This window comes from Homo sapiens, chromosome 10 (assembly GCF_000001405.40).
Source record: "Homo sapiens chromosome 10, GRCh38.p14 Primary Assembly".
Taxonomy (NCBI): Eukaryota; Metazoa; Chordata; class Mammalia; order Primates; family Hominidae; genus Homo; species Homo sapiens.
Genome location: NC_000010.11, coordinates 34,957,487 through 36,110,919, shown reverse-complemented (window position 1 = coordinate 36,110,919; position 1,153,433 = coordinate 34,957,487). Strand labels below are relative to the sequence as shown.

The 1,153,433-nt window shown below is 42.0% G+C and overlaps 6 protein-coding genes, 14 long non-coding RNA genes, 2 other non-coding genes and 6 pseudogenes across 138 annotated transcripts, besides 60 other annotated features; 14 read left to right on the top strand and 14 right to left on the bottom strand.

The window, feature by feature from the left end:
- Positions 1–38,478: 38,478 nt before the first annotated feature.
- Positions 38,479–66,516, bottom strand: LOC107984222 (uncharacterized). The gene is made up of 3 exons (XR_001747423.2): positions 66,435–66,516; positions 40,477–40,613; positions 38,479–39,009 (listed from the first exon to the last, which is right to left on the bottom strand). It is a non-coding gene; the product is annotated as an uncharacterized LOC107984222 (long non-coding RNA).
- Positions 108,375–108,576: a silencer, noted in NCBI's record as "fragment chr10:36291272-36291473 (GRCh37/hg19 assembly coordinates)". NCBI's record gives its function as "represses an EF-1alpha promoter that drives an FKBP-Casp9 reporter gene in an ReSE screen in phorbol 12-myristate 13-acetate-treated (for megakaryocytic differentiation) K562 erythroleukemia cells {active_cell/tissue: K562(+PMA)}" and the evidence as "EXISTENCE:reporter gene assay evidence [ECO:0000049][PMID:32094911]".
- Positions 136,412–136,914: an enhancer, noted in NCBI's record as "OCT4-NANOG hESC enhancer chr10:36262934-36263436 (GRCh37/hg19 assembly coordinates)". NCBI's record gives its function as "activates a minimal SCP1, AML or CMV promoter by ChIP-STARR-seq in primed H9 embryonic stem cells {active_cell/tissue: H9 hESC(primed)}" and the evidence as "EXISTENCE:reporter gene assay evidence [ECO:0000049][PMID:30033119]".
- Positions 160,755–161,706: an enhancer, noted in NCBI's record as "NANOG hESC enhancer chr10:36238142-36239093 (GRCh37/hg19 assembly coordinates)". NCBI's record gives its function as "activates a minimal SCP1, AML or CMV promoter by ChIP-STARR-seq in primed H9 embryonic stem cells {active_cell/tissue: H9 hESC(primed)}" and the evidence as "EXISTENCE:reporter gene assay evidence [ECO:0000049][PMID:30033119]".
- LINC02630 (long intergenic non-protein coding RNA 2630) lies at positions 212,042–213,714 on the top strand. Its single transcript, XR_930822.3, has 2 exons — positions 212,042–212,200; positions 213,423–213,714. It is a non-coding gene; the product is annotated as a long intergenic non-protein coding RNA 2630 (long non-coding RNA).
- Positions 213,715–309,999: 96,285 nt separating this feature from the next.
- PCAT5 (prostate cancer associated transcript 5) lies at positions 310,000–332,618 on the bottom strand. The gene is made up of 3 exons (NR_110138.1): positions 332,405–332,618; positions 313,871–314,314; positions 310,000–312,891 (listed from the first exon to the last, which is right to left on the bottom strand). It is a non-coding gene; the product is annotated as a prostate cancer associated transcript 5 (long non-coding RNA).
- Positions 314,565–315,764: an enhancer, noted in NCBI's record as "BRD4-independent group 4 enhancer chr10:36084084-36085283 (GRCh37/hg19 assembly coordinates)". NCBI's record gives its function as "activates an origin of replication core promoter dependent on BRD2, P300/CBP, MED14 and CDK7 cofactors, and independent of BRD4, by STARR-seq in HCT116 cells {active_cell/tissue: HCT116}" and the evidence as "EXISTENCE:reporter gene assay evidence [ECO:0000049][PMID:35650434]".
- Positions 325,557–327,576: an enhancer, noted in NCBI's record as "VISTA enhancer hs1589". NCBI's record gives its function as "enhancer in: cranial nerve[4/8]" and the evidence as "EXISTENCE:transgenic organism evidence [ECO:0001131][PMID:17130149]".
- Positions 332,619–383,533: 50,915 nt separating the features above from the next.
- LOC107984188 (uncharacterized) lies at positions 383,534–396,796 on the bottom strand. Its single transcript, XR_001747289.1, has 3 exons — positions 396,690–396,796; positions 391,316–391,416; positions 383,534–383,579 (listed from the first exon to the last, which is right to left on the bottom strand). It is a non-coding gene; the product is annotated as an uncharacterized LOC107984188 (long non-coding RNA).
- Positions 409,029–409,536: an enhancer, noted in NCBI's record as "H3K4me1 hESC enhancer chr10:35990312-35990819 (GRCh37/hg19 assembly coordinates)". NCBI's record gives its function as "activates a minimal SCP1, AML or CMV promoter by ChIP-STARR-seq in primed H9 embryonic stem cells {active_cell/tissue: H9 hESC(primed)}" and the evidence as "EXISTENCE:reporter gene assay evidence [ECO:0000049][PMID:30033119]".
- Positions 412,811–413,645, bottom strand: RPL7P37 (ribosomal protein L7 pseudogene 37; annotated as a pseudogene).
- Positions 423,916–426,956: an enhancer, noted in NCBI's record as "VISTA enhancer hs1567". NCBI's record gives its function as "enhancer in: hindbrain (rhombencephalon)[6/8] | limb[8/8] | branchial arch[3/8] | genital tubercle[4/8]" and the evidence as "EXISTENCE:transgenic organism evidence [ECO:0001131][PMID:17130149]".
- Positions 441,292–441,791: an enhancer, noted in NCBI's record as "H3K4me1 hESC enhancer chr10:35958057-35958556 (GRCh37/hg19 assembly coordinates)". NCBI's record gives its function as "activates a minimal SCP1, AML or CMV promoter by ChIP-STARR-seq in naive H9 embryonic stem cells {active_cell/tissue: H9 hESC(naive)}" and the evidence as "EXISTENCE:reporter gene assay evidence [ECO:0000049][PMID:30033119]".
- LOC124902411 (uncharacterized) lies at positions 444,799–453,767 on the bottom strand. Its single transcript, XR_007062114.1, has 2 exons — positions 453,607–453,767; positions 444,799–452,988 (listed from the first exon to the last, which is right to left on the bottom strand). It is a non-coding gene; the product is annotated as an uncharacterized LOC124902411 (long non-coding RNA).
- Positions 446,710–446,900: a silencer, noted in NCBI's record as "fragment chr10:35952948-35953138 (GRCh37/hg19 assembly coordinates)". NCBI's record gives its function as "represses an EF-1alpha promoter that drives an FKBP-Casp9 reporter gene in an ReSE screen in HepG2 liver carcinoma cells {active_cell/tissue: HepG2}" and the evidence as "EXISTENCE:reporter gene assay evidence [ECO:0000049][PMID:32094911]".
- A 9,324-nt stretch (positions 453,768–463,091) lies between the features above and the next one.
- LOC105376494 (uncharacterized) lies at positions 463,092–467,605 on the bottom strand. Its single transcript, XR_930820.3, has 2 exons — positions 466,004–467,605; positions 463,092–464,020 (listed from the first exon to the last, which is right to left on the bottom strand). It is a non-coding gene; the product is annotated as an uncharacterized LOC105376494 (long non-coding RNA).
- Positions 468,074–469,192, top strand: LOC124902528 (zinc finger protein 469-like). The gene is made up of 2 exons (XM_047426128.1): positions 468,074–468,290; positions 468,507–469,192. The coding sequence occupies exons 1-2, from the start codon at positions 468,074–468,076 to the stop codon at positions 469,190–469,192; spliced, it is 903 nt and encodes a 300-aa protein (XP_047282084.1).
- FZD8 (frizzled class receptor 8) lies at positions 468,624–472,673 on the top strand. Its single transcript, NM_031866.3, has one exon. The coding sequence runs from the start codon at positions 469,491–469,493 to the stop codon at positions 471,573–471,575; it is 2,085 nt and encodes a 694-aa protein (NP_114072.1). The 5' UTR covers positions 468,624–469,490; the 3' UTR covers positions 471,576–472,673.
- On the top strand, positions 469,668–469,748 carry MIR4683 (microRNA 4683). The gene has a single exon (NR_039831.1). It is a non-coding gene; the product is annotated as a microRNA 4683 (primary transcript).
- Positions 470,076–470,165: a silencer, noted in NCBI's record as "silent region_2308". NCBI's record gives its function as "represses an Ori minimal core promoter by ATAC-STARR-seq in GM12878 lymphoblastoid cells {active_cell/tissue: GM12878}" and the evidence as "EXISTENCE:reporter gene assay evidence [ECO:0000049][PMID:35858748]".
- Positions 470,276–470,435: an enhancer, noted in NCBI's record as "active region_3269". NCBI's record gives its function as "activates an Ori minimal core promoter by ATAC-STARR-seq in GM12878 lymphoblastoid cells {active_cell/tissue: GM12878}" and the evidence as "EXISTENCE:reporter gene assay evidence [ECO:0000049][PMID:35858748]".
- Positions 470,705–470,999: a silencer, noted in NCBI's record as "tiled region #6098; HepG2 Repressive non-DNase unmatched - State 23:Low, and K562 Repressive non-DNase unmatched - State 23:Low". NCBI's record gives its function as "represses a minimal TATA promoter and a strong SV40 promoter by Sharpr-MPRA in HepG2 and K562 cells {active_cell/tissue: HepG2 | K562}" and the evidence as "EXISTENCE:reporter gene assay evidence [ECO:0000049][PMID:27701403]".
- Positions 471,255–472,116: an enhancer, noted in NCBI's record as "OCT4-NANOG-H3K27ac-H3K4me1 hESC enhancer chr10:35927732-35928593 (GRCh37/hg19 assembly coordinates)". NCBI's record gives its function as "activates a minimal SCP1, AML or CMV promoter by ChIP-STARR-seq in naive and primed H9 embryonic stem cells {active_cell/tissue: H9 hESC(naive and primed)}" and the evidence as "EXISTENCE:reporter gene assay evidence [ECO:0000049][PMID:30033119]".
- Positions 472,606–474,466: an enhancer, noted in NCBI's record as "VISTA enhancer hs1588". NCBI's record gives its function as "enhancer in: forebrain[5/6]" and the evidence as "EXISTENCE:transgenic organism evidence [ECO:0001131][PMID:17130149]".
- Positions 472,803–473,425: an enhancer, noted in NCBI's record as "OCT4-NANOG hESC enhancer chr10:35926423-35927045 (GRCh37/hg19 assembly coordinates)". NCBI's record gives its function as "activates a minimal SCP1, AML or CMV promoter by ChIP-STARR-seq in primed H9 embryonic stem cells {active_cell/tissue: H9 hESC(primed)}" and the evidence as "EXISTENCE:reporter gene assay evidence [ECO:0000049][PMID:30033119]".
- Positions 501,985–505,579, bottom strand: GJD4 (gap junction protein delta 4). The gene is made up of 2 exons (NM_153368.3): positions 505,289–505,579; positions 501,985–503,342 (listed from the first exon to the last, which is right to left on the bottom strand). The coding sequence occupies exons 1-2, from the start codon at positions 505,350–505,352 to the stop codon at positions 502,294–502,296; spliced, it is 1,113 nt and encodes a 370-aa protein (NP_699199.2). The 5' UTR covers positions 505,353–505,579; the 3' UTR covers positions 501,985–502,293.
- Positions 502,727–506,358, top strand: GJD4-AS1 (GJD4 antisense RNA 1). Of its 2 annotated transcripts, none has more exons than NR_199599.1 (2): positions 502,727–503,184; positions 504,955–506,358. It is a non-coding gene; the product is annotated as a GJD4 antisense RNA 1 (long non-coding RNA). The 2 variants fall into 2 exon arrangements; NR_199600.1 differs by having other exon boundaries at positions 502,727–503,394.
- Positions 509,672–509,922: a silencer, noted in NCBI's record as "fragment chr10:35889926-35890176 (GRCh37/hg19 assembly coordinates)". NCBI's record gives its function as "represses an EF-1alpha promoter that drives an FKBP-Casp9 reporter gene in an ReSE screen in K562 erythroleukemia cells {active_cell/tissue: K562}" and the evidence as "EXISTENCE:reporter gene assay evidence [ECO:0000049][PMID:32094911]".
- Positions 516,003–516,645: an enhancer, noted in NCBI's record as "OCT4-NANOG-H3K27ac hESC enhancer chr10:35883203-35883845 (GRCh37/hg19 assembly coordinates)". NCBI's record gives its function as "activates a minimal SCP1, AML or CMV promoter by ChIP-STARR-seq in primed H9 embryonic stem cells {active_cell/tissue: H9 hESC(primed)}" and the evidence as "EXISTENCE:reporter gene assay evidence [ECO:0000049][PMID:30033119]".
- Positions 524,574–529,473, bottom strand: LOC107984221 (uncharacterized). The gene is made up of 3 exons (XR_001747422.2): positions 529,068–529,473; positions 527,218–527,338; positions 524,574–526,885 (listed from the first exon to the last, which is right to left on the bottom strand). It is a non-coding gene; the product is annotated as an uncharacterized LOC107984221 (long non-coding RNA).
- Positions 529,474–538,252: 8,779 nt separating this feature from the next.
- CCNY (cyclin Y) lies at positions 538,253–863,895 on the bottom strand. Of its 5 annotated transcripts, NM_181698.4 has the most exons (12): positions 863,790–863,895; positions 862,709–862,811; positions 860,294–860,398; positions 627,442–627,516; positions 609,385–609,419; positions 594,297–594,397; positions 584,921–584,956; positions 580,890–580,947; positions 580,677–580,796; positions 557,735–557,901; positions 544,735–544,897; positions 538,253–541,866 (listed from the first exon to the last, which is right to left on the bottom strand). In NM_181698.4, exons 4-12 carry the CDS (start codon positions 627,506–627,508, stop codon positions 541,750–541,752), a joined length of 864 nt encoding a protein of 287 aa, NP_859049.2. In that variant the 5' UTR covers positions 627,509–627,516; positions 860,294–860,398; positions 862,709–862,811; positions 863,790–863,895; the 3' UTR covers positions 538,253–541,749. The 5 variants fall into 5 exon arrangements, with proteins under 5 accessions (NP_859049.2, NP_001269782.1, NP_659449.3 ...); NM_001282853.2 differs by lacking the exons at positions 860,294–860,398; positions 862,709–862,811; positions 863,790–863,895 and adding exons at positions 716,042–716,104; positions 773,713–774,411; NM_145012.6 differs by lacking the exons at positions 860,294–860,398; positions 862,709–862,811; positions 863,790–863,895 and adding an exon at positions 773,713–774,411.
- Positions 545,869–545,948: an enhancer, noted in NCBI's record as "active region_3268". NCBI's record gives its function as "activates an Ori minimal core promoter by ATAC-STARR-seq in GM12878 lymphoblastoid cells {active_cell/tissue: GM12878}" and the evidence as "EXISTENCE:reporter gene assay evidence [ECO:0000049][PMID:35858748]".
- Positions 546,219–546,328: an enhancer, noted in NCBI's record as "active region_3267". NCBI's record gives its function as "activates an Ori minimal core promoter by ATAC-STARR-seq in GM12878 lymphoblastoid cells {active_cell/tissue: GM12878}" and the evidence as "EXISTENCE:reporter gene assay evidence [ECO:0000049][PMID:35858748]".
- Positions 546,389–546,498: an enhancer, noted in NCBI's record as "active region_3266". NCBI's record gives its function as "activates an Ori minimal core promoter by ATAC-STARR-seq in GM12878 lymphoblastoid cells {active_cell/tissue: GM12878}" and the evidence as "EXISTENCE:reporter gene assay evidence [ECO:0000049][PMID:35858748]".
- Positions 579,245–580,444: an enhancer, noted in NCBI's record as "CDK7 strongly-dependent group 2 enhancer chr10:35819404-35820603 (GRCh37/hg19 assembly coordinates)". NCBI's record gives its function as "activates an origin of replication core promoter dependent on BRD2, BRD4, P300/CBP, MED14 and CDK7 cofactors, with strong dependence on CDK7, by STARR-seq in HCT116 cells {active_cell/tissue: HCT116}" and the evidence as "EXISTENCE:reporter gene assay evidence [ECO:0000049][PMID:35650434]".
- Positions 592,575–593,075: an enhancer, noted in NCBI's record as "H3K27ac hESC enhancer chr10:35806773-35807273 (GRCh37/hg19 assembly coordinates)". NCBI's record gives its function as "activates a minimal SCP1, AML or CMV promoter by ChIP-STARR-seq in naive H9 embryonic stem cells {active_cell/tissue: H9 hESC(naive)}" and the evidence as "EXISTENCE:reporter gene assay evidence [ECO:0000049][PMID:30033119]".
- Positions 593,076–593,576: an enhancer, noted in NCBI's record as "H3K27ac hESC enhancer chr10:35806272-35806772 (GRCh37/hg19 assembly coordinates)". NCBI's record gives its function as "activates a minimal SCP1, AML or CMV promoter by ChIP-STARR-seq in naive H9 embryonic stem cells {active_cell/tissue: H9 hESC(naive)}" and the evidence as "EXISTENCE:reporter gene assay evidence [ECO:0000049][PMID:30033119]".
- Positions 612,130–612,279: an enhancer, noted in NCBI's record as "active region_3265". NCBI's record gives its function as "activates an Ori minimal core promoter by ATAC-STARR-seq in GM12878 lymphoblastoid cells {active_cell/tissue: GM12878}" and the evidence as "EXISTENCE:reporter gene assay evidence [ECO:0000049][PMID:35858748]".
- Positions 615,279–615,328: an enhancer, noted in NCBI's record as "active region_3264". NCBI's record gives its function as "activates an Ori minimal core promoter by ATAC-STARR-seq in GM12878 lymphoblastoid cells {active_cell/tissue: GM12878}" and the evidence as "EXISTENCE:reporter gene assay evidence [ECO:0000049][PMID:35858748]".
- Positions 646,738–647,238: an enhancer, noted in NCBI's record as "H3K4me1 hESC enhancer chr10:35752610-35753110 (GRCh37/hg19 assembly coordinates)". NCBI's record gives its function as "activates a minimal SCP1, AML or CMV promoter by ChIP-STARR-seq in primed H9 embryonic stem cells {active_cell/tissue: H9 hESC(primed)}" and the evidence as "EXISTENCE:reporter gene assay evidence [ECO:0000049][PMID:30033119]".
- Positions 647,663–648,205: an enhancer, noted in NCBI's record as "NANOG-H3K27ac-H3K4me1 hESC enhancer chr10:35751643-35752185 (GRCh37/hg19 assembly coordinates)". NCBI's record gives its function as "activates a minimal SCP1, AML or CMV promoter by ChIP-STARR-seq in primed H9 embryonic stem cells {active_cell/tissue: H9 hESC(primed)}" and the evidence as "EXISTENCE:reporter gene assay evidence [ECO:0000049][PMID:30033119]".
- Positions 648,206–648,750: an enhancer, noted in NCBI's record as "NANOG-H3K27ac-H3K4me1 hESC enhancer chr10:35751098-35751642 (GRCh37/hg19 assembly coordinates)". NCBI's record gives its function as "activates a minimal SCP1, AML or CMV promoter by ChIP-STARR-seq in primed H9 embryonic stem cells {active_cell/tissue: H9 hESC(primed)}" and the evidence as "EXISTENCE:reporter gene assay evidence [ECO:0000049][PMID:30033119]".
- Positions 659,332–659,461: a silencer, noted in NCBI's record as "silent region_2307". NCBI's record gives its function as "represses an Ori minimal core promoter by ATAC-STARR-seq in GM12878 lymphoblastoid cells {active_cell/tissue: GM12878}" and the evidence as "EXISTENCE:reporter gene assay evidence [ECO:0000049][PMID:35858748]".
- Positions 662,221–662,891: an enhancer, noted in NCBI's record as "NANOG-H3K27ac hESC enhancer chr10:35736957-35737627 (GRCh37/hg19 assembly coordinates)". NCBI's record gives its function as "activates a minimal SCP1, AML or CMV promoter by ChIP-STARR-seq in naive H9 embryonic stem cells {active_cell/tissue: H9 hESC(naive)}" and the evidence as "EXISTENCE:reporter gene assay evidence [ECO:0000049][PMID:30033119]".
- On the top strand, positions 663,932–667,509 carry LOC124902410 (uncharacterized). Its single transcript, XR_007062112.1, has 2 exons — positions 663,932–667,170; positions 667,325–667,509. It is a non-coding gene; the product is annotated as an uncharacterized LOC124902410 (long non-coding RNA).
- Positions 677,016–677,085: a silencer, noted in NCBI's record as "silent region_2306". NCBI's record gives its function as "represses an Ori minimal core promoter by ATAC-STARR-seq in GM12878 lymphoblastoid cells {active_cell/tissue: GM12878}" and the evidence as "EXISTENCE:reporter gene assay evidence [ECO:0000049][PMID:35858748]".
- Positions 717,145–717,439: a silencer, noted in NCBI's record as "tiled region #675; HepG2 Repressive non-DNase unmatched - State 7:EnhWF". NCBI's record gives its function as "represses a minimal TATA promoter and a strong SV40 promoter by Sharpr-MPRA in HepG2 cells {active_cell/tissue: HepG2}" and the evidence as "EXISTENCE:reporter gene assay evidence [ECO:0000049][PMID:27701403]".
- Positions 731,225–731,519: a silencer, noted in NCBI's record as "tiled region #1021; HepG2 Repressive non-DNase unmatched - State 19:H4K20, and K562 Repressive DNase unmatched - State 1:Tss". NCBI's record gives its function as "represses a minimal TATA promoter and a strong SV40 promoter by Sharpr-MPRA in HepG2 and K562 cells {active_cell/tissue: HepG2 | K562}" and the evidence as "EXISTENCE:reporter gene assay evidence [ECO:0000049][PMID:27701403]".
- Positions 774,046–774,785: a silencer, noted in NCBI's record as "silent region_2305". NCBI's record gives its function as "represses an Ori minimal core promoter by ATAC-STARR-seq in GM12878 lymphoblastoid cells {active_cell/tissue: GM12878}" and the evidence as "EXISTENCE:reporter gene assay evidence [ECO:0000049][PMID:35858748]".
- CCNY-AS1 (CCNY antisense RNA 1) lies at positions 774,496–796,687 on the top strand. Of its 16 annotated transcripts, NR_186476.1 has the most exons (6): positions 774,496–774,700; positions 774,844–774,992; positions 789,250–789,367; positions 789,808–790,064; positions 794,511–794,600; positions 795,495–796,687. It is a non-coding gene; the product is annotated as a CCNY antisense RNA 1 (long non-coding RNA). The 16 variants fall into 16 exon arrangements; NR_186464.1 differs by lacking the exon at positions 774,844–774,992; NR_186475.1 differs by lacking the exon at positions 789,808–790,064.
- Positions 778,385–778,679: an enhancer, noted in NCBI's record as "tiled region #12265; K562 Activating DNase matched - State 5:Enh, and HepG2 Activating non-DNase unmatched - State 5:Enh". NCBI's record gives its function as "activates a minimal TATA promoter and a strong SV40 promoter by Sharpr-MPRA in K562 cells, with weaker activation in HepG2 cells {active_cell/tissue: HepG2 | K562}" and the evidence as "EXISTENCE:reporter gene assay evidence [ECO:0000049][PMID:27701403]".
- On the top strand, positions 804,205–814,375 carry LOC107984220 (uncharacterized). The gene is made up of 3 exons (XR_007062113.1): positions 804,205–804,591; positions 811,661–811,846; positions 814,347–814,375. It is a non-coding gene; the product is annotated as an uncharacterized LOC107984220 (long non-coding RNA).
- Positions 806,044–806,103: a silencer, noted in NCBI's record as "silent region_2304". NCBI's record gives its function as "represses an Ori minimal core promoter by ATAC-STARR-seq in GM12878 lymphoblastoid cells {active_cell/tissue: GM12878}" and the evidence as "EXISTENCE:reporter gene assay evidence [ECO:0000049][PMID:35858748]".
- Positions 810,127–811,326: an enhancer, noted in NCBI's record as "P300/CBP strongly-dependent group 1 enhancer chr10:35588522-35589721 (GRCh37/hg19 assembly coordinates)". NCBI's record gives its function as "activates an origin of replication core promoter dependent on BRD2, BRD4, P300/CBP, MED14 and CDK7 cofactors, with strong dependence on P300/CBP, by STARR-seq in HCT116 cells {active_cell/tissue: HCT116}" and the evidence as "EXISTENCE:reporter gene assay evidence [ECO:0000049][PMID:35650434]".
- Positions 810,355–810,404: a silencer, noted in NCBI's record as "silent region_2303". NCBI's record gives its function as "represses an Ori minimal core promoter by ATAC-STARR-seq in GM12878 lymphoblastoid cells {active_cell/tissue: GM12878}" and the evidence as "EXISTENCE:reporter gene assay evidence [ECO:0000049][PMID:35858748]".
- RNU6-1167P (RNA, U6 small nuclear 1167, pseudogene) lies at positions 859,868–859,961 on the top strand (annotated as a pseudogene).
- Positions 863,114–863,292: a silencer, noted in NCBI's record as "fragment chr10:35536556-35536734 (GRCh37/hg19 assembly coordinates)". NCBI's record gives its function as "represses an EF-1alpha promoter that drives an FKBP-Casp9 reporter gene in an ReSE screen in K562 erythroleukemia cells {active_cell/tissue: K562}" and the evidence as "EXISTENCE:reporter gene assay evidence [ECO:0000049][PMID:32094911]".
- Positions 863,896–866,240: 2,345 nt separating the features above from the next.
- LINC02634 (long intergenic non-protein coding RNA 2634) lies at positions 866,241–891,031 on the top strand. Of its 3 annotated transcripts, XR_930818.3 has the most exons (4): positions 866,241–866,305; positions 872,369–872,493; positions 880,433–880,494; positions 890,820–891,031. It is a non-coding gene; the product is annotated as a long intergenic non-protein coding RNA 2634 (long non-coding RNA). The 3 variants fall into 3 exon arrangements; XR_930819.3 differs by lacking the exon at positions 880,433–880,494; XR_007062111.1 differs by lacking the exons at positions 866,241–866,305; positions 872,369–872,493 and having other exon boundaries at positions 879,929–880,494.
- On the top strand, positions 879,526–879,589 carry RNU6-794P (RNA, U6 small nuclear 794, pseudogene; annotated as a pseudogene).
- Positions 881,760–882,260: an enhancer, noted in NCBI's record as "H3K27ac hESC enhancer chr10:35517588-35518088 (GRCh37/hg19 assembly coordinates)". NCBI's record gives its function as "activates a minimal SCP1, AML or CMV promoter by ChIP-STARR-seq in naive H9 embryonic stem cells {active_cell/tissue: H9 hESC(naive)}" and the evidence as "EXISTENCE:reporter gene assay evidence [ECO:0000049][PMID:30033119]".
- Positions 892,176–892,225: a silencer, noted in NCBI's record as "silent region_2302". NCBI's record gives its function as "represses an Ori minimal core promoter by ATAC-STARR-seq in GM12878 lymphoblastoid cells {active_cell/tissue: GM12878}" and the evidence as "EXISTENCE:reporter gene assay evidence [ECO:0000049][PMID:35858748]".
- Positions 895,932–896,433: an enhancer, noted in NCBI's record as "H3K4me1 hESC enhancer chr10:35503415-35503916 (GRCh37/hg19 assembly coordinates)". NCBI's record gives its function as "activates a minimal SCP1, AML or CMV promoter by ChIP-STARR-seq in naive H9 embryonic stem cells {active_cell/tissue: H9 hESC(naive)}" and the evidence as "EXISTENCE:reporter gene assay evidence [ECO:0000049][PMID:30033119]".
- CREM (cAMP responsive element modulator) lies at positions 897,962–984,074 on the bottom strand. 83 transcript variants are annotated; one of them, XM_024447824.2, is made up of 10 exons: positions 983,727–984,074; positions 973,041–973,138; positions 962,429–962,552; positions 934,921–935,067; positions 931,934–932,031; positions 931,644–931,786; positions 922,532–922,720; positions 909,434–909,469; positions 903,869–904,025; positions 897,962–899,666 (listed from the first exon to the last, which is right to left on the bottom strand). In XM_024447824.2, exons 2-10 carry the CDS (start codon positions 973,082–973,084, stop codon positions 899,522–899,524), a joined length of 1,083 nt encoding a protein of 360 aa, XP_024303592.1. In that variant the 5' UTR covers positions 973,085–973,138; positions 983,727–984,074; the 3' UTR covers positions 897,962–899,521. The 83 variants fall into 83 exon arrangements, 81 of the variants coding, with proteins under 81 accessions (XP_024303592.1, XP_047280581.1, XP_047280582.1 ...); XM_047424625.1 differs by having other exon boundaries at positions 897,962–899,264; XM_047424626.1 differs by lacking the exon at positions 983,727–984,074 and adding an exon at positions 983,353–983,693 and having other exon boundaries at positions 897,962–899,264.
- Positions 899,074–899,633: an enhancer, noted in NCBI's record as "NANOG-H3K27ac hESC enhancer chr10:35500215-35500774 (GRCh37/hg19 assembly coordinates)". NCBI's record gives its function as "activates a minimal SCP1, AML or CMV promoter by ChIP-STARR-seq in naive H9 embryonic stem cells {active_cell/tissue: H9 hESC(naive)}" and the evidence as "EXISTENCE:reporter gene assay evidence [ECO:0000049][PMID:30033119]".
- Positions 952,283–952,614, bottom strand: ATP6V1G1P4 (ATPase H+ transporting V1 subunit G1 pseudogene 4; annotated as a pseudogene).
- Positions 960,995–961,044: an enhancer, noted in NCBI's record as "active region_3263". NCBI's record gives its function as "activates an Ori minimal core promoter by ATAC-STARR-seq in GM12878 lymphoblastoid cells {active_cell/tissue: GM12878}" and the evidence as "EXISTENCE:reporter gene assay evidence [ECO:0000049][PMID:35858748]".
- Positions 961,465–961,524: an enhancer, noted in NCBI's record as "active region_3262". NCBI's record gives its function as "activates an Ori minimal core promoter by ATAC-STARR-seq in GM12878 lymphoblastoid cells {active_cell/tissue: GM12878}" and the evidence as "EXISTENCE:reporter gene assay evidence [ECO:0000049][PMID:35858748]".
- Positions 961,685–961,804: an enhancer, noted in NCBI's record as "active region_3261". NCBI's record gives its function as "activates an Ori minimal core promoter by ATAC-STARR-seq in GM12878 lymphoblastoid cells {active_cell/tissue: GM12878}" and the evidence as "EXISTENCE:reporter gene assay evidence [ECO:0000049][PMID:35858748]".
- Positions 974,323–974,372: an enhancer, noted in NCBI's record as "active region_3260". NCBI's record gives its function as "activates an Ori minimal core promoter by ATAC-STARR-seq in GM12878 lymphoblastoid cells {active_cell/tissue: GM12878}" and the evidence as "EXISTENCE:reporter gene assay evidence [ECO:0000049][PMID:35858748]".
- On the bottom strand, positions 975,420–975,476 carry RNU7-77P (RNA, U7 small nuclear 77 pseudogene; annotated as a pseudogene).
- Positions 977,045–977,114: a silencer, noted in NCBI's record as "silent region_2301". NCBI's record gives its function as "represses an Ori minimal core promoter by ATAC-STARR-seq in GM12878 lymphoblastoid cells {active_cell/tissue: GM12878}" and the evidence as "EXISTENCE:reporter gene assay evidence [ECO:0000049][PMID:35858748]".
- Positions 983,037–983,106: an enhancer, noted in NCBI's record as "active region_3259". NCBI's record gives its function as "activates an Ori minimal core promoter by ATAC-STARR-seq in GM12878 lymphoblastoid cells {active_cell/tissue: GM12878}" and the evidence as "EXISTENCE:reporter gene assay evidence [ECO:0000049][PMID:35858748]".
- Positions 983,467–983,606: a silencer, noted in NCBI's record as "silent region_2300". NCBI's record gives its function as "represses an Ori minimal core promoter by ATAC-STARR-seq in GM12878 lymphoblastoid cells {active_cell/tissue: GM12878}" and the evidence as "EXISTENCE:reporter gene assay evidence [ECO:0000049][PMID:35858748]".
- Positions 983,667–984,186: a silencer, noted in NCBI's record as "silent region_2299". NCBI's record gives its function as "represses an Ori minimal core promoter by ATAC-STARR-seq in GM12878 lymphoblastoid cells {active_cell/tissue: GM12878}" and the evidence as "EXISTENCE:reporter gene assay evidence [ECO:0000049][PMID:35858748]".
- On the top strand, positions 983,914–1,102,369 carry CUL2 (cullin 2). Of its 11 annotated transcripts, none has more exons than XM_047425852.1 (23): positions 984,254–984,315; positions 989,118–990,509; positions 1,009,860–1,010,076; positions 1,039,581–1,039,721; positions 1,047,858–1,047,960; positions 1,049,952–1,050,046; positions 1,056,381–1,056,486; positions 1,061,155–1,061,237; positions 1,066,052–1,066,148; positions 1,066,244–1,066,354; positions 1,071,838–1,072,000; positions 1,075,624–1,075,748; positions 1,077,647–1,077,754; positions 1,078,426–1,078,485; positions 1,079,301–1,079,429; positions 1,079,534–1,079,620; positions 1,081,280–1,081,432; positions 1,082,033–1,082,110; positions 1,085,722–1,085,788; positions 1,094,526–1,094,728; positions 1,097,120–1,097,221; positions 1,098,956–1,099,072; positions 1,100,478–1,102,369. In XM_047425852.1, exons 3-23 carry the CDS (start codon positions 1,009,910–1,009,912, stop codon positions 1,100,607–1,100,609), a joined length of 2,427 nt encoding a protein of 808 aa, XP_047281808.1. In that variant the 5' UTR covers positions 984,254–984,315; positions 989,118–990,509; positions 1,009,860–1,009,909; the 3' UTR covers positions 1,100,610–1,102,369. The 11 variants fall into 11 exon arrangements, with proteins under 11 accessions (XP_011518047.1, XP_047281808.1, XP_011518045.1 ...); XM_011519743.1 differs by having other exon boundaries at positions 984,261–984,315; positions 990,415–990,509; XM_011519745.2 differs by lacking the exons at positions 984,254–984,315; positions 989,118–990,509 and adding an exon at positions 983,914–984,104.
- Positions 1,020,159–1,020,298: an enhancer, noted in NCBI's record as "active region_3258". NCBI's record gives its function as "activates an Ori minimal core promoter by ATAC-STARR-seq in GM12878 lymphoblastoid cells {active_cell/tissue: GM12878}" and the evidence as "EXISTENCE:reporter gene assay evidence [ECO:0000049][PMID:35858748]".
- Positions 1,020,159–1,020,405: a biological region, named in NCBI's record as "ReSE screen-validated silencer GRCh37_chr10:35379443-35379631".
- Positions 1,020,217–1,020,405: a silencer, noted in NCBI's record as "fragment chr10:35379443-35379631 (GRCh37/hg19 assembly coordinates)". NCBI's record gives its function as "represses an EF-1alpha promoter that drives an FKBP-Casp9 reporter gene in an ReSE screen in K562 erythroleukemia cells {active_cell/tissue: K562}" and the evidence as "EXISTENCE:reporter gene assay evidence [ECO:0000049][PMID:32094911]".
- Positions 1,020,459–1,020,658: a silencer, noted in NCBI's record as "silent region_2298". NCBI's record gives its function as "represses an Ori minimal core promoter by ATAC-STARR-seq in GM12878 lymphoblastoid cells {active_cell/tissue: GM12878}" and the evidence as "EXISTENCE:reporter gene assay evidence [ECO:0000049][PMID:35858748]".
- Positions 1,020,679–1,020,808: a silencer, noted in NCBI's record as "silent region_2297". NCBI's record gives its function as "represses an Ori minimal core promoter by ATAC-STARR-seq in GM12878 lymphoblastoid cells {active_cell/tissue: GM12878}" and the evidence as "EXISTENCE:reporter gene assay evidence [ECO:0000049][PMID:35858748]".
- Positions 1,031,240–1,031,322, top strand: MIR3611 (microRNA 3611). The gene has a single exon (NR_037405.1). It is a non-coding gene; the product is annotated as a microRNA 3611 (primary transcript).
- Positions 1,097,654–1,098,224: an enhancer, noted in NCBI's record as "OCT4-NANOG hESC enhancer chr10:35301624-35302194 (GRCh37/hg19 assembly coordinates)". NCBI's record gives its function as "activates a minimal SCP1, AML or CMV promoter by ChIP-STARR-seq in naive H9 embryonic stem cells {active_cell/tissue: H9 hESC(naive)}" and the evidence as "EXISTENCE:reporter gene assay evidence [ECO:0000049][PMID:30033119]".
- Positions 1,102,370–1,104,321: 1,952 nt separating the features above from the next.
- LOC124902409 (uncharacterized) lies at positions 1,104,322–1,117,308 on the top strand. Its single transcript, XR_007062110.1, has 2 exons — positions 1,104,322–1,105,880; positions 1,116,558–1,117,308. It is a non-coding gene; the product is annotated as an uncharacterized LOC124902409 (long non-coding RNA).
- Positions 1,129,133–1,129,333: a silencer, noted in NCBI's record as "peak929 fragment used in MPRA reporter construct". NCBI's record gives its function as "represses an SCP1 promoter by STARR-seq MPRAs in K562 erythroleukemia cells {active_cell/tissue: K562}" and the evidence as "EXISTENCE:reporter gene assay evidence [ECO:0000049][PMID:32103011]".
- LINC02635 (long intergenic non-protein coding RNA 2635) lies at positions 1,135,342–1,137,902 on the bottom strand. Of its 3 annotated transcripts, XR_007062109.1 has the most exons (3): positions 1,136,832–1,137,895; positions 1,136,638–1,136,726; positions 1,135,342–1,136,262 (listed from the first exon to the last, which is right to left on the bottom strand). It is a non-coding gene; the product is annotated as a long intergenic non-protein coding RNA 2635 (long non-coding RNA). The 3 variants fall into 3 exon arrangements; XR_001747419.1 differs by having other exon boundaries at positions 1,135,342–1,136,747; positions 1,136,832–1,137,902; XR_001747418.1 differs by having other exon boundaries at positions 1,135,342–1,136,726; positions 1,136,832–1,137,902.
- Positions 1,144,466–1,145,920, bottom strand: PRDX2P2 (peroxiredoxin 2 pseudogene 2; annotated as a pseudogene).
- Positions 1,151,019–1,151,519: an enhancer, noted in NCBI's record as "H3K4me1 hESC enhancer chr10:35248329-35248829 (GRCh37/hg19 assembly coordinates)". NCBI's record gives its function as "activates a minimal SCP1, AML or CMV promoter by ChIP-STARR-seq in naive H9 embryonic stem cells {active_cell/tissue: H9 hESC(naive)}" and the evidence as "EXISTENCE:reporter gene assay evidence [ECO:0000049][PMID:30033119]".
- Positions 1,151,520–1,152,020: an enhancer, noted in NCBI's record as "H3K4me1 hESC enhancer chr10:35247828-35248328 (GRCh37/hg19 assembly coordinates)". NCBI's record gives its function as "activates a minimal SCP1, AML or CMV promoter by ChIP-STARR-seq in naive H9 embryonic stem cells {active_cell/tissue: H9 hESC(naive)}" and the evidence as "EXISTENCE:reporter gene assay evidence [ECO:0000049][PMID:30033119]".

Here is a 1,153,433-nt window from a genome sequence, read left to right as displayed (position 1 = left end):
TAGAACCTCAGTGATAAGTTTCCAAAATAAAAGCTTGGCAATTAAGAACTTAAAAAATTTTCAGACCTCTCATTTCACCTGGCCTTGAATACTTGTCTTGGTGTTCAAATGACTAAGAAAGAATATATAAACTTCATGTCATAGGATTGGACAGACAATAAGCTTCCAATAAGTGTTATTTCCTTTACCCCATTGAAATTTATAGTTGGTACTTCTCATCTACATGCATCAATTATTGTCATATGAAACAACTACCTAACTGCTGCTAATACTGATGGTTTATGTTTGCGTTACTTGAGAATTTCACATTAGTATAGAATTAACTGAGCTCAAGATGGATCAGTTATTTACTTAATATCTTACTATTGGCTTTGTATTTCTCTAAACAAGTTTTAGAAGTACACACACACACACACACGTGCACACACATATAATATCCTGCTGCTGCTTGGTTTTAATAAACAGAAAGCACCTAAGTAAACCAAATTACAACTATAAAATCCCTATCATTAATAGACAGGATCCTTCTCACTAGAAATTGTCATGCTTTCATAATTCTTCCTCAACCAGTGAGTTTGGTAGGTTAGTCATTTCAGGCTGGCTTCTGTCCTTGTTTGTCATGTCTACGTCACAAGGGTGTTGGAAGGATTAATTAGTTAACATGCAAGTTTCTTTGAAGATGAAAGCACTCTGAAATTGCTAAGTGGTGCTAGCATTCCTTCATAGTACATATTCTTCCTTTTATATTTGTAAAGATTTATCCACCTCCTATTAACCCTTTTGACTAACATTATTTACTCAGATTTTTTAAAATAATCAACTAGCTTGTGTTTTCCTCTACAGGCCTCAAATAGTTTTTTTAACTGATGTCCTCATTTCTCTTCTCAGTTTTTTCTTATGTGTATTTTTTCTCTCACTGAGAGGACCTGATATCCTTTTTCAAATCCTGCTGTTTATTTTCTTCTAGTTACATTTTTGTATCTGCTGGAATTGTGGACTGGTATACCAAAAGATCACTAAAGAGAAAAAAATTCACTATTGTGAAATATTAGAAGCTTGGGCCATGAGCATTATTAACTTGGATCAATTATCCCAGTCCAAAGGGCAGGCAAATCTGTCTGTGCAGTTCGGTGGTGCTGTGGGCGAACAGCTGAGCAAGAAAGAACAAGTGCCTTACTCCAAGGGTCTGAATTTTCACATGCAGTTATCTAAAAAGGCTTGTGTGAGACTGAGTGTACACTGAAAGAAATCTGATGAGGTTCCCTCAAGTATTCCAACTTCTTACCCTGGGTACAGCTAATGGTATCCAGCCCCATGGGCTATGGCTCTGCAAACCAGAGGAAGGAGTTCCTCCAGCAGACCCAAGCTGGGAGGAGGAGGCTCATTTCCAACAAACTCTGAAACACAGGGATGCTTACTACAGAGTTGTCACAATTATTTTAGCTGCTTAAATCTGCAAAGCAGAGCTGGTTTCCCACAATGAAATCCTGGGGTTTTCTTCACAGTTCCGACTATAAAGTATCCCTCAAATATTTTCCACTATGCTTTCAGCATTTTCCATTCTGATTGTAAGTGGGACCATGAAATGTTTAAAAAAATCATTTTTAAAAAGAGGTGCCTGTTTTATTACACATAAATATATATTTGTATTTAAGATGTACAATATAATGATTTGATATACACATACATCATGAAATGGTTACAATTAAGCTAATTGACACTTCATGTTATTTTAAAAATATATTCTCCCCAAGAGACAATGGTGCTGACCAATCTCTTTTCATTAAAGAGTTGACAAAAACATAACTACATGCAAATGCTTCTGTCTTTGCATTTTGTCATTCTACTAACATTTAGATATATTAAAATATATTTTTCATGGTTTCTAACTCAAATAGAATGAGCAGAAACCTGTAAAATATCGATAAAATAAAATGAAAAATGATCTTGCCACAATGTATTTATTATAATTGCATACAACAAATACTCACACATAGATATACCTGTGTATGAATATATCTACATTAGAAATCTTTAATTATAATCTTCATATACAAAGGCACATTTCAAAAAATACCCATTTCTTTAACATACTGAAGACAAAAACTAACAATACATCCAAACTCTTAAAACCCAAATGAATTTTACCTTATAAGGAGAAAACGAACAATAAACCCAAACTCTTAAAACCTAAATGACCTTTACCCTGTAAATTTCCACATTAGTATGGTTAGAATTTATGCCTAGAAAGAATAATCTCAATTCTTTGGGGTTTTGTAAAAGGTAAAGAATTAAATTTGTTATGCTCAACAACTTTTACTTATGATTTTTAAATATATATATTTTATCTATCAAATATTATATTTATTGTTTCTATATTAGATTTTAGGTGAAAGTGTCTATATGCAATTCTAATTAGCATTTTAAAATATTTTCTTCCCCAAGACATTTTAAAAAAATTAAGTAATTTATTCTTAGAATTGAGAAATTAGTTCTTATTTTCAAAAAAGGAATAAATAATAATATATCTGTGAGAGTATTTTGTATTTTTCAATACATTACTTTTTTGATGACCATAATGCCCTATAAAATAGGTTGAGAAGCTAGTATTTCCTTTATTTTAAGGCTAAAGAGAAATAAAGACATGGAAATAAAACATTAAGCAAGGGGGGGAAAGAGTCAGAGTTAAGTCATTCAACTGGTGACCAAGCACCCTAGAGGAACAAGTCAACCAGACTGGAGGAAGCTCAGTCTAGCCCTGGGCTCCAGTTCAAATCTTCTCACCAAAAATTGTGTGTATTTTTTCAAAAGAAGACGTATGAGTGGCCAAGAAACACATGACAAAATGCTTGACATCACTAATCATCAGAGCAATGCAAATTAAAACCAAGATGAGATGTCATCTTACATCAGTCAGAATGGCTATCATGAAAAAGTAAAAAAATAACGGATGTTGGTGAGGATGCCAAGAAAAGGGAACACTTGTGTACTGTGGGTGGGAATGTAAATGAGTAGAACCTCTACAGAAAACAGTATGGAGATGTTTCAAAGAAGTAAAAATACATCTACTGTTTGATACAGCAATCCCACTACTGGGTATATCCCCAAAATAAAATAAATAAGTATATCAAAGAGACACCTGCAGTTGTGTGTTCATTGCTGCAGTATTCAAAATAGCAAAGATATGGAATCAACCTAAGTGTCCATCCATGCATGATTGGATAAAGAAAATGTGATTTTATATAATGTATGTGTATATATATATATACACACACTTATATATATACTTTATATGTATATACACACTTTATAGAAAGTGCATGTGTGTGTGTGTATATATATATATATATATATATATAGTATTCCATACATACTGGATAAAGAAAATGTGTGTAAAAATGTGATTGTGTACGCACACACGTATATATATATGATATTCCATACATATTATGGAATACTACTCAGCCATAAAAAAGAATGAAATTATGTCTTTTGCAGCAACATGGTTGCAACTGGAGGCCATTATCCTAAGTGAAATAACTCAGAAACAGAAAGCCAAGTACCACATGTTCTCACTTGCAAGAGGGAGCTAAATAATGGGTACACATAGACATACAGATGGAATAATAGACATTGGAGATGCCAAAAGGCAGAAGGGTGGAAGAGGTGCTGATGGAAGAAATACTACCTATTGGGTACAATGTACACTCTTCAGGTAATGGGTACACTAAAAGTCCAGACTTTACCACTATGCAATATATTCATGTAAGTCAACTGCACTTGTATCGCCTAAATCTATTTTAAAATTTCAACTTCTAAATTTAAAAAAATTAAAATTAAACAAAAAATTTAAAAAATTAAAAATTATGTCTATATAGCCTTGATAGGCCACATAGCATTTTAAAAACCATAATTCAATCCAACTTGTATGAATTATTTAAGATCACTGTAAGAGTTATTTATAAACTATAAGGTGCATTTCAAACATAAGGCATTTTTAAAAGATTAGTTAATTTGGCTAAATATGAAATTTGAAGCTACCATAAATCAAAACTTTAAAACAGGGCAGCTGACAAAATTAATTGCAACACATAATTTTTTTTTTTTTGAGATGGAGTATCACTTTGTCACCCAGGATGGAGTGCAGTGGCGCGATCTTGGCTCACTGCAACCTTTGCCTCCTGGGTTCCAGAGATTCTCCTGCCTCAGCCTCCTGAGTAGCTAGGACTACAGGCTCCCGCCACCACACATGGCTAAGTTTTGTATTTTTTTAGTAGAGGCGGGGTTTCACCATATTGGCCAGGCTGATCTTGAACTCCTGACTTCGTGATCTGCCTGCCTCTGCCTCCCAAAGTGCTGGGATTACAGGTGTGAACCACCACGCCTGGCCCGACACATAATAATTTAACAGCTAATATTTTTAATGTTTAATAATAGTTTACATATCCATAGTAGAAATATAAATATGATTTAAAAAATGAACACAAGACCAAAAACGTATTGCACAAATATAAATTGCCAATAACATTTGAGAATAATTTCATTCTCATTAGTTCTCAAAAATGCAAATGAAAATAACAATAAAATACCAATTTTATCTAATTGGCAAAATACTTTTAGAGTACATATTAGTAAGTGTGTGGTAAATTAAGCCCTCATACTCTTGAATGAACATACACAATCATAACCCTATGGAAGTCAGGTTAGGGATGTCAATCAAAACCTGAAGTAAGGTGCATTTGCTTTCATCTAGCAATTCTTCTGTAATTAACTCAGTGCATCCAAATATGTGTTTATTGAGGATTTAACAAATGAATAAATATTGGATAACATAAATGTTCAACAATAGAATGGTAAAACATTACCATGCTATACAATTATTAAAACTGATGATAAGAGAACTTATTAATGTAAAAAGATGTTCCTAAATATAGTTATAAGATTAAAAAAGTTATCTATAATATTACCTATTTTTGTAATGTACATTCATATACATACATAGAAGGATAGGAAATGAATTTACATTGTATTACTTATATTATCTAATTTTTAATGAATAGGTATGAGTTTTACACCCAGAAAAAAAAGTTGTTTCAATAGTGAAAAGGAAAATAGCTTAAAAATAAGATTTCAAAACATTTTAATATACCAAATCACCAGTGTTTCTCTTCAATTATTGTACTTAACTAAACATAAATACATTAAATCTTTCAAAGCTGGATAAAAGGTACACCAAAAATCCTAAATTTCATTTTTTCCATCATTTTAATTATCCTTTAATAGTCAACTTTATATCAGTATCATTAATGTCTCATATATTAAGTTTATTTCTCTGTCTTTTGTGGTATATGGCACTATTATTACCAACTGTTCACTTTCCTCTCTGTAGGAGAAACTATATATCTGTGCCCATTCCCATGTGACTTACAGAGATAAGTCCTCCTGTGGGATTTTATTTGGCCCATGAAATATGAATGCAAGTAATATCCAACTGGAGGCTTTAAGAGCCATTTCTCCTTCCCTCTGCCATATAAACTGTATGTCATAGATGGGGGATGGAACTTTAACCCAGATCATACAATGAAGGAAAATTGTGGGATCCAGAACAAAGCTGTCATTGAATCATAACCAACATGTAACTTGAGTGAGAAGTAAACCAGAAAATCTGTTTGTCAAATAAGACATCTTAACCAAGATCCAGCCTTTACAAACAATTTCCGTAATACAGTTGAGACGCATGGACAAAAAAGAGAGAGGCTTTGGACTTCCTGATTGACTCTCCAGGAGAGTCTTCCGCTGAAGAAAAGCTCTCTGTTATCAGTGTGGTCACCTCACAGAGCCATGACAAATTTGGTTATAAAACATCTCTACCTTATACTCTAGAAAATTGTACAGCCAATTAGATATTTTTCAGAGACAGATGCATTATAAATTCATAGATTCTAGGGTTTTTTTTTTTTTTTTGCCATAAACAACCCTAAGCCAGGGACATCCTGCGAAGAGCTCTCTATAGGTAAGAACTCTCTAGTCACAGCAGTTGTCACTGGTTTTCAGCACATTTGCTGAAAATCAAATCATGCCACCTAATTTCTTTCTTTGGTAGTATCCCCTTGGTAACTGGAAAAGAAATTAATCATAAGCCACTTGCTTTGCATCCTTCCTCCGCAAGAGCAAACAATTTTGCCATAGGATTAAAAAATAATACAACTAGTAAGTAGTGGCAGCATTAATATTCATGTTGAAATGTATTCATCATTTGTCAGATGCCAAGTAGATAAGAACCTAGCATACATTAGCTCCTTAGAGCCCCACGACCATTCTATGAGATAGATATCGTTACCATCCACAGTTTTGAGATGATTGAATTAAGAATTAAGCAGAATGAATACATGCAAAATGTAAGGGTCACCAAAAATTTCACTAATCAAGATAGATGATATGTTAATGCAATATTTTTAATAATCCACAGTAATGCAAAAAATCATAATAAACTAAGTATCAAAATATTTTAAAAGACAACATGATTATTATCTTTTTTGTTCTTTCTTTTGCTTCAATATTGCTCAGCATAGCATTGATGTTGACACTGATCTTGTCTTTACATAAAATGTTGATATTTTGTTCATCATGAACTTTTTTCATAATTATTTTTTCATAATTTTTAATAATTATTTTTAAAATATTGCATTAAAATATTATTTATCTTGGTTACTGAGCTTTTTTAGTCAATAAACTTTATTTGAGCAGTTTTAGCCTTACAGCAAAATTGGGTGGCAAGTACAGAGTTCCCTTACCCCCATCCCCACACACACAACCTCCCTCACTATCAACATCCCCTGCCAGATTGGTATATTTGTTATAATTGATGAACCTACATCAACATATCACTGTCACCCAAAGTCTATAATTTACATTAGGGTTCACTCAGTGTTGTGCATTCTATGGGTTTTGACAAACATATAATGACATGTATCCACCACTGTAGTATTATATAAAATAGTTTCACTATACTATGTCCTAATGATGATGTGTGTTCTGCCTATTCATCTCACCTTTCTCCCCAACTCATTGCAACCACTAATCCTTTTACTTCCTCCACAGTTTTGCCTTTCCAGATTGCCATTTATTTGGAATCATACCGTGTGTAGCATTTTCAGATTGGCTTCTTTTACTTATTAATATGTATTTAGGTTTCCTCCATGTCTTTTCATGACTTGATAGCTCATTTCTTTTTAGTGCTGCATAATATTCCATTGTCTGAATGCACCACAGATTATTTAGTCAATCAACTACTGAAGAATAACTTGGTTGTTTCCAAGTTTTGGCGATTACTACTTAAGCTGTTATAAACATCCATTTGCAGATTTTCATGTAAACATAGGAGCATGATTGCTGGATCCGATGGTAAGAGTAGGTTTAGTTTTTTTGTTTGTTTGTTTTTACCTATTATATCCTCAAATGTTTTATTTATTTATAAATATTTTTTTATTATTATACTTTAAGTTTTAGGGTACATGTGCACAATGTGCAGGTTAGTTACATATGTATACATGTGACTTGCTGGTGCGCTGCACCCACTAACTCGTCATCTAGCATTAGGTATATCTCCCAATGCTATCCCTCCCCACTCCCCCCACCCCACAACAGTCCCCAGAGTGTGATGTTCCACTTCCTGTGTCCATGTGTTCTCATTGTTCAATTCCCACCTATGAGTGAGAATATGCGGTGTTTGGTTTTTTAAAAAAATGCAAAAACCTGCCAAACTATCTTCCAAAGTTGATGTTGTCAGTGTTTTGAATTTTTGCCATTCTCATAAGTGTTCAGTGGTATCTCATTCTTGCTTAAATTCACAATTCCCTAATGAGATATAATGTTGATTATCTTTTCATATGCTTACTTGACATCTGTATTTCAAATTGGGTGAAGTGTCTGTTGAGATTCTATTTTAATCATATCATCTCTTTGTCTTTTTATTTCACCAATAACACACTCTCTTGATTAATGTAGCTTTATAGTAAATCTTGAAGTCAGGTAATGTCAGTCCTCCAACTTTGTTCTTCTTCAACATTGAGTTAGTTATTCTGAGTCTTTTACCTCTCCATGTAACCTTGAGAAATCAATTTGTCAATATCCTCAAAATTATATGCAGAGGTTTTGACTGAGATTGTGTTGAATCTACAGGTCAAGTTGGAAAGAACTGACATCTTGACAATACTGAGTCTTGATATACATGAGCACGGAATATCTCTCTATTCATTTAATTCTTTTGTGATATCTTTTATCAGAATTTTGTAGTTTCCTTCATGTAGCTCTTATATGTATTTTTTTATTTATCCTGAATTATTTAAATTTGGAAGATGCTAATGTAAATGGTAATGTGTTTTTAATTTCAAATTTCATTTGTTCATTGCTGGTATATAGGAAAGTGGTTGACTTTTGTATATTAACCTTGTGTGTTGCAAACTTGCTATAATCACTTATTAGCATCAGGAGCTTTTTTTGTTGATTCTTTCAATTTTCTACATAGATGATCATGTTGTCTCAGAGCATAGACAGTTTTATTTCTTCCTATATGCATTTTATTTCCTATTCTTTTCTTATTGTATGAGCTGGGACTTCCATTATAATATTGAAAAGAGGTGTTGAGAGGGGACGTCTTGCCTTGTTGATCTTAGGAGAAAAACCTAAATTCCTCACAATGATGTATGATATTAGCTACAGGTTTTTTGCAGATGTTCCTTATCAAGTTGAGGAAGTTTCTGTCTGTTCCTAGTGTGCTGAGAGCTTTTATCATAAATGAGTGTTAGATTTTGTCAAATGCTTCTTTTGCATGTATTGATATAATCATGTGTTTTTTTTTCTTTAGCCTGTTAATGTTATGAATTACATTAGTTGTTTTTAGAATGTTGAACCAGCCTTTGAATACTTTGGAGAAATCCCCAATGGTATAGGGTATAATTGTTTTTCATACCTTGTTGAATTTAACTTACTAAGAATGTTTTGAGACTCTTTGCATCTGTGTTCATGAGAGATATTTTTTCTGTGATGTTCCTTTCTTATAATGTCTTTGTCTGGTTTTGGCATTAGAGTAATGCTCATCTCATAAAATGAGTTAGTAGGTATTCTTTCTGTGGTTATCTTATGAAAGAGATTGTTGAGTACTGATATAACTTCTTCCTTCAAAGTTAATTTACTAGTGAACCCATCTGTACCTGGAACTTTCTGTGTTGGAAGGTTAGCAGTTATTGATTCTATTTCTTTAATAGATATAGACCTATTCAGAATCTGTTTCTTCTAGCATGAGTTTTGGAAGATTGTTTCTTTCAGGGAAATGACCCATCTCATCCAGGTTACTAAATTTGTGGACATAGAGTTCTTCACGATATTTCTTTATTAATCTATTAATGGCTGTGGGATCTATAGTGATGTCTCTCTTTTATTTCTGACATTTGTAATTTGTATCATCTCTCTTTTTTCTCAGTTAGCATAGCTAGAGAATTATCATTTCTATTGTTCTTTTCAAAGATCCAGCTTTTGGTTTCACTGATTTCCTCTTTTCAGTTTTGTTGATTTCTACTCTAGCTTTTATTATTTATTTTCCTCTTTGAATTTAATTTACTCTCTTTTATCTAGTTTCCTATGGTGTAAGCTTAGATAATTAATTTTAGGTCTTTCTTCTTTTTTAATATAAGAATTCATTGCTCTAAATTTCCTCTAAACATTACTTATGTTGCATCCCACAAATTTTGATAAGTTGCATTTCCATTTTCTTTTAGTTTAAAATATCTTTAAATTTTGCTTGTGTTTCTTCTTTGAGTCGTATGTTACTTAGAAGTATGTTGTTTAATCTCCATGTACTTTGGTATTTTTCAACTATCTTTATGTTACTGATTTCCAGTTTAATTCCACTGTGGTCTGAGAGCAGACATTGTATAATTTCTATTCATTTAAATTTATTTAGGTGTGTTTTATGGCCCAGAATGTGGTCTATCTTGGTGAATGCTCCATGTGACCTTGAAGAATGTGTATTCTGCTGTTGTTGAATAACGTAATTAATAGATGTCAATTATATCCAGTTGATTGATGGTGCTGTTGTGTTCAACTTTGTCCTCACTAATTGTCTGCCTGCTGGATCTGTCTATTTCTGACAACAGAGGAGTGCTGAAATCTCCAACTATAATAGTGGATTATCTGTTTCTTCTTGTAGCTCTGTCCAGTTTGCCTCACACATTTTGATGTGCTGTTGTTAGGCATATACACTTAAGGATTTTTATGTTTTCTTGAAGAATTGATCCCTTTATCATTATGTACTGTCTTGCTTTATCCCTGATAACTTCCCTGTTCTGAAGTCCCCTTTTATGAAATTAATATAGCTACTCCTACTTTCTTTTAAATAGTGTTATCATAGTATATCTTTCTTTATCCTGTTACTTGTAATCTATATGTGTTGTTGAAGTATGCTTCTTCTAGACAACATATAGTTGAGTTTTGTTTTTTGATCCACTCTGACAATCCCTGTCTTTTAATTGGGGCATTTTGACCATTGACCTTTACATAATATTGATATAGCAGGATTAATATATACCATATTTGTCACTGTTTTCTCTGCATTTTTTCCATGTTTCCATTTTTGTTTTCCACTCTTTTCTGCTTTTTTCTGGTTTTAATTGGGCATTTTATATGATTCGGTTTTCTCTTTTTTTCTTAGCATATAAATTATACATTTTTAAAACTCTCTTTAACATTTGCCCTAGAGCATGCAATATATATTTACAACTAGCCCAAGTCTACTTTCAAATAAAACTATAGCAGTTCACAGGTGGTACAAATACCTTATAATAAGTGAATATTTATTATTTTGTTCCTCCTGTCCCTTATATCATTGCTGTAATTCATTTCACTTATATAGGAACATACATAAGTATGCTTAGGTGAAATGTCTGTCTATACACACACACTTAAGCATACATAATCTAATACATTGTCCTAATACAGTGTTGCTACCATTATTTTGGGCAAACTGTTATCTATTAGATTAAGATTGGAAAGATAAAGGTTTTTATTTTACCATCACTTATTCATTCTGTGATGTTCTTCCTTTCTTTATTTAGGTAGATCTGAGTTTCTGACCTATATCATTTTCCTTCTCCTTGAAAAACTTCATTTAACATTTCATGCAAAGCTGGTCTACTGGCAACAGACTTCCTCAATTTTTGTTTGTCTAAGAAAACTTTTATTTTTCATTCACTTTTGAAGAATAATATTACAAGGTACAGAATTCTAAGTTGGTGCTTTTCTCCCTCAACACTTTAAATATTTCACTCAACTCTCTGCTTCCTTACATTGTTTCTGAGGAGAGGTTGGATGTAATTTTTATCTTTGCTCCTCCCTAGGTAAGATTTTTCTTCTCCTGACTTCTTTCAAGTTTTTCCTTTATCTTTGAATTTCTCCAGTATGGGTATGATATGTCTAGGTGTGATGTTTTGGCATTTGTTATGATTAGTGTTCTGGGAGCTTCCTATATCTGTAGTTTTGGTTTGACATTGATTAGAGGAAAATCTCAGCCATTATTACTTCAAATATTGCTTCTGTTCCTTTCTCTCTTTCTTTTCCTTCTGGTATTCCCATTATGTGTATGTTACATCTTTTGTAATCATCTCACAGTTCTCTTTTGTCTTTTAAAGACTTTTTTCATCCTTTTGCCTTTAAGATTTGTAAGTTTGTGTTTTCATATCTTCAAGCTCAGAATTATTTCTTCAGTCATGTCCCATCTGCTAATAATTCCATCAAAAATATTCTTCACTTCTGTTATAGTATTTTTTATCTCTAATATTTTCTTTTAGTTGTTTCCTAGAATTCCTATGTCTCTGCTTACATTTTGTGGCCTTGTATGATGTACTTTTTTCTTTTTTTAAGACGGAGTCTCGCTCTGTCTCCCAGGCTGGAGTGCAGTGGCGTGATCTCCCCTCACTGCAAGCTCCGCCTCCCGGGTTCATGCCATTCTCCTGCCTCAGCCTCCCGATTAGCTGGGACTACAGGCACCTGCCACCATGCCCGGCTAATTTTTTGTATTTTTTACTAGAGACAGGGTTTCACCGTGTTAGCCAGGATGGTCTCAATCTCCTGACCTTGTGATCCGCCCACCTCAGCCTCCCAAAGTGCTGGGATTAAAGGCGTGAGCCACCGCGCCTGGCCGATGTACTTTTTTCTTTAAAGCCTTTAATATATTCATTTTAGCTTATTTTAATTCCTGGTTTGATAATCCTAACATTTTTGCCATATCTAACGCTGGTTGTGATGCTTGTTGAGTGTTCAAACTGATCTACTTATTTTAGTATGCCTTATAATTTTGTGTTGAAAGGCAGACTTGACATACTGGGTAAGAAGAATTGTGCTAAATGGGCCTTTAGCGACAGGGTGGGAAGGTGTGGGTAAGGGAGGGTTCTATAGTCCTGTGATTAGGTCTCGTCTTTGGTGAGCCTGAGCCTCTGGACTGTAAACTTCATCAGTGCTGCTCAGGTTTCTTTCTTCTCTCTTAAGTGGGACAGGGTGGCTGGAGGGGGTTAGAGTCATGTCTGCCTTTATCTAGGTCGGTCAGGCTCTGATATAACTTCAGCATGTTAGGCTGTGGTAAAATAATTTCTCCTGAGGGCAGGCCTTGTTAAGAACAGAATGTTCCGAGGTATTTCAAGCTGCTTCCTTTTCCCCTATCCCTGCCAAAATATATAAATAATTCTCTAAAATTAATAAGTGAAATGCAAACAAGACCTACAAATAGGCAATTTGGAAAAAAAAATGGCCAATGAACCCATGAAAAGAAATCCTCACTAATAACTGGGAAAACGCAAAATAAAACAATAATGAGAACTATTTTACACAATAAGATTGGCAAAAAAATAACAAGCTTGACTATACCAACTGTAGGTAAGGACAAGAAACACTGGAGTGTTTATAAAGTGCTGAGTGGTTTAAAATGATCTTAGCTATTTAGGAGAGCTATTTGGCATTATCTATTAAAACTGAAGGAGCAAGTTCCATGACTCATTGATTTTATTTCCAGGTATAAACACTATTAAAAAAACCTCTCATCTTTGTGTGCAGAGAGACACGTAATAAAATTCTTACAGCAATATGTTTATAGCTTAACGTTGAGTACAGTCAGCCCTCCAAATCCAGTGGGTTCCACATTAATGGATTCAACCACCTGCAGATTGAAAATATTTGGAGGAAAAAGTAAAAAATAAAAATACAAAACTAAAAACAATACGAATTAAAGAACAAAGTTGTATAAAAGCTATTAACATAGCATTTACATTGTATTAAGTATTATAAGTAATCTAGAGATGTTTCAAATATAATCATGTGCCACATAGCAACATTTCAGCCAACAGTGAACTGCATGTATGATGGTAGTCCCATGAGATTATAATGGAGCTACAAAATCCCTATCACTTACTAACATCATAATGTTGTAGCACAATGATTACTTCCTTGTTTGTGGTGATGCTGGTGTAAACAAACCTACTGTGTTTCCACTCTTATAAATGCATAATATATACAATTATGTACAGTATATAATACTTGATAATAAACCACCATCTTACTACTGATTTTTGTGTTTACTGTGTTTTTTCTCATTATTTGAGAGAGTTCTCCTTCTACTTATAAAAAAAAGTTAACTATAAAACAGCCTCAGGCAGGTCCTTCAGGAGGTATCCCAGAAAAAGGCATTTTTATCATAGGAGCTGACAGCTTCATGCGTGTTATTTCCCCTAAAGAGCTTCCAGTGGAACAAGATGTGGAGGCGAAAGACAGTGATATTCATGGTCCTGACCCTGCGTAGACCTAGGTTAATGTGTGTATTTGTGTTTTAATTTTTAACAAAAAGTTTAAAAAGTAGTAAAATAAAATGAAAAAAATTTAAAATAGAAAAACCTTATAGAATGAGGATATAAAAAAATTTTGTACAGCTGTACAATGTGTTTGTGTTTTAAGCTGTTTAAAGTTAAAGATTTATAAAGTTAAGAAGTTACAGTAAGCTGTTAATTATTTTAGAAAGAAAAATTAGAAATTCAGTACAGTGTCCATCAAGTCTATAGTAGTGTACAGTAATGTCCTAGGCCTTCACACTCACTTACCACTCACTCACTGACTCACCCAGAGCCACTTCCAGTCCTGCGAGCTCCGTTCATGGTTAAGTTCCCTATACAGATGTATCATTTTTTATTTTCATACAATATTTTCACTGTCCTTTTTGGGTGTTTAGATACACAAATGTTTACCATTATGTTCCAATTACCCTCAATATTCAGTACAGTCAGATACTATTCAGGTTTATAATAAATAAATACATTGTGAATATAATTACACAATGGAATATTTATAACAATAAAATGAGTTAGTACTACATGCATTAGAAATCTCAAAAATCCATTGATGGGGAAAAGCAAGGTTTACAAGAAAATATGCAGCATGGTGCAATTGTATAAAGTTTAAAACATATAATGCATTGGTTAGAAATGTAATAATATAGAGTAAATCTGTAAATACTTCATGGGAATAATAACTGAAAATTTTCTAGAATTTACCGTTAATGGGCAGCAAGAAAAACAACAGCAAGATCAAAAAACAGTTTATCAATGGTTCAAGTGGTATTTGTAAAATTTCTCACATGGGGTATTATGTACATTCATATGTGTTATATTCAATACCTGAGAAAATCTGAATGCCTTAAATTTTTGAAAAAAGAAATAAAATATAATCAACTTGTTTTTAAAAAGACATTAATGCTAAGAGGAAAATTATAAAGATATAAAATATAATCATTGCATACAAGCATGGATATATGCCTCAGCCTTCCACAATATCTGTATTGTCATAAAAACTGAATATTTAATCAAAACATTCATCACTTTCTTATTGGGAGGATGGAGAATGAACATAATTTTGTAGTATAGAGTTTGTGTAAAAGAACTAAATCCTTTTCCTTCACAATGGCAAGTTAAATGAGAATGTCCAAACCTAACATTTATTTAGGAATATTGATGTACAAAAAGAACCAGATAAATGATGGAATCCAGTTGCCTCTAGAGAGGAAGACTTGGGAATGTCCATTCTCATACCGCTATAAAGAACTACCTGAGACTGGGCAACTTATAAAGAAAAGAGGCTTAATTGGCTCACAATTCCACAGGCCAGGAAGGCCTCAGGAAACTTACAATCATGGTGGAAGGTGAAGGGGAAGCAGGCACATCTTACATGGCTGGAGCAGGAAGAAGAGTGTGAAGCGGGGAGGCTACACACTTTTTTGTTGTATTTATTAAGTTCTGGGGTACATGTGTGGGTGCGCAGTTTTGTTATATAGGTAAATGTGTGCCATGGTGGTTTGCTGCACCTATCAACCTATCACCTAAGTATTAAGCTCAGCATGCATTAACTGTTTTTCCTGATGCTCTCCCTCCCCTCACCCCTGCTCCTCAATAGACCCCAGTGTGTGTCATTCACCTCCCTGTGTCCATGTGTTCTCATTGTTCAGGTCCCACTTATGAGTGAGAACATGCAGTGTTTAGTTTTCTGTTCCTGCATTAGTTTGCTGAGGTTAATGGCTTCCAGCTCCATCCATGTCTCTGCAAAGGACACAGTCTTATTCCTTTTTATGGCTGCATAGTATTCCATGGTGTATCTGTACCACATTTTCTTTATCCAGTCTATCATTGATGAGCATTTGGGTTGATTCCATGTCTTTGCTATTGTGAATAGTGCTGCAATGAACATATGCATGCATGTATCTTTATGATAGAATGATTTATATTCCTTTGGGTAGATGCCTAGTAATGGGATCACTGGGTCAAATTGTATTTCTGGTTCTAGGTCTTTGAGAAATTACTACGCTGTCTTCCACAATGGTTAAAGTAAAATACACTCTTTTAAATAAACAGATCTTGTGAGAACTCATTCACTATCACGAGAACAGCGAGGGGGAAATCCTCCCCCTTGATCAAATCACCCCCCTCCAGTCCCCTCCTCCAACACTGGGGAATACAATTCAACATGAGATTTGGGTGGGGACATGAATCCAAACTATATCAGGGAGTTTAATGGCAAAGAATGAAGACTTTTTTGAATTAAAAATTTTGGAGGACTATTTTAAACCATAAATGTATAGTATTTCAATAAAAATAAATTTTAACCTAAAAATTAAATTAAGAATTGACTTCACTTCAAGCAGGGTCTGTAATTTTAAACTGGAGCTACACCCAACATTGACATATAGCTACTTATATGTGAGGCTTGAGTCTCCTTCCACTTTCTGGCATGCTTTGTTAATATCATTCAGAGCCATCCAGAAAATACTGTATCTGTCAGAAGAACTCAGCCTCAAAATCTCAAAACATCAGAAAATTTTTTTAAAAAAACTATCACTCTAACTACCTGAGAAATCCAAACCAAACACCAAATATGTTATGGAAAAATATGAACTCCATCATTGCGACTCCTCATGTTACCAGCTGTTCATGGAAAAGCAGAAAATAGAGACGCAGCAGATGATGAGGTAATCTTGTTTCCTACAGGATTTATTCTCTAGAGGGTTATACAGCCACTCGTGTTTTGAATGACTCAAGTACGCGAGTCACTCAGCACTGCTACCCAGGGAAATCTATCCTGTGCTAGCAACAGAGCACCTGCAGTGATGCTATCGCGCAGATGTGCCAGATGGGCTGAGAAACAGGAACGACTCTTGAGGGAAAAAGAGAGACAGGGAAACAAAAGTCTCTGAACAAGTATCCATTGACACCAGCATATCATGTAATTTCCCAGGAAGGAAAGACAGAAACACATAAGGAAAATATTTTTCAATAGTAAATTCAGTGCCATTTCACCTACATTAAAGTTGGTCATGGCAAGAAAAATCAGTGAGACCCTTAACCCAAGATAATTTTGGGGGATATAGAGCAAGATAAGAAAATGACCTGTCCTGCAATAATCACAGGAAATATTTTTGTTCTACTCATCCACATAGTGAGCTGCAAGGCAGAACAATGCGTCCTAAATCATCATGTTTTGTTCAACTTCTGTTTCTTCTGTCCTAGAATGATCCTTTCCTCAGGTTACACTTCCTCTTGTAATTTAGCAGCAAGGATATAATGAATAATAAACTCATCTGTCCTGCTTTCCCTCCACCAACTTGAGACCTTTGCATGGTTTATAATTCATTTATTGAGTACTATGCTAAGCTCTGAGTATATTCATAAGAATAAGATCACCATAGAAGCTATGATTACTACTACTAATGATGACAGCTAACATTTTTGAGTATTTACTATGATCTAGGCATTAAACAAATTATCTTTTAATTCTCACAATGAAAATTATGCCTCAATCTTCTAATCTATAAAAATGAGGCCGATTGTAGTTAAACAATAGTTCTAACTCAAGCAATTGTTATAAAAAAATCAGTCAATGTATGCAAAGTCTTTGGAGCTGTGTCTGATGTATAGAAAATGCTACCGAAGTTGCTATTATGACAGGTGAGTTCATCCAGACCCATGGTTCTACATGCCATTTATATGCCAATGACTTCCAAATCTTGGTCCCTAGCCCTTAAACTCCCTGTAGAACTTCAGATTCATAGGTACAATTGCCAGATTTCATCTTCACATAGACATCTAATGTGGCCAACTCAAATTAACATAGTCAGCAGGACTCTATTTCCTCCTCTACCCCCAAGGAAAAGATCAGCTCTTCAGCCAGTAGACCAAGTAAATTAAGGGTCCCTAACCTAACAGATGATACAGGTCTGTGGCCTGTTAGGAACTGGGCCACAGAGTAGGAGGTGAGCGGCAGGCTAGCGAATGAAACTTCCTCTGTATTTACAGCCACCCCCCACCACTCACATTACTGCCTGAGCTCTGCCTCCTGTCAGATCAGCAGCAGCATTAGATTCTCATAGGAGCGCAAACCCTATTGTGTTCTGTGCATATAAGTAATCTAGGTTGTGCGCTCCCTATGAGAATCCAATGCCTGAGGATCTGTCACTGTCTCACATCCTATCACCCCCAGATAGGACAGTCTCATTGCAGGAAAACAAGTTCGAGGCTCCCACTGATTCTACATTATGGTAAGTTATATAATTATTTCATTATGTATTATAATGTAATAATAAAATAAATAAAGCATACAATAAATGTAATATGCAGCCCGGCATGGTGGCTCACACCTGTAATCCCAGCACTTTGGGAGGCTGAGGTGGACGGATCACCTGAGGTCAGGAGTTTGAGACCAGCCTGACCCACATGGTGAAAACCCATCTCTACTAAAAAAAAAAAAAAAATACAAATTTTGCTGGCCATAGTGGCAGGTGCCAGTAATCCCAGCTACTCAGGAGGCTGACACAGGAGAATTGCCTGAACCCAGGAGGTAGAGGTTGCAGTGAGCCGAGATCACGCCACTGCACACACCAGCCTGGGTGACAGAGTGAGACTCCGTCTCAAAAAAAAAGAAAAGAAAAGAAAAAAAAAATATGCTTGAATCATCCTGAAATCATTGTCTCCCGCCTCCCGCCACTGGTCTGTGAAAAAATTGGCTTCCACAAAACCGGTTCCTGGTGCCAAAAGATTGGAGACCACAGCAGCAAATGATAGTAAATGAGAGTTTGCATCAGACAGCATTTACACAGATTGCACAGCCAACACAGTATAGATTCAAACTTGGTTCAAGTCCATCAGTTACTAGTTGTGTGACTTTGGGCAAATTCCTTACTCTCTTATTACCACCACTTCCTCATTTGTAAAGACGGGAGATAATTATAGTACCTACTTGCTAGGGTTGTGATGAGGAGTTTGTGAGATAGTATAGATCCAAATGCTTAGAACAGTGCCTGATGCGTACAGTGAACACTCTATGAATGTTATAGGTTATCACCATGATCATAGTTAATCATCAGCATATTTTTAATTATTTAAGTCAAACAGCTACAAGTTGTCTTTGATTCTTTCCTATACCCTTCACTCTGACTCTGTCAATAAGTCCTATGGGCTTGTCTCAAAACATATCCCAAATGTAGTCAACTATGTACACCACACCCACGTTTCCACAGTAAGATCAGCTGCCATAACCTCATGCCTGGCTGACTGCAATGGCCCGACAAGCAGTCTCCCTGTTTCCATACATGTGTACTCCCCACCATCCATCTCCAAATCATAATCAGATTGACCATTTTAAAGGTAAGGCAGGTTAAATCGCCCTCCTGGTGAAACCCACAAGTACAGCACTCTCTTCATACCTGGAAAGGTATCCAAACTCGTTACTTAGTGGAGTTTCTGAAGACCAATCACCCTATGTGACCTGAGACAAGCTATATGTATATATATATTGCTCTCTCTATATATATATTGCTCTATGTCTTGGTTTCTTTATCTACAAAATGAAGAGAATGCGAGAAACCACCTCGCAGGCTATTACAAAGATGAAATGTGTTTATAGATGCAAAGTGCTTGGCATAGCTCCAGACACACAGTTCACAGTGTTAGTGCAATTAATGTTTTCATTCACTTCTCCCTCCCTCTCCTCTTCTCCTTCCCTCTCTCTATCACCTGCTACTCTCCAGCTACTAAACAGCTTTTCATCTGTTCTTTGAATAGGCCAAGTTCATTCCTGCCTTGGGATTTTCGAACAGGCTATTCTCCCCACCCAGAATGTTCCTGTACCAGATCCACCCAATGCTTGAAGCCTTCTTGTCTGAATAAATTTAAATATCTCTACAAAAGCCTGTTCCCTGAATACTTGACTATTCCAAAGTACACACCCATTCCTCCCTGTCACATGACCCGATTTTAATTTTCTGGATAATTCTCGTCACTAATTTTATACATAATTGTTTACTTACCTGTTTACTGACTATCACCCCCTCAACACACACTTAAACACACAGAGACCTCCAAACTCCATGAAAGCAAAGATTCTGATTGTCTGGTAGCCTATTGTCTCTTCAAAGTCTAGATTCTTGCTTGCTCTATACTGAGTGTACAATAAATATATTTTTCTGTCATGACAATTTATTTGAGGATCTCTTTAAATACTGACATCAGCTAACAATAATAACATTTATCCCACTGTGTTCACAAAGTTCAGATCACAGTGATATAGGGTACTTAATAAATATATGAATGGTAAAAGTATTTCTATTACGTGTATGTCCAAGGTGAGTATATCCTAACAGTATAAATTTTAAGTATGCATAATTTTTCTACTAGATGCTTTTTAGCACAAGATTCATTTTAATTCATTAGCTGTATAGACTCTATAAGCATGTCAGACAAACCAATAAACATGTAGCATGTTGTATTTGCATATTATACCACATCTACATCTCTTGAGACAAAGTCTGGCTTTGCCAGTAGCCTCCAGATTGGCTGATGGGGAGAATTTGCTAGGATGGTATTAGTGAGGCTGGATTCAGTTGCAAATTGTTTTCCCTCTTTGCAGATGTGAATTAGCTGAGGTGTGAAGTCACCCTCATCTTTTGGCACATTATTGTGGTCCTTGGATGGAGGATTTCTAAAAAAAAAAATAAGCAAAGAATTAAACTGTGGGAGAGCTTGCAGTGCAGCTGGAAATAGCAGTCTCTGATGAGCAAGCTGAGCCAACAACCAAAATTAAATAAGGCTCTGAAAGCAAACCTACCATGGCCCTGCTGTTCTGACATCCCCTGGCTAAGGTCAGCAGCTGGGACAGGCTCCGGTCTTTTGAATACTGCCCTTCAAGACTGACATGGAGCCAAATTTAAAACCAGATGCCTGCATGGAAAGGAAATTAAGAGGAGCCTGAAACATGTTACGTGAGAGTATTATTTGTTTGATCATGTATAACTGAAACTACAACAATTTCAGTCTCAGAACTATATTGGGTAATCAGGAATCATGCTCTGAATGTACCCCAATGTAATTAAGTGAAGTTTTAGGTCTTAATAAAAGACCAATAACTATGTTGCAAAAGCACATGCAGGAACTGAGACCTAATAAGCTACTAACCAAAAATAGTTTTCACTCTGAATGCTTTATGATATTTATAGAGACATTAATGCTTTATAGTTCTCAGAATGGGTCCACATGTTCCACAAAGGAGATATTTCCTTATTTTCTAGGGGTTAAACATCTTTCTTCAACCAACGACCATACTTTGAGCTTCTCAATAACTTTATTTAAAACCAACCAATTAAAGGAACCAACCAAGGAAGCTCCATTACTGAAGCTAGAGAGTCACACATTCATTCGTCCTGGCACCGAAAGTGGTGAACATAGAAAATACGTTTTTAAAGAATATCACAAGGAGATCCCTTCTTACATTTTTGTAATATACATAGTAAGAATGTGAGCAATTCAGAGTTTTACCAACGCAGGAAAAGCTTTCTTGGTACTAACATAATATTGAAACTTGGTGAATCGTATTTTTTCAGCCATAAAACTTGCAATCATGACAGGAGGGATATTTCCTTTTCTCTGAAATTAATTTGCTCATTTCTAACATTCAGAAATACGTTCTCATTTTTCTGAAATACCACCAACATTTTCCTGGAACTTTACTTCGGCCTCTTTCCCTGTAATGTGAGACAGTCTGATACATCTGCAGTGCCCTTGCTATATGTAAGTAGAGAAAAAGTGGTTACAATTTTCCCACTGATTCTGGGTGGGTGGAGGGAGGAAGAAGGCCCATTCAACAAGTACTGACTGATGATTCCCTGTGCTCTGCTGTGTTCTCAGGCATTACACGCTATGACTAGGCACCGGGCTGGGTCAACTCTACGCCAAGGTTATATTCAGGGTCGTATACTTGATTGAAACACTCTTCACTCCAGACATTTCTGTTCTCTAGAATGTAAATTTCATTACTTCAGAGACAGCATAACTTTGAACAATAATATAAATGGACAATAATTGGCAAAATGAGGTGAGTAACAAAAGTAACAATTCTCCATAAGGCTCTGTGATCATAAGAATGTAACAGAAATATTAAAAATGTGTTTCTACATGTAAAAATTAATGTGGAAGCGAGAGTGGAGGACATTGTAGGTCTTCTCTTGAATTCATAACATTTAAAAGCTATTGAGTTTTGACTAGAAATTCAAATAAAGTAAAAACCTAAAAACTCACTAAATAATTTATTTCTAATTATTTTCACAGTACAGCATTTAAATTATTATGTTTGAAGTTTATGAGATACAAGCAAATGACATTTTACCATCTATAGAAATGTACAATTTTTGGGCGGGCGCAGTGGCTCATGCCTGTAATCCCAGCACTTTGGGAGGCCAAGGTGGGCAGATCATGAGGTCAGGAGATCAAGACCATCTTGGCCAACATGGTGAAACCCCATCTCTACAAAAAATACAAAAATTAGCCGGGTGTGGTAGCGGGCGCCTGCAGTCCCAGCTACTTGAGGGGCTGAGGTGGGAGAATTGCTTGAACCCAGGAGGTGAGGGCTGCAGTGAGCCGAGATCATGCCACTGTACTCCAGCCTGGGCAACAGAGCAAGACTCTGTCTCCAAAAAAAAAAAAAAGGAAAGAAAGAAAAGAAATGTACAATTTTCTTCTGAAACATAAAATTCACAAAAATTATTTGTCACAGCGGAAGGTGAGTACTGGCCGGGAAGACTGATGAAAGTGAGCAAAGATATTGGTGAAGTCCAGCGAGTAAACAAGTGTGTCCCTGCTGTCCAGAATCACCTGCAAATGTTCTCAAATGTGCTGGTCCTCGCTCTCAGACGTTGCTTTTTCCTCTTTTTGAATTAAGAATTCCTATGACCTGGTTAAGCAAATACTCAGTGGAAGGACAGCCTATATTTCATGACGAAATGCAAGGGAAAATAATGCACACCTTGTCTTTCTACGACTAATGCAAAATCTAATCATTCATTCCATTCCATGGCCCACACTGGGTTGAAACAGCCATAGCCTGTCTGCCAGGTAAAAAGACTTAATGTCCCTCTTGAGAAGAAATTAACTGCTAACACAGACGGAGGTGAAATGGAGTCTGTCTTCTGTCCTCAATGCAGCCATTTTTCTCTTTTACTCTCTCTCTTCCGTTCAAGCAGAATGAAAACTTGGATCTTTGCCTTGAGCAAATTCGCTTCCAAGGCTCCAAATCTGGGACCCTGTTGAATTGCAGAGGTTAGCTTCTCTTGTAGCAATTCTAAAATCAGTCAAGGCCAGCACTCACAAGGGTAGGAATGAGGCAAGGTGGTGGTCCACTTCCCAAGTCTCACATTGCTCATGTGGGAACCCTGCTCCTGTTTTCCTTATTCAGAAAAACCTTGCTGGCTTAGCTGATACTGCAAATTAACATAGCCCAGAAGGGCAATGGCAGCAAACCAAAACATACTCAGGTGTGTGACTCAGGCTTCCCCAGCCTGCGTGGCTGTGGCTTTCTATCCTAGGATATCAGGTAGGAGAGGGATGAGGGGGTCGTGGTCCAGTTGTAGACTCAGCCTTTCGACCAGAAAGAATCCTCTTCTGCCACGATGATGTGTCTCTTCCACAAAGTGGCAATGTATGTTTACAGAACAGAAAACTAAAAGAAAACTTGATGTACTACTCAGGGTTCCCCAGAGAAGCAGAATTGATAGGATGTGTATATGTATAAAGAGAGCGATTATAAAGAATTGGCTCAAGGAATTATGGAGGCTGGCAAGCCCCAAGGTCTGCAGGGTTAGCTGGCAAGTTGGAGATTCAGGAAAGCAGATGGTCTGGTTCCAATCCAAGTCTGAAGGCCTGAGAAGCCAGAGAGCCCAAAGGCAGGGAAAAGCTGATGTCCTGCTCTGAAGGTCAACACAGAGGAAGAATTCTTTTTTACTTAGGGAAGGTCACCTTTTTATTCTATTCAGGCCTTCTGCTGATTGGACGAGGTCACTCTGCGTAGTTCAGTCTACAAACTTAAATGTTAATCTCATCCAAACACAGCCACAGAGAAACACCTGTATTAATGTTTGACCAAATACACGGGCACCCTGTGGCCCAGCCGAGTTGACACATGAATTAACCTTCACATGCTAGTTCATCTGATGTGCAGCCCCAGTACAGACAGCCTGACCTCACATCTACTCCAAGTCCACTCTTAACTCCAGCTCACAATAAATGTGTAGAGTGTTTGGATGCTTCCTTCCTTTGGTCTTCTTAACTTGGTATAGGATCAAGCCACTTTTATTCCATAAACTTAGTGTAGAGCCAGATATGATACCAGTTTACTTCATTCTTTATTAATATCTCTTTTCTTATTCCTCTTCACCCTTTCATTTTAATCAGTGCTAAAACAAATGTTCTAATTACCTAACAAAAGTTCATTATACATTATCAATTAGCCTATAATGCATGAAAGCAATAATTGGTATTTCTTCATGTAACTTCTCAATCAAAGGAAAAAATCAACTGATTCTTGACAAAGGAGCAAAGATAATTTAGTGGAAAAGGGTAGTCACTTCAAAAAATGTACAAACAATTGTACAAAAAAAATTAGCCTACACTCAAATCCTGTATGTTTCATAAAAAAATTAACTCAAATGAATTACAAAGCTAAAAGTATGATATGAAACCACAAAAGTTCCAGGAAAAAAGCATAAAATATCTATATGATCTTGGTTTTGGTGATGAGTGTATTAATATAATATCAAAAGCATAATCCATGAAAGAAAATATTGACAAATTGAACTCCATTAAAATAAAAAACTTCTGCTCTGCCAAAGAGGCTGTTAAGATAATAGAAAGACAAGCTACACACTGGAAGACCATATCTGCAAAACATGATCAAATAAAGAAATTGTATCCAAAAATACAAAGAACCCTTGAAACTCAAAAATAACAAAACGAAAACCCAGTTAGAAAATGGTCGAAAAGTCTCAACAGACACCTTACCAAAGAAGATATACAGGAGAAAAAATAAGAAGAAAACATGTTCAACAGCATTAGTCACTAGAGACTTGCAAGTTAAAATAAAAATGAGATACCACCATAAGCCATACTACCATTTAGAAGGACTAAAATTTAAAAATCAGACAATACTAAATGGTGGCCAGAATGCAGAATAACAGGAACTCTCATTTATTACTGGTGGAAATGAAAATGGTACACTCACTTTGGAAAAGAGCTTGGCAGTTTTCTTACAAAGCTAAGCACAGTTTTATCATATGATCCAACAATCGAACTCTTAGATATTTATCCAACTGATTTGAAAATTGATGTCCACACAATCAGATGTACACAAATTGTTTACAGAAACTTTATTCATAATCACCCAAACTAAAAGCAACCAAGATGTCCTTCAATAGGTGAATGGATGAACTCATTGTGGTGCCTTCATACAATAGAATATTATTCAGCAATAAAAATAAATGAACTATCAAGTCATGAAAACGCATGGAGGAATCTCACTCAAAAAACAGCCAGTATGAAAAAGCTACAGATTGTATGAGTCCAATTAAATTGCATTCTGGAAAAGGCAAAGCTATAGTAATAACCGTGTGAAAGATCAGCAGTTGACAGGACAGAAGAGGTGGAGTGTTGAAAAGTTGCCCTATTATTAAATATCTTCATGAGTGCAGGTATTTTTAAAGTTGTTTAGGAGTTTGGTGGATATCAGGACAGAATGTAGCCTGGAGAGAAAAGAAAAAGAATGTAATTGTATTACAAATGCATGAAATCACTGCACTGAAGGGAGTGGGAGGGGGAAAAGGTGCTGACCTTAGTAACTCTGGAAATGTGTGGACTCTATAAGCCTGAAGGCAAAGAGAGTTTCACATGAACAGTGAACTGTAGTCAATACAGTTATTTTCCACAGGGTCTGGGTTAACAATTCTGATACTGGTATATATGTATACTAGAATTGAACAACTGAGTAAATGAATGGTGGTTAAGGAAGTCATGGGAGTGTGGGTTTACAGGTAGGTTAGGAAAGGAGGCTGTAATGATCTATATGGTAGTGGACTAGAGTTGGAGACATCGGTATGAACCCATATTTAGCTTAACACAGATAGAGATGGGCTCATGTAGAAATATATAGAGACAAGTGTATTTAAGCAGTTAAAGTACATCATCTGGTGCATATATTTCCTTCTTCTTAGCTCAGTGGGCTGAGAAGAACAACACCCAGGAGCAATGGGCATACTTGGCACCCAGATCTTGGTTTCTAGTATTATCCTCCAATAAAAGGAACCACAGCTGCTTGGATAAACTGCTGGTTGTGGGACTGAAGCAGAAAATATACAAGATGAGTGTGGAGCATCTTGTAGTCCCAGAAGGTAAGAAGGAGTGTTTAGAAAAAACGAATGGAGGAGGGGCCAAGATTACTGAATGGAAGCAGCTGTGGTTCGTGGCGCTCACAGAGAGGAACGAAGGGGGCGAATGGATACAGCACCTTCAACTGGAATATCCAGGCTCTGGCCTTGGGACTGATAGTGAAACAACTGAACCCTTGGAGGATGAAGAAAATCAGGGCAGAGCGATAGCCCACTTGCGAGTGACATGGAGCCAAGGGAACCTCTACCCCAGCCGAGGAAAATGGTGAGCGAATGTGAGGCCCCAGGAAACCACGCTTCTCCCATGGATCTCTGCAATCCTCAGAGCAGGAGATCCCCTCGTGAGCCCACACCAGCAGGGCGTTGGGTCTGACACACAGACTTGTGTAGTCTCAGCAGAGCAGCTGCTCAGGCACACAGAGAACTTGACATACTCTGCCCCAGGATCCCCGCCAAGGTGGGAGGTCTGTACATACCCCCAGGAAGGGGGGAGAATGCAGGGAGACGAGCAGCGTTGGTCTGTGGGCTCTGCTTCTACTGCACATCACAAAATAAGACCCACTGACTCAGAATTCCAGCCAGCCACCAGCAACAGGGTGGAGCCTGCCTGAGATGGGATAGAGCCCCTGAAAAGGGGTGGGCTGCTATCTCTGCTGTTTGGTCAACTCAATCATTCCAGCCTGCGGGCTTTGGAGACTCCAAATGGTCCCGATGAGGAAAGGTCCCCCCAGTGCAGTACCGCTGCTTTGCCTGAACCTGGTCAGACTGCTTTTTTTTTTCTTTTAGACGGAGTCTCACTCTGTTGCCCAGGCTGGAGTGCAAATGGCACCATCTAGGTTCACTGCAACCTCTGCCTCCCTGGTTCAAGTGATTCTTCTGTCCCAGCCTCCCAAGTAGCTGGGATTACAGATGCCTGCCACCATGCCCAGGTAATTTTTGTATTTTTAGTAGAGACGTAGTTTCGCCAATGTTGGCCAGGCTGGTCTCGAACTCTTGACCTCAGGTGATCCGCCCACCTCGGCCTCCCAAAGTAGACTGCTTCTTTAAGTGGGACCTCAACCCACTCCCCCTCACTAGGTGGGACCTCCCAGCCAGAGCCTCCAGCTACCCTTGCCTACCCATATTCTACGGACAGAGCTCTGATCTCTCCCTGGGACAGTGCCTGCGGGGAGGGGAGGCCCCATCACCTTGGCTATTTGGGCAACTCAGCCATTCCAACCTGTGGGTTCTCCAGGCTGACCACGGCAGAAGCAGTTCCCCAGCATGGCTATTTTGTCAAGGCATGGTCAGACTGCTTTTTAAATGGGGCCCACATCCACTTCTCCTCACTGGGTGGGTCTTCCCAACCAGGGCCTCTGGCCATCCCCACCCATGTTCTACAGCTGACTGAGTTCTAATTTCTCCCTGGGGCAGAGTGCCCAGGGGGCAGGGCAGGCCACCACCTTGACTGTTTGGGTATCTCAGCCAGTCCAGCCTATGGGCCTTGGAGAGACCAAACTGACTGGGGGCTGAAGAGATCCAGTGAAGGATTTCACCAACACAGCACAGCTGCTCTACCAAAAAGCAGTCAGACTGCTTCTTTAAGTGAGTCCCTGATACCCTTTCACCTGACTGGGTGAGAACTCCCAACTGGGGTCCTCCAGCCACCTCTTACAGGCGTGTTGAGGCTGGCAACAGGTCAGTACACCCCTCAGATGGAGCTTCCAGAGGAAGGCACAGGCTGCCATCTATGCCATTTCACAGCCTCCACTGGTGATACCTCCAGGTACTTGAAGAACTGAGGTGACTAGATCTGGAGTGGATTCCCAGAAAACGGCAGCAGCCCTACGAAAGAATGGGTAGACTTTTAGAAGAAAAACAAACAACAGCAACAACAAAACCAAAAACTCCATCCAAAGGTCAGCAGCCTCAAAAATCAAAGGTAGATAGGCCCACAAAGATGAGAAAGAATCAACATAAAGATGCTGAAAACTCAAAAATCCAGAGGGCCCCCTCTCCTCCAAATAACTGCAACACCTCTCTAGCAAGGGCTCAGAACTGGGCTGAGGCTGAGATGGCTGAAATGACAGAAGTAGGCTTCAGAAAGTGAATAAAAACAAATTTTGCTGAGCTAAAGGAGATATTGTAACCCGATTCAAAGAAACTAAGAATCAGGATAAAACAATGCAGGAGCTGACAGCCAAAATAGCCAGTATGGAGAGGAACATAACCAACCTGATGGAGCTGCAAAACACACCACAAGAACTTCACAATGCAGTCACAAGTATTAATAGCAGAATAGACCAAGCGGAGGAAAGAATCTTGGAGCTTAAAGAGTATCTTTCTGAAATAAGACAGGCAGACAAGAATAGAGAAAAAAAAGAATGAGAAGGAATGAATAAAACCTCTGAGAAATACGGGATTATGTAAAGAGACCAAATCTACAACTAACTGGGGTACCTGAAGGAAACAGGGAGAATGGAGCCAATTTAGAAAACATATTTCAGGATATCATCCAGGAGAACTTTTCTAAGACAGGCCAACATTCAAAATCAAGAAATGCAGACAACTCCAGTAAGATACTCCATGAGAAGATCAACCACCAGACACATAATCATCAGATTCTCCAAGATCAAAATGAAAGAAAAAATGTTAAGGGAAGCCAGAGAGAAGGGCCACGTCACCTACAAAAGGAACATCAGACTAACAGCAGACCTCTCAGTAGAAACCCTACAAGCCAGAAAAGACTGGAGCCAATATTCAACATTCTTAAAGAAAAGAATTTCCAACCCAGAATTTCATGTCCTGCCAAACTAAGCTTCATAAGCAAAGGAGAAATAAGATCCTTTTCAGACAAGCAAATGCTGAAGAAATTTGTTACCACCAGACCTGCCTTACAAAGCCTCCTGAAGGAAGAACTAAATACTGAAAGGAAAAACTGTTACCAGCCACTACAAAAACACACTGAAGTAGACAGACCAGTGACATTATGGAGCAGCCACATAAACAAGTCTGCAAAATAACCAGCTAGCATCATGATGATGGAATCAAATTCACACATAACAATACTGACCTTAAATGTAAATGGGTTAAATGCCCCAATTAAAAGACATAGAATGCAAGCAAGATAAAGAGTCAAGCCACATCAGTCTGCTGTCTTCAAGAGAGCCATCTCAGGTGCAAAGATACACTTAGGCTCAAAATACAGTGATGGAGGAAAATTTGCCAAGTAAATGGAAAATAGAAAAAAGCAGGAATTACAATCCTAGTTTCTGACAAAACAGACTTAAACCAACAAAGATCAAAAAAGCAAAGAAGGGCATTACATGATGGCAAAGGGTTCAATTCAACAGGAAGAGCTAACTATCCTATATGCACCCAATACAGGAGCACCCATATTCACATAGCAAGTTCTTAGAGACCTACAAAGAGACTTAGACTCCCACACAATAATAGTGGAAGACTTTAATACCCCACTGTCAATAGTAGACATCATCAAGACAGAAATTTAACAAAGAAATTCAAGACCTAAACTAAGCTCTGAATCAAGTGGACCTGATAGACATCTACAGAACTCTCCACCCCAAAACAAAAGAATATACATTCTTCTCATTGCCACGTGGCCTTACTCTAAAATTGATCACATAATTGGAAGTAAAAGAGTCCTCAGCAAATGCAGAAGAACTGAAATCATAACAAGCAGTCCTCAGACCACAGAGCAATCAAATTAGAATTCAAGATTAAGAAGTTAACTAAAAACCATACAACTACGTGGAAATTGAACAACCTGCTCCTGAATGACTTTTGGGGAAAAAATGAAAGTAAGTCAGAAATCAAGAGGTTCTTTGAAACTAATGAGAAGAAAGATACAGTGTACTAGAATCTCTGGGAGGCAGCCAAAGCAGTGTTATGAGGGAAATTTACAACACTAGATGCTTACATTGAAAAGCTAGAAAGATCTCAATTTAACAACCTAACATCATAACTAAAAGACCTAGAGAACCAAGAGCAAACAAGCCCCAAAGCTAGCAGAAGACAAGAAATAACTAAGACCAGAGGTGAACTGGAAGGAAATAGAGACACAAAAAAATACCTTCAAAAATCAACAAATCCAGCAGTTGTTTTTCTGCAAAAAAATTAATAAAATAGACCACTAGCTAGACTAATAAAGAAGAAAAGAGACAAGATTCAAATAAACATAATCAGAAATGATAAGGGGGATATCACCACTGACCCCACAGAAATACAAACAACCATCAGAGAATACTATAAACAACTCTATGCACATAAATTAGAAAATATAGAAGCAATAGTTAAATTCCTGGACACATGTACCCTCCCAAGATTGAATCAGGAAGAAATTGAATATGTGAACAGACCAATAACAATTCTGACACTGAAGCAGTAATAAATAGTCCACCAACCCAAAAAAGCCCAGGACCAGGCAGATTTATAGCTGAATTCTACCAGAGTTACAAAGAAGAGCTGGTACCATTCCTAGTGAAACTATTCCAAAAAATTGAAAAGAAGGGACTCGTCCATAACTCATTCTATGAGGCCAGCATCATCCTGATACCAAAACCTGGCAGAGATACAATAAAAAAGAAAATTTCAGGCCAATATTCTTGATGAACATTGACGCAAAAGTTCTTAACAAAATACTGGCAAACCAAATCCAGCAGCACATCAAAAAGCTTCTCCACAACGATCAAGTAGGCTTCATCCCTGGGATGCAAGGCTTATTCAAAATATGCAAATCAATAAATGTGATTCATCGCATAAACAGAACTAAGGGCAAAAACCACATAATTATCTCAATAGATGCAGAAAAGGCCTTCAATAAAATTCAACATCACTTCCTGTTAAAAACTCTCAATAAACTAGGTATTGAAGGAATATACCTCAAAATAATAAGAGCCATTTATGACAAACTCACAGCCAATATCATACTGAATGGGCAAAAGCTGGAAGCATTCCCCTTGAAAACTGGCACAAGACAAGGTTGCCCTCTCTCACCACTCCTATTCAACATAATATTGGAAGTTCTGACTAGGGCAATCAGGCAAGAGAAAGAAGTAAAGGATATTCAAATAGGAAGAGAGAAAGTCAAACTATCTTTGCTTGCAGATGACATAATCCTATATCTAGAAAACCCCATCATCTCAACTGAAAAGCTTCTTAAGCTGATAAACAAGTTCAGCAAAGTCTCAGGATACAAAATCAATGTGCAAAAATCACTAGCATTTCTATACAACAATAACAGGCAAGCCAAGAGCCAAATCATGAATGAACTCCCATTAACAACTGTCACAAAAAGAATAAAATACCTAAGAATACAGTTAACAAGGGAAGTGAAAGATCTCTTCAAAGAGAACTATAAATAACTGCTTAAATAAATTAGAGATGACACAAACAAATGGAAAAACCTTCATGCTCATGGATAGGAAGAATCAATGTCGTGAAAATGGCCGTAGTGCTCAAAGAAATTTATAGATTCAATGCTATTCCCGTTAAACTATCATTGACATTCTTCACAGTATTAGAAAAAATGTATTGTAAAATTTATATAGAACCAAAAAAGAGCCCGAATAGCCAAGGCAATCCCAAGCAAAAAGAACAAAGCTGGAAGCATCATGCTTCCCGACTTCAAACTGTACTACAGGGCTACAGTAACCAAAACAGCATGGCACTGGTATAAGAACAGACACACAGACCAATGGAACAGAATAGTGAATGAGTAACAAGATCACACACCTACCACCACTTTATCTTTGACAAACCTGACAACAACAAGCAATGGGGAAAGGATTTCCTATTTAATAAATGGTGCTGGGAGAACTGGCCAGCCATATGCAGAAAATTAAAACTGGACCTCTTCCTTACACTATATACAAAAATCAACTCAATTTGGATTGAAGACTTAACTATAAAGTCCAGAGCTATAAAAACCCTAGAATAAAACTGAGGCAATACTATTCAGGACACAGGCACAGGCAAAGATGTCATGATGAAGGTGCCAAAAGCAATTGCAACAAAAGCAAAAATTGAAAAATGGTATCTAATTAAACTAAAGAACCTGTGCACAGCAAAAGAAACTTCAACAGAGTAAACAGACAACCTACAGAATGTACGAAAATATTTGCAAACTACCCATCTGACAAAGTTCTAATATCCAGTATCTGTAAGGAACTTAAACAAATTTACAAGAAAAAAATAACCCCATTAAAAAGTGGGCAAAGGACACGAACAACAGACACTTCTCAAAAGAAGACACATACGTGGCCAACAAACATGAAAAAAAGCTCAACATCACTTATCATTAGAGAAATGCAAATCAAAACCAAAATGAGATACCGTTTCACATATTAGTAAATAATCAAAAAACAACAGATGCTGGTGAGGTTGTTGAGGAAAAGGAACAATTTTACACTGTGGGTGGGAGTATAAATTAGTTCAGCCATTGTGGAAGACAATATGGCAATTCCTTAAAGACCTAGAGGCAGAAATATCATTCGACCCAGCAATCCTGTGACTGGGTATATGCCCAAAGGAATATAAATCATTCTATCATAAAGACACATGAACTCATATATTCATCACTGCAGTATCACAATGGCAAAGACAAAAAAAAAAAAAAAACCTAGGTGCCCATCAATGATAAACTGGATACAGAAAATGTGGTACCTATACACCATGGAATATTATGCAGCCATAAAAAGAATGAGATCATGTTCTTTACAGGGACATGGATGCAGCTGGAGTGCATTATCCTTAGCAAACTAACACAGAAATGGAAAACCAAATACCACATGTTCTCACTTATAAGTGGGAGCTAAATGATGAGAACACATGGACACATGGGTGTGAGCAACACATACTTGGGCCTGTCTGATGGTGGAGCATGGGAGGAAGGAGAGGATCAAGAAAACTAGCTAATGGATGCTGGGCTTAATACCTGGGACGATCTGTGCAGCAAACCGCCATGGCACACATTTACCTATGTAACAAACCTGCACATCCTGCACATGTACTCCTGAACTTAAAAGGTGGAAAAGAAAAAACTAATGGTGGGGTAGGTCAAAAAAGCACCAGGGTCAACTTAAAGAGCCCCGATAACCAAAGCTAGAACCACCTGAGCAACAAGTCAGAAAAATAGTATTGGATTATTGCCCAAAGCACAAAATAAATATCTATGAATCCAGAGTGATATAAATATGTGATTCAATCAATAAATGAGAAAGAAGAAATGTCTCCTATGCAGAAGAATTACAGACAATTTACATAGCTGCTCTGCCCTCCATGAGGTGGATTCTAACTCCCCACTCCTGAAGTGTAGGCTGGGCACTGTAACTTCCAAAGAGTGCAGTATGGAAGAGAGAGGGAAAAAGAGTAATTTTGCAGTGGGGAAAACTGACAACAACCTCAGCCAGGCAATCAGGTTTGTCATCGCTAGCGGTAAGTCATGTTGATTGTATGTGCTCTCAATGAAGTGATGGAAATGGCACATTACTTCAATGGTCTTCCTCCCAAGAAACCACAACCCCAGGCTAATCATGACAAAAAACAGCAGGCACCCCCATGTGAGGGACATTCTACAAGATACCTGACTAGTACTCCTCAGACTTGTCAAGGTTATCAAAAACAAGGAAAGTCGTCTGAGAAACTCACAGCCAAGAACTCCTAAGGAGGCAGGAGACCAAATGTACTGTATTCTGGATGGGATCTTAGAACAGAAAAAAAAGATGTTAGACAAAAACTTGTGAAAATTTAATAAAGTGTGTCCTTTAGACAATAATACTATATCAATACTGGTTCATTGTTACAAATATACCAAACAAATGTAAATATTAATCGTAGGATAAACTGGGTGTGGAGCCTATAGGCACTCTCTGTACTGTTCTCACAATTTTTCTGCAAATTTAAAACTGTTCTTTAAAAAAAGTTATTTACAAAAGGATAAATGTCTCATCTAGTTTCTTGTTACCTTTTAAGTTTTATTCCAAGCATTCCACTACAGTTAGAAAAACTATTATCCAAAAATTCTACTTTGAAATTTATTATATAAATATCACCATAAGTAAGTTTATATTATTTGCTGTAAGGAGTCAATCACACTGATTAATTAATCTTTTCTCTCAGTTTTTAAGAGTTTTTCTTTAAAAACTCATTTCAAATAAAAATATAAAAATGACATATATCCTCTATCTCAGAGGTTACTCTGACTCCTATAAAATGAAGAGAATGTTTCAGACCAGCCATATATTCAAGGATTTTTTTTAATTGTTCTGGATGACAATTTACTCCCTATGCTCTAATGCTTTTTGGTATTCTGTTTAATAGCTTTACATGCCAAAATGCATAAGACAAAATATCAGAAACCTGAATAAGTGTTTGAATTTGATCTCATTGCCATCAGGCAAGACCATATCTAAAAAGACAAGTGGACAATAGCCTCACCTACCTCTGTGTAACCACTAGAGAAGACATTCTGTCTGTCTCCCATATTTGTACTAATCCCCCTGTCAAGGTCCTTCCTTAAGCCTGAGTTGAATCCTATGTGCTGCTGCCTAATTCTATTTCTTCCTATTATCTTTTCAAATAAAGATGGGAAATACTTACTGGCCAATTTCTGTGCAGCAACCATGCATGGTATATAAAAATCATCATTAAATAACCATTCTTTTCAGATGAAATGTGCATAGTCCTTTAATCTTTTCAATTCAAGGCTGAGCCATTTGTCATCTTGTAGGTGGTTATCTGAACACTTTTCTAATTGCTACAGTCGTGTCTTTAGCACAGCACCGAAGAGTAAAACTTGACATTCAAGACAAATATTTGAAAATCCCTGTGTGATCGTGGAAGAAAAAAATAGTCTATGAAAAGAATAAGGTTACCTAATTTTATCATTGAGAATGGATTTTAACTGAAAACATTCTCTATTAGAATTTCAACCTTCCTTTTGTGCGTTTGGATACAAAAGAGAGTGCAGAATCTGATAGACTATAACTTTTTAAAGCACAACCCTCCCATGTGACTATTAAAACACGGGCTATTTATTGAAACATCAGGGTGAGATGGATTGGTGGGCAAATTTTTATCCAATACTAAGTAGCCATAGAAAAAAATGCTTGATACTTTGCCATCCCTGGCAGCTCTCATCTCAGGCAGCAAGGCTCCTTGAACTGTGAAAAGGCTTTCCTGCTGTTCACAGTGTCTGCAGCCATACAGCTTTTGGAACACAATTTAACTGATTTTGTCCAATGAGCCTAGAGAGACATAATCACCTTCTCCTCTGGACGCTGCAGGAGATCCTCTCCCATATGAAGGCCTGGTCACTTGGACCTACAAGAATAGGATTAATTCATTGCTTTCATAAATGCAACGAGTTACTTATGTGAACACAAAGGAATGTGTACCTAACACACGTAGCACCGGCCTGCCATCTAATAAGGTCTCAGAAGAAAAGCTAGTGCTTTTTTGAAAAAAAGGAATTTACAGATTACAAATTTGAGACCTTGTAACTGTGGTAGAAAGGTTGTTTTTTCCCCATAATTTTGTTAATGAGAATTGTGTGTGTGTGTTTGTGTGTGTGTGTGTGTGTGAGAGAGAGTGAGAGAGAGAGAGAGAGAGAGAGATATTTACTCTGTTTGCTTGGTTATATGGAATTTATTTCACCTGCTCTCTTCCCTACAGCACTCACATCCTCAGAGGTTTAGCAGAGGTCAATTTGACACTCCCCATCTCAGCCAGTGTGCGAAACCAAATTTTAAGCTGCTGATGAGGAAATTAAGTGCTGTGACACCTGACTATGCCTTTCTCTTCTCCACCTCTCACCACAGGCTTCAGTTCTGGAGACCCCTACACGTGATCCCCTGTTGTGGCTTCACTCTTCTCTCTTCATTCTCCTCCCTGACTGTTTCTTTTCCATCTCTATCTCAAAAGCCATAGAACGAAGCATCCCCTTCTCCCACACACAAAATCCCAGCAACCTCATCCTTCAAACTTAACAAGTTCCTATCTGGTTCGTGATATACCAAGACACTGAAATACCACCAATACCCATGCAGTCAATGCTGTGGTTCTGTTGTTTTCAGCAACAGAGAAATAAGTGTAGTGCCTATGGGTATAAAGCAATGTGCCCACAAAACTGCCTTCCCAAACGTATACATTGAAGATGGTTATCCTTTATCCTTCTCCTCTTGAACTCCATGAAATGCCCCTGAATACCTGTCTTTTCAGTAGTCTGTGAATCTTCATATAATCTTCCATATAATATGGTCTTACATCATCCCTAAAGATGATAATTACCGGGCCGTAATTTTCAAGACTGTCCCAAGGTGGAAGGCATCTACTGGTGCCAGGGGTTGGAAAAGACATTCTTAAGAAAAAGCAGTACTCTAGGTCTGTGATTGTCAGTATTTACCTGTAAACAAGATAAAGTGAGGTAATGATTTCAGATGTGCAAAATACTTATGGCTAATTTATCCAGGTAATTGAGATGCATTTGACATTTGTCACATGAGGCATCAGGATTTAAACTTTTCCTAAGAAGTCACTAAAGAATTTCCTCTTGAGAGATTTTCCTTCTCAAAAATGATGATGCTTTTCTTTACTTAACCTAATCTCCACCAGCATCTACCTCCTGCTTGGACGTGCTCACACCAAGAAGCACAAGCCCGTGCTTGTTGCTAAGCAGCAGCTCTGCTTTGAAATAAGAAATACTTTCAGCTCACACCTGTAATCCTAGCACTTTGGGAAGCCAAGGTGGGTGGATTTCCTAAGGCCAGGAGTTTGAGACCAGCCTGGACAACATGTCAAAAACCCTGTCTCTACAAAAAAATACAAAAAAAGATTAGCCTGGCATGGTAGCATGCACTTATAGTCCCAGCTACTCAAGAGGTGAGGTGGGAGGATTGTTTGCGCCCAGGAAGTCGAGGCTGTAATGAGCTGTGATCGTACCACCACACTCCAGCCTGGGTGACAGAGAGAGACCCTCTAAAAAAATTTTTTTTAAGTATGTGTATTCATGATTCATCTTTGGACGTGCAGTGTATTTGAATCTTCTTGATGGAAGAAATATATCACAACACATGGCTCATTTACAAGATTCTGAATAAGACCGGCCATGAGGGGAGTTATTAGAACAGAACAACTACACACCAGAAACCCAGACCTCTGGGTTGGGGCTAGGTTGTAGCTTTCATCTCAGACCTTGAGAAGCTCCATTAGTGGAAAAGAATCTAATGTGACAGCTTGGTCACATCCTATCTATTAGGAGCCACGTTCTGGACTGAGGGGTACACAGTAGGGACCCTGCTTTTTGAAGACAGGCAACTTCTGCTCAAACCGACATATTCAAAAAAACACAAAGTGTACACAGGGAGCACGACCCCGAATCAGACTTGCATCCCATTATAAAGAGATTGCATTCTTTAAACTGTGCTAAAGGGGCATCTAAACCATCTGTCTTCTGCTTCTTGGTGGCCTGTCACAAAGAGTCTGACTCTAAACAGGAAACATTTCCAGGTTATAAATAGAAAGGGCATGACAAATATATTTTGCCTGAAGAAAAATATTAATGAAATAAATAAACCCAAATTTTGGTAAGGTGTCAGCCAAAATATGTTCATCACTGTCAGTTTGAGTCAGCCACACAGCATTTCCCAAGTTAAGAACAGCTCGAGGCTGTTGCTAAATTGGGATTATAAAAGATGTCTTCATACACAGAGTCTGTATTTCCAAGGAAGAAGCAGGATGAATTTCCCCCTACTCTCTATATAAAAGAAAAACTGAAAACTACCTGGAGGAAAGCCTCCCTGCTTATGTTTTATTTTTGTTGCTTTCATCCTTTCCCCATCCTCACCACCACTGCGTCCAGTAGAAGGAATTACTTGACTCCATCCATCCAATGTGCAATCGCTATACAGTTCTGGAATGTAATTGCCTGGGTTTTAAATCTTGGCTCCCCAACGTGGCTCTATGACAGCCAGCAAATCACTTGCTTTCCCTGTTCCTCTGTATCATCATTTGTGAAATGGAGATAATCATAAAGACCTCAGGGCTTTTGAAAGAGTTCAAAGAAATAATGAAATGCAAATGCCTAGGTGTGTACTCAGCATACAGATCCATGAACATTGGCTATAATTAATAGAAATGTCCAAAGCATTTCCTTCAGCCACTTTTATAAAACACACTCTTACAGCACTTGATTTCCATGGTTTGTGTGCATTTCTTACCATTTTTATTGTGAAGTTCTGTGTTGAAAACTTCTTTACGTTCATCCAGCACGTTGCCTTATTGCTTTAAACAAAGTGGGTGCTTTGCAGTGAAAAGTCTTCATAGCAAAACATTTCACAAATCTCTGAAAACATTTTCATTTTGCTTAATGAGAGACAGTATTCTTTCAACCCAATTATTGATCATCTATCCCTCTAACATCAAATTTTAGCAATATTTGATTTTCAAATGACTACAATTTCAATTACAGGCAAAGGCGTAACATTTCTGCTTTAAAGTTAGTAATATGGGGAATGTGGATTCTGCCTTGTCCAGAATGATGGCGATGGAAGAACAAGGTGCTTCTGGATGGAATTCCACAACGACCTGGTAGCCACGTTTGGAAAGCACACATTTTCCATGGAGGTGACTCCCTGAGCTACACTTTGGCATGATGAATGGATCTCCAATGCTCCAGCAGCCTCATCCGCAACGGCAAATATTCAGTGCATCCTTACAGCTCTTTGCAGAACCTGCCAACATGTTGACGAAATATGTGGTTTATAATAAACTCATTAGCCTTTTTATCTAAAATTGAGGCTGGGCACGTTGGTTCACACCTGTCATCCCAGAACTTTTGGAGGCTGAGGTGAGAGAATCTCTTGAGCCCAAGAGTTCAAGACTGCAGTGAGCTAAGATCACGCCATTGTACTCCATCCTGGTGACAGAGGGAGGCCCTGTTTCTACAATACATTTAAAATAAATAAGAAAAATAAAATAGATAATATTTTTGTTTTGCAATTTGGGAACATAGTATTTTCTTAATCAATATATTCATATGTTTATATATATAAATATGTATGTATTTTTAATAAGCATTAATACAGCACATTTGCTTGCTCATGGGAACCAACCCAGGACAGAGGTGGGATTGGATGCTCTTTCTTCTTAATTCCTGAACACGTGCATTCCCTGATGATAGGGGGAGGTTATGACAAGGAAGGATTTCTGCCTTGATGCTCTGTGGATCTTTCCCCAGGAGGCATCAAAACTGTGCAGTGAAATTCTACACAACTCAGGAAGTAGAACAGTTTCTACTCATACTATAAACAATTTTATTTGCAGGGGATATGATTTTGTTTTTAATTTAGAGTAAATTAAGCAGCATAACACAGACTAGCCTGCCCCTGGAGAATAAGGTTTGGTGACAAATGTCAATTAGATTAGGTTTTAAAAAATTATTATAATCTTAGTTTACAGCACAGTTACGTGAGTAATTGTGACAATTCCCACCAGTCTAATTTAAAGCTTCAGTTAGGCCTTTAGACTTTTAAATATCATTTTTAATTTAGTTTAAAATTCATGTGGATAATGGGGAAAAATGGCAAGGTTTTTTTGTTGTTTGTTTGTTTTTTGTTTTTTGCCTTTTGGTTTCATGCATTCCTTTCCTCAGTGTTCTCTCACATCTGTTTTAAAGCTCAACTGACAACCAATATTCTCCTCCTAGGAATTATTTTGGTATATAAAGCAACCACAGCACTATTATTTAGCCCCTTCAGATAAAATGGAAAGACACACACGATACACACACACACACACACACACACACACACACGCAGATACACACACAGAGTCACTGATCAAAAGATCAGTACAGGCCAGGACCTAAAACAGAAGGTGAGTAGCTGTAGTTGACTGAAATTAAACCAGGCCAGGGTTGACCCAGACCCAGCCAGCAGTTGTTGACAGAGGCTTTGAAGAGGCTCTATCAGATACGTATCAGATTATTCTCTAGCCCCAGCAAAGGGGCATTGAAGATCTGTTGAGTTTAAAAGACAATTTCCTGATGACTTGACCTTGCCAGGGTAGAAGCATTCATGACTTTGGCCTTTAAAACCCTCTGCAATTATCCAACTCAGTAGTGATAGTTTTTCTAGGTGTCTAAGCTGCTTAACAAATCATCCAAAACTTGGTGGCTTAAAACAACAACCATCATTTACCTTCTCTCAGTTTCTGTAGGTCTTCCAGAGTGTTCAGCGGTGATGCTGGTTCAGGGGCACTCAGGAGGATGGAGTCTGGTGATGGCTCAGGCTGGGGATATTGTCAGGTTTCTCCTCTCATCTCTCTGGTGCCAGGGCTGAAATGATTCAAATAACAGGGGCTGGACAGCTGAGATCCTCGGGCACCTCTTTCTGTGTCTCTATGTCTCTCCCTGGAATCTCTCTCCAGCACTGTGTTTTCAGGGTGGCAGTTCCTCTAGTATACTGTCTCAGGGCTCCTTAGGCATGTTTACCCATGAGAGCAGGAGACCGGCAGAGCTGTGTCACCTTTGCTAACCTAGCCCAGAGGTGGCCCAATATCACTTCCACAATTTTCTATTCATTAGAAGCAAATCCCTAAGTTCAGTTCACATTAGGAAAGGGGAATTGGACTCCATATTTTGAAAGTGGTATGCAAAAAATTCAAAGATGTGTTCCAAACCGTCACAATGGCTATGCCTAATAATTTTTTATTTTCATAAGTACTGGATGGGTTTTACCTAACATGATAGCAGGTATAGATTTTTCTTCCTTAAAAATGTTTGAGCTTAAAACATAGGTCATATGTCATCCTTTTCTATTACATAATGAAATAATTATTAAGCAAATATTTTGTGAAATAAGGAGAGCTATAAATAAATAAATAAAATAAATACATAAATATCTAGATGAAATGCTCATAAAGATGTCAGACTTAAAAATGTTATCAGGTCATTTGTACCACCTGTTCACTTTTCCTATGAATGTTATCTCTTGGAAAATATAAAGGCCAGTGCTTTAAGCAAGTAATATGCACAATTTAAAACATGAGTAAAAATAATAGATGTTGAAAAGAAACATCCTCTTACAAGATCATGCCCCAAAGCCACTGAGGCTCTTTTCTGAACATTTTGAATATGATTCTCATTTGAAGCTGATGGAAACTAGAGTAATTATTAATACAAACCCAATAAGTAATAATTAATTTTTGCCTTCTTGTTTATGCCTCAGGGAATATTTCTGCAATCAACTGATATGTCACCCCCTGAATTAACACTAAAAAGTTTCTTTGGTATTCGACAGGTGTTAACACTGACTAGGAATCACAGCCTTTTTAATTAGCAAAATTCATTGTGTTGAAGGCTAGTTAGGCTTTTATCAATTAAAAAAATCTTTCTTTTTGAATAATAGTGAAAATTTAGCCCAGCACTTGAATGTCCCCAAAGAGGTGAGCGTATGAAAGAAACCACTGAACCCAGAAAAGAAGAAACATAAAGCAATGTTTATACCCCTTCTATGATTCTTCCAGAAAGAACTCTAGTGGATTACCTGCAGGGAGACTAAAACTTAGAGCTCTGACTAGAGTAGCAAAAACAGACAGGAAGCATAGAAAATAAGATCAGCCTAAGGTTAAGCAGAGTTTGCAGAAAGCAAAATGCATGTGCTGAGGATTTCTTATTTTTAAAGTTAAGCTTGCCACATGTTATAACATCAACATATTCAACTACTATTTCATGTCATCTTCACAGGTTTCTATAAAATCTTTTGAAAGAATTGAGGAGGGAACAATTCTCAGTTCTAAATTTGCTTCATATTTGCCAATTGTTTTCACACTGAAAAGAAATGCACTGACATAATTTCAGAACCAAAGAAAGGCACATTTTGCTGGGCAGGTGTTGTGGTCTACAACTCTCATACAGAGAATATTATTGCAGAGAATGTCAAGGCTGAGGTCAGAAGCCCCAGGTAAGAAAGGCATATTGAACCATTTTGGTTTACAAATAAGTAAAACAGAAATCTCAGAGCTTAATTGCCAAATAGACTAAAAATCTCACATAATTTTTAAATAATGAAACTATGAATAATAAAATTAATTAAGTTTTAAAGCTGGGACATTTCCTCAAAATATATTTTTTTCTTATTCGCTACAGTTTAGAGGCAGATGGACTCCAATGACTGTGTTTCTTGGAGTATTAGAATGAATGGGATCCTGTTCTTTGAATTTGCAGACTGATAATAAAAGTCCCTGCCCCTCTGCAGCCTTTGCCATGTGGCCTGGGTTTCAATTAGTATACTTTTAAAATATAATCAAAGCTGAAATTATATTTTTAGCTGTCTCCAGGGGAAAGATATAATGACAGCTGGGACTAAAATGAAAGGATTCCCATATCATGTAAAGGGCACCAAAAAGAAAGCTATCAAGATCTCGGTTCTCCATCTCATCCTGGACACCAGCAAGCTTTGGGACCCGAAATTAATGCTCCCCCTCTCAGGTACTCCATTTCCAAATCCGTATACTTGACTAATTATCTAAGATCCCTCTGGCTCTTAGTGGTTATGATCATTTGAAACTAATCCTCATGACTTCTGTAATAAGGCCTCAAACCTAAAATTACATGCCAAAAATGAGATAATCAAGAAACAAACCATGATTTAAATTCCCCCTTTGGGATTCTTTTCAACTCTGACACACCCAGCCAGCACATGGAATACTAACCAAGTGCTGTTGCTGAGTGGACACATTGAAAAGTCACCACGGTTTTCTCCATAAAATAGTTACTGAGATTCAATCAGATATAAAATACAGTTGTAGTTGCTAAGATAGGCAGGTGTCAGGCACCACCCCTCCCTGGAGTTGCTGACAGCACACACAGGGATATGAGACAAGCACACTCCTAAAGAGGAAGAACAATGCTGCACAAGTAAGTAATGCCACAGGATCCTTCAGGTGTCCCTTCATCAGCTGGAAACCTCTGTGGCTGGTGGCACCTCTGATTGAGTTCTCTTCATACCCACTGGGCTCATTCCACCCACTCAGCCCGGCCAGCTGTGCTCAGCTAATGCTGCTGGCCTGGATCCCACACCTGCCAAGGGCAAGCCAGGCATGGAGTGGCAAGAGGTGTATGAGTGAGCAAGCACAGGGTCTGGCCACTGCACACAACCAGATATGTTGGCTGCTGTGGTATGACAGGCAGCTCCAGGCACCGGCACAGGCACTGGCTCAGTGAGAGGCTGCGGCTGAACCAGATGTACCACATGTGGCTTCTGCTGTGGGCATCAGCGTCTGGACAATGGGAATGCAGTGGCACCCAAAAGCTCAGAGACACCAGGAACCACAGATCCCCAAAGAGGGTGTTACAGTGTGTCACAGCCCTGGCTCAGGGAGCCTAGAGGTCTGCACTCCCAGAAGGGCCACAGCTCTTCATTCCCACAGTCTGGGAGTGTGTCACCACCCACAGCTCAGCAAGCTGGCCAGGAAAGCATTACACCTCCTTTCGCTCCAGCCATTCAGTGGGTCCCGAGTTCTTGTCTCATGTCCAGGAAGAATGAGTTTACAGGGACTACTAGAGGGTGAGTAAGGCAAAGAAGAGCCTTATTGAGAGACAGAACACCTCTCAGCAGAGAGGAGGCCTGAAGTGGGTAGCTCCTATCCACAGGCAGTTTGTCCCAAAGAGAGTAGAGGAGGCCCAAAATGGGTAGCTTCTATGGCAGGCAGGTCGTCCCAGAGAGTGTCTGAGTCTGGCTGAGTCTAGGGTTTTTATGGGCTCAGGAGGGAGGAAGTGCATGCTGATTAGTCCATGGGTAGCCATGGTTGGGGCTGGAAAAAGCACCATAAGTTCCCACTCTGGGTCATGGACTTCACCTGAAACTGGCAGCCCAGCCCCCAGGCTTCAGTCCATCCCTGGCTTGAAACTGGGAATTCACTGGGGACCTGCCCCTTCCCACCTAGGAACCTGTCTGCCTCCTGCCACCATCAACATGCTGTCTGCAGTGCCCAGGCTGTCCATGCTAAGGAGTGCCCACAGGCCCTTGCAGAGCCATCCTCAGCCCTCTGGGCCTCCCTCCCTGAGCTCATTGGTGCCCAAAGTTTCAGAGGGGTCTGGGGCAGCAGGCAGCTAGTGTGTCAGCACTGCCCTTGGCACATGCACACCCAGCCAGGTCATGACAGTGCCCAGGCTTGACCACAACTTTGCTCCACACTGGAGTGGGCACCAGGAATGAGGAGAGGCCAGGGAGTGGGAACAGGCACTTCCAAGCCTGCCAGGGCAGGAGTCTTCGCAGGCCCCTGAGAGTGCAAGGATGCCTGGGTCTGGAACCATGGCTGGGTGGCTGGAGCTGTGCATGGGAGTGTGGGGCTCCTGCCCCACCAACTCAGTAGGGTGCAGGGCTTCCACCTGTTCCTGGCCCCCACTGGCTTCATGGAGTGCATGGCCCAGGCTGCAGCTCGCATCCTCACAGTGGCTGCTCCAGATGGGCTGCTGCAGCCATCAATGATAAAAACAGATCACAGTGATATCAGGGCAGTGATACACAAGGTGGGGAATGTCCAGCCACTTTGCTAAATGTAGCAATGTTTGTGGAGGGTCTCCCAGTAATCTCCTTCAGCTCCCTGTAAAGGCACCCCAAATAAACATAAAATATATACAAGAAATGATGTGCTTGCCACGCAAATGCAAATTGAAGGCCAATTCCGTATTCCTGACTTCTAACCAATTAATCATCCCATTTGCACAATTTCCAAATAAAATTCTTGCCTTCTTTTTGATAATGGTCACTTTTTAAGGAGACCAGGTCTTAATGAATTGGTTAGTGAGTGAAAAGTTCACAATTCAGGGTTTGTATATAGTAGTGTGAACTAGCATGCCTTAAAAACAATGAAAAGGATAATGAGGGCTTGATCTGAAAATAAAAATGCACAGCTGTGCCTATATAAAGAGGAGGATTTATGAAACCAGGTCATGAATTTATAGCAGGAACCCAGTCATCATTTTTCCCTTCTGTCATTAAGGTCTCTTTCTGCAGAGATTCCCTGTTCCAGACAGAAAAATTCCAAATTATAAATATTTTCTGTAGGAGTTGCCCAGTCAAACCCTATTCAATGAGCAGGTAAGTTCTGTGGCAATCCGTGTCAACTGAGGAAGAATAGATGTGTTCATGTGCTCATTTTACTGTGTGTGGCCTCTAGCTGAGAATCTTTACTCAGTTTTCTTGCTCCCATCCTTCTCTTCCCTTTCTGTTCTCCCCTAGCACACACGTTGAAGGGCCCAGATGGAAGGGACCCTCCCTATGTGAGAAGGGGAAGCCCAGCTGAGATGGAGAAAATCATAGCAAAAGTGGTCACTGAGGAGGTGGAAGAGGCAGGTGGTGGAAGAGGAGGACGGCCTGGCAAGCCCCTGTAGAGGATGTGAGACTTCATCCTCTGGGCAAGGGGTAATGATTGAAGTAGCTCCCAGGGGATAAGCATGGCAGGGGCACCCTGAGAGCAGTGTCTCTACACGATCTCTCAGACTGCAGAGTGGAGGTCACACAGATGCGGGGTCCAGAGTGGGTCACTGAATTGGTCAACAGGATGCTGTACGGGCATTTTTGGGCAAGTCAGGATGGTGGTTTGAACTTGGCTGGTGACCATGGAAAGAACAGGAGCAGTACAAGTGGGGCTTTGGAGGCAAAATCCACATGATCTGTAAATAGGCTGTATGTTTGTGTGTAAGGGAGAAGGAGTAGCCAGGGGCTTCTGCGTGTTTGCACAGAACCTCACGCTGCTCGTGACAGGCTCAAAAGGACTCGGCCCTGTCTGCATGTGCACCCTCTCTGTGGAAGGAGCAGCAGTCCCGGACACAGGAGGTGAGGGGACCATGGCCAGCTGCCCACTGCCTAATGCCTTGGAATAGCTCTTACCTCCTAAGTACCCAAATTTACATCAAGTACATGATTCAATCATTCTTACATTTTTTCCAAAAAAAAAAATTATGACAATAAGCTCTTTGTTTTTGTCTGTTTCTACCATGCCTGTTTCACAGTAGGGTTTGAAACTTAAATTTCAAAATATCCTGAGAAATAAGACTCCTCTTGTGTTTCTGACCACGTGGAAGCAAAAATAATAAGACAGGCTGAGCGTGAACATGTTTACAGATTCATCCTTAAAACAAAAAAAGAAGAAAATAGATGAAGCATTTGATGTTTGGAATCTCTTTTCAAACTGAACCACATTATTTGTATTTTCAAGACCATAAACTTGTGAGGATTTCCTAGTTGGTGTTGGTGTTGTTCAAGTGCATGTTTTACAATCAATGCTCTTTGGGGGTTTTATAAGCTTGTTTGTTTTTCATGGTTCCTATCCACAACTAAAATAGGTTGGATTTTGCTGATTACATGAACGTTGAGTCTACTGGTTTTATGACAGTGCATTATCACCATTGCTACATGGAGATTAATCTTTTTCCATTAGGTTTTTAGGCTCAGAAAGTATTCACTTTTACAAAGAATGTAAACCATTACTATTAACTCTAGGAAATCTGAGGATGAGTTTTTGGTGGAACAGTTCTGGAAGATGGTTAAATTCTCAAGGCATAAGTCACTTGCATCTAATAAAACACAATAGATATGTTGTGTCTAATAAAACACAGTAGACTCCACGTGTCAAAGAAAGTATCCTCAAATAATATAATGATATGAAGTAGAAATGGCAAAATGGTAAACAAAGCCAGCTTCCCCGTAAAATCTCAGGAGGTTGTTTCCCACGGGCTCTTTTCATGAAAAAGACTTGAAGTAGTTTACAATAAAACACACACACAGAATAAGACAAAAATAATACAGAAAGGCAGGATTGAGAAGATAGGTGTTATTCAAGGGATTTGAGGGAGATGTTGCCGAGGCTATCTCACCAGCTTTCCTCCCGGGCATGCGAAGGATGCTGCTCTCAGCTCTGGGCTGCTGAGTGACGCTGTGTGACTCGTATGAGCCAGTGAAATGGGAAGGAAGGTGACAGGTGCCACTTTCTAGTGTAGGCAATGAAAAGCCCATGTGTGAGCCTGGGTTCTCTGCTCCCCTGACACTTCAACTGAGGACAACGTGTACTCCCAAGGATGAGGGAGTGGAGCCCACATCCACTTAGACTTCTGATGGAGTCTCCCTGCCAACCTGCTCAGGGCTCTTTGTTGATTTTGCTAAACCACAGAAATTTGAGGGGATTTGGGGCTTATCCTAGCCAGTCCCGACAAATACTGTGAGTGATTATTTAGAAAAGGAAAAAGAAATGTCTGTTCCCCAAAAGGCATGGATAAGTGAGATTAACAATGATACAAAGCCTAAACTAAGTAAATAATTGTTCATCGAATATAATTGTGTTAGGTTCTGTTTTTTGAGTATTTGCATCTATTAAATGTTCATGCATTATCTCACTTAATCCAGACGTGGGAAGGAGAGTTTAATGGAATTAAATAATTTACATGATTTCTAAGAAATAGAGCAGGACCTGAACTCAGTGGGTCTATTTCTAGAGCAGAACTTGGAACTGTGATTCCAAAAAAGGACTTTTGCACAGAAGGTTGCCTGGTAAAATTACCACAACTCGGCAGAAGAAAAACCTTTTCCTAGTTCCAAATAGACTGAAACTTGGCACATGAAGTTTTAAATAAGGAACACAATGACCAACTTATTTGACAGTAGAAGAATAATAACAAGAACATGGGTTATGGGATGAGGTAGGCACAGGGTTGGATACTGGGGTGATCATGCTTTTTGAGGGAGATAATTAAGAAAAACAAAATGCCCTCTTACTCAGGTGAATACTGCAGAGAATCACATGAAATCTAGAGGTCCCTAAAAGATGTTGGTTTGTCTTTTTTAAAACTTTTTTGTTTTTGAAATGAAGTTTTCACTCTTGTTGCCCAGGCTGAAGTGCAGTGATGTGATCTCAGCTCACTGCAACCTCCGCCTCCTGGGTTCAAGCAATTCTCCTGCCTCAACCTCTTGAGTAGCTGGGATTACGGGCACACACCACCACACCCGGCTAATTTTGTTATATTTTTAGTACAGACAGGGTTTCATCATGTTGGCCAAGCTGGTCTTAAACTCCTGACCTTAGGTGATCTGCCCGCCTCAGCCTCCCGAAGTGCTGGGATTACAGGCGTGAGCCACCGCGCCTGGCCTATATCTTTGAAAATTCTTTAAAAGATGTTACTTGCTCAAAAGAAGACATTTATGCAGCCAAAAAACACATGAAAAAATGCTCACCATCACTGGCCATCAGAGAAATGCAAATCAAAACCACAATGAGATACCATCTCACACCAGTTAGAATGGCAATCATTAAAAAGTCAGGAAACGACAGGTGCTGGAGAGGATGTGGAGAAATAGGAACACTTTTACACTGTTGGTGGGACTGTAAACTAGTTCGACCATTGTGGAAGTCAGTGTGGCGATTCCTCAGGGATCTAGAACTAGAAATACCATTTGACCCAGCCATCCCATTACTGGGTATATACCCATAGGACTATAAATCATGCTGCTATAAAGACACATGCACACGTATGTTTATTGCGGCACTATTCACAATAGCAAAGACTTGGAACCAACCCAAATGTCCAAAAATGATAGACTGGATTAAGAAAATGTGGCACATATACACCATGGGATAGTATGCAGCCATAAAAAATGATGAGTTCATGTCCTTTGTAGGGACATGGATGAAATTGGAAATCATCATTCTCAGTAAACTATCACAAGAACAAAAAACCAAACGCTGCATATTCTCACTCATAGGTGGGAATTGAACAATGAGAACTCATGGACACAGGAAGGGGAACATCACACTCAGGGGACTGTTGTGGGGTGAGGGGAGGGGGGAGGGATAGCATTAGGAGATATACCTAATGCTAAATGACGAGTTAATGGGTGCAGCACACCAGCATGGCACATGTATACATATGTAACTAACCTGCACATTGTGCACATGTACCCTAAAACTTAAAGTATAATAATCATAAAATTAAAAAAAGATGTTACTTGCATATGCAATTAATAAAAATACTGTGTTGCATAAACACAAATATCAGTTTCTTTTCAATGTAAATGTCACAATTTTAAAGAAATGAATTCAAAATGAACATTCTCTAACTTCAGAAGGGAAAAAAATAACATAAGTATTGTCTTAACTGCATTGCATACAATGAGCTATTTTTAAAAAGCCCGTATGTGAGATGGTAAAAATATTTGAATAAAATTCAGCAACTCACTCAATTATGTTGAAGTATCTCGGGTGAAAGAGCATGCTTGATCTAAATTATTTTTTATAAATTATTCATTTTCCTGCTTTATTTAAGTGAATATAGACTATAGGAAAACTAGTATCTGACCAAAGTGTGGATCCAAAATATTGGCCCTGTCACCTTCATATTGAGAGGCCTCCTGCAGTCCAGGGCTGAATAATCACAAAACACAGCTTATGTAGGTTATTGAAGACCTACTTTGAGGTCTTTGAGGCCTGGATGTAGAGCAACATGTGAATGCCCAGAATGTATATGAAGGTCTCTGCAACAGCACCACATCAGGCTGAATAACACAAAACAGAAAATATCCTCAAAATTCCACTCATGTTCCTAACACTCACTTTTTACATTGCTAATGGAGGCTCAAAAAGAAGGGTTTGTCTGTCTTTACTAAAAATACAAAAATTAACCGGGCGTGGTGGTGCGCACCTGTAATCCCATCTACTCAGGAGGCTGAGGTGGGAGAATCACTTGACCTGGGAGATGGAGGTTGCAATGAGCCGAGATCACGCCACTGTACTCCAGCCTGGGCAACAGAGCAAGAATCTGTCAAAAAAAAAAAAAAAAAAAAAAAAAAGAAGGGTTTGCAACTGAGCAGCCTTAGAAAACTATCAGTCTTTTTCCCTGTCTGGGTTGTTAAGTTTTGTTTTATTTTGTTTTTGTTTTGTTTTGGGTTTTTCAGATAAGTGAAAGGAATAGCAAGAGGTTATAGAAGTCTCTAGTGGACCCAGAAGCCTTGGAATGTGCCTGATTTATCTTAAGGATTGGATCTATCCAGTATAGGCTAATCAGCCTTCAACATTGGCCATGCAGTAAGATGTAGATTACTGATATCATTTGGATCTGTGTCTCCACGGAACTCTCATGTCAAATTGAAATCCCCAATGTTGGAGGTGGGGCCTGGTGGGAGGTGATTGAATCATGGGGGCTGTTTCTCCTGGTTTAACACTGTCCCCCATGATGTTGTCATGGCAAGGGTGAGTTATCACCAGATCTGATGGTTTACAAGTGTGTAGCCCCTCCCCACTCTGTCTCTTCCTCCTGCTCCAGCCATGTAAGACGTGCCTGCTTCCCCTTCACCTTCCACCACAATCAAAAGTTTCCTGAGGCCTCCCCAGAAGCCACAATGCTTCCTGCACAGCTTGCATAACCAGACAATTAAATCTCTTTTCTTTATAAATTACCCAGTTGCAGGTACTTCTTTATAGCATTATTAGAATGAACACAATTAACTAAGTAAAAAAGATCTTGCATAAAAATAACAGTTTTCATGTTGGGGGGTTATGAATACTTAGTGGTTTGCAGATCACCATCAAAAAACCATGAATGTCCACAAACTGCAAGTAAATTGTACATGTTCGGGAAGAAGCCCCATAGCATTCATTAAAGTTGCACTATAGCTGAAGCTGGGTTAAAAGCACCTCCAGTGGTGTGATGTGATCACAGGGGTCTTGACCCACTTCCCTCCTTAATGTGATTAGTCTATTTTTGCTTCCCTGATGCATGTCACTCATATCCTGCAGTCTCTTCCCCTCTATCTGGGTCCCAGCTGCTGTATGCTCTTCACCCTTGCCTTGTCCTTGCCTGGATTCTGTTTCCAGCAGCTGATACCTCCTCTATGATATACACTATCCCTTGCTCCATCCCACCTAGTATTGGACTGGAAAATCCACAAGAAGATTCTTGTTCTGTGAATTGTTAAAAATATTTATAAGTGGATAGATTTTTGCAATATGCATCATCAAGGTCAATGGAAACATTGTGAATTACTTCTATAAAGCCTTGAAATAGATTTAAGCAAAATATTAGACAAATGGTGATTTGTTTTTAAATTTCTTAACTCACATACTTTAGAAAATAAAATTCATGCAATGTCTGTTATTTAATTGGGTAATTTTAAAATGAATCATAAGGAAGTCAAATCTAGCATGTATTTAATACAATAGGAGTAGTAGTAAAATTTAAAAACTGAGCATATTCCCAAAAAAAGTTACAGCCATGAAGATACATTCTTGGGTAGTTTTCATAATTGACTGGGTCATACTTATATATACTTTTCAAATAATGTGGAAATCATCATTTATAACATGAAATTTGGACAGCACGGGTCAAGAACTGTTACAGTGAAGGCCACAGCAGTGAAAATGAGTTTGTTCCTCCTGAATTTCTTTGCAATGATTAATATTTGACTAAATTCAAAATGCCAAGTAAGAGAGAAGTGGAGGTTCAAGGACTCACCAAGAAAAATGAAATTGTTTTCCCTGTGGAAGATCAGGAATCATGAAGTATAATTAAAACATTTTATTTAAAAGAAGGCAAATGTTCTAAGAACTTTCCTAGAATCCCAATTACCACTGCAGGTGCCAGTCACACCAACACTTGACTGGTTTGGTAACTGTTTTTGCTAGAGGCACAATAAAAAAAAATCTTAATTTAGTTTTTTCACTACTTTCAGGGTCAGATATCCCCAGCAGGCACAAGAGCATCTGCCCAATGTCCTGCACTTTTCAGAGGAATGTGAAGGAGCAGTGATAACTGGAAATCTACTAAGCTTTGATTCTGACCTCCACACTCCCCCTGGCAGTGCATTTAAGTCCCAGCCATAAAAAAAAAAAAAAAAAAAGGACCGCTACTAGTGGATTGACATCCTGAGAATTACGCCAGCCTGAAGAAAAGAGTTTAATCAATTCTGATGGAGAAAAGATGGAGTGAAAAAGCCATGTATAAAATGGTCAGCATGGTGAGAACAGCTTGCACTGGTCTGCACTCTTGGTTTCTAAAATATTTTCACATAGATGACCTTGTTTGATACCCCCATTCACTCTGTGAGGTTGAAAGTGAAGTATTTTCAGCTCTTTTTGACAAATTGCAATTTTCTAAATTAGCAAATGAAGAGGGAATGTCAGGCAGCAAAATGGTGTGGTGTTAGGCAGTAACCCTGTGAGAGACAGGCTGAGCTCCCAGAACGATTCCTTCAGTGCCATTTCAACGTCTTCCAGCCACTGCTACTGATATGGGTTGGCTGTGTCCCCACCCAAATCTCATATTGAATTATAGCTCCCATAATTCCCATGTATTGTGGGAGGGACCTGGTGGAGGAGGTAATGGAATCATGGGGGCAGTTTCCCCCATGCTGTTCTCATGGTAGTAAGTCTCATGAGATCTGATGGTTTTATAAGGGGAAACCCCTTTTGCTTGGTTCTCATTCTCTCTTGTCTGTTGCCATGTAAGACATGCTTTTGCCTTCCGCCCTGATTGTGAGACCTCCCCAACCATGTGGAACTCTGAGTCCATTAAACCTCTTTTTCTTTATAAATTACCCAGTGTCAGGTATGTCTTTATCAGCAGCATGAAAACAAACTAATACAGCTACTGTGAGCAAGGAGTTTAGTGATATTCTCATGACCTTCTGCTAACAGCTCTGGACATGCAGATGTGGGGGTTTCCCTTCCTGATGCCTTGCCTCAAACCTCAGACAACTTGCCATTTAATTAGCCCTCTGACTTCCTTGACCCACCAATCTTTTTTTTTTTTTAAGCTTAACGTCTGGGGAGGAACGTGCTTTCAAGTTGGTATGGACAATATGGACCAACTTAATCACTGTCACCCCACATCTGTTCTCGAAATGAGAACAAGAGTAACTATAGAGGCTGTTCATGTTTACCTTTCTGGGATTTGGTTTTCTTATATTTAAATTTAAGGAAGAAGACAAAATAAGTCTCCAAGACCCATACCAATTTCAAACAAGAAAGGTTTGCAGTCTGGTAAAAAAAATATTTGTAAGACAATCACTCTTACAAAACTTACTTCTAAGGCCACTGGAGAATCTTCAGAAGTTCCAATAATTTATAGAATTCACTGCCAATGAATATTTCTATCGAGACTCATATCTAAACAACCACATAGCCATTATCACAGCATTATAAAGAGTATCCGAAATGCTAGTAGAAACAACCCCAACCTAGAAATGACTCAGAAAAATGAACAGCATGTGCAAATGCCCCTTCCTCCCGTCATCTCCTCACCTCAGGGATCCCTGGGGTGGCTGCCAAAAAAAGCCATTCTGGGTAGGCAAAAAGCATGAGAGGAATTGGAGGTTCAGAAGTAAAGAAAGGGAAGGTACTGTGAAAAAGGCAAGGCAGCATGGAGCTGGCCAGGGACAGATGCACAGAACGAGCTGACCTTCCCCAGCCCAAAAATATCTTCCCCCCACTGTGCCTGAAGTTTTGACTACACTTTGGCACGCTGGCTAAAATCACATCACTGGGACATGCTTTTTGGATAATAAGCAGAGGCTTTTCTTCCCCCCCAAAATGCAACTAACTCTAGGAGAGTTCAGAGACTGTCAAGCTCTGCATGCACTTGTGTGGGTTGATTCGATCAGATTGCTTTCCTCCTGACACCTAGCTGAGACCAACAATCCTGAGTTACTCAGAGTTTTGAAAAGCTGGAAAGGGTAGGTAGGTAATTTTGGTGAAAGATAATTTTAGGGAATGGGCTAATTTTGGTTAATGTAGATGGAGAAGTCCAGAAACACTGAAAAATGAAGAAGTTGCAGAAATCTTTTAAGAATGTCAATTTCCTATTTCCAGCTGCTTCCTGGAGCTACCCTCAAACCCAGGAAAGGAGGGACCAGACACTTTGGCTGATATTCCATGCTTTTGAGGATTAGGTAATATCTCTTTCACAGATAAGAAAACTGAGGCTTAGAAAGATAAAGAGACTTGCCCAGGGTCAAGGTCAGACCATGTTACCTCCAACACGGCAGGCTCCACTCCATCCTCTTTCTTACCCTCCTCCTTTTGGGTTTCTTACTGCCCTCCTCTTCACTGCGACTAGGACTCAAAAGTGGAGGCAACAATACTAGCATAACAATGTTGCCCAGGTCCCATTTCTGTGATCCCACCTGGCGAGGCTAGTGAACATGTGTGCCATTGTTTCCGTGGAAGAAAATATGTGCTGGGCTCCAAACAGCCAATTTTTAAATAAGCTATTGGCATGCAATTGCTCGTAAGTTGAGGAAATCATACTTTTCCCCCCATCTACAAAAGTAAATTAATAAAAACTGTAGAGATAACTTCTTATTTGAAATCTTCCTCCCTGTTCCAAGGCATCGTGGTTGGTGTTGACTTGTGCTCTTTGAGCAGGAACTGTCCTGCACAAGCCAGGCTAGAGATTTAGTAAATGTATCAAACAAATAAATGAATGTGAGTGAATAAAATCTAATCTGGGTATCTTACTCAATAATATAGTTATATGCATGTATTTTTCAGATTAGACTGCAGAGGAAACCATGGGCTATCTCTGGATCTGGCTGGCAACGAAAAGCAACTACATGTGGCATAATTTATTTGCTTTAGAACAACAAGTTGGGACATGAATTTGTTTAGTATCTTCTGGTATTTGTACTCCCTTTTTTGTTTTTTAGTCTTTACTCTTCCAAGAGTTTCTTTTGACTGTAGAGATGAGAAGAATGGACTAATTCTAGAACCAATAATGGAGAGCTTAACTTGGAAATATGAGCAGATAGGTAATTTCAGGATTCGGAGATCATGTGGCGGGGGCATTAAATAAAAATCTGTGAGTTGAAAAGTACAGTCACATGCATCAGGTAGTTGAGGTGTTAATGAAACAATTCCATTTTAGAACTTTCTAGGAGCAAAAGCTTAAACTCCCCCCCACCCCCACCATTTCTATCACCAATCTTTGGTTTAGTCTTGAGTTTTCAATCTAAGGGGAGAAGCCTGACCATTGGTTACTGGCAGATCTTTTGTAAATTCAGCTACTCAAGGGAACAGCTCAGAAAACTTACTTATTAATAAGGAAATCCCTACAATGAAATAGTAATTCCAGGGCATGACGTAAATGTGGGAAAATAAGACAAATGTGATTTGAACAATTATTCCCATTTCTGAAGGCAAGGGAAGCGATTTCCTATTTGAAATTTCTTGAAGAAACAGAAGCTAGGTGCAGGTGAAAGGATTCAGGAAACCTGGTACTGGATGTAATTCAGAGCTGTGCAATCACACTGCTAATGCCCAGGACAGAGGATTGAATAAGGCAACAGTGGCATATACATATAATGGGATATGACTGAGCTTGATAGGGGGAAATCCTGTCATATACAACAACATACATAAACCTAGAAGACACTACGCTAAGTGAAACAAGCCAGGCACAGAAGGACAAATACTGCATGATTCCACATATAGTCAATCTAAAATATTCTAACACATGGAAGCAGAGACTAGAATAGTGGTACCATGGGCTTAGGGAAGGGGGAATGAGGAGTTGCTCTTCAATGGGTATGAATTTCTAGTCATGTAAGCTAATTAAGTCTTAGAAGTTTGCCGTACAACATCGTGCCTATAGCTAACAATATTGTATCTTACACTTACAACTTTGTTAAGAGGGTAAATCTCATGTTAAATGTTCTTGCCACAATTAAAAAAAAAAAAAAAAGACTGCTTGGCTTCAACTCTCAGATCCACCACATATCCTACCTGAGTGGCCTGGGGCAAGTTTTTAAACTTTCCTCATTTCAGAGTAGGGGTGGCAAATGAGGAATCCTGAGACCTCAACTGGTTAATACATGTAAAAGCACTGGGCATAGTGTAAGCCCTCACACACCATTAGCTGTTTACTTCAGGCCTAGTGGGCTTGAGACCTCAGGGAAGTTTGGCTTCTCTAGATCTCATTTGCCCCATCAAGAGGACACAGTGAGGCAGCCCTGAGCCAAAGCCACGTTTGCGAAACAGAATGAGTGACCTTGGGGGCAGCAGAGCAAGTAAATACTAAGGAACATCGTCGTTGCACTCCTTACAACCAGCAGGAGTAGATTAAAGCAAGCGAGATCATGAATTCCCTGCAAGAATTTCCCTATGAACAAGAAAGATTCTTGAGCTGCTGCCTGAGATAATTCAATTCCAAGAGATCTACCACTAATTAGTTCTTCCCTTAATTTGGAATTTTTAAGTGTAGACCAAAGATTGACAGTAGCATTGGAGATTTAAGCTTTTGCTTCTAAAAAAGTTCTAGAATGGTATCATTGTTTTTAAAAAACCTCAGCTACTTTACTGCAATGACTGATGTGTGACTGTATTTTTTAAAATTCATCATTTATGATTCAACGCATCCATGCACTACAAGTAATTCTGATCCTAAAATTTTCTATGCCCTCAAAATTCCAAATTTATCTTTCCTTTTTCCCCATAATGTAGCCCCTGCCCCAAAGCATTCCTTTATATACCCCTGAATTTCACCTCCAGTCACAATTCGTTCCCCTTACAGTCACTCCTCAGGCTGAGTCTGTCATATCCTCTCTACGTAAAACTCTCCCATCATCATTTCAGCCCAGAAAATTCCAGTCACAATTGCCTTCTGGGGAATCTAAATCAGGTTATGGTAATGTGACAGCTCATTCAATATCCTGAAACTCCCCAGCCTCCAGCCATCAACTCCCATTCACAAATTCATATTTTATAGAAAAACTTTAAATGAAAGCTTAGATTAGGCGAAGATTGTAGTTTGGTCAAGATACCTGCTGGGATTCACATTCTCTACGGAGGAATCTGACTGAATTCTAAAGAACAATTAAATGCAGTCAGTATTACTTAAAAGTTTGAGTTTCTCAGTAAAGGCAGTCTGATAAGAAACAATGATCTGGAGCTTGAAGGAGGCACCCAGAGATTGCAAGTTTCAAATTCACCCTCTAACATCAGGACTATTAGAGAGCTCCTTTGATTCAGACCAAAATGGTCAAGACCATGTTCAGGTAGCTCGTATTTTTAAGATTGTTGGAATATTTGACTGCGGTGGGGGCACAGTACATGAGCTAACAGTTGAATGGACATCAGAGGTTTGAAACAATGTGCTTTGCCACTAAATGGCCATGTGATCTTGGGTAAGTCACAACTCATATGGGACTCCCTGTTCTTATCTATGAAATAAGGGCTAAGTCAGATGTCAAGTATGTCTCCTCCCATGCTAACAGGATTTTCCGTGTACGTTCAGCAATCAAGCCCACATGGCAAGACCTGAAGGTTCACGACCTAAATTTCATTTTCTCAGTGAAACGTGCTCACACGGATGATTCTCTATTTCTCTCTCCTCTTTAGAAATATATTTACAAGATGCTATTGCTGTCTTCCTATAACCAAGTTGATTCAAATTATTATCTTTTTCAATTTTATAAGAAAGTAGGTCTTTAGTTTTGAAAACAATCCTACAAAACATATTTAAATGCGAACTTATCAAGAACAAGATGCCTTTTGCCCAAGTCAATAGAACCTGTCCTAAACCTGTCATTTAAATGATCACTCATGAAATAATTTTATCCTATAAGAAGACATGAACTGAAGGGAGACACAGGTGTGATGGAATGGAATGCAGCCTGAATGCTAACAATCTGGTCCCGTTTCTGCATCTTGCATGAGTGGCCTCATGATCTTGAATGTCCCTTCCTGCTCTAAAATTTGGTTCCTCTGGAAAACACACTCCGTTCATTTTGGCCTTGAGTCTTAGCAATCTCATATGGTAAAATTGAGGGTCAGGTGCATAGCAAACAGTTCATAAACACTTATTTAATATACAACAAATTAAGCAGAGGTTCTCACCAAATTCTACCGTGCTCAAGTTCATAAGAACTGAGAAGAGTGGAAGATTCCAAAGGAGGAATATAAACATATAAACATATGCAATTGCATTTTCTGATGGATCCTTAACTATTGAAGTATAAGTTTACATTCGAGGCGTGTATACCTCCCACAACAAACTCAGATGGTTTGTATGTCATGTTTGAAAATTATATCATGTTTTATACTATCAGAAAATTAGTCCTGTAGCTGTATCCTTTGAGATTTGTAATTGCTACAATGTGCCTAGTGTGTTGTGCAGGGATAAAAGATTCAAGAAATCTGATTGATGTGTTCATGGTTGTTCGAGAAAAAAACAGGCATTAGAGAAACCGTTCAAGTGAGGATTAAAGCCAAAAAAAAGCTAAGCTCTTTCAAAACGGATACTTTTCAGAGTCTGCCTAAAAGATAATGTCTCCCAAGGTACTAAAAGCTATTGTGTTATCTGGGGAGGGATGCTCATGGCTGTGTGACCTTGGGCAAGTCCCTTAGTTTTCTATTTATAAAATCAGGCACTCAAACCAGATATCTTTTCCAGCTCTAAAATTCTATACCTGAATCTGAGAATGAATGCCTTCTTGCAGATGACGTTTAATTCTGGCTTTTTATTATGATACAGTGCGGTTCAAATATAACCCAAACAAAACCATGTCCCCCACTGCACAAAAAGCAACATCCAGAGCAAGCTTGATTTACATGGGAATTAGATCCAACCTCAGATTTCAGCATTATGATGGGTTCCCACCAGAACGCGCTTGAGTCTCCTCCACCCTGTTCAACTGTGCAGTAAATCTTCAGGATGTGAGATCAGTACTTGCTCTGATAAATATATGATCAACATTAAGCAAATGCACTAAATCATCAGCTTCCCTCTCCTCAGTCTCCCTTCCCTGCCAAATTCCTATGGAAACAAACAAACAAAAAAGTCAGAAGCAGAAAATGTTTTCGGCCCAATACATGATTTGTTTGACCAAGATTGCCCTACATTTTATCAGCGTGGCCTCCACCTGCCCTCCCACCTAGCAGAACTATTTTCAGCACATAGGCCAATGCTTATTTTTGTAGATGCACTAAGCCACATCTCCTGTTAGGCAGTTTTTGTAGAGGAAGTTATTCCTTAAGCCCATCCAGCTGTTTTCTCAAGTGTACCTTTAGGAAAAAGGGAACGGGAAGCCTGAGAAGACATGGCTAGCTCAGAACTGTCCCTTGTGACCACAACCCAGGAAAAATATCTCAGGGAACTTACCTTGTTAATAGCAGATCAGCAGCACCTCCTTGTATGAAGGGCAGTCATCTCATTTCTTTACTTGGCCGTTGTAAGTCCTGGATAATTACTTTTCTCATTCTAATTTAATTTGCATTAAGCGCGGGGTGTTTAGTTTTTGAGACCTAACACTCAAATCTGGCAGACACTGGCTTGTGGTTAGGAATGCAAGACTCCTGGGAAAACATCTGGCCTCATTCTGAATAAGTGCCTGAATTCATTTTATTCTCATCTAGAAACCTCTCTGAATGTCCTTCCTAATGAAGTATATGCTGCACACACATTATTTTAAAATAAAAATAGATTGACAAATGACCTTTGAGAGAACCAGGAATAGAAGAATGTTTGCTACTTTACCATGAATTAATCATTAAAATGATTCCTAACATTTTCCTAAAATTTTAAAGAACGACACACCAACTCAAGACATTCCAGTTTGACAATCGTGCTTTGAATGGACTGCAGCATTTTCAGCTCTCATTATTATCACATTGTCTCACTGTAACTTTACTGAGTCACTATCACAACTACAGAATAAAGCATGCTGCATAACCTTTCTGTATACAGTACCTATCACGTAGTTACTAAGCGTTACAAAACATAAAAAGGGTGACAGCAATATTTTAGCTATGAATTAACTAGTAGTCACTTAGAAACTGTTGGCCTTTCATTAGCATACAGACATGCACACATATTTGCATATGTATTTGTGTATGCTTGTATATGTATACATAGACATGTATATATGTATATATTAGCCAATCAACTGGAAGTGTTTTTATTTCAATATATGGACTATGTTGGAGAAGAACTAGAATCTCCAAACAAATGATAATGTATCTCTACTCTAGCTACAGGAATCCGATGTAATTCTCTTCATCTACCTACACCATCATATACAAGTAGAATTTCCAAGAAAGTACTCACTTATTTCTAAATATTTCTCTCCGTTTAGTGCCAGAAAGCTAAGGGGCCATGCATACTCAAGCTGATAAAATGTCATTGAAGCTTCCAACATAAGGAGACATGGAATGCATTTGAATTAAAGAAAGTAGTGAGTGATACAATGCCTGCGCCTCCTCAACTTCTCCTTCTGAAAACCTGACCTCCTGAGAGTCTAGATGTGTGGGATGAAGAAATGCAAATGGTCCAAAGCAGTGTGTGTCAAACTCAAAGCCTGAGTCCTCTAAGTGGATCCAACAATTCTCAGGAGGGTAACATCAGGTATATTCTAATTCGATGAGGAACTGATGGGTAGGTTTTTTTTGCATTAAATAAATAAAAGTAATACTATTTCACTCATTACATTTTTTTCAGTAACTCTCCACATTAACTAGTTCTATGGAATACTGCATGCTATATGTTATGTTCTCCTCTTCCAGCCCCCCTAGAAATATTTAAAATGTGTAAAAATTTACATTAAAAGGTTTTATTAACAGAAGAGCTAAGATACCACCATCTTCCAACATTTATTGTGGACTACAAGAAATCATTGAGAATTCCTGGAGGACATAGTTCTCAAAAGCCATCCAACTTTGCCATTTGTGAACTCTGATTTGTGTGGTGCTGGTGATGTACGCCTCGGTTTCTTCCTCCAGACTTTCCTGAATTTCCTGAAACTGATCCTCTTCAGAGAACATCTCATCAGCATGCATACCTTCATCCCTCCCCACCCAAATCTAGAGGCCACCAAAAACATCCTCTCTGTGGAACATATTTGCAACATTTTTGACTTGGTGTTCCTATTTCAGCCATTTCAATACCAGGAACTCTTTGACATTGTCACATGGGCTATTTTAATCCTCCACATTTTGACATAACCTAAAAAAATTAAATAAGATACTGTAAGATGAGCTTTCATAAGTTGTGTGTGAAGTATCCACCCCCCACTGCATCCTTGAGCCATAGGCATTATGGATCCCCAGCCTCTAGAGTGAACATCAGCAAAGAGATGGGAGTTGAAGAGGCAGAACCAGAGATGGGGCAGAGGTTAGTGAGCCAGAGGTCACTGAGAGTCATGTTCACCCACAACTTCTCACCCCCAAGGAAGGCTGCCAACTGCTCCGAGCAAACTCTGCTTTTTCTCTGAAAAGTCATCTATATTTTGAAAGACCTGCATTGTGACTTCCCAGATTCAATAATACATAACTAGAAGGAATCATGTAAAGCAACAGTGTCGTGCAGGTTGCACAGGAAATCTGCGATTCCATTCCTCTGGATAATGTATTTCATATGTAGGACATCTCTGGCTTTGGACAATGGGACTAATAGCCCATCTGGAGGCAGATGCACTTTAGAAATGAGATTCCACTTCCAAGCACAGTAGCATGAGTAGTTCTGAAGATCCATTTCTTAGCAAAACTGGTAAAAATTATTTTTTATAAAAATAAAAATTAAAAGCCCTGGAAATGATCCTAAGGTCATACAGCAAATGAAGAAATATTTATTCAAGAAAACTTACTAAACCTCAGTAAGAACAGTGGCAATCTATAATATTTGTGCCAAGACCCACCCCCTCCCTCTCCCCTCCTAGTTCAAGGAGATGGAAAACCCAACCCAGAGAAGTGCAGCCAAGAACACGAGGTTTGCTCCTCACCCAGTTCCTCAGAGGATTATCGTCTCTGGAGGGGCAGGACATCCCCATTTCCCTTGCAGTCCTTAGCTACCTATTGCTGAGGCTAAGTTCTAGGTGAGTGAGGCCGAGAAATGAAGGCTTCTTTCTTCCACTCAGCCCCCACTTGTGGGACAGAGGTTCTGCCTTGGGTCTGGCAGTGCTGAAAATTATCCAGCCCCAGTCATCCTTGTCTCAGCTGGAAAGGTAGAGGCTTCACACTCAGAGAAGAAGGCCAAGAAGACCTAAGGCCACTGCCACATCCACCCATTGAGCACTAAGCTTTTAAAGCCCTAATGTCACACTGTCCTAAAAGCAGCAAGGTAAAAATGACTTCTCACTAACATAGGAAACCCAATAAGAATAGTAGCTGATTTCTTTCTTTTACAGCTTTTCCTGCCCCTCCATCCCTTCCTTCTCCTCACTTTTTTTTTAGACAGTTTGACCTGAATGACTAAACTGTAGACACAAGGGATTTTTGTAGGTCCATTGTGACTCATAGAGTTTAAGCATCCAATTAAATATCTCTAGGCTTCAGTTCCTAGGGTTTTTCAAATTTCTGCTGACAATTATTTCATATATAGACATTTTAAAACTAGGACTCAACTGTTTAATCATGCTTAAGACACAGTTTTTTAAACATAATGCTTTTTTGTATTATTAACAATATTTTTAAAAACTTTTATTTTAAGTTCAGGGGTACATGTGCAGGTTTGTTATATAGGTAAACCTGTGTCATGGGGATTTGTTGTACAGATTATTTCATCACCCAGGTATTAAGCCTAGTACCCATTAGTTATTTTTCCTGATCCTCTCCCTCCTCCTACCCTCCACCTTCCAATAGGCCCCAGTGTGTGTTATTCCCCTCTATGTGTCCATATGTTCTCATCATTTAGCTCCCAGTTATAAGTGAAAACACATGGTAATTGGTTTTCTGTTCCTGCCTTAGTTTGCTAAGGATAATGGCCTCTGGCTTTATCTATGTTCCTGCAAAGACATGATCTCATTCTTTTTTATGGCTGCATAGTATTGCACAGTGTGTATGTACCTTATTCTCTTTATCCGGTCTACCACTGATGAGCATTCAGATTGATTCCATATCTTTACTATTGTGACAATCAACATACGTGTGCATGTATCTTTATGATGGAATGATTTATATTCCTTTGGGTATATACCCAGTAATGGGATTGCTGGGTTGAATGTTGTTTCTGTTTTTAGGTCTTTGAGGAATCACCACATTGTCTTCCACAATGGTTGAACTAATTTACACTCCCATCAACAGTGTGTAAGTGTTCCTTTTTCTCCACAACTTAACCAGCATCTGATATTTTTTGACATTTTAATAATAGCCATTCTGACTGGTGTGAGATGGTATCTCATTGTGGTTTTGATTTGCATTTTTCTAATCATCAGTGATGTTGAGCATTTTTTCATATGCTTATTGGCTACACATATGCCTTCTTTTGTAAACTGCTCATGTCCTTTGCCCACTTTTTAATGGAGTTGTTTGTTTTTCTTTTTTCTTGTAAATTTAAGTTCCTTACAGATGCTGGATATTAGACCTTTTTCAGACACATAGTTTGCAAATATTTTCTTCCATTTTGTAGGTGGTCTGTTTACTCTGTTGATAGTTTGTTTTGCTGTGCAGAGCTCTATAGTTTGATTAGATCCCATTTGTCAACTTTTGCTTTTGTTGCAATTGCTTTTGGTATCTTCTTCATGAAATCTTTGCCATTCCTATGTCCAGAATGGTATTGCTTAGGTTGTCTTCCAGGATCTTTATAGTTAACAGCTGAGTATTGATTAGAAACAATGAAGGCCAGAGACAATGGCATAGCATATGCAAAGCACTCAGAGCAAAAAACTGTCGGCTGACAACTCTATTCCCAGCAAAGCTATCTTTCAAAAATTAAGTTGAAATAAAGACATTCCCAGATAAACAAAAAGAAAGAACTTGTTGCTAGCCAATTTATCTTACAAAAAGTACTAAAGAAAGTTCTTCAGGCTACAAGTATGTGATCCCAGAGGGTAAATACATGAAAACACAAAGAGCCCTGGCAATGATGATTATGTAATTATAAAAAAAAGCATAAATGCATATGTCTACTCTTTTCCTTTCTCAACTGGTTTAAAAAGCAACTTGATAAAACAAAATGCATGTAATTTATTTTTAGGTCCATAACATATGGAAATATATTTGTAATAATAGGACAAAGGAGGTTGTGGGAACAAAGCTATTCTGGGCTAACAAAATCAATCTACATGGTTACTGAAATCCATAGGAGCAAAGGAAGAGATACAGAAATCACAAAAATGAAAGTTAATATAACAAAAGCTAAAAATATATAGATCCTCTGTTTTCCTCTCCCAGCATCTTAAAACTTAAATCTATATAATATCATAATTATAAGAATATAATACTGGGCTTGTAACATTTATAGATGTAATAAATATAACAATGATAACATAAAATGGAGGAAAAAGGGGCTGGGCGCGGTGGCTTATGCCTGTAATCCCAGCACTTTGGGAGGCCAAGGTGGGTGGATCACGAGGTCAGGAGATCGAGACCATCCTGGCTGACACGGTGAAACCCCGTCTCTACTAAAAATACAAAAAATTAGCTGGGAGTGGTGGCAGGTGCCTGTAGTCCCAGCTACTAGGGAGGCTGAGGCAGAAGAATGTCATGAACCCGGGAGGTGGAGCTTGCAGTGAGCTGAGATCACATCACTGCACTCCAGCCTGGATGACAGAGCCAGACTCCATCTCAAAAAAAAAAAAAAAAAAAAAAAGGAGGAAAAGAGAATAAGAATAAAACTATATTGGAGTAATGTCTCTTATACTGGAATTAAGTTAGTATAAATTCGAAGCTGATTATGATAGGTTAATACATGTATGGTAAGTCATAAAGCAACCACTAAGGAAATAACTTAAAAAGTTAAAAAAATTTAAGAAATAAAAATGCTACATTAGATAAATATTTGCTTTATCTAATATATAAGAATTAGAGGAACAAGAGAGGCATGAGACATGTGGGAAATAAGAGGTAAAGTGGCAAATGAAAAAAGCCGACTATATCAATAATAGACTTAAGTATGAATGGATTAAAAAATCCAATCAAAAGGCAGATATTGTCAGACTAGACAAAGAAAGAAGACCCAATCACATGCTGTCTTCAGGAGACACACTTTTAATTCACAGATACAAAGAGATTGAAAATAAAATGATAAAATATGTATATATATCATGCAAACAGCAACTGCAAGGAAACTGGAGTGACTATACTAATATCAGACAAAATGGACTTTAAAACAAAAAAAATTACTAGATATGAACAGGAGTATTTTATAATCATAAAAATGTCAATTCATCAGGAAGATATAATAATTGGAAACATGTATACCCGTAACAACAGTGTACCAAAATACATGAATTAAAAGCAGCAGAAACGAAGGAAGAAATAAACAATTTAACAATAATAAATGGAGACTTCAGTGCCCCACTTTCACGAGTGTATAGAACAACTAAGCAAAGACCACAAAGAAACAGAAGTCTTGAACACATTAACCCTGACATACGTCTAGAGACTACACCACCCAACAACAGACCACCTGGTCTTCTCAAGTGCACACAGAGGCGAACTCCTTCAGGATAGAGTATATGCTAGGCCATAAGACACACCTTGATAAACTTTAAAGTACCGAAATGGTAAGAAGCATGTTCTCTGACCACAACTAAATGAAATTAGTTATCAATATCTTAAACAAATTTGGGGAATTGACAAATATGTGGAAATTAACCCTCTCCTAGGTAAACCAAAAGGGAAAATAGAAAACAATTTGAGATGAATGAAAATGTAATAAAACAACATATAGAACTTATGGGATGCGAATAAAGCAGAGGTTAGATGGAAATTGATAGCTATAAATGCCTATACTAAAAAATAAGAAAGATCTTAAATCAGTAACCTAACTTTCCACCATAAGGTGCTAGCAAAGAACAAACTAAACCCAAAGCAAGTGCAGGGAAGGAAGTACTACTAAAGATTAGAGAATAGAAAACCAACAGAGACAATTCATGAAACCAAAATCTAGTTCTTTGAAAAGATAAATAAAATAGACAAACCTTAACTAGATTGATGAGGGTATAAAACATGAAATGAGTCAAATTACTGAAATAAAAAAAAAATGAAAGGGGATACTGGTACCACCCTACAGAATTAAAAAGGATTCTAAAGGAATTTATTTACCAATAAATTAGATCACTTGGATGAAATGGAAAATTCCTAAAAAGACATGCTCTACAGAAACTGACTCAAGAAGAAATATACAAACTTAATATACCAATAACAAGATATTTAATTAGTAATAAAAAATACCCACAAAGAAAAGTGCAGTCTCAGATGTCTTCATGAATGAATTCCACTGAACATCTAAAGATTTAATACCCATTCTTCACGAACTCCTGCAAGAAATAGAAGAGAATAGCTGACTTCTTAACTCATTCTATGAACACAGTATTATCCTGATACCAAAACCAGACAAAAACATCACAAGTAATAACTATACACCAGCATGCATACCTTATAAATACAGATGCAAAAATCCTCAACAAAATACTAGATAGTGGAATCCAGCCACATATAAAAGGAAATACACATCATGACCAAGTATGATTTATCCCATGAATGTAAGTTTGACTTAACATCTAAAAATCAGTTAATGTAATACATCTTATCAGTTTAATAAAGACACCAAGATAACATTAACATGATTATATCATAGACAGAGAAAACACATTTGACCAGATCTAACATCCTTTCTTGATAAAAATACTCAACAAACTAGGAATACAAGTAAAAGTCCTCAAGATGATAAGGGGCATCTATGAAAAATGCACTGTTAATGTAATAATTAATAATGAAAGACAGAATTCTTCCCCCTTATGACCAGGAAAAACACAGGAATATTATATCTTGCCACTTCACCCACTTCTATTCAACATTGTACTGGAGGCTCTTGCAAAGGCAATTAGGCAGGAGAAATAAATAAAAATACATCTAGATTGGAAAGGAATAAGTAATACAATTTCTATTCACATGTGACATGATCTTGTATACAGACAATTCTGAGGAATCCACTGAAAAACTACTAGAACTAATAAAAGAGTAGAGCAAACTTGCAGGATACAAGATTAATATAGAAAAATCAATTGCATTTTCACACATTTCCAATGAATAATTAGAAAATGAAATTAAGAGAGCAATTTCATTTACAATAGCATCAAAAAGATCAAAATACTTAGAAATAAATTTAATCAAGGAGGTACAAATCTTATAATCTGAAAACTACAAAATGTTGAAATGAATTTTTTAAAGATAGAAATAAATTGAAAATAATAGATGGAAAACTATCTCACATTTGTAGACCAATATTATAGATTCACATTATTAAAATGGCAATATTTCCAGAATTAACCTACCATGTAATTCCTATTGGAATCCCAGTTAGCTTTTTTGTAAAATTTGTCAAGCTAATTCTAAAATTCATATGGAATTGTAGGGTAGTCAGAATAGCCAAAATAATCTTGAAAATGAATAATAGAGTTGGAGGGTTCACACATTCCAACTCTTTGAAAACTTACATTGCAGACAAAAAGCAATCAAAACAGTGTAGTCCTAATAGAATGAGGGACTTGTAGATCAATGAAATAGAATTGAAAGTTCAGAAATGAAGCCATGTATCTATTTTCAACTGATTTTGACAAGGGCACAAGATCATTCAATGGGGAAAGACTAGTCTTTTCAATAAATGATGTGAGGAAACTGGATAGCCAAATGAAAAGAAAGAAGTCAGACCTTTATCTCACATCATATATGACAATTAATTCAAATGGATCAGAGACCTAAATGTAAGTGTTAAACTATAGAACTCTTAGAAGAAAACATCGAGGTAAATCTTCATGACCTAGTGTTTGCAATGGATTCTTAGCTATGGCATTAAAAGCATGAGTGACAAAAGAAAAAATAGATAATTTGAGTTAATCAAAATTAAAACCTTTTGTGCTTCAAAACACACCATCAAGAAAGTGAAACACAATCCTCAGAGAGAAAATATTCGCAAATTATATACTTCATAAGGCATTTGTATCTACACTATACAGCTCTTCCAAATAAATAATTAAATCCACATAACTCCAATACAAATGGGAAAATTATTAGACACTTCTTCAAGAAGATATACAAGTGACCAACAAGCACATAAAGGAATGCTTAACACCATTAGTCATCAATGGAAATCTAAGCCACAATAAGATGGTACTTCACACCCACCAAAATAGCTATAATCAAAACATAAGACAATAGCAAGTGTTGACAAGGAGGTGGAGAAATCCTAATCCTCACACACTAGAGCCACTTTGGAAAACAGTGTGATAGTTCCTTGTTTTGGTCAGCTCAGGCTGGGCAGCTTAAGATAAACATATTTCTCACAGTTCTGGAAAGGCTGAGAAGCTGAGATTGAGGTGTCAGCCAATTCCTCACACGGCAGAGAGAGGGAGCAAGTTCTGGTGTCTCTTCCTCTTATTATAAGGACACTAAATCCCAACATGAGGGCTCTACCCTCACGGCCTCATCTAAATCCAATTCTATGCCAAAGGCCCCTTCTCTAAATACAGTCACATTGGGGGTTAGAACCTCAGCATATGAATTTGGGGGGATGGGAGGGACACAATTCTGTCCGCAGCATTCCTTAAATGGTTATTTAAACATAGAGTTATCATCAGACCTAGCAATTCCACCCATAGACATAAACCCTAGAGAAATGAAAATACATTCACACAGAAACTTATACACAAATATCTATAACAGCATTATTTAGAACAACCAAAAGGTGGAAACCATCCGAATGTCCATCAACTGAGGAATGGACAAACAAAACACAGCACAGCCATACAGAGGTGTATTATTCGACCATGGATACTAATGAAGTACTGATACATGCTACAACATGGCTGAGCCTTTCAGATGTTATTCTAAGTGAAAGAAGCAAGTTACAAAGATCACACATTACATGATTCTGATAATATAAAATTTCCAGAATGAAAAAATTTATTAAATTCTATTTATAGAAAGAAAAAGTAGATTAGTGATTGCCTAGGGCTTGGGAGAATGGGGTGATGAGGAGCTATAACTTAGAAAAAGGGATTTCTTTTTGAGGTAATGGAAAATGTATAAATTAAATATGTCAACAGTTGCACATATCTTGAATATACTGAAAACTATCAAATTGCGCATTTCAAATGGGTGAATTTTGTGGTATACAAAGATACCTTAATTAAACTTAAAAATCTAGAGACTAACAGTAATTTCATGGTCTTTCCTGATTATAAAAAGTTATATTATTCAGTAGTGGTAATAAGAATAGCAATAACTATAAATAGCTTTAAAGTAAATAGTGTACAGTTAAATAAAAAATAGAAACAACAAGAACAAAATACCAGCCCATAAAACACATAAGCAATACAAAAGTGAATAAGAGGGTCCCATAGCTTTGGTGGGTGGGGCAGCGTAACAGGCAGGGACATAACTTTAAAACATGATTTTGCTCTTTGATAGGATCATTTCATGCAGTTATGTCAAAACTGATCATTCAAAATGGCTTTGTCAAATGCCCCACGTGGCTATGGGATTGCCCTCTCTGCAGCAATCAATTCATCTCCCAAATGTTTGATCTGCTAACAGCTATTGTGGCCACCTCCCAAGAATCCATGGCCCATTCTTTCATTTCAGTCTGTTAAATCAGCTTTTTAAAATCTAGAGTCCACAACCACTAAACTTCTACTAATTTTATAGAGAAAAGAGAGTAAGTAAATTGTCTTACCCTAAAACCAAATCATTCTTCATTCTCTTTATCCTTTTTCTTTGCTGTCCAGAGACTCACAGACTCACATCCGGTTTTCTTTAGTTTTTTTTTTCTTTCTCAGTCATCCTTTCAGGTCATTCTGCACATTATTATTCAAATAGTTTCTCCAGGGCACATTTTTACATTTGTTTTTTAAAATAACATTTTAACATGTTTATCAAATAATCATATACATATTTATATATAATTATTATGTAACTATTCAGCAATAACAACACAGTTTTAAAAAATTGTTATATTAAAAATAGAACTCTAGACTAAAGAGAACTGATATGAAAAAAATAAAGCAGAAAAAATCCAAAAGTCCATGGTTTACTTGCTTTTTTTTTTTTTTTTTTTTTTTTTTTGAGACGGAGTCCTGCTTGTTTCCCAGGCTGGAATGCAGTGGCACCATCTCAGCTCACTGAAACCTCTGATTCCAGGTTCAAGTGATTCTCTTGCCTCAGCCTCCAGAGTAGCTGGGATTACAGGTGACTGCCACCACGCCCAGCTAATTTTTTTGTATTTTTAGTAGAGATGGGGTTTCACATGTTGGCCAATGAACACAGCTAATTTTACTCAGCCTATAAAACTCTACATGCAGCACTACTGTTTGCCAGGTAGACTTCTCCATTCTTTGGACATTTACAAAGACCCTTTCAACCAAGAAGACACTGTTACTCATGATCTCAGCTACTGAGATGGTTGCCTTGGGTTTGTTCTTAGCTTTACCATCTCTGATTCCAAAAAAAAAAAAAAAAGTACATCCACTGTTCAGCTCCTATGTGGGAATGTTACTAACAGACTTGCTTCTTCTTTAATGGCATTATTTAACATGATTGCAAAAATGATATAAGCATTGCTCTGACTGCAATTACAACAATAAAACCAGTCGAGTATTATTTCAGAGCTAACACTACTGAAAGAATAAAAATTCAAGAAAGAACATTGAGGAACAAAAAGAAATCCAACACAGATGTTTCAAATAAAAGAACTTTAATGAGGGAGTTATATAGAGAGTTGTCGAAAATGTTAAGGTAAGTAGTAAGGGCTGTTGAGACAGCCTGACTTGGAAGGGTGAGAAACTGTCGACACCGGTAGGGCTGGAAGGGCAGGGAGATGAAAATGTGCTGTTGGAGCCCTGTGAGAGCATCAGGCTGGAGGCCAGGGTCACCCAGCAGGAGCTGCCATCACTGAGGGACACAGACACTGCCTCAGCCATGGGGGTTGGGGGTGGGAAGGGAACTGTCCCAGATAATCTCTCTCACTCTCTTTTCTCTGCTTTTCTCTGCATTCTAGTCTTTGATTTCCAGCCAGTGAGCCCAGGGAATGAAGTCCATAGGTGTCAGCCCCCCTTATGCACAAGAAGAGAAGAGCTGGACTGGGAATTTTCCTGTGGAGGCAAAGGTAGAGCACGCTAGTCTAGGTACTCGGGAAGCAGAACCCAGCCATCTCAAGAAACATCCTTGGACCAAATACCTAACATCCTACTGCAGCTACCAATCTGTAGCTCTTCTGCAAAGCCAGGATAGCCTCCAAGAGCTGTTTCCAGGGATGAGCAGAATCTTCATTACCCTCTGCTATCTCCTCGTAATTTCACCTTTGGTGAAGACCCCTTCTTTCATGGTGATTCTCAAAGGACATAGACTATGCAATTATAATTTTCCTGGGAAAAGATCCAGAAGTAGAAGTAGGTACACTGGCATTCCTTTAATGGGGTCTGGGTCGAATATTAGAATGTTCAATCAGACAAGGAATTCTGGTTGTTGAGAACCAGCTGCAGGTGGTCATCTCCTTTGGAGCAAGAGCAAAGCAGCCTCTGCTACCACATGGTTCTGTCCAAAGGCCACAGCCTCTCCTTTCTTATTAAGACTACTGCCCTTACATGGACTAACCATTTCTCACGTCTTTACCCAGTTTACTCTCAAAATATAAGGCTATACAGCCATTACCTTATGACGGTCATAATAACTAAGGCTCTGTTATTGACTAGCACAGACGTCATCACAAAATAGACTCAGAACTCTCTTGTGCCTGCAGCCTTGAAAGTTAGGGGAGTATTTGTGGAGTACATGATACTATTTGGTCTGTCATACAACATCAACTTCATTGTGACTGTATCAGTCAGGGTCACAGCAGGGAAAGAGTTCCACTTCAATGAGTCAACTGAAGAGATTTTAATGAAGGAACAATTTCAGAGGTGTGAGCAGCATTAAGGGAACTGATGAAGAATGTCAAATCGCCCAGAAGTTTTCAGTTATGGGAAACTATTACCACGTTTAGTGCAGAAAAGGAAAGTGGGGGGTGCTGATAATGTAGTCAGAGCTGGAGCCTGCCAGGCAGATGTCGGTCACAGAGGGACACAGCTACTTCTAAACATGAGATGCATGTGGGGTGGGGGAAGTGAATTCCCCTACCTACTTCTCTCTCCATCTGCCTCTAGTATCTGGCAGATGGCCTCCCTCTGGCCACACCTCACCCTTCCCAGGAACAAAGGCACTCATGTAGGCTGACACATGAGGGTCCACCTGCCTGGTCCATTGCAAGACAGAGGAGCAGGTTGGAAAGGGGCAAGGCATGAAATGGAAAGTAACCAGCCCAGCATCCCTCCACAGGAACCTGCTAAAACTACTTTATAATATTGGGAGAAAGCTAGATTTGAATTCTTGCCAAGGGGACTCAATTACAAAAGCACTGAAAGATTTTGCTAGTCATGTAACAAATGCCCAGTCAAACCTGAAAACAGCATTATAGATTCCATTTTAGGGCTAACAGTCTGGTTCAGGCACAGAATACAATCCATTTGTGTGAAATTCTCTACATTAAACATACATGCATTGTATATTTTTTCATTCTGTCTCATCAGTAACCTTTTTTAAAAACTCTTGGGGAGTAACTCAACTTTATTCCCTAAACCAACCAACTAAAGTGTGGCGTTTTTTTTTTTTTTTTTTTTCTGGAAACAGGGCCTCACTCTGTCACCCAGGCTGTAGGGCAGTGGCACAATCATAGCTCACTGCAGCCTCAAACTTTTGAGCTCCAGTGGAAATATAACTTTACTTAATTTCCTTTCCACTTTCTCCAGATCTCATCATTCAGTGTATTTAAAGGTACCATTCAGTACCTCTAATGTGTGTGTGTGTGTGTGCACATGTGCAACTCTCTCTCACACACAGAATCTACTATAGAACTGGAAAAGATAGCATAAAAAGCATCATACTGATGTTTGAAAAATTGCATAATTTCTTATCTCAGCCTCCCCAGTAGCTAGAACTATAGGTGCCCACTTAATTTTTTTTATTTTACTTTTTGCAGAGATGGGGTCTCACTGTGTTGCCCAGGCTGGTACCTATTATTGTGAAATAGTGGGATTATTGTTTATGGCAATGACTGTAAATGTAAATGGAGTACTATGACTTAGCATCAAAGCACGGTGGCTAGGGGGTTCTGTGTTGCCTTTTTTTCTCCTGTTTAGTATGCAGAAAATGACATGGTTCTTTCCACTCCAGTTTCATTGTATCTGTCACACCACAAATAATATGATCAATCACAATTTGTCCCTATGGTCAAATGTCTTGTTTCTCTAAATTAGGTATTTTAACAGTCTTTTCACTTTACATCAGAAAAATTGGTTATAGACTCCAAAAATAAGTCATATTAGTAAAGTGTTATGAGGAAATATTGCATTGCAAATGAAAATTTTACCAAAGTTTCATTGAGTTTTGGCTTTTATTAGGACAGTATTCCTCTAGTTTAATCTCCTCATACAATTGTTCCCATGCCTTTCACTCTTTTACTGCAAGAGCTACATCTAATAAAATTAACTCTTCTTTTGACCTTATTTTGAAGTAAGCTATTTACACAGTTGTAGCACTAATGACTCCAGAGACTTTAAGGTTCTTGATATTTTTTAACATTGTAACATCTAGGACTAAAAGTAAACTATGTTTTACATTTTCAATATTTACCTGGATTCTTTTATGATTGCTAGTTTTATAATCTCATGTGCCTTTGGAGAATTATAGATGAGCGGCTAATTTCCAATTTAGGTAAAGGAAGGAACCTCTTGATAAGTTAAATGGATGCATCTCTTAACTAAACACCAGCAAAACCTCCAACTTTGAGCATGCCAGGGAGCGTTCTGCAAGCCCAGTGCTATGCTCCTCCGTGTTCTGTGCACACCAGGTGCAGGGATGGCATTTGTTTTGTTTCTCCTGGCAAAACCGCTCCTCTCAGGGAAATGAGAGACCTGCCACAGTGAACTCCTAGCATGAACTTTAAGGCTCAGAAACATACAAGGCAGTCCTCCACCTGACTTTAGGCTTTTCATTCTCCTGCCCCCAAATGAGCAATAACCTGCCAGAGATGGTAAAGAAATCTCCTACCGTGTTCCATTTGTAAGGATGCTTCCTCCCCCTTCCTCACTCGAGTGGGTCCAGGAATTGGCAGTGTGCTCTGCTTTCACACACCCTACACAGAAACACAGCTATCCACAGGTCCAGGAAAACCCACCTCCAGGCTTGGTGGACTTCTCCAGCTACAATTAATTGTTTGATGAGTGTATAGCTTTAAATACCAGCTCTAAGACTATGACTCACAAACTTATATATCTCTGCCCTGGATATCTCCTGTGAACTGCACATGCACACGTGCAAATGCCTTGGCGACATCTGTATTTGGACGACTAACAGGTATTTCAGCTATAACACATACAAAACTGAACTCCTGGCCTCTCCCTAAAAGCTCCTGTACAATGCTATTCCCGGGCTCAGTAACATATGCTCTTGGATGCTCTTCCCTTCGGGCACTTAGGCCTAAAATCTGGTAGTCATCCTGACTCCTCTTTCTCCCCACCCTACATGTAATATGTCATCAAATCCCGCTGTCTTCAAATACGTCTAGAATCTGAACGCTTCTCACATCCATGAAAGAAGGGCAGGCTCCTGTGACAACGAAACAACTGGAGAATCAGAAAATCCTCTTGGAGTTTAAAAAGGTACTCACTAGAATTTAAACATCAGTAAGTGGATATCATTTCATGATGCTCCAGGAACTGAGCTGGTAATTTGGAATCTCACCTCGAGCAATTCTTTATAGCTTAAAAAGAAAACCAGATAGAAATGTAAGGAAAAAAAGCTCAACATCACTGATCATTAGAAAAATGCAAATCAAAACCACAATGACATACCATTCATATCAATCAGAATGGCTATTAACAAAATGTCAAAAAACAACAGATACCTACAAGATTGTGGAGAAAAGGGCACGCTTCTATGCTGTTGGTGTAAATTAGTTCAACCATTGTGGAAGACAGTGTGGTGATCCCTCAAAGATCTAGAAATGCCACTTGACCCAGCAATCCCATTACTGGGTATATACCCAAAGGAATGTAAATCATCCTGCTATAAAGATACAGGCACACATATGTTCACTGCAGCACTATTCACAATAGCAAAGACATGGAATCAACCCAAATGCCTATCAACGATGGACTGGATAAAGAAAATGTGGTACAGATATACCATGGAATACTATGCAACCATAAGAAGGAACAAGATGATGTCCTTTGCAGGGACCCGGATGGAGCTGGAAGCTATTATGCTCAGCAAATTAACACAGGAACAGAAAACCGAACTCGGCATGTTCTCACTTATAAGTGGGAGCTGAAGGATGAGACCACAAGGACACATAGCGGGGGAACAATGCACTCCAGGGAGGGTTGGCAGGGGGTTGGGGAAGAAGAGCATCAGGAAGAATAGCTAATGGACGTGGGGCTTAATACCTAGGTGATGGGTTGATCTGTGCAGCAAACCACCATGGCACACGTTTACCTATGTAACAAACCTGCACATCCTGCACATCTACTCTGGAACTGAAAATAAAAGTTAAAGAAAAAAAAGAAAACCAGATAGAAAGTATGGGAGGGAGCTTAAGAGATAAGAAAGATGGATCCAAAAGTACACTATTTATTTATGGAAGTATCAGGAGAAGAGAATGAAGTAAAGGGTGGAAAATAATCAAAAAAAAAAAAAAGGAGAGAGAGAAAATCTCTTGAGTTGAAGATGGACTTATTAGGACAAAATGCCCTGCAACTACCCTGAGGAAAGACTGCACTAAATTACAGAGAATCAACAATCAAAGAAATTAAAAAAAAAATTCTGAAGCTGAAGATGAACTGGAGTCATTGAAAGAAAAGTGCTTACCAAGTTGCTGGACAAGAATATTTTTAAAAATACACCTATAGATGTCTCCTCACCAAAACTGTATAAATAGAAGAATCCAATTTTCTAGCAACAAAAGTGTTTACCTAGTTGAGAAAGAAATTCAAACTAACATAGTATTTCTCCACTGTAATTTTAAACCCTAAGAAACCATCAAATCATTTTTAAAGGGTCCTGGAAAATAATTTGTCTACAAATGTAGGGATTTCATATATGCTTCTCTGCTGTGACAGGAAAGTAACCACAATATTTATTTTTGGGAAGCATGCTTACCAGTTGGCTTTTCTCACATAAACACATTAAACTGAATTAAAGATTTGCAACTCTTCCATAAAGGAATTATTAGGATTTTTCTCCTTTTGGACAAAGGTTTTTCATCATCTTATGCTTTCTATAAACTGTAGCGTCATAATATAAAGTATTTGGAAGGAAGAAACTCGAAAAGCATATTGAAAATATTACTAGATTTTAAAATTGATAAAAACATAGTGTATCATATTCATGTGCTCAGATATAGTAAAACTGATTCACAATTGATAACAAATCTTGTACATTAATTTAAAATAAGATCTTTGTGTTATTTCATAAACAGAGCCTGATTTGTATCAACCATGGTGTGGGAAAGTATGATATAGTTGTAATTAAAAGAATGAAGTTCCTGAGAGCATTTTACATTTTTCATTCCTCTGATGATCCCACAGAATCATTCCCACTCTCTGGGAGAGCCTCTTATCTTATCCATTAATAACAAAGCAAAAGACATGGTTAATGGATAATTATGTTTCCTGGGATTTTGGCTTTTGTGGCTGATATACTTCACCTTATTTCATATTACTCTTACCATAAAAGGTTCTCTGGTATATTATTCATCAATTATTTCCACTTTTAAGTGGTTTAGCAAAATGCCTACTTATTATTAGATAATTCAGAGAATATATTATTTCAGAATATATATTTTATCTTACACATATTGGCATCCCACTAGAAATAGTATGAATAGAAGGACAATTTGTACCACTATGAATATCAGTCTAAAGCAAATAAGTCACTCATGTTACGCAAATGTCAAATATTCAGATCAAATCACATGAGTCTTACTTGTTCTATTTTCCTATAATTACAACTATCATACTGAACCCAACACAGTTTACATATCACATTCAGTAACTTACTAATTTTACAATACAGAAATACATACATATATAGTATTTGCAGATCACCGCTTTTAATATTGTATGATTTTTATTTCAACTGAATTAAAGCTTGTTTTTAAAAATTGCAAGCCTACTCAAAACAGAAATTATGTATATACATATATATTGTCACAATTTTTCCAGGCATCCTGATGTAGGTGATTAGATGAAAGACTCCATTGCTTTACAGGTTCAGTCTCAATATTTAGGTGAAAAGTATGCTATAAAACTAATACTCTATTTCTGGGGAAAAATGTGCAGAATAGTTTTCCATCTATGCCTCTCCTGGGATCATTTTAGATAGACAACCTAAACATCAGTCCGAGCTTCCTTTCTCTGTATATTGTTAAGTGTTTCCTGGTGCTAGAACACTTCTTTGAACTTACGTTCAGGTAAGACCCTCATGCTTCTCGAGAGTTTTGTCTGATCATTGAATACCCACTGAGCTTGGTCTTTGTTGTCTTTCCATTAGAAAGTGAGTGTAACATCAGTACCCAGTGACAGTTGTCCCTATCAGATCCCTTTCACTATCTTTCCAGGTAGGGGACAGGTCACCAGGTGTACATTTCCTATTCGACATTGTTTTAAAGCTTCTCTTGCTTGTAACAAATACTTTTGTATCTTTTAGTTTCTCCAGTAACACTAAATCTCTTGAGATTTCTTTGAAAGAGGTAGTCTCAGATTAAAATCAGTTCTTCCTTCAGTGTCTTTACTGAAAGAAGTGAAAAGAATTAGATGGTGAATATCATATACTTTCCCTGATAATATCTCCCTTAATGCTGAAGTGCTGTTAGTATTCTGTGCTCAGATCCAGCAAGTGCCATTTGTTTCCCTCTGAGATCAGCAGCTCAAAGCAGAAGAGCCAATAATCCATCTTTCAGAGGCTGCTCCTTTCAGTTACAATAAATTTTGATGGAAAGTGGGCAAATTTTGAAGATAATTAGAACATACTATCTTTCCTCTGTTATTCCCCTTGACATAATAGCTTAGAAAATATACTTTATAGTTTAACAAGAAGCTCATTTGCTCAAAGCATGTGTTCCAAATGCATCTCCAGGTCATTCAGAGATATGGTGATGCCTCTCAGTGAGAGGTGTTACTGGGGAATGAAACATGGATATGCTAGCAATAGCTAAATATGTTAAAATGTTAACATATTTTGCTCATTTAAGGTGACCCTTCTTCCAGATACTCTACATGTACAAAACAAATAGTCAAAAGGAATTTGCAGTCTAGAAAATGGGCTACTTTAGCAGACAACCTCGGATCGATCCACCTATCTTCTCTATATTTTAAAGGTTTCTCAGATACACACTTTTCTCCTTTAAAAAAAAAAGAAAGAAAGAAAGAAAAAAAAAAGCTAGTCATCAGGTAACTACTCTGCGTCAGGCATTGCACATGCTGAAGAGACAGTGAGCAAAGACAGAGGTAGTCCCTTTCACAGGATCACCAGTGCCTAAGTGTCCAGGCTACTCCGTTAATGTGCTCCTATGAGGCAGGGTAGGCACGAGCATCACCATGGGACACCCTCAGTTTTCACAGTGAAGCCTATCAAAACGTATGTGGCTTAGCAGCTGGGAAATCAGATATCAAGAGAGTTCAGTGACAAGAATGAAATATAAATTTTAGAAACTTCTATCTCTCTAAAAGCTGCCTGTCAGAGGATTTCTATAAAGTTCTAGCACATCTCAGAAACCAGAGCTAAACGAATTCCCCATGAGATCCATAAATTATGAGACGCACTAAACAAAAGAAAACTGCCAAATTTCCAAAAGCAATATATTTTAATAAGCTTTATCTGAAATCTGGTCATACCATAAGGACAGTTAGAAAATAAAAAATAACCTGTCCATGAACCTTGAATGTTACGGTCGTCTAATATTTCCAATAGAATTCATGGATATGACTAAATTTTGTTTTCAGGCTGCCTGTGTGAAGATAAACCATGTCTAGTTAGCTTTAATCCACCTTGAAGATAAATCTTGAGGCCGGGCGCAGTGGCTCACGCCTGTAATCCCAGCACTTTGGGAGGCCAAGGTTGGGGCGGTGGATCACCTGAGGTCAGGAGTTTGAGACCAGCCTGGTCAACATGGCAAAACCCCGTCTCTTATTAAAAATATAAAGAATTAGCTGGGCATGATGGTGCATACCTGCAGTGCCAGCTACTTGGGAGTAAAACCTTGGACCTAAGGTACAAAGTCTGGGTTCTCTCCTTGACTCCCCCATAGCACTGTGGGCTTCCCTCTTAAAGGCTGTACCACACATCCTTGCAGCTGCTGGTTTTCCCGCCCATCTCCTTCACAGTCTAATGTCATTGTGAAGACAAAGTTCCCGTCTGCCTTGCTCACCATTGTGTATCCCAGTGCCTGGCAAATAAAAGGTACTCATAAAAGTTTTTGAAAAAATAATCAATGTGTACTTGAAATGTAGAAAAATATTGTATAGGTATCTATGATTAACTATCTTATTCAAATCAAATTGATTTCATTTCATATACCCTTAGGAGTTTATTTTCATTGTCCTATCTGTGAACTATTCAAGTCAAGGTAGCTCATGTCAAGAGCATGGCTCTGGAGTCCAATCTTTTTGATCAGATCCTGGTTCCATTGTGACTTCAAGTTACTTCTCTGTTACTTCAAGTTACTTCCTGTTAGAGAATTGTCAGTGTAAGGTAAGGTAATTACTGCAAAGTATATAGCCCAATACGATGGCAGCTGCTATTTTTGTTTGCCAATGTTATTTTCATTAGCAAAAGAAAGTAGATGATAAGGCAATCTCCCACCACACAGGGAACCAGACAGGCCTTTGGCTCACACCATTAGCTGCTGTTGGCAAGCTTTTCACTTTCAGAGGTTTAACCTCAAAACTAAGTATGGGCCTGTGACCAAAATTAAACATGTCCATTGTCCACTCCAATGAAGTTGCTGATGTAGAACTAGCAATAAACTTTAACAGAGCAAATGTTTTCCTAGCTAGTCTCGTCTCAAATTTCTGCTTAACATATCTACGGAAACCCACAAAGAACAAAACAATAATAATGAATTTTACTTCAACCACAAAACACCGTGCTATATGTAACATGCTTTCCTTCACAATTAGCATTTGTGTAATGCCACCACATGCAGCCTTTCTATAGGGTAGTTTAACAGTTCAACATCCAGAAAATAGATGCACAAAGATGTTCAACACAGTGTTGTTCGATACAGCAAAATCAATTTCAAATCAAAACGTCTGCCACTTGGTTAAATTAAGAATTGAATAAAACTGTTTGCTTGAGGATTTTGGATTTTTAATTTGTTTTTTTCTATTAACAATTTTAAAGTTTGTAATGAGAAAGTCTTTATCTTCCTATGAGAAATATACTTTAAAGCTACCTAAACAATAAATCAATATAAGAAAAATAGAGAAAGCAAGAAAATAGCAATGTTTCTGGAAGGGTGTTAACCAAAATGTTAAATTACAGGAGTCATGTTTTAATTATATATATATCACAGTGTTTAAACTATTATTAACTATATGTATTTCCTTTTTTGATTTTCTGCCATGTTTGGAAGACAGGTGTGATTTACAGGACAAGAGCCATCACTTATCCATCTCTACAGAATTTATTGCAGTGAATAATAATTATTTGTTGGGTAAATATAAATGAATAAATGAGTGCACTGTTGAACAACATCATAAAAATCATACACATTTCATCTGAGAGAAAAAGCAATGAATTGGCAGCCTTGGGAAATAGGAAATCTCTATTAGAACATTATGGGCCAAAATCCTCTTTTATTATTATTATTATACTTTAAGTTCTAGGGTACATGTGCACAATGTGCAGATTTGTTACATATGTCATGTTGGTGTGCTGCACCCATTAACTCGTCATTTACATTAGGTATTCCTCCTAATGCTATCCCTCCCCCTCTCCCCCCACCCCATGACAGGCCCAGGGTGGGGAACATCAAAATCCTCTTTGCACTGGGAAGAGAAATGGACAAAGTAAACTAGTTCTTGAATAATGTTTAGAAAATGATGGGGTCTGGGCATGGTGGCTCACATCTATAATCCCAGCACCCTGGGAGGCTGAGGTGGGAGGATGGCTTGAGCCCAGGAGTTAAAGTTTACGGTGAGCTAAGATCGTATGCCTGCACTCCAGCCTGGGCTGCAAAGCCAGACCCTGTCTCTAGGAAAAGCAAATGATGGAGTTATGTTTTGCATCCTTCTTTTCCCCCCTCTCAATTTCACATTCAGACACTCAGGATCTGCCCATTCCCTCCCACTTTGAACAAAACCTGCTTTCAGAAAGTATCCGGTATCTGTCATGTATATGTTGACATGAATTCAGTTCATTGTTCCCCTTCCCAGGTGTCTTGGTGAGATTTAGCTGGATAATCTCCTCCTGCTTTGTAGTGGGGTTCTTTGGTCATCACCTGACTCCAAAGCGATACCTGTGGGCCTCAGATGTGAAGCTGGCTGAGGAGACTTGCTTAGAATGCAGCAGTTTAGGCACTAATGTTCTGTTTGAAACGGATTGTGTAAATGACTTTTAGTTATGTGTCTTAAAAAGGACTGGTGGCTTATGTTCACCTGAACAGCCTCAGCCCCAATGCCTAGACCCCACTGATGAGAAAAACAGTTCTGTAACTACCTGTGTGGTCCCTGCAGATGCTATTGGACAATTTGAACCCTGAGAGCTGGCCACTCTCACCAGAGGTAAGCCAGTTAGGAGCACGTCCAGCTGGCTCCGTGGGACATAAGGCCCAACAGCTGTAGCTAAGGCCAGCCTAAGGCCCCAGGACATACACCAGGTCCTGACTTGCTGCTCCTGTGGAGTACCGGTGATGAAGGGATTGCTCCTCCATTGAGTGGCCAATACCTGGTTTCCACGAAGACTCTTTCGGAATGACTCCACCTGCCTCTTTCCTTCATCTATGCATCAGGAATCTGACAGATGGCTGAGCAATGAACACTTAGACAGAAATCACAGGACAACGTGCTTGTGTTTCACTGGTACTCTTGACTGTGCCTTCATGTAAAGGCCCATGCATTGAAAGTAAAAATTAGCTGCCTTTTCTCTATAACTTGAACCAGTGTATCATGAAAATTATAGGATGAAAAGCTTTGACTCCATTAAAGGAATTCCTGACACCAATAGTTATGGGGATTAGTTTGAGGGTTCTTGAGGCCATTTCCAATCGGCCATTCCCATCAGGCAAAACTTTTCCCCACCAATGAGCAAAGGCCATTCTGAGACCAAGTTGAAGGTTGTTCTTTCCCAAAACAATGAACAGACCTCTTTCCCTCCCAGCAAGACATAGAAGCACCTGCTCTGTGCATGGATTCTTATTTAGGAACTCAAAAAGTAAGGAGGGCTTACAATGATTATGAGAAAAGCTAATATTTATTAAGGTAAAAATGCTCTCATAATCTTATCTTTCCATGACTCTTATCCACTGAAAAAAGCAGTTGGATTTCCAAGTTATAGGGAAATTATTTTGTAAATTTTCCTTAAAAATTTTATCTAAGGACCATCTTAAAGTATCTAATAATCAGTTTCCAATCACTCACTTAACAAGTATTAATGTAATATCTAGTTTGTTTCAGAAACTGTGCTAGCTGCTAGGAATACAGGGGTGTAAATGACAGAAAATGCAGTTGTTCATTCTGATTAGTGAGAAAGAAAGACATTAATTCCCCATCCTGACACCAAAACCACCCTGTCAAGGTGATCGGTGGCCAAAGCTTAGCCGATCTGATCTCCCTGCAGCATTTGATGGTGTTGATGATCCCTTCCTCATGGGATCAAAGGAGGAGATTCCATCCTCCTTTTTGCTGATGGAGCTTCTCATTATCCTGGTTGTTCTCTCCCATCTCCTCATCTCCCTGACCACTGTTGGAGTGCCCAGAGTTCTGGTTTGACCTTTTTTCTAGTCTATACTACCCTCATGGTAATTTCTTGTGGGCACAAGTCTTCAACTATCTTCTATATGCTGATAACTCCTAGATTTATATCTCCTGCTCAGCCACCTTCTTTGAACTCTGGACTTATATATGCAACTTTGATATCTACAACTTGACTATTTAGAAGGCATCACAAACTTAACACATCAAAACTTAACTCCCATTCCTTCCCCTAAATCCTTCTCTACCTTCAGCCTTCCCCATCTTGGTCAATGCCCATTCCATCCTTGCAGTTGCTCAAGCCAAAACTCCTGACACCTTTCTTAATCTTACATACCCCACACTCCAGCCATCTGGAATCCCTTTGGCTCTGTCTCCAAAACATAGCCAGACTCTGACCTTTTCTCTCCTCCTCCATTTCTCATCACCACATTTCACAAATGTGAAGGAATGTGATTGTCTCTTGCTCAAATGATTGCAATTTTCCCACTGACATCCCAGATTCCATTCCGCGTCTCCTAAAGTCAATTCTTAACATATGAGACAAAGCGATCCTTTGAGAACTTGGCTCATTGTCACTCTCCTACTAACAAGGCTTATGAGGCTCTATGTCATCCCCTTCATTGCCTCTTTAACGTCGCCTCTCAGAACTATCCTTTGCTAAGTGCTCCAGCCACAGGGACTTCCTTAAGAATGTCACCAAAATCTACCACCAGTGACCAGCATCCTGCCTCAGGGATTTAGACTTGCTGTTTTCACCTCCTAGAATGCTCTTCCTGAAATAACTGCTAATTCCATTTCCTCATCTGTTTTTACTCAAATGTATCTTCTCACTGGAGCCTTTTCTGACCATCCCATGTAAAACCACAGCCCCTCCCAGCCACTAGGATTTCCCTTTTCCTGCCCTAATTTTCTCCATAGCATTCATTAGTATGTGACATCCTCATATTTTTTATATTCGTCTTATTTGTTGTCTGTCTACCTACACAGAAGCCAAAGTTTCATTATGGTAGAAAGTTTTCTTGTTTTATTTACTAATGTTACCTCAATACGTAGAACTGTATCTGGCTCACAGTAAGTGTTAGACACAATTTAAAAAACACAATATGTGATAAAATAAACAAGTAAACAATTATACAAATATTTTATAATTGTAATAGTTATTGGTGTAAGGTTTTATGATGGGCAATGTGAGAGCAGTTGGGAGGGGGCAGAGGTGGCTTCCATGTAATGTGACAGCTGAGAAAGAGTGATTTGCTCGCATTAGCTGTGGGAAGAGGAGGGAGAACATCCGGAAGAGTCAGCGTAGTGGTGACCAGGAGGCAAGATTATGTGGTCCAGGACCCAGAGCAGGAGGACGCTGCTGGAGAAATAAGCGAAGCAGAGGGTGACTCGATTCAGGGTGGGTGTGTTAGCAAGAGCTCAGTCTCAGAGGGCATGTGAGTCATGGAAGTAATTTTCATTTTGTCCTAAATGGAGTGAGGGGCCAATAAATCATTTTAAGAAGAGTGGCATGATTAGATTAGCATTTTAGAAAGTTTACTTTTACTCTAATATGGAGAATAATTGGAGGAGGCAAGACCAAGGAGGCAGTCCCTCCCCTCATGGGGCATATATTTCCCACAGAGAGACAAAAAGGAATAAATCATCAAAGGTTGTATTTTATCAACTCAAATCACTCTTTTTTTTTTTTCTTGAGATGGAGTCTTGCTCTGTTGCCCAGTCTGGAGTGCAGTGGCATGATCTAGGCTCACTGCAACCTCCACCTCCTGGGTTCAAGTGATTCTCTTGCCTCAGCCTCCTGAGTAGCTGGGATTACAGGTGCGTGCCACTATGCCCAGCTACTTTTTGTATTTTTAGTAGAGACAGGGTTTTGCCATGTTGCCAGGCTTGTCTCAAACCCTTGACCTCAAGTGATCCTCCCGCCTTGGCCTCCCAAAGTGCTGGGATTACAGGCATGAGCCACCATGCCTGGCCTCTCAAACCACTCTTTTTTATTCACATTTTTTAGTTTCTGAAGTTGGGATGTGGGTTACAATCCACAGTGTCTTAGATCTGATAAAATGTGGTAAAGCAGAAAACATCAGGCCATAAGAAGTGCTGCAGTATAAGGAAAACATGACGATATGCAGAGAGCGGATGTGAGGTTGCGAAATGTATATTTGGTCTTTGTCCTAAAATCCTTGGAACCTTTAAAATGGCAAGTGTCTTTTTGTATGTTAATAAGTGGACTGGTGACTAGCAGCCCCTAGGTACCTTCAGGATTCGGGCTGGTCACCCAAAGAGCCAAGGCAAGATTAAAGGGTTGGGACTTCCAGCCTCACCCCACAACCTCCAGGGAGCAGAGAGGGGCTGAAGGTTAAGCCAATCACCAATGGCCAATAATTTAATAGTCATACTTATGTAATGAAGCTTTTGTAAGAACCCAAAGAAAGGAACAGGATTCAGAGAGCTTCCAGATAGCCAAACATAGCCGGGCACGGTGGCTCACGCCTGTAATCCCAGCACTTTGGAAGGCCGAGGCAGGTGAATCACTTGAGGTCAGGAGTTCAAAACCAGCCTAACCAACATGGTGAAACCCTGTCTCTGCTAAAAATACAAAATTAGCCAGGTGTGGTGGTGCATTCCTGTAATCCCAGCTACTTGGGAGGCTGAGGCAGGAGAATTGCTTGAATCCAGGAGGTGGAGGTTGCAGTTAGCCAAGATCATGCCATTGCACTCCAGCCTGGGCAACAAGAGCAAAACTCTGTCAAAAACAAAACAAACAAACAAAAAAAACCAGCCAAACATGTGGGGGCTTCTGGAGGGTGGTGCACCCTGAAAGTGCATGGGAGCTCCATACCCTTTCCCGCATACCTGGCCCTATGGGTCCCTTCATCTGTGTCCTTTGTAATGTCCTTTATAAGAAACTGATAAATATAAGCATTTCCTTGAGTTCTCTGAGCTGCTCTTGCAAATTTATCAAATTGATAGAGGAGGTTTTGGGAACCCTGATTTGTAGCTGATTGGTCAGAAGTGCAGGTAAACAACTTAGGGTTTCCAATCAACATCAATGGTGGTGCTTCATTTTTTAGGACTGAGTCCTTGACCTGTGTGATCTGACTCTGTCTCCAGTTGGACGGTGTCAGAATTGAATTGAATGAGGAGACTCTCAGCTGGCATTCTCTGAAGAATCGATGGCTTGCTTGGTGGTTGAAGAAAACCCCACACACATCTGGTCACAGAAGGATTCTGTGCTTAATATTGTAGGATGAGAACAGAGAAATAAAAGTTTGTTTTTTCTACAGTGAACACAAGACCACTTTGGCCTGAGTGGTCAGGGCAGCCCTTTCAGAGTGGTGGCATTTAAACTGAGATCTAAATGACCAAAAGGAGCCTTCCATGAGAGGACATGGCCAAGCAGAGGCAACAAGGAGTCCCAGGACTCAGGAGTGAGTTTGGTGTGTTTATCAGTTACCCATTGCTAAGTGACAAAACAACCTCAAAACCTGGTGACTCAGCCCAACAATCATGTATTTGTCACAACTCTGTGGCTCAGCAGTTTGGGTTGGGCTTAGCCCATGATGGTTGGGCTCACATTATGTCTGGAGGCTGGCAGAGATGGAGGAAAGTGACTCCTATGTCTCTCATGAAGCAGCAGAGTAGTTGAGCCTTCTTCCAGCCAGAGAAAAAGAAATCCCAAATCTACAGTGTTTTTTAAGCTTTTTCATATATCATATTTGCTCTTGTCACAAAGGTCAAAGCAAGTCACATGGCCAAGACTGTAGTTAATGTGGGAGGGCCACACAAGGACATGGATCAGAGAGGGGTAATTCACTGGTGTCCTTACGGTAACAATACCTGACAATGAGCTGAAGGAAGAGAAGGAAGAAGGATAGAGTGAAGGGAGGTAGCAAGTTTGAAGAGGTAGGTAAGTAGGGTTCAGATCATGGTCTTTCTTTATAGACCAGAGAATGTCTGGTTGTTTTCTAAGTGGACGGGGAGACACCATAAAGTTTTAAGCAGGAAAATAATTAGATCTGGTTTACATAGTTCAGAGTGCCTCCTTATCATTGATCATTACCAATGTGTCTTGTAATTGGACAAGAATGTGAGCAGGAAGGCCAGTTAAGAGATTGCTCTGTCAGTGGTCCCAGGAGAAGACAGTTGTGGCATGCCTATGGCATGTGGCAGAGAGATGAGAAGCAGCAGCTGAACAGAAGAACCTTAGAGGTATCACTGAGGCCTGGGTTAGATCTGGGTACGAAGGGCATTGAGAGCCTTTGTCTCTGTCCAGTAACAGATCCTGGTTTCAGCAGCTCAGATGGGGCCCACGGCCCAGGCAGGGCTCTGTAAATTTGCTAAAGAAATAAATACGTTAACAAATTAATTACCATCTTGATTTTTGGTTTCTGTTGTAACTACCTGGACAGAAACTGGCTGCTAACTGATTCACGTGTTTCATCCTACTCTGGGGTGAGTTTTACTGCAATTTTTACTGTAATAATTATCTATTGCTATATAGCAAACTATCTCAAAGTGTAGTGGTTTAAGACAATACGCACTATCTCGATTAGGAATCAGGAACAAGTTGGCTGGATGGCTTAGGCACAAGGTCTCTCGTGAGGCTGCAGACAAGATGTTAGCCAGGACTGCAATCATCTGAAGGCTCAGTTGGGGTTGGAAAATCTGCTTCTAAGGTGGCTTCCTCACACAGCCAGCAATGTGGTGCTGGATGCTGGTGGAAGGCCTCAGCTCCTCCACACTGGGCTCTCCCATGTGGGCCCCTTCCCAGGCTGCTTGAGCATTCTCACAACATGAAGGGTGGCAGCAAAATGTGTATCCTCTTCATGACACAGACTTGGAAGTCTCACATTATGACTTCACCACATTCTAGGTATTAGAAGCAAGTTACTGTCCAGCCCACATCCAGAGGGAGAAGAAGTAGATATTTTACCTTCTGAAGGGAGGTGTGTCAGAGTATTTGTAGGCAATACTAAAGCCACCAGAATTATTAATGACATTCACCATCTTTTGAGTACCCAACAGGAGTCAAGAATTGCACTAGCTATTTTATGGACACTATCTCATCTGACCCTCACACCAGCATCTTACAGATGAGGAGACAAAATCTCAGAGGATCTGCAGATGTGTCTGAGATTTTAAGGCTAGAAAGTGATAGAACCAGGACTCTAAATTCTATCAGTCTGACTCTGAAACCTTCCCTATTTTTGCCTTGCTGCATCTGGGCCTTTTCCCAAACAGCACACAGAACCTTAAGCAAAAGCTTGGCAGTTCGGAAACCTAATTTCATATAAGGCGTCATCTGTCTGTTTTAAACTATGTGCTACTTGGAAGCACTGACCACTTTGTTGCACACATAAAATTATACTAATGTGAACCTCATTATTTAGAATTGGTGATAATGATTAAGCTTATCACAAAGTTTAAATGTATTAAACAAACTGATGGTATAAATAAGATTTCATTTAAAATATGATAGCTTTTGGCTTGGTGCCGTGTCTCACACCTATAATTTCAGCACTTTGGAAGGCTGAGCTGGGTAGATTGCTTGTGCCCAGCAGTTGAAGACCAGCCTAGGCAACATGGTGAAACCCCATCTCTCAGTTAGAGACCAGCCTGGGCAACATGGTGAAACCCCACCTCTACAAGAAACACAGAAATTAGCTTGGCATGGCAGTGTGTGCCCATAGTCCAAGTTACTCAGGAGGCTGAGATAGAAGGATAGCCTAAGCCTGCGAGGTCAAGGCCGTAGTGAGCTGTGATCCAGCCTGCAATACAGCCTGGGTGATAGAGTGAGACTCTGTCTCAAAAAAATAAATAAATCATAAATCATAACCTGTGATAGCTTTCACAGACATTGGTTATGCAAAATTCAAAACCATAATGTTTTCACTAAGGCCTTACAAGATTTATACGGTCTAAAGTTTCTTGGATGAGAGTTCATGTCTCTTTTTGTGCCGGAAACAATTAATGCTAAAAATTTCTAAGACACACGGTTTTACTGGTTCACTGTTTCAAGCTGACTTTCTTCCACATCCCCTCAAATACTTGGTGTTTTAGCCTTGAACCCAAACTATTAACAATAGGATGCTAAGAAGGAAACATCTTTTGCGGAGTGTCTCTGACACTTTTAGATATGCTAAGAAATGTATGTTACAGCTGCACATGGAAGCCTTCCTGCTGAGTCTGGAAATATGTTTACCTCAAATCATGGTTGCCATGAAAAATAAGCTTATTTTGTAGAACCCTGAACATCTGTCTTGAACAATGCTGGCTAACATCAGGAAAAATGGAGTGGAATTCAGCCTCTGCAGCTCTGAGAGAGTGAGTCAGAATGGCATTTTCCAGTCTCCAGCCTACGGTGGGTGCCTGCCTTCCAAATTGGCTCACACCTATGTCTGAAGCTGTCCCAGGAAAGGCTGAGGATGTGCCCTTGGGCTTTCAGGGACTCCTTTTAGAATGTTTCACTGGGAGTTTCTTCTCTTTCCCAAATGCATTTTCATTTTTTTTCCTGCTGAGCCACTATTGCCACTGTCCTCAAAGAATTTCTACCTAATGCATGCACAGCCCATGGTCTCTCTCACATCTTCTGTCCCTCACTCCTGGTCTACCACACCTTCCCCCTCATGTACACAATGTACACAGTGCCTGTTTTAGATGCCTTATCTACTCATTTTGAAGACAAAGTTTATTCTGGAGGAGGCTGAATAATAATAGCTAACATCTATCAAGAGAGATTACCGCGTGCGCTCTTCCTATGCTCACACTCGCCACCCTCATCCCAGCCCTGAAAGGAAGGTGACAATACTGCCCACATTTTATAAATGATGGGACCAAGTGACATACCTGCAGTGACAGAGCTAACAACAGGGCAAAGGCGAGGTTCAAACCCCCATCCTTAATGACTCTGCCCCGGCTGCCTCTCAAGCAGACGCTGGCTGATAGAAAGGTAATTCAGTCTCAGTGCTCAAAAAGGTGTAACCTTCATCTCCAACATGCAGATTGCTTTTGCTCCCTCAGCGCCACATTTCAGGATGTTTACAATTCTATTACCACATGGCTCATTATTCCACAGATTTGAATCAATCAAATCAAGCCCTCCCAAAAACACAACTAGATACTAGCTGGTAAGAGACCAACAGACATGGTATATGTTTCTGTCATTATCTTCCTCAATACTATAACAGCAAATACTAATATTTTACATCAGAGCTAAAGAAATAATTTGACTTGAGTCACAATCTCGTGCTATGCGATAGAGACAAATTGTACCTTCGTGACTTTGGAGGCAGATGACCTGGGTTTGAATCCCAGTTCTACCACTTACAACGTGCTTGTCCTCTGTGCCTTAGCTTTCATATCTGTAAAATGGGCATCGTAGTGTTATCTACTCTGTACGCTTGAGGGTTAAAAGAGTTAATACAAATTAAGCTATCAGAACAATGCCTGACAGATGAAAGGAGCTCTTAAAAATGTTAGCTACTATTTAACTTCAGCAGGTACTATTCTCATCCTCACTGCATACAGCTATAAGTGTATAAGCACCCCCGGGTTTAGATATGATATTCTAAAGTTTTCAGTACTCCGCAGTGTAATCTTTAATTCCCCAATGTCTTTTTTTTTTTAATGCTGCTGAGTGGCAGACTGTCCTCAGAGACAGCCTCAGGGTAAGAGGCAGAGAGAGGCAGCACAGCCAAGGGAATGTTGACCTTTGGCTCTTGCCTGTGGCTGAAGAGTGACTCTCCCTAGAGTCTGCAGGGAGACAGTCCTTGGGAGAGGTGAAGGTTATGCTCTGCTAGGGCTAGAAGTACATACACATCTGCTGATAAACCCCAAATGAGGTGACACCTGCCTTCCCAGGTGTCACTCAGGCGACTGGTGAGACGGACAGATTGTCCCTTCTAGCAGTTCAAGCCTTGAGGCTCTTATTTTCACCTGTGCACAAATAGAAGTCATTCTTGAGGCGAAGGAGGAAAAATAGGAATATCATCATCACTAAGTATGGCCCCATATGAATCCTGGACCCCTAAGCGGTGCACGTTCAAGAGGAACAGAATGTGAGACAGTGTAGATGCTTCCCTACAAGCCTGTAGGATGCTAGGGGCAATGTGACCAAATTCCAGTCCACAGAAATGACATCAAAGAGAAGCTGGCTGGAAGTGGAAACAGAGATATATTTTGTAGAGCAGCAGTCACCAAACTTTTTGGCACTAGGGACCGGTTTCGCAGAAGACAATTTTTCCAGGGACCAAGGGTGGAGGGATGGTTTCAGGATGATTCAAGCACATTATGTTTGTCATTAGATTCTCTAAGGTAACCTAGATCCCTCACATCCACAGTTCACAGTACGGCTTGTGCTCCTATGAGAATCTAATGTCCCCTCCAGATCTGGCAGGAGGCAGAGCTCAGGGAGTAATGCTGGCTCACTGGCTGCTCACCTCCTGCTGTGCGGCCTGGTTCCTAACAGGCCACTGACGCATACCAGTCCACGGCCTGGGGGTTTGGGACCCCTGTTGTAGAGGACAGATCTTGAAATTTAACCTTAATGTAGAGGAAGGAGTGGGAAGAACAGGACCAATTGTCTTCACACAGTGAGAACGATTGCTGGGACAGACAGTGGGGCCCAAGTAGCTGAGGCACTTGGGAGCTGAGGAGCCACTCAGAGACGTGGTGTCAGCATGGAAGAAGTAAAGGCCAGAGAGTGAGAGCAAACAAGCAGACCACTATTCTGTAGGAAGACAATTTCCACTTGGATGATCTTGACACAAAAGGTCTTCAAAATGCTACACTGAGACTCTCCAAAGAGTCCTCTTTGGGGTTCAGTCAGAATGGCTTCATGATACAAGTGTTCTCCTGGCACGCTGACACACTCCATCTCAAAGAATAGGAATTTAAATTTTTATATAAACACTTTCTAACTCCACATTCGGTCTGGCTAACTGTTGATGAAGAAAATAATTTCTTTATTAATCAAGTAACTTAAAGGAAGAGTAAATAAATGTGTCTTGACATGGGCATTAGTGAAATGCAGAATTCAAGGGAAAAACAAGGTAGCATCTTCCTAAATTTTTTTCCATTTCTAAAGAGGGTTCCTTTGATGTTGTACTTTTAAACATATTTAGGGATGCGTTTTAGATGCTTATCTTAGAACCTGGGTCAGAAGGTTCTATCTCAAAATCAGCTGGGAGGAACATGGTATTGTTCTCTGACAGCTTGCTGCTTGTTATGGTATGCTCATCACATTAAACCTTTTTTATTTGCAGAATATAGACTAGCCAGCCAAGCAAGTAAAATACAGTAATAATTATATTGAGTTTGCATGAGAGATACAAAGAATCCACCCCACTGGGTCAGATAAAAATCCACAAAGTTAAACAATGTGTGTCATTTGGAGAGCAGGGCCTTAGAACTCATAAAGCCATATAAAGGAAGAGGGAAATCTCACATATTTTAATAGAGAGAATAATAAGTTTTAATTTTCTACATGTCCATGCTGATTAACTTATCGAGTAATAAATTTTTTCTTTAAGAGCCACATTTTGCAAAAAAAAAATAGTACTTTATCTATAAGCAACATATTCAGGAATAACATGTTGCTTATAGATTCAAAAAATTATTCAGAAAAACTTTTCAAAAAATTATTATCCAAAACATAATTATTTTTAAAAATCTATATTAAAAATATTCAAAAAATTCAGGAATAGTTTTTGTTTATTCAACAAATATATTTATTTTTCATGCAAAATAAATCACATATAAGAAGTCCTTAGCTCATATATCAGGTTCCCTATACAAAATTGACTCGTAAGTCACTTGTTTAGAAGTTAATTTGTTGGTTAATAAGAAATCAATACTCATACGACCAATACTCAACTGCATGTTATGAGTATATTAAAGAGACATAAACATAGTCTGTAGTCTAATTGGTGAGACAAAACTGATATGCGTGCATTGCTAGTAAACAACTGAAGGCAACAGTGTAGATTTTGTGGTGAGATAAAGAAAACACGTTGAGGTCTAGAGGAGAAGTAAGACCTGTAAGGTTTGTTTCCCAGGAAGCTTCAGGTCAGAGAAGTGGACCTTGGACACAGACTGAGACAGGATGAGGCTGGAGTGAATGTCAAATCCACACTGCTTTTTGGTTCTACTGGAAAGTTCTCTCCTTCAAATTTTGAAAAGAATAACATGAGTGAAGGGATTGCATATTCTATGTTCATGAGAGTCAGGATACTGGTCTGATTAGAATGAGGAGTAACTGCGTTATTCATTTATCTATTCAACTGTATTTGAATTAGTCCGTTCTCACACTGCTATAAAGAAATGCCCAAGATTGAGCAATTTATAAAGGAAAGAGGCATAACTGACTCACAGTTCTGCATGGGTGGGGAGGCCTCAGGAAATTTACAATCATGGCAGAAGGCAAAGGGGAAGCAAGACACCTTCTTCACAAGGCAGCAGAAGGGGGAATGAACACAGGAGGAACTACCAAACACTTATAAAACCATCAGATCTCATGAGAACTCACTCCTATCACAAGAACAGCATGGGGAAACCGCCCCATGATTCAATTACCTCCACCTGGTCTCTCCCTTGACATGTGGAGATTATGAGGATTATGGGGATTACAATTCAAGATGAGATTTCGGGTGGGGACACACACAAACCTTATCAATATTTAAAAGCCAACTTGGTTTTGAAAGAAAGGAAGAGTAGTTTGGAGGTAATGGGGAAACGAACAGGTCACTGAAATTTTTTGAACAGTGGCACAGTGTTCCAGAAGTGGTGTAATACAAAAAGTTATTCCTACAGCAGCGTGAGGATGTATTCAACATAAGATGAAAACCTGCTCATGAATGTTAAGAAAACAAGGAGAAACAGATGAGGAAAAACAAGAAAATAAAGTAACTTTCATTTCATTTCATATATTGCATGTATAGTTTGATTTTTCCCTTTTAAAGCATTTCAAAACAAAACAAAAAAAAAGAGGCCGGGTGCAGTGGCTCACACCTATAATCCCAGCACTTTGGGAAGCCGAGGTGGGTGGATCACCCGAGGTCAGGAGTTCGAGACCAGGCTGGCCAACATGGTGAAACCCCGCCTCTACTAAAAATACAAAAATTAGCTGGGCTTGGTGGCAGGCACCTGTAATCCCAGCTACTCGGGAGGGTGACGCAGGAGAATTGCTTGAACCTGGGGGGCAGAGGTTGCAATGGAGTGCACCATTGCACTCCAGCCTGGGCGACAGAGCAAGACTCTGTCTCAAAAAAAAAAAAAAAAAAAAAAAAGAATGACATGATGTAACAAATAAGCATTAGCTAATAACAAATGTTAAAAATAAATAATCAGAAAACAATGTTTACCAGAAAATAATAAAAGAAAGTACAATGTCACAATATAAATAACATCATGCAAACTAAAAAGCAATGCAGAAAGCTAAAATCTTACCAAGATCAATATTTCACAATGATAAAATTCACCACAATGTGATACTTGAATTTTTATATTCATACATTTTCCTCTTCATAGAGGTTTTTTTATATAATAAAAATATTTTATGTCCCTATGAAAAAGGTAGAATATGATTCATATGCAAGAGTCTTTTACGTGTGCACAGATTATAATTTCAAAGAAAAACACCTAATGGACAATACAAAAGTTGGAAAGCAATAGAAATTCACCAGCATCAATATTCAAATGATATGCCCACTAAAAGAGCAAATGTGTGCATAAAGCTCCTTGAGTTTAAAGAATTTTGTATAATTACCTTCTTGGTATCACTTTGGGCACATTATTTGGAAAATCAAACCACACACACAGATACACACACACACACACACACACACACACACACACACGCCTAACCAAACTCAAGTTGCAAAGTAAAATGGACAGCTAATTCAATTATCCAGTTAACATGAGCTTCTCTTCCAAAATCTCTCTCCTCTCCCTATGTCATCATCGACTCTATTTTTAGGGTATTTTAGGGGAAAAGAAAGACTTTGGCTAACTTCTCAAAAGTAATAGGCTCATTTCGCTCCTTCACACTGACATAGCCCTGGCTTGCTTGGACAAGGCAGGTGACAGGCTCAGTGTCACCTCTCCCTTCCCTAATGATAATGATCCTCAATACTCACTTAGCAGCTTCCTCCTGAAACCTGCAGTGTTCTGCCTCGGGCTGTCTCTCTTAAGAGAATTTGGACACAGCTTCAAGATTTGATTATTCTGACTCCCACCGTTCATTAAGATGGCACCAAACGCACAGAGTCCAGGGACACCCGGAGTGTCCTAATTCTGCACACAGTTTAGTCTCCATTTCTGGCTATTTGCATCTATCTGGAAAGCGAACCACATAATCCAACCTTGCGCAGCCCACGCAGCTTCTGTTAGTTTGATAGAATAGAGGTGGTCCTGTTACTGCTCAAGCCTGGTCATTATTTCCACTCCCCATGCCCTGTAGTCCCTTCTCATGCCATCTCAGACTAATGGTTAAAAAAATGACAAAGAGCAAAGACAGTCGCTGCGTGCACAGGGCTAAGTGGTGTCATAAGCAACGTCCCCCTCACCTGTCTGTTGGCGACATCTGTGTCTCCTCACTGTGAAGGGCTGGCAGTGACAATGAACTGGGAGGCCTAAGAGCTTCACCTGCTCCCAAGGTCTGTCTTCATAGTCCTCTCCTACTAGGAGCTTTTGACATTTTTTCCAGAGAGCACTTTTTGAAAAGATAGGCAAGGGGCCTGATCTACTCGGTGAGTTCAAAGCTTCCACTGAAGTAAATACACTGACAATTCTGCCAAGCCCTCAGTTCTCCCGTTTATTGTTTGCACTATTGTTTTTACTCCAATCTTTCAAAACAACTGGCACTCACAACGGATAAGGTGACCTCAGCTCCCAGAACCCAGGTGTTTGCCCCTGTCTAGTTGCCTCCTTCCCACCTGAGCTGGCCATGTGGGAAATTAGTGCTCTGGTGAGGCGTGACTCACTTAGGCTCACTGCGATCAGAATCGCAGTCCCCAGTTTCTCTGGACAAATGAAAGAATTCAGCATTTTCATAGCTCCCGCGTTTGGAGAGGACAACTACAGACCTTGCCAAAAAGATCCAGCCTCCGACCAGTCATTTTCTATTAGCTGATACATTTAAGTGATCATTCAATATCTTGGAAAGGAAAAGGTAAGCGTGCTGGTCTGAAAAACAAAGCACTGTCTATAAGGAAACAAGACACCCTGATTTTTTTTTTCTACATTTCCACACTTAAAGAGAATCCCAGACCAAGAGGCAGGAAGAGCTCTCAGATGACCTCCTCTCCATTTCCTGTCAAAAGAGAAAAAGACCACTGCCCCTCCATCCACCGTGGAAAGCCAGGGTGCACCACTTCAGACATCTTAGGGCTCAGCAAACTTTCTTCATTACAGTGAATCTTAGTGCTTCTGACTGGCTCATTGCTTAATGAGAAAAGAGAGAAATGCTTGGAATTCCTCCATAGATTCAGAGTCAAAAAACAAGGAAAAGAAAAATGTCTCCCTACAGTGGATAAGCTTTAAAAATATCAAAGCATTGCTTTATGGAGCAGAGATCTACCAGAACAATAGGTGGAGAGTGGAACTTAAGAATTTATCCAAACGGTGCTGGGTGGGAAACAGAGTTGGAACACGGGCTTTGGAGCTGATAGACAGCACAGTCCAAGGACCCCTTCCATGAAGAGAAAGGAACTGAGCGACTGTCCACTACCATCATCTCCCACCTACCTCTGACTATGTCTTTGCTCATTAAAAAAAAAAAAAAAAGACTGATGGATTTATTTATTTGGCAGCATTTCAATGGTTACAACAAGGAAAAGCCAGCACTTACCTGGTATATTTGATCCCTACAACAATGTGACCTAGGAATATTGCAAATCCCATTTAACAATTAAGAAAACAATTATAGTTTCTCAAGATGGCTGAATAGGAACAGCTCCGGTCTACAGCTTCCAGCATGAGTGATGCAGAAGATGGGTGATTTCTGCATTTCCAACTGAGCTTTGAAGAGAGTAGTGGTTCTCCCAGCACGCAGCTTGAGATCTGAGAACGGGCAGACTGCCTCCTCAAGTGAGTCCCTGACCCCCAAGTAGCCTAACTGGGAGGCACCCCCCAGTAGGGGCGGACTGACACCTCACACGGCCGGGTACTCCTCTGAGACAAAACTTCCAGAGGAAGAATCAGGCAGCAGCATTTGCGGTTCACCAATATACACTGTTCTGCAGCCACCGCTGCTGAAACCCAGGCAAACAGGGTCTGGAGTGGACCTCTAGCAAACTCCAATAGACCTGCAGCTGAGGGTCCTGTCTGTTAGAAGGAAAACTAACAAACAGAAGGGACATCCACACCAAAAATCCATCTGTACGTCACCATCATCAAAGACCAAACGTACATAAAACCACAAAGATGGGAAAAAAACAGAGCAGAAAAACTGGAAACTTTAAAAATCAGAGCGCCTCTCCTCCTCCAAAGGAACACAGCTCCTCACCAGCAACGGAACAAAGCTGGATGGAGAATGACTTTGACCAGTTGAGAGAAGAAGGCTTCAGACGATCAAACTACTCTGAGCTACAGGAGGAAATTCGAGTCAATGGCAAAGAAGTTAAAAGCTTTGAAAAAAAATTAGACGAATGGATAACTAGAATAACCAATGCAGAGAAGTCCTTAAAGGACCTGATGGAGCTGAAAACCAAGGCACAAGAGCTACGTGACGAATGCAGAAGCCTCAGTAACCAATGCGACCAACTGGAAGAAAGGGTATCAGCGATGGAAGATGAAATGAATGAAATGAAGCATGAAGAGAAGTTTAGAGAAAAAAGAATAAAAAGAAATGAACGAACCCTCCAAGAAATGTGGGACTAAGTGAAAAGACCAAATCTACGTCTGATTGGTGTACCTGAAAGTGATGGGGAGAATGGAACCAAGTTGGAAAACACTCTGCAGGATATTATCCAGGAGAACTTCCCCAATCTAGCAAGCCAGGCCAACATTCAGATTCAGGAAATACAGAGAATGCCACAAAGATACTCCTCGAGAAGAGCAACTCCAAGACACATAATTGTCAGATTCACCAAAGTTGAAATGAAGGAAAAAATGTTAAGGGCAGCCAGAGAGAAAGGTCGGGTTACCCTCAAAGGGAAGCCCATCAGACTAACAGCTGATCTCTCCACAGAAACTCTACAAGCCAGAAGAGAGTGGGGGCCAATATTCAACATTCTTAAAGAAAAGAATTTTCAACCCAGAATTTCATATCCAGCCAAACTAAGCTTCATAAATGAAGGAGAAATAAAATCCTTTACAGACAAGCAAATGCTGAGAGATTTTGTCACCACCAGGCCTGTCCTAAAAGAGCTCCTGAAGGAAGCGCTAAACATGGAAAGGAACAACCGGTACCAGCCACTGCAAAATCATGCCAAAATGTAAAGACCATCGAGACTAGGAAGAAACTGCATCAACTAACGAGCAAAATAACCAGCTAACATCATAATGACAGGATCAAATTCACAAATAACAATATTAACTTTAAATGTAAATGGACTAAATGCTCCAATTAAAAGACACAGACTGGCAAATTGGATAAAGAGTCAAGACCCATCGGTGTGCTATATTCAGGAAACCCATCTCACGTTCACAGACACACATAGGCTCAAAATAAAAGGATGGAGGAAGATCTAACAAACAAATGGAAAACAAAAAAAAGCAGGGGTTGCAATCCTAGTCTCTGAAAAAACAGACTTTAAAACAACAAAGATCAAAAGAGACAAAGAAGGCCATTACATAATGGTAAAGGGATCAATTCAACAAGAAGAGCTAACTATCCTAAATATATATGCACCCAATACAGGAGCACCCAGATTCATAAAGCAAGTCCTTAGTGACCTACAAAGAGACTTAGACTCCCACACATTAATAATGGGAGACTTTAACACCCCACTGTCCACATTAGACAGATCAACGAGACAGAAAGTCAACAAGGATACCGAGGAATTGAACTCAGCTCTGCACCAAGCGGACCTAATAGACATCTACAGAACTCTCCACCCCAAATCAACAGAATATACATTTTTTTCAGCACCACACCACACCTATTCCAAAATTGACCACATACTTGGAAGTAAAGCTCTCCTCAGCAAATGTAAAAGAACAGAAATTATAACAAAGTATCTCTCAGACCACAGTGCAATCAAACTAGAACACAGGATTAAGAATCTCACTCAAAACCGCTCAATAACATGGAAACTGAACAACCTGCTCCTGAATGACTACTGGGTACATAATGAAATGAAGGCAGAAATAAAGATGTTCTTTGAAACCAACGAGAACAAAGACACAACATACCAGAATCTCTGGGACGCATTCAAAGCAGTGTGTACAGGGAAATTTATAGCACTAAATGCCCACAAGAGAAAGCAGGAAAGATCCAAAATTGACACCCTAACATCACAACTAAAACAACTAGAAAAGCAAGAGCAAACACATTCAAAAGCTAGCAGAAGGCAAGAAATAACTAAGATCAGAGCAGAACTGAAGGAAATAAGAGACACAGAAAACCCTTCAAAAAATTAATGAATCCAGGAGCTGGTTTTTTGAAAAGATCAACAAAATTAATAGACCACTAGCAAGACTAATAAAGAAGAAAAGAGAGAAGAATGAAACAGAAGCAATAAAAAATGATAAAGGGGATATCACTACCAATCCCACAGAAATATAAACTACCATCAGAGAATACTATAAACATGTCTACACAAATAAACTAGAAAATCAAGAAGAAATGGATAAATTCCTCGACACATACATCCTCCCAAGACTAAACCAGGAAGAAGTTGAATCTCTGAATAGACCAATAACAGGCTCTGAAATTGAGGCAATAATCAATAGCGTACCAACCAAAAAAAGTCCAGAACCAGATGGATTCACAGCCGAATTCTACCAGAGGTAAAAGAGGAGCTGGTACCATTCCTTCTGAAACTATTCCGATCAATAGAAAAAGAGGGAATCCTCCCTAACTCATTTTATGAGGTCAGCATCATCCTGATACCAAAGCCTGGCAGAGACACAACCAAAAAAGAGAATTTTAGACCAATATCCTTGATGAACATCGACGCAAAAATCCTCAATAAAATACTGGCAAACTGAATCCAGCAGCACATCAAAAAGCTTATCCACCACGATCAAGTGGGCTTCATCCCTGGGATGCAAGGCTGGTTCAACATACACAAATCAATAAATGTAATCCAGCATATAAACAGAACCAAAGACAAAAACCACACGATTATCTCAATAGATGCAGAAAAGGCCTTTGACAAAATTCGACAACCCTTCATGCTAAAAACTCTCAATAAATTAGGTGTTGATGGGACATATCTCAAAATAATAAGAGCTATCTATGTCAAACCCACAGCCAATATCATACTGAATGGGCAAAAACTGGAAGCATTCTCTTTGAAAACTGGCACAAGACAGGGATGGCCTCTCTCACCGCTCCTGTTCAACATAGTGTTGGAAGTTCTGGCCAGGGCAATCAGGCAGGAGAAGGAAATAAAGGGTATTCAATTGGGAAAAGAGGAAGTCAAATTGTCCCTGTTTGCAGATGACATGATTGTATATCTAGAAAACCCCATCATCTCAGCCCAAAATCTCCTTAAGCTGATAAGCAACTTCAGCAAAGTCTCAGGATACAAAGTCAATGTACAAAAATCACAAGCATTCTTATACACCAATAACAGACAAACAGAGAGCCAAATCATGAGTGAACTCCCATTCACAATTGCTTCAAAGAGAATAAAATACCTAGGAATCCAACTTACAAGGGACGTGAAGGACCTCTTCAAGGAGAACTACAAACCACTGCTCAAGGAAATAAAAGAGGATACAAACAAATGGAAGAACATTCCATGCTCATGGGTTGGAAGAATCAATATCGTGAAAATGGCCATACTGCCCAAGGTAATTTATAGATTCAATGCCATCCCCATCAAGCTACCAATGACCTTCTTCACAGAATTGGAAAAACTACTTTAAAGTTCATATGGAACCAAAAAAGAGCGCGCATCACCAAGTCAATCCTAAGCCAAAAGAACAAAGCTGGAGGCATCACACTACCTGACTTCAAACTATACTACAAGGCTACATTAACCAAAACAGCATGGTACTGGTATCAAAACAGAGATATAGATCAATGGAACAGAACAGAGCCCTCAGAAATAATGCTGCATATCTACAACTATCTGATCTTTGACAAACCTGAGAAAAACAAGCAATGGGGAAAGGATTCCCTATTTAATAAATGGTGCTGGGAAAACTGGCTAGCTATATGTAGAAAGCTGAAACTGGATCCCTTCCTTACACCTTATACAGAAATTAATTCAAGATGGATTAAAGACTTACATGTTAGACCTAAAACCATAAAAACCCTAGAAGAAAACCTAGGCAATACCATTCAGGACATAGGCATGGGGAAGGACTTCATGTCTAAAACACCGAAAGCAATGGCAACAAAAGCCAAAATTGACAAATGAGATCTAATTAAACTAAAGAGCTTCTGCACAGCAAAAGAAACTACAATCAGAGTGAACAGGCAACCTACAGAATGGGAGAAAATTTTTGCAACCTACTTATCTGACAAAGGGCTAATATCCAGAATCTACAATGAACTCAAACAAATTTACAAGAAAAAAACAAACAACCCCATCAAAAAGTGGGCGAAGGATATGAACAGACACTTCTCAAAAGAAGACATTTATGCAGCCAAAAGACACATGAAAAAATGCTCATCATCACTGGCCATCAGAGAAATGCAAATCAAAACCACAGTGAGACACCATCTCATACCAGTTAGAATGGCAATCATTCAAAAGTCAGGAAACAACAGGTGCTGGAGAGAATGTGGAGAAATAGGAACACTTTTACACTGTTGGTGGGATTGTAAACTAGTTCAACCATTGTGAAAATCAGTGTGGTGATTCCTCAGGAATCTTGAACTAGAAATACCATTTGACCCAGCCATCCCATTACTGGGTATATACCCAAAGGATTATAAATCATGCTGCTATAAAGACACATGCACACATATATGTTTATTGCGGCACTATTCACAATAGCAAAGACTTGGAACCAACCCAAATATCCAACAATGATAGACTGGATTAAGAAAATGTGGCACATATACACCATGGAATACTATGCAGCCATAAAAATGATGAGTTCATGTCCTTTGTGGGGACATGAATGAAGCTGGAAACCATCATTCTCAGCAAACTATCGCAAGGACAAAAAACCAAACACCACATGTTCTCACTCATAGGTGGGAATTGAACAATGAGAACACATGGACATAGGAAGGGGAACATCACACACCGGGGACTCTTGTGGGGTGGGGGAGTGGGGAGGGATAGCATTAGGAGATATACCTAATGCTAAATGACAAGTTAATGGGTGCAGCACACCAACATGGCACATGTATACATATGTAACTAACCTGCACGTTGTGCACATGTACCCTAAAACTTAAAGTATAATAATAATAAAATTAAAAAAAAAGAAAGAAAACAGTTGTAAAAATACAATTTTTAAATTTATTTTAATTGGGCTTATTCAAGTTCAATTTCAGATGAAAGGAATGGACGTGGGATGGGAAAATGGCAAGTCTGCCCTTCTCTTGTGAGAGACTGTCCCCATCCCTACCGACTGCTGCCCACTGCCCACTGCTCCTGCAGCGGATTCTCCACCGACCTTTTCAGCAAAGATCATCTTGGCTTCCTAACTTTGCCAGCATCTTCTTCCTCGGTGTCCCAGCTAATGCCCCTGCCTGCTCACTGATCCTGAGTCCTAAGCATTTTATTTTTTAAATTTCTGAATAGCATCTAATGAGCAGGACCCTCTATCTCGCTAGTCACTGTCCAGCTGGCTTGTATTTGTCCTTGTCCTCCAGATGTGGCTTCACTGCGCACTCCCAGGCAAACAACAACAGCAACAGAAACCAATCTGGGTGGGGTGAGAGTGTGCTTCAATATCGTCACTGGGAAGTCTCCTCACAGCTTTCCTTACACCCTCCCTCAGCCACTCCTCCCCACCCAGGTAAGGCAGAGAGAGCTGAGAGTGGACACGCCATAAACAAGAGCCAGAACCCACTGTCTCCAGGAAGTGGCTCATGTCCTAATGCCTTATGAACCATGGCCTTTGTTTAGGTTGCTTGCTCTCCTTCACTGATAATGAAAATCAAGTTAAATCAACCAGCTATGGTACTTTGAATTTAAAAACTTTAACAGTGTAGAATTTAAAAATAGTAAAGGAAATCAAGAACAAGTTGCAATCACAGAATTCTAATATCTTACTGTTATTCACATGGGTAGAGTTTGTGAAAAAGAATTAAGTAGCCATAGCTCCATCCTAGTTAACTAGTGGGTGTGCAGCATTCATTATAAAATATAATATTTGAGGAGTGCAGCAGAGAATTGCTAAGACTAGCAGAGATCAACAGAAAGATGTTATTTTATAGGGGTATATTTAATGATGAAAGGGAGAGAGAGAATGAGGGTGGGGAAAGGGAGGAGGGAGGGAGAGAGGGAGAGTTCACACATCTCCTGAGAGCTCATGTGGGGAGACAGAGAGCTGGTCTCCCTATCCCCACTTCACTCCTCTTTTCAATGCATCCTCCACACTGCTGCCAGGATGACCTCTAAAATAAATCTGATGATGCCATGGTCCCGCACGCACTTAAAATCCTTCTGCAGGCGGCAGTGGTAGCTTTCAATTCTTTTGAATTGGGACTCACAGAAAGAAATAAATTGTATACAAAAATTAGCTGGGTGTGGTGGTGAGCACTTGTAATCCCAGCTACTTGGGAGGCTGAGGCAGGAGAATCTCTTGAACCTGGGAGGCGGAGGTTGCAGTGAGCCAAGATCACGCCATTGCACTCCAGCCTGGGCGAAAAGGGCAAAACTCCATCTCAAAGAAAAAAAAAAAAAAGAAATACATTTTACATCATGATCCAGTACACATACACATGTGCACAGGCATATTCACACACACAGCCAAAAGATCAGTTTCCTGGAGGACAGATTGGTGGTTGCCAGGAGTTGGGGAATGGTAGGGGGCAGGTGAGCTACAGGGGTGTACACAAGGGAGACTTGTGGTGATAGTCTGGCTCTGTATCTTGGTGGTGGTGGGATTACAGGAGACTACACATGCAACGGAATCACATGGCTCTATATATGCCCATTCAGGCCAATGAGCCTGTGCATAACTGGTGAAATCTTCATAAGCGCCATGGGTTACACCAATGTCAACTCTCTGGTTCTGATGTTGTACTGTATTTGTGAAGGTTACTAACATTGGAGGAGGCTGGGGTGGGGGTGCATGGGACCTCCCTATACATTTCTTTGCAACTTCCTTTTCATCTGTAATTGTCTCGAAATAAAACATTTTTAAAGTTTTTTAATAAAAGAAAAATACATTTCATGAACAAAAATAAATTTCACCCTTAGTATAGGTGATGTATTTTTTAATTCTCTTCCTTTGGATACTTTGTTGTTGTTTTAAATGTAGGCTGTGACCCCCTGCCCTAATGATTTCATGGCCTGTTACAGGATTGTGAGACCCACAGTTGGAACACCACTGACCTAGGGAAGAAAACCTTAATTCTTTAGCGTGATCAAGCCTCAGCCATTCTATTTTCATCTCCCATTGCTCTCTCTCTCCATCAGTCTTATTCTCTAATCCCAGGAAATGCTTCACCAGCCCCCAGCCATTTTTCTCTCTGTCTTGGTCCCTTGGACTATTCTTTTGGTTTTTTTTTTCCTAGTCAGTCAATCTTTTTTTTTTCATCATTTATTTTTTTTTTATTTTTCCATAAGTTATTGGGGTACAGGTGGTATTTGGTTGCATGAGTAAGTTCTTTAGTGATGATTTGTGAGATCCTGGTGAACCCATCACCCAAGCAGTATACACTGCACCATATTTGTAGTCTTTTATCCCTCACCTCTCCTCCCACCCTTCCCCCGAAGTCCGTAAAGTCCACCGTATCATTCTTATGCCTTTGCGTCCTCATAGCTTAGCTCCCACTTATCAATGAGAACATACAGTGTTTGGTTTTTCATTCCTGAGTTACTTCCCTTTAAATAGTAGTCTCCAATCTCATCCAGGTCATTGCCAATGCTGTTAATTCATTCATTTTTATGGCTGAGTAGTATTCCATCGTGTGTGTGTGTGTGTGTGCATATATATAACAGAGTTTCTTTATCCACTCATTGATTCATGGGCATTTGGGTTAGTTCCACGATTTTGCAATTGTGAATTGTGCTGCAATAAACATGTGTGTACAAGTATCTTTTTCGAATAATGACTTCTTTTCCTCTGGGTAGATACCCGGTCAGTCAATCTTCAATGTTAGCTCAGTGCCAGTTTTCTGACAACTTACCCACCCAGATACACCCTTTCCTCTGAGTTTCCTTGGCATCTATTGAATTTCACATCACAGTACGTGCCTAGATTTTTCCATTCAATGGTTAATAATTCATGCTGGGGACCATGGTTTGTTCAACATTGGGCCCCAAATGTTTGTACAGCCTTAGGACAAACTAGTATCTCAATAAATGAATGAACAAATGAATGAAAGATCGAGGTGAGAAATATGTCAGCCTTTGCCTACCTCGCCTTGCTTCTGACTCAAAACTAGTTGGACAAATTCTGTGGGGGTCTTTGTGTATTTTAGTCACATTTGAGTTTATTCTGATAATAAAAATACATCCAGTATAGAGAATTTGGAAAATATAGACAAGTGAAAAAATTAGAAAGAAAATCATCCTTAACCTCACCCTCCAGAGGCAATCATCACTAATATTTAGGTGTTTCCTTGAAGTGTCTCTATGCATAAATTGTATATAAACACATGCACGCACATATTTTATAAAGTTGGAAACACAATGATTATGTAGCTTTATGTCATTGTTTCTTGATTTTTAGCATCTTCCATATCATTCAATATTCTTCACCATTTCTGAAAACTTCATTATAGGAATGAACCAATGCTGCTCTGGTTGAACACCTAGCTTGTTCTTAGCTTTTGCCACTATAGGTAGTGCTGCAATGACTGTCCTTGAACATGCATTTTCATAAATACACACACACACACACACACATATGCATCCCTCACCACCACTGTGTAACGCCATGTTTTCATTTGCTATCTAGATAAGCAAAAAAAAAAAAAAAAAAAAAGTATTCATTTTCATGGGTTGTTAGAGGATGGGAGTGCCCGAAGACCCTGACACACTTGACCAGGGTCAGGCCTCAGGACACTGTGACCTGGACCAAGGGTGTATGGGCTGGCCTTTTATCATTTGAGAATTTGTTCTCTTTTAATGCTGTTGATGATAAAATTCTTAAAATAGTGTTGTCCAGATGACCTAGGAAAACATGCACTCCCCCCAGTTTCTGAGCCATACAAATGCATATATGCCCGACACAGCAAAGACACCCAATCTCACTCTTGTCACAGCTCTGCGCCAGGGCTACAGGTCCCTTTTCTTGACTCTCTCTCTCCATCTGCCCCACTGACATGCATGTCCTTCAGGGGAGCAGCAAACTTCAGCCTTTTTCTGGCCCCTTCCAGCCGCAGGGACCCTCCTGCCTGGGGCTCTGCATGGAGCGGACACAGCCCAGCCCATCCGCATCCATGTTGCCTGATAGCTTCAGGGCCACACGAGGCTGGGGTGCAGCGCTGGGGCCTGCTTTGCCAGCCACAGAGCCCTATGGCCCCAGGAGTCTGGGGATGCTCTGCTCCTGCCTCTGGCTGGTCGGCCTCTGTGTACTGGGCCACATCCCAGTCAACGCACTTTGCAGGCAAGCAGCCCCTGGAATTCCATCTGCCTCCCAGTGTCCAAAGCAGGGGCATTACCAGCCACCCCCAACCTCCCACACTCTCCAAAGGATTTTTTTTTCCTTCTCTTTCTAAAGGCAGGCACAGATACATCCTTCCTGATCAAGAGAAGCAGGTACACATTGCTTTGGCCTTAAGAGTGTTTGGAGAGGGGACAGGGTTCCAGCCTGCCATTAGGGAATGGGACTGCCATTCCCTAATGGTGTGACAACAGGAACGGGAGGTCATTATTTCCCTGTGATTTTCTTTGTGGTATTCTCAGTTGCCTGAACAGAATGAGCCTGGCATGAGGTCATGATGATGAGCGTGCTCTGCAAAGCATTACCTTCATGCCCACCCATGGTCCCATTGTGCAGGTGGGCGGTATGGGGCACCGTCCTGGACTGCGTGCACACACACCCTCCCGGGCTGGGGCACCTCACCTGGGGTGGGAAACGCGCCTAGGAGCCAAGCAATGAACAAAGAACAAAGCCAAGCTCACATCCCTCATGCTCTTTGCTGTCTAGCACACTCCATCTCCATGTGGTGCTGGCTGTCATTGTGCCCGGGGTAAAAATAGCTCCACTTTCAAGCTTCACCTTAACAAATTAGGACAAGGGTGAGAGGCCAAGGTTCTAGCAGAGGGATCCTTCGTGGAGACAATGGGATGGCCCCTTAGACCAAAGGGAGGTCAGTGCTGGGGGCAGAACCTTCGCTAATTTGCCTCAACTCACTTCGTCTGGCTCTGGCACCACCACCCACCTAAAGATCCGACGCATGTTCCTCGATGCTGAATGGGCTTTGAAAAAAATGAATATGTTCCACAGAATCTATTTATCTTGGGGGAATGAATATAATTCCAGTCAGCGTTCAAAAGGCACTATTTTTTTTTTTTTTTTTTTTTGCCTGCACAGTAGCATATGGTTAAGGTAAGGTAACGTGTCAAGCCAAAGTCTTTTGTGAATCCAGGGCAAAGCTCTTTCTCGATGACATAAGGTAATTATGAATAGAGGGGTGATCCTCCTTCAAGTCCAGCAGGAGCTCAATTCCAACTATTCATATTGGTCATACCCACTTGGAATGACAAAATCATTTGATGGACGGTAGACAGAGATATGCATTATTCACAGAAGCATTTTCAAAGGAATCCCATAAATTATAGGCTTCCTGCAACTGAAAGTTCCAGTGAGCCAGCAGTGAATGCCAGGGGTGAAGAGGTGTAATCAGTGTGAGTATTGTTCCTGGTTAATTTGTCCCTCATTCGTGGCTACATTTTACGCCCTGGGAAGAAGGCTCGCTCTCTGATTTCTCAGTGATGCCTTTCCTCTTCCCAGAGACAGCCTAATTCACTGGTTCTTGACCCTGCTTTTTAGAATCCCAGTGCCAGGTTACACCCTAGAGATTCTTCATTGATCTGGAGTGGGGTCTGGACGTCAGTATTTTTTTCAGTCTCCCCAGTTGATTCTAATATGCAGTCAGGGTCTACAAACAGTGATCTAATGACAAGTCCTTAAGAGATTTGCACATCTTTTAACCAATTAGGAAAAATTAAGTTGTGTTCTTTAGGAATAACTTCCCAGTAAACTTAGATTCCAAATAAGTAAACCACAACCCATATAAGTCAGGATTCTCCGGAGAATCTGGTGTGTGTGTACACACACACACACACACACACACACACACACACACAGAGGGAGACAGAGAGAGAGAATTATTTTAAGGAATTGGCCCATGTGATTGTAGGGGCTGGCAAGTCCTAAATATGCAGGGCAGGTCAGCCGGCAAGAGACTAAGGAAAAAGTTAATGTTGCAACTCAAGCCCAAAGGAAAGCAATCTGGAGGCAGAATTCCTTCCTCTTTGAGGGACCTCAGCTTTCTCTCGTAAAGTCTTCAATTGATTGGGTGAGGCCCATTCACATTATGGAAGGTAACCAGCTTTACTCAGTCTGCCAACTTAAATGTTAATCACATCTAAAAAAACCTTCACAGCAATATATAGACTGATATTTGACCAAACAACTGGGCACCATTGCCAAGCCAAGGTAACATAGAAAATTAACCATCACAGTCACTTTCAATTGATGAATCTGTACAGAGCTTAGATGACTCAGCTCTGTGGCTATGCAGAAAAGTACATCAACTGTGCTTCCCAAATCTTCTCTCATTGTTTTAATTATTTAATGTTTGGGTCTCCATAGAGGACAAGTGTCATTCCTATGACTTGATGGGCATCAGTAGGGCTGAAGGGTGCTGCAGAGCAATGCAGGAAGCATTTGGGGTTGAGGCCTTGAATCAATTGAAGAGGAAGGACTGATGAGATCTGAGACAAATGGATGCATCAAACTAGGACTCAGGAATACAGCAGCAGCCTCTGCTGCCACTTAGGGACACCAGGTGGGGAGCTGGAAGCTCTTCATCGTGAGGCAATACCTCACACAAGGAGTTGAATTCCTGCAGATGGGGAAGGAGTAACAAGTAGGTTACCACATTCAGTGGCAGGATAACTCTGTCCCAAACCCTGTAAGCAGGGAGCCACAGCCACATCTATAGGGAAAGATCTACTTGGCACGACGGGCCAATGAAAATCATTGTCATGTCTGAAATATGTCCACAACATAGTTGTAAACAAATTCCAGTTCACACTCCAGTATGAATAAAGTATAGACTTTAATCCCAAATTGAAATATAAGATACGGCAATCAAAAGAAGGAACTCTTACAAGTTCATGATGCTAGATACCCCCTGCTTTCCCTTCTAGACTCACACCTCACTCCTTCATAATTCTGGCTAACAGCTCAAGGGCATCAGCCCCTGCTCCCTGGCTTCCAGCAGGAGATGGAGCCAGAGACCAGAGGGAGGGAGACAGGTTGCTGTCTTAGTCCATTTTGTGTTGCTCTAATGGAATATCTGAGGCTGGCTAATTTATAAGGAAAAGAGGTTTATTTGGCTCACAGTTCTGCAGAATGTACAAGAAGCAAGGTACCAACATCTGCTTGGCTTCTGTTGAGGGCTTCTGCTTCTACTCATGGCAGAAGGTGAAAGGGAAACAGTGTGTGCAGAGATCACATGGTAAGAGAGGAAGCAGGAAAGAGAGGGGAGATGTTGGGTTCATTTAACAACCAGCTTTCATGAGAACTAATAGAGAACTCGCTCACCTTGAAGGAGGGCATTAACCTACTCATGAGGGATGTGCTCGCATGACCCAAACACCTCCCATTAGGCCCCACCTCCAAATTTCAACATGAGATTTAGTGGGGACAAACAAACCATGTCCAAGTTACAGCAGATAGAGAATACAATCCCCAGAGTTCCACCCTGCAATGTGGCCACGGGCTGACTGACAACATCCCACACCCAAGCTTCCACAGGTGACCTTCTGCACAAAGCCCTCTCTTTCTTTACTGGCCCAGGGTTGCAAGGTGGCCCATTGTTGCTTGTCCTTGGAAACTGCCTGTGTGCCAGTCAACAAGGATGGAGAAAGGTGGCGAGCAGAGGGCATATAGCACCAGGAACCTACAAGGGTTCCCTACACACTGTCCATGCCTTTGTCAATGGTTTCTCTGTCCCAGTCAAGACGTTGATTGACACAGGACCACTCCATTCAGAGGACCACTCTGAACGTGAGACTTGAGCTGCATCCAGTGAGCCCTGGGTTCTACACAAATGGCAATGATCCAGCTGAGTTCACAAGCGAGGTCAATACACCATGGGCTAAAGCCAGAGTGAGCCTCTGCCACGTCACATCTGTGTGACCTGAGAAAACTCTGAGCCTCAGTGTCCTCATGTGTAAAGGAATATTAACTTTATGTCCTAAAGAGAGTTGTGAGGATTAAATAATTTAATACATTTAAATCAAAGAAAAATGCCTAGTATATAAGGCACTGTTTATAATTTTTTTTTGAGACAAAGTCTTGTACTATCACCCAGGCTGAAGTGCAGTGGTGCGATCTCAGCTCACTGCAGCCTCCATATCCTGGATTCCAGTAATTCTCCTGCCTCAGCCTCCTGAGTAGTTGGGATTACAGGCACATGCCACCAGACCAGGCTAATTTTTGTATTTTTAGTAGAGACGGGGTTTTGTCATGTTAGCCAGGCTGGTCTCGAACTCCTGACCTCAGGTGATCCACCCACCTTGACTGTTTATAAATTTAAGTCAATGGTTCTCAAAGTGTGTTCACAGACTCCTAAGGGCTCCAGAGACCCTTCAGGGACTGCATGAGGTCAAACTATTTTATAATAACAAAAATACATTATTTGCTGCTTTCTCACTTTGTTGACATTTGCATTGGAGGTGCAAAAATAACGGTGCATAGAATGGTGACACTATCACAAAAATCAAGGCAGTGGCACACACCGTACTACTGGAGATCATTCATTGTAGTCTTTGCTGCCACATGGTTGCAGAAAAAAAAAGAAGACGGGGGGGAGGAGGAGGAGGAGGAGAAGTCAGTGTCACCTAAGAACTTAAGAATGTCCTTGATGGAATGAAGTAAATTTATGAATTTTACTAAATCTCAATGTGTGAGTGCACAATTTCTAATATTCAGTGTGACTAAACAGGAAGCATGCATAAAGCACTTTTGCTGCCTACCAAGGAAGGTCTAGTACTTGTGCAGTCATTCAAATTGTGAGCAAAACTAGCCACTTTTTTCATGAAATACATTTTTACTTGAAAGAACTATTGACAGAAAACTATAGCTACTCAGAGTTGAGTATTTATCAGACATTCTGTCTAAAATGAATTATATGACCCTGTCATTTCATTACAGAACTTGCAGCCAATGATGTAAATGATGTAAATTCTTTGTAGATTTCAAATGAAAATGAGAATGTTGGAAAGCTTGTATCTGCCACCATGAGCATGATAGCTTCTGAATACTTAGAGACTTTTCTAATATGAAGGGGGATGATATTAACAAATGTGACTTTTTTTTCGAGACAGGGTCTCACTCTGTGGCCCAGACTGGAGTGCAGCAGTGCATTCATGGCTCACTGCAGCATGACTGACCACCTCGGCTCAGGAGATCTTCCCACCTCAGCCTTCTGAGTTGCTGGGACTGCAGGCATGCACCACCACACCCAATTAATTTTTTAATTTTAATTTTGCAAAGATGGGGTCTTGCTTGTTGCTCGGGCTAGTCTCAAACTCCTGGGCTCAAGTGATCCTCCCTCCTTGGCCTCCCAAAGTGCTGGGATTATAGGGGTAAGACACCACCCAGCCTAAATGTGATCTTTTGCTGCTGTTTAATGAAATGTGTCAGGGTTAGGAAGATCTGCACAACTCAGTGAACAAATATTTTCCAAATGGCCAATGCATGGTGTTACAAAATCACACACAGGTAAAGATCTATCCACACTGCGTGATGGGCCAGGGGATTACAACACAGCAGAGTATGAAGATTTAATGATAAAGTTTCAGATTCCACATTGTAACCAATGTTTAAGAAATCGCTTCATGCAAATTCTAGGATAGTATCAAAGAATATTCACGACAATTTGGAAAGTACTGTTAAACCACCTCTCCCCTTTCTAACCACATATCTTTGTGAGGCCAGATTTCATTCAGCTCTTACAACCAAAACAACATATTGCAACAGATTAAATGCAGAAGCGAATAAAACAAGCCAGCTGTCTTCTATTAAGATTTTCAAAAACAATACCAGCCTTCTTGCTAAAAACTTTTTTGTTTTTGAAAATAGAGTTATTTTTCCTAAAACTATGTTACTTATTTTAACTACAAATCCAGTAAATACCAATACAAATTACCCACATACACACAAAAATATTTGATGTGTTCAGTAATTTTTAAGAGTGAAAGGGATCCTGGATCCATAAAGTTTGAGAACTGCAAATCCAATTTCTCATTATTATATAACTGAAGAAGAACTGGGAGATGATCCCCATCAAAGTAGCATTCCCTCTCTGCCATCCTGTTTGTTAATGTTGGCCTCTCAACTTGCTATCCCTGTTTCTCTTCATCCATCCAGACTCTGCCCATTCTTCCAGGCAAATCTGAAGTGTTACCATATCCAAGAAGCCCTTCCTGGGGCTATAAGACACGCAGCCCTCACCGCCCATAACTTTCACTGCCTCATACTGTGTTCTCCAGTTGCCTAATGTTGCAGGTCTTATCACACTAAGCTGTTTGTACAATTGTTGAGAGTGGAAACTCTGCAAAGCTCTTCTGTGTCTTCCCATCCCCAGCACATTAGATATATATCTGCATAGTTAGGTTTAAATATGACCTTCCAACTTGAATGTGAGCATTACAACACATCGTAACAGATTTTGCCTCAGAGCTTCCCCGTTAGAAATCCATCTTCTCTCAAGGCCTTACCTTTTGAGCTTTGTATAAAAGGAGAATCATCTATACACAGTTTTCCCTTACCTGCTAAGCAACTTTTCTTAAGGTGAGATGATGCCTCACTCAATACATGCTAACTGGGGCTAGGGGTGAGGCACATCTGATCCTGGTTCATTATTAAACACTTCTCACTGAGCTCCCCCAGAATCTTGTGGCCCACTGCATTTTCTGTGAAAGAGCTATGTCAGAGTGAGCACCTTGAGAAGCTGGGTGAGACATGAGAATAACTATGGGAATGTGTATAGGTTAAAAAGGACATTTAAGGTCGGGCGTGGTGACTCACACCTGTAATCCCAGCACTTTGGGAGGCCAAGGCAGGAGGATCACAATGTAAGGAGACCGCGACCATCCTGGCTAGCACAGTGAAACCCCGTCTCTACTAAAAAAATACAAAAAAATTAGCCAGGCGTGGTGGCAGGCACCTGTAGTCCCAGCAACTCGGGAGGCTGAGGCAGGAGAATGGCGAGAACCCAGGAGGCGGAGCTTGCAGTGAGCGGAGATGGAGCCAATTGCACTCCAGCCTGGGCAACTGAGTGAGATTCTGTCTCAAAAAAAAAAAAAAGAACATTTAAAACCACAGACGTGATATTATATTAGAATGGTGTGATTATGGATGAATTTTTTCTGTTTCACAAATTTGTGTCATATTATTTGTATTAATTTTTATGATTCCATTACATATTTAAAATCTTCTTGTGTATTTCTCTTTCTGTAGAGATGGGGTCTTGCTATGTTGCCCAGGCTGGGAACTTCTGGCCTCAAGTGATCCTCCTGCGTTAGCCTCCCAAAGTGTTGGGATTGCAGGTGTAAGCCATCACACCCAACCACAGTTGTACATTTCTGAAAGGGACTTGTACCAGTGGAATTTCTGATTCTATATATCAAAAACCAATTACGGCTTACTCGGTGGGAATAGATACATAATGGCTAATTTTATGTGTCAGCTTGACTGGATCATGGGGTGTCCAGATTTTGGGCTAAACATTATTTCTGGGTGTTTCTGTGAGGGTGTTTCTGGATAAGATCAGCATTTGAATTGGTGGACAGATTGCCCGTTCCCATGTGGGAAAGTGGCCTTCAATCCATTGAAAGCCTGAATAGAACAAAAAGGCAGAAGAAAGAAGAATTTCCTCTCTTTGCCTGACTTCTTGAACTGGAATATCAGTCTCCTGCCCCCACACTAGAACTTACACCATCATCCCTCTGGTTCTCGGAATACCACCACTGGCTTGCCTGCAAGCGGCTTTTCTCCAGCTTGCAAGTGGCAGATGGTGGAATTTCTAAGCCTCCAAAATCACTTGAGCCAATTCCTTATACTAAATAACGTGTGTGTGTGTTGTTATTGTTGCTGTTCATTCGTTGATTCTGTTTCTCTGGAGAACACTAATAGAATGTATTATGAAATATTGGGTAGTGGGAGCTCACAAAAAAACTCTGGGAAGCGTGAAGAATATTCTCAGTATATTGGCAGAAAACAGAGGAAGCCTGGCAGTTCAGAACCTAGTCAAGTCTGCACCAGAGAGTCTGGCTAGGGTGCCAATGATGGTACTGTGTCCCCCGGATACTCACAGTGCTGGATATTTCCACAGATGACCTCACGGTGTTGGACAGGAGCATCTGATTGGCCAAGTCCAGGTTACTGGAGCAGCAAAGCACAGGGAGAGAGGATATTTGTTCCTTCCTTTTGTTTCTGTTAGGGATCTCACCAGCCCTCCCACAAAGGCCTGCATAACAAAGGGGGAGTCCCCAAGTAAGAGAGTGTTCAAATGCTAGAAAGCCAAAAGCTAGCTAATTCCGCCATAGCACTGTACAAAACCACAGCATTGAACAGGGTCATGCATAAAAATCATAGAAAATTCATTGCAATGAGTTAAATGAATGATGTTCCCCTTTCACGGAAAAAGAAAATCATGTCTTTTGAAGATAATGTTGAAAAGGCTCAATTCATCTAGACCACAGCCCGTGGCAGTAGATAGTTCAACTGACTATCATCACTCCATTTAATTGTTCTGAGCCCTGCCCATTCTTCAAGGGCAATCTTAAATCTCTATGCTTCCATAAAGTGACATAAATCCTTTTCTACTAAAACAATCACCTACCATCGACTGAGATACAGGTATTTGCAAACATTCTAGAATCTACATGAAAGCAAACGTTAAGATGAGAAGGGCCATCCTGACACCAATTACATCTTTTGAGAAAATAGCATCCCAGAAGCTGGCATTAGGCAGTGAGCAGACAAAAGGAGCATATTTCAACCATTCACAGTCTACCTGGAAATACAACATAGTGGCATACTGCAGTCCCCTGGAAAACATAGACTACAGTTAGAGTCCCACCTGCTCTATTTCCCGGCCATGTAATCTTGGCTAAAGTTACTTAACTCTCTAACCTAAAGTTGCTTCAGCTGCAAAATAGTAGTAATAATAATAATGATAGCACTTACCCCTTAGGGTTGTTGCTAAAATGAAGTGAAATAATGCACATAAAATAATTAGCAAATGTCTTATTCATCATCAATTGATTAATGTTAACTAGGATTATTATACTTTGACCTCAATTCAGATTTTAAGCTTCATTCGTGGCTAAAGTAATAATCATCCCTTTTAATATTTCTGGTTTCAGAACAAGTAGCAGGCAATGGAAATCTACTCAATAGTCTAGGCATGGTAGTTCATGCCTGTAACCCAGCCCTTTGGGAGGCCAAAAGTGGGAGGATTGCTTGAGCCCAGGAGTTCAAGACCCCCCTGGGAAACATAGCAAGAGCCCACCCCATCTCTACCAAAAAAAAAAAAATCTTAATTAAAACAAAATTTTTTACATCAAATTTACCCAACTGACATTTAAGTAGCTACTAAGACTAGAAGATAATTTAGCTATTTTAGTCATTTTCATTGTTTGCCCTGACTTTTAAATGGTTCAGATAAAATCCAATCCTGTTAAATGGTTACATCAAACATTTATATTGCAGAGCTGAAACCCAAGGACAAAGATGTGATCCCTTCATACTCAGGCAAGCAGGAAACATTTCAACTCTGCTAAGGAAAAGGAAAAGGAAAAGGAAATGAATCCACAGGCTGGGGAGGGAAAACAGGGACCAACTGCAAATAACACACACAGTTGTGAGCACCTCCAAGGTATTCCAAGACGTTATTCACTGCTGAGAGAGGAAATCTGAGTTGACATGTTATTTTCTGAGCTGGTTATTAATGCATTGGCCAGGGAAGAAGCAGGAGCAGCCTTCAATCCCATCCCCCAATTCAAAGTCAGTGTTTCGTCACCATCTCTCCTTGCTGGCTGGGAGGAGAAGGGGAAAACTAAGATTCTGAAAAAGGTGTTTAGAACAGTTAAGCAGAAAAGGAACCCGATCTTTTCACTCCTTGCATGAGTAAACAAAGCGTATGCTTTCAGTGGGAGCATCTGAAGGAAAATTCCCATTCATTGTGGGCTGGAAGAAATGCTTTCTGTTCAGCCACCAATCAATCAGCCCACATGAAGGAGGCAGTTAATGTTTTTCACCAAACTGAAAAGCTCTGGCTTTGGACTAATATCCAAGCTAAAGAAATTAATCAGGCTCTTGCTGACGACCAAGCTTCAAAATGTAATCTACATCCATGGATCTAACTCTACAGTTCACCAGTTAATGGGAAAAACAGACCAATGCATGACTTGGCTCGAACCTCACCCAAAGCTGAGAGATCATCCTGCTACTACTGTCAAGAGCAAAAATGGTTCCACATAACATAGCAAAGTGGCCAAATCCATCTCTCTCATGAGAAAAGGGATATTACGGGGGATTAAAATGCACCTTGTGAGACTGGAGTTCGAAGGATTTACTGATACTGAGAGGTGTTCAAGACTAGAACCAGTCAACTCGAAGCTGATTTCAGCTCCTTTGATTACTCTTTTTGGGGAGTTTTTAAAAATCATACTGGTTTGGAGCACAGCTCTCCACCTACGGCTCCCGACCAGCAGTACACTCAAGTCATTCTGTCAAGTGCAAAGTGGGACTCATAGATTTAATGAAGAGTCAGTCTCCTGCAGGTTGCTGTGGCTCATGCCTGTGATCCCAGCATTTTGGGATGCTGAGGTGGTGCAGGATCACTTGAGGACAGGAGTTTGAGACCAGCCTGGGCAACATAATGAGACCTGATCTCTATAAAAAATGAAAACTTTAGCAGGGCATGGTGGCTTACAACTGTAGTCCCAGCTACTCAGGAGGCTGAGATATAAGGACCACTTGAGCCCAGGAGTTTAAGGCTGCAGTGACCTGTGATAGCATCACAGCACTCCAGCCTTGAGTGACAGAATGAGACTCTGTCTCCATAAAAAAAAAAAAAAAAAATTTAATATTTTAAAAAGAGTGAAACTCTTTCAGGCCAAGCGCAAAGACTACCTCACATGTCTGTTTATACTTATAGCCAAATGTTTAAACCAGCATCTGTGGAATAAATCCACAGGACCAGATATTTGAAAATATAATTCAACCAGTATTTATTAAGCAGCTATTACTGCAGAGTATTCCTGCAAAGTATCCTGCTAAGTGCTATAGCGTTCACTGATGAGTACGTTTCTAGTTTATGCCTTTGCACACCTTTAAAATCTTATTGGGGAGGCAAATATGCAAACAACTACACTGAAAAGCAAAATTGCTGGTTGCAGTGGCTCACACCTGTAATCCCAGCACTTTGGGAGGCCGAAGTGGGAAGATGGCTTGAGCCCAGGAGTTCAAGACTAACCTGGGAAACATAATGAGACCTGTCTCTGCAAAAAATAAGAAAATTAGCTGGATATGGTGGTATGTGCCTATAGTCCTAGCTACTTAGAAGACTGAGGCGGGAGGATTTGCTTGAGCCCAGGAGGTCAAGACTGCAGTACTGCAGTGAGCTGTCATTGTGCCACTGCACTGTATCTAGCCTGGGTGACACAGAGAGACCCTGAAAAAAAAAAAGCAAAATTGAGAAAGTCATGGAATTGGAGGAACAAGTAAAAGCTATGGGACATAATTGGAATGGCTCTCCTCTTCCCTTCACCACAGCCCTGTCACCTGCTAATGATAGTTGCCAAAGTAAATGACCCAAAGGTTGAATCACTGCCACCTTCTTATTATAATTCTGCACATGTCACCTTCCTGCAGAGCCCTTAATCAGCACTTTCACTTCAATCACTGTGATTGCAAAGTCCTGACTGTAGAACAATTGCAGAAAGTCATGTTTTCATCCTGACCAGTGTGGTTTGGAAAGTTGCTATCTTCAGAGAGACTGGAGGCTCACAAAACAGTGCAATTTTCCTCTTCAAGGTCTTGGCAAAAATACCTAATGCCTATTCAGTAGTATTTTGCAAACCAACATATATGAAAATTTCTAATTAGCGTATCATGGGATCATATACCTCATCTTTTTTTCTTCTCTCTGATCTCTTCCTGGTTGTAATTAAACCAGCTGTGGCTATTTATGCCTTTTTTCATGTTCCAAGAATAGCCTTTCCCTCTTTCTGTCGGAACCATTAGAAAAAGAAAAGTCTTAACGTTAACATGGATGAATCACACCAGGATCTTATTTGAGCTCATAATTAAAATCCAGTCTAATCCACAGCAAATAATTAATCTAATCTAGCAGGCCTCAGTGAGAAGCTACTATAGTAAATGCTCTTCATTTACCTGACAAAAATAGCTAATAGGGCTCTTCCCCCAACCACCTTTCCGGATTCAAAAGACCCATAAAATATTAGAACCATAAACAGCCTTAGAAATCTTCATTTTATAATCCAAAATAAAAGAAAGTAATCAGGCACTGTGCTAGAAAATGCATCACATTTAACCTACCTGCACCTTAAGAATTGCATCATAGTCTGTTTCCTGCAAACAAATTCAGAAGGGTGGAGTCTGGATTTGAACCCAGGTCTCTCTGATCTATAAAGCTGTCGAGCTGGTTCCTGCCCTAGGCTGACTCTCCCAGGGTCCAGTGAGGTTCATGAACCTTAAGTGATGGTTGCAGTGGCTCACAAATGTAATCCCAGCCCTCTGGGAGGCTGAGGCAGGGGGATGGCTTGAGCCCGGGAGCAGGGATACCCCAGCCCTCCTGGTTATTTTATTGGCCCAGGGCTCTTACAATTGCCCAGGTTAAGTCCTAGAGAGGCAGTAGCCTAGAAGACAGGAGCCTCGCCTGAGTCAGATGCTGTAAAAAGCTTGATCCACAGCTGCCCCTGTTTCCTTATATTTCCCTTCTTTTAAATTATTTATTCTGAGATTATCTTCTTGATTTCAAATAACATAGAATTCAGAGTATGAACGAATTGAATTCCCCTTCCCCTGTTTGAATTGCACTGGTATATACCACTGTAGACGTTCTCTGTGCATTTGTATTCCATAAATACTTTTTTACCTTAATGTAGTCATTATATTTTATTCTGTGATTTGTTTTTTCCACTTATCATGTTTTGGAACTCTTTCCATATTATTTCATATAACTCTGCTTATTCATTTGAACTCATGATAAGTATCCCATCATATGAATGAACCATGATTTCACCAACAACATTCAGTTGGTTCCCAGTTTATTGCTCTTACAAACAGCAACGTAGCAAACAATTATAAAAGTAGTAGAAGAAAATATAAGAGAATTGCTTAAAAACCTAGGATAAAGGAAGCCCATCTTCAACAAGATTTAATAATCCAGAAGATAAAATAACAGTATTAACAATATTTACCGTATTGAAATAATAACATTGTAAATTATTCAAAATAGAGGATATTACTTTTAAAAGAGGAATTGCAATATAAACATCAGAGGGACTATTAATAATATCCAGAATACATAAAGAGGTTTTATAAACCAATGAGAAAAGAAAATGCTACATTTAAAATAATATAACTAATATATTTCTATGAGTGAATGTGATATTTTCTTTAATCTATTTGTTATACTGAGTTAAAGTAATATATTTCTGAATGTTGAGCCATCCTTGTATTCCTGAGTAAAACACATCATGATCAAGTAAGATTTTTCTTTTAATAAATTAGGAATCATTTTTTAATATCTATTTAAAAGTACAGCATTAAGATTTGTGCATGACATTGGAGTATCATTTATTTGAGTAAAAAACTTATTTTTATTTTTTGAACTCTGTTACAGTGGTTTGTAGGTTTTGACTTGCTTGTCTATTCTCAGAGTACCCATTTTTGAAGAGCAGAATTTAACTTGTTTACATTAATTGGGATTAATGTTATATTCAAACTTAATTCTGCCATATTATTTGTTTCTAATTTACATTCATTGTTGATTCTGTTTGTTTCCTCTTTTTAATTTTAATTTTTATTTATTTTACTTCCTTGTTTTTGGTTTTATTGGTTATTTTTTCTTTATTCCATTTTCCCCTCTAGTGGTCTAGTAGTGATAAATCCTAATACTGTGTTTGTAATACTTGCTCTTCACATTTTTATATGCAGCAAGTCACAGTGAAATGTGCCTAGAGTCCCAGTTACTCAGGAGGCTGAGGTTGAAGGATTGCTTGAGCCCAAGAATTTGAGTCCAACCTGAGCAATATAGTGAAACCCCATCTCTAAAATAAAATACACACAAAACTAAGCTTCTTTACTTTTATATTTTCTCCAGAAATAAAAAGGAACTTCAGTATGCTGTCATACTCACCCTCCCCACACTGTTCCTCTGGCAATATATACCATTGATTTTAATTCCAAATGGTTACTACTTTCCTTATGTGTCAGTAGTTACTTAACTCTTATTCTCTTTACTACCTTATTCTTTGATTTATTTTTCATTTTGATGCTATTATTGAATACTTCTTTCTGAGATGGTTGTTGTACAGTAAACCATGAATCTGGCATGTCTAAAATTATCTTTATTTCTCTCCATAAATTTGAATGCTGTTTTGCTGTGTAAGTCATTCAAAGTTAAAGACAATGTCATATCTTTTGACAGGAAGGGAAGGAAGGATATGTGCTCAGCCAGCCAGTTTGACCCACTTTTGAAAAGGGCTTTGTTGTCTCCACCTATGAGAAGTCTGATGTCAATGTGATTTTCATAATTTTGTAGGGAATTGTTTGTTTCCCTCTTTCTGAAAACTTGTGCTTTTACCGGGTTCAACCAGCCTTGATACTCTGTCACTCACCGGGCATGGTACTTGCAGCATCCTTTCATCCTTAAGGCTGCTAACTGTCTTCGCTTTGTAGAAATTATCTTTACTATTTCTCCAAATGGTTAAGAACCTAGGCTTGGGAGGCAAACAGCCTAAGCAAATTGCTTAACCTCTCTGTCCCTCAGTTCCCTCCTCTTAAGGATAATAATAGTACCTCTCTCTTAGAGTTGTTGAGGATTGAATTAGTTAATTTAAGAAAAGTTTTTAGAAGAGTCCCTGGCAATAATTAAGTGCTAAATAATTATTTTCCTGGGATTGGTCAGTTGTTTTTTCTCCCATGATCTTGGTTTTCCTTGAAGATCTAATAATCTTCATTTATCTGCTTACTTTGATGACTGGAAAATGAGGTTAACTAAGTTAATGAGTGCAAATGACTGTCATATGTTTTGTCTACAGTTACGTAGCATTGTTTTCCGAAAATGTGTTCCTCTGAATGGGAGCTGGGTGTTCTCACCTTCCTCCCTGTTTTATCCTATGTATGTCTTGGGATTTGGCTCTTCTGTCTACCTTCCAAGAATTCCTCCCAAGTTTTAGTTCAATGACAATTTCTTCTCTAACCATCCAGTTCTCTTACAGACATATTCTTTTTAATGATGCATTGTATGTCATGAAAGGGGAGTGGAACCAAGAGGGAAATAGACGTGTGCTCAGTTAGCTCTCTGGACACAGACCCCTTTTTGAGCACCTCTGACCTCTCCTGCCCTCCCCTGCTCTCTTGGGCACTTTTAGAAATACCAACATTGTTACCATGGCTTCCAGGACCTTCCCGTAGATGGAGATTTGGTTCCTACATCTCTTCAGACTCACCTCCCACCACTGTCTTTCTCTCAAACTCCATGCTTTAAATATATTGAATTTCCACTTATATCTTAAATATAATATACCACCTTTCCCCTCTTGGTCTTCACACTTTATCTCCTCCTTTTTCTAATAATTAATTCGATCTTTGGGCTCTGCGGTTATCTCATCAGTAAAATGAAGCCTGAAAATACATTGCATTTAGAAGTGCTTCAGGCTTTAAACGTTTATAACTATATTTAAATAAATAAATTCACTGATATCTGAACTGTGCTCTGATTTCCTCAGTATAGTAAGAGTCTCATATTGCCAAAAAAAAAAAAATGTGGGAGGCAAATACTTAATTTTTACCCTAGCCCTCTATATACTCCCTCAGACTTAGAAAACTTTTGATTGTAGTCAAAGTATTTTTCAAATGCTGAGTAAAATATTAGTATGTCAGCACAGCAGGAGAAGAGGGGGTTTACTAAGAATAGCAGCCCAGCTACCCAGCTAACACCTCTTTTACTTTGGAGCCCTCATAAAGAAAATGGTTTCTGACAGAGCCTCGCAAATTTTCATCAATTAATAGAAGAAACTCAAATCCTGACCCTGAATCGGAACACTTTTAATAGGCATTTTAAAAATTTCCTCTAGAAACCAGTGGCAACGTATTTGAGCATGTGCAGTCTTGCTGATAATAATTTGCCCTCTTATAGCTTAACACAAGAGAGCAGGCAAATAGTTTGCCTTGGATTCTGGTCACACGGCCATTTCTTCCCATGCTACTGGGCTGGAATAATTTTCTATATCCTGCTATAAATATCACTTCTCCAGGATGTGTCCTGAAGTCTTCTTAGGTTCTACTCCTAACCCCCATTTCTTAGTTTGTTTCTTATATTTCCCATCCCCAAGGAAAGCCTCACTTTCTGGAGACTTAATACCATCATAATCCCTGTGTCATAAAAGACAAAACCTTCAATAAATGCTGCAGCTGTGGTCATGGAAAGGGAGGAAATTCACTTTAAATCACCATCTCTAAAATAAAAAAAAAAAAACGTCTGGTCCAGAAGGACATTATATGCAATCTGGAAAGGTCTTCAACAAAGTCGCACGGGAAGTGGTGGTTTCTCATTGCTGCAAACACTGTTGTTATTGTTCACACTGATGAATAGTTTCAGTTCTCACTAATATGAAATTCCACCAAATGAATATCCTGAAAAACATTCTCAAACTCCAAGAATAACATGAGTATGAGTTTACCGTCAGGCTATCTAAGGAGATTCAGTCTATTGACCTCTTTATCCCCAGACACTACGAGGACCATATAATTAATTATCCACACTAGGCTGGGCGTACTAGAACAGGTTTGAGAGTGAAAGGAGCTTTATTAAACACACCAGGCCAACAGACAAAACAGGATTGCCTTAAAAACAAGGAATGCCTCCCATCAGAGATAAGTACACTAACTGCAGAACTCAGTCCCTACATAAATTGCTTGTCTCACTGCATATTGTGGTTCGAGGGATTAATCAATCCTATTTGCTCTTAGGGAGGAACAGTTATTCCCCACACTTCATGTTTCCATGGGGAGGCACCTGAGTGTAACATGCCCTTCTGGCCCCTCTATCATCAGGTGATGAGTGACTTGTCTAACAAAAAGAGTTAGTAGAGGAAACTGATTACAGTATATTCTGCAAACCACAATGGTTCTCTCTCTGCCTAGCAGGCTGGGCCTGCCCCATTGTGGCACCTGGAGATGCCCAGAGCTGTCCATGACTGGGGGTATGAATCCATCTAATCCAGTCAGGGCGTTTGAGCAAGCCATTTGCACGCAAATTAAAAAAAACACATTCTCAAGTTGGTTTTATCAGAAATAAAGCTGAATTTAGATCTCTATTTGTGTGTCTCTTGGCTCTTGACCCTGAATTGGTTCTGAACTTGAAAGGGAAATAGTAAGTGTTACATGTTTACTCCTAAGACCCTCACCCTTGCTGTTCCAACTGGCTGGAAACAGAGGCTAAAGTAATCTAGGGACACACAAGAAAGAAAGCAAGAAATTCGGTGGACAAACATCTCTCACTTTTTATGACAAAATACTTTTTAAAGTATGATAAAATACTTTTTACTTTTAAAGTTGTTTGAATAAAAGATTTTTTAAAGGATTGAGCATCATATAAATTTTCACACATACATACAGAAATCCTGAATAGATTCAGCTGTAGGAATTTATTCCTGTTTAAGGATAAAAAGATTGGCAGGATGGTTGGAGAGAATAAATAAATATCTTAAAGTGGCTCTAAGAAGTGGGAGATTCCAGAAGCACCAATCCCAGAGACACACCACCACAGGGAATGTGGTGATACCTACCCTGCACACACACGCACACACACACACACACCACATATATATATATATATATATATATATATACACACACACCACATACACATATACAGACACACACACCACATACACATCCATGCTTACACATACAAACACTATTCTGAACATCATTGATCTTCTAAGTAAAAAAAGCAGTGATCAAGCTGCTATCATCTGCCTCTAGTTCTCATGTGAACAACAGCTAAATTAGTGATAGACTTGGAAAGAAATCCTTCCTAATGGGCAGTTACCAAGAAATGAGTATAGTTGGCAAATTTGTGTTGGTCACTTCTCCATGTCACATCACAGGGTGTAAGAATTTTCAAATATCCAGTACTCTTATCTAAATGTTGTCTCTCTCATTGATGGGCCTGAAAAAAACAAACATTTTTAAATGGTATAGCCACATTGGCAACTTTCTAAAAGTCCTAGTTTTTGCTTGACAAATGATTCAATAATTTATGCTATTTATTTTTAATGTAACATTTCCTCAAACGATTCAAATGAAATCTAAACTATTTTCATCAGATTCGCCTCCGATTATTCTAACTCTTTCTTTTGCTCTATTATTTCTTAGAGTTGGCAAGAGCAAATTAATTAGCAGCTGTTTGAATTAAGAAGACTTCTGATTTCTCCTGATAAGTTATGGCAGCTTTATAATTAATATTTTAACCTGCCTGCTGTCCTACCAATTAGAATAGCAAATGGCTTTTAGACAGGATCAGTTGGCACTAGACATCACCACACACTTACATGCATGTGCTCAAATCAACCTTGGGTTGAAAGAACTTTAGGTGTTAGTTTATATAAAGCTCCCAATAAGTTCATACTTTTTAAATGTAATGAGGATGGGGGAAAAAATAGTCCACTACAAACTGACTCCAGATTTAGATTCATGCAATCCTGAAGTACTTATCTTCCTGAGTCTTTATGTTTTTGCTAAAACAGTCACCCCATTGGTCTAATTATAGACCTGGATGAAAATAGAGCACATGAAGTAAGTGGGAGTGCAATGCTCAAAAAATTACCCATGTGGAGAGAAATGGGTAAATTTGACTTTTCACAGACTTCATCACTAAGAAAAACATGTACTTTTCACTGAGCGAAGGTTTGCAAATTTTGCCACAAGCAAAACACACTTTATTGCAACCTGAGTAATGCCCCATGATAGAAAAATATTTCCACCTCAACTCAGAGTTTTTGTCTCACAAAATACTAAAACTTTGTCAAGAGGAAAACTATCTAACCCCAAATTAATTTGTGTAGCAAGGAAGCTACAGGATAGAGAGCAGAGTTTCTACAGTCTTCCATTAACTCCTCTGGAAATATGAAAGACAGGACATCTGGAAACTCCCAGAATGAACCAGGTACTGTCTTAGGGAGTTTGGGGGCTTTCCATGCCCATGACAAATGTAACATCTGGATCAGGAGACAGGAAACCAAATAACAAGTTCTCCTCTCAGCCCCAAATGAGTTATACCTGTGAGCCCGTGCATACAACCTTAGAGTTTGCTGAGCAGAACTGTCCCGAGCAGTTAGCACTCATACATAGAAATTACTTTATAGAGATTCAGGCTAAGGCCTGACGGTGCTCAGAGCTCCCCATTGAGGTTTCATAAACCCACCAAGTATCCAAGAAGCACGACCTAACAGCCCTCACACGTTCCACCACTATACTGCAAAGTTCATGAAGACATAGGCAGGTCTTTTTGTTTTGTTTTGTTTTGTTTTTGTAGAGACAGGGTTTTGCCTGGTTACCCAGGCTGGAATGTAACAGCACAATCACAGTTCACTGCAGCCTTGATCTCCTGGGCTCAAGCGATCCTCCTGCCTCAGCCCCTCAAGTAGTGGGGACTACAGGCATGCACCACCACACCCTAGCTTCCTAGCTTTTCTTTCTTTCTGTTCTTTTCTTCTTCTCTTTTTTTGCAGAGACAAGGTCTCACTATGTTGCCCAGGCTAGTCTTGAACTCCCGGTTTCAAGCAATCCTTGCATCTTGTACCTTGAACCTTGGCCTCCCAAAGCACTGGGATTACAGGTGTGAGCCACACAGTCCCTGGCCACATAGCCTGGTCTTGTTTATACTCACATGTCCCAAAATGATGAGGAAGGCCTGAAACATAACCCATAGTAGGCATCCAGTAAAGGGTTTTCATTTTGTTCTATTTTTCTATGCCTGTGTCTTTTTTTTTAAATTAATGAATCTTACAGAGATTACATGCTTCCTGAACCTGAGAGAACTGACCCCACATTCTCTAGAGATTTGCCCATCAAAGGCTGGTCCCACCGAACAACCCAAGATTATCTTTCCAAACACGTTTTCAAATGATAAGTAACATCCTTGGTTTGATGGTTTGAACTGACCTCAGGACTCTATGTCGATCCTATGGACAATAAGCCAGATAACAACAGTACCCGAGTGTAACCTGATGAGCCTCTTCTTAGGGAAGGGGTGTACCTGGGTGATGGCCATACTGCGTGCCACCATAGCTCAAGCCATGTGCCTGAGGCTGTGCATGAGGGAGAGGAAGAATGTCCACTCCCAAAAGAACTGATCCAGGCATGAACAGAACCATTGCACATCCTCAGGAGGTTCCAGCAAACCTGCACATCCATGTCTACACTTAGACAACATAAACAGAGTGAGAATGCTTTCCCAGAGTGCAGCAGAAGTTCAACTGGCAACAACCAGGAGAATTTTCAGCTCATCCTTTAGAGAAAATGTAACTTCCACGGAGAGGACAGGAGAATCAGATGAAGACAAGCAGAGACTCTCCCTTTTCTGCACGTGCTTGTACCATTGTTAATCTAGGAAAGAAGGAAAGGAAAAGATCCCCAAGGGCAGTTCCTCACAAACAAATGAAGCACCTACTCTAATTCAAAGTAGAAGACAAGGATTCCCCTCCTGCTATTTTCTAAAGAAGAAAGAGATAATATTCTCTGTCACCAAAAATTAGCAATGAGGAGTATTTGCCATAATCAAAAACTATTTGCAAACTCCCAAAAAGGAGAAAAAAATCATGGAAGTGAAAGATTATATATATATTATATATATAGATATATATATATAGATAGATATATATATATAAAATTTGTCCTGCCTACCACTCCCTTCAATATGGAAGATATTGATGTCCTTTTTCTTAATTAAAAACAAAAGAAATCAGTAAATTCAGTTTCTAAATATATCCAAAGCCAAAAAATAAGCCAGTGGTTCTGTCAGGTATTTTTCAAAAACTACCTCATTTGTCAGTTTGGATAAGGTTTAGTGACAAAGACACCTAGCTCTCTAAGCCAGTCCAATTCAAGAACACCATGGAAAGCATCTTTGGATCCCAACCAGGTTAAATGTACAATTGAACTAGTTAAATATTTGCCTAGACAAAAATCACATAATGAGTGGCTTTTTTGCCTTACTTTAATAACAGAGAAGAAGGTACTGTGAAAGCCCAGCAATGCTCAAAACCCTCAGAACTATGCTGATTTGTCATCATTTCTTCCCTATATCTAAGCCCATACACTAAACATTAATTTCCACCAGGAAGTGTGACAGTTGTATTTCTAGTGATATACAAAAAGTTTCCCTGCCATCATGAGAGAGAAGAAAATGAACTTGGTGTCAAAGACATCCGAAGGAATATTTGATGCCCCAAGGACAACAAAAATATAAATTATTTCAGAAATGTATGATAGAGTGGTATGTAAGGAATCTGTCATCATTGGACAGCTCAGAATCACACAACTGAAGCTCAAACTGAATTTATGAGCTTAGCAGCCAAGAAAGAAAGAAAAAAGAATTCATCAAGGTTTTTAATGATCATAATTTAAATAGTCACATCACCTTTATGTAAAGGAAAAAGTATATATTCAAGTTAGGAGAGCTGAGGTTGAATTTAGACTCTGATGTTTACTACATGCTTGACCCTGGAAGAGTCATTTAATAACAGCAAATGTTTAGTGAGAACTTTATATGTTTTAGACACTGCTCTAATAATTGCATGTATTAATATATGAAGTTATCAACCCTCAGGATAGCCCTACAAGTAAATATTTAAAACCAATCATCCAATCATCAAATGAAAAGTGAATGACTTAAATAATCCCATTAAAAGTCAGAGAGTGTTAGATGGGATATTTTTAAAATCTAACCTAATTGGATAAGGAAAATGTGGCACATATACACCATGGAATACTATGCAGCCATAAAAAATAATGAGATCATGTCCTTTGCAGGGACATGGATGAAGCTGGAAGCCATCATTTTTAGCAAACTAACACAGCAACAGAAAACCAAACATTGCATGTTCTCACTGATAAGTGGGAGTTGAAGAATGAGAACACATGGACACAGGGAGGGGAACAACACACACCGGGGCCTTTCAGGGGGTGGGGGACAAGGGGAGGGAGAACATTAGGACAAATACGTAATGCATGCAGGGCTTAAAGCCTAGATGATGGGTTGATAGGTGCAGCAAAACACCATGGCACATATATACCTATGTAACAAACCTGCACATTCCCCACATGTATCCTGGAACTTAAAATAAAATAAAATAAAAAATTTTTAAAAAGCAAAATCCAACTAAGTGCTGTCTAGAAGAAACTCACTTTAAACAAACAAAAACATACAGCTTAAAAGTAAAAGTATGAAAAACAATATACTGTGCTAACACCGAAAAGACAGCTTATTTGGTTAGATTGACATCAGAAAATATAACTTTTAGAGCAATAACTATTGCCAAAAATACATAATAGTAAAGAGAAAAATTCATCAAGAGACATATTATTTCCAAATAATAGGATTGAAATAATATAGAGTATGTTCTCTAACTGCAGTGGAATCAGAAATCAAAACTAGAAAATATCAAGAAAATGCTAAAATATTTGGAAATTAGGCAAAACATCAGACAGCAATGATGGGATCAAAGAAATCACAATGGGAATATTTAAATACTTTAAACAGAATGAAAATCAGATTATGTCAAAGTTTGTGACATGAAACTAAAGCAGTGCATAGAGGACATTTTTTGCATTAATGCATATATCAGAAAATAATAAATATCTAAAATCAACGGCCTAACCTCCTACCTTAAGACATTTGAAAAAAAAAGAAAAAATTAAACATTAAATAATTAGAAGTAGAAAATAGTAAACATAAGAACAGAAACTAATAAGGTAAAACAAACAAACAGAAAAAATAGACAACTCCAGCAAGATAAATATCTGGTTTTTTGTAAAGGTCAATAAAATTAATAAAGCTCTAGTTAGAGGTTTATGACTAACCTAGTTAGAGGTTGGTCATGAACAAAAAGATAGAAGACATAAATTACCAATAGCAGAAATGAGAAACAAGGCATCAGTGCATAGCCTGCAGATATTAAAATGATAATAAGGAATATTATGAGCAGCTTTATGCTAATGAATTCAACACTTTTGATAAAATAGATAAAGGATTTGGTGTTTATAGACAAGTCACTCCAAAAATAGATAACAAGACATAACCTCTATAGTCTCAAAGAAAAACAAAAATAAAACAATTAATTTACTTTAAATTATAGTTAAAATTCTTCTCGTAAAGAAAATTCTAGGACCAGAAGATCTTACTAATGAATTCGAACAAACACTGAAGGAGAAATGATATAATTCTGCACAAACTGTTTCAGAAAAGAGGCAGAACCACATCCTAACTGATACAAGGCTAGCATTGCCCTGATACCAAAACCAGACACAAACATTGCATAAAAAGTACCACAAACTAATATCTCTTGTGAACATGGACACAAAATCCTTAACAAATTATTAGCAAATCAGGTCCTGCAATATATAAAAGGTAATATACATCATGACCAAATGGGGTGTATATTAGGAATTCAAGACTGGCTTGACATTCAAAAAGCAATCAATCTAATTCACCGTATTAACAAACTAAGAACTACATGATAATATCAATAGATACAATGAAGCACAATTTTATAAAAATTTGACACTCATCCATGATTTAAAAACTGCTAATTGCAAATAGAAGAGAATTTCCTCAACTTAATACATGACATTACAAAAAAGCTGTAGCTATTCTATTTAATAGTCCTAATAGAGTGACTGATTTTCCTTCCTCGAAAATAAAGAACAAGACAAAAATGTTCTCACCACTTTTACTCAACATTATAATGAATGGCCAGTGTAATAAGGCAAGTAAAAGAATTGAAATGCATATGTGCTGGAAAAGAAGTAAAACAATCTCTACTCAGAGACAACTTGATGATCTATCTAGTAAACCCAAAGAATCTATCAAAAATCTACTAGAACCAACAAATGACTTTAGAAAAGTCACGGGATACAAGGTTTAGATCTAAAAATCATTTTATTCTTAACTACTAGCAATGAAAAATCAGAAAATGAAACTTTAAAGCAATACCTTTCATAAAATTATGAAATATCTAGTTAGAAATTAAACAAAGATATGCAAGACTATACACTGAAAACTACAATACATTGCTGAGAGAAATTTTAAAAGATCTATATAAATGAAGAGATACACTCAATTTTGTTAAGAGGGCAATTCTTTCCAAATTCATCTCCATATTCAATGTAATTCCCATCAAAATTCCAGCAGATTTTTGGTAGAAATTGGCAAACTAATCCTAGTACATGAAAATGCAAGGTCCCCTAGAATAGCCAAACCAATTTTGTAAAGAAAGAACATAGTTGGAGGACCTACACTACCTGATACTCACCAGAAAGCCATGTTGTCGTAAGAAAATGTGATACTGGCATAATGATTATTATGCAAGAGAACAGAATGTACAGTTCAGAACTAGACCCATATAAATAAGGTTAACTGCTATTCGACAAAGGTGCCAAGACATTACAATGAGGAAATAAACTTTTAACAAATTATACTGGAAGAGTTAGATATCCACATGCAGAGAGAGACAGAGAGAAACATTAACTCTTACCTCACACATCATACATGAAAAAATTCAAAATGGATCATAGACTTAAACATAAGGGGTAAAACTATAAAATTTCTACTAAAAGCATAAGAAAAAATCTTAATAATCTCAGATTAAGCATGTATTTTTAAAATAGGATTCAATGTAGTATGAAAGAAAAAGCGATAAATTTGATTTCATCAAAAATTAAAATATTTTGCTCTGCAAGCAACACTGTTGGGAAAATAAAGAGATAACCTACAAAATATATAAATATATAAGAATATATAAACACAACTCAATACTAAGAAGACAACTCATTTTTAATGGGCAAAAGATGTGGATACTTTACCAAAAACAATATGCATATGCCAAATAACCATATGAAAACCATGCTCTAAATTATTATTCGTTGAGAATGGAAATTTAAAAACTAAAGTAAGACACCAATATACATACAGTAGAATGGCTGAAATTTAAAAATACAACTAACCCTTGAATAACACAGGTTTAAATTGCACAGGTCCATTTACATGTGGATTTTTTTCAACTAAACATGGCTTAAAAATACCGTATCGTGGGATGCAAAACTTGTGTATATGGGAGGCTGAATGTTTGTATCTGCTGGTTCCATGGGGCCCACTGCAGGATTTGAACAAGTATTTATTTTGGAATGCAGAGGGGTCTTGGAACCAATCCCTTGTGGATACCAAGGGACAACTGCAATACCAAGTGTTGGTGCTAGTGGAAATCCAAAATGGTGCAACTACATTGGAAAAAAGTTGGCAGTTTCATGTAAAGTTAAAAACAAACTTACCGTATGTCTGAGCAATTCCAATCCTAAGTATTTACCCAAGTGAAATAAAGGTTTGTGTCCAAAGAAGACTTGTAGAATACATGAATTTTCACACTAGTTTTTTTACTCACAATGGTCAAAAGCTGGAAACAATCCAATTTTCTACCAAATGGTAAATGGATAAACAATTTTTAAATATCCATACAATGCAATACTACTCAGAATTTAAAATGAAGATGAGACTCCAAATAAATGAAACAGCATTGACTCTCAAAAGCATTATGGTAAGTGAAGGAAGACAAACACAGAAGATCTCATACTATATGATTCTACATTTGTAAAATTCTAGAACAGACAAAACTATATCAATGGTGTATCAGTGGTTTTCAAGGGTCAGGAGTTGCAGGGAGAGAATTAACTGCAAAAGGGTATAAAAGAACTTCCTGACATGTCTGAAATGTTCTAGATCATGATTGTGGTGGTGATTACATTGCAATAAATATCTGTCAAAAGTCATGTATTTGTACAGTTAAAAGAGGTAAATTTTATATAAGTTGAGATATACAAATTATATCTCAATAAACCTGGCCACCAAAAATGCTATTTGATTCTAACTGATTATTACAAGTAATTTTTTCTCCACAATACTTTGCATTGGTTTTCAAACTTTCTACCATATATATGAATTACTTTATAATCAGTAAAACAAAAGAAAGTATTGCCTTGGTAATAGTAGTTTAAATAAAAGAAAGGATAAAGTAAAGGAATTAGGGTGAGTCACAGACACACACAATATATGTGTGAAGAATTGAGAATGGAACTTCCATTCCTGGAAAAACACCATGATACATGTTTGGATGGAGAAATCCTCCAATAAAGGACACATAGATGATGGATAAAATAGTCAAGGAATGATTTTTTAAACTTTTCAAATACACAGGAAGTAAGAGAATCATCTGAAGCCAGACAGAGGAGTTGGGGGGGAAACAGAAAAAGAAAAAGCAAACAAAGCAAGCATGAATTTAGAGAAATGGATAAGGTCTGAAGACTGAAGCTTTCATTAGGACATCTGTTAATCTCTGAAGCCCTGGGATCTATGTTTAAATACGCCACAACTTCTCTGAAAACATGAAACATGCTTGGATCTCTAAGAATAATATGAGGCTAGGTCAGGAATTTTTCAAATAGCCAGGAGTCCTTAAAGAGAATACCCTCAGGTGGGTCCAAGTCATTTGATAAAAGTCATTTTATGCTTACCAAAGTTTCAACTCACCAGAAATATATAAAAAGCCTAAACTTCTATACACATAATAACATTCACAATATATAAAGCAAAAATTATGAGAATGTAGAGAAATCCTCTATCACATGAGAAGTTTCAGGATATCCCTCTTAGGACTTGATAAATCAAGCAAGAAAAAATCAGAAAAGATAAAGAACAACAAAAAATAATTAACAAAATTAATAAGTTTGAGTTCATGTATATGTACATGACAAGTACACTCAATAAATAAAGAGTATATATTCTTTTCAAGCAGCTATGAAACATTTATGAAAGTTGAGTCTGTAATAAACCATAATAAAGTCTCAAATTTCAAAGAATTGGTATCATACAGATTGCATTTTCGATCTGCCTGGAACATGATTAGGATAAAACTCATTATCAAAAATATAACATAAAAATTTATACATACACACATATATATTTAGAAATTTTAAAACACAAGAGAATATTTCATGGGTCAAATAAGAAATAAAAATATAAATACTTAAAACTGAATGACGATTAAAAATACTATTTATCAAAGCTGTGAGATGCATTTAAAATTATATTTATACCCAAACAAAAATAAATCGTTCTACCAAAAAGATACCTGCACTCTTGTGTTTATCACAGCCCTATTCACAATAGCAGAGACATGGAATCTACCCAGGTGCCCATCCATGGTGGACTGGATAAAGAAAATGTGGTACATATATACCATGGAATACTATGCAGCCATAAAATAGAATGAAATCCTTTCCTTTGCAGCAACATAGATGCAGCTGGAGACCGTTATCCTAAGCAAATTAACACAGTAACAGAAAACCAAATAACACATATTTTCACCTATAAGTAGGAGCTAAATCTTGAGTACACACAGACATAAAGATGAAGGCAATAAACACTGGGGACTGCAAGAATGGTGAGTGGGAGAGAACGGCAAGGACTGAAGAACTTTCTATTGGGTACTAGGCTCACTACTTGGGCGATGGATTCAATAGAAGCCCAAACCTCAGCATCATGCAATATGCCTTTGCAGCAAACCTGCACATATACCCCCTGAGTCTAAAGTTTAAATGAAAATTTTAAAAGAATAAAATTATACCTGGAGGGTTACAGCCTTACACACATACATTTGAAAAGGACTAAAAATAAGCTAAGCATAGTACTTAAAAATTTAGGGGGAGAAAAGGACTGTTGGAATACATCCAAAGAACATAGAAGAAAGAGAAGCATAAGGGGGAGAAATTAATGTCATAGCAAATAATATTTTTAATGGCCAAAAACTGATTTGTTGAAAAGACAAGCACAGTTGTCAACTTTGGCAAGATATATCAAGAAAACATACGGGAAGGGGCAAATGAACAATACTGAGAGTGAAAGGGGGATACTGGTTACTTTCGGAGAAAGAAAAAATACAGAGATACAGACATTCAGTGAGAGAGCTGAAGAAGCCGAGAGGAGAAAAAAAGAGGAGAGGGTAAGAGGAGAGAGAGTCAAAGAGGGAGAGGAAGTGAAAAAAAGGGAAAAGCAACGCAGAGGAAGAGAAAGACAGAGACAGACACAGACAGAACCCCAGACACCTAGAGCAAGGGAGATGGTGAGTGACAGGGGCTAAGAAACAGGCTAGTGGTGGTTTCTGTTTTCAAGGCTCATCTGGTGCAAGAATGAAATTATAATTGAGCTTCTACACAATAGACAATGGTTCTTATTTTCTTCATCTCTCATCTTATATGGAAATCTACACTCATCCTCTCTTTCCTGAGAATAATTCTCAAAGCATAGTATGGGGACCTACAGGGATAGCTAGATTTTTCTAAGGAGTGTACAAAGTCAAAACAATTTTTGTAATCATCCTAAGACATTATTTGCCTTGTCTCACACACCTTCATCCTCTCACCGGGGTACAGAGGAGTTTTTCAGAAGCTCCACGGTGTATGATGATATCGTTTCTCCTTTGACTAATGGAACACGTGCTTATAAATTCTGATCCTTCACATTTTTCTCTGTGTTAATTTACACTATGTTAAATACAGATGACTGTGACCCACATACACACAAGCTCAGGTAACCCACATGACCAGACGTGTCCCCTGCTGTCTGGGCAGCACTCCTGTGTCCTTTTGGTTCATGTTTGTAGAAGTGCCCTAAGGCACTGCAGTGGCTCTTTTCGCAGACTGGACTCTGCTCTATTCTTTCCCAAACCCACACTTAATCACAGGAGCTTCCTTCCAAACTCCCCTGTGAAGTTCTTGAAATTGAAATCATTTCATTTTGCCAAAGTTCCATTTCATCGCTTCCAAAGAACAGCCTCCATTCACCTGGGTCCAGTTGCTTCTGCTGGGGGGGTGTCTATCACAGACCTGTCCTGTCACCTCGCCATATTTGACTCCCAACTCCACTGCCTTTGCCAGCCAGACCAGCAGTCCTCTCAGCGGTTTTGTCCCCCAGTCCCTTGGCAGTTGCCAAGTCACACTGCTTTCTAACCCACCAACCCCCTAAAACTCTCCATCCATGCAAGAAGCCTAATTGGTTAGATTCATGGAGAATAACCACCCTTTCCCTAAAACCCCTGCCAATGTATTGACCTGACCTAACTCGTCCTCTCACAGGGAGGAAGAGGAAGGGCAGGAGGGAGTGAGGTGGGAGGGAAGGAGAAAGAAAGAAGTAAAGGAGAGTGGAAGGGGTGTTAAGGGAGGGGAGGATAGTACAGAGATCCAGAAAAAGCAACTGTGGCAGCGCCCTGTGTCTGCTCACACCTCAAGCATCTTTGGGGTAGATTCTCACAGTTAACAACCAAGGAACAGAAATCATCAGTCAGTGCATCATTAAATGTATCCGTATTTACACACCCTATTCTCTACCCATTGCTTTGTTTGCTTAATTATCCTCATTAGGAATTATTAGCAAATCCAAACAACTTACAAAGCAGCCATTAGGCTGGTAACTACAGCAAACATCAGCACAACCAGGGAGTCCCCAGTGGAGACAGACCTTCTGTTAAATCAGCCATTCTACCCTAATAGAAATGACAATGAGGAGGTAATCTACCTGAGAGGTCATGCCCTCTTCCCCGATTGTTTGTTATTTGTTCTGGGCCTCTAGGTAAGTTGTGTGTTTGTTTACTTAAGTATAACCGCATCAGACTGAGTTTGGGTTTCCTACCCTTCTGGAAAAGGAGGTACAGTGGCTTGATCTATAGTGAATAGGGCTTGGATTAGAACTCCAGGAAACCCTGGCCCATCAAATGCAGAATCTTCTACTTGTAAATCACCATGACTTCTAAAAAACTGCATGTGTCATGGAGAGATCTAGTGAAACTGTAGATTAATGCAATCGAGTTCAATTTTAAATAGGACAATTATTTGTATGGGAAATTGTCCCCATTGATGTATTAGATTAACTTATAAATGATAAAGATAGACTAACAATAGGAACCATCAACACTAGAGCATGTGGTCTGTGAATTCTTTAGTCCTGGAACCTCTGAGGGATAGTGTTTAAGGCATCAGATGCTGAGTCAAGGGGGCTTCTGGAACCAGGAGCATGTCTCTCCCAAAGAAAGGAAAATAAGCTTGTATCTAGCTTATCAAGAGCCCCACCCCTTACTATTCTAGTGTCTTAGGGAAATATAATATAGCCAGAGTCCCTGCCACCAGAAAGGGTGTACACACATCATCATTAAACTAGGAAACAATGTTAAGGTTAAATGCTATACGTGTAGTCAAGACAGCAGCTACTATAATTGAGAAAGGAGACATTTTGGGGCTAGAGTTAAAGGGAAAGATGACTTCAAAACCTGGTGCTTGATCAAGATCTGAACAGGTGAGAACAGGATGGGTAGGACCAATAAACCAGAAAACCCCAGTGATAGGATTTTTGAAGAACATAGGCCACCATCTAACTTGCTGGTGGGTTGCAGGGTAAGGGGTCAGGAAAGACCAAACAAACAAGATTGTCAACTGCATCACATGAGATGCAAAGGAGATGTAAGAAAGCATGAAGTGCTCAAGAAATGACAAGTACTTCAGTACAGCTGAACCTCAAAACTTGGGAAGAAAACACTGCCGCAGTGTGCAGCTGAATCTCAAAACTTGGGAAGAAAACGCTGGCACAGTGTGCAATGAAGCTGGAAAAGTAGCCTTGGCAAGTAGCCTCAAAGCATCAAATCCTGACGGTCCTGAGTGTTGTGCTCAGATATCCCATTATGCTGAAGCTTCCACAAAGACAGAGCTTGCTTCAGGGAAAACTCACAGGCGGCGATAAAAACAGAACATCAGGTTAGACCTCACCACTTCTGGAAAGCCTCCTTGCCCCCTGATCCCCCATTACACCTCTATTGCACCATGAAGACAAATGAAGTAAAGAAAAATATGGTATCAGAGCACAGCATACAGACAGCCTGTAGATTCGATGGGTGGGAAGTCAGCCATGGGTGGACCTAGCATCACATAGAGGGAATCAGGTACATGGACACAATGCTCATTTCAGAAAGGCAAAACCGGTCCCTGAGGAAGGAGAGGTATTGAGTACAAATCAAGAGAATAAAGTGGAGTTTTGGTTTCTGCATTAGGATACAAGAGGGTTTGCAGGGCAAAAGCCCAGCTCTTAGGCAAGAACAAGGGCTAGAGTGCAGTGTCTGAGCAGGCACAGAAGCCAAGAGGAGTGCTGATAAGTCAATGAGTTAATGAATTACCAAGAGATGGCCAGATATGGTTTGGATGCTTGTGTCCTCCAGATTTTATGTTGAAATGTAATCCCCATTGTTGGAGGCAGGGCATGGTGGGAGGTGTTTGAGTCACGGGGGTGGATCCCTCAGGTACGGTTTGGTTCCCTCCTCACTGTAATGAGTGAGTTCTTACTCTGAGTTCATAAGAGATCTGGTTGTTTAAAAGAGTGTGGCACCTCCTACCTCTCTCTCTTGCTCCTGCTCTCACCATGTGATATACCAACTTCTCCTTTACCTTCCAAAATGATTGGAAGCTTCCTGAGACCTCCCCATAAGCAGATGCTGGAGCCATGCTTCCTGCACAGCCTGCAGAACCATGAGCCAAATAAACCTCTTTTCTTTGTAAATTACCCAGCCTCAGATACTCCTTCATAGCAATGCAAAAATGGGCTAGCATAGGCCCCAAGAGTCTATGATGAGGCTGAACCCACAGCACTTCCTGTCGTATGAGAGGGCTGGCATACCCTGCACCCTTCAGTATGCAGGGTGCTGTTTGTGGCATGAATGGAAAACAGGCTATGGGCAAGGGAAGGAAAACTAGAGCTGCATGTAGAAAGAAAGACTAGCAGATAACAAGAGGTAAAAAAGACAGACTCATTTTTGCAAAATCGATCACATGGCCTTTTTTAGGTACAGTGATTTTTTTTTTTTTTTTTTTTTTGGAGCTTGAGACCTGCTGTGGAAGATACATGTTGTGAAATTCCAGCACACTATGAGAACACAAACTTTTTCTCTTACCAGTGGGATTTATCAGGATAGAATCTTTTACTTGAAGCCAACAAAAATTTTCAGCCTAGGCAGGAGCAGTATAATGAAGCTCTGTTCATGAATAGAAGCATTTTTCACCTGCTGAGGCCATTAGTCATTATCCAGGGTCTCACTGTGATGAGCATGATAGAGAAGCCAGTCTACTGAAAATAAGATAAATTGGTAATTCCAAGTTTGCAGGACGAGTGAGTCTCCCATCAAATCTCTTTCCCTTTTTATATTTTTAGGTTAAATGAACAGGTGTTATCACTGCCATCTATATATTTATACATACACCTTTGTAAATTATATTCTTCCTTCCAGGAGCAAGCCAGCAAGGACTGTGAGGGAATTGGTGCTGTCTGAGGACTTTGGTGGCTTTTTGGGGATTGCAGGGCCACTCATGCCTTCTCCTCACGGAGCATAGTCACGAACAGGAAATAAATTCCAGTGCTTATCAGTCCTACAAGAATCCGCAACTCCAACTACAGGAATCTCTGCTAAACCCCAATTGGGAAAATATAGCTTAGGACTGGTCATTCGGTAGATCTTTTTCTTGTAATCAGCCAACTTGGTCAGTACAAAGATAGGACAAACACCTAGAAGACTCCAAAGAGGCTGCCCCAACCAACTTGCAGGGTGTGGAATCTAGGCCTGCCCCACACACTCAGACGTGTGGGGGTGGGGGGGAATGGATTCATCCATTTTCACATTGCTATAAAGGAATACCTGAGGCTGGGTAATTTATCAAGAAAAGAGGTTGAATTGGCTCATGGTTCTGCAGGCCTTACAAGGATGGCTTCAGCATCTGCTTCAGGTGAGGGCCTCAGGAAGTTCATGATCATGGTGGAAGATGAAGGGGGATCAGGCACATCACATGGGGAGAGCTGGAGCAAGAGAGAAAAGCAAGAGGTGCCACACTTTTTTAAACAGCAAGATCTTGTGTGAACTGTGCAAGAACTCACTCATCACCAAGAGGACAACCCTAAACCATTCATGGGGGATTTGCCTCCATGAGCCAATCACCTCTCCTACTAGGCTCCACCTCCCACATTGGGGATTACATTTTAACGTGATATTTGGAGGGGACAAACATCCAAACTGTATCAGGGGACCAACAAACAGATGGGCCAACTTTTCCCAAGGAGGAGACAGTGGGAGAGATGGAAAGACAGCCTGATTTCACCTATACAGGGGCAATGACCATTAGAAAGACAGGAGCCAGTGAATATCAGGCCCTGAGTTCTGATGGAACAGATGTCCGACGATTGAGGAGGAGTGAATAGGAGGCTGAGAAGGAGCACTCTACTGCTCCTTGGGTGGGGAGCGGAACAGACATCTCTCCTTCTCCTCAGTGGACCAAGGCAGGAATGTGAGGAGCAGAGGAGGAAAGGATATTCTCTCTCTCGGCATTGTACATGTGCTGCCTAATTTAATCTTCACACCCACCATGCAGTGTATCTGTATGATTATCCCTATTTAAACAGATAAGGAGACTGAGGTTGAGAGGTTAGGTTACCAGCACAAGGTTAAAGGGTAAATAAGAATGTCCAAATTTGAAACCAGAGCTTCTCCAGTGTCCATGTTTATGTTCATTGCATTGCACCTGACCACTGGAGCTGCCGTAAGAAATCACAGCACACTTGCCGGCTTAAAACAAGAGAGATTTATTATCTCACAGTTCTGGAGGCCAGATGTCCAAAATCAAGGTGTCTGCAGGACCACACCATTGTAAACAACTCTTAGCAAGGACCCTTCTTTGCCCAGTGCAGATTCTGGTGACTCCTGCATCCCTTGGCTCATGACTGTTTCACTCCAAGCTCTATCTCCGTCTACATGTGACCTTCTCTGTGCATCTGTGTGTCCTCTCCTCTCCTTACAAGGATAGCAGTGTTGGCTATGGAGCCCTCCCTTATTCAGTATGACCTCATCTTAACTATTGACACTTGCACAACTCATTTGAGTACACGCTAAAGAGATTACTGCATCATACGGCAAGAGTGTGTAGTTTTGTAAGAAACTGCCAAACTGCCTTCCAAAATAGCTGTACCATTTCTATTCCCACCAGCAGTGAATGAGAGTTCCTGTTATTCTACATCCTCCCCAGTACCTGGTGTTGCCAGTGTTCAGAATTTTGGTGATTCTAATAGGCGTGTTGTAGCATCTCGCTGTTGTCTTAATTTACAATTTCCTAATGGGATATGATGTGGAGCATCTTCTTGATTGCTCGCTTGCCATCTGTGTATCTCCTTTGGTGTGGTATCTGTTCAAGTGTTTTGACCATTTTTAAATCAGTGTTTACTTTCTTATTGTTGAGGTTCTAAGAATTCTTTGTCTATTTTGGATAAAGTCTTTATCAGATAGATCTTTTGCAAATATTTTCTCCAAATCTTTGGCTTTTCTTATTTTTTTGACAGGATCTTCATCAGAGCAGAAGTTTTAAAATGAAGTTCAGCTTATCAATTATTTCTTTCATGGACCATGTTTTTGGTGTTGAATCTAAAAATTCATAGCCATACTGTAGGTCACCTAGATTTTCTCGTATTATCTTCTAGGAGTTTTTATTAAGTCTGCTCTTTACATTTAGGTCTATAATCCATTTTGAGTGCATTTTTGTGAAGAGCATAAAGCCTAAATCTAGATTTATTCTTATGCATATGGATGTCCAAGTGTTCCAGGTCCATTTGTTGAAAAGATGTCTTTGCTCCATTGTATTGCTTTTGTTTCTTTGCCCAAGATCAGTTGATGATATTTATGGTCTATCTCTGAGATCTTTATTTTGTTTCATTGATTTATTGGTCATTCATTTACCAATACCACATTGTGATTAGCGTAGCCTTATAGGAAGTCTTGAAGTCAAATACTGACAGTCCTCCACTGTTGTTCTCCCTCAGTAACAGGTTGCTAATTCTAGACCTTTGACTCTCCACATAAACCTTAATATTAGTTTGTTCATCCCAAAAAATATATATTTTACTGGGATTTTGATTGGGACTGTGTTGACTCTATATGTCCAGTTGGGAAAAAGTGACATCTTGACAATATTGAGCCGTTAAACCCATGAAAATGGAATATCTCTCTATTTATTTCTTCCAGAGTTTTGTCATTTACCTCATATAGACTTTGTACACATTTTGTTAGATTTATACCTAGGTATTTTATATTTGGAAGTGCTAATGAAAATGATTTTGTGTTTTCAATGTGAACTTTTACTTGTTCATTGATGGCATATAGGAAAATATTTAACTTTCATATACTAACCTTGCATCCTACAACCTTGCTATAATCAAGGAGTATTTTGTTGATTCTTTCAGATTTTCTATTTAGATTATCATGTGTTCTTCAAACAAAAGCAGTTTTATTTTTTCCCAATTAGTATACCTTTTATTTTATTTTCTTATTGTATTAGCTCAACTTCCCAAAACTATTGAAAAGGAGTGATGAGAAAAGAACATCTCTGCCTCTTACTTGATCTTAGCAGGAAAACTTCTAGTTTCTCATCAAGTGTGTTGTTAGCTATAGGTTTTTGTAGCTGTCTTTGTCAAGTTGAAGATTTACCATGAATGAGTGTAGAATTTTGCAAATGCTTTTTCTGGTTCTATTTATATGATCAGGCAGTTTTTCTTTTTTAGCCTATTGAGATGGATTACTTAAATTGATTTTGGATTGTTAAACCAGCCTTGCATATGTGGGATAAATCCTACTTGGTCATGGCATATAATTATCTTTATAATTGTTAGATAAAATTTGCTAATATTTTGTTGAGAATTTTCTCATCTATGTTCATGAGAGATATTAGCTTGTAGTTTCCTTTCTTATAATGCCTTTTGTTTAATTTTAGGTCAATCCTGATCTCATAGAAAGAGGTCTTTAAAAAAAACAGCTTTTCATTTCATTGATTTTTCTCTATTGATTTTCTGTTTTCAATTTCATTGACTTCTGCTCTAATTTTTATTATTTATTTTCTTCAGCTTATTTTGGATTTAATTTGCTCTTGTTTTTCTAGTTTCTAAAGTGGAAGCTTAGATTATTGATTTTAGATCTTTCTTCTCTTATAAATATAAGCATTCAATGCTATAAATTTTCCTCTAAACACTGTTTTTGCTATATTCCACAAATTTCAATCAGGTGTATGTTCATGGAGTTCAATTTTTTTTAATTTCTTTTGAAATGTCTTCTTTGAACCATGTATTATTTAGAATTATGTTGTTTAATCTCCAAATATTTGGGGATTATTGATATAGTTGAATTTATATCTACTATATTTGTTATTGTTTTCTATTCATTGCCTTTGTACTTTGTTTCTATCTTTGCTTTCCACTCTTTCTTCCTTTTGTGGCTTGAACTGAGCATTTTCTATGATTCCATTTTCTCTCTGTTTTTTTTAGCATATCAGTTATACTTCTTCTTTTTTACATTTTTTGTGGCTACCTTGCAGTTTCCAATATACACTTATAACTAACCCAAATCCACTTTCAATAGTACTATATCACTTCACAACTAGGGCAGATATCTTTTTTTAAAAACTTTGATTTTAGGTTCAGGGGTATAACAACATATTATTAATTCCTCTCTCCTGTCCCTTGTACCATTGTTGTAATTCACTGCACTTATACATAAGCTATAATCATCAAATACAATGTTGCTATCACTATTTTGAACAAACCATTATCTGTTAGATCAACTGAGAATTTTAAAAAGTAAAAATTTTTATTTTATCCTCACTTATTGCTTCTCCAATGTCGTGCCTTCCTTTATGTAGATCTGAGTTTCCTTGACCTACATCATGTTTCCTCTTTCTATTTTTTTTATTATACTTTAAGTTTTAGGGTACACGTGCACAATGTGCAGGTTAGTTACATATGTATACATGTGCCATGTTGGTGTACTGCACCCATTAACTCGTCATTTAACATTAGGTATATCTCCTAATGCTATTCCTCCCCCCTCCCCCCACCCCACAACAGGCCCTGGTGTGTGATGTTCCCCTTCTTGTGTCCAAGTGTTCTCATTGTTCAATGCCTACCTATGAGTGAGAACATGCGGTGTTTGGTTTTTTGTCCTTGCGATAGTTTGCTGAGAATGATGATTTCCAGCTTCATCCATGTCCCTACAAAGGACATGAACTCAACATTTTTTATGGCTGCATAGTATTCCATGGTGTATATGTGCCACATTTTCTTAATCCAGTCTATCATTGTTGGACATTTGGGTTGGTTCCAAGTCTTTGCTATTGTGAATAGTGCCATGATAAACATACATGTGCTTGTGTCTTTTTAGCAGCATGATTTATAATCCTTTGGGTATATACCCAGTAATGGGATTGCTGGGTCAAATGGTATTTCTAGCTCTAGATCCCTGAGAAATCGCCACACTGACTTCCATAATGGTTGAACTAGTTTACAGTCCCACCAACAGTGTAAAAGTGTTCCTATTTCTGCACATCCTCTCCAGAACCTGTTGTTTCCTGACTTTTTAACATTTCTTGTAAGGCAGATCTACTGGTAACAAATTCTCTTTATTTTTGTTGGTCTGAGAAAGTCCTTCTCCTTCACTTTTGAAGGATAATTTCACAGGATACCGAATTCTAGGTTTATAGGTTTTTCCTCTCAATATTTTTTACTCCACTCTCTTCTTGTTTGTGTGGCTTCTGAAAAGACAGCTGTAATCTGCATCTTTACTCCTCTATAAGTAAGGTTTTCCTTTACCTCCTCGGGCTTCTTTCAAAGATTTATTTTTTTATCCTTGGTTTCCTGCAGTTTAGTTATGATATGCTTAGATGTAGTTTTTTGGCGTTTATCCTGCTTGGTATTCTCTGAGCTTCCTGAATCTGTGGTTTGGTGTCACATATTAATTTACAAAAATTCTCATTAATTATTGCTTTGAATATTTGTTCTATTCCTTTCTCTCTTTCTTCTTCTTCTGGGGTTCCACTCTGCTTATTTACATCTTTTGTAGTTGTCCCCACTGTTCTTGGATATTCTGGTTTTTTTATTCAGTCTTTTTCCCTTTCCTTTCATTTTTGGAAGCTTCTCTTGACATATCCTCAAGCTCAAGATTCTTTCCTCAGCCACACCCAGTCTGCTAATGAGCCTTCAAAGCCATGCTTCATTTTTGTTAGTTTCTTGATCTCTAGAATTTTTATTGTTTCTTTCTTAGACTTTCCATCTCTCTGCTTATTTTACCCATCTGTTCTTACAAATTGTCTATTTTTTCCATTATAGCTCTTACCATATTAATCATAGTTGTTTTAAATTCCTGATCTGATAATTCTACTATCCCTGCCATATCTGAATACAGTTCTGTGAGCTAGCTCTATTTCTTGAAACTTTTTGTTGTTTTAGGTTTTTTTGTTTGTTTGTTTTTGGGTTTGGGGTGGGTTTTTTTTTTCTTTGCCTTTTAGTGTGGTTGTAATTTTTTGTTAGAAATTAGACATGATACCAGGTGAAAGGGAGTCTGGGCTGTGCACAGTGGTTCCCACTTGTAATTCCAGCATGTTGAGTGGCTGAGGTGGGAGGATGGCTTGAGGCTAGGAGTTTGAGAACAGCCTGGGCAACATAGCAAGACCCTGTCTTTACAAAAAATAAAAATAAAAAAATTAGCCAGGCATAGTGGCACACACCTGTGGTCCCAGCTACAAAGAGTACTGAGGCAGGAGGATCACTTGAGTCCAGAAGTTCAAGGCTGTAGTAAGCTATGATTGTGCCATTGCACTCCAGCCTGGAGGACAAAGCAAGACCCTATGTGGTTTTTTTTTTTCTTTTTTTAAGGAAGTCTGGTAATGAGACATGTAGTGATGTAGTAGTAAGGGGCAGAGGGAAGGCAAGTGCTCTATAGTTTTATGATTAGGTCTTGGTGAGCCTGTGCCTTTGGACCGTGGACTTTACCAGTGCTTCTCAGTTTTCTCCCCACTTACATGAGACAGGATTGCTAGAAGGGGCTGGAAATAGGAATTTGCCTTCCCTCAGGTTGGTTAGGCACTGGGAAGATAGTTTCTCCTGTGGGCAGGCCTTTTCAAGAACAGACATTTCTGACATATTTCAAAATGGTTACTTTTTATTCTGTGCTGGAAGCATGAGAGGATTTTTCTCAGATAGTCACTGTGAGAACTTAGAAGAGCTGAGATCCTAGAGGTGAAACTCACAAAATTGCAAGGATAGGAGGGTGCCCCTATGACTGGCCCCCCTGGAGTTCTTAACCCTCAGACTTGTCCACACTGAGCCTTCAGCAATTCACTAATTACAGTTCAGGTTTCCATGCCCTCGTGCTTGTTTCCCCGGATGTTTCTGCTTGTGGCTCTCCACTTTGGCATGTTGTAATTCTCTGTATTTGCCTGTCTGTCCCTCCAATCTAGGATGCAGAGGCTTGCCCTATGTCCTCCCTTGTCTGAAGGTTCTGTGAAGAGCTGTTGATTCTCAGTTTGTTCAGCTTTTTACTTGGTATAGAATGGGGTTACGGTATGACTTCTGAGGTTCTTATATACCAGACTGGAAATCAGGGGTCTGATTTATTTTCAGAATGAGTTTTCTTAAGGTCCTTCATAGTTTTCCTGCTATAGCCTTATTAAAGATCAAGATTGAAATTTGACATTAAAGAATTTTCTTTTCAGTACCTGTCCAATTATTTTTATGAGATCCATTGGACAAAAGATAGTAGTCTATTTTAACTCTTATTTAAGCCTATAAGATTTTGCTTCACAATTTTTAAGTCTAAACAGAAACAACTGTCACTTCACTTTAGGCCAAAATTGCCTATTTTGCAATTTCTGCAGAAGTAGAGCCAAGCCTTCATTTATCAAAGTTTAAGTTCCTATGGTGAAATCAGGGTTTATAAGCTTTCTATCTTTAATACTATTCTCCTACAACATTATCGATGATTTTTCTAGAAATGACTACTAGGTTTTAATAAGAACCAAGCAATTAACACCTTCTTATAAAAATATAACCATTGCTAAACAATGATTTTGAATATACTTAAACATAACACAATTTCACTATTCTGTGCAAGCAAAATAATAGATGGTGAGTAAAATCTAGAGAGTTCAGATATTGTATATCAAGTTTATCAAATAAAAAAGATAATATTTAACTAAATTAATTAAAATCATTAGAAATGCAATGGCAATATTTTTAAGGAGTTTGATTTGGTTACTTCTGAAAAGAAATTCTATAAATACAGACAAATGTCTTGGATTATACTACATCATAACACAGAAGCAGTGTTCTCAATTGTCAACATTTACCAATATGTAGTTTAAAAGTCTAGATCCAAGGTAAAATGTGTCCACTTTCTGAAAGCCACACAAAACTATGTACCAGATAATTGATCTTCTTCCTATAGATACCAAGACAGTCAGCTCACCTTCATCCTCAGGGTTAACATATCAGAAAGAATTACAGGCACTTGTTTCTGTCCAGCCTCTTGGATCTGAACATTGTCCTCTTTTTAAATGAGCTCGAGGGAATACATCAGAGACAGGAAGACTCCTGTGCTCCAAGGATGATATTATTTTTTAAAGGTTTTCTTACTGTTTGTTTTAGATACTGAACTCTTTCTATATCAAAAATTCCTGGATTCTATTTTCTTTTGAAAAAGTTATGAATTATGTTAATGCTCCATGGAGAAGTGTCCCCAAGAAGATATCAATACTGTAGCTCCTAAAATCAAATAATACCTTACCCTGGACCAGTGCTTTTTTTTTTTTTTTTTTTGAGACTGAGTCTCACTCTGTCACCCAGGCTGGAGTGCAGTGGCGCGATCTCGGCTCACTGCAACCTCCACTCCGCGGTTTCAAGTAGCTGGAACTACAAGTGCATGCCGCCACGCTTGGCTAATTTTTTGTATTTTAGTAGAGATGGGGGTTTCACCGTGTTGCCCAGGCTGGTCATGAACTCCTGAGCTCAGGCAATCCACCCACCTCAGCCTCCCAAAGTGCTGGGATTACAGGCATGAGCCACCACGCTTTGCTGACCAGTGCTTTTTAACCATACTTTTATTATGGTATCCTTAAGGAGCCTTGTTAGAGATTTCTTTTTTCCCAATTGCAACTTCACTCAATCCATAACACTTGAATGCTGGTGATGTGCTCTGTAGCAGCGCTGTGTGTCATGGAACCCTGGAAGCCTATGCACCATTGAGTATCTGAGATTTTTTTAGCCCCGTCCTCAAGGAGCAGTTGTTGCTGCTTGAGGTTAAGTCGCCCCTGCTGAGAATGCATGCTCTCGATAACGCTGCTTCACATTGGTCACTGTGGGATATTTTTATAAAAGAGAGGATCCATTTCCAGATTCTTTTATGCAGGAAGAGAACCTGTGGTTATGTCTTACTCTCCCATTTTGTACAGTCAACTGCCCAGAGAAGTTCAGAGATAACGGTCCACCATGTTAATTTCCCCAGGACTAGGGCAACAGTGAGGGGGAAAATGAAGCCTTTTCTCTGATGACGCTCCTGAATTTTGTTTCACTTCTGAGAACTTCATATAATTGGGTCCTCAGAGGTTGTGGCTCCACCCAAAGCTGGATATAAAACTAACTCATGGAAGAGGTTGGCCTAAGGCTAGGCCACTAGTTCTGGGCCTAATCCAGACCCCAAATTACAAATATAAACCTAAGAGGGCAAAGCATATTCCGAGGCTGACAGAAACATGCATTAAATATTTTATCTCAGGTAAAGAGGTTGGTGCTGACCCAACACATTGATTACAATGGAAACTGCTCAGGGAAATCAAGTTGTTTCTGCCTTTCCGAACCCATACCAACTCACCCCTCCCATGCCACCTACACATTTAATCTCCTCTTTCTTTTCCTGAAAACCTGACAACCACGTAGTTTCTACTGTTAAAGTTAAGACTTTTCACCTTCAGTGATGATGGCTTCAGTTGAGGGCTAGCCATTTCCTGTCCTGAGATCACTATGTATTCTCCCATGCCCAGAGCTCCAGAAACAACTATGACTAGAGACACAGAGAATGACTCACCCACTTAGTTGGAGAAGATTAAGGCTTCTACCTCCTTCCCAGGAGATCTGGGAACTACACCGCCACTGAGTTTGTACTATTAAATAAAAAATATCACACTCATCCCACAGCTATGAAAAGTGTAAGAAAAAGATGTGTAAGGAAAACCAACCTCTACATAAATAGTATCACCGACAAAAAGAGGATTAGATTTTAGCTGCAACAATAATCAATGGTGGCAAAAAGAGTCACATTTTACATTTCACTTCCACGTATTTTGCCTCATAACTAGATTTCAAAGTTCTACAATGTAATTCTATCACTTGTAATTGCCTATCAAAAGCCAACCCAAAAGAGGTCATACCTTTCCAGCAGGTATATACCTATCCCATGTCCCCTTTTTTCTGCTCCACGATGTTGTCTTCGAAGTTCTAGAATAAAAACAAACCAACCCACACACCCACAACCATCCTGTCTTGTGCTTTGCTACGATTCTTTCAGCCTTTTCCACTCCTACAGAAGCCTTGCCCAATCATCTTAAATATGACCTTGTACAAACTAATTGAGTATCCAGAAGAACCGGAGAATCTGACTCCTTGAGACTCTATATATTTCGTTCATCAAGGGTTAATGGAAATATCTTGGAAGAAGAACTGAGTAGAATTCCCACCATGGTAGAACTTCATTATTAGATATTAATGCTCTACAGACCCAGTGTGAATTGACTGATTTTATGATTTAGCAATTATAATGAGAACACTCAAAATTATATCCCAAGAGTTACTCTACTTCGCTGAGTACAGTTAGATGATGTAGTTGAGTTTTAATTGCAGTGAATTTGGAATAGGGCAGTATATTTGTTAGACATGAAATTTCACTTGTGGGCAAATTGCCTCTGTAATAGGATCCTGCCTTCCTCATTCGGAATATCCCTCCTTTCTCTTCCAGCCTTCGCTGACCCTCTGTTGCAGGGGATCCCAATTAGACTGGGAAAGCTACTAAAATGAGCAAAAGGGTCAGAGAAAATGAGGGAGAGGTGAGACAAAAAGGGAATGAGAATAAAAGAGAGGGGAGACGAGAGAGCACTTCCCATACTTCACCCAGAGGGGATCTTTTGCCAGACATTGAATTTCACTCCAAGTCGCTTTAGCAAATATGGGTCCTTTTCACATGCTACCTCAAGGGATTTCATCTGGAACTTTGAAATACCTTGCTAGTGCAGAATTTCACAGCTTTGCTACAAACAGAAATCTGATATTTATGATTAACATTCCTACAGAAGCTCCAGGCCACAGACTGTCAGTGATCACAAGCACAGAAAAAATAGTCAGCAGAGCTGTGAGGGGCCATGTTATGCCAGCACTGCCCTTAAACGCCTCCCTGTCTGGGCCACACATGGTACTAATTGTCTTGGTACAGTTATCTTTTTAGATGTGTATTGCTTGTCTTCCCTAAATCAGAAGTTTCTTGAAGGCAGGGATTGTATTTTATTCACTTACATATTTCCTACAGGGCTCAACAAACGTTATAGTAAGTATATAATAAATAAGTTATTGGCTGATAATTAACAGTACATTCTCCTATAATAATACACAGGGGTTCAGGATATTAAAGTCATCTCAACCAAAGAACCTAGTAGGCAACCCTTTTGACATGCTGCTGTTGATCTTACCATAAAAGACAGATTTCATTAAATAATAATGACCACCTCCAAAAATAAAAGAACAAGATGATTTGGGGGGAAACAAAGAGTGGCTAGAAAGGAAGGAAGGAAGGAGGAAGGGAAAAAGGAAAGAGGGAGGGAAGGAAGGAAGAAGGAAGGAAGGAAGGAAGGGGAAAACAGTTTAAGGCTGTTTCTCTTTAACCTCACCACCTACTTCTAGACCACAGGCCCCAACCCAGCACCAAGAAGATGAAATTTCCCTTTGGGCCTTTATCCCGGGGGGCAGAGATATCTGACTAAGAACAAGTTGAAGACTAAGGAATAAAAACCTTCCATCCCATCCCTTTTGCTTAATTACAGCTGACAGGAAATCTCCTTAACATCCTGTTTGGATATTCCCTATTTATAAAGGTCAGAGAAGGAAACACGCAGGTCTGAAAGTATTCGGCCTTCCCCAGATCGCTAACAAAACTCCTGGAAAAGTACTCACCCAAACGGACTCCAGCGTAGCTTAAAGACAGTGCGTTTGCCTCAAATGCTACTATCTTTGTTTATCTCTACTTGTTTCCAGGCTTGAATACCTGGGAGAGTTCCATCTTGGCTTTATGTTGCAAACCTGTCAATGGCTGATTTAAGACTTAAAAGGAGGCAGAATCCCGACAGTTGTACAAATGCAGATCTAGCTGGAGACTCTCTCCTGAGGCTTCCAGTAATGTTCACTCAGGGTTCTGGGAAGGTTTAGGCCAGTGCTGGAGGCAGATTAGAAAAAAAAAAAAAAATCTGAGAATTGAAAAACCTGTTGTTGTAGCTGTGTGTTTCCACATATCTTTAAAAGCATGGATATTAAAAAAAAAAAAAAAAGCCCTCTCTGCAAGCTAAGAGGCTTTGGAAAGAAGTGATCCTATTCTCTTCCTTTAAATATGTCAACTAAAACATATATATGTATATCTTTTGATAAAGCACAAGGGGAAAATAGTTTTTCTTCTGTTTGCAAAGGAAGGGTAAAAAATAAACCAAAGTGAAAAACCTGGCACTTTGTGTTTTCTCACTGAAGCCAAGCTATATCAATCACAGGGATGTCCCTAGGGCCAAGAAGGCAGAGCTGTCCAGCCTGAAGCCCAGCAGGGACTCAGAGGGGCAGCCTGCAGGGGAGCTGTGCACCCTTGAGGCCAGAGTCTCAGAAAATGCCATGCATCCAGGTCACAGAAGCTTGGAGATGCAAATTATTGCTATTCTGTTGTGATTGGCTCTGCAGAAACAGAAACTAAGTGTGGGTGGTGATGGAGTTCTACCCTCACAGATAAGAGCTGGGAGAAATAATTCCATGGGGTTTCCAGTTTCCATGTTGGCAAGGCAAAAAGAGATGGAGGGGAAAAAAGTAAGCTGAGTATCTGAGGCCAGAGAAAAGGTTTTGCATTTCTTTCAGGAATCTGTGAGCAGCTAGTCTGCTCTCAAATGGTCCCAGAGCTTAATGTTACAGATATCTTTGTGGGGATCTAACCAGAGAAATATCTAGAGGCAGCAAAGCATATCTTAAAATGCTTTAAATCACTCAAGGCAGGCAGGTACCTACTTTGTCCTTGTGAAGAAGGATCTCATGCACTTGTTCATGCAACATTGTTTACTGGGGCCCTGCTCTGTGTCAGTGGCTGAGACTCCAGCAACACGAGCAAAGCTCACAGAGCTCAGCCCTCATGAATCTCACCATCCAGTAGGGAAGGAAACCCATCAAATCATGCGAAGAATTGCAAGCAACTTCTATAACCGAAGAAGGGTAAGAGCTTATGAAAGTATATAATAGGGCTCCTAAACAGTGTCAGTTGTAGAGAAATCAAATGTGCATTTCAGGATGAAAAAGAATATGTCTCAAGATGAGGCCGTACCTTTCTAGAAATTCTGAATTAAAGAGGTATTAGTGGGTTTTGTTAGGTAGCCAACCATTGTCAAATTCTTCAACACTAGTCTTTTTTTGTTTTGTTTTTGAGATGTAGTCTCACTCTGTTGCCCAGGCTGGAGTGCGGTGGTACGATCTCGGCTCACTGCAACCTCCACCTCCCAGGTTCAAGTGATTCTCCTGCCTCAGCCTCCCGAGTAGCTGGGATTACAGGCACCTGTCACCAGGACCAGCTGATTTGTGTGTGTGTGTGTGTGTGTGTGTGTGTGTGTGTGTGTGTGTTTTAGTAGAGATGGGGTTTCACCATGTTGGCCAGGCTGGCCTCAAACTCCTGACCTCAGGTGATCTTCCTGCCTCGGCCTCCCAAAATGCTGGGATTATAGGCATGAGCCACTGCACCTGAACAACACTAGTCTTTATAACACATTAAAATTACTCTAAGCTGCCAGTCGCGCCCTGCCCCCCCACACTCACCGCCCTGCATGCACACATAAATCTAATCAAAACCAATGACTACTGTTTTAATAAATGTTGGCTATCGGAAGGTTCCAAGATCACATCTCTGGTGTACCTTGAGCTAATTAACAATTTAGCTTGAGTAGAGAAGAAGTTCACTCCAGGCACTTCTATAGTGAAGACAAACTACAAAGTTCTTAACTCATATCTTAACTCATTTTTCAAAAAAGAATGTCCTGAAGGAAACTTAATACCAGGAATGATTTTAGAGAGGCAGAATTTAATTTTAACTCTCACATTTTATATCTTGAAAATGCTGAATGAATCCTGATTGGAATCCATAAAAGAGATATGTACACACATGGCCCATAATAAAAAGGAACAATGGAAAAATAGTATTTCTTGGTTTAGTTGCTTAAGATGGTTGAGGTTTTATTTAAGATGGTTGAGGTTTTATTAGGTAGTAATATCAAGCATTTTAAATAAAAAAGATCTGAATTACTTTTCTCCGTATTTTGTTTTATCTGTACAAAGTAGTCCCTTATAAAAGTATGCTTTCAAAGGATGCTAAAAGTATTATTCACAATAGCAAAGACATGGGATCAACACAGATGCCCATAAATGGTGGACTGGATAAAGAAAATGTAATACATATACACCATGGAATACTACACAGCCTTAAAAAAGAACAAAATCATGTTCTTTGCAGCAACATGAATGTGGCTGGAGGCCATGATCCTAAGTGAATTAACGTAGGAATAGTAAACCAAACACTGTGCGTTCTCACTTATAAGTGGGAGCTAAACATTGGGTACATGTGGACATAAAGATGGCAACAATAGACAGTGGGGACTACCAGAAGAGGGAGAAAGGGAGGGGGTGTGGGCTAGAAAACTACCTATTGGGTACTATGCACACGCCCAGGTGCTGGAATCATCCATACCCCAAACTTCAGCATCATGTAATATACCCATGTTACAAACTTGCCCATGTATCCCCAGAATCTAAAACATAAGTTGAAATGTTTTCAAAAAGATGCTAAAATATATTGGTAGCTACTGTGATAGACAGCAAAAATAACACCAATGTTCCACTTGTCATTCATGCATATTCTGCCATGTACCTTTGTCTCAACGTCATAGTTTGATTCTATCACCCTAGCTGAGGACTTCCAGGGCCGGCAGGCAGCCAGCAAATCCATGACATATGAACAAACCCAGCCAAGACCAGCAGGGTCACCTACCTGCATCACAGACACATGAGCAATGACAGCTTTTCCTACATCCCAGACCCATGAGCAAAAGAGCTTACCAATGCATGCAGTTGAGGATTGTGGTGGTTTGCTATGCAGCAACACTGTGGCAATAGAGAGCTAAAGCAACTACCATCCCCAAATAATCATCCTCTTTCCAGCACACTCGGTTCTCTCACCTTCATGCCCTACGTTACTCTCCTGAAAAATTCCATCCATGGATTCATCTAGCTTTCTGCTTCCTCCACTGCTACACCTGTGTGGCTAAGCAATCTGGTGAAAAAATCACAGAACCATTCAGACAGGGGCTACTAGGCACTGAGGATATTCTAGCTTAGTCATTATCTCACATGGCTGAGCACCTCTGTACCATATCTGTGATGAGGTCCCTCCCTGATTCTCCTGGGGAGCTGCTTCAAACTTTCCTGGTGTACCCAAAACTCCCAACCCTCTCTCTATAGCCTTCTTCATCCAAACATGTCTCTGCCTCTTTTTTCCTTAGAACTGCATTAGACTCATATAGTCCAGTTGGGAGAGATGTCTTATTCAGTAAAGCACAGTAGACCTCCACAAGAAATTGTAAAATAATTTCAGTCCTTCACTTGCGTTTCTCTCAGAAGGTAAAAAGGAAATCCACACACATAAATTACTGCTGCACTTAATCCATTTCTCTTTTCTCACTTTCTTATTTTGTCTCCCTTAAAAAACAACTTCAGAAATTCTCACCAATCCCCCAAAAACTCATCTGCACTAGACAAAAACTGCTTCCTCCAGTTCTTTTTGCCTGTTAGTTAAAAATAAACAGTCTTAGCCCCAAACCTAGACCTGCTGAATCCAAATTTCTACGGAAGAGGCCAGGTAATTTTAAAAAGACCATGGGTAATTCTTATAATCAAGCAGGTTTGGAAAGCACTGCTGTCTTGAACTCTTGTTGTCAGCTTGGTTGCACACGGGGATCTCTCGGGAAGTTTAAAAAACCCCTAATGCCGGTGCCTGCTCCCCACCCCATGTTCTGGCTTAATTGGAAAGGAACAAGGCCTGGACATCTGTACTTTTAAGGCTCCCCAGGTGACCCTAATGTGCAGCAGAGTTTGAGAACCACTGGTTTTCTGTAGCCTCATACAAATATTGCCCCAGGTGTAGAGGGGGGAAACATTGCAGGTATAGCTGAGGATGTAATTGGAAGAAATCAAAACCCCTCATTATGCAAATATTTGCCCTACTAAAGTCAGCCTGCAAACAAATATAACAAAGCCAATGTTTCTTCACAAATAAGGAGTAGGCTGGGTGCGGTGGCTCACGCCTGTAATTCCAACACTTTGGGAAGCCAAGGCAGGTGGATCACTTGAGGTCAGGAGTTCAAGACCAGCCTGGCCAACCTGGTGAAACCCTGTCTCTACTAAAAACACAAAAACATTAGCCAGGCGTGGTGGTGGGCGCCTGTAATCCCAGCTACTCAGGAGGCTGAGGCAGGAAAGTCCCTTGAACTCGAGAGGCAGAGATTGCCGTGAGCTGAGATCACACCACTGCACTCCAGCCTGGACAACTGAGCCAGACTCCATATGAAAAAATAATAATAATATAAGGAGTAAATGAAGATCACAAATTTCCTACTTATTTTCAGAGTAATTCCCGAATTAGGGCATTGGAGGAGGAAGGAAAAGGAAGACAGAGGAAGAGAGAAAAGAGGGAGATGGGATCATGGGGAACATTCTGAGAGGTCTACCAGACATACCTAGTAGATGCTAGAATTCATTATTTCATCTTTAAAACAAATACTTCTGAGGTACACATTTTGTCACAAAATATACAAAAAGAATGTGGCTTTTATTTAAAATTTATTTTTGATAACAGATCTAATCTTCCACATAAGCCTCTTTACTGGAAAAGAGTGGACCAGGGAGCAGGTGGGATCTATTTAGACAAATCTGACATATTCAGAATGATTCAGTAGGCAAAAAATTCCTCCTGGTAACAAATCTGTCTGTCAAGGTCCTTACCTTGGCTCTCATGGTCCTCAGGATCATGGAGGCGAAGATGATGCAGAATTCTCGCTTGTCTTCTGGTTCGTTGGGGCCTTTGCTGAGCGTGCCTGCATGGTCCCATCCCTGATCGATGGGAGTGACTGCTAAGATCCTGGATCTGACCACTGAAATATGTGGCCCAGCGCCATCCACCCTCGCAGGGTAACTTTCTGGCTCCATGGGCAAAGCCCATTGTCCTAACCCTCTGCCTCCCATCTCAGAGTCCCTCACTCTTGGTGGTCTCTCCATTCTGACCCTAACCTCCACCCTCAGAAGCTTGGCCTCCCCTCCGTGAGCACACACAAATGTCTGAATTCTCTGCAACCCTGCCCATGCCAGTGGGAGCCTAGAGTTCCCTCCTATTCCACCTATCAGTTCCCCATGAGGTTAGGCAGGCTCTGACCCAAAGGCTGACGTGTCTCTAGGTATCATCAACCTTCCCCAAGCCATGTCCACTCACCTGGCATGCTAGAGCTCCTTCATACCGGCATGAATGTTTCTAAAAGCACTTCTCACTTGATTCTCCTCACACACCAACACTCACTGAAGTGATCGAATTTTCTTGAGTTCTCCTTGCCTTGTCTGATCTGTCTATCTAATCCCTAACTTTAATGGCAGAAAAAGTATAAGGAGAGAAATCAGCCGAAATGTAAGACAGCTTAACTCATCAGATATTTCAACAACATTTCTGACATGCAAGCATTTTTCCTAGTTATCTTAGAAAAATAGTGTGCAATAAATAGAGTTAATATTGTCCAAATGTTGACTGCAACCTAATCTGGCTGCATAATTTGTGGGGCACAGTGCAAATGAAAATGAATGTGGGATACCTTATTCAAACACTATTAAGAATTTTAAGAGAGTGAAGGAAAGCATTCAACCATGTGTGGGACCCCTCTGCACACTCATGAAGCCAGCTCTGATTGCAACCCTTCTAGAAGATCCATCACCTCTAGACCACTACCCACTAGACTTGTCCAATCTCATGGTGGGTGGTTGTGGGAGGGACAAAAGGAAATCAACCTGTGGAATTAAACACACAGTTAATTTCCAGATGGTAGAAAAAAAGGATCCCCAAATCATTCAACACAACTGTCTTATTTTTGAAGATGTCTTTCAAAAATAGTCATTTACACTCTAAGTTCTTCAACCCTCCTGCTATATGCATCCTCCAATTAAAGGAAAGCTCCCTGAGCTGATCAAAATGCAAAACAGAAGTGTTTCCCCTTTTTTCCCTCCCTCCCTCCCTTTGATAGTTGGAATAAAGTATGTTAATCTCAGCACACCTTTACTTTATCATCCAGCTAATTACAAGGCTGTCAGAGATTCCCCTTTATGGAGAAGACTGTTGAATTCCCCAAATTCACTCTGGGCATAACAACCCCTTAAATTATAGAGCAAATGGCACTTAATGAAAAAGGAGAACAATTTTTTTAACAACAGCTTACACCAGTTTCACAAGATTCATCGGTTCCTCCTATTCACATCCAGGATACAGCGAAAGAGGGGAGTCAAATTGCAGCTCATTCAAATTGTGTTGTCTTGAAAAACTGCTTACTTCCTTCAAAGCAGACTTGAATGTGTTATGTATGTTATTATAACTCCTATTCTGCTAAGAGTGTTGTCCACTCCAGAACATATGACCAAAAGATAAATCCACTTTATAGGACTAGAGAAAATTAAGTCATAGAAACAGCACACTATTCTTGGTTTAATTATATCAATATACACTATATCTAGCATGATAAGAGGTGCATGAATGATATAAAATGAACTAAACGAGAATAGTCTGTGGTTCTTTTAGCCATCATAAAGAGCTTAGAGCGAAGTAATGGGTGAATCCATCAATAGGTGCTTTATCTTGATGCAAACCTTAATGCACTCCAGATCTATAAAAATCAATATTACTGACAATGAGATTGGATTCATTATTGTCAGGAAGACAGACTGTTGATGTAGCATTGGATCACCAATTCTAAATCCAGATTACTATATGGTGATAATCACATGAGAAGGTAGCCTAGATGTCTCCACCATGTAAACAACACTAAGGCTATTGTATATTACAGGAAGGAGCAACAACAGCAGCCGATGTGTATTGCATTAAAAGAGGCTTTTTATATATTCAGTAATTTAATCTTTCCAACAACCCTATGAGGTAGGCACTATTTCTGTACCTATTTCACAGATGAGGAAACTGAAATACAGAAAGGTTGATTCACCTGATCCAGATCACACAACCACTAAGTCAGAGCCAGAATTCAAAAAGTCCAGCTCAAAAGTCTGCATTCTCATCCACAGGCTATACTCTTCCTTACACATAAGAAGACAAATCTAAACAGTATACCAACACAGCAGAACATTCACAAATCTAAAATTCACCTGGCTGAACATCTTTATCATTTTACTTAGAACCAACAGCATGGCCTTAAAATATCAGTCAGGCTGGGCGCGGTGGCTCACGCCTTTAATCCTAGCACTTTGGGAGGCCGAGGCAGGAGGATCGCTTGAGGACAGGAGTTCAAGATCAGCCTGAACATAGTGAGATCTCATCTCCACATTTTTTTTAAAAATTACCCAGGTGTGGCGGCATGCACCTGTGGTCCCAGCTACTTGGGAGGCCGAGGTGAGGGGATTGCTTGAGCCTGGGAGGTCAAGGCTGCAGTGAGCTGTGATCACACCTCTGCATTCCAGCCTGAGTGACAGAGCAAAACCTCCCTCCCCACTCTCTGTCGATATATATCTATGTCTATATCTATATCTATGTCTATGTCTATATCTATATCTATCTATGCATTTGTCTATCTATATATCAGTCAGATGTACATGCAATCATTGCCAAAAGCACTTGGCATTTGAATTTGGATACAATAGCATTGTTAATTTGGCTTTGCACATTAGGTTCTAATCATAAACAATGAGTTGCTAAATGAGTATAACTCCCTTTTATAAACATGTGGAAGACATGAAGACAGTTTTAAAAACATGAAGGAGACATCTTCAAAATAATGTGAACAATTCTATGATCGTTTAAACAAATTAACAGAGATAAACAATTAATTAACTGTTTTCACACACAATTGCCAATGACTTGTTCCCTGCACAGCTCACCAGCTTGCACGCTTTTACCAGATGCTAAAATGTGCAAGCCAACTCTCAGCTGGCTCTGATTTTCCAAGTTAGGTGGGGATCCAAACACCCTGAGAATTGGGGTCAGCTGCTTTACTAGGGATTTAAATCACGACAGAGAACTGCCCGGTGTAAAACAATTAAGTCTCACCAGTCATGATGGCCACTTAATGAGCCTCTGTGTGGCAGAAAAGAGTTCACTCTACCTGTCTCAAATAGGTTGTGATATGCCATAAAGCTAATGTAATAAATAATTGAAATGCTGAAATATTCCAGCAGGAAGGCTTTCTTGCTGACTGTGTAGTACCTGACTGTACTGTCATAAACGGAGACAGTGGTTAGAAACCTGCCCGCTGATTGGTTAACTAAGGGATGGGAAATACGGCACTTCTTTTTATGGGAAGGAGTTAAGACGCTGGTTAAGAGTGGAGGATATTCATGCTGGTATTAACATCCCTTTATCAGGCACAACGGACAGGCCCTGTCTTCCATGTCAGGCACCTAGAAGGCATGGCCCTGAGATTGAATTAATGGTGAGAAGGAGGAGGTCCTATAATTACACAAGAAATCACAGACCCTGTTATTTAGCCAGCAAAGCTGAGTGGTTTCTGTAGATGGTAAATTAACCCAGTGGGGATTGGAAGAATATTTCTGTGTAAGAGATTTCTTTATTCATGAGAATAATTGGATATTGAAAAGCCATCATGTATGGTGTCTTGATTTGAAACTGTCAACTGCTATGTGAAGCCCCCTCCCTCCCTGCCCCCCTCCTCCGTCCTGTGTGTCTTTGCTCAGCCAATTATGGAGTTGCCAAGATGGAGCAATGCCCAGAGCCCGGGACCCACGGTAGCTCCCAAACCACAGAGGTTGGGGCACAAACCCTGCGGCTTGAGAAGCTTGTCCTGATCTGCATTGTCCATTCAGGTCATTAAAGTGACCCAGGGAAGAAAAGGAATAATAATATTTGGGGGAAAAAAGAGATAAAAGAACGGTCCACCTTGAAGGCGGAAACGTGAGCATGGGCTTTGAGGTAGCGTCCTCTAGGCATTAAGAGAATGCCCAGTTTTCCCAGTCCCTGCATTTTGCAAGCGTTCTTCCACATCCACATTCCGAACATATCATTTAGGGAAAAAACACCAGACAAATGCACTGGAAGTTCACAAGTTGTGAGGTAATTGCATTAGCACATAGAGAAAAGGGAAAGTATGCACAAAATCCTGATTGGCATTTCTCTGTTTAAAAGGCATTATTTTCCGATACCTGAGCATGCCCAGAGGAGCTGTCTCTGAGCAGCTGTGAAACAGAACCTTTTTACTTCAGGGTTAGTGCAGGGAGCTCATTAGCACCGCTCTACCCTCAGCTAAACAGCCTTGTTTGCATATTGAAGCAATAGAATGTGAAGGTGTTAAAAAGGAAGAATTGCTGCCGCTACTCCTGACTGACATGTCTATCTGGGCTCTTGTGTTTACAAGAGAATAACGAAGCTGCCCCAAAGCCCCTACTGGGCCTGATTATTATGCAGAGGCTTCTTAGATTATGTATAATTGATATCCTTTTTCCCTCCAGCTAACCAATGGCAGCTCTCAGGAGTAATGCAAATTCTCCTGCATCTTACCATCCGAGCAAACACTGGAAATTGCTATCTTTCTCTCTGCTTAATAATTTTTAAAGACCAAAAAAGTGACATTTACATTTTTCAGAAGCACAATGACTGCATGGTTGGTGTGGGTTTACTGCTTAATAACAATCATTGAATCAAACAGTTGAGAGACGATGGAATTCAGGACTTGGTTAGCCTCTATGAGAGTGTGTGTGTGTATGTGTGTGTGGGTGTGAATGTGTATTAAGTGCTTGATAGAAATACACTGAACAACAGTCACTCTTTAAGGCAAAGTACTGCCTCTAATAAGCCCCCTTCTTTTTGGGAAAGGGAGGGTGAGCAGTCACTCAAGTTAGTGAGCCCTGTACATTCTAATCCCAGTTTACATTTGAAATGCTTCACATGGAGCCACTACAACTCGCAGTTGCTAAACACACCCATGCCCTCTTATCGCCTTCCACTGGGGGTGGTTCTTGGTGTTTTAAGTCTTGGAAGTTAATTTTTGAGGAAAAAAAAAGTAATAGAAATGTGACAAAAACAGGCAGAGGGGACACAGTTCAGCTGGGTTGTAGCTCTGATCCCAGTTTATAGGCTGCTTGAAAGAGGGAAATGAAAGGCAGGTGGATGGGCGGTATGAAGTCTGCACACTCCAACCTCATGGAGACCAGCTCAGCCCCCAGTGCAGTCAAGCTACCCAACCGCCTGTAAACATAAAGATCGGCATGTTACTTGGAGATGGGAGTGTATCACCTTAAACACACCCACCAGAAGCTAGCATGACAACCAGTCCAGTGGAAAGGCAGCCCCAGCATGGCTCAGTACCTAGGGAAGTGTCCTGACAGTACGAGACCTTCACCCATCACCACATTCAGACACAGCTCCCATGGCAGTTTCCAAAATAACATGGAAAGCTTGGATTCAAATTGGAGAGACTCATTCATTTCATAAATTTTGTTGAGCAAAATTTATTATATGCCACAAGTTGTCCAGAAGCTAACTGCGAGTGAGCAAGATCAGGCTTACTGTCTAGTGGGGGGAAAAGATGAGTGAGCACACATTTGCAATCAACTGGAAAATATGCTAAAATAGAGGAGGTGTGGGGTGCGTTCGGAGCACAGGGAGATAAAACCTGGACCCCGGTCACCTGCATAATCAACTTGTACTCCAAGCCAGGAGACCCAGAAGACCCCTCATGTGGCAAGAACAGCTCGAGCTCAGAACCCAACCTGTGGAAATAACGTAAGACCGGGGGAAGAACAAGTGTTTTCCAAAGTGAGTGGGTTTAGCCTATAAGGCTGCCTCCAGCCTCCTTCCAGTCGAAGAAGGTTATGGCATGACATGATTCTTTAGTGGTAAACTACATGCTCCCAAAGAGTTTCTTACCCCCTTAATTGCTCTTTATAGACTTATCATAAGTTTTACTTGATTGTGGCTGGGTGCAGTGGCTCATGCCTATAATTCTTGCACTTTGGGACAGTGAGGTGGGAGGATTGCTTGAGCCCAGGAGTTTGAGACCAACCTGGGCAACCTAGTGAGACTCCATCTCTACCAAAAAAAAAAAAAAAAAAAAAGCCAGGCTTGGCACACTCCTGTCATCCCAGCTACTTGGGAGGCTGAGGTGGGAGGTTTGCTTGAGCCCAGGAGTTCTAGGCTGCAGTGAGCTGTGATCACACCACTGCACTCCAGCCTGGGCAACTGAGGAAGACCTGTCTCTAAAAAAGAATTACTTAATTGTGTTTCAGTTGGTAATATGTTGGAGAACTTTGGCTCCAAACATGACAGTGTTGTACGAAGTGGAGCTGTGCACGTGAAGAGAGTGGAAGTTGGAATGGGGGAGAGTGATTCCAGCATTATTTTTATCCCCACCACTAACGCTTGGCTCAATTCAGCTGCATGATGTGGTGAAGAAAGAGCTAAATTATAAGAAAAAATATAGGAAGGACAAAGGTATTTTCTTGCCCTACAATATTTGTGCTGGGCCATACAGTAGCCTAAAATTTCTGATTCTTAGTCAACCCGAAATTTACGAGTAAGTCGGATCATTAATCTTAACCATGACGCTCACCAATGTGGATGCACTTTGAGGAAATCCTAGCATTTTGTGCTTGGAGTTGGACTCTGGAGAAAATAGCCATTCCCTCGTGCTGCGACAGTTCCATTCCTAATGCAGACTTACAAAAACTAGGTGTAAGGCTGGCATTAGGGTGAGGCCAGGATGAGAGCAGGGCTTTTTGAAATTGCAAGGAGAAGCAGGTCAAACCTGGCCAAGGTTTCCCCAGTCAAAGCACTTTCCTTTTCCAGGAATCCCTTTAAGGAAGAAAATAAGAAGAAGCCTGAAGCTTGCAAGCTGCTTAGCTGCCAGTTTTCCCCCAACTCTCCAACCTCCCCAAAGTCCTTGTCCCCTGCAACCCAGAAGCCATATCTACAAAGCAAATGAAATCTCAGCCATGCTACAAAGTCAAAGCCTCTGAGAAAACTGCTCAGGCGTGTATTTCAGTATCTTTCACTCTGTCTCAAGACTATGTTGGTCAGTGGCTATAACTGTATTCCATGAACAGGGAAGTCTGAGTTTTTTCCCTGTGTTTTAAATATTCCCCCCTGGAATGAACTTATTTAGGACCAGGGTCAGTGGATATTCTATTGTGTAGCTTTCATTTTCAAGTTCATTTTTTTGGTTGGTTTGTTTCTTGTTTTTTTTTTTTTTGTCTAGACCTTCCTCCAGATCTGTTCTCTCCAGTTATCTTCAAAAATGAGACAGATTGTCCCTGATAAATTACAAAAAGAATTAAACAACCAGATGTGTGCGAGCTTCTGTCTGGTCCCTGTCCTCATTGTGTTGCGCCAGCAAGAATATCAAAGCCCTTCTCTTTCCATTACTATGACTAACAGAATATGATGGTCTGATTCAGACTAATCCCTGCTAGCAGTACTTGCAGTAACTCTGGAATTTCTCCATGGCATTTCTTCTACAGAAAGATAGTCTTTGGAAGGGAAAAGGCTGCCTCTATTTTAATCAAACAGAAACAGTAAGGACCATTAGCTATCATAACCACTGTGCAAATCGCCCAACAAAGAGAGTGTCCTTCATGAATCAATATGAGGACCCTGCCCTGCCCTGAATGGCAAAGACAAGGGTAACTGGCAAGAAGTTTAAGACAGTTGTGTATACAGAACCAGGACAGTCCCAGACAGAAAGGACCAGTGCCAGAGCCACCAATATTGAAAAAGATGAAGTTCCTTCCCCCGGGAGTGCCCAGCCTGCTGGAGGAGAGAATTTTGCAAATAAAATAAAGTGGAGTAAATGAAACATGGAGAAAAGTTCGAAGGCTGTTAGCAGTCCGAGGAAGAGGAGGCTGATGTTCTTTGGATACATGTATGATAGTTTCACAGGGAAGGTGAGTAGTGACTTAGGCTTTGAAGTGGGAGTAGGAGTTTGCTACACAAGAGGGAGAAGGCAGCTCTAGCAGAAAGAACAGTCTGTCGAAAGGTGAAGAGACATTTAAAAAGGCAAAATCTAATGGAAACAGAGGGACGAGGCCCTGACAGATGTAGCGAGACATGGGGCGTCACGTTGTAAGCTGGTGGTCATGGAAATACCTTCATAAAAATTAGTAGATATTCCAACAATAGAGGGTTATTGGAGATTCAGTTTAAAAAGAACCTCCTACAATTCAGAGCCCCAGTTAGCTCTGATCAGTAAACTTTACTTACTCAAAGATTCATTACTTGGTAACCTCAACTCTTTAGCACAGAGTCAAGATCTAGAAAACTTTCGAGCAATTATATGGGTTTTTCCAAAATTGCTGCCTAAAGATCTCACATGGTTTTCATAAAAGAGAGCTTCAAACTCTTCCTTAGAGTCTATATATGTTTGTGTTGAAAATAATTCCAAAAAACTAGACTATCTTCCAGAATTTAAAGTGGTAAAACTGAAGGGATGGGGAAGGCTGTTAAATTGACTTTGACAACATTTTAAAATAATATTTAAAAACTGAAGAAAGCAAAAAATAAAGAAGTAAAAAATCCCAGTGATCTGACACAATGAGGTTTAATTTTCTTGACCAATGAACATTCAATGTTTAAAGTTTTAGAGCAGTAGGGTGGTAAGTTTCAGTGACAAAATGTGGATAAATATTTAAAATACCTTGCTTTTATGTTAGTGCAGATGAAACAAATTGTACATGTTATTAAAATACTTCTCTAAGCTCTAAAAATCTATGCCGCTGTAATTTGAGAGCTGAATTTCTAAGAAACTGCATGTTATCAAATGATATCATAAAAAGCAACTGTTCAAATTAGCGATCCTCAATCAGAAATGATTTTGCCCTTCAGGGGCCATTTGGCAATTCCTATAAATATTTCTGGTTGTTAAGACTGGGGGAGGGAATGCTACTGACAGCAGGTGGGCAGAGACTGGGATGGTGCTCAGTGTCCTACAATGCACAGGACAGCCCCTCCCCACAATCATAATCCCGCCAGAAATGTCAATGGTGCCAGTGTCAAGAAATCTGGATTTACTTTTTTCAGCTTTTGTTTTAGGTTCAGAGGGTACATGTGCAGGTTTGTTACGAGGGTATATTTCATGATACTAAGGGTTGGGTTTCTATTAAACCCATTGCCCAAGTATTGACCATAGTACCCGATAGGTAGTTTTTTTTTTTTTTTTTGAGACAGAGTCTTGCTGTTGTCCCCCAGGCTGGAGTGCAGTGGCCGGATCTCAGCTCACTGCAACCTCCACCTTCCGGGTTCGAGCAATTCTCCTGCCTTAGCTTCCTGAGTAGCTGGGATTACAGGCGTGCACCACCACGCCTGGCTAATTTTTGTATTTTTGCTAGAGACAGAGTTTCACCATGTTGGCCAGGCTGGTCTTGAACTCCTGACCTCAGGTGATCTGCCCACCTCCACCTCCCAAAGTGCTAGGATTACAGGTGTGAGCCACTGCGCCCAGCCCCAGTAGGCGGTTTTTCAACCCTTACTTTCCTCCCTCCCTCTCCCCTGTAGTAGCCCCCCATGTCTATTATTCCCATCTTTATGTCCATGTGTCCCCAGTGTTTAGCTCCTACTCACAAATGAGAACATGTAACATCTGGTTCTCTGATTCTGTGTTAACTTGTTTAGGATAATGGCCTCCAGCTGCATGCATGTCCCTAAAAAGGGCATGATCTCATTCTTTTTTATGGCTGCATAGTATTCCATAGTGCATATGTACCACATTTTCTTTATCCAATCCACTGTTGATGGGCTCCTAGGTTGATTTCATTTCTTTGCTATTGCGACTAGTGCTTCAATAAACGTGTGAGTGCATGTGTCTTTTTAGTAGAATGTTTTGTTTTCCCCCTTTGGATATATACCCAGAAATGGGATTGCTGGGTGAAGTGGTAGCTCTATTTTTAGTTCTTTGAGAAATCTCCAAACTGCTTTCCGTAATGGTGGAACTAAATTACATTCCTACCAACAGTGTATAAGCATTCTCTTCACTGTAGCCTCACCAACATCTGCTGTTTTTTCACTTTTTAATAATAGCCATTCTGACTGGTGTGAGATGGTATTTCATTATGATTTCGATTTGCAGAAAAAAACTGATTTGCTTGAAGGAAAATGTGTGAGGGTCTTAACTATTCCATACTTATAATATCAAATTTGTTTCTTCCTAGGGGATTTCCAACAATAAAAAGGATCCATAGTTAAATACAGTTGTGTATACATTTTAACTACTAGCTAAAATAATAAATTATGTATCAAACATGAAAAAATTAATGTAAATATTACTAAGCAAACAGTGATGGGAAGCAGCACATAGACGGAATTGAGATCAAGGAGCCCATCAAAATAAGTTGCAGGCCGGGCCTGGTGGCTCACACCTGTAATCCCAAAACTCTGGGAGGCTGGGGCAGGTGGATCACCTGAGGTCAGGAGTTTGAGACCAGCCTGGCCAATATGGTAAAACCTTGTCTCAATTAAAAATACAAAATATTAGCCAGGCACGGTGGTGGGCACCTGTAATCCCTGCTACTTAGGAGGCTGAGGCAAGAGAATCACTTGAACTTGGAGGCAGAGGTTGCAGTGAGCCAAGATCGTGCTACTGCACTCCAGCCTGGGCAACAAGAGCAAAACTCCATCTCAAAACATAATAACAATGAGTTGCAGTGTGGTTCACAACCACCATGATAGGCGAAATCAGCACCAACTCGGAAGGCAGCGGTGTGTTCTTGGCCATAACGTACAACAGCTTCTTTGCCTACATGAAAAGGGGCGGCTCCCAATGACTGGAAATCTCCCTATAGCTGAGAATTATATCTAGAGTTTATAAATCATGTCACTAATTAATCAAACTACATTTGGTTATGAAAATTTGTGAAAGTGAAAAAAAATGGTTCTGCCATGGACTGACCTCAGGGAAAAAGGTCTCAGGCTATTTTAAGGCTTAATGAAAAATGGGGGTTAGCTACATCTATAAATTTATATTTGACTCATATAAACTGATCTCCACAGTCATCTAGTACCAGCTTTAAAAAAAAATCCTGAGATCTTAAGGATCCTCAAGGAAAAAAAATGGCACTTGGGAGAATCAGCTCAATTATAATATTTTAAGATTTATTGACTTTAAAGATTTTTGATAAAATTAAAAAGTTTTTGAAAGTATTGAAATAAGCCATTAATAGACCATTTCATAGGAATCACACATCATCCCACAACAGTTATTTCTAACCAAATGCCCTGTTTGATCACAGTAGGTTACATTTTACTTTTTTTTTTTTTTTGACAAGGTCTGGCTCTATTGCCCAGGCTGGAGTGCAGTGACCCGATCTCAACTCACTGCAACCTCCTCCCAGGCTCAAGCCATTCTCCCACCTCAGCCTCTAGAGTAGCTGGGACTACAGATGCATATCACCACACCCGGCTAAATTATTTTGCATTTTTTGTAGAGAAAGGGTTTTGCCATGTTGCCCAGGCCTATCTTGAACTCATGAACTCAAGAGTTCCACCCACCTAGGCTTCCCAAAGTGCTGGGATTACAGGAGTGAGCACTGCACCCAGCCTGAATACATCTTATTTTCTAGGAAACCTAAAGACACAATAATGCAAATATGCCAAATGTATTGATACATCAATTACTTTATTCAATATAGACCCCAAAATGAAAGAAGGAGGCATGAGAGCAGGCTGAGTTATTCTCCCAAGATGCATTAGATGCATTGTGTTGGATAAAAAGTGAGTCCAGGATGAAGGAAGAAATATTTTATGAGATCCTCAAAGTCCTAATGTGTCCCTAGAGCAGAAGCTAAGGGCCAGGAAGAAATCTGCGATACTTCAGCATTTTGTCATGGCACAAGTGAAGTTGTGACAGGCTCATCGCCAAACCTCCAGATGGCTTCCTAAATGACATCACAGCCATCCTGTGCAGTGGACCATAGCCAACTGCTCTCTGCTACCAGCACTGCTGGGGACTAGGAAAGCAAGGGGTCAAAGTGTGCTGGAGGATGTTATTTTATCCATGTACCTCTAACACTGCGTTTTGTGGATTCCATTCACTGTTATGGACCTACCATTCTACCATTCATGAGGTCAGAAAGCTTTTGAACCACAAGCCACTAGAACTTCAAGTTCTGTGAAGATTGAGGCTAAGCTATACTTGTCTAATGGTTAATACTGAGATTTACCTCTACCGTCTTTCCTAACGTGCAATATAAAACATAATGTTAAATAACATCCCAATAGATTACTAGAATTAACTCCTTTCTCCTAATCAAAATCCCCAACAGTATACAAATATTTAAGTAACTTATTTGGACTTCTCCATAACTTTATGATTGGTCAATAACTCTTGAGAACATTGGGTTTTTATAATATATTTCCGTAACATTACCTCTTCTGAGATAAGACAATGATTAGAAATAAAATTTGTGTTTATTCACTTTCAGATTAATCAAAATGTGTCTCCCTTTTGTTAATATTCAACTAATTTAAATAGTCTTATAACTTTTTCTGAATGTGTATCCTTGTACCATTTATACTTATTTCTTATTTTCATATGGACATTTTGCTTCATGCTCACGGAAAAAAGGATTCATGCTTCTGTTAAGAACTGGTATTGTATTGGATTTCTCTCAGTTCCTTACATTGCGAACCAAAAGCCCATGATCGATTGCAGCCATGATTATGAGAACTTTGGAAATAATTATGAGGTAAAGCCAAGGGGTCAATGTGTCTCAATGAATCCTTTCTTTTTATTGCTGTGTCTAATGTTTTCATTTAGCAACCTGGGATGACGCCTTCTTGATATAAAAGTCAGAAGTATATAGACATAGTAGGTTTCTTAGAGATTATTCCTATTCAAAATGCATACTATTTTTCCTAACAAAAAGGAGCTGGCATCTGAAGAGGTTCAGTGACTCTTACGCAGAAGAAGCTACTGCTAACCAGCAACACCATTGTAAGCCTAGTGCCAGACTCCAGTCCCAGACCCTTCCAGCTGCACCAGGTTATTTTCTTATACACCCAGCAATCTCTTAAAGGTAGAACCACCCTCCCTCTAGATACCTAAATTCCCAAGGGTGTTAGGGGATGCAGGAGCAAGAGTACAAAACGGGACTCTCCTTGCACTGAGTTAGCTGCCAAGTGGGGAAGATGGAAAAGCATCCTCTCCACTCTGCCAGGCGGCAGGGAAGAGAGCCTGGCATCTCTGCACAGCTAGATTGTGACAGATTCCTGCTCAGCTCTCAGGGAGCACTGTCTGATCTGCCTGTAGTGAGTGACAGCTGTGACAGGTGTAAATATCCCGTGTTGTAAATTTCATGAAAGCAATACACCTGGGCCATCTGGCACAACACCGCAGCCTGCTGTGCGCTCCTCCTCCACACCCCAACTGCTGGGAGAAGCACAATGCAAAGCTCACGCCCCGCCAGGGAAGGAAGAGCCAGGGCCACAGACAAGGCCTCCAGACTATCAAAATCATCGCAGCCGCCGGGTTGGAGCCCGGGCTACACGGCAGTTACTGCTGAAGTAAATGTTTTTACATCAGTCAATTTACTCTCCTCAGTGACTCTGTAACTGAGATAATACCCTCATATCACCGAAGAAGACACAGATGCAGAGAAGCTAAGTCACATGCTCAGTGTCTTGAGCTCATCAGCAGCTGATCCCTGATTGAAGCCCAGGTCTGTTGACTCCAGTGCTCGAGATTTTTATGACTACACTAAAACATTTTAATCCTTCGTTTCCTCCCTGTGTTCCTCTGCTCCATTGCTCCAAGAGGTGATAACAAGGGTTTGTTAATATAAGAAAAATTGGTGATCTGTAAACTTTCAGCCCTAGAAAGTCTAAGCAGAACATTTTCTTAGTCTTTTAGAGGCTGCTGTGGGGCCAGACATAATAGTTAAACAGCTGGAAAAATCACTTTAATGACTCACCACAGCTGTACTTTCTTTCTCTCCTTTTTTTTTTTTTTTTTGGCATTGGCTGTTTGGATTAAAACATGGAAAATGTAATGAAATCTTGTAAAGAGGAGAGTGAAAAAATGACAACAGAAGCTGAGTTCTGAAATGCACTGAGATATGATAACAGACAAAAGCCATCATGGGGATGAAGTGCGGGGGAGTATCGCACTGCATCTGCAGAAGAGCAGGCCCCAAAAACCAGGATGCCCTTTATGCCAAACACCCTCACACCTTTATGGATTGTGCTGATGTGTTTAAGCGTCCATCCCCAGTTCGTCTGTGTCAGCTGTGGAACCGTGGGGCTGATGTTTCAGAAGAACTCTGTTTAAGAGAACCTAGGCTATATACCTACTAATTATCCCTATACACAATTCAGGATTTGTGTGGCATTAGGAAGCTGCTTAAAGCAACACTACTAAAGAAACTAACAATAAAAGACAACTTTGAAAAGCATATAATTTTTCAGGAGTTCTCAGGACAAGATCACATTGTAAGACTCCATTATAGTTCCAGCTATGTTTTTACATATCTGACAATGACTGCATCCATGTCCACACAGCACATGCTCAAGCACACTAGGTGATCACTGAAAACATGGTTGTGCAGTTTAGTGGTGCTTACTGTTGACTCTCCTTTCCAGCCAATCTGTTTCCCCCTGGTGTCTCTGAGCTGCCAAGAGTGAGATCTGGATCTCAGCTTCAGGTTCAACTCCACTCAGTCCCTAAGCCAATCCTGCCTAAGGCTTATAGAACATCAGGGCCTCCCTTATCTCATGGAGGTTGTGGAAAATGTCTTGTCAGTTCAGTAATTCTTGTTCCAAAATACCACTACTATGCCTACCAACCCATGTACCAGTTATCTTTATTAAAAAACAAACCATCCCAAAACTCGGTGGTGCAAAATCTCCACTCATTTAACTGGTTATGATTTTGGGTCCTTGCAGTGAGAGTGGGGTGTGGCAGGGACAGCTGGGCTCTGCTCATGTGGTATTGGCTGGGTGTCCTTGTGCACCTGCAGTCAGGTGGCAGCTCAGCTGGTGACGGGCTCATCTTAGGTGGCCTCACTCACCTGCCTGGTGGTCACCTGGGGCTGTTGGCTAAGGCACTTCAGCTCTCTTCCATGTGGCCTCTCATGCTCCAGGAGGCTGAGCAGGACTCTATTTCATGATGGAAAAAGTGTTTCAAGGAGGCAAGAACAGAAACTACAAGGGCTTTTGAGGCCTCACTCTGAAGTCATGCCCTGTAATGTCCATGTCATCTACTGGGCAAAGCAAGTCACAAGGGCAGTCCAGATTCAGGGGTGGGAAAATAAGCTCCACCTCTTAGTGGGAGGGGCCTCAAAGAACATGTGGACATTTTTAACCCAACTCAATATGCTTATAGCATTAGGTGATGCCCTCTGTTCTGCATGTCTACATCCTTTTTTTTTTTTTTTTTAAGAGATAGAGCCTCACACCGTTGCCTAGTATAGAGTGCAGTGGCACAATCACAGCTCACCGCAGTCTCATTAAAGGCTGGGCTCAAGAATCCTCCTGCCTCAGACTCCCAAGTAGCTGGGTCTACAGGGCACAGCACCATACCTGACTGATTTCTTAATTTCTTGTAGTCACAAGATCTTGTTATGTTGCCCAGTCTGGTCTCAAACTCCCGGCCTCAGGTAATCCTCCCACCTTGGCCTCCCAAAGCACTGGGATTATAGGCATTAGCTGCAGTGCCGGGACCCATATATCCACATTCTTTAACTGTGATATTGAATCTATTTTCTGGTGGACATTGGTTAATTCACCGGGTCTAGAGTCCTATTCTGAGTCACAGCCTGTTGCATTCTGGCTGTCCCCTGTTCCTCAGAGAATAACTGTAACCCTAGAGCCTGTCTGGGCTCTTGTTCCAAACAGAAGCATGTTCTGATCATGACAAAAACACTGTGGGTTTTTCTTTATCCATAAGATCAGAGCACCTATATGTTAAAAGATTATTCATCCAACAAATATTTACTAGGCTCCTGTTACGTGTCGCTAGATATTAGATACTTGAGTTTCCGATCTTTTGGAGAGATTGGATATATGCATAGGTAAATTGCATTGTGATGTAATAATTCTGGTACAGAAATAGGAGTAACAAGCTGAAGGGCACCCAGGGCTAGGGAAGCTTGACAAAAGAGGGGATCTTTAAATTGGGTCATTAAGGGTGAATAGGAATTTCTCAATGAATAGTAAAGAAAGGAATTTCAGGTGAAAGAAACTGCAAAGTTATGGTGAGAAACTAGATCAGATTTAGAAAAACCTAAGCCCTGTTTTATGTGGACATGGAGAAAGGCAGAGGGAGGCAAGACTCGGGAGGTTGGTTAAGTGATTTGGGAACCACCTAAGTGGAGGGGTTGGGTTTTTATCCTGCGGGCTAGAATCCACCTCCTAGGTGTTCCCAGACTTGGCTGATCCTCAGATAGCCGGGATGTCAGCCCAGACCAGTGAATCAGGAAAGCCTTGGAGCCTGGGAGTCTGGTTATTAAAAACTACCCCGGTTCCTCTGATGACCAGCCATGCTGGGAGGCATGCCGTCATCTAACAAGGGAGCTCACAGAAGGGCTTAAAATAGGGAAAGAGAGGCGATGACATTGAGGTTTTGGAAAAGTGAGCCCAGCAGCAGTGTGGAGTTGCACGGCAGTGTGGAGAGAATGGGAAACCAGGGGTAAGGCTGGTGCAGTGACCCAAGGAAGACAGCAGTGGTGAGGGTCTGCACCAGGAGCACAGTTCTACGGGGAAGAGGAGAGTCAGGCTGAAGAGACATTTCTGTGGAAGAATCATCTGAATTTTATAGGGAAGAAGGTGAGGGAAATAAGAGAAATAAAGAAGAACACTACGGTTTCCAGCTCTGAAGTGCAAGTAGACAGGAATGCCATTAGATGGGGTCCGGCGTTTAGAAGAACTGACTTGGAGACAAATGAGGAGGCATTTCCTCTCGGACATGTGGAGTTTGAGATATCAATGAGACACCAGGGTGGATTTGTCCACATAATAGTTGGAAATGTGGATTTGAAGCTTACGAAGTAGGTAAAGAGCCCTAAATGTAAAGACATCCACCAAGAGATGGTAGCGGAAGCCATGGCAGTAAATGAGGTGACTGGGCATCACGCAGAGTCCTAGTTCTCAGACTCCGAGGTGCACAAGAATCATCTATGAAGGCTGCAGAAGGTGCACTCCTTGAATCTCTCCCCAGGGATTCTGATCCAAGAGGACAGGGATGTGGCAAAGTGGTGAATATTTGTAACCAGTAGTCTACAACCATATTCTTAAGAAACACAGATGTAGACAGAACACAAGGAATTATCTGAGATAATTGCAGAGAGCACCAGAAAATAAGAGAGGCAAAGAAAGAGAATCTGGCAGTAGGCAGTGTTGTGGGCTCAGGGACGCCCCCCGCCAAATTCATATGTCAAAGTTCTCACCCCTGGTACCTGGGAATGTGGCTGTATTAGAAGATATGACCTTTAAAGAGGTAATTACAGCAAAATGAGGTTACAAAGGTAGCCAGTGTGATGGGTGTCCCTATATGTGCAAGAAATTTGGACACAGATATCCAGAGAGGGATGACTATATGAAGATACCAGAAAAATATGGCCATCTGCAAGCCAAGGAGAGGCCTCAGAAGAAATCAACTCTACTGACACCTTGATCTTGTACTTCCAGCCTCCAGAACTGTGAGGAAATAAGTCTAGGTTGCATAAGCCACTTGGTCTGTGGTACAGGGTTTTGGAAGCCCTGGCAGACTGTTAGAGAAGCTAAGGTGCAAAAGCAGGAAAGTCAGAAATGAAAGCAAGAGGAAGTGTACCAAAAAGATGCGGGAAGGCATGGCCCACTGTGTCTCATTCTACAAAGAGGTCAATGACAATGAGACCTGGAAAGAGGATAATTGTGAGGTGATGTTCGCAAGACCAGCATCAGCAGAATAAGGCCATAAGGAGGAGATGACTAGAAGCTGGGCACACAAGGAGCTGTGGACTCCTCTTTCCAGAAGCATGGCAATTGTGAACTGGGCTTTAGGCTGAGGCCTTGAAGCAGGGCACACTTGAGAAGAAATGTTTTTAAGATGGAAGAGTTAAACATATTTAAGAATAAGAAAAAGGACCATCAGATAAGGCTATATGGAAGATTTTTTTTAAAGTTTTTGTTTAAGTCTGGGGTCAACTGGAAAGTTGTAAGGAAGCTAGAACACCAGGGTAGATAGAGAAGAAGGAGAAAGGAAGGAAGAATGAGGAGGAGAAGGGGTATATAGTATGGGAGAAAGAGGAGGTTACACGTTTTTCTACCACAGAGAAGCAGCAAAAAAAAGATGGATGAAATGATAAATGAATTTGACATGGAAGATTGGGCAAGGAGGAAGTTGACAATCTGTGCGCCTGAAAATAGGCATATTCTTTTCTAGTAGAGTAAAAAGTGTGGTTATCAGCTGGGAGAATTAGGGTCTGCGGGTGGGTGAATTTTTCTTTAGATTAGCTGTACACACTTTGAATGGGAACCTGTATGCTTACAGTGAAGTGTGATGATGCAGGATAACCTAATTTTATCCAATTCCCCAAATAAACAAAAGGGACATTGGACCCACCAACTTCTATTATTTTCTCTTCAGTGGACTAATTGCATCTCAAATGGGTCCAACCTGGCTGCACAAGGAACTGTTTGGTCAACACAATACTTAAAATTCAAGGGTATGAGATGAGAAAGAGAACCATCTGGGCATGTGAGTGTGCAACCATTTTATGCAATTGAGGATGGGCTTTCCTGCATTTAGCTTCCAGCTTTTCATTGAGTTTCCTATCTACGTCAATACAGTTGTGGGTAGCTATAAGAGAGGCAAAAATAAAGAAGATTTAGTGTTTGGTCTTATACAGGTCATAATCTAATAGGAAAAAGAGAAATTGCATTCAGCATAAGTGCTGTCCTGGAGGAGGGCTTCAGAAGCCCTCAGTGGCTTCTTTCAATCCTGATACCCACTCACCTTGTGATAAGAGCTTTGCTCTCTGTTAGCCACTGCTTATGAACTCAGTTGCTTTAATGGGGACCCCTGAAAATTTTTACAAAAGGGCTTCAAGACCAAAGTAGTGAATTCCTAATAATGGAATTTCAGACTCTGTGACAACTGAGTGCAATTTGGAGGAAACAGGTGTTGCTTGATGCCGGTTAATCAACCTCTCCATATTCACAGATGTATCAGGACCCAGGGTTTGACTGACCTGTCACATGGTCTGACAGCGCCTACAGTGGTTGAAATCGGGACCACCCAAGCACACCCAGGATCCACTGGCATCTTTCACTGTCAGGGTGGCCATCCTGTCCTTGCCATGCAAAAGGCATCCCACTCCTCAGACCAACCACATTTGTAGCTGGCCAATCTATTTCTTGGCAACCAGAAGGCAAGCTGTTGCATCTGCCAGCCCTCCCCACCTGTTATGTGTCTCGCTCCCCAACAGCTGGTGAAAACCAATATCACACTGAGCGCCAGCCCCTGCTGTGGTGGTGGACTTGGCCGGGGAATTAAACACACACATGTTCATTCAGGCTCCTTCTGATTTTGCAAACACATTGTGACAAGTAGCACACCATCCTGAGAAGAACCACAAAGCCTTTGGTTTTCATTACATGAAACGCCTCTGGTTAAAAATAAAAAAAGAGAGAGAGAGCTATTTTCTTTAAGCATCATGCAGTATCGTACTGCAGATTTTGGGCGGAGCCTCATGCACCCTGCCTGGAGGGTCTGTGTGCACCACTCTTCAATGCTCTGAGCTGAATTCTGCCTTGAGTTAGGCCAACCCCCCTAGCAGCAGGAAGCCAGAATGGGAATCTTTTCCCAGACATAGCCCAGCAGGGCTAAAATTTTCCCAGGCAGTGGAAAAAAACGATGATCTTCCCTCATCTCTGGCTCCATTTATCTATAAGGCAGCTATTTGACATGTTGCATTCCTCTGTTGTAAATAAATCCAATGATGTGAGCCTTCCAGGTTATAGTTTTACTGTCAACTATCAGGTGTCATGATCCGTATCTTGATACAATAAATTTAAGACTCTAGATCTAGTTGGGTCCACCTGTCAAAATAGCCAGGCTGTGCTGATGAATAGCCTGGCAGGACTGGTACTATGGCCTTAAAGAGACAAGCAGTATAAAAATCAGTAGATGTTTTATTTAGTTACCATGATTTTTAGGGTAACTTGCAAGGAGATAAGAAAAACAGCAAAGGGCAGACACATGGGAGTCCTTTTTGTCACTTTCTATGTCTAAGTGTTCCACTATTCTCTGCTGAAACACACTTATTGGAATCTGTTTTAAGTATTCTCAACCTGTTTTTTCTGCAGCCGCCATCACCCCTTCCACTCCTTAGATTTACCTTGTGGTATCTTTATGTTAGTCCTAGAAATCCTGAATGTGGGAAACACCCAGTGATTTATACATAAATGTGCAGTGAAGCCAATATGACCCCTGTTTCCATTGCATTTTCAACCTGATCTCTGAGCAAAGAAAGGAGAGGGAGACTTTGACCTTGTCTTATTTACCTTTGATTACTTTTCTTTGCCTATGGAGTAAAATCCAAATTCCTCAACATTCAGTCAACAAACATTTGAGCCCTTAACATTTTTATAGTATGGCCCTAATATATAGTATAACCCTATACAAAAAAGAAAAGCATCTATCTACAGAAGATATGGCAGACAAACCATAAATGTTTCCTGAAAGAATAGGAGAGTGACCCAAGGGGGAAAAAAAGGCACATATTATTTCCCTATTTGTGTTAGTGGCCTCATTGCAGAGATAAAGTATTTATTTTAGAGTTACCATAACCATGTTTAAATCAATTAAGAAATAGGCAAGGAGCAGGAAGATAGAAATCAAGAGTATGTTCATTGCTGAGAATAACCAAGTTGGAAAATGTGTGTTGTGAGGCAATAATGGAGTTTCTAACACAAAACCCCAGAATAAGACAAACCCACCTAGTCGCAAACACATGTTGAAGTTGTCCCCAGGAATCTTCTCAAGCAGAGAAGCAAACTATAATATCTGGCAGCCTGGCTCCCGAGAGAGGAGGATAGGGGAAAGGGTCAAGCTATGCCCACCCAGTTTTTTGTCCCAGTCTCACCAATCAGGGTGAGAAGCCAGAGTGTTCAGGGAAAAATTCCTCCCTCCTGGGCACGAGAGGAGCTGGGAATAAGTGTTCCTCTCCCATTATAATTCATCATGAAAGCTGTCTGACACAATATGTGGTTACCTGACAAAGGACTAGTGTGGACAAGAATTTTAGGGGAGGTACCATGCTGGAGTAAGGGAACAAACCAGGCCTGAGTCTCAAAGGGAGGACTTGAATGGAGCAAGAGGCATTCTTAGGACTGGAGGGAAGGTATTGGAACGGTGTTTGGGGAAGCTGGAAGCGAGCATAGAATTATCTGGCCTGACTTCCCCTCCCCATCCCTATCTCATCAGGCTCCAGCCACACCATTCGCACTCATCACTCCCTACACATGCCTCTCACATCCCAGTCCCTGTATCTCTGGCTGCACTGGTCTGTGTGGCTGCCTGCCCTCCCACCTCACCTCTACCTGTAGGTACCCTAAAGATCCTCCATCATCCACCTCAAAGGCTGCTCCTCCAGAATGCCCTTCCAGACCTCCTTGCCACCCCCTCCCTAAATGGAATTCTATGCTCCATTCCTGGATCTCACCTGGATTTTCCTTCTGGCACTTACCATATTCTGCACTCTTTCTTAGTCATTATTAAATACACCTGTCTCCCTAACAAGACTATAAAATCTGGCCGGCCACGGTGGCTCAAGCCTGTAATCCCAGCACTGTGGGAGGACAAGGTGGGCAGATCACTTAAGGTCAGGAGTTTGAGACCAGCCTGGCCAACATGGTGAAACCCCATCTCTACTAAAAATACAAAAATTAGCTAGGCACAGTGGTGGGCGCCTGTAATCCCAGCTACTCTGGGAGGCTGAGGCAGGAGAATAGCTTGAACCAGGAAGGCAGAGGTCGCAGCGAGCTAAGATGGCACCACTGCACTCCAGCCTGCACAACAAGAGTGAAACTCCATCTCAAAAACAAAAACAAAAAAGACTATAAAATCCAGTAGGATAAGGAACCTGTCTTTTTATCCCTCAAAAGTCTAGGACTGCTTGTGTTCAATGAATGTATTTTTAATTATAGGAATCTCAAGCATTGGAGTATTACTTGGATAAAAATTAATCTTCTTAGTTTCTGAAAAATCCTTCATAACCACACATCTTAAAAGAAGCAGAGAAGCTTCACCAGCCCTGCCTTGTTTGTCTTATAATTAACAAAAGAGCAAGTTAGGCCTTTTAAAAAACTGCAAGTTGGATTCCCAGACTCAACTGCTATCACTATCTCTAGCTCACATGGTGAAATTAACTCAGGTGTCTTTAAGGTTAGGTATTTAGGCACAGGAAAAACTATTTATGGTTACTTTGGACTTTAAAATTATTATGATTTGTTAAAGATACTAATCAAAACTCTTTATGTTTTACCTAAGCTTTTAAATTTAATTTATAATTCAATAAAGATCTTTAAAGATTTATAATCTTATATATTTTAATTATTTATAACATATTATTTATAATATGATAAATTTAAAAACCATTCATAAGGAGTCTTCTACAACTTCATTAATTGCCTTAAACTGCATACTTAAATGTAATATATTTGATTTCTCTTATGTTCTTCAACTGCCTCTAAGAACTAGAACCTTTCTAAAATATGTTTGCATAAATGAAATAAATTTAATGCATAAGCTTGACAACTTTTAGATTTTATTAATATATTAATACTGTTTACACGATTAGTAAACTTAGAACTTTTGAAGCACAATAATATCAACTATATTTTACATTTGAATCATGAGGGCTATTTGTTAGATATCTTGATTTGGCCACTATTTAAATTGCCCAAACATGTACAAATAGATGATTCTTAAAGAGAGTATTGTGGGTCAGGTTTACTTAGTTATTTCTGTAACTATGCTCATCATTCCCAGGATTAAATGGTGTTTATGGATTTCCAAACAAGTGGGGGTTTCCAGCTTGTTCCAATTTAGTTGACCAAGATTAATTATTAACCAGAGAATTTTGGGGCTGAGGTGCAGAAGAAATCAAACTCCTGGGCTTCAGCAATCCTCCTGCCTCAGCCTCCCAAAGTGCTAGGATTACAGTTGTGATCTGCCGTGCCTCGCCCCCAATTCTTAGAGATAGTAATATGACACTCCATTGGGCTCTGCATATCTCTCATGGCTTTGTGAAACTCTTTAGTTCTAATATTAAAGTCACGCTATTAAAGACAAACACATGGAAAAGACGTTTTACACTGCAGCTCCTGACCTTACTCAAACTGGACTCCCTCTTTGAAAACTCATGTTCCCTCCCTTGCTCTGCTTTTTCCATGGCACCTACCACCTTCAATCATGATGTAACATAACATCACTTGATGATTAAATTTTCTCCCCACCAACTAGAATATGAACTCCATGAGGGCATGGAGTTTTGCTGTCTTGCCCAATGATATATCCTTGCACCTAGAACAGTGCTTGATAGTTATTAGGCACTCAACAAAGATATGTTGAATCACTGATCATGAGAGAAATGCAAATCAAAACCACAATGAGATACCATCTCACGCCAGTCAGAATGGCGATTATGAAAAAGTCAAGAAACAACAGATGCCGATGAGGCTGTGGAGAAATAGGAACGCTTTTACAATGTTGGTGGGAATGTAAATTAGTTCAACCATTGTGGAAGACAGTGTGGCAATCCCTCAAAGATCTAGAAGCAGAAATACCATTTGACCCAGCAATCCCATTACTGGGTATGTACCCAAAGGAATATAAATTATTCTATTATAAAGCTACATGCATGTGTATGCTCACTGCAGCACAATTCACAATAGCAAAGACATGGAATCAACCCAAATGGCCATCAATGATAGACTGGATAAAGAAAATGTGGTACAAATACACCATGGAATACTATGCAGCCATAAAAAGGAAGGCGATCATGTCCTTTGCAGCAACATGGATGGAGCTGGAAACCATTATCCTCAGCAAACTAATGCAGGAACGGAAAACCAAATACCACATGTTCTCACTTATAAGTGGGAGCTAAACAATGAGAACACATGGAAACATGGTGGGAACAACACACACTGGGACCTGTCAGGGAGGGATGAGGGGAGAAGAGCATCAGGAAGAATAGCTAATAGATGCTCTGCTTAATACCCAGGTGATGAGTTGATCTGTGCAGCAAACACATGTTTACCTATGTAATGAACCTGCACATCCTGCACATGTACCCTGGAACTTAAAATAAAAGTTGATGGAAAAAAAGAGAAAACATGTATATTAAAGCAATGAAAAAAGAAAATCTATTTACCACAATTACCATATTTTAAAAATTAACTTTGTGTCTTAAAGTGGCCAGGGTCTAAGATATACTCTTGTTTTCCTAAAATAGAAATACAAAAGCTACACTACTAGAACATCAATAAAAGCCCAAAGCCTGATGTGTAAACATATTAAATATGTTATTTCTATTGCATAGGGGATTGTTCAAACCTTTGAGTTTGCTAACAGTATTAAACAGAACCAAGAGGAAAATTTATAAAAAAGGAAGGTATGACTATAAGCTGGATTGGCTATGTAATTTGCAGAGCCCATTGTAAAATGAAAATATAAAGCCCTTGTTCAAAAGTTGTGAAGAATTTCAACATGGCAACAGTGGAGTATTAGACCAAGCATGGGCCCCATCTAACTAAGCCAGGGCCCTGTGCAACAACACAAATCACGTACCCATAAAGCCGGCCCTGAATGTGAGTGCATATATGTACATGTGGTGGCACATGGTACATGGAACGATAATTGTTTTTGTGCATCTTTCTGACCTACTTTGTTGTAAAGTTGTGGACAGGGTTTGCATGTTCTTTATCTTTCTACCTCCAATACTTAGCACAGTGTCTGGCAACAAACCAGTAGATGTTTGCTGAATGCACATAGAAATGGTTATAAAAGAATGCTTTGACAAAGAGCATTTCAAATTCAGAATACGCTTTTAGACTCTGTTATCCCATGGATGGACTATGGGCATCACTAAAGGCATAAGGTATTTTCAGTATTCATGTCTTATTTGGGAATCCTCGGGTCTGGAATCATTCTCGAAAACATCCAGTAAAGAGTCATTAGCTATTCTTAGAGCACCTCTTTTTTCACAGAGAGAATTGGCACCAAGCAAGAGCGAGGAACCAGACACCAGTTATGGAAAATGTATCCCCACATCACATCGGGAGCCTAGCTCACAGACACTGCCTATGGAAATTGCAGAAATAGATCAACTGCAAAAGGTTACATAGGGGGCCCATATGTTACATTAATTCTCAGTGAATAAATTACACGTAAAATTTGAGAACATGTTTTCATCAAATAAGTATTTGTGAAGATAAATTTTAGCTTATGCCATATGCATAATGCGGTTGCATTGCTACCATATGAATAAGTATCTTCATAAAGATACTTTGTGAACAAATCAAGAAGACAAAATAGTTGTTACTAATATTTAGTTTTGTCCTTAAACACAGAGCTCAGTAGGATCTCTTTCTATTGACATTTTATTCTCTATATCCCTAAAATAATCTTAATCATTTAATTACAGAATTAATCAGTAAGGAATTTAAAACTAAGCTGGAAAGGCGTGAAACAGGATAGATGGAGCGGAGCAATGCTGTTCCCTGCGGTGAGAAAGAGAGAAAGGTGTTGCATCACCAAGGGCGAGTCTGGGTGACCGAGAGGTCACAACTTGATGAGTGAAGATAGAGTCAAGACAGAAAAATAAAGTCAGGAAAGCCAGTGCTGATGGGGAAACAAACATGCAAAGCATAACTCACAGTTCTGGAAAACCCCCAGTATTTTCAGTCTCTGTCAGGACATAAATAAGATTTGCAGTTAACCATTTGACCATTTACCTGAGGCCAGTAAGTCTCAGGGAAAAGCGTGTCCACGCGTGCCTCCTTGGTGGGTTCTAGAATTCTTCCCTCTTCCATTCCCCAAATGTTTATCAGTCTGATGTCTGAGCAGGGGAATGCAGAGCAGGCAAGACGCATAGAGAGGCCCCAGGAAGGGAAGTCTATGCATCATTCCTTGTGTCACTAAGACAGCACTGCAGAAGAGGTAAGCACAGAGCATGGTGGATCAGACGCAATTTTTTTTGAGACAGCTCTGTCGCCCGGGCTGGAGTGTCATGATATGACCTCGGCTCACTGCAACCTTCATCTTGCGGGTTCAAGTGATTCTCCTGCCTCAGCCTCCTGAGTAGCTGAGATTACAGGCATGCGCCAACATACCCAGCTAATTTTTCTATTTTTAGTAGAGATGGGGTTTCACCATGTTGGCCAGGCTGGTCTCAAACTCCTGAGCTCAAGTGATCATCCGCCTTGGCCTCCCAAAGTGCTGGGATTACAGGTGTAACATTCCATGGGATAGGGAAAAGCCAGAGGGAGCCTCTTAGCCTCCCAGAACACAGTCACATCCAGGAGGTACTTCTTTCTCCTATCTCTGCCATAGCCAGGCAGGACGAGCAGACCCAGAGTGGTTGGAGCAGAGGAAGCGGGAGGGTCTTGCACAAGGTATGAAAAGCAGAAGACAGCAGCAGCTGAAGCAGCACAATACAGCGACATCCTGGGAGGGAGGCCAGGGAGCTCGCTCAGCTTAGCGGGCTTGGGGATCGAGAGCAAGCTGCAAGATGTCCCCATGAGTCTGTTTCCTTGCTTGTAAGATGGACCAGGAGGTTTCTGCACCATCTTCACTCACTTAACAAACATGATGATTCGTCTGCAGTTTTCTAGTAAATTCAAGGGTTGTTAGGTTTTTCCTTTGAAGATAAAGTGTTTTCATAAAACATAAGGGAAAAACTGCACTCCAGTTGCTGGAAGAATGCTGCCTTAAATAATTTGCAAATCCTAAATAAATAAAGAATACTTTCTAAAATGTCTTTCAGAACAAAATGGAAATAAAAATACAAAAAGAATGCAACTCACAAATAAAGTCAAGCAAGATTTGAGAAAAAAAAATCAAAGACTCAACATAATATAATGCAGGGAAATTTTTGGCAAGCAGAAGAAAATGTGGAAGTACTTTGTCTCTCTTACAACCCAGCCCTAGGCTAGACATGAAAATCCGGTAATGATAAATTAGGCTAACCCAGTAAGTGGGTGTATGTACACCTGACATTTGTATCAATAGGATATACACTAGACACAAATTATCCAGACTGTAGTTCTGCAAAGACTAGTTAGAAAAAAGATCAAAGCCTATTTGAAGTGAAAGAATTGTAATTTTAAAATTAAGGGAAAGGACAACAGATTAAATTGAGTAGTTCCTGTTGCCCGCTATGATAAACCTTCAAAGTCCTCATTACTCTTTCTTCTAAAATCAACAACCAGGACAACAAAAGAGAAGGGAGTGGGTGGTGTGTTGCTCTGTCTTTACTGGGGGAAGGGAAGTCTAGTGGGAATTTAGAAGGAAGCCACTTCTCAATTTTCTGGCCCTACAAGGATGCAAATCACTTCACATTTTTACCCCTAATAAATTTACCTAACTTGCCCAGATAAGGGATTGCTATCCTTGCCAAAGCTACAAAACAATGCCTCTACATTCCACTCAATACACAATTGGAATTCAGGAAAATAAGTGAATGCATCTTAATTGTCCCACAGTTCCTAGCACCCTTGGGAGTTCTTCCTTTATTCGATGTAATATCCTTTATAGATACCAGAGCAGTGTGTTCCCATAGTTAAGGCAGAATAAGTATCTGATGAGTGAACGCATGAGCCAAAGAAGAAGAGAATGTGGGAACCGAAGAGAAACTCATTGATAATGATGGTGGGTTACAGGAATGTTTAAATACATCCTCTGGCTTCTCCTCACTTCTCCAGGTTTCCAGTCTTGCCAACCTCTCTAGCCCTCCTCTGATACCTCCAATTTCTGGGCTCTTTTGTCAGGGAGAGGTGGCCAAAAGAATGCTTAAACATGTCAATTTTATTATGTTTAAGAAAACTTGTCAAAATGGATAAAAATTTGTTTTTAATCTGGGGCTAAACCAGGAATGTAAGTCTTCTTTATTCCTTTAATTATTTCTCAGTTTCATGTTACTAAAATAACAAAGAAATGGCTGTGGCACTATTAACCATCTTTGGTTCCTCTGCCTGCAGTCTCAAATTGTCAGTGGCATTGCAGCAAAACATACAAAATCTTGTGTTCCAACAATTTGATTTTTTCCGATTTCCTCTATAATTTAGTTTGTATGATTTCCCCACAAAGCCTCTTAGTTTTATCCCAGCCAAGACCCTAAAATGTTTTTCTCGTAACCCCCTCTCCTCCTTTGCCTCTCCAATGCCATTTAGATGCTACCTGTGATTTCATGACTCACACATTCCTTCCTCTGACATTCTGTAGCTTTTGAAGAAACACAGCTCAGCCCTTACTGTGTGCTGCTGCTCCAGAGTTTCCTCTGATGATCTAGTAAGTTGTTGTTTTCCTTGTGCTTGGCATGCAGAGCTCACACTTACTTGCTAATCTATTAAAACCACAGATCTGTCTCTGTTTTCTAAGAGAAATGTTCTCAGTGTTATAATTTGTTCCATATCATGTTGGCTCTCTCCAGCAAAAATAACATCCAAGGTCACAGCTTTCTGAGTTTCTGCATCCCTAAAACTCTGTGACACAGCACTTCTGCATTAAAAGAAGCAGTTATGTTTCTCACCAAATTGGGATCCTCTCTCTTGAACAAAAATTGTACAATATTCTTGCATTGGGCATCATTTTAATTCACTTTGTCATTTTTCATTCATTTGCATATTTATATGCCCAACAAACACTTAATAAGCACCTGTGTAGAAGATACTTTTTAAAGTCATTTCTCTCTTTTTTTTTTCTGGAGAATGTCAATACGCTGAATATAATTTTGTCTGATAGATGTTGCATAAACACATAGGTACAAATGACAGAGAAGCCACAGCAAATGACAGCTCTGGATCTACAGTGTGGTTCTCGGAATCAGCTCACTGCTTTAAACTTCACATGCTGTGAGTTTACAGCTGCATTGGCTAAGTCCACATTGCTGCCTGACATCACCAGTGTCTACAGAAGAAAGTCTCCTGACAGTGTGTTGACAAAATATGCTCAATTAGGGTTGATTAGGTCCATTTGGCATTTGTTTCCATTTGTGTCTGCCTTTTGATGTCTAGAAAAGTGCCTCTTGTTAACCAAGTCACCCTGTTTGAAAGAAACTCCCTCTGATTTGGAGCCTTGCATGGCCAGACTTGCTTCCTCTCCTTTCACTTGGTTTAAGTGAGGTCTGGTCTGTAACTTCAAGGCTGCAGACTTCAAGGGGTTGGCCAGAGAAGGGAAGGAAGGAAGCCAACCTGGGACCATCCCCTCTGCTCCTGGATGCTACTTCAGTGGCTTCTTGGTCCATTAGTATGTTTGTTTTCTGTTTTAAATCTTCATCTTCTCTCTCTCTCACCAACCACTTCATGGATTATTTGAGGGTGGAGTTGTAGTTTTTACAAGGAGTAATTTCACCTGATACTTTTATGATCATTGAGAATCTAGCCCTGGAGGAGTGGAGTCAGGAAGCCTGAGTTCCAGCCTCGACTGTCAAAAATTAGCAAAACACAACAGCTGAGGCGAATATTAGCATTACATGTATTTAATCAAGTTAATTTTTCTCTTTTTACAGCAAAATCAAACAAAAGAGAAAACAAGAAATTGAGGTGATTTATAGAGAGATATACAACAGGTTAAAAAATAACATGAATAATGTAAGAAAATATAAGGAAAGATGAACAAAATTAACAATATACAAAATGTATAACTATGACACTAGTTGGGTTTTTAATTAGTTGCTAAGATTCCTAGTAATCAAAGCGAGAAATGTTACTTAGATCTTATTTTCTCAACTCTCTCATCTGTAAATTTGGAACCAAAAAAACACACCAAAATTATTAGGCGATCATGGGTGTAAACATTTGTTACCTAGTGTCTGACACTGACTAACCATTCAAAAATTAAATTTGAATTTAAATATTTCTTGAGCAGCTGCTATATAGCAAAGCCACTTTAAGAGTTTTAACTTCTATATAATGTCAAAATGTTATTTCATTAACTTGTATATTAGAGCTATAATATGTTAATATATTTGTTGCCTCTAATTATCTCATTACCAACAGTGGCTAGCAAGCAGATCTCAGTATGATTTTTATTTCCCTATGAAGAATTTGTAATTTTTAAAATCACCTTCACTATTTCTATAAGTCTAGGAAAAACTTGTTCCAATAGACATTATACACATTAAAAATATGTAATCTTTAATGTGGTCTTCAATGATATCACATATTTCTAGTTCATATTTTATAAAAGTTGGAATAGGCTGTATTTTACTGGTAGTTTTTCTTATTTAATGAATAATTAACAATTAATCATTTGATTATTCAATTCACACATACAAAAAACACACCCACACAGAATATACACCTACACACGCATACATACACACACATACACATGCAAACACTCAGTAATGGCTAGAATTGATAATTAACATTTTCGAAGATGAAGAAATAAAAGTTTGAGATGACTGAATTTATTTACAGTGCATCTGCTTCATGCAATGCAGAGGAAACTGCCTCGCACATCTCACATTAACCTTGCTATAGCTTGCTATTGCTTGTGGTTTAATCTACATGTGACAAACACTGTCTTTGTTACTTTCCTGGATTTTCACATGTGCTGAACTTAGACAGCTGGGCATTACTCTGTCAGATCCTATCATGCTTTGAAAAGAAACTTTCACAGTCCGTAATGAAAGATTAAACTATTTCTCACTATATCATATAATTTTTAATATTTTGGGAGAGACCACAACTTCAGAAAAGTCTGAAAGGGGTGATTGTTAGACTTAGAAATTGTACTGTTGCTGCTGGGAAGTGGGGGAGGCTGCATAATCTTCCTTTCAACAGGCTTCTAAGAATGTCTCTAATGCGCTTTGGTAATGTCCTTTAGTGCTACACTGTTCCTCTCTCCACTGGTCCCAAGACTTTGTGACTCTGTTTAATAAGCATGAGATAGTAACAATCACACCAGATTGTCCATCTGTAATTTGAGACTCCTGGAAGAAAAGTAATACACAGTAGCTTATGTTGGACTTAAATAGCTGACTTTCTTTCAGAGTGTTGGTGACAGAGGAGATGTTTCTCATGCCCTGTCTGAATGGCATGTCCAAAGAGTTAGGCTTCACAGTCAGGCAAATGTGGGTGCAAACACCAGGACTTGTTAGTGGTAAGAGTCTGGGCAAACAGTTTAACCACATTGAGCCTAACCTTTCCCGTTTAAAAAATAAAAATAATACTACATAGCCCACAGGATGCATTTGAAAGTGACTGGCCCATAACAGGCTCTAAAAAGAGTGGTTTGATTTTCTCAATTTATTATTCATGGTACCAAAACAATTATTGCAGGGAAAATGTCTTATAGAGACAAAGAAATGATTTAATTGTTAATTGTTAATTTAAATTAAATAATTTAATTTTTACTCTTCAACTGTCTTCAACTGTCTGCTTTAGTAAATTAAAAAGAGTCTTCGAAAAGTTTAAGAGAAGGTTTTCAAACTAAAAGCATCTTTTTATTGATCTCAATATTGTTAGTAATTAATAATAGCGTCTTGATCAGTTCTAGATTTTTGCCTAACAGAAAAGTAATGTTATTTATTGAACACGAAACTTAAAAGATAATGTAACCCCTTATTAATTTTTGAGCATTTTTCAGCTGTTAGTTTGGAATAAACATCACAGAATGTTTAACCCTGCCCCCTAGCAATACATCACCCAAGTGTAGATAATTTCGGCAACACATAGAGGCAACGTTTGTGAATTGTGTACGATTGATAGTTTTGACTTGGTTTTGGTTTCTGCTACATCTGCTTCTATGTAAGAGATAGCTCTAGTTCATTTGAGTGTCCGTGACAGTTCATCTGAAATCTGGCGGAGGCGAAAACGCCAGCAGCTGCGGCGAGCTTCAGACCGACAGCGGGACTTGTATTGAGAGCATGACAGCGATGGCTTCTCACTTACCTGGAATTCAGTGGTTCCAAGTGGTTGCATTTTTCCCCCAAGCATGAGCCAATCGTCTCATGAATAGACTTAGAAAATTACAGTGTCACATATTTACAAAAACTTTGACAGGACTCCTCTTTCTTTCAAATGTGATTCACTCCTTTGATAAGTGGCTGGTAGGTGTTAGGCTTGATTTATGCTAAAAATCAATTCCATTGTTGTAATCCAATCTATTTGATGTGGATATTGACATCTGCACAATGTGCAGTACCTGTCTGGGCAGGTCATTAGTTGTTTCTATATCCTACTAAATGCTCAAACAGTAAACAAATTTTGTCAAATAATCATTTCCCAAGAAACTTTCATGTAGAAATATAGTCCTAGTCAAACTGCAGATGCAATGTAAGGATTCACATTGACTTAGTAGCAGAAATGAAAAGGGATGTAAAAACCTGTGATTATTATTTTTAGGAAGTAAAAGATCCAGTTTAAGATGTTTGCCCCAGATACCATGGAAAGAAGCAAACAGTGTCAAGAAAAACCTGACTCCATCCAAGGTAATCGTGATTAAATAATGTGTCTGGGAATGTGCACCATTACCCTGCAAAAATTCAAACCATTAGAGACATTTCTATAACTATGTCTTGCATATTTCCTTCACTTGAAAAGTTGAGTTCTTTTTTTTTTTTTTTTTTGGTCTTATTTCTGTTATTTAGATTTTGTTTCCTTTCAGGAAAAAAAGGATGAGAGAAGATAAAAAATTTTATATATTTCTTTCTTAATTCCATTTAAATCTTTAGAATTCAACCCATCATACCTTCTAAAGCTTCAAACGCACTTATTATTTCATTCACATTTATATCATAGTTTACACGGGTTTGCTCTCTAACCACAAAAATGCAAATTTTCCTGAGTTACTGCGTCTTTCTAGCCTATTAGCCTGAGCGAGCACAGCTTTTTTCCCCAAAATTTTCTCTCAATAAAATTTTCAGGCCAGGCAAGATGGCTCACATCTGTAATCCCCACACTTTGGGATGCCAAGGTGTGAGGATTGCTTGAGGCCAGGAGTTCAACACTAGCCAGGGCAACATAGTTCTTGTCTCTACAAGAAGTAATAATAAAAAAATTAGCCTGTAATTGAGCACTTTGGGAGGCTGAGGCAGGAGGATCACTTAAGGCCAAGCATTTGAGACCAGACTGCGCAACACAGTGTGACCCCATCTCTACAAAAATTTTTAAAAAATTAAAAAATGATCCGGATGTAGAGGCACATGCCTGTGGTCCCAGCTACGCAGGAGGCATAGGTGGGAGGACTGCTTGAGCCCAGAAGGTTGAGGCTGGAGTGAGCTGTGATCACACCACTGTACTCCACCCTGGGTGACAAAGCAGGACCCTGTCTCAAAAATCAATCAATCAATAAAAAGAATAATATTTTCATGCACTTCATAAATTATTAGCAGATCTCCAGCGTTGATGATACCATATTCACCGAGGAAGGCCATGGCGTGAAACTGCTGCAGCTTAGAAGGAGGAGACAGAACACGTGGGTCTGCAGCACTTGCTCCATCACACCCAGCAGTGTCTGGGTGAAAACACCCTGCCAGCAACACACTGGCCAGCAGCATCTGCCTCTCCAAAGAGTTCATTGTCAACTACATCATTTAAAAGGAAGTCCCCAGGGAGTTCCAGAGGACATGTCAGAGGTCATGTTCCCAGCCTCCCACTTTATATAAACAGAAAGCAGGACCTGAAGAGTAAGCATATTTTCTATGACTGGGGTATCCTACCAACATGCATTCCCAAACTGAAGTATTGAGTTGTAGGTTCAGCTGGTCAACGTTAGGAAAACTTCTGAGCAGGTGCATTTCATACATTGCTGGCTTCCCAATGACCCTGTTAGCACCCCAGTATCACCTATGGGACTCACATGTCAATCTTCAATTCTCATGCCACAATTAACAGATTGCTGCCTCCTCCTTTTCTGATAAGGTCATGAGATACAATTTCAATCTATTGGGTTTTATGAAAAGATTGACACATAAGTGCAAAACACACAAACATTCTGGGAAGAGGAAGTTAGGAAGATATTTGGGGTCTGGGACCCTCCCAGTGCCCCTCAGCTCCCTTCACTAGAGAAGGGCTGCTCAGTGGAGAATGCAGCTAACCCTGGAGAGTGTGTGGGTACTGCCCTCGCCTGACCTTGGCCCAGAGGGAAAAGCCCCCAGGAACATTTGTACACCCACATAGTTCAAATGAACTCTGTACATCTGTAGTGGGCCTTCTTCTTTTGCCTAAGGTAAAGTGGAAACATGATACAATTAACTATTGTCTGGGTGATTTCTTAAAATTCCATATGTGAATAATCAAATTGGATCAATCCACTTTAAAATAATCAGCTCAACCGTGTCATGGACTGACTCCTTCAGTTTAACGTATGCGACTAAAGAAAACAATGGAATTCTAACTCACGGTTTTTATTTCTAGTAAATATGAAATATTTCAACTATTGGAAAAGTACATATATTTTCCATGGAATTACCTAGATAATAGCCTCTCACATCTCTATTTCTCTCCACTCTGCCAACTGAGATAGGGCCAAAGGGGAAGATAAATATGACTAGTTTAGCAAAATAATTTTACCATGTAAACAAAGCAAATATATGGTCAATTTTTAAAAATTCTGTACTGTAGATGTGTTTCTACAATATCAGCAAAATAGAATATTTCTTGGGATCTTTCATGGCTACAGAATATTTTGCACAGTCCCTGTCAAGAGGCCACATGCCAATGTGTTATAATACACTTCTGGAGTGTAGACACAAAACATGAGATAAAATACTGGATTTAAGTTCAAGTCTTGTGGCCCCAGACAGAGCTGATAGATTTGCATTTAAGGATTCTCATCAGCCTCCAGGTTCCCCAGGAAGCTTTAAGGATGTCCAGGAAAAAATAAGGCAGGAAGGGAAGGATTCTTCTTTCTTTTTTAATAGGATTTCCCAAAACCTGAAATCAACCCAAATGCTTAACGTTAGAAATTCAAATTTTATTCAGCAACAAGGAACAAAGGGATTAAAAGGCAGTTGGTGCAATGCAGAGATCCTGTGCTGAGAAGAAGGTTGTATTTTCAGTTCTGTCACTCACTCACAGGGGCTCTTAGGGAAGTCATGTCCGGGCCTCCATTCCCTCAACTCAGAAGTGGACAGGATGCCCTCTTGCTTCCTTCTTATGTCTATCACATGGTAATTGTACTCAGTGGCCTGGTGGGAATGTACAAAAATGTGTGTGTAGGCCAGAAGCCGTGGCTTAAACCTGTAGTCCCAGCACTTTGGGAGGCCGAGGCAGGTGGATCACTTGAGGTCAGGAGTTTGAGACCAGCCTGGCCAACATGGTGAAATACCATCTGTACTAAAAATACAAAAAAAACTTAGTCAGGTGTGGTGGCAGGCACTTGTAATCCCAGCCACTCCGGAGGCTGAGACAGGATAAATCGCTTGAACTCAGGAGGTGGAGGTTGCAGTGAGCCAAGATCATGCCACTGCACTCCAGCCTGGGTAACAGAAGTGAGACTCTTGTCAAAAAAACAAAAAAAATAAATGTGCATACCTCTAAAAAATGCTTCAAAATACCTTAAGGTCAACTCTAAAATTATTGAGGGCAATCTAGGTAATTTTTCAAGAAAAACTCAAGTGCATCATTTGCATGATCTTCAATATCCACTTCTTCACTGTGGTTCCCACCCAGCTTTTAGACCTGATTATCCTCCAGTATTCTCTACCGCAAAGAAGACATAACCCCACAATTCATCCATTGGCTCAAGGCAGAAATAAGGAGGAAGCCATGACACCGCTCTTTCCCTCACCCTCCTCCTCTACTCCATTGCCAGCTTTCCTGCCTATCTCCAACTCCACTGTCTGCACTTGAACTTCGGCACCCTGAGGCTCGAATCCACTCTGACTTTTTCCCAAACTATGGACCTTACCACTGCCAAAAGGACCTTTTTTTTTGCCCTTGTTATAAAATTAACTTTATTTACTGAGGTAGTACACTGTTAATGTGCGGTGACTGTGTAATGCAGGGTACAAAGATAATTATTTGGAAAACTGAAACAAAGAAACAAGTATGCACACACTTTCTGATATTCCAGGCTCACTGCTACTATGGAAGATAAATCAACAAATTATGAGAATTTGGAAGAGATCAATTTGAGAAAGCAGGAAAAATTCATGAGGGACACAACAGCTGAGTCAGATGACAAATCAGTGAGCCCCCTCCCCCGACAAATCAATTTATCCAGAATATCAGGAGGGTGCAGCCCAATGATCCAAATTGTAAGGAACCTCTTCAGGCAATCTTATTTTTTTTTTTGAGATGGAGTCTCGCTCTGTCGCCCAAGCTGGATTGCAGTGGCATAATCTCAGCTCACTGCAGCCTCTGCCTCCCAGGTTCAAGTGATTCTCCTGCCTCAGCCTGCTGAGTAACTAAGATTACAGGCATGTGCCACCACACCCAGCTAATTTGTGTATTTTTAGTACAGACGGGGTTTCACCATGTTGGCCAGGCTGGTCTTGAACTTCTGACTGCAGGTGATCCACCTGCCTTAGCCTCCCAAAGTGCTGGGCTTACGGGTGTGAGGCACTGCACCTGGCCCAGGCAATTCTTATGCATTCTAATGGTTGAGGACCACAACCTAAGTGATGGCACTTCTGTGTGTGGTATCTTATTAAGTAAAATTTTAACAGAGGAAAAGGGAGTGACAATTTAGTGGGAATGACAATTTCGTGGGACAATTTAGTGGGAATGACAATTTAGTGGGAAAACCAACTAAAGACAGGAACACTTGGGGTTTTATATTATATATAAAACCATCAGGCTAGATTAAAACTTTCTTAAGTTGACAATGTGTAGCCATAACAGCTTTTTCCTCAGAGCATTACGGTAACTATTTTATGGCTTAGAAGCATTATCTCTGTAAAAGTCAGTTCTGATCATGTCTCTCTCATGTGCATACGTATACGCACACACCACACACTCCCAAAACTCTTCTTCAATGATCTTCAATCTCAGCATAAACAAGTACAACTGGAGGGAGCCTCCCTTCATCTAGCCAATGCTTCCTCCTTCCTGACATTGCAGGCCAGAGCCTCTTTCTCAGAGAAGCTTCCCTGTCCTCCCTGGCCACTCGGATCCCTCTGTGATGGGTCCTCAGAGACTGTTCTCCTTTGCACCACTTGCTCCATTTGTAATTCTACCTGTATTTTTGCAGTTCTTCTGTCACCCCAATGAGACTGCAAGCTCCCTGAAGGCAGAGACCATATCCACTTTTGTTCATAGTTGTAGCCCTAGCAGCTAGCCCAATGTTTGACATATTTTGAGTGTTCAACAAAGACTAATGGGATGAACGCTGAGTGCTATATTACAAAGGTGCATTTGCTAAGCCCAAGACATTGTCAGAGTGATCTATGGATCATTGTTCAGTGTTAATCATCCAACAATTACTTACAAAAAGCTAAGCAATGTTCTAGGCAATAGGGATCTAGTGATGACCGTAACACGTGTCCCTTGCCCCACGCTACCCATATTCTAGCATCTGTTATAAACTGAACATTGGATTTGGTGATGTAGTTTCTACCAGTCAAGTAGGCTGGATTGCAGGAATTCCACCACTAATCAGCTCTAGAATCTTGAACCAGCTGCCCAGCTTCTTCACCTTCCATTTCTTCTTTAACATGAGAAAGTTGGATAAGATGATCTCTAAGTTCTCTTCTACCAATTTTGTTATTAGTGCTTTCTAAATGATGAGATTCTATAGGTGTCATTGATATAAAGTAACGGCTTAGCAAAAATACTTGCAAGCTCACTAGTGACTCACTAACAGCTTGACATTTTCTGACTCCCAAATACTTAATGAGTTGATTCTCTTGAGTCTTTAGTGGCAGTAGTATGACACTTGAATCAAAAATGTTTAAAAACTACTGCCCTAAAAACTTCTGTCTAAGGAAGACAAGCCTCCTCATTTGTCCCCTAATAAGGGACAAATGAACAAGTACATAAGGTGAAAAATAAAATTAAATATGTGTTTTTCCATCAACCAAAGAGTAAACTTACATGTTGTTTGGTGAGGGAAGAATTAATCATGAAAAACATTTCATCGAAAATTTAGGAATGATGTCCAAGTGAAAAAGGGTGAAAATAATCACCCAAAACTATCTTGTAGATAGTTACAAAATTTTTAAATGATCCAAAAAAAGTCTTCTTTCTACAACATGTTTCAATATGGAAATGACTTTACAGACTTATACAGTTCAACCTTTTAATTTTTCAAAATATGGAAATGGGGGCCCAGGGGTGAAGCAATTTGGGCAAGGTCAAAGGGCATCAATGACAGTATCTGGCATGAACTCCTTCAGTTGTGCGTATGGGGACAACAAAGGGCACGGACTCCAGAATAAAACACAAGGTTCCTCTGTTACACATTCTACCAGTTAGTCACTCATGTATTTGATAAACTCCACTTTCAAAATGCAAAATTATACTGAGAAGAGTGAAGTGAACCAGCAATTTTCCAGCCCTGTGCAATTCTGTGGGGTGGATAAAGAGCAGAGTGCAAGATAAAAGGTACCAGGACAGCAAACCCTGAGGAAGCTGGTGGGACAGCTGGGCGGAGCCCCACAGATGCCTCTGCACAGGTCCTTAAAATGAAAAGGGTGTTCTCAATTTTCATTTTGATTTATTCCCATTTTCTTTTAAATTTGAAAAATACTAAAAATGCAAACTTTAAAAGTCAATTATAGGTCATGGGAAACCAATCACCACTCTTAACATGTTGGCATATTTTCTTCAAATCCTGTGCATATACTTACATTGAGTTATGATCAAGCAGTTCTACTAGCTCTTGAGCAGTGACATATCACACTAAAATGTTGTCACTTTTTACTAAAATACAGGGGTTGTGTGTTAAAAAATAGTACCAGGGATTTCGTGGCTCTTTAACACAAAGGTCTCAGAACTTCATCCATGTGTTTCCCTCTCATTTTATATCATGGTTGGGAGGTCATAGTTGGGGATGGGAGAAGGATTAAAAAATGTGTTTTATTTACCTAGAAGCAAACCTTGAAAACAAATACTAGACAAGCCTGGAGTGTAACTGACCCTGTTAACTTGTTTCCACTTTCTGAACATGTTCGAGAGCATATCATTCACCAACCAATATCACAATTTATATTTGAATGAATTTAAGAGCAGTTAAGGACAAATTCCTCCAAAATGTCATAAAATGAATGGACTAATCCCAGTTAATACAAATACTCCATTTACCAGAACAACACATTAGCAGATGAGGCTAAGTTAAGAGTTTTTACCTAATGGAATTTCAATTTCTTTAAAAATAAACTGAGCTCCCAGGTCTGGGATTCTAATACCATTCTCCAATAAAAGGAACCAAGGTGCCTTGGAAAAATGACTAAAAAAAAAAAAGAAATCCCACCATAATGAGGGTGCATGTCACAGGGACAGAAGCCAATGAAAAAGAATTCCCAGTGGCCAAAGCTGGAATATCTGAACACAAAATAAAGTTGTATTGGATTATAATTCAAAGTGTAAGACAAACATTCATAAACTCATACTGATATAAAGAAGTAATCTAATAAGTTAATAAACAGGGAAATAAAGACAAATCTCTCAAAAAATCCAAATAAATTATGTAGACACTTCACTCTAAATGGGGGAACTATAACTCTCTGCTTTTTAATAGTGATATTCCGCTGAAACCTCCTTCCAAAGAATATAATATAGAAAGAGAGTGCAGAATAACTTTAAGGCAGAGAAATCTGATAAAGTCTATGTCAGCCAGGTGATCAAGGTCAACACCAACAATTGATATTATGTCCCCTTGATATAATGTGAGGAAAATGGCCACTTTGCCTCTGTGCTCTTCCTCTTCAAAATCCCTAATCCCAGCCTAATCATCAGATGAACATCAGACAGATCCCAATAGAGGGGCATCCTATAATATGCCTGACCAGTACCCCTCAAAGCACTCAAGGTCATCCCAAACAAATCTGAGTAACTGTCACAGCCAAAAGGAGCCCAAGGAGACGTGATGCCTGAAGGTAATATGGGGATCCCATACCTTGGATGGGATTCTGAAATGGAAAAGGGGCCTTAGGTAAAAACTAAGGAAATCTGAATAAACCTTGCACTTAATTAACAATGACTCATTACTTGCTCATTTGTTACAAATGTGTCATGCTAATGTAAAATGTTAGTAACAGGAAAACTATGTGCAGGGGAGTGAATGGGAATTCTCTATACTCTCTGCTCAGTGTTTCTGTACAACTAAAACTGTTTCATTAACTGAAAATAAAATTCAATAAATTATGAGTCATATTAAATTTTTAATTATTAAAAAATGCCCTCCTTAGTCTATTTCTCATACTTGGCTTCTAAAGAAATGAGCAGCTTCAGGTCAGGGATGATCCAGGCATCAATGTCTCTCAACCCAGCTACAGCATTTAAATCACCTAAGATATTCTAATAACAACAAATCAAAATCTCTGCTGACAGGCAGCAGGAACTTTTAAAAATCTTATCATACCATCAAAAGTCTAGTTTGCCAACAGAAAAACCTCATATAACCAAATCATAAAGATGCACTTTTTTGCCATCTGCATCAATCGTCCCTTTCTCATAATAGAAAGCAAAGTTGTTACATTTTTGTCTCTCCCTTGAGATACCCACGGAATTCTGGCAATATAAAAATAAGTTACATAGTAACTAGAATGGACTCAACACATTTGGGAAACTTAAAGCAGCCAGTTACAGAATCTCTTCTGTTTTATTTCTCTTTCATTTTCTTGGGAAAGCATTTCTTAGGATGTTAAAAATGAATGTGATTTAAAAAGAAAGATGAGCTTGAATTAAAAGAAAAACATGAAATCTTTTTTGATCTTAAAAAATAAAATCTAAATTCAAAGCATCTAAAGTTCTGATGAGTACTGCTAGAATCCCTGCTAGTTCTAGGGAAGTGCTATCCAAATCATCTTTCTGTAAATCACGACAAACAAGCCCTGAGCCCTGCATAAAGGCTACAAGTTATGCAACCTGCAGCTCCCAGCCATGCCCTGATTAACAACAGGGGTTTTCCAGATGCTTGGATAGACTTGCCAGGCTCAAAGCCCATCTCCATCTGTTTTTTAAATGCTATTTTAAGAATAAGAGCCTATCTTGGCCAATTGAACTAAAAAAGTGTCAATTATATGCTGACTAATTGAAACTCTCCTACGCTATGAAATCAGGAAGATGCAAAACACAGGGACACGAATATGAAGAAAGGAAATCAGGGTTTGTTTTTTCCTCTGCTGCACTTCACACTGACTATCTGATCTGGAGAGGTCAGTCAAGAGTCTGAAAAGCCCCCAGGATGGCGAGGTTTCTGTCAACAATAGGTATAAACTGAGATGTTTTAAAAATCAAGGTAAAGCGTAATTCTTCCTTAATCAGGGGGGCTTCCATCGGAGCCCTGGTTACTTAAGATAGTGAAATAAACCCTTCAGGTTTAAGATAGTTCTTTCTGAGTCCCTAGATAGAGAAATCACCGCAGACCCTTTCTGCATGCTTATCTCATCAGATTGAAACTCTGCACTGCGGTAAGGTGGAAATTGTGGGGTTTGGGGAGTCAGAAGATAAACGGGTGAAGTGCCAAGCGCTGCTATGACAAGCTGGTAGACAGGCTGTTGGAACTGTCTACCTCAGAAACTGTGCCTCAGTTTCCTCAGGTGCAAAATAATGCTAAGAATACTTAACATGAATAAAGATGGGATTCTTAGGGCCAAACGGATAATGTATGACTTCACTTTATATTGCATAAGTAGACAAATGCTATACTTATTATTAAATATAATATTATATAATTGCATTATATAATATTATTAACAGCATTATATTATATAATAATTAATTATTGATAGCATTATTAATTATTATTTTAAGGTCTGCCAACAACTGACACTCTCACCTCTCACTGATGTTCAGCCTTAGCTCAGATATATTTCAACCAGAAAAATCTACCCTCCACCCTCACATACGGGTTCTATTTCTTTGCCATTATCCTGGCCTCATATATTCTTCAATGACCTACATCCTCCTCTCCTGCAGACCTCTGCTCCATAGCAACCTACCTCAGTATCTTATTCTATCCCATGATAGGCAGTCTCTTCACTACCAAGACCCAAAGGTACCCTTTCATGTGTAATCAAAGAACTTCCATGCCCCACTTGTCAGAGACTCATAAATTCATTTTAGAGGTGAATGAGACTGTAGAAAACATCTGGTCCTGTGTCTTAATTTCACAAATGAAGAAATGGGGGCACAGACCATTTAACTGGCCTCCTGGCTGGTGGCAGAATGAACTAAAGTCCAGACCTCCAGAGAATCAGCATTTGGGTCCAAATCTGACAACATTAACTTCTGACAGTGTCAGCATCACTTACTAAAAATACAAGCAGAGTTTCTTAATATAGAGTATAGATCCCCAAAGTCTCACTGTTCAAGCAGTAGTTAAGTCTACTAACAATGAAGGAGTACAGCAGCTTCATGCAAAACACGTGAGTGACATGGAAGTTGAGAAATGTTTACTGGCAGCACTTATAACTGTGCTTTATACGCAGCCAGTGCTCAGTAACTGTTCAGCAAGTAGGTGAGTTCACGTATCAACAAATGAGGACTCATCAGATAAGAGTTTCTCAAAACCACCATCACAGGTAATTATTCATACCACTGAATAATTTAAAACTTAATTTGGCACAGAAATTCATTCCTTCTCTATAAATTTGGACATTTTGAAATTGAAATTTGAAGAGTTCCTGTGCTATTTGGAGAAAGCATTCTATACGTGCAGAGATAAAATACAAAAAGTTACCAAGTATTATAATAAACCAATGCAGTGCCAATCAAAACCTCAGATGGATTCTGGCAAACAAGTGTCATGCTGTTAAAATTACCCAACCAGACATTAAGACACAGAGCATGCCAAATCATGAAAATATTACATTTTTTATAAAGTTATAGAAAAATTGAGCAAGAGAACAAAATAGAGAGCCTAAAACCAGACCTGTATTCTATCAAAAGTGGGTAATAATAGAAGCGGCATCACACATAAGCAAAGAAAAAACTGGATCATTTAATTGATGCTGTTGGAGAAATTAGCTCATTGTCATGATATGATCCATTTATATCCCTACCTCACTCCATAAGCAAAAATAAATCCAGATGGATTTAAAACCTTCATATAAAATAAGTACTGAAGGAGAGGGAAATAGTAAAATAGTTTTATGACTTTGGATCAGGAAGTATTTCTCAAACATGTCAGAAAAAATATTACTCTAAAGAGGGGAATGAAACAAGTTGATGACATCAAAATTAAGGATTTCTGCTCTACAAAATACACTGCAGATTATATAACCAAGAAAGGGTTAATACCCAGGCTATTGAAGAAACTCCCGCAAATTAGTAAAAACAAGAAAGGAAACCCATTTCTGATTTCTGAACCTGATTTCTGAAGTAGAAATTGGGTGGACAATGGGAAGAGATGTGCCTACTCACTGATAGGTCATCAGGAAATTCCAGCTTACAGGCATCAATTGATGACTACCCTGATAAAAAATAAACACTGAGATAATAGCCAACGTCAGCAAGGCTGTGAAGAAATAGGAACTCTCACATGTGCTGCGACTTTGCAAACATTTATTACAGCCATTTTGGTATGAGCTAGCAACATGCAGTAAAATTTTGTAAGCACATATTCTATAACACAGGAATTTCTGGATATATACCCCCAGAGAATTCAATAAACACAGAGATACTTACTAAAATTACTATCATAGCAAAGTAAGGGGAAAATATTTTTAAACATGATTTATGCATACAATGGTTTATTACTCAGGGGTCAAAAGATGATTGATTGCCAAGGACAATCAATGGAAAAACAAAAGTTGATTTAAAAATATATAAGTTCAACCTGGAGTACTCTACAATAATATTTAGGTTGAGCTCAGAGCATATATAAAACCACATTATATATTTTTCTTAGATATTCATCTGGAGAAGGTGGACACCCGCTAAGAACATGAGAATGAGTACCCTATAGGAAGCCAGGCAGCTGATAATGAGGTTAGGAGACAAAGGGGGAGGAAAAAAGAGTCTGAGATTGGAATTATTCTTTTAATGTGGCACAAGGAGTAGCATTGGTCATATTAATGCACTTTTCTGCACTTAAAGGCCAAAACATCTATAAATACTAAAGAGAACATTTTTAAACTGAGGGAGGAGGAGAAAAAAATAAATCAGTTGTCTTTAATTTATGGATAGTTAATGTAAAAAGGGGGTTAACCTAAAATTCACTGAAGTCAGAAACGTATTGGGATGAGTGGCAACTCCTTTCGACTCCTTTCATAGTCAAGGGGTAATTGAGTGTTAATTCCATTGACCTTATTTGCGGTAGCTTTTCCATCCTCCCAGCATCCCCGGCTGTCAGGCAGCATGCTTTACATAGCTGTCGACTTAATGTTTTTCTTTTGACTGAATTTTTTACCTGAGGCATTTCAGTCCTGTAACTTCAGCAATCAATTTAGGCCCAAAGCAGTGCAGGCCTCAGCCCCCTCGAAGCAGGTATTTGCATGCAAGCTAACAGCTTAAGCACCAGGGAAATGAGCTAGGTCTAAACAGATGTAAGAACTAGGACTATATGCTAAATCACTACACAGCCAGCTAATTTGCCTGTCACAGAATTACACATTGTGCGTGATCCAGGGAGTGTGTGTGTGCACATGCACATATGTCTGTGTTTATGTGGTATGGCAGTACGATCGGTTAAATTTTTATCCTATTTTTTTAAGGTCGTAAGCTATTTTAAAATGGTGTTTCTTTTAATGATCCTAAGCTAATGTTTCAAGACGTAATCACGAAATTCCAATAGCTAGAGACGTCATAAAAGGAGAAATGGTTTGAAATGTAACTTGAATTGAATTCTATTAAGAAAATTAGAATTTTGGTTTTATTTTTTAGACAACCTAATGTCTTCAAAGGATAGGCACATGCTTTGAGAAGTAGAATGTAACTTGTACTGAGAATGATATACTTTTAAAAATTCTTAACTTCTAAAATGACAGAGAGGCCATTTATTTTGACTCATTGCAAGGATACAGGAGAAAACATTTTGGGGACTTATGGAAGCAAACCAGTACGATCATTTATTATATTTTAGATCGTGTAACCAAGGGAGAAATCACCACATTCATTGCCATGATTTGTGAAAGAGTGGCCAGTTAGAAGTTTCCTGTATCCTCCTAGATATGTTACAGACTAAAAAAATCAAGCCTAAATGTGACTGGCATATAAAGAATCTCAGATCCAGATATTTGTGGGTGTTTGGAAAGAGAACAGCCTGTCTCTCAGCTGTACTGAAGTAGAGAAGACTGTAATATGCATTCTTGCTAGCCTTTGGGATAACATTCAACATTCTTAACTCCCCCTCTCATAGCACAGGAAGGGATCCCCTACATAACAGTAAATATAAAATAATTGCACCCCATTGGCCTGCAAGTCAGTGCCATGAAAAAAAGTAATTTCTTAGTAAAAAGCAATGCATCCATTTATGTAAGGACAGAGGATCCAAGAAGAGTATTTAAAAAAAAAAACTGCATAAATATTGTCTGGAAACTGACCTAGCAGGTTTCCATCCACCCTGTTGAAAGTAGTGACAGAAGATGCAGAAAAATAAAGGCAGGCATTGTGTAAGCAACACAACATAAGATAAATAAATGTATTCTTAGCAGCAGTGTTTGCCCCAATTATAGCAAAATTAATAAGACGAAATTCATTTAGGATCGAGTATGTTCAGTGGGCAAAAGACTGCCTTTAGAATGAACAGCAGCTCCTGCCTCTGCAAACTGCCCCTGCCCCAGAGGCTGGGGACTTGTTTTTCAGGTGGCATCTAGCAGAAGAAATGATTACCGACAACATTGTCTTCACAGAGCTTCCCTCCCTCCATGAGCCAGCCAGGACCCCTGAAGGTGATCAGTAGCAGGTCTCTCACTGCCATTTGAATAGTGCGTCCCTCATCACCAATCAGAATGCTTTGCCAGGACTGAGTATCTGAAACTGAAGAAGATCCTTTTACATTTGAGATTTCAATAAAGTTATTAAGATGTGGGCAAAGAACGAGGTGGAGGACGAGAGAGACTAGAGAGTTCTAAGGCAGTGCTTCTTATGGGAATCACCTGGGGATTTGTTAAAGTGTGAATTCCAATTCAGGAGGGCGGAGGCGGGGCTGGAGGCCACGTTTCTAACCAGCTCCCAGGCGTGGGCCTGGTCTGACTAACCAAGTTTCAATGAGCAGAGGAAGAAAGCACAAGGAAGTGACAGGTGGCAAAACGACTCTATGTCCGCATGATGGGGGAGACCCTGTGAAGTCAATGACTGCACCTGCCCTGCCTCAGGAAGAATGTTTCCTAAGATTCGTGAAAGCTCATCTTGTGCAGCCCTGACTCTTGTACTCTTTTTTTTAAAGAGAGACAAGATCTCTCTGTTGCCCAGGCTGAAGTGCAGTGGCACAATCATAGCTCACTGCAGCCTTGAACTCCTGGGGCTCAAGCAATTCTCCAGTCTCAGCCTTCCAAGTCGCTGGGACTACAGGCGCACGACACCATGCTATTTTTTTTTTTCACTTTTTGTAGAGTCAAGGGTCTCACTATTTTGCCCAGGCTGGTCTTGAACTCCTGTCCTCAAGCAATCCTCCCACCTCAGCCTCCCAAAATGCTGCAATTACAGGGGTGAGCCACTGTGCCTGGCCCAAGCCCTGAACTCTTGATTTTCCCCACAGATCTATGCCTGTCCCCACATGCCTAGGTCTGTTAATGACATCGTCAGCCACCCAAGAGATTTATTGTCAGCTCCCCCTTCTCTCTTAACCACACCAGACCCCAAGTCCTGTCAAGTGGGCCTTCCCAATCTCTCTTTCTGTGTCCTGCCTCTATTCTCCCTCTTACAGCTGAAGGTCAGTCCTCATTGTCTCTTTCCTGGACCACTAAGCTGCCCTCTAAATGGTCTTCCTTACTCTAGTTTCTCTCCTTTTTTCTTTAAACAATCTCCCATCCCTCCACATTGCTGCCAGTGTTATAATTCTCTATCTCAAACATGAATCCACATTGTTTCCCTCTTAAAATTCCTCCCACCTCACATGGCTTCCCATTTCCTAAAGGATAAAGAGCAATGCCCTTAGCAGGGCCTCAAAGACCTTCACAGTCCGACCCCAGCTTCTGCCTCTGACTCATTCACTGTCTCAACCCCCTCCAGACCCTCTGCTGCACCACAGGGACTGCCTTCACTCGCTCACAGGCCCAGGTCACACTCCTGGAAGTTCAGCCCAGCCGTTTCCTCTTCCTGATGCTACCTTATCCCAGCTGTCAGTCTCCACTACTTTTTGGGCTGGAAAGCACCTTATCACACAAAACTCAGCTCTAATCAGTGTCTTCTCCTCTACAGAACCTTCCAGGTGTGATAATTCCTGCCACTTAGGAGGTAAACAAGAAATATTACTGAGTCAATGACCGGGACTAGAGAGCCATGGGCTGACCAAGGCTTCCTCTAAGTTGTTTCAGTCACATGGCCAGGATGCAGGCTCGGGTTTGGAGGCAAAGGCAGGAAGCATCAAATGGAGATGCTCATGTTCTAATGACTTCCACCAGAGCCATCAGAATAGATGAGTCATGGTTTTGATGTCCAATACATTAGGGCCGAAGAAGCTTTTTTCTTGGCCATTAAGAACAATGTTGGAGGCTATGAGATTCTTCAAGGACAACCATATGAGCACCTGGACCTAGAAGACCCAGGATGGCAGGGAATGAGAGAGACTTAGCTCATCTTCTCAACATCAAAGCTGTCATCCTTTGGCTACTATTAAAAAGTCAAGAAATAACAGATGCTGGTGAGGTTGCAGAGAAAAGGGAATGTGAAAAGGGAATGCTTATACACTGCTGGTGGGAGCATAAATTAGTTCAGCCACAGTGGAAAGCAGTGTGAGTAATCCCATTACAGGGTATATACCCAAAGGAATATAAATCATTCTGCCATAAAGACACATACACGTGAATGCTTATTGCAGCACTTTTCGTGATAGCCAAGACATGGATGGAATCAACCTAAATGCCCATCAATGGCACATCAGATAAGGAAAATATGGTACATGTACATCATGGAATACTATGCAGCCATAAAAACAATGAGATCATGTCCTTTGTAGGAACAAGGATGGAGCTGGAGGCCATTATCCTTGGTTTGCAGGAACAGAAAACCAATCACCTCATGTTCTTCCTTATAACTGGGAGCTAAATGATTAGAACACATGAACATAAAGATGGAAACAACAGACACTGGGACCTCCTTAAGGGTGGAGGGAGGGAGAAGGGAGAAGATCAGAAAAAATGCCTATTGGGTACTATGCTTAGTACCTGGGTGATGAAATAATCTATATACCAAACTCCCATGACATTAGTTTACTTATATACCAAACCTGCAGTTGTATCCCTAAACCTAAAATAAAACAAAATTGTCAAAACAACCAACAACAACAAAACTGTCATTCTTTTATTGATTACTTTACTCTTAGGGATCCCAGAGCAATCCAAAACTTTGATGAAGTTTCCAAAATCTTGCTTAACTTGCCCTAGCAAAGTAGTACATTAGTCTGAGATGAACAAGAAATAAGAGGTATCAATGACACTGGACTCTTAAAAAACATTTTTTTAGATAACAGCAAAGGTTCCTCAAAGCTAATACTGTTAGGTATTTCTGAGGCAACCACATAAGGAAATTAATATCCAGAGAAATGAAGTCCACACCCATTAATTCCAGTCAATAACATAATATGATTTTATAAGAAGGACAAAAGAAATTCATACTTTCTCATGAGTTGTAAACATGTTAAAAAATAAACAAATATTTTTGTTATGTTGAAGAAGATAGAAAGTTAGTTTCATTACACTATCACATTGTCTTACTTTCATATTGGAAGTGGTAAAACAAAAATAAATAAAAATGACGCTTCATCCATTCATTTATTCATTCAATCAATTAAGAAGTGTGTATTGAGAACTGGTGGTTGTAAAATATGCCCCCAAATCCTCTGACACTTCCCCCATCAAAGAGGTCAATTCCTCTGCCTTTGAAAAGGGATTGGCCTATGATACTGTGAATGAACATGACACAGTGGAGACGCTGCTGCTTGACTCCCAGATGCATTAGAAAAGGGGTGCAGTTGTGCAGGACTCTCTGGGGGCATGTGTCTTTGGAGCCCTAAGCTGTCATGCAGAAAGTCCAGCTACCCTGAAGCTGACATGTTAGAGGGACCACCTGGAGAGCTCAAATACAGATAGAGAGGCATACCTGAGGAACATCAGCTTCTGCAGCTCTTCAAGTCTTCTCAGCCCAGGAAATAGGCATGGGAGGCCTTTGAGATGAACCCAGCCCAGTCACCATCTGACTGCAATCACATGAGACGTCCCAAGCCAGAACCACCCAGTTGAGCCAACTCAATCCCCAGGACCAAGAGAGATCATAATAATAAATCATTGTTGGTATTGCATACCATTAACTTTTAGTGATTGGTTACACAGCAGTAAATAACTGGGGAAAGCCCCTAAGGTATGTCAGGCACTGTGTTAGGTATTAGAGTTACCCTCCCCTAATGGAGTTTAAAACTTGCTGACCCTAGCCAGGTATGGTGGCTCATGCCTGTATTTTCAGTGCTTTGGTAGGCTGAGGAGGGAGGATTGCTTGATCCTGGAGTTCAAGGCTGTAGTGAGTCACGATCACACCACTGCACTCCAGCCTGGGTAACAGAATGAGACCCCAACTCTAAAAAAAACTTTCCCACGGAGTACTCTGCATGAATATAAGAAACAGTGCCCTGGTCTCCCTGATTTTTCAGTCCAAATAGCAAATAGGAAAAGATTCATATTAACAGATACATGCCAATATAACAAAATGTAGATAAATGCTAAGTAAATGAACAGCAAACAGAACTGACTAAAAGGAGGGTGCTCTTGGGAGCTGCAGAATCAGGGAAAGAATCAGCAGGGACAAAGCAGCTGGGCTAATGTCAAGGATTCATGTGGTAAAGGTGCAGGGTGGGAAAGGCATGTTAGTCTGAGTATGATGGGGCAGCATGAGCTGGTAGGGAAGAGAGCTCTCATGCAGGGAAGAGGAGCATGAAGGAAAATCAACAAGAGGCAGAAAATCGAGAGTCACAGCAAGGCCATAGCATGGCTTTAAAAGAACTAGACTTTATTTTCTTGGCAAGAGGAAGGCCCTGAAGGTTGATGGAAGTACAGTTAGCCTGGCAGTGGAAGGAACATGGACTGGTGTGTTGAAATCAGACCACCGGAAGGGAGACCCATCAGGAGGCTCTTGAAATAATTTTCAAACACTGTAAGAAACGTCTTTCACTCTGCTACCCTCCTCTCCCATGACCTGCCCCAGCTCCTCCAAAATGTCACATAGTGCCTCTCCTGTCTGTTCCAGCACTTTCTGGTCTCTGGAGCCATGACATTCTCTTAATAACTCATGTTTTCTCATGCTGGGGACCCAGTTATGGGGAAAACTTCCCAGCAGCTTTCTGCTGAATTGGTGGGCTCATTCCATCACCAAGCCCACCGACAGCGGCTTCCCGGTGATCCAAGGAGTTCTGAGTGTTCATTTGTTTGGATTGTTTGATCCCCAGCGCGCTACACAGTATCATTAGTTCACTGATGCCTGACAAGTTTTATCCTAAAGTGAACGATACAAGTGGAGACACGTTCAAGTGTTCCCTGAAGTAGAAGCATTCCTGGTTTCTGGAGGAGATGATATGTAATAACAATTACATGGTGCTTTCATCTTCAAAGCCCTATGCAAGCATCATCTAATTAACCCTCACTACATACCTGGAAGGCAGGGAAGCATCATTAAACCTGGGTTTCAGGAGAGGAGATTGGAAACTACACATTAAATGACAAGCCCTCTACCAGAAAGTCTCAGCCTTGGTGCCAAAACCAGCAAGGAAGAACTCCTCACCCTTACTGCTAAGCTGAGGCCGAGAAGAAAAATCAACATTGAAATTTTAAAATTTATTGCAAAGGTCATATACGATAGCTTCTTGTAAAGCTTATCAGAGAATAGGAAAATAAATGGTATTCATACAGAGAGGCAGGATTCTAAGGTGCTGGCTCTGGATTTTTTACTGCCTAGCGGTGTGACCTAGCCATACTTTGAATTCCTCATCTGTCAAAGAAGCCCTATTAGTCTGTGATTCCCAACACATAACAGCCCTAAAACAATTCATGAAAAAAGTGCTCCAAGAATGAACTCTAATGAGGTCCTATGCGATACAGATCATTTTAACAGCTGGGAAAAGGTGTAAGATAGACGAGTCCTCATCCTTCCTTTTTACATGATTTCTACCTCATTCTGCCACATTTCCACCAGCAGAGCTATCCCTCATTACCACTCCAAGCAGTATGGTCAGGCTCTCTCTCTCTCTCCTCCATCAAACTTCCCCAGACACAGCCTCAGAACTCACTGATGCCAGGGCTTCGAAGCAAGTTCAGGTTTAATGGAAGCCTTCCCAGGGGGACTTTGCATTTTAACATGGACAAAAGTTCTGTTCAGCCAAACTGAAGTCTTGATTATGGTGTTCCGGCTACCGGGAACTAACTTGCAGAGGAGGTGTCTGGGATAGTGGGGCCTGGATATCATACCACCCCACATTGACAACTACCCCAATAGCAAAAGCAGCCTACTTTTTTTTTTTTTTTTTTTTTGAGATAGAGTCTCTCTCTGTTGCCCAGGCTAGAGTGCAATGGCGCGATCTCGGCTCACTGCAACCTCTGCCCCCCAGGTTCAAGTGGTTCTCCTGCCTCAGCCTCCCAAGTAGCTGGGATTACAGGCACCCACCACCACACCCAGCTAATTTTTGTATTTTTAGTAGAGACAGGGTTTCACCATGTTGGCCAGGCTGGTCTGGAACTCCTAACCTCAGCTGATTCACCCACCTCGGCCTTCCAAAGTGCTGGGATTACAGGCGTGAGCCACCGCGCCCAGCTACAGCCAACATTTTGTTAGTATTTACTGGGAGCCAACCTTTGTTTTAAAAGAAGCCTGGTGTTGTGATCAAGAGAGCATGGTCCTTGGTCTTCCTGCTGTTATGAAACGACTTTGTCTCTCTCCGCCTCAGTCTCTTCATCTCTGAAATGGGAAAATAAGGCGTATCTATCCCCTAAGGTTATTGTGATGATTAAATGAATGAATGCCATAAAGTGCAAAGCACAGTGCCAGGTACGTAATAAGCACCAAAAGAGAATGGCTATCGTTATAGACACAAACTTGTACTAACAAGCATGTGTTAATGCAACCTTATGAGGTGGGTGCTAGTCCCATTTTATGCAGAGGCTGAGGCGCAGAGATGAACGTGCTTGTCTCAGATGAATGGCTAGTCGGTGGTAGGCAGCCTGGCTACAGGGCCCAGACCTTACCACCGCACTGCACTATGGGGTCTCATGGTTTCCAGGCCCTTCCGGGGCAGCAGCACAGGGCTGGCACTTACCAGCCTGGGTTCAGGTCATAACTCGTCCACATCAAATACGTGAATGAAGTTCTCTCTTTTCTCCCTGACTTGGTATCTCCATCTTTAAAATAATATCCCCCATAAAAGCTAGCCATGAAGATCAAATGACTTGTGCAAGCAGATTTTGAAAATTCTGAAATACTCTCCCTTCAAAGGCAAGGAATTATTATCTACTGCAGCATAAACTGAAGCGAGGCAGCTATAGGCAAGGGCTAGAAGAACCCAGACTCTGAAGGCCTCGGAAGACCACCTGTGCTTCAGTGGATCCTCAAGTCATGGAGACAATTGGCCTCCATGATCCATCATCCATGGGTTCCTCCACGGAGAAACTTGGCCAGAGCTGGGTTCAGTGGGCCCGGGAGCTGGGTACTGGCAGGCCAGGAACCCAGGGGCAGACCCCATGCTGCAAACTCTACTGCAAGCCCTGCCATGCACCCCTCCCCACCACATCATGAGGTGGGAATCCTCTACCCACCCCATAAACCAGGAAACCTGTCACCAATCAGGCGCTGTGCACAGCTGTCTTTCACTCCCTCCCTGAAGTCCCTCCTGTGGCCAGGCAGCCACAGGAAGGGGCTCTTGGGACTGTGAAATCCAGAGGTCTCTAAGGAAGGTAGGAAGAAAGGGGGCTTTGCCAGGGACTGCAGGGTTCCAGTGTCCTTGGCTCCCACAACAGAAGCCGTGTCTGCCCTCCTGTTTTTTCTGTTATTGCCCAAGCCATGCTGAGGTGCCCACAGCACTGTGGGCTATCTGGGGTCAGTACCCTGGGGAGAACATGTACACACACACACACACACACACACACACACACACACACACGTCTTTGGAGAAATTCACCCTAAGTCCCTGGGGACTGGCATTCTCAGTGTGTGGCCTTTTAAATTCCCAAGGGCAATGACTCAAACTACTGTACTGGGCAGGTTAGAGGGTGCAAATAGGCATTTTTGAATGACTGACTATTTTCTAATGGCGGCAAGTCTGCTTTCACAGCTAATCACAGCTAATAGAACATGATCTACTGTAAAAATTATTATTTTTCACAGTACAAGACACAATAGCCAAGATTTGGAAGCAAACTAAGTGTCCATGAACAGATGAATGGATAAAGAAAATGTGATTCATGTGCACAGTAAAGTACTATTCAGCCATCGAAAAGAATGAGATCCTGTCATTTACAACAACATGGATGGAACTGGAGGTCACTGTGTTAGGTGAAATAAACCAGGCACAGAAAGACAAACTTTGCATGTTCTCACTCATTTGTGCAAGCTAAAAATTAAGAACAACTGAATTCATGGGGAGAATAGAAAGATGGTTACCAGAGGCTAGGAAGGGTAGTGGGGTGGGGCTGGGAGGAATAGCTAATGGATACAAAATATAGTTGGACAGAAGGAGTAAAATCTAATATTTGATAGCACAACAGGGTGACTACAGTCAACAATTTTTTGTATTTTTAAAAGTAACAAAAAGAGTATAATTGGAATGTTTGTAACATAAAGAGATGATAAATGCTTGAGGAGATGGATACCCCATTTACCCTGATGTAATTATTATGCATTGTATGCCTGTATTGAAATATCTCATGTACCCCATAAATATATACACCTATCATGTGCCCATAAAAATTAAATGTTTTGCCGGGCACAGTGGCTCACGCCCGTAATCCCAGTACTTCGGGAGGCTGAGGTGGGCGGATCACGAGGTCAGGAGATCGAGACCATCCTGGCTAACACGGTGAAACCCCATCTCTACTAAAAATACAAAAAATGAGCCGGGTGTGGTGGCGGGCGCCTGTAGTCCTAGCTACTTGGGAGGCTGAGACAGGAGAATTGCTTGAACCCGGGAGGTGAAGCTTGCAGTGAGCCGAGATCGCGCCACTGCACTCCAGCCTGGGTGACAAAGCAAGACTCCATCTCAAAAAAGAAAGCGAAAAGAAAAATTAAACGTTTTAAAAAATATGATTTTCCTATCTTGTGTTTTGGTTAACAAAAGCCACCATCTCTCCTCCCAGTATGAGAACAAACAAAGCACCCAGGACAGCCCTGGAAAGGTAGTATCCAGCCGGCTGGCTGCGTTCCATCCTCCATCTGCAGCCACGGCCCAGGTGCCAAGCTGGCTATGGTGATGAGGTCCGGGGATAATTATGCTGGCAGCGTCCATGCTGCCCCTGGGCTGTGTCACTCCGTCAGCCTGCTCATCCGCTGCCACTCTGTCGGCTCCCCTGCTTGCGATTTCCTGTCCTTGCAGCTTGATCTCACTACAATTTGCACATACTTTCCCGCTCAGGAAGAATGTCTCCATTCAAATCCCTCGCAGGATACAGTCTATTTTGGAAGCCACTTAATGGCAAAGGTGAGCAATGTGCCCAAGCTTGTACTTATTTACAGAGCCCTCCTTCCCACTGTTTTCTCCAAATGCCACCCCTGGCTCAAGGGCTTTGCCTGATCGTCACGGTATTAGCGTTGAACACTATCAAGGCTGCTCTGTGGGCCCAGCACTCCAGCAAATGAATAGAAACATAATGTTCCTGCCAAGCTGATTTATCTATCATTTAACCAGAGTGAGCGAGAGAAGAAACAAACAGTGGGAGAAGATGTCTCACGCACACTGAAGTTAGACCACTGCAAAACTGAGCCAGACGGCTTTGTTGTGCAGCTTTCTGATGCCTCCAGGGGACAGCTGCTTATCGGAGGGAGACTATTATGGGGTGAGTTTTAAGAATTTTTTTCCCCAAAATAAGGCTGCCACTCAATTTGGGACATCCCCCTAAACACAGTCCTGGTCCTGCTCCCGACAGCCTACCCACCTGCCACAATCCGGACCCACAGCTTCTCCTCTGCCACCCCATCTTGTCATTTAACCGGGGAAGAAGGCAGGTTTGGCTGAGTGAGGTGGCTCATGCCTGTAATCCCACTTTGGGAGGCCAAGGCGGGTGGATTACCTGAGGTCGGGAGTTCAAGACCAGCCTGTCCAACATGGAGAAACCACGTCTCTACTAAAAATATAAAATTAGCCAGGCGTGGTGGTGCATGTCTGTAATCTCAGCTACTCAGGAGACTGAGGCAGGAGAATTGCTTGAACCCGGGAGGTGGAGGTTGCAGTGAGCCGAGATGGTGCCACTGTACTCCAGCCTGGGCAACAAGAGTGAAACTCCGTCTCAACAAAAAACAAACAAACAAACAAACACACACACACACACACACACACACACACACACAGGAAGAAGAAGAGCTCTGTAGACCCCGGCAGGAGTATTCATCACGCCTCTGTTGTGAGAGCAGACTTTCTGCATGGTCTGGGCTCCTACATCCTAAACTAAGTCAGTGCTGCTATCTGGCATTGCTTTCCTTGGTTCACAGTTGGGAGACATTAGCACTCTTAGCTGCACTAACTTTTATTCTAAAATAAGTAATGATTACAACTTTGAAATAAGTCTAAGAATGTGGGGGTGGGGGAAGTAAGAAGAGTTTATATCAGGCAACTTCATGCAAGAATAAGGTCTTAGATAAGTCGGGTTTCAAGATCAGTGTCAGGCAGGAGGATCCCCTAAGGGGTGGTGGGGGAATCCTTCCCAGGACCTGGAGGAGCCGACAGGCACTTCATGCCCCAAAGCCACAAGGAAGAGTGTCATCCACAGCATTTTCCCCTGAAAGCAGAGCCAACTACTGATGCTAGAACAGGAGCCTTGGGACAGACCTTCCTGGAGCTTGTTGGAATTCTAGCTTAAGCCCCACAATTTATCCTTTCCTGGCCATGGGTTCATGATTCTCAAGTGGCTTCGTAGCGGGACTCACTGACGTTTCCTATTCTCATGGCCAAACATCCTAGCAGTGATGACTGAAGAGGCAAGATACAAACTGGGGCCAGGGCGTCTGCCAACAGGCAGAATTGTCTTCGCTTTGACAGCCTCTCCTCTTGTCCTCCTCCAGGTTGGGGCTGGAGATGTTCCATGCAGCATCCTGCAAGGGGAAGCAGTTACTTTATGAGAGCGATGCTTCAACCAGCTAACTGGATAGCCCTCCCTTTTGCAGCTGGTGTGGGTGAAGATGTGGAAGCTTGATTCTCCTTGGAAGCTCTGATCACCCCAGCCCAGAACCACTAGTCCCCACTTAGTCTTGGAGAGGAGGCAAGGATGTGTGTCCTCTGCGTGTAGCCTTACGGTCTGCAAATGCTTATGAAAACCTATGAAAGAGAGACTATTCATTTTAGTTCCATTTTAGAGAAAAAAAAAAAAAACCTGAAGCTTAGAACATTTAAGAAATTTTCCCTAAATCCATCTAGCTAGCAAGAAGTGGGGACAAAATGAGAGTCCACTTGGCTCTCAGATCCAGCCTCAAGTACCTTTGAGAGCCACAGGGGTTGCACAACATGGACTTCCTCTGCTAGAGTGGGAAGACAGTCTTTTTTACATGAAGAGATTAGGATAGGCTGGGCGCAGTGGCTCACACCTGTAATCTCAACACTTTGAGAGACAGATCACTTGAGGTCAGGAGTTCAAGACCAGCCTGCCAACATGGTGAAACCTCATCTCTACTAAAAATACAAAAATAGCCAGGTATGGTGGCATGTCCCTGTAATCCCAGCTATTCGGGACCTTGAACCCGGGAGATGGAGATTGCAGTGAGCCAAGATCACGCCACTGCACTCCAGCCTGGGCGACAGTGCAAGACTCTGTCTCAAAAAAAAAAAAAAAAAAAAAAAAACTTAGAATAAATTTTAGGTAATCATTAAGTGTATTTTCATTTACTGACATTGTTTGATCATGTTCTTACACCATCAAGTCTGTTTCATCTCCTCATTAGACTCTAAGATTCTCAAGAATAAGAACCATATTTCCTTTTAAATCATTTTCTTCCTTGCTTCCCTTCACTAAGGTAATTTCTGACTTGATTAAAAAGTGTCCCCAGTCTGTGTCACCTGGCAGGGCACAGCTTAGAATGCAATTGCTGGAATTTAGTTCCATATTTTTTTCATAACTTTTCTATCAAGCCAGCTGCAACTTCAATATGTGATGCATTGCTTCTGAAACCAATGTTTGCTTCTAATCATCCATATATACTTACTACCAAGAAGACTTAGGTACACGCTTAGTCCCTTAGACAAAGGCGGGGTTGGGAGACCCTAAACAAGTATTGTTATCAGAGCTCTGTGTTCTCCATACCCCGTTGGTAAAGGGCATGTGTGCTGTGTGTGGTCAAGACTTCATTCCTAACATTCTCCTGTAGTTCCACTGACTAAACTCTCATGATATTCAGTGTTGTCATCATTTGGAAAACATGTTTATACTCATACTTACGCTCCATCGTCAGCCAAGCCAATTTTGCTGTCTTTATCTTAGAATATGCAACATAAATATTAGGCCAAGCACTTCAAAAAAAGCACACAGAGTACCCTCCCAAAATTCAAAATGCAGATTTTAAAGACAGACTTTAATATATCACATATTATCGGAGAAAGGAAGACATGTCATTATCATGTTAGGGCAGGGTGTCATATTTACAATACACCATCAATAAATCAAAAGAAATTCAGTGATCCCGTGGAGTATTGGTTAAAAATCTTTCTCAAAAGTCATTTCTCAGGAAGTCATTTCACATGGATTATTTTCGTCTTGACTTGCTTCTTACTCAGAGATAGAAATTCTTGCAGGAAACTATTTTAATTGAGAACAAAGGGTATTATTCCCAAAGTTCAAGTAAAATATTTTTAAAAAGAAAAGTAAAAGTGCACGTGAGACTAAAAGGTCATTGTCCCAATTTGAAATAGACTTTCTGCACACATTCTCATTGTCAGGAACCCAGAAATATCAGCCCTGTCGACCAAAAGGAAGGCCCCTTAGTGAGGCAAGCAAATCTCAACATGAGAATACCAAGGTAGGAATGTCCAATTTCACCACAAGTTTCTGGATACTGTCTCAAGGGAAAACTTCAGAGAATTTGCACACCATCTGAATACATAAGAGCAGGCAGATCATCAATGTGGGGCAAATAAATTAGTGATAACTTTCATAGCAACAGAAAAATACTATAGCAGCAGGTCTACATGCTATGAAATGGACATTTGACTAAGCTCCTTTCTCAGGTGTCATCAGAACAATGTTTTTTTCCTCACCTGAGTGTAAATTCCTCTAATATAATTTATATTTATTTGAAAACCTAGACATTTAATAAGATATTTTATTTATTTTTATTTTTTAAAGTCAGGTATATTGATATATAATTAACATACAGTAAAATTTACCCCTTTTAGGTGTACAGTTCCATGAGTTTTGAAAATATAAAGTTCTGTAACCACCACCACAAGTACGTAGAAGGATTCCATTAGCTCAGAATGTTCTCTTAAAGACAGACTTTGATATACCACATATTATCAGTTCTCTTGTGCCTCACTATAGTCAATTCCCCTTCCCCACCTCCAGCCCAACGCAACCAGTGATCTGTATCCTGATTCTGTGTTATCCAGAATGGCACACAAATGGAATCATAAAATACATAGCACTCTGATGTGAATTGACTTTTTAATTTTTTTTTAATCTTTTATTTTAGGTTCAGGGGTACATGTGCAGGTTTGTTACATAGGTAAACTCATGTTATGGGGGTTTGGTGTACAGATTCTTTCATCACCTATGTACTAAGCATAGTACCCAGTAGGCATTTTTTTCTGATCTTCTCTCTCCTCGCAACCTCCACCCTTAAGTAGGCCCAGTGTCTGTTGTTCCCATCTCTATTTCCATGTGTTCTCGTTATTTAGCTCCCACTAATAAGTGAGAAGATGTGGTATTTGATTTTCTGTTCCCACATTAGTTTGCTTAGAATAATGGCCTCCAGTTTCATCCATATTCCTGCAAAGGACATGATCTGATTTTTTTTTTCATGGCTGCATAGTATTCCGTGGTGTACATGCACCATGTCTTATTTATCCAGTGTGCTATTGATGGGCGTTTAGGTTGATTCCATGTCTTGGCTATTGTGAATAGTGCTGCAGTGAACATTTGTGTGCATGTGTCTTTATAGTAGAATGACTTATACTCCTTTTGGTATATACCCAGTAATGGTATTGCTGGGTTGAATGGTAGTTTTATTTTTAGCTCTTTGAGGATTCGCCACACTGTCTTTCACAATTGTTGAACTAATTTATACTCCCACCAACAGTGTTTAAGTGTTCCCTTTTCTCCACAACCTCACCAGCACCTGTTATTTTTTGCCTGTTCAGTAATAGCCATTCTAACAAGTTTGAGATGGCATCTCATTGTGCTCTTGATTTGCGTTACTCTCATGATCAATGATATTGAGCTTTTTTTCATATGCTTGTTGGCTGTGTGTATATCTACTTTTGAAAAGTGTCTGTTCATGTCCTTTGCCCACTTCGTAATGGGGTTACTTATTTTAATCTCATAAATTTGTTTAAATTCCTTATAGATGCATAGTTTCCAAATATTTCCTTGCATTCTGTATAGTTTCCATTTACTCTGTTGATAGTTTCTTTTGCTGTGCAGAAGTTCTTAAGTCTAACTAGATCCATTTGTCAGTTTTTGCTTTTGTTGTGATTGTTTTTGGCATAGAAATATATTTTAAAAGGTAAATTTTTCTCCATGTAAAAGTCAAAGTCTGCTTTTGAGCACTTGCCCAAAAGTCTTGAGTATGATTACATGTAGACGTTTTAAACATGTGTGCCTCGTGGTTCGTTTCTCTCTTGTCAGGTACCTGGTGTCCTACAACAGCTAAATCCTTGGGGTAGAAGGTGACATGGCTTTTCTTTTCTTTTTTTTTTTATGAGATGGAGTTTCACTCTTGTTGCCAAGGCTGGAGTGCAATGGTGCCATCTCGGCTCACCACAACCTCCACCTCCCAGGTTCAAGCGATTCTCCTGCCTCAGCCTCCCAAGTAGCTGGGATTACAGGCACCCACCACCACACCCAGCTAATTTTGTATTTTTAGTAGAGATGAGGTTTCTCCATGTTGGTCAGGCTGGTCTCGAATTCCCGACCTCAGGTGATCCACCCACCTCGGCCTCCCAAAGTGCTAGGATTACAGGCGTGAGCCACCGTGCCCAGCCTGACATGGCTTTTCAAGTGTCTCAGTGTCTCACTCTTCTTCACTGGTGGTGCAATGGAGGTAAAACAGAAACCAACCTGACCTGAATATTCTTGCCACTTGTTGCCGGTGATACCTTCCCAGGAGAAATGGGAGGCAGGGAGTGGGAGAGGAAGGTGGCAACACTGTTTCCAAGCATGAAATGTGCTTCCGGAATCCTCTTTTACCTCGCTATTTCCAAGGCTGAGTCTGGTTAATGAGTCAGTCTGGGGTTTGAGTGTAACTTTGTTTTATAAGACTTGACACCTCAGTTCAGACAATATTTCATTTTTAAAAACAAGCAAAAGGATGACCACTTATTTGTAGGCTCACATTTCTTCTCTGGACTATATATATATATATATATATATATATATATATATATATATATATATATTTTTTTTTTTTTTTTAAAGAAATCCTTCTTGGTTGTGGCTCTAACTAACTGCTCATTAACTTTCTCTTCAGCAAGTACTCATTTATTCCTAATTGGGCCAGGTGCCTCAATTAGGAAATGGCACCACTGGATTTGGAGTTACAGAAAGCTTCTCATTGTACATGTAATGGAAAGATGTGTGTGTCTGAGAAGGGCTTAACTTCACATATCTGAAAGTAAGTGCAATCCCAAGGGATTTGTTTTGCGTGAGTCTCTAGATAGCAAGATGTAAGATGAGAGGGAAAAGAGGGGGATGGTATATTCCCTTGCTTGCAAACAGACTCCTGTGTCTATAGCTAAAATATCGGTATGCACATATCTGTATTCCCCTGAAATAAGTCCTGTAACGAAGGCATCTACCCCTGGAGAGTGGCATATTTAATTAGAATGGATTTATGTGCAGTTGGCTCTCCGGGATAGCCTCCAGAGATGAACATCTTGTTATGGGAAAGCCCAAGAGGTGTAGCCGCCAATCTTCCTCCAGCAGACGTGGCACAATACGAACAGTAAAGTATAGAACGTTCTGCCTATAATGAAGATACAAAGCCAGACTCGCTGGCTGCTGCTCATTTTTTAAGAATTGGCTCTTAGAACCCAAGTGTACCACATTTTGCTGAAATAAGCAACTGACTTCTATAGTCAAAGTTGAAACCCCAAAAACCTATTTCTTGGACTCATAGCTGCTGTCATTTAGCAAGAAGGAAGGGTCTCCATCCTATCCAAATTCCTAGTGTATTGGATTTCTACATATAAGGCATACGCACCCTTTAAATGCAAATAAATATTCCATTCTTTGCTCTATAACCAAAAAGGTACTCTTGACAATGCACCAAATGGGACCATTTTTTTCATTAATTCCTTCTAGAAGACAGTTTTCTTTAAAGATTTTGCGTAGTAGCTTATTGCATAAAGAAAAAACCATAATGATTTTAAAGAGGTAGCATTTTATGTAGTTTCAATTTTTAAAACTAAAACAAAAATATGGGTAAATATGTTATTAAAATAGTAAAGAATGGAATGTCACGATAGCTTATATTTGCACAACTCCTTTCAGTTGACAAAAAAAAAATCTTATAAATCTTTACAGCAGTTCTTTGGATAAGGCAGGGAAGGTATTATTATCACTCACAGCCCACCAGCAACTCTTATTCTCTGCTGAGAAACTGTAAAGTAATTAGAGACTGCAGATTAAAATACCATAATAAAAATTTCAAATTGAATTGGAGATTGTGTTAAACTAAAATGTGACTGAAACTGCCACTGATATATGTAGCTATCATCCTAACTGCTCTGGTCACTTTTATTGGCTAACTAGAAATTTCTAATCAAAAATTTATCTAATCCTTACTAGTGTTCATTTATAAGCAACCACAGAGCCACGTGAGAAGCCTGGGGTCACCTCTGTTATCCAGCATGTGCAATCCATAATAACCCAACAATTTAATAGAAATATTTTCTATCAAAGAAAGTTTACCAGAATGATTTCTGCCTTATATTGTGCACATATACCAGGCCATGCTGGTGATCCTTAGCAATTCTGGTAAGGTTTTAGAAAACTGCTTTATCAGGAGGCTTACCAAATAAACCACAGATTATTTCACAGAACATTTCACAGAACAGCATCAGAAAGAAACTTTCCAGGGTTTAGCAAAAAGATACAGGCAAGGAACACAGGCTGAAATAAGGAATTGGCAGCTCCAGAAGAAGAGGGAGACAGAGAAGCACATGCCCTCCCAGGGTTCATTCTACCTCTTGAACTGCTGGTAGTAAAGTTAATCTGTAAATGCTTTGAGGTGATTAAGAAGCTGGGCATCACTCTAAATGTAAATAAGTCCCGTTTCATTTCCTGGAAGCTGACTCTGATTGGGGCAGTCACCAGCTACTTAGCCTGCCGATAAATTTAAGATCCACAGTCTAGCTCCTAATTAACCTTGTCTTCTTATGAAGTCAAAGCTTAGCAAACTCATTTGTAAATACAAGCACACCCAGAGACCTCATTCTCCACAAGTTCAGGGAGGAAAAGTTGGTTTGTTATACATAGAAAGCCATGTTAAAATCTGAAAGCCTTGTGTTGATGATGGATTGCTTACCAAATATTTGGTAGAAGGTGATGTCATTTCCTTCAACCAACAAATCTGAAAAGTAATTTGAAAGAACATTCTAGCAATTGAATTTTGGTCCTTTTTCTGATAACAAGATTTCTGTCCCTTCAACTTACAGCTTCTGGAAGGAGACAATGAATTATTTATTTCCCACTCACTTGCTCGCTCTCTCTGCGTAGGCCCTGTTCATTCCTCTATCTTATCGTAATAAGCCAGGTCACCTCTGAACTGAACTGAAATCACGACTGTTCAGTGTTGCCTGCTTTATGGGTCTGGATGGCCTACTTTATATTGTTTGTTCTTCACTGAAGTTGGTGTGCTGGTGTAAGATTGTATAACTGCTTTACCCCGGGAACCCTCATAAAAATGAGAGGGTTGGCTCATAAAACTATCCCACTGTGCAAAACTGTAAATAACTTCCTTAGAGGCAGGACAAATTCAAGGCTGCAGAAAGTGCATACTTTCAGGGCCAGAGAACAGAACCATCCCCTCTCAAGTTGGTGCCTCTGCGAGCGGCTGCGGTCCTGCTTGTCCTGGGAATCGCAATGCCAATTGTTCTCTCCATGTTTTGCAACTCAACACCATTTCCTCACGCCTATTTTCCTTGTTTCCGCTTTGCCACTGTTTGCAGACACAGGAAGAGGTCAGTGGGCTCAGATGAGGACAAGGCCCCTGCCGGAGCACAGTCATGTTTATGGGCCGAGTGATGATCCATCACCCTCACTCTGTTTACGTGAGGGATTCCATAAATAAACAGTCCCTGTACAGCTGCTGTTTTTGCTATCTGTTTTCAGGATTCAGAATGGTGTTCTAGTACAACTAGAGTCTGATGCTGGTGTATTGAGCGGAAGCGAATGTGGGGATTCTTTACCAGCCTGTATTGTGTACCACACTTTCATACCCAGTACCCTGAAACACACGGAGTAGCTTCTTCAGCGTCACTAAGAGCAACCGGCACTTCAAGCCAAAGTGGTTTTCTCCCCAGAGTATTTTCTTAGAATGCTCAAAAGAAGAAGTAGAATCCAGGGTGACTTCACAACTGCGGATACAGGGCAGGAAAAGGGTAGCATTTGGAGTCCGGGTGAGGAAAGAAAGTTCTTCCATCTACAGGTAGCATGAATTTAAGCCGCAAATTAATTGCAAGGTACATTTCACCTTCCCTAAAGCAGATACACCTGAGGGAGACCGTGGGCACAGCAGAAGCATAGAGCAGTGGTTCTCAAAGTGGGATCCCCATTAACAACATCTGGGGACTTATTGGAAATGAGAATTCTCAGGCTTATAAATCACAGACTTTGAGAGCAGGGGCTAGAAAAGCATGTTTTTAAAAGCCCTCCAGGCATTTTGATGCAGCTAAAGTTGGAGAACCAGTCCTAGAAACAGCACAGCATACAGCAAGGTTAGAGTCCATCCTCAAACTGCTGTGTGCCAGCCCGGGCTCTGCTGACCTTGACCAAGTGATGTAATTCTTGAAACCTCAGTTTTCATCTGGAAAACAGGCAGTAACAATTAAGCTGTTGGGACCATTTTGTGAATGTATTTTGCCTGTTACACACTTAATATAGTGTCTACTGATTAAAATACTCCACGAATAATAGTTGTCATTGCTTTTATTCCTTTGGAAACACTAGGACTGGAACAAAGTATACACTCAATAAATGAGATGAACAAAGGAATCCATGAATGAATGTCAGGACTCTAGGTGGTTAGCTTGTGTTGAGAAGAAAGATGCTAATGGCACTATATAACTAGACCTCTGCATTTTAGAGAAGCATTTAGAAACATACTGTTCTCTGAGACCTTGTGAACAGCAAATGCATTTAACAAATAGAAAAGGTAGGAAAAGAGGAAGGAAAGAGAAAAGAGAAGGGAATGGAAAGGGTAAGAATTGGGGTAGTTTTTCTGCATCCCATTTTATATGCAGACTGTGGCTCAGAGCATTTATTTCTCCAAGTATCTACCCTAGAGCTGTGAAATCCATAATGCCGTTAGGGATTTATTTCTCTTTCCCTCTACCCTTCTCCCTTCAGTTGAGGGCAACTTGTTCCTGATGAAGAGCTACTTTTTGTTCCCCCAAATTCTGACGCTTGCTGGGGAGGAGTGCTCAAACGGGGAAATTGGCGAGGGGTTCTGAGAGTGCCAGGTAATGGGATGAAAGAGGTGGGGCCCAGGGGCTCTTGAGGGAGCTCCGAGGACAACTGATTGGGATCACAGGGAGCATCTGCTCATGGGATTATAGGGGTGTCTGCTTATGGGATCACAGAGGTTGTTTGATCATGAAATTACGGGGGGTGTCTGATTATGACTTCAGAAAACAATGTCACCACACCCACATCAGGTTTGAAGTTAGATCAGAAAAGGCAAGGAGAGACTGTATTTTGAGAGCAAAAGAAATTTATAGTGACAGGAGACAACCAAATGCCTGGGCAGATAGGGGTGGCTCCTGGTGAAACCCCACCTCCAAGCCGAAGACAGTTTAAAGCCTGAAAGCCAAGCTACCAGTTAAATCCTCAGACTAGGTTGAGAACTTGTCTTCCCATTTGGTGTGTTTTCCTCTGATTGGTCCCCACCCTTCACCTATTTTACATATACCTACTCTTATTTAATTGGTTTTTCTACACTGTCATGCCCACATTTAAGTGGTGCCTTCACTTTAACTTTTTTGGCATATTCACAAACCAATTAGCACGCAATCCCCATTCTGAGTTCATAAAAAGCCCTGGACCCAGCCACACGCAGAACTTTCTCACCTTTGGGTAGGGGGACCACCCCCATGTCCCCTCTCAGCTGAAAGCTGTTTTATCACTCAATAAAATTCTTCTCCACCCTCCTCACCGTTCAATGTCCAGCATATCTTCATTCTTCTTGGGCGTGGTACAGGAGCTTGGGAACTGCTGAACGTAGGTACAAGCTGTAACACAGGCAAGCTGGGGCATGCCAGCATGCAAGCAGGGCCCACGTGGGGCATCACCAGCCAGAAGTCCCTGGCTTGCAAAGTGACCAACAAGAAAAATCATACATCAAAAGCTGAGGCAGCTGCAGAATGTTAAAAGGTGCATGTCAAAACGAGTTTAGCTGAGCATTTCTTCATTTTTCTTCCCATATCAGGCCTATAGGAGGAGTCAAAAAAACAACAAATAAAAGAATCTATATGAATTGTGAGGGAAAGACACTTCTTGAAAGTCAGAAGCATAGCACTCTGAAGGAAGATCCCCGGCTCACCCCAAGGCTTGAGGCAACAGAGCTCCCTGCTTTTAATGACATATTTGCAGCAGGGTCTTTGTGGCTATGACCCACAACCGCCATTCCACCTTCCCCAGCCCTGCCCTGAGTCCAGTTTCTGCAGATAAAGCACCCCAAGAGCCATGACTTCTTTTGATGAGACTTCCTTCATAAAGGATACAACTGTGAGTCAGGATATAAACTCCCTCCAAGTTAGGTTAATTGTAAGCCAACATAGTAGACACAAGATGTTGTTTATCCTCAGTAGAAGGATGTCTTAACTGAATTCCTCCCCTCTGGTCACCACAGATTTTGAGCATCTGAAACTATTTGATCAAACAACTCTTCTACATGAAAGAGATTTCTGCTCTTCTTCCCTGAAAGTTATTTGTCCTCACCTGGCCCCAGTGAGCAATTTCCATCCCTTTGCTCCCACCCCCAGCCCCTATCCAAGATCAACTTTCCTCTAGAAAGGAGGCTACAACCAAGAGCATTTGCATCCTTAGTGCTGAGAATGTTGACGGTGCTCAGCCAGTGGCTGGTTGGGTGGCAGATCCTTAGAGCACAAATCGTTTCTACGGAATGAAAACCCTTTTCTCTTTTCTGAAGTCCTTTTCATTCTTACCTCCAACCCTGCTAATTTTGGTCTTTACTATTCTCTATGCAGAATCATCAAGCGTGGGCTATATAGAAAATCATCCCCTGCTAACCCACCAACGCTATCAGACACAGAATAAGTGCAGGGGGGACCAGAAGGAGGAGTGACAAATTTCTCTTCTAATAGTTATTATCCAATAACAAGGAAGTGAATACTCTAAAGCCAACATAAATAAATGAATAAATACATAAATAAATAACAAGTACCCATGCTCAGCTTAGAAATTCAGCCCTTTATGATAAAAATCCTTTATCAGAGAGCCTCGCATAATATATTTGTGTTTCCCTGTGCTCGCCTCCTCATTTTATTAATATAAATGACCAAAGGCAACATAGAGGAGATATCATTCACTGTACTAAAGTAGGAATCTAGTAAGTGAGAAATTCAGTACTCAATAATTGTTAGCAGTAGAGCTAACTCGTGAGGGGTGGGATCAAGGTCACTGAGGTCTTCTCCCTTCTCACAGTCTTTTAGGGAGTTAGTACTTAACATTTCTTGTGGAAATGCAATTATAATTGAGGAATACATAAGGTGCTCTGTAAATGTAATGTTACCAGGTCAACCATAAGAACCCATATCTCTGAGGAAATAACATCCTCCGTGCCTTCATTATGTCACTGTCATTGGCTGAAACAATAAAAGTAAAACAGTAATTGTGGCTGTGTGGACAGTGATTAAAAACAGGCTCAGCAGTGAAACAAATGTGTGATTGAATGTTGGCTCCACTTATCAGAGCCTCAGTTTTCTCAGCTGGAAACTGGGATAATAATTATTCCCCTCAAAGGGTCACTGTGATGATAAAAGAACACACTGTTGCCCAGCATGGTGGTGCACATCTGCAATGGCAGCTACTCGGGAGGCCAAGGTGGGAGAATCACTTGAGCCCAGGGGTTTGAGGCCAGCCTGGGAAACATAGCAAGAGCCCATCTCTTGAAACAAAAAACATACACACAGACACAACCATGGGAACAACAAACACTGGGGATTCTAAAAAGAGGGAGGAAAAGAGAGGGGCAAGGGTTGAAAAACTACCTATTGGGTACTATGTTCACTGTGTGGGCGATGGGATCAATAGAAGCCCAAACTTCACATCATACAATATTCCCATGTAACAAACCTGCACACATACCCTGTGAATCTAAAATAGAAAATAAAATAACTTTTTTCAAATAATAACAATAAATATTATAAAGAATAAAGAATACACTGTACACCTAGCACAATTCCTGACACCTCGTGAATATTTATTTGTGATTTACTACTTTTGCAGTTTTACAAAGAGCTTGCATTTACACTGTCCTAGTTGAGAGACAAATGAGGAAATTATTTTACAAGTTAAAATAAAAATGAAATCAGATAGATGAGCTGACCTACATTTGATCACACAGCACGTGGTAGAGTCAGCACTTAAGTCCAGGGTTCCTGACTAAAATACATGCACCTTTTACTACATGATTTTTTACCTTCATAATAATATAAAGTGCTTTTATGGTTAACATAAAGTTATCTTCCCTGATTCTAACAGGTATCACATAAAACAGGCGAGGTGGACATTATATTTTTGCAATTTGACAAATGAGAAACCAAGTTAGGGAGGGAAGTTTGCTAAGGATGACACAACTGGTTAGGGAGCAGTGCAGCACCTTCAACCAGGCCTGTAAGCTCTTAATCCTCTTTCCACTAAACCAGCCAACACCTCTGAAAGAAGAAACAAACTCTTCGTTAAACTACGTGGAATCAAATATTTCCATTAGTTACCCGTGTTCTAAAAATGTTCAAACATTAACTGTTTTCAATCTGCAGAAGGTGCTTCCGGCAAATCATTTCAAGGGGAGTTAACCTTCCAGGACTTTTTAAAGGACAATTTATAAACAAAGGCACGGAAAGATAAGCTATCTCATACAAATGTGTCATGCAAGGTTTCGCCTAATCTCTGGCTGTCACTTTGCAGACTGTGGAGTTGGGTTGGAGGCGTGGGGAGGCATGCACAGAAGGAGGCGTGCATCCAGGTGGCCGCTCGCTCAGGAGCCACCTGGGCTGGAGGAGCAGCCTGTCCCCAGGCAGGAGCCCTGGGGACAGGCTACTCATTCAGGTGCCCCAGATAGCCATTATCAGAGGGGTGTGGTGCAGTGGTGCTCTGCATGCAGCCCAGGAGAGGAGACGCTGCGGCACAGCAGGAGCACTCCTAATTCTGTAACCAACAAATGAAAGAGCAGAGAAAAACCAGCAGGAAACCTTTCATTCGGGGTATCTCTAATTTGTGCAATTATATAAATGCCTTATGCTGCTCTCCTTAGATTCGGTGCTGCTGTGGGACACTGAATATTAAAACTGCCTGACAAGGCTCACGTGGAATATTTGTTATGAGTTTATTTGGAAAACTGGGGGTCTGGAGGGTGAAAAGGGCTTTATTAAATTTAAATATACCATAGTTTTGGAATCTTTTATTTCTGTTCCATTGTCTGAATTGGACTGAAGTGGAATGGGACGTTTGTTATTTCTGTACTGCCATCCGGTTTTGCAATGAATTTTATACAGACTGACAATCCTTAGAGTTATTTCCATGCAACAAGCAAGATCAAAGAAGGCAAGTGGATGGTTTGACAATAATGGGGAAGGGAGAAGACTTCACACCCACTGTGGGAAGGATGGGTGGGAGGGGAGGGTTGGTATAGCCAAGCATGACCAAGTGGGAATTGGATCACCTAGCTCTTGGCCACGCTGAAGACAAATAATGGATTCATTCATTATTCCTTCTCCTCCCAAATGATTGTGGCAAAATGTCAAATTGAAGTGAACATAGAGAATAATAATAACAGTCTTTGTAATCGTTTTGTAATGGCAATTACTGGTTCTTTAAAATGTCTCGGCTTGAACCTTATTTTTGTTTGCTAGAAGTGTCAGAACGAAACCTGATGTTCAAGCAAAATAACATCTCACCTTCTAGTGAAAAAAGCCCCCTTGGCTTTGTATATGATTTCTAAACAGTTTCTCTGATGTAGTTCCCTAAAGCGTGAGCCTACGTATAGTTTGCAGGCAGAGAAAAGGGCAAAGTTTGACTGAGGAGAGCAATGGATGGCGAGCTCTCAGAGGCTGGGAGGTGGGGCTGGTGGCCTTGGGACCATGATCAAGGTGGCTGTATAGTGAACATGGTCTGTAGTAAAAGGCTGGGCATGGCCATTTAGATTGGGGTGATTTGGAAACTGGATCGTGGAGAGCATTAAGAGCCAGACAGTGAGTATGAGAAGGTTTGCAATTATTACATTCATGTCCCAAAACATCCGTGAAAAGTTATCTCCATTCTGTAAATGAAGAAATCGTCTCAAAAGGCTAAGGGTTTACACAAACTCATGCAGCAATTTTAGGGTACAACCAGGACTTGAGCCCAGGCCTAAATCCAGTGTTCCTCGAGACCTTGATAAAGGCTGTGACATAGAATGAAATCAATGTTCATTTGAATGAAATGATTTATTCCACAACTCCTCATTGATATGGGAAAGAAAAACCAAATCCCTACCCTGGAGGGGCTCACGGTCTTGGAAAGAACAGAGGAGTAAACTGTCACCCTGTGGTGTGGTCAGCTGAGACCAGGGTCAACCCCAGGACCATGTGGGTTCAGGGAAAGAGACCTCTCAACCTGGGGGAAACTGAGAAAAGGAGGCTTCCAGAGTGGGAGATGCTTGACTAGTCCCAGGGGAACAATGGCTAGCCAGGCTACAAAGTGGGAAGACAGATGAAAACAATTTGTGCAAAGGCGGCAAACGTACTAAACCAGAAGAAGAAATTTGAAGGGGTTTAATATGCCTGGAGTTCAGGGCACCTGAAGGAAAGAAGGGAGAAATGGGGCTGGGAAGGGAAGCAGAGCTGGATCGTGAGATCCTGAAGTGCATGCTGAAGATTTTATGGTAAGGGTGCGGGGGAGTCTGAAATACGGAAAGTGGGACAGTTACATGATTGCATTTGCATTTCTGAGTGATCCCCCTGACACAGAGGTTGCTGCTTGCCTCCTACGCCCCCTGTCTTCCTGCCTCACAGGTTGTGTTGTGTCGCTGTGCTGCCTGTCTGCATCTGTCCCTCCAGAACTGGCCTCCTCCCTCTCTATCCTGTTCTCCACATCACCAGCCTTTGTTACCCTCTGGCTTCTGTTTGGGTCCAGCCTTGGGGAGCACAAGCATCTGGGAGAAGACAGACCCTGGGATATTTCTTTCTATCGCCTCCTGGCCTGGCTGTGGCTGTGTGTCCCTCCTTGTCCACAGCATCTGTCTGTGGGCCCCTCCCATGGCTACAGCTTTTGATGTGTGTCAGTAACATTATTCCCTCTCCCTGCCCCTCAGGCACAGGGATGGCACTAGCGTCCCACACTTACTGGTCCCCTGACAGCGTCACCATTGTTGGTTGGCTCTTTTCACCCTCCCTGTACCTCACTAATGTGCCTCTTTATTGAATTCTTTTGGAATTGAGTATGCCATCTGATTCCTGCATAGACACTTGTCTTGCTACTCCAACCCCAGCTCGAAAGGGCGATCCTGATTAGTCCAAGCCATTCAATATATGGCATTGCTCTGATAACTGTTCTTGGTTCAGGCACTGACAAGAGACTTATTTGGGCTAATCAGCCTAAAGAGGATGATGCATATAATATGCATAGGAGAGATCTCTCTGTCTGTGTCTGTCTCTGTCTCTGTCCCTCTCTCTCCCTTTCTCTTTGCAAAACACGCATTCACTGTTGCCGTGAACTGCCACAGATAGCTCCATAGTGAAACTGAGGCTGAAAAGGGTAGAGTAGGGGCACAAAGTGAGCCGTGGCTCTTCATGGCATCACTCAGACTCAGCTGCCTTGAGCCAGCTCCACCCCCGACTCCCAGGTATTCAACATAATAAATTTGGTGGTGTTGTTTTGTTTTGTTTTGTTTTTGTTTTTGTTTGCTTTTTTTTGAGATGTAGTCTCACTCTGTAGCCCAAGCTGGAGTGCAGTGGCATGATTCGGCTCACTGCAACCTTCACCTCCCAGGTTCAAGCGATTCTCCTGCCTCAGCCTCCTGAGTAGCTGGGACTACAGGTGCATGCTACCACGCCCAGCTAATTTTTGTGCTTTTAGTGGAGACACGGTTTCACCATGTTGGCCAGGCTGGTCTCCAACTCCTGGGCTCGAGTGATCCTTCCTCCTCAGCCTTCCAAAGTACTGGAATTACAGGCGTGAGCCACTGTGTCTGGTCCATAGTAAGTTTTTTATGGTTTAAGTCAGCTTAGGTCAAATAATGCTGTTTATTGTAGCCCAAAGCATTCCCCAACATACTAAGGGGAAAAGGAATAGAAGCAAAAGAGACATAACGGTCTATCACATTTGTCCAAGCCATGAAAAGAAAAAACAAAAGGAAAAGAGAGAGAGCTCATACCTAAACTAGGGCAACTGGCAGTGATGATGGGGAGAAGAGAAACAGCCAAGATTCTCAGTAGATGCACTTTCTGCATGTTGTGTGAATGATGAACACACATCCCCACACCACCAATCCAGAGGAAGGTCAAAATAATAGGCAGAAATCATCATGTTGTCTAAACACTCAGATACGCCATGCTAAAATGTGTTTTAGAGATCAGATGTGAATGTGCTATAAATAATACGAACAATCATGTTTAAGATGATTTTTGTGATTTCAAGTCATTCTAAATGCTGTTTTTTTGTTCTGTCCGATATATATTATTGTCAGCATTTGGTAACACATTGTCTTCTCTCAGTTCAATTACTCTACTGCTAAATATTCTAAAGGTACATGGTGCTTTATGTTACAGATGTATTACTTGTCACATGTAATGTGATTTTCCTTTTTTTTTTTTCTTTTGAGACAGTTTCCCACTCTGTTGCCCAGGCTGAAGTGCAGTAGTACAATCTCGGCTCACTGCAGCTTCGATCTCCTGGGCGCAAATGATTCTCCCACCTCAACCTCCCAAGTATCTGGGACTGTAGGCATGTGCCACCATACCCGGCTATTTTTTTTTTATGTGTAGAGACAGAATCTCACTATGTTGCCCAAGCTAATGTTAAACTCCTGGGCTCAAGCAATCCTTCCATCTCAGCCTCCCAAAGGATTACAGGCCTAGGATTACAGGCATGAGCCACCGTGCCCATTTGGAATGTGATTTTCTATAAGTAATGGCCACATTTCACATTTGAAGTCCTCTACAAGTGCAATTGTTTCTGTGTAACCTATGCTAAACCTTTTAAAATGTTTTGTTAAAGTGAAGAATTCCCGTATAAAGCAATCAGACTCTTGAAGTGTGTTCAGATTTATAAAGTCTTGGTTTTACCTAAAAAAATTTCTTAAAATACAACATAGCTTTATAAATCCAGTCTCTTGAAATTGCATTGTTTAATAAGCAAATATTTATTGTTTATATGATATTTTAAGATACTTTCCCAGGTACTCCCAGGTCAAAAAGTCCTCAAATATTTTTTCAACAGTCCAGTTGAAAGAGTACACAAAATAAGCTTCACTAGAAATCAAATAAATATGATAATAGAAGAAAAAGGGATTTAAAAATGTTACAGAGCACAAGATCTCTAGGAGTAGGCAGAGATTACACAGGGTTAAGATAATCAAATATGGCAGATACTATGGATTGACTTGCCCAACGTCTTTTCCAAATGCCTTCTAGAACATTAATGCCACACACACAAACTGCATTTCTCAGACCTCTTGGCAGCTCTGGTTCTAGATATGGTCTAGGTGTTGCCAGACAACTGCACCACCATGAGAAGTTTGCACCATGAAGAAGCAATCATACACACAGTTGGGCTATTTTTGCTGACACAACGGCCCAAGTGTGGGCTTCTGGGAGAATGCTGGTTGAAATTATTGTGTACATTCCCAGTATCGTAGGTGCTAAGTGACATTAGGCTGTGGCAGTAGGGTAAATGTAAAGATGAAAAGGTCATGTGGATATGTGCACTATTGTGGGACAAATTTTAATATTGAACAAAATTCAAGGCAAAAATCATCATGAAAAAACATATATACATATCTCTAGATATAGAATGATATATACTCCTTTAGAGGAAAAAAACAGATCAAAATGTTTTAATAATCACAAACATATATGTATCTGATAATATAGCCTTTATTTATGTTCAATGAGATTTAACATGTTCATCTCAGAAAGGGATAGATCAAGCTGCAAAAAGTTTGCATACATAGAAGATCTAAATAGCATGACTAATAAGTTTGAAATATTAGATAAATGTAGAATCTTAAAAATATAATTTTTTCAAGCACACATAATATTTGTAAAAATTGACCAGGTACTACTCACATAGTAATCTTCAATAAATTTTAGAAAAAGATATAGCATTGCATAAACTGTGTTTATTTATCACATTGACGTAGGAGTAGAAATTATTAACAATTATTAACAAAAGTAGAAATCAACAAAAATGTTAGCTAATAAAAAATTAGAAGTTCATATGTCTGGAAATCAAAACACATGCCACTAAGTACATCTTATATGAAGAAGAAATTATAATTTTGAAATACTAAAACTGAACATCAATAAAAAGTACTTCATGTCAGCACTTTGGGGTGAATATGGTCAAATGTAATTTATGGTATTTTTTAATTTTATGTTTTTATTTCCATAGGTTTTTGGGGAACAAGTGGTGTTCGGCCACATGAATAAGTTCTTTAGTGGTGATTTCTGAGATTTCGGTGCACCCATCACCCAAGCAGTATACACCGTACCCAATTTGTAGTCTTTCATCCTGCAACCCCCTCCACCCTTTCCCCAGAGCCCCCAAAGTTCACTGTATCATTCTTATGCCTTTGCATCCTCATAGCCTAGCTCCCACTTATGAATGAGAACATGCAATGTTTGGTTTTTCATTCCTGAGTTACTTCACTTAGAATAACAGTCCCAGTGCCATTCAGGTTGCTGCAAATGCTATTATTTCATTCCTTTACATGGCTGAGTAGTATTCCATGGTGTGTGTGTGTATATATATATATATATATATATATACCACAATTTCTTTATCCACTCATTGATTGATGGGCATTTGTGCTGGTTCCATATTTTTGCAATTGTGAACTGTGCTGCTGTAAACATGCATGTGCATTATCTTTTTCATATAATGACTTCTTTTCCTTTGGGTAGATACCCACTAGTGGGATTGCTGGATCGAATGGTAGTTCTACTTTTAGTTCTTTAAGGAATCCCCATACTGTTTTCCATAGTGGTTGTACTAGCTTATGTTCCCACCAGCAGTGTAATACAGTATATCTTTTTTTTTTTTTTTTTTTTGGGTGGGGGACAGAGTTTTGCTCTTGTCGTCCGGGTTGGAGTGCAATGGCGTGATCTCAGCTCACTGCAACCTCCACCTCCCGGGTTCAAGCGATTCTCCTACCTCAGCCTCCCAAGTAGCTGGGATTATAGGCTCCCATCACCTAGCCCAGCTAATTTTTGTATTTTTAGTAGAGATAAGGTTTCACCATGTTGGCCAGGCTGGTTTCAAACTCTTGACCTCAGGTGATCTGCCTGCCTTGGCCTCCCAAAGTACTGGGATTACAGGTGTGAGCCACCGTGCCCAGCCAATATGGTATAATTTTAAAAGGCTAGAAGAGGGGATTTTGAATGTTTGCAACAAAAAGAAAGGATAAATGTTTGAGGGGATAGATATGCTAATTATCCTGTTTTAATCATTACACAATGTATACACATCAAAATATTATTCTGTATCCCATAAATATGTACAATTATTATATGCCAAATAAAAGTAAAGGGGAAAATACTTCCCAACAATACGTATGTGATAAAACAAATGCAATACTCAGAAGGAAATTTGTAATTCCAGATATATTTATCAGAAAACATGTGAGATCAAAAACAAATCACCTAAGCCTGTGCCTAAATGCAGAGCTTATTTGCACTAACAGCTTTTCTCTGTAGCTTTAATTCAATGCAGGAAGATTTGAGGAACCACGCTGCCTCCTTACTTTCTCCTTATCGAAGATGTCCATTTCTATTCTTCTGGGCACTGGCAGAATCATGTTGCTGGGAGTATATATTTTCCACCATTCTATCAGGGCTCAGTGATATGACTGATTTCACTGGCACCCCACATCTACTCAGTGACATGGCAGCAGCTGCTCGTTTCAGTGCCAGCCCACAGGTTTCCACTGCTGACTCCACAGGGTCCTTGCCCCCAGGCATCTGTGTCAGACCCTGCATGCAATCACCTGGCTCCCCTCTTCCCATGCAACCCCAGACAAGCAAGACCTACAGAGACTCCTCAGGCCTTTCTATTCCCGTGGTCCTAAATATTTTCATTCCCCAAATGTTGATTTGGAAATACAGGTGCTCCTTGGGTTACAATGGGGTAACCCCTGATAAACTCATTTTAAGTTGAAAATACAGTAAGTTGAAACGCCTCTAATACACCTAAGCTACCGAACAGCAGGGCTTAGCCTAGCTAGCCTACCTTAAACGTGCTCAGAACACTTACAGTAGCCTGCAGTTGGGCAAAATCATCTTGCACAGAGCCTATTTTATACTGAAGTGTTGAATTTCTCATGTAATTTTTTGAATATTGTATTGAAAGTAAGAAACAAAGTGGTTTTGTGGGTACTTGAACAATTTCTGCTATATTGATAATTAGCAGAATAAATTAGTTACCATTTGTGTGAAATTTTCTTATTTAAGAATTAAAATGTAGGCCGGGTATGGTGACTCATGTCTATAATCCCAGCACTTTGAGAGGCGAAGGCGGGTTGATCACTCAAGGTCAGGAGTTTGAGACCAGCCTGGTAAATATGGCAAAACCCTATCTCTACTAAAAATACAAACAGTAGCCAGGCGTGGTGGTGGGTGCCTGTAATCCCAGCTACTTGGGAGGCTGAGGCAAAAGAATAGCTTGAACCTGGGAGGTAGAGATTGCAGTGAACTGATACTGTGCCACTGCACTCCAGCCTGGGCGACAAGAGCAAAACTTTGTTTCAAAAAAAAAAAAAACTAAAAAGTATATGAAACGTAAAACAGGACTAACTGCTTTGGCTATACACACACACACACACACACACACACACACACAGTATGTACATATATATGCATATACATACACACACACAGAGAGAACACTTAGTCCTGTATTGCTCCAGGTTCTGAGGATACAGCAAAGAACCAAAATGACAAATATCCCTGCACTGGAACCTTACAATGTAGTTGAGGGAAAGGCAATAAAATAAATAAATATATTGTATGATGGTGCTGAGGAGAAAAGTAAAGCGAGTCATGGACAAAAGGAGAGCGGGAGGTAGGTGTTAATGATTAAAGGATGGATTTAGAGCCTACATCTGACTCCAATGAGGAAAAGGAGATGGTATCACCATCCTCTAGTCAACCATTACCAGAACTTTTTTCACTTCCTTTTCTTCATCCCTGATCTTATCAAAGTAGCCACCAATTTCTTTAGTGTTTTCATTCCTAAAGTCTCTGTCATCCACGGCTCCTCCCCATTCCTGTATGCAGACATCCTAGTCCTCCCTCCTCCCGCCAAGGTCCCGCTCACATCTTTCCCCTTCCAGGAATTCTCCCAAGCTCCTTGGCCTGAACTGCACTCTGTGTTGTTTAATTCTCAGCACCTCTCTGTGGGCCACTTAGCACTGGCTGCCATAGCTGTGTAAGTTCCAATGAAAATCCCAATTATAATGCTTGTGGGATGAAACTTTCTCTGTGTCAAAGCACATGAATAATTAGAAAAAAAACAGTAGAAACTGTCGAAGCTGTGCTGCAAAGGCCTGCAGCTGGCATGACAAAATGCTGCAGAGAGCCTCCTGGGGATGGGAGAAATTTCACTGTGTAGCCTCTGAAGCCTCAGCTTCTTCATCAATAAAATGGGAGTGAATAATCCGTACTTCATAGCATTGTTGAAATGACTGAGTGGAATTAAGTAGTCACCCTGTGCCTGGCACATAGTAAACCAATAAGCCTTTGTAGGGCCATCATCACAGCAAACGTGAGCTTTCTCTTCTGCTTCTTCTCTCCCTGAGTTCAGACTCCCAGATCTACCCCAAACTCCCTCCCTCCACCCTTCTCTATCTTAAAGTTTACAAAGCAAGTCTGCTATTTGTATTTATACTTGACCAGTAGTGTGATTTTATTTAGTGGGCATAAATTTCAGTGTGTCCCCTCAACCAGGATTTGCATTTTAAAACTTCAGTCTGGTTTGGGAAAAGTTCCCAGCCTCATCCAGTAGGCTGGGAGAAGTGTGGCCAGTTAGGGGGTTTTGGAGTCTGCCTCCAGAACGTCTCCTTCTGGCTTTGCTGAGATGAATGAATTAACAGCTTGCTCAATTGCAGCTGTGGAAAACTGCCTTCATGGTCAATGACATTTTCCAGAACCTAACATTTGCCCTCCCCCACTCCAAACTCCCCTCACGTCTCCCCTCCTGCCATGATTCAGCTGAATGCAAGTTTCAGTTCACAGCCTCCCAGGAGAGGCCTCAGCACCCTGAAGAGAGGCGCTCCCTTTTGAGAAATGCCACACAGAGTTGCACATTCTTTCCCCGGGAAGGACCGCCTACAAGGCAAGCGTCTCTATATAGGGCTGTTATAAATAGAATCCTAATCTTCACAGTTAAGTCTCTCAGCATAAATGAATATTCGACATCAAGTTCATCAATCCCCTTTTTGTTGTGAATTTGGGTCACTGGAACACAAGACCCAGAAGCCAACAACTCCCACTGGAGCAACTACCAAGGGAGGCCCTTAATCTGCTCATGGTCACAGCCAGCCCCTGGATGGGCCTTCAGGGATGCCAGCAATGAGCACCGAATCTCGCTAGGACCCCATATCCTTACTATGACAGTAAGATGATGAAATCCATTTCGGATCCATTACCTAACAGAGTCTTATCTCCCACTCTGAATACAAGCTCTTTCTGGGAAAAACAAGCTCTCTATAAAAGGTGCATCCTGCCAGTTCTAGCACCTTGTACATGACATGGATTTCATTCTCACATTAATTAATCAAACATACCAAGTACAAAGGCAGGCTCTCCCCACGCTCCACATTCCATCATGCATTGTCTGTGGATGGGCCCCTGGTGGGAGGGTGGCGATCTCATGGCATCTTCAACCCTGTAGCTTTAGAGTCCTACATGTGACTGAAATCGAACAACATCACCCCATGGCTGACTGGGGAGGGATTTGAATGTTAACAACAACAGCCAAAAAAAAAAAAAAAAGCACAATAACGTTCTGAGATTCATGTCTAGTGTGTTTTATAAAAAGGGACAAGACTTTCCTGAAAAGTGTCCACCACTCCTGCAAGCTTTCCCTTATACATGACTGATTGGAAACATGAGGTTGTAAATTACTTCAAGCTGGTGGGGCCTGTTCTTAGGGATGCCAATTAGCATGGACTCTAGATTGACAAGGCTGAGACCTGTGTGTGTCATTCAACTCTCTGTGAAGCTACCAGTGACGAAACTGATCCTCTGAGGCAAAGTCCCTCATCAATGGGATTATTAGCTACATGGGCAAGAAAACGAGAGTGCTTAGTGAAAATGAAGAAAAAAAATGTTTTTAAGAAAAATCACCTGAGCAATAGAATTTCTTGTTTTGTTTTGGCAGCTTTAACAATGACTGTAACAAGCAGCCAGCCACCATGCCGAGTTCTTTTCAGCTGCATCTAATCTCACACCTGTTCATACTCATTAATCCTTAACGTCTGATAGCATTTCCATAATTTCCGTGGAAAGGGGCATTTTCTCATCTTAGTAATTAACTGTGCACTGCATGCAGCTGAAGAGAAAACCTAGCAAGTGCCCAGGATTGATAAGCAGGGTCCTGACTGAGTTGCAGGGTCCAGGCTGGGCATGGGGTAGGTGCTGAGGTCTGTGGGACACACAGAGGCAGAAAGGCCTGTTCTCTCCCTGAGCCCCCCGAGGCTGCAGGTCAGCAGCACTGTTCACTGAACCAACACCAGGAGCTCTCTCTTCAACTAATCAAATGCATTCTTATCACACGTTTGATATTCTTTATATACACAATGTATTAGTCTGTTCTCATGCTGCTAATAAAAACATACCCAAGACTGGGTAATTTACAAAGGAAAGAGATTTAATGGACTCACAGCTCCACATGGCTGGGGAGGCCTCATACTCATGGCACAAGGCAAAAGAGGAGCAAAGTCACGTTTTACATGGTGGCAGGCAAGAGAGCTTGTGCAGGGGAACTCCCGTTTATAAAACCATCAGATCTCGTGAGATTTATTCACTATCACAAGAACAGCCTGGGAAAGACCCACCCCCATGATTCAATTACCTCCCACTGAGTCCTCCCATGACATGTGGGAATTATGGGAGCTACAATTCAAGATGAGATTTGGGTGGGGACACAACCAGACCATATCAAATGACATCCCATTATTTAGTTTTCTCCCTTGAAGCCTAAGCCACATGGACAGTAATCATGTTTAGTACAGTATCCAAATTAACTGGAATTTGAAGATTTCCAATGACCTGCACTGTCTATTAAATACTTATATTAGAATTACTAGAATTATATAGGAAGTTGCAAAGATATTCACAGACATGTGGGGTTTTCTTGGGGGGGGAGCAGTACAGAGGCAATAAAATTATTCCTGCAATGCCCTTCTTACAATTACTCTGCCTCTGTCACAGCGTGTTTTTTTAAGAATCTATTTTGTTAGAATGGCACTCTGATATATTTCTTTGCCAGTGATCTTGTAGCCCCTGTTGGTGGTGACTTCTGGAGAAGGTCTGTGGTCTATATGAACGTCGGAAACCTTCCAGGCATGGGCTGTGGCTCAGCGAATGTCATCAGTGCCTGACGCTGGAGACAAGCCTCTGCTGAGGCTCTGTGTCATGACAGGCTCCGTCTTCTCTCCCTTTTCTGAGTCTTTCTTACCTGAAACAGAGAAAAGCAGAAAATACATGCGTCCAGGGGAGCAATTTTGGTCACCATTGGGGAAGTTTTGCCAGTGCTGACGCCTGATTCTGAGAAAACGGGCACTCCATTTTTGGCTTAGAGCCACAGTTGGCCTCCTTCCTTGAATCCCCCGCTGAGGGAGACAGCTGGGGAGAGACCAGCCTTCCCAGCCAGCTGGTCGTGGAAACTGTGCTCTGAACCAGCCCACAAAGCTCCTCACCATCCAAGGGAAATGCTACTCTTAATTTCCCACCTTAGATGTGTCTACCTGCATGTCTGTCTTCAAGACTTAAGGACTGTCCTGGGGAGTGGAGGGCTTTGCCATGCCTCACACTGCATCCTGGGATTGTGTACGAGGCCTGGCATGTCAGAGGCATGTCGTGGATGACTTTATAATAAACAAGCAGACGTGTGGGTCTATAGACTCCCTTCCCCTGCGTCCTCTGGCCCTCAGACTTCACTTGGCCTTTTACGATTCTCCTTCCCCTCCATTCCCCACATGGATCTGATTTTACCTGGATGAAAACGGTGGGGACAAAGCAGAAAGCACCATGGGATCTCATGAACCTCTTCGTGCTGGCCCCAACAAACACAAATAGTACAGAGAGCAGTCCTCACTCCCAGATGTACTGATCTGTGATCACCCCCAGGGCACAGGTCTCCCGACCTGCCAAGGTGTGACCCACACCAAACTAGACCCTACTACAAACTGACCACAGAGAACCAGACAGAGACAGTGGGCTGATTATTCGCATATCATTTTCCTTCCTTCCTTCCTTCCTTCCTTCCTTCCTTCCTTCCTTCCTTCCTTCCTTCCTTCCTTCTTCCCTTCCCTGTTACTGAACCAGTCACCAGATTTCAAGGGAAAAAAGTTGGGTCTCTCCTCATTTTACCAAGTGCTCCCAAATTTAACCCATTTAATCTGGTCCAAAACAAGACACTGACCTGCAACACTTGTGGGTAGAGACCCTCCAGAGGGCGGAGCTTATTGCTCTCCCGCACACTCACTGGCCCTGTGACTCTGAATATCTCACTCAACCAAGTTTTCTCATTTTTTGAAAGTGAGATGACAGCATGTGCCCTTGTTTCCTCCTGGGTCCCTCTGGGGATCCCAGGAAACCGCATGTGTGGGGCTTTGCAAATGCAAATTCCTACCCTGAGGTAGTAGTAATTGTCTCTCAGCTGGTAAAGGTTTGGAATTTTGTAGTAAATTAGAGGGGAAACTGTCCTGCCACCTTTTTTTTTTTATTTAGAGACAGGGTCTCACTCTGTTGCCCAGGCTGAAGTGCAGTGGCACAAACATCACTCACTGCCATCGTGAACTCCTCGGCACAAGCAATCCTCCCACCTCAGCTTCCTGAGTAGCTGGACAGGTGCATGCCACCATGCCCAGCTATTTCTTTAAAAATTTTTGTACAGTTGGGGGTCTCACTATGTTACCCAGGCTGGTCTCAAACTCCTGACCTCAATCAATCCTCCCACCTCAGCCTCCCAAAGTGTTGGAATTACAGGCGTGAGCCACGACAACCAGCCCAGAGAGCTCTTTCTAAAACATAATTCAATTTATGACATTTCCTAATTAAGACCTATTTATGGGACATGCCTCCCCCAGTCCAAATACAGACAAAAAAATAGATTAAGTAGAAACACAGAGCACTGAAGGCATAGTGAGACTCAAATAACAAGATAAATCTCCCCATGAAACAGAAACAGGAGAGAAATGCAAGTCAGTGGGCTCTGCTGGAGCTGGGGGCCTGCTAGACGGCTGTTCTGGAAGGAGGCTGTGGCAGTCTGCAGTTTGGTTCCAGTGGGGTAAAGAGGATACATTTACTCTACTCAACAGTATGGGACTAGCATCACTCACCAATTCCCACCCCCGCTCCCAATACCCATCCATAAAAGAAATTAAAAGCTGTGGCTAACCCTCCCCTGGGAGCTAGAGTTTTGAATAAGCTACAAACCTAGGAAGGAAAAAGAAGACAGAAACACAGTGTCCGATCAAGACAGGAAGGAAGCCACAGTATATCCCCAAAGCCACTGTGGGACAGGAGCACTGCAGCACTGCCAGGTTTAGGGCAGGGAGTCCTGAACAGCTGCACAAAGGTGACCACAAAACCCCCGGCCCAGGAGGGGTGAACACAGAAGGAAACAGAAAGAAGAAAAACAAAAACAAAAGCCTCCCACTCAAAATAAGCCTGCAAAGCAAAATTCCAAAACAGAGGAAGAAATCTAATACTGAGAAAGACAGCCAACAAAATCAACCTTCAAAACACGAATATGCCCTAGAGGAAATTAAGTGTGTGGATCCAGCTGGCAAAACTTTAAAATAGGTATGTTCAGTTGCCCAATGAGATAAATGAATAACTTCCATTTTAAAAGTGTGAGAAATTAAAATAAAAGCAGATGTAAATGAAAAAAAATGAAGGCATTGAGTTAAAAAAACAAAACTTAATGAATGATATATGCCCAGATCTGACACAGAGAGAAGCGAAAAACTGCTAGGAATCTGCCCGGAACACAGTACGGAAAGATTATACAAATTAACATCCACAGAGAATGACTGACATGATCTAAGGGTCCAACAGGAATTCTCTAATAGGGAAACAGACAAAATGGTGAAGAAGCATTATTCAGAATTTAAAATTTTCCAGATTTGAAGAAAGACATGAATCCTCAGATGGACAGTACACCCCAACTACCCATCAGGATAAATAATGATAAAGCCATTCCCAGAACTGTCACAGTAAAACTGCAGAACATGAGGAATAAAAAGAAAATGTTTACAGCTACCAGAGAGAAAAGACAGATTATCTGCAAAGGAACTACAGTTAGAACAACATTGGAACTTCTCATCAGCAACAATAAATGATGGAAGACAATGAAATTATATTTTCAACTTGATAAGAAAAATTAGTAACTCTCAACCTCAAGTTTTATCCACAGATAAACTATCAATTCAAGACTCATGGAAGGGAAATCTGTGTTTAGAAAAAACAAGAGTTAAATACCCACAGACCCTCGCTAGGGAAATAATTAAAGGATTATTTCAGGGGGAAAAAAAAGTAAACTCAGAGATATATGTATATAGAATTTTAAAAGTAAAAGTGATCAGGGAAAAGGTAAAATGTTTTAGTAAACGTATTTAACTATTAAGTGAAAAAGAATGTTTTTTAAAAAAGAAACTAAAACCAATGTTAAGATGGATACAATATTCCATGGATGGTTGATATACGCCCATGTCACATTCAGGGGCAGGAAAGAAATAATATGTTAGAAAAATGTACAGCTAAGGGTGTTGGTTAAAAAGTTAAAAATAACTGAAAAACGGAAACTCGATGTGTAGCTTCCAAATCAGTACAGATTAAAAGGGGGGACTCTAGAAAACTTTGTCCACCCAATAGAGAGCAGAAAAGTGAAAACAAAAAGGCAGATAAAGATGGTATAAAGAACATTCAAGCCGGGTGCAGTGGCACATGCCTGTAATCTCAACACTTTGGGAGGCCGAGGCGAGTGGATCACTTGATGTCAGGAATCTGAGACCAGCCTGGCCAACATAGTGAAACCCTGTCTCTACTAAAAATACAAAAATTAGCCGGGTGTGGTGGTACATGCCTGGAATCCCAGATACTCAGGAGGCTGAAGTAGGAAAATCACTTGAACCAGGGAGGCAGAGGTTGCAGTGAGTCAAGATTGCATCAGTGCACTCCAGCCCAGGCTACATAACAAGACTCTGTCTCAAAAAAAAAAAAAAAAAAGAAAAAGAAAATTCAAAATAGGATGGTAAAAATTGTATCAGTAAGTACATTAAATGTAAAAGGATTTATCCATATATTCAAAGATAGAGATTATCTAATGATTATAAAAATAGGTCAGTGGTGGTGGCTCACACCTATAATCCCAGCACTTTGGGAAGCCAAGACAGGAGGATCCCTTGAGGCCAGGAGTTCGAAACCAGACTGGGAGACATAGCAAGACTTCCATCTCTACAAAAAATTAAAAATTTATTGGATGTGGTGGTGCACAGCTGTGTCCCAGCTGTTCAGGAGGATGAGGCAGGAGGATGGAGGATAGCTTGAGCCCAGGAGGTAGAGGATACTATGAGCTATGATCACACCACTGCACTCCAAACTGGGCAAATGGTAAGACCCTGTTTTTGAAAATAAAATAAAATAAAATAAAAACTCCTGCTATATGCTACTTGTACGAGAACATCTAAAACAAAAGATCCTACAGGATTAAAAATAAAAGAGAAAAAATATGCCAGGCAAACACATATGTGAAAGACAAACCTAATACAGCAATGTTAATACCAGGCAAACACATATGTGAAAGACAAACCTAATACAGCAATGTTAATACCAGGCAAAACATGAATTAAGAAAAAATGAGTAAGAAGCGATAGAAGGGGGATAGAAAAGAATGGCTGTATATAATTCTGCACTCAAAGAACTAGCAATACACATTCTTTTTACATCAAATATTTTTTAACAGTGATATTTTAGGTCACAAAGGAAACCTCAATGAAGATCAAAGATTTAGTATAATATAAACCGCATTTTCTCATCAAAATGTAATCAAATTTTGTAAAAATATACAAAGATAGCACCAAAAAATGTGTGATTAAAGACATTAAGTGCCCAAAATTAACTCACAAGTAAAACAGAAATTCACAATGAAAACTAGTACTGTTTAGAACTAAACAATAGTAATGAATTAACTACATATAAAAACTTATGAGATGAAGCCATAAAAGTATTTAAGTATAAAATTATAATGTTAAATGTATTAATGTATAAAACATGTAAGATGAAATATAGATGGGTTAAGCATTCAATTTAGATGCTTGGTGCGAAGACATATATAAGAAGAAGGAGGGAAATAATAAAGATAAGAAAGAAATATAATAAAAGCAAAAGAGTAACATAAGGTAATGTAAAGCTGATTATTTGAAAATGATAATGACAAATCACTTTCAAGACTGGTTAAGAAAAAATTAGAAACACGTATTAATAATATTAAGAATAAAAGGGAGCCATGATTACAGGCATAAAAATTTTAACTGAGAGAATTCAATAAATAATTTTATGAAAATAAATTTTAAAACTTGATAAAATAACTCTTTAGAAAATAAAAATTACCAATTGTATTCTGCTGTTCTCACATTGCTATAAACACCTGAAACTAAACCATTCATGAGAACTCTTCCTCCATGAGCCAATCACCTCCCACCAGGCCCCACCTCCAACACTGGAGATTCCATTTCAACATGAGATTTGGTGGGGATACAGATCCAAACCATAACACCAATATTGACTATAGAAGAAATAGATAACTGAATAAATCAATAATCCATTTTAAAATTAAATCAGTAGTCAAATCTTCATCTCCAAGAGTCATCAGACCCAGAGCATTTTAAAGGAGAGTTTTACCAAACATTGGTGGAATAGATAATTTCCCTTGAACTGTTGCTGAGTTGGAAGAGAAGAAAAAGGTACTCATTTTGGGATATTAGTTAAAACCTTGATACCCAAAAAAGACAAGATCAAGCCATAGAAGAAAGTTACAGATAAATCTTGTGTGTGTATATACATGTAAAAATCCTTAAAAATTAATTTTTAAAAAGCAAATCAAATTTAGATGTTTGTAAAAGTAATACACCATGTAACAATATAATTGTGACCAAGTAAAGTATATAAGGATTTTAAGAATATTTCAACATCAGAAAAAATCTATTAAAATAATACAGCATAGTCAGAGATTGAAGGGAAAAAAATCAAACTGTCAATAAATGGAGAAAGAACACTAGATGGGCCGGGCGCAGTGGCTCACGCCTGTAATCCCAGCACTTTGAGAGGCCAAGGCAGGTGGATCACCTGAGGTCAAGAGTTCCAGACCAGCCTGGCCAACATGGTGAAACCCCACCTCTACTAAAAATACAAAAATTAGCCAGGCATGGTGGCACGCGCCTGTAATCCCAGCTGCTCAGGAGGCTGAGGCAGGTGAATAGCTTGAACCCGGGGGGCAGAGGTTGCAGTGAGCCGAGATCATGCCACTGCACTCTATCCTTGGTGACAGAGTGAGACTCCGTCTCAGACAAAAAAAAAAAAAAAAAAAAAACTAGGTGAAATTCAACATCTTTTCATTATTAAAATATATTTGAAAACTAGGTAGGAATAGGAAAATTATTTATTTATTAATTTATTTTTTTATTATACTTTAAGTTCTAGGGTACATGTGCACAACGTGCAGGTTTGTTACATATGTATACATGTGCCTTGTTGGTGTGCTGCACCCATTAACTCGTCATTTACATTAGGTATATCTCCTAATGCTATCCCTCCCCACTCCCCACACCCCACAACAGGCCCTGGTGTGTGATGCTCCCCATCCTGTGTCCAAGTGTTCTCATTGTTCAATTCCTACCTATGAGTGAGAACATGCAGTGTTTGCTTTTCTGTCCTTGTGATAGTTTGCTCAGAGTGATGGTTTCCAGCTTCATCCATGTCCCTACAAAGGACATGAACTCATCCTTTTTTATGGCTGCATAGTATTCATTGGTGTACATGTGCCACATTTTCTTAATTCAGTCTATCATTGATGGGCATTTGGGTTTGTTCCAAGTCTTTGCTATTGTGAATAATGCCGCAATAAACATACGTGTGCATGTGTCTTTATAGCAGCATGATTTATAATCCTTTGGGTATATACCCAGTAATGGGATGGCTGGGTCAAATGGTATTACTAGTTCTCGATCCTTGAGGAATTGCCACACTGTCTTCCACAATGGTTGAACTAGTTTACACTCCCACCAACAGTGTAAAACTGTTCAGTAATAGGAAAATTCTTAAACTAAAATACCTCACCACAAACTTATATAAATGTTGCACTTCGGTTTGAAATTTAGAAAATTTTTATGGAAGTCAAGAACTTTTTAGTTTCCAGTTACCACAATTTGTATTTAACATTACATTGAATGCCCTATTCAATTCAATAGGACATGAAAAATAAATAATAAGTATTAAAATTAAAAAGAAAAAGACAAAATTTGCCTTTATTTGTAGGTGCTATTATTGTTCACAGAGGAAATCCAAAAGACTAGAGTTATTATTGTAATCCTTTTAATATAATATAGAAATTTTGCAATAATATAGGTACATTGACAACCCTTCTCAGCTTTGATCCTATAGTTGTTTTATATATATATCTATATATGGATTTATAAACGACCCAAGTCATTCTTACACTTTATGCCTTAAATAAGAATACATACTATCAAGTAATTAAGAGGAAAATATAGACGTGAAAATTTATCTATTATTTTAACTATTTCTCATGTTCTTCTCTCCTTCAGAAAGATCTGGTATCATTTCCTTTAAGCATGGCAAACTTCCTTAACATTTTTATAACTGAAATATTTCTTGAAATTTAGCATTGCTAGTTCTGCTGGAAATAAACTCCCTTCATTTCTTTCATCTGAAAATGTTTTATCTTGTTATTATTCCTATTAAGAATATTTTATCTGGATATAAAATTCTGGGTTGACAGATTTTGTCGTTTTCTTTCAGCACCTTACATATGTTATTTCACTAACTTCTGGACTCCATTGTTTGAGGAAGTCATCAGTCATTTGAATAATTGCTTCCTTATATACAACGTATCATTTTTCGCTGTTTTGAAGACTTTCCCTTCATCTTTGGTTTTCATCAGCTTGACTGTAATGTGCTTGGGCATGTTTTTCTGTCAATTTATCCTACGATTTATTGAAATTCTTGAAACTGTAAATTTATATCTTTTATCAAATTTGGAAACTTTTATAGCATTATGATTTTTTTTTTTTTTTTTTGAGACAGGCTCTCACTCTGTCACCCAGAGCAATCACAGCTCACTGCAGCCTCAACCTCCCAGGTTCAGGTGATTTTCCCACCTCAGCCTCCTGAGTAGCTGGGACTACAGACATGCGCCACCATGCCCGGCTAATTTTTTGCATTTTTGTTAGAGACTGGGTCTCGCCATGTTGGCTAGGCTGGTCTTAAACTCCTGAGCTCAAGCAATCCACCCATCTCAGCCTCCCAAAGTTCTGCAATTACAGGCATGAGCAAACATACCCAGCACATTGTCTTTAACTAATTTTTTCTGTCCATTATCTCTCTCCTATACTTCTGGGACCCCAGTTATGCATATGTTAGATAGCATTATTTCTCCACAGTTCTCTGGGTCTCTATTCATTTTTTCCTCATCTTTTTTCTCTCTGTTCTTCATATTGCATAGTTTCTATTGATTGATCATTAAGATAACAATTATCTTTTTTTATTATAATTATACTTTAAGTTTCAGGGTACATGTGCACAATGTGCAGGTTAGTTACATATGTATACATGTGCCATGCTGGTGCACTGCACCCACTAACTCGTCATCTAGCATTAGGTATATCTCCTAATACTATCTCTCCCCCCTCCCCCCACCCCACAACAGTCCCCAGAGTGTGATGTTCCCCTTCCTGTGTCCATGTGTTCTCATTGTTCAATTCCCACCTATGAGTGAGAATATGCGGTGTTTGGTTTTTTGTTCTTGCAATGGTTTACTGAGAATGATGATTTCCAATTTCATCCATGTCCCTACAAAGGACGTGAACTCATCCTTTTTTATGGCTGCATAGTATTCCATGGTGTATATGTGCCACATTTTCTTAATCCAGTCTATCATTGTTGGACATTTGGATTGGTTCCAAGTCTTTGCTGTTGTGAATAGTGCTGCAATAAACATACGTGTGCATGTGTCTTTATAGCAGCATGATTTATAGTCCTTTGGGTATATACCCAGTAATGGGATGGCTGGGTCAAATGGTATTTCTAGTTCTAGATCCTTGAGGAATCGCCACACTGTCTTCCACAATGGTTGAACTAGTTTACAGTCCCACCAACAGTGTAAAAGTGTTCCTATTTCTCCACATGCTCTCCAGCACCTGTTGTTTCCTGACTTTTTAATGACTGCCATTCTAACTGGCGTGAGATGGTATCTCATTATGGTTTTGATTTGCATTTCTCTGATGGCCAGTGATGGTGAGCGTTTTTTCATGTGTTTTTTGGCTGCATAAATGTCTTCTTTTGAGAAGTATCTGTTCATGTCCTTTGCCCACTTTTTGATGGGGTTGTTTGTTTTTTTCTTGTAAATTTGTTTGAGTTCATTGTAGATTCTGGATATTAGCCCTTTGTCAGATGAGTAGGCTGCAAAAATTTTCTCCCATTTTGTAGGTTGCCTGTTCACTATGATGGTAGTTTCTTTTGCTGTGCAGAAGCTCTTTAGTTTAATTAGATCCCATTTGTCAATTATGGCTTTTGTTGCCATTGCTTTTGGTGTTTTAGACATGAAGTCCTTGCCCATGCCTATGTCCTGAATGGTAATGCCTAGGTTTTCTTCTAGGGTTTTTATGGTTTTAGGTCTAACATTTAAGTCTTTAATCCATCTTGAATTGATTTTTGTATAAGGTGTAAGGAAGGGATCCAGTTTCAGCTTTCTACATATGGCTAGCCAATTTTCCCAGCACCATTTATTAAATAGGGAATCCTTTCCCCATTGCTTGTTTTTCTCACGTTTGTCAAAGATCAGATAGTTGTAGATATGCGGCGTTATTTCTGAGGGCTCTGTTCTGTTCCATTGATCTATATCTCTGTTTTGGTACCAGTACCATGCTGTTTTGGTTAATGTAGCCTTGTAGTATAGTTTGAAGTCAGGTAGTGTGATGCCTCCAGCTTTGTTCTTTTGGCTTAGGATTGACTTGGCGATGCGGGCTCTTTTTTGGTTCCATATGAACTTTAAAGTACTATTTTCCAATTCTGTGAAGAAAGTGATTGGTAGCTTGATGGGGATGGCATTGAATCTGTAAATTACCTTGGGCAGTATGGCCATTTTCACGATATTGATTCTTCCTACCCATGAGCATGGAATGTTCTTCCATTTGTTTGTATCCTCCTTTATTTCCTTGAGCAGTGGTTTGTAGTTCTCCTTTAAGAGGTCCTTCACATCCCTTGTAAGTTGGATTCCTAGGTATTTTATTCTCTTTGAAGCAATTGTGAATGGGAGTTCACTCATGATTTGGCTCTCTGTTTGTCTGTTGTTGGTGTATAGGAATGCTTGTGATTTTTGCACATTGATTTTGTATCCTGAGACTTTGCTGAAGTTGCTTATCAGCTTAAGGAGACTTTGGGCTGAGACAATGGGGTTTTCTAGATATACAATCATGTCATCTGCAAACAGGGACAATTTGACTTCCTCTTTTCCTAATTGAATACCCTTTATTTCTTTCTCCTGCCTAATTGCCCTGGCCAGAAATTCCAATACTATGTTGAATAGGAGTGGTGAGAGAGGCCATCCCTGTCTTGTGCCAGTTTTCAAAGGGAATGCTTCCAGTTTTTGCCCATTCAGTATGATATTGGCTGTGTGTTTGTCATAGATAGCTCTTATTATTTTGAAATACATCCCATCAATACCTAATTTATTGAGAGTTTTTAGCATGAAGGTTTGTTGAATTTTGTCAAAGGCCTTTTCTGCATCTATTGAGATAATCATGTGGTTTTTGTCTTTGGTTCTGTTTATATGCTGGATTACATTTATTGATTTGCGTATATTGAACCAGCCTTGCATTCCAGGGATGAAGCCCACTTGATCATGGTGGATAAGCTTTCTGATGTGCTGCTGGATTCGGTTTGCCAGTATTTTACTGAGGATTTTTGCATCAATGTTCATCAAGGATATTGGTCTAAAATTCTCTTTTTTGGTTGTTTCTCTGCTCGGCTTTGGTATCAGGATGATGCTGGCCTCATAAAATGAGTTAGGGAGGATTCCCTCTTTTTCTATTGATTGGAATAGTTTCAGAAGGAATGGTACCAGTTCCTCCTTGTACCTCTGGTAGAATTCGGCTGTGAATCCATCAGGTCCCGGACTCTTTTTGGTTGGTAAGTTATTGATTATTGCCACAATTTCAGCTCCTGTTATTGGTCTATTCAGAGATTCAACTTCTTCCTGGTTTAGTCTTGGGAGAGTCTATGTGTCCAGGAATTTATCCATTTCTTCTAGATTTTCTAGTTTATTTGTGTAGAGGTGTTTGTAGTATTCTCTGATGGTAGTTTGTATTTCTGTGGGATCGGTGGTGATATCCCCTTTGTCATTTTTTATTGCGTCTATTTGATTCTTCTCTCTTTTTTTCTTTATTAGTTTTTCTAGTGGTCTATCAATTTTGTTGCTTTTCAAAAAACCAGCTCCTGGATTCATTAATTTTTTGAAGGGTTTTTTGTGTCTCTATTTCCTTCAATTCTGCTCTGATTTTAGTTATTTCTTGCCTTCTGCTAGCTTTTGAATGTGTTTGCTCTTGCTTTTCTAGTTGTTTTAGTTGTGATGTTAGGGTGTCAATTTTGGATCTTTCCTGCTTTCTCTTGTGGGCATTTAGTGCTATAAATTTCCCTGTACACACTGCTTTGAATGCGTCCCAGAGATTCTGGTATGTTGTGTCTTTGTTCTCATTGGTTTCAAAGAACATCTTTATTTCTGCCTTCATTTCGTTATGTACCCAGTAGTCATTCAGGAGCAGGTTGTTCAGTTTCCATGTTATTGAGCGGTTTTGAGTGAGATTCTTAATCCTGTGTTCTAGTTTGATTGCACTGTGGTCTGAGAGATAGTTTGTTATAATTTCTGTTCTTTTACATTTGCTGAGGAGAGCTTTACTTCCAAGTATGTGGTCAATTTTGGAATAGGTGTGGTGTGGTGCTGAAAAAAATGTATATTCTGTTGATTTGGGGTGGAGAGTTCTGTAGATGTCTATTAGGTCCGCTTGGTGCAGAGCTGAGTTCAATTCCTCGGTATCCTTGTTGACTTTCTGTCTCGTTGATCTGTCTAATGTGGACAGTGGGGTGTTAAAGTCTCCCATTATTAATGTGTGGGAGTCTAAGTCTCTTTGTAGGTCACTAAGGACTTGCTTTATGAATCTGGGTGCTCCTGTATTGGGTGCATATATATTTAGGATAGTTAGCTCTTCTTGTTGAATTGATCCCTTTACCATTATGTAATGGCCTTCTTTGTCTCTTTTGATCTTTGTTGTTTTAAGTCTGTTTTATCAGAGACTAGGATTGCAACCCCTGCCTTTTTTTGTTTTCCATTTGTTTGTTAGATCTTCCTCCATCCTTTTATTTTGAGCCTATGTGTGTCTGTGAACGTGAGATGGGTTTCCTGAATATAGCACACTGATGGGTCTTGACTCTTTATCCAATTTGCCAGTCTGTGTCTTTTAATTGGAGCATTTAGTCCATTTACATTTAAAGTTAATATTGTTATGTGTGAATTTGATCCTGTCATTACGATGTTAGCTGGTGATTTTGCTCATTAGTTGATGCAGTTTCTTCCTAGTCTCGATGGTCTTTACATTTTGGCATGATTTTGCAGTGGCTGGTACCAGTTGTTCCTTTCCATGTTTAGCGCTTCCTTCAGGAGCTCTTTTAGGACAGGCCTGGTGGTGACAAAATCTCTCAGCATTTGCTTGTCTGTAAAGGATTTTATTTCTCCTTCATTTATGAAGCTTAATTTGGCTGGATATGAAATTCTGGGTTGAAAATTCTTTTCTTTAAGAATGTTGAATATTGGCCCCCACTCTCTTCTGGCTTGTAGAGTTTCTGCCGAGAGATCTGCTGTTAGTCTGATGGGCTTCCCTTTGAGGGTAACCCGACCTTTCTCTCTGGCTGCCCTTAACATTTTTTCCTTCATTTCAACTTTGGTGAATCTGACAATTATGTGTCTTGGAGTTGCTCTTCTCGAGGAGTATCTTTGTGGCGTTCTCTGTATTTCCCGAATCTGAATGTTGGCCTGGCTTGCTAGATTGGGGAAGTTCTCCTGGATAATATCCTGCAGAGTGTTTTCCAACTTGGTTCCATTCTCCCCGTCACTTTCAGGTACACCAATCAGACGTAGATTTGGTCTTTTCACATAGTCCCATATTTCTTGGAGGCTTTGCTCACTTCTTTTTATTCTTTTTTCTCTAAACTTCCCTTCTCGCTTCATTTCATTCATTTCATCTTCCATCACTGATACCCTTTCTTCCAGTTGATCGCATCGGCTCCTGAGGCTTCTGCATTCTTCACGTAGTTCTCGAGCCTTGGTTTTCAGCTCCATCAGCTCCTTTAAGCACTTCTCTGTATTGGTTATTCTAGTTATACATTCTTCTAAATTTTTTTCAAAGTTTTCAACTTCTTTGCCTTTGGTTTGAATGTCCTCCCGTAGCTCGGAGTAATTTAATCGTCTGAAGACTTCTCTCAACTCGTCAAAGTCATTCTCCGTCCAGCTTTGTTCCATTGCTGATGAGGAACTGCGTTCCTTTGGAGGAGGATAGGCACTCTGCTTTTTAGAGTTTCCAGTTTTTCTGCTCTGTTTTTTCCCCATCTTTGTGGTTTTATCTACTTTTGGTCTTTGATGATGGTGATGTACAGATGGGTTTTTGGTGTGGATGTCCTTTCTGTTTGTTAGTTTTCCTTCTAACAGACAGGACCCTCAGCTGCAGGTCTGTTGGAGTACCCGGCCGTGTGAGGTGTCAGTCTGCCCCTGCTGGGGGGTGCCTCCCAGTTAGGCTGCTCGGGGGTCAGGGTTCAGGGACCCACTTGAGGAGGCAGTCTGCCCGTTCTCAGATCTCCAGCTGCGTGCTGGGAGAACCACTGCTCTCTTCAAAGCTGTCAGACAGGGACATTTAAGTCTGCAGAGGTTACTGCTGTCTTTTTGTTTGTCTGTGCCCTGCCCCCAGAGGTGGAGCCTACAGAGGCAGGCAGGCCTCCTTGAGCTGTGGTGGGCTCCACCCAGTTCGAGCTTCCCGGCTGCTTTGTTTACCTAAGCGAGCCTGGGCAATGGCGGATGCCCCTCCCCCAGCCTTGCTGCCGCCTTGCAGTTTGATCTCAGACTGCTGTGCTAGCAATCAGCGAGACTGCGTGGGCGTAGGACCCTCCGAGCCAGGTGCAGGATATAGTCTCCTGGTGTGCCGTTTTTTAAGCCCATCGGAAAAGCGCAGTATTCGGGTGGGAGTGACCTGATTTTCCAGGTGCTGTCTTTCACCCCTTTCTTTGACTAGGAAAGGGAACTCCCTGACCCCTTGCGCTTCCCGAGTGAGGCAATGCCTCGCCCTGCTTCAGCTCGTGCACGGTGCGCGCACCCACTGGCCTGTGCCCACTGTCTGGCACTCCCTAGTGAGATGAACCCAGTACCTCAGATGGAAATGCAGAAATCACCCGTCTTCCGCGTCGCTCACGCTGGGAGCTGTAGACTGGAGCTGTTCCTATTTGGCCATCTTGGCTCCTCCCCCTAAGATAACAGTTATCTTAATGTCATCATTAAGATGACAATTCCCTGTCATCTCCAATCAATTGTTAAGACTGTCTAGTGAATTTATAATTTAATGTATTTTATTTTTTAGTTCTAGAATTTCCATATTTCTGAATTCTTATTCTTCTGCTGAAATTTTCTCTCCCTTTGTCCATTCTGAGCATATTTTCTTTTACAGCATTGAACATTTTTATAGCTGCTCCTTTATACAGTTTGCCTGATAATTTCAACAGCCAGTAATGGTCTCTGTTGATTTTCTTTCCCTAGAGAATGGGTCACATATACCTGAATCTTTGCAGTCAAATAATATTGGATTTTATCCTGGGCATTGTGAATATTATGTTATGGAATCTCTGGGTTTTATCATTGGTCTTTCAAAGAGTGTGGATTGTTTGGGTTTGTTTACAAAGCAATTAATATGACTAGACTCAAAGTAAAAACTCTGTGTGTTTGATAGCAACTCAAATCTCAGTTCACTTCTTGTATTGTTAGTTGAGCTTCTCAGAGTCTGCCTCACATAGCTATGGCTCAAGTGTTAACCAAGATTTGGGCAGAGTTTATACAAACAATTTGGAGATTCCCTTTCTGGCTTTCTGCTATCTGAGATTCCTCTTTAACTTTCCAGAGACTGTTGTTGCCTAACTTTTTCCTCTGGTTCTTCATGCCAGAAATACGATAGATTTTCTCTAGAATTTTAGCTGCCTCACATGCTGCAGAATCCCCTCAGTTGCCTAAAAATGAGATACTCATCTAGAGTCATTGCCTGCTTCTAAGCATCAACTCCCTTTCATAATATTCCTGCTTTGGTTCACCTTCCAGTGCCTTCTAGTGTTGCCTTTGTTTTCTCTTTTTGCTTTATTTAATTTTCTTTTTCTTTTGTTTGTCTGTTCAATGTGTATAGTTATTAAAGGTGAAAGCTCAGTCTGATAGGAGCTTACTTGGCTATTAGAAGAGGAACCAATATTTTTAAAAACTTATAAATTGTTTGAATGTATAAAAGAGTACAGTAAGGTGTTAGATACAAAGTCAACATCACTTTATTTTGCACCAGTAATAGCCACTTAAAATGTAATAGAAAATATAATTTTTTAAATTCCCACAGAAAATTCCTATCAAAATTAGAAATACCTGGTATTAATCCAACAAACAAAAATATATAAGAATTTTAAAAAAATAATTATTAACAGACATGCAAGAATTTTGGAATAAATGAGAGAGCAACTATATTTATAGATAGAAAACTCAGAGTAAAGATATCAGTTCTTTAAAAATTAATCTATAAATTTAAAGCCATTCTGATTAAAAGCCCCAAAGAGGTTTTCATTGACAAGCTGCTCCTTAAACTCATATGGAGAACAAATGTCAAGAGCCAGAACAACAACTTATGATGTAAAATACCAAGACATTTTATGAAGTTACATATTCTATAGTAATGAAATCTATAAGTAAACATGGAACAGAATAGAGAGTACAGAAAGAGAACCACACATATATGAAAACTAGACATATAGAAAAAGTGACAATGTAAATTAAGGGAAGGAGAAAGGATGAAAAACTCAAATGGTACTAGAACGATTGATTATTCATAAGGAAAATGGAGTAAAATTACATCCATACCCAAAAATAAATTCAGTTGGATTCAAGACCTAAAAGTGAAGTATCAGACTCTTAAAAATTTAGAAAATATGAGAAATAACTTAGAATAACATCTTGGGTAATGATTTTTTATACTAGACAATGAAAAATACAAACCATAAATGAAAGCACGACATTCTTTCACTAAATTAAAAGTTAAAGCTTATTGTATGTCAAAAAACATCATAAACAAGATAAACCACCAACCTGAAGAAGTTATTTACTATGCATGCATACCTTTGTTTATTACATTGTATAATTTTCATTATGTTTGAAATACAGTATTTCAACACAATCACTTTGAGGATTGTTCCATGTTTGAAATACAATATTTCAACACAATCACTTTGAGGATTGTTCCATTGCTGTTCACTTCTCTTAGAAGAAAGACAAAAGCCTCAAGCTGCTTTTTGTCCAGCGTTTTCTTTCCAGACTCAGTTCCTCACTGTCCGTGACTTCCTGTCTCGGGGCCTTCACATAAGCTGAGCTATTTCTTCTAATAAAAACACCTGCCTCCCCGCTTCACTTAGTGAACTCCTCTTCCACCATCAAGCTCAAATGTAACCCTGCCATAACGACTTTTCTTGCCCATCCAGCATAACACAAGTTAGTCCCCTGTTACAAACTCTCACGCACTGTGAACTTCTCTTTCATTGTCATAAACATTAACATTATGTGTGTATTTTTTTACTGTCTGCTCTGTAAATTTCATGAAAGCAAATAAAATGTCTGTACTATTCACCACTTAATCTAGCACAAGGCTTGACACATAGTGTATGCCCAGTTGATGTATTGGGGAAAAAAGGGCAATAGAAGAAAGAGAAAGAGGGAGAAGAAGGGAGGGAAGGAGGAGAGAGGGGAAGAGGAAGGAAAGAAGGAAAGAAAGGAAGAGAGAGGGGAAGAGGAAGGAAAGAAGGATAGAAAGGAGGGAAGAAGAGAGGTAGGAAGGGAGGGAGGGAGGGAGGGGAGGAGGGTGAGTTCTGGTCATTATGAACTGCTGGTTGGGGATGGTGAGGTTGAAGTGGGAGTCCAAAAAAAGTGAAAGAGGAGAGACAAAGATGAAGCAAGATTATACCCAAGATAGCTTCAATTTCTTAAAATCTATATTGAAAGGAGTTTGGGGGCTGATTTCTATTGGCATTGGCCTACACTCAATTTCCCAGTGTTTTGTTATCTACAATTTCTGACCCATAATTATACTTCCATCAGGGGCCCAGTTGCAGGAAGTCATGATTAACAGTTCCTGCTAAATTGGCCCCTTGTGTATTAGTCATTATTTTAACATTCACTGTAACAAAATATTCAATAGTGTATCTGTATATTTAAAGGGGGAAAGGAGTCATTCTCTGTTAATACCAGGCATTAGTTCTGCAAATGAAGCAATTAATTTAAGTGGATCAGAGTTTTTAAAGATTGGATCTACTAAAACAAACACACATACACACACTCATCAACACTTTCACACATTAATACTTATGCTCATACTCACACTCACACACACTGTTTAATTTGTTACTAATGCAGTAAATACCTATTAGAAGAGAAATCTAAAGAAAGCTATTCCTGAAGGGTTTAAATTCATTTTGTATTTTGAAATAAGAGGACAAAGGTGGTTAACAGTGATGATGATGATGATAAACGTTGACACAGAATAATGACTAATATTCAGTGCATGTTTACTATGTGCCAGGCATTATACAAAGTACTTTACATGCAATAATTGTCTTACATAATCCTTATAAGGCCTTATGAAATAAATAATTTTATTACTCCCTTTTACACTTGAGAAAAGTAAGGTACTCTTACCCAAAAGTTATCTAACATTAAAGCCTATGATATGCCTAGCCACTTGGTTGTCTCACCTGCCACCACCACATCCCCAAAATTGTGCCACTTAAGTGCCACGTACCACATGCCACAAATATACATGCACAAACACACCTTAAAGTTCATTTTCACAAATATATAGTGGAAGCCAGTTGTAGAAAAACTTTGATTCAAATGCTTAAAAATAAAGGCATTCACAGTAAACACAGACCTTCACACTGAATTCCCCAAATCGTAGAATGATTAATCTAATTTCCTCCTCCATGTTTTAACTCTGAACAGATGGCCACACAAACTGTTTAGCCTAGTTGGTTAGTATCTATTTCCCAGACAATTCAAAGTCCTGACAGATGCTTGAGCCTAAACATCATGAATTTATAAACGAACCTCCCACTACTGATTTTTTGTGCATTACAAAGCACCATACCTGACATAGTTGGTGTGTTTATTTTAAAATAAATAGAGCTGAGGTTTATCATAGCAATAACACATTAAATGACAATTTCAGTTATGGTGAACATATGATTGACAAAAAATAAATGGAGATCCAGCAACCCATATCTGAGACAGAAAACTAATCTCATATATTTCCCATGAGAATTTAGAGGCCATCCAGATGGAAATAGCGTGTTTTCTAGAACTGGATAAGAGTTCAGTTGCCCCAAGTGAGTACTGAATGTCCAGGATTCTCAAACAAACTTCATTACCTTAAAATGCCCAATTTGAATGGCATCCTGAGCTTAGATGGATTTTAAAAGCCAGGCAGGTATCTGTCTTTGCATACTGAAACAGAAAAGCATAACTGAAATATTTACAACACAAAGAAATAATCAGTGATTGAGGTGACAGGTACCCCGTTTACCCTGAAGTGATTATTACACATTGTATACCTGCATCAACATATGTCATGCACCCCACAAATATATACACCTACTATGTACCCATGAACATTATTTAAAATTTTTTAAAAGAGGGCCCGGCATGGTGGCTCATGCCTGTAATCCCAGCACTTTGGGAGGCCGAGGCAGGCGGATCACGAGGTCAGGAGATCGAGACGATCCTGGCTAACACGGTGAAACCCCGTCTCCACTAAAAATACAAAAAATTAGCCTGGCATGGTGGTGGGTGCCTGTAGTCCCAGCTACTTGGGAGGCTGAGGCAGGAGAATGGCGTGAACCCAGGAGGAAGAACTTGCGGTGAGCTGAGATTGCACCACTGCACTATAGCCTGGGCAACAGTGTGAGACTCCATCTCAAAAAAAAAAAAATTTAAAAGAAATATCAAAGAAAAAATAAACAGAATTTTAGAAGTGAAAGGGAATTTTCTTCTTGCCTTAGGTAGAATTGGAACAAACAAAAACTAATATTAAGCTTGGGACAAAAAGAAATAATTAAATGAAAGAAAAATCAAAATATTTCCATAATTTTTAAATATATCTTTTCTCTTTTTTGTTTCTCTCCCCTCCACACCCTTACCAGAAAAAAACAAACTCTCATCTGGAGAGAGGGACACGTGGGACCATGGTTAACCACCATCAATTCTCAGATCTCAGATGCAGTGATCAATACTTCCAAGCCAGAGGCAGTGACTTTACTGTCAAACAAAGAATGGCACTCCCAGCGTCATTTTCTGACAGCTTCTGACACTCATCACTGTAATATGGAACTCTGCAATAGGACAGTAAGAGGTAGACAGAGAGACTTAGTCTTTCCTGATCTTCCCCTTTGTTAACTCCTTGATCTTGGACAAGTTACTAATATGAGTCTCTGCTTCTTTGTCTATAAAATAAGAGCATCCCTACCTATCTGATAACAAACAGAAACACCTAGAATAACACTAGACAGGCACACAGTGTACTGTCAACAACAGCGCATAGTTCATGCAAGTAGAGTCAATTCAAGGAATAGAGTTTTGAGGGTCGACAGATAATATTGTCACAAAATCAAAGAATTTTAGAATCAGAAGGAAACCTTTAGACCATTCTAGTACAGTCCCTTCATGTTTAGGAAGAGGAAACTGAGGATCTTACCATCCATTAGCATCTTTTAATACTTAATCTTTAATACTTTAATAATTTAATACTTAATACAAGCGCAGACTTAAAATGATAACCATTAAAAAAAAAAAAAAAAAAAAAGCTGGTTCTAAAAAAAATAGTCCTGACACACAGCAAAGTCCCCAGTGGACAGGGCCAAGCCAGAGCTCAATATATTTCTAGTGGAAGAATGACTTCATAGAAAGACTTTGCCAATACAAACCTTATAGTCTGTAGTTTCTCAGGAGAACTCAAGGTCAGCCCATTGTTTTTAACTTAGGCGTCTGGCCACTTGGCTCCCACTTAACTGGCACTAAAATAGGGGTTCTTTTTTCCAGTGGCTGATTTCCAGTCTTTCCTCTCAGAGCCCCAGTTATTACAACTATATATAAAAATGTCACTTATTCCCAGTGCTGAATTTTAATCTTTCTAAGTTGGTTCTTCTCCTGAGAAATTGAGGAGTAGTACATGACGAGAAGCAATGGACATCTGATTTCCTTCTAGGCATGCCATCAGCCATCGAATAATGGAATCTATGAGTTGGAGTTTATTCCAACCTCCCAATCCTTGAACGAATCCCACCTACAACATGAGCAACCTGGTTATGCCATCCCAGAATATATCTGGGTTTGGTCATTCTTGGTGTCACAAAGACATTCTTTCCACTTTCCAATGGCCCTATTTCACAGAAAGGTTTATTTTTCTTTTCCCCTAAAATCTGCCTCTCTAGAACTTCTCCCTATTGTTAGTTCCTGGTTCTTCCCCTGGAGCTACAGCTTGTACCCTGATGTATTAATCATAATTTTTAGTTTTTATATTTTATGATGTTTTGACCTCTTGGGGGACTTAGTTGGGTAAGAGAGACTGACCCCCTCCTCCGGGCTAGTTAATTCCTAAGATGATAAATGACTGGGCTGTTTGAGTGCCTTTCATACGCAAACCAACCAATCCAAAGTCTATACCCCAAGCACCTCCTGTACCTAACACATACCAGGCCAATATTTTCCCTGTCCAAAATCAACGCAGGGCCAGGTACCAAACAACTAGGGACAGCCCCTCTGCCCCCAAACCCACTGGTGTCATTCATACTAGCCTATCTTAAGCTGCTTCCCTGCCATGACTGTTCCACAGAAAACACAATGAAGACTGGCCCACGCTGTCTCCTCGCTCCTCTCCACCTCCTGTCCAACACTGGCCTTCCCCCATGTGGCCCTGTGTGGCCTGCCATGCCCCTCCTCTTGGGAAGTAGAAGCAATGAAAATCTTTCCATGACATTAGCTGCTCAGTCACCTCTATAAATTAAAATCAATGTGTCTTCCAGCACTTTGGGATGCCAAGGTGGGAGAATTGCTTGAGTTCAGGAGTTCAAGACCAGCCTGGGCAACACAGCAAGACCCCACCTCTACAAAAATGAACACAGCAAGATCCCACCTCTACAAAAATGAAACAAAACTAGCCTGCTGTGGTGCTGCAGGTCTGTGATCCCAGCTACTTGGGAGGCTGAGGCTGGAGGATTGCTTGAGCCTGGGAGGTCAAAGCTGCAGTGAGCCGTGATGGAGCCACTGCACTCCAATCTGGGTGACTGTCTCAAAAAATAAATAAATACATAAATAAATAAAATTGATTTGTGTGATCAGTGAGATGCCTGAAAACCCATTGAAAGCAGTTACCCAGTTTCTTCCAAAGCTTTCTTCTGTGCCCTTAACCTGTATCCTTTATCACCTCCCTCAAGATTCTAGAGGCATCTCTAATCCATCCATCTTAGAGTCGGCTGTTCAGAACTGAGCTCAGTCCTTCACATAGGATCTGACTATTTTAGAACACTAAGACACTCTCAACTTTGCCAACCTGAGCAATATGCTTTTATCCATTTAGCCGTCATATTTTTCAATAACTCATTTACACCACTGGTTAAAACGAAGTTGATTTTTAACAAAAACCTTCACTCCGTTTCACATGAACATTTGTTATGCCAAACTTCTCCAATCCTTTCTTGCACAACTGATTGTTTAAATGTTAAATTCATCATTATCTTGATTAAATGTGCCGTTACCTACAAGGACTAGATAACTCTACTACAGTATTTATTATCATTATTATTATTATTATTTTAGAGACAGAGTCTCACTTTTTTGCCCAGGCTGATATAGAACTCCTGGCCTCAAACAATCCTGACTTGGACTCCCAAAGTGCTGAACTGCAGGCATAAGCCACCATGCTGGCCATATTTATTATCCATATTTATTATTCTTAATAACAACTATGATGACAGTAATAATAATCGCTAAAAGGTGTTGGGTGCTACTATGCTAAGTATCTGACATGTCCTATCCTATTAAGTTCTATTATAAGTACTAATATTATCCCATTTTCTAAATAAGAACATTGAGAATTCTAGAGACTAAGTGTAACTAGCTCGAGATTGTACGAATTAGTGTTCAAACAGGGATTCGAATGCAGGCTTACATGCACATCTTGTTAATTGCATCTTCTTTTAGTTGTTTATGCTTGGATCTCCCAGTTAAAATTGTAGAATCCCTATTATGTACCCACTCCCGAGTTCTAAATTGTGAGTGCTCAGATATTTGTTTTCATTGGATTCTATATTAAATATTGGTAGCTTCACCAATCTTGTTGGCTATTCCACCTAGATTTCCACAAATGTCTTCTTTGTCTTCAAGCAGCCATTAGTAAATATTTTGAAAGATATGAAACTCTGTAACATTCCCCTGAGAACCTCTGCTCTTTGGGATAATATTGGCGACTTTTGATATATAGTTGTTCACAAGCTATGGATCTTTCTAAATACATTCCTTCTTTTGACATTTCTCCCTACATATAACAAGTGCTTCCTGGGTGTCAGCTGTCATTATTGTCATTATTTCCACCTGAACACTCACATTCTATCATGAGAGAATTTTTCCAATGATTTATTAAATCATGATTACATCAAGTTTACAGCAATCCACTATTCTAACAGTAATCACTTTATCAAAGAATAAAAAAAAAACAGAGGAAAGGAGTGTGCTTCCTTTTCTTTGTTCACCAATGCAGTCTCACAAGAATCCACCATTTCTATTCTGAGCACTCTCTACTGCATTTAATAATGTATTACAACCCCAGATTGATGAAGATTATGACTAAATTCACAAGAATAACTTTTCCACCATTCTAATGAAGGCACACTCCAATAGTGCTTTGCAATCTACAAAACAGTAAATACTCCAGTAGTGCCTTGCACTATTATATTCCAATAATGCTTTGCAATGTACCCAAAAGAAATCTTTCAGGAAATATGAGGGTGCAATGACTCCCCTGCCTGAAGGGGTCATTTACTGTGCCTCCTTGATTCAAAAGATGAAAGCAATAAAATAGATATTTGCGTGCACAAGATTTTACATTCTTTTCAATATTCTTATACCTGCAACTTTTGATCTGGAAATTCTCTCCTAAAGATATCTTTTAACTGCAGCATTCAACATGGAAAAGATTGCAGAAAGCCTTCCAAGAGCTATAAAAATAGAATTCGTAACATTTGGCTTATGGGGAGGGCTGTGTGTTTACCAGCTTTAAGGTAGAGTGGTGCGCAGCAGCTTTATGCATTTTCTCACGGGGCATGGTTTCAAAGCTCTTCCTTCCTGTGCGCCCCCAAACCTGTTTACAGCAGTCTCTCTCCTCCACAGTACTTGCCACAGGTAGTTAAGTGTGAATAATGACAACCAAAAAAAAAAAAAAAAGAAAGAAACAAAACTAAATTCCCATTACTAAAGAGAAACTCAAGTTAGCCCTCTGGGGGAGAAGCTCACAAGGATTAATTATATTGTAGGGGTTGATATCTCTCTTCATTTCCCTTTCCAGCAGTTTTGCAAATACATTTTTCCACAGTTTTAAAGAAATGTTAAGAACTCCCAAGTTCCACAACCAGAAAATCCTGACAGTCTCTGATAGCTGAATAATGGATGAAGCTCCACTGTTTACTTAGCAGGAGAAAAAAAGAGAGAATGATAGAGAAGTCCAGATAAAGTGCAGGAATCTGACATCCTCTTGTGCTGAACAATGGTGAGAAGAATATCCCAGCTTCTTTTTTTTTTTTTTTTGTCCATGTGCAAAACGTATATGGAAACAACAGTTCAGTATGGGATTTATTATTATTTCACGCCTGTACCTAAGAGTTAATCGGGCGATTCTCTTCTATGTCAATGTGATTGCTCCCTTCAGTAATGGGCTAAGACCTGGAACACAGATTACTAAGCATTTCCATCCCAACAACTCCACTCCATCCCCTACTGCACTGTCACTCGAAAGAACTTTCCCTAAGATACTGCATCATTTTCCCAGCCAGGAAACACCTTTAGTATTACCACATATTCATGTACTGAAAAGTTGATTAAAACATTAAAGTGTAATTAGCAAAGTTGAAGGTTTTCTTTGCAATAACGTTCAGTATTTCATGGCTGATTAATTCACATTCCTATACTCCTTTGTAGGGTCAACCATACCAAGTCAGTCAAGTCGAAAGCTGTGGGGCTGTTCGTCTTCTGAGAGAACCCTCCCCATGAAATCTCCCACAATGCCTGTCACCGGTACCTAAAATTCCACCATTAGAGATTCACTCTTTTGGTTCTGGAGGCATTTTAATCCCTGGGGGTCCTATTAAAATGCAAAAACTCCGAGAAGAATAACAGCATTGAAAGCTATTATTAACTGACAGCAAGGAGGCCCTGGGGAATTGGACACAGGATAGAGCCTGAGGAACAACTCCAGGAAATCGGGGCGAGAGCAGAGGGAAGGTAGGATGGCAGCAAAAATAAACTTTATCTACTTCGCCATTTTGTAGGGGCAAGGCAGCCCCACTTCTGATATTCTGTACACTGAGGAAATTCCATTCAAGGTGAGATGATGGACACAATGCGAGCAATTTATTTTCGGTTGTGCTAAAGGAGAAAATCAACAGTGACACATAATAGTATTTATGCAGAACTCTGACTTCAGTGCAGCATGTTTAATCAGCATGTTGCCCCTGGACTTTCTCTTCCAGTGCCTTGAAGTAGTCACTTGGGTTTGTCAAGGGTTGTGTCTAAATCATATGATTATAAGCTCATGTTCTTCTATTCCCTCCCCCTCTTTAGAGACAGCGATGTGGAACCTTTCTTTTTCTGCTTGCTTTTAAAATTGTACATTTCACATACACTGGGAATGTTTCTGTAGAAAACATAGAAGTGACTTAAACTAATAAGGTGTCTCCAGAAGAGAAGAACTAGGAGTCTACGGAAGCTGACTTTGTGGATTTCAGAAAATCTGCCTGTATCTGATAAGGCACTGATTGGCAGCAGCAGAAGTTGGTCCCAGAGCCATCTCTCTCCCTCACAGAGATGCTTCCTACCTTGAAAAGTCATATGGACACTAAAAGCTTTAAAATGCCAGGAAAAGATTGAATTTCTGTTGTTACTGTGTGGTGGTGATACGTGTATATCCGTGTATATGCATACGTACGTGTGTGTATTGAAAAATGTAAATGCACAGTGGGAAAAATTTCATTTTGAATCTCCCCCAGAAAGATAATGTAAAGCATTTAAAGGTGTTATGATTTTAGGGAGAAAAGAATAGGATGAGGCAATAAGTTTCTACACTTTTCTTATGTACCTGAAACAAAAAGTTATGGAGGTATTTTGGTGTTTTATTATCGTTGCCATTGTTGTCATTTTTATGGTATATAGACAGAACAATTTAACCCAAACCTAGATCCACCTCAAAGAACGTCAAAGTCCAAGGCTTCTCAGTGAAGGCTGCCCAGGGTCAAGTCACAGAATCAGGATTACAAATTGCTTCTGGCCAGAAGGAGAGAATTATGGTGCAGAAAATAAATTCCTGGGGAAATAAAGTAAGTAGGCCTTTAGAAAATTGTAGATTTGAGAAGAAAGAATAGATGTATTGCTTTAAATTCCTGCTTCACATGGTGTCTTCACCGTAAGTGAATAACTGTGTAACTGTACTTCATTAAGGATGAGTTGATGGTTATACTATTTTAACAAAGAGTTATACTTTTGTAGAGAAAGCTTAATCAAGGGTGTCTTTAATCTGTCACTCATTTCAGTTATCTGAACCTGATGTAGTACCTGTATCTCCACTTGCCTGCATTACACCAAAACTGGCCTTCATCAAACAGGATGTGCTCCATTTCCAAAGCTCCAAAAGCACAAAACACAAAACTCAGACATATCTGAGAAAAATCCAGCAAAATCCTAGCCAATATAAAGATTTGGAAGACTGCACACTACAAGAAAAAACAAAAAATGAATATCCTTCAAACCACAGGTCAATAGCTTCATCTACATGCATCTGCAAAACAGCAGCTCATTTTCCCCCTGAACAGCATTTAGTGGCCTTATTTCATGCTCTACTCTTTCCAGGGTAAGGAAGGAGGAGAAAGACCCACAGGAATCTCCTTAAGTTTCCTTCCATAGCCACTTCTGAAAGAAGTAAATAAGGAACGCAGTGTTTGGGGATTGTCAATATTTTGATCACAGATATGAAGATGCATGAGAATGCACATGCGTATTGGGTGTGTTTTATGATTTTAAAGTCAGTATCACTGGTTGCTGATAACAGTCACAACCATTCCTTCAATCAACAGATATTGATTACCTATTAGGTGCTAAGGAATGTGCTAGATATTAGTAAGAAAAAAAAATGAGAGGGAGTTTCTGCCATTTAGCCTAGGTGAGGAAATAATTCCATAAGAATAATTATTGGGGCCAGGCGCAGTGGCTAATGTCTGTAATTCCAGCACTTTGGGAGGCTGAGGTGGGTGGATCACCTGAGGTCAGGAGTTTGAGACCAGCCTTGTCAATATGGGAAAACCCCATCTCTACCAAAAATACAAAAATTAGCCAGGGGTGGTGGTGCACCCCTGTAATCCCAGCTACTTGGGAGGCTGAGGTAGGAGAATCACTTGAACCTGGGAGGCAGAGGTTGCAGTGAGCTGAGATCAAGCCACTGCATTCCAGCCTGGGTGACAAAGTGAGACTCCGTCTCAAAAAAAAAAAAAAATAATAATAATAATAATAATTACTGGCCGAGCATGGTGGCTCACACTTATAATCTCAGCACTCTGGGATGCCAATGCAGGAGAATCACCTGAGGCCAGGAATTTGAGACCTGCCTGGGCAACATAGCAAATCCTCATCCCTACAATATTTTTTTAAAAAATTGGCTGGGTGTGGCCGAGCATGGTGGCTCATGCCTATAATCCCAACATTTTGGGAGGCCAAGGCGGGCAGATCACCTGAGGTCAGGAGTTTGGGACCAGCCTGGCTGATATGGTGAAACCCCATCTCTACTAAAAATACAAAATTACCTGGGCATGGTGGCGGGCGCCTGTAATCCCAGCTATTTGGGAGGCTGAGGCAGGAGAATCACTTGAACCCAGGAGGTGGAGGCTGCAGTGAGCCAGGATCACAGCACTGCACTCCAGCCTGGGCAACAGAGTGAGACTCTGTCTCAAAAAAAAAAAAAAAAAATTAGCTGGGTGTGGTGGCTTGTGCCTACACTGCCAGCTACTTAGGAGGCTGGAGCAGGAGGATCGCTGAAGCCCAGGAGTTCAAGGCTACAGTGACTATGATCACATCACTGCATTCCAGCCTGGGCAACAGAGCAAGAGACTATCTCTTAAAAAAATAATAAAAATAAAAAATAATTACAGCACAAGGTATTAAGCGTTATAGTAGATGTATGATGGAGTGCATGCAATTTATGTTTTGAAAGCTGTCACTATCAAAATTATGACTATACATTGTGGTTAATCTTTTCAATAATATGTGAGTAATTACCATTTAATGAAGAGTCACAATGTGACAAGCATGCACATAGTATCTCTCCTACTCTTTGCAGCTCCCCACAAGGTAAGTACTACAGTGGAGCTGAGGAAATTGAGTCTCAGGGGTTAGCTGATTTTTCATAATCACACAGCTATTGGTTACCAGAGTCTGGCAGGGTGGGATGAAATGGGAAAATGTTGGTCGAAAGGGACAATGTTTCCATTAGATCAGAGGGATACATTTTTTTAAGTCTACTGCATGGCATGGTGACTATAGTTAATCGTAATGTGTTGTGTATTTCGAAATTGCTAATAGAGTAGATTTTAAATGCTAACATCATAAAAAACAGATAAATATATGAGGTGAAAGATATGTTAATTAGCTTGATTTCTTTATTCCATAATGTTTACATATGTGAATAAATGCATATAACAAAACATCACAGTGTACACTGTAAGTATCCAGGCATACCTCACTTTATTGCACTTCACAGATACTGTGTTTTTTACAAATTGAAGGCTTGTGGTAACCCTGCAACAAGCAAATCCACCGGCACCATTTTTTTGACAACATGCGCTTATTTTGTGTCCCTGTGTCAGCATGTTTTGACAACAAAGTATTTTTAAATGAAGGCATGCACGTTGCTTTATAAGACATGATGCTATTGCACACTTAATAGACTATAGTGTAAATATAACTCTTACAATGCATTGGGAAACCAAAAATGTGAGCAACGTGCTTTATTACAATGTTCTTTTTATTGTGGTGGTCTGGAACCAACCCTGAACTATCTCCAAGATATGCCTATATACAACTAATACTTGTCAATTAAAACTTAAATGAATTAAATTAAAAATCACATAGCTGTGGAGGAGCTGATATCTAAACCCAAGTCAGCCTGACAAAGGCCATGAGCTTAACCACCAGGCCACACTAGCACCAAATCCTAAAACTGAAAATTGCACCCACTGTCTGTAGCACAAAGTTTTTAACCTATTTGAAATGGGCACAGTAGATCCCCAAAGAGATGCCTCTGGTACCTCAAAAAGGAAACAATCTTAAGCAACTAAAATAAAAAGTCAGCAAACTTCAGCAAAGTATCCCACTGGAGAGCCATGTGCAGGGAAATATTTTGAGGTCATATAGGAGACAGTAATCTTTGTATGGGGGCCAAAACACACTTCCCTAGTGAGGCTGCAGGATAGACATAAATAATCCAGCCCGGAGAAAGGTCACCTCTGAGGCTAGAGCCGGGGTTAGGAGCGACAGCTTGAAAACCAATTGCTCTGAAAATCTGCAGCAAGTCTGGCCAAGTACCACAGGGAGAGTGGTGCTGAAAGCAGATAAGACTTAACTCCTCTGCAGGAGGCGCCAACCTTGAACCTTATTGTTGCCCAGTAAATTTCATTAGGCATCACATTCTACTCCCTGCAGCAAGGGAAACCGTGGAGCCGACAAGCGCACTCCTGGAGGGACAGGAAACACAGGCCATGGGGCATGCAGAGAGGTCGCAAGACCACGGGGCAGCAGGCAGGAATCAATAGCACCAAGCAGAGTCCAGGGGGATCAGTGACCCCTAGACTTCGTGGCAGCTTAGCAAACTTGATTAACAGTGCACGTGGGATTTGCCCAGGGCTGAGCAGGCAGTCACAGACACCAGCTTTTAGAGAAGCAGAAGTATAACAGAGCTGTAGAAGGAATCGTTTCTGAGCAGGGAAGCTTGGCAAAGGCAAACCATTTGGTCACGTATGTATGATTTGAGGGGCCCAGGAAAGCATTCTTCCCTGGTTCCTCAAGATCTGAAATGACCACTATCTATTCTCTGTGTTAGATTGTTCTTCTTCTCTCTGTTAATCTATCTTTATCTGTTTTATTGTGAGAAATTTCAAACATATACAAAATTGGAAAGACTAGTAGAGTAAACCTCCATGTACATATCACCCAGCTTCAACATGTATTAACTAACAGTCAAACTTGGTCATCTCGACCTCTGCCTATCCTTTCCCTTCCCTGTCCCATGCACACTGTACTGGATAGGTATGAGACAAATCTTAGCTAGAGTAATAGAATTTAATTTGGAATACTTCTGTTTGAATCTATAAAAGGACTTCTTTTTAAAACATACCATATTATTATCACAGCAAAACTAATTGGACAATGGGCTCATTAGCACACTGGGTTTGACTGAGGGAAAGAGTCTCTGAGCTTGAGGCTATGACAATTGAAATTTCTCAAACTGGAAAGTAAAGAGAAAAAATACTGAAAAGAAGACAGTAGAATAGTCTAGAGTGGTGTCACAACTACAAAAGGTGTAGCATGCCCATAATGGGAATACCATTATGTAGGAAAGAAAGACAAAAACAGAAAGAAAATATTCAAAGTTTTAATGACTGAGAATATCTCCAAATTAATGTCATGTACCACACCACAGACCCAGGAAATTCAGAGACTACCAAGTAGGATAAATCCCTTAAAAACTACACATAGACATATTATATTCAAATTTCATAAAATCAAAGATATAGAAAAAATCTTGAAAAAAGAAAGGAAAAAGAAAGTCTTACCTCTGAGGGGAAAAAGATAAGAATTGTATCAATCTCTCCCAAGAAAAAAGCAAGCAAGAAGAGAGTGGAGAAAAAAGAAGAAGAGAGTAAAGTGAAATATTTAAAGTGTTGAGAGAAAAAAAAAAACTATCTATTTAGAATTCTCTACTCTGTGAAATTATCTTTGAAAAGTGAAGCGAGAAATACTTCCTCAAACAAATAAAAATTGAGAGAATTTGTTGGCAGTAGACCTGCCTTGCAAGGCAATATTAAAATAAGTCCTCCATCTCTTCATCCTTCTCCTCTCTCCAACCTCTAATGGCAACCACTAATCTTTTTACTTTAAGGTAAAATTTTATTTTACTATAAATAATAAATATTTATTGCAAATAGGCAGAGCATAGAAACTGGAGAAAGAGCAAATTTAATTCACACTAAGCAGAAGAAAAGACATAATAAAAATTAGAGCAGAAATCAATGAACTTGAAAATAGGAAATCAATAGGGAAAGTCAACAAAACCAGGAGATGGTTCTTTGAAGAAATTGATAAAATTGATAAGCCTCCAGCCAGGCTAACTAAAGAAAAAAAGAGAAAATACAAATTACTAGGATCAGAAATGAATGACAGAGCATCACTACAGATCCCCTGAACATTAAAAGAGTAATTAAAGAATACTATGAGCAATTCTATGCCCACAAATTTGATAACCTAGATGAAATGGACCAATTCCTTGAAAGACGAAATTGTCAAAACTCATGTAAGAAGAAACAAACAATTGAAATAGGCCTATATCTGTTAAAGAAATTAAATCTATGATAACTAATCTTACAAAACAGAAAGCACTAGGTTCAAATGGGTTCATTGGTGAGTTCTACCAAACACAAAAGGAAAAAATTTACACCCATAGTCCACAATCTCTTCCAGAAGAAACAAAGAAAATAATTCCTAACTCATTCTATGAGATCAGCATTCGCCTAATGTTAAAACCAGTCAAAGACATTACAAGAAAAGAAAACTACAGACAAATATCTTCCATTAACATAGAGGCAAAAGTCCTCAACAAAATGTTAGCAAATCAAATCCAACAAGGTAGAAAAAGAATTTTACACCATGACCAAGTGGAATTTATCTCAGTTATGCAATGTTGATTCAACAATCAAAAATCAATTAATGTAATCCATTGCATCAATAGGCTAAAGAACAGAAATCATGTGATGATATTAATAGATGCAGAAAGAGCGTTTGACAAAATCCAATACACATTCTTGATAAAAACTCTCAGCAAACTAGGAATAGAGGGGAACTTCCCCTTTGTAGACAAATAATATCTACAAAATACCTATAGCTGACATCATATTTAATGGTGAGAAACTCAAAGTTTTTCCACTAAGACCAGGAACAAGGGGAGAATGTCCCCTTTCACTACTCTTTTCAAAATTTGACTGCAAGTCCTAGCTAATGCAATAAGACAAGAAAAGTAAATAAAAGTTATATACATTGAGATAGAAGAAATAAAATTGTGTTTGCAGATGACATGATTTTCTATGTAGAAACTCTGAAAGAATTGACAAAGAAACTTTGAAACTAATAAGTGATTATAGCCAGGTCACAGGATACAAAGTTAAAATACAAAAGTCAATTGCTTTTCTACATACCAGCAATGAAGGAGTGAAACTTGAAATTACAAATGCATTACCATTTCATTAGCACCTCTCAAAATGAAATACTTAGGTATAAATCTAACAAAATATGTATAATATCTATATGAGGAAAACTATTAAACTCTAATGAAATGTATTAAATACGAACTAAATAAATGGAGAGACATTTCATGTTCACAAATTGGAAGACTCGGTACTATCAAATTGTTAGTTCTTTCCAACTTGAGCTGTAGATTCAACACAATCCCAGTCAAAGCTTTGTAAGTTATTTTGTGGATATTGACAAAGTGATTTTAAGGACTATATGGAGTGGCAAAAGGCCAACTCAATATTGATGGAGAAGAACAAAGTTGGAGGATTGGCAGTATTCAACTTCAACGATTACCGTAAACCTACAGTAATCAAGACAGTTTGGTGTTGGCAAAAGAGTAGATAAATAGATCAATGAAACAAAATAGAGGGCCCAAAAATAGATCCACATAGTCATCTGGTCTTTGACAAGCAAAGGTAATGCGATGGAGCAAAAATCATCTTTTTGACAAATGGTGCTGTCACAACTGAACAGTCTCAAGCAAAATAAATAAATCTAGACATGGACTTAACCGCCCTCACAAAAATTAACTCAAAATGTACTATAGACCTAAATGTAAAATACGAAACTGTGAAACTCCTAGAAGATAACACAGGAGAAAATCTAGGTGACCTTGGGTATAGTGATGTGTTTTTGCATACAGTAGCAGTCCCACCTAGATTGATGGATATTTGAGTTGTTTCCAATATTTTGCTACTGCAAATAATGTTTCAGTGAGTAGGCTTATAAATATATTTTCTTTCTTTCCTTTTAAAATTTTTCTTGGATTGTTATTGTCATCATTTCTGGGATACAAATAGCCCTCAGAAAATGCAATCTCTATGAAAATGCCAATGACATTCTTCAAGAAATAGAAAAAATAATCCTAAAATTCATATTGAACCACTAAAGACCTAGAATAGCTAAAGCCATCCTGAGCAAAAAGAACAGAACAGGAAAAATCACATTACCTGACTTCAAATTATACCACAGAGCTATTGTAACCCAAACAGCAAGGTCCTGGCATAAAAACAGACACATAGACCAATGGAACAGAATAGAGAATCCAGAAATAAATCCGTACATCTACAGTGATTGCACTTTTGACAAAGATGCCAAGAACATACATTGGGTAAAAAACAGTCTCTTCAATAAATGGTGCTGGAAAAACTCAATATCTATATGCAGACGAATGAAACTAAACCCCTATCTCTCACCATATACAAAAATCATATAAAAATAAATTAAAGACTTGAATCTATGACCTCAAACTATGAAACTACTACAAGAAAACATTGGGGAAACTCTCCAGGACATTGGTCTAGGCAAAGATTTCTTAAGTAATAACTTAAAAGCACAGGTAACCAAAGCAAACACGGACAAATGAGATTACATCAAGTTAAAAAGCTTCTGCATAGCAAAGGAAACAATCAACAAAGTGAAGAGACAACCCACAAAATGGGAGAACATATTTGCAAACTATCCATTTTACAAAAGATTAATAACCAGAATATATAAGGAGCTCAAACAACTCAACAGGAAAAATATCTAATAATCCCATTAAAAATGGGCCAAACATCTGAATAGACATTTCTCAAAAGAAGACATACAAATGGCAAACAGGCATAAGCAAAGTTGCTCAACATCACTGATCATCAGAGAAATGCAAATCAAAACTACAATGAGATATCATCTCACCCCAGTTAAAATGGCTTTTATCCAAAAACAGGCAATAGCAAATGCTGTCAAGGGTGTAGAGAAAAGGGAACCCTCATTCACTGTTGGTGGGAATGTACATTACTATAGCCACTAAGCAGTACAGTTTGGATGTTCCTCTAAAAATTAAAAATGGAACTACCATAAGATCCAGCAATCCCACTGATAGGTATATTCCCAAAAGAAATTAGTATATTAATGACATATATGCACATCCATGTTTATTGCAGAACTCTCCACAATAGCCAAGATTTGGAAGCAACCTAAGTGTCCATCAACAGATGAATGGATAAAGAAAATGTGGTACATAATGACAATGGAGTACTATAAAAAAAATAAGAAGCCATAAAAAAATCAGATCCTGTAATCTGCAACAACATGGATGGAACTGGAGGACATTACGTTAAGTGAAATAAGCCAAACACAGAAAGTCAAACTCCACATGTTCTCCCCAATTCATGGGAGCTAAAAATTAAAACAATTAAATGATGGTTACCAGAGGCTGCGAAGGGTAGTGGAGTGGCGGGGGGAGTGAGGATGATTAATGGGGACAAAAATATAGTTAAATGGAATTAATAAGATCTGGTATTTGATGGCACAACAGGGTGCTTACAATCAACAATAACTTACTGTACATTTTTAAATAACCAAAAGAATATGGACCTGGTGGTGTGCACTTGTAGACCCAGCTACTCAGGAGACTGAGGCAGGGGGATTGCTTGAGCCTAGGATTTGGAGGCAACAGGGAGCTATGATTGCATCATTGCACTCCAGCCTGGGTGAGAGAGTGAGACCCTGTCTTGGAAAACAAAAACAAAAACAGCTTTTAAGTGAGCAATATGACCAACCAACTTTTATTCTTGAGGAGGAATAACCCAATTCCTGACCAAGGTCTACCAGATGCTGAGTGCCAGGCTGGTTTCAGATCCTTTGCATTCTGTCACGTGAGAACACTTGTTTATCTTCCAGGACTGACCTGAGCATAAGGTGAGGTTTCTCCCTGATTTCCACTAAATTATAGACACTTGAAACCATAGCTTTTTCTAGCATGGCTGGGTTTAAATTCTATTGGCTATTTCTGCTATGTTGTTGTCATGGCAACCTTCCCATTATAAACCTGGGCACTCAGGGAAGGGGTTGCTTACATCTGGAGGGAGAAGCATATTAAACCGGACAAGTGAGGAATGAGTCTGGACAGGGCAGAATGGTAGGGGAAGAAAGGGGATGGCCAAGGGGCTGGAGGCAAGGTGCAGCTGTGAGTATCCTCCCACAGAGAGATGGACATTTTTAGACTTCCTCTCTTCAGAAAGTCCATTTCTCAGCACTGCCAAGGCTCTCCACTGCTTGTCCCATATAACCCAACTGCCACAGCTCACCCTTGAACCTCCACAAATACCCCTTCCCTTTCCACTACAGTCATTTCTCTTTAGTCCCTTGGAAACCCTCTGCTTCAGTCAAACCTATGTGCTCACTGGTCCCCAAACATTGCTTGCTACAGCCAAGTTTTGGTCCTCATTCGACCCAAGTGACTTTCACAGCTTCTCTCTGCCCTTCACTTTCTAAACACAGAGAATAATTCAACCCCTCAGGAAGCCCAATTCACCTAATCACAACACACCATTGTCCCTCACTGGGGACTATGATGGCACCTACCACATTAAAGTGTGTTATTTACAGACACCCCATACCCCTTTGTCCTCTTAGACAGGACCAGAAACTGTGCACAAATCTGAGCTTCCGAGATGTCAGTGTGCCTGTCCCTGTGTGTGAAAATACATCTGCCTTCTGGGTATCTTTTGCAATATATTCAAGGACAAATACTGACCACTTTTCAATTAGCCATGATTTTAGAATGCCCACTTCAGGGCTTCTCTCCACTGGCTGCCACGCTCTTCCCCAAGGCTCACAGGGCTGTCTCCTTGTCATTCAGGATGACATTCAAAGAGTACCCCCTTATAAAAGTTTTCTATCACTTTCCAGTTTAAAGAAAACTCCCAGTCATTCTAACCAACATCACCCTGTTTTGTTTTCATTATAACACCCATGATTTCTTAGGTACTATTGCATTATTTCTCTTTTTCTTTTTCCTGTGTTTTTTTTTTTTTTTTTTTTTTTTTGAGACGGAGTCTTGCTCTGTCTCCCAGGCTGGAGTGCATTGGTGTTATCTTGGCTCACTGCAACCTGTGCCTCCCAGGTTCAAGCAATTGTCCTGTCTCAGCCTCCTGAGCAACTGGGACTACAGGTGCACACCACCACAATTGGCTGATTTTTGTATTTTTAGTAGAGACAGGGTTTCATCATATTGGTCAGGCTGGTCTCAAACTCCTGACCTCAGGTGACCCACACACCTTGGCCTCCCAAAGTGCTGGGATTACAGGCATGAGCCACTGCACCCAGCCCATTATTTCTTTATTATCTCTGTTTCTATATTGGAATGCAAGACTCATAAGAGAAAGTAGCTTATCTGTCCTGCTTACAACTTGTCCTTGGAATAATGCCTGGTACATATTGCATAATCAATAAGTATCTATTGGTAAATCAGCAAATTCACATTCTAAGAATGCAGTTGTGATTTTTCTTTAATTATTCCACTCCTCATTTACAAATAAAAGAACTACCTGGTAGCATGGGAAGTTTTCTAATTTGCTTTATGAAGGTTCTGCTCCTTTGTCATTGCTGTAATGATGCCAGGGCAGCAGCGTTCTCAGAGCTCTTGACCCAGGCTTTCTTCCACGCACCCTTCGAAACCACCCCCTTGTATAGAGAGTAGCTAATTAATGTACCTCATTGCAAAATGCAGTCAACTTCAAAATGTTTAATAGCTTTGTGGGTTTTACGGGGGAATAAAGGGATATTTACAAGCTATCACTGAGCATTTTCTAATTCACTCTCCTCAGTGATCATATGAAGTAGAAATAGTATATTCCTGAATGACAGAAAATGGAACCCTCAAGAAGTTTAAATGCTTGGATCAGGCCCAGTATAGTGGCTCACACCTGTAATCCCAGCACTTTGGGAGACTGATATGGGAGGATCACTTGAGGTCAGGAGCTCAAGACCAACCTGGGCAATTAGTGAGACTCTGTTTGTATGGAAAAAAATAATTTTAAAAAATATTTGGCCAAGTGCAGTGGCTCATGCCTGTAATCCCAGCACTTTGGGAAGCCGAAGTGGGTGGATTACCTGAGGTCAGGAATTTGAAACCAGCCTGGCCAACGTGGTGAAACCCCATCTCTACTAAAAATACACACATTAGCTGGATGTGGTGGTGGGCACCTGTAATCTCAGCTACTCGGGAGGCTGAGGCAGGAGAATTGCTTAAACCCGGGAGACAGAGGTTGCAATGAGCCAAGATCACACCATTGCACTCCAGCCTAGGTAACAAAAGTAAAACTCCTTCTAAAAAAAAAAAAAAGCAATGTTTAAAATTAGCCGGGCATTTTGCATGCATCTGTAGTCTTAGTTACTTGAAGGCTGAGGCAAGAGGATCACTTGAGCCTAAGAGTTTGAGGCTGCAGTGAGCTATAATCATGCCACTGTACACTCCAGTCTATGCAACAGAGTGAGACTCTGTCTCAGACAAACAAAACATGCTCAGGTTGTATGAGTAGTATGTGGTCAGAGCTGCATTCAAACCTGGGTCTTTTAATTTCATATTAACCATACATCTTTCACATCTCCTAACACCGGTTTCTAAGAGGCAACATTGTCTCATGAAAACAGGCCTAGACCAGAAGCAGGAAAATTTCTCCTCGTTCAAAGTTCAGCTTGCCATTTGCCAGCCATGCTACCCTCAGCAACTTCTCCTCCTATAAAGTTGGGATGACAAAATAATTTTCCGCTCTGCCAACCTCCTCTGGTGACTGGGATGAGCACACAAGATGATGTACATCAAGACACGAAACTCCCAGGAAACAATAGCATCCCAGCGGATCCTTGTGGACTGCCTGCCATGTGACGGCTTTCGCTTCAAGTTTACTCCCGAATCTGCTAAAGTGAGGGAGGAGTCGCAGGTGAGAAATGCAATGAGGTCATGGGTTTGTGAGCTGAGGGTGGTGGTGAGAGAAGAATCCTCTTCTGGAAGAATAAAAATGTAAATAGCAACTCATGCTCAGGGCTTGTTGCCATTTGAAGTGAATGTTAGCTTGCATTGTCTTGGCAAGTCCTAGAGAGACATTTCACCTTGAGCACAGGAGTTAAGGCGGCATGCTTCAGCTAGCACATTTCAGCAGGCTTAACACAACAAACCCAGAGGAAACCAACCAGCCCCAAAGGGGACTGAGCGCACATCTCTGCATCCCCATGACTGACAGTTCATACTCACTGTGGCAAACTGCTGGAGGAGACGCAGGGAATCCGTCCCTTTTCCAGCTGAGGATTCAGATCTGACAGGTCCAGTGAACCAGGATCACCCTTTCCTCCTCCCTGATCAAGTTTTTCAGAGAAACTATGAGAGAACAAAAATAAATCTGTAGAATAATTTTTCAGACTCCTTCTCAAAATTGTAACTAAACTAAAACAAAAGCCAATCATAAAAAAGCTAAACGTTTGTTTCATTTTGGTTGAATTAGAAGGATTTGTGTTATGACCTGGATAAGAGGCTCTTCTATATTTTTTCTTTTGACTTAAGACACTATTAAAATGAGACTTTTAATATTCTATCCTAAGAAACCTTGGACACATCTATAATTTATATTATGATTTTTGAGAGGTTTCACCTGAAGGGAGTGTGGAGACCATCAGCGGTCTGTTGAGCTCTCCTTGAAAATGCTTTCCATTACTAATAGATAGAACCTCTTTTTCTTATTATTTATACAAGACCTTCTTTGATTTCCTGCTTGTGACACTTTGGAGTGAAAAACTGGTGACTGCATTAATTAAAAACGAAGATGAGATGGCTTATTTTTTTTCTATCCAGAAAATCCTAGCCAGAGTCCCTGCAAGTAGGCCTCAGTGTGAGCCTGCAGCCTGCAGGGCCAAACATTCAGGTTTCTGTCATTTGATCTGATACAAGCTTAAGTACTGATTGCAATCATTTTTGTTGAGTTGTGTGTGTGTGTGAGAGAGAGAAAGACAGGGTCTCATTCTATTTCCCAATCCGGAGTGCAGTGGTACCATAATAGCTCACTGCAGCCTTGAACTTCCGGGCTCAGGTGATCCTCCCACCTCACCCTCCCAAGTAACTGGGACTACAAGCTACGCCAGTAGGCCTTGCTGTTTTCTTTTTAAAATTTTTATAGGCCGGGTGCGGTGGCTCACGTCTGTAATCCCAGCACTTTGGGAGGCCGAGGCGGGCGGATCACGATGTCAAGAGATCGAGGCCATCCTGGCCAACATGGTAAAACCCCGTCTCTACTAAAAATACAAAAAATTAGCTGGATGTGGTGGTGCTCACCTGTAGTTCCAGCTACTTGGGAGGCTGAGGCAGGAGAATCGCCTGAACCCTGGAGGAGGATACTGCAGTGAGCTGAGATCACACCACTGTACTCCAGCCTGGTGACAGAGCGAGTCTCCGTCTCAAAAAAAAAAAATGTGTACAGATGAGATCTCACTATACTGCCCACACTGGTCTCAAACTCCTGGCCCCGAGCGTTCCTTCCGCCTCGGTGTCCTGAAGCGCTAGGATTATAGGCGGGAGCCACTGGGCCCGGCAGAACCATTATTAATTGGAGAGTAAGATGAAGCTGAGAAACAGAGGCAGGTGAAGGTGGCAGTTTGATCAGTCATCTCAAAATTCAAAGAGGAAAGGAAACTTCGTTTGCTTCCTTGACCTCCTATTTCCTTTTGCTCTCCTCCCCTCCCCTACCCCTAATCAAATTGCGTGATCAGACCTGAGAAAGAAGAGAGACTTAAAAGAGAACAGGGTGAGGATTTCTGCAGCAGCAAAGTGACCAAGGAATAGCCTATGCTCCACTTTTCACTATGTGAAGGAATAGCCCAGGTGTTTGGGGGACAGCAGCAGCTGGATGCAAATCCTGAAGCCAGGAGGTCCTGGCCAGGGGTGGTGGCTCATGCCTATAATCCCAACACTGTGGGAGGCCAAGGCAAGAGGATCACTTGAAGCCAGGTGTTTGAGAACAGGCTGGGCAACACAGCAAGACCCCATTTCTACAAAAGTTGAAAAATTTGCTGGGCATGGTGGCATGCTCTGTAGTCCCAGGTATTCAGGAGGCTGAGGTGGGATGACAGCTCTAGCCCAGGAGTTCAATGCTGCCATTAACGATGACGGCATCACTGAACTCTAGCCTGGGTGACAGAGCGAGACTCTGTCTCTACTTAAAATAATTAATTAATTTATTTATTTAATTAAAATAAGAAGTCCCATCTCTCTCAGAAAACCACCCACCAGTAAATGATAATACCCATACAAGGCAGATGAACAGGAGCTTTCAGCTGTTCAGCTGTGTTATTCCACACAAATCCTCCTTCATTCAGTTCATTCAGTAGGAGACTTTTGCAGTTGCAAGGATAAGGAAATGGTCAGCTTGTGCAAGAATCCCCTGTATGAGAAAGAAAAGACACAATACTAGAATTTGAATTTTCCATCTGAGTCAGATCTCTTTCTTACCTCTCTGACACATTTAACTGAGTAACGGTCCCGAAGCAAAAAAAAAAAAAACAAAAAACAAAAAACAAAGAAATACTAGACTTGATCTCTATTGTTGAAGAGCTTCCTGATCTGTCAGGTCGTCATCTGGCTGTGAGTTACACCTGTAATATCTCAGTACAATGGCTGGGATGTTATGTAAGGGCAATGAGTTTATGCCTGCATTCTAGGGATAATCAGCTCTCACCTGCTCTCTAGAATGCCCAGCCCAGAGGCGGTCAGCAGTACTTAATCAGTAAGGGCCACACACTGGGTGATGTGCATTGGCTCTGTGTCCCCACTGAAATCTCATCTCGAATTATAATCCACATGTGTTGGGGGAGGGGCCTGGTAGGAGGTGATTTAATCATGGGGGCTGACTTCCCCCTTGCTGTTCTTGTGATAATGAGTGAGTTCTCACGAGACCTGGTTGTTTGAAAGTGTGTGGCACTTTCCCCTTCACTGTCTCTCCTGCTCTGACGTGGTAAGATGTGCTTGTTTCCCCTATGCCTCCCGCCATGATTGTAAGTTTCCTGAGATCTCCTAGTCATGCTTCCTATTAAGCCTTCAGAACTGTGAGTCAATTAAACCTCTTTTCTTCATAAATTACCCAGTCTCAGGTAGTTCTGTAGAGCAATGTGAAAACAGACTAATACACTGGGGCAACAAATATAAGTTCATCTGTTATCATTATCACCATCAAAAATTCACATTTTACAAGTCGATAGGGCAGTTTCTCAAAAAATTAAAATTAAATTACCACATGACCCAGCCATCCCACTTCTGGATATTTACCCAAATGAATTGAAAGCAGGGTCACAAAGAGATATTCGAACACCCATGTTCATAGCAGCTGTGTTCACAATAAGCCAAAACAGAGAGCAACTCAAGTGTCCATCAAAGGATGAGTGGATAAACAAAAGGTGGTATATACATGTGATGGAATTCAGCATTAAAAAGGTAGAAAATTATAACACCTGCCACAATAGGAATGAACTTTGAGGACATTACACCAGGTGAAATGGGACAATCACAAAAGGACAAGTATTGTCTGATTCCACTTAATGAAGTAGTGAAAGTCATCAACTTCATAGACAGAAAATAGAATGATGATTGCCAGCGGTTCAGGGGAGGAGGGAATGGGGAGTTATTGTTTAATGGGGACAGAGTTTCCATTTTGCAAGATGAAAAGAGTTCTGAAGATAGATGGTGGTGATGGTTGCACAACAATGTGAATGGATTCAATGCTATTAAACTGTACACTTATAACAATTAAGATGGTACATTTTCCAGCCTGGCCAACATGGCAAAACCCCATCTCTACTACAAATGTAAAATTTAGCTGGGCATGGTGGTGTGTGCCTGTAGCCCCAGCTACTCGGGAGGATGAGGCACGGGAATCGCTTGAACCCAGGAGGTGGAGGCTGTAGTGCGTTGAGATCACACCACTGCACTCTAGCCTGGATGACAGCATAAGACTCTGTCTCAAAAAAAAAAAAAAAAAGATGGTAAATTTTATGTTTCATCTATTTAACCACGATTTTTAAAATAACAATAAATACATGCATTTATAAAAAAATTTTTAAATGTTTTGCAAATGAACATATTGGATGTTGAAAACGTGTTTTCACTGGTGAAGCAAGTGACTTTCAAGTAGCATAATTAATATTAGAAAATGACTTTCATTGGTGAAATGAAATGTATTCAGAGCATGTGGATTCACTAAAGTTATTTGTCATCGCTCCCCAGCCTTACATGAACCAGGCATAGAAGAGCATTCGGCCAGTTCTGGGTACCCCAAGGACAGCACTCTAAGTCTGATCCCTGGGCAGAGCACAGTGTAGTCAGACTGCTTGAAGCCACCTAGAAGGCACAGAATGTGACCTCGCGGGTGCTGCCAGGATCACCCTGACAGATGCTGTATGCTTGAATCACCTAAAAGACCAGGAGCTGGGGTGTCATTGAATGGTAGAACAGGTTGTATAAACTGTGTTGTGCCTGCTTAGGATGAATATTTGGCTAAAAAATGTCCTTAGGAATGTCTGCTCATTACAGCCCCATAGTGAGGGTATCAAAGAACAGCCATCCCTCACCACCTCCAACATCTTAGGTGGCTCTTGACTAAAATTAAGCTACACACCATGCAGAGAGGCAAATTCAATGTGAAGCCGATGACATTTCAAAGCCTCTCCCTAATATGGACCTCTTCTCGGGCTCTGCACTTAATTTTCTAGTCATAGTTTTGTGGTCTTGGTCTTTAGAAGGGCCTCTAAATTAAATGCATTCAAACCCAACAGTCCTTAGCTAGATCCCTGACTTGAGAATGACTAAAAGCTTAGGCTCCCTTCAACACAGGTCACCTGGAAAGAGCCATTCGGTTGTTATCAGTGTGTTTCCTTCCCACCTCTTCTCTCTTCCTTCTCTGCACCCCAGGGTCTATTTTTCCCTTCCCAACACATGAGAGGACAAGAGGGGAAATGCAACCTCATTCCAGGCAAGATCCTCTGCACCATGTTGCTAGACTAGGTGTCCCCTCCAGGACGAGACTGGAGGTGAACAGAAGGCCATGCAGAGGAAGAACCCTGGAGAGGAGCCCTGGGGTCTCCAGATGAGAGAGAAGATGAAGTCTGCCAGCACAAGACAGGGAGCACATCCGAAGGAGTCAAAGGAGAAAGCCGTCTTGTGGCATGGAAACCCCCGCCCCTAGTGATGACTAATGTAGGTCCCTTGCCCCAGCTCGGGGAGGGGAGCTTGGGCGCCTTGTGAGGCAATGGGGGATGTAGGGAGAACCTGATCATGGTGAACACAGATTCAACTTATAAAGTGTTTCCCTAGATGGCATTGCCCCTTTACACGTAGATGAAAATAATAAAGAATGCTTCAAAGCAGCACTCCTTGGTGTAATAAAGAAATCAACCCAAATGCCTATCAATCAATGAGTGGATTAAAAAACTGTGGATAAAAAAACTGGCCTGTAGTCCCAGCTACTCTGGAGGTTGAGGTGGGAGGATCACTTGAGCCCAGCAGTTCAAGGATGCAGTGAGCTGTGATCATACCACTGTACGCCAATCTGGGTGAAAGAGCAAGAACTTATTTAAAAAAGAGAGAGAGAGAGGAAGAGCAAGAAGAAAGAGAAAGAAACAAAGAGAGAAAGAGAGAGAGAAGAAAAAAAAGAAAGAAAAGAGAAAGAAAGAAAAGAGAAAGAAAGAAAGAAGAAAAAGAAAAAGAAAGAAAGAAACAAAGAAAAAGAAAGAAAGAAACAAAAAGAGAGAAAGAAAAAGAAAGAAAGAAAGAAAGAAAGAAAGAAAGAAAGAAAGAAAGAAAGAAAGAAAGAAAGAAAGAAAGAAAGAAAAAGAAAGAAAGAAAGAAAGGAAGGAAGGAAGGAAGGAAGGAAGGAAGGAAGGAAGGAAGGAAAATGAGAGGACTAGCAGAAATCCAGGCTTTGTAAGCAGGTCTGAGTTCAAACTCCCCCTCCTGTTGCTTACCAGCTGTGGTATCTGGAGAAAGTGGTCAAAATTTCAGAGCTTCAGTTTATCTTCCACAAACAGAGGAAATAGTCGTTATTTTTAGGATTGTTTTATGTCTTAAGTGGAAATAATATATATGATGTGTCTGCCTGTAGCGGCTACACAGTACCAGTCATTACTATTAATATTCCAACAGTCTAGAATGTTCTGCTTCTGGAAGCAGCACCAACAGAAACTGATCAGCGTAAGGAGGGTCATGATAGCAGAAAAGAGCATTTTACTCTTCATAGTTGAGTCACTCACTCTTTCCATTAGGCATTATTTCATTGTATCACAAGCCCAAAACCTTTTTATGGGGCTAGGAAAACTCTATTAAGTATTTTTAGGTAAAAACCAGACTTGTGTGCTTCTAATATTAGATTGCCTTAATCAGACTTTGGAACCAAATGTGTGTCTTTTCCCACCACCCAGCTTCATTTCAGCTTTTGCAGGCTAGGACCTACCCAAGGCTCCTGGCCATCCTTACTTACAACCCTGTCTCTGGTGGGTGTCGATTTTATGCTAGAAATTCTTCATACACTACCCCTTTCCCGTCCGCTGTGTGGGCTTGGCCACCTGGGATTCCACAAACAGTTGCCTGGGCCTAGGTTATGACCACCCATGACCAGGAAGCAACATACCAGACAGAAGAGTAAAGGCGACTTCTCACCTCCCTGACAGCCCAGGGAATGTGGAGAGAAGTCCCACCAAGAGCCCCCCAGCCCTAGGGCCAGTCTACCTTATCCCACCCCCATGTCCTCCTGGAGGTAGAAAATGAAAGCATGGACTGTGGGTGACAGGTCTGAGTTCAAGCCCTAGCTGCTCCGTTTAAATTATTTAAAGCTATGTGATTTTCACCAAACCACATAACCTCTCTCTGATCCACGTTTACCTTGTTGTAAAATGAAAAAAAAAGACACCAAAAAACAAAAAACAAAAAAAAAATGACACATATGCCATTGGGTCCCAGCGAGGATTAAAAAATCTGTAATATGCTTGATAAATACTAGGTACCTAGAGGACATGGTATCCATGGTGGCATTTATTATAAAGAGTGTTCCATACTCTTCCACAAGGGATGCCTGACTTCTCATTTCCTTCTAATGCGGTTTTCACACCAAGCAAAACATCACAATGCAGAAGTGTGAGGCACTGCCGTAACAACCAGGGACAAGATGGGGACAGCCAGGGAGCCATGTACCATGAGCACGGCATGGGGGATGAGAGAACTGGCATGGGAGTGGGAGTGCAGGAAGGACGACGAGAGGAGCAGATGGTGCCTTTTGTCTGGGCTTGGTTACAGTCGCTGTCGCCACATCCAATCCTGCTGGAACAGCACAGACTAAAATACCAAGTATTTCCATTTCGGCTTGACAAGCAATAGTTACACAACTAGCAAAACTGGCTTCATAACGTGGCCTGTGGAGAAAGAACTGTTCTCTCTTTTTCTGCTCTGTAAAAATTTGCCATGTGCTATTTACCAGGTAGCACAACCAGCATTGCTGAGCTCTGACAGTCCCTGTCGAGGCTGCCTATTCTATGGCAGCATCATCTTATTCTTTTTCTCCCTTTTGTGCCCAAACTTGCATTTCAAACTCAAGGAAAAAGCCCAACAGCCTATATCCTACCAGAGGCAGCTGCAATAATGGGAATCCGCCTTGCTCACTTTTAATATTCTCTCAAGTTCAAGGTGACACTCTTTTTTTCTGGCTACTTCTCTGAAATAATTTGAAAATTGATTTCTTTTCCTTTTGCCTTTCCCAGGGTCAGCCTTTTCCCAGCATCCATGCGTATTGAAGAGGAAAGGGATGTTTCTGGTTTGTCCTCTCTTGCCTTTGTGATTTCTTTTTGCTTGGACCACAGAGAGCTTTGCAGGAGAGCAGAGATGGAATCATTTTCTCTCCTTTTTTTTTTTTTTTCAACTTCACCTATTGAATATTCATTAGGTGATGGATTCTACCTCAACCATTAGCCAAGGGAACAGAAATAGTTTGCAGCCAGCTCTCTGCCACAGATAGGCTTCCAAACCATTGTGAGGTAGAGTTTTTCCTACCGGGTGAGGTTCAGACAAGCAGCTGTGATTTCCCTAGACATAGTCCCATGCTCAGAGCAGATGCCTGTCAAACCAGCCCCCAGTAAGCAGCAAGAGTGATCTCACTTCCTTTCCCTAAAGGTAACTGTCCTCATTACTCTTATTACTAAGCTGAATGAACCTTGGGTGCATAATAGAATTTTCTTTAAAATATTCATCATCTGACAGCTGATATTTCAGCCATATTCCACTTGAAGACTACATTGGGGGAAGGAAGCTGAGCAGCAGCGCTCAATTAACTCGGTGTTTTGCTCACTTTCTGAAACTACTTTTCAAGTCCAAGTCATTAAAAATGCATGGGACTGTGTAATGTGGTACTCTCCTGCGAGCTCCCAGAGCAGGACAGAGGTGGCCACTGAAGCCGCTGCTCTGCCTACATAGGCACCAGCAGCTCCAGGAATCAGAGGCTTCTCCTGCCAGGGAGAAATGGAAAACTCCCCACTGCCTCCGCCTTCCTGCCCTCCCCAAGTACCTCGCTGTGTGCAAAAAGAATTAATACATCTTCCTTAGCCCCTTATGGGTCTTCCAATTGGGTATGCCAGCTTTTTGTGTGGTTTTCAGGTTGAAAGGAAGCAGTGGGCAGATGCACATACTGGAAACATGGCAAGTGGGAAACAGTGGAGACAGATGCACTTGGACTCAGTCCCAGTGTTGCCACTTATTTCATGATCCTCAGTTTCCTCATCTGTCAGATACACTGATGTGGTTTAGATCTGTGTCTCCACCAAATGTCATGTCAAATTGTAATCCCCAGTGTTGGAGGTGGGGCCTGGTGGGAGGTGACTGGATCATAAGGGCGGATTTTCCCCTTGGTACTATGTCCCAACAGCGGGTGAGTTCTTGTGAGATCTGGTTGTTTAAAAATATGTAGCGCCTCCCCACGTTTCTTGCTCCAGCCATGTAAGATGCATCTGTTTTCCCCTTCACTTTCTGTCATGATTGTAAGTTTCCTGAGGCCTCCTCAGAAGCAGAAGCCGCCATGCTTCCTGTACAGCCTGCAGAACCATGAGCCAATTAAGGTACTTTTCTTTATAAGTTACCCAGTCTCAGGTATTTCTTCCTAGCAATGTGAGAATGGACTAATACATCCACACAGTGTGACAGTGCAAGGATTGGGAAGAGCATAGAAAATCTATATTGAGCAGCCTTTGCCTCATCATTGATGCTAAATAATTGGCCTCCAATACCCCATCGTGGGGAGGGTTCTCAGCCACATCTGAGACCTCATGCTTTAGGCTGCGCTGCCATTGGCTGCATCCCCTATTACAGTTGTAACCCCCTGAGGCCAAGGTCCAGGTCCTATCCTATTCACCTCTATCCTCAGTGTTTGGCCTATATCTGGTACATAATAGATATTCAATAAGACTTCTATGAGATAATTACATTACATGTGATTGTAATTACTCTATTGGAATGTGATATGGTTTGGCTGTGTCCCCACCCAAATCTCATCTTGCATTGTAGCTCCCACAATCCCCACGTGTTGTGGGAGAGGCCTGGTGGGAGATAATTGAATCATGGGGGCCGTTTCCCCCCTACTGTTCTCATGGTAGTGAATAAGTCTCACGAGAGCTGATGGTTTTATAAGAGGAAATCACTTTTGATTGACTCTCATTCTCTTCTCTTTTGTGCCACCATGTGAGATGTGCTTTTCACCTTCCACCATGATTTTGAGACCTCTTCAGCCACATGGAACTGTGAGTTCATTAAATCTCTTTCTTTTGTAAATTGCCCCATCTCAGGTATGTCTTTATCAGCAGCATGAAAATGACTAATGCAGAATCATTCATTAATTCACATGTTATTATAATGATATATAATAATTAATCATTAATAACTTCTTAATTGTTTTAACTTTTGAATATATAAGAATTATTAGGAAGTGAGCAGAAATGCTAACATAATCATTTTTCAGCAAAATTTTAAGTGGAAACTCACAAAAATAAGTTGGCCTTTTAATTACGATTGCTGCCAGGCAAGCAGGAATTGCACTTCAGAGGAGAGCAATGGAAAACAAAAACTGAATCTTTGGACATGGGCTAAAAACAAGCTTGATAATTGCATCCTTGGTACCCATGGACATTTGCCCGTAGCCCCTAAACCATTCCATAATTTGAAAATGTTCGGTTTGTTTGCCATTTCTCAGTTTGCTGAGTTTGGTTTTGTCTCCACATCCAAACGTTCAGAATCTTATTCAACCTGATCCAAACCACTCTGGTCTAGAAATAGGTCTTGATATCCAGCCAGCCTGGGTTTTTATGCAATATTTCCAGTACTTCTGCTTTCAAAACAAGGTGGTGGAAAGAAAACACCAGACAAGCCCTACTGTTGTATTCCAGAACTTTCCCAGTTCCTTCTGGAAACTTTGGGCCTTCTTCAGAGAATTGTTGTGAGATACAACCAAGAAAAATAAAAATAATATGACCTTACCCTTGTATAACACCCAATGGTTTATGTGTCGCTGATATTTACTCAGCTCATTGTTTTCACATGTACTGTCCTTTGACGCCTCCAAAGAGGGAACTTATAGTAAGCTCCAAGCCAAGGGTCTTGGTTTTCTTGGGACTTCCACATTGCTGTCTTACTCATCTAGGGCCTGGGAACAACAGGTAAGGGGAGCTTTGCCATGCAGAAGCTGGGGCAAGGACGGCAGCACTCCTAGGCTCGCACAGTCAACGAGTGACAGAGCTGGGACTAGAACCCATCAGGTCTGGGCTCCTTCCACTGCACCGTGTGAATTCTATACCTGCTGTGAACGTTATCATGCAATAAATAACATCACAATACTCAGTGTTTGTTAACATTAATTATGGAAGTATAGGTGTACCATATGTCACTAAAATAGGTAGCCTGCTTAAGTCAATTTCTAGTGTATTTCAAAACCATTACAGTAGCATTTTCTTTCTTTTTTTTTTTTTGAGGCAGGGTCTCTGTTACCCAAGCTGGAGTGCAGTGGCAGAACCATAGCTCATTGCAGCCTTGACCTCCAGGGCTCAGGCAATCCTCTCACATCAGCTTCCTGAGTACCTGGGACTGTAGACATGCACCACCACACCTGGCTAATTTTTTAATTTTTTGTAGAGACAGGGTCTCACTGTGTTGCCCAGGCTGGTCTAAAACTCCTGAGCTCAAGGAATCCTCCTGCCTAAGCCTCCCAAAGTGCTGGGATTACAGGCATGAACCACCATGCCCGGCCTACAGTAGCATTTTATCAGCACCAGGCAGTGAAACCAAAGTTCAGCAATGTTGACGCTATGTCTGCATCCTTACGCTAGATCATAACTAACAATTAATAATATATTGAGTACAAATTAAGCAAGTGAATGAGGATGAAAAGAGTTGATTTATTCAAGGCCTTGGGAAGTCTAAACGATTATCTGAGAAGCAGCATAACATGGTGGATCACCATAGCCTCCAGAGCCAGACTGTGTGGGTTTACACCTTTCATTTACTGACTGGTTGTTGCAGTTACTTAAACTCTCTGTGTCCCTGTTTCCTCATCTGTAAGATAGAGATACTAACCTACTCATCTCTAGTCGCAGAGATAGCCTACTTCATGTAGGTGCTGTATTAATTGAATTAACATATGTAAAGACTTGGAATAGTCCTTGGTACCCAGCAAGCACAATATAAGCCTTTGCTATTATTATCGACTACATTGATCATCTAAATGACTAACTGCTGCCTTCTTATTTTATGATATAATGCTCTCTGTTGTTCGTTTGTGTATGTTTTTTGTCCCTAGTGTGACTATACATTCCCTGAGGGCAGGGGAAGCTTGTTATTAACTTGGTCACCCCTCAATACCTCATAGAGTGGTAGACTCGTTAGTAGGTGGTCAATAAACACTAATGGAAATCATAAACCCATTTTAAATTCTTATTTAAAATGCCACAAATCAACTCAAAAATCTCTGATGATTTCTGTTGCCTAGGGATCAAGTCTGACCTCAGGCAGGCAGCCAACTCTGTCTTCAAGTTCATGACCTGATGCTTTTTCACGCCCCACTGTCATTGTGTCCCAACAGATTCTCTTGCCACACCCCAAGCAGGGGTGGCAATGCCCACCTTGATGCCTTTGATTGTTTTTCTTCCTTTTCGGGAACACCCTTCCTTTTGTGTTTCGCCCATCCACATCATATACCCCCTTCAAAGCCCACTTGACCTCTCTCCTCCCAGAGGATGCTTCCCAACTCCCCAAGTCAAGTGGTCATCTTCATCATCTCCCGACTCCTGTAGATTATAACTGCAGCTCATTGGAAATGTCTCATATCCAGGCTTAACTATTGGTCAAAATCTTATGTACGGCCTCATTGTATTTATTCATAGCTGATTACCTCCTTGATCAGTTATAAGTTCTGGGAGGTCACAGATGTTGCCGATCTGCCTCATCCTCTTGAATCCCCAGCACAGCATCTGACACATGCTGGGTTGTCAGTGTATTCCTTATCTATTGTGTAACAAATCGCCCCCAAACTGGGCTGCTGAGAACAAACATAATCACTCATGACCTCTCCCAGCGTCTGTGTGTCGGGAGCTCAGGAGCTGCTTGTCTGGTGGTGGTTCTGGCCCAGTGACTCTTGAGGTTGCAACAGATGTCAGCCAGGGCCGCAGGGACCTGGAGACGCCACTAGGGCTGGAGGAGCCGCTTCCGAGGTAGCTCACACACCCCGCTGGCTGGCAAGTCAGTGCTGGCTGTTGGCAGGAGCCTCTGTGCTTCCCACGTGGGCCTCCCCAGAGGGCTGCTGGAGAGTTCTCTGAGCAGAAGGCTGGCTGGCTACCTCCTTTCCCCTCCCACTCCAGAGTGAGGAATCCAAAAAAACACCAAGGCCAAAGCTGAGATGCCTTTTATGACCTGGCTTTGGAAGTCACACCGTGTCTAGGTGTCTGGCTTTTAGAGTCAAGAGATAATTGCTTTTTGTTAAGTGTCATCTTCATGAGTTCATATGCTCTTTGAAAGAAAAAAACGACATCCCCTCCTTCCAGTATCTAGCACAGTGCTTTGCATCCAATAAGCACTCAGATCTTGAATATATTTGCAATTAATGAAAGGATATTTGCTGGTAAATGCCATCAATATCTTCATAATCAATCAAATCATGACTTAATTTTTAGGTTTTCATCAGACAATTATTGTAGTCAGATGAATAATGTTTAAGGAAACAGAATTCCCATCTTCAAAATTCTTTAAACAAGCTGAGAAATGTGACAGACACCACCAGGAACAATTCAAAGATAATCTCCTGTAGCTACTGAGCATAATGCTTTGTGATTTTATGATTTAAGTGTTATGTCTACATGTTTGAGGTTTTCATTTGCTTTTCTTGGCATAGACTCACTGTTTCTAGACCACCAGTACTCCTAAAGACCAAAATTAATTGCTAGTTTTATAGTTTTATATGTCTAAATGATAGGGATGCCAGATTGTGTCAAAATGAAAGCACATCCAAATTTAATGAAGTTCAAAGGAAGAAATGTTTATTTATGGATTAAAGTCTAAAACGATCTGTTGCTTGTAGTTACTGAAATAGTGACAGCTCTTCTCAGCAGGGGGAGGGAGGGTGAGAAGAGAAGAGCCAGGGAGAAAGCTCTTCTGTGAGCCTGAGAGTGGAATCAACAACAACCCAAGTTCCTGGGTCTTTTCACACCAGTTGAGATCACAGATGATATACAAATGAAGTCATGAAGAAAAGGGGAACCTCTGGTAAGGGGGCAGAGGTTTTATTCTCTCAGCTCGTCACACATCTGCACAGGCGTGTCTCGACATGTCTTCAGGAGCAGAGCATACTTAATCTCTTTGGGGCACAGTTTTGCTGGTTGTTGAACTTCAGTGATATCATTAGACATCCCTTGGAATAAAGGGCACAAAGAATCTAACCTACTAGGTCACCAGAAACTTATTTCCACATCGTTTATGACCACCAAGTCCCTGTGCACATGTTGCCTGAGATCAAATCACTGGGTACCATGTTTGCTGGGGCAGAAAGAACTGACCAGCTTTTGTATTTGAGCAGAAGTTTTAGAACTCATCTCTACAGCTCTTCATTGTTTCCAAGGACTTAAGTGCATCTTAACAAATATTTCTTCCATCACAAGATAGATCAACATCTAATTACAGTGATTTTATTCAGTAAGATACTTTAATTACATTCATCATTTTTGTTCAATCTGAACAAATTCTAGAATTTGAATATGGCATAATGATTTGTCATTTAATATTTAGGTGGATATTTTTTAACAGAAAATATCTGTTACTTTTCAATTCATCCAAACTCTACATCAGCTTTCTTTGAAATGAACTGCAGTTTGGATACCATAAAAAGAACATTAGATTTGGAGTCAGAAAATCCAAGTCTAAACCCCAAGTTTCCTACTTATTTTCTGTGTGATCATGATTTATTCATTAACTTCTCAGAGTTTCATCTCAGTTTCATAATATGTAAAGCAAAGATAATCTCACTGCCCTCTGTACTTCACAAGGTTGCTGTGAAAATCAAAATCTTTGCTGTATGTATGTGAAAGCCCCTAGTGAACAGAAGAGTTTTACAAGAAGGAGGTATGTTAATGTTTTTATCTTGCACATAAAATACTAAAGCATAGTACTTCCACTCACAGCCAGCATGTCCTCTGTTTCACCTTCTACCACCACCACCAGCAGCAATGCCAAAAAACTAAGTCTTCTTGTTAACTATCTATTATAAGCATCTGATTTCATGGACAGAAATTGTCTATGGGTCAAATCGTGTGTCCTGGTATGGACTGTCAGCTACTGATGGCCTTCAAAACCTGCCCATAACACCACTAACCATCTGAAAAGGCAGGAATGCTTTGTCTCACAGTTCCAATTATAACCCCCAGTGGTGTGAGATGAGGCTTCTTCTAGCCGCCTTTTTCCTCCATATCTCAATAATTTCATGCAGCTTTTAGATGGATTAGAAACATAATTTTACTATGGTAAACACAAAATGGTTTTAAGAGAAAAATGGACCTGATGTCTACCATCAAAAAGGACAGCTTAACCAAAAACAATACTAGGATCAAAAGTCTGGTTTTAGGTTGTACCATCTTCATTGTCTGAATTCAAGAAATTCAATAACTCCACCCCAGTGGCTAGTTGGGTTACTTGATGGCACATTGTGTAGCTAATTCCCAGCACAGGAAGGCAGCAGTGCTCAGGATCAAACGTTCCGCAGGAATCATGGCGAGATTCTTTCATGATTAAGCTGGCCAACTGGCAATGCTTACCGTTAACATTTTCCAGGGCCAAGTCATCTCTTCCATGATCTATGGCATGGAACAGTGGGGTTTTAACTAAAGAGGCAGATCCAAAGTCAATGTCCCCCAGCCCTGTTCCACACTAGAATGACAAGGGCTTCCAAAGCAAGAAAGTATTCGGCTAGGGTTCCTCATCCTTCACAAAGAAACATCAGCTTTGCTACCTGTGTGTCTGGTGTCTGACAAATTAAGATGTCCCTTCAATCAGCAGCAGAGGCTCTGCCCACCAGGCATTTGCCAAAGAAATCTTGCCAAGCTTGAAATCTCCACTCTTGCTATTGCTAAAAGCCCATGGCGACAACCATAATTCAGAGAAGAATTGCTCCAAGTCTCTTAAACAGTGATCCACATAATACATTCCTTTTAAAATTTAGTACCAAGAAAAAGTCTGCTTCTCCTGACAAATTTTCTTGTTTTTTTAATCAAGCAAATAGAAGTAAAACCACATCTCCGTCTTTTATACTTCTATAAATTTTTATTTTAATTCCCTTCTACCTTCTCCGTGGTGTTTAGTTTTCATTAAATTTTCCTAATGGGTGTAAATACACACACACACACACACACACACACACACATAAACACAGACACACATATAAACACAAACACATAAACACAGACACACACACATACATAAACATACCCATACACACACATACATAAACACACACACATATAAACATACACATACACACACATACACATACACACAGACATATACATACATAAACACACACATGCACACACATACATACACATATCGTGATCATCATTTAAGACAAGTAATTTTTAGAAGTAAAAGATAAATTACAAATAAATGGATCTTACCAATTCTAACCCTTTGCCAAACACGGTATAGCAAGACCTGACCACATACAACCAATGCGTACATTATCAGGTTAAAAACATCCTCTATATCTTCTTAAAGCAAACTCCTAGCCCTAGAATCTGAAGTATTCCTGCTCATCACTCAGAAATCATGTCTGGAGTTTTCATCTCTGAGGAGCTCTTCAACTCCCCAGAATTCCAGGCTCAGCTGGAGCCCTGTCCTGTAGTCAGTGGAGTCTCATAACCCTGACTGCTCCCTGCTACAACCCGTGAGCCTCCTGAGATCAGGAATCACTTATCATCTCTGAAGTCCTAGCATCTAGCATAAGGTCTTACATATCATAAAAATATTTAAAATGTTTATGGAATAAATGGGAAAATGCACCACTTCTCTTAACAATAAGAAGCCACTTTACAAAGACTATAATAGATCAAAAGCCAAAAATCTGGCCAAAAATCCATATATATATGATTCCACAAAAAAAAACTATTAGAACTGATAAGTGAATTCAGTAAAGTTGCAGGATACAAAATCAACTTACAAAAATCAGTAGTGTTTTTATACACAAATGATGATATAACTAAAAGAAACTCTAGAAAACAATCTCATTTATAATAGTATTAAAAATACCTAAGAATAAATTTACCCCAAAAATGAAAGATTTGTATGCTGAAAAACTGTAAAACATTGATGAGAGAAATTGAAGAAGACACAAATAAATGAAAAGCTATGCAGAGCTCATGAATCAGAAGAATTAATATTAAAATTTCCATACCACCCAAAGCAATATACAGGTTTAACACAATCCATATCAAAATCCCAATGACATTCTTCACGGAAATAGAAAACACAATACTAAAATTAGTATTGAAGCTTAAACTATTAAATTAACATTATAATTTAATGAAATAAGCCCTTTTGTGTGATGTTCTAACATCGATCTCAATATTAAGTGGTACACTCTTGAAATATTTTGAAACTGATGCTATCACTACACCCACCTGCATTAGTAAAAGATTTAGAGCTCTCTAACTAGAAAATAATGCATTTTTAAACAGATTGTCCTTTTAATTTAGGAAATATTCCAAAAATTACAGAATGTTACAACAGTATTGCAGAAACTAAATAGAAGTGTTCATGCTGGATTCTTTGAGACAAATTTAACTTCACCTCAATGAAAATTTAAAATACCTAATGTTGGACAAATGCAGTCTAAATTGTGATGTAGAATTACCCAGGTGATCACAATATTAACCAGAAAAATAGAAGAAATTTTGATCACTAAGGAAGCACACACAAGGAGCAAATGGGCCATGGGAGAAGAGTGAGATGGGTCATAAAGAAGGTGAGATGCTAAGATTCTGCTTATTTTCCCAAGCTTTGATATTAGGTTGGTACAAAAGTAATTGTGGTTTTTGCCATTACTTTCTTTTTTTCTTAATTATACTTTAAGTTCTAGTGTACATGTGCACAACGTGCAGGTTTGTTACATATGTATACATGTGCCATGTTGGTGTGCTGCACCCATTAACTTGTCATTTACATTAGGTATATCTCTTAATGCTATCCCTCCCCCCTCCCCCCACTCCATGACAGGCCCTGGTGTGTGACGTTCCCCATCCTGTGTCCAAGTGTTCTCATTGTTCAATTCCCACCTATGAGTGAGAACACGTGGTATTTGCTTTTCTGTCCTTGCAATAGTTTGCTCAGAATGATGATTTCCATCTTCATCCATGTCCCTACAAAGGACATGAACTCAGCTTTTTTACGGCTGCATAGTATTCCATGGTGCATATGTGCCACATTTTCTTAATCCAGTCTATCATTGATGGACATTTGGGTTGGCTCCAAGTCTTTGCTATTGTGAATAGTGCCGCAATAAACATACGTGTGCATGTGTCTTTATAGCAGCATGATTTATAATCCTTTGGGTATATACCCAGTAATGGGATGGCTGGGTCAAATGGTATTTCTAGTTCTAGATCCTTGAGGAATCGCCACACTGTCTTCCACAATGGTTGAACTAGTTTACAGTCCCACCAACAGTGTAAAAGTGTTCCTATTTCTCCACATCCTCTTCAGCACCTGTTGTTTCCTGACTTTTTAATGATCGCCATTCTAACTGCTGTGAGATGGTATCTCATTGTGGTTTTGATTTGCATTTCTCTGATGGCCAGTGATGATGAGCATTTTTTCATGTGTTTTTTGGCTGCATAAATGTCTTCTTTTGAGAAGTGTCTGTTCATATCCTTTGCCCATTTTTTGATGGGGTTGTTTGTTTTTTTCTTGTAAATTTGTTTGAGTTCATTGTAGATTCTGGATATTAGCCCTTTGTCAGATGAGTAGGTTGCAAAAATTTTCTCCCATTCTGTAGGTTGCCTGTTCACTCTGATGGTAGGTTTTTTTTGCTGTGCAGAAGCTCCTTAGTTTAATTAGATCCCATTTGTCAATTTTGGCTTTTGTTGCCATTACTTTTGGTGTTTTAGACATGAAGTCCTTGCCCATGCCTATGTCCTGAATGGTATTGGCTAGGTTTTCTTCTAGGATTTTTATGGTTTTAGGTCTAACATGTAAGTCTTTAATCCATCTTGAATTAATTTTTATGTAAGGTGTAAGGAAGGGATCCAGTTTCAGCTTTCTACATATGGCTAGCCAGTTTTCCCAGCACCATTTATTAAATAGGGAATCCTTTCCCCATTGCTTGTTTTTCAGGTTTGTCAAAGATCTGATGGTTGTAGATGTGTGGTATTATTTCTGAGGGCTCTGTTCTGTTCCATTGGTCTATATCTCTGTTTTGGTACCAGTACCATGGTGTTTTGGTTACTGTAGCCTTGTAGTATAGTTTGAAGTCAGGTAGCATGATGCCTCCAGCTTTGTTCTTTTGATTTAGGATTGTCTTGGCAATGCAGGCTCTATTTTGGTTCCACATGAACTTTAAAGTAGTTTTTTCCAATTCTGTGAAGACAGTCATTGGTAGCTTGATGGGAATGGCATTGAATCTATAAATTACCTTGGGCAGTATGGCCATTTTCACGATATTGGTTCTTCCTATCCATGAGCATGGAATGTTCTTCCATTTGTTTGTGTCCTCTTTTATTTCGTTGAGCAGTGGTTTGCAGTTCTCCTTGAAGAAGTCCTTCATGCTAAAAACTCTTAATAAACTGGGTATTGATAGGACATACATCAAAATAATAAGAGCTATTTATGACAAACCCACAGCCAATATCATACTGAATGAGCAAAAACTGGAAGCATTCCCTTTGAAAACTGGCACAAGACAGGGATGCTCTCTCTCACCACTCCTATTCAGCATAGTGTTGGAAGTTCTGGCCAGGGCAATCAGGCAGGAGAAAGAAATAAAGGGCATTCAATTAGGAGAAGAGGAAGTCAAATGTCCCTGTTTGCAGATGACATGATTGTATATTTAGAAAACCCCATCGTCTCAGCCCAAAATCTCCTTAAGCTGATAAGCAACTTCAGCAAAGTCTCAGGATACAAAATCAATGTGCAAAAATCACAAGCATTCCTATACACTAATAACAGACAAACAGAGAGCCAAATCATGAGTGAACTCCCATTCACAATTGCTTCAAAGAGAATAAAATACCTAGGAATCCAACTTACAAAGGATGTGAAGGTGTTTGCCATTACTTTCAATGACAAAAACCGCAATCACTTTTGCACCAAATTTGATATTAAGAACATCAACAGACGCATCTATACACATCTGCAAAAGCAAGCTTCCTCACATCCCCTCGCTCATGAAAGCTCACTTTGCCTTTTTGAGATTTAGTTGATATCCTCACGGCTTCAATGTTCCTGAAGTTCAAGTCCACGTCATGAGATAAATGGAAGAGATGAATTTTCTGCTACTTTATTCACTACGTTGTTATCAATGTGTCCATCAAGTGCACCACTTTTGTAGAGGGAGGCCAGGGAACTGAAATCGAACCCGTCTGGAGTCTGCTAAGGGTGTGGATTCAGAGCTCAGAGGCTGAGAACTGCCACTCATCAACAGAAAGGGTGGTAACTGGAAGCGGGTGGGCTCAGAGACCACCACACAGGGCGTATCACAATGTCTTCCGCAGCAAATGACTGCAGGCAGCTGAGATCCAAATTGCACACTCTTTTAGATATTTTCTGCAACTATGCACAGCCTTTCATACATGTACGTATGTCTACTCATATGTGTGAGGCGAGAAAGAGCCTTTAAGTAAGTTTCATTTTTCTTTAGCCGAACTGAATTTATATAAAAGAAGACCTAGAAGCTGGCAAAAAGATGAAGTGGGAAAAGTTGACCATATTAATGGCACAGGAGTTTTTCCTCCTGAATTTAATTAGCTGCACTGAATTGATGTAAAAAAAGACCTAGAAACTGAAAAAAAGATGAGGCGGGAAAAGTTGACAATGTTAGTGGCACAGGACTTTTCCTCCCGGATTTAAACTCTTATCCCTGAAATAAAATAGGGAAAACACCATACCCCTTACACATCTGGCTCTTAAAGCATTGCCTTTTCTCTTTCTCTCTCTTGCTATATCTACTTGCTTTCCCTTTCTGCCCTGCTTACACACTATCACCACCAACAGCACACACACACACACACACACACACACACACACACACACACACACACACAAGTTTTTCCAGAACCTTCCTGATTTTCTTTGTTGGTCCATTGAGTGTCCTATGAACAGCATGCAGCTGCTTGAGAAAAATCCATGCAGCTTTGGAGAGTGAAACTAGAAGGAATGAACTGTGGCAGGGGGTGTGTGTGTGTGGATGTATATGCTGTGTGTGCATGTATGTGTTTGTGTGTGTATTTATGCATTGTGTAAATGCCTGTGTGCACATTTATGTGTGTGCATGCATGTGTGTATATGAATGTGTGTGTTGTATGTGTATGTGCATGTGTGTGCATGTATGGATGTGTGTACATGTGTACAAGAATACATGTGTGTATGTGCATGTGTTCGGGCAGCATAATCAGAAGACAGGGAGAAAAGGGAAGCAAGAGAAAGAGATTATCTACATACCTAAGGAATTATTGACTAAAATAGAATCAGCTCTTTCAATAACCCATCTACCCACTCCCCACAGCAAAAGCAAAGTCAAATACAATTAGGGATGGAGGAATGCCTTTTTATCTAAGGGAGGAAGCATAAAACAAAAAGTAAGCAAGCTAAGAAAAATAGACCTCTACCTCATTTTTTTTTTCACCAAATCCAAAACATACTGCCTATAACATTGGCCGTTTACAATGGCAATTAACATCAATCCTAGGGTCTAATTAACCTCAATCAACAAGTCTAAGTAGGTTAATTAAATAGGATTTGGCTAAGCATGAAGCACAAAAATACAGCTGTCTCATTTAAATGTGATTTACTAAGGAAAGTCATCATTTACCAAAGTTTTTGTCTTTCTTTTCACACAGCAAAGCATAATGGGTGGTGGGGTTGTGGACAAGTGGGGATGTCATTCAGAGACTGATTCTTTGGGGATTTCTTCGGTAATAGGCAGTCCCACATAACTCAAATATTATCTCCTGGTTATCTGCACTCATCTCAAGCTCATCTTCTTTATGAAGCATCAACTCATCCCTTTGTTGTTTGTTTCACTCCTGTCCCGCCCACCGCCACCTCCTTATGTTATAAATTCCCTCCGGGTACAGAGCCTATGTGATTCATCCTTGTCTTCTTAAAATCATCAAGCATAGTGCTTTGTGAGTAGTAAGTACCCAATTAATTGTTCCTTTAATTGGATTTTCAGCAAAATGCACTTTTTTCTCACCACAACCTCAATCATAATTTGGATTTCTGGGTTTTAGGATAAGACTGTCCAGGCCAGCCAGGCATAGTGGCTCATGTCTATAATCCCAGCACTTTGGGAGGTGGAGACAGGAGGCTTGCTGGAGGCCAGCTGTTTAAGACCAGCCTGGACAACAAAGTGAGACCCCCTCATCTCCTGAAAAAATAATTTTAACAAATTAGCTGGGTGTGGGGACATAAGCCTGTAGTCCCAGCTACTTGGGAGGCTGAGGTGGAAAGATAGTTTGACCCCAGGAGTTTGAGGTTACAGTGAGCCATGATGGTGCCACTGCACTGTACTCGGCCTGGGTGACAAAGCAAGACCCTGTGTCTAAAAAAAACAAAGAAGTAAACAAAGACTGTCCAGGCCCTCCACGGAGGGTGGCATCCCAATCGCACACTGTGGCCTTTTTCGTCCTTTCCTTTCCTCAGTGCCCTGTTCACTACCCTGCAATGGTCCCCTCTGCATAATCCATCTTTCACCACGGTGTGGTTCAGGCCAACTTCATCAATTGTTGCATCAAAAGCCCTGAATGTGCTACTTTCAAAAGTACTCAACTGTGTCCACACTAGGACTGTCATGCACAGAGGCCACCACTTACGTCCTGTATTAGTTCATTCTCATGCTGCTAATAAAGACATACCAGAGACTGGATAATTTATAAAGGAAAGAGGTTTAATTGACTCACAGTGTTGCAGGGCTGGTAAGGCCCCAGGAAACTTACAATCATGGTGGAAGAGGAAGCAAACACACCCTTCTTCACATGATGGCAGGAAGGAAAAGTGCAGAGCGAAGTGGGGGGAAGCCCCTTATAAAACCATCAGATCTCATGAGAACTCACTCACTATCATGAGAACAGCATGGAAGTAACTGCCCCCATGATTCAATTACCACCCACAGGGTCCCTCCCACGACATGTGGGAACTATGGGAACTAGAGTTCAAGGTGAGATTTGGGTGGGGACACAGCCAAACCATATCAGGTCCCAAGGCCACACTGGCCAATTCTCATTCCACATCAATTCCATGATTATTCAATGTCTACCGGAAAAGTGTGCCTAGATGAATACATGATTTTTTAGAAGCATTTCAAGTTGCGTAAGCATAGCTACCTTCTCAATCTCATACCTAAGTCTGACAGGTGACAGTCTGAGAGCTGACAATCTAAAAGTGAATAGAAGATCCTTCCTGGGCCTGAGTGCTGAGATCACAGAATCTAGACTGGAAAGAACCTTTGAAATCCGCCGGTTCAACTTCCTCATTTTACACATGTGGAATAATCCAGTGACAGGGTCACACCACTGGGGAGACAGAAGCCAGAGTCACTGACAATAGCCCAGAGCTCCTTCTCTGCCCTTGTTGCTCCTCTGGTCGGGAGGGAGCTGCCATCATCCCATCAGGAATAAGAGCACAGTGTCACACAGCTGGCTATGCCTCCACTGGATACACACAACTGCAGAGTCCAGCTGAATTATGAGGCATTCATCAGGGATTCGCTGCTATCCAGGCTAGAAAGGGAGAGCACCACTCCATATGGAGAGCACCATCCCGTATGAATCACCAGCTCAGGACCAGGGATGGTGCTAGGCACTTATTTGCATGTCTAATCTCTTTTTGTTTTTGTTTTTCAGAGACAGTGTCTCACTTTGTTGCCCAGCTGGTCTCGAACTCCTGGCTTCAAGTGATTCTCCTGCCTCAGTCTCCCAAAGTGCTGGGATTATAGGTACGAGCCACCACGTCTGGCCCATTATCATATTTAATCTTAATAAGAAATTCAAAAAAATCATTTAAATTCTTAGTTTTAGGCTTGAAAGCTAAGGCTCAATTTCGGCTTTCCAAACCAGACTTTCAAATCGTACATTTTTCACACCAGCTGAGCTAGAAAATCAGGCAAGTTAGGCTAAAGACGATATGGGCAGTCCTGTCTAGAACTTTGGCTAACTCATGAGCCACTTATCTTAGACAAAGTAACTTCACACACTCTCTCTCTCTCCAATCTCATCCTCCACTGTCTGCTACACATTGATACTTGCTTTTTCCTTTGTTTTTAAGCAGACTCTGTCTAAAACTGCTCTTATCATATGGCCCCTAGAACTGCTTCTCTTCTTAATTCTTCCATGCCTGTTTTAGGTGACCCCACCATCTGGTCACTCAGGAGGGAAGCTCAGAGTCATTGCCGACTACTGCCCTCACCTGCAACTCTGCTGCCACCTGCAAGATCTATCTTCTATATTACATTCACTGCCTGGGGAAGACCCCACCCCAGGTCAAGCATCTCTTCCCCAGCTCCAGCCTGTCAACCAAGACCAGGTTCTTCATTTCATAGACAGCTTTCAACCTAAATATTACATCCCTGGCCAGCACTGTCTAACAAAACTTTCTGTGATGATGGAAATGTTCTATATCTGCGCAGTTCAATATGGTAGCCACTGGTCATATGTGGTTGTTGAGTACTTGAAATGTGACTTGTGTGACTATATAACTGAATTTTTTGTTCCTTCTTTGTTCATTTGTTTTTGTTTTTGCTATTTTCTCTTGAGTTTAATGGATTTAAATCTAAGTAGCCCCAAGTGGCTAGTTGCAGCTATATTGGATAGCATGATTCTAGGCAAAAGTGTCACTCTCTGGAACATGCCTTGCTGGTTCTCTATCCTCACATTTCCATAAAAGCAGGAACAGTGCCATTTTGTTCACTGCTGCAACCCTAGTGCTTAGATAAGGGCTTGACATGTGGTAGGTGCCCAAGACATATTTTTAATGAACAAATGTAGTCTGTCTCTTCCACCTATCCAACTCTTTCCCAGTGTTCAAACTTTGATACTGTTTACATTTTGCAAAAAAAAAAAAAAAATCAAAAGCATGTGATATCATGTAGCTCATTTGGCTTATGAAATACTGGTGTGTTTGATGTATTCTCACATGCTCATTTGCTTTATATGTTCTCATTTCTTGAGGGAAGAGGTAGGTCATGTGACCTTTGGATCCCACCACACCAAATGCTGGACATCACAAATAGCTGGGTTTGCTCACCCTTGGTTGCATGAACAGACTGCTTCTTTCATTTAGTTCCCTCACCGAGGTCTAAGGGCACCAACACTGCACTTTCTTCCCAGCTCAGGCTTATCCTAATCCCCTGCTCCTGTCGACTCTGCAGATACTTCTTCCAGGCCTGATTTCTCAGATGACAAAGGTGAATCTTAGCTGGTCTCAGTGCAGTGGTGGCTTCTCTTTTATAGCAGCTAGAGACATTCTTGGCCACACTTTGTCCTGATACCCAAGAAAGCAGCAGAATGGTGTAGGGAGAAGTCCAGTGGTGTGACCCTGACTGGGTTTCTCCAGTTTCAGAATCCAAATCACCAGAGTTGCCATCCCTGACTCCCGGGGCTGACGCAGTAAATGTCTGTGAAAGTATTTTTAAAGTATAAAATCCTGGACAAATGAAAAATAGTTACGTTGGCACACAGCTGAGTCACGGAGATTTTAGGTAAATTATGAGTGTAAAATATTTAGTTCATTCATTCAATATTTAATGAGCAAAAGCATCATCCTGGTCAGTGGGTTAATCTCATTGAGTAAGACCAATGCAGTTCTAGACTCAAAGAGCATCATTCCAGTACTAGAGACAATTTTAAACCATACGCATAAGAAAGTGTGTCACACTGTGGCATGAAAGGCAATGCAGGGTCGTCCTTGCAAGGATGAGTGCTGGAGGAGGCATGAGCTAGATGCAGGTGGTGGGGCAAACAGGACGGCATGTGCAAAGGCCCTGAGGTGGGAAGGAGGCTGGACACTTGAAGCAGAAGTCAGGGTGGTGGACGCAAGAGAGGCAGGACTGGGGATAGGTGGCAGGTGAGGCTGAAGGGAGGGCCAGGACCAGGCCAGGGGAGCTCTGTAGATGGAGATTTTATCTCAAAAGCGATGGAAACCACTGGAGAGTTTGAACAAGGCAGTGGTATAAGCAGATTGGCATTTCTAAGATTCCCCTGGGAGCACTGTGGAGAGCAGATTGGGAGTGAGCAAGAGAAAACTGAGAGAAGAGCCAGGTGGCTCTCACAGTGCCCTGGGCAAGGGATGGTCTCGATTCAACCTGTGGTGTCAGCAGAGACAATAGAATGTAGAGATGAATGTATAGATTCAATAGCTACTTAATTAGTAAAATCAAGACTCCTTGATTGATTGCTGTGAATGAAAGTGAAAGAAAGAAATAATAATAGCCATAATAAAGCCCAAAGCAACATATCACCTACTATGGATGTGTATTGTTCAATTATCATTACCTCCATGTTACAGATGAAGGCATGAAAGATTAATTAACTCACTCCTGTCCCAGAAGGAGTAAGTTGTAGAGCTGAGATTGGAATCCACATAGCTTGGCTTCAGAGTATGTGAAGACGGTACAAGCCTTTTGTAACAAGGATGATGTTTGACTTTCTCCCTCCCAGTGCTAGGCACTGTGATAGGAACATCGTAGGGAGATGAGGTATGAGGCTCTGGAGGGAAGACCACCCTAAGTACATCTTTGGAGGTGCGATCCTTGTGAGATGTTCAATAAGCAGCTGGACACACCAGTATGGAGTGCAGAAAAATATTCTGGACTGGGGATACAGAGAGTTGTCTACATCTGGGTAATTGAAGACCTTGTATTAGATTGGGGGTCAGCAAACTATGGCCCAGAGGCCATATTCAGCCTGTCACCTGTTCTTGTAAATAAAGTTTTATTGGAACACAGCTAAGACCATTTTTGTACCTACCATCTATAGCTGCTTTCTTCCTACAATGGCAGAGATGAAAAGTGGCAACAGGGACCACATGACCTACATACCTTGAATACTTACTATCTGGCCATTTACAAAAAATATTGGCCAACCCTGGTTTGGATGAAGTCACCCAGACAGAGAGAGACAATATATGAAAAGGGAATTTAACCACCATGGTTAAAGGCAAGATAGGGAAGAAATAACTACAAAGGGGGAGTGAGAAGGACAGAGAAGTATAAAAAAGAAAAAAGGAGCAAAGAAGGAAGGGAGGAAATGGCATCAAAGGAGGCAAGAAAAGAGTGTTACAGAAAGAGGGAGAGGTCTGCTGCATAAATGTTGCCCAATGGCCAGGAAAGATTATTGGAAACTCCCCAACAGATTCAGCAACATAGAGATTATAGGTAAATCTGGATACAGTTCAGGGCACTGTTGGGGCTGGAGGCTGGACTGAGGCAGATGGAGGAGAAAGAAGAAAGTGATCGCAGCAGAAAGAAGCAGAAAGAAGAAAAGATCGCACCAGCACCATGCGTAAGTGATGTGGGTGCTAAGATAGAGGAAGAGGTAAGGCAGTGGCTAAGAGATGAGGGCATGGTGAGTATTCAGTTGAATCAAAATAGTTTTGTTCTTAAGCTTAAAATGGATCTGATTAACTGTCTTACAATCAAAGCAAACTTGTCAGTTTTTAGATGGTCATTAAGTCAACACTAGATGCAGAGAATTTTCTACTTTGTAGTCGGTGTGAGATACTCAGTTTTACTTGATTGAGTGCAAATAGAGAATTTCACTAAGTGAATATGAAATCACAGCTTATAATTATACCTACAGATGGTACGTTTCAAGTTGCTAGTGCTTACTCTGTGTTTGCACCATCCTAAGCGCATACATTTATTTGCTTCTCACAATAACTCCATGAAGTCTATATCATCATCTTCCTCACTGTATCAATAAGGGATCTGAGGCACAGAGAGGTCAGGTGACTTACCCAAAGTCAAACAGTATTTAGTAAAGCAGTGAGAGGTCAAGTCCAGTCCATCTATACTTTACTTCTCCGGTAAAAGAATGGTACAAATTTTACATCTTCGACTACATTTAAATTAAACCTACATGTGCATAACATGTTACATTTCTCAGGGCACATGCGTATTGGACCTTCTTATCGTTTTTTGGGGGTTAAACGGCATCAATATTGCTATGCTCTTACTATGATCATTCACAGATGCAGAAACTGAGGCTCGGAAAGGCCAATTACCCCAACTAAGGTCACAGGTCAGTCAGTGACACCACCTGGACCAGAAGCTAAGCTTTCTGACTAGTGATCTGGTTCCCTGTCTATAGCTCATTGTCTTCAGGGAAAGGTATCAATGTTCCAATATTTTCAAACTAACAAAACGTCTCTGCACTTTCAATGTTCTGATTCCAGGGACCAAGTAAACTGCTTCATTCACTTTCCCAAGATCTTTCAAGAAAAAATATAGACTGAATTTTCAGATTGCTTGACACTGGCAGAGTGAAATGGTTTGCTAAGCTCTTCTAAAAATGACTCACCAGTAGCTCGTTTAACTACCGTAACTTTGTGTGCTACTCTTACAAGATATTTTTACTTCTCAACATATAAAACGTTTACTTAAGGATATGTTTTTTTCTTGTTCCTCTTCTTCCTCTTCTTCTTCTTCTTCTTCCTCTTCTTCTTCTCCTCTTCCTCCTCCTCCTCCTTCTCCTCCTTCTCCTCCTTCTTCTTCTTCTCCTCCTTCTGTTTTTTTGGTTCGGTTTGTTTTTGGGGTGTTTTTTTTTTTTGAGACAGAATCTCTTTGTGTTGACCAGGCTGGAGTGCAGTGGCACCATCATGGCTCACTGTGGCCTCTACCTCCCAGGCTCAAGTGATCCTCCTGCCTTGGCCTCCTAAAGTGCTGGAATTACAAGAGTGAGTCACTGCACTCAGCCCCTTTAAATATGATACTAACAAAATATCTTCAAATTACAACTTCTAAGTCAGTGATCTTGAATAAAGCTACAGTGACATTTTCATTTTGTTAGTAACGTGTTTTCCTCTGTTTTAACATTTTGCCTATGTAGGCAAGAGCTAAGTGTCTCATATATCTCCAAAGGCAATTTACCATGCTATCCCTTTTTATCTTCACCAAAACTCAGCCAGAATGAAAAGATGTTTTCTCAGAATAATTCTGGGGTTCTACAAGAGTGTGTGAGGTCAAGGCCTCTTAGCTTGGCCCTGTTCCACAGCTTGCTCAACATGGTGCTAACCTGGTCTTCCCGGTCTCCTGAAGCAGGCCCATGGTCTGGGAAATGGAAGAAGGTAGAGTGCTACTTCATCCATTGCAGTGCTTCAGAAGCTTGTATTATCAACCATTGCTGCCTGCTCCCTAATTAAAGGCAGGGAGTCCCTCAATCCAGGAATGCTTGTGGAATCTACACCCTGCTGCTTCTCTGCAACATTACATGTTCAAAGACACATAACAGCACATTCAGAAACACATTAACAGTCTTCCTTTTTTTTTTTTTTTTTTTTCTGAGACAGAGTCTGACTGTCGCCCAGGCTGGAGTGCAGTGGCACGATCTTGGCTCACTGCAACCTCCTGCCTCAGCCTCCTGAGTAGCTGGGATTACAGGCACCTGCCACTATGCCCAGCTAATTTTTGTATTTTTAGTAGAGATGGGGTTTCACCATGTTGGCCAGGCTGGTCTTGAACTCCTGACCTCAGACGAACCACTCACCTCGGCCTCCCAAGGTGCTGGGATTACAGGCATGAGCTACCATGCCCAGCCAACAGTCCTCACTTTAAACTTCAGTGTGCAAAGAACTATGGTGCAAAGACCAAAAAAGTGTGCAAGACCTTCATGAAAAGACTGTTCAAACTTTATGGAAAGATCAGAAATTAAACTGAAGAACAATAAGAGGATATGAGGTTCCACACAAGAAGATTAATACTTTATCTCTTCTGTCCAAGTCTACATATTAAAAGAAATGCTAAATGATACCTGTATGCACATAGCACTTTATAGTTCTCAAAGCAGATGCTTGTTCGAGCTGCAAACACTTTGGGAAGAGTAGGCTTTCAACAGATAGATGCTGTAATCGTCTTATTATCTTCATTTCACCAATGAAGAAACAGGCTCTGACTGCTATATTATTTGCCAGAAATCAATGGGTGAGTAAGTAATACAGCCAAAATAAAATCAGAGTATTTATCAAAGTTCCCAAATTGTGTTACTACTTTTGTTTGGTTGGTTTGATTTTACTTGAATAGTGATTATAAAATTCATCTAGTAAAATAACTGGCTAAAAAATTTCTGGTGAAAAATGAGGCGGTCTCTCCAAAACATAAAAGAAAGCTACAAGTTACTACTACAAATTAAAACAATGTGGAGGCTGTCTGTGGTGGCTCATGCCTGTAAGCCTAGCACTCTGGGAGGCTGAGGCAGGAGGATCACTTGAGCCCTGGGGTTCAAGGCTGCAGTGAGCTATAATCATGCCACTGCACTCCAGCCTGGGCAACAGATGAAGACCCTATCTCTAAATAAATAAATAGATAAAACAGTGTGGAAATGGTTCCAGAATACCTAAACCATTTGAGGTTTACCATGGATGTGGTGGTGCATGAAGTAGAACAGAAAGTCCAAAAACAGTTAATTTTGAAATTTTCATAGGATAATAGCCTTATTTAGAATTAGTGGCAAAAAGATGAATTAATTGTTAAATAATTGGGTTTGGGACAATGGGTTAATTATATTTTTTAAGTTAGATTATTATCCACACAATACTGAATAAATTCAAAATAAATTAAAGATTTTAATGTAAAACACAAAATTATAGGAGTACTAGAAAAATTTTAAGTGGAATACATTATAGCCTTTGGGTGCAAAGAACCTTTCTTAGCATGACATCAAAGCTAGAAGTCACGAGAAAAAATATTCTTATAGGAATAATTGTACAACCGTTACATTTCTACTATTTGATGTCAGTTGCCAAACAGTTTTAATGTTAATGACATGTAAAATGCTTAGCATATAGTTTTGCATGTTTTTTTTTTTTTTTTTTTTTTTTTTTTTTTTTTTTTTGAGACCGACTCTCACTCTGTTGCCAGGCTGGAGGTGCAGCAGCATGATCTCAGCTCACTGCAACCTCTGCCTCCCGGGTTCAAGCGATTCCCCTGCCTCTGCCTCCTGAGTAGCTGGGACTACAGGCTCGTGCCACCCCACCCAGCTAATTTTTTTTTTTTTTTTTTGTATTTTAGTAGAGAGGGGATTTCACCAAGTTGGCCATGATGGTCTCAATCACCTGACCTCATGATCTGCCTGCCTCGGCCTCCCAGAGTGCTGGGATTACAGGTTTGACCCACCGTGCCCGGCCTTTACATGATTTTTTAAAAGCAGCATACGAAACTGTTTACTCCATATTTTATGTTATTTTGAGAATGTAAATTAAAATACCTACAAGAAGAAACTGTGAAAAATATCATCAGTAGTTATCTCTGGGTAGTAAGATTGTGACTGGTTTTTATTCTGTTATCTATTTGTGGTTTTTAAAGATTTCTTATATTTGTAATTTTTATAGACAAAGAAGAATAAAATAAATATAATGAAATTAATAATTATGTAAAATTTGCTATATATTTCAGAGTTTTCTTGCCTATTAAATACTTATTTTTGTAAATAATAATGAGCTATCCTTAGCCAAACATGCAGTACCCAACTTTGACATCCTTCTCCTCTCTGTCTTGCCACTTTGGCCCCTCTTTAAGCCAGCTGTTAGTAAACATTCTGCACTCATTTTCTGTTAGACTGCAGATCAATGTTCAAATGCAATAAGCCCTGAGTACCTGTAAGTCCTAAGAAAGGATTGGTGTTACCTGTACCTCCCCCTATCACGGGCAAACAAAGCCTTCTTTGTAGCCATCAGCATCAGTGCTCTTACACATTCTAACTTAAAGTCTAAAAGACAGCATGGAGCTTTCTGAAGGATAAAGACAATGCGTAGCCTTTAGAGGCTTATGTCTTCACCTTCTGCAAATTCCAATAAAATGAAAATGGGAGAATGAAAATGGTACCATTTAAACTAAAGCAGGAAATGGGGTATTAGTGTGTGTGAAATTTCTGCAAAATTTAGATGAAATACTGGACAGAACAGGGAAACTTGTCTCTGTGAAATGCCTGCCTATGGAGACCAGTGGGAGCCAAAACTAACAGGCATGCAGTTAGCAGACCATTTAGAAAAGAGCTATCTTGTTCAGCAGAATACCAGACAGACTCAGGAATTTGTGGCATCAGAAACAGGCAGCATCAAGCTGTGTTGGGGCCCGTCCTCCACCTCCACCCAGAACACCAACATTCAAGTGCCCAATCCACTCCATCCCACCCAAGTCGGAAGATGTTGTGTTTTGTTTTTATTTTCTCATGGAAAAGTTAATGAGAGAAGCTAGGGATTTGGAAGCCCTGGCCTTAGCTGAAAGCGAAGTGAATCATGAGACTGGAAACAGGGGTGCTTATTCAAAATGTGCATATAGCATGGTTACATCCTTGGCCGTTGGCAAAGACAGCATCCTGGTCACCCAGACATTTCTGCAGAAACTGACTAGCTGCAGAGAAAGACCTCCACATTCTGATTTGTGGAATTCCTCAAACAAAACAGCCAGCTCCCCACCACTTAACCCAAAATGAAGTTTTCCAGTTGGTAATCCCCATCCAAGTTCACAGAAGATGTTAAGGAAAAAAAAAACAACATGAAGAAGAGCCCAAAATAAAGAAAAATGAAGTCAAAAGAGATCACAATAATGTAGGAGCTAAAAGAAGAAACACAATGCATTCTATTGCATCCATAAAACAAGAATAAGATGTTATAGTAAAAGAAAAATCAGAAAACAAAGAATTCCTGAAAAGTAGAAAGATAGAAGACATTTTAAAAATCCAAAATGTGGGTGGGATATAGGATAGAAGAAATCTACACACAGAACAGAAAATGAATATTCAACAAATATTGACTGCAAACCTCCCACATCCCAGGCAGTGTTTCAGGTGGTGGGAATAACAAAGTGAACAAAATTGAAAGAAATCTCTGCCCTCGTAGAACTGACATTCCATAAAAAGAAGTGAAATATATGAGAAAAAATAAGGTAGTAAAGGACAAATCCAGGTGACCCAATACCCTAGAAAATACAAATTCCAGAAAAAGCAGAGAACAGAGAGATGGAATGAAACTGTCAAAGAAATAGTACAAGAAAATTTTCAGAACCAAAGCATACAATTCACTAGATTGAAAGAACTAAACAAATGTCTGTCACAACCAAAGAAAAAAGGTACATGTAATAACAGATCAGAAATCCAAAGATGGAGATACCTAAATAATATATCTAAAGATCTAGATCTAAACATAAGTTACCTGCAAAGAAAAAGAATTAGAATTCTCAGTAGAAATAATGAACATTGTAAGGTGCCAGATTGAGGCCCAATATATTATGGAGAAAATCTTTTTAACTTAGATACCTATAACTAGTCATATTGTTAAGTCAATTATGAGAACAGAATAAAGATATATTCAGGTGTTTGAGTACCCAGAAATTAAGCTTCCATTAACTCTTTTGTACATTGCTACTGGAGAATATTGTCCAGGATATTAGACAAGAAACATCCTTGTCTAGCTCTCCTATAGGAGAGCTTCAAAATAAGTTCAAGGCTAATGGTGGTATGAAAGTCCAGAATTACAACGAATCTAAATTAAAATAAGAAGGTGAAGGGTCCAAGTTATATAATTGTGAATGTTATAATACAGACTTGAATGTGAATGCAACTCCAAAGAATGTACTCATAAATTTCCACCAATAATCCACATGGCACATCAAAAGCCCAGACCTGCTCTGAAGAGGACAAATCCATTATAAAGATCATTATTATGTAACAACCTTGAAAACGCTAAGCTGAGAAGTTATCTGCCTGGACAAGTGTGTTATGTCTATAACAGAGACCCTGGTGTTAAAAAGAAAGAGGTGGATCGACATGTATGTATGGAACAATCTCCAGACATATTGGTAAGTGAAAACAAGCAAACTGTAGAATTCTTACTTAGGACACCAAACTTCATGCTATAAAAGTGAAAGGCACATTTAGAAATATGTTTGTATCTACAGAGAATTATCCTCTGAAGAAAATTCAAGAAACATAGTAGTTTTCTCTGAGGAAGAGAACCAGAAAACTGGGAGACAGGGGTGGAAGAATTATTTAGTCTCACGGAATTTCTTTACCATACGCATGTTTATTTAATCAAAAACGGATTCATTAAATTTATAAACAAAGTTAATGTGTACACTATAAACAGAGTTCAGGAGACTAAGAGAGAAAGTCTTAAAGAATCCCATCATACATCCTCAGAATTTTAAAAAATTTCTCTCCCACCTCAGAATTACTCACAAAGTCTCATGTATTTTCTCCAAGTCATTTTCTATTTAGTCACTAAAAATCTGATTTGCAAAACGATGTGTACATGTTATCACTTCCACATCATTACTAGCTGGTTTATTTTATCAATCTCCATTAATATTATGTGCATTTAGATACATCTTTATACTTACATTTGCTTGTAAATTTTATTTATTCATTATTCTTCAATACATTTGCATGGGTTAGTTTATTATTATCTATATTAAAGAGAAGAAAATGAGATATTAGACAGTAAGTTAATTTTCCATTATGATGAATGAAGTCAGGACAATGAAGTACTTAATTGGGATCTAGAAATTTTGGGGTTTGTCAGTATCATTAAATTGCATAGCCTTGAAAATGAGCCAAACTTTCCAAATATCAGGCTCCTGGCAAATGTTCAGCAGCATCTACTGCACAGAACACAGTGTAGGAAGCACATGAGAAAAACGTTTGTAGCTTGGTTTCTTCCTCCCTAAGAAAAATGTCTTTGGGGAGAAATAAGACTCATGGACCCATGGAAGTAACTACGTGGAATAGAGCTCCATGCAATTAGTTTCAACTAAATAATATGGAAAAAAAATGTAAAAAGAACTAAAAAATGTCCCAGTTGCAGTGCTTAGAAAAGGTTTTGTTCAGGGGAGAGGATTTAAGCCAATATTGAAGAGTGGATGAGATTTTTTATTAAACAGATGATCCAAGTATCCAATATAATTTAAATAAGAAACAGTTTACGTAAGTTTACCTTGGCCATGTTATTTCATCCACTTAATGACCTAATTAAATCACTCACCATCACTCATCATTTTGTGGCAAGGAGTTGTTAGAAAATTCCTTCTCTTCCCCTTCAATCATCACTCTTCTCTTTCCCTGCTCTCACTCTCTTTCCCATTCTTCTCTCTGTCCCCTCACCCCACCGACAAAATAAATGGATCAGCTGTAAAGTTATTTTTGAAAAATTCAAGGATGTTATGCTTGAACATTCTATTACAGGCTTTTGTGTGGATACAGACAGAGTTAAAGGTCCAACTACATGTTCCACAGGTCTTCCACATTCCATTATCCATTTCAACAGACTTTTTTCACCCTGAATTTCACATGATGTGTCAGCTTGAATTCTTCCAAGTTTATGGTGGAGAGCATGTGGAACCATGACATGGGGAAGGACCTTTCCTTCACCGGCCTGCAAATGTGTTCAGAATTCCCTGCTTCATGCAGGGACCTGCATTAACATATTCCATCTTCCCAAAGTAGGCCCTTTGTGGAAGCATGAAGACATCAATTACCCAACTTACCTCGGCTTCCACCTGTCCAGGGGGACTAATTGAGAGAAAGCCATTGACAGCATCATCAGGGGTGCTGGTGTGTCAGGCAGGACATCACAAATCCCTCAACTCTTTCAAACAGGTTTTGCTCTCTCCTGGCTATTGTCCTGCATCCTGCTCTCCTAAAGCGAACACTCATTACTTAAACAGATTCATTCTACATCCAGTTGCTGACTGTCTCAGGGATCATTTTCCATGACGTACAGCTGTGCTGCATCAGGCCCCATGGCATTTCTGCCCCAACCCAGTCACATCAATTCACCACTAGATTCCCAGTCCTCACCTGTTGATAGAGCTGTCTAGGGGGACACAGCAACCTCCTGTAGAGAAGTTACCCCAGAAAGTTCTTGGTGTTTTTCTCCGGCCTTTCTTTATGTATAACAATATGCCTCTACCTAATGCTGAAGACACTTTTTCAAGAATTCCATCTGCTATATGTGACGGTTCTCAAACTAACAGCCTTTTGGTTGTCTCAACACTACCACTGCTTTCTTAATGATTCCTGGCACTGGGGGTGATTTGGGAGATGGATATTAGGGCCAAGGGTGAGAAATGCTGAAATTCTGCCCTGTCAATGTTATGACAACATTTCCCAGGAAGCACTCTCAAAAGGAACTCCAGCCCGTAGGAAGACAGGGTGCTCCTTTATTGCCATCTGGGCTTGGAACCCACACCCAAGGCTGGGCCTCTCTGCAACCTCAGGCTGGAACTCTATGCTTAGGCTCAGGCTCCAAACAGGATCTTTCCTTTATCTTCCAAATCCCAATCTTGAAAGGGATGGACCACAGCTACCAGCAGCATTCCCAGACCTCAAACCTACACTCAAGAAGTGAGAGGAGGGCCAGACGCAGGCAACTTCCAACAAAGAGAGGTGGCTCATGGGGCCTTGCCTGTTAAAGCATGGTGACCTTGTCTACTTGTAAAATAGCCAATCATGGTCTTGGGATGTGACCAATCAGTCAGTGACCCTGCATTCAAGGAAGGGAACTGGGAGGCAGGAGGAGACTCAGAACTTGCCTCTCCCTTGTGCAACTTTGAATCACTTTACAATACTCGGTGTGTGTGTGATCAGTTTCTCCCCAGGAATCACAAGCTTCCTGAGAGCAAGAGCACACATATGTCCTTTGGAGGTTTTGTTTTTTGGTTTTTTTTTTTTTTTTTTTTTTTTTGAGACTGAATTTCACTCTTGTTGCCCAGGCTAGAGTGCAGTGGCGTGGCTCACTGCAACCTCAACCTCCCGGGTTCAAACAATTCTCCTGCCTCAGACTTCCAAGTAGCTGGGATTACAGGTGCCTTCTAGCACGCCCAGCTGATTTTTTTTTTTTTTAAGTAGAGATGGGGTTTCACCATGTTGGCCAGGCTGGTCTCAAACTCCTAACCTCAGGTGATCCACCCACCTGGGTCTTCCAAAGTGCTAGGATTACAGGCGTGAGCCATCGCACCTGGCCTCCTTGGTGTGTTTGAATTTTTGGATGCCATCTTGGCCTTCCTGATCTCAGCTCCCCTTCTTTGAGTCAACGTCTCACTTGGTAACATCCTGCTGCAGCAACAGGATCCCATGGCAATTTTGTCCAGACGGTCTTGGGCTGAAGGAGACTTCCTAAAACAATTCAGAACACAGCCGCCCTCCTCATCAGGCTCCTGCTGGTACGTGGAGCCCAAGCAAAGTTGTAAATCCTCTGGTTCCCATGAAACCCAGCACTGGTCATCTCCTGTTGCCTTCAACAAGCAAAAGAATACAAGATTTAATGGGCCAGTAATTTGAGATATCCTTGAATTTTAAAATCACAATAAAAACAAATTAAGACAAGAAAACAACCATCATTTCACCCAAAATGATCACAACCTGAATATATTTAGCAGTTGGCAGAAAGATAGCTCATTTGTGGGGCAGAGATCCGTGTTCAAGTTCTAGTTCTAGTTCTAGTTCTAGTTCATCTACTAATTAGCTACTTGATCTCAGCCTACTTGGTTCACTTGGACCTCCATCTCTTCATCTGTAAATGAGGAGGTGCAAAGTCTAAGGCCACTTTCATCCTTGTAAATTTACTAAGTTTAGAAACATTTAAGACTTTTAGCTAAAAGTGTGATAAAACAATTGATTTGTGCATTTGTGCATTTATAAATGTAAATTGGTCTTTAAGGCGCACAGTCTTGGCTATCAGGAGTAAAACAGTCCCTCCATCCCTTTACTCAGATAATGTTAAAAATATTCAAAGTGTACATGGGGCAATTTGGTGTGAATAATTTTGATTTAGTTTTCTTTTTTAAAATAAGAAAGTCAAGTGGTGGGAAACACTGGTAATGTGAAACTAAGATCAAGGCCAATAACAACATTATGATTCTGACTGTAACCTTAAGTCACCCACAAGCCACGTCAGTGCTCACTGGAGTACAGTACCTAAGAAGCACACATTTCACACAATGATGGAAATTCACAAAAGTGCACACATATGAACTTCTGCATTTCTGCCCTTGTTAAGGTTATTTAACATAGTTAATCTATTCTATAATTTGGAGGAAGTTGCATTTGACAAATGTACGTTTGGAGAGGTTAGTTTGGAAAAGAGAGGGAAACACCTTTCTATCTAAATATTACACCAATCCAGAATAAGTTATTATATTTTCTCCTAAAGAATGATAGGTTATCAGGTTTAATCCAAAATAAAAGTATCCAGCTTCTATCGAAAATAGTTACCTGATTCAAAAAATGTATATTTCATCTGCTTTAAACACTGTCCAGACAAATCATCGGTGGAAAGCGGGGTATGGTTAGGGGGTCACCGACATTACCGTGAAGCCGCTTTATTCTCAGCTGCCTTCTGCTGCCAGAACCTTTGACAGCTGACATACTTCCATCATTGCTTCAGGGAGAAATCATGAAGTGCCATCCAGAGAGACTCGGGGAAGTGCAAAGTGACAGCAGGGAGAGCAAACATTGTCACACAGGCCCAGAGAGGCAACAGCTCTGCAGGAGTGGAGGAGTTCTAGCAACTTCTCTGCGTTTCAATGGCACACACGCAGCGACTTAGAGGTATGGACTTTATTAGGAATTAAATTGTTCCCACCGCTGCTCTGCTCCTTCAGGCCACAAACACGTTGGAGGATTATTTTGAAATTTTACTTCCGCAGCAAGCTCTGTCTGGGGAAGGCAAATGTGCAGAAGAGAGAGACTTCATTCAAAATCTGCACAATCAGTAAGAAAAACAGACAGCAGAATCTGAGACTAGCTCAGGGAAATGTGCAGTTAAAGAATATGAAAATAGAGGCTGGGCGAGATGGCTCATGCCTGTAATCCCAGAACTTCGGGAGGCCAAAGCAAGGGGATCGTTTGGGGCTAGGAGATTGAGGCCAGCCTGGGCAACATAGTGAGACCCCATCTTTACCAAAAAGACAAAAATAAGCCGGGTGTAGTGGCAAGCACCTATAGTCCCAGCTACTCAGGAGGCTGAGGCAGGAGGATCACTTGAGCCTAGAAAGTTTGAGGCTGCAGTGGGCTGTGATTAGGTCACTGCACTCCAGCCTGGGTGACAGAGCAAAACTCTATCTCTAAAGAAAAAAACATAAAGAGTATGGAAATAGGGTAGGAAATATTTAATCTCTGATGAGATTTCAGTACAAATGACTGGAAAGTAACAAGAAGATTATATCTTTGGGTGAAGGGAGCCAGTAGAGGTGGCTAGGAGTCCCAGCACAGTCACTGTGTGACCCAAATGCCTCTTGAGAACTCCAATTCTAAAAAAACAAAGGCTGTAACAGACATATAGATCTCAAACTTTTAGAATTATGTAAAGCATAATATGGTGGGGAAAAACAAAAGAGATTTGTTAGACCTACCTGTGTTCAAATCTTTTTCCAAACTTGTGCAAACCCAAACAAGTCCTTAAAGCTCCCTGAACCTCAGTTTCCTCATCTAAAAAATGATGGTGATCATCCTGCCTTTTAGGTCTAATGGGCATTGAAGATGATGCAACACGCAGGGCTTTGAGTTAGCTCTCAGGAAAGAGCAATGATTATTATTTTATTGCAGAAACCACCCGGGGACGGTAAACGCTTAGCGAGGAAGGTGGTGTTTGCCTTGGCTGATGCTCCATGGTGATGTGAACAAAACTCTGGGATTTGAGGGAGGCCACCTGATGCCTGGCAGACATCGAAACCACTCCCAAGGTCCATGTGTCTGGCAAACTCTTTCCCCGTCTCAGCATTCAAAATGGTATTGTTCCCCAGTCCAGCACAACCCACAGCTATACATCAGTTTCCTGCAAGGTGAGTCATGGTAACGTGAGAGCATGGGGCACACAGCCCACGACAGAAATTATGTCAACTGCATTTCCTTCTCCAAAACAGATTAGGAGTCTCGGTGGCACTGATCCATTCAAACTCACTCTTCATGCTGGATGTCACGCACACACTGATGGCCCCTGAGATGCAGAGCCAAGCCCAGGGAGCCACTGGCCTTGTCCTTATTTGCACAACTGACCTGCCTCGGCCCTTGGAGGAGGGATGTGGCCAGGGGTGTTGTTCTCTGAGGGATCTGTTGTTTTTTTCTATCCAGTCAGGGGCTGCTGTTCTAGGCTTTCCACCGCTGAATCTCAGTTTAGTCTCTCAAGGATTTTTACTCTGTGGATGTCCCTGTGCAACTTGCCTTCATGGGAATCAGAGTTGCTGCATAGCGACAGATAGACAACCCTCCCTGAAAAGCTGCCAGCCCAGGCTGGGGCTTTGATAGCAGAAGAGGAGGCTGGAAACCAAGAGCCTGGGAGCCAGGCTCCTCTCCCTCCACCAGGACGGGCCTCTGTCCAATCTACGCGAATCTGAGAACAGCAGCCATTCAGCCAACCAGGAGTTTATTTCCAAATGAGTCTTCCCACGACCTCGATAGCATCCCCAGGCGCAGCCCTGCAGCGGCACCAACCAGAAGCCGAGGGCCCTGCACCCTGGGCTGAGAGTCCCCAGCCACGGACTTAGCTTCCTACTGCCTTCCTTCCTAGACCAGGCTCCGAGGAGGAGAGCTGTGCTGTTGTCCACGCTTGGGCCTCAGCTGGCCAACAGGGAACTGTCTGGTTTTAGAGGAATGCACAGTCACAATAGGCCACCGCCTGGCCAGCTTCTTCCCAGATGAGACTTTCAACAGCTACCTCTTGAAGCTGTGGCAGCTTCCCTCCTTATGGCTTTCATGTCACCTTCCCCTGTACCCCTGCCCTTCACAGACAGGTCTTACCCAGGCAAACCTTTCCAGGCCACCCCCAAACAAGCCCAATCCCTGGTCTGTTTCCCTGGAGGCTTTCTCACATCCCTCCCGTATCGCCTGACTCCCGCTATAGACAACATGTTCCTGGAGAGCAAGGTCTGAACCATGATTTTTCTGTGAGCCTTTACACGTGGCATAGTCCCCAAATTAAAATTTAAAATTTCTTTATTAACTGGTTTTTTTTTCGGAGACAGGATCTCACTCTGTCACCCAGGCTGATGTATGGTAGTGCCATCATAGCTTACTGCAGCCTCCAGCTCCAGGGTTCAAGTGATCCTCCTACCTCAGCCTCTCAGGTAGCTGGAACTATAGGTGTAAGCCATCACAACTGGCTGTAGGTATTTGAATTTACATTCTTAAAATAGCATAGAATATGGAGTGAACAGTTTTGTAGGCTGCTTTTGCATGATTTTTATCATGCAAAACTATATGCTAAGCATTTTACATGTCATTAGCATTAAAACTATTTGGCAACTGACATCTTTGAACGACCATCTTTGTACAATTGTACAATTATTCCTATAAGAATATTTTTTCTCACAATTTCTAGCTTTGATGTTATGCTAAGAAAGGCCCATTGTACCCAAAGGCTATAACATATTTCTCTTAAAATTTTCCTAGTACTCCTATAGTTTTGTGTTTTACATTGAAATCAGCCTCCAAAAGTGCTGGGATTACAGGCATGAGCCACCGTGCCTGGCCAAAATTTAAAATGGATTAAGCATCTAATATGTAGTTGACATTCTACACGTTTCAAAGATACCATTCTCGTGATAATCGTTTAAATTTTATCATCACCATTTTACAACTTCACTTTTAGGGAAGACCTGGAGCCATTAAGTAATTTGAGATTTTGTGGATAATAATCTAACTTTAAAAATATGATTATCCCATTGTTCCAAACCTAATTATTGAGCAATTAATTTATCCTTTTGTCACTAATTCTAAATAAGGCTATTATCATATGAAAATTTCAAAATTAACTATGTTGCCCAGGCTGGTCTTGAGCTCCTGTACTCAAGCAGTGCTCCCTCCTCAGCCTCCAAAACTGCTGGCATTACAGGCATGAGCCATTGTGCCTGGCCAAAATTTAAAATTTATTAAGCATCTAGTATGTAGTTGACATTCTACATATTTCAAAGATGCCATTCTTATGACGATCATTTAAATATCATCATCACCATTTTACAACTTCGCTTTTAGGGAAAACCTAGAAGGAGTAAGAAACTTGTGCAAGGCTGGGCGCTGTGGCTCACTCCTATAATCCCAGCATGTTGGGAAGCTAAGGTGGGTGGATCAGCTGAAGTCAGGAGTTCAAGACCAGCCTGGCCAACATGGTGAAACCCCGTCTCTACTAAAAATACAAAAATTAGCCAGGCTTGGTGGCAGGCACCTGCAATCCCAGCTACTGGAGAGACTGAGGCAGGAGAAAAGCTTGAACCTGGGGAGGTGGGGGTTGCAGTGAGCCGAGATCATGCCATTGTACTCCAGCCTGGGCGACAAGAGTGAAACTTTCTCTCAAAAATATATTAAAAAAAAGAAACTTGTGCAAAATCACATTAGTGATCAACTGATTCCAGAGAAGGACATTGCCATTAACAGTCTGAATTACACATAGTAGGTGCTCAGTAAGTGGCTAAGTTGAGAAGTAGATGCAAAAATGCATTTAAATATTATCTCCCTGCCACGTACTCTGCATCTCTTTAATATAAATTTTCTCAATTTTAGGGAAATATGCAAAGGGACTGAAATGGCTGAGATATGGTTACATAATGACTGTTTAACAATGTCAGGTATAAGATGGTTTTTCTTAATGCTGATGAACAGCTTTCTCTCTCACAGAGGAATAAACAAGTGGGAACAGTTGTTCATTGAAGCAGGAAAAAATTACTCTCAACGAGCTCGACCACGGAAGTGAGATGTGAGATTTTAGCATCTCCATCTCAGGAGGTTTTTGAAGCAGAGAATGCAGAAACCAGCTGTCCTGGATGGATGAGTCATCCAGCAGGTCCTGGTGTCCGTGGGGCTTAAGCAATGTGCTCATAAGAGGCCACCTTCGAGAGGGGTCATTCATCCTTCATCGTAGGTGTCCCCAGGCCTGGAGTAGCGGGCCTCTTTTTTGAAAACACTGGGGCTTATTGCAAAAATGGAATTTCACACTCAACCACAGAAAATGCCTGGTTGCCATTAGACAGGTTGGCTCTGGACAAAATTGAGATGTAGTATTTCACATTTGTCTTGAATTGTTCATCTTCCCTTTTCTCCAAGCCTGTTCCTATACCCTCCTCTTTTGACTCCCCCCTTTCTCTTCTCATTCTTTCCTTTGATCAAATTCTTCCCCACAAGCGGTTTTTGCTCCTTCTGCATGTGTACTGTGCACACAATAAGTGCCTTTGAAGTATCCGCCCTCCAGAGCTCCTCTGGCCTTGTGGTCACGTGAAACACAGATCCTGGTCCTGATGCAGGTAGGTGGGCATAACACCCTCCTCAAAACCTACCAGCCTCATCTGTGACGTGGGATTCCTACCACGAACCCATCTCCATGGATGCTTTTAGTCCTTTTAAAGTTGGCTTCCATGAGATGACAGCCGTGCTGGGGAACTGACCTCAGTACCACGTCTCGCACGTGCAGCATCAAGCACCCTTGTTACACCCGAGGAAAATGAAAATACACACCTTTCTCTCTCTGGTAACAATTTTATTTTCAAGGCAATTGTTATTCATTAATCTCTACTTTTATGAGTAGTGGCTTACATGAATCAGTAATCAAATTTATAAGAGAATATACAAAGACTTCATCAGAAGCTTTTATCCTGCGCTGAGATCATAGTTAAATACTGTCACAAAAGTGAATAGTTTGAGGCTGATCTGGTAACGACTGTGTTCACATTTTAAAGTGAGTTTATCTAATGATGAATGGTTACGTTTTTTAAAGCAGGGAAGATAAGAGGTGTGTCTGCTGCTACAAGCAGGCGCCAGGCTCTTAAGAGAGGGCCCCCTTTTTCCCCGCCCATGTCACTGTGGCACGTTCTAAAACTAATGCAGAGTGGATGCATTTCGTCAGATTGTGTGGGACCTTCCTGAAATAGCAATTGAAGTTAGTTATGAAAAGTCTCACTCTAACCTATGCATGCGTGGATCCAGTTATGAGAAACCACCACTGAGATTGTTCCTCTGGTTTCTTGTGTCTCTCTTTCTCCCGCCATGGGGCTCTACAGACACAAATTACCACAGGACTCAGCAATGAGACAGATGAGTAGAAACACAAAGCCAGAAGCTGAGAGTTGTTAGTGATAAATCACTGTTCTACCCTCCCTGTTATGACTTTGAATTTGTAACATCTTTATACAGGCAAGTCCCAGCTAGGAAAAGTTTAATTATTTATAGCTCTGCTAGATACAATTTTTATAAGACGTGAGCGTATGTATAAGTACTCTGTAGTCAATAAAGCAAATAAGGTAATATCAGGATGAATGTGATGTAAAAGGGCTTTATTATAGTTTAGAGAGAGAGGCATTCTTCATATTTAACCAAAGTCCACTGTCTGCTATGAACTGAGTCTCTGAAAGCTCATCTTCCCAGCACAGCAACAACCCAACATGAAACTGAGTTAGAACAAGCATCTAGTGGCACAAGAGAAATGTGGACTTAGAGCAAAGCAAAGTACAGAATTTTAAGTACAGCAAAACTGGTAATCCCTTCCTGGGTCACAGCTATTGCCTGAATTGACGATACCAATTCTTTCAACCAAGTTGATCTGCACATCCCAATGTCTAAATGATGGCTTCTTGCTTTTTGATTATTTAGTAATGTGTTGCAAAACATTGCTATTGGAATCTTTGATATTATTTTCAGCGATTATTGAGCCCTCCTGATTAAGCATTCTATATATTCTACTATTTCTGAAAATAAATTTTTTTTAAATGGTCAGCATCATTTGATTTGGAAGTTCTACTTTGAAAATGAGAGGGAGAAAGTGATGACTTAGACTTATACAGCATTTCTAAATCTTGGGAGTGAAATTAGTCAGCAACTTAACTTTAAAATGTTAATTAAGTTGCTGTTATTACATGTTCTCTTTGTTTACTATTCACTTTTTAAAAATTGCTCCATTTTGTATCTCTACAATCAGTGACTAGCTGAACACCTAGATAAAGGCAAAAATCCTGTCCATTCATTCATTTTGGCCTTCAAACAAACAAGCATTGAACATTTACTATGTGCAGGACATTCTGCTAGACACTGGTGGTTTCATGAGTCAGGACAGGTCCCTATCCTCGGGGAGAGGGTGAGTAAGACACATAAATAAATGTCTCAAATAAATCATTGTATACGTGGTCACAGAGGCATGTGGATGAGGTACTATAAGGGACCTGTGTTTGTCAGTTTTGCATTGCTATAAAGGAACACCCGAGACTGGGAAATTTATAAAGAAAAGATTATTTGGCTCACGGTTCTGCAGGCTATACAAGCATAACCAGACGTCGGCATCGGCTTGGCTTCTGGTAAGGCCTCAGAAAGCTTTCAGTTATGGTGGAAGGGAAGGTAGCCAGCATGTCACATGTTGAGAACAGGAGCAAGAGAGAGAAAGCAAGAGAGAGATGAGGTGCCAGTCTCCTTTAAACAACCAACTCCTAAGTGAACAGAGCAAGAACTCGCTCATTACCATGGGAAATGCACCAAGCCATTCAGGAAGGATTCAATTCCATGACCCAACACTTCCCACCAGGCCCCACTTCCAACACTGGGGATCACATTTCAACATGAGATTTGGAGGGGATAGACATTCAAACTATATCAGGGACCAAAGGGAAAATAGCTAGCTCCATCCAGGGTATTCATGGAAACTTGCCCCCAGAGGTAACCCACTGGATTGGCCCTGAGGTATGGGTAGGAGATCACTTGGCAGACAAGAGTGGGGTAAGCCCAACAGAAGGAGCCACATAAGGGCAGGCACAGAAGGCTGGAGCCAGGGTATACGCTTGGGGACTGAAAGGTGTGCTCCAAAGTCTCCCGTGCAGTGCATTACAGAGAAGCAGCAAGAAGTGAGGTGGGCAAGGCCACCTATGCAGGGCACGGCATGCGATGACAGAGATTTGGCCTTAACCCTGAACAGGGAGGGGAGATTTCCCTGGATTAATCATTGCATGATGATCTTGCTTTCTATTTAACTGAGAAAGCGAAGGTGATCAGAAGAGAACTTTCACATGCTCTCCTCACTTGTCTGCCCACCTATCTGCATCTGGACCACTATATCATGTCTTTCCTTCTATTTCAAAAAAACAATTGGCCAAGACACCAATTATCCAGAGGCAAGCAGCAGCGGGACATCTCAGCCAGATGGGACCAGGGGATGAGACATGATGAGCAGCACCCCAGCAGAGGCAGCAAAGGGGCTGCAAACGTGTGTATCTTAACACCTCCAGCTTCTGCCAAGAGGAGCTCCCTCTCATCCACCCAGACCCTACCTGGGAGAGTTAAAAGACAACATTTTTTCCATATTCTCATAACTTTTATTACAGTATATTGTTATAATTGTTCTATTTTATTACTAGTTATTGTTTTTAATTTCTTCCTGTGCTTAATTTATAAATAAAACTTTTTCATAGCTCTGTATATAAAGGAAAAGAACATAGGACGGCCAGCCCTTCATGCCCATGGGTTCCACATATGCAAATTCAACCAACCTTGGATCAAAAATATAAAAAAAAATAAAAATAACCATACAACAATAAAAATAATACAAATAAAAGCTAATATAATATAATAACTATGTACATAGTATTTACATCATATTAGGTATTATAAGTGTATTTAGTCTGTTTTCACACTGCTGATAAAGACATACCTGAGACTGGGTAATTCATAAAGAAGAAGAGGTTTAATGGACTCACAGTTCCACGTGGCTGGGAGGCTTCACAATCATGGCAGACGGCAAAAGGCACATCTTACATGGCGGCAAACAAGACAGGATGAGAGCCAAGCGAAGAGGGTTTCCTCTTATAAAACAATCAGATCTCATGGGACTTATTCACTACCATGAGAACAGTATAGGGGAAATCACCCTCATGATTCAACTATCTCCTACCATGTCCCTCCCACAACATGTGGGAATTATGGGAGCAACAGTTCAAGATGAGATTTGGGTAGGAACACAACCAAACCATATCAATAAGTAATCTAGAGAAGATTGAAAGTATACAGGAGGTGTAGATTATATGCAAATACTAAACTATTTTATATAAGGAACTTTTGAACACCTGTAGGTTTTGGTATCTGCTGGAGATGCTGGAAGCAATCCCCTGCAGATACTAAGGGCAACTGTATATATATAAGGTTCTATATTATCCAGGGTTTCAGGCATCCACTGGGTTCTTGAAACATACCCCCTGCAGATAAGAGGGGACTACTATATTTAGATTGCTGCATACTTTAACAAGCATAGTCTACCTCCTCTTTCTCTTGGAGGGTCTATTTGCAATGAGGAAATTGAATAGAAAGGATTGCATAGGAGTCCCCAAAACTATTTGTAGGAGCCTTTCACCTTTAAGACTCAAGCATATACATGTCAGCACCTAGATTTTGAACAGACTGAATATTTATCCAAAGGGATGAAGTTACCTAAGACAGGTTGCTGGATTGTAGACAAGGGAATAGTGCTATGATCTGAATGCTTGTGTTCCCTTCCAAATCCATATATGGAAACCTAATCATTCATGTTTTTGTATAGGGAGTGGGCCCACTGGGAGGTGACTCGGTCATGAGGACAAAACCTTCATGAATGGAGTAAGTGCCATTATCAAAGAGAACTAGTTAGCCTCTTCCACCACGTGAGGACACAAAAGGTGCTGTCTATGAGGAAGGTGGCCTCACCAAACACTGAATCTACCAGTACCTTGATCTTGGACTTCCCAGACTCCAGAACTATGAGGAACAAATATCTGTTGTTTATTAGCTACTCAATTTATGGTATTTGTCATAGCTGCCCAAACAGACTAAATCAAGCCATACTCATGTGCACTCTATAAAGGTTGACGGTAGTGTGCAAGGTGCATTAGAAGGGGTGAAAACAGAAAGGAAGACGGCATCCCATCATGATGACTGGTATGGTTTGATTGTGTCCCCACCCAAATCTCATCTTGAATTCCACATGTTGTGGGAGAAACCCAGTTGGAGGTAACTGAATGATGGGAGCAGGTCTTTTTTGTGCTGTTCTCATGATAGTGAATAAGTCTCATGAGATCTGATGGCTTTATAAGGCAGAGTTTCCCTGCACAAGCTCTCTCTCTCTTTGCCTGCTTCCATTCATGTAAGATGTGACTTGCTCTTCCTTGCCTTCCACAATGATTGTGAGGTTTTCCCAGGCACGTGGAACTGTAAATCCAATTAAATCTCTTTCTTTTGTAAATTGGCCAGTCTCAGGTTTGGATTTATCAGCAGCATGAAAACAGACTAATACAGTAAATTGGTATCAGTAGAGTGGGGCACTGCTGGAAAGATACCCGAAAATGTGGAAGTGACTTTGGAACTGGGTAACAGGCAAAGGTTGGAACAATTTGGAGGGCTCAGAAGAAGATGGGAAAATGTGGGAAAGTTTGGAACTCCCTAGAGACTTGTTGAATGGCTTTGACCAAAATGCTGATAATGATATGGATAATAAAATTCAGTTTCAGGTGGTCTCAGATGGAGATGAGGAACTCATTGGGAACTGGTATAAGGGTGACCCCTGTTATGTTTTAGCAAAGAGACTGGCAACATTTTGCCCCTGCCTAGAGATTTGTGGAACTTTGAACTTGAGAGAGATGATGTAGGGTATTTGGTGAAAGAAATATCTATGCAGCAAAGCATTCAAGAGGTGACTTGGGTGCTGTTAAAGGCATTCAGTTTTAAAAGGGAAACAGAGCATAAAAGTGCAGCAAATTTGTAGCCTGACAATGCAATGGAAAAGAAAATCTCATTTTCTGAGACGTTCAAGAAAACTGCAAAAATTTTTATAAGCAATGAGAAGCCAAATGTTAATCCCCAAGACAAAGGGAGAAAATGTCTCCAGGGCATCTCAGAGGTCCCCATGGCAGCCACTCCCATCACAGGCCCTGAGGCCTAGGAGGAAAAAGTGGTTTCATAGGTTGAGCCCAGGGTCCCCATGCTGTGTGCAGCCTAGGGACTTGGTACTCTGTGTCCCAGCTGCTCCAGCTCTAGCTGAAAAGGGCCAGCATAGAGCTCGGGCCACGGCTTCAGAAGGCGCAAGCCTTAAGTCTTGGCAGCTTGCACTTGGTGTTGAGCGTTCAGGTGCAGGGAGTCAAGAATTGAGATTTGGGAACCTCCACCTAGATTTCAGATAGGTGGGCAGACAAAATGAGGAGAGCAGGTGGAAGTTCTGTTCTGATCACCTTTGCTTTCTCTGTTAGATGGAAGGAAGGAAGATCATCAACTGAGTGAAGAAGGTGCAAGAGGGCAGAAAGGACAGTGAGTCATGGGCAAGGGCCAGGAGCACTGAGTGGACCATAGAGATGGAGCCTGGCTGCCACGTGCACTCAAGTCCCCCTGGAAGCGCAGGGTGATGAAAGAGACTTAGAGCAGTAAGCCTGGGCATGTGGTTTTTTCTGGACACAGTTAAGGGGTGGAGGCAGGTCAAAGCATCATTGCGGACAGGGCAGTGAAGGAAGTGAGTGACAGGGGAAGGAGGCTGCAGCTGGAGCCCAGGATGTTTGCAATGGAAATATAGACTTTGTAGCTATTCCAGTGTGACTGTGGAATGGGGGACTGAAGTGGTGTCTAGAATAAGATCTTTGGAGAATAGGTCAGGGAATAGAGAGACCAGCTTATGTACAGTATGTGGGTATTTAAGTCACCAAGAGTTAAGGCAATGGTCATATTGCAAAAACCAACAGCGAGCAGCGGAAGGGCCCTGGGGTTGTAGATGACTATAACAGTGACTAGTCAGTCTAACGTGCCATTCAAATGCAGGGATTCTGGAAGAGGAGGGGAGCAAAGTGACAGCCTCTGTGGAAGTGGCCATGCAGAGACCATGGTGGGTCCCCCGCAACCCAGAGGCTCAACACAGGAAAGAATACAGGTGATGAGATGCTGTTTTTGGAGAAGGCAGCAGGGAAATGAAGCATTAACCTAGGTAGCAAGAAACTTGGTATTTGAGACATTTCTTCTCTTTTTAATTGATACCTAATAGTTGTGTGCATATTAGGAGTACACGTGCTATTTTGATACCTGTATATAATGTGTGATGATTAAATCAGAGTAACTGGGATTTCCATCACCTCAAACATTTATCTGTTCTTTGTGTTGGGAACATTATTCTTCTTCTCTTCCCTCCCTTATTCTTCTCTTATTCACTATGCATATTTGTAAAAATATAAAAAAGAGTGATGATGTTGAGGCTAAAAGATAAAATGTGTTCAACGTTGGCTTTACGGGGCAAGGACATCATCCTAGCTCATAGAAAACATGAGTCTGTTAATACTGAACTGTGCCTACTGTGTTCGGCTGGAGAGGCAGGAAATCCAGTGTGACAGCCCTGAGCGTTCCATGACCAATCACTTTGGTCTTTGTCCTGAGGAAATATAATAGGCAGCTTGGAACAGTGCACCATTGTTCACATTACATGAGTGGGAAGATTAAGCTCTTAATTAACAGAGAATGGGTAATTGATCATTGTTAAATGCCTGAAAGTAGTCACGATTACATATGGGGCCATGAAATTAATCATTGTCTTTTTCTCTGGAAATGATCATGATTGCTTATGAATAACTTTATAATGAACACTGAGCTCCACCAAATCACTAATCACCTGGGAATGAGATTTGTGATTTGGTAGAGTTCAGGGTTTGCTCATTGTGGAAGTCTTCCCACTCTTCATAATGTTAGCCCCTTTGAGAGGAAGATTTCCAGATTTAAATACACCCAGAAGAACAAAGGAGCAATAGACGGAAAAAATAACAAAAAGAAAACCAACGTTTTTAAACAAAAGTGATGTGAATTCAACACCCAAGGAAACCTGGTAGCAAAGTGACTTTAAGGATAATAATTTAAAATCACAATATTAAACCTTGTTCCCAACTCTACTCCCACTGGCACCATCTTTGTGGGCGGGGGGGCGGTCGGGGAAGAAAGGATGGGAAGGAAGGGAAGTAATTACAGGTATAAAGACAGAATAACTGCCAACAAGATTTAAAATTCACCTCCATTTCCTGGCTGTAATGGTCTCAGGTTGTAGATTAACTTTATCCATGTTCTTCATGTTACTGTTTTCCCAAAAAACCTTCTTGCTTGGCTATGTTCAGGCAAAGAAAGAAACAATGGGGTTCTTTCAAGTCATGGCATCTGTGGTATGTCTTCAGCAGAAAAGTTCCTATCCTTCTGTCAAACCTGCTGTTAGCCTGGTGCTAAGAGCATCTATATAAATAAACATGAATGGATGCAAGCATGTAGCTGTATTTTGCAAACACAAACAGTACTTCCTAGTAATGTCATAGCATGAACTGCAAAAATGAAAGGTTCACCAGGAGAATCTTCACGAAGAAGTTGTATAAATTGTCAGCACTGGACGTGATAGTTAACACACAGAGCCTTGATCAGCCGTTGTGCAAATGTTTATTCAGACAGATTTGGAAGGGGAATTATGATGTATTCCTCCCACTGCATTTGCCTGTTTCATCAGGCAGCAGTTAGCTCTGATTGTATGAGAAACTCGAGAGTTGTTTCACATGACTCTGACCTGCCGAACTAGAACTTCGGCTGACTGTGCACAGCACGTTTACCATGCACAATAGGGGTCCATGCAGGTGGGACTCACTCAGCACACCAGACCTCAGGCCATCAAGATTTGTGGAGCAGAAGCAGGAAAGTGATTATTCACTTAACTGCAATGCAATGACAAAAGAGTGTGTGATTCATCAAAACTCCACTCACCGTAACATTTATTTGAATGTCTCCTAAAGCAATTAAAAATTATTTTTATTGAGAACATTATGCGAACTATTGTGCAATGAGTATTTGCACTATCATATTGTGCAAAATGAAACACCCCTGCAAATAAAAATCAGTCTGCCTTGACAGCCTGAGTTCCACCTCACCTGATTGGCATCACAGTAAGTTAAAACAAAGGCTGACTTTCTTTGTCTCCCCTTTCTGCAAACACAGAAGAATTCTTCATTCGTACAAATACTGACCCAGTTAAGAGAGTGTAATCTTTTCTCACAGGGTTTGTTCAAGCATGCTTTTTTTTTTTTTTTTTTTTTTTTTTTGAGACAGTGTCTTGCTCTGTCACTCAGGTTGGAGTGCAGTGGCATGATCATGGCTCACTGCAGCCTCAACCTCCTAGGCTCAAGTGATCCTCCCACCTCAGCTTCCTGAGTAGCTAGGACTACAGGTATGTGCCACCACACCTGGATAATTTTTTTTTTTTTTTGAGATGGAGTCTCTCTCTGTTGCCCAGGCTGGAGTGCAATGGCATGATCTCGGCTCACTGCAAGCTCCACCTCCTGGACTTACACCATTCTCCTGCCTCAGCCTCCCGAGTAGCTGGGACTACAGGCACCCGCTACCATGCCCAGCTCTTTTTTTTTTTTTTTTTTTTTTTTGTATTTTTAGTAGAAACAGGGTTTCACCGTGTTAGCCAGGGTGGTCTCAATCTCCTGACCTTGTGATCTGCCAGTCTCGGCCTCCCAAAGTGCTGGGATTACAGGTGTGAGCCACCGCACCCGGCCTGGATAATTTTTCTAAGTTTTTTTATAGACAGGGGTCTCGCTATGTTGCCCGGGCTGGTCTCAAACTCCTGGCCTCAAGTGATCCTCTCTCCTCAGCCTTCCAAAGTGCGGGGATTACAGGCATAAGTCACAGTGCCTGACCGAAGCAAACATTTTTAAAGAGGAAACATTTGGTTTTGGTGTTTCTTCTGCCTCTCTTTTTTTGCTCTCCTTCCTTTTGTCACTCCCTCTTCATCTCTCAGAGCTCTCCTAATGCTTCCTCCCAATGAACAGGGACTTCCACAAGTCTGCCCCACCTGGCAGGACCCATGCTTACCAGTTGTCTGGTTCTTTCTCCCAGCTCCAGAGTCCATGGGTCTCATTTTAGAAACAAATTCACGTCTAGCTAATAATAGATAATTTTTCATAGCATTACCTCTTTCATGTAATGTATTTGCACCAAAATTTGACTTCAAGCCAAAGAATTAAAAATCCAAATCACTGTCCCCAACTCAATCTTTCTTCTCCCAGGACAGATGAAGAATCTCCTATCATTAACCCAGGAGGACACTTACAAGTTGTGAGCTCCAAAGAAAAATCTGAAGCAGCCAAGCATATTTCATGAGCCCCTTGCAGTGGATTCATGGCCCCTGCCTTCACTGATGCCAACTGAACTATAATAGAATAATGATTCTCACCACCATCTTCATCAGACTTGTTAATTTTGTAGGAAGCAGCCACCCCAAGCCTCCCCAAAACAGATTCTCATATTCTCTAACCATAGAAAGGAGGCTTAGAGGATTAGAAGTTCAGAACAATTCCAGAGAGATTGGTTTTTTAATGCTTATGAGGAGAACTCGAATGGAAAACTATTAAGTAGTGTTATAGAGGAATCTGATCAAGGTGGTTCTGCATAGAATTAAGATGTTGTAAGATGGAGCCCAGGTCGAAGTCAGAATGAGACGCCCACCAGAGGGCGTTCCCTGGAGGACTTCCAATACTAGAAACAGGAGGTTGAGAAGTTTGTCCAAAACATGTGCCGGGATAGCTGGGGAAATACTGTTCTCTTTTCTCTAGGAATGTGAGTTGCAAGCAAAATGCAAAGCATCCCCACAAAAAAGAAACTATACTTCTAAAGTTTATGACAAAGGCAATGCCCTGAAAACAAGCTACCATTAATGTGTTAAACTGAATATTCAATGGATACTAAAATGGAATAATGGGAGGTGTCTTAGTCCATTCCAGCTGCTATAACTAAATACCTTAGACTGGATAATACATAACAGAAATGTATTGTTCACAGTTCTGGAGGTTGGGAAGTCCAAGATCAAGGCACCAGCAGATTCCGTGTTTGATGAGGGTTCTCTGCTTCATAGATGGCACCTACTTGCTATGTGCTCACATGACAGAAGGGGCAAACAGGTTTCCTAAAGCTTCTCTTATAAAGGCATTGATCCCATTCAGGAGAGTGGAACCCTTGTGACCTAATCCCCTCCCAAAGGCTGCACCTCTTAAATACCATTGCATGGGAGACTAGGTTTCAATGTATTAATTTTGGGAGGACATAAACTTTCAGCTCATAGCAGGGAGCACGATTCCTCTTTCTTCCTGATTTTCACTGCAGAAGGTGGACCTCCACTGGCTGACATTCCTCATTTCTCTGTAAGTCTTTGATCACTTTGTTCCTAGGAAAGGTGATACACTTAACTGATGGTTAAATCTGAGGTAGAGTTTCAGGAGGATTGGTACCAGCTCTTCTTTGTATGTTTGGTAGAATTTGGCTGTAAACTCATCTGCTCTTGGGCTTTTTGTTGTTGCTGGGAGACTTTTTATTGATTCAAGCTCACTATTTGTTACTGGTCTCTTCAGGATTTCTATTTCTTCCTGGTTTAATGTTGGGAAGTTGTATGTTTCCAGGAATTTATCCATTTCCTCTATGTTTTCTAGTTTGTGGGCATATTGTTGTTTCTAGTAGTCTCTGATGATCTGTTGTATTTCTGTGGTATCATTTGTAATGTCTCCTTTTGAATTTCTGATTATGTTTATTTGGACCTTTTCTTTTCATAGTCAAGCTAGGAATCCATCAATTTTCTTCATCTGTTTCATTTTGTTCCTCACTTGTATTGTTCTTTTTTCTCAATTTCATTGAGTTCTCCTCCGATCTTTGAAGTAAATGACTCCATATGCATGGCTCTTTGTCTTAGGGAAAAACCTGTGCTCAGAGAGCCAGTGTTCTCTGTGACCAGTGCTGTGAGTTGCACTAAGTCTCACGGTTGTGGGATGAATTGTGTCCCAGCCCTCCACCTAAAAGACATATTGAAGTCCAAACCCCAGTGAGAAGTGAAGCCAGCTGGACTTCCTGGGTCAAGTGGGGACTTGGAGAACTTTTCTGTCTTACAAGAGGATTGTAAAATGCATCAGTACTCTGTAGTTAGGATTGTAAAATGCACCAATCAGCATTCTGTGGCTAGCTAGACGTTTGTAAAATGGACCAATCAGTGCTCTGTAAAATGGACCGATCAGCAGCACTGTGTAAAATGGACCAATCAGCAGGACGTGCATGGGGACAAATAAGGGAATAAAAGCTTGTCACCGCAGCCAGCAGTGGTAACCAGCTTGGGTCCCCTTCCATGCTGTGGAATCTTTGTTCTTTTGCTCTCCACAATAAATCTCTTTGTTGCTCACTCTTTGGGTCCACATCACCTTTAAGAGCTGTAACACTCACTGCGAAGGTCCGTGGCTTCATTCCTGAAGTGAGACCACGAACCCACCAGAAGGAACAAACTCCAGACACACCAGGACCTCAAAATGTGACCTTATTTGTAAATGGAGTCTTTGTAGATGAAATTGTTAAGATGAAGTCATAAGTGCGGGCTCTAAATCCAACATGAATGGTGTTGTTATAAGAAGAAAATTTGGCCAGCCATGGTGGCTCACACCTGTAATCCCAGCACTTTGAGATGCTGAGGTGGACGGATCACTGGAGGTCAGGAGTTCGAGACCAGCATGGCCAACGTGGTGAAACCCCATCGCTACTAAAAATAGAAAAATTAACCAGGCATGGTGATGCATGCCTGTAATCCCAGCTACTCAGGAGGCTGAGGCAGGAGAATCACTTGAACCTAGGAGGTAGAAGTTGCAGTGAGCCGAGATCATACCACTACACTCCAGCCTGGGCAACAGAGCAAGACTCCATCTCAAAAAAGAAGAAGGAGAAGGAGAAGAAGAAAAAAGAAATTGGACACAGACCAAGATAAACAGAGAGAAGGCCATGAAAGAGCTGAAGTGGAGATCTAAGTGATGCAGCCACAAGCCAAGGATTGACAGCTCCACCAAAACCTAGGAAGAGATAAGGAAGGAAGGACTCCCTCTTATGGGTTTTGGAGGGAGGAAGACCCTACCAACACCTTGATCTTATACTTCTAGCCTCCAGAACTATGAGATAACAAATTCCTATTGCTTCAAGCCATCTAATTTGTGGTACTTGATTATGGACCTGTAGCAAACCAGCACACCCACCCTCCCGCATGGCCTCCCTGATCCCTGAGACAAAACAATATTGAAATTGGGCCAATGAAGAACCTTATATTGGCCTCTAAGTGTTCAAGTAAAAGGAAGAGTTGCACTTGTCTCACTTTAAATCAAAAGCTAGAAATGATTAAGCTTGGTGGGGAAGGCCAGTGCTGCGCTGCCTGGGAGTGGAGGGGGACCTGCCTCTAGGCTCGGTATTCACAAGCACACTTGGCTGTCAGCCCTAAAGCCACATTCTCCAACTTTGCTCTTTTTAACTTGATATTTTAACCCTATCTGTCTCTCTTAGTTTAAATTTTCAAATTCTTTATATCCCCAGCAAAGTTGAGAATGACATTTATTGAGAGCCCTTCAAAAACACCAACCTCACACAGCTAAATAAGGTATACCACACAACCCTCCACACTGGGGGGAGTCTCTTAGGAGACAAAAATTATCTTTCCAAGTACACATTTCTTGTCCTATAACTTCCATAGGTATTCCATACATTTTTCCAACAACATAGCTAAATGGAAAGTTGTTGAAAGAAATAAAGTTAATGAAATCGAGAAGTTGTTGAAATAAAGAATGTTGACCACAGCTGTCATACTATGATATAAATCCTAATGTTTAGGTTAAACATAGTACTATAATTGGCCTTAGGACAGAAAGAACTGTTTTAAAACGAGAGGCCAATGTTCAGTGCACTGTGGCAACCACAGACAGGAAGACAGCCCTGGCCAGGCAGCTGCGAACTCCGGCAACTTACTGTAACATCCGCATTTGGAGATGAGGATGTGGGGTCACAAAAGTAGCAAAGTGCAGAGCTCATTTTCCATTTCAAAATCCAGTTATTTTTCTAGGATTCCAAATTGTTATCGTGAAAATGCTTAACTCACTGCCAAGGAAAGCATTTCCATTTTACACGGTACATGTCTCATTTGCAAAGGTTTGCTTCCCTGATCTTGCTGCAGCCTCAGGAGATAAGAAGCGCACAGCTCGGGCTCCTGATTGGGCCAAAGCTTCAGGACGGAATCAGGGACATTTACCAGGAACAAACAGCCCAGCTTATACACTGGCCACAGTGAAGGTAACCAGTGGGGGAATGAGAGTACGTTGCATTCTGCTGATTTTTAAGTTGACCTCCACTCTTTCTTCAGAGGCATCTTCCTTCACAAACTGGGTTATACCATTGTTCATTGCTCTGCTTACAGGGGCCTCTTGCATCTCCTTGTCTCTGATCCTGGAAACAAGTTCTCCAGGCTTTTACATCTGGCCACAGACTGTGTGAAGTGTGAGCAGCTGGAGGACAATTCTATTATCTCCAGAAGCTGCTCCTCCACCCACAGAATGACTCTGAAGCCTCTAGGGAGGCATAGCAAATGCATTTCCCTACTCCTCTATTTCCAACATAAATCACAATGGGTGGCACTACATGCACACTATACTTCACTTTCGGAGCTGCATAGAGTTCCCAAGTCAGCTAAGGGCATATCTTCTGTGTTGTGCATATTTTATTTATTTTATTTTATTTTATTTTATTTTATTTTATTTTATTTTATTTTATTTGAGACAGAGTCTCACTCTGTCATCCAGGCTGGAGTACAGTGGCATGATCTCAGCTCACTGCAGCCTCCACCTCTCAGGTTCAAGTGATTCTCCTGCCTCAGCCTCCCAAGTAGCTGGGATTACAGGCGTACGCCACCACACCCAGCTAATTTTTGTATTTTTAGTAGAGACGAGGTTTCACCATGTTGGCCAGGTTGGTCTTGGACTCCTGACCTCAGGTGATCCACCCTCCTCAGCCTCCCAAAGTGCTGGGATTACAGGCATGAGCCACCACGCCGGGCCCATACTTTAGCTTTTAGAAGTAGATACACTTCCAAGAAAACAATTGTTTGCTCAGCTACAGGCATGCCTCGTTATATTGTGCCTTGCTTATTGCTCTTTGCAGATGGTGCACTCTTTACAAATTGAAGGTTTGGGCAACCCTGCATCAAGCAAGCATCTTGACACCATTTTTCCAACAGCATGTGGCTCACTTAGTGCCTGCGGGTCACATTTTGATAATTCTCACAATATTTCAGACTTTTTCATTATTATAATATCTATTATGGTGACCTATGGTTAGTGATATTGCGCATTACTATTGTAATTGTTTTGCCTATGTAAAGCAACAAACTTAATGTGTAAAGGTTGTATGCGTGTCTTTGGTTTTACCGACCAGCCATTCCCCCATTTCTCCCTCTCCTCAGGCCTCCCTGTTATGTGAGATGCAAGAATATTGAAATTAGGCCAATTAATAACTCTACAACGGCCTCTGAGTGTTCAAGTGAAAGGAAGAGTCACACATCTCTCACTTGAAATCAAAAGCTAGAAATGATTAAGCTTAGTGAGGAAGGCATGTTGAAAGCTGAGACAGGCTGAAAGCTAGGCCTCTTGCACCAGCCAAGCTGTGAATGTAAAGGAAAAGTTCTTGAAGGAAATTAAAAGTGCTTCTCCAGTGCACACAGGAATGATAAGAAAGTGAAACAGGCTTGCTGCTGATAGGGAGAAAGTGTGAGTGGTCTGGATAGATCAAACCAGCCATGACATTCCCTTAAGCCAAAGCCTAATCCAGAGCAAGACCCTAACTCTCATCAATTCTATGAAGGCTGAGAGAGGTGAGAAAGTTACAGAAGAAAAATGTGGAGCCAAATTTGCTCATAAGATTGAGAGAAAGAAGTTGTCTCCACAGCATAAAAGTGCAAGGTTCCGAAGCACCAAGTGCTGATGGAGAAGCTGCAGCAAATTATCCAGAAGATCCAGCTAAGATCATTGAAGTAGGTGGCTACACTAAACAACAGATTTTCAGTGTAAACAAAACAGCTTTCTATTGCAAGAACATACCATCTAGATCTTTCTTAGCTAGAAGGGAGAAGTCAATGACAGACTTCATAGCTTCAAAGGACAGGCTGACTCAAAGTTAAGTGAAGGGTTAATGCAGCTGGTGACATTAAGTTAAAGCCAATACTCATTTACCATTCCAGAAATCCTAGGGCCCTTAAGAATGATTCTAAATCTACTCTGCCTGTGCTCTAGAAATGGAACAACAAAGCCCAGATGACAGCACATCTGTTTACAGTATGGTTTACTGAATATTTTAAGCCTACTGTTGAAACTTGCTCAGAAAAACATATATTCTGTTCAAAATATTACTGCATGTTGACAATGCACCTGGTCACCCAAGAGTTCAAGAGATGTACAAGGAGATGAATGTTGTTTTCGTGCCTGCTAACACAGCATCCATGCTGCAGCCCATGGATCAAGGAGTCATTTCAACCCTCAAGTCTTATTATTTAAGAAACACATTTCATAAGGCTATAACTGCCATAGACAGTGATTCCTCTGGAGGATCTGGGCAAAGTAAATTGAAAACTTTCTGAGAAGGATTCACCATTCTAAATGCCATTAAAAACATTCACAACTCATGAGAGGAGGTCAAAATATCAACATTAACAGGAATTTGGAAGAAGTTGATTCCAACCTTCATGGATGACTGAGGGATTCAAGACTTCAGTGGAGGAAGTCACTGCAGATGTGGTGGAAATAGTAAGAGAACTAGAATGAGAAGTGGAGCCTGAAGATGTGACTGAATTGCTTCAATTTCATGATAAAATCTAATTGAATTGAGCAAAGAAAGTAGCTTCTTGAGATGGAACTTATTCCTGGTGGAGATGCTGTGAACACAGTGGAAATGACAACAAATTATTGAGAATATTCCATAAACTTGGTCAATAAAACAACAGCAGGATTTGAGAGGCTTAACTCCAATTTTGAAAGTTCTACTGTGGGGAAAATGCTATCCAACAGCATTGCATGCTACAGATGAATCTTTCCTGAAAGAGTTCATCAATGCAGCAAACTTCGTTGTTGTTTTACCCTAAGAAATTTTCACAGCCACCCCAACCTTCAGCAACCACCACCTTGATCAATCAGTAGCCATCAGTGAGGTGACACGCTCTACCAGCAAAAAGATTACAACTTGCTGAAGGCTCAGATGATTAGCGGCATTTTTTTAGCAATAAAGTATTTTCAATTAAGTTATGTCCATGTTTTTACATATGATGCTACTGCAGCTGTAGAGTCCAGTGTAGTAAAAATATAACTTTGATGTGCACTGAGAAATCTGTGTAACTGTCTTTGCTGCAATATTTGTTTTATTGCAGTGGTCTGGAACTAAACCTACAATATCTCTGAGGTATGCCTGTATTTGGGAATAGTTATTCTCTTCAAAGGGAAAAAAAATGCATCTGTAATTAAAGTTAAAAATGCATATAACATTATTCTCTCTGCTCCCATCATTCTCTAAAACCAGCAGAGATCTGGGAGAGCCAAATGCTTCCTACAACAAGCCCATGACCAGAACCCCTTAATTGTCAGCTGGTTCCATATAAAGCTCATAATAGTCAATGGTTTGTCTTCAAGCAGATCTTGGCTGACAGGGAGCACAGACTTTGAATTCAGACACTTCTAGTTTTGAATCCAGCCTCTACTCATTGTGAACTGCTTGATGAGATATTTAACCTTTCTGATTTTTAAATTTTTTATCTCTAAAATGCAAATAATAATGTTTTTCCAGGGGATTACTGTGAAATTAAATAGCATGTGTTCAATGTACCTACCCTCTGTAAGTGATTCTGCCAAATGTAAAATTTATTTGCCCAATCAAGAATGGAGACTGGGTGTGGTGGCCCACACCTGTAATCCTAGCACTTTGGGACGCTGAGGTGGGAGGATCACTTGAGGCCAGGAGTTCAAGACCAGCCTGGGCAACATAGCGAAACCCCATCTCTACAAAAAAATTACAAAATTAGCCAGGCATGGTAGTATGCCTGGAGGTTGAGGTGGGAGGATCACTTGAGCCCAGGAGTTCAAGGCTGCAGAGAGCTATGATCTTGCCACTGTACTCCAGCCTAAGCAAAATAGCATGACGTCATCTCTTATTTAAAAAAAAAAATAGAATGAGTTGATGATGATGATGATAGTAAATACTTATGTGGCATTTAAAACATGTCAGGCACTGTTCTAAACTCTCAATATTGATTCACTTAATCTGCACACGGACCTACAAAGAGTTCTACAGGTAATGAAATCAAGACCCAGGGAGGTTAAGTAACCTATCCAAGGTAATACAGCAAGTAAACAGTTGAGCCAGGACTCCGTTCCAGACAATCGCGCTTCAGTCCATGCTCCTAATCATTCCTCTGGGTTGCTTCTTGCTGTGTAGTGATAATTGCAGTGGTCCTGATTCACAGTTTTCCCTTCTAAAGGCAGCTCTTTAACCTCCCTTTTCCTGTTGCCTTGAAAAGGTGCTGCTGCAGTTTCCCACACGTCTGGCAATCATTGGTTTTTCTCCAAGGCTCTGAGTGGTCTCTCCAGCCTCTCTTTCCCCCGCATAGGGCAGCCCCCCTCCTTCTCCGTGTTCCAGCCATGCAGGCCTCCTTTCAGTTCCTCATGCTCACCATACTTCCTCTTGTGCACGGAGCACTCTTTGCTCCCCATTTCTCCCAGAATTCCCTTCAAATCTCAACCCAACTATTATCTCCCCCTGGAAGCCTTGCAGGACCTCCCTGATCAGGTGGTTTTCCCATAGGCATGGCTCCAGGGACTCCTCCCACTCAGCTTCTGCCTGTAGAGTGGGGACTATGTGGCCCTTTTTGCTCACCCTGTGCCCATAAAGCCTGGTCTAGTGCCACACACATTAGGGGCTCGATAAATATTTGCTAAATGAACGAGTGAACTTTGCTCTGTGTTTGGAAGTGGCTGGCGGAGTCGTCTTCACACAGCTTCTCTTAACTCACTTCTGCTGCTCCCCACAGGCTTGGGAAAACCTTCAGGAAGTCTTTGCAGATACGGAAAATGTCCTTTTATTGTAGTAGAGGACTCAGGGATCACCTTTCTTTCATCATTCAAAATATAACTCAAAATATTATTCATTGAGAAATGCAAATTAAAACAATAATGAAATATTGCTACACACCTATTAAAATGGCCAAAATCCAAAAGACTGACAACATCAAATACTGGCCAGGTTGTGGAGCAACAGGAACTCTCATTCACTGCAGGTGGGAGTGCAAAATGGCACAGCCACTTTGGAAGGCAGTTTGGCAGTTTCCTACAAAACTAAACATACTTGGCTGAGTGCAGTGGTTCACGCCTGTGATCTCAGCACTTTGGGAGGCTGAGGCAGTGGATCACCTGAAGTCAGGAGTTTGAGACCAGCCTGGCCAACATGGTGAAACCCTGTCTCTACTAAAAATACAAAAATTAGCCAGCTGTGGTGGCACACACCTGTAATCCTAGCTACTTGGGAGGCTGAGGTAGGAGAATCACTTGAGCCTGGGAGGAGGAGATTGCAGTGAGCCAAAATTGCACCACTGCACTCCAGCCTGGGAGACAGAGCGAGACTCCATCTTAAAAAAACAACAAGCAAACAAACAACAACAACAAAACTAAACATACCTTTAACATACAATCTGACAATCACAATCTTTGGTATTTACCTAAAAGAGTTGAAAACATGTCCACACAAAAAATGCATATAGATGTTTATAGTAGCTTTTTTCATAATTGCTAAAGCTTGGAAACAACCAAGATGGAATATCATTCAGTGCTAGAAAGAAATCAGCTCTCAGTCCATGCAAAGACATGGAGGAAATTTAAATGCATATCACTAAGAAAAAGAAGCCAATTTGAAAATGCCACCTACTGTATGATTCTAACTATATGACATTTTGAAATGGCAAAACTATGAGGACAGTAAAAAGAGTAGTGGTTGCCAGGAGTTGGAAGTGGGGTGGTGCAAACAATAGTCAGAACACAGAATTTTCAGGGCAATGAAAGTACTCTGTATGATACTATCATGATAGACACATGTCATTAGGCAAATGTAGTATATGTGCCCAAACTCATAGCATGCACAACACCAAGAGTGAGCCCTAATGTAAACCATGGACTTTGGTGATGATGTGTCAATGTGGGTTCATCTGTTGTAACAAATGCACCCCTTGGTGGGTGACATTGTTAACTGGGGAGGCTGTGCAGGTGTAGAGGGAGGGGATAGACAGAATATCTCTGTACCTTCCTCTGAATTTTGCTCTGAACCTAAAACTGCACTAAAAAAAATGAAGTCTCAAAAAATACTATTAGTTGCAACCTCAAAAGCATGATAAGGATATTGAAAAGGCAATAGAGTACACACACGAGGCTGTATCCACAGTTACCTGTGACTGCGCTGTAATCAACAAATCCTTGCCCAACACTCAATAACAATTGTTCTGTTTCAAAATGAGTTGAATATTTGCAAATCCTTTACAAGAGAGTTCCCTGCAGTCTTCTTTTCCCCCAACTTGCAGTAGAACACTATTGAATTTCAAATCTTCTGAGCATGGTTTAGCTTGTGGCAGCCAGCGGCTTTCCATTTTGGTGCAATTTGTCCTATGCGTGGTGAGAAAGAGATGGAATTCCAGTGAAGGAAGTGACAGGAACTCTTTGCCTTCCTGTATTTACCATTCTCTTAACTTGGACATCTTCAACTCAAAATACTTGGCAAGCAGTTTTTTTTCTTAAGAGCTATTTTTTATTTTATTTTACTCTTTGAGACTCATATTCCTGACCATGGTGAGTACTCTTTTATTCAATCACAGAGAATGTAGCATACAAATATTTTAACATTTTAATTAATTGCATTTTCATTATGCTTGTCCTGAGGCTTCCTGGGCTGAGTAAAATGTATTAAATCTCAAAGAGAAAAACTATGACTGCAATTAGCTCCTAAGTGGGATCGGTTTCAGTTTTAGACGGAAGAAGCATTTTAATGTGACCTTAGTGGCACAGATAGTCTCTGGAGGGCTTATTCTAATGATTGTCCAGGCTCCTGGCCCCAAATTAGCAATATCTCCCCAACACACACACACACACGCACACACGCACACTTAATGCCTGTTATTACTCCACTATTTCTTTAGCTCTTGAAGGCTTCCTGGCCTTTTAAAATACCACTCCAAGGTATTAAGCCTTATCAGTTCATAGCTTTGTTATCAGCCAACACCTTAGTTGACAACCAGCTGAGAGTGAAAGCGTGCCAGGAATGTGACCTGGATAGGTGCTGGTCCTGGGAGAGGGGAGGGGAGTTGTCAGGAGGAGAAGAAAAAGACTGTGAGGGAAAGGGAGAGTCTAGTGACAGCCTGGGACAGCAGGATGCTGGCCTTGCTGCCAATAGGCATGTTTCGTTCAATGCTAGAGTTCAGCTTCCCAGATAGAAACACCCCTGCCCAGGGAGATAAGGAGCTGAAGGAGCCAGAAAGGGCCCCACTCCACCCATCCCTTCTTCATTCTCTGCTCAGCCTGCAACAGAGCTAAGGGGGTTCTGCAGACCTTGCTGCAGTCACCAGACACATGTCTCCTCCCACTTCTCAGAGGATGAAATCAGCCTCATCCATATTGACCATGCAGTTCATCTATATTACCAGCACAAGCTAGCTAACAGTGCTGGAATATTTACTGCATCTCAAACAGCATTCTGAACGCTTTGTGCCCGTCATCTGATTTAATCCTCACTGCAGCTATGTAAGTAGATGACAGACTACAGTTGACCCTTTAAGAACATGGATTTGAACTGCAGAGGATCACTTACATGTAGATTTTCTTCCGCCTCTGCCACCAGAGACAGCCAGACAATCCCCTCCTTTTCTTCCTCCTCCTTAGCCTACTCAAAGTGAAGATGATGAGGATGAAGACCTTTATGGTGACTACTTCCACTTCACAAATAGTAAATACATTTTCTCTTCCTTATGGTTTCCTTAATAATATTTTCTTTTCTCTAGCTTACTTTAAGAATACAGTATAGAATACATATGTTGTATAAAATGTGTGTTAATTGACTATGTAATGGGTAAGGCTTCTGGTCAACAGTAGACCATTAGTAGTCAGGTTTTTGGGCAGTCAAAAGTTATACAAGGATTTTCAACTGTGAAGGGGGTCAGTGCCTCTAACCCTCACATTGTTCAAGGTTCAGCTGCATGTGATTCACCATCTTCTACAAATTAGAACTGAGGTTAAAAAAAAGTAAAGCAACTTGCCCAGGAGCACATAGCTAGTATATGGGAGAAATCCTATTAAATAGGATTCAAACTCAGGTTTGTCTAACTCCAGAGCTTGGAATTTTAGCCACTAAACCTTTTAACTTCTTCATGTTTATAAAGTGCTTTTTAAAAGCTAGTATTTCACTTGCTGCCAAAAAATTCTGGGAAATACAGAGGCTGTGCATGCTCTGTTATTTCCATTCCAGAAATTTAAAAGCAAGGACAGAAACTAAGTGGCCCTGGTTCCTCAGTCAATTGCAGAGCATGGACAGAAACATCCCCTAGGTCCCATCCAAGACTTCCTGTAGGAAGAACATATCTTATCTCCTTCAATAATACAAGTCATATTTTCATTTGTTTGCTGATTTTAGCATTTGTTCTATACAGTTGTCCCTCAATATCTGCAAGGGGTTGGCTCCACGGCCTCCTGCAGATACTAAAACCCACAGATGCTCAAGTCCCAGATATAAAATTGTGTGGTATTTGCATATAGCATTCACACACCCTTTGACATGCTTGAAATCATCTCTAGATTACTTATAATACCTAATACAAATGCTATGTAAACAGTTATTATACTGTATTATTTAGGGAATAATGACAAGATGTAAAAGTCTGTATATGTTCAATACAGACCTAATCATCCTTTTTTAAAAAATATTTTTGATCCACATTGGTTGAATCTTCAGGTGTGGGACCCAGAGATCCCAAGGGCCCACTGTTTCTACCACCAAGAATATGTCTTTGACAGAGGTAAACATAGCAAAACTTGATCTGTTCGATGCATTCATGGACCCAACTGTGTGTTTCTGGATACCATTAAGATAAAAAATTATGACATTAGGAAGCTCTAATCAAAGTGAATGGCATCTGCCACGATTATCCTAAGCGTTCCCTAAGGCCTCCCGTGGTCACTCAAGCTCAGGACAGTCCCCTGAAGAAACAGAGCAGAGGGGCCACAAAGTGGCTGCCAACAAAGAAGTTTTAACAAGCAACCCCAGCTTTTTATTGACTTAAAGGAAAATGGACTCAAGAGAGAAATTCCAATGAAACTGTAGGTAAGTCAAAGATTGTTTTTGTTTCTATAGATTAGTTCTCACACATTTCCTGTTACTAGACTTAATTTTGGTAATGTGTAATTATAACCACAAACCTACCATTAAGCAATGAGTATTTAGAGTCTATTTCCTGATGAACTCGAGAAAGGGCAGAGGTTAATTGGGCCATGCCTAGTTAAAATGTCATAAACTTAAAGGTGTAGCTTCTCACCTTCACATAGGGCCTTGCGACATTATCAGAACCAGGGACGGTTCTACAGTTTAGCAAAAGGTAGACACGTGAATGACTTAGTTTCAGAGAAACCCGTCTAATGTGTCTTAACTGTGCTACACTAAATAAACGACTCAAACTTCCTGAAATCTTAAGAAAACACAAAAGGCCCTTAGTCTTAGAGTCTGGGCCTCACCAATATGACCTTACATCCCTGCCCTTGCTACAAAGAACAGAAGCAACTGAAATTTATACTCATCATCAATTACACAGAATCAGATCTGTCACCAGGCTCCAGAGCTGAATTTTCCTGGGGAAAATGAATAGCATATATTAACCAAAAGTCTAAAGGGGATTTCGAAGAAGAGGAGAGGGAACTCCAGAAAAGAGTTACAGAAGGGCCTGTGTGCAACCACAGATAAACACTGAAAAGTGAGTTCCAAATCACTTAGCTTTGCTGCCTGGAAATTCAATCAATGTATCTAAAGAATAAAAAAATTATATATATAACAGTTTTTCCGAAACACAATTATGGATTTCCATTTAGAATTTCAGTGAAAAATGATGAGGATGATCATCGGTAGCAGAAATAAAATAAAGAGAACAGCTCAGTGCCTAGGTATTTTCTATCCAAGATTTTCTGTCTTGAATCAGCAAAAGAGATTGGCAAATGCCGAAAGAGTCATGTGAAAGTTGCACTGAAATCCACATCATAATAGGCAAATAACTGCTGGGATAGGGTATTTACAAATACTTTTCAAGTAGGGTAAACCAGGACAACGGCTATACAGACTTGAAATCGTATTCATCTTTTCAATTAATTGCCTAAATTATTTATTTTAACTTTTATTAAAACAAACAAACTTGTCCCAAAAGCATTGAGCTGCCGAGGACTTTGAAACCTTTCTAGGATCAGCTCAGCATATTTCTGAAACTCACATTCCTGGGACAAGAGAAGAATGTGTCAACAGAAAAGACTTGTGAACTAATTTCTCACAGGGACAAGCTAAGAAATGTCTTTATCAGAAGACACCCCCAGCTGAAGGAGGATTTTTATGTTGCTGGCACATTCTCTGACTACCCATTCAGAGCTTTGGAGACAATCTTTCCAACAGAATATCTTACTTTACTTACTGAAAGAGAGTCTGATATTTTAAATTATTTGAATCATCTAGTCTAAAAAAAATTCCATTTTAACTGAAGAAGTTCAAGAATGCTACTAGGAGGTGGAGAGTCGTGGTGTTTTCCGTATTTGAGAAGATAAACCAAAAGATACAAAACAAAATTTTTCTGGATTTATATCTTCACATATTTTTACTCTAAGAATATAAATCTCAGACTGGGAAAGGCAGTATATATATATAAAATGTTGCCCTTCTGTCTCAAATGCAAGAGTTAGTTCTACGAAGGAATATATTCAGCCAGATTCTCTTAGTAAGAAAGACTGAGAAAGGTCACTTCAGGAGGCCATAGCCATAGTCCATGACACTTTCTGAGAACACATTGGGTTTTGGTTAGGCACAAACTGAGAAAGATCAGATTGCTCAGGCCATCTGAACTCTCAGGATTATCCCACGATGAACCACGTATCCTGCTATGCAACTTCCTTCAAAGAAAAAAAAAGATTTCCCTCCCTGATAGAATATATGTAAATAGAAATGTATTAAAGCAAACAAACAAAAAACAGAATATGTCCATTAGGATAAGCCAAAAAACAGGCCAGACGCAGTGACTCACACCTGTAATCTCCACACTTTGGGAGGCCAAGGCGGGTGGATCACTGAGGCCAGTTCAAGACCAGCCACCTGGCCAACATGGCGAAACTAAAAATACAAAATTACAGAACCCTACTAAAAATAGTAAAAATACAAAACTTAGCCAGGTGTGGTGGCATGCACCTGTAGTCCCAGCTACTCTGGAGGCCGAGGCATGAGAATCACTTGAACCTGGGAGGCGGAGGTTGCAGGGAGCCAAAATCACGCCACTGCACTCCAGCCTGGGCTACAGAGTGAGATTCTGTATCAAAAAAAAAAAAAAAAGAGAGAGAGATAAGCTGAAAAACAGAATGCAAAAATGCATCTTAAAAAAAAGAACAAATATATACTGAAAAATAAAATCGGCAAGAAGAAAATATGCCAAAATTTTATCAGTGATTGCCCCAGAAATGGGCAATTTTTCCTTGACACTTTTCTCAAACTCCCAAATTTCATACAGTGAATAACTGTTACTTCAAAAGCCATTAAAAAAGCACAAAATAGGAAACAAAACCAAGAACTTCTAGTGAAGATAGCACTGTAAGGCCATGATTTGTCAAACTCCCTCTGCTCAGTATATATGGCAATCACACATACAATGTTTAAAAAGAGAAAATTACTCCCAAAGAATAAAAGATTAGTAGTGATAATATATAAAGAACCCCAGATAATAGGCAAGCAGTTGAAGAATGCAAACAGGAAATTCACAAAAAGATACCCAAACTCTGTCATCATGAGGTCACTGGAAATTAAAAGACGCCATTCCATATCCATAATATTGGAAAAACTTTAAAGTATTAAAATTCCAGGTATTGGCAAGGATGTGGGGAAATGGAAGCGACCATGATGCTAATGGTTGCATCAGTTGATATACTACTATGGAGACAGTTTGTTAACATCTAGTAAAGTGTCCATAGGCGTGCTCTATGACCCGTGAATACTGTTACAAAGTGTGCCTTTACCATGTGGACACAAGAGGCATTGTGCTAGAATTTTTATTGCAGCATTGCTTGAAATATTGAACAGCTGGGAACAATCTGCAGTTCTGTCAATGGAGAAAAGGATCAAGGAAATTGCAGGATCTCATAAAATACAACCACTTTCAAAAAATTAAAATAAACAAGATATAGCTATAGGAATATGGATAAATGTCAAAAACACTGATTTGAATAAGAAAAGCAAATTAGAGAATAATGTGCTGCATATAGCATTCTGGAACTTTCTGTTCCAGAACTGCTGTGAGCCAAGATGGTGTCACTGCACTCCGGCCTGGGCGACAGAGCGAGACTCTACCTCAAGAAAAAAAAAAAAAAAGGATAAACCAAAAATATGCAGCGCATTACCATTTGTGTGCATTTTTAAAACACATAAAATAACACTACTTTTAAATCTTAAAACTTCATAATCGCCAAAGAAAAAAAACTTTACATTTTATTGCTAAAAAACAACAACAAAAAAAAAACACTTTACACACCTTAAGCAAAATATAGGGTCTCTGTATCTGACTATTGGGCAGATGAGAGTATCCTATTATGATCTGTGTTTTTCAAAATGCTTGATCTATTTCATAATTTTAAAAATTAAGTATCCGCAGGATTTATCAATCAAGAGCCACTGTTGATTTTAGCCAGAGTAAACTGTGGGAGTGGCAGAGGAGAGTCTTTATTTCCTGTGGGGGAGGTGGGCGTGGGAGGCGAGGGGGCAACGAGCAACCCCTGAGCTTCTGATGAGAGCCGACCTCGAGGCTGACGGGGAGGCCAGAAGGTCCCGAGGGGGCTGCAAGCGACAGGCCTGGCGTCCAGGCTGCACGGTGGGAAGACGGAGGTGTGGAGAAGCTGCTGGAAACAGAGGCGGAACTGCTGAGCGCCCTGGGAGGTCCGGGGGTGCGGCTAAGACAGCGGCGGGAGGGCAGGCGGCGGGGGTCACACGGAGAAGCCTGGCGCAGACTGGCCCAGAGGAAGCCCTGGCTTGAGTGAAAGAGGCTGGGCCCGGCATGGTCAAGGCGAGGGAGGAAATGACCTGGAAGTCACCAGGACTGAGCCAGGACCTACAGGCAGCAAGGACGGCAGAGGGAGCAGGGCTGTAAACTGAAATGCCCAGCACCTGAAGGCACTGATGGAGGGGGACACGGATTACCTTCCTGAAGAAGACTGTCTCACATTCCTTTTGCCAAAAAAAAAAAAAAAAAAGTCATTTAGGAAAAACAAACATCATTAGCAGAGGTGGCTTCACCGTGGTTTAGATTCCTCATTCCCAGGCCCTGGGAGAAGGCCTGGGACAAAGGGCATACTCTTTTGCTAATTTCAACTCTTGTTTTAGATACAGGGTGTACATGTGCAGATTTGTTATGTGAGAATACTGCGTGATCTGAGGTTTGGAGTACGGATCCCATCACGCAGGTATTGAGCAGTTTATTATTATTATTATTATTATTATTATTATTATTATTATTATTATTATTATTATTTGAGATGGAGTATCGCTCTGTTGCCCCAGCTGGAGTGCAGCAGCGTGATCGCGGCTATCTGCAACGTCCATCCCCCAGGTTGAAGCAGTTCTCCTGCCTCAGCCTCCCGAGTAGCTGGGCTTACAGGCACGTGCCACCACGCCTGGCTAATTTTTGTATTTTTAGTTGGGGGTTCACTACTTTTAAGTGAGTCAGGTGACCATCATTTACTGAGGCCATTTCCATTTTCTGTTGAAGAATGTGCAGAACTGGGTGGTTTCCCATTATTTCTGGGGTTTGCAGCCACTTTCTGCCTTTCTGTGTGATGAAATTAATTTCCCCACGTTGGCCAGGTTGGTCCCGAACTCCCGACCTTAAGTGATCCGCCTGCCTCAGCCTCCCAAAGTGCTGGGATTACAGATATGAGGCACCGTGCCTGGCTCCAGTTGGCAGTTTTAAACCCACCCTCACCTTCCTCCACCCTCTAGGAGTCCATGGTGTCTATTGCTCCCATCTTTGTGTCCATGTGTGCTCAATGCTTAGCTCCCACAGGTAAGTGAGAACATGTGATATTTGGTTTTCTGTTCCTGCATTAATTTGCTTAGGATTTTGCCCTCTAGCTCCGTCTGTGTTACTGCAAAGGATATGATTTCATCCTTTTTTGTGGCCACATAGTATTCCATGGTATATATTTGCCACATTTTCTTCATGCAACCTACCATTGCTGGGCACCTGGGTTGGTTCCATGTCTTTGCTATTGTGAATAGCACAGCAATGAACATTCAAGAGACTACATGTTTTCTGTGTAACTTGCAGAGATAGGTATTTTAACCGCAGTCCACTGAGACTCATGTCTCTTTGCCCCCCAGCTTTTCCACTGTTACCCTTACCACAGTGTCAGGCAGAGAGGTGGGGGCAGTTTTGGATGCTGGTTAAAGAGGTAAGTTGAAGGTACTTTTAATTTAGATCTAGAGGGACATATTTATATAGTTTGCATCACTTCTGTGGATAGGTATTACTAGCCATCTAAGGTAGGAATCGTTTCCAGGAATAATCCTGCCCACCCTGCCAACTCACTTGCCATCCTGACACAGGTCAGGGCCAGAAGTTTCATTGTTATGAGAATGAGTCCCATGTTGTTCAGTGATAGGAGGAAGTGTTTGTAACAAATAAAAGTGGAAGCCAGTCTGTGGAAAATCCTTCAGCCATCTAACAAGTACAACAAAAATCAAGGAAATATCTGGGAAAAGTATTTTAGCAGCATATTATGGATTAGTCTAAAAGGACATTGTTGTCTATGGTAATGTCTGTGGAATTTCTAAGTTTGTGATGCGATGTGATTTTTTTTCACCCTGAACAAACATTCAGCCCTGTGCAGTGGTGAGCACCTGTTATCCCATCTACCTGCGTGGCTGAGGTGAGAGAATGCTTGAGCCCAGGAATTCCAAGCTGCAGAGTGTGATAATTGTGCCTGTAAATAGAGAGACCCAGCCAGGGCAGCATAGAGAGGCCCCATCACTATAAAAGTAATTAATAAATAAATGTTCAATTTCATACCTAACTTTATATTCATAATTTAAAGAGGGCCCTTCAAAGTTGTATAAGCTTCAGGCCCCCCGAAAATTTGGATCCATTTTTGATAATTAAATGTTGGATTCAAAACAATAATAAAGAGTAATAAAGAATTAAGTGTGCTTCTTCATCTTAAATTCACAAGGTTTTGCCTTTTCCCCAAAGAAATACATAAGATTTAGCCAAACATCATTTATTTTATTAAAATTTATGTAATCACTTTTTTTTAATGTAATCCAAAGACTAGGGAATGAGACCAAAATTTCGAATGTAGCAATTCTTGCCAAGTTTAATGGCCTCTTAATGGTATGAGAGTTTCCATGATTTTATATTTCTAATTGCTTTTTTATTATTGTTGAACAAAACTCTTCAAAACAAGAAAAAATACTACTAATGATAATCATAGCCTTTTTTAAAAAAATGAAGATAATTGAATTCTACTCATTATATAATGACTCAATTAATTCCGTAGAGCACTCTGTCATTTGAAAACAATCCAAAAGTGGTAGTCACCAGGATCCCACAGAGTCCACCTAGCCTATCCGTGGGGAAATTAATTCCGTCCACATACAAAGGGAGAAAGTGGCTGCAAACCCCAGAAATAATGGGAAACCACCCAGCTCTGCACATTCTTCAGCAGAAAATGGGAATGGCCTCAGTAAATGATGGTCGCCTGACTCGTGCAAACATTCTTTTACTTAATACTATGTTTTTAAATGACCTGGCCAATCCAACTGGAAACTTGTATTTAAAAGTTCCATTTAACAATACCTTCAGATGATTTACTAGGTGGGTGCAAAGGTAATTGCTGTTTGGTGCTGATCATTTTGTCTTTCCAGTAGACATCCTTTCAGGTTTTAAAGTAACCTTTTGAGATAGATTGACCTTTCTTCTTAAAATGTCTTTAATTCTGGCAAGGTGCAGTAGGCTCATGACTGTAATCCCAACACTTTGGGAGGCTACGGCGGGCGGATCACGAGGTCAGGAGTTTGAGACCAGCCTGACCAACATGGTGAAACTCCGTCTCTACTAAAAATACAAAAATCAGCCAGGCATGGTGGCGGGTGCCTGTAATCCCAGCTACTCAGGAGGCTGAGGCAGGAGAATCACTTGCACCTGGGAGGCAGAGGTTGCAGTGAGCCTAGATCATGCCACCACACTCCAACCTGGACGACAGAGAAAGACTCCCATCTCAAAAAGAAAAAAAAAGTCTTTAATTCTGTTTTGTTTCTTGGGAGAAAGTAACGAGTTGCCCACTCAATAAAGGTGTGCACTGTTCATTGTGTTCATTCTCAAATTCTCCGGTGCCTTCTTGGAAAGCACATTGAAACATGAAGCTCATCAGAGCCTTGCCTAAGACCTGCCATCCATGCTCTGCTCTCAGAGCTCTCGGTGAAGCTCTCCTGGCTGCTACAGATGGAATCGGACCACCACCCAACAAAATCTGCTCCAAGGCAGGGATGATTTGCTGGACAGAATGCTTCTCACTGTTCTCTACCACCCATTGGTATTTGAGGACTGAGATGTCTCTTTTGTCAGAATTTACTAATAACTGGGAGAATATTTATCAAATGGGTTTTTGTTTTCTCTGGGCTCACCAGCTTGTTTCTTTTTTCTTTCTTCCTTTTTTGAATACAGAAATAAAAGCAGAAATCGGTCACTCCAATTTCTCCAAATTATGAACTCTGTGCTTTCCAAAAATGGCCCACTTGTGGGACAATGGATCACCTCACCCAGGATATTTAACAGGGAGCAAAGAGATGGCGAGATCTCAGGGCTGGATGGGGCCTAAGTGGCTTTTCATTCCTGTGCTTGCATTTTACTTGACGCCCAGGGAGAGTGGGATTTGCTGTGGACCAGCTGACAGCCATGAACTCCAAGGCCTCTCATTGCCAATTTATTGGTGTTTTCATGATACGAGACTATGCTTGCAAGTTAACAGAAAAATTAAAATTATAGGGTTTAAAGGAAAAACTTACTTCTACTTGTTTTGACTTGTGTGCCCTTCAAGACACAGATAATCTAATTTCACCTCTCCAGTCTGGCCCCAGAGTATCTTCCATTCTCACCTCCCACCTCTTCCCCTCTACATACCCTGTACAGCTGGCTCACTCATCACCCCAGGCTATCCTGGACATTTTCTGATCTTTAGGCTTTCACTCAAGCTGAGAATTCTCCCTTAATACCTTCCCTCCTCCTCTATAGACCAGGCAAACTCTGCTAACCCCTCCAAATGTTACCTCAATTCCTGCCCCCCAAGTCCTGCAGTCGTCCCAAAGGTGTGCAGAGACCTGTTCCCCTGAGTGTCTCTTAGCACGATTCCTTTAACACTGGATCTGTAACACCATGGAGAAACCTTCCCCTGCCACTTTCAGCCATTCTTACCACTCGTACTCTTATTATTTTGCATATATATGTCTTAATTTCTCAACTACATTGGAAAACTCTTAAAGGCAGAGCTCTTTTTGTCATAATTATCTGTACACCCCAGAAAAAAATATTTGGTACAACTCTTTATAACAGGTACTCAATAAATATTCATAAATGCACCTAAGTTTAGGACTGGCAGATGGATGATAAGTAAACAAATACGTACCCATGTGTAAATCATTGAGTTTAGGTCTGTGAATTTGAAAACAATGTTGTTATCTGCAGTGTTTCCAAACAGAATTCTACTTATCCAGTTTTTCCCACCCCAGTGCTAACTCTAGAGATCAGGTATATTGCACTCACTCATTATATGTATATTTAGCTGTATCTTGAGGGATTCTTTAACTCAGAATGTTATGGATTTGTTGAGAATGGCTGAACACACGGCCTACAAGGAGAATCCTGACCATTTGCTGGACACACTTTCATAGAATGACCTCTAAAGGAAATGCAGTTGTTCTGATAAGAATCCCAGTTCCTCCTGACCAACCCACTGCTGATAATCTGGTAACCCCAGCCAAGCCAAGGATGTCATTCTGTCTGTCCGGATCTTCTGAAGGCCTCACATTTCTCTTGTGCCGCAACTCTTGTACGGGGTCATTTCCTCTAAGGACCACCATAATTGAGTGTGTCTTTGTTCATGCACTAACTTTAAGAAGAGAGGTAAATACTAAATCCTCGCCAACTTTACCAACTACAGAAGATTCTAGAAAGGCAGATCAAAGCTGACTGTGGCTGGCTGAGATCGCAGGTGCCTTTCCATGCTGAGTGGCCTGAGTCTGTGATCTTCTTCATGGCTGCTGTCTCTCTGTGGATCAGATTTCTCTCCTGTGTGGGAACTATGGGAAAAAGACCTGAACACAAAAACTCAAAATGCTTGAATTAAATTTTCTCTTTTGTTGTGAAAACTTGATGAAAATGTCAAGAAAAACCAAATCTCCCTGGACTGTGTAGGAGTGTTTTCCTATTCAAAGAGTCACTTAAAGACATTTTTAAGGATTCCAAGGTAAACAGTCTCCATGAGAAAGTCAAGATCAGCTCAAATTATAAATGAAAAGTCTCCAAATAAGTCCTTTATAATATCAGAAATATACACTTAATTATATGAAAAATGAAAAAAGTTACCTCTTTGTAAGTGAGTACATCAAAATTGCCTCCTTTTCATCTCCTCATATTGAATCATGGACCATGTTTTAAGGGCCTATTCAAATATGTGGGGTGTAAATATTTTGTGGTTCCCAACACTCTTCACCTAGCTGATGGTTATTTGTAACAACACATTTCTCTACTGTGTCTTCCTTGAGGACCGTATGTGTTTCAGATTTGTCTGTGTGTCTCACCTAGTGACCAGTACTGAGCTTTTTGCACTGCAGATACTCAATAAATATTGCTTATATAGAGAAGTGAATCAATGTTTTCTTATATTTGGCAAGGTCAGAAATTTTGGTGTCAGAAGTAGGATGCCCAGGTCCAATAGTCATGAACACTGTCACTGTCTAATTGCTACAAAGGAGAGTCACATATCTAAACAACTTATGCATGCTCAAAATATGCCAGAGCCCAACAGCAGGCTAAGGACACACAACCAAAGAGTCCACGTCTACTGCAGAGAAGGGTGTTCTGTTAGCAACCTTCATCTATTCACTCAGACATTCGATCAGCCAATAATTCGTTGGGGACATGAAAAAATGTCAGGCACTGTGCAAGATACTAAATATATAATACAGAGGTAAGTAAAGCACAGACTTTGTCTTCAAGAAGCTCACAGTCTATTGGAAAAGAGAGACATGCTGAAAATAAATACAATTCAAGTGACAGATCAAAAAAAGACCAAGTGCTAAGGGTTTCCAATAAAGGGAGCGTAAAAATGGAGTTTTTCTTCATTTTTTAGAGAAGAAAGAACAGGCTTTGAAGAAGAGATGGTGTTTGAGCAATATTTTCTACAAGTAAAAGTGTGCCTGAATGAAAAGCAAGGAAATAATATTTTAGGACAAGAAAATACCCGATGTGTGCTTGCAGGAAGGTTAGAGTGAAAAATGACAGTATGAGGAAGAAAATCCAATTATTGTGGCTGAATATATTGAGCAGGACAGAGGGGCAAAGGCTAAAGATGAAGCTACAAGAAATAAGTTGGGGCCAGATTATGACAAACACATGACAGCAACATTCAAAAGTTTGGAAGCTGCCAAAAAAAAAAAAAAAAAAAAATTGAAGTGCAAGAAAAACTCAATGAAAGGAGGAAAAGATATTAAAACAATAAACAGGAGGAAGAGATATCAAAAAGAGGCAGCCTATGCGTAAGTGCATCAGTGATGTTTCTTTGATTGCTTAAGTTTCCGAGAACCAGCTCCGGTTCTTAAGCCCAGAGGGAAGCTACTGGCAGGAGTCAGGGAGTTCACTGCATCGTCCAAGCAAGGCTAGAGATGCAGGCTGGGACAGCGCAGAATGCTTGCCCGGGTTGGGAGAGCAGGGACTACTCAACAGTCTCATCCAGACACAATCGTGGAAGAAAATGAACTCCAGCCACAGTCGGACTTTTTATCACTCTGCTGGAAATTCAAATTCCAGGGCGAAGACTCACATTCCTTAGTGAGGAGAGGGCAGGACTCCCAGATAACCAATCCCACCAGAATGCACCCAAGGAGGGAAATGCAATTCCCCAAAAAGACATCAAGCTGGGGTCAATGATGGGCAGCCAAAAACTCAAAGATGCAGACAGAAAGGTCACTGCAACAAGCAATACTGCAGAAGGGAAAACCAGCACAGAAAGAAGAAATAGTCAGAGTTGAAAAGAAAATCTTGCTAGACCAGAGAAAGCCCTGAACCTGGCCATCCGTAGTTCACAACATGTAGCTCAGAACATTAATAAAAAGAGTGCAATACCAGGTACATCCCAGCAAAATGTTCCTGGTGCCCCAGATCTTGCTCTGCACAAGGGGAGAAATGAAGGCATCTGTTAATTCCTGTTATACTTAGAGAGATGGATGGGGAGGGAGGAAGCCATGCCCACAATTTGAGCTGAACTTAAGTGAAGAGAAATGAAAATTCCCCTGCCCATTCTTCAGGTATCTAATGTTCATGGCTGGAGCAGACTGATGTTGAATTTGAAAGGCACAGTGGTGGGTACCACTTGTATGAACAAGGCATGATCTGGAGCCAGGAGGGTGACAAGGGGACCCTGACAACGGCTTTCAGTAACAATATGAAATACTGTCTTCACCAGGAGCAGAGAAACCCTGAACATGTTGCCTTTAGGAAAACAGTTCTCTGAGTTGGTTTTAAGAGATTTTAAAAGATTTTCTCTCTGCAAATTATCATCTGTTTTTGGAAAGGGTGAATGTGTGTTGTCCGAGACTTCCCCACAGACCAGCAGGCCCCAGGAAGATGGAGGAAGCACATCTTCACCCCCACACTGATAGGGACCCGGGAAGGAACTCGCCCATGGGGTGCACAGTACACCCTGCACTATTTCGCTTGACTCAGAAGCCAGAACCCACCAGAGTCTACTGTGCCCAAGCTCTGCTTATTAGCTGGACCACATACACCATGCTTTGGGAAATGTGAGGCTATGAATTAGTGGGACCTCCAAAATGTCCTGGGGAAATGGGCTACACTGTAAAAACTCACCCGTCTGGACCCTTAAGATTGGTTTAGTATATGCAAGTTGTACCTCAATTGAAGAATGGCTGCAGGGGCCAGGGCATGAGAGGTTTTTTAATTGTGTGGTGAGGCGCACTGTGAAGAACTGAAGGAGGGGGTCCTCTCGGGAGAATGGATGGTGGGGACTCAAGGCAGAGAAGCAAGGCCCAGAAACAGGGTGAAGCCAGGAAGGGATCCCAATCAAACATTGATATTCTTCCATTCTTTTTCCCTTAGCCTCTATAGAATATTCTACTAGGCATCGTGCTTAAGAATTTTTTCCTAGCTGGTGCAGTGGCTCATGCCTGTAATCCCAGTACTTTGGGGGGCCAAGGCAGTAGGATCTTTTGAGCCCAGGAGTTTGAAGCCAACCTAGGCAACATAGTGAGACCCTGTCTCTGCAAAAAAAAATTTTTTTAATTAGTCAGGGGTGGTAGCCTGCGCCTCTGGTCCCAGCTACTCAGGAGACTGAGGTGGGAGGATCACTTGGGCCCAAGTCAGGCTGCAATGAGCTATGATTGCACCTCTGCACTCCAGCCTGGGCAGCAGAGTGAGACCCTGTCTCAAAAATAAAAAAAAATATATTCCTATTTTATAATATCCTCCAGTTCCTTTCAAATTTTCAGTTTAAAAAAGTTGGAGGAGAAAAGAGGAAATTACTGAAAGATGTAATCTAAAGAGATGAATAAAATTAACTCAAGGTTGGAAAATTTGTAGTAAAAATTATAGGCAAAAAAAAAAGTGCCTCAATATGACACAAAACTAATTCTAAATCATTGTTCATATGATTACAGAATGCAAGGTCAAAGGTAATTATTGACATATAAGATGCGAAAGATAAGTAGATAATAATTATCTGGATTTATAATTCCAGTTTCATCAAAAAGAACTAGAAAATAGAGTGAAGAGTAAGGGAGGAATTAGCTCATTCTAAGTTGATCCTCTTATAATAAAGGAGTAGGTAGTTGCTATTTCATTCATGGTATTGATCATTAGAGAAAACTGCATTAAATAGAGTTTTTACATTTAACAGTAAAAGGAGGGGAAATAGCTTTTAAAGTCACCAAATCATTAGAGGGCAAAAATAACTACAAGAAAACATAATCCTCATAGTGAAAGACCCAAGTTTTAAATAACAGCATATCTTTACAATTTTTAATTTAATGTTTTTCATCCAAAGCATTTTGACTCATACCACCTTACAAGAGTAATGTATGATGATCTTTTCTTCTTAGCAGCAAAGCTGTTGCTGAGAAGTAACAAGACTTTCAACATGGAAACATAATATCCCATAGAATTCTGTTTCTGTCTAGTAAGCTTTTGAATTGAAGTTCTGGCAAATAGAATGAAAACTTCACCATCAGGGATGGCAAACAGGATTTCTAGAAGTTCTTGTTTTCCCCAGGACTAAGATATTTGTGTCTTGCATTTTCCTGTTTGTATATTTTCCTTTTCCAACTCTCACAACTGAGACTAGGTCTTCTTGACCTTTTGTAAGAGTCAGTTTTTGTCTATGATTTCCAAGCTGTGACGTATGATTATGTAGGAAATTATACAAAAACTCCTAACATCAGCTATCACAAAAATATTTTTATAGTTATGAAATTATAATCTCATACCAATGGCATTGCTGTCAGCTATGAATTTTATAGTATCTGTGGTATTTCTACACTATCTATGAAATGCAGTTAGGTAGATGCCTTCTCATTTTTGCTTTTTACAAGCTAAGTCATTTGGTTTTGGGGTCCTGGTGATTAAAAGAAGGATATGTATACCTCTGTTAAGTGACACTCAATCACCGAATGTACCTTATACACTCAAACCTTGAATTGGATCAAGAATTGTTCTTAAATTTCTATCATCATTCTTAGTGGGGAAAAACTGCTTGCAAATGTTTTAGATCCTTCTTAATATTCTATAGATATATTGGGCAAGAAAGCTTTCTAAACTAGCAAAAAAAAAAAGCATTTTGAATTAAAAGTTAAATGGGCTTTTATTCTAAACTGCTTGAAGTCTAAAAAATGTTCAATCTAATGGTGATTTGTGAAGTGGGTTGAAATTTGGAAGTAATTCTTGAAAACTAAGCAAGACGTCTGCTTTCTGACAAATTATCCAGGAAAGAGTAATTCCAGTTTTGTTTAGGCCCCAGCCTTTATCGACATAGTTTGACGTTGCTGTCTTGGAGCTAAAATAATAAAAGCAATAGGTCTACAGAATTTATTCCTCACTAAGCATTTAAGCAACTTACTCTGTTACACTTCTGTCTTTCAATTACTTGATTGTTTCCATTGTGGCCAGCCAGAATTTAACAGACATGAATTAGGACTTCGCATTTCCTGAGATGTCTTTCCTGTGTATTCAGGTCTAGGTCCTGCAGCCCATCAGACACAGGGCTAACCATATGACTTGCTGCATTGTTAAGTCTATTGGTACAATTGGCAGGCTAGCAGCCACAGGGACCTGGTCATGTAAATATGATCATTGCCATATAGATTAAAAACATAACCGAAGCTCGTGAGTGAGCAGTGTGCTGTGCTACCTGAACTCTTCTGAGTCATGTCTCAGGATGTTGGGAGTGAAACGATTCAGGCAAGCCTTGGAGAAATGTGGAAATGATGTAAACTTTATTTCATAAGAATACCTTTTAATACTTGATCTCTTGGATTTATTGATTAATATTGATTACCTATTTTTTAGTTTTTATTTTTTAAATAATACATGATAATTATATATATTTATAGCATACATAGCAATGTTTCCATACATCTAATGTATACAGATCACATCACAGTAATTAGCATATCCATCAATTCTATCATTTATCATTTCTTTTTGTTGTGAACATTCAGTATTCTCCTTCTGGAATATAAACTGTTCTACAATAAAGACATATGCACACATATGTTCACTGCAGCGCTATTCACAATAGCAAAAACATAGAATCAACCTAAATGCCCATCAACAGTAGACTGGATATAGAAAATGTGGTTCATACACACCATGGAATACTATGCAGCCATAAAAAGAATGAGATCATGCCCTTGGCAGCAACATGGATGGAGCCAGAGGTCATTATCCTCAGCAAACTGACACAAAAACTGAAAACCAAATACCCTATGTTCTCACCAATAAGTGGGAACAATGAGAACACATGGACACTAAGGGAAAAATAGACACTGGGGGCTACTTGAGGGTGGAGGGTGGGAGAGGGGAGAGGATCAGAAAAAAAGATACTTACGTACTATGCTTATTACCTGGGTAATGAAATAACCTGTACACCAAACCCTCGTGACATGCAGCTCCCCTATAAAACAAACCTATGCATTTACCCCTGAGCCTAAAATATAAGTTTAAAAAAATCCTTCTAGCTATCTAAACATATATACTATTGTAACTGTAGTCACCCTACAGTGGTCTAGAGAACTGGAACTTTTTCCTCCTATCTAGCTGTGATTACCCATTATTTCATATTCATTTCTCCTCCCTGGAAAGACTGCCTCTCAGCCCCTGACACTTATTGAGCATGTGCTGTATGGTGACTTTATGCTGAGCACCTGACTTCGATGATCTCGTTTAACATGCTTGAGGCTTGGGGCTCTTTCTTTCTTAAAGGGGTGTCATTTCATGGAGTTTCCCCTTAGTCATGTGCCTTGATCACTTTCACTGTCATAGAAATGTTGCCCAAAGATGAAGGGCAGTGCATCTTTAAAAAAAAAAAAAATCACAGCTTACTATTAAACAGAGTTTATTGTTCACTTATCAACAACTAAAATGCCAAGAGAAGCTTGCCATGACCTGTTCCGGTCCAGTTAGATCCAAACCGAGAAAGCTGGAACTCAGCTTCATCATCATTCAACAGCCAGGAAACACTCTTTTCAATGCAGTTCCTTGGTCATAAGAAGCAGGGAGCTGAAATCAATGTGGGGACGTGGAATTATCCTCAATTAGAATTAGATGCCATACATTTTAAGCACTGAAGCTCAGATTCAGACTCTGCCAAAGAGCAATCAGACACGAGTCCCCCAGGAGTTACTCAACAATTAGAGGACTAGGCTGGGAGTGTTCGCTGGGATATGCGTCAGTATCTTCCCACCAGGGAGTGTGGCTGACCTTGGTTTCTAAAGTAGAACTCCCCCAACCCCACTGCCTGCGCCAGCCCCTACAGCACCTGTGGGTAATTGAAAAACCCCTCCCGCTCCAAATCCTTTTAAATTAAGTGAAGTTAAATTCTTTCTGTGATTACTGTAAGTCCGGAAGAAAAAAAAACAGAAGCAACAGGTTTGCAAAATTCCTTTTAGAGATGAACATGGCCTGAGCCAGAGTCCACAGCTCTTTGGAAGGGGGGAAGGTCCCAGCCCCAGCTGGCCCACGTGGCCTGGTGCTCTGATGCCCATGTGGCCTGATGCTTTGGCACCCACATAGCCCGGTGCTCTGGCACCAGCATAGCCTCTACCTTCCCTGACTAACCAGTGCCTATGAGAACCAGAAAGTGCTAGAACACAGAGGGATCCTACCAGGGACAGTTTTCTTCTTTGGTTATTATTTTATTAAGATTTCATGTGTGTTCTCTCTCCTGATATAACCCAAAATCAAATTATACTGAAACACCTAGATCTATGTCAAAAATGTTACTTATAAACCCCATCTCTATTAAAAAATGCAAAAAATTAGCCAGGTGCAGTGGCGGGCGCCTGTAGTCCCAGCTACTCTGGAGGCTGAGGCAGGAGACTGGTGTGAGCCCAGGAGGCAGAGCTTGCAGTGAGCGGAGATCGTGCCACTGCACTCCAGCCTGGGAGACAGAGCAAGACTTCGTCTCAAAAAAAAAAGTTACTTATGCTTCGTAGCCTTCGAAAAAGACTACAGCAAACTGCTAAACTAGAAAATGTTACCAGTGTGGAATGATCCATTTGGTCTACAGTGCAGATTAAGTCCAATGTTTTCTTGTTGATTTTCTGTCTGGACGGTTTTCCCAATGCTGAAAGTGGGGCATTGAGGTCTTCTCTGATTACTATGCACTGCATGCCTGTATCAAAACGTCACATTCACCCCATAAATATGCACAACTCTTATGTATCCATAATATAAAAAATAAAATTTTTTATATATTATCACACCACCACCACTCCCCTCCACAGACACACATACACACGAGCCCTTTATATACTAAGCCTTGGTCAAATTTCCAACTATGATTGGACTCAGCAGACAAGATTATGGAATCTGATGATAAGTGAATGACCCTGCTCCAGTGAAAAGCTCCAGTGCCCTGGAGCTTGGAAAGGCAGGGAGAAGAAGTTAAGGTGGCCCAGAGAACAGAAACAACACCAGATATTCTGAACAGAGGGGATTTAACACAGTGACCTGATTACAGAACTAATGAAAGCATTGAGGAAACAAAAGAACAAGTCAATTAGCCCAGAAAATAGCAATAGGAAGCTTGCTGGTGTGTTGAAGGCCATGGCATTGTTTACTCTGTCCTTCTAACAGGACCTCATGCTTGTTGACAAAGAGGGTTCCTTTGAGGAATGTCCAGCAATGTCTCCTCACTGACAGACTCTCAGAGCAGCTGTGACCTTCGCACCACAATTCTCTGTCTTCTGGAACCTCTGTCTAAGTTAAGTAAGCACAGGAGATACAGCAGAATGAGGGGCCAATGTGAGAGAAATGTGATCGGTTCAGTGCAGAATGAGGTTTCCCAGAGGCAAAGCAAGAAACCCAAAGAGAACAGGCAACTGAAAAATAGATCACCTTTCAGATGAGAAGACATGAAACAGAACATGATCACATTAGCAACACTTTTTGTTGGGATAGCTACATCATCTAAATGTTAGCACAAATATCTCCTCATTTAATGCTCAAAAAAGCTGGAGGGCACTGGAAGGGAGCTGGCCAGCAAAGAGGGAGCAAAGGATGATGGAACCGCTCAGAAACACAGGAGGATGGTGCAGTTTCCCTGCAGTGAAGAAAGACAGCTTCCAGGAGGAAGCAGTGGTGAAATGCTACCAAGACATTAAGAAGAATGAGGCTAGGCTGGACACAGTGGCTCACACCTGTAAACCTAGCATTTTGGGAGCCCAAGATGGAAGGATCACTTGAGCCAGGAGTTTGAGACCAACCTGGGCAAAAAGGTGAGACCCCATCTCTTCAAAAAATAATTTTTAAAAATTAGCTGGGAATGGTGGTACATGCCTGTAGTCTGAGCTACTTAAGAGGCTGAGGGAGGATCCCTTGAGCCCAGGAGTCAGAGACTGCAGTGAGCTATGACTGCACCACTGCACCCCAGTGTGAGTGACAGAGCAAGACCCTGACTCTGGAAAAAGAACAGAAGAAGAATGAGGCTGTGGAAAGGTAGAAAAGGAAGCCACTGAAAACCCCAAAGAGTTCATTCAAGTGACCCGGGAGGACAGCAGCTCGATGACAGAGGCAGAAAGTCAGAAGACACGGAGGTAATGGATCTTAACGGATTTTGCCATGGAAACGGCAGAACATAAGATAGTATTTTATCTGTGTTTTTTCTTTTTGTTACTTGTTTTTTAGCGAAAGCTCCTTACTGCCTCACGTTATAATAACATTGACATTTTGAGGTTTTGAGGGTGAAACTCGAATTCTCTCTGTCTGTCCCTCTCTGTCCCTCCTACCAGCCTCAGAGGGAAGAGGCCCCAAGGACAGGAGGAGAATGTGTTGGATCCTGCCAGACATCATGCTTTTGTTCTTCTTTTGACTTTTTAGACTTTTTTATACAGAAGGAATTTGTCAGCAAGTTTAACCTTTTAATTGCCTAAGGGATTCAAGCCTTACTGTCGTAAGTCATCATCATGTGATTTATTTCACTGTTGAAGTTCTCAGCATTCCTATTAGTATCTCACATGCAGAGGCACAGATTCTGCTCTGAGCATCCACTGTAGAGAATCATTGCAGACATCACTACATCTCTGGTTAAAAAAAAAAAAGTTTAAACCAAAAAGAGGGCATTTAGGCTGGGCACAGTGGCTCCTGCCTGTAATCCCAGCACTTTGGGAGGCCGAGATGGGCGGATCATCTGAGGTCAGGAGTTCGAGACCAGCCTGGCCAACATGGTGAAACCCCGTCTCTACTAAATATTCAAAAATTAGCGGGCGTGGTGGTGGGCACCTGTAATCCCAGCTATTCAGGAGGCTGAGGCAGAAGAATTGCTTGAACCCAGGAGATGGAGGTTGCAGTGAACCAAGATCGTGCCATTGCACTCCAACCTTGGGGACAAGAGCAAGACTCTGTTTCAAAAAAAAAAAAAGGCATTTAAATGGACTGCAGTTTTCTTTTGCTTATTTTTAAAGTGGGCTGGGGGAAGACAGTCTTCAGATGGGCAGGACAGGAGGCATGAGGAGGCCTGGGTTGCTCTTGTTGGGGTCTTAGAATCCCTGCAGATTCAGAGGGCCTTGCCCAGCAGCTGAGGGGCACGCTTCCCAAGCACTACAGCCTGGGAGCTCAGTTTCACCTGGTCACCAGGTTCCAGGCCATGGTGCTGGGGCAGCTTCTTCTAACTTCAAATAGGTGGAGTTCCTGCCACAGCAACATTTTGTCACCAGAATCTGCTCCTCCTCCCCGAGGGATATTTTCCCATTGCTCTCGGTGGACAGCACTGCCCAAGGTACGTTTCCTGTTCCCACTGGGTTATTCAATCCAAACAGATCAATGAATTTGCCCTTGTTTGTTTTGCTTGAGAGACACAATTGCTGCTATAGGTAAGTCCCTTTAACATGACCTCAAGCATTAAAATATCTCACAAGCCACGTCAGAGGTTTACTAAGACATTTAGAACTGGCTTAATCTTCATTTTTACGCAATAGACCAGACAGGACTAAATCAGTCCTGGACTAAGACCTGTGGGAGACGAATCGTAGAGCACTTATTATGTTCTGGTATTATCTGGAATCCATGCAGTTTCATCAGCCCCACCAAGTCTTATTAGCCATGTTAGCCTGTATCACACCATACTCACTATTGTCCTAAAAGGGGGAAACCACAAACTAGAGATAGAAAAGGGTGAAGTTTGTGGTCCTGAATTCCAAATTATCCTCAGAGACTTCCCTCCCATGATTTCCTGTTTTTTTCTTTCTTTTTTTTATGGAGACAGGGTCTTGCTCTGTCACCCAGGCTAGAGTGCAGTGGCAATTGTAGCCCACTCACTGCAGCCTTGAATTGCTGGGCTCAACCTACCTCAACCTCCTGAGTAGCTGGGATAACAGATGCATGCCACCATGCCTGGCTAATATTTATTTATTTATTTATTTTGTAGAGAGGGGGTCTTGCCACGTTGTCCAGGATGCTCTTGAACTCTTGGGCTCCAGCGATCCTCCTGCCTCAGCCTCCCAGAGCACTGGGATTACAGCCGTGATTTTCTAGACCTGATGTTCTCTGAATCATTAAACTGTACTGTTACTTCAAGAATCAATTTCAAATGTTACCTCTTTGATGAAACTTTGACCCCTTGCACTAGGTCGGAGTAATGTCTTCCACCTTGGACTCCCAGTAGCTTTTCATCTGTCCTACTCAATAGGGATGAAGTATAAATATATATATATATATTTGGAGACAGGGTCTCACTCTGTTTCCCAGGCTGCCAGCAGAATGCTCTGCAGCCTCCAACTCCTGGGCTGAAGCAATCCTCCTGCCTCAGCCTCCCAAGAAGCTGGGACTACAGCTGTGTACCACCACCACCCCCAGCTAAGGTTTTAAATTTTTGTAGAGGTAGGTCTTGCTGTGTTGCAAAGGCTGGTCTCAAACTCCTGGCTTAACGTGATCCTCCTCCCTCGGCCTCCCAAAGTGCTGGGATTCTCAAAGGTGAGCCACCGTGCCTGATGCTCTATTTTCATATACTGCTTCCACGCTCAGATTCTAAACACTTTGAGGCTGGGGCTGTCTCCTCTGTATTTACTGTGGGTGCTGCACGTGGTAGCTACTCAGCAACTATGTGGATGACTCCAGGTTGACCACACTGCATTGGTCTGTGCCTGCAGTTCCTAGGCATGTGTGATTTTGGTCTTTTACCAGACCAGAACTTTTTAGAGGACAGGACTGTTGTCCTGCCTTCCTTGGAATATCCATAGTGCTTAAGACATACTGAATGCTATCCATGAAAAGATATCACCAGGCTGATTGATTAAGTGTTATAGCCATCTTCAGCCTCTGATCAATTTTGGTTGTCCTGAGAATGTCCTTGTTCATAGTAGAGCATGATTTGAGCAGACTCAACTCGTCTGTTCTTATTTTGGACCTCTGAAGGGTCTAGGATCAAACATACTCATCACAAAACCGGGTGGCCATGGTCTGACTCAGGGCCTGGAGGAACTTGTGAAGCTGCACATTCCTGTATCGGAAACCAGCATCCATCCAGAAGGTTGAACTGCAAATAGCCCAAGCCTATGCCTTTTGTACTTCAATCAGCATTTTAGAAAAAAATATAAATAGACTAACTCTAACAAGTTTTAGGGGGTGAGGGGATGGGAAGATGCAAATATCTGAAGTAAATAACTTTAGACTTTAACTATGGATACTGTGAAGTCAATTCCCTAATTACATATATAATAAATCATTTTCCCCTCAGCAAGAAAACTAATTAATGAGCAAAACACAAGCAGACTCTCACCAACCCTTAACAGATGCTTATGTAGAATTGTCAGGATACCAGAAAAGATCGTTTTCAAAAGAAGGAAGTTCCAATTCCTTCCATTTCCAGTCTTCCTGCTGTAGGTAACAGTTGCTGTACTTAAAGCCACAGCTGCCCTGAAGGAAGAGAATCAGTGCACGGGGCAGCTGAGAAGCCCAAGTACCAGTGAATAATTCAGGAGCAGTAAGCTGTCCCGTTGCTCTCCTGTACTTTCTCCACAGAAGTTTTTTTCTGGGGGGCAAAGGATCCCTGGGAGTGATTTCCTTCATTTCCACCACAGAAAAGACCAGGCAAGGAGGAAACGCCAAACCCAGAGACTGCAGCAGACCTCACAAAACAGAGGCCGTACTTTTAAGGATTTTCCCTCTCTTTTATTGACTAGCCAGCCTCCAGCCTCAAAAAAAAGAAGTCATATACCCGTCTTGAATTCATTTGTTTTCCTTTTTTTTTTTTGAGACAGTCTTACTTTTGTTGCCCAGGCTGGAGTGCAGTGGTGTGACCTCAGCTCACTGAAACCTCCTGGGTTCAAGCGATTCTCCTGCCTCAGCCTCCTGAGTAGCTGGGACTACAGGCGTGCACCACCACGCCCAGCTAATTTTTTTGTATTTTTAGTAGAGACGGGGTTTCTCCATGTTGGCCAGGCTGCTCTCGAACTCCTGACCTCAGGTGATCCGCCCACCTTGGCCTTCCAAAGTGCTGGGATTACAGACGTAAGCCACTGCATTTGTTTTATTTTTTGGGACAGAGTCTCACTCTGTTGCCCAGGCTGGAGTGCAGTGGCACAATCACGGCTCACTGCAGCCTCAACCTCCCAGGCTCAAGCCATCCTCCCATCTCAGCCTCCAAAATAGCTTGGACTACAGGTGCACACCACCACACCAGGCAAATTGTTTTAATTTTTATGTAGAGACAGGGTATCACTTTGTTGGCCAGGCTGGTCATGAACTCCTGGGCTCAAGCGATTCTCCAACTTTGGCCTCCCAAAGTGCTGGGATTACGGGTGTGAGTCACTACACCCAACCTCATTCTTTAATTTGGATAATAAATGCTTTTCACACCTGCCCAGGCTCTTAAATATTCACAAGAGACTTAAAGGGACTGAGTGACTGATTCCTCCCAGCCTCTAAACCACCCTGCCTGGGGCTTGTCTCAGGGATCTCTAAAAGCCGCCACCACCCCGGCCTCAGCACCCACCGTGCAGCTCAGCAACTCTACAGCAACTCCCAGCTCCTTGTGGCTCTCTCCTTTGCCCTCCTGCTGTTAATGAACTCTGCAGGGTCACACAGCTATTCATGCCTGTTATGACTTCTTGGCTCCTTAACTAGACTGTAGGCAGATATTATCTGAGGGGGTCTACTCATCAGCAGCTGTTTCTTCAGACTAGCTTCTAAGAAATTAGCCCCTTTTTCCAATGGGCAGGCTCTAGCCTCTCCTGGATAATTCACAGCAAATGGGATTCTGTGCAACTAACAAGAGAATGCAGGTGCATACAGGGTGTGCTAGATGGACAGGAATTGCAACCCCAGTACTGTAAAAAGAACTTGTGTCTCAGGGTAAGAAGTATGCGTTCAGATTCCTCTAAAAGTTCCCTGCCTAAGTCTTTGTTCTAGCCAACATTCCCAGGACATCTGTTAATACAAAAAAGAAATAGCCCTCCATCTACTTGTTAAAAAAAATCATTAAATAGCTAACATTGACTGCACACCCACCAGGGGCTCAGCAATGTTCTGAGTGCCTCATGGGTATCATCTTAGTTTGTTCTCAGTGGCCCTATCAACAGGCACAGCCGTCTGTTTCTATAATCACCTCTGTTTCACAGAAGAGGTAAGTGACCGTCCAGCCATGAAGCAGGTGCCCACACTCATGGATGCTGTGCCAGGAAGTCCGGCCTGCACAGTCCACTCCTCACCTCTGCACTGCACCAGGCCACCTTTCCTCCACCTGCGTCAGCACAAAAAGCTGTTTTCCTCATTCTAATGTACCTTCTGGTATAGTTATTCACCACAGGATTGATGAAACTTATCAAAATTTCCTGGGTGAAAGAGAGTAGAATTTTTTTCAGTCACCCCTTTTTACTGTAATAATTCCCAGTCGTGATGCCATACACCTCCAGGAGCACCTGGTCTTCTATACAAATAGCATCCTCTGGATTGGGCCAAGATTACAACCCAAGCTCCTGGCCCCCTTCTTTTCTCTTTCCTCTTTGAGGATCAGTATGTGTTATTCATTTGCCCATTGTAAAAGCACAAAAATGCTTGAGATCCTGTGTTCCCTAAGTGCTATGTGACTTAGAATTTTTCAGGTTGTAAGTAGCAGAAACGAACTCCAATGAGCCTCAGCACAAATAAAAAAAAAAAAAAAATCTTTTTTACTTATTCACCTAACAGGAAGGCATCCAGGGCGTACACCTGCTTCAGCTACAGTGTGATCCAGACACTCAAACGATGTCCTCAAGTTTTGATCCTTTAGTTTGCTCTGGTTTCTTGTGTATTGACCTCATTCTCTTAAGATGGTCATCAGATGTTTCAGGCTTAATACTAGCAATTATAGAAGACAGAGAGTACCATTTTTATATAGCTCCATAAATGGGACTGGGGAGGGCTCTGATGGACCAGACAAGGTTACTACCCACCCCTGAACTAGTCATGTGGCCTGAAGAGTATGAAATTCCAATTGGCCAAGCTAACGTGTTTTGGCCACCTGTGGGGAAGTCACTCCCACGTGAACCCATATGAAATGGGTCCTTCATAAAGAGAAAAGGAAGGGTGAACAGAAAAAAAACAACAAATTGTAAGAGAGATCCTGTCAACGCACATATCAACACACATTTAAAAGGCAATCCCAAATTGCAATATTCTCTGCATGCAATATTTATTCTTTGCAGAATCCAGTAGACCAGGCAAACTAAAAAGGTGTTTAAGCAGGCTTGTGGCCATGGATAAGTCAAATACTGTCTCTGAGCCTCAGTTTCAAGTGAGTGAACTGGCCTAAATAACCATTAAGAACCTTCCTTCCCTTAAAAAAATACATAATTTAAGTTGTGTTCTCAATTATTAAAATACCAACTCAAGAAATTATTATATTGTACTGGCAATCAAAACTATATTTTGTCCCAGCTGCTAGATCACAGAATTATGTATAATTTTTTAATGACTTTAATAATCTGAATCACAAGTTAACACAATAACTTGCCAAGCAAAATACTGCACTTGCTCACTGCAAAGATTTTATTGGTAGAAGATCAGACACACAGCAGCTGTATTTACAATCTGACTTTGAAATTTGGGAAACTTACATGTTTCCTGGAAAGCTATTTGGATTTTAGGGCATGACAATTTTGCTTTGTAGATCCATTCATCAAATGAAATCATCTTCTTTGGAATGTTATTTTCTTGGAAGAAAAATAATGACATGCACCACATTATGTTCAAAAAGTTTTCCATTTAGACCACATTTCCAATCTGTAGCTCTATGAATTCTAATAAGGTAGACAGACTCACATTGTAAGATAAAAGGCATTATGTACGCAACTGAAGTCAAACGCAAGAATGAGCCATGTGCAGTAAGGAGAATCACATCTTTGTTGATTTTGACCTAAATTGTTGAAATACTGTTTTTAAGAAATTAAGCAGTGAGTTGATTTTTTCCATAAATAGCCATTCACATGTGAAAATCTTTACCATAACCCAACCATGTTTGAAGAATAAATTATAAAGCTCTCATTTTGTCTCTTAAGTTTTCATTATATCATTTTAAAGACAACTTTCATCTTTGCTTAAAAGGCATGGATTCCAGATGTATGTTTGTTAAGTCCAGTAAGAAGACACAACAATATCTGAGTAAGACATAAAACTATCAGTCAGGCATCCAGATGATCTGTTTCTTCTATAAGCACTAATGACAATGTGTGGAAACTTCCAGAAGTTCAGGACCACATAGCTGGAGTATAAACTCAATCAAACTTGCTTTCTCCCCTTGGCCTATAAACCCCTTCAAGTCTCCAACTCCCTTCTTCTTCAACTCTCCTGTGGTTTTGTTTTTCATATCAGTTATAATTTTATCACATAACACTTAAATTTTGAATTTGACTCTGTATTTCCATTTTCTGAATATTATTTCATTTAATATTCTTAAATGACAAAGGTGGCCAGGCACAGTGGCTCACGCCTGTACTCCCAGCACTTTGGGAGGCCAAGGCAAGCAGATCACCTGAGGTCAGGAGTTCAACACCAGCCTGGCCAACATGGTGAAACCTCGTCTCTACTAAAAATACAAAAATCAACCAGGTGTGGTGGCACACACCTGTAATCCCAGCCACTTGGGAGGCTGAGGCATGAGAATTGCTTGAACCTGGGAGGCAGAGGTTGCAGTGAGCCGAGATTGCGCCACTGCACTCCAGCCTAGGCAACGGAGTAAGACTTTGTCTCGAAAAAAAAAGAAAGAAAGAAAGAAAGAAAGAAAGAAAGAAAGAAAGAAAGAAAGAAAGAAAGAAAGAAAGAAAGAAAGAAAGAAAGAAAGAAAGAAAGAAAGAAAGAAAGAAAGAAAAAAGAAAACAAAAAAAGAAAAAGAAAAAGGTTTGGGGACACATAATTTTTTAATCTTCTTGAAGGATTCAAACTGGTAGCATTCAGCTCTTGCACTCATTCTCAAACATGTTAATTAATATTTGGCTACTTTGTTCTGTGGTCAATAGAAAACATGCAACTTCCCATTGACCTACAGCTGAGATATGTTGGCATTTCAAATGACAGCTCAGAAGGAGTAGCCTTCTCTCAAACCTAGAAATTCAAACTTTTCTTAACTGATTGGGTCAAAAGAATGTCATAGAGGCATAGATCTTGCTTGGGCTGTGATGATGGCTGTTTTATCTGCTGCATTTAGGAAACACACTCACCATCATTCGCAGTATGGAGTCTGAGGTCTAAGGATGAGTAAAATGCTCCAAATAAGAACAGTGTAATTACATAAACTTGGTTGTGAGTTTTAAAACAGCAGTTGTTTTTAAAACATTCATTGATTTGTGTTACTTCAAGTCCAAATTCCTACAAAAGGGATATTATTCTCACCATGTTTCCAGCTCAATTTTCACCATATCTGAAGCCCTTAAGTAGCATACCCTCTTCGAACATGCCAGACAACTCTTTGTCTTATTAACCTCCGAAATTTGAGGCTGGCTCACACCTCTTCCTTCTACTCGTATTTAAAATACAGAATTAAGTAAAATTTTTAAAAATAAATAAATAAAATGGAATGAAATAAAATACATATCTGCAGATTCTTCGCCAATGCTGAAAGATAAGAGGTTTAGATTTTTTACAACTAATCCAAATCTAACTGTAAAATAAAATTGAGATGATTTTTGTTTTTGTGATTGTCATTAAACTTATCCATTCCAACTCCTAATCATTTAAATCCTGCCTCTACCTCTTTGCCATAATTGCCACTGCCCTAGTTCAGAACTGTTTCTTGCCTAGATTCCTGCATCAGTAGGTTAACTGGTCTATCTGTCAGTAGCCTCACTCATCTACAGTCTGTCCTCCCCAATTTCATCATTTGGAAAATCCCTTTAAAATCCTTCCAGAGGGGTCCTTCTCTATCAAATAAGTGTTAAGAGTTGGTCACACTCTACAATTTGCCTACCTATTTTCCATTTCCCTCCATCCCTACTAATAGACCTCTTAATTTGTGTAGGGTGGCAATGTGTCCAGTTGAAAATAATTTATTTCCCCAGACCACTGTGACCAGTTCTGGCCAATGAGATGTAAGTAGAAATCTTTGCATGGCACTTCTAGAAAGCTTTATTTTTCTGATCAAATGGGATAGTTAACATAGCACTTTTGCCCTTTTCCCTTCCTTCTAATTCCTACCTGGAATGCAGCAACAATGGCAGGATGCATGGCAGTGGCCTTAGTGCCTTCAGGAAGAAAAGCACCCACCAAAGTGTAGGAGCAGAGCAGTAGAAGAAGTGGGTCCCCATCATCATCTTTCGGATGTCACATTAACCCTGGCTACACTGAGCACTGCTGGCCTTCTCCCTTACAGGAGAAAAATAACCTTTATTTCATTTCACTGTAACTTAGATTTCTTTCCTAAGGGACAAACACAATCTAACTGATAAAGTGGGTCAGAATAAAAGCTTCATGAAATTTCTTCCAGGTCAAATGTTCCATGGTTCCAGAATTCAATGCAAATTCATGTCATCAATGGTGTTTAATCAAAGAAAACTTATGTCAGATTATCTTACTTCTAAAACTATAATGTCCATTTCTTCACCATGGGGTAACATCTAGAGGCTGTTTCCCTAAGTACAGCTCATGAATACCTCCACTTTATATAGAATAATCAATGCAACAGAAATATAAAGAACATTTATTCCATTCAAAGCTTTATTCTGTGCATTGTAGAATAATAAAGGAAGTAAAACATAGAGCCCTTACACTTAAGAAACTCACGATCTAGTCGAAAAGATAAGAAATAAGGATTTAAAAAACTGTAATGAAAAAGATCAGGATAAGAATACAAAAGATATCATCAAACATAACACAGATTGACTTTTTAAAAAACTATACAGACAGTAAGAATTTGAAAGAAATTTAAATCAAGAAGTGTCCCTTCAGCTGAATGTTGAAAGAAATAATAGGCATTAGAAGTTATTTTTTAAATCTACTGGACATGGTAGTGTGGTGAATTCATACTTTGAAGTACCCTCTCTCTTTCAAACACATGGCAATGATAAATAAAATATAGGCCAGGTGCAGTGGCTCACGCCTATAATCCTAGCACTTTGGGAGGCCAAGGCAGGAGGATTGCTTGAGCCCAGGAGTTTAAGACCAGTCTGGGCAACATAGTGAGACCCACCTCTACAAAAAAATTAAGAAAGACCCAAATAGCCAGGTATGGTGACATGCACCTGTAGTCCCAGCTACTTGGGAAGTTGAGGAGGGAGGATTGCTTAAACCTAGGAGTTGGAGACTGCAGTGAGCTATGATTGTACCACTGTATTCTGGCCTGTGTGACAGAGCTAGACCCTTTCTCAAAAAGTAAATAAATAAAATAAAATATAGAAATTAAAACAAAAAAAAATAGTTTCAAAAACAAAAGACAGATACCCACAGAAGAAGGAAATGAAACAGCAAGTTGAGGGAAAACACAAGCCTGCTGGAGGTGGTAGCCAGAGTTTGGTTCCTGTGAGTCAGAAGAAGCCAGACATTCTCTAAGTCACATGGCCAAGCAGGGATAGGCTTGAAATCAGAAGCTGGGATGGTGCTTTGTGCTGGAATTTAAGGGAACAGTACCAAATGCCCCCTTTAAAACAGATTTGAACAAGCTACAAAAGTAGACAAGCTCAGACACAATTTCATGTCCAAAACTTAAGTAAGCTGTCTGCTGGCCTAGGGACAAAATCTGTACTCCCCTTACTATGACTTGGGATAGGAACCCCCAAAATAACATCATAAAACCTGGTCTGGACTGGGGCCCAGAAATCTCAGGAGAGAAAACTAAAAAACCCATAGACAAAGTGAAGTAAGAACAGAGAGAAATTTAAAAAAAAAAATGTAAAACTTATCATTTAAAATGAACCTGAAAATCTAAATTTGAAAAACTATGGGGGAAAAAATCTAATACAAATAGTATAGTCATAAAATTTTTACATGGAGGTACTATAAATGTTTGCATTTCCCAAAAATTCATATGTTAAAATCCTAACCGCTAATGTGATGGTATTTGAAGATGAGGTCTTTGGGAGATGATTAGGTCATGAAGGCAGAACCCTCATGAATGGAAATGGCGCCCTTATAAGACCTCAGAGATCTCCCACCCCTTCTACCATGTAAGGTTATAGCAAGAAAACACTCTCTCTAGAGAGTCAGAAGCAGGCCTCACTGGACACTGTATCTGCTGGTGCCTTGGTCTTGGACTTCCTAGCCTCCAGAACTGTGGGAAATAAATGTTTATCATTTATCAGCTGCCAGGTAATGGTGTTCTGTTATAGCAGCCCAGACAAACTAACAGAAATTGGTACCAGGAAGTGGTACCTAAAAATATTCCAGTGGCTTTGAAACTGGGCAATGGATAGAGGCAGAGAGAGTTTGGGTGTTCATGCTAGAAAAAGCCTGCCTCACCACAGGTGATTGTGATGAGGACTCAGGAAGAAAATAAGACAGCTGTAGAAAAAGCCTCAATCTTCTCAGAGAATACCTGAGTAATCCTGAACAGAATGTTGATAGAAATATGGACACTTAAGGGCCATTCTGATGAGGCCTGGCAAGGAAGTGGGAGGAAAGATCTTTGTTATAAAGTGGCAAAAAAGGTGGCTAAATTGGTTCTTGTCCTAGTGTTTTGTGAAAGTTAGAACATGGGAGTGATGAGATTGGAGATTTGGCTTAGGAAAGTCTAGGCAAAATGTTGAAGGAACAGCCTGGTTCCTCCTGACTGCTTCTAGTAAGATGAGAAAAGAGAGAAATGGTGTAAAGGGGAATTGTTAATCAAAATAAAAAAAGAACTTAGAGGTGTGGGAAATTCTCAGCCTGCTCATATTGCAAAAAATGAGAAAATGTGTTCAGAAGAAACACTAAGGGTGTGACCACATGACCATTTGATAAGATCAGTCAGCAGCCTCAACCAGGTACTATTGTTCAAGACAATGGATGAATGCAAAGGAGGGGACTCCATTGCCTGTGGGACATTGGTGCACACTGCCCAGCACACCTAACATCACAGACTCCATTCCCCATGTTCCAGCACCCAGTTCTTCAGCCACCTCAATTGTGGCTCTGGTAGACCCAGGTGTGGCACAGGCCATGATGGTCATCCCTCTGGAGGACACAGTCAGCAAACTCTGGTAGCAAACAAAGAATGCTCAAGCCCAGGGGGCATGGATGCCTGCACCTAGATTTCAGAGGACAGGAGAACTATCCCTTGGAGTCATGGTGGTGGAGTCCAGGCAGGGTGTCACCATTAGGAAAGAGCCTCCCAAATCCAGGGGGCAGACCAACCAGGAGCACTGGGGGCTCAACTTCTTCCTAAGAAAGCTGTAGGGGCAGGATCATAGCCCCAGTGTGTCCAGAAGACAGGATCTGGAAGGTGGGACGTCCACCCCATTGAGCCTGAAAGGCAGACTATCAGGCCTAAGAAGATCAGTCTCAAGGCTTCAGGCCTAATGCAATTTGTCCTGGTAGGTTTTGGCTTAGAACCTATCACTTCTCTTTTCTCTCCATTTTGGAAGGAGAATGTCTGCCCTCTGCCTGCCCCACCATCATGTTTTGGAATCAGGTAACTTGTTTGATTCCACAGGCTTATGACTAGGGGGAAATTTGCCTCAGGATGAATTGAAGCCTGAGTCGCACCCATATCTGATTTAGATAATATTCAGATGAGATGTTGAACTTTGAACTTTTGAGTTGATGCTGGAACAAGTTGAGATTGGGGCGGGGAGGGGGGCACTGTTGGGCTGGAATAAATGTATTTTGCATGTGAGGACATGAATTTTGAGGGGCAGGAAGAAAATGCCATGGACTGAATGCTCGTGTGCCCCTAAAATTCGTGTGTTGAAACCTAACTTCCAATGTAATGATATTAGGAGATGGGGCCTTTGGGAAGTGATTAGGTCATGAGAGTGGAACCCTCATGAATGAGATTAGTGTCCGTATAAAAGAAGCCCCAGATAATTTCCTTCTGCCTCCTGCCATGTGAGGACATAGCAAGAAGCCAACCATCTATGAACCAGGAGGCCAATTCTCACCAGACACAGAATCCCCTGGCACCTTGATGTTGGACTTCTCAGCCTCCAGAGCTGTGAGAAATAAATATCTGTTGTTTATAAGCCACTTTGTCTATGGTATATTTGTTACAGCAGCCTGAATGGTCTAAGACAAGGAGGCAAATATATTCCAGGTAAAAACAAAGTGATGAAACTATATAATATAGACTTTAATGTAAGTATGTTTAGATGCTGAAAGAGAGAAATGGAATAACTTCTATTAAAAGAAAGCAAGAAATTATTGGTGGTGAGAGACATAGACAAAAGAAAAACAAAAACCAAAATAAGTTATAAAGAATCATCCAAATATCTTGAAATGACAAATATAATCTACCAAATTTTAGAAAGAAACTCAACTGGATAAATGTTAAAATGAAAACAGAAACTAAATGAGAGAATAGAGAACACTGCTGAGGAAGTCACCTAAAGTACAATACAAAGAAACAGAGTTTTTAAAAAAAAGATGAAAAATTAGTTTAAGATTTGAGAGTGGTTTTCAAGTGACATCCTCAGCCAGGGGCTGTTGGCATTTGGGGAAGAATAATTCTTTGTTGTGTTTTGGGAATGAGGCACTGTCCTATGTTTTGTAGAATGTTTAACGGCATCCCTGGCCTCAGCACACTAGAAACCAGTAGCATCCTCAAGTTGTCAGAACCAATCATGTTTCTGAACTTTGCCAAATATCCCTTGGAGGGCAAAATTGCTTCCTGCTGAGAACTGTGATTCTAATATATGTCTAAAGTGAGTTATGGCCAAATGCTGTGGCTCATGCCTGTAATCCCAGCATTTTGGGAGGCTGAGGCAGGAAGATTGCTTGAGGCCAGGAGTTCAAGACAAGCCTAGGCAACACAAGAAGACCCCAGCTCTACGAAAGTGATAATAAATAAATAGAGTTACAGAAAAGACAATGGAAGGAATGGACATATTAAAAGAGATAACTGGAAACTTTTCAGAAATGAATGCTCAAATCAAAAACGCATTTTAACTACTCAACAGGATAAAGTCAAGAAAACTTACACATAGACATATTACAGTAAACACTAATGCTAAAGAAAAAATCCAAGAATCCACTAGAGAGAAAAGACAAATCATCTATAGAGGAAAAATGATTAGACTGACATCAACAACAGATTCAAAAGACAATTATGTAAATGAGAGGAGGAAAAGCAACTCTCAATCGAGAACTTTATACCAAACAATCCCTCAAAGGTGAGAATAAAATGCAGATATTTCCAGACATTCGAAAACCAAAAGTACTGATTTTCTGAGATCTCAACTCAATGAACTCTTAAAGGATATAAGAAATTATTTTGAGCACAGTAAATGATCAAATGTTGGTTAACTTAATTTTTATTGTTTTTTAACATTTATCCAGTTGAGTTTCTTAATTAAAAAGTGATTTAGTTCTTTTTGTATTAAAAGAACACATCAAGACAAAACTCTAGATGGCAATGAAAAAAGGAGAAATAGAAAGTGGTGTTAACGGAACAGAATGTCAAGATTCATGTCATGTTTAGGAAGCAGAAAAACTAAACAACTTTAAGCCTTGTCAAAAAAAATATGATTTAGGATGTATTTTTTAATTAGATAAAAAAAATAGCAATACAATCTATAGCTTCTAAATCAGCAGACATAACATAAACAATGATTTTTTAGCAATTTTCATTTTGTGCTAGGACCTGCAAATCTTATAGCCAAACCGGGTGAGCAGAGAGGGCTAGTGGCTCGCTAACCTAAGGATGCAGTCATGGCGAAGGCACATAATTAACCAGTGGTCTATTCAGGGATTTGATGAGGAGCCCCAGAGAGGGGCTCATAAGATCTCCTGCATATTCCAAGTAGTCCCAAGCCTTGCGCGTGAGCAACACAGACCAGGGGAGGTCCAACCCACCCATATATTCCTAGATGATGGAGCCCTGCACATGCTCAGAGGAGATACAAGAGGCCTGGCATAGAATAAGGCCTGGAGTGGACTCGAAAGTGGACCAAGACTGAACGTGCTCCCTGACTCACATGTAGATCCAGCAGCACAAAGTAGAGAAGCCTTACTGACCTAAGGCATTTGAGCTCAGCCTCTGACTAATCTTTGACTGAATACCAAGACAGGCAGACACGGAAACAAACCCTAGGAAACAAGGCTTAAAAATAAAAAGAAGTTAACTGAACAGAGACATCAACATGTACACATTGTGGGGAGACAAACTTCTCAGATTTAATCCAGGCAAGTAATTAAACAACAGACAAACCTCGGGGAGAAAAGTCAGAATCTGTGGTTAAAACAATATATTATCTAAATATCCAGAATTCAACAACAACAAAACTTAGTAGACATAGAAAGAAACGAGAAAGTGTTTCTCAAGAAAAAAGAAAAAGCAGTTAACAGAAACTGTCTGAGTGTTTCCAGATGTTGGATTTAGTAGTCAAAGACTTCGCAGCAGCTATTATAAATATATCTTAAAAATTAGAGAACACCATATTTAAAGGTTCAAAGAAACTGTGACAATAATGACTCAACACATAATCTGAATACAGAAAAAATTGTTTTTAAAAAGAACCAAATGAAAATTCTGAAATTAAAAGTACAATAACTGGTATGAAATATTAATTAGGAGAATATTTGGCAGACAAAATGCAGAAAAAAGAATCAGCAAATGTAAATATAGATCAATAAAAGTTATCCAATCTGATGAACAGAGAAAAAACATTGAAAAAAAAAAAGCTATCAAAGCATTAGAGACCTGTGGAACAACATCAAGGGTACCAATACACTTGTAATGGTATTCCCAGAAGAAAAGGAAAAAGAAGCAGAAAATAGTTGAAGAAATAATGGCCTAAAATTTTCTAAACTTGATAAAAAGAGAAGATAACCTACAGATCCAAGAAGCTCAAGAAACCCCAGCAGACTAAGCACAAAGAAATCACATCACAGTCAAACTTTTGACAGTTCTTCCCAAATTGATCTATAGAGTAAATGTAATTTCTATTAAAAATCTAATCATCTTGTCTTTAGAAAATCAACAAGTTAATCCTAAAATGTGGATGAGGATGCAAAGGATCTACAGAATCGACATAATTTTGAAAAAGAAGAACAAGTTTGAAGACATACACTACCCAATTTTCAAACTTACTATCAAGCTACAATCATTAATGATTTGATGTTTGTGTAAAATAGGCAGGGATCAATAGAACACAACAGAGAATTCAGAAATAAACATTTATATTTACATTCAGTTGATTCTTGACAAATTGCCAAGATAATTCAGTGGAGAAAGGACAGTTCTTTCAACAGACAGTGCTGAGACCACTGGATGTCTATAGGCAAAAAAAAATAGAAAAAAGAAAATAACTTAGACTCTTACCTCACAACATACACAAAATAACTCAAATAGGATCCCAGAATCCTCAATTAAGAGTTCAAAGTATAAAAATTTCTGAAAGAAAATATAGGGGAATATCTTTATGATCTGGGATCAGGCAAAGAGTTTTTAGATACAACACTGAAAGCACAAGTCATTTTTTAAAATTATTAAATTGGGCTTCATTAAAGTTAAAAATGTTTTGCTTCTAAAGACACAATTAAGTAATTGGAAAGACAAGCAACAAACTATGGGTATTGCCAAATCATGTAGAATATATAAAGAACTCTTTCAACTCAAAATAAAAAGACAAAACACTCAATTTTTTAAATGGCCAAAACGGACATTTTACCAAAGAAGATACATAAATGACTAATAAGCACATGAAAAGAAGCTCAACAACATTAAACATTAGGGAAATGCACCTTAAAACCACAATGAGAATATCACTATACATCTACTAGAATGACAATATTCAAAAAGACAGACAATGCCAAGTGTTGGTAAGAATATGGAGAAATTGAAACCCTCATTCATTGCTGATGAGAATGTAAAATAGCATAGACATTTTGGAAAACTGCTGGGCAGTTTCTTAAAAAGTGAAATAGAAAATTACCATACAACTCAGCAATTCTACTCTTAGAAACATACCCAAAAGAAATGGAAATATATTATCACACAAAGACTTGTATAATGTTCATAGCAGCATTAGTCATAATAGCTAAAGACTGGAAACAACGGTGAATAGATATACAAAATATTGTATATCTATACAACAGAATATTAGTCAGCAGTAAAAAAGAACAAGATACCAATACATGGTATAATATGGATGAACCTCAAAAACATTTTGCAAAATGAAACATGCGAGACCCCCAAAATTACATATTGTATTATTCCATTTATAGCCAATGTCCAGAAAAGGCAAATTTATTAAACACGGAAGGTAGATCAGTGGTTGCTTAGGGCTTGTGGGAGGAAGAATGGGAGCAAAGACTGAAAACAGGCTCAAGAGAAATTTTGGGAATAATGGAAAAGTTCCAGAGCTAAATTGTACTGACAATTGCACAACTCTATAAATCTGCTAATGCTCATTTAATTATATACTTAACTATCATGAACTTTATGTTATGTAAATTACAACTCAATAATACAATAAAAATTTTGTATGAATAAACAGAACCGAAAAAAAAGACCACAGACAAATCTGGAGAACATTGAAGGAAATAATAAAGATCCATATAGAAATCAATTAAAAAGACAACAAAAAATCAATGAAAAGAAACAACACAAGCAAAAGTAGGTTCTTAGGGGAAAAAATTCAAAATGAATAAACTATTGGCAAAACTGATCAGGCAAAAGAGAAATTAAACAACACTAGGAATAACAAAATGCATGCAGACCAAGGAAGAGTATGAGCAAAATTATACCAGAGTGTTCATTGTACAGCAAGGAAATCCATTTGACTCCTCTAGGAAGAACAGTGAGAAATAATGCTATGAACATCAGTAAGAAATTTATACTCGAAGCGTATCAAATTAAAGTCAATACGGGCCGGGCACAGTAGCTCACTCCTGTAATCCCAGTACTTTGGGAGGCCGAGGTGAGCGGATCACCTGAGGTCAGGAGTTCAAAGCCAGCCTGGCCTATCTCTACTAAAAAGTACATACAAAAATTAGCCGGACGTGGTGGCGCATGATTCTCCATGATAATCCCAGCTACTTGGAGGCTGAAGCAGGAGAATCACTTGAACCCAGGAGGTGGAGGTTGCAGTGAGCCAAGATCATGCTACTGCACCCCAGTCTGGGTCACAGAGCAAGACTCCTTCTCAAAAATATAAATAAATAAATAAAAAGTCACTAGAAAAAAATACAAAAGCTAAAATATATTTTAAAATATAGTAAATATAATGTCTTCAGTCTACGTATATCCCACCCATAAAATACTTTCTGTAAGCAGACCAGGCTCAATCATTAAATCCTAGGAAATTTCATGAGGTATTTGCCACCAACGAGTTCTGTGAATGGAAAGCGATGCTCAATCAGAACAACAATATGAAGCAGTATATGGAAATTACATCCAAATTCAGGGCCCATCATGAAGTGTGACTATAGAAACTCCACACTGCATATCCAACTGGATCAAGGTTTTCCAAACAAGCCATTGCTTTTGAAAGAAAACCAATTCTAGTTTGTTATGCTCACTGGATGTTAACATTCATCTATCAAAACCACCAAGTACAAGAAGAATGTCATATCAGCACTTCATTCATTATCAGCACTTCATTCATTACCATTACTCAGCAACAAGCTGAGCCACCTAAACTGGAAATCCACTCACCCCTGAGAAGCAGGATCACCTTTCAACAGCTCCACAGCTCAGTCACATCCATGTTCACTTGTCTGGTGTAGAGGTTACGGCTTCAAATTGCATGGCACAGACAGCATATCCAAAACCTTTACAGACAGGGTAAATTTTCATCATTAGTAGCTAAATGGTTCCATTTCTACAATTCAGCTAATATTTGTTGAGGGAGTCCTCTGTACAATGCACTTTGGCCTCTGTATTGGGGAACGAATGACCCACGATTGAGACACAGTTCTACTCTTTTAGGTTGCAGGGTACAACAAAATCTGGTACATAAATAAATGCTCAGATGCCAGGTAAATGGTGAGATGTCCGGCAGCTAACAAAGTTGGGTTGTGTTGAGGTGACCTGAGAAGGTTCCTGGGGAGGAGGGGAGAATTGCAATTCAAGAAATGGATCGGACAGGTGACAAAACAGAAATGATGGTATTCAAAGAATAGAAGACCATTTGAACAGACGTTCAGAGGAAAGGAAGCGGGATTAGTAGATTAGGCTCAGGATTCAGAGGTGAAGAGGGAATTAAGGGGAAGGCGTGGAATATGAGAGATCTAGACACCAAGCTCAGATGGACATTGGTCTCTAAGGAATGAAGAATCACTCAAAGGTTTCCAAGAGGAGTAGGGGAGCAGTGCGATCAGATGGCATTTTTGGCAGATCTCTCTGCTGGCTTGGTGAGTGGGAAGGATGGGCGGAGAGGCGGGGGCTTCAGCAGGAACCCAGGCAGGAGGGAACACAAGCCAGGGCTAGGACAGTGAAGACAGACACAGAGTGTTACCGGGACACACTTCAGCAGCAGGAACTCCTCTCCCGAGGCCCATCTCAGTCACTGTTTTCCAAAAAGTGATTCCCAAACAGTAATTTTGTCTGTTTATATCAAAATCACAACTTTGTAAGGTCTTTATTTCTTTCTGGACATACATAAAGTAACACCATCAAATTTTCTCTCTCTTGTGCAGAGAATTCTCTCAACCCAGATGTGCATATCATCCCAAAGTTAGGAGGCATCACTTGCTTTGAACAAACCCCACACTGAACAAATGAATACAGATATTTTACATGAAAGTCTTCAACAACACAATTCAAGTGCAAGACTAGAAACCCATTCTCCAAAGTTCAAAAATTGAGTTTGAACATAAGCTCCTAGGTTTCTAAAGGTAGAAAGCGGCAGGCATAAAATCTCAAAGCTCACATTTCTGATAAATTCCAAAAGCTAATGAGTGTTGAGTCCCTTACCTCTGTTTCCTCGGGTCAGTTTTCTAGAATCCTAGCATGCAGAAAGTGCTTGGGGAGCTCCCAACTTTGTCATAAATGTGCTCATGGCGGGAACAGTAATGCAATATAATTATAATTCAGACTTACTGGTGTGCAAAATTTATTTAAAGATTTTTATCAAAGAGCCTCACAGCTCATTGAATATCTTTGGAGCACTTCTCAATATTAGATATTTTACAATTCTTTCTGTAGATCACTCTTACAGTGAAAGACCTGGTGGAAAGAGGTCTGTTACTGCATTCCCATTTCATAAATAAGAACAGGTCTCATATCATATAATAAGGCAGATAGCAGCACTCTGCTGGAAGATTTGAGAGTAATCATCACCCTTAAACAAACACAAACTTTATATCTCTATATCATTATGGAATGAACTGTGTCCCCGCAAAATTCACATGTTGAAGTCCTAACCCCGGTACCTCAAAATGTGGCTGTATTTGGAGACAGAGCTTTTAAAGAGGCAATTATGTTAAAATGAGATGATTAGGGTGGGCTCTATTCCAATATGACTGGTTTCTTAGAGGAAGAAATTTGGGGCAGGGCATGGTGGCTCATGCCTGTAATCACAAAGCTTTGTGAGGCTGAGGCAGGAGGATCATTTGAACCCAGGAGTTCGAGGCTGCGGTGAGCCACAATTGCTACACTGGACTCCAGCCTAGGCAACAGCATGAGACCCTATCTCTAAAAAAAAAGAAGAAGAAGAAGAAGAAATTTAAACACAAACAAGTGGAGACACACGGAGAACACAGCCATTTGGAAGCCAAAGGGGGAGGACTTAGAAGAAACCAACCCTGCAGATACCTTGATTTCAGATTTCCAGCCTCCAGGACTGTGAGAAAATAAATTTCTGTTGTTTGAGGCATCCAGTCTGTGGGATTTTGCTATAGCAGTCCTAGTAATTTTTTTTTTTTTTTTTTTTTTGAGATGGGGTTTCGCTCTGTGGCCCGGGCTGGAGTGCCCTGGCGCTATCTCGGCTCACTGCAAGCTCCGCCTCCCAGGTTCACGCCATTCTCATGCCTCAGCCTCCCGAGTAGCTGGGACCACAGGCGCCCGCCACCACGCCCGGCCAATTTTTTATGTATCTATAGTAGAGACGGGGTTTCACCGTGTTAGCCAGGATGGTCTCAATTTCCTGACCTCGTGATCCGCCCGCCTTGGCCTCCCAAAGTGCTGGGATTACAGGCGTGAGCCACGGCGCCTGGCCGCAAACTTTTATAATATGCGCAATATATATAAAATAAATTATTAAAATTATAATATATAATTATATATTGTATATAATATATAACAATTATATATACAATTGTATATATTACATATAATATATTAATATACATATACTACATATATTATAATACATAATTATATATAATATATAATTGTACATTGTAATTATATATAATTGTATATTGCTTTTTAAATTATATATTAGCAAACTATGTATATATTTTGTATTAGCAAAGTCATATATAATACTCACATATACATAACTGATTATATTATATATAACTAATCATATTATATATTATACATAATTATATATATTATATATTATATATACACATATATAATATATATTATATATAATTGTGTGTGTGTGTGTTTATATATATATAATTTTATTGTGTATTTCAATAGACCATACAGATACAGTTTGGCAAAATGAAAACAAAGAGCAAGAATAAGTGGTTTAATTTTTTGCCTGCTCTATTGTGGAAGGGCTTGGAATCGGAAGACCTTGGTCTGTCACCAGCCAGACATAAAATCCTAGGAAAATCACTTAATCTAAGTTTCCATTTTCTTATAGGTTGACTAAGGCACTGTGAAACTAGATAAATATTTTTCAAACTGTGTGGAGCAGAATTCCAGGGTTTCTGGAAGGTGCCCCAGGAACTGCCTGAAACAGCAAGAGGAGTTGCACCTCTCCCTCTTTCTTCTTTAGGGCTTTGCGTTAAAACATACGAATTTATCTTTAATGAGAGAGCTTGAGAAAGAAAGACATTGCTAGCTGACCTTGAAGGCTACTCTGGTCCTAATGTTCTGTATACTTCTATCAGGGAGCAGACGCATCTCTACTTGTTAGTTCTGTGTTTGTGTAATATCCAAGTAATCATAACAAAAGTGCAAGTTAGCCAACTGACTAGGCTTAGAAATATTTATCATACTGTTACCCAGGGTTTCTCAACCTCATCACCGTTGAAATTCTGGTCTAGTTAACTTTTTGGTGTGGGAATTATCTTACGTGTTATAGAACATTTAGTAGCAACCTGCCTCTACCTACTACATCCCAGTAACACTATCACCAGCATCCAAGTTGTGACACCTGAGCACATCTCCCCAATTACTCTTGCCATGTTTCCCTGCCTCCAATCCCATCCTTCAACCCATTCCCCATGTCAGAAATGTGTCTTCCACAAGGTGACTGAACCTCTCTGCTGCATGAAATCTTTTCGTAACTCTTGATCCCATTTAGGGGAAGTATTACTTTTATTGCATATAAACCCTATTGGGATCTGGTCCTGGCCACATTTCTAACCTCAAATTTCACCACCCCTCAACACAGACCTTCCTGTACTAAAACCCTTCATATAAAATCCTGGAAGTTCTCTGGAATGCATCATATTCTCTCAAGCCTCTCTGTTCCTTCCCCATGTTATTTCCTTTGCCTAGAAGCTCTTTCTTCTGCTAATGCCCATTTATCCTTCAAGACTGAGTTAAAACATTATCTTCTCCAACAAATTTCTTTTTTTCTTCTTCTTCTTTTTTTTTTTTTTTTTTTTTTGAAATGGAGTCTGGCTGTGTCTCCCAGGCTGGAGTGCAGTGGTGTGACCTCTACTCACTGCAACCTCTTCCTCCTGGGTTCAAACAATTCTCCTGCCTCAGCCTCCCGAGTAGCTGGGATTACAGGCACCCACCAACACACCCAGCTCATTTTTGTATTTTTAGTAGAGATAGGGTTTCGCATGTTGGCCAGGCTTGTCTCGAACTCCTGACCTCACGTGATCCACCCGCCTTGGCCTCCCAAACTGCTGGGATTACAGGCGTGAGCCACCGCGTCCGGCCTCTCCCACAAATTTCGTACTGCCCCATCAAGGCTGAATCAGCTGCTCCATCTTCACTACTCACTTACGGTGCTTTCCTCGGCTGCAGCTCTCATCGCAAAGCATTTTAATGACTTGTTTACCTGTCTGTGAGTGTCCTTGGTGCAAAGGCTGTGTCCTGTACGTCCTCAATAAACACGTATTGAATGAATGAATGGTCCCATCCTCCACTGCTCAATTTTACTCTTCAGGAAATGCATTAGTATACTGCAAAAAGAATCAGGTAGAACTTAAAACACAGAATTAGGCTTATATTCGGCTCAAGAAAAGCATCCATGGCAAAGCCAGAATCAAAGGCATTTATTTAATTCCCATACACTGAAGAGAAAAAAATGCCTTTAAAAATAAGTCTTGTGAGCACTTTAATTTTCTGCCCAAGGGAGAAAATATACTCATGAACTGGGATAGCACAGAATAAAGAAAGTGTTCATCTCTAGAATCACAGTAACATCTGCATCATGTTAAAACTTGTATCACGGATTTATAGGGATGGGCTAAACTAAACTGTTGCCACTGAGATTAATGGACCATTTTCTCTAACAATGTGCTCTCAGTACTACTAAAGCCCAAGCAATAAAACCGCATGGTTGGAGCTCCACAAGGAAATTCCTACTGCAGATGGGCAGAACTGTAATCAAGTTCTGAACTGAAATAAACTTCATCATAATGTTCTGTACAATTTCTAAACAGTAGAAGGGTCATTTTGTGATTAATAATAATAGACACTGTATTTTTTACCCTGGGAATGCTCCAAATAGCTATTAATGAACCCAAAGCATTTTCCATTATTATTGAATTGACTGATGTGGGTCACAAAGCAATAGATCAATGCTGAATTAATTCTGAAAGCCAACTTTTTACTGGGGATTAAGGGAAACTGCGCAATCACTGTGCACCTTATGTCATTTTCTTAAAGAAAGACAACAAAAGCAATGGGGTTTCCTACTATTCAAGTTCACCAGCAAAATCAGACCTATTAGGGTCAGTTTGGTGTGCACTGGAATTCTCATAGGCAAATAGCTGCTTCTAGGATATGCTCATGATCAGAAGACACAGTAACATTTAACATTAGCAGTCAAGTGAGTTGCAAAATAAACTATTTCAGTTTAAGCAGCTACTTCAAATGACAATGAAATAACCCACAATGCACAATGGACATGCAATCAATTGGGAGGTGGTAAATAACAAACATGTTACTTTTTTTACATGAAACATACAAGTATCAAATATTCCTGGTAAATAATTTGAAAACTGACAAAAGCCTCTGACTCATTTCAGCTCCATTTCCAGTATGTATTTTCTTATAATTGCAAATAGAAAAATCTCAATAATAAACTGTGTTTATCATCATTGCTATAAAGGAATATCTGAGACTGGGTAATTCATAAAGAGGTTTATTTGGCCCGTGGTTCTGCCGACTGTACAAGAAGCATGCTGCTGGCACCTGCCTCTGGTGAGGCCTCAGGAAGCTTCCACTCATGGTGGAAGGTGAAGGGGGGACAGGCACATCATATGGTTAAAGGGAACAGGAGAGAGACACAATTGTTCAGAGAAAGAAAAGAAGAAAGAGCAACTGCCCTGTAACTCTTCCTTAAGGGAAAGAAAGCCTTTCCCAGAGATCTCCCAGTGGACTTACTTCTAAGTGTCATTTTCCACATTGGTTCAAGACCTTCATTAAACCAGGCCTTAGAAAAATTAATCAGATTAGCTCAGATTTCTTTTCTGAGGCTACACTGAGTGGTGAGGGGTCAGCCTCAATGACAACAGCAGACAAAACGTGGCTTCCCCCTTCCAGCATCTCAATGAAGAGAGCTTGAACCCCTAGGACAGGACAGATCCACAGACGGAAGGAACTGGGTCCCTAAATCACCACGTGGTGCAAATGTCCCTGCTGGCAACAAACATCTACATTGGATCATTTTGTGAGCGAGAAACTTCTAGGGTATTAAGCTACTGAATCAACCGTAGTTATTTGTTGCAGCACCTAAGGCTAGGGTGTTTATAAGGGTTTCATTTTTTGTTTGTTTTTTTTAGAGACAGCATCTCATTCTGTTTTCCAGGCTGGAGCGCAGTGGCACGGTCATAGCTCACTGCAGCCTCAAACTCCTGAGCTCAAGTAATTCTTCTGCCTCAGCCTCCTAAGTAGCTAGGACTAAAGGTGCGCACCATCACACCCACCTAATTTTTAAATTTTATTTTTAGATACAGGGTTTCACTATGTTGTCCAGGTTGTACTCAAACTCGTGGACTCAAGCGATCCTCCCACCTTGGCCTCCCAAATTGCTGGGATTGCAGGGATGAGCCACCACATCCAGCCTTTATGAGGATTTTTGAAACAATGCAAATTTATTGAGAATAACTGGATTCATATTCAGGAATCCAGGTAACATAAAATGCACTGTATGTCAGTTATAGTCATTGTATCCCAAAGAATTCATACTGGGTGTTGACATGTGTCTCCAGTTCTCCTCGGGAAAGAGCTTGTGAAATCCCCTGAGTGTGACCAAGCACTGGTTCCATGTCCCGTGGCCATTCTGGAATATCTGACTCTCCTTTTTTTGGTTGTTTATTTTTGTTTTTTTGTTTTTGTTTTGAGACAGAGTCTCGCTTGTTGCCCAGGCTGGAGTACAGTGGGGAAATCTCGGCTCACTGCAAATTCCACCTCCTGGGTTCAGGTGGTTCTCCTGCCTCAGTCTCCCGAGTAGCTGGGATTATAGGCATGCACCATAACCACCAGCTAATTTTTGTATTTTTAGTAAAGGTGGGGTTCACCATGTTGGCCAGGCTGGTCTTGACCTCCTGACCTCAAGTGATCTGTCGGCCCCGGCCTTGGCCTCCCAAAGTGCTGGGATTACAGGTGTGAGCCACCACACCCAGCCCAGAATATGTGCCTCTTGATTCAAGGAGCTCCCTGTGTGCTTTGCTTGATGGCTGCATTTTGTGTATGGATTTCTACCAAAGTGCCTGCTCTCTCTCTCTCCTTTTTTTTTTTTTTTGGAGACAGGATCTTGCTCTGTCACTTAGGCAGGAATACAGTGGCACAATCACATAGCTCACTGCAGCCTCGACTTTGCGGGCTCAAGTGGTCCTCCCACCTTAGCCACCCAAGTAGCTGGGACTACAAGCATGTGCCACCACACCCGGCTTAGTTTTTTAATTTTTTTCTAGAGACAGGGTCTCACTATGTTGCCCAGGCTGGTCTCAAACTCCTGGACTCAAGTGATCCACCCACCTCAGCCTCCTAAAGGGCTGGGATGACAGGCGTGAGCCATAGCACCTGACCTGCTTTCCTCTAGTACCCTTGCCAAATTCTGACCAGGAGTCCACATGGCTGCAGTTACTGTCTCTCTAACAGGGTGACGTAATGTGGATGCAGGCATGATCCGTCTATCTCATCAGCGTCTGCCCTGTGGTAACTGGCGAGGGACAGAGAGGGGAGCAGAGCTGGTGGGGACCAGGGTAGGGGATGGTTAACATCATTTTATGGAGAAGATGAGCTTCTTGCTTAAAGTTGGAAACTAAAACTGCTTCTCCAATTTTTGCAGCATTGACTGTTTAACACTATCAAGCATTCTTCCTGCAGCAGTCATTTGAGATGGTTATTATTTATTCACCCAGCATTGTCTAATTTATAGTTGCATGAAAAAATGCATTTTTTAATATCCTAGGATATATGGAGATTAAAGTTTGGGTAAGGCCAAAATATGGAGTTTGGAGAACACACTTCTTGAAAATCGAATTAAAGCATTCAAGGACATTTTCCTCAGTCTTAGTGAGACAATATTCCAAAAAGAATAGGCACAGAAAGGGTTTTTAACCTTTCAAAAGCACTGGAGTAAATGAAAATTCTTCAAAGCAAAATGAATATATGACTCCCTTCTTGATTCTATTCCTGTATCAAAACCAAGGGTTGGAGGGGAGTGGAAGGGGAGAGGTTTGGAATGCACCAATTTTGATTCAATTGGTTGAGAAGGGTTTTGTGAAATAAGTGGAGTTTTCGGAGTTTAGGTAAATGACACCAGAGAAAAAATTGAGCACACCGAGGTTGAAGGCAGTGACTGGAGAGTAAGATGTCCTGACCCAGGCAAAGCTCCGAGATGAAACAGAATGAATAAATGGAAAAGTTCATCTGATCTTCTCTCATCCATTCAATCAGAAACTTGGATTCAGAGCTAGACACAAACACCTTTTTTTCTGCGTCTACAAAATCTGTCTTGTGCCAAAATCCTGACTCGCACCATGATTTGCCACAAAATGTTTATCTCTCTAGCAACAAAATATAGCAACAAGATAGATGAACAAGGCAGATTTTCTACTAAGCTGTCGTCATTCAGCTAGTTCATACTCCTCTCCTAAAGTTGACTTAGAAGATGATAGTTGCATTCATTTGTGAAAATTGAATAAGGGAAATTTAGAGGGGGGGAAAAAGGCAGAGAATTTTGTTTGCTTTGATTCCAAGAGGAACCAGGCAGAGAAAAAAAATTAATTTGTACCAAAAACATAAGTTCGCCAGAAGAACAAAATTCACTATCTAAAGCAACTCACTCCCCCAGAAGTTTCCCTCATTTGCCATAATTATCCTGCTTAAGGACTTGAAGAGTATGTCATCATGGGATGCGAGAAAGAAGCTTGCAAGGTTTCTATGTCAACCACCTTATCTTACAGATAAGGAACCAAAGGTCCAGAGAAAACCTGTGACTTTCCCAAGATTCAGTCAGGGATTCTGAAGCGCCTAAGCCAGGCTTGTAACTCAGGGTATTCCCACTGCAGGAAACTTTGCCCTCGTGGAAAGATATTCCCCAGTCACAAAAAAATAGCCTCTTGTCATCGCTAGGGCATTTCTTAAAGAATGCACTTCTAACTAGGGGAAAGAATAAGCAGGGTTATATGCATTTGAACAAGTTTTCTGAAAGATACTTGCTTTTTCTGGATAAAGCCTGGCCCTCGGTTCACTCGTTAGGAATTTAATTAGTAAATCTACCTCTGAAAACACCATTCAGCTCTCTTAAGCAAAATAAATGCAAATGTGCACCAAGTTTCATTTTTGTCTCATGAAATGAAGCATATTCTCCCAGTCTGTCAGAAGAATGTATGTGCTCTGGGAGGCTGAGGTGGGAGGATAGCTTGAGCTTTGGACGTCAAAGCTCCAGTGAGCCGGGATTGCACCACTGCTCTCCTGCTTGGGAGACAGAGCAGGATCCTGTCTCAAAAAAAAAAAAAAAGAAAAGAAAGAAAGAAAGAAAAGAAAAAGAATTTGGAAGTCTGATAAAGATGGAAATAATAAACACTGGGGATTCGAAAAGTGAAGAGGGTGGGAAGGGGAAAGGGTTGAAAAATTACCTGTTGGGTACAATATTCACTGTTTGAGAGACGAGTTCACTAGCAGCCCAGTTTTCACCATATGCAATATACCCATGTAACAAGTATGTACATGTGTTCCCAGAATCTAAATAAAATTACATTTTAAAAGCTAGATTAAAAAGAAAGAATTTGTGGCCAGGCGTGGTGGCTGACATCTGTAATCCCAGCACTTTGGGAGGCCAAGGCGGATGGATCACTTGAGGTCAGGCGTTCAAGACCAGCCTGGCCAACATAGTGAAACCCCATCTCTACTAAAACTACAAAAATTAGCTGGGCGTGGTGGCACACACCTGTAATCCCAGCCACTTGCGTGGCTGAGGCACGAGAATTGCTTGAACCCAGGAGGCGGAGGTTGCAGTGAGCTAAGATCACGCCACTGCACTCCAGCCTGGGTGGCATAGAGAGACTCAAGAAATAAAGAAAGAAAGAAGGAAGGAAGGGAGGAAGGGAGGCAGGAGGGAAGGAAGGAAAGAAGGAAGGAAGGAAGGAAGGAAGAGAATTTGTGAAATCTGAACCACTCCCTTCAGAGATCATTGAGATGTCATAAATGGGACCTATCCATTAATTCCATTGTGTCTCTAATGCCATTGGTAATGTTATATGCACAAAAGTTATGGTCCATGGCATAAAACTGCCTTTCATTTTCTACTTCTACATAGTTATTAAACGTGTAGCCTAACAACATGCAAATTAGCAATGGTGAGTGCAGGGAGGGGAAACATGGTTAGAAATTCTGCAAAACTCATGGAGAAGGAAAAAAAAGAAAAGGCTTATTTTAATAGTGTTTACATATTGGAATTTGCTGTATCTACTGAACAAATATTTATGAAAACATAATCAAGACTTTCAAACTTCCTGCTTCGTCTTTAACATTCACTTCCAATATTTTCATAAAGTTTAGCACTACACTCACTTTTCTACCTTGGCTCTTATTTTTAAACCATCTGAATTTACATAAAGCAAAATCAGATTAATATTGGCAAATTTTTATATTTGTGAGTTAAAATAACAAAAATCACTATTTCAATAAAAGCTGCAAAAGGCAGGTATTGTGTGGACTTCATTATGGAAATATTCTAAAGCAAGGCAAAGATTTACAAAAGATAATATTAGCAACAGAATGCATCTGCCATCTCTTTCTACTCCAGAAAGATTAATAATAGACCTGTGATCATAGAGAGACTTTAGGGTTTTGTTTTAAACACTATAATTCCTTCCCAACTGCTGTCAAAAATATACTGTTCTCTTCCTATATTCACTTCTCTACTCTACTGCTTGTCTTTTTCTCTGCACCAGCAAAAGAATATTATTATTAATAAGGGAAGAAGAAATTAATGGAAATTGAGAATGAAAGAGGGAAAGAAGGAAGAAGAGGGGAAACCCTAAAACTAAAGGACTCTGTATAATTAGCCTTCAACCTTCCATTTAATTTGCTCATCTTTTGTGACAGTGAGTGGCCCATCATCCTATGCAGTCACCCTAAAACAATCATTTTGTGATTGCTGCGTTAATAGGTGATCTTGACTGACCATGTAAATTGGCCCTAGAAACACATCTACTGAGCTAAAAAGAGTTCTGGGCTTATGTACGTATGAGTCCATAAGGAATACTCAGTTCCACTTGGCAACATTAAATGGAAAAACAAAATTATTAAAAAGGTCAGCAATCAGGCAAATAAACATCAGGAATTTTGACTTTTCTAGCCAACCACTTAACTTATTCCCTCCCTTCATAAATACAGAAATTTCATGTAAAATAAGCAGTCAGCTTGGCCCTTGGAGACATTGTTTCTTGAGGAGTACTTTGGTACCAACTACATATGAAATATTTTTGCAGTCAGAAGGTTAACAAACTGTACCTCAGGATCCTCCTTTTTCTCTAGATTTAATGTTCTGCATGTTTAATTTTTACATTAATCCCATTTATTGAGTACTCAGGTCCAGCCTTTACTCCTTCTCTCTGGGGATTATTTTTAGCCTTCTCCTCTCACTACCTATACCAGTGTTCTCGATCAGAGTAGTTTTGCACCCCAGGAGACATTTGGCAATGTCTGGAGACATTTTTGATTGTCACAACTGTGGGGGAGGGTGCTGCTGAGATCTAAGGGATAGAGACCAGGAATGCTGCTCTACAGCCTATAATACATCCTATCCTATCCTATCCTATCCTATGTCTTGTAATACACCCTATCCTATCACATATCACATCCTATAGTATACCTTATAATATCATACCACATCCTATAATATATCCTATAATGTCATATTATATCATATCGATCCTATAATACATCCCATTCTATCATATCTTTTTACATCCTATAACACATCCTATTCTATCATGTCTTATAGTATCATATTGTATCCTATATTTTATATCATATGATATCGTATCACATCCTATAATACATTCTATAATATCATGCCGTATCATCTCCTATAATATATCCCCTAATACATGACAGCTCCACAACAGAGAATTATCTGGCCCAAAATGTCAATAGCACCAATGCTGAGACACCTGACTCATATGGCATTGTTTATCCAGTGTTTGAGACAGGTAAATGGGATGGGAAATCCTACCTTGGCTTTCCCAGCAGCCACTCAAATGCAGACTAGATGTGTATCTTCCTTTTCATCAGCTTATAGAGGGAACTTAAACCCATGAGACTGGATGACTTCTCCTGGAACACGAGTATAGATCATATTTTTAAAATTGTTTAAGAGGTCCAAGGACTGTGACCTGAGTTCTTCCAACATGTAGGGGCTGAAGAGGGGAGGCAGAACCAGCAAAGGTGTTAAGAAGGGGAGGCCAGACGGGCGGGAGGAGAACCAGGGCCAGGGTGTCCTAGAAGCCAGTGTTTCAGCAGAGTCAACGAAACCAATGCCCAGTAAGTCAGCAAGGCAGGGCTGGATTGGCAGCCAGTGGAGCCCACGGTGACTTTGGTAAGAGCTGTTCTGTGAGGCAGCAGTAACAGAAGCCTGGTTGGAAAATATTCAAGAGAGAACCAAGGAGAGAACTGGAAGGCACATAGACAACTCTGTCAAAAAGAATGCCCCTAGGTGCCTCCAGCTTCTATTCCCCAAGTTCTCTTTGCTTCCCCTTTGTGATATTAGAAGACGCTTTCTCTCCATTGGGTATTTCAGGTGTATCTCCCATAGACAGCATCTTTGAATTGGCCTGACACTTTAAGCAGCTCTTCCCTATTGCTGCAAAGAAAAAGGTATTTTTTTAAGTCCTGCTATGACCTCATACTTTGGAAAATCGCTCCAGATTCTCTATCAACCTTCATGCTAAATCCCCTTGCACTGGTCAAGTGACCTCAATATCTATCCCGTGGACACATATCTGTACTCTGCCTCTCTGTCTTGGAGCCACACTTCGTGTGGACTCCCTGCCTACATTTCTGTTTTCATTTTTTATCCTAAATTTTTGTCTCTTGGATTGACCCCCAACTCCTGATTCTACAACCTGTGGGCGAATCCGACCCCATCCCTGTGCCCAGCACAGGCTTCAAGACACCCCAGCCCAAGGCAGCATTTCAAGTTCCTCTACTTCTCATTTTAGATTAATTGTAACTGTTTTTCTCTTAGTTATATCATCTTGCTTTATATTTACTTTTACAGTGTTTGCATTTGTGTGTATGTGTGTTTATAGACTAGATAGTTTGCTTTCCTTCCACAATGGTCCAGAAGGTGGTTGTTCTTTTAATTCTTATGATGGTGACATGGTTTTTCTATGTCCCCACTCAAATCTCAACCTGAATTGTATCTCCAGAACTCCCATGCATTGCGGAGGTAATAGAATTCTATTACCCTCCCCTCGCAGAGGGAGGTAATAGAATCATGGAGGCCTGTCTTTCCTGTGCTATTCTCATGATAGTGAATAAGGCTCACGAGATCTGATGGGTTTATCAGGGGTTTCTGCTTTTGCTTCTCTCATTTTCCTCTTGCTGCCACTATGTAAGAATTGCCTTTCATCTCCTGCCATGGTTCTGCGGCCTCTCCAGCCATGTGGAACTGTAAGTCCAATTAAATCTCTTTTTGTTCCCAGTTTCAGGTATGTCATTATCAGCAACATGAAAACGAACTAATACAGATGGCAAACAAGTTTTCCAAGGTCCTAAACATGTGTTTAATTATCAACAGCAATGACAAAGCAATATTTTTTTCTCTTTATAGAAGATAAGAAACTTGGAACTTTTGACTCACTCATCATCCATCACAACTTTTATCAATGTCATTTGGGTGTATAAAGGCCATATTTTATGAAATGTAGACCATCTCTTTATAATATCTTTGTATGTAAAACTCTTATCAGGAATTAGCTATAACAGTTCACCTTACAATCCTTTCCAAATCAAGTTCTTAATTTTCTTTTATTTCTCATTGCTCTAGAAAATGTTTTTGACCAGTGCACCTAAGAAAGGTTGTGGATATTTCCTGATTCCTGGAGCTTTTTCATTGAAATTTTTACTGAGATAACTGTAGAGTCACATGCAGTTTTAAGAAATAATACAAGCCGGGTGCAGTGGCTCATGCCTGTAATCCTAGCGCTTTGGGAGGCTGAGGCAGGTGGATGACCTGAGGTCAAGAGTTCAAGACCAGCCTGGCCAACACGGCAAAATCCCATCTCTACTAAAAATACAAAAATTAGCCAGGCCTGGTGGTGGGTGCCTATAATCCCAGCTACTCAGGAGGCTGAGGCAGGAGAATCACTTGAACCCAGGAGGCAGAGGTTGCAGTGAGCCAAGATCATGCCACTACACTCCAGCGTGGGCAACGGAGCAAAAACTCTGTCTCAAAGAGAAAAAGAAAAGAAAGAAATAATACAAAGTAATCCTGTATTATCTGTTTCCCCCAGTGGCAAGATTTTGCAAAAATTATACCACAATATCACCACCACGATAATTATGTTGATACAATCCACCAGTTTTATTCAAATTTTCTTAGTTTTCCTTGCACCCCTGTGTTGGGGGGATGTAAGCACATGCACACTCTATACAATTTTATCAGATGTTTAGATTTGTGTAGCCCCCACCACGATCAAAATATTGAAAAGCTCAATCACTGCAAGAATAATTTGTGTCACCTTTTTATAATCACCAAAAGAGAAAGGTATTTGTGGTTTTAATTTGCATTTTCCTGATGGCTAATCTCCCTCCACACCCTGTGTGGTAGTTAATTTGATGTGTCAGCTTGACTGGATGGCAGGCTGCTCAGCTGTCTGGTTAAACATTATTTCTGGGTGTGTCTGTGAGGGTGTTTCCAGAAGAGATGAGCATTTGAAGTAGACTAAGTAAAGCTGATTGACCTCCCCAATGTAGGTGGACATCATCCAATAGGCTGAGGGCCTGAATAGCACAAAAATGTGGAGAAAGAGTATTCCCTTGCCCTTTGCCTGAACTGGGATGGGACACTGACCTCCTACCTGTGGTGCTTCTGGTCCTCAGGCCTTTAGACCCAGACTGGAATCTATGCCATCGGCTCTCAGAAGCTCAGACTTTTAGGCTGGGCCCTATGGCTCATGCCTGTAATCCCAGCACTTTGGGAAGCCAAGGTGGGTGCATCACTTGAGGTCAGGAGTTTGAGACCAGCCTGGTCAACATGGCGAAACCCCTGTCTCTACAAAAATACAAAAAAATTAGCCTGGCATGCTGGCACATGCCTGTGGTCCCAGCTACTCAAAAGGCTGAGGCAGTAGAATTGATTGAACCCGGGAGGTGGAGGTTGCACAGAGCCAAGATGGTGCCACTGCACTCCAGCCTGGGCAACAGAGAGACTCCGTCTCAAAAAAAAGAAAAAAAAAATGAAGCTTGGAATTTTTTTTTTTTTTGAGACGGAGTCTCGCTCTGTCGCCCAGGCTGGAGTGCAGTGGCGCGATCTTGGCTTACAGCAAGCTCCACCTCCCGTGTTCACGTCATTCTCCTGCCTCAGCCTCACGAGCAGCTGGGACTACAGGCGCCCGCCACCACGCCCAGCTAATTTTTTGTATTTTTAGTAGAGACAGGGTTTCACCCATTAGCCAGGATGGTCTCGATCTCCTGACCTCGTGATCCGCCTGCCTTGGCCTCCCAAAGTGCTGGGATTACAGGCATAAGCCACCACCCCCAGCCAAAGCTAGGACTTTTAACGTACACCAACAGCTTTCTTGGGTTTTCAGCTTGCAGAGAGTAGGGACTAATCAAGTGAGCTATTACCTTATAATAAATTTCTCTCTCTCTCTCTCTTTACCTCTGTGTGTGTGTGTGTGTGTGTGTGCGTGTGTGTGTCTGTCTATCTGTCTGTCTGTCTCTGTATCTCCGGGGATCTCCCCTCTCTTTCTCTCCAACATTCTCTCTCTTTCTCTCTCTCTCTCTCTCTGTGTCTCTGTGTCTCTCTATCCCTCTGTCTCTGTATCTCTGGGGCTCTCCCCTCTCTTTCTCTGTAGCATTCTCTCCCTCCCTCTCTCTGTGTGTGTATGTGTGTGTGTGTGTGTGTGTGTATCTGTGTGTCTGTGTGTTTATTCTGTTTCTTTGGTGAACCCTGACTAATACACTTCGCTCCTAACCCCTGGCATCCACTAATATCTCCATTTCTTAATGTATACATTTTGAAAATGTTATATAAATGGAATCTTAGAATCTTTGGGGATTGGCTTTTTTCACTCAGCATAATTCCCTGAAGACTCATCCACGTTACTGAGTGCATAAATAATGTGCTCCTTTTTATTGCTGAGTAGTATTCCACCATATGGATATAGTACAATTTGTTTAACGATTCATTTGTTGAAGGACATCAGGGCTTTTTCCAGCTTTGGGCTATTACAAATAATGCTGCTATGAACGTTGGTGTACAAGTTTTTATGTGAATATAAGTTTTCATTTCTGGGAGATAAATGCCCAAGAGTGCAATTGCTAGGTCACAGGTAATTACATCTTTAAGATTTTTTTTAAGAAACTGTCAAGCTGTTTTCCAAAATGACAGTAGCATTTTACATTCCCACCAACAATGTATGAGTAACCCAGTTTTCCCACATCTTTGCCAACATTTGACATTGTCACTATTTTTTATTTTAGCCATTCTAATAAATGTGTAGTGATACATCATTGTGGTCTTAATTTGCATTTCCCTGATGGCTAACAGTGTTGGTCATCTTTTTATGGGATTATTTTCCAGCTGTGTATTGATTTTGGTGCAATGTATTTTGCCCATTTTCTAATTGGATTGTCTTGGGTTTTTTACTACTGAGCTTTGAGGGTTCTTTATGTATTCTAGATACTATTCCTTTGTCAGACATGTGGTTTGCAAATATCTTCTGTCAGCCTCCAGTTTGTCTTTTCACCCTCTTCACGTAGACTTTCACAGAGTAAACATTTTTAATTTTGATGCAGCACAACATCAATTTTCCCTTGTATGGATTGTGCTTTTGTTGTGGTATCTATAGGCTCTTTGCCTAGCCCTGGGTTCCAAAGATTGCCTTTGTTGTTCTCTAAAACTCTTAGAGTTTTACCTTTTACATTTAAGTGTGTGATCCATTTTGAGTTAATTTTTGCATAAGGTGTAAGGTTTAGGTCAAGATTTATAATTTGCCTATGATGTCCAATTGCTACTAAACCATGTGTTGGGCTATTGGGTTGCTCCATTTTACAGAAAAGTCTTTCTTTGACATCATTCATGATTCACAAGTTGTTTGTATGCACAAGGCATGCATATTTCAGTTACAGCACAGGTTACAATGCTGTAACAAGGTATTATGTGTTCAGACAAGGCAGAAGTCTATTTCTCTTATATACAAAAGTCCAGAAGAAGCAATCAAGACTTGCTAGGAAACTCGGCAGCACAGAGTGACCCAGGGACCCATGGCCCTTTAGTGTTCAGCCCCACCATCTCCTTGGGTACTAATCTCCTAACTGCCTAGGCTGACATCCAACACCTCACCCACATTCCAATCTGAGGGAACAAACGGAGCACCCACCTGAGCAGCTTCATCTTGAAGAGAATGACTTGAAGTTGCACACATCATTTCTCTCCCATTCCACTAGACTGCACTCAGTCATATGGCCACACCCAAGTCCCAGCAAGCCTGTGAAATGCAGTCTTCAGCTGGGAGGCCATGTACCCAGATAAAAGTTTCTGTCACTGAAAGGAAGAAGGGTAGAATGAATACTGAGAGACAGTTAGCAGTCTCTGCCCCACCAGGTCTCCATATTCCCCTTCAAAGTTCTCTGCAGAGGGTGAAGTATTCTTCTGGTATTTACTGTTTTAATGTTTTCTTATTATTGATGTTAAATTTGTTCTGTTTTACCAGTAAGTCTATCACCCATACATTGACTGCACCCCTGATAACTGCCCTCTGCAACTAATATTTTCTCCCTTATATTTTCGTCCTTTGACTTTGTTCCTTTTTGTTCTCCTAACATTCTTCAGGTTTGCTTTCTGTGTCACTGGTTTGATTTTCCTCTGTTACCAATCTATTTGCTGCCTCCATTGAATTTCTTGTTTCTTCTTTTTCTCAGAGAAATACAGCCACTTCGAACATTCATTTTTTAAAAAGTATAGGTGGATGCTTATTCGATGTTACTTTCATTTATAGGGAGATACCAATTACTGAGTACTTGCTCTAGAAAATGCTGATAGTGATATGAACTATCATTTGATGTCAAGCTCTAATAGAAGTCAAGCTTGATGGTGTCTCAAACTCACAAAGCAACCCTTAGTCCAAAGTCGAAGAAAAAAATAAAGAAAATTAAGTCACTACAAACTGATTTTGCTAGGGGAAAGGAGGCTTTGTTCTTGTCTTTCTTATTTTCTACTATAACTTGGAAGGTAGTTGCTCTGCTGTGAATCCCAGCAGAATGGCCACCTTACAGAGAATGGTTCAGCAGACTCCCTGCTGGAAGCCTTATCTCTTTATGAAACAGATAGATCCCCAAAGGAAGGCCTCCCTGCCGTCCAGGTCTCTGATTTATGTGGCAATCATATTAGAATCAAGCAAGGAGGTCTAATACATAGTTGAAAGCTAGCAAGGTGACACACACCTGTAGTCTCAGCTACTTGGGAAGCTGAGACAGGAGGATCACTTGAGCCCAGGAGTTTGAGACCAGCCTGGGCAGCATAGCAAGACGAAATCTCTACCAAAACAAAAATTGTTTTTAATTAGCCAGGCATGGTGGCACGTGCCTATATTCCCAGCTACTCAAGAGGCTGATGCAAGAGGATCACTTGGACCCAGGAGGTTGAGGCTGCACTGAGCCGTGATCAAGCCACTGCACTCTAGCCTGGGTGTCAGAGCAAGACACTGTCTCTAAATAAATAAGTAAATAAATAATAAAACAAAACAGTTGGGATTCTAAGGCTACTGGTTCACAGAGTTCAAGAAAAGCTGAAGAATTGGACATCCTGAAGTCCACTCAGCTGATTTCCTTGTACTGCTTGGGCCTGGATGAGGACACTTGTACCTTTCCATGGCAGGAGTTATCAGCCAGCCTCGGTGAGCGCCCCTCCTCCTCTTACTTTACAGAAAGCCACAGCTGTCTCTGGAGTAGTGTCATTATTGTGTCTGGTTTTTGTTTGGTTTCGTTTTGTTTTGTTCTTTGCATTCTAAGCCCATTGGTAGATGTTTAGCAGAAATTTCTTTAGGTTTCTGTTAGTGTACATATCAGAGACACAGAGAGAGATAAAGAGAGAGAGAGGCTGGGAGGGATGGAGGAAGAGACAGGAGAACTGGTTATTTTAAAAGGTATTCACAAGTGGGGGAGTTATAGCTAGTTTCTAGGCTGCCCATTTACCCAAATGCCCTGCCCTGCTACTTAAAATGTTTAAGTGTCCCCAAACTGCAGTAAATCAATAGTCACCTATAGTAGAATCAGGAGATGATCTGTTTCCATTGCACTTCCTTCCCAGTCCCCAGGTTTTGCAGTTTCCAGCCCCATTGCTGACTCCAAAACATGCAGGACGCATGCCCTGGGGGCAGCACATCCTGTGTGGCTCACCCATCGGCCAGCATTGTTCCCGGGTTCCGGACTCTAGGCTTAAGGTGGGCGGCAGGCATCCCCTCAGACCCAGGCTGCAATGAAATTCTTCATCTGGCTCTTTACTTAGCCAATGTGGTGTATTTCTCCCCCATAATGTTAAAACCAGGCTCAAGAATGATCCAAAATAAGCAATTTGCTGTCATTAGATATTTCCCTTATGCCACAAAAAGAATTCACACACCATACCTATACCGTCAGGAATCCAGAGACATCTCACATTCAACCCAAACAGCCGGTTGCTGCCCATAAGGGCCGTTCAGCACCTTCGGGTCACTCATGAATTTCTTTAGTTATTCAGGAATTGAGCCGCTTTGAGACCTTTGGGTCTCTGTTATGGCACCGAGCCAAGTATTACGTTACAAGTGTGAAAATTCATCATAGCAATTAGGCAGGGAAGAGAGGTGTCAGGTTCAGGGTTCCTGGAGCAGCGTTGGGTTACCACACATGGATTACACAGAATATTGTAGTCAGCTTAGTGAAGGCCGGATTGGGACCTCCAATGCCTACATTTTAATTTCCGTAGTGGCTTTTAAACCCAAAACTGCCATTCTCTAAACAACAATGACCAAAATCAATACAGTTTTAATACACACTGGAGTCACCTAGACATTCTCTCTGTTGCATTTTATTGAAGGGAATCTGATAGTGGTCATTTTCAATCATGCAAAACATATTCTCAGCTCAAAACACACCAGTCCGAAACGTTTTTAATCCCTTTACAACACAGACAATGCATCTACCTAAGCACATTCTCTTCTTTCACTTCTAGGAAGGCACACGCTGTGGGACCAGGTGCTAAACCATTCAGGAAGGGCAACAGAAGTTCAGCGAAGGAAGAAGTCTCCGGGGCACAATAGTGGAAAAGCTTTCGGAGGAACTCAGGCCTTGAGTGGGACTCTGAGAGATAAGTGGGCTGTGGAGAGGTGGCTGGGAAGGAGAAGACACAGTGGTTGGAGGAATGGCATGGGAATCAATAATTCCATAAACTAGATGGAGGGTGCTGCTCTAGGTTCTATGGGATAAAGAAAGAGAATAGCATCTGTCCTTAAGGAGTATGAAACCTGGTTGGAAAATATATAGAGTGAGTTAAGGATGCATTCCAGAATGAGAGGTGGCTATACAAAGCACTTCAACAAGGGGGTTGCCAGGAGCAGAGATGGGATATGAGGATGGCTGAGGACTGAGAGATCTGCACAAGGGAGCTTAGTGAGAAACAGAGCAGGAGGGAGGCAGGGCTCAGGACAGACAGCCTCAAAGCCAGGTCGGGCTTGAGTGTAACAAGGAAGAAGGAATCTGTGCGCATTCATGATCTAAGAGTCAATGAAACAGAGGCAGAGCTTGCTTACCACAGAAGAACACCTTAACATTAACGCAATTACTTCAATCCCATTGTTTCATCTGGTCCTCACAGCTACAGTGTAAGGAAGGTAGAGCAAATATTAAACCAGTTTAAAGGTAAAGAAGTCAAGTCTCAGATTTATCTGGAACACAACCGCTAGGATCCTTGATTTCCAGTCATATTCTTGAAGGCCAGTGTTCTTTCTACTCTTGCTTATCTCAGTGAGGCAGATTTGGATTTACTTAGCTTTTATAAAGAACCTCCTGTCTGTGTGACCTGTTCGCATGGACAGACAGAAAATGCCCAACTTATGATGGATGGTTCAACTTACGATTTTTTACTTTATGATGGATTTATTGGAATATTAAATGTGTTCTCAGCTGACAGTGGGTCTATTGGGAAGGAACCACATCATAAGTCAAGGAGCCTTTGCATGATCACCGAGCTCTGATATGGTTTGGCTGTGTCCCCACCCAAGTCTCATCTTGAATTGTAGCTTCCATAATTCCTACATGTTGTGGGAGGGACCCTGTGAGAGGTAATTGAATCACAGGGGCGGTTTCCCTTATACCATTCTCATGGTAGTGAATAAGTCTCATGAGATCTGATGGTTTTATAAAAGGTTTCCCTTTTCATTTGGCTCTTACTCTCTCTTGCCTGCTGCCATGTAAGACGTCACTTTCATCTTCAGCCATGATTGTGAGGCCTCCCCAGCCACGTGAAATTGTGAGTTCATTAAACCTCTTGTTTTTTATAAATTACCCAGTCTCAGGTATGTCTTTATTAGCAGCCTAAAAATGGGCTAATACAGGCTCCAATAGCACTTAGTAGGTGTCATTCAGAAGTAATGCAATAGGGACTGGATTAAGTTGATCACAATGAGAAGAATGAAGAGGAAAGGGATAAATGTAAGAGAATAATCATTAAGGTATAAAGACTGATTAGTCATTGAGGGTTAGGCACTTTTGCCCTTTCATGGGCCCCTTCCTCCACAAACAGAAAGAAAGAAAAAAATGAATATTGTATGTATATTTTATTATTATTAAGATGAATATATTAATATTACATATCAGGAAAAAAACCTAAATTTTTAAATTTATATTTTAAAAGACATTAAAACATTTTTATGGGCCTCTAAAACTATCCCCAGCTCTAGGCACTATGCTTACTATGAATAAATCAGTCCTACAATTGCAAAGATATGGAACCAACCTAAGTGCCCATTGACCAATGACTGGGTAAAGAAAATGTGGCATATATACACCATGGAATACCACTTATCCACAAAAAGGAATGAAATAATGTCTTTTGCAACAACTTGGATAGAGCTGGAGGCTATTATTCTAAGTGAAGTAACTCAGGAATAGAAAACCAAATGCTGTATGTTCTCAGGGTGGGAGGGGGTGAGGGATGAAAGACTACATATTGGGTAAAGTGTACACTGCTTGAGTGACAGGTGCACTAAAATCTCAAAATTCACCACAATAGAATTAATCCATGTAACCAAAAACCACATGTACCCCAAAAGCTTTTGAAATAAAAATAAATAAATAAATATAGGGAAGATTAGAGTTTTGAATGACTGCAAATTTCTAACAAGGGAACCTGGAAGAATGATAACACCTCTAAAAGAAGCGAAGAAGTAAAGAAGTGCCAAACTATTCAGGAAGTGCTGCAGAAGTTCAGCAAAGGAAGACGTCCCGGGGCACAGTAGCGGAAAAGAAGATAAATTAATTTGAAGATGAAGTTAACAATTTTGATGTTGGATTTATGGAACTGGAAGTGACTAAAGAAATCCAGATGAAGAGGGCCAGTAGGTAATTTGAAATGCAGCCTCTAGGTTAGGCATGTTTGGAAGTCAATAGTGTAAAGTGAAACCATGAATGTGAATGATCTCCCCAACCCAGTGGATTATAGCAGGAGACCCTGGAAAGTAAGACCCAGGCTTATGAGATGTCACATGGCTAAAAAGATGGAAGAGGAAAAGGAAGCAGCAGCATCTGGAGAAATGGAGCTCCCTGTGTCCCAAGGGTTTGGTGGTGGTGTGACTGGGATTGTGGCTAGACTTTATTTGCAAAATGGAATTCGTTGTTGTCATTGTTGTTGTTGTTGTTGTTGTTGTTGTTGAGATGGAGTCTCACTTTGTCGCCCAGGCTGCAGTACAGTGGTGCTATCTTGGCTCACTGCAACCTCCCCTTCCCGGGCTGAAGCATGTCTCCTGCCTCAGTCTCCTGAGTAGCTGGGATTACAGGCACCCGCCACCATACCTAGCTAATTTTTTTGTTTTAATTTTTAGTAGAGATGGGGTTTCACCATGTTGACCAAGCTGGTCTCGAACTCCTGACCTCAAGTGATCCAACTGCCTCAGCCTCCCAAAGTGCTGGGATCACAGGCATGAGCCGCTGCACCTAGCCTTAAAATGGAATTCTAATCAGAAGTGGCATAATCATGAAATTGAAATGGAAATAGCAGCCATATCTCATTCATCCCTTCTTCCTGTGTACTTACTGTCCCTAAATACCTAAACACACACACACACCTCCAACCAAAAACATTTGCTGAATGAAGATACACAGACTGGAGATTGAAGGAAACAATCTGGTTACTCAGCAACCTGAGGCAAGCAGAGCAAACTTGGTAAAGCAAAAATTACAAAAGCACATTTATGGTCAAGGCATGAACAGATGAAAAATGTGAAGTGATTTCATTCACTTTGAGAAAAATGTCTCTTGTTGGGTAAACTACTAGTTCCACTTGTGCAGTCCAAATCATAATCTTCATCGTTGCTGGTTTGGTTGAGGTGGGTATAGATGATGGTAGTCATACTTACAATTTGTTGTGAGGAGCTTGTTTTCTGTACTAACATTTCCTTACAGAAAATTACCACTGATGAAGATTGCAACACATTTCCCCCGAGACTACAGATGCTAGGTATTTTGGTGCAATTGCAGTAACCCACTCAGAAACAGATGGATTTGTGAATGATTGATGGATGAACAGGGAGGTGGTTGTTTAAGGTCAGTCATCTGAATCATGTCCTTAGAGAGTTCCCATGGAGTTACATAGGATGAAAATCTGGGCCAGAATTCACATGCCTGATTATTGAAGTAAGAACAGCTGCATTTATTTCAACATTCTCAGCCTCACACATACATACATGCCAGTGAAGCTCAGAGGTTAAACTGTAAGAAGAAAAACATAAGTAAGATACTAAGACAATAGAACTGAAAAAATATCCTGGAAAATTAAGCCCATGCTTCAGCTAAGCTGGAAGATAAATCTAAATGAATTACTCAAATCTAAATAAATTATAAATAAATCTAAATAAATTATAGCCCAGAGGAGAAGAAGGAAAAATACAAGAGATTATGAGACATGAGGGAAAAAACGTGAAACCCTAACACACATCTAATTAGAATTTTAGCAAGAGAGAGTAGATGTGTAGAGTACAAAAAATACTTAAGGATGTAATAGCTAAAATTTTTCCAGAATGAGTTAAAGCCATAAATCGACAAATAAAATAAACTGAAAGAATAATAAGTATAATAAGCAAGTAAACACAAAGAAAACAATATTTATAGTGAAATTGAGGAACAGTTTCTTAAGAGAGAGGGAGAAAAGATCTTAAAGGCACCCAAACAGAAAACATAGATCACCACGATCAACAACAAATCAATTAGACAGACAGCAGACTTCGCAGTGGCAATAATAGAAGACAAACAAGAGTGGAATATCTTCAAAAAGGTGAGATATTTTCCATTAATACAGAGTGATGTATTGAGCAAACCTCTCCTTCAAGAACAAAATAATAACTACAACACCTTCAGATTTTAAAAAACTTGAAAAACTGCTAATAGAGCAGCTTTCAGAAGAAGAAAAATGATTCCAAAAGGAAAGTCTAGGATATAAGAAAGGGTGAGCACAATAGCAAAGATATGGAATCAACCCAAATAGCCATCAATGGTAGGCTGGATAAAGAAAATGTGGTACATATACACCATGGAGTACTATGTAGCTGTAAAAAAGAATGATATCACATTCTTTGCAGGAACATGGATGAAGCTGGAGGCCATTATACTTAGCAAACTAACACAGGAACAGTAAACCAAATACTGCATGTTCTCACTTATAAGTGAGAGACAAATAATGAGTATAGATGGACACATTGATGGAAACAACAGACATGAGGGCCTACAGGAGGTGGAGGGTGGAAGGAGGGAGAGGATCAGGAAAAATAGCTAATGGATATGAGGTTTAATACCTGGATGGTGAAATAATCTGTACCACAAACCCCCATGACGTGAGTTTACATATATAATGAACCTGCACATGTACCTCTGAACTTAAAATAAAAGTTAATAAGAAATGGTGAGCAAAGAAACTGGTAAATGTGGAGAAAACTGCACATAAGAAATACAAACAATCAAACACGATATTGATAAGATCTCATTTGTGAGGTTCGCAAAATAGAGGTTGAATCTAAAAGACGGCAACAATAGCAAATGGGCATGAAGAGTGATAGGAGCTCAGTTATAAGTTCTTGTATTTTTCTAGAAGAGCATGAAAGTTATTGTTTTTTTCTACATTTAATACGTATAACTTCAAAAGAGACCAGAAAAGAATAGAAATAAAATTGAATCTCTCTATAGTCTGAGATGAAATGAAATAGTTGTGGAGAATACAAAAGACAGCAAGAAACAAGGGGGTAAAGCACAGTGAATTCAGGACAAGCCACGATTAAATAAAATAGTAGGTGTAAATTCAAAGGTGTACAAAACTCACCAGCCAAGAGACATGGGATGATGACAGTCTCTTAGAACAGATGAAACCCAGTCATGGGAAATATAGAAAGCAAGATCCAGAGAGCGAATAAGCTGTTACTGGAAATTAAAATGTACATGTCTAACGTAGATGCTACAACTATGCAGAGGAGAGAGCCCAGAGGGCAGTGACACAGTGATGCAGCAATGCAGACAGGACACAGTTGGAAGCCTCAATCTCAGCCCTGTGTGATCTTGGGCAAATATTTAACCTGAACTTCATTCTCTAAAGCAATAGAGTTGAGATAATAATAGCATCTACTTTATGGAGTTCTCTTAAGGATCCTATGAGATGTTACAGGTAAGCACTTAGTAAGGTGCCTGGCACTAGGATGCACACAGAGAAGCTATTGTTAGTGTGGCCTGGGGGAACGGGGGTCGGTCTTATATTGTGGAAACCCTTGGATCTGAGGAGGTAATAGCTAATAGTAGAATTAGGGGAGGTAAAACAGTAAGAAGGACAGAAAATAGAAAACCATGAGCAAAGCCTGAGACAAACTGTGAAGATGAGATATGACTGGCCCAGGGCAGCACACAGGTGGGCGGACTGGGGAACGAGGCCTGTTTCCTTTGCGTCCCATTTCCTCTTCACCTCCATTGTCCTCCAGGATGTCTTGCTGGAAGTCAACGATTACCCTGAGAAAACATCTGCATCTGAAAACAGCTGGACGTGGATTCATCTCACCAAAAGTGTTTTTTCAGAGTTCGAACATGAATGCAGTGTGTCACCAGCAATGTCATGAGAAATCCAGAGAGAAAAATGTGGTCTGTGCAATGAGAAGACCCCAGGCAAGAAAGCTTCTGTGTCAGATGGTGTCAAAACATTGCAAGATCCAGGGAGGAAGAGCCCATTGCCAGAGCAGATGCCTAAACTCACATTGCTGCTGGCTTCACAACACACACACACACACACACACACACACACACAAAAGCACACACACGCATGCACAGACAGGCACAGTGCATGTATACATATGCACAAACATGCACACATACACACATGCACACACCACAAATACATACATACACATGCCATACACACAGACACTACACATGGACAGAGACACCTATTAGCAAAATAAATTATCTGAGCATAGCAATTAACAACAACCAAATATCCTTATACTTAGCTTCATTTTAATTCTATATTTATATTCTTTGCACGCTTCCTAATTTTTCAGTCATGAAAACAAGCCCTATCAATGTTAAATTTATTTTAGGAATAATTAAATATATTCTTAAGGGCTTACATTATTCAAATAGTATTCTATGCTTGAATGTGTCCTGAGTAATGAATTCATTTATGTGCCTTGAGAATACAGTGATTGTAATTTAATAACTATAAAATTCTCTCTCTCTAAGCAGACAGAGACAGAGAAATGCTCTATTACATTATTGTATTAAGCTCATGGTCAAATTATAGCTATATAATAAAAAACATATTTCTGTGTAGACCATTGAATACTATTAAATTTGAATAGGAAATTTTTGGCACAAAAAAACCAATACCTGTAGAACACAGCACAATAGCTTTCTGAACTATTTGCTTATCTTTATGCCAATATACAGCAATTCCCTGTCTGTTCCAGTATTTTCCCATTCAGTTATAGGTCTAAAATTCTTGAACTTTTCACCACTTCCTCTGGTAGCATAGTAGAAAGCAGAGCAATATATAGATTTTGCTGTAATTTACTCTGGATTTTGTAGGGGAAAACTTGCTCAAAAATTTGTGTGCGTGTGTGTGTGTGTAATTACAACATGTGCGGGGGTGGGTGTGTATTAGTGTGTATGTTTTGGTGTGTGTGTCTATTGCTCTGGCGGTGTTGGTGTGTGTGTGTTGGTGGGCACGTGTACTGTGTGTGTGTTAGGGTTGTGTTGGAGGGGTGTGTGTACATGCGAATGTATGTTTGGTGTGTGCATGGGTACACGTGTATGTTGGTGAGTATGTGTGTTGGGGTATGTGCATTGGTCTGTGCGTGTGTTGGAGGTGTGTTGGTGTGTCTGTTGATACATGTGTATGTGTGTGCGTATGTGTGTTGGCATGTACATGTGTGTGTTGGAGGGTGTTGGTGTGTGTGTGTTGGGATGTGCATATTGGGGTGTATGTGTGTTGACATGTTTGTGTTGGGTGTGTGTGTGCAAGTGTGATGGGAAATGGATAATCCACCAGGTGCTAGCTCAAGAAAGTATATAGTCTTGGCAACTTGCATGTAGGTTTCCAGACTAATAATGTAATTTATAAAGTGCATATGAGATTACATCTTTGACAAAAGCCTCTCTAAGAAAGGTTTTGTTTCTAGGAAAGGTATTGTTTCAATACATTTTAAATGTTACACAAAAACAAAAATGGCTCCACAAAATCAGAATGAAGTCCAAGAGTTTAATGTAAGTCATCATATTTTGAGGGTAAAAAAAAGCGTTCAGGAAAGCCCCCTTTTACGCGGGGCAAGCCCTAAGGAGTGACCCTGTTCACACACTGAACAGGGGCCAATGCCCTCGCTGGAAAGTGAGCATGAAGATGGGAAGGAACTGTCACAGATGAGATGCAAAAGCTGGAAAACGGGCCCAGAGCTCTAACTGGCTGTGGTTGATTGACTATCAAAGACATCATGTCTAATTTTTGCCTCCCTATTTTGAAAGGGAAGATACAAAGGAAGATATGGAGAAGGCTAACTAATCTGACCACAGATGCAGAAAACACGCCCTAAGGAAAGAAAACACAAAACTGTTAGACAGAGGAATAAGTTCTAGTGTTTGATAATACAGTAGGCAAATTGTAGTTAGCAATAATTTATTATATATTTCAAAAGAGCTACAAGAGGAGATTGGAATGTTCCCACCACAAAGATAAGATAAATGTTAAGTGATGCACTTCCCTACTACCCTGATTTTATCATTACACATTGTATACAGGCATCAAAATATCACATGTACCCTATAAGTATGTACAACAATGATATACCAATTAAAACAAGAAAAGAAGGAAGAAAATGCAGATGGCATTGCTTCACCTGGATGTAGATCTGGTTTCTCCTAAAGTCTAAGAGAATCTGATTTCTCCTAAAGTCTAGAGAAGGCAGTGATGCTGTGAGCCTGCCTTACAGTGGGGGAGAGATTGAGAGGACAGACACAGATTTGCACACTGATGGAGGTGTTGTCTAGGGGTTCAGTGTAGAAGGGGCAGGGACATCCTGTTAGAGAGCTTCCAACCAGATCAGGATCCCCACAGAAAGCCTTAAACTCAGGTGTTAGTTTTCTGATAAGAATGGGTTTACATGAAATACTATGTACCCATGAAAAACAGTGAAATCACGCCCTTTGTAGAAACATGAATAAAGCTGAAGGCCATTATCCTAAATGAACTAACTAGAAAACAGAAAATCAAATACTTCATGTTCTCACTTATAGGTGCGGGCTAAACAATGGGTACACATGGACGTAAAAGATGGAAATAATAGGCCGGGAGCAGTAGCTCATGCCTGTAATCCCGGCACTTTGGGAGGCTGAGGAAGGAGGATGGTTTGAACCCAGGAGTTCAAGACCACCCTGGACAACATAGTGAGACCCCACCTCTTTAAAATTAGCCAGGCAGGGTGGTGCACATCTCTGTTCCCAGCTACTCAGGAGACTGAAGTAGGAGGATCGCTTGAGCCCAGGAGATCAAGACTGCAGTGAGATATGATCGTGCCACTAAACTCCAGCCTGGATGGCAGAGCAAGACCCTATCTTGGAAAAAAAAAAAGTAAAGACGTAAATAATAGACACTGGGGACTCTAGAAGGGGGAGGGTTGAAAAATTACCTGTTGGGTGCAATGTTCACTACTTGGGTAATGGATATACTTGAAGCCCAATCCTCACCAGTATGCAATATACCCATGTAACAGACATGCATGTGTACCCCCTAAATCTAAAATAAAATACAGAATGGGTTAAGTGAGGCATCAAGACGTGGTGCTGCAGAAGTCAGCGCTACACTGATCTACAGCAAGCAATGGCCTGGGGGCTCTGAGGTTTTAAAGACAGATAGCTGGGACTGCACCTCAGCTCTGCTGCTCACTAACTGAGGAAATTCAGACAAGGGGTTTCCCCGCTCTGTGGATCCATTCCCTTATCTGTAATATGAGGATAAGGATCACTCACACCTCCTGGGATGGCTGTGAAAATAAACGAGTCCGTGTCTAGAAAACACTCACCCAGGACATGGCACCTGGTGGGGCCACAGTCAGGTAGGGTATGATTTTGCTCTACAGTCAACTGCGGATGGGTGGCAAAATACCAAAATAAGATTCAGGGGATTTCCAGGAACATTCTATATAGTTGATTTGCCAACAATGCAAGTGATGAATAAGGACAATTCTCCACCAGCAGTGGTGGCATGACATGAGCCCTGCATTGGAAGTCAGAAGAGCTGCATTCAGGTTCTGGGGCCATCCCATGTCACGGAGGCAGTGAGCAAGGCACTCCATCTCTCTGAGCCTGGGTTTCCACATCTCTGCTCTATTTATCTCAGGGTTGTTGTGAGAATCAAATAAAAATCTGTCTTCATCATCCACCTGGTGCCAATTACCGCACCACGGCCTGGGGCTGCTCCGGAGGGGGCAGGCAGTGGGGATCAGCAGAGGCCCCTGGGTACAGGGCAGCATCCGAAGTCAGCGCCAGGTGCTACAGTGACAAAGGAAGCTGCAAGGCACTGTGCAAACGTCAGCTGCTGATGTGCATGTCGCCATTTCTAGGGCATGACTGCAAGGTAATCGGCAAGAAAGAAACTTTGAAAAGTGCTTTCAGGTTCAAAGTATGATCTATCTAAGGTAAACAGGCTGAGTGCTTAGCAGACGTGCTCAAATTCACCTGTGAAACCAACCAGACCAGGAAGACTTCCTCGGGGATACACAGATGTGGATTAATGGAGGCACTGGGACTCTTACAACCCCTGGTAAATTTAAGGCTTAGTACTGATGGTATTGATGCGGCTCCGATGAGTGCAGGAACACCAGGGCTCTTGTCTTGCACGATTTAGGTAAAACGACATGGACACACGTGGAGTGATTTTAAGGAGCAGGGAGTTTAATAGGCAGGAAAGAGGGGAGAACAAAGAAAGAAGCAGCTCACCTATACAGAGACAGAGGGAGAGGGGCTCCAAAGCCAAGAGAGGAGACCCCGCGTGCGGGGGATACCAGATAGTTATATAAGGAGGCTAGAGGAGGCGGTGTCTGGTTTGCATAGGGCTCAGGGGATTGGTTTGACCTGGCATGTCATTCACTTAGCCCGCGAAAAAACTGGCCCTCCCACCCTAGTCTTTTAGTATGCAAATACAGGGCTGCCATGATGTTCTACACACGTGGGGTTATGTGGGGACAACCATGCTGCTAGGCACTTGTAGGCGCAAGGTCAAGAGGACAACGGTGGAAATCGCCATGTTGGGTGTACCCAGTTTCTAATGGCTGGTATTTGCATATTAAAGGTTGCCGCCCTGGCTCTAAGAGCCAAGGCTTTCCTGCTAGACAAGAAACTTTTCTGGAGCGGCTTTAAAAGAGATGAAAATTTTCCAAGGAGCCCTTTTCCTCTCTATCTGCCTAAAATTATTTCTTAATAACTTCTATTATAGTATAGATTTCTCCACTAGCTAACCTGATGTTTTTCTTCTAACTTTCTTTCGGTGCAGCTTCAGTTATTCCTTCCAGTTTTGTCCTCTCCCTCCACATGACTGGCTAGCCAGGTCACACTGGATGAATAGTTCACTCTCGCTCAATACCTCCTGTTTGACATATATGAACTAGAGGTGGCTCATACCTGTCCCAAACATATATAGAATATATTTGACATCCTTGAGACGGCAAAATGTTTCTCCCTAGGAAGAGAATTCATGTAGCATTAAGAAAGAAACTCTACAGTGTCCTGGAAAATTTATCAACCTAAACAGTGAGACCCACCAGATGGAGCAAATAGAATCATTCCCTGGAGGCTTTCAGAAGCAAAGGAAATTGCTACCCTTGAGAAACGCCCTTGCCGCTGCTATAATATTTATTTCAGTCTTGCTCAAAAAGTATTTAGGTCATTTGCTGCAATCAATAGAATTCTCCATTAGTGTGAGGAAAGTTGCATTCTAAGATTCAGGGAAATCTAAAATACCCTCAAGGAATATTAAGCAGCTCACACAGGTCTACTCCTGGAAACTTATTTACTGTGACAGTGTATAAATGTTTTAAAACACTTGGCTGCCAAATATTAGTCCGCATTATGGACAACTTAAACAAAGAAAGTCACCCCGGCTAGGTTCCACCAGTTTCTATGCTCTGACCTGGGGAGAATGGAAAGGTTGGGGGAAGTGGAATCAGACCATTCTAGCTCAAAAGAGGAGCTCATTCTAGCTCAAAAAGCCTTCCTGCTTCTGGTGACTGGCTGCCTTCCCAATTATTAATGAAGAAAGACTCCTTTTTTCCATTTCCTAATGATGTCCACAGTTGAAGTGCAAACTGACTACAGCTGAGTATTTAAGTGGAATATTTCAAGGACATTTATCATAAGTGGATACAGAGACCAGGCTCCTGTTTCAGCTTCAAGTTTTAAATGTCAAACACCTGGAGACATAATTACTCAACGTTAAAATCATTCTATGAGTTCATTGCTCTGGTTCAGGGAAAGTCAAACTAGTAAGTTACATTCAAGACACCATTAGGGTGAGGAAGGAGGGGTTGAGGGCTGTTGGAGGGCAAGGCAGGAGGAGTCCACACTACGTCTTTAACCAGAGAGCCCTCTTGCCCCTTTACACATAGTGAATGTGTAATGCCCCATTAGTATATATCTCAGATGAGAAGAATGAAGGATTTCCTATGTATTCAAGGAATCAGAGGTACAAGCGACTGAAAATTTACTGACAGTAATGTCATATATAATTTGGACATGAAAAATTTTCTAGTGGGACAGGGATTTTAATATTAAGACAGCAGCTTCTGGCCAGGTGCTGTGGCTCACGCTTGTAATCCTAGCACTTTGGGAGCCAAGGCGAGAGTATCACCTGATGTCAGGAGTTCAAGACCAGCCTGGCCAACATGGTGAAACCGTGCCTCTACTAAAAATACAAAAGGTAGGAGGCAGTGGTGGCACATGCCTGTAATCCCAGCTACTCAGGAGGCTGAGGCAGGAGAATCGCTTGAACCCACAAGGTGGAGGTTTCAGTGACCCGAGATCGCGCCACTGCACTCCAGCCTGGGCAACAGAGCAAAACTCTTGTCAAAAAAAAAAAGCAGCTTCTCTGATTCAAATGTAAGTCAACTAGTATTTCTAACCTCTTAGACATAATTGCTTAGACCAAAAGGACCATTCACTAGCATCCACAGATATCCAGAACAGAACAGACATCTGTCCTTCATTTCAAATGCACATGAAAGGTAAGTAGATTCTCCTAGTTTCTTTACCCTCTGTGCCTAATTTCCCCATTCATCCACCATGTTCTTTTAGTCAAAGTCTGAATACAAGTGAAAAAGCAAAATAACGTGCAAAATAAGGATGGTCCAGTCAGTTCCACATACTTTCAGAAACCCTTGATTTAAAGATGTTTCAGGGCCAGGCACAGTAATCCCAGCACTTTGGGAGGCCAAGGCAGGCAGATCACCTGAGGTCAGGAGTTCAAGACCAACCTGGACAACATGGTGAAACCCCATCTCTACTAAAAATACAAAGATTAATTGGGCCTGGTGGTGCTTGCTTGTAATCCCAGCTACTCAGGAGGCTGAGGCAAAAGAAGCATTTGAATCCGGGAGGCGGAGGTTGCAGTGAGCGGAGACTGCACCACTGCACTCCAGCCTGGGTGACAGAGCCAGACTCCATTTCAAAAAGAAAAAAAAAAAAGTTTCAGAATTCCAAAGGGCAGGACTGACTTAACTGACCAAATTTCCTAGTATCTTTTTTTTCAGTTGGAGAGCCCATACTGTTTATTAACTGGCCAGATTAGAAAAATAATCATGGTAGACACCTTAGTTCGTTCTTCTGATAAGACTGTTAATCTGGTCCTCGCTGTTGCCAGCATCTCCACCTTCTACAAAACGGGTGGTCTTTTTCTACTTTCTACCTCGTGGAGAAGATAATTTGAAGGGCACGGGAAGTCACTTGCTTCTTTGAAGCACTTTCCAACAGTATAGATCTCATGAATCAGATCCTCCATGCAGATGATGCCATATTTATTAAGAGACACAGCAATCAAAGTGTTATCTGTCAAAGTAATTCCCTTCTTATTGATTTTGCCATAACCACGCTTGTAGATTACTTCATTTACTGACTTCAGATTTGGGTACTCCCATGCAATATGTGGTTCTACAATCCTCAGCATGTTAATTGAAGCCTTGTTGAGCTTCACAAAGGTTCCATTGAAGATTTGATGAGAGCAAAGAAGCTGCAACACCTTTCAGACCTTTGGGCTCACACCATTGATATCTCTGATCCTGATGACAAACGCCAATTTGGGTTCTGCAGGTACATAGATGTTGCCAGCTTTTCTTGCCAGCCTCGCCATTCGAATTTCAGTTCTGTACATCTGCCTACATTCCTTGTGATAGTGGTTTGCTTTTTGATAGATAAGTTTCCTCCTTGCCTTTCGAAGCATCTTTTGGGCAGACTTCTTTCTCAGGCGCTTGATCTTCAGCTCTGCGAAATTCCTTCCCTTTTTCTTAAGGTTTCTGGCACAGCAGGAACCTTCTTTTTCTTCTCTTCAACACCCTCCATGGTTCTAGCCAGAAAAGAGGACCCTAGTATCTTAATGCTCATGAAATACAGTATTCTGCTTCTACTGGGCACATGCAAGGGATTCCTGCTGTACTTGTGCAAAAATCCTAGCTAGAAAACAGCCTCTTGGCTGCCCCCAGCAATTCACAGCAGCCAGAAACTATCCTCTCCCCCTAGATGGCTACAAACACTCACTATCTTGTCATGCCTTGGCACATGACATGAAACTGACAAGGGTGGCTAAATAAAGAAGAAGAAAAAAGTCAAAATCTGAAGCTAGGTCACAAGGAAATGGTAAGTGAAAAGTCAAACTGAAAGCATTCCTAAGCCATGATTTTGCCTAAGACCATGAAAATCCTGAATACTGGTATATTATTATATGTATTCAAAATACTTGTTTTTCCTATTGCTTATACACTCATGCACGCATGTGCACATACACACACACACACACACACAGACACAACTAGCCAAGCATACTTTCTTTTCTGGAACAGCCAGTGGAAGCCCAGCTTGTGATTATTCCAAGGATAAAAGAAGAGAACTTTGCGGATTCAGTTACTCTAACTGAACACGAAACAAAGCATAACAATGCAAAGTAATTTTTAGCCTAATACAATCTCCATATTTATTTTATGAATTTACTCAATGCCACATTCCCAGTTAACAAGGATTACAAAGAAGAATGTGAGCAGACAGGAAATGCAAATTGCAGCTGTGTTAGAAAGCAAGTCACTCCCGTGTCATTCCCATTTCTTAAGTTAAAGACCCAGTTAGAAGCTAATATCAGTTTGTCTACAATACAAGGTAGACCTTAGGATAATCTCTCCACTCGTTAAAGTGTTGGCTTATACAACTTTTTCTCTTTTAGATCAATCTTCCTCCTCCTGACCAATTGCTGAAGAACATAAACTCTGTTTCCACCTATTTTCACCAAAACTGCATCTGATCACTTCAACTAGATTAATGAGCATCCTGGGGCTAGATGTGACATCTAAGTAAGAACTCATCGATGTTAACCAAGCCTAACTGCAAAACTCATCGAGTGATTTCACATAAGAGGATGTTTAAGAGTCAGAAAATTAGCTAAAATTTATCCTAGTTAAAGTCGGTGGTCAATTAACCAAAGCAGGAAATTTCTGCAAAATACTTGTTTCGCCTCCCAAAAGTAAAAGCTCCTACACAGAGATTCAAGGAAAATAAACGTCATTTAATTCCTACCCGTAGTCACTCACAAACGACTGGCCCTAAACCTTTCTGCATGATCGTTCATCCAAAAAGACAATGTCCAGAGGCAGGGTGCGGTGGTTCACGCCTATAATCCCAACACTTTGTGAGGCCGAGGTGGGTGGATCACATGAGGCTAGGAGTTCGAGACCAGCCTGGCCGAGGTAGCGAAACCCTGTCTCTACTAAAAATACAAAAATTAGCTGGCATGGTGGCGCATGTCTCTAATCCCAGCTAGTCGGGACGCTGAGGCACGAGAATCACTTGAACTCTGGAGGCAGCAGTTGCAATGAGCCGAGATTGTGCCACTGCACTCCAGCCTGGGTGACAAAACAAGACTCTGTCTCAAAAAAAAAAAAAAAAAAAAAAAAGGCAGAGTCCAAAGGTATTTTGCTAGGTGCCAGAAATACAAGGATAATTGGATATGACCTCTTACATCAAAAAGTCTACTATCTGATAGCCGGGCGCGGTGGCTCATGCCTGTAATTCCAACACTTTGGGAGGCTGAGGCAGGCGGATCACGAGGTCAGGAGATCGAGACCATCCTAGCTAACATGGTGAAACCCAATCTCTACTAAAAATACAAAAAATTAGCTGGGCATGGTGGCGGGCACCTGTAGTCCCAGCTACTCGGGAGGCTGAGGCAGGAGAATGGCATGAACCTGGGAGGCAGAGCTTGCAGTCAGCTGAGATTGCGCCACTGCACTCCAGCCTGGGCAACAGAGTGAGACTCCGTCTCAAAAACAAAAACAAACAAAAAAAATCTATCTGAGAAAAAAAACAAATAAATAGAACTAATTTTTGGACAATGTGTTATAAACTGGTATGAACAAAAGGTTACATAAGCACTGCAGAAAAAAACATTTAGAAGCTCAGAGAATCCCCTAGTCAAAATGACTTACAGTAGGAACCCAGTGACTATCTGCTGGATGAATGAATGAATGGATTTCGCAGGTGAGAAAGCGAGTCTCAGAGGGGCAAAGCAATTTTCCCAGAGTCACACAGCTCGACAGCAACAAAGAAGGACAGGAACCTGTATCCTCTAATTTGTAACCACTTTTCCACCTCACTACTCTCCAGAGGCGTGCCCTGCGAAATCCTGCAGCCACAGAGAGAATGGCCGTTTAATCTCTCACACAGAACCCCTGCCTCCTGGAAGCACAAAGATGCCTGACTTTGGATGAGTGTTCAAATCCTTGCTCAAGAGCTTCCAACATCTGGAAAAGCAAAAGACAAAGACCCAGAGCCAAAGACAGAACCCAAAAACGAATAAAGTCCTCTAAAAAGGACAATGTTTATAAAATTGGCTTTGAAATAAATGTTAAACATAACTGATACCAAATGGAATTAGCAGTAGCTTTAAAATATGACACAGTTCCTGGCCTTGAGAAATTTAACTGTACAGGCAAGAAATACACATGCAAGGTAAATGCCAATAGTAGGCAATGCAGGCTGATTCCTGACCAAGTGATCAGAATGAGGCAAGACAGCGTTCAGATAAGCATTTTACCGCAGCTTCCAGTGATCAGGGAAGTGTCTGCGAGGAAGGGAAACTAGGACAGAGCTTTAGGGAATGGATAGATTTAGATGAGAGAAGGAAGAAGGCCAGGGGCTTTGTGGAGTCAGAATGTGCAAAATCGGTATGAAAACAGCATGTCTAGCCAGAACATATTTATACATAGGAACCACTAGGATCAAACAATGGTGAATTCTGCACATTAAGTGAAGGAGTTTGGGCTTTGGATGTCAAGCCAGGGGTCCACCGGATATTTTTAAGCCAGTGAATTACATGATACAAAGTAGTTAATTGATGCATATACTTACGGTGTGCAGAATGAACAAGAAAAGCAATAGGGAAACCAGTTTCCTAACAACAGAAAAATTACTGAGGAGGCTTGGAAGCTTGAGTAGCCCGGTGACAATAGGATGAAAAACAACAAAGAGATATCCTTCGGAAAATAATACTGGATATGACTTAGAAACTGGTTGAAATCAGAGGCAACCATGATAATCCAGAGATTTGCAGGCTCCGTGGCTGATATTTTATTATTTTATTTTATTTATTTTATTTTATTTTATTTTATTATTTTATTTTATTTTATTTTATTTTATTTTATTTTTGAGACAGAGTCCCAGTCTGTCACTCAGGCTGGAGTGCAGTGGTGCGATCTCCGCTCACTGCATCCTCTGCCTCCTGGGATCAAACAATTCTTCTACTTCAGCTTCTCCAGTAGCTGGGCCTACAGGCGAGTGTCACCATGCCTGACTAATTTTTGTATTTTTAGTAGAGATGGGGTTTCACCATGTTGCCCAGGCTGGTCTCGAACTCCTGGCCTCAAGTAATTCACCTGTCTCAGCCTCCCAAGGTGCTGGGATTACAGGCATGAGCCACTGCACCCACCCCGTGTCTGACAAAATGTTGGTTTCATGAACAGAAAGCAGAAATTGGAGGCAGAAAATCCATTTTGTTTTAGAGAAATCTGTAGATGTTTGAGAGAAAAAGGAAAGGATCTTTTCTTCTTTGTCTACTAGATGAAAGTAGACAACAAGGAGCTGGAAATATGAGACGGATATGGCCGCCAAGTGATGATGCCAAACAACCCCTGTGCCCAAAAAGGGAACTACTGAGGGCCCCAGAACTGGAGGACAGTTCCCCTAAGAGGAAGGGGTAAAGGCACAAGGACAGAAACTGAGAAGAACTTTAAAGGGATGAGAGAAGAGCCAGGAAAAAAATGGAGTCACAGAAACCCAGGAGCAGACAATTTGCTGGAGGAAAAGTACCTGCCCAAGAGTGGTGCCCCAAAGACGCCAAGGGCGAGACCCGACATCACACCTCAAGAATAAGGCCAGCCTTGCTCTGCTCCACTCCTCTCAGGAAGCCAGGTTAGTGTGTGGAAATCTGGTACCCACCAGCAGCCTGAATTCGATTTCAGTTCTGTTCATATAATCATTTATTGTGCACACACAGGGATGCAGTTCTGATAAACGATCCTCTCTTTTTTTGAGTCAGGGTCTCACTCTGTCACCCAGGCTGTAGTGTAGTGGCACAATCATGGCTCACTGCAGCCTTAACCTCCCAGGCTCAAGAGATCCTCCCACTTCAGCCTCCCAAGTAGCTAGAACCACAGGCACGCACCACCATGCGTGGCTAAGTGTTTTATTTTTTATAGAGATGGGTTCTTGTCATATTGCCTATGCTGGTCTGAAACTCCTGGGCTCAAGTGATCCTCCCACCTCAGCATCCCAAAGTGCTGGGATTACAGGCGTCTGAGCCACTGCACCAGACCTAGGGAATCCTCTTTAAAGTATATCATAGTATTCTCAGCTTCTCCAACCATCCTAAGAATTACTAGAATATTCATGTTCATTAAAATTATTTTCCTATATTGTAAGCTGTAGGAGTTTAAAAAATAGGTTTCAGAGTCAGGGAGAAAGAAGCCTACTGTGTGTATAAATTTTACGTGCTGCTTAAAACTGTCTAAAGGACTGTAAAAGGGATACCACTGTGTTTCTTCTGAGCAGCCTAATTGCAAGCCTGCAAACACAAACAGGCTTCCAAGTCAGACCCACCTTATAAGGCCAAGACAACAGAAATAAACTCAATATGCATCAGTAGAACTTAAGAAAATTTTCCCTCTCACTTCTAGTTCAATATTTTTATCTATTCCTTTCCAAAGAAGGTAAAGGAAAAAAAAAGTTCCCAGAGTTTAAAATGTCGGCATTTGATTGATTAGAGTAGCTTTCCTGGCTTAACCAGTAAGTTGATTTGAACGGTTCATCCGTTAATACAGTAAAACACATGTTAAAGATTACAAATTGTTTAACAAGTTTTGACAAACAAGTCCCCTGGTGGTCTTGAAATTTCTGAGAAGCGGATGGAAGGGGTACAATTTTATAGATTCCCCTTCCTATCTGCACAAAGCCGCTGAGTTCTAAAGTAGGTATTAGTGCATATAAGGGACATTGTCAGACAATAAAGAGACACAATTGCCTCTGTTAGCACAACAATTAATTTTGTTTGCAGAGTACCAGTCAGTCCATTTGTTACCAGGAATGTGCTAATTATTCTTGCTAATTACGTGCAAAACATTCATTATCACCTATAAGTGGAGCCGGACCCCTCAGGTTTCAGTGACAAATTAATTACTGTGTTTTCCTTCTGAATGTATTTCCAGTCCGTTCTTCGTATTATCTGAAAAATAAATTGTTTAGCAGCCTGCTCGTCCTTCAGAGCCACTCATTAAAATGAAAAGTAGGCCTGCAGAGATAGATCAGTTTTCCTTCCCTGTTCTATTAGGGCAGCGGTTCCTGGAAGGCTTCAACTCCAATCATGGGCTTACAAATCCTAAAGCCCCATGAAACTCGTGCAGCTGAGTTTCATTAGGGACTGGGTACCTATGTGCAGCAGTAGCTACTCACTGAATCTCGGGGAAGAGGCAAACTGTGTCAATACCCAAGGAGGGAAGAACCGACACCCGATACACACACCTGCACCCTTCAGCCTTGCCTTGCAAAAGGTTTGGGTGACATTTTGTCATCTGGTTCAAATTTGGGGTATTTGAGTTTTATCTCTCCCCTCTACCCCCAATTTGGAATCTAGTCAATAAAAGGGAAAAAAAAAAGTCTGAATTGCCAACTTACTACTATGGCCTTTCCAGCTTGGGAAGAAACCCTACGGTGTAGATGCATGTATGTTTATTCTAAATGTGGACTGCAGCGGAAAGACTGGGATCTGGACATAGATCATTTTGCCTTGACTCCAGATTGCCTGGAGTTATTCTCTACTGTCTGCCTGTTCCTAACCGGAAAGAAATTAGTCTTCCTCTTCCTCTGTCTCCTCATCTTACCTTTGCTCTCCATTGTGGCAACCAACTAAAAGCCTTATGGAAAGAAAAGATGGATCGGCAGGGCTTTAGCCCCATTCTAACACGCATCCTCAATCAGTCATTCAGGGTTGGTCTTTACTCACTCCTCTTCACACCATTTAGTCTCACTTCCTGGAAGGTCTAAATAGAAAGCCTTTCAGGTGAAAAGTTTGCACCTGAAAGAAAGATGGGAGAAGAAGGCGGTGGAACCACGATTTCCAGTTCCCCAGAAACCCATCTAGCTGTGTGCATGGCTCCCCGGAAAGCCAGTGTCTCCTTTAACTCATAGTGGGTCCAGATTGGATTAGAGCCTGCACCATGCACAGAAGAACCCAGCTCCATTTCCATCCATCAGGCTCATTAACCTTCTACGCACCCAGCTGTAGTGGCTCATCTTGCAAAGAACAGGTTCACATGGTCCCGTGTGTCTGTATCCTTTGTTCTTTCCAACAGTTCTACCTTGTTGGTTCCTTCCTGTTTGTTTTGGCTCTTGTCAGGGTGCATGTGCCTTTTGTCTGTCAACATTTGGTCAATTTCTACAGTAGCTACATAATACAAATGCAAACAGTAGTTCTTGATCGTAAATGAAATAGGAAAGACGTTTCCAGTGTCATATAATTTACGCTTCTCACCATTTTCAATTCAAAAGAGTATTTGGAAACAGGAAATACAGGAAGCGAAATAACCCCTTGCTTAAGGTGCACATAAATTTCACACTGGCTGAATAACCCATTGTAGTGGATTTTTACCAGAATTTGGGTTTACAGGCTTATGGCTTTCGTGTTTTACATATGAAGGAAGATTGAATTTTTGGTTTTGATATCACATGTATTCCTTTCCTTAATTTCCTGAGGTTTATCATCATCTTGGCTGAAATGTGTAAGTTTAAACCGCTGAAACAAAACCTGTGTGTCCTAAAACCCTGGAACCAGAAAGCTCCTGCAACGGTCAAATCGTGGGCATAAATTCTGCCTGATTTCTACTATGATGAAAGAGAGAAAACTGCTACAACCAGGGCTCAGGGCTGAACTTCACCTCTGTGGCAGGCCACATCTGTCTCAGCCTCCTTTCTTCACAACCCTGCCCCTCTCTCATGTCCTGTGTCCCATCGGCTACCACCACATCCACCCTGTTCCTGCCTCCCCCAACTTCACCCCTCCCATCCCTTATTTTTGCTCGTTGAACACTGTTTGACTGTTTACTATACACCAGGCACTGTTAAATATTTTATATGTGTTACAAATACCATGTCTTGTCTCATATTATTTCAAAGTTTTGCTAATATTATCAAATCATTCAGTCTACAGTTTTCATGTGTTATTTCAGCCAGTCTCCTGCCACTTGTAGGTCGTCAAGGCATTTCTAGAGATCATTTTATTAACCCAAAGGAATGGGTTTCTAATGGTGGAAATGGCTGAGAGCACGGCAGCCTGATGATGGAATTATTTTGGAAGCAGCAGGGGGCCCTTGGCAGTCCATACCAAATCATACGAAGCATGTGACCACTTGGCCAACTGAAGCGTAAGTCCCTCCCATGCTTTCTATTCTTTGAGATGTTCAGGGATAAAGACCTGCCTCAGGAACACTTTGAAGGAATTCTACTCTCTCAGGTCCTTCAACCAAAGTCTAACGAACCTTCAATTCCTTAAGATTGCAGTTTTGTTTTTTTGTTTTGTTTTTTTGTTTGTTTGTGTTGTTTTGTTTTCTTTTTTGAGATGGAGTCTTGCTCTGTTGCCCAGGCTGGAGTGCAATGGCGTGACCTCTGCTCACTGCAACCTCCACCTCCCGGGTTCAAATGATTCTCCCGCCTCAGCCTCCCGAGTAGCTGGGATTACAGGCACCCACCATCATGCCTGACTAATTTTGCTTTTGTTTTTGTTTTCTTTTTGAAATAGAGTCTTGCTCTTGTTGCCCAGGCTCTAGTATAGTGGCACAATCTCGGCTTACTGCAACCTCTGCCTCCAGGGTTCAAGAAATTCTCCTGCCTCAGCTTCCCCAGTAGCTGGGATTACAGGCGCCCCCCACCACACCTGGCTAATTTTTGTATTTTTGGTAGAGGCGGGGTTTCATCATGTTGGCCAGGCTGGTCTCTAACTCCTGACCTCAGGTGATCCACCCACCTCTGCCTCACAAAGTGCTGGGATTACAGGCATGAGCCATGGCGCCCAGCCTAATTTTTGTATTTTTGTAGAGACAGGGTTTCACCATCTTGGCCAGGCTGGTCGTGAACTCCCAACCTCAGGTGATCCGCCCGTCTCGGCCTGCCAAAGTGCTGGGATTACAGGCGTGAGCCACTGCACCTGGCCAAGATTGTAGTTCTTTTAAAATAGTAGGTAACCCCTGCATTATCCTGAGGATAATTATCCGGCATGGAACCTGGAATGTCAGGCTGAAGAATGTCCGAGATCCTGGACCAGCCCTTTGGCAGGGACGGTGCAGAGCATGCACCTTTGAGCTAGGGCCAGGCTCTACCACTTACTAACTCCGTGACAAGTCTTGGCTTCTACGTGCATTAAATATGAGAATGTCACACAGGATGGTGAGGGTTAAAGGAGAAAAATTACCTAACTTTTAACCACCCTCTTGGCCAAGTAACTCCAGATATAATTAAATAACATCCTCATATTATGGGCAATACATATTGTTGCCTCACCCAACTCCTTGGAATTAAAGTAATTTGAATAATCTAAAAACAAACTTTCTCTTATTCAGCTTACCCTTTCAAAACAAAAAGATCCCTTGCACAAGTAATTAAACAAAAGGCAGTTTTACCAGAGTGGTGGCTCACAACTGTAATCCTAGTGCTCTTGGAGGCTGAGGCAGAAGGATTTCTTGAGGCCAGGGGTTTGAGACCAGCCTGGGTAACATAGTGAGATCTTGTGCTGACCAAAAAAATTAAAAAAAAATTAGCCAGGCATGGTGGCGTGCATCTGTAGTCCCAGCTTCTTGGAAGGCTCAGGCAGGAGGATTGCTTGACCCCAGGAGGTTGAGGGTGCAGTGAGCCAAAATTGCACCACTGCACTCCAGCCTGAGTGACAAAGAGAGACCCTGTCCCAAAATAAATAAATAAATAAATATAAAAATAAAAATTGGGAGAGTTTGCATAAAATCTACATTTCCAACTTATTATTATTTTTTTTAAATCAGAAGCTCTAACCATATCAGGTTACATTCCCGTATGGCGATAATTGGCTGGAGGGAGTGCAGGCTGCTGTCTTTAGCAGAGGCCTGTCCTTTGGAGGGCTCCACCCCCCACCCCCTCACCAACCCCGGCTTCCCATCTCCTCAACGCTATACCCCCCACCCCCGCCCCGCCACCACTTTCTGTGATTTTCTCTCGGGCTCACCCAACTCCTACGTTATCTGCCTAGCCTATGTTGGCCTGAGAGTTTCTGACCCTGTGCCGTGAATAAGTCATGAATGTATTGTTAATTTACTGATTCTTCTGTATTCTCTGAAGATTACATTTATGCTGGAGAAAATCTTGGCAGGAAAGAAAAGAAGGAAAGACTTTTGCCCAGTGCAATCTGATGAGAAGACAGAATTTCTAAAATGGGAAGGGTGGTTAAAGGTAAAGTCTTAGGGAAAGGGGTTGGGTCACAAAAGACAGAGAAACCAACAGGATGGATTGGACCTTGAGGGCTGAGCAGTATCGGAAATTCCAGCCAGGTCGGGGTATGGATGGGCCTCCTAAGTGGCCGATATATATGTGAATAACTTTTCCTTGGGAGTATGAGGCTGAAGGGAAGCAGAACCATTCCTGATGAGAAAAGTAACATGTTTGTGGTTTCTTCATTTTTTTCTTCTCTCTTCAAGGCAGAGTCTTGTTCTGGCAGGCGAGAGTGCAGTGGCACCATCATGGCTCACTGCCACCTCAACCTCCCTGGCTCAAGTGATCCTCCTACCTCAGCCTCCTGAGTAGCTGAAACTACAGGCACACACCACCTCTCCCAACGAATTTTTTTTTTTTTTTGGAAGAGACAGGGTCTCACTATGTTCCTCAGGCTGGTCTTGAACTCCTGGCCTCAAGCAATCCTTCCCTCCTTGGCCTCCCAAAGCACTGGAATTACAGGCATAAGCCACCATACCCAGCCACCGTGTTTATGGTTTCTGAGATGTATTCCAGAGCAGATTACTTTATAAAGCAATGTGCAACCATAAAACCCAACTGTATCACTTTACAGAAGTACAGAAGATTTTGAAGTCCGTTTGTTGCTGAGATTTATGATACACAACATGAAACCCTAGACCAGTAGAGACCACTCACAGATGAAAGCAGGCAGACAGCATGCTGCCCGAAAGACCAAGGTAATTACAAGCTCCTGAAACATGAAGGAGTGTTATTCACTAGGAAACAAGGGAGCTATTTAGCAATCAGGCAAATCAAAACAAGGAGAAAAAAACTGATTACAGAGAAAATCCTTTTACAACAAATTTAATGCTGGTAGTAACCTCTAATGATTCCATAGCCCGCATCAGCAGCAGCAAACTGGAACCATGGTTTACCATGGATAGTTTGTGACATAAATCCTATGTTTAAATAATACTCGGAACAGTTTCACTGTTGGCTGAAAAGAGTCGCAAAAGAGCACAGTTAAAAGGAGACTTGAAGATTACTTTGACTAAAAATCCTTATTTTACAGATGAGGAAACTGAGGTGCAAAGGTTAATTCCTTTGTCTCTCCAAAGCTAGTTGGTGCAGAATTAAACCGCCTTCCCTATCCCCACCAGTCTCCCAATTTCTGAAACAATGCATGGCATGTCATTGAAGGAAATGAGAAACTTCATGATGTTTTGAATTAAAAATTAACACTTCTTGGCTGGGTGCAGTGGCTCATACCTATAATCCCAGCACTTTGGGAGGCCGAGGCAGGCAGATCACCTAAGGTCAGGAGTTTGAGAACAGCCTGGCCAACATGGCGAATCCCTGTTTCTATTAAAAATACAAAAATTAGCCAGGTGTGATGGTGCACGCCTGTAATCCCAGCTACTCAGGAGGCTGAGGCAGAAGGATTGCTTGAACCCGGGAGGGGTAGGTTGCAATGAGCCAAGATTGCGCCATTGCACTCCAGCCTGGACAACAGAGTGAGGCTCCATTTCAAAAATAAATAAATAAATAAATAAATAAATAAATAAATAAATAAATAAAACACTTCTTTACAGAAGAAAATCAAAATAAGCAAAAAAAGAGGTTGAGTGGGTTTACTGTTCCTAATTAATTGATAAGAAGGGTATATCATTTGTAACTCTCATCGTCCACTAGGCTATTCTTATCTCCAAGTAAAAAATGTTTCAAATATTTAAAAAATGAAGCTAATTATTCAAAACAGCTGAAGCTCTAACATAATGCCTAAGAGAATTCATTTTTTGAACATTTCTTTGTTTCCAATGTGAATCCCAAGAAGATAAGACCGCAGACAGGTTTGGAGAAAGAAAAAACCCTACCTTTGTTTTCAGACCTGCACTTGACTCAGGAAATAAGTTAATAATTAAACTGGTTTCACTTTTGAAAAGCAAATGTAATCATTCCTTCTTCATTCCAAATGTATGCTTTACTTAGGAGTAGCGATGTCATGCTATTTGAAGAACTGTTTGCTCAAGCTCAGAATTACCCCAGGGCAATGTATTATTGATAAATCCATTTTCTTGTATAATCATCGCTTCACATTTACAACATTTCACAGGATTCTATCTGTAAACTTCACATGGTTTTTCTAGGCAAGGGCAGTACAGTCCATGTTACCCAGAAAAAGGGACCTTATTCCTTGGGGTTAACTTCTGTATTCAAATTTCCAAAGTAATGTGACAAGATTTTCTCACAGAAAACACACAATTGAGGTTACTTGTAGCTATAAGGCCTGCAACATTTTAAAACTCATATGCTTATCTGCATACATTTACATGTATTTAAAGCACCTCCATTCAAAAGCATAAAGGTCCACTTTCTAGAGATGGATACGGAGGGGATGATTGAGAACACAAAAGCTTATTTCAACGTTATTGGTCTCCACATTCATTTATTTTCTGATGACAGAGGGGTCAGCTCAGGACTTCCATGTTTAATACACTCCAGTAAAGCAGTATTGTGCTTTTCTTCTTCTTTATTTTTATTGTGGAGGTCGGTTCGTTTGTTTTTGGCTTGTTTTTGCTTTTTTGTTATGTGTGTATTGGGGGTTTATTTGCACAATGGAGGGAAGAAGCCGAGGCCAGCTAACGCAAGGAGAGAAAAAGGCTTGGGGTACTCTCGCGGAATACTCAGGAATCTCTCAAGTGTTTGAATAAACACATACCACACCAATTAAAAAAAAAAGCCGGTTTAGCAAAAAGACAAACATAGTCTTCTGAGCCTGTCCAACAGTCAGGCATGTTCGAATACATTCCTGGAGCCCGGAACAGCCCTCACACTTCCTTTTAGCCTAATGGGCCCTGAGCCCCATCTTTTGTCTGCTGATTAACTGCTCTGTTCATTGACCAAACCACTAATTGCATGTTCCTTATAGTTACCCTACATTACTGTAAGAATTAATGAGACACAATTACAGCTTCCAGAAATCTCAGGCCTGGCCAACTGCATGGTACTCCAAGTGAATTAGAACTCTTGAAGAGAAAAGAGGGGGGAAAGCTAGGCAATTGCTCACAGGAAGCAGAATTTTTTTTTGTTTAAAAATTTTTGTATTTATTTGAAGTTGTTTCATAATTAGGCCCAGGGGGAAGGTAAGGGGAAAGAGACAGGGAATGAACAAAGGACTGGGAACGCAGCTTTCACGGAGAAATCATGGTGGATGCAAAGAAACATGTATACTACAGAGTACCCAAAACTTAGGAAACAGGATGAACACGAAATCAATGCTATGAATAGGACATAAAGCCAATAACAAATTGGCAGTTTGAATACAGCATGTGTTACACATGGAAACACACTAGAAGAGTAATCTTTTAGTCTCATCCTCACACACAGATGCTATTTTGCCCAACTGAAGCAAAATGCCTATTTCTGATATTCCTCAACTCATGGAATTTGATGTTCCTTAGAACCCATGTCTCATTTGCCAAGGTTTGTATTAGAATTACAAAAGAATGAAGAGGGGGCATCTCTTTGTATAGCAAGGGGAAAAGGTGTAATTTTCCCTCTGCCAAATCGCTTCAAATGGAAAAAAAAAATGATTTTGAGTGTGGAAATAATTCCAGGGCACCTTACATTGCAATTATTCTAAAACTTTGTGTTGGGTTTACTGGCCTTGGTTTCCTTTGTAGATAGCGACTTGTTCTTGTGCCATTTCTGTTAAGATTACTTTATCAACAGCCTGATCAAAAAGTATTACTTTAACCCATTTTTTCCCAAATATAAAGGTATATTTTAAAATATTTACATACACAAATATGCAAGGATAGAGGATAGATACAGGGGCGGTAGATAGGGTTGGCAGGAAGAGAGAGAAAGAGATGACCAGTAAGTGATGGCCAGATAGAAAGATACAAAAACAGAAAGAGGGAAAAAGGTGGTAGATAGAGAGATGATAGTGGGAAAGGGAGATTGAAAGAGAGACCAGGAGAGAGAGAGTGGGAGAAAAAGAGGATAACTAGCTAGACAGGCAGATAAATAGAAGCTAGGATCCAGTTCCCAGTCCAACAGACTGAATCTTTAAACTTCAACTGTACTTTGGATATTAATTTGGCACTGAGGGAGCAGTGAAAAGAATGTCATCTCTTCAAGTTCAAGTTGGAAGACATCATATAAATGAAACATTTTCAGGGGTGTGAGAGGGTAAGCAGGACCATGAAAAGCCTATGGGGCCCTTATCAGGGCAGATAAGCACCCCCCCATGGAGGTGATAGGAAATTTGTCGAGGCTTAAGCAACTTCTCAGGGCCATGGAAAAGCATATATATATATATATATATATATATATATATATATATATATACACACACACACACACACATATACATATGTGCGTGTATATATACACACATATATATACATATATACACACATATATATACACACATACACACATGTTCAGTTTCTTAACATTTTTCAGAAGGCAGAAGAGAAAGTCTTTGTGTTTCAATCAGAAATCTTGCTATAAAGACATAGATTCAACCCAGGTGCCCATCAACAGTGTATTGGATAAAGAAAATGTGGTACCTATACACCATGGAATACTATGCAGCCATAAAAAAGAATGAGATTGTGTCCTTTGCAGCAACATGGATGCAGCCAGAAACCATTATCCTAAGCAAATCAGTGCAGGAACAGAAAACCAAATACCACAGGTTCTCACTTCTAAGTGGGAGCTAGAAGTTGGGTACACATGGTCATAAAAGTGGGAACAATGGACAATGGGGGATACAAGAGTGAGGCGGGTGGGAGTGGGATAAGGGTTGAAAAAAACTACCTGTTGGGTTCTATGATCACTACCTGGGTGAAGGTTTCATTCGTACACCAAACCTCGGCATCTACGTGTATCCTCTGATTCTAATATAGAAGTTGAAAAAAAAGAACGAGAAAAAAGTACTTACTATAAAGTCTGTGGGCTTCATGAGATTTCTGAAGAAAAGAGAAAGAGTATACTGAAAGGAAGAAGATATTTACGCAAACACAGAACCTATTTTTCATTCAACTGATATATTCTTTGATGAAAAAGAAGTTTGCTAAAACCTCTTTCTCTATCTTTATCACAATATATAATTTTTAGTGTTATTTTATTTATGCAAAATGATAATGTCATTTTATGAACAAATGTACATTGCCTTTGCACTCATTTCAAAATACAACCTACATGATCAAAAATATATATATTGCTATAGGAAGTGAAAGGAGAGTGAAAATGAATGATGCCCTGGTGCTCCTCAAACCAACAATTGCCAGGGCTCATGGAGGAACGGCCTCTCCACACAGCTTGTCCATTCCATCCAGGCTGTGTCACCTGCCATATCTCCTTCCTCCCTGGTGGAATCCTCTCACCCGCTCCTGCCTCTCAAATCTTATCCATGCTGTAAGGCCAGTGCCTTTACACATCAACCTCCAAACCCCATCCTCCCATCTAAGGAAATTTTTCTCTCTTCTGACATCCTAAGGCTTATATTGCTTGTACCAACTTGTACCAAACATTTGTCACTTAATCATATGTAGTCTCAACTTCTCTGTGAATAAATGCCTGGGCCTCTGTCTAGACTGCAAATTCCTCAAGGGAAGATGAGATAACTTCTTTCCCTCCCTCCACAAATGCCCTCCACCTCAGGGCTCTCAGCAGGGCCTTATGTACCTAGTGGGAGCTTAATATATATCCTAGGAATAAGTGGATCCAAGAACAAATTACTTAATATAGAGAAAGGCCATCTGAGTGAAAATGTGGGGAAGAAGTGGGAATAATTTGTCATGCCCTGTGGTTTGTGAAGAGACATGGAGAGGTTGAAGATAGGAGACAGGACCCAATGTCTTCTTTGGGTCTCCCTTATGGGATGGGAGAGTCTTTTGAAAGACTGTAAGGGGAGAGAAGGAGAGAGGGCTCTTTCTGGAGCTCTAGAAGTACAAGAACCATTACAAGGAAGAAATCACCCAATGTATGGGTTCGCTGGACAATCAGAACAGAGGAGAGGTGAGATGTAAGAACTAAGGTAGAGATTTAGAGCAAACGATTTGAGTATTGATATGGAAGTGCAGAAAATGGCCAATGCAAGCATCTAAGGAGAATGTTCATCTTAGTTTCTAAGTTAGGAATAGACCAGCAGGCAATGAAGAGAAGACAATGAAGGAAAGTGAGACTGAAGCAGGTAGGTTCCCTCTGCCTGAAATGCACAGAGCCTGGAGGAAGACGGTACCGTGATTATAGAGAAGCAGACACTGTTGCTGGTGAACTTGAAACAGGGCACAGAAGGGAAGATAGAACAAGCTCGCGTAGTTCTTTTCGGCAGGGGAAGACAGACCCCCACATGCACGGGACTTTTACCAGATTCAATTAGTTTTCAAACAACTGCAGATGTCATCAATGCCAGAACAAAGTTCAAGAACTAAAGTATAGTCCAGCTAAGAGGACAGCCTGCCTCAATGTTGTCTCAAAACTCTAATATGTAAATAATTATTCAATCTGGTCAGGAAGTAGTCATCTCAAATCTGAAATCTAAAGGAGTTTCAAGGAAGAAAGGGAAAGACAAACTCTATATAGTTGTTCCTCCATGGGGGACAACTCCATGCCGCATCCATGGGGGAATAGTTCCAGGACTCCCACAGACACCAAAACCCACAGGTATCCAAGTCCCTGATATAAATTGGCCTCGTGTTTGCATATAAGCTACGCACATCCTCTTGTATACATCATCTCTAGGTTACTTACAATACCTAACACAACGTAAGTGCTAGGTAAGTAGTTGTTATGCTGTACTGCTCAGGAAATCATGACAAGAGAAAAGGCTGTAAATATTTGGTACAGACACAAATTTTTTTTGACTGTTGTCTAGCCTCAATGGGTTAAATCCAGAGACACAGAACCTGTGAATGCAAAGGGCCACCTGTGCACTCCTTCCTGTCGGCCACATTGGAAAGTGCAGCAATTAGAGACGAATAGATGCAGAGAGGAGACAATTATTTTTAAGAGAGAAGTGACAAAACTACTTAAAGCCAAACATCTAGGTTTGTTTTTTGGTAGTGTATAGATTGTCAAAATAAATTTTCACTTCTCATCCAGATGTTTAGCATATTGTCAACACCATCAGAATTATCGATGTTATACCTTTGTGGATGTCATGTTGGGTGTTGGTAAATTATGATGATTTAGTTATGATTTACAGCTAGGCTCACTACCTACAGGCATTTACAAAATATTGTCAACCAAAACCCAGAACGAAACTAAATACATCATTTTATCTGGTTAATTTTTGTTTGTTTGTTTCATTTAATATTTTTTATTATTAATATTATACTTTAAGTTTTAGGGTACATGTGCATAATATGCAGGTTTGTTACATATGTATACATGTGCCATGTTGGTGTACTGCACCCATTAACTCGTCATTTAGCATTAGGTATATCTCCTAATGCTATCCCTCCCCACTCCCCCCACCCCACAATAGTCCCCAGAGTGTGATGTTCCCCTTCCTGTGTCCATGTGTTCTCGTTGTTCAATTCCCACCTATGAGTGAGAATATGCGGTGTTTGGTTTTTTGTCCTTGCAATAGTTTGCTGAGAATGATGATTTCCAGTTTCATCCATGTCCCTACAAAGGACATGAACTCATCATTTTTTATGACTGCATAGTATTCCATGGTGTATATTTGCCACATTTCCTTAATCCAGTCTATCGTTGTTGGACATTTGGGTTGGTTCCAAGTCTTTGCTATTGTGAATAGTGCCGCAATAAACATACGTGTGCATGTGTCTTTATAGCAGCATGATTTATAGTCCTTTGGGTACATACCCAGTAATGGGATGGCTGGGTCAAATGGTATTTCTAGTTCTAGATCCCTGAGGAATCGCCACACTGACTTCCACAATGGTTGAACTAGTTTACAGTCCCACCAACAGTGTAAAAGTGTTCCTATTTCTCCACATCCTCTCTAGCACCTGCTGTTTCCTGACTTTTTTTTTTTTTTTTTTTTGAGATGGAGTCTCGCTCTGTTGCCCAGGCCGGACTGCGGACTGCAGTGGCGCAATCTCGGCTCACTGCAAGCTCCGCCTCCCGGGTTCACGCCATTCTCCTGCCTCAGCCTCCCGAGTAGCTGGGACTACAGGCGCCCGCCACCGCGCCCGGCTAATTTTTTGTATTTTTAGTAGAGACGGGGTTTCACCCTGTTAGCCAGGATGGTCTCGATCTCCTGACCTCATGATCCACCCGCCTCGGCCTCCCAAAGTGCTGGGATTACAGGCGTGAGCCACCGCGCCCGGCCGTTTCCTGACTTTTTAATGATTGCCATTCTAACTGGTGTGAGATGGTATCTCATTGTGGTTTTGATTTGCATTTCTCTGATGGCCAGTGATGATGAGCATTTTTTCATGTGTTTTTTGGCTGCATAAATGTCTTCTTTTGAGAAGTGTCTGTTCATATCCTTCACCCACTTTTTGATGGAGTTGTTTGTTTTTTTCTTGTAAATTTGTTTGAGTTCATTGTAGATTCTGGATATTAGCCCTTTGTCAGATGAGTAGGTTGCGAAAATTTTCTCCCATCTCTCACCACTCTTATTCAATATAGTGTTGGAAGTTCTGGCCAGGGCAATTAGGCAGGAGAAGGAAATAAAGGGTATTCAATTAGGAAAAGAGGAAGTAAAATTGTCCCTGTTTGCAGATGACATGATTGTATATGTAGAAAACCCCATTGTCTCAGCCCAAAATCTCCTTAAGCTGATAAGCAACTTCAGCAAAGTCTCAGGATACAAAATCAATGTACAAAAATCACAAGCATTCTTATACACCAATAACAGACAAACAGAGAGCCAAATCATGAGTGAACTCCCATTCATAATTGCTTCAAAGAGAATAAAATACCTAGGAATCCAACTTACAAGGGATGTGAAGGACCTCTTCAAGGAGAACTACAAACCACTGCTCAATGAAATAAAAGAGGATACAAACAAATGGAAGAACATTCCATGCTAATGGGTTGGAAGAATCAATATTGTGAAAATGGCCATACTGCCCAAGGTAATTTATAGATTCAATGCCATCCCCATCAAGCTACCAATGACTTTCTTCACAGAATTGGAAAAAACTACTTTAAAGTTCATACGGAACCAAAAAAGAGCCCGCATCGCCAAGTCAATCCTAAGCCAAAAGAACAAAGCTGGAGGCATCATGCTACCTGACTTCAAACTATACTACCAGTCTACAGTAAACAAAACAGCATGGTACTGGTACCAAAACAGAGATATAGATCAATGGAACAGAACAGAGCCCTCAGAAATAATGCCGCATATCTACAACTATCTGATCTTTGACAAACCTGACAAAAACAAGCAATGGGGAAAGGATTCCCTATTTAATAAATGGTGCTGGGAAAACTGGCTAGCCATATGTAGAAAGCTGAAACTGGATCCCTTCCTTACACCTTATACAAAAATCAATTCAAGATGGATTAAAGACTTAAACATTAGACCTAAAACCATAAAAACCCTAGAAGAAAACCTAGGCAATACCATTCAGGACATAGGCATGGGCAAGGACTTCATGTCTAAAACACCAAAAGCAATGGCAACAAAAGCCAAAATTGACAAATGGGATCTAATTAAACTAAAGAGCTTCTGCACAGCAAAATAAACTACCATCAGAGTGAACAGGCAACCTACAAAATGGGAGAAAATTATCTAGTTAATTTTAAAGGTCAATTAACTTATTTAAACTTTTATTAAGGAAAAAATGGGTTAACTATAAAATTATGTTTAAACTATCAAGACAGTAAAGGACTTTAACTAGAAATTGCATTCATTTAAATATTGTGTTTTAATGAAAACAAGCATCTCAAAAAATCCTTAACCTCATTAATGTTATATTATGTATATATATTGTTATAATTCTAATATATAAAGCTTAAAAATAAGATTTTTTTAACTCATCGAATTGGTTCACAAAGATAGACAATAACTAGAGTTGGCCCACAAATAGGTAAGGAGAAGTTTAAATTGGTTCAAGCCTTTCAGAGAGTAATTTCTCACTAGTTATTACAATTGAAAACATGCATATTCTTTAAATCAGCTATTCTGCTTACAAAATTTTTCCTAAGGAAACATTCTCTGAGTGCACAAATATATTCTTTTCAGCATTGTTTCTAACAGTGAAAAAAATTAGAAACAACACATATTAAACCGTAAGCAATTGGTAACATAATCTATGGTAAATTGGTAAAATAAACAATGAAATAATAGGCAGTATATTTTAAATGAGCTTATTATCTATATAGACTAACCCAAAAAAGTACAAGCCATCATAAGTTAAAAAGTTAGAGCCAGAATAATATTCATGATGTACTAATATGCATCAGTAATAATTATAACTATTACAGCATACATGAGAAAATCTGGAAGAATATACATAAGTTAAAGATAGCTGTCATGAAGGAATGGCAGAAGTCAGAAAAGGATACATGAACCTATTAATTTCTATGCTACACATTTCTGTGTCCTTTTGAATTTTTTTAATAACAAGCATATATATATATATAAAGAGTATGGTTTAACGGTTTTTTTTTTTTTTGAGACAGAGTCTTGCTCTGTCACCCAGGCTGAAGTGCAATGGCATGATCTTGGCTCACTGCAACCGCCTCCTCCCAGGTTCAAGCAATTCTCCTGCCTCAGCCTCCCAAGTAGCTGGGATTACAGGTGTGTGCCACCATGCCCAGCTAATTTTTGTATTTTTAGTAGAGGCAGGGTTTCACCATGTTGGTCAGGCTGGTCTTGAACTCCTGACCTCAGGTGATCCGCCCTCCTTGGCCTCCCAAAGTGCTGGGATTACAGGCATGAGCCACTGCGCCCAGCCACTTTAACTCTTTAATTCCTTCCCAGCCAACATCAGCCATTCTACTGCTTGAGAATATACAAATTTTTTTGTTCCTGAGCAACAAAGCAAATACCATTACAGACATACCCACATGAACCAGTCAGGTACCTGCTCAAACTCTCCAGGTTTTAATCAGTTAATTTTCACATCTATCATTAGCTAATTCCATCATATTTCATGTTCAAAAAATGTTCAGGAAAAGACTTATAACCATACCCAAAGAAGATGGAAATAATTTCAGAATTTCTAAATTAACATTAATTACTCTTAAAGTAGTAAGATTCTTTGTAGGTAACATACTCATCAGATTTTAAAGTATTTCAGCAGCACATGTGTTTTTATATTTTCAAAAGTCTATAGTGAGCCCATTTTATATTTGAAATAAATTTCAAAGGTCATGTAAATATCAATACATGGACATGTCACTCACCAAAGCTCTTTCAGCTACAAATATATAAAATCAGGATGCTTATGTCATATATAAGCAAATCTATACTTAGTTTAATGCCCCACAATGGAATCAAATGTCAGTTTTAAGGGCTGTTGTCACATGGTTTTGAAAGAATCACTTGGCTTTCTCCCCACCTCAGCACAATGTGTATTTTCATGCAGGGTTATATTTTGTACATTTGTTCTTATATAAGGCTATGTTCACAATGTGAGTTGGCTGCTTTTTAAAATAAACTCTGCAAGAATGAAATCATAGGGGAGTCTTCCCACTTCTGGTCTGGCAATGGAAGAAGCTGAGAAGTCTCCACTCTGCTCTAACAACAAGGAAAAAGCTGAGGAAACTGAAAATCAACCTTTCTTAGGTTCTCGGCAAAGGGAAGTCATAGGGCAAAATATAGCCCCCAGAACTGGAGGGTCAGAAAGGCAGATAAAGAGAATTCCATCACCAGCGGAGAAACCCATGAGCACAAACTTCCATGGGAACAAGTGTGAGGGTAGGAAAACCTCAACTGTGATTGATGAATTGCTGAAGACTCAATTTGGACAAGACTGAAAAATAAAAACTCCAGGGAGGCTGGATGCGCTGTTTCACGCCTGTAATCCCAGCACCTTGGGAGGCCAAGGAGGGTGGATCACTTGAGGCCAGGAGTTCAAGACCAGCCTAGCAACATAGTAAGACCTCATCTCAGCTAAAATTTTTTTTAAATAATTAGCTGGGCATGATACTGTGCACCTGTAGTCTCAGCTACTCAGGAGGCTGAGGCAGGAGGATTGCTTGAGCACAGGAGATTGAGGCGGCTGCAATAAGCCATGATTGCACCCCTGTAGTCCAGCCTTAAGACCTTGTCTCTTAAAAAAACACAAAAACAAAACAAAAACTCTAGGGGGACCCAATTGTATGGAGAATCTCCTATGAGTTTTACCTCCAGAACCTCTACCACATCCTCACAGTAAATACCAGGAAAAAAAAATCTTCTGTTTCCAGCAAGGAGAGGGGAACAGGAATAATTTCAAAATATGCCAGAGCTTTCTGTTATCCTGGAAAAGGCTTGCTCTGCCCTCAGGAGAAACTATTTTACCAACACCTAACTTGCTAGAGTATTATCAGAGCCAAACCTAACTTGGAAAAAAGAAACACCCAACTCCAGCAGCCTCTTGCCATCCTGTCCCTGCTAAGGGAGCTGTTGAAAACCACTGGTGAAGATTACAGCATAGTGGTACAGGTTGACCAAAACTGAAACCTGTAGAACTATAGAAGACTTCCCCTTGACCCACACCTTACCATCACATTACTTATCTGTTTACCATAGTCCCTTTTAGCCAGTAAATAATGTCTGCCTTTCAACAAAAATTTACAAGGCATACAAAAAGACAAGATACATAGTTTGAAGAGATTTTAAAAACCATCTCTACCTGAGTCAGATAGGGACAATGGAATTATCAGAGCAGGAAATTTGTTAAACTCTAATATAATAAAGGCTTCCAAAAACAGACAACATGCAAGAGTAGATGGGTAATGGGAGCAGAGAGATAGAAATTCTAAGAATCAAAAAGAAGTGCTAGAGATCAAAAACACTACAACAGAAATGAAGAATGCCTTTGATGGGCTGTAGATTAAACACAGATGAGAAAAGAATCTCTCAGCATGAGGATATGATACTAGAAACATCCAAAACAGAAAAACACAGAGGAAAAAAAGTTGGGGGAAAAAACCCAGGACACTGTATCCAAAAACTCTGGAATAACTACAAAAGGTATAACATACACACACAAGGGCATCCCAGAAGGAGAAAAAACAGAGATAGAACTGGAAACAATATTTTCAGCAACAGTGACTGAGAATTCCCCCCAAATTAATGTCAAACACCAAACCACAAAGCCAAGAAACTCCAAGAACACTGAGCAGTATAAATGAAGGGAAAAAAAGCTACAGCTAGGCATATTAAATCCAAACTTCTGAAAATGCAAGCTGTTCTCTTTTTAACGAAACTGCTACTTTTTAAAAAAATGGCTGGTTGTGTTTAGAAACTTCTTGAATAGCAACATTCTTCTCATATTTTTTTCTACGAAAAGTTTTCAAGAAGAAGTTAAAACCTTGATTTAGAAATCATGACTCTTGTTCATTAAGCCAAGTATGAGACTGTTAAAGACAAGCTATCTCTCATTTCTACTGAAGAGTAACTGGCTAAGTGTGAGACAAAAATATGAGTTTGGAATGAATCTTTACTTGTTCTATTTCATCAGGGGGAGTTCAAGCCTCTCTCCATGGCTCCTGTACTCCAGAAAATGTCTGTTTACATTTCTGCCGATTGAAAAAAAAAGCATTGAGATTAAAGGGACTGTCACTGTAAATTTTTATATATGTAAATCATTACATTTGAAGATAGTCTATGTTCACACTAAAAACATTTTCTGAGCACTATCTCTTTGCATGTAAAAAGTGAAGATGATATTTAACAGAACTGAATAATGCCAGGAAAAACAAAAGAAGGAAAAAGCTGTTTTGTATTGTTATTATTTGCCAGGCACATGCCCATAGTCCCTACATTATTTAATGCCCTTTACAAATTGGTATGATTTGTAGTCCCATTTTGTAGTAAGTGAGTAATTGAGGCAGAGACAAAGTACTGAATAAGCCCTACATCATACAGCGAGGAAAGACTGGAGCTGGTTTCAAACCCTGGTCTTCTTAGTCAAACTCTAGTGATCAGCCTATTCTATCTGTTACTCATCTATTTCTAATTAGATTATAAAATCTTTCTACCTGAAATACCCACATTATTGCTTTACATCTCAACTTCCATTTTACAAGTAATAGGAAATCTGCAATCACTGGTAGAGTAATCAACTCTGGCACAATCTTTCCATGAAAGAAGATAGAGAGACTATTAAAATAATGTATATTGTGAGCTCAAGGACAGTCTCTTATATGCCTAGACTTATCACAATACTTGATAAGTGTTGATAAACTTTTTCTTAGAGGCAGGATCTTGCTATGTTGCCCAGGCTGTAGTGCAGTGGTATAATTATAGTTCACTGAAGCCTCAAATTCCTGGGCTCAAGAGATCCTCCCACCTCAGCTTCCTGAGTAGTTGGGAATACAGGCATGTGCCACCATGCCTGGCTATTTTTGTAATTTTTTATAGAAACGGGGTCTCACTATGTTGCCCAGGCTGTTCTCAAACTCCCGCCCTCAAGTGATCCTCCTACCTTAGCCCCCTGAGGGGCTTGGAGACCAGAGCCACTGCACCCAGCTGATAAACTTTAAATTAAAAGGATCTCAGAAAATAATTGTAGTTCTCAGTCAGATATTTTTCTCTAAGCAAATCTTAGCCTCTCCACCTCCACTCCATACCTCTGAGCCTGTCTCTCTTGAGAGCACAGCAGTGATGGGCACAAGTAGCTGGGATCCTAATGGTCCATGGGGAGAATTCTCCCAAAGTCCCTAGAAGAGGTTCCCCATGCTGTGTTACTGAAAGGCTAAGCAAAGACTGCAATTGGTCTCTGACATGCTGAAACCTCACTCTGTTTTTGTTTTGTTTGTTTTGAGACGGAGTCTCACTCTTGTTGCCCGGGCTGGAGTGCAGAGGCACAATCTCAGCTCACTGCAGCCTTCACCTCCTGGGTTCAAGCGATTCTCCTGTCTCAGCCTCCCAAGTAGCTGGGATTACAGGCGTGTGCCACCACACCTGGCTAATATTTTGTGTTTTTAGTAGAGATGGGGTTTCACCATTTGGCCAGGCTGGTCTCAAACTCCTGACCTCAGGTGATCCACCTGCCTCGGCCTCCCAAAGTGCTGGGATTACAGGTGTGAGTCACTGTGCCCAGCCCCTGAAACTTCACTCTGTACAGGTGCCTTCCTTCCTGGGCCCTCACTCCAACCCTGATCTCCATCCTTGCCACTTGCCAAAAGCAAGAAATTCTAGTCAGCTGTCTTCTCACATATTGTTATCCCCAAACTACATTCCTTCCACCTGTCCCTACCTCCAACTTCTGCTGACCCTCCTCCCAGCTACTTCCACAGTGTTCTCTGGACGCTTCATTGCATTTTAAATACATTATCTTAATCCTCAGCCTCTCATACCTTGGTCCCTTTCTCCTATGAGTTTATAGATTCTGGCTACATCACACCGTTTCTTTTCTTTATAGTCATCTACTAAATCCAACTATCAAAACCATCACAGCCTACACCCCCTACTCCATCCACCCCCCGCCCCCACATACACACAAACACTCATTTATTTATTATTACTTTGGCAGTGGTTTAAGTTTTTATTTCCATCCCATCTTCTACCATAGTGGCTGCATGGCACCAATGTCCACATAAAGGAGTGCCACTTTCAGGGAAGGTGGAGAGGGTCATGAAACACCTTCATTGCTATTATAACAGAAGACACCAAATATAGTACAAGTGTGTACTCGTGATCAGTGGCTCCAAAGTCCCCTAACTGGGCTAAATTTGAGAGAGAAGCAAGCCCTTCATAGACAAGCAAAGCTCAGCAGCCATAAACATAGTTCTAGGCCCAGCACAGTGGCTCATGCCTGTAATCCCAGCACTCTGGCAGGCCAAGGCAGGAGGATTGCTTGAGGCCAGGAGTTTGAGACCAGCCTGGGCAACATAGCAAGATCCCATCCCTACTTTTTTTTTGAGACGGAGTCTCAACCTGTGGCCAGGCTGGAGTGCAGTGGCACAATCTCGACTAACTGCAATCTCCACCTCCTGGGTTCAAGCGATTCTCCTGCTTCAGCCTCCTGAGTAGCTGAGATTACAGGCATGTGCCACCACTCCTGGCTAATTTTTGTATTTTTAGTAGAAACAGCGTTTCACCATGTTGGCCAGGATGGTCTTGATCTCTTGACCTCATGACCTGCCCGCCTCAGCCTCCCCAGAAAAAAAAAAAAAAAGTTTTAATTAGCTAGGCATGGTGGTGTGTCCCTGCAGTGCCAACTATTCAGGAGGCCAAGGTGGGAGGATCACTTGAGCCCAGGAGGTCAAGGCTGCAGTGAGCTATCATTGCACCACTGCACTCCAGCCTGGGCAACAGAGCAAGATTCCGTCTCAAAAAAGAAAAGAAAAACCATTAGAACAGTAACATTTGAATCTCTTGGGCCCAGTCTAGAAGCTTCCCTGTGTCCAAGGTCAGATGCTGTGTGCTCCAAATGCCAAAAGAATAGGATCACTGGAAGATATCTTTAAGGAAAACATCTCTGAAGTTCTGAATGGAATGCAAAAGTCACATCTGTGAGCCCACTCCTTGCCCCTCTTCTGATAGTTCCCCATTACATGTTGTATAGATGGTTGGGGGTGGTAACCTGGGAACAGGTGATTAAACATGAGCAAGGGCATAATTGGTATAAAAATGTGTGAAATGTTTTATAGGTGCAAAGCTGGGGCCCCACAGCACCTGTGCCCAGGGCAAGGGCCCCTTAGGGCAGTAGCAGACCAATCCATTCTCCTAAGACTGAGCCAACCAGACTGGTCTGACTCACTGTGCCCACCCCATTGGGAGGCCCCAATTACTACCATTTCTTCTGCCCAAGCCCTGCTCTCCATTCCTTCCAAAGGCATCTTGACTCAGGGCTGTGTCTCTCCCCTTGCGTCCCTACCTCTGCTCCCACTCTCAATTAGCTGCTTTGCTGGTGTGGTCACCACCCTCTTACCCAATGTCTTCAGTGGCCCCAATTCCCTGTGTGCTAAAATCCCAGTCTCATCAGCATCCACCACCTCCTTTGGTATTGTGACCAAGCACCAAGGCACTTCTTGCCTCTGGGCTTTGTGTACACTGTCCCCATGCCTGCCCCCCTGGATTGCCCTACTCCCCATCCCTGCCAATATCTAGTTTTAAGCCAAGACCCAACAGTCACCTTCTCTAGGGAGCCCTTCCTGAATTACTCCCCCTCCCACTCTCTACTCCCCAGCAAAATGAGCCCCTCCTCCTTGCTCCTGGCACAGTACCTGCAGGACTGCTTTGCTCTTGCTTATTGCCTGGGGGTCTCCCTACAACCAGGCAGTGCCCTAAGATCAGGGGCCGTGTCTGGCTTCCATTGTAACCTGAGTATCAGGTGCAGTGCCTGCCATAAAAGAATCCACTGCGCGGATGAATTCTTAGAACTGTCACTGTACCTAGATGCATAGATACAAGGAAATTTTTAAATAAACTGCTTTGTGCAAGTGATTCATGCCTGTAATCCTAGCTACTCCAGAGGCTGAGGCGGGAGGATTGCTTGAGGCCAGGAGTTCAAGCCTGGGCAACATAGCAGGACCCCGTCTCTATTTAAAAAAATGCAAATAAACTAATTAACAGCCCCTCCTTAATCAAAAGATTTACATTGGAATCAATCAGCAGATTCAACATAACAATTTCCTAAAATAAACAGCAACCCCCAAAAAGGATATTACTCACCACAAGTATAATAGCGTCAACATCATGGTTAATTTAATTAAACCAAGTCAAGACATCCACAGCAAGATCCCTGCTGATAACCAAATCTATAAAGCATCTAAGTGTGTTCTCAGAGGCTAGAAAAATAATTATATTTTCTGCAGGCATTATTAAACATCCATAAATTCTAGATATTCCAAAAGAGAGAAGTAAACACACGACCACCAAATTCTGTTCTGTATTTTTTTAAAAGCTCATTCTTATTGAAAACTGTGGTTCTCTGGAATGTAAGTGCGTGAGACCTCCTGCTAGTTTCAAATCTGAAACTGTGGCAACCCTTGTGAGCCTGGATGTCCCTGAAAGCAGAGCTAGGGACAAAGGCTAGTGTGCAGGTAGTTTAATTGGGAGGTGATCCCAGGGTGCAGAAGGGGAGGATGAGGGAGGATGAAACAGGCCAGGGGACAGCTGCAGTAGGGATGTGTCATTGAATTGGTCACTGCTGCAGGCAACCGGTGCTGGATCCTGCCACGACCCTCTCAGGGGTCTTATTGAGTTGCATTTGTTATTGAGATGCAAGTCAGAGCTGTCTGCCTGGAGGAGGGAAAGGAAAAACATGCATTCATTGACTTTCACTCCTATTGGTCAAGGGGGACCCCTCAGGCAACAACTCCCACAGAAACTTCCCCCTACACACACGCACGCACACGCACACACATGCACACATGCACCCACATGCACATGCATACACGCACATACACATGCATACACACACATTCCCCCTACACACATGCACACACACGCACATACACACATGCATACGCATATATGCACATGCACGTATGCGTGCACACACATGCATATGCACACTTGCAGGCATGCACCCACGTACACATGCATGCACACGCATACACACATGCAGGCATGCACATGTATACACACATGCACACACATATATACATGCAGGCACACACTTCCTGGTTGCTTATGCCTGAGTGTTGAGCCAGTCCCCATGGTTAGGTATCCCACCCAGAGAAGCTTCAAGCCAGGAAGGGACAGGAACTTGTCATGCTGAGGTGATGCCACTGTCAGATTACACAACTGGAATAAAATGGGACTGAGATGCTGGTGCACATCTGGGCCTGATATGCGCAGGAGCTCTGCCCCAGCCCACCCCCAGTTCTCAGAACGTACTCAGTATGTAATTGAATAGACAATGCATTATAATGCACATGTGTGTAATTTAACAAATTTTTGAATATGATAACCTATCAAGATATTCAGAAACCTACTATAAGATTTTCGATTATTTCATTTTATCCGCAAACTGTAATCCTCGTTTTATTAACCTAATGGTGCCTAACCCACACAAGAAATGTAATGGACCAGTCATTCCCTTATTCGTTCAACCAATCCATATTGTGCATCAAATATGTGCCTCTCAACGTGACACCTGCTAGAAATAAGAAAGATGGGCAAGGCAAGATTCCTACCTTCACAATCCAGAGGCGAAGCTCTGCGCTGCAATGGAGCAGGGAAAGTGCTGTACCAGAGGATGAATGGAATCACAGCGGCAAAACATAGAGGCGGCCCTGCTCACCCATGCGTGGGGGAGAAATGGGACTCGGGAAACAATTCCAAAAGGAGATGATGCAGGAGTTTATGTTTGGAAAATAAATTTAAATTAGCCGGATCAGAGAGATAAGGAAATGAATTCCAGACAGGAGGCACATTGTGAGCAAAGGCACAGAACCAGGAGAGAGATCAACCGATCTGTTCTGGAAACTGTAAGTAGGTGTGTGTCACTGAAGCCAGGGGCATAGGGGTTGCCAGCATGAGATGAGCATGAGGGGCAAGTTATCAGGGCTTTGTGTTTCAGACCAGGCCTCGATGCACGGGAAAAGGGACTGGACTGAAAAAGAAATATTGCTGCAATCAGGTTTGTAGGCCTATGGAGAATGGTTGGGGTGAAGGGAGACAAACTGGAGAACAGGAACATCACTGAGGAGGGAATTGAAATAGCTGAAGTCCACACGTTCAGCAAATATTCGTTAAGTGTCTAGTATGTGCCAAGTATGGTGGTGACATTTGTGATGATAGTGCCAGGAAGTCATGATGATGGTGCAGTGGTGATGGTAGCGGCAGTGCTAGTGATGATGGTGGTGATGATGGTGGGGGTGGTAGTGATGGTGGTGGTGATGGTGATGGTGGTGGTGATGATGATGGGGGTGGTAGTGATGGTGGTGTGATGGTGATGGTGGTGGTGATGGTGGGGGGTGGTAGTGATGGTGGTGGTGATGGTGATGGTGGTGATGATGGTGGGGGGTGGTAGTGATGGTGATGATGATGGTAGTGGTGATGGTGGTGATGATGGTGGTGATGGTGGTGATGGTGGTGGTGGTGATGATGGTGATAGTGGTGATGATGATGGTAGTGGTAGTGATGGTGGTGATGATGGTGGTGGTGGTGATGGTGATGGTGGTGATGGTGGGGGATGGTAGTGATGGTGATGATGATGGTGGTAGTGGTGATGGTGGTGATGATGGTGGTGGTGGTGGTGATGGTGGTGATGATGGTGGTGGTGGTGATGATGGTGGTGGCGGTGGTGAAGATGGTGGTGGTGGTGATGGTGGTGATGATGGTGGTGGTGGTGGTGATGGTGGTGGTGGTGGTGATAGGGTTGGTGATGGTGGTGATGATGGTGGGGATGGTAGTGATGGTGATGGTGGTGGTGATGGCAGTGATGATGGTAGTGATGTTCATGATTGTGGTGTTCGTGGAGATAATTTTTATAGCATATGTATATAGCATTGTCTCTGTCCCAGACAATTTCTAAGTACTCAGCATATATTTGATTCATTTGATGTTTACAACAACCCTATGAGGCAGACACTCTATTATCGCCCATTTTACATATGAGGAAACTGACAACCAATTGATAAAGATTAAAACAGGGTAAATCTATAGGCAGTTCAGCCAGGCAAGGCCTTTCTGAGAAGGTCACTTTTATGCTAAGAGCTGAATGACAGGAAGGTGCCAACACACGAAGTTCAGGGCTAGGAGGGAGGGCTCTTTAGAGGAGGGGGACACATCCAGGTGGAGAGAAGCAGAGCAGAGGCCCTCCACAGTGCGTTGCCCTGGCTAGGCTGCAGACTCTGGAGAAGGCCAGGGAGGCTTTAGTCACCAGAGCTCTTCAATTGATTACAAGCTGAGGTGGTGACAATGTCCTGGGTCAAGTGTCAAACACACAGAGCAGTGGACATGGGTGGGAAAAGAGCAGGGAGCTAAGAGATTTGGGAAGTGAAATGGACAGGGCTCGATTGGTACTGGATCAGGAAAGTGAGTGACACCGGACAACCCTTGTAGACCACATGTGGCAAAGCACTGGCCACGCTGCAGCCTCTGTCCCCGCCGTTCCTTATGCAAATAATGTCTCACTGCATCCTCCAAACTGCCTTTCACTTAGGTACCATATGCCCATTTTTCTCATGAGGATATTGAAATTTGAAGAAAATAAATAACAACTACAATCATACAGATAGTAAGTATAATAGTAATCAGGAAAAAAAATCCAGGGACTTAAGCCATTACTACATGTGGCTCTTACAGAGCGCCTGGCCTCCTAACTGCTTCCACTTCTACCACTGATTCATCAGTTTCTGGGGTCAAACAGATTTTCCGGCAATCGCTCTAAATAATTGAATAATTTGTATTTTTAAACAGATCTAAAATATGTTTAAAATAACAAAAATAGTCAGAAATCAAAGTTGTATTGGAAGTATCTTTATTACAGTGCCATAAACACTAATCCATAATGAGATATATACACACTTCTTTAAAACACGTTATCACAACCAGTTTAAATCAGACTAAGCAAATAATCACAGATGTGCCTAAGGATATAACACATAGAGATTTCGCTGCAGCATTGTTTACAATGACTAACAAAAAGAGAACAAACCAAATGCCTAACAATATGGTCCTGGTTCAATAAATTATGGGGGATTTTTCAAAAATAAAATTATTGCCATTATATGGAAGAATATATAATAATGTGGGAAGATACTCACCATATATTAATTGGATATACCAGGTTATAAAAAAAAATAGGTGCTGTGTAATCTAGTCTTCATTAATGGGTGGTTAGATTCATGCACATGTACAGATGTGCACGGATGGATGGCTAAGTGGCTGGGAGTCCAACATAAATGGAATAGAGGTTATCTCTGAGTGGCTGGATTATGAACGATTGTGGGGGGGGTGTGTGTGTGTGTAAATAAATATATATATATTTATTGAAATTGTATAATGTTATATATGAATGCTTATAAATATTCTATAAAGAATAGATATTTTAGTCTATAAGAATAAATAAAAATAAATGTTCTTTTAAAAATACAACATGGGTTTACCCCAGATTACATATAAAGAAACAAAGGTCTTCAGAAGCTCAAAGCCTGAGAGTTTGAGGCTGCAGTGAGCCATGATCATGCCACTGCACTCCAGCCTGGGTGAAAGAGTGAGACCCTGCCTGGAAAAAAAAATGCACAAAGTTACATAGCAACATGAACAAAAGATGTCAGGATCGAAACCTTTGGTATCAAAATCTCTAGTCAGGCCCTTAACCACAAATTCAAAATGCCACACTCCTTAACTCCCTAGAAAATTAAAAATTGGTTGAGTCTGTCTAAACAGGCTTGAGCTGCATCTTTAGTGAAGACTCTTTCCCTCCCTCGTATATAGTTAAAAACAACTTCAATTCACATGAAACAGAGAAAATGTTAAAAGCTTTTCTTACTGAGTAACATAAATGTAAACAATGTAAAGAGCTCTCAGTTGGTTTAATCTAAACAAACAAAAAAAAATATTAAGCATTCCGCCTTGTTGTACTTCTTCTCCAGAAGATAGACTCTTCATTAAACTTTTCACCTTTCTAATTTACTAACTCTGCATCCTGCACGGTGGGTGGTTTTCTTTCCAGACATTGTGACGTGGATCAATGTAGAACGCAGGAGTCCCTGAATGGAATTTACAGCTGAATTTCACCAGGCATATTTTAATAAGATTAGCATATCTTTGTCTTTCAACACTAAGTACCTTACAATTAACTGAATTTAGACAGCATATTGTTTCATCAGAAGTGAGATTTGAAGTCTTCATTTCCATATTTATTGATGTGCTGTGTGGAAGGAAGTCTAAGTAAAAATTCCTGCATCTGCCATGGAGAGATTCCAACAACGAGGATGTGTTCACCTGTGCAGGAAGCTCATGTAGACACAAAATCTCGCCTCCTCCACACTTACTTCTAGACAAAGTCACCATGGCTTCTGCTGGGGGGAGAAAGAATTGGCTAGGAATGCCTCTGTGCTACAACTATGGGTACTCCTTCTAGATGGCAGGAAACTCAAAGGGCTTGGGTGATAACATCACTTAGGTGCTGCTAAAACCAATCCCTCCAGAAATGCCCATGAAAGACCATTTTCACAACCTGTGGTCTTCCTTGTTCCAATCAGGTGACCAGATGAACACTCTCAAAGCTAAACAAATCAAGACATCTTCTTTTGGATGAATTCGAAATTAGCCAAAGATCTTAAAAAACATTTCCATGATGTAACCACAAGAACATGATTTTTAAAAATCAGTCCCAAGGGGTAGGAAAGAGGACCCTTTTTCATCTTCAACTTTGTCCATCTTGGAAAGCATGTTTTAAAGAAGCCATCCAGTTAAGAGTGTGTCTACACAGGCATTACCCACTGAGAGCTACCTTGAAGGGAAGAAAATTAATTTGGCAAATTGCTCAATTCCTTACTGGAAGCTGTGAACTTGGCAGTTGGTCACGGAAGGGGCAGGCTCTGTTTACTGGACGTAATAAGCAGAAGAGGAAGCTCTTCCCAGATATGAGGACCATCTTTTCGTGAGGCTGCAACCAAGGGGATGTAGAGAAATCTCCTTCCCCACTCCCCAAAGCTAATTAACAGCCGGGCTGCATGTAAATCAACCCAGGAGGATGTAAATAGAAGTGAGGGGAATTAGGGAAGCTGGAAGTCATCACACACAAGTAGCAGTGTGTCAATAATACAGTATATACGATAATGAAAGGAGTTCCAAGAAGAAAGGCAGAATCAATATTCCCTACATGTATGAGTCTATACTCTTAACACCATATTATTGGATAAAACAGGCTTCTAAGTATAAAACCTGTTATCTACCAAAATCAAGCAGATAATCATCTTTGCTGAATGAAAAACTGTGCCCTTTTGGAATAAATATTCTCTCAGAAACTAACATGTCACTATTAATTGAAACTTTGAGAGACAGAGTTGACATAAACCTTAAACTGTATTCATTTATTTGGATTTAAAATGTGGCTTTGGAATAATCTCATTCACTTTTAGGAAAATTGGGTGAACCCAAAGCTAAATATTTATAGAAGTCTCACTAGAACATCCAAATATTTAAAAATAAATGAATTTGTTGATAAGGAAAGTTTTATGTATATATTAATGTTTCACTGACATATGGGAAACATTCTGACAAATTATACTATCCTGATTTTACTTGTCCAGAATGGTTTCTGTCAGACCAGTTGCTTTGCTTTCAGCTTCTGCCATAAGTAATAGTCATCTTGTAATTAATTTGTGAAATGCTTTAATAGTTTCTCTGACTTATAACCAGTTATTTTACCTGGTGTACTCCATTGGCCACAAGGATGAAAGGCTTAAATGTTAACCAAAAAATATTTTACACCTGCATTGGTTGCAATATTATTTCACCCAGTTAGTACACCAACACTCATGAAGGACATAAGATGTTCTAAAAATTATAATCTAAATAAGAACTCTTCCCGCCACACACGTCCCTGAATCAAGAAACGTTATGAAGATCACTCATGTGCCTGCAGCCACATTTTATGTAGTCCTATGGCAAGACTTAGTGATCTCAAAATTCATAGATAAACCCATATCCAATTACTACCATTGGTTCCATGATGTCAAACTAAAAAACTAAGAGGCAAACATTTCCTCAGAGATGGGTAGTCCCTCCAAATAAATGTAAGATTATGATACGAGTGTAAAAGCACAGTGCACACCTGTTTTATCCTTGTGGGAAAGTGGTCCTCCCCCTTAGGGATTTGATTAATAATGGGGTGTGTGTGTGTGTGTGTGTGTGTGTGCTTTCTAAAGTAAAACTATACATATATTACACATGGTAAAAGAAAAACAGAGCAGACAAGGAAAAGAGCAAAAAAAATTCTAAAGCCTGCAAGCTGACAAACTTTCATGAAAAAACTACATTTTCGTAAGTTTCAAAAGTTTTATTTATTTATTTATTTATTTATTTATTTATTTACTTATTTATTCATTTATTTCTTTTTTGAGACAGGCTCTTGCTCTGTTGCCCAGGCTACAGTGTAGTGGTGCTATCCTGGCTCACTGCAGCCTCAACCTCCCGGGCTCCAGGGATCCTCCTGCCTCGGTCTCCTGAGTAGCTGGGACCACAGGAATACACCACCACACCCAGCTAATTTGTTTTTTTAATTATTTTTTTGTATAGACAGGGTCTCACTATGTTGCCCAGGCAGGTCTCAAATTCCTGGGCTTAACTGATCCTCCTGCCTCAGCTTCCCAAAGTGCTGGGACTGCAGGCATGAGCCACCACACCCAGCCAGGTGTAAAAAGTTAAAACTTATTTTATCATGGTAGTTTTAAATTTTCCCTCCAAAACAACAAATCAACATTTTATTCAAGCATATCATTAGGCACAACTATAAAGAACCAATAAGAGAAAATAATATCACATAATTATCACTAATATTCAGTGGTTTCTTAAATAAGTAGTTTACAAGTTGTTATCCTTATTTCTGTTTGTTTCTATTCTCATTGGTCAATAAAAAGAAGCATGTCTTGCTCTGTTTTCTGTAAGTTATATGGGCATGCCAAAGAGGTAACTTCGGTATTTGGTCTGGCATCATTCCTTTCCCACAGAACCACAAAACATTGGTATAGACAGAGAGATAACAATTAAGTGGTCAGTCAGTCCCTGCAGACAGTGGACTAGCTTATATACTACATTGTAGAAACATCCAAAATTTTAAAAGATAAAGATACTGACTAGAATGAACAGGAAATAGCAAAAATTTAATCTGTATTTGTGTCAGCCTCCAAATTACAATTCACTAGATTCTGAATGTCTCACAAGAGTAATTACCAACTAACTTTAGACTATGTTGAAATTATTTAGGAAAAATGATACCATAACATTTTGCATGGCATTTGCAGAGAGGACCTTGAAACTACACAAACAGGAATTATGCCAGTTGGCTCTTTGGGCACCATAATGACTAGGATAAGTGTTGTATTTTTATGAGGGTGAATTTCAGAAGTTTATCCTTACTCGGATCTAGTTTACTAGGCTTGAAACACTCCAACTAAGCAGCACATGTGACTGTGAGGAAGAAGCAGAGGAGAGACGGTCTCAATGCATAAATCCAATGCCACAAACACAGTGAGTCAGAGGCAAGGAACCAAGTGCATGAGAATCATACCAAATTCTTCCTTTTTGTAAGTTTAAAATTAAATGTCATTCATTTTGAAATAAACAATTTATAAATGCACTCATTTTTATAAAAAATACAAATGATATCCCAAAAATTGAAACAAAATTTCCTATTAACCATCACTTAGTCTCACCCTTTCTACAAAGGTAACTATTGTTATCAATCTGGTGTGTATATTTCTGAACATTTTGTTTTGCATATGCATGACATAATTTACACGTATCTGTAGGAATTTAGTTTTCCCATGTGTATTGGGAGGTATAAGGTGTGTGCAGTTCAGCAATTGGTGCTTTTTTTGTTTAAAATGTGTCTTTTTGGGACCATATACATGAATCTTCAGTCTCTTTAACTGCCTTGTAGTATTCAATAGCACACTATTTTTTTGTTACCTCTATCCAATTAATGTACATCACATAGTGTCTTAGTTCATTTTTACCCTGTGATAAAGAACTACCTGAGACTGGGTAATTTATGAAGAAAAGAAGTCTAATTGGCTCACAGTTCCATAGGCTTTACAGGAAGCATGACTGTGAGGCTTCAGGAAACTTACAATCATGGCAGAAAGGGGAAGCAAGCACGTCTTCACAAGGCAGCAGGAGAGACAGAGAGAGCGACAGGGGAACTGCCACACCATCAGACCCTGTGAGAACTCACTCACTGTCATAAGAACAGCTTTTAAACCATCAGACCCTTTTATCACTTTCATCACTTTTAAACCATCAGACCCTCTGAGAACTCGCTCACTATCACGAGAACACCATGAGGGAAATCCCCCATGATCCAATCACCTCCCACCAGCCCACTCTCCCGACATGTGGGGATTACAATTTGAGATGACATTTGGATGGGGACACAGAGCCAAACCATATCACATAGTTTCCAATTTTCTTGTATTGTAAAACAAATGAACAAACAAAAACACTGAAATAAACATTCTTGTATATATCTAATATACAATGTCACATCTGCAAGAGACCCTCTAACACAGACATTAAAAAACAAAACAAAACAAAACAAAAAAAACAGAATATGAGAGATGACAATGGCTTCTGTGTGCAGAAGCCTGGGCTGGCCTACTGGATGGTGAGAACCCACATGGAGCAGAGCCAAGGTGTCCCAGCTGAGACCCACCCAAACCAACCGGCCTGCCAATGCTCCCAGACAGGTGAATGAAGCCATCCTATATGACCTAGCTTCAGTTACGCTAGCAAAGACCAGAAGAACTGCCCAGCCAACTCCCAAAAGTGTAGGAAATAATAAGAATTTATTGTCTCTAAACTACTAGGTTTTGGAGTGGCCTTTTACACAACAGAAGCCAACTGATTAAGACAGATAGAGTCAAATTGGCTATACCATTTTATACTCATACCAGCAGGCTGTGAGAGTTATTTCCTCAGTATCACAGTATAAAAAAATTATCAGGTAATTCCCTCTAATGTGAAAAGAAAAAGAAATGCAACCAGCCAATAAGCATGCAAAAAGATGTTCTCTCTTCTTTCTACAGAATGACTGACTATCTGCTCTTCCCCACCACCTTTTCTTCTCTAGCTTTCTGAATCCACAAATGAGCAGCTTGGAGAAGTGCATTGGCAGGCATATCAGCTACCCTAGGGGGTGACCACCCAGTGCCTACCATGCAGGTAACATCTGATACCTCAGGTATGGATCCGCCAAAGGCTGGCAAACCTCACCAGGAGACTGCCATCTAGAGTTTGCTCCATTCACTCTAGGTCTAAGGTCTCATGCTGAGCAGTCACTTAACTATGGATATCAAAGCCATACAATAAAACAGTGGCTAAAAAACCATATTTTGCAGAAAGCCAAGGTTTCATGAAACCAGAAAATGGAAAAAAATAAACACAGAAATTTCACTTTTTGGCCAGGTGCTGTGGCTCATGCCTGTAATCCCAGCACTTTGGGAGGCCAAGGCAGGTGGATCACCTGAGATCAGGACTTCAAGACCAGCCTGGCCAACATGGTGAAACCTCGTCTCTACTAAAAATACAAAAATTAGCCAGGCGTAGTGGTGCACACCAGTAATCCCAACTACTGGGGAGGCTGAGCCAGGAGAGCTACTTGAACCCGGAAGGCAGAGGTTGCAGTGAGCTGAAATCGCGACACTGCACTCCAGCCTGGGTGACAGAGTGAGACTCTGTCTCAAAAAAAGAAAAAAAAAATCACTTCTTAAGGTAGTCTTAACTGTTTTAAATATAAATTGAGAAAAGCAAAATAAATGCAGTGTTCTTAGAGGGTCCCATAGAGACAGACTGGGCTGATAATGCAGAAACATTCCTGCCCCAAAACACCTAAAAATACAAGATAAAAATTTAATGCAAACCTGAACTCAGAAGATGGAAAGAGAAATCCCCAACAGCAAGCAAGAAAGAGGGGCCTAAAGGCAGAGGGTTGAACAGTGATGGAAGGCAAGGAAGTGGGCCCATTACACTTGTCAAGTGGGACTGACATGTGGAATTAAGCAGAACCATGGAAAGGCTTCGATCTCAGTGAACAGAGAATGAGAAAATCCCTGCCTCCTAACCTGATCAGGGGACAACAATAATGAGCTTATTTTAAAACCAAGGACATGGGAAGGTTTAGAACCTGATCTATGCTACACACCTAGTATCAGAAACCATGTAGCCTCCCCCGGCTCCCCTCCTGCAAGAATTCTATATCCATTGAAGCTATCATTTAAGAGTGAGGGCATCGTACAGACATTTTCAGGCTAAAAGATGAATCTCAGGAAGAAGGAAAGTGAACTCAGAAGAATGAAGTGAAATATACAAAGTAAACTTAAGAAAGAACATTATTAGACATATGGGTAAATCTGAGTAAGTACTGATCATAAAAAAATCAGAACAATAATAATAATGATGACCAGCTTGGATGATTAAAAACAAGTTGAAACTATGATATCAGGAAACAAAAATATATAAGATGAGAAGGGAGTAGAGTCAAAGCAATCAATTTGGTGAATTATTAAAGAGGCCAATAGAGATATTGATTAGACTTGCCAAGTCAAATATGGATGTTAAAAATTTAAAGGTCACTGAAAAAAGAATAAAAATAAAATGAGTAACTTCCGGTCCAGTAAAGGAGACTAAAGAAAACTGATCAATCTACTGAAAGGCAGGAAAGGAAAGAGAAATAGTACAGAAAAAAGGTCTGTCCAAGGGAGAGCAGAAGAAAGCATAAAAATACCTTTTATATTTTTATATGTAAAGTATCACAATATTTCATCAATTCTGAGGTGTACATTTGTTCACATTTTAACATTTCTGAAATCGGAATGTATATTTCAATTGATGGCATATCAAAATTGCTGTTAGCCACGCAGCGCTTGTGGCATGGATGTCAGGGACAATGTACACACGAACATCAAAAGCACCAGCATCAGCACCTGTATAACGGGTGTTGGCATCTCAGAAGAAAATCCTGGAAACAATAGCTAAGCAGTATTTTAATTCTTAAGCACCAAGCAGTAGTGGGGAAGGAGGGAGAAAGCAATGAATCAAACAGGTTTAACAACATTCCCAAAGCTGAACTCAAAAAGAGGGTTGTTCTACATAATTTCAAAGCCAGCTTAAGAGTCAATTCTAATGGCTTTCAATTCTTTTGAGAAATGCTGCCTTCCCAATTATTGATAGTACAGAAAGTGCGAGAGCCTGGAAAAGCACAAGCATTGGTGACCTTGAGTCAAAAACAAATTCAGAAGAGTTAGACTCCAAATTTAACAGTTCTTAGTAATTACTTTGTTAATTTATTTCACTTATGTGTATGCATAAGACCACCATATGATTTTTAAAAGTTTCTAATTAATTCTAAAAGATCCTTTTTAAAAAGTTCAAAGTAAGTGTTATGTCACTGTTTAATTACACATTATGTTCATTCTTAGTGATACCTAAAATGATGCTGCATCTTAAAATCAATGATATCTTAGATTTGATGAAATACAATATAAGGTAATCATAATCAATGTAAAGAAACTAGACTTCCCCAATAAAATACAGATACTTACAAATTATATTTTGAAAATAAAGCTTCGGTGCATGCCTGTAGTCCCAGCTCTTTGGGAGGCTGAGGAGAGATGATTGCTAGAGCCCAAGAGTTTGAGGCTGTAGTGAGCTATGGTCATGATCACTGCACTCTAGCCTGTGTACCAAAGCAAGACCCCATCTCTAAAAACAAAACAAAACAAGAACAACAAAAATTAAAAGTAAAAAAGTGGGGGAAATATCTGAAAAATATTAACAATCACAACAGCAAAACTTAATATAAACATATAACTACCAAAAAAAATCATTTTAAGTGGTAAAAGGGAGGAATTATTAGGGATAAAAAGGGTTATTGCTTTATAATGAAAAGGACAATTCACCAGGAAGATAGAACAATTTTGAACCTTTATGCACCTAGCAACATAGCCTCAAAACAACAACAACAAAGGGTAGATTTACTGGAAAGAACCTAGAAGTCCACAATTTTAGTAAGGAATTTTAACTTATGTTTCTCAATAATTGATTCAATGGCCACATATAGAACAAACAGTAGTTAGAAAAGTCACATTTTTTTCAATCACACATAGAACATTTACAAAATTCATAATGGACTAAGCCACCAAAAAAGTCTCAAAAAACATCTACATCATATAGAACATGTTCTCTGACCAAAATGTGACCAAAAAAATTAGGATTTAAAAATACTTCTAAATAATTCATGGTTCAAAAAAGAAATTATAAAAATTGCAAAGATTCAATAAAACCAAAAACATATTTCTTGAAAAGAATAATAAAATGGACAAACTTCCAGCAAGATAACTTAAGAGAAATACTCAAATAGTACAAATGAGGAATAATGAGGAAACAAAACCATACATACAAGAGGGATGGCACAGACCTTGTGACAAAGTGGTCCTGAAATTTCTGGAGGGGAAATGAATAAGAATAACCGAGATAGTTATGCTTGGAGGAAGAGGAAGATCAAGGTGTCCTAACCTACCAGAAACTAAGACTTATGAAACCTTAGCATTAAAATATGTAGTATTAGTTCAGAAATAGTAAATAAATCAATGTAACTGAATGGAACCTGGGAACAAATATAGCTACATGTAAGATCTGGGTATATGCTGGAGGTGACATAACAAATGAAGAGAAACAATGGACTATTCAAAGCTGTGTTGCTATCTTTATTGGCAACAAATATGGGAAAAAATAAAATGAGATACCTATTTCACATGAATGACAAAAATAAATGCCATATTGAATAAAACCTAAATATGACAAGGAAGGCCTCAAAATTTTAGAAAAAAAATGCAAAATTATAACACATTGGGAGATAATTTCATAAACAAGACCAAAAAAACCCATAAAGGAAAAGATTGATAAATTTGAGATTAATAATTTAAAGATTTTTACTAATGATATAATAAAATCAAAAGATAAGTCACAGACTTAAAGAAGACATTTCCTTTTTTATTTTTTTATTTTTATTTATTTATTTATTTATTTTGAGACAGTCTTGCTCTGTCATCTAGGTTGGAATACAGTGTTGAATTCTCGGCTCACTGCAACCTTTGCCTCCTGGGTTCAAGTGATTCTCCTGCCTCAAACTCCCGAGTAGCTGGGACTACAGGTCTGCGCCGCCACCATGCCTGACTAATTTTTGTATTTTTAGTAGAGACAAGGTTTCAACATGTTGGCCAGGCTGGTCTTGAACTCCTGACCTCAGGTGATCCACCTGCCTCTGCCTCCCAAAGTGCTGGGATTACAGGAATGAGCTACCGCGCCTGGCCGAGAAGACATTTCCAAAGCAAATGGATGAATATCCAAGATATTTTTAGGACCTTCCCAAATCGAAACAAAAGAAGCAAAAGGAGAAAAAAAAAATGGACAAAGGATAAGAAGAGGTAACTGATATAAAAGATAACTGGTCAAAAATCATATAAAAATGTGTTTATTGTTATTAGTAATTAGAAACACAGATGAAAACAATGCACTTCCTTCATAACTCATCAGATTGGGAGAGAGAGTCTAATCTCCTAAGTGTTTGTGAAGGTGTGACAAATCAGAAACCCCTACACATTTTCTGTGGACATAGAAATACTGCAATTACGTTTGCACCAATCTATATTTACTTTCAAGAAACTCCTGGGCTGGGCGCGGTGGCTCACGCCTATAATCCCAGCACTTTGGGAGGCCGAGGCAGGTGGATCACCTGAGGTTAGGAGTTTGAGACCAGCCTGGCCAACATGGTGAAACCCCATCTCTATTAAAAATAGAGAAAATTAGTCAGGTGTGGCAGTGCATGCCTGTAATCCCAGCTACTCGGGAGGCTGAGGTAGAAGAATTGCTTGGGCGACAGAGTAAGACTCTGTCTCAAAAAAAAAAAAAAAAAAAAGAAAAGAAACTCCTGAACATGTCTACATAGGTATATAATAAAAAATATTCAACACTAAGTGTACTCATGAAAATGTGGAAGTGATCACACTATTCATTAGTAGTAGAGTAGATTATATAAAGTGTGGCTTATTCTTACAATGGAATACTACAATCAGTTAAACATTTTCAACCAGATCAATATTAAGCAAACTTTTGAGTTTATAAAGCTATTTATAATCAGAACTTAAACATAGATATTTTATGTGTTTATAAGTTATAGTTTTTTGCAAGATTTTGTTTGGAAAAGAGAGTTCCACTTTTCCACAATGTTTAAAAACTGTGATATAATAAGTGGCCATGGAATTAGCTTCATCTGTAAAACATAACCCTTAAAACCTATCTTGGCCAGGCGCAGTGGCTCACACCTGTAATCCCAGCACTTTGGGAGGCCAAGGTGGGCAGATCACCTGAGGTCAGAAGTTCAAGACCAGCCTGACCAACATGGAGCAACCCCGTCTCTACTAAAAATACAAAATTAGTCGGGCGTCGTGGCACATGCCTGTAATCCCAGCTACTCGGGAGGCTGAGGCAGAAGAATTGCTTGAACCCAGGAGGCGGAGGTTGTGGTGAGCCGAGATTGCCCCATTGCACTCCGGCTTGGGCAACAAGAGCAAAACTCCGTCTGAAAAACAAAGCAAAATACAAAAAACCTATCTTGCATACCTGTCATAAGGCTTAGACATTGTAAATACATAGAGATGGAAACAGAGATCAAGGTAGATAAAGTGATACAGTCATGGGGCAGATTGTTATTGTCTACCCAAATCCACCTCCACTTCCCTTCTTTTCTTTTTTTCTTTTATTTGTTTATTTATTTCTTTATTTCTGATAGGGTATTGCTCTGTTGCCCAGGCTGGAGTGCAGTGGCACAATCACAACTCACTGTAGCCTTAAACTCCTGAACCCAAGGGATCCTCCGGCCTCAGCCTCCTGAGTAACTGGGACTACAGACATACACCACCATACCTGGATAATTATTTTTACTTTTTGCAGAGAGAGAGTCTCATTATGTTGCCCAGGCTGGTCCCAAACTCCTGGCCTCAAGCGCTCCTCCTGCTTCAAGCCTCCCAAAGCACTAGGACCACAAGGGTGAGCCACCACAACTGGCCCCTTTTTTATTTCTTATAACCCTTAATTTTATTCAGGTATTCACCCTCCTCCACATGGTTAGGTACTTCAGAGAAAGATGAACTAATTCCCAGCTCCAAGCATAGGGTAACCTGACTTAAGCCCATTGTGGTCATCCCATTCTTCCTGCCCATGATTAGTTTAGGGATGAGAATTCAAACTGATTCTACCAATGAAAGCTGCCAGGAGACTGCTGGGAAGAGGCCAAAATCCTGCCACCATCTTTTGACTTTGAGGTCACCATGGGTAAAACCCCTGAGGGGGACAGGGCAGAGAAACAGAAGGAACCTGAATCCTTGATGACGTTTTTGAAAATCTGTATCTATCAACCTGGAAAACTGCCCTACTTTTGTAAGATGACAATTTGTTTTGTAAGATGACAATTTCCATCCTGCATGAGCCAGTTTGAGTTGGATTAACTGTTATTTGTTGCTGAAACATCCTACATTATTTAAAAAGAAAGAAAAAGAAAAAGAAAAGAAAAGGGAGCAGGGGGCCAGCCCAGAGCCTAGCGCATAAAAGACCTGCTGTCATCCATGGCAGCTGAGATCATTATTCTATGCCACCTCCACTCATCCAGTCTCCTCTCTTGCCATCCTCCAATACATTAACAATATAACGCAGATCAAACTACTTTCCATCCTCATTCTGGTCACTCTTATTCTTAAGCAAAGCAACTATTCCCTATAGTTACCATTAGCATATATTCCAAACTTCATTTTTTCTAAGTACAGTTTTTATTGCTGACTTGGGAGATTTAGGAACAAGGGTGATATTCACCAGTCTGCAATTATGAATTATAGGTTAGGATTCACTCGGTTTAGTTATACCTACATTTTTACTCTAATAAAAAAAAATCAGGATGTACAATTCCAATAGATTACCTTCCAGCAGAAACCTTGGGTATTTGATTACCACAAGACAACCAAACTCCAGTAGAATCCTAATAGAAAATGAATCCTTTCAGATTTTTGACAGGTAAAACATCAGGTGAAGTTTTCTGTCCTTTTATTTTCAGATTGGAGGACAAGACCAAGAAGTTAACAAAATTAAGAGACAATGCCACAGCACATATACAGATAGACATCTTTTTCTGAATAGGAATCCAGAGACCACATGGATCACAGTGGAAAACATAATGAAGCCGGGTGCAGTAGCTCACGCCTGTAATCCCAGCACTTTAAGAGGCCAAGGCAGGCGGATCACTTGAGGCTGGGAGTTCAAGAAGAACCTGGGCAATGTAGTGAGACTCTGTCTCTAAAAAAAATTTAAAATAAATAAAAATAAATTTTAATTACCCAGGTGTGGTGGCATGCACCTGTAGTCCCAGCTACTCATAAAGCTGAAGTGGGAGGATCTCTGAGCCCAAAGTTTGAAGCTGCAGTGAGCTATGATCACACCACTGCACTCCAGCCTGGGCAACAGAGCAAGACCCTGAAGACCTATCTCTTGAAAGGAAGGAAGGAAGGAAGGAAGGAAGGAAGGAAGGAAGGAAGGAAGGAAGGAAGGAGGAAGGGAGGGAGGGAGGGAGGGAGGGAGAGAAAGAAGGAAGGAAGGAAGGAAATGATTAATAATCAGCAGCGTGATAGACCAACAAGTAAAAATATGAATCCTTCCTTTTTAGCCCCCAAGGTAGCAGGACATCCTATCACCAACTTAATCAAGGAAAATATCCTTCACCATGAGCAATGTTGCTTGCTAAGGCAGAGACTCTCGAATGAGGGTGAAAGCAGGAGTGTAATTGTAAGGCTGGGCACGGTGGCTCACGCCTGTAATATCAGCACTTTGGGAGGCTGAGGTGGGCAAATCACCTGAGGTCAGGAGTTTTAAACGAGCTGGACAACATGGCAAAACCCCATCTCTACTAAAAATACAAAAATTAGCTGGGCCTGGTGGTGGGTGCCTGTAATCCCAGCTACTCGGGAGGCTGAGGCAGGAGAATCATTTGAATCCTGGAGGCGGAGGTTGCAGTGAGCCAACATCATGCCACTGCACTCCAGCCTGGGTGACAGAGTGAGACTCCATCTTGAAAATAAATATATAGCCAGGAAGGTGAATCTGGTTCAGCTTGGGTAGCATAGGGGAATCCCCTGGTAGAAAATCCTGTAGTAACAAGTCCAGCAATCACATTCTACCAAAAGCTTGTAGGGAAGACTTAGTAAGCCAGGAGCTTCCCAAACGAGCACCTACCAAAAAAAGACAATTACCATGTTCAAAACAGAAATGACGCTCGAACAAATGGCTCCACATACCTCCAATATCTTCCAGAGAACAGAGAATGATGCAAAAATAAGATCATGTACAGAAAATAAGATGGATACTGCTGGAGGAAATATAAAGAACCAATAAACTGTAGAACTTTCAAAAGGGCATAGTTCTGTAGAAACTGATTTGTTTAGGGACATTAGCTGCAAAGAACTGGATATACCCACAGACTGAGACACCACCTGGTCCCCCTGAATTCTATGTTCTCTGTAGGTTCTTGGAAGCTGTTATTTACTCAACCCTCTGAGGTTCTGGAAAACATACAGGTGAGAAATAAATTTTCATCTCTGGCAGTCCTTATGCTTCCTAGCTGTTTAGTAAGGTGTTCCTGCATGTAATTACCCCACAGGGAGTTTGTGGGGAGACAAGGACATGAGCAAACATACAAACCACCCAGCTCGTTCTGCTAGACAGAGTCATTCTTTAACCTGGCCTCGTCTAGAGGCCCTGCAGGCAACTGGATTTCTTAAAGCGGGAAAGTACTCTTAAGCAAAGCAAGTTGTTCTGTAAGCAAAGCAAGTTGTTCTGGTGAAATAAATAACTAGAATCTTATTAGCAGATCCCACCTGCATGAAGTTATGGGGAAAAGAGGAGGAGAAAGGACTTAAGTTTTGTTGTTAATTAACACACGAAGAGCATATGAACCTGCTTCAATGACCACTAGGCTATAAAGCATCTGACCTTGGACAGCAGAAGTTAGTTAGACACAAAGAGATGGGGGCCTCTTGTCATGTGGTGCAACAGTCCCTAGGGTTTGGGGCAGACACCCTTGGTGACCTACCCAAGGCGACCCTACCCTTCTTCCTTACTAGCAAAACCCCGATTCTGTCCAAGTGACCCCTCGTGGTCAGGTCAGGCAGGGCTCAGTGATGTGACTTGTCACCCAATTCTGAACCATGAGAAATAAGAGAAAATCAGTTCCGGGAAAGCCTTCTTGGCACTGAAAATGAGGCACGAGAAGAAGAATGTCCCTCTTTGTGCCTCTGAACATTGGCATGTGAAGATGTGAGCTTCAGTCTGTAACCACTCTGTAATCATGAGGGCAACAAACCAACCTATCAGGCTGACAGAGAAAAAGATGGAAAGAACCCATCTTGATAACTTGTGGAGTCAGAGAATTAGCCAACTTCGAAGCCAGCCCACCTTCAGGTCTCGGGTAATGCAAGGTAAATATCTTTTCAGGCTTCCTGTTACTCCAAGTTGAAAAGATTGTAATAGATACTGAGCTCTATAGACTCCAAATGTAACCTATTTAAAGGTATGAATTATATCAACAGATTGAATACAAATAAAAATATTTCTGTCCAAGGAAAACTCTTGCTGTTGCATTAACAGCAAAGGCAGAGGCAATTTCCTACCATTGTGATTTGTCAGTGCTTTCTCGTGTGCCTAGAATTCTGCTCCTCTTCTCAAATAAACTTCTGATCATTCTTCAAAATTCCTGTGAAGTCCTTTCTTAGCTCTGTTAGGGACATTCACATGTTCCCTAATACTATTTCCGTGTACCATGTAAATATCTACTGAACAGCACTGGACTCATTCACCTGTGACTGTCCCATGTGAGTTTCCTGTAGAAGACGTAATGTCTTACTCATCTTCACATCCTTGCACTTAACAAAGGGCCTGGGACTCGGTTAGTGTGGCAGTTTTTAAATATGATCCCCAAATATTTGGCATTTCTTCCATTTTGTGGTAGGTCCATGCCCCTGCCTTTGAATCTGAGTGTGCTCATACCATCAGAGTGGGGCGGAAGTGATGCTGTGTGACTCTGAGGAGATGTCATATAAAGGGGCATGCAGTATTCACCTGGTTCTCTTAGGATGCTCGCTCTGGGGAGTGCCCCACCCCCCCAACCCCCTACTGCCATGTAAGAAGTCCAACCACTCTGAAGCTGCCATGCTGGAAAGGTCACGTGGGTGGCTCCAGGGGACGGTCAGCATCAACAGGCCACCACAGGAGTCCCCCCCAGCTTGGTTGTTTAGCCCCCTCAAGCCTTCAAATGACCCTAGTCCTGTGGACAGCTGAGTTCAATGGCAGGACAGGCACCAAGCAAGAGACCTGCCCAGTCAAGCCTTTCCTAAATTCCTGACTCTCAAAATTAGGAACAAAATAAAATGGTTGCCTTGAGCCACCATGTTTTGGGATCACTGCTGTACAGCAACAGGAACCAGAACAGTTGGTACTAAGTAAATATTTATTGACTTTACTTTGAACTCATTCTAAACTAGAATTTTTCAAACTGTAACTTGCCAGACAGTGTTTTAAGACAGCAGGCCCAGAGTTCATATTTATGTTGTGATACTATTTCAGTAAGCTGAACATATTAATGCATCATTTTTTTCTTTTATCTATATGGTATCATTTTACTACAAATTATACTTCTGTATACTATAAGCTTATCCCTATAGAAGTACATTTGCTTCTAAGAGCAACCAAGACTCATACAAAAAAAAACAAACAAAAAACAAATGCTGTCACCTCTAGAAAAAAAAAAATGCTGTGTTTACCTGAATCCAGTCAAAGATAGACTAAAATAGAAAGAAATGCCTTTGTCATCCCTACCATCTCCATGTCCTGAGTGCCCTAATAATTATAATTTGCATTACTGATGGAAAATTTTATCAGTAAATGGTGGTTTCAGACCACCATTTAAAATGGATCATTGTTACCAGACATAAACCCTTGCCTGGACCAATTTTTTGATATAAAGCTTCCTGCACATTCATAAGCAGTTCAGTTGGAATTCAAAAATTTCCCTTGCATTATATTTAAATTAGTCAATACAAAAAAAAAGTTATTCAGAGCATGATGTAGGCTTATTTTAAAAATAATAAAAACTTTTGAAAAATGAAAACAAACAGGCCAGGCCTGGTGGCTCACTCCTGTAATCCCAGCACTTTGGGAGGCCGAGGCAGGCAGATCACTTGAGGTTAGGAGTTGAAGACCAGCCTGGCCAACATAGTGAAACCCTGGCTCTACTAAAAATACAAAAATAAGCCGATCATGGTGGTGAGCACCTGTAATCCCAGCTACTGAGGAGGCTGAGGCAAGAAAATCGCTTGAACCTGGGAGCTGGAGGTTGCAGTGAGCCAAGATCACACCATTACACTCCAGCCTAGGCAACAGAGTGAGACTCCATCCAGGCAAAAAAAAAAAAAAATGAAAACAAACGAACAAAAAAGTTATATGGACAAACTAACAAAATGTTTCATGGATAGGCTTAAAAGAAACACAGAAACTAAAACTCCAGAATTGCATCAATGTTTTTTGTTTGTTTTTGAGATGAGGAGTCTCACTCTCTCACTCTTCTGGCCCAGGGTGGAGTGCAGTGGCATGATCTCGGCTCACTGCAACCTCTGCCTCCCAGGTTGAAGTGATTCTCCTGCCTCAGCCTCCCGACTAGCTGTGATTACAGGCACCCACCACCACGTGCAGCTCATTTTTGTATTTTCGGTAGACATGGGGTTTCACCATGTTGGCCAGGCTGGTCTCGAACTCCTGACCTCAGGTGATCCACCCACCTTGGCTTCCCAAAGTGCTGGGATGGCAGGCGTCAGCCACCGTGCCCAGCCTGTGTCAATGTTTTTAGTTAAGTCTCCAAATGGGAGGGGGAGTTCTGAAGAAAAAGGAAATAGGGAGTGAGTTCCACTACAGTGAATGCACACTGCAAATAAAATGCGCTGTAAACTGCTTGACGTTTATTTCATACTAAATGTACAAAGAACTGTATTGTGTGAACTTCAAAAAAAAAATGTAGATCTCAAGGTTTTCTTGGATCTAGATCATGCTTAATTTATAACCCTGCATAAATTCCGCTGTAAGACCAGGGAAGTTGACTCAATGGTATTGCTTGGAAGTTCACTGCTTTCACACAGTAATGTGCATCTGACACTGTGGGTTGTCCCTCCTCCCCTTCCTGGCTACCAGTGTCCCCATCAACAGCCACTCTCCAGATCCTCACTTTCACAGCCTCTCTTGCAGCTAAGAGTGGCCAAGTGACAGATTCAGACCAGGTTGCCCAAAGGGGAAGTTAGCCAAGGGCCTTCAGGGAAAGGCTGTCATTCCTAAGGGAAGAAAAATATCATAGCAGTCCTCCAGCCCTGGCCACAGTCCAATGTGACAATTCAGTGGTGGGAGGCCCCCTGTAACCAAAGGGGAAACCAACAGTCTAGAAGCCAACCTGCAGCCCTAACCTCCTGGAGCTGCAGAAAGAACTGACGGTGAAATGTCTGCTTCTAGACTTATTGATATGTTGAGATGTCCTTCTTGGCTAAGCCACTTTTACCCGGGAGGTCTTTACTGGACCTGAAATCTACCAAACTAATGCACAATGCATGCCATAATAAGAGCTTCAATATCTGGCAAATATTCCCATGTGGATGAGAAAAAAAATCAATTATTGATTTTTAAAACAAATTTTAGAATAATTATCAACTTAAATAATGGCAGTGCGGTCGCCGTATTCCAAAGCAGCAGCTGCATGTAAAGTGAGCATGGGCCTGCCAGCCAGTGGCACAGGTGGGCCTGTTATCTCCATCCATGTGCACCTTGGCCTGGTGACAGCAGACACAGCAAAGAGTACTTCCTTCCAACAGGATCTCTTTCCTGGCAGTGGAGAGAACAGAAGCAGCAGCACTTCAATTGAGTTTCATGTTAATAAGGAAGAATATAAAAATAATCTCACCTGTTTAAAGCTAGCAGAGATTGATGAGGCCAGTTCACCTCTACCTCCCCTTCCATTTATGGACTGAGAGACTCAAGACATAACCCTTTGAAAGGCAGATTTTTAAAACACCAAGATGCCCCAATATTACCATTAGAGGTTTTGTTATTGTTGTTGTGGGTTTTGTCTTTTTTTTTTTTTTTTTTTTTTTTTTGAGACAGGGTCTCTTTCTATTACCTAACCTGGAGTACAGGCATGATCACGGCTCACTACAGCCTCAAACTCATGGACTCAAGCGATCCTCCCACCTCAGCGCCTCAAGTAGCTGGGACCACAGGTGCGTGCTACAGGCCCGACTAATTTTTTTTTTTGTTTTAGACAGACTCTTACTGTGTTGCCCAGGTTGGAGTGCAGTGGCAAAATCTCAGCTCACTGCAACCTCTGCCTCCCAGGTTCAAGCAATTCTCTTGCCTGAGTCTCCCAAGTAGCTGGGATTACAGGCACCCACCACCATGTCCAGCTAATTTTTGTATTTTTGGCAGAGACAAGGATTCCCCATGTTAGCCAGGCTGGTCTCGAACTCCTGACCTCTAGTGATCCTCTGACCTCGGCTTCCCAAAGTGCTAGGATTACAGGCGTGAACAACCACCGTGCCTGGCCTTGTTTTTTTGTTGTTTTTTTTGTTGTTGTTGTTGTTTTGTTTTTGGTTTTTTTTTTTTTGGTAGACTCGGGTCTTACTATGTTGCTCAGACTGCTCTCCAACTCCTGGCCTCAAGCGATCCTTCCACCTTGGCCTCCCAAAGCACTAAGACAAACGTAAGCCACTGAGCCCAGCCAGTGATAAGAATTTTATATTATCTAATAATATAGTACTTAACTGTTTTCTTGAGAGAAAATAATATTTGGCATTTATTTATTTAGAGACAGGGTCTTACTCTGTTGCCCAGGCTGGAGTGCAGTGATACAGTCATGGCTCACTGCAGCCCCAGCCTCCAAAACTCAAGTGATCCTCCCACCTCAGCCTCTGGTGTAGCTGGGACTACAGGCACATGCCACCGCACCCAGCTCATGTTTGTATTTTTTGTAGAGACAGGGTTTTGCTATGTTGCCCAGGCTGGTCTCGAACTCCTAGACTCAAGCGATCTGCCTGCCTCAGCGTCCCAAAGTGCTGGGATTACAGGCATGAGTCACCGTATCTGGCCAATATTTGGCAGTTTATAACACCTGAGAAATTGTATTAGTTACCAAAGAGTTCCTCATTTAATCTTTGGAACGTATCATTCTGTTAGTATATGCCAGGCTCTCTCTTCCATCCAGATTCTTATATTGGATTTTTAGATGGTAATCCACTGGAACATGATTTCCCCAAAGTTTCTTAAATTTGTTACAGACAGTATTGATAGTCCCCTGTCTAACTCGGTAGCCAACGTTTTGTAAAACCTTCCCTCCTCTGAGGTAGATTCCTGATTCCAACTGTTTACATTATTTGCTTGCAGGCCATTCAGCAACAAGCCATCTGCTCAGAAATCCCTTTAGAAACTTCCCTACATTATTTATGTCACTACTAAAGCTATTTCCCCTCCCCTAAAAAACAGCTGCTTTACATACAATGAAAATATCATTATTTAGCCATAGAAGTTGATATATGTTCTGGTTACTTCTAGGTAACCCATCATTACCTTTTACGCACTAATTGGCTACAGAAGTCTCTCCCTTCTCTGAAAGACTACCAAGTAGCCGTTTAATTTAACAGTAGATGTAAAATGCGATTCTTATATTCTCTCAATTAAAAGTACATTTGTCATGACTTTTATGTAACTGGTTTTAACCTCACAAATCACTAAGATCTCCCAAATAGCTGATATGATTTTTGAAATTCTGAACTTCAGTCTGCTTATTTTCTCATGCAAACTTAACATACTTACCCAAAATTTCCACATTCCACATCATCAAACTTTTCATCTTGTCTCAAAAGAAAAAAGAAAAAAAATTTAAAGCCAATTAAGAGCCAAAATCAACCATTTTCAGCTTCAATTTCAATTTTCAAATGTCAGTTTGTTTTTACCCAATTCTAGCAAATTTATGTAGTGTAATTCTAAACTTCACTATTTGACATTTCCCCGTGGAAGAAAAGCAACAGAAACTTTTCACCATCTGTGTTGCTCTTGGAAACCAGCCCCTCCCATCTGTGGTGCGGGCAGTGCAGCACCCTTGCTGGTCTTTGGGGCTCTGCCTGCACCGCTGCCCTCAGATCAGCACTGGAACCTCTGGCAATTACCTGCAGCTGATGCGTTCTGGAGACTCGCCCTCTGGAAACAAGGTGCCAACCGCAGAGATAGTGAATTTCTACATTCAACATACAAGTGGGAATTCCGATTTGCAGGAGGTGAGAAAAGAAAAAAAATTTTTTAATCAAGTAAAGGTCTAGTCTGTATTTTTGAATAGCCCGTTTTCTGCTGAATCAGCTAATATTTCTGAAGCCTTTGAATTCCGAATTCCTACGGACTTTAGTTTTTCCAAAACAAAAGTGGGAAGGAAGTGTTGTTTTTCAGTATAAAGAGGTTCAACTCTATAGACTAAAACTAAAAAAGTTAAAAAGATAGGGGGGTATAACTATAGATTGGTGGATATGCCTAGAACACAGAACTTGCCAAAAACGGGGCGCTGGGGCAGGGTGCGGTCTGACAGTCTACTTGTAATATGTTTCATAATGAGGTTGCTAACTGAGCTACAGAAAGCAGGAGGAGGAAGACATAGATGCCATCAGCTCAAGCAATCTACAAATACTGCTGGTTATTTTTGTTTTATGACAAGAGTTGTTTCTGAACGGACAACCACGAGCTACCACCACCACCAGCAGCGCCCCGAAAACCGGAACTGGCCTCAAATGTACTTTTAATTCTTTTGCTCTGTCCCCACGCCCTCTGCAACTTTTGTTCTCCAACTGTACTTGTTCCGGTATGAAACCTGGCAAATAGCAAAAATCTTGAAACAAGAAGAGAGTGAGAGAGCGGAGAGAAAAGGGAGGGAAGGAAGGAGAGGGAGGAGGGGAAGAGGAGGAGGGGGGAGAGAAAGTGGTGGGGGAGAGAGAGAAGGAAAGGAGGTGGGGAGAGAGAGAGAGGGAAGACAGAAGAGAGGCAGGGAGGAAGAGGGAGAGAGGGGGACGGAGATGGGGAGGAGGCGGGAGGGAGGGAGAGAAAGAGAGAGAGAAACATATTCTGCCACCCTCCTGGCTAACTGAAATGCTTGTTCCCGAGATTACAGTAATTACTGCCCCAGCATGAGTTCCATACAAGCGCTAAATGAAACAGCACATCAATTAAAAAATAAACACTCCATTCTAGGAGAAAGACAGCCCCCTGGGACGCCCTAACAAGCGTAAATGAACCTGCCAGGCCGCCGGCCCGGGCCGCCCGCAGCCCCCCTCCCGGCCCGTCTTAAGGTGGCGGCGGAGCCGGCGGGGGCAGCGTTCGCTGGCGGTGGCCCAAGCGGCTGCTAAAAGCAGCCCGGGTCCGGCTCCGGCCTCGTGCAGAGAGCAGATACGTGTCGCGGAGTCCACGCCAGAGCGCAGCGCCGCCTCCCACCAGAGAAAAGGAGGCTCTGGCAAAAGCCTGTGAACTTGGGATGGATGAATAGACGTCCTGAAAGAACGAAGGGAAGACAGGGAATCCAGCCCCAGAGTTTCCAGCCTGTCCTATTTATAAGTTTCGAGGTTTGTTTTGAATTTTAGAAAGAAATTGAATGATTTTTCCTAAGAAAGCACGGCGGCTCGGGGCTTCCTATATTTTATCTCACCTAATTATCAAAGCCCCCTTGGAGATCTGTGCTATGATCACCCAACTCTCTAGGTGGGGAAACTGAGGCTCCCCCAGGTCACGCAGCGGAGGCGGGAGGAGAGTCTCTGGCGGGCATTTGTCCCCCGCGCCCCTCGCGCGCCCAAGGCTGGGCTCCGGGGCATCTCACCCGGGCCGTCCCGGGTCCAGCCCCAGTTTAGAATGACTCCACACCCCCCACATCTCCAAGTCTCAGAAACCATCGTTCTGAGAACCCCAAGGAGGACACCCTTTCCCGGGTCTTCTGCAGCGCCGAGCCCCGGCAGGCCTCCCCGGCGCTCGCCTGCTGCGAGACCTTCCTGCCGCCCCGAGGAGCACGAGACCCCAGCCGCCTGCAGATCACCCACATTTGCGGAGGGTGGCAGCAGGGGCTTGGCTGGTTTGAAACGCGCCGGGGAGGCGCGCGCTGCACCAAACCCCGTCCCTGTCCCCAAGGGCAGACTCGGGGTAAGGGGACCAAGACCTCCGACGCACTCAGCGCCATGGGGACAGCCATGGCCAACACTCTGTCTCTGCGGTCAATCCCAAGGTTACCAAAACTCTCCATCCGCAGAGAGCGCGCACAGCAGTGCGGACACTCGGGGACTGCCTTAAGGAAGGCTGAGCCCTGGGAGCGCGTGGACTCCGCCCTACCGCCCGGCGATTGGCTCGCGGGGCTGGGGGCGGAGACCGAGTCCGCGCTGTATAAATATTCATGAGCCGGCAGCGCGGCGCGAGCGGGGCTGGAGCCGGGAAGTTGGGCTAAGGGCGCTGCTCCCGCCGAGGAGGAGGCGGCGGCTGGGCGCGGGCCGCGCCACTCAGGTGTCCGCTCCGCCTTCCGGTCTGGATTTGCTCCTGGGTGTCCAGCAGGAAGGAGACTGTGTGCACCTCGCCCGACTGCGGCCGGAGCGCGGCGCTGACTTTTCCAGGCGGCGGGGGTCCGTCTGTCCCGGCGGCGGACGGACGAAGGACGGACGCCGGAGAAAGAGGGCGGCGGCCTGGGCCGAGGCGGGTCCCCAACTCCGGCGGCGGCGGCGGCGGCTTGGCCTTGGGGGCGGGCATGAGCCCCCGGGGGCCGAGTGGTGGCCGCCAGGGCTGACCCGGCGCGGCAAGCGGCCCGGCCCAGCCATCTTGACTGCGCACCGCGGCCCCAGAGGAAACTTGCGGCGCCTCCGCCCTCTCTGTCCGGCGGAGTCACCGCCGCCCGGCGCGGCGGGGAGAAGTGGTCGGGCGCGCGGAGAGGAGGCGAGCGAGCGCGGGACGATGAGCCGAGGCCCGGCCGCTCTGCGCCGCGAGGGCTGAGCGCGACCCGGGGCCAGCAGAGCGGACCTACGGACTGTGGCGCGCGCCTGCAGCCGCCTTCAAACCCCCGGAGCGGCGGAAAGGAGTGCGGAAGGGCCCTGCCCAGGCTGCGGGCCGCGCCGCTGCGGACGCGCCCCTAGAAGGGGTTAGATTATCGGCAGACCCCCCTCCCGGGCGAAGCATAAGGGAGACCCCAGATCACCCGCTGTACCCGTCTGCGGCTCTCTCGTGGGCCCCCCCCCCGGCACCCCTCTGCGCGCCGCCTGGAGGGCGAGGGCACCGGGCCGAGGCGCACAGCATGGAGTGGGGTTACCTGTTGGAAGTGACCTCGCTGCTGGCCGCCTTGGCGCTGCTGCAGCGCTCTAGCGGCGCTGCGGCCGCCTCGGCCAAGGAGCTGGCATGCCAAGAGATCACCGTGCCGCTGTGTAAGGGCATCGGCTACAACTACACCTACATGCCCAATCAGTTCAACCACGACACGCAAGACGAGGCGGGCCTGGAGGTGCACCAGTTCTGGCCGCTGGTGGAGATCCAGTGCTCGCCCGATCTCAAGTTCTTCCTGTGCAGCATGTACACGCCCATCTGCCTAGAGGACTACAAGAAGCCGCTGCCGCCCTGCCGCTCGGTGTGCGAGCGCGCCAAGGCCGGCTGCGCGCCGCTCATGCGCCAGTACGGCTTCGCCTGGCCCGACCGCATGCGCTGCGACCGGCTGCCCGAGCAAGGCAACCCTGACACGCTGTGCATGGACTACAACCGCACCGACCTAACCACCGCCGCGCCCAGCCCGCCGCGCCGCCTGCCGCCGCCGCCGCCCGGCGAGCAGCCGCCTTCGGGCAGCGGCCACGGCCGCCCGCCGGGGGCCAGGCCCCCGCACCGCGGCGGCGGCAGGGGCGGTGGCGGCGGGGACGCGGCGGCGCCCCCAGCTCGCGGCGGCGGCGGTGGCGGGAAGGCGCGGCCCCCTGGCGGCGGCGCGGCTCCCTGCGAGCCCGGGTGCCAGTGCCGCGCGCCTATGGTGAGCGTGTCCAGCGAGCGCCACCCGCTCTACAACCGCGTCAAGACAGGCCAGATCGCTAACTGCGCGCTGCCCTGCCACAACCCCTTTTTCAGCCAGGACGAGCGCGCCTTCACCGTCTTCTGGATCGGCCTGTGGTCGGTGCTCTGCTTCGTGTCCACCTTCGCCACCGTCTCCACCTTCCTTATCGACATGGAGCGCTTCAAGTACCCGGAGCGGCCCATTATCTTCCTCTCGGCCTGCTACCTCTTCGTGTCGGTGGGCTACCTAGTGCGCCTGGTGGCGGGCCACGAGAAGGTGGCGTGCAGCGGTGGCGCGCCGGGCGCGGGGGGCGCTGGGGGCGCGGGCGGCGCGGCGGCGGGCGCGGGCGCGGCGGGCGCGGGCGCGGGCGGCCCGGGCGGGCGCGGCGAGTACGAGGAGCTGGGCGCGGTGGAGCAGCACGTGCGCTACGAGACCACCGGCCCCGCGCTGTGCACCGTGGTCTTCTTGCTGGTCTACTTCTTCGGCATGGCCAGCTCCATCTGGTGGGTGATCTTGTCGCTCACATGGTTCCTGGCGGCCGGTATGAAGTGGGGCAACGAAGCCATCGCCGGCTACTCGCAGTACTTCCACCTGGCCGCGTGGCTTGTGCCCAGCGTCAAGTCCATCGCGGTGCTGGCGCTCAGCTCGGTGGACGGCGACCCGGTGGCGGGCATCTGCTACGTGGGCAACCAGAGCCTGGACAACCTGCGCGGCTTCGTGCTGGCGCCGCTGGTCATCTACCTCTTCATCGGCACCATGTTCCTGCTGGCCGGCTTCGTGTCCCTCTTCCGCATCCGCTCGGTCATCAAGCAACAGGACGGCCCCACCAAGACGCACAAGCTGGAGAAGCTGATGATCCGCCTGGGCCTGTTCACCGTGCTCTACACCGTGCCCGCCGCGGTGGTGGTCGCCTGCCTCTTCTACGAGCAGCACAACCGCCCGCGCTGGGAGGCCACGCACAACTGCCCGTGCCTGCGGGACCTGCAGCCCGACCAGGCACGCAGGCCCGACTACGCCGTCTTCATGCTCAAGTACTTCATGTGCCTAGTGGTGGGCATCACCTCGGGCGTGTGGGTCTGGTCCGGCAAGACGCTGGAGTCCTGGCGCTCCCTGTGCACCCGCTGCTGCTGGGCCAGCAAGGGCGCCGCGGTGGGCGGGGGCGCGGGCGCCACGGCCGCGGGGGGTGGCGGCGGGCCGGGGGGCGGCGGCGGCGGGGGACCCGGCGGCGGCGGGGGGCCGGGCGGCGGCGGGGGCTCCCTCTACAGCGACGTCAGCACTGGCCTGACGTGGCGGTCGGGCACGGCGAGCTCCGTGTCTTATCCAAAGCAGATGCCATTGTCCCAGGTCTGAGCGGAGGGGAGGGGGCGCCCAGGAGGGGTGGGGAGGGGGGCGAGGAGAGCCAAGTGCAGCGAAGGGACACTTGATGGGCTGAGGTTCCCACCCCTTCACAGTGTTGATTGCTATTAGCATGATAATGAACTCTTAATGGTATCCATTAGCTGGGACTTAAATGACTCACTTAGAACAAAGTACCTGGCATTGAAGCCTCCCAGACCCAGCCCCTTTTCCTCCATTGATGTGCGGGGAGCTCCTCCCGCCACGCGTTAATTTCTGTTGGCTGAGGAGGGTGGACTCTGCGGCGTTTCCAGAACCCGAGATTTGGAGCCCTCCCTGGCTGCACTTGGCTGGGTTTGCAGTCAGATACACAGATTTCACCTGGGAGAACCTCTTTTTCTCCCTCGACTCTTCCTACGTAAACTCCCACCCCTGACTTACCCTGGAGGAGGGGTGACCGCCACCTGATGGGATTGCACGGTTTGGGTATTCTTAATGACCAGGCAAATGCCTTAAGTAAACAAACAAGAAATGTCTTAATTATACACCCCACGTAAATACGGGTTTCTTACATTAGAGGATGTATTTATATAATTATTTGTTAAATTGTAAAAAAAAAAGTGTAAAATATGTATATATCCAAAGATATAGTGTGTACATTTTTTTGTAAAAAGTTTAGAGGCTTACCCCTGTAAGAACAGATATAAGTATTCTATTTTGTCAATAAAATGACTTTTGATAAATGATTTAACCATTGCCCTCTCCCCCGCCTCTTCTGAGCTGTCACCTTTAAAGTGCTTGCTAAGGACGCATGGGGAAAATGGACATTTTCTGGCTTGTCATTCTGTACACTGACCTTAGGCATGGAGAAAATTACTTGTTAAACTCTAGTTCTTAAGTTGTTAGCCAAGTAAATATCATTGTTGAACTGAAATCAAAATTGAGTTTTTGCACCTTCCCCAAAGACGGTGTTTTTCATGGGAGCTCTTTTCTGATCCATGGATAACAACTCTCACTTTAGTGGATGTAAATGGAACTTCTGCAAGGCAGTAATTCCCCTTAGGCCTTGTTATTTATCCTGCATGGTATCACTAAAGGTTTCAAAACCCTGCATTCATTTCTGGAGTCCGTGATTTTGAAAGCACCTGGTGTTCCAGGGAGGGAACGCATTGCTGAGGTGTAGAGGTTAATGTTTTAAACCATAGCTCACCCTTTACAGTAGAAGTCACTTGACAATCTGGTAGGGGAGCAGGCGCTCTTCAATGGATTAAACTAACGGGTTAACATCTTAATAACCTTCAGTGCTTGTGTATACCAAATGTGCTGCTTTTCCTAGAGAAAAAGCTATTGTTCCTCTGTCAAGACTAAGCTAATTTATTTGAGCAGAAGGCTGTTGAATTAGCAGAAGAATGCTTCGGCAATTGTTGAACTTTTTACCTGTCTGCCCAGTGGCTCAGCACATCATTCCTTTAAGAGGAGCTAAATGAATAGGGTTAATCTGTAGGGAACTTGGTCTTTTGAGTTTGAAAAACTTTGATCTTTTCTCCTCTGCAAATGTGCTGTATAGTCTGAAGTTTCTTTCCCTGCTGCCTATCTCCTCTTAGTGCAGACCAATTGGCCACCGCGGAGCCTTAAAGTTCTTCCATTAAAGGGATGTGGGACTTTTACTTTAAAAAGGAGAGAGAGCGCGAGAGAGGAAGACTTGTAACAGTTAGTGAAGACCGGAGGCACAAGTGCTCAGCCTTTTAAACAGCTTTTCCCGGCATTGTTAGCCAGCCTGCAGGCAGCTAGGCATGGGTTGAAGCTTTATAGAAAAGGGCTCTGAATGCCCCACAGGTGGTCTGCGCACATAATCCCCCAATTTAAAGCGTTTTCCTTTGCTGGACAATTGCATTACAAAACTCCCTTCTTTTTCGCTCCTAATTGAACCAATGAACTATTATAAACTACAAGTTTTTCTTTAAAAAAATTGCCGGTGCCTAAATTCTATTGACTAAATTCTAGCAAGTTTTCTAACTGAACCTTTTAAGGCACCGGAAGTAAAAGCTGCTTCAGCAGACGTTTCTGTTTCGCGGATATTTTTATTCCTTATGCTTGTTATTTTCTGACAGATTAGCAATAATTTAAAAGTAATTGGTAAGATTGTGTGTTAATACTGAAAAGATAGCCCCAGGTCCCTTATTAACCTGTCAATCAAGATAAGAAATGGGCAGCTACCCTGCTAATGATGGGGCATCAATCATTGTGGGATGGGAGGGGCTTTGTTCTGCACATCCTGCTAAAATGTTTGTTCTCCTTACTTTACCTAATAGGAATCTTTAGTGGCTAAAAAAAATTTTAATAGAGTGGACGCTACTTTCTTGGCCGATCTTTCTCATGTAAGAGGCTTCGCATAGGATCTCCATAGTAGTAACATTTTGCAGATCCTTTTCAGAGTAAGTCTCGGTGTTAATTAAGTTATGCAATTAGAACCCCTGCTTTAGCTATCATGCCAATCTTATTTTTTAAAGCCAGAGACACTGTAAAAGTGTTCACCTCTCCAGTAGTTTTACTCATTAAAGAATTATTTTGTAACTTAGGTACCTATCAGTGGCCTACATCTAACCCACGTGTTGACTCATGTATAGTATACATATGCCAGCCATAAACTTTTTATATTCAGTTATAAAGTAGAATTTTGAGAGCAGATCCCAGAGTCTTTACCACATATGAAGGATGGAGAGAAAGCTACAAGACACAAGTTAGCATGTTGGCTTTCTCATGTAGCAGTATTGTCATTATTGACGCATTTTCAACTATATAGCACAGTGGGAAAATGTCCAGCTTTGAAGCTTTTTACCTTATTCTTCAATATATCATTATAAAATGCTATATTCGATAACTCAAGATGTATGTGTGTTTAAGCGAACTTATTTGACAAAAAACCCAATTTAAATTCTGAGGACAGTTCTCAATAAAAAGACCTGCATCTGTCATCACTAGAGACTGATTTTAGAGATGGTATTAAGACATAAGTGCTGGTTCTTTGCCTTTAAAGCTAAAACTTGAGTTGCATATTTGCCAGTACTCAGATGGTATCTACTAAGGGAACAAAACCCCAAAATTGATTTTAGGGTGGAAGAAAGAAACGAGTCTCTATCTGGCCAATTGCATTAGACAAATGAACACCTCTGTGTGCTATACAGGTGTGTCTTTAATTACATAAAACAAGTGTTAGTTTTTCAAAATCTTGTCAAATTGGGAGAGGGGTTGATGTGGTTGCTGTGTGGCTAGAAGATCAAGTCTAACATGATTAAAACCATTACTAAAGCCAAAGCTCATTAAAATTGCTTGTGGGAGAAGTTATGTGAAACACTTTCTATTTGCTTTATAATAAATGCAATTTGAAAGTACCATGAAACAGAAGGGAAAAAAGTTGATAAGAAAGTTTAAGGAGTAAACCATGGCACATTACAGTTTCTTAACCTGCACTGACCGCATTGCTGGTGCCTGTAATACTTCAGAGTTTGGGCAAAGAGAGTGAGATTGTCTTGCCAAAAGAAAACCAGGAGCAGTTGCAGAGCACGGGATGCAATTTAAAGTGTAGGTGCAAACGTTCTGTTGAGACATAAAAAGCAAATCAGTGCAAGTGTCTATCCGCTTTCCACATTTGATACTATACTGCCATCTGGTGGTAGTACGGGGTCCCAGAACCAGGAAGTTAGGGAGGTTCCTTCATTCAATTCATTCATTCAAAAATAGCACATGGAGAGCTAGCCTAGGCACAGGCACAGCCTCCGCCCAGAGGACCTGCAAACATTTTGTATTCATAATTCTGAATCCTTTCTCTGAAGCGCTCCAAAATTGCATCAGTGCACACTGAAGTTTAAGGACCCGCAAGACATTCCCGCACAGTGATAATACTTTTATTAACTTCAATTGCATTAAGTCCTCCATATGACCATTATGCTAAAAATGTAATTAAGCTGCGTTAAATTCCAAGAGCTGCGTTAAATTCCAAGAGCATATCTTCTTTAAATTAGCTTCTGAGTTACTTTTATTTAAAGAATGGGATGCTCACCAAAGATCCACCATATCAAAGCTTTCATGGAAGAAAGGATGAATAATAAAGAGTATTTTGAGGTGGGATGTGGTTGGCTTGCTTAATTAAATGTGCCGCTTTACAATTTCTCATGTAGAGGTCAACTCTGAGTCCAGGGGATGTCCGTCAGTACTGCACGTGAGTGCTGTTAGGGTGAGCAAGACGCAGGCCATCTCGTTTTACCTAGCCAGGTGTTCATGGAAACACACCAAGGAGTAGAAACTTCGCTGGAAAACAAGGTCGGTGAGCATCTGCGTTGGAATGCTGGAGCCCTCGGGAAGGAAGATGACACAGCACTGAGATGTAGGAAGAACAGGATCTTAAAGAAGGATGAGCAGGACCAGGACCGGTGGCTCACGCCTGTAGTCCCACCACTTTGGGAGGACGAGGCAGGCGGATCACCTGAGGTCAGGAGTTTGAGACCAGCATGGCCAACATGGTGAAACTCTGTCTCTACTAAAAATACAAAAATTAGCTGGATGTGGTGGCTGGCACCTGTAATCCCAGCTACTCAGGAGGCTGAGGCAGGTGAATCGCTTGATCCAGGAGGCGGAGGCTACAGTGAGCTGAGATCACACCACTGCACTCCAGCCTGGATGACAGAGCAAGACTTTGCCAAAAAAAAAAAGGGATGAGCAGAGAAATGAGGTTTCTGAGGACTGGAATGTCTAGTGGGGATAGGAGGGAAGGAGGAGACTGTGACCAAGGACCACATAAGATCTTGGAGGACTTACAGAGTTCAGAGGCCTCAGGGGCAAGAATCTTGCTGCCCATGAACAAGGAGCAGGGGCAAGAACCTGTGGCATTAGGGAAATGTGGAATCTCAGATCTCTCTTACTGAATCAGAAACTGCATTTTAACAAGATCCCCAAGCTTCACAGGCACACCGAAGGGTAGGAAGTTCTAGCACACCATCCCACATTTCACTGGTTAGAAAACAAGCCCAAAACAACTGTGCTTACTGAACATCACACAGTCAGGAGCACAGCTGGGCCTAGAAGCCACTAAGCCTACTTGTCACTCCTGTCTCTGTAGATCTTTTCCAGCAGTCCCACTCTTCTGTGTAGACCTCTGAGGCCACCACAAGGTGCATTCAGGCTGGGTGTGGTGGCTCACATCTGTAATCCCAACACTTTGGGAGGCCGAGATAGGAGGATCACTAGAGGCCAGGAGTTCTAGACCAGCTTGGGTAATATAATGAGACTCCATCGCTATAAAAAAATAAAAAGCCAGGTGTGGTAATGCATGCCTGTAGTCCCTTGGGAGACTGAGACAGAAGGATCGCTTGAGTCCAAGAGTTCAAGCCTGCAGTAAGCTATGAATCTGCTACTGCACTCCAGCATGAGCAATAGAGAAAGAGTCTATCTCAAAAAAAAAAAAAAAAATGCATTCATAGCTGATACAGCAACTTACCAGGGCTGTGTTTACCTGGTTACAGAATCATAGCAGAGTTCTCTCACAGTTTGGTGGTGGCCTACACAGGAAATGTGAACGCCCATCCTTCAGAGACAAGAGGAGCACTGTGGAAAGGCTTGCCTCTTGGGATCCTGGCCAACTTAGGCCAGCTCACCTGCCTTTTGCCTTCTACAGCCACCGTGTTCCAATAAATTCCACATTTAAGAGTCTGTGTTCTAGCTTAGTGAGAAGGCACAGTGACTGGGAGTAATATGGTTTGGTTCTGTGTCCCCACCCTAATCTCGTTTTGAATTGTAATCCCCACATGTCAAGGGAGGAACCTAGTGGGGGGTGACTGGATTATGGGGACGGATTCCCCCCCTTGATGTTCCGATAGTGAGTGAGTTTTCAAGTGGTCTTGTTTGGTAAGTGTCTGGCACTTCCCTCTTTCTCTCTTTCGCTCTCCTGTGACTGTGTAAGATGTGTCTGCTTCCCCTTCACCTTCCACCATGATTGTAAGTTTCCTGAGGCTTCCCCAGCCACGCGGAGCTGTGAGCCAATTACTCCTCTTTCCTTTGTCAATGACCCTGTCTCAGGGAGTATCTTTATAGCAGTGTGAGAGAGGACTAATCCTCTATTAGTCAGATGGGCTTCTGTTACTGATTGAGTTCACATGGGGAGAGGGGCCAAATGTGGAACGTGTTGGCCCTGGCTGGCAGAGGCCTGAGGGCCTTTCAGGGAGAGCCTGGCCTCGGCCAGGCAGAAGGAGAAACAGCAGAACCACTGTGCCGTGAAGGCCAGTGCAGGGATCAGGGAGAGAAAAGGGCTTAGGGAACCCAAGAGAGCGTCCCAGAAATCTCTGCAATGACAGAGCAACCTGAGGAAGAGCTTGACTGGCCCAGCAGACTCATGCTGCAGGCTGTGCCCGGGAGGGGGCCAAGAGCATGGGTGGCAGCTGAAAAGGTCAGCCAGTAGCCAGAGAAAGGTGGAAGGAAGGAATTGCCCCAGGACAAAAGGCAAAGTTAGGATCAATGTTAGTGAAACAACCCAAGTTGGATAGCTTTCCGAATCTGGGGCACAGCCATTCTTCACAGGGGACAAACGCATGCTTTTATAGCACCATGTTTATCATGCAGGTGAATCATACACTGATTTAAATTAGAAAACCAATTTCTAATATTTTCACCCCTAACAAGCCCATTTTTAATTAACTAGCACTCCAGCAGTAGTTCTTACCATGCTTACATGTTAAAAGCACTTGGGGTATGTTTTTGTTTTTTTTTTATCATTACCAATGCCCATGTTGCACCCCAAACCAACAGAATCAGAATTTTGGGGGGTGCCAGCTGAGAATTCAAAGTTTTCTAAAACTTCCCCAGGCAATTCCCATGTGCCGCCAGAGTTGAAAACCAGTGAATGTAACTGAATGTGGTATTATCATCCAAAGTGAAATATATGCAGATACAGATCTGGATATGTAGATGTATTTATAGATATATAAATCTGTAGATCTGTAGACATATAGATCTATATAGATATATAGAAATAGAAATTAGCTAAGCAAACTAGCTATTGTCATCTAACTTGACTAAACAAAAGCAGTTATTTTTTTCTTTTTGTCACCCTGAGAGGTATTTGGGAGATGACAGGAGTGCCCTCACCTGGCCCCAAGAAAGAACTTCTCAGTACACAGTTTTTGATAACTGTTTTTTCACCTATAAGGAAATAACAAAGAATTGTGCACATAGGGTATAATTCTATTAAACTAGAAATTAAACCCAACCTGTGAAGTTAGGAGGAATCAATAAGGTGGATGTGTTAGTTAGTAAAGATATTCAAATATTATCTTCCTACCAAAAAGACACCTGCACTCATATGCTTATTGCAGCATTATTCACAATAGCAAAGACATAGAATCAACCTAGGTGCCCATCAACAGTGGATTGGATTTTAAAAATGTGGTACGCTATACATTGTGGAGTACTATGCAGCCACAAAAAGAAGAATGAAATCATGTCCATTGCAGCAACATGGTTGCAGCTAGAGGCCATTATCCTAAGTGAAATAACACAGGAACAGAAAACCAAATACCACATGTTCTCACTTCTAAGGGGGAACTACACATTGGCTACATATGGACATAAAAACAGGAATTATAGACACTGGGGACTCCAAAAGTGGGAGGGAAAAAAGAGGGCAAGATGAAAAACTTTCTATTGGGAATTATGTTCACTATTTGGGTAACAGGTTCAATAGAAGCTTAAACCTCAGTATTGCACAATATATCCATGTAACAAACTGGCACATGTATTCCCTGAATTTAAAAAATAAAATAAAATAAAATATTCTCTTCTTGTTCAGTAGATGTTTATGTATTGAGACCAACTCAGCTGGAAATGAAACCTCAGTCAGTCTGCAGAGACCAAAGACAGGCCTGACTTTCTAAGACTGGGTGCAGGGTCGTATTGTAGCCCAGGAAGCAAGGGTCAAGCCAACAGTGGGTCAGGGGAATCCTGAATGCGTGTCAATACATGTGTCTTCACCTCACCTCTTTAAAAGGAACCTGATAGTACCTTACCTCATGCTAGCACATTGTTAAAGTTGTAGAATTATAAGATAGCATTCATTTGGTGCAGAAATCTGCTCTGTCTCTGGGTATCATACAAGAAGTTAAGAGTCCTTAACCAAAGCCCCAGAAAGTGAAATCCACTTTCCCAAGTAAGTGCGGAGGTTTTCCTGACTCTGGCTGATGTATATGATGTTAGAGCTTCACTGCTACATTCATCATTATTCTGTAAGAAAAAGCCCAAACAGAGGGTCCTAGGTTGTTAAACCCACAACAGGGATGCAAACTTTGCACAATATCATCAAAAAACGCCTCTTGGCCATACTCAGTGTGAGCCAAAAAGAAGCTAATAACTTAATCATTCTGGAAAATATCTCTTAATGAACACCATATTAACTTAATTAACTTAGAAAATCTCCAGGAAGTTACAGAAAGCCAGTAACAATGAGGGATTAAGAGAGCAGACTCAACCCCACTGCCTGGCTCCTTTAGTGAATGATCTTTGGCAAGTTACTCAGCCTCTGTTTCCCTCAGTTTCCTCCTTTGTAAAATGGGAATAAGAACGGTATCTATTTTATAGGGTTGTTGTAAGGATTAACTTCCGGTACAGATAAAATGCAAAGAACAGTGCCTGCCTGGATGAGTAAGTGCCAGGTGCCATCAATAAAGAGTTTGTTTTATCGGGCTAGGCATGGTGGCTCACGCATGTAATCCTAGCACTTTGGAAGACCAAGGCAGGTGGATCACTTGAGGCCAGGAGTTCAAGACCAGCCTGGCCAATATGGTGAAACGCCAGCTCCACTAAAAAAAAAATCAAAAATTAGCCAGGCATGGTGGTACATGCCTGTAATCCCAACTATTCGGGAGGGTGAAGCAGGATAATTACTTGAACCTGGGAGGTAGAGGTTGCAGTGAGCTGAGATGGTGCCACTGCACTCCAGCCTGGGCGACAGAGTGAGACTCATCTCAAAAAAAGAAAAAAAAGTTTTTGTTTTATTGTTTTAAATAAAAATGTTTCCATGTGCATTTTTGTTTTGTTTATTTAATTTTTATTGTGGTAAAAACACACACACACACACACAGGCCAGGTGTGGTGGCTCACACCTGTAATCCCAGCATTTTGGGAGGCCGAGGCAGGCGGATCACCTGAGGTCAGGAGTTCGAGACCAGCCTGGCCAACATAGGGAAACCCTGTCTCTACTAAAAATACAAAAATTAACCAGGCATGGTGGCAGGCACCTGTAATCCCAGCTACTCAGGAGGCTGAGACAGAAGAATCGCTTGAACCCAGGAGGTTGTAGTGAGCCGAGATCGTGCCACTGCACTCCAGCCTGGGCAACAAGAGTGAAACTCCGTCTCAAAAAAAAACCACATAAACTGTATTTACTATCTTAACCATTTGTAAGTATATAGTTCTGTAGTGCTAAGTGTATTTACATTGTGGATCACCAGAACTTTTTCATCTTGCAAAACTGAAACTCCATATCCATTAAACAATTACTCCCTTCTCCTCACCCCCAACTTTTGAAAACCACCATTCTGCTTCCTGTCTCTGTGAATTTGACTACAATAGGTACCTCATATAAGTGGAATCAGACAGTATCTGTCTTTTTGTGACCAGCTTATTTCACTTAACATAATTTGCTCAGGGTTCATCCGTGTTGTAGCATGGGTCAGAACTTCCTTCCTTTTTAAGGCTGAACAATGTTCCATTGTATGTGCATCCACATTTTACTTATCCTGTCATCCATGGATGGACATTCAAGTTGCTTCCACCTCTTGGCCATTGCAAATAGTGCTGCTACGAACATGGCTGTGCAAATCTCTCTTCAAAGACCTTGCTTTCAATTCTTTTGGATATATACCCAGAAGTGGGATTCCTGGACCATATGATAGTTCCATTTTTAACTTTTTGAGGAACCACCATGCTGCTAATTATTATGTTGGTCCATTCATTCATTCATCTAACCATCCATCCACCCATTGATCCATGCATTCTTTACCCATTTATGCTCCTTAATTTCTATATCAATCAGAATAAGTTAGGTTTTGCTGCAAAAACAACAACTACAAAATCTCAGAGGCTGAACACAACAAAAAATAATTTATGACTTTACATATGTCCCGTGCATATCAGTGAAGAGATTCTCTTCACCCTGGGCATTCAAAGATCCGGTTTGACTAAAGTTAATCTTGGCATGTGTTTCCAGAATCCTTGCATCAGTGGGGAAGGAATGTATCAATTCATGCACTGAACCTTAAAGCATCTGCCTGGAAAAGGCACATGTCATACCTACATGTGTCATTGGCCAAAGACCTACATATGTCATTGACAAAGGAAGTCGTATAGGCATATAGCACCCCAAATGGTGCAGGAAACTAATCCTACGACTTGCCCAGAAAAAGAAAAACTGGAAGTATTTGTTAAATGGCAATAATGATTTCCACAGTTCTCCACTCTAATACAGTCACATGTCCCCCCTCTCTCTGCCATAGTTACCTCTGCTTTCTACTGAAGGTAGTAAAGTAAAATATAAAAAGAACTAATGAAGGTCAAACTGCTGCACTCTTGCCCTTGTGTTTTATGAGCCTGAAATCTTGTTAACTTTTCTGAACCTGTTTTTCTTCATCTATGAAATGAGGCTACTAATTATTGGTCTGCCCTTCTCACATGAGTCTTCTAAGAAACAAATGACACTATTGAAATAAAAATAGTACATTTTAAACTTCTAGTTACAGGCCAAGCATGATGGCCCAAACCTATAATCCCAGGAATTTGGGAGGCTGAGGCAGGCGGATCACTTGAGCCCAGGAGTTTGAAACCAGCCTGGACAATGTGGCGAAACCCCATCTCTAAAAAAAAAAAAAAAAACAAAAAAACACAAATTAGTTGGTTGTCATGGTGCATGCCTGTAGTCCCAACTACTTGGGAAGGTGAGGTGGGAGGATCACCTAAGTCTGGAAGGTCAAGACTACAGTGAGCCGAGATCACACCAGACTACACTCCAGCCTGGGGGACAGCCTGTCTCAAAAATAAACAGATAAATCTCTAATTACAAAAAAAGAAGGCAATTCAAGATGTTATACTGTTCAATAAGATGTCTGTGACTTCCAAAGTAGTGAGAATGGTTAAACATAAGTGCTTTAACCTACTCAAAAAATAAAATTTGTACTGCCTTTAAATTTGTGCCGTTCAAAAAACTCATCCATTCAATACATATTTGTTGAGCAAACTACTTTGCCCAAAGAACTGGGAATTACTTTCAGTGTCTCCATTGACTACCATAATGTGGGGGTGGGGGAACTTTAGGAGGACCCTACTCAGCTGTAGAAACTTTCTTTGTGTGAAACTAACTGATCCATGGAGAAAATGAACATATGTAAAACTGAACAGTGAGAAAAGAGAAGCAAGAAAGAATAGAGAAGAAAGATTATGAGAAGAAAAGTTCAGACCAGCCAGGCACGGTGGCTCACGCCTGTAATCCCAACACTTAGGGAGGCCAAGGCAGGAGGATTTCTTGAGCCCAGGAGTTTGAGACCAGCCTGGGCAACAAAGGGAGACCCCACCTCTACAAAACAAAATTTAAAAATTAGCTGGGTGTGGTGGTGTGTGCCTCTGGTCCCAGCTACTCAGGAGGCTGAGGTGGAAGGATTGCTTGAGCCCTGGAGGTCAAGGCTGCAGTGAGCTGTAATCACACCACTGCACTCCAGCCTGGGTCAAAGAGCAGGACTTTGTCTCAAAAAAAAAGAAAAGTTCAGATGAAGTAAAAAATATTTTTAAAATCAAAATCTCAACAAAATGCTGCAGCCACATTAGCAATATTTCATCCACACACAGTTTTCATATTTTAGGCTTGTAATTCTACATGCTGGAAAACTGTATCTATGCTTTATAATTTTTATGCTGGAAAGTTGGATTTCATATGAAGGAAATGACTAAATCTGAAATACTCTAGGTTTAAAATGACTCACATATTCTTAAGATTAACAGAACCTTACACTGTCTTATGATTGTGTATTTGCACTTCAAAATTCCCAAAGGATTTAGCAGTCTGAGACCAAAGATTGGATTTTTTCAAATCACACAGAAGCTTTTAAATCCAAGTTTAGTCTAATTAAAGGATGAATGTGGCGAATTCCGTGAAACTTTCCAACACCATCGTGTTGCGCCAACTCAAGAAGGATTAGTGCAAGACTCACACAGATGTTTCCAAATTCAATAAAGGAAGGGTGGGTCCGAAGTGAGTCAATAACCCAGTTTTCTAGGCCCCTAAAGTTACCAGTTGAGCTTACTATAAGCTGTTCATTAGCTTGTGCGAGAAGTGTCAAGTTAATGACAAAAGGTGTTAATTCCATTTGGGTTATCAGCGGTGTTATTTCCCGAGCACAATCAAGACTTTATCAAAACAATTGGATGCCATTCCACTCTTTATTTCATGGGATTTCCAGGTCTAAACTTTGCCTCCAAATCTGCTATAATTGTTTCTAAATCTACTATTGGAGACAGCCTACTGAACTTGGGCTGGGAACCAATTTGAGAAGCAGGTGAAGCATGTCTCTGGAGTAAACCCCCGCCCTCTTTCTGTGACCTTCTCTTAGGTGACTTCCATATTTCTCTCTCCAGTCCTGAGTGCCATTCTGTATCCTTTATTTACTGTGAAATGTGTTATTCATCTCTTGCTAACCCATCCCATCAAGACTCCAAGAAAATGAAAACAAAATACACATCCTGTCCATACCAGGCTTTCTGTGAGGTATAAAAAATATAATATAGAGAGTATGATTTATGTCCAAACACTGCCTAATAAGTAAAAATTGATTAAGAAAGGTTGGTGTTAGGCCGGGCACAGTGGCTCATGCCTGTAATCCCAAGGCAGGTGGATCATCTGAGGTCAGGAGTTCGAGACCAGCCTGGCCAACATGGTGAAACCCCGTCTCTACTAAAAATACAAAAATTGTCCAGGTGTGGTGGCATGCACCTGTAATCCCAGCTACTCAGGAGGCTGAGGCAGGAGAATTATTTGAATCTGAGAGGCAGAGGTTTCAGTGAGCCAAGATCGTGCCACTGTGCTCCAGCCTCAGCAACAGAGTGAGACTCAGTCTTAAAAAAATTATTAAAAAAAAAAAAAGAAGCGAAGCAATATTGGTGTTAGACAAATCAACAAGCAAAAAAAAAATTCCATTAAAAAGTGGATAAATGACATGAACAGACATTTCTCAAAAGAAGACATACATGCAACCAACAAGCATATGAAAAAATGCTCAACATCACTAATCATTAGGGAAATGTAAATCAAAGCCACAGTGAGATACTATCTCACACCAGTCTGAATCACTATTACTAAAAAGTCAAAAAACAATAGATGCTGGTGAGGTTGCAGAGAAGACAGAATGCTTCTACACTGCTGGTGGGAAGGTAAATTAGTTCAGCCACTGTGGAAAGCAGTGTGGAGATTTCTCAGAGAACTTAACATAGAAATACCATTCGACACAGCAATCTCATGAATGGGTATATACCCAGAGGAAAAAAGTCATCCTACCATAAAGATACGGACACACGCATGTTCATTGCAGCACTCTTCACAATAGCAAAGATATGGAATTAACCCAGATGCCCATCAACAGGGGATTAGATAAAGAAAATGTAATGCATATACACCATGGAATACTAAGCAGCCATCAAAAAGAAAGAAATCATGTCCTTTGCAGCAACATGGATAGAGCTGGAGACCGTTAACCTAAGCAAATTAATACATCAACAGAAAGCCATATTCCACATGTTCTTACTTATAAATGGAAGCTAAACATTGAGTCCACATGGACACAAAGAGAGAAACAACAGATGCCAGGGCCTACTTGAGGATGGAGGGTAGGAGGAAGGTTAGGATTGGAAAACTACCTTTTGGGTATTATGTTGATTACCTGAATTGCAAAATTATCTGTATATCAAACCCCTACAACAGGCAATTTACCTGTGTAACAAATCTGCACTTGTATCCCCAAACCTAAAATAAAAGTTAGAAAGAAAGAAAGAAGTGTTGGTGTCAGAAACACATCCAGGGTATTGGCAGAGTCCACCTGCCCAGGGAAGTTTTTCAACACCCCATTCATCCTACCACTGAGGAAGCTGCATAACTCCTTGACCTTGGCCTGACCCAAAGGAGTCTGCTGCACCTCTGATGGCCCCATTGGAGGTATGAAGTTGCTGACATGTCAGTTAGTCCTGACTTGGGCCCTTTAGTCCCCTCTGATCATACACTCACAAGGCAAACCACCATTCCCCCAAGTGTTCAAAGCCACCAGGCTCCATCCTGCACCCTAGCCAGCGTGCTGCTCCCCCAGCCTCTCTGCAACTCCAAACGCACTGTCCTGAACCTCTGGTCCTTGATCTCCTCAAGCACAGGAGCCGCCTGTCCCGCTGTTCCCTGCCTGGGCTCCCTTCTTTGTCTCTCGCTGTCTCTTACACAAACTTGGTCTTTGTGACTCCAGTCTGTTCTCCTTTTCTTCCTCTTGCCTCTTTGGTGCCAACTCTTTCTCCCCTCCAACCCCGTGAAGTCCACACAGGCCCTCATTTCATATTCCCCCTCCTTTTCTCATCATTTCTCTAAGCTGTCATGCTCAACAGTGGGTAATGAGCTGACACAGGGAGGCCTTCTGCCGGCCTTCTTCCCAAGGCATTTGGATGGTAAAAGGGATCCCAGCTTCAAGACTTAATTCAAAACCTGAGTCGTTGGTGGGTAATTTTTTTTTTTTTTTTTTTTTTTTTTTGAGCCAGAGTTTCGCTCTGCTACCCAGGCTGGAGTGCAGTGGTGTGATCTCGGCTCACTACAACCTCTACTTCCCGGTTTCAAGCAATTCTCCTACCTCAGCCTCCCAAGTAGCTGGAACTACAAGCACCTTTCACCACACCTGGCTAATTTTGTATTTTTAGTAAAGACAGGGTTTCACCATGTTGGCCAGGCTGGTCTCGAACTCCTGACCTCAAGTGATCCACCTGCCTTGGCCCCCCAAAGTGCTGGGATTACAGGCATGAGCTACTGTGCACAGCTTTGGTGGGTAATTTCAAATACCAACCATAAGTGGGTCCTACCCAACTAGAAAAAAATTCCAAGAGTTACAGACATAACATTTCACACCTCTGTCTTAATGGCTTGCTAGGGGAGGTTTTACATCACTTTTGGTATTTAAGTTCTATAAAAAGACAATGATATAGTTTGGAAGTTTGTCCCTTCCAAAACTCATGTTGAAATGGGGTCCCCAGTGTTGGAGGTGGGGCCTGGTGGGAGGTGTTTAGGTCATGGGGGTGGATCCCTCTTGAATGCCTTGGTGCCCTTCCATGGTAGTGAGTGAGTTCTCACTCTGTTCGTTCATGCTAGAGCTGGTTGTTTAAAGAACCCTGGCATCTCTTGCTCTCTCTCTTGCCCTTTGATGCACCTGCTTCCCTTTCATCTTCTGCCATGAGTGGAAGCCTCCTGAGGCTTTCCCAAAAGCAAATGCTGGCACCATGCTTCCTATACAGCTTGTAGAACCATGAGCCAAATAAACCTTTTTTCCTTATAAACTACCCAGTTTCAAGTGTTCCCTTATAGTAACACAAATGGACTAATACATGTAATTAACAAGGTTTAATTTACTCATGCCCAGAGCAGATTCTGTGCATGCTGGGAATCCGATAAAGGGACCAAGTGCATGCAAACTTCTACACACTTGATAGGAAGAGAGAAGCACTGGATGCATTCTCAGCTTGCGAATCCTCTTATGATTACAAAATCAGAAGTTGGCAAAGGTAATCCATAAGCATCCTCTCTCTGTTCTTGGACCAGAAAAAAAGTGATGAAAAAGCCTTGAGCAAGCCAAGGGTTGATTAAGGTGTGGGAAGGGCTTTTCTCCCGTTATAAGCCAAAAGCTTGCAAGGGGCGGTAGGGTGTGGAGAAAGAACAAAAGGTTTTTTTGTTGTTGTTTTTTGTTTTTGTTGGTTTTGTTTTTGTTTTGAGACAGAGTCTCACTCTGTCACCCAGGCTGGAGTGCAGCGCAATCTCGGCTCACTGCAACCTCCACCTCCCAGGTCCAAGCGATTCTCCTGCCTCAGTCTCCCAAGTAGCTCGAATTACAGGTGCGCACCACCATGCCCAGCTAATTTTTGTATTTTTAGTAGAGGCGGGGTTTCACCATGTTGCCCAGGCTGGTCATGAACTCCTGACCTCAAGTGATCCTCCTCCCTTGGCCTCCCAAAGTGCTGAGATTATAGGTGTGAGCCACTGCTCCTGGCCGAGAACACGAGTTTTCAAAGTCACATCTAGATTCTGACTCCAGTTTCCTCCTGTGTGTGGCCCTGAGAAAATTACCAGTGAGGCTCAGTTTCCTCATCTGTAAAATAGAGCTCATGGGGCTACTGAGAGGATTGAATGCCTGGACCTGTGCTCTCAGTATGCAGTAGGCACTCAATGAACACCCTCCTCCTCCAGCCATGGGATACCAGGTGATTTTTTGTGTGTTCCTGGTCAGCTTCCTTCCCCAGTCCTTACAGCAGCTATTGCAATAGCTAACTTGACTCTTCCCAAAGCTGCTATTCTTGGTGCCTCAACCCTCTCCCCTACCACACTGGCCTCTAGAAACCCCTCATCCTGCAATGAACAGCCTCGTTTGCTCCCATCTTTGCCCCTTTCCTCTGAAGGAGTCTTCTCCCTTCTCCTCAAAGCCAATCCCGTGACCTGTGTTCTCTGTTGGATCCTCTGTCAACTCTCGCAACTATTCTGTTATTGCTTCCCTCTTTACCTTCTGCCTACAAACCTTCCCTGTGTGCTGCCTCTGCCTCATGGGCTTTGCATTTCTCTTATATCAAAACTAATTCAGGCTGGGCATGACGGCTCACTCCTTTAATGTCAACACTTTGAGAGGCCAGACAGGAGGCTCACTTGAGGCCAGGCGTTCAAGACCAGCCTGGGCAACATAGCAAGACTCTGTCTGTACAAAAATTTAAAAGTTTTTAAAAATTAGCTGGGCATGGTGGCATGCACCTTTAGTCCTAGTTACTCAGAAGGCTGAGGTGGGAGGATCACCTGAGTCTGGGAGGTTGTGGCTGCAGTGAGCCAAGATCATGCCACTGCACTCCACCCTGAGTAACAGAGTGAGACCCTGTCTCTAAAAATAAATACATAAAGTAAAATAAAATAAACTCAAAAAATTGTTGATTGAACACCTATCCGGTCCTGACACTACACCATATATGGAGGCTACAGTGGGAACTTGGACTTTGCAGAACATCCCCTATTCACAGTTTCCTCAACTGTACATGGAGTCCCACTATAAAACTGTGCCTGTCTCAAAGGGGTGTGATGATGGGTTAAATTAGAAAGTCCAGACAAGGCACAAAACGCTGCCTGGTACATGGTAGGTCCTCATTTCATGTTAGAATGCAGCGAGAAATACAGTAAGGTAAACAGGAAGTCAGGAAACGGGGTGGAATGTGGTGGGCAGAGAGAAGTCCCCATCGAATGTCTTCTCTGTCCATAGGAAGCGAGGCCACCTGCCAAGGTGTGAGAAGAGCAGAAGAGGCTTACATGGATGATGGGAAGCTCGGACAGTGAATGAATTAGGAACATGGAGGTGAGGATACAGTGCTGGAGGCCCTCCTGGAGACCACAAATGTAGAATGGCACCAATTTGGTGCTTGGACCATTGTCTCCAAAAAGGCCAGCCACTGGGCATCCCCTCCAGCCACACGTTCTTCCCAGCACTTGACGAGCTGTCCCTGGAACGCCTTGTGTATTTGCGTCTAGAGAGTAAAATTGGCAGCCGGGCACAGTGGCTCACACCTGTAATCCCAGCACTTTGGGAGGCCAAGGCAGGAGAATCACTTGAACCCGGGAGGCAGAGGTTGCAGTGAGCCAAGATTGCGCAACTGCACTCCAGCCTGGGAGACAGAGCGAGACTCTGTCTCAAAATAAAATAAAATAAAATAAAATAAAATAAAATAAAATAAATATATGTATATATGTATGTGTATATATTAGCATGCTGAAATTTAAACAATATTTCCCAAAAAAGTAAATTTAACCTGGCAACAACAACAGAAATGGAAACAACAGCGTAAGGATGGTATTTAAAAAAAAGAAAAATCCATTTAACACCAACTCATTCATGCTTACAAAAATAGCGTTAAGTAAATAAGTAACTCTGCTCTTTCCATCAAATAAGATAGTGTAGGACACCAGAATGTTCCCCTCTCGGAATGACATAGAAATACAAGGGAGGGACACGGGGGTCCAGGGAAAGGCTAATTTGGTCAGAGAAGGAGGCAGCTCTGTAGGCTCACCTGGGGCAGATCCAGACGGTCCATCCCTCAGAGGTTGTAGGTGGAAACCTGGGTGGTATCAGGAGAGGAAACACAGGACAAGAGCTTGGAGTTTAACAGAAATATGTCTGCACAGGCTGGGCGTGGTGGCTCACACCTGTCATCCCAGCACTTTGGGAGGCTGAGGCAGGAGGATCACTTGAGGTCCGAAGTTCCAGACTAGCCTGGCCAACATGGAGAAACCACATCTCTGCTAAAAATACAAAAATTAGCTGGGCATGGTGGTGGACGCCTGTAATCCCAGCGACTCAGGAGGCTGAGGCAGGAGAATCACTTGAACTTGGGAGGCAGATGTTGTAGTGAGCCAAGATTGCACCACTGCACTTCTGCCTGGGCAACAGAGCAAGACTGTGTCTCAAAAAAAAAAAAAAAAGGGAGAAGAAAAGAAAAGAAACAGAAAAGAAACATGTCAGCACAGATATTTGAGAACCTCAGGAACACCATAGATCTGCTGTTTGTCCCACTGACCTGGTCACCACACAGGGTAAATAAATCAGGGCAGTTTTGCTGTAAGATCTGCTTCTTCAGCTGGAAAACAAAAGAATTCACCCCCCTGGGAGTGATCGTAGGGATCCTGCTATCCTTCCTGATGCCACCTGCTTTCCCTGTCCCTTAGGGTCACCAAGGAGGTGTGGGGTTGTCTGAAGCAGAGGGAGACTGGGCAGCCACACCCAAGGACTCGAAAGCGGCTCTGTGTGATGATTCCACAATCTGTCTCCAGCCAAACTCCTCTCTGTGCTCGGATCCAGCAGTCCAACTTCCTACTCAGCATCTCCTCCAAAATACCCCAAAGGCAACTTCACCTTGACATTTCTACACCAGAAACTGACCGGGCGTGGTGGCTCATGCCTGTAATTCCAGCACTTTAGGAGGCCAAGGCAGGAGGATTACTCGAGCCCAGGAATTCAAGACCAGCCTGGGCAACATAGCAAGACCCCATCTCTAAAAAAAAAAAAAAAATTAAAAACTAGCTGGATATGGTGGTGCATGCCCATAGTCTCAGCTACTCAGGAGGCTGAAGTGGGAGGATCACGTGTCCCCAGGAGTTCAAGGCTGCAGTGAGTTATGGTCATACCACTGCACTCAGCCTGGGTGACAGAGCAAGACCCTGTCTCTAAAAAATAATGGTAATAAAATAAATTGTAAAAATAAAAAAAAACAACAGAAACTATCAGCAATCCATCTCCTCCTCCAGGGTGTTCTACTTGGGTGAATATGACTATATTAGTCTGTTCTCTCACTGTTAATAAAGACATAGCCCAGACTGGGTAATTTATAAAGAAATAGAGGTTTAATGGACTCACTGTTGCACATGGCTGGGGAGGCCTCACAATCATGGTGGAAGGCAAAGGAAAAGCAAAGGCACATCTTACATGGTGGCAGACAAGACAGCGTGTACAGGGGAACTGCCCTTTATTAAACCATCAGATCTCATCAGACTTATTCATATAACAAGAACAGCATGGGAAAGACCCACCCTGATAATTCAATTACCTCTACTAGGTCCCTGCCATGATATGTGGGGATTATGGGAGCTAATGAGATTTGGGTGGGGACACAGCCAAACCATATCATATGCTGGCACCATGCTTCCTATACAGCTTGCAGAATCATGAGCCAAATAAACCTCTTTTCCTTATAAATTACCCAGCTTCAGGTGTTCCTTTATAGCAATACAAATGGACTAATACAGGCAAAGTTCATCGGGGACCAAAAAAATTAACCCAGGCTCTCCTCCCTCTTCCTCATTCCTGCCCCCCATCCCCTGATCCAGCCAGTCACAAAGCCTTGCATATTCCCTGGATATCTGCCTCCCTCCTCCCCAGGCGAGGATGGGCCTGAGTACCTCGAAGCTGAAATAGAGCAGATCCGGCAGGGGGCCGGGGGAATATGGGAAGACCATCTCTTCATCAAAGCAGTGGGGAGCCACAGGCTGGAATGGTACATTTGGGTTTCTGTGTTTAATCTGGACTGAAATGTATTCCAGAAAGGTAATTTCCTCATTTATGGAGGAAAATTAAGTTTTAAAAATCACAACGTAAAAGCTGCACATAGCTGATCAAGCACCTTTAAAAGTTGGCTCAATTTGTGAAGCTTATTGAACTTAAATTCTCAAGCATGTGAGCATAACTACTTTAATAACTGGTTAATTACTAACATGTAATTAACATGCTTCATCTATGACTGTTAAACACGCTTGTGGAAAACGTCACTGAGGCTCACTAGGGAGAGCTCAGGTACCCTGGCTACCTAGAGGGAGGTTCCTGAAGTTCAAGACAAAGCGCCAGAGAGAAACAGCATCTTCAAGTTTAGTGGTTTTTGGTTTTTGTTGTTGTTGTTCTTATTGTTGTTGTTGTTTTTTGAGACAGAGTCTCGCTCTGTTGCCCAGGCTGGAGTGCAGTGGCACGATCTCGGCTCACCACAAGCTCCGCCTCCCAGGTTCACACCATTCTCCTGACTCAGCCTCCCGAGTAGCTGGGACTATAGGCGCCCGCCACCATGCCCGGCTAATTTTTTTTTTTTTGTATTTTTAGTAGAGACGGGGTTTCACTGTGTTAGCCAGGATGGTCTCAATCTCCTGACCTCATGATCCACCCACCTCAGCCTCCCAAAGTGCTGGGATTACAGGCATGAGCCACCACGCCTGGCCTTTTCTTTCTTTCTTTTTTTTTTTTTTGAGAGATGGGGTCTCACTATGTTGCCCAGATTGGTCTCAAACTCCTGGCTTCCAGCAGTCCTTCTACCTGAGCTTTCTGAGTAGCTGAGATTACAGGCACAAGCCACTACACCCCGCTGGTTTAGCATCACAAGATCAACCTGTGAAATTATGGCAGCTTCACAAATAGTAATCTGCATGTGGTTGACACTATTAATAGCTTAATAATCCATTGAGAATGTATGTGAACTTAATTTTTAGGCTGGAAGCAGTGGCTCACACCTATAATCTCAGCATTTTGGGAGGCTGAGGCAGGAGGCTCCCTTCAGCCCAGGAAGTCAAGACCAGCCTGGGCAACACAGTAAGACCCCATCTCTACAAAAACATTTCTTTTTATATTAGTTGGGGATGGTGGCGCGTGTCTGTAGTCCCAGCTACTTGGGAGGCTGAGGCAGGAGGATCATATGTGCCTAGGAATTTGAGGCTGCAGCGAGCTTTGATCACACCACTGCACTCAGCCTGGACAGCAGAGAGAAACACTGTTCCTAAATTTTAAAAATTAAAAATTTCTAGAAAACTATTTAAAGGAAATAATCCAAAATGTGAAGGAAAATCCTGTGTACCCATGCTGTGTTATTTTGTAACATCAAAAGGCTAGCAGTATTTTGTTCAACAGAGGCTGGGGCAGATGATCAGACAGCCATCGCTTCATAGACTCCTGCCACCATTCGAAGTGGTAAGTTATGAAGACTGGAGAACCATGGAAAATGTGTATGATGTATTAGCAAGTGAAAAACACAGAATGGACATAATACAAATACAACTATAAATTTTAAAACCTAAGAGGCTAAGAATATAAACAGGTTGATATGTTATTTAGGGAGGATGGGGCATTATTTCTAAACTTCTGTGTTTTTATATTTCTATCATAATTGTCTAACTTCAAGAAATGATTGCCACTGTAATCTGTCATCAAAAACCAATTCTATTCTTATTCTATAGGTCACCTGCAGACCCTTCATATTGCCTCAAATGACACTATTAAAAATGCATTCTGGGCTGGGTGTGGTGGCTCACACCTGTAATCCCAACACTTTGGGAGGCTGAGGCAGGATAATTGCTTGAGACCAGGAGTTTGAGACCAGCCTGGGCAACACAGTGAGAACTCATCTTTACAAAAAATGTTTTAAAATAAAAAGATTAGCTAGGCCTGTAGTCCTAGCTACTCAGGAGGCTAAGGCGGTAGGCTCACTTCAGCCCAGGAGTTTGTGGCTGCAGTGAGCTATGATCACACCATTGTATTCCAGCCTGGGCGACAGAGCAAGACCCTGTCTCTGAAAAATAAAAAAACAGAGATGCATTCTATTGGGCCCCTGAGCCCTCTGTTAATTTGCTGATGCTCCTAGAAAGCTTATACATTAAGCTGTTGTGAGCAGTAATCCCTTCTACCCGATGACCTTCAAGAAAGCAACCTGGAGCAATGGAATTCTAGAGCCAAAACCTGCTCAGAATGAGAAGATTTAGCCACCAATTGACCAGATTGTTTTAGACGAGTTACATCGCCTTCCTGCACCTTCATTTTTCAGGTGTGAAATGAGCTAGAGTCAAGTCACCAATTTCCCTGGCAAGTTGAGGACGCTATGATGGGACTCGGGCTCAGGAGGTTCTTGAGGGGCACAGTCTGGGTGAGGAGCCATGGTTAGACAGGCAGTGAGGGGGCAGTGCCTGAGGGAGGGGCGCCAAAGGGAGTCGGGGTCACAGGAGGGTATAGGAGGATAACACCAAATCCCAGCTTCTCCCATGCCCCAGCGGAGTGATGCAGGCAGCGCCCCCATTCCTTTACTTGATGCAAGAAGCTTTGCTGTCTGACTCAATGTTGGCTGACTTACAAAAATATAAAAGTTTCAATATTCAAGTCTGAGACATGAAATTTAATTTTGTATCATATGCTGCCTTCATATAGTTCCCATTTATTTCTTGGAAAGAGATCCTTAAATGTATGTATAGTCTTTCCTTATCACTCTCTTGCCCCTCATCCCATGCCTTGCACAAGCATCACCTACATCAAAGATGCTCAACAAATGTGCAGAATGAGTCATCCTCAATGTTTACACTTATCTTACTTCCAAAGGGGTAAAAACCCCTTAATCCACATTCCGACAGGAAATATCATTTCATATTTCCAAGTAGAAGAGATGACATTTTTGTTTCATAGATAAGAAATAAAGGTACACAAAGAAAAGCTCATGTTTGCAGAGTCCTTAGCTAATGAGACAATGAAAATATTTCCTAGTCCATTGAGTACAAGTCTTTTTTTTTTCAGAGACAGGGTCTCACTCTGTCACCCAGGCTGGAGTGCAGTGGCACAATCATAGCTCACTGCAGCCTCAAACTCCTGGGCTTAAGTAATCCTCCCACCTCAGCCTCCCGTGTAGCTAGGACTTATTGTTTTTTACTTTTTGTAGAGACAGGGTCTTGCTATGTTGCCCAGGCTGGTCCTGACCTCCTGGCCTCAGTCAAACCTCAAACTTCAGCTTTCCAAAGTCCCAAAGTGGTGGGATGACAGATGTGAGCCCCACACCCTGGCCCCATTGAGTGATGTCTTTTTTTTTTTTTTTCTGGAGACAGGGTATCACTCTGTACTCTGGAGGGCACTCCAGGCTGGAGTGCAGTGGCGTGACCACAGCTCACTGCAGCCTCGACCTCCCTGGGCTCAGGTGATCCTCCCTCATCAGCCTCCCAAGTAGCTGGGAACACAGGTGTGCATCATCTTGACCAGCTGCTTTTTGTAGTAATTTTTGTAGAGACAGGGTCTTGCTATGTTGCCCAGACTGATCCTGAACTCATGACCTCAAGCAATCCTCCCGCTTCAGCCTCCCAAAGTGTTGGGATTACAGGTGTGAGCCACTGCACTCAGCCCCATTGAATGCATGTCTTAACCACTCTATTAACTTCTCTCTAAAGAAGCATTTTGGCCACACAACAAAATTTGATGAACTTGCTTTAGCATAAGACTTTTAAAATTTTTCCTTAAAATGACCAATCCCACAAACTACATCTATAAAATTACTGAATTTTCATTTCTGAAGGAAATAGCACTAGATATGCTTAGTTTAAACTTTAATAACACCTGAGGTTTTTTTTCCATATCAAATATCCCAGGTAAGGAAGACCAGTTGATAGACATTTAATTGCTTCACAAATATCATTTCTGAGATCAAAAGCACGTTAACTTTTTTTTTTTTTTTGAGACAGAGTCACACTCTGTCGCCCAGGCTTGAGGGCAGTGGTACCATCTCAGCTCACTGCAACCCCCACCTCCTGGGTTCAAGAGATTCTCGGGCCTCAGCCTCCCAGGTAGCTGAGATTACAGGTACCCAGCACCATGCCCGGCTAATATTTTTAGTAGAGACAGAGTCCTTCACCATGCTGGCCAGGCTGCTCTCGAGCTCCTGACCTCAGGTGATCCGACCGCCTCAGCCTCCTATAGTGCTGGGATTACAGTCGTGAGCCACCATGCCCAGCCAAAAGCACTTTAACTTTCTAAAGCAACAAGAAAAGGGGGGAAGTTTCTCAAATGTAAAATAACACATCATTTCATAAACCGAGGGGAGGAAAATCTTATACACTTTGCAGGGACTTTATTTGACAAGTTACAGCCAAGAGGGTGTTTTTGTTGCTGTTTAGTAAACAGCTGGAAGGAGGAATCTGAAATGAGGAAGAGAGGATATCTGTGCTCTGTTGGCAGGTGCACTAGACAGCCTCCCGAGCAGCCACACCGTGTGGGTGTGCAAGCTCTACCAGTTCCACCACTGTCTCTCTCACCTGTCATCTTTTATTACAAATCTGCAGCACAAGCCACACCTTTGCAGCTTGCAGCCTGATCAGGTAAAAAGCCAGAGAAAAGGACAACCAAACACTTGTGGGCAAAAATAAAGAAAATAATTCGAATTAACAAGCTGCCTCTGAACCCCGAAAAGATAAATCATTGTCTTGTTCAATTAGTCCCTTCCCAGGAAGCCAGCTTGCCCACAATTTCTCCATTATCCCCAACTTTCTCACCCATTCTGCTATTCAAAGTCACCTACTAGAATACCCAGATCCATTGCTGAGAATTCTTAGATCCTGCTTTTTCTGGCCAGAGAGAAATAAGAAAGAAGAATGAAAAGAATGAGCTCATGAACACGGTCAAGAGGTACCACCAGAATTAATTAACATTTTATTTTGGAGCTTACAAATATTGCACCTTAAATATGGTCCAAGAGAGGCCTCTGCTGGTAAGAGAGAGTGCAGGAAGGACGTTGCAATGTCCTAAGTCTGTGGACATCCTTCTCCCCCAAGCAAGCGTTGTACATCACACATTCCCAAAGAGAAGCATTTGCAGTGATCTGTCCAAGCATTGGTGATTTTGCAGCCTAGGAAGCACCTACGATGACACATGGCTATGTCCCTCTCAGGGGCTTCCACGTCCACCATCTCATCTGAACTTCCCAGCAAGCCCATGAAGTAAGGTAGCTGTGATCTGCCCATCTCAGCACTGAGAAGATTAAGGTTCACAGGAGTTGGGGGAATCAGGCAGAACCGAAACAATGACCTTTTGCTTAAACTCTTCCCACCACAGGTTGCTGATGCTTATGTGATAAGTCGATTATTTTTTTCTTTTTTAAGACAGGGTCTTGTTCTGTCACCCAGGCTGGAGTGTGGTGGCACGATTGTAGCTCACTGCAGCCTCAAACTAAGCTACAGTGATCCCTCTACCTTAGCCTCGTAAGTAGCGGAGACCACAGGTGCGTGCCACCAAGCATGGCCAAGTTTTGTTTTGTTTTGTTTTGTTGTTTTGCTGTGTTGCCCAGGCTGGTCTTGATCTCCTGGGCTCAAGCAATCCTCCCACCTCGGTCTCCCTAAGTGATGGGATTATAGGCATGAGCCACTGAGCCTGGCAGGTTGATTTTTTTTTTTTTTTAGCTCCATAGAAAAAAAAACAGGAAAGGAAAAGAACCAAAAAATTAACTTCTAGGTGCAGGGTCATGCCAGTTGGGCGTACTCTTTATAATCACCTGATCTTTTAAAGGTGTCATGCACTTCTCTGTTTCACCCACCTGGGGAGGGAGGAAACTCCAAAACCAAAATCTAGTTTTTCCATTGACTTTTAATTTCCTGGATTCTCCATGAAACACCTTCCAACCAGGTTCAGTTTATCAGAACATGTAGTCCCTTCTTTTGGCTCTGCTGTGTGCCCCTCCCATCTGCCCCTCTCAGGTCACAGAGATGGAGCTCAACTAGAAATTTCCCCGAGAAAGAGGTTTGCTCTCTGATGGACAAACAGATCAAAGCTCTGTTTGCTCTGAGGGAGCAAACAGATCAAAGCATGCATTTCGAATGCAGGGAGAAAGCTATCTGTTTTGTCCCTAGGAAACATTTATCCCACAGCACAGCCAAAATACAGCTGGTGAGATTTACTAGATTCTGTTGCTGGCCCCACTCCTAGAGCTGGAGTGTTGGGGTCCACAGTGGGAGGTGTGTACATTGCAGAGGATCTTTAGCAAATTTGTGCCTGAGAAATCCAATGTCCCCTCTCCTCATCTGTAAAGCAACCCCCTCCTCAGCACTTCTTACCTGAAACCAAAATTACACTCAGAAAATTCAAAATAGGTTCCCTCAGCGGATTGCAATATCCTACCAAAACAGAGTCACATCTGTTAATTCTATAAATGCTGTTCTCGGCTAAGCACAAACTGCTTTATAAGCATAATCTCACTGATCTTCATAATCTTTCATTTTGTCTCTGCAGGTAGCCAGCTGCACGTGTCAAGCCAGAGCTTGAATTGCCATTAGAATCCACCTACAGATTGCCCTGGGAAGAGATTTCTAAATTAAACTCCCCAGAAAGTTAGACGCCAATTATCTCATGAGATTTTTGTGCTGTGCAAAGACCAAAGAGCTCAACTAAAACCCCAACGTGCACACACTTAAACCAATTAAGATCCCTTTTTATTTAAAATGATTGTAATTAAGAGGACACTCCCTCAATATGAGATTTGGGTTCTGTGCCTAATTCAGTCAGTTGTCTTTGTCCTTGTCACCTCCTTTCTCTTCTCTCCACCACCATCTGAGGACCTGAGCCAATGGCCCTGCTCAGCTTTCCCTAGAGACCAGTTTGTTGGTCACTAGGATTTATTAAATGCCTCTTACAGGGCAGGTGCCCAGATAATAATTGCTGCCTTAGGCAAACACTGGCTACCTGTTCACCCCAACTTTTCCTCCTTCTTTCTGCGCATGTAGCTAAGCCACCTTTCATAGCTTCCCTTGCAGCTGGGACTGAGTTCTACTTAGAGAACGTGGCCAGCGCCATCTCGAGGCCAGGCCTAGGGAGCCCCTATTGTCCTCCCCGCAAGAAATCAGTAACATGAGCAGAAGATGTTGGTGCCACAGGATGGAGGGGTCCCTGAGTCACCACCTGGAGCATAGCTGCTCACACCAGGAATAGACACTTTGTACTCATTGAGGCTTCTTCTGCATTAAGTGGCTAAAATTGGGGTTTGCCGGTTATTGCAGCTGCAATTACATTAACTTGCACAGTCTCTGCCCTAAGCCATAGGATCCTCCTTAACTGTCTGTGGAAGGGATGCAGACATGCGAGCCATTTTTCAGTCATTCGGTGTCAACATGCAAAGACACGGATTGAAGTCTGGAAAAGGAAGATGGAAGCCACATGATTTTCTACTGTTTTTAGCCTTTTGAATATAGTCTAAGATTTTTTTTCCCCTCTCCCTTTAAAGGACTGGAAAAGCTCTTTTTTTTTTTTTTTTTTTGAGATGGAGTCTCGCTTTGTGGCCCAGACTGGAGTGCAGTGGTGCAATCTCAGCTCACTGCAACCTCTGCCTTTCGGGTTCAAGCAATTTTCCTGCCTCATCCTTCTGAGTAGCTGGAATTACAGGCATCCGTCACCATGCCCAGCTAATTTTTGTTTTTTTAATAAAGACAGGTTTTCACCATGTTGGCCAGGCTAGTCTCAAAACCCTGACCTCAAGTGATCCGCCCACCTGGCCTGCCAAAGTGTTGGGATTACAGGCGTGAGCCACCACACCTGGCCATGGACTGGAAAAAAATCTTTAAGGCTTTACAACCTAAGTTACAAAACTAGGAGAGATCTTCAGTGCCCAGTGTGACAGCAAAGAGAAGAGAAATAAGGACACCTGCATTAGCACATTCCACAGCATAGTCACGGTCACGTGAGCATGACCAGCCAAGTTCTAGGATAGGCCATGCCTCTTCTGACACCTTGCTCCTCATGGGACGGGGTCCCATCAGATGTCTTCTGTGGCCCCCAGGTCTGTCCACTCAGCTCTCAGCCATCACTCAGTAGAGTATGAAGTTGAGGACTCGTCCTCGGACCACCTGCCTCCACTTTCCACGTGGTCCCTGACTCTTTTATGACAGCTCTTCTGTTCTTAACATTTATTTTTATGGAAAATAAAATGCTGGAGTGAAGGGTGGTGCCTCTCCCCAGCCCTTCCATACATGGAAACCAGGGAATAGTCATCTATTTCTGAGCTACACCCAGATGCCTCTTTCCTCTCTTGATTAGGGTGAGCAGGTTAATCCTGTCCCATAGCAAACCTCTGCTCTACTGTATCCTCCTACCTGCCTGATTTCGGCCAGCACTAAACTTGAAGGTCACACCTGAACTTGGGCAGCACCTAGATCAAAGCCAGAATGACACTAAGCAGTGCAGAAAGGCCTGGATCGGAAGCCCAGCCCAAGACCTGCGGCATTTGTCTGTTGCTACACAAAAAGTCATAAACACAGACTGTGCATTCCACAATACCCACAGTTTTTTTCATCTTCCCCACTGGAACATGAAGATTCTCAGGGAAGTCTGAATTGTATGACTCTCTAAAGGGCACAGACAAAGCCTGAATTAAAAAACTTGTGACAAATCTATGGTCACTCCTCTACAGCAAAAGCACTCCCTCTATGCGGTGAGGACAGCCACCCAGCATACACACACAGGGACAACTCATCCTACATCCTGTGCACTTTACACCCATACACGGGAACAGTATCAGATGCCCCTGGAAACCAACTGTTTATTAGCCATATTTTCTGCATTTGTCATTTCTGCTCTAACACAATGATGTATGAAGCGTGATATTATAATGCAATCAGCATTAATTTTTGATATGGTTTGGCTGTGTCCCCACCCAAATCTCATCTTGATTTGTAGCTCCCATCATCCCTGCGTGTTGTGGGAAGGACCTTGTAGGAGGTAATTGAATCATGGGGAAGGTTTTCCCATGCAATTCTCGTGATAGTAAGTCTCACAAGATCTGACCGTTTTATAAAGGGGAGTTCCCCTGCACATGCTCTCTTGCCTGCCATGTAAGATGTGACTTTGCTCCTCCTTCACCTTCCGCCATGATTGTGAGGCCTCCCCAGCCATGTAGAACTGTGAGTCCATTAAACTTCTTTTTCTGCCAGGTGCGGTGGCTCATACCTGTAATCCCAGCACTTTGGGAGGCCAAGGCGGGTGGATCACAAGGTCAGGAGATCGAGACCATCTTGGCTAACACAGTGAAATCCCGTCTCTACTAAATACACAAAAAATTAGCCAGGTGTGGTGGCGGGCGCCTGTAGTCCCAGCTACTTGGGAGGCTGAGACAGGAGAATGGCCTGAACCCAGGGGGCGGAGCTTGCAGTGAGCAGATATCACGCCACTGCACTCCAGCCTGGGCGACAGAGTGAGACTCTGACTCAAAAAAAAAAAAAGAAAACTTCTTTTTCTTTATAAATTACCCAGTATCGGGTATTTCTTCATAGCGGTATGAAATGAACTAATACAATTTTATTAAGGGGTTTGGAGAAGTTTAATGTCTCTCTATTTTTGACATGCATAACAGATGTTTCTTTCATCCAAAGCAGAAAAACAAAAAAAACCTCATGATAATTCACTAGAAAATATTAAACATTAATAAACTATACTAATGGAAGAAAACATGCCTTACATGAAACATATGGCAAAGAATTTGATAATAGAACCGGGAGAGTGTGGCCGACAGAACCATCTCACCATCATCAGAAAGCTGACTCCAGTTCATCACTTTAGTTTTGTTGGGGCATTTGAACGTCATGTGTTTTGTTTTTTTTTTAAATAAAATGTGTTATCTAAATTAAATCCGTACTGAGAATATATCTCCTGTAATGTCCGTGTGTCCCCAGGCCAGCTCGCCCTTCTGCCTGAGGACCTTCGTTGAGTGATGAGATTTTACAGGTGCCAAAGTGAGTATGCATCAGCACAGGCATTCCCGTGTGCAAAGGACAGCCGGGCTCTCTCAGCTCTGCTTGGTGCTTTTTTTTTTTTTTTTTTTTTTTGACAGGGTCTCACTGTGTTGCCCAGGCTGCAGCGCAGTGCCGTGATCTTGGCTCACTGCAGCCTCGATCTCCCAGGCTCAAATGGTCCTCCCATCTCAGCCTCCCAAGTAGCTGGGACTACAGGAGGGAGCCACTGTGCCCAGCTAATTTTTAGATATTTTGTAGAGACGAGGGTCTCATTATGTTGTCCAGGCTGGTCTCAAACTCTTGGGCAAGGAGATATATTCTCAAACGATCCTCCTGCCTGGGCCTCCCAAAGTGTTGGGATTACAGGCGTGAGCCCCGGGGCACCGCCAGGTGCTGTTTTTTTCACACCCACTCAGACTTCCTGGCTCTCAGGTGGGGAGCACCACTGGAGCTGGCAGGCGGGTCAGGGGGCTGCAGGCTGCTGCAGGAAGGGGGCGCGGCCAGGCGGCTGGGGGCTGCTGAGGGCTGCTCCTCGGATCCTGAGCCCCTGGGGTCCTGGGCGGCCTCTCGGTGGGGCCTGCCCCGGGGCTGTCTGCCCAGCTTTTCGCTGGCGGAGGATGTCACCTCACTCTCATCCTCATCCGGAATCTTCGTGTGCCCTGACACCCTGGATGTACGCCTGGGGCTGCCAGCCCCCTCCCCTCCGGCGCGTGCACCCGGGGGCGCCGGTGCCCCCTCTTCCTCCCGCCCACCCTCCTCGTCAGTCCGGCGTCCCTCCGCGTGGCCTGAGGCTCCGCTCTGCTTCCGGATGGAGGGGCTTGTGGGGGGTCCCGGCCTCCTGCGCATCCGCCGCCGCAGGCTGCAGACCAGGTCGGCGAGGCCCAGCAGAAAAGACAGCGCGCTGACCGCCCAGAGGAACAGCATCAGCAGGGACTTCTCTGTGGGCCGCGACACGTAGCAGTCCACCACGCCCGTGCACGGAGGGCGCGTGCAAGGGAACTTCTTCGGGGCCAGGAATCCAAAGAGAAAGTAGTGCAAGGCCCCGAAGGCTGCCTCCAGCAGGGTCCGGAGGAGGAGGTGGATGATGTAGCCGGCCGAAAAGTCGGGCACCTGGAGGCCGCCGCGCTCCCCGAATGGCCGCGGGCAGCGTCTCTGCCCGGAGGCCGGCTCCCGGGGGTCGGGGCAGCGGCGGGGGCCCAGCGCGGCGAGCGTGGCTCCTCGGTGCAGGACATAGACGCTGAAGACGGCGGAGGGGAGGAGGACGCACACGCCCTGGATCAGCCAGAACCGCAGGTGAGACACGGGGGAGAAGACGTCGTAGCAAACATTGGCGCATCCCGGCTGCAGCGTGTTGCAGACAAACCTCTCCTGCTCGTCCTGGTAGACGGGTCGCCCCGCCAAGACAATCACCAGCATCCGCAGCAGCATCGTGAGGACGAACCAGAGCTTTCCTGGAAGAGAGGAAGCGGGCATGGCCTCATCACCCCGAATACACTGCCCTGAGTAACAGCTTTAAAGTGTCTATTGGGGCTGAGATTGGGAAATTGAAACGTCAATAAGCATGTCTTTAGTTTTCTGTTTGTTTGTGTTGTCGTTGTTGTTGTTGTTGGACACAGGGTCGTGCTATATTGCCCAGGCTGGTCTTGAACTCCTGGCCTCAAGTGCTCCTGCCGCCTTGGCCTCTTGAGTAGCTGGGATTACAGGCATGAGCCACCACACCTGTCAGCTTGTCTTTACTCACAGCATCAGGTAGTTCATTTGACAAATATTTACTGAGCACTGAACATCCTTGTTTGTAAGATGCTTCAAGATGAGTAGATTTTTAAAAAGCATTATATTAAAAGTGTTTTAATCTGTCTGCTAATTCAGACTTTTGGTAATGTCTCCTGGACTGATAGGTCCAGAAAGAAAGTTTGGCTGAGCAAATTAATGATTTAAATAAGATTTAAATTTTCTTCTTAGGAGAATAAGCCTTTTAAAAGAGGTTGGTGTATTTCTGTAACTGCCAATTCGAGCTGCTGATTTCAGTAAATCTTACTTATGACAACAGTCCAGGGATCTCTATTTAATCACAGGGCTTGTATTTAATGTTAGTCTACGGCCCTTGAAATTGAATTTCTTTATGAACATTCCATTTTTCAGATTTTTTAATCATTCAGAATTCCTCTTCCCCTTTTCCAGTTATTAGGAATGAATGGGGCTTGTCTTTCTTCAATGTATCGTGAAGGAATGACACCAAGCTAGAAAACCAAAATAACTGTCAAGCCCTATTTTCATGGCACCGGCCAACTGTTTCGAAACATGTTTAAAACTCAGCCAAAATAACTTGTGAATATTGTGTTTTGTGATGAGAGAAACATCGCCTGACATCATAAAAACAAAACAAAAATAAATATGTAAAGACAGTCAAACAAAGAATAATATCATTATGTGATGAGTCATTGAGTTGAACTTTTAACATCAAGTTGGTTTTGTCTAAATCTACAAAATAATGAGCCAGAAAAGTATCAACTGCATCTCCGGCATATATTCATCCTTTTCTGACCCCCATACCTCTCTGAAAATGTGAGTCGTCTGCATTAAACAAAAATCTATTATTTTCTTTGTTAAAAAAAATAACTAAACTTGGGATTTGGTTTAAAGTGCACAAGAGAAATGGCTACTCCTTAAAAATTAAGCTTCCAGGCCAGGCGTGGTAACTCACGCCTGTAATCCCAGCACTTTGGGAAGCCAAGGCGGGTGGCTCACGAGGTCAGGAGATCGAGACCATCCTGGCTAACACGGTGAAACCCCGTCTCTACTAAAAACACAGAAAATTAGCTGGGCGTGGTGGCAGGCGCCTGTAGTCCCAGCTACTCGGGAGGCTGAGGCAGGAGAATCACTTGAACCCGGGAGGCAGAGGTTGCAGTGAGCTGAGATTGCATCACTGCACTCCAGCCTGGGCAACAGAGTGAGACTCTGTCTCCAAAAACAAAAAAAAAAAACCAAGCTTCCAGAATAAAACCTAAAGGTATCACCTTCTGATTAACATTTGTTGTTCTGTTCCTTTTCCTGGTAACGTAGCCACACCAGGGTTGCACACAAACACCCCTCCACCTGCTTTGGTCTTTGGAGTCAGCACCCCAGTGTCAGCACAGGATGATCTGTGAGAGAACAATGTCAAACGCAAGACTCCCTTACATGACGGAGGAACCGCGGAACCATTCAAAGAAACTAGAAGCCTCAGCTCTCTTCCCTCCAGAAAGGCACAGCCCTTTCTTTTGGGAGTGGGTGGACTTTCAGCTTGGTGCTTGCACACTGAAAATGAGTAAATACCTGGACCCTTTAAGGACTCAATTCCACCATGGCAGTGGAAATAAAAACAGCGCAGGAGTTTGGAGATGGTCCCAATACTCACCCACCATGGTCACGTTGCAGTTTAATGTGATGATGAGAAACCCTAGCAAGTCCACGCCTTCCATGCTTCCAGAATGTCCCAGGCTCCAGGCTGCAGGAGACACTGGAGGGCTGTGTTCTCCAAGGAGGCGGATAAATGTCCTTTAACTACATAAGACTTAAAGGTGTGAGCTGGAGATAAGAAAGCAAAGGTCTGAGCCAGGAGTAGGAGGTGGGTTTTTCTGTCTCCAAGTTGAGACGGCCCTAAGCCGTTTGCCTCTGAGGCGAAACATTCCTGACAACTGCAGTGACCAGCAGAGCAAGCAGCAGTCATCTCTTATTGTGGGCTATTCTTACTCGCCTGGGATATTCCCGGCCTGTGGCAGCGCTCATATGTCCCCACCAGGACAGCCAGATGCTTCAGGATATAATAGCAGCAACTACTTTTAACCCAAGAAAGAAAACTTCTGCTAACTAGCCAAGTAAATTTCTCTATTAAAAAGGCATTTCCTCCTTGAAAACATTTCCACAACCACTTCACTTGTGCAAGAAGCCCTTAAAGTGTTCACGTTTTGTCTTCTCAATCAAGCATGAATCGCCATGCCACCATCACACGAACCCACAAGGATCTCGCCCTTATTCTGAATTCCTGTGTCATTGGTGCAGGCAGAAATCTGAAACTCAGTTGGGTGTCCCAACTTTAGACCGTGACTTGGTTATTCTCCTGCTGCTTCCTGTGCAGTGAGTGACAACTCTTCGCTTGGAGACAAAAGCCTGGGTGCAAAGCCCGGGGCAGCCCCCTACTCACTGGGGAAGTCATTGGATCCTTCCAGATAGCCTCATCTTGCAATAAGGAGAATCATGCCATTCCACTTGCCATTTGTGGGAGGCTTATGTGAAATGATGGTGTAGAATAAGAGCAACTGGTGTGAAGTGGGTGTACGACAACCCATATCCGTGGGATTTCAATCCCTAATTGGCCTCTACGACCTTCACAGATTACATCTTCCCTTTGTATCTCCCAGCCCCATCTAGCCTGGAGCTGTTCCCATTGAATCTACTTAATAAATGTCTGTTAAATCTGTCATGAAATATCACGGTCTGGACCTGCTGACATCAATCACAGTTGCGTCAAAATCCTATCGCTGCAGCCACCTTCATATCTGGGAAGAACCCATCCTGCAGGGTTGGGGATCTATGATCAGGGTGGAAATTGTAAACTTTAAAAGGAATGATTTCAATTTTCCATGAAAGCTATTCTTTATATCCCCATCTTTTCTTCATTTCTGATCTATTCTTGACTTTAGTAATATCCCTAGAAAGATTCCCAGAAGAGTGCAACAAAGCTACTTTCATCTTTGCTCACATGACATGCTCCCATCCACGGAAAACGTTTTGACCCCCTTGAAAGGAACAGTGGTTTTGCTATATTTTAGTCAAATGCTTCGACATGAGCAAGGAAATTTGAGAAATTGTAGTTAAGTAAAAATATTGAAATAGTCACAGGGTGTAAGTATAAAATAAAGGAGAATTTGTCTCCTAATAGACTGCTCATGGTATTGGCTTTAAAAAAAAAATGAAATATCAGGAAAGCAATTACTGACTCTTGCTGTGTGATAGAAATAGCCCATCCCAAATGTGGAATAAATTAGCCCTGCGCGACCATGAGCAAATCACTGCAGCTTTTCATGCTTCGGTTTTCTCATCAGTGAAGCAGAAAAAAAGAATGTGTTCTTCACCCACTCACAGTGACTGTGATATGCAAATGTGACCAGAGATGTGAAAATGATTTTGAAATGTAAAGAATGACCCAGTGTCAGTGACAGGCGCTTCTCAGGGTTGGCTCCTCTGGTCCCACCCTTCAGGGCATCTTCTGAGCAGCCCATGCCCACCCATCTCCCTTCTCATCCTGGTCACCTTTGCTCTTCCTCCTTGAAGTCTACCCCATCCCCATTCCTTGTCTTTTTTCTCTTTCTCTTTTTTTCCTCTCTCCTGCTAGGTGACATTTTGCTTTACTTGGAAATCTAACTCTGGTCAGGCGCGGTGGCTCACGCCTGTAAATCCCAGCACTTTGGGAGGCTGAGGTGGGTGGATCACCTGAGGTCAGGAGTTCAAGACTAGCCTGGCCAACATGGCGAAACCCCATCTCTACTAAAAATACAATAATTAGCCGGGCATGGTGGTGGGCACCTGTAGTCCCAGCTACTTGGGAGGCTGAGTCAGGAGAATCACTTGAACTCAGGAGGCGGAGGTTGCAGTGAGCCCAGATCACACACCACTGTACTCTAGCCTGGGTGACAGAGCGAGACTACATCTCAAAAAAGAAAAGAAATCCTAACTCCAGTGGCTACCTGAAGCTAGCTGGAGGTAAGGGAAGCAGAGAAGGTGGAGGCATCTGGGCATCAACTCCCGACTCTCTGTAAGAGCATCCCAGCACCGATGGGAAGGTTTCTGTATGTGTCTGTGGATTAGAGAGAAGATGTGGGGAGTGCTGTGTTCAACCCATGGCCAAAGAAACCAGCTGGGAGTCGGGCTGAAGTGTACAAGATGCCAAACTGGGATAGTTCACTAAACGCAAGTGGTCAGCATGGGCCCTGTGGCTCACATCTGTAATCCCAGCACTTTGAGAGGCCGAGGATGGAGGATCACTTGAGGCCGGAAGTTCAAGTGATCACCCTGGGCAACATAGAGAGCCTCATCTCTACAAAAATGTTTTTAAATTAACCAAGTGTTGGCATGCTTGTGATCCCAGCTACTCAGGAGGCTGAGGTGGGAGGATCACTTGAGCCCAGGAGGTCAAGGCTGCAGTGAGCCATGATCATGCCACTGCACTCTACCTTGGGCCTCAAAGCAAGACCCTGTATCTAGAAAAAAGAAGAAAGTGTTAGCAAAAAGGAAAGAGAACAATAGCACTACATGGCACTCAGCCTTGGCCTCACCTCTCTCTAGTGTAGTGACTTTGGCAAATTATCTAGGCCTCAGTTTTACCATCTATAAACTGGGGTAATGATACTAAACGTACAGGGTTGAGAATTAGTGTTCATTTAAATAAGGTTCTAGCACATTATCTGCCCGGTAAGAAGCTCTCAAAATATGATGAGTTCAGTCAATTCTCATTATTCATAGTAGCTATGTTTTATAAAGTTACCACCAGCACTGCAATAGTGAATACTAGGGGCTCCTTGGGGAAATACACAGTTAGGTGACAACACTTTCACCAATCAATTAACACATTGCCTTATTTTATGTGTGTGTCTGTTCAAATAAATCTTATTTAATATATATTAAACATATATTAACCCATTCACATTAAATCATGGCCCACAGCACTATCACTCACATCTGAATGAAACCCATCTAACACATTCTGAATGTACTTTCTCTGCAAGCCCTGGCACAGCCCTCCTGCACTCAGAAGAACCAGCCAGCACTCGTGCAGCGCTGTGCTTGGGACCATTTTATTTTATTATTAAAAAAAATTTTTTTTTAGAGACAGGGGCTCGCTCTGTCACCCAAGCTGGAGTGCAGTGACATGATCATAGCTTAGCTCACTGCAGCCTGGAACTTCTGGGCTCAAGCCATCCTCCAGCCTCAGCCTCCTGAGTAGCTGGGACTGCAGGGTTGCATCACCAAGCCTGGCTAATTTTTTAGTTTTTTGTAAAGATGGGGGTGTTGCTACATTGCCCAGTCTGGTCTCGAACTCCTGGCCTCAGGCAATCCTCCTGCCTCAGCCTCCCAAAGTGCTGAGACCACAGGTGTTTGCCACTAAACCCATTGGGGGCCACTTTAAATGGCAAAATCACCAACCAAATGCACAAAAATGCAAAAGACATGGCACTAACCAGACCTTGGGAGAAAGTACCCATTGACATTGTGAGAGCAGAAACAAAAAGGCAGGGCAGCCCCTGCTTCCACCCCAGCTGAGAGCACATGTGTCAGGCGACGCACATTTCCCACCACTCTGCATGTGTCCATGAATGGCGGAGAAAGTCTTATGAGTATTGGTTTGGGGATTATGAATAAATTTTAGCAAGTAGATGAACTTGCAAATAAGAAATCTGTGAATATGAGGACCGACTGCACCTAATAGAAGGATCAACTAGCGAGAAGAGCAGCTGAGTCCCAGGAAGGGCCAATTCAGAAGAGAAACGGGTCCCTGGGAACCCCAGGGACTCAGAGTCACAAAAATTGGAGGAGGATCCAGGCTCCAGACCCCACCCTCTTACTCCTGCTTCACTTAGAACACCTCCACTACTGTCTGTGTTGTCTTTTATGCTTTGGCCAAGACTCCCCTTGGATAAAGCGTTCTGCATCTAAAAAGGAATGTTGAAAAAGAGATGGTCTCTGTGAGAATTATTATGAGAGGCAGCTTGATATCAAGGTTAAGGACAGAGGCTCTGCAGTGTGACCTCCTAGATTAAAACTCCAGCTTCTTGACTGTGTGATTGTGGGGGAGTCACTTAACTCAGTGTCTTCACTGTAGAACCACGGTTCCCTACCCCCTAGAATGATGGCAAGGAATACATGGGAAAATGCCTAAAGCCTAGAGAACGGTGCCCCACCAATAATGCATACCCAATCACTGGCTTTTCTTTTTTATTACCTGCCAAGAATGATGTACCAGCAAAGATGCAGGAGGCTTGGAGTGACTTTTTCTCGATGATGGGTGCTCCAGGGCTGGTGGGAAAAGGGCTCCCAGGGAAATAGAGTTCACTTTCTGGAGGGCTAGGAAATGATAGTAACTGTTTTGTTTTGGGGGGTGTGTGTGTGTGTGTGTGTGTGTGTGTGTGTGTGTTTAAGGAATCATGTATCTGATTTGAGAAATATATGTTTTCATTGTTATCAAGATGTAAATGACTTTTCCAGGACTGTAGACAGAAAGCAAATATTTAGCAGCTGCACCAACACAACAGTTTAATCATGCCTACAGTTGCATCTCATCTGCATATGCAAATCTACCCCCAAAATAGATTATACTACTTTCCTGTCAATCTAGTTTCCCACTGGCACAGGTACTGTAGGGTGAACCAGGTCAGTGCCATCCCACCCCAGCCACACTCACAGACTCCCCCTCACAAGACTTAGAGCTAAAAATTAACCACTGATACAAGGAAGAAATTTTCTGTTTTCTTCAGCTGAGCCTTTTCCTGCTCTTAAAGTCCCCAAACAGTCGTTCTTGGACTGCATTTTCAATTCCAGTTCAACTCAACTGCACAGCTCCCCAATGTCTTCTCTACCAAGACAGCATTCACAGTGCCCCCTGGAGTTTGTTTTTGAGGCAGTTGGGCTGGTTCTTCTATGCAGAGAGGCATAGCTTCTCTCCCAAGGGAGGAAAAGAACTTCCAAGCACTGTTCCCACCTCCGACAGTCCTAAGATCTTCCAAGATACACTGAATGGACACAGATTCATTCTCTCAATCATACCAAAATGATGCCTCCTCCCCAAGCCACAGGAGGGCATGCTGGCCAAAGAAGACCCCAGAGGAAAGTGCTGAACTAAACAGCTGCCTATTAGATGCAAGCAGGTCAGATGAGGCTGCAGGTTAATAGATATCTCACTTGTGAGATGTGCATCAATGCGCTTAAATCACATTCCCCAAGGCAGCAAAGACGGGCCCCAGTGTGGAATGCATAGACCCCCAAAATTCCACTTTCCACAGACTCGCGGACCCAGGCATCTTTGGAAATGGAAGTCACCTTAAAATATACTTAGTCACCTTCCCAACTTTCAGGTGAAATTAAGATGTGGCCAAGACCATCCAGCCTCAGTACAGAGCTTAAATGATATTTGCTATCCCTGACTTTTGATCTGTAACACATCAAAAACACACACAAAAAATTCAACTGTCCTGACTGTTAAGAAATACAATTATCTGGATAGCCCAATGTTAGCCCTTCAAGTGTTTGAAATTGTATTATTTTAACTTTTCTATGGAATTTTTTCTAAGGCACCCTTCAGAAACAGCAGAGGCCGGGTGCAGTGACTCACTCCTTCAATCCCAGCACTTTTGGAAGCCAAGGCAGGTGGATTTCTTGAGCCCAGGAGTTCTAGACCAGCCTGGCCAACATGGAGAAATTTCATCTCTACTAAAAATAGTAAAATTAGCCAGGCGTGGTGGTGTGTGCCTGTAGTCCCAGCTACTTGGGAGGCTGAGGTAGGAGGATCACTTGAGCCTGGGAGGCGGAGGTTGCAGTGAGCTGAGATCACACCAGGCCACTGCAGTCCAGCCTGGGCCACAGAGCAAGACCCCGTCTCAAAAAAAAAAAAAAGAAAAGAAAAGAAAAGGAAAAGAAATTGAGCAGAAAAATCAGGGGAATTGAGTTTTCTTTTGTGAAGAAAGCAAAGGACTCCACCATTGCTCACAGGTCCTGAGCAATATGTCAGGACACCCTTCATGTGATATCAGCTGCAATCAAATCCAACACATGTTCTCACCATCCAGGCAGGAAGGAATCATCCTCTTCTTTGTCATTGTTTCTAACAATGCCCTTTGACTTACTGATGCCTTTCAAAACATTACCAATAGTATCATGAACACAGTTAGTACCATAAATGTTCCCTGAGCACCTGCTGTGTCTTCAGCACTGTTCTTGGCACTAGGGAAATGGCAGAGAATGAAGTATAAAAATTCCTGCCCTCACTGAACTTACATCCTAGTGGGAAGAATTGACAAAGAACAAGATAAATGTCTTCAGCAAAATTGACTGTTAGTAATAAGTTCTAAGGAGGGTAGTGGATGCCAAGGTTTAATGGGGTAGCCAGTGTCCTAAGAAGAATACATTTGAGTAAAGACAGAAGCCGGTGAAGGGGCAGCCACGTGGACGTTATGACCACGAGCCCTCCCTGATGAATTCCTGCTCTCTTTTCTAATTCACTTGGACCAGTGGCTGCATGGCACATTTTGAAAATTACTAAAATGCCCTAAAATTCTGTATAGTGTATGCACATGGACCAAGTTACCTCCTGCAGCCTGTCTGTAACTCGTGTCACCTGTCCCTCGCAGGCTAAAGTGACACTACCCAGCAGGGACCTGGTGGAAGCATTCCCAGGCGTCGTTTTCTCTCCAACACACAGGTGTCCAGCAGGGGTCTCTGCACTGGCCACAAACACACTGTTCCTTTCACGGATGGGAATATTCATTTTTAGAGTCAAATCAATGAAAAAAGTACTCATCAAGCAGTCACTGGTAGTCAAAGAAGTAATTAGGAGAAAACAGCACAAAGTTCAAGGGTAGAGGACGTGGGTTCAGTTCTGGTTCCAATTGCTGACCAGTGTTTGACCTTCAGCAAATATTAGGTTGACACAGAAGTAATTATGGTTTTTGCCATTAATCATGACGTTGCCCAGGCTGGTCTTGAACTCGTGGCCTCAAATGATCCTCCTGCTTCAGTCTCCCAAAGCACTGAGATTCCAGGTGTGAGCCACCTCGCCCGGCCACAGGTTCTCTCTCTAGGTGAGTGGCACCAAGATCCATCTCACCCAAGCAGAAAACTAGTACTCAGTGTCCGTGAGGTATGTTTTAAAATTTCACTGCTTAAAGCTCTTCAGTGGCTCCTCACTGATGGTGCCAAACAGAGCTTGCCTGGCCCTGCGAGCCCTGGACTCCGCTTGCCTCTCGGGCCTCACCCTTTACTCCCCCCGACCCTGCAATGGCACTGACCTTGCACGGCCTCTGATCTCTGCTGCCTCTGAGACTTGCCACAGCCGTTTCCTCTCTGTGACTGGCTCCCAGGGATTTCTATCTCCTTTGCCCAAGACTGGGTTGGGTGTCCTCCTCTTGCGGTGCTCATTATGACAAGAAGCACATGCATTGTCAGAGCAATGCCTGCCCTGCCCAGCCTCTCTGCCCTGCCACCCCCAGCCCAAGACCATGTGAGGCTCTAGTCCTCCCTGGCCAAGATGTGCCTTTGCACTCACTGCCCCTCAGCTGGAAGTCAGCTCCACTTCATCAACAGTAGAGAGAATACGCTGGGAAGAGGTCCGGCCAGTCTCAGTCCCCCACGGATCCTGAATCTTTTTCACTCAGTTGTGAAACAGGGATAATCAAAGCTCCTACTTCTCAGGGTTGTAAGAGAATGAAACGAACTAACAAGTGTAAACTGCCCAGCACAGCAGAAACATCCGATAAATAGTAGGAAGAATTCGGTTTGCTTCGTATGTTTCTTTTTTTTTTTTTTTTTCTGAGACGGAGTCTCACTCTGTCACCAGGCTGGAGTGCAGTGGCATGATCTCGGCTCACTGCAACCTCCGCGTCCCAGGTTCAAGCAATTCTCCTGCCTCAGCCTCCCGAGTAGCTGGGACTACAGGCACACGCCACCACGCCCAGCTAATTTTTTTATTTTTAGTAGAGATGAGGTTTCACCATGTTGGCCAGGATGGTCTCAATCTCTTGACCTCATGATCTGCCCGCCTCGGCCTCCCAAAGTGCTGGGATTACAGGTGTGAGCCACCACGCCTGGCCTTCTTCTTGTCGTTCATACTTCTTTCACATGGTCCATTTTTTGTGTGTGTACAGGGCTGGCCTTTTTTGGCATGGCCAACCAACTGGAGTGGTTCTTTCTCTTTGCTCAGTGAATGAAGCAGTCACAACACACCAGAGGCTATTTCTCATGTCTCGAACCCTTCCTGATTCAACGTTCCCTGGCATGGGATGTTCACTGTCAACCATTCGGTCCTGACCTCTCTGTGTCCACAGCCCTTTCCAAAGCCTAGGGCTCCCGATGGCCAGACATTTGTCCAAATCTTAATTATCTGCAAAAGTGTGTTGCACTATTTCTCTGATGGAACAGATTCCATGACCCGCTGAGGCCTTCCAAGAGCACAGCTCCCCAGCAATCAGTGGCAGCACCCCTGAATGGAGGGTGCTTGTCCCACGAGCGCTAACACCCACAGGCAATGCACTGCCAGCCGGAGTTCTTCTGTGCTTTGCAACCAGCATTTCACAAATGGCAGCACTGTATGTTTGCAGGGAGGTCCTCTCTGCTTGGAAGCAGTGCAGGCTTTGCTTTTTCAAAATTTTAAGTTATCGTGTTTTATTCTCTTTGTTGTATATACCATTGAAGAAGTTAGTCTTTTTAAATTGACACATGATAATTGTACATAGTTATGAGTACAGTGTGATGTTCCAATACACGTATAGACTGTGTAATGATCAAATTGGGATAATTAGCATATCCAGCATCTCAAATACTTACCATTTCTTTGTGATGGGAACATTCAAAATCCTCTCCTCTAGCTATTTTGAAATATAGAACACATTATTGTTAACTATGTCACCCCACTATGTGACAGCACATGAGGACTTATTAAGAAAGCTTTCTTCTTACATTCTTTTTTTCTAAGTAGTAAAAGTAGATGGAGGAGGCCAGGCCCGATGGCTCACACCTGTAATCCCAGCACTTTGGGAGGCCGAGGCAGGCAGATCACCTGAGGTCAGGAGTTCGAGACCAGCCTGGCCAACATGGTGAAACCCCATCTCTATGAAAAATATGAAAATTAGCTGGGCACGGTGGTGCCCACCTGTAATCCCAGCTACTTGGGAGGCTGAGGCAGGAAAATCGTCTGAACCTGGGAGGCGGAGGTTGCAGTGAGCCAAGATCATGCCACTGCGCTCCAGCCTGGGTGACAGAGTGAGACTCTTTCTCAAAAAAAAAAAAAAAAAGTAAATGATTGTTTTCCTTCCCTTCTGGATAACAGGCAGGCAGCTTACGGACCCTGGGTAGGGCCTCCTGCCTCAACACACCTATGCCTCTTGTCTAACATCAAATATTAAATACTTGAGGTCTTCTGGCTTTTAAGGGTGATAAAAATTAAAATCTCTGGGAGAGGCAACTCACTACGTCTTATCAGTCATCTTTACTATGGTGTGAGTTAGAAACACTGCTCCTGGAAGCAGGCCTTTCTGTGAAGGTAAGGGCCTGGGGTGGAGAAGGGGGCCAATGGGATGTCACGGATATTTTCCCATGCTGCAGAGCTCCAGCATCACACAGAGCAAGGCCAAATTCAGGATTAGTGAGTCCTCATATCGACCTCCTGTTCATTTTTACGTTTTAGACAATAACTGAAAGAAGGAAGGAAAGGGAAAGAAAGAGAGAGAGAGGAAGGAAGGGAGGGAGGGAGGAAGGAAGGAAGGAGGGAAGGAAGGAAGGAAGGAAGGAAGGAAGGAAGGAAGGAAGGGAAGGAAGGAAGGAAGGGAAGGAAGGAAGGGCGGGAGGGAGGGAAGGAAGGAAGGGTTGGGGGAAGGGAGGGAGGGAAGGAAGGAAGGAAAGAAGGAAGGAAGCAGGGAGGGAGGGAGAAAAGAGGAGAGGAAGGAAGAGAAGAGAGGAAGGGAGGGGAGGGAACAGAGATACAGGCAGCTGTGATCATGGTGACTTCAGCATCAGATGATTAGTCTTGTTAAGAGAGAGGAACTAGTCCACGTTTTCCCTCTGTGTGTTCTCTTTGTTCTCTGCCGTGAAATATTAGAAGAGGGAATGAAGGAATTCAATCCATTTTAAAACTCACAACTGTTAGATGCCAACCCTCCAAACATTCACAGCCACTTTGATTCAGGACGAGGTTTGTTCCAAATGCGGATATATTCAGAAGGGCCAGACAGTAGTGTCTTGAAGCACAGGCGACAGCTAATTTATCTCTGAGCTAATGTCCCACCCTGTGGGACAATTTGTTTTGTTTGGTTTGGTTTGGTTTTTTAGAGACAGGGTCTTCCTCTGCCGCCTATCATCACTCAGGCTGGAGTGCAGTAGCCCAATCACAGCTCACTGCAGCCTCAAGCTCCTGAGCTGAAGCAATCTGCCTGCCTTAGCCTGAGTAGCTGGGACCACAGGCACACACATCACCATGCCTTGCTAATTTACTTATTTATTTTTGTAGAATAGGGGTCTCACTATGTTACCCAGGCTGGTCATGAACTCCTGGCCTCAAGCAATCCTCGTTTGGCCTCCCAGAGTGCTGGGATTACAGGTGTGAGCCACTGCGCCCAGCTGCACCAGCAATTTGAAAGACAGGTGATCTCGGGAGGTCTTTTTAATTCAAATTTTCTCTTAAGGAACACAAATGAAAGGAAGGTAGGGTACATTCCATTTTGTTTGCTGCAATGCAGTGGCTATGGCCTGGATCTCCACGGAAACCAGCAATGCAATTACCAAGCTCTATTTCCAGATGAAAGCAAAGACAAACAACAAAGTAGGAAAATTAAGTATGAGAAAAACGGACAACAGCTTCAAATCGACTGGGTGAAGGGACAGAGTTGGATCTGGTGGCACCACTGTCGTAAGGATCACTTTTATACCCATGAGTGTGATCTGGGTCCCCCGTGAGCCACCAACCCTGGTGGGTGCACATGCACTTCACTTCTGTGTTCGATGGTCAAGGCCACCCAGCCGGTGAGGGGAAAAACTGGGCCTGACATGGACGCTCCCCACCCCATATGCCACAGAAGTGTGACGGCCTCAGCCTAAAGAGGACCCATTCTGTGAGGCAGCTACAGGAGAAAATGGAAGGAGCCTTTTGCTTTTGCTTTTCTGTTGTTCTGTTTTTCACTTCCCTAAAGGAAGGAATGAGAGTTTATTATTGAGTGTTTCTGAAAAGGAATGAGAGTGGCCTTCAACAATAACACACTGAGCATCTGCAGTGTGCCGGACAATGTGTCGGGACTGCGAACAGGTAAGACGCAGGCTTTCCCCTGTAGGAGAGGGAGGCAGTTGAGTGTACTTCCAACAGCAAGAACAGTGACCAGCTTCCCATGTCCCCAGAGGCAGAAGACATGGCCGCATAACAATAGTGAATAGTAAGGTCTATAATAGAGTATGAAGAGAGCAAGAAGGAGACAACTAGGGCTGTTTTCCTTCTTGAAGTATTAGCGCTTAGCCTTACAAAGGTTGAGGGAGCTGCATAGTCATCCCTGCTAGTCCAAGTGTCTACATGCCCCCCACGCTAGGGTCTGCCGGAACCCACGGAATTGGAAATCTAGTGGAAACTCATGTTAACGTTACAGAAGACCTCCTTTGGGGTTCCAGTTAGGCTTGTCCCACAGTGGCCACCCCGTTTTTCTACCCATTCTCCAAGCAAGTGGTGAGCTATGAGTGCACTCACACGATGAAGAATGGTATTTGCATTACACACACACGCCTGTGGGTGAGGTAAGTTAGAGAGAAGAAAATAAGTCTCTGTGAGATTTCACAACTGCCTAACACCACGCAGGCTGTAGATGACAAGGCTGGGATTCTATCCCAATTGATTTGACTCCGAAGTCCATATTCTTCCCACTTGACACAAAGAAGCCACTGGGAGACCCAGGGAGAGCGTCATGGAGAAGCTCTCATTGTCAGGCAAGACTATAAGAGACAATCTTTGAGAAGTTGCTTCTCCTTTCTGGAACAAGCTAAGATCTACAGCAGGCATGCTGGCAAGCAACTTCAATCTTTCTTGGAAAGAGCTGGCATAAGAAAACTCAACGGATGATTAAAAGGCAACACAGAGCCCTTCTTGTTAGCTCAGTTTGGGTTTATGAAAAGACTCTGTTAGGGTAATCCATTCTAATCCCAACACTACCTCCAGGCAATTTCCTTGGGAAATGGGACTGAATTTTAAAAGATTAAATGTGTGTATATAAAGCATATATATAAATGATTTTCCCAAGGGGTGGCTCCTCTCTCATCCTAAGTGAGGCCTTGCTGGCTTAACTATAACGAGTGCGAATCACCCTGAACACTAATCCTTTTCCTTTTTCAAGACGTATTCTTCATAATGTGAGCGCACTCATAGCTCACTACTTGCCTGAAGAATGGTAGAAAGTGGGGTGGCAGCTGCAGTATAAGCCTAACTGGAACCCCAAAGGAGATCGCTAGTCCCATGTCTTCTGTAATGTTAACAATGAATCTCCACTAGATTTCCAATTCTGTGGGTTCCGGTGGACCCTAGGAGGGGCTTATGTAGACACTTGAACATAGCAGGGATGACTAAGCAGCTACCTCAAACTTTGTAAGGCTAAGCACTAATACTTCAAGATGGAAAACAGCCAACAAGAGCTTAATGATTTATTGGATTCAAAAATGGAGAGGCAAACATTTAAGGAAAATACAACATGACACATGTCTTTTAATCTTTTAATCTCTGTGCGTGTGTTCTGTATTTCAACCCTATTTGAGCTTCTTAAGACCAATGTCGAATCTGTTAAAGTGTTTTCCTGTCACCTAGGTTAATGCCCAAGGATAGTGTACTTAATAAATTTATGTTGATAAAAATCACCTTGCAAATATCTGTGTGGAATTTTTCTTTTTAATTTAAAACAGTAGATATAGATGTTATTTCCTGATTGGCCGGTTTTATGTATTTTGAAGTTTTGTTATCAGGTGCGTACGTATTAAGATTTGCATGGCTTCTTGATGAATTGACCTTTTTATCATTATGAAATGTCCCTCTTCATCTCTAGTAATATTTCTTATCCTGAAGTATATTTTTCTGAATCAATGTAATGATTCCACTCATTATATTTGTTTTCTTTTAAATCCTTTACCATATTTAGAATAACTGGTCTAAAGTTCCTCATCTGTAAATTCCATCATCTAGATCTATTATTTCTGAATCTATTTATACTGACTGATTTCTTTCCTTATTATGGGTCACATTTTCTTGTTTCTTAATCTGTCTAGTTGTTTTTATTGCATGCTGAACATTATATGTGTTATGTTGTTGAATGTCTTGATTTTATCTTCCTTTAAACAGTGTTAAATTTTGGTTTGGCAGGCAGTTAAGTTGTTTGTGTATTACTTTGGTCTTTCCCAGGCTAATTTTAAGCTTTGTTAAAACGGGTCTAATTTAGCCCTACTATCAGGGTTTTATATTTCCTGAGTCTTGACTGAATTTCTCAGGTGTTTAAGAAGATCTCCCAACTGTAGCTAGTCAGAACTTAAATATCTCCTTGCCCTGTGTGAGACTTAGAATTGTTCAGCTTAAAGCTTCCACTCAAAGCTGTTCATTTCCTGACTTAGAAAGTTCCATGCTTTGCATGCACAGTTTAATATTCAGCCCAAGACTCAAGAGGACTTCGACGTAGATTTCTGGAGTTCTGCATAGCTTCCTCCTCTCTGTGTCTCGCCCTACACACCTCAGCTGTGCCAACCTCCCTAATCTCTGATCTGTGGCTTCTCAACTCAGTGAGACCCCTCTGCCCTACCTGGATACTTCCTGGATGCCATTCAAAAAGTGCCTCCAGGTAAAAGCTCAAACTATCATAGGACTTACTTCATTTCTTTCCATTGTGTCAGAGAGCATGATCCTTTGCTGCCTGTTTTCAATAGCCGAACATTATTGCTTCCCATATTTTGTCTAGTTTTTTAAGTTATTTGCAGTGGGACGTCTAGTCCAGTACTATTTATTCTATCTTGGCCATGAGCAGAAACCTCTGCCTGATCATCTGCATCAACCTCGATCCCAGTTTACCTTTACCCTGGGGATGCAGAGATATAGTAAGATACTTCCTCCCATGAATCTGTAATCTGTCTTTGCTATATGAAGATGTGTGCTTGCCTCTCTGCAAGCAACCTGAAATAAAATATTCTAACCAGGCCATGAAAATGATAAAGTCAACCTGGACATGATCATGTATGGGGCAGATTGTGTACACTTAGGAAAGAAACAAAAATGAAAAGTAAGAGAAAGGAAGAGCTGGAAAACCAAGGAGAAGAGAAGGAAGAAGAAAAAAAAATCACAAAAACAATAATGCCATGATCTGAATGTTTATGTGCTCCCCAAATCCATATGTTGAAATCCTAACCCCCAAGGTGATGTGATATGAGGAGGTGGGGCCTTTGGGAGGTGATCAGGTCATGAGGGTGGGGCACTTATGAATGGGATTGGTGCCCTTATCAAAGAAGCTCTGGAGAGCTGCCCTGCCTCTTCTGCCATGTGAGGACACAGCAAGAAGTTGCTGGGTCTAGGAACCACGAAACACCCTCACCAGACACTGAATCTGCTGATGCTTTGACTTTGGACTTCCCAGCCCCCAGAACTGTGAGAAGTAAATTTCTGTTGCTTATAAGTCACCCAGTTCATGGTATTTATTAAATAGCAGCCTGAATGAACTAGGACAAAGAACAGACATGGAAAATGAACTAGAATTTTAACTCTCCATGACTTAAGTTTTACAAAAGAATAAGACTCTGCTTCCAGCCCTGTGGCTCTCCAGAAATGCTGTGGGCATTGAGACATGGATTAGAAATAGAAACCAAAATATTTCTGTTTTCATTCATTGAGTTTTCTCCCATTTGCAAGGAAAAGCATGCTTATGATAAGAAATCCTTATACTAGCAAGAGTAAACTATTGCTTTTCTCAGTGACAAAGGTTGTTTTGTTCTATTTTTTTTTAATCTTGCATGCCATACTGTTTATTACCTCCCATTTTCAATTATTATTATTATTATTATTATTATTATTATTATTTTGACAGGATCTTGCTCTGTCACCCAGGCTGGAGTGCCATGGTGCAATCATGGCTCACCGCAGACCCAATCTCTTGGGCTCAAGCAATCCACTTGCCTCAGCCTCCTGAGTAGCTGGGACCATAGGCACGTGCCACCATGCCTGGCTAATTTTTAAAATTTGTGTCGAAATGGGGTCTTGCTATGTTGCCCAGGCTGGTCTCAAACTCCTGGGCTCAAGAAATCCTCCTGCCTCAGCCTCCCAAAGTGCTGGGATTACAGGCGTGAGCCATCACAGCCAGCCTGCCTTCTATTTTTCAATAAATAAACTATAAACTTGGGGCTCTCAGCCTTTACAGGTGAGGAAACATCTTGGTAATTCAACACCTAATTCTCCCCCATGCCTGAAATTCCTCTCACAATGCAGGCATTACACCCCTGTCTCTGTGAGAGACGTCATGAGGCACAGAGAATAAAACCCCTCACCATGTCTTCTGTAATGAGGGTAACATACTGTCCATTTCTTTATGAAGAATCCCCTCTCTTCCCTTCAGATTGCAAATCAAAACTTGATGGCCTCCTATGATTGTGAAAATATTTTAACTTAACAACTGAAACAAATATAAAGTTCTCAAAGGAAGCAGTGAATTTTGGCACTGGAATGAAAGTAGGTATAGAGTGCTGGAGAGTCCAAAGAGTTGAGCCTGTTTCTAAAGCTGGGCCGGGTGCAGTGGCTCACACCTGCAATCCCAACACTTAGGGAGGCTGAGACTGGAGGATCACTTGAGCCCAGGAGTTTGACAGCAGCCTGTGCAACATGGCAAAGCTCCACCTCTACAAAAAATACAAATAAAAAGAAATTAGCCAGTGTGGTGGTGCATGCTTGTCATCTCAGCTACTCAGGAGGCTGAGGTGGGAGGATCACTTGAGCCCAGGAGGTCGAGGCTACAGTGAGCCATGATCATGCCATTGCATTCCAGCCTGGGTGACAGAGCAAGACTCTGTCTTAAACAACAAACAAACAAAAACAAAAACAAAAAACAGCAACAACAACAAAAATAAAATACTTGAGCTGAGCTGATTGATACAGCTACTGCACTGTAGCTCCATTAGCTTCTGCAGCAAAATGCCTTCCTCTGTGCAGTTTATGACATCAATAAATAATTGACCCTAAAAGCAACAGGTGTGGAGTTCTTCCTTCTATTTCTAACTTCTTACTTAGCTGTTAAAAAACAAAACCCATGCTGTTGCCAGAGTGATCAAAAACAGAAGGTCTTTTTCTGACAAAAGACAGATGGGTTGAAATTAACTGTGCCTTTGTTTATGTCATTTTGGTTTTGGCTCAGTTTGTTGTTGTTGTTTTTTAAGCTCTTATTCAATGAAAGCCTTAGCAATGAACTGAAACAGGATGGAAATTGCAGGGCATTTCTACCATTTCTCAGGAACAACCAAACTCTAAAAGCAGTTGCTTTCTGTTTCTCTCTCTTTTCTGTTAAATTGGATACTGAGGCAAACCAGGAGCTGAAGATATCCAAAGTTCTCTCAGAGTACAGCACTTTCAATATGGCCATTGGGAGCCATTATTTAAGGGAGCAAGGACAGGATATGCATGAGCTTCTGACAGTAACTACACAGATATGCTTCTTCTCTTTGGAGCTGAGAGGAGAAAAGGATGGTTTCGGGCAAGAATTCCTTTCAGCCCCCACAGGAGGTCATTTTCTGTTCCTGCACTTACAGCTCCATCCACCATTTTCCTTAGTGTAAGGGGGGGCAGCTCAGAAGGAGTTAACAGCAACTTGGGAGGCTGAAGCAGGAGGATTGCTTGAGCCCAGAGTTCAAGACCAGCCTGGGCAACATAGCAAGACCTCCATCTCTACAAAAAATAGAAAAACAAGTTAGCCAGGCGTGGTAGTACATGCCTGTAGTCCCAGCTACTCAGGAGGCTGAGGCAGGAGGATTGCTTGAGCTCAGGGGTTCAAGGCTGCAGTGAGCTATGACCATGCCACTGTACTCCAATCTGGGCAACAGAGGGAGAACTTGTCTCTTAGGAAAAAAAAATGTGGTAACACTCGCTGATTCTGGGGCTGGTAGCAGATACAGGAGCCAGTCGAGACCTGAGGGGTGGGGTGTGTGTCCTGATCCACACACTCACAATGAGGATGTGCCCAGAGCCAGGGTGGGCCTGGGCCTGCTGTTGGGTGGAGCCCTAACTAGGAATGGTCCTGGGACCTCAAGGAGCCCTGCACGCCGGGCCACATTGTACTGGGCCCCATCTTCCTTCATGTGAGCCTTGCCTTCTTTCTGTTCCCTGACTGCCACTCTAAAGTGCAACCTAGAGAGGGAGACAGCTCAGATGACCTTAGCTATGACAACACCAGCAACTGACAGAGATGGAGAGGGAGGGGTGTTCTCTTCAGATGGAGAGGTACATGCAGAAAGAAAACCACATGGCTGGCTGGGTGCAGTGGCTCAAGCCTATAATCCCAGCCCTTTGGGAGGCCAAGGCAGGTGGATCACCTGAGGTCAGGAGTTCAAGACCAGCCTTGGCCAACATGGTGAAACCCCATCTCTACTAAAAATACAAAAAATTAGCTGGGTGTGGTGGTGGGCACCTGTAATCGCAGCTACTCGGGAGGCTAAGGCAGGAGAATTGCTTGAACCTGGGAGGTAGAGGTTGCAGTGAGCCTACATCGTGCCACTGCACTCCAGCCTGGGCAACAGAGTGAGACTCCATCTCAAAAAAAAAAAAAAGAAAAGAAAAGAAAAAGAAAACCACATGGCCACGGCCACCTAAGTATTTGTAGTCTCAGGAGAGAGGACAGAGAGAGAGAGAGAGAGAGAGAGAGAGAGAGAGAGAGAGAGAGAGAGAGAGAGAGAGACAGACAGAACTCCCAGACAGAACTGGTTGATTCAGAGAGGACTTCGGAAATCACTGGCTTGACTCCTTCAGACATCAAGAGCAAAAATGAAGCTGAGAAAAGTGCTGTAGGCTGAACAAGTCCCCCCAACATTCATCTGCTAACGTCCTAACCCACAGAACCTCAGAACGTGCCTATATTTGGAGACAGGGTCTTTTAAGAGGTAATGAAGCTAAAATGAGCCCATTAGGGTGAGCCCTAATACAATCTGACTGGTGTCCTAAGAAGAAGAGATTACGACCAGAGAGAGACACCAGGGAGGTGCGTGCACAGGGAAGATGCTACAGGCACCGGGGGAAGCCGCCATCTGCGAACCAAGGAGAGAGTCCTCGGGAGAGACCAACGGTGCCCACACCTTTGTCTCGGCTTTCTGGCCTCCAGGACAGTGAGAGGGTGTTTCTGCTGCAGAAGACGCCCAGTCTCTGAGGTATTCTGTTCTTGTAGCCCTAGCAGAAAGTGAGGGAATTTGCCCAAGATCACAGAAGAATCTGGACTCAGAGCTGCCTCTTCCAGGACCGTGGTCTTTCCATTTAACCCAGAGCTGACCACACACACACACACACACACACACACACACACACACGTAGGTACATGCAGGAGCCTCACACTTCCAGAGGGTGTTTTTTGTATAGTCCTCTGAAGGCACAGGGACCTCTGAGGGAGGAAATTGTGTGAAATTCAAGCAATACTTATTGTGGTCACAAGAAACCTGACCCTGGACACTCAGATCAGAAGCAGAACTGGTGGTGCAGCGAACACCCTACCCTAATTCTGATCTCTTGGGGTACAGGCATTTTACATAGGGGTGTATGGGGGCGTGTGTGACAGAGAGAGAGAAAGAGGGAGGGAAGGAGGGAGAGTGAGCACACACCACCGGGGAGCCTGAACACACGGAGGCTGGGGTAAGCTGCAGGCTGTCTCTTCTCTGCCAGCTGTTTCCAGGCTGTTCTAGAGGGCAGGTGCCTTTGCTGTCACCACCGAACACGCCCAGGCTGAGAACAAATGCTTGTGTGTTCCTGTGGTGCCTGAGAGCTTAGATCAAAGATATTTTTGAAGGACTTTGCACAAAGGAAGAAGAAATAACTTCAGCTTACCTCCAAGCTACTTGGATGCCAACTCCCTAAGTCTTTGGGTGTTCCTCCAATGCAGAACTTCTATGGGGTGCTCACACCCTTCACATTCGGTCTGAGTTCTCCACACCTCACCCTTCCCTCTGGGCTCTTTACGCAGCATCAGGTCCCAGCTCAGCCTACCTTGGAGCATTTCCAGCCCAGTTTCATGGGACAGTCATTTCCCTTGAAGTCGGGTTGGCTAATGTATTTCCACTTCTGTAGCTTTTCTCCATACAGTGTCTCCCCTGACTTCATAATAGCACTCACTTGGCTATTTACAGAGTATGTTTTCCACCACCAAAGACCCACCTGTGTTCCCATGGGGCAGGGGTGGGCGCTGGGAAGTTCCTGCAGACCACCTTCTGCTCAGCCACTTCCAATCTCTTGCAGCCATTTACTCTTGGTGGAAGAGTCAAAATGCAACCTTTCTGAGGTGACATGCCTTCACAGCATGTCTGCGACCAGTGTGTGTGATATGTTTGAGTGTTCAAACTTTATTAAGTTGCTAGTTTTAATTCAGTGAGTGGCACATGTGGGCATGGTGCTTGGCACTAGGGATACTACGGGGCCAAGCCTCTGCCCAGGGGGTCTCCATGTGGAATGGGATGCAGGAAGGTACCTGCAGGTCAGCAGCGCAGCAGGGTGCAGTATCCGGGTTAGGGCTGTTTCTGAAGGAGAGGCGTGGCAGGCTCCGAAGGGATGCGAGGGTCGCCAGGCTGTGATGGGCAGGAAGCAGCACATGCAATGCCCTAAAGCTGGGAGTGAACCTGCGGGGTACCGGGCACTGTGTGCAATGCAGGACAAACAAAGCCTGGGCGGGAACAAGGTGAGGGTGGAAGCAGGGCCCTGTTTGGTCCTGGGACAGTGTGGGTTCTACCCGATCGACAATGGAAAGTCACTGAAGGTCTCCATTGGAGGTGACACAGTCGGATCTGCATTTGAGGAAGATGGCATCACCTGTTGTGAAGAGAAGGACCCAGAAGGCGGCAGCGGTGGAGGTGAGTGCCCCTCAGGCTGCCAGGGATGGAACCCGGGGGTTCTGAGGAGGCCAAGTCCAGAGCGATGGGCATGAGTGAGGGTGGAGACAACCCAAGGGGAGGGAGCCTCCTGGCCCAGGCACCCAGGCAGATGGGGTCCCTCATTAAGAAGGGACAGGTGTGGGACACAGGGCCAGGGAGTGGGAGGAAGGGTGGCCTCCGTCAAGTAGAGGTGTCTGACAGACGGATGTGAGGACAGCCTGAGCTAGAGACAAAGCCCTGGAAATACTCGAGTAGATGAACTGCTGTTTAATGACCTGTCCATTGGAGGCATTTCGTGGTTCTTCAAAGGTAAGCTTCCATCTTTATCACTTGTATCACAGGCTCTCACCAAACGCAACTTCCCTTCTTGCAGATGCAGTGGGACCTTGATTTCTCACGAGGTGTCAGCTTTTTTGTGGAAGGTCTTGTTGAAGTGGAGATGTCCATTAACCTAACCCACCATAACACATCTTTTCCACACCTTTGATTTTCCGGTCCCACCGCCTCCCTTCATTCCTCTTTCATCCTCTTCTCTCCAAATGCAGCTGCCCTGTTTGCACCCTCAGCTACCTGTTCAAGTCTTTCCAAACAAGCATGAGGTTACGCACCTTGGGCAGCACGACAGGTTGCTACATCAACTATTTTTATCATCCTCTTTCTGCCATAGGAAGCTGGAGCAATCTAGTCTTCGGGCCTGGGCCCTCCTGGGTTTTGGTGAAGAGCCATCCTCCGTGGGTGGCAATTGGTTTGCCTGGGTTGGCTTCCTCCAAGAAAAGCCAGAGGGCTGGAATCATTCAGACCTCCTGAATCCACAGTGAGTTGACTCTCACAAATGAGTGAGCTCATGTAAAGCACCCTCATCTGTAACATTCTACCATCTCCCCCAATCGCCAAGGAATGCAGGTCCTGAGCATCCCGCCTGGGGCTCGGGCTCTAAAACAATAAACTGCAATGCTGGGAAGTTGTGCGCTGTGCCCAGTTGCTCCGGTTATTTCAGGACATTTTCCTGCTCACAGGCCTGATTGCCAGTACGTTTCCGTAGGGGCACCCGGTTGTCCGTCAACTCAACTTGTTTACTCTGACAAGTTTCATGTACAGGCAGAATGTGATTGGGAAAGACGTCTTCATGTCATTGAATACCGAGACTCTTCTAATTTTTATAACAGATTACACAGAGAACAAGATGCATAAGTATATGAAAATATTATTCACAAAATCAAAGATATTTCAACAGCTAGAGACGTTCAAATTTCCCCAGGATTTGGTTCAAAGAGATTGATCATTGACATTCAGGGGAAGCTGCATAAAGGCCATCCCTGATCAGGGAAAGTAGCAGAATGAGGTTGGTGTTGCACTGAATTAGGCTGATTGGGTCCCATGGATGTATTTTTCCTGTGGGCCAAATTTGTATTCTCTGTGAAGTAAAAAAAACAGGCCCGGGGAAATGAAAATGGCATGGGGAAGATTTAGAGCCTGTCTTACCTTGTTCACATTAAATGTTTTTATTGTAGCAGAGTCCTTGGAGCTTATATTTGTGACACAATTATAGCGTTACAAAAGTTTCAGGGAGGAATACGTCAAGCAATTTGCAAAAGTAAAGGTCCTGTAGTGGAGATAATAAAATACAGAACTTCAGTATACTCTCTTGTGAGCAATCTAATAAAATACAGAACTTCAGTATACTCTCTTGTGAGCAATCTCTGCTGCTGACTAGTGAGTAAAAAGATGAAATGTTGTAATTGGACCTAAAAACCTCAAGCACCAGCTAAGCACGGTGGCTCATGTCTGTAATCCTAGCACTTTGGGAGGCCAAGATGGGAGGATTGCTTGAACTCAGGAATTGGAGACCAGCCTCCAGCATAGCAAGATCCTGTCTCTACTAATATTCAAACAAATTAGCCAGTCGTGGTGGCACATGCCTGTAGTCCCAGCTACTTGCGGGGCGGGGCTGAGGAGGGAGGATCGCTCAAGCCTGGGAAGTCAAGGCTGCAGTAAGCCCTGCATTCCAGCCTGGGTGACAGAGAGAGACCCTGTCTCAAAAGAAAAAGATGTCAACAAAAAAACCTCAAGCACCCACAAATGTACAATTTTATGTGCAAAATGCCTTGTCCACTACCAACTGGTGGGCCTTTCAAAGTCCCATTTATTGGAGCATGAAGTCAAGGATGAAGAAGGCACTGTGGATTAACAAACCAGACACCTAATGGGGCAATGGATAGGAAAATATTTTAATGGGTATTTAGTACTAGGTTCTCTAATAAATAGTCCAGTGACTAGTGGAAAAATCCTTTTATATGTCCTTCATTCCTTTCAAGCAAGGAATTTGCACTCACAAGATTTTTTTAAAGCAGTATATTCTTTCTTTTTTTTTTTTTTCAGTCTCACTCTGTCACCCAGGCTAGAGTGTAGTGGCGTGATCTCAGCCCACTGCAACCTCCACCTCCCAGGTTCAAGCCATTCTCCTGCTTCAGCCTCCCTGGTAGCTGGGCTTACAGGTGCCCACCACCGCACCCCACTAATTTTTGTATTTTTAGTAGAGATGGGGTTTCACCATGTTGACCAGGCTGGTCTCGAACTCCTGACTTCAGGTGATCCACCTGTCTCTAAAGCAATATTTTCTTGATTCATCTCTGTCATCAATAAATAAGTCACTAAGATTTCTAGGGAAGCAAAATTAATAGATAGAATCTGAAAATCTAAGAAATCACATGGAGTTTGTTCTTTCTCCCAAAGATTTTTTTTTTTTTTTTTTTTTTTTTTTTTTGAGACAGAGTCTTGCTGTGTCGCCCAGGCTGGAGTGCAGTGGCATGATCTTGGCTCACTGCAAGCTCCGCCTCCCGGGTTCACACCATTCTCCCGCCTCAGCTTCCCGAGTAGCTGGGACTACAGGCACCCACCACCATGCCCGGCTAATTTTTTGTATTTTTAGTAGACACAGGGTTTCACTGTGTTAGCCAGGATGGTCTCAATCTCCTGACCTTGTGATCCGCCCACCTTGGCCTCCCAAAGTGCTGGGATTACAAGCATGAACCACCATGCCCGGCCCCCCAGACCTCTTTTTAACAATGGACCATCTCATTTCACTCCACTGGGAGGTAATAGGGTAGTGTGATTGTGAGTGTGACTTCAGAATCAGACCAGCATGGGTTCTAATCCTGGCTCTGCCACCCTCAAGTTACTTTCTCTTCCCCTAAGTCCTTTCAGCTGAAAAGTGGGAAATGCAGATGCCCACTGCACAGAATAACGGCAGGAATTTTTAAATAATGTAATGAGTGGTTCTTGCATTTGTTTCTTAGAATCGTAAAGTCTGGTCAGGGTGTGTCAGGGGTTACCATGTGGCTGGAACTGGCTCTCCACAGTTTCTTCCACTGACACAGATCTGCATGCCTCTGACCTGTGTATACTGGGGTTCCACGGAGGAGCTCATTGTATGACAGGCCTGTGCTGCTGGAAGTGGACAACGATAACGACTGGTTAACACCATGAGAAGGTGGCCCCTGGCCATTTCTACCTCTGCACGACTGTAACTCTTAAAGGGTCTTCCTTATACTGAGCAGAAATCCATGTCTCAGAAACTTTTACTGATTCCTGGCTCTAGTTCTGCCCTCTCCATTAACAGAGTAACATCCATCTTTCAGCAGTCCTTCCAAGTTAACGTTTCACAGCCCCATCCACCACAGGAGAAGCTGGGGCCACTCCTCCATTAGTTTTTTTGTTTGTTTGTTTGTATTGAGATGGAGTCTTGCTCTGTCTCCCAGGCTGGAGTGCAATGGCTCAATCTCAGCTCACTGCAACCTCCGCCTCCCTGGTTCAAGCCATTCTCCTGCCTCAGCCCCCCAAGTAGCTGGGATTACAGGTGCCCGCCACCACACCCAGCTAATTTTTGTATTTTTAGGAGAGACGGGGTTTCACCATGTTGGCTGGTTATTTGGCCATAGAAACAAGTGACCATCAGAACCAGTTTAAAACCCATTCTCCTTGATCAACGAGGATTTCACATCAGCAGCCAAGGGCAGGCAATCCGCAAGTCTTAAGTAACCACACTGACGCAGGCAAATGCCAACCAATCCCTAAATGCTCTGGGCACTGAAATCCCTGAACTTCATGCTTTCCAAGGCCCTGTGTGAGATCAGCTCTTCCCTTTGCTCAGAGACTGTCTCCTGCTTAGCAAGCAAGGAAGTCGGCATTCTGTTCCAAATGGGGAAGGGTAGGCTCTGCCTTTGATGGGAGGCACACAACTTAGATTGTAAGGAATAAGCAGGGTACCACCAGAAAATGACATGCTGCCAAAGAAATTGAATCAGGAGGGCTGACGGTGAGCCATTATGGGGTGAGACAGAGGGACTGGTGCTACTTTAGATGAGCTACCCAGAAAAGGCCAATGAAGACACAACTTTTGAGATAAGACATGAGCAATGAGGAAATCCATACTGAGACATTCAATGAAAGTCACGGGCTGGGCAGGTTTTGAGATGGAAAAAGCACCTCAAACCTCAAAATGAGAAATTGCAAGCTCAGAAAAATAAAACTCTAGTCCAGCAGAACCTGCTAAAGTAGGGGCCACGGCCTCAGAGAGGGGACAGGTGGTGACCATGCATGAAATCCCTGAGTTTCCAGATTCTCTGAAGCTCTTAAACTGAGACCTGGCGGGAAGGGGATGTCACCTGGGGGCCAGGCAGCAATTCTGAAATAGTAACACATAGATTTCTGCAAAATGCCATTAATAAGCCAGACTTACCATCTGTGTGGGTTCTATATCCAGCAACAATAAAAATAACAGGATCCCCAGACACCATTCTTGCTTGTAGGTGCATTATTTGCTAAGTACTTTTTAAAGCTAAAATGTTGCAGCTGTCTCTTCTCCAAAGACGTGCATGGAGATTGATGTGACAGGTGTGGCCTGCCACGCTCTGTTTAGGGGCAGCTGTAGATTAACTGCAAGTCCTGTTTGGTTGCTGATGACGTGACCTTTGCCAAGTCACCTAGCCTTTCTGCACTTCGGCTCTATCTGAAAAGCGATGGGGATAGAACATCTGTTCTACCTACATCAGGGAGTCGCAGAGGAGATGAAGAAGAAAGCTTTGAAAATTGGAAGTGCCTCAAAATATGAGATCAATACTATGTTTCTGGAAAAATGTTACATTTAAAGTACATATTTGTAGACCGAATGACACTGTACACACTTCCTTAGTTGACGGCCAGAGTCTCCTGTATTTGTGACACGCATCTCTACTAAGACTGCTCTTTCCCTAACACTGTCCTCGGCAATGCTGAGTGGGTGGGCTCCGGACTCTTGGTTCATGTGCTTCCTGCTGGAATTCCTTTCCTTTCTACATATCCAGATTCTACAACACAACCAGTTCAAGCTCTGCCTCTTTCCTGAAGCCGCCTCATAGCTCTACTTTTTATTTTTAATTGAAAAACAATTGTATATATTTATGGGGTACAATATGTTCTGATACATGTTCTACATTGTGGAATGATTAAATCAAGCTACTGAGCAAATCCATCACTTCACGTACTTATTTTTGTGTGTGGTGAAAACAACTGAAATCTACAACTTTGGAATACACAATGCATTTATGATGGTAGCTGTTCGTTCAATAGATCACTAGATCTTACTCCTCCTAAGTGAAACTTTGTACCCATTGGTGCAGCACTCCCCTTTGTTCATCCTCCTCCTTTCCTATCCTCTGATAATCACCACTCTACTCTACTTCTGAGTTCAGCTTTTTTTAGATTCTACATGTAAGTGAAATGATTGGATATTTGTTTCTGTGCCTGGCTTATTTCACATAGTGATGGACACCTAGGTTGCCTCCCTGTCTGGGCTATTGTGAACAGTGTTTTAATGGGAGTGCAGCTGTCTCTCCAGCACACTGATTTCGATTCCTCTGGATATATAGCCAGAAGTGGGATTGCCGGATCATATGGCAATTCTATTTTTAGTCTTTTTAGGAGCCTCCATATTGTCTTCTAGAATGGCTGTAATAATTCGCCTTTGCAACAGCAGTGCAAAGGGGCTCCCTTTTCTCCATACCATTCTCACAGGTGTGATGAATTCTGATAGTTTTCCAGGTGTTTCTTTTAGGTTTTCTTGGTAGCAACCACATTAGCTTCAAGGTTACTGAACACGAGATAAATGACTGTAGAACCCATGAGTGCCTGCAGGAAGAAATGATGTTCAAGAACCACTTTATCTACATTTCTATACCTCCAGCTTTCCTCCTTTTGCTCAAGATGTGACTATGGCTTGATCCCTGTCCTGATCTTCTGGACCTGTGCCTCACCCCATCCACTCACTCACTGGACAGGGCTGGCATGTATTGGGTCCTGGGGTTCAGCAGGGAATGGGTCATACAAGGCTCCTGCCTCCTGAGTCAGCATTCTAGGGGCAGGAGGGCTTGCCACGCTCTGTGGTTGTAGGGGTAGCTGTAGATTAACTGCAAGATCTGTTTGGTTGCTGATGACGCGACCTTGACAAGTCACTTAGCCTTTCTGCACTTCAGCTCTACTGAAAAGCGATGGGGACAGAACAGCTGTTCTACCTACATCAGGGAGTTGCAGGAGAAAGCTTTGAAAATTGGAAGTACCTCCAAATATGAGATCAGTGCTTTGTTTCTGGGAAAATGCCACACCAGACAATAATCAAGTGAACAAGAAAAACAGCAGACAGTGGGGAGAGCCAGGCAAGGCTTATGGTTGGGCAACACAAGAGCAACAAGGAGGGCCCTTCCCTGGGGGGTGGGCTGTGGTGAGAGGAGGCCTGTAAGGACATGGCATTGAAGCAGACGTCTGTTCTACCTACATCAGGGAGTCACAGAGGAGATGAAGAAGAAAGCTTTGAAAATTGGAAGTACCTCAAAATATGAGATCAGTACTGTGTTTCTGGAAAAATGTTACGTTTAAGGCACATATTTGTAGACTGAATGACACTGTTCAAACTTCCTTAGTTGACGGCCAGAGTCTCCCATATTTGGATACGCATCTCTGCTGAGACTGCTCTTTCTCTAACACTGCCCTCAGCTCTACTGAAAAGCGATGGGGATAGAACATCTGTTCTACCTACAACAGGGAGTTGCAGAAGAAAGCTTTCACAATTGGAAGTCCTCCAAATATGAGATCAGTGCTTTGTTTCCGGAAAAATGCCACACCAGACAATAATCAAGTGAACAAGAAAAACAGCAGATAGTGAGAAGAGTGAGCAATGCAGGTATCAGGGGGAAGCACGCCAGACAGAAACAACAATGCAGAAAAAGTTCCTGAATCGAAACAGAACTTGGTATACTTAGAGAACACACTAGACAAAAGGGAGAGTAGGAACGAGAGATGTGACATTTGTCAGGTCCTGTGATTTCCCACTCAGGAACATGGCACGTCTCTTTCGTTCAGGTCTTTCGTGATGACTGCCGGCAAAGTTTGGCATTTTCTTTTTGAGATGGAGTCTTGCTCTGTGGCCAGGCTGGAGTACAGTGGTGTGATATTGGCTCACTGCAACCTCTGCCTCCTGGGTCCAAGTAATTCACCTGCCTCAGCCTCCCAAGTAGCTGGGATTACAGGTGTGCACCACCATGCTCAGCTAACTTTTTGTATTTTTAATAGAGATGGGGTTTCACCATGTTGGTCGGGCTGGCCTCGAACTCCTGACCTCAAGTGATCTGCCCACCTTGGCCTCCCAAAGTGCTGGGATTACAGGTGTGAGCCACTGCGCCCGGCCGGCATTTTCTCTATTTAGGAATTGCACCTGTGTCGGTTTCCTAGGGCTGCCATAACAAATTTCCACATGCTGGATGGCTCACAACAACAGAAATTTATTCTGTCACTGTTTTGGGGGCTGGAAGTCCAAAATCAAGGTGCCAGCAGGGCCATATGCTCTGGAAACTCCAGAGAAGGATTCTTCCTTGCCTCTTCCAGCTTCTGCTGGCCCTGGCCAACCTTGGCGTTCCTTGGCTTGCGGCTGCATCATTCCAACCTTTGCCTTCACCTCCACAGCGTGTTGTCCCTGTGTCTGCCGACTCCCCTCTCCTTACAGGGATTTAGGCCCACCCTAGTCCAATATGACCTCGTCTTAACTAATTACATCTGCAAAGACCTTATTTCCAAATAAGGTCATATCTGTACATTTCAGGTGGAAATGAATTTTTAGAGGGCACTACTCAATCCAGCATAGCATGTTTCTAGATGGGTTTCTCCCTAATCAGTGGCAGTGAAAGACCATGTAGCATAGTGATGAGAAATAAGCTCTGGATTGGGCCAAGTGCAGTGGCTCATGCCTGTAATCCCAGCCTTCCGGGAGGCCAGGGCAGGAGGATCACTTGAGTCCAGTTCAAGACCAGCCTGGGCAACACAGTGAGATCCTGCCTCTAAAAAAAACTCTGGTATCAGGCTTTCTGGCTCTACCACTTACTGACCAGGGTTTTCACCTCTCCAAGCCTAATAAGCACCTTCATCCGGAATAATAGTAGCTACCTCATGCAATTGTTATGGGGATTAAATGAATTAACAAATGTTGAGTGCTTAAACTGTGCAGGACACACTGTAAGCATTTAATAAATGTTTTTGTTCTTTGACATAATTTGCTCCTATTTTGTGGTTTGGGTTTTTTTCTTAAGAGACAAGGTCTTGCTCTGTCACCCAGGCTAGAGTGCAGTGATGCCATCACAGCTCTTTGCAGTCCCAAACTCCTGGGCTCAAAGTGATCCTCCTGCCTCAGCCTCCTGAGTAGCTGAGACTACAGGCATGTGCAGCAAAATAGCAACACTTTGTTGCTATTTTTGAATGGCATCTCCATTATATTCTCTAATTGATTGCTGCTGGTAAATTAGAAAACTCAATTTTTGTGTACTAATCTTGTAACTATAATCTTACTGAATTCTTATAATTTTCCAGTTGTTTCTCCTAGATTTTCTTGGTAGCAATCACATTAGCTTCAAGGTACTAAAAAAATACTGAACACAAGATAAATGACTATATAACCCACAAGTGCCTGCAGGAAGAAATGATGTTCAAGAACCGCTCTGTCTACATTTTTATTACCAAAGACAGGTTCAGAGATTCCACCTCATGCCCATGCTAGGATGAAGATGTGTTTAGGATGAAAATGTGTCTGTTTTCATTGATCCAGCCCAAACACAGCTTTTGAGAGCAGGGGTCCGGGTTTTTCATCTTGACACAGTCTCATTGTGTATGATGCATGGTAGATTACCGGTACTCAGGATTTGGACTAACCTCAGGAACACATTATCTGTTACAACTTACCGATGGTTCACCCCAGAAGTGTGGCGAGAACTGGTCTTTCTTTTCCTATGTGTAACCTCTGAAGTACATGTGGCCCTTCTCTCCACCTTGTGGCCGTCCAGGCGGGAACCGTGCTGCCTGTCACACCCACTCCTTGAGCACCAGAACTAACTAAATTCTGTGGCAGTTTCCCATTGGTCTTCAAATCTGTGTTCCTCAGCAATGCCTGTGAGGCCTGGGCTGATCAGCTCTTCTCCAACCACATCTCCATCCATCTTCCCTTCTCCCCATCTCTTCCACGGAGACGTCCACTCAAAAGGTCATGTCCATCAAGCTGCCACCTCCTAGTTACTATCATAACCACTCAATTTCCCTCCTGACACTTACCAAGATCCTTTTTACACGCTAACTTATTTGACCATCTGCTCCACTAGAACATCCCCCAAGAAAGCCATATCCATCCCCAACATGAATTAGACAGTGTCCAGCTCAATATTTGTTGAAGGAATTACGTCAGTATAAAACAAGTACACATTTTCTAGATAATATTCTAGAACAGGAATTTTGTTTCGAGTTTTGCTTACACGTAAGGGGCCGTGGCTCAGCACAGGATGCTGCACAAGCTAGGGAAGGAGCTACCCAGCATTCTGGGCTCTGGGTGCCTCACTCTCGGTTTTTCCACATCCTGTATTTGTTGTTTTTCAAAGATTGCAGGGGTGACTAAACCTCTTATTAGTCTCGAGGTTGCTCCTGCAAAACCCAGCATAACCATAACGGGATATTAGGGACGGAAAGGCTCTGGAAGTCACACATTTCTCTGTTTTAAAGATGAAGTGACTCAGAATTGATCACAGCCATGGGACCTGCCAGACCACATGCCTGCTGCATTGCACCAAGGCCTGGTCCTGGGGGGTCCTGCCCCTGCAGAGTCATCATTACCACGCGCTGCCCCCTAGTGCTGGTGTCTGCACGGGAGGAGGTGCAAAATCCTTCTCTTCCGAGGTTGGCTTCCTGAGCTTTGGTCAGCAGGTCTAAGGAAGCATTGCTGGAGCTCACAGAAATGAAGCAGCATCCTCTTCAGGACAGAGGCACTTGGCAGTGGATTCACACACCCACTTCCACTGTTTCGAGATTTCCAGGATCCACCAATGCAGACAAGAACTCACAAACCAGGTCCAGGAATGGCCAACTAGAGGCCACGCTGAGCATTCAGCTGTACTTGGGAGAGCTGGGGAAGAAGGGACAGCAGCGGAAAACTGGGTACCCAGGTCCTGTAAGACCTGCTGCTTCTACCCATGGCCACCCTTCTTTAGGAGAGGACCTGGAGAACACAACCGACTTCCCCTCGTCCTGGGTTTTCTGTCACCGTTAGGCTTGCACTTGGCTTTTACTATGTCCACCCTTGCTACATTTAGAGGAGCGTCCAACAATTGTGGCTGAATGGCTGAGCAGAGTGTGCTCAGAAACAGACTAAGACAGGTGATGAAAACAAGAGTCTCCCTCACAGCCAAGGTCACTGAGAGGTCCAGAGAGGTCAAATAATTTGTCCAAGGTCACAGAGCAAGTTAATCTTTTGGACTGAGACTAAAACCCAAGGTTCCATGACAAAAAAATCAATACCGATGTTAACATCTTATGCATAAATTCTCGCTACATTTAATATTTCTATCCCAAACTATATTTTGTAATGCCATTCTTTTATCCCTTATTTGAAATAACTTATTTATATGAACAAAAATTCTTAAAAGGAAAGCCCCCCACTGAAACCAAGTCCCTTAAAGGACACTGGAAAGTTTATTGAGACCTGTAGAATCTGAACATCATTAAGTCAGACATCATGTTTGAGTTCACTTCTTACTGTAACAGGTTCTGCAGAACTCTTTTCACAAAAACCTATGAAGGACAGATACAGTTGCCAGGCCAAGTCCTCACCCAGCTGCTGTGCCCAGCTCAGACCTGCCACAGTGCACAGAGACAGCAGCTGCCAGATTAAGAAGCTCATTTTGAGGTTGATCACTGCTGAGAAGAGTGACAGACAGGACCTTTAGCCCCTTCACATATGCAAACTTAGTAAGAAAATCTAACAGGAAAACAGGCAGGGAGCCTGCTGACTTGGAGGTACGAACTCCAGCCCCACCACTGTGACTGCAAGCACTCCTGGGCATCTCCCCAGCCCTGTTTGGGTGCAACAGCTCTAGCAGGGCGCTGCATTCAATAACAGCAAGTCAGCACCTTAACCAAGCTGTTTGCAGGCCTTGGCTTGAAATCCATGCAGCTAAAGACATAACACCCTGGGAGGGTGAGGCAGGAGGAGCACTTGAAGCTGGGAGTTGAAGACCGGCATGGGCAACACAGCAAGACCCCATTTCTATAGAAAATTTAAAAATTAGCCTGGCCAGGAGCAGTGGCTCACGCCTGTAATCCCAGCACTTTGGGAGGCTGAGGCCGGCGGATCACTTGAGGTCAGGAGTTTGAGGCCAGCCCGGCAAACATGGTGAAACCCCATCTCTATGAAAAATACAAAAATTAGTCAGGTGTGGTGGTGTGTGCCTGCAGTTCCAGATACTTGGGAGGCTGAGACAGGAGAATCAGTTGAACCTGTGAGGCAGAGGTTGCAGTGAGCTGAGATTGCACCACCGCACTTCCAGCCTGGGCGACAGAGTGAGACTCCATCTCAAAAAAAAAAAAACAAGTAAATTAGGTGGGCATGGTGGCACAGGCCCATCGTCCCAGGGAGGCTGAGGCGGGAGGATCACTTGAGCCCAGGAGTTGGAGGCTACAGTGAGCTATGATTGTGCCACTGCACACCAGGCAGAGTGACAAAGTGAGACTCTGTTTAAAAATATATATATATTTAAAAATAAATATATATATAAAACCCAAGTTAAGTATCCTGTTCCTGTCTCAGTGCAAGAGCATGTTTCTTGTTTCCTTCTCTTTTTCAACAAGGGTAGGACCTCATCATGGCTGACTTTTCAGAAGATAATGTCTTTAAGACCCACCCAAGATGCTGACTCCAATGACATCAAGGGAGATAAAGTGGTTTCAGACAAAATGGGGTATCAATATGAAAGTGACATGTTCTATTAGGTCTCTATTGTGCAACTTCTCAATTGCTGGAGTAGCTCTCATACTTTTGTGAGTCGCTCAAGAACACAGGGCCAATACCACTTTCTACCACTGCTCTTGCAAAGAACTGGTTCACTCAGCATCCATAAAACCTGTTGAATTTTATCTCAATATACTAACTCAAAAAACACAGCAGGAAGGCAGGCACTACTTTGTTCTATGTATATATTTATTTAACATTTATTAAATACCTACAATAACCAAGAATCATGTTTTATTTTTAAAAAATTTCAAATCTGGGCCAGGGGCAGTGGCTCACGCCTGTAATCTCAGCACTTTGGGAGGCTGAGGGGGGTGGATCACTTGAGGTCAGGAGTTTGAGACCAGCCTGGCCAACGTGGTGAAACTCTGTCTCTACTAAAACTACAAAAATCAGCTGGGCATGGTGGTGGGTGCCTGTGATCCTAGCTACTCGGGAGGCTGAGGCAGAATTGCTTGAATCCGGGAAGTGGGGGTTGCAGTGAGCCCAGATCGCACCATTGCACACCAGCCTGGGTGACAAGAGCGAGACTCCATCTCAAAAAAAGAAAAAAAAAAATTCAAATCTGTAAAATATGGCCCCAGGTGAGAAGTTACCAAAAGCAGCAGGAAAAGTTTAAATCATTCACTCCCCAAATTTTGCTTTCAGCTTAGCTTAAAGGAAACCCCAGGATGGAGATGGCTCTGCCCAAGCCCGAGAGCAGGCAGACAGGAAAGCCAGCCCAGAAGAGGAGGCAGGTACAGGTGCCCACACCTCTGGCCTCACCTCATGCATGAAGGCACATCCCGATCTTGGCAGGATTTCTCATCTGCCCTCCAATTTGGTTTTAAACTCCTGACTTCTTCTTTCCCTTTTTCTAGTTAAAAAAAAAAAAATAAGAAAAGTAAAACAAATCAAAAAGATTCATCGGGATATATATTTATTGTCCCAATGACTTTATTTGTTGTTTAAATCAAATATAAAATTAAAGTAACAAATTGTGTCGTTTCCTTCATCCTTAATGACAAAAACTTTCCATTCAAAAACTACACTAAGACAATGTGTTCCTCAATAGTAATCCAGCTTTAATTGTAGAGCATTAATTCGCCTTACAAACAAATTACAGTCACTACGATTTATCAGTAAGTACTGTACTGGTTTTGTGTTTTCTTTTGGCAAACTTTGAACAAATCAGAGAAGAAAACATAACTATTCATCATCATGTAGAAAAAGAAAAGAAAATGAACCTCAAGTATCTACCTATGTGTCAAGTGATTCATCCTGCCAGTAAAACTAAAATCTACACTTACAGCGGAGTTTTAAACATCCTTAGTGCAAGAAACATAACCAATTAATACAGATCAACACTAATTAATGAATATGGAAAATTTTCCTATACAGAGGTAGAATCCAGGGCACAGGCTAAAACAGTATTCAGTAGTCTAAACAAGACTTGAGTCTGGTTTTATGGAATCCACTTTAAATTTTAGGTATCAGACTGTATGTACATACATACAATAAATAGACTATACAATTTTTTTAAAGTAGTTTAATAAACTCCACAAAATAATAGCAGATGCATTGAAATATTTACATAATTCGATTTTCAAATCTCTCATTCAAATAAAAGGGATAAAAATAAAATTTCTGCCTTTACGGCAGCAGAACCTCTTTCCTGAAATGGATTGGTAAAATAAGATACTTCACTGGAGAGGAACTAATTTATGTTTAAGAGGTATTCATATTCAGCTAAGAAAATACAACCCTTTTTCAGCTATATAGATTAGGGAATATAAAATGATATTTTCTACATTTTTTGACCTGTATTCAAAGTTCTAAATTCAACTTTGACTTGAAGAGAGAAGGTGATTTTGGTACCCATACAGAGTAGATCATCACAATTACAATGGAAAGATAATTAACGTTTTATATGCTGTTTATTTGCTTTTGAAAGTTTGGGTCAGAAAGGCTGTGATAATAATTCTGGCCCAAACAGGTATGCTTATACCTGACACAAATTTCACTAAAACCTAACACTTTTGGCTTGGAGTTCTTGGGATTTCGACTTTCTGAGTCCCTTCCATTTCCAAAGCATGTTTCATTGAGAGCAGGCAATGTTTGGGGATCAGGTGTATGATTCAAGACTAATTAAGATGCCAAAGTTTTCCAAGCTCACATGGGAAGAAGGTGAAACACAGACCTGCTGCTGCCACTGGCCTCCCAGAGACTTGAAAAGGGAAACAACTCAGAAACCTGTCACTGTGACCTAAGAAAATATGCAAAAACCCAAAGCATTACATATGCAAGTGACTCACACTCTTAGATTTCATATCAAATTCACTATTTGATATTCTATCATCAACTTTCATTTTACTTGATATAAAAGATTCTTATTGAGTCCATAAGGAAATCAGGGATCGTCAGAAAATGAAAAAGTATGGTCATAATTAATGAAGCATAAACCTTCACAGTTTGAATTTTGTAGAACTTCTCTAAGCACCCACAATGAAAATGCAAGTTGAGTTTTTTTTAATTCAATCATTCTGTGAAAAATACCTCAGTAAATAGTAACATTTTTCCCTTCAATGATCTTCCCACTGGAATACCCAACCCACCCTTGTTTTTTTTCTTTTTCTTTTAGATTTTTTAAAAATTTTATACAAATAGACTAACTTTGATTTAAAGTAAACATATAAAAATTGAGAAGAATATTGCTTGCAACAATGGACTTGGAAGGAGAGGAATGGATTAGGCAGGGGTACAAAGAAATGGCTCCTACTCGGTAGTTCCAGGCACATGCCCAGCACTCTGCAGAACTCTCACAGGGACACCCTCTGCTGCACCGTGTCCTTCAGCCCACAAAGTCTGACTGATTTTGTAACAACAACTTCAGGTCAGGAAAAAAACAAATGCAAGAAAATCGGAAGGCACAAGCACCCATGTGATCTAGAATGTTCTTGGGGTGAGGAATAAGGAGGGAAAGGGATACTTTTGGTTCAGCACTACAGTCAATTTCGCCATTGTTGAAGAAAAACGGTATAAAATAAGGGTGTACAGAAATGGAACAAGCACAGCCCACTGGTGAGGAAGAAAGCTCAGAAGACAGCGCGCAGAAATAGTGCAGAGAGAAATGACCAGTACTATTTATTTGGAAGTCTGCGCCATGGTGGGTACAAACTACATCCCCTGCTCTGTGGGACCAAAATCAAAACAGGGCAAAAACAAATGAACAAAAATACCCCCATCCCAAAAAAGCAGCAGAAGGAATGCAAGAAGTCTTACAGGACACACTGGCCCAGCCCTGGGTGCAGCCAGCTCTGCATCCACCGCTGCGCTCGCCAACTTCAGCTACCGCCCCCATGGGGACTCCAGAGGGCCGGGCTGCTTAACCATTTTCCCTGCCTCTCCACGACTTCCCTTTCCCTTTATTTCCTCCTCCAGGATTCGAGTCCACTTCCTCCACGAAGGAAGTGCTGTTGCTGACAGTGGGGAGAGCGAGCTGGGATCTCCAGGGCACTGACGCTTCCTCCAAGCCTTGCTGCATGGGCGCTCATCCAGGCAGCTTGACGGAGCTATGCGTAAAAAAAGAAAAGGAAAGAAAAAACAAAAACAAACCCACCCCAAGTCTGTCTTTTCTCAAACTAAAGGAGAAACTAAGGGATGGTGTGGCCTCCGGCGGGCCTCCGTAGTTAAGAGATGATGGCTGGGGACCACCGGGGCAGAGTCAGGTTGTCTGCACTGGCTGAGCGCTTCCTCGCGGATCTTCTTAGGTCCTTGTACTTGTCCTCGCAGAGGCGAGAGATGGCCTGAGGGGCAAGAAAGACAGTGTGGGTCAGGGCGGGCCATATCTGCGTCCATTGCTCACTCGTCCTGGGCGCCGAGGGCGCTGCATGAGGGACAGGCAGAGCCCCTGCCCCTGTGGAGCTCCGGCCCAGAGCCCAGCTCTCTGCTGGCAGCAGGGAGATACGAAGGGAGTGTGGACTCAGCTCTTGTTTCCCAAGAGCTTACAGTCTGAGAAAAGACTCTCAGGATGTGAAATAACAGTACAGTGTCACCTCACAGTCGGCCCGACCAGGGTCAACGCTGGCTCCCCATCTAGGGGTGTGGGACGGGCCCCACCCACACGCGTGCTGTTTTGAATCCTTGGCGTCCTCACCTGCAAGCGGGGCAAGAACAGCACCATCCTGGCAGGGCTGGCATGAAGCACGGGCTTGGAGCTGAGCCTCACAGAGAGGAGAGCTCGGCCGCTGGCGGCAAAGACAGCTGCAGCCAGACCACCAGCTAGGGACTCCACAGAAAAGGATGGAGGACTTAAGTCACCTCTAGAGGGTTGCCGAAAGAGGGACCCAGGGGGATCACAAAAATATGAGATGTGCAGATAATCAACACTTTGGTGATAAGGACGGGGGACCATGCTACTCTGGCAACAACTCTCCCAGGGCTGCCACTGGGTGTGGCTAGAACTGGCTGATGGTAAAAGCTGAGCCCACTGTCCCAGGCTTTGATTATTTGGAGAAGAGAAAGAGCAGCCTTGTCAGGATATGACTGGCCTTTTCTCCTGCCCTGCTGAACCCCTAGGGCCCGTGACACAGCAGCCCCAGAAGCAGGTGAGCTCTCCCTTCTCGGCACTCGGAGAAACCTGAGGGAACAGCAGGTGCCAACTCCACCAACCTCGGCCTGTGCTCTCAGGGTGACTGACTCAGAGCCCCAGATATTCTTCAGCAGAGAACACAAGACTCACTTTCCTGCAGAGCTGTGTAGCTGCCAGGAGCTCCGGCTTGTCTCATTAGCACTGAAGCAGCCACTAGAGCCATAGCTGGTGACGAGGGGGACCAGGGACCACAGCACAGGCTGAGAGGGGGCTCATGCTCTCAGGGAAAGCCAGATTCTACCTCACATCTGTGCTTGCGAAGGTTTCACAACATTTGCCTTCAGGAAGTCCTGCAGAGGGAGGGTTTTCCATTTTTCCTCGAATAGATGATAACTGGGAGACTGGGTGGGCTTTCCATTCCAAAGGCTGGCACACAATCACAGGGGCATGGCTGAGTTCTGAAACTCTCACTGGATTTTTATTTCTAACCAGTGCTATGCATCCAGTCTTTTCTATGGTTTACTTCTTGGAATTAACATATTACTTTTTAAATTTTTATTTAACATTTTTCTTTCTTAAGCGTGTAATCCATAACAGGTTTCTTCTCCCAGTTCTAGATCACCGTGTGGCCAAGCCATCATGATGCCACACCAACTCTGCACTGAGTGACAACATCCCACCTGGGATGGGCAGTGGTGTGGGCAGCACGAAGACCTCACAAGCTGGGGACATGACAGTGCCATCCACCACTCGGAAACACTCTATGGGATGAGACCAAGGCAGGATTGGGAAAAAAGGTGCAGAGGAGAAAGGCTGGGGCACACCCTCTCTGGAGGAGGGGTCTCTCCCCAGGGATCCTGCTTAATTACCACCCCGTCCCCTTTCCTCCTGCCAAAAGGTCAAGTGGGAAGAGCCTGGTGAACATATGAGGCGGAGCCACATACAAATATGCTGTGATGAGACCCAAAGTTACACAGCTTAATAATGACGGCCCAAAACCCAGACCAAGACCAGTGGTGCTGCCCTCAGCTCTAACTGGGCTATGGAAAAGGTATTTTGGAAAAAAAATAAAAAGCAGAATCAAATCTTTTTGGATTCCCAATTGTTAATATCATTTGGCAGCTTTTTCCTATGAAAGCGCATGCTGAGAAGTATCTTTTTGAGGGGCTTATATTGCGGGAAATGCTTTTTGGGGGGACATAATTTTCTTAAACCTGTCCGTAAAGGTAAGGGTTTTAAAAAATATTTGATTTCAAAATAGAATTGTGGTGGCTCATGCCTGTAATACCAGCACTTTAGGAGGCCAAGGTGGGCAGATCACAAGGTCAGGAGTTCTAGACCAGCCTGGCCAACATAATGAAACCCCATCCATCTCTACTAAAAATACAAAAAAAAATTAGCTGGGCGTGGTGGTGCACACCTGTAGTCCCAGCTACTAGGGAGGCTGAGGCAGAAGAATCACTTGAACCCAGGGGGCGGAGTTGTGATGAGCTGAGATCGTGCCACTGCACTCCAGCCTGGGTAACACAGCAAGACTCCATCTCAAAAAAACCCAAAAAAACAAAAAACCTTTGCTTATTAAGTATAAAGTGATATTAAACTGGTTATTAAAAATATGAAGTGGCTGGCCAGGCACAGCGGCTCACGTCTGTAATCCCAGCACTTTGGGAGGCCAAGGCAGGCAGATCACCTGAGGTCAGGAGTTTGAGACCAGCCTGGCCAACATTGTGAAACCCCATCTCTACTAAAAATACAAAAAATCAACCGGGTGTGGTGGCAGGCACCTGTAATCCCAGCTACTTGAGAGGCTGAAGCAGAATTGCTTTAACTCGGGAGGCAGAGACTGCAATGGGCCAAGATCGCACCACTGTACTCCAGGCTGGGTGACAGAGCGAGACTCCGTCTCAAAGAAAAAAGAAGCAGAACAAATCATAATCAACTGCCCAGCTATATATCCTAGTAGCTCATCTTTATTTTACATCATGTAGTGGGGGAAATGATCAATGTGACCACATGCATCTCTGGTACTCAGATGATGTATTGGCAACACTGCACCACAAAACGCTGTTTTAAACCATCTTACCTCAAGCTTGTGAGCCCTCTCCCTGCTCAGGGGCTCCAAGGGAAAGCTCAGGTTGTTCGCTTCTGCCAGAGAACGAAGATCAAAATAATACTTGGCATAGACACTGGAAGGAACATTGATGTTGAACTGCAGCAATTCAAGAAACTGTCGCTCTAGCTCGTTCCTGCAAAGCAAAGACAAAAATAGCCTATGCTTAGCTGCCACACCAGGCCACGTGGCCTGCCAAGGCAAGTTGCTGGAGACCAGACTCCAGAAAACTGCATCCTCCAGGAAGACCAGTGATCTAAGTAAATGTCTGGTTAGACCACCATATTGGGATTAAAAGCCAAATCCACTTGATCTGGTGCCCAGAAGGATGAGGACTGGTTAACTGGGATCATCACCAGGAAGCGTTTCAGGGCGAATCACTTCACTGAGATCTAACACACACACAGCAGGCTCTGGCTGCAGGTCTCCGTGAGGACAGGCTGCTAACAAAGGGTGGATGCAGCAGCCAAGAGCTGCCACGTGGAGTCCAGTGAGGGCCCTTCCGCAGGGGCCCAGAGGAAAACACTCAGCCTCTGCAGACCTAGAGGACATTGGCTTCCTCGGTGGCCCCTCCCTACCTCCAGGGAGAAAAGAAGGGAGGAACTGTGTAGGGGCTTTCTTAGGCAAAAGGCAGGGATTATGGGGGGAGGGTGTCCAGTCTCTGCCTCAGTCTCTTAAAAAGAGAACTCACAAGCCGGGAAGAATGGAAGCAGTAGTTTCCACACTTGAGCACGCACCCCATCACCTGGTGGGCTTGTTAGAACAGACAGGGGGCTCCACCTTCACACTGTGGGGATCAGTAGGTCTGCAGTGGGGCCTGAGAATGTGCATTTCTAAGGAACTCCCAGATGATGGTGAGGCTGAGGCTCTTGCCCCGGGCCCACACTCTGAGAACCACTCAACTAAAAAGGTAGGTTGGGAGAGGAGGTGCTAAGATCCACCCTGCCAACCCATCTACATGTTGATGGAATGCTGGGAGAAATTCAAAAACTTCTACTTTAAGAACTTCTCATGTCAGCTATCTTTCAAATTAGGTTTATTTCTAGATAGTTCCTCTGGGTGGGGGGAACCTTCTCAGTGAGGGAACTATCTGTGGAGCACTGGTCCTGGGTCATGCACTCAGATTCAGCACGTTCTCCCCAGGAAGCCCCCAGGGGTGCCCACCCACAGGGTGCCCACCCACTGCACACCCTCCAGGAAACCTCCTGTCCTTGCCCACACTATGCAGCATGTGGCTGCTGAACTCAGCCTCTTGGGCTGTTCTCCTCATAGTCAGGAAGTGCAACATCTGCTTTTGCATGCCTGGCCCCCAGCACATGATCTCAGAAGGCTTCCCACAGCAGTGAGAGCTGAACTGAGGTGAGGGAAGCATGGAGCTCTGGCGGAGAGGAACCAGGGCTGAGGAGGGGGTGTTTCAGGCAGAGTGGGTCCCCTCCAACCTGCTGCAGGCAGCCAAAACACACAGTCACCATTTCCTGTGAGTGAAGCCAGGGCCCTAGTGCAGGGCCTCACCCTCCTGACCCTGATCCCAGCCTCGGCATTCTAAGTCATGTCCTGCCAACTCTGCTGAACGCTGAGGGTCTGGGTCTGAGCCTCACATGCAGGCACCATCCTGTCCTGAGTGATGTCCCGAGACCCCTATGGCTGTTCCCGGTGACTCATAGCACTCAGCTATGAAGGACTGAGGAGGGCTCCACACCAGCTCAAGTTGCTGTGACAAAGGACAAGAACAGTAAGGAGGCGGGTGGGGAGGCTGGGGCTGAGCAAGGCCAGTGGCTCTGGGGAGACATGAAGCTGCTGGGGAAAGGAGCACTGGGACCTGTGGGCAGGCGGCAAGGAAGGAGGCCCGAGGAAGGCCCATTCCGGTCTCTTCATCAGATGAAGAGCGTCACTGCTTGTTTCCACACAGCCTCGTGAAAAGAGTGATAACAAGCTCCAAATGTATTTACTGTACTAAATTTCATAGTTTTAAGAATTTAGGCTGGGTGTGGTCACTCACACCTGTAATCTCAGCACTTTGGGAGGCTGAGGCGGGTGGATCACCTGAGTTTAGGAGTTTGAGACCAGCCTGGCCAACAGGGTGAAACCTCGTCTCTACTAAAAATACAAAGAAAATTAGCCGGGCATGGTGGCACATGCCTATAATTCAAGCTACTCAGGAGGCTGAGGCAGGGGAATCACTTGAACCCGGGAGGTGGAGGTTGAAGCGAGCCAAGATTGCGCCATTGCACTCCAGCCTGGACTACAAGAGCGAAACTCTGTCTCAAAAAAAAAAAAAAAAAATTAGTCAGGCATGGTGGTGGGCACCTCTAATATCCCAGCTACTCAGGAGGGTGAGGCAGGAGAATCACTTGAACCCAGGAGGCGGAAGTTGCAGTGAGCCGAGATTGCCCCACTGCACTCCAGCCTGGGCAACGAGAGCGAAACTCTGTCCCAAAAATAAATAAATAAATAATAATTTACTTTGATTTGGGATAATTTTTACTTAAAACAACTTTTATTTATGCTTCATTTAAATGAGATTTAATAAGAGATCATCCTGTGAAATACTGGAATCCAGGTAAGACTTCAACAAAACGAAAGCGTCAGAGGCCCTGCTAAGGCCAGAACTGTCAAACGTCAAAGGAGCAAATCCCAAGTGAACCTGGGAGCTGCCATGGACACACCGCCGTCTGGTGGTCAACAGGCGTCACTGCAAAGCGTATTCTCCCAATAGTAAGAAGAAAAGTCTAAGAGAACAGCCTGATAATCCTGCCCAAAATGATATACAGACACCATGGTTCCAGATGGAGGCAGACACTACGAGCAAAGTCAAGAGGAAGCTGCTTTTGAACAAGGCGGTATTTTCCCAGGGTTCCCTGGAAAACAGAACAACCTTCTCCAAGCTTGAGTTTCTGGTTAAGCTTTGGGAAAATAGATTTTAGAGCTGTTGTATTTTCAAAAAATGAATTTTTTTCTAAAGATTTAGAAAATAAAAATAATTTCCAAAACTTGAATTTCCAAACTGCAGCAGCACATCTTTTACAGGGACACTGACAGCTTGCTATGTGATAAATTATCAGAAAACTAACGTGATGCCAAGAATGGGCCTGATGGATTTACTATCTGCATTTAGATAACTATGAAGAAACAGTTTTGGTGTAAAACGTTGTAAGAAATATATTCAAGTCGACCAACAAAAACCACATTTCAGAAATATTTGTCACACTAGATCAACACTGTATAAAAACCCAATTTGGTACAATTCAGCAACTTGAAAATAGAACTCTAAAATGATGTTAAAAAGAGCTGTTTTAATCATCTAATATGCTGCCTACTTTTCTAGAAACTAGGGTCACTTCCCAAAAGAAGGAGAAACAAAGTCTTGAAAAGGTATCTGCATAGCCACACTTACAGCCTCCACTTACTAGCCCAATGTGGAGGTAACCCAAGTGTCCATGGGTGGATGAGTGGATAAACAAAATGGGACACAGACCCCCAGTGAAGTATTATACAGCCCTAAAAAGAAAGGAAATTCAGACACACTACAACATGGATCAACCCTGAGGACATTATTGGCAAGTGAAATATGCTGGACACAGAAGGACACAGACTGTATGATCCCACTTGTGTGAGGTCCTGAAAGTAGTGAAGTTCACAGAGACAAAAAGTAGGACAGTGATCACCAGGAGCTGGAGGAAGGAGGAATGGCAAGTTAGTGTTTAACAGGGGGAGAGTTTCAGTTTGCGAAAATGAAGGGTTCTAGAGATGGATGGTGGTAATGGTTGCACAACAATGTAAATGTACTTAGTGCTACAGAAATGTATACTTAAAAATGGCTACAATCATAAATTTCATGCTACATACATTTTACTACAATTTAAAAACAAAACACCACCAGAAACCAGGTATCTACAGAGGAACTGAAGTTCTTTCTCTGTGACCTTCTGTGCCATGCAATGCTTGGACAAGTCACTTGATTTCTCCTTATTTGGATTTGTCTACACATGAAAATGACATTTACGGGAACAGTGCAAAACAAAAACAAGAAACAGACAAACCTCGAGGTGTAATTTTTTTTAACAGTATTTTTGCCTACAGAACTCTGCATGGTGAAATTTCACTGTCCTTTCCCCATCCACAGCGGTTGCCACTTCTTGCTCTAAGCTGGCCTGTGATGCTGTGACCACTGATTGTTGGTGAGAGTGGGAGAAAGGCTGGCCCTTGGCCCCATCTTCCCACATGAGGTCTGCCTGAAGCTAACATCTGACTGGTGCTGGTGACTATCCACATGGCCTGGTGCCCTGACTATTCTGCCTGCAAGTCTCAGTGACACTCGTCGTACAGTGTTCTTCAGCCTGCGCCCACAGATACGCAGCTGCACAGTCAGCTGCCTTCCAAGCCAGAACCCCTCTGTCCAAAGGTACATGGGGAGACTCCCAGTCAAGTTCTCACTGTTGGATAATTCTTGAGCAGGAGATTAGCCTATGGTCAAAAATACCAGGAAGGTCACTTCAGGAAGCTGGGACACAGGAGGCCAGGAAGAAGGGTACCTAGAAGAACAAGCACTACCAAAAACCCCATTTGAAAAGGTTTCCAGCTGAAACCTGTGAGCCCTCTCCCTGCTCAGGAGCTCCAAGGGAGAGCTCGGGTTGTTTGCCTCTGCCAGGAAACTGAGACCAGCTAACCACAGATTAACACACTGCTAAATGGCAAAAAGTTTAAAACAACGCGTACAGTATGGGCCCAGTTTTGTAAAAATAAAATCTATGTAAACACTGGGAAGTTCTATATAATAAAAATGTTAGCAATATTCTTTCTGAGTGATGGGATTATAGAAAAATGCAGCAGGGCAGCCCTTGATAGGATGGAGCCCACCCCAGGATATCTGAGACTTCTCCTGCCCAAACGCCTCCCACCCCACCCTCAGGCCCAAGCCACTGACTCTTTTCCCACTTGGGGATGAAAAAGAGGATTCTAGGATCTTGGGGACTTCCACAGCGTGCCAAGAAGGACAAGCTCCTGGCACGCACCTCCCTCATTCTGGGACACCCAAGTGGGATTTGTGGAAGGAACCCATTGTTCATCTAAGGTACTGCAGGTAGGGAGTGCAGCTTGGGTGGCTGTCCAGGCCCCTGTTCTACAGGCTGTGTCATCTCAGCTCTATTCCTGAAGTTATGCTGGGAAAACTCACCGGCAGTGCCTCTGCTCATCTTTACCTTGGTGCAGGGCCCCCAGCTTCCAGTGAGCCTTGTGCTACCTCCTCTCCCCATAAAGGGCTACCGAGGAGTCATGATTTTCCCTCAGCCATTCAGCTGAGTGATGTCCAATTCCACCAATTCCTGGGCTCACACGGTTTTACTGGGAAAGACTGAATGAAGTATTCATTTCTAAAAATTCTAATAGTAAATCTATTTTACTGTGCAGGTGCCACAAAATCACTTGGAGCCTCTAGCTCCACCAGCATCTATGTCCACAGATATCTCCAGCAGCTCCTAGAATGTAGATTTCATTCCTTCTTTTAATAAAGTTTACAGGGTGTATTAGTTTGCAAGAGCTGCTGTAATGAAAATGCTAGGGGCTTAAACAACGGGAATTTTTTCCCCACAGTTTGTGGCTGTAAGTCCAAGCTGTCAGCAGACTGGTATCTCCTGAGGCTGCTCTCCGTAGCTTGCAGGTGGCTGTCTGAGTCTCACATGCTCATCCTTCTGTCTGTTCCCTGTGTTCTGATCTCTTCTTCTTATAGGACACCTGTCATATTAGGTTAGGACCCACCCAAATGAACCAATGTTAATTTAATTAGGTCTTTAAAAACCTTATCTCCAGACATGGTTACATTCTCAAACACTAGGGGTTGGGAGGGCTTTGCATGTGAATTTGAGGGGGACAAAGTTCAGCCCCGCAACACTGCCTTCGTGCCCTTCAGAATTCATGTCCATCTTACATGCAGAACACACTCACCTCATCCTAACAGCCCCAAAGTCCTAATGCATTCCCGCTCCATCTCTAAGTCCCAAATCCTATCTAAATCTCATCTGAATCAGGTATGGGTGAAGATTGAGGTATGATTCATCCTAAGGCAAAATTCCTCTCCAGCTGTGACCCAGTGACCTGCTTCTAAAATACAATGGTGGCACAGGCATAGGACAGACATAGGACAGGCATCCCCTTTCCTTCCAAAAGAAAGAAAACTCAGAAAGAAAGAGGTCACAGTGTCCAGCAAGCCCGAAATCTAGCAGGGCAAGCTCCAGGGATTGAAGACTTAAGTCCTCTCTGCTGATGCGCCATCACCCACCCCCAGGTAGGCAGCCCTGCCTTGGCCTAACCCCCTGGAGCCAAGGAGGAAACAGCCTCACTCCAGGCTGTGCCTGCTGGGCCCATGGTGGCAGTGGCAGACCTGCTGGCCTCGGTACCATCTCAGGATCATTCACCCCTTTCCTTGGAGGATATCACAAGTCATGCCAGACAGTTCTGCTGGCCCGTGGAATGCCAGAGTACGACAGCCTTGCTTCACCTGTCCTGTCTCTGGGCCCTTTGGTGCAAGCCGGCAGCGCTTCTGCTGAGATGGCTGGCTGACTGGATCCATCTGTCACATCTGTAATCTCTTTAGCAAATGCTGTCCCAGCACCCTTGTGTTGCCTCCAGAGCACACTTTCCCATTTTTTTGCCATATGGATAGACTGAGATTAGAAGATTTGAGATTTCTAAATCTTCAGCTAGAAGATTTGGTTCCTTGTTACTAAATAATTCCTCCTCCTTCTGTTTCTCTCTCTCCTCTCACAGTATACTACGAGCAACAAGAGGGACTAGGCTGTGACTTCCACACTGTGCATGGAAATCTCCTTGGCTAAAACATCCACATTCATTTCTTAAACATTCCACTTTCCACAAAACACTAGAACGCTATTTGGTCAGGTCTTTGCCACTTTTTAACAAGGATCACCTTTCCTCCAGCTCCCAGGAACATGCTCCTCACTTCTTTCTGAGACCTCACCATAAGCACCTTGGACATTCATATTGCCAACAACATTCTGTTCATGATGACATGTGAATGCATCTAAAATGGTAGAGGCATTTTCTACAGCTGTCCTCTTTTCTGAGTCTTCACCAGAATCACCTTTAATGCCCACATTTCTACCAACAATCCCTTCAAGGCAGTCTTGGGTTTTTCTAATATGCACCTCAAAACTCCTCCTGCCTCTATTCCTTACCAACTTTCAAAGCCACTTCCACATTTTTAGGTATTTGCTACAGCAGCACCTCACTTCCCAGTACCAAAATCTGTATTAGTTGGCTAGGGCTACAGACTAGCACAGGTAACAAAGTCCCACAGACTGGGTGGCTTCAACAACAGAAATTTATTTTCTCACAATTCTAGAGGCTACTAGTCCAAGATCAAGGTGTTAGTGGGGTTGGTTTCTTCCGAGACCTCTCTCCTTGGCTTGCAGACGCTACCTTCTCTGTGTCCTCACATGGCCATCCCTCTGTGTTGTCTGTGTCCTAATCTCTTCTTATGAGGACATCAGACATACTGGATTAGGGCCCACCCTAATGACCCCATTTTAATTTAATTTCCTCTTTAAAAAATATATCTCCAAATATGGTCACATTCTGAGGGTCTGGGGGTTAGGACTTCACACATCTATTTTAGAGGAGACAATTCAGCCCATGTCATGAATAGCATCTGTTACAGGACTCAGCGGGACTCTGGACTTCAAGCTGGGATATGCATTCAATTTATAGTACAGAAAGTGTCTCTAAGCATGCTTGAGAACACAGCATTAGGAAAGAGATTTCTAGATCTGTAACTTTCATTTCACTCTCCTAAAACTGACTTGCTGGAGAACAAATCTGTGTGTGCAGGTTCTCCTTCTGGCTTCTTCTTTCCCAGTTGCTCTTCTCCTACCCTGGAAGGGAAAGGCAGGCTGCTCACCTGCCCTTACTAAGGTTCACTGCCTCAGGGGGAACTCCCTCTGAGGAACCCAGGAAAGGGACTATATCCCAACATGTGGTGCTGGAAAAGTGAATGACTCTAGTGACAGGCTACTTAGATGGTTTCCAGTTTTTGCTTTCAACAAACTGAAGCAGGGGTTGGTAGGCTCATTTAAATAGCCTTTACTAATAGATGGCTGTGTAATTTTAGCATATAATTCAAAAACTGTTTTAAGACTTGAGTGACACTACTATAATAAAACTCCTCAAAATTTCACCTACTCATCTGAACATGCGCTCTGAACTCACACCAAAGAGGCAAAAGAAGAGAAAGGGGAATAAAACTGATGCTCAGCCTGGTTTCAATAATCATCATACACAAAAATATAAACTAATGAAAGAACAAACTACTGATCTCATTAAGAAATCTATTTCCCATAAGGTTTTACTTTTTGTATATTTAATAATTTATACTGACTTTTTTTTAAATATAAAATGGAGTCTTGCTCTGTTGCTAAGGCTGGAGTGCGGTGGCACGATCTCGGCTCATTGCAACCTCCGCCTCCTGGGCTCAAGCGATTCTCCTGCCTCAGCCTCCTGAGTAGCTGGGACTACAGGTGAGCGCCACCAGTACCAGCTAATTTTTGTATTTTTAGTAGAGATGGCATTTCACCATGTTGGCCAGGCTGGCTTGAACTCCTGACCTCAAGTGATCCACCCACCTCGGCCTCCCAAAGTGTTGGGATTACAGGTGTGAGCCACTGCACCCAGCTTTAGTATGTCTATATTTTGATCAACTGTGTACTAATGACAACTCAGACCTGAAAGTGTTTTTAATAAATTAGAACATTATCATCCAGAAAACACTACTGCAATTTTGACTTAAATGTACATTTTTGATATGGAGAATTTTGAAGAAGAGGCTAATGTGTGAGGAAACTAGAAAGAAAATAATGAGTTCAAGGAGAAAAAGCAGCAATGTAAAATTTTCACCTCTAAGAAAATGGGTAACTGTGAGTTTCATATTACTCTGGTATATTCAGTCTCTAATGAATACTTTTAACTTTAAAACCCTACTATATAAAATATATTGCAAATAACATCCTTTACAACAACTAAAACTTGGGATAAAAATTTTCAAATTAAGGCCGAGGTGGGCAGATCACCTAAGGTCAGGAGTTTGAGACCAGCCTGGCCAACATGGTGAAACCCCATCTGTACTAAAAATACCAAAAATTAGTCAGGACTAATGGCGGGCGCCTGTAATCCCAGCTACTCAGGAGGCTGAGGCAGGAGAATTGCTTGAACCCGGGAAGCGAAGTTGCAGTGAGCCAAGATCACGCCATTGGACTCCAGCCTGGGCAACAACAATGAAACTCTGTCTTAAAAAAAAAAAAAAAATGTAGTGAGGATATAAAATTTTCCAAACTACTTCTAGGGATAAACAGGCCAAAATGTATAAAGACCTCCACTATTGTGGTCACTGGCTGGCACCTCCAGAAAGGAATGGAGACACAACCGTGCCAAGTACCTCTGCGTAATCAGGAACTGTAAATTCCTGATTTATGTGTGGTTCAGAGCATCCTTTCAGCTATTACCCCTATCAGAAGGAAGCTCCATGCTCCCTCCAATCTTCTGTCAGGGGGAAAACGTGTCTATTCCTCCCCAAATATCCATATACGCAATTGTTTGATCAGCTTTTCTACAGAGAACATATAGAGTCTTATAGTGTGGTAATCATATAACCAAAGAGTAAACAGTATATTATAGATGGATCACAGTGGCTCTCAAAACAAACAGTAGAATAAAATATGCAAGAATCTGAACACGCAAGGACTCAGTCTGGCCAGGTTACAACTTTGCCTACTCAGGGCCTGCAGTCCTCAGAGCTCTGCAAGGAAAGCAGAGGAGCACAAGGCACCTGAGCTGCATCTCCCCATGATCTGCTCTCCAGCCTGACAGAGGGCAGTGGAAAAAGGTGGCACTCCAGTTTCTTCAGGAGAACTATTTATGGTCAGACCTTTTAGAAACATCAGGTCTTCCTGAATGCCTCCTTCCTTTGCCCAGCTACAGGCATGTGGGGCACTGATCAAATGCTGCATGAGTCACTAAGGTTCAGCCAGTGGCTCAGATGGCAATGGGGTAGCCTGGGCACCAACAGCTTTCAAAAAAGACAGAAAACAGGCTAAAAAATGATCAATTTTCTTTGGACAAAATATGGAATAGAGTTTTAACATCAATCCTACTATTCTACTAACCATAGTGCTGGTTCTTTCAAAATCTTAATGAGTAAAGCAGCAGCTTCATTCAATACAGTAACTATTAGTATTTTGCACTTGAAAAAAAATCCAACCTTATTATAATGTATAATTTTTTAAGATATTGACTGCCCATCAAAAGAACAGACATTAAGGCTATCATTATCAAAACAATTCTTGATATTAAGTTAATTTCAGCTGAATGAACACTGGCCAACTGTTTTAACTTCTCTGTGTAGAAAAAGAGTTGACTTACAAAAAACAGTTGTTTTTTAAATTAAGTATTAAATGAAACAACTGTAGCTCCAATTGCTTAGAAGAAACATAGATTGTGACTGACTTACTAGTCAAGTCACCTGGGCATCTTACTTAATTCTCAGGGCCTCGTTTCCATCTGTAAAATGGGAATAATAGTACCACCTCATGGATAAATGTGAGATGTGAATTAACGCAGAAAAATCATTTCTTTTGAGCTAGGAAGTACTCAATATAGGATAGCTGCTGCTGCTGTTGTTGTTATTGTGATTATAAATATTCCTGGTAATTGGGTTTTACTGACTTGAATTTAAACCTTCAATGAATACAACCTAAGTACCTAGAATTCCAAATGACCTGTTACTTTACCCTCCTATCTTTTTATTTAAAGAGAGAAGGAAAAATTAAAAATGAATGTTTAAAACATCTTCGTAACTGAGGACCAGTACACATCATTTTCATTTGACTACTGTATAATGAATGGTCACTGGGATTAAGAAAGATGAGCCTTTCTTAATCAGCTGGGGATAAACCTCCCCACTTGGTTATTTTGTTGGAGCATTATTGAACCTCTCTAGGCCTCAGTATCCAGATCTGTAACATGGACATCAGTACACATGTCACAGGGTTGCTGAGAGGATTCAACTGACATATGCATGAACTGGGCAGTGTGTACCTCCTGACAAATATTTTATAAACATTTCCTCAAAATTTGAAATCAACTAAGAGGATTTTCCATTGATCTTAAGTTTCCATGAAAATTCAGTTTGCTGGCATTTTGGTGAATTAAACCTGGTGGGTTAAGGATAAGAGTACAAAAGGCATCTCCTCCACACCTCTAATGTTATTCACTGGTCATTTTTCTCTGTTCTCTTTTGTTTTCATGCTTCTGTGGTATCTGCAATTTGCATTTGTCTCTCACTTCCTTTTGGAAATATAGTTAGGATACAAATCAAAATATTTAAGACCTAGTCTAATTTCATTAGGTATTCTGGCTTTAAGTGGACACACCTAGTCATGGTCGGGGGGCCCTCTGTGCTCTCACAGAACCTGAGCACCACCTAAACCAAGTCACTGGTCATGTATCATCTAACAGGAGGGGACAGCCAGGAAGTCATCATGTGACGTGCTGTTCAGTGTCAAATGATACCAAGCAGCTGAGCAAAGATAATCCCCAATAAAGAAAACAGGCCAGAATTTCTTATACCTCGCACCCAAATGTCCACCTCCTTTATGATATGAATGACAACTATTTTAGTAGCTGTTTTCACCATGAAATATAGTCAAGAATTTTATTTTTCTTACTATATAGTTCTGATTAAAAAAACTTCTTTATGTGTTTCTTACTTTATGTAATAAAGAACTAAAGACACAGGATGAAATTTTATAGGTCTGCAGCAGGAATAGGCTCTGCAACAAATGCCCTAAGAACATAAACAAGCAGTGCTTCAAAGGGTGCCACAACAATGGGTGCCTGGGGAGTCAGTAACCAGAGGCAAGGAGGGCCCTAGGCTGCTGCGGAATCCAGAACCCACATGCCCACGAGTCTGCAGCCCAGGGACACCCCTGCAGTGGTAGTTGTCACAGGCACTGGGAAGGTCCTGCATCTGAGGATTACTGGGGGCAGGGATGTGGGTGTAGACTGAGACAGAGCTGGTAACCTCCTCCAGCTTAAAGCCCCCTTGAGGAGGTTTGCCAAACAAAAAGTATGAGAAAAGTTTTAGCAACAATAATGTCAGAAGTGACTACAAATCATAAGGAACTGTAAGTCAAGTAGTGCTATCTGATTGTTTTCTACAATTCCTTCTTCCCCAAGGGCTCTGAACTCAGTTCCTGGATTCCCAGTCCCTAGAGACCCCCCAGACAACAGTCTGCAGGTGTCCTACTAATAATCCTCACCTAAATTGAAGACTGGCCCATCTGAGAAACCCTGACACTGCCCAGAGAGTGAGGGGAGTGGACAGCTCTCAGTCCCCACAACCCCCAAGGGCGATGCCCTCCCCGAGCCCTGTTCATGCTGCAAGTGGGAGCCCCAGGGACACGAGGCTGACCTGAAGCAACTGAACCTGCAAAACATGACAAAGCAGTGGATGTTTTCTCTGTGAAACTAAACAAAAATGTAAAATATTTTAGCTTTTGTGCTTTTTGGATTGCCTTATTGACCACAAAGGACTGTATGGCGGCATTACCTCTCTGTGATCAGTCTGCAGTGAGATACAAAGCCCAAATATAAACCATCACAGGCTGCTATCAGTGCTGGACCACACCTTTCTAATTAAAGGAGTGTTTGCCTACAATATAGTTTCTGTAAACCAGTTTCACAAAACCAGGAGGTGTTACCAGTACCTGTTCAAGATCCACATGATGAGAAATGCAGGTTTTCATATGTAATATTCCACAGCCATGCCCCTGTTGTAACAGCTCACAACAGACATTCAGTCAAATGCATGCATTCTGCGCTATACAGACCATTAAAAAAGGAGGCAGCTTTCTTTCCAAATGGTCTGGCCAAGACTCTGATGACCAACACCCTCTGCCCCCCAACTCACATGTCCTCCACCGTGATGTCTTTCAGGATCTGGCAGTAATCCACATTCCATACAGCCTGGTCATCCCACACCTTGGAGGCCAGCAGGATCGCCCCTAAAACAATCCGCTTCCAGTTGGCCGGACAGATATCTATCTCTGCGTATGTTAAAAGTCTTTCAAGGTACACCTGGGAAGACAAGACAATGCCAGAGCTAAGTGATTTGTTTTCTCCTAAACACCAGCACACCTCAAGAAATGCTAAAATATGTATTACATCCACCTTTAAATGGGAATTTATTACCCAATCACATTTATTTTTAAAAGGCCAAATGACTCAATGAGTCTGATGAAACGTGGGCTAAAAGTCCCACTCCATTAGTGGACAGTGTGGGTGCAGCTGGATCTTAAACAGACTCTGTGGAGGAAACAATTCCAGGAAGCACAGGCTAATTTCTCACTCTATCAACTGTGATATCCATACATGTTAATGACTGTTCCAACAGAAAGGACAGAGAATGTATAGAGAATACACTTTTTTTTTGTTTGTAGGGTTTTTTAAATTAAGCTTTTTGTTTTGAGATAACTATAGATATACATGCAGTTGTTGATAAGCCTATCTTTTAATTATTGTGGTAAAATATACACAACATGTAATTTACCATTTAACCATTTTCAGTTCAGCGGCATTAGGTACATTCACACTGTTGTGTTGTTTCTGCAGTGTGGTGGTTACCACATTCACCTGACACACTGCTGTGCAACCATCACCACCATCTATCTCCAGAACTTTATCATCTTCCCAAACTGAAACTCTATACCCGTTAAATAATAATTCCCCACTTCCTCCCTCTCCGCAGCTCCGGGCAACCACCATTCTCTATGAATCTGACTACTCTTGGCACATCATATTGGTAGAATAATAAAATATTCGTCCTTTTCTGTCTGGCTTATTATCACTTCGCATAATGACCTCAAGGTTCACCCATGTTGTGGCATGGGTCAGAACTTCCTTTTTAAGGCTGAATAATATTCAGCTGTATGCATATACACCATCATGTTTATCCATTCTTCTGTCAATGAACATTTGAGCTGTTCCCCCTGTGTGGCTATTGTGAACAATGCAGCTATGAACACTGGTGTACAAGTATCTGTTTGAATCCGTGCTTTTAATTCTTTTGGGTACATACCCAGAGGTGGAATTGCTGGATCATAGGGTAATCCTATGTTCAATTTTTGAGGAGCTGCCATATCATTTTCCACCGTATGCACCATTTCACATTTCAGCAATGCACAAGGATTCCAATTTCTCCACATCCTCCCTAACATTTCTTATTTTCTGTTTTGTTTTGGTAATAGTCATCCTAATGTGTGTGAAGTCGTATATCACTGCGATTAGGATTTTATATACCTATTTTTAAATCATTAAAATGATTGGAAAATAAAACCAAGTAATACAGGATTTCTAAACTGACAGAGTTTAGGTTGAAGACAGACATCAGAAATATCTACAAAGCCCATTAAGTTGGGCCACGAGGTAAGAATGTCTTTTTTAGTTTCCCATAGTAGAACTCTGTTTATTATTGATAGTACGTCTTACACTTCTCTGAACTATGAAATTACTACTACAGTTTTTATCAAATGCATTTGCAAAGTGAAAATGTAACAGAAAAAAAAACAAAATTAAACAGACACCATCCATGCTATTTTTAAGAACTTGCAGATAAAACCCATTAATGTTATAATTATTCACAGTATATAATGTCCATAAAGTCTTAAATATTACAAAACGCAAAAAGGTACATGTGGAAAGGAAAATGTTTACACATAAATAAAATACAGATTATTTTCAGTTAAATGATACCAACACTCCCAAATGGAATGGGAAAGGTTTTTTGTTTTGTTTTGTTTTTTAAGAAAAGGAAGAATTCACACTTGTTACTTCATTAGGATGTCTTTGAGGAGGCGGCTGAACTTTAGGAAGTTCTTGAGAAAAAGGGTAATTAACACTGATTGGGAGAGGTCTCTTACGGGATGCGAATGCACAAGGCCTGTAAAGGGGACCCAACGATCACAGAAGGTGGGCTGCTCTGGAAGACCCCCAGCTCCCGGCTTGCACAGCTAGGTAGGTGTGTTCTCTGGGACAGGGTGCACTGGGGAGGAAGAGGTTGGTAAAAGATCACAGGCCTGACTCTGGACGCTTTCTGTCTTGAAATGTCCCAGCGGATGCCACATAAGTAGTGAACATGCAGGTCTGGAGCTCAAACTGGGGTGCCAGTTTGAGAGTCTGTGACAGGCAGACAGAGCAAAGCCAGGGGCAAGGGACCTGGGGGAGGCTTAAGAACTAAGAAAAGGAGGGGCTGGTCCTGAGACTGGAGGGCCCCTTCCATTTTAAGGCTGGAGACAGGATGAAGGGGTAACAAAGAAGAGGGGGGAGTAAAACCTGGTATGTGGTGCTCTTGTTTGAGTCTTGTAATAGTTTGGAAAAGAACTTCTAAGGCAAAGCTGTGTTTGCAAGTGCCTAAACTAGGCTTACAACATATGGGGCATTTGAGAAGGAAACTGAAGTGTCCTCTTGCACAAGAAAACATTAAATTGGACGAGCAAGGACTCTAGAGGCAGTGACTGTGCAGGTGGAGGGGCAGGAGAAGCAGCAGGCATGGGGGATTCAGCAGGGAGGCCAGGGAGAGAAGGGCAAGGGAGTAAGGGTAGAGGGACAAAAGGAGTGGGGAGGGAAGACAGGGCAGAAGAGGGGGACGGAGAACAATCCTTAATGGAAGCAAAACTCCGGGCAGATTAAGGATAAAAAGACCATCAGCAAGCAGCACAGGGTCATGAGCAGTGTAAGGTCATGAGCCATAAGCAACACAGTGTCATGAGCAGTGTAGGGTCATGGGCCATGAGCAGTGCAGGGTCACAAGCACTGTAGGGTCACGGACTATGAGCAGCACAGGGTCATGAACAGTGTAGGGTCATGGGCCATGAGCAGTGCAGGGTCACGAGCACTGTAGGGTCATGTGTCATGAGCAGCGCAGGGTCACGAGCACTGTAGGGTCATGTGTCATGAGCAGCGCAGGGTCACAAGCAGTGTAGGGTCATGGGCCATGAGCAGCGCAGGGTCACGAGCACTGTAGGGTCATGTGTCATGAGCAGCGCAGGGTCACGAGCACTGTAGGGTCATGTGTCATGAGCAGCGCAGGGTCACAAGCAGTGTAGGGTCATGGGCCATGAGCAGCGCAGGGTCACGAGCACTGTAGGGTCATGTGTCATGAGCAGCGCAGGGTCACGAGCACTGTAGGGTCATGTGTCATGAGCAGCGCAGGGTCACGAGCACTGTAGGGTCATGTGTCATGAGCAGCGCAGGGTCACGAGCAGTGTAGGGTCATGGGCCATGAGCAGCGCAGGGTCACGAGCACTGTAGGGTCATGTGTCATGAGCAGCGCAGGGTCACGAGCACTGTAGGGTCATGGGCCATGAGCAGCGCAGGGTCACAAGCAGTGTAGGGTCACGGACCATGAGCAGCGCAGGGTCACGAACAGTGTAGGGTCATGGGCCATGAGCAGCGCAGGGTCACGAGCACTGTAGGGTCATGTGTCATGAGCAGCGCAGGGTCATGAGCACTGTAGGGTCATGTGTCATGAGCAGCGCAGGGTCACGAGCACTGTAGGGTCATGGGCCATGAGCAGCGCAGGGTCACGAGCACTGTAGGGTCATGGGCCATGAGCAGCACAGGGTCACGAGCACTGTAGGGTCATGTGTCATGAGCAGCGCAGGGTCACGAGCACTGTAGGGTCATGGGCCATGAGGAGCACAGGGTCACGAGCACTGTAGGGTCATAAGCCATGAGCAGCACAGGGTCACATACAGCATAGGGTCACGTGGCTTGACCAGCTACTCTGCAGAACCCCCCACCCCTCATCCCTAAACCACAGTCAGAGTGAGAGGGTCTAATGCTCCCCAAAGCAACCAGAAGCTTCCTTGTGGCTTATTTTGCCAGGTGCAGTTGTGAAGCCCCTGAGAAACTGGTGAGGTGGGGAGGGGCAGGTCAGACTCTTCTCTGCCTCTTCGAGAGAAGGGGTTTGGCATGATGAGGGGCGGGGGGGGGTGGGGTGGGTGGTGAGGGGCACGGAGTTGGCACCCAACTGTTTGCTGAATGAAAACATCCATGACTAATGGTTTCTTGCTTAAAAAGATTATTGTTCTGTGTTCAGATTACTTTTCTGTGTTCAGTGCTTTACTAATGAAACAGCAGTTTTTTAAATCTTAAAAACCTGGATTTTTATGGCTTATCAGATGTTCCTTAGAATGGATCAGGGCACTGTACTGAAGACAAAGTAAAAATCCTAAAAAGAAAGTACGGTTAACCCCTGAACAACACAGGTTCGAGCTGTGTGGATCCACTAATACGCAGATTTTTTCGGTAACAGTTACACCGAATGCACCTGCCTCTCCTGCCTCCCTTCCACCTTCTCCACCTCTTTCGCTTCCACAGCCCCAGAGGCAGCAAGACCAACCCCTCCTCCCCTCCTCAGCCTACTCAACGCGAAAACAACCAGGATGACAACCTTTATGATGATCCACTTCCACTTAATGAATGGGAAATATATTTTCTTGGCTGGGTGCGGTGGCTCAAGCCTGTAATCCCAGCACGTCGGGAGGCCAAGGTGGGCAGATCACAAGGTCAGGAGATCGAGACCATCCTGGCCAACATGGTGAAACCCCGTCTCTACTAAAAATACAAAAATTAGCTGGGCATGGTGTACGCGCCTGTGATCCCAGCTATTTGGGAGGCTGAGGCAGGAGAACTGCTTGAACCCGGGAGGCGGAGGCTGCAGTGAGCCAAGATCGTGAAACTGCACTCCAGCCTGGGTGACACAGCGAGATTCCGTCTCATAAAATATATATATATATATATACATAAATATATATATTTATATTTATGTATATATATATTTGTCCTTATTTTCTTAACATTTTCTTTTCTCTGGCTTACTTCATTGTAAGAATACAGTATAGCATACATATAACACGAAAAATAAATAATAATCAAATGTTTATGTTACAGGTAAGGCTTTCAGTCAACAGTAGGCTATTAAGTTTTGGGGGGTCAAAAGTTACATGTGGATTTTCAACTGTGCAGGGTTCCATGCCTCTAACCCTGGAGTTGTTCATGGGTCAAGTGGAGTAACATGTTTCAAATCCCAAAGGCAAATAGCCAATAAGCTGTAGTAAGAGGTTCTAAGTATACTGATAATAAAATGGAAAACCATTACAGGGAAAGACCACCTTGACCTTCCCAAATTAGTTGGGTGACCCTCTGCTTGCTCCCAATGCTGCATTTATCTCAGTAGTGTAAGGGCCTCTTCCCTGGATAGGAAGCCTGGATAAACCCTCATCTCATCCCCAGTATGTGCAGCATCTAGCCCAGGGGCCGGCAGAGCGTGCTCCCTGAATGCATCATGGGCATATGGGGTCCTGCAGGGACGACAAGGGACCGCATCCACACAGGGCTCCGGCAGGCTCTTGAAAGAGCTATGAAAGGGCAGATTTCCAGCCCAAAGGAAGTCAGCGGGACTACATACGAGTGATTCGCTAGTAAAACGACCACAAATAATGGCATTCAGGAAAGAGAACTGCATCGACAAGGTGTAGTGAATTAAGGGAAACTGAGTCCTTGGCTTGTGAGACAGGTGCAGTGGTGAACAACAAAGTTCAGAGGAGGCAGCTATGGGCACACGGGAAGCCAAAGAGACCTTCAAATAAGGCCCAGGAAGTCATGAAGCACGGCATTGTAACTGCACTGGAAAGGCCTTTGTGGGGGTTTCCAAGGGTCCTTCACTCAACAATAGCATTTGAGTGTGACAACTGTTGGTGGAAAAAAGAAAGTCACTCAAGAGAGCTGAATAACCTTATCAATTTTTGGAGATTTTCATTTTTAACGGCATTTATTATATTAAGTTTGAACAGAAAGAATAAGCTAATGTTTTAGATCATAATTGTCCTCTGTGTGAACATCGTAACTCTTCAGATAAAGATCTAGGTGAGGCTCAGTGGAATTCTAGCTGGCACTGATCTTAGGGCCCCAGGCTGCGTATTTTACAAAGGCTGATGACAAATCCTCTTACTCTCCAACAAAGAGACAACCAGAAAATGTGCAATACCACTGTGCTGAGAGCAGAAAACAGGGACTGGGCCTAAGTAAACCTCCAGATCATTAAAGCAGCAGAAAAAGAAGACTGTGACTCAATCTTCACCCAGATCCCAGAGATTCCACTCCTTTACAGACATGAGGCGCTGCAACCTCCCAAGCTCTCCGCAGAGGTCAGTGCTCACTGGCTCAATACAAAAAGCTGACTATGTTTTCTTCTGACTTTTAACTTACCTTAGTTGATGAATATTAATAACTATATTAGTAATATTTAAGAGAATACTTAATGTTTGGGAAAAAAACAAACAGTCATGAACCAGGTGTGATATTCCATTACGGCTAACTGAAGCAATCAGACAACACAATACATCCTGTAACAGAGGGAAAGCAGTTGCTATATTGGGAGATAAGGCATTCATGGTAAGCTAGACTTAAAAATATGTAATTTAGCAAAACTTGCCAATAAAACTATAGTCAAGGGTCAGCTGCAACTTCTTTAGTAAACTCCCACTTGGATATTTTAACTCTCTGCCAAGTAAAATAATACACGGTTGATTTTTCTAAACAATATCCCACGACCATTGCTAACAGGTCACTCTTACTCAGTTAAGTTTTCAGATTTAATTCATGAGAATGACTATCCTAAGAAGTCTCTCTGGAAACCACAGGTTAATGAGCAACTATGGAGCTACAAAGAGGCATCAGCTGACTGCACATCACAAAGCTGTTCAGAGGCATTTGGAGGGGATAAAACTTGTGGAATTGAGGATATATGCAAATGAGATCCCAATGATGCTGAAATTATTCCAATCCAATTTTAAAGAGTAATACTAGGCCGGTTAATTGTCTGAATCTGTACCAGATATAATTTCTTTCTGGACTTTAAATCTGCCGTCTTTCAGCTGTTTGGTTTGGATGATTAGAGCATGTTCCAATACGGCTGAGGTTGAAATCATACGGGTGAAGACTGTGAAGTGAGTTGGTAGCTTCACTCCATTCTCAATTACACCCTAATTCCAGAGTGCTGTCTCATAAACATACTATTTTGAGGGAATGGGGGTAGCTACCTAAACTCCCTGTATTCAGCAATGCTCCATAAATTATCACTTTTATGGCCAACAAAAATAATTTAAAAAAGTAATTATTATTTTCTGTTTATAAAATTTCTGCCAGTTTCACATTTGGATTCTTTTTTGTACCTGATGCTGGAAGATTTTCCAATAGCCTGGAATACACATTTATATTATTAATATAGGTTAATAAATTAATATAAAGTATAATCTTTACCCTAAACTACAGCAATAACCTCCTTGCTGGTATCCCTGGAGAGATCTTAATACAAATCTTACACGATTCTGTTGGTATCCTGTGGATATGGGTTACAGTGTGTCCCCTCTTCCAAAATGCATATGTTGAAGTCCTAACCCCAAGTGCCTCAGAATAAGGCCTTATTTGGAGACAAGGCCTTTACAGATGTAGTGGAGTTAAAACGAGGTCATTAGGGCAGGACCTAACACAATATGATTGGGGCCCTTACATAAAGGGGAAACTTGGAGACAGACATGCACACAGGAGAACGCTGCGTGAGCATGAGGCTGGGCACCCACACATTGTAATACGTCAGAGAGAGGCCTGGAGCAGAACCTTCCCTCACAGCCCTTGGAACTAACCCGGCCAGTGCCTTGATTTCGGACTTCTGGCCTCCAGGACTGGGAGACAATGAAGTTCTGGTGTTGAAGCCACCCAGTGTGCAGTACATTGTTCTGGCAGCCCCAGGGAATTAACAGAATATCTGTCTAAAGACCTTGACGGCTCCCTCCCACCTGAAGCAAAGCTGGCAATCCACAGTCCGGGAGTAGCTCACAGACAGGTTTCGTTTGGCTTGGAGATTTCTTTTAAAAATCTCAGCTAACAACAGGGAACGTTCAAAAATAAGTCTGGGTTTCTTTGAACACTGGAAGGCCCCAGCCCCTCATTTCTACATGGCAAGGATTAGTCATGTTGTGATTTTCAAATGTTACTGAGTGTACATGCGTGCACACACATGAACACATGCTTGCTTAGCATTTGCCATCAGTAACAACCCCCTCTGCCCTCTAAAAGGAGGCCTTTGCAGCCCAGGAAATGATCCTGATCATCTACCTAAAAATGTATATAAGCAGAAGAGAAAGAACAAAACAGCACAGTGTGCAGCAAAGAGTGAACACAGCAAGCCTGAGACTGCCATGCTCAGAACAGGCTGCTTCTGGGGCTGACCTCAGTTGGCATTTGAAGAGTGTCCATTTCAGGAGGGCTCCTAGCATTCCCAGGACAGGTAAGAGCAGCTCACTATGCACACAAGGTGTACAAACAAGGTGGTTTATGCTGAGCCTGCTTTCCTTCTGGGACTCTGGAATTTTGATATGTGCTAAACAGAGGATGTCTGCGTAACCAACACTCAACACAAACCTTGGGTGCTGTCTCTAATGGGCTTTGCTGGTGGACAACATCTTGGAAGTATAGTCATACGTCATTTAACAATGGGTACATTCTGAAAAATGCTTCATTAGGCAATTCAATCCTTGTGGGAATACCATAGAGTGCACTTACACAAAAGCAGGTGCTACGGCCTACTATTAACCTAGGCTATGTGGTATGACCTATTGCTCCAAGACTGCAAACCTGTATAGCACATGACTGTACTGAATATTGTTGGTAACTGGAACACAATGATGAGTATTTGTGTATCTAAATATATCTAAACAAAGAAAAAGCACCATAAAAATATGGTATTGAAGATAAAAATGGTCCACCTGTACAGGGCACTTACAGTAAATGGAGCCTGCAGGACTGGAAGTTGTTCTGGATAAGTGAGTGAGTGGTGAGTGAGTGTGAATCCTAGGGCATTACTGTACACTACTGTGGACTTGATAAATGCTGTACATTTAGGCTCTATTAAATTTATGAAAAAGATTTTCTGTAATAATAAATTAAACTTAGCTTACTATAACTTTATAAACTTTAAAAATTTTTTAAACTTTGGACTCTTGTAATAACACTTAGGTAAAAACATACATCATACAGCTGTACAAAAATATTTTCTCTCTTTATATCCTTATTCTACAAGCTATTTTATATTTAAGTTAGTTTTTAATTTCTAAACTTTTTTGTTAAAAACTAAGACATCAACACACATTAGCCTAGACCTATACAGAGTGAGGATGATCAATATCGCTGTTTTCCGCCTCCATATCTTGCCCCACTGCCAGGTCTCCAGAGGCAATAATACACACAAAGCAGTGGTCTCCTGCCTGCTTCCAGAACACCTCCTGAAGGACCTGCCTAAGGCTGTTTCACAGTTAACTTTTTTTTTTTTAAAATAAGTAGAAGGAGTACATTCTAAAGTTAAGAATAAAAAGTATAGTATAGTAAACACATTAAACAGTAACAGAGTCGTTTATTATCAAGTATTATATGTACCGTGCACATGCTAGACTTTTACATGTCTGACAGCACAGGTTTGCTTATATTAGCATCACCACAAACACCTGAAACCTAGGATACGCTAGGATGTTATGACGTCACTAGGCGACAGGAATTTCTGAGCTCCACTATAATCTTCTGGACAAATGTCATATATGTGGTCCATCGTTGACTGAAACACCATTATGTGGCACATGACCATATTGTTACAGCTCATTGCTGGGGGATCAACTGTGTCCTGTATGACTCCATTGGGAGAGGACTCTTTTTCCTTCAGACTTCGACCCATGGGCCCTCCCCTTTTTGCTGATTTTGCATTGTACCCTGACATTGTAATATGTCACAGCTGTAGAACTATATGCTGGGTCCTGTGAGTCCTTTTAGTGAATAATCAAACCTGAGGTGGTCTTGGGGACTCCCAACACACACAGTATTTTACAAATGGCAGGCTGCACCCGATTAGTGGGGTTTTAAACAAATATACAAGATTATGAACAGCATTCTTTACTGAAATTTTTTAAAAAATGAAATAGATGTTAAAGAGTAGATCTAACAAGTTGAGGTATCTGTTTATGAAATCCTGGGCAGTGATGTGCGCTAAGATGAATATAATTTGTATTGCACTTGCCTTTAACTTTACTGAATTTGCATAGGCATGGCAACTCTTAGACTCCCTGTCACTAAGTTTAGATAACTAGTGACTTGACCACCACTTATTATTTGCCAGCAATTGAAGGAACAACTGAATATGTCTGGACTCATCACTGAATAGATGCCACCTGAATAACAGCTTTTGAATTCCTCAGAATCTATTAAAAGTGACCCATAAAGGAAGTCTTTCAGGGTCAGACTCAATTGATTCCACAGTCACTTCACCATCAGAGCACAAGACTCTGAGAAGGGATTTGGAGGCTGCAGTTCAGGGGTTGAATGGCAGGCATCGGACAGCCGTGCTGCAATGGCTGGGCCCTGCCAAGGCCTCCCCAGGCTGAGACCCAACCCCACTTGGCATGACCAGTGGTCCTGACAGGCTGATGTAACAAGCACTCTTCTCAGAATGCATCACCTAGGGAGGTGGAACACAACTGCCTGCATACGTGTGGTTTGCACAGAGTGACCTCATTCGAAGGATACACAGTACAGAAAGTGGAGAAAAAGAGTGACTACAAAGCAGAGAAACCTGACAAACACAACCTCAGCCAGGGATCAAGGTTATCATCAATAGTCATGAGTCATGTTGATCAAATGTACCTTTGATGTGATGTGCTAAAAATGGTGCTTTACCTTTGTTATTTTCCTCCAAAAAAACATACAATCCCAGTCTAATCATGACAAAAACGTCAGACAAATCCCAAGTTAGGGACATTCTACAAAAAAACTAGCCAGCACTCCTCAAAACTGTCAAGATCATCAAAAACAAGGAAAGCCTGAGAAACTATCACAGCCAAGAGGAGACTAGGGAGACACGGCAACTAGATACAATATGGTGTCCTGGATGGGATCCTAAAGAAGAAAAGGGATGCTGGGTAATAACAACTAGATACAATATGGTGTCCTGGATGGGATCCTAAAGAAGAAAAGGGATGCTGGGTAATGACCACTAGATACAATATGGTGTCCTGGATGGGATCCTAAAGAAAAAAAGGGATGCTGGGTAACGACAACTAGACACAATATGGTGTCCTGGATGGGATCCTAAAGAAGAAAAGGGATGCTGGATAATGACAACTAGATACAACATGGTGTCCTGGATGGGATCCTAAAGAAGAAAAGGGATGCTGGGTAATGACAACTAGATACAAGATGGTGTCTTGGATGGGATCCTAAAGAAGAAAAGGGATGCTGGGTAAAAACTAAGTAAACTGGAGTAAAAATGAACTTCAGTTAATAATAATATATGGGCAGGTATGGTGGCTCACACCTGTAATCCTAGCACTCTGGGAGGCCGAGGAGGAAGAGTCACTTGACGACAGGAGTTCAAAGCCGGCCTGGGCAACACAGCAAGACCCAGTCTCTACAAAATATTTTTAAAAATTAAGCAAGTATGAAGGTGCACAGCTGTAGTTCCAGTTACTCAGGAGGCTGCAGGGACAGGATCACTTGAGCACAGGAGTTTGAGACTGCAGAGAGCCATGAATGGTGCCAATGCACTCTAGCCAGGGCAACAGAATGAGATCCGTCGCAAAAATAATAGAATAATAATAACCAGTATCAGTTCATTAAGTGTAACAAACAGCTCACACTAAGATACTAAATTATGTACATTATATAATTTTATAATATTATAGATGTTAAAAATAAACTGGATGTGGGATTTATAGGAACTCTGCTTTCTTCACAATTTTTATGTAAATCTAAAACTAATTTAAAACAAAAGTTTATTAAAAAATACATCTATGGAAATGAAAGTATAACCCAGCAAAATTTATGCAATGCAACTAAAGCTTAGAAATTCATAACTGTAGATGCCTGTATTAAAAAAAAATCTCAAATCAATAACCTAACTTTCCACATTAAGCAACTAGAAGAGCAAACTGAAACCAAAGTAAGTAGAAGGAAGGAAGTAATCGACATTAAAGTGGAAAGAAATGAAATAGAAATACTAAAACGAGAGAAAATCAATGAAACTGAAAGTCGATTCCTTGGAAAAAACAACAAAATTCAAAAACCTGAAGGTAGACCAACCAAGAAAAAGAGAGATGGCTCAAATAAGTAAAATCAGAAACAAAACAGAGGACATTATAGACTTTACAGAAATAAAAAGAATCATAAAGGAATACTGTGGAACAACTGCATGACAACAAATTGGGTAATGCTGATGAAATGCACAAATTCCTAGAAAAACACAAACTACTGCAACTGACTCAAGAAGAGATAACCTGAATAGACCTATAAGAAACAAGCGAAGAGACTGATTAGTAATGTAGAAACTTCCAACAGAGAAAAACCCTGACCAACATGGCTTCAGTGATAAATTCTACCAAACATTTAAATGAGAATACCAACCTTCCACAAACTCTTCAAAAAAAAAAAAGTAGAAGGAATATTTCTCAATTTGTTCTATGAGGCTACTATTACCCTGATACCAAAACCAAAGCTATCACAAGACCAAATTCCTTACAAATATGGATGTAATTATCAACAAAAGACTAGCAAACTGAGTCCAGCGACATATAAAAAGAATTATACACTGTGACCAACTGGGAATTATCCCGGAATGCGGGGTTGATTTAACATATTAATAGAACAAAAGACAAAAACTACATGATCAATCACAATAGATGCAGAAAAGCATTTAACAGAATCTAATACCCTTTCAAAATAAAAACACTACACAAATTAAGAATACAAGGAAACTTCCTCAATTGATAAAGGACATCTACAAAAAACTCACAGCACACAGCACACAGAACATTTAATGGAGAAGAATGGAAAGCTTCACACCTAATATCAATAACAAGACAAGGATGTGCACTCGTGATACTTCTATTCAACACTTTACTAGAGGTACTAACTGTGGCAACTAGGCAAGAAAACCAAATAAAAGGCATCCATAATGAAAAGGAAGAAGTAAAACTATCTCTATTTGCAGGTGATCTTCCCATGTAACATTCTAAAGAATCTACTGAAAAAATTATTAGAATAAATGAATTCAGCAATGTGGCAGGGTACAAGATCAATCTATAAAAATAAATTGTATTTCTATAGTCTAGCAATAAACCACCAAAAATGAAATTAAGAAAACAATTCAATTTATAACAGCATGCAAAAGAGTTAAATACTTAGGAATAAATTTCCTTTTCTTTTTTATTTGAGACAAAGTCTCACTCTGTCACCAGGCTGGAGTGCAGTGGCGCAATCTTGGCTCACTGCAACCTCTGCCTCCCGGGTTCAAGCGATTCTCCTGCCTCAGCCTCCCGAGTAGCTGGGACTACAGATGCATGTCACCACACCCAGCTAATTTTTGTGTTTTTAGTAGAGATGGGGTTTCACCATATTGGCCAGGATGGTCTCGATCTCTTGACCTCGTGACCCACCCTCCTCAGCCTCCCAAACTGCTGGGATTACAGGCGTGAGCCACTGCACCCTGCCCCTAGGAATAAATTTAACAAAAGAAGTGTCAGATTTGTATACTGAAAACTATAGAAAAACGTTGACAAAATGAAAGAAAATCTAAATAAATAGAAAGATATTCCATGTTAGAAGAGATTTGAATGCTTAATATTGCTAAGACTGCAATACTTCCCAAACTGATCTACATAGTCAATGCAATTCCTACTAAAATCCCAAAATTTTTGAGGTGGTGGGTGCTGACAGAAATTGACAAGCTAATTCTAATGTTCATAGGGAAATGCAAGGATCATGGATGGCATGGCCAAAACAACACTGACAGAGAAAAAGCTGGAGACTCATACTTTCCAATTTCAACTTCAAATCTATGGTAATCAAGATAGTGTAGTACTGATATAAGGAAATACATATAGATAAATGGAACAAAATTGAAAACCCAGATATAAACCTTCATGTTTATGGTCAAGTGATTTTTGACAAGGGTGACAAGACAGTTCAATGGGGAAAGGATAAAGGCACTGGGACAACTGGATATCCAAATGCACAAGAACGAATGTGGACCCCTAACTCACAAAAATTAGCTCAAAATGAATGATAGACCTAAATTTAAGAGCTACATTTATAAAACTCCTAAAGGAAGATATAGGGGTAAATCATCATGACCATGGGTTATGCAATGATTCTTAGATAAGCACAAGTGACAAAAGAAATACATTGGGCTTTGTGAAAATAAAAACCTAAGTTGCAAACTGATACCATTACAAAAAAGAAATGACAAAACAGACAAGAAAATGTGTGTGAATCATATACCTGACAAAGGACTTGTATCCAGAACATATAAAGAACTCCTATAATGCAACAACTAAAAGACAACCCGTTCTTAAAATGGGCAAAGAATGTAAATAGATACTTCTCCAAAGAAAACGTGGTCAATAAACACATGAAAAGATGTTCAACCGTCATTAATCCTCAGGGAAATGCAAATAAAAACAATGACCTAACCCTTCAAACCCACTAGAATGGCTAACATGAAAAAGACAGACACTAACAAGCATTGATAAGGATGCGATGTGGAGAAACTGAAAATCTCATTATGTTGCCAAAGGAAATCTGAAATTGTGCAGTCACTTTGAAAAACAGTCAATCTGCTGTTCCTCAAAACAGAGTTACCATATGACCCAGCAATTCCACTTCTAGATATATACCAAAAGAAATGAAGACATATGCCCACATATAAACTGTATCAGTCCATTTTCATGCTGCTGAAAAAGACATACCTGAGACTGGGCAATCTACAAAAGAAAGAAGGTTTAATTGAACCTACAGTTCCACATGGCTGGGGAAGCCTCACAATCATGGTGGAAGGCAAGGAGGAGCAGGTCACGTCTTACATGGATGGCAGCAGGCAGAGAGAGAATGAGAGCCAAGGGAAAGGAGTTTCCCCTTATAAAACCATCAGATCTCGTAAGACTTATTCACTACCATGAGAACAGTATGGGGGAAACCAGTGCCATGATTCAATTATCTCCCACCAGGTCCCTCCCACAACAAGGGGAATTATGGGAGATACAATTCAAAATGCGATCTTGGTGGGGACACAGCCAAACCGTATCATTCCACCCCGGGCCCTCCCAAATCTCATGTCCTCACATTTCAAAACCAATCATGCCTCCCTAATAGTCCCTCATTTCATCATTAACTCAAAAATCCACAGTCCAAAGTCTCATCTGAGACAAGGCAAGTCCCTTCCACCTATGAGCCTGAAAACTCAAAAGCAAGCTAGTTACTTCCTAGATACAATGGGGGTACAGGTAATGGGTAAATACAGCCATTCCAAAGGGGAAAAATTGGCCAAAACAAAGAAGTTACAGGGCCCAAGCAAGCCCGAAATCCAGCAGGGAAGTCAAATTTTAAAGCTCTAAAATGATCTCCTTTGACTCCAGGTCACGCTGATCCAAAAGGTGGGTTCTGATAGTCCTGGGCAGCTCCACCTCTGTGGTTTTGCAAGGAATAGTCCCCCTCCTGACTGCTTTCACAGGCTGGCATTGAGTGTCTGCAATTTTTCCAGGTGCATGGTGCAAGCTGCTGGTGGATCTACCATTCTGGGGTCTGGAGGATGGTGGCCCTCTTCTCACAGCTCCACTAGGCAGTGCCCCAGCAGGGACTCTGTGTGGGGGCTCTGACCCCACATTTCCCTTCCACACAGTCCTGGCAAAGGTTCTCCATTGAGGGCCCCGCCCCTGAAGCAAATTTTTGCCTGGACATCCAGGCATTTCCATACATCTTCTGAAATCTAGGCAAACCTCAATTCTTGACTTCTGGACACCTGCAGGCTCAATGCCACACAGAAGGTGCCAAGGCTTGGGGCTTCCACCCTCTGAAGCAACAGCCCGAGCTGTGCCTTGGCCCCTTTTAGTTATGACTGGAGTGGCTGGGATGCAGGGCACCAAGTCCCTAGACTGCACATAGCACAGGAACCGTGGGCCCAGGCTACAAAACGCTTTTCTCCTAGACCTCCAGGCCTGTGATGGGAGGGGTTGCCCTGAAGACCTCTGACATGCCCTGGAGACATTTTCCCCATTGTCTTGGGGATTAACATTCTCTCCTGCAAGTTTCTGCAGCCTGCATGAATTTCTCCTCAGAAAATGGTGTTTCTTTTCTATCAGACTGTCAGGCTGCAAATTTTGTGAACTTTTATGCTCTGCTTCCTTTATAAAACTGAACGCCTTTAACAGCACCCAAGTCACCTCTTGAATACTTTGCTGCTTGGAAATTTCTTCCACCAGATACCCTAAATCATCTCTCTCAAGTTCAAAGTTCCACAAATCTCTACTGCAGGGACAAAATGCCACCAGTTTCTTTGCTAAAACATAACAAGAGTCACCTTTGCTCCAGTTCCCAACAAGTTCCTCATCTCCATCTAAGGCCACCTCAGCCTGAACCTTATTGTCCATATCGCTATCACCACTTTGGGCAAAGCCATTCAACAAGTCTCTAGTAAGTTCCAAATTTTCCCACATTTTCCTGTGTTCTTCTGAGCCTTTCAAACTGTTCCAATCTCTGTCTGTTACCCAATTCTAAAGTCACTTCCATATTTTTGGGTATCTTTTCAGCAGCACCCCACTCTACTGCTACCAATTTACTGTGTTAGTCCATTTTCACACTGATGATAAAGACATACCCGAGACTGGGAAAAAAAAGAGGTTTAATTGGACTTGCAATTCCACATGGCTGGGGAGGCCTTAGAATCATGGCGGAGGGTGAAAGGCACTTCTTACATGGTACCAGCAAGAGAAAATAAGAAGGATGCAAAAATGGAAACCCCTGATAAACCCATCAGATCTCATAACACTTATCCACTACCACAAGAACAGTATGGGGGAAACTGCTGCCATGTTTCAGTTATCTCCCACCAGGTCCCTCCCACAATAATGGGAGTTATGAGACATACAATTCAAGATGAGATTTGGGTGGGGACACAGCCAAACTACATCACAAACTTATACAAATCTTATCACAAACTTATGTTCATAGCAGCAGGATTCATAATAGCCAGAAAGTAGAAACAAGTTAAATGTCCACCAACTGATGAATGAGTAAACAAAATGAAGTGCAGTGACCCTCAGCATCTGTGGAAGGTTGGTTCCAGGGGCCCCTGCAGATACTAAAATGTGAGGATGCTCAAGTCCCTGATATAAAATGGCAGAGCCATTTTCATATAACCTATGCACATCATCTTGTATACTTAAATCATCTCTACATGAGTTATAATACCTAATACAATGTAAACGCTAGGTAAATTGTGGTTATACTGTTTTGTTTAGGGAATAATGACAAGAAGAAAATTCTGTACATGTTCAGCACAGATGCAACCATCACAGGCCTAACCACATTTTCATTTTACAGTTGGCTGAATCTTCAGGTGCAAAGCCCTTGTACAAGGAGGGCCAACACTCACTCTGTCTCTCATACATATACGTATATGTATACATATACGTATACATACACATATACATACACATATAGGGAGAGAGACAGAGAGAGCCAAAAGCCTGTGGGTTGTGACCAACTCAGCATTCCACTGGAGGCTATATGATCAAACAGCAAACTGTTTATCATGAATGCAGGATGTGGGCAAACTCACAACTGCACCTGCCACCAGAAGGTTTGTTGAGTGTAATCACTCCCTGGTGCCGTGCTCCTTGAGGTTATCTACTGGAACATCTAGAGACTACTGTTCAGAGAATGCAGCTGTGCAGGCCTGCTCTAAGTCAAGCAGCTGACTGACAACCACCCCCTTCTCTGTATCTCCTTTACTCAATAAATACGAAGGGCTATAGAAGCTCTGGGCCCTTGTTCACTAAAAGCAAGGAGCCCCCTGACCCCTTCTTCCAAATACATTCTTTTGTCTTTGTCTTTATTCTCACGTTCATCCTCCTTTGTTCACTCCAACAGGGATTAGGGCTGCAGCATATATATAGATCTATATATACATACACACACACACACACACACACACACACACACATATATATAGATCTATATATATATATGTGTGTGTGTGTGTGTGTGTATGTATCCCCACTCAATGGAATATTATTTGCAATAAAAAAGGACATACTATACATGCTACAACATGGATGAATCCCAAAAACATATGCTAAGTAAAAGAAGCCAATCATGAACTATCATATGAGATACTATTGATATGAAATGTTCAGAATAGGCAAATGACATAGAAATTTGATTAGTGGTTTCCTGGGCCTGGGTGGAGGCTAAGAACGAGGAGTGAATGCCAAAGGGTAAGGGGTTTCTCTATGGGGTGAAGGGAATATTCTGAAATTAGGTTGTAGTGATGGTTGTACAATGTACTAAAACCCACTAAAATGCTCACTTTAAATGGCTGAATTGTATGGTATATAAAATATGTCCCAATAAAGCTATTAAAAAATAGGAAATAAAGAAAGGGACCACACCCCCTCCTGTCTGGTCAGCTGTCACTTTGCCACCTCGATCTCTTCTTGGTTCCCCTTCCCTTATGCCGGAATCCCTCCATCAATCACCAACTTCCTCTCTTTCTCCCTCTCCCATTGCTGTGGCTCTACAGACAGAACTAACCTCACACGGAATGCTCAATCAAGGTTCAGTTGAGTGATGTCCCCGAAGTTGACGAGTTTTTTTCTGTCCCTTCAGAAAGCTTAAGCAGGGCTGGGTGTGGTGGCGCACGCCTGTAATCCCAGAACTTTGGGAGGCTGAGGTGGGCAGATCACTTGAGGTCAGGAGTGACCAGCCTGGCCAACATGGTGAAACCCCCTTCTCTACTAAAAATTCAAGAAAAATTAGCAGGGCATGGTGGCGCAAGCCTGTAATCCCAGCTACTCAGAAGGCTGAGGCAGGAGAATCGTTTGAAACTGGGAGGTGCAGGGTGCAGTGAGCTGAGATTGTGCCACTGTACTCCAGCCTGAGCAACAAAGTGAGACTCCATCTCAAAAAAAAAAAAAAAGTTAAGCAATGAAATGAAATGTGTCAATGTTCTAAAACTACTGGGGCAGGGGAAGATAATAAATAGGTATTAAATGATCCTTATGTTTCAGGCACATCACCACCATGTACTTCAGCCAGTAGGCAGTTATTACTGTGCTCACTACATGTTCAACAAATACTTACTGAGCATTCATTATGAGCTGGGCTGTGTTCCAGATGTTGGTCGTATTGTAGTAAACCACATGGACAAAAAGACCAGACATTTCTTACGCATGGGGCTTACTGACAAAACAATAAAATTAATGACTTCAACCTAAAGCATGCTGACAGGTGATAAGCAAGTGGAGAAAAAGCAGGAAGTGATGAGCAGGGAGTGCGGTGCAGGAGGGAGGTTGCAACTTCAGATATGGTGGCCAGGCAACAGCCCCCTGATGTGCCCTTTGAGCAAAGATGGGGAGGAGGAGGGCAGGACGCATCTCAAACACACCTGGGACAGAGGGAGCTGGGTGCCAAGGGGTGGAGGAAGTCCTGAGGTGCAGAAGTCCCGAGGCAGGTGTGTGTCCGGTACATCCAGGGAACAGAGCAGCTGCAGCATGACACTGAGGAGAGTGGAGGCAGCTGGGCAGAGATGGGAGGCTTAATCTTGCTAGGCCCCGTCAGTAACATAAGGGCTTTGTGTTTTCCTTTGAGGAAGATGGGAACCACCACAGGTTCTGAACAGAGGAGCGTGCAAAGTGAGAAAAAAAAGAGCAGGACCAAGCTCCTTCAACTCTGGGTCATGACTGATTTTTCTACAGATGAACATCTGACCCCAAAGGAACTGGGGCCAGTCAAAATCTCCCCTCTCCAAAACTGAAAGAGGAGACTGGGTTAGAGGGTGTGCGGCCTTAAACGGAGAGGTGATGAAGGGTGGGGAAAGCTATTAATACTGTCCTGCCACATCCCATCCGAAGCAAGAAAGCCGACCTGCACATTAAGGCCCCAGAGCCACAGCAGTGCGCAAAGGTGAGAGAAGCAGCCCAAAGGAAGAGAAACCTGCAGTGGGCCTCATTCTACAGCCTGATGTCCTTCCAGACCTACAGGACAAGGGATATGCGAGACCTGCCTGGACCTTCCAATATATCTCCTTCTGCCTTGGCCTCTGGCTTTCTCATCCTTCCAACAGAAGATCCCAGTTCAGACAGGCAATGAGCTTTTCATGTTGTCGAAGTACCGCATAGGACTAAAGTGGGTGCCATGCATGGTTCTCAGGATCAGTCAGCTTGGGTGACTCCTGAGGGAAGGGAAGGGCCTCGTGGAGGGGCAGCTGGATGCCAAGGCCTTTCTGCCCACTTCACTGCAGGCCTGGCTTCCTCCAGCTGCTGCAGGTACACCACAAAGGCCTCTACATAACTCATCAAGGTGCAAATCAATTACCTCACTCCCTTTCAAATTTCCTCATGTGGCAGTATCCATAGGAGAGCTTTCAGCATATTCTAGGAGGCTAAAAAATACACTTAGTGATCTAAGTTATTGTTACTCTTTTAAAAGGAAGTTGATTAAGCTGTGAAATATTTGCTTTGGGTGAAGTAGGTTTGGGTGTTTGAAGGGCCTGTAGGCTCTCTGTCCACAGCAGGCTGCAGTCCTACTCCGTGTGGGAAGCACGGCCAGGGCTAACTGCTCTTCCTCCTCCATTGCCTGCTGAGCAGCATGCCAAGATGCCAAACACATGCCCAGTGAAAATAAGGGCTTAATGAATGCATCTCTGTCAACTCCAGGCCAGACTTGTCCTGAATGACTGTTTCTAACTCTAGGGAACACGAGGAGGGAAGAACAATCCTACAAGAGTCTTGCTCAAGGCACACGTCTCTGTGCCCTCTACCCACAAGCATGCAGCTGCGCTGATGAGCCTCAGCAGACAGCAGAGACCAGAGGATGGGCTGCAGGGCTGCACCTACCACGAAGGCCTCCAAGGCTGCTCCTCTCCAGCTGCAACCAACAAGACCCCCATACAAACTGGTATCCTGGTCAACACCAGTCTATTTCATAGGACAAATGAAGATTTCAATAGTTACAATTATTCACAAGAAAAGTGCCAGTCCTACACTACTCCAAAGAAATGAACTCATCAGCCCTGTCACCTTTGGTGAGTGATGCAGAGGGCAGCAAGGGATGCCTGTTAGATGTTCTCTCAAGGCAGACACTGGGTGAGCTGTGGGGTTTAAATGCTGGCCCTGAACATCCTTCAAGCTAAATAATAATCCCGACCAGGAAGGCACTATCTTTCACAGCCAGGCCATATTTTTCTTAGGAATTAAAGGTAGAAAAAATCCCCGCCACTTTCCATCTACAGCAACTTCAAAATAAATCCTTCCTCATGGCATGTATTCCAGTACTAATTTCATCTATGGTTTCATCTGCTTTTCTTAATCTTCTTTTCCCTTCACTGAATTTCCCTACATAAAAATCTCAACCCTGTTGCCCTGTTGCGTGTTTTGGTTAGAACTTAAAATCCCTTTGAGGAACAAAGCTGGGCAGTACATACATTACTCAATTATGACATAGGAACCTGCAATCATTCCTAATCATCTAATGATTACTTGATTGTCTGTTCTATTATCCTTCAGGCTGTGAGTTCAATGAGAAGGAATGAACAAACAGATGAACAGATGAATGAATGAGCAACAAGCCAACAGGGTTTCTGTTCAGTTAGCCTCGGAGCACACAGCTCTTCATGTGGCGGAGACACAAAGAGTCCTTCGGTCGCCTGTAAAGCTTCTACTAGACAATTGTCTCTTCTCAGAAACTACAGGAAATGGTATTCTGATCTCCAGGATAGCTCATGCACAGGCAAAGCTAATTTCTCATCTAAGTTATACACAATGTAAAAGGTCAGTGACAAAAAGGGTTCCATTGTTAAATCTATTTCCCAAGTGAGATTTGACCTAAATAGTGCATAACATTTTAAGAATCCAAGTAAGAATACTTTTTCTTTTGAGACAGGGTCTCGCTCTGCCCCTCGGGCTGGAGTGCAGTGGCATGATCATAGCTCACTGCAGCCTGACCTCCTGGGCTTAAGTGATCCTTTCACCTCAGCCTTCCAAGTAGCTGGGACCACAGGTACGTGCCACCATGGCCAGCTGACTTTTAAATTTTGTAGAGTCGGGGTTTCACTATGTTGTCCAGACTGGTCTCAAACTCCTGGGCTCAAGTGATCCTCCCACCTTGACCTCCCAAAGTGCTGAAATTACTGACGTGAGCCATGGAGCCCAGCTGTAAAAACAAATTTTTATTTTTTCTTGAGTCTTAAAATATACGTTACCTCCATACTGTCTCTGAATATCCTGCAGACACATTTACTCAAAAGTCACAAAACAGAAGCTAGGAATATACACACTCCTTCCTAGACAAGTGTTCATATAAGATGAATGTATTCATCATATCTTACTAATACTATTACAATCTTTGTAGGGAATCAACACCAGGAAACCTAGACGTATACAGGGAGTACCTTGGCCATATAACCACTCTCTTAGCCCTACTGTTTTACTTACCTGCATTTTTAATTTCAGCATTTCCTGGATTTGAACGTGATTTCACAAATGACTTTAGGTGGGGGCTACAGAACAATCTTCACAATCTCTTCCGGGATATCTATCCTCTATTCTCCCAGGAGAACGACAACACTGAAGCTTATGCCACGGTGTCCACAGGGTAACCTGGTGAGGATTCCCTGCTCCAACCTCACTCCGCTGAGTAACAGGAACGGGCCCTGGACCACCTCGGCTGGGGATGGGTGTGGCCATCCTGAGGGCACTCACCAGGGTGACGATGGCACATTCAGCCGTCAGCTGAGCAGCACTGAACAGTGTCCGAACGAACCGGTAAATCTGCTTCTGCTCTGGGTTGTGTTTGTCATAATCTGGTGGCACTTCGGATTTCTGGGGAAGAAAATATTTTCAGATGACTGATCTCCCGATTGGAGCAAAAGAGAAATAATTAAATCATCTCATGAAACACACGGAGGAGATTACCGAAAGAGGGTGAAGATTTTCATCAAAAATATCTAAGAGCATCCTTCCATCTGGGTCCCTGGTAGGGAAAATAATAGAAAATGAAACTTACTTTCTGCAAGAATGTCATTCAAATAAAACAAAAATACATTTTAATTCAATGACTTTTTTTTTTTTTTTGGGATACGGAGTCTCACTCTGTTGCCCAGGCTGGAGTGCAGTGGCGCCATCTCAGCTCACTGCAACCTCCACCTCCTGGGTTCAAGTGATTCTCCTGCTTCAGCCTTCCAATTAGCTGGGATTACAGGCACACAACACCACACCCGGCTAATTTTTTTTTTTTGTATTTTTAGTAGAGACAAGGTTTCACCATGTTAGCCAGGCTGGTCTCGAACTCCTGACCTCAGGAGATCCACCTGCTTTGTCCTCCCAAAGTTCTGGGATTACAGGTGTGAGCCACTGCACCCAGCCAATTCAACTATTTCAAGAAACACAAGTCAGTGCTAAATGGTTATTCATGAATAATGATTTTTCTTGGGTGCAATACTTAATCACTTATGATTAAAATAGCCCAAGGAAATAAAGGTTATAAACCACACTTAGCTAAATTAAGTAAAAATTTAATTTTAATTTTTTGAGTTTTCAAATGAATCGAATCTAGGCAAATGACTTAAATTTGACATCTTATTTCCAAGCAAAGGTTGTTGGATCTGCTTAAGCCATCAACATACTGTGGGTGATAGGAAAGAAGCGCCAGGGTAAGAATGAATATCAATGTATCCTAGAGATCAGTCTGATTATTCACAACACGCAACGTCACTACTTCATTTAAGTTTCACAATTTTATACTGAAAAACAACAGGTGACAGATAAAAAGTCTTTAGTCAATAACCTATATGTGAACAGTTAGCTCTTACCAGGCTGGTACGTGCACAGAACCACTTAAAGAGGTAGCTTTCACTGTGAACACAGTACCGTGGGCCGCTGGGCTCTGCGGGGACCCTCCGTACCTCACGAGTGACAGCTCTACTTTCATCTGTTATATGAAATTTAAGTTTTGCCTAAAAAATTTTCTTTAAACAACCAAACTTGGAAATGACAGCTTTTGGCTAGCTGCATGTAATTTCCATAGTCTGTGCTTCAGTGTCAGGCTTCAGAACTTCAGAAGGCTACAGACCTGTCCCTAACACACACTTATCATGACAAACATTACAATTTCTGCTTTAGAAATTTACCATCTGTGTAAAAATAAAAGAGAAAGAGCTTAACAAAACAGCTCAATTTTCATTCCTACATTTGCACAACAGCAATTATTATTATTATTTTTTGAGACGGAGTCTTGCTCTGTCACCAGGCTGGAGTGCACTGGTGCAATCTCGGCTCACTGCAACCTCCACCTCCCGGGTTCAAGCGATTCTCCTGCCTCAGCCTCCTTGTAGAGGCTGCCTCAATATCCCTTGTAGCTGGGATTATAAGCACGCGCCACCAGGCCCAGCTGATTTTTGTATTTTTAGTAGAGACGGAGTTTCAGCATGTTGGCCAGGATGGTCTCAATCTCCAGACCTCGTGATCCGCCTGCCTCGGCCTCCCAAAGTGCTAGGATTACAGGCGTAAGCCACTGCGCTCAGCCACAGCAATTATTTTTAAAGCTCTGGGCATTCACACCTGTGCTCATTTACATTTGCCTGCATGAACACAGGCAGCACAGACACAGATCAACCCAAGCGAAAGAAAGGTTCAACCCAGCAGGTAGTCTGTGAGCAAAAAGCAGCTTCTGGGTGCACGTGGTTACACTCTGATACCAACCTGGGCTACAAAGAATCAGCGGATTCCCTCACCTTATTTACTGAGTTTTCAAATAAACCAAATCTTGAATCTCTATGAGGCATTCAAGATGCTACAGGAGAGACAGAACCTGGCCCAGGACCCCATTCCTCAGCAGTTGAGCCCCATTCAATTTTCCTGGAGAATGAGAGCCCCTGAAAGCATCCAGCACCCTAGAGAAACATTCGCCTGAAGTAATTTTTAAAATGAGAACAGAGTCTAAAAATATAAATGAGAATTAAGAGCTCGAGCTAAGACGACTCAGGAAAGGGGATTCTGGAGAATCCTCTGAGAAGTAGACTGTTTCCTTACTTCCTCTAAAAGCTGTGTGTCCCAACTGAACAGCACCACACCACCTTTATCAAGCTAACAGGTCTATCACCAGCACCAAAGGCCAGCCTAGTATGAGAGCGAAGAGAAGGCATGCAGACGGGCATCCCTCCTCATACCTAGAGACATGCAGGTGGCAATCTGTACATTAATCTTGCTTGTTTACAAATGCTCAATTTTTCAGCTGGACTTTCTCTACTTCCACTCACTTACTTTTGGTGCAATTTATCATCATTAATCTAGGAGAGCAATAGATTAATGGTCTGAGTGGTAGATTGAATTCATTTCCCAATTCCCCAATTTACTAGTTGTATCATCTTAGTCAAATTAATCTCTCTGTGCCTCAATTTCTTTATCTGTAAAATGAAGATACCAGTATCACCTTAAGGAGTTGTTATTAAAGCATGTAAAGAACTGACCAGAGCAGTCAGAGTAGGTGCTTCACAAAGCCAACTCATTATTATCAGCTCTGGCTACATTCACTTCAGGATCCATCATAGTCTAAGTAAGTACTGAGAAATATCTTAGAGATTCTAATGCAAAATTGTCTTGAAAGCACAACTGAGCTTCATCAATGGGATTACACTGTTTCTTAAGCCTTACAAGTTTAAAAGGTTTGAACTAGTATAGAAATAGGCAACAAGATAAAATCTACACTTTCACTGATACATTACTCTAATTCAAGATTTAGAGTTCCAAAGTTGCACTGTTTTGTAAGTTCTTAAATCCAAAATTCTCAAGCACCATAAAGAACCATGAATCACAATTACAGTATGGAAATAGGTGATCATAGAGAATCCCTTTCTAGGTGTCTGCTTCTGGATATTCGTGTTTTCTCCAATACTGTTCATTAGAAGCTGTCATCCAACCTCCCCTGCACTGACTAACCACGCTTTGTAAACCGACAACGTGTGGGGCTCCCACGGGCTGAGCTCTGCACTTAGCATGTGGTGGCTCTGCTTGTTCCCAAACTAGTTCACACCAGCTGTGCTTAGCAGACTCGTGTAACATACATGAATGTCACATTATGCATGAAATATGATTACCATGAGAGTGGCTATGTCCTCATGAAAACGAAGGAGGACGCTTTGGAAAGATCCGATAAAAGGAAATCACTAAAAATAAATTTGCTGTAGATTAGGTGTGGTCAAAACTGGAAAAATTTTATACTCATCTGTTATGTAAATGTCTTCAAGCTTTCTCACTACTGACAAAAAAAAAAAAAAAACTTGGAAAGGATGCATTAATGATAGCTGTGGCTTATGAAAGAAATACATTTTGGTTCTCCAATCAATGTCCTGTGCTTGAAGCAAATGTCTTGAAGTTGCATTTTTAAAAACTGGCAAATGAATGTATTCTTACATGTTTTATGTTGAAATAAAATGTATAAGGTAGAGTTTTTTTTCACTCCCTGTTTTAACTGACTTTTAAAATTAACCAACTATTGCCAGATACACTTACATCAGAGAGGGCTTCTATATTAAAATAGTTCATGCCTAAATTTACACCAAAATTGCCTCTACTGAATTCAAACTATAAATTAAACATTTTTTCCTGTTAAAGTTGCACCCAGTGAACTTTTAAAGTGACATTTTACAAAAGACAGAATGTTTCAACAAATTTTTCAGAAAATAAAGAAGAAAAAGGAAGCCAAACATCGTTGAGAAGCTTTGTCTGTTTTGCTGGTTTCAACCACGCTCATTTGGTTTCCACTGATTCTAAAGCAGTTCAGCACTTACCTGGGAAGTTTTAGTAAATTATATTACCTTTAGAAATTCTATGAAAATATGAGTTAAGAAAGTATAATTCAAAGGTTTAAGCAACTAGAATATGAAAAAATAGGAACAACATAACAGAAGATAACGTATGATGTTTTTAGCACACAACCATCCACATACCTGTTTTTGATGTGATAATATATTGCAAGAGCGACACTGTAAAAATAGAATGCAGAGGTTCAGTGTCCATGAGCATATTCAAGACCTTACACATTACCTGGCCACAGTCTGAACATAAATATTTAAACAGAAGTAAAAGTCTAACAATCTTTCTGAACAGTCCCATCTCATTCACAATGCTCATTAGGAAAATGTCCTCTTCTGAGTAAATCAATGTGGCACTAATTCCCAGGAATTATTACATCTCTTCTAGAAACAAAAGAACTTCAAGTGATATTTAGAAACAAACTGCTCTTTCTATTCAGAAATTTTCAGCTTTCCTCACTTGTGGGAAAAAAAAAAGCGCTATGTAAAAAATAGGTGGTATAAAGAAAACACCTTTAGAAATCTCCAACTCATAACCTACTAGTTTAAAAAATTCATGGTTTATTTATAAATACCAGAAAAATGTGAATATCACCCAAGAAGTCTGCTATTTTTCCCTTAATAACCTCTTGGCAATCCGCTCAAGTTATTCATTCACTTGCTGAAATGGTACTGTAACTTTTATTTGTAGCACTACCTTAACATTTTATTTTACATTTTAAAAGGTCTGAATTTAATGAACAATTACATTCCCTTCCCTGAACTTTTTCTTTTCTAAAACAATTTTTTTCTGACTAGAAAACATATTCATTGTAGAAATTTTGGAGAACATATTTAGAAAATGTAAGAAAAATATTCCGCCCAAATAAAACTATTAGCTTAAGATATATAGCTTTCTATAAATTATGTGTGTAAGGAGTCAGGTTTCCATCCTACTTTTAACTTTTTTCATGTTAACTTTTTTTTATCATTAAAAACATGATTTTAAATGGCTGATTATATTCCTTCATATGATTGTCGAATAATTTACTTAACTATTCCCCTACTAATGAACATTTAGGTTGTTTCTAATACTTTGCAATTATAATTAATACCATAATGAACATCCCAATATTTGTGCCATCTACAACTATATTATTTCCACAAGGATACATCCTATAATTGGAATCACTTGACCTCAAGTCATTAACAATGGTGAGGCTCTCAACACATATTGCCAAACATCTTTGCGGAAAGTCTACACCAGTGGACTTCCCACCAGCATCTGTTTCAACTCACACTCACTGACACTGACCCGAATGTTTTGACCAAGTGGTCTCCAACTGGACAGGTAAAAAAACAAGCAAACAAAAAAGTTTTCCTTTTTCTATCTGAGTTTCTTTAAACTCCTATCAGGTTGGCAGGGTTATTCATGTTCTGGACAATTTTTTAAAATTTCCTCTTTCAAAAACTGTCTAGATACTTCCACTATTTGTGTTTTACATTAAAATGTATTGAGGAGGCCAAAAAAATTATTTTTAAGCCTCTAAGAACATAGGTAACTGGCTGCAACAGACGGTGTTCTGATCCTCTCAGGGTACCGACTCGGCCCGAACATTTCCGCTTACTCAGCCACACCGGCTTAGAGACATGAGCACGCACCTTGGATTCCAAAGCACTCAGATGTTTTCCTGTGACTTAACATGACAGTAGCTAATCTCACTCTCTTATATTCTTCCAAACCTCTCTCTTTCCAGAGCTCTTCATTCAAATGACTTCAGCCTAGTTGAAAGTACTCATGAGCAAATAAGTGCTAATACATCCTTTTTCTCCTAACATCTTGAAAAGCATTGAAGCTGATGAAGAAATTGTAACTGGGGTATAAAAGAGCTTCAGAATTTATAAAAAATAGTAAGGTTTTCAAAGTGTTTTCACGTATGTTAACAGTCCTGCAAGAAAAAATAGATGTTATTGATTCTATTTTATAAATGGGAAAAACTCAGGTTCAGACGGTAGCTGCCAGGATTTCTGGCTTGTATAAGGCTGTGTGCCCTTCTGTTTTGACCATGTAGCCTCTGGGAAAGGGAGGAATTAGTTTCATTCGTTTACTAGTCATGCTGTGATGACTGTTCTTCTAATCTAATGTTACATTTCAAAGGAATATTTCATGTGATTAGTTTAATGTCTTTGAGAAAGAAGATGTTCCTGCTTCCCCTGTGAGGGAGCATACAGCAGTAGAAATATCACTAGACTGAAGTCACATCAGCCTGGGTTCTGAACCTGGCTCCTTCCTCCTTATTAGTGCTAATTCACCTCTCAGAGCTTTCATTTCCTCATTTATAAAATTAGAACAATACAACCCACATCATGGAGTTGTAATTATGATCAAATAAAAAAAGTATATAAAAGCATGATCTTATATTAACTTTTAAAAGAAAAGTTACTATTATTGATATTCCCCTAGTAAGAGGTCCTCTGGCTTCTGCCGAATGGGCGAGAATCTTCAGGGCCCCAAGATCACTATCTCCCAAGCTAAAGCCAAGATTGGATATTATCACGGCTTAAGACCTCCAGGAAAAGTAGAGCCACTCTGTAGGCCAATTTCCACTCAAGGTTATATCCCAGAAGTGAGACCACCAGGATGAGGGTTCAGGCACAGTACAGCTCCATGGACTAGTTTAGCAGTCGTCTTGAAGGAAGTGACTGCCCAAAGAGGCCATCAGCTGACAACTGAATCAGGCCCAGGCTTGTAGCTTCACTCTACACACAGTCTCTTTTGTCAAACCTGAGGCTGGAATCACCCCAAAAACGCATCTCTGCCCCACTGCGCCCCCTTTTAATTAGGCAGTAAGATGGCCTGAGACAGTGGGCCAAGTGGAAATGAAGGTCCTTTCATATCTTTGTGGCTCTACAAAGGTCTGCAATATTTCAACTGCTTGCAGCTGTGTCTTTTGTCAAATACGGCTGTTGGAAAAACCAGCTTCACCCGACTAGACCATGTTCAGGACTTTTATGGTGTCCCCTGGTTCCTGGACTTTCTGTTGGTTGACAACCTATCCTCTGGGAATTGTAGGTGTTTTAGAACCTTTTGGGTAGCCTTTTTTAAAAGACTCAAACCTGTGTAAGTCAGTGACATATTATCTATACAATGTTTTAGGCGACCTGCAAGGCATTCACCCGAACAGCCAGGTCTCTGGCCATCAAGCCAAGGCAGTAGTGGGGTTTTGTGAGCACCCCTGGAGGAAAACCTGAAGGGTCCACTGGGGGCCTCACCGGTGAAGGCAAACATGTCCTGGGACTCTGGGTCTAAGGGTATGTTCAAGAAAGTTTTGTTATAGGACAATCTTTCATATTCCTAAACAAGCAGTTAGTCTTTTGGGGCTAACATTTGGGACCGCAGCATGTGTGGCCAGAGTCACCTTAGTTTTTGGTAATCAACCATCATCCTTCGGGTGCTGTTACATTTTTGCATCGGCCACACAGAGCTGTTGTATGGGTTCTGTGTAGGATGCACAATCCTCACCCTCTTTAGTTTTGGAGTAGCTGCTGTTACCTTTCTGAGTCTTCCTGGGAGACGTGTATCTATACAATCTATCTTGGGTGGGGTCACATACTGACTCTCATTTGGCCTCCCCCTGGAGTGTGGCTCTTATTGCCCTTGCCCAGAGATGGAATTTGTCTGCGTTCCTCTAAAGGCAGCTCCCAGGAGAATGTTTCTCCCCAAACTGTGTTTTGAGACTGATATGTAGACCCACAGTGGGGTAAGAGGAGCATGTCTAATTTGTAACAGGAGGCGTGCTCATCTCGCAAAGGCAGGTGGATGGATCTCTGGATCCACATTTATAAGTCAGGGGCCCAGAAACTGTGAGGATCAGCAGGCATGGAGTACGCTCAGCCCTGGAGCCACCAGAGTCAAAACTCTTTGTTTAGAGGGAACCAATGAATGGCACCACATTGAAGAAAACTTTGCTTTCTTGTCAGTGTAGAGGTGGCGGTGCTCACCACCTTCTGTCCTTGGGTTTTTTTCTAGAGGCAGTGCCCAGGGTTTAGGATTAACCCTAGTGGTAAACTGGCGCTCTGGCTTTAGGGACTTTTAAAAGTCTAAGGAGAATTGTACTGGGCTGTCTATTTTGTTTTTGGACCTGTCTTTAGAAGGTCTTGTCAAATTTGGCTCCTTGACACCCGTTTTGTTGGATCTCCCTTTTTTTCTGGTCTCTTTTCAGGTTCCCTTGTTTTTGCAGCACTCCTCAGCTTAGCTGTGCCGGTCATTGTTTTTACTTCCCCTATTTCAGCCACGAAGCCCCATCCAAGGGACCTAAGATGGGAAACAGTGTCCTTCCATCCAGGTGGAGCAGTCTTGAGGGGCTTACCGTGCATGCTGGCAGTGAACGGGGTGCCATCCGGCCCCTGGAAAGCAGGGGCATAGATAGCCACCCTCACTGTCAATCTGTGCAACAAAGCCTGTGCCTTGTTTATAGGCTTCTATGGTGAAGGACCCCAAGGCATATCCCCTTCGCAGGGCCAGAACGATCCAGTCTCTCAGAGAACAGCCCAGGAGCCATGTAGGTGCTGTCCGACGGAGGAGTGCTGTGACACTGCTAATTTTTTCTGCCTCACCTCCAGACAGAACCAGTGTCTACCCTACCAGACAAGTGCCTAAGGCCTCCTTTAGTTTCTGCCCAGAGTGGCTAACCAGATCAATTAACCCTGGCGAGCCACAGAGTTAACCGGCTCTTACCACCCTTATCAAATCCAAGTTTACCAGGCCAAAGAGCGGTCAAGGCACTCTGATTATCGGTTAGGACACAGAAAGAACTCAGGGGACCTGGGGGACCCGGAGTGCCCAACTTCAGAGGCTTGGTCAGCTCTGCCAAGACCTCAGAAAATGGTGCAGTTTCACCAAGGAAGGGCCAGAGCCCTATCAGGGAACAAAACATTTGGACTATAGGGTTTGCTCAGCAGCTTTTGCCACATAGCTGGGGAGGAAGTAAATGCTATTTTCTTGCACAAGAAAACAAAATGGATTTGTGACTTTTGGCACTTCATTTGTCTTCTTACCCAGAGCTAAATTAGCAATGTATATGACAATCCTAAAACCTTTGAAGGGCAAGAGGGGGTGAGTTCTAGCAGCACAGTGGGGCTGAGCCATAGACAGGGCTGTGACGGGCATTAGCTGTTCCCTGGCCCTGGAGGCCAAGGACCCTGATGGTATGGCCAAGTGCGCAAAGGGGCTCCCCACCACCCTCCGCTCTTTTCTTTGATCATCATCTTATGCTTGTCAGAGGACTTGGTGGGGAGGGGTTGGCTGCAGAGGCACAAAGTGTGGCTGACAAACTCTAAATTCATACCACAGCTGTTGGCATTTAGGGGAAAAATAGGAAAATCAAGTTCTCAAAATAAAAAATTATGTCTACAGAAAGAGTGAGCACTGAATGAGTACCCAACTTTTTTATAGCTTTTCTTTCACTGTTAGATTAGCATTCAACCCTCCACCCATCCCCAGCTAGAATTTGCAAATACGTTTATTTCTGGCAATCCCCACTTTACAGGTGGATTATTTTCCAAAAATCAGCTTATAAATCGCTGTTTAGAACCTAGGGCATTCTTCTCACAGTTACAACCTTGTAACTGGATTTCAGATAGCAACTCTGGCCCATAAATGCTCACTTATGCCCACCATGAAGCTGAACTACAATATTAATGATTGTGTTATCAGTTTTAATGTCTGGAGTAGGGTGCAAGAGGACCTGGGTTAACGGGAGGCAAAGAAAGCAAAAAAGAAAATAGGAGTTTTCTTTGGACAGGAGTAGGGCAAGATGTAGGCAAAATTTTAGAATGGGATGGCATGTGGATTTCACAACTTCCTATCTTTTTCACTACTCTTCCTTCTGAGTATCCCTTTCCTCTCATATTGTCAACCCTCTAGCTGAAGAACTCAACTGGACCTGCTAATGTCTCTAAATGTTTTTGACTCTTTAGCTACACCAAGTGTGAGATGCTGGTATTTCCAGGGAAGGATTCTGATGGCTCTACTTCAGTTGGTCCCACCCTGCCCAGCTCCCAGTGTGCATTTTAAAAAGAGGATACTTTTGGCTGGGCACTGTGGCTGACGCCTATAATCTCAGCACTTTGGGAGGCCAAGGTGGGTAGATTGCTTGAGCCCAGCCTACGCAACAAGGTGAAACAAATGTCTCTACAAAAAATGCAAAAATTAGCTGGCCATGGTAGTGTGTACCTGTAATCCCAGCTACTCGGAAGGCTAAGGCGGGAGGATCTCTTGAGCCTGGGAGGCGGAGTTACAGTGAGCTGAGATCATGCCACTGCACTCCAGCCTGGGGACAGAGATCCTGTCTCAAAAAAAAAAAAAAAAAAAAAAAAAGAAAAGAAAAGAAAAAGAAGATACTTTTTAAAGCAACTGAATTACAGACTGAAGAAGTTTCAGATGTGTGCAGTGCAGAGACCATGTCTTCGGATCAGGGAAGCCCAGAATCTACACTGAAGTCTCATAGCTTGTTCCTACTCTTCAGCTTCTCTGTTCTCTACATTCTAACCCGCAGTTCATTTAAAAGTGGCAGGGGGACATTGGTGGGGGAGGGGAGGGTAGCTGTCCACTTCCATCTGGGGTCTTCAACTTTGGCTGCCTGTGAGACTCTCCTGGGGAGGTTTAAAAATCCAGATACTCACAGTATGCCTCAGCCAGATTCAATCAAGATCTGTTAAAAATCCAGACACCCAGAGAATGCCTCAGCCAGATTCAATCAAGATCTGTTAAAAATCCAGATACCCACAGTATACCTCAGCCAGATTCAATCAAGATCTGTTAAAAATCCAGATACCCAGAGAATGCCTCAGCCAGATTCAATCAAGATCTGTTAAAAATCCAGATACTCACAGTATACCTCAGCCAGATTCAATCAAGAGCTGTTACAAATCCAAATACCCACAGTATGCCTCAGCCAGATTCAATCAAGATCTGTTAAAAATCCAGATACTCACAGTATACCTCAGCCAAATTCAATCAAGATCTGTTAAAAATCCAGATACTCACAGCATACCTCAGCCAGATTCAATCAAGATCTGTTAAAAATCCAGATACTCACAATATACCTCAGCCAGATTCAATCAAGAGCTGTTACAAATCCAAATACCCACAGTATGCCTCAGCCAGATTCAATCAAGATCTGTTAAAAATCCAGATACCCACAGTATACCTCAGCCAGATTCAATCAAGATCTGTTAAAAATCCAGATACCCAGAGAATGCCTCAGCCAGATTCAATCAAGATCTGTTAAAAATCCAGATACTCACAGCATACCTCAGCCAGATTCAATCAAGATCTGTTAAAAATCCAGATACTCACAATTTACCTCAGCCAGATTCAATCAAGAGCTGTTACAAATCCAAATACCCACAGTATGCCTCAGCCAGATTCAATCAAGAGCTGTTAAAAATCCAGATACCCACAGTATACCTCAGCCAGATTCAATCAAGATCTGTTAAAAATCCAGATACCCAGAGAATGCCTCAGCCAGATTCAATCAAGATCTGTTAAAAATCCAGATACTCACAGCATACCTCAGCCAGATTCAATCAAGATCTGTTAAAAATCCAGATACTCACAATTTACCTCAGCCAGATTCAATCAAGAGCTGTTACACATCCAAATAACCACAGTATGCCTCAGCCAGATTCAATCAAGAGCTGTTAAAAATCCAGATACCCACAGTATACCTCAGCCAGATTCAATCAAAGTCTGTTAAAAGTCCAGATACCCACAGTATGCCTCAGCCAGATTCAATCAAGATCTGTAAGGAGACCTCAATCATCAGTGTGTTTTTAAGCTCCCAGGTGACTCCTAGGTGCAGCCAGGGCCAGAAACAGTGATTTACACAGACAACATATTTCTAACTTAGGTGTTTGTGCCTCCTAGAGTTGACCGATGAACTATCAAATTGTCACACAGTTCTCTCACTAGGCTCCTAAGTGTCTGTGTCACAGCCAGTGGCAATTTTAAGTGGTCCAAGGATGAAAGTGTTGAGCAACTAAGACAGAGCCACCTGTGAATCCCAAGAGCTCCCGCTGCCCCAGGATGGGAAACTGTGCTACTCTGCCCTGGCTTCCAATGAGAGGAGTCCAGGATTAAAGGGAAGTTAGCAGCTTCTGTTCTGGGCTCCTCAGAGATTGAGCAGAAGCCAACAGTCATGTGGTACACAGATCTTCAGGGCTTTCCACTTCTCTCCGCGAGTCCTAATAACCTAATCTGGAAAATACTTCCAAAGGTACTGCACACCCCATTTCCCCTCAGTAAACCACAGCCCAAGGGTAAACGTGGCTCAGGCAAGGGCATGCGTGGTGGAGCTAAGACAGAGCTCTGTGAGTGCTGCCAGTGTGAGTTTATGCCCACTAGTCACTTCCCGTGCACTCCGGTGCTGAGGAAGTAAGGAAGAGGCTGCATTGCCACTTAGATCCTGGAAGCACGGAACCTGACAAGCGCAGTGCCAACAGGCAGCCTCTACCCAAGCGGCCTTGTCCTCCACCTTCTGCCTAGAGCAGACACTGACTACAGATGGCTATAGTCCTCACTGCCTGACTCATCATCACATGTGGTCATACTCAGAACAGGGCTTCTAGGCCTGAAAACCTGGCCCACTGAAATGGACGAATACTCCTTATTTAAAATTTAAACACTTATTTCATATGCTGACATGTATTGTGAAATGTGTGCTTTCTGAAACAAGTATAGAGATAAAATTCAGATTTTTTAAAACTGAGCTGCTGACCACAGGCCCAAGCACATCAGGTTCTCTATAGTACTTGCCAAGGGTCATTATTACCATAATGCTAGTGGTACAATAAAGGAAAAACCAGTGTTCCCTCCCTCTTTAAAGTACGGAAACTGAAGCACCGTAAGGGAAAGAAGTTTATCCCAAGACTCCCCCTTCCTTCCTCCCTTATAAACTCCATTTAAAAATATGGAATTAAAGGCCCCACAGAAAGGATCCCACCCACGTTCTCTTTGTTGGTGAGAGAGCCATGGTCAGAACTCAGATCTCCAGACCCCAGGCAAGTGTACCTTCACTAGGCCAGGCAGGCTTTCTACTGGAGCCCCGGGTCTCCAACTGGGAACATAGGAGTCTCATTTTATTTAGAAGGTAAAAAGTTAGTGGAGTTATGCCAGGATGGCTTCAATAAAAAGTGCAAGGGTAGAAAGCATGAACAAAAATAAAAAATATATTTTAAGTAATCTACATTTAAAATACTTTAAGATTCTGGTCTTTTAATGTAAATAGTACTATGTAAAAATATTTCAATACCCCACACTTAACTACCAAAATCATTTTTTAAAAAGATTTCCTGAATTATCAGTGCTACCCCTACTCCCACCCATCCAATCTTATCACTCCCAGACCCCACAACCAACCAGCTTAGCTGTCAGGTTAAGGAACAGAAAAAGCATTCAGTTAAGTAAAAAAAAAAAAAAAAAAAAAAAAAAAGGAAGGAAGGAAGGAAGGAAATAAATCCATATACCCACCATTTAATTGTATACTTGAGGTTTGGTTGACTGACTGTGCTATCATCTAGGAAAATGGTGGAGCAGGAACTGTATTTCCTTGCTATTTGTCCTGGAGGATGCTAGAAAACAACAGCAAGAAGATTAAGGCAATTACACAGGGCTCAGAATTCTTCCAAGAAACATCACCCCCGCTTAACTTGAGATAAGACCACAGAGGAAAAATGTCTTAGCAAGAAATGTCAACATTACCACCAAGAACAGTACAAAAACACTTTATTCATAAAATGAACTTCCTTGCTCTTCCATATATAAAAGTCACCAGGACCACACCTAGTCCCTAACTTCCTGCATCAGGAGAACAGTAAACTCTTGCAATCAAGCATCAAAAAGCATGTTTCAGAGTCCACAAAAATCACCTGCCCCATGGCTTGTATGAAACATGGGATCTACTAAACTAACAAAAGCCTGCAATTTAGATGGTGGCCTGGTTTTACGCACTAAGATCAAGACAAGTGTCCACTGTACCCACTTTCCTTACTCTTGAAATACAGTTGATTTAGGGGCCATGGAAAATGCAGCCAATGTTAATTTAGAATCTCCTGGTTAATCTGCTTGAATTTCAGCAGGTAAAGTTATAATGAAAAAATATTGCTTTGTTAAGGACAAAGTAAGTTTTAAAGGGGAAGATTATCTGATACTTTTGAAAATACAACCAATGAATGACCTTTAGATAGTTCTTTGTGTGGTCTTATGACAGGTTCTTTCATAACTGTACAACTTTTGGGCTCTTTGGAGAACTTTAGAACAGAATTCCTTCTAGAAGGTACTGGTGAAGTAAATAGAATTTATAGCACACACTGATGACACCTAGTTGAACACTAAATAGATTTCTGGCAACAATCGGGCAATATGATTAGTACACATCAATCTGGATAGTTCCTGATCAAAAGCAAACTAGAAAAAAAGTTAAATTATGCAAACAAGTTTCCACGTGCCTGATGCTATGTTGAATGTCTAAGTGTCATTTTCAGCAACAAAAAAACTTAATAATCCCTTGGGGATCACAATGTCTTCTGCCTGACCTGCCCGCCTGCAACACACCCTGGGTGTACACAGTTCACAAATTTAGTAAAGGAAGCCTCAACGTTAGAGACCAAATGCCCTGTTCAATATCTTAAAATTTATTTCTCATTTAATAAGGTTTCCTCAGTAATAAAGTAAGGAAAATGTGAGGCAGTCTGAGAAATATATAAACAATGTTATAAACAGAATCTCTTCTCAAAACTAGATAACAAATGATACTAGTTACTTCTTTGGGGTTCCAATTTCTTAAATCACAGTTAGCACTGCGCTGCTGAAGCATCCTGACCCTCGGAGCCCTAGTCTCACATCAACAGCAAACAGGTTAGAAGGAAAGAACCACAACCAGGAAAATTCAGAAGCTGAGGCCTCTCCCCAGGGTTCTTTCCTTAGGCTTACACTCTCAAGTGCCTATGTGGGGACAGGGCATAGAGAACGCTTGTGAAATTCAAGTCTGAAGTCAAATGTCAGTTTTCACATGGCATTTAACATCTATCAAATGAATCACATTTCATTAAGAAAATCCAGACATTTAAACCAATTCTCTTCCTCTTTTTAAACTCTTGTAGAATCACATGTAAGTCACAGAAGACGCACTAAAGCCTCAGACTCTAATAACAGCTATTACCATAGGTGATAAACTAAAAATGCTTAAGGAATTTTTCCTACAGATGTAAAATCTACTACAAACAAAAAATCTATGTTTAACACAGATACCATATTTAACATTAAAAGTCAGTAATTAATTAAATTTTTTCTGGTGTTAATAAACTTTTAGAGATATGGGATAACTTTAGAAATCCCAACAATGAAGGAAAAGGACAATAATATTTCATTTGTGTTTCTTGTGGGTTTCAATTGTTTCCTCTGATGCAAACTCCTTCCAGATTAAAATGTAACAGGGCTTGCAAAGAATAAATGGTTTCCCTAAGAAAATATAAGCCACAAAGTCAGGGAAAGAAGAGTGATGCACGGGGTCATGGGAACCCTCAGAATACAGAGAATGTCCCATCATAATCTAGGAAGTAACCTTTGTGAGTTGACAGGGAGGGCACCACCCCTCTGTGTGCACCATCCCTAAGGTTCAGAGGGTTAACTCAAAGCCAGCCACACAAAGGGACCCTGCCCTGGCCTGAGGACTGCCCCACCTGCGGGTCTGAGCACCCCAGAACTAAGGGCTGATCTGCCAAAGCCCTCGATCCCAGGGGGATGCCAACCCAGCTTTTAAACTATTTAATAACTTCGAAACTGAATAAAGATCCCAAGTATTGAGTTATAAAGATTTTAGTTTCAGAGTATCTCAACACTCTAAAGACCATTTAGGCACTAAGTCATTTATTGACTGTCAGGACTACAAGACTCATAGAATGTGAACTTCTCTTGATCTGAACCCCACATCACTAAAAAGCCGAAATAGCTGTAATCCTTCTACTAGAAATGCTCTTGACCCCAGGGTTGTCTCTGTTTTTTTTTTTTTTTTTTTTTTGAACTGGTCCTCTCAGGGTGTGGTGGAGGAAAGTACAACACCTCCTGCTGTGTGGTACCATCCAACAACTGACTGATGCTCGGCCTCTGGAAGCAGCAGAGGTGTATCACTCACAGAACAGAGCATTCTAATTCGATAGTTTTCATAAGCACACGTGTGTCAGGTAGTTCTCAGTGTCACTCAAAATATTTTTGTTAATGTATTGCTCCATGATTCTGAAACACTGGTATGCTTGTACATGTGCGTGCACATGCACACACAGACCCTCCCACTTAGGTTCCCATCTTTGCTAGTAAATGACACAGCAAAGTGATGTGCTGGAGAAACAGCAGGGCATGACTCTTGGTAGTTAATCTGACTTGGACATAACTAGCTGCGTGGCCTGGGCAAGTTACCTGGCCTCCCTCTCTGCCCCTCAGTTTCCTCAGCTGTAAAACAGAGATGAAAATGACAGACCCTACCTCATGGGTCTATCAGAAGGAGTGCATGAATTAGTATTTGTAAAGCACCTTGAGCAGGGCGAGTGTGTGGGAAGCACCTGCAGGTAATCGTTAAGTAGAAACTGCGTTAAACAGGTCAAAAAAGCAACAGGGATGTTCTTTATGCCTAATGCCTGCAACATTTTGGAAAACCATAAAAGGAAATGTCTAAGGCAATGTTTTACTTGCAAAGGATGGGCATCACCCTATAAACAATTTAGAAAGATTGTCCCAAATACAGTAAGTGTCTTGGTGAGAGCGCAGATACTACAGAGTTAACCACGAACTGCTTAGAAGGGGAGCCTGATGAGTGAGAAGCCCAATTATGAATTATTCTAAAGAAATAAAATTTATATCTTTGAAATAATGTGAACCTTACAGATTAAGCTATGAATATGCAGAATAATCGAATTTTAGAGCTAGACTGAAGCAAGGTCATTTAGTCCATGTATTCACACAATGTCTATAGTACAAAATATGATTTACATCAAGGTCCATTAATATACAAAAATTGTTGAATGATATATTTAAGAAGATTTTATTGAAGAGTTATCATGTGTCCCAAATAATGAGATTATCCCCTTAGATAATTCCAATACTGATGTCTGTCAGATACAAAGATACATGGATACACACATGTACATGCACACACAAACATACGATCAAAGCGCAGGATGATGAGGAGGAGGAAGCAGGGATAAGACTTCCACTGGACCTTCCACAATGACCCCAAATCTTCCTCCCAACTATTTCAACTGCTCCCACCCGCGACACCTCCTCAAATCCTCCACCCATCACCATGCTGAGCTCCCCACAGGGAGTTTGAGTCACAGAACCCAGAGGCCACCAGACAGCGTCCCCTCAACCTTCTTGCCTCTTTCTTGGCAAATCGGTCATCCCTCCCCCTACCTGGAGTAGAAGCCCTAACTCTCTTCAGGCCAGAACTAATTAGTCCCTCGGCTTCTTCAAAATGTCTTTCTGAATTCGCTCAACCTCCACACTCCCTCCCCATTCACAAAAAACTCTAAGTCCGCTATGCAGATGGGTCCTCTGCAGTCCTCCTACCAATTTGATATTTGAACTGAAGCTTTTTTCTTTCTGGGGTTTCCTCCTTGCTTTCCCCCATCTTTCTGGCTACTCAGTCGCAGTCCCTTTGTGGACTCTGCTTCTCTGAATTTCCTCAAATGTAATGGTCTTTTCTTCTTCCTCTAAACACTTTCCCAGGGGACTCTCACCCACTCTCATTAATTCAACTTCCTTCTCCCCTCTGTTGGGTCCCAAATCTCTCCTTTCTGGCCCCAACTTCTCTTCTGAGCTCACTACTTGCCTGGTTGACCCCTCCATCTCAATGTTCCTCATGGGTACCTCAAATGCCAAACTAATTTGTTCCTCTAATCAACTGTAATGGCTTAAAACCAGAAATCCACAAAATATTCTTGAATTTTGTTTTCCTTTCTGTTGGTTTCCTTGTATCAAGTGCTATCGATTCTATTCCAAGTACATTTCCACATCATCCTTTCCCTTGCACCCCTCTAGCCACTATCTGGTATATGAAAGCCACGTGGACTCTCACCTGTATCACTACAGTAACCACCTTGCCTCGAGGCTCACTCCTCTCTAAACCATTCTTCTTCAAGTGCTACTGTCACCTTAATACAAAGCAAATCAGATCGTGTTGCCTCCCTGCCTAGATGGTTCTGACGTTCTCCACTGGGGAGAGACACACGAGTCAACTCTCCATCTCTCCAGGTTCACGGTTCACTTCCTCTTTCCCTGCACACCACACTTGGACATAATTCAAAGATGAAAGGAACAACGGCCACTTTTATTTAATGGCCATCAAAGATGAACCCACAGTGTTCTGGGTTACTTTACGTGTATTCACTTAGAGCTCACAAACATTCAGAGCCCTGCACTGCAGGGTAGAATTCCCATTTTACAGACAAGGAGATCAGAGAAATGAAGTAGCATTTCCAACACCAAATCTAAGACACCAGAGCTTAAAGCCATGTTTGTCTGACTACCAAGTCCGTGCCTCCCTCTCTGGGGTTCTGCAGCCCTTCCCTTGAGCTGTTCATTCCTAAACCTTCTTGTACAATACCCTACAGACCTTTTCCCCTCCCTGACTCCACTCATCCTTCAGCACTCTGCTGACAGTGCTTCCTCTAGATGCCTTCCTACCACCAGACCACCTGGGCTGGGTACCCCTCTGTGTGTTCTATGCCCGTGTTCACCCTCCACAGCACCAGTCACTCTCCATTGTCATTTCTGGCTCACTTTTCTATATGTCTCCGGGGTCTAGACTGCAGGTGTCTTGGAGGTACAGACTGGTATTTTCTTGAATCAGCAAATGAAGAACAGCTCCATCCCGGGACTAGAGTGCTCACTGCCCCCAACTGTGGGAAGTCGTCTGCCTCCATTATGGCACAGGATCCTCTGTGAGGGAGACCACAGTGTGGCCACAGCAGCTGTGTTACGGCAGAAAGGGGCATGCTGTGTGGCAATGAGCTGGCCGCAGGGGCCTGCACCATTGGGCAGTGAAATGCTGACACGTTCCGAACACATGAAGTGAGGCATGGCAGGCAGATCAAGGAGCCAAGTTCATGTGGACGAGACACTCCAGACAGGCAGGGCAGGAGCACAGTGGAGTCAGAAAGCCCAGTGCTTGGCTGCAGCTCTGCCACTGACGAGTTGTGTAAATGTGGGCAAGTTACTTACAGAGGACAATCACACATCCTGGCTTGATCAGGACAGCCGTAGTTTGTCCCTGTTGTCCTAGAATAACCAATAATAGTAACCCCTTTCGTAATTAATTAAAATGTATAAGCCTATCACCTTAGGCTTAGCCTCCCCAAGCTTCAATGTCTTCATCAATAAAATTCAGATACAGAACCTGTCCTTCATTGTGGTGCTGTGAAGAATAACACCTGTAAAGTGCCTAGCACGTACATGAACTGAATAAATATTAAGTCATTTAACACTTAAGAGTCTCTAGGCTTTAACTTCCCATTTTCAATGACTGTCTTACTACTTCTTAGAAAGGTTTGTTAGGATCAAAAAAAAGCATTAAATAATGTAAGGCCCAGGCATGGTAGCTCATGCCTATAATTCCAGCACTTTGGGAAGCCCAAGTGGGAGAATCAATTGAGCCCAGGAGTTCGAGACCAACCTGAGCCATACAGCAAGACCTCATCTCTACAAAAAATAGAAATAAATTAGCCAGGTGTGGTGATGCATGCCTGTGGTGCCAGCTACCCAGGAGGCTGAGGCAGGAAGATCGGTTGGGCCCAGGAAGTCAAGACTGCTGTGAGCCATGATTGTGCCACTACACTCCACCCTGAGTGACAGAGTGAAACCTTGTCTCACAAATAAATAAATAAATAAAATGAAGTATTATTATTAGAGGAAAAGAAGGAGTAAAAGTTTGTGAAAAGAAGTGATATAAATGAAATCTCTAAATATGAAAGCTCCACAATTTTTTTTAATCTTAAGGAGGGCAAACTATGACCTTGATAGAGGAGGCAGGTTTTGGTCTGCAGCCTCCTCGGGCCACAGAGAACTGGCCACTTGCACTGGCATTCCTTGACTAGGAATGAACGAAAGGCCTGCTGGAGTGCAGAAGTGGAGGGGAGGCTGGGTTGCAGGATCACACCTGCCACCTGCTGAACTCCCAGCTCACAGACAGTCTCCACGAAACCATAAAGGCCACTCATTTTGCAGAACTGTCTTTGCCTTATTCACACAGCTAATACAGGGTGGAGTGGAATTCAAGAACTTTGTGTGGGATTCTGAAGCCTGTGAAACCCAGAGCACTGATCAGCAAGAGCAGGTGTGCTCACAGGGGGATGCCCATGCGGGGAAGGCACCCGGCTGGGAGAGAGGAAAGCACCATCATCACTTTTCCAGGACCACCAGGGGTCACAGAGACACAAAGACAAAAAGCAAAATAAGAAAAAAATCTTCCTCTCTGACCTCAAAGTGTTCACAAACTAATGTTCCATAGAAAGAAAAAGAAGGTACAGGTTAGGCACAGTGGCTCATGGCTGTAATCCCAGCACTTTCGGAGGCCAAGGCAGCTGGATCACTTGAGGTCAGGAGTTTGAGACCAGCCTGGCCAACATGGTGAAACCCCGTCTCTATTAAAAATACAAAAATTAGCTGGGCGTGGTGGAAGGTGCCTGTAATCCCAGCTACTCAGGAGGCTGAGGCAGGAGAATCACTTGAACCGGGAAGGCAGAGGTTGCAGTGAGCCAAGATCACACCACTGTACTCCAGCCTGGGTGACAGAGCAAGACTCTGACCCCCTACCCCCAGCCCCCAAAAAAGGGTACAGCTTTTAGCAGGATCAATTATTTACAGCAAGACTAAAGCAGAAGGCAAATACCCATGGAGTTAAGAACCCAGGTGAACCAAATCATTCTCTATGAAAGCGAGAAAATAAGCCAACTTTGGATCTCAGAACAAAAATTGGGAAAATGCCAACTTTATGGTAGAATTCTGCTCTGTAGAAATGTATTTGGCCATAAAAAGGAATGAAGTACTGAGATACACGGATGAACCTTGAGAACATTATGCTAAGTGAAAGAAGCCACTCACAAAAGGCCATGTATTATATGATTACATTTATATAAAATATCCAAAATAGACAAATCTACAAACAGTAGACTAGTGGGGGAGGGGAAGGAGTAGGAATGACTGCTAATGGGTACAGGGTTTCTTTTGGGGGTGATGAATATGTTCTAAAATTAACTGTGATGACAGTTGCACACCTCTGTGGTTACACTAAAAACCACTGAACTGTATATTTTTAAAAGGTGAATTTTACATGTTAATTATGTATCAATAAAACTTAATTGAAAAATAAGTTTTTCAGTAGAAATTAAAAAGTCAAAGGCCAAGGTCAAGAAAAAACCCTATGGGATAGACTGGAATGGGAAATTTAAAGTAACAGTATGAATTCATGATTTCTGAAATGTCTGTTTCCTAGCTACACCTGCTAAATGGGCCTAGAAGCAATAGCACCCCAGCAGCAATGAGCACACATGGTGTCCAGACCTTGGTTCTAGCACTGTTTGCCACTAAAAGGAATCAGGACTCCCTGGAGAAATGGCTATCCAGGGTTGAGGCAGAGGTACAAGATGAGCCTGAAATATCTTATTGTGCCAGAAAGCAAAGGAGTTCGCAAAACAAAACGAAAGGATGGAGCATGTCACAAGAACACAAAACCAGTATCAAAAGACTGCCACTACCCAAATCTAGGACATCGAAATATTTAAGCACAAGCATGAACTAGGTATCATTAGAAAAGCAGAAATCCAGGAATCTGTACTGAAAATGGCTGGATGGACAGACAGATGGACAGATGGGAAGAGAAGGCTCTCTCTTAAGCAGAACACCTACTGACAAAGGGAGAGAAGTATGGTAGGGCTGGAAAACCACCATTTTGTAACCAAAAATAATAAAGATTGATTCGGTCAAGCCTGATCAACAGATGCTAAATCTGGGGGTGGGGATAAAGTGCAGGATATCTACATGGTTTTAAAGTACCTGCCCAGAGACTGCTTATTAGTTGCAAAGGGAAAACGAGTAAACAGACAGTGGAGGATCCAGGCAGCACCTTGCCCGGTAATCAAAATCAACATCAGCAACAAGAGTCAGATGAAACTGCCTGCCTCTCGATTTGATGTCTTGAAAAGGGCAAGGGAACACTCCATGTAGTATTCTGGCTGTAAATGTTTAACTGAATCCTTCGGGCAAATCCAAAATGAGAAACATTACATTATTATTTAAAAAAAAAAAAAAAACTGGCCCTGTATTCTTCAACAGTGTCAATGTCCTGAAAGACTGAGAAAGGCTGAGAATCTGCTCCAGATTAAAGGACATAGAGCGTGCATGCCAACTAAATGCCATGTGTCAGGCTGGAGTGAAACCCATACCACAGAAAAACACGCTGTAGCGGACATTACGGAGCCACTTAACATTGCTGGAATATGATCAGTTAATTAGAAGAAACATATCAATGTTAAATTCTTTATTTTGATAATATTGTGGTTACACAGAGAATAGCCTTGGTCTTAGGAAATACACAGTGGAGTATTAGGGAGAAAAGGCAGAATGCAGACAACCTACTTCCAAACAATTCAGAAAAAATAATAAAAGACAATGACCAAGGATGTGCAGAATGTGAGAGAATATTGGTTTAAAACTGATGAATCTGGCTAAAGGGTAGATGAGAGTTTTCTGTATTACTACTATTAAAATCATTCTGTAAGTTTGAAATAAAAGTTAAAACATATATATGTACACACACATATATATACACACACATATATATGTATATATAAAGTCAAAGAACAGATTATAACACAAGGCTAAGGGATACAAAGTCTGCTTCTTAAAGGGCTTTTCTGACAAAGTTCCTGCTTCAAGTAGAATGCTCCTTCAAGGCTTCACTTCATTCCTTTCTTCTCTCTACTCCAGAAGTCCCTGAGCAAGGTGATGGAGTTGAAAACTGAGGAGGTTAGGAGAGCAATGAAGTGACAAGTAGAATGCACAGTGAAGAGGCCCTCAGTGCCTGCCCAGCTAGCAGGAGTGGTTGTGCTTCCCCTAACTCTGGGAATGGCAGCAATGGAACCAAGAGTCAGTGACTGACTAAAATGAGAACAGCTCCTTCCCCACATGTAGCAGTGTCAGAGCAATGTGAAAACCAGGCAGCTGTGGTCAAGAATTTGTGCTGGCTAATTAAGGGATGATATCCTAACACTATATACAAAAGATCAGGGCTTCCAACATAGGAACTTCCATGGAGAACACACCATGAGTTACCAGGCTAAATCATAACAACAGCTCAGTGGCCCCGTCACTTGTGTGTCTTAACAAGGACAATGTAGCTTTCAAAATGACCTTCCACAAAGGCACTAGGGAAGCAATTCCACCTGTCGGCTGCCCTGTATTTGAATGGACCATTACACTTTACAAGTGCCACTTCCTTTGTGCCTCATTACAAGAGTGACAGCATGAAGAAAGGGAAGAAGGGGTGAAGAAGAAACAGAAAGAGGTAAGAAAAGAGAAAGTCCTCCACAGACATAACCAATACACTTAAGGAATTGATGTCCTACCCAAGCTTCTCAATGTACCAGTGTGTGTAACATTATCATTATCATTTCTAGACATTCCGCAAAAAGAAGAAGAAAAAACAAAAAGAAGAGAGAAAATAACAAAACACCTACCCCATGTCAACATCCCTGGGTGAAGCAGAACAGGGGGTCTGAGAACCAGAGCATCTAAGGTTCCTTTAGTCACATGAAAATCCTGTACTCTCAATTATTGCTGTTACTTTTCTATACATTTGAAATTATTTCAAAGTAAAAGCTGGATTTCTTTAATCTTATTGGATTTTTAAAATTTTTACTGATATTTTAAAAACTTAGTCTTCTTTCACATCCTCCAAGCATATGGCATTGATGCTAACACAGCAGCTGCTCAATAAACTCTCATTCTATTCCAGAGGCAAAAGCAAGATTTAAAATGTTTTAAATTTCAGTTCCTAGATGTAGCTCACTGTATTACTTGACTTTTATGACTTACAGATGAAGCCTATAACCAGAATAGACACCTTTTTACAAGGACTCCTATTCCTACCTCACTCAAAGCTAAAAGGCAGAAACTGATTTGGAACTGAACTGTGTTAAGAGGAGCAAATGATTCAAGTCAGTATTCTCCAAAGGGAGCTGAACAGAATATACTCCTCCCAGAAAATCCTGGTCTTAATGATTATGAAAAAACTATATCCATACTCAAAATACCAGAAAGACTTTCATCAGTTTTGATATTGAACTTGGAAAATTAAATCAATTTTACCTAAATTCCAATGGACAATAATAATACAACATACGTATATGGTGTTATAATTAGGCTGCAAATCACTACCTTTGAGTCAAGTAGGTCTGGAATTATGACCCACCCTAGGAGATAAGAAAACTGAGATTTCAAGATGTTTCCAAGATTGCCCAATTAGCAGGTGGCAGAACGAGGGTTTGAACAAAGTTCTTTTGGCTCCAAGTCCCACTAATAATAATGTGACTCTTGCTTAGCTGATAAGTAACTCTCCCTAGTTGCTTTACTTCCTCACAAAGTTTCCTCAACTATCACCAGACTCAGTGTTGAGACAAATGCTTTGGTTTTTTTTTTTTTGAGGATCACACTACACAGAATTCCCAGTCTGGCTTTCTCGTTTCAAAGTGCACCTATGGCAAACAAGACAAAGGAAGCTGGCTATTCAACTCCTCATTCATTCTGTTTTCACATCTTTTTTTTTTTTTTAACTTCTTAGAATAACCCATTCATTTTTGGTGTGCTATCACCAGGTGGCAGGAAGATAATCATAGAAAAGTGAGGCTAAGGTAAAAAGCATACATTCTGAGTTTCAGGAGTGATTTTTTTTTTTCAGGAGTGATTCTTAACTCCAACCACCTACAATGTCACCCACAATCTATAATCAGAGATTTTTACACTTTAATTAAAAGATTCATAAAAACAGCTAACCTTAAAAAAAAAAAAGCAAAGTCAAAATGTCAGCAAATTTTAAATAAACTTTACATAAATCCCTTTACACAGCCTTTTAAAAATACGTGTATCTTTCATATGCATTAAATTTTCCTAGCTGGACGCAGTGGCTCATGCTTGTAATCCCAGCACTTTGGGAAGCTAAGGCGGGTGGATCACCTGAGGTCAGGGGTTCAAGACCAGCCTGGCCAACATAGCTAATTCCTGTCTCTACTAAAAATACAAAAATTAGCCGGGTATGGTGGCGCATGCTTTTAATCCCAGCTACTTGGGAGGCTGAGGCAGGTGAATAGTTTGAACCCGGGTTGGGGAGGTTGCAGTGAGCCAAGATCGTACCAATGCCCTCCAGCCTGGGTGACAGAGCGAGACTCCATCTCAAAAACAACAACAACAACAACAACAACAAAAACCTTCCTATACCTGTTCACTTTAATTACATCTAAAACATAGGTGCTGATTAAAATATTAACCTTTATAATTCACCCTGATTGAACCTGCTGTCAAAACATCCAAAGTGGTTTATTTTCAAATGGCTTCAAGCTTCAAAACCTGGAATAATTCCTTGAGAAGTGGTCTCCTTTCACTTAATCCTCTGAGTCTCTCTTGGCTGTTTTGAGCCAGTTAAAGGCCCCTCTCATTTTCCAGCCTGGGGGACCATTCTCTACTGCCCCATTCCCTGGAGAATGTCCTGGGTCATAGTCCACTCTTTTCACTTGCTTATGTGTGTTGTTTGCTGGAAACCAGGAAAGCCTTACTTTTCTCCACCTGGAGGAGGTTATTTCCCCTGCAGTTATCATGGTCCTGGGGGTAGAGGTGAACACTCGCCTTGTCTTAAATGGCTTACCTACACAACTGTATTCATTTCTCTTAAATAGTAGCCTCTTTGTAGGTTAACTTAGCAACATGTACTAAGTGGGTTCTTCAAAACTTGAAAGAGAAATTAAAGAAACAACATCCCTCACAATAAAGCAAATAAAAAATGAAATGGTATAATAAGGGCGAAAAATAACTATCACTCCAGAGTTCAGTAACAAACTAAATGATAAATTTCAGTTGAGATCCATATTCAGAAATGAACCCTAGAGACTGTCCCATACAAATTTAATTATAAATGTTATCTCTAAGTTCAGATAAGCAAGCTAAACAACCTCTGTCACATGGGAACTGGTGTTATTATCTGAGGAACACAGAGGGTGCGAGCTAAGTGGCGTGCTTGAAGCAGACCACCTGGGACTCAACCCGGGCTCCACTGTCTACTTGGCTAACTTCTTTGTGCCTCATCTCCTCATCTGTAAAACAGTAATACTGAATTGTGCCTACCTAGCATGGCCATTGTGCTAACTAAATGAGTCCATTAAACCAATTACAGCAGAGCCTGGCACACACACTTTAAAGCACTCAGCAGATGGGACCGATTATTATTATTGCTCGTCCTTTCTCCACTGTTCTAACTTACTATTCCTAAGTTTCAAAACCTGAAAAGTACAGCTGCTTTATTAGCCTAATTGAATCTGCAGGTAATTTCACTCAAATGATATTTCAGCTGGTGGGACTGGCACACTCCCACGGCTTTTCCTAGCGTGGCAGGACTGATGGCGCTCATTTGCAGCGAGGTCTGTTCACAGTTTAGAGGGTCACGCTGCTTGTTACAGGGTCATCTGTTATGTAAGAAACTTAGCACCCAGATTTCTTTTCTATAGGAACAGGTGCATTTGCAGAGATCTCAACAACTGTGTGATTTCACTCTGTGTCAGCAGATGTGATTTTACAGAGGTTTGAATGCTGGGCTGGGCGTTAGAAGATACTGTGCATGAGAATGCATGGCCTCCCATACTAATCCATGTGCTGGGTGCAGCAGATGTGTTCTCAAGTGTGTGGCAGGTGCTCAGACTATACAGGACACGAAATGGCAAGGTTAGGTGTGTGCCTGTTGGGGGGGTGGGGCGTGCAGGGATGTTAAAAGAGGTATGCAGGTTAGAACTGTGGGAGCACACCTCTGTATCATCAGCTACAATGATAACAGAGCGACACAAACTCCTATCCTCCTCTTTCTTCAATGCACCTTCCATGGAGCTGCAGTGAACAGGAAAGATGGCCTGGATGCAGTTCCAGCTCTTCTCCTTCCCTTGCAAGCTCCTTGGCAGGCATGCTAATGAGTGTAATGAGTGGGAAAGCATTCAAGTGCACCCAGCAGGCAAAGAAATGGAAGCAAGGATTTAGAGAATTCGTTCCAATCGCTCAAATTTTTATATCCAGGTATATACTGCTTTCAAAAAAAAAAAGGCATGGCAATTTTCATATTTTCCTCATGACACAGATTGCAATTTCAAAGGTGCTTTAAACAGATGCTTTGAAATTTAAGGGGCCGAGGGAAAAGGTCACAGATTGCTTTAAGAATCTGCTAAAAATAATAAGCCCTCTGACCCCTAGAAAACTGTATATGTGCATATATATTAACACTGACTACAAAGAAGTCATCAGTCTCCTAAGGGCGTAGCATCATGTCCCTTGAGTGTAAGGGCCCAGCTTATGAATTTCTTCCCAACTGCATTTTGTCCATATTTTCAAAGGGCAGAGAATACAACATTATGGCTTTAAGTCTCTTTAATACACAGCTTTAGGACTATTTCAAGATCTTCAAATACACAGATGCAGACAGTCTAAAAATCCTGAGAAAGACCCTTGTGTGGTTCTGTTTTTAGAATGAGGACTTAGAGCATACTTATTTTGATAATTTACACCTGTTTCATCATTCCATCCCTCTCGGAGAGTTTTCTTTCCTAAAGGGCCATATTTCTAAGAAGAAGGTGTGGCTAGGACTTGCCTGGTATATAGGGTGTGGAGTAGGTGCTGGAGCCAGCCAGCTACATCTCTGCTCAAGGAAGGAAGAGGGATGAAGTATCTCAATGGGGCACCTGCACCTGGCCACCAGGGGAGGGAGACATGGCTAAGAATGGCCAAAAGACTCCAGCCAAATGTTTGAACATCTTTTTTAAATTTAGTGTTATCAAGTTTATCCTTTCTTGGAGCATCAGAAGAACACGCAGACTCTACTGGACCCACAAACAACAAATGGGAAGAGTCAAGTGTGGAGACAGAGAGCCTCATGGAAAACAACTATGTGTTTATTCAAATGGAACTGAGCTACAAGAGAAAAAGAATAATTTGGGGGTGAGGGTAGAGAAAGGAAAGGATTCAAAATTAAAAAGAAGTGGCTTTCGCTTGGACTTGCTGGGTGATGTTTGATATGTTATTGTTCACACACATCATCTCATGAACAATAGTGGTCTAGGGCTTCTGGAAAAATATTTGGGACAGTGGACAAATACTGAGTGATGCTTGTCCAATTACAAACCAAACTAAGCATAAGTACACTGCAACATTCTTCCAAGTATCTACAAAGCACATGAGCCATTTTCATCCATCACAGACAGTTATTTTAGCTCTTTACACTGTACAGTCATTATGAAGAACACAGGGAGACAGCTTCACTTACATGGTTAATGAAGAGACTCTTGCGTTTTTCTCTCACTGTGAAAACAAAAGATGCAACAGAAATGTTATATGCCTGCATGCCAACCCCTGGCAGGTGGATGAGGACTGGGCCTCTGTGTCGTGGTCCCGTCCTTCCACCAACCAACATACCCACTTGCTCATTTATCAAACATAAGAATACAGGACCTGCACAAATGCAGATCTGAATGAACTTGGCTCACAGAGGGAAATATACATCCATTTAAACAAGAGCACCCTAACAAAATAACTGCAGCTGAAATCAATTAAGGGGTAACAGATTTCCATTAACTGAATAAAAAAGTAATTAGTAACCCTCATAAAACTCATATGCATCTATTAGTTTAACATAATTAACAAATGATAGGACTATTTATTCCCAACCCTACCAGACCCATAAAGCTCCACAGTATATAAGGGAAATATAAATAACAATAATATCTAGAAAGCATTGAGATCCAGGAAGACGATGTACATCAGCAGCATTACTTATCATGGAAACCCATTATTCTCCATGCTGGGTGCTGGTGAATACAGCTGGGCTTCTGTCTGGGAGCCCCTGGAGCTCCTTGTGGCACCCAACCCCAACCCCATAAGGCTGACAGAGGTCACCATAATTGATACTGCTCTAACAGTCACCATAATTGATACTGCTCTAACAAGGTGGCTTCTCACACTGCATGCATGGCCTGTGCTGAGCAGCTCAGCCTGCAGTGTCCCCAGATACCAGTGTTTCTCAGAATGGGAGCCTGCTGCCCCAGAGAGGTAGAAGGGTCAGTCACAGGGAACACGAAGAGCTTGTAATAACCTAGTATCACTGAACTTTGCATTTTCTTTTCTGAAGGCTCATTTTGTGGGTACAGATGAATCCATCAACACATTTATTCGTTACTGTAAAAGACATGAAGAATAGGTTTCATTCAAGGAGATAACATCCTAGGTCCCCAGGAATCAACAATGTTATCTTGGGGTACCCTAAAACAGCAGTGTACAAAAGATAGAAGAAGGTTTTCTCCTTACAGTCCATGCCTCTGCAAAGAAGATTCACTACTGTTTTCAAAAGCCTTCCTGCTGATCTGTTGAAGGGACTATGGAACTGTTTTTCTATCACTCATATGCTGTTCTTAGACTCACAAAAAAACACTTCTCTTTTCCTTAGAAGTCTTGTCCTCTCTGGAATGAATGCTGCCTTCCACTCTTGATATCTCAAAGATAACAAAAGCAAAAATGCAAAAGCAAAAATTAGTCTGAGGATACTGTTGAGTACTTTAAAAAGAGAGACTGACACATAGAAGGCAGCTCCATCAAGCCATCGGATGGACGCATGTGCAGGCGATCAGCCCCCTGCTGTCACAGGACAGGGCACCCTGGCCATGCATGAGGCCAGACTAGCGCACACAGAGCACGAGTGCACAGACAGCAGCAACAAACTGGTCTGCTATGCACAGCATGGAGGCAGAGGGATTACATTTTACCTGACTCCAAGGAAGAATCCACATGAAAACCATAGCAAAACAAACAGGATGGTCTGGCTGGAAGCTCTGGGTTTTAACTTCCTGGCATACATACATACATATATAGAGCGTGTGCATGCACATGTGTGAATTAAATTAATTCATACTAAACTATTATACATGTAGCCAAGGATGGGGATATGATGATAATTCTATGGTGATTTCCCACTGACTGAAGGGACCCGGAAACCCTTTCTACATGGGCCACAGAACTGACAGGGTTCCCACTACATTCTGAGATGACACTTAACCCTTCTCAGAGCAACCCAGTGATAGGTTTGTGCAAAAGAGACACAAGTCTCCCAACTGTGGGAACCACCACCCATACTAAGGTCACCTCAACACCCTACATCAGCCCCTGCCTTCAGCAAATGAAAGATATCCATGCCTCAAAAAATACCAGCACTTCCTATATGGGTACTATTGAGAAGATTAGGAATTATTCACGTGTAGAAGTAATGGCTGAGATGCATAACCTTCAATAGTTCTGACTATAAGTCCGACCAAGAAAGCTGATATGGTTTGGCTGTGTCCCCACCCAAATCTCATCTTGAATTCCCACATGTTGTGGGAGGGACCTGGTGGAAGGTAATTGAATCATGGGGGCAGGTCTTTCCCATGCTGTTCTCATGATAGTGATAAGTCTCATGAGATCTGATGATTGTAAAAACAGGAGTTTCTCTGCACAAGCCCTCTTCTCTTCTCTGCCGCGATGTGAGACGTGCCTGAGATACCTTCCACCATGACTGTGACGCCTCCCCAGCTACGTGGAACTGTAAGTCCCTTAAACCTCTTTTGTAAACTGCCCAGTCTGGGGTATATCTTTATCAGCAGTGTGAAAACATACTAATACAAAAGCTTTCAAACAAACAAAAAAAAAACTACAGCAGACACAGAAGAATATTATAAACACATATGCCATTTTTGTCCACCACCTACAAGGATCAATCTCAGGGAGGAATCAGGCTATTTTCATGAACTCCAACTGGCTGCAATCAGAATGGTGAAGAAAAACGAAAGTTCACTAAGACTATTACAGAACACCTGAGGATAAGCTATCTGAATCTATTACAGAATCTCTCAGGCATTCACTGCTTCTATGCAAATGAACACCTACACACTACCCTATTTCCTCAGAGCAACCTGGGGCTCCTGGGGCCTGAATCAGGTGCCACTTTCCTGTATGGTTTTGTAATGCTCCTCCTAACATAAGAGGGTCTTTGGCAGATGAAGTCTGCACAGTTTCTGAGAAGATTTTCCACACATGCATCTCTATGGCCGACTTGCTTCTGGAGCGTCTTCCGCGCCCCCAAACCAACAACCTGTCCCTACCCAGATGGGAAGAATGCCTGATATCCACGTTAGACCATGTGACCCATTACTCTGACCATCCTGCCTGGATTGGGGGGTAACTTTACCCTCTCTGGGCTAACTCCTTCTCCTGGGAATCTGGAGTTGGGACATACTCAAAGGGCTCTGCTCAACCTTAACTGAGGGTATGATGTGTAAACTTCAGACTGGGGTGGGACTCCGCTGTGCAGGAAAGAGTGAAGCAGCAGATCTGACAGCCATCCTTAAAGGGCCTGTTGCAAGGCTGGCCCTTGGCTGGTATCTGGGAACTTGGATTTAGGAGGGTTCCTTCCCATCATTTCCTAACTGGTAGGAGTGGCTCACTGTGCCTAAGCTGTCTGCACAAACAATATGCTCTATGCCGCACACAGTATGGTTTATTTCCTTCTGGGAGTCTGGAACTTTGGTACTTAACAGGCAGAGCCTTCTTACATGAGTGGTCCTCCATAAAAATCCTGGGTGCTGGGTCTCTACCCAGGAGTTTCCCTGGCTGACAACATTCCACAGGTGTTTTCACAACTCATTTGTGAATGGGGGGATAAAGTGCAACCTGTGTGGCTCCATGGGAGAGGACTCGCCCTGTGCACCTCTTCCCTGTACTGAGTTTGCCTCATGTGCTTGCACTGTAATAAGTTACAGTCATGAGTGTGACTGTATTTTGTGTCTTATGATTCCTGGACCCCCATAAAGCAGTGGTGTCCCTCTGCCATGCAGAGAAACACGGCAGAGGGAGATGGGCAGAAGGCAGGTGCTGCCTTAGTCCTAACAGCTTTTAGTACCCAGTTCCACCAATTCATGAGCTGTCTGAGATACCCTCAGTGCCCTTAAAATTAATTACTCCTTTTCCCCTAAGCTAGCAGGAGCACAACCAAGACATTACCATAGGGGGAATAAGATAAGTAGAATTTTTTTTTTTTTTTTTTTTTTTGAGACGGAGTCTCGCTCTGTAATCCAGGCTGGAGGGAAGTGAGCTGACTCACTCCACCTCCCAGGTTCAAGCAATTCTCCTGCCTCTCCTGCCTAAGTAGCTGAGAGTACAGGGGTGCACCACCACATCCAGCTAATTTTTTGTATTTTTTAGTAGAGACAGGGTTTTGCCATGTTGGCCAGGCTGGTCTCGAACTCCTCACCTCAAGTGATCCACCTGCCTCGGCCTCCCAAAGCGCTGGGATTACAGGCGTGAACCACCACACCCAGTGATAAGCAGAATATTTTACAGTGGTGTATCACCTGAAAAGACTGACAGAATTGCCCAAATCTAAATCTGTCTTTAAAATAAATTTGAAACCACTGAGGCTGATGTGGGTACAGCTCTGAAATTCAAAATGCTTTAGCTATTTTATGTAATGGTATAAGCAATATGCCAACTCATTTCTAATAGGTGGTTTTAGTCATCTTTAACACTTCAATATTTTTGGTTACTATAACAATCAATCAAAATCTCTGGAGTTTTCTGAGTTAATGTCTAACTGAATTAACTAATAATTATGTTTTGCTTCTTTAGAGAAAACAGGCAATAAATTGATATGGATCATAAATTTTTTCTTTCCTGGGAGAGGAATAACAGCAATCTCCTTTGACACAATCTATGATAGTTAAGAGGATTTTTAATTGGCTACAGTGACAGTCCATAAAGATGTAAACAGAAAATGGACCAGAGGCTTTAAAAATAAGCCATCTAAAATCAGCAAAAACAATACAGTTGGCATTAAAAGTCTTCTCCTGATAAAATGGGGAGTGAAGAGAGTAAAAGGCAGTGTTTGCAATCTGAGGGACAAACAAAATTACACTTAAGTTGCTATGGGACACTCTCTTGCCACAATGTCACACAAGTGACTCTTTAAAATACAACTTTCAACCTAGTGTGTGATTATTAATGAGGATTTGTTAACAATCTAAACACCATTTCAGCTGATTCCTGTCATAGGTAGGCATTTAAAAGATTACCTTGGTTTCTCCTCTTCCATTTCCAATTTTTTTCTTTTTTAGAGATGAGATCTCACTATGTCGCCCAGGCTGGTATTGAACTCCTGAGCTCAAGCAATCCTCCTGTCTCAGCACCCCCCAAAGTTTTGGGATTACAGGTATGAGCCACCGCACCTGACTCTCCTCTTCCATTTCTAAAATAGACCGACCTTCCAATGGCAAGTGTTAGCCACCACCAAGCCATAGGATGCTGGTACTAAAAAGGTCCTAAGATACCTAAGATACTCTTTCTTTGGCAAACTAGGGAAGAGCCCAAGCAGGCCAAGGAAGGGAAGGCCCAGAAGAAGAAGAGAGGAGACCGCGTGTAGGACCCCTTCCTCTATACATCCGCCCTCCAACAAGAACATCACTGGTGTGCACAGGCATCCTTGGCATCTGCATAAAACGAGTCCCATTTAAAAACAGAATGACAATTAGAACCAGGTATGAATAGAGCTGTGCTATTCTACAAAGAAAATTTACTTAACTGATTAACTACTCTGGATGTGAAGGACTGGCAGGCCACACAAGAGGCAGGCTTCAACTAAAGAATGACAGAATTTTGTTTGGATATACGAAGCTGATTGCTGAGATAGCTCCAATGCAGATCACAAAGATCTGGTTGAAAAGAAAAGGTTTCATTTCCCTTTCCTTTTTCCTGTGGGTAGCACAGATCAGGCCTTGAACAATAAAATTAAAAGTTTACTATTAACTTTTCTTATAGTAAATTTGAGATGACCACACAGTTCCTACAGTTTTCAATAATTCAGTGAATTCACTCACTCACTCACTCACTCACTCAATTCAAAACAACTGTTGAGCCCCTGTTCAGAATGCACATGGAGGCTCCTGCCCTGCTGAGCTCCTGCCCTGACAGGGAAGTCGTCATGAACACAAACGGCCAGGACACAAAGTGCACTGTAGCAGGAACATCACCCACACTTTGGAGCCCAGAACAAAGCATCCTGGTGTGGCCATTTCCCCCCAAGGCACACCTCCTGTGCTGCAGGAAGGGAGCTTCCAATTAGACCTCTGGCCTGCTCTGAACTGTCCAGGACCTGCTCTTATTTCGAAATCTGGGCACAGAGGAACGTGACATTCTGTGCATTCAAAGTGAAATCTAAATAAGCAAAGCCAATGAAACAAAAATGAAAAGACATAGAAACATTTCTAAGATGTTGAGGGCACAGCCAGTCATGGAGAGGAGAAAATTCCAGGGAAGAGAATAGGAAGTAGACGAAGGAAGAACATAAGGAGAAAACTATTCAAAGAACAAATATCCACCTAAGCTGCCAACACACTTGAGAGGTTTTCTGTTTCTCACAGAGAATATCTAAGGCCAAAGGATTTCTTCAGAAGCACAGAAACTTCAGCTAAGTGGCATCCATTTAAAACTTTCTGCTAATCAGAAAAGAAATGCATGCTTATTGCAGAAAATTTGGAAAATACAGAGCCATATAAAGAAGAAAATGCAACTGCAAATAAAAATTAAAAGCTTGCTTGGAAAACACAGAGATACATAAAACATACACACACACAGAGTATCCTTATCACCCCTTATCTGAAATGCGTGGGTCCAGAAGTATTGTGGATTTAGGATATTTTTTATCAGATTTTGAAATTCTGCATTATTTGAGCATCCCAAATCCAAAAATGTGAAATCCAAAATGCTCCAATGAGTATTTCCTTTGAACATCAGGTTGGTGCTCAGTAAGTTGCAGATCCATCTTGGAGCATTTCAGATTTCAAATTTTTGAATTTGAGAGGCCCAACCTGTTTAATCCAACAATCCAGAGACAATCACTATTAATATTCTGATGTGTATCCTTTGAGTCTCTTTTGTGCGCATATATACAAAGCAAGCATGATGTGTACTTTTGCATATGAATGTATTTGTATATAAGTATGTGCAAGTATACATGTGCTCATATATGAACATGCCAACAGAAATATGCCCATTTTTCTATTGGTGTGTTAGCATTTTGACTGATTGTATAATAATTCTTTAATACATAAAGGCATTAATCCTTTTTCCTATAGATTGTGATATTTCCATCACTGATGATTTCATTGTTAGATGCATTTGGACATGAGTTTTCATTTTTAGGCAACTTCCTTCATTGCTTCTACAAACTTACATGCCCCTTCCCCATTCTGACACTAAATATTCACGTATACTATTTCTAGATGATTATGATTGTATTTGTTACATTTACTCTACCACTAGTCAATCCATCAGAAATCTATCCTGACACATGGTGGAGGTGACGTTATCATTTTATTTTTTAAGTGAGACTTAAAGTGCTGTGTATTCTAATATAATGAGCTGCTATCAAATGCTGGCTGATATAATTTCAGACCTGGCCTCTTTCTGGTTTGCTTCCAAGGTGTGTTGAAGCAACTCTTTCTTTAAAAAAAAAAAATCTTTATTTTTTTGTAGAAATGGGGGGGGGGGTCTCACTATGCTGTCCAGGCTGGTCTTGAACTCCTGGGCTCAAGCAATCCTCCCCACTCAGCCTCCCAAAATGCTGGGATTACAGGAGTGAGCCACTGTGCCTAACCTGGAAGCAACTCTAAGATGTGGGGGTCCACGATCTATCTTTATCAAGGAAAACACAGAAAAAGATGGGACTGGGCACAGCAGTGCACAGAAGCCACCCTCTACTCTTGTCCTGGTATCCATCCCTTCTCCTCCTGGTCAGGCCCAGTGTTCTGGTGCAAGGTGTCACAGTCAGCACAGAGGAGCTGTCAGCACAGACAAGCTAGAAGATGGCACAGACCCAAGTCAGGGAAGAAACTCAATCCAGCTGAGCAAATGAGAACCTACACTCTAGGGTAAGGATTATATTTACTGAGAACTTGTGTTGTCTTACGTACAGGGCTCGGTGCTTTGATGGATTATGCATTTAGTCCTCCTGACAATCTCACAAAGAGGTACTAACTCCATTTTACAGTGATAAAATTGAGATTGAGGGAAATCATGTGGAAATGGATCATATGCACCAAGATTATGTGGAGAGTGTTGGATCTAAGCCTCCAGTTCAGGCAGTCTGATTCCAGAGGATCGCTATCTTCAGGCAATCATTCCAAGGCATTAACTATTCTTACATGGTGACTGCATCAGATTATCCTGAAATTCAGCTGCCTCCCTAGATGTCACGGGGCAGCCAGCCAAAAACATAAGCCACGTAAGGTAAGCTATAAACATGGTAAGCTATGAAAAGTATTTACAAGGTTATCAGTCTGTGCCAACTGAAGGGGAAATGCAGGTGCTCAGAGTTTTTAAAAAGAGAATTGAAAAGTAAGTTTATGGCTACCAGCAGGCCACAGGTGCTGTCTAACAGTAGGACAAGGCTGTGGTAGACGGGGCATCAAACTCCCCCCAGCCTGGGGGAATTATCCCTGCTAACCTCTATTCTGGATCTGTGCTCACTGAGCAATGTTCTGACTGGGAACAGCGCAGGTCAGGAGAGAGGATATGATAAAAGGTACGGAGAAAACTGACATTCTGGGTCTAAATGATTTCATCTGAGTTTGTACTATATCAGCAGCTTTCTCCACACTGGAAAGCCCAAGGGATGAAATACTGGAGTCAGGTGATGCACCCAAGAAAAGTGAGCCACGGCACCCAAAGAGCGCCTCTGACTTACAGGGCGAGGCCTGGCCAAGAAACCTGATACCTGCCCTCCCCCCCCCATGCACCTCAAGAGAAGACTGCAGAGGGGAGAGGGGAGAGCTGGCCTGAGGGTGGCACGGTCATGCTGAGTTCTGACCCGGAATAGGAAAGCCCAAATACACCACCTGAGCCTAAAAAAACCTACATCCTCCTGTCCCTAAATAATGGATGTGTCGTTTTCTAACAAAGCTAGGGAAGGTAGGAGAAGGTAAAGCTGCAACACAAAACAGAAAGCCACTACTCAGGGAAGACTGCCACCGTGCCACGGCAAGTCTGCCCAGGGTGGGTCATGATGCCCTGCCTTCATTCCTTCATTCCCCTATGCTTGTGAGTTTCTTCTATGTGCTAGCCACTGCAGAGACTGCGGAATGTGAAAGGCACAGTTCCTATCCATGAGCAAGATGCAATCCAGCAGATAAACAGAAAGCTATTTATTTCTATACCACAAAAATAATCACCTCCACACAGAGGAATATGCAAACTGCACTGAACGTAATGCCACTGATTTTCTGATAAACCATTACTCTATGTGTCACTAAGAAAGAAAAAAAAAATGCTGCCAATTAAATTTTGGCAAGTCACTGACTGTGCTGATTTCAGAGGTGTTCCAGCCAAGGAAAGGTGTCTATCACAATCAATGGAATGAAGAGAAACAGGGAAGCATCACCTATGAGGCAGCCATTGGGCCAGCATGGACAGAGGGCAGGTGCTGCGGGCAGAGCATGCCACAGATGATGGCCTCTCAGGCCTGGAGGGGAGGGGACCCACAAGAAGGGTGAAAAGGGCTCTGTGTGTGTGCTGGTGTCTCACTGTTCCAGTGGTGAGGAGACAGACGGTCAGGCAGGGAGGGGCCTAAGAGAAGCTCCACTTGCAGACAGGTGGAAGAAAGGTTTGAGAGAGGACATGATGGAGGCAGGAGACTGGGAAGGGGCTCGCCACAGACTGGGTGAGGAAGGAGGAAACGAGAGTCCAGGCAGGAAGGGGAGGATGGGAGAAATTCAGGGCATATAGGTGCAGCTTAGACACTGACTACAGGACTCTGGGGGTGCCCATTAAGACCCAGACAAGCAATGGGTTTATTCTTAAAAACTAGGTTATGAGGCCGGGCGTGGTCGCTCACACCTGTAATCCCAGCACTTTGGAGGGCCGAGGCGGGTGGGATCACGAGGTCAGGAGATCGAGACCATCCTGGCTAACATGGTGAAACCCCATCTCTACTAAAAATACAAAAAATTAGCCAGGTGTGGGGGCAGGCACCTGTAGTCCCAGCTACTCGGGAGGCTGAGGCAGGAGAATGGTGTGAACCCGGGAGGCAGAGCATGCAGTGAGCCGAGATCGTGCCACTGCACTCCAGCCTGGGCGACAGAGCGTCTCAAAAAAATAAATAAATAAATAAAAAATTAGGTGACAAGGGAGAGGAAGCTGGCAGGAGAGGAAAGACGCTGACTTCTGATTTGGACATGCCAACCCCAAGGAGCATGTACGATTTCCAGACTGGCTGTCTACCAGGCGGCAGAAAACATCTCTGGAACACATGCTTACACTGGCAGGACGGGGTGGCTCCTCTTGCCAGGGGTCCTGGAAGAGGCTGGCTCAAGAGATCCCCAGTGAGGATCCCAAAGTACCTGTTACATCACAAGTCAATGAGCAGACATTGCTGAGGGCTCGCTGTGTGCCTGGGACTCACCCTACTGCTTCAGGAGAGCAATCTTCTAAGGAGACAGGTGTGTCCATTGTCAATTTATAGGAAGTTATGACCCAAGAGATTATGTGACTATAAATCCCACTAATGGAAGACAAAGGCCTAACGCAGAGCTGGGTCCTAGAGCCTTGCCTAACTGGAGGCCAGAGGCTGGTTCCCTGCCACTGGGGTGGCCACAGGTTGGCAAGGGCATGGGCAGCCCAGCACGCACAAATGGACCTGTCTGCACACTCAACTACTCATGGCTTTTGAGTACCCACCCTCCTCCACACACCCCAAACTAGAGGGAAAGACAGGTGAGGTAGTAGTTTTTGCAATTCTTTTATTGAAATGGTCTGTCACAAGTAACTTAGGGCTAGACTAGAGCAAAGGTCCTCAAACCAAGTATTCAAAGAGACCTTCAAATGGGCTGAGGTGTGATGCAGGAACCACCTTCCTCCCTCACAACTTCACAAAGAAAGGCAGGCACACCTGAGCTGAGGCCTGCACTGACCTGGTGTGAAAACCTCCAGGGGCACCAGATGGAAAGACAAGCAGCCACTGGGGTTGTGGTAACCACCTTCAATCCAGGTTCATGTGTCTTTCATCTCCTGCCAGCCTCCTGTGGCACAACCTGGAGGCTTCTTTGTCCTATGGACTTTCCCTGGAGGGGTGCTGGAAAGACTTCCGGCTCTGGGTTTACAGATATCACAGTGAGGATGGTTTCCAACAGGACCTGCCTCTTCAGGCGTTAGACCCCCAAGCAAAGCTCGGGGAGCAGCGAGGGCAGCAGTGCAGGAGGACACAGGGAAGGGCGGGAAGGTGCAGTGGACCGCAGACTGCTGCCTAGGTGTGCACTCCCCTGCGCCTGTCTGGCCATTTATGATCAGAAGCACAAAGGCAGCCATGGGCATGCACATTAACATGTTATGTGAATTGCAAAAATAAAATCAGACTTTTTCTCACAGAAGGTAAGACTGATTCTAAGAAACAGGTGTGATAGGCAAAAATACAAATAAAGAAATACATAATTAAAAATAATGTAAGACTGATTTGACTGACTGGATTGACTATGATGCCTGGCTTTGCCAACAAAGTCATATGAAGAACCTGTAGCATTCTGAGGAAAATATATTTAAATCAAAAGAGAAGCTGAAAACATTAGTTCAGAGGAAAAGAGCAGGTGGGGGTTCCTCCATTCAACATATATTTGAGTTCTTTCTATGGGCCTGGCACTGTGAATGGCAGAGATGTATAAACATGAAGACTTGGAATAAATCACGATACGCTGAAGACCTCTGCGGCGACAGAGGGACATGCAGAATGCGGTGGGGCAGCAGTCAGGGAAGGTGTTCTGAGATTAGGCCTAGATTTATTCTCCCAAAGCTCCCAAGGATATCAGGTTAAACTAGGTGCCACCAAATGTAAAGAGTAGTAGATATAATTGAAAGTCATGTGCTACATTTGGTAAACCTTTTTTGATGTACTTCCCAGAAACTGTAAAAATGAGGGACTCCTCTAACTGAGTAATTCTTTTGCAAATCAAATAGATTCCAATTCTCTACTGTCAATAAAATAGAAGGAGAACAAAACTGAACTGTAGCTGATTATTAGGAATTATTTTGGCTGACAAATCCCTTGGAGATTTTTCGACATATAAACTAGACAGAGTAGAAAGAATTCAATGATATGACTATAATAAAAATCTTTCTATTTCCATCTATTTATATAGATGAACAAAGTTCCTCAGCACTTACATCTATAAAAACAAAGGCTTGGCTGGGTGCAGTGGCTCATGAGGTCAGAAGATCGAGACCACCCTGGCTAACATGGTGAAACCCCATCTCTACTAAAAATACAAAAAATTAGCTGGGCGTGGTGGTGGGCGCCTGTAGTCCCAGCTACTCGGGAGGCTGAGGCAGGAGAATGGTATGAACCCAGGAGGCAGAGCTTGCAGTGAGCCAAGATAGTGCCACCGCACTCCAGCCTCAGCGACAGAGCGAGACTCCGTCTCAAAAACAAAACAAAACAAAACAAAAAACAAAGGCTTTGATGATGAATACTGCCTCATTTCAGTAATAAGTAATATCAACCCATAGAGGCATCTCACCAAGAAATGTTTTTCCAAAAAATATTTCATTTTTTTGTTTAATAATTATCCGGTAAAATGTAAGACTACAGGCACCTGCCACCACGCCCAGTTAGTTTTTTGTATTTTTGGTAGAGACAGGGTTTCACTGTTAGCCAGGATGGTCTCGATCTCCTGACCTCGTGATCCGCTTGCCTCAGCCTCCCAAAGTGCTGGGATTACAGGCGTGAGCCACCGTGCCCGGCCTAGGTCATATTTTTATAGAAAAGAATATGATAGTGTGATAAATGACTTTTCAAAATCAAAATACATTATACTAGTATAACATTTTATGGAGAAAATAGTATGGAAATACAAGTTCAAGATGATAAAGGAGTGATATGAAATTTCCAACTGTTAGGAGCATGTTCATACATTTTTAAAGGACTGAAGGTGGGTATCAAATCACTCTGGTATTAAAATTTCATCTGAAATATTTGTTAAAGAAGGCCAGTTTATTTTAAAATATCAACGTTTATAATCCATCAGAAATTATGTGCTTTGATAGGGTAAAAAAATTTTAAGGTCAACGTAAAAATGCTTGAGGGACTTCAGTTTTTCAAAATTGTTTTCCATAGTATGTAAGCAAAGGAACAAAGCATGAAAATCACTGGTGTAAGCTTAGGTCTTCCCTATGGCACTTGACATGCCCTGAAGGAGACACACCGAGCAACTGAGGGCAGCTGGAGAAAGGGGCACCCCAGCACCTGCACACCTGCACACACGAACGAGCCAAAGACAGCTGGGAATGCAAGTGAGGTGAGGACAGCAAGGCCATGGCAGCGCTCGGAGGAAAGCAATCCCGACAGGGCAGTGGAAAGTTGCTCCTAAATGCTAGATAAGAGGAGGACAAAAAGGGTGGTTGTTTCACCACGCAAAAGTTCAACACTGCCCGGTAACCAAAACACGACCCCAATGAGGACAGCCACAGAATATTTTTTCAATTTCAGTATTTCTAAAAGGTTGTGCAACTAAAACTAAGAATCATATTTTTATTTCTGAATTTTAATGTTTCTACTTTGGCTCAAGCCACTCAAGGGATGGATAGTTTTTATTCCTTTAATTATTTCAAGGGACTCCTGAGAAACACAGATTCCGCAAACTTAGGGTTTTTTCCTCCAAATTCTTTGTTAAGACAATAAATCTCTAAAAATCACACTAATTAAAAGGAAAAAGATGTGGCTTGGCTGCTTTCTCATATTATTTAAGAATATTAAGCTCTCACATCTTTGAAAATGATGAACTAAAATAAGTACAGAAAAGGAAAGGACATGAGGAACTACAATTCTTCCCCACAAGTAATGATAGTAGCATGAAAAACCATGGCAGGTCTCGCAACCTAACTTCTCTCTGGCCTGGCAAACTTCTCTACCCCCATGAGGAACTCTTGGTCCCTTCTCTGCTGAGTGGCTCCTGTACAAAGTCTGCAATGTCATCCTCTTTGTGTGAAGAAAGAAAGCAGTCACTCTGGCTTTGGATAAAATACCCTTACCTTCAGCCTCTGGAGGGGTCTGATGAGCAGGCTACTTAACCAGTTTTGTTGGAGTTCCTAGTCTCCTGCTTGGAACAAGAAAAAAGTTCCACGTCCAGCCTAAATCTCTTGGATATCCAGAAGGAAAAGGAATTCAGCAATCACGAAAACTCTGATGACATCATGCAAGTGCCATCTAAATCAGTCTAGTGAACAGCTGGGAGGTGGGATGCATGGCCGACAACTTGTTTCCCACATCATGAAGTGCTGAGGGGAAAGAGAATGTGGGGTCTGCAGAAACACGGAGCTGTCAAGACCCAGGAGCTGCATGTCTGTGGTCCAAGCAGCAGCTGCCCTAACATGACTGTCCTCATCCCAATCATGGCTTCCTATCCACAAATCAAATCTAAACTACTGTCAAAGTATATTAACCTGAATGAAGGAAAGAGGAGAAATCACCAGATTCAAAAGAAAAGACTCTAATAGAAGTATGCCTTACTGTCTCAGACTATATTTCTTCCAACTAGAAAAAAAATAGGGTAGAAGACCCACAGTTGTGGTCTTGTAATGGAAATATAAGTTTATCCAAGTGACGAATTATCACAATCAAATCAAGAATGTTTCCTGGTTTTGTCATCTTCCTTCTTTCAACCAGTCAGGTTGGCACAAGGAATACTGACATCCAATATCACATGATCCTTTTCCTCTAGGGGCTAGCGGGTGGCAAAGACAAAAAGGTCGTTTTAAATTCCACAGTATGGTTCTGATGATGAAGAAAGATCCACAGGCTACTCCTATGGGAGCTCACCAAAGCCCCACTCAACCCAGGCTGAGGGATCAAAGAAACCCTCAAGGAGGAAGTGACAGCAGGAGGAGCCTGGAGGACAGAAGAAATCAGCTGTGTGAAAAAGGGAAGGAGAAATCCAGGTGTGAGGCAAGTGGCAGACTTGAGGAAGCAAGTGATTCAGTATGTATGGCGGAAGCACAGAAGTACACAAAGAAGAGAGGAAGTTGGCTGGGAAGGAAGGCAGAGGCTGGATCACGATGGGCCTCATATTCCATGCTAAGATGTTTGAAATTTAACTCTAAAGCAACTGGGGAGCCCTTGAGAAAGGTTAAGGAAGCCAGTGGCACAATCGTATCTGATTCACGGGAAGTCCTGTCAGCTAGCGGCAGCACAGACCAGGGACTAGAGAGGGATAAGGTCAAGGGCAGGGAGTCCAGTCTAGAGGCTGCTGCAGTAACACAAGTGGGGAACTGTGAGTCTGAACTAAGGTGGCAGCAACTGCAATAGGAAATAGTGGTCAGGTTCAAGGCTGGGTAAGAGGTGAAACTGAGTACACCTTGGAATGCCTGGATGCAATGGTGTACTAGTAAATGTTTAACAGTCATCTGTTTAAAAAATGCTCTGATTTGCAGCATTTACCAATTTCCATGGTGTAAATACTCTGATTATGGCTATTTCAAGCCGCCAATATGATGTCACTGAACCTGGAGCTGGGAAGAAATGTATCTCCAGCACCGCTGCCCACCTGTGAGAAGAGGAGAGTCTACGAAAATCCAAAGCCCTCCTTGGCTTAGGGACCTGGGCAGGGTAGAAAATGCAGAAAGTTAACTGGAATTCTTAAGTTCTGTCTGGGACATACTGAGTCAGGGGAACCTACAGCCTTCATTGTAAAGATGTCCAGCAGGCAGCTGAATACGTGGGTTTTGAACAGTACAGAGAAAAATATGGTTAGACACGACAGTTGACATAAATGCCATGAGGAACTGTGTGCAAACCAAAAAGATAAGAGGGTAAACAAGAGACCCTGGGAAATACTACATTAGAGGGACAAATAGAAGTTTATGAAGATGTCTGAGGAGCTTTCAGAAGGGCAGGATTTCTTAGGACCAATTTGCCAAAAGCCAATTCACCAAGTAGCCAATTCTCTGATTATCATGTCACTAAAGAATTCATTAAAGTTACCAAATCTACGTGTTTTTTTTTTTTGTTTTTTTTTTTTTTTGAGACGGAGTCTCGCTCTGTCGCCCAGGCCAGAGTGCAGTGGCACAATCTCGGCTCACTGCAAGCTCCACCTCCCGGATTCACGCCATTCTCCTGCCTCAGCCTCCTGAGTGGCTGGGAATACAGGTGCCCGCCACCACACCCAGCTAATTTTTTGTATTTTTAGTAGAGACGGGGTTTCACCATGTTAGCTAGGATGGTCTCGATCTCCTGACCTCGTGATCCACCCGCCTTGGCCTCCCAAAGTGCTGGGATTACAGGCGTGAGCCACCGCGCCCAGCCCAAATCTACCTATTTTTAAAATTGATTTTTTCTAATTATTTATAAAGCAATTGTTCATTAGAAGCACTTAATTTCAGCAAACTGCCCATCTGAAAACAGAAGGCCAAAAAGTTTTTAAAAAGCACGGAATTCTTGGTGACAGCAAGTGCCACATACATGGGCAATAGCCCAAGAAGAGAAAATGTCCTTAGGTCACTCTACTGCTATGCTCCACAGAATGGCAGGGATAGGAGGAAGATCCCAATGGGAGAGTGGACAGGGAGAGAGGTAGAAATGGCATAGAAGCTTTCACCTGAAGAGAGGTATTGGTTACTTTCCCTTTTTCTATGAGACTCATTTATGTTTACATGTTGAGTAGAAAGATCAAGCATTTAAAGAGAAACTGAAGCAATAAACAGAGGGGTCAGAGTAATTGATGCCCTGATGTTCCAGAAGAGGAAAGGGAATGATATCTAGTGCAAAGGTGACGAGGGAAGATACAGTTCCCTAAGCTAAGTCTGGAACAACCCTGACTTAGGTCAAGTTTCCTTCTACCAGGACAACCAAGGTATGGGAAATCCACTTAGAGGCCTAATGCAATTTCATGGGAATCTTGTTAGCACATCTTCTGAATGAAGTTGGTCTGCACTCTGAGTTCACAAGAAGCAAGAATGAAACCCGAAAGTAAGCCAGCTTTGTTTCTTGTTTTTATAGTACTATGTTTCTTGTTTTTATAGTACTATCAGTGTCTGCAAAACTTGGTTTTGACCCTCTTTTTTCATGGTTCCAAACACCCATCTTCACTACCACTCTCCTTCCTTTGTATTATCCCACCCCTCCCAATGGCTTCCTGCTTCACCAGAGGAAAAAAATGTTTCTTTTGTATCCAGCACACCAAAAACTTACTTCAGTTTTGCCATTACTTTTAATGGCAAAAACTGAAATTACTTTTGCACCAACCTAAATACTAGATGCCTATACTAATTTATTCTTGGAAACGTTTACTTTTCATAAACACATCAAACTTTCAAATCCAGTCAGTGGCTTGCCTAACTAAAGATTCCCAATAACATTAAATCAGCACTATACCTTGCCAAAATTGTTACCTAATCGTTACTGAAGTGTTATCAATTCTCATTTATGAACTTACTATCTTAAACATGTTTGGTTATTTTCTAGTCCATTTAGGATCTTCTCTGAATTAAAGCTTAGCAATTGCCCAAAAAGTTAGGGATAGAATCATGTAGGACTCCAGCATCCTAAAGTAATATCCTGGTCATGATATCATCATTTAACGAGTTTCTCCTGCCACCTTTTTCTATAGGAATCCAATGAAGATGTGTGTTTGCCACATTGTATAAGTTTTATCTTCTCTCTCCTCTGCAGCCAATGCCCAGGGAGGGGGCTGAAAAGAGAGAAAACTCCTAGAAGAAATCCCACACACACCTGGGATGAACCATAAAGATGGTACGATCTACAAGAATAAACTTAGATATGGTTGTTATTATTATAGAGGTGGAAAAAAAAAGAGAAAGAAAACATCTGCACCTACAGTATGGGTTCAATTCAGCTCTCAACTGACACAACAGAGCTAGTTGGTGGTACTTTTATTTAAGGATTATATTTTGCTTTCTTTTACATACTGTCTAAATTAACAAATACTTCTGATCTTATGAGAAATTATGCAAATATCAATTCTAAAAGGAAAATTTCTGACTCTTAGGGCAGAAACTCCCATGACACAATGTATGTAGAAATAATATAGCTGATTGACAAAATGAGGATAGATGCTTCAAATAGGAAATTCTAAAAACATAACACTGCAAAAGAAAAAAATCCCAAGAGAACTACCATTAAACAGTATATGTGTGGGTCACTAAAGGGACTCTATTTCATATTGAAAATTAAATCCTGTGGGAAATCAACACTAGGCGAAGTACCAACATGAGCCTTTTTTACAAAAAGAAACATAAATTAAGGACCTACCGTCCGTCTGAGATTTACTGAGGAATATTGTGCTGGCCCGAGGATGATCTGAAGGATTGAATTCCATGTTCAAATCTTTAAAGAAAGGAAAATAAATTATATGAATAAACCATCTGATAACTAAGAGGAATCAAGATTGACTCAATTATTTTTCAACTTTAAATTGCTAATACATTCAAGGATTCTGGAAACCTATAGCTATTATGTTAATAGATTCTTTTGGTTCAATTCAGAACACTGCTATTTAGAAATATGAAAGTCATACATAAAAATTAGACAGTTGGCTAGACATCTATTAGCCTAAGAAAAACTCCACTTTCTCCTGAAAAAATTCTGCTCTGCACCCAATATACTATAAAATAGCAGGACAGAGTTATGGCATGTGATTAAAGAGAGTTATGTGCTACAACAGATTCATCGAAACATTACAGTCAAGTACATGGTAGTTCCTTATTCAAGGTGATTAAAATAGGAATATCTCAACTCGTTAGGGCGAATCAGCATCCACATACTCTGCTTAATTATTTTCTGAAAAAGCAAAACTTGTCCCTTAGAGCAAAAGCTACACATCGGCCATTTGTGGACCTAATCTGGGCCCCAGACATGTTTTGTTTGATCCCTACTTTTTAAAAAACATTTAAGACAACATATAAAAATCAAGAGATTTCAAACACATAACACACACACACACACACACACACACACACACACACACACACACACACACACCTATTTCCAGCTTCCCTTGAGAAATCAGATCGTTTGGCAACACTGAGCCCCCACCCCAGTGGACACAACTGGCTGAAGCCAAGCAGCTGTGACCCCTTCACAGTGGCTGTGTCCCTTATGGGACATAAGACTCCAGCTCCCCAGTGACCACCCCTCTCTGCTTTACTGGCAGGTCTTCACAAGCATTTGATTTTGCAATCTTAGAACTCTTAGAACAAGCTCCAAGGTCTACAACTTGTCAGGATGGTATAAACAACTTAGAATGCCATCACAGAAGAGTTTTTCCAGTTTAAAAAACAAAAAACAAAAAACTGATTCCATAGAAAATAAGCAAAACAGAAGAATTAAGTTAGGGAAGGAAAGAGATCAAAATTACTGGAAAGCCAGAATGGTCTTCAAACCAACTTAGAGAGTCAGAATAAAACTTCTTGGGTTCAATTATTTCAATAAATTTGCAGAGAAACCTAATCAACACTAAGAAAAACAGAAGGGGCTATCCTTAGTGTTAATAATCAATCAAAGATAAAGTGAAAGAAAGAAAAGGATGGTAAAATAAATATACACTGGAGGCAACACCTAATCACTTATCCACAAAGAGATTTATCCTGAGCAAACTTCTGAAGTGTGGTGATTTTTTTCCTACATCAGCCAATGGCTACTGGGCCAGTTCCTAACTTCTCCCGGAGTACCTGATTAAAGAAACATCTATTGAATCTTAAACAGATGCTACTTCAATTATCTGATCCTTCTTGTATTATATAACTTCTGTTAACATTACACAATAATTTCAGAGTCAAAGCTATTAAGGGGGTTTGATGGAAGGAGAAAGATGGGTGGAAGAGACACTGAATTTTTTGAATTTGCTTCAATTTGAACTACAGTTAGTCAAGAAATTTCATGGTGAAAATGACTCTGCAAGGAGGTTTCCTGCTCAACTAGGATATAAAAGGGGTTAAATAACAAATGCGTTACTAAATGTTTTGAGGGCTTTTGCATATCAAAATGAGGGCAAATATAAAATCCTAACCAGGATGGATGCTTTTAATGTCCAAGAAACTTAACACATAGTCCCCTAGAAAAGCAGCAGTGGAAACACATCATGCATGCAGTTCCCACATGCCAGCAAGGTGACACCAGAAAATCAATCCTTGGCCTCAGACAGCATCTGGACTAGCGACTACTACCTTATTCCCTTCATGCCCAACTGAGACTCATCTACCAGACCAGTTTTCTTTAAGACCCACTTTTATTACTAAAATACATCAGTAGAGGTTTATGGAACACCACAATCAAAAAATGTGAAGCTTTCCTGTTTGGAACCAAAATAACACAAGACTGTCATTTCTTGGAGAATTGAGATCCTGCTCCTAAGTCCAAGAATGTCCTGGAAGACAATCCCCTAACTGCCTGCAGATTGGGGTTCTATGCTGTTATGTTCACAAGCCCTCAAAGTTGTTAATAATGGGGATATCACAGATTCTAAGGGACAGCCTCCAATAATGGGACACTTTTAATAGTAAATAATAGTACTATCATTTGGATGGTGAAATGCTATCATACCATCTAAAAATCACATGAAGAATATTTTATTGACACGGAAACCGATGTACCGTATGTCATTAGGTGACGAAAGCATTATGATACCCTTTTGGGGGAAAATATGTGTAGGCATAGAAAATACATCAAAAGAATATACACCAATATTTGGTTATCTTTGAATAATGTGATTGTTTTCTGAGTTTTATGCACTGTAAACACTTTCATTGGTTTGTTTTTTTGTTTTTGAGATGGGGTCTTGCGCTGTCACCCAGGCTGGAGTGCAGTAGTGCAATCATGGCTCACTGCAGCCTCAATTTCTTGGATTCAAGCGATCCTCCTGCTTCAGCCTCCTGAGGAGCTGAGACTACAGGCATGTACCACAAGCCTGGCTAATTTTTTTATTTTTTGTAGCTACAGAGTCTTACTGTGTTGCCCAGGCTGGTCTCAAGCTCCTGGGCTCAAGTGATCCTCCTGCTTCAGCCTCCCAAAGTGCTGGGGGATTACAGGTATGAGTCACTGTGCCCAGCCTATTGGTTTGCTTTTTTTAACTTTTGTTTAAAAACTACTTGTGAAAACTGATTTGACCCTCTGAGTGGCTGGACTGCCTCTCCAACACAGGGTGGTGTTCCCAGAAGATGCCCTGAAGCTCTCCCTGAATTCAGAGGAGATTCACACAGAGTCACCAAGATGAGTCTCCCCTCGGCAGTGTCCACTGTCATAGAAGCTCAGGGTGAAAACTGACCAGCTCAGAGGCACTCCTGAGCGATGGCACCCTCGCCCTCCACCAGCAGCCCGTGCCTCTCCGCTCCTCCTCAAGAGGGCTGCAGCGAGGAAAGGCGGAATGACCACTTGTTCTCTGTGGGGGAAGCCAAGCAGCAGGATTATGTCTCACACTCTCCCTATGAAAGGTGAGCACCAAGTGGGAGGCTAAGAAAACCCTGTCACGTTTCCTTCATGGCCAAGTTATAACTCTAAGTCTGACAAGAATGCTCCCTGGGCCACAAGTGGTCCCTAATGATGACAGGCCAGGTGTCATCTCTCCCCAGTGCGGTGACACACAGCAAGTGACTTGCAGAGTTCAGAGACTTCAAGACCAGTGTCTGATGTGAAATTCACGGATGAGGTGAATACAGGCCAGATCTTGAAGAAAACTATGGTAATTACAATATGTGTTCTATCATGGGAACTCTACCTCCTTGGGGAACAAAAAAAAAAAGGGGAAAAGCCACCATTCTCAGAAGCCAAGCAAAATGAACCTGCTTTATCACCCTAACTTCACACTGAAGCCAAGCATGACAAACACTGCAATTTTAGCCATGAAGGAAAAAGATCCCCTCATTGCAGAGTCAGGAAAAATGATATCCCCAATGTTTACCATGAGGTAGAATACATCTGGAAGAGCGTAGTGGTTTCAGTTCACCTCTATGATGTTTTTCTTTTTTTTTTATTATTATTATACTTTAAGTTTTAGGGTACATGTGCACATTGTGCAGGTTAGTTACATATGTAAACATGTGCCATGCTGGTGTGCTGCACCCACTAACTCGTCATCTAGCATTAGGTATATCTCCCAATGCTATCCCTCCCCCCCCTCCCCCCACCCCACAACAGTCCCCAGAGTGTGATGTTCCCCTTCCTGTGTCCATGTGTTCTCATTGTTCAATTCCCACCTATGAGTGAGAATATGCGGTGTTTGGTTTTTTGTTCTTGCGATAGTTTACTGAGAATGATGATTTCCAATTTCATCCATGTCCCTACAAAGGACATGAACTCATCATTTTTTATGGCTGCATAGTATTCCATGGTGTATATGTGCCACATTTTCTTAATCCAGTCTATCATTGTTGGACATTTGGGTTGGTTCCAAGTCTTTGCTATTGTGAATAATGCCGCAATAAACATACGTGTGCATGTGCCTTTATAGCAGCATGATTTATAATCCTTTGGGTATATACCCAGTAATGGGATGGCTGGGTCAAATGGTATTTCTAGTTCTAGATCCCTGAGGAATCACCACACTGACTTCCACAATGGTTGAACTAGTTTACAGTCCCACCAACAGTGTAAAAGTGTTCCTATTTCTCCACATCCTCTCCAGCACCTGCTGTTTCCTGACTTTTTAATGATTGCCATTCTAACTGGTGTGAGATGGTATCTCATTGTGGTTTTGATTTGCATTTCTCTGATGGCCAGTGATGGTGAGCATTTTTTCACGTGTTTTTTGGCTGCATAAATGTCTTCTTTTGAGAAGTGTCTGTTCATGTCCTTCACCCACTTTTTGATGCGGTTGTTTTTCTTGTAAATTTGTTTGAGTTCATTGTAGATTCTGGATATTAGCCCTTTGTCAGATGAGTAGGTTGCCTGTTCACTCTGATGGTAGTCTATTTTGCTGTGCAGAAGCTCTTTAGTTTAATTAGATCCCATTTGTCAATTTTGGCTTTTGTTGCCATTGCTTTTGGTGTTTTAGACATGAAGTCCTTGCCCATGCCTATGTCCTGAATGGTATTGCCTAGGTTTTCTTCTAGGGTTTTTATGGTTTTAGATCTCACATTTAAGTCTTTAATCCATCTTGAATTGATTTTTGCATAAGGTGTAAGGAAGGGATCCAGTTTCAGCTTTCTCCATATGGCTAGCCAGTTTTCCCAGCACCATTTATTAAATAGGGAATCCTTTCCCCATAGCTGGTTTTTCTCAGGTTTGTCAAAGATCAGATAGTTGTAGATATGCGGCGTTATTTCTGAGGGCTCTGTTCTGTTCCATTGATCTATATCTCTGTTTTGGTACCAGTACCATGCTGTTTTGGTTACTGTAGCCTTGTAGTATAGTTTGAAGTCAGGTAGTGTGATGCCTCCAGCTTTGTTCTTTTGGCTTAGGATTGACTTGGTGATGCGCGCTCTTTTTTGGTTCCATATGAACTTTAAAGTAGTTTTTTCCAATTCTGTGAAGAAAGGCATTGGTAGCTTGATGGGGATGGCATTGAATCTGTAAATTACCTTGGGCAGTATGGCCATTTTCACGATATTGATTCTTCCTACCCATGAGCATGGAATGTTCTTCCATTTGTTTGTATCCTCTTTTATTTCCTTGAGCAGCAGTTTGTAGTTCTCCTTGAAGAGGTCCTTCACATCCCTTGTAAGTTGGATTCCTAGGTATTTTATTCTCTTTGAAGCAATTGTGAATGGGAGTTCACTCATGATTTGGCTCTCTGTTTGTCTGTTGTTGGTGTATAGGAATGCTTGTGATTTTTGCACATTGATTTTGTATCCTGAGACTTTGCTGAAGTTGCTTATCAGCTTAAGGAGATTTTGGGCTGAGACAATGGGGTTTTCTAGATATACAATCATGTCATCTGCAAACAGGGACAATTTGACTTCCTCTTTTCCTAATTGAATACCCTTTATTTCCTTCTCCTGCCTAACTGACCTGGCCAGAACTTCCAACACTATGTTGAATAGGAGTGGCGAGAGAGGGCATCCCTGTCTTGTGCCAGTTTTCAAAGGGAATGCTTCCAGTTTTTGCCCATTCAGTATGATATTGGCTGTGGGTTTGTCATAGATAGCTCTTATTATTTTGAAATATGTCCCATCAATACCTAATTTATTGAGAGTTTTTAGCATGAAGGGTTGTTGAATTTTGTCAAAGGCCTTCTTTGCATCTATTGAGATAATCACGTGGTTTTTGTCTTTGGCTCTGTTTATATGCTGGATTACATTTATTGATTTGCGTATATTGAACCAGCCTTGCATCCCAGGGATGAAGCCCACTTGATCATGGTGGATAAGCTTTTTGATGTGCTGCTGGATTCAGTTTGCCAGTATTTTATTGAGGATTTTTGCATCAATGTTCATCAAGGATATTGGTCTAAAATTCTCTTTTTTGGTTGTGTCTCTGCCCGGCTTTGGTATCAGAATGATGCTGGCCTCATAAAATGAGTTAGGGAGGATTCCCTCTTTTTCTATTGATTGGAATCGTTTCAGAAGGAAAGGTACCAGTTCCTCTTTGTACCTCTGGTAGAATTTGGCTGTGAATCCATCTGGTCCTGGACTCTTTTTGGTTGGTAAGCTATTGATTATTGCCACAATTTCAGATCCTGTTATTGGTCTATTCAGAGATTCAACTTCTTCCTGGTTTAGTCTTGGGAGAGTCTATGTGTCCAGGAATTTATCCATTTCTTCTAGATTTTCTAGTTTATTTGCATAGAGGTGTTTGTAGTATTCTCTGATGGTAGTTTGTATTTCTGTGGGATTGGTGGTGATATCCCCTTTATCATTTTTTATTGCATCTATTTGATTCTTCTCTCTTTTCTTCTTTATTAGTCTTGCTAGTGGTCTATCAATTTTGTTGATCCTTTCAGAAAACCTGCTCCTGGATTCATTGATTTTTTTGAAGGGTTTTTTGTGTCTCTATTTCCTTCAGTTCTGCTCTGATTTTAGTTATTTCTTGCCTTCTGCTAGCTTTTGAATGTGTTTGCTCTTGCTTTTCTAGTTCTTTTAATTGTGATGTTAGGGTGTCAATTTTGGATCTTTCCTGCTTTCTCTTGTGGGCATTTAGTGCTATAAATTTCCCTCTACACACTGCTTTGAATGCGTCCCAGAGATTCTGGTATGTTGTGTCTTTGTTCTCGTTGGTTTCAAAGAACATCTTTATTTCTGCCTTCATTTCGTTATGTACCCAGTAGTCATTCAGGAGCAGGTTGTTCAGTTTCCATGTAGTTGAACAGTTCTGAGTGAGATTCTTAATCCTGAGTTCTAGTTTGATTGCACTGTGGTCTGAGAGATACTTTGTTATAATTTCTGTTCTTTTACATTTGCTGAGGAGAGCTTTACTTCCAACTATGTGGTCAATTTTGGAATAGGTGTGGTGTGGTGCTGAAAAAAAATGTATGTTCTGTTGATTTGGGGTGGAGAGTTCTGTAGATGTCTATTAGGTCTGCTTGGTGCAGAGCCGAGTTCAATTCCTGGGTATCCTTATTGACTTTCTGTCTCGTTGATCTGTCTAATGTTGACAGTGGGTGTTAAAGTCTCCCATTATTAATGTGTGGGAGTCTAAGTCTCTTTGTAGGTCACTCAGGACTTGCTTTATGAATCTAGGTGCTCCTGTATTGGGTGCATATATATTTAGGACAGTTAGCTCTTCTTGTTGAATTGATCCCTTTACCATTATGTAATGGCCTTGTCTCCTTTGATCTTTGTTGGTTTAAAGTCTGTTTTATCAGAGACTAGGATTGCAACCCCTGCCTTTTTTTGTTTTCCATTTGCTTGGCAGATCTTCCTCCATCCTTTTATTTTGAGCCTATGTGTGTCTCTGCACGTGAGATGGGTTTCCTGAATACAGCACACTGATGGGTCTTGACTCTTTATCCAATTTGCCAGTCTGTGTCTTTTAATTGGAGCATTTAGTCCATTTACATTTAAAGTTAATAGTGTTATGTGTGAATTTGATCCTGTCATTATGATGTTAGCTGGTTATTTTGCTCGTTAGTTGATGCAGTTTCTTCCTAGTCTCGATGGTCTTTACATTTTGGCATGATTTTGCAGCGGCTGGTACCAGTTGTTCCTTTCCATGTTTAGTGCTTCCTTCAGGAGCTCTTTTAGGGCAGGCCTGGTGGTGACAAAATCTCTCAGCATTTGCTTGTCTGTAAAGGATTTTATTTCTCCTTCACTTATGAAGCTTACTTTGGCTGGATATGAAATTCTGGGTTGAAAATTCTTTTCTTTAAGAATGCTGAATATTGGCCCCCACTCTCTTCTGGCTTGTAGGGTTTCTGCCGAGAGATCCGCTGTTAGTCTGATGGGCTTCCCTTTGAGGGTAACCCGACCTTTCTCTCTGGCTGCCCTTAACATTTTTTCCTTCATTTCAACTTCGGTGAATTTGAAAATTATGTGTCTTGGAGTTGCTCTTCTCGAGGAGTATCTTTGTGGCGTTCTCTGTATTTCCTGAATCTGAATGTTGGCCTGCCTTGCTAGATTGGGGAAATTCTCCTGGATAATATCCTGCAGAGTGTTTTCCAACTTGGTTCCATTCTCCCCATCACTTTCAGGTACACCAATCAGATGTAGATTTGGTCTTTTCACATAGTCCCATATTTCTTGGAGGCTTTGCTCCTTTCTTTTTATTCTTTTTTCTCTAAACTTTCCTTCTCGCTTCATTTCATCTTCCATTGCTGATACCCTTTCTTCCAGTTGATCGCATCAGCTCCTGAGGCTTCTGCATTCTTCACGTAGTTCTCGAGCCTTGGTTTTCAGCTCCATCAGCTCCTTTAAGCACTTCTCTGTATTGGTTATTCTAGTTATACATTCTTCTAAATTTTTTTCAAAGTTTTCAACTTCTTTGCTTTTGGTTTGAATGTCCTCCCGTAGCTCAGAGTATTTTGATCGTCTGAAGACTTCTTCTCTCAGCTCGTCAAAGTCATTCTCCGTCCAGCTTTGTTCCGTTGCTGGTGAGGAGCTGCGTTCCTTTGGAGGAGGAGAGGCGCTCTGATTTTTAGAGTTTCCAGTTTTTCTGTTCTGTTTTTTCCCCATCTTTGTGGTTTTATCTACTTTTGGTCTTTGATGATGGTGATGTACAGATGGGTTTTTGGTGTGGATGTCTTTTCTGTTTGTTAGTTTTCCTTCTAACAGACAGGACCCTCAGCTGCAGGTCTGTTGGAGTACCCTGCAGTGTGAGGTGTCAGTGTGCCCCTGCTGGAGGGTGCCTCCCAGTTAGGCTGCTCGGGGGTCAGGGGTCAGGGACCCACTTGAGGAGGCAGTCTGCCCGTTCCCAGATCTCCAGCTGCGTACTGGGAGAACCACTGCTCTCTTCAAAGCTGTCAGACAGGGACATTTAAGTCTGCAGAGGTTACTGCTGTCTTTTTGTTTGTCTGTGCCCTGCCCCCAGAGGTGGAGCCTACAGAGGCACGCAGGCCTCCTTGAGCTGTGGTGGGCTCCACCCAGTTCGAGCTTCCAGGCTGCTGTGTTTACCTAAGCAAGCGTGGGCAATGGTGGGCACCCCTCCCCCAAGCCTCGCTGCCGCCTTGCAGTTTGATCTCAGACTGCTGTGCTAGCAGTCAGCGAGACTCCGTGGGGTAGGACCCTCCAAGCCAGGTGCGGGATATAATCTCGTGGTGCGCCGTTTTTTAAGCCCGTTGGAAAAGCGCAGTATTCGGGTGGGAATGACCCGATTTTCCAGGTGCCGTCCGTCACCCCTTTCTTTGATTAGGAAAGGGAACTCCCTGACCCCTTGCGCTTCCCGAGTGAGGCAATGCCTCGCCCTGCTTCGGCTCGCGCATGGTGCGCGCACCCACTGACCTGCGCTCACTGTCTGGCACTCCCTAGTGAGATGAACCCGGTACCTCAGATGGAAATGCAGAAATCACCCGTCTTCTGCGTCGCTCAGGCTGGGAGCTGTAGACAGGAGCTGTTCCTATTCGGCCATCTTGGCTCCTCCCCCCAAGGAACACATTTTTATGATGTTTTTCAATGACAAAAATTAAAAGTAATAAATTAATGGAATACTGAGCTTAAAATTAGAGATTATAGACAAAATACACTTCACTGCTAAAGTATGCTGACCACTTTGCTGAAGTCAGCTCTAACAGTTTATTATTCATTTTTAAAGTAATAATCTAAACACTAATTGTTCACATGATCCTCCCTCAATCCACCCCAAAATCACATATCCCTCACCCCTCACAAAGCCCCTCTTGGAACTTCACACAGCTGGGCCTCCCTTAGACCCGCCTTTGCAGCGTGCAGAGAGCTCTGACTCTTCCCACCTGCTCCCACCAAGCTCTTGAAATACCTCATGTGCTAACTCACCAAGAAGAAGAAGAACTTATAAAATTTAAATAGTTACTCTACTGGGTGTCATTGTAACACAAACTACTGCCTTACTGAAAGAGTGAAGCCCCACCAGAGCATTTCCATCCCTGAGAAAAGACGACACCACACAGAAGCCGAGAGCTCTGCCACGAGGCAGGTGGGCATGTGGCCGGCCTCCGGGAGGGACAGAGACATGTACGGCCTGGTTTATCCTACACAAAATTACAATTGATTCAGGGAGTCAAGATGAAGTACATGACACATCAGAGTGCAGAACCAGCTAGGGAACAATGAAGAATAAAATATGTGACCCAATCCTGGGAGACACAGAATAGCATGCTTACAAGAGAATAGCTTAAACAAAGCACTGGACTCATAATTTTTTGAGTCAAAAATAAATATTGCTTTTTTTTTCCTAGCAAGGCAATTCCGTTGAATTCAGTTAAATGGACCAACATGCATTGAGTCTCCACTATATGCTAGGTATTATGTTCAATTCTATTCGTATCGAAATACTACTTTGGGGTAGTAACCACTTGTGTCATTAACTTTCCTATTCTACATGACCTATTTCATGGTCATAAGAAAGCATTCTTGGTTTTCAAAGGGCTACAGTCGATTAATGGTGAGACAAAACATGTATTTAGCTGACTTCAAAATGCATCCTATGACATTTCTATCACATTTACCTTCACGATTATACTGTGATAGGATAAATTAGCATTTCATTAGATGTCACGAGTATATACTGAGAGGTTGTCAGGGCCAGTCCATTCTGCCATGGTTTTCATTCATTCATTCATCCATTCATTCAACAAATAATCACTGAGCATCTACTAGGTACTAAGTAATGCTGAGTTACAGGTACTGAGGATACAGAAGTAACGAAAGAGATCAAGTCCCAGCCCTACAAGAGCATCCTTCTAAGTTGAAGGTATAAGGTACTAGAGGAGAAAACAAAAAGAATGAAAAACCCATCAAGACTGACTCTATAACCCACATTCAGAAAGCTGAAAATAAGACTCTCCAGGAGTTCTCGGAATCATTCATTCCCCAAAGAGATGCTCAAACAGTAGAAAAAGAATTACACATTTTAAAATGTAAAAGATCCAGATTTGAATTCACTTTTGCTAGCTCTATGGCCTTGGGCAAATTGTGATACTATTCTGATCTCATTTTCCTTATCTACAAAGTGGGCTAATAACACCTAGCTTCGAGAACTGCTATGACGATTAGGAGTCAGGTACTAGCGCAATGGGCAGGATGTCCACCACACAATAGGGTCCCCAGAAATAATGGGTATTAAAAACATTAAGCCACAGCACTTAGATCAGGGCTAAAGAAACAAAACTCTCAATACATAAATGTTAGGCTTAGAGACACTAAAGATTGTTAAATTTCATTACACAATTTCTGTTCTCTAAGGAGTGCTGGCTTGAAATTGATGTTTAAAAGTTTGGTGTTGCATACTCCTGACTTAGAGTCTCCTACCTCCTAAAAGAATGGCAAGATAATCCATAAATTAACCTGAGGAAGTAATGCTTTAGAGGAAAAGGCAGTTTTAAGGAATGTCATGGAATCCCCTGAGCTGACTTCAATCTAATATTTAGGAAGCAGAGTCTTAGCCTATTTTTTGTTTATGATGTTGATACCTATTAAGACACACAGCTGAATTAAAATATTCAAAGAATGGTTATTCTAAGGGCCTCCTGCCAGACTCTGAGGTGACAACTGAGTGTTCGGTCACACTGCTTTCAGTCCATGTGTCAGCTGAGCACAAAGTAAAATACAATGCCTTTATTCAAAACTAAAGATAAATCAAACGGCATGTGGCACAGTTTAATTCGGCAGTATTCTCTTATACTGGTCAACCTCATTTTCTTCAGTCTTTTCCACAGATGTCACAGTAACAGTGATCCACAATTGCTCATCTTGGCTTTTAAACCAGCACCAAGTTTACCTTCCAGTGTTATAAAGGATCCAGGTAATAAGATAGTGGCTAAGAAAAGCAGCCATCATAAGCTATCATTAATGGTCTGAAAAACTAGTAAAAAGTAAAGCAGAAAAGCACAGTAAGACCTAAACAGCACTGGATGGAGAGGAGGCGCCAAAGCAAGCCTGTAAAGTCAAACTATCCCCTCCCCCTCGCAAGCCCCTCGCATCCCCCTTTCTCTGCACTGCCACGCCCCAAACTGATAATCACTCCAATAAATCATCTCCACAAGATGGGCTGTCCACTTAGGTCTAGACAGTGTCAGTGAGCAGAGCCCAAAGGAATCAAGGGTTCTGTGATTCCTTGATAGGTTCTGGAACTTCAAGATGCACAGAAAGTGAGTTTCAACTGGGAGGCCAACTGTGGTACAGCCCCACAGTTACCCTCCGAAGACATCACTAGTTCTATTTCCTGTCTTTTGAGCAATATTTGATATGGTTAAAATCTCAAACCCCTAATTTCAATTTTAGGTAGTCACATTTCCAAATCTGGCTATGATGTGGGAGGCAATTATGAAATCAACAAAGCCTGTTAATTTTAAATCAGATTGTTTCTTTTGTTGCTATTATTGTCCCTGCCACTGCCTCACAATCAGTGATTATCTCCATTTGTTAGTGTCAACAGGATGAAATCAGGAGCTGACCAGGCTGGTTTGCTCCAGGAGGCTGTCACCAGGGAAGCCTGAGCCCAGCAGCCCACATCAGCATTCCCACGAGAACAACAGCTCCTGCTGTGGCTGCCGCAGCCAAGTGCTGCTACTGCAGTTCTGGTTAATCCCACCTAAAGCCATCTTTTCTACTCCCACTGACTTCAAGTTTATTTTCTGGACTATCATAACACACTTATATTTAGTTGTTTCCTATTTTCACTCTCTTTCAGCCACTGGTGCCCCTGCAGGTGATCTCCGTGTATGTCTTTGCAAGTGTGTGTCTCTGTGTCCACACGTCTACATGTGTGGGCCTCCAGGGCAGTCTCTCCGCAAGTGGGTTGCTAACTGAATGGATGTGTCTCTGTGTGCAGCTCTCTGTGCACACACATCCAGCCCTCAGTCATCTGCTCTGTTTGTCTGTCTGTCCCTCCATCTCCCTGTCCATCTCTGCATCTCCCCGTTTGCCTCTCCTTCCCTCTGTCGGTCTCTCCACCTGCCTGTCCGTCTTTCCATCGCCCTGTCTGTCTCTCCATCTCCCTGTCTGTCTCTCCAACTCCCTGTCTCTCCATTGCCCTATCTCTGTTTCCCTCTCTGTCTCTCCATCTCCCTGTCTGTCTCTCCACTGCCTTGTCTCCCCATCGCCCTATCTTTCTCTCTCCATCTCCCTGTCTCTCCATCTCTCTGTCTCTCCATTGCCCTATCTCATCTGTCTCTCCATCTCCCTGTCTGTCTCTCCACTGCCCTATCTCCCTGTCTGTCTCTCCATCTCCCTGTCTGTCTCTCCACTGCCCTATCTCCCTGTCTGTCTCTCCATCTCCCTGTCTGTCTCTCCATTGCCCTATCTCCCTGTCTGTCTCTCCACCTCCCTGTCTGTCTCTCCATTGCCCTATCTATCTCCCTGTCTCTCCATCTTCCTGTCTGTCTCTCCATCGCCCTGTCTCTCCATCTCCCTATCTCTCCATCTCCATATCTGTCTCTCCAGTGCCCTATCTCCCTGTCTGTCTCTCCATCTTCCTGTCTCCCCATTTCCCTGTCTCTCCATCTCCCTATCTGTCTCTCCAGTGCCCTATCTCCCTGTCTTCTCCCTGTCTCTCCATCTCCCGTCTGACTCTCCATTGCCCTGTCTGACTCTCCATCTCCCCCTGTCTATCTGTCTCTCCACTGCCCTGTCTGTCTGTCTCTCCATCTCCCTGTCTGTCCATCTCTCCATCTCCCGTTCTGCCTCTCCATCTTCCTCTTTCCAACCCATCTCTCAGTCTCTCTTCTCCTCCTTCTCTTTTCCTAGCTATAACTGTTTCCGTTTTCCCTTCTTCCCTCCCCAGTTCCTCTCTGCTGTCCTATTTCTAATTTTCTATCTTAATGTATCTAATATTCTATCTTAAGATTAATCAAGGAGATAAAGATGCTAATGTTAAGACTAAAGACAGATTATTCTGCCAATACACAGACCAGATAACCTAAAAGCTCTCATGCTACATGCACTTTGTAATGTGAGTTAAAATATAATACAGCCTTTTAAATGCCTATAAGTGTGGCAAGAAAGCAGGGTCAACGGCCTAAGGCCCGAATCAAAGAGAGAACTGAAGTCTGTGGCAGGACAGGGGCTATCCAGTTGTGTGAGCTGGTCTTGGGTTTTGACTAAGGTGACACACATGCGGGTTCACACCAGTGATCTGGCATAATAAAGAATTCTAACCCCCTTTACTCTCAGAAGTATCTTGGTTTGAAGACACTATTATTTTAACGTTCCTGCAGGACAGGATATAACACAGGAGTTGGAACTGACACTTTTACATATAGCTAGAACCCTCAGAGAGCTATGATCTTAGCAAAAACCTGAATTAAGAAAAAGTATCTATGAACCCAAATGAAAAGGAGGCTGGGCTGGCAGGGGGAGCAACTGCCCAATCTCCCAGCAACTGGTAACTGTCAGTCTGTCTGTATCTCTAATGTGGTTTTTGACATTCTACTTTATACATGTAGCCCAGAAAACTCCTGGAAAAGAAATTCACACCAAATTGGCCAAATTATAAACCACTCTAAAGCAGGCTGTCTCCCAGAATTCCACCAGATTATGTCCTCCGATGACAGGCTCACCATCTAAAATGGCAACACACAGGAGGAAAAAATAGTCTCATGACTCTTGAGCAAGAGTCAAGAAACTCAAAAATATCAAGATCAGACCCTCAAAAACTTGAGATAATAAAACTAACTAAAGACCATAGAATGAATTTGTGCACAGTGGTGAAAAACAAAATAAATTTTAAAATAAGGGGGAAAAGATACTCTGAAAAAAATAAAAGGGAGTTTTAAAAAAGAACCATGTTTGTAGGATTCACATAGAGACACACACATATACACACACGTCTATACATGCATGCAAACACAATCACTACAGACTGAATATTTGTGTCCCCCCAAAATTCATACGTTAAATCCTAGCTCCCAGTGTGACAGTATTTGGAGGTGGCACCTCTGGGAGGTGATTGGGTCATGAGGGCAGAGCCCTCACGAATGCGATTAGCGCCCTTATGAAAGAGGCCCCAGAGAGTTTCCTTGCCCCTTTTGCCATGTGAGGTTACACCAAAAAGAAGATGGTCATCTATGAACCGGGAAGCTGACCTTCACCAGATACCAAATCTGCCAGCACCTTGATCTTGAATCTACCAGCTTCCTGAACTGTAAGGAATACATTTCTACGGCTTATAAGCTACTCAGTCTATAATATTTTGTTATAGCAGCCCAAATGGCTAACATGGTCAATGAAATCTACAATTCAATAGATGAGTTAAACTGCAGGTTAGATATTCCTGAATGTAGAACTGGTGACCTGAAAAACAGATCTGAGGAAATCACTTAGAATGGAGCACAGAGAACAGAGTTAGGCATTGTATAGAATGAACTAAGTCCAACTAACAGGGGCTCTACATTCCATAACCACCTAGGATAAAAACTCTCAGCAAATCTTAATCTGATAAAGGCTATCTGCCAAAAACTTACAGCAATCTGTATACTTAACGGTGAAACATCAGACACATTTCTCAAGTCAGGAATGAAACTGGGATCCACCTACTATCAACATTGTATTGGGGGCCCTAGTCAATGCAAAACAACAAGTAAACGTAACATACAAGGAATTTATTGAAATGGAAAGAAACAAAATTATTGTTATTTGCATATAATCCTCTACACAGAAAATATAAGATGGTTTAAAAATCTATTGGTGCTAGACACAAACTGACATATAGAAATCAATTTCATTCCTTTATCCCAGCAATAGTGCTCAACTAAAGGAGCAATGTCATCCTCTTCACCCTAGGGGGTATTCAGCAATGTGTGGAGTTGTCACATGTCAAGTGGCTGCTATTTTTCCACACCAGTGTCCCACACAATGAGAAACTGTACCTCCCAAGGCCAACAGGGTATTCACTGAGAACACTATGGCCCAGAGCAATAAACAATTAGCATACTAATAATGACAATAAAAAATAATCCATTTACTAAGCAATACAAACAAAACATCATTAAATTTAACAAAAGATGTGTAAAGACCTTATATAGATTATAAAAAGCCAAAATACATCTATAATGTATAGAAATACATTCTACTCACGTATATACTCATCTGTACATACAATTATTCACACCTAAACATACCCTGCCCTGTGTCAAGCCATGGGGTGCATGCTGAGCTGGGCACACAGCAGTAAACACAACAGGTATGGCCCCTGCTCACAGAATTATCAATCCTTTTGGAAAGTTTAAAGATTATCACTGTCTGGTCACAGTTCATTTTACAACCTACTTTCATTTTAAGATTTAAAATTCAATTAGCTGGGCATGCTGGTGCAGGCGTCTAGTCCCAACTACTAGGGAGGCTGGGGCAGGAGGATCGCTTGACCCCATGAGTTCAAGGCTGCAGTGGGCTGTGGCTGTGCCACCACATTCCAGCCTGGGTGACAGAGCGAGACCCTGTCTCTATTTAAAAAACACCACAAAACCAAACCTTAAAATTTAGTTGCGGCTTTGCCAGGAACCTTGCTTCACCCTAACACTGCTCCCTTTTGAGCACTCTACTGCTCACTGCCACATTCACCAGAGGCCAGGTAAGGAAAACCATAAAGAGGGTTACGGAAAGTCCAGGTGAGGGTGAGGGACAGCGGGAGCAACAGGATAAATGCTAGTGCCTGTTCCCTTCTGTGTGAGGCTTGATAGAAGCACAGGCACAGGCGGACACACCTGAGAACTCTCTCCAATTCACAACACTGGGACTGGCAAGCTCTCGCTAGCTGCCATACCTGATCATCACCCCTACAGAGCTGGCCTGCTCCTCCAGTCTGGCCTTGTTTCCCGTATCTCTTCACCGCACACTTTCTGCTCCAGCAACTTTGCCACCACACAATCTTCTTTCAGTTTTTCCCAGGCTTGACCAGGCCAGCCCCTCTGCCCTGAATATCCTCTCTAGGGGAAGCCACTGGCTCTCACCTCAAGTGTCAGGCAAACTCCTAAGCCCTGGAAGCCTTCCTGACCCTCCTAGGCTCACTTCCGTGCCTCTCTCCCACTCCCACCAAGCCTGGTACATGCCTGTGTACTTCTTATATCCCTATAACCACTGGTTTGAATGTGTGCCCCCCATACCCCCAAAATGTGTGCTGACTACAGAAATGAGCCGGTAAATTAGTTAAAATGTCTTCTATATGCCACTAAGGAATGGAACTGAATGGACTGCAGAGAGGTATTTCAGATCCAGTCCTCGCTCTCAAGGAGCTTCTTTCCACAGCAAACACAGACACACACACACACACACAGACACACACACACACACACACACTCTCTCTCTCTCTCTCTCTCTCTCTCTCTCTCTTCCCCCTACCCTGCTGATAATCCTGAAGCAAGGCAGAATGCAGTAAGGATCACACATACAGCAATGATAGGCAGTGCTCCAAGTCTAACTGGTGGAGAGATGACTGCACAGAGCAGGTGAGATTTCGACGGGCCTCACGCAGAGCTGGATTTTTATTTGGAGGACTGCTCAGAGGAGGTGCATCTCAGCTAGAAGGAAGAGGACAGGCCAAAGCACATAACGGACAGAGAAAAGCTTATTAGGGAACTGCCAGTAGACACGCAAGGCAAGACAGTTGAAGAAGAAAAGCTGTGGGTAAGGAAAGCATGCAAGGTGGATTCAGGCCACCTTGGAAAGCCCTGGGTGCCAGAACAAGAAGTTGTACTTTTCCTGAGGACAGAGGGACAAACCACTGATGACATCTCAACAGTTCAAATTTGACTGCTGGTGTTTATGTTTAGAAGGATATTCATTAAAAGAAAATGTGAAGGTGAAGTGACAAGTTTAAATTCAGAGAAAGGAGAAGAGAAAAATCATGTATCAGAGAAATATACGTGACGACCTCACTGGGTCCTAGGACGATCAGAGCAACAATGCTGGTTAAAACTATCGGTGCTCGGACCCCAGCACAAAGGCAGGGGCGGGGCGGGGAGGGGCCATCGGTCAGTGAAATCAGTACCACATTAGGACACGAACAGTACTCGCCCTACCATGCATAAAGTCCAAATGTTCAACAGTCATTAACAAATAAGCTGAATAATGAAAGGAACATAAAAGAATGATCAAATGAAATACCTCTTCTCAACAACTTAAGGAAAGAAAAGGAAAAACTGGCAAGGACCAACCATTAACTCAAATGCAAATGAACTCAAAGAAAGAATCTCCTAGCAACCAGCCTCTCCTGAGAGGCATGAATTAGCACTATCAATGGAACGGGAAAAATACCACTTGGATTGCTGATATTTTAATACCCAGCAAATGACTAGGTCTTTTAACTATGGGGCAATATTTATGAAATCTGCTGTTGCAGACAGCTGAAAAGCATATGAAATGACAACACCCTGAAAGCTAGAAAAAAGGCATTTGAGTCCACTATCATTACTCCATTAAACACTCAACAAATATTTATGGAGAATCAACTCGATGTAGGTGTTCCTTAAGAGAAACACGATGGTGAGGCCCTGTGGCCCCCAGGGTTAAAGGCTGGGGGTGGGGCATGAGGCAGACAAGTCAGAGGCTTTTGCCCCAGGTAAGTGCCTCCAGGAAGAATGGGTTAGTTACCCAGGCTAACAAGGGAGCAGGCGAAGGGCATAAGAAGCAAAGTACACCAAAGACACAAGGGTTAATTTAAAAAAAAAAAAAAGCATACTGGGCATTTGAGACGCACCATAAGAAGGGGGAAGCAGTGAGAAAAAATTGGTGAAGGAGTCTGGATTTTTATCCCCAGAGAACCAGGGAGTTACTGAAGGAGTGGAGTGACCAGACCAAATACACACTTTAAAAACACCATTATGACCGCACGCTGGTGAAAAAAATGAGCCCAAGGAGTAAAAGTTGTCAGTTGGGAGCTGTGGTCATCATCCACGTGGGAAAGGGGTTGGAAAAAGTAGATGGATTTGAAGATCTGGAGGAGACGGGATGCACCTGGTAAGTAATGAAAGCTGGAACATGAGGACAAGGAGGCAGATGAGAGTGACAAGCAGTGGTTGACAATGGGGCCATGCACTGGGCTAAGGCACAGAGGAGGGAGCTGGAAGACCCAGTTCGGCGGTGGATATGCTGCTGGGTTTAACCTATCTGTGGGATAACCACAGCCCATCAATCCAATTAAGCCCCATCCACTGACAGCTGTGCCAAATGCCTGACACCGCTCCTCTTTCCCATTTCCTAGAACCTTTTCCTCCAGGCTCAGTAAGATAAAGATAGCCTGTTACCATCTCCAGCTCTAGAGGCAGCAGCTTCCTGCACCTTCTCTGCCCACTGTTACTCTGAAGCTTTAATGCTGGCCAGGCAGGACCTTCCATAATGCAGCTTCTTTGCTGATGATCAGGAAGTAGGTCAATGTCATAAACTTACTTCCCAAATCCAGTTAACAAGTGGTTACTTTCAAGCAAATGATGGTGTAAATTTCAAGCTCTGGAAGTATTTATCATTTGCCTACATCCATAAATTACTGTCAGAGCCTTTGATTTCTTTGCCTCTTCCTTTCTCTCCAAGTTGAGGATGTGCTGCCAAATTTAATAATGAGTTTTAAAACAATTTCCATAAATCTTTTTTTAAAGTTCTGCCTGACAGTTGTTTCCTAAAGTGTTGGTATATGATGTCATTTGTTATCAAATTGTAATCTCTTAGCTTCATTGACTCTTTTTCCTTTTAAACTTGGTGCTTCCAGAGTTTCACTATTTATTACCTTCCACGAGCTTATGCTGCTTTAGAGTTCAGTCACCAAAACATCCTTGACTCTTCCTTCTGTCAGATTCAGTAACTTATATACATATATGCATATACTCTGGATCACCTGAGTTAGCATATTCTACGTCCATTGTTACTGAGGTAACAGATGCTTTCTGAACGTTAACTCTGTGGGTAACCAAGAACACAGGAAGAAACTAATGTTTAGTAAGCATCTACCATGTGCCAGACATGTTTATTTAATCCTCACAGACACTCTCTAAAACAGACATTACTAATCCTATTTTTTAGATGAATAAGGAGAACCAGATAAGGTAAATCATACAAAGTCAGACTCCTAGCACATAGCACAACTATGGTTCCACATCTAGCACATCTGAATGCAGAACCCTAGCTTGAATCCCTCTAGTGAAAGAAGTCACTTCCTTAGAAGCCATGAAGATCAGGAACCTCCATCTGCCAAAAGGCAGTGTCAAGGAGACACACCTTCACTTTCAGTGTACAGAACCTCCATTTACCAGCAGTTTATACTTTCCAAAAGTGCCGCTGCAACCATTTCCCCAAATATCTCTAACTAAGGCCTAACGTAGCTGATACACAATACAATGCTGGGAATGCCAAGATCCCATTGTCCTCTGCTCTGCCTTCCTCACAGCACAGCAGTGCACCCTGCAGAGGCGCTCAATGGAAAGAGCCCTCCTGACAGGGGCACCACCCACACTGAGATCTGGGACACAACTTGTGCAGGCTGTGGGTAGAGGGACGGCTAGTGTTTCTGACCTGGAGTGGTGGGCAGCTTTCCAATCCAGCACCAGCCCCTCTGCTCTGGAATGACCCCTCCACCCGCACACTCTGAGAAGCTGTCACAGAGAGCAGCTGCAGCAGCAGTGAGTGCAAATAAGCAAATAAGACAGGTCCTGGCAGAGAGGTCCTTGCCCTCTGTGTTTCTGAAAGTTCAATCGCTTCCTGTTAGGTTCAGAGTAAGGCTCTTGGTTCCAGCCTCAGCATGGTCTCACTGTCTAGCTAGTTCACCATGGTTTCCTGATTTTCAGAAGAGGATCTTCTCAGATCATAATGGCAAAGCAATACCAGAAGGGTGAGATGAGGGTGAAGATGCAGAGATGCTAAGTGCAGGAAATCTCAAGGAGCAAAATACAGGAGAAAGGGAGCGGATACACTATCCAGTGGCAAGACGGGGTCCTTCTGCCACTGGTGAGCCAGGACTACCGCCATTCCTAAAGAGGCATCAAAACGAGCTCCACCTAACATGGCTGCTTTGAAGAAACACTGTTTCTGTGGATGCAAAGGTGTCACAATGTTACTTTAGTGAAAAACATCAATTTTATTATATTGTGGTAATATTCACATTTAATCATCAAAATTCCTATTTAATCCACTTCCAGAGGTTTATGGCTGACATGTAAAGACTTGATTTTCTAGAGTTAGGATCAAACTCCAGTACTGAATTGAGTGCCTTAGAGTGTGGCCACCATTGAAGCAAATGCCTGGAGATTAGAGGAGCCTGGAATATAACTATATTGAGTGTAAGGAGAGGTGCAAAGAGTGGGATGTGCCGGGAGAAAAAAAAACAGAAAATCCACAGAGAGATTTATTTATGCATTTACGTATGCAGGCTGGACTCAATAACATCAGGGACAAATGAAGATGCTAACACTGAGATACCTCAATAACAAATCAGACATTTCCACTTTCAAACACAAAATCATTCAGTAGACCAAGGGCCCATACTTTGCCATGAATAATACACATAGAAGCCATGAACACTAGAAAAAGGGCAGCAAAAGAGACCTTGGGTTCAAATTTTCATCAAGTGGTCCCAAGTATTCTGAAAAAGATCCCCAAGATGCTGGGGGATGACTCTAAAGAAAGAGTCTTTGCTTGGCCAAGCTTTGGTCGGGTTTCTGAACCTTCTCCTGGGCCCAACTGTGCACTTCCTTATAAACTCCACTTTTAGCAAAGCACCCTGCTAAGTCAGATTAGCAAGAACCCCTGACCCTCGACATCTAATCAAGCTCCTTGTCCTTGATCACCCTCAGGTGATCCTCCCTGTCTGCCTTCAGCAAGAATCCTGTCAGACTGATTTAGCCAGAATTCTCCTTACTCCTGATGTTTCCTCTTAGTAATTTTCCATTCACTAACCACATCCCTTGCTCCTTGGCCATAAATTCCCACTTGCCCATGCTATATTTAGACTTGAACCTAATCTCTTTCCCCCATCACAAAACCCCATTGCTGCAGTCCCTCTACCTATCGAGATGGTCCTTAGTCAAGTTTGCCTTACTGTGCTTTAACAAGACTCATGGAATAATTTTCTCTTTAACACAACCAAACCTCAGGCACAGGATATGGAAAGTGTCATCCTTCAGATCCCCCACTTGCTTCCATAAACAGGAGACCTTCAGCCAGCCCAGTGGTGGGCCTGGGAGCTGTCCATGCCATCGTCTCCTATTTCAGGCCAGCTGGGTGGATCATCAGCCCCTCCCACCCCTGCCCACTGCTCCCCACTCTTCACATCCCTCCCTCAGTTTATAATAAGTGGATGTCCTAGCCCAACCTCCACATACAAGTTCCTTTGATTACAAATACTGTATCCTGTTCATCTTAGACACAGTACAGTGCTTGGCATGGAGCATCACTTATCATCCATGCTCTATAAATGACTGAGTAACAAATAAAACAAGAGAACCTGGGCTAATGAAAGGAGGAAATAACTGAGTGAGGAGTATTATGATACTGTGCCGTGCCATAGGTACTGTGCTGCCACATTCAGGACACTTTAGAAAACCTTATGCAACAGAATAGATAACACATTAAATATGTTCCACGAACATTTCATGCTGATTATTTCCTCTGAGCTCCTGCTAAAGGTATTTTCTTTTTTCTCTTCCATTTGTTCAAATCATATTTATAATAACAGTAGCTTGATGCTTACTGAATGAATGTTATGTGCCAGGCACTGTATCCAGGCATTTCACCTACATAAATTCCAATTTCCACAAAACCTTGAAACTTCTAATAATTATCCTGTGTGTGTGTGTGTGTACATATACAATTCTTCTTCTTCCAATGTGGCCCAGGGAAGCCAAAAGATTGGACACCCATGGTGTAGATGAATGAAGTGATGCTTCTTCCTAGGTATGATGACACTGTTTCAACAAGGTGGGACCCTGAGGGCCAGGGGGCATCACCACTGTGTTTCTCTTATGCAATGCCTACAGTGAGTTGATTCTCAATAACTAAATAGAGATATACGAGAGAGAGAGATTTTTTAAAAGAGGCTCAGAGATGTTAAAGAACATTACTAAGTTCACACAGCTGCCAAGCGGCAGGGAGACACTAGGTCAGGGATATCAGGGAGCTCTACCTGAAACAAAGGCCATTCTTTCCCATGACACCATGCTACCTCACCAAGGAAGAGATGCTGTTAACATCCCCTGCTATTCCACTAGCATGCAATGGAGGTCTTCACAGCTTTTGTATCTGATTTCCAGGCTATCAGATGTTGTTTTAGGCTGCATTTATATCTACCTCAGCCAGTAATCCTTTTTTTCCCTTCCTTTTAATTAGCAAGGGACTGGAAGATCAGTTAGCTGTACTTGTTAGTCCTGGTATAAAGTACTCCCTCCAAGTATGTATTCCCCCCAAGTACCCAACACAAGGAGAGCCCCAAGCAGGTGCTCATCCAGTGCACATCTGATTAAGTAACAGGTATAATAATTATCTGCCCATTCCTCAACCTCCAGGCAAGTCATGATGGTGCAATGAGAGTATGCTCTACAGGGGCTGAGCTGGTGGAGGAGGTGGAACCCGCTACTACTAACCTAGGAGGAGTTCTGAGAAAACTCTGCATCCCCTACCACATTACTTCCTTTGTTTATACCCCTATAAGACAGGGTCCCACCTTGTCAAAACAGGGTGCAGCCCTGTCAAAACAGTGTCATCATGCCTGGGAAGAAGCGTCACTTCATTAGTCTACACAAGGGATGTCCAATCTTTTGGTTTCCCTGGGCCACAATGGAAGAAAAAGAATTGTCTTGGGCCACACATAAAATACAGTAACACTAACAATAGTTGATGAGCAAAAAACAAAACACAAAATGCAAAAAAAGGTCATAATGTTTCAAGAAAGTTTACAAATTTGTGTTGGGCTGCACTCCTGGGCCACATGCGGCCTGCAGGCTGCAGGCTGGACAAGCTTGGTCTATCTACACCTTTGGAAGAGATTCTGTGGCCTCTCAGACAGCAGCGCTGGCCCGGGAGCCTCTTGACTCTCAGCTCTGCCTCTCACGGTGTATCTGCATCACTCCAGATTCAACTAAGAAATCCCATCTGAACAGATTTCCATCTATTTTTACCCTCTTCTGAACTAAAGCTTCATTTTAATCATCAGTTAAAATAAGCTTTTTTACAAAATATGACGTGGGCTTCCCTCCACATGCTAAGCAGAATTTGTTCTCTTCTCTGTGGCTCAGCCTTGAGGTCCTCAGCTGATAGAAGTAGCTTCTGCTTCTCAGGTTTGGTCTTTCTGTCCCCTGCCTCCCTATCTGCCCCTCACTCTCCCTTCCATTTTCTGCTCTGAATCAACTAAGGGCTGAGAAAGGACACTCTCTCGTTCTTTAGAAGTGAATGCAAAGAGGAGCCTGAAGGATCCACCTTGGGAAACAAAGAGCCTTGGTTCCCTGAAAGGGGAAAGACCTGTGATAAAAACGCATGGGCAGGCGTGGGAGCAGTGGTTAAGAGTTTCAGTGCACACAATTCAGGACGGGCTTGGCTCACACCCTCACATGTCCCTGGCATTCTACACAGCTGAGGCTACAGATGCGGAAGGTAAGATTACAGTACTTATTTTGCTTGTCATCTGTCTCTTCCCTCCTCCCACACTGGAATGTAATTTCTGAGGAAAGGGACCGTCTCCTTTGTTCACTGCAAAATCCTCAGTGCCTAAGAGAAAACGCTGGTCAGAAGCTAACCCAGAATGGGAATACTAAGGTGCCACCCTAACCCCGCAACCAGATTCTCAATAAATATTTATTGAATGAGGAATTACTGAATAACATTTCTTATTAAAATTCCTCTTCTATAAACAATATCCTCAGTTCAGAATCTTTACAAACTCTGTATGGGCTGGAACAAGTAAACTGAAAAAAGAGAATTCCAACAAACTGTGGATGCAGGGAGAAAGCTGAGATTCTCTCCACCCTTGGAAGAGGGAAAGGGCCAAGTCATCACATCAACACGTTACAGCTATGCTGCCTTAGGGATCAGCAACTCTGAGGTGCAATGGGTGGGGTCCTTGGGACACTGACATACCCCCAAAGCCCAGTTCCTCTACAGCAGTCAAGCACAAGTATGCAGAAACAGCTTGTAGGAAAACACAAAACACCACTTTTTCCCCCTTTCAGGGAGGAAGGTACTGCTTCCAATTTTCTTTTAAACAAAGAACACGTACATAACATGTCCTGTTCCACATCTTCCCCAACTCAAAAAACAAGGGAGAAGAGAAACCAAAAAGAGGAATAGTTAAAACAACAGAAGGAAAAAAATTCAGAAAGAATCCAACTCATATTTCTGCATTCATGATTTCCCTATAAGAGAATTTAAAAATACAAGTATGGGCTGGGCATGGTGGCTCACGCCTGTAATCCCAGCACTTTGAGAGGCCGAGGCGGGTGGATCACGAGGTCAGATCAAGACCATCCTGGCTAACACGGTGAAACCCTGGTTCTACTAAAAATACAAAAAAAAATTAGCCGGGTGTGGTGGCAGGCGCCTGTAGTCCCAGCTACTCGGGGAGCTGAGGCAGGAGAATGGTGTGAACCTGGGAGGTGAAGCTTGCATTGAGCCGAGACTGTGCCACTGCACTCCAGCTTGGGCGACAGAGTGAGACTCCATCTCAAAAAAAAAAAAATACATCTATGAATTTGGGTTACAGTAGAGTAACTGTGCAGGATCCAACATGGAGATTAAACATATAAATCTGTTTTATGGTACCATTGCAACTGATTTCAAGTAAGGTGCATCTTCTGTCCAGACACAGGAAACACGGAGGGGCAAGGCCTCCCTGGGCTGAGTTCTGCCCATCCAGCAAGAAAGGACGGGCAGGTGTACACACGAGAGAGACCTGTGGACAATATGACCACAAGTAAGAAAGGCAGCACCAGGCTGCGACGGGACTGAAGCAAGGCAGTCATCTGCGGAGACTTTAATGAGGGTGCCATCCTCACTAAAGAGGGAGATTTAGATTGAAAAGAATCAACACTGAAATCACGGCTACATAATCAGAAATTAGCTCAAACAGAATGAAAAGGAGAAAGCACATGAAGAAACTAAGTAAGATTTTTAAAGGTTATACATCAAACATGAAAAAGAACATGTAATTCAGGACAAATACAGTGGAACCAATCTGTAACAAAACTTTGATTGGATGGCTAAACCAAAATGTGAATACTAAGGTAGTTTCCCCCCCGCATTTTCAGAGGAGAATAAAGAGCTGGTTCACTACTTGAATCACATGGCATAATATTAACATGTGACAGAGAAAGCAGAACAATTCAACCTCTTTTTATAGCCATGGATATCCCACAGACTCTTTATTTTTTTGATCCGTGAATGGTGTTCTAGGCCACGTCTCTGATTCCTGACGGCCAAGTTCACAGGCATATCTGCAAGTAAGATAATCACCTACAGTATTTTCCTTTCAGACCTGATATATATTTTAAGGGAAAAAAAATCTAAAATGTATTTCCTACTTCATTCTATAACTTTAAACTGCCCTTCAAACATTCTGGTTCTTGAGAAAGTAGAAAGGCAATATCATAGCCTCTGAGGGTCACCTCAGACACAAGGAAATGTGATGCATAACTAATGATAAAATTTGAGATGCCACTATCAAGGCAGAGCGGTTCTGAATTTAATCAAGTCTGTCGAGCTTTGGAAGGATGGATAATAGGCAACCAGATGGACAAGATTTGCATTCAGAAAAGCTACCCTGGAAGATACAAATGAATGTGCCTCCGAATCCTGTGCAATCAATGATCTGCTGCCCAGCTTAATAAAACCTGAATTAAAACAATCACAAAACCAAAAATGTTTAAACAATCCATTTCACTTATACAGCTGAATCAATAATAAGGCAATTAGCCCAGCACAACAGAAGCTCCATTCTCTTTCTTTTTTGTTCCATGTGAGTGCTCAAGAAGCACATGGCTGCCACATCCAGCTCTGGTCTCAGCTATACTGAGGGAGACAGACACAGAGATGCAATGGGAGCAAGAAGACAGGAAGTATCTCTCCATAACACTGGTGAATGGTGAACACAACTTTACAACCTTGAACACATGTGTGAGTGCAATTACACACACACCAGTACATACAATTGTCACTCTCCTGCAAAACCTGAGCCATTAAGACATGGGGAAAAACATGAGCAGAAAAATACTGGGCTGTGATACTGCAGCAAGGTACCTAAAGTTGACTATTTTAAGTCATCATCACTATAAAAGAAAAATAAAGCTGGGCATGGTGGCTCATGCCTGTAATCCCAACACTTTGGGATGCTAAGGTGGGAGGACTGCTTGAGCCCAGGATTTTGGGGCTTCAGTGAGCTATGATTGTGCCATTACCCTCCAGTTTGGGCAACAGAGTGAGACCCTGTCTTTTTCTTTTTTTAAAAAAAAAAAAAAAAAAAAAGGAAGCATCCCTTGGAGCCATCAGAGGATCACTAAGATTTTCTGATCTGTTAACCACATAAATAATGTTCAATAAAATATGCCAAGAGCCATGGGCGTGGCACTGTGGTCCTGGTTCATGTTCTCTCAAGACCCAGAGAGAAAAGGGGAGAGGAAGGGAAGAGGAGACAGTGAGCACTGAGCCTTATGAATGTTCGGTCATGTCGAAGATCCTGAGGCTCTCAAGGCCACACTGTGCACTTGAGGAAACTAAAACTCAGAGAGGGTCACTTGCCCCAGGTCCCAAGGCCATTGCAAAAGAGCAGAGATTCAGAACCACCACCTCCCACCAAGCCAGCTCACCTGCTGAGCCTCCCTATGCTGGCTCAGTTAACAGTGACCTCATGAAGAGCATTCTCTTCCCTTGTTTGATGGAAGTGGAGGCAGGGCCCTCTAGTAGATTCCCTGTGCTAGAGAACAGGAGTAGAAAAATCCACATTTATCTGTTGTTTTCCTACTGTAATCTGCCAAGTTTGGTAAAATTTGATTTTAAAGGCAGCATTTTTTTCAGCATTCAAAGAAATCCAAGATCAACAATATACTCTTATTTTCTATTTTTAAGCTCCAGTCAATCAATGTGACTAGGCTGAAAATAGGAAATGCTACTTGTTGGCATGATATAATGAACCTGCTCTTTGGGAACAGAGTGTTGTCTGCTATTAGCTTTGATTTCAATGATGGTTTCACCTGGTGAGGGGAGGCAGTATTTTCTTCCACAATTAGAAATGTCCATGTGAGTTAATTAAGATGAAGCCCTTCAATGGTTATTGTATGGAATGGAAGGTACACTGCATTCAGGGAAGGTTTTCAGGTTCATCAGGCCCTCCTGAAAACTCTCTAGGCAAAATCTCTTTCCATTTGGTATTTGCAGCTGGTCACATCACCCTTCTGAGAAGTTACAGTGGGGCAAGGTTTGTTGGAAGTTACTGCCAACTTCCTTCCCAAGCACTCACTGGCCTTCCTCTTACCCTGGCAGAAGCATCTTGGTAAGGAGGACAATTCCACAAGAAAGCCAGGAAGAAAGCTGCTGCCAGAGAGCATACCCGCCTCCAGGCTTACTAAGGATGCTATGCATGCACCACCTCCCCGGGCACCTCATGCAGGGCCCCACTGGCTGGTTAAAGGCAAAGGGCAGGCGAAGCCGCTGAGGTTCACAAAACCCGAAGGAAGCCATCGGACTGACACTTTTAACTGATCCTTCTGGGAGCTATGGAAGATGCTCCTCTGCTGATGGAAAACTTGCTTTCCACCCCTAACTCTACCAGGCTCCAGGTTTTCAAGGGGCAAATGTCAGAGTGCAAAGCTGCATTTCACCCTGGTTGACTTCTGCCTGTGCCACAGTTCCTGGTGGGGGGTTCACAGTCCATTCCAGGTGAACAACCTTTGGTAAACCTGCGCTGAACCGCTACGGCGGAGTCTTTCCTGCAGATCATGTGCCTCTCTTCTGGATGCCTTTGCGTCTTCCAGGACAACAGAAGCTGAAACGGCTTCTATGCTGCTGGACTGTGAAACCCTGGACCTGGGGGCCACCCAGAAGTGACTGTGTCCGAGCTTGACCACTGGTAGTTGCGTGCCGTTGGGCAGGGTACTTAGCTTCCTTATTTCTCACTCAGGTACTGCCAGGATGAACGAGTACAAGATTCCCACCCACACACAGGAAAAGTAAAAGCAGTCAGGGAAATAAGCCATGTGTTCCTCTGGATTCGCCGCCTGTCACAGTACAGTATAGTGTTTTTCAAACTATGAGTTGGAACCTCCAGGAGATTATGAAATCCATTTAGAGGATCATGACTCATCTTTTTTAAAAAATGGAATGAAACAGAAAGTTCAGAATATAACATTATGAAATGCATAAAGACAAATATTGTTTCATGTGTGTTTACCAATAAGAAACCAACTGGATTCAAATATAAATTTTTTTTTTACTATAGGTCTTAGTTTAAAAATTGGCAAATCATGTATATAGCAGTAAAACATCAATATGGTTACTAGAAATATTGCCCAGCTATTTCAATATACAAAGAGCCTTAAAAAAGCCAGATTTTCTTTCACCTACTGATTAAGATTCTTAAAAGTTTCTAATCACTTGAAAGAAGTAATTTAAAGGAGTAAAAAATAAGCCTACCAAATGCTGCCCAACTTAGATATCCAATAAGCAGCTTTTGCTAACTCAAATATTAGTATCATGTATTAATACCTTGTCATACAGTAATTTTGTAGACTGCACCCAAAACTTTTGAGTCATTAGAATGCCTGCTAGGATTCTACCTTGCTGAGATGATCTGATGTTCAGAGGAGGCTTTAGACACAAAGATGTTCATTACCATATTGATTATAAAGGAAAAAGAAAACAACAACCTATATGTCTAGTAATAAAGGACTGAATAAGCGGAAAATTTCCCACATGAAAAATTATGTAGTGATCAAAAATAATAATCAATAGTTTTTATAAACAGTTCAATACATTTGTAATTGGAGAAATACTTCTGTTTATCATGCTAAGTGAAAAATATATAAATTTTATATACAGGACTAGCCACAATGGCTCACATCTGTAATCCCAGCACTTTGGGAGACCAAGGTGGGAAGACTCCTTAAGCCCAGAAGTTTGAGATCAGCCTAGGCAACAAAGCAAGACCCTATCTCTATGAAAAAATTAGTTGGACGCTGTGGCTGAGACAAGAGGAATGCTTGAGCCCAAGAGTTCCAAGTTACAGTGAACGATGATTGTGCCACTGCAGTCCAGCCTGGGCAACACAGCAAGATCCATCTCTAAAAATAAATAATATTTTTTTTAAAATGTTCTAGACAATGTCACCACAATTATATGTCATACAAATTTGGAGGGTATGGGTTTTATTGTTTTGGTGACAGTGGTTTTAGACAAACCCAGCTTTTAAAAAACAGAAGAAATGAGACATAAAAGGTCCACAGTAGTTCTCTTTGTAGGAGACAAGCACAATAGCTTTTTTCCATTTTTTTTTTTTTTTTTTTTTACTTTTCTATAATTTCCAAATTTTCTCTAACAGGTAAATTTTACATCCAAAATGAAGAGAATGATATAACCTTTCCTTTTAAGTATACTGACACATACAGTTTTTCAATTATCATTAAATTTCCAACCTCAAAGGACAAGAATTTTATTCTGAAATGGTGAGAACCTCAGCAGTCACTTAGAGGGAAAGGAAAAGGGGCTAGTATGAACACCATGAAATGGTAAAACAAACAATAAAAATTACACGAGTAAAGGTTAACTCTATTTACCTCTGAATAGGAATACTGTTTCATTCTAAGATAAGCAGGATTATGCTTGGTTTAAGAAAGACCAAACCCAGTATTATTACTGATCTGACAGGAACTAAGAAGCTGTTTGGACATCTGAGTAGGAGTTAAAAAGTTTGTATTTCATTTCTCATTTCTGTAGCATTTAATGACCTGAAAGTATATGCAGAGACCAACAAACAGTCTTAGTTATAGAACAAACTAGTAATTGCAGAAATCACTCCAATCACTTGAGCCTCAAGTGTGGAATGCAGTATAAACTACTGTCTGAAGACATCTTCAACATCACAGTCAACAACTGCAACTTCAATATGTAAAAATCATTATTTACTGTATGTTCTCTGGTACTCAACAGCAAAAAAGGCAGCACTTGCTCCCATATAAATTAATTCAGGTAGGAACAAGAAGAAAATTACTAAGCTAGTAAACAAAATATTAGTCTGACCTTGGCATACATTACTATTTGAACTATTAAAGAATAAAAAAAAAGTGTCATATTAAATACTTCACTATAACACAAAGTTGAAATGAAATTGTGAGTGAAGGAGACTGGCAGAGGACACTGCCAGGCCCAAAGTCACTGCCATTCAAGCCAGTGTGGAATGTGTGGCTCGCCTGGGTGACAGCAGCAGGACAGGCATGCCCTGACCGCTCCCCCTGCCCCTGCCATGCGTGGAGGTGAGGTGGTAATGACCTGCTGGGCTGCACTGTTGTAGAGGGTAAAAGACATGAACCCCGAGCCTGCCCTGGTTAACAGGCCCAGCCCCGTGTGGCCCAGGCACTATGGGGGACTGGCCTCAGGAGGCTCCTGGGCTTGTGGGTGTCCATTCTCAACCCGCCTGGTAACACTGTATTGTTGAGCCTAACCAGCTCTGTCTAGTGCCATACAGAATTGGCCCTCACAAAAGCACCAACAAAAGAGGAACCAAACCAACCAAAACCTGCTCAGAAGTGCTCTGGGTTTCACTCACTCAGCATAGCCTTCAGGCCATACTCAGATATCAAAATAAGCCTTCTGTTCATCACCAACTTTCCAGTCATTTTAAGACGACATGGAAAATGACCCACCCATTCTGGTCAGAGGCACTTGGTAACATTTACAAGTGCCCAAGTATACATGAAGAAAGCTACAGATAATACAGCAAGTTCTGCTCACCAAGCAAAACAACTACACCCAGGCAGTATCAGTCCATGACGGTGCAAATCCCATTTCTTCTTTCCTTCTCTGACTCTTAACTTGTTTTTGTAAAAAAGGGGGAAGAAGTGGGAGAAGATGATTTCACAATTTATATAAACACACATGCTAATTCTGGGTCTTCTTGAAGTACTTATCAGTAGTTCCTTCTCTGATGGGAAATACACATTTATTCTGCCTAACACTCTTCAAAAAATACTAATTTGCATTAGGTATAAAATGTATTTGTTTTAAAGGTACAATAAATAGATAAAGTTTTAAAAACCAAAGAAATTTGAGATCATGGGCACAAAAAACATGCTTCATAAACCAACAAAATAGAGTTTAATTCTAAAACCAAAGGACCTTAAAGCTGAGCCCCACACCCCTTCTTTTAAACAGTCCCAGAGGAAGTAGCTGCTCCAAAGTCACAGGTGCTGGTGACAGGAAGGCTCCCAGCCCACTGCTCCATCACTGTCATTCTCCAAAACAGAGGACAGAGAGAAAGTGAAAAAATTATGTCAAAAATATCTCCCACCGAATTTAAATAAATAGGCATTTCTTATTAAGAAATACTGATACACAAAAGGTAAAAGAGAAAGAAAAAAAAAAAAGAAAAATCTCCTGGTAATACTGGCCTCCCCAAGTGCCCCATGTCCAACATTCAGAAATAAAGATGTAGCTCCACAATGATGGGAACCCGCAAGATGCCCTTCCCAATGTGCCAGCAGCCTCAGAACCACAACCTTTCCATCAGAAGAAACGCTTTATCCCCACTTGGCTGTCAGCTCAAGAAGCTGACAACTCCCAGGCTGTCCCTTAGCAATCAAGCTCTCAGCCCAGAAAACTCCAAAGAGCCTCTAATGCCATCTCCCAACTTCCAAAACCATCCCAGGGAGCACACATCCCCAGCACAATGTCCTACATCCTCCACACACTGCTAAAACCCAGGATGCCACTGCCCTGCAAGGCCTGGTGTTTTAATCTTAACCTCCACCCTCTCCCTGTAAGTCACCAAAAGGACTCCCTGCTCTCAAAGTTGAGCAGCCCTTTTCTGAGCCTCATCTCCTACCTTCCCAACTCACTCCCTGACATCCCAACCCTGTAAATTCTTCCACCCACCAAGACCACAAAGCCCGATTCCACCACCTCTCTGCCACCCCTCCCCCTGCTACATCCTTGCTTTCTTCTCTACCCGACTCAGAGCCACAGCCTTGTAGTCATATTGGCTCCCTGGTGCTCTCACGTGCCACCACGTTCCTCTGCCCTCCAAAGCGCTTTCTGGCAAATCCCAGAGCTGATTAAATCTAACTCCCCATCTCCTCTGCCCCAAGCAGCTGTACACAGCTGGAGGAGATGCAGAATCCTGCTGACTGGTCCCACCGTAAACTCTTGACACCCTACTCAGGTAGGCCCTGAGTGGTGCGAGATAGCATCATTGGAAAGGCCCTTTTTGTCTCTCCCCCAACCTCCAACACTCCCTGGCACTCTCAACTTACTGTCCGTTCAGCTGAGAAGACAGAGGCCAGGAGAAGCACTGCAGCCTTCTTGCCTCCATTGTGCTCACCCTGCCATCTCTGCTCCCTGCACCTCTCTGACCTGTGGTCCCTAAAAAGGTACCTCCCTGGGGCCGGCCCCCCTACTCGGCAATGGATCCCTGCCCCTCCCACCCTCTCTCTCCTGCATCATGCATTTCCCATCAGCACAGGCACGCGTAGTAATTACTCTCATTCCAAAAACCGAACTACAGCTCTCAACCAGCCTCCCCCTCTGCAGCCTTCCCTCTATTTCTTTGCTTCCTGTTCAGCCAGGCTCCTGCGTGCTCCAGTTCCTCCTCCCTGTTCTCTCTGGAACCCTGCCCAGTAGGGCCATTGCTCCCACCCCCAACTCTCCAGCTCTTACCAAGGCCACTGCTAATTCAATGGCCACATCTCAGTCCTTATCTTACTAGAGATGCCCACTTTCTCCTCAAAATGTCTCCCTCGCTGACTGCCGGGACCATCTCTCTCTCTTCACCCCCCTCCCTGCCCCTATCTCTGCCCCTCCTCAGCTCCTTCTCACACACACCTCTGCTGCTTCCTTGTCCCTTCCCTCCTCGCTGCGTGGTGACCTCAGCCACAAGACTGTAATGAATACCCTCAGTATGCCAATGGTTCCCATGCTATTATCTCCAGCACTGACTCCACTGAACTCCCATGCTGCCCGTTCAGCTCCCCTGTTGACTAACATGTAAATCAAAATCAACAGGCTCAAGACCTGTTCCTTCCAGTCTACATCAGTCACTAAGGAGCAACTCCACCCTTCAAGGCCTGCACTCATCCTCCACCCTCGCTATTCCCACCCAATGCAGCCAACCAGCAAATCCCCTGACCTTGCCCCTTGACATGCCTCAGGGTCTAACCCACACTGCACCCCCTGGGGATACTCCATTGTCCATTCTCTCCATAGTTGCCACAGGAATCCTGCCAAAACTGCATTAGGAGCACGTCTGCTCAAACTCCACATTGGCCCCCATTCTAGAGTGCAAAGTACTCACAGTGGCTACAGGACTGGACATGCCCTGCCCCTGCTGCCTCTCTGACCACTCCCCTCCATCCCCCACACTCCCTCTGCCCCTCAAACCCACCAGGCGCATGCCCACTCTGCTGGGAAGGCTCCTTCCCCAAGGAGTCACATGGTTCAGCTCTCATATCCTTCAGGTATCTGAAGGATGTCACCTTACCTAACAGTAACACCATAACATCCCTTTATATAAGCACTGTCCTAATACCTAACACATAGTAGTTACATGGCAGGCACCATTTTAAGAATTTTACACATGCCAATTTATTTAGTACAACTCATATAATAATAATATTACCCTCATGTTACCTATGAGGAAAGAGACATAGAGAAATTAAAGGGCTTGCCAAAGTCACACGGCAAGTAATGGGAATTCGCATTCCAACTCAGGCAGCCTGGCTCCAGAATTTCTGCTACACCGGCCCTACCCATGTCCCCACCCTTAACTTCCTGCTTTGTTTTCTCTCCGGTCTGCTTTGTTCGTGACTGCCCTGGGGCCCCAGATGGTGTCCAACAGAGAGCAGGTACTTGGCCATTACTTGTTGAATGAGTTAAAGAACGATTCAATCACACTGAGCCACCTGTTCCCCTCCAAAGCTGTCATCAATCTGCTGCTGTACAGAAGTCACCAGATCACAATTAAAATGCGAGCCGCTGGTTCCCACAGTGAAGGCGGTCTCCTTCACTGGCTGGAGGATGAGACAGTGACCTGGTGCCAGCTGAGCCAAGGAGCACCAGAACAAGTGGCCTTTCTGATAGCTGAAAACGAATGAGGAGCTACACCATGAACGGCAAAGCACAGCCTCAAACACCTTCATCACGGGAAATGCCAGGGGCAGGCCTACATTTTTTGGTTAAAAGCATATCTTTTGTTTTCCTGCCTGTTATGCCTTTATCAAACTATCTGTGGTTTACAGCCACGTGTTTCAAATTCCAGACCAAGCACAAACATCCGACCTGTGCCAAACAGACTCAGCAAGCCAGAGAACAGAAATCACAGGAAGCCAAGAAACTCCCCAAAGTGTCAGACATGCCCATTATTTCTGGCATTTCATGGCAGAAATGCTACCCTTGGGTTATTACTTATAAATATTTCAAGCTACTGCAATGACACTGCTACTAAACAACACCTCAAACCTCTTGAAATCTTAGAAATTAAGATTGTATTTATATTATTTTAGGGTTTAGCAAGTTTTTCTTAAGAAATGGAAACGTGCAGGTAAAATCAAGAAGTGTGAGAAATGACAGAGATAATGATGATGATGGTCATAATCACCCCACTGTCTCAAGACCACAGTGGTGTTTCCCCATCATCTGCCCCTAAATATAAATAAAAATTGCTCTCTGGCTTACCACGTTATCGCTAGTAAAGCCTCCTGTCTTTTTGAAACATGATTACATTTGAAAGTCCTGCTTACAAAGCCACGTGTTAAACTATGGTTTTTCTAGAATTCAAACTAAACCAGCTTTCTTAGATGGAGTCTCGCTCTGTCACACAGGCTGGAGTGCGGTGGCACGATCTCAGCTCACTGCAAGCTCCGCCTCCCGGGTTCACGCCATTCTCCTGCCTCAGCCTCCTGAGTAGCTGAGACTACAGGCGCCCGCCACCACATCCGGCTAATTTTTTGTACTTTTAGTAGAGACGGGGTTTCACCGTATTAGCCAGGATGGTCTCGATCTCCTGACCTCATGATCCACCCGCCTCAGCCTCCCAAAGTACTGGGATTACAGGCATGAGCCACTGTGCCCAGACCTAAACCACCTTTCTTTAACCTACATGGTAACTATATGTTTTCCAAAATCTGTATAATCAATTTATCTAAAAATTACATTAGAAATTAGGAGACACTAATTTTTAAATCTAGAACTTATCTCGACATGCAATTTTGAAACTGTCAGGAATGAAGAGACAAATTGCTTATTACACTTCCGCTGGAGAACAACGAACAGCCCTGGGATGGTACCCAGAGGGCCATCAGCCCCACAGATCCCACAAGGGGCAAGAGGAGCAACCCAGCACTGTCAGTCTCTGCTCCATCCAGGATCCAGTGAGCCAGTGACAAGGCAGGGTTGGCAACAAGAAGATCATCACTAACCACAAAGACCCTGGCAAAGGGAAGCTGCTCATGAAACACAAACTGGATATGACAGCTTATTACAATTCCTGTCCATGAGTTCATGTCCAAATTCACACTATCCCTGGCAAATCTACACTACCACACTTTTACTAAAAGCAGGGACAGGACAAAGGAACAATTTCTTGCACACAAATGCATTCTGGAGGTCAGTTAATTTAGGACAATTAAGTACTATTTAAATGAAAGAAAATCTATATTTAGTGGGGAAAAAAAACTCCACATTTTTCACTGAGCATGTGTGTCCAGTATCTTCATCAAGGAGAATATTTTAGGCATTTGACATGTAAGTATTTTGAAGAGATTTTTGAACCTCACTGACCTGTTACCTTACTTCTCAGATGATAAAGTATTGTACTGTGGAATCGAACATTTAGTACTATTTTTAAAAGGCTGAAATAGCCATCATTTCCTTCCACCTTTTCTGTTGATCAGCAAACAATCAACAGAGACCAAAATCTGAAAGAACAATTATATTTTAGAAGTTTCCAGTACAGTCCAAGTCCCAAATTTCCTGTGTTTAATCCTCCCGTGAGACAAATAACCACAAAATGTTTAAGGAGGCAGGCAGAGTACTCTGGTTATTTTTAATAGATCTGCCCAACGACTTTTCTTATGAGAGTAAAGGGTGCTAAACGAAGCCTAAAGACCACGAAATATTTAGAAGTAAAAGCACCTACTTACTGTCTGCAACTTACTCTCAAATGGTTCAGAAAAAAAAGTAGTAAGAAAGAAAAAAATGATAAAGCAAATGTGGCACAGTGTTAACACTGGTGATTACAGGTCTACTCCAACTTTAAGTTTGAAATTGTTTCAAAATAAAATGTTAAAGAACAAGTATCAGCAGGATTATTACATAAAAGGATTATTTAAGATATGAACTACTTCCTACACCTACACACATGCTCCACCCCTCCTTCCCTCTGGTTTCCAAACAACCTCCGTCCTTTCCTAGTCAAGATCCTAGGAAAAGTAGTCTCTCACCTCCTACTCCTGGCTCCAAATAGCCTCAAAACATGGCTTCTGTCTCCCTCCCTCAATTAAAACTGTTCTCACCAGAGTCATCAATGACTTCCTACTTCCCAAATCCATCAGCACATTCCAGCTCTAACAGTCTTCCACCCTTCCTGGCAGAAATGCGGACTCCACTCCTGCTTCTCTGCTCAGTCTCTCCATGCAGTCTCTTCCCCTAACCCTTACATTTTGCCCCAGTTCCTGTCAGCCTTCCAGTGCACTGCCTTGAGAAGATTCTGAGGATCCCACAGGCTCCGTGGGAAACAGCAGTAATGGTTTAGTAATGTCTGCATGGGTGGAGAGTGGGAGGCAGAAGAGCAGGGCGGCAGCATGGCTCTACCTGGAACTTGACTTCCTTCTCTAAAGGCTCTCCTTCATGGGTAAACTCATCTCCTCCTTTAATTCCAACTATTTCTAATACCCACCAAAATCTACCTTTTAAGGGACACTCCTCCACTGACTTCCAGACCTACAGTGCCAACCACCCACAAGCAGTTCCATTTACTGTTCCACAGATGTGAACTCTTCTGCCACCAAAACATGCTCTTCTTTCCATAATCCCAAACTGAGTTAATGGCACCACTGATCACCCTGAAGCCAAACCACAAATACTAAAAATTTCCCTGATCTCTACTGTTCCCTCATCCCATATATCCAAATCTATTTGGAAGCTCCTCTCATTTCCATCACTGCTTCCACCACCTTGATTTAAGTCCTCATCATCTGTCGCCCGGACTATTCAATATCCTAGCATCTCTACCTCTCGCCTCCTCCACCCCTACATCCATTCTCCACGTTGCTTTCTTAGGATTACCTTTTCAAAATACAAATCTAATTTCATTTGCAAAAAATTTTAAAACAAAAATTCAGTCATGCACTGCGTAACGTTTTGGTCAACAGACTGCATCAATGACAGTAGTCCCTTGAGCTTATGATGGAGCTGAAAAACTGCTATCACCTAGTGACATCATAATGTAGTGCAACACATCACTCCTGTGTTTGTGATGATGCTGGTGTAAACAAACCTACTGTGCTGCCAGTCAAACAGTTATAGCCAGACACAGTGGCTCACAACTGTAATCCCAGAACTTTGGGAAGCCAAGATGGGTGGATCACTTGAGGTCAGGAGTTCAACACCAGCCAGACCAACATGGTGAAACCCCTTATCTACTCAAAATACAAAAATTAGCTGGGCGTGATGGCGCACACCCATAATCCCAGCTACTTGGGAGGCTGAGGCAGGAGAATAGCTTGAACCCGGGGGGCAGAGGTTGCAGTGAGCCAAGATCACGCACTGCACTCCAGCCTGGATGGCAGAGCAAGACTCCGTCTCCAAAAAAAAAAAAAAAAGCCAAAAAACAGTTAACTGTGAAACAGCCTCAGGCAGGGCCTGCAGGAGGTACCAGAAGAAGGCCTTGCTATCATGGGAGATAACAGCTCCATGAGTGCTGTCACCTCTAAAGCCCTTCAAGTGTGTTGGAAATGGGTATTCAATGTCGCAGAAATCAACCCTAAGACAAAGGATCTCTCAGCAAGGCTAATTTACTTTCTGCAGAAAGGGTGCTACTCGCTAGCAGTTTTGCCAGAGAGCACACACAAAAGAGACAGGGTCATTTATAGTCTGACACGTCCACCCTATGGCTGTGTCCAGTTTCCATTGGCTGGAATGGGACCTCACATTCTGTACTTGTCCTGATTGGCTAGCAACTTAGAACATCCCAAAAGAGACATACATAGAGGAGAACAAAGGAAAGGAGGAAGTAACTTGTGGAATGCTGAGAAAGGCAAAAACACCTCCAAATAAGGAAGAGGAACAGGCTATGACCTAATGCTTTCTTGGGCCTGTACAGGTATGCCAGGGGAAATATCTAGCCTAAAAGATGGGGGCTAAGAACACAAAGTATATTCCTTTCTTTATTACGGCTAGCAGATATTTAAGAATATTAGCACAGGTCTTTGAGTAAATTTTGCTTCTAAGAGAGGCTACTATTTATTCCCAATTAGACTGCGAGGAAAGTCCCTTTGAAGAGGAACCTCTACTTCATTTTCTACAGAGTGGGACAGAGGTGCTGGTGGAAGACAGTGATATTGATGATCCTGACCCTGTGTAGGCCTGGCTAATGTGTGTGTTTGTGTCTTGTTTTTAACAAAAAAGTTTAAAAAGACAATAAAAATTTTAAACCAGAAAACAGCATACAGAGTATGGATATAAAGAAAAAAATATTTCTGTACAGCTATCCAATGTGTTTGTGTTATAACTGTTATTTCAAAAGTCAAAAAGTTTTAAAAATTTAAAGTTTATAAAGTAAAAATGTTACAGCAAGCTAAGATTAATTTATTAGTGAAGAAAAATATTTTGTATCAGTTTAGTGTGGCCTAGGTGTACACTGTTTGCAAAGTCTCTGGTAGTATACACAAATGTTCTAGGCCTTCAGAGTCACTCTCCACCCACTTGCTAACTCACCCAGAGCAACTTCCAGTCCTACAAGCTCCATTCATGGAGATGGTAAACAGGCATACTATTTTTTATCTTCTATACCGTATTGTTACTGTACCTTTTCCATGTTTAGGGATGTTTAGATATACAAGTTCTTAACCACTGTGTTCAAATTACCTAAAGTATTCAGTCCAGTCAGATGCTGTACAAGTTTGTAGCCTAGGAGCAACAGGCTATACTATGCAGCCTACATGTGTAGTAGGTTAGACCATCTAGATTTGTGGGTAAGTACACTCTCTCATGTTCACACAATGACGAAATCACTTAATGAGACATTTCTCAGAAAGCACTTCTTAGAACATACCACCTTCATTAAGTGACACGACTGTATATGAAATAAAGGGAGAAAATAACACAAACCACATCAATAGCCCGTCCCGTAGCCATCCCCAGTAGTTTCTTTATTCATACTCCCAAATTCATTACTCATACTCTATATGTTCCAAACATGAAAATGTCTTCTACTCACCAAATACATCATGCTGTTTCATATCTCAGTATTTCAAACAGTTTTCCCTTAACTAAAAAGTTCTCATCCTACAAGCAAACTCCTACTTGTTTTTAAAAACTATTTTCAAATATCAAGTCTTGCAGGTAGACCACCCTAAACTCCCAACAAAGTACCTCCTATCCAGGCAATTTGTATGAGTCTCCGGTCTCATTATTTCACTACCTTTCAATTATAAAGCCATCTCTCCCACCACACTATGAGCCTGATGCACAGCAGATGGCTAATAAACTGTGAGTTAATTTTATGTCCTTTTAATGACTCACATTGCTTCTGCTTCAAAGTTCTAAGCTTAGCATTCAAGGTTACCTAATTTTCCCTTATTTAGTTCTATTTCTCCAACCACCACCATAAGCCCTTGGAGGGCAACCAGCACTGCCTCAGAGATCTGCATCACTCCAACGCAAACAGGGCCCTACACATCAGGAGTTATGGCAACACTCTGTGGGTCATGCAGGCTAAGTGACATTTCTAGCCAGCCCATGTGTTATACCCAGGTACACTTTCACTATTGCTTTACTAGGACTTTTAAGCTATTATTTAAAATGCAACAATGAATCTAAGTTCTTTCAAATTATGTCATCGTTTTAACTAAAACTATAAATGGGAACTTTTCCTTTCATACAGACTTTACAACAATGGGTATTCTCTTAAGTATGATCATTTTAAATCATACAGCCAAATTTGTTTTCCAGAGAAACACATTTTTATTTTACAATTAATACGTAATTAACTTCATTTAATGAAATGAACTTTATTAAAGACATCTACACCTTAAAATAAGATACACCAGCATGAACTCTTATCAAGTTTATGCTAATAACCTACTGCTTTTTCTTTTCTATTTTCATACAGGGCCTCACTCTGTCACCCAGGCTGGAGTGCAGTGGCACAATCTCAGCTCATGCAACCTCCGTCTTCTGGGCTCAAGCAATCCTCCCACCTCAGCTTCCCAAGTAGCTAGGACTACAGGCACACACCACCATCCCTGGCTATTTCCTTTTTTATTTTTAGTTGAGATGAGGTTTCGCCCATGTTGCCCAGGCCAGTCTCGAACTCCTGAGCTCAAGTGATCCTCCCGCCTCGGCCTCGCAGCCACTGCGCCCAGCCTCCTACCGCTTTTTCCATTGAAAAGCCCAATTGCTAAGCTAAAGCATAGTAATAATAGGGCCCTAAAATTAAGAAAACAAGAAACGTACACAATGCAGATACATAGGAAACTCTGTACCACTCTCTAAGGCCACAAACACTTAACATCAGGGAAAGCTCTTATTCATCTTGTCTCTGTTCCTTCCAAAATGAAAGTCATTTCAAAGAAGACTGCTTCTGCTTCTTTGCTAACAACAGTTTAAAGGCCAACTTGTTCTTGGCTTACAATGGTTCCATTCTGCAACATGGTAAAACAAGGCGGTATTCAGAAGAGGCCAAAACACCTGTCAGTGCTACAGACTCTCCCTGACCCTCATACCACATGGGGCCCCATTCTAGCTCCTTATGGGACTCTTCCTTTCCATTTCAGGCAAATGGAGTCTTATAAGTGGTGCTAACAATATAGAATCACTTCTGAATTGGCAATTGTATACTCTCTCTTCTAGAGAAAAACCCAAAGCAATATAATGGAAATAAGAGCACCCATCCTTAACTTCCCAGGTACACTTGTTAAAACAAAATGATGTGTGAAAAGAGATGTCTTAAAATAGCAATGACACGTGAAAATCTAGACTTCTTTCAGCTCAGTTTATGAGTTAAGACTACCTCTCTTGTAGCATAATTAACAAATGTATGTAATGCTTCTCAGAAGTAAAGATAAGCAGGGACTGGAGTCCCACGTGTGCAATTACACTTCATTCTACTTTGGAAACTGCTCTAGGCTCCGTCCTTTCTGCTGCCCAGAATCACTCTTTCTAGGAGCTGATTCTGAAGTTCTCTCCCACAGGTGATCACCACCACAAAGCTGTGCCCCGGACAGGGGTCTAAAACAGCAGAATACGCTGCAGTGAAGAAAACTTGAAGCTTATTCTGAAGACATCTAGCAAAGAGTCAGCACTAGGAGGGGTGGGAAGCAAGGGTCTGGAGGAGGGTAGGCAGATCCAGGCCAGGCTGTTTTCATAAGCAAAGCTGAAATGGAGCAGCCAGGCCTGTTCTCTTACATCTCATCTACGCTTGCCTCTGAGGTTCAACAGCAGAGTTGAGCAGTTCAGAGACCACTTGGCCCTTTCCAGAGAACCTCTGCTAACCTCTGCTCCAGAGTGGCCAGGGACACAAGGACATGAGAAACAGCACAGGGGTGAGTTCCCTGAGTTTCCTTTCTGCCTCACTTATCTCAGATAAAAGCTGAAGAAGGAGACAATCTGCAAACATGAAGGGTACAGACCAAAGAACACCTGCTCTCTCTGTCCAAAGAACAGAAAGGAGCCTGTCTAGCAAGACAGAACATTTTTAGATAATAACCACTCTACTCCACAGGCGCCAAAAACGACTGTGGCTCCAGTCCCATCCACACCAACAAAGGCTGAGTGTGAGGCCTAAACTTTTGCCATTGTGAAGTGGTAATGAGATGCCCCAACACCTCTAGGTCCAAGAAGGCCAAGTAGGGGGCCAGGACTTTCATCCTCCACTGCCAGTAATAACCAGCTCCCTACACTGCTGCACTATCAATGAAAACAACATGGAGAAGTGAGACTCCCACCAACTATAACAAAGAGCCCCAGCCACATCCCCTCAGTGTCAACAGCGGCTAAGTAAAACCTGAACTTCTGTCTCCACCTGGCAGTAACAAGGGAGTGGCCCACCATCCTCTGCCAGAGCAATGCCATAAGTCAACTAAAACAGAAGGTTTAAATAAGATCCAAAATGTCCAGGAGGTTTCAATTAAAAAAAAAAAAAATCACTCATCCTACCAAGAAGCTAGATCTCAAGCTGTACGAAATGAAGAACATACATGCCAGCACTGAGATGACAGAGATGTTCAAGTTACCTGACAGATTTTAAAGCAGCCATAATAAGACTCTTCAATGAACAAGGACACACACACACACACACACTTGAAACAAAAAAAAAGAGAGAGAGAGAGAAAGAGGCAGCAAAGAAAAAGAGGCTCAGCTCAGCAAACAAATAAAAACTATAAACAAGTACCAAATGGAAATTTTAGAACTGAAAAATATAACAACAGAAGTAAAAAGCTCAGTAGATGTGCTCAACAGCAGAACAGAAGAAAGAATCAGTGAACTGAAAGATGGAACAAAAGAAATTACCCAAACTTAACAATAGAGAGAAATCGAGAAATAGACCAGAATGAAATAAAGCTAATAATAGAGCCACAGGGACTTGTGGGACTGTGAAAAAAGAACTAACATTCTCATCATCAGAGTACCAAGGGAGAAAAGACAGCGGGCAGGGCTTGGAAAGTATATGAAGAAATAACAGCTGAAAAGTTCCCAAATTTGGCAAGAAACAGAAACCCAAGATTCAAAAAGCTAGTTAAACTTTGAAAAACTAAAGACAGAAAAATTCCTCAAAGCAGCCAAAGAAAGATGACACCTACCTATAAGGAAAAAACAATTTGAATGACAGCTGATTGTTCATCAGAAAACAGGAAAAGCCAGAAGAAAGTGGCACGATGCTTGCCAGGGATTGAAAGAAAAGAGGTGACAACCCAGAATCCTGTATCAGCAAAAATATCATTAAGGAATGAAGAGGAAATCAAGATATTTTCATGAAACTAAGAGAAACTGTCACCAGCAGACCTACCCTGAAAGAATGGCTAAACAAAGTTCTCTAAGTGAAAAGGAAATCAAATAAATCAACCTTGGAACATCAGGAAGAAAGGAAGAAGAGGGTGTGTAAAAACAAAGGTAAAATGTAAAAGGCTTTCCTCCTTCTCTTGAATTTTCCAAATTACATTTGACAATTGAAGCAAACAGTGTAACAATGTCTACTGTGGTTCTAAATGTATACAGGAGAAACATTTACGACAATTACATAGCTCCCACATGTACCAAATGACTTGTTATAAACAAAAATATTCACTGAATAATAGTGAAAGATTACAAATAAATGTCCATTAATAGAGGGCTGGTTAACTTAACAATGATACAGCCATACAACAGAATATTATATAACTCTTAAAAAGATGGTTAGGCCAAGCATGATGGCTCATGACTGTAACCTGGGCACTTTGGAAGGCTGAGGCAGGAGGATCACTTGAGCCCAAGAGTTCAAGACTAGCCTGGGAAACATAGTGAGATCTTATCTCTAAAAAAAAAAATTTTTTTTTTAATTAGTCAGGCATGGTGGTGTGCACCTATAATCCCAGCTACTTGGAAGGCTGAGGTGGGAGGACAGCTTTAGCCTGGGAGGCTGAGGCTGTAGTGAGCTGTGATTGCACCACTACACTCCAGCCTGGGAAACAGAAAAGGCCTTGCCTCAGAAAAAAAAAAAAAAAAGAACTCTGAAGATATGTTTTTATGGACAATAAGCAGGGCCACAGCAGTGTCTCCTGGACGCTATCATTTGTATGATGATAAATACGCATGCAGAGACTCTCGAGAGAGAGACACACAGAAGCTGGTAAGAGTATTTGCTGCCAAGCAGAGAACTGGCATCCAGCGATCAGAGTAGGCTGTGGGGTGAAGGGGACAAGTTTTCCTGTACACTATTTTCATTCCTTTCCAGTTTATTATCTATTTAGTATTGTTAATTTTAAAAACTTTTAAAAGAAAGTAAAAAATTCCCAACCCAAAAGCAAGACTTGGAAGGTTTCAGCTAAAGCTAAGGGGAAACAGTAAAACAGTGCTTCCAGGATAGCTAGGTGTTTACATGTATTTAAACATGGCTACAGATTTTATAAAATTCTAGAAAAAAAACCTTTTCTCACTCTATTCATACTAGCTTCATCGAAAAGGTGGTGGTGGTGTTTTTTGGTTTTTTTTTTGAGACAGAGTCTGGCTCTGTCGCCCAGGCTAGAGTGCTGGAGCGTAGTGGTGTGATCTCGGCTCACTGTAACCTCTGCCTCCCCAGCTCAAGCAATACTCCCAACTCATCCTCCCAAGTAGCTGGGACTAAAGGCACATGCCACCATGACTGGTTAATTTTCGTATTTTTTGTAGAGGCAGGTTTTTGCCATGTTACCCAGCTGATCTCGAACTCCTGGGCTTAAGTGATCCTCCCCTCTCCACCTCCCAAAGTGCCTGAAAATGATACTTTAAATAGCCAAATAATAATTTATTGCAAAGTGTTCTATGAATGTTGATCCTAAGGCCACACCTAGGGAAAAATTTGATTTCAAATTATTAGGCCTTTGCCTGAAGACACAGCAAATGTGACATCAGACTCTCAAGGATCCTGGCATTGCAAACCCAGTTCCGTCAAGTGACACTGATATGATTTGGCTCTGTGTCCCCACCCAAATTTCACCTTGAATTGTAATAATCCCCATGTGTCAATGGTGGGGCCGGGTGGAGATAACTGAATCGTGGGGGTGGTTTCCCTCATACTGTTCTCATGATAGTGAGTTCTCACAAGTTCTGATGGTTTTATAAGCGTTTGACATTTCCCCTGCTGTCATTTCTTCTCTTGCCTGCTGACACGTAAGACATGTCTTCCGCCTTCCGCCATGATTGTCAGGCCTCTCCAGCCATGTGGAACTGTGAGTCCATTAAACCTCTTTTTCTTTATAAATTACCCAGTCTCAGGTATATCTTTATTAGCAGTGTGAGAAAAGATTAATACAGTTACCAAATATAAAACTTAAAACTGAATATTATAGATCATGAACCTGTAAACCAAATCACCAACAGAGAAGGAAAAAAAGAAACAGGAAAAAATTAACTCATTTTAAGATTTTTGAAGATTTCATTTTCATCCAACGTACAGATTTCATTTTCATCCAACGTACAGAAGTCAAAGCCACCACCAGTTCTAAAAAGGTAACGTATTTAAGGATCTCAAAGTCATGGAGGAAAAGAGCAACATGTGGGTAAGAGCAAGTGCTGTGCCTCCAGTGTCCTTCCACGAAGCTCTGCCACAAGTCAGAGATCCACAACCCCAGAAACATCATGACCCCCACAACAGCTCTCTCCCTGGAGCAGGGCCCCAAGCTCAGGTGAAACCAGGTCCTACACTGTCAGCCTCCAAAGACTAACTGGAAACCCTTCAACCAACTGCAGGGTAAAGCCAGCAGCAGCAGAAAACCTAACCCCAAGAGCCAGGAGCAAGAGCTTCTGACAAACAGGGAGGGCAGAGGTCACTTTATGCCCAAGATAATCTTTCTAGATACCTGCTGAGGGGTGGGGGACCCATAAGGATCAGCTCACCAGGAAATTGTGAACACTGCATCCCACCACCGCACACACCTTTCTAAAGCCCTGCCTTTCCAAAAGGCGATGTCCAAATCCCTGCTTGGCACTCAGGGTCCCACAAGTCACTCCTGGGCTTCCCTCCTGGCCTTGCCCAGTCCCCATGTCACACTTCCCCATGGCCTGGCTGCTGCTGCTGCCCCACCCCTGCCCAACTCTCCAGCTCCCATGTCTGGGCTTCTCTCTCCACCTGAAACTGTCTCTTGTCCACTATCCAAATTTCATCCCTCTTTCATAACCGAACTTCCTTCCTTTCTGGAACTTCTGCTGACCACCTCCCACCCAGAATTAACTTCCTCCTTCCGAACTACAGGAGGCACTATCCATCGTCACTACTACCATCATAATTAGGAGGAGGAACTTAAACATCTTAGCCATTATCTGTGCCAGATGTTCTCCCATTTAATTCTCACCAATACCTAGCATTTGGTTCCCACAGCAGAGAGGAAGAACCTGAGGCCCAGAGAGATTTAATGAGAGCCTCTGAGCACATGTCCACTGAGTCCTCAACACAAAAGCTTCTGATTGTACCAACAGCTCGCAAGGTCTGTGACTGAAATAGTCTAATATACAAAAGTGTGTAAACAGGTAACCCAGAAAGAACACAGAGCTGTAACGGCAGCTTGACTGTGCCATGTTTTATCTTTAAAATAAAGGTTAAGCATTGTATTGTACAAGACAACGTGTGTGATTATTTTAGTATAGAAATCATCTCTCATATTACTTATCCTCAGGTAGAACCAGTCCTCCACGCAGATGGGCCACACGGGCCTATGAGACAGCCCGATATGACCCACTAGGCCACACTGTTCCCCAAGGGTATGGGGCAGGTTTATTCCACACATTGGGCTTAATCCCTTACAAGGGGCCTTTATGTACATCCTATCTTATTTCAATTTCACAATAAGCCTGTCCATAGGTAGAACAGATAGTTATTTCCATTATCTCACAGACAAGGAAACTGATTACCAGGTAAGTGTAAGTGTCTTACCCTGTAGCTACTGAAGGCCCTGGCAGAGATAGGGACCTGGAGCTTCCAACTCCTAGCCTTAAAATCCATGTTTCCAACCATCCTCTTCTGTTTATTGGCCCTGGATAGACACTCTCCCCAGTCATCTCTCAGACTCATGAAATCCACATGTTGATGCCTCAACTCATTGCCCCAATCCAGGTGCAGCCTCTGCAAGGCAGGGGGGCTTTGGGTTTCCTCATTTGCCTCCTCGCCCCCTGCCTTCTTCACCAGTCCATCATCTCACAGCGCTCAGCACAGATCATTCTGTTCTCTGACATTCTCAAAGTAAAAAGGAGTCGAGAAGCAGGAGATACATTAAGTAGAAAGAAAGTATAAGGGGCACAAAGTGAGGAAAGGGGAGAAAAACAGAAGCAATAAATAACTGAGAGAGCAGAAAAGAGTCTTATCCAAGCAGCAGCCCCAGCTGAGAAGGGCAAATGTGCCTAGACATGGGTCAAAAAATACAGTCATTCTCAGAACTGTGATATGAACAAGGCAAACAGGGGAAGTCATTCTGAAAATACCTACTTATTGGTTTCATTCAAAGCATCCCTCTGAATAAAGAGTGATACTTCCTAAGTGGAAAGGAGAGTCTTGCTCTTAAATGTTTTGTAAAAAGTGTTTGACAAAGGATCACTTAAGGGCAAAATTTACACCAAGAAAAACAGAGTTCAAAATTAAACACTTCCCATTTGAAAACTTTTTTAAATACCATTTGTCAAATAATGCAAGTCTCTAAAATCATAAAATCATATATGTGTAGTATTAGTCCCAAAAGTAAGAGCAGGACAAAACTCTCCTGTCCATAGCCAGGCTCTGTCCCTGAGGATGCGCCACTCCACAGTGCGCTCAGCTGGGCACTCCATCAGGGTCATAACGCATTTGTGAGTGGAGAGATTACACAGCCATCACTTTTCCCTGAACCCATCACACCCAAATCCCCATTTCAGACAGAGGGAGACAACATAATTACTCATGGCAATGGGCCAGTCTTTTCCAGACTTACAGCCTTTGTGGGTAAAAACCAAAGCCACAATGAACGTCCACATCTGCATCACATTAGCAATATGGGCCTCATCCGCCTTCATGCTACATGTCACTGGTTTTTAATACCCTAAAGAGAATAAATTAATAGAAGATTATTTTCCAGCAAAGACAATTCACAGGCAGGCTCTTGCTCCCCTTCCCTGTCACTCACAAGTGTGTAAATATGACTGATGAGATTTGTAGCACTTAAGTTCGCATACAAGGAAATACTGCCACTACTAGTCAAATTCCTGTGGTAACATGCATCACTTTCAGAAACAACTATTTCTTAGCCAGGTGCAGTGGCTCACGCCTGTAATCCTAGCACTTTGAGGAGGCCAAGGCAGAAGGATCACCTGAGGTCAGGAGTTCGAGACCAGCCTGGCCAACATGGTGAAACTCTATCTCTACTAAAAATACAAAAAATTAGGCATGGTGGCACGTGCCTGTGGTCCCAGATACTGGGGAGGCTGAGGCAGGAGAACTGCTTGAACCCAGGAGGCGGAGAATGCAGTAAGCCGAGATCGCACCACTGTACTCCAGCCTGGGTGACAAGAGTGAAACTTCATCTCAAAAAACCACTATTTCTTAAGATGGTAGAACCAAGACTAATACATGTATCATACACTAGAAAATCCATGTTTTTATCTTTTTATTTACAATAACTAACATATCTAATTTTTCTACTTTGGAACACTGAACATTATTTTCCACACCTTTTCTTTGATGACTGTTGTGTTATACTATTTGACAAGAACCTGTCAAATAACTACCCTGAAATCTTCTTATGGTACTGAAGGTATGAAAAGAAACCCCAAAATAGAGGTTTTATTAGATAAATAAAAATAAGGCTGAAAAACATTCTAGGACTTGAAAAAAGTAAATTTAAAAGCTGAGAAGAGAGTACAAAGGAAAAATGTATTTTATTTCATTCAAAACGTTTTACAATAGGAGGAGGGAGATAATCAATGAAAAACCCCACCTTAGTTTACAGGTAGTATCTTTTTTATTATTTTTTGTAGAGACAGGGATCTCACTATGTTGCCCAGGCTGGTCTTTAACTCCTGGGTTCAAGGGATCTTCCCACCTCAGCCTCCCAAAGTGCTGGGATTACAGGTATGAGCCACCGTGCCCAGCCTACAGGCAGTATCTTAAAGAGATGTTAACCTCATATGCACATCAAGAATCTGAATGCTCACTCAGCTGGTAAAACCAAGGTGGTAATGCTAATGGCACGTTAGTCTAGTTCAAAATATTTTTTAGTATTCTTAACCACATTCCAGACACATTAAGGATCAAATAAGATGCTGGCAAAAAAGACAGCAAAGGAACACACTGAGCCCTGGGGCACCTTTGCTGTATAATTAAAAGATTTGTTTTGTCTCTTACATTCTAATAATGGATTTTTCCTAGGGAGAACAGAAAAGTTACTTTTCAGAAAACATTTTAATTTCCAAAGTTAACCATAATTAAATTTATGAAACCCAAAATGTGAACTTGTTTTTGTTTTCATATTAAGGAAATTTCAGCTTGTGATCCTAAGCTTTCAGTGGAAGGAACAGATTGTCTCTCTCAATAAGATGGCTGGTGGACAGATATATATGCTCTACCCAACAGCTTATTAGGAAGAAGTACTTAAATATTACAAAATACACAAAAGTATCATACTCTTATACCCAAAGCATAGCACAGTATGTTCAGTTATTAAGTCAAGTGTCATGAAAATTATATGAAGGTCTCACTAAAGTTCAAAGTTTCAGTCAAAGGTAAGCAGTTTGACAGAAATATTGGTCATTTACTTACAAAATCTAGAGAATCCCCATTTATTAGTGCTTACTGAGTATCAGCACTCTTAGGTTCTTTGGTATAATCTCATTTAATCATCTCAACAGTCATCTTAACCACATTAAGAGGTAGCTATCATTATTCTCATTTTACAAATCAAGACACTGAAGTGGAGAGAAATTAAAACACCTTCCCAAAGCAGAACAGCAAGTCACGGAGCCAAGATTCCAACACAGCACTTACAATTCAAATCTAATGATCCTTCCCCTACACTTAGACAATCTGGGTTAGCTTATACTAATAAAAATACGCCACATGAATCAACTATTTAAGTTACTGATATGCAAGATGATTCTCGCACTGACATTCGCTCCATAATATGACCTCCTTATCTTTGCTGGTGCCACTCCTTGACAAGAGAAAATGAACCATAATTTTTCTCAGACACAGAACTGAATACCTTATAAACTTCCATACCAACAAATCCATGATGTCTTTATTTTACAGATGTAAAAACAGAGGATCACAATAGGAGGCTAATCTCTGGTGGTTTAGAGGCTAGGAGAAAAAAACAACAAAAAACTAGGAGGCTAAGTAACCAACCTAAGAAGGCCACACCCTGTGAGTGGTGGAACCGAGGTCTAACGTAGCCTATGAGGCTCCAAGCCTGAGCCTGGGACCCGATGCTTAGGGTGCTTCTTTTTCCCCAACAAAACGAGCATGGCTTTACTGGATTCTGCAGGAAGAACACGTATCAAAACTCTAAAGAATGACAGTTCAGTCAATGAAAACGAAGTTAAAAATACAGCATTCATTTCCAAAGCATTTGACGGACAGATCAGACAGAATTCAAAGGTTAGAGCAATGACAGACTGTGCTACAACCTCAAGAAATGTTTCTCTCTCTCTCCCCCACCACCACACACAGAGTGGTGTGAGGAGGGGGATGAGTGAGTGTGAGAGAGAGAGAGAGAGAGAGAGAGAGAGAGAGAGAGAGAGAGAGAGAGAGAGAGAGGAGGGGAGGGGAGGGGAGGGGAAGGGGGAGGGGGAGGGGGAGGGGGGGAAGATGTGGGGGGAGGAGGGGAAGATGGGAGGAGAGGAGGAGGGGAGGAGTGAAGGATGCTTCCAAGTGTGAGCAATTTCACTTCCAAGATCAAGCATGGGTGGAAAACATTTAAAGAACAGTAATGGAGTAATTTAAATTATGCTTCTCTGAAATTAGCAGGCTTAGTTTATAAACATATTCACCAGAAAGGTTTATGACCAAAGATTAATGTAAGTATTAATTTTTTTTTTTTTTTGAGATGGAGTCTCATTCTGTCACCAGCCTGGAGTGCAGTGGCACAATCCCGGCTCACTGCAACCTCCGTCTCTCAGGTTCAAGCGATTCTCCTACCTCAGCCTCCTGAGTAGCTGGGACTACAGCAGCACACCACCAGGCCCAGCTAATTTTTGTATTTTTAGTAGAGATGGGGTTTCACCATGTTGGCCAGGATGGTCTCGATCTCTTGACCTTGTGATCCACCCGCGGATCGTGATCGGCCTCCCAAAGTGCTGGGATTACAGGCATGAGCCACCACGCCAAGCCGTATTAAATTTTTTTAAAAATTCTATATACGTAACATTTTTTGAAATATCCCTACCACATAAAATTATGCCCACCTACATAGTTATGCTAGTGATACACATGAGCAAAGAAATCTTTTTCTTATTAAATTCTGTTAAATTTCAAATAACCATTATCCTCAATTCCAATGGACATTGAAATAACAGTTAAACTTCCACCCTCAATCCTCTTTTGTTAAGTAGTTAATACTCTACACTACAGTTGTTATTATGTGGTTAATCTATTTCTAAAGTGAAAGATGCCTGTGAAATTCAAATGGTACCTCCTAATTTATCCATTTGATAACCTGATTTTCAGTCACACGATGATCACATTCTCCCTCTTTCCTTTCCCACTCTTCCCTTCACCTGTGTCTTTAAAAAAAATTACCATGAAATTAACTATGGACGAATGTGAAACTCTATGGCAGGATTTCAACATCTCATCACTTTTTTTTTTTTTTTTTTTTTTTTTGAGACGGAGTCTCGCTCTGTCGCCCAGGCTGGAGTGCAGTGGCGGGATCTCGGCTCACTGCAAGCTCCGCCTCCCGGGTTCACGCCATTCTCCTGCCTCAGCCTCCCAAGTAGCTGGGACTACAGGCGCCCGCCACTACGCCCGGCTAATTTTTTGTATTTTTAGTAGAGACGGGGTTTCACCGTTTTAGCCGGGATGGTCTCGATCTCCTGACCTCGTGATCCGCCCGCCTCGGCCTCCCAAAGTGCTGGGATTACAGGCGTGAGCCACCGCGCCCGGCATCTCATCACTTTTTTTTTGTAATGATGAAACTGAGATAAGGAGGGACTTAGGAACAGAACAAATGGGACATGCAAAGTCTTCTATGTTCCAAAGCTGTTCTTTCATTTCATGCTAAATCTGCTACTAACAGAGCCAGTCACTACTGAACTGTAAGTCAAATATTCAAGGTTAGCGGCTGAATAATCAAGGATTATTTCAGAAAATCATACTCCCTAGAAATTTTGCAATTCACTTGTTTAAAAGGCTTTTATTAAACACCTGTTGTAGCAACAACAGAAATTTCTTTTATAATACATGGCCACATACCTAGAAGAGTTTGCAATGTAGATGAAATGACCCAATAACAGCAACCACAAATGCAGCTACCAATTTACCAGTTACTACATACCAGCAACTGAACTAGGGACGTTACAGTACATTACCTGCATACTCCATTTTCACAGCAACCCCATTTTCTCCCTGTTTTACAGATACGTAAACTGAGGTTAAGAGTTTAAATAATTTGCCTACTATCACAAACCCTAGGATGACACATGTCAAATATTTTCAAACTCTTTTGTCTCAGGACTCCTTTATAACTCAAAATTATTGAAGACCCCAAAAAGCTATGGTTTATATGGGTTCTATCTTTTGGTATTTATGAAATTGGAAATTAAAACTGAGAAATTTTAATGATATTTCTTTATTCATTTTAAGATAACAATAGTAAGTTCATTTATGTTATAATAAAACCTATTTCTACAAAAATAACTTTCTCAAAACAAAAACTGGTGAGATGATGCTGTTTTACATTTTTGAAAACCAAATGTCTGGCTTAAGAGAAAACAACTAGGTTCCCCTGTCTGCTTCAGCGTTCAATCTGTTTCAATATGTTGCTTTGATTGAAATACAAGAATATGAAGAAAATCACAAAGTCAAAGAATACACTTCACTACCCAGCCTGGTTAGACTGCTAGGACCTGGTAAGATTCTGGTAGAAGGTGACTAGAAACACATTATTTTTGAGCAAAACGAATTTTTAAAATCCCCAACCAAAACAAATATAACAGGAAAAATTATTACAACTAAATATAATGTGCTTGTTCCTCAAATTGTTTAGGTTAAAAAAGAATACTTGTGCCTTGCCCTAAGTAAGGGGCCCAAAGGCTTGCTGCCCTAGAGTGGGTTCAGGGTACTTTCCCAACTTGGTCTTCCTCCACTGTTCCTGCAGTGCATGCAACCATCATCCCATTGCACAAACCAGAACGCAGCACCCAACACATCTCTAAACCATGTCCTGTCAATGCCACCACCTAAATCTCTCTCAAACACATCACTTCTCTTCACTTCCACCATCTTCCACCTAGACCACAACTCCTCCCCACATATCCAGTCTCAGTCATTCTGATCCACTCTCTGGAGGAGCCTGCCAGCTCTGTCTGTCTACCCCATTCTCTCTCTCTCTCTCTGCCTTCACCCTTACCCCTTGCTTAAACCCCTTCAATGGCTTCTCACTCCTCTAAGTAAAAATACCAAAATTATTAATATAGCCTACACAGCCATGTTTAATCTGCTCCTGCCTACCTCTCAGGGCTCACCCTCATCACGCACACACACATGTGCACGCTCTCTCATTCCAGCCAGACTGGCTTTCCTGCAGTTCCTGGATGGCAACAACACACAGGCCTTCCTTCTACTCCAGAACACCCCCTACCACCACTATACACCCAACCACCCTTCAGGTCTCAGCTCAATCACAGTGTCTTCAGCAAAATCTTCCTGGAGCCCCAGTCGGGATCAGGTTCTCTCTGTTTTAGGCAATCAAGGAACATACCTGCCACTCATTGGGGTGGCTTGATCTCGGTTGTGAATGCCCATCTCTCCCATTAGACTGTAAAGAACACAAGAGCAGTGACAGCATCTGCTTTGTTCCACATTTTAACTCAATGCCTGCTATGCAGTAAATACATAATGAATATCCATTAAATGAATGAAAGGACAGCATAAATCTGACAATGTACATACATATGTATAGGAAACAATGAGTCTATAAAGATAGTCGGTCCAATTTACTTTCCTTCATCTTCACCACTAGGTAATAGCTGGTACTTAACAGAAGGAAGGGGAGGAGTTGGATGTCCTGACTAAGTGGCACCCACCAAGAGCCACCACCAGGCCCAGGTGGGGCTAGATCCAGAACAGAACTTGAGGGGCTAGGATCCTCTCAACTGCTGGCAACTGTCAGCACTTGTTTTGCTGCTCTTTCCTGCAGGGAAGGTTTAACTTCACTCTGCTTTACCAAGAACTCTGATAGGCTCCCACAGACATTGTACTTTGTTTTGGAAAATCTCTGAAGCTGGTTTCAACTTCCTTGTGACCTACGTTATTTATTTACACATATGACCCTGTGGGTCACAGCAAATTTTCCTTCTATATATGTAACATATGTATGTGTGTATCTTAATAAATATTATCACATTGAAATACACACATATTCATTCATATTTATGGAGCACTTAGGTGTCACATGCATTCTTTCAGTTAATTCTTACCACAAGGCTTCGACAAAACAGAGGGTTAGAGGGGATGTGTAACTTAAGTGCCCAAGGTCACAAGCCGGGAGGTGGCACAGCCACCACTCAACCTGGCTGCATATTAGACTCACCTAGGAAGTTTTAAAAAACCGTGACATCTGGGTGCTTCCACAGGAGTGGGATGGACTCAGGCAGGACAGACTGTAAAGCTACTCAGGGGATGGATTCCATGGGCGCTATGCCCAGCCAGGTGGCATTATCTCTAACACCTGCCCAGTTCTTCACTCCAACATTCTCCTGCCTCAATCCATCCAGCTACCAACAACGCTCGACTGACAAAACTCACTCTATCCAAGCACCCCAGGGGCAGCTGGTGCTGCAGCTGACATGGTAGATTTTTCAAAGATCATTAATAAATTCGTGACAGGGTCTGTGGCATTTAATTACTACTTTAAAGCCCCCAAATATTAAAAGGATTTCAGTTCTCCTCTGTATAAGACACAAATATACTTTTAAAAAGTGTACTAATGTGTCTTAGAAATTGTTTCTGATACTGTGGTTCCAACCCTGTGGACCAAGACAGGGAGCCCAGAGGCACAAAGGCTTCTTCTCATTATAATTCAATCTAATAACAATGAATGAACCACAAGGCCTATTGTGATATGCAGGCTGTGGAAATTTCACTCCTTCCTCAGAACAAAACCAAGAGGTCCTTTCAGTCAGTGTTGGCCTATGCAGATTTGCTAATTCAGAATACTGCAACAGTGGGGAAGGGTTTCTGAAAGACTTCTGGCCTCAAGTTAATGTTTTATGTTTTGGACAAAGGGTCTCAGGAATATAGATATTGGCTTTAAAGTCATCACTGGTTCAGCATCAGAGAATTTCCAGATAACTGACAATTTAATGTATCACACTGTCAAAGCAATTTTAATAACATTCTAAAAACGTATTACACACAATCCTGCCTTCCTAAACACAGCATTTTAAGCAGTATTTTGCTTCTTCTTGATGGCCACCCAAAGTCATTGTCCTAAACCCCATGGACGGTATTGATGCAATGCAGTGGCTACTGCCTGCAGTGAACTATGTGCACCAACACTAAACAGAGTTTGAACTGTGGTGTTTTCTGGGGTCTCAGCTTATGTTTCTGTAGTTTTTCTGTCTCCTTCTTCACTATCAGGCCTTCTTAATAACCTGCTGACAGCTGGAAAACTGGACAACACAGCATGTTTGCAGAGAAGGTTTGAGAGCAAAGACCTAAATGCCAGTGTGTGTGTGTTTGTGTGTTTGTGTGTGTGTGTGTGTGAATGGGCATGTATGCTTGTGAATGGGTTGTGAGAATGGGTCATGTGCCTGTGTGTGAATGAGAGCACACGCACATCTGTGTGTGTGTGTGTGTGTGTGTGTGTGTGTGTGTGTGTGTGTGTGTGCGCGTGCTGGACCAGTGAAGGGAGAAGAGGAGCCAGGGTTTAATTTGGACAGGAACCCAGATGGCAGAAGACTGAGTGGGCTCCTTGGTGCTGCTGGCTATGGCCAGGATTCAGAGTCTCCCCCAGGGTGAAAAGGAAGCTGCAGTCCTCTCCTGAAGCCTCTGAGCAGCATAAAGATGGAGAGACTGCCCTCCTAGAAGAGAATTGGGGTCAGAGTTGGTCACTAAGGGCACTGGATGAGTCACTAACAAGGGTAAGTTTTTGTTGTTTAGTTTGTAGTTTTTCTGATTGCAAAAGCAATACATCTAACTAAACATTTATACAGATTTACACAGATGTAAAAGTTAGAAAGCAGAAAGTCCTCCATAGCAAGGTTACATTCCCTCCACAAGGTACACTCGTGCTCCCAACTATTACAACACATTTTTCCAGATTAAATCATTCATTTCTCCCTTGGAGTTCCCACACTACATATGCTATAAACAAACATTGGTGCATTCTTACCATACTGTTCTTTGTTATATATTTTTGGATACCTTTCCATATTCACACTTACAAAATTCATTTTAAGCCATATATAACATCCCACTCTATGAATGTACCATAACTCAACTAATATTCTATTACGGAGTTATAATAAACAATGCTATGATGAATCCCTACCTTTGCAAACATGTATGAGTATTCCTGGGATAAACTCTGTAAAGTGGAAATTCCTAGGTCAAAGCACATGAATAAATTTAAACAGCCGCCTTCCAATCAGGAAGTACCAGTTTACGAGAGCCAATTTTTTAATCTAATACAATACCAATGCAATAATCTTCAGGCCTATCCAAGGCTCCTGATCAAAACAGGAGAAAACAACAAAGAGTAAGTCAAATGAACTATTATCACAAAGTGCTGTGGGAAATGGGAACTGCAAGCCTGAAACCAGTCTTGTTTGGAGGGCAGCGGCTCCAACATCGGCCTGGCAGTTTCTGGGGCAGAGGAACAGTGTGTGTCTCCCGTGCATGCAGGAGGTATGACTATACATGCTCACAGCACAAGTGGAATCTTCATGGCCACTCCTGGGAACACAGCACACAGCAGCAGGACCTCTTTGGAAGCAGCCATTGTACCGGGGTGGGAGCAGGTTCTCAGAGGCAGAAACCATGATTCTGTTTTTGTTTTTAAAACCAGTGCCACCCCTTACATCTTCACTTAGACTCCCCAACCTGGTGTGGCTGGAGGACAGTGTGGATTAGGCATTTCCCTAACACAAACAGGTTCTTGGCAACAGCGTCAGGGACTTTCTAAAGAACACACTGTACACAAGTTTTAAAGCATCGATTTTGTATCTTTATGCGCCTGGCCAGGCACACTTGGGAACACGCCTTGGTTCTCAGCTAGACTTAGGAGTTGCAAGACTAGGCTCTGATCAGGCTATGTGAGAGCTGGGAGACCCTGGCAAGCACTTAATAGTATCAGACATGCCTCCCTGTGTTGATTCTGTGAGCATCAAATGAGATGAGTGAGAAAATACTCTGTAAGCCCCAAGGCAATGCAGAAATGCAGGGGGGTGTTTACTACAATTATTAGAAAATAACGGCTGGGCGCGGTGGCTCACGCCTGTAATCCCAGCACTTTGGGAGGCCGAGGCGGTCAGATCACCTGAGGTCGGCAGTTCGAGACCAGCCTGACCAACATGGAGAAACCCCGTCTCTACTAAAAATATAAACTTAGCCAGGTGTGGTGGCGCATGCCTGTAATCCCAGCTACTTGGGAGGTTGAGGCAGGAGAATCGCTTGAAACCTGGAGGTGGAGGTTGCGGTGAGCCGAGATCACGCCATTGCACTCCAGCCTGGGCAACAAGAGTGAAACTCCGTCTCAAAAAGAAAAGAAAAGAAAAGAAAAAAACATTTGAGAACTTATGCTAGGCTGGGTGCTGTCTGAATGCTCTAAGGTATACTGACTCATTCAATCCTCATAACTACTCTGCAGGAGCTATGATTACTAACTTCTCCCTCTTGACAGATGAGAAACGAGGCTCCGAGAGTCCACACAACTTAGTCAAGTCCCCAGAGCCCCAGGCAGTGTGGCCACAGAGCCAGGCTCTCACCCTCTCTCTGTTCTGCCACCTTGTTACTGGTATGGGAATTACCTCTCCCAACCCCAGCCTCAGTTTCCTCATTTCCATGTTGAGGTGATCGTCTCAGATACTATCTGAAAAACTCTTCTCTAACCCCTATCTTCTTATAATTTCTATTAGGTGAAAAGTAAGTGACCTTCGGATAATTGTAAGCTTATAGGAGTTCGGAATAAGCAAATTTGAGAATTTTCAAAGGATTATGTCTACAAAAGAGTTCTGCTATTTTTAATCACTTACCTAATCTGGTCATAGCCAGCAACCCAGGACTGAGGCAGGTCAAAGTTCTTCTTGGACAAAAGGTTTCTTTGCATGGGTCTCTGAAGGATTCAGTTACTGAAACCAAACTGAGACATCCGCCACCATTCAACAAACCCAGGAGGAAAAATCCCTTAATAAAATGTACAGTGTACCAAAATAACCTGCTGCTTACAACAAACACCCTCAATGTACGTCTCCCCACCCCACCAAAAAAAAAAAGCCTCTTTCAGCAGAATTTTTTTTTTTTTTTGAGACAGGGTCTCCCTCTGTCACTCAGGCTGGAGTGCATTGGTATAATCATGATTCACTGTAGCCTCAACCTCCCTGGGCTCAGGTAATCCGCGGACCTCAGCCTCCCAAGTAGTTGAGAATACAGGTGCGCGTCACCATGCCCAGCTGATTTTTGCATGTTTTGTAGAGACGGGGTTTTGCCACATTGCCCAGCCTGGTCTCGAACACCTAGGCTCAAGCAATCCAACTGCCTCGGCCTCCTGAAGTGTTGACATTACAGGTGTGAGCTACCACACCTGGCCGAAAATTTTTAAATAAATGAAAAAAGACTCTATAAAAAAAAGTGGAAATGAATTAAAGGCAAACATCACACAGACTAAACACCACCAAAGGACAACTAGTCATTTTACTTTAGGAGACTGGGGAGGTGGAGAGTTCAGCATACAAAACACTAGAAATAGATTCACAAATCAAGTGATTTTTCAGTGCTATTAACTAAAGCAGTAACTGTGGTTGATTCAGTACCATCTAACAAAATGTAAAGTCAGTTACAAAGACTGCACTTAAATAAAAGCAAATACTATGTTATTGTGCTCTTAGAGAAAAATTTTATAAAGGCCTTTTACTAGCTAGACAATTAAATGAGTCCATGTTTTTTAGCAATAAAACAAAAAAATCATGAAGGATAAACAGACATCCTAACACGTAACTAATGCTAAAAAGATTTCATTTAAATGGCACAATTCTCTCTATTCCTTTAACTCTTAAATGACAAAAAAATAAGCAAATATAAATAAATAAATCTCTAATGGAATGCTGATTAAGAGACCTCTCTTCTTGGCCTAATCAATTATAAACCAGAATTAACTGACTAAATGTAAACATAAAACAACATATCTTGAAAGTCTATAACAGCTTTCAACTTTTTAAATTACAAGCACAATAACTGCCATTTTCTGATTGCCTTTATGTGTCAAGTACCTTGCTACTTACTCACATTTAATCTTCTCAAATGCCCACGAGTCAGCTCATACTACAAGACAGGGAAACGCAGGTCAGAGAGGTTACAGAGCTTAGACAAGGCCACACAATCAGTCATGCACTGCAGCCAGGAGCTCGGATCTAATGCTAAGTCCAATGCTTTTTTCAAAACACAACTGCCTATATAGAATTGTAGCTGAATATCATATGAAAAAGCTAACTCATCCCGGGATCAAGGAGGCCACATAGAAGATTCCAGACAGCTGAGGTGCCACGAGCCAGCAAGAATATAGAATAATGTTTTATTGACGACTGTAGGTTTTAAATTTAAATTTTAAAAAAATTTTAAAAGAATAGAAAGGTGTAAAATTAGATGGAAAAATGAGTCAAAAATATTTATAGAATACAAAATAAGTCAAAAAAATGTTTTAAAAAGAATATAGAATAGCATTTAAGAGTGCAGGCTCAGGAGCCAGCTTTTCTGACTTCAACCCTGACTCCTCCACTTGGCACCCTGATGACTGTGGGGCAGTGACTTTCTCTGTGCTTCAGTTTCCCCTCTGCAAAATGGAGATGAGTATCCACCTAAGATTGTTACGGAGACTGAATTAAAATTCACCCAACACTGAGAACCATATCTGGCCCACAGAAATTACTGTATTTATATTTACTGTCAAGAGAAACCTCTGAAGAGAAAGCAGAATGACTAGATTCAGATCTAACAGGCCTGGATATAAGAGCAAGGGCAGAAAACAGGAAAGTAAGTGAAAACAAGCAGGATGAGCTGTAGGGAACGGCATCCTGGAGGAAAACAAGTGACTCAGCTCAAGAAAATGGGAGTCCATCACAGACTCCAGTCAGCAGGGCCAGCTAGAAGAGCACCAGGCAACACGGACAAAAGCCAGAGAGGCATGAAACTGTCCCTGACAAAAGCCACCCGACGCTTCTAAATACCAAATGAAGGCAAAATAAAATTACTTGGTCTTAAATTGGAGGTGAGAAAATGAAGGCAGACCAGCAAGCTCTGTGTTCCCTGGGTCGGGGGTTCTAGAATAACAGAAACAGAGCACCTGCCCAGGACTGGAAGGCACTGATCCAGTGAACCCGCGTCAAGCTGACCATCAGGAGACTGGAGTTAGGATCCACATAGTTAGAGAGAGAGTGGTGCCAAGCACCCATGATAAACCGTGCCTCTGAACTTCCTGCAGCACAGAGACGGGAGCTCATGTGGAAGAGAAGGTAACAAAAGGGCCCTGAAACCAGGAATGAATTTAACAAAGAAATTCCCTCTCCTTTTACACTTGGCCTAGAAAGGTGATCCAGGAACAACACCTGAGTGGGCTTCTCCAGAAGCGGCCTGTCCAACCCGTGTGGCCGTCCTCAGCCAGGTCCTTTGAACCTCGTCCTACACCCAAAATCCCACCCCAAAGCAGAGCCGGCACTGGCATAGGTGCACACAGCCTGACTTCAAACAGGCCTATCCACTGGGCTGGCTGTGTGACTAACAAATAAATGTTAAGTACGCAAATTTACACTTGGCCATGACTTGCTCAAAATTGGCTTAAAATGCTGCAGGGTATGATTCTGAATCAGTAAACAACAATACATTTTTCACTTCAGTCAGCCAAACACAGAGTTCAAATAAGATTTTGAAATTAGAATTCAGACTCATTGCCATTTAGGCTGTGAATTAACAGTTAAAAATTAGTCTCCGTTCACATTCAGCTTAGGTTTGATGAGCAAAACTGCCAAAAGAAAGCATCTGTTTTTGCGGTTTGAAAACATATTTGCTTTAAAAAAGTTTACTTCATATTCAGTCCCTACTTTTTAGGTGAGAGTCTGATTTTGTTTTCCAGTGAGATTCTGGTGTGAGATTGCGACTTCCTCATGAATTGGTCATTGGGAACTGGGTAAGGTGATCCTAGATCCCACAGTGCACTCTCCAGAATCCCCATCAGGTGCTGAGTTGCTGAGTTGCACAAACATGTTCATCTCAAACTGAAGATATGCAGAAAGAGTAGTTGCAAAGTCACTGAAAAGCTACCTGTGCCAAATCAGAGACCCCAAAATATCACAGCAGCTTCACATTTTCATGAGAAACAAGAGGGCACAAGTGAGAGAGAGCCAGGAAAACCCAGGTGGGCCTGGTTTCTAGGGCTCGCTGCTTTTAGGGCCACTGGGGTCGGATCCCACTCCACCTCCACTGCTCACCAAAGCAAACAACATCAACTTTACCAAATATTCCTCTTGCTACAGAGCAAGACATGATTCATTCAGTATCACTATATCCTCCCACACACAAACAAAGGATGCACCATGATCCAGATTTCTTTAGGAAATTAGCAGCTTAATGAAAACTTCTTGAACTTATATACATGATGATTCTTCCACTATTTTATCTGTAAAAGATAGTCACAGGAAAAATCAGGCAAGCACAGACATAGGACCTAAATTAAGAACAATAGAAAATTAAGAACAGGAGTCAGCAAAACTTTTCATGTAGAGAAAAAACTAGATAAGAAAGAAACCATCTGCAGGACCAAAGGGCACCATTTATTTTGAACTGTACTAAAAAAAAAAAAAAAAAAAATTACAGCCATATCTATTTCTTCTTTTAATTATAAAGTTTGCCTAGAAATTAGTAATCTGTCAGCCTATTTCCTAATTTCAGCAGTCACAATGCTGTATGAATGACCTAAAAGTATCAAAACCTAAAGTATTATATACCACACACACACACATAAATGCACACATATATTTACGTAAACGTATATAAAGAGAGACATGAGATAAAGCAGTTAAAATCAATCTGTAGGACTAATTGAGTTGTATATCAAATGAGTTGATATGCAACTAAAATGAGCTGTATATCTAATGGGGTTTAGTTTTGAATTATCTCCAAATTAGCTATCCAATAACTTCCTCAGACCGATAACTTATCACCTTAAAAATCCTCCAGATTGCTAAAAAAAAAAAAAAAGGAACGGTCTAATGCAACCCAGTCCTTCCCTCATGGTCCATGGCCACCACCCTAGCACATACCCTGGGTCATACCTGGATTACTTTTTCTCCCGTCAGCCTTCCTACCACCTTTCTCTTTCTACCTCGGATCCAACCTGTGCCATTCTGCCAGGGTTTCAATACCTCTAAAACACTTCCTTCATACCATTTCTTTGCTTAAAATTTTTAATGCTCAAAGGATAAGCCCAAATTCCTTCACATCAAACCACATTAGAGATGCTTCACAATAAACTTCAACCTACTTTTTAATTAACTGTTCTTCAAGAATTCCCAAATAATAGTAATACAATTGAGCACCCACAGTATGTCAAAATAGTATCCTAACTACTTCACATGCATTAATTCATAAGGACAATAGGACATAAATACTATTATATCCCACCCGGGTGCGGTGGCTCATGCCTATAATCTCAGCACTTTGGGAGGCGGGTTGATCACGAGGTCAGGAATTCAAGACCAGCCTGGCCAACATGGTGAAACCCCATCTCTACTAAAAATACAAAAATTAGCTGGGTGTGGTGGCGCGTGCCTATAATCCCAGCTACTCGGGAGGCTGAGGCACAAGAATTGCTTGAACCCAGGAGGCGGAGGTTGCAGTGAGCAGAGATAGCGCCACTGCACTCCAGCCTGGTGACAGAGAGATTAAAAAAAAAAAAACTACTATTATATCCCCATTCTACAGATGAAGAAACTGAGCACAGCAGAGTGAAAGAAACCGCCTACATCACACCTCACATGAGCAAGCAACAGGGCCAGGGTTCATACCAGGCATTCTGACTCCAGAGCCTCACTGGGAATTGCTAGGCTGTGCTCGCTCTACCTCCACTGTCCCCCACATACGCCCCCTACACTTGAGCACCCTCTACTCTGAGCAACGGAGGCATATTCTCAGTTACCGCTTACCCCATCTGTTATCATTGTTATGGGGCACCACGACCACACCACCTGAATGCACAGGAGAGGGCCTGTGGACAAGAGGACACATTTAATTCTGTCCGTAGGACATGGCTCCCACTGCTTCATAGATGAAAACTGATTGCCCAATTTCTCCATAGGCTCAAGCAAGGGCATGTTTTTTTCTATCTTGTTCTCTCCATCTTCCCTCCTGGTAGAAGAGAGCTTTGCAGTACAGGTTTCCTTGAGAAAGTGTGGTGATCAAGCCGGGGGTGGGGGTTTCTCAGCCTTTTCATTCCTCCACCCCCGGCTACAGGCAGACACAGCTACACATTTGGTGTAGAAAAAGCTCACTAAACTCTCCATCCAGGTCACTGAAGAAAGTTTCCTACTTCCCTGCTCCCTGCTGTTGATATTCACAAGCCCTGATATAAAAGAGAGCATTTAGGCAGTTCTGTTATATAAACTCTCAGCCCTTCACTAAAATTGAAGCTAAATGATTCAGTTTCTACTTTGCAGCATAAACCCCACTTTATACTCAAAAGTCTTATCCTCAAGCTTTACTGATGATTTTTCCTAAAGGAGACATATTCCAAAAGGCCTGGGCTTAGAGCTTTTTTAGACTTACTGGAAATGGTACCAGCTGAATGTCACACAGCATCTTGCTGAAGGCTTTTGGAAACAGCTGATGAAAAAAAGAGAACAGATTGCTAGAGAGGTGAACTATTCCTGGTAGCTTCCTCTTCACTCTCCCAATTCTGTCAACCCAGAGACAGGATTAGAGACCCCTAAAAATGTAATTTAATCTCTTACAATTCTCTGGAGCATAACAGATTGGGCTCTGATAGATGGCTTGTTCATTATTATTAGAATATGCAAGTTAAAAGAAATTAATGCCATTAAAAGATGCAGGTCTGATTCCTTAAAACACCTAAAAGAAATAACAAAAGGCAAACACCCTAGAATTAAAACTACACGACCAAAAGCTCTACAAATCATCTGGTGTCTATAAACACCTCTTAAGGAGTTTTGTTTTAACCTTCCCCTTTATTAAAACAAAGAAAAACATGCTCAAACATTTTAGCTAAAACTGACCATCATCAACTTCTCTTTCCCTCATACATCATTTCATATTTGTAACAGTCCTATTAGTGACCCCATTATACAGATGGTGACATTAAGGCAGAAAAGTTAAATGATTTGCTCAAAGTCACATGGTAAGTGGTGAATCAAGAGCTGAGACTCAGATGCCAGAGCCCCTGCTCTGGGCCACTCTGCTCCACAGCTAATGGGATCGGCTTGTCCTCTTACTCCCTGAAAGGCACTGTGGAATGAGAACACCTCTTTGCAATCCACAAAGATGACTGATTCTAAATACCTCCTCGACAGAAAAGCTGTACTGAGAGGTCAAAGCAAAGACTGGCATTCCACGTGCTTCCCAGCATTTCCTGGTCATCCTTGCAATCAGCCAGGGCCACAATGGAGCATAAGAAGTGATGTGTTTCATTTCCACAGTAAGGCAGTAAGTATGCCTCTCTCGACTCTGTGTTACTGCTGAAGAAGGTGGCCACAGGATGGAGGAGGGTTAATCTGCATGGTTTTGTTTAAGCAAGAAATACACTTTCACTGTTTGATGGGTTATGAAGGCTAGTATTAATGACCCTAGACTTCAGTTTCTTTCCTGCTACACTCAGGCTGGGCTTTCTCTTCCCTGGTTTCCTCTAGTCTAGAGTGTAGTCCCGCTGCCACCTGTCTGAAGAGTTGATTTTGCCCCCACAGGCCATCAACAGTCACAGCTGGAGTGATCTCCAGGGCAACAGGGCCACAAAAGCAGGTGGTCCGCGGCCCTCCTTCCAACTGGGCCCCATTTCAGCCATCTGTTAAAGGTTGCTCACGTTCACAACCAGACAGTAACAACCAAATAAATCATGCCACATCATTTCATATAATAAAAAAGCACAGAAAGCAACAGGAAATCTTTTGTTCTATGGTATCTTCACCACCATTTGCTCAATTAAGTCCAATTTTGAAATTTAAGAGATAACTAGGTAATTATACGTCATGGTGCTTCCCCAAACTCATGAATTATTTTATGCCCCTTTCCAAAATTAGATTCTAATTTCTCCCCAATCAAAAGGATTCCCCATTTTATTTTATTATTTTTAGAAGACGGTGTCCCACTATGTTGCCCAGGCTGGTCTCAAACTCCTAGACGCAAAGAATCCTCCCGTTTCAACCTCCCAAAGTGCTGAGATTACAGGCATGAGCCACCATTAATGGCCCTCCACTTTAAATAAAGAGTGCTGCATACCTGGCTAAACAGCACATCTACAGAAATCCACCAATGTCAGCATCATCAAAGTACACGGTAGGTAGGCAAGGAGAGAAGTAGCACCCTACAAGGACACACACACACACACACACACACACACACACACGGGTGCCACAAGTTTCCAGATCAGGTAACATGGCACTGAACAGCACCCCACGGGTACCAGTGTCATAACCTGCCAAAAATGCCAGTTTTCTTCTTTGATCTTCTTTGAACATCAGCTGCCAAAAACATTGTATAAAGCTGCTCTTTCAGGAAGGATAGGGAAAAAAGAGCAACTAATTTCTTCCTGACATCCAATACACCAATTCTAAATGAAGAAAAGATGCCTTTTAAAAAATCATTGGTTTTTATCTATAAAACTCTCTGTCGATCTGTGCAGTCAGAGCGGGCACTGCCACCTGCTCGGCCCACAGGATGGCTGAGCCCATGTGTGAAAGGTACAGCAAGAGGGAGCTGGCCTACAGTGATCTGGAAGTAAGCAGCCCAATTCCTGAGTGGGGCCACACATTCCCAATCTCCCCCAAACCTCAGCCTGACCCAGGCTTCTCAGGATGCAACAGAAGCTGGGAAACACATCAGCAGCTCTGACTTCTCGACTCGCATCCTTTCTTGTCTCCTGCCAAGAGCAGAGGAGACAGATGTGAGCAACAAACATGTTCCCAAGCAGCCTCCCCTGCAGACTGAGGAAAGGAGCCCAAAACTAATCCTACCATTACCCAGGCTAAAAGCCCTTCTGCCCTCAGGACCCAGCTCCATCTCCTCTGAGAGTCCACAAAGCCCTTCTGCCTTCAGGAAAGAGTTTCCATCTTCTCAAGGCCCAAAAAGGCTTTCTGCCCTGAGGATTAGGCACCAGCTCCCCTGAGGGCCAACAAAGCCCTTCTACCCTCAAGGCTAGGCTCCATCTATCCAAGGCCTACAAAGCCCACCTGCCGTCAGGACCAGGCTCTATCTCTTCTGAGAAACAACACAGCCCTCCTGCCCTCAGGACAGGGCTTCCATCCTCTCAAGGACCCAAAAGTCTTTCTGCCCTGAGGACTGGGCTCCATCTCCTCTGAGGACCAACAAAGCCCATCTGCCCTTAGGGCCAGGCTCCATCTCCTCTGAGTGCACGGCCTGCCCCCATGCCACTCTCCCAGCTTTATTCTCCCTCCTTTTATATGACTTAAAATCCATCCTCAGGAAACTACTGATCTTCCCCTAAAACTACATCATGCTTTGCCAAGTTCCAGCATCTCTGCTCCTGCTGTTCCCTCCGCCTAGAATGATCCACTTCATCCTGGGTCCTTGTCTCTTCTTTATGGAACTAAGTTTTTGCATCCTTCAGAGCAGGGTCACTCTCAAAGCACGGCTTGACAAGGCTTCAGCTCAATTGCTCAAGCTACTCCAAATACACTGCATTTGTGATGTACCCCGCTTCCAACCAGACTGTTACCCTAACCCTCTTTTATGTGTGAAAATTCTGGAGCTACCACTTCAAAGACCAGTTCACATCTCACCTTCACCGTGAAAATCTCATCTGATAGTGAAGTGAATCACTCCCTCCCACCATGGCCCCCAACTTGCTGAAGTCATGCTGCAAAAGTCTCACGATTACAAGATGTATCACGGAGTCCTACTCTGTGGCAGGCAGGTCTAAGGTTCTCACCCACCCAATGATTCCCGCCTCCTGGTATTCATGCTCTTATGTAATCCCCTTTCCTAAGTGCGAGAGGGGCCTGTGACTTGCTGATAAGCAACAGAATAGGGCACAGGTGATGTCACCTCTGTGCTAAGGCAGCATGAGACAATGACTTCCCCCCTGCAAGTTGTCTCTCTCTGGCTGGCTTTGATGAAGTAATAACTCCCATGGTGGAAAAACCCACAGGACACGGAACGTGGGGCAGCCTCCAGCCAGCAGCCAGCAAGGAACTGTGGCCCTCAGTCTCATAACTTGAAAGAAATGGAATCCTTCCAGCACCCAGGTTCTGCGAGGGATCTTGGAAGGGGATCCTCCCCAGGCAAGTCTTCAGACGAGACCCTAGCCATGGAAGTATCTTGACTGCAGCCTCGTCAGAGACTGGGAAGCACAGGACCCAGCCAAGCCATGCTCCGACTCATGCCCCACAGAAACTGTGATAGAGTCAATGTGTGTTGTCTTAAGCTGCTGAGTTTCTGGTAACTTGTTACACAGCAAGGAAACTAACACAGGAAAAAATAGGCCTATTTTTTAGCCTAGAAAAACCCTGGGTTAAAAAACATATCTTTATTTGCAAATCTACATTTTGACAGCAGCTCAACTGCAGAGGGGAACCAGTGAAGTCCAGGTCAGCCTCAGTGGCTCTGCTTCTCCTCCCTTTGTGAAGTGGGGCAAAAGCGACGTGCCCGATGCATGTCAGAACTCCTCTCTCTCTCCCTCACTTCTCAGTCAAGTTCTGAAAAGTTGAGCCTCCAAATCTCTACCGCATTTCCCGCTTCAGTGCCACTGGAGCCTTTTTCTTCCTCAACTCCCGATATTCCCATAGCCATGGTGCTGGGCCCTGAGCTTGCCTGCCCTGCAGTTAGTGACGGCCACTCTCTCCTGCTGAACGCTCTCCTCCACACAGTACATCACCTTCCCTGGTTGTGCTCTCGCTGTAAGAATATCCCCTCTAAATCTTCAAAAATCTTCCTCCCCTGGCCATTCCTACACTGTATGTCCCAGAGCTTCTGTCCCAGACACTTCCAAGTTTTACAGTCTGACTCTGCAATTTCACCCATTCTAATGATAAAGCTCAAATATACATTTTTAGGGCAGAATCACATATATCCAATGACTCACTGCATATCCTCACCTCAGTGTCTCACAGTCACCTCAAACTCTAAACATAACAACAAAATACATCATCTTCCCTTTCACTATTTTTGCTCTCTGTCTACTGTATTCCTAGCAGTGGTGATTTCAGTCACCAATATCCACTGACTCACCACCCAGTTCACCCCACATTCCTTCCCCTTTAAACTCCCCATATCCAACCACCTCCACCCCTAAATATGTCTGGAATGTGTCCGACCTTTTCCTACCTTCCTTCAGACCTTCACCACTTCCCTCTGCAACTCATCTCCCCGATTCTAGTCTTGGCTTCTTCTAATCTAGCTCCCAAGTGTCCCATGAAAATGGCATTAAAATTACCTCTTGGTGTCTTCCTTTTTTGGTTCCTTCCTTCTTATCTCTCCAACACAATACCAAAAGACTAAACTCACCATTCATTCACCAGACACTGTTCTGGACACTGGAGATACAGCAGCAAGCAAAACATGGCCCCCAGGAAGCAGTCCACTATTTCCAGCCTCCAGCTGCAATTATGCCATCCCCAACCCAAAGCGTGATCCACATCCTCTTGCCCGCCGCGCAAATTCTTTTTTTTTTTTTTTTTTTTTTTTTTTTGAGACAGAGTCTCGCTCTGTCGCCCAGGCTGGAGTGCAGTGGCGTGATCTCGGCTCACTGCAACCTCCGCCTCCTGGGTTCGAGCAATTCTCCTGCCTCAGCCTCCCAAGTAGCTGAGACCACAGGAACACGCTGCCACACCCAGCTAATTTTTTTTTTTTTTTTGTATTTTAGTAGAGACAGAGTTTCACCGTGTTGCCTAGGCTGGTCGCAAACTTCTGAGTTCAGGCAATCTACCCACCTTGGCCTCCCAAAGGGCTGGGATTACAGACATGAGCCACAGCGCCCAGCTGCAAATTCTTCATTAAATCCTCAACAGCTAGGCTGGATGTCCCCCCTCCTCTGAGAACACTGACCTCATACTTCCCTGCTGCCAGCCCTTCCCACCCTCTTCTCTGCAGCCTCTGTACTTGGGAATGCTGTGATTCTTCTATCTGTCAAGTTGTATAGCAATGCATTTGATTATACTCCCTCTGTCCTTCTATACTGAGTTCCTCCAGGGTTTCTATTGATCTCTGAATCCTCCATGCCTTAGCACAATGCCTAATTTTTTATAGGCAATCAATAAATGTTAAAGTAACTGAATCTCCATCTGCTGTAGATTGGATTACTGTTTCCAACTGCCCACTCCCTCCCTGTAACGAAGTTACAACTTCCCCCTCTGCCCCCTAGTCACAGGATGTGCCCTTGCATTAAGTGGGAGGTCACTTCTCCACCTCCCTGACCTTGGCACCCTCAGCCAATTAGATGGAGGCAAACATGGCATCTTCCCCACCTTGCACTCCAGCCCTTTCCCATGAGAACAGCATGTCTCAGACCCACACAGGAGCTGCTCCTTTGGTCTGAGTCCTGAAGGAAGACACTTGGAACCAAGCACAGCCCTGCAGAGCCACAGTTCACCTGCAACCTTCCCATGATATGAGCAAGAAATTAAGGCTTGTTAGGAAAAGCCAGTGAGACAGTGGTGTTGTTATCATAGCAAATCCATTCCAGATTTAAACACCTTGGTCTCTTTCTTCAAGATGCTATCAAATTTTGCCAAAATCTTCAAATGTGGTGCTAGAACTGCACTAAATACAATAGATATGGCCTGACCATGGAAGAAATCTCTTAGTAGAACATAAAACTTGTCTTGGGTTTCTGCATTCTTTCCCAGGTAGGGGTGAGAAACAGGTTGTCAGATGGAAGAGATATAGTCCACCTTAACCTTGTCTCAAACAATACTGAGGTCAACCCAAATTCCTATGCCTTTATCCCAGAAGGTATTGTATTGTAGAGCCTCCTGTAACTAACTGCAGCCATTTTACATGTATCACTGCTAAATCTTTTTTTTTTTTTTTTTTTTTTTGACAGAGTCTTGCTCTGTCACCCAGGCTGGAGTGCAGTGGCTTGATTTTAGCTCACTGCAAACCTCCACCTCCTGAGTTCAAGCAATTCTTCCTCAGGAGAATCCCCAAGTAGCCGAGATCACAGGCACGCGCCACTATGCCTGGCTAATTTTTGTATTTTTAGTAGAGACGGGGTTTCACCATGTTGGCCAGGCTGGTCTCAAACTCCTGACCTCAGGTTATCCTCCTGCCTCGGCCTCCCAAAGTGCTGGGATTACATGCGTGAGCCACCGCACCCGGCCTATCGCTGCTAAATCTAACATACCAAGATCACTTAAACCCTCAACCATTCAACATTATTAGCTAGAATCTTTTTGTGTTTCAGATTTGAGAAACACACCTTTTTGTCGTCTGAGTCCCTGATGAAATTACTTAACAGATGAGGGTCAAGGCCAGAGTATTCTGACAAAATACTAAAGACAACTGTCCGAGTTAAAATAATGACAACGAAGTTGTACACTGTTTAATCAGTTAAAAGCCCTCACCCTTCACACACCACCATTAATATTCCCAACCAATTTCTCAATATTCTCCAAAAGTTACAAGTCTTCCCCAAATCCAACAACACCAAGTATACTAGCAGTAGTTCTCTAGACCAGCGACATCAGCGTCACCTGGAACTCCAGAAATGCAAACTCCCACCCTACTCCAGACTTACTGTCTCAAAACCCAGCCCTCCAATGACACTGATGCAGATGCAGTTTGAGAAGCAGAGCTCTGGTGCACTTGCCTGTCCTTGGAACAACCCTCTCAAAACTGAAGCTGGTATGCTTGCACTGATTTCTTCTTCTTGAACTTAAGCTTGCTTTTAGTTAGTTAGCTCTTCTTTGTTTTCCAAATGTCCAGAAACTATTTAATCAACCTTTCTATCACCTTTGCCTAGAAGCAAAGTTAAGCTCACCAATCCACAGTGCACAGAAACTCTTTCCTCCCTTTTTGGAAAATTAGGACCCTATTTGCCTTACTTTGTGACATTTTTTTCCCATTGTTAACAATTTCTTAAAATTTATCTGCAGTGTTTCCGTGATCACATGTGTTAGTTCTCTTAGCGTCTGGTTCATCATAATTTTTAAAAGAAAAAAATCTCTTAGAAATTTCTCTCCTTATCTGGGTTTCATGCTGGCATGCCAACAGAGCAGGTGCTGGGAAGAAAGTTGGAGAAAACCAAATTGTTCAGTTGATATCCTCTTCCACTTATTGATCATTTCTCTTTCTCGGTGCTGTTTGAAACGTAAAACTATTTTTCCTCTTTTGTTTTGTCTTTAGCATTTGTGTAAGGCTCAGCTTATTCCAAGCTTTGACACTGTTCAAAGTCTGTGCTTACCATGTGTCTGTCTCTGGCTCCCTCCTCCTGGGTGACAGGACAAGGTTGATATTTTTCCTTCCTTTGCTTTTCTGTACCATCTAAGTTGCACAATCTAACAATCACATGGCTGGTGCAGGGGCTCATGCTTATAATCCCAGCACTTTGGGAGGCTGAGGTGGGAGGATCACTGGAGCCCAGAAGTTCAAGATCAGCCTGGGCAACATAGCAAGACCCTGTCTCTACAAAAAATAAATTAGCCAGGCATGGTAACACATGTGTGTGGTCCCAGCTACTCAAGGTGGGAGGACTGCTTGAGCCTAGGAGTTCATGGCTGCAGTGTGCCGTGATCATGCTACTGCACTCCAGCCTGGGCAACAAAGCAAGACCCTGTCTCAACAAAATAAAACAAAACAATCACAGATTGCTTTTTTCACATAGGGGCAGGAAATCTTTACATTTTTACTTATTTTTGTTTTAACGCAAGCTCTTTGGAGTGTTTCCTATACTGTCTCTCACACATGGGAATTATCTGTAAATCACGGTTTAAATTAAGGTTTTCTTTTTAATTTTAGAATTGCATTTTTCTTTTCCCTCTCTGTTCCTCAGCCTCTCATCACTATGCCCAGACCTCCAGAGAGCACGCCTCCAGTCTTTTTTCTGTTCACAGCTGTTATTTCCCAGCTGCCTACAGTCACTTCACAATGACTCACACTTCTTGAAGTATTGGCCCTAACACAGATGCCCAGACAGCAGCTGCAGTGGCAGCACACCCTCACCACAGCTGGTACCCACACTGAACTTAGTGTGGGAGACTCTCCCAGGAACAGGATCTGAAAAAGGGCAGCAAAGGCTTTTAAGCTGTAACTGTTCTGACCTGGGCACACCCCAGCAAGTTCACTGGCTTGCAACTTGATTCCAATGGGATGACAATGGCAGATGCGAGACCTGCCTGGTAAGGCAGCTGGCAAGGCAGCTGGCCACACTGTACCACAGTCCCCAGCTTGGATTAGGATCAGGAGCTTGACAACTCCTGGTTGCAATACACAATCTAACAGCCATTGGAGGAAAAAAAAGGCCTCCTTAATGTACTTCATTTCTTTGCCCAGTAATAAGCTATTACATAGGGTAAATCTGATTTCTGCTTTCATCTTTGCATTGGGTCAAGACAAAATAACTCTTTTTGTTTTTCTTCATAACTAGAATGAAAAAAAAAAAACAAAAACAAGAATTGAGCAGGGTAATGGGAGGAAAGAACAAAGTAGAGGCATTTATGATGAAATAATACAGTTTGTCTACTTGAATCCATTTCTAGCGTAAACCTCTGCTTACCCCATCTTCAACATTCTCCAGTAAAGCTAGAAATTTTTTTGTTCTTTTTCTCTTCTGATAACTTTCCCTCAACCCATCATATTACTGTCAGGCCTCTGAGCCCAAGCTAAGCCATCATATTCCCAGTGACCTGCACGTATACATCCAGATGGCCTGAAGCAACTAAAGATCCACAAAAGAAGTGAAAAGAGCCTTAACTGATGATATTCTACCATTGTGATTTGTTTCTGCCCTACCCTAACTGATCAATATACTTTGTAATCTCCCCCACCCTTAAGAAGGTTCTTCATAATCTCCCCCACCCTTAAGAAGGTTCTTTGTAATTCTCCCCGCCCTTGAGAATGTGCGAGATCCACCCCCTGCCCCCAAAACATTGCTCTTAACTCCACTGCCTATCCCAAAACCTGTAAGAACTAATGATAATCCCACCACCCTTTGCTGACTCTCTTTTCTGACTCAGCCTGCCGGCACCCAGGTGAAATAAACAGCCTTGTTGCTCACACAAAGCCTGTTTTGTGGTCTCTTCACATGCACATGTGAGACATTTGGTGCCGAAGACCCAGGTCAGCGGGACTCCTTCGGGAGACCAGTCCCCTGTCCTCACCCTCACTCCGTGAAGAGATCCACCTATGACCTCAGGTCCTCAGACTAACCAGCCCAAGGAACATCTCCCCAATTTTAGATCAGGTAAGCAGCCTCTTTTTACTCTCTTCTCCAACCTCTCTCACTATCCCTCAACCTCTTTCTCCTTTTAATCTTGGCGCCACCCTTCAATCTCTCCCTTCTCTTAATTTCAACTCCTTTCATTTTCTGGTGGAGACAAAGGAGACATATTTTATCCATTGACCCAAAACTCCAGCGCCAGTCACGGACTCGGGAAGGCAGACTTCCCTTGGTGTTTAATCATTGCGAGGACGCCTCTCTGATTATTCACCCACGTTCCACTGGTGTCTGATCTCCGTGGGGACGTCTGCCTTGGTCATTCATCCACATTCCCTTGGTGGCAAGTCAAGTGCGGAGACGCCTGCTTTGGCTGCTCCCCACCCCCCTTCTCCGTGTCTCTACCCTTCTCTTTAAACTTGCCTCCTTCACTATGGGCAACCTTCCACCCTCCACTCCTCCTTCTTCTCCCTTAGCCTGTGTTCTCAAGAACTTAAAACCTCTTCAACTCTCACCTGACCTAAAATCTAAGCGTCTTATTTTCTTCTGCAATGCCGCTTGACCCCAATACAAACTCGACAGTGGTTCCAAATAGCCAGAAAACGGCACTTTCGATTTTTCCATCCTACAAGATCTAAATAATTCTTGTCGTAAAATGGGCAAACGGTCTGAGGTGCCTGATGTCCAGGCATTCTTTTACACACTGGTCCCTCCCTAGTCTCTGCTCCCAATGAGAGTCGTCCCAAATCTTTCTTCTTTCTCTCCTGTCTGTTCCTTCAGTCCTAACCCCAAGCGTCTCTGAGTCTTTTGAATCTTCCTTTTCTAGGGACCCATCTGACCTCTCTCCCCTCCTCCCCAGGCTGCTCCTTGCCAGGCCAAGCCAGGTCCCAATTCTTCCTCAGCCTCTGCTTCCCCACCCTATAATCCTTCTATCACCTCCCTTCCCCACACCCAGTCTGGTTTACAGTTTCGTTCCATGACTAGCCCTCCCCGACCTGCCCAACAATTTCCTCTTAAAGAGGTGGCTGGAGCTAAAGGCATAATCAAGGTTAATGCTCCTTTTTTCTTTATCTGACCTCTCCCAAATCAGTTAGCATTTAGGTTCTTTTTCATCAAATACAAAAACTCAACCCAATTCAAGGCCTGTTTGACAACAACCCTTAGACGCTTTACCACCCTAGACCCAGAGGGGCCAGAAGGCTGCCTTATTTTCAATATGCATTTTATTACCCAATCCGCTCCCGACATTAGAAAAAGCTCCAAAAAGCCCCTCTGCCTGGCCGGCCGCCCCGACGGGGACGGAGGTGGGGGGGGGTCAGCCCCCCGCCCGGCCAGCCGCCCCATCCGGGAGGTGAGGGGCGCCTCTGCCTGGCCGCCCCTACTGGGAAGTGAGGAGCCCCTCTGCCCGGCCACCACCCCGTCTGGGAGGTGCGCCCAACAGCTCATTGAGAACAGGCCATGATGACAGTGGCAGTTTTGTGGAATAGAAAGGGGGGAAAGGTGGGGAAAAGACTGAGAAATCGGATGGTTGCCGTGTCTGTGTAGAAAGAGGTAGACATGGGAGACTTTTCATTTTGTTCTGTACTAAGAAAAGTTCTTCTGCCTTGGGATCCTGTTGATCTGTGACCTTACCCCCAACCCTGTGCTCTCTGAAACATGTGCTGTGTCCACTCAGGGTTAAATGGATTAAGGGCGGTGCAAGATGTGCTTTGTTAAACAGACGCTTGAAGGCAGCATGCTCGTTGAGAGTCATCACCACTCCCTAGTCTCAAGTGCCCAGGGACACAAACACTGCGGAAGGCCACAGGGTCCTCTGCCTAGGAAAACCAGAGACCTTTGTTCACTTGTTTGTCTGCTGACCTTCCCTCCACTATTGTCCTGTGACCCTGCCAAATCCCCCTCTACAAGAAACACCCAAGAATGATCAATAAAAAAATAAATAAATAAATAAATAAATAAATAAATAAATAAATAAAATAAAAAAGAAAAAAAAAAAGAAAAAGCTCCAAAAATTAGACTCTGGCCCTCAAACCCCACAACAGGACTTAATTAACCTCGCTTTCAAGGTGTACAGTAATAGAGTAATGGCAGCCAAGTAGCAATGTATTTCTGAGGTGCAATTCCTTGCCTCCACTGTGAGACAAACCCCAGCCACATCTCCAGCACACAAGAACTCCAAACGCCTGAACCACAGTTGCCAGGGGTTCCTCTAGAACTTCCTCCCCCAGGATCTTGCTTCAAGTGCCGGAAATCTGGCCACTGGGCCAAGGAATGCCCGCAGCCCGGGATTCCTCCTAAACCGTGTCCCATCTGTGCAGGACCCCACTGGAAACTGGACTGTCCAACTGGCCCAAGGCTCTGATTGACTCCTTCCCAGATCTTCTCGGCTTAGTGGCTGAAGACTGACACTGCCCAATAGCCTCGGAAGCCCCCTGGACCATGATGGAGGCCAAGCTTCGGGTAACTCTTACAGTGGAGGGTAAATCCGTCCCCTTCTTAATCATTATGGAGGCTACTCACTCCACATTACCTTATTTTCAAGGGCCTGTTTCCCTTGCCTCCATAACTGTTGTGGGTATTGACGGCCAGGCTTCTAAACCCCTTAAAACTCCCCAATTCTGGTGCCAACTTGGACAATATTCTTTTATGCACTCCTTTTTAGTTATCCCCACCTGCCCGGCTCCCTTATTAGGTCGAGACTTTTAACTACATTATCTGCTTCCCTGATTATTCCTGGGCTACAGCTGTACCTCACTGCCACCTTTTGCCCCAGTTCAAAGCCTCCTTCACATCCTCTCCTTGTATCTCCCCTTCTTAGTCCACAAGCATAGGACACCTCTACTCCCTCCTTGACAACAAATGATGCACCCTTTACCATCCCATTAAAACCTAATCACCCTTATCCTGCTCAATGCCAATATCCCATCCCACAGCATGCTTTAAAAGGATTAAAACCTGTTGTCACTTGCCTGTTACAGCATGGCCTTTTAAAGCCTGTAAACTCTCCTTACAATTCCCCTGTTTTACCTGTCCAAAAACCAGACAAGGCTTTTACAGGTTAGTTCAGGATCTGCACCTTATCAACTAAATTGTCTTGCCTATCCACCCAGTGGTGCCAAAGTCATATACTCTCCTATCCTCAATACCTCCCTCCACAACCCCTCCATAACTCATTATTCTGTTCTGGATCTCAAACATGCTTTCTTTACTATTCCTTTGCACCCTTCATACCAGCCTCTCTTCGCTTTCACTTGGACTGACCCTGATACCCATCAGGCTCAGCAAATTACCTGGGCTGTACTGCTGCAAGGCTTCGTGGACAGCCCCTACTACTTCAGTCAAGCCCAAATTTCTTCCTCATCCATTACCTATCTTGACATATTTCTTCATTAAAACATACGTGTTCTCCCTGCTGATTGTGTCCAACTAATCTCCCAAACCCCAACCCCTTCCACAAAACAACAACTCCTTTCCTTCCTGGGCATGTTTGGATACTTTCACCTTTAGATAGCCTCGGAAGCCCCCTGGACCATCACGGATGCCAAGCTTTGGGTAACTCTTACAGTGGAAGGTAAATCCGTCCCCTTCTTAATCAATAAGGAGACTACTCACTCCACATTACCTTATTTTCAAGGGCCTGTTTCCCTTGCCTCCATAACTGTTGTGGGTATTGACGGCCATCCTAACAAAACCATTATATAAACTCACAAAACCAAACCTAGATGACTCCATAGATCCTAAATCCTTTCACCACTCCTCTTTCTGTTCCTTAAAAACAGCCCTAGAAGCTGCCCCCACACTAGCTCTCCCTAACTCATCCCAACCCTTTTCATTACACACAGCCAAAGTGCAGGGCTGTGTGGTCAGAATTCTTACACAAGAACCAGGACCACGCCCTGTAGCCTTTCTGTCCAAACAACTTGGCCTTACTGTTTTAGCCTAGCCCTCATGTCTGTGTGCAGTGGCTGCTGCCGCCCTAATACTTTTAGAGGCCCTCAAAATCACAAACTATGCTCATCTCACTCTCTACAGTTCTCATAACTTCCAAAATCTATTTTCTTCCTCACATCTGACACACATACTTTCTGCTCCCTGGCTCCTTCAGCTGTACTCACTCTTTGTTGAGTCTCCCACACTTACCATTGTTCCTGGCCTGGACTTCAATCCGGCCTCCCACATTATTCCGGATACCACACCTGACCCCCATGACTGTATGTCTCTGATCCACCTGACATTCACTCCATTTCCCCATATTTCCTTCTTTCCTGTTCCTCACCCTGATCACATTTGGTTTACTGATGGCAGTTCCACCAGGCCTAATCACCACTCACCAGCAAAGGCAGGCTATGCTATAGTATCTCCCACATCTATCATTGAGGCTACCGCTCTGCCTCCCTCCACTATCTCTCAGCAAGCCGAACTCATTGCCTTAATTCAAGCCCTCACTCTTGCAAAGAGACCACGTGTCAATATTTATATTGACTCCAAATATGCCTTCCATATCCTGCATCACCATGCTGTTATATGGGCTGAAAGAGGTTTCCTCACTATGCAAGGGTCCTCCATCATTAATCCTCTTTAATAAAAACTCTTCTCAAGGCCGCTTTACTTCCAAAGGAAGCTGGAGTCATACACTGCAAGGACCACCAAAGGACATCAGATCCCATGGCTCAGGGCAACGCTTATGCTGGTAAGGTAGCTAAAGAAGCAGGCAGAATTCCAACTTCTGTCCCTCACGGCCAGTTTTTCTCCTTCTCATCGATCACTTCCACCTACTGCCCTGCTGAAACTTCCATCTATCAATCTCTTCCCACACAAGGCAAATGGTTCTTAGACCAAGGAAAATATCTCCTTCCAGCCTCACAAGCCCATTCTTTTCTGTCGTCATTTCATAACCTCTTCCATGTAGGTTACAAGCCACTAGCCCGTCTCTTAGAACCTCTCATTTCCTTTCCGTCGTGGAAATCTATCCTCAAGGAAATCACTTCTCTGTGTTCCATGTGCTATTCCACTACCCCTCAGGGATTGTTCAGGCCAACCCCCCCCACCCCACCCTTCCCTACACATCAAGCTCAGGGATTTTCCCCCGCCCAGGACTGGCAAATTGACTTTACCCACATGCCCGGAGTCAGGAAACCAAAATACCACTTGGTCAGGGTAGACACTTTCACTAGATGGGTAGAGACCTTTCCCACAGGGTCTGAGAAGGCCACCACAGTCATTTCTTCCCTTCTGTCAGACATAATTCTTCAGTTTAGCCTTCCCACCTCTATACAGTCCCATTAACGGACGGGCCTTTACTAGTCATATTACCCAAGCAGTTTCTCAGGCTCTTGGTATTTAGTGGCTCCTGGTTTTACCTCAAATTGCCACCCTTAAGTCTCTCTTGAAGTGGACAGAAGATCTTCAGTGACAAGGTATCCTCCAATACTTTCACCCTGATGAAGTCCTATTCTTTACTTTTATATTTACTCTTATTCTCATTCCTGTTCTTATGCCACCCTCTACCTCTCCCCAGCTATCTCTACCACACTATCAAATTCACTGTCTCCTAGACGTTTCTAATCCTTCTTTAACAAACAATTGCTGGCTTTGCATTTCTCTTTCCTCCAAAATCACGGAGACCTCAACTTACTCACTGCTAAAAAAAGAGGACTCTCTATATTTTTAAATGAAGACTGTTGTTTTTACCTAAATCAATCTGGCCTGGTATATGACAACATAGAAAAACTCAAGGATAGAGCCCAAAAACTCGCCAACCAAGCAAACAATAACACTGAACCCCTTTGGACACTTTCTAATTGGACATCCTGGGTACTCCCAATTCTTAGTCCTTTAATACCTAGTTTTCTCCTTCTTTTATTCGGACCTTGTGTCTTCCGTTTAGTTTTTCAATTCATAAAAAACTGCATCCAGGCCATCACCAATCATTCTATACAACAAATGTTCCTTCTAACAACCCCACAATATCACCCCTTACCCCAAAATCTTTCTTCAGTTTAATCTCTCCCACTCTAGGTTCCCATGCTGTCCCTAATCCCACTTGAAGCAGCCCTGAGAAACATCGCCCATTATCTCTCCATACCACCCCCAAAAATTTTTGCCACCCCAACGCTTTACCACTATTTTATTTTTCTTATTAATATAAGAAGACAGGAACGTCAGGCCTCTAAGCCCAAGCTAAGCCATCATATTCCCAGTGACCTGCACATATACATCCAGATGGCCTGAAGCAACTGAAGATCCACAAAAGAAGTGAAAATAGCCTTAACTGATGATATTCTACCACTGTGATTTGTTTCTGCCCTACTGATCAATGTACTTTGTAATCTCCCCAACCCTTAAGAAGGTTCTTGGTAATTCTCCCCGCCCTTGAGAATGTACTCTGTGAGATCCACCCCCTGCCCCCAAAACATTGCTCTTAACTCCATCGTCTATCCCAAAACCTATAAGAACTAATGATAATCCCACCACACTTTGCTGACTCAGCCCGCCTGCACCCAGGTGAAACAAACAGCCTTGTTGCTCACACAAAGCCTGTTTGGTGGTCTCTTCACACGCACACATGAGACAATTACTACTGCTAATTTTGAGCAAAAAAAAAAAAAATTCAGAGGGAGAAAGGAAGATGCCTTTGCTTGTACCTCCTAAGAAAAAAAAAAAAGAAAAGAAAATTTCTTTGGGAAATTTAGAATTGATCTCTCTCCTGGCAAAATAAATTTTTGTTATAGCTGTTTAAGAAGGAAACTGGCAGATAATCAGAACTGGACGGCAAAGTGTTTTGTGATCCTCCTGCAGATTCCAGGGTTTCAGTATCACCTCCAGCCATGCTGATTTAACCAGACAGACAGACAGCACTATCACAAAAGAGCACACCTGCAGCTTCCTTTCCTGGTAAGCAAATGGTCCTCTACGCAGTCCTCTGCACTCATCTCTGCCTCTCAGCTCCCTATTCTATTCTTATTAAACCTGAGAAGGAACTATCACAAGGGCAGGTAGAGTCCAACAATTCTAAGCACACAGAGCTCAGTATAAAATTCTACAAAAAATAGGAACTGCTGATGCTCGACAGAGCTGAAACTCAGCTGCCACCTGGGCCGGGGCCGGCCAGTTGCTGGGCCTCCACCCTAGGTGCTGCTGCACACCCTTCAGAGCACAGTTACTTCAGTAAAGTATTCCACAAAGTGTACATTTGAGAAAGTCTCTTCTCTTCTCTACCACCTTCTATTTCTCTCTCAAAAAAAAAGTGCGCATTAAGATAATAGTTCAATGCCATGGTGTGCCTACTATTAAAAAACACACAGTAGTCTGGGAAGTCATGCTAGAGTTTCCACAGCAACTGCACCATGGCTCAACTTGTAACAGCAACCATTCCATTCCAAAATGCTTTAAGAGACTCTAGAAAAGAGAGAGAGAAGTCAAGTTACAATCCCGGGGGAGGAGAAAACACGCCCTTGCTTTCATGTACTTGAATTCTCCCCATCAAAAATACTGTTTAAGTACATATTGCACCATTAATAAATATTCCTGCCCCTAATTATCTAACGAACAGTAGATAACTCTGGAAACAGCTACTGATAATTCTTTTAGTTGGGAGGTTAGAGAAGAGGTTGGTCGGAAAAAATTACTAATATTTTAAAACAGAAATATGCTTTCTCAACAAAGCATATTCTTAACTAAGCATAAAAGGTTACTTCGGGTAATCCAATCAAGTCAGCAATTACAAGGCTCCATTCCACGACGTGAAGCATCTTCTCTCCCTCTTTGAACCAGCTAATTCAAAGAGACCAACCTAAATGCCCCAGGAATTCATTCCCAAGGTGAGGGGAGGGGGAAAACAGGGAGGGATCTGTGCAGCTTCCTCTCCAAGAGGGGAAACAACCCCACCCCACCACCCCCGCCGCCCCCTGCACTGTGCTAGGGAGATTCTAAACAGAATGCCTTTCATCAAACCACTAGAAGCCGTTTTTAGTATTTTACAAAATCCAAAAGAATTCTTCTATAAAACTGCCTACATCAAATAGATGGTGCTGGAAGAAAATCCAAATATACAGAACAGCTATCCACAGGGCTAAAATCAGGCAAGGGAGATCTGCGATGGGAAGCAGGCAGGTGTCAGAAGGGACCCATTGCATGTCCCTTCTCTGAGACTCCAGCTCCACATATTTTCTGAGTCCCCATGTAAACTGGAGAACATACCTAGCCTTCCATGTCAACAGAACTTTATCTCTACTAGCCATGTATCTTATTCCAAAAACAAAAACACCAGTTTGGAGGTCAATCCTGTGTTCAGCCAGAACATCTCCAATCTACAGGAAGAAGTCTTCTCAGGGTTTGCTACATAACAGTCAGAATTTTCTCCCCCGCATGGCACTGAAGGGAGCATATTACTGGGATCTGCTAAGGGGGAGTCCAGTTATGTATCTCCCTATCAGTACTCCGCACATAAAAGATCTACTGCAGAAGAGAGATAACCCCTTATCTTTTATGTTTATTTTTGTAGAGACAGACTCTCGTTATGTTGCCCAGGCTGGTCTTGAACTCCTGGCATGAAGCAAACCCCCTACCTTGGCCTCCCAAGTGTTGGGATTAACAGCGTGAAACACCACACCCATCCTGCTCCTTTTCAATTGAGGAAGCAGAATAGCCTGTGCCTCCCTTCACACCTTGAATTAAACAGCGTTGTGTCCTGTGTCGGCCACCTGGCAGGCAGGCTGGTCTGTAAGTCATGTCACCTTCTCACCACTTCACACACTAGTACCCAAATTCTGTGGTGGAGTAAAAAGACTTCCAGAAAAGTGGAGTAGACACCCAAGACACCAGTCCCCGAGAAGTAACCTCAAACATGGATAAGCATCCTGGGCAGTCAAGCCAAGAGTTAGCAGCCAGACATGCAGTCCACAGCCTCCACGGCCCAGCAGGGAGCTACGACCTCACCATGCTCAACAGGAACATCCAAAATGCCACCCTCACTTTCAAAGTGCCCTTAGTTGTCTTACCGTCAAGCACACATGGTTAAAAAGCAGGAACTTTATAAAATGTGGGAAGAAACCATGTGAGAAACCCAATCAGCTCATGCTTTCAAGTCAGTTGGGTTCTCAAAGTTCATTTGTACATTTGCTTGGAACTTAAAATGCATTTCTGCAGCGAGTCTGCTACAAGCCTACGCTATAAGGGACTGACATACCAAGCTGAAAGGCCAGGAAAGCAAGCACGGCGTATGTCTGATTCTTCACAGGGGCAGCTCTGTCAGGCAAGGCAGGCCTTATCCCTTCCCAGGCTCCACCAGTTCTCAGGCTAAACCCCTTCTCAGAATAGCCTGGGAATATCTTACCCTCACAAATGTGGTCTGGTTAAACTAAATAAAAATTGAGCATATTTTCAGTGATTTTAAAGGAAGAAACTTGTAAGGGTATTTTATCTGCAAATTTACTTAACTGGTCACTTTACGGTTTTTTGTTTTGTTTTGTTTTTAGACAAAAACTAGTGAGCATTTTGTAAAATGCAGGGAGAGCCCCACCAAGAGCAGTTAGCAAAACTTACAGCCTTAGGAGTTTGAATTACACAATGACATCTCGAGAACCATATGGTAAACGATTTCTACCACCGGGAACTTGGCAATGCCCTAATCACACACAGCTGTTGGTCCCAGCAGTCAAAACATAGGAACTGGACCAGCCAGACACATAAATGACCCCAAGTAGTGACCAAATCATGGGGCTCCACAGTCGTAACAAAAGGACCTGAGAGGATTAGCACAGGCTGCATTTCCGAATCTCCGCCATGCAAAAGGACACGTGTTGGTCACTTCCAAGGAACACAACCTGTATCTATATCATGTCCACCAAGGACCTTGCTGGCTTTTAAGCCACTTCCATGTCTCTGGCAAAATGCATCAGTCCTCTGAGAGGATCACAATCACATCTGTCCCCATACTCACTGCAGAGAATGGAGGGCCAGCTCTGCCCACAGTCGGGGCCCTAGGCTCCAGGGGGTGGCTCTCATGCAGCAGACGGGACCCCCACTGGCTTCCTGGTCATGCTCCTTGATCATATGGCTTTGCTCTCAGCCTCCACGGGCCCCAGGAAGCCCAGCTACTACCCTCCCTGCTGCCTCCATCCATGCCCACTCCACATGGATGAGGGTGTTTCTCCTCCAGCACTGCTCAGAGAACAGAGTCTGGTCTCACTGTGCCTCCCCTTCCCTCGGCCCTGGAAGCAAGCACATCACCAGAGGGGGAAGTCCTGCCTATATTGCACCAGCACTCCTCTGGGAATCCTCACTCAAGGTTAGCAACTGGCAATTTAAGGTCCTCTCTTTAATCCACCTAAGGATCAAAATGAGAAACTGGAAGGACAGCAGAGGGAAAGGACACACATGCATCCAGGCAGGAGAGATGCAGCAGCCCACACACAGCTGGGGCCATTTCTGATAGAGCTCCATAATTCTGGAATCTCCTGGGATGGTTCAGACATAACTCAAGCACTGCCAGCACTGCTGCTCCTAGCCCAAGTTCTCAGTCTTTGGTCCCAGGGACAGGGTTCATTTGGTACCCTGCATACAAGGCTGACCTGACCTTAGAAGAAGTGTTATTCTCTCCCACCGCCAATGTTGTGTCTCTCCCCTACCTCCTAGAATTCCTCCTCCCCAATCCAGGGCCAAAGAGGGAAATGGTATCCCCATCAGAGACTAATTCTGCCCTCCAAAGTAACTGAGTACCTCTAAGGTAGGGTCTGCGACAAGCTACCTCCCAGAGATAAGGGGGGAAGGAAGCAAGAGCTAGCTCCTTAGGATCCCAAAGGTACAATATTTGCTGCTGAATAATTATAAAGGTTAGGGAACTTAGTGGAAGGATTACAGGTACTGTGCTAAATATAATGACATGGGGTAAGTAGGTTTGAAGGGAGGAACCACTAGAGACACCACTGCTGCCTGCACAAGGCCGGCTACCAGAACAACTTCAACACTTTTGTTTTGTTTCCACTTTTCTTCTGAATACAAAGGTTTCCTACTAGCTCCAAGTTTGTTGTATGCGTGTGTTTTGCACAAAAGTCCACAGAGCAGTGGCAGAGGGACCCCAGCCCTAGGAAGAACAGGGCTATGTGGTAAAGTGTGGGGTCCAAGGGGCACCTGGAGCTGCCACGTGAGCAGTGCTAAGAACCTGCTCCCTCTGAGCCAGCCCCCAGAACTGTAACAGGCAGAAAAATTGATCTCTCTCCAGTACTTTGAATTTTCCTTACCCAACAGGAGATGGGATTATAACCCTTTGTAATTGGAATCCTAGAAAACCCAGAGCTTAGAGGAATCCTGCAAGCCAGACAAGGCTGCCTGAACAGTCTGCGCCTCCAGATCCTGCCTTGGGAGCCTCACGGGGAGAGCACGAAGAGGACTGCAGGGGCACTGGGACACAGCACCCAGCAACTCAAGCACCTCCAGCGACTGCTCCCACGCTGCAGGGTAGGAGTGCCTGGCCCAGCAGGAATCCTCTTTTCTCATGGGAAGCGTCCCTGAGGCCTAGGTGAAACTGTCTGGACCTCCTCACCAGCCCTTGGGGCAAGGCTGGAGCGCTCTCTCCCCACCATGGCCTTGCCAGATGCCGAGAACACGCAACAGAGAAATGGTTCATTTCAGAGTCAGTGAGAACATCGGGGCACCCTGGCCCATTAACAGTACCAGAGAGGCAGCATAACATTCAATTACGGAGGGCCAAGAAGGAGGGCTCATTCTCCAACCTGCAGATACTCAGGCTGGCTGCCCCCCACCCCACCTTCTTGCGGCACCTGCCTCTTACAACTCAGCTGTAGGGTGGGGAGCAGAGCACAGATGGGGAGGTGAAACTCCAGTCGGCCTGTCTGGTGAGTGCTTTGGGAAGGTGTGAGAATGAAATGACCTGTTGAGAGAAAGCTTTTAAAATAATTATAGCTTTCCATACTCCAGGCTCTCTCAACTAGTTTCTACACTGTGATCCCCCGATCCTACCACCATGAGTATAAAGAACTGAACCCAATTTTCACAAACAATCTTCATTGCTTCACACACTACATATCAAGCACCTGCTATGTGCAAAACGCCATGCTGGGGACGAGAGGATGAAAGAGCCAGTCAGTATCCCAGCCCTCTGGAGCCCACCATTCACAGAGGCAAAAAGAGGGAGCCACCACAGCATAACACAGTAACATGCACACTGAGACAGACCCAAAGCCTCTCTCGGGGGCCCTATGCACCCCACAACACCCGCACACTGGGCCAGCTGGGGATGCTGTAAAACCTCCGCAAAGGGTGAGTGCTGCCCCCATCCCCAGGAGCCACTGGAGAGGCCCAGCCCTAAACCCAGCCTCAGAGATGCACCCAGGACAGCTGAAGGTGAGGGTTTGTCCTTTCAACTGAAAAAAGACAGTGCACAGGACCTAAAAGTAACACACAACCAGGCGCTGACAGCGTCTCTCTCTTACCAAACTTTAGTCGGACTGCTCTGAAGGCTCTTCCAAAATGGACCTCCACCTTTGGCCCTCCATATCTTTCTTTGCGTCTCCTGACTTTGGCAAAAGCCCTGCTAAGTCAGTTTAGCTGAATTGCCCCCCTCCTCAACATCTGATCACCCTCAATATCTGATGTGTTCCTCGTCCTCTACTGTCCCCCACAACCCCCCAGGTGACATCTGATTCTCCTGACTTATCCTCAGCAAGAATCCTCGTTGGGTCAGTTGAGCTAGAATCCCCCTAACCCCTGAGGTTACCTCTAGTAATTTCCATACAATGACCTTCGCACTGCTCCTTGGTTCTGAATTCCCAGTGGCCCATGCTGCACTTGCCATTGAGCCTGGTTTTATACTGGAATCTCTCCTCCCCTACTGCAATAGTTTTCCTGAGTAAAACTGTTTTCACCACCTTAACTACTACCCAGCTCTGGCTTTTTTCTCTAACAATGGAACAACACATAGCTTTTCCTGAGGAAGCCAGTACTATTACCCATCACTTTCTGGTAAAAACTTCTTAACTGTTAGTACCCCAGGTAGTGAGACCGCAGGGAGAAGACTGAGGGAGTCACCTGTCTGAGTCATCTTTAAGGGAGCACACTACATAGGAAAGTGAGGATAAACTAGAACTATTACTTTATTAAAGCAAACAAGGCTGCTTCATAATACTTCTAGCTTTCTTCTTCAACTCCAAATTTTTAATTCCTATTGTGGGGCGGGGGAGGGTGGGAAGAATATGTGGCGAATGGATGTGAAGTTTCCAAAGAGAAGCCCTCAGTGAGTTTTACAATACTCCCATTTAATTTTCCAAGGCACAGACTCACAGTATTCAGAAGGAGAGGGCCCGTGATGAAACACTTTCTCCTGCTTTCAGCCACTGGGGTCACCTAAACAGGAGAATATGGTGTGGTCACCAAGGCCCTTCAAAACAGAGGTTAAGTAAGGAATGAAAAACATGCCCTAAAAACAAAACAAACAAAAATCTTGAACTAAAAGGCACAAGATGTCAGAGATACTTTAAATATTAACAAGTGTCTATGCGACAGCATACCAAAAGACCAGCCTGGCTGAGAACCAACTCAGCGTGAAAGCCATGAAGTGCCACCCTGCACCTCTGACCGGTCCAAACAATGCCTTGAAGCCGGCCGTGTGACCCATACACTTCAACTTCAGATAGGATCTTAAGCCAATCAACCTAACCCCCCTTGTCCCCATCATGAGTCTTTTAAACAAATGTGAGTTACTCAAGTCTGCAATCAAATGAACGCTTTTATCAAACAATTTAAATCACAATTACTAGGCTTTTCACAGCGCGAAATTCTTTTAAAGAAAAATGCACATGTTAATTGAATCAAGGCAGTTTGGGCAGTTCTTGTATTTCAGCATTTTCACCATTAACCTATCCTTATAAGTTATCTCTACCAGGCTTCTCAAAGTGCAGGCAATTAACTAAAGCTTTAATTAGGAGTGGAGAAATCAGAAAACAGCCAAATGGTCTCTATGAGGAAGACTTGGGCATTACCATAGCCACAAGGCCATTTCTAGCCACAGCTCCACGTCTCTTGGAGAATGCTGTTTCCCAGCAGTCGTTACAGGAGGGGAAACATAAGTTGCACGGAGCACTGGAGAGTGAAGAACGGGTCCACTGAACCAAACACTGGCAAAGAAAGGCTCAACTCACTCCTGCTGTCCAGTCACATCCCTGTCTCTGGACAAACTGCATTCTTTTTTGCTGTTGTTTCATTTCTTTTTTTATATACAGATTAAAAGCCTAGATTTGTAAACTTTTTTGTTTTTTTAGAGACAGGGTCTCGCTATGTTGCCAGGCTGATCTCGAACTCCTGGCTCCAAGCAATCCTCTGGAGTGGCTAGAACTACAGGTGCGTGCCACCGTGCCCACACACTGCTTTAACAGTCCACACACAGCCATCTGCCCTTTCCCTCCTGATGATACTCATCCAATGATGCCTTCGCCATGCACTAAAAGCCTGGAGAAAATGGCCTGGAAATCTACTGAATGCAAAGAAGCTCTAAAGCCACAGCTCACCTAGTGAGCTGCCTCTTCACAGAGAATGGATGGAAGCCAGAGAAGGGAAAAGATGTAAGGAAAAACACAAGGGAGGCAAAACGAGCTGCAGGAGGGCTTCAGGTCAACACCAGCCTTCACGCAAAGTCTCCAGGAACAACCTGTGAGCAAGGCAGGTGTCCCTACAACAGGGTGGAAGGGAAAGCGGAAGGTGAATTTAAAAAGGAAATGCAGGGGTACTAAACGCCACCAATTTGCACTGGTTCACAGACATGCCTTCCCAAATAGTAACCAGGCCACGATTTCTGAGTCAATAAAAAACACAGGACACCACTCAGGACAATGACAACAAAAAGCCCGGACAGCAAGGTTTGAGAAAACACTGTTATTTGATTGCCTCATCTTTCCTCAAGTCAATTCAATTCATCATATACTTATAGGAGCATCTCTTTACTAGATCTGTGTAAAAGAAAAAATTACTCTGACGCTTATTAAAATGGTGAGGAAGACTTTCCCAGGACTACTGTGACAGATGCTAAGACTATCCTAATAGGGGAAGGAGACGGAGCTCAACTCAGAAAACACAGGGCAGCTGGGGACTTAGCACCAATGCGCAGAGGGAGCAGGGTCAGTGGATGGAAAATAACTCACAGGAGACAGCAAGGGGAGGGGGATTCTTGCTGAACGTAGGCCGGGGGAGGAGAGCTCAAGGGTGGGAGGTTGTAGCTAAACTGACTTAGCAGAGCTATGCAGCCTGAAGACAGGACCCAAGAAAAAGGCCTAGTCAAAAAGAGGACTCGAAGGAGACTGAGTAGCATCTGGTCAAGGAGATGGTCATTGTCATCTGGGCTAGGCTCTGTAATGGCCACAACTAAAGTCCTCCTGGCCGCTCCACCTCAAACCTTCCCACCAGTCCTGTCACCTGGTCATGTCACTTCTCCACTCCCAACTCTGCGGTGACTGTACAGCTCTGAGGACTGGCCTGGCATTCAAGGCCCAGCTCCCCAGCTGACCCTCTCCTCTGCTTTCAACCAGTGGGGTCACCTAAACACATCCCACACTTCACTTCCCCACCACTAGAATGTTCTCAGTGCCATCTGGCCATCTGTCAAAATCCTTACTCCCTTCAAGATCTGGTTCTAATTCCAATGCCTCTGAAGCTTTCTCAGATACCCCAGCAGGACTGGACCTCCTCATCCTCAATGAGTCCACGGGACATTCTCTCTGTACCAGTAACTAGATTATTTTTTTAATAGCATTTAGTCCTATTTGAACTATGAGCTCCTGAAGGACAGGAAGCCTGGCCTGGGTCACTCTACATCCTTCACAACACCCAGAACAGTGCCTTCCTCTGGTCTTTATGTTCTCAACTTCATGGAGGACATTCTTTCCTCCTTTGCCATAAAAATAAAAATTTCTTTCAAATGAGTTAATAAAACTCCACAGACTCAAAACTAATAATTGTTTTTTATCTATCAGGAATATTAAGTATGAAATGGATGATTCCCACTATACGCAGCAGGAAAAAAATATAAAAAGAGTTCCTATCTTGAAAGATCTTGTAGTTACATATCTTCTAAATTTTCTGCAATAAACATATATTCCTTTTACAAACATATGTTCCTTTTATAATGACATAAAATGTCATTTTGAAAACATTTTAATGGAACAAATAATAAATGTTATAGGAATAAATGTTATAGAAGGCTGCGATTCCTGTGACTAGGAACAGGCAATGAGACAGTCATGGGAGAAGTGAGGCCAGCACCAGCCAGGCCATGAAGGGTGGTAGATAAAAACAAAAGGAAGAGGGAAGAAGAGGAACGGTAGCAGAGCGGGGAGTAGGAGGGGGATAACAGGAAGAGGGAGGAGGGGCAGGGAGAAGAATCACAAAGTGACAGTTATGTCTACCACTGACTGAGAACCTGCTTGATCCCAGGCTCCTTCCAAGCATGAGCTTGTCTATCCTTGCCGCCATCCAGTAAGGCAGGTACTATCATTCCCATGTTAAAGATGAGAAGACTAAAAACTAGGGTAATGTTAAATATGGTGAACCCCAAGTTTCTCTTCAAAGAATCAGTATGTCAGTAGGTTCAGCTCTCTTATTCTTTGATTCTCCATTTTAAAGTTTAACTTCCTGGTTCTCATCGCCCACTTGCTTCTAGGTTCAGTAAACAACCTTCCGGCCAGTCCTAATCAGTAGTTCACATCTGTTCCCCTGGTCATCTGCTCTGTCCTGACTCATTCCGGTCATCTGCTTTGACCTGAGTCACCCTTGGTCACTTGCTCTGACCTAAGTCACCTTTAGTTACCTGTTCTTAACTGGCCTTCCCGCCAAACTACTCACCCCGCCACTCTGCCTCATACCCATGACCTCTTTAAAATAGCCAATCAGAATTGGCTTAAACTGTGCGGTCCAACCCTAGCCAATAGGGGAACAACATAGCAGTAGGGGCTACCTGCATCAGGAATAAGAACCCCTGCCCCTCCCCTGTCCAGGTGTGCTCTGGCCATTGTTCCATCTGCAATGAGCACCCTTTCTGCAGAAAGTAAAAATTGCCTTGCTGAGAGAATTAAATTTATGTTTGAGTGCTATTTCTTTGCGGCACTGGGGAACAAGCATTTCATTTCTAACAATAACTTGCCCAAAGTCACACATCTCATCCATCTAGTAAGTGGTGGAGTCTGTACTCTTTCCACTTTAAGAATATTTCAACTGGGTTCCGTGTTCCCAGAGGGATTCCTGGACACTTGGCCTCAGGCCCCAACTCAGCAGGGCCCTGGGTTCCCACTCATCTTCAACCTCAGCAATTCCACTTTAATTCATGTTATGTATCTTGAGCATTTACATGTCATTAAAAATAATAATAATAATACAGGAGTTCCATGACTTCCCAAACTAAACAACAGTTTGAAAATCACCGCCCTATGCCACATTGCCAAGTACAAAGGCATCTTTGGCAGCAAGTGTGCTGAGCTGGGGGTTACTGAGGGAAGAAGAGGTCTGCCCTGCACATAGGCTGGGAAGCAGAGGGAAATGAGACTGCAACTCTAAGGCCCAGAAAGTTCCAAGGCACTGAAGTAAGGGAGAGGTAAGGGAGCCCTTTTATCAGGTGACAACTGTCAATCATTGGTTCACACCAAAACCAAATCTGTAGGCACATCCTCAAAGCAGCCAGTATTTAAATAAAAACTTAAGAAAATCTGTTGTTTTCTTTAGGGCTAGCTTTGATATAAAAAATTTCAAATACCAAAATAAACACAACAGATAAGCAGCTCTATTTTAAAACCACCTGAATGTGTGCCAATCTTGCAAAAGAACATGGGTTTCCTCAGCAGCCTGATCCTGGGATGGAAATACCGTCTGCTGGCACACCAGGCATCCTGGGCAACTATTTTGGGGTGTTTTGCCATCCTAGGTTTGCTTCCTACTAATTAATCATTGCAAGGCATTTAGACAAGGTCAAAACTAATTGACAAGAATTTATCTATATTCAGCCACAAGTGCATGGGATAAAGCAAGATCAAATTATGCTACTGTGCTTATTTAATTTGTATGCCATATTTTGTACAAACATAATCTGATAGTTCTCACATTTTGAAAGTATAATCCTTAAAAGCGAGCCAATGAATGCCTGGTAGGAGATCTTCCTCATTTTCCATTTACTAAACACTGAGCTGATTTATGACTAAGTGATACTCTGTTTAGCAGAGAGCAGTCTTCAGATAGATAGGAAATAATTCACTTTGTTCATTTTGTTCTATGCTCATGACCAATATCAGACGATGCCTTTATGAGAGAAGGCAACAATAACACATTCTTATTGCATACCCAAGTTTTCTTCCAAGCATGAAGAATTGAACTTGGCATTTCACAGTTTTATGGAAGTCAACATAAAAGGGTTTTTGAGTTCTCACTACTTTAAGAGTCACAATTCTCAGCCGGGTGTGATGGCTCATGCTTGTAATCCCAGCACCTTGGGAGGCCAAGGTGGGCGGATCACAAGGTCAGGGGTTCAAGACCAGCCTTGCCGACACAGTAAAACCCATCTCTACTAAAAATACAAAAATTAGCTGGGCATGGTGGCAGGCGCCTGTAATCCCAGCTACTTGGGAGGCTGAGGCAAAAGAACTGCTTGAACCCGGGAGGCAGAGGTTGCAGCAAGCCGAGATCATACCACTGCACTCCAGCCTGGCAACAGAGCTAGACTCCGTCTCAAAAAAAAAAAAAAAAAAAGCACAGTTTTCTATTTCTTAGTTTGTTCATAAGTAAAATCAGGGAGTTGAAAGAGTTCCCTTTAGCTCAGCAAACACTTACTAAGCACCATATATGTACACCAGGGGCTGTGGTAATGCCAGGATTCAAAGATGAAACGAACAGTGCCTGACCTTGAGAAGTCTGTAAAATGTAGTAGACTACAGTAGTAGTAGCAGTAGTAGTAGTAGCAGCAATAAAATATATATAAACAGACAACTTCTAATATAATCTGATATAGATGAGGGTTCTAAGGAAACACAGAAAGAGAGCCTGTCCTAGGCAGAATAACGTCCCCAAAGATGTCCTCGTCCTAATCCCTGGAACCTGCAATCTTACATGGCAAAGGGGAATTAAGGTTGCAGATGGAATTAAAGTTGTTAATCCACTGACTATAAAACAGATGTTCCTGGTATTATCTGGGTGAGCCTAAAGCAATCTCCTTAAAAGTGGAAGAAGAAGGCAGAAGAGACAGGGATGTGCTGACAGAAGTACACTCCAGACATGGTAGGCCACTGACTTTGGAAACAGGAGGGGGCCATGAGCCAAGGAACGCAGGCAACCTCTAGACACTGGAAAAGGCAAGGAAACAGATTCTCCCTGAGAGCCTCCAGAGGACCTCAGCACTGCCAGCCCTTTGATTTTAGCCTAGTGATACCCAGGTCAGACTTCTAAACTAGAGAAGTATAAGATAATGCATTTGTATTGTTTTAAGCCAGAAAGTGCATAGCAATTTGTTGTGGCAGCAGCAGAAAATGAACACAGAGCCTTTCTGTTGGAAAATGCAATTATTTATATGTCAAAAGAGAAAACGCAATTATTTATATGTCAAAAGAGAATACTCATTCCATCAGCCACACCCAACAAGGAGAGGAAGCTCATTAAACCTAAAGCTGGGTGCAAAAATGCAAATGTTGAGTGGTATATAGCCATCATGTGACACTAAGTTTCCAGCCTGCTCCCAGAACATCTTTCATAGACTCACCAGTCAACAGAGCTGTGATGTGGAAGACAAACTACTTGCCAATACAAGGCCATTAACTATTCATACAGAAACTGCAGTGCCACCTAGTACTTCTGTGCCACATATATAAGTGTTCATCTGGGCCTTCTGAGATGTCTGCTCTCAGACAATCTATTTTGTTTCAGCCTTTGTCAGCCAACACTCTACAAATATAGCCTACCTATATACTCTACAAATACACTCTCCAAATACAAATGGAGCACAACATTTAAATGTGATACCAGGAAAGGCTGCAGAAGACAGCCCACCCCTGGCCTGGGGCCAGAGCATCTCCTTCTCTAGAATTGCTCTCCAGGAGTCAAATATAGCCCCACAGTTACCTGTCAGGCCACATTCTGAAATGCTAAAGGAACATGAAAACACACAAAGGGGCTGCTTCCTCCTGGACACTGGCCCAGCATTTGTTCACTTACTTGAGATGACTCAACTAAGTCATCTCAAGTAAGTGAACGTGCACAAAGGCAGAAGAACTAAGGCCAGAGGGGAAGGGCCATACCTAATTTGGCTATTTTCAGGAAAGCTGTGCTTCAGTATGGAATCCTACAGCTGTGTTCAGAATCCACCAAAGATCTGTGACTTTAAATATTCTTACGTGGATCTTGGCAGTGAGTTCACTCAGGAAGAAGATGCTTAATTCTACATGCTATACATTAACTACTAAATGTATTTACACAAAACCCAAACATTTATCTTGCTTTATAAAATACACTTAGAAAACTCCACACAGTAAGTTTTTAAATAATAAGCAAACTGTATGTGCATGAGCACTTTTCAGAACACATGCACACCTGCACTCCCCTCCTCCCTTTTGTGGATTCCTTTCCTTTCTTTACCCACCTCTTCTTGGCATTATCCCCTGGCATCCTCCCTTGTTTATCTGATCAATCGACAGTTTGGAAGCCATTCTTCCCACCATCCTTCTCCCACATCTGCCCCACATACAACATGGAGCAGGCAGTCTCATGGCGGCCCAGAGCTCACTACTGTCCAGCTGTAGAGCAGCCTCCTCTGCATTTCTATCCAGAAGGGGCAGAACCCTGAAGCCTCAGAACCACCATCATCACCAGGCATTCTTATGGGAGCTCCCGCAACCCCTCAGCAAGCTACATGGGGAAGGAACTCAGCATCCTGAGGAGGAAAAGGACTATCTCACTGGCAGTAACTTTTTTAAAGCAATCAATCATAAGTTTTGGTGTTTTCCTTTGTTCATAAGTTAATCAAAGAGGAATGGGAGATTTTTTCCTGTGTATTTTTTAAGTCAGTCTCATTTCTCTCCCATAAAAGTTCAGAATAGATTCACCTCTAGAATAAAAGGACAGTGGAATTCCTCTCAGTAGTGTAGTATGTTGGCAGCTCAGGGGGAGCATAAAATGGTACTAGCTATGTTTTGGCCCAACAGCAGGAAATCACTGAAGGCCTGCTGGTGTTCACTGAAGAATGTGAACGTGCACAAAGGCAGCACTGCATTTGGGCCACTGCCAGCTTTTCACTCCCAACGCTTTCAGAGAATTGCACCATCCCCCACCCCTCCATAAAAACCAAACAACAAACAAAAAAACAGGTTTTACTAAAGACCTTCATTATTAAAAATCAATGAAGGAATCTTGACATATCTAAGAATGCATTTTCCACACATAATCAATCCTACAAAAGTAACAATATACTGTAAATGCCTCATTTGAAGATTAGTTCCCAGAAAACCTCCAAGTTTCCTTCAACTCGGTCAATATTGGAAGGCCGTACACTGCAAGATGAGCTCACACAAGTCACCACCATGTGGACTCCCGAGTCCATTTAAGTCATCAGTTTAGGGAAACCTGCATTCTCATATTGTAAAAGCCAATAATAAAGTATAGTATTTTTATAATGGAAACTGACATAATGGGATACTGCTTATATACAATAAACTTTAAAGCTCCAAACAACAAATACTCCCTTAGACTCAGTCACTACTAAAGAACAATCAAGTCTAACTTTGGATATCAGAGGCCCCTTCCTCACCTGCCATCTTCTAAGAACCAGGATGCATAGCTCTCTTAAGAGAGACCTGCAGGATGAGAAAAGCTGCCATGCTTTACCGGGAAATCCCTTTCCATTCTGGACCTGCCTTTTCTCTAGCACAAAGGTTAAAGGGAGCTAAGGACAAAAAAGGTTCCAGAGACTCTGACACGATACGAAGATTTAAAAAAGATAAATTCACAGAATGTAATGTATGACTTCTCAACAAGCCGGCCCCAAGTTAAGCATCCCCAGGTCAGTAGCTCTCTTCTATAGGAACGTGACACAAATTTTTGGCTAAATCTAGCAGAATTACATATCCAGAGGTCCAAAAGCGCACGCTATTCCTATCCCTCTGTTTCCCATTTCAATCAGATTGCTGGGGAAAAAAAAAACAGAAAGACAAAGGAGCAAGACACTTAAAACATGAGACGCATTAGGACAGATATGTAGTGACATTCAGAGCTCACACATGCTTATGGTAAATTCTGTTTTTGTGCTCAATGAAATCCCTAAGATGATGCTGACCTTTTCTCTTTCAAGAGGCTGAGCAAAAGGCTGGTATCACTCCTCAACAAAATAACTAAATATCTCATTCGTGGAAGAGGAGATCACAAAGTTCTCATTTATGGAAGGCACCCCAAGACTGGACGGTTCTGATGACGCACACTGCAAAGGGCAACTGGGTTTTAAAACGTTCTTATCTATTATTAGGAAGATTACAGTGAAACTCAATTTCACGTGTTTTAAAGAAATATCAGGTATTGGTAAGAATATGGGGCAACTGGAATATTCTCACCTTTGCTTCTGGGAGTATACAGTGGCATAACCACTTTGGAAAACTGTGGACAAAGCATTCCATGTGTTAATTAAAATTTGCAGGTACCAAATGATATTATGCCTCAAGTTTAGTTTTTAATTTTAAACACAAATAAAAACTAAAGTGGTCACACAGGGATCACAATCACTGAACTAACTTCATTTACCTGAATCACCCATTTAGTACAGGAGTACCACAGGAGTTGGAAATACAAATGATGTACAAATAATCCTTTATTGCTGGCAAACGGTGAGGGAGGGAGGGAGACCACTCGCATATCCCTGCTCTGGGTTAATCACCTTCTGCAAATTAGGGCTAAAAAGGATAAACAATAAGAGTATGATAATTTGAATTCACATATTGCTATACTTGAGATTTAATAGTATCAAATCACAATAATGAAAGATACAAGTAACCAGATTATGAGCCACTATCAATTCTCAATCCATCGATAGCTGTTATGTACCTGGATCTCTGCTACTATCTTTCTGCCACACTCACTATAAAATACAGATAAGCTCAATCCATATGGTAGGAACGAAGGCTGTAGATCTGACATTGTGCATTAATCTGAGTTCCTAGAGATGACTGCCTTTAGCTGAAATGGTGCCCAAAAGGAACTCATCAGTCACCTGAGCACAGGCAGGAACTTCCTGAGGCAAATGTGGGTATGGACCATGGCAGAAATTAGATAATCCCACCAAGGCATCAATTGAGGAGCCAACAGAATTCTCAGACGGCAGGCCTGCTGTCTCGGAAGCCCACGGAAGCAATTTGTGAGGAAAGCTCTTCCCACAAACCTAAACTGAAAGGGTCCCAGGGGCACCTTGTCCCTGGGGGAGAAGGACAGGCAAACTATGTGCCCAGGACTGGCCTGGAGTCATCTCCACACATGAGTGTATAGACCCAGATGGACTCACCCTATGTGAGTCGTGATGTGTACCCACCCCGCCCCTCCACTGCAGGGCCACTCGAAAGCCAAGTAGCTGTGAAAGGAAAACAAAAACTTGGGACTCCAATTCAATATGTCAAAAGGAGAAATATTAAGCTGAAAGCTAAGTCATGCAAGATGCTGCCTTTCCTTTTGTTCCTACGTAGATAGCTACTGATAAAACGTTAAGTATCTCCACAGGCGGCTACTCTATGTTCACCTTATCTAGGTAAAGTGTTGATTTACTGAGTTCCAGAGGAATACGTAACTGACTATTCCCCTACCTGCTCCTTTTCTCTTGCAACATGTGGATTCAGTAATACCCTACCCTCTTTCCCCTTCAGCCTGCTTTTCCCCTTTGAATACTAATGCCCTCAAAATCATCTTTGGAGAAAAGCACAGACTATAAACTGCTTGTGTGATGCCATGTTTTTTTTAATCCCCGTCATTGTCCTTAATCTTAGCAAAATAAACTTCTAAACTGATTGCGACCTGTCTCAAATACTTTTGGGTTTATATAGCTATTCTGCTAAAATATGAAGGGGAAGGAAACCCTCCTTTAATCAGAATTTATGGTGAGGGAGTTGTAATTGTTTCCCAGTGTGCTGTCTGTGAAACATCATCAGAAAATGTGTTTAACAGAACATTTCATAGTTAAGTTTAGGAAATGTTACTTAATATATATATATATATATTCTTACTCTCATTCCCCACAATGCATAATACAATTTACCATTGACCATATAAAGTGCTTAGAGTAGTGCAGGAAAGAAACCTGCTTTACTCTAAGCCAGGTTTTTCCCAATCTTAGTTGATAAATCTTTTTTCTACCTAAAAGTACTGTCCCCAATCTAGCTTGATCTTAAAAATCATCTAGGACTATTATGTTAAAACAAGATTCCCCGATCCCTTTATCAAAAACTTTAAGGGAGGGGTCAGGTAGCTTAACAGGCACATGAGGTGACACAATCAGAACAGTTGAGAAAATATTGATAAGCTAACATTTGGCCAGAAATACTTTCTTCTTTTGAAAATGTTTCAGGCCAGGCACGAGGGCTCATGCCTGTAATCCCAACACTTTGGGAGGCCAAGGTGGGCAGATCACCTGCGGTCAGGAGTTTGAGACCAGCCTGGCCAATATGGTGAAACTCTGTCTCTACTGAAAATACAAAAATTAGCTGAGCGTGGTGGCGGATGCCTGTAATCCCAGCTACTCGGGAGGCTGGGGCAGGAGAACTGCTTGAACCTGGGAGGCAAAGGTTGCAGTGAGCCGAGATTGTGCCACTGCACTCCAGCCTGGGCAACAGAGCAAAACACCATCTTAAAAAAAAAAAAAGAAAAGAAAATGTTTCTAAAAGTTTCTAGTTCAATTTCCTACTTTACTAAGTTTCATACGCTGAATATTGATTCAACGTCATTATTCTAAGCACTGTTATCCATTTACAGTCACCCCTAGGTCATCTGCAGGTGACTGGTATTTGGACAAACACCAAAATCTGTGCATGCTCAAGTCTCCCCATCGGAGCTGTAGAACCCACAGATACAGAAAAAGGCAGTTCTTGGTCACGCAGGTTTTGCATCCCGAAATATTGCGTTTTCGATCCATGTTCAATTGAAAACAATCCACATATAAGTGGACTAATGTGGCTCAGACCCAAGGTGTTCAGGGTCAGCTGTGTAGTACTAAGGGTACACAGAGTGTAGTATGGTTGACTCTCTACTGGTCATGAGTATATCACAGCAGCAGTTTGTTTGTTTGTTTTTTACCTTTTGGATTTTATTTTCACTAAGTTAATCATAATAATAACAACAATTATAATTACTGAGCTCTTAAATGTACTGTCTCCCATAGTTTTCACAACAACCTTATGAGAAAAGTACTGCTGTTATTTTTCCCATTTTGAGGAAATGAAGAAGCCGGCCATGCAAGTTTAAGTAACTTGCCCTAAGTCAGTGTCTCAAGCTCAGCACTACTGGACAACTGGGCCCGGTAATTCTTTACTGGAGGGGTAGAGGGGCTGTCCTGTGTACCACAGGACAGTTAGCAGGAGTCATGTCTTTACCCACAAGATGCCAATAGCAGCCCCCATCCAGTGGTGATAACTAAAATGTCTCCAGACCTTGCCAAATGTGCCCTGGGGGCAAAATCAATGGAGAAGCACTGTTCTAAGTGATGCTGGAGATGAGAGTCAAGAAGCCAGGGTTCTGGCTGAGGTCTTACCACTGCAAAGGCGCCACGGCCCCCTCCCAAGAGAAGGCATCAAGCCCCCTTTGCATGCTCCAAGCAAAGGAGCCGGCAGGAGCTCTTGCCTCTGTCGCACACACAGTCTGTCAGCACTGCAGACAGGCCTGAAGCTTGACAAATATCAAAGTGAGACAAAGCTGTACCAAGTGCCAGCAATTTCAGACACAGAGTAATCCTTCAGTACAAGTAATGCCCTGTGTAACTTTCTTCCTATCCTAACGGTTCCAGTTGCACATATGAAAGATTCTCAATCTCCTCACTTAAAAACGAATCACAGAAAAAGCCTTCGCCTACAACGGCATATCTAACACATTAGACACCCAGGAAGGAATATTTTTTAACACACCCTCCATGTATGAAAAAAATTATTTTCAGTAATAGTTATGTAAAAATCAGTAACTATTATTTTCTTGATTTGTTCTTTAGTTTTAAAACAACTGTCTTAAATGTGATAAGTTTTAATTTTACAGATATTATTTTTGCACTTACCAAGCAAAAATATTACACCTCATGGTTTGCATTCTGTTTCACTGTTGTAATTTTTAAGGACTCTTGGACAAAAACTCCAAGTGATCAAACAGAGTGACAATTATAGTCATCAGTAACACTATCATTTATTTCAAATCTACTGTTTAAAAACAGATATACGTAATACTACAGAGTTAAATACACAAGACTGTCCTAAGCAAGCTTTCTGAACAATTCTAAAGTCTTAAGAAGTTACTCTGGAAATGAATGCAAGCAGCTGAATCCCCATGTGTTTAGGGCTAATCTGACACCAGGAGTGTCAGATTTAACCTCCATGTTGCATACAGTATTTCTTTTTTTTTTTTTTTTTGAGACGGAGTCTCACTCTGTCACCCAGGCTGGAGTGCAATGGCACAATCTCAGCTCACCGCAACCTCCACCTCCCGGGTTCAAGCAATTCTCCTGTCCCAGCCCACCCCCTCCAGTAGCTGGGATTACAGGCACGTGCCACCACATCCAGATAATTTTTTGTATTTTTAGTAGAGACGGGGTTTCACCATGTTGGCCCGGCTGGTCTCAAATTCCTGACCTCAGGTGATCCACCCGCCTCGGCCTCCCAAAGTGCTGGGATTACAGGCATGAGCCATGGCGCTCGGCCTACAGTATCTATTAAAGGCTAAGTACTCAAGAAGTACTCACTTGAAGCTTACGTATCTATTATTAAAACTCAATAAAGCAATTATTTAGAACACCAACAAAAGATTTTGGGGGAAAGAATATCACCGACATTGTTTAGAACTGCAGGCAAAATTCTAGACATTTAGACTTTACAGGCAGACTTCTGGATGCTTTTATTACTGTTATTAAATCCTCCACAGACAATGCACCCCTCATCACCAGCACTGGAGCAGACCACTCCCACCACCCCAGCCTTGGGATGCCGCTGTCTGCCTATCAGAGTTAAAATGGTACTCGGACGCTTCAAGCCCAGAAAGTCAGTTGCAAAAGAATCAAAAGAATAAAGGAAAGAGAAAAGCCACAGAAAATCACAATAAAAGAAACAACGAAGGAGTGAGATCTCTTGGTTCCACTTCTAGCCTGACCTCAGCTGACCGTGTATGTCAGGCAAACTTTAAAACTTCTCCAGGCAGTGCAGCAGAGAGGGTGAAGTCACAGGCGGCTGGCTGCGGACTGGGAGACCCCAGGCAAGGTTCTTAATCTCTCTGGGCCTGTCAGTTTTCTCATCTTCAAGAGAGGAAATATATTTGTATCTAACCCCAAAAGGCTATTGGGAGGTGATAAAAGTAAAGCATGTGAAGTGCTCTATATGTGATAGTTGTACCTGGGCAATATCTTAAAATTACTAAATCTGGGTGAAATATAGAGACTCATCGTACTATTATCTTTAATTCTGTATAGTTTTGAAACTTTCTGAAATAAATGTTTGAAGTTAGTTATTATCAGGTTCCTTAAATACAACACGTAAGAGAAATAATCACCTCCAAGGTCTCTTTGGGCTTTAAAACTCTCTGATACATTCCACACTGGAAGGATAGGATTCCCAGGTGGAAATCAGGAGTGGGAGAGAAAGGGAAAGACATTAGAGAAATAAGCTGTGACCACCAGTCACCTCCTCAAGTAATCACTGCATAATCAATGTTTCACACATAAATGCTTCAATGATTGGACCCTGAGCTGACTCCAAGCATTCATTACAAAATACAAACCAAAATGGGAGCAGCACTTCCAGATCCAAGCCCTCGAGGATCTAAGACTGGTACCTGGCAGCCTCCTTAACCCAGTATCTGTTGGAGTTCAAGTCCTACTCGCTTCCAAAACAACATCTTCCAAGTGTAACCTAACCAATATCTGGGACAGTGTTCCAAGTCCAAACGTTCGAAACACAAAGTAGTCCTCCCATACAAACTGTTGACTAGTTCACATTTTTTTACTGCGCTGAGTGGAATGCTTCATATGACAGCCTGGGACTGATGAGTACTAAAATTCCTGGAGATGACAGCTATGTTTCTCCTCCTTGTGTGGTAAAGTGGGATTTCAAAGCCTCCAATAGACGGCTCCATCATCTGTTGGCCCAGCTAAGTTTCCTCCCAACAACTCTCAGGGTAAAAGGAAAGAAGGGGTAGGGGGTGGATAAAGGCAAAGGCAAGCACGAGAGAATTCTCAGTAAAAGAAAGCAACATCCCTGCATTCAGGGCCTTCCTGCACCACATTATCTTCTTTTCCCACAAGCTTCGCTTTGTTCTCAATAGGCCAACATTCTAAATCAGCTGAAACACATCACTTCGTCACCAGGAGGAAATGTGGAGTTCCAGGATATGCAGAGCTGTGATCATGCAGACTTCAGCTAAGTCAACAAGTTCTGCCAGTAGCTCACTCAATCACTTCCCTCGCTGGTTCTAAGTCTTGAATTTAGAATCAAATTGCTACTTGCTAGATCCCTTGAGAAAAGATGTCATTTCCTGTAATACAGAGTCTGGCTCCATTTCTGACATCTGACTGCTGTTTTCAGGCCCCACCGCTCCCCACCTTCCCCTTCTGCCCCCATCTGGGCAAGCTGATAAGAAAGCCTGGGGCCCCCTCCTTTGGCACTTGCAGGAAGTTCAAACCATCCAGGTCCAGGGGGGCAGGGAAGGAAGCCTTCGACCAGCCCCAACCCCTAATCATGTAAAAGCCAAGCCAGTCTCCTTTCCCTGCTCTCTCAAGACACTTTTGGACCCGAGAGCCTGCCTGCTCTCCCCCAAAAGCTTTACTATGTGAATAATTCACCTTTTCTTACTCTCTTGGTACATCGTGAGGTCTCATCAGGCTGACACGTGAACCAAACTTTGTGTGGGTCCATCCCACCTCTGTACAGTGGCAACAGCATTTCCCAAAGTAAAAGACCCTGCATACTCCTTTCAACCTTCATCCAAAAATGCATTGGTGCATCAACTCCACCAATGTCTCCCTTGACTCTGGCCATGAGAAACCTCTGTCTCAGCTTCTCACCAATAAAGCAAGCCTAGTGCAGTTGCAAACAAACCAGCATAAGTTAGGAAGCAGAGGCTCAGGACAGGTACCCATTCCACCCCTAACTAACCAGATGACTCTAGACAATTCCACTGCCATTTCTGGGTCTCATTTCCCTCACCTACTAAAGAAGTGTAACAGTACACCCTCTGTGCCTAACTAGTAAGATCATGGTAAGGATCGAACGGGGCAGGATGTGGAACAGCACTCTGCAAGCCATCCTGACTCACACATATTCTAACTCCCCCAGCACGTCCCGGGCTTCATCTCCCTCGCCCAACACTCAGCTCTGCTCTTCTACTGTCCTTCTAGCTCCGTGCTCAAACAGAAAAACCCTCCTAACTTTTCTCAACACACATACACCCCACCCTAGCCAAAAAAGCAACCACCGAGGGCTCCGGTAACCTCTTCTAGGAAGTCACCCATATAGACAACTTAGCACCAGCACTCTATTCTCACAAATTCTCCCAAAAAATCCTTTTTTCTTTTATATTGTAAAACAGTCAAGATCACACCCGCTGAAGCCAACCAAAAAGACACAGGCTCTCATCACACAGAAGTCAGAATTCTGGAAAACTCGTATCTACCACCATGAGCTTGAAAGCTTCCCAATAATTAAGACTTCTGAGGAGGTCAGGGATGATATTAGCAAATGTGATTTTAGACAGAATAATGAAATGAGTCAATATTTGGAAGATCTGCATAAATTAGTGAACCAATACTTTCCCAAATGACAAAGCATGATGACACAAAATCTTGCATGTGGTAAAAGGTCCATTTAAAGTATAAGACAGATCAATAAACTTTAACATAAATGATTTCAGATTCCACAGTGCAACTAACCTTTAATAAATTACCATTTGTCACATTTTGAGGTAGTGTCAAAGAATATCCATGTTATCTTAAAAGTCCATAAAACAATACTCCTTTCTTTTCCAATCACATCTGTGTAAGGCTGAATTTTCTTCACATACTTTCACAAAGCAACATAGCACAAAAGACTGACACAGAAGCACATATGATGTTCTTGCTGCCTCCTACTAACCAGACATTAAAGATATAATAGAAATGTAAGGTAATGCTACTCTTCTTACTTAATTTTTTGTTTTGAAGATTTTTTAAAATAAAAATGTATGTTAACATATAATGGTTACATTATAATGTTATTTTTTAAATTAGTATATTTTTATTACAAGTTTTAATTTCTAATATGATATCTACAGACATAAAAATTCTTCTCTACAATTTCCATTATTGAGTTGTAATTCACATGCCATCAAATTCACCACTTAAATAGGTACAGTCATGCTTCCTTAATGACAGGGATATGTTCTGAGAAATGTATTGTTAGGTAATTTTGTTGCTGTGCAAACGTCATAGAGTGTACTTACACAAACCTAGATAGTCATAGCCTACTTCACACTTGGTTATATAGGACAGCCGGTTGTTCATAGGCTACAAATCTGTACAACATGTTAATGCCCTGAATATTATGGGCAATCGTAACACAATGCTAAGTACTTGTGTATCTAAATATAGAAAAGGTACAGTAAACATATGGTATAAAAGATTAAAAATGGTACACCTGCATAGGGTACCAATCATGCATGGAGCTTGCAGGACTGGAAGTTGCTCTAGGTCAGTCAGCAAGTGAGTGCTGAGTCAATGTGAAGGCTGAGGACATTACTGTACACTACTGTCAACTGTATAAACACTGTACACTTAGGCTACACTAAATATATATTTTTTTAAAAAGTAATTATACTATGACATTACGGCAACACTCAGCGATAGGAATTTTTCAGTTCCATTATAATCTTATGGGACCACCATTGCATATGCAGTCAATCCTTGACCAAAACATCATTATGTGGTGCCTAACTGTACAATTCAGTGGTTTTTAGTACATTCACAAAGTTGTACAATCATCACTGCTATGTAATTCCAAAACATTTTCATCACCCTAAAAAGAAACCCCAAACCCTTTAGCAGTCACTCCCATCCTCTTCTCCCCCCATCTCTGGCAACTACTAACCTACTTCCTGTCTCTATTAGATTTCCCTGTTCTGGACATTTCATATACGTGAAATCGTAATATATGTGGCTTTTTATGACTGGCTTCTTTCACCTACCATAATGTTTTAAAGGTTCACCCATGTTGTATCAGGTATCATTACTTCCCTCCTTTTAACGGCTAAATAATACAGGCTGAGCATCCCTCATCTGAAATGCTTAGGACCAGAAATGTTCTGGATTAAAGGCTTTTTCGGATTTGGGAACATATGCATTATATGCTTATCAGCTGGCCATCCCTAATACAAAAATCCAAAATCTGAAATGCTCCAATGAGTGTCTCCTTTGAGCATCATGTTGGCACTCAAAGTTTTAGATTTTGGAGCATTTCTGATTTTGGATTTTCAGATTAGGAATGCTCAACCTGTATCCCATTGTATGGATATACCACATTTTGTTTATCCATTCATCCACTGATGGACATTTGAGTTGTCTTCACCTTTTGCCTATCACCAATAATGCTGTGTACATTTGTGTATACATTTTGTATAAACATGTTTTCAGTTATCTTCGGCATACACCTAAGAGTGGCACTGCTGCGTCATACGGTAACTTCATGTTTAACTTTTTGATGAACTATCAAACTGTTTTCCTCAGTGGCTGCACCATTTTATACCAGCAATGTATGAGAGTTTCAATAATTTTTAACACTATACATGGTGTCCTGTGACCAAAAAGTTTAATAACTGCTGTGCCAGGTTGAGGGATGCTGAGATAAAAGTCTCCTTCCGTATGAGGTCATCATGTGCTACAGGAGCTCAGGCTTAGAGACAGAATACCTGAGCCACGACCCCTCAGAGCTTCCAAGGCACGGTACAGGGAATGACTTTACTGCACCCAGCCCACCCCAGGTATGAGCAGTCCTCCTTTCGGTGTCTTCCACTGGTGCCTGGGGCTCTCAAGCCACAATGCCCACCACTCTATTCTCACCCTTTTTTACTTCTCACCTCAGTGTGTCTTCTCTCCCTCTTGCTTCTGCTGAGCTCCTTCCACACACCTGTCAGGTCATCACGCCTTCGCCTCCTTTCCCTTCCTGATGCTAAGAACCTGCTTCACCTATAGACACAATTTCTCTCAACTCCTTGTAGGTTTTGTGCTGCTCCAGAATCCCAAGGGTAGACCCTCTGTGAGTGAGGTTTGCAATATTTATTACATCTGTGAGGCAGCAAAAACTAAGACTTCCCTATACTGAAAGCAAGCCTCTGGTGACTTCTGGAGAGAACAGTTTTCCTGAACTTCAGTACCCCACAAAATTCAAACAAGATGACTCAATACTTAGAACATTTCCCCATAACCTGTGAATATATTACCTCATATAGCAAATGGGAATTAAGGCTGCAGATGGAATTAAAGCTGCTAATCTGCTGGCTTCAAGGTAGAGAGATGAGCCCAGATTTTCCAGGTGGACCCAACATAATCACAAGGATCCTAAAAAGGGAGGCAGGAGAGCCAGAGAGAGAAGATGTGAGAACTCCATCTACCACTGCTGGCTTTAAAGATGGAGGAAGGGCCTGAAGCCAAGGAATGTGAGCAACTTCTAGAAGCAAGGAAAAGGCAAGAAAATAGATTCTCCCCTAGAGCCCACAACAGGAAACACAGCCTACTGAAAGCCTGATTTCTGCCCACTGAGTCCTGTGTCAGACCTCCAACCTACAGCACTATACAATAATAAATGTGTGTTGTTTACGCCACCAACTCTGTGGTAATTTGTTATGGCATCAATAGAAAATTAACACAGTATAAGTCCTTCTTTAAAAAAAAAAATGTACTTTAAAGAATCACCCCCTCCCTAGTCTCATACCCCAACTCATTTCATAAGATAGAGGCCCTGACCTGGCCACACTCTTTTCCCTTGAGATTGTCAACTTCCTTTCTTACAGTCTGAGAACCCTTTTTTCCATCAAATGACAAGCATCCGAGAAGCTGCATAGTATCACTTAGTGACAAGTGTTGACAATTTGCCTCTGTCTTCTCTGCATCCTCATTTTAACAATCCAAAATTTCTTCCATGGACAATTAGTTCATTTTCCATCCCCTTTTTTTCCCACTATCTTTAACATATGTAGCTACTTTTCAGAGACACGTATATTAGAATCTCTAGTATGCTATAAATACAAAATGATTCAGAGATATATTCATAAACATGGACACACCTGACAAACCAAGAAACAGTTCACAAAGACCACAGTTGCATCGCCATTCAATGGAATACTTTTAACGGGCTCAATGAGGAAACCATATCCCACCTGCAACTGCAAAACATCTCCATACAATATATTGGTTGAAAGTGTTGTTTGTCCCTAGTCTCTGCAACAAATAAGACACATTTTACAGCACTAAAAATTAATATGTACTCATTTATCACAAGATGAGAGATAAAACCCCTGTGACTGGCCGTGGAGATCAACAGGGCACTCTGATGAAACATTTATATTGGTTTGTCAAGTTCTCCTAGAGAAAGCTTCTTTTCCTGTTTCCTATGAGGAGACATCTGTGTTCCTGAGAAACTGGAAGGATTGGCTACCTGGAAACAATGTCAAATGTATTAAAAATTAATAAAAAAAATTAACCCCATGGTATCATTCCATCTCTGGCTAAACTATATAATATGTACACTTCACACAACTGCTGCACTAAAACTTCTAGGCCTCACCATTTGTTCTACAAAGGAAAGGGCCAAAAATATAAATCATTCAATATGTCCAGAGTTCTGTGGGCAAAAACAATGCAAAGGGGCTTTAATTGGGAAAACGCTGTAAGCTGCACCTCTTGCTATAAATGTTATGAACACCTTATTATGTGTCATTTCCAACCAGTTCCCAATTTTCAAAAAACTGTACAAAATGATACTTCCTTCTATGCAATTAACATGAAAAAAGTTATTTGTATGGGGCACTTGAGAAAACAAGTTAATACAGCTGATCTTTGAACAACTCAGGGGTTAGGAGAAACAACCCCTTCATGGAGTTGAAAATCTGTGTGTAACTTTTGACTCCCCAAAAACTTAACTAATAGCCTCCTGTTGACTGCAACCCTTACCTATAACACAATTAATACATATTTTGTATATGTATATACTATATTCATACAACAAAGTAAGCTACTGAAAAGAAACTGCTATTAAGAAAAATCATAAGGAAGGGAAAATAGATTTACTATTCATTAAGTGAAAGTGGATCATTATAAAGGTCTTCATCCTAGGCATCCACAGGTTGAAGGAAGATGAGGAAGAAGAGGGGTTGGTTTTGCTGTCTGCAGGGGAGCAGAGGCATAAGAAAATCCATGTATAAGTGGACCCAGTTATAAGAGGTATGCCGTTCCTCTTTACTATATATATAGACCCATGTTAGAAATACAAAGTAAAGTACACCATCCTTGCCCTCAACATAAGTGGGGTGGGAGGTGAGCACACTCCTCCACCACTCACCATCCATCCAGGTGCTCAACCCAACACTGCTGGGTGGCAAGGAATCCATTGCTGACAGCTGCAGCATGGTCTACTAAGCACCTACAATGGAGTCAGCCTAGGTCAAATGCTTTACAGGCTTTGTCTCATTTATTCTCCTAACAGCCCTAAGAAGTAGGTTTCATTATCCCCACTCTGTAAATTAATTAAATGAATAGAGAGACAGGATGCAATCACCCAAAACCGCACCAGGAAGAAGCAGGGCCAGGATTCAAACTCAAGACTGCCTGACTCAGGCTTGTCTTCTGATACTTCATTAAGTTTTCTTACTACATTTTATTACATTTAAAATTATCCCTGGATTTTAAAATCCTTTCAGTTTACAATCTAGCAGAGGAAATAAGAGCATGAATAAAAATAACCACAACTGGCCAGGCATGGTGCCTCATGCCTATAATCCCAGCACTTTGGGAGGCTGAGGCAGGTGGATAACCTGAAGTCAGGAGTTTGAGACCAGCCTGGCCAACATGGTGAAGCCCTGTCTCTAAAAAATACAAAAATTAGCCAGGTGTGGTGGCAGGCGCCTGTAACGCCAGCTGCTCGGGAGGCTGAGGCAGGAGAATGGCTTGAACCCAGGAGGTGGAGGTTGCAGTGAGCTGAGATCGCGCCATTGTACTCTAGCCTGGGCAACAAGAGTGAAACTCCGTCTCAAAATAAATAAACAACTGTAAGCAGTAGCTCTCTATGAAATGGGATACACAGTTAACTGACACAGAACAGACACAAAAGAGGAAGGTGGGGCAGGAAGGGCTGATGCCCAGCAAAAGTACAAGCCAGAGTGAGCAAAGGCACGTAATCAGGAAACAATGTAGGGAGTGCTCAGAGAATGACAAGTGGAATAGAGAGTCTGAGAGGGCCAAGAGTGAGAGAAAGGCCAGAGCTGGCTGAGCCACACTTCATGCATGACCTCCGCACACCCTGGAAGGCCCGAGGCTGATCCCAGGGACTCAGAGTGAATCGTCTAAGGATTCACAGGACTAAGACCACAGAAGACTGACTTTTGGAAGAGTAATCTTTGCAGAAACAATTCAGGCTGGCCCATGCGCACTGCTAACGCATTAAATTCCTCTCCCAATCGACAGAAAAAAATGAAGCCACCTGAATGCAGCCACTCCTCCTTGCTGTCCCCTCCTCTCCTTCCTCACTGTCAGGGTGAATGGGAACCCTGGAGTTCCCCCATCCTTTCCCTCCTCCAGAGTGACTCCTTTCATTATTTTGAATCTCTCCCTCTAACCTGGGCTTCATCCTCTGAGCCTTCAAAGCACATATGCATCTGCCAGTTGCAGGAAAATGTAAATATAAAACACAGTACCTGCCTTTTCACACCCCAGTCTCACACAGGAGTGGTCTGCCCTTGTTGCTGCATCCTTTATAACCTTGAACATCAGTAATTCAGCTTCTGTTCCCATTGAAATCTTTCAGAAACACACCAAACTGCCATCAATCACTCATGCAATCACTCATGCAATGAAACTTGCTCAGTCTTCATGGACTTGCTTAAGAACTCAGAATTGCTGATCATCCTCTTCATCTTGAAGTTCTTTCCTCCTCTGACTTCTGTGGCTGCTTCTCCCGGTTCCTGCCCTAGCTCTGACCACCCTTCTTGGTTTTCGCTTCTCCCCGTGCCTCACAGACACAAGTGCCACATGGCCCAGGGCCTCCACCCTGTGCCCCAGCTTCCCATGCCATGGGAACAGTTACAGCATCTCTACTGTGCCCCAGTCCTCCTCCCAAGCTGAGGCCTCACGTTAAAACTGTAGGGAGGATGAAAGCACCTGTCACAAACAGCCAGACTTGGTTGGGAAGGTCAGTATGAGACATTAAGAAAGGCAGGTGGAGGTGAGATCATGGAGAACCTCACATACAAGGGAAGGTCAGTGAAGGTCACTGAGAAGGAAAGTGACTTGTTCAAAGGAGTGTGGATGGACAACTAGCCTGGAAGGATTGTGAAAGATGGACCTAAAAGCAAAGAGATAAAGGCAAGGAAGACAACTAATCCAGGCTCAGTAAATCAAGGCAGGAACTAGTGTGGCCACAATTGAAATAGAAAGGAAGGAGAGGTCTCTTGAGAGTCCAAGTTAAATAACAAAGAAGTATCAGCTGATACAATGTCCAGGTCACCTCTCATCCGTCAGCCACTACACAGGTATCACGTTGCTTCTGTATCCCAGCACTGGGCTGGGCGGTGGTACTACCAACATGATCCATATAGTCCCTGCTTTGAAGGGACATACAGGCTACGTGGAGAAGTCAAGAAAAGAAATCCAGCCCTCTTAAAACCATTTCAAAGAACAGCAAGTAAAATAACCTAACAGACAATCAATAATGAACAAGTTTTAAGAGTTTTAACCTGGCCAGGTGCAGTGGCTCACGCCTCTAATCCTAGCACTTTGAGAGGCCGAGGCGGACGGATCACTGGGTCAGGAGATCGAGACCATCCTGGCTAACATGGTGAAACCCTGTCTCTACTAAAAATACACAAAATTAGCCGGGCGTGGTGGCAGGTGCCTGTAGTCTCAGCTACTCGGGAGGCTGAGGCAGGAGAATGGCATGAACCCAGGAGGCGGAGCTTGTAGTGAGCCAAGATGGCCCCACTGCACTCCAGCCTGGGCGAAAGTGCGAGACTCCATCTCAAAAAAAAATAAAATAAAATAGTTTTATCCAAGATCAGATAGTTAACCAAAGGAAGAAAAGTGTTGTAATAGGGAAATATAAGGCACTTCACACTACCTGGCCAGTCTCTGGAATAACTGCACACAATAAAAACAGAGCCAGAGAAGATTCCTAGTCATTATCATCCAAGGTCTATAGTTAGCTAAATTTATAATGACAATGTTCAATTTAGGCTTCATACTTAGCCTGTTTCCAGGCACAGAGCAAGTATACATAAACACCAAAAGAATATGGATGAGGAACGGCCGGGCGCGGTGGCTCACGCCTGTAATCCCAACACTCTGGGAGGCCGAAGCAGGCGGATCACAAGGTCAGGAGATCAAGACCATCCTGGCTAACACGGTGAAACCCCGTCTCTACTAAAAATACAAAAAATTAGCCGGGCGTGGTGGCAGGCACCTGTAGTCCCAGCTACTCGGGAGGCTGAGGCAGGAGAATGGAGTGAACCCGGGAAGCGGAGCTTGCAGTGAGCCGAGATCGTGCCACGGCCCTCCAGCCTGGGCAACAATGTGAGACTCCGTCTCAAAAAAAAAAAAAAACATGGATATGTGTAACAAACAATTTACTGTACATGTATATGCATATGTATATGCTTGAGGGTACTCTCAAGCTCATACCCTCACCATGAAACTCTGGGGTTACTGTGAAGCCTGTATGAACTAAAGCAGTGATTCTCAAACTTTAAGGCTTACTAAAAAATGCATGTCCTCCCATCTGATCCCTGAATATTTAAATAGTCATCCAGGTAATTAATTCTAATGCAGAGAATAAACAGGTCACCTTTTTAAATGTTCTTAAAAGTGGTTTACAAAATTTGGAGTTAAACGAGTCTTCATTCAAATACACTTTATTAAGGTATTTGGTCACCTCTAATAAAAATATTGATTAGAAATTAAAATTTATGAGGTCCAATTTACAAAATATTCACACAAATTGAGATAATGTGCAGAACAAGAAACATTAAGCAGCATATTAGTAGGCTTAATCTCAGAAACTTTTCCATTGCAAATTTGTATGTATCTTCAGCTCACTTAAGTGGCCGGCTCAGCACACTAATAAAAATCCTATGATAATCTCAGGCAAGATAAACTTAAATAGGGAAGAGCCTCAATAGAGTAGTTTTCTCAAAAAGGATATATTAAGCCAAGAATGTATTCTCTTAATTTATATTCTCATGACTCTTACCCATAAAAAGTTGACTGGAATTTCTTCTGTGTCTTCTGAAAGCAAGAATCCAAGTTCTCAGGGATTACAAAAACAGCTGTTTAAGTCTTTCCTAAGGCCACAACTTCCCTAAACCGTGTGGAGCTTTGCAAATGTAGTAACGAATCCATCACTGAAACCAAACAATGTTCATGCCCTTAATAGTTTGGCAGATGCCTCTGGCAGGAGGAAATACGGTCCAAGGTCACAAGTGGGACCTCAAGCCTCACCATCCTGCTCTGTTCCTGTCCCGCTGATGCTCACACAGGAGTGGAAATCAGGACAGGCACAGTCACCAGCACCTCACACACTCTTAATGAATGCTGTCCACAGTCTACTGCAAGGTCATTTCGGCCTGAATATTTATCAGTTCAGACTGCTTTTTGAATGTTTGGCCCTGGACTACTTCCACAGAGCAAGCAGGACAGATCTCCACGATGTAAATCACCAGGAAGTTCCTCAGAGTAATAGGCAGGTTACTGCTGCTCCTTCCTGTACACCAGAAAAGTGGAGAAACTGAACAACTTCTGAAGCCAAATAGTGATAAGATCTCAGAAGTGAGCAGTGGAAGTACAGAGACCCTGCTCACTAGGCCCAGCCCCACCCTCCCAGCCTCACTTCCTCTGGTACCTCCGAGCACCGGTTAAGAAAAGCCAAGGAAAAGGAACTCTGCAGCCCCTTTGAGGATCTATCTCTGATTTAGGACTCTCCACATCAGAAAGCTTCTACCTTATTCCCAAGTTGGAAGGGCACTCCTATGCCACACCGCCCACCCCACAGCGGCCTGCCCTGACGCCTGGGGCCGGGCTATAGAGCAGTCAATGCCGGAGGGAGTCACCCAGGCGCTGACACCCCCAGGAGGAGTCACTGTGTCTCTGGAGAGCACTCCAAAAACACCACGAAATGTGGATGCGAACAGTCCAACCTGGGAATGCTTTCACTAGCAGAGGTGTGCCTGTGACATCTGAACAGAGTATAAAATGACAACCGCCATGTACCACATACATGAGAATAATAACATGAGCACTTGGTAGCAGATAAAGAATGGCAAAAAAGTTTAATTTTACATTAGAAAAACTAATAAAAGCCTACCAGTTCAGCTGAAAATGCTTTTTTCCCTCTGCAAATTAGAAAAAGATTATGATCATTCCATTTTAGTGCAAAGCAGTTTCTGCAAATGAAAAACACTGCGACACAGTCCATAAATTAATACTAAAGCTGAGGATGGAACTTGAAGCCCAGAAAACTGAACAAGACTCACCGAAGGTCATGCAGCTAAAGACTAAGCACACATTATGCCAGGTCTCCAGATTTCTGGGCAGGTGTTTTTCCACTACAAAGCTGATTTCCCAAATAAGCAGTTCTCGTTGTTCTAACAACCTCCAGGCAGAAAGACTCCACAGCCTCAATTGTAATCAATTGCAGACTCTATCCAATCTTTCAAAAGTTTCCTAGCATATGCACCTAAGTCATTCTTCAGAGAATTTTAACTCGTTTCTAACAGACTTCCAAGTATGAGCCAAACACCTTAAGCCAGCATTTACACTCCAAAGTTTTTAAAGAGGTGTGGGAGAGGGGCAGTATGTATGTGACTACTTCTTGTGCCTCATTAGGAGTATAGGCAAAATTAGAGGTCCCATGAGAGTCAGTTTTGTTAAACGAAATATTTCACATCCAGTAATTCAGACATGCCTTTTTCAGGTTTAGGAAAATTACTTTTGTTTAACTGCAGACCTGCAATAGTCTCTAAGGGGAAGAGGCACTGACATGGGCGCACGCTGACAACCCTACCCAGCTCCCAAAGACACTGCTCCAGGCAGCAGCAGGAAGGTGTGCTCTCACAAAGTGACTTCTATGGCGGAAGCCACCCTGGGAAGTCAGCTGCTTTCAGATCTGCATTCCAGAGAGGTTTAACCTGTCCCAACTTTTAAAGTGTCTGTTTTATTCTATAAAATCCATGAGATGTAGACCCATGTTATCTCACAAGAAATGACCTTTACCTAACAATATTATTAATAATAACTAATATCTATTGAGCACATTTACTTTGTACCAAGCACTTTATCTTATTTCATTTTACACCCAAAATAATTCTACAAGGTAGACATTTTTACTGTCCCATTTTACAGAGAAGGAAGATAGGCACCAGGCCCAAGGCTCCCAGCTAGTGCATGGTGGAACACTACAAAATAGAATACTATACAGTCTATAAAATAGAATACTATACAGTCATAAGGTAGTATAAAGTCATAAAGTAGTCTATAAAATAGAACACTCTACAGTCATTAAAAACAATGAGACAGAAGTGTGTTTACTGACATGAAAAAATTTATGTAAAAAAAGCAGGTTTTAAAGTGGTACCCAAAGAGTACCTCTCAAAAAAGGCAACCCAAAAGCAAGGAATCAGCATGGTAACATCATTTCCACACCAAGTCAATCAAAATGCTTATAAAGGGAATTTTATATGAGAACAACAGACAATTCAGTTATACTGTAAATGTCTGTGTCCATTCCCTCCTTCCACACTTAAATTGGCATTCCAGGTAGACCATTCAAGGAATTAGCAATGGTAGCCCTCAATCTGTGCTGCCTAATACAGAAGACTCTAGCCACACGTGGCTATCTAAATTTATTCTTTAAAATTAAGTAAGATTTAAAATTCAGTTCTTCAGTCACACTAGCTACGTTTCAAATGTTTGACTGCCACACGTGGCTAGTGACTACCACATTGGACAGTGCAGATATATAACATTTCCATCATCACAGAAAGCTCTAATAACAGTGCTGCTGTAGAACAAAAAGAGTGAGTTCCAAGAGGGTAAAATGGGGTAGAACTAGCGAAGACTGGAAATGCAGCCCAAATGTCCAGCTGAATGTCCACACTCAGCTACAGCATGGGCCTAGGGAAAGCAACTGCTGAAAAACCTTGGAGTCTCCCATCTCTGTTAATACAGATAGCACTAATAACTTATAATAAACATAAATCAAGAACACAAGTAATATCCTTTAAAGTTGAAATCTGCAAATATTAGACTTAGTCCAATGATGCAGGAACCACAAAAAGATCTGTACTATTCTTTGGAAATAAATTCAGAGCCAGTTCACTTATCTTTTAAAAAACTCATTTCTTAAATTTAGATTCAACTCAGAATTAGAAAGTCTGATCACTCAATTTATACATGAAGCCCCAAATCACATGCTGGTGTTTCCAAAATAAAAGAATCTAATTTATTCTCAAAAGGCAAATGATTGCCACCATCTCATCAAGGAAACAAATGTGTAACAAGCTAAAATGAAATTCTGTGATATTTTTAGAAAGCCAATCACCTCATTTAGAAGCACACACTGCATGTATGTTTGCAAATTGGTATCTGTCGTGTATTTATGCATATATTCATAACACAGAAAAAGAAAAAGAAGTCTGCATTTACTAAACATACTCTAACAGCATCTTCATCCTCATGAGATACAGCAACAACTCTCAATTTTTCAGGTCAATGAAAATGAACAAGGATTTCAACCATCCAAATAGAAGAGAATCTCTGTCCATTCCCTAGACACACACAAATCACTTGTCTCTGGTTTTGCAATATACACTAATAACTTTGTAGCTGTAGAGTTAGTCTAATCATTTTTTAGCTTATTTTGAAATAATTTTCAGATAACAGAAGAACTGTGAAAATAGTTCAGTTCCCATATACCCTTTACCCAGCTTCCTCTAAGGTTAATACCTTTTATAGCCATAATATAAGTTTCTAAACTAAAAAATTAACATTGGTACAATACTATCCACTAAAGATTTTATTTATATTTCTAACCATTTTCTTTTCACCTAATACCATACTAAACTGGCAGTTTCTAAGCATACAAAGATTAAATGGAAAGAAGTGACAATCTCAAAACCCATCAAAGTTAACCAAAAACATCCTAATTTGCGATAGGTAATCCAGGAGCAGGTAACATACAAATAAATGAGAACTTTAGCTCTTGCTGTTTATTCTTCTGCAATTTTTTAATATTCAACATTTTTTCAAGTAGTAGTAGGAAACACAGAAATAAATGTCTCCTCATTTTGAATTTGGAAAACAAAGAAGAAATGAATCTATGTATTGGCTTTAAGATATTAATACTGCAGTAAAAACAGCAACCACTTTTTTAAAGACACAAAGCAAGTCTTTATATCATGAGGACAAGTTAAATATAAATACATCTTCTTCTCTAGCTGAGTATCAAATTTATGTTACTCTTGCTTTCTTTCAATTTCAAAAGTCCTCCAGTGAAGATAACCAATGTCCTACAGAAAAGATAGCCTATCTCATGTATAACTCCATAAACGTTACCAGCTCAATAAACATTACCAGATTAAGTTTGAGACAGGACTGGCTGTTAAGTATGGAGCCCAGTTATAGAAATCTTTCACTTGCACTTGGAATTTTCCACCTTCCAAAGTCCTAAGTCCAAATTCCAACACGAGGAAATACATTTGTTTAAGCCTACTGATAGTTAAACATGCCCTAATTGGTTCATTTCAAAAGCATATACATGGTGAGCTTGGACTTAAACCAGCACTAGGAAAATGCACAACAGAAAATTTCCACACTTAGAGAAGGGCTCAATTCTCACTTAGAACCATTTCCCAATCAGATTTATACAGGCTTTGCTTTGGTGAAGACTTTGGTTTGTAATAGATGGTTTTTAAAATTGCAGTAATTATAAGAATGAGCTATTAGGCTAATCCATAAATAACTCAAACTTCTGAAAAAAACACTAAAGGAGTAGCTGGAAAAAATGAAGTATAAAAACACAATTCACAGAAATGAACTGCCTAATAAATATATTAATGCAGGTAATGTTCCCTATTGAAGCTGACTTTCACAGAAGGCTTCAAAACTCTTTATAAATAAGTATGTCATCTCTTAATATTTTATACTTTTATGAACACACTCAAAGAGCATCCTACTGGCATATGTGCCCCCACCACAACACTATTTTTAAATTAAATACGTAACATTATTTTAAACTAATTTAAAAACATACATCTGATGGTCAGCAGTCAGTCCTTCAATGTATCTAATGACAGGTGGGACAAACAGCATGTAAAATTCAGTTAACTTTCTGTTATTGGTGTTAATGTAGACCAATGCTACCTTGAAAAAGGTAAGAATAACCAAAAAGAAGCTTTTGTTAAATCTATATATTTGAATTCCACTCCTGCTTGCTCCTTCCATTGTTTAGACGGATGGTGAATTACGGGTGAAAGGGCTAAATGACCAGAAGTCACGTGAGAAATGAGATCTAAGGATCCCAAACCACCAAGAACTGCTGTAAATACACATTCTCATCAAGTAAGTTGACTATTAATCCAGATCCTTCCATCATCTCTTTGACACCACTTTGGAGATCAGAACACTCAGATCTTTTTCCATTACTGGAATTAGAAAATTATATTCTCAACAGTAACATATTAAAATAAAGTTTGTAAACACAAATATCCCTTAACATTGAGCAAGACTGTATAAACCTGTTCAAACCCAAAATTATTACCCTGTCCCTCCTCAGAGCCAATCTTTCTCCGCTCTTCTCCAATATCCATACACTAAAAGCATGTTCATTCAGTTACCCTGCCTCCAAAGACTCAGGGTCAACTCTGAATCCTCCCTCTCTCTGCACCTTCAGGCACAAAATTATATTGCTGGTTCACTCACTCTTTCAACAATGATTTCATACCTACTCAGTGCCAGGTAGGCAGGGAATACGAAAACTTTTAAAAGCTTTCCTCTGACTGACAGTGTCAGTCTCGGGGAGGTCGTGGGGCGGAGTGACAACACCAGACTTGCTTCTACAACTCCCTTTCCAATCCAATAACCCCACTACACAGAACCAACAGAGCTGATCTCACTGATTCAGTCTTTTCCCATTCCCATCTAGTTCCCACATCTCCAGCATATTAATCTTCCAGGGTCACTTTGATCAGGTAAGCCTACTACCCCAAAATCTGGTATCCCCGCCTCTACCAGGCCGCCCCACCGTCTGGGAAGAGAGGAGCACCTCTGCCCGGCAGCCCCACCGTCTGGGAAGAGAGGAGCACCTCTGCCCGGCCCCCCAACCACCTGGGAAGTGAGAAGCACCTCTGCCCGGCCGCCCCACTGTCTGGGAAGAGAGGAGCGCCTCTGCCCGGCCCCCCAACCGTCTGGGAAGTGAGGAGTGCCTCTACCCAGCTACCGCCCTGTCGGGGAAGTGAGGAGCGCCTCTGCCGGCCACTCCACCGTCTGGGAAGTGAGGAGCGCCTCTGCCCAGCTGCCGCCCCGTCGGGGAAGTGAGGACCACCTCTGTTGGTCACCCTACCGTCTGGGAAGTGAGGAGTGCCTCTGCCGGCCACCTCACAAGCTGGGAAGTGAGGAGCGCCTCTGCCCGGCGGCCCACCATCTGGGAAGTGAGGAGCGTCTCCGCCCGGCCGCCGGCGGCCCACCACCTGGGAAGTGAGGAGCGTCTCCGCCCGGCCGCCGCCCTGTCTGGGAAGTGAGGAGCGCCTCTGTACGGCCACCGACCATCTGGGAAGTGAGGATCGCCTCTGTCCGGCTGCCGCCCTATCTGGGAAGCAAGGAGTACCTCTGCCTGGCTGCCCCACTGTCTGGGAAGTGAGGAGTGCTTCTGCCTGGCCCCCCCGCCAACTATCTGGGGAGTGAGGAGCGCCTCTGGCCGGCCCCCACACCCTCTGGGATGTGATGAGCGCCTCTGCCTGGCCGCAGCCCCGTCTGGGAAGTGAGGAGCGCCTCTGGCTGCTGTGCAACCCTCCAAGTGTGAAGTGACAGCCTTGTGTGTGATCTTTCTGCCCTCTCCAAAGTTTGCATTTTTGACATTAAAGTTTACTTTTTAATTAAAAGTTTTAAATTGGAGAATTAAAAAAAAAAACTGGTACCCTCTAGCTTGGCATTCAGGTCCCTACACGACATGGACCTCTTAGGCTGCAAGTGGCCCAAGCCTCGTCTGGACTATCCTCCCTGTCTTTAAGTAAATTCAGTTGCCAAGACCCAAATACATCCTGTACTTTGTCACCTGGAGGACTTTCCTACTGCCTTCCCTACTGCCAGAAATGTTCTATTTGCAAGAACCACCCAACCAAAAGACCCAGTACTCAATCTCTCTCTCCATGAAACTGTCCCAGATCACCCAGGCCAAAAGTCACCTGTTCCACCTTGCACATCTTATTGCACACTCTTTTTTATTTGATTTTAGCACCTACTTCTGTACAACATAGTATGTATCACATGCTGCCTTAAATGATAATGTATATATAGGCTGAGTCTCCCTTATCCAAAATGCTTGGTACCAGAAGTGTTTTGGATTTCAATTTTTTTTGGATTTTGGAAGATTTGTTTAAACTTGGGGATGGGGCTCCAGTTTAAACATAAAATTCATTTCTGTTTCACATTCACCTTATACACATAACCTGAAAGTAATTTTATACATTAGTTTTATTTTGTGCATGAAACAAATGTGTGTACAGTGAACCATCAGAAAGCAAAAGTGTCAGGTGTGCAATTTTCCACTTGTGGCATCATGTTGGCATTCAAAAGGTTTCAGATTTTGGGTGCTGAAGTGTGTGTGTTGAGGGGGCAAACATTTTTAAAAGGTTTCAGATTTTGGAGCATTTCTGATTTCAGATTTTCAGATCAGGGATGCTCAGCCCCATACTTCTCATTTTCACAATTACAATTTAGTGCTCCACAAATCAGAGGCCATGTCTTATATATCTTTGTAATATCTACATAATGTAATATGGTTCTCAGTAGATGCTTAATATTTTCTTAGAGAATTAGTGAAGACAGTGAGCAGAATGCCGATTCTCAGACCCATATTAAAAGTTAATCACATGCACCTGAAAAATAACATTCAGTTCCTGCCTACTCAGTAAGTATCAAAAGTTTCATTCCTTTGTCTCATAAAGTTGACTTTTAGAAATAAGGAAATGCCCCCCACAGGCAAACAAAATATTATGTATGAGTTTTTTAAAAAATTAAAAGAAAAAACCTAAAGAACCAAAATCTAAATCTAAGCACTCAATTAATGCTAGTATAATTAGTACTGTCATGATTAAATAAATTGTGGAATTGATGTACCTTGTATTACCTGTGGTAATTAATAATCATGTTTTAGAAGATTGTTTAGAGGCAACACTTTTATAATAAGACAAAAAAATTATAAAGTCATATTTAAAGCATGGTCCCAATTATGAAAGAAATATACATCCACAGGTATATATGTAAACACAGATAACATATCTGAGAGAAAATGAAACAATAAATAAGTGGATGAATAAATACCTGCATTATGGGCCAGGTGCAGTGGCTCATGCCTGTAATCCCAGCACTTTGGGAGGCCGAGGCGGGGGGATCACAAGGCCAGGAGTTCGAGACCAGCCTGACCAACATGACGAAACCCCGTCTACTAAAAATACAAAAATTAGCTGGGCATGGTGGTGGGCGTCTGTAATCTCAGCTACTCATGAGGCTGAGGCAGGAGAATCATTTAAACCCGGGAGGCAGAGGCTGCAGTGAGCTGAGATCGTGCCGTTGCACTCCAGCCTGGGCGACAGGGTGAGACTCCATCTCAAAACAAAACAAAACAATCTGCATTTTGGTAAATCCCCACCATAGAAGCTTGATTAATGTGTCTGACTCAGAGACATATTAATATATTATCAAATTTTCTTTAAGTTATACATTGTATATAATCATATACAGATGAGTATTAATGTTCATATTAATATTAAAATACTAATGTAAAATTTTAAAAACAAGCATTGCTCTGTGTGGTAGGATTACAGGTAATTTTTTCTATATACTTTTTTAAATTTTCTAAAATCAAGGAGGGAAATAATAAATACTACTTTTAAAAGATAAAATTTAGGCAGAGCACAGTGACTCACACCTGTAATCCCAGCACTTTGGGAGGCCAAGGCAGAAGGACTGCTGGAGCCCAGGAGCTCAAGACCAACCTGAGCAGCACGGCAAGACCCCATAGCTACAAAAAAAAATCAGCTGGGCATGGTGGTGCATGCCTGTGGTCCCAGTTACTCAGGAGTCTGAGACAGGAGGATCGCTTAAGCCCAGGAGATTGAGGCTGCAGTGAGCCATAGTCACACCACTACACTCCAGCTTGGGTGACAGAGTGAGACTCTATCTCAAAAAAAAAAAAAAAAGAAAAGAAAAGAAAGGAAAAAAAAGAAATTTAATTTTAAAATTCCAGTCATCCCTTTGGCCTCATAAGGCCCATATAATATGGTGATACAGCTATTAACATTAAGTAACAATACAAATTCACCAAAAACTAAGATTTCAGTCCTTCCAGCAATTCCACTTCTGAGTACATACCCAAAAGAATTGAAAGCAAGAACTCAAACAAATGTTTCAACACTCGTGTGCCTAGCGGCATTATCGACAATCACCAAAAGGCAGAAGCAACTCAACTGTCCAACAAGAGATGAATGGGTAAACAAAATGTGATATATCCATACAATAAAACATTATTCAGCCTGAAAAAGGAAGGAAATTTTCATACATGCAACAACATGGATAAACCTTGAGGACATTACGTTAAGTGAAATAAGCCAGTTCCAAGAAGGCAAATATTGTATGGATCCACTTATATGAGGTCCAAATTTAGGCACCAAAAGAATGGTGGTCACCAGGATCTGGGGGGATGAGGAAATGAGGACTTGGGGTTTTTTAACAACTTAGCACGGAGTCTCAGTTTGGGAAGAAGTAGTTCTGGAGATGGATGGTGGTAATGGTTGCACAGCAATGTGAATGTGCCTAATGCCACTGAGCTGTACACTTAGAAATGGCTAAAATGGGTGTGGTGGATCACAACTGTAATCCCAGCACTTTGGAAGGCCAAGGCGCGCAGATCGCTTCAGCTCAGAAGTTTAAGATCAGCCTGGGCAGCATACCAAAACCCTGCCTCTACAAAAAAAAATAATAATAATAATAATAATAAATAAAGAGTTAAAATGGTAAATTTGATGTTATATTATACCACAAATTTGTTTTTTAAACAAATAAACAAAAAACACAGCCATCTACAAATAATGAGGCAGTATCTGCCACAGTCCAGTGGCTCCAAATATGTACAGGGAGAGCCTGAACCAGGATTCTCAAACCAATGACAGCCATGTTTACATGTCAGATATAAAGAGGAGGCAGACAGAAAACAGGCCCCAAGAACAGCCTGATTCACACAACAGCATCTGTCGACCCACAGAGGGGACAGGACAGGGGGAGGCAAAACAGCTGGGGAGTAACACTGAGAGGTGATGTGATTATCTGTTATGTGGAGACATCAGTCACACTACAAGTCCAAAGAAGTACAGGGGAACAGCTCTGCCACAAATCCCTGGCAGTCCGCACTTACCTAATAAGCCATGTAGGCAAGGCCTGAAGCACAGATGCTTTGTCTGTCTTGGAAGAACACCTTATGACCCTCCAGGAACACAAAAGAGAGGGATGCTATGTCAGCGCCCACTCACCTCCCTACTTCCCTGGCAGCCGACGGGAGACAGGTCCTCATTGCCTCCTGGGTTCTGGTGAAGCATGGGGCTTTCTGGGCATCCCTTCACCTGGCCTCAAATAAGGGTCCAGAACATAAACCCACTTAGCTGCCATCTGGATCTAGCTCCTCAGGAGCCGGAATCCTGTGGCTCACGGTCATCAGCTGTGAGTTTCAGTGTCACCCTTCTTGGTATGCTAGACAAGAACTACAGGAAGCTGGCATCTTTGCCTTCTTCTTCTTTTCTCTGTCTCTATAAGTAATTAACCACCTAAATCTACAAGTGGCTTGTTGTATCTACAGGTCAGGCCTTTTTGGCCCTTGACTTGTCTCAAGTGTGAGCTTGACAAGAAGTGGTCATAAATGGCACCGACTCACTACTGCTACAAATTAAATGGTAATCTTTACCCATGAGCAGGATAAGGAAGACTGTTAGTTGTGAAAATTAATCTTTTCAACTTCATTTGTTCCTATATGCAGTACAGTCTGGTCTTTCTCCACTGAATCCTGCCATCCTTGAGAGCAGATACATAACTCTCTTCTACTCTCTTGTGTGATTCTCTCCAGCTCCAGGTAGAATGCTTTATGCACTGGCAGTATTCAATAAATATGTGGACCACCTCACACAATGCTATTCTGTCCCTGAGCTACAAGCAGACAAGCTGCTCCTCTTAGATTTCACAGAAACAGCAAGAAAAATCATGAGTTTAAAAAAAAAAAAAAAAAAGACTTGCTTAAGGTCACATTTGTAGGTATCATGAATGAGTACAGATGTTATGGTGGTGTTCTGTAAAGGGAAGTATGACATCCATACTTCTTGCGGGGGGCAAAAAAAGCAAAAAAGTGCATTTTCCAAATCAAGAGAAAAATGATTTCTAAAAAGCAAATGTCCTGCCAGAAATTAAGGAAGCACTGAAGGAATGATAAGGACATAGCAAAAGAACACAGCTTGAAAAGAAACCAGTTTGAAGAGGCTCCCACCAGTCAAAGTTTGGACAACTTAAGCAACAAAAAAAAAATAATAGATTAAAACTCAATGAAATAACAATCCATGACCCATACTGATCAATATATAAATGATGAGAAGGGAGAGCTTTTCCTTACAAGAGAATGCCTGCTAATAGATACAGAAGGACCTAAAAAACCGTCAATGGATACTAAAACTTGTGAGTGAAAGTTTGATAAGAAATCGAATATTTACAAAGTCTAAATCTCCCCACAAATTACTTATTAATTACAAAGGAAAAAGCAGCAACAGTACACTGAAGAAACCTAGAATATGACACAGCTTCACAAAGTGATCAAAGTTAGCATCCCCAATGCTGGGATAAACAGACACGTGCCTTCTGACACGAGGCACTGCTTCTACCAAAAATACATAATCTGAATCTAATCCAGAGGAAACACTAGACAAAGTCAAATTGAGGGATATTTTACAAACTGACCAGTGCTCTTTAAAAATGCCAAGGTCTAGAAACACACATACAAAAAAATGTTTGCTATGTGTTAAATGAATGCAGCACTTCTATTCATTCGAGTATTTCCTGAGAACTACTATATGCTAAGTACTGTGTTAGGTGATGGAGGCATCGTAGTGGGCAAGACATGTCCCTGTCCTCATTGTGTTTCTATTCTGGGAGTGGGGGAAACACAAGCAACAGGCAAATAAGATAATTTCAGACTGTGGTAAACATTACCTCATAAAGGTAAAGTGACTGAGCGTGATGGGGCTGGGGCTGGGGCTGGGGCTGGGGCAGGGGCAGGGGCAGGAGCAGGGGCTGCTCTCTCTGGATTATGTTCTTAGGAAAAAACCTGAACAGGTGATGCGGGGTGATGCGGGATGCCCAAAAGCCAGCCAGGTGATGAGCTTTGGGAAGAGCATGCAGGGCAGAAGGAAGAACATCTGTACAGAGCCTGAGACAGACAAAGTTGGAAGCTTGAAAAACACTGGGAGGCCCTTGTGCATGGAGTCACAACGAGAAAGGAGGTTTACATGGCAGGCAGGGGACAGACACCAATGACTCTGAGCCACGGGGAGGAGTATGTATTTACTCTAACCACAACAGAAGCCACTCAGGGATTGTGAGCAGGGCAGTGGCATGATCAACTCCTCATCTGTTAAGGAGAGAGAGAGAGGATTATAAGAAAGAATAGTTTTAAGAGAATGGATCACAGTAAACCATAATAAGAAGCTAGAAAAACTTGTTGCATCTTCCCAGCAATCGTTGCAACTACAAAGCCCAGTCTTTTTTCCCTATTAGGTTCTCAATGTAAGTAGCAGCATTATTGCCAAACCTAAACCCACAATAGCAGAGTATGAGTAAAACATGAAGAGGTTAAGGAGTGGGCGCAGATTTTTCTGAAGAAGCACCACCCAGCCAACCATGCTAGGCTCTGTGGACCCACCCCATGTGAAGCACGCTTCCCGTTGCCACATCCACGTCCTCAAACATGCGCTACAACACCAGCTACCCCCACGCGGAGTCATGGAGAATTGGGGGCTGGGAACAGAGCTGTTTACCATGTGTTAATTCCCAAAACCACTGCACCAGTCTCAACTTTTAAAATCGGATTTTGACCAACAAAGCAACATCTTAAGATGTACAAGCATAAGTGTTTACCATACACTAACATGCTTTAATTGCTGCTACTGCTGTACTGCTCAGATCCAACTCCAAGAACAAAAATGAAAACTACCCAACTATGCAAGTGGTAGACTGTCTTTAGGTTTCACAGGATTCTTCTGACTTATCTACAAAGCAAAAAGAAAAACACCTCCAGAAAAGGCTTTTGGTTTCTATCTTTGTAATACAAGCTTTCTTGCAGCTAAGCCAGAGTGTGCATCATTTTAAAGTGCCATGGAAGTGAACAAGCATGCAAAAATGAAAATAAAAACCTTTTCTGCATCTTTGTCATCTATTGAAATCAACTGAAGCCAAAAGCAAAACCCTATCAACACACTAAATGGGCAGTTTTAGAACAAAAAATGGTAATTTCATTTCAAGTTACATAAGCTGCTAAAAAAAAAAACAATCTAAGATAGGAAAGCTGACAGATGTTCATGGCATAAGAACATTTTAAAAAGTTGTTAAACCTGGAATTTATAAGGGGCAACTAAAGAGAGAGAGAGAAATAGTACTTACGATAATCAGTAAGTTTTCCAGGTTAATACTAGTCTCAGAGACATTTTTTAAATAATTAATATAGAAAACCTTGCTTTTCCACTAACATTCCTCTTTTTTTTTTTTTTTTTTTTTTTTTTTTGGAGACAGTATCTTGCTCTGTTGCCCAGGCTGGAGTGCAATGGCGCAATATTGGCTCACTGCAACCTCTGCCTACTGGGTTCAAGCGATTCTTCTGCCTCAGCCTCCCGAGTAGCTGGGACTACAGGCATGCGCTACCACACCCAGCTAATTTTCATATTTTTGGTAGAGATGGGGTTTCACAATGTTGGCCAGGCTGGTCTTGAACTCCTGATCTCAGGTGATCCACCCGCCTCTGCCTCCCAAAGTGCTGGGACTACAAGGCAGGAGCCACCGCACGCAGCAGGTTCCTGTTTTTAAAAGTGTTTCCTAACTTAGCCTTAACTTTACTTTTACCCAAATTAATTCATTTTAGCTCTACTATGCTTGGGAATCCCTGAGGGAAAAAAATCAAATATGGATTTTAAAAATATATATTTGAGAAAATTATTTCCAAATGCTCTTCTCTGAAATTTGCTGTCCCAACCATTCACTAAACCCCTCCAACTTCATCCCCTTTATCCATCCCTGACAACACACAGGAGAGTAAGGCTCCTGCACTCATGTCCGTACCCCAAACCTAAACCTTGACCCTGCTCACTGGACAACTTTCATAGGGGGAGCCATCCCACTAGTGGGGCAAAGGAAACTCAATCCTCTCTCCTGGGACACAGAAATTCTTCCCATTAGTCTTTTATGGTCCTAGAACCACTGGGGTGGCCATTTTCCACCATGTGTAGACAAAGAAAAATAGCTATTTTATAAAGAATAAAGATTAAAAGAAAAATAAATTTGAGACACCTGAAACATAAGACTGACTTAGAAAGATAGGAGAATTTACTATTAAGATACTGAAGGAGAAAGCTGCCTCAGTTCCTACAGACTGTCCACCTTCCAAGTCCAGTTCCTCATGAGACTTAGTTATGCTCCTCACCCTTTGTCTCCATGAAAAATCCTCAGATCCCATAGTTATTCTCTCTCCCACTCCCCGTCTGTTTTGCGGAAGTCAGTTTTAGTGAACTTCTGTTAAACACAATGAACAGAATCTTAATCCATGTTTGTCGTGGGCAGCATCCAAGATGGGCCCCAATGTATCTCCTGGTATTCACACTCTTGTATTAATATAATACTGTCCCCTCAACTTAATGACTTGATTCTATCAAATAGCAGTGACGAAATGTCACTTCTAAGCTCAGGTTATAAGACTATGGCTTCCAGCCAGGTGCGGTGACTCATGCCTGTAATCCCAGCACTTTGGGACGCCAAGACGGACAGATCACTTGAGGTCAGGAGTTCGAGACCAGCCTGGCCAATTTGTGAAACCCCGTCTCTACCAAAAATACAAAAATTAGCCAGGCGTGGTGGTGGGCGCCTGTAATCCCAGCTACTCAAGAAGCTGAGGCAGGAGACTCTCTTGAACCCAGGAGACAGAGGTTGCAGTGAGCTGAGATCCCGCCAATACACTCCAGCCTGAGCGACAGAGTGAGATGTCATCCCAAAAAAAAAAAAAAAAAAAGACTATGTATGGCTTCCATCTTGTGGGTCTCTCTTGGTCTCTCCTGCTCTCTCTTGGATCACTTGGTCCAGGGGAAGCCAGCTGCCCTATGGAGAGGCCAGTGTGGCAGGAAACTGATGTATCCAGCCAACAGCCAGTGAGCACCTGATGCCTGCATTGGCCACGTAAGTGAGCCTGGAGGCAGTTCCCCTAGTTGAGCCATGAGTTGACTACAGCCCCACCTGAGAGCTCAGCTGTAATCCCAGGAGACACCCTGAGCCAGAGGCTCTCAGCTAAACTGGGAGTCCTGACTCACAAAAACTGAGAGACAACAAATGTTGTTATTTTAAGTTACTAAATGTTGGGGTAATTTCTTGTACAGCTTTTCAACTAATACAATTCCCTAAAACATAATTCTTACTTAGACTAACATCACATTAAAAAAGAAAAACATTAAGATAGGTCAATTTCTTCTTGAGAAACTTTTACCTTGCTATAAGAACTGGTTTAAAAGAGGTACAGTGTGTTGCAGTGAAAGGATCTGACCCCAGTATCAGAAGACTTGCTCTCAGACTGAGAACTGCTGTGAACCAGCTTTGGGGAGCCGAGGAGCAGCTCCTCTTGGCAGCTCAGCTGTCCTATCTGTAACATGAGGATCTCCTACAGTATGAGGTCCTTGATGCTCTGAACAGCCTGTGATTCTACGAAGGCTATCTTCTTCTCATACTCAACAAAAATAGCTTATTCCTTTTACAGTTCTAAAGATGTCTATTCTGTCTTCCACACTAAAACTGAGTGATCATTCTCCAGAATCTAGAGTATATAAAAATATACATGAAACTCCAGTACACATCCATCATTGTGAAATCTCTTTTCCAACAAACGTCCTCTTAATGAGCACAATTCATTAAATCTTTGGGGACTAAGCTACGAACAAGTTCAACTAAACTACCTACTGACTTCAAAAGGAACATATACCCACCACGTGTGGTAGCTCATGACTGTAATCCCAGCACTTTGGGAGGCTGAGGCAGGAGGATCACTTGAGCCCAGGAGTTCCAGACCAGCCTAAGCAACATGCCAAGACCCTGTATGTACAAATAATTTAAAAACTTAGCCAGGCATGGTGGTGCACACTTGTGGTCCCAGCTACTCGGGAGGCTAAAGCAGAAGGACTGCTTGAGACTGGGAGGTCAAGGCTGCAGTGAGCTATGATCTCACCACTGCACTCCAGTCCAGGTTACAGAGTGAGACCCTATCTCAAAAAAGAAAGAAAGAAAGAAAAAAGGAACATATGCCCAGTCCAGCCTGGATCTTTCAGAAGCAAATTACCCTGTGCCTGCCTTGGCCTTACCGGCCTCTGCCTCACTGCCCCACCCCCTTCACCACTCTTTCCCCTCACTAATCAGGCAGCGCTCATTTGCTAACTTACCCTGACCACATCCTCTGCCATCCAGGGGACTCTGGTGTCCCTTCTTCCCCTACACACCGTATTGTAATCCCTTATTTGCATCTGTCTCACCTAATAGATCATTATGTCCTTAAGCGCAAGGTCCAAATAACGTTGACCTTTGTATTCCCAGCATCCAGCAGGGAGGCTGGACGGCAGAACTTGGACTGACCAATGGTTGTTGACCTACTGAAGAACTGAAGCTCGAATTCCCACAGGGGACATCAAATTCTCACATTTCTAGAAAATGGCCCTCTGCTCAGGCTACCATATTTGTGGACCACCTACAATGGCTGTGGCTCTAAGCCTAGTCACCCCAGGCACTGGTAATTCTCTCAGCCAACTACTTGCCTAGTTAATTCTGTTTTCTCTCCAACATCTTCTCTGTGGATGAAGAGAACACATTCCACAAACACTTCAAGGGGATGCAGCCACTTGCTACAAATGTTAGCTTAACGAGAAAGGAAAGGAACTCCACTAACTTCTCAGCTTGTTTAGTTCCTTGGAGTACTAGCATTGTGTTTACATAACCTCTATCTATAGCAAGAATGTCAAACTGAAGAACTGACACCACTCTTGAACTCTGAAAAAAATTTTAAATACAGCTTTGCAATCAGTTTTTCAGCCACTGTCACCCCACACAGTGACCCACCGTCAGCGTTAACACTTCAATGGAATAAAATAAGTGAACTGAAGGCGAAAATATCATATGCCAAACGTCTTAAAATACTTGAAAACTAGGTAGATCACTTACACACTCAGAAGCAAACAAAACAATGTGGCTAACTTAACTTGGAGCTCAGTGACTGCTCCCACCACAAGATGGCTAAATCCAACCACCAAAGTGTATAATAAATGGCTCTTTAGATTATTAGGCTGAAGACATTCAGGAGGAGCACTGGTCTTTGCAAAGAGAATGTGATTTCAGGCTTATTATAAATACTCTCCCTACATATACACTACCCTAATAATTAGCTAGTTACCCTTTTACCAAAAAAGGTCCTGTAAGGGTATCTCATAAGAAGCAGTGCTGTTCATCTTGTTCCAATGGTATTATATACTTAAAATAAAAATTCTTAAAATATTCTGTAAGCATAATTGTCCTTGTTTCAGAAATATATCCCTGTTTCCCACAAACTAAGCACCCACTATGTAAGTAGTATAAAACACATTTTGCCATATTTTTATTTTGTGCAAACAAACTTTCTAGATTAGTTGCATCTGAAAAACAGCTGATAGAACTAAAGAACGTATTTAACTTGGGTTAGGCTGGACCTTCCCTGAGAGACCTCCTATTTCAGGAAATTAGGCATATACTGAGCTTGTTTAAACTTCAGAATCACTCTAAAAACAGTACTTAAAGTCACTTTGAAGGACCACAGAATACCAAAAGAATACAGAGAAAGTAATCAAGGTTTGGCAGCTTTGCCTAAATTGACCTGAAGAGTTCATCTTCCACGTCACTTCCAGATGTGTCGTATAAACAGAAGAGGTTCATTTTCACAACTCCAAATAATCTTCCTGATTGGTTGTGCACACACTGACATAAGTCCTGACAATCACATGCAGGGGCCTTTTTAATCCTGTGGTAATGGCCTGGGCAGTCCCCTTTGAGCTCTGTAATAGCAGTGTTGAAAACCACCTCTTTAATGAATAGCTACTCTCTTATAATGATAACTTTCCTAATAAAAGTTGTGTGCTATATGGACAGGGCAAGAGTTGACTAAATGTTTTCAAACCTCAGACTTTTGGAAGGCACCTTCAATTTCAAGAATCACTTCCATTTGTATATTTATAAACATACTTTCTAAGGAACTGACATTTTTGGTTCAAATATACTTAGAGACAATGTTTGTCAGGAATACTGTGTCACGACATTCTTTGGAGCTTCCTTCACCTAGGCAAGCTGAAAATCAAGACTCGAATTTCTAAACCTCTATTTCAAGAAACCCACGCTGCCATTTCCTCAATCCAGCAGCAGTGCACCTGACTAATGGAAGTGACTCTTGAGATCAAATAATTTAAATGATCTCATCACTATTTTTCCTCAACAGTGCAACAGAGATGCAACAAACCAAGGGTTTTTCTCCCCTTCAAAGTTTTCCACTAAGGATGCCCTTGAATGCCAGACCCCTGAATCAAATGCCTGTTCAGTTCACCACCTGCCTCGGGGGGCCAGGTCATCATGCTGCAGCTGAGATTTCAAACAGTCCACAAAGATACAAAACCAATTCAGCACCTGAACCAAGCCAAAGCTACACACTGTCAGAAAATGTAGTCGGATTAGAACTTTACAGACTCTTAACTGTCATTCCATTTACATATTCCTCATCAGAATAGACTCTCAAAAAAAAAGTCCACTGTGAGTACTCATAAAATATGAAACACACACATACAGAAGTAGCTAATGTGAAAAATGAATAAGAAACAAAACTGCTGGATAAAAGAAGAAAAATTTACTACTCTTTCAATAAAAAAGGAAGAAAAAAGCAAAAGGAATAAGGGCAAAAAATTAAGTGAATTATGAATCTGAGTTAAAGAAATTACACAACTTCCAAGTGCACACAGAAAGCTACCCCACCACCCATTGTCAGAACGGTGGCCAATGTCTTTCCTGTCAACAGTACCATTAGGAACACCATCTTAGAACCTAATGTTAGTTCTAAGGAGTCAAAAGGAACAACGCAGCCCTTTGCAAAGCTGGAGGAGGAGACATAGGGCTCATTCCCATCAAAATCTGATGCTAATGGCAGCCCTGGAGCTGTGCAACCCCTGCAACCCCTGAGGCCGTGATGTGTGCAAGTGACAGATACGAAGAAAGCAGAACCACTGCAAATTGCTCTACTAAATTTCTCTTTCACCTGGAATCCTAGAGCCTGTAAGGCACTGATTTTCAGGCAGAGTAGAGGAGTTGCCCTCTCAGGGGAGATTTCATTTGGCCACATCTGGAAACATTTTTTTGTTGTTGTTATGGAGGGTGCTGTTGCTGCAGCTGGCATGGCATCTGGTGGACAGAGGTGGGAGGCCGCTAAACATCCTGCAATGGATAGGGCAGCCCCCCCTAATGTCAACAGTGCTGGGAGGGAGAAACCCTGCTATAGCTTCCTTATCAATTCCTGCTTTAAAGTGTCCTTGAATTTCACACCAAGAATTGAGATTTAGCAAATACACATTCATATGTGAATATGACTAATCAAGAAAGAAACCCATTTATGAAAATGAGCTTAGGGAACAGAACACTAAGAAGTGTATCGCCAACTTGCACACTGTCCTTCTCTGGTTGGCATCAATATTGTAGTTTAACATCATGTTTCAAACCATGTTAAAGCCAGACAAAGAGGGCAGGGAAATGCACTCATTTGAGGCCTTGACTGTCAACATGCCACTTCCAAAGTGAAGACACAGATGTAGTCTGAGGTTGTGGGAGAGTGGGTAGCAAGGAGAGGCTCTGCTGTGTCCATGAGGCAGCTGGCTGTCTCCTAGCAGACTGCTCACACATCTACACCATCCCTTCTCTAACTCACCTGCTGAGCTCTCCTTCCAGAGGTACCCTTCACTCTTACCTCTACAGCCATCCCTCAGTGTCCGAGGGGGATTGGTTCCAGGACCCCTGCAGATACCAAAACCCAAGCACGCTCAAGTCCCACCGTCCACCCTGTGGAACCCGCTGATACACAAAAAGGCGGCCCTCTATTTTACATCCCGAGAACACTGCATTTTCAACCTGGTTTGGTTGGAAAAAATTCACATGGAAGTGTACCCGCACAGTTCAAGTTAGTGTTGTTCAAGGGTCACTGGATTCCTGTTACAATGCTCCCTTACAAAATATCCTGGATACAAGAGTAAGGTTCATTTTCAAAAAAAAAAAACCCAACTTAGATTTCAACAACTGTTTCTCTCAGAATATTAGTTCCATGAAAGAAGGAAATTGTGTCCAGATTCAGACCATCCCTGACTGAGAATCACTGCCATGCTAGCTGTCCAGCCCGAACCATTCTCCAGGGCACAGCACACAGGCACCCAAACATCGCTAAGAATAAAAGCACCCAACCTACTTCTGGCTGCCTGCTGCTGACCTCTCAGGGCCCTGCCGGGCTTTCAGAGCCCTGCTATCTTGCAATGGGGTCCTCCCTGACTCATCCCACCCTGGACGGGGGCTCCTGCTCATATTCTCTGCTCACATCTTACACTTCCAACATCCAGAGACTGCAGGCAGCTTCGTACTGTGAGTGACGAAGTCGTATCCTCCTGCTTCAGAAGAGAACTCAACCAACAGCCAAGTGTGCCTGCAGAGCACACACGGTGCTTAAGATATGTGCCCTAACGGAACCAACAATCTTCCTCAGAAGCCAGTGGTTCGCAAAGCAGCCCTCAGATGGACCCCTCCGTGGTTATGCCTGGCATCATCCTTTCTGAACAGCAAGGTTGCTAGGCTTCCTCCAGACTCCCTACCACCAAATAGGAGAAATGACAAATCAGACATCAGACTTATCTTACAGAAAAGTGGGAGTCGAATATTTGCTAACATTAGAGTGAATAAACAACTTGTAACTCTTCAATAACATCAGCTTTGGCTTTCAGAATATAGAACACAATCTCTAATGCTATATAAACTGCTTATCATCACTTTGCAAGCAAAAGAGCAACAAGCACTACATGGTGCAATAACGGTTCACAGCTTGAGGGAAAAAAGGCTGTGGAAAAATAAGATTATCCCTAAACTGACAAAAGTTAACACTCACTGTAAATGAAAGGAATCCTTGATAAATATGTGCGTCTGAAATTTTTGAAACTGGATTAAACACAGCACCATGACTTCTTTCTCCTCCGGGACTTTGACAGGATACACAGACGAGGAGCTGTAAAACCTGGACTTTTAAACAACTACACAAATTTTACAAACCTACTGTAAGAACCAGAAATAATTTAAAGGATTATTATCATTGCACTAACTGGAATAAATGTATCCAATAAAATCCTGAAAGTCAATTAAAATCCTAAGATCATATAATCATTAATAGACAGAATTCTAAATTTGGAGTGAAATCTTTTCTTGAGAAGCAAAAAACAGAACTCATCCTACCCACCCATACACTAATTCCTCTGATTCATGTTAAATCTGCAGTGTGAGACAAGGAGCTTACCAAATATAAACAAAATATCCTTAATAACTGCTCTTTTTCCTTATTGACCACCAAGAACAGAAGCATCCACCCAAAATAAAGAACTTGCTTATAAAATGTTGTAAGCACTGCACTCACAGTTTTGAAACATATAGCTATATTACATAGAACTCCCATGCAGAGTATTTCCTAGTCAGCCTTCAACAGTCAGAAGGTCTATAATCAGAGGCATCCAAAATAGAAGTGACTTGCATTTCACCACCCAACTGGGATTTCTGCAAAGCTCACAAAGCAAACTGGCACGGATGTGATTGTAGTTGCTAACAATTCTCCTTACTGTGCCCAGCTGTATTTCTCTCAGTACCAGGAGCCAGCTGACATGTCTAAGCTGCTCACACATCTCTGCTGAGCAAGCCACTCAAATACACCATACCCAGTGAAGCCCCACTATACATCCCCAGTACGGGACAATGTGTCTGAAGCCCCACTACACATCCCCAATAAGGGATAATGTGTCTGCAGTGAAGTACTTTTTAATGCAAGTAGTATAACCATGGGAGACTAGACTCAGCCCAGAGTTGTTACCATGGCCCAAAACATTTTACAATTTCTTTTATGAAACTGCCTCTCAGATCAGTTTTTAAACCATACTAAAAAACAAAACAAAACAAAACAATAACAAAAAAGTTTCTTTACAAACTAATGGGGCAACCCATGGTGGCTCACACCTATAATCCCAGCACTTTGGAAGGCCGAGGCGGGCAGATGGCTTGAGCCCAGGAGTTCGAGACCAGCCCGGGCAACAAGGCGTAACCCTGTCTCTACAAAAAATACAAAAATTAGCTGGGCATGGTGGCACACGACTATAGTCCCAGCTACTCAGGAGGCTGAGGTGGGAGGATCACTTAAGCCCAGGAGGCGGAGGTTTGCAGTGAGCTAACGCCACTGCACTCCAGCCTGGGCAACAGAACAAAACCCATCTCAAAAAAACAGTAAAACCTAATGTATAGAATGTCCATCTTCTGACAAAGGTGAAAAAAACAGATTTACAGGTTTTCCACTTATCTATTTGAAAAGCAACCTTCCTGGCAAGGCAACAAAGTGGCAGTCTGGAGTTGGCCAACCCCTGAAATGACCTCTTCTGCCAGAGTCATCAAGAGACTTTACAGGCAAAATCTTGCTGATGTGTGGGATCCACCAATGTGACTTGCCAGGCTGACATGCTCAATTTTAGCTTTAGCACACCCTTCTTTCCAAGCTGGCAAATAGCAAAGGAAGCCCCTAGAAAAAGTAAAGGGAGACAGAGAGCCTAGCAACAGCTACCAGCAACACACAGAGCCAACAGCAAGAAAGAAAAGGTGGGTGGGGTATCTCCTGAGCTCCCTGCAATTGTGGGTCTAGCCAGTTAGATTCCTTTCCTAAAAGAAATGAGAACAACAGCCCCTAATAACCTGCTGAGGAACGCTTGATCTTATTATTTTAGGTAACCAACTACCCTTTATTAAAAAGCAGTATTTTAATATAATAAAGCATATTTATGCATGCCTCAAAATCCTATTCTTTGAATAAATAAATAAGCAAGCAAGCAAGCCCTGGCTCCAGCTTACACCTAAGGGTGCATGCTGACATTCCTAGGAATGTGGTTCCGGGGACACAGTTAGCAGACAGCCTGGGTGGGTTCCATTACCCCAGGAGTCAGGGAAAGCTTCTTCAAATATTCATCCCACTGCTCCTGTGTGGCATCACACTGACTTCAGAAAGATGCAACTCAGAAGAGTAATGAATCTGAGAAATAGTATTTCTATTCCAAATTCTACAGCCAGCAAGCATCCCACTCAAAGGTCAGACAGCTCTATATAACCTTACCCTACCCAGCTCTAAAATTACAGTTATGCTCTGGGACTGCCTTGAAGCCTGCTTTGATGTCTTTGTTAGGATAAGCTCTTTAGGCTTCCAGCTTCTCCAACTATGGACAGTCCAAACATAATTAGGTGGAGATACTGGAGCACACTTCACATATAATACAAGAAAATCAATATGAGTACCACATTCATAATGACATAAGTTCATCTAGTACTTTGTGGCTTTTTAAGCATTTTAGCCTCATTTGGATCCTCATAGTACTACCTCAATGTGTAAGGCGAGTCAGTTTTTTTTTTTTTTTTTGAGATGGAGTCTCACTGTCACCCAGGCTAGAGTGCAGTGGCGCTACCTCGGTTCACTGCAAGCTCCGCCTCCTGGGTTCACGCCATTCTCCTGCCTCAGCCTCCTGAGTAGCTGGGACCACAGGCACCCGCCACCACACCCAGCTAATTTTTTAAAATGCAAATCAAAACCATAATGAGATACCATCTCACACCAGTTAGAATGGCAATCATTAAAAAGTCAGGAAACAACAGGTGCTGGAGAGGATGTGGAGAAATAGGAACATTTTTACACTGTTGGTAGGACGTAAACTAGTTCAACCATTGTGGAAGTCAGTGTGGTGATTCCTCAGGGATCTAGAACTAGAAATACCATTTCGCCCAGCCATCCCATTACTGGGTATATACCCAAAGGATTATAAATCATGCTGCTATAAAGACACATGCACATGCATGTTTATTGCGGCACTATTCACAATAGCAAAGACTTGGAACCAACCCAAATGTCCAACAATGATAGACTGCATTAAGAAGATGTGGCACGTATACACCAGGGAATACTATGCAGCCATAAAAAATGATGAGTTCATGTCCTTTGTAGGGACATGGATGAAGCTGGAAACCATCATTCTCAGCAAACTATCGCACGGACAAAAAACCAAACACGGCATGTTCTCACTCATAGGTGGGAATTGAACAATGAGAACACATGGACACAGGAAGGGGAACATCACACACCGGGGCCTGTTGTCGGGTGGGGGGAGTGGGGAGGGATAGCATTAGGAGATATACCTAATGTTAAATGACGAGTTAATGGGTGCAGCACACCAACATGGCACATGTATACATATGTAATAAACCTGCACATTGTGCACATGTACCCTAAAACTTAAAGTATAATTTAAAAAGTAAAAAAGAAATAAAGTATACCAACTGAAAAAAAAATTTTTTTTGTATTTCTAGTAAAGACCAGTTTTCACCATGTTAGCCAGGATGGTCTTGATCTCCTGACCTCATGATCCGCCTGCCTCAGCCTCCCAAAGTGCTGGGATTACAGGCATGAGCCACGGCGCCCAGCCCAAGGCAAGGCAGTATTTTTAAGCACTTTTTTTAAGCAGAAGAGGAAGGTGAGGCTCAGCAGGACGGAGGCCCCTCAGTAAAAGTAGAACCTCATCTGGAATGCGGGTCTTCCCATTACAAGGCTTCCTCTCTTTGCCCTCCACCATACTTCACAGAGCTGGGAGCACACCCTATAAATCCCCTGAGAAGAGCCTTCTCTGACTTTACCTTCCTTGAGCCTCTCCTTTCTTCAGGAAAGACAGGCTAGAATAATGCTGAGAATCAGAGAAGAAATGGTCTCCTGACCAAGGCTCCAAGCAACAAACTACTCAACATCTGAAGAGGATGAGAAATGCTGCAGGGAAAGTGAACTCTCACCCTTCTTCCAGCTATAAACTGGAAATAATACTGAAAGGATGAGGGACTTACATCAACTGTCATTGCTGGGGACCTACCCTCACAGCCCAATGTTGAATCATGAAAGGATTCACACTTTGAAGTGTGACAAGTATGATACTGTCAATAGCCCTCTTGTGAAAAATAGCACTGTTTCCTCAAAGTCAATCCAATGTGACACACTTGGAGCTAAATCTCTGACCCTATGTGATTAAAACAGAATTTCAAAGCCACACACATATCCTGCTTCTTGGTATTTTTTGGTTCTGCCCCTTGCTGGATAGAAATAAATTTAATCCTTGCATTAGTTTCATCTAGCCAGAAATGTAAAAGCAAGACCATCAGGCCGGAGACTGTGGCTCACACCTATAATCCCAGCATTTTGGGAGGCAGAGGCAGGCAGATCACCTGAGGTCAGGAGTTTGAGATCGGCCTGGCCAACATGGCAAAACCCCGTCTCTACTAAAAGTACAAAAATTAGCCGGACGTGGTGGCACGTGCCTGTAGTCCCAGTTACTTAGGAGGCTGAGGCAGGGGAATTGCTTCAACCCAGGAGGCGGAGGTTGCAGTGAGCCGAGATGGCATCACTGCACTCCAGCCTGGGCAATAAGAGCGAAACTCCGTTTCAAAAAAAAAAAAAAAAAAAAAAAAGACCATCAGCTTTGTAGAGGAGGGTGAGAAGGTGAGAAAATCTACCACTCCATGGAATTATTTAATTTTCATTACTCTCAAAAAGCAGGCAGGAGACTGGGCGCAGTGGCTCATGCCTGTAATCCCAGCATTTTGGGAGGCCAAGGTGGGTGGATCATATGGACCAGCCTGGCCAACATGGTGAAACCCCATCTCTACTAAAAATACAAAAATTAGCTGGGCAGTAGTGGCGTGCACCTGTAATCTCAGCTACTCGGGAGGCTGAGGCAGGAGAATTACTTGAGCCTGGGAGGCAGAGGTTGCAGTGAGCCAAGATCGCGCCACTGCACTCCAGCCAGGGCGAGAGAGTAAAACCCTGTCTTAAAAAAAAAAAAAAAAAAAAGGCAGGCAGGAAAGTAAAAGTCCTTACACAAAATATTGCTAGACAAAAGCATATAGGCAATAACTATGAATCTCTTGAAACAAAGTGGGCTGGGCCAGGCCATCAGGAGGTTCAGATTCTAGACACGGATCATTCTCTAATTAGCTGTCACAGGGCAGTTGAGGCATGGAGGCAAGCTGACAGCAGACCGAACCCCAGCTGCCACTAACAAACTGAGGAACCTTCCGCAAATGCCTTAACCTTTAAGGCTCAATTTCTTCACCTAGAAAATGGGGAGAATGATAAGAAGACTAAGAAAAACAATACAGGTCAAGTAATTAGCACGGTTGTTGGCCGAAAATTAACAAAGTAAATTCTACTACCATCATCCATGATCTGCATGACCTGGGCAAGAAACTACACCTCTCTGAGATTCAGTCTTCCCACCTGTAAAATGGGTGTGTGGAAGCAAACGACTCCCTGATTCTAAGTGAAAGAGAAACATGAAAAGTAAGCAGAGACAGGTCATGGACCCATGGTCAGTGCTATGGAGAATGGCTCTCTTGACAAATCTTTAAACTGCACTTCTCCACACTGCTAACTAATATGAAGTCACATGCTTGGTCGGGGTGTCTCCACATACCTTGCAGACAGCAGGGCTGATAAGTCTTAGCCTGGAAAGAAAGTCCACGGTATGTTCTGCCCACCAGGGCTGGTAATGTTAATGTGGGACCAAGATTCAAGAAAGAGTGCTGCAGAGGTGATGTTAAATAGATTGTAGAGACTCAAGGAAGCCAAGAGCAATATGCAAGCTCATCCTACAGGCACTTAGATTTCAAATTGCCCTGTGTCCCCACTCTTCTAACGGCAAGCAGTTTTGCCAGTTATCCCTCCGCTGCTTGGGATGAGTCCCTGAGGCTTCTAGCTTCTCTGGCTGTAGACAGCCAAAACACCATGTACCTATATCCCATTAGACACTTCATGTTTCAGACAAGAAAATCAACATAAGTGACTATGTTCATAATTGCAGATGTTCATCTAGTATTTTTTGGTTAATTGAGCATTTGAGTCTCAATTTGATCCTTAAGGATGTAAGGCCACAGCTAAAGTCATTCGTTGAAAGAAACAAGGAAAAAAGACTAAACATACCACATTATTAAACAGATTCCCATTAGCCAGGTTTCCTTTCAGCCTGGGTATGCTTTTTTTCTTTTTAAGCTTTAAAACCTTTAAGTTTCATTTTCAGTACTTCACCCTATCTGCTACCTCTCAGGTTAAACTACAAAGCCAAAAAGTTTCACATCCACGCTACTTTCATTATTACAAGTCCTCTTCATTCTCCTTGCCTCCTGTTTCCCCTCACCCAATAAACATACGCGATGATGTTTTCATTCACATCCTTCAATGGTTGGTTTCACTCAACAAATTCATTCAACAAATATTTATAGTATCTTCAAGGAATCAGGTGCTACTCTAGGCACTTGGTTACATCAGTGAACCAAACAATAAATGTTCTATTGGAACTTACATGCTAGTAGCTAGTAGCTAGTATTTATGTTTATACTTATATAGTATATCATAAAGTGTTAAGGAATAAAGAAACAGGAGTGCAGGGAATATGCATTGGGATTGCCAGTGGGCGGCAGAAAGGATGTTTAAAGGTGATTGGGAAGGCCTCCCTGAAAAGGTCAGGCTTGAACCAAGGCTGCAGGTGATAAAGGGACTCAGCCAAGAGAGCACATGGAGGACACTTCAGGCAGAGGGAGAGAACGGGGTGGAAGTTTGTGTCTGGTATGTTCCAGGAAGGGCAAGGAAGGAGGCCAATGTGGCTGGAATGAGCAAGCGACTGAGTGAGCTGATGGCAGGCAGATCCCAAGGGGCCCCAGCGACCACTGTAAGGCTTTTACTTGTGCAATAACGAGTCACTGCCGTTTTTGAGTGAAGGAATAAGTTCAAGTTTTTTAAAGGATCTTAGCCATGGCTGTTGTGTCGAGAACAGACTGGAGCAGGCAAGGGTGGAAGCAGGGAGACCAGGTGGGCTGGGGGAGATGGCAGCTGCTTAAATCTCCAGAAGAGCAGCAGCAGAGGTCTTGAGAGTGGTCAAAGTCTGATATATTCTGAGGGCAGAGAGCCACATTTTCCTACCAGATATGATACAGGACGAGGGAGAAAGTGAGTTGTCAAGGATGACAGGTAAACTATAAAAATGAAAAGAGTGGGCCAGGAGCAGTGGCTCACCCCTGTAATCCCAGCACTTTGGGAGACTGAGGCGGGCAGATCACTTGAGGTCAGGAGTTCGAGACCAGTATAACAAATATGGAGAAACCCCATCTCTACTAAAAATACAAAATTAGCCAGGCGTGGTGGCGCATGCCTGTAATCCCAGCTACTTGGGACGCTGAGGCAGGAGAACTGCTTGAACCCGGGAGGTGGAGGTTGCAGTGAACCAAGATTATGCCACTGCACTCCAGCCTGGGTGACAGAGCAAAACTCCATCTCAAAAAAAAAAAAAAAAAAGAATGAAGTTGCCATCAACCATTTTAAGGTAAAACCCTACAAGGACACTATGGTACAGCTGTTACAAGTATCCTGATTTATTTGGTCTCCTCACATTTTAAATTCTCTTTAGTCCCTCCCTCCCTTTCTCCTCCCACAGAAATAATCTAATCCTGGAAGTCTGGACTGAATAACTGCTGCAGACAGAAGAAGTTTATCCTTGAGAAAGTATGGATATGACTGCAATGACAAGACACCCTATCCCAGAAGGCAACCCCAGACTAGCTAACGTTTGATGGCTAAGTCAAGCAACAATGGAAAGTTTCCATTTGCCATGTATTGGCTGTGTGACTTTGGACAAGTCATTTCTCCTCTCAGTGACTCATTTCTTTGTCTTAAAGTAAGGGTAATATTACCCATAGGGTTACTGTGAGTTCTAAGTAAATGAATGGAATCCAAGTACTTAGAGCGGCAGCTGGTGACAGCTGCTACAGAGTAAGTAATACATAGGCTGCAATTATTACTATCATTTTTTTATTTTCCTAAAGAATTGTTCTGAAGATTACTATTGTTGTTATGTGTTGCTGTTTTTTCTCAATCTCTGAATGATTTTATAAGAAATAATACCTGGAAAGCATGAGTCCAATATCAATTTCAAAAACATGAATAACCTAACACTAAGATAAACTGAGCAAAAAGACACATTAAGTTGCCATTAAGCACCATAGACACCTAAGTTCCCAGACACTAAAATTACTGAAATTCTACAGGACAAGTATTACCCCTTCATGTGCCTGGTGACAAAGGGAAGAAAGCATGGATACATATGTCATATCTCTGTGATTTAAAGACACTAACCTATCATAGAAGACCCATGAACTTCAAACCTTTCTAAACCAGCTGGGTGGGATGTTTTTCAGGACATAAAAAATATGGTATTTGAGTACTTCAGCTTTTGATATATACTAGAGTCAATGATTCTTAAAATGTAGTTTTAAAATGTTTACTAATAACCTAACAATCAATATAACTCAGTTCAAATACATACAGATATAGATGAGCAAATACAGACATATAGATGTATATAGTGTGTATATATATACACTCTATTTAATTAAAACCTGTTCTCTTCTCTCAGCCTCTAATAATGAATTTCTACCAAAAATGTCCCTGAACGGCAGGTAACACTTCCAAGATTTGCCCAGCCAGCAATTCTCAGGCCTACCTGCATCTCAGAATCACCTTGGAGAGATTTAAACATATTAATGGCAATGTCCAGTACTAGATTTCTGGTTTAACTGAAACCAATGTTGAGAACTGCTGGCTGGGTCAATGCTAGAAGTATTATTTATTGAATTTGAGAGACAGAAGGTGAATTAATATTTCGGGGTTTAAACTAGCATAATCATATGAACTGGGATCTGGGATGAGAGGGCACTCCACAGCCTAGATTGGAAACCTGCCCTATACTCTCTCAAACTATCCTGAATCTGCAAAAGAGTCTTCCAAACATTCTCTCAAAAATTCCTGATGACTGAAACTTAAGATTTCTTTGAAATGAAAGAACACACAATATCATTTCACTGTACTCTGGCAAAATTGTACTGAGCCTTAGTGCCAAATACCTGGTTACACTTATTTTTTCCACCTTATTTCCTTACAATAGTCTATAATAACTGTATGCAGCCTGGCTCTAAGAAATGTAAATCTTCTTTTTTTTCTTTTTTGATCCATCATTCAAAACAAAGCCTCCGCTAGATACTGCACAACATAAAAAGGAAATTTACTGCACATCATAAAGAAGACATTATTTCCAAATGTTTTCGCCTGTCAACATAGTATAGGACTGGGTAATGGCTTTCTGTAATAAACTCATTCATTTATTCCTCCCTTTAAAGTACAATACTTACTGTTTATTATATGCTAGACTTTTCTTTCAGGTGCTAGAGGCTGTGAAAGTGATCAAGACCGATCTGGCCTTCATCCTTCTAGATGCCTTTAAATGCATAAATTTAAGAAGAAAGTATGGCTGTAGTTCAAAGACATCTAAGCGTATGTTTAAAATAATGGAAATCTAAAATAACAACACTAGACACGTCATATGGAACCATAATTTACTAAGCGCGTACTAGAAACCAGACGTTGTGTTACTCCCTTTATACATGGCACTCATTTAATAAAGATGCTCTCCTAAAAAGATTAAACTACCATTTAGAAGAAATTACACGAAGACAAACGAGAAAAATCTTTCCTTTAGCAAAGTTTAAATGTGGCCTTTCCACAGTGGAGAGAATCTTCCATCCTAAAGTGGACAGGAACGAATTATGAAGTTGTGTTCATTCATTCACACAAAAATTTCTTCATATTAGTTCAACCAGATTAACTATGAGAAGATGTTTGGGTTAAAAAAATCACCTTGTCATAAAAAGATACTTCCAATTTCAAATCTTTTCAGTTGAAAATTCTATAAACTATATTTTAAGCATGATGCATAAATATCCCTCTGTCGTTATCACTGAGCAACAGTGCTAATAAATATGTTGCCAAACCAATAAAATAAATAAAACATTACTGCGTGCAGTAATTAGTCTTAGCTTTTTTTCTTTTTGCAAACTCCAGACCAACCAAAAGTCACCTGAATAAATCAGAAATTCATAGGACTGCAATTCGGGCCCATGCAAAAACTGAGACTTAACCCAAAGGTGTCTGACAATCTTTTAAAGAGCATTCTCGGGAGAAGCTATTTGACTAATCCTGGAACCGCCACTCAAAAAAATCATTTTTTAAAAAAAACGGTAGAATGGGAACGGGGGAAGTGGAGTCCATTTGTAAGGTTCCGGGGAACTGACTCAACATGGTTCTCCAACTCGAGGTTGGAGACACCGGGATTCCAAAATGGGAATCCACTCACTTCGCTTTTATAGGACAAACGCGTGCACAACTTGGCTTCGGGCTGCATTCAGGTAGTGCCGGGAACCCCGAGCTCCCGGGCCGCCCCCACCCAGCTCTGGCCGCTCCATTAAGGACGAGGGCCGGCTCCTGTCACCTCGCGACCCACGCGCACACACCCGCCCTAGGCCCGCCGTGCTCGATGCCGCGGGCCTGCAAAGTTTCCGCGGCCGCTCACTTGGGGGTAACCAGCGAGGGGTACGCCCAGAGGCTGCGGGGCCCCGGGCGCCTAGGCTGCGCGGGCGAAGCCCCGGTTATGCACGGGTCGCCGAGACCGGCTGGGCAAGCAAGAGCAGCCGGGCCGCCCCGACGTTGGCTGTGCGACTGTTGCCGCGGGGGCGGGTAGGGGGCTCGGCGGGCCGCACTCACCGTCTATGTTCTCCCGGTCGCTGATGTGCTGCAGGTTGCAGCCCGTGTCCTCGCGGCTCAGGTCCGTGTCTGGCCGGTAGGACTCCAGCCGGGAGTGGGCATTCCTCCGGAGCTTGGGACTGGACGACACGCAGCACGAGGTAGTGTTCCCCATCTTCGGCGGCCCCCCGACTCCTGCTGCTATCCTGTTCTCCCAGTCCCCGGGAGCGGGGCGCGGGTGGACGCGGGGCGCGGGCGGCGGGGGCGTGTGGGGAGGCCCGCCCGCTCGCCGCCACGGGAGGGGGCGGAACGGCGGCCGGCCGCCGGGTCAGCAGCGGCGGCGGCGGCGGGGCCTCGCCATGGGCGGCGGCGGCGGCGGCGGCGACGAGCGGGCGACGGCCCCGGCTCCCCCTCGGCCGGCCTATCCGCGGCGGAGGAGCGCTCGGGTCCGCGCGACTGCGGCCGCCGCGCCTACCTCACCCCGCCGCGGCCATGGCGGGCGGCGCCGCGCAGGCCGCCTCCCCCCCGCGCTTCCCCAGTTGGTGTCCGCTTCCCCGGCGGCTGCGGCGACGGCGGCCGCCTCGGCAAGAGGTTCCGGTTCAAGCCGGGGGCACGCGTGTCCGCGCCGGACGGCGGGACTAGCCGACGAGCGGGCGGGCAGCGGGCGTGGGCGCAGCCCCCGGACTCCTCGCGGCGCGGTGCGGCGCGGCCAGGGAGGATGCTGGCGGCCCTCCCTCGCCAGCGGCGCCCGCCCTCGCCGCAGCCCCCGCCCCGCCCCGTCACCGCCCCTTCCCTCTGCCCTGGAAGCAGATCGGCGGCCGCGGGGAGGTTCGGGGCGGCGCAGCCCCGCGCGGTTGTGGGATCGCTCCCGGGGGCCGCTCCTCTCTCGGGCACTGGGGTCGCGGGAGACGTCGTCGGGAGCTCGGTTTCTGGAGGCCCTTCCCCACCCGGCCTCTGCCTCCTCCACTCCCCCGGGCTGGACGGAACGGGGCCCAGCGCGGGATGCGAGGTGCGTCCCCGGGGCCCGCAGCGGGCGGGAGCGCAGCCAGGGCCCGGTCGGGGACGCAGGCCCAGGGCGCTGAGGCTGCACCTGCCTCTCCGAAACCGGGCTGGCTCTTTTTGTCTTTTTATTTTTCTAATTTATTTTTTTAGAGGTATGATTTCGCTCTGTCGCCCAGGCTGGAGGGCAGTGGCGCAATCTCGGCTCACTGCAGCCTCGAACTCCTAGGCTGAAGCGATTCTCCCGCCTCAGCCTCCAAAGTAGCCGGTACTACAGGCGCGCGCCACCACGCCTGGCTAAGGTGTGTGTGTGTGTGTGTGTGTGTGTGTCTCCAAAGTAGCGAGGACTACGGGTGTGTGTGTGTGTGTGTGTCTCCAAAGTAGCGAGGACTACAGGCTCCCGCCACTACGCCAGGCTAAGGTAGGGTGTGTATGTGTGTTAACTTTTTGTAGAGATGGGATCTCCCTTTGTAACACGGGCGCCCGCCACTAAGCCAGGCTAAGGTGGTGAATGTGTGTGTGTGTGTGTGTTAACTTTTTGTAGAGATGGGATCTCGCTTCGTAACCCGGGCTGGTATCGAACTCCTGTCTTCAAGGAATCCTCCCGTCTGGACTCCTCCCATGGGATTACGGGCATGAGCCACGGCACCTGGCTATTTTTTTTTTCTAAGCATTTAAATAAGCTGGGGCTTGATTTGGGAGTTTTCTATTGTATTTTGAGCTTTGCCGAGGACTTGATAGTGACCTTGCTTTAAGCTGTGAAATAAATCTTGGGGTCCCAGAGCTATTTTAATATTGAATTCGCTGTGGAGTTGTTTTGAGTTCCTTGGAGGTTAACATGAGATAGAAAACTAAGTTAACACAACTCATCGACTGCCCTTGCTTTGCTTTGCTTTGCTTTTAGAATGCCATCGGGTTTTGTCATGTTGGGAACAAGTTAACTTAGGCCAGTTGACTAAGATCAAGGTATGTGAACATGCCTGGCTGGGAGAGAAGTAGAGTAAATGTTGGTTCGCATTCCCTCCCGACGCCCACAATGCCAGCCATCCCTGACTTTTCTTGCCTTTATTGGGAAGAATATAAGGTGGCAGAAACAAACTTCCCACCCTTTTTCCAAATATTTACTGAAGGAGTCTTGAGGAGAGTCTTGTGGGGTGGGGGGGTGGGGGTGGGAGCTGGGAATGTTTTTGAACTAGTTCTTGAAAAAAAAACTAGTACAATAGTACAACTGTCTTAATTTTATATATGAGGAAACTGAGGCCCAGAGATGAAATCATGCCTTGATTTATGCAGACCTCAGTACCTGTTCGTGACAAATCCAGTTACTAAAAGGTAAGAGAAGGAATAAGGGACTTGATATTTATCTAGCATCAGCAATGTGTGGACATCGTGTGAACGGCTTTATAAACATTTCATTTAATTCTCTACATCTAGCCATTTTTTAACCTGTGCTTTCCCTCCCTCTCAAAGTACTGTTTATACATTTATTAGTCCATATTTTAAACGCTCCATGCTCTCAACTGTATTAATGCTATTTGTTAGGATAAGTGGCAGATGTCCATGGAAAATAAGTGGCTGCAAAGTGGTAATGCTGACCAGATGAGAAAAGAAGTGTAAAAGGGAAGTTCTAAAGAATTAAAGCCCTGGAGAGGGTGGGTAGACAACAACAGTCCAAAATAGTGCTCTTCATTGAGGCTGTGTAGATTTTCCTGCTTCCTGGGAAAACTGGGGCATATTTACACTTGCATGTGTGTATTCAGATTGTCTGGGGCTATGGAGTTTGGGTCAGATTGCTGAACCCGTGGGAGAGAAGTTCCCTTGTTGTCTGTTGTTGTCTGTTCTGATTGCTGCTTTGTAATTTGGGCCACATATGAAAGTCAGCATCCAGTCATTGGACCATAGGTGTGTGGCATATCTACTCAGATGCATTAAGCTATTTTTATTTCATTATAAAATGTATAACATTTACATTCAAATTATGGTTTGAAGGGCTTAAGAGGAGAAAGAGACAGTGGCACTAAGGTGACAGCATGGCTGGCTGCATGCTTCCTGTCCAAGAAGGTCACTGGGCAGTGTTAACTGGGAAGAGCATCTGGAGGATGAGAGATCAGTGTAGCCACATACCCTTAACAAAGGGTGGTACAGCCTCTGGTCTGCCAGGATTTTTGTGCCCCGCCCCCCTCCCCCTCTTTCCCTATCTCCTCTTTGACATTTCCACCATATTCCCCTTAGGTATGTACCTGTTTGGACTTTAATTTAGAGTGTAACTTTTGGTCAAGAATCCTGGAGAGAAAAGACGGGTACTAAAGCCTCGCTAGTGATTTACCTGGGTGCCGACCCCCACAACTCATCCACCCTACATGCATACTTCAAACTCCTCCAGGCAGATACTCCCTGCCTGACACACAGTGACACTTTGGGAAAAATTGCAGAACAGTAACCAACTCTGAGCAGATAAATGTGATGTCAAAATGATAGTAATGAGAGATGTCGTTCGTTGAAAGCCTGCTAGCTGCCATGCACTATACTATTTCTTACATCTAAATCTGATTAAGTTATACCCCATTTTATAAATAGACACTTTGATAAGTAAACCTATCTAAGATCAAAATACTGAGAAATGTCCTAATTGGGGATTTGAACCTGGTTCTAATTCCAAAGTCCAAGCTACATCCACCCCAACCTCCTACCTCCTATCTCCAAGACTTTGTGAGTAAAAAAACAAGTGTCACTTCTCTCCTTCTCTTTTTTCTGTCCTAAAGGAAGCTGGGAGCTAACCACTTAGGACTAGTACTAATCTTTCAGAGAAAGGGATGAGGGGAGCCTTGTTATTTCTGTGGGGTTCAGCTCTCAGACCAGAGTAAGACAGGCAACAAGGTTGAGGAGTAGCCATATGCAGAAATAACCTGTGTATCTAGCCACAGGATCTCCAACACTGTGTCACTCGGGAATCAAAATACAGAGACAGTTCCTCAATAGAGTGTGGATCTAGCCCAGAATGTGGACAAGGGGAGTGGAGAAGGGGAGAGGTACACACTGAGCATTGTAACAAGGCCTGTCCTCAAGCTTGAGGAGGATTAGGAAGATGGCTTGAGTCTGGGAGTAGGAGGCTGCAGTGAGCTATGATTGTACCACTGTACCCCAGCCTAGGTGACAGAGTGAGACCCTGTCTCTTAAAAGAAAAAAAAAATTGACCTGGATCTACTCATACCCACCCTGGTCTTTGAGCAGAAAGAATCATTTGGGAATTATTTTGTCTCATCTTTCTCCATGATCACTGTTGAAGAATTTGGTCACTGTAACCAGGTAAATATAAAACTCAGGTGGGCCGGGCGCGGTGGTTCACACCTGTAATCCCAGCAGTTTGGGAGGCTGAGGTGAGTGGATCACGAGGTCAGGAGATCAAGACCATCCTGGCTAACACAGTGAAACCCTGTCTCTATTAAAAATACAAAAAATTAGCCAGGCGTGGTGGTGGGCGCCTATAGCTCCAGCTGCTCGGGAGGCTGAGGCAGGAGAATGGTGTGAACCCGGGAGGTGGAGGTTGCAGTGAGCCGAGATCGTGCCACTGCACTCCAGCCTGGGTGACAGAGCAAGACTCCGTCTCAAAAAAAACTCAGATGAACTATAGCTAAGTCAGTGCTCTTGACACTTTTTTAGCAATAGTAGCTTTGTTTCTCACAGAAAAAACAAAATTTTCTGTGGAACCACACTATTTAAAACATAAGCAATATTAGTATCAACTTGTATAATTTATAGATCTACTGATAAAAACAATCAAGAATAGTCTACCTTAATTGAATCAGGAGGAGATAACTGCAGTCTTACATCAGCCATACTCGTATCCATGAAATATGAGTCAGTCATTTGCACAACTCCCTGAGTCACCTTCTGGAACACAGAAAACACTGAGCCAAGTTAGCCCAGGACCTGAACCTTTTGTGGAAAGGAAAATCTGTAGTGTCTCCTCAGAGTATGGCTGCCCTTTCACCTGGTAGTCAGTTTCTCATGACGGTTACTCGAGCATTTATAAGGCAGTTGTGAAATAACCAAGACATTCTGTGTGTTGTGCTACTGATGCTCCTCCTGTCACCGACCTCCTCTCCAAATGAGGCCTGCCTTTTGTCCTTGGTAGTAGGCAGTCCACAGTGTAACCAGCTACAGGGGAAGTATTTACTTTGATAGCCACTTGACCTTGATCAAGTCAGGTGACTCATTTCTGGATAACATTTTTGAGAGTATACTGAGCCAGGCACCTTGAGGATACGAAAGTGGATTATAGTTTCCATTCTGGAGAAACTCACAGTCCAGTAAGTTAAACAATCACAAGAACAAGTTTCCAGCAATGAGAGTGATTACAGCCACTGAGTGGTGAAATCTGAGAAATGCAAAGCCTGCCGCCTATAAATACCTACATTTATCGCCTGGGCATATACCTAAAATTCCACCATGAGAAATATATTTATATGAAATTAGAAACTACCCAGAAATTGTGCGTCCAAATAAAAATTCCCACAAGAAATAAGGATGGCTAATAGTTTTAAGTAGTAGTGTCAAGTCTTTTGGACCAGAGTAACTGCCAGGGACGTTGTGTTGAGGATTCTGAGGTCATGTTCCAGCTTAGCCGAGAAGGGAGCCACCATGAGGGAACGAGTGAGGGAGGGTAGCACTTGTGCCCCATATTTTTTCCTAAGTAAATCATTTGTTGATGGAATGCATGATGAAACAGGGACAGCCAGGGTCTCTGGCATCTGGGAGAAAGCCCACTTGGAAACTGATTTATCTACCTCACCACTGCAAGTTCACCATTTGTCCCCAGACTAAATGGCCTTAGGAAGCCCAGGCTCTGTCTTGTCGAACTCTACCTTCTTTATCCTTCCATACTTTTCAAGAAGAGAAATGGTATATATATGTGGGATCCTTGAGAACTAGGATGTACCTGTGAGCAGGCAAAGTGTAGCATCTAGCAGGGTCAGGCATAAGTTGGAAGTGAGAGAGGTGGCTACTGTGCTCCCCAATGGCTGTTCTCCCATCTCCCATAGTTTCAAGGCCTGTTTTGTGAGGAACAGCAGTATGCCCAGCTCAAAGATGACAGCTGGCCACAGGACTAAGTCTGGCCAATAAGATGTGAGTGGACGCTTCCAGAAAAGCTCTCTAAAGAGGCTACCTCTAGCCAGGCGCAGTGGCTCACGCCTGTAATCCTAGCACTTTGGGAGGCCAAGGCAGTGGATCACCTGAGGTCGAGAGTTCAAGACCAGCCTGGCCAACATGGCAAAACCCCGTCTCTACTAAACATACAAAAATTAGCCGGGCATGGCCGTGCCGCATGCCTGTAATCCCAGCTACTCAGGAGGCTGAGGAGGGAGAACTGCTTGAACCCAGGAGGTGGAGGTTTGCAGTGAGCTGAGATGTTGCCACTGCACTCCAGCCTGCACGACAGGAGCGAGCCTCCATCTCAAAAAAAAAAAAAAAATAAAAGCTGCCTCTTCTCTGCTTCTTGGAGTATGGTCAGGATAGCTGGAATTCTAGCATCCAGTTTTGAATGCCAAGTGACCTTGAAGATAGAAGCCATGAACTAAGATAATGTCCCTGTGTAAGCTTCTTTTACATGAGAGAAATAAACTGTGTGTATAAATCATTGTTATTTTGAATTCCCAAGTTGTATGCAGGCAAATGTAATCCCGATCTAGCCAGGAATTGGTATTATTCATTGATAAGAGCTTCATATATTCATGTTGACAGTTTTCCTTGATTGGCCCCCAGATGATAGGTATTGTGACCAAGACCTGTGGGGCTATCATGTGTACTTGGCTCCCTATAGGAGAATCCAGGATGGAATGGAATGATACAGTAGGCAGCCTCTGGAGCCAAGATACGGTATAGGTAGGAAAAAGAAATGATTCACCCAAGAGGCAGATTAGGCCCATGAAAATTAGGATTGTCAGATGCATTACTTTAATACAGCACTTCTTCAGTATTCCCAGAACTGTAGCTAATGGTTCCTCTGAATAGGAAGCTCCTTGAATATACCCTGGCAAGAAATCTTTCTATCCAAGGTGACTGGCATTGGGAGGGGATTTATTGAGTGTCTCCCTCGAGCCAGGCACTTTCACATACCTTAATCTTAGTTAACTGGCTTCACTTCAGACCCTGTCCCTAACAGGACAAAACCCAACAGCATTTTGAAAGCAAAACAGGGATAGTTGATGAGTTGTATTAACGTACTTGTCTCTGTCTCACGTTAGTAACCTCCAAGGAACTCAAAACGCACTGCAGCTATAATTCGACATTAAAATAGCCCTGGGCCCCCCAGGAGCAGCTCAATAGACCCTACTGAAGCAGGCGGTCCTGTCCCTCCCCTGCTTAAAATCTGTCAGTAGCTTCTCATTGTTTTTAACTAAAAACCCAGCCCACCTGACAGTCAGGTTGGCCTGCTCGCCAGGCTTTCTCCCCAGCTGCTCAAACCTGCTCACAACTCCCTCTGTGTCTGCCACTCTGGCCTCTCACTTTACTCCTGTGACCTCGTCCCTCTGAGCACCATTCCTCCCCACCTCTGCATGTCTTTAATCTGACTTAAGCTTCAAGGCCTGGCACAAACAATGCTTTTCCTTTGTCCTTCATACTGGAGATCATAAACTCGCATAGATTCTCTCTGAATAAATAAATATTTTCCATGCCAGTTAGCATTTTTTTAAAACTATAATGACTGCAAAATATATTGTATTAGGTGTACTCTAACTTATTTAACCTCTCCCCAAAGAATGGACATTTCATTTGTTTCTTTTTCAGGATGATAAAAAACAGTTACGGGATGAAAAAATTTTTTTTTATTTTTTATTTTTAGTAGAGATGGGGTTTCACCATGTTAGCCAGGATGATCTCGATCTCCTGACCTTGTGATCCACCCATCTGGGCCTCCCAAAGTGCTGGGATTACAGGCATGAGCCACTGCACCCGGCCGGGGATGAACATTTTTATATGCTAATCTTTGTCAGCATCTGCTCATTTCTATAAAAGGAATCATTAGAATTGGAATTCCTAGGTCATTTTGACCAAAAAGGAACATTTTTAAATCTCTTAATATTGCCATATGACATCTTAGAAAGTTTACATCATTTTACACAAATAATTGTTTCCTTATCGATGTTCCAAACCTAGAGAACTTTTGGTCATTCTGTGATCTGTAATTGGAGAAATTTCCATTGCTCTAGCAGCATTTTATACATACTTATCAAGATGTATTATGATTTATACACATTTATCAAGATGTATTATGTTTTACTTGCATTTCTCCAAGTAAGCTCTGAAGTGGAAAACAGAACTTGTTTTACTCTTTGTAGCACAGTACTGAGAACAGTAACACCTAACAGGCCCTTTCTAGGTAAATCTGCAGAAACAGTAATTGTCTCAATCTCAGTTTCCCTGTGGTAGACCAAAATAAAGCTTTGCATACCTAACCTAGGGAAGCTGCATACAGTTGGAGAGCTGGATTCAACTAAACCTGGCCTGACAGCTCTTCAACATGTTTTTCTTTTCCAAGTTCCACATTGCTCACTGTGTCCTTTTAACACTCCTGTTTTTTATTTTATCCATCACACGAAGTTGTAGTTGGTTCTGCCTGCAGTGTTTCTCCATGATGTAATATAACCTCATTATATACACTCAGGAGCCTGAGAAATGAGTATCACAAACCACAGAGTCTTCTTGTTGCTTAGTTACTATCCTGCATTTCCTGGAGACTTTACCTTGGCAAAGTATATGATGCTACGTTTTAATGAATGTTGATTGGTCACTGTATGATAAATGCCAGGAAAAACAATGAATGATAAAAAGAAGTGTAAATCCCACTCTTCTGCCTATATCCCAGCTCCATTTTCACGTCTTTTGGTATCAGCCCCAGGATTTGGGGTCTTCTGTTTGAAAATGAGATCAGTTCCGTAACATCTGTATAGCTTTGCTTGCTATGGTACTGGGCTGGAAAGAGGCAGGTCAAAGCGAGTGCCCCCCTCACTGGTGTGCCCTGAGGATGCAGAGGCCCTCTTTGCCTGGTGATAACACCTTCAATGCCCGTTAGGGGGCCCAAAATTGCCAGTTTATTATCCCTTTGGGACTGATGCCTTAAAATCTCATTTTGTCTTTGAGAAGTGGTATTTGGAATATTCACACATCAAAGTGTTATCGTTCTCTGCTAGCACAGTACCAGCTAGTTTATCTTAGCCAGCTGGCTTACCTCTCAAGGCACTAAAGGAACGGAAAAACACAGGGCAATCTCTGTAAGCCTCGTTCCTTCACTTGGTAACCTCTGAAAAGCTAGAGAGAAAGGACCAGTGAGAGAACAGGATCAGCTCTTGCTGGGGGTCCAGCCAGGAGCCACCATGGAGGGCCTGGAGCACTTAGAGGAAAACATGGGGACATCAGGTATGCAGGAGATCAGGCAAAAAACAGTAAAGTCAGCTTAGGAAAGACTCGTACCTCTCACCCCCACTGCCTCAACCTCCTCCAAAGTGTAGAGTTCATAGCTTTTCCTTGGGAAGCTTCTGTGTATACAGTGCTCAACAGAAGAGAGGAACAGGATTTAGGTTACTATCTTCCATACCCTAAAAGTGAACATTGTAATATTGCAAATACAGTAGCAGAAGGAAAGCACTTCTCAGGAAGTAAAAATACATCTACTCCTGCTAACAGTTTTCTCCATTCACAAAATATTACTGATTTTTTTAAAATTTGGAAAGAATATTAATATTCATAGATGTTAGATTAGTTGGGCAAAATATGCTAAAAATTGCCATTTAATTTATAATAGTGAAAAACAATGCAACCTAAATGCCCATGAATGATAACTAATTACATACAGTGGACTACAATGGAATTCTATGAAGTCATAAAAATAAGGATGTACATCTGTATTTATTGTTATAGAAAGAAAGCCACGAAATATTGTTGAGAGAGAAAGCAGATTGCAAAACTGAATATATATGCAAAGAGATGTTTTTAGGGATATTCACTGTTAAACAGTGATTAACTTAGTTGACTTTTTTTTCCTCTGTTCCTTCTTTTTTCTTTTTTACTTTAAATATTTATCTTTTTTAAAAGAAATAATACATTTCCTCCCTCCAAAAAAGAATAGCCTAGCGAAATATTTTTACTTCAAATGCTTTTCCCCTTATTAATCTTTGTATAAACCATTGTGGTTTGCTAAAACAAGGAAGGTTGTAGAGTAGAATCCATGCCCACGTTAGAACAAAATCCAGGCAGGAAGACACTTCATACGTGGTTATAAGACCAGGAGGACGAGGAGACAAAGGGAAGCAATGGTGTTTGTTTGTTTGTTTGTTTGTTTTAAGAGACAGTGTCACTCTGTCACCCAGGTTGGAGTACAGTGGCACCATCATAGCTCAGTGCAGCCTCCAACCCCTGGGTTCCAGCGATCCTCCCACCTAAGCCTCTCTAGTATCTGGGACTACCGGTATGCACCACCACATCCAGCCAATTTTTAATTTTTCTTTTTTTGAGACAGGGTCTTGCTATGTTGCCCAGGCTGGTCTCAAACTCCTAGGCTCAAGCAAACCTCCCAAAGCACTGGGATTACACGTGTGAGCCACCACACCCGGCCTAGAAGCAATGGTTCTGATCCAGGAAAAGTGCAGCCTGGAAACTCAGCAATCTGTACAGAATCCTAGCTCTTAGACTAAAAGGCATCAACTGGTACAATTTCTTGCCTTTGGGCACTGAACGTGTTAGCTTCTATTTTATTTAACTTACTGTAAAATTATATTAGCTATGCTGCCACTTAAGCCAAGATGCTTTCTGTCTAGTCACTTCGGTTCCATCCTTTTGAGCGCCCTGCCGTTTCATTGCCTCTCCTTTCTCATTCCTCTCCCCAAGGCTGTACTTTGAGTAACTGTATGTGCATTTTCCTGTGCCTTTTCATTATTAAAACACTGTAAAAGGTAATGTCTCCAAAATGCAAACCATAGTCTTCTCCATTGAAAAATATTTTCCAGGCCAGGCACTCCACTGTGCCACTGCACTCCACCTGGATGACAGAGTGAGACTCTGTCTCAAAAAAAAAACAAAAAACTCATTAAACTGTAAAATGGGCGCATTTTATTTTATGTAAACTGTATCTCAGTAAAGTTTATTTATTTATTTTTGAGACAAAGTCTTGCCCTGTTGCCTAGGTTAAAGTGCAGTGGCATAATCATGGCTCCCTGCAGCCTTGAACTCCTGGGCTCAAGCGATCCTCCTACCTCAGCCTCCTCCCAAGTATTTGGGACCACGGGCATGTGCCACCATGCCCAGCTAATTTTTTTTTAAGAGATGGCGTCTTGCTATGTTGCCCAGGCTGGTCTCGAACTTCTGACCACAAGAGATCCTCCTGTCTTGGCTTCCCAAAGTTTTGGGATTACAGGCATGAACCACCAGGCCTGACCAAAGTTGATTTTAAAAAATGAAAGGGGGGCCAAGCGCAGTGACTCAACCCTTATAATCCCAGCACTTTGGGAGGCCGAGGCGGGTGGATCACCTGAGATAGGGAGTTCAAGACCAGCCTGATCAACATGGAGAAACTCTGTCTCTACTAAAAAATACAAAATTAGCTGGGAGTGGTGGCGCATGCCTGTAATCCCAGCTACTCGGGAGGCCTCAGCTTGAACCCTGTAGGCAGAGGCTGCAGTGAGCTGAGATCACGCCATTGCACTCCAGCCTGAGCAACAAGAGCGAAACTCTGTCTCAAAAAAAAAAAAAAAAAGGGTCTGTGCTTGGTGGCTCACACCTGCAATCCCAGCACTTTGGGAGGCCAAGGTGGGTGAATCACCTGAGGTCAGGAGTTCGAGACCAGCCTGGCCAACGTGGTGAAACCCCTCTCTACTAAAAATAAAAAAATTAGCCAGGTGTGATGGCGCACGCCTGTAGTCCCAGCTACTCAGGAGGCTGAGGCACAAGAATTGCTTGAACCTAGGAGGCAGAGGTTGCAGTGAGCCGAGATCATGCCACTGCATTCCAGCCTGGGTGACAGAGTGAGACTCCATCTCAAAAAACAACAAAAATGAAAGGGAAATAAGAGTCATTACCAATATAATTAGGTTTAAATTTTTAGTTAAAATCAAATTTTAACTGGGATTGCCAAAAATGTCCTTAACTTCATATCTCCAAATAAAATGTCTGCAGTTAATTTATGTTGTTTATACAGCTAGCTAATTCTCTATATTTTTATAGTATGTTGACACTTAAAATTTCAATCTCTTCTAGTGGTTCCATGAGTGGGACTGAGGGGATGATGGGTGTTCTCATTATAGCCTTCAGAAGGCTGCCTATATATAAGTGTGCACAAATAACTATTATTCAGAGAATTAGAATCATCACAAAATATCCTTTATGAAGGATAAATATAGGCTAATTTATCCTTTATGACTGTTAAATATAGGCTAATGTTTCTTTTATTCTTCAGACCCATTTCAACTTTATAGAAAAAAAAGTATGCACAAAAGCAGCACTCTATAATTAAAAAAAATTCCTTATTGGTCTTTTGGATTTTGGTTCTGCATAAGTATGAGTTTCTCATCAGGCCTCTCTAGACTACTAAAGCCTAAAGTGATGCTTCCCCCATCTCAGCTCTTAGAGGAATTACTGGGTGTCTTGTTTATTTGGCAATTCCGTGCTTACAAACTCTTTTCAATGAGATCTTCAGCTCCTTGAGACCACAGTAGATACCTACGTATTTGTCGGTGTAATTTTGTTGTGTTGATTTACTGAATTCAAAGGGTTTGTACAAATACTTTGTTTACAGGGTTTCATTACAAATCCAAATAAGCTCATATGCTTAGTAATTCCAAAAATGTTATAGGTATTCAGATTAGCATTGCTCATTCATGCCATTTAATTTACAGAGCTCAGCTGCAGTAATTTTCTCCAGTGGATGATGTAAGGAAGGCATTGGCAGAGGAGTAAGAGACTTGGCTTCAGAGTGGGCAGTAATAGGGCTAAATCTGGTTTTACAAAGCAGGTACTGTAAAGCTCTCATTGCCTTTCTGAGGACAAGGCTTTGAGCTATGAGTGCCAGGGTCGTCTGTCTAAGTGGAGGCTTCTTAAAGGAATTGAGCCTCGTTTCCTGGGTTTGAGGTGTATTCTTTTTCACATTCCCTTTGTACACCAAATATATTTAGTATTTATTATCTTTGAAGTTTAGACCTTTGGAATTTTTTTTTTTTTTTGAGGCAAAGTCTCACTGTAGCCCAGGCTGGAGTGCAGTGGTGTGATCTCAGCTCATTGCAACCTCTGCCTCCTAGGTTCAAGCGATTCTCCTATATCAGCCTCCTGAGTAGCGAGGACTACAGGCACGTGCCCACCATGCCCTGCTAATTTTTGTATTTTTAGTAGAGACAGGGTTTCACCATGTTGGCCAGGCTGGTCTCAAACTCCTGACCTCAGGTGATCTGCCTTCCCTGGCCTCCGGACATGCTGGGATTACAGGTGGGAGCCACCACGCCAGGCCACAGTTTGATGAGTTTTGAGAAAGTAATATACGCATGTAACCACCATCACCACAATCAAGATCTAGAACATTTCCATCACCCCAAAATTCCCTGGTACTCGTCCCTGGTCCCAGGCAAGCCCTGATCTGTTTTCTGTCACTGTGGATCAGATTTGTCTTTTCTAGAGTCTCATAAAAATGTGATCTTATAAAATGTATAGACTCTTGTGTGTAAGGTTTCTTTTCCTCAGCATAATGTTTTTAGACTTGTCTATGTTGCATGAATGAGTGGTTCATTTCTGTTTATCACTGAGTATTTTTCCAGTGTATGTATATACCACAATTTGTTTATATACCACAAATGTTGATGGACATTTAGGCTTTGTCCAGTTTTGTCTATTATGAATAAAGCCATTATGAACATCTATGTACAAGTTTTTGTGTGGACATGTTTTCTCTTGGGTAAATATCTAGGAGTAAGACTACTGGGTTGTATGCTAAGTGTATGTTTAATTTTAAAAGAAATGGCAGCCGAGTGCGGTGGCTCATGCCTGTAATCTTAGCAATTTGGGAGGCCGAGGCGGGCAGATCACCTGAGGTCAGGAGTTCGAGACCAGCCTGGCCAACATGACGAAACCCTGTGTCTACTAAAAATACAAAAAAAATTTGCCACGCATGGTGGCACACACCTGTAATCCCGCTACTTGGGAGGCTAAGGCAGGAGAATCGCTTGAACCTGGGAGGTGGAGGTGAGACTGAGCCAAGCTCACACCACTGTACTCCAGCCTGAGCGACAGAGCGAGACTCCATCTCAAAAAAAATAAAAAATGGCCAAACTGTTTTCCAAAGTCCTGGTACCATCTTACATCCTACCGGTAAAGTTATGAGAGTTGTAGTTGCCCTACATTCTCACCAATACTTGCTATTATCAGTCTTTTTAATTTTCACCATCCTAATGGATACGTAGTGGTATCTCACTGTGGTTTTACTTTGCATTTCCCTGATGGCTAATGATGTTGACATATTTTTGTGTGCATGTTGGATACTAATATATCTTTGTAAAGTGCCTATTCAGTGTCTTTTCCAATTTAGTTGGGTTGCTAAAAAGTCTTCATATATTCCAGATACAATACCTTTGGCAGGTATGTAGATATGTGTTGTGTGACTATTTTCTCCCAGTCTGTGACTTGTCTTCATTTTGTTAGCATTGTCTTTTGAAGAGCAGAAGTCTTTAACTTTGTAAAAGTCTAATTTTTTGCTATCTTCTTTTATAGCTCTTGTCTTTTTTTGTTTTTTTGTGTGTGTGTATTCAATTATCTAAGAACTCTTTGACTCCCTTCAGATCATGTAAATGTTCTCCTGTTTTATTTTAGAAATTTTAATTTTACCTTTTTTTTTTTTTTTGAGACAGAGTCTTGCTCTGTCACCCAGGCTGGAGTGTAGTGACGTGATCTCAGCTCACCGCAGCCTCTGCCTCCCAGGTTCCAGCAATTCTGCCTCAGCTTCCCAAGTAGCTGGGACTACAGGAGGCAAGCACTGCGATGCCCAGCTAATTTTTGTATTTTTAGTAGAGACAGGGTTTCACCATGTTGGCCAGTATGGTCTTGATCTCCTGACCTGGTGATCCACCCGCTTCGTTCTCCCATAGTGCTGGGATTACAGGCGTGAGCCACCGCACCCATCCAAGTTTTACCTTTTAAGCTTAGGTACATGATCCAATTTGAGGTGAATTTTGTGTATGAGTAAGTTAATAATCAATGTTCATTTTTTCCCATATGGATATCCAGTTTTTCCGGTACCATTTGTTGAAAAGACTGTCTTTCCCCTATTGACTTACTGTGGCCACTTTGTCAAAAATTACTTGCCCATAGACATGCGGGTTCATTTATTTTGTTCCATTGATCCAAATGTTGATCCTTTAATAATAATGTAGCTTTATAGTCAGTCTTGAAATTTGATAGTTTGAATATTCCAACTTTGTTGTTCTTTTTCAAAAATTTTTTGCATTCTAAGTCCTTTGTGTTTTTATATAAATTTTAGAATAAGTTATGTAAGTGCCTGCTGGGATTTTCTTTTTTTTGAGACAGGGTCTTACTATGTCACCCAGACTGAAGTGCAGTGGCATGATCACAGGTCATTGCATCCTCAACCACCCAGACTCAAGCAATCCTCCTGTCTCAGCCTTCCAAGTAACTGAGACCACAGGTGCGTACCACCACACCTGGCTATTTTGCTGCTGTTTGTTTTTGTAGAGATGGGGTTTCACCACATTGCCCAGGCTGATCTTGAATTCCTGGGCTCAAGCAGTCTTCCCACCTCAGCCTCCAAAAGTGCTGGGATTATAGGTGTGAGCCATCGTGCCCCACCCCTGCTGGGATTTCAGTTAAGATTACATTGTATCTGTGGAACAATTTGGGAAAAATGGTCATCATCATATTTAGTCTTGTAGTTCATAGACATAGTATATCTCCATTTATTTGCGTCTTTAATTTTCAGCATAACATTCAGCAATGTTTTTATAGTTTTAATTGTATAGGTGCCTTGCATGTATTATGTTAAATTTATCCCTAACTAGTCCATGTTTTTGATACTATAGTAAATGGTGTTTGTGTGTGTGTGTGTGTATTTTTTTTTTTTTTTTTTAGACAAAGCCTCACTCTGTCACCCAGACTGGAGTGCAGTGGTATAATCATAGCTCACTACAGCCTTGACCTCCTGAGCTCAAGCAGTCCTCCTGTCTCAGCCTCCCAAGTAGCTGGGATGACAGTGTGCACCACCACACCCAGCTAATTTTTTTTTTTTTGGTCTTGCTGTGTTGCCCGGGCTGGACTCAAGTGATCTTCCCTTCTCAGCCTCTCAAAGTGCTGGAATTACAGGCATGAGCCACCGTGCCCAGCCAGAGGTATTGTTTTTGATACTATAGTAAATATTTTATTTAAATTTCCAGGTGGTTATTGCTAGTATGCAGAAAATATTTTTTTGCATTAACCTATGCTAAAGTCACTTACTATTTTGATTTGCCTTTCATAAAGATTCCTTAAATGTTTCTACATACACAATCATGTCATCTGCAGATAGACAGTTTTATTTCTTCTTTTCAATCTGTATGGTTTTCTTTGCCTTTTTCTTGCCTATTGTACTGGCTAGGACTTCCAGTGTAATGTTTAATAGAAATCCTGAGACTGGACATCCTTGCCTTATTTTCAATCTGAGGAGAAAGCATTCAGTTGTTCATCATTAACAGACAATGTTAGCTGAAGGTTTTTCAGAGCTTGTGTACTCTACCAGGATGAAGAAGGTCCCTTCTATTTCCAGTTTGCTAAGAGTTTTAAAATTGTGAATGGATGGCGAATTTTGTTATTTTTCTGCATCTAATAAGAGAATCATATATGGTTTTTCTCCTTTGTTCTGTTAATATGGTAGGTATGTTGATTTTTTTAGTGTTAAAACAAGCTTGCATTCTTGGGATAAACCCCACTTAGTCATGATGCATTATCCTTGTTATATATTGCTGAATTCAGTTTGCCAAAAATTTAACTAAGGATGTTTGCATCTGTATTCAGTGAGGTATACTGTATTCAGTGAGGTATTCCTTTCAATGTCATTGTCTGGGCTCAGACAATGACTAGAGAAGTCATCTTTCTTTGTTTTTAGAATGAGTTTGTGTGTGTTTGTTATTATTTTTCCTTAAATATTTGATAGAATTTACTGCTGAAGCCACCTCAGTCTGAAGTTTCTTTGCAGGAAGTTTTAATTCATAATTAAATTTCCTTAGCATATATAGGGCTTTTTTCTTTTTTCTTTTTTTGAGACAGAGTGTCACAGTGTCTCCCGGGCTGGAGTGCAATGGCGCGATCTCAGCTTACTGCAGCCTTTGCCTCCCGGGTTCAAGCAATTCTCCTGCCTCAACCTCCCAAGTAGCTGGGATCACAGGCGCCTACCACCATGCCCAGCTAATTTTTTGTATTTTCAGTAGAGACAGGGTTTCACTATGTTGGCCAGGCTGGTCCCAAACTCCTGAGATGAGGATAATTTTTTGTATTTTTAGTAGAGACGGGGTTTCACTATGTTGGCCTGGCTGGTCTCAAACTCCTGACCTCGTAATTCACCCACCTCGGCCTCCCAAAGTGCTGGGATTACAAGTGTGAGCCACCGTGCCTGGCCTTCTTTCTAGTTTCTTGAATCACTATGGTTAATCTGTGGCATTCAACCAATTTGTCCATTTTATCTATGCCATTGAATTTATTTACATAATTATAATCTTTTTTTGTTTTAATGTCTGCAAGATCTGTGGTGATATCTATTTCATTCCTAATGTTGGTAATTTTTTCTTTTCCTGCTTGCTCTTATTGTTTGTTTGTTTGTTTGTTTGTTTTGAGATAGGTTCTCATTCTGTCACCCAGACCAGGCTGGAATACAGTAGCGATCATAACTCACTCAGCCCCAAACTCCTGGTCTCAGGCAGTCCTCCTGCCTCAGCGTTTCAAATTGTTGGGATTACAGGCATGAGCCACTGTGTTCAGCCTCTTTTAATTCCTATATGTATTAGCCAGTTGAGGTGGCTTGCTTGAACCCAAGAGTTCTGGGCAACACAGCAAGACCTCATCTCTACAAATAATTTTAAAAATTAGCTGGGGCATGGTGGCGCACACCTCTGGTCTCAGCTACTTGAGAGGCTGAGACAGGTGGATCACTTGAGCCCAGGCAGTCAAGGCTTCGGTGAGCCGTGATCCCGCCACTGCACTCCGGCCCAGGTGACACTATGAGACTCTGTCTCAAAAAAATAAACTATAGAAAATCTGAGTAGCCCTATATGTAGTAAGGAAATTTAATTATCAGTTAAACTGTCACCTGGGTAACAGAGTGAGACCACGTCTCAAGGGAAGGGGAGGGGAGGGGAGGGTCTTGTATTTATTATTTCCTTCCTTTTACTTGGTTTTACTTTGGTTTAATTTGGTTTACATTGGTTTAATTTGTTCTTCTTTTACTATTTTTTTTTTACTGAATCATCATTATTGTTCTACCACTCGAATCACCGCATTGCTGTTGCTAAATGACCAATAGACCAACAGATCCTTCCATAGAAACAAAAAAAAGCCCTTGCTTTTCAATATTACCAAAGGGAAACATATAGTCAGAACTGCAAGAAAACTGCCTTGTGATCCGGCTTCTGTCACATTTTAGTTTACAATACAGGAGCATAAAGTAGCTACTCAACTACCTCGAAAATAAGAGAATCATTTACCTTTCTGTATATAACCTAATTAAAACCATGTCAGATCCAGCAAAACTGATTTTCATCTCTCCTCAGTAGATATAGGAGTATATATTGATATTTCTACTTCATGACTAGATAGGGGACTAAATTAAAATTCGCTACTCAGTTCTCAGTTGTAAGGCCCACAGTTGCACATGGGTAGGTGGGTAGTTGCACATGCACAGAGTTGGTGGTCACAACTCTGCTTTCTTGCCCTTCTGCTTAACATGGAGCTATTTAATCTTATTTATTTATTTATTTATTTATTTATTTAGAAATAGGGTCTGCTCTGTCACCTTGGCTGGAGTGCAGTGGCACAATCATGGCTCACTGCAGCCTAGAACTCCTGGGCTCAAGTGATGTTCCCACCTTAGCCTCCTGAGTAGCTGGGACTATAGACACACACAACCACGCTCTGCCAATTTTGAAATTTTTTGTAGAAATGAGGTCTCCCTATGTTGCCCAGGCTGGTCTTGAACTCCTGGCCTCAAGCAGTCCTCCCACCTCAGCCTCCCAAGTGCTAGGATTACAGGCAAGAGCCACAGCGCCAGGCTGGAACTATGTAAGATAGCACTTAGCCCTGCATGTATGTGTTACTAACAATGGTTGTGTAGATCACTCCTCCAAAGGGAAAGTCTCTCTAGATGGGTTTTTGCCCCAATTAAGCAATAGCTTCCTCCAAACGGTGCTCACCTATCCATTGACTGCGATATTTGAAGACAAAGTGAGTCTTCACTCACCATCACCATTCCCCACGTCCCCTTTCCCTGGGAGCGCACACACTTAGGAGGGCAGTGCTGCTTCCTCCACAGCAGTGACAGCTGGCCAGGATTTATGAAATGTCTCTCAAGGAAATGTGCTCTCTTCCATGCTCAGAGATGCCACGTGGTCACAGTGCAGTCTTCATGCAGTTGTAGCTTAGACTTCCAGATTCAAAGGTCAGAAACCAGCTTGGAATTTTCCTGGTCCTAACTCAAACCTGGCATAAGTCAAAGTTTAAATCCAACAGGTTCCAAAGGAAATCAGATTAAACACATGTGCTGCTTGGTCATGCAAGGACCCTGGAGTAGAAAAGTAGGTATTGCCGTCTTGGTCATGAAAGCCACAACATCACCAGCAAGAGGACAGGCACTTAGATCTGTTCACTGCTGTGCCCTCAACTCCTGGAATAGGACCTGGTGCAGAGTGTGATCAGAAAGTATTTATTGAGTTTCAGGTACAGTGGCTCATGCCTGTAATCCTAACACATTGGAAGACCAAGGTGGGAGGATCACTTGAGCCCAGGAGTTTGAGACCAGCCTGGGTGACACAGGGAGACCCTATCTCTATAAAAAATAAACTTAAAAAAAAATTGGGCCCTGCACAATGGTTCACGCCTGTAATCCCAGCTCTTTGGGAAACTGAAGCGGATGGATCATCTGAGGTCAGGAATTCGAGACCAGCCTGGCCAACATGGTGAAACCCCCATCTCTACTAAAAATAGAAAAATTAGCCGGGCGTGGTGGCGGGCACCTGTAATCCCAGCTACTCGGGAGGCTGAGGCAGGAGAATCACTTGAACCCAAGAGGTGGAGGTTGCAGTGAGGCGAGATTGCACCACTGCACTCCAGCCTGGGCAACAGAGCGAGACTTGGTCTACACGCTTTGTAATCTAAAACATTCTCTACCAATACCTCAATCAGTGAATTCTTGCTTTATTGATACATTCTAGTATTCAGTTGTGATTTTAATATGCTATTTTGGTACTTTCTGCTTTCAGTTTTCATTGCTGTGGCTATTGCCTTAAACAGAAACAAAAAACTAAAACAATTTTACAACCATCCAAAAGAGGCTTGGAAACTTTTTTTTGGCTGGATATCCATAGCACAATTTAATTCAGTAAACATAAACAGTTAAAATTATTCCAGTACACAACCATGTTTTAAAAAAGAGATTACACCCAATTTTGGCAACAACACCCAGGAAATAAGCATTCTTTTACATTTGGTTCAAACTTTCTGAATGGCAGTTGTGCAACACTTGTTGTGAAAAACTTTAGAATATTATAAACATGTTAATCCTGTATTTCCATTTCTGTGAATTCATCCAAAAGAAATAACCATGGATATGGGTAGAGACAGAGCCATATGGAATGCACACTGCAGTGGTGAACACATGGCCCAGCTCTGCCATCAAGGAGAAGGTGAGAACATGGGGGAAGATTTTATCGAAGTTTCTTTTCTGGGGCATATGCTCAGGTTAAACACCTGCTCTGTATCTCTAGCTTCTGACTCCTACCCCTGGCCAGCTCTGTTACTCTAGTACACTGCTAGGCAGGCAGAGTATGGCCAAAGTATTCACAACAGTGCATCACTAAATCAACTGGGATCCACACAATGGAATATCCTAATGCATCATTAAAAATCACATTGTAAAAGAAGATTTTATAACAGAAAAAAATGCACTGTATATGATACATTTTTAAAATGTTACTTATGCCAGTCACAATAAAAGACAATTACACTTATATGGGATAGAGTAGTCAATATTATAGAGACAGAAGGTAGAAATGGGTCTGGGTGGAAATTAGAATGAGATGTTCTTAGCATTCCAGTTTTACAAGATGAAAAGAGTAACGGAGACAGATGGCAGTGGTGGTTGCATGACATTATGAATGTACATAATTAAAAATGGGTAAGATGGCACAGTGAGATACCATCTCACACCAGTCAAAATGGCTATTACTAAAAAGTCAAAAAAATAACAGATGCTGGGGAGCTTGTAGAGAAAAGGGAATGCTTATACACTGCTAGTGGCAGTGTAAGTTAGTCCAGCCACTGTGGCAATTCCTCAAAGAACTTAGAACTATCATTTGACCCAGCAATCCCATTACTGGGTATATACCCAAAGGAATATAAATTGTTCTGCCTTAAAGACACATGCATGTGATTGTTCATTGCAGCACTCTTTATAATAACAAAGACATGGAATCAACCTAAATGCTCATCAACAGTAGACTGGATAAAGAAAATGTGGTTCATATACACCATGGAATACTATGCAGCCATAAAAAAGAATGAGATTATTTCCTTTGCAGGAACATGAATGGAGCTGGAGGCCATCATCCTTAGTGAACTAACACAGGAGCAGAAAACCAAATACCACATGTTCTCATGTGTAAGTGGGAGCTAAATGATGAGAACACATGGACACAAAGAGGGGAACAACAGACACTGAAGCCTCCTTGAGGGAGGAGGGTAAGAGGAAGGAGAAGATCAGAAAAGATAACTACCAGGTACTATGGTAGCTTAGTACCTGGGTGATGAAATAATCTGTACACCCAACCCTCATGACAGAAGTTTACCTGTGTAACAAACCTGCACATGTATCCCTGAAACTAAAAGTTTTTTAAAAAGTTATTTAATATATATATATTTTTTTGAGACGGAGTTTTGCTCTTGTTGCCCAGGCTGGAGTGCGGTGGCGCAATTTCGGCTCACCACAACCTCCGCCTCCCAGGTTCAAGCTATTCCCCTGCCTCAGCCTCCCTAGTAGCTGGGATTACAGGCTTGTGCCACCACGCCGGCTAATTTTGTATTTTTTGTAGAGACGGGGTTTCTCCATGTTGGTCAGGCTGGTCTCGAACTCCCGACCTCAGGTGATCCACCCCCCTCGGCCTCCCAAAGTGCTAGGATTACAGGCATGAGCCACTGCGCCCGGCAAAAAGTTATTTAATATTAATGGGACAATACTCATTGCAAGAATCAGACTTCAATTGCTAGCATAAGTAAATGACAGGCAGGAGATATTGAAAATGCAATCTTATAGACATTCAAGGAGAGGACGCAGGACATTTCTGTGTCATAAATGTACTATGGAAAATAAAAATGAGAAAAATGGAAATAAAATACAAGAAAAGGTTATGATAAATTTCATATTATTTTACCACAATAAAAAAATTTTAATAAATTATAAATGGTGTGATATGTTTTGCCTGTGTTCCACCCAAATCTCATCTTGAATTAGAGCTCCCACAATTCCCACGTGTTGTGGCTGGGACCCTGTGGGAGATAATTGAATCATGGGGGCAGTTTACCCCATACTGTTCTCTTGGTGGTGAATAAGTCTCATGAGAGTTGATGGTTTGATAAGGGGTTTCCCCTTTTGCTTGGCTCTCATTCTCTCTTGACTGCCACCATGTAAGATGTGCCTTTTGCCTTCCACCATGATTGTGAAGCCTCCCAGCCACATGGAACTGTGAGTCCATTAAACCTTTTTCTTTACAAATTACCCAGTCTCGAGTATGTCTTTATCAGCAGTGAGAGAACAGACTAATATGAGTGTGATCTAATTAACATAAAGGGAGAATGAGGACTATTGACACCAAAATATGAGATTGGGATTACAGCTCGTTTTTATTTTCTTTTTCTGTTTATCTTTCCAGTTTTCTAAGATGAATGTTTCATAATCAGAAAACAAAATTAAATGTTTCCAGCCCCACAAAAAATAACCAGTATTTTACTTTTTTTTTTTTTTTTTTTTTTTCCGAGATGAACTCTCACTTTATCTCCCAGGCTAGAGTGCAGTGGTGCAATCACGACTCACTGCAACCTCCGCCTCCCAGGCTGAAGTGATCCTCCCACCTCAGCCTCCTGAGTAGCTGAGACTGCAGGAATGCACCACCACGCCAGGCTAGTTTTTTTATCTTTTTTGGTAGAGACGGTGTTTCAACATGTTGCCCAGGCTGGTCTCAAACTCCTGGACTCAAGCAGTTCACCTGCCTCAGCCTCCCAAAGTGTTGGGATTACAGGCATGAGCCACCGTGCCCAGCCATTTACTTTTAATCTTAGTAATTTATACAGAACCAGTTGTCTGGTGTTGTGGTCTCTCCCTACTCTGAGTTGACTGGATGGTTGTGTAGATTGGGCTTGGGCACACTGGGTGGAGCCCAGAGCAAGGTGAACCACCTGGAGGCTCCCGTGCCTCAATCCTGCAGCAGGCACAGGCACGGGACTTTGTTGACAGTGAAAAAGTGCTTGTTGCAGAGAGCCTGAAACAGACGCAAACTCGGGGAAGTGACAGTTACATGCGCAAAGAGACCTGAAGGAATCTGTAAGTATCACCAGCTAACAAGCGACACAGCTCTACCTGTACATCCTACTTCAGTGCCTTAATATAAAGAAAACAAATACTTCACAATCAAATAATTTGCTGCAATGTAAAGAAATTTGTGAAAATGGTATATACTATGTGGAATCTATATGTCCCCAGAGATGAGACTGGAAAGACAGTTATCATGAAACCAGTCTTTGGCCTTTGGCGGTTTCCAGTTTTTCCACACTTTCAAACACGAGTCCACGTGAGCCAGCCGCAGCCATTTCAGGATCATGTGAAAGGGATCATCATCCCTGGACTCTAGGAAATTGAGGTGTGGGAAAGGTGAAGGAACTGGCCCTAGGGTGTTGTATGCAAGTTGGAAGCAAAGAGACAGCTAAGACCACATCTCCTGATTCCCAGTCCAAGGCACTTTTAATGACCTACAATGCCTGGAAGGAAAGGTGGTAAGAAATGATAGGAAAAAGCCTAAGAGCTAAGCTAAAGGAAAGAGGCTGGGAGCACTGACTCATGCCTGTAATCCTGGCATTTTAGGAGGCAAGGCAGGAGGACGGCTTGAGCCTAGGAGTTTGAGGCTACAGAGAGCCATGATCACACCACTGAACTCCAGCATGGGCAACAGAACAAGACCCCAACTCTAAAAAAAAAAAAAAAAAAAAAGTAAAAAGGAATACTCTATTGGGATAATGATAAGGGTAATTTTCCCATTTCCTCAGCATAGTGCCCTCTGAAGATGTGTTCTACAAGATGGGGGGCAGAGGCACATACCCCAGGATGAGATGGTTTACTAGGAGGTAAAATAAAACCTTCTATGGTTCATTTTGTCGCAAAACGGAGAATGACTTGGTACCCTCACATCGTACTACATTAGACAGCCCATGGATCAGGAATGATCCATGTGGTGCCCTGAATTGGGTGTGAGGGCACCATAGTGAGAAGGATGTAGGGCCCACATGCATTAGTTTGCACAGACAGGGGTTTACAAGTACCTAATTAACATTTTTTTTTTTTTTTTTTTTTTTTTTGTGACACAGAGTCTCACTCTGTTGCCCAGGCTGGAGTGCAGTGGCGCAATCTCGGCTCACTGCAAGCTCCGCCTCCTGGGCTCAAGCGATTCTCCTGCCTCAGCATCCCAAGTAGCTGGGACTACAGGTGCCCACCACCACACCCGGCTAATTTTGTTTTTGTGTTTTTAGTAAAGACAGGGTTTCACCGTGTTAGCTAGGACGGTCTTGATCTCCTGACCTCGTGATCCGCCTGCCTCAGCGTCCCAAAGGGCTGGGATTACAGGTGTGAGCCACCGCGACCAGCCAATATGAATTATCTTACATAGCTTTACTAAACCCTTAGTCAAGTGCAAGGTAAACATAATGGCAATATAATTGATTCTAACAAGAAGGAACCAAACAAAAAAATTTTTTTTAGACAGAGTCTTGCTCTGTTGCCCAGGCTGGAGTGCAGTGGCATAATCACAGCTCACTGTGGCCACAAACTCCTGAGTTCAAGCCATCGTCCCACCTCAACCTCTCAAGTAGCTGGGACCACAGGCACACACTACTATGCTTGGCTAATTTTTAAATTTTTTGTAGAGAGGGGGTGTCCCTACCTTGCCCAGGCTGGTTTTGAACTCCTGTGCTTAAGCAATCCTCCCACCTTAACCTGCCAAATTGTTGGGATTACAGGCGTGAGCCACCACACTCAGCCAAAAACTTTTTTTTGGGGGGGTGGGGGGGACGGGGTCTCCCTCTGTTGCCCAGACTGGAGTGCAGTGGCACAATCTTGGATCACTGCAGCCTCAAACTCCCTGAGCTCAAGTGATCCTCCCACCTCAGCCTCCCAAGTAGCTGGGACTAAAGGCACATGCCACTATGCCTGGCTAATTTTTGTATTTTTTGGAGAGACAGGGTCTGGCCATTTTGCCCACACTGGTATTGAACTCCTGGGCTCAGGTGATCCACCCGCCTCAGCCTCCCAAAGTGCTAGGATTACAGGCATGGGCCACTGTGCTCAACCAAAAATAATTTTTTAATTATCAAGAACATTTGAAATATAAAATTATATCCTGTATTTTTTTGTTGTTGTTGTTAATTGAGACAGGGTCTTGCTCTGTGGCCCAGGCTGGAGTGCAGTGGTACAATCATAGCTCACTGCAGCCTCGAACTCCTGGGCTCCAAGGATCCTCCTGCCTCAGCCTCTCAAGTAGCTGGGACTACAGGAATGCACCACCGTGTCTAGCTAACTTTAATTATTTTGCTTTTGTAGAGACAGGATCTGGCTATGTTGACCAGCCTGGTTTCCAACTCCTGGCCTCAAGCAATCCTCCTGCCTCAGCCTCCCAAAGTGTTGGGATGATAGGCATGAGTCACTGTGCCTTCCAATCCTCTTGTTTTGTTTTGTTTTGTTTTGTTTTGTTTTGTTTTGTTTTGTTTTGTTGAGACAGGGTTTCACCATGTTGCCCAGGCTGGTCTTGAACTCCTGGACTCACGCAATCCTCCCACCTTGGCCTCCCAAAGTACTAGGATTACAGGCGTGAGCCACGATTCCCGGCCAATCCTCTGTTTTTAATAGTGAACTCGCCCTGGTGAATAATATAACTTAAGATGTTAGCTAATCATAGTAGTGTGTATGTATAATTTAAAACTATACATATATTAAGACTGCTCAAAAAGTAATCACACTACAAAGGCTAAGCAATCAAAAAAGCTTGGAGAAGACACACAAATGACCAACAGTTGTATGAAAAATGCTCAGCATCACTCATCATCAGCAAAATGCAAAGCAAAACTACAGTGAGATATTGCACCCCAGTTACAATGGCTATTGTCAAAAAGACAAAAAATAACAAATCTTGGTGAGGATACAGGGAAAGGGGATATACACTGTTGGTGAGAATGTGAGTTAATACAGCCATGGAAACCATATGAAAGTTCCTCAAAAAACTACAAATCAAAACTACCTTTGATCTAGCAAGCCCACTGCTAGTATATATCCAAAAGAAAGACGCATATCAAAGAGGTACTGTACTTGTATGTTTATTGGAGCACAATTCACAACAGCCAAAATATCAACCCCAGTGCCTATCAGCAAATGAATGGATAAAGAAAATATGGTACATATACATGATGGACTATTATTCAGCCATAAAAGATGAAATCCTGTCATTTGCAGCAACATGAGTTGACCTGGAGGACATTATGTGAAATGAAATAAGCCAGGCACAGAAAGACAAATACCACATGATCTCTCTAATATGTAGGAAACTTGAAACAGTTGATCTCATGGAGTTAGAGAAAAGAATGGTGGTTCCCAGCTGGGTGCAGTGGCTCGTGCCTGTAATCCCAGCACTTTGGGAGGCTGAGGCGGGCGGATCAGAAGGTCAGGAGATCGAGACCATCCTGGCTAACATGGTGAAACCCTGCCTCTACTGAAAATACAAAAAATTAGCTGGGCATGGTGGCGGGCGTCTGCAGTCCCAGCTACTCGGAAGGCTGAGGCAGGAGAATGGCGTGAACCTGGGAGGTGGAGCTTGCAAGTGAGTGGAGATTGCACCACTGCACTCCAGCCTGGGCGACAGAGCGAGACTCTGTCTCTAAATAAATAAATAAATAAGTAAATAACACATGTACTCCAGAAATATGTATAACTATCATGTATCAATAAAAAATTAGTTTTTAACAAAGACTTGGAGGTTGGGCACAGTGGCTCATGCCTGCAATCTCATCACTTTGGGAGGCTGAGACAGGAGAATCACTTGAGCCGAGGAGTTCGAGACCAGCCTAAGCAACATAGTGAGACCTCATCTCTACAGAAAATTCAAAAATTAGCTGGGTATGGTGGTGTGTGCCTGCAGTCCCAGCTACTTGGGAGAGTGAGGCAGAAGTATCTTGAGCCCAGGAGTTCGAGGCTGCAGAGAGCTTTGATGGTGCCACTGCACTTCAGCCCGGGTGACACCCAGATTCTGTCTCTGAAAAAGAAAAACAAAAAACCCACTGCTCTTCCTCTCCACCTGTCATCCACAAGCCTCCCAGGTAGATTCTCCATCACCCAGAGGCAGGTGGGGAATTCCTCCACCCTCACAGTCCACTGAGTCCGAGTGTGCTTCCTCACAGGACCTGAGTGATTGCTGACCTATCTCATGTGGAGGGCCATTCTTCCTTGAGACACTGTTTCTGTTTTCCTGATTTTCCTGTAACCATCCAAACCACTCTTTTTCCCTTTGTGGCCACTTTTCCTTACTTTAGCCGTGAGCCACTGCCTTGCAGATGTAGCCTTTCCCTCTGCATGGCTGATTCTCAAATCTTTGTCTCCAGGCTTGGACTCCCCCATATACCCCAGTCTCTGTCTGTCCAAATGTTTACAAGATTCCCACACATTCCCCTAAGCTTAATGTGTGTAAAACAACACCTCCTTTCCCACCCACCTTCCCTGTTTTCCTGGCCTGGTTGAAGATCACTATTTTCAGGACTGCTGAGGCAAGGACTCTGAGATCACTCTCACCCTCCCTCTCTAATTGACCATCGTCATCCAAGCTGTCACAGACACCTGTCAATATTGCCTTCCAGGGGTCCCCTAGACTTCACTGTTTCCTTTTTGTTCTTTTTGCCCCGACTCTGAGCCCTCACCAGGTCACATCCGCATGGCTGCTACTTCCTTTTGTCTGGCTGCCTTCTCTCAAGCTGAAATGAGCTCTTATCTGCCGGTAGCCCATTAGTCTCACATTATATATGTCACTCAGGCTCCCCCACAGATGCCCTGTTCCCACTAGAATATTGGCTTCATTGGGTCCCTGCCCTCCACACCTCTTCCAGGCTCCCTCTCTGTCCAGACTGTCACACCTCACACATCCTCTTCCCTCCTCCCCATGGGCTCACTCTGTCACGCAGGCTGGAGTGCAGTGACAGGATCATAACTCACTGCAGCCTCAAACTCTCAGGCTCAAGTGATCCTCCCACCTCAGCCTCCCAAGTAGCCAGGACTACAGGTGCACATTACCATGCCCAGCTGTTTTTTACTTTTTAGTTGAGATGGAGTCTCACTGTGTTGCTCAAGCTGGTCTTGAACTCCTGGGCTCAGGCGATCCTCCCACTTTGGCCTCCCAAAGTGCTGGGATCACAGGCATGCATGAGCCACTGTGCCCAGCCTCCCACCTCCTCCTCTTTTGCGTGCTCTGCCATCAGGCAATCTGTGATCCTGCTCCATTCTAAGCTCTGCCATGTGTTAGTGCTTTGATCTTAGACAAACTAACAGCTCCAAAACCTCAATTTCTTTATCCATAAAATTATTACTACCTCGGCCGGGCACGGTGGCTTATGCCTGTAATCCCAGCACTTTGGGAGGCCGAGGCGGGTGGATCACTTGAGGTCAGGAGTACCAGACCAGCCTGCCCAACATCGTGAAACCCCGTGTCTACTAAAATACAAAAATTAGCTGGACGTGATGGTGGTCGCCTGTAATCCCAGCTAGTCAGGAGGCTGAGGCAGGAGAATCACTTGAACCCGGGAGGCGGAGGTTGCAGTGAGCCAAGATTGCGCCATTGCATTCCAGCCTGGGCAGCAGAGCAAGACTCCATCTCAGAAAAAAAAAAAAAAATATATATATATATATATACACACACACACACACACACACACACACACACACACACACATATATACACATCAATATGTATATATATACATATATGTGTGTGTGTATATATATACATATATACACGTGTAGATATACACGTATATATATATATACATATAACCTTATTTCGGGGTTGTTGAAAGGATGAAAATGGCATCATGCATGGAAGGTTATTTAGCCCAGTACCTAGCATAAAGATCTGAATTGTGCCTCGTTTTAGGATTAGCAAAACGTGATTGGCAAAATCAGAGTCATATGGCAAACACCCAGTTGGGTGAGTGAGTCACAGGAATAGGTGCTTAATGTTTGTTGGCTTAACAACTTGCAAGCTCTAACATAATCTCCGTCCTCTGCTAACATTATCTGATAGCTCAGATGCTGAAACATTTCATTCTTCTTTAAACTCCATGGCGTTTATGCGCGTGAGCCGCCACACCTGGGCTGACTCTTTTTTGTAATTCTTTCACAGATGTTCCATCTGTCTAACTAGTTTTCAAGTTCCTTGAGGACAAGGATAATGATATTATTACAGCTGACATTTCTTGAATGTGGACTATGAGCTAGCATTTTCAATTTATAAACTCGCTTAACCCGCACCACAGCCTGATGAGGGAGCTTGCTGTCGTCATCCCTGAGTTATGAATCAGGAAGCAGAGGCCCAGGTTGCCAGCGTGTTACCCGAGGGCACAAGGTTAGTGAGCAGCAGCACTGAAGCACTGCAGCCCAGCCCAGCAGCAAGGTATGTTGCCGTGTACTGCTTCCTAGGGTGCGGGACTGCACGCCCTCAGGTGAGTAGGAGAGAACTTACTGATTCCCTGACTGATAGAAACCCTTATCTTTGCAGCTACACGTGCTTTTCTAGCAGATGCCTGGGCTCCTGGACATATTGCTCTGAGGCTATTTGACAGCACTCCTGCCATCCTCCTGGCCCCCTAAGATAAAACTTTCTTTAAAGAGCGTCCTAAAAACCAGATTTACACACAAAAGCCAGGATGACTCCTAGCAGATGTTTTGCTACCTGAAGGTTGTTATGTCATGTAGAAAATGAAGGAGGAAAGAAAGAAAAGGAGAAGGAGGGGAGAGGGCATGTGGGAGAAGGGGAGAGGGCATGTGGGAGAAGGGGTGAGGACAGTGAACAGACCGGGGAGTACCAGAAAGACCAGCTCTTCCCAAACAGCTTCTGCCATGATGCTTGCTTCATGCTAAATGACCCACAAACTTCATTCATGTGTGGGTTTGCCCTTGTGCCTTCTTGGTCCCCCAAGCAGGGACAGAGTTCTGTTCGGAGAAGCTGGAATGGACCGAAAGCCAGGGAAGGAGCTGGTGGAAACCCAGGCAGGCCTCCCTCAAGTGGCATGATCTCAGGAAATGGAAATATTGTACAAAGAAGCAAGATGCCTGGCGCCAACTTCCATGCTGTGCTGAATGACAAATCCAAGATGGTTGGCCAGGTATGGTGGCTCACGCCTGTAATCCCAGCACTTTGGGAGGCTGAGGCAGGTGGATCACTTGAGGTCAGGAGTTCAAGACCAACCTGGCCAACATGGTGAAACCCTGTCTCTACTAAAAATCCAAAAATTAACCAGGTGTAGTGGCGTGTGCCTGTAATCCCAGCTACTCAGGAGGCTGAGGCAGGAGAATCACTTAAACCTGAGAGGCAGAGGCTGCAGTGAGCCGAGATTGCACCACTGCACTCCAGGCTGGGCAACAGAGTGAGACTCTGTCTCTCATAAAGAAAAAAAATGGCATATGAAACATGAATTTTAAGTAAAAAATTACACAGGATGTGTTACTGTACTGGAAACTAACTTTGGAAAATAGGAGTAGATTTCCTGCACCTTATATCAACTCCTTCTGTGATAGAAATGAAACCCACTCTAATGATCCCAAGCATATCTGTGAAGTCTTACAAGGGGTCAGACTGGCAGCACCATCCACAGGGACATTACCTCTAAGGATCATATATCAAGAGCCAGATCCCAATCAGGAAATTTCTTCCACCATTGTCAGTACAAAGGGCACTCAGCAAGCATCTTTTCCAAATGGACATCTACCCAGAAGTATCCACATAACCCAATCATCAATACTCAGAAACAAGAAGATATTAGAACTGTTCTTTCTTGCAGGGGTAAAAATAAGGAGGATTAGGAAGATGAAGCCATGGCAATGAACGATAAGTAGCACAAACCTTACCTAATCTCTGTCTCATTTAACTGGGTAAACAGCAGCTCTGACACAATTATATGCCCCCAGATGCTGCTGTGACATTACTAGGTTACAGTGAACACAGTATCAGCTGATGCCATTGGAATAAACATGCAGATTTCCAAAACCAAAGTGTTTGCATGTAATATATATTTCATGTTCTTGTCACCTCAAGCCTGTCTTGAAGCTGATTTCATGCAGCATCCTCTAGACTTGAAGGAACATCACTCCACATTTCAAAGAGTAACAGCATGTATTTTTACAATTTACTCCTTAGCAGGGGGGAATTAGAGCATTAACTGTAGGAAATTTTTCTCTTGTACAATAAACCGAAAGCTTTGTAACCATAAAATGACAATTTTCATTAAAAAGCACGCTTACTTTTGGTATTGCCAGTTACGTAAAGGATAAATGTCTTCGGGCAAAAGGACACGTGGCCATAACCTTTTCCTGACAAGTCTGTCTCCGGTTTTCTCCAAGCAATGTCAGATTTTATATTTTTCCAAAAGAAACAAACGGGAATGCCTCATGAATTGTTCCTGTGGATTTTTAGTTCAATACTACATGACACTTGTATATTAGGCTCCTAAATACTGTGCAACACGGCAACAGTGATGAGAATCACTACTCTTAGACCACACTTGAATTAGTGTCTCTTCCATCCACCCACGTTTTTTGGCTCTTCTTCCTCTGATCTCCCCTGCCTTGAGGCTCAGCACTCCCCCTAACACCCTAGTGGTTCTCAACCTGGGCAATTATGCCCCCAGGAGACATTTTTGGTTGTTGCAACTAGGGGATGCCACTGGCATGTAGTGGGTAGAGGCTAGGGATTCTGCTAAACATCCTACAAGGCACAGGACAGCCCCCCAAAACAAAAATGATCTAGCTCCACATGCCAATAGTACTGTGGCTGAGAAAACCTGCAATATGCTAACCAAACCACTTTTAATTAAAAGGAGAAAAAAGGCCGGGAGCGGTGGCTCACGCCTGTAATCCCAGCACTTTGGGAGGCCGAGGCGGGCGGATCACGAGGTCAAGAGATCGAGACCATCCCGGCTAAAACGGTGAAACCCCGTCTCTACTAAAAATACAAAAAAATTAGCCGGGCGTAGTGGCGGGCGCCTGTAGTCCCAGCTACTTGGGAGGCTGAGGCAGGAGAATGGCGTGAACCCGGGAGGCGGAGCTTGCAGTGAGCCGAGATCCCGCCACTGCACTCCAGCCTGGGCGACAGAGCGAGACTCCGTCTCAAAAAAAAATAAAAAATAAAAAAAAAAAAAAAATAAAAGGAGAAAAAAGCCTTTTCAAGATCTTACAACGGCTCTTATTAGATTATAAATTGTAACCTCCTCAGCCTTACTTTCAACACCTTTCCCAATCCATTTCTAACCTACCTGTCACCTGAACTGAGCAAACCTATGCTGAGCTCCCCCATGTGCAGGAGGTGCAAAGCTACTGAAAGACGAAGAGGGGTTGGTGCTTTCCAGAAGCCCATTCACGGGTGCAGGAGACGGAGAAACTGGAGCATGTGGCTAGCACCCAGCAGGTATCAGGAATGGTCTTTCCTTTCTTCCTAATTAGCTCTAATTCCAGGCTGACTGTGATGGGTGGATAAAGAGTGGTGGATCTTAGTGTTTTCCCCACATCGTAATCTGTGCTCTTGTTTGTCTTTTAATCTATTAGGAAAATTTGAAAGACTAGGTTTTTTTCTATTTGACATAGATCTACCTTTCTTTCTTTCCTTCCTTCCTTCTTTCCTTCCTTCCTTCCTTCCCTCTTTTTTTTTTTTTTTTTTTTTTTGAGACGGAGTTTCGCTGTTGTCGCCCAGGCTGGAGTGCAATGGTACGATCTCGGCTCACCGCAACCTCCGCCTCCCAGGTCCAAGGGATTCTCCTGCCTCAGCCTCCTGAGTAGCTGGGATTACAGGCATGCACCACTACATCCAGCTAATTTTGTATTTTTAGTAGAGATGGGGTTTCTCCATGTTGGTCAGGCTGGTCTCGAACTCCCGACCTCAGGTGATCTGCCCACCTCGGCCTCCCAAAGTGCTGGGATTACAGGCACGAGCCACCATGCCTGGGCTTCTTTCCTCTTTCTTTTTAAGAAACATGGTCTTTCGCCTGTAATCCTAGCACTCTGGGAGGCTGAGGCGGGAGGATCACCTGAGGTCGAGAGTTCAAGACCAACCTGATCAACATGGAGAAACCCCGTCTCTACTGAAAATACAAAATTAGCCAGGCGTCATGGTGCATGCCTGTAATCCCAGCTACTCGGGAGGCTGAGGCAGGAGAATTGCTTGAACCCAGGAGGTGGAGGTTGCGGTGAGCCGAGGTCATGCCATTGCACTCCAGCCTGGGCAACAAGAGTGAAACTCAGTCTCAAAAAAAAAGAAACAGGATCTTACTCTGTCACCCATGCTGGAGTGCAGTGGTGCAGTCATGGCTCACTGCAGCCTGGAATCCCTGGGCTCAAGTGATCTTCCTGCCTCAGCCTCCCAAATAGCTGAGACTACACATCCCAGGTAATTATTTTTATTTTTATTTTTGTAGAGACAGGGTCTCACTATGTTTCCCAAGCTGGTCTGGAATTCCTGACCTCAAGCAATCTTCCTGCCTCGGCTTCTCAAAGTGCTGGGATTACAGGCATGAGCCACCGTGCCCAGCCTCCTTACCTTTATAATTTCTAATAAATATTGTTTTGGTTATACTGAATAAGCATGCCATACTAACAAGAAGCTTTTAGGCTAGCATGTCTCAAAATGTTTTAGCAATTTTCTACTCAGCCTTATGTGTTCATGATCTCTCTGCTCTTGCTACTAATTGAGAAATTAATATTGTTCTCAGTGGCTATGATGTAGATTGAATTGTTCAGCCACAGATTTTTCATCCTGAGATGCCCTTGGGTGCCTGCTAGTTGTTTTTCTTAGGTTGGCTGTTTTGTTCTTCATCTTAAAATATTAACATGTCGGGGCGGGCGCAGTGGCTCATGCCTATAATCCCAGCACTTTGGGAGGCTGAGGCAAGTGGATCGCCTGAGGTCAGGAGTTCGAGACCAGCCTGGCCAACATGGAGAAACCCCGTCTCTACCAAAAATACAAAAATTAGCCAGGCATGGTGGTGCATGCCTGCAGTGCCAGCTCCTCAGGAGGCTGAGACAGGAGAATCACTTGAACCCAGGAGACGGAGGTTGCAGTGAGCCGAGATCGCGCCACTGCACTCCAGCCTGGGTGACAGAGCAAGACTCTGTCTCAAAAAAAAAAAAAAAAAATTAAGATGTCAAAGTATTAACCTGCTGTTTTGATAGAAAAATAGCAATGAGGATGGGCGTGGTGGCTTACACCTGTAATCCCAGCACTCTGGGAGGCCGAGGCAGGTGGGTCATGAGGTCAGGAGATCGAGACCATCCTGGCCAACATGGCAAAACCCCATCTCTACTAAAAACACAAAAATTAGCCAGGCGTGGTGGCGTGTGCCTGTAGTCCCAGCTACTCAAGAGGCTGAGGCAGAGAATCGCTTGAACCTGGGAGGCGGAGGTTGCAGTGAGCCGAGATCACGCCATTGCACTCCAGCCTGGACGATAAGAGCAAAACTCCGCCTCAAAAAATAAATAAATAAATAAATAAATAAAATAAAAAATAACAATGAAGGCTGGGCGGGGTGACTCACACCTGTAATCCTAGCATTTTGGGAGGCCGAGGCGGGCAGATCGCTTGAGCCCAGGAGTTTGAAACCAGCCTGGGCAACATATTGAGACTATGTCTACAAAAAATACAAAAATTAGCTAGGCATGGTGGCATGCACCTGTAGACCTGTCCCAGCTACTCAGGAGGCTGAGGCAGGAGGATCACTTGCGCCCAGGGAGATCAAGTCTTCTGTGAGCCGTGATCATGCCACTGCTCTCCAGGCCTGGGTGACAGTGAGACCCTGTCTCAAAACAAAGCAAAACAAAAGACAGCGATGAAAACAGGCTTCCAATAAAAAAAATAAGAAAAGACTGCTAATTTGTCAGGCTCAAATATCCCATGTGTTCAGGGAGTAAGAGAAATACCGTGCATAAAAGCTCTATACAGCCAAGAACATCTGCAAATTGATTATCACAGTTTGCCATGGACTACATGGAAGTGAAGTGACTTCATTTTACCTTCACTCTCCTAGGTAGGATATAAACAATTCTATTATGAAACATTTCCAGGAAAGTCTTCACACTGTCTCTCAGACAACTCTTTCTAGTGTTAATGGAAATAGATAACACATTTCAACCCATATTCAAAACTGGACCTTCCATCATGTCTACACACATTGGCCATATATTTGTTAAACAAGGAATATTATGCTTGTATTTAGGCAAAAATAGCTCCGAAAGCTAATATATGTTGTAGTTAAGATCTCAGCCCTGGTGCCAGATTATCTGAGTTTGAATCCTTGTGTGATCTCTCTAAAGCATCTTTTCTCCTATTTAAATGGGTATAATAGTCGGGCACAGTGGCTCACCCCTATAATCCCAGCACTTTAGGAGGCCGAAGCGGGCGGATCACTTGAGGTCAGGAGTTTGAGACCAACCTGGCCAACATGGTGAAACCTCGTCTCTACTAAAAATATAAAACAAATTAGCCAGGCATGGTGGTGGCCGCCTGTAATCCCAGCTACTTGGGAGGCTGAGGCAGGAGAATCACTTGAACCTGGGAGGCAGAGGTTGCAGTGAGTTGAGATTGCACCACTGCACTCCAGCCTGGGTGACAAGAGCAAAACTCCATCTCAAAAATAATAATAATAATAATGGAATGAATATTAGAATACTAGCTTGAATAAATAATAGAGCTTACATTAGAAGTCTTAACAAACAGCATATTTACTTTGAAAATGCTCTAAGCAGTATGTCTGCAAGCACATGTAACCCACTGAGTAAAGCAGTTGTTAAGCAGAAAATAAACATAGATTTTTAATGAACCATGTGGCAATGATACATAAAAAATAAATTGTATAAGCGAATGCAAAAATAAAGATCTAAGAAAAACAAATATGAGACAAGACTACTGCTTCTGGCCATGAAGCAGTAACTGGTACTGGACTTGCCCTACTGCAATAAACAGCAGGACGCTAGAGAAGATATATGAAACAATTGTTTCAGACTCTGAACAACAGACAAAGCAGAACTGTAACCCCCGAGAGAAGTGAAACAAGGCAAGACCCACGATCACCCCAGCTTTCTTTCTGAAGCTGCTTTGCAGATTGTGATACAGGAGGGGAACTCAGGCAGGGCGTGGCATCTCAGGCAGGGCGTGGCAGCCTTGCTGCTTTGATGAGACAGAGCAGAAGTAGGGATGAGGGAGGGCAGCTGGAATTTCCAGGGCGGGGTACCACAGATGAGTAAGCTAGACAGAGCAAGAGCTCGAAATCCACATGGGAGCCCTCTTACATCTTTGGCTCACGCACAACGTAAAACTCTGCGAGGCCAAGCAAAGAGCATCTACTAGGAAACTGTAAGAGGAGCAGTCCCCAGAGATCTGAGAGATGTTCAGGTTCTGAAAAGACAAAGCCTAAAGACCTCGAAAGGATACTGTTCTGAAAACTTACGTGATTGTAGGAGTGGCATCATATTATTTGAAGGTACACTGATAAACTGAAGATGTATTCTGTAAACCTACAGCAACAATTGTTTTTAAAAAAGGAGTGTTATTCACCAATGGAGAATATAAAATGAAATACTGAAAAATACTCAACTAATCCAAAAAGGCAGGAAAAGAAGAAAAAAATAAAAACATATGGTATAAATAGAAAACAAACAGCAAGACAGTAGATTTAAACCTAACCGTATCAGTAATTATACTAAATGTATATGAATTAAGCATTCCAATTATAAATCAAAGATTATCCAATTGGGTAATAAAGTAAGGTCTGACTCTCTGGTGTCTACAAGAAATCCACTTTATACAGACACAAGAATGTTAAAAGTAAAAGGATGAAAAAAGGTAAACATGAGACATAAGAAAGGTGGATTGACTGTATCCATTTCTGGCAAAACACACTTTAGGACAAGAAATATTACCAGACATAAGGAGGGACATTTCACAATGATAAACTATCAAGTCACTAAGAAAAAATAACATTCCTAAATGTGAATGCACCCAGTTGTAGAACTTCAAAAGACTTGAAGCGAAAACTGACAGAATTTGAAAGGGGAAAAAGACAAATCCATAATTTAAGTTGCATATTTCACCACCTTCTCTTGTATTGATAGAAATAGCAGACAGAAAACTGGTATGAATACAGAAGACTTGAACAGCACTATCAACTAACTGGATCCAATTAACTTTTACAGAACGCTCCACCCTGCAATGGCAGACTAAACAGTGTTTTCAGTGCAGATGGAACGTTCATCATATGCTGGGCCATGAAACTAGTCTCAATAAATCCAGCAGGATTGAAATCACATACCGGGCTTCTCCAACAAAATGCAATTTAATTAGAAATCAGTAACTGAAACTGGAACTCTTCTACACTGCTGGTAAGAATGTGAAATGTTACAATCACTTTGAAAACAGTTGTCAGTTTTTTTAAATAATGAAGTCAAACATATAAACAATTGCACTTCTTGGTATTTACCTAAGAAGAATGAAAACATATGCTCATACAAAACATACACATAAATGATTTTAATCATCTTTATAATTTTCAAAAACTGGAAACAACCAACCAAATATTCATCAATAGATAACTTGATAAACTAACTACAGTTACAAAAAAACAACAACAACAAGGCCAGGTGCAATGGCTCATGCCTGTAATCTCAGCACTTTGAGAGACTGAAGTGCAGCACCACATGAAGCCAGGAGTTTGAGACCAACCTGAGCAACATAGTGAAACCCTGTCTCCGCAAAAAATTAAATAAAAAAAATTAGCCAGACGTGGTGGCCCTCACTTGTAGTCCTAGCTACTCAGGCGGCTGAGGCAAGGAAGAGTGCCTGAGCCCAGGAGTTTGAAGCTGCAGTGAGCCATGATTGTGCCACTGTACTCCAGCCTGAGAAACAGAGCAAGACCCTGTCTCTGTTTTTTAAAAAAGAAAAGAATGGAATAATACTCAACAATACAAATGAGCAAAGTACTAACACATACAACATTGATAAATCCCTGAAACATGCTGAAAGGCCAGACATAAAGAGTATATTGTTATGATTACATTTATAGAAAATTCTAGAAAATGTAAAACTAATCAATAGTGACACAAAGCAAATCAGTCATTCCCTGGTGCCAAGAGTTGGGTTGGGATTGTTGCAAGGAGATATGAAGGAACTTTGGGGGATGATGGAAATGTTCTATATCTTGAATATGGTGAGATTATATTTGTGAAAACTCATTGAAAGGTGCACCTAAAATGGGTGTGCTTATTTTACGTTAATTACACTTCAACAAATTTCTGTTCCATTGGTCTATGTGTCTGCTTTTGTACCAGTACCATGCTGTTTTGGTTACTGTAGCCCTGTAGTATAGTTTGAAGTTGAGTAATATGATGCCTCCAGCTTTGTTCTTTTTGCTTAGAATTCCCTTGGCTATTCAGGCTCTTTTTTTTTTTTTCATAAGAACTTCTAAATAGTTTTTTCTAGCTCCATGAAGAATGTCATTGGTAGTTTGATAGGAGTGATGTTAAATATGTAAGTTGCTTTGGGCAGTATGGCCGTTATAATGATATTGATTCTTCCTATCCACAAACATGGAATGTTTTTTCCATTTGTTTGAGTCATCTCTGATTTCCTTGAGCAGTGTTTTGTAATTCTTCTTGTAGAGATCTTTCACCTCGCTGGTTAGCTGTATTCTTAGGTATTTTTTTCTTTTTGTGGCAATTGTGAATGGGATTGCATTCCTGATTTGGCTCTCAGCTTGGATGTTGTTGGTGTTTAGGAATGCTATTGATTTTTGTACGTTAATTTTGTATCCTGAAACTTTGCTGAAGTTACCAGATCAAGGAGTTTTAGGGCAGAGACTATGGGGTTTTCTAGATATAGAATCATATCATCTGTAAACAGGGATAGTTTGACTTCCTCTCTTCCTATTTGGATGCCTTTTATTTCTTCCTCCTGCCTCATTGCTCTGGCCAGGACTTCCAGTACTATATTGAATAGGAGTGGTTCCTTGTCTTGTGGCAGTTTTCAAGGGGAATGCTTCCAGCTTTTACCCAGTCAGTATGATGTTGGCTGTGGGTTTGTCATAGATAGCTCTTATTATTTTGACGTATATTCCTTCAATGCCTTGTTTATTGAGAGTTTTTAACATGAAGCGATGTTGAATTTTATCAAAAGCCTTTCTGCATCTATTGAGATCATTATGCTTTTTGTTTTTAGTTCTGTTTATGTGACGAATCACATTTATTGATTTCCGTGTGTTGAACCAATCTTTTTTTTTTAATTTGTATATATTTTTTCTTTTTTTATTTGTGTATTGAACTAGCCTTGCATCCCAGGGGTAAAGTCTACTCAATCACGGTGGATTCGCTTTTTGATGTGCTACTGGATTCAGTTTGCCAGTGTTTTGTTAAGGATTTTTGCATCCATGTTCATCAAGGATATTGACCTGAAGATTTTTTTGTTGTTGTGTTTTGCCAGGTTTTGGTATCAGGATGACACTGGCCTCATAAAATGAGTTGGAGAGGAGACCCTCCCCTCAATTTTTGGAATAGTTTCAGTAGGAATGCTACCAGCTCTTCTTTATACATCTGGTAGAATTCAGCTGTGAATCCATCTGGTCCTGGGCTTTTCTTGGTTGGTAGGCTTTTTATTACTGCTTCAATTTCAGAACTCATTATTAGTCTGTTCAGGGATGCAATTTCTTCCTAGTTCAATCTTGGGAGGTGGTATGTGTCCAGGAATTTATCCATTTCTTCTAGATTTTCTAGTTTGTGTGCATAGGGTTTTTGTATTTCTGTGCAGATGGTGGTAATTTCATCTTTCTCATTTCTAATTGTGTATATTTGGTTCTTCTCTCTTTTTTCTTTTTTCTTTTTTTTCTGACAGAGTCTCACCCTGAGGCCCAGGCCGGAGTGCTGTGACGTGATCTTGGCTCACTGCAACCTCTGCCTCCCGGATTCAAGCAATTCTCCTGTCTCAACCTCCCAAGTAACTGGGATTACAGGTATGCGCCACCACACACAACTAATTTTTGTATTTTTTAGTCGACATGGGGTTTCTCCATTTTGGCCTGGCTGGTCTCAAACTCCTGGCTGCAAGTGATCCACCTGCCTCGGCCTCCCAAAGTCCTGAAATTACAGGCGTGAGCCACCCCTCCCAAACTCTTTTTTCTTTATTAGTCTAGCTAGTGGTCTATCTTACTAACTTTTCCAAAGAAACAATTCCTGGGTTCATTGACCTTTTGTATAGTTTTTTGCTTCTCAATTTCCTTCAATTCAGCTCTGATTTGGGTTATTTCTGGTCTTCTGCTAGATTTGGGTTTGGTTTGCTGTTGCTTGTCTAGTTCCTCTAGTTGTGATATTAGGTTCTTAATTTGAGATCTAACTTTTTGATGTGGACGTTTAGTGCTATTAATATAAACTTCCCTCAACACTGCCTTAGCTATGTCCCTGGAGAGTCTGATATGCTGTATCTTTGTTCTCATTAGTTTCAAATATTTCTTGATTTCTGCCTCAATTTCATTATTTACCCAAAAGTCATTCAGGAGCAGAACAACCCAAATATCTATCAACAGAGGAATGGATAAACAAAATGTAGTTTGTATATACAGTGGAATATTATTCAGCCTTAAAAAGAAATGAAGTTTTGACACGTGATATGATATGGATGAACTTTGAAAAGATTAAGCTAAGTGAAATAAGCCAGACACAAAAGGACAAATATTGTATGAGTACAATATTTGTACTTTGAAAAGATTAAGAGAACTTTGAAAAGATTAAGCTAAGAGAAATAAGCCAGACACAAAATGACAAGTATTTTATGAATATTCATAAAGACATAAAGTAGAATAGAGGTTATCAGGGGCTGGGGTAGGGTAAAATGGTGATTTGTTGATTAATGGGTATAGAGTTTCTGTTTGTAATGATGAGGCTGGGGGCGGTGGCTCAAGCCTGTAATCCCAGCACTTTGGGAGGCAGAAACGGGCGGATCACCTGAGGTTCGGAGTTCAAGACCAGCCTGACCAACATGGAGAAACCCTGTCTCTGCTAAAAAATACAAAATTAGCCAGGCGTGGTGGCACATGCCTGTAATCCCAGCTACTCGGGAGGCTGAGGCAGGAGAATCGCTTGAACCCGGGAGGCAGAGGTTGTGGTGAGCCAAGATCACACCATTGCACTCCAGCCTGGGCAACAAGAGCAAAACTCCATCTCAAAAAGAAAAAAAAAAAAGTATTATAGGGGATAACTTATTTATCAATATCTGTATGCCAACAAATTAGATAACTTTTATTTATTTATTTATTTTTGGAGACAGGGTCTCACTGTTGCCCAGGCTGGAGTGCAGTGGTGCAATCTCAGCTCACTGCAGCCTCTGCCTTCAAGGCTCAAGCAATCCATCTGCCTCAGCCTCCCAAGTAGCTGGGACTACAGGTCCCAGCTGGCTAAAAGTTAAATAGCTTAGATGAGATAGACAGATGGCTAAAAAGCCACAACTACTGCAACTGGCTCAAGAAGAAAGGGACAATTTAAATAAATCTATAACAAAGAGATTAAATTAATCATCAGAAAACTACCACGATGAAAATTCTAGGCCCAGGTAACTTCACTTGTGAATTCTACCAAACACTTAAATAGTAATTAATACCAATTCTTCACCAACTCTTCCAAAAATAAAAGGGTATAAAATGCTTCCCAAATCATTCTATTATGCCAGTATTTCCCTCATACTAAACCCCAACAAGAATAGCACTAGAAAACATCTGTGGAGTATAGATGTAAACATCCTGAACAAAATACTAGAAAAGTGAAACCAGCCACATATAAAAAGATTTATGCCTCATGGCCAAGTGGGATTTATCCCAGAAATGCAAAGGTGGTTTAACATCTGAAGATCAATTAATGTAATACATGATACCAATAGAATAAAGGACAAAAAAACACAAGATTATCTCAATAGCTGTAGAAAAAAAGCATTTGATGAAATGTAACAATCTTTCATAATAAAAACATTCAACAAACTAGGAACAGAAAGGAACTTTCTCAACCTGATAAATGACATTTATGAAAAACCTACAGTTAACATTACACTTAATGGTAAAAGACTGAATATTTTCACTCTCAGATCAGGAATAAGACAAAGATATCTGCTCTCATCACTTCTATTCAATATTATACTAGAGGTTCTAACCAGGATAATTATAAGAAATAAAAACATCCAGATTGGAAAGGAAGAAATAAAATTATTTCTATTAGCAAATGCAATGATCTTGTATCTAGAATATCCTAAGGAGCTTAATTTAAAAAGCCTTAAAACTAAGCTATGAGTTCTGTAAAGTTTCAGGATAAAAGATCAACATACAAATATCAATTGTGCCAGACGCAGTGGCTCACGCCTGTAATCCAAACACTTTGGCAGGCTGGGATGGGCAGATCATTTGAGGTCAGGAGTTCGAGACCAGCCTGACCAACATGGTGAAAGCCTGTCTCTACTAAAATACAAAAAGTAGCCGAGTGTGGTGGCAGGTGACTGTAATCTCAGCTACTCGGGAGGCTGAGGCAGAAGAATCACTTGAACCCAGGAGGCAGAGGTTGCAGTGAGCTGAGATCATGCCACTGCACTCCAGCCTGGGTGACAGAGTGAGACTCTGTGTCTCAAAAAAAAAAAAAAAAAATCAATTGTATGTCTGTACATTTTTAGTGATCAATCTGAAAATGAAACTTAGAAGACAATTCCATTTATAATAGCTCAAGAAAAAGTGATACTAAGGAATAAATTTAACAAAGTGCAAAACTTGTATTTTGAAAACTATAAAACATTTTTGAAAAAAATTAAAGATGATCTAAGTAAATGGGATAACATCCCATGTCCACAGACTGGAAGGTTTAATATTGTTTAGATGGCAGTACCCCCAAGTTGACCTACAGATTCAGTGCATTCATTACCAAAATTCCAGCTAACTTCTTTGCAGAAACTGGCAACCTGATCCTAAAATTCATCTAGAAATTCAAGGGATCTAGAATTAGCTAAAATGATCTGGAAAAACAAGAACAAAATTGACAGACTCACTCCTCCCAATTTCAAAACTATCTAGAAAGCTAAGTAATCAAGACAGTATGGTTTTGGCATAATGAACCTTACTGTCCTGAGAGTTCAGAAATAAACTTTCACATTTATGATGACTTGATTTTTGACAAGGGTGTCAAGACAACTCAATGGGGGAAAGAATAGTTTTCTCAACAAATGGTGCTGGGACAACTGATATTCATATGCACAAAAATGAAGTTGGATTTTCTACTTCACTCCATATACAAAAATTAAACCCAAATAGATTAAGGACTTACGGGTAAGAGCTAAAACTATAAAACTCTTAGAGGATAACAGGCCGGGCACGGTGGCTCACACCTGTAATCTCAGCACTTTGGGAGGCCAAGGCGGGTGGATCACCTGAGGTCAGGAGTTTGAGACCAGCCTGGCCAACATGGTGAAACCCTGTCTTTAATAAAAATACAAAAATTAGCTAGGCGTGGTAACAGGTGTCTGTAATCCCAGCTACTCAGGAGGCTGAGGCAGGAGAATTGCTTGAACCCAGGAGACTGCAGTTAGCCAAGATCGCTCCATCGCACTCCAGCCTGGCAGACAAGAACAAGACTTCGTCTCCAAAAAAAAAAAAAAAAAAAACAAAAACAAAGCACTCTTACAGGATAACATTAGGCACTGGTTTCTTAGATACGATGCTGAAAGCAGAGGCAATGAAAGAAAAAAAAGATAAACTGGACGCCATAAAAATTCAAAACTATTGGCAGGGCACGGTGGCTCAGGCTTTGTAATCCCAACACTTTGGGAGGCTGAGGAGGGTGGATCACCTGAGGTCAGGAGTTTGAGACCAGCCTGACCAACATGGCGAAACCCTGTCTCTACTAATAATACAAAAGTTAGCCAGGCACGGTAGTGCACGCCTGTAATCCCAGCTACTCGGGAGGCTGAGGCAGAATTGCTTGAACCCAGGAGGTGCAGGTTGCAGTGAGCCGAGATCGTGCCACTGCACTCCAGCCTGGGCGACAAGAGTGAAACTCTGTCTTCAAAACATAAAAATAAAAAAATTAAAAATTAAAAACTATTGTTCTTCAAAAGATACCATCAAGAAAATTAAAAAACAACCCACAAAATAGGGAGAAAAATCCCAAATCATTTCTTGGGTAAGGGGCTTGTATATAGAATATATAAAGAACTCTTATAACTCAATAATGAAAAGACAAACCATCCAAGTAAAAATGGGCAAAAATTTTGAATTTCTCCAAAAAAGATGTATAAATGGCCAATAAACCATGAAAAGATGCAACACCGTTAGCTGTCAAGGAGATGCAAACCAAATCCACAATGAGGTGGCACTTCACGCCCACTAGGATTGCTGCAATCCAAAAGATAAGGTGGCAAATATATGAAGAAACTGGAACCCCACTACGCTACTGGTGGGAATGTAACATGTTGCAATCTCTTTGGAAAGCAGTTTGGTAATTTCTCAAAAGGTTAAACATAGGGTTATCATATGTATGGCCCAGCAATTCTATTCCTAGATATATGCCCAAGAGAAATAAAATCTTAGTCCACACAAAAAGTCATACACAAGCTGGGCACGGTGGCTCATGCCTGTAATCCCAGCACTTTGGGAGGCCGAGGCCAGTGGATCATGAGGTCAGGAGTTCAAGACCAGCCTGGCCAACATGATGAAACCCCATGTCTACTAAAAATACAAAAATTAGCTGGGCATGGTGGTGCGTGCCTGTAATGCCAGCTACTCGGGAGGCTGAGGCAGGAGAACAGCTTGAACCAGGACCCGGGAGGTAGAGGTAGCAGTGAGCGAGATCGTGCCACTGCACTCCAGCCTGAGTTACAGAGTGAGACTCTGTCTCAAAAAAAAAAAAAAAAAAAAAGGAAGTCGTACACAAATGCTGTAGCAGCATTACTCATAAAAGCAAAAATGTGGACACAGCACAAACAACTGACAGAGGATTAAGTGAATAAAATGTGTTCTGTTGATACAATGGAATATTGTTTGGCAATAAAAAGAAATAATGTACTAATAATGCTATAACATGGATGTACCTTGAAAACATCATGCTAAGTGAAAGAAGCTAGCTTTAAAAGACCTCATATTAGGCCGGGAATGACTCACACCTGTAATCCCAGCACTATGAGGGGCCAAGGCAGGTAGATCACCTAAGGTCAGGAGTTTGAGACCAACCTGGCCAACATGGTGAAACCCCATCTCTACTAAAAATACAAAAAATTAGCTGGGCGTGGTGGCGGGTGCTTGTCATCCCAGCTACTCAGGAGGCTGAGGTGGGAGAATCGCTTGAACCCAGGAGACAGAGGTTGCAGTGAGCCGAGATTGCACCATTGCACTCCAGCCTGGGCGATATAAGCAAAATTCCATCTAAAAAAAAAAAAAGTCATATTTCATGATTCCATTTAAAGGAAATGTGTGGAATTATCAAATCTCTAGAGATAGAAAGTAGATTATTGTGTGCCCAGGGCTGGAAAGGTTAGGGGTAAATGGGAGTGACTGTTAATGAGTAGGGAGTTTTCTTTTCAAGTGTTGGATTTATTTTTTGCTTGTGTTTTTGTTTTATGTTTTGTTTTTTTCGTTGTTGTTATTTTTTCGTATAGACAGGGTCTCACTATGTTGCCCATGCTGGTTTCGAACTCCTGACCTCAAGCAATCCTCCCACCTTGGCCTTGGAAAGTACTGGGATTACAGATGTGAGCCACTGCACCTGGCAAAAGTGTGGTAATGTAAAATTGTATGTGATGATGGTGGGACAACTCTGAAAACATACTAAAAACCATTGAATTGTATACTTCAAATGAGTGAATTGTATAGTATGTGAATTTTATCTCAATTGTCTTTTTCAAAAAATTATAAAAAACAATAAAAAATAAATCAACGAAATTTAGCACATTAACAGGTAAAATAGAAAAACATAATTCTCTCAATAGATGCACAAAAACAAAATTTAACACCCTTTTATGATTTTTTTTTTTTTAAGACAGAGTCTCACTCTGTTGCCCAGGCTAGAGTGCAGTGGCACAATCTCAGCTCACTGCAACCTCTGCCTCCTGGGCTCAAGTGAGTCCATGCCTCAACCTCCCAAGTAGCTGGGATTACAGGCGCATACCGCGATGCCCAGCTAATTTTGTGTGTGTGTGTGTGTGTGTGTGTGTGTGTGTGTGTGTGTGATGGAGTCTTGCTGTGTTGCCCAGGCTGGAGTGCAGTGGTGCGATCTCTGCTCACTGCAACCTTTGCCTCCTGGGTTCAAGAGATTCTCCTGCCTCAGCCCGCCGAGTAGCTGGGATTACAAACGCATGCCACCACGCCAGGCTAATTTTTTGTATTTTTAGTAGACAGCAGGGTTCCACCATGTTAGCTAAGATGGTCTTGATTTCCTGACCTCGTGATCCGCCTGCCTTGGCCTCCCAAAGTGCTGAGATTACAGGCATAAGCCACCACGCCCAGCTGATTTTTTAAAAGCAATGTTCATAGTCAACAAATAATTGAAGGAACTTTTTTTTTTTTTTTTTTTGAGACAGAGTCTCACTCTGTCACCCAGACTGGAATGCAGTGGGGTGATTTCAGCTCACTGCAAAACAACCTCCACCTCCTGGGTTCAAGTGATTCTCCTGCCTCAGATCCCCAAGTAGCTGGAACTACAGGCACCTGCCACCATGCCCAGCTAATGTTTGTATTTTTAGTAGAGTCTGGGTCTCACCATGTTGGCCAGGCTGGTCTCAAACTCATGACCTCAGGTGATCCGCCTGCCTTGACCTCCCAAAGTGCAGGAATTACAGGTCTGAGCCACTGCTCTCGGCCAGTTTTTTAAAAGCAACATTCATAGTCAACAAATAATTGAAGGGAACTTTTGAGACCTGATAAAAGTTATCTACCAAAAACAAATTTAAATAAAACATACTTAATGGTAAAGCACCAAATGTTTTTACTCTAAGATTGGGAACAAAGCAAGAATGTTTACCTTCCCACTTTTCTTCCTTTTTCTGGAGGGCCTAGATGATGCAATAAAGTAAGAAGAAGAAAAAGAAAGGCTTACTGGTTGGAAAGAAATAAGTAAAACAGTCTTTATTTATAGGTCATGACTACATGTGTGGAAAATCCTAAAAAATGTACATTGTTAATCAATGAGTGATATTAACAGGATCATTTGATAGTCAATATACAAAAACCAACTGTATTTTTTATACTACCAGCAAATAATTAGAAAGTAAATATTAATATCATTTATAATAATATACAAAATAAAATTTTTAACCAATTCAAATGTATGTGCAAGATCTTTACACTAAAACTCTAAAATACTGAAATTTTTAAAAACCTCAGTAAATGGAGAGATATCTATGTTCATGAACTAGAAGACATAATATCAATGTAAAGATTCAGTACAATCACTATTGCAGTCTCAGAAGGATTTTTGAAATGGAATTTCTGATTCTAAAATGTACATTGAATACCAAAGGATCTAAAATGACCAAAATAATTCTGAAGAAGAATGAACTTGGAGGTTTTACACTGCCTGATTTTAAGACTTACTATAAAGCTACAATAGTCAAGGCAGTGAGGAAAAACTCAAAAATGTATTCATACATTGGTGAATATTGATTTGGCCAATTGATTTCCAACAGAGATTAAAGGTAAAACTGAATGGAGAGAAGATATTCCTTCTAACAAATGGTTGTGGCACAACTGGGCATCCTTATGGGGAAAAAAGATGAACCTTGACGCTTAACGTCACTAAACACACAAAACTGAATTCAAAATGGATTGTATACCTTAAATGTAAGTGCTAAAAGTAGAAAAATACTAGGAGAAAATCTTTACAACCTTGGGATAGGCAAACATTTCTTAGGGCACAAAAGCACAAACCATTAAAAATGATACTAAATTGACTTCATTGGAACTTAAAACTTCTCCCCATCTAAAGATAGCAAGCCACAGACTGTAGAAAAAAATACATATATACATATATATGACAAATTATTCATTTCTAGAATATATAGAAAAATTTTGATAACAATAATAAGACAAATAACACAATTACCCAATAATACAAATAAACACAACCCAGTAAGACACATTGGCCATTACAGAAAAGATTTGAAGAAGCATTTCTTCAACTATCTTCAGATAAAATTTAGAGAACATATATGTGTTAATAAGCACATGAAAGGATGTTCAATGTATTTAGTCATCAGGGAAATGGAAATTAAAATCATAATAGGATTAACTACTCACTCAATAAAATAGCTAAAATTTTAAGCCTGCCTATACCAGTAATAAGTTACAAGGTGGAGCAAGTGGAACCTTTATACATTACTGGTGGGATGTAAATGATACATCCATTTTGGAAAACAGTTTTGCATTCTCTTATAAAGTAAAACATATATTTATCATATGGCCTAGGAATCCCTCTCCTAGGTATTTACCCAAGAAAAGTGAAAATACACATCCATATAAAGACTTTTTTTTTCCACTTTGGGAGGCCGAGGTGGCTGGATCACTTGAGGTCAGGAGTTCGAGAGCAGCGTGGCCAACATGCTGAAACCCCATCTCTACTTAAAAAACAAAAATTAGCTGTATCTTTTACATGAATGTCTATATCAGTTTTATTCACAATATTCAAAACCTGAAGACAAACCAAAAGTTCATCAACAAGTGAAAAGACAATCAAATTATGGTATATTCATATTAAATACAATGAAATAGGAGTCAGTAAAAAAAGAAATGAACTACTGATAGACCCAACAATGTGGATAAATCTCAAAAATATTATGCTGAGTGAAAGAAGCTAGACACAAAAAAGTACACTATATGATTCCAATTGCATGAAATTCTAGAACAGGCAAAATTAATACGGAAAGAAAACAGATCAGTATTTGCTTGGATTCAGGAATGGTGGAAGGATTGATTGAAACAGTACATGAACTTTTAGGGGTGATAGAAATATTCTGTGTCTTGATTTTGGTGGTTATTATGCAGATGTGTTTATTTGTCAAAATTTATTTTACTGTATGCTTAAAATGGGGCTTTATATTATATGTAAATTAATGAACTGTTTATTCTAAAAAGTAAATGTGTGTGTATAACATTTAAAGAACCCTAAAATAATTTTAATTATTTAAATTGGGAACACAATATCCTCAAAATAATTTTAGGCTTTCTCCCCTTTTGAAGAAACATACAACGCCTCTATTTGGACAAACTATAGTAGAACACATTTTTATAATAATGAGTGCTCCAATCCTTTAAAGAGATTCTAACCTTTGAGTTTGAGTCTCAGTTAGGAATAAATCCTTTTAAGTTCTACATAAAAAACACTCTCTTGAATTATGTAAAAAGAAAACACTGCTCACTTTCAGAATTTTTCACTGCCAAAAAGATTGCAGCTAAGAGGTTGCTCTTTTTGATAGAGAAAGGACACCTTCAAAAATTTCTCTACTTTCTATGGCTTGCGCCTGTAATCCCAGCACTTTGAGAGGCCGAGGCAGGTGGATCACTTGAGGCCAGGAGTTCGAGACCAGCCTGGCCGACATGACAAAACCCTGTCTCTACTGAAAATACAAAAATTAGCCAGGCTTGATGGTGCTCACCTGTAATTCCAGCGACTTAGGAGACTGAGATGAGAAGATCTCTTGAACCCACAAGGCAGAGGTTGCAGTGAGCAGAGATTGTGCCACTGCCCTCCAGCATGGGCAACAGAGCGAGACACTCCATCTCAAAAAAAAAAAAAAAAAAAAGGCTGGGCACGGTGGCTCACGCCTGTAATCCCAGCACTTTGGGACGCCGAGGCAGGCAGATCACCTGAGGTCAGGAGTTCGAAACCATGGCCAACATGGCGAAACCCTGTCTCTACTAAAAATACAAAGATTAGCTGGGCACGGTGGAGGGTGCCTGTAATCCGAGGTACTTGGGCGGCTGAGGCAGGAGAATCACTTGAACCTGGGAGCTGGAGGTTGCAGTGAGCCACAATCATGACACTGGACTCCAGCCTGGGCGACAGAGTGAGACTCCATCTCAAAAAAAAAAAAAAGTATGGTAAAATACTAATTCTTAGTAAACTGAAAAGTTAAGTATGTATATCATAGTATCTAGAGTTACCACTAAATAAATAAAAAGAAGGAAAAAAGCTGTATGGAGAGATATCATCAAAAAGAAATCATAAATTAAATTGGAATAGTAGAAAATAGTCACATAATCCCAAAGAAGTCAGAAAAGAGGAAACAAGCATAAACCAGAGGGAACAAACAGAAAACAAGTAATAAAATGTTAAACCTAAATCCAGGCCAGGCGTGGTGGTTCACGCCTGTAATCCCAGCACTTTGAGAGACTGAGGTGGACGGATCACCTGAGATTGGGAGTGCAAGACCAGCCTGACCAACATGGAGAAACCCTATCTCCACTAAAAATACAAAATTAGCCATGCATGGTGCCACGTGCCTGTAATCTCAGTTACTTGGGAGGCTGAGGCAGGAGAATTGCTTGAAACCGGGAGGCAGAGGTTGCAGTGAGCCCAGATCGTGCCATTGCACTCCAGCCTGGGCAACAAGAGTGAAACTCCATCTCAAACAAAAACAAAAACAAAAACACCTAAATCCAACCACATCCATAATTTTTAAAAATGCAAATGGTTTAAACACAGCAATTTGAAGTCAGAGATTACTGGCCAGGCGTGGTGGCTCACGCCCCTAATCCCGCCACTTTAGGAGCCCAGGAGTTCAACACCAGCCTGAGTAAGTAACATAATGAGACCCTGTCTCTACAAATAATAAAATAATAATAATTATGATAAAGAAATAAAATTAGCCAGCTGTGGTGGCTCACATCTGAGTAGTCCCAGCTACTCAGGAGTCTGAGGTGGGAAGATCACTTGAGTACAGGAAGTCAAGGCTGCAGTGAGCTGTGATCGCACCACCACACTCCAGTCTGGGTGACAGAGCAAGACCCTGTCTCAACATATACAAATAAATAGAGATTATCAAAATGGATGTTAAATGAACCAAATACATGCTGTCTACGAGAAACTCAGTTCAAACACAATGATATAGGCAGCTTTAAAGTAAAAAGATGTGTGGCTCCTGCCTGTAATCTCAGCACTTTGGGAGGCCGAGGTGGGCGGATCACTTGAGGTCAGGAGTTTCAAGACCAGCCTGGCCAACATGGCAAAACCCTCTCTCTACAAAAAATACAAAAAATTACCCAGGTATGGTGCTGGGTAATTACAGGTGGTGTGCACCTGTAGTCCCCAGCTACTCGGAAGGCTGAGGCAGGAGTATTGCCTGAACCTGGGAGGCGGAGATTGCTGTGAGCTAAGATCATGCTGCTGCACTCCAGCCTGGGCAACAGAGCAAGACTCTGTCTGGAAAAAAATAAATAAATAAAACAAACTGTAACAAACTTAGAAGAGTTGAAATCATACAAAGTATGGGCTCTAACATAATGAAAGTAACCTGGAACTGAATAAGAGAAAGAAAAATCCCCCAAATGCTTAGAAATTAAACAACACACTTCTAAATTGTTCATGGATCAAAGAGGAAGTTCCAAGGGAAATTACAAATTATTTTGAATTGAGTGAAAATGAAAATAGAACATATCAAAATTTGTGGGATGCCCTTGAAATAGTGATTGGAGGGCAATTTATGCCATCAGATGCTTATATTAGAAAAAGAAAAAGGTCTTAAATCAATAGCCTGAGCTTCTACCCCAAGAAACTAGAAAAAGAAACTAGCAAAAGAAACCTAACCAAGCGGAAGGAAGGAAACAAGGATCAGAGAAGAAATCAACAAAATTGAAAATAAACGAAAAAAGAAGAGCGAAAATGAACACTGGTCCTTTGAAACAGCAATAAAATTAATGAACTTCTGGAAAGACTGACAAAAAAGATAAAACACAAATTACCCATATTAGGAATAAGGGAAGGATATCCCTCCATATCCCACAGACATTAAAAGGCACTATAAGGAAATACTATGAACAACTATATCCACATAACTTCAGGCACGGCAGGAGGAAGCGATTACACAAAGGGGCATGAGGACACTTTGGGAATGAGGGATATGCTCATTTTCATGATTATGGTGATGGTTTTACAGATGTATATTCACATCTGCAAACCTGGGCAGCATAACCCAGGCAATGAGAATACCTGGAAAAAAGTTCAAAGCCTGAATCCTGGGTACTCCTTCATGTAAGGCGCAGGAAGACAAGGAAGATCCATTTGTCAGACTACACACTTGAAATATGTACAGTTTATGATCTGTAAAGCATACCTCAATTAAGCTATTTTTTATTTTTGTTTTTATTTTATTTTATTTGAGACAGTCTCATTCTGTCTTCCAGGCTGGAGTGCATTGACCCGATCTCAGTTCACTGCAGCCCCCATCTCCCGGGTTCAAGTGATTCTCCTGCCTCAGCCTCCCAAGTAGCTGGGACTACAGGTATGTGCCACCAAGCCCGGCTAATTTTTGTAGTTTTAGTAGAGACGGGATTTCACCCTGTTGGCTAGGCTGGTCTCGAACTCCTGACCTCAAGTGATCCGCCCTCCTCGGCCTCCCAATGTGTTGGAAATACAGGCCTGAGACACCTCGCCCGGCCCAATTAAGCTATTTTTTTAGAAAAACCGTTATGAAGCAGTACACTATTCCTTGTAGGTGGTTACGGCGTCCATTACCTACCATCAAAACTGTTCTTACCGGCTGGGCGCAGTGGCTCACGCCTGTAATCCCAGCACTTAGGGAGGCCAAGGCTGGTGGATCACAAGGTCAGCAGATGGAGACCATCCTGGCTAACACAGTGAAACCCCATCTCTACTAAAAATACAAAAAATTAGCCAAGCGTGGTGGCACGTGCCTGTGGTCCCACCTACTTGGGAGGCTGAGGCAGGAGAATCACTTGAACCCAGGAGGCAGAGGTGGTTGCAGTGAGCCAAGGTCACACCACTGCACTCCAGCCTGGGCGACAGAGCGAGACTCAGTCTCTAAAAAAAAAAAAAACTGTCCTTACACTTGTACAATAAGCTTTTATTATTTTTCCGCTATTGTCTTTCCTCAAGTCACAGTGTGTCCCTAACATTTCTACTGTGTGCAATGAAATATTGATATTTTTATCCACATATCTCATCTTCTATACACTGAATTATAAAACCAGAAGATTTTAGTGTCTTCTGCTGCTCGATTCACTTAAGTAGAGGATAGTTTTTATCATCTAGTGTCATCAATGATAGTACACTAAATTATTCAGAAATATGTTCACCAGCAGAGTTCCTAAAAATACATGAATCAAAAGCTAGTTTGGGCCTCAAGGAGAATCCACTGCCTTCATTAATGCTACAGACTCAAGAACTGTACCCTCAATGATCCCAGTGGGGTGGTGACACCCAGGTGAAGTTCGCTCAATGTGCAGCACATCTCAGTAATCAAAGGAATACAGACGTGGAACACATTATAGCATGTAATTACAAGCTGGAACTCTCTCGGGCGCACTAAGCTTGGGCACCGTAAGATGTATCTCTTTGCTGTCATTTGTTGTTAAGCAGGGATATACAATTTATATGTCCTAACAGCCTGGCAATAGGCTCTTCTTCATTGCGAGTACAGAACAACATGCACTGACCAACTCCACCACAGCCCCATTTTCTTTTATTTTTTTCTTTTCTTTTCTTTTTTTTTTTTTTTTTGAGACAGTCTCACACTGTTGCCCGGGCTGGAGTGCAGTGGCGCGATCTTGGCTCACTGCAACCTCTGCCTCCCAGGTTCAAGTGATTTTCCTGCCTCAGCCTCCCAAGTAGCTTGGGAGGCACCTGCCACCACGCCCAGTTAATTTTTTGTATTTTTAGTAGAGACAGGGTTTCACCATGTTGGCCAGGCTGGTCTCGAATTCCTGACCTCGTGATTTGCCTGACTCAGCCTCCCAAAGTGCTGGGATTATAGGCATGAGCCACCGTGCCTGGCCTGTTCAGATTTTTAAAATAGGCTGGGCTTGGTGGCCCACACCTGTAATCCCAGCACTTTGGGAGGCTAAAGTGAGAGGATCTCATGAGCCGAGGAGTTCAAGACCAACCTGGGCAACATAGTAAGACCCCATCACTATAAAAAACAATTTTTTAAAAATAGTCTGGCATGGTGGTGCATGCCTGTTGTCCTGGCTAGTTGGGAGGCTGAGTTGGGAGGATCACTTGAGGCCAGCAGTTTGAGGCTGCAGTGAGTTATGATTGCACCACTGCATTCCCAGCCTGGGTGACAGAGTGAGCAACGCTGTCTCAAAAAAAAAAAAAAAAAAAAAAGGGTGTAGATGAGGAAGATTCAACAAAACAGAATGAGGAGTAGGTAATGAAGTAAGAGAATAGTGATGTCCTTGAAGCCAAGAAAAGATAGAAATTTATGAAGGAGAAAATGAACAACTTTGTGAGCTGCTGCCAAGAGTTCTAGGAAGATGAGAACTAAAAATTAACCATGAGATTAAGAAATATGCAGATCTTGTTTATTCTACCAGCTGTACAGAGATAAAACATATCTCATTTACAGAGTAGAATTGAGTGTTTTCAGTATATTTAAAGAGTATTACCACAATCAACACCATCCATTTTAGAACATTTTAATAATCTCATCCATGCCGTAGCATGTATCAGTAGTTCCTCCCTTTTATGGCTGAATACTATTCCACGGTATGGTTTTATCACATTGGATATATCACATTTCATTCATTTATCCATTCAGCAGTTAATGGACATTTGGATTGTTCTCATTATTTAGCTATTATGAATAATAATATGCTACTATGAAAATTCCTGTACAAGGCCAGACGCAGTGGCTCACGCCTGTAATCCCAAGCACTTTGGAAGACCGAGGCAGGTGGATCATGAGGTCAGGAGTTCAAGACCAGCCTGGCCAAGATGCTGAAACTCCGTCTCTACTAAAAATACAAAAAAAAATTAGCTGGGCACGGTGGCAGGTGCCTGTAATCTCAGGTACTTGGGAGGCTGAGGCAAGAGAATCACTTGAACCCAGGGGGAAGGAGGTTGCAGTGAGCTGAGATCGCACCACTGCACTCCACCCTGGGCGACAGAGTCAGACTCTGTCTCAACAAAATAAATAAATAAATAAATAATAAATAAATAATAAAAATTCCTGTACAAGCTTTTATGTAGACATTCCATTTCTTTTGGGTGCATACCTAGGAGTGAAATTGGTGGGTCAAATGGTAACTATGGAAACTTTTAAAGGAGTGCCTGTTTTCCACAATGGCATTTTCCATTCCCACCAGTGTATGTGAGTGGTTCCAATTTCTCCACATTCTCCCTCTTTTTACCTGATGTCTTCATTATAGCCATGCCAGTGGGTGTGAAGTGGCGTTTGATTGTGGCTTTGATTTGCATTTCCCTGATGACTAATGAGGTAGAGCAACTTTTCGTGTGCTTTTTGGCCACATGTATGTATTCTTCGGAGAAATACCTCCAGATCCTTTGCCCATTTTTTATTTAGATTGTATGTCTTTTTAGTATTGAGTTGTAAGAGCTCTTTATGTAGTCTATATACAAGTTGCTTATTAGATATGTGATTTGTGAAAATTTTATTGCATTCCATGGGTTGTCTTTCACTTTCTCAATAGTGTATTTTGAAGTGTAAATGTTTTCTATTTTGCTGATGTCCAATTTCTCTATTTTTTCTTTGACTTCTCTTGCTTTCAGTGTCATATCTCAGAAGCTGTCACTAAATCCAGAGTCATTATTTCTATGTTTACTTTTAAGAGGTTTGTATTTTGGGCTCCTACATTTAATATTTCAATCTGTTTTGAGTTAATTTTTGTGTATGGTGTGAGGTAAGGGTCCAACTTCATTCTTTTGCATGTGGCTATTCAGTTGTCCCAGTATCATTTGTTGAAAAGACTCTTCCTTCCTTCCTTCCTTCCTTCCTTCCTTCTTTCCTTCCTTCCTCCCTTCTTTCCTTCCTTCCTTCTTTCCTTCCTCCCCTTTCCTCCTTCCTTTCTTCCTTCCTTCCTTTCCTTCTTCCTTTCTTCCCTTCTTCCTTTCTTCCTTTCTTTCTTTCCTTCTTCCTTTCTTCCTTTCTTTCTTTCCTTCTTTCCTCACTCTTTCACCCAGGCTGGAATGCAGTGGTGCAATCTCAGCTCACTGCAACCTCCAACTCCCAGGTTCAAGCGATTCTCCTGCCTCAGCCTCCTGAGTAGCTGGGACTAAAGGCATGCACCACCATGCTTGGCTAATTTTTGTATTTTTTGTAGAGACAAGGTTTCATCATGTAGCCCAAGCTGGTATTCTTTCTTTACCAAATGGTCTTGGTACCCTTGTCAAAATCAACTGGACATAGATACAAAGATGAAACGTGGAGATCTTTGGTGATCTGAACAATAGCAGTTTTTATGAAATGATGGAGACAAAAATTTAATGGAAATGGATTCATGGCAGAATGGGATTGTGGAATTGGAAATAGTGAGTAGAAACAAGTTTATTGAGGAGTTTGCTAGCAAAAGCAGCTGGGGGATGGAGCCATAACAGGGGGTTAGGAGTTCAGCTCTTAGCTAAAGACCTCTATGTGATCTTTCAAACTTGATCATAGGCAATTACACAGGCTTTTCCTGGCAGGCCTCACAGGGAAGGCTGCCCTTTCCATGCCAGACTTGATGCACAGTCAGTGCATGACAGTCCTGAAGGGTGCTGTGGTCAAGGACTCAGGTCCCATGGGCAGGCCTTGCTCTCACATATCTGCATTCCTAGTCCAGGTGCCTCCATTTGAAATCTCTTTGGGGTCTCTGAATGAGGCCTTCCTCAGATGCCTCTTCTTATCATGAAGAGAAGAAGGAATCTTGCTTTTCTCTACTTGGACTTGGTTATTTTCCACCCTTAACCCTTCCCCTGATATCTGACCCTCTGCACACTGTTCCATGAGGGAAAACAGAGCAGATGGGAGTGGACATTCCCTCCAAGCGAGCCCTTTGCTTAAGGTATGGCGTTAGATGATTGAAGGCATGACCAGGAGCAGTGGCTTATGCCTGTAATCCCAGCACTTTGGGAGGCTGAGGCAGGTGGATTGCTTGAGGCCAGGAGTTCAAGACCAGACTGGCCAACATGGTGAAACCCCATCTCTACTAAAAACAAAAACTAGCTGGGCGTGGTGGTGCATGCCTGTGATTCCAGCTACTCAGGAGGCTGAGGCAGAAGAATCACTTGAACTGGGGAGACGGAGGTTGCAATGAGCCAAAATTGTGCCACTGCACTCCAGCCTGGGTGATAGAGTGAGACCCTGTCTCAAAAAAAAAAAAAAAAAAAAAAACATTGAAAGCTTGACTGGTGCTTTCATTTTGGCTTGTTGTTTTAATCACGACTCTAACACTACTTGGAGAGCTCTGGAGAGCCGCACTGAGCCCCCAACAGAGGGTGTCTTGTTTGGTTGTTTGTTTTTCTATGGGCGGCATTACCAGCAACATCATGTACTGATGAGAATGGGCCAATAGAGAAGAACTAATGAAATAGAAAAGAGAGAGAGGGCAGCTGGAGGCAGAAGGCATGGTGGATAGTGTGCCTTTGCCAGGATCCCCTCTCGGGGCCAGTGCACCCAGCCCCTGGCTCCTGGCAGGGAAGGTTCACAGCTGCGTCACTTACTGGGAAGGCCCTCAACCACAGAGAACTGCCTTGCCCAAGGGTATTCCCCTCCCAGTAGGTGACCCATGGCCAATACCAGGGTCACAAAAGAATGATCTCCAGCCCAGCTCCAGAGCACCCTATAGAATTGCCTAAAGCTTTAGTTGAACTTGCATTTTGGATCAGTTTCTCCTTCTGCTCAGTCCTGTCTTCCTCAGCTGCCTACACATGCCTCTCGACAGCCTTTCTGTATGCAACACTCTACCTCTGTTTCCAGGGAATATCTAAGAAAATTGAGGTGGTCCTGGGAAGCAGACTCTAAGATGGGACTTTGGAGCTGGATCCCTGCTGGCAAGCTGGCAGTAGGGACCCCATCACTAGTGTTGGGCGGAGTATGGACAGATCTGGGGTGCTGCAGCAGTTCAGGGACTGACTTTCACCTGGAGTGGCCTTGGTTCCTCTGGCGTATTCTCCAGCTCCTTCGGCGTGTGCTCTCTCCTCTCCCTTGTCAGGCCCACGGCATCCTCAGTTGGACTTTGCTGGGACATGACCTATTACTGGTCTGTAATCAGCATTGTATCTTTTGAGCTCTTGACAGTCCCTAATGATAGGATGAGGATGGGGGGAAGGTCAGCAGAGGCTGGAAGACTTGCTGGAGAGCTGGCCTCACACTCTCTTCCCCTCTTCTCCCGACGTCATCCATCTCTCAGGTGACACTCCTGCCAAAGACTTTGAATTCATCCCCTCTTTCCCCTCACCTGACCACCCAAGCACCTCCAGGCTCACCCTTCCTAAACTCTGCACTAAAGGCAGGAGGGACCCCATCACTTAGAGATCATTATTGGCTCCCCACTGTCCTCAGGATAAGCTGAACTCATTGCGTGGCCTTTTAGGATATGGGCCCTCCCCAGCCTCATCCCCTAAAGAGAATGGGAAAGGGCCAATTGGGGTGCACAGGCCCAAACCCAGGTCTCTGAGGAAATCCCCCCTGAATACCACTGCAGATGACCATGGCCCAGCCCGCAACATACAAATGTGAGCTCTGTGACAGGAAGGACTCTTTTGGAAAAAAAAAAAAGAATTTACATGGGCATAGGATGCACTGGCTGTTGCAGTATCTCTGGTGCTAGAGACTGAGAGAGACATGGAAGCTATTTCTAAGTTTCTGATTATTGCTAAGCACCATGGATTCATAGAGAAGAAACAGCGACAGGCTCAGGACAGTTGGTTATCACCAGTTCCAAAGGCCTCCTAGGCAGAGTTTAAGGAAGTCTTAACCTGTAGCTGGAGAGTAGGCAGAGAGGAGGACCTGGCCCAGAGCTGAATCTTCACAATAGCAGAGGCTCGGAGAAGGTTGAATTCTCGGCCTCAGCAGGTCTCTGGGCAGGATCAGGGCCTAATAGGAAAGGAGTGTGACCCTGAGACTTGAGATGGGAATACTGGATGGATACAATTAAGAAGCTTGAATCTACTGGGCTTGCAAAAGTGGGCTGTTTCTTCTTGTTAAGAAAATAGTATTCTCTACTTGCTTAAAGATGTTGCAGAAGCCTTAAATGAGGTAGATGTTATGCAAGATGAAGGTTGCAACCCTCAGGATCACCCTCTCTTCCTCTCCTGGCAACAAGACCAGTAACAGGTCAAGTAAGTCCCAGCAAAGCCCAACCGAGGCTGCCCTGGGCCTGACAAGGGAAGAAAGAGAGCACACACCAAAGGAGCTGCAGAATCTGGCTGAGTCCTGCTGTCAGGAGCTAGAATATGCATGAGATGGAATCCCAAGGTGCTGGATCCAGAGCAGCTGAACATAAAGCTGGATAAGTGAGCATTTATCAGTCTGGGAGCACTCCATTGTTATAAGCATTTAACACCCTGGCAGGTGTTAAGACACCACAAAGATGGCTCTTGGGAGCCTGAAGGTGATGGGCCACACTCAAGAAAGGGCCTGTCACACAAAGGCAGAACACCCACAAGCTGACTGTGTGCCACAGGAGAGCCTGGAAGGCCAAAGTGATGAAGAAAGGACTAGTGAGAGGGGCCCCAAAATTGTGGAGAGTTCCATAGTGACTGTTCCCTGCAGGCCAGGGCTGATGAAAGGGGATACTGTTCACAACTGGGCTCCCTGCCAGGCACAGTGGCTCGTGCCTGTAATCCCAGCACTTTGGGAGGCCGAGGCAGGAGGATTGTTTGAGGCCAGGAGTTTGAGACCAGCCTGGGGAACATAGTGAGACCCTGTCTCTATAAGAAATTTCAAAATTAGCTGGGCATGGTGATGCACGCCTGTTGTCCCAGCTACTACAGAGGCTGAGGTAGGAGGATAGCTTAAGCCCAGGAGGTTGAGGCTGTGGTGAGCTATGATTATGCCATTGCACTCCAGCCTGGGTGACAGAGCAAAACCATGTCTCTAAAAATAAGAATAAATAAATAAAAACCAAGAACTGGGTTCTCTGACATAGCAATGAGGATTCTAACCTTCCAAAATGATGGAGGCCGAGTAGCAGCCATTAGAATCAAGGCAGGTACAATTATCCAATGAACACAAGGTTGGAAAATGGCAGCGAGGAGGAGTTCCTCGCACAGAGAGCAAAGAATAGGGCTTACAGGACATAATTCTTAAAAGTCAAAGATGGTTAGGAGGCTAAAGGTAGCCACTGCAGTAAGTCACGATCCCTTGTTTGTTTCTGGACCCGAGCCTATTTTCAGGTCCAGAACTTACTGAATGAGAAGTCTGTGGCTGCAGAAACATGACAAATGTATTTAGCAGTGATTCCCCAGTCCTTCTGCAAAGAACTATGGCTGCTTACATGGGTAACCATGCCTAGGTGAAAGGGGAATACCTAAACTTTTTGAGGATTATTGGATAGAGTCTGGATTGACAGTGAAACCTGGGATTTGAAGCATCACCATGCCTTCCCTGCTAAACCGGCGGTGGCTGGGGCCGTGTGGTCCATGGGTCCCGACCTAGGTCCAGTTTGCAGACCTGCCCAGTGGTCATTCCTCTGGTCATGGATGTACAATAAGACTGGACACACTCTTTTTTTTTTTTGAGACGGAGTCTCGCTGTGTCACCCAGGCTGGAGTGCAGTGGTGCGATCTCAGCTCACTGCAAGCTCCGCCTCCCGGGTTCACGCCATTCTCCTGCCTCAGCCTCCCAAGTAGCTGGGATTATAGGTGCCCACCACCATGCCCAGCTAATTTTTTGTATTTTTGGTAGAGATGGGGTTTCACCGTGTTAGCCGGGATGGTCTTGATCTCCTGACCTCGTGATCAGCCTGCCTCGGCCTCCCAAAGTGCTGGGATTACAGGTGTGAGCCACCGCGCCCAGCCGACTGGACACACTCTTTAGCTGGCAAAATCCCCACCTGCAAAGTGAGAATTATTGCAGTGGGAAGGCCAAGTGGAAACCTCTGAACTCCTTTCTCTCACAGGAACAACAGTGAATCGACTGGGCGCAGTGGCTCACGCACATAATCCTAGCACTTTGGGAGGCCAATGCGGGCAGATCATTTGAGGTCAGGAGTTCAAAACCAGCCTGGCCAACATGGTGAAACCCCATCTCTACTAAAAACACAAAAAAATTAGCCGAGCATGATGGCGGGTGCCTGTAATCCCAGCTATTTGGGAGGCTGAGGTAGAAGAATTGCTTGAACCCAGGAGGCTGAGATTGCAGTGAGCCAAGATCACACCAATGCACTCCAGCCTGGGTGACAGAGCGAGACTCCATCTCAAAAAAAAAAAAAAAAAAAAAAAAAGGAATGACGGTGAATCAAAAACAATACCTAGAACGCAATGCCACCCTCAGATCCTTAAAGAATGAATGGCTAGTGGTCTCTGTCATATCCCCATTTCTTCCACCAGTCTGGCCCCTGCAGAAGCCAGGGGGATCACAGCAGGTGATGGGAGACTGCAGTAGTCTTAACTAAGGGGCAGCCCCAGCAGCAGCTGCTGTGCCCGTGTGGCAGCTTTACTACAGCGCATTAGCACTGCTGCATATGACCATCCAGCTGGCAAATGTTTTCTTTCCCATCCCTCCCAAAAAAAAAAGGATGAGAAGCAGTTTCCATTCACATGGGACACGAAACAGTATACATTTCAGTCTTCCCTCGGGACTTCGTTAGCTCCCTGCCTTCTGTCACATTACACTTGAAAGGGACCCGGGCCATCTGGACATTCCACAGAATAAGACATTGGTCCTCTATGTTGATGACCTAGTGCTAATTGGACCTGCGGAGGAAGAGATGGCAAGTTCATTGGAGGCCTTGATAAAACATATGCCATTTGCAGGGTGAGCAGTGAGCTCTGTGCAGGTTTAGGAGCCTGTGACATCAGGGTAATGCTTAGGGGTCCAGAGGGCTGAAGTATGCAGGGATATTCCCTCCCCACCCCCACTAAGAAGATGCATAGCACATGGTGATTTGGTTTGGCTGTGTCTCCATCCAAATTTCATCTTGCATTGTAGCTCCCATAATTCCCATGTGTTGTGGGAGGGACCCAGTGGGAGATAATTGAATCATGGGGGCAGGTTCCCCCATACAGTTCTCATGGTAGTGAACAAGTCTCACAAGGTCTGATGGTTTTAAAGGGGTTTCCCCTTTCACTTGGTTCTCATTATCCCTTGACTGCCACCATGTAAGACGTGCCTTTGCTCCTCCTTTGCCTTCTGCCATGATTGTGAGGCCTCCCCAGCCATGTGAAACTGAGTCAATTAAACCTCTTTTTCCTTATAAATAACCCAGTCTCAGGTATGTCTTTATTATAAGCAGCCTGAGAACAGACTAATACACATGGCAAGTCCTTCCAGGTTCTGGAGGTAGCAAATTCCACACTTGGGAATGCTGCTCCAGCCCACTGACTGGGTGATGTGGAAGGTTGCCAGATGGGACCCAGAGCAGGAAGGGCCCTGCCACAGGTCCTGGCTTCTGTGCAAGCAGTCATATTGCAGACCTTATATATACTAGAGGGACCTGTGGTGGGAAAAGATGCTGTAGGGAGTTTGTGGTAAGCCCAGCAGGAGACTCACAATGTAGCCTCCTCTGGTTTGGGAACAAGGCTATGCAGCATTTCACATAAAGCAGCTTCCATCGCACAAGTGGTTCGCGAGAGTTGATGTTGTCTGACCACAGGACATCAAGTAACCCTGTGGGCAGAGACGCTTATCATGACCTGCATTGGCCAAATCCACCAGGTCACAGTTTGGGACTCTATCCTCCCCAAGAGCGCTCCAGCAAGCCCATCCTAGATTGGAACCCATGCCAGGCCAGAGAGTACAAGTAAACTGCATGAGCTGGTAAGAATGAGGAGGATCGCCGGCCACAGTGGCTCATGCCTGTAATCCCAGCACTTTGGGAGGCTGAGACAGGCAGATCACTTGAGGTCAGGAGTTCAAGACCAGCCTGGCCAGCATGATGAAACCCCATCTCTACTAAAAATACAAAAAAAATGAGCCGGGCATGGTGGTGCACGCCTGTAATCCCAGCTACTCAGAAGGCTGGGGCTGGAGAATCGCTTGGACCCTGGAGGCAGAGGCTGCAGTGAGTCAGGGTTGTGCCACTGCGCTCCAGCCTAGGTGACAGAGCGAAACTCCATCTCAAAAAAAAAAAAGTTAATTAAGAATGAGGAGGATGAGGAGGTTTTGGGATGTGAGCAGACAAGATTAAGGAGAAATAGGCATTTAGGAGAACGGGAAAGAGAATGGATTAGGGAAATGTAGGACTTCCAGGCAGCACCAAGAGCACACTTGAAGTTTATAGCAATTTGTAACAAGCATGTGAAAAAAAGCTCAACACCACTGATCATTAGAGAAAGGCAAATCAAAACCACAGTGACATACCATCTCACACCAGTCAGAGTGACCATTATTAAAAAGTCAAAAAAAAAAAAGGTGCTAGCAAAGTTGTGGAGAGAAAGGAACACTTATACAATGTTGGTGGGAGTGTAAATTAGTTCAACCATTGTGGAAAATACTGGTGATTCCTCAAAGACCTAAAAACAGAACCACCATTCAACCCAGCAATTCCATTACTGGGTATATACTTAACAGAAAATAAATCATTCCATCATAAAGACACATGCACACATATGTTCATTGCAGCACTATTCACAATACCAAAGACATGGAATCAGCCTAAATGCCCATCAATGGTAGACTGGATAAAGAAAATGTGGTACATATACACCATGGAATACTATGCAGCCATAAAAAAGAACAACATCATGTCCTTTGCAGGAACACAGATACAGCTGAAGGCCATTATCCTTAGCAAACTAACGCAGGAACAGAAAACCAAACATCACATGTTCTCACTTATATGTGGGAGCTAAATGATGAGAACACATGGACACAAAGGGTGTGAGGTGAAGGGTGGGAAGAAGAAGAGGATCAGGAAAAATAACTAATGGCCGCTAGGCCTAATATCTGGGTGATGAAATAATCTGCACAACAAACCTCCATGATACAGGTTTATCTATGTAACAAACCTGCACATGTACCCCTGAATGTAAAAAGTTAAAAAAAAAAAAAAAGGCCAGGCACAGTGGCTCACGCCTGTAATCCCAGCACTTTGGGAGGCCGAGGCAGGCAGATCACCTGAGGTCAGGAGTTTGAGACTAGCCTGGCCAACATGGAGAAACCCCCTCTCTACTAAAAATACAAAAATTAGCTGGGCATGGTGTTGCATGCCTGTAATCCCAGCTACTCAGGAGGCTGAGGTAAGAGAATCACTTGAACCTGGCAGGCGGAGGTTGCAGTAAGCCGAGATCGCTCCACTGCACTCCAGCCTGGAGCGAGACTCTGTCTAAAAAAACAGAGAGATTTATGGCACTTTGTGACAGTGTCATACATTTTAGGTCATCATGGGTTTGCATTTTTCTCCATTTGGCTTCAGCTGCCTGAGTGCAAGTGAAGAGTGAGCCATTAGTGGTATTTTCACTGGGGCCAGCATTGTACCTCAAGTACAACAGAAAGAAAGGAGCATGTGAGTTGAGGGTGTAAGCCAGAGGTTAATTATAATAATGCACTGTGGAACCCAAGGGGGTTGCCAAGGGGGGCAGAGGGCAAAGCGCCAAGGAAATGGATTACAAGCCCCAGTGGGGTTGGAGGGGCCACTCTGGCATCGGTGAAGGAGGGAATGAGCTGCAAAGACAGATGGTGGAGGTGCAGAGTGGGAAGCTCAGATTTCTCCTCTCAGAGGACAGCAGTCAGGCTGCACTTTAGCCTGGGTGACCCTGTCTTTCAGAAAAGCCTAGCAGGTTAGGCTCTGGTAAAATAGTTTCTCCTGAGGGCTGGCCTTGTTGAGAACAGAATGCTCGGGTATTTCAGAATGGAGACTTTCCCTTCCCCCTGCCAGAAGCACAGGGGATTTTTCTTCAGCCTTCATTGTGAGGACCTGGTAGAGCTCTGGGAGGTAAATTCAAAGGAGTGTGTGGGACTCTTTTCTGAATGGCTCCCCCTGAAGTTTTTAACTCTCAGGCTTCTCCACGCTGAACCTTCAGCAATCCATCCACTGCAGTTCAAGTTTTCCTGTCCTGGAGCTGATTCCTGGGGAGATTTTTGTTTGTGGGTTTCTGCTCTATTAAGTTGTGGTTTTCCATAACTGCCTGTTTGTCTCTTCAATTCTGGGGACAGTGGTTTTCCCTGTGACTTCACTTCTCTGAGAGATCTAAAAGGAGCTGTTGATTTTTCAGTTTGTTCAGCTTTTTACTTGTTATAACAGAGCGTGACTTCTAATCCCTTACATGTCAGGCCAGAAACTGTTATAAACTTTAACTCAATAAAAATATACCAAGGCCAAGCTTGGTGGCTCACACCTGTAATCTCAGCACTTTGGGAGGCTGAGGCGGGCGGATCACGAGGTCAGGAGATCGAGACCATCCCGGCTAACACGGTGAAGCCCCGTTTCTACTAAAAATACAAAAAATTAGCCGGGTGTGGTGGCGGGCGCCTGTAGTCCCAGCTACTTGGGAGGCTGAGGCAGGAGACTGGCATGAACCCGGGAGGCAGAGCTTGCAGTGAGCCGAGATCACACCACTGCACTCCAGCCTAGGCGACAGAGCAAGACTCTGTCTCAAAAAAAAAAAAAAAGAAAAAAAAAAGAACTGACCATGTCTAAGAATTGCGAAAAGGGGTAGAGATTCAGCTACACACTGAAGTTAGAGCAACAAAAAAGCGACAGCATGATTGGCAGGTGTTGTTGTGGACTCTGGGCAAATTGGAGCACTCACACTTCCAGCACATGCACCAATTCAGGCAAAAACCAAAAATATGTTATTTTAAAATTTTAATTTTTGCATAGTGAGAACAAAATCTGAAAATGTCTCTACAATTAGTTTATCAACCCTGAAACAAGAAAGTGACAAGTCTGATGTCACTGGATGTGAGTCATGGAGGACACATTGGTAATTCCTCCCCTTTCTTCTATTTTTCTATTTGTGCTAGATTTGAATGTTTTTGTCCCTTCCAAAATTCATTAGACTAAAGTGAATTTTAGTCTCCTATGCAACACTATTAAGAGGAGCACCCTTTTGGAGGGGACTGGGTCATGAGAGCAAACCCTCATGAATGGGATCGGGTGCCCCTACCAAAGGGCTTGTTGGAGGGAGTTTACTCCTTTTTTCACCCTGAATGAGTCATTAAGGGCAATTGGAGTAAGGGCTCAGAAGCAGAGGAGAGTTGTAGAGAAAGCTTCAGTCTCAGAGATTACTGAAGTGATTGTGAAGAAAATGTTGGTTGAAATATGGACAATAAAGGTCATTCTGATGAGGTCTTAGGTGGAAATGAGGAATATCTTGTTGGAAACTACAAGAAAGGTCATATGTTCAAAAGTGGCAAAGAACCTGTCTGAATTATGTTCATGTTCTAGTACTTTGTAGAAGGCAGAATTTAAGAGTGATGAACTTGGCCGGGCACGTAACCCCAGCACTTTGGGAGTCTGAGGCAGGTGGATCACTAGGTCAGGAGTTCAAGTCCAGCCTGGCCAACATGGTAAAACCCCATCTCTACTAAAAATACAAAAATTAGCCGGGCATGGTGGTGGGCACCTGTAATCCCAGCTACTTCAGAGGCTGAGGCAGGAGAATCGCTTGAACCCCAGGAGGCGGAGGTTGCAGTGAGCTGAGATCATGCCACTGCACTCCAGCCTGGGTGACAGAGTGAGACTCCATCTCAAAAAAAAAACAAAACAAAAAAAAAAAAAGAGTGGCGAACTTGGCTGGGCACAGCGGCTCATGCCTGTAATCCTAGCACTTTGGGAGGTTGAGGAGGGTGGATCACTTGAGGTCAGGAGTTTGAGACTCAGCCTGGCCAACATGGCAAAACCCCACCTTTACTAAAAATACAAAACTTAGCCAGGTGTAGTAACCCCGGCTACTAGGAAGGGTGAGGCAGGAGAATCGCTTGAACCCAGGAGGTGGAGGTTGCAGTGAGCCAAGATTTTGCCACTGCACTCCAGCCTGGGCAACAGAGTGAGACTCTGTCTCAAAAAACAAAAAAGAAAGCAAGAAAGCAGGAAGGAAGGAAGGAAGGAAGGAAGGAAGGAAGGAAGTAGATTATTTGGCAAAGAAAATCTCTAAGCAGTGTTCAGTGTGCCGCATGGCTGCTTTTAACTGCTTATAGTAAAATGCCAGAAGGAAGAATCAGTTAAAGAGAAAATCTATCATCAAAAGGGAGGCAGTATGTAAAAATGTGGAAAATTTTCAGCCTGGCCACATAAATCTTTAAAAAGTATTCTTAAGGATAGAAAACTGAGGGTGTGGCCAAGTGACTGTTTGATAAGGAGATAAGTACGCATAGAAGGAAGCCAGATGCTGTTCATGAAGATAATGGGAGAATCACCTTAGAGGCATTCCAGAGATCTCCAGGGCTACCAGGCCCTTCACAGGCCCACAGTGCTAGGCCCTTGAGGGCAGAATGGCAAAGGAGGGGCCCCAGGAGCCCTTGAGACCGCTGGGCTTGCTGCCTCCCCGCATTCTGGCCCAGTGCTGCTTGGTCACTCTGGCTGTGCCTCCAGCAGGCCCAGGTATGGCTCAGGCCACTGCTGTGAAGTTCAGGCCATAAACCTTGGTGGCACTCATGTAGTGCTAACTCTGTAGGCAAGCAGAATGCAAGGGCTGTACAGGCTGGCCATCTCCACCTAGATTTCAAAGGATGCCTCAGAGAGCCTTGGGGCCAGGCAAAGGACTGCCACAGGGAAGGGGTCACTGCAGAGAGCCCTGGCTAGAATGCTTAGTGGAGCTGTGGGAACAGGGCTACCTCAAGACCCTAGACTTGTGGGGCCACCAGCACACAATACCAGCTTGGGAGAGCCCCAGGAACACAACACAAACCTGTAAGAGCTGTGGTATACACTGTGCTCAGCAAAACCACGGGGGCAGGGAAGCCTCAGGGACCCAACCACAGCCATGTGGGACACGAGGCAAAGATTGTATTCAAGCCTTAAGATTGAATGTTGTTTGTCGTTGTTGGTAGAGACAGAGTTTCACCATGTTGGCCAGGCTGTTCTCGAACTCCTGACCTCAAGTGACCCACCTGCCTCAGCCTCCAAAAGTGTTGGGATTATAGGTGTGAGCCACCGCACCTGGCATTTAAATTCTTTTACACCAAGAAGATAAGAACCAAGGGGCCCTGCACAGTGGCTCACGCCTGTAATCCCAGCATTTTGGGAGGCCAAGGCAGGCAGATCACTTGAGGCCAGGAGTTCGAGACCAACCTAAAAATACAAAATTAGCCGGGTGTAGTGGCGCATGCTTATAATCCCAGCTACTTGGGAGGCTGAGGCAGGAGAATCCCTTGAGCCTGGGAGGCGCAGGCTGCAGTGAGCCAGCCAAGATTGCATCACTGCACTCCAGTCTGGTCATGAGACTCTGTCTCAAAAAAAAAGGAAAAAAGAAGATAAGAACTGAAGTATCACATCAGCCATCAACAACACCCCATCTCAAAAATAATTCTTACTTTTTCAGCTATGGGTTAACCCATCAGTTTTTTCAACTTAGTAAATCAGTGACTTTATTCCACCGCTCAGCTATTTACCCGACATTGCACAACTCAAGCAGGAACATGTAAGGAACAAAAGGGCAGCACTCGTGCCCACACTGTCCTTTTTATTAGTTTCTTTGGTTTTTCATCCTGGGAATCGATACTTGGAAGCAGTGTTTTCTGTCACAAGAGGGAGCAACCAGGGCCCCATCGTCTTCCTTTTACATCTATATCATTGTCAGAACCTCTCCTCTGGCTTCCTGCCAGACTCAGACCAAATCTACCCCCATGCCCACCACCATGGACATGTTGGACTGTCAGCTGTGTATCCCAGCAGAACGGGGTGACAGCTCCACGCTGGGCTCTTTAGCCTGTTCCTCATTTGGCAACAAAAGAATGAGCCAGCCCCAGAGTGTTTGAGCATGTCAACAGGAAGGAGAATTGGAGAAGAAAGAGGCCCACCAGGGAAGAAGCTTCCCACAAAAGCCCGAGGATGAGGCTGGAATTATCCTCTTTTTTTTTTTTTTTCTAAGTGATGGGATCTCTCTCTGTTGCCCAGGCTGGAGTAGGATGGCACAATGATAGCTCACTGCAACCGCAAACTCCTGGGCTCAAGTGATCCCCCCAACTCAGCCTCCCAAAGCGGAGGGATTACAGGAGCACCACTCTGCACCCGTCCTGGAATGACTCTCTTATGGAAAGAGCTGTTCTATGTGCCCTCATTACCCACAGTAGGTCATTTTTTTTTTTTTTTTTGAGACAGAAGTCTCACTCTTATCCACCAGGCTGGAGTGCAATGGCACGATCTCAGCTCACTGCACCCTCCGCCTCCCAGGTACAAGCGATTCTCCTGCCTCAGCCTCCTGAGTAGCTGGGATTACATGTGCCTGCCACCACACAGCTAATGTTTGTATTTTTAGTAGAGACAGGGTTTCACCGTGTTGGCCAGGCTGGTCTCGAACTCCTGATCTCAGGAGATCCACCTGCCTCGGCCTTCCAAAGTGCTGGGATTACAGGTGTGAGCCACCGCACCCGGCGACAGTAGGTCATCTTTCAAGGAGAGCCCTAGAAAGTGGAATGAATTACATTCAAATCAGGTCAACACTTTCTAAATCTATACAAGTAAAAAATAAGAACGCTTAATGACACCCTTCCTGATGCTAACGATTCCCCCCGCATCACCCACTGTAGGGCTATCTCTGTGACCGACATTGCATTAGGGCTCTTGTTACATTCTGTTCGGTTCGTTTATGGTTAATGAGAAGTATTTTCATTGCAGCACAGGAGGATCCTCTATATGGGGAAGTAATAGAACAGGAGAAATGTGTGCCTGTGTCCACGCGTGAGAGAGAGAATGTTTTAAATCAGTCTGCTACATGGAATTCCTCCACCAAGTGATCAAAAAATCATGCTACATTTCTCACTTCAGAAGTTATCTGGGGCCAGGGGTGGTGGCTCACGCCTGTAATTCCAGCACTTTGGGAGGCCAAAGCTGGTAGATCACCTGAGGTCAGGAGTTTGAGACCAGCCTGACCAACATAGTGAAACCCCATCTCTACTAAAAATACAAAAAAAAAAAAAAAAAAAAAAGGAAATTAGCCGGGCATGGTAGCGCATGCCTGTAATCCCAGCTACTCGGGAGGCTGAGACAGGAGAATTGCTTGAACCTGGGAGGTGGAGGTTGTAGTGAGCCGAGATTGTACCACTGCACTCCAGCCTGGGGGACAGAGCAAGACTCCATCTCAAAAAATAATAATAGTAAATAAAAAAAGAGAAGTTTCCTGGAGATACATGTAAATTCTTTTCTGTCATCTTTTATTCTTCATAACAACCCAGGGATGGCTTATGTCATTTAGAATTTTAAATTTTCAAATAATTGTGCTTGTAGAATGTAAAGAGTGGGGCTGGCTTCTGCTGTGTGACCCACAGCCTCTCCCGGTGGCCTGCAGGTGTGACTCTGACAGCGTGGGAGGCAGCAAGCATGCCAGTGACACGCTGGTGGGCTTCATATCTGCCCCACCTTGGCCAACCCACTAGACCTTCTTCTATGCTCCTCTCAGAAGCTATGTGCTTTGGAGAGCCATTCCCTGAAAAGCCCCCTTCTCCTTAACCACTAAGGAAACTTCACATATAAGGCAACCCGTGCCCTGCTTCAGTGACAGGACGCCTGTGTGCATCCTCAGCTCCTCATTCAAAGCCGGCCGGGAGCGGCACCTTCAGGCGCTTGGCGTGGGCCTCTCGCTGCTGTCTCCCCCAGCTCTCAACGCTGGCTGCACGGTCAAGACCTAGCGCACAGGGCTCACTGCAGGCAAGAGGCCTCCACAGAAGTAACTGATTTATGCACCAAAGTTGCAAAGTGAAGTTTAATAAATGACAGTGGAAAGGCCCAGAAATTCACAACTAAAACAACTGTAGAAACCCTAATCTCCACCCATAAACATACACATCATTATTTGTCAAGTTAAAAAGAACACTAATCTTCAGCTTTCTTCTTTATTTATCTAATTTGTTTTCCTTTGACAAGGAAAGAATGAGATTAGTACGTAAGATGCCGGAATTATTTCTTCACATTATGTCCATCGCAATAGGTCACCAGTCTACTAATACCCTCAGCCTATTCCTAGTCGTTTGATTGTGAAGATTTTCATTGTAGGCAGTCCCCAAATATTTCATCATCATTTGTTAAAAGTAGAGACACAAGGATTCTCTTGCTATCATCCCTCCCCCTTTAAGAAATTAAGAGTGCAGAGCAAAATGAACTATCATCAGAGTGAAGAGATAACCTACAGAATGGGAGAAAATTTTCCCAACCTATCCATCTGACAGTGGTCTAATATCCAGAGTCTACAAGGAACTTAAATTTACAAGAAAAAACAAAAACAAAAACACCACCACTAAAAACTGGGCAAAAGGCCGGGCGCGGTGGCTCAGGCCTGTAATCCCAGCACTTTGGGAAGCCAAGGTGGGTGGATCACCTGAGGTCAGGAGTTTGAGACCAGCCTGGCGAACTTGGCGAAATTAGCCAGGTGTGGTAGTGGGCACCTGTTATCCCAGCTACTTAGGAGGCTGAGACAGGAGAATCACTTGAACCTGGGAGGCTGAGGTTGCAGTGACCCGAGATCACGCCACTGCACTCCAGCATGGGTGACAGAATGAGACTCTGGCTCAAAAACAAAACAAAACAAAACAAAAAACTGGGCAAAGGACCTGAACAGACACTGCTCAAAAGATATACATGTGGCCAACAAACATATGAAAAAAAAATCAACAATACTGATCATTAGAGAAATGCAAATCAAAACTACAATGAGATACCATCTCATACCAGTCAGAGTGGCTATTATTAAAATGTCAAAAAACAACAGATGCTGGTGAAGTTGCAGAGAAAAAAGAACTTTGTTACACTGTTGGTGGGAATGTATATTAGTTCAACCATTGTGGAAGACAGTGTGGTGATTCTCAAAGACCTAGAGGCAGAAATACCATTTGACCTGACGAGTTAATGGGTGCAGCACACCAACATGGCACATGTATACATATGTAACAAACCTGCACATTGTGCACATGTACCCTAAAACTTAAAGTATAATAATAAAATAAAAAAAAAGAAAGAAATACCATTTGACCCAGCAATCCCATCACTGGGTATATACCCAAAGGAATATAAATCATTCTATTATAAAGATACGTGCCACACATATGTTCACTACAGGACTATTCACAATATCAAAGACATGGAATCAACCTAAATGCCCATCAGTGATAGACTGGATAAAGAAAATGTGGTACATAGACACCATGGAATACTATGCAGCCATAAAAAGCAATGAGATCATGTCCTTTGCGGGGACATGGATAGAGTTGGAAGCCATTCCTCAGCAAACTAACGTAGCATCAGAAAACCAAAACTCCACATGTTCTCACTTAGAAGAGGGAGCTGAATGATGAGAACACATGGACACATTGGGAGGAACAACACACACTAGGGCCTGTTGGGGGAGTAGGAAAAGCATCAGGAAGAATAGCTAATGGGCGCTGACCTTAATACCTAGGCCATGGGATGATCTGTGCAGCAAACAACCATGGCACGTGTTTACCTATGTAACAAATCTGCACATCCTGCACATGTATCCCGGAACTTAAAATAAAAATTGAATAAAAATATATACATATAAATAATTTAAAAAAGAAAGTAAAAATGTCTTTAATGATGTATTTTACCTTTTGCTTTCCTTCTGTCCCTTTCCTTTCCTCTCTCCTCCCCTCCCCTTTTTCTTTATTTTATTTTATTTTATTTTAAGACAGGGTCTTTGCTCTGCCACTGAGGCTGGAGTACGGTGACACCATCATAGCTCACTGCAGCCTTGAACTCCTTGGCTAAAGCAATCCTCCTACCTCAGCCTCCCGAGTAGCTGGGACTACAGGCACGTGCCACCACACTCAGCTAATTTTTAATTTTTTTTTTTTTTTTTTTTTTTTTTTTGAGACGGAGTCTCACTCTGTCATCCAGGCTGGAGTGCAGTGGCGCGATCTCGGCTCACTGCAAGCTCCACCTCCTGGGTTCACACCATTCTCCTGCCTCAGCCTCCTGAGTAGCTGGGACCACAGGAGCCCGCCACCACGCCTGGCTAATTTGTTGTATTTTTTAATAGAGACGGGGTTTCACCATGTTAGCCAGGATGGCCTCGATCCCCTAACCTCGTGATCCACCCACCTCGCCCTCCCAAAGTGCTGGTATTACAGGCGTGAGCCACCGTGCCCGGCTAATTTTTAAATTTTTTGTAGAGACAGGGTCTCATTATATTGCTCAGTCAGGCTGGTCTTGAACTCCTGGGCTCAAGTGATCCTCCTGCCTTGGCCTCACAAAGTGCTGAGATTACAGGTATGAGCCACCACACGTGACCTTTTTTTTTTCCTTTTAGAACACTGTTCTTAGAGTGAGAATTTTTTTCATGTTTCATTTCTTCCATATTTTCTCAAGTTATGGATTGAGTCAAGGTACTTTAAAACTCTTCCGAGAAAAGACTGGTTAAGAGAAGCCTAAGGTCAGTATAATGTTTCTTCAAGATGCTTTCTAGAGAATCTAAAGGAAAGTCAATACCAGGATAATCCAAACTTTTAGACTCCCCAGTCCCAATATCAATCAATGATATAATTAGTTTATAATTGACTCATGCTGGCCAGTCATGGCGACTCACCCCTGTAATCCTAGCACTTTGGGAGGCCGAAGTGGATGCATCACATGAGGTCAGGAGTTCTAGACCAGCCTAACCAATATGGTGAAACCCCATCTCTATTAAAAAACATAAACAAATAAGCCAGGTGTGGTGGCGTGCACCTGTAGTCCCAGCTACTCGGGAGGCAGAGACAAGAGAATTGCTTGAACCCAGGAGTCAGAGGTTGCAGTGAGCTGAGATTGTACCACTGCACTCTAGCCTGGGCAACAGAGTGAGACTGTATCTCAAATAAAATAAAATAAAATAAAATAAAATAAAATAAAATAAAATAAAATAAAATGACTCATGTTGACCTTCTGTGTGACACTCATACTATTCAATTCTTTTTTTTTTTTTTTTTTTTTTGAGACAGAGTTTCTGTTGTCCAGGTGGGAGTGCAGAGGTGCCATCTTGGCTCACTGCAGCCTCCGCCTCCTGGGTTCAAGAGATTCTTCTGTTTCAGCTTCCCAAGTAGCTGGGACTACAGGCATGCACCACCATGCCCAGGTAATTTTTGTATTTTTAGTAGAGATGAGGTTTTGCCATGTTGCCCAGGCTGTCTCGAACTCCTGATCTCTCTTTTTATTTTATTTTATTTTTTTGAGATGAAGTTTCACTCTTTTTGACCAGGCTGGAGTGCAATGGTACCATCTCAGCTCACTGCAACCTCCACCTCCCTGGTTCAAGTAATTCTCTTGCCTTAGCCTCCCAAGTAGCTGGGATTACAGGCACGCACCACCATGCCTGGCTAATTTTTGTGTTTTTAGTAGAGACGGGGTTTTGCCATTTTGGCCAGGCTGGTCTTGAACTCCTGACCTCAGGTGATCTGCCTGCATTGGCCTCCCAAAGTTCTGGGATTACAGGCATGAGCCACTGTGCCTGGCCTATTCAGTTATCTATATTCCGTTAAATTTTTTTAGAGATTGGGTCTCCCTTTGTCACCCAAGCTGGAATACAACAGCATCATGGTGGCTCACTGTAGCCTCGACCTCCTGGGATCAAGCAATCCTCCTGCTTCAGCCTCCTGAGTAGTTAAGACTACAGGCATGAGCCACCAAGCCTGGTTAATTTTTTAAATTTTTTGTAGGCCAGGTGTGGTGGCTCATGCCTGTAATCTCAGCACTTTGGGAGGCCAAGGTGGGCAGATCACCTGAGGTCAGGAGTTTGAGACCAGCCTGGCCAACATGGCAAAACCCTGTCTCTACTAAAAATACAAAAATTAGCCAAGAGTGTTAGCATACGCCTGTAATCTCAGCTTCTTGGGAAGCTGAGGCAGCAAAATCGCTTGAACCCAGAAGGCGGAGGTTGCTGTGAGCTGAGATCGCACCAGGCTGCACTCCAGCCTCGGCGACAGAGACTCCCTCTCAAAAAAAAAAAAAAAAAATTTTTTTTTTTTTTAGAGACAGGGTCTTGCTATGTTGTCCAGGCTGGTCTCAAACTGCTGACCTCAAGCGATCCTCCTTCCTCAACCTGCCAAAGCTATTCAGTTTTGTTTTGTTTTCTTTTGTTTTTTTAAGGCAGATTATTGCTCTGTCACCTAGGCGGAGTGCAGTAGCACAATCACGGCTCACTGTGGCCTCAACTTCCTGGGCTCAAGTGATCCTCCCACTTTGGCCTCCCATGTAGCCAGGACCACAGGTGTGCACCACCATGCCCAGCTCATTGTTTTATTTTTTGTAGAGACGGGGTCTCACAAGGTTGCCGTGGCTGGTTTTGAACTTCTGGCTTTGAGCAATCTTCCTGCCCAAGTTTTGGGATTATAGATTTGAGCCACAGAACCGGGGCCACTGTTCACACACTTAACACACCAAGCCTTGCAGGAACTGCCACGATCTTTAAATGGAACTATCAGCTTCTAATGTAACTCAAGGATCCCAAAAGTCCCTTCCATTAGGCATTGGTCAGGATTTGGATGTGGAGAAGAGAAATTATGTCCTGGTGACAGTCCCTGCCTGGCAATGTTAACTGGGCAGTTATTCTAAACCACATCAAATGACCTGATTGACCTCAGATGGGGCACAGGCGCTTACATTCTTCTAAAATTTCCCAGGCAATTTTCATGCACAGCCAGCATTTAAAACTCTTTTCTTAGGGTGAAACCCATATCTTAGTTTGCCAACTGGATGCTTTCTCAACTTCCCAGATCCCTGATCGGGGTCCCAGATTTGACATACTATTGCAATTCTGGGAGGGGAGGGGAGTGGTGGGAGTGACGGGAATGATGGTGTCAGCCCAGTCGGCCCCTGGCAGGATGGGTGCAATAGTGGGAGCAGGGGCAGCCTTGCAGAGGTAGGCTCTTACATACAGCATTTGGTCTGTGCTTTAACCCAAATGTAAGTCCCATGATTCAAGAGTCTTTTCTCCCTGTGGTCCTGTCTGACTCAGACTCTGAGAAGAGCTGGCAGGAATGAGTTCATCAAATGCCTTGGTCATGATAGGAAGGATGAGGTAGCATGATACCACAAGAGGCATGGGGGAGAGGAGAAAAGAGAGAAAAGAGAGCACCGGAAAAGAACAGAAAAAGGCACTGAAGGTGGAAGTAGAAAGACAAAGCATGAACAGGATCAAATTCTTAGTCCCAACATAGAGATTGCCGTGCTTTCTCTGGCCCTGGTAGTTTTGCTTTCTTCCTGGGACATTAGTATAATAGAAAATGGCTGTAAGAGTTTGAAGAGCAAGTGATTTTCTGAGCCAATGGGATGCCCCAGGGTCCCTTTAAAAAAAAAAAAAAGTATGTTGTTTGATTATGCATAAAATTTCCTTAAGAAGAGCCCACATTTTCTTTTCTACATTAAAAAAAAAATAGGACTGGGGCTGGGTCCAGTGGCTCAAGCCTGTAATCCCAGCACTTTGGGAGGCCGAGGCAGGCGGATCACTTGAGGCCAGGAGTTCGAGAACAGCCTGGCCAACATGGCCAAACCTCGTCTCTAAAAAAAAAAAAAAAAAAAAAACAATTAGCCAGGCATGATGGTGTGTGTCTGTAATCCCAGCTACTTGGAAGGCTGAGGCAGGAGAATCACTTGAACCCAGGAGGTGGAGGTTGCAGTGAGCCAAGATCATGCCACTGCACTCCAGCCTGGGTGACAGAGCAAGACTCTGTCTCAAAAAAAAAAAAAAAAAAAAAAAAACAACCAGGACTGGGTGTGGTGGTTTATGCCGATAATCCCAGCACTTTGTGAAGCTTGAGCCCAGGAGTTCAAGACCAGCTTGGGCAACATAGTGAGATCCCATCTCTACAGAAAATTTAAAAACCAGCCAAGCATGGTGGTGCACTCCTAGCTACTCAAGAGGCTGAGGTGGGAGGATCACTTGACCCTAGGAAGTCAAGGCCACAGTGAATAAATAAGGCTGAAAATAAAACCCCACCCAAGGAAAAATAACAAGATTTAAAGCTATACTTTCAAACAAAGGCCTGGACAGAGGATTCTGGAAAGATGATCGAATAGGAAGCACCAAGAATCGGTCTCCCTATCTAGATAACAATTACCCGGGCAGAATCTCTTTGTCATAACTGTTTTAGAACTCTGGAATCTATTGAAGACTTGCAGCTTTCAGCAGAATGACTTAGATGGTAAATTGTGGTTAATTTTGGTCAATTTCAGCTCTTGGTGCGGTAGCAGCTACCCTTTTCCTCACCACCTTTCCCCACGGCAGGCAGCAGTGCATGTGTTTCCTTTTTTTTTTTTTTTTAAGACAGTCTCTCTCTGTCACCCAGGCTGGAGTGCAGTGGCTCGATCTCGGCTCACTGCAAACTCCGCCTCCCAGGTTCAATCATTCTCCTGCCTCAGCCTCCCCAAGTAGCTGGGACTACAGGCTCATGCCACCACACTCAGCTTATTTTTGTATTTTTAGTAGAGACAGGGTTTCACTCTGTTGGCCAGGCTGGTCTTGAACTCCTGACCTCATGATCCGCCCACCTCGGCCTCCCAAAGTGCTGGGAAAGGCGTGAGCCACTGTACCCCACATGTGTTTCTAAGGCAGATTGAACCAACTTGCAGGAGCCAGGGTCGGCAAAGAAGCCCTATCCTCCAACTATTAGGAATCTCCACAAATATCAGAATCACTGGTTGCTGCTTTTGATTACAGAGGCAAAAAGAAGCAGGTGGATGATTTTGTTGCACCTCTGTCATTGTGGCAAGACCCTCCTCCTCTGGAAATGAAGGGCCAGCACTCTTCCCCCACCTTCATTTTTTCTTTCTTTCCCCCTTGGGAGTCAGATACTAAAGTCTGGGATAGTCAAAAGCAACTGCATATACAGGGAAAATTAGGAAGTACTCACACCTGCCCAGGGAAAGGCACAGGCTCAGAAGAGGCCTCAGAAGACATCAGCTTTTCACCTCAGCCTGACTTCTTGTCACAAAGGCAGTTGTTAACAATAACAACAATAAACAAAAACCATAACAAAGAACAGCAAACTCTGAGAATCTGATTTCCAGAGTTACTGTGTTTTATTTATTTATTTAGAGACAGAGTCTCACTCTGTCGCCCAGGCTGGAGTGCAGTGGCACGATTTTGGCTCACTGCAACCTCTGCCTCCCAAAGAAACAAAAAAATTCTAGAGCTGAAAAGCACAATAAAATGAAAAATTCACTAGAGGGATTCAAAGGCAGATTTGAGCAGGCAGAAGGAGGAGTCAGTAAAGTTAAAGAAAAGACAGTGGAAATTATTGAGTCTAAGGAACAGAAGGAAAAAAGATTGAAGAAAAGTAAACAGAATCTAAGGGACTTGTGGGACACCACCAAGTAGACCAACATACATATTATGGAAGTCTAATCCCAGAAGAAGAAGGGGAAAGCCAAGAGAATATTCAAAGAAGTAATGGCTGAAAACATCCCAAACTTGATGAAAGATATGAATATAAACATCCAAGAAGCTCGATAAACTCCAGGTAAGATAAACTCAAAGACTCACACCAAGACACATTAGAATCAGACTTTTGAGAGACAAAGAGAAAATCTTGAGAGCAGCAAGAGGGAAGGGGTTCATCACATACAAGGGTCTCTCAATAAGACTGTCAGCACATTTCTCCCAGAGACTCTGCAGGCCAGAAGACAGTGAGCCAAGGTATGCAAAGTGCTAAAAGAAAACAAAACAAACAACAGCAAGAATCTTGCATTTGGCTTAACAGTTCTTCAAAAGTGAGGGAGAAATTAAGACCTTCCCAGATAAAAAATGAGGGAGAGCCAGGTGTAGTGGTGTGTGCCTGCAATCCTGGTTGCTCAGGAGACTGAGGAGAGAGGATCACCCGAGCCCAGGAGTCTGAGACCAGCCTGAGTAACATAGCGAGATCCTGTCTCAAAAAAAAAAACAGAAAGAAAGAGAGAGAAAGAGAGAGAGAAAGAAAGGAAAAAAAGAAAGGGAGAAAGAGAGAGAGAAAGAAAGAGGAAGGAAGGGAGGGAGGGAGGGAGGAGAAAAGAAAAGAAAAAAGAAAAGAAAGAGAGAATTACCACTAGACCTGCCCCACAATAAATGCTCAAGAAAGTCATACAGTGTGAAATGTAAGGACATTAGGCAGTAACTGGAAGCCATATGGAGAAACAAAGATTTCAATAAAGGTAAATACATGGGCCATTATACAAGGTGGTATTATTGTAACAAGGGTTTTTAACTTCACTTTTTGTTTTCTATATGATAGACTATATGATAGTCTCTTAAGAGACTAATACATTTTTAAAAATTAGTCAAAAATCTAGTATTATTATAACTTTGAGTTGTAATTCCACATTTTGTTTTTTACTTTTAAGACACAAATGCACTTAAAATAATTATTAGTTTATGGCTTGGGGCAGCACATTATAAACATGTAATTTCGTGACACCAACAATCAAGAGGAGTGAGGACCTAGCTATAAAGGAGTGGAATTTTTTTTTTTTTTTTTTAATGTTTTATTTTTGAGACAGAGTCTCTCTCTGTCGCCCAGGCTGGAGTTCAGTGGCACGATCTCAGCTCACTGCAACCTCCGCCTCCTGGGTTCAAGCAGTTCTCTGCCTCAGCCTCCCTAGTAGCTGGGATTACAGGCACCCGCCACCACACCCAGCTAATTTTTGTATTTTTAGTAGAGATGGGGTTTCACCATCCTGGCCAGGCTGGTCTTGAACTCCTGACCTTGTGATCCAGCCACCTTGACCCCCCAGAGTGCTGGAATTACAGGTGTGAGCCACCGCCCAGCCTTGTATGTTAAGTTAAAGTGGTATAAATCCAAATTAGAATTTTATAACTTTAGGAAGTTAAATGCGATCTCCATGGTAACCAGAGAAAATAGTTGCAGATATACACACAACGAAATGAGAAATTAACTTAGATGTTCCACTATAAAAAAATCAAGTAAACACAAAAGATAGTAAGGCAGGAAGCATGGGACAAAAAAGTTATAAGGCATATAGAAAAAAATAGCAAAATGACAGAAAACCCACCTTATCAGTGATCTCTTTAAATGTAAATGAATTAAATTCTCCAATCAAAAATCAGAGATTAGCAGCATAGATAAAGCACCTGATCCACTTATATGCTATCTTCAGATGATTTTTATTAGATCCAAAGACACAATCCGTTGGAAGTGAAAAAATGGAAAAAGATATTCCATGCAAATAGTAAGTAAAATAGGACAGGGATGGCTATACTAATATTAGACAAAATAGACTTTAAATTTTTTAAAGTTACAATTGACAAAGAAAGACATTATAGATTAATAAAAAGGTTCAGTACAGCAAGAAGATTTAATAATTATATGGCTGGAGGCAGTGGCTCACACCTGTAATCCCAGTATTTTGGGAGGCTGAGGTGGTCAAATCGCTTGAGCCCAGGAGTTCGAGACCGGTCTGGGCAACATGGTGAAATCCCATCTCTACAAAATTTTTAAAAATTAGCCAGGCATGGTGGCACATGCATGTGGTCCCAGCTACTTGAGAGGCTGAGGTGGGAGGATCACTTGAGCCCAGGAGGTTGAGGCCACAGTAAGCCTTAATCATGCCACTGCACTCCAGCCTGGGCGGCAGAGAGAGAACTTCTCTGAAAATTATAAACATTTGTTGGGTGTGGTGGCTCATGCCTGTAATCTCAGCACTTTGGGAGACCGAGGCAGGTGGATCACCTGAGGTCAGAAGTTCAAGACCAGCCTGACCAATATGATAAAACCCCATCTCACTAAAACAATGCGGAAATTAGCCAGGCATGGTGGTGTGTGCCTATAGTCCCAGAATCGCTTGAACCTGGGAGGTGGAGGTTGAAATGAGCCGAGATCGTGCCACTTCACTCCAGACTGGGTGACAGAGCGGGACTCTGTCTCAAAAAAAAAAAAAGAAAAAAATTATAAATATCTATGCACCTCACAGACCATCAAAATATGTAAAGCACAAACTAATAGACTTGAAGGGAGAAATAAACAGTTCTAGGATAACAGTTGTAGACTTTAATGCCCCACTGTCAATAATGGATAGAACAACCAGACAGAAGATAAGTAAGGAAATAGACGATTTAACAAAATAAACCAACTGTCTGTCTATTAGACATATACAGTTATATACATAGAACAGTTATATACATAGAACAGTCTACCCAGCAACAACAGGATACACACTCTTCTCAGGTGTACATGGAAAGTTACCCAGGGTAGACCCTTTGTTAGGCCACAACCCAACAGTCGATTGTTTAAAATATCATACAACGTATCCTCTCTGACCACAATGGAATAAAGGTAGGAATCAATTACAGAAATAAAACTGGAAAATTCATAGAAATTAAACAACACACCTTTTTTTTTCTTTTTTTCTTTCCTTTTTTTTTTTTTTTTTTTTGAGACAGGGTCTCACTCTTTCCCCCAGACTGGAGTGCAGTGGCACGATCACAGCTCACTGCAGCCTTAACCTCCCTGGGGGCTCAGGTGATCCTCCCACATCAACCTCCCGAGTAGCTGGGACTACAGGCTCAGTCCACCATGTCTGGCTAATTTTTGTATTTTTTTGTAGAGACAGGGTCTTGCCATGTTGTCCAGGCTGGTCTTGAACTCCTGGGCTCAAGCAATCCACTGGCCTCCCAAAGTGCTGAGACTACAGGCATGAGTCACTGCACCCAGCCTAATTATTTTATCATCAAATTAGATGACAAGGAATTATGTGCTAAAGAAAAAAATAACATGTAATAGGTCAGCATTACCAGACTAGGCATTCATCACACTATTCTCAACTCACAGGAAAGCAACCGGTCAGAAAAATTAGGAAATTTCAGAAAGAATATCTCATTACAGCATAATTTTTTTCACTAAAACAGAAAATAAAAATGAAGCTGCAGCCAAAATAAATTTCCAAATGGCTCATTTGTTAGGCAAGCAAACACATTTACTGATGGTGAATTAATTAAATCATATTTAATTTCAGAAGCCAAAGAAATGTGTCCAGAGAAAATAAACTAGTATAAGACTATTCACTTTTCGGTAAAAAACAGTCACTCAAGGCCGGGCGCGGTGGCTCATGCCTGTAATCCCAGCACTTTGGGAGGCTGAGGCCGGCGGATCACAAGGTTAGGAGATCGAGACCATCCTGGTTAATACGGTGAAACCCCATCTCTACTAAAAAATACAAAAAAATTAGCTGGGCATGGTGGCGGGCGCCCGTAGTCCCAGCTACTCAGGAGGCTGAGGCAGGAGAATGGCGTGAACCCGGGAGGCAGAGGTTGCAGTGAGCCGAGATCACACCACTACACTCCAGCCTGGGCGACAGAGTGAGACTCCGTCTCAAAAAAAAAAAAAAAAAAACAGTTGCTCAAACAGTTGAGGATATTGAGAGCAACATCAATAGCCAATTTTAAAACAATGCAAATGATTTTGAGTGATTTTCCTTGGCTTCTAATGACTCAACAGGTATTTCCAACACTATTCAGTTGTTGTTTATTCAAGGAGTCAATGCCTGGTTTGAGTCACTGAATGTTAGCCTCTATGAATGGTCTACATGGAATAAATATAATTGAGAATATTTTCAGAGAACTCGAGAAAACACCATGAGATTCCCTCATGGGGAATCTACTAAGATGTGTTAAAATGGATAGTGATAAAAATCAGGTGTGGTGGCTCATGCCTGTAATCCCAATGCTTTAGGAGGTCAAGGTGGGAGGATGGCTTAAAGTCAGAAGTTCAAGACCAGCCTAGGCAACAAAGAGAGACTCCCCCCACAACACACCCATCTCTACAAAAAAAAAAAAAAAAAAAAAAAAAAAAATAGTGAGCATGCTGGTGCATGCCTGTAGTCACAGCTACACAGGAGGCTAGGGTAGGAGGCTCGCTTGAGCCCAGGAGCTGGATGCTATAGTGAGCTGTGATAGCACAACTGCACTCCAGCCTAGATGACAGAGTGAGATCCTATCCCAAAAAAAATTACGTGGAGAAGACAAAGGCCTAGTTTAACAAATTTACAAAGTTTTTTTAAAATTCAAGGTGTTGGAAGACTTCTTTGTATTCATTGTACTAGTCATCAACAGGTACATATGTGAAAAATATTTGACTCTATCATGTGTTATTCAACCAATAGTGTCAGCAGTGAACTTCATTTGTTCTCATGGACTTAATAGTGTTCAGTCCCGTGAATTTTTGTCATAAATAGAAGCAAATATCCTCATTTGCCCTATCACACAGCAGTTCGATGGTTTTGTAGTGGTAAAATTGTATGGAATATTTTTTTAACCTCATAGTTAAGATACAAATTTTTCTAAATGAGGACTTTCTGCGACCACTACAATTCTGAATGGCTTTGGAAAGTAGCTTCTGCTGCAGACTTGATAATGTTTCTTAATGAATTAAGACTCAAACTACAAGACGAAACAGAGGTTGTATACAAAACTGCTATTCAATAAAGTCATTTGGATGACAACAATGCAGTTGGAACCATAAGCAATATCAAGCCGCTTTATTTACTCCCTCTGCTGTCAAAAAGTAAAACAAGAAGCAAGATCTCCATCCAGTACAAATTTGCAGAGAATATATTTTCCAATACTGTTCCAGCAATATTTTTCATACCTCAATGCAAGTGCAAAGGATATTCTCATTTTTTTTTTTTTTTTTTTTTTTTTTTGAGACGGAGTCTTGCTCTGTCACCCAGGCTGGAGTGCAGTGGCGCGATCTCAGCTCACTGCAAGCTCCGCTTCCCAGGTTCACGCCATTCTCCTGCCTCAGCCTCCCGAGTAGCTGGGACTACAGGCGCCAGCCACCACGCCTGGCTAATTTTTTTGTATTTTTAGTAGAGACGGGGTTTCACCATGTTAGCCAGTTTGGCCCCAATCTCCTGACCTCGTCATCTGCCCACCTCGGCCTCCCAAAGTGCTGGGATTACAGGCCTGAGCCACCGCGCCCGGCCAGGATATTCTCATATTTCAAAACCCATTTAACTGTGCTGTTGAGGAGCCTCTACATAACCTTTGAGGGGAAATGATTAATCTGCAGTGTAGTAATGTGTTAAAAGGCAAATATCAAAGAAAGAATATAATAAAATTCTATAAATGCCCTCAAGCAATGAATATAGACAATTAAAATCTTATGCTAGGATTGATATCAGTGTCCAGCAGTATCTTGTGTGAAAAACACATTTCCTTGTTTTGTAAGTACCTATATAATACCTTAATTTGCCTGTTAGTCTACAAAGCCTATAAATATTTACTATCTTGTTCTTTGCAGAAAATAGAAAAGCACCTCCTCTAGAGGGCTGTAGGTGTCTGAAAGTTGCAGAAAAATGTCATTAAAAGTTGTGTTGAAGGCTGGCCACAGTGGCTGATGCCTGCAATCCTAGCAGTTTGGGCCGCCGAAACAGGCAGATCACTTGCACCCAGGGGTTCAAGACCAGCCCGGGCAACATAATGAAACTCCATCTCTACAAAAAGTACAAAAATTAACCAGGAGTGGTGGCTCATGCCTGTAGTCCCAGCTACTCGAGAGGTTGAGGTGGGAGGATCTCTTAAGCCCATGAGATCAAGGCTGCAGTGAGCTGTGATTGTACCACTGTCTTCCAGCCTGCATGACAGAGCGAGATCCCGTCTCAAAAAAAAAAAAAAAAAGTGACATTGAAGGATTGCTTGCTAGGGAAAGTTTGGTTAAGTATGAAGTCTAATTATTCCAATTTAGCAAACAAAACCTTATCTGCAGTCATGTTACTTTAATCAAAAATAAAAGTGCACCTGAAGCTACATCTTTCTACTACTATAAACCTAACATGAGCAATTTAGTTTCAGCAAACAACACCATCTGTCTCATCTGTGCTGCCAATTTTAATTTTTATTAGTTTTATAGTTTTGTTTGTATTTCATTTGTACATTTTGTATTGGATTCAGACACCAATAACACTAAGGAATTTAATATTATATTTGCTCATATGTATGTAACATTATATTTAAAATAGCCTTTATTTATTTTTGTCGAGATGTGGTTTCACTATATTGCCTGGGCTGGTCTCAAACTCCCCAGCTAAAGCAACCCTCCTGCCTCCACCTCCCAACGTGCTGAGATTTCAGGTGTGAGCTACTGCACCTGGCCAAAAAATAGTCTTAAGTCACAACTCTAAGGTGGACATTTATTTTTCCTTATAAGCATCCAGTTAAATATTCGAATTTGAATGGGAATGATACGAGAAGATTAGCATGGCCCCTGGGCAAGGATGACATGCAAATTCATGAAGAGTTCCATATTTTAATAAAATCTTGAGATGACATTCACCTTAAAAATCCATCCATCAATCAATACTTGATTTTGAGAAAACATTGCCTGAAGTTGAACATCCCCCCAAGATCACAGCAATTGTCTCAATCAGGTGTTAGATGTGAACATGAATGCGAAGCCCTGAATCTTCCCAGATGTATTTTCATTTACTGAAAAGGAACCTTACGAATACACATAAACCTGTTACTTTGAGAAGTGTGAAAAAGCTAAGTGCAGTACTTCTCACCAAATGGTCATGGAAATGGCAGAATGTCAGGAAGAGGCTCTATTAGGCAGAATTGACCTTGACAGCAGTCTGGGCTTACCTCTTCAGATGCAGCAGTTCTCAGACTGAACGTGCACAGAATTACCTAGAGAGCTTGTTTAACAGGTTCTCAAACTTCTCTTCCAAAGATTTTCACCCGGCAGTTCTAGAATGAGACCCAGGGATATGTATTTATAGTAAACATCTCAGAAGATTCTGACTCTGAGGATACATGGACCACCATATTTTGAGAAAAATGCCCTCATGACTCCTGATTTTCATGGCTTCATTCTGTCCTTCACTTTATTATTTATTTATTTATTGAGACGGAGTCTCATTCTATTGCCCAGGCTGGAGTGCAGTGGTGCGATCTTGACTCACTGCAACCTCTGACCTCCAGGTTCAAGTGATTCTCCTGCCTCAGCCTCCCAGGTAGCTGGGATTACAGGAGCCCACCACCACATCCGACTACTTCTTTTTTTTTTTTTTTTTTTGAGATGGAGTCTCACTCTGTCACCGAGGCTGGAGTGCAGTGGCACGATCTTAGCTCACTGCAAGCTCTGCCTCCCGGGTTCACGCCACTCTCCTGCCTCAGCCTCCCCAGCAGCTGGGACTACAGGCACCCGCCACCATGCCCAGCTAATTTTTTGTATTTTTAGTAGAGACGGGGTTTCACCATGTTAGCCAGGAAGGTCTCGATCTCCTGACCTTGTGATGCACCTGCCTCGGCCTCCCAAAGTGCTGGGATTACAGGCGTGAGCCACCGCACCCGGCCACACCCGGCTAATTTTTGTATTTTTAGTAGAGACAGGGTTTCACCATGTTGGCCAGGCTGGTCTCAAACTCCTGACCTCAAGCAGTCTGCCTCCCTCAGTCTCCCAAAGTGCTGGGATTACAGGTGTGAGACACTGCACTCCGTCTCACTTTAGATCCCAGATCTTTTTCAAAGCTGCGAGGTTATTTTTTTCTGCAAGGACTCCCTACTGTACAAGGTGAAGCAGGAAGAGGTCAGCCATTCTATCTTGCTATTCTCTTCATCATTGTCATAAATCCTAAACCACACTTTCTGCAGAACATTCCAGAATATAGCAGTATCTTGGGCTATTTTGTTTGTAACTAACTAGAAGTAATTTTCTTGCTTTCAGGTTTAAAAATTCAAATACCCCAAATAAGTCAACTTGCAGTTAAGAAATAAAATGTGACCAAGACTCATTCTCTATCATTCTAGTTATTTTTTTAAGGTCTTAAACAACATAAACAATCTACACAGTTTTCCATTTAGGGATTTTCTGTAATCTCCACTGAAGTTTTATACATACACAAAAAAGCCCTTGCTTCATTGCTTGCAAAACAGATTAGTCCAGCCCATGCTTAGTGGTTAATATTAATATAAAACCTCTACAACTCAACATTAGTCTCAATATAAGGCATCAAAAACCTAGTGTTGGCAGGGAGCAGTGCCTCACACCTGTAACCTCAGCACTTTGGGAGGCCTAGACAGGTGGATTGCTTGAGTTCAGGAGTTCGAGACCAGCCTGGGCAACATGTTAATACCTGCCTCCCTCATCTCTACTAAATTTCAAAAAAATTAGCCAGGAGTGGTGGCATGCACCTGTTGGGGTTGAGGTGGGAGAATCACTTGAGCCTGCGAGGCGGAGGTTGCAGTGAGCCTAGATCATGCCACTGCACTCTAGCCTGGGCAACAGAGTGAGACCCTATCACTGAACCAAACAAAACAAACCTAGTGTCACTAAAAAAGACTTTTAAAAAGTGTAAAATTCAGGCCACTTCCTAAGCAAACATTGCTGAGGAAACCAAAGTGTTAGTTTGATTTTCTTTTTCTTTTTTAGAGACAACGTCTCACTGTGTTGCTCAGGCTGGAGTGTGGTGGCATGAGCACGGCTCACTGCAGCGTCAGCCTCCTGGGATCAAGTGATCCTCTGGCCTTGGCCTCCCGAAGTGCTGGGATTACAGGTTTGAGCCACACTGCACCCAGCCCTAGTCTGATTTTCTTTTCTTTTCTTTCTTTCTTTTTTTTGAGAGGGAGTTTCACTCTTGTTGCCCAGGCTGGAGTGCAATGGAATGATGACCTTGGCTCACTGCAACCTCCTCCTCCCAGGTTCAAGCAATTCTCCTGCCTCAGCGTCCCAAGTAGGTGGGATTACAGGCATGCACGACCATGCCCAGCTAATTTTTTTGTATTTTTTGTAGAGATGGGGTTTCGCTGTGTTAGCCAGGCTGGTCTTGAACTCCTGACCTCAGGTGATCTGCCCAACTCGGCCTCCCAAAGTGCTGGGATTACAGGCGTGAGCCACCGCGCCCGGCCCCTAGTCTGATTTTCAGTGGGTGTGTTCCTCCACTGCCAGTCCCCACAACCTACTGCCTGTTAAAACACAAAGCATTTATTAGACACAAAAGGTTTTTCTAGGAAGGGAAATAATTTTTAGCACTGGGAAATGACAGGGTCAAGGCTCACCTGGTAGCAAAAAGCTCTGGGGCGATGACTTCTAGTCCCAGTTCAGCTCTTGATGTTGTGACCGGAGGGGACAGGTTCACTGCACGATTTCCTGGCTGTGAACCTAGAAGAGCAAGGACCTTGCTTTTCCAAGGAACCCCAAGTGTTGCACATAAAGTGATGGTGAAATAACAGCCTTGCTGTTTGTGACAGTTCCTGCACCCCTTCCGATGGCTCTGCCATTCGGATTATTCACCACTTGTTTATTCTCAATTTCTTTCTCTATTTTTCTTTTTTTTTTCATTTATTTATTCTTTTCTTTCTTTCTTTCTTTTCTTTTCTTTTTTTTTTTTTTTTGAGATGGAGTCTTGCTCTGTCACCCAGGCTGGAGTGCAGTGGCGCGATCTCTGCTCACTGCAAGCTCCACCTCCTGGGTTTACGCCATTCTCTTGCCTCAGCCTCCCGAGTAGCTGGGACTACAGGCACCCACCACCACGCCCAGCTAATTTTTTGTATTTTTAGTAGAGACGGGGTTTCACCGTGTTAGCCAGGATGGTCTCGATCTCCTGACGTTGTGATCCGCCCGCCTCAGCCTCCCAAAGTGCTGGGATTACAGGTGTGATTTTTTTCATTTATTTCTTTATCTAGAGACAAGGTCTCACTCTGTCACCCAGGCTGGAGTGCAGTGGTGCAATCCTAGCTCACTGCAGCCTCAAACTCCTGGGCTCAAGTGATCCTCCCACCTCAGCCTCCCCAAGTAGCTGGGACTACAGGTGTGCACCACCGTGCCTGGCTAATTTTTAAACTTTTTGTAGACACAGGGTCTCACTATGTTGTTCTTGAACTGCTGGGCTCCAGTGATTCTCCCACCTCAGCCTCCCAAAGTGCTGGGATTACATGCATGAGCCACTGTGCCTGGCCCTATTCTCAATTTCCACACCTTCTCTAGATCATGCCCTGTTCCCTGACCTCTCAAGTCTCCTGGCTGCAGTCTCTGCTAGTGCACCGCCCAAGCAAGCTTTTCACAAACATGACTCCTAACTCCTCAGTCCCCCTCCTCCCCAAGCGTTCTCAGGCCTGGCTCCTGTCACACAGAGCTCACCTCCATGCCTCTGCCCCTGCTGTCCCCGGACAAGCCCCCCAGCCAGGCGGCTCTCAACCTGGTGGCCTCAGTATGATCTTCCTGGTACGAGGCTCACATCTCTCCTGACTCCCACCCACCCATCCCTTCCAGGGTCATCCTGCGTACACTGTAATAATGCCCCTTGTGTGTCATCACTAGGTCATGGCCCTCCTCAGGGCCTGGATCTCCCCTAACTTCCCTTGGGTTCCTGGTGCTCTGTGTACAGTGCACCATCTCCTCCCCGCTCTACCCGCCATGGTAATTAGAGGTTAGACTTGTCATTCTTCAATGATTTGGCCTGTAAATTTGGGTTGATGAAAGATGAGTTGAATGGAAAAAGGATACAGCTTCAGGAAACCTAGAATACCCTGATTTTTATCCTCACCCTCAAGTATCCTATTTCACACATGTCTAAAGATCAACTTACTTCCCAAGGCTTTTCTTTGCTAAATAGATTCCTTCTTTTCTTTCTTTTCTTTTTCTTTTTTTTTCTTTTTTGAGATGGCGTCTCGCTCCGTCACCCAGGCTGGAGTGCAGTGGTGCGTTCTCAGCTCACGGCAACCTCCGCCTCCTGGGTTCAAGAGATTATCCTGCCTCAGCTTCCCGAATAGCCGAGATCACAGGCGTGTGCTAACATGCCCGGCTAATTTTTGTATTTTTAGTAGAGACGGGGTTTCACCATGTTGGCCAGGCTGATCTCGAATTCTTGACCTCAGATGATCCACCCGCCTCAGCCTCCCAAAGTGCTGGGATTACAGGCGTGAGCCACTGTGTCTGGCCAGATTTCCTCTTAATCAATAAACATTTCACAATGACAAACACTATGAACTAAAAATATCATTGTAGCTTAGTATTTGTCCTTATAGCATCACATTTTATATTTGGGAGGTGGTATGGTTTGGATCTGTGTCCCCGCCTAGATTTCATGTCAAACTGTAATCCCCAGTGTTGGCGGTGGGGACCGGTGGAAGTGATTGGATCATGGGGCAGAATGTTTTACCCCCAGCCCCTTGGTGCTAGTTCTCGCAAGATCGGGTTGTTTTAAAGTGCATGGCAACTCCCCTTTCTCGCTCTTGCTCCTCCGGCCATGTAACCTGTGGGCTCCCCCTTCCCCTTCCGCCATGATTGTAAGTTTCCTGAGGCCTCTCCAGAAGCCGAGCAGATGATAGAATCATGCTTTCTGTATAACCTGTGGAACCATAAGCCAATTAAACCTCTTTTCTTTATAAATTACTCAGTCTCAAGTATGTATTTATAACAGTTCAAGAATGAACAATACGGGAGTGTATCCATATGATTCATTATTGTATATGGAAGCAGTAACATCCCACTAATGGGGCATCATAGAGAAGGGATACATCCCCTATAAGTGACATTTCTGGATAAATGAAAATGACCACCAGTCCTTTGGAAATTTCGCTTTTTTTTTTTTTTTTTTTTTTGAGACAGAGCCTCGCACTGTCAGCCGGGCTGGAGTGCAGTGGCGCGATCTCGGCTCACTGCAGTCTCCACCTCCCAGGTTCAAGCGATTCTCCTGCCTCAGCCTCCCAAGTCGCTGGGATTACAGGCACCCGCCACCACGCCTGGCTAACATTTTGTATTTTTTTTCAGTAGAGACGGGGTTTCACTATGCTGGCCAGGCTAGTGTTGAACGCCTGACCTCATGATCCACCTGCCTCACCCTCCCAAATTGCTGGGATTACAGGCGTGAGCCACTGCATCCGGCTGAAAATTTCACCATATTTGTTAGAAGTCTTAGTTTTTTAAACAACAAAATTAAGTATGACAATACTTACATAATTGAGAATCAATGAATGTCTTTCTGAAATAGATAGATGCCTGCCTCCTTGTACAGTGAAAAAACAACATAACTTTTTTCATGGCATCTCCAGAACACCACTGAAAGCATCGTGATTGAATATCGTAATAATCTAGTACTAATTTTGCTTCTTGGAATTCTTGTCTCTCAGTAGTAGATTGCCAGATGATACTTTGTCCTGTTGTTTTACCTGCTAACACCTCCTAATGTCCTGCTGCTCCTCGGCACCACACCTAGAAACCAGATCACCAAACTTAGGAGTTAGAAACATGCTCGTGCATGGTGGGAGAAAATGTAAAATGGTGCAGCCATTATGGAAAACAGTATGGAAGGTCTTCAAAAAGTTAAAAATGGAATTACCACATGATTCAGCAATGACACCCCTGGATATAAAACCCCCCACCCATCAAAAAAATTGAAAGGAAGATCTTCAGCATTTGAACATCTATTTTCATATAACATTATTCACAATAGCCAAAAGATGGACACAGCCCAAGTGTCTATCAATGGACGAATGGATAAAGAAAAGGTGATATATCCATGCAGTGGAATATTACTCAGCCTTGAAAAGGAAGGAAATTCTGACATGCCACATGGATGAACCTTGAGAATACTATGCTATGTGAAATAAGCCAGTCACAAAAGGACACATGCTGTGTAATTACACTGATATGAGGTACCTCGAGTTCTCTATCTTCATAGAGATAGAAAGTAGAAGGTGGTTTCTGGGGACTGAAGGGAGGAAAAGTGGAGCATTGTTGTTTAATGGGTATAGAGATTCAGTATTGCAAGACAAACTAAACTGTACACTTAAAAATGGTTAAGATGTTGGCTGGGCGCGGTAGCTCACACCTGTAATCCCAGCACTTTGGGAGGTCAAGGTGGGTGGATCGCTTGAGCTCGGGAGTTCAAGACTAGCCTGGCCAACATAGCAAAACCCCGTCTCTACTAAAAATACAAAAATTAGCCGGGCATAGTAGCATGTGCATGTAGTCCCAGCTACTTGGGGGGCTGAGGTGGGAGGATCACTTGAACTCGGGAAGTGGAGACTGGTAAGCTGAGATTGCCCCACTGCACTGCAGTCTGGGTGACCGTGAGACCTTGTCTCAAAAAACAAATAAACAAACGAAAAAACAACAAAAAAATGTTAAATTTTAAGATGTTAAATTTTATGCTATGTGTATATTGCCACAATTAAACATAAATTTTGAAAAATGAGTTAGCATGCATTAATTCATTCAAAAAACATTTATTTTGCATTTATTATATATCAGACTCTGTTCTTGGTGGCAGGGATGAAGGGCTGAACAAAACAAAGTTTTGGCTTTCATAGAACTTGCATCCTAGTATATAGTATATAATAGCAGACATAGTTTTGCTGTCCACCCAATCAAGTGCATCATTTCAGGTTATTGGTTTTCATAAAATAAATGTATTACCCAGAAAATCTGCAACTTGACCTATTTCAATGATGAATATATCTGAAGTTTAAATATCTTAATTCTAAAAGAGCATAATGATTACAATGTTTTAAGTCAGGCCAGGCATGGTGGCTCACAACTGTAATCCCAGTGCTTTGAGAGGCTAAGGCAGGAAGGTTGCTTGAGCCCAGGAGTTGGAGGGTACAGTAAGCTATGATCATGTCACTGCACTCCAGCCTGGGTGACAGAGCGAGACTCTGTCTCTAAACAATAACAAATAAATTTTAAATATTGATCTATCTCTAATATCTTTGGATGTGGTTTTGTTGTTGTTGTTGCTTGTTTGTTTTGAGACAGAGTCTCGCTCTGTCACCCAGGCTGGGGTGCAGTGACGCAATCTTGGCTCACTGCAGCTTCTGCCTCCCAGGTTCAAGTGATTCTCTTGTCTCAGTCTCCTGAGTAGCTGGGATTACAGGCATGCACCACCATGCCCGGCTAATTTTTTTTTTTTCTGAGATGGAGTTTCGCTCTGTCGCCCAGGCTGGAGTGCAGTGGCGCGATCTCGGCTCACTGCAAGCTCTGCCTCCCAGGTTCATGCCATTCTCCTGCCTCAGCCTCCCAAGTAGCTGGGACTACAGGCGCCCGCCACCACGCCTAACTAATTGTTTTTGTATTTTTGGTAGAGACGGGGTTTAACCGTGTTAGCCAGGATGGTCTCGATCTCCTGACCTCGTGATCCACCTGTCTTAGCCTCCCAAAGTGCAGGGATTACAGGATTGAGCCACCGTGCCCGGCCAATTTTTGAATTTTTAGTAGAGACGGGGTTTCATCTGTTGGCCAGGCTGGTCTCGAACTCCTGGCCTCAAGTGACCCACCTCCCAAAGTGCTGAGATTACAGGCGTGAGCCACCTCTCCCAGCCTGCAATGACCTAATTTTTAACAATGGATGATCACATGAAAATTATTTTAGAACAATTTGTTTACCAGTTAGACTGCTGGTTAAATCATCTTCTACTATAGTTACTTCAGGCACTGAGGAATATTTTCCATTGTTTTTTTTTTCTGATGTTTGTGGAGGGTTAGAGTGGCCCCAAAGGATGACCTCCAGATAATAGGGACATGGCATATATTCTAATCAAGAATGTGAGTGCTAAGAGGTTAGGAATTATTTTTCTTTGCTTGGATTTGAATAACTACTGGCTAAACATTAGACATAGGAAAGTACTTGAGGCCGGGCATGGTGGCATGCACTTGTGGTACCACCTACTCAGGAGGCTGAGGCAGGAGAATTGCTTGAGGCCAGGAGTTTGAGACAACATAGCCAGGCCCTGTTTCTAAAAAACATTTTTTTTAATTAGCAGGAGCTAGGTGTGGTGGCTCATACTTGTAATCCTAGCAGTGTGGGAGGCTGAGGTGGGAGGACTGCTTAATCCCAGGAGTTCAAGATCAGCCAGAGCAACAAAGTGGGACCCTGTCTCTACCAAAAAAAAAAAAAAAAAATAGCCAAGTGTGCTGGCATGTGCCTGTAGTTCCAGCTACTCAGGAGACTGAGATGGGTGGACCACTTGAGTCTGGTAGGTTGAGGCTGCAATGCACTATGATCATGCCTGTGAATAGCCACTGCACCCCAGCCTGGGTGACAAAGCAAGACCTTGTCTCAAAAAGAAAAAAAAAAGAAAAGAAATTAGCAGAGAGCTACTGGGGAGGCTCAGGTGGGAGGGGGTCACTTTCAGCCCAGGAGTTAGAGCCCACAGTGTGCTATGATCACATCTGTGAATAGCCACTGCACTACAGCCTGGACAACATATCAAGACCCCATCTCTCTTAAAAAAAAAAAAAGGTACTTGATGAAGCCAGATTGGCTGTGACACTGAATAACATTGTAAGGGTCATTATTGGGATATTAAATACATAATATGCTTGGGTCCCCCGACATGTATATGACCTTTCCTTATTCTGTTGGCATCACGCATCTGCCTCATGCAGGATTATAATTTTTGTGTCAAGAAGGCAAGGCCAGGCACGGTGGCTCACGCCTGTAATCCCAACCCTTTGGGAGGCCAAGGCCGGTGGATCACCTGAGGTCAGAAGTTCAAGACCAGCCTGGCCAACATAGTGAAACCCCATCTCTACTAAAAATACAAAAAATTAGCCAGGTGTGGTGGCGCACACCTGTAGTCCCAGCTACTCAGGAGGCTGAGGCACAAGATCGTGCCACTGCACTCCAGCCTGGGAGACAGAGTGAGACTCTGTCAAAGAAAAAAAAAAAGGCAAAGAGAAAGAGTAAATGTTCAATTTTTGCAGTCTAGTCTTTGCTTTTGAAATTTTCTGAGACCACAGACTTGCAAAATAGGCTTTTGAAGAGATAGGGTTTTCTAAATTCCAAGTGTTCCCTCTTTATTTGAATTAAATAATTCATTAAAATTATTATTTTTTAAATGAAACAGGGTCTTTGTCACCCAGGCTGGGGTGCAGTGGTGCATAGTTCACTGCAGCCTCCAACTCTTGGGCTCAAGTGATCCTCCTGCCTCAGCCTCCTGAGTAGTTGGGACTACCAGCATGAAACACCATGCCCAGCTAATGTGTTTTTTGTAGAGATGTTGCACAGCCTGGCATTGAACTTGTGGCCTCAAGGATCCTCCTGCCTTGGCCTCCCAAAATGCTGGGACTACGGGTATGAGCCACCACACTCGGCCCCAAATGCTGTCTTTTTTTTTTTTTTTTTTTTTTTTTTTTTTTGAGATGGACTGTCACTCTCTTGCCCAGGCTGGAGTATGGTGGCATGATCTCGGCTCACTGCAACCTCTGTCTCCCAGGTTCAAGCAATTCTCTTGCCTCAGCCTCCTGAGTAGCTGAGATTAAAGGTGCGCACCATCACGCCCGGCTAATTTTTGTATTTTTACTGGAGACGGGGTTTCATCATGTTGACCAAGCTGGTCTCGAACTCCTGGCCTCAAGTGATCTGCCCACCTCTGCCACCCAAAGTGCTAGGATTACAGGTGTGAGCCACCGTGCCCGGCCTCTCCCTCTTTATATTTTGAGACAAACCTGGCTGGGTCATAGATTGTTATAATGGCATCATTTTGTTGTTGTTGTTGTTGTTTGAGACGGAGTCTTGCTCTGTCGCCAGGCTAGAGTGCAGTGGCAAAAACTCGGCTCACTGTAACCTTCGCCTCCCTAGTTAAAGCAATTCTCCTGCCTCAGCCTCCTGAGTAACTGGGACTACAGGCGCCCACCACCACACCCGGCTAATTTTTTTTGTATTTTTTTTAGTAGAGACGGGGTTTCACCATGTTAGCCAGGATGGTCTCAATCTCCTGACCTCGTGATCCGCCCGCCTCAGCCTCCCAAAGTGCTGGGATTACAGGCGTGAGCCACCGCGCCCGGTCATGTCTACGAAAAATACTAAAAGTCACTACTAAAAACAGAAGAAATTAGCCAGGGGTGGTGGTGCGAGCTTGTAATCCCAGCTACTCTGGAGGCTCAGGCAGAAGAATCGCTTGAACCCGGGAGGTGGAGGTTGCAGTGAGCCGAGATCGCGCCATTGCACTCCAGCCTGGGCGACAGAGCAAGACTCCATCAAAAAAAAAAAAAAAAAAAAAGAAAAGGAAAAAGAGAGAAATTCTCTGGATTTAGGATGTCATTTCGGTTTCTTTATCAATTTGGCTCCCTCTAGAGGTCAGTTAGCAAATTTTAGTCAGCGCGACTTAAACACCTTGGCCCTCTTAAAACAGTAATTTCTCCTAGGAAGGTTTTGGAGAAAATGATTGAAATTGATTAATAGAGTCTATTTTTTAGCAAACATTATATTTAATTTTTTTGTTTAAAATTACTAAGGCTGCCAGATTTAGCAAATAAAAATACAGGACACCCAGTAATATTTACAGTTCAGATTTAAAAATTAATTTTTTAACCTAAGAATGTCCCAAATACATTAATCCAGCAACTCTGTATATCTGTATATAGAGACATACACTATATATACAGTGTTTTACTCCTCATTTGTTAAGTGAGGATTCTGAGGATCAAAACATCCAACTCCAGCCTCTCATTTTCCCAACATTCCCATGGCTTGTTCTTGTTATTTCATTCTAAGTTTTCTTCTAAGTTCTCAAAAGAAATCAGATCATAGGTCTGGTCAGATAACTTGATTTTAAGCTCCAAAGGACCTGAGATATTGAAGGAAACCAAAATATTTCACCCCAAAATATCCTTTGTTGACATATTTTGAGATAGCTCTTCAGAGAGCTAAGCAGCCCTGCAAAGCTGTCTTTTGCGTTGAGCTTTTTGCATCTGTAGAGCAAATCTGCATCCCTGCAGCCAGGCTTTCTGAGGTCCTCCCTGGTCCAGATCTAGGAAAGATGAACTGAGAGTCTGACATCTCTCAAGATCTGAAAGGAATATTTCCCACCTCTTCTCTCTGAGGGCTGCTACCCGTGAGGTTTCAGCTGCATAACAAGACCACCTTTGCTAGCCAGGCGTCCTTTTCTCTCCCATCCATAATCTGTCTTGCCACTGTCACCTGACTTACCACCATAAACTTTTTGGGGCCATGCTCGGAGCCCCCATTTTTTCTGTAATCTCAAAATGGTAGAGGCTGGGTGTGGTGGCTCACGCCTGTAATCCCAGCACTTTGGGAGGCCGAGGCGGGCGGATCACAAGGTCAGGAGATCGAGACCATCCTGGCTAACACAGTGAAACCCTGTCTCTACTAAAAAAAATACAAAAAATTAGCAGGGCGTGGTGGCAGGTGCCTGTAGTCCCAGCTACTTGGGAGGCTGAGGCAGGAGAATGGCATGAACTTGGGAGGCGGAGTTTGCAGTGAGCCGAGATCCTGCCACTGCACTCCAGCCTGGGCAACAGAGCGAGACTCCGTCTCAAAAAAAAAAGGTAGAAAAGTCTGGGCCTGGTGGCTCACACCTGTAATCCCAACACTTTGGGAGGCCCAGGTGGGTGGATCACTTGAGGTCAGGAGTTCAAGACCAGCCTGGCCAACATGGCCAAACCCCATATCTACTAAAAATCCAAAAAATTAGCCGGGTGTGGTGGTGGGGTATTCCCAGCTACTCTGGAGGCTGAGGCATGAGAATCACTTGAACCTGGGAGGTGGAGGTTTCAGTGAGCCGAGATGGCACCACTGCACTCTAGCCTGGGCAACAGAGCGAGACTCTGTCTCAAAAAAAAAAAAAAAAAAGGCAGAAAAGCTTCTGTGCTTCACTGGGAAGCTGGGGTGATCGTTCTGTGATTTTCCCCTATGCATGTTAATAGATTTGCAAGCTTTGTCTCTTAATAATCTGCCTTTGTCTGTTGATGTTCAGCAAACCTTTGGGAAGGTTTCCCTTGGCCCCTACAGTGTTGGCGTCACAGACAGGATCCTAAAGCTGCTCTACTTTTCTGGAAGCCACAGTCCAGGGAACCCAGGACCTGACAAAGCATCAGAAGGGTAAGAAATTCCTACCAGCCAGGCTTCCGGCCTCTCTCCGTGAAATCCGGTCAAGCAGACAGCAGAAATCACTGTTTGTCTCTTTTCCCTTGCCTAAAATCTTGATTAATTGGAGAAAAGGATTTGTGTGACTAGTCTTGGGTTACGTAGCGATTCTGGTATATTTTTAGGCATGAATATTGGTATTGTCTGATCCTTTTTCTCTCAGTCTTTTCCCTTGTATTTTGGTATTGATCTGTCATAAAGAGGGGTGCCCTAGGGTAGAACATGGATCTAGAACCCCCAGAAGCCCACTGTGCCAGCTGGCTCTGCAGTTTTTTTGTTGTTGTCATTGTTTTTTTTTAGATAGAGTCTCGCTCTGTCACCCAGGCTGGGGTGCAGTGGTGTGATCTCAGCCCACTGCAACCTCCGCTTCCCAGGTTCAAGCGATTCTCTTGCATCAGCCTCCTGAGTAGCTGGAATTACAGGCACGCGCCACTGCGCCCGGCCAATGAGTCCTATTTATAAGGTGCTTTTGTTGTCTCAACCCCTGCTGCCTGGTTAGTCCTGGGAAAGTCCAATCCCAGGAGAGCCTGCCTCGTGTCACAGATTAATAGGTGTATGACTGGTGGCCCCCCATAAATGTGTGGGATACTAGAAGCACTGTATGTAAAAACGCCATCTTTTATCATCTGTGGCAACAAGAGTCTTTTGCTGCCTTAGTCTATTCCTGGGAGTGAATTTGTGAGGATGGGGATCGTTGAGGCTGCCTGTTCTATGCCCTCTCCAAGAAGCACCTCTTGTTTATTGGTAAAAACTTCATTGAAACCTGGAAAATAACCTCCTGGGCATTCCATGAAGAGGCTTATTAGATTGAGTTGCTATTTGCATAAGTACATCTCGGGAAATTCTTTTTTTTTTTTTGAGACAGAGTCTCACTCTGGCACCCAGGCTAGAGTGCAGTGGCTCAATCTCGGCCCCCTGCAACCTCCGCCTCCCGGGTTCAAGCAATTCTCCTGTCTCAGCCTCCCAAGTAACTGGGATTACAGAGGCAAGCCACCATACCCAGCTAATTTTTGTATTTTTAGTAGAGACAGGGTTTCACCATGTTGGCAGGCTGGTCTTGAATTCCTGACCTCAAGTGATCCCCCCCCAACCCGGCCTCCCAAAGTGCTGGGATTACAGGCTTGAGCCACCATGCCTGGCCACATCTCAGGAAATTCTAATCATCAGTGGCCAAAAGATTGATTCTTTAAGTTACAAAGGCCCCCTAAACTAAAACTATTTTAGAGACCTCTCATTCCAAACAAGTGCCTTATTTGTGTTTAGGGAAAGATCAAATTAAAAGAAAGGCACTAATAGTATCATGGCTAGCCTTAGACATTTTCCTAACAAAAGTTTCAGAACAAAAATCTGACGGAAAACAAAGTTAAAATCCTTTGTACGCTTAAACTGCCTGCTTTGGAGTCCCTGCAGGATTTGTAGTGGCGGCCACTCCACCTTGTGGCCTAGGAGTTAAAATTCTGTGCTTTCACCACTGTGGACTGGATTTGATTCCCAATTAGGGAGCCACTTCCTTTTGGTTAAAAGGTTCAAAGCCCAAAAATATTGGCTGTTTTTCCTGGTTGAAATCTGATAATTAGAGATTATTATCTCTTATTATTATCTCAGTAAGGGCTTCAGCTATGTGAGACAGATAAACTTTAATCTGTTCCATTTACAGAGACACAGTTTAATCCACCTGTCCTTTTAAACTAGTGAGTTTTACCAGTCTCATGGCTATGATTTTGAAATCAAAGCTGTAAGACCTTTATTTATGTTATTTATGTCTGCATGTTTTTTGTTTGTTTGTTTTGTTTTGTTTTGAGACGGAGTTTCGCTCTTGTTGCCCAGGCTGGAGTGCAATGGTGGGATCTCAGCTCACCGCAACCTCCGCCTGCCGAGTTCAAGCGATTCTCCTGCCTCAGCCTCCTGAGTAGCTGGGATTACAGGCGCCCACCACCACGCCCAGCTAATTTTGTATTTTTAGTAGAGATGGGGTTTCTCCATGTTGATCAGGCTGGTCTTGAACTCCTGACCTCAGGTGATCCACCAGCCTCGGCCTCCCAAAGTGCTGGGATTACAGGCATGAGTCACCACGCCCAGCCGTCTGCATGTATTTTTATATACACATGTCTGCTTGTATATTATCTACATGGTACCAAATTGACTTATAAATAAATTAGCATTTATAAATTAATAATCCCAAATGCTTTTCAAATTCATGCAACATCTTTGGTAAATAAAACCAGTTTTAATATTGTTGATACAATAAAATAAAAACATTGTCTGAATGTAATTTAGACATTTTGTCTGAGTCTATTGGTTTAGATGGGTTTATACTGTCTCTGTGATATGTTTTAAGATTGTAAAACTGTTAACAGCTTCTGCAATTTTTCTTGTTGTTGTTACTGTTTTTGAAACATGGTCCTGCTCTGTTGCCCAGGCTGGAACACAGCAGCACGATCATGGCTCACTACAGCCTTGGCCTCCCAGGCTCAAGTTATCCTCCCACTTCAGCCTCCCAAGTAGCTGGAACTACAGGTGCATGCCTCCATACCTGCCTAATTTTTTTTTACTTTTTGAAGGGATGGCGTCTCCTTATGTTGCCCCGGATGATCTTGAACTCCTGGGCTCAAGAGATCCTCCTGCCTCAGCCTCCCAAAGTGCTAGGAGATATTTTTGAAACTTGCTTGATTTGTCTGTGACTTTATGACTTAGGTTTTGAGCCATTTGATTCTGGAGTCTACACAGTGGCCATGGTGAGGCCTGGGGACCCACGTGTGTCTGCAGTGCCTGGGCCCATCTTCCCTGGGCCAGCAGGATTTCCTGGCCATTCTGGGAAGGGTTGGATCCTCTGGGTATTGTCTTTACAGCTCTGGCCTCTGTCCTGGGCTCTGCCCCCGATACATAACAATTAAAATAGCTTACTCCCTAGGTTTTTCACTGAAAAATAGGGCTACTAAGTGTTAAAATTATAGTTAATATATAACTGAAACAACTAGAACTGAGAGAAACACTTCTGTATACAGAGTATGTAAGAAAAGTATGTGTTTTTGGTGAGGAGGGTGATAGGAAAGGCATGAGAATGCAGTTTTTGCTACAGGAAAAGTAATTTTGTCTAGTTTAGATGAATAGATATGGAAAGTTGGGGGGAAAAAGAATGAGAAAACTTGTAAGAGGTTATAAAAGGTAAACAGAAATCTTACTTTGTGTGGTCAAAGTTGATTGAAATTGGATGCATCTATTTATAAGGCTTTGTTGAAATTGGCCTAACTATTAATAACACACTAATGCAGCATAATATGGTGGCTCACGTCTGTAATCCCAGCACTCTGTGAGGCCAAGCTGGGGAGATCACTTGAGTCCAAGAGTTCGAGACCAGCCTAGGCAACATGGAAAAACCCTGTATCTACTAAAAATACAAACATTTGCTGGGCATGGTGGTGCACCTCTGTAATCCCAGCTACTTGAGAGGCTGAGGCAGGAGGATCACTTGAACCTGGGAGGTGAAGGTTGCAGTGAGCTGAGATCGCGCCGCTGCTCTCCAGCCTGAGCAACAGAGCAAAACTCTGTCTCAAAAACAAAACAAAACAAAATGCTAATGCAAAAGTAGAAGTTGGTTTTCTCTTTTGAATGAGATTTTCGTGTAGTATTAATAAAAGCAAAAGATTTTGTTTACCTTTGAGACCAACTGTAAAAAAGGGGAGAAGGAGAGACAGATTCTGTTGGTCTTAGCTATCGTCATTAGGTCTTTTGATTGTTTGAAAAACAGAATGTCTCTCTATCAAAGAGTAAAGGTTTTTACTTTTTGAAATCTGAATTATCACTTTAGCTGAATGAATGACTATTACTTTGCAGTGACCTGTGCTCCTATTTTGATCAAGTGTTTTAAACCTTTCTTATTGGATAAACTACCCAAAGTCAAATTTTAAATTCTAAAATTGTCCTTTTAACCTCAAACTAACTTTTAGAGGTTCCAAAAAGGACCCCTGGGAGTCCAAGAGAGATGTGTTAGGCTTATTTACTATGTAAATAATTATATGGGAAGCATTGTTAAATGAGAAATGGTATTTAACCTTCTTTGAGTTACATTTATATAAATGTATTATCAACAGGTGTTCCAAAATTGTGAGATTCCTAAAATTCTTATATGTCTCAGTATTTGTTTTCAGTCATAAATATCATTATTACGTCAATTTTTGTTTGTTTGTTTTTTGTTGTTTTTTTGTTTGTTTTGAGACGGAGTCTCGGTCTTTCGCCCAGGCCAGACTGCAGTGGCGCTATCTCGGCTCACTGCAAGCTCCGCCTCCGGGGTTCATGCCATTCTCCTGCCTCAGCCTCCCGAGTAGCTGGGACTACAGGCGCCAGCCACCACGCCTGGCTAATTTTTTTGTATTTTTAGTAGAGACGGGGTTTCACCGTGTTAGCCAAGATGGTCTTGATCTCCTGACCTCGTGCTCCACCCGCCTCAGCCTCCCAAAGTGCTGGGATTACAGGCGTGAGCCACGGCTCCCGGCCTTTTATTTTTGTTTTTAAGAGACAGAGTCTCACTCTGTCACACAGGCCAAAGTGCAGTGGTGTGATTCTTGCCCAGACTGGTCTTGAACTCCTGGCCTCAAAGGATCTACCTGCTTCAGCCTCCCAAAATGTTGGGATTACTGGCGTGAGCCACTGTGCTTGGCCGATGATTATGTTTTTTGTTTCTTTGTTTTTGAGGTGGGAGTCTCACTCTGTCGCCCAGGCTAGAGTACAGTGGCGCCATCTCGGCTCACTGCAACCTCCGCCTCCCTGGTTCAAGCGATTCTCCTGCCTCAGCCTCCCAAGTAGCTGGAATTACAGGTGCCCACCACCAAGCCTGGCTAATTTTTGTATTTTTAGTAGAGATGGGGGTTTCACCATGTTGGCCAAGCTGGTCTTGAACTCCTGACCTCAGGTGATCCACCCACCTCGGCCTCCCAAAGTGCTGGGATTACAGGCAGAAGCCACTGCACCCGGCCCGTATTATATGAAACTGTAGTATGCTGCAGCACTGTGGAGGCCTGAGTCCCTGATCACAATGGGTGAGGAAAAGAAGAGCCTCTACTGAAGCAGTTCTCAGCTCTGTCAGGGTGTCTTAGTCCATTTTCTGTTGCTTATAACAGAATACCTGCAACTGGGAAATTTCTGAAGGAAAGGAATTTACTTCTTACAGTGTAGGCTGAGAAGTCCAAGGTCAAGGGTCAGCATCTGGTAGAAGCCTTCTTGCTGGTGGAGACTGCGGAGTTGTGAGGGTGTCGCCCAGTGGAAGGGGCTGCGTGTGCTAGCTCAAGGCTCTCTTCCTCTTATAAAGCCACCAGTGCCACTCCCATGATAACCATTAATCCATTAACCCATGAACCCATGAATGGGTTAATCCATTCATAAGAGCAGAGCCCTCATGACCCAATCGCCTCTTAAAGGCCCTGCCCCTCACGACTGCCACACTGGGGATTCAGTTCCAACACCTGGCATTTGCCAGACACATTAAACCGTAGCACTGGGTAACAGAATTGTCTGTAGAGCTTTGTAAAAATACATGTTTCCTAGAGTGTCTGATTGAGTAGCCCAGGCTTGAGGCACAAGTCTCTCTGGTTTCACTGCTATACAGAGGTCCTTCCTCCTTCCCGTTCATGTGTGTTTAGAAATCTAACAGATGATTCCTGACAATACTCATTACTGCTGGTTCCCATCTGAATGTGTTTGGGCATCCTGCCACCAGAACCAGTTGGTGACAACTCTAAATCCATTTAATGTTCTGAATGTGTGGCTCCAGAAATTCCTTCTTAAATCCCTTTCGCTTCTCTGCCTCAGGGGCTGTCATTACTGCAATATTTTGTGGCAAGTTCCAAAGACAGATAAAAAGGCCTATCTTCAGTTCCTGTCCTGCCTTCCCTATAAAGTATCTGATTTCTGAATTTTTCTTTTTTTTAAAGTGAGAGGGTCTCACTCTGTTGCCCAGACTGGAGTACAGTGGTGCAATCATAGCTCACTGTGACCTTGAACTTCTGGGCTCAAGTGATTCTCCTGACTCAGCCTCCCGAGTAGCTGGGACCACAGGCACATGGCACAATGCTTCGCTAATTTTTTTTTTGAGATGGAGTTTCGCTCTTGTTGCCCAGGCTGGAGTGCAGTGGTGAGATCTCGGCTCACTGCTACCTCCACCTCCCGGGTTCAAGCAATTCTCCTGTCTCAGCCTCCCCCATTACAGGCAGGCACCACCATGCCTGGCTAATTTTGTATTTTTAGTAGAGATGGGGCTTCTCCATGTTGGTCAGGCTGGTCTTGAACTCCCGACCTCAGGTGATCCACCCACCTTGGCGTCCCAAAGTGCTGGGATTACAGGGGTGAGCCACTGTGCCTAGCCTGCCTGGCTAATTTTTTTTTTAATAGAGATAGCATCTTGCTACGTTGCCCAGGCAAGTCTCAAACTCCTGGCCTCAAGTGATCCTCCCACTTCGGCCTCCCAAATCTCTGGGACTACAGGTGTGAGCCACTGTGCCTGGCCTCTGGTGTCTTCTTACCTCAAATAGGAGCTTTGTGATTGCCTGATAGCCAGGCTCATAGTAGGACCACAGGCTCCAGAAGTTCCCATTCCATGGGAAAAGCAGAATAGGGTCTTAATCAATCTATATGTGACTGTCAAGGATCCCTCACCCTCCCACGAAAGTTGCCAATTTCTCTTTTTAAATTAGTGCATATTCTAGACCTCGGTGGTAAAATGGGGAGAGACTCCAATGAGGTACCTCCTCAAAATTCACAACAAAATAGAGAAGTGGTTTAAAAGCAGCAAAATAATGCAGTAGCAATTACAAAAGGTACTTGTGGACAGGGCATGGAGGGATTGGTCTTACTTATATTATAATCTTTAAAAATTCCCATCAAGAGTAAGAGTGATGTGGGAGAGTCCCATTATCCTCTTGACCAAGCAGGTTCTAGGTGCTCCTGACTCATCCCATTCCCACTCCCAGCAGCAGTATAAGGGGAACAGATGTCGTACTCACCTCAGCAGCACATATACTAAAATTGGAATAATACAGAGAAGATTAGCGTGGCCCCTTTAAAAATCTTTAATAAAAAGGCCGGCATGGTGGCTCATACCTGTAATCCCAGCACTTTGGGAGGCCGAGGCAGGCAGATCACTTGAGGTCAGGAGTTCAAGATCAGCCTGGCCAACATGGTGAAACACCGTCTCTACTAAAAATACACAAAAATTAGCTGGGTGTGGTGGCGCGCGGCTGTAGTCCCAGCTACTCGGGAGGCTGAGACAGGAGCATCGTTTGAACCCGGGAGGCGGAGGTTGCAGTGAGCCAAGATCTCACCACTGTACTCCAGCCTGGGTGACAGAGCAAGACCTTATCTCAAATTAAATAAATAAATAAATAAATAAATAATTTTAAAAAAGGAACGGAGGTGGGGGAGAGCAGGGAATTCCTTAAGAATCACCCTAATATACCCAACAAGAAAGTGGTGGGCCAAACAGGACATAGGAATCCAAGGATGAGTTTTGCATAAGAACAGAAATCGCGGCCTTCCACTTGCCATTTTATTTCCTGTCTCCCGGTTGGGAGGAAAGCTGGAGAAAGTGGTTCCAGTTTTTGGCGTCTGTGGAGATAATCGTATTTTTCCTTCTTAACAAATGAATATGAGTTATATTCATAGATTTCTTAACATTTTTGCATTAAAAATTTTTTTGAGTTTTTGTGTTCCTGAGATGAATCTCACTTAGTTGATCTATATTACTATTTTAATGTACTTTTAAATTATCTTTATGAATATTTTATTGAGAATTTTGGCTCTCATATTTAAAAATGAAATTGTCTGTAATACTTTCCCACTCTCCGGCACCTGAGTCCATGGCTTTGGCAGCCATAGTGATCATGAACTTCCGGCTATGTCCTAGAGTCATTTATCTCCGAGGATGTCAGGAGGAACCCCAAAATGTCATCAAGACACTGGCTACAGGTAGGCCCTTTGTTTCTGCCACTGCTCCTACTCCCTCTATTTGGCCCTAAGTTTCTGCCATCAGAGTTGGCATGCCTCACATTCACACTCTGTGAGCTGTGAACAAGTAGGTTCCCAGGGAAGTCTTTATCACACAGCAAATCCCACCTCAAACTTCCACCTCCCACAAAAAGGAACCCTGGAGTTAGGAAATTCTCTCCTCTCTAATGCACAGGAGTTTTCAATTTCCTCAAGCCTGGGGGCGGCCAATACTCAGGCTCTAGGGAAGCAGCTTCCACCCCAAGCACACAAATAGATTTTCCCAACAGAAACAGGTGTTTTGTTGTTGTTTGTTTTTTTGTTGTCGTTTTGTTTTGTTTTTCTGTCAAAAGTATTCTGGTGCCAGCTATAAAGAAAATATAAACTTTCCCGCCTTATAATAGTAGCTACAAAATAAATGTATGTGTTTTCAATGATTTTTAAGGAGATATTATATTAATATTTGGGTATATTTTATCTACAGAAGGTATTGTACTTGGTGTTGTCAACCCTTTACTTAATAATTTTTTAAAAACTACAGATAGGTTGTGTGTGGTGGCTCAAACCTGTAATCCCAGTACTTTGGGAGACTGAGGCAGGAGGATCACTTGAGGCCAGGAATTCAAGACCAGCCTGGCCAACACAGCAAGATCCCATCTCTACAAAAAAATTTAAAAATTAAAAAAAAACTATAGAGAAATTATAAAATGCATGCTCTATTACTTCATGGGTGGTGGTGGAGTCTGCAATCTGCAGTCTTGTGAATAAACATCCCCCAACTGACATTCAAAATATGGGACCAAAGGTAAAATTGAATCACTAAAATCATAGTACAGGTCTGCTTAGGTCAGACCCCACAATATGGAAGCTGTGTCAGTTAGCAGTTGGCATTCCCCCAGGAGTAACAGAAACCCCACGAGAGTGGCTTGAATACAAGAGTTTATTCTCATATAACAGCCCTGACATAGGGAGGCCTTTCAGGAGCCAGTATGGTGGCTTCACATAAAAGCCACACTGGAGTCCTTACGATGCTGTTTCTGCCTCTCCATCCTCAGAGTGTGACCTGTCATCAAGGTCAGCTTGTAGTTTAGGATGGCACGGATCCTCCTCAGCCATCATGTTTGCAAGCTAGGCAGCAGAGAGGGCAAAAGTGAGCAGAACTGGCTTTTTTTTTTTTGGAGACAGTCTCACTCCTTTGCCCAGGCTGGAGTGCAGTGGCACGGTCTTGACTCACTGCAGCCTCTAACTCCTGGGCTCAAGGGATCCTCCCACTTCAGCCTCTGGAGTAGCTGGAACCACAGGCACCTGCCACCATGCCCGGCTAATTTTTGTATTTTTAGTAGAGAAGGGGTTTTGCCATGTTGCCCAGGCTGGTCTCAAACTCCTGGCCTCAAGCAATCCACACACCTCGTTCTCTCAAAGTGCTGGGATTACAGGCGTGAGCCATCAAACCTGGCCTATAGTGTTATTTTATGAGGGTAAAACTGACACGAATGATATAACTCTTAGATCAGTTTACAGTTTTTTTCTTATGGGAAACACAGTCCAACATTGATCCTTTGGATCCATGTAGCTATAATTCATGCATTCGAACTGCTGAATAGCATTCCTTTGTATAATAAGCCACAGTTATCCCTTCCTTACTGAAGGACACTCAGGTTGTTTCCAGTATTTTCTTTTTCTTTTTCTTTTTTTTTTTTGAGACGGAGTTTTGCTCTTGTCGCCCTGGCTGGAGTGCAGTGTTGAAATCTCTGCTCACTGTAGCCTCTGCCTCCTGGGTTCAAGCGATTCTCCAGCCTTGCCTCCTGAGTAGCTGAGATTACAGGCATGCGTCACCATGCCCAGCTAATTTTGTATTTTTAGTAGTATTTTTAGTAATTTTGTATTTTTAGTGGCCAGGCTGGTCTCAAACTCCTGATCTCAGGTGATCCACCGGCCTCATCTTCCCAAAGTGCTGGGATTATAGGCACCTGGCTAAAATTTTCTATTATAAACATTGTTGCAATAAACAATCTCCTTGTACCTGCCTCCTTGAGAGTCTCTCAGATATACATCTAGGAGCTCTCCCAAGATACATGCCTCTTCAAGGTTGATAGGTAGCAACCAATTTCTCTATAAAGATGCAATTTGCATTCCAACCAGTAGTATATGAGTCCCCATTCCTCCCTATCCTCCCAACACTAGGTGGTATTAAAAATTTTCCCCCATCTGCTGAATATGAAATAATTAGTTTTAATCTTCATTTCCTTAATACAAGAAAGATTCAGCATATTTTCCTGTTTATTCATTGCTTTTTCCCTTTTGTAAACATTCAGTTTTCGCCCATATTGCATGTGGATTGCTGTATTTTTCCTTATTAATTTATGTTAGTTCTTTTTTTTTTTTGAGATGGAGTCTCGCTCTGTCGCCCAGGCTGGAGTGCAGTGGCGCGATCTCAGCTCACTGCAAGCTCCACCTCCCGGGTTCACGCCATTCTCCTGCCTCAGCCTCCCGAGTGACTGGGACTACAGGCGCCCGCCACTGCGCCCGGCTAATTTTTTGTATTTTTAGTAGAGACGGGGTTTCACCGTGGTCTCGATCTCCCGACCTCGTGATCCGCCTGCCTGGGCCTCCCAAAGTGCTGGGATTACAGGTGTGAGCCACCGCACCCGGCCAATTTATGTTAGTTCTTAAGGCCGGGCGCGGTGGCTCACACCTATAATCCCAGCACTTTGAGAGGCCGTGGTGGACAGATCACTTGAGGTCAGGAGTTCGAGACCAGCCTGGCCAACATGGTGAAACCCTGTCTCTACTAAAAATAAAAATAAAAAAATTGCCAGGCATGGTGGCGGGTGCCTTTAGTCTCAGCTACTGGGGACGCTGAGGCATGAGAATTGCTTGAACCTGGGAGGTGGATGTTGCAGCGAGCTAAGATTGCACCACTGCACTCCAGTCCGGGCAACAGAGTAAGACCCTGTCTCAAAAAAAAAAAAAAAAATGCTAGTTCTCGTTATTTCTAGATAATAATCCTCTGCCAGTTTTATGTGATGAAAATATCTTCTAGTCTGTGGCTTGTCTCTTACCCTTGTTATGGTGTTATCTGTCATACAGCAGTTTTCTTTTTTAACATACTCGATCTCTACCTGACTTTTCTGTACTGTTTGAGCATTTCAATAATTTTTCAACAAATCCTAATCCTGATATAGACATTCTTCTAATTTTCTTCAAAAGTTTTAATGTTTGATTGACAGAATGTATTTTTATTTTTTATTTATTTATTTTTGAGGCGGACTCTCACTCTGTCGCCCAGGATGGAGTACAGTGGTGTGATCTCGGCTCACTGCAACTTCTGCCTCCTGGTTTCAAGCGATTCTCCTGCCTCAGCCTCCTGCGTAGCTGGGATTACAGACACACACCACAACGTTCAGCTGATTTTTGTATTTGTAGAGACGGGGTTTCACCATGTTGGCCAGACTAATCTCAAACTCCTGACCTCAAGTAATCCACCCACCAAAGCCTCCCAAAGTGCTAGGATTATAGGTGTGAGCCACTGGGCCTGGCCAGAATGTATTTTATTAATGAGGTATTTTATTAAATGAGGTATCGTGTGCATAAGCATTATCCAGCACCGTTTATTGAAGGGTCTATTCTTTTCCTCCTGGTTTGTAATGCCAGCTCTAGACATACCATACTCAGCGTAGTGGTTATCACTCCTTTCTGTTTCATTAGTCTCACACTCTGCATCAGTTCCATATTACTCAAATCACAATAGTTTTCTAGAAAGTCTTGAAAGCTGCAAGGCAAGTTTCTCTCCTTATTCTTCTAAGTCACTTGACTGTTTTTTACTGTGTTAGTCTCCTGTTGCTGTTATAACAAATTACCACCAATTTAGGGGCTGAAAACAACACAAGTTTATTCTCTTACAGTTCTGGAGGTCTGTGTTCCTCCTGGAGGCTCTTAGGAAGCCATGGCCCCGTCTTTTCCAGCTTCTAGAAGCTGCCTACATTTCTGGGCTCGTGGCTCCTTCCCCCTGCTGCAAGGCAGCAGTGCAGCATCTTCTGGTCTCTCTCCGCTCCTCTGGTCACATAGCCTCTTTCTCACTCTGACCATCCCACTTCCCTCCTAGAAGGACCCTAGTGATTGGCCTACACAATAATCCGGGATAATCTCCTCATCTCAAGTCTCTTAATTTAATCACATCTGAAAAGTCTCTTTTGCTATTGTAATGTATCCACAGGTCCAGCCTTTAAGAGGTGGACATTTTCATGGGAGCCATTATTCAGTCACCACACTGGCCTTTTACAATTCACTGTGAGTTTTGAGATGTTTGCTGGGTTCTATGGAAAAAGAAGCCCTGTTAGGGTGTTGATTGGAGTGGTATTGAATTTATAGATTGATTTGAGAATTGACATCTCTAGAATGCTGAGCTTTTCCATTTATAACATGGTTTCTCTATTTAGGCCTTCTTTTGTGCCCTTTAGTAAAGATTTATAATTTTTTCCGTAAAATTGTTGTATAGCCTTTGTTATGTTTATTCCTAGGTGCTGTGTATATGTTTTGCTGTTATGAATAGGATTTTTTACTATTACAATTTCTACTTGTTTTTTGTAGGTATATAGGAATACTATTAAATTTTAATTTACATATTTATCTTTTATTTAGCAACCTTAGTGAATTTTATTTTTCTAACATTTTGTCTGCAGATTCTTTTGAATTTTGTATATGGACATTTTAATCTGTAAATAATGACAACTTAGTTTTTTGTTTTGTTTTTCTTATCTTGTTGCACTAGCTAGGGACTTCATTACAATACTGAATCATGCTTCTAACTATACTAATAAGTAAGCTGGTTGTACACTATCAAGTTTTGGGAGTTCCTATCTGTATTAGTCTGTTCTCACACTGCTATAAAGAAATACCTGAGACTGAGTAATTTATAAACGGAAGAGGTTTAATTGACTCATACATGGCTGGGGAGGACTCAGGAAACTTAACAATCATGGCGGAAGGCAAAAAGGAAGCAAGCACCGTCTTCACAAGGCAACAGGAAAGGGCGTGTGTGAAGGAGAAATTGTCAAACACTTACAAAACCATCAGATCTCTTGAGAACTCCTCACTATCATGAGAACAGCATGGGGGAACCACCCCCATGATTCAATCATCTCCCACCAAGTCCTTCCCTCGACATGTGGGGATTATGGGGATTACAATGCAAGCTGAGATTTGGGTGGGGACACAGCCAAACCACATCACCATCTATTCTTGGTTTGCCAAGAAGTTTATCTTGTAAACGTTTTGACAACAAGAAAGGGTGTTGAACCATAGCTAATGATTTTCTGCATCAAGTGAAATATGTTTTCTTTCTCTTTTTGTATGTTAATCTGTTGATGTGTATTCCTAGGATACCCCTAGTTGATCATACTGTAATATTTTTAATATATAGCTGGATTTAATTTAGTAACATTTTATTTAGATCTTTTGTATATTAGTTTATCAATTAGATTAGCATATACATTTTCTTTTATAATGGACTTTCCTAATTTTACTACAAATGTTATACAAATCTCATAAAATTAGTTAGGTTTCTTTTACTATTTTCTGTAACTGTTTTTTTTTTTTCTAAGATAGGAATCCATACCTTGAAATCTGATAACACTTGCTTGTAAAGCTGAATGACCCTGGTGTTATTTTGTATAATTAATTTTTGTGAATGGTTATACTGTTCACGGTTTCTCTTTTCCCTTGAGTTGGCTTGGAAATTTATGATTTTCTAGAAAAATGGCCCAACTTGTCTAAGTTTTGTCACTGATCGGCATAAAGTTGCTGCCAGAGAGCGGGCTCTGAGATGGACTTGGCATGCACACAAGGTTTCATAGGGATGCTCTTGGGAGGGCAAGAGTCCACGAGTGGGTGAAGGGAGAAACAGCTCCTGTGCTGGCCAAATGACCACCTCATCTGACCCCACAGGGAGCTCAGGAGCTAGACCGACCCTAGGTGTGGTCTGGTGGGGCCACCTGGGTCCATTGCTGGATACAGACCCTTGAGCATCAGGTGAGGCAGCACCCAAAGGGACTGAATTGAAGGCTGTGGGCTGACAGCACTCCCAGCAGCTAAGGGCAAGATCCTGTATGCAGAGGAGCGGGGGTTGTCCCAGTCTTCCCCACAACCACCCCTGCCCGCCAGCTGCTCACATACATTAAGAGAGCAGCTCCTTGGAGGTTCTGGGGAGTGTGGGGGCGCCTCCTCCTGGGGATTTCTTTTTCTTTTTCTTTTTTTAGAGACAGGATCCCACTCTGTCACCCAGGCTGGAATGCAGTGGTGCCATCATAGCTCACTGCAACCTCCAACTCCTGGCCTCAAGGGATCCTCCTGCCTCAGCCTCCCAAGTAGCTGGGACTACAGGTGTATACCACCATACCTAGCCTATGGGAGAATTTAGAAGAGGAAGGTTAATAGAACAAACCACAGCCCTTCCCACCACAGCTGGCCTCAGGCTGCAGTCCACACTCATCGTCTCTTTCCTCTACATCTGTTCCCCATTCATCCATCCCTCAGCCAGCACATCTGCTGTTCTCAGCTGGGATTGCTGCACTTGAGGTGCCCACATGGATCGCCTGGGTGCCAAACATATACTTCCAGTCTGGAGCAGAAGCCTTTCCTCCTCCTGGTAATGGTGGCCAGTCAGTGCCACCAGGAGGGTGACTCCTCTTCCTGCTGCAAGGTCCCTTGGCACAAGGAGATTGAGTGCCCTGGTGGCACCTCCCCTGGCAGAAGTGTCTTCCTGGGACCAGGCCCTTTAGACCTGCAGAACCCAAACTTACAGAGAATGGGAAATGCCGATTCCTTTCCCAACTGGTCCCTGGGGATGAGACAGGCAGGGCCTCTGGTCCCCAGGCCCATGCATTCTTCCCACTGAGCACTGTGTAAAGGTCTTTAAAGTGCAGCCTGTGTCCTGGAGGATGGCACCTTATGCCCTGAAAGTCCTGCCCTGGAGTGGGCACTTCAGCCATGCCTCTATCAGGTCCACTGTTCTGTGGCTTCACTACGGGATCCTGTGTTCCTGGGCCACTCTCCCACCTCCCTTGCTGTAACGTGGTTCCCAGGCCTGATGTGATGTTATGAGGTATCCCATGCCAGAGGATCAAACATTCTGTCTCTGTCCCTTCCAAGGTGGAAGAGGGTCCCTGTCACTGACTTGCCACCTAGTGGCTGGTTCTTCTCCTCCGAGGATAGTGCCAGTGAAGGGACACAGTACTGGTCTCTGTGGTTGGCAGATTGGATATTCAGTTGCATACATTGCTAGATTAGCTTGGAGAGTAGACGTATTAGTTCCATATTGCTGCATAACAATCCCCAAACTTAGAGGCTTAACACAGCATTTATTATCTCACAGTTTCTGTAAATCAGGAATCCGGCCCTGGCTTAACCGGGTCCTCTAACTAAGGGTCTTTCACAGGCTACAGTCAACATACTGGCCAGGGGCTGGACGCGGCGGCTCACACCTGTAATCTTAGCACTTTGGGAGGCCGAGGTGGGAGGACTGTTTGAAGCCATGAGTTCGAGAATAGCCTGGGCATTATTTTCATTTAAAAATTTAAAAATTAGCCAGGTATGGCAATGGACACCTGTAGTCCCAGCTACTCGGGAGGCTGAGGTGGGAGGATCACTTGAGCCCAGGAGTCTGAGACTGCAATGAGCTATGATTGCACCACTGCACTCCAGCCTGGGCGACAGAGTGAGACCTAGTCTTTAAAAGAAAAACAATAATAATAATAATAAATAAAACCAAAGTATTGGTTAACTATAAATGGGAGTGAACAATCTTACTGGGGTGATGGAAATGTTCTAAATCTGTATTGTGGTGATGATTATACAACTTGGTAAATTTGTTAAAAATCATTGAGTTGTACAGGTAAAATGGGTGAATTTTATGGTGTAAAAGTTATACCTCAGTTAAGTTACACATACACACCACATTAGTTATAATGCTCTGTACAACCACAGAATGTCAGCAAAGACAGCTATGAAGGATTTTTTTCATAAACCAAATTTTCCAATGAAAATGCCACCAACCACTAGATGTAGCTGCCTTTTCACGACAAGAAGGCCTTTGTTCTGGGTCTCAGGGACTTGAAGTTATCAAACGTCAGGAATAAGGAAATATTTTCAAGTATCAGCTTATTCAAATCGATCATGATTGAGCCTATCAAATCATTTTATCCTTGGGTACAATTTATATTCCTGGGGTGATGAGTGCACTAGCATTTCCAGACTTCACCACTATACAATTCATTCATGAAACCAAAAACCACTTATACTCCAAAAGCTATTGAAATAAAAAATATATATTTAAAATCAGTTTATCCATTGTATATACAATTTTAAAACTCACACCATAATAAATTTTAATAAGCAAACTGGAAATGCATTCCTATCAAAACTATTAAAACTATTTTAAATTAGCCTTATACAGGTTATATATTTGTTTTGTTTTGAGACAGAGTATCACTCTGTCACCCAGGCTGGAGTACAACAGTGTGATCTCGGCTCACTGCAACCTCCGCCTCCCAGGTTTAAGCGATTCTTTTGCCTCAGGCTCCTACGTAGCTGGGAATACAGGGAAGCACCACCATGCCTGGCTTACTTTTTGTATTTTTAGTGGAGATGAGGTTTCACCATGTTGGCCAGGCTAGTCTCGAACTTCTGACCTCAATTGATCTACCCGCCCCAGCCTCCCAAATTGCTCAGATTACAGGCATGAGCCACCGTGCCCAGCCTGGTTATATATTTTGGTAAACATTTTTTATAAACTTTGATTTTTATGACATATTTCACATCTACAAAATGTATAATTTTATATTATTTATTTTCCTCCAGCTTTATTAAAGGGTAATTGAAAAAATTTTAAAATGTACTTTAAAATGTACATTTTAAAATATTTTTGTACATTTTAAAAGTACATTTAAAAGTACATTTTAAAAGTACATTTAAAAGTACGTTTTAAAAGTACTTTTAAAATTTTTTCAATTTAATTGTTTTTCTGCTAAGAAAAATATGTGTGAATAAAACCTTTCAAATAACATGGAAAAATCTTCTAAAGAAAATATAGCCTCTCCCTTCATTACTTCAGTTCTTTCAAGAATATTAAAATAATAAACTGGGTTACAGGACAGTAACCCTCCTAATGTACACTGAAAACCACAACCTTTTCTAAGCCAGTGATAATTTCTGTTAACTTGGTGCGGCCCTGTTAGGTTGAGAAGGGCAGAGGAAACTCCTGCGGTGGAAAATTTTCATTCAGTCACAGTTTTGGTGCATTTATAAATAACATAAGTAAAACAAAATTTGCCCAAGTAAAGTCTTCATGTGTGAAAATCTTAATCCAGTTACCAGAATCAAAGTAGATGTCCCTGCCTTCATCACAGGCCAGTTTCAGCCTAAGGCTTTTTTCTCTTAAATGCTGGGCAATCCTCAGAATGGATTATTAAAAATATTGATGTTGAAGACATTCTGAAAGATAATTTTATAGGTTCATGACCTGATACTAAGAATCTAGAAGCTGTGTTCACAGGGATGAGGTAACAAATAAGATCTGATGAACTCTTCTTTGAAATTTACATTTCACTGTGAATTTCATCACAGTGTCACAAATGTCAAGGTCAATGTGGAGAAAACAGAGGTTCCCAATCAAACAGAGGTCAAATGACCTTGCCAAAGCGACACAGGGAGTTTTAACAGAAAAGCTAGGACCAGAACCCAGGTCTGGTGGCTGTCAGCCATGGTTCCTCGAGCCAAGCACACACCCACTGTTCATTCTGCTCTTCACAGCGCCTGTAGCTTTGGACTTTGTTCTTTTGTTTCTGTAGTTCTTTTTATCCAGGATGGATTTTTAAGAACATAGGTAATCACTGCCTGACTCATTTTAAAATGAAAATCATGAAACAGGGGTGTCTGGGATACTAAATGCTCTAGAAGTATTCAAGTAATTGATTGTAGTGAAAATCCCTAAGAAACCACAGCTAATCTCAATGTGCTTTGGTGCGTGAAGTCCATACCAGCTGTGGAAGAGTTCCCATAGATTTTCTGCTAAGCCCCTCCAGCAACTCAGTCTTCTTTCTCTATTGTTACATGGGGTGTTCCCTCTATGAAACCCTCTGCTGGTACTCCAACCTCCCCTCCCTGCCCCACCAAACTGCCACAATCCTGTATTCCTGGAGCAACAGCAACCCAGCATTTAATGATATTAAGTCAGGTTACTTGAATAGAAAGACTAATAGGTTAGGCATGTTATACCCTTGATAAGGTAGATTTGTCTTCTACCCTTCTAGGTCTAAACTCCAATAAAATCCAGCTGGGTTACATCAATTCAGACATCTGGATAAAAGGATGAATGAAACCATGTACATAATACAGAATTATGCATGCCAGGAAAAAAAATTATACTGCCTAAAAGCTGCAACCTTCATGACATCAAATCTATTTTAACACTGGCTGGTTATGTGAGGAAAAGGCTAATAAAAAAAAATTCTGGCTGACCAAAGAAGTATGTATGTATGTATGTGTATTTATTTTTAAATTAATATTGAGATGGATTAATGTTCTAAAATTTGGAATTTCTAACATTATCTTATTCATAATATCATATATCAAAAGTCTCTGAATAGAAATTGTTCAAAGGCATATAATCTAATTATCATTACCATGTCACTAATCTAACCTCTAAGTAATTGCTAAATGCCATCAGCACCTTCATCTCCAATTACATTTTCATGATATTTCAAGCTACAATAACAAAACAGATGCTGATCTCGGCATTACTAAGCAACAGGATATGTATACTTTTTAGAGTGTGAAAATATCACTGCTCTCCCACAGTTAATGATACTTATTTTCCAAGAACTTCTAGTGATATGATTATGCTCATCCAATTCCCATGAGGCCAACACTGTGATCACAGGTTACGATAAGAACTAAAATGCCACCCACAGCCATGTCTGAGTGACACGCAAAACGCTTTGAAACTCTTTTCCACTAGGTTTTTTTTTTTTTTTTTGAGACAGAGCCTCACTCTGTCACCCAGGCTGGAGTGCAGTGGCGTGATCTCAGCTCACTGCAAGCGATTATCCTGCTTCAGCTTCCCCAGTAGCTGGAACTACAAGCGCGTACCACCACATCCAGCTAATTTTTGTATTTTTAGTAGAGATGGGGTTTTGCCATGTTGGCCAGGCTGGTCTCGAACTCCTAACCTCAAGTGATCCACCTGGCTCGGCCTCCCAAAGTGCTGGGATTATAGGTGTGAGCCACCGCGCCTGGCCTCATTTTCCACTATGTTCTAACCACCTAAAATAACCCCTCATATGCAGTTAAAGCAAAACCGGTAATTTTGCTGAGAAAAGATGGATTCATTTTAAAGTCACTTACTTGCTAAAACTATGTGGCCTGGAAGTAATGTCTAAAGTTCTTATGTCAAATAATTCAATCTATTTGCAATTAACTGTGTACTCTTAGAGAAAACTCTATAGTTTAAGGATTCCCAAACCTTGTCAAATTATTGCCCCTCCCCCACAGTTAACCCAAGACTCCCCAGAGTTACTGTGAATATAATTCACCAAACTAGATCAGAGAAAACTGCCCTTAATCCCTTGCCCCCATAGGGCTTGGCATACACTTGGAGAGTCCATGGCAGAAAAGAAATACCACCCGTTGAGTTTTGAAATGTTCACAGACTAATGTTTCTAAGAAAATACGCCGTTTGGAAGTCACACATACACTAGGTGGCGCTGTGGCTGTGACATTAAACAGTCTGTGTGCTGGATAAATGCTGGGTAAGAGCATCCATGACTTAAAGGAAAATTAGGCTAGGCCCAACCCCAGATCATAGAGTTCAGTGTTCTCCAACACTAGAGTGCTTCAGAAACATGCCAGGAACTTGAGCCTGGCGTGGTGGTGGCACATGCCTGTGGTCCCAGCTATTCCGGGGGCTGAGGCAGGAGGATCGCTTCAGCTCAGGAGGTGGAGGCTGAGGTGATCTGTGATTGTGCCACTGCACTCCAGCAGGGGCAACAGAGCAAGACCCTGTCTCAAAAACAAACAAACAAACATGCAAGGAACTGGTTAAAAATACAAATTCCCAGACCTACTGAATGAAAATTCCAGAGGTATGGAACACAAAACAGAAGACACAAACAGGCACACTCATGCTATCCTCTCCCGGGCAGCCCACTTTCATCCAAAGCCTCCTTATTTGGGCTTCTCACCTCCTCAAAAGTCTATCAGTAGTGGCTGGGCTTAGTGGCTTATGTCTGTAATCCCAGCACTTTGGGAGGCCAAGGCGGGTGGATCCCCTGAGGTCAGGAGTTCGAGACCAGCCTGGGCAATATGGCGAAACCCTGTCTCTACTAAAAATACGAAAATTAGCTCAGTGTGGTGGCATGTGCCTGTAGTCCCAGCTACTCATGAGGCTGAGGCAGGAGGATCACTTGAACTCGAGAGGCGGAGGTTGCAGTGAGCCGAGATTGCACTACTGCACTCCAGCCTGGGCGACAGAGCAAGACTCTGTCTCAAAAAAAAAAAAAAAAAAAAAAAAAAAAAAAAAAAAAGGGTATCAATAGTAAACTGTGTTTTAAAAGGTAGGGTTCATTCCTAAGTTAAGCCTCACGCTGGTCTGCTGTAAGTCAGCGCTTCTGAGAGCTCCACAAACGTTGAAAGCAAGAGCTCTTGTACATCTTGTTAACAGCCTTTTGTCCTAGAAAATGACTGAACCACAGGTCAAGCATCCTTCATAAAGTGAGGTGGCTGAGATAGATCTGGCAGAGTTCCTGTGTCCTCCAGCTGTCACAGAGACCAGCTGGACTTTTGCATAGTAAGTGACGGGGTTTTCCTTCCAGCTTCCGTCCATTCAAACCACAGGGACAAATCCTTCCTCAGAAAGCTATGCTGCACAAAAGCTGGTTGAAAATCCAGTTTATAGAAAAATAGAGGCATCACAGTAATATAAAGATTATCACACTAGTTCAGAGATCTGAGTATTTCTAGTCTATTGTCAATAGCTGGCAATATTTAAGTAAATCAATCTGAAATTTGGTTTTCTTGTCTATAAAATGAAAGGAGTAAATTACACCTGTTGGTCAGTCTCAGTGGCTCATGCCTGTAACCCCAGCACTTTGGGAGGCCAAGGCAGGTGGATTACTTGAGCCTAGGAATTCAAGATCAGCCTGGACAACATGGCAAAACCCCGTCTCTACAAAAAAACACAAAAATTAGCCAAGCGTAGTGGCGCGTGCCTGTAGTTCCAGCTCCTTGGGAGGCTGAGGTGGGAGAATCGCTTGAGCCTGGGAGGCGGAGGTTGCAGTAAGCCAAGATCGTACCACTGCACTTCAGCCTGGGTGACCGAGCATGAGACTTTGTCTCAAAAAATAAATAAATAAAAATTAAAAAATTACACCGGTGAGACCTCTTTTAGCTGTAAGATTCTATTTCAATGAGCATAACTGTGACTTTGATGTTCCAATAGCTAGCTAGTCCTTAGTCCTTAAACTGTAGAGTCATTTTTTCCTGATCAGCATCAGGGATTTGAAAAACCAGAGAGGAGCGAAAATGTGCTTTTGTGCATTTGAACAGGAAGGTCTGGGTGTTCCCACACATAGCCACTCAGAGCCACAGAGCTCTCTCTCTCTGCAGCCACCACCTGCTTGAGTCATTGCCAGCAAGTGTTTCTTAACACTTTCCTGCCTTTGGGTCCAGACTGGGTGAGAACCGCCAGGACAGAGGCTTGCTGTCCTGGTTCTGCACTTGGTCCTGAGCCATGTGACCTTTGGCAAGCTACTGAACTTCTCTCCAAGCTTGCTTCCTCATCTGCAAAATGAGGATAATGGTAACAGCATCAACACTTGTTGGGCTGCTAGGAGAATTAAATGTGGAAGCCCCTTGGCGCAGGGTGAGCACTCTGTACACGGTAGCTGTTATTCTTGACTGCCATGACTACGTGGCTGTAGCATCTGTGGAGCTACATACACACCTGGAAGAAAGCAAGCCCAGGATGGTAACGTCAGGGTTGCCACAGCCCTAGGTCCCAAAGCTGCCCTGTCTCCTCCTGGACTTCTTACAAATGCAGCCTCACTTATTGACTTGAAGGAGTGAATGAACATGCTGACTCCCATGTTGCTTTCTGGAAACTCCGCATCACATGGCCCTGAAGATGGGACAACTTAAGGATACAGACAACATGATCAATGAATCATGTATGTATCGTAGCTGGGACTACAGGTGTGCACCACCATGCTTGGCTAATTTGCTTAATTTTTTTTTTTTTTTTTTTGTGGAGACAGAGTCCCACCATGTTGTCCAGGCTGGTCTTTAATTCTTAGCTTCAGGCAATCCTCCTGCCCCAGCCTCCTAAGGTGCTGGGATTACAGGTGTGAGCCACCATGCCCAGCCAAGAAAATGGATTTATATAGAAAAAACCTTCCCACAAAGCATAAAGATTAAAATATACCATGCTTGAGTAGTTCAGAATCAAGTCTGTGTCTTTAAGATGACCTTAGAAAAGATGAATCATGGCCAGCGTGGTTGCTCACGCCTGTAATCCCAGCACTTTGGGAGGCCGAGGTGGGTGGATCACCTGAGGTCAGGAGTTCAAGACCAGCCTGGGCAACATGGCAAAACCCTGTTTCTACTAAAAATACAAAAATTAGATGGGCGTAGTGGCACACACCTGTAATCCCAGCTACTCGGGAGGCTGAGGCAGGACAATCACTTGAACCCAGAGGGCAGAGGCTGCAGTGAGCCAAGATCGTGCCACTGCACTCCAGCCTGGCACATCTAAACTTCTGAGAACCATGGTATACTACCATACGACAGTCATTGCATTACAGCCAGCCAACTGGCAACAGCTCTGCCTGCCTCACACGTCAAAGCGGCCTAATTATTTTTGGTGTAGACTAGAACAATCAAGTTGGTTTCACAAGTCATGATATTTTTTAAAGGTGTACTGTTAGGCACATGGGAAATAGCATGTTTTGGACGTAAGTTTCTTCATATGAAGAAAACTGAGAAGTGTGGTTGAACAAGGAATGAGGCATCTGGCACTCAAACAGCTGCCGTTCATGCACAGTATGTTGCTGATGTCCATGTTCTCAGTTTCAGGCATGCCTCATGGTCACACGTTTAAATACTAGCAGGAGTTCATTTTCTTAATGTTCCCATCTCACATGACTTAGTGTTATGAAGTACCTAGTTACACAGGACAGAGAAGGTATGCAGTCCCCTAACCTTGGAGCAGGAATTTCTATACCCAGCAGTCCAGATGAAACTTTTAGGGTTCAAAGAAAGACACACGCAGTGAGAACTCGATCCCACACGCACAGGTGCGCGGGGAGCTCCAGATCCCACACGCACGGGTGTGAGGAGCGCTGTGGATCCCACACGCCCGGGTGTGGGGAGAGCTGTGGATCCCACGCGCACGGGTGTGCGGGGAGCTCCGGATCCCACGCGCACGGGTGTGGGAGCGCTGTGGATCCCACGCGCAAGGGTGTGCGAGATGTGCAACGTTCCCCCCTGCAAAGCTTCCCCTACTGCAGGTTCTGTTGAGGGAGAGGTCGTAGGCAGTATCTGCTGTAAGGCTGAAAGCACTGCTGTCAAATCGTGCTATTTTGGTAGCAGAAGCTTGGCTTCAGGGATACATTTCATGAGCAAGAATAAGAGTTCCCATGCAGGTCTGGGAGCATGGCTCAAGCCCCAGCCTGTCACAAGCTGTTCCTCACTTCTTGTACAGGGTAAGTGCTCAGTCCCAGTGCCAGACGTCCCCAGTGTCTACAAGCCACTCTTCCAGAAGCCCAGTTTTATTCGACATTGATGGCCATATGCTTCCCCAAAGCCTGGAAGATCCTCAACCCTAGGGGCTGAATCCTCATGAGCAACCCAGTGCCTTTCAGCCCAGTCTTTGGGCTGGGAGGTGGAGCTTGCAGTGAGCCGAGATCACACCACTGCACCCCAGCCTGGGCAACAGAGTGAGACTCCGTCTCAAAAAAACAACAAAAAACAAAGAAAAAAGCAGTATCCCCCCAAAAAGGGTGCTGTCTTTTCCATTTCTGATGCCTGGGACTGTGGCAGCAATATTAAGGTCGGGGAACCAGCAGGTAGAGGGAAAAGAATGAGGAGGAAGGATCTGGTCGTGATGCCATCGTTGTCACTAAATTAGCAAGCCTGGGATTTCTTACCACTAGACTTCTTGTTTTGCAAGGTAGTGTATTTCCTTATTGTTTAAACCACTGGGTTTGGGAAGGGGGGCTTCTGTTGCTGGTGGTCCCAAGTAATTGGATAGTCCCTTTCCTCTAAAATAATATAACCTATTTTGCAGACTAGAGTACACACAGGCATGCGCACACATTGCTTCTGTCTTCCCCTGATTTTTAAATGAAACTAGCTCTTGGGTGAGAACTCACTTGGCCTCCCTCTGTCCTCCAGACCCAAGCTCCTTGGAGCAGTGTGTGTGCTCTGTATTCCCGAAGTACCCACCCCACGCCCCAGCACTGTCAATCACTTCAAGGCCCAGTTCAAAATCCACTTCCCACATAAAGTCTCCTGTTTAACCCCCAGCTGCATCTTTCTAGAATTCTAACATGTAGCGTGCATCGTCTCCAACTTTGTACATCTTGCCTGCTGATCCTCGTGTCCCCTCTGTGTGTCCACCCACCCCAGCCACACCACTGGCGCACAGCAACTGACTGGGCAGATGAGTGAATGCAAGGTCCTACTGTCCTGCACCTGAAACCTGGAGTTTTCCTTTCCTTTTTCTTCCTTGACTTCTTTCCTCATCTTCTCTGTAGAAGAGAAGACAAAAATTGAGATAAAAGAAATTTAGGCCGGGTGCGGTGGCTCGCACCTGTAATCCCAGCACTTTGGGAGGCCAAGGCAGGTGGATTACTTGAGGCCAGGAGTTCGAGCCTAGCCTGGCCAACATGGTGAAACCTCATCTCTACTAAAAATAGAAAAATCAGCTGGGTGTAGTGGTGTACGCCTGTAATCTCAGCTACTCGGGAGGCTGAGGCAGAAGAATTGTTTGAACCCGGGAGGCGGAGGTTGTGGTGAGTTGAGATCACGCCACTGCACTCCAGCCTGAGTGACAAACCAAGACTCTGTCTTAAAAGAAAAAAAGAAAAAAGAAATTCAGAGCTCCGACTCTGAAGGAAGAATAAATATTTTTAAAGAAAGCCAACAATGACATGCCCTACTTACTGGGAGTGACAGATAAGGGAAAGAATTCCAGTGGTACAGGGAAAGCAGCAGCTGGATGCTCCGCAAACCAGCTCCCAATTTTCTGTCTCCCACCACACACTGATCAGATCCACTCTTGAAACTGGGGGGTGGGGCAGGGACATCCTTAAAGCAGAAGTCACAGCAGGAAACACAGCAGAGTCCACCACGCGGCAGACAATCAAGAAACGTCAGGGAATGAGGGGACACAGCATCCTGTGGTGAGGGCTTTGGGCTTGTTCCCTGAAGCTTTTTATTATAAAAACAAGATGAAACATAGATCACATTGCAGTCTCGATTGTAATGAACCTCAGCTGAATGTGCCGACAGCGGAGTATCTGATCTAATGTGGACTTTGAAGCATTTTGAAATGAAAAAATCTTGGGATGTTTTTGTTTTTAAAATTCCTGTGGTTGTTCGCTAAATGGCAAAATAGGGGGCCACCAGCCGGACAGCTCCAGACCACCTACAGAAAGAAAGTCTCAGGCCATTATGAAGGCCGAAACGCTAACAGCCATCTTCTTCTGGGTGCACAGCCCTGCGGCCATCCCCACCGTGAGATGGTAGAAAGGGCGCGTGCAAGGATCAGCACCCAGTGTAGAAACTGACTTGTACCCCGAAGGTATGCAATGCGATCCCAACAGGCTCATTCCAGATATAAAAAATATGTCATCACTTTCATTAGGTAATATTAAACCAACACTAAGAACTTCTGCAAGATCTTTTATATTACACAGTAGAGTTAAAAACTGTAGTAAATGTTCAGATATTTAAATGAGCACCAAACACTACAAAGTGCAACCAACATGGTTCTATTAAAAACTCTCTTTGACTATGGCATTCAAGGACAGCAATACAATCTTTTTTTTTTTAACAAAGCAACTAATATAAAAATCTGCAAATGCCATATATTCATATCTAGGCTATTCTTCTCATATAGGCATGTCATTAGATAGACTTTCTTTCTATTCTTTCCTGAGGTATTTTTTTGTGGTTTACTTTTATTGTACTGCTGGATGCATTATTTTTGATCATCCTTTCCTAAAATGATTTAAAGACCTGCAAATAATTTTATTGCATAGGACACTATTGATGACACATAGAATGGGAGCTGCAAGTATGTGGCATTGGAACAAGCCTTACAAATATTGCATTTTAAGAATACACACATTTTTTACAGTTTGTCTCTTTTAAAAAATTTGAAGTTATAGCTACGACTTAACTACGTACAGTGAAGCATTTTAGGAATGTTAAGTGATTAAAGAAGAAGATGAATGATACAAAGAAAAGAAGCCACCATTCTTGCCAGCTATATATTGTATTCCTTCAAAAGCAACTATACATGCTGCCTTCAGTTCATAGTTAAATATTTCTAGTAATCTGTTTTGGGAGAACAAATGTCTTTCAAGGTTTCAAGTTCCTCTATAAGCTTCTTGTTCTGGACTTCCAGCACTGCAACTCGGCTCTCCAGACATTTTACATATTCTTTCTTTCGACGTCGACATTCTTTGGCAGCTTCCCTGAAAAAAAGCAGAAGCAAAGGGCAAACAAAGCATTTTTTGCATGCTATTGACAAACAGATCAAAGTAAGCTCGGTAAGTGTGATCACGGCTGCATTCCACATCCTGGAACAACATTCCCAATTCAATTTCAAACACTAATCCAAACTGGATTCTTAAGGGTCACACGTGTCCTTCCCACAAGTCCACATGGCAATAAGTAGGACTGCTGCATCTCCTGCCTTGATTAGAGTAAACAAGGTCCAAGTCAAAGACAGTTACTCTACTTTATGGCAATAAAGATCTTTGAGGGCCTTGAGTTCCTCAATGAGAGTCTTGTTTTGGTTTTCAAGCACAGCCACACGATTTTCAAGACATTTGACATATTCTTTCTTCTTCCTGCGACACTCCCGGGCAGCTTCCCTGGAAGCAACACAAGGCAAATGACTACAGGAACAGCCTTCCAACACAATCCACAGTGGGTCAGTGCACTTCTGCCCCCCGAACTCAACAGCCAATCGATCCTAGGTAAGGACTGTACAAAGCCACATAACAAACATAACCAGGCACATGCTTTTTGTAAGATAACCATTAGACAACAGGAATGATTTGAGAACACAGTTCGCCCAGCATTCATCACAAATGGTGTTTTCTTAGGGCACACATTCCACTGGTAACAATGCCCACAACTGTTTTCAGTAAACTACAATAGGACCACATCCCCAAGTGGAATTTCTACAAACACATTTATAGATCCTTTCAATTCTCTTAATTATTTTTGTCTCCCAAAAGGCACATACTCCGACATAATGAGTTAATTTTATTCGATCAAAAATGATTATAAGAATTAATCCTCAAAAACCTTAAATATCAACACTGGAGATTTTTAGTCTTCAAAACTAAATCTCAGTAAAACAAGATCAATCATGACTGCAAGACACAGTTTATTGGCTAGAAAACACACATGGATAAATCATAACAATAAACAAAAGATGTGCATTTTTATAAACCGAAATGAAATGGACAGTGCTTCTGAAAATTAAAGAAGGGGGCTACAAAATACAACACTCAATAACTCAGACAATTTAAACCCACAAATGTGAGACCACCACAATTAAAATTATAAAAAAGAAGCTACTGAGTAACTCTGGGCATATTTCAAGACTGTTTCCTAATCACATGCATTTAATATCCAATATATTGAATTTTAAAGCACTATAAGCCCAAAATGAAAGAACAGACCAGTAGCCAAAGCAACAACACAAACAGATGAGTTGACTTAGTCATTTTCATACATAACCCCACCAAAACAATAAATAGAGCCAACATTTTCTCTTTTTCTTTTTTTCAGGGTGGGAGGGATGGCAACCACTTCCCTTAACTCCTATGTAGAAGACACCCTTTAATTGGCCTCATTTTGGAGGATTCAATTCCAGAATAACTGCCTTTGAGGTAGATCACCCTTCATGTCAAAAAAGCCTGCACTGAAACAGACACTATCATTCAAATATGTTAAAAAAAGCAGTGTTGAATGTCTAAACACCAGTTTCTGTAATGCCAGCTAGCATCCTGAACCACATGTGATGTATACATGATTTTTTTTTTTTTTTTAAGATAGCTGACTCTCACTGAGTGGATATCTGTGTTTTCACTATGGAAGCAAGAGTCAGCAAAGAAGAACCTTCAATCCAAATGAACTGCAGGAAAAGATCAACCCCTGCTTCCTAGCCAGGAACAATGGACTCACCCTGTGAACATACAAAGTTCTCAGACTTCTCAGCTGGTTAACAAAAGAAATTTAAAATGTAAAATTGAAAAGAATGTTATAGTGACTAATTTAATCTAAATGATGCAATTGGAAAAGTTAAGAATAAATCCAAACACACACATTTGCCAATTTGGGGACATAATTTAACTCTTTTCCACAAAGGCACTGAAATTCATTTATGAATACCAACGTTTTCATGATTAAATTATATTAAATTCTAGACCTAGAAGGAAGATAGTCATTTTACAAAACATGGTTACCATTAAATGAAAAATTTAAAGACCTAATAGCGGTGTTGCGGGTGTTTAAACATTTTCTTTAATAAGCTATTATAAATACTCATACTTCATCTTCTACATTTGAGTGTGCATGTGTGTGTGTGCATGCACAGACACACATATTACTAGAGTCAAAATGTTGCAGGCACAAAGCTTTCCCCGATCACATCAGTAGATGGTACATTCCTAAGCACTCCTCAGCCATGGAAAACACCTGTTTCTTCTATTAATAGTGAGCTCGGTTTTCAGGCTTGCATGTGTCTGGGTGTATCCTCAGCACGGAGAGGAAGTGCAAGGCAAGGAAGAAACTCTGACAAGGCTGGAAAGAAATAAAAACTGTTGCTGGATTGGCAGAAATACGATATAATGAGATATCGATTATAGATGCCAATCAAAGAATAAAAAGAAAATATGTAAGAGATCTATCTGTGAATGACTAAAGCCTCACACTTCCCCAGGAAGTGAAATTTGCAGGTTATCATGGGGTATTTTTGAGATGCCTGATGCTGGTATAGAGGACAGGCTCTGGAATAAAGACTGCCCGGTTGCCCATCCTGGTTCTGCCCAGTTTGGGCCATGTGATCTTGACCAACTTATTCCTTAACATCTCTGAACTTCTGGTCCTCATCTGTAAACTGGGCATAATAATCACCTATTCTCATGTAAGCATTAAACACACAGTAGAAATAAAGCACTTAAAATCTGCTAAACAGATAATGAGCAACCTAACAGCCAGGTATCATCTGCATTTCTCTTGTCTTGCTCTGAAACTGAGATTTAGAAAGCGAAAATAAACCTTTCTCAGAATCCTGTACAGCTAGGGACTAAAGACCTATTTCTAGCCAATGAAATGTAGGTGAAAGTTGCTGGGAGGATCTTCCAGGAAAGGTTTGCAGTTGGGCCAGACCTCAGCTAGCCCCAATTTTTGGCTCTAGCCCTTCTTCCTGTCTGAGGCAATGCCTAGAGGTTCAGTAGCCGCGCTGTGATCATGAGAATGAATGATACATGCTGAAGATGACACAGCCGGGAGCGGGAGTCTGGGCCCTTGATAACACTGCTGAATCTCTGTCCTGGCTGCACACAATGAGGACATTATTTGACATTAGGACTAAGGTGACAAGACTACTGGGAAACTCTAAGACAATTCTGTTCCTTTTGAAAATCAGATTAATTTGCACCATTATTCATAATAAAAACTAAACCAATAAATAATATACAAGTTAAATAAAATTTTATTTATGTTTAAATTTTTAAAAAGTTTTAGAAAATAGCATTTTATAATATGTTGCTTAAAAATAAAATGACAGAGATATGGAGCAAGAAAAAGTGAGAGAAAATGAGAGCTGACTGGAAGTACATAGACTATAATAGGAGGTATCCTAAGTGGTTAGAGCCATGGATGATTTTAATTCTTTTTGTTATTTTGTATTTGCACTTGACTAGAATTTATCAGATTAAATATGTATTTCAGTGTAATAGAGGAAAAAAAGTTAAAAAATAGACAAAAGGAAACTACATGTAGAAAATGTCGAAAAGTAACGCCTCACTTACACTTCATTTTTCTCAGAGAGAAGCTAAAAAATTCGACTTATCACCTACTTCACAGCAAATACTAAATACAAAATAGCTCTTTGTTTCTAACAAAGTCCTTTAATCATTATTTTTAAAAATTACTGTATCTTTTGGACATCACCCTTACAACATAGGGATGTAACTCCTGCTGATGAAATAGTTTAACAGCCAGGAATTCTGACTGGAAGACAATCTAATAACACACACAGAGCACAAACCTACATGAAATGCCACACAACATGTAACTTGGGAGAAATGGCTTATGAAAACTGTAATTTTTTTTTTTTAAGACGGAGTCTCACTGTCACCCAGGCTGCAGTCCAGTGGCGCGACCTCAGCTCACTGCAAGCTCCGCCTTCCGGGTTCAAGTGATTCTCTTGCCTCAGCCTCCCGAGTAGCTGGGATTACAGGTGCACACCACCACACCCAGCTAATTTTTGTATTTTTAGTAGAGACAGGGTTTCGTCATATTGGCCAGGATGGTCTCAATCTCTTGACCTTGTGATCTGCCCGCCTTGACCTCCCAAAGTGCTGGGATTACAGGCGGGAGCCACTGCGCCCAGCTGAAAACTGTAATTTTTATTTTTATTTTTATTTATTGATATTATTTTTATCATTATTTTATTATCATTTATTAATATTTAATATTGTTTTATTATTTTTTTGAGATGGAGTCTCGCTCTGTCGCCCAGGCTGGAGTGCAGTGGCACGATCTTGGCTCACTGCAACCTCCGCCTCCCAGGTTCATGCCATTGTCCTGCCTCAGCCTCCCAAGTGGCTGGGACTACAGGCACCTGCCACCACGCCCGGCGAATTTTTTTGTATTTTTTAGTAGAGATGGGGTTTCACCGTGTTAGCCAGGATGGTCTTGATCTCCTGACCCTGTGATCCGCCTGCCTTGGCCTCCCAAAGTGCTGGGATTACAGGCGTGAGCCACTGCGCCCGGTGAAAACTGTAATTTTTAAAAAGTGTCCTAGAAGTTACCGATTCCCTGTGCAACACCTCACCTGTTTTTCATTAGCCTCAGCTCTCGTTTGCGTGTTGCTTCTTCTGCCAGCTGCTGGGGACTGTGCAAACTTCCGGGCGATGCAGCCATCACCACTCCCTGTGGCAAAGCAGCAGTAGGAGCTCGGATCTGGTAAGTTGGCATGTCACCAGTGGCAGCTGCAGTAAAACAAAATATTTTGAGCTTATATAAAGAATTCATAATTTGGCATTTTACATAAAACTGATCTGGAAATGATATACTTTTGACATCTCATAAGAGGTGATCTTGTAATGTTTAAGATAATTATTCTGAGCATTATAGCAATCTCAAGTATTAAAGATCTTCTTCAGCACTTAGAACAATGATATTTAGCATGCTCTAAACACTTAAGGTAGAAAAGCATCCTAATGCATTTTAGACAGGTTTTTATCAAAGGCAAAAGCTTAAGATGCTCATTTAGCTTAAAGTCAGTGGTGTGCTAATAAATATTTAAGAAACAGTCCTCAGGACAAAACAATGAAAAAGCCCTGATGTGTAGTGTTCAGTAATTCTCACGATGTAAATACTTCCACCATGGCCAGTTTCAAGCTACCAAGGTGACTTTCCTGAGCGTAGAGTTGGAAAGACACACACGTGGTAAGCAGCACAGCATACAGACAAAACAGATGCCAATACCCACAGAGCACAGAGAAAATACTTGGAAATTATGAGTTTTGAGTACTAATGTTTTTAATGTGTAAATTGTGTATGTGTATGTATATATGCATATATATATGCATGTATATATATACATATTTATACACACACATATTTTTTTTTTTTTGAGACGGAGTCTCGCTCTGTCGCCCAGGCTGGAGTGCAGTGGCGCGATCTTGGCTCACTGCAAGCTCCGCCTCCTGGGTTCATGCCATTCTCCTGCCTCAGCCTCCCGAGTAGCTGGGACTACAGGCGCCTGCCACCACGCCTGGCTAATTTTTTGTATTTTTAGTAGAGACGGGGTTTCACCGTGTTAGCCAGGATGGTCTCAATCTCCTGACCTCGTGATCCTCCCACCTTGGCCTCCCAAAGTGCTGGGATTACAGGTGTGAGCCATCGCGCCTGGCTTTTTTTTTTAGACAGAGTCTCACTAAGTGGCTCCAGGCTGGAGTGCAGTGGTGTAATCTTGGCTCACTGTAACCTCCACCTCCCCAGTTCAAGCGATTCTTGTACCTCAGCCTCCCAAGTAGCTGGGATTACAGGCGTGCACCACGACACCTGGCTAATTTTGTATTTTTAGTAGAGATGGTGTTTTGCCATGTTGGCCAGGCTGGTCTTGAACTCCTGACCTCAAGTGATCTGCCTGCCTCAACCTCGCAAAGTGTTGGGATTACAGGCGTGAGCCACCACGCCCGGCCTGAAAATTTAATAATAGGCTCTAGCAAGCCAGGAGGAGCTGACTGTAGCACACCACTGCAAAAATTTCCATTAAGCAGAATATCTCCATCCTCTGAATGTTTCAGTTTAGAGATTTTCCTATACTCCATATCATGCCTGAAACAGTCACTGAATGTCTTTAAGTGCAATTCTCATTACTAGAAAATCACTGAAGCACTGGAAGGAATTGAGCTCACTGCAGTTTCAGTAAAAAAAACAAAAAACAACAATAAAAACCCAGCAAAGCTCTGCTTAAACCTAGTTTCTCTGGGGAAAGATAATTTTTCTTTCTTAGGTTTCTAGGAAAATAATACATTTGTAAATATTCATTTAAAAGTATTGTCTAAGCATAGTATAATCATACAGTTAAAATACAGCGTTTAATATTTACTTAGTATTCAGATCAAATACTAAAAGTAAGTTCTCAAAGTTTCCTAATTTATATTCAAAATTTGTCTACTGCAAGAAACATAGCTTCCTAGAAAAGACAGATGGATTCGAGTGATAAAACATTTCTACCACCAACGCTTCAACATTGAGAACGTATGGTCCAGAGTTAGTTTGTCACTCTGATGAGACATTACAAAATACATGCTCTCTCAAAGCTAAGTGCAAGAAAAAAGATTTTTTAAAAAGTTATCAAATTCTATAACAATTGCCTGAACTAAATTCCAATCAAAAGAGGAAAACACAGCATTTCTGTATTTCATGAAAATGTATTATACCCAATGAATAAGAAGTGAAATGCTACCCATGGGAGACAAATACTTTGTCAGCTAAATAGGATATTATCACTGAAACTTTGTTTAAAAAAGTTAAACAAAGATTAACTGATTTATGTGCTTCTATTTGGGTATATGCCAGATTTCTGCCTTCTAAGGCTTGAGAATTAGGTGAAAGAATACAACAGTTAAAAACATGGCTTTCAAGGAAGCTCACTTAAAGATTTTCATAGAATTAATAAAAATATTGTTTATAAGGTTGTACTGCCTTTTCCTTCTACATGTAATTTTAAAACATTGGTGATAGGGAATAATTGATTTTTTTTTTTTTTTTTTTTTGAGACGTAGTTTTGCTGACACCAGGCTGGAGCGCACTGGTGCAATCTTGGCTTACTGCAACCTTCTACTCCCTGGTTCAAGTGATTCTCTTGCCTCAGCCTCCCGAGTAGCTGGGATTACAGGCACGCGCCATCATGCCCAGCTAATTTTTGTATTTTTAGTAGAAACAGGGTTTCACCATGTTGCCCAGGATGGTCTTGATCTCCCGACCTCGTGATCTGCCTGCCTTGGCCTCCCAAAGTGCTGAGATTACAGGCGTGAGCCACTGTGCCTGGCCTAATTGTGATTAATGATCACCAGCATATGAATAAACTTGGGAAAAGTCCTAAATTTGTTTTTGTGACTATACAAAATAATGTATACACAGACAACTCAATGAGTCGTACAAAACTGTATAGCTTTGAGATAGTTAACAAGGTCACGTTAAGCCAGTTATAAACTAACTTAATAGATTGTTTAACATATCTTCATCGTATTGTCAGAAGAGATGGAGTGGAGCAGAGAATAACATAGCTCTCCTCTTTTTTCTCTTCACCCACATCCAGGGAAGAAGGTTATGGGGTAATAAAGGCTGAAACAATAGAACAGCTGGTGGTCACCTAGGTCTTCTAAAATTGGAACAATAGCCAGTGACGAATGAGAAGTTTACATGACACCAGGTTGACACATGCAGGCAGCATGGATATGGACCTTGGTCTAGGATCATTCTTTCCAAACACTGCTCACACAGACGTGTAGTAAAATTAATGGGTAGAGAGGGGCTCATTACACTCTAGTTCTGTAGACGTTTGCTGTTTTCTTGTAATATGAAGTTAGAGCAGGATGGTTCCATGATATATACAAAAGCTAGTTTAAAAAAAAACAAAAAACAAAAAAAAAAACTTTTTACTTTTTATTTTTATTTTGAGACAGAGTCTCACGCTGCCACCCAGGATAGAGTGCAGTGGCACAATCTCGGCTCACTGCAACCTCCGCCTCGCAGGTTGAAGCCATTCTCCTGCCTCAGCCTTCCAAGTTGCTGGGATTACAGACGCCCACCACCGCTCCCAGCTAATTTTTGTATGTTTAGTAGAGATGAGATTTCACCATTCTGGCCAGGCTGGTCTCGAACTCCTAACCTCGTGATCTACCTGCCTCAGCCTCCCAAAGTGCTGGGATCACAGGCGTGAGCCACTGCGCCCGGCCACAAAAAACTTGTTTTTTTAAAAAAAGGGTGGGTGGGAATAGTCACAGGTGAACAATGAAGTTCAAGGGCAGACATGGTGGCTCACGCCTATAATCCCAGCATTTTGGAAGGCCAAGGTAGGAGGTTCACTTGAGTCCAGGAGTTCAAGACCAGCCTGGGCAACATGGAGAAACCTGATCTCTACAAGACATACAAAAATTAACCAGGTGTGGTGGCGTGCGTCTGTGGTTCCAGAGCCTTAGGTGGGAAGATCATGTGAGCCCAGGAGGTTGAGGCTACAGTGAGCCGTTATTATGCTACTGCACTCCAGCCTGAGCGACAGAGTAAGACCCTGTCTCAGGAAAAAAAAAAAGGAAAAAAGCAAAAAAAGACGTTCATTCATTGGCCTTGTATTTATCAGAAATGCTTCCAAACAACTCTTGCCTGTTTCCAGAAGCAACAACCACCCTCAAGGGACCAAATTTGGCACCATGAAAGATAATGGCAGTTCCAAAATAAGAATTCTTAAAAACATTTTGAGCGATAGCTCAGAAAAAAATACCACTTTAAAATAACTTGGAAGGGGATGATATATTCAGATGTATTAGTTCTGAGATGTTAGGTGACTGGGTTTTATTATAATTTTTCAGAGGTATCATATATTCATTTTACTTCCCTCAATAAAATCAAAATGACAAGCGCATTAGTTCAAGCCAGAAACAGGAGTTAGTATAAATTAGTAGGAATTTGTATAAATTTCTATAATATCCCAAAGGATCTATATGGTGGTATACTTCTAATGGTCGATGGACAAATTCCATATACTCAAATATAATCTTATTAGTAAAGTACATTTAAAAAGATATGGGCAAAGACAGCTGTGCACAGTGGCTCATGCCTGTAATCTCAGCTCCTTCAGAGGCTGAGGCATGAGGATCACTTGAGCCCAGGAGTTCAAGTCCAGCCTGGGCAACATAGCAAGACCTTGTCTCTTAAAAAAATAAAGATACAAAGATAATCTCTTGTTTTGAGAAAATCTAAATGTCACAAGTTTTAATTTTAAAACAAGTTATAAAAAGTATTTATCTTAGTTAGCTTCAAATTTCCAATATTATGAACTCAGTGGAAATTTAAAGCAGATAAGACACCAAGGATCACAGTTCAAAGACCATCCTGCATTCTCTGATGACACACTGCTATTCCTGTATTCTTATAAAGGCCACTTCCTGTCCCATTTAACTACTGAAAGTGTCTAAATTACTTTTTATTCTAGAATTTTCATATTTTGAAAATATATGGGTTATCAGTGGGGAATTAACAATCATGATTGAAGAAAGATTATAAGATATTTGTACACTAACTTTATTCTCAGGAAAGCAAAAACTTTAAGACAAATCAGGGATAGTATCTTTTTAACCCCAGAAACCCCTAGAATCTAGCACATACTTGGCATATAATGGGTGTTTCATGAGTTAATGTGTGCTGTATGAAGTAAAATTTGAACTTCCTCGGGTTTTGCACAAGCCTGCTGTCATTTAGAATGCTTAAAATAAGCAGTCTTTCTTATAAACTTACATTATTATAGCTAAACCTTTACCTCTAAGACATGGAAAGCCCTACAAGATGCGATGTGTCTCTTCAAAGTGGCCTTTCTTGATAAAAGGCATTATTTCTTAAATTTTCCTTAGATGCACTTTAGATAAGTCTAACATAGCATTTTAAAAGCAAAGGCGTTCTCATTATGATGTGCTTCCATCTAGCTCCTGACATGAAAGCATTTTTTTTTTTTTAGGTTCAGTATCAAATATTTCATGGGAAAAGAAAATTCCTAGAACTCTCAATTTTGGTCATTAACTACATATCTCTCTTTGCAAGCTTTAAACACGGTACAGCAGAAAAAGCATGGGGTTTGGAGTCTGGGTTCTAGTCCAGCTCTGCCACTTACCAGCCATGTGACTTGGGGCAAGTTCAGTTTCCTCATCTGTAAAATGGGGATACAGTATCTCATTTAATACTCACAATAAACCCTACAATGTATGTCAAAGTGTCTAGCACAGTGCCTGGCACATGGCAGGCACTCCACAAATGTTAGTTCCCTTCCTCTTCCCCTCCTTAAGTTCTGAAAGACAACGTTCCAAGTTATGCTTATACCGTATATTAGTTAAAACGCATATAACATCCATAAATACATTTCCCCCTGGAGTTTCCCTTCTGACAAACCCAGGGAATCCAAATTTATGGCTCTTATTCCTTATTTTGTTAAAAAATATGCCTATTAAAAACTTATAAAATTATATATCGTTATATTCCTTTAGAGAATACATTAAAGATAATGTAAGATATCCTTTTCAATGTATGCAATCATTTATAATAGAACCCCAAATGGCCAAAGATATACTCTCATCAGACTGGGAAGAAGAAAACTGAAAAAAAAACCCACAAGTGAGAGTAGGAAACAAAGAAATAAATAAGAAACCCAGCCAAGTACCTATGTTGGTAACTTCCAAAGTGAAACGATTTCTCAACACCCCAAATGATGGTGATTTTATTCAATTGTTTATTAAGATATCTGTAGTACTGAGCACAAAGACTGAATAAAAAACATTTTTATATAGAGAGTTCCTGTTTTCATATGCCATTTCACAGCATGGCACTAATCCTAAATACACCTTTAAGTAAGCAGCAGAGGTTAACTTAGATGTCACACTTCTAAGTGGGGGGCTTCTATCCCTAGCTCTGGTAAGCTGCTGACATCACCACCACTGCTGTGGTTCTCTTCCTGTCTACCACCACCTGCTCCTAATACCCAGATCCTACACCTCCATGCCTGGTATCCCACACTGCCAAAAACGTTCCCTTCTCTGTGAAAATTAAACCCTACATAAAAATGGCTATTTAAGCACTGATCATTTTCAAATTTGCTACAATCACTATAACACATAGACCACATAGAATTAACTCACCAAAATATTTTCAGCTTTGAGGTATAATTGACAAAAACTGTATATACTCAAAGTGTATAATGTGATGCTTTCACATATGCATACATTATGAAATTATTACAATCCAGCTAAGTAAGTTATACATAAGGGACCTTTTAAAGTTCAGTATGTGAAAATCTATAAGTCAGTCTATATAAAAGATGGGAAATTACGAACACTGAAATTTAATGTTCCATATAATAGCAAATATATGCTCTACTGTCCTATGAGAGTAATAATAATCTATAAAAAATTCAATTTTAGGCTGGGTGTGGTGGCTCATGCCTGTAATCCCAGCACTTTGGGAGGCTGAGGCGGGTGGATCGCTTGAGGTCAGGAGTTCGAGACCAGCCTGACCAAATGGTGAAACCCTGTCTCTACTAAAAATGCAAAATTAGCCGGGTGTGTTGGTGGGTGCTTGTAATCTCAGCTACTTGGGAGGCTGAGGCAGGTGAATCGCTTGAACCTGGGAGGCAGAGGTTGCAGTGAGCCAAGATCACGCCACTGTACTCCAGCCTGGGCAACAAGAGTGAAACTCTGTCTTAAAAAAAAAAAAAAAAAAAGCCATTTTAACGACTTAAAATAATATTAACCTAACCTCATTTTATATGTTTTATAAGCAGTGTGTAGCAGCATGTACTCACGTGACACTGCATTCATGTGTCAATGTCAGGTGACTTTTGAGGAGTCACATTAATATGCTATGAGCAGAACCCGAGGATTCTGAAGACTCGAACGGGTCCACTACTTGCTAGCTTTGTAAACTTGGAAGTCATTTACCCAGTCTGACCTGGGTGTAGTTGGGCATGTATCAGTGAGAATGCCTGTAAACTGCCTTTTTTAGCATTTGAACATGGTTTCCTAGTGAGGCCTACCTGATCCCTTAACCTGTATGTCCTGTTTCTGTGTCAGTCACAATCTGATAGTTTCTTTGACAGCACTTTCTATAGTTGGTATTCATGTTTATTTGTAACATTAAGTGATTTTTTTATTTTAAAGTTTACATAAATGCAAAGTATATTTTATTAGAATATAAATGAATAAATATATTTGCCTAATATATTCATATAAACAGGGCAAAGTGAAATAAATATCCCAAATTACATTTCGTTATGCATTTTTCAAAAGTAGTAGGAAAATAACATGAGTAATTTCCAATTTCACCCTGCAGATTTGGTTTACTGAATCTTAAGGTAGATAAATGCCTTGTTATTTTCACTTCCAAAGTGATTATAACTTGTTCAGTTACCAACTTCAAGAAGCTGTCACACCTAAATGAAATTATTCTTTTTTGTTGTTGTTGAGACGGAGTCTCGCTCTGTCACCCAGGCTGGAGTGCAATGGCACTATCTCAGCTCACTGCAACCTCCACCTCCCAGGTTCAAGTGATTCTTCCGCCTCAGCCTCCCGAGTAGCTGGGATTACAGGCATATGCCACCACGCCCGGCTAATTTTTGTATTTTTGTGGAGATGGGCTTTCACCATGTTGGCCAGGCTGGTCTTGAACTCCTGACCTCAGGTGATCAGCCCACCTCGGTCTCCCAAAGTGCTGGGATTACAGGCGTAAGCCACCACGCCCAGCCTCGAAATTATTCTTTTATGTAAATATTTTTAAGCAAAAATAATTGCTAATAGCCTCCTTTCACAAAGGTGATATATATCCTTATTCTCATGCATCAAATATTAACTAAGACACTAGTTTTCCAAATTTGTTGGAAAGTTTGTTTTAAACAATGCAGAAATCCAGCCAGAATGCAACGTCAGAATGCAACGTCAGACTCAGAGTCTAAAAGATAGGAAATTATGCTCCTAACAGAATCAGTTTATGAATAAAACAAAGGCAATTTCTAATAAAAATGTAAATTATGCCCCACAAAATCAATAATATAATCCCATAAACTATAGTCATTTACTTTTTTTTTTTTTTTGAGATGGAGTCTCGTTCTGTCACCCAGGCTGGAGTGCAGTGGTGCAATGTTGGCTCATTGCAATCTCTGCCTCCCGGTTTCAAGCCATTCTCTTGCCTCAGCTTCCCGAGTAGCTGAGATTACAGGCGCGTGCCACCACGCCTGGCTAATTTTTGTATTTTTAGTAGAGACGGGGTTTCACCATGTTGGCCAGGCTGGTCTTGAACTCCTGAGGTTGTGATCCGCCCGCCTTGGCCTCCCAAAGTGCTGGGATTACAGACGTGAGCCACCGCGCCCGGCCAGTCATTTGCTTTTAATATTTCACTTCATGATCCTGTAGGTAAATGCTGCTAATATCTTTTCCAGGCCAGCCATTAGTGCTAGGAGCCTGATTTTGGTCTAGATCAAAGTTTTTCAAACTGTAAGCTGTAGACCATTAATGGGTCAAAAAGCAAATTTCATGGGTCAAGAATAGCATTTTAAAAAAAGGACAGAAAAGGAATTATGGGTACATCATATTTTGTAAGGATAAGAATTATGTCTGAAACTTGTTTTATATAAATGTAGGGTACATACACACATAGGTCCACTTTGCCGTGATAATTAACGTGGGTCATGGTTGAAAAGTTTGCAAGCCACTAATCTAGATCTACTTGGTCTGCCGATCCATAGGGTTACCTCAGAACTGAGAGCCCAGAGGTCTGGTTCCTAAAGCTACTCTACTACACCTTCAAAAAAGTCCCTTAACCCTGTGCTCTTCTGGCTTTAAAAAAATAAAGTAAAATGAGGCCGAGCGCGGTGGCTCACGCCTGTAATCCCAGCACTTTGGGACGCCGAGGCAGGCGGATCACGAGGTCAGGAGATCGAGACCATTCTGGCTAACACGGTGAAACCCCGTCTCTACTAAAATACAAAAAAACAAAATTAGCCGGGCGTGGTGGTGGGCACCTGTAGTCCCAGCTACTCGGGAGGCTGAGGCAGGAGAATGGCGTGAACCCGGGAGGCCGAGCTTGCAGTGAGCCAAGATCCAGCCACTGCACTCCAGCCTGGGCGACAGAGCGAGACTCCGTCTCATAAAATAAATAAATAAATAAATAAATAAATAAATAAATAAATAAATAAATAAAGTAAAATGAAATAAAATTTATTACTCATTTTTCAAATAGCACTGATTCTGTAAGAAATGACCAGATTTTTAAAAATATGATTTCCAAAGGCAAAATCAGGTCTTGTGAAAAAGTGTTTTAAGTTGTTTGACATTTTAAAGTTTCAGCATTTTGAAAAGTTTAAATTGGAAAAGGAAAATCAATCATGTGTAGCATTATTGGTAAAACTGTGAAAAAAACTTTCAAGGATGTTATGTTCATTCTGTAAAAACAAATGTCAAAAATGTTTGTTTATTTATATGTAGTGGTTAAAAGTATACAGCATTGCCAAGGAGGGCGGATCACGAGGTCAGGAAATCGAGACCATCCTGGCTAACACGGTGAAACCCCGCCTCTATTAAAAATACAAAAAATTAGGCGGGCGCCTGTAGTCCCAGCTACTTAGGAGGCTGAGGCAGGAGAATGGCGTGAACCTGGGAGGCGGAGCTTGCAGTGAGCCAAGATCGCGCCACTGCACTCCAGCCTGGGCGACAGAGCGAGACCCCGTCTCAAAAAAAAAAAAAAAAAAAAAAGTACACAGCGTTTTCACATCATTTTATTTATTTTTTGTTATGAGTCTTATGCTTAGACAAGTCAAAGGGGTAATAGGAATGAAAGGCTTGGTAAAGAAAGATATTAACCAATAATTTTTAGAAAATATATGTACAAAAGTGCCTTCTGGTTCTAAGAATCATATGACATGCAGTGTTTGAGATGATTTTAAGTTCATCTATGTCTTATAATAAATTCATCATTTGAGTTCTGCAGTCTATAGCATCTCTAGAACTTCACAAAACTTCGAGAAAAAAATAGTTCCTCAAGACAGTTTTAAAAACAATGTAATACAGGTTTTACTTACTCAAGACAATCCAATGTTCCTATCCACAAAGAGGGCTGAGACCCATTAACTTCGAAGAGCTAAATTGTAGTGAAGTTGTTTAAAACTCTTAATTCAACTGCAAATTCAGTACTGTATTACAAACAAGACCACTGAATAAACAACACTGCAAGCACACAAAGGTTATTAGTAACTAAGTCTTCCAAAATCACTCTTTGTTACTGAGAAAAGCAAACCTAGTGAAAAATTACCGATTACAAATTTAAATACCAGAGGCTGGGAGAACAAGTAAAAGACAAGCACTTCCCTGACTGAACACTAGAGGAGCTCTGAATCGCAAGTTCCTATAGATGGAGTAAGAGGATGGAGTAAGAGTAAAGAACCCGCCAGCTTATACAATACATAATCCATTTCTCACCAGGCGCATGCAGGGACGGCCTCAGTAGGAGGCTCGATCTTACCACTAAGCTGGCCAGACAACTCCTGAGTTCTGTTCATGCATTACAGTTTCATGACGTGTTTCCCTCTTCAAGCAGACAACCACTTCAAAAGAAATGTTAAAGTAGGGCTAACAAGAAAAGCTATTCAGTCTAAAAGGCAGCTTGGAGGCAGAGGCAGTGGTGAGCTAGTTAACTCTAAATCTGTCAGCAGCATTTTACAAAGCGGAAAGGAACTGACTAAATCACAACATGACTCGGAGCTGACGTCAATGTGCAGCTCGCTTGGAGTTTTAACTTTTCCACTTCCCCTGCTGAAATACGATTCCAGGAAATGTAATGACATCAGCCTTTTGAACTCAATTAGCTGAACAGACCATTTTAAATACAGGAGGAAAGAAACAAGTAGGCACACAAACATCCATAACACGCGGGTTTTTCCTATTCTGTTTGGAGCTGCATTTGTCCACAGTAATGAAATCAGAACATGAACGGTATATACTGTATGTTTAATCTGCGGCTAGATTGAATTTGCAACAGGTTGCCTATGAAGTAACAGCTTATTTTAGTAGGGCAGAATGGTATGCATATGAAAGAGAGACACAGAGATGGAGGAGAGGGGAAGAGAAGAGGAGGGGAAGAGTGGGGAGGAGGGGAGGGAGGATAGAGGGAGGAAGAGAGGATTAGTGCCTCAGTCAAGCAAGCAATAGAATATTGAGCAAAGAAACAATCACACTAAGATGCCCTAACAAAGTGAGCTGAATATATAGATGTATATTTCAAAAAAAGTCTTACACCTAAGTGACTAGGAGAGTAACACTTTCTGAAACACTCAGATGTTCCTGAATACTTCCTAAACTTCAAAACAATCTGCACAATTAACTGAAAACCCCTCTTTAACATTCTTACCTGTGTCATCTCCAGTTACAGCCATAATGGGCTTCTGCAGACAGAACTGTCTTGTTTCCTCTACCACAGTTCAACATAAAGTGTTCCAAATTAGCAAGCATGTGCAGGATAAGCAGGAGGACTGACATCACAATGACATCACTAGCCTATCACTGCCATCAATTTGCTTTGTCACAGGCGAGCTCACTGAAACCCAAGCCCTATAAAAACTCTTCCTGTAATAAACCATCTTAATGCTCTTGTTTCTCATTTTTACATAGAAATCTGTTTGAGGTGGGCTCTAGCAAATAATAATAATAATAATAATAATAATGTCTCTTTTAGCATTAAAAGTTACATGATTGTATCTTACAGGGCTACTTCTTTATTATTGTTGTGTCCAAGGCTTCTAGGTAAACTAAGGGAGAATAAACCCAACATAATTTCCTAACTCATAAGAGAAAAAACACTTGGAGATTTAAAAAAAAAAAAAACACATTGACTATCAGCAAAGAAATACCATATTTCATAGTCACTTCTAAACTCACCAAGAAATATCCAGCCACCTGTGTTCACTTAACATTTTTATTTGCTGAGCCATTTGCTACACCATCAAAAAATCCAACTCTTCCTAAGGTGATACAGAATTTGCTACTTTCACTTAAAGGGAGTAGATAATTAAATTTTAAAAATTCACTGTGCCAATGGAGCAAGTATTATGTAGTATTCTCCCATAACTACTAGATTGAATCACATGAACTTGCTGATATTTGAACTTTCTGGCCTACAAAAATAGCAGTTTCATGTGATTCAATCTAATACCTTATTTTCCCAGATTAAAACCCCCTGAAAAGACATTTGGGATTTTTAAAATTCATAAATAAATCAAAATTACTATTTGTACATTTTTTTTAAATGTCAAATTTTATTTGGATCACTTAATGAAGGCTTGGCACATAGAGAGCTGGATCATTATAGGAAATTCAGTGATTATAAGGTTAGACACAAAAATGGGCGAATGTTCAACCATAGAACAGACCATAGCCTGGAAAAAAATTATTGGCATTTCCACTGCAAAAAAATAAGTGACATGCCACTGAGACCTTTTGTCTTTTTTTTTTTTTTTTTTTTTTTTTTTGAGATGAAGTCTCGCTATTCTCCCCCAGGCTGGAGTACAAAGGTGCAATCTTGGCTCACTGCAACCTCCGCCTCCTGGGTTCAAATGATTCTCCTGCCTCAGCTTCCCAAGTAGCTGGGATTACAGGTGCCCACCATGCCTGGCTAATTTTTGTATTTTTAGTAGAGACGGGGTTTCACCATGTTGGCCAGGCTGGTCTCGAACTCCTGATCTCAGGTGATCCACCCACCTCAGCCTCCCAAAGTGCTGGGATTACAGGTGTGAGCCACCGCACCCAAAGCCCTTTCCCTTGTATGATTAGAATTCAACCCAACCTTATGTCAATGAAAGGACATCCCACCACATTTTAGCTGTATTTAATTTAATCATCTTCCAGTAAAGGTAAGGACTTTACACCTCAGATGCTCAGGAGGTAAAGTTTCAGGGAGTGTCCATGTTTCTAGTAATTCTCCAGGATACCTGACAATGGGGTTAGGGTTTCAATTCAGCTGAAGATATCTTGGCTGAGTAAGGAACCCTGGATGGTCACCTAGACATCAACCTCAATCTGGGGCTCCAGCAGGGACTCTTTGCTGTCCCAGTCACACCTGAGGGTTTGGGTCCAAGAATGCTATTAGTAAATTTTATTTCAAATTTCAGAAAATCAATAAGAAATTGATTTTTATGTCAGCATTTCTTTAAATTGGCACATAGATGCTCAATAAATATTGGTGTGAAAAAAAAGGCAAGGAAGGAAAGAAAGAAGGGAAATGGGTTGCTTAGTTGATTACTGCTCTTAGTAGTTTTAATGTATTCCCTGGACCAGTTAATCTCAAGTCAATCAGCACACAGAACAAATCACATTTTCAGAGGAAGAACAGTTCACTTTCATTTGGTAAATGCTTACTGAACATTTATCACATGCCAGGGTCTGTGCTAGGTATTTGTCCAAATAGAACTTACCATCTAGCAAGACAGAGAGCCACAACACAACATGATATGTGCCTAAGGAAGTACAGTAGGAACTCACAGAAGGTTGCCTAAGCCAGATGTGGAGGATGGGCAAGGCTTCCTCGGGGAACGTATTCTTATCAGGCAATCGGTATGTGTGAAGAAGGCCCTGGAGGGAGAGAGGGCATGGCCTATCCCAGGAAATGAAAGAAAGAGCTGTATTACAAAAGAGGGAGAAGTGGAGAGGTAGGCAGCTATTAAAGAATGCAAGGCTTGGATCAAGCAAAGATTTGGGCCACATGAAAGATTTGGAGCTTTGTCTAACAGGTCACAGACATTGATGGATGCTTTTGAGTGGATGCTATAGACTGAATGTTTGTATCCCCACCCAATTTCCTCTGTTGAAATCCTCACCTCCAATGCAATAGTATTTGGAGGTGGAACCTCTGAGAGGTGATGAGGTCATGAGGGTGACACCCTTGTGAACAGGATTAGTGCCCTTATTAAAAAGACCCCAGACACCAGGTGTGGTGGCTCATGCCTATAATCGTAGCACTTTAGGATGCCGAGATGGACGGATTACCTAAACTCAGGAGTTCAAGACCAGCCTGGCCAACATGGTGTAACCCCGTCTCTACTAAAAATACAAAAATTAGCTGGGCATGGTGGTACATGCCTGTAATCCCAGCTACTCGGGAAGCTGAGGCAGGAGAAATGCTTGAGCCCAGGAGACAGAGGTTGCAGTGAGCTAAGATCACATCACTGTGTTCCAGCCTGGCCAAGAGAGTGAGACTCTGTCTCAAAACAAAACAAAACGAAACAAAACAAAACAAGTGCAATGCAGTAATGGAGATGTTGGGGGCAAGAAACTGCTGTTTTTAAGAACTATCAGTGGCTCCCAGAATCACTGTGAGGAATGAAGAGTTTAGCTGAACTTTCAGGAACAATTCCCAAAAAACTGAGCCAAGAAGGGAGCTGCTGCCTCTGGCATGATTAGGAGGATCAGAAAGCTGTTCCACAATAGCCAGCTTCCGGTGGCTGCCGGAGACTGTAGCCCACAGGGGTAGCCTGGGTCAGAGGGATAGCACCCAGGCCAGGGCCAGGGCCAGGACAGAGGGCTGTGGAGTGGCAGAAGCATTCATGGCTCAGCCAGGCAGAAGAATCTACACAGTGACTTTGAATGGAGACTGGGAAGAATACTGGACAACACCTAGGTTTCTGGCATCAAGGATAGTAGTGGTCAATCACTGAAGATAGGAAGAGTGGATTTTAGGAGTCAGAGGTATGTGTGGCCATCTAAGGAACCAGCTGGAGTCAGGACATAGTCACAGTGAACTGAAGCCAGCGTGGGAGGGAGTCCTTCAGGGAGGGAGCTCAGCAGGAAGAGGGTGGGGGAGTGAGCCTGAGGATCACTGAAACACTCAGGACAGGGGCAGGGGAAGCTTAGCCCAGCAACAGGACTGACAGAGAAGCAGCAGAGAGAGAAGAGCAAGGAGGACACAGTCTCAGGAAGTGGAGGAAGCAGAAGTCGACAGTGTTAAATACTGCTGAGGCATCAGCCAAGACAGGCACTGAGAATCCACAAAGAAGCTGACAGGGCCCTTCAGTGAGATGAAGGGAGAAGGAGGGCAGGGAACACTGCCACTAAGTTCAGGAAGACAAGAATGCCCACTGGCCTTGCTGTGTTTAAACTGGAGCTCCTGGCCATGATTATTTAAGGAAAAGAAAAAAAGAGAAAAAGAAAACAGGAATAAAGATTGGAAGGGAGGAAACAAAACATCACTATTTGTATAAACATTCACATAGGATCACAGACCGAATCACAAAGAATCAGTAAATTATTAGAAGTAATTAGAGTTCAGCAAAGTTAATAGATAAAAGATCGACTTAAAATAATCCGTATTTCTCTACACCAGCAACAATTAGAAAATACAATACAAAATAAGGTACCATTGTAATGGCAACAAAACCCATAAAGTACTTAGGAACCAACTAAAGAAAGAATATGCAAGATCTCCGTGAAGAAAAATGTTCAACTGTTCCCTAAAACTTAAAGTATAATAAATAAATAAATAAATAAAAAGAAAAATGTTCAACTGTTAAAAGAAGTAAAATGAGATCTGAATAAACAAGACTTTCTATGGTTTGGGATAGGTCAACTTAACATTATGAAGACTTCAGCTCTCCCTAAATTAAATGCAGTCTTGGCTGGGCATGGTGGCTCATGCCTGTAATCCCAGCACTTCGGGAGGCTGAGGTGGGCGGATCATGAGGTCAGGAGATCGAGACCATCCTGGCGAACATGGTGAAACCCTGTATCTACTAAAAATACAAAAAAATTAGTCGGACATGGTGGCAGGCGCCTGTAGTCCCAGCTACTTGGGAGGCTGAGGCAGAAGAATGGCGTGAACCCGGGAGGTGGAGCTTGCAGTGAGCCATCGTGCCACTGCACTCCAGGCAGGGCAACAGAGCGAGACTCCATCTCAAGAAAAAAAAAATTAATGCAGTCTCATCATTGGTTTTATTATTATTATTATTACTACTACTATTTAGAAACTCAAACTTATTCCAAATGCATATGAAAGAATAATCGTGCACAAAAAACTAACTCTGTATCAAACTGAGAAAAAAGACAAGGGGAACTTGTTTTATGAGATAACAAACATGTATGGCGCTGGGATTCAGAAAAAGATGAATCAGACAGAAGACTGGCCAGATCCAGGTGCAAAAGCAAACCCACTGTCTAATTAAGGCTGCCCCATACACCAGTGAGGAAACAACAAACCCTTGGGAGTGGCTCCATATACGGAGAAAAAAGTTAAAAATGAATTCCCACCAAATACTATATACAGAAGTGAAGCCCAGATACATTAAAGACATAAATGTGAAAGGTAAAACCATAAAGCAAATAGAAGAAAATGTGGAAAAAAATCTTTGTGACTTGTGGAAGAAAATTCTTAAAAACCCCAAGGCACAAACTTACGTGCATATTGTGTAAAACATTAAAAATTCTCAAAACTCTGTTGTTTGCAGTAGATTCTTCCATGTAACAAAGATAAAATGAGAAGAAATAATTATTCTTTAAGATTATTCACCTAGACATAAATATGGTCCATGAGTATGGGGGGAATAGAACAGGTGGCTTTCATTTTACATTTCAAGAAAACATTAAAGTACTGGGTTTGTACTATGCATTTTTTACTCCATAAATGCCACCACCTCAGTTCTTCACACACTTTTACCATAGTCCACATTAACCCCCAAAATACCTGAGTATAATTATCAAGAGACTCATCAATTATAATATGCTTATCATACCTGCAAGACATTCGAACTAAAATAACTGATTTTACTTTCCTTAACGTTAGTGCTGCCTGTAATCCCAGCACTTTGGGAGGCCAAGGTGGGTGGACTGCCTGAGCTCAGGAGTTCACGACCAGCCTGGGCAATACGGTGAAACCCCGTCTCTACTAAAATACAATAAATTAGCCGGGCATGGCGTTATGCACCTGTAGTCCCAGCTACTCGGGAGGCTGAGGCAGAAGAATTGCTTGAACCTGGGAGGCGGAGGTCGCAGTGAGCCGAGATCGCGCCACTGCACTCCAGCCTGGGCAACAGAGCGAGACTCTGTCTCAAAAATAAATAAATAAATAAATAAATAAACAAACAAACAAACAAGCAAGCAAATTTTTAAAAAATAGTGCTATATCCTAAATCCTAAGCGAATGGACCAAGAGGAATAGAATTCAATTAAAACACAGGAGTTTTGAAAGCTGTATTAAATACATCTATTACAGTTATCATAGGCACAACTGAATTAAAATAATGTATAACGCAAATCCAGTTGAAATCTCAGGTAACCCTAAAAGCTTAGGGCTACATCTCAACTTTTATTTCATTACTGACAGCTTCCATAAGAGCTAGAATGGATACTTCAGAATTCAAACAACTAAGAACAGTCAGTCAAAAAAACAAACAAACAAAAAAAAACAAAAAACCCAAAGTCAGCATTTGTTTTGAAATGAGTTGCCTAGAAATTAGACTTGAAAGTAACAGCTAGGGAAAAAAACAAATTTGGGGCATCATAGCCTGAATACTTAAATTGTCATAGATTAGGTAATAGAAATCTATTAGGTACAACATTTGCAACCCCCAAATGAAGGATATCTAATTAATTTAAAAATTCATTCATGTGGCCGGGTGCGGTGGCTCACGTCTGTAATCCCAGCACTTTAGGAGGCTGAGGCCTCCACCTGAGGTCAGGACGACTCCATCTGAGGTCAGGAGTTTGAGACCAGCCTGCCCAACATGGTGAAACCCCGTCTCTACTAAAAATACAAAAATTAGCCAGGCGTGGTGGCTCATGCCTGTAATCCCAGCTCCCCGGGAAGCTGAGGCAGAAGAATCACTTGAACCCAGGAGACAGGTTGCAGTGAGCCGAGATCACGCCATTGTACTCCAGCCTGGGCGCCAGAGCGAGACTCCATCTCAAAAAAAAAAAAAAAAAATTCATTCATGTTTCTATCTCTCTTTTTCTATCATGCTACTCTGAATTTGGCCTTTCTCCAGAGCCAGTAAAACCTGCTAAAAGGCGAAAAATGATAAAACTTAATTTGCTGTTTAATGTATTAAAATATTTCTTCTGTAAGCCTTTTTAAGTGCCTCCCAACCCCCCACCATCTACCTTCGATCTATTTCAAAAAACTATAAAATCACCACTCAATGGTGTGATATAGTAATCCATAGGTATTCTAAATGTATTAGATTAATAAAATATACCTTGAACAACAACCTGGCTGCCTGGGACAAAGAACTGCTGTGTGCCATCAGCTGATTGTGCTGCGTACTGTACAATTGTAGCACCTGGTGGAGGAGCTCCTGAATTTGTCATTGTTAATGCCTGCAGTCCCTGAACACCATCAGATCCTGGGTTAGAAATCTGGATTGTTCCACCTTGGGCTATAGCAACTTAACAGAAAAAGAAAAGAAATATTAGAGAATTTCAAGATTTATTTTTAATAATCCCCTATTGGAAGAATATACTCTGGGTCTATTTATTACCATTGCTTCTTTCTCAGGTTACCCTTATTTTCTATGCTGAATTGAGAAGGAAGATCAGCTTCGTCATGGGACGATACTCTAGGAAAAGCTTATAAACACTTGAAAATATTTTATATTCAGAAATGTTTGAGATTCATAGAGCCCATGGAGTGTTCCTCCTCCTTAGCATCCAGCTGACTACATCACTCAAGAGGAAGAGTGGAGAAGGAGACAGGGAGAGTCCAGCTTCCTGGTTTTCTCCATTCTCTCAGATGTTTTTCCTTATAAACACCATTCTTCTACCATTTAAAATTCCCATTTAAGGCCAGGTGTGGTGGCTCATGCCTGTGATCCCAGCACTTTGGGAGGCCAAGGCAGGAGGATCACTTGAGCCCAGGAGTTCAAGGCCAGCCTGGGCAACACAGGAAAACCCTGTCTCTAAAAAAAGAAAAGAAAAGAAAAGAAAAATTCCCATTTAATATTGCAATTAAAATGAATTTCTACCTTCATTCAGCTAACTACTTTTCTGATTTGTCATCAAAAGAAAGTAGTTTTTAAGAAATATATAGGCAAGGTGCAGTGGCTCACGCCTGTAAACTTAGGACTTTGGGAGGCCAAGGTAGGCAGATCACCTGAGGTCAGGAGTTTGAGACCAGCCTGATCAATATGGTGAAACCCCGCCTCTACTAAAAATACAAAAATTAGCCAGGTGTGGTGGCAGGTGTCTGTAGTCCCAGTTACTCGGGAGGCTGAGACAGGAGAATCACTTGAACCCGGGAGTTGGAGGTTGCAGTGAGCTGAGATTGCGGCACTGCACTCCAGCCTGGGCAACAGAGACTCCATCTAAAAAAAAAAACCAACATACATATAATTATATATGTTATATATAATTATATATTTTATATATATAAATATATAATATATATTATATATTAATATATTTATATATTAATATTAATATATAATATATATTATATATATTATATATTAATATATTAATATATTTATATATTTATATAATATATATCATATATATTATATATTATATATATTATTATATTAATTATATATATTAATTATATATAATATATATTATATGTGATATATATTATATATTATATTATATATAATATATAATATATATCACATATAATATATAAATTATATATTTATATATATAATTTATATTGTATTTATATATAACATATATTTTAATAATTATTATATTTTTATAATTATTTATATTTTATATATAATATATAATTATATATAACATATATACGTATATATACCTATATATGTATATATGTTATGTACAATTATATATAACATAATTATGTTATATATAATTTGTTATATATTATATATAACTATATATAATTATAACTATATATAATTATATATAGTTATATATGTTGTATATATGACCAAAATTTTTAATATATATTTATTATAATTATATATGTCATATGTTATATATAACTATATAATTTACATATATTATATATTTATATATAAATATATATAAAAACATATTTTGGTTATAAAGCTAAAGTCTAGAAAACTGTAACCTTTGCCATTTTGTCTATGTCAGGAGAATCCTGAAATATAAATTGTCAAGTTGCAAAGGTCCTTAAAAAGTAACTGTTACTAAAAGGATTTGTGCTACAATATTTACCTCTACCAAGTATCTCAAGTAACTACAGCTAATGGCAACAAATAGGAAGTAGATTTCCTTTAAATACTGAGATCTGCCAGTCATGTTTAAAAGTTAACATATTAATTGACTTGAAGCTTCCAAAGAATAACTGATCAAACGTTTTGTTTCAAAATTTCACTCTAATAGACAAGTATTATTTAAAATATCTGAAAGGTCTGTATATTTTAACATAAAGATTCCAACTGCATGCTTCAAACAGTAGATATTAAATGGTACCAGAGGCTATGCTTTTTAAAAAATCACATATAAACTAGCTAACTAGGCTTTACAATGAAGATTTTAAAAACACATCACCAGAATAACATGACATCTATACATCAATGTAAATACCTTACAGTAGCGTAACAGTAGTGTTTAAAATACACTCTGAATATTTTCAAGTCATTTCCAAACGTTTTTAAAGGCATCTAGGCAAAAAAGCACTTAGGCGATAACCTGATAGGACAAACCTATGAGAATTATGGAAAGAGTAACAACAACAAATTTTCACTTCTTTCACCTAAGGTGCCAGTGTCTACACAGGAAGATAGATTAACATTTTTAAAAAGACTTCCACATGCTGCGTTCTCTGTGTTTTATTTCACTGACAGGCCAGTGTGGCAGAAACTGAAGAGTCAGTTACAGAATGTCAATAGAACTGAGGTTGAGACACCCTGATGTAACAGCACTTTATCTGGCTCACCTAGAGCAGTTATTTTCTGTACACACTTTAAAAACAGGGTATTTTTAAACCATGGCTTTCCAAAGATTTCATGGGTCTCAGGATTCAGCCCTCATAGTAAAAGGGTTTGAGAGAGATCTAACTAACTTCTTACAAGTATGAAAATGTCAAAAGACACTGCTTTCTTGGCCCCTTGTGGCTAGACATGAGTAAATTGTGTATGTTTTCATATATTTGAATGTGTATTTTTCAGTTGATAATTAGTTTGATGTCACAGAAATAGTGCTTTAGAAAGAGCAGCCCAAGGTCAGGTAACCACAGTGTATTAGAAGTACAAAGCCTAGGCCGGGCGCGGTGGCTCACATCTGTAATCCCAGCACTTTGGGAGGCCGAGGTTGGTGGATCACCTGAGGTCAGGAGTTCAAGACCAGCCTGACCAACAAGGAGAAACCCCGTCCCTACTAAAAATACAAGAAATTAGCCAGGCGTGGTGGTGCATGCCTGCAATCCCAGCTCCTCGGGAGGCTGAGGGAGGAGAATCGCTTGAATCTGGGAGGCGGGGGTTGCGGTGAGCAGAGATTGCACCATTGCACACCAGCCTGGACAAGAGCAAAACTCCGTCTCAAAAAAAAAAAAAAAAGAAGTACAAAGCCTAGAACAGAGCAGCCACTCAAAAAATAGAATGAATGAATGAATGAATGAATGAATGAATGGCTATCATTTCCTCATGACAGATGATATTATAAAAAACTTAAGCCCCCTGTGAATCTAGGAGAGTTAAATGAGGTATGGTTTCAAATTCCAATCATAGAACCTAGTTTTTCAACACCAAATTATCAAGCTTTTAAATAACGATCAAGTCAATCTGAGGTGAGAGTAGCTGCCTCAGGGTAAGAACCCCTAAATAGGTAGATAACAAAGACCTTTACTTCCTTTTTTCTCTTTCTTTTTGCTTTACTCGTTTCCTTTTTTCTTTTCAGTAATGTTTCCCCACAGTTCTGATCAAAAAACTTTGTTTTCACAATATGAACAGCTGACACATCAAGAATCTGTTTCTCATTTTATTTTCTGGGGAAGTCATTATATAATTAGATATGGAAAACAAAAGCTAAACAAACACACACACACACCCCTCACACACTGGCTCTAGTGAGAAAACATTTCTACTGATTAAGTCAGGCACGTCAGCCTCATTTTCATTTTTATGCCAAAGGTGCTCTTGATTTTGTTGTTATCAAATGACAGAGGACCTTCCCATTGAAAATGTTCTCTCTCATCTGACAATAAACAAAATTTCCCAGTGCCTCAGGATCCTGGAAATAGGTTTTACGTGGGCCTGTCTGTATTCAGAGATTTGAGGAGAAAACTGTTTAGGTTTCAAAATAGTCAAGGATAGCATAACATGTGCTTTCAATAAACATAAATCAAGATAGAAAAAATAAGATGAAATTAACTGAATGAATTTAGACATATCTTCTATTTTAGCTATTTATTTAAGAGATGGGGTCTTGCTGTGTTGCCCCACATCCTGATATTGGTCTAGCTGGTCTTAAACTGCTAGGCTCAAGCAATCCTTCTGCCTCAGCCTTCTGAGTAGCTGGGACTACAGGCACAAACCACCAAGCCTGGCGATGTTATACACTTCTTATTTATTTATTTGTTCATTTATTTTGAGATGGACTTTCACTCTTCTCGCCCAGGCTGAAGTGCAATCGTGTGATCTCAGCTCACTGCAACCTCCACCTGCTGGGTTCAAGCGATTCTCCTGCCTCAGCCTCCAAAGTAGCTGGGATTACAAGTGTGCACCACCACACCCGGCTAATTTTGTATTTTCAGTAGAGATGGGGTTTCACCATGTTGGCCAGGCTGGTCTCGAATGCCTGACCTCAGGTGATCCGCCCACCTCAGCCTCCCAAAGTGCTGGGATTACAGGCGTGAACCATCACGCCCGGCCCATGTTATATACTTCTAATCCTAAATTTATACACATGAGCTAATTAAAATACATACACATGTAAATGTTTATATTTAAAACCACTCTTGTTCCAAATTGCAATCCAAAGATTCATAAATGAAATCTCACTGCATTAACTTTAAAAACAGCAGCAAACAGACCTTTGTTCCAATGAATTCTCAGGTTTAAATTCAGAGTGACCATAAGAGAGCACCTATGAGTACTTGTACCTTAAAAGCCAAGAGGTGCATTATAGCAGAAGGAAGACTAAATCATGCTATAACAACAATAGCAACATCAAAGTTTAAAAGCCAGAGTTACATTAAGTAGTGCCTTAAAAAATTTTGAAACAGTTGCCTTAGAGAAATGTAAACAACGTCACTATTAAGAACTGCAACTGGATTAACTTTCGAATGTGTAAGCCTATTATGTTCTAATTCCCTTTATGAAGAAGTTGAATTGGTGCTTATTCGTGAGCCTCCTGAGAATTCTGAATTCTTATAAGGAGTCCACAAAGTTCATATTTTTCTTTTCATAATGGTGCAGTTTAGATTGACCCACTTACCTTTCATGTATAAGAATTCCAGAAAGATGAGTTAATACTCTAATAAGATTCCTCGTAAAATACAATAGGCACAAGCAGAGACAAGGGCCATTTGTGGGAAAAAAACTGAAGTCTTGGGTGATAGTCTTTAATTGGTACAGGAAGAGGTTGGGTATAGTAGGATGGAGGATTTAAGTAACCTTTGTTTCAAGAGGAAATTTAATGAATTAGGAAGCTTCAAACATTTTAATTTCCTCGGTTGCTTTTACAAATTCACTCATTTACTGCCTATCTTAACTGTCTCATGCAGCAAGTAACATTCTTTGTTAATTCTAAGGCTGTCTCTCTCCCGCCATCTCTCGGGTATATGCTTCTGAAATAAAAGACTTTCTTCGACCAGCTCAACTGTTATGCAACACACCTATCACTAAGATCTGTACTTCCAGTGAGGATTCTGCAGGTACAGCTCACTTACTTGGTGTTGTAATAATGGATCCCTGTCTATTTTATGCTTTTTCCTACTCCCCAGGGAGCAGCCTATTCCAACTTTCACTTTTTAGTTTTTGTGATAATAGTAAGTCAATATAATAAGGCCAACTTCTGCCAAATATCTTTCAACTATTAAAAATGTAACTGCTTGTATATGGGAAAACTTGAATATACTTTATTTCTTCAACTTTGATACACATTTAGTTCTTTTAAACACCAGCTAACTCATTATTCCAAATTAAAAATAACTAATAAAATATTGGAAAAAAAGAAATAAAAGCAAAGTTTGGGAGAAAGCCATCCATGGATAAAAGCTGAACAATTAAACCTAAAATTTTTTTTTATAATAAAAGGTTATGAAAGAGCATTAAAAAAAATTTACAGCTCAAAGGGAAGGAAAAAAATAGGAAAATCTCCAGAAATTCTAATAAAATACGTTCCTCTATTCAAAAACCAAAGGAAACTGGCAATTGTTTCCATTTCTAGACATTCTGCTACAACATTAAAGCATTAATATCTGCTAAGTTAGTTCTATAAAAAATAAGATCAATAAAAATGGATGTTGTGTGTGTAAGTATGTTTACCCTCCAATTAAAGTAAACGTCTTCTAAAAAGTTTGAATGTTGTTAGTATTCACTTCTCAAAGAATTATCTACATATATTTCACTAAATGTCCCCAAAATGCATTTTTAACAAAAGAAATTCACATTGTGTGAACAAATGGCAATTTTTACCTGCAGACTGTACATACAGAACTATAACTTCTCATCAGAATAATTTCTAGGATCATACTGTATAGACTCAAATTAAGAAACCAAAGTAAGAAATAGTCCATGACCTCTTATGTGGCAAATAGACAGATGTGTTTTTTTTGTTTGTTGTTTTGAGACAGAGTCTCACTCTGCTGCCCAGGTTGGACAGTGCAGTGGTGCAATCATAACTCACTGCAGCCTCAAACTCCTGGGCTCAGAGAATCCTCCCACCTCAGCCTCCTGAGTAGCTGGGATGAGCGCATACCACCACACCCTGCTAATTTTTAAAATTCTTTTGTAGAGACAGGGTCTCACTCTATTGCCCAGACTGGTCTCAAAGTCCTGGCCTCAAGCAACCCTCATTGCCTAGACCTCCCAAAGTGCTGGGATTACAGGTGGGAGCCATCACACCTGGCCTAAGATCTAATTTCTACAGATGCAGTTTTCTAGTTCTCAACCAAAATTCCTGACTCTGCTCCTCTCATCCCCCCCACAGACACACAGAGTGAGGTTTAAGGCCAGCCCCCTGCTGTGAGCAGGTACCAAGGACACAGGGAATGAAGCCATTGGGGCTGGCTGGAGGGAAAGTTCAATGAACATGAATGAGACAATGGTACACCTAACTTAATTTCTCTGTTTCATGCCAATAGTAGCATGTCTTTTTCCCCCTACTTTTACCCATTATCTCCTTTGTCTTCACAGGAACCCCAGAGTTTGGCAATTTAGTATTATTCCCACTTCAAAGACTAAAACCTGAGATGTGAATTTAATAAAGCTTCTTGCTCTGATCATTGAGTTTGCAAATGGCACAAAGATGGTTCCTTCCACATCCTCTCCAGCTTCAACCCCATACATTTTCACAATTTCAAATTTTCAGCTAATAATCTAGACAAGTTAACCCTACAGCATCTGCTTCCCTATCAACTTGTAAAGGAATCACTGCTTCTATCAGAAGTCCTAAGTAGCATTAGCATATGCCAGAGAAATGTTACGATGACAGCATCTTAGTGGTTCCCAACACTTTGAGAAGTCTTAGTGTCATTTCAGCAGTCACTTCCAACCTTTTCCCTGTCATTACACAAACAGAACATGATGACATGTGTACAGCCCACTGGGGTGAGTGGATGGAGCTGCTCAAGGCCAGGGCTGACCAGCCAGGAGGCGCCAGCAGCTTCTGCCCAGCCCCTCTGGGGACGGGGGGACGAGGCACTCAGCACTCTCATAACCTGCGTGCTGTGCTGTAGAGGCTCATCAGCTGGCATATTCAGTTTTACAGTTCTAAAACCCACCAGAGATTCCCAGTGTGCCAGACAAAAGAGCATGTAAACGAGAGAAGTAATAAAAAAATGACAATGTAAACCTCAAGGTCTATTTCTTACAGATGGTGGGGATTTTCTTTTCCTAACACTGACTTTGGACAAGTCTACTGGGTGCCCTGTCAAACGTGTGAATACACTACACCCCGGATCTGCTAGGTATCATGGTAGGAGTTCCCCTCAATTACCAACAGAGAATGTATTTAATAGTTTACTACTGCAAATCTACCACTGCTACAAGAAAAACTCTAAAAAGCTCCACAAAAATAATGACTATATAAAGTCTTCTCATACATTAAAGATTATAGCTTGTTTTAGTAGTCAGGACTTAAATTAAGACTTGAGTTTTTTTTTCTTGGTATTGCTACTTTTTAAAGGAAAAACAAAGAATATATCTAAAATCTTAATACCTTATTTGGATAAACACATTATTTAATATCACATATATTCCAGTACCTAAGTAGCTCTTTTTAAAGTCAGAAAACTAAAATTATGAATCTCTTCAACAACATGACTGCTGTCAATATATTTGTTCAATTACTTTGAGGACCTAGGGTAGCAGAGTTTACAAAACTCACTTTACTTCATATTATAATTACATGGGAAATTGATTTAGACAACTTCCATGGACAATTTATACTTCAGAAAGGACAGGAATATCACATTATTCCAGTACCTAAGGGGCTAGCTTAGGATATGTGATATCCCTAACCTTTCTCCTCCTTTTTCTTTTCTTTCTAGCTCTTGCTTTTTACGTATCAAACACTCTTCTTTTGGGAAAAAAACTAGTGCTTTAATCAGAGCAAAAAGCACAGAATTAACGGTCCATTAAAATGCACAAGACTGAATGTGAATGTATCTGTTTATTTAGAGCTTTCAGTGTGTAAAATTTCAAATAAAATTATCTATCCAATTGCTACAGTTTAAAAAATTAAATCATTTTTCCATTCTCTTTTAGGAAAAACTGTAGCACAAATTAACAGAGTAGAGAGTAGTGAAACATTGAAAACATACTTTAGAAAACTCTCAGATTAGTAAGAATAGTATGTAATTGTGGGTAACAAAAGCCAACAAGAATGAAATACAGACATTTATGTTCGCATGCATCATAAAGACAACAAAAACAATGTTTTACTAGAGATTAATATAAACATGTAAATAGGAAAAATTCTCCTTTTTACCCCAAAATTTTCTTCTATATTCGGCAGTCAAAATTTTTACTTTTCAAAATTATATGACAGCTGTCAATACAAAGATCTCACTTTTTAACATATACTTTCATTCTATGATACAGTTTAGGTATTAATGATGCATTTTAAAATGGAACAATTTAATGCCAAAACCTGAGTTGCTTCAATATAACTAGAGAAGACTTAAAGCTAGCACTGTATCATATCGAATTGCAGCATACATACTGTATTGCCCCGTGCTAGTCTGATATATGCTAGTTGGTACTGCCATGGTAGCAATACTAGGTGGTGTTCCTTCTTCCTCTGATCTCTCTTCTTCAATCTTGGGAACACCAGGCACATCAGAGGACAGTTCATTCAGTATTTTCCTAAAATACAATTTAACAAGGTAAGTCACTAAGATACATGAATAAGTCTTAAAACAGAAAAGCTATAAAGGAAGAATTGATTTGATGTATAATTATTCTACCATTTTGGAAAAAGTATCTTTACATTAGGAAACTTGGTTAACTTACCTATAAGAGGGTCTTCGTGAAAGGATTTCTCTACGTTTATGAGAATCAATTACACCTTCTGATTCTGCAGATTCATCTGTCTCTGCAATTGCTGCTACCTATAATACAAGATTTTCTGAAATGTATCATAAAATATATGCTCTTTTCCCTCATTCAAAAAATTGAGGCTAAGAGTCTGTGTGTGCAGCACTGAGCCAGGAGCTGTGGAAGCAACTGAGCAATAGAACACAGTGAATCTGCACTGAAGGAGTCTGGCTCAAGAAAGGAAGCGCAGACGCAAACATTTCAGTTATAAAACAAATGTGTGTGGAAAGGAATGTTACGGGTACTCTATACTACAGAAATACTAGGGAAAGAGTGGTTGGGATGTCAAATGAGGCATTGCAGGAAAGAACAAAATGTAAAATACCCAAGACCTAAGCTCCTCAACCTGAAAGTGCTCCTACGAATCCAGGAGGGAGCCAGCGAGGGGCCAACGCAGAAGAGAGCTCCCGGATCACACTGCTGTTCCCACACTCTCACAGCTGGCGCTGGCGTGAGCTGGGTCTTCACATTAGCCATCAGATAGGCCCAAGACAGAATATTTAAGTAGATAAGCAAGTCAGTAAGCAAGCCTGGGTAAAATCAGGATTTCTATTACAAGGAGTAAGTTAGGGCTTGGTGGCGGTGGGTCTTGAAGATCCAAATAAAGCATTTCTCCTTAAGAGAAAGATCAGAGTTTTAAGCATGATTTCATTTTTCAAGTCAAGTAATAATACAGTGATATGATTATTAAAGAAGTCAGAAAACTAAAATAATGAATCTCTTCAACAACATGACTGATTTTGATATATTCAGTCAATTATTAATACTTTGAGGGCCTAGGGTAGCAGAGTTTACAAAACTCACTTCATATTATAATTACATGGGAAATTGATTTGGACAAAATCAAAAGAGCTTATTAAAATATCAACAATGCAAGCAAGAATATATACTTCCCGAAGTACACGGAGGTGTATATTCACCTCCACATATGACTCGTGTTTTTGCTCATGAACGCCCCACACATAAGCACACACACCCAATCAACAGGACTGAGAAAAATGTTGTTGCCTCAGATAATCATATATCACCACCAAATATTAAATATTTATCATTTTACACCGGGCTGTCACACATCTGTCATAGAATCATAACAACTCCCTTAGGTGAGGTAGGCTATTAATTTACCTATTTTAGAAAGGTGAAAATTAAAGTTCATGCACAGAGATTAAGTGGCTTGACCATGATCCAACACGTAAGTATTCTAGGACAAGATCCACTGGCACCTCTTTCTACAAGGACAATTAAATCGTTCACTTAACAAAATCCAAACAAAGTCTACTGAATATAACAGAATACTTTCTTTCAGCCGGGTGCTGTGGCTCACATCTGTAATCCCAGCACTTTGAAAGACTGAGGCAAGAGGATCACTTGAGGCCAGGGCCTCAACACAAACCTGGGTAACATACTGAGAATTCTGTCTCTATTAAATAATAAATAATAATAATAGACAATACTTTCTTCCAATACCAGCCAGGTTAAAACTAAGTAGAAATATGTGGACCTCAATAAAAGTCATAAAACAAAGAAGAGGTTGGAAAGACTTTCTTGTTTTATAATTAGTGTCAGAAAGAATTAGAAACTCTTGGAATCAGGGGCCATCACAGGAAAAAAAGATAATGATGAGAATTATTCTTACACTTCTGGGAAACACAGGAGAAAATACCCATGCCACAAAGATAATCAAGCTTTTAATGTATGTGAATTTGTCACATCAGGTATCTTGTCGCCACTCTTATCATTCTACTGTGATAAACTACTTGAACACGCAAGAAAAGGACTATACTATGTATACGTGTCTCCATTTTCCTCACAGATTTTTTTTTTTGTCATCAATTAGGTTCAAATAATTTCAGCATTTAAAGGATAATAACTGACCTTAAAAATGAACAAAAATAAATTCAGTAATTAAGATGCATACTTTAAAAAATGCATATTTAATAATTTACATCTATTGATGGAAAAAATGTTTTAACTTCAAGAAATGTTAAGGGTAAAATACATCTCTGGATCACAACCACAATAATAATCATATCTACAAAAGCCAAGGTTTAATCGAGAGGGATACATTAATAATATCATCTTACCAAGAATTATGTATACCGAATTTAAAATAAATTTATATCTACCTACTAAGGTGATTATAAATTTATATCTACCTACTAAGGTGATTATTCATGAAAACAGCATCAGCACTGGCTGGGCGCAGTGGCTCACGCCTGTAATCCCAGCACTTTGGGAAGCCGAGACAGGCGGATCACGAGGTCAGGAGATCAAGACCATCCTGGCTAACACGGTGAAACCCCATCTCTACTAAAAATACAAAAAAAATTAGCCACGCATGGTGGCGGGCGCCTGTAGTCCCAGCTACTCGGGAGGCTGAGGCAGGAGAATGGCGTGAACCCGGGAGGTGGAGCTTGCAATGGCCCGAGATCATGCCACTGCCCTCCAGCCTGGGCGACAAAGCGAGACTCTGTCTCAAAAAAAAAAAAAAAAGAAGAAAAAAAAAGAAAACAGCATCAGCACTATAATCTTTATATTACTGTGTTTATCACACATCTTCTCTGATGCACCCTCAAAATATTTTTCAGCACCCTTGGGGAGCATTGCTAAATAAATCTGAGTTTGAACACAGAACAACAAAGTGAAGAAGACATGAACTGCTCATCTGCAATTACTCAGTCCCCAAATGAAAAGTTGGCAACAAAGCTGCAGCTCTGAAGTGAAACCTACGTACCTAGCAGGACACAGAGCACCTTACGCAAGGAGAAGAGATTCCTCCAAATATCTAATAAAAAGATTTGCGTATAAGCACTTCATAAAGAAAAATGATAAATGAATTAGTGAAAGAGGAAAAAAATGGCTCAAGAAAGTCAAAGACAAAACCATTCAGGAAGGAAGCTAACCTGAACGGTGTGTATTTCTGATGACTGAATAACCCATGGCTGTGGTGTCTGAATTACTCCCTGGACATGTATAGTTTGGCCCGAAGGTAACTGCACTAGAGTTACAGCTGGGGAGCCTCTTCTGGTGCCTGATCCAGCCACAGAAACCTGCCAAAATGATCACCATTGAGGATTAAAGCTGGACCTTTTTTGTTATTGTTTTTGCTATTTTTAAGTAATACCACTCACTAATATGACTGGCCTACTTCTCTTTTTCCTGCTGCTGAGAAATGACAAACTATCTAGGATACTTACCATCGGGAGGTGGTTACTGTCCTGGAACAGTCATTTTCTGATGTGACATTTATTAAGGAACACATGCTCCTTATCGCTTTTGGTGCCCATACTTCGGTGGCTAAGAATGTTCCAAGCACAAAGTTCTAAAGCAGTTAAACTACCTCACTACGACCTCACGCCTACTAACAGTGAAGCCTTTCTTAGGCCAGAGTATAAACTACCCTCTAACTTCTTCAGAGAAATTGGAGATAGAACTTAACTATGGTTCTTTTTTTTTTGAGACGGAGTCTTGCTCTGCTGCCCAGGCTGGAGTGCAGTGGCGTGATCTTGGCTCCCTGCAAGCTCTACCTCCCAGGTTCAAGCCATTCTCCTGCCTCAGCCTCCTGAGTAGCTGGGACTACAGGTGCCCGCCACCACGCTCAGCTAATTGTTTGTATTTTTAGTAGAGACGGGGTTTCACCCATTAGCCAGGATGGTCTCGATCTCCTGACCTTGTGATCTGCCCACCTTGGCCTCCCAAAGTGCTGGGATTACAGGCGTGAGCCACTGTACCTGGCCAGTGAATTATTTTTATTAAATGTGTGACATATGATATTCTAGTGTTACTCTGGATGTGAGCTGATGCTTTGTCTCTAGACTGATAAAAATCACAGTCACTGTTATGCCCTCATAATAACTAAAAAGGCATAGGCCGAAGAAATTCCAGGACCTTTCAAGCCCCTGGTGTCTCTGACCCAGAGAAAGCTCATGCCTTGAAGGCTGATGAGGCCTCTGGACACTTTTCCTCTCCCTAGCTAAAGCATCCAGAGAGGCCAGAACTATCACTTAACTTTGGGCAGAGATCAGCACAACAGCCATCTCCTCACTACTTCCCTGAGTTCCTTCAACAGAGATCCCTACCAGAAAAACACGATACTAACCACTCCTCTGGACTCAAAACCTGCCAGGTTTTCTAATTAGTAAACAACTCTGTCCTATAGGCTAGCATAATTGCAGAAACTTTGCCTCATTTTACTAAGATTCACCATTCATTATGACTTACTCAAGAGTCAAAGACCTTGGAAATAAGTCACCAGTGTCTATCATGAGTGGTAGTAGAACCACAGCATCTAAAACAATTTTTTCAAGGAAGACTTTGTGTGTGACTTCACTTTGAGGAACACCAATGATTTCCAACTTATATTAATATCTGAAAAGAATTATTAAAAACTGGGTTTATAACAAATAACTAAGATTTATTTACATCATCATTCCCTTGGAAAACTAACTTCTCTGGCAATCCAAAAGTTAAAACATGTTTTATCCGTGTAAGAGAACCTAGGTGTTGAGCCTTGTACTAGGTGCACTATTAGAAAATAGAATTAATAAAACTAGCACCTAAGAAACAATGGCACACCAAATAGTACAGAACGAATTGCTCCATTTTAGAGGCCATGAATATCACAGGAGTACAGAATAGAAAGATCAGTATGGGCCCAAACAGTAAGTGAGGGCTTTATGTAGATGCCAGAGCTTGAGTGAAGGCTTGATCTAAACCTAGATAACAGTTGGACAGATAGTGTGAAACCAGGACAGAGGCAACCAATATGTAGCCCACAGGGAAAATTCAGCTCACCTACCCCCAGAGTATTATCATCTAGTTTAGATTCCAGGGAAAAGAAAAACATCCTCCCATTATGGAACCAGTAGATTTAACAACTGCAAGTTTTAAAACATTGGATTTATTCTACAAATGTTTCCGGCACAAAAGGCAACTCTGTATGAATTATACACCTCTATAGTGACTAACTCTCAAAAGATAACTCTTTCTCCTCACAACTAATTCTCAAATATTTTAGTCTCAGGGCATCTTTACACTCTTAAAAATTACTGATGACCTCAAAGAGCTTTTGTTTCTGTGATTGATATTCAGTAGAGGGCTGGTAAACACTTAACTAGATCTTAAGAAGGAGGAACACTGACTTGTAGCGTTTGCTCACTTCTGTGATGTAAGTACTCCTACTATGGCTGATTTCAAGCTGCCAATGGATGACATTGAACACAAAGCCGGATAAAGATTATACAATTGGTTTTCACTGGTACAAGCCAGCTGTGCACACCACTGGTTATATATGTTGATATTTAACATACTGGAAATTAAAACAGAAATTTTAAAAATAGTAACTTATTTTAAAATAATAAGTATGTGCTACCATAAATAACATTTTATGAAAAATGATTACATTTTCAAAAAAATCAGAAGAGTAGCACTGTTTTACATTTTTACAAATTATTTTAATGTCAGGTTTAACTGAAGATAGCCAGATTCTCATATCTACTTCTACACTGAATCTGTTGCAGTATGTTGCTTTAGTTGGTATGTGAAGAAAATCTGGGCCTCACAAAGACTCGTGTTAGAAAAAGGGAGGAATATTATAATAGCTTCTGTAGAAAATCATGGATATTCTTCATGGATACACCAAAACTTGACAACTGATTGTCTCTTAAGGATTAATTGCAACATACAATCTGAGACAGTATCAGTTACATTAAAATCCATTGATCTGTCTTGTACTTTGGATGAATCTCTTACCCACGTAAGATTTTGTAACATCCTGAAGTATTCATTTGGAAAATACTGGCTCACTGAGTTCAGGAGATCTTCCAAACGTGGACACATTTCATGACACAGTATTATAAATCACATTTCATTAAAGTATAACCAGTTTGATCAGAAAACTATGAATATTGTCAAGCTCACAATGGCAGATGCAGATTTTCCAAAATTCAAAGTTTTGGCTTAAAAGCTTGTGACAATAAACACCATGAGTTGTTTCCCTTGAACTGACAAGCTCACTTCATTTGTTTTTGAGGAAATGTCTTCAAGTTTGAATAGCCATCATTTGGAAATTAGTCATTCTTTTGAAGAAAATGACGTTCTGTGGAAAAACAGGCAGCTAATTCATCTTGGCACTCAAATAACACACGTGCTTTTCCTTAAGAACACCATGGGTCGTCAGGACGCAGCGGGGGGGTGCTTTCTGCAGCTGTCCCACTTCAGGACACAGAATATCAAAACAGCATGTACTCAGAGTCAAGATTTAATGCAATGGTAATTTTTACTGCTTCATCAAAGATATTCTTAAGTAAAACTGACTTAAAAAAAAAAAAACTGCAAGTGGATGGCAGTGAAGAATACAGTTAATACTAACACAGTTTGTGTCACTGACTTGAGTTAAGGCACCCAACAATTTACCACTCCCCCACCACCACTGTTTTTGCACCATCAGTGTGGATATCAAAACAGAGAAAAAGAAAAACAACATCTTAGCATCACCGTGAAAATGGTTTTGACCTAGCAAGCCTCATGAAAATGTCTCAGAGTCACCCCCAGGGTTCTGCACACCACACTTTGAAAACAGCTATTCCACACTAATCTAGCCCCTACACCCTGGCTTTCAGCTTAAAGAACTGCTCAGACAGGCTGAGATTTCAGCTCCAGTAGAGCAGCAGAGACAAAATAAACATATCCAGTAACCCTGACAGAGCCCATGTGTCAGAGACTGGCAAAATAGAAATTATGCTTTATAACTACATAAAACAAAAGAAAACAAAGGAAAAAAATTAACACAAAAAGAAGACTTCATTGACCAGCTTCTATCCCATCAGCTCAGGAAATTGGGACATGATCTTTAGTTCCAGATTCCAAACTGAGCTCTCTGGAGGACCCAGTACTCCACCACCACTTCTCCCACCCACCACCATGTGTAGGGACAAGCCACAGGTAAGTAAGGAGGGTAGAGTGACTTGATTTTCCTCTGTTCCTTTCCTTTTTTAAAAATGCAGTCACATAGCTGGGTGGTGGAAATTTCTGAAGATATTACATTTTCTCAAATCAAAATAATTTTCTTTTTAGAATTAAGGAGCTCCCAAAGCTTGTCAGATCCCAGTGGCTCTCAATGTTTTACTCTTTTTTCCAAGTACATAGAATAAGGTATCTGAAGACAATGTACTTGAAACTATAGCGGGGGAAACCCAGGGGTCCTACAAGTATTCTCACAAACTAGACCTGTGGGTTGAGATGGCAGGTGGTGTCCACATTCATTTTTTGTGGGGAAATGCCCAGCTTCAAAGAAATCAGATTATTATGGAGAACAGAAAAACAATTCAACAAAGATTCATGGGCATCTGATAGGCATAAATCATCCTTTACATTGCTTTAATCATCTTTCAAGTACAATTATCAGAATTTTAATTAAACAATAACTCTATCAAAAATGGCTAAGTCCTCATGACTGTAATCCCAGCACTTCAGGAGGCCGAGGCAGGTGGATTACCTGAGGTCAGGAGTTCAAGACCAGCCTGGCCAATATGGTGAAACCCTCTCTCTACTAAAAATACAAAAATTAGCCGGGTGTGGTTGTGCGCACCTGTAATCCCAGCTACTCATGAGGCTGAGGCATGAGAATTTCTTGAACCCAGGAGTTCGAGGTTGCAGTGAGCTGAGATCATGCCACCGCACTCCAGCCTGGATGACAGAGCGAGACTGTGCCTTAACAAAAAAAAAAAAAAAAAAAAAAAAAGGCTTGGTTAAGAATACCTGCTGCAGAAAAAGAACTTGTACCCGCTAACATAAACCATATCCTTACAATTCTGGAGATAGGTTATACAGATTCTGTAACTACAAGGAAACTTCCATATGTCCAAACTCTAGGCAGGCCAAAAGCTCATGAGACAATTTTTTCATTAAAATGCTAAAATAAAGGCTGAGAACCTGCATAAATGACGCATCTGGAGGTAGAATTCAAATGTCTCCTTTTAAAAAAGAAAACTCTTATATCTGGAGAACTATCATTCTACATTCTCACTGGTTAGGCCAAAACTTATAAGCAAGAGCGTCAACCTTATAATTATACTGGTAGAGTTAATAGGTTAAACTCCAATAAAGAAGAAAAGAGAGAAGAATCAAATAGATGCAATAAAACATGATAAAGGGGATATCACCACCGACCCCACAGAATTACAAACTACCATCAGAGAATACTATAAACACCTCTATGCAAATACACTAGAAAATCTAGAAGAAATGGATAAATTCCTGGACACATACACCCTCCCAAGACTAAACCAGGAAGAAGTTGAATTCCTGAATAGACCAATAACAGGCTCTGAAATTGAGGCAATAATTAATAGCCTACCAACCAAAAAAAGTCCAGGACCAGATGGATTCACAGCCGAATTCTACCAGAAGTACAAGGAGGAGCTGGTACCATTCCTTCTGAAACTATTCCAATCAATAGAAAAACAGGGAATCCTCCCTAACTCATCTTATGAGGCCAGCATCATCCTGATACCAAAGCCTGGCAGAGACAGAACAAAAAAAGAGAATTTTAGAACAATATCCCTGATGAACATCGATGCAAAAATCCTCAGTAAAATACTGGCAAACTGAATCCAGCAGCACATCAAAAAGCTTATCCGGCCAGACACAGTGGCTCACGCCTGTAATCCCAGCACTTTCAGAGCCTGAGGCAGGCGGATCACGAGTTCAGGAGATAGAGACCATCCTGGCTAACATGGTGAAACCCCGTTTCTACTAAAAAATACAAAAAAAATTAGCCGGGTGTGGTGGCGGGTGCCTGTAGTCCCAGCTACTAGGGAGGCTGAAGCAGGAGAATGGCGTGAACCCAGGAGATGGAGCTTGCAGTGAGCGAAGATCATGCCACTGCACTCCAGCTTGGGCAAAAGAGCGAGACTCCATCTCAAAAAAAAAAAAAAAGCTTCTCCACCATGATCAAATGGGCTTCATTCCTGGGATGCAAGGCTGGTTCAACACATGCAAATCAATAAACGTAATCCAGCATATAAACAGAAACAAAGACAAAAACCACATGATTATCTCAATAGATGCAGAAAAGGCCTTTGACAAAATTCAACAGCCCTTCATGCTAAAAACTCTCAATAAATTAGGTATTGATGGGACGTATCTCAAAATAATAAGAGCTATTTATGACAAACCCACAGCCAATATCATACTGAATGGGCAAAAATGGGAAGCATTCCCTTTGAAAACTGGCACAAGACAGGGATGCCCTCTCTCACCACTCCTATTCAACAGTGTTGGCAGTTCTGGCCAGGGCAATCAGGCAGGAGAAAGAAATAAAGGGTATTCAATTAGGAAAAGAGGAAGTCATATTGTCCCTGTTTGCAGATGACATGATTGTATATTTAGAAAACCCCATCGTCTCAGCTCAAAATCTCCTTAAGCTGATAAGCAACTTCAGCAAAGTCTCAGGATACAAAATCAATGTGCAAAAATCACAAGCATTCTTATACACCAGTAACAGACAAACAGCCAAATCATGAGTGAACTCCCATTCACAATTGCTTCAAAGAGAATAAAATACCTAGGAATCCAACTTACAAGGGATGTGAAGGACCTCTTCAAGGAGAACTACAAACCACTGCTCAATGAAATAAAAGAGGACACAAACAAATGGAAGAACATTCCATGCTCATGAACAGGAAGAATCAATATGGTGAAAACGGCCATACTGCCCAAGGTAATTTATAGATTCAATGCCATCCCAATCAGGCTACCAATGACTTTCTTCAGAGAAATGGAAAAAACGACTTTAAAGTTCATATGGAACCCAAAAAGAGCCCACATTGCCAAGATAATCCTAAACCAAAAGAACAAAGCTGGAGGCATCACGTTACCTGACTTCAAACTATACTACAAGGCCACAGTAACCAAAACAGCATGGTACTGGTACCAAAACAAAGATACAGACCGATGGAACAGAACAGAGCCCTCAGAAGTAATACCACACATCTACAACCATCTGATCTTTGACAAACCTGACAAAAACAAGAAATGGGGAAAGGATTCCCTATTTAATTAATGGTGCTGGGAAAACTGGTTTGCCATATGTAAAAAGCTGAAACCAGATCTCTTCCTTACACCTTGTACAAAAATTAATTCAAGACGGATTAAAGACTTAAATGTTAGACCTAAAACCATAAAAACCCTAGAAGAAAACCTAGGCAATACCATTCAGGACATAGGCATGGGCAAGGACTTCATGTCTAAAATACAAAAAGCAATGGCAACAAAGCCAAAATTGACAAATGGGATCTAATTAAACTAAAGAGCTTCTGCACAGCAAAAGAAACTACGATCAAAGTGAAGAGGCAACCTACAGAATGGGAAAAAATTTTTGCAATCTACTCATCTGACAATGGGCTAATATCCAGAATCTACAATGAACTCAAACAAATTTACAAGGAAAAAACCAAACCACCCCATCAAAAAGTGGGCGAAGGATATGAACAGACACTTCTCAAAAGAAGACATTTATGCAGCCAACAGACACATGAAAAAATGCTCATCACTGGCCATCAGAGAAATGCAAATCTAAACCACAATAAGATACCATCTCACACCAGTTAGAATGGCGATCATTAAAAAGTCAGGAAACAACAGGTGCTGGAGAGGATGTGGAGAAATAGGAACACTTTTACACTGTTGGTGGGACTGTAAACTAGTTCAACCATTGTGGAAGACAGTGTGGCGATTCCTCAAGGATCTAGAACTAGAAATACCATTTGACCCAGCCATCCCATTACTGGGTATATACCCAAAGGATTATAAATCATGCTGCTACAACTTGGAACCAACCCAAATGTCCAACAATGACAGACTGGATTAAGAAAATGTGGCACATATACACCATGGAATACTATGCAGCCATAAAAAAAGGATGAGTTCATGTCCTTTGTAGGGACATGGATGAAATTGGAAATCATCATTCTCAGTAAACTATCGCAAGAACAAAAAACTAAAACATAAAATGGATGTTATTTTATATTTCACAATTTTTACCCCTCTTTTCACAAGGCTTTAAAAGTGTGAAGGTACTTATAGCAGACATCATTTACCTTTTCTTCCACATCCCCTGAAGAATAATCCTCTTCTATAGGACGCCTGAAACATAGATTATGCTGATGCCACCACATCCACCAAAAATCCCACTATAAACAGTACTTAATCTGAAGAAATAAGGTAAGATGATGCAATTGACAGCCTTATTTGGCTTTGCAATTAAAAAAAACCCTAATAGTGACACTTATAACTGGGAAAACCTCACAGTGTTGTAACACAGCATTTGATTAGCACCTAGTGGACTAGCTCTGACCCGTAGCTAGGTTCCCTCACGATGGGGTTTATGATGTCATAGTATAGCTGCACATGTCACAAAGCTACTAGGCCTGCATTCAAGACAATAAAGGATTTTAAAATGTGAATTCACAATATAGCAGACTGCTCTATCAACTCTGCTCCTGAAAAATCAAATCTCTGTACTACCTAGTTTAAGGACTACAATAAAAATACACTAACAAGCTAAGCAAGAAGTTGAAAACTATCTTGATATTTATGTATTAAGACAGGATTCTCAAAAGTCTGTTCTATAGGGGAAAAAGCATTTAAGAGAATATTAGAATATTTCAAATGTTTTAAAGCTGAAAATAATAAGAATATTATAAATCAAATACCTGAATAAAGATGTAAAATATTCCACTTTAATTTTTTTTCCCCCCACTGAGACGGAGTCTTGCTCTGTCACCCAGGATGGAGTGCAGTGGTGCGATCTCGGCTCACTGCAACCTCCACCTCCTGGGTTCAAGCAATTCTCCTGCCTTAGCCACCCAAATAGCTAGGATTATAGGCATGTGCCACCACGTCTGGCTGATTTTTGTATTTTTAGTAAAGACAGGGTTTACCATCTCTGCCAGGCTGGTCTTGAACTCCTGACCTCAGGTGATCCATCCACCTTGGCCTCTCAAAGTGCTGGGATTACAGGTGTGAGCCACCGTGCCCGGCCCACTTTAATTTTTAAAAGTCATATTTGATTGTGCTGAGTAAGACAAACACAAAATGAAAAATGTAGTTGGTCTTCATTTCGGTTATCTTGAGTGACTTCCTTCCCATGAAGGTGTTTTTTGTTTTGAGTTGGAGACAGAGTTCAGCTCTGTTGCTCAGGCTGCGGTTCAGTGGCACAATGTTGGCTCACTGCAACCTCCACCTTCCAGGCTCAAGCAATCCTCCAGCCTCAAACTCCCGAGTGGCTGGGATTACAGGTGCCCGCCACCACACCCTGGTAATTTTTTTTTTTTTTTGATACAGACTCTTGTTCTGTCGCCCAGGCTGGAGGGAAGTGGCGTGATCTGGGCTCACCGCAACCTCCATCCACCTCCTGGGTTGAATCGATTCTCCTGCCTCAGCCTCCCAAGTAGCTGGGATTACAGGTGCCTGTCACCACACCCAGTTAATTTTTGTAATTTTAGTAGAGACGGAGTTTCACCATGTTGTCAGGCTGATCTCGACTCCTGGCCTCAGGTAATCTACCCGCCTTGGCCTCCCAAAGTGCTGAGATAACAGGTGTGAGCCACTGTGTCTGGCCTAGCTGTTTTTTTTGTTTTGTTTTTAAGATAGTGTGGCTAACAAATTGCAAATTCAATGCATTTAAATTTTACCTTAAGAATATATGTTGAAAATATTTGTTACAAAGAGATAAGCCAAGTATGATTATTATTTCTATATTTACTATCCATTATCTTCTAAAGAGATGTTGTTGTTGCCTCCAATCCTTTTTTTTATGTATAGCGCATAAGCTGAAATCCATAATCTGAATTGAAAAGGGGGAAAAGGATCATTGTTTCTGATACTGTAAACGTAAATGGTCAAATTTCATGTTTCTAAAAAATTCACTTCTTGAAAGCAAAGCAAGTGTTATAATTCAGTCATTCTTAATTATCCAGAAGGGTTTAAATAATCTATTTTGATAATGCTTCCAGTAAGCACTTAAATTAAAATTAGGGTTCTTTATCCTTTGAGAACAGTGCCCTAGCTAAACTTTTTTTTTTCTAGCTAATCTGTACAGTATCTTGGATTTCCTATTTATAGTATTTGGGGCATCATTTTATATTCTAACCAATATGAGATATGTTTCACTTATTATAATAATATATATATTAAAGTACTATAAAAATGGACATGACCTTTATAGAAGTCAAACTCTTTTAGCTCTGGAAGGAACTTTTGAAAGCCAATCTCGTATTTGGTTTCAGTAAGACTGAAACTGATCATAATTTACTAGCCAAATGTATTTCAAAATAATAAATACACATAAAGAATTTGCAGTAAGATTCTAAGCCAAAAAAAGGCTTTTTATGCAACAGGAAAGAAGAATTACATAAAAGTAGATGTCAAAATCAGAATCATTTTGACAAAACGTGATACAGTTTGGATGCTTATCCGCTCCCAATCTCATGTTGAAATATAATCCTCAATGTTGGAGGTGGGGCCTTGTGGGAGGTGTTTGGGTCATGGGGGATCCCTCATGAATGGTCATGAGTTCTCGCTCTGGTAGTTCTGAGAGCTGGTTGTTGAAGAGTGTGGCACTTCCCCTCTCTCTTGCTCCCTCTCTCTCCATGTGATACCCTGGCTCCCCCTTCTCCTGCTGCCATGATTTGAAGCTTCTGGAGGCTTCCCTAGAAGCAGATACTGGTGCCATGCTTCTTGTGCAGCCTGCAGAACCGTGAGCCAAAACAAACTTCTTTTCTTTATATATTATCCAGCCTCAAGTATTTCTTTTTCCTTTTCTTTTTTTTTTTTTTTTTTTTTTGAGATGGAGCCTCGCTCTGTGGCCCAGGCTGGAGAGCAGTGGTGCAATCTGGCTTACTGCAACTTCTGCCTTCCGGGTTCAAGTTTCAAGTGATTCTCCTGCCTCAGCCTCCGGCGTAGCTGGGATTACAGGCGCCTGCCACCATGCCCAGCTGATTTTTGTATTTTTTTGTAGAGACAGGGTTTCACCATGTTGGCCAGGCTCGTCTCGAACTCCTGAGCTCAAATAATCCACCCAACTCAGGCTCCCAAAGTGCTGGGATTACAGGCATGGGCCACTGCCCCAGCCAGGTATTCCTTTATAGCAATGCAAAGCAGACTAATTTAACACAGCCAGGCCAAATTGCATCTTTAAGTTGTTTTCAGTTCCAGTCCAATGGTCAGAGTACATAAATAGTAAAGTCTAAGAGTTTAGCTCCTTACAAAAATTATAATGCAGTTTGGTCTTACCATGAAATCTGAAATAGTTACAGATTATATTTTAGATTTTTATGCCCAAAGTGGCCAGCAATGTTTTAAAATATCTAGGAGAAATCTAAAGTACCTAAATTAAGAAGCATAAAACATATAATTTTAAGCAAGCTCCTGACATACCGGAACTTTGCTTATAAAACTATAAAAAATTAGCTTTTCTCCTCTATACCCTTTGGAGGCCTACTAAGCATTGTAGATTTTTGTTACTTTACAAAGGATTCCGAATACAATATATTTTAAAACCAGCATAAGCCATTTCATCTTAAAGCCTAATTACTACCATTTTAAGATCAAGGAAGGTCACTATGAGGATAAAAGCAAGCATTTATTGCACATTGACCAGATGCCAAACTCTGTGCTTGTGCTTCACACAAATCATCTCATTTAATCTATGAAATCAGTATTTTCCATGTTTTAGGTAAAGAAAGCAAAGGTCAAATGATTAGTCTTAATACTTAAAACTGCATAAAATTAGTATCAACTTTAATCTAGTATTAAAATATAGTATGAAAAATACCTTCAACACTACTTTTAAGTAAACAAGCTAAATTTAATTCAAACTGAGAATACATGTATAAATTAGGGCTCTTTTTTTGTTTTTTTTTTTTTGAGATAGGTTCTTGCTGTCACCCAGGCTAGAGTGCAGTGCAGCTTCCCAGGCTCAAGCGATCCTCCCACCTCAGCCTCCTGAGTAATTTGAACTACAAGCACATGTCACCACACTCAACTAATTGTTTTTTTTTGTTTGTTTTTTGTTTTTTGGAGACGGAGTTTCACTCTTGTCGCCCAGGCTGGAGCGCAGTGGTGTGATCTTGGCTCACTGCAACCTCCGCCTCCCGGGTTCAAGCGAATCTCCCGCCTCAGCCTCCCGAGTAGCTGGGATTACAGGTGCCCACCACCATGCCTGGCTACTTTTTGTATTTTTAATAGAGACAAGGTTTTACCATGTTGTTGGCCAGGCTGGTCTTGAACTCCTGACCTCAGGTGATCTGACTGCCTCAGCTTCCCAAAGTGCTGGGATTACACGTGAGCCACTGCACCTGGCCTAAGTTTTTAATTTTTCATAGAGACATGGTCTCCCTATGTTGTACAGGCTGGTCTCGAACTCCTGTGCTCAAGCAATCATCTCATCTCGGCCTCCCAAAGTGTTGGGATTACAGGCATGAGCCATCATACCTGGCCTCTTTTTATGTATGAAGCAGTAAACAAGCCCTTGGAGATGAGAAAATGAGAAAGCTCTAGGAACAAAAGACAGGGGAGACCAACTTACAAAGGCAATACCTACCATGGTATATTACCATATCCAATAGTAAATACGCACACATTTAATATTTTTGTTCTCTATTTTTTTTTATTTTTGTTTTTTGTTGCGTTGAGACAGGGTCTTGCTCTGTCACCCAGGCTGGAGTGCGGTGGCATGATCACGAATCACTGCAGCTTCAATCAACCTCCAGGGCTCAAGAGATCCTCCCATCTTAGCCTCCTGAGTAGATAGCACTACAGGCAAGTGCCACCATGCCTGGCTAATTTTTTTTTTTGTAGAGATGGAGTCTTACCTTGACCCAGGCTGGTCTTGAACTCCTGGGCTCAAGTAATCCTCCTGACTTGGCCTCCCAAAGTGCTGGGATTACAGGCATGAGCCACTGCTCCTCTCCCATTAATTATTATTTTGTATTTGATTTTATTTTCTGGTGGCCATGATTTGCTGGTGCCCGAAGAAAGTGTTTAATCTCACAACTGGGCAAATGGAGCTCAGGTGGTTAGAAAAACTTAAAAATAATTCTTGCTTTTTCAACCAAATTTGCTACAACTGGCCTCTACTGTGGCCTCTGAGAAGTCCAGGCTTCAGTACTGCCTGAAGCAGGCTGTGTAAGATTTTAGATTCTGGACTCCTTCTTTGTAAAGGATGACAGCGGCTTCCTAGAGAGGGTGTCTCATACTGACAGGGAGAGAGACAAGCAGGAGAGAAAGACTGGGCAAGGAAAGCATGTGGAGGTTGGAGATGTACCTTTTAAATGTTCTTACTTTACATTTTGAATTGACAGAAAAAATTGCATTTATCATGTACAACATGATGTTTTGGAGTATATATACATTATGTAATAGTTAAATCTAGCTAATTAATAATAGCATTACCTCACATAGTTGTTTTTGTGGTGAGAACATTATTAACATTCAACTATCTCTGCATTTTTCAACAATACATTGTCCTTAACTATAGTCACCATGCTGTATGATAGCTCTCTTGAACTCATTCCTCCTAACTGTAATTATATATTCTTGGACCAACATTTCCCCATCCTTCCCTCTGCCTAAGCACCCCCACCTCTGGTAACCACCATTCTTCCCTCTAATTCTATGAGAACTTTTTAGACTCCACACATGAGTGAGAGCATGCAGTATGTGTCTTTCTGGGCCTGGCTTATTCACTTAACAGAATGACTTCCAGATTCCTCCATCTTGTTGCAAATGACACTTCATTCTTTTTTATGGTTGAATAGTATTCCATTGTGTATACATACCATACTTTCTTTATCCATTCATCCACTGATGAACACCGAGGCTGATTCCGTATCTTGGCCATTATGCATAGTGCTGCAATAAATATGGAAGTGCAGATATCTCTTCCACACACTGCTTTCATCTCCTTTGGATAGATACCCAGTAATGAAATTGCTGGATCATCTGGTACTTCTATTTTTCATATCTGGAGGAACCTCCATACTGTTTTCCATATGGCTATACAAATTTACATTCCCACCGTCAGTGTATAAGTGTTCCCTTTTCTCCATATTCTTGCCAACATCTGTTATCTTTTGTCATTTTGATAATAACCAACCTAACAAGAGGAAGGTGATATCTCATTGTAGTTTTGATTTGCAATTCCCTGATGATTAATGATGTCGAGCTTTTTTTTTTTGGTGAGACAGTCTCACTCTGTTGCCCAGGCTGGAGTGCAGTGGTGTGATCTCGACTCACTGCAACTTCTGCCTCCCGGGTTCAAGTGATTCTCCTGCCCCAGCCTCTGAGTAACTGGGATTACAGGTGCACAACACCACTCCTGGCTAATTTTTTTTATTTTTTGTTTTTGAGATGGAGTCTTGCTGTGTTGCCCAGGCTGGAGTCCACTGGGACCATCTCGGCTCACTGCAACCTCCGCCTCTGGGTTTAAGCAATTCTCCTGCCTCAGCCTCCCAAGTAGCTGCGATTACAGGCGCCTGCCACCACATCTGCTTATTTTTGTATTTTTAGTAGAGAAATTTTGTACTGAAAATACAAAAATTAGCCAGGCATGGTGATGCACGACTGTAATCCCATACTCGGGAGGCTGAGGCACGCGAATAGCTTTAACCCAGGAGGCGGAGGTTGCAGTGAGCCGAGATCACATCACCACACACCAGCATGGGCAACAGAGTGAGACCCTGTCTCATAAATAATTAAATAAAAGCATAGCAATGCAATTATGTACAGTACATATGCTTGATAATAAAAAAATGACTGTTACTGGTTTATGTATTTACCATACTTTTTATTATTATTTTACTTCAAGTTATTTTAAAAAGTTAACTGTAAAACAGCCTCAGGCAGGTCTTTCAGCGAGTATCCAGAAGAAGGCACTGTCATAAGAGATGACAGCTCCATGAGTGTTCTTTCCCTGAGAACCTTCCAATGGGACAGGATATGAAGGTGGAAGACAGCAATACAGATGATCCTGACACTATACAGGCCTAGGCCAACATGTGTGTTTGTGTCTCAGTTTTTAACAAAAAAGTTTAAAAATAAAAAAAATAAAAAATTTCAAACACAGAAAAGGTTTACACAGCATAAGCATAGAAGAAAACATTTTTATGCAGCTGTGTAATATGTTTGTGTTTTAAGCTAAGTGTTATTACAAAAGTCAAAAAGTAAAAAACTTACAGTAAGCTACAGTTCATTGAAGAAATGATGTTTTATGAATTTAGTGTAACCTAAGTGTACAATGTTTATCAAGTCTACAATAGCAAAAAAATAAAATAAGTTAGCTGGGCATGGTGGCATGTGCCTGTAGTCCCAGTTACTCGAGAGGCTGAGACAGGAGGATCACTTGAGCCCAGGAGTTTGAGGCTGCAGTGAACTATGATTGTGCCACTGTACTCCAGCCTGGGCAAAAGAACAAAATTCTATTAAAAAAAAAGACAGTCTACAGTAGTGTACAATAATGTCCTAGGCCTTCACATTCCCTCACTGCCCACTCGCTGGCACACCCAGGACAACATCCAGTCCTGCAAGCTCCACTATGGTTTTGTGCCCTATACAGATGTGCCATTTTTATCTTTGATACCGTATTTTTACTGTACCTTTCCTATGTTTAGATACACAAATACTTATTATTGTGCTCCAATTGCCTGTAGTATTCAGTATAATCGCATCCTATACAGGTTTGCAGCCCAGGAATAACAGGCTGTACCATACAGCTTAGGTATGTAGTGGGCTATACCATCCAGGTTTGTGTAAGTACACTCTAGATGTTTGCACAAAGATGAAATCACCACACCATTGGTTCTGTTGGATCATAAGGGAAAAAAAAAAGATGAAATTGCCTAACAACACATTTCTCAAAATGTAGACCTGTTGTTAAGTGATGAATGACTGTACTTGGCCATTTTTATGTCTTCTTTTGAGAAAAATCTATTCGGGTCTTCTGCACATTTTTAGAAAATCAGGTTGTTTTCTTACTATTGAGTTGTTTGAGTCCTTCTGTGTTTCGGATATTAACCCCTTATCAGATGTATAGTTTGCAAATATTTTCTCCCATTCTGTAGGTCCCTTCTTCACCCTGTGGAATGTTTCCTTTGCTGTGGGGAAGCTTTATAGTTTGACGTAATACTGTTTGTCCATTTTTGCTTTTGTTGCCTGTGCTTTTAAGGTTGTATCAAAAAACTCATCGGCCAGACTAATGTCAAGGAGTTTCCTGTTTCCTTGTAGTAGTTTCATAGTTTTGGGTCTTATATTTAATCCATTTTCAAGAGTTGATTTTTGTTTATGGTGAGAGACAAGGGCCTAATTTCATTCTTCTGTGTAAATATCTAGTTTTCCCAACATCATTTATTAAAGAAATGGCCCTTTCCCCATTGTGTGGTCCTGCCATTTTTGTTGAATATAAGTTGGTGTAAGTAAATGCATGGTTTTATTTCTGGACTTTATATTCTGTTCCATTGATCAATGTATCTGTTTTCATGCTGGTACCATGCAGTTTTAATTACTATAGCTCTATAGTATATTTTGAAGTCAGGTAGTGTGATGCCTTCAGCTTTGTTCTTTTTTTTTTCCTGCATGACAAAGAGTCTTGACTTTCAAATGATTATCATACACCAAGTAATAAGATGTAACAAGTTCTTAAGTTCTATCATCTAGTAAACATGATTAAGAGAAACTAAAAGCAACCCAAACAACTATACCAATATTGTTGTTCTAATCATTAGCAGGAATAGATTAAGGCTGAATGTTGCTTCACATAGGTTACAAATAACTATTTACTACTTTTTCATAGATAAAGCCCTGATGAATTCAAGAATGCATTAGGGGGAAAAATTATTTAATCACTTTCTTTCTTCAAAAAAAATTGGTTTTGTTTAATTAGATCTAAGAAAGAAAATGTCAACACTGATATATATGTTGCTTGAACCAAAAGGCATATAAAAATAGACAACATATACCAATTAATTTTCTAAGAAACATGAAATCTTTAGATAAGTTCTAAGTCTGTAAAAAAAAAAAAAAAACAAACAAAACAACAAAAAAAAAACACTATATTTGCTACTCTCCAAAAAGTGGAGGGACCTATTATATAATATACAGAAATAATTTAATGCCTTAAGAATATAACTTGAGCTATGTTGAAGCTTCATATTCCATGAGAGCATCTAAAATGCCAATTCATAGAACAGGTGCTTTTTTCTTCTCCTACCCATTTATGCAGCAGTTTTCACAGATTTCTGGCCGGATGTTGCAGACAAAGGCCAAGAGGTTATTCAAGACTTCATCCTTGTTCTGCTGGAAGTAGGTCTGGAGGGTGATCATCTTTTCTCCTGGGCCTCCTTCTCCACTTCAGTGCTTCAGCTTCGTTCGCCTTGAACTCTTTTTACCCTCTGCAGGCGGCACTGTTCAATTTCAGCCTAAGCTACTTCTTTGGCCTGCTTCAGCCCCCGGTTCATCTGCCTGTGGGCCTTGGAAACCTTCTCAGCAGCCTGCTTCTCGGTCTGTAGCAGCTGCAGGATACCCTGCAATGGACTGGCCATGGCAGTGGTTCCAGCTTCATTCTTTTGGTTCAATATTCCTTTCGCTATTTGGGGTCTTTTGTGGTCCTGTATAAATTTGGGGATTGTTTTTCCCTATTTTTGTGAAGAATGTCATTGATATTTCTGATAGGGATTGCACTAAATCTGTAGACCGCTTTGGGTAGTATGGACATTTTAACAATACTAATTCTTCCAATCCATGAACATTTACTTGTGTCTCCTTCAATTTCTCTCATCAATGTTTTTTATAGTTTTCAATGTACAGATATTTCACCTCCTTGCTTAAATTTATTTCTAAGTATTTTTTTCATAGCTATTGTAAATAGAGTTTTCTTGATATTTTTTCCAGGTAGTTCACTATTAGTACATAAAAACAATACTGGTTTTTATAAGTTGATTTCATATCCTGCAACTTCAGTGAATTCATGTATTAGATCTAACAGGTTTTTCTGGTGGCATCTTTAAGGTTTTCTAATTTTTGTTCCTTTTTTTAAAGGTTTTCATATGTAAGATCATGTCATCTATGAACAGGGAAAAGTTGACTTCTTCCTTTCCAATTCAGTTGCCTTTTCTTTCTTTTGCCTAATTGCTCTGGCTAGGACTTTGAGTACAATGCTAAATAGAAGTGGCAAAAATGGGCATCTGTGACTTTTTTTTTTTTTTTTTTTTTGAGACAGGGTCTGGCTCTGCAACCTGGGCTGGAGTGCAGGGGCATGATCTTGGCTCATTGCAACCTGTGCCTCCCAGCCTCAAGCCATCCTCCCACCTCAGCCTCCCAAGTAGCTGGGACTTACAGGTGTGTGCCACCATGCCCGGCTAATATTTGTATATTTTCTGGTAGAGACAGGCTTTCACCATGTTGCCCAGGCTGGTCTCTTAACTCTTGGGCTCCAGCGATCCGCCTGCCTCAACCTCCCAAAGTGCTGGGATTACAGGTGTGAGCCACCACACCTGGCCTGGTATCCTTATCTTATTCCAGATCTTAGAGAAAAAGCTTTCAACCTTTCCCCATTCAGCATGATGTTAGTTGTGGGTGTGTCATATACTGCCTTTGTTGCACTGAGGTACATCCCTTCTTTATGTAATTTGTTGAGAGTTTTTATAATAAGGAAATAATGAATTTTTCAAATGTTTTTTATGCATGTATTGAGATGATGATATGGTCTTTTTCCTTCATTCTGTTGATGTGATTTATCAGGTTTACTGATTTGCATATGTTGAAACATCCTTGCATCCCTGGGATGAATGGTACTTGATCACTGTTAATGATCTTTTTAATATGTTGTTGAATTTGGTTTGCTAGTATTTTGTTAAGGATTTTTGTACCTATGTTCATCAGGGATATTGACCTGTAGTTTTTGTTGTTGTTGTTGCATCTTTATATGCATTGTTTTAAAGGAAAATAGTTATTATCTGCCAAAATAGAGGTCTACTTCTGAATGAAACCTGTTTAAAGACATGTGTTTTTCCTGAACTATGTCTGTTTTCTTCATCTAACATTGTCTCTACCTAATACATTCATTACCATAACCAGGCTTTTCTCCCCTATACCTTTTAAGAAAACCACTACAGTTTTATCTCTGATAGGGCTACAAAAATCCACATTTGTGGAGAGCACTATGAAGATATCGTCACAACTATGCAATGAAGCAGAAATTTCCCAAAGCCTCTGTTTTCCAAATATAATTCTTAATAGTCTGGGATTTACAAGGGTTATAATAACAAACGATAAAATAAGGGAAAGAAAATAGTCTCTGGCTGAACATAGTGGCTCACACCTGTAATGCCAACATTTTGGGAGACTGAAGAGGGAGGATCACTTGAGGCCAGGAGTTCGAGACCAGCCTGAACAAGACAGTGAGACCCCATCTCTACAAAAAACTTACAAGTTAGCCAGGCATGGCAGTATGCACCTGTAGTTCTAGTTACTCCAGGAGACTGAGGCAGGAGTATCACTTGAGCCCAGGAGACTGAGGCTGCAGTGAGTCACGATCATATCACTGCACTCCAGCCTGGGTGACAGAGTGAGACTCTGTTTCTTAAAAAAAAAAAGAAAAGAAAAGAGGTGGCCGGGAACTGTGGCTCACGCCTGTAATCCTAGCACTTTGGGAGGCTGAGGTGGATGGATCACGAGGTCAGGAGATTGAGACCATCCTGGCTACCACAGTGAAACTCCATCTCTACTAAAAATACAAAAAATTAGCCAGGTGTGGTGGCGGGCGCCTGTAGTCTCTGCTACTAAGGAGGCTGAGGCAGGAGAATGGTGTGAACCCGGGAGGTGGACGTTGCAGTGAGCCGAGATCGCGCCACTGCACTCCAGCCTGGGCAACAGGGCAAGACTCTGTCTCAAAAAAAAAAAAGAAAGAAAGAAAGAAGAGGCCAGGCGCAGTGGCTCATGCCTGTAATCCCAGCACTTTGGGAGGCTGAGGCGGGTGGATCACAAGGTCAGGAGATCAAGATCATCCTGGCTAACACGGTGAAACCCCATCTCTACTAAAACTACAAAAACAATTAGCCAGGTGTGGTGGCACGCGCCTGTAGTCCCAGCTCTCGGGAACCTGAGGCAAGAGAATCACTTGAACCTGGGAGGTGGAGGTTGCAGTTAGCTGACATTGTGCCACTGCACTCCAGCCTAGGTGACAGAGCGAGACTCCCATCTCTACAAAAAAAAAAAGAAAAGAAAAGAAAAGAAAAGAATCCCTAAGTCTTACTCAAAAAAGAAACTATAAAATTAATGTTTCTTTTTTCAAATTTCAATGTCTAGCCTATTTTTTTTGTTATTCATTATCTTTTATTGTGGTAAAAGACACATAACATATTCACTGTTTAAGTGTAGTTTGTAGTGTTAAGTATATTCACATTATTGTTAATCAGATCTACAGAACTTTTTCATCTTGCAAATCTGAAACTCCATACCCATTAAAAAATGACTCCCCATTTTTCCGTCCTCTCAGCTTACTCTTTTACTAAAGAAAATCATACAGAAAAAGGCAAAAGGAGTAACTGTATTTATACTCAGTTATTTTTTCATTACTGCTAGTGACAAACTACCCATTAGTAAAACTAAGAAAGGGAACTTGAACATTTTCTACGAGTATCCAAACCTCATAATCATTACAAATTACAAAAAAATCTTTAACAGTCTCTCAAACACTAAAATAAATTTGTATGCATTTTTATTGTAATTATAAAACCAAAATTTTTCTGAAATTTGACTCTGATTGCTTTATACTTCCTGAAATTACCTCTGCAACATCAAAATTTATTTAAAGCAAAGTACTGTCACCTTTAATACACTACTGGGATGAAAACATAAAAGCGTATTCTAAAGCCAAAAACAAACTTTTAAAGAAATATACTAGCTATTATATACAAAATTATCAAAATATGAGTACAGATACATAACAAATTCTTGTTGAAGTTGAAAAAAGTTGGTTACTAATATTAACAGTTCACCAGTTACTTTTTATTATGGCCTCTGAACCTTGAATTACCTTCAATAATGAGTTACGGTTCAAAGCAGTGGGTTTTTCTGAATTGGATGACTAAGGAACATTTTATAATACAGATTTAGCATTTATTGAAAAAAATTACTCTCTTCCTTTTTCTTCCATCCTTTGTTCATTTTTATAGATAATTCTAACAGAATACAAATGTTCTGTGTAACAGATAAAATATGAACCATGAAAAACAGCCAGGGGAAAGAATACATAAAAATAAGGAGCAATAGTGAAAAAATCTACAGTAAAACAGAAACTTTTATTTCAAAATTTTAACAGGAACACTTTTCTCCTTCAGTAGGAGTCCCTCAGCTAAGGAAATTAATATACTGAAGCTAAAATACAAGATTCAATAAAACACTGACCTTAAACTAGATCTACTTAGCTGAAATTATATGAAATCAACCTAACATAATGCAGATCTCTTTAATATACAAATATGAGGTTGCTAACCTATTAACAAGAGAAAATGTTGCTTGAGGTCTTCTATTTGTTTGCTCATTTTTTGTTTGTTTTGTGATTGCCATCTACATCCTTCCTAGGCCTATGTGGGACCAAGAAGATTTTTGGCATAGCTGGGCAAAACAGAGAAATGCCATTCCAATTTTCCACCAGATTAAAAAAGAAAATTTACAACTCGCACATGACAACATTTCCAAGTATCCCTTGTTAAATCGTTCCTACTTCAATCCCCGATGGCATGCCAGGGCTGCTTTATTCCGAGGGACTCCTTACACATTGTGCACTTAGAATGGAAAAGATAAGAAAGGATAAGATATGAAGCCATCAGAAATTCAGAAGAGTCAGTCACTTTTGGCAAACATCATAGGGTTAACAGAGTTCAGCTTGATTAGGAGAGTATAATCTCTGAACAACATTCCCTAGCGGCTTTCTCTGCCTCCCTAGTGTCTCCTTGTTTCCAAAAATACAGAGGTCCTTGGAGAGGTTAAGTGTTATATCAGAACTAATTCTCTCGAGGCAGTTTGCTGACCTTGACAATCTCCAGAGTTTCCTTCCCCCCTTTTGACTCCTAGCATACTGCTCCTTTCATCTTTCCCTTCTATCTTTGCTGAAACCTTGAGAAGTAGTCATTTATAAAGAAGAGTTATTTAGCTTTCAGAGTCGAGGCCTCCAGGCTTCAGCAGCAGCTATGGAGAATTATACTTCAGAAAGTCAGTTTTAAGGTACATCCTTTCCACTGGCTCCATCTGAATGACCTTACCCACCTAGGTCTTCATGGCAGTGTTACCAATTCCCAAGAGTCTAGGAACAAGAAAAGTTCAAGGTGTCCACTCTACTGCCTTCAGAGTAGATCATACATTTGTGAAATGAATATGGATTGCATATTAATTATACTTAACTAGGTATAATGACATTTTGTTATATAAGAAAATGTCCATAATGTTTTAAGAGTTGTATACCCAGAAGTAAGTAGGAGTAAAATGACATGATGTCTGAGATCTGCTGAGCAGCTTAAAATACTTCAGCGACAAGAAGAAAAAAAGAAGATAGATGAGGCAAGTGCTACAAAATCTTTTTTTTTAATTTTATTGAGACAAGGTCTCGCTATGTCGTCAGGCTGGAGTGCAGTGGTTATTCATAGGCATGATCACAGTGCACTACAGCCTTGAGCTCCTGGGCTCAAGCAATCCACTGGTCTCAGTCTCCCAAGTAGCTGGGACTACAAGGGCATGCCATCACACCTGGCAAAAATTTTTGTTGTATTAATTTATTTTTTATTAAAGAGACAAGCTCTCAAGCTGGTCTTGAACTCCTGGGCTCAGGCAATCCTCTTGCCTCAGCCTCCCAAAGTGCTGGGATTATAGGCATGAGCCACCATGCCTGGTCTAGCAAAATCTTAATAATTACTAACTTTATATATATGTGGAATCATTCTTCTACTCTTATGTATGTTTGAAGTCTTTCACAACAAAAGAAGTTTTAACTTCCCATTACCCATTTAAAAACAATATTATTTCCGGAGGATGTAAGTGTCACTATTTTAAAACTACTTGTATTGTACATACAATATTTTTGCTTTTCACCATTTTGATTTCTGGAAAAGATTTCCTCCTGGCCAGGTTATTTAAAATGGACTCTCCAACTTATTATCAACAGTTTTACCAGAATCCAGCGAGTCTAGTCCTGTATATCAACACACGTACTTAATAAATAAGATACCAGCTTCCATTAAAAATAAATCAGCATAAAAATAATTTAGGCAAGAAGAAAGCCAAGACAACATTTAACTTCCAGTTATTTGCCGTACTAGGATTTGTTGATGGCAACTCCTGCTTCCAACTTTTTGACATTACCACCACCGTGATTTTGTTTTCAAACAGAAGAGAAAGGCTCCATTTATTACTACAAAGTTATAAAACAGAAAAGCAAAACTCCAGTGTCCCCTGGTGTACCTGCACCTCACCTCAATCCATCAGCAGAACAGGGGCCTGACAGCCAAAACCAAGCTCAACAGTTGCTAGGTCTCTGATGATTTTCATAGTATATTCTTGATTAGCAGAAGCTCTGGAAAGGCCAGGACAATCAAAACAACCAGTATCAAATGACCTTAGATGCAAAGAATCAAACCCACTGAACGTTCTGCTTACGCCTTTTGTTCCCACACTGTTTACTGATAATCTGATCATATAAACAAGGAAGGTGAGTGTCAGAAATTCCTCTTTATTCACAACTAAGTTTAAATCTAAAACATATGGAAATTTACAATCCTCAAGTCTGAAGAAAAATGAGACAAGTGGCAAGTAAATATGAAGCCATCAGAAATTCAGAAGAGTCAGTCACTTTTGGCATACATCATAGGGTTAATAGAGTTCAGCTTGATTTCCTACTCCTTGTAAGACATATACTATTGTATGATAGTAACAATACTCATAAACGAACAGCTGCTGGTGTCACAAGAACTTTAATGAGTAATTATGTTCAGAAAATTCTGACTGCTAAGAATTGTCTTCTAATTCTTCAAAAAATCATGATCCATGCATGGCATGGAGGATAATTCTTAGTTAACTAAAATAATCCATAAGTCGGCATACAGATTACTTCTTAATCTCTATATTTCTAGCATGTGAAAGATAAAAACCATAGTTTCAGTTTGATCAAATACTTCAAACAGGCCAGGTGCAGTGGCTCACACCAGTAATCCCAGCACTTCAGGAGATCAAAGCAGGTGGACTGCTTGAGGTCAGGAGTTCAAAACCAGCCTGGCCAACATGGCATAACCCTCTCTACTAAAAACACAAAAATCAGTTGGGCGTGGTGGCACATGCCTGTAATCCCAGCTACTCGGGAGGCTGAGGCATAATAATCATTGGAACCCGGGAGGTGGAGGATGCAGTGAGCAGAGGTTGCAGTGAGCCGAGATTGCACCACTGCATTCCAGCTTGGGTGACATAGTGAGACTCTGTCTCAAAAAAACAAAACGAAACAAAACAAAAACAACAACAAAAAAATACTTCTAACAATATAAAATAGAAAAACAGCAAAACTCCAAGAATTTACTATCCAGATTTAATAACTATCAATATTTATTAGCATACAACATTATTTGAGATTTTTAAAGAAGCATTACAAACGTAAACACAGGCTTTTTCTAGTTCCTTGATTCTGCCTTCTCACAAGTCTCTATAATGTTCCATTTTATTCAAAACATTCCCAAATTTCTCACATCCCAGTTCTCACCCCTTTGTTTCACAAACCCATCTTTCTCTATTAGTTCAAGACAAATTTCTTAAAAGAGTCTATACTTCCAACTTCCACTTCCCCTCCTCTTACTTATTCTATAACCTACTAAAACCTAGTTTCTGTCCACTGGTCTCCTATTCAATTCCAAGCCCTCAGAAACCTAAGACTACTTTTCAGACTCCACATTACTTAACCTGTTGGCAACACTTTCAAGCCCTCAGAAACCTAAGACTACTTTTCAGACTCCACATTACTTAACCTGTTGGCAACACTTTTTTTTTTTGAGACAGGGTCTCACTCTGTCACCCAGGCCGGAGTGAAGTGGCTCCAACTTGGCTCACTGCAACCTCAGCCTCCTGGGTTCAAGTGATTCTCGTGCCTCAGCCTCCCGAGCAGCTGCGACTACAGGCGTGTGCCACCATAACCACCTAGTTTTGTATTTTTAGTAGAGACAGGGTTTCTTCATGTTGGCCAGGCTGGTCTCGGACTCCTGGCCTCAAGCGATCCACCTGCTTTGGCCTCCCAAAGTACTGGGATTACAGATATGAGCCACTGCACCTGGCCACCTGTTGGCAATTTCTGAGTGAGGCTCACAGAGGTGGCTGTCGCCCAGCCTGAAGGTCCTCAGAATTGCAAATTACCATATTTAGATAATGGAAATCTATTGCTGGGACTTCAGCCCCAGAATTCTGGGGCAAAAGGCATCTGTAGAACTTAGTGAGCCGGGACCCACCTAGAAGGAAGTAGAGTCAGAAGGAAGAAAATGTACTTTCAGGCTGGGTACAAGAAGCTCACACCTGTAATTCCAGCACTTTGGGAAGCTGAGGTGCAAGGACTGCTTCAGCACAGGAGTTTGAGACCAGCCTGGGCAATATAGTGAGAACTTGTCTCTACCAAAAAAAAAAGAAAGTGCTTTCAACTACAACTTCAGCAAAGGGCAGAATTACTGACCAGAAACCATAGCTCTAAAGATTCTGGAAAATCCCAAAATCATGAGAAAAAGTATATGCTTTCTATTCTATTCACACAGACAAAAAGACTAAAGGAGCTACACCAAAATGTTAACAATGATTAAATCTCTGGATGTTAAGATTATGGATAGTTTTTATATTCTTCATTTTAATATTTATTTTCTACAATGAACATGCATTTTTTTTAACAAGGGTGTGTGTGTGTGTGTGTGTGTGTGTGTGTGTGTGTGTGTGTGTGTGTGTTTAAGCAAAAGGCCTGGCCTAACCTAAATGCCTGTCTCTCAGTGTAACAAAAGGTGTTGCTAGGGAGATACAGCTCTACAGAATACCGCAGAAAACCTGCAGGGAACGAGTGGGTGTTGGCAGCTTTAAAGAGGAAAGAAAAGCAGGCTGGGTGCACAGGAAAGGAGAGCTCTCACACCAGTCTGGCCTAATATAACCCAAGAAGTGCCTGGTGTTTCCCCTGGGCCTTCCAGTCAACCACCAGGTCCTTTTTATTCTCCCTTTAATGTACCACAAAGGTCTCACCACTGCTCTGTATCTCACGCTACTTTGACTCCACCAGGCACCCTGATGGTGTCTTCAGTTCCGACTCACTGACTTTCAATTCCACCTCCACATGGCTACTAGTGTCAAAACTGAAAATACGGTGGGCACCTGAAAATATTTCAATACTATTTAGAGTACAGTGTACTCTAAACCCTGAAATGTATACGATCCTCTACTTACCTTTACCAGCTGGACTGCCCAGCCCAGACACCTGGCTCCAGTTAAACTCAATACCCATAGTTCCCTGAACATCCCATGCTCTGGCTCTGTGCCTCTGTGCACACTCTTCGCTCTGCCTAGAATATGCTTCCTCACCTTATCAACCTGGCAGACTCCTACTCATCCTTTGTGCCTAGCTCAAAGGAGATATATAAAGCACTCCTAGTCAGCTGGCTGCTCCCTCTTCTGTAGGCCTTATTCATTTTCTACATAGTATCTTACAGCACTTCTTACCCTACTGGAATTATTGCTAAAATATCTGTCTACCCTACCAAACCATGGGATATTTAAGTCCTGAAACTACATATCCACATGCATCCGGAATAATTAGACACAGCAGACATTCAATAAATATTTGATGAACTAACAAATGTGTTTATTTTTACTATATTTTTAATAGATATCTCAGAAATAAATTTTAGGATCTAGAAACAGGTACTAACTGATACTGGTGACCTCTGAATGAAACCAATTCAAAGTTCGAGACCTAACTGAAAAGAAAGTAATGATTAAGACAAATATATACGGGGAAAATGGTAAGATTTCTGTCATCTTAACAGCTAAGGACATCAGAACTGTATCAATTTCGAATTAGCAACCCTCTCAAATCATACTTTGAGGATTACATATTCAGGAAGGGTTTTTGTTTTTCCTTCCATAGTGGTGGTGGCAATGGAGATGGGGCACTGCTGAATGTCTGTTAAAATGCAAGGCTAATTACAACACGTATCTTTTCTTCACAATCAAATAAGCAAGAATGGCTGATAACCAGGGAACATGGAAAATTTAAGATCAATGGCAAGAAAACAGAATCTGCACCTAATTCTCATTTCCATATATTTTGACTTTCAACGGTGCCTGCCTATTGCCTACCTGAGCTAAAGCAGGGATTGAATTTTGGCCAGTCTGAGTCTGCACATGAGCAGACTTGCTCTCTGTCAAAGAAGCTGTTATACTTCCATCATGCTGGGATTCAACTGTTTCCATGGTCATTTGTCTGAAAAGACAATAAAAAGGAAGACAAATTAAGGCCCTATCTTAAGTATTTGGAAATACAGGTTGAACATCCCTAATCCAAAAATCCAAAATCTGAAATGCTCCAAAATCTGAAACTTTCTGAGCATTTACATGATGCCACAAAAGGAAAATTCCACATGTGACCTCATGCTATGGCTCAAAACTTTGTATCCTGTACAAAATCATTAAAAATATTGTATAAAATTACCTTTAGACTATAAGGTGTATATGAAACATAAATGAATCTCGTGTCTAGACCTGGCTCTCATCCCCAAGGTAACTCATATGTATATGCGAATATTCTAAAATCCAAAAAATTCCAAATTCTGAAACAATTCTGGTCCCAAGCATTTCAGATAAGGGATACTCAACCTGTACTGTTTTTACCTAGCTTTCTAATAATCATTTCTGACATCCAATTGTACTATCTGGTTTTTGTTTTCTTCAAGAAACAGGTTCAATAGTAGAGTCCTAACTCTCTCATCTTTTCTTTTCTGCTCACTGAATATGAACATTACCAAGGGAGCACTGCAAAATGTCTCATGAAAACTACCTTATTTTAAAACGTATAAAGTCTTCCTGATCATTACTTTAACCCTGCTGTTTAGCATGAATGGCTGGAAAATTAGGTTTTCTATTTTACATGAAAAGTATAAATATTCTATGATTCTTAAGGCCTAATAAACCTGCTTTATGTTATGAGGTAGTGTGAAGGAATTTCCCCATCGTCTAAATTAAATGTATAATAATACAAAAATGTGTCTTGCTTTGTTATCACTAAGTCGTTTCTGATAAACAAGCCCCAATTATTGAAAAAAGAGGACCTAATTTTTCCAGGAAAAACTTCTGATGTGATTTGAAGTTTGTGTATGAATTCAGTTTAAGTTAGTGATTTCTATATGGACTCTTTTTAGAAGGCAAACTATATTATAATAAATTTTATCCTGTTAAAATATAAACAAAATAAACAAAACTAAAATTTAAAAACCTATAGAGGCCGGGCACGGTGGCTCACGTCTGTAATCCCAGCACTTTGGGAGGCTGAGGCGGGCGGATCACCAGGTCAGGAGATCGAGACCATCCTGGCTAACACGGTGAAACCCCGTCTCTACTAAAAATACGAAAAATTAGCCGGGCGCCACCGTGGTAGGCGCCTGTAGTCCCAGCTACTCGGGAGGCTGAGGCAGGAGAATGGCGTGAACCCAGGAGGCAGAGCTTGCAGTGAGCCGAGATTGCGCCAGTGGACTCCAGCCTGGGCGACAGAGCGAGACTCCGTCTTAAAAAAAAAAAAAAAAAAAAAAAAAAACCCAAAAAACTTATAGAAACTACTCCCTGCTGTTACACATCTTTTCAGCTGTCAATAATACAATGTTTCTTTTTCACCTTAGTCTAACTATACATCCAAAAAGTATATAGACCACTTAGATCTTTGAATTAAAACATCCAAGTTGTTTTTCCAGATTTAATTAGTTACCAGATTCTACAGATCCTTCATCTACTGTCTTTGACTTCCTACTGCCTTTTGCATTCCAGTAGCCGTTACCCAAATCCAATCCTTCCATGCTCAAACCTGTCTGCTATCATCTATACTACAGTTATTTTAATACTTATAACTGACCAGGACAATTTAGAGCAATTATACCAAAATACAAACGTCGAGCCTACCATAGAAAAATGTCTTTCCCTTAATATTGCCTAATCCTTTATCTCTTTTCTTATAACTTCCCAGAGTGGCCTCTCCAATTCTAGGTAATTATAGGTCATCATCACACATGAAGTGTTAATTCCTACTGTTATACTTTTGGTTATGTGAGCAGTTTCCAAAGAAAATACCTCAGGACATTAGTTCTGCAGGTTCTAAAAAGGCATTATCTGGGGAAAAAGGGTAGGGAAAATGCTTTGTCAAAACGTTTTAAAGATTAAAAGGGTTTCTTTCCCACAGAACATCTCAAAAGCTTCAATCTGCTAGTGTGTCTTGAGAAGGGTGAAGGGCACAGGTCCAACAGACAGCATTTTCTAAAAGTATCTGACTACCAAACAAACCCTTTTCCCACAAAGCATGCCCTAGCAGGAGTATTTTGGAAACCACCTGGGAAATGTTGTCTTGTGCTATTTTTTACACCTTTGAAAGGCAAAACCTTTCTTAAGATTCTGCAACAACTTGGGTCTCAACTCAAAAATTATATGCCGAAAGGCCTTCCCCAGTAAACTATATTTCATTCTAGAAACATTCATTTAGCATAGTCTACATGGCAGGCCCTGAAAATACAAAAGCAGATAAGTCATGGCCCTTGCCCTGATGGAATCCATTAACTACATGGTTGTTGGTTTCTCAAATTATGGTCCTTGGACAACTCGCATCAGAATTAACGAGAAGTATTTGTTGTAAAAAATGCAGAAGCTTAGGCTCAACCCCAAACCTAGTGAATCAAACTTTCTTGAGAATTTAACTTCTTATATGCAAACAATTCCAATATGTACTAAAATTTGAGAAACACAGTTTATTGGCAGGTCAGTAATTAAAGTAAATCACAAGTAAAGTAATTTCTTTTTTTTTTTTTTTTTTTTTTTGAGGCAGAGTCTCACTCTGTCAACCCAGGCTGGAGTGCAGAGGCATCTCGGCTCACTGCAACCTCTGCCTCCCAGGTTCCAGCAGTTCTCTGGCCTTAGCCTCCCACGTAGCTGGGATTACTGACGCATGCCCCCATGCCCAGCTATTTTGTATTTTTAGAAGAGACGGGGTTTCGCCATGTTGGCCACGCTGGTCTTCAACTCCTGACCTCAGGTGATCTGCCTGCCTTGGCCTCCCAAAGTGCTGGGATTACTAGGCGTGAGCCATTGCAACTGGCCGTAATTTCTTGAATCATGTGATATATGTGATCCATGAAATGCTCTGGAAAACATAAGAGAATGACCAAGTCTGCCAGAGAATGTGGTCATATGAGTCGTATATTGAAGGGTGAGTAGGATTTCACCAGGTAGAAAGGACAGGTCGACTATGAGAGGGAGGAAAGTACAGAGGATATCTGGGAAACAGAATAGGTGATTGGAGTAGAAAATCTGGGTGAGGGAAAGGGGGATAATTAGATTTAGTGGGGAAGAGACAGAGTAGGACTGGTACAAATAGGGCTGGAAAGGCTGCATGGAATTAAATTAGGAATAATACCTTTTTTTTTTTTTTTTTTTTGAGACAGTGTCTTGCTCTGTCACCCAGGCTGGAGTGCAGTGGCGCGATCTGGACTCACTGCAACCTCCGCCTCCTGGGTTCAAGCGATTCTCCCGCCTCAGCCTCTCAAGTATCTGGGATTACAGGCACGCGCCACCACACCCGGCTAATTTTTTTTATTTTTAGTAGACACGGGGTTTAACCATGTTGGCCAGGCTGGTCTCCAACTCCTGGCCTCAAGTGATCAGCCCGCTTCAGTCTCCCAAAGTGCTAGGATTACAGGCATGGCCACCATGCCCAGCCTGGAAGTTACAACTCAATAACTGATATTTATAATAACTATCCTGAGTCATGAAAAAAAGGCTAATTATGTTCAGTATACTTTAAGGACAGAGGGGTACACACTGTAGAATCCAAGAAGTCTCCCATCAAAAAAAAAAAAAGTTTTAATGATTAAAAAGATAAACTATTCAGGCCTCAATTTTTGAGATATGATAAAAGACAGATTTCAAAATGTTTTATACATGAAAATGTCTTGATAACGTACCATCTCATGCAATCATCTTAACTGGTCCATTTTTCTCTGGGGGCATTTCCCAGAGAGTTCAGTCCTTTGCCCTTTTCCCTTTGTCAATACTACAGAATTTTCCAATACTATGAATACTATGGTTTCTTCAATCCTATATGCAGATGGCTCCCAAATCTGTATTTACACACACCTCCCTCCTACTGAGCATCTCAACCTGGGGTTTTCATGGACACCTGACCCCTCTCTTTTATTTCTTCTTTTAGTCAAGAGTATCATCATCCATTCAGGCTCCAAAGCTAGAATCGTGTGTCTATATATAATCAGTCAGAATGAGATCAACCACAAAAAGCAACCCCACAAAGCTAAACATCAGTCAGGATACCATGAGGCGTTGAGCCTTAGGGAGAAAGGCAGAGATGGAAGGTCAGCAGCCATCCCAACTCCTCCTCCTTACCATAATTTAGCACTGGGCACTGTCCACTGTAACCTCCCATCACCACACTGGACAAAGCAGTTGAGCTGCTGTTCCACACAGTTGCTGCTATCCACTCTGAAGACAATAAATCACAGACAATGGGCCTTTTCCTAAGCCACAACTAAACTTCAATGCCCCTGCACCCATGCCAGAATCACACTCAAATCACTAAGATATAAGCTCCTTCCATATTTCATCTTCACTCTCATAACTAGTGCTTCCTTTCCCTCCATAATACAATCCCTCACTCCTGTTCTCCTTCCAAATTCCAGCAATATGCTATCTGGAACTCCCAAAGCCTCTCTGCTGTCCTCTCAAGAGAGTACTGCTCATCTTCCCACACCCAATCAAGGTCAGCATGTTGACTGGCCATCTGCTTTGTTCCCCACTGTTGCTTCCCACCTGTACCTCCTTTACTCCCTCGTAAAAACCCTTGTTCAACTGAGGCTCAAGGTCATCAGGTGTACCATCCTGAACCCATCCATAAGATAATCATCTACTCACCTCCAGGATGTAAACTGAAGACTCTGGCCCCTGATGTAAAAGCTTTCCTCTTCACCATTCTGTCTATGTTCAACACTCAAAAGAAGACCTATCCCTTACCCAGATGCCTCAGATCAATGACTTACTTTATGCCACTTCAGCTATCTACTGGAGTGTCTGGCCACACCCTGGACATTGCCAATGTGCAAATTGGTCCAGCTCTGAAAAAATTAATTCCAACATTCCACTCTGCCTACAACATCCTATCCTCCCATCTTACCCTCTCCCTTGACCACTCCCATCACACTTGTTATTCCAACACACTGAGATCTCCACACCACTTTCTCTCTGCCCATCTGCCTCCCCCTTTCTTCACTTCCCACCCTATTCAGCTAACATGGCTTCTCATTTTAATTACTGTTTCCCAGCCCGGCACGGTGGCTCACGTCTGTAATCCCAGCACTTTGGGAGGCCAAGGCAGGCAGATCACGAGGTCAAGAGTTAAAGACCAGCCTGGCCAACATGGTGAAACCCCGTCTCTACTAAAAATACAAAAATTAGCCAGGTGTGGTGGCAGGCGCCTGTAATCCCAGCTACTTGGGAGGTGGAGGCAGGAGAATTGCTTGAACCTGGGAGTTGGAGGTTGCAGTAAGCCAAGATTGTGCCATTGCTGTATATTCTTAGTAAGTACCAATCTTGGATAAAACCAACTCTTCATCTCCTCTATGCCTGCACCAAGGCAGATGAACAATACTGAATGAAATTATAAGACAGAATAAGCTATTGAGGCCAAGCACAGGGGCTCACGCCTGTAATCCCAACACTCTGGGGGGCCAAGGCAGAAGGATCACATGAGCCTAGGAGTTTGAGACCAGACTGGGCAACATAGTGAGACCCCGTCTCCACATAGAAAACAAAAAAGTTAGCTGGGCGTAGTGATGGGCACCTGTAGTCCCAGCTACTCAGGAGGGTGAGATGGAAGGATCACTTGAGCTCAGGAGGTCAAGACTGCAGTGCGCCATAATCGTGCCACTGCACTCCAGCCTGGGTGACAGAGCAAGACCCCATCTCTAAAAATATAAATATAGCTATTAAATTCTTGGTTTTCAACCTCAAATGGGCGGCAAACTGATGGAGTTTGCCTCCTTGGCTTACTACTCTCCCATTCTCAACAACTGTTTCAAATGTTCTCCCTCTTCTCAATCCCTGCGTTTCTATACTGACTGCATTCAATGAAAGCCCTTGCCTCCTGTCTCTAATGAGAACTCCATCAACTTCCCACAACCAAATCAACAAAGCTATTGACATCTACACTCACCATGTTCCCTTGCCTCCTGCCTCCTCCCTACTCTTAAAATACCTGTATCTGTTGTTTGGAGCCCATGCCCCAGGGGATTATACTATCAATTATTCTCTCCCCCTCTAACAGTTTTTTCCTGTAAAGACTTAAACACATTCACGTCTCTCCCATCTCACAACTTATACACATAGCCACAAATCCACTGGATCAGAAATCTCTCGAGCTATTCCCTTGAACCTCTCTTCCCCTTCTCACTGCTGAAATATTTGAAAGAATTGCCAACACTACTATCTCCGTTACTTCACATCCCACATACTCCTAGATACCCCCAAGTTTAGAGAGGTTTCTACCTCTAAAACGTCTCTAGAAATGGTAACTAATCTCTGTCACTAAATCCAACGTACATTTTAAGTCCTACCTTTTGTTTGATCCCTCAGCAGCATTCAAACCGTTGACAACATCTTCCTTCTTGAACACTGTCTCAGCGTTCTGATACTACATTTTCCTCTTCTCATCTGATTCGCTGACAATTCCTCCACAAGCTCCCCTGACAATTCCTTCTCTTCCTCAATGTTAATCTTCAACATGGCATGTCTTCGGGACTCTGCTTAGCTTTCTTGCCTCACTCTCAAATCTCTCCCTACTTCATATGGTCTGTTTCTCTGGATTCAAGTGCCAGATTTAAACCCATGACTCTAGGCCAGACGTCTCTTCTCAATTCCAAAATCCAATATGCAAATCCCTGTTTAACATCTCCAAACACATGTCCTGCAGGAACCTCAAAATCAGTGGGTCCAGAACTAAACTCCTCTTCTTCCTCCACAAACTTTCTACCCGAGTTCCCTATCTCAGGAAATGGGACCCCATCATCCAACGAGTTGTTCAAGCCAGAAACCCCTGAAACTCCCTCTCTGTCATTCCACACAGCATCATCACCAGGTATGATGATTCTACCTTCTAAAGAACAATTAAGTCTCCTTCTCTACCTTTCCACAGCCACCACTCTAACTCCTGGCTCCAATCCATGCCAATAGTTATGTTTCTAAAACATGTATTTCTGCTTAAAATACTTCTTTGCTTAAAACTCTTCAGTAGCTTCCTATTGACTACAGGATAAAATCCAAACTTCTAATTCTCATAACTATAACCATCATTTATTGAGAGTTTACCATGTGGTAAGTGCCTGGTAGTTTTGATTAACAACTCTATAAGATCACTATCATCAGTTCTTCCAGCCTGGGCAACAGAGTGAGACTGTCTCAAAAAATAAAAAATAATTAGTTCTTCTTTTAGAAATAAGGAAAAGGAGACTCAGGGAGGTTAAGAATTTGATCTTACCATGAACGTATTAAGTGGCATAGCCAGGTTTTCAACCAAGGTCTTTTTCCAAAGTCCATACACTCCATTACTAAACCACACTGCCATTCAATCTCTTTCACAATGTGACCCATTTTAGTCCTACAGCCTTATCTCCAGTCCCTCTACTCTTTCCAACACGCTGCATGCCAGCCTCCTAATCAGACATTTTTTCAAGTACATATCTTACTCTCCCAGTTTTAATCTTTTACATCTAATCTCCCCTCTTCCTGAAATGCCCTTTACCCTTCTTTGTCCAACTGGCAAATTCTCACTAGTCTGTCAAGGCCTGGTTCGAGGACACCAACTTTCAAAGGCCTATTCTAATAGCCATGGGCAGAATTAGTTATTCTCTTTTGAGTTCCCAAAGCATTTACAAGTCTGTTATAACACTTGTGTAGCATATAATACATGTATTCACACACCAGCGTGAGCAACTCAGGGACAGGGATCCCATCTTATAGATTTCCATGCATTCCCAGTGCCTAGTACAGTATATGCTAAATAAACCAATTAATCAATTATCCTGGAAGACTGTGCAACTGTCAGGTGTTATTATAATAATAAAAATAACGTTCAGAGAGATTAAGGGACTTTTACAGGGAACATAATAGGTAGCATGATGAGGGATGAAAAAGAGGTGTTGTGACTGTGACTCCAGGGTTCCTTCCACAGCCAGTGCCCTGCGAATTACAGTTTGGACAACATTTTACGATGATGATGTGTTTTGGAGTATGCTGCAATTGTTGTCGCAATCTCACTCAGATATGCTTTCTCTTTCATACCAAATGTATGGACTGTAATTTTATTCCATTTGTATTCTGCCAGAGTACCTAGCACGGTGTTCAGTTCATGCCGTTTAGTACAAGTTTGATACTAAAATTATTTTTTTGAAGGTAAAAATCATCTACAAAAAAGGTCAACACTAGCAATTTAAAATAGATATGCTATTTCAAGCCAGTTTATTCTGCAGATTTATATCCAAATCTGCAGATTTATGCCCTCCAGTACAACCTCCTAAACCCACTAAAACCCAACTCCTATACAGGACTCAGTGCAGAAGATTCAACTAACATTTCAGTGCTCAACATGGGTCAAGCACTGTACCAGGCATTTTTCAGGCACTATCTCAGCAGAAATGCAGGACCCCAAACTCAGCTGTAAATGATGTACATACAACATTAACATCTATAAATCAGCCACAGCTGCTCCAGATAGAATTTATAGAGTCCATTATAATCTTACATTATTCACTATATAATTTATAGCTAAATACATTAAAATTGAAGAGATGTCTCATAGAACATATTTTCCCAAATCTCACCTTCTGTATTAAACATAGTTGTGATAATATTAAATAAACATAGTTGTACTAAAACTAATAGTCTTTAATTAACTATGTAGTATTTTAATCTTAAACAATAATCCTTTTTAGAGAGAAAAGAACCAATGGGCAATTATGAATTACAAAATAATTAAAAATAAAAACATGTAAGGATAAAACAATAAAAACGAAAACAAACAAGTCCACTAAGCACTATAAATTAACAACAAGCAAAATACTGGCAAATATTTGGTTCCACAATTCTAAAAAACAGGTAAAAATTTGCTAAAATGGTGGCTGGGCATGGTGGCTCATGCCTGTAATCCCAGCACTTTGGGAGGGCTAGGCAGGTGGATCACCTGAGGTCAGGAGTTTGAGGCCAGCTTGGTCAATATGGTGAAACTCCATCTCTACTAATAATACAAAAATTAGCTGGGTGTGGCGGCACGCACCTATAATCCCAGCTACTCGGAGGCTGAGGCACAAGAATCACTTGAACCTTGGAGACAGAGGTTGCAGTGAGCCAAGATTGTGCCACTACAATCCAGCCTGGACACAGTGACACTGTGTCTCAAAAAAAAAAAAAATTGCTAAAATGGAGATATTTAAATTTACAAACAACTAATAATAGCAGGATTATTTTCTTTTGAAGTTAAATATTTCTCTGAAATCTCCTTTATATTATTTAGCAAACTTTGATAGAAAAGCAAATATTATCCCAACCTGTTTTGAATATACTGGGATCCAAATTAATAAAATATTAATATATCTATTGTTTTTTTAAAAAATAGGACCCTCCATTAAAACAATTTTTTTTCTAAGAGACAGGATCTTGCTATGTTACCCAGGCTGGTCTTCTTCCCTTTTCTCTTTTTTTTTCCCCAGGCTGGTCTTTAACACCTGGCCTCAAGCAATTCTCCTACCTTGGCCTCTCAAAGTGCTGGGATTACAGATTAAGCCACTGCACCCGGCCTAAAAAAAATTTTTTTTAGTAATAAATTGTTTTAATATAAAATTAAAAAAATTAGCCGGGTATGGTGGCACCCTGTAATCCCAGCTACTCAGGTGGCTGAGGCAGGAGAATCCCTTGAACCTGGGAGGCAGAGGTTGCACTGAGCCAAGATTGTGCCATTGCACACCAGCCTGGGTAACAGTGAGACTCTGTCTCCAAAAAAAAAAAAAAAAAAATTCTAAAATTTTAGTTGTATCCAATTTTCAAAGACAAATTACATTGCAGAGGAAGTGCACTACCCTTGAAAAAATTTTTCATCTCTTCTAAAAATAGAATCCAATTGGAAAAGGAAGTTATTAAAGTTGTTTCTATTATTTTAAATAACTTTACAAAAAGTGGAAAATCAATTTTCTCTTTAGGACTACATCCAACTAACGAAACAGAATGTCTCTGAAAGTAATCAAAAGAAAACTTGAAAAATTCTATTTGGATATTTTTAAAACGTTGGTAGAGACTTTCTTCTGTTTTATAAGGTTAAGTACAAGTATGGCCGAAAGGCCGGGAGGAAGAATAAAACCCTGGGGATTCTTCGAATTCTACAATTCCACTTAACTATCGACATCCTCATATTGGTCTACTTTCTAAACGAAAAGACTAGTACTTAGCATAAGTCAACTGACATACCGACACATCTCCTACAGTGCCCAGCATGGTACACAGTAGATGGTGCCTTAAGTGAATGGCTGAATAATTTGAGTATATATTATAATAGAATATATATACATACATACATGTATGTGTACATCTATATATCAATTTATTCATCATGAACTTTAAGCTAAGTAGAATTTTCAAAAGAACAGAAAAACGTACATCTACCTACCTTGGATTTGTCTTAATATATTTTTTCCTTGCACATTTGCTCATTGTTAAGATATTTGTAATCAATGCTTTCCTCCTTTCCTGTTTTCTTTATTTATCCTGCAGTAAAATTATAATGTTGAATTGGGAGATCGTAACATTTCACTTCAAAAACTCTCAAATTAAATTTTATTTAAATTAAAACCTCTCAAAACAAGGCCAGGAAGAATATTCTAATTTCTATAAAACTAAAAATAAAAAATAACTCCCCCCCACCAAAAAAAACCAAAAGACTAGAAAGCTAAAAACAGCCCTGTACGGTTTTTTGTCAATCTTACTTCTACTGTATTTTTCTTATCTTCCTAGGGAAAAAAATTGACAAAACTTAAATGATAAACTATTTTTCTGATTATTTTCTACTGAAGAGAAAGCAGTGCTATCTAAATCATCTAATACTAAGTATAGCTCATAGGTATCAGCTCTATTTTTAAGAAGTTAATGATCACTTAATAAAATTAATGAATTTATTATTTCCTTATATTTCACTCCAATGCAAAAAAGTTTTCATTTACCTTAAATTCCAACTTGGGTTTTTGTTAAAAAATTAAACTCCAAACAAAATAAGTTTATTCAAAACGTCCTTCTGATAGCCTTCAATCCATTAAAAAACCTAGTTTAGACACTGTAGCAATTAAACTCTCTTTATTTTTTACTAATATCTTTAAAAATATATATTTGACATGTGGAAAGAAGTAAAACTGGCAAAGAAAAAGACAAAAGAACATTTGAGCCAGACATGGTGGCTCACACCTGTAATCCCAGCACTGCGGGAGGCTGAGGTAGCAGGTTTGCTTGAATCCAGGAGTTTGAGACAAGCCTTGGCAACACAGTGAGACCTTGTCTCTACAAGAAAACTGACCAGGTATGGTGGCACAGGCCTGGACTCCCAGCTACTCAGGAGGCTGAGGTGGGAGAATCACTTGAGCGCGGAAAGTTGAGGCTGCAATGGGCCATGTTTGCACCTCTGTACTCCAGCCTAGGTGACAGAGCAAGACCATTCACAGACCTAAACTCTTTTGAGACAGAGTCCCAAAAAAAAAAAAAAAAAAAACTGAGAGTCCTTAATTTCTTTTAGAGCTGGAGAAAACAATCGTGCTCATCCCTAAGTAACCTCTAGATACCTCTGCCAGCAACAGCAGTGCTTAGACAGACACATTGCTTTCAGAGTTCCCTCCTAAGGGTTCTTCTAAATGATGTCATATAATCCTGGTCAAATTTGGAACTGTAGGCAGCAGGCAGGTTTATCAAACCTCACTAAGGGCACTAAGGCGATGGTTACTACTGCTACCATGTGCCCCCAGCATAGGGACAAGAGACAGTAGGGCATTTGAACAGGCTCCTCACAAGAGGAACAAAAAGCAGAACTGATGCCATTCTGACATCAAACCTCATTGTATGCTACACTAGCATTTTACGTAGGGACATCTTATGCTCCTTAACAACTGTATAACCCATTAGATGCCACCCCCTCATACTAGACACTGGGGCACTGCAGGAGACAGCTCTCCAGGAGCCTGCAATCTAAAGGCGGGGGCAGATATGTCAACAAAATAATAATAGCACTTGAACAATAATGATAATCACAGCACTATATCATAGAAAAAAGGCCAATTTCTGTATTTCACTTGGAAATGTTTTATTTGCTGAATAAGTAATACATTCTTGTGGTTCAAAACTTTAAAACTAGAAAAAGGTATTCAGAGAAGTCCAGGAACAGCCGCCCGCTTCCTCTTCCTAGAGGTAACTAGCACTGAAGAAAGCACCAACTTCCGGCCATGGGAGCCACAAGATACCAAAGAGAAAAACTAGCCTCATACCCGAATAATGACAAGATAAACTTGACCCTGACTCAGGATGATCAGAGACTTACTTCATTCCAACTATTCTCCACAAGGTCACCAATGAACGCTTGCCTGCTTGCCAAATCTAAAAGGATGCTTTCTAGTCCCCATCTTCCTCAATACCCCTACAGCATTTCCCCCTCTATTTGAAACTTTGTCCTCTTTGAATTCTTTATGACATTACTTTCATGCTTTTCTTCCAAATTATCTAGCCTTTTGTTCTATCTTCTTTGTCTCATTTTTTTTTAATGTCTCTCTTTTTTTTTTTTTTTTTTTTTTCCAGAAATAGGTATCACTATGTTGCCCAGGTCTCAAATTCCTAGCTTCAAGCAATCCTCCCACCATAGCCTCCCAAAGTGTTGGGATTACAGGCATGAGCCACTGTACTCAGCTCTCCAGTTATAATTTCTAAGCAGATCTCCTTATACCTAAACACCCAAAGGATACTGATATATCCTGTATACTACCAATCTACCAACTTTCTTTTTTCGGGGGGTGGTGGGCATTCTGGCAAAAACCGGAGAGCCTGCTAGACAAATTCTAAGAGCTGTAACACTTATATACTACCGATTTTCTACAGGAATAATTTTCTACAGGAATAAATTAAAACACATAATAAATTAAAACACTTATATACTACCAATTTTCTACAGGAATAATTTAAAAGTCCCATCTGCCAAGGGACTCTTAAGCTTTAGCTTTTAGAGCAGAAAGGCATATTTTAGATTAGTTTGTTATAGGCAAGTAATAACTTATAAGAAGAAATGAGACCCAAAATTATTTTGCCTGGTTATGGATTTCTCTGCCATATTTTGAAGGCCATCTAACACACTGATAAAAACTTTATTAGGTATGATTACAAAAACAACAGTTGGCATTCACCTTACTTTCACCAGTATGTTGCTCCATTCACCCTGTGGTGCAACAGCTTCAATTAATTTTTCTTTCCTTTTTTTTTTTTTTGAGACTGAGTCTTGCTCTGTCGCCCAGGCTGGAGTGCAGTGGCACCATCTCAGCTCACTGCAAAATCCACGTCCCAGGTTCAAGCAGTTCTCATGCCTCAGCCTCCTGAGTAGCTGGGATTACAGGCGCATGCCACCATGCTCGGCTAATTTTTGTATTTTTAGTAGAGATGGTGTTTCACCATTTTGGCCAGGCTGGTCTCGAACCCCTGACTTCAAGTGATCCGCCTGCCTCGGCCTCCCAAAGTGCTGGGATTACAGGCTTGAGCCATCATGCCAGGCTCAATTTCACTGCTGTCGGTATCCTTCAATATATAGCTTTCTATACAAATGATATTTAAAATATGTTGATTATGCTATAAAGGACATTTTGGGAACAAATGGTGAAATCTGAATATGGGATTATATATTACAGAGAGGGTAATAAAGCAAATGTTGGAAAATGCTCATATAATATAAGCAAACAAATACAATATGCTGATAGAGAAAAGATAGTATTAAATTAACACTTAAAAATGTTGAGGCCAGGCGCTGTGGCTCACCCCTGTAATCCCAGCACTCTGGAAGGCTGAGGCGGGCAGATCGCCTGAGGTCAAGAGTTCAAGACCAGTCTGGCCAACATGGCGAAACCCTGTCTCTACTAAAAATACAAAAAGTAGCCAGGCGTGGTGGCATGCGCCTGTAATCCCAGCTCCTTGGGAGGGTGAGGCAGGAGAACTGCTTGAACCCAAGAGGCAGAGGTTGCAGTGAGCCAAGATCGCGCCCCTGCACTCCAGCCTGGGCAACAGAGCGAGACTCTCATTTAAAAAAGAAAAAATTACAAAAATGAGCCAGCATGGTGATGTGCACCTATAATCCCAGCTACTCTGGAGGCTGAGGCAAGAGAATCACTTGAACTCAGGAGGCGGAAATTGCAGTGAGCCGAGATAGCACCATTGCACTCCAGCCAGGGCAACAGAGCTGTCTTGAAAAAAAAAAAAAAACAAAAAACTTTTACCTGCTGTGGTTAAATTAATACCTTAATGTAACTTTTCTGGAAAAACTAGGTATATATAAGAATTAAACTTCTTGGGCAAGTTTACTAGAATACCAAAGTTTACTTAACCAATTTCCAGCTCTCCATATTAACAGTGTTCTCCACTCCTGTGAAGCCTACAGTATAGCTAATGCCCACCACAGTTCTCTAGTGTGCCCAGGCACTTATGTTCACTCCAACAGGGAGGGGTGCTTACCAAGAGTTAGTTGTGTTTGTCACCAAACCTGATTGTGCCAGCCACACTTGTTGCAATTTTGTAATTTTGTTAAACTGTACATTAGATGAAATGACTAAGTAGATTAAATGATTCAAAAAGAGAACTGTTTCTCTGAAGACTAAGTTGAATGCTTTGGAAAGACAATAAACACAGTTTTGCTTTTTCTGCTTTAAAACAAACTGCTTTTGGACAGGCGCCATGGCTCACGCCTGTAATCCCAGCATTTTCGGAGGCCAAGTTGAGTGGATTACATGAGGTCAGGAGTTCGAGACCAGCCTGGCCAACATGGTAAAACCCTATCTCTGCAAAAAATACAGAAATTAGCCAGGCACGGTGGCAGGCACCTGTAATCCCAGCTACTTGGGAGGCTGAGGCAGGAGAATCTGGGAGGCGAAGGCTGCAGTGAGCCGAGATTGCTCCATTGCACTCCAACCTGGGTGACACAGTGAGACTCTGTCTCAAAAAAAAAAAAAAAAATCTGCTTTTGGACTAGATATTACAATTGGAGATAACTATGACTTACGGGAAATATTAAATTAAGAATTCTTTATAAGACACTTGCCAAACAATCTAAGTTCTTACTCCACTTTCAAAAACCCAAAAATGTAAACTGTAAATTATGCATTATTGAGATGGTTTCTAAAAGAAAGGCTAAAAAAGAAAAAGAATAAGAAAACCTGAAAGCACTGCAACTAGCATACTCAAAAGAAAAAGAAAAGAATGTGGAACAAAAGGTATCATACCTTTTACAGAAGCAGGAAGAGAAAGAGAACAGAGAAATACAATCTGTTTATTTGGTTCTGTGATGAAGCAAGGTTTTAGTTCTTTGCAAAAGTAGATATCCATAGGTTAACTGTAATTTAAGTAGCAAGAGCAATAAAGTTTGAAAGATAAAGGAGAATATGAAGCTCATATTGTAAAGTTGGTCCTTCTCAACCAAGTCGATTAAAAAATTAAGAGAAGGTGGGACTAGTTATAAGAGAAATAATTCCAAACAGCCATATAGCTGCAATTGACGGGGATGAGACTATGGTTATGCATTTTAGGGGAAGATGAGTACAGGAAAAACAATGGGAGAAAGCAGTACCATGAAATTACACCATTGGTCTTATACTCTTTATGAAGCAAAGTAACAGTAACTTTCAAAAAATAATCTTTACGCTTTCATGTAAAAACAGAATAGCCAAGAGGGATACTCGTAAATAAATATTCCAAACACTTGTAAATGTCTTTAATATTTCAAACATGAATTATACATAAATTCACGAGGCTCTCTAATATAGATTCACGGCTACTCCAATTTAATTGCCTGAGACACCTGTTATTATTTAAGTAATCTTAACTCTTTACTAAAATCACTAAAGGACTAGCTATTCAGTAAGTGTCTCTTTTTCAATTCATTTCCCACATGCTGCCTGCTTTTGGCCATTTCACAGTAAATGAACTACAGAATGGGCTGCTGAGGAGGAAATGAAAAGTGAAATTCAAATAATCATGGCCTGTCTCCATCCTTTCAAACACCTCCCTCCCCCGCCACCACCACTTCATGTGAAACCAATTTTTTTTTCTTTTTTTTTTTTTTTTGAGACTCAAGTCTCGCTCTATCACCCAGGATGGAGTGCAGTAGCACGATCTCGGCTCACTGCAACCTCCAACTCCCGGGTTCAAGCGATTCTCCTGCCTCAGTCTCCTGAGTAGCTGGGATTACACGCGCGAGCCACCATGCCCAGCTAATTTTTGTATTTTTAGTAGAGACGGGGTTTCACCATGTTTGGTCAGGCTGGTCTCCTGATTTGCCCGCCTCGGCCTCCCAAAGCACTGGGATTACAGGCGTGAGCCACCGCACCCGGCCAATGTGAAACCAAATTTTTAAACTTTTGAAGGAGTTACTTGCTTGACTAGAATCACTGTAAGGTTGTTTTGTTTTGTTTTCAATAGCATGCTTCTTTACTGCACATTAAGTACATCTGAAAACACATATCTACGTATTAAGTATAAATGTATTAACTACTAGATAGTAAATCTGACAAAGGAGATAAACTACCTGAATTAGCTTAAGATCAGAAAAAAGAATTTTACCATTATTTTACTTACCTAGATTGGTCCTATCTTACACATCTGAACAAAACCTGTATCTTTCTAAGTGCAGAAACATGCCTAATTTTACTCCTCCAGAAATTTTAAGAGTAAAAACATTCCAAGCACCCATATTCAGTAATGTGGGTCTTTATGTGTGATACAGTTGTCATAATTCCAAAGTGGATACTTTCACCATAATCAGTGCTAAGATATAAATTCCAGTTAAAAACATTTCTAAGCCAAAAAAAAATCATTTTTTGTGCTATCAATAAAAAAATTGAGATTAAGAATATAAACAAAACTATCTGCTATTTTGCTATTCTAAGTTGGATGATTTAAGTCTGCTATGTTTAAAAAAACACACAAAAAAAAACCTTTACTAAGATAACTTTAAAGACACTGAGTTTATTTTGTGAAATTCTCAGGGAAAATATTAGCATCACATTAGCTCCACTCTTAAACGTTCACAGGATTTTATTAGTATCTTGATATTTAAATGGCCTGGTTATACTACTGTTTAGAAAACATGCACAAAGATGTTTCTCATTTGTGGAGATCTGAGAGGCTTCAAAAAAGTCTGACAAGAGGATGAGTTGCTAGTAAGGTTTTCTTAGAGGTAAGCATCCTTCCTGACCAACGAGATGGTTATTTAAGCAGTCTTTAAGCAAAACTACCATATAGTTTTATAGCCTATGCATTTCCTCTACTTATAAAAACTACTTCACACACACGTTGCCAGTAATTTCCTCTATCACTCCTAGGAAGGCCTGTCATGAAATGTGCAAATAGATATCATTTTACTTTGTAAACCTTGCTATAACTGAATTAGTTATGCTTCACTTAATAATGGGGATACATTCTTAGAAATATTAGGCAACTTCATTCTGCGAACATTGTAAACTGCTCTTAAACAAACCTAGATGGCACAACCGACTACACACCTATGCCAAATGGGATAGCCTGTTGCTCCTAGGCTACAAAACCTGTACAGCATGTTACTGTACTATATACTGCAGACGATTAGAACACAGTGGAATGTATTTGTGTGTCTAAACATACCTAAACATAGAAAAGGTAATACTCTGCCCTCTGACATTAGGACAGCTAGGACATAACTAGGTAACAGGAATTCTTCAGCTCCATTATAATCTTATGGGATATATGTGGTCCATCATTGAACAAAACATCATTATTCAGTGCAGTAAGACTTAAGGCATTTCCATAAGTAGTATCAAGAAAAATTTCCACTAATGATATCCTTAGGTTTTCTTCTTTGTTCTTGCTTATTCTCTACTGGATATACAGTATCAGAAAATGAAAACCTATGAGTAAAAGCATTTATTCTTAAGAACAGCACAGTCTTTATTGTGGAGTTCCCATTGCAAAAGACATTTAAAATGTATTGTCTAAAAGGAGATTATTAACATAATTATTTAAAATGTTCATTTCTACCTATTGTGTAATGAGATACATTTTTCCAAAAAAAATTTTTTTTTTTTTTTTTTTTTTTGAGACTGAGTTTGGCTCTTGTTGCCCAGGCTGGAATGCAATGGCTTGATCTTGGCTCACTGCACCCTCCGCCTCCGGGGTTCAAGCAATTCTCCAGTCTCAGCCTCCCAAGTAGCCACAATTACAGGCATGGGCCACCATGCCCGGCTAATTTTGTATTTTTAGTAGAGACGGGGTTTCTTCATGTTGGTTAGGCTGGTCTTGAACTCCTGACCTCAGGCGATCCGCCTGCCTCAGCCTCCCAAAATGCTGGGATTACAGGCGTGAGCCACCATGCCCGGCCTAAACTGGATTTTTAAGTTCCTGTGTTGATAATATCAAAACTGTATTCAATGTACAATAATAACTATTTTCAAAGCTGACTTTTACATATGGAATCCATCCATTTACTTAAGTAGAAACAATAAAATTCGGTATTTCAGGCTTATTTCCTTATCAATCAATGTTGGTAAGGAAATATAAAAATATCAATGGTTGTAAAACTGCTCTAAAAAATAACGTCTCTCAATCGTTCAGCTATTAAGTGTTTGCACTGTTCAGTTTTATTTTAAGAAGTCTATCTAAAAGGAACAGGACATTTGAGAGCTTTTCAGTAAGAACATCCACTTAAACAATAAACCTAGCTCAATCTTCTGGCCCAATACTTAATTTGCAGGGAATACAACTTGGGAGAAAAAGGATCAGAAATATATGTCTATGTTGGTAAAGATTCAGTCAGGATTCCTTATATATGTTAATAATTCAAAACTCTTCCCTACTTTTCATGAAATGGTCATAACCCTAAGCAAGATTTTGTATTTTGATTAGGCAGTGACTCACCTGAGTAGGAAACTGGAATACAGCCTATTAACTATGGATTCCAGAGTTTAAAATTCAGGAAGAAGAAGTAAATTTCATTAACTTTCAGGGACAATGCAAAAACAAAAAGACTAAAAATAAAAATGTCCTATGTTTACGCATTCAATAAAAATTTATTCATATACTGTCACCAAAATATGTACACAAAACATCACCGTAATTACAACTTCGCAATCACCAAAATGATTCCATATCCATCACCAATTCACTGGGAAAGTAAGTGTTATATTCATCTATTTACAGATTCGCCAAAGTTGTGTGAATACTGACAATGCTTTAAGTGTTTACTCATTCAGGATCAAAACCATTTTAATATATTTGTTAAAGCTGTGTTGGGATCAATACATAGTTCTTTAAACATCAGTTTTAATACTTAGCATTTATTGGCCAAAACATATTGTGTGCAATTTGCCTTCCTTTGGGAAAAAAATTACTTTAGATTGAAAGACTTTAAGACTACTATGACTTAGGAAGGGAAAGTTTATCCAAAAAAAGAATCAAGACTAGGAAAAAAAGGCCGGGAGCGGTGGCTCATGCCTGTAATCCCAGCACTTTGGGAGGCCGACGCGGGCGGATCACGAGGTCAGGAGATCGAGACCATCCTGGCTAACACTGTGAAACCCCGTTTCTACTAAAAATACAAAAAATTAGCCAGGCGTGGTGGCGGGCGCCTGTAGTCCCAGCTACTCAGGAGGCTGAGGCAGGAGAATGGCGTGAACCCAGGAGGCGGAGCTTGCAGTGAGCTGAGAGCGGACCACTGCACTCCAGCCTGGGCGACAGAGCGAGACCCCGTCTCAAAAAAAAAAAAAAAAAGACTAGGAAAAAAACGTGGCGCTCAAAGCAAAAAACAAAAAAACAACAAATAAAAAACAGCGTGGTTTATTCATGTAATCTGATGCAATGTTCACAGCGGACCTCTCACTGTTCAATCTAGATCTTTGTTTCAAGGGAAAGGTACACCCTCATCTGCCCGGCAAATTAAGTAGAAAGGAAACTGAGTCACGTACGTAAGCCACAGTGTTAAAGGAGCTCTTTCAATTTCAGTGACACTTTGAGACTGGCCCTGTAAGTCCCAATTTCTTAAAATGTGATTACAAACTCACCGCTGCTTCACTGAGCAGCATGCAGGAAACCCCTAAGTGATTTCAAACTCAGGTATCTGATATACAAATAAAACGCAACAGGATCAAGAAACATGCTGAGGCCAGGCGCGGCGGCTCACGCCTGTAATCCCAGCACTTTGGGAGGCCGAGGTGGGTGGAAGGTCAGGAGTTCGAGACCAGCCTGACCAACATGGTAAAACCCCATCTCTACTAAAAATACAAAAATTAGCAGGCGTGGTGGCGCATGCCTGTAATCCCAGCTACTCGGGAGGCTGAGGCAAGAGAATCGCTTGAACCCAGGAGGCAGAGGCTGCAGTGAGCCGAGATCATGCCCCTGCATTCCAGCCTGGGTAACAGCAAGACTCCGTCTCAAAAAAAAAAAGTATGTTTAATAATGTGTTTATTCCCCAGATTCAACAGGCTCTGGAAACCTTACCAGATGGCCCTAAAAAGGCAAGACTCAGGCAGAAGGGAAAATGCGCCTTCCGAGAGCGGTCGCGGCTCTGCCCTTCCCACTCCGGAGACTGCCCGCGCCCGGGACCGAATGACTCAGCTGCGAGGCCCTCCGGCCCAGGTTTTGGGGGAAAACGGGCTGCGTCCGCTTTCGTCTAAACTGCGCTCGTAAAGTGGGGCAGAGGCGCTGGGGGCACTCAAATCCGAGGTCCTTACTTCTGGATTCCTTTTCCTTTTCCGAGTTAAACCGCTCCCCTGAGCCGCACGGCTCTCTCAGGGAGGATTTTCCAACTCGTCCCAAGTTCGCGAGGAGGCAGGCGGGTCCCGGGGCAGCTGAGCGCACGAAGCGGGCGTGGGGCGGCGAGCCGGCGGCCTCGGGGGCGCCGAGCGAGGGGCCGCGTCAGGTGAACTCGCGGCTGCCCCGCCAGTCCTTGGCCCGGCCCCGGGGTCCCGGCCCGCCGCCCACGGCTCCGCTCGGCCTCTGCTGCTCCACCGCACCCGGCTCCGCTCCGCCTCCTGCCTCCACCTCCACCTCCTGCGCCGCGTCGCCCGCTGCTGGGTCTCGGGGCCGGAGCCGACGCACCACTTACCCGCCGCAAAGGGATTTACGTAGCGGACCTCGTCACTGATTACGGACGCGAGGAGGTGGAGACGGCGAGCCCGACCGCCGCTCAGCAGCGGCGCCGCCGCCCAGCAACCCGGAGCCGGCAGCGGCCCCACGTAGTCCTCACGTCAGCTGTGATGCGGTAGCCGCGGCCTCCCTGCCGACCCCGGACCAAAAGTAGCGCTGCAGCCGACCGAACCGCGTCCTCCCGCCCCGTCCTCCCCTCCCCCACGCCGGGACGGCCTCCCGGGGGAGGCCCCGAGGAAAAAAATCCAGGCTCGAACTCCGCCCCCTGCCGGCCGCCAGCAGGAGTGAAGCGCCACAATCCAACAATGAAATGGAACCGGGGAGGGGCGGCGGGAAGGTGCGGGTCAGGGGGCGGGGCCTAGGGATAGGGAGAAGGAAGGTCAGGGGGCGGGGCCAAGAGGAGGAACTAGCCTGGAGGTGGGGCGGAAGGTAGGGGCGGGGGCAAGGCTGGAAACCGGAAGCTGCCCGTGCCGCGCCGCGCGTGCGCCAGAAATCCAATGACTTGTCAGCCAGAGTAACGGCTGTTGTCAGGTCTTCAGGGTCTCGAGGTCGGTTTCTTCCTAACGCCGCCAACCCCAAGCTAAGGTCCGCGAGCGTCTCACCTCTGTCCAGGCTGGGCTGCAGTGGCGTGGTCTCGGCTCTCTGCAACCTCTATCTCCCCAGGCTCAAGCGATCCTCCGGCCTCAGCCTCCTGAGTAGCTGGGACTGCAGGCGTGCTTCTTCTGACTTCTAAAAGCTATCTACATACCTTGACTAGTGGCCCTTTTCCTCCATATTCACAGCCAGTCACAGCTGGTTGAGTCCTTCTCCAAAAGAAGCTTGAGCTCCTGAGACAATTCACCTGCTTCTTAGGGTCATTTATTGCAGTTTATCCCAGTATTTGACTGGAAATGGTCCGCATGCTGGGCCCGCTGGCTCGGGCCTGTAATCCCAACACTTCGGGAGGCCAAGGTGGGAGGATCGCTTGAGCCCAGGAGACCAGCCTAGGGAACACAGTGAGACTTCATCTCTTTTTTTTTTTTTAGATTAGAAAGGTCGGCCGGGGGCTCACGCCTGTAATCCCAGCATTTTGGGAGGCAGACATGGGCAGATCACCTGAGGTCAGGAGCAGCCTGGCCAACATGGTGAAACCCCATCTCTACTAAAAATACAAAAATTAGCTAGGAGTGGTGGCAGACGCCTGTAGTCCCAGCTAGTTGGGAGGCTGAGGCAGGAGAATCGCTTGAACCTGGGAGGTCAAGGCTGCAGTGAGCTGAGATCGTTCCACTGCACTCCAGTCTGGGTGACAGAGCGAGGCTCCATCTCAAAAATAAAAAAAGTAATGGGATATCAGGAATAAAGAATAGCAGCATGGTTATAGAGTACAGTAGGTCCTCACTTAACGATAGGTTCTTAGAAATCATGGCTTTAAGCCAAACAACTTACAGCAGGTCCACAAAAAAATTTTCATTCAGTGTTGTTTTCATTTCGTTATAATATTGATGATAACAAAAATCGGTTTCATTGTACGTTGTTTCACTGAAAACCAGTTTCTAAGAAGCTATTGACAATGTTAAGTGAGGATTTATTATTTCATATCAGTTACTGTAGTGTCAGAGTGTTTTCATAATTTTCACTGAGCAGGACTTAATCTAAATCCAATCTGAACCTTTGTTCAAATCTAATTTTCGTAGGTCAAAGGGAATGTATCCACAACAATTGTCTCTGTAACAGGAGTTCATATGAATCAAAAAGAATCAAAGGAATGGCAATTTCTTATTTGCAAAGTATTTGCTCTACGGTTTCCTTTCTTGCCAGTATTTTACTCCCATATGTATGTAGTCTTAATTATAAAGTTCAGAAAGCACAAACCATATTTTTTTGTTCATCTGTTTTTTTACAAAGATCAATACTGGAGGTGAGATACACATACTTACAAGCCCATCAGTTCATGGCCTCTGCTATACCCTTGCTGTAAGATGTAATAGACTTAAAAACCATGCAGTTGGATCTGGGTTTAAATGTATGCTTGTTAGCTGTGGGCAAGTGTCATATCCTCTTAGGGGAAGCATAAGGTTTTTAAATGGGAAGAAAAATAGTACCTACCTGTTAGGATTATTGTAGATTTTAAAAAATATCTGCCATAAGATAAATACTTAAAAACCTACTCATGTTTACGTTAGTCCAGTGTCTAGCTTTTGGGGCTCCTCACCTAGGTGATAGTTAATTCTCTGTTGGGGAGGGACAACTAGGTCACCTACTTTTCTGAGAAAATACGGGCTGTCAGTCACACCCTTATATTCCCTCCTCACTTCAAAATATCTTAAACTTTCCCTCCCTTTCTGGGTCGGGAGGAGCACCTCTTTTTCCTCTCCGAATCCAACTGTAAGTTAGATGTCATTTCTTTCCCATATCAGATCTTGCTCAATTACCAAGAGTCATACCTACAGCCTTTTTCGTCCTCTTGGCTCCTTTCCCTACAAATGTGTTAGTATCGTGCCTCTTGAAAACTGTTGGCACTGCTAGCCCTATAAGGAAGGCCACAGAGTTGCCAATTCCGGGTTGCACATTTACATTTCATTTTTTGCCCATTTGCTTACTGTTCCATCCCTTGCCATCCCCTCACCTTCAGATTTCTCAAGAGAAGAAGGCAAGGCAGGGGTTGTATTCACTTCTTCACCACCCATTTGTTTGTTATTTCCTGCCAAATTTTTGCCCTCTTCCGTCTCTTTTTTTTTTAATTTAATTTTTATTTTTATATGTAGACATGGAGTCTCTTGTCCAGGCTAGTCTGGAACTCCTGGGCTTAAGCAATCCTTCCACCTTAGCCTCTGAAAGTGCTGGGATTATAGGCATGAGCCATTGCACTTGTCTGTCGCCTTTCTGATGACTAAATCTGACCACTTTTTCTCATTTTTCATTCTACTTGACCTATTTTCCTCATCAGATACTACCAATGACTACTGCCTTATTTTTTAAATGTATTTACTTAGAGGCAGAGTCTCGCTCTGTCACCCAGGTTAGAGTACAGTGGTGCAATCATAGCTCATTCAGCTTCAAGTACCTAGTCTAAAGCGATCCTCCCACCTCGGCTTCCCAAAGTGTTGGGATTACAGGCATAAGCCTGCCACTTTCTTAACATAGTCTCCCTCCTGAATTTTCATGATACTTGGCTCTCATGGTTTCACTCATCTTTGTCTCCCTAATGTAGACAGTTACTAATTTTCTGTCCTTGGACATCATCTTCTATACTGTCCTCAAACAGTATTTTCTTTAGTTATCTAATCATACCCAATTTTTTTGAAAGATAATTCTAAAATTTATACCCAAAGCTTCCAACTTCATTCATTAGCACCAGGTCACATTTCCAAACACCTGACAGTTCTCACTTACATGGCCCATGAGCATTTCCAACTCATAGGTTCAAAACTACATGTCTTGTCTTCTTCCCCTTTCATACCTGAATCTTGATTTTTTATTGTTGTTTTAGCAATGTTAATGGCACTTTTCAGCTCCTTGTCATCCTGCCTCTACACCTTGAAACGATTTTGGTCATTCTTCTACTCATGTCATTCAGGAGCCACATAGAAAATATTTTGAAGTGCCTGCTATGTTCCAGGCCCTATGCTAAATGCTAAGTCCTGTTGCTTTTGCCTGTAGAAACTTGCATCCATCCCTTTTTTTTTTATTCCCACTATTACCCATCTGGTACTTCCATTATAGTTCATCCTAAGTATTTCTGTCTGATTCATTTTCCTTAGATACAGCTCTGGTGATGTGATTTCTCTTAGAAAATCTACAGTGACTAGGAGGGACTGAAACTTAAGGAACAGAAGTGAAAGGAGACTGTGAATTATCTTTGGTGGCCTCTTGAATTGTGTACTGCAAGAATGCTTTATATATTTTAAAAATAAATGACATTTTAATTGAAGCAGAAACACCAGTGAGATGTTATTAGCTGACAGAGTGTAACTAAGTTTGGCATGAAGTCCTTTGTTTTGTTTTGTTTTGTTTTTTGTTATGTTTTGCTTGTTTGTAGATCGGATCTCACTCTGTCACCCTGGCTGGAGTGCAGTGGTGCCGTCACAGCTCACTGCAGTCTTGACCTCCCAGGCTCAAGCAATCCTCCCACCTCAGCCTCCTGAGTAGCTAGGACTACAGGTGTGCACCACCATGCCTGGCTAATTTTTTTAATTTTTTTATATAGATGGGTTCTCTAAAATGGGGATATTGGCCAGGCACAGTGGCCCACGCCTATAATTCTAGCACATTGGGAGGCTGAGGTGAGCAGATCACTTGAGGTGAGGAGTTTGAGAACAAACAGCCTGGCTAATATGGCAAAACCCCATCTCTACTAAAAATACAAAAATAAGCTGGGCATGGTGGCGCATGCCTGTAATCCCAGCTACTTAAGAGCCCGAGGCATGAGAACCACTTGAACCCAGGGGGTGGAGGTTGCAGTGAGCCAAGATTGTGCCACTGCACTCCAGCCTGGGCCATGGAGCAAGACTCTAGCTCAAAAAAATAAATAAATAAAATAAAATAAAATAAGGATATTATTACTACCTGCCTCACAAGTTACATGAATTAAATTAATACATGTAAAGTATATAGAACATTGTGCCTGGCACAAAATAAGCATTAAATAAATGTAAACTATAATTATTATTTTATGACTTGGCCAAGTTTGTTTGTTGACTTGTGTGAAATCTGAGAACTTAGAAGTCAAAATAAACCCCTTTGTTTTATAAATTAGAAAGTAGAGGCTGAGAGGTTTCAAAACGTCCTTTGGCTAGTAGATAGTAATATTAGGACTATAACCCTGAAGTTGTAACTTTTAACCCTGTACTCTTTCTACTAGACCACAGATCTCAAGATTTAGCATTTTTCAAATGACTATCCTATTTTATTTTACTAATTTAATACAGAGAAAAACTAGAAAATTGATTCACCTTAAAAGCATTTCTATGCAGGCCGTTTCTATTCAAACTTTAGGATTTGAGACTTACAAAGATAGTGTGCCCAATTTAAATATATGAGAAAGGTAAAAACAAGTAAGTATAATATGTGCTTGATTTATGATGTCTTTGATTTGCCATTTGGCAAAAAATGTTTCATTCTATTAGAGAGTTAACAGTTCTGTGTTCCAACATGGGAAATACCATTGTGTATGTGTGTTTACGTGCTTTTGGTTTTTGAGTTTGGTAAACTTAAACCTCTAAATCTGATGTGCTGTGTACTCAGGAAACTACTTAAAACTATCACTAAAGGATATTATAATAAAAACCCAAGCTCCTGAATTATTTAAAACTATAAGATTGCAGTCGTTAAACTAAACTAATTTTTATTTTTTTTTTTTTTTTTGAGACAGGGTCTTACTCTGTCACCTAGGCTGGAGTACAGTAGTGCGATCATGGTTCACTGTAGCCTCGACCTCCCGGGCTCAAGCAATCCTCCCACCTCAGCTGGCTAAGTAGCTGGAACTACAGACATGTGCCACCATGCCTCATTAAGGGAGAAGAAAGGCATGAGGAAAAGAGGAAGATTGTTATTGTCAATATATTTCATATTGGAAAAGGGCTCCATGCCACATTTTTGTTCTGTGGCCTTAGCGCCTCTCTCAGCCTAGTTTTCTTTAGCTGTAGAACAGGGATCCTAGTACTGCATAAAGTGTTTGTGAAGAAGAATACATTAGCTAATAACATAAAGGTTTTAATACAGTGCATATCATACAGCCTGGCCAACATGGCGAAACCCCATCTCTACTAAAAATACAAAAAATCAGCTGGGCGTGATGGTGTGCCTATAGTTGCTGCTACTTGGGAGGCTGAGGCAGGAGAATCAATTGAGCCTGTGAGGCGGGGGTTGCAGTGAGCTGAGATCGCGCCACAGCACTCCAGCCTGGGCGACAGAGTGAGTGAGACTCCATCCCAAAAAAATAAATAAATAAAGCCTATCTTCCGGCCAGAATATAAACTCCATGGATGGCATTTGTCTCAGTTAACACTCTTTCTCTAATAGCTCCTGAATTGCCTGCTAGAATCGCCTATAGGAAGACATGACATTATGGGGAATGCGTTAAGTAGCTCCCAACATGGTCATGTGCTCACACTAGGACTAAGATACTGTTATTAAATAAATCATGGAAAAATGAACTTAGAAAGGGATATGAAGGATTAGCCAGTAAGTCTCTATAAAACATAAGGGAATTATATCCATATTACCTTGTATATAAAATGCCTTATTTTTCAGCATTCTTTTTTTTGTTGTTTTTTTGAGACAGGATCTCTTACTCTATGGCCCAGGCTGGATTGCAGTGGCATGATCTTGGCTCGCTGCAGTCTCAACCTCCTGGGCTCAAGCAGTCCTCCCACTACAGCCTCCCGAGTAGCTGGGACTACGGGTGTGCATCACCATGCCAGGCTAATTTTTGTATTTTTCGTAGAGGGGGTTTCCACCATGTCACCCAGGCTGGTCTCGAACTCCTGAGCTCAAGCAATCTGCCTGCCTTGGCCTCTCAAATTGCTGAGATTTCACACGCATGAGCCCAGCCATTTTTCAGCACATTCTTTAGGCAATTTCCTTTCAGCATTTTAGAGTAGTAAGTACTCTAAGTAGAATTTACCAAGTTCTTGGTCTTCATAAATTGACAACCTCTTATTTTGTAGGTTATAGTGCCATCATGTGGATACTTTGTTTTCTTCAAATAAAATGTAACCTTTTTATAACAGAGACTAGAAAACCCAGCCATCCCAACACCCAGGTATGACAATTTATATTTTATGTTATTTATTTATTGAGAAAGGTCTCCCTCTGTCACCCAGGCTGGAGTGCAGTGGTGCAATCTCAGTTTACTGCAACCTCCACCTCCCAGGCTCAAGCGATCCTCCAACTCAGCCTCCTTAGTAGCTGAAATCATAAGCATGAGCCACTGTGCCCAGCCTGGCATGACAATTAATTTGGTATTTGTGTCTAAGCCTTTCTGTGTACAGATTCACTCAGGGACTTCTATATCTGAGTTTTTAGTATACAAAATTTGGAAATGATCATTTAAATGATAAAATAAATCTGAATACCATAGCTTGATAATACATGCAGTCCCCATAGATGATCAGTTTTCTCTCTTTCTGGATACTAGGCTGTGCAAAGAAATTGGGGCCAAACGTTTTTTTGCCATGTTCTGAAAAGGTAAGAATAAGAAATAAATATTAATGTGTGGAGCCAAAAGAGTAACCTCAGACTGGCTTAGGAGAGCAATATAGTCTGAGGAAAAGAGTTTCAAAAAATAACCTCCCTGAGCTGGGCAAGGTGGCCTGTGCCTATAATCTCAACACAGGTTGAGGTAGGAGGCCGAAGTGGGATGACTGCTTGAAGCCAGGAGTTCGAGATCAGCCTGGGCAACATAGTGAAATCCCATCTTTACCAAAAAAAAGAAAAATGAGCCAGATGTGGTAGCATGTCTGTAGTCCCAGCTAGGCGGAAGGCTGAGGCAGGAGGATCCCTTGGGTCTAGGAGTTTGCACCACTGGACTGTAACCTGGATAACAGAGTGAGACCCTGTCTCTATAAATAAATAAATAAATAAATAAATAAATAAATAAATAAATAAATAAAATTAATTTTAAAACCTCCCTAAAAATTATAGTATACCTAGATATGAGTACCAAAATATTTGTTTTAAAATCTGGGTGTGTTGATTTTCACAGAGAGCTAAAATTAGTCCATAACCCACTTAATATTAACTGACATCCACCAGAGATAAACATGGTAAAATTATATGGCTCAAGCAACTCCACAGTGCAAATGGAGATCCACAGAAATAGAGAGTTGGACCTTTAGAATTCTTTTTCTAACTTTGTTTAGTATTTACCTCCTTTTTAAGATAAAATAACTGAACCAATGAAAACAGGTACTTTGAAGCTGAAACTGAGCCTTACCTCCTCCAAGATTGAGAATGTGGTTGAAAATGTCCCTTGAATTTCCCAGTTACACAATTATTTAACAAACTTTGAATGTTATTTGTTCGGCTGCTATGTGTAGGTGAAGAAAATGTGAGCCAGAGAGACTCCATCCAATGTTAGATAAAAGGAACACGCAAGGAGCATTGGAAAACATCAACCTTTAAGGAGTAGGTCAGAAAAAAAGAACCAGCCAAGACATTTGGAAGTGTGGTGTGTGAGTGTGGATTGGCCAGCCTGTGCCTGGGGACCCCATTGTCCCCCTATTCTTTCCCTTTACCTCTCCATCAGTAGCAGTGGCTGGAGTAGAGGAATTGTGAAATGATCTGGACATGCCTGAAATGGGAAAACAGGGAATGCTTTAACTGGATCATTATCCTGGAAGCACTTTGACATGAGATATACCTTTTTCCCAAGTCCTAAACTCTTGTGGAGCAGCACAAACCAACATTGAGGCTTTTCTCCCTTTCCCTCAGGTAGACATGATCGCCAAGGCAGCTGATTGTCCCAAGGAATAAGTATGAGCAATGAGCACAGAGGGAAAATCATGAAACATCTGAGGACCATGAGAACTGCTAAAACAATACGTAGAACTAGCTATACCAGAGAAAGTCAAGTGAATGGATCAGACAATAAGAATTGAAAATAAGCTTAATAGAGCTTCAGAGAAAGAAGGGAGAATGTTGGAAACACAAAGCACAAACAAGCATTTGTGAATTGGATGTTGACAAATATTAATGAAATAACTCAATGGATGGGTTGAATATAGCTGGACAGTTCACTCATGAACCGGAAGATTAGAGCAAGGAAGGAACTAAGAAATGGAAAGCATGAAAGGAGAGTTAAGAAATGTGGAAGGTAGAAGCATAAATATTTTTCTAATGGAAATTCCAGAAGGGGAAAAAAAGAACATGTGAAAGAATTATTGCTGAGAATTTCCCAGAATTGAAGACATACTTTAGAATGAAAAAGGCCAACTCTAACTTTGGGATTTCTAGCTTCAGAGAAATGAAAATTTAGAATGACCAAGGGGAGTGCACAGGATTTTTTGGGCAGTGAAACTATTCTGCATGATACTATAATGGTGGATGCATGCTATTACACATTTGTCAAAACCCATTGAATGTACATCACTGAGAATGAAGCCTAATGTATGCACTTTGGATGATTATGATGTGTCAATGTAGGTTCATCAGTTCTAACAAGTAGAACATGCTGGTGCAGGATGTTGATAGGGAGGCTGTGCATATATGGGGGAGGGGATGAAAGGAACTGTGTACTTTCTGCTCGTTTTTGCTGTGCACCTAAAATTGTTCTGAAAAAAATCAAGTCTATTAAGAAAACAAAGACAGTTTTTTAAAGCATAAGAGCATACTTGTTATAAAAATACATGTAATGCAGTGTAATTTTAGAATTCAAGGTCACATATTTCTGTAACACTTTTATTCTTTCATGCCTACAACTTTCATGGAATGGTCCAGTCAAATAGGTTCCACATAATAGGAACCTTCAGTAATACACCACTCACATGTAGCAGAAGGACTTTAAAACAGTATATTCCCAACTCTTCTATTCATTGTGCCAATGTTGCCATATATTTCACTTTTACAAATGCTGTAAACATACAATACTTGTGCTATTTTTGCTTTCGATAGTTGCCTTTTACAGCAGTTAAAAAAAAAAAAAAAGCCAGTTGCAGTGACTCACGCCTGTAATTCCAACACTTTGTGAGGCTGAGGCAGGAGAATTGCTTGAGCTCAGGAGTTCAAGACCAGACTGGGAAACATAGTGAGACCTTGTCTCTACAAAAAATAAAATGCCAGGCATGGTGGCACTCATCTATAGTCCCAATACTCGAGAGCTGAGGTGGGAGGATTGAGCCTGTGAGATAGACTAGGCTGCAGTGAGCCAAGATCATACCACTGCACTCCAGCCTGAGCAACAGAGTTGAGTGCTCTGCCAGTCCACACCAGCCTTCGTGAATTCCGCAATTCTTCTAGCTAAACATATACCAGTATCTGGTTGTGTCTGTCCCAAGTAAGCTAGTGCCCTTCTCTTCCTGCAGGCATCTGTTGCTTCTTAGATTTTGGACCAGTTTTTTGTCCTGGGAACTCAACTCTTCGATAAATTCAAAAATACTCTGTAATTTGAAGGAAGTTTACCTTTTTTTTCATTGTAAGGGTGGAAGAAATGTCTCTTCTGGATGTTTATATCCAAAACAAGCTGGAAATCAGCCCTGGCTAACTTTTTTTTTTTTTTTGAGACGGAATCTCACCCTGTCGCCCAGGCTGGAGTGCAGTGGCACAGTCTCGACTCACTGCAACCTCTACCTCCCAGGTTTAAGCGATTCTCCCACCTCAGCCTCCCGGGTAGCTGGGACTACAGGCGTGCGCCACCACGCCCAGCTATTCTTTTGTATTTTTAGTAGAGATGGGTTTTCACCAGGATGGTCTCAATCTCTTGACCTTGTGATCTGCCTGCATTGGCCTCCCAAAATGCTGGGATTACAGGCTTGAGCCACCATGCCCAGCCAGAGCATCTAATATTTACTGAGTACTGAACATTTACTAAATACTTGACATAATGTTTTTTAAATCCCCCAAAAGTCATATTCTTACATCATAAATAAGGAAAATTTCAGATTGAAAGGATTCAAAGAGGGTTAAACGAGATCACAAAAAAAAGCCACAGCTGGGTACATTACTGTGAAATTAAACATCATCAGAGAGAAACAATAGATATAGATCTTTTCAGCTTATCTATTTCTTACTAAAAAAGAGTAAGTTTTGTAGTTTATGCCTTTCAGAGAATTTCTCTATTTTGTCTCCATTGTCAAATTTATTGTCATAAAATTGTTCATAATTTTTTTTTTGAGATGGAGTCTGGCTCCGTCGCCCAGGCTGGAGTGCAGTGGCATGATCTCAGCTTGCTACACAACCTCCACCTCCCAGGTTCAAGGAATTCTTGTGCCTCAGCCTCCGGAGTAGCTGGGATTACAGGCGCCTGCCACCACACCTGGCTAATTTTTGTATTTTTAGTAGAGACAGAGTTTCACCATGTTGGCCAGCCTAGTCTCAAACTCCTGACCTCAGGTTATCTGCCCACCTCGGCCTCCCAAAGTGCTGGGATTACAGGTGTGAACCGCTGTGCCCGGCCCATAATATTTTTTTTTATCCTTTAATGTCTATCAGATCTGTAGTGATATCATCTTTCAAGCCAAATCTTGGTAATTTTTATCTTTTCTCTTTCCCTGTTTCAGTTTTTATCAATTTTATTGCTCTCTTCAAAGAATCAACATTTATTTATTATTTTATTATATTTTTTGAGACCAGGTCTCACTTTGTCATGCAGGCTGGAGTGCAGTGGCGCAATCTCGGCTCACTTCAGCCTCAGCCTCCCAGGTTCAACCCATCCTTCTGCCTCAGTCCCCCTAGTAGCTAGAACTACAAGTGTGTGCCACACCCAGCTAATTTTTGTATTTTTTTGTAGTGATGGGGGTGTCACTATGTTGCCCAGGCAGGTCTCAAACTCGTGGGCTCAAGTGATCCTCATGCCTTGGCCTCCCAAAGTGCTGAGTTTACAGGTGTGAGCCACCACACCCAGCCAGAACCAACATTTAGATTAATTAATTTATCTCCCTTGTTAATATTTTCTTTTGAGATGGAGTATTGCTCTGTCACCCAGGCTAGAGTGTAGTGGCGCGATCTCAGCTCACTGCAACCTCTGCCTCCCAGGTTCAAGCGATTTTCCTGCCTCAGCCTCCCGAGTAGCTGGGATTACAGGCGCCTGCCAGCATGCCTGGCTAAATTTTTGTGTTTTAGTAGAGACGGGGTTTCATTATGTTTGCCAGGCTGGTCTTGAATTCCTAACCTCGCTATCCGCCCGCCTCCGCCTCCCAAAGTGCTGGGATTACAGGTGTGAGCCACTGCACCTGGCCTTGTTTTCTCTTTGTGCTCCATTTTATTTTTATTTTATTTTTTAGACAGAATCTTGCTGTGTTGCCCAGGCTGGCATGCAGTAGCATGACCTCGGCTCACTGCAACCTCTGCTTCCTGGGTTCAAGAGAATCTCCTGCCTCCTGGGTTCAAGTGATTCTCCTGCCTCAGCCTCCCGAGTAGTTGGGATTAAAGGCGCACATCATCACATCCAGCTAATTTTTGTATTTTTAGTAGAGATGGGGTTTTGCCATATCGGCCAGGCTGGTCTCGAACTTCTGACCTCAGGTGATCTGCCCACCTCGGCCTCCCAAAGTGCTGGGATTACAGGCTTGAGCCACTGCACCCAGCTTCTTTGTGCTCCATTTTAGATAGTTTCTATATTGGTGTCGTCAAATTCATTGATGTTTTCTTCTGCAGCATCTGATCTTTAAATTCCATCCAATGTATTTTTTATTTCAGACCTTGCATTTTCATTTCTGGAAGTTCTATTTGGGACTTTAAAAATATTTTCTCTCTCCTCACCATGCTCATGTTTTCCTCTACTTTTGTGAACATATAGTGTATATTTATAAAATCTATTTTTAAAAACTTGTCTGCGGGCCAGGCGCGGTGGCTCATGCCTGTAATCCCAGCACTTTGGGAGGCCGAGGCGGACAGATCATGAAGTCAGGAGTTCGAGACCAGCCTGGCCAACATAGCGAAACCCTGTCTCTACTAAAAATACAAAAATTAGCCAGGTGTGGTGGCGGGCGCCTGTAATCCCAGCTACTCGGGAGGCTGAGGCAGGAGAATCGCTGGAACCTGGGAGGCAGAAGTTGCAGTAAGCTAAGATTGTGCCATAGCACTCCAGCCTGGGTGACAAGAGCAAGACTGTCTCAAAAAAACAAAAAACAACAACAAAAACACTTGAATGCAGCTGGGGGCGGTGCCTCACACCTGTAATCCCAGCACTTGAGGAGGCCGAGGTAGGGAGAATCACTTGAGGTCGGGAGTTCCAGACTATCCTGGCCAACATGGGGAAACACTGTCTCTACTAAAAGAAAAAGAAAAAATACGGGGCCAGGTGCGGTGGCTCACACTTGTAATCCCAGCACTTTGGGAGGCCGAGGCAGGCGGATCACGAGGTCAGGAGATCGAGACCATCCTGGCTAACACAGTGAAACCCCGTCTCAACTAAAGATACCAAAAAAAAAAAACCCAAAAATTAGCCAGGTGTGGTGGCGGGCACCTGTAGTCCCAGCTACTCGGGAGGCTGAGGCAGGAGAATGGCGTGAATCCAGGAGATGGAGCTTGCAGTGAGCTGAGATCATGCCACTGCACTCCAGCCTGAGCGACAGAGTGAGACTCTGTCTCAAAAAATAAATAAATATAATAATAATAATTTAAAAAATAACAAAAAATACAAAAATTAGCTGGGTGTGGTGGGCGCCTGTAATCCCAGCTTCTCAGGGGCCTGATGCAGGAGAATCACTTGAACCTGGGAGGGAGAGGTTGCAGCAAGCTGAGATCGTGCCACTGCATTCCAGCCTGGGTGACAGAGCGAAACTCCGTCTCAAAAAAATAAAAAAGAAAAACTTGTCTGCTAGATTCATCATATCTATTATTTCTGAGTTTGTTCCTATTGATTGATTTTTCTATTTTTCTCCTGATTATGAATTATATTTTGTTGTTTCTTTGCATTCTTGGTAATTTTTCGTAGATGCCAGATGTTGTGAATTTCACATTGCTAGTTACTGGATCTTGCGGAATTTTTTTTTTTTTTTTTTTTTTTTTTTTTTTTGAGGCAGAGTCTTGCTCTTGTCACCCAGGCTGGAGTGCAGTAGCGTGATATCGGCTCACTGCAACCTCCACCTCCCAGGTTCAAGCAATTCTACTGCCCCAGCCTCCCGAGTAGCTGGGATTACAGGCACATACCACTACGCCTGGCTAGTTTTTTTGTATTTTTAGTAGAGACAGGATTTCACCATGTTGGCCAGGCTGGTCACGAACTCCTGACTTCAGGTGATCCACCCACCTCGGGCTCCCAAAATGCTGGGATTACAGAAGTGAGCCACCGCACCTGGCCGCTGAATTCTTTTTTTTTTTTTTTTTTTTTTTGAGATGGAGTCTTGCTCTGTCTCCAGGCTTGAGTGCAGTGGCTCGGTCTCAGCTCACTGCTATCTCCACCTCCCGGATTCAAGCCATTCTCCTGCCTCAACCTCCAGAGTAGCTGAGATTACACATGCCGGCCAGCCAATTTTTGTATTTTTAGTAGAGACTGGGTTTCATCATGTTGGCCAGGATGGTCTCCATCTCCTGACCTTGTGATCTGCCTGCCTTGGCCTCCCAAAGTACTGGGATTACAGACGTGAGCCACCACGCCTGGCCTGAATTCTTTTATGTAGTGTGCAGTTAAGTACTTGAAATCAGTTAGATCCTTTTAAAATTTTATTTTAAGATTATTGGTGTAAGTAAAGAACGGCCTTTAATCTTGATCTATTTTGATTTCACAACTCAGGCAACAACCTTTTGAAGATTCTGCCTCATGCCCTGTATAATACTGTGACTTTTGAGAACATGAATAATTTATTTCCAGCCCTGTGTGAGGTCTAGGATTTTTTTCTGTCTACTCCTTTCCAGAGATTATTTCTCTGGCCCCAGTCATGTTCTTCTCGTGCATGCACAGCCCAAAACTCAGCCATAGACTTGAGGAAACTCATTTTCCAAGTCTCTAGACCTCTCTCTATAGAGCTCTGTCTTCTCTTGCAGTCTGTCCTGAAAATTCTAGTGGCCTCTGTGAACTCTGGTATCTATCTCCTCAACTTAGCCAGAGAGCCATGCTCTGTCTGGGTTCCCTTTACCTGCACTGGAGCCTGAAAACTCCCTCCAGACAGTAAGCTGGCTCAATTGTAGGAGTCACCTCTGTTTTCCCTTTGCTCGGGGATCACAGTCCTGCACTGCCCATTATCTACCATCTGAAAACCATTGTTTTATGTACTCTGTCTGGTTTTCTAGTTGTTTTAGGCAGAAGGATAAATCCAGTTCTGGTCTTTCCATCTTCGCTGAAAGCAGAGTTCCAGCAGACGAGAGTTCAACAAATTTTTGTAAGACTAAAAGAATGATAGTTAATAGTAGACATAGGGTGCAGAAGGGAAGACCAGTGAGAAGCAATTTGATTTACTTTGAAGAACCTCTAAGAGTCCTGGTAAAAGTAGGTACCAGAAAATAGGAGCTGAAATAGGATTTGGTTGTGAGTTTATACAAGGAGTAATGAGGCCTTCAGGTTCTTCTCTACACATAGACCCTTGTACAGTTGAGCAGTGACTCCTCTTCTACCACACTCCCAATCTCTGGACAGTAGGCTATGAGTTTGTGCTGTGTAGGAATTGAATCAGAGACCATGAAAAGTTTTTTGGAAATTAATAGCAATATATCAGGCTGGAGTGCAATGATGCGATCTCAGCTCACTGCAACCTCTGCCTCCCAGAGTCAAGTGATTCTCCTGCCTCAGCCTCCCTGGTAGCTGGGATTGCAGGCACATGCCACACCACGCCCAGCTAATTTTTTCACTTTTAGTAGAGACCAGTTTTCACCATGTTGGCCAGGCTGGTCTGGAACTCCTGACCTCAAGTGATCCACCCGTCTCGGCATCCCAAAGTGTTGGTATTACAGGCGTGAGCCACCACGCCTGGCCTGAATGTCTAATATGTTTTAGACATAATATGTTCAAATTAGAATTATTGGCTGGGTGCAATGGCTTACACCTGTAATCCCAGCATTTTGGGAGACCAAGGCAGAGGATGGCTTGAGGCCAGGAGTTTGAGACCAGCCTGGGCAACATAGTGAGACTCCATCTCTATAAAAAGAATGAATAGAAAATCTTAGTTAGGCGTGGTGGTGCACACCTGTAGTTCCAACTACTTGGGAAGCTAGGACAGGAGAAGTACTTGAGGCCAGGAGTTTGAGGCTGCAGTGAGCCACAATTGTACCACTGCACTCCAGTTGGGCAACAGAACCAGAACCCGAATCAAAAAAAAAAAAAATCTTCTCATAAGAGAAGAGTGATTCTTAAAGAATCATTTAATCTCATAATTCTTGTTCTCCCTGTAAACTTGCTTCTCCATTTTCTCTGTTTCAGCAAATGGCAACCAAGTTGCTCAGGCCAAAAACTGATGATAATCCCTGAGTCATTTATTTTTAGCACTTAGAAGCAGCAAACCCATGCATGCTACTTTTAAAATAATTATCTAATCCAACAACTCCTAATCTAAAAATCCTAATCCAAGCCACTGGCATCTCTTGCTGAGATACTGCAGTAGTATCCTAACTGATCTTGCTACTTCCATTCTTGACTTCTGTTATGGGCTGTTATGTGTCTCTCCCAAATTCACTTCTCTAAGTCTCAACCTCTAGTACCTCAGAATGTAACCATATCCGGAGATTAGGTCATTAAAGATATGATTAAGTTAAAATGAGGCCATCGGGATAGGACCTTAATCCCATATGACTGGTGTAATTATAAGAGGGGGATACGAGGGATGCATGCACACAGAGACAAATGTGTGAAGAGGCAGCAACCAAGAGGGTGGCAATCTGCAAGCCAAGGAGAGAGGCCTGCAACAGACTCCTCCCTTAGGCCCTCAGAGGAAACCAACCCTACCAGCATCTTGATCTTGGACTCCCAGCCTCCAGAACTGTGACAAAATTAATTTCTGTTTATTTTATTTTATTTTTTTAGACAAGGTCTCACTCTGTCACCCAGGCTGGAGTGCAGTGGTGTGATCTTAGCTCACTGCAACCTCCACCTCCCAGGTACAATCAATTCTCCCATCTCAGACTCCAGAGTATCTGGGACTATAGGCGTGCACCACCACACCCAGCTAATTTTTGTATTTTTTTGGTAGAGACAGGTTTCACCATGTTGGCCAGGCTGGTCTCGAATTCCTGACCTCAAGTGATTCACCTGCCTTGGCCTCCCGAAATGCTGGGATTATAGGCATGAGCCACTGTGCCTGGATAAATTTCTATTCTTTAATCCACCCAGTCTGTGGCATTTTGTTATAGCAGCCCTAGCCAACAATTATACCTCCTTGTTCCTATAGCAGTATGGCTATTTCATTTGTTGTTTTGTTTTGTTTCTGAGACAGAATCTTGCTGTGTTGCAATGGCACAATCAGGCTCACTGCAGCCTTGACCTCCCAGGCTCAAGTGATCCTCCTAACTCAGCCTCCCGAGTAGCTGAGACCACAGGTGTGCAACACCACACCCAGCTAATTTTTCAATTATTGTCTGGAGATAGGGTCTCACTATGTTGCCCAGGCTGCTCTTGAACTCCTGGCCTGAAGCAATCCTCCTGCCTCAGCCTTCCAAAGTTCTGAGATTACAGGTGTGAGCCACCATGCCTGGCCCACTATGGATATTTTAATTATGGCAAACCAGATTGTATCATTATTCATGCTTAAAAACCTCCAGTGACTTCCATGTGGTTGAAATAAAATCGAGCTTCTCTATCAAAGTTGATAAAGTCCTACAAGATTTGGCTTTGGTCTTCCTTTTCATTATGCACTGATCACACTGGCTTTCATTTTATTTCACAAACACACCTAACTCATCCATCCTTCAGGCTTTTTCACTTGCTGCTCCCACTGTTTGGAAATCTTGTTCTGCAAATGTTTGTGGGGCTGGCCTCTCCTTGCCGTGTAAACGCAAATGTCACCTCAGAAAATCCTTGCCTAATGGCCTTAGCTAATGTAGTATCCCCCATCACTTTATTCAATTATACTGTTTTTCTTTACAGTATTAATTACTAGACAAAATTATCTTTGTCATTCATTTACCTGATTTTTATCTGTCTCTGCTCACTGGAATGTAAGTTTATTGAGAAAAGGACCCTACAAATATTGTGCCCAGCACCTAGAACATTGCATGGCACATAATATATATGAAATAATGATGTAATCAATCAAGGAATGAAAGATTGATGGATGCATAAATGTATAATTCTGCCTGGTTGAAATGACGGTCAGGTTTTTTGTTGTGTTTTGTTTTGTTTTTGAGACAGGGTCTCACTCTGTCTCCCAGGCTAAACATTTTTTAAATGTTTCTTAAAAACCTAACCATTTCTGCTAGGTGCGAACATGGCTCACTGGAGCCTCAACCTCCAGGCTCAAGCAATCCTCTTACCTCAGCCTCCCAAGTAGCTGGAACTATAGGTGTGCACCACCACACCTGGCTAACTTTTGTATTTTTTGTAGAGATAGAGTTTTGCCATCCTGCCCAGGCTGCTCTCCAACTCCTGAGCGCAGGTGGTCCACCCACTTCGGCCTCCCAAAGTGCTGGGATTACAGGCATGATCCACTGTCCCTAGCAGAAATGGCTAGGTTTTTAAAAAACATTAATTCAGCAAACATCAGATTTCTGTATGACAGCTAACAATTTATGAGGAGATCCAGGAAGTCCCATGGAGAGGTCCACAGGGACTGCATGGAACTGAGGTCTCCTGCCAACAGTAATGTAAGTGGGTTTGGTAGCAGGATCCCCCAACCACAGTCAAGCCTTCAGATGGCTGTAGCCCAGGCCAATACTTTGACTGAAATCTCATGAGAAACCCTGAAAAAGAACTATTCAGCTAAGCCACTCCCAAATCTGACCCAAAGAATCCATGCACAGCTAATACATTCCCAAATCTGGAAACAGGTATTATCTTTGATAACTTCCTCCTACCTCAATTCCAATATCAAAGACATTTAAATATCTCCCAAATTTTTCATTTCTCCCTGTCTTTCCCACAACTATTCTAGTCCAAATAACTGTGTTTTTTTTCTTTTTTTCCTTTTTTTTTTTTTGAGTCAGGGTCTAACTGTCGCCCAGGCTAGAGTATAGTGGTGTGATCTTGGCTCACTGCAGCCTCAACCTCCTGGGCTCAGGTGATCCTCCCACCTTAGCCTCCCAAGTAGCTGGGACTACAGGCACACACCACAACACCCCACTAATTTTTTCTATTTTTTTGAAGAGACAGGATCTCATCATGTCACCCAGGCTGGTCTGGAGCTCCTGGGCTCAAGCAATCCTCCCACCTTAGCCCAGAGTGCTGGGATTACAGGCATGAGCCACTGTGCCTGGCCCAAACTACTGTCACTTCTCACTTAGGCAGGTGCAATAGCCTCTTAACTGATCAGCCTGCATCCATTCTGGCCTCTTGTTAATCCATTTTCCATTCACAAAAGGCGAAGATGTTATTTTTCCAACATGAAAACCTCACAAACTCTTCCCTTGCCTAAATAATTGCAATGAATTCAGATAAGTGCCACATTAGCAATAATCCCAGAGAGTACAAGTACACAGAAAAGGAGCAATTAACTTAGGAAGAGTAGGAACCAGGTCTTCTACTTTTTTTTTTTTTTTTTTTTTTTTTTTTTGAGATGGAGTCTCGCTCTGTTGCCCAGGCTGGAGTGCAGTGGCGCGATCTAGGCTCACTGCAAGCTCCTCCTCCCAGGTTCATGCCAGTCTCCTGCCTCAGCCTCCCGAGTTGCTGGGACCACAAGCGCCTGCCACCACGCCTGGCTAATTTTTTGTATTTTTAGTAGAGGCAGGGTTTCACCATGTTAGCCAGGATGGTCTCCATCTCCTGACCTCGTGATTCACCCGCCTCGGCCTCCCTAAGTGCTGGGATTACAGGCATGAGCCACCGCGCCAGGCCCAAGTCTTCTACTTTTTAAAATTAATAAATGTTAAATTGATGATACATAAACATGGCACAAAATTCACATGACATTAAAGATACAACAACATTAAAGGACACATTTCTGTGTCCCTACTTCTCTAGTTCTCCCCAGAGGCAACACTTAGGCATTTATCTTTTTGGAGGTATTTTATGTATATTTGTTTATTGACAATTATGAAAAACACTTGAAGTAATAAACTGCCCTTTTCTCTAAAATCTTGACCTTCAGCCTACTTTCAAAACCACCACCTATAATTCTTTTTCAGATCATAATCACTCTGCTTTCAAAACCAGGTTAAGGGCAGCTGGGCGCGGTGGCTCATGCCTGTAATCCCAGCACTTTGGGAGGCCAAGGTGGGTGGATCACGAGGTCAGGAGATCAAGACCATCCTGGCTAACACAGTGAAACCCCGTCTCTACTGAAAATACAAAAAATTAGCCGGGCACGGTGGTGGGCGCATGTAGTCCCAGCTACTCGGGAGGCTGAGGCAGGAGAATGGTGTGAACCCGGGAGGTGGAGCTTGCAGTGAGCTGAGATCATGCCACTGCACTCTACTCTGGGTGACAGAGTGAAACTCTGCCTCAAAACAAAAAAACAAACAAACAAAAAAACAACAAAAAAAAACAGGTTAAGGGCAATGCAGACATAATTTATCCTTTTTCCTTATTGCTAACAGGAGTTATAATGATAACATCAGACACACTGGCATAAAGTAAACTGCCCTTTTCTTTAAAATCTTAGCCTTCAGCCTACTTTCAAAGTCATCACCTGTAATCCTTTTTCAGATCATAACCACTCTGCTTTCAAAACCAGGTAAGGGCAATGCAGACATAATTTATCCTTTTTCTAACAGGAGTTATAATAACATCAGAAACACTATCTTTCCACTTGGGCTGCCATAACAAAATGCCATAGACTGGGTGGCTTATAAACAACAAACATTTGGCCCGGTGTGGTGGCTCACACCTGTAATCCCAGCACTTTGGGAGGCCGAGGTGGGCGGATCATGAGGTCAGGAGATTGAGACCATCCTGGCTAACACGGTGAAACCTCATCTCTAAAAAAAAGAAAAAAAAAGAAAAAAAAAAATTAGCCGGGCGTGGTGGCCGGCGCCTCTAGTCACAGCTACTCGGGACGCTGAGGCAGGAGAATGGCGTGAACCTGAGAGGCGGAGCTTGCAGTGACCGGAGATCGCGCCACTGCACTCCAGCCTGGGCTACAGAGTGAGACTCCTTCTCAAACAAACAAAAAAAAACCCACAAAAAAAAAAACAAAAAACACATTTATTTTTTATAGGAGGCTAAGTCCAAGATCAAGGTGTGTCTGGTGAAGGCCCCTCTGTGGATCACAGATGGTCGTCCTCTTGCTATGTCCTCACATGACTGAAGAAGTGAGGGAGCTCTCTGGGAACTCTTTTGTAAAGGCACTAATCCCATTCAGAAGACCTCCACCCTGATGACGTAACACCTCCCAAAGCCCTGTACTACAAAAACCATCATATTGGGGATTAGGTTTCAACATACGAATTTTGGGGGAACGCATTTTTTCTATAGCACCTACACATTTTTGTTTAATCTCCAACCCTCTAAATTTTTATCTGTTACTTCAGTGATTGTTGGAAATATATGCTGTTCTCATCCTTCCTAGCTATCTATGTGTAAAGTACATTGTCATCATACCAATATGTCATTTGCTGTGTGTTTTTCTCCTAAAGTTTATCGATGTTTGTTGACTTTTTTTTTTTTTTTTCAGGACATTGCCTCTTTCAGGAGCCAGGTTCATGGCTTTTAGTAAAGCTTCTGTTGAACATTAATTATATTCCCTTTATTGTATGTAATTAGTTTTGGGTTTTTTTCTTTTTTTTTTTTGAGACAGAGTCTCGCTCTGTCGCCCAGGCTGGAGTGCAATGGCGTGATCTCGGCTCACTGCAACCTCTGCCTCCCGGGGTCAAGTGATTCTCCTGCCTTAGCCTCCTGAGGAGCTGGGACTACAGGCGCCCGCCACCACACCCGGCAAATTTTTTTGTATTTTTTTAGTAGAGACGGGTTTCCACTGTGTTAGCCAGGATGGTCTCCCTCCCAAAGTGCGGGATTACTGGCGTGAGCCACCGCACCCGGCCCAATTACTTAGTTTTTTGTTTTTTGTTTTTTGAAACGGTGTCTCTCCCTGTCGCCCAGGCTGGAGTGCAGTGGCGCCATCTCGGCTCACTGCAAGCTCCGCCTCCCGGGTTCACGCCATTCTCCTGCCTCAGCCTCCAGAGTAGCTGGGACTACAGGCGCCGGCCACCACGCCCGGCTAATTTTTTTCTATTTTTGGTAGAGACGGGGTTTCACGGTGTTAACCAGGATGGTCTCGATTTCCTGACCTCGTGATCCGCCCGCCTCGGCCTCCCAAAGTGCTGGGATTACAGGCATGAGCCACCGCGCCCAGCCAATTACTTAGTTTTTTAAAACCTAAATCCAAGCCATCACATTCAATCCCTATTGAATGTCGTGTTGTTTGTTTCAACACATTTCTCAAGCCTGAATATATCTTTAAGAGTCTTTGGGCTGGGCACGGTGGCTCACGCCTGTAATCCCAGCACATTGGGAGGCCCAGGCGGGTGGATCATCTGAGGTCGGGAATTCGAGACCAGCCTGACCAACATGGAGAAACTCCGTTTCTACTTAAGATACAAAATTAGCTGGGTGTGGTGGCAGGTGCCTGTAATCCCAGCTACTCAGGAGGCTGAGGCAAAAGAATCGCTTGAACCCAGGAGGCGGAGGTTGTAGTGAGCTGAGATTGTGACATTGCACTGCAGCCTGGGCAACAAGAGCAAGACTGTCCCCCCCCCAGAAAAGTCTTTGATTCTTCGTTTAGTAGGACTGTTCATGTTAAAAAAATATATATTGGATTCCATGGTTACTTATACATTTAATTAATTTGCCATTAATTTATTGAGTGCCTGTATTTGCACATTACTATGGTTTCCTAAAATTTACCCTATGCTTAACACAACTAAAAATTGGAAAAGAAGCCCAGCAATTCCACCTCCTTCCCTACACCAAGGTTCTAGGCAATCAAAATAAATAGAGGGGAGGAGAGAAAAGGGAAGGAGACCAGGAAGTCAAGGGGTTAACCTTAATGGGAAGAGTAATGTCTGGGGCCATCTTCCCAGGCTACAGTGCAATGGCGAGATCTTGGTTCACTGCAGCCTTGAACTCCTGGGCTCAAGCCATCCTCCCACCTCAGCCTCCAGAGTAACTAAGACTACAAATGCACTACACCATGTCTAGCTAATTTTTGTATTTTTCTAAAGACAGGGTTTCTCCATGTCACCCAGGCTGGTCTCCAACTCCTGAGCTCAAGCAATCCACCTTCCTCGGCATCCGTAAGTGCTGGGATTACAGGTGTGAGCCACTACGCCCAGCCTCTGGTGTCATCTTATGGACCCTGCATGTATGTGTGAAATCGTGTGTGTGCGCACATGTGTATGCTTATCTCAATAACAGTGTTTTTGTACAGCTAATGGACTATGTTTAACGTTTTCCAGATGTTGGAGACAGAAATGAGTTATCACAAAGCTAAAGAAGCTTAAATTTCATTTCCCAAGGCCCTATGCCAGGCACTAGCGTTTTTTATTTGCATTTTTACATTCTTTTTTTTTTTTAAGTGGATCCCCTCAATTCCAAGATCTATCCCTTGGAGAGGTTACATTTTATTGTAAACCTTTAGATTATATCTAGAGGAGAAAGAATAAATGAGAGGCAGAGTATGAAAGCAATATTAGTTCATACTGACTGGGGAAAATCCTGCATCGGTGAAAACATTTTGAGCAGCCAGGTATGGTGGCCCATGCCTATAATCCCAGCACTTTAGGAGGCTGAGGTGGGCAGATCACTTGAGGTCAGGTGTTCGAGACCAGCCTGGGCTACATACTTAAACCTCGTCTCTATTAAAAATACAAAAAATTAGGCCGGGCGCGGTGGCTCACGCCTGTAATCCCAGCACTTTGGGAGGCCGAGACGGGCGGATCACGAGGTCAGGAGATCGAGACCATCCTGGCTGACACGGTGAAACCCCGTCTCTACTAAAAATACAAAAATTAGCCAGGCATGGTGGCGCGCGCCTGTAGTCCCAGCTACTCGGGAGGCTGAGGCAGGAGAATGGCGTGAACCCGGGAGGCGGAGCTTGCAGTGAGTCGAGATCGTGCCACTGCGCTCCAGCCTGGGCGACAGAGCGAAACTCCGTCTCAAAAAAAAATAAAAAAAAAAAAAAAAAAAAAAAATTAGCTTGGCCTGGTGGCGGGCGCCTGTGTCCCAGCTACTCAGGAGGCTGAAGTGGGAGGATCCCTTGAGCCCAGGAGTTTGAAGCTCCAGTGAGTTGTGATCACACCACTGCAGTGCAGCCTGGGCAACAGAGCAAGACTCTGTCTCAAAAACAAAAAAAAATTTTTTTGAGTCAAGTAGATTTGGGATGGAGTTACCTTGAAAGTGCATAGGTTTCTGGATTAGACAATTTACAAATATCTAACAGATTGGACACAATGAAAACATTAAATTAGAGAGCTCTTCATACTAATGTTATAACTAGCCCTTCCCCATAATAGACAGGCAGCATTGTTCAACTTCGATTTTAATAATTGGAGTATTGTGGCTGGAACTAACATTGTCACCTAGGTTGTTTCTTCTTAAAATTTTTTTTTTTTTTTTCTGAGACAGAGTCTCACTCTATTGCCCAGGCTGGAGTGCAGTGGTGTGATCTCAGCTCATTGCAACTTCCGCCCCCCAGGTTCAAGCGATTCTCCTGCCTCAGCCTCCCGAGTAGCCGGGATTACAGGCGCCTGCCACTGCACCCGGCTAATTTTTGCATTTTTAGTAGAGACAAGGTTTCACCACCTTGGCCAGGCTGGTCTTGAACTCCTGACCTCATGATCCACCCGCCTCGGTCTCTCAAAGTGCTGGGATTACAGGTATGAGCCACGGTGCCAGGCCTTTAAATTTATTTATTTTTTATTATTTTTTTGAGACAGAGTCTAGCTCTGTTGCTCAGGCTGGAGTGCAGTGGAACAGTCTCAGCTCACTGTAACCTCTGCCTCCCAGGTTCCAGTGATTCTCATGCCTCAGCCTCCCAAGTAGCTGGAATTACAGGCATGTGCTACCATGCCTGGCTAATTTTTGTATTTCTAGTGGAGACAGGATTTCACTATGTTGGCCAGGCTGGTCTTGAACTCCTGGCCTCAAGTTATCCACCTGCCTTGGCTTCCCGAAGTGTTGGGATTGCAGGTGTGAGTCACAGCACCCAGCCTGTTTCTTATTTTATTTTGTTTTTATTTTTATTAATGTTATTATTATTGTTTTTTGAGATGGAGTCTCGCTCTGTCACCCAGGCTGGAGTGGCACAATCTCAGCTCACTGTAACCTCTGCCTCCCGGGTTCAAGCGATTCTCCTGCCTCAGCCTTTCAAGTAGCTGGGATTACAGGCATGTGCCACCACGCTTGGCTAATTTTTGTATTTTTGGTAGAGATGGGGTTTCACCTTATTGGCCAGGCTGGTCTCGAACTCTCTACTTCAGGTGATTGGCCTGCCTGGCAATGGCTCACACCTGTAATCCCAGCATTTTGGGAGGCTGTTTCTTATTTTATTAGTCAAGTGCAGACACTAAATAACTTAGGTATGTTACAGCTACAACACAGATATCCTGTTTTTCATGCTCTGTTAGTTCTACTCCCTCTAATTAGAAACCATTCCCCTTTGGTGCACTAGAATTAGAGCAGGGAGCCGAGCACAAGCTGTACTGCTACAAATGTCAATAGCAACTGCTCTAGTTCTGGGTGAAATACATCTTCTAATTATGCTTTTGATACTGGAGTAGAATTGAATGATACAAAAGATTAGTTTGGAACTGAAGAGTTACAAGAGTTGATTCAGAAGAAACGAGTGCTTGTGTGTGTGGTCACTGAGCTGTGAGAGGACCTAGCATCCCACTTGTAACTCTTCAGTTCAAAACTAATCTTGGTCTCAGGGGTTCTACAGCAGGAATTAGTAGGCATGAATCTATTGTGTTGACACTTCCATCACTTAAGTCTTCATTGTAGCTTCCAGTAAAACAGGAATAATAATGGACCCTAAAAATCAAAGCAACTGTTTTGATGTGAGTTAATCTGGTGATATTAAAACAGATTCCTGTGTATGGCTAGATGTTGGTACTAATGAGGTCAATGTGTGGTCTCCACATTTTCTACAATGGTAGACCCGTTGTCTCCATGCTGAAAGCAACTGGTTCTGTAGTTTTGAGCTGTCCCACAATTATAAGCCACTATTGCCAGCGGCATCAGGTGAATGTCTGTTGATGGCTTAATACCTCTCACCTTTATTAGAGATTTTTAGTTGAGCTAAATTAAATGCCCAACTGGCTATGAGACTCTTCCAGATAGAAGGCTGGAAACCTCATGATCTGATCTGAATAAGGTTCCTGTATTCCCACAACCCAGAAGACCTCTCCTCTAATTCCCTCTCCCTTTTCTCACTCCTAGGATAGAGGCACTCTCCATTCCTGATTGTTCCAAGGCTCAAGTGGTCAGAAATGACTGGGAAGAAGGGAGAAAAACTCAGGTGGCAAAGGACATGGACGAAAACCCATGGCGACATGGAAAGAAAACCCTGTGATATAGAGAGGAAAAGCACAGGACAGCTTATTGGGGAGAATGGAACTCTTCTGTATCCTGATTGCGGTGATGGCCACGCATGGCTGTAAGTGGGTTGAAATGGATAGAAGGTACACCCCTCTCCCCTGTCAATTTTTACTGTAGGGTCTTTTTTTTTTTTTTTTTTTTTTTTTGAGATGGACTCTGTCTCCCAGGTTGGAGTGCAGTGGTGCTATCTTGACTCACTGCAACCTCTGCCTCCTGGGTTCAAGCGATTCTCCTGCTTCAGCCTCCCGAGTAGCTGGGATTACAGGTATGCACCACCATGCCCAGTTAATTTTTCTATTTTTAGTAGAGACGAGGTTTCGCCATGTTGGCCAGGCTGGTCTTAAATTCCTGACCTCAAGTGATCCGCCTGCCTCGGCCTCCCAAAGTGCTGGGATTACAGGCATGAGCCACCACGCCTGGCCTGGGTCATTTAAAAATAAAAATAAAACCAGAAAAACAGAAAATAAAGTATAAAACAGTGCAATAGGGGCCATGCCTCCAATCTTTTCTAATAAGAGAAATGTGATGAGGATGTAGTCTTCAAGTGAGTAACTTGTTACATGTAGTGCAGGTTATAAAAGGCCCAGCAGATTTATCCTTTTTTATTTCTAGCGGAATGTTTGGTGCATACTCTGATCTAAGAGTTCATATTGTGAATGTTTTTTCTTTGTTTTATTTCTAATAGCAAAAGATGTCTTTTTGGAAGCAAGATGTTGCTAACCTTTTTTTAGGTTGGTGTTATGCCAGACTATTTTATTTTATATAATATTTTATTAAATATTAAATGACTGTACAAGACCGGGCACAGTAGCTCATGCCTATAATTCCAGCACTTTGGGAGGCCAAGACAGGAGGATTGCTTGAGACCAGGAGTTTCAGACCAGCCTGGGCAACATAGCAAGACTCTGTCTCTAGAAAACAAAAAAAGAAAACAAAAACCCCACTACACAATTCTTAGTATATTAGTCTTATTCACTTGCCCACAGAGATCTAGTCAAGTAAACCATAAGGTTAATAAAAGTCCATTTTTTTCTTTTTTTCTTTTGGCTTACTTAACACATATTTTATTTATTGGAAAAGGCATTGACACTTAGCTCAGATTCTTAACCTTGCCATCCATATCTAAGTAAGCTATTTTATTTTTTTATTTTATTTTGGGTGGAGTCTTGCTCTGTCGCCCAGGCTGCAACCTCTGCCTCTCAGGTTCAAGCGATTCTCGTGCCTCAGCCTCCCAAGTAGCTAGGATCATAGGCATGCACCACCACACACAGCTAATTTTTATTTTATTTTTTTATTTTTAGTAGAGACGGGCTTTCACCACGTTGACTAAGCTAGTCTTGAACTCGTGACCTCAGGTGATCCACCTGCCTCAGCCTCGCTAAGTCTAAGTATGCTATTTTAGAAATCTGGTTGTATAATCTTGGGTAGTTTCTACTTCTAACACTGATGTTGAGCAAACCCAGTATTCAGGAACCACTTGGTACAAGTTAATTTTTTTTTTTTTTTTTTTTTTAGACGGAGTCTCACTTTGTCGCCAGGCTGGAGTGCAGCCATGCTATCAAGGCTCACTGCAATCTCCGCCTCCCAGGTTCAAGTGATTCCCCTGCCTCAGTCTCCCGAGTAGCTGGGACTACAGGCGCGTAACACCATGCCCAGCTAATTTTTTTGTATTTTAGAAGAACAGGTTTTAACCATGTTGGCCAGGATGGTCTGGATCTCCTGACCTCGTGATCTGCCCTCCTCGGCCTCCCAAAGTGCTGGGATTAAAGGCATGAGCCAATGCACCCAGCCCAAGTTAATATTATTGATCAACCACCTTCCTTAGCCCAGGAACTACGTCTTTTAGTCCATTTGTTCTTTCTGTGAATTAGCTTCCCTCCAGACTTACCACATTTGACTTGTTCGCTTTCTTTGTTCCTATCTTCTCAAATGAGATGGCCTATATTACTTATTTAATTTATTTATTTCGAGACAGAGTCTTGCTTTGTTGCCCAGGCTGGAGTGCAATGATGCAATCTCAACTCACTACAACCTCTGCCTCCTAGGTTCAAGCAATTCTCCTGCGTCAGCCTCCCAAGTAACTGGGATTACAGGCGCCTGCCACCGTGCCCAGCTAATTTTTTGGTTTTTTTTAGTAGAGATGGGGTTTCGCCATGTTGGCCAGGTTGGTCTCGAACTCCTGACCTCAGGTGATCCACCCGTGTTGGCTTCCCAAAGTGCTGGGATTACAGGCATGAGCCACTGTGCCCCGCCTGCTTATTTTTATTAAGTTACAAGTTCTTCCATCTTCTTTGTCATCATCCTTATCTGGGTGGGTCACAATTCATATTTTGCTCTTGGTAACACACATTTTTTTTTTCTTGGTAGAAATAGGTCTTGTCTTGAACTCCTGACCTCAAGCAATCCTCTTGCCTTGGCTTCCTAAAGTGCTGGTATTACAGGTGTAAGCCACCGTGCCTGGGGTATTTTTAATATGATGTAACAGTTCAGAAAAATGTCATCTCCCCTTCTTTCACATGTCATGTATAAGTCCTTGCAATCCATTACCCAGATTTACTCTGTATTCCCAATTTTGAGAAATCATAAATGCATCATCTATCTCAAATAGTGAGTTATCTATCTCAAATAGTGGGCTTTTCCTCAAAATGAGTTCTTTTTCAGTGCAGCTTTTAGCTTATTAAATTACCTGTCTAAAAGTGACTGCAAAGAAATATAAAGGATCCACTGGTAATTTCTTTTTATTAAAAAAGAATACTTTTTATATTTCCTTTTAAAATAGCTTTCAACCAGAATTGTCTAGGAGAGGCAAAGATATAACCTGTTCATCTGGTACCACTATCACCCACAGAATATGATATGAGTTCTGAGCTTTTCCGATTAAAGACCTTGTACTTTTGTTCTTTTATTTATTTATTTAATTTTATTTAATTAATTAATTTTTTTGAGTCAGAGTCTTGGTCTGTCACCCAGGCTGGAGTGCAGTGGCATGATTGTGGCTCACTGCAACCTCTGCCTCCTGGGCTCAAGTGATTCTCATGTCTCAGCCTCCCCAGTAGCTGGGACTACAGGCATGCACCACCAAGCCTGGCTAATTTTTGTATTTTTGGTAAAGATGGGGTCTTGCTGTATTGCCCAGGGTAGTCTCAAACTCCTGACCTCAAGTGATCCACCCACCATGGACTCCCAAAGTGTCAATTGCAGGCGTGAGCCACTGTGCCCAGCAGGAATTTGTCTAATATTCTTCTCATGATAGACTGGGCTTAGGGGTTTGGGGAGGATGATCACAGAGGTAAAGTGCCATTCTCAGCACATCATGCCAAGGGTACATTGTTAATACTGGGCTTGATCACCTGACTGAAGGGTATTTGTCAGATTGCACCACTGTAAGTTCTTTTTTTTTTTTTTTTTTTGAGACAGGGGGTCTTGCTCTGTTGCCCAAGCTGGAGGGCAATGGTGCGATCACAGTTCACTGCAATCTCAATCTCCTGAACTCAAGCAATCCTTCCACCTCAGCCTCCCCAGGCTGGTCTTGCACTTCTGGCCTCAAGCAATCCTCCCTCCTTGAGGTGTACTGAGCCAGCTTAAGGGTACAGCTAGGAAAAATCCAAGGCACAGATGCATCTGGCTGCTTTTTCCAAAGAGGTTCGCAGGAAGTTCAGTATTTATACATTTTTCTTAAATCAAGGGGGTGGCAGTGAGCAAATAGTTACCTACTTGTGACACTTTAGTTGGTGCTCAGTAAATCTACAGTTTACATAAGATAAGGTAAACCTTTGAAGAAAAGGGGCATGAGGCTGGGCACGGTGGCTCACGCCTGTAATCCTAGCACTTTGGGAGGTTGAGGTGGACGGGTCATGTGGAGACAGGAGTTCGAGACCAGCCTGGCCAACATGGTGAAACCCCGTCTCTACGAAAAATACAAAAAATAGCCGAGTATGGTGGAAGGCGTCTGTAATCCCAGCTACTTGGGAAGCTGAGGCAGGAGAATCACTTGAAGCCAGGAGGCAGAGGTTGCAGTGAGCTGAGATTGCACCACTGCACTCCAGCCTGGGCAACAGAGTGAAACTCCATCTCAAAAAAAAAAAAAAAAAAGTGGACCTGAAGCTACATCTTTCTACTACTAAAAACCTAACACGAGCAATTTAGTTTCAGCAAACAACACCATCTGTCTCTCAGTTGGCTCCTGTGCCCCTTTGAAATACTCTTATGGAAGCAGATTTTGTTTTGTTTTGTTTTTTAGTACTTCCTTACTTTCTTAACCTATACAGTTTTGTTTATTTGTTTGTTTAAAGATAGGGTCTGGCTCTGTTACCCAGTCTGTAGTGCAGTGGCATAATCACAGCTCACTGCAAACATGACCTCCTGGACTCAAGTGATCCTCCCATTTCAGCCTCCAGAGTAGCTGGGACTACAGGCATGCACCACCATACCCAGCTGCTATTTTGTTGTATTTATTTTTCATAGAGACAGGGTTTTGCTCTGTTGCCCAGGCTGGTCTTGAACTCCTGGCCTCAAGTAACCCTTCTATCCCCATCTTCCAAAGTGCTGGGATTACAGGCATGAGCCACTGTACCCGGCCATCACGTCAGCCACTTCTTTAAAGAGACTCGCACTTTTGTAAGCTCAAAATAGCTGTTTTGTTTTGTTTTTTTCTTTTCTGAGACAGAGCCTTACTCTGTTGCCCATGCTGGAGTGGCAAGATCTCAACTCACTGAAACCTCTGCCTCTGAGGTTCAAGTGATTCTCCTGCCTCAGCCTCCTGAGTAGCTGGGATTACAGGCACACACCACCAGCCCAGGCTTATTTTTGTATTTTTAGTAGAGATAGGGTCTGACCATATTGGCCAGGCTGGTCTCAAGGTCCTGGCCTCGAGCAATCCACCCGCCTCGGACTCCGAAAGTGCTGGGATTACAGGCTAAGCCATCACGCCCAGCCTCAAAATAGCTCCTTAATGAGCCACTCCAAACGTTAAAACTGTTGTACAGTATCTAGGGGTATCCCAAAATAAAAGGTAGAAAAATGTTTAATACATGACATAACTGGCCGGGCTTGGTGGCTCACGCCTGTAATCTCAACTCTTTGGGAGGCTGAGGCGGGTGGATCACTTGAGGTCAGGAGTTCAAGACCAGCCTGGCCAATATGGTGAAACCTTGTCTCTACTAAAAATACAAAAAAATTCGCTGGGTGTATTGGCATGTGCCTGTAGTTCCAGCTACTCGGGAGTCTGAGGCATGAGAATGGCTTGAACCGGGGAGGCGGAGGTTGCAGTGAGCAGAGATCACACCACTGCACTCCAGCCCGGGCAACGGAGGGAGACTCTGTCTCAAAAATATATATACACACACACACAAAATAATTATTTGCATTTTCATAAAGATCAAAATCAGAGAAGTACAAATAGCTGACTACAAAATAGCATATATATTATATGTTCTGATACGTATAAAAATATATTTAATCATATTCATAGAAATAAATTGTGAGTTATGTACATCAACCCAAACATGATTCTCTATTTCTGTAATAGAGGTAGTTTTTACAAAAAGCATGTATTTCTTTCTTTCTTTTTTTTTTTTTTTGAGATGGAGTCTTGCTCTATTGTCAGGCTGGAGTGCAGTGGCATGATCTCGGTTCACTGCAATCTCCACCTTGTGAATTCAAGTGATTCTCCTGCCTCAGCCTCCTGAGTAGCTGGGATTTCAGGCATGCAGCACTATGCCCAGCTAATTTTTGTATTTTTTTAGTAGAGACAAGGTTTTACCATATTGGCCAGGCTGGTCTCGAAGTGATCCACCTTACCTCAAGTGATCCACCAGCCTCAGCCTCCCAAAGTGCTGGGATTACAAGTGTGAGCCATTGTGCCCCGCCAACATTACTTTTGAAGTCAGAAACAATTATAAAGGAATTAAATAAACATACAAGGCCAAAACACAGTTTTGTAAAATGTAGCATTAGCTAAAAAGTAAAACAAGGAAAGCAATCATAGATGAACTAGGATTTGAGGTTTGTTTGGGGAGTAAGGACCAACTAATGCTAAAAGTGGTAACTTAAAGGGTTACCCAGAAAGAATTTTTTTTTCTGGAAAAGAAGTAATTTCACTTTGATATTAAGGGCTTGGATGCTAATAACTATTTTACGAATATTATTTCCCTACTGTAGAGTTTGGGTAAACTGTCAAGAGGTGGGGGCAATCTCTGGAATTTAGAAATAAAGGGGGCTGTTATAGTGATTCATGGTTGGCACCCTTCACGCTCGATCACATTTCCAACCAGAGTTAAGAGGAACATGATGAGAGTGAAGGAATTTCATGAGTTAGAGCAGTGGTTCTCAAACTTTTCAGTTTCTTTACACGCTTAAAAATTACTCTAGCTGGGTGCAGTGGCTCCCGCCTGTAATCCCAGCACTTTGGGAGGCCCAGGCGGGCAAATCACCTGAGGTCAGGAGTTCAAGACCAGCCTGACCAACATGGTGAAACCCCATCTCTACTAAAAATACAAAATTAGCTGGGCGTGGTGGCACGTGCTTGTAATCTCAGCTACTCGGGAGGCTGAGGCAGGAGAATAGCTTGAACCTGGGAGGCGGAGGTTGCAGTGAGCCAAGATCGCACCATTGCACTCCAGCCTGGGCAACAAGAGCGAAACTCCATCTCAAAAAAAAAAAAAATTATCGAGGACTTAGAAGAGCTTATGTTCATGTGGGTTATATCTATTGTATTATGCCATTCTTGTATTGTTATAATGAAATACCTGAGACTGTGTAATTGATGAAATAAAGAGGTTTAATTGGCTCATGGTTCTGCAGGCTGTACAAGAAGCACGATCCTGGCATCTGCTCAGTGTCTAGGGAGGCCTCAGGAAACTATCTATCTATAAATAGTTATTGTATTAGAAATTTAAAGGATAAAAATTTTTAAATTACTGATTAATTTTAAAAATAATAAACCAAACACATTTAACATAAATTGCATGCTTTTATGAAAAATAACCATATTTTCCAAAATAAAAAAAATTTGATCAGAGGAAAAGGATTGCTTTTGTATTTTTGCAACTCTCTAAATATTTGATTTAATAGAAGATAGCTAGGTTCTCTATGGTTGAAATATATGAAGAAACTCAGGCCTTTGAAAGAAAATTAAATAGTCTTTTTGGATAATTATGGATATTCTTCTTTGATACTATAGTGAAATTCAACAAGTGGTAATTTCTTCTTCTTTTCTTTTCTTTTTTTTTTTTTTTTTTTTTTGAGAGAAGGTCTGCCTTTATTGCCCAGGCTGGGTGCAGTATGGCGTGATCTTGGCTCACTGCAACATCTGCCTCCCAGGTTCAAGTGATTCTCCCACCTCAGCCTCCCAAGAAGCTGTGACTACCAGCACACACCACCATGCCTGGCTAAATTTTGTATTTTTTGTAGAGATGGGGTTTTGCTATATTGTCCAGGCTGATCTCAAATTCCTACACTCAAGAGATCTGCCCACCTCAGCCTCCCAAAGTGCTGGGAGGCATGAGCCACCAAGTCTGTCAATTGTTCTTTCAAGTAAAAATGGCCTTCCATTGTAATGGCCAGATGGGTTCTTCTTGGCTACTGCACAGACAAAATTCACCGAGACCAAGGTATTGCAGTAGAGAAAGTGTTTAATTGACCCAAGGCCAGTCACATAGGAGAACTGGAGTTATCACTCAAATCAGTCTCCCCCTGGGTTGGAGGTTGGGGTTTTTATGGACAATTTGGTGAGCAGGGGACTAGAGAATGGGTTCTGCTGATGGGTTGGGGATGGAATCATAGGGGTGTGGAAAACAGTCCTTGAGTGCTGAGCCTGCCTCTGGGTGGGGCCATAGGACCAGTTCTGAGTCATGAGTCACGAGTCCAGGTGGGGTCAGTCTGAAAAATATCTCAAAAAGCAATCTAAAGTTGTACAATACTGATGTTATTTATAGGAGCAACTGGGGAAGTCACAAATCTTGTGACCTCTGGCCACATGACCCCTGAGCAGTAAGGGAGTATATTAATAGAAATATGCCTACACTTTAGCAAAGTTCACACCCCTCCCATAATCCTATTCTTGCTGCTTTTCATTAGTCTTCCAAAGGTGGTTTTTCATCCCTAAGCAAGAGCAGGGGTAGTTTTAGGGAGGAACTTAGCTTTCAAGTTAAACCATAAACTAACTTCCTCCCCAAATTAAGTTGGCCTATGCCCAGGAATGACCAGGAACACCTTGGAGGTCAGAAGCAAGATTAAATCAATGAGGTCAGATTCCTCTTACTATCATGTTTTGCAAAGGCAGTTTCACCATGAAAAATGCAGGTAGTTCAGCCTGTAAGTCAACCACACAAGTGCTTTTCTTCAAGACAGCCATCCCACTTTGGCATGCAGAAGTGCATGTGTACTTCCCATTTCTTCACACAGAGTATTAGAAAGACTTGTATTCAAGGGCCAAAATTTAATAAAATTAATGCTTCCGCTTCATCCAGGATATTCCTAAATCAATAGCCTTAAAAACTGGGAATGTATGGCAGTGAAGAATACAGCGATCCAATGACCACCCGGACAGGTTGGTGGCACTGTCTTGATCCCTGCTAAGGCATCAATAGTGTCCGTATTCCTTTGCACCATCAGTACAAAAACAAACTCAGTCAAAAAGACAGAGGAGGCCAGGCATGGTGGCTCACTCCTGTAATCCCAGAACTTTTGGGAGGCTGAGGTGGGCAGATCGCTTGAGCTCAGGAGTTCCAGAGGAGCCTGGGCAACATAGTGAGACCCCATGTCTACCAAAAATACAAAAATTAGCTGGGTGTGGTGGCGCACGCGCCTGTAGTCACAGCTGCTTCGGAAACTGAGATGGTACACTCGCTTGAGCCCAGGAGTTTGAGGCCGCAGTGAGCTATGATCAGGCCACTGCACTCCTGCACTCCAGCCTCAGCGACAGAGGGAGACCCTGTGTCAAAAACAAAAACAAAACAAAACAAAAAGCAGGGGGGGCCTGACACGGTGGCTCAGGCCTGTAATCCTAGCACTTTGGGAGGCTGAGGTGGGTGGATTGCCTGAGCTCAGGAGTTCAAGACCAGCCTGGGCAATGTGGTGACATGGTGAAACCCTGTCTCTACAAAATACAAAAAATTAGCCGGGTGTGGTGGCGGGCTTCTGTAATACCAGCTACTCGGGAAGCTGAGACAGGAGAATCACTTGAACCCGGGAGGTGCAGGTTGCAGTGAGCTGAGATTGTGCCGCCACTGCATTCCAGCCTGGGTGACAGAGCAAGACTCTGTATCCAAAAAAAAAAAGGACCAGACATATTGCATTGTTAACAAACTAGTTGTTAACCTTATGACCTCTGTAAAGGTCTCAGGGATTTCCAGAGGTCTGGGGACCACACTTTGAGAATCACTAGATTAAAAGGGGGAAAACATGGGAGGAAAAAAAGGTCACATAATGGAAACATACTGTTGGATTGAATTTCGTATATAAAAACCCTTTACTGAAATAAAGAGTAGAGACTTCAAGTACCAAGAGAAGCAGATTAGAAGAGGAGGAAGGCTCTAGGGACTGATCAGGTCTGGAGGCAGGGTTTTAAATGGGCCTTGAAGGGTTCGTGCAGTTTGGAAGGAAGGGATGGGAGGGAAAAGCTTGCTGAATCGTATAAATGAACAAGACCCTGATGGTGAGCTCTTGAGGATATGAAAGGCAAAAAGCACTAAGGCCGGGCTTTTGTTCCTCTGTGGCCCTGCATATATGAGGAGGTGATGAGTAATTCTATATTTTTATCAGCTTTACCGTTTAAAACTCCAAGGGAGGAAAACCCTTCAAACTGATAGGCTTGGGGCTTGGTGAAGGTGGGGTATTAGTGAAAAAGATGTGAAGTTTCTTTATCGAAAATACATGTATGTCCAAGAAATTCTCTGTAGATAAAAACTAACAAGAAAAAGAGTTTGTCAGAGAGGAAAAGTAGTTTTGCTAATTTATTTTTGATCATTTGCAAAGCCCATGGAAGTGTGTGGCAAGAGGATTGTGGTGTCTTAGGATATTCACATAGGTCTGAAACAAGGAAAACATACTTCTGTTGAAAGCACCATTCCAACATATTGTTATTAGCAGTCCCTGAACTAACGGGTAGTGGGTGGGTACTGTGTCCATCAGCTCAGCGAACCGCAATTGCCTCATTGACAGCAAGCCCAGCAAGGAATCACTTGGAATATTAATTTCCGTGGCCTTTCGCAATCACACGAAGCTTGGCTCCCTGCGCTTGCCGTAACGCGGCCTGTACCATTGCTTTCCGGGTGGCGGGGGGGATTTGGCAGCAGCGGAAGAAGGAGACCGGAGGGTGTGTGTTGGGCAAAGCCGGAGGCAGAGGAGGACGATTGTTTTACGGATCCCGTGATCGGCCCGTCCTTCTCCCCTTTCCCCCCCTCCCTACCGCCCCTGTCCCGCCGGGGAGCGGCGGCGGCCTTGGACTTTGCTGTCTTTCCTCGCGGAGACAGGTGAGTGTCGGCGCGCGGGCTCCCCGGGCTTCGCTCCCCACCCCCCGCGTCTCCGGGGCCGGTGGCGGCGGCCGGCCGGGGAGGCGGCCTCGGCGCACAGTAATGGCAGCGCTGTGAGCAGGGGAACGCGAGCTGACAGCCGCCGCCGCCGCCGCCTCCGCCCACCTTCCTCGCCGGGGCTTCGTCTTTCACTCCTTCGGGCTGCCTCCCCCTCCCCTTGTCCCCTGCCCCTTGCCCTGCTTCTGCAGAAGGTAACCCCGCTGAGGGTCGGGGAGCCGGGCTGCAGGCGCCGGGAAACTTCCCTTCCCGGTTAATGGGTGGCGGGGCTGGGGCGGAGGAGAGGAGTTGGGGGCGACGAGGTGTGGGGAGAGGGATGAAAGGGGGAGGCCCGGGAAGATGGTATCCTGTAAGTGACCTCGGCTCCCCAGAGCGCTGACCCGTAAGCCCTGCCACCCCCTGGACTGGATCCCGGGCCTCCCCAACCCGATCTTGGCCGCCTCTCCCGCGGCCCCATTTTCCTTCGAAGGAGGGAAGGTGAGAGTGCGTGTATTCTTCTACATATTTACGTGCTCACACGAATACACAACTCTGTGTGTTTGTGTGTGTGTGTGGGGGGGGGCATCTCATGCATCCTTACCCCGAGTGTTTTCACTTTTGTTTCCGCAGACTGCAAAGATTGATAGCTTTGGGGAGGAGTATCCTACGTGCATGCTAGACTTCTTGTCTCAACCCTTAGGGTCTGGTGAAATAAGATCCTCACACGCTTTCTAGCACTTGCTTACCCTCTAGAGAGTCTGGACCATTCCCTACCATTACGTGCATGCAAATAAAACATCTGTGAATTGCAGACTGTTATTAATGTTAAGTCCACATCTTTGCCCCATGGATTAATATTAACAGTTGAAGGCCAGTACCCTGGGCGTTTAAATTTTGAAGATAAGATGCAAAATATTAACGTTCGCTATAGATTGTGACTGTTCAACATAAACGTCTTTGAACTAGACCTGGCCAAGCCTACCTTCGTAGTAAAGTATCGGAAATAATCACTTTGATCTGATTGACAACTGACTACATAATAATCGCTTAAAAACATTCAAAACACTGTTGCCTACCCTTTAGAATCTTACATTCCTTTTCAAGACAGACACATGAACAAATGAGCTATACTTTGCTTCTTTTGCCCTTATACAGTATCTGGAAGATCCTTCCAAAAGAGTCGCGTGAGATAAGAGAAGTACACAGTTTTTTTGTTTTGAGATGGAGTTTTGCTCTTGTCACCCAGGCTGGAGTGCAGTGGTGCGATCTCGGCTCACTGCAACCTCCGCCTCCCGGGTTCAAGCAATTCTTCTGCCTTAGCCTTCCATGTAGCTGGGATTACTGGCATGCGCCACCATGCCCGGCTAATTTTGTATTTTTAGTGGAGATGGGGTTTCACCATGTTGGCCAGGCTGGTCTTGAACTCCTGACCTCAGGTGATTCGCCTGCTTAGGCCTCCCAAAGTGCTGGGATTACAGGCCTGAGCTACTGCGCCCAGCCCACAGTGTTTTGAATTACTTGTTTTTTTCAATTGCTGTTTATGAGTTGGGGGAACATTTCTACAATGTGCATGCACATAGCGTGGGAAAAATTCCTTTTCAATTGCTTTTTGAGTATTTGGATGTTCTCCTGCATCTGAAATACTCTTCATTCTCCATCCTTGCTGGTGGCTTTCAGTGTTCTATAAATGTGAAGATTATCCATGTCTTTTACCCTCACCAGTTTGTCACTAGATTAAACGTTATGGACCTTCTTTAAAGTCATTTTTGCGTTGTCTGGCAGTTGACAGATATTTATTAAGCACCTGGTTTATTTGTCAAGCAGGGCTGCAGGCATTAAGGTTACAAGGGTAAACAAGACACATTACATTTCTTTTTTTTTTTTTTTTTTTTTTGAGGCGGAGTCTCGCTCTGTCACCAGGCTGAAGTGCGGTGGCACGATCTGGGCTCACTGCAACCTCCCAGTTCAAGCAATTCTCCTGCCTCAGCCTCCTGAGTAGCTGGCACTACAGGCGCACGTCACCACGCCCAGCTAATTTTTGTATTTTTAGTAGAGACTGGGTTTCAACATGTTGGCCAGGGTGGTCTTGATCTCTTGACCTCATGATCCGCCCTCCTCAGCCTCCCAGAGTGCTGGGATTATAGGCGTGAGCCACCACACCTGTCCAACCCATTAAATTTCTATCCTCTTGGAGTGTCACTTCTGGCTTGGGATGGAGAGACAGACAGTATATAAGAAATAATCTCAGAGAATAAGTGCTGTGTGGGAAATAAGGTAAGGAGTTGTGGTAGTGATTGGGAGATTACTTCAGATACTGTAACCAGAAAAGAACTTCCTGAGGTGAAGTTTGAAATTCTGAGGGAACAGTTTTCCTATTTTAGGGAGGAACAAATGGAAAAACCCTGAGGTGCTATCAAACTTGGATTGAACAAACTGAAATTGGCTTAAGGTGGACCCTAGTAAGAGATTAAAGGTGGGTCCTAGCCAGGGGCTGGATCATGTTGGCTTTGTTCTTAGATACATTAAAAGGCTTTTGGAACTCTTCTAAACTGAGAGGTCTGATTGAGAATCAGACTGTTGATTGGAGAAGAGAGACACAAGGAGACCAGTGAGAAGAGCAGTGGCTGTGGAGGGTTAAGGTACAAGTGAAAACGTTTTGAGATTTATTTTGGAGTTGAAGATACTTATTGAAATTGTCATGTTTTGGATGAGCATGCAGTTGGGATGGGTCAATTCTGGGTTTTTGGCTTCTGCTGGAGGATGATGATGCTGTGTACTGAGATGAAGAAGAGGTTGGGGGAAGCAGGCTGTTGTATGGGATGGGGTTGGATTGGACATGTTAAGTTGGATTTCGTTGTTCAAGTGGAGGTGAGAAGTAGGTGATTGGAAATAAGTGTGGAACTTAGAGGTTAAGGAGTGATTCAGCCATCCAACGAGGGCTTCTCAAGCACCAGCTTTAAACCAGATGTGTGGATATAGTGGTTAAAAAATTTCTGGCTTCATGGAACTTAAGTTCTAGTGAAGAGAGGAAAATGGATATGGAGAGTCATCAGCATTTATTTATTGGTATACTAATGTTTTGAACAAAAACTGTATTCACATGGCTCAAAATTTAAGATGTTAGTCTGGGCAACATGGTGAGACCCCATGTCTACAAAAAATAATTTAAAAAACATTAGCCAGGCGTGGTGGCGCACGCCTGTAGTACCCGCTGTTGGGAAGCTGAGGCCAGATGACCAGGTTGGAAGTGGCAGTGATCTGTGATTGCACCACTGCACTCCAGCCTGAGTGACAGAGTGAGACCCTGTCTCTAAAACAAACAGAAAACCAAAATATAAAATTGTCAGTAGGGAATAGAATGAAAATCTCCCTCCACTTCTTGTACCCTTGTCATCCAGCTTTCCTTGGAGCCAAACATTGTTAGCTGTTTCTTAGATCTCCTTGGAAAAAAATATTTGTGGACATATAAGCAAATATTGTTCCCACTTTGCAGAAACAGTAGTACACTTTACTTTGACATTTGTATTTTTTAGAGTGTTAAATAGTAGTTAAGTTATGAAATAGGATGAGAACACAGAGAATGTAGAAAGAGGATAAAACTGTGGAGTACTGCAGCATTTTCTGATTTGGTCCCTGCCCTTGTTAAGTTCATTTATTTATTTATTTATTTATTTTGAGATGGTGTTCGCTCTGTCACCCAGGCTGGAGTTTGTATTTTTAGTAGAGATGGGGCTTCACCATGTTGGCCAGGCTGGTCTCGTTAAGTTTTTGACCTACAGGTGTGGAGTTGTTTAAAAAGCTGTTTCCGGCCACGTACGGTGGCTCAGGCCTGTAATCCCAGCACTTTGGGAGGTTGAGGTGGGTGGATCACTTGAGCCCAGCAGCTTGAGACCAGCTTGGGCAACATGGCGAACCCTGTCTGTACAAAAAATACAGAAATTAGCCAGGTGTGGTGGTGCAGGCCTGTAATCCCAGCTGCTAGGGAGGTTGAGGTGAGAGGATTACTTGAACCCAGGAGGTGGAGGCTGCAGTGAGCCACTATACTCCAGCCTGGGTGACAGAACTAAGAGAGTTTCATTGTGTTGCCCAGGCTGGTCTCGAACTCCTGGGCTCAAACAATTCTCCCACCTCAGCCTCCCTAAGTGTTAGGATTACAGGCGTGATCCACTGTGCCCGGCCTTGTTTCTTGTTTCTTTTTTTTTTTTGAGACAGAGTCTCTCAGTCTGGAGTGCAGGGGCTCAATCTCAGCCCACTGCAGCCTCCACTTCCCGAGCTGGGACTACAGGCGCCCTCCACCACTCTCAGCTAATTTTTGTATTTTTAGTAGAGACAAGGTTTCACTATGTTGGCCAGGCTGCTTGTTTCTTTATTTTTATCTTTTTCAACTTTCATTTTAGATTCAGGAGGTACACACGTAGGTTTGTTACCCGGGTATATTGTGTGATGCTGAGGTTTAGGATACAATGATCCCGTCACTCAGGTGCTGAACATAGTACCCAACCGTTTTTCAACCCTTATGCCCTTCCTCCCTCGCTGTAAAAAGCTGTTTCTTTTTGTGAGACTTTACAAAAGTTTGCACTGTTTGTTTTGTGTTCTACCTTATCTGCCTGTTCTTTGTGTATTCTGGAAAAATGTCTGGCTGTGATTGAAAGCAATGTTTCATATGCACTATCAGTTTTTTTTTTTTTTTTTTTTTTGAGACAGAGTCTGGCTGTGTCTCTGGTTCCCGGGTTCACACCATTCTGCCTCAGCCTCCCGAGTAGCTGGGACTACAGGCGCCTGCCACCATGCCCGGCTAATTTTTTGTATTTTTCATAGAGATGGAGTTTCACCGTGTTAGCCAGGATGGTCTTGATCTCCTGACCTTGTGGTCCGCCTTCCTCAGTGTCCCAAAGTGCTGGGATTACAGGTGTGAGCCACACCGCGCCTGGCCCTAACAGTTATTTTTATTTTTATTTTTTTTTGGGACGGTGTCTCGCTTTGTCGCCCAGGCTGGAGCGCAGTGGCGCGATCTCAGCTCACTGCAAGCTCTGCCTCCTGGGTCTACGCCATTCTCCTGCCTCAGTCTCCAAAGTAGCTGGGACTACAGGCAGCCGCCACCATGCCTGGCTAATTTTTTGTATTTTTTTAGTAGAGACGGGGTTTCACTGTGTTAGCCAGGATGGTCTCAATCTCCTGACCTTGTGATCTGCCTGCCTCAGCCTCCCAGAGTGCTGGGATTACAGGTGTGAGCCACCACACCCAGCCAGTTATTTTTTATTATTATTATTTTTTGAGATGGAGTCTCACACTGTCACCCAGGCTGGAGTGCAGTGGCACAATCTCGGCTGACTGCATTCTCCGCCTCTGGCATTTAAGAGACTCTCCTGCCTCAGCTTCCCAAGTAACTGGGATTACAGGCGCCCACCACCACCCCCAGCTAATTTTTTTGTATTTTTAGTAGAGACGGGGTTTCACCATGTTGGCCAGGCTGGTCTTGAACTCCTGACCTCATGATTCACTTGCCTCGGCTTACCAAAGTGCTGGGATTACAAGTGTGAGCCACCAGGCCTGTCCAACTATCAGTTGTTTTTAAGTAAATTGATGACAGGATCAGCCCTAGAATCTTAATATTATGAGGACTTATGACTGGCTCATGTTAAATCTTGGAAAAACAAGCAGCGATTTGGAATGTTATGAGATTTATAACAAGTTATTGATCTATGAGATGTATGACTGAACCCTCTCTCAGTAATCAGTTAATCACAATATCTATTCAGAGTGATTTGGCTCTGTGCCTGGGTTTGAATCTTACTGGTAACGTATCTGTCATATTGCAGTTAGCATAATCTTTGGGTTACCTTTAAGAATGTATAGATTTCTATATCAGTACTTTATATTTGGCTTTTCATTGGGAAAGGCTTATTGGAGACAATCCCTTTGATTCTTAAAAGTTTTGAGACAGTAGTAGTGTTAGGTTAAGATTGTGGTGTTGGATCTGTAGAAACTTCCGGGGTGCCTTGAACCCTGTTGATTTTTCTTTTGGAGGAGGAGAGGTGGAATATTTCCTTTTGCTTTAAGCTTTGTTATTCTGGAGAATTAAAAATTCAGACTGATACTGTGTCTTGTTTGCTTGTTTGAGACAGAGTTTCACTCGTCACCCAAGCTGTAGTGCAGTGGCGCGATCTCAGCTCACTGCAACCTCTGCCTCCTGGGTTCAAGTGATTCTCCTGCCTCAGCCTCCCAAGTAGCTGGGACTATAGGTGTCTGCCACCACACCTGACTAATTTTTATATTTTTAGTAGAGATAGGGTTTTGCCATGTTGACCAGGCTGGTCTTGAACTCCTGACCTCAAGAGATCCGCCCTCTTTGGCCTTCCAAGGTGCTGGGATTACAGGTGTGAGCCACTGTGCCTGGCCTCTTTTATATAGTTTAACATTATAAATAATGTTAGTTACATCTATTAATTCAGTGACTTAGTCTTTCTCTATTGTAGGTTGCTTTTCAAAGAATGAAACATGGATTTGCCATATGTAAATTTTTAAAAATATCTCAGCCTTGTTTTAATTCAGTTGAAGGAGAGAAAGTACAGGCTATGCTCCAGGCTGGTTTTGAACTCCTTGGCTCAAGCAGTCCTCTTGCCTTGGTTTCCCAAAGTGTTGGGATTACAGCAGGCATGAGTCACTGTGACCCGCCTATGGTTTATAATCTAATCCTATCATTCATTATTTTGTTGCTCTGATTTGTTCCAGTTTTGACCTTTAGTTTAACTTGTGTCCTTTCGATATGCCCCCACCCTCTTTGTGGGGGGAAAGCACCTTCTATTTTCTGACATCATAGGTGTTCTAGGTTCAACTTGTATTTTTCCTGCTTCAGCCCTGGAATCAATCACTTTTCCAAGGAGGAGCTCTGGTTCCTTTTTTTGGAGAATGATATTTAGAAACCAAGATCTAAGTTCTATGTGTGCCCATTGCCACTGTGGTGTCATTCCTCCTAGGCCCTTCTCAGTGAACAGAGCTAGAAATATATGTATATTCAACCATGCATACACAAACATCTATGTTTATATCTTTTTATCTGCATGTATATGTGTGTTTGTGTATTCAAAACCATGAGTTTGTAAATGATACCTTTGATTACAACTCATTACCACAGGATTAATGCTTGCCTTTCCCCTTTATTTATAACTGCTATTTTCTGACGGTGGGAAATAGAAGATAGCTTTCTTTTTTTCTTTTTCTTTCTTTTTTTTTTTTTTTGAGATGGAGTCTTGCTCTCATGCAGGCTGGAGTGCAGTGGCTCGATCTTGGCTCACTGCAACCTTTGCCTCCTGGGTTCAAGCGATTCTCCTGCCTCAGCCTCCTGAGTAGCTGGGATTACAGGCACCTGCCACCACACCGACTAATTTTTGTATTTTTAGTAGAGATGGGGTTTCACCATGTTGGCCAGGCTGGTCTCAAACTCCTGACCTCAAGTGATCTGCCCGCCTTGGCCTCCCAAACTGCTGGGATTACAAGCATGAGCCACCATGCTCAGCCAAAGATACCTTTGTAATTATGTAAGTGTATAGTTACCAAAATAATGAATAATGTGACATCAAGAGAAAGATCCCCAAGTAGTCCTGAGCCTTCAGAAAAATTTTATCTCAAGATATTTCTCTTTTATTTGATAAAAGTCTGTCTGAACCAAAAATAGTATTTTGTCATCATAGTACCAAGTATTATTTTGATTAGAATGCATCCATTTAAAAATTTTTAGAGAGCATTTTGCAGTGAGATTCAGATACTTCTCTGACATCAGAACTTTGTACCTGTGATCTAGTTTTTAAGCACTTAAAACATACATGACATAAAATTTACCATTTTAACCGTCATTAAGGGTATAGTTTAGTGGTGTTAACTGCATTTACAGTGTCATTGTGACCCTCACCACCATTTCCAAAACCACCATTTCCAAAACTTTTTCGTTACTAGACAGAAACTGTACAACCATTAGGCAGTAGCTCCCCATTTCCCCTTCCCCCAGCATCTGATAACATCTCATCCTTCTTTCTGTCTTTATGAATTTGCCCACATACATACTTTTGTTTAAATAGGACCATAAGATATTTTTCACCTTGTGTCTAGTGTATTTGACTTAGCGTAATATCTTCAAGGTTAATCCTTGTCGTAGCATATATCGGAACTTTTTATTTTGAGAGACAAGGTCTGGCTCTGTTGCCCAGGCTGGAGTGCAGTGGTGTGATCATAACTCACTGCAGGCAAATTTTTTTTTTTTTTCAGTCAAGATGATGTCTTGCTGTGTTCCCAGGCTGGTCTTGAACTCCTGAGCTCAAGTGATCCTCCCACGTTGGCCTCCCAAAATGCTGGGATTACAAACTTGATCCAACTCACTGGCTCTCTTTGGGATTGTAAACAGGAGGTGTCAAGAAAGTTGCTAGAGGGTTAATTGATATGCATCTGCCATAACTGTATCCCCTTTTTAATTATTCTTCCATGCCTGTGTCTTCTATAGCAGTGTCAGGACATAGGCAGGATTTAATGTATTATATAGCAGTCAGCAAATACAGTAGATTGTAGTGGTGCGGTCACATCTTGGGCTCAAGTGATCCTCCCATCCCAGCCTCCCTAGTAGCTGGGACTACAGGTGCATGCCACCACACCTGGCTGATCTGTTTGTATTTTGTACAGGCGGGGTTCACCATGTTGCCCAGGTTGGCTGCGAACTCCTGGGCTCAAGCAGTCTGCCCATCTTGGCCTCGCAAAGTGCTGGGATTGTAGGTATGGGCCACTGCACACAGCCAAAAAATTTGTTCTCAATGTTTTGATAATTTGTGTAAAGGCTGGTTGGTTCTAGCTTTGTCTAGTATTCATACACGATGGGCTTGCCTAGTCATGAAGGACTCAGAAATTCAAATTCTCTAATTTACCTGAGATCGGGGATACATATATGAGAATAGTTTTTTTTAAAAATGTCAGTTTCTTAAATTCGTTGACTAGATTATTGAACAAAAAATGAGAAAGCAAGTGAAAATGGCGTTAAACTTCAAGCTGATAAGAGCGATGTGAAAACTTAAGAAACAAAGTATAGGCTGTGCAGTCTTATGGGAGTCTAAAGTTCATTGCAGAGAGGGGTCTTTTATTCTGGTGCAGTGGGTTTATTTTTGGAAGCAGGTAGCTGCTTTTTTGTGACAAGATCTTGGTCTTTTGGCCCAGGCTGGAGTGTGGTGGTGCCATTGTAGCTTAATGTAACCTTGAAGTCTCCTTTGCTCAAGCCAAGCTCCCACCTTAGCCTCCTGAGTAGCTGGGACTCCCTGCGGGCGCATGTTACCAGAGGGCCCAGCTACTATAATTTTATTTTTTTTTAAAGACCAGGTCTGTCTATGTTGCTAAGGCTGTTTTCAAACTCCCAGGCTCAAGTGATCCTCCCACCTCAGCCTCCCAAAGTACTAGGATTACAGGTGTGAGCCACCACACCTGGGTGCAAATGGCTTCTGTAACTTATTGTATTATGAATACATTCCCTACTCCCCACCGTGTCACCCTTTTTGAGACTTCAAGATGTTTTCCTGCAGTATACATTTTGGCACACACCATATGTCTGTTCACTCTTTTTTCCCCAACTCATTTGTTTTTGTAAAAAACCTACTAGAAATTCTAGGCTGGGTGCGGTGGCACACGCCTGTAATCCTAGTAATTTGGGAGGCCAAGGCTGGTGGAAGCTTGAGCTCAGGAGTTCAAGACCAGCCTGGGCAACATAGTGAAACCCCATCTCTACAAATACAAAAAAGTAGCTCAGTGCAGTGGTGTGTGCCTGTAGTCCCAGCTGCTCAGGAGGCTGAGGCGGGAGGATCACTTGAGCCCAGGAGGTCAAGGCTGCAGTGAACCAGGATCACACCACTGCACTGGGTGACAGAACAAGACCCTGTCTCAAAAATAAATAAATAAATAAATAAATAAATAAATAAATAAATAAATAAAAATAGGAATTCTAAAGCCAGAAAGTCATGATGGAAATGTTGTTTATGGAGTACTTAGAGCTCTGTGGGTCAAACCTTAGTGCAACAAAAAACATTGCACCCTTAACCTCCAAATAAGAAAGGGCATTCTTAGTTACATCCAGTGGCTTGCTCATTTGATACAGCAAGATGAAAATGTTTAGATGCATTCTTGGAGCTTATTTTAATATTAAATGATGGCAACATATTTGGTCATTGTGCACCATTGGCAGCTTTGGGCCCACCTATGGAAATGGAAAATAATGCCAAGTTAATATGGTATTCCACTTCCCTGCCTCCCTTATTCACAGTTTTGTTTTCTGCATTTTAGTTACCCACGGTCAATGGGGTCTGCAAATATTAAATGGAAAATTTCAGAAATAACTCATAATTAAATTCTGTACTGTCCTCAGTAGTGTGATGAAATCTTGCACTGTCCTGCTCAGACGTGAATCATCCCTTTGTCCAGCATCTCTACGCTGTGGATGCCTCCTGCCATTAGTCACTTAGTAGCTGTCTTGATTATCAGATAGACTGTTGCAGTTTTGCAGTATTTGTGTTCAAGTCACCCTGATTTTACTTAGTAAGGGCCCCCAAAGTACAGGAGTAGTGATCCTAGCAATATGGATACACCAGAGAGGCTTCTGCCATAGAGTGCTTCCTTTACACGAAAAGTTGAAAGTTCTCAATGAGGAAAGAAAAAAATAATAGACTGAGATTGCTAAGACCTACTGTAAGCAGGTCTAATAAGAATTTCTTTTTCTTCACAATTATGAAAGAAAAGAAATTGTGAAGAAAGAAATTCTTACTAGTTTTGCTGTCAAATCTCAATCTGTAAAAGTGATAGTTATATCGTGTAATAAGTGCTTAGTTAATTTGGAAAAGGCATTACACTGGTGGGTGGAAGACATGAGCAGAGACAAGTTCCACTTGATGGCAACATACTGTGCCAGAAAGCATTGAGCCTATTTGAAGACTCAGCAAGGGATCCCCAGAGACGAATGACACCAAACCATTTACTCTAAGTCAGGGACTGTAACACATATTCAGGAATACAGAAGGTCAGTAGTAAGTAGCCCAATGCCGACCTTCCGATGCATGTGTCACTCACCTCACTTCATCTCATTACATAGGCATTGTATTGTCTCACACCTTCACAAGAAGGGCGAGTACAGCACAGTGAGATATTCTGAGAGACCATGGTCATGTAACTTTTATTATAGCATATTGTTATAATTGTTATATCTTACTGCTAGTTTTTGTTAATCTCTTACTGTGCTTGATTTATATAATAAACTTTATCATAGGTATGTATGTATATGAAAAAACATAGTTTCGGGCATTCCTGGGGATCTTGAAACGTATCCCCTTGGATAAGGCAGGGGACTGCTGTAAGGCTCTTTATTGGGTCTTCAGTATTTTCTCATTTTATGCATTTGGAAGGAAATCTGCTCTAAGCCTATTGAGTGGCATTTAAAAAACTAATTATGGTGTCTTAACTATCTGAAGTCAACTTAGACCACTCTATTGTATCTTACTGATAATTTTTGGATGCCAAATTTTTATTGGTGCTGCTGATCAGTACTGAAATAAATCGTCATTCAGGAGTTTTGTTCACTATAAAGAGAATCAAAATAGTAAGTGGTTAGCCATTTACATTATTGATAATTATACTTTTAGAAGGTAAGTAAAATACAAAACACCAAAATGCATCTTTTGAGATACTGTAACTTTTACCTGCTGAAATTATCTAAATTGTTTTTTTGCTCCAGCAAGTGAGTTCACAGGAACAAATCTCTTTATATGAAAAATGTCGGGCTGGGTGCAGTAGCTCACGCCTGTAATCCCAGCACTTTGGGAGGTTGAGGCAGGGGGATCACCTGAGGTTGGGAGTTTGAGACCAGCCTGACCAACATGGAGAAACCCCGTCTCTACTAAAAAAAAAAATACAAAATTACACCGGTGTGGTGGCGCAAGCCTGTAATTCCAGCTACTTGGGAGGCTGAGGCAGGAGAATTGCTCACACCTGGGATGTGAAGGTTGTGGTGAGCCGAGATCATGCCATTGCACTCCAGCCTGGGCAACAAGACAGAAACTCCATCTCAAAAAAAAAAAAAAAAATTCACCTGATCTTAACAAACATATATATTTTTTATTTCTGCTATTAGTAATTTAAGTTTTTTAGGGGTGGACATTTTGTCAGGCTATGTTAACACATCACATTTAGGGACAGTACCATGTGTTTTGTGAGCTCTCCTACAACTTTGGAAACCTAAAACTCACAGGAAAGTTAAGATTCTCAGAAGGGAAGGTTAGTAACGGCTTTCAGTTAGAGATGATGTGCTTTCTCCCCTAAATTTATGAAAATATTAATGTTTATGAGGAGTAGGATTTTTAAATTCCTTTATTATGGAAAATTGTAAACACATACAAAAAAAGAATATTGTAATAAATCCCCATGTCCCTTTTATTCATCCTTAACAGTTATCAACTCATGAGCAAGCTGTTTAATTGTGAAGCAGATTTCAGACAGCATATCATTACATCTGTAAATATATATTTTTAATATTATTTTTATTTCTTTTCTTTTTTTTTTTTTGAGACGGAGTTTCACTCTTGTTGCCCAGGCTGGAATGCAATGGCACGATCTCGACTCACCGCAACCCCCGCCTCCTGGGTTCAAGCGATTCTCCTGCCTCAGCCTCCTGAGTAGCTGGGATTATAGGCATGTGCCACCGTGCCCGGCTAATTTTGTATTTTTAGTAGAGACCGGGTTTCTCCATGTTGGTCAGGCTGGTCTTGAACTCGTGACCTCAGGTAATGCGCCTGCCTCGGCCTCCCAAAGTGCTGGGATTACAGGTGTGAGCCACCACATCTGGCCTCATTTTTATTTCTTTTTATTTTATTATTATTATTTTTTGAGACGGAGTCTTGCTCTGTTGTCCAGAGTGGAGTGCAGTGGCATGATCTTGGCTCACCACAACCTCCACCTCTCAGGTTCAAGCGATTCTCCTCCTCAGCCTCTTGAGTAGCTGGGATTATAGGCAGCCACCACCACACCCGGCTAATTTTTGTTTGTTTTTTTTGTTTGTTTGTTTGTTTTTGTTTTTTGTTTTTTTTTTTGAGACGGAGTCTTGCTCTGTTGCCCAGACTGGAGTGCAGTGGCTATTTTGTGGCCCTCTTCATTCACTTAGTAGAATGTTTTTGAGGGTCATCCATGTGATAGTGTGTATCAGTACTTCATTTCCTCGTATTGCCAAATAATAATTTATTGTATGGATATATTGCATTTTAACCATTTATCAGTTGATAGACACTTGAGCTATTTCAAGGGCCTTTATGAATAATACTACAGTGAACATTTGTGTACCAGTTTTTATGTGAATATGTTGTATTTCTCTTGGGAGTTTTATCTCGGCTCATTGCAAGCTCCGCCTCCTGGGTTCACGCCATTCTCCTGCCTCAGCCTCCGGAGTAGCTGGGACTACAGGTGCCCACAACCACACCTGGCTAATTTTTTTTGTATTTTTAGTAGAGATGGGGTTTCACCATGTCAGCCAGCTGATCTCGAACTCCTGACCTCAGGTGATCCACCCACCTTGGCCTCCCGAAGTGTTGGGCTTACAGGCGTGAGCCACCGTGCCTGGCCACAAATATACTTTTAAGAGAAAAAAGCAGATATATAACAATCTGAATAGTATACCATTTATGTAAAACAGATGAAAAAAATACCATGTTTATATTATGTAAAAGGGAGTAACAAATCACATATATGTATAAAATACACCCAGGAACATATAACATTTATTGCCTCATTCAATGGGAGGTGGCAATGAGGTCGTACACGGGAGTGGTGGGAGAGAGATTGAGATTTCAGAATTTTATGCTAAATGACCATATGGATGTATTGATACTTACTTCCACCTCATCCCCGTTAAATTGCTCTAAAATTTTTGGCAGGATTTTATAATTCATTGTTAAATGTATAGCAGCTTTATTGAGATATACGTCACATACCATTCAGTTTACCTATTTGAAATATACAATTTAATGGTTTTTAGTATATTCCCAGAGTTGTGCAACTATCATGACAATCAACTTTAGAGCATTTTCCTCACCCTGTTGGCAGTCATTTCCCATTTTCCCCCCAAGTTCCCTAGTCAACCACTCACATACTTTCTGTCTCTAGATTTGCCTATTCTTGATAATCTATATAAATAGATTCATACGTTATGTGGCTATTTTGTGGCCCTCTTCATTCACTTAGTAGAATGTTTTTGAGGGTCATCCATGTGATAGTGTGTATCAGTACTTCATTTCCTCGTATTGCCAAATAATAATTTATTGTATGGCTATATTGCATTTTAACCATTTATCAGTTGATAGACACTTGAGCTATTTCAAGGGCCTTTATGAATAATACTACAGTGAACATTTGTGTACCAGTTTTTATGTGAATATGTTGTATTTCTCTTGGGAGTTTTATTTCTCTTTATACTTCGGAGTGGAATTGCTGGGTCATATGGTAGCTGCGTTTTATAATTCACTTTTGTAATTATTATTGACAATCATGCATATTTAGAAATTATGCTGTGAGGAAATCAAATCTACAAGTGTTTTCAAATGTAATAAAAATGTTGCAAATATTGTATTAATGTTGACATAATGTTTTCTGGAAACAGGTAATTAAATATAAATTTTTATTTTGCAATTTTTAAAAATGTGGAGCGTGCGTGTGTGTGTGTGTGTGTGTGTGTGTGTGTGTGTGTGTGTGTGTGTGTTTTAGGGCCCATAAGTGGCCCTAGCCACTGGACCTGTGTGTCTAAAACCCCATTGTTGCAAGAGTGGAACTCACAAGGAAACTAAAAGGGACTGTGGTGATTTCAGGAGATTTGGATTTTTGCAGTTAACTTGATGGGACACAATCTGAGTGCGCGTGGGAATCTCGTTAAGGCACAGGAATGAAGAACAAGACTGATAGATTTATGAGTTGTTTGACAGCTTGGGGGGTAGAAATAGTGTGACTGTGGTCCTTTTTCTTCTTTGCCCTGTCTCTTTCACATCCTTGTGTAAACTTTCCCTGAATGTTATTATTAAACATTTTTAAGAAACTTAATTTTCCTAGTTATATGAGCTTTCTGCTGGGCAAGCAGAGAATCTTGACAGACTGTCTCAGCATACCTTCCTGCTATTGGTTTGTCAGTTTTTGGTGTGTTTCACGAGGCTGGTGCTTCTTGCACGTTGGCTTCCAGATTTGCTATCCATCCAAGCATGGATTGTAACTGTATTTTCCTATGGTACCAGAAATCTATCAGTCTCAACAGAGAAGTCAGTGTCAGTCTGATTCCATAAAGCAAAAAAAGTCTGTGCAACTGTTAAACTAATTTACAAGCAGTGTGTATAATATGATTCCATTTTATAAGAGGAGAAAGCGAATGTGAGGGGAGCATCGCTAGCTTTTTGGTACGCAGTTACAGAATTGTCCCCACTCTCAGAAACACTCAGGTAATTACAGTTCAGAGCGATGAAGTACTCTAATAGAGGAAAGTGTGGAGTTCTCAGGTAATACCTATGATAGGACACCTTACCTAGCTTAAATGGTCCAAGAAAGTTTCTTAAAAGCAGATGAAGGCCGGGCACAATGGCTCACACCTATAATCCCAGCACTTTGGGAGGCCAAGGCGGGCGGATCACTTGAGCCTCAGGAGTTCGAGACCAGCCTGGCCAACATGGTGAAACCCTGTCTCTATTAACAATACAAAAATTAGGGTGCGATGGCTCACGCCTGTAATCCCCCAGCTCCTTGAGAGGCTGTGGCAGGTGAATCACTTGAACGTGGGAGGTGGAGGTTGCAGTGCACTCGAGCCTGGGTGACAGAGGGAGACTCTGTCTCAGGAACAAACAAAAAAAAAGCTAGTGGACCAAGGTTAGACTATCAGTGGGAGTTAGGTGGAATGGGTGGAGGGGGCAGCTAAGGAAAAGATAAGCACTTTAGGTAGAGAAAATAGTAAGGGTAAAGGCAAGTGTATGAATCAGGCTGATGTGTTCAGTGATCTCTAAGCAGAGAGAAGTTCCTAGATTATGATGTCACAGTAGGGAGTACCAGGAGGAGAGGAAGCTTGGGTGCCATGTTGCAGTTGAGCCCAAACTGAATGCTGTCTGTAGAAGGAAACAACAAACTTTGTACTTTATGTACAGAGTAACATGGTCAACTTTTTGGCTTAGGTAGGTTATTTTTGTGTCTTTGATAAGGGCAAGATCTGAGATTCTGATCTTGAAGTCAAGAACTTTGTTTTGTCCACTGTATCCTCAGAGCTTGGAATGGTGCCTGGCAAGGAGTAAGTATTCACCAAGCATGTTAGTGAGGTAGCATGGTTGCACACAGCAGCCTAGAGCACCGGCCGCAGCACGGGTCTGAATCCTGATGCCACCATTACATAGCTTTGTGACCTTAAGCAAGTTTCTGAATCACTTGTGACTCAGTTTTCTTATTCAGAAAATGGGGAGAACAGGTCAGGCGCAGTGGCCCATGCCTGTAACCCTAGCACTTTGGGAGGCCAAGGTGGGTGGATCACTTGAGGTCAGGAGTTTGAGACCAGCCTGGCCAACATGGTGAAAAACCCTGTCTCTACTAAAAATAAAAAATTAGCCGGGTGTGGTGGCAGACGCCTGTAATCTCAGCTACTTGGGAGGCTGAGGCTGGAGAATCACTTCAACCCAGGAAGCAGAGGTTGCAGTGAGCCGAGATTGCGCCATTGCACCCCAGCCCAGGCTGACAACAGCGAGACTCCATCTCAAAAAAAAAAAGAAAAAGAAAAAGAAAAAAAAAAAGAAAAGAAAAGAAAATGGGGACAACAGTGGACCTACCTGTCAGAATGTTGGGAGGATTAAACGAGTTTGTACAGGGTACTTAGACTAGTGCTTGGCTTGCAGTATACACAATGTAAATATTAACTGTTACTATTTCTGCTGAGGGCCTGATTCCGGATCATTTGTAGGGCTATACAAGTATGGATGGATTCAGGAAATACTCATGTGCACAGTTGATGATAGGATGTAGTAAACAAGGAAGAGAAGGAGGCATGGTTAATTCCCTTATTTAGAGCTTAGGAAACTCAGTAGGTTCTCCCACCTCCTCCACTCTCACCTTCCCCTCAATTTTGCAGAGTAAAATCGCTGCTAATCCGTTATAGATAGTTCGGGAATGAGTTGAAGGCCAGGAGGTGGAGGCTTTGGAATGTTGAGGAAAGAGGATGTGGTTCAACAAGGCATACCCTCTTTTGGATATTTGGCTTTTCTCTGATTTTTTTCATTCTTTTCCATGGAGTCTATTCCTGGGATTCCTTGAGCTCTCTTCTCATCTGGAAACACAGAAGGGCCTCTCCCAGTCCGTGGCTGGTGGTGCGGCCGCCATCCTACCCGCTCCCTTTGCCCATTCTCTTTATGCATCATTCCCTCCTCCCCATTCTCTGCCTCCCCTTTCCCCTATGATGGGAGACGAGAAAAGATGTTTCATCCTTTTTTGGCCTTGGCTACAGACTAGGTTGGTGTCTTACAGTCCTGCTAATAAGGGGAGACATGAGGGAGGCTGTTAAAACATTTGCCAGAAAAATGTTCCTTTGAGCAATTACATTTAGCTTAGAAAGTTTCTCTTTTAATTTGGGACCCTTTTGTTCCAGAAACCAGCTAATTCCTAAATGCAGTTTGTCTGAGGCAGGAGTCTTTGAACTCCCTTAAAAGCCCATTCTGGGCCAGGTGCAGTGGCTCACGCCTGTAATCCCTGCACTTTGGGAGGCCGAGGTGGGCGGATCACGAGGTCAGGAGATGAAGGCCATCCTGGCTAACATGGTGAAACCCCGTCTCTACTAAAAATACAAAAAATGAGCCGGGCATGGTGGCGGGCGCCTGTAGTCCCAGCTACTCGGGAGGTTCAGGCAGGAGAATCACCTGAACCTGGGAGGTGAAGGTTGCAGTGAGCCGAGATTGCGCCACTGCACTCCAGCCTGGGCAACAGAGTGAGACTCTGTCTCAAAAAAAAAAAAAAGCCCATTAAGTTCACTGGAGCCAGGGATTCCATGCTAGAGCCATGCTTTTCATTAGAACTGGGAGGTAGATACCCCAAGAATCTGGGAAGGAGCCTTAAGCTCTCCACTGCAAACCTGACATTTCTGTGGAATCTTTTTTTTTTAATCTTAAAAGGTCATGTGAATTTTATATTCTACTCCATAATTCATCCCTGTTTGGTTTAATATAAATGTAAATTTCTTCCCTAATCTTATACTGATGCTCCAGGAAGGTAAAGCCTTTCATTTTCTTGTGTCTTCTCATATTCCCTTGCATGCTGCCTCATTCCCCACTTTCAGGAGTGCAAACCACAAGGATTTGGGGCCAAAACCTTTCGGTTGAATGTCCTGCATTATTTCCCATGATGGAAGTTGGCCTTTTGGTTAAGTGGGTCCCCGTTTCTTTCCCTCGCAATATTAAATGAGGACTATAAATCTTTGAAACTATACCCTTGATCATAAATAATTTGTACTAGAAGCTTTCCATTTCCTAGAGCTTGTAATGAATGTAAATAGTCTGTGAAATTTCTTGTCTGGATAGTCATGAAAAGATGGTAGCTAACATTTTGTTGTGTGCCGGGTTCTTTTCTCACTCCTTGCATATATCATGCTATTTAATTATGTAGTGCTTTAAAAACAAATAACTGGCCGGGTGTGATGGTTCATGCCTGTAATCCCAGCACTTTGGGAGGCCAAGGTGGGCGGATCACGAGGTCAGGAGATCAAGACCATCCTGGCTAACACAGTGAAACCCCGTCTCTACTAAAAAAAAATACAAAAAATTAGCTGGGCATGGTGGCGGGTGCCTGTAGTCCCAGCTACTTGGGAGACTGAGGCAGGAGAATGGCGTGAACCTGGGAGGCGGAGCTTGCAGTGAGCCAAGATCACGCCATTGCACTCCAGCCTGGGCGACAGAGCGAGACTCCGTCTCAAAGCAAACAAACAAAAAACAACAACAAAAAAACTAAGCTCATGGAATTATTGCTAACATTGTTATTGTTTTTTAATTGACAGATTTCAACACTACACTTGCACAATGTCTTTGAAACCAAGAGTAGTAGATTTTGATGAAACATGGAACAAACTTTTGACGACAATAAAAGCCGTGGTCATGTTGGAATACGTCGAAAGAGCAACATGGAATGACCGTTTCTCGTATCCTTTTAATGGCAGCTTGATCAATGTTCTAAAATTGATAAATTTGTTGAAAACTGAGAACATGTTCAATGTTATGGAAGAACTTTCCCATGTAACTATTTTCTAATATATTATCATCTACATTTCCAAGTTCATCACCTCTTTTATGGCAATCAGTATTTGATAACCTTTCATTCAACAAGTATTTGTTGAGTACTTAGTATCTGTCAAGGACTACTTTAGGCTTTGGGAATACAGTTGGTGAACAAAAAAAAATTCCTTTCTATTATAAAAATAGAAATAGACACTAAACAGGTAAAAAAAAAAATCTAATGTCATTGCTTTCAAGAAGAGGTCGTGATAAATGAAAGCAGGATAAGGACGTGGGGGAGGCTTGGAGCACCTGTGTGGGTGCTGCTCTTTTAGAATGGGTGGCCAAGGAAGGCCTCCCTGAGGATGGTGACATTAGAGCAGAGACTGGAATGCAGCGAGGGAGCAAGCCATGTGATTTTGGGGGGAAGAGTGTGCTTGCTGGAGAGTGAACAGCAAGTTCAGTGACTGGGGTGGAAGTGTGTTTTTCATTAGATTGCCTACATGTGTGAATTGAGAGTTTTATGTAACAATGCAGATTGGTGATTTCTCTAGGATGCCCTGAAGCCTAGTTTCCTGTGTTCCTCCATGACAGTGATCTGCTAGACCTAACTAGTGCTGCCCTCTCTAGCAATCTTCTGGGGCTACAGAAGGGCTGCCCTCATTATATGGGGCGTACATTCTTTAGAAAAGCTCTGATTTCATAAGATAGTAGTTCAGCTTGTTCTGAATGCCTAATTCAGTTGTTAATATTAAGCTGAATGTGGATGCAAGAAGAGTAAAGTTCTTTAGACCAACAGAAAACCATTTAATTCATTACAACTGCAGTAGGCAGTAAGAAAAGTTTGTTAAGCCAACTATGTTCTGGGCACTGAAGATATGTAAAAGGGTGATGACATTTTGGAAGGCTTCAAAGTTTGAAAAGATCTTTTATATTTTTTATGTTGTTTGATACCTCAAACAAGTCTATCAGATCAGTGGGGCAAAAATAATTACTTGACTGTAACGGATAAGGAAACTGATCTCAGAGGTAAGGGACTTATTTGCCCAGGGTCATACGGGTAGTAATTGATGGACCACAGACTTGAATATAGTATCTTAAAGATCCAATTTCCTATGCTTTCCAGTATATCTAGAGGATAACCAATATAGATTCTGCCTTTGAATTAGATAGCTAATTTTTCTGTGGAACATTATGGATTGATTTGGGGCAAGAATCTTAATAAAAGTTGAAAAAGTGTTGCTACTTGTGTGTTAGTGAGATTGGGCTAGGCAAGTTCATAGGTGCTTTTAAGGATATTTTAGCTAAAACAAGGAGCAGAGAGGGAAGAGGAGTTGGTTATAGATGACTACAAGAAGAGCAAGAAGAGGGAAAATGAACAGGAGGTAAAGAAAAAATAATTAAAATGTGTTCTTCATCATTGTACAGAATCGACAGTGAATTTCTTGGTTTTTAAGTGGTTTTGAAATAGATTACTTCCCTGGAAAGTGACCCCTTCAGTCACTGTTATTTCTCTGATGTTATTTGTTTGGTCCATCTAATATGGTTTAGTTATCCTTTTTTTTTTTTTAATTTTTACTTTTTAGAGACAGGGTCTCACTTTGTCACCCAGGCTGGAGTACAGTGGTGTGACTATAGCTCACTGCAGCCTCAACCTCCTAGGCTCAAGAGATCCTCCTATCTCAGCCTCCTGAGTAGCTGGGACTACAGGCATGTGCTACCACACCTGGCTGATTTTTAAAATTTTTTTGTAGAGGTGAGTTCTCACTATGTTGCCCAGGCTGATCTCGAGCTCCTGGGCTCAATCACTTCTCCCACCTTGGCCTCCCAAAGTGCTAGGATTACAGGTGTGAGCCACCTTGCCCAGCTGGTGGCTGGGCCAGTTATTTTTCACCTGATCATGAATTTTCTCTCACCCCCAAAATAAAAAGTCTGCAAAAATAATGATTAAAGAGTACAGGCCGGGCACGTTGTCTCACGCCTACAATTCAAGCAGTTTGATAGGCTGAGGCAGGCGGATTATGAGGTCAGGAGTTCGAGACCAGCCTGACCAACATGGCGAAACCTCGTCTCTACTAAAAATACAAAAATTAGCTGGGCGTGGTTGTGGGTGCCTGGAATCTCAGCTACTTGGGAGGCTGAGGCAGGAGAATTGCTTAAACCCTGGGAGGCAGAGGTTGCAGTGAGCCAAGATCGGGCCATTGCACTACAGCCTGGGCAATAAGAGCAAGGCTCCGTTTCAAAAATAAATAAATAAAAGACTATGCTACTAATTGTTATAAGGTAAAATTCCATCATTTTCCCTGTTATTTTGCCCAAGAATATAAAGTTCACTTCTGACCCTTAATATCTTAAGTGGAAATTTTAAGGGCCATACAATGTAAATACTTTGAAAAGGAAAAAACAGGTCCCTCCACATTGTTTCAAATATGTGTTATTATTTGAACTTTTAGCATGCATTTATGGGGAGTGTGAATAACACAAATATGGACAAGTTCATAAAATACACCTTTGCACAAATAATTATAATGCAAGCAATTACATTATCAATAGAACATTGAACAATAGAACATTGTCCACATTCACTATAACCCCCACCCGAAACACGTGACCCTCTAAGTTCACAATCCCACCCGTTTCTCTAGGAGCTAACTACTATCTTGATTTTTGTGCCTGTTGTTTTTGTGGTTCTTTTTTTTTATTAGACATAGTGCGTTGTAGTTCTTTTTTTTGTTAGGCATAGTGCAGTGATCTCAGCTCATTGCAGCCTCCACCTCCCAGGTTCAAGTGATTCTCATACCTCAGCCTCCCGAGTGTCTGGGATTAAAAGTGCCCGCCACCATGCCTGGCTAATTTTTGTATTTTTGGTAGAAATGGGGTTTTGCCATGTTGGCCAAGCTGGTCTCGAACCCCTGGGCTCATGTGTTCCATGTGCCTTGGCACTCCTGAAGTGCTGAGATTACAGGTGTGAGCCATTGCACCCAGCCTTTTGTGGTTCGTTTTTTTTTTTTTTTTTGAGACGGAGTCTCGCTCTGTCGCCCAGGCTAGAGTGCAGTGGCTCGATCTCGGCTCACTGCAAGCTCCGCCTCCCGGGTTCATGCCATTCTCCTGCCTCAGCCTCCCGAGTAGCTGGGACTACAGGCGCCCACCACAATGCCCGGCTAATTTTTTTGTATTTTTTTAGTAGAGACAGGGTTTCACCGTGTTAACCAGGATGGTCTCGATCTCCTGACCTCGTGATCCGCCTGCCTCAGCCTCCCAAAGTGCTGGGATTACAGGTATGAGCCACCACGTCCGGCCCTTTTGTGGTTCTTAAATGGTGAATTTTCTTGGACTTTATATAAATAGAATAAACAATAATGGTGAATTTTTTTTTTTTTTTGTGGCAGGGTCTCACTCTGTTGCCCAGGTTGGAGTGCAGTGGTGTGATCTTGGCTCACTGCAGCCTCCCCCTCCTGGGTTTAAGTGATTCTCATGCCTCATCCTCCCGTGTAGCTGGGATTACATGTGCATGACCTGGCTAATTTTTGTATTTTTGGTAGAGATGGGGTTTCACCATGTTGGCCAGGCTAGTCTTGAACTTCTGATCTTAAGTGATTCCCCCCACCTCAGCCTCCTAAAGTTCTGAGATTATAGGTATGAGCCACTGTGACCGGCCAATGGTGAATTCTTTGATTTTTGGACTTTGTATAAATAGAAAGACTGTACCTGGCCCTGTTCTAGTTTACTTTTACTCAAGGTTTTCTCTCTTTTAGTAGCTGTTAGGACAGATTTCCATTCCAGACTCCAGCAGCATAATGTAGACATTTTCCTACTGGAGGAGAAGTGGCATCTAAAGGTTATAGTAAGTCCAAAATGATTGTTAGGGGAGACTTAATATTGCCTTCCCTCAACGTATTTCTTCCAGGTAGGAATATGAGTTCATCCTCCCACCATTTAAACCCAGGCATACTGTTGTCTTCATTTCTTTTTTTTTTTTTTTTTTTGAGATGGAGTTTTGCTCTTGTTGCCCAGGCTGGAGTGCAATAGTGCAATCTTGGCTCACTCCAACCTCCGGGAGGCAATTCTCCTGCCTCAGCCTCCCTAGTATCTGGGATTACAGGCATGCGCTACCACACCTATCATTTCTAGTTTATATTCTATCAGGCATCTCTTTCAAACATAGACCAGTTTTGATGTCATTGAAAAATATTGAGGCAAGTACCTGTATCCTTGACACTTTTCACAAGTGTTAGAAGAAGAAGGTCTTAGTAACCATGGAGATTATGTGTAGTAGCCCATCATTCTTTCTTAGATTTTACAGATGGGAAAAGATTTTATCTATAGTCAGGTGTATTTGGTGCATCAGCAACTGCCTGACCCTATTCTAAATTATATCAGGCTAATTGATATTTGTTCTCATTGATTCACTAGCTGTGCACTTGAAAATTTTCGATTTAATTAGTCATTTTTTATCCTTGTTTGCTAATGCATGATTTCGTAGATACTGCATCTGTATTCTTTCTCATTAGAAATGCCAGCAAATCTGGCGGGGCGCAGTGGCTCACGCCTGTAATCCCAGCACTTGGGAGGTTGAGGCGGGTGGATCACCTGAGGTCAGGAGTTTGAGACCAGCCTGGCCAACATGGTTAAACCCCATCTTTACTAAAAATACAAAAAAATTAGCCAGGCATGGTGGCGCTCAACTGTAATCCCAGCTACTCAGGAGGTAGGCAGGATAATTGCTTGAACCCGGAGGGTGAAGTTTGCAGTGAGCCGAGATCACGCCACCGCACTGCCTGGGCAAAAGAGCGAAACTCCGTCTCAAAAAAAAAAAAAGTCAGCAAATTCTTTTTTACTGTTAATTTTATTATATATTTTTTTTAATTGTCAAATCCTTTTTTGGTTGTCTTACATTTTCATTTTTTTAGGTAACCTTTCCTTTTATTCCCATTGCAAAACTCTCATTGTTTTTGACCCATGGCATAATAGAGTTCATACTGTTAAAACTCAAAATTAAGCCAAGCGTAGGAAACACCTTTTAATAGAGAACATGAAATAAAATAAGTAACTTTGCTGCTGGTTAGGACTGTCTTTTGGTTGCAGCTATGAGCTTTCATTCTGGAACAGCTTAGTTTCTGACTGAGACATTTTTAAACTGGAAAGTTCATAAATAGAGGAGTTTTTGTATTCTGGCTCCCTAAAAAATGACTTAGGAAAAGATAAGTCTAGTGAAAGAATGTTTAAGTTGAAATCTGACCTAGTTATTTTGTGTTTTTTTTCTTTTTTGAGATGGTGTCTCGCTCTGTTGCCAGGCTGGAATGCAGTGGTGTGATCTCGGCTCACTGCAACCTCCGCCTCCTGAGTTTAAGCAATTCTCCTGCCTCAGCCTCCCGAGTAGCTGGCATTACAGGCATGTGCCACCACACCTGGCTAATTTTGTATTTTTAGTAGAGATAGGGTTTCAACATGTTGGCCAGGATGGTCTCAATCTCTTTTTTTAAATTTTTATTTATTTATTTATTTTTGAGATGGAGTCTCGCTCTGTAGCCCAGGCTGGAGTGCAGTGGTGCGATCTTGGCTCACTGCAACCTCCATCTCTCGGGTTCACGCCATTCTCCTGCCTCAGCCTCTTGAGTGGCTGGGACTACAGGCACCTGTCACCACGCCGGCTAATTTTTTTGTGTTTTAGTAGAGATGGGGTTTCACCATGTTAGCCAGGATGGTCTCGATCTCCTGACCTCATGATCTGCCCACCTTGGCCTCCTAAAGTGCTGGGATTACAGGCGTGAGTCATCATGGCTGGCCTCGATCTCTTGACCTGGTGATCTGCCCGCCTTGGCTTCCCAAAGTGCTGGGATTACAGGCATCAGCCATCATGCCCAGCCAACATTTTTTGTCTTTTAAAGTGTCTTGTCTATAATCAAGTCATAACTGAGTGTTGGAGGTTGAAAATCTCATTTTCGTAGGTGTTCTTCATAAGGGCTAAACGTTTCCTGGTTGGTTGGATATTTGAATAGGTTAGAGAAAAAGAACATAGTTAATTGGTTAAAATTATACAGTGATTTGAGACCCAAAACTATGGTGAGTTAAAACATAAACTTTAAAATTTTATTAAGGTGGATTCACTGCATTAAAAAAATATGTATATTCTGAAGGAGTCCAACAGTGCAGAAGTACTGTATATGGAATGAAATGGGAGAGTCTCCCTGTACCACCTCTCTTGTGTAGCTCCTTTCTCCTTAAGCTGGAGATTTGGCACAAATCCTTCCAGTAGATTTTGTTTACATTTACATGCAGTGGATATATTGAGCGGTGGCTCATACCTGTAATCCTAGCACTTTGGGAGGCCGAGGCAGAAGGATTGCCTGAGCCCAAGAGTTTGAGACCAGCCTAGACAACATGGTGAGACCCTGTTTCTACAAAAAAATTTTTTCAAGTAAAAATATAAATAAATAAAGCTTAAAAATATATAAATAGAACTGATAAAAAATTTATAAGTAAGTAAATAAATGTGGAGAGGGCTGCTTGCGCTTTCTGGAGTAAGGATGCTAGGTAAATGGAGCATGTGAGATTGATTTTGCATCTCCTTTCCTTCAGCAGGATTTAATAAATCATCAAGTGCTAGGAACCATGCCTGGGAGCTGGGAGTATGGAGTTGATGAAGAATAGGCTAATGTGGTTGGGAAAAGTATAAATAAATTTTACTGTATAAAAATAAATTTTGTAGAAGAATGTATATGAAGTGTCGGGGGGACATAGAGGAGAAAGAATTTGCATCCTTATTTTTAAGTTAACATTTTTATTTCATAGTATTTCCTAATCTTTCTATTAAACTTTAATACCTGACTTCATCCTGAATCATCAGCCTTATTTCCAGTTTGTATCTGCATCTTTAGTTAGGCTGGTCTCAGGTTGCTCATAGGTCCTTTATCTTCTATATTTGGTTAATGATGGACAGTTTATAAAGTACTTTAACATATATGAATTTATTTGGGTCTTACAGGACCTGTGGAGATGTCAGGGAAAGATTCATTATCTTTACCTTGGAGACACTTGGTGGTGGTCATCGTACTGATAAGATGGCATAGCTTTATCATGGAACAGTCTGGAGTATAACCACCAGGAGGTCCTGACCTCTGTGTTGCTCTGGTGTCATTGTTCCTGTGGACAAATGAGCTGTTACCTCCAAAATGCCTTGTCACAGTAGTTGGAGGCAGCATATGAAACACCTAGTTCCCAGAATCATAATCTAATACCGTGTCTGGCCCCAAAGTTATAAATGGGCTTTGCCTTAAGTCTTATCTTTTGTTCTTCTTGGTTTATAATGTTTCTAATTATTGGAGATGTTGAGAAGATCCAATAAAGCAAAGGATATTAAAAAAAAAAAAAAAAAAGGAAATGCCACCCGAGAGAGGCTAGGAAACTTGGTTAAGATCACTGGCTAGTGAAAGGTAAAGTCTCAGGTCTTACTTCTTTCCACTCCTTCTGTTATCTACCTCCGGTGAGACTTAGCAAGGTACTTAGTTGATGTTCAGAAACTTAATTGATATTCCTATTCATGGTATATTTCTTCTGATAGAATAACGGTAGAGTATCCTGACTGCTATGATGTAGGAGGCTGTGTCAAATGAATAATTTTTGTTTAGTTTCTCAGAATTGCTTAGACATGTCTGCCTCTTGTCATATTCCATAGCCCTTCATTGATACTATGAATACTAATATCATTGATACTATTGATACTAATATCCATTCTAATATAAACCTTATTTTGTAGGATTCTGGGTAATTTGATTTTCCAGAAACTCCCTCTGGATTTTAACCTCTCTGATAAGAACCATTTTCCTTACAGTGTCTTCAAATAATTCTCAATAAATACTTGTGGAATGAATAAGTGAATGAATCTTAGATAAAGTAAGCATGGTTATGTATTCTATCTTGTCATATATACAACAGTATTATGTATATTATAAGCTAAACCACAAAAAGAAATGTTTTTTCATTTTTTAATGCCAAACAAGGTAAATCTCATTATGTTTTAAAATTGTCTCCAATAAATATGAAAACCTTAATAATTTAACTAGAGATATCTATGCTTTATGTGTGGCCTATCCTGAACCCCTTGGAGAAAGACTTTATACAGAAACTAAGATTTTTTTGGAAAATCATGTTCGGCATTTGCATAAGGTAAGCAATGATACATACGTGATATAAATATGTTGATAGTTGTATACTTTACTAGTTTACTGTTTTCCAGTGTAGAACTTTTATCAAGGTCAGCTTGTTTTGCTGCTGCTGCTGCTTTTTTTAAATACAGGGTCTTGCTCTGTTGCCCAGGCTAGGGTGCAGTGGCGCGATCATGGCTCACTGCAGCCCCGACTTCCCTGGCTTACGTGATCCTCCCACCTCAGCCTCCCGAGTAGCTAGGAATACAGACACACACCACCACACCTGGCAATTTTTTTTTTTTTTTTTTGGTAGAGATGGGGGTCTCACTATATTGCCTAGGCTGGTCTCAAACTCCTGGGCTCCAGTGATCCTCCGGCCTTGGCCTCCCTTGTTTTTGCTTCTTAATCAGCATTTTAAAAATATATACATATTAAGATCTTTGAGTCAAGCACTGTGTTAGGGAAATCAGTTTACTTGCTCAGCATCTCGTAATTAGTAAATGAAGGAGAGGGTCAGCTCAGGGTTTGTTGAGTTTTAAAATGTGCTCCTACGTCCTCTGGATAGTGTTTATACAGCCAAATTTTCCCTCGTTTTTTATTCCTATCTCTTGGTAAATCTCTGTCTTTATTATTTTCAGCTTTTTAGCTGCCTTTCATGTGCTATATGAAGTCTTCCCAAAATCTAAAATTAAAAAGAAATGGTAAATGGTGATAGAAGCTGTCTCTGTGACCAGTTTTTTTATTAGTATGCTGTACATAGAGGGGCAGCATCACAGACATGATCTGTGTATAAACAGTGAATTTTGCAGTATTTTGCTATAGACAGCATTTCCAACTTAATTTAGACTACTGATCTAATCAGGAACTGGATGAGATAATTTAGTGCCTGCGTAAGAATCTTCACTCTGCTTTTTATTAGCTGTTGTAACCACGGGCAACTCACTTAACAACTACCTTATGGACTGAGTTTTGACTTTATCTATAAAATGGGAATAAAACAACACAGTTTTATTTAAACTGTCTAACCCTGCACGTGGTCAGGAGTAGATACTTTTTTAAATGGTAAGAACTGGCCTGGTGCGGTGGCTTACACCTGTAATCTCTGTACTTTGGGAGGCTGAGGCAGGAGGATCATATGAGGCCAGGAGTTCAAGAGCAGCCTGGGCAATATAGTGAGACACTACCTGTACCAAAAAAAAAAAAAAAAAACCCTCATAAGTAAGGCACAATTGATTGTGTGCTGTTTCCCTGAAAATATTGGAAAATGCTCTACTTTTGATAGTATATGGCATGTGCATTTTAGTGTTCTAATGTGATCATTTATCTGCTTATAAAAGTGCTTTTGATAGCAAGTGTGTTAAAGTGGTCTTAAAGTGTTTAGTATGTTAAAGTTCTGCTATTGTAAGCTAGTGAGCTTTGGTTAACACCATAAGTGATAACTATGTAAGACATTAATAATTTTTTTGCAATTTTATATTTTAGGTTACATTATAAGTGTGATTTTTTTTTTTTTTTTTGGGAGACAGAGTCTTGCTCTGTCACCCAGCCTGGAGTGCAGTGGTGGGGTCTCGGTGCGATCGGGTTCAAGTGATTCTCCTGCCTCAACTTCCCAAGTAGCTGGAACTTACAGGCATGTGCCACCACGGCTGGCTAATTTTTTTTTATTTAGTAGAGACGGGGTTTCACCATGTTGGTCAGGCTGGTCTTGAACTCCTGACCTCAGGTGATCCACCCGCCTTGGCCTCCCAAAGTGCTGGAATTACAGGCGTGAGCCACTGCGCTCGGCTCAGTTTATTCTCTATTATGGATGCTTCACTTTCATTTTGAAGACTCACATCTTTCCCAGTTGTTTCATTTTTAATACGTGTAGTTAATATGTGTTGTGTAAATGTAATTTGTACAGCTAGAATTATGTAAATTATTTTAGAACATTAATTTTGATACATTTTATTGTTGACAGTGAAAATGATTATTGCTTTTCAAGTAAAAATATTTTTCCTCTTTATATAGAGAGTTTTGGAGTCAGAAGAACAAGTACTTGTTATGTATCATAGGTACTGGGAAGAATACAGCAAGGGTGCAGACTATATGGACTGCTTATATAGGTGAGTGTGCCTTTAAAATCTAGACAAGCTAAGCAGCGTTGCCTGCATTCAGTAGTTGACAGGATAATTTTTTTATTGCCTATTTCTCATTCACATATGCAAAACTAAAGCATTCTCTCTGACATGGACTTTTCTCTGCTGTGGGGAAAGGTCTATAGTCAGGGTAAGGTGGGTATTTAGGAGCCAGGGAGTGTGTGGAACGTTCTGTGAAAAGTAAAACTGTACTCGATTGCATGGCTCTGTTTCTTCTGATTGTTTACAACCTGTAGCACATGTTTAATCTCAACAGAGATCAATGTGAAAATTCAACTTGCATGAAACTTAGTGGGAAAATCTCAGCTCATGTCCCCTCGATATGTTCTTATTTGACTCTAGCATTCAGTATTTTATGTTTGATGCAAACGATGTTAGATAAATTACTGGGTTATTTTCCCCTTGAAGTTCTGCATTCCCCATGGTCTAGGCATATTGAATTACTTGTAGTTTCCTAATGGCCCATGGTCTCTCCCATCTTCCTGCCTTTCCTGGTGCTGTTCCATCTGCCTGGATTGCTTCTCTTTCTTTTTCTATTTTTCTTTCTTTTATTTTGTCCTTTTTTTTATTTTTTATTTTTTGAGGCAGGATCTCACCTAGGCTGCAGTGTAGTTGCATGATCTCAGCTCACTGCAGCCTCAGCCTCCTGGGCCCTAGCAATCCTCCCACCTCGAACACCCTTCTCCCCAGTTGCTGGAACAACAGGTGTGCACCGCCATGCCTGGCTAATGTTGTTCATTTTTTGTAGAGATGCTGTCTCACTATGTTGCCCAGGATGGTCTTGAACTCCTGAGCTTAAGCAGTCCTCCCTCCTCAGTCTCCCAAAGTGCTGGGATTACAGGCATGAGCCACTGTGCCTGGCTAAATTAGTACTATTAAATTGGTGCTATTTGTGAACTTTTAGTAAATGTTGCAGCCTATTTAATATGTGTTTGTGTATGTGTGTGTAAAATGATATGAGTTAGTTAGTATCTCTGTTTTTTACAGAGGAAGAAAGCAATGCTGAGAGCATGATTTTGTTGAAGGTCACTCAGCTAATGAATCACAAAGGCAGGATTTAAACCCAGATCAGTCTGAATCCAAAGCCCATCCATTTAACCACTTCATTCTACCATAATCTTGTTCCAGAAACATGGTATTTCACTTAAGTAGATTCTATTCTCAATCTTCTTGTACAGGCATACTTTGGAGATGATGTGGGTTCAGTTCCAGACCACCACATGTAAAGGGAATATTGCAGTAAGACAAGTCACACAAGTTGTTTGGTTTCCCAGTGCATATAAGTTATGTTTATGCTATACTGTAGTCTGTTAAGTGTGCAGTAGCATTGTCTAAAAAAATGTGCACAACTTAATTTAAAATTACTTTATTGCTAAAAAAAATGCTGTTGATCATTTGAGCCTTCAGCAAGTTGTAATCCTTTTGCCAGTCTTCTTACCTCGGTGTTGATGGCTGCTGACTGATCATGGTGGTGGTTGCTGAAGGTTGGGGAGGCTGTGGCAATGTCTTAAAATAAGACAACAATGAAGTTAGCTGCATCAGTTGACTCTTTCTTCACAAAAGATTTCTCTCTAGGGTGCAATGCTGTTGGATAGCATTTTACCTGCAGTAGAAATTCTTACGAAATTGGAGTCAGTCCTCTCAAACCCTGCCACCACCTTATCAGCTAGGCTTATGTAATATTTGAATCCTTTGTTGTCATTTCAACAATGTTCATACCGTCTTATTAGGAGTAGATTCTGTCTCAAGAAACCACTTTCTCATCCATAAGAAGCAACTCCTTATCCATTCAAGTTATATCATGAGATTGCAGCAATTCAGTCCCATCTTCAGGATCCACTTCTGAGTTCTCTTGATGTTTCCACCACACCTCCAGTCACTTCCTCCCCTGAAGTCTTGACCCCCTAACTCATCCATGAGGGTTGGAAGTGTTAACTGAATTGAGTGACTGAGGCAGCTGTCTCAATCAAGGTTTATTGAGCTAGCTTAAGGATGCTCCCAGGAAAAACGCAAGGCACAGATGCATCTGTGGCTGTTTTGTCCAAAGAGGTTCTTAGGAGGGTTAGTGTTTATACATTTTCCTTAAAACATGAGGGGTGGTGGCAGTGAGGCAAATGGTTACCTACTTGTGAGACTAATTAATGCCCAGTAAATCTACATTTTATATAAGATAAACCTTTGAAGCAAAAGGAAATAGAAGAAGAAAACAGTTGTGCAGACATCTCAGGGAAGGAATGATTACTCTCATCTTGCCTTTGCTCTGTGCCTGGGAATTATCAGCTAAGAATCGACACTTATCAGGTGGATGCTAGCAGACCTTAGGTTTTAGGAACTAGACTTTAGACTACAGATCTGGAGTTACAATGGACCTGTCCTTGTGTTATGGGAGGATTTACATTTTAATGGTTTCGAGGCTAGCAAAGAATTTACGAATGAGTGACTTTTTGAGGCGGGTTAGTCATCAGGAAATGGCTGAGGCTTTTTGCCTTACCACGGGGGTCTGGCTAATATATAATGTTTCGACACAAACTTGTAAGAGTTATTCGTCCAGGAAGAGGATGGCCATTTAGCATGACTCAGCCTCCAAGGTTAAATTCCTGTTTTGGCATAGGAGTTTTGGGAATCCTGAGATTTTATTTCCCTTTATAGAATCAGCATCTTCTAATCACCTGTTCATAATGATATTTAGACCTTCTCCCATGAATCATAAATGTTCTTTTTTTAAAAATTTTATTACTAATTTTTGGGACCGAGTCTCGCTGTTTCCCCGGCTGGAGTGCAGTGGCACAATCTTGGCTCACTGCAGCATCCGCCTCCCAGATTCAAGTGATTCTCCTTCCTCAGCCTCCTGAGTAGCTGGGATTACTGGCACGCGCCACCACACCTGGCTAATTTTTGTATTTTTTTTTAGTAGAGATGGGGTTTCACCATGTTGGCCAGGATGGTCTCGAACTCCTGACCTCGAGTGATCCACCTGCCTCAGCCTCCCAAAGTGCTGGGATTACAGGCGTGAGCCACTGCGTCCAGCCCATGTCTTTATTAAGAAGCAAATATGTGGTTAATAAATTTGATTGTAAAATACTACAGTGACTTATAAAATAAGAATGGTGTCCATATTAAAATGAAAAATGGCACTGTTTATATTTTAAATTGTGACTTTATTTTCTTTTTTTCTTTTTTTTTTTTTTCAGACGGAGTCTTGCTCCGTCGCCCAGGCTGGAGTGCAGTGGCACGATCTCGGCTCACTGCAACCTCCGCCTCCTGGGTTCAAGTGATTCTCCTGCCTCAGCCTCCTGAGTAGCTGGGATTACAGGCAACCACCACCATGCCTGGCTAATTTTTGTATTTTTTTAGTAGAGACGGGGTTTCACCATGTTGGCCAGACTGGTCTCCTGACCTCAGGTGATCTGCCTGCCTCAGCCTCCCAAAGTGCCAGGATTACAGACATGAGCCACCGTGCCTGGCCATGACTTTATTTTAAAACATTGTATTTCAAGCTTAAATTTACCAAGAGTAAAAATCTGCAATAAGAAAGACATAGTTAATGTAAGTTAGTTTAAATTTTATTCTGTGAGGAAAAGATAATACTGGTTTGTCTTTGCAGATACAAAGCATGTAAAGCTGCACTAAATCAATACCTGGCTCAAGAATATACATCTAGATCTTTGGAATGGATTAGTGAATGCAGGCCTGATCTGCAGATTTAGCATCTGCTTCTATGCTAGGCAGTTTACACTTATTATGTAGGTAAAGGAAGCTCCTGTAGAATTCTGAATAGGAAAGTAACATCCTGACAGCAGAATTTTTAGATGAATTAAAGATGCCAGAAACTGAAGTAGAGCCCAGTCATAAAAGTGTTCCACATAATCGGGGCAGAGGGTCAGCAAGTAGATTGGAAGTCAAAGGAAGTAGTGAGAGGAAGTGATGCATACTTTAGGAAGACAGGAAGACTGACTGATTAAAGCAGGCAAAATGGAAGGATGAGATAAGTGATTCTGATGTTTTAGGCGAGGTTACTGGAATGGTCTTGGTGCCAGTGACCAGAAAAGAAAACTGGTTTGGAGCAGATTCCGTATTGGAAGGCATATGTAAATGGTAATATGACAATTAAGTACCCTCTACTGAGGGAGCACCGCTCCTGACGAAATCTTATATTTGTTTGTATATTGTACCACAGAGTGAGCTCTGTGTGGGCAGAGACCATATTTTTGCTTTTCATCTTTGTGTTTCCAGTGCCTCATGTTGACCTGGCACACGATATACCCTCAGCCGATGTTGAATGGGAGTGGAAGACCTCTCCTGAGTTTCTGTGCCAGCCCTGCCACTTAGGAGCCGATTGACCTTTGGCAAGCTCTTTAACCTCTCTAGGCTGCAGCTTTCTTATGTATAAAATGATCATAGGAGTACCACATACATCTGTCTTATAGTATTCAGCCACATAAAATGCTTAGGGCTGTGTCTGACAGGTGATCTCAATAAATGTTAGTGATTACTTTTATTTCCTGGTATTCATGGCTTTTATGATCTGGCTGCAGGCTGCTTTTCCAGGTTTGTGTTCTACTGTTAGCTTTTGCTATCCTTGCTGTCTGGAATGTTATCCATTTATTTATTCAGTAATTATTTTTTGAGGACTTGACTTTTGCCTGCCACTACTGTGGATGCTGTCTACAAGAGGAGGTTCTTGCTTTGTATACTGTACATTCTAGAGAGAAGATGAATGCACAAAAAAAGAAACCAATAAAAGCATAGGATTATTTCATATAGTAGCAATTACTGTGAAGAAAGTAAAACAGTTGTGCGTTAAATAGTTACTTGCTTAGGGCTGGGAAGTGAAGGCTAACTCCTCTGGGGTTCAGGGCACACCTGAAAGGTGTGTCTGTGCTGAGACTCGGATGAAAGGGGACTGACTACCCTCAGAATATCTGGGATGGGGCACTTAGGTGGAGAGGCCATCCCCTCTTTACCTTTTACTTTTGTCTCTCAATCTTATTCCTCTTTCCTTAGCTGGAAGGCATGGTTGGAAACTCAGCATGAAATTTTGAGAGTTACAGTGAGGATAGAGAGGAAGGAATAAATGGCATTTTAAAGGGGAAAAAAAAGAGTATGATCTTGTAACTTATGGTCAGAGGACACTAAAATATCAAATGGTACATCAAGGTTGTAAGCCATGGAGTCTAGAGCCTTGACTAGTGAATATGGAGATGGAGCTTGTGTAAATGGTTGTGGGTATACCACTTTGGAGTCAATTTTCTAGGAGTTATTATTATTATTTCCTTAAGAGACAGTCTCGCTGTTACCCAGGCTGCTCTCAAACTGCTGGCCTCAAGTGATCCTCCCGCCTCAGCCTCCCAAAGCACTGGGATTACAGGCGTGAGCCCCGACGCCTGGCCAGGAATTATGTGTTTAATTGTTTCCCAAAATTGTTGTCTTGTTTTGGTTGTCTTCGTTTTTAATTTGTCTGTAAATGCTGAGTGGACCCTTCATTTTGGTGTAGTGAATTTTGAAAAGTGTATATATTCATGTATAGATTTCATGGGTTGTTGCCTAAAATACTTGTATTGTCAGTAGCTATTTACACTAGCAGAACCTTTCAAATGAATAGTTTTAGGTGGTGACTGTTTAAAGGCATTATAGTGAAATCTGGAATCCTAAAAACTACACAGTTGAACATTACGAGTCCTTTCTCCATGTTTTATTTTATTTTAGATTTCTGTATTCATCTCAGTTATTCTGAGTTAATCACATATATTAGTCTTGAAATATATTAAACATTTTTAGTATAATTCATTTTCCTCTGGTAGACAAAGTCATCTTGTATCTGTCAATCTTGCCCATACTTACTATCTGTAACACTGTGTTCCATTTTCTTACCTACTGATTGTGATCTTTTTTGTTTAAAAATGAAAAATTGCATTTCTTCCTGGTGATTAGAATATAAATTAGAAAGCTAACTTGACTTTTATCTTTTAACCATTCTCTGTTTAATTTTTGGAAAGTGGACTTTATCTTGACTTTCCCAAGAAGAGTCTGGGAAGTAGCAAACGAGATTATAGAAATTCTGAAACTTGGATAAGAGCTGTTGGGCTAGAAGGGTATTGTAAGGGCTTGCAGAGAAAGGTGGGCTGATAATTTTAATTTTTATTATATTTCTAATCTCTACATAATTCATTTCTTTTGGATTTGTTAGTAGGCTATTCCATGGCTTATATGTAATCTTAAAAATATTCTTCTAAAGTTGCAAGTCATTTGCTTTCCTACTGACTTTAACTTAATATCCATTGATATTACATTTATTTTCCAGGTATCTCAACACCCAGTTTATTAAAAAGAATAAATTAACAGAAGCGGACCTTCAGTATGGCTATGGTGGTGTAGATATGAATGAACCACTTATGGAAATAGGAGAGGTAGGACATTCTTTAAGTGACTAGCAAACATAAGTATGTTTTTATACACTGAGGTAATTTGATTGCACATCATTTTTTAAGGACACTGATTTGGCTAGCTTAAAATGGTCAAGATTTAAAAGATCCTAAATAAAATGCTATAGTGATTTCCTAAGAATCCTCAGGAACGAAAAAGATGTGACAACTACTCTTTTGATAATTAAATTTATAATGGATGAATGATAGAGTTAATGGTTCTGCATTGTGAAAAAACTCAGAAACAATTATAAAGTGTTGACGGCCCTGTAGTTAAAAAGTGCAGGGGACAAGTACTTAAAAGACAGGCTAGAGGAGAGGAAACACAAATTTATGGATACAACAAATTTATTGTAACTTTACTTTAAAAGTAATTAAATTCAGAGTGAAACAATTAAATGGGCAGTTTGGTCCATTCAAGTTCTTGAGGTACAGTGCAAATTAAAATATGGAAAATTATGCTGATTGTGAAAGAAGTATTATTGTACAAGCTTGTTTATTCATTTAATACATCTTTATTGAGTAGCCAGGCATTGGGGATACAATGGTGAACAGACAGAAGGTCCCTGCACACAAAAGCTTGTAAGTTCATGTAAGGGAAGCAGATGCCAAATAGGAAATTAATGTTAACTTGTGATTTATGTTAATGAAGGAAATAAACAGGCTAAGAGGCAGCATTAGGAGACATTTAAGGTAGTGTAATCCTTTCCGAAAGAAATTGATCAGTGTCTTTCTTTCAGTACAGTTTAAAATACTTAATACCTTTTGACCAAGTAATCCCAAGTCCTAAGCCTAGTGATCCATACTTGGAAAATAATAAATATTAGAAAAGAGTTTAATGTTTAAAAGTATTCTTTGCAATCATTGTTAATAGGGTGCCTAATGGCTGAACAGTGTAAAATTTCAGCATCCAACATTCAGCAATAAAAAGCATGGAAGAAGAATGTATTATATATGATATGATTTTGTTATAAAAGTAGGCAAATGGATAAATTAATAGCAGAAAATTGTTCATAGAAACTTTAACAAAGGGGACATTGTTTATGAAAAAATTTGGACACAAAATTATAGGTATATGTTGAATACAAATACAATTATAGGGAAAAGATGATATAGAGAAAAAGATCAATGAGAAATACCAAAATATTAACAGTAGTTGCTTTTAGTTAGTAGCATTGTAAGTGAATAAATCATTCCCTTATCACCAGCACTGTCAAGCACACTTCTCTTCCCAGAAAATCACTGTAAACAATTTAGTTCGCATCTTTTCTGAACTTTACCTGTGTATTTATAAATATTTACATAAACACACACACACACAGCAGTTTTGATTTTATTTTTCAAACTGCGATAAAACGGCACACATAAAGTTCTACAGCCTATATTTCTTGCCTTTTTTTTTGTTATTTGTTACTGTCTGTCTTTTTACATAAGTTTGTTTTTTGTGAAAGCTTAATATTCTGTAGAGATACAGAATAATTTTTTAAACTATCCCTTTAATTTTTTTTTTTCTTTTTTTTTTTTGAGACGGAGTCTCGCTGTGTCACCCAGGCTGGAGTGCAGTGGTGTGATCTTGGCTCACTGCAAGCTCTGCCTCCCAGGTTCACACTAGTCTCCTGCCTCAGCCTCCCAAGTAGCTGGGACTACAGGCGCCTGCCACCACACCCGGCTAATTTTTTGTATATTTAGTAGAGGCGGGGTTTCACCGTGTTAGCCAGGATGGTCTCGATCTCCTGACCTTGTGATCCGCCTGCCTCCGCTTCTCAAAGTGCTGGGATTACAGGTATGAGCCACCGCGCCCCCCAATTTTTAATTTTTTGTTATTACAAACAACACTGCAGTGAACACCACTATTCATTTATTCATTCATTAAGTATTTTTGAACCCGTCTGTGTTATATATGTTGAATACAACAGTGAACAAAATAGAGAAAAATCTTATGCTCATGGAGTTATATTTATGTGTATCTCTTGGTACATGAGCAGAACTTTTTATAGACTGGGTGTCAGGAAGTGGAGCCTCTGTCGAAGCACATCCTGAAGTTTCGCAGCTCTGCCCCATTGCCTTTCAGAAGGGCCTTTACCAGTTTGCCCTTCCACCACATGTGTAAAATACCAGTTTTTCATGTATTGCCTCCCCAACCCCCATTCATGCTATTAAGAAAGAAAGGCAAAACTTGAACAGTGTTCCTTGTGGGAAGACAGATGCTTAATTACCAATGGATCAGAATAAAATTACCCTAGGGAAACAATAGGGAGGCTAGCAACAGCCTATCTGGATGTAGTTAGGGTGGAAAAAGAGAAGAGTCAAACAAACAAAAAATTGGTTTTCAGTACTGGAATAATTTATACTCTATGTGGGGAAAATATATTTGAAGTTTAAAGGCCTAAATGTGAAAGGCAAAGCTTGAAAACTTGGAAGGCAGAGTAGGACCACACATATGCCTATTACCTTAGGGCAGAGAAGGATTTCTTAAAAAATACCCATGATAAAGAAGATTGGTAAATTTGAGTATATTAAACTTTAATATATTTTTACCAAAACACAATAAAGAAACCGAGCAGTTGATTTACTGGGACAGACTGTGAAACTTTCAAGGGATTAATTTCCACAATATATAAAAAACTCTAGCTTTTATTAAGAACAAGACAAACTTTAACAGACTAACGGGCAAAATTAGGAATGGGCGTTTCACAGGGAAGAACCCAAAATGGACAATAAACATTAAAGAATTCCCAGCTTCATTCAGTAAAATGAGAGTTAAAACCACAAGGAGACACTATTTTTTGTTGTTGTTGTTGTTGTTTTGAGACGGAGTCTTGCTGTCGCCCAGGCTGGAGTGCAGTGGCACGATCTCGGCTCACTGCAGGCTCCGCCCGGCCGGTTCACGCCATTCTCCTGCCTCAGCCTCCCGAGTAGCTGGGACTACAGGCGCCCGCCACCTCGCCCGGCTAATTTTTTGTATTTTTAGTAGAGACGGGATTTCACTATGTTAGCCAGGATGGTCTCCATCTCCTGACCTTGTGATCCGCCCGCCTCGGCCTCCCAAAGTGCTGGGATTACAGGCGTGAGCCACCGCGCCTGGCCGGTTTTTTTTCTTTTTTGAGACGGAGTCTCGCTCTGTCACCTGGGCGGGAGTGCAGTGGCGCGATCTCGGCTCACTGCAAGCTCCGCCTCCCGGGTTCACACCGTTCTCCTGCCTCAGCCTCCCGCATAGCTGGGACTATAGGCACCCGCCACCACGCCCCGCTAATTTTTTGTATTTTTAGTAGAGATGGGGTTTCACCCTGTTAGCCAGGATGGTTTCAATCTCCTGACCTCGTGATCCGCCCGTCTCAGCCTCCCAAAGTGCTGGGATTACAGGCGTGAGCCACTGTGCCTGGCCAAGGAGACACTATTTTATGTCCAGCAGACTGGCAAAATTTGACTAAAGCCTGGCAGTACCACTTGTTGTCAAGGATGGGGACTAATGGGAAATCTTGTGCTTTGCTATGCAAGTATAAATTGGAAAATCATTTGGCTTGATTTAGTAAAGCTGCATGAGCACTTGATTGTTCAGTACAGGATCTCAACTTGTAGATGTATATCAGAGAATCTGTTGCTTATGTGGGCCAAATGATGCATACAGGAATCACAGCATTGTTTCCAGTAGCAGAAAATAGGAATCACAGACACATCAGCAGTCATCAGCAGTAGAGTGGAAAAATAAATCATGGCATATTTATGCAACAGGATGCTGTATAGCAGTGCCAATGATTGAGCTATGGCTGTATGTTTCCACTGGATGGGTTTCACAAAATTGTGGATTGTAATAACCTGAGGGGAAAGGAGGAGGATATCTGGGACAATGGTAATGATGAAGTTGTATTTCTTAAACTGGGTAGTGAATACAGGAATGTTTTATTACTCTTTTAACCGACTTGCTCTTTTTATGTTGGTATAAAATTTTTCATAATTAAAAAAATCAGTCTACAGCCAAATCACATTATTTCATTTAACATAAATCCTTTGTTTCTGTTACGGTCTAGGTATCTATAGCCCATTTATAGTGTTGAGCATTTTAACAATCAAAAAATTAAGTTTTTTTTTTTTTTTTGAGACGGAGTCTCGCACTGTTGTCACCAGGCTGGAGTGCAGTGGCACGATCTGGGCTCACTGCAACCTCCACCTCCCAGGTTCAAGCAATTCTCCTGCCTCAGCCTCCCGAGTAGCTGGGATTACAGGCGCATGCCACCACACCAGGCTCATTTTTGTATTTTTAGTAGAGACAGGGTTTTGCCATGTTAGCCAGGATGGTCTTGATCTCCTGACCTCGTGATGTGCCCACCTTGGCCTCCCAAAGTGCTGGGATTACAGACGTTACCCACTGTACCTGGCCTAAATTAAGGTTTTATAATAATCAATTATTTCTTAAGATTTTCAACTAATAATAAAACCTTAATGTTGATAAGGCTAGTAGAGTGGTCACTGATATTTCAAATTAGAAATTTGTTTTCTTTGAGTTTTTAAATTTTTGTTCAGGTTTTATTTGAATTTTGAAGTATTAGTATAAATACTTCTTTTGATGAGTATTTTTAGTTAAAAAAAACCTTGAGGAAATGTTAAACATATACTAAGTAATTCAGCCCTGATGATTTTCGTTTTTCCCGGCAGCTAGCATTGGATATGTGGAGGAAATTGATGGTTGAACCACTTCAGGCCATCCTTATCCGAATGCTGCTCCGAGAAATCAAAAAGTGAGTGCTGACATTTATCTTACTGAGTCAATTTTATTTTGTTGTTTGATATGGTTTTAAAATAGTGTACAATTGCAGAGCCAGTGACTAGCCTTGGGGCTGGTTTTACTGTAATGAGCCTCATTTTACTTCCAATGCCAGCATTTTTTAAGTTGTTTTATTTTCTTCTTCTTCTTCTTCTTTCTTTTTTTTTCTTTTTGGTGGGGGGAGCTCTGGTCTTTTCTTATACCCTAATATGCTTAGTATATAAATAAGTATCTGAGGGAAGTGACTTATTGCTTTTCAGAGCTGAAAACTCTTAGACTTTCTAGGCAGTGCCCTGAGTTGCTTGTACATATTACCTGTTTAAATCCTCGTGAGGACCACCTATTGAGGAAGACATTCTTCTAGTTAGTTGGCTACCTCTTAGCCTCAGTGTTATAATCAATAACTTGCCTAATTCTGTGAGATAAATTTATGGGAAAATGGTTTCCCACTCTACCCATGGCTCAGAGTGGTTAACACTTTTTACCCTAGTGCTGTGTGAATACAATTTAGTACAAAGAACATTTTCCTGTGGAGTCTAGAATAGAACATCCTTGGATTAGCTCTGGCTCAAAGACTCTCAGAAGCACTCTGTCAGTCACACAAATATATATCCAGTAAATTCCAGGTTACTGGAACTGATGTTATAGGAATTATCTAGACCAGTGAATTGTAGTGTAATAATGGCCACTCCACCTATATCTGTGCTCATCAAGAAGACCTAAATAAGGAGTTTTTTTTATATGAGGAATACTTTGTCAAAGCCGTGGTATTTAGTATGGGACTCCTGGGAGGAAGTAAGGGATTAAACACACACACCCACCCCTATGCCTCACATAAGAAGATAAGAGAATATTTTTAAATTTTTGATACCCAATAGAAAGTAGGTGGTAACAACTAGTAACTTGATTTTTAAAAATTGTCACTGACCGTTTGAGTGATTCCATTGTTTTTAGAGATAGAGAGCTGGAGAGGAAAGGCAATACTGAAGCAGTAGGGTGTAACCCGTTGTTTTTCTTCCTCTTTTCTTTACAAAACTGTGAACTAAAAGAACACTCCCAACAAAACTTCTAAGTTCTAATATAATTTCTCCTGCTAAAATATACTAACTTTTCTTTTGACTTGGAATTCAAGTATTTAAAAGTATAATGACAATACTGTTATACTTTCTAAATGTACTTTTGTGAAATATCTTTTTTAATATAATTTTGTCCCAACCTAGTAAATTTTTAGTGTGATTGTTAGTTTGCTAAAAATCAATATGATAAAAAATGAAGGAAACAATGTAAGAAAAATAATACAACTAAAGCATATTAGTTCTGGAAAAGATAGATTATCTGGTCTGCTTGTCTTATTTTTGTTGTTATAATCGGCTTCCATTAAAGCATTGTTTCACATGCTTTACTAAGATCTCACTTATTCTTCATGACAGCTCTCTTAGAGTTTTGCATGTTAAAGTTAAGGAAACTAAGGCATATTAATAATAGAAATTAAACATGGGAACTACATACCAAGCATTGTGCTAAAAATTTTACATCCATCTTCCCATTTAATCCTCACAACACTGGAAGGCTAATACTATTAGTGTCACCATTTTACATGCATGACATCCTTGACATGCAAAAGTCAATGGTGGTGATCTGACTCAGATCATTTGACTCCAGCCTCCATCTAATAATAATTCTAGGGATTCACATCTGGGCTAATCTAACTCTGAATTCATTATGCCTGTCCTTTTTTCCTTTTTTTTTTTGAGACAGGATTCCCACTCTGTCTACTAGGCTGGAGTGCGGTGACATGATTTCAGCTCACTGCAGCCTCCGCCTCCTGGGTTCAAGCAATTCTCCTGCCTCAGCCTCCCGAGTAGCTGGGCACCACCACGCCCTGCTAATTTTTGTATTTTTAGTAGAGACCGGTTTTCACCATGTTGGCCAGGTTGGTCTCGAGCTCCTACCTCAAGAGATCCAACTTTCTCGGCCTCCAAAAGTGTGGGGATTACAGGAGTGAGCCACCGCACCCGGCCTTTATGCCTGTATTTTTTTTTTTTTTTTGAGACAGTCTTGCTCTGTTGCCCAGGTTGGAGTGCAATTGCACGATCTTAGCTCATTGCAACTTCTGCCTGCTGGGTTCAAGCGATTCTTCTGCCTCAGCCTCCCGAGTAGCTGGGACTACAGACGCGCACCACCACACCCGGCTATTTTTTTTTTTTTTTAGTGGAGACGGGGTTTCACCGTTTTAGCCAGGATGGTCTCTATCTCCTGACCTCGTGATCCACCCGCCTCGGCCTTCCAAAGTGCTGGGATTACAGGCGTGAGCCACTGCGCCTGGCCCAGAAATCTTTAACCAAATTATTTTTTATTGTAATCTAATGTGTTCACTCACAGAATTGAGGAACTATCATAGAGAATTAAGCAAATATGGAGGTTGAGGTAGGGTTTCTGATGTGAGCCACATCTTTCTTTTACAGTGAATAGAATTCCTGATATTTAAAATTGTTTTCTAGGTGGGAATGTCAGTTAAAGGAAATGAAGAAATTAGTAATTTAGTCAGCATATTATAGAGCTGCTTGTTAGAGCCATCTATCATTTTGTTCTTCTTTATTACCTGGAAAATTTTATCAAGATATGCTTCTTCTCACCTACTGTTTAGTTACCCAATGGTAGAGTTCATATAGGAAAAGCAAAATAACTGTTTGTTTCTTTCCTTTTTAATAACCCAGTTTTTTGTTTTTGTTTTGTTTTGTTTTGTTTTGTTTTGTTTTGTTTTGAGACAGAGTCTCACTCTGTTGCCCAGGCTAGAATGCCGTGGCACGATCTTGGCTCACTGTAACCTCCTCCTCCCAGGTTCAAGCCAATTTTCCTACCTCAGCCTCCTGAGCAGCTGGGATTATAGACATGCGCCACCATGCCCAGCTAATTTTTGTATTTTTAGTAGAGACTGGATTTCACCATGTTGGCCAGGCTGCTCTCTAACTCCCGACCTCAGATGATCTGCCCACCTCAGCCTCCTAAAGTGCTGGGATTACCAGTGTGAGCCACTGCGCCTGGCCAATAACCCAGTTTTTAAGATAATGAGTTGGTTTGCTGTCATCCTTAGGTGACCAGTTAGCTTTTTAAACTTTACCAGGATGAACTCAGACTTAAACTAGAGAGGCCTACCTCACTTTATTAAACTCTTCTCCTAGTGGCGTATATTAGGTTCCTTCCAGTTTTTCCACTAACACCACTCTTGTTTCTGTTGTACACATATGTAGATGTTTGCTTGGGGTCATAGGGTGTGTATACTTAGAGTTTTGCCAGTATGTCCTCCACAGTATCTGTTCTTCCACCATAAGCAGAACATGAGAAAATAGGTAACAGTTCAGATCAGTATCTCACCAGATTGAATGTGGGCTTATGTGAGGTCACGCATGTGACCCAAGCCAAGGAAATGAGCTCACATGTGTGACCTTATTATATGAACTAGTCAGTGATATCAAGATATCAAGATTCTCTATGACTGACAGAATTACTGTAGCCATATTAATTCATGTCCAAAAAATAGTTCTCAGAATATCCAAATAATTAAAGGAAGAATCAAAGAGGACTAGAGGGGTTCAGAGGCAGGGAAGGACTCTAGTATGTAAAGGTAATTGCCTGGATGCTTTTCCTTGATGCTTTTCTTCAATGATAGAAAATTCTTACATCCTATATATAGAGCAACAAGCTCTTACTAGGGAATGATGATAATAAGTTTTCTGTTGCTCTCTTTGTGACATTATTAATGCAAAGAAGAAATTATTTTAAAGTAGGTTGGAAGAGTGTGTAGTGAGGTAAACCATAATGGTTTGATTTGAGCATTGGTACTAGAGTCACAAAATCCCAATTTAGAGCTAGATTATTTTACTGTGGCTTTAAGCAAACTTTTTTTCTATTTTATTTTTATTTTTATTTTTTAATTTTTGAGACAGGGTCTTGCTCTGTCACCCAGGCTGGAGTGCAGTGGTGCAATCGTGGCTCACTGTAGCCTCGACTCCTCCTGGGCTCAAACGATCCTCCCACCTCAGCCTCCAGAGTAGCTGGGACCACAAGCATGTGCCACCATGCACAGCTAAGTTGTTTTTTTTTTTTTTTTGTATGGGGTCTTGCTATGTTGCCCAGGCTAGTCTCAAACTCAGGACTCAAGGGATCATCCCACCTCAGCCTCCAGAGTAGCTGGGACCACAGGTGTGTGCCACCATGCATGGCTAATTTTTTTTTTGAATGAGGTCTCGCTCTATTGCCCAGGCAGCTCACAAATTCAGCACTCAGGGATCCTCCCACCTTGGCCTCCCAAAGTGTTGGGATTACAGGCACGAGCCACGGTGCCTGGTTCTATTTCATATTCCTTTTATTAGAAAAGCTAACATTTCACCTACATGTCTTAATATGATTAAGACTTTGTAGTTTGTAGTGAGTGAAAATCAAGCATTCTTAACCGCCAGTATTAAAGTTTTGAATTGATGGGCTCGTATCTACTTTGTTAAAATTAAAGAAGTGTTATCTTATTACTGACATAGTATCTTGAACTTTACAATCAGTTTTCTTTTTATTTCTTGAAATGACATCTAATGTATACATTAACTATCATGAATATTAACTCAGCTGTGATATAAAAAAAATCATTGTTAAGATTCATGCATGTACCTTTTTATAGTTCTTTACACTTTGATTAGACCAATAGAATAAGGAGCCATATTTTGGCATATTTTGGGTATATTTCCATAGATAATTTGTATTCTCAAGAATATTTTGTGTTATACCTTGTTTTAGTGATCGTGGTGGAGAAGACCCAAACCAGAAAGTAATCCATGGGGTTATTAACTCCTTTGTTCATGTTGAACAGTATAAGAAAAAATTCCCCTTAAAGGTAAACAGCCTCCTTTAAAAACAAATAATCAGACTGTTAATTTCTTAAACTGCTTGTTCTAATTTCTTCTAATATGATGTAATTGATTTATTCAGTTTTATCAGGAAATTTTTGAGTCTCCCTTTCTGACTGAAACAGGAGAGTATTACAAACAAGAAGCTTCAAATTTATTACAAGAATCAAACTGCTCACAGTATATGGAAAAGGTAAGAAATAAAACATATCGAATACATTTATCTATTTTGTATCTGGCCTGGTTTTATTTAACATCGTTCTTAGTTTTCTTGTTTTGTTTCTTGGTGGAAAAATATTCTGTTTATTTAATCTATTTAATCATTAACTCTGAGTTACAGTTATTATATAATATCGATTGATAAGTCATTGCTCTTTACAATACCCTTCCAGTTTTCATCATAATTGATGCTTTTTGATAAATCCTGACTGCTTGGTTTACTTGTCCTTGAAATTAATATATATGCACATTCTTGGCAGAATAATCAGTTTATACTGGATTTCATGCTTAGTGGTTAGTTTAGAGAATAGGATAAGTGCAGAAGCTCTGTGTTGAGGTTTTTTTCTTCCTTTAAAATGAGAGGAAAAATATGAGGAAAATATAGTAATTCTAGACATTTGGATGAGTCACTCTTTTGGTCTGTTAAGTTCTTGAAAGGCTGAGAGACAACCCCACGTGAGGTGTTTTTTTTTTTTTTTTTTTTTTTTGGAGATGTGGTCTTGCTCTGGTGCCCAGACTAGAGTGCAGTGGCTTGATCATGGCTCCCAGGCTCAAGTGGTCCTCCTGTCTCAGCCTACGAAGTAGCTGGGACTACAGGCACACACCACCACGCCCAGCAACTTTTAAAATTTGTTATAGAGATGGGGTCTTGCTGTGTTGCCCAGGCTGGTCTCAGAACTCCTCAACTTGAGCAGTCCTCCTGCCTCAGCCTCCCAAAGCGCTGGGATTTTAGATGTGAGCCATTGCACCCAGCCAAGAAATTTTAATTGATCACTAAACCAGTACATATTGGTTATCATATGTTAAATCCCATGTTTATTTTCTCAGTAGTAGAAGAAAAAAGTGTTCATACAAATTAAACCACCATATGTAAGATATATTAGAACTTCTAGCCAGGTTTTTAAATCTGCAGTGTTGGATTTCAAGCATTTTATTTTGGGATGGTTTGTGTTAGTTTATGTAGCCAAGAAAGGTCGAGTAGTTTAAGTGGGTGAGCTGTCATCCTACATCCCTAGGCCACAAGTCACAAAGCATCCGTGCTTACCGATACACTGTTGTGTCATCCACAAAGCCCAGATCTAGAGGTCTTAGTTGTTTGATTATCTTCCTGCTTTTCTTACTAGTTAGCTCTGTCCCCTGAGCAAATTATCTGGAACTTTTCCCCCATCAATTAAGTTCAGGTTACACTAGATCAGTGGTTCTAAGCTCTTAGCCCTTATTGCACCTTAGACTTTTGTTGAAGCCTCTAGATCCAGCCCCAAGAATCACACACAGATTATCTGTGATACATGCACTTTGCTCTGTCTGGCTGTCAAAAATATGCCACTGGCAAGTGGTGGCAGTAGCCCAGATGTCTGTTAGAAGTTGAAAGAATAAGCAAAATGTGATACATATGTGCATTGGAATATTATTCATCGTGTGTAGTGAAAAACTCTCTCAAACCATGTTTTTCCTCTACTCTCACACCACAGCAACAATCATCAGCACAGAAGGCTTCTGTAAACAAAGGTGTGGCTCTCTTCTCCCACACACCAAGCAGCAGACACCAGCTAGGTGTCCTCCAGTTCAACTCTAACACCATCTACTTGAGATAGTGGCTAATCCCACAGTTTGGGGACTGAGTCTCCAAGACTGCCCTGCACACCCCCAGACACCAGTCACAAGTCTGGGCCTCCGGACTACTGACCGACTGGCTTTCAAGTTGAAGTCCTACAGTACACTGTTTGGGTTCCATTAATTTGCTAGAGCAGCTCACAGAACTTAGGGAAACACTCACTTAATGTTTACTAGTTCATTAAGAAGGATATTTTAGAGGATACAAATAAACAACCACTTGAGGAGACACATAAGGGAAGGTCTGAAATCACCATGAGTGCAGGAGCTTCTATCCCTGTGGAACCCAGTCTTCTTGGATTTTTGTGGAAGCTTCATGATGTCAGTAGTCTTTCCCCCAGCGTACAGGGTGGGGCTTTCTCTGGGGAGGGTCTTATGACCCACAGTCAGAAAGGTAGGGCAAGATTAGAGTCCTGCCTTGAGGCAGGTGAAAGGAGAGTAGGAGAGAAATTCTGTTTCCTGAGACCTAACACACTCAACATTATAACTAAAGACTGTAACTAGGGCTAAGGGAGTTATGAACCAGGAACCACAGATGAAAACCAATGTACTTACATATCACAACACCACACAGTCTTTAAAAAGAATTGAAGTTATACATGATACAACATGGATGAACCATGAAAATGTTATGCTAAGTGGAAAAAGACAGACACAAAAGGGCAAATATTCTGTGGTTCAATTTATAGGAAATATCTAGAACAGACAAATTCAAAAGGACAGAAGATAGATTAGAGGTTATCAGGGGAGGAGGATGTGAGGAGTTGTTACTTAATGGTTATAAAGTTTCTGATGGGGTAATGAAAAATATTTGGAAGTAGACAATGGGGGTGATTACACAACATAGTGAGCGTTATTTAATGCCACTGAATTGCCCACATAAAAATGGCTAATGTAAATTTTATTATCTATGTTTTTACCACAATTTAAAAACATTGATAATGTAATATACCAAAACCATTGAATTGCACACTTTAAATGGGTGAATTATTTAATATGTAAATTACATCTCAAGGTGTTAAAAGGGAAGGAGGGACATTGGAATAAATTATGTTTGGAAAAGAATGTTTATTAGAAAAGCTTATTTCAGGCTGGGCACGGTGGCTCAGACCTGTAATTGCAGCACTTTGGGAGGCTGAGGCGGGCAGATTACGCAAGTCCAGGAGTTCAGGACAAGCCTGGGCAACGTGGCAAAACCCCATCTCTACAAAAAATTAAAAAACTAGCCACACATGGTGGTGTAGTCGTCTGGTCATAGCTCTTGGGACGCTGAGGTGGGAAGATCACTTGAGCCTGAGAGGCGGAAGTTGCAGTGAGCCGAGATTGCACCACTGCCCTCCTGCCTGGGCCAGAGAGCGAGATCCTGTCTGACAAAAGAAAGAAAAAGAAAAGCTCATTTCAGGAAATAATGTTGGACCATATTAGCTTCAAGGGCAAAACCCTGGGCTTTGCTCTCCATTTAGTTAATTGGGGAATGAGTCAGTACAGCCTTCCTGCCTCCTTGCTGCGTTCCTCTTATAGCTTTGGCCTTTCTTTCCCCCAGGGGTTTTACAGCTGTTTGAAGCCCTGCACTGGGGCAGTCCAACCTTCTCTACATTTCTCTTGATATGCGCCTCTCTCTCCCAAGTTATCATTGTTTTATTTTTTCCTTCTTCCATCCTCCTTCACCTCTCTCAGACCCACTGTAATTCCTGTTGCATTAACTTGGCAAGCAGATTAAAGTCACTATAGTATGCTCTGAATGACTAATAGACTTAATCCTTTTTGTTATAAAAATAGCCCTTAAAGGATTTATTGTTAATCAAAGTGCCTTTCTTAGCTGATGTAATATGTGGTGAACACTTTTGTCCTCTAGACCAGGGGTCCCTGACCCTCAGGCTGAGGACCAGTACTGACCTGTGGCCTGTTAGGAACTGGGGAGGACCAGTACTGACCTGTGGCCTGTTAGGAGGAACCGGGCTGCACAGCAGGGAGTGAGCAGCCACTGTGTGAGCATTACCTACTGCCTGAGCTCCGCCTCCTGTCACATCAGCAGCAGCATTAGATTCTCATAGATTCTCACAGAGCGCAAACTCCATTGTGAACTCTGCATGCAAGGGGTCTAGGATGTGCGCTCTTTAGAAGAATCTAATGCCTGAGGATCTGAGGTGGAATACTTCACCTGGAAGCCACCTGCCCCCACCAATGCCGCCCGCACTCCGTCTGTGGAAAAATTGTCTTCCACAAAAGCAGAGCCTGGTGCCTAAAAGGTTAGGGACTGCTGCTCTAGACCCCTTCTTGCCCGACCTGAGTCTGTGACTTTGCCCTGAACTCCTGGCTTCAAAGGGTCGCACAATAGGAAAGACAGGACTGTGGGAACCTACTGTCTGGAGCCTCATTTTTATTGAAAATTTCTGATCCGCTTTCCAGGAATGATTTTCACTCCTTGTGCCCAGGCCAACTCAGCAGCACTCTCCAAAGTGCCAGGTGTATGTAGTTCCCCGGGAACACTTAATTTCAGAAACTCTAATTACACAGCTTTATGTTCCAGAGTGTTTCCAAGCCGGTGCATTTGTCTGTGTATATGTTGTTGTTTTGTCTTGAGACAGAAATTAGTCAAATTCTTTGGTTATTTTCCTTATGGGCTAGTTCTTGTTGATATTAACCAGTGTTATTTGTAGCTCAGCGCTTTATGTAGGATAAACTTTAATAAAAGTCTTGATTGACATACTTGACTATGACTAAATTATATTTACTTTCAAATTTTTTATTTTTTATTTATATTTATTTTTTGAGACAGAGCCTCGCTCTTATTGCCTAGGCTAGAGTGCAGTGGCGTGATGTCGGCTCACTGCAACCTCCTCCTCCTGGGTTCAAGCAGTTCTTCTGCCTCAGCCTCCCGAGTAGCTGGTGCTACAGGCACCTGCCACCACACCTGGCTAATTTTTTGTATTTTTGTAGAGACGGGGTTTCACCATGTTGGCCAGGCTGGTCTCAAACTCCTGACCTCATGTGATCCACCCACCTCGGCCTCCCAAAGTGCTGGGATTGCAGGCATGAGCCACCTTGCCTGGCCTTATTTTTATTTTTTTGAGACAGTGTCTCACTCTGTCACACAGGCTGGAGTGCAGTGGTGCGATCTTGGCTCGTTACAACCCCCACCTCCCGGGATGAAGTGATTCTCTTGCCCTGGCCTCCCAAGGAGCTGGGATTACAGGCATGCCCGGCTAATTTTTATATTTTTAGTAGAGACAGGGTTTCGCCATATTGGCCATGCTGGTCTCAAACTCCTGACCTCAGATGATCCACCTGCCTTGGCCTCCCAAAGTACTGGGATTACAGGTGTGAGCCACCATGTCCAGCCCCTACTTTCAAAAATTTTAATTAAATCTTTAATATGGTAGTTAACTATCATGCACATACAGTTCCATTTACAAGAAGAGAAACCAACGTAAAATAATTAGATTCATCTACTTGATTTCAATATAATTTATTTTTTAGTTTGATAGTTATTCATAACAGAGATCACCTGTTCTGAATTTAATCATCTGTACCCACTTTTCCTGTTACATGTTATGTTGTCCATGTAATAGGATGAATGGTGTAGGTAAATGAAGACAAAATGCAGACTATTTAACTTTAGTTCTTGCTTATAAGACTGGTGGAATGTAGATGACAGCTAGTAGCTTAAATAAAAATTTGAAATGATTTATAGAATGTGGGTTTAAATTGCTTATGTAACCCTTATTACCTTTGCCATGTTTAATTCAGCCATTAAAATTTGGCTGAGTTACTTGCTGATATTACAGATTTTTCCTCATAGTAAAACTTTGTGTTCATGACTGTAAGAAAATATTTTTATAGGTTCTAGGTAGATTAAAAGATGAAGAAATTCGATGTCGAAAATACCTACATCCAAGTTCATATACTAAGGTGATTCATGAATGTCAACAACGAATGGTAGCAGACCACTTACAGTTTTTACATGCAGAATGTCATAATATAATTCGACAAGAGAAAAAAAATGGTAAGTGACACCAAACATGAGTAGAAATTAAATTATAAATCCACCTTTTATATCATCCTCTAGTCACCCTTGATTTAATGCCTATTTTAGTAATAGTCTTTAAAATATTTTAAATAACCTTTTACAGATTATTAATACTTTATTTTGAAAGACTATTTTAGGAAAGTGTTTTCAGAGTGTTCTAAAATCAGAAGAAAAAGTGGGAAATTGTGTTTATACATTTTTATATATTACAAGAGCTAATTTCCTTAATGCATTTAGAATTCCTGATAAACAGTAGGAATAAAGGCAAAGACTATAAAAAGGAAATACAAATATTATGTAATAAATGTAATAATTTATATAATATAAAAAATCAGCTATATCTGATTTTTTTTTTTTTTTTTTTTTTTTTGAGACAGAGTCTCACTCTGTCGCCCAGGCTGGAGTGCAGCGGCGTGCTCTTGGCTCGCTGCAACCTCCGCCTCCCAGATTCAAGTGATTCTCCTGCCTCAGACTCCTGAGTAGCTGGGATTACAGGCGCTCATCACCACACCTGGCTAATTTTTTTGTACTTTTAGTAGAGACAGGGTTTCACCATGTTGGTCAGGCTGGTCTCGGACTCCTGACCTTGTGGTCCGCCCGCCTCAGCCTCCCAAAGTGCTGGGATTACAGGCGTGAGCCACTGCGCCCGGCCTCTCTGATTTTTAAAAAAACAAAAAACATGCATTACTTTTATAGGCAGGAAAGATAATAAATATGTATATTTTATTTAATTAATTAATTTTTTTGAGATGGAGTCTCGCTCCGTCGCCCAGGCTGGAGTGCAATGGCATGATCTTGGCTCATTGCAACCCCTGCCTCCCAGGTTCAAGCAATTCTGCCTCAGCCTCCCAAGTAGCTGGGATTGCAGGTGTGTGCCATCACATCCAGCTAATTTTTGTATTTTTAGTAGAGACGGGGTGTCACCATGTTGGCCTCCTGGTCTTGAGCTCCTGACCTCAGATAATCTGCTTGCCCCGGCCTCCCGAAGTGCTGGGATTACAGGTGTGAGTCACCGCGCCCGGCCATTAATCAGGCTTTTTGTTTTTGTTTTTTGAGACGGAGTCCCGCTCTGTGGCCCAGGCTATAATGCAGTGGCGCGATCTCTGTTCACTATAACCTCTGCCTCCTGGGTTCAAGCGATTCTCCTGCCTCAGCCTCCTGAGTAGCTGGGACTACAGGCATCCGCCCCCACACCTGGCTAATTTTTGTATTTTTAGTAGAGACGAGGTTTCACTATGTTGGCCGGCTGGTCTCGAACTCCTGAGCTCGTGATCCACCTGCCTTGGCCTCCCAAAGTGCTGGGATTATAGACACGAGCCACCACCCTTGGCCCCGTGTTTTTTACAGCAACATTAATTTCATAGATCCAGGGCAATGTAGTCAAAACCCAATAATTTCATTTTAATTCCGAAAGTCACTGTCTTGAAGAGTATGATGGAAAGACTTTAATGACCAGCAAGACTTATTGTAAAACCTATAGTAATTAAGACAGTGAGGCATTGGTACAAGGACAGACAGATATCCTAATAAAATAAGAGATCCTAGAAACAACCCAAGCATATGTGGCCACTTGATGTAAGACCAAGGTGGCGCTGCAGAGCGGCAGGTAAAAGATGGTCTTTTCAACACGCATTGCTCAGTCAATTGGATATCCATTTCAGAAGAAAATGAAATTTGATCACTACCTCAAGATACCATATACAAAATCAATTCACTATTGAGTTTTTTCTCTAAATGTACAAGGTAAAAAAATAACACTTCTAGAAGATAATATAGAAGAATATCTTCATAACCTTGAGACAGGGAAAGATATTTTAAATAGGACACAAAAAGCCCTAACCACAAAGGAACGATTGATCCAGTGAACTACATTAAAATGAAAAACTTTGGATTATTAAAAGGCCATTAAGAGGGAGGAAGATTGCTTGAGCTCAGGAGTACAAGACCAGCCTGGGCAACATGACAGTATCCCATCTCTGCAAAAAAATACAAGCATTAGCCAGGCGGGGTGGTGTGCACCTGTGGTCCCATCTACTTGGGAGGCTGAGGTGGGAGGATCACTTGAATCTGGGAGGTGGTGGTTGCAGTGAGCCGAGATCCTGCCACTGCACTCCAGCCTGGGTGACAGAGTAAGACCCTGTCTCAAAAAAAGCCATTAAAACCACTGGATCATCAGAAGACAGTTATAGGGTAATGTACCTGCAATACTAAAGATTTATATCCAAAATATAAAATGCTCAAAAAACAGGCACTGCAGAATAGAAGATACCCAGATGGCCAATAAACATAGAAAGAAGTGTGAAGTAGCAGGAACTTGTTGAACACTGAAGTGAGAGTATAAATTGATGCAACTACTTTGGGAAACTGGCACTGACCGCTAAGTGGGATATATTATGCATATTTTATGATCCAGCAGTTCTCCTAAACATATAACCACCCCCCAGCTTTACCTCCCCACTGCCAATGCCTGGACATATATACAAAAAGACATACAGGAATGTTCATAGTAGTGTTTGTAATAGCTCCATAAACTGGAACAGCTCAAATGTCCAGTTACTGTAGAATAGTACAGTATATTCATACAATGGAATATTATAGAGGAGTGGAAATGAACAAATTAAAGCCATGCACAACAACATAGATGATCCTTATACACATGTTGAACACAAGAAGCCAGACACGAAAGAATTGTGTGATCCCATTTTTATACGTAGTTCAAACTCATCTGTGATTTAGAAGTCACAGCAGTGGTTACCTTTGCAGAGGAGCAAGAGTGTGTGATTGGAAGGAGGCATGAAGGGGACTCCTGGGTGTAGGTAATGCCTGTTTCTTATCCTGCGTGTGATTACATGGGTGTGTTGTGTGTTCACTTGTGATAATTCAGTAAGATATACACTTATGGTTTGTATACTTTTCTGTATATGTATGATGCTTTAATGAAACGTTTAAAATTAAACCTACTACACTGAGAGATCATTATTCACCTCCCAGTGTTAGAGATCAAAACATTTGGCAACACATTGTTGGCAAAGGAACTCTCTGCTGTTGGCAGCTGTGGTTAGAAGGATCTGTCTACAAGATTAAACTTTGACACAGTAACCTCACTTTTGGGAACTTATATTGCATATATTCTTGCTCATGTATAAGATTATTGATTGCAACATTGCAATATCAAGAGACTGGAAACCACCTAAATTTCCATCAGTTGTTAAGAAATTATATCCACATAATGGAGTACTGTGCAGCTGTAAAATACATAGAAATGCTTTGTGTACTGATAGGAAAAGACCACTAAGTTAAAATGTGTTCTGAAGCTACAAATAATATACAAAATACAGTACACTGTATTAAAAGGGGCAAAGGGAAGAATATATGTATTCACTTGAATTTGCACAAAATATCTTTGGGAAGATGTTAAATAACCACATCCCTTTCCTGTGGGGAGAGGGGCTTGGGTGGCTGGGAGGTGGGCATGGGGGACTTTTCTCTGGGTGCTCTGCACTTGGATCCGTATATTGTACTCCTGCACTTGGATCCATATATTACCTAATAAATGAAAATATTTGGGAGTTAACCCTCAGATGTCTTTTTCCTCTCAGACATGGCAAATATGTACGTCTTACTCCGTGCTGTGTCCACTGGTTTACCTCATATGATTCAGGAGCTGCAAAACCACATCCATGATGAGGGCCTTCGAGCAACCAGCAACCTTACTCAGGAAAACGTGAGTTGTGTGGGAAACTGCAATGTTTTCCTCCTAATCAGATCCAGCGTGGAGCCTTTCCTTTGACTTTATTGTTTTGAAAGATGAAAGAAAAAGTCTTACCATGCCAACGAAAGAAATGTCTTTATTCAAATGTTTTAAACCTAGAATTTGTTGGACTCATTTTGGAATTATCAGATTATTAGAAAGCTATTGATAGGCTGCTGCTTAGCCATACGGAGGGTGTCCATTGAACAGTTGTTAACTTTCCACAGGAAAATAAGCTCGCCATTTTTAAATAACTGTGTTTTTGTGTAATTGGCATTGATAACGTAGTTTGTTGTCATGGTAGTAGTATTAATCAGTGGTAATATAGACGACTTGCAATTTGCCTCCTTTCCATATCCTCTGAATTTGGTTGTCCAGGAAGCAAATTTAGATTAAAATAATCTTCTGTAAGTATATGCTTGCTGCCCCAAATACCCAAAACAATAACCCTCATATCCCTAATACTCATCTTTCTCGAATACTTTGCCAATCACATGACTGTAACAGTTTGTACTGTAACAGTTTGTCTTTCCCATCACCAAATCTTGTTATTACTGGTAATGTTTGATGAGCAAGAGAGAAATAACTTCAAATGTTACTGTCTCTTCTTAAGTAGAGCTGTTTGCCCTTCATCTATAAGATAGTATCTGTGTATAGACGTCACTGTTCAGGAGCACTTTTTAGAGGCTGTTACCTTAGCTGCAGATTGGTTTTTGGCAAGTAATAATTTTTAGTTTTTATGTTATGCCACAATAATGTGTAAGTTTTCTATTTTTTTATTTCTTCAAATTCCCTTTACCACAGTTTTCTATTTTTTGTAGAACTATTAGTTTATAGTATTCAGGTTTATTACTCTATTATTTGTCAAACTTACTAGTTTACATTATTACGTTTATAGATTCCATGTCCAATGACATTGGGCATAGAAGCATCGAATTTTGTGTCAAGGCTGGGAGATGGAAACATAAGTGAATACATTTGTGGTAGACTCAAATCCAACTGACTTAGTTAAGTCTTAGGTAGTAACTTCTTCATGGTTATCTCCATTAAGAGGGAAAACTCACTTTTGTACTATTAGGTATTTCTTCTCTCTGAGATGTGAGGGATTGTCTTGCCGAGTTCAAGGGGTCTCTGTTCTCAGGATTATTGGCTTTTTAACTCTCCTTTCTCTCAGCCTTTAGTGACTTTGCAGGCAGTCTTTGCTTATTTAAGCCTCTATGAAAGTGATAGACCTGGTAGTTCAGGTCTTGTTATCCTTAAGATAAGTTATTCCAACACAGTAGAAAAGTATGCTTTTGGTGGGTTCTTCTGACAGGTACTAGACAGTCTATGACAGCTTGTTGTGTTGAATGACAAGCTATTTTCTTTCTTCCTTTTTTTTTTTTTTTGTTGTTGTTGTTGTTTTTCTGAGACGGAGTCTCACTCTGTCGCCCAAGCTGGAGTGCAGTGGTGCGATCTCTGCTCACTGCAACCTCCACCTCCCTGGTTCCAGCAGTTCCCCTGCCTCAGCCTCCCGTGTAGCTGGGATTACAGGTGGACGCCACCACGTCTGGCTAATTTTTTTGTATTTTTAGTAGAGACGGGGTTTCACCGTGTTGGCCAGGATGGTCTCGATCTCCTGACCTCATGATCCGCCCGCCTCAGCCTCCCAGAAGTGCTGGGATTACAGGTGTGAGCCACTGTGCCCAGCCTTCAACACCAAAGTTGTAAATTTCTAAGACCGTCTTAGCTAAAACCATTTTCTGAGAAGTGTGCATGTGTGAAACATAATTTCCTTGAGGAAAAATTTACTAATAAGTCTAATAAACCTCATAGTTTGGATATCCTTGAACCTCTTAAAATGTGGTTTTGTACTTATATTTCATTTTTAGATGCCAACACTATTTGTGGAGTCAGTTTTGGAAGTGCATGGTAAATTTGTTCAGCTTATCAACACTGTTTTGAATGGTGATCAGCATTTTATGAGTGCGTTGGATAAGGTAAGTTTTAAATACATATATACTATATATGTACATAAAACTCTATCATTCTTTAGGCAGTTTCAAGATCAGAATTCTAGTATGAGGTTTCTGATGTAGACATGGAGATTAAGTAATTTTGATATGAAATTCAAAATAGAAATAATATAATTTTTAAATTATTAACTGAATAGTTAAATTGAATGCTTGTAGAATGTCCCGTGATTATGCTATATAAGGGGAATTTTTAATCTGATATGTTCTGGATAGACATGCATAATTTTGCAATTTTTAGTACTGATTTTTTTTCTTTGGCCATAATACTTAGGCTATATTGAATAATATTTGAAAAGAGAATAGATATGTTTTACATGAACTTTTGCATACGTTAAAGGAAAGCTGCTTACAAGATTGTAAGTTTTTTTTTAAGTAACGTTATTTTATCTGTTCAAATTTCGATAATGAGTTACAGAATATCTTGGAATAGCAACAGGATATATAGATATTTTGTAATTAGAGAATAAAGTCAGAGGAGTCTACCATGTTAGGCATGAAAATATTAACAAACTACCGGCAATGCTGTGTTTTATGTGGCGGGGTAATTTTTGGATGTACAGATTATGGCTTATATTGAACTAGCTGTACTTTTTCCCTATGGCTGGTGGTTAATTATGGCGTGTTTTTTTATTCAGGCCCTTACGTCAGTTGTAAATTACAGAGAACCTAAGTCTGTTTGCAAAGCACCTGAACTGGTAAGTTTGGTGGTTGCTGAAAAGTAATCTTATGAAAAGTCAGTATTAGAAAATGAGAACTCAGAATATCAAATTAATTTGGTTTTTGTAGCATTTTTCAGAAAAATAGAAGGAAAATTATCTACATTGTATATAGTTTGGCATTTATGTAAGGAATGCAATATACTATGTGTCTTAAAGAATAACCATTTTACAAAGTTTGGGTTTTAATGTATATCTACTTTGAAATAATTTGCAATACTTTTCATGTAGATTCTGTTACATCTGAAATCTAAAGGAAATCTGATGATAAAGTTTGGGTAACCTTTGAAGGAAACTTGCTTACAAGATTTTTGTAACTTTTTTTTAAAGTACTTGTTCAATGTCAAAAATTATAAAACCACTCGAAACTCACCTAGGTGTTCTTTTAAAAATTTGTATTACTTATATCAGTTGCTTTATTGGTCAATAAGTGATGATTTGATATTTGACTTGTTCTTTTTAAAAATTTACCTTATGATGTATATTTTATTTAGTTTACATTTATGATTATTACATAAAGCTTTAGAAGCCTGGTGTGGTTGTGCATGCCTGTAGTCCCAACTACTTGGGAGGCTGAGGCAGGAGGATCCTTTGAGCCTAGGAGTTTGAGGCTGCAGTGAGCTATGATCTTGTCCACTGCAATCCAGCCTGGCAACAGAGCAAGACCCGGTCTCTAAAAAAAACAGCAAAAATTCTGTCCGCTGATCTTACCTTGTATCACCACTTTGCCTCCTTTGAGGCGTGATATATACAGAAGCACCCTTTGTAAGATTTATTATCAATTTCTACATGAGCTTGCTAAGTACTGTGACAACTTACTGAAGAAGTCAGCGAAAGGGATGACAGAGAATGAAGTGGAAGACAGGCTCACGAGCTTCATCACAGTGTTCAAATACATTGATGACAAGGACGTCTTTCAAAAGGTATGTTGTGAACAGAAAAGTTTCATTTGTATTTTGGTCAACTTTATTTCTGAATGCTAAATCATTAGAAAGGAAGTAATCTTTTAAAATATTTTTAAATGTAGTTCTACGCAAGAATGCTGGCAAAACGTTTAATTCATGGGTTATCCATGTCTATGGACTCTGAAGAAGCCATGATCAACAAATTAAAGGTAATGTAAGTCTTTAATGTGGTATTGTCCTAGAAATTCATTCACAAGCACATAAAGATGTTCATTGCAGCATTGTGTACAGTAACAGGAAACAATTCATCTGGTTAAATGTGTATTTGTGTAGTCACACAGTGGGATATACAAATACTGTATTAAAAGGACAAAATGTATATGTTTATATATGAAGATTCACAAGATAATCAGTATTAATGATAAAAGATTATTACTACTTATAAATGAATACACCTAAAATATTCCTTTAAGTACAGATTTTGGAGTGCAATTCCATTTCAATTTATTTTTACATCATTTCAGCTTGCTTACATACCGATAAGTGGTAGCAGGTTCATATTTATCCTGTGTTATTCAATAAATTTTCTTGCATAGTAGACATTTTGAATATAATATGCATTCCTTTTTTCCTTTTTCTTTTTTTAAGAGATAGGGTCTCACTATGTTGCCCAGGCTGGACTCTAACTCCTGGGCTCAAGCGATCCTCCCGCCTCAGCCTCCTGAGCAGCTGGGACAATAGGTGTGCACCACTGCACCCAGTTGCTGTGTGCTCTTTTTTAAACCTCCAAAAAGAAACTTAATTTTTAATTTCTAAAAGTAGTGTTGGCCAGGTGTGGTGGTTCATGCCTATAATAGTAGCACTTTGGGAGGCCAAGGCATGTAGATTGTTTGAGCTCAGTAGTTCAAGACCAGCCTGGGAAACATGGCAAAACCCTGTCTCTACCAAAAATACAAAAGTTAGCTGGGCTTGGTGGCGTGTTCCTCTAGTCCCAGTTACTCAGGTGGCTGAGGTGGGAGGATTGCTGGAGCCTGGGACATCAAGGCTGCTGTGAGCCATGATCATACCACTGCACTCCATCCTGAGTGACAGAGCAAGATCCTGCCTCTAAATAGATTAATTACAAAAAAAAAGTAGTGTTAATGAGCTTTTTATATTTCAAGATTAGAGATTCAGATTTTCTGACCTGGTAACAACAGAATTTTGAATAATTTTAAAGAAATAGTTTTCTTCAGCACTCAGTAGATGCTATTAAAAATATGCCTAAATAGAACTTTTTCAATTGACTACAGGCTGGAGTATTCCCAGTAATCATTTATGTAATCTTTCATTTGATACTATCTGTAAACCTTATAAGAGCCAGCAGCTGTGGCATGTGCCAATAGTCCCAGCTACTGGGAGAGTGAGATAGGAGGATCACTTGAGCCCAGGTGTTCGAAGTTGTAGTGCACCATGATGGCTCCAATGAATAGCCACTGCGTTGCAGCATGGGCAACAGTGAGACCCCAAGTCTTTAAAACAAAACACAACATAAAATCCTTTTAAGGTATCTTATGTATAGTAACGGGGCATTTTGCAGTGCTGAAATAAGAGATGAATGTATAAAAAAGTTTTTGTTTAAGGGGAGATTTATTGTTCCTAGATAGGTGGTTTTTATTCACTTATTTAAAATACGTCTTTAAAAAGAAAGTTTGAAAGGTTTTGATTAGTTGCTTTGACTTATGAAGAATATATTACTAGTCCTTGGGTATAAGTGTATATGCAAGAACCTTTGATCAAAGACCTAGCAATACCGACACATTATTATTAACCAATATGACTTATTATTTTTCTTTTGAATTCATGTATTTTCTAAAACTTTTTTATAGCAAGCCTGTGGTTATGAGTTTACCAGCAAGCTACATCGGATGTATACAGATATGAGTGTCAGCGCTGATCTCAACAATAAGTTCAACAATTTTATCAAAAACCAAGACACAGTAATAGATTTGGGAATTAGTTTTCAAATATATGTTCTACAGGTATGAATATGTGTTTTACTATGAGCATTTACTAATCATTTCAGTACGTTGATACAAATGATTCATAAATGGATGCCTGATTACGTTTGGTTCTGTGAGTAGATTGTGGCTTCTAAAGTCCTATTGATTTGGGCTGGGCGTGGTGGCTTATGCCTGTAATCCCAGCACTTTCAGAGGCCAAAGCAGGCAGATCTCTTGAGCTCAGGAGTTCCAGACCAGCCTGGCCAACATGTGAAAACCCGTCTCTACTAAAAATGCAAAAATTAGCCAGGTGTGGTGGTGCGTGCCTGTAATCCCAGTTACTGGGGAGGCAGAGGCAGGAGAATTGCTTGAACCCCAGAGGCGGAGGTTGCAGTGAGCGGAGATCGTGCCACTGCATTGAAGCCTGGGTGATGGAGTGAGACTCCATCTCAAAAAAAAAAAACAAAAAAAGGTCCTATTGGTTTGGAATGAAATGTGCCATGATAGAAATACTCAGATTTCATCAACATTTTGAGGAAGAAAAAAATGTTTTAGATGCTTAGATTATTTAATAAATATTTACTTTGAATTTAGATGTTGATCCATTTAGCTTATTTTATTTTATTTTTTTCCTTCTAGGCTGGTGCGTGGCCTCTTACTCAGGCTCCTTCATCTACGTTTGCAATTCCCCAGGAATTAGAAAAAAGTGTACAGATGGTAAGTTTGCAGGAAATATATTAGAAGACTAAAGGAATTTTAATAATTGTCTTCATATTATATCACCTTTAATATTTTTTCAGAGTCTTAAGGGTTCATGTGATAAAAATAGATTCAGAAATTATAGTCAGTCTGCCCTTTAGGAAGAATGTAAGTTATTGTAGTTACTAATATTGATACTAAAATGCTAAGAAGAATGTCATACAGTTCTTTGTCAAAGCATGTCTCTTATTCTGAGTAAGTCTATCATCTGCTATTAAGCAGTTTTAAATTATAAAAATGTTGATATCAGAAGAAAGCTTAGAATTCAACACCTAAAATATCACTTACCAGTTTTCCTTTTGAATTTTGACCAAATACCTCATTCAGCCCTTGTAATATTTTTATTTCTGTCCTGTAATGTAGGTAAATATATGTGAAGTAACTGCTAGTAGAGTAAGTAGTAACAGTGATTGATAGTGGTTATTAGTTTCGTGGTAATAACTAATAGAGGAGAGTCCTGTAACCAGTCAGGTAGGTTTCAGGAAGGCAAGCATGATAGACTTTCAGAATAGGAGGCTAAATTAGGACTTCTTACATCTTCTTTGAAAAGAGATTGTAGCACAGACTATTTTAGAAACTATGTGAAGAAGAGCATTTGTGCAGACATTCATTGGATGGGGCAGACTATAATCCAAGGTTATTACAAATTTTGCAGAAAGGATACATCCCAAAGTGCTGGGATTTCAGGCATGAGCCACCATGCCTGGCCTTGGCAGTCTTTTACATTTCTTTTTAAATATCATGTGTCCCTGATTGAAATTAAGGGAGAGAATAGGAGCTGGCAGAAATGAAGTTTTCCTTTAGTTTTTTCTTTCCTCTTTCCTTGAAATAATTATTTTCTATTTATAGTTTTTAACTCTTTAAACTTTATTTGTTGATGTATAGTCTTCCTCAGGTTTTAGTTTCCCCATTTACAAATAGGAAGTGAGTTTCTGTCTGTAAAATTCTGATTCCAAAAATACTATTCTCTCCATTTGAATTGTCTCCAATTACCAGTAGAGGGAGTTTGTCCTTTATTTTTTTTCTAGTAAGTCCAAGTTTTCAGATACATAGGATTGAAATCCATTTGTATACTTAATAGTGTACAGTTTTCTCATGTAAATTAATCCATCCTGCCTTAGTGATGATTTGCATTTTTTACATCTTAATCTTAAATATAACTATCAAGAATTACCTTTATTTTACACCAAAGTATCTCAAAACTGTGGAATTAAAGCTGTAATTAAAAGTAATTTATTTTATACTTTAGGCCAGTCAATCTTAATTGTTACATTTCTTTTTTACCTAGGCCAAAAACCTGAATAATATTAGAAGTATCTAAAGTTGCCGGGCGCGGTGGCTCACGCCTGTAATCCCAGCACCTTGGGAGGCCGAGGCGGGCGGATCATGAGGTCAGGAGATTGAGACCATCCTGGCTAACACAGTGAAACCCCGTCTCTACTAAAAATAGAAAAAATTAGCCGGGCATGGTGGCATGCACCTGTAGTCCCAGCTACTCTGGAGGCTGAGGCAAGAGAATCGGTTGAACCCAGGAGGTGGAGGTTGCAGTGAGCCGAGTTTGCGCCACTGCACTTTAGCCTGGGTGATAGAGCGAGACTCCGCCTCAAAAAAAAAAAAAAAAAAAGTATCTAAAGTAGTGTATATTAATGTAGCTATCTATTAAAGGTAAATAAACTCATTGAATTTTTAAGGCTCTTTGAGATCTAATTAATGCCCTTAAACAGTGTTTGAAAAATGCTGTTTTTTATCCTGTTTATTTTAAAATAAGTTTAGTCTGGGAGGAGGGGGGAGGGATAGCATTAGGAGATATACCTAATGCTAAATGACGAGTTAGTGGGTGCAGCACACCAGCATGGCACATGTATGCATATGTAACTAACCTGCACATTGTGCACATGTACCCTAAAACTTAAAGTATAATAATAATAAAATTTAAAAAAATAAAATAAGTTTAGTCAACATATATTTTTTACTAATAAGCTTTGCTAACACAATTATTTTAATGATATAATCAAGGAAGGTTTTATAACTTTGGTCTTTGTAGTGCCATATGAATTGATGAATTTATTGGAGTCTGTTTGTTCTTGACTAGCTATAGATACGAGAGTCTTTGTAGTCAGATTTTAAATGTAAGGATGAATCAGTATCTTCTTTTGGCATATTGATATTATCGTCAATAAAACTTTACCAAATAGTACTACTGAAGAGGTAAAACATGTTTTTAGAGCTTGGAATATACCTTTTAAAGCCAGCTTTGCACTTTAAATTATGAGCATTTTAAAGCTGGAATTTCTCATTTCCGAAAGTGTTTTGAGAAAAAAATGAAAGTTTTTTTAACTTTTATTTTGCTTTTGTCCAGATTCATTGTAAATGTGTTATAAATTGTGAATTATATAGTAGTGATTGAATTTTATTGATATCCCTGGGAGTTATTAGTTAGTCAGATCATACTTCTGAAATCCTCTTATGACATATTTCAATTTGCTGTTTGTCTGGATTAGAACTAAGCAGGCAATCTGAAGTATTCCAGGTGCTAGTCATCTCCTGTTCATCCTGCAAAGGGATTGGTGGATCTGCTGGTAGAGGAGGATGCTGCACCATTAGAGGGAAAATAGGCTCAACATATTTCAGCTTCCCAGGACTAGGCAAACTTAGAGTAACTGCTGAAGGAATTGACTCATTTTCTTGGCTGGAGCTATTAACTTTTGCTGTTAAGGAGTGGTCATAATATAGCTGATAGGTCAGTCATTGCTGACTGCTTTATGTGAACTTCCTTTTTAAAGTACAAAAGGTAAAGTTTGATATACAAATAAAAGCTTTAAGTATGTTATATATGGTACATCATGCTAAAAGTTTATTCAGAATTCTGAACTGGCATAATGCAGTTTATTTTTTAGTTTTATAAAGAAATTGAGTTTTTATCTTTTTCACATCCAGTATCATTTTTCCACTTTTTATTGTATACTAGCTCTTTATTAAAGAAAAAAGAACTCTGTATTTTTGTTCTGTAATTACACATTCAGTCCAGGGAGGAATGTTTAAAATTTGAAGGCTACATTAATAGAATTTAAATTTAATTGTTCACAATAATATCAGCAAAAGAATAATCCAGAGATATACCCTAAAACTTCGTATTTGTGTCTAATTGAATGTGGAAGCTATATGTTGGCAAATGGGAGATTAGAGATGAAGGTAGGGTTTCTCTTTTCATGGTGAAATATATATGTTGCTGTGTTTGGTTAGTAGAATTTATAAAGTCCATGTTAGTATTATTCAGAAATGATAATGAATCACTGTGTCATACAGAAAGTCAAATTTGCAGTGCTGTGGTTTAGTGGAGAGAACTCTAGAACAAGTTGTCAATTAAAAGAGCTGGAATATATGTGTATAGCCTTGATTAGGGACCACAGGAACGTGCTTTCTCCTCTGTAAAAGAAGGAGGTAAACCAGATGGGCTTTAATGTCTCTTCTAATATGAATGGTTTTCATTGCTTTTGTAGTATTGTGTTAATTAACTAGGCAAGTTATAGTAGCTAAAAATAATGTGTGTTTTTTTTTTTTTTTTACAGTTTGAATTATTTTATAGCCAACATTTCAGTGGAAGGAAACTTACATGGTTACATTATCTGTGTACAGGTAAAATGCATTTAATTATATCTGGCTTAATGAAATTTACCTGATGATTATATTAATTTAGAAAGAGGTTTTCTATGGCCCAATTACAGTTTTTAACCTTTTCTCCTCCATCAACCTTTCCCCATTAAAGCAACTAACAATGAAATCCAAGTATAGCACTTTTTCATAGTATTTTATAATTACACTGTTTATAATCTTGCTGCTTTTAAAGAAATGTTCTGACTTTATACTGATTTATTACATTTCTCTAGCCAACCACTTCATTAGCAAATGTATTTAGAAACTCACATTTGATGGGGCAGACACACTTAGAAACTTGTTCTCTAAGTATGCCAGATCCTCTTGCCAGTTTCTTTATTATAGCATCATAAGGAGACCTAACCATTTGATTTTTACTTGTGATACTGCAGTGAATGCAATAGTAAAGCTTTTTGCAGAAAGTCCTACTTAATTTTCAATAGTTTCCAATTTTAAAAAACTTTTATCACAATCTAATTTCCTTTGCTTCTTTCTGGAACAATGGAGTCCACTTACTTACAGTAGGATTAATACCTGAATTATTGTGGACTGTGTGTGGAGTTGCCTGAAGATGTAAGCCAAAGCAGACACTTGAATTTTCTCTTTTTTTGCTAAACTATGCTTTGACAAGTTCATTGAATCACTTTTTCTTTGTACAAGAAGGAAAGGGTATATATGCTAATATTTCTTAGAGATGGTACAAGAAAATCATTTGCCATAACCTTTATTAGGAAATGTTTTCTATCCCCTCCCCAAGAGTTACTTTATCCAAGTAACTATGATACTTGGTGTTTATTTGACTAATTTACATCTTGGGAACGTGATGGCTCATTGTATTAGTAATACATTTTGCATTACTTATATAAGTCGATCTTTACTGAGCAAGTTGGACATTCTAATTTTTAAAATAATTTTTGAAATGAGATTTTTTACTGATACTCTTAGTGGTAGTCAAAGGTCAAATTTTAATTTGACTTTTGGCTAGGTGCAGTGGCTCACACCTGTAACCCCAGCACTTGGGGAGGCTGAGACAGGTGGGTCACTTAATCCCAGGAGTTTGAGACCAGCCTGGGCAACATGACAAAACCTGTCTCTACTAAAAAATCCAAAAATTAGCCAGGCGTGGTGGAGCACACCTGTAGTCCCAGCTACTCGAGAGGCTGAGATGGGAGGATCACTTGAGCCCACGAGCTGGAGGCTGCAGTGAGCCATGATCGTGCCACTGCACTCCAGCCTGGGCAACAGAGCAAGACCCTGTCTCAACCAGTCAATCAATATGTTCTATTTTCATTTAGTAAACATAATTGATTTTAAGAAAAAAATGCTGGACCAGGGTTTTAGATTTTTTTTTTTTCCCCTAAGAAAACTAATATATCTTAGTGCAGTTCGATTTAGCTTGCTTTTACTTTCCATGAATATCTGTCTGGGGGAGTTTAAACATTCTTGGTTATTCTCATTATTTCAGCAATAATCAATGTGTCTCCTAAAGTAATTTTAGTAAGGGGCTCATTTTAACAACCAGTGGTGTATAAGAAGAAAATAAATTTATGCACATAGTTTTTTAGCCATTGGAATTTAGTTTGAAAATAGTCACCAATATCACCTAAATAGGAAAGAGAATAACTTTCTTTCTGTTTTTGAGCTATACTAAATTTCTAAGCTGATACATAAGTTGATTTGGGGAGCTCTTTTGTTTGTTCATTTCTTTTATTTAATATTATTTGTGTTTTAGTTAAAACCAAATAGTTACTTCCTTTGGAAAGAGAACCTTATAAGTTTATTTTTTTGTTTTGAGTCACCGAAGGTACTGAAAACACCTGTGACCTATCAGTGAAACCAGGAGTTAGAGTTGTTTTTCTTCCCAACTTTGATAAGATACAATTGACACATAAAAATTGTATCTGTTTACAGTGTACAGTGTGATGCTTTGTTATGTTTATATTGTAAAATGATTAACTCAAGCTAATTAACATAAGTAGCTTCTCACTTATCTTTATTTGTGGTGAGAGCATTTAACATCTACTGTCACAGCAATTACTGTCACAGCAATTTTCTTTTTCTTTTTTTCTTTGAGATGGGGTCTTGCTCTGTCACCCAGGCTGGAGTGCAGTGGCGATCTCGGCTCACTGCAACCTCCACCTTCTGGGTTCAAGTGATTCTCCTGCCTCAGCCTTCTGAGTAGCTGGGATTACAGGCACACACTACCACTCCCAGCTAATTTTTGTATTTTTAGTAGAGACGGTGTTTCACCATGTTGGCCAGGCTGGTCTCGAACGCCTGACCTCGTGATCCACCCACCTCGGCCTCCTAAAGTGCTGGGATTACAGGCATGAGCCACCGTGCCCAGCCTTGTCACAGTAATTTTCAAGTTTACTCCACAGTAGATTAACAGTCACCATGCTATATGATAGATCTCCAGAACTTACTGGTCCTAACTGAAACTTTGTCCCCTTTGATCAACATTTTTCATTTTATTTTTGTTCTCCATTTATTCATTTAACAAAAAGTTTCTCACACGCTATGTGTATTGAAGATACTTGTTCTAGATTACCCATATATGGCCTAAGGCTCCAGGACTTCTTTAAAACACTGGCTCTGAGGCTGGACAGATCTCTCAGAGTTCTGTTTCTTGAGAACCCCTGTTACTTCTGCTTAAACATAGAATGAAAATTATTCTTGCCTAGTCTATTTCTACATTCCCAGCTCATGGAATACCCAAGAAAAGGTTAATTTTTGTATTGTAAATGAAGAGTCTTCACAAATGGTTGATGGTGCACAAGGTGGTGTTTGGGGGAATTTAGAATCAGAAGACCTGTGGCTGGAGTTATTAGCTCACAACTTATTAGCTGTGTAATCTTAAGCAAATTACTTAACTCCTTTGAGCCTGTTTCCTTCTCTTTATTGTTGTAAAATTCATTGATCAACTCAAAGAACATTTTCTATGTCTCAGGTACTTCTAAACGCCAAGTGGACAGAAATAAAATACAGAGCCTTGGCCCTCAAAAAAAACTCATGTCTAGTAGGAAGACAGACATACGTACATAGTTACAGTACGGTGTTTTGAATGTGATAGAGGCCAGCCCAGGGCATATCACAGAATGGTGGTGGCAGTCAGGTCCTTGCGAGGGAAGTCTTCTGGGGAAATCACATCTCAACTTGTTTTCAAGAGCTAATAGGGCCGGGTGCCCCCTCGCCCCACTTCGCCCCACCTCACCCCACCTCACCCCACCTCACCCCACCTCACCCCACCCCACCTCACCTCACCTCACCTCACCTCACCTCGCCTCACCTCACCCCACCTCGCCTCTCCTCACCCCACCTCACGTAAGCTGGAGTGGAGGTGCGCGATCACAGCCCACATTAGCCTCTGCCTCCCGGGCTTAAGAGATCCCTGTAGTCCCAGCTACTTGGGAGGCTGAGGTCACCAGAGCCCAGAGTGAGAAGACCAGGCAGGCCCAAAAAGAAAATAAATAAATGAAAATAAAAAATAATAAATGAAAGAAGGAAGGAAGGAAGGATATACATGTATATGTAAATGAAATGGGTTTTTATTTAATACATATTCATACATTAAAATTGACATTAATATAAACATGTATTAATTATGGAAATATCATCTATATAGTTTTATCACTACATATTTGTGTGTGTGTATGTATGTGTGTGTGTGTATATATATACATACATATATAAAAAAATGTATGTTTATACACAGCAGTGTGCAGAAAATAAGATTCTCTGAGGCAGGAGAATGGCATGAACCCGGGTGGCGGAGATTGCAGTGAGCCGAGATCACGCCACTGCACTCCAGCCTGGGCGACAGAGCAAGACTCCGTCTCAAAAAAAAAAAAGAAAGAAAGAAAGAAAGAAAACATGCTGCAGATTAACATGGAGGTTAATTTAATCTGCAGTTAGAATGGAATAAAATTGTCACCATGTCCATGGCTTGCAGAGACTGTAATGTGCTCCCTACAAAGTCTTCTGTTGAAGCTCTAACCCCTAAGGTCCATGAGAAGGTGATCAAGGTTAAATAAGGTCATAGTAATCTAGCACTGTGGGAGGCTGAGGCAGGAGTATCACTTGAGCCCAGGAGTTCAAGATCAGCCTGGGCAACATAGTGAGACCCTGTCTTGAAAAAAAAAAAAAAAAACCCATAAAATAAAAAGAATGAATAGGACTTAACCAAGCTACGTAAAGGAGAGTGTTGAGAGTGTATTTCCAACAGAGGAAGAATTTTAAGAAGCAATCTGTGATGCCAGATGTGACAGAGTGAGAAAAATCCTGAAAATTCCACTGGATTTATGACTAAGGCTTTGGATAGAATTAACGATAAGGAACAGTTTGATAAAGACATACAGATACTTGATAAAGAGATATAACCAGACAGTGTGACAGAAACCATTACACTGTCTTTGTATAAATAAGTTTTATTTGTGGCAGAGCAAGAAGTTGTAGAGATTGCTGGTCAGTTGCTGAAAGACACGTTGAGAAATGATGAACTCAAGGAAGATAAAAAAAACTTCACCAGACAGTACATAGTATGGATCAGGCTAGAATTTTGTGAACCCTACATCATAGTATGTGTTGGTAGTTACTAGTGTTTGCCAGAATAAAAGTAACACCATATCATTGTGCATACCTTAAAAGATAACGATTCTATTGACTAAATTTGTCCTGCTTTTGTTTTCAAATAATTCCAACAGCTAAAAATAGGGAGGGATGTTAGTATTGTCTAATGTCCAGTCCATATTCAAATTTCCCTGACTGTCCCAAGGTGACTTGCTTGACTGTCAGAGGTCACTAATTGTATTTGGTTGTTACATTTCCCTTCCACCTCCCCACTTCTCAGCATTCTTTGACACACTGTTTTGAACAGACCAGGCCAGTTGTCTTGTAGAATATCCAGTACTTTGGATTACTTATTTGTGATTTATTTTTTTTTTTTTTAAATTTGTTTTCTATTCCTTGTATGTTCTGGAAAGTGGAAATTAGTTCTAAAGGTTTGATTATATTCAGTTAAGTATTATTGGCAAGGATATTTCATAGGTGGTCCTGTGTATTTCATATTGCATATTTCAAAGGCATCTAATGTCAGATTGTCTCACTATTAGAGATGCTAAATTTGGTCACTTGATGAAGGCGGTAACCACCAGATATCTCCATTGTAGAGGCACTCTTTCCCCTCTTCAGTTAGCTTAGCAGACAGTCTGAGGGATGATACTTTGGCATGAATACCCTGTTCCAGGAACCTAATGTAGTTTTAGCCTCCACTGATGATCCTTGCCAGAATCAGTTGTTTCATTACTGGTTGCAAAATGGTGATATCCTATCATGCCTTCAACTTGCCCTGAGAGAGTAGAGAGCTGACACAGATACTGGGGAGTGACTTGGATGAAACTATTGTGAGAGTTCTGCCCGCTCTTTATTTCCTGTCATTGTAAATGCTGCTTGAATTATTTATTGTTGGCTTACTTTAAGTATGCATGTATCAGAATGTTTTATTTTAGTTTTTAGTCTCTTAGGGTTTGCCAACCTATTCTGCAGGGTAAATCACCACTCTTGTTGTTTCTCATTTGTGTTTACACCACAGTAATTAAATGAATCATCCAAGTTTGAAGTTTCCTTTCCCCTGTCGTGTCTTCCCACCCCTTCCCCAGTCTTTTCAGTAAGAGTATGGTGCTAAGAAAAGTGGGAAGAGGTCAGTGTACCCCTGATCCCTGGTAGAGTATTGAAAAATAGCAAGAAAGGGCACAATGAAAGAATGAACTCAATAAGAAGTAAATGATGCTTTGGCCCCTCGCATGATCTCCTAATGCTCTTTGGGTCTCGTGGTGCTGAAAGACGGCAGAAGACTCATTCTGCTTTCAAACCCACGGCAGCATATTACAGCATCAGTGACATCCTGGCTGATGGTGCCACTTAATCATCTTGGTGCTTGATGCATAATTCTCTACTTATTTCTGCATATGATTAAGTCGTCATTGCAGAAATAACAAAATGCAATTTATGTAATGTTTTACTTACATTTTCCAAACTTAAATGTTGATAAGAGTCCTTTTTATAGAAATTGTTAATAGTATACTCCAAATGATAATTTTTTGCACAAGCTGTTTCTATGAATTGGATATTGAATTTAATATATTAAACCTCCTTTTGTGAAAATTTAGAGGGCTATGAATTTTTTCTCTTGGTATTCCCATCCAGATAATTCTGAAAAATGTTTCTAAATATCAGTTTTATCTGAAATGTCAAGGCATAAATGATAATAATCAAGATAATATTGCATTTATGGTGATATTAAGCTAATGAATTCACTCATAGCCTTTAAAATCTTTTTTTTTTTTTTTTTTGAGACGGAGTTTCGCTCTTGTTACCCAGGCTGGAGTGCAATGGCGCGATCTCGGCTCACAGCAACCTCCACCTCCCGGGTTCAAGCCATTCTCCTGCCTCAGCCTCCGGAGTAGATGAGATTACAGGCATGCACCACCACACCCGGCTAATTTTGTATTTTTAGTAGAGACGGGGTTTCTCCATGTTGGTCAGGCTGGTCTTGAACTCCAGACCTCAGGTGATCCACCTGCCTCGGCCTCCCAAAGTGCTGGGATTACAGGCGTGAGCCACTGCGCCCGGCCTAAAATCTTTAATGAGGTAATGAATACATAAAGCAGAAAACCTTAATCAGAGTTACTAATTATCCTTGAGAGGGAAAATGCAGTCTCTGGGGTAATTTTATGAGAAATACAGCTTCCTTGAGTTAACAATGAAGAGCTTTAAAATCAAATCTCATGTTGATTTCATCTTTTTTTTTTTTTTTTTTTTTTTTTTGTGAGATGGAGTCTTGCTCTGTTGCCCAGGCTGGAGTGCAGTGGTGCGATCTCGGCTCACTGCAAGCTCCGCCTCCCGGGTTCACGCCATTCTCCTGCCTCAGCCTCCCGAGTAGCTGGGATTACAGGTGTCCGCCACTGCGCCCTGCTAGTTTTTTTTTTTTTTTGTATTTTTAGTAGAGCAGGGGTTTCACCGTGGTCTCGATCTCCTGACCTCGTGATCCGCCTGCCTCCACCTCCCAAAATGCTGGGATTACAGGCGTGAGCCACCACGCCTGGCCCAATTTCATTTATAATCCATTCAACAATCAAATAATGCAGGCCGTGTGTGTGTTAGTCGTCAAACCACAACTTCGTGCTTTAGGAAGCAGCTCTTTGATCTGCATCTTTTTTCTTTTCTTTTTTTTTTTTTTTAAACACGTATGGAACATTACAGAGTGTAGACATGTTTGCCATATTATTCATTATGAGCTTTCAGTGTGCTGATGTCATGCTGCTGTCTCCCAGGATGTTGCAGAACTGTAGTATACATAATACTTGCTCTATCTCTTAGAGCTCCCAGGGTCATTTAGCATATAGAATTTTTTTTTTTTTTTTGAGACAGATACTCATTCTGTCGCCCAGGTTTGAGTGCAGTGGTGTGATCTTGGCTCACTGCAACTTCTGCCTCCCAGGTTCAAGGATTCTTATACCTTAGCCTCCCGAGTAGCTGGGTTTACAGGCATATGCCATCATGCCCGGCGAATTTTTGTATTTTTAGTAGAGACAAGGTTTCGCCATGTTGACCAGGCTGGTCTCGAACTCCTGGGTTTAAGTGATCTGCCCACCTCGGCCTTTCAAAGTGCTGGGATTACAGGCATAAGCTACCGTGCCCAGCACATATAGAACATATTTATGAAAACATTCAGATTAAATGTTTTTCATTTTTATGAAAACATTCAGATTAAACATTTTTATGAAAACATTCAGATTCTTTTGCTATCAACTTTCAGCAAGAGAATGGGTCTGCCTGTTTGTCTCTCCTTTCATACCTGTTTGCCTCTAGGAAGTTACTGGAAAGAAAAATGTTGTTTATGAGACATAATAGCATTAATTTTGGCAGAAATTACAGCTTAGACAGGGCCTCAAAAGCATTTTCCATGTGGCTGTGGACCTCCCAGGAGGCTTGAACCTTACCTGGGAGAGCCCAGCTATCGACAGCACTTGAGGCTGTTGCTGATATCACTTTGCCCTTTGTCTGTCCATTTCTCCTTCTCCCACCTCCTTTTATTGTTTGGGTTTTTTGTTCTTTTCTTTTTCTGCCTAAGTCTTAGCATTTCTATTAATATTTAAAGACTTTTTTTTTTGTTTTTTTTTTTTTTTTGAGACAGAGTCTCGCTCTGTCACCCGTGCTGGAGTGCAGTGGTGTGATCTTGGCTTGCTGCAACCTCCGCCTCCCAGGTTCAAGTGATTTTCCTGCCTCAGCCTCCCAAGTGGCTAGGATTACAAGCATGAGCCACCATGCCTGGCTAATTTTTGTACTTTTAGTAAAGATGGGGTTTTACTATGTTGACCAGGCTGGTCTCGAGCTCCTGACCTAAAGTGATCTGTCTGCCTCGGCCTCCCACAGTGCTGGGATTACAGGCGTGAGCCGCTGCGCCTGGCCTTAAAGACTGTTTTAACCTACTGGTGAAGTTATGATAGTTTTACTGATTTATACCATATACTCAAAACTAATAGACTTCCATCCTCACCTCCCCAAGAAACAAAATGACTACCTTGTTAACAGCAGTGGCTTTACAACAATTTAATAAAATTATTGGTTCACTCTTTCCGAAGAAAATGTCTGAAATAAAGTAAATTTGAAATGTTTCTTTGAATGGTCAATTCACTGTCAGTTTTTGTTTTAATTGTAGGTGAAGTTAAAATGAACTATTTGGGCAAACCATATGTAGCCATGGTTACAACATACCAAATGGCAGTTCTTCTTGCCTTTAACAACAGTGAAACTGTCAGTTATAAAGAGCTTCAGGACAGCACTCAGATGAATGAAAAGGAACTGACAAAAACAATCAAATCATTACTTGATGTGAAAATGATTAACCATGATTCAGAAAAGGTATGTAGTAATATTCCAAAGAATTTAAGCATCATCAGCATTAAAGCTTTTTCATGAGATGTTTGCAGTTTTAAAATAAGGCTGTAATTGTTATTGTGCTCTGGAAAGCACTTGTATTCACTACGTTACTGTACGCTCCATAGAGCTGCGAGCGTTAAGGCATCACAGAGCATGCTGTGTGAGTTGGTGCCATGTGCCGTTTATAGTTTGATTTTATTTGTCCTATACTGTTACAGCTTATTGAATAATTGTAAAAGAATTGCCATCTGGAAGATTTTGATTAATTGAGATTTTGAAACTAGCCTTTAAAGACTTTCCAGGTTTTTGGTTTTATAAATGTGCTTAATTTCATGGTTCTATAACAGGAAATGACAGCCTGTTGATGTCTGTTTGTACACATATTTAATATGTGTAACTCCATTCCAAGTGTTCTTAATGTCAGCACTCAATTAACTGTCATCTGTTTTTAACCACCATATATTTTTAATATCTGTCACAAGAATAACAAGCCATTAGTATATTACTTTTTTTCTCTGTAACTTTTTTTCTAGTTACAAGATTTTGCTGTTTTGTTGTCATAGTATATCCTAGATGTTTAAATAGTTAAAAATGCAACAGAGGTGGGATTATATCTCCTTCAAATTATTGTGCTTATAAGAAAAAATTCCTATAAATAATGTTTTGTTTTTATTTTTGTAAAGTTAATAGCCTACAGTTTATTTCTCTCATTAATTCATTTTGCTGACATCCCTAGGATTATGATGACATTTTATAGTCTATAACTGAACAACTGTAAAAGGCATATTCTGAAATTCAAATCAATGTTTTCATAATTTTGAGAAATGATTTATCTGGCATCAGAATCTTAGCAAAATATGGATTTTTTTTTTTTTTTTTTGAGACGGAGTTCCACTCTTGTTGCCCAGGGTGGAGTGCAATGGCGTGATCTTGGCTCACTGCAACCTCCACCTCCTGGGTTCAAATGATTCTCCTGTCTCAGCCTCCTGAGTAGCTGGGACTACAGGCACGTGCCACCATGCCCAGCTAATTTTGTATTTTTAGTAGAGATAGGGTTTCACAATGTTGGCCAGGCTGGTCAGGCTGGTCTCGAACTCCTGACCTCAGGTGATCCACCTGTCTTTCCCAAAGTTCTGGGATTACAGGCGTGAGCCACTGTGCCTGGCCAAAATAGGGATTTCTTAAGGTTAATTAATTATGGTTTCTAATTTTAGGCTAGTAAATTCTTAAAGGTTTTATATTTTTTTCTAAAACATGCTATTTTTGCTGCCCAGAAATTGACAAAGTAAACATAGATTCCTTGTTTGCACTTTAAATTTTATTTTATGTTTATTTATTTTTGAGATGAGATCTTGCTGTGCCACCCAGGTTGGAGTGCAGTGGTGCCATCTCAGCTCACTGCAATCCCCACCTCCTGGGCTCAAGTGATAATCCTGCCTCAGCCTTCCAAGTAGCTGGGACCACAGGTGTAAGCCACTATGCCAGGCTAATTTTTTAATTTTTAGTAGAGACCGGGTTTTGCTTTGTTGGCCAGGCTGGTCTCAAACTCCTGAGCTCAAGTAATCTGCCCACCTCAGCCTCCCAAAGTGGTGGGATTACAGACGTGAGCCACCATGCCTGGCCTTTAAATTTAATTATGAATCTGTCCATTCCTTAGCAGAATGTCTTAGATTATTATTGAGAATTATTTCATCTTCCAAGTGCCTTTTGATTCTGCTGCCAGAGAAATTCCACTCTATGATATCAGTGGCTTTCTTAAGCCTGATACAGAAGTTGTTATTCTAAAAATTGCCTAAACAGTTTTCCCCTGAGCAAAGGCCACTTGCTTCTTGAAGAGTGAATAAAACATGGATTGAAATAAATGTTTTCACCATCACCCCAGGTCACAGCAAATTGATGCTGTGTGCTACTGGAGGCACAGCTTTCTCTTGTCATCAGGCCATTTACAGTGGGTATTTTGTTACTGCGGCATTTGTAAAAAAAAATGTGGTTGCTTTTTCAAAATGGGGTGATGGAAAAGTTACGCACTTTGGTGTTTCATAAAAATTAAAATGTCAAACTCTAGGCAATGAGCTTGACTCTTATTTTATCAAAAAGTAGTGTATATAGAATAGTAGGACCAGAAAATAGCTTATTCCCAAACATAAACTGCTTAAGATTCTGGCAGATGTAAAAGTAGAAAATAATTGGGTTTTTTCCTGTTTGTTTGAACAAAAGAATTATTTTTCTCTTAAATTTGGTAATCTATAATATAAAAGTTATGAGAGTGGAGGCTTTTTTGCTTGGTCATTAATTTAGCAGAATTGCTTGCAGCAAACTCTTATTTAAAGATTTTGGTTTTTATAAATATAAATGTTTTATTTTTAAATGTAGGAAGATATTGATGCAGAATCTTCGTTTTCATTAAATATGAACTTTAGCAGTAAAAGAACAAAATTTAAAATTACTACATCAATGCAGAAAGACACACCACAAGTAAGTGCTTTTAATGTCAAGTTTTTTTTGAGGGGGAAACATTTAAGCATTGGACTTTACAAGTGTTTACATTGAGATTGTGCAAAACTTTGCACAGCAAAATTAATAATGGGATATGTCTTTTCTGGTTTGTTGTTGGCATTTATTAACCTTACAGTCAAACAGAAATCTCTACTTGTATTTTAGTTTTTTCTAAGGAAAAGGGTATGGTTTTGTTGTATTTGCTCTTAAACCATTAGAATGTGTAACTATGCATTCTCTCCGAAAATTCCCACATTGAGAAGTAATAAAATTTCATATTTTTCATTTGTAAAATAAGGGAAAGTTCTCCAGTTCATTTTTTTTTTTTTTTTTGAGACGGAGTCTTGCTCTCTCGCCCAGGCTGGAGTGCAGTGGTGTGATCTCGGCTCACTGCAAGCTCTGCCTCCCGGGTTCACGCCATTCTCCTGCCTCAGCCTCCTGAGTAGCTGGGACTACAGGCGCCCACCACTATGCCTGGCTAATTTTGTTTTTTGTACTTTTAGTATAGACGGGGTTTCACTGTGTTAGCCAGGGTGGTCTCGATCTCCTGACATCGTGATCCGCCCGCCTCAGCCTGCCAAAGTGCTGGGATTACAGGTGTGAACCACCGCGCCTGGCCTACAGCTCATTTCTTTCAAAGAAAATTTGTCAGTAGAAAATGCTTCTTAAACTTTCATATGCAAATGAGCCACCTGGGCATCTTGTTCAAATGCAGATTGTGATCTAGTGGGTGTGGAGTGAGGTACTGACAGGCCAGTGTGAGGAGGGGACTTCTGCTCTTCATTATTTTAACTCAGCAGTGATTGTTGCTTTGGTCTGGGATAGACTGTTTCTATCACTTATGCTTCCTGATTGCCTCCGGTGTGCAGTCCTTGGGCTGATGCAGGATGTGAAGATAATATAAGATGTTAGACCCTCTCCAGAAACTTAATTCCCGATGGGGGGAGACAAATATTAACTGCCATTTACTTTGAAACCTAAAATGGTCAAGATTCCATTTTCCTCCAGGCTAATAAATAATAATTTGCAATATATAGATTGTATTTTGTCTTTGAAACGCTGTGAGGAGATCCTCTTAATGTGGCATGGTCTGCTTCTATGCCTTGCTTCTGTGTTTCTTGAGCTCCGTGGAGATAGGCCCCCTCTCCTGGCTTCTCTGCTTGAGCCACATAAAATGCCACTTCACAGCTCTTCCCTTTGAAGCCTGATCCAGTATGCATTTGGAGCTAATTACTGCAGTTGACACAACTCCATCTAAAAGCGTCATGAAAGATTCTGTAATCACTGATAAGAAAATGATCTTGCAAATTATTGCTGTGTCCTCCTTTATTGCCTCTTTACCTTAACAGTACAGTTTACAATAATGTAAATTTTTTTCTAATCTTTCAACTTTAACCCTAGAAATTGTAGATGTTTTAGCAGTGGTTATGTGATATTGGCACAACATAACTATATAATTTGCTCAATATTGTGGTGCATACCTGTAATCCCAGCTGCTCAGGAGTCTGAGGCATGAGAATCACATGAACCCAGGAGATGGAGGTTGCGGTGAGCTGAGAGCGAGTCACTGAACTCCAGCCAGGACGACAGAGTGAAACCCTGTCTCAAAAAAAAAAAAAAAAAAGTATTTGCACTCACTGATAAAATGAATTGAAAACAAGTTCAGTGACTTAATGTCTTGTTGGGTCTTTTTTCTTTTCTTCTGTAAAACAGGAAATGGAGCAGACTAGAAGTGCAGTTGATGAGGACCGGAAAATGTATCTCCAAGCTGCTATAGTTCGTATCATGAAAGCACGAAAAGTGCTTCGGCACAATGCCCTTATTCAAGAGGTAAAAGGAGGGCAGTCCTCAGGGCTTCTTAGGGTAGAGGGCATTGTCATTGTACAGATTCAGTCTCTTTCTTCTTAAAGAGGATACAGAAATAACCTGATCCTCAGATAGCATAAAGAAATGTTTCATACTTAATCAGAATCGTACTCACTCACAATTTCAGTATTAAATTCAGATTTGCAGGCTGGGCACAGTGGCTCATGCCTGTAATCCTTTTTGTTGTTGTTGTTGAGACAGAGTCTTGCTCTGTCGCCCAGGCTGGAGTACAGTGGCGTGATCTTGGCTCACTGCAACCTCTGCCTCCCAGGTTCAAGTGAGTCTCCTGCCTCAGCCTCCCGAGTAGTTGGGAATACAGGCGTGCACCACCATACTTGGCTAATTTTTGTATTTTTCGTAGAGACAGGGTTTCACCATGTTGGCCAGGCTGGTCTCGAACTCCTGACCTCAGGTGATCCACCTGCCTCGGCCTCCAAAAGTGCTGGGGTTACAGGTGTGAGCCACCATGCCCAGTGGACACCTGTAATCTGAATGTCTTGTTAGGCCAAGACAGGAGGATCACTTGAGTCCAGGAGTTTCAGACCAGCCTGGGCAACACAGGGAGACCCCATCTCACCTAAAAAAAAAAAAAAAAAAAAATTAAAAAATTAAAAAATTAGCCAGTTGTGGCGGCACACTTGTAGTACCAACTACTTGGGAGGCTGAGGCGGGAGGATTGCTTGAGCCCAGGGATTGAGCCTGTGTGACACAGTGAGATGCTATCTCAAATGATAATAATAAATTCATATTTGCTTTGGCTTTATTTTAGAGGTCTAAAACTTGCTGATTCATTGAGTCTTCTGTCCAGTTATTGAAGGAAATTGACCCATCAGATATTCATTCATTCCATAACTATCTGAGCCTACCATGTGATAGACAGCTGGGCTGGTCCCTGGGATATAGCACAGAGCAGCTGAAGATATGGCAGGCTTTTTTGGAGTTCACAGTTTAATGGGGGAAGAAATACACTATTGAAATGATATGCAAATAAATGTAAAATTACATTAGCATGCACTGAAGGAAACGTATACAGTACTATGAGAATGTATTTAAATATCCTGGCCTAGGGGCTGCTGGGGAAAACTTTCTTGAGAAAGTGTTTGAACTAAGAGCTGAGAGTTGAGTTAAATAGAAGCTTGGGGTTGTGTGTGAGTACTTAGGTTAATTAGTTTATTGTTTCACTTAATTATGTATCATTATTAGATTTTGCTGTATCCATTTTCCACATTGTAGTTCCTATTTTCATACTTAATTTGGCCCATTTGTTGAAACCTCAGTACATTTGAGGCACTTTAAACTGATTGGTTAAAAGTCATTACTTAATAGCTGAAGAACTGGCAGTAGTTTGACTTCCACATCTCTTCCACAGGTGATTAGCCAGTCAAGAGCTAGGTTTAATCCCAGTATCAGCATGATTAAGAAGTGTATTGAAGTTCTGATAGACAAACAATACATAGAACGCAGCCAGGCGTCGGCAGATGAATACAGCTACGTCGCGTGATGTCGCTCTCCTCCAGCGTGGTGTGAGAAGATCATTGCCATCACCATTTGGTGTGTTCCTGTGGGAAAAAGCAGGACTGTGCCTCCATAATTTGGTCATTTGGCAGCCCCTGTTTTCTGCTGTTTACAACATCACCAGTGCCACGTCATGAGCGTCAAAGAAAATGCCTAGAGATATTTCAAGCTCATGTCATTATGACATTTCTTAAAACTTTATTAAAAGAATGAGTGAAGTATTGCTGAAAAGTGGAAATTCGGTTGGGTACCATGCTTTTTCTCCCCTTCACGTTTGCAGTTGATGTGTCTTTTTTTTTTTTTTTAATGTATCTTAAAGGACATAAAATTTAAAAACTTAAATATTGTAATATGACAGATAACCTAATAATTGTATCTACATTAAAATGACAAACATGATACTGCTGCTTGTCAAATAAAAAAAAAATAAAGAAATAGAATGCCTTTTTTATGTGGATGGAGTATCAGGTTGACCACAAAATATATTGACTCAAAGCAGCTAATGCATCTTTAGTTGCGTTTTTATCTGAATGGTTTAATTCACTTGTACTCCTATTTAAATCCTACATGAAAAATGTCTAGATTATTGTTCTTGACTGCATAGGACTGCATTCAGCATAAAGAATGCTTTATTTTTATGGATTAGATATATTGGATCTAAACATTTTGAATCTTGAAGATGTAATTCCATCAGCAGTTTCTGGTGGTGTGCTACTCCACAGACATCGCAGAGTGTGAGCAGGATGCTTGGTGACCTCAAGTCTGGCACAGAGAGAGCTTTTCATTCAAAAGTTGTCTTTCTTCGGTTGCATAATCCATTAATTCTAGCATAGACTAGTACCCTAGCTCTGTGGCCTTCCCTGAGTCTTAGGAAATCTATGATACCAACATATTCCTTCTATATGCCTCCCCTACCTGTTACCCTTACAACCCTCCTCCAACAGTTTAGATACTAGAGTCACTCTCATCAATCACAGATGTGCTTAGCAATGCATAACCTAAATACTTTTTTAAAAAAGAAAATTGTACATTGTACTGGGTGCCACATATATAAATCCCATTATTTTGTTTATTTTATATATATATATATATATAATATATATATATATATATCTCAACAGCAGTGTTAAGAGTACTGCGATCTATTATCATATTTATTGTCTATCCACACCATCACCACCACCACCACACCCCTCCTCCCTCAACATACAATTTTTCTTTATTTTAAAAAAAATAAGAGACGGGGTTTCGCCATGTTTCCCAGGCTAGTCTGGAACTTCTGGCCTCAAGCAATCCTATCTCTGTCTCCCAAAGTGCTGGGATTACAAGCATGAGCCACTGCATCCATCCAACACAAAATTTTTAAAATCGGAATATTTTAAAGCAAATCACACAAATTATTTCACTTATAATACTTCAGTAAGGCCTTTAAAAAATCCACAGTGATATTATTACTCCTAACAAAAACAATAATTACTTAGTATCATCTAATATGTGGTTCATATTTAAATTTGTTGTTTTGAGATGGGTCTTACAATTGGTTTATTCAATTGCATTTTTTCTAACTCGTGTCTCAAGTGTTTTAAAAATCTACTGAACTTATAATGACTTATATAATGTATTTCTCATTTTACCTTTCTTCCAAAAGAGGAAATAATGGCAAACCATATAATATTGTACATTCACTGTCAAAAAGCAAACCCTTGTTTTGATAACTTGTTGATTGATAAAAGTTTTCCAAATTGATTCCTTTTTTTCTTAAATATTTATAAATGTTAAATTAAGTCTTATCCTGGTATCTAATTGTCAAGAAAATATACTGAAAAATGGACAAAATACTTGTGCGGAGGTCTACAGAGATGGCTTACAAGAGTTTTCTTCACATCCTTTCTCCATTTTATCTGAAAGGAAACATCTCTCGCATGAGGAAGAGAGGCCAAATCTGTTCAACCAAGGCACCATTCAGAAAGGGAGCAATGTTTGGAATTCATTGCAGCGCACACCTTCCCCTGCAGAGAGTGCTGGGAAGAGTTGCAGTCTTGTCAAGTTAGGTCAGGAGATTGAAGTCATCACTGCAGAAGCTGTAGCACACAGCCCAGAGCTCTGACCTGGCCGCCCTGCTGTGCAGTAACTAGTGCGAGTGGGCAAAACAGCTCAGAGCTATGAAAAGGAAAAAGGAGCAAGGAGAGGAGGATTTTCTATGCTTCACTGCAGAAAACACAAGTAAGCAAAACCCTCAGAAGTTTTTTAGAAGTCATTAATACTAAGGTAGTTTACGTATGTGAGTCAGTGATGCATTTTATAGCCAGCCAGCATGAGGCCTTGTCCACATGCCAGTCCTTTCCCTTTGAAAGCAAATATTTAATTGCTACTGAAGGTGCAGACTTATTTTAAGGTTTAGTCCAATATTTTATGACCATTTGCTTTAATATAAACAAGCACTCTGGGGGTTGTGTGTTTGTTTTGTTGTTTTAAGACAGGGTCTCGCTCTGTCACCCAGGCTGGAGTGCAGTGGTGCAATCACGGCGCACTGCAACCTCGACCTGCCAGGCTCAAGTGATCCTCCCACCTCAGCCTCCCAAGTAGCTGGGACCACAGGCACATGCCATCACACTCGGCTAATCTTTGTATTTTTTGTAGAGACGAGGTTTTGCCATGTTGCCCAGGCTGGTCTCAAACTCCTGAGCTCAAGCAATCCACCTGCCTCGGCCTCCCAAAGTGCTGGGATTAGAGGTGTGAGCCACTATGCTTTATTTTCTTTATAACTTACTATCTTTTTAGGATTTTGTAACCTATGTACGCTACCATGCTATCCCATGTCTGTTCACTTTTTTAAAAAACCTTTTTGAGTATAAATGATGACAGGTGCTTCCACCTATGTTATTTTGTTTAATCTTCAGGTAATCCTGTTTGATAGGCAATGCTTCTCTTTTTCATAGGTGAGGAAACTAAATGAGACTTTTCCAGGAGTTACTGTTGTAAACTGCAGAACCTGAATTTAAATGCCAGTCAAATCCATGGATGTTATAAGTATGGCCTCTCTGTATAGGTATATAGCCTCTAAAATAAGTAGAAATAACTTCATTTCATACATAAAGAATAGTTTTTCCTGACCTTTTAGAATAACAATTTGTTTCTAGTTAAATAATGTATGATAAACACATCATATTTTTCTTAAGATACTTAAGATGATGTAAACACGGTTAAGGAATTTGTCTTGGCACATAGCTGATTCATGACAAAGCGTATTTGTGAATTTAGTGTTTTACATTCACATGTACTATTACAGAACATTTATTTCACAGTGTATATATACTTAAAAGTTGTTATCAGTTAATTTTGTTGAGCTATGTACTAGAAAAGGATAATTATTCACCTCTTGATTTTTGGTTCCAAGAATAAATTCTTGGTCGAGCAAGGTCAAAGTCAAGATGCGAACTTTAAAAATACTAGTCCTTGGCTGGGCACGGTGGCTCACGCCTGTAATCCCAGCACTTTGGGAGGCTGAGGTGGGTGGATCACCTGAGGTCAGGAGTTCAAGACCTGCCTGACCAACATGGAGAAACCCTGTCTCTACTAAAAATACAAAAAATTAGCCAGCCATGGTGGCATGCGCCTGTAGTCCCAGCTACTTGGGAGGCTGAGGCAGGAGAATTGCTTGAACCCAGGAGGCATAGGTTGCAGTGAGCCAAGATCGAGCCATTGCACTCCAGCCTGGGCGACAAGAGCAAAACTCGGTCTCAAAAAAATAAATAAATAAAAATACTAGTCCTAAGGTCTGTTGCAGATGGGCGATAGCGAAATGAGTGGAAATTAATATGGAGAGACCCACTAGTAGAAGATTGCTGTGTTCTTGAAGCGTATCAAGGCCAAAGCAATTAAATTAGGCAATCCTTTGAAATATATGGCCCCATAGGCTAGAATTCATTAAAGGTAGGATTTACTGATGGGGAAGAATGATAATTTTCATAAGGAATGGCTGTGCTACCTATGAAATTGTAAGAGATTTTTTTTTCTTCCACTGGCCCCTATCCACAACCCAGGAAATTCCTCTTCGTTTTATCATCTAGCAAACAGGTACTGGTGCCAGGGCATTACGCTGGGTACAAGATATGCGGTGATGAGCAGAAAAGATGCTGTCTGTGCTCACATGGAGCTTCCGGTCTTTAACAATCAGTCAGAACTGTGTCATTCCAGATGTGGTAAGTGCTTGTGAAGGAAATCGTGACTACTCAGGAGGATTTCATAAGAGAGGTTAACGGGTGGAGAATGAAGGTGGGAGAGCACATTCTTAACGGAAGTGACAGCAAAGATCCTAAGATAAGAGGCAGCCAGAACTGGGAAATCGAAAAGACCAGTGTGGCTGAATTATGTGCATTGTAAGCAAAGAGTGATTTGGTTATATTTACATTTTTAAAAGATGATGGTAATGTTTTCACAACTTGGCTAGTCAGTGTGTGAATGTTCATTTTGTTAACATGCTTTATGGTGTGCATATTTATATATTATTTTGCTTTGGCGTTTGTGAACTATGTCATAATATTTGTAATTTTTTTTTTGAAAGAGTCTTGCTTTGTTGCCCAGGCTGGAGTGCAGTGGCACGATCTCAGCTCACTGCAGTCTTCGCCTCCCAGGTTCAGGTGACCCTCCTGCCTCAGCCCACCTAGTAGCTGGGATTACGGGCACGCATCACCATGCCCGGCTAATTTTCGTATTTTTAATAGAGACGGGGTTTCACCATGTTGGCCAGGCTGGTCTCGAACTCCTGACCTCAGGTGATCCACTCGCCTCAGCCTCCCAAAGTGCTGGGATTACAAGGTGTGAGACACCGCACCCAGCCAATATTTGTAAATTTTAAGGGAAAATGCATCGGAAGAAATTAGGCGGTAATTTTTTTGGAGACAGAGTCTCGCTCTGTTGCCCAGGATGGAGTGCAGTGGTGCCATCTCGGCTCACTGCAAACTCCGCCTCCCAGGTTCAAGCAATTCTCATGCCTCAGCCTCCCAAGTAGCTGGGATTACAGGTGCATGACCACGGTCGGCTAACTTTTGTATTTTTAGTAGAGTCGGGGTTTCATCATATTGACCAGGCGGGTCTCGAACTCCTGACCTCAAGCAATCTGCCTGCCTCAGCCTCCCAAAGTGCTGGGATTACAGGCGTGAGCCACCGTGCCCGGCTCAGGAGTGATCCTAATGACAGTGACTACTTCTAGAGGGATAAAGTGGATGAACCGGAGTGACTTATGGATTGTGACAGGGTGAGTGGGGGAACAGATGAGTCAATGATGGCAACCTAGATTTTTGGCTTTCACAACTAATGCCATTTAGTGAGTTAGGGGGATCCTAGAAGCCCGAAAGGAGAAGGAAGTTAGTAGGCTTGGTTTTAGACAGTGTGTACTTGATGTGCTTTTGAGATGTCCAAGTGCAGCAGGTGGTTGGTCGTAAAGGCTGAAAGTTCACTGTGCACATGTTCCCATCCTGATTCTTAGAAACCAATCTGTAGAAGCTGTTTGAACTATTCTCCTTTCTCTTACCCTAGCCCATGAGTCAACACTTTCCAGGTTCATCGTGACTAGAGAATACCAAACATTTACTACCACATGAATATGTTGCAGACATGTTAAGTCATAAAAGCAGGAATGAAGAGGAATGAGATTTTTCCTTTAGTTATTTATATATTAATACATTCTAGGATTTGCCTTCCTGTGTTTCAGTGAGTGGTCTTGTCACCCCCGCTTTGAGGTGAGGACACATTTACAGAAGCGGGGTCATTGTGCCCAAAGTGAACCTGCCAGAGTCTCACTCTGTCACCAGGCTGGAGTGCAGTGACGCGATCTCGGCTCACTGCAACCTCCACCTCCAGGTTCAGGTGATCCTCCTGCCTCAGCCTCTCGAGTAGCTGGGACTACAGGCATGTACCACCACGCCCAGATAATTTTTTTGTATTTTTCGTAGAGAGGCCAGGATGGTCTTGATCTCTTAACCTCGTGATCCACCTGCCTTGGCCTCCCAAAGTGCTAGGATTACAGGCGTGAGCCACTGTGCCCGGCCAGTTCTTTCTTATATTCATAAATCTTTGCCCACTACTGCTTTTGCACTGCACTCCTGGCAAGCTTAAAAGGAATCATCAGCAAAGGAAGAGATCTTTGGGAACTAACTTGTGGAAAAGAATTTGAATAACAAAGGGCGGTATTAGATGTTTTGTTATTGTTTTCTTTTTCTCCATTGTTAGTAACTTGCTATTTACAGTTCTAGTAATTGAAGAATTGTAGACTGTGTTGAAGTTTGCAGCCTCGGGTAAGGAATAAACTTAGTGGATTGCTGTTTTTATACTTGGATGGCCAGGCTGATATTTTCCTTGGAGGAACTTTGGTGTTGCAGAAAAAAGATGAAAATTTTCTGTGACTTTCATAAGCAGCCCTGTTCAGGTATCAACTAGCTTATGGGGCTGTCCCTAGCTCAGTACTCAGTCCTATGCAGAGAGCCTCAGCATTCTTAAGTGGATAGTTTTCAGGTTGTTTGTCTTCTAGGGGAAAAAACAGATATGATAAGCTCAGATCTACTTTTAGCAGAAACAAAGCTGGTCTAGTGGCCGGGCGCAGTGGCTCACACCTATAATCTCAGCACTTTAGGAGGCTGAGGTGGGCAGATCATTTGAGGTCAGGAGTTCGAGACCAGCCTGGCCAACGTGGTGAAACCCAGTCTCTACTAAAAATACAAAAATTAGCTGGGCGTGGCACACACTTGTAGTCCCAGCTAGTTGGGAGGCCGAGGCATGAGAATCACTTCAATCCAGTAGGCAGAGGCTGCAGTGAGCTGAGATCCTGCCACTGTGCTCCAGCCAGGATGACAGAGCCATCTTAAATCACGCACACACACACACACACACACACACACACACACACACACACACACACACAAAAGAACGCTGGTCTAGTTTTGGCCTGAGGAGGTCAGTGATGCGGGAGAAGTATGGTGATGTTAAAGGAAACTCGCCAAATGCAAATCAATGCAGTGCTACAAAGTAGATATCTGAGACACCTTGTTTAAATTGTACATTTTATTGTTTTTGTTTTTTGAAACGGAGTCTCACTCTGTCGTCCGGGCTGGGGTACAGTGGCGCAGTCTCAGCTCGCTACTGCCTCCACCTCCTGGGTTCAAGCAATTCTCTTGCCTCAGCCTCCAAGTAGCTGGGATTGCAGACGTGTGCTACCACGCCCAGCTAATTTTTTTTTTTTTTTAGATGAAGTTTCACTCTTGTTGCCCAGGCTGGAGTGCAATGGCGTGATCTTGGCTCACTGCAACCTCCACCTCCCAGATTCAAGCGATTCTCCTGCCTTAGCCTCCCGAGTAGCTGGGATTACAGGCATGCACCACCACGCCCGGCTAATTTTGTATTTTTAGTAGAGACAGGGTTTCTCCATGTTGGTCAAGCTGGTCTCGAACTCCCGACCTCAGGTGATCCACCTGCCTCAGCCTCCCAAAGTGTTGGGATTACAGGCTGAGCCACCACACCCGTCCTAGATTGTATATTTTAAAATAATCGTCTCTTAACTGTTGACAGCCAAGAAAGATGAGGACCTGCAGCCACTTGGTAAATTGGAAATACATCCTGTCAGCACTCAGGAAGGTGCATGTGCCTTCACTTGTAAATTACTTACTTGGCTTTGGTTTGGGCCGCCATCTCCACTGCTCCGTAAAGCAGGGAAGAGAGCTACTCAAATTAAGGAAGAGGCTTCCATAGCCAGCCACCACTACTTTTCTGAACTATTTCTGGCATTTGGCCTCCAAGTCTAAATGGAGTGAGCCACTTTGCATTTCTTGGGCGGTTGCACCCTTAGTGGGGGTCAACCTTAGCTCTCCAAAAGTCAGATCAGGCTCACTGCTGACGCAGTAATTAAAATCCAATCTAATTAGATCTGAAAGTTCTGACAGCAATTGGAAGTCCTTGCAGCAACCAATGTGGGATTCTTTAGGAAGCAGAGATGAAGGGAAGGGTCAGAAAGCCAGCTCATTTTGATCCCTGCTAGACCATCAAACCCACCAGGGACTATCTATAAAAGGGCAAGTATGTGGCCAACCGAGGAATCTCCTGGGATGCAGCAGAACACAGTATTATAGTGCTATGGTTTCCAAAAAATACACTTGAAAAATACAAGTGTAATGTGAAGTGCAATGTGAACTCAAAATTAGGGTATTTGCAGTGGGTGTGAATGTTCATTTTTATGAAAATCATCTAATACCCTGTGTATTCGAGTTTTCCAGAGAAACAGAACCCACAGGAGATATAAATATATATATATATACACACACACACATATGCATAAATAAATACACACACACATGCACACACACAGTTGTCTCTCAGTATACATGGGGGATTGCTTCCAGGACCCCTCACAGATACAAAAATCCACAGATGCTCAAGTCCCTTATACAAAATGATGTAGTATTTGCATAGAACCTATGCACATTTTTCTGTATGCTTTAAATCATCTCTAGATTACTTATAACCTCTAACACCAGGTAAAGGCTATGTAAGTAGTTGTTATACTGTGTCACTTAGGAAATTATAAGAAAAAAGTCTGTACATGTTCAGTATAGATGCAACTATTCTTTTCTTTCTTTTTTTCAAATGTTTTTTTATCTGTGGTTGGTTGAATCCATGAATGTGGAACCCATGAATACAGAGGGCTGACTGTATATGTAAAATGAAATTTATTTATTTTTATTTATTTATTTATTTTTGAGACGGAGTTTCACTCTTGTGGCCCAGACTGGAGTGCAGTGGCGCAATCTCAGCTCACTGCGGCCTCCACCTCCAGGGTTCAAGTGATTCTCCTGCCTCAGCCTCAGCCTCCAGAGTGGTTGGGTTTACAGGTATGCTCCACCACACCTGGCTAATTTTTTGTATTTCTAATAGAGATGAGGTTTCACCATGTTGGCCAGGCTGGTCTCGAACTCCTGACCTCAAGTGATCCGCCCACCTTGGCCTCCCAAAGTGAAGGGATTATAGGCGTGAGCCACCGTGCCCAGCCCAAAATGAGATTTATTATAAGGAATTGATTCACAAGATATTGGTGGTTGACCAATCCCACAATCTGCTGTCTGCTAGCTAGAGACCCAGGAAAACCAATGGCATGAATTCCAGTCTAAGTCTGAAGGCCTGAGAAGGAGGAGTGCTAATGGCATAACTCACATTCCACGATAAGGAGGCTGATGTCTCAGCTCAAGCACTCAAGTAAAGAGACAGAATTCAACCTTCTTTCACCTTTTTCTTCTACTTGGGCCCTCAAAGGGTTGAATTATGCCTACCCATATTGGAGAGGACAATCTACTTTACTCAGTCCACTGATTCAAATGCTAATCTTTTCCAGAACCTCCTCACAGACACACGCAGAAATAATGTTTAAGCAGATATCTAGGCATCCTGAGGGCTGGCCAGTAAAGTTGACATGTAAAATTAGCCATCACAAGTCCACCTCTTGTCAACTTCGCACCCACATGCCTCCCTGTAAAACATATTTAATCTCCAAATGAAAACAGTAACAGGCTGGACATAGTGGCTCATGCCTGTAATCCCAGCACTTTGGGAGGCCAAGGAGGGCGGATCATTTGAGGTCAGGAGTTTGAGACCAGCTTGACCAACATGGTGACACCCTGTCTCTACTAAAAATACAAAAAATTAGCCAGGTGTGGTGGCACACGCCTGTAATCCCAGCTACTCAGGAGGCTGAGGCAGGAGAATTGCTTGAACTCGGGAGGTGGAGGTTGCAATGAACCGAGATCATGCCACTGTACTCCAGCCTGGGTGACAGAGTGAGACTCCTCAAAACAAACAAACAAAAAAGTCAATAACAAGGTCATAGATCCACCTAACATGATACAACTAACTATCCTATATGCAACTGAAAATGCACCAATCCCTTCCCCAAAAGAGGAGGTAAAATCCTTCAGTGATGTTTATTCTTCTTTTGATAGTCCATAACTTAAATACTGTGGTGTAAAATTAATAAATACTATGATATAAAGTCCGTATATCTTATGTTATATGATAAGGGAATAAGAGATGAAAAATAGAAACACAAACATTCATAACAAGATGAGGAGGAAATAGGATAATTACAGTCCTTGTTTTTATAACTGGTCACATGACCATAGCTGATATTTGTAACCACCTTGTTTCTACTACCCACTATATATTCCCTTTGCAGCTGGTTGTAGCTCTTCATCTGGTGAGGTGACCCAAACCTTTATTTCTGAAGAGTCTAGGCCATTAATAGTCCTGCCTGAATTGGGTTGTTGTAGTTTTCCATTGACCCTAATCATAGGTGGTACCAAGGGATCTTAAGGGATCTCCTGTATTCCAGATATACTCTTCCTGATCATCACTCTGGAGTAGTTGTCCAATTTCCTCCTGGTATTCAGGATCGGTCACCCCAGCCATCACAGGAACTCCCTTCTTTGCCTGTTGATTCAGAGCCATGAGGAGCTCAAAGTGGCTGGGGACACTCTTAACTTCCAGTTCAATGAAATCATTGCTGTGTTTCCTGGTTGAAGCATTCCTCCCTCTGGAACTAAGACCTCTAGGTCACCAGAGCATAAGGTCACGGGGCCAGGAAGCAAGATTTTGCTAATGGGTTACCAGGGATAATAGTGAACAGTGACGCTCTCACTTTCACCCCTTGATTCCTGGACCTGCGAGTCCTGCCTGCGTGGAAAGGCTGATACCACTGTGAAGAGAGAGGTTGATACCAATAGGGGTGTAGAGACCTCTTCCACTGGCAAAAAGACTCATCAGAATTTAGGGGCTCAGTGTCCCCTGCTTTGTCAGGATCTTGACACACATCCCCACCTCAACTGACAAGGTGCCATTCTTTCTCAATCAATGCTCTCAATTTAATAGTGGGCACTCTGCAAGGCCAGGAGTACAACTTGCAATGATATTCAGCCAGACACAGGGTGAAATTCTGTGTTTGATTTTCAGCAATCTCAGCCCTGCAGCTATAGGGAATAAGGGTGAGAAGGCACCCTTATCTATGAAGCAGAGCAAGTGAGCCCTCACCAGACACAGAATTGGCTGCTGCCTTGATCTTAGACTTCCCAGCCTCTAGAACTGTAAGAAATAAATTTCTGTTGTTTATAAATTATGCAACCTAAGGTATTTTGTTATAGTAATCTGAGCTAGTCAAGACAATCTTCCTCCAGCCTTGCCCATCTCGGTTGATGGCAACTCCTTCCTTCCAGTTTCTCAGGCCAAAACCCTTGGAGTTTTTCTTTACTCAGGTCTTTTTCTTTTTTTGGACGGAGTCTCTCTCTGTCACCCAGGCTGGAGTGCAAGGCATCTTCGGGTTCAACTGTTATCCTGCCTGAGCTTCCCAAGTAGCTGGGACTATAGGCACACGCCACTGCACCCGGCTAATTTTTGTATTTTTAGTAGAGATGGGGTTTCACCATGTTGGCCAGACTGGTCTGGAGCTCCTGACCTCAGATGATCCGCCTGCCGTGGCCTCCCAAAGTGCTGGGATTACAGGCGTGAGCCACTGCGCCCGGCCCTTTACTCATGTCTTTCACAATCTACATGTAATTCATCTTGAAGTCCTGTTGGCTCTACTTTCATTTTCTTATTTTTTCAAGAGGCTATGTTGCCCAGGCTGGTCTCGGCCTCCCAGACTCAAGCGATCCTCTCAGCTTGGCCTCCCCAGAGTGCTGGGATTACTGGCATGAGCCATCATGCCTGGCCAGCTCTCCTTTCAGAACATATTCAGCACCTGGCAGACAGGTCCCGCCAGAGACAATGATGGTAGGCCAGCAGAATAGCAGATGTGTGTAAAGCAGTAGGCTGCCAGATCAGTATATCAGGATGACTAGAGGCAAGAGATGTTCAGCAGGGTGGACAAGCAGAAGGTGCCATCAGGAAGGAAGTCCATGGTTACCAGAGCCCCAGCTACTGAGCCCGGAATGGGCAAGCCAGGCCCAGGGCTGGAGGAACTGAGGCACCAGGCAGGTTTCCATGACAGAGATCCAAGTGGAGGAAGCAAGGCAGATGTCTAGTTCACCCAACTGGGGCCTGAAGGTCTCCAAAGCAGGAGGAAATTCATGCATCATCGATGGGTACTAAACAAGCCTGAATGAGCAGGGCTGGGCTATGGGCCTCTTACCCCAAAGCAGGGAATGGACCCAGAGACTAGAATGGAGCAATGCCTGCAAGGGAGGTCAGCAGGTCCCAGCCTGGGGAGACTGGGAAGCTGAGCTGGCAGTCAAGCTGACTTGCCACCATTCAAACAAGAAATGCCACAGGATCCTGCTTCTGAAGCATTCGGCTCCCAAACAAAAAGCATGGAAGACAGTTGGATGACTCTAGTGAGGACCTACAGATGGTACTTCCTGGGTCTTGTGTCTCCTGGGCTCCAGGAGGATGGAGGTTGACTTGAGTCTTAAAGGTTTAACCTTTCGCACACCGAAAAACCTGCTTCCCAGCAGCCTGACAGCAAGTTCTCTGACCTCTGTAGGAACTTTTCTGGTATTTAAGTCATTATCACCTCCCAAACTTGCCTCTTCAGTGGACTCTGCGTTGTGGTCCCTCCCTCTGTCTTTCCTGGTCTTCCCCAGCTCCGCACGTTGCACTCCATTCCCCAGACCCATGTGTTCTGCCACACCTCTCACCAGCCCCTAGGTACTTTAACACAGGAATATCTGTTGTTGCTACATATCCCTATGTCAAACTTTTTTCTTTTTCTTTTCTTTTTTCTTTTTTTTGAGACAGTCTCACTCTGTCGCCCAGGATGGAGGGCAGTGGTGCGATCTCAGCTCACTGTAATCTCCACCTCCCAGGTTCAAGCGATTCTCCTGCCTCAGCCTCCTGAATAGCTAGGGCTGCAGGTGTGTGCCACCACACCTGGCTAATTTTTGTACTTTTAGTAGAGATGGAGTTTCACCATGTTGGCCAGGCTGGTCTTGAACTCCTGACCTCAGGTGATCTGCCTTCCTTGGCCTGCCAAAGGGCTGGGATTACAGGTGTGAGCCACGGCGCCTGGCCTCAAAAATGTGTTTTCTAATACTATTTTGACAAAAATCTTTCAGTGTTGTTGGTTTCCTTTATAATCCTGGGTATTTTATTTCAAGCATTGAAAAACGTTACTGTGAGAAGTTCAGAGATTCCAGAATGCCACGTGCTCTGCCACAGCTCTCACAGCAGGACACCACAGGCCTCGTGCATCCTGGGCCGTGTGAAGCAACCTCAAGCCACAGTGTTCCTCATGCTTCTCCTTCTTGCCTAATCCTCCTGTTTTATTGGCTGAGTCGACCAGCTGGGCTTTAACCAAGAGTCTACTCCCTCAGTTCCTTTTTCTTTCTTCTTTTTTTACAGACAAGGTCTCGCTCTGTCTCCCAGGCTGGAGTACAGTGGTACCATCATAGCTCACTGCAGCCTCAGGCTCCTGGGCTCAAACAATCCTCCCACCTCAGCCTCCCGAGTAGCTGGGACTACAGGCACACACCACTAGGCCCTGGCTAATTTTTTTATAGAGATGGGGTCTCCTCATGTTGCCCAGGCAGGTCTCGAACTCCTGGTCTCAAGAGATCCTCATGCCTCAGCTTCCTAACATGCTGGGATTATAAGTATTAAATCAAATTTAGCCTAAAGCTACCTCCTTACATATTTTAAGTTCTACCTAAAGGTTTCTCTGTACATTGTGGACTATAAGCTAAAGGAAATTGTAAACAGACTGTAGCCTACTCTTGTGCCAATCACCAAGTTTTGGCCAATCAAATGTGGTCAACTGTTCCAACCATATTCTAATAAGGCAAATGCCAAGCTATAACCAATCCAGCTGTTTTTGCACCTCTCTTCCATTTTCTGTATGTCACCTTCCTTTTTCTGCCCTTAAATCTTCTACCACGTGGCTGCGCTGGAGTCTCTGAGCCTACTCTGGCTCAGGAGATGGCCCAATTTGCCAGTCATTCTTTGCTCAATTAAACACCTTTAAATTTAATTTGACTAAAGTCAAATTTTAATTTTTTTTTTTTAACCACAGGTTTGAGCCACTGAACCTAGCCCCTTAGTTTCTGTTCAGTGACCTAGCTTCCTGCCAATACTGGGGGCCTTGTCCTGGTGATGGAATGCTGGTACCATGCATTCTCTTTTTTGCCTTCTGCCCTCCACATTCCCCACCACCAGCTGTGACGGTCCTTTGAGGAACGATCTTTGGAAAGCTTCCTAGCATCCCTTGCCCTGCCTGCTGGAGTGGAGTGCCTGGTCCCAGTGATTGCCCCAAATGGTGCTGAGTTTATTACATCCTCTGACACTAGGCTTTGAGCTGCCTAGAAGCCCTGGCTAGAATCAGACTCTATCTGCATTGTTTGTTTGTTTGTTTGTTTCCATTCTCTGGTTCTACTACTTCTCCACAGACCTTTTCCCTACCTAGTTCTCCTCATGCCTCATGCCCAGGACCACCCTTTGGTTCTAGTCTAGTTCTCGAGCAGCAGGAAAGACATGTAATTCCCCTGCTATATGGTAATTATTCATAATTTTTTCCCTGCAAGCCCAACATTCCTCCTTTGTGATAGTTTCTAACTCATTTTCTGCAGCAGTGCATACACTTCTGCTCCCTGAAGTCCTGCTGGAAGGACCACTTGTTAGAACCAGACAAATTGTTCACATGCTTACTGCTTAAGAGGCTCATGACTTGTCCCTAATGACTAGAAGCAAAGGAAGAAGCTGTTTTAAGGGGAGAGTCTGCTTTTGAATCCAGCCCCCACTTATGTTTTGGCTTAAATGAAATAGCTTCTTTCTTAATGCACATCAGAAATACCCAGGAAACCACCTCAGTTCTCTGGGTTAGAGTATAAATGTTCTAGGTGTTTCCTCTCTGAGCCAAATAAAAGGAATCCCCAGAATTCCTAGAGGAATTTGATATGTAAGAGTTAACACATGCTACCCTGCTTTTTCCAGATGAAAGAGGACGGAGGGCATCTTCCTCCCTGACACCAGGCTGGAATCGCTTGGGCGATTAGCAAGCAGGTTGCCAGCATCTATGCCACTGTGAATCAAAGGGTCTGGAAAAATCTGGACCAAGACACTTTCCGAGCACCACCCTTACCTCAGTGTCCAAGATTTCTCTATTCAAGATTCGCATGGGCTTAAGGTGTCAGAGTTCCTGGTCATTGTGCAAACTGGTTTTCTGGAAGGGCTCTCGTTTCTGAATGCCTCTGCTTTTTCCCCCAGAAGATGCAAGTCACCTTTCTGTCACCCTCAAGGGGCCAGGTCCCAAGTCCTGAGCTCCAGTTGGGAGGAGATAGTTTGAGGAGCTCTGAAAGAGGAAGGGTCAGCCTGGGAGACTGGGCAGAGGCCCTTAGTGTGGGGAAAAGGCGGGAGCGCTGGGAGGCAGCAGCATTTGGAATACAGACAGATTCCCCCGCCTGTGGCAATCTCTGTCTCCCTCTGGTGGTTTAAGCTCTCAAAATTACAGGTGTTCTTTGTAAGTGACTCATACATTCCAGTACCGGGGTGAGTTTTTACTCTTTTGGCTCATGTCATTTCCTCCCAGCAGCTAGGGTCTCTGCATTTTGTCCTGTTGTCATGGCAACTGGTACTCTGCAAGCTTTGGGAGCTGAAGCTGTAGAGCTGGCTCGTTAGGGAGGCTGCCCTCTCTCTCCAGCTCAATGGGGAACTGTAGACATTTGGAAGATGAATCATTCTAGTCCATTGAATAGCTTGCCAAGGTGACCCCGAGCAAGCTCCTTCCATCTCTTAACGAACAAAAACTATAGTGTTGTGAAGATTGTATGAGATAACTTATCTGAAGTTCCTAGCGCCATGCCTGACATACTATTTTAAGTGTTTGATAAATAATATTTGCCTTCCCATTGATTCAGACTCTACAGGCAGCAATAAAAAATTACTGCTCTAAATATTTCTCATTTTCTCTCTGCAGCCTTTCATGGAAGTTGCCATGGTTCTGCATCCCTAAACCAATGAGACACAATGGCAAGTTTCTCTTCCTACATCTATTTCAACCACCAGCTTAACTCCCCTTCCTGAGTGCAGCTAAAGCTGTGGCCATCAGGCAGGTGAAGCTTGGTGCCTCCTGTTCAACCAACAGGAATGACTGAAGCAGGCTGGGGGTGGGACCAGCAGTAAGAAGCCCAGAGCAATGACCAGAGCTCCCTTTCTCTGGAGAGCTGGGCTGGAGAAAATCTATGCACTGCTGATCTCCTAAGGAGAGAGCTTCAAGGGTGAAAAGATGGTGTCCCACAGGCCTGAGGCTGCACAGATCTAGCTTTTGCCATTGAGGACAGCAGGGACAGTAAAGCTTCCCAGATCCCCTTTCAACCTGCCAGCTGGCATGTCACCTACCATAGAGGAAGCCAATCCTAGACCTTGTACTACTTGAGAGATTGCAAAAGTATCCTGTTAGCTGGGTCTGGACCCCAATGATAAATAGACTCATGAGTGAGCTAAGGAAGGGAACTGGCCCATCTAAAAGGAACCGGCCCAAGGAAAAGCAGGAATCTATGAAGGCATTCAATAACTTGGACCAAAAAGGAACAAGAAGGTAAAATTGAATACTTGGGTGATGGTTACACTAAAAACCTAGATTTCCCCACTACAAGATATATCCATGTAACAAAACTGCACTTGTACCCCTTAAATTTATATACTTAAATAAAATAAAATAGAAGAGATTCTTTTTTTTTTTTTTTTTTTTTGAGATGGAATCTCACTCTGTTGCCCAGGCCTGGAGTGCAGTGGTGCGATCTTGGCTCACTGCAACCTCCTCCTCCCGGGTTCAAGCAATTCTCCCACCTCAGCCTCCCTAGTAGCCGAGACTACAGGCACTTGCCATCACGCCCAGCTAATTTTTGTATTTTTAGTAGAGATGATTTCACCATGTTGGCCAGGCTGGTCTCGAACTCCTGACCTCAAGTGATCCACCTCCCTCAGCCTCCCAAAGTGCTGGGATTACAGTTGTGAGCCACTGTGCCCAGCCAAAATAGAAGAGATTCTATTACAGCATAAAATACTTTGTGGAAATAAGAAACAAGGCCCGGCTCGGTAGGTCATGCCTGTAATCCCAGCACTTTGGGAGGCCCAGGTGGGCAGATCATGAGGTGAGGAGATCGAGACCATCCTGGCCAACATGGTGAAACCCCATTTCTACTAAAAGTACAAAAAATTAGCCGGGCGTGGTGGCACGTGCCTGTAGTCCCAGCTACTCAGGAGGCTGAGGCGGGAGAATCACTTGAACCCAGGAGGCGGAGGTTGCAGTGAGCCGAGATCGTGCCACTGCACTCCAGCCTGGGCGACAGAGCGAGACTGTCTCAAAAAAAAGAAAAAGAAAAAGAAATAAGAAACACGAGTTTTTCATTTTAAATTTCAGTTGATGACTGAAGAAGAGGATAGTTGCAGGCTAAATTAGTGGCCCAGGAGATTCAGTGAGAGAAAAATCTCAAAACATAAAACAAAATTACAAGCAGATGGAAATATTGAAGAAACTGACAAAGTATTTGAAGTCTGGATTCAGACAATCTTACATGTAAACAATAAAATGCCTAGAAAGGTTTTTTAAAAAGAAAAGTAGAAGAGAAGCTGTAATTAAACCAAACCAATAATAATAATAATAAATCATACGTACTAAAAAGAAATTGAGTATTCGAAGTGAAAGAATTCACCAAATTCCAATCTGGATTAATAAAACACTTAAGGAATATCCTGGTGAGCTGGGCGCGGTGGCTCATGCCTGTAATCCCAGCACTTTGGCCAGGCTAGTCTTGAACTCCTGACCTAAAGTGATCTGCCTGCCTCAGCCTCCCTCAGTGCTGGGATTACAGGCGTGAGCTACTGCGCTCAGCCTATATAACTGTTAAGGTAAAAGAAATATATTCAAAATTACACAAGATTTAGAAAATAAATCCTATACCTACTTCTGTTTGATGAAAATATTCCAGAAGAACTCTAATCAAATGATAAGTAATCAGAAAGAAGACCACAAGATTGCCGTGATGAGTAATGAGTGTGTGTGTGTGTGTGTGTGTGTGTGTGTGTGTGTGTGTGTGTTGCAATACTGGGTAAGGGAGCAGAAGGATAGTTACAGCATTCTTAAGATATTATCTTACAGGCCAAGTAATGGAGTGTCTTGGTGAACAGAAATATTTCATACTGTGCTTTTTTCTTTTCACAGGTAATGGTAGAGAAATATTTGTTTATGTGTATCCAGTATAGAATGGAATCATTACTGATATGGAAAATTACATAAGAACTTTGCATTTTTCAGGTCTGTTAAGGAATGACAGAATGACACACCCATTCCTTGCTCCATCCCCACTTCCAATTTCCACATCCATACACTGGAAATTCTTGATTTCTTTAGCCAAGGACACAGCTTAATAAATTAAAGATATCATGCAGGACTAAAAAATATGTGTTTTTTGGTGCTGATAGAATCTTGCCTGATTTGAGAGGTTTAATTCTAGGGTGTTTAACAGACCTTTATTTTTTAGAACTTGCATTCTGTTCAGGAAAAATTTATATAAATGACCTTAATACTTCCATGTAATGAATGGATACAAACATGAGGAGCTGCTTGTTTGTGTGTGTGTGTGTGTGTTTGTATGTGTGTGTGTATATGTGTGTGACAATCTGTCTTTTTATTGGAGTATTTATGACATTAATGTTTAATAAAAGTATTAATCTATTTAGGTTTAAATGTACCATCTAACTAGTTATGAGGGTCTTTAAATTTTAATTTGTTTTTATTTCATTTTTTTTTAGAGACAGGGTCTCCCTCTGTCACCCAGGCTGGAGTGCAGTGGCATGATCATAGTTCACTGCAGCCTCAAACTCCTGGGCTCAAACAGTCCTCCTGCCTGAACCTCTGAGTAGCTGGGACCACAGGCATGTGCCACCATACTTGGCCAATTATAAAATTTTTTGTAAAGATGGGGTCTTGCTATGTTGCCCAGGCTGGTTTTCAACTCCTGGCCTCAAGTATTTTTTCTGCCTGGGCTTCCTAAAGCCCTGGGATTATAGGCCAGGTTCGGTAGCTCATACCTGTAATCCCAGCACTTTGGGAGGCTGAGACAGGCAGATCACCTGAGGTCAGGAGTTCAAGACCAGCCTGGCCAACATGGTGAAACCCTGTCACCCTGTCTCTACTAAAAATACAAAATTAGCAGGGTGTAGTAGCACTTGCCTGTAATCCCAGCTACTCGGGAGGCTGAGGCAGGAGAATTACTTGAACCCAGGAGGCAGAAGTTGCAGTGAGCCAAGATCCCACCATTGGACTCCAGCCTGGGCGACAAGAGGAAAACTCTGTCTCGAAAATAAATAAATAAATAAATAAATAAACAAATAAATCAACCAACCAACCAACCAACCAACCAACCAACCAACCAACCAAAGCACTGGGATTACAGACAGGAGCCATAGAACCTGACCTAATCTTATTTTATTTAATTTTTAATTTTTTTTTTTTTTTTTTGAGATGGAGTTTTGCTCTGTTGCCCAGGCTGAAGTGCAGTGGCACGATTTTGGCTCACTGCAACCTCCGCCTCCCGGGTTCAAGTGATTCTCCTGCCTTAGCCTCCTGAGTAGCTGGGACTACAGGTGCCCGCCTCCATGCCCGACTAATTTTTGTATTTTAGTAGAGACGGGGTTTCACCGTGTTAGCCAGGAGGGTCTTGATCTCCTGACCTCGTGATCTGCCCACCTCAGCCTCCCAAAGTGCTGGGATTACAGGTGTGAGCCACCATGCTGGGCCCCTAATTTTAATTTTAATTGACAAGTAATAATTGTATGTATTCGTGGAGTACAATGTGATTTGATACATGTTGATGATGTGGACTGATTAAATCAAGCTAATGAACATATCTATCACCTCACATACTGTCATTCCTTTGTGGTGAGAACGTTTTTTTTTCTGAGACAGATCTCGCTCTCCGCCCAGGCTGGAGTGCAGTGGCGCTATGTAGACTCACTGCAACCTCTGCCTCCCAGGTTCAAGCGATCCTTCCACCTCAGCTTCCCGAGTAGCTGGGATTACAGGCATGTGCCACCACACCCGGCTAATTTTTGTATTTTTAGTAGAGACAGGGTTTCATTATATTACCCAGGCTGGTCTTGAACTCCTGACCTCAAGTGATCTGCCTGCCTTGGCCTCCCAAAGTGCTGGGATTACAGGCATGAGCCACCATGCCCAGATCTTTGTGGTGAGAACATTTAAAATCTAATTTTGGGGGTCTGCATTTCTTGAGTCAATTTTAGAGCCAGGAAGGCCACATCTTTGGAGTGAGAGCGGGAGTCAGGGTCAGTTCCTCAGCATCACTAAGTGGTCCCTCACCATCCATCTTTCCAGCTGGAAAGCAACTTGCTGGCCACTCACCAAAATAACAAGTAGGAAAGGTAAAATAAAGGAGGATGTGATCACATCAGCAAAAAAACAAAAAAACAAAAAACAACATTAAAGAGAGGAAATGCCAGTGTAAAATAAATGAAATAAATAGTAAAGAAGTAATACTGTTGCTGGTGAATAGAATGCATTGTCGCATATTATATGTGGATCTTCTGTTTATCATCTTGCTAAACTCTCTCCTTTATATATTCAGTCTTCTAGGAGAGGATTCATACAATCACAAAATAATTACAGTTTTATTTCCTCCCTTTCAGGCCTTTGACTTGAATTTGTTTTCCTTGTATTGGCCGAAATATATGGAATAGACATGGTGATCTTGGTCTTCTTCCTGATTTTAAAGGATACTAATTATTTTAATGGAATTTATATGGGCCTCATGAAATGAGTTGGGAAGTAATCTTTTTTTCTCTACTCTCTAGGAAAATCTATAAAATTAGAATGACATTTTTCAAAAAAGTTGACTTGCCTGTGAAACTAACTGGGCTTGGTGTTTTCTTTGTAGGAAAGGAGCCCATTTCTGACATTCATCATACTGTTTAGCAAGCCACTAATTTTACAAATGAAACCGATTTATGACATTCATTTTGCTGCTAAAACCCCACTCCTATTGATCAACGTATGTACAGTGAAGCCTTTGTGGTAGCTGACTCTGCTGTGCAGCCTTAAGGTGAAATGTTAGCTGACCACTCTTGAAGAGCAAGTTCCTGATTAAAGACATTGACTTCCCTGAAGTGTATCTTAAATGAACATACACACACACACATATGCAGGCATGCCTACATACATCACATTATCCTTGCCAAAGTATCTTAAAGAAAGTTACAGTATTTTAAAGTAAATTGATCTCCATGCATTGATTTTTTAAAACCTATTTTTGGGATCCTGGGCTGACTTCTTTTTGACACCAAATTAACGTCAAATCATTTGCTTCCTGACTTGTTGAAACATGAATACCTGGAAAGAAAAGCTCTCTGTGAAGCAGAGATTAGCTCTATGAGAAAGCAGAAGAAAAGCATCTACGGCAAGCCTGAGCAGGCTCTGTAGGTTCAATCCTTAAGATTCAGTCCTTGAAAAACAGATTGAACTCTTGCTCCCAAAGATAAGATCACCTTTTTGGAGGAAATGTCAAAATTTAAGAAATCAGAATAAATCCTTTCTTAACCATTCCTTCATTCACATAGCAGTTATTGGATGTCTCCTAGGTGCAAGGCACCATGATAGACACCACGGATACAAAGAGTTACTTGCCCTCAAGTAACTCGCTGTCTAGATAGGATTAAATAGAGAATTAGCCAGGTGTGGTGGCTCATGCCTGTAATCCCAGCACTTTGCGAGGCTGAGGTGGGTGGATCACTTGAGGCCAGGAGTTGGAGACCAGCCTGGCCAACATTGTAAAACCCTGTTTCTACTAAAATACAAAAATTCGCTGGGCATGGTGGTACGTGCCTGTAATCCCAGCTACTCAGGAGGCTGAGGCAGGAGAATCGCTTGAGCTGGGACCCGGGAGATGGAGGTTTCAGTGAGCCGAGATCACGCCACTACACTCCAGCCTGGGCTACAGAGCAAAGCTCTGTCTCAAAAAAAAACAAACAAACAAACAAAAAAAAACTGTAATGACCAACACAAAATCAGATCCAATTTACTGCTTGAGGAAACAAGACCAAATAATGAGAATCAGTATCAGCAGACAGTAGGGACAGACTCACAGCTACTCCTGATAGTGCAACTACTAGTTACAAACTGTAAACTCACTATGCCTATTATGTCATGGAGCTGGAAACCAACATTTTCAGGAAGGAACTATAACTATAAAAAGTTACACTGGGCTGGGCACAGTGGCTCAGGCCTATAATCCCAGCAATTTTGGAGGCTAAAACAGGAGAATCACTTCAACCCAGGTGTTCAAGGCCAGCCTCAGCAACATAGTGAGACTCTGTCTCTGCAGAAATTGTTTTTTTTTTTTTTTTTTTTTTTTTTTTTTTGAGACAGAGTCTCATCATTCAGGCTGGAATGCAATGGCGTGATCTTGGCTCACTGCAACCTTCACCTTCCAGGTTCAATCAATTCTTGTGTCTCAGTACCCCAAGTAGCTGGGATTACAGGGTCACACCACCATGCCTGGCTAATTTTTGTATTTTTAGTAGTGATGGGGTTTCACCATGTCGACCAGACTGGTCTCGAACTCCTGACCTTAAGTAATCTGCCCGCCTCGGCCTCCCAAAGTGCTCGGATTACAGGCACGAGCCACCACGCCAGGTCAAAAAATGTTTTTAAAATTAGCTGAGCATAGTGACTCACTCCTGTTATCCCAGCATTTTGAGAGGCTAAGGTGGGAGGCTCACTTGAACCCAGAAATTTGAGGCTGCAGTGAGCTATAACTGCACTCCAGCCTGGGGGACAGAGTGAGACCCTGTTTCAGGGGGAAGAAAAAAGTGACATTGCATATTTGAAAAAAAATATTATATCTGCCTAGGTCCAAATACAAGAGAGAAAACACATTGTAATTTAAACAGGGATACTTAATATAAATAATTATTGGCCAGGCACGGTGGCTCACACCTGTAATTCCAGCACTTTGGAAGGCCAATGCAGGAGGAGCGCTTGAGCTGAGGAGTTTGTGACCACCCTGAGAAACATGGCAACTCCTCATCTCCACAAAAAAATACAAAAATTAGCCAGGTCAGGTGATGTATGGCTGTCATCCCAGCTACTCAGGAGGCTGAGGTGAGTGGATTGATTGAGCCCGGTCAAGGCTGTAGTGAGCCATGATCATACCACTGCACTCAAGCCTGGGTGACAGAGAGAGACCTTGTCTAAAGAAAAAAAAAATTACTATAACAAAGGATTAGAAAAGGATTAGAGCTGGGTGCAGTGGCTCACGTCTGTAATCCCAGCACTTTGGGAGGCTGAGGTGGGTGGATCACCTGAGGTCAGGAGTTCAAGACCAGCCTGGCTAGCCTGGCCAACGTGGTGAAACCCCGTCTTTACTAAAAATACAAAAAATTAGCAGGGCGTGGTGGTGGGCACCTGTAATCCCAGCTACTCGGGAGTCTGAGGCAGGAGAATTGTTTGAACCCAGGAGGTGGAGGTTGCAGTGAGCCGAGATTGTGCCACTGCACTGCAGCCTAGATAACAAGATCGAAACTCCATCTCCAAAAAAAAAACAACAACAAAAAAACCAAATCATTAGAGTAGCAAGGGATTGACTAGTATGAAGTAAATGCCTCTAAAAAAAATATAGAGCTGGCAGATTTGAAGAGCAGTCGCTAACTCCAGGGCTGAGATTGAGCACCTTAGCCCACGCCCAGGGCTCAGATTCTGACCCTGTTGAGAGGCCATGGACAGCTCTGGCTCACTGGAAGGCAGAGAAGTTGCTGAGCTGCTGCACTGGTGGAACTGCTGGAAATCTGCCTGATATGATTTGGCTGTGTCCCCACCCAAATCTCATCTTGAATTCCCACATGTTGTGGGAGGGACCCAGTGGGAGGTAATGGAATCATGGAGGCAGGTCTTTTCCCATGGTGTTCTTGTGACAGTGAATAAGTCTTACGAGATATGATGGTTTTAAAAAGAGGAGTTCCCCTGCATAAGCCCTCTTCTATTGTCTGCCGCCACGTGAGACGTGCCTTTTGCCTTCTGCCGTTATTGTAAGGCCTCCCCAGCCACATGGAACTGTAAGTCCATTAAATCTCTTTCTTTTGTAAATTGCCCGGTCTCAAGTATGTCTTTATCAGCAGTGTGAAAACAGACTAATACACTGCCCTTTAGGGTGCTGGGGAAAGCTGTCCACAGGAAAGGACATCACTAGAGATGAGATGCTCTACTACAAAAGTGCCAGGGGAGGGAGTACTGGGTCCATTGCTGGAGCTGGGTGCTGAGGAAGCTGCACTCACTGCAGAAGCCTGCACGAGAAAAGCTATGCACTCTGCAAGAGCCTGCCCAGCCCTGTACACTGGGACCTTCACCTGCAGTGTCTGTCCATCATTCTGTACTTAGAAAGCCTTGGTGTCTGCTAGCATGGGAAAAAAATACTTAAAGGACAAGATCCACTTTCACAGAGTATCGAAAGGGGTGAGTTTGTTTTGTTTTGTTTTTGAGATGGAGTTTCACTCTTCTTGCCCAGGCTGGAGTGCAATGGCACGATCTCGGCTCACTGCAACCTCTGCCTCCTGGGTTCAGGTGATTCTCCTGCCTCAGCCTCACAAGTAGCTGGAACTACAGGTGCCCACCACCATGTCCAGTTAATTTTTGTATTTTTAGTAAAGACGGGGTTTCACCATGTTAGCCAGGCTGGTCTCGAACTCCTGAGCTCAGGTGATCTGCCTGCATTGGCCTCTCAAGTGCTGGATTACTCGCGTGAGCTACAATGCCTGGCCTAAAAGGAAGAATTTGGAGGCAAGAGGCAATACATTGATAACCAGCACAAGAAATTAGAAGAAATTTTAGAAGTGAAAAATAAAATAGATAAAATTCAGAACACAATAGAAGTGTTTAACAGTAGATTAGACACAACTGAAGAGAGAATAAGGGCACTGGAAGATAGATGGGAAGGACAGAACATACACAGGAGAGATCAAGAGACATTTATGGCAGAGTTGGAAGGTTCTAAATCTGCACTGTTTAATAGGGTAGCCACTAGCCATATGTGGTTATTTAAATTTAAATTAATTGCAGTTAAATAAAATGTAAAAATTCAGTTTCTCAACTGCACTAACCACATTTCAAATGCTTAATAGTCACATACCAGTATATAACACAAATGCTTAATAGCCCCAGCATGGACACAGATTCAGCAGGTTGTATTAGTGCTGGTCTAAATGGATTTAATTGGAGTTCCACAAATAAAGGAGAAAAGGGAGCAGAAGCAATATTTGAGGAGTTTTAGCTGAACACTTTCCAAAACTAACAAAAGACATAAAGCCACAGTTTTCAGAAGACCGAAAATTCCCAAATCCAAACAGGATAAATAAAAAAGAAATCCACAGCCAGACCTAGTAAATCTCTGGGAATACCAAAGACTTAATGGCAAAGAGTTGAAAGCTTTCTCTTTAATGTCAGAAACAAGATAAGGATACCCGCTGTCACCATGGCTATTCAACATTTCTTGGCCAGTGTCATAAATCAAGAAAAGGAAATCAGAGGCACAACAATTGCAAAGAACAGACCAACTGTTATTTGAATACAATGCTATTATATACTTAGAAAATCTTTTAAGATTTATAGAGAACTTATTAAAATTAGTAAGTTGCTGAATACAAAGTCAGTATACAAAAGTTTAGTTACAAATGCTGGTTAAATGATTTGAAATAGGATACCCCTTATAGTGATATGAAAAATACAAAGTACCTAAAAATTAACCTTATAAAACATGAGTAAGATCCCTATATAGAGAACTGTAAAATAGCTTTTCAAGAAACTAAAAACAGCTAAATAAATGGAGAGAGATATACCATGCTTATGAATTGAAAGACTCACTATTGTAAAGATATAGGTATCCCTAAATTGATGTATAGATGCAGTGTTATTCTATCTTAAGAGATTTTTTTTGACAATCTGATTTTTTTTTTTTTTTGAGATGGAGTCTCACTCTGTCGCTCAGGCTGGAGGGCAGTGGCATGATCTCAGATCACTGCAGCCTCTGCCTCCCGGGTTCAAGCAATTCTCCTGCCTCAGCCTCCCGAGTAGCTGGGACTATAGGCATGTGCTGCTGCGCCCAGCTAATTTTTGTATTTTTAGTAGAGATGGGGTTTCACCATGTTGTCCAGGATGGTCTTGATCTCCTGACCTCGTGATCCACCTGCCTCAGCCTCCCAAAGTGCTGGGATTACAGGCCAGAGCCACTGCACCTGGCCAAAATATTTTTTTAAAGTTAGCTGGGCATGGTGGCACATGCCTGTAGTCCTAGCTACTCAGGAGGCTGAGGCAGGAGGATTCTTGAGCCCAAGAATTCAAGGGTGCAATGAGCTATGGTTGCACACTGTGATCCAGCCTGGGTGACAGAGTGAGACCCTGTCTCAATAAAGAAAAAAAAAAAAAAAAAAAGAGGGCTAGGTATGGTGGTTCATGCCTGTAATCACAATATTTTGGGAGGCCAAGGCTGGTGGATCACCTGAGGTCAGGAGTTGGAGACTAGCCCAGCCAACATATTGAAAGCCTGTCTCTACTAAAAATACAAAAAATTAGCTGGGTGTGGTGGCGGGCATCCGTAATCCCAGCTACTCAGGAGGCTGAAGCAAAAGGATCGCTTGAACTTGGGAGGCGGAGGTTGCAGTGAGCCGAGATCTTGCCACTGCACTCCCGCCTGCTGGGTGACAAGAGTGAAACTCCATCTCAAAAAAAAAAAAAAAAGAAAGAAAAGAAGATCCCTCTTTGAAGTAAAGCAAGATGGAAAGACTCTTCTAAGCATCAAGACTTATAAAATTGTACAATAATAAGCCAATGCTATGATGGTCTAACAATCAGCAATAGAACAGAATAGAGGGCACAGACACAGATCCTTAAATGCATGGACATTGATCCTTTTTTTTTTTTGAGACAGAGCCTCGCCCTGTCGCCCAGGCTGGAATGCAGTGGTGCAGTCTTGGCTCACTGCAACCTCCACCTTCCGGGTTCAAGCGATTCTTGTGCCTCAGCCTCCCAAGTAGCTGGGACTACAGGTGTGTGCCACCATGCCCAGCTAATTATTTGTATCTTTAGTAGAGACGGGGTTTCACCATGTTGGCCAGGCTGGTCTCGAACTCCTGACCTCATGATCCGCCCACCTCGGCCTCCCAAAGTGCTGGGATTACAGGCATGAGCCACCGTGCCTGGCTGGACATTGATTCTTCACAGAGGTGTCACTGCAAAGAAGTGGGGAAAAGATGTACTTTAAAATAAATGATCCTGGAATAACTGGACATCCATAAGGAAAAAAAAAACCCGAAATTTGTCCCCCACCTAACACCATGCATAAAAGTCAATCCTAGAGAGGCTGTAGAAAAAAATATGATAGGCAGAAAAATAAAGCTTTTAGAGGGTGATATAGAATTTCATGATCTTGCATTAATGCTATTTTTTTTAAAAAAGATCAATACATTTGCCTACATTAAAGAGTTCTCATGAAAAGACACTATGAGCAAAATAAATAAGGCCAGCCAGCCACAGACTGGGAAAAGATACAACAGGTGTAACTGACAAAAGGATTATACTGAGAATATTGAAAGAATTGCTACAGGCCGGGCGCGGTGACTCACGCCTGTAATCCCAGCACTTTGGGAGGCCGAGGCGGGCGGATCACGAGGTCAGGAGATCGAGACCATCCCGGCTAAAACGGTGAAACCCCGTCTCTACTAAAAATACAAAAAATTAGCCGGGCGTAGTGGCGGGCGCCTGTAGTCCCAGCTACTTGGGAGGCTGAGGCAGGAGAATGGCGTGAACCCGGGAGGCGGAGCTTGCAGTGAGCCGAGATCCCGCCACTGCACTCCAGCCTGGGCGACAGAGCGAGACTCCGTCTCAAAAAAAAAAAAAAAAAAAAAAAAAGAATTGCTACAAATCATTAAGAAAAAGACAGATAACCCAATTGAAAATTTGGGAAGAGACTGAATTTTATAAAAGCAGAAATCCAGATGGTCAATAAACATATGAAATGATGCTCAACTTCATTAGTAATTAGGGAAATAAAAATTTAAATCACAATGAAATACCATTACCCACTCACCAGAATGGTTAGAATTTTAAAAACGGGCTATTTGAGGAGTGAAGCAACTGAAAATTTCATGCATTACTGGTGGGAGTTAGTTGGAACAGTCTCTTTAGGAAACAGTGTGGCACTGTCTTCTAAAGTTGAAAATGTGCATACCCTATGACTCAGCAGTTCTACTCCTAGATATACACCCCCCCAAAATATGCTCATAGCAATGAAAAGAAGTGGGCAACATAGTGAGACCCCGATCTCTACAAAAATTTTAAAAATTAGCTGAGTATCATGGCACTTACCTGTAGATAGAGCAAAACCCCATTTCTAAAGAAAAAAAATTAATAAAGATAAATTTAAGAACACACACACACACAAAAAAGAATATACATAGCAGCATTATTTGATATATCCCAGGACTGGAAGGAACTCAAATGTCCATCAACAGCAGAATGGATAAGTGGTGCAATGAAAATTGTATTCATCGGAAGCAATGAAGATAAACTCCAGCTACGTGCAGCAATGTGGGTGAATGGGCTCCAGTAACAACCAAAGCCACAGGAGGAGCCTCATGTGAACTAGAGAAAAGTGAACACGCCGCATGGAGAAGCACTTATTTGGAGATGCCTCTGTTTCCAGCCCCCAAACCTGCAGTCCTACCAGCTTCTGCCTGGTTCACACCACCTCCTCTTTCTTGGAATAGGAGGGGGATTCATTTTCCCATCTCTCATGCTCTGGATTCCTTCCCATTCCTGTATCTTCAACTCGCCCTCTTGATGGGTGCCCCCTCTTCTCCCAGGGTTCCTTATCTTAGCAGTTATTTACTTACTGTTTGTTCCTGCTGACCTGAGCTGTGCCTGGCCACAAGGATGGGGCTCAGAGACCGCTGTTGTCTGAGGCATGCAGGGTTTGGGACACTTTACCATGGTCTTACTCTTTCCTCTGTTCCCATCATTCCCATCTCTACTCCAGAATCCCACATTCTCCCAGTTACTGCCTCTGGCCTCTGTGATATAATACCCAGAGTGCTAGGAAGCATTATTTAAAATTTTTGCTGGGCATAGTGGCCCACGCCTATAATCCCAGCACTTTGGGAGGCCAAGGTGGGGGATCATTTGAGGTCAGGAGTTCGAGACCAGCCTGGCCAACATGGAAACCTTATCTCTACTAAAAATACAAAAATTAGCTGGGTGTGGTGGCATGTGTCTGTAATCCCAGCTACTCAGGGGCTGAGGCAGGAGAATTGCTTGACCCCGGGAGGCAGAGGCTGCAGTGAGCTGAGATCGCACCATTGCACTCAAGCCTGGGCAACAGAGCAAGACTCCATCTCAAAAAAAAAAAAATTTTTTTTTCTAATTTTTTGATTTTTTTAGAGATAGGGTCTCACACTTTGTCACCCAGGTTGGAGTGTAGTGATCATAGCTTACTGCAGCCTCAAACTCCTGGGGTCAAGCGATCCTCCTGCCTCAGCCTCTTGAGTAGCTGGGACCACAGGTGCACACTACCACACTGGGCTAATTTTTAAAATATTTTTTTGTAGAGACAGGAGTCAGGCAATGTTGCCCAGGCTGGTCTCAAACTCCTGGCCCCAAGCGATCCTCCTGCCTTGGCCTCCCAAACAGCTGGGTTTACAGTCATGAGCCACTGTGCCTGGCCCTAGATTTCTTATCTAGAATGCATCTTGTGGAACTTCTCTTAATTGGTCCTTCATTTCTCTGTTCAGAAGGTACAATCTGGGAAGAACAAAGGTTTACCTTAGTTTCTGATGGCTCATAAGGTGACACTCAGAACATCAGACCTCTACTCAGGCCAGGATTGTCCTTAGAGCACCCTCTCAATGCAGGTCTCTCCTCACCCACTTCCTCCACCTCTGTTTTGAAAGAGAGATGCTCAGCTAGAAAGAGTTGCATTGAGGCTAAGCTATGGGAGCTCCTGACAGTGGCGGCCTGGCCTGTGGTCACTGCAGGGCCCTACATGTGGTGAAAGTTGATAGTGAGGGCTCAGGGAGCCAGGCTCAATGGCTCACGCCTGTAAACCCAGCACTTTGGGAGGCTGAAATGGGAGGATGGCTTGAGCTCAGGAGTTTGAGACCAGCCTGGGCAACATAGTGAGACCCCATCCTCCACAAAAAATAAGAAATTTAGCCAGGTGTAGTGGCACACACCTGTGGTCCTAGTTACTTGGGAGGCTAAGGCAAGAAGATCACTTGAGCCCAGGAGTTCAAGGCTGCAGTGAGCCAAGATTGCACTAATGCACTCCAGCCTGGGTGACAAAGTAAGACCGTGTCTTAAAAACAAACAAACAGACACGTTCAGGGAAGTTTAGAGGAGGAGGCATGGTTCATATTCTGGAAGGAGATGACGGGATTTCACTGTTTCAGAAAACCCTCTGTACTCTAACCCAGCGGCTTAGGGCCTGACTCCACACACTTCCCTCCATGCTATTCGGGGTCTAACAGCATCTGAGGTCTCTGCTTCTGGGTGGAGGCCCTCACAATCCTAAGGACCACAGCACACAGCCGGGGCCTCAAACCAGGGCATCAACCTGTATCCTATGCCCAAGGTCACGGCCTTATCACCAACCCTACCCTTGCTGGTCCTTCCTGCCTTCAGGGTCTTCTCACTGTTTTAGTCTATTTCCCCAGCTGAACCCCTGTGCCCGCCTGATTCTTTTTTATTTCACAAACCTTCTTGGCTCAGAATTTGGGTTTTCTGGGGAGTGCTCATTTGAATTTGACAAACATTCCTTGAGCTTCCAAGACAGGTGTGGTGTCAGCTTTTGAGGAGGCTTTAACTTTGTAGTAAAAATCAGCTGGCCAGGCGCCATGGCTCATGCCTGTAATCCCGACACTTTGGGAAGCTGAGGCGGGTGGATCACCTGAGGTCAGGAGTTTGAGACCAGCCTGGCCAACATGGTGAAACCCCATCTCTACTAAAAGTACAAAAATGCAGCAGGGTGTGGTGGCATGTGCCTGTAATCCCAGCTACTCGGGAGGCTGAGGCAAGAGAATTGCCTGGACCTGGGAGGCAGAGGTTGCAGTGGGCCAAGATCGCGCTACTGCACTCCAGCCTGGGCAACAAAATATGACTCTGTCTCAAAAAAAAAAAAAAAAAATCAGCCATAAAAAGTACTTTTTTTTTTCTCCACAAGAAGTACAATGCAGAATGTGGTGAGTGTTTCCTCAGGTGGAGACGCAACTTGCTAGAAGATTTGTTACAAAAGAGTAGTGGGAAGGAGGGGAGGGCTGGCGCCCCAAGGCTTTCTTTAGAGATGTGGCATTGGGCTGGGCTTGAAGGATGGAGATGCTTTCAGAAGCCCAGGTATGAGGAGAAGGACGTGAGATGAAGGGACAGCATGCCCAGGGAATCACCAAATTCCAATGCACTTTAAGTACAAGTAGAGAAGGGAAAGAGAGAGAGATGACAAAGCAAGGTTGAAGTGATGCCATTGAGGATCCCCATGCCAAGCCCAGAAGCCTAAATCTTTGTAAAGGAGGGCCAGTGAGGAATCTTGAATCAATAAATGCCCAGGCCTCCATGTGTGAGCCATTCTGATCCCCATTCAGTTACCGATTCTATATCTGTAGCCTCTTAAAAATCCACCCATGTCCCTCCATCCCTACAACCTTAGTTCACGCCACTGCCTTGTCTCTCTGGGATACATGCAACAGTCCCGTAACAAATTCTCCAATCTCCAGACTCCCCTCCGCCTCCTCTACTCCTAATGGTTTACCCCCAGCAGCCAGACTTGGTCATTGTCAGAGTGCAAATCCAATCGTGTCAATTTCCTGCCTTGGAACTTTCAAGAGCTTCACGTTACCCTCGGGATCAAGTCAAAATTCCTTGTACATTACACACCTGGCCCTTCCCAGCTCCACTACACTAAACTATCTCTACTTCTGCAATCCCTTCTGCAGGAATGCCCCTCCAGCCATCACCTGCTGATCACGACTCAGCTCTGGGCCGTTCCCCCAGGGGCCTCTCTGATCCCACCTCCTTGTAGGGCTTCTTCAGCCCGCTGTGCTTTCTCACTGTCTGTCCTAGCACCTGTCGCAGTGTTGAAATGGCCAGTTCCTTCATTTTTTCTCTGCTCTCAGTTTTTTATTTTTTACTTATTTATTTATTTATTTTTTGAGACAGAGTCTCACTCTGTCACCCAGGCTGGAGCGTGATCTTGGCTCACTGCAACCTCCACCTCCCAGGTTCAAGCAATTCTCTTGACAGCCTCCTGAATAGCTGGGATTACAGGCATGCGCCACCACACCCAGCCCTGGCTTTATCTTAGCATCTATATTTTCACAATGCAGGTACTAGGGGCTCAAAAAAAAAAAAAAAAAAAAAAGAGGTCCTCAAAAGGATGGATGAAACACCGACTTTCTCAGCTAACCTCTCCTGGCTCACATCAGTCCCACACCCACTGGACATATTTGCTTCTTTCTTTCTTCTCTTCTTCCCATTTTTTTTTTTTCTCCCTGAGACAGGGTCTCACTCTGTTGCCCAGGCTGGAGTGCAGTGGCACCATCATGACCCACTGCAGCCTTGGCCTCCTGGGTTCAAGCAATCCTCCCATTTCAGCCCCCCAGAATTACAGGTGTCCACCACCATGCCCAGTTAATTTTTTTATTTTTTAAAGAGACAGGGTTTCACTATGTTGCCCGGCCTGGCCTTGAACTCCTAAACTCAAGGGATTCTCCTGCCTCAGCCTCCAAAATTCCTGAGATTACAGGTGTGAGCCACCTCACCTGGCCCCATTGTCTTTCTGTCCCTAGTTCTGCCCCAAGAGGTGACTGTGGTATAGCAGAAAGAGTCCATACAAAATCATTTACAAACAAAGCCTGAAGTGAAACAGCAAATGGTTAACAGTGGTGGCTTTGCGGGGCAGGACAAAAGACAATACTTTATTCTTTCCACCTTTTTTTTTTTTTTTTTTTAGTATTTATTGATCATTCTTGGGTGTTTCTCGCAGAGGGGGATTTGGCAGGGTCATAGGACAATAGTGGAGGGAAGGTCAGCAGATAAACAAGTGAACAAGGGTCTCTGGTTTTCCTAGGCAGAGGACCCTGTGGCCTTCCGCAGTGTTTGTGTCCCTGGGTACTTGAGATTAGGGAGTGGTGATGACCCTTAATGAGTATGCTGCCTTCAAGCATTTGTTTAACAAAGCACATCTTGCACCTCCCTTAATCCATTTAACCCTGAGTGGACACAGCACATGTTTCAGAGAGCATGGGGTTGGGGGTAAGGTTATAGATTAACACCATCCCAAGGCAGAAGAATTTTTCTTAGTACAGAACAAAATGGAGTCTCCCATGTCTTCTACTTTCTACACAGACACAGCAACAATCTGATTTCTGTATCTTTTCCCCACATTTCCCCCTTTTCTATTTGACAAAACCGCCATCGTCATCATGGCCCATTCTCAATGAGCTGTTGGGTACACCTCCCAGACGGGGCGGCTGCTGGGCAGAGACGATCCTCACTTCCCAGATGGGGCAGCTGCTGGGCGGAGGGGCTCCTCACTTCCCAGACAGGGTGGCTGCCGGGCGGAGGGGCTCCTCACTTCTCAGACCGGGCGGCCGGGCAGAGATGCTCCTCACCTCCCAGACGGGGTCGCGGCCGGGCAGAGGCGCTCCTCACATCCCAGACGGGGCGGCGGGGCAGAGGCGCTCCCCACATCTCAGACGATGGGCGGCCAGGCCGAGATGCTCCTCACTTCCTAGATGGGATGGCGGCCGGGAAGAGGCGCTCCTCACTTCCCAGACTGGGCAGCTGGGCAGAGGGGCTCCTCACATCCCAGACGATGGGCGGCCAGGCAGAGACGCTCCTCACTTCCCAGAGGGGGTGGCGGCCAGGCAGAGGCTGCAATCTCGGCACTTTGGGAGGCCAAGGCAGGCGGCTGGGAGGTGGAGGTTGTAGCGAGCCGAGATCACGCCACTGCACTCCAGCCTGGGCAACATTGAGCACTAAGTGAACGAGACGCCGTCTGCAATCCCAGCATCTCGGGAGGCCAAGGCTGGCAGATCACTCACGGTTAGGAGCTGGAGACCAGCCCGGCCAACACAGCAAAACCCCGTCTCCACCAAAAATATACGAAAACCAGTCAGGCGTGGCGGTGTGCGCCTGCAATCCCAGGCACTCGGCAGGCTGAGGCAGGAGAATCAGGCAGGGAGGTTGCAGTGAGCTGAGATGGCGGCAGTACAGTCCAGCTTCGGCTCAGCATCAGAGGGAGACCGTGGAGAGAGAGGGAGTGGGGAGATGGAGAGGGAGAGGAGGGAGAGGGAGAGGGAGAGGTCTTTCCACCTTTTTTTGTATTTATCAAATTCACTATATTTTCTAATGGGAAAATACTTTTTTTTGTAAGAAAGAGCAGTCCGGGTACAGTGGTTCATGCTTATAATCCTAAAATCCAACATTTTGAGAGGCCAAGAGCCCAGGAGTTTGAGACCACCCTGGGCAACATAGCAAGACCTTGTCTCTAAAGAAAATTAGCTTGGCATGGTGGCACATGCCTGTAATCCTAGCTACTCTACTCAGGAGGCTGAGGTGGGAGGATCACTTGAGCCTAGGAATTCGAGGTTACAGTGGGCTACAATTGTGCTGTAGCAGGACGGGCCACAGACAAAACTCCTCAGACACTGGATTGAAGAAGGAAGAGGTTTTTATTTGGCTGGGAGCGTTGGCAGACTCGCATCTTAAGAGCCGAGCTCCCCGAAGACAGAGTTCCTGGCCCTTTTAAGGGCTTACAACTCTAAGGGGTTCCACATGAAAGGGTCGTGATGGATTGAGAGCACATGTGGTTAGAGGAGAGGGGGGTGGTTAACCTTTTAACCTCAGGCCAGGTCATCAGTGGCACTGGCTGGTCTTGCCACTGACTTCCTTCCTGTTGTTTTTCAACTTTTACTTCCTCCTGTTCTTCAGAGACAGGAGACAGTAAGAGAAATGGCTTCCCTCCTCATTCTCCCCTTTGAGAACCTCACTCACTAGTGGGAGTTCTCACTTCCACCTACATTACCTAGGTCTTCCTGCCAGTCCAATTCCATTGACTCCTAGAGTTACATACTCTCTTGTTTTCCAATGGGGATTAAGTAGTTCTACTGGGTTGTAGCACACTTGAGTCTGGTCACTTCCTGAGCTGCATACCTTGTACTGGGTGGCATTATACACACAAGTCCCTTTTAAACAGAAAGACTGTTTTAACTTTTTGCCCTACCTCAGTCTGAGGAAGGTCAGTTGAAGTCCTTACTGTACAAGTCCAAAATTTAAGAAAAATGAGTTCCACGATGAGCTTCCTCATGCTTCGGCCGTGCATGGACTAGTCAGCTTCTGGGTGTGACTGGAGCAGGGCTTGTCATCATCTTCAAGGTCACTCTGCAAGGGTTGTCCGGGCTTGGTCTTGCCTCCCAGGTTTCAGGCGCTGCAGGTTTTACATGGCTGTGGTGGATCCAGGCTGGGATTCCTTCTACCTTCACAGCGGTGAGAGTGGTCAGGATGACAATCTGGGGTCCTATCCACCATGGGCACAAAGAAGCTACATTCCAGTCTTTAATCCATACTTGATCACCTGGGGAGAAAGGGTAAACTGGGGAGAATAAGCTAACAGGGCATCTCTCATTTACCCAGGCTGAGATTGTTTGTGCAATTTTTCCTAGAGCCTGTAGCTGTCACTGTAACTCAATTTCACCTAACTCTCGGGGAGTGCCTGGAAGTCCCCGCAATATGGGAGGGGGCCTAATATTTTATAAGGGGAATATCCTGTTCTTTTAGAAGGGGTACATCTAATTTTAAATAATACCATAGGGAGAGCCTATATCCATTTTAATCCTGTATCCTGACATACTTTCCCTAAACTATTTTTGATAGTCCGATTCATCCACTCCACCTTTCCGGAATTCTGAGGCTGGTAGGCGGCATGCAGTTTCCATGTGATCCCCAATACCTTTGCTGTCTTCTGTATCAAGTCAGCCACAAATGCCGGCCCGTTATCTGAGCCGATCCGTAAGGGCAGTCCAAATCTAGGAATAAGATCTCGAAGAAGCACACGGGTTACTTCACGAGCTTTCTCAGTTCATGTTGGATAAGCCTCCACCCACCCAGAGTAGGCACACATGAGAACTAGTAAATACTTGTTACCTCCACACTTTGGCATCTCTGTGGAATCTACCTGGAGATCTTCAAAGGGGGCTGCTCCATAAGCCTGTATGCCGGGTGGAATGGCTGGACCTTGCCTCGCATTATGCTGTCAGCAGGTAACACACTGCTGCGTCACTATTTTGGCAGGGGCTGACAAATGTGAGATGTAGAAATACCAGCCTAACAACTTTTCAAGTGACTCCTGGCCTAGATGGGTGGTTTTATGCACAGCCAGTACAACTGCAGCTCCTAACAGCTGTGGCACAGCTACTCTCCCATCTGGTAACCAAATCCATCCTTCCTGCATCACTTGTCCTCCATCTTCCTGGAGAAAGTCCTTTTCTTTAGAATAAGTAGGTGCAAGATCAGGTGCTTGAGGGAGCAGAGGGGCTGTGACTGATGCCCGGAAGGGGGCAGTTGCTGCTTTTCGAGCCTCTGGGTCAGCGAGGGAATTCCCCAAACCCACCAAGGTGGAAGCTCGCTGGTGTCCTCTGCAATGCATAACTGACACCTTGTGGGGTTTCCATACTGCTTCTAATAATTGCAAGATTTCTTGTTGATATTTTATGTCTTTTCCCCCAGAGTTCAATAGGCCCTTTTCTTTATATCATGTTCCATGCACTTGAAGGGTTAAAAAGGCATACGGAGAATCAGTGTAAACGTTTACAGTCTTACCTTCACTGAGTTCTAAGGCCCGAATTAAAGCAATGAGTTCAGCTTTCTGGGCTGAAGTGCCCTAGGGCAATGATCTGGCTTCAACAACAGTGTCCAGGGTTACCACCGCACACCCTGCACCTCTCTCTCCTTGTGGGTTGATGAAGCTGCTCCCGTCCACGTGTAGTTCCCAGTCTACTGATGCCCAAGGCTGGTCCCGGAGGTCAGGTCTGCTAGAGTAAACTGAGTCTAACACTTCTACACAATCATGCTCGACAGTGCTCTCTGATACCGGGAGCAAGGTGGTGGGGTTCAGGATGTTACAAACTTCAGCGGTTATATGGGGATTTTCACAGAGCAAACTTTGGAACTTGGTGAGTCTAGCATTCATTAGCCAATGATGTCCTTTAGTATTCATTAAAGTCACAGCATGGGGGGCCTTTATGTTCAGGTTTTGCCCAAGAGTCAGCTTATTTGCTTCTTCACTAGCAGGGCAGTTGCTGCCAAGGCCCTCAAACATGGGCCATCCTTTAGACCCCACAGTTTGGGTTAAAACTCCAACTGCCATCTTTTCTCTCTCTCTGACACATACAATGTAAAAGGCTTTGTCAGATTGGGTAGCCCCAGGGCTGGGGCTGACGTAAGTTTTTCCTTTAACTCATGAAAGGCTTGCTGTTGTTGGGATCCTCATTCAAAAATTTCCCGGTCCTCCCTCTTTGTGACCTCAAAGGCTTGGCTAATACTGCAAAGTTTGGGATCCACAGTCTACAAAACCCCACAGCTCCTAAGAATTCTGTCAACTGCCTTCTGCTCTTAGGCTCCAGTAGATTGCAAATAACCTGCTTTCTTTCTGACCCCAGGCTGCGCTCCCCCTGTCGGATAGTAAATCCCAAGTAACGTACCTGCTGTCGGGAGATCTGAGCTTTTTTCTTGGACACCTTATACCCACAGTCCTCCAGGTGCCGGAGTAGGGCATCCATTCCCTTGGCGCACCCAACTGCTGTGGGGTGTCCCAGCAAAAGGTCATCAACGTACTGGAGCAATACACAGCCTAGGTGTCTGGTGGGAAATTCCTGGAGGTCTCGAGCCAATGCCTCCCCAAAGATGGTGGGGGAGTCCTTGAACCCTTGGGGAAGCCGGGTCTAAGTGTATTGAGTAGTGATAACTGACTCCAGATCTTCCCACTGAAAGGCAAACAGCTTCTGGCTCTCACGGGCTAATCTGATACTAAAGAAAGCGTCTTTCAGGTCCAAGCAGGTGAACCACCTGTCCTCAGCTGGCAACAACCCCAACAATGTGCACGGGTTAGATACTGTTGGATGTAAAGTCACTGTAGCTTGATTAACCAAGCGCAAATCCTGTACCAGCCTGTAGTCCTTGGTCCCTGGCTTGGGAACAGGCAGGAGGGGAGTGTTCCATGGAGAATGACAAGGAACTATAATTCCAAAAGTTTTTAGGTGCTTGAGATGGACCTGGATACCTTTAAGAGCTTCTCTGGGGACCGGGTACTGTTTTTGCCTAACCAGCTGGGCCCCAGGCTTAACTTCTACAAGTACGTGGGCTTGGTTGACTGCCAACCCTGGAGGGTTGTCTTCTGCCCATACTCTTGGCCACCGCTTAGCCAGAGCTGGTCTTATCTCTTGGCTTGGCTCAGTTAAGAAAAGTCTCCGTTCCTCCTCTCGGGGAACCGTAAGGGTCATAATGACTCCCGTTCTGGGTAATGTTAGCAGCAAAGAGCCATGCTCTGTAAAAGAGATAGTGGCTCTCAGCTTGCTAAGCAAGTCCCTTCCCAACAAGGGCAAGGGACAGTCAGGCATGTACAAAAACTGATGAATCACTTTATGTCCTCCTACAGCACGAGTCCGGGGCCAGCAGAAAGCTTGCTTTGCTGAAACCCCCATGGCTCTGATTATGTCAATAGTCTTTTTGGATAAGGGGGTGACTGGGGCGGTTACTACTGAATGTTCAGAACCGGCATCTAAAAGAAAATCAATGTCTTTACCCCCGACTATCATTCTAACCATAGGCTCTTTGGGGGCACTTGAGCCCGGTCCCCCTCAGTCCAGTAACCCTTCTGCCAGGTTGAGCAGGGCCCCTTCCTCCTTGTCTGGGGCCTCCTGCTCTGAGTCACCTTGTTTTCTTTTTAGCTGAGGGCATTTGTTCTTCCAATGTCTTTTTTTTTTTTTTTTTTTTTTTTTACAATAAGCACACTGGTTACGCTGCAAACTCTGACAGCCAAGCTGAGTTTCTTTCCCAGGACCCCCCTTCCCTTGCCTCTTTGTGGGGACCCCTCTGATTGCTGCAGCTAACAGGTCAGCATTTCGCCGGGCCTGACATTCATTCTCTTTGCGGTTTTCCTTATGGCTTACTGCATCCCTGTTTACAAACACCTGGTTAGCTATTTCTAATAACTGATGTGTTCATCCCTGCAAACCCAGCCTGTTTCTGCAGTTTTCTTCTAATGTTTTCTGCGCTTTGACTAAGTAAAGCCATGTTAATCATGCACTGATTTTTAAGGCTATCAGGATCAAAGGGAGTATACATACGATAGGCCTCACACAGTCTCTCATAGAATTGTGCTGGACTTTCTTCTTTTCCCTGAATGACCTCAGAGACCTTAGTAACGTTTGTAGCCTTCTGGGCTCCCCTCTTTAATCCTTCCAAGAGAGCTTCCCTGTATCAGTTTAGCCTTTGCTTATCCTTTCTTTCATTTGGGTCCCACTGGGGGTTGGTTCCTGGTAACGGGGTCCTTACATACCCTTGGGGGTTTTGGTAATCAGCTGGTGCATGTTCCTCTAGCCACTTAGTTGCTGCTTGGAGCACTCTCCACCTTTCATCTGTGTTAAAGAGGAACATGAGCAACTGGTGGCAATCAGCCCAGGTGGGGTTGTGGGTCTGGATAATAGTTTGGAGCAAATCAATTAGAGCTTGTGGCTTTTCAGTATAGGATGGGTTTTTCCAGTTGAGAAGGTCGGCAGAGGTGAAGGGCTGGCACACAAAAACACGCCTCTCCACCATGTGACCATCTTCATCTATCCCAGTATACCGCTGCTCTCTCAGGGGCATTTGTATCCCAGTTTTGGGTCATAAAAGAGCTGCTAAGGGAGGGGTTTCTCCCAAGTCTTCACCTCCTCTCTTGTCTACTCTGGGTGGCCTACGGATATGCTTGTTTTGCGGAGGCACAAGCACTGTGGGCTCTACTGTGGGGAGCCTCTTTCCCTGGTAAGGGGAGGACACCACTGGGATCACTGGTGCCATCTCCTGCAATGGATCTTCTGATGATGGGTCGAACAGAACTTCTGGTGTTGATTTCCCTGGGCGGGTGGAGCGGGATCCTTCCTTAGCTATCTGTCCCTTTGCTACTAGCACTGCTGCTGTCTGCCCTCTTAGTCACTGTGGGGGGTCTAGCACCAGCTGTAACCAAGTGTCTATGTATGGGAACTGGTCTAGGTATCCTTTACCAGTTACCTTGTGCCACACCTTAGAAACAAGGGACCTGTCCAGGCTTCCTTCTGATGGCCAACCCACTTCTAATGTTGGCCAATCTATTTCACACGAAGTTCTATGTTTCCCTGGTGTCATAGTAACCCCATAGTCTCCACTAAATCCTTCCTTGGAATTTTTCAACATAGCTCCTTGTGGAGTGGGCTTACTTTTGTCTGACCCATGTTTCCTGAAGACAAAACACCACACTCATACCACACGCACACCACAGAACAAAGAATGGGTAAAAAGGACACACACACACTTTTTCAGTTTACACCAGGCCAGAATCAAAACCAAAATCAGAGTATCCAGAAATCCAAGCCAGGTCAAAACCAAAACCATAGTATCAAGCAATTCAAGTCAAGTCAAAAACAAGAACCAAAGTGCCGGTACAGGCACACCGTGGGTGATCAGGCCATGCTTCCACTCAAATGGAGCGAGCAAGTTCCAAAGACCAGTCTTACCAAGTTTCAGATGTCCGGACTCCAAGTGCCCATTCCTTCCCAGTGTTCAGCCACTGCGTTGATCCTCCGCGGGGGCCTGCCACACACTGCTCTGATGAGGCGTTCCACCGGGGCAATTGCTTACCCGGGAGCCCTCTCAGGATCCACCTCGCTCGAGCTGGTCAGAGTCCCCTGCAGGGATGTTCCACAGGGCAGGCCTAAGGGGCTGCCTCGACCCGTCCCTTAATCACCTCGCTTCCTGGTCAGGGAACCAAGAAATGTAGCAGGACTGGCTGCAGACAAAACTCCTCAGACGCCGGATTGAAGAAGGAAGAGGTTTTTATTCGGCTGGGAGCGTTGGCAGACTCACGTCTTAAGAGCCCAGCTCCCCGAAGACAGAGTTCCTGGCCCTTTTAAGGGCTTACAACTCTAAGGGGGTCCACGTGAAAGAAAGGGTCGTGATGGATTGAGAGCACATGTGGTTAGAGTGGGGGGGCGTTAATCTTTTAACCTCAGGCCAGGTCATCAGTGGCACCGGCTGGTCTTGCCACTGACTTCATTGCTATTGTTTTTCAACTTTTACTTCCTCCTGCTCTTCAGAGACAGGAGACGGTAAGAGAAATGGCTGCACTCCAGCTTGGGCAACACAGTGAGACCCTGTCTCTAAAATAATAATAATAATAATAATAATAATAATAATAATAATAATAAAAGATGGAGCACTAGATCAAGACTGAAAGACCTTGATTTAAGTGAGAATAGCAGAGTAGTGTGTATAGTAAATATCATCTGTCTAAAAAAAGAAAAGCTGAAAAATATGTATTTATAAAATCTCTCTGGGCTAGGCGTGGTGGCTCATGCCTGTAATCCCAGCACTTTGGGAGGCCGAGATGGGCAGATCACCTGAGGTCAGGAGTTCAAGACCAAATTGGCCAACATGGTGAAACCCCGTCACTAATAAAAATACAAAAAATTAGCTGGGCGTGGTGTCGGGCGCCTGTAATCCCAGCTTCTAGGGAGGCTGAGGCCAGAAAATCACTTGAACCTGAAAGGCAGAGGTTGCAGTGAGCTGAGATTGTGCCCACTGCACTCCAGCCTGGGTGACAGAGCAAGACTCTGTCTCAAAAAAAAAAGAAAAGAAAGAAATCTCTGGAAGGTTACTTAAGAAATGAAAAACATCAAGGGCTTCTGCAGAGGAGAGGCAGGAGGCTGGGGCCCAGGGAGACAGGATTTCCACTATATCCCTAAGTATATTTTGGGTTTTGAACCATGTGAATATATTACCTATGCAAAAAATAAATTAAAAAGTATAATATATTTATTATAAATATAAAAAAGTATGAATAAAAAAGGTTTGAGGCTGGGAGTGGTGGCTCACATTTGTAATCCCAGCACTTTGGGAGGCTGAGGAGGGAGGATTGCTTGAGGCCAGGAGTTTGAGTCCAGCCTGGGCAACATAGCAAGACCTCCCCCCTCAACAAAACAAAACAAAACAAAAAAAGTGTTGAGTTTGAATTCTAAGCCACTAGATAACTTTGGAAACATCACTTTCCCCGTCTGTAAAATGGAGAAAACAGTACCTGTTTCAGGCAGTCTTTGCAAGAAGTGAGTGGCTTGTGAGTGTTGGTGACCCTCTGAGGCACCCCACAGAGGTAAGGGCTTGTCCTCTGGCCTCCCGATTCCCCCGGGCCCTCCCTCCTTCTCACCCTGTCTTGCCCTTCAAATGAAGCTGTCAAGGCCAAACTGTGCGCCTGCCAAGATGGCCCCCACTGGAATTCTTCCCTTGGCTCTCTGCCTGTTGGAACACAGCTAATAGCATGAAGGAAAAGCCACACTTCGAGGATCTGGGCATTTCAAAGCAGTCAAGCAGCTCTTTTTGTTTTCTCAGGCTCTCCGCTTGCCAGCTAGTTCCACACATTAGAAATATTTTGGGTCAGCTCTGCAGTTCTCAACCATAGCGCATCCGTCTTGTTTCATGACTACTTCCCTATAATAGCTCTGGGAAAAACTGCACTGGGCCTCGTCCCAAACCACGCTGCTGGCATCCCAAGCTGCATTCAATATGGTGCCTTCGGGTAGTAATTATAAGAGAAGTCGAAAACTCCTGCGACTTCCTCGGGTTTGGTCTGGAGCTGTTTGGGTTGAGTTTCTAGAGAGTTGTCGTCACTATGACCTTCAATGCTTGAGGCAGGAAGAGGAGTTTAATTTACCATGTTTCTGCTGGTTCCAATAACCCTGCTCTTCTCTGCAGCCCGGTGGCTTTTTTTTCCTCCTTGATGTGGATATTTATTGAGTGTCGATGCAAAATGTGATGCTGAAGGAGGTACTTTTTTTTTTTTTTGAGACGGATTGCAGGCATGAGCCACTGCACCCGGCCGAGGTGCTTTCTTTGTTGCCTGGGATATGGCTGCCAGATTTGGCAAATGAAAATGCAGGATACCCAGTTATATCAGAATTTCAGGTAGTGAAGAATTTTTTAGTATAAGGATGTCCTGTGCAATTTTTAGGATATACATTGGAATTATTTATTGTTTTAGTATATAAATATGTCCCATGCAATGTCTGTTTTTTTGTTGGTTTGATTGAGTTTTTTGTTTGTTTGTTTGTTTGTTTGTTTTGCCTTTGTTTTTTGAGACAAGGCCTCACTCTGTTGCCCAGGTTGGACTGCAGTGGTGTAATCTCAACTCACTGCAGCCTCGACCTCCTGGGCTCAAGCAATCCTCCTGCCTCAGCTTGTCACGTAGCCAGAATTACAGGCGCACAACACCATGCCTGGCTAATTTCTAAATGTTTTCAAATATAAGGTCTTTCTATGTTGCCCAGGCTGGTCTCTAACTCCTTGGCTCAAACACTGCCTCAGCCTCCCAAAGTGCTGGGATTACAGATGCGAGTCATCATGCTCGGGCCTCCCATGGAGTATTTGCACATACTTACATTATAAATTATTCACTGTTTATCTGAAATTCAGATTTAACTGGTTGTCCTGTATTTAATTAATTAATTTATTTATTCATTTATTTATTTTCTGTCCCTAATACTTTATTGGTCATTTCCAGGTCTGTGTGCAGCTGGGTGGGTTTTGGGGAGGGTGTCACTATTCACCAGCTCCCAGTTGGAAGCATGAGAAGGCCTTGGCCTAGCTCTCCAGGGTCCCAGGCTGTACAGTTTAGAGAGGAAGATCTGGCCTTTCCTGGGTCAACACAGGGCACTCATGGAGGGGCACAAGCTCATGATCCATCAGCCAGCCTAGTTGTGTTTGGAGAAATATTCCTTGCTGTCATTCACGCTGGGCTTGATCATGTCACTGCCAGGCTTCCAGCCAGCAGGACAAATTTCCGGGTGCTCGTCTGTGTACTGGAAGGCCTGGACCAGCCGCAGGGCCTCATCCACAAAGTGTCCCACAGGCCAATCATTAACAGCGATCTGGGGAAGGACATCCTTGCCATGGATGATAAAGAGGTCCCTGCAGGCCAGGCGTGGTGGCTCACAGATGTAATCCCAGCACTTTGGGAGGCCGAGGCAGGCAGATCACCTGAGGTCAGGAGTTCGAGACCAGCCTGACTGACGTGAAGAAACCCCGTCTCTACTAAAAATACAAAAATTAGCCAGGCGTGGTCGCGCACTCCAGTAATCCCAGGTACTCGGGAAGCTGAGGCAGGAGAATCACTTGAACCGGAGAGGCGAAGGTTGCAGTGAGCCGAGATTGCATCATTGCACTCCAGCCTGGGCCACTCCGTCTCAAAAAAAAAAAAAAAAAGCCCCTGCAGACAATGCCCTCGTCTGTTTTCAACACGCCGTAATTCTCAGACAACTTCAGGTCACGTCAGCAAGCAGAGGGGTGTCCAGGGACTCAAAGCCTCCCTCCTTCCGGGGGATGTTGATCCAAGCCAGGTGGGTGAACTGAGCCCACCGAGGTCCCCAGCACTTTGCAGCTTTCGGAAGCCCTCAGCATGGTCGCTGAATGCGATGATCTCTGTGGGGGCACACGAAAGTGAAGTCCAAGGCTCAGTGGCTCACACCTGTAATCCCAGCACTTTGGGAGGCTGAGGCTGGCAAATCACCTGAGGTCAGGAGTTCAAGACTGACCTGGCCAACATGGTGAAATCCCATCTCTACTAAAAATACAAAATTAGCAGGGCAAGGTGGCATGTGCTTGTAGTCCCAGCTACTTGGGAGGCTGAGGCAAGAGAATCGCTTGAACCCACGAGGCAGAGGTTGCAGTTAGCTGACATCGAGCCACTGCACCCCAGCTTGGACAACAGAGCTAGACTCTGTTTAAAAAAAAAAAAAAAAAAGTGAAGTCCAGAGGATGGAAAAGAGGACCACGTGCTTCCCTCTGTAGTCCAACAGCTTTACCTCCCTGTAGGTGCCATCCACCACGGCAGTGGCCTTGAAGTCAGGGGTGAGCTTTCCAATGTGCATGTTACCGGAGGCCATGACTGAAAGCTCCACGGGCAAAGGCCAGATGCAGGATAACCGGATGCGTGGACCCGTGCTCTCAGTGCCCTGGGCATCCTGTATCTATTTACCCGGCCACTCTGCCTGTGAAAGACATGAGCAGAATTCTCTTCAGTCATGCAGAGGAGATAAGAGGCCCATTCCTCTTGTTCTCTGGCCTGAGCCTGCTTCTTTATTTTCTTATTATTTTTTATTATTTTTATTTTTTAGAGATGATCTCACTCTGCTGCCAAGTCTCAAGTTCAGTGGCATGATCATGGCTCACTGCAGCCTCTAACTCCTGGCTCAAGCGATCCTCCCATCAACCTCTGGAGTAGCTGGGACTACAGGCGCACACTACCATGCCTGGCTAATTATCATTATTTTTTAAATTTCTTCTAGAAACAAGGTCTTGCTCTGTTGCCCAGGCTGCTCTTGAACGCCTGGACTCAAGTGATCCTCCCACCTCAACCTCCCAAAGTACTGAAATTACAAGTGTGAGCCACTGTGCCCAATCTGGCCTGAGCTTGCTTCTTTAGCCCAACTCTCCACCCTTGGGCCACAACATGAGAACTCCCCACAGGGACAAGTCCCCAGTGCGCTTGCTTTGACTGACACTCTCTACTGCGCACGGGGCCTTGCCCTGCCTGGCACCCACTTCCAGAGCCCACCTAACCTCTGAGTCCTGCGGCTGCCGCTCTGCCTGCACCTGGGATCCGCCCACGCGGCTCGGCTGGGGCTGCCTTGCTCCCTCTTTAGCCACACATCCACACTTGGTTTCCACCTGGGTTTCTTCTGTGTCCACTCTGAGGAATAATTCAGGCTGATTCCTGATTCCATGCAACCTGAGACCCTGCTCGGGTTCTGGATCCTGTGACCCTAGCTCTCAGCAGATCTGTCCTGTCCTGTTTTTTTTTTGTTTGTTTGTTTTGTTTTGTTTTTTTAGACGGAGTTTCGCTCTGTCGCCCAGGCTGGAGTGCAGCGTCGTGATCTCTGCTCACTGCAACCTCTGCCTCCCTGGTTCAAGTGATTCTCCTGCCTTAGCCTCCCAAGTAGCTAGGATTACAGGCACACGCCACCATGCCCAGCCAATTTTTGTAGTTTTAGTGGAGACGGGGGTTTCACCATGTTGGCCAGGCTGGTCTCGAACTCCTGACCTCAAGTGATCCACCTGCCTCGGGCTCCCAAAGTGCTGGGATTACAGGTGTGAGCCACCATGCCCTGTCCTCTTAAAATGGTTCTGCCTGCTGACTTGATGTTAGAATCTAGCTCAGAGAGGATTTTTTTTTTAAAGAAGAAGCAGCCGCTATCAGTCTAGAGGCCCTACTTCCATAAACCCAGACACTCTCCTTGAAATCCTGTTATCAAAAGCCCCAAGCCAATTCTGAAGGCAGGAGTCCATGTGCAGCCGGGCAGAGTCCCAGCCAGCACCCTCTCCATGGGCTTTCTCTTCTCAGGGGAGGCAGCGATTGGGGTGCACTTTCTGCACTTTTATTCTGGCTCAGCAGGTGAGTCCCCAATACAGTCTGGGCCAGAGTCCTTAAAGAGAGCTGTGGCATCTGAGAAAACAGAATTCAAACTCACTTCTGGATGTCTTTGTGATGCCAGATGCCCTGCTGGCTCCTGGGAGCACACACTCACTCAATGACCTAAATGCCCTGGGACCCTCTTGCAAGACGGGCCATGTGAATGGAGCCATCCTGCCAGCTGGTGGCCTCCAAGATGGCACACAAAGCTGCCTCCCTGTGACTTCTTAAAGTCCGACCTTTGGCCAGAGGACATAAAGTATCAAATCTGTGTTTGTTTGCTGGTCTGCCATGACAAAACACCACCAACTGAATGGCTGAAAGCCACAGAAGTCTATTGTCTCCTGGTTCTGGAGCTCAGGAGTCCAAAATCAAGGTGTTGGCAGGGTCGTCCTCCCTCTGAAGCCTGCAGAGGAAAACCCTTCCTTGACTCAGCCTAACTTCTGGTGGTTTGCTGGCCATGTTTGGCATTCCTTGGCTTCTGACAGGTCCCTCCCACCTTCTGTTGTCACATGGCGTTCTCCCCTGTCTTGTGGGCCAGAGGCTGCCCATGAACAAAATATTTTAACACACACTGGTTGGTTTTTAACAGACAAAAATCAGAAAAGTATGCACAAAAATCTGGATTTCCATAGGCCTTTGTAACTGTGACCACAGCTTAGGCTTTGCTGGGGAGCAGGTAACAGTCTTATCACCAGCATGAGTGTACATGGGTTTGTTGTGTCTTTTTCCAAGAATAAGCACAGAAGAAGGGTGGAGGGAATAGCTTCTGTGCATGTGAGGTGGGATGTGAGAGTGGGGACAGAGGGAGAAAGACAAAATGCCCACAGGCAGGCTGGACGCGGTGGCTCATGCCCGTAATCCCAGCACTTTGGGAGGCTGAGGTGGGTGGATCAAAGCCTGGCCAACATGGTAAAACCCTGACTCTACTAAAAATACAAAAATTAGCTGGTCATGGTGGTGCCCGCCTGTCATCCCAGCTACCCGGGAGCCTGAAGCAGGAGAATTGCTTGAACCTGGGAGGTGGAGGTTACAGTGAGCCAAGATCACACCACTGCACTCCAGCCTGGGCAACAGAGCAAGACTCCATCTGAAAAAAAAAAAAAAAAACATTATCCAGAGGCAGGAGCTGGTGGCAAAAAATGCCCTGGGTGGTTTGGGGCAGGATAGCTCTGTGTGAGGAGCTGGAGGCCCAACACTCATCCCCCTATGGCCCTGGCCCCGGGCTGTGTTCCTGAAATTCACATCAACTCTCCTCACCTGCCGAGGTGGGCAGATCATTTGAGGTCAGGAGTTTGAGACCAGCCTGGCCAACATGGCAAAACCCTGTCTCTACTAAAAATACAAAAATTAGCCAGGTGCGGTGGCACGCGCCTATAATCCCAGCTAGTCAGGAGGCTGACCCAGGAGAATCGCTTGAACCCGGGAGGTGGAGGTTGCAGTGAGCTGACATCGCGCCATTGCACTCCAGCCTGTGCAACAGAGCAAGACTCCATCTCAAAAAAAAAAAAAAAAGACAGGATTTTATTATGTATTTATTTACTTTTAGAGACGGGTGTCCCCCTGTCACTCATCCTGGAGTGCTGTGGTACAATCATAGCTCACTGCAGCCTCAAACTCCTGGGCTCAAGTGATCATCCCACCTCTGCCTCCCAAGTAGCTGGCACTATAGGCATGTGCCCCTGCACCCGGCTAATTTTCTTATTTTTTGTAGAAATGGGGGACTGGCTATGTTGCCTAGGCTGGTCTCGAGCGTCAAGACAAGTTTATTTATTTATTTATTTTTAAATTTTTTAAAACAGACATAGGGTCTTTTATGTTGCCCAGGCTGGTCTTGATTTCCTGACCTCAAGCGATCCTCCTGCCTTGGCCTCCCAAAGTGCTGAGATTATAGGCTTGAGCCACCACACTCAGCAAGACATGAATTTATTAAGAAATATCGCCAGGCGCAGTGGCTCATGCCTGTAATCCTAGCACTTTGGGAGGCCGAGGCGGGTGGATTGCCTGAGCTCAGGAGTTCAAGTCCAGCCTAGGCAACTCGGTGAAACCCCATCTCTACTAAAATACAAAAAATTAGCTGGGCGTGGCAGCGTGTGCCTGTAATCTCAGCTACTTGAAAGGCTGAGACAGGAGAATCGCTTGAACCCGAGAGACGGGGGCTGCAGTGAGCCGAGATTGCGCCATTGCACTCCAGCCTGGGTGACAGAGCAAGACTCCATCTCAAAAAACAAAAAAAAAGAAAAAGAAAAAGAAAAAGAAAATAAAAACAGAAATATCTACAGCTGCAGGACTCATGGGGAGACCTGAAGAGGGAGACTCTAGGCTGTGCTTCCACACAGGTTCCTAAGTGCACTCAGAAATAGCCACCAAGGGAATGACAGCCACTACCAAAACCAGGGACCGCTGTGCCAGATGGCCACTGCCCCAGCCGTCAGCGGCAGGCCAGCCTGCACTCCACAACCAACACCTGCAAAACGCAGGCCTCTCACGCTGCCTCCCTCCACTCAGTTCCAAATCAACGAGGGACAAAAGTTCAGGTGATAGGTGAAACCTACCCCCCAAATCCATCCCTTAGTGGTGAGAGATGCTGGGAATGGAAGTGGTTTTAAATGCTCTGTTGGGAAAGTGGCTTTACCTTATGGGGAACTATTCAATAGAATTTTATGCAGTGTGGTGGCTCATGCCTGTAATCCCAGCACTTTGGGAGGCCAAGGAGGGCGGATCGCTTGAGGTCAGGAGTTCGAGACCAGCCTGGCCAACATGGTGAAACCCTGTCTCTACTAAAAATATAAAAATTAGCCAGGCATGGTGGTGCACACCTGTAATCCCCACTACTCAGGAGGCTGAGGCAGGAGAATTGCCTGAATCTGGGAGGTGGAGGTTGCAGTGAGCCGAGATTGCACCACTGCACTCCAGCCTGGGTGACAAGAGCAAAACTCCGTCTCAAAAAAGAAAAAAGTATAAAAAAGAAAAAGGTTTTGTGGGCCGGGCGTGGTGGCTCACGCCTGTAATCGCAGCACTTTGAGAGGCCAAGGCAGGCAGATCACGAGGTCAGGGGTTCGAGACCAGCCTGGCCAATATGGTGAAACCCCATCTCTACTAAAAATACAAAAAGCCGAGCGTGGTGGCGGGTGCCTGTAGTCCCAGCTACTCGGGAGGCTGAGGCAGGAGAATTGCTTGAACCCAGGAGGCAGAGGTTGCAGTGAGCTGAGATGGCACCACTGCACTCCAGCCTGGGTGACAGAGTGAGACTCTGACTCAAAAAAAAAAAAAAAAAAGGTTTTGTGGTTTTTAAATAGAGCCAACTTCTAGCATTATCAAGCAATAGGATGCATTGCCATTTTCATGAGGGGTAGGCGGAACATTCTCGGAAACTTTGGTTTTCCTCTTACTCCTTTATTCTAAGGGCTGCAGAGAAGCCATCTCACTTGCCGCACCTAAGTAGAGGGTAGGCAGGGAGCTATGTCTTTAATTAGGAAAGAAAGGCCCTTGGAAAGCTGGTGCCTTCTTCCCCAGGGCCTTCTTACAAGCTCATACCCCTCACTTCCCCTTTCCCAAGGGCCCTGAAGATCCAGATCTGTATCAACGTTTGAAACTTGATGATCCTAACAGCAGTCCTCTGAAATTGCACTGAGTCTTTGGTCAGAGAGCTGGCTGAGACTCTCCCCAGGGAGAGGTGGCCATGAAGGAAGGCAGAAGTTGCATACACCCAGTGGCATTTTTATAGCAGTTTTGCAGCTAAAAAAAAAATTATATATATATAAATATAGATAGATAGGTAGATACACACACACATATGTATGCATATATATATGTGTATATATATATATATATATTTTTTTTTTTTTTTAACAACCTGCCTAATCTAAAGCTTTGTGTTTGGTGTGAGAAGCTCTGTGATGAACCAGCCCTGGAGAGCAAAGGAACAGAACGGGGGCAGGAAGAAAGGACCGTTTGTCACAGAGAGCTCTAAAGGGCAGCATCAGCCCAGCAGGGGTCTGTGTTACCTTTGAAAACGGACACACTGGAGTGAACTGGCCACAGGCAGCCGGGGCTCCCTTGGGCATGTCTGGCTTCCATGTCAGCTGGATGGCAGATCACGGAACACAAAGTGGAAGCCCAGGAGGAACTGCAAGGATTTTTTTTTTTTTTGAGATGGACTCTCGCTCTGTCACCCAGGCTGGAGTGCAGTCGCGCGATCTCAGCTCACTGCAACCTCTATGTCCCAGGTTCAAGCAATTCTCCTGCCTCACCCTATGGAGTAGCTGGGATTACAGGCACGCGCCACCACACCTGGCTAATTTTTGTCTTTTTAGCAGAGACGGGGTTTCACCATGTTGGCCAGGCTGGTCTTGAATGCCTGACCTCAAGTGATCCGCCTACCTTGACCTCCCAAAGTGCTAGGATTACAGGTGTGAGCCACTGTGCTCAGCCAGGAATGCTTTTAATGGAATCTGCAGGGCAAGGGAGAACTTTCCAGAACAACTTTATATTTAATTAACTTTAGAGGTTCACAGTTTTTTGTTTGTTTGTTTGTTTTAATGGTATAAAGATCACTGATCGGCCGGGTGCAGTAGCTCACGCTTGTAATCCCAGCACTTTGGGAGGCCGAGGTGGGCGGATCACCTGAGGTCAGGAGTTCAAGACCAGCCTGGTCCAACATGGTGAAACCCCGTCTCTACTAAAAATACAAAAATTAGCCAGGTGTGGTGACATGTGCCTGAATCCTAGCTACTGAGGAGGCTGAGGCAAGAGAATTGCTTGAACCTGGGAGGCCGAGGTTGCAGTGAGCCAAGATCATGCTATTGCAGTCGAGCCTGGGAGACAAGAGTAAACTCCATCTCAAAAATAAATAAATAAATAAATAAAAATAAAAAAATAAAGATCACTGATCAATGGGGACACCATACAGTGTCAAGTCCACATTCACTTTCACTGTCCCAGAGTGGAAAGGCATGAGTTCCTTTTCTCCTCGTTGACTTGCTAACTACCCTCACTCTGGCACTCAGCAGAGAGAGCAGCCCCCACCACATCCCAAATGCACACAGGGCCTGACCCCAGTCCAGTTACTCTTTTATTCACAAATTAGACCCTGGGCACATTGGTGACTGATGTACGTTGTGTTTTTTTCTGTTGAAATTCACTTTTGGAAATGGATGGTTAGGGAAAAGAGCTTCCATAGTGAAAACATTGCTGCAAATTATAAAAATCACTTTCTGAAGAAAGAAAGAGATTGGGCTGAGTGTGGCATCTCAGCCTATAATCCCAGCACTTTGGGAGGCTGAGGCAGGAGGATCGCTTGAACCCAGGAGTTTGAGACCAGTCTGGGCAATATAGCGAGACTCCCTCTCTACAAAGATTTTTTTTTTTAAATTAGCTGGGCATGGTGGTGCATGCCTGTAGTCCTAGCTACTCGGGAAGGCTCAGGGGATCCCTTGAGCTCAGGAGGTTGAGGCTGCAGTGAACTATGATTGAGCCACTGCACTACAGCCAGGGTGACCGCAAGACCCTGTCTCCAAAAATAAATAAATAAAAATAAAAGAAAGAAAAAGAAAATGGCTAAGAGGAGAGGCAGGGGAAGATGCCTCTTTTGGAAATGGGGTGTTGCCATACTGTCCAGGCTGGGTTCAAACTCATGATCCTCCTCCTTCAGCCTCTCGAGTAGCTGGGACTACAGGTGCATGCTGCTGTGTCCAGCCACTGTGCCCCTTTTCCCCAGCTGCCTCGGACTCCAGTGCAGAATGAGCACTGTATCCTGGTGTGGTCAGGGACCCAGGTGCCAGGCGGGCAACCGGAGCTCAGAGGCTGTCAGTCACGCCTGGACTCACTGCATGCACAGCCAGAAAGGGCTCCTGAGAGGCATCAGCAGCTGGCCACTTCCACCACCATCCAGGGAGTGAGGCTGGGAAGGCCTGAGCCCTCAGCCCACATGAGGCTGCCTCTGGGAGTGCCTGGCTGGGCCTGCCTTGGGAAATCGGACAGGACTGAGGAGAGGGAGAATCTAGAGACCACTCCTGACCCTTGAAAGTGTGTCCTGAGACTATGCGGTGTAGAAT

Coding starts and splice junctions, on each gene's coding strand:
- LOC124902528 (XM_047426128.1), top strand. CDS start 468,074: ATGACTCCACACCCCCCACATCTCCAAGTCTCAGAAACCATCGTTCTG. Junction 468,291..468,506: donor TGGCAGCAGGGGCTTGGCTG/GTTTGAAACGCG, acceptor GACTGCCTTAAG/GAAGGCTGAGCCCTGGGAGC.
- FZD8 (NM_031866.3), top strand. CDS start 469,491: ATGGAGTGGGGTTACCTGTTGGAAGTGACCTCGCTGCTGGCCGCCTTG.
- GJD4 (NM_153368.3), bottom strand. CDS start 505,352: ATGGAAGGCGTGGACTTGCTAGGGTTTCTCATCATCACATTAAACTGC. Junction 503,343..505,288: donor CTGCAACGTGACCATGGTGG/GTGAGTATTGGG, acceptor CCTCTCTTCCAG/GAAAGCTCTGGTTCGTCCTC.
- CCNY (NM_145012.6), bottom strand. CDS start 773,866: ATGGGGAACACTACCTCGTGCTGCGTGTCGTCCAGTCCCAAGCTCCGG. Junction 594,398..609,384: donor AGAGTCTCTTCATTAACCAT/GTAAGTGAAGCT, acceptor GTTGTTTTCTAG/CATCCTCCAGGACAAATAGC. Junction 580,948..584,920: donor TATTATCACATCAAAAACAG/GTATGTGGATGG, acceptor TTTCCCTACCAG/GGACCCAGATGGAAGGATGC.
- CREM (XM_047424625.1), bottom strand. CDS start 973,084: ATGAGCAAATGTGCAAGGAAAAAATATATTAAGACAAATCCAAG. Junction 935,068..962,428: donor CAATCCCTGCTTTAGCTCAG/GTAGGCAATAGG, acceptor TCATTTTGGCAG/GTTTCTGTGGCTGGATCAGG. Junction 931,787..931,933: donor TCACGAAGACCCTCTTATAG/GTAAGTTAACCA, acceptor ATTGTATTTTAG/GAAAATACTGAATGAACTGT.
- CUL2 (XM_011519745.2), top strand. CDS start 1,009,910: ATGACTGGGAAGAAGGGAGAAAAACTCAGGTGGCAAAGGACATGGACG. Junction 1,066,355..1,071,837: donor GCTCACAGTATATGGAAAAG/GTAAGAAATAAA, acceptor ATATTTTTATAG/GTTCTAGGTAGATTAAAAGA. Junction 1,075,749..1,077,646: donor GCAACCTTACTCAGGAAAAC/GTGAGTTGTGTG, acceptor TTTCATTTTTAG/ATGCCAACACTATTTGTGGA.